This window comes from Ambystoma mexicanum, chromosome 3p (genome assembly GCF_040938575.1).
Source record: "Ambystoma mexicanum isolate Mex_15411 chromosome 3p, UKY_AmexF1_1, whole genome shotgun sequence".
Classification (NCBI taxonomy): Eukaryota; Metazoa; Chordata; class Amphibia; order Caudata; family Ambystomatidae; genus Ambystoma; species Ambystoma mexicanum.
Genome location: NC_090925.1, coordinates 333,700,712 through 334,854,144, shown reverse-complemented (window position 1 = coordinate 334,854,144; position 1,153,433 = coordinate 333,700,712). Strand labels below are relative to the sequence as shown.

General features: G+C 47.3%; 2 protein-coding genes across 4 annotated transcripts; both read right to left on the bottom strand.

Moving 5' to 3' along the window:
- Window positions 1-224,966: 224,966 nt before the first annotated feature.
- FKBP1A (FKBP prolyl isomerase 1A) lies at window positions 224,967-252,206 on the bottom strand. 2 transcript variants are annotated; one of them, XM_069650919.1, is made up of 5 exons: window positions 251,917-252,206; window positions 251,332-251,379; window positions 228,390-228,502; window positions 226,756-226,906; window positions 224,967-225,813 (listed from the first exon to the last, which is right to left on the bottom strand). In XM_069650919.1, the coding sequence occupies exons 1-4, from the start codon at window positions 251,951-251,953 to the stop codon at window positions 226,778-226,780; spliced, it is 327 nt and encodes a 108-aa protein (XP_069507020.1). In that variant the 5' UTR covers window positions 251,954-252,206; the 3' UTR covers window positions 224,967-225,813; window positions 226,756-226,777. The 2 variants fall into 2 exon arrangements, with proteins under 2 accessions (XP_069507020.1, XP_069507021.1); XM_069650920.1 differs by lacking the exon at window positions 251,332-251,379 and having other exon boundaries at window positions 251,917-252,058.
- A 195,573-nt stretch (window positions 252,207-447,779) lies between these two features.
- On the bottom strand, window positions 447,780-1,034,180 carry LOC138580398 (sodium-dependent lysophosphatidylcholine symporter 1-like). 2 transcript variants are annotated; one of them, XM_069650917.1, is made up of 14 exons: window positions 1,034,035-1,034,173; window positions 917,555-917,674; window positions 894,137-894,261; window positions 794,047-794,179; window positions 792,630-792,708; window positions 791,586-791,785; window positions 790,270-790,360; window positions 757,020-757,141; window positions 756,785-756,868; window positions 750,605-750,688; window positions 660,060-660,172; window positions 612,033-612,176; window positions 512,628-512,804; window positions 447,780-449,061 (listed from the first exon to the last, which is right to left on the bottom strand). In XM_069650917.1, exons 1-14 carry the CDS (start codon window positions 1,034,119-1,034,121, stop codon window positions 449,004-449,006), a joined length of 1,617 nt encoding a protein of 538 aa, XP_069507018.1. In that variant the 5' UTR covers window positions 1,034,122-1,034,173; the 3' UTR covers window positions 447,780-449,003. The 2 variants fall into 2 exon arrangements, with proteins under 2 accessions (XP_069507018.1, XP_069507019.1); XM_069650918.1 differs by lacking the exons at window positions 447,780-449,061; window positions 512,628-512,804 and adding an exon at window positions 572,244-572,538 and having other exon boundaries at window positions 1,034,035-1,034,180.
- Window positions 1,034,181-1,153,433: the final 119,253 nt, after the last annotated feature.

Genomic DNA, 1,153,433 nt, shown 5'->3' with positions numbered 1-1,153,433 from the left:
ACATGCTACAGCCGGAGAGCCATCTGGAAATGGAAGCCTTCGAGAGAGCCTTCCCCTGATTGACAGGTCCAAAGTTCACAAAGAGTTGTGACGTCTTCCGAAAACACTTTGTGCGGTCCACGTAGAACTTCAGCGCTCTAGCCACATCCAGCGAGTGCAAAGTCCTTTCAGCCGGTGACAAAGGCGACGGGAAGAAAATAGGCAACACCAAGGGTTTGTTGAGGTGGAAGTCCGACGGCACCTTGGGCATGAAGGAGGGGTGCGTCCTGAGCACCACCCTCGTGTCGTGAAAAGTCAAGTACGGGGCCTTGCAGGAAAGGGCCTGGATCTCTTCCACCCGTCGTGCGGAGGTGATGGCCACAAGAAACGCTGTTTTCCACGACAAGAACTTCAATGGAGCCGAGTGCAGAGGCTCGAACGGAGGTCCCATGAGCTTGGTCAGCACCACGTTGAGCTCCCACGCCGGGGCCGGAGCCTTCACCGGCGGGAACGATCTGAACAGTCCCTTCATGAACTCTTTCACCAGACGATGAGACCACAAAGACGTCCGCCCCGTGGTTCTGGTGTATCGGGAGATCGCAGCAAGATGAATCTTGATGGACGCGTGCGCCAGTCCAGCCTTGGCCAGCGTCAGTAGGTACGGCAGTACCTGGGGAGCCGTAATCCGTAGAGGGTTAATCTTCTGTGCGTGGCACCAGACAGAGAACCTCTTCCATTTGTGTCCGTAGCATTTAAGAGTTGAGGACGCCCTGGCCTTTGCAAGAACCTCTCTGCAGTCGGCCGGTATGTCGTATCCTCCAAACTCTAACGCTGCAGGATCCAGGCCTGCAAGTTCAGCGACTTTGGGTCGTGATGGAGGATGGCGCCTCCTTCCCTGGAGAGAAGATCCACGTCCACTGGCAGCTTGATTGACGGGGACGCTGACAAGTCCAGAAGGTCCGGGAACCATATCTGCCTCGGCCACGCAGGTGCGACGAGGATCATCCTGCACTGTGACCTCTTGAGCTGGTTGATGAGCCTGATCAGCAGCGGCAATGGAGGGAATGCGTATAGAAACAGGCCCTCCCAGGGAAACGAGAAAGCATCGCCCATGCTCCTCGGCTGGGGAAACCTGCTGGCGAACCTCCGGCACTTGGAGTTCGTCGCCGTCGCGAACAGATCGATCTGGGGTGTGCCCCAACGTCGGAAGAGGCGGTCCACTAGATCCTGCCGTAGTTCCCACTCGTGGCACGAGCGCAGCTCTCGGCTGAGCGAGTCGGCGATGGTGTTTTTTATTCCTGCCAGGTGAAACGGCACCAGAAACATCCCTTGGGCGACGGCCCAATGCCACAGATACTGCGCCTCCTTGGACAGGGCTGGGGATCTGGTACCGCCCTGCTCCCTGATGTAGAACATGGTGGTGGTGTTGTCGGTGAAGATCCTCACCACCTTGCCCTTGAGGGACGGAAGAAAGGACCTGAGGGCCCAAAACACTGCACAGAGCTCCAGGACGTTGATATGGAGGGACTTCTCCGTCGGAAGCCAAAGGCCTCTCGCGTGCAGATTTCCGGTGTGCGCTCCCCACCCTTCCAGGGAGGCATCCGTGGTCACTGTCTCCTGGTGGCCGGGGACTTGGAAGTCCATGCCCGCCGTCAGATGCACGCGTGTGCCCCACCACCGGATCGCTCGTCGGAAACTCTCATCGAGTGTGATCCTCTCCTCGAAGCTGCCCGTCGTCTGGATCCAGCGTGCGTCCAGGAACTCCTGCAACGGGCGCATCCGGGGCCTGCACAGGCGGATGAGATAAATGCAAGAAGACATCATTCCGAGGAGGGACTTGATGGACCTCACCCTGGCCGCGACCGCAACCAGCATCCGCTACACCTTGCCCAAGATGGCCCTCGTCCTTTCCTCCGACGGAGAGGCCAGAAGCGACACTGTGTCGAGCTTCCCTCCCAGAAACAGCGCGTCTTGCGCGGGCATCAGGTGGGACTTGGCGTAGTTTATGGAGAATCCCAGGTCCGTGAGTAGTTGGACGGTCCTTGCCGTGTGCTCCACGGCGAGCTCCTTTGTCTTCGCCCGGATGAGCCAGTCATCCAGGTAGGGGTAGACGTGGATCCCCTCTAGGCGCAGCCGCGCCGCCACAGGTGCGAGGCACTTGGTGAACACCCTGGGTGCCGACCTCAATCCGAAGGGAAGGGCTCTGAACTGGTAGTGACGCCCTTGGACCACGAATCTGAGAAACTTTCGGTGTCCCTTTAGGATGGGGATATGGAAGTAGGCATCCTCCAAATCCAACGACGACAGGAAATCGCCCTCCTCCAGTTGACCCAGGACGTGTTGGAGGGTGACCATCCTGAACTTCTGTGCCTTGATGAATTTGTTCAGTCGTCGTAGGTCCAGGATGGGACGCCATCCTCCCGTCTTCTTCTTCACGAGGAAGTATCTTGAGTAAACTCCGGAGCCCCGAAGCCTCTTTGGGACGAGCTCAATGGCGCCCTTCCTGAGCATCGCCCTTACCTCCAAGAGAAGTTGAGGGACGTGATGTTCCTTCTTGGCCACAGGGGGGACGCGCGGGCACCTCTTTAGAAACTCGAGCACGTGACCCTGAGCCAGGGCGTCCAGCACCCAACGGTCAGTGGAGATGGACTCCCACGCGCTGACGAAGCTCGCCAGCCGGCCTCCCACCGGGGTGCTTCGGTGGGGGCCCGACCCCACGGCCGGTTCAGTCCTGCTTCGACGAGGCTTTGCCGCCTTGTCCTCCTTGGCGACGACGGCGGGGTCCGCCTGACTTGCCTCATCCCCTGTAAGCTTCCTGTGACGACGAACGGGCCGCTTGACGGTAGGTGGAAAATCCGCCGCTGGAACCTTTGGAGGCACCCTGTTTGCCTCCGCCGCTCCGAAAGGGCGGCCGCCGTTGCTGGAGAACCCCAAGAGCCCGGGCCGTCTCCGTGTCCGCCTTGATGGCTTGAAGGGAATCGTCCACTGTTTTCCCAAACAGGTTGTTCCCGTCGAACGGCATGTCCAAGACTCTGGTCTGCACGTCCTAACGGAAGTCAGTAGCCTTGAGCCATCCACGCCGCCTAAGGCACACGCCGTTGCCCAACTGGCGAAATCCAGTGTCAGCTATGTCCGTCGCAAGCGTAATGGCGTGGTCCGACGCCACCTCTCCCTCCTGCAAGATCTCTAGGGCTTCCGTCCTCTTGTCGTCTGGTAGGAAGTCCAGCTGGGGGGCCAGTTTGTACCACAACTCCCTGTCGTAGCGGGCTCCGATAGCCAAGGCGTTGGCCGCCTTAATCGTCGTCGCTGCCGATGAGATGACTCTGCGTCCCATCGTGTCTAATTTCTTTCCCTCGCCGTCCGGCGGGGAGGTTGACGTAGAGGCCGCGCCCCCCCCGCTTTCTTCCTGGCCGCCGCAGAGACGACCGAGTCCGGGGTCGGCTGTGCCCGAAGGCACAAGGGGGCCGCGTCCGGGACCCGATACTTCTTCTCGTACCGATCCCTTCTAGCCGGTGTCGTGGATGGGTTCTTGAGGAGGGCGAGGCCCTCATCCCAAATATCGTCTAGTAGAGGTACAGCGAGGACCGTCTTCCTCTTGGTCTCGCGCCGTTGATAAAGGAAACCTTCCTTCTTCTTCTCTTCTGGGCAGAGCTGGAAAAGCTCGGATGCCCTGGCGATCATGGAGTGAAACGATCCGATCTCGTCGGGCAGGGAAGCCCGGGTGGGAGGTGACGACGGGAGATCCTCGTCATAAACCTCGTCGCCTGTACCCGTCGCGGCCGTGTCAGTCCCCGTATTATCCCCACGTGTCGTGGACGGGGAGGAGGGCTGAGCAGGGCGCGATGGCTGAAAAGGAGGTGGAGGATGAATCCTTCTTCTCTTAGGAGGAGGGCTCCCAGAAGGGCCTGGCTCCGGGTCCCCCGTCGGGAGCGGTTCCTCCGTTGGTGGTAACGGCAGTCTCGTCCTTATCTCCGAGCATAAGGACTGTATAGCCAACAAAATGGCCACCGAATTGTCTTGTGGCACTGGTTGAGGGAGTTCCGACGGGCGATCAGGAGCCCTGTCGGCATCCTCGACGCCCTCGTCGTCTTCCGAGTCGGGGTCCCTCCCGACAGGATGGCCTTCTTCCACGCCAGAGCCGTGGCCTAAGACTTCGATCAGCTCCTCCTCAGAGGTTGAGGCCGAGTCCACGACGACCTCCTGCCCCCCCTTTTTCTTCTCCGTCGGAGGTTTCACGGGGGTCCTGTCGATGGGCATGAAAGAGGACTCCCTCCGCAGTGGCAGGGAGATTCTGGGCCCCGAGGTCACCACCACTGGTGTAGCCTCCACAGGCTGAGCCAGGGCCGCCGCGACTGTCTCGATAGAGGCCTTGGCCGGATGGATCAAGGCTTTCACCACCCTAGGTGCGCTCACCGCCTTCTCCTTGGGGGGAGGGTCACCACCTCGCTCCCCCTCCGATGGGGCCTTAGGGCACGACCGGGGTCTCTCCAGGAGTTTCGCCGGGTGCTCGGCCTTCCTCTTACCCGAGCCAGAGTGTTGGCTCGTGGTTGATGGCGCCGGGGAGGATGCGCCCTGCCTGGCGCCCGTAGAGCCCGACCGTTCGGCGCTCCCGGTGCCAGCGGACTCGCGGTGCTTGGCCTTCTGTTGGACCCCCGTCGCCGGGGCTCCCTCAAAGGTCTTAGAAGACCGCTCGGACTTCTTCTTCTTCTTCTCGCCTGACGGGCTCTTTCCTTCCAGCCAGTTGGCGAGACGTTGATGGCGGTCCTTCATGGTCCGCTCCGACATATTGCCGCAAAACGCACAGTCCTTCTCCACGTGCGTCTTGTCCTCATGTAGGCAGTAGAGGCAAAGGGAGTGTTCGTCCTCCTTAAAGGCATTCTGAAGCTGGCATCCAGGGCAGACCCTGAACAGCTTTCCGGGCGTCGAGCTTCCCTTCTCTTGGGCCATGCTCGAGGAGGGCCTGAGAAACTTCTGGAATCCTCCAAAAGCGTGCTCGACGAAATCTTCACCCTCGAGGGGCGTAGAAGAATCCGACACGGGTCCCCGTTGATCGGATAAAGAAACGGTGGAGCTTGAGGCTCTTTTGACCGAAAAAAGAGAAATTTTTCTAAGAAAAAACGCGAAAAAAAGCACTAACACTCGAGAGCAATAGCACGAGGATCCCAACACTTGAACGTGCGGTAAAAATCTGAAGATGGCTGCCAGAGGCGGGGCTTAGGTAGAGGGCAGTCATTGGCTGTGGTCAGTATGATTCAGAGATCAGTGATTGGTTACTACTACGAAAGACAGATCAGAAACAAAACTCATACTGATTTTTTCTTTACCGAGGATTCCCAGCCTGACGACGGGGAATATTCATGAGCATGTGAATCCATGCCAGACCCCATGCTGGAGAAGTGTGACATCGGTCCACTACTTCATGTGCCCAAGATCACACATTCATCATGCTTGAAAGACCCACTAATAGCTTTTACCTGTAGCGTAGTGCTCTGTCCCACTTATGCACTGTCAGCATAGATTTTTTCTGAAGCATTTCAAGAAGGAACTCACATAGGTTTTGGGCAGGGAGGGGAAGGTAGTCAGTGGGAATGGCCATAAGAACTACCGTGTCCATGGATGGGTTCATATTCAAACAACACCCAGAAATGTGTGTTCCTCCTTGCACCTCATCTCTCTCCTGTCTGCACATCCCACAACAATGGTGTTGGCTTATAGTCAGCACTTTCAGTGCCGCCTAATAGCCCAAACTAAAAATGACCCATTTCTGAGTCGGTCTGTAATCCTCTATGTCAGCTCTACACTGCCTTCCCATAATACCTTTAATACACTGCAAAAGGATTGCGGAACAAAATATATGCACGTAACATGCAACTTCCCAAATACCTACGGTATCCTTATAATGTGCAGAGGTAGTTGTAAGGTTGTGGTGTATATAGTTTGAGTAAACATAGGGTTGCATATATAGTGTGAGACTCGTATCGGAAGCAGCTTCTGAGAGGCAGTAGTGCCTCTTGATACAGTGCAGACAGACGCCGATAGGTGCTTTCTTCTAAGCTCCTCTGAGCTCCGAGCTGCAGCTGAACCCAGAAGCGTTGGGAGAGCCTGAGCCTGAAACATTCCGCAGTACTTGCAGTGTGTTGCAGTGTGTTATGGTGGACGTAGGAGCAGCGAAGTGAGGTGAAGGCACGGCACACCAGTGAAAACACGAGGCACGTCGGCAAGGAGGCATGGTGAAAGGTGGCAGAGTTGGGGGCCTGTTCCACCCACTTGGGGAGTGCCACACCCATACATCAACAGGCATTAAATGCCTATTGTGCGGAGCACCCCCCTACCTTGACAAGAACCTGACCAAAGCAGTGAGTGCATTCCGCACCCTGCAGAGGGAAGGGACTTGTCTTGATATGTGATGACAGAAGGGTTGGGGCATGTATTGTGTATAATGGGAGTGAGCAAATAGCAAATAGCTTCCAGGTGCTCGTTGATCGAGTGTTGTTGTGAGTGTTTACCGAGTTCGGTGAGGTCACATCAAAGTCCCATCTGCCCGACTGACTGCATGACCGACTGCACGAATCTGGGTTCAATAGCGTGCGACACTGTTGGTGTGAGAACTTCTGCAAACCGGTTCTAATCTTGATGTCCAGTCAAAACGCAAATGAGCACATATTCCCTAAGGAGTGGGGCAAAGCATCGCCATATAGTGAAATTGGCAATCAAAAACGTGAAAAACGAGAATCTGGATCAGATCACATCCATAACTCAAATGATCGACCCCCTAGCTCCATGCGCAAACAATGTCTCTACTGCTGTCTGACACAGTGATTATGCAGCTGACCTGCCTAAACAGAATCAGCAACATGACCGAAAATTCTCAGCACGCAGAGGGTGGGTTAGATAAGGTTTGCAAGAATGCCTCGCTAGAGGTAGAGTCTTTACAAAACCCGAATATAGAAGCGCAGCGAATTTCCTTCTCCCCGGGTACCCATCTCAATCCCCTTCTTTGTTCAGTTCAGCGGCACTGGACGACAAGCAATCAGCCTCGCAACTGGATTTATTGCTCTGGGATTTTTCACATTACGAAGAGGGATTGATAAATATGCACACGTCAATTCAAGACTGCCCAAACACCCCAGGCTCTGCTCTTCATATTTTAAACTTTATTTTGTCACAGATGGCAAACTCCTTTGATTAAATTGTGGAAGAATTTCGAGAAAAACGTGCATTCTTAACCGCATCGTCCTCAAAACTTGCTTTCCTGGAGGGTTTTATGCATGGAAGAGCTCAGCCTATGGCAAACAAAACAGGTACTTTGGGCAACCACGAGTTGAACAAGTGGAGGAGGAGCTAGTGATAAATATTGCTACTGATATTAGCCCTCATACACCGACCACAGATACAGTTACTATACACACTCGGAATCAAGGGCCTGTTATAGCGATGTACCCGGTGGAAAATAAAACACATCTTGAATCCTGGAAAATTAAGAAATCAAAAAACCAAAAGCCCACCTCAAAATGAGGGCGTAGTGAATCACGTAGCTTCATGAGAAATCTGTGGAGGAGCCAAAGCCTCCCTCCTACAATTGAGGAGGACAGGCGTGTCAGCTACAAAACTCCTAAATCTAAGACCCTGACTGAAAGTGAACCTGCAAGTCCACCTAGAAAGGTAAACAGGAAATCAAAGAAGCGAGCAAAAAAATCAGCAGAAGTTCAGAAGGACCCTTTGTACAGATTTGTAAAAACTATACAAAAAATATTTGGACCCTTGGATCAACCTATTACGGAAGCTTACTCAGACATGGAAAGTTTTGCGAACCAGCAGTCTTGAGCTTGGCATGTATGGGTGAAGATTCACCTATTTCTGCGCTGGTAAATGTTATGATCTCGATAGAGAGGCAAGAGCTGGATAACCTTCAGGTAAACCAAGAGAATTTGCAGAGAAGGGCTGACAAACTTCCACTGACACTCAAATCACGTGGCCTGGGGCCTAAAATAGCCTTACAAAAAAGTCCTAATGAAATGATCGAGTTGGAAGAAAATGTCTTGCCTTTTAGATCAAAGGATGCCAAAACCCAACATGTGGGCAAGGGCAGATCATCCTTTCCTCCGGTTATCGCTGTCTCTCTAGAAAACCGACTTGACACACAAAGGGACCTGAAGTAGCAACCATTTTTACATTAGAAGAGAGAAGGCAAAAACTGTTGGAGGCTCAAAATGAGTCCCCAAATGGAGATGAATCTCCTCCAACAGGGATTGACAAGCTTGAGTCAGCCGAAGAGGGGAATTGGGTGTCATCAGTCAAAGCGCCTCGCCCAGTAGAACAACCAAATCTCCTAAACAATCTCCTAAACAAGTGTAGAGGAGGTCTCAAATAAAGCCTGCACTTCCATCACCCATTTTGAAGTACCAGGAACGTTCACACCAAAATAAACCAGCAGAGCTGCAGTAGGGCTCTGCCCAGTGCCTACCAGGAGAACAACACCAGTTGAAATACCGATACCTAGAAAACCATGGACAGTAAGGTATCCACTAAGAAAACTCTACCAGCAAATAAGACGAAATGAAGATTGCCTAAACATTCTCCCAGAAGAAACCAAAAAGGCCTTGATGGAAGACGAATGGTGACATCACGAAGGCCAACGTTTCCCAAGATGGCGACGACATCTAGGATGAATTGGCATACAAGCAATTCAAGAGTTTAACAAAATCGAGGCCAGTATTAATGACCTGTTACGCTTAAGCACAATAATATATCTTATGTATTCATAACTAATGCATAAATAAGGCTACAGATATTTAGATCGAGAAAATGTGACTATTATAACAACGCACTATGCAATGGAGTAACCAAAAATTGGTGAAGGATGTGCCGCGTCGCCAAGGAAACCTCCACAACAATGGGTTTCCAAGATGGTGATGGCGTTCCTAATAGCGAGCTTCGAACCGAAGCGAGCGATATAGAAGTGCCAAGATCAGTAAATTAGATATTATTTTCACCAGGTCTTTTAAATACAAGAAAATGCACGCTATCGGGCGGATGCAATTACATGAGTTACAGTTGAATCTGACTGAGAACTCGTGGTTTTTATGGCAACGTGCTAGCAACGAAGGAATCAAAATGGTGGAGGGTATGATGTGTCGCCATGGGAACCGCTAAACTAAGGTTTCCAATATGGCGACGGCATCCTAAACAATGAGCATTGAGCCACCGCGTGAGACTAGGAGCTGCAAGGTAAGCGAATCAGACATTCTTTTTGCTTTCAAGATATAGTCAGACAAGACTCTACCACTGACATCAATGTTTACTTATAAATAGGCAGGAGGAACAACAAAGCAGTATATTTATCTAATTTTAGAATGTGCCCACGATCGAGCGGATCGCAAACATAAACCGTACACTTTAGACAAATAACCAATGACCAGGGAAACTACGGCAGGTTAGCAATGCAATCGCATATAATCAAAAATCCTTTCTCGGCTTATACCAAGAGAGAGTAACTGATTTCTTCATACATAATTGGCAGGAAGGAATTTTGGGATTAAGCCCAGGAAAGAAAATTCAACAACCACATTGAGTGAATATTTTTTGAACAACCTGGGTAAGTCATCGATTACTGCATAAGTACACAATCATAATTCAAGAAGGCAGTACTCAGCAAAGATTACTAACAGAATGTACCTTTCGCTTTCTCTCCATTTTTTGTTTTTTGTCGATTATACTTTTCTTTGATTTTGATTGTTTTTCTTTTCCCATTACCCATCTTCCGGTTCACACTTGCGAATGAATATTGCAATTGAATCTCTTGTTTCTCATCACCAATGCAATCCTCCCCTCTGCCCCTCCTCAATCTCTGTCTAATTTACGTATGCATTTTTATGATGCTTCATTAATAATGTATATTGTTTTATTTATCGATGTGTATGGGGGAACCACTAATTGGTGGACAATTTGGTATATTGCAGAAATTATGAGATACTATGATATTAGTTAAAAACAGTTTGTTTCATCAGCCCGGATTTGAAAAAGGCTTTTTTAAGCCGAAACACATGTCTCGCAAGGGCTTGTAATACAATATAATATAACCAAGTTGGATTAAACCAAAAGCTTGCTCTACAATAAAATCTAATCAAGTGTGAAAGATTTGGCACAGAGTCACAGAGTCTTTTCTATTTTCAATGACACTTTTGAAGCACCTGACACTCTTAAACACAGAACTTGAAAAACGATATTGGGCGAGGGAATAATAACAGTGACATTTGTTGAATGATTAAGATGGGGGTCCAGCAGCAACCTGGTCCTCCCACAAGCAGAGAGGCACCCCCACTTCTCTGGAAGGAAATTCTGACGCCTAACGTATAGAACCATAATGTACATATGCATCACATTTATCATTATTTTACTTTCATTAACGATCAGAACTGCATTCTTTATTGGTGCACGAAGCGTTTCAGTTTCAGTGCACCCACCTGATGATGCACATATGAAACCCACAAAAGCACCCAGACCTTATAAAGTCATTCCAGTCCTTAGGAGATCTGACGGTGGCGTGAATGAACTCGAAATGAATGTAATTAACAATGATACACACACACTTGAGGTAACGAATGAAAAGAAAAGCCGTAGACAGGGTCGGCACGAGATGAATGAAGCGAAATCACTGACAACTACACGCACACAAACACTGAATGCACATGAAACATGCCTAGTGTCAATGACTGCCGAACCACGAACCAAAGCAGTAGAGAAGAAGAGACTGCCTGCCATAAAAACCTTCACAACAGATATTGTGAGAAACCAAGAAGAATTAAGAGAAAACCCAACAGAAGCAGTCCTATTAGAAACTCTTGAGAAAACAAAAGCCAACTCAGAGAAACTCTCTGCACAGACACAACTGATAGTAGACTCATTATTCCCATGCATAGCCAGAGCGAGGAAACTACAAGAGGAACTGAAGAACAAAACCACAGAGACTGTATTAGCAAACGCACATGTTCAGACACAAGGGACAAGTACTAGTTCTGAGATGCAACCAGACACTGGACCGGCGTCAGGCTGGTGGTTGGTAAGGGCATTTATAAATAGCAGAAAAAGAATGCAAGAAGAGAAGGAGAGAACTGCAAAACCTCCACCTACCCCATTGATACAGATGAAGAGACCTGCACCATGGACCAGAATACCTGAGAGTCCTCCAGCAAGAAAAAGCCATACAGATGCATTTAGGGATGTAGTCATGGCCAACTACAGGAAAACACTAAGAATCAAGAGAAGCATGCATGGAGATGACAATTAACTAAATGACTACCTTGACAGCACAGCACACCTGGGAAACAACAATTGGTACCAGCCCATAATGGAGGTTGGGAGACGAAATTCTGGAGGAGAATGCTTTGTTGGTGCACTCCTACCGTACAGCATGGGAAAGTCCAAGATCTTTGTAGCTGTAGAAATTGATGTCCCGACAGCACACTGCCTCTCACACGTAGCAATGTGGAAGACCAGAGGCCAGTTCATGGGAAGTGACGCCTCACTAATATGGGCAACTGAAACAGCTTATCCCGACAAAGATGATTATGTCCAGGACATTAAGATGAGAAACAGAGCTCGTACTAGGAATCATGTGATTAGGTACAAGAAACTTGAAGTTAAAGGAGCAGGAATAAAATGGGAAGTAAACCCGAGACTAAATGTCCAAGGGAAAGCTCCAGAAGAGGCTCAAATTTGGACAAATAGAGGCCAAATGCAGATTTGGGGAACAGTACTCTCACCAAACGGATGGGAGCAAGGAATAGTGATATGCCGAGCATGGATGGTCCTTGGAGCCTGCAAGGAAGCAATTGAAAACTCACAAAGACTGTGCAAACCAGTATGGCCAAAACTTGCAAAGCTGCTGACATGGGTCGAAGACAGAGGAGGACCCTTGCAGATAGTGCCGCTAGAAAGCCGGAAATTGTGCTTCAGGAACAATGGCACAAGGAAGATGGGAGAGAATCAGAACTGTGGACGAATCTTTGACGCTCCAGGAATGGTGCATGGAACCGCAGTAATTATGGATCATTATTGGGCATGCGGATCCAAGGCATACATTAGACTGCCGAAAAACTGGGGAGGCATATGCACAATAGTAAATGTCCACGTGCCAGCACTGGTGATCCCGAAAAGCGACCTGAACACTGACAGTTTCCCGAAAGCAGACGCTCACCTGAGAAAGAAGAGATCTGTGGAACTGATAACTCGAATGAAGAGAGAAAATTACTTCTCTGCCAAATCAGAAGAAGCATTCCACGCAATCCCATATGAGCATAGACTGTTCAGTCTCTCCTCATCAGTGTTCACAACGCTCTTCGTGCCAAGAATCCAAGTTGCAGTAAACACTAAATGGTTGCAGATAACCAGATGGGAATTGCTACAGACAATCAACACGGCCATAAAAGGATTCAATGCGATTAAGGAAGAGTTAAGAGCAATCCGACTACTCTCCAGAACAGATATGTCCTTGACATGATCACAGCTATGGATGGAGGAGTTTGTGCAAAAATTGGAGAATCATGTTGCCCATTTATACCTTCTCACGATGAAGAAAATGGAACTTTAACAGAAGCCATAGGAATGCTGACGAAGCTACAGAACCAGATGATCAATGAGACCAACGAAGTTGACGATGACAGCTGGTTTGGATCACTATTCTCGTGGGTTCCACAATGGATTGCAAATGCATTCAAGTTTCTGGGAGCACTGCTAGAGATGATATTACTAGGACTTTGTGTCATCAAGATAATAATTTCGCAATGCCAGAAGTCTGCGAAGAAAGCCATAGGGATGAAGATCATGATTGATGTCAAGCCAGGATGGAGACCTAGAAATCTAACTGATGATGAAATAAGAGACTTTGTGAAGGCCAGCAAGCATGCACCAGAAGGTACAAAGTTTCTTTATCCCAGGAAATGCAGAAATTATGAGGGAAAATTGATTGACTGCAGCCCAAATGGACAATGCCAATTAATGACATGGAATAAAGATGAACATGTAGGAACAGCAGGAAGCCTAAAAGGAGTAATAAAAATATGGACTCCAAAGAGGCACTTCTTCAAACCATCATGTACAAACCCAGAAGATGAAGAAGGAATGAACCCAGGCAATGAAGTAAAGATGAATACAGAGGAACCAAGTAAGCTGAAACCAAAGGAGGAAGTAGAAGTGGTCGATGAATCGCCCAGAGGGGGGAGTGCAGAGGAGGTCCCAAATAAAGCCTGCACTCCCATCACCCATTTTGAAGTACCAGGAACGTTCACACCAAAATACGTGACGTATGACGAGCAAATAAACCATCAGAGAGCCGCAGTAAGGCTCTGCCCAGTGCTTATCAGGAGAACAACACCTGCTGAAATACTGATACCTAGAAAACCATGGACAGTAAGGTATCCACTAAGAAAATCCTACCAGCAAATAAGACGAAATGAAGATTGCCTAAACACTGTCCCGGAAGAAACCAAAAAGGCCTTGATGGAAGACGAATGGTGACGTCACGAAGGCCCGAACGGACTCGCAAGTAGAAAATATGATGACCCAAGGATGACACAAGAGATGAAGTGCCATGAATAAGGATATTGTGAACCTAGAAGGAGAGACGATGTTGAGATATAAAGAAGCTTAAGCTGTAAAGCAGGATGAAGTCATTCAACCAGCTAACGCCTGTACATATGCTTGAAACCGCAAGAAAGCTAAGAAAACAGTGCAGCTTGCTATGCTTAGTAGAAGATAGTGCGCGGCAAGCGCCACCTAAACATATCTACCTCAACGAAGCACATTATATAAGTGCAAGTCCACTTTACACAAAAGCAGAATCAACTCAGGTTACTAGAGGCCAAACACAACAAGATTCGTATTCCAGCTAAAATGAGAAGAGATGGCTGAATCGAAACGCAGCAGATGCAACTTGCGCCAGGAAAGAGCCAAGGTCAGACCAATAGAAGGAGCGAACAGTAGCTTTGCAGAATTGAAACTTAAGAACAGAATAGCCTATCTTTGGAAGGTCGAGATAAGGAGGCATAGGCAGGTGGTAAGCCGACTAAGAATTAAATGCACAAATTGAGGGAAACTAGGCAGATTCATGGTGTGAGTAGCACGTGACCATCTGACCAAGAAGAGGCACGGGTTCACACCTGTGCTTGGCAGCTCACAGATAGAGATATCATAACTTTTCCTGACAAGAAGATACAGTTTCGAGGCCAACCATCTAATTGACACATAGCCACTAAAGTAATGATTGATTGAAGGAAGGCCGTGTGAATCGTGGGGCACCCTGCACCTGGCTGAACATTCTGCGTGCTGCTAAGTAAAGTGGAAATGTATGCATGGGGTTGAAGCCAACCCAATCACAATGGACCAAATAATCTAGGGTCCTATAGATAGCAGAACCAATGGGATGTCGTACTCTTAATGACGTCTACAATAGTAATGTTAGAAGGAAGGGCTTAGACGCCCACCTGATAGTGTTTATCCAATCCTCTCACTCCGTTACCATATACAGATATAGTACCTATAGTAAAGTTACCTTTTCCTAACCAATAGAATGGCATGTTAACTTTTGAGTGTTATACGTCAATGATGACTAGTTTTGAGTATAAATGTTACACCTTGTGTGAAGTTCGTTGAGTTGAAGCGAGACGGACTATCGCATCACTGTCGATTTCCATCACTCCCCGTTTTTTGTACCTGCACCCCCATCCATCTCAAAGGTGTGGCTATCTTGTCTTAAAGTACTCTGGAGCAAACCCTGACTCTATGGGCCGGCTGGGGGTCTCCCCAGTACACAAGGAAAGTGTTTCCTATACTAAAGCTAAACTACTTAGGAAAGATTCTGGCCAGAAGGCAGGCCCTGGCATAAACCACAAAGTATACCACGTAGTAGAAAAGGCCAAACACCAAAATCAAGAAAGGGGCAGGCCCTTTGCATCAATAGAGCACACCTTGACCCTGATCGAGGTGTTTCCAAATAGGGACTCCCACCCATTAAATCGCCCTGAAATTCTTGCCTTGTTCAGAGAGATACCAAGTTTAAGATTGATCTCCTCAGGTGTCATTGCCTTGGTGGAATTGGCCAAACTTCATTTTTGATCTCGTATGATCAGGGCACACGTTTTATCCGAACTGGAGTCCTTCTTATCTTTGTGTTATGATGTGGTGCAGCACTTAATAGACCCAAACCCCAAACCTGCCACCAAACGAGAGCCCATTGCTTCAGTCTTCGATCCCTCGAGTTTCCTCCTCCTTTCAAGACCAATTAGCGTTGAACCCGCTGTGTGTAGAAACAAACACTCAAGCGGGGAATGTGCAGAATTTTAGAGACAAATCTACCAACATTTCCGATCGATTATGACGGGTCCATGGTTCTTGCGGCATTACACTCAGGGGACAAAAACCAAAACTCTAGTGGATGATCAGCAGCATTTTGTTTGGCCTCATGGAACTGCAGAGATCACAGATTTCTAGAGACATACTTTGCTTCACTACCTAAACATGCTCTCTTTGGTCTGCAGGAGACAAAGCTAACGGTTCGTCCACTAGAAGGCTATTTGATCTTAGCAGTGGTCACAGCCCAGGGTGTGCAAGGTCATCCTTCTGTGGGGCTGCTATGCACTTTGAATAATGGACTGGGGCTAAAACTGTCGATTATAAGGAGAGACATTCAGATAGTAAGGGTGGAAAACGAAAGCAAACTGTCTCAACGCTTCTGCTTTTATGTTTGTAATTTATATTTTAATCCACAATCTGTTGAAAGAGACATATTTCTTGAAGCATTTGCAGCATTGGTGGCAAAAACCTTAGAACAAGAGGATGCAGAAATAATAGTACTGGGAGATTTTAACTGCGAATGCTTGGATGCCAAATGGTATAGCATGAAAAATAGATGTTGGTTCATCGCCGATGGCTAGGAAGAGGGGGAGGTTGGTAAGGTCTGAAATGAAGGCCTGGGGTTTATTTTTAGTAAATGGAAATCTTAAAGAGGATAATCCACCTAGATTTACTTGGACTAATGGCATCTGGAAATCTACATTGCATTATATTTTTATATCCAAATCTCTGTGGCTTAAATGTGACACTTTAAAGATGATCCCTCTGACCTCTAGCAATCATTTTATGCTTACCCTGTCATTGAAATATACCCCAAAGTCCTCAGAAAGTGCAAATCCCTGGGTGATAGTAGAAGTAAATCCAAGAAACCATGCATTGGTATGGAAGCCAGCGTTATCACACCGATTTAATGAACTGATCTTTTTTCTGGGATCAAATGAAGAGAATGATCTCCTAATCTCCTAAACCCCAACACATATGATAGGGCTATGAACTTGGCTTTAGCTAATCTCTATAAGCCAAGTGGGACAAAGGGTGGTGCTAGAAGAAATAACAATAATTGTAGACAGACATACGATACGCTATTGCGGAGAAAAAGAAAGAACTAAACAAGGCATTAAGAAACTTGAGGAAACATCCCTCAGAGTATGAAACTGGAGCACGAAAACTAAGATGTAGGCATACAAACTGGGAAAGAGGCCATCGGTTCCTGCTCTACATAAACGACTCGGGTGCGATGCTACACTCAATAATTTGTAAAAACTCAGTTTCCTTCTTGAGACTGATAAAGGATCCATCAAACCAGCCAGCCCTTCAATGCCAGCCTATCCCATCTCTCGCATGGGAATCTCGTTTTCAAACTTTATAGCTCACACGAGGGGTAGAGGAAAAAAAAGTGTCAAACAGTAACTGGTTAAAGGAAGTAAAGTTTGACGTGGGAACCATAAGAAGAGCCATTATGAAAAGCAAGACCTCTAATACCCCAGGACCAGATGGATTGGCAAATGCCACATTTAAGTCAGATCCTAACCTTTTGGCAGCCTATTTACATGTACTCTTTTGTGAAATTATAAAAACAAAGACCATGCCCCCTTCTGGGAAAAAAGCAAATATTGATGTAATTTAAAAGAAGGGTGACAGGGCACTTCCATCTAATTACCGCCCTATCTCTCTACTTGAAGCATCCAGTAAAATCTTTGGGACTATAATTCTGGACAGATTACAGATGTGAGCAAAAGAGAAAGATAGTATCAACAAACTTCAATCAGGTTTTCGGAAGGGACTGAGCACATCCCATAACTGCTTTGTGATAAATCTTTTACAAACTCAGGCAAAACAACAAAAGAGGCCACTTTACTGTGCCTTTCTCAAAATCTCTCAGGCATTTGATAAAGTAAACAGGAAATATTTGTGGGCAACACTTAAGAAGATAGAATGCCCAGCAGCATTGATCGATATACTGACCGCGTTACATACCGACACTAAGGTAAGGGTTCCGTTTAGACCAAGATGCAAACTATACAGGATGGGTGAGTAGCCGCTGTGGGTTGCGCCAGGGTTGTGTGCTAGCCCCTTTCCTGTATAGCTTATATACCAGTGACTTAGGTGAAGCATTCCAAAACATTAGAAACTTTCCCCCAAGGCTATGAAACCTGCAAATAAACTACTTGGCCTATGCCGACGATATTGTTATGTTTGATCTAACACCTATAGGCCTTAAAAGAGCATTGGTAGCATTAAATACATAATTTTTAGCACTAGGCTTGCAACTAAACGTGAGAAAATCGAACGTTCTAGTGCTAAATTATGGCGGAAAATCATGCCCAAATTCAGATAGTCTACAGCTAAAGTACAACTGGAAGTCGTCCAATCATTCAGGTATTGGGGTGTAGATATTAAGTCAAAGAGATCAAATCAGCGTGACTGCAATCGGCTGACCACAAAAGCGAGGCTAAACACCACCAAAACATTAGTATTTGACAGCAGTTCGGGAGATATTCAGCTACCCCGATGATCAAATATTACAACTAAAAGGTTGTTCCACGACTGATGTACGGAGTGGAGTAAGGTCTCCTAGCAAATACCTGGGATAAAGTGGAGTAAATGATATGGAAGGGGCTTCCTCCACTCCCCAAGGGGACACCTGTGTCAGTTATTAGGCACCAGGTAGGACTGGTATCCCTACAAGCACGGGCAGACTTGAAACAATTACAATTTTGTAGAGCCCTCTTGCTCCCTCCAGGGAACTGTATTCTTGCAGAACTTCAAATTGAATTGTTTTATAGTACCTCAAGAGCTCTGCTAGAATGGTTTGCAACGTGTGTAAAATTACTAAGTAACTATGAATTGAACATAGACAAGCTGATAGCGGCCCATGTAAATAAAAAGAAAATTATTTTCCAAACTGATTGGCTCAGAAATAGAGAGGCAGCCTTGAATAACAATCTATTTTACAATCTACAGTATGAAACAAGAGCACATGATGACTTACCTTTCTATCTACAAAAACATTCTTCTCGGAAGCATTGCCGTGATGTATTACGCTACAAACAAAATGTACTGTCCACTAGAGAAGTCGAAGGTGCAAGAAAAGGTATTGCGCGATCCTTGAGAACATGTAGACACTGCTCTCAATATATTGAAACGTGTCGCCATCTCTTGGTGGGATGTTCTGACCTGGCTGATCTTTGCTTTAACGTCTTTCAGCGCTTTGTGCAGGATGTGGTCTTTCTCAATTCAGAATGGTTCTGGGCCAAGATTTTAAATACCCATGATTTAGTTTTAGATGTGACAATTTTAAGATTCTTGGAGATTGCACTATGTGAAAGTTAGAATGAATCAATTAATACAATGAGACGGTTGTTTTAAAATGTTCTTAGTTTGTATGGTTTTAAATCTGTTTTAACTGTGTTAAATGCTAAAAGTGATTTGTACTTAAATGTGACCTATGTGAAACTTCCTTTTTCTTTTGTCCATTTTTGCAAAGGTTTACCTGTTAAACAAATGCAAATAAATAAATAAAACGTGTATGTAGTTTGAAATTAATTACAGTGTTGTTTTCTTCAATTGTAAACGAGTAGCAAACTGTACCTTACCTATGCTGGGATTACCAAATGAGACATTTACTGACATAAAATAGAAGCCATAGGCCATTTAATATTGCACTTAGAATAGTTTGGTAATACCTGGACATATGAGGCACATTAAGACTACACCTGGTATGTGAGACTATAACTGGCATTAGACAGCAGTGTGCATATATGAGACTACACTCAGCATAGTATGGCAGCATCTGGAAACGTGGTGCTCATTTTAGCTGGTCCAGCACTCCTGAGTGTTGAGAAATAAGCCAATTCATGAACAGGCTTTAGGAAGATTTCAATGAACGATGAACAGATTTTGAGAAGCTGGGGCCCTGTGCTATTTTTATGTCAAACCTTTTCATGGAAGTCGATGTTCGTGAACCTTTGGTACAAATGAGGGAGCTGTTGAACCTCAAATGTTTCGCAAAGGAACTGGAGATTGTCAGCCGTAAGATTCAATTGAAAACCAGGCAACTAAAACACATTTTTGGAGTTTTCTTGATTCCACAGAGTGCAAGAACATTCATACAGCAGCTCTAAAAGTGGCATCCCTATTTGGTTCTACCTAGCTCTGTGAATCCCTTTCGACATGAACATCTTAAAATGAAACTTTTGAACCCGTCTGACCAGCATTTAAGTGACTCCAGAGATGCAGTTTCAAAATACACACCAGATTATGAGCACTGGTGGACAGTATGCAGTGTCAACCTTCAGACTAAATAACCATATCAATTTCTTGCATTCCGACATGATGAGCAATTTTTATGTGACTGCTAATCATACTAAATATTAAACGGCCAGTTGTATGTTTGCCCGAAGCCTACGGTTATCTTACGTATACAACAATAAGATTTTAGGGATACAAATTTAACAGCATACTTCAAGATGCCTACACTAAGAAAATATATATATTTAAAAAAAAACATATAAACAGAAATGCATTTGATTAAGCACTATTTCTCTAACAAAATACATTAGTTTTTTATGTACCTATGCATCATGTATTCATTGTAATATTTCTTGGCATGTATTATTATATCAATAATATTCTTCATGTAGGTTTTAAACTTTATTTGACTTCAATGTACTTTATTTTATGATCTCATGTCTACTTCAAATCATGCTGCACGTGAATTGTATTACTCTGGCATCCCTCTACATTATATATCCAAACCCCATAAGTGGGATCCAAGGCACTGGGGAGCAAATGCAACAATTGGCCGTATGTGCTATGTTGAACTTTCAAGGGATTCTATGAGATTCAGTTTGAGATTACCACTCCGTCACGTACAAAGAGCAAGATCCTTTACACCTTTTATTTTACTATTAACATAGATTACGTTAAAAATACACCACATAATATATTTACACTCCGAAAATATCTTCCTTTAGTCACATCAGCCCGTGTACACAGGCTTTTCCACTAGTATAAAATAATGAAATAAATGTTTTGGGAGTGTCCAATGCACAGATTAGTTGATTCTGGTGTAAAATGTAAATACAGTGGCAAGAAAACCAATTTGGTGCAAATCCCAATGCTCATCACATCCCAGTAGCTCTTGCACATTGGCTCTCTGAACTAAAAGTAGCTCCTGATAAGGAAAAGGTTGTAGACCCCTGCTTTGGAATGTCTAAAGAGCTAACCATCCCGGACCAGAGTGCCTGCCATACCTAGGAACCACAAGGCATATGCTCTCATCCTACTTATTCCAGATATAATGCAGGTGCTTTCATTTCCCGCTTTCTCTGGCAGTTCCTGGGTATGGAAGGCATTCTGGTTATGGATGGATAGTTCTTTGGACATTCTAAAGCATTCCCTTCTGTTCATAGAGGCTTTTAGGATTCGTTTTGCAAAGAAGATCCTGTTTTCTCAGTTGGGTGGCTTATTTGTCATCTTGGGTATGTATTTGGCAGGCCACATTGTCTTCTTGAGAAAGTGTCTGTTTCTCTCCATTTGTCCACCTGTTTTATTTAGTTGAGATCAATTGTTATACTGTTTTTTTTTTGTTTCTGATGTTTCTTTTTCGATGCATATTTGTGCCTTAAATTCCAAGGACTTTTCCAGGCTGCAAAGCAAAGTTTGCAGGGCGACATTTGGTAGTTTGCGTTAGTGGAGGCATTGTTGAGACTGGTGAAGGTTTCACAGAATGTGTGCCTTTATTACATGGGGAGACCTCATTACGAGTAAGGCAGTATGGGAAAGAAGTGACAGTAATGGAATCATCACCACCTTTCCCACTCTGCCACATCAGTAGTTGAAAATCCTTTGCGATAATACCTCCAGTGTTAATTCTGCCAGAGGGGTTTACTGACGCAGGAATTAGCACATGGTAATCCCACCGGATTACAATTTGAAATGCAACCAAAAAATGTTGCTAATTCCTCGAAAAATCCAGCTGAGGCTGCATACAATTATGCCACGATTCGAACACGACGCTGAAGATGCCAACATTTCAAATAAAACGAATTCGCCAAAGGAGCAACTCAATAAGAATTATTGCTCATGTCGGGCAGTGTTTAATTGTAATTGTGAATGCTGCTTGCCATGCGCAATGCTCACAATTAAAAGTAAACACTGCCTGGCATGCACACATGCCTGGGTGCGTTTACTCACTTTGCATGGCAGAGTGCAAAATTGCATGGGCAAAAGGCCACCTTTTGCCCTACACCTTTGCACTCCACTGTGCAAATAACAAATATTTGACGGCTGGGATCTGCCTACATTTATGTCAACATGTAACGGCTCCCCTCTACCAAATTACTAATTTGAGGAAAAGTAGCACTTTTGTATTAAACTTTAAGATGTAATCATGACAGAAACAATCATGGAAAAATTAAATTCTTTGGTGATTTTATATTTATTTTATCATTGCAAAAGTATATTTTGTATGTGTGTATTATTAAGAAACTTGTGCGCTTATGCATTCGTAGAAAATCGTGCATATTTATTAATCTTATGTTTTGTGTTTCAAGATTCATGCCAGTAATCATCCATTTGTTGTAAATATCTTTTGATATTGAGTACATTAGATTAAGAATTAGTTTCTTTGGGATTTAAATACGCGCAGTTCATTTTGTAAAAATATATGAAATAATCACGTTCATATTAGATTGCTTATAATGAACACACTGAGTGTTTATGTATAGTGACAAAGATGAAATAACCAACTGGAACATTTTTTTTTGTATTTTTCTGTGATTTACTCCTTTTGTAAACATGTCATGGCCACAGGCCCCAGAACACAAAAACCACACCATCTAGTGATGGGGGCAATGGGTCACTTGACTCACTTATGTCCCTTTGGGACCTATAAACACAGGGGCCCTGGCTGGACTCAGTCCTGGCACCTTTCGCCAGGCTCATATGTAGAGATGTGAGCAGGAACACTTTATTTCAGTGCAGGAGTGCTTTTATTTTAGCAGAACTTTCCAGGAGCTGAAAGCCTTTATTCCAGAGAACATCCTCATGTGCTGACTCATCGGGTGTGGCTCCCTAGGCCTGGTCTTCATGTGCTGACTCATCGGGTGTGGCAGGCAGGCTGAAATTGGTGGGCGTGGCTTCAGAAGCTCAGCTATATAAGCTGCTCCAACCTTAAGGCCGGTGCTTCGTGTTACTGTGCACTCGCGTGCAACGTGACGCTCACCGCCGCTTGGACCAGTTTACTTACCTTTGAAACCAGGTGTTCTCCTGAATAGTCACCTCCAGGAAACCGGTGCTTCATCGCTTCATCAGCAGACTTATCTCCTGACATCCAGTGATCTTTATCCGGATGCTGCAGCACCACATCCACAAACTCGGACCCTGTGAAGAAGAAGAAAGACAAGGTTAGAACATCTGTCCTAGGGCCGCGTCGCATTTGAACCCTGTGCGCCCAATAGTTAACAACTTACCAGCTACTGTACCGCTGCAGCTTCGTTCCTCATTGCCTCCGGCTGTCGCCTCGAGCTCCACAGCTTCTGCCGTGCCAGCAACATCACCTGAAAGGGAAGAAAGCAAAAGAGCAAACATCAAAAGTGGAACAGACAGCAATACAAGACAACAAACTTTACAATACAACAAAAACAGATGAGGAAAGACAAAGGCAAACAGGAACACTTACCTGAAGTGTAGTGGCTTAGTCGCAGCAGGACTGGACTACCACGTGCAAGGGACCAGTGAAGGAACTCGGTCCAGGTCATACAAGCACCTCTGCCAGAAGCAGCAGGATGGAGTGCTTGCCAAAACGAATCAACAGGTGAGCTTTCCAGGGACAGCACATCCCACAGGTACCACGGTTTGGGAGAAGGGGTCTGGAAGGGGATCAGGAGCACAAGCTGGCATACTCACACCCTCTATTCTCCACGCAGGAGCAGTCCCGAGCAGCATCCCCTATTACCACCAGTCACCACATAAGCGCAGAGGGCGAAGTTGAACCCGAGCGACCTCACCCCCGGGAGGGCTGCAACCGTACCCCAACACCTTGTCATGCACTTGCACGGTAGGATTGTCACAAGGCCCATATAACCGTTTATTTGTAGTTATACTTTTTTGATTCCCATGTCCCCCCTCTTGTCCAGTGTAACATGAACTGTGACAAGTCACCACCATAGGAGTTTGAGAGCACCTGGGCGTGTCCACATAGTTGTCCTATAATTCTGTTGCCAAGGGAATGTAGCATGTTGCCTACAAAAAAAGGAGGTGGGAAAAAGATAAGAGGATGGAAAAGATGGACGTGCTAAACACAAAAAGGGATAGATGGATGCAGAGGAGTAAAGTGTCACTTCATGGCCTGGGTGTATATCATTCCAGTTGAGTGGAACGTATTTCCGTAAACTAGAACATAGGGTGTCTCCTAAAGTGTTTAAGATGGGTAGATAGTGTAGCAAGGCTATTTTTGGAGTAAATAAGTTTGGTATGCAATCTAACGTTTAGAAGCATTTGGGGCTTCTTAGGGCAAACTTCAGCTTCTGTCAATACAGTAACAGCATATCATTCCCATCGCAGGTGACCCCAGATAGCACCAGCCCCCTTCACTTTTAACTCCCAATCAGAACCCTGCAAAAGTGCACGAGGCTGCATACAATGCTGCCATTTCACGTCTCCCACTAACCTCTCCCCCTTGTATTACCACCTTTTCATGCACTTGCACGGTAGGATTGTCACAAGGCCCATACAACCGTTTTTTTGTTGTTCTAATTTTTTTATTCCCATGTCCCCCCCTCTTGTCTTGTGGCACCTGGAAACACCTGTGTATAGGCACCATACAAATGTCCAATAAATTAATTAATATATAAGGCAAAAAGTTTAACAACTGACATAAATCACATGGGTTACAAATCCATGTAGCTGGTTGGTGCAAACCTATACATAGGCGGCCTGCTCCATATGGGATGCCAGGTCATTGGTCCAAGCTTCTGTCCGTCTTCTTACACATGGGGTTCTTTGTTGCACGTCATTCCGCTAGAAGCTCCTAATTGGCAATTATTAACTTCTGTCTATGGCCTAATGTGCACCTGGTACTGTAGACATGGGCGCAGTAGCTACTTTCGAGGTCACGATAACTCTAAACCACTGCTGGATTCCAGACGCAAAAGCGCCGTCCCAGTTCTTTCCACCGCAGGCTTAAATGTGTTACTTTCCCTCCTAGGCACTTCGCAGCACAAATCACACAGGTCCACGATGTTCTACTATGCTTCCTGATAAATTGGTGAGCTAACAGTTTTATGGTCGGTGCTCTGAGGCTGACTGGTACACTAGAATGCTGCGGTCTTGGGACCGGGGCATCTGGGCACTATAATTTAGGGTTTGGACTGGTGAAGGTCAGAGTCTCGTGCCCTCCTTCTTGTGGGATATCTTTTCACAGGGAGTTCCTGGCCCTCTCAGGCCTTGCAGTGCGCATTCCTTCTGGGATACGAATGCTAGTAGTATGAGACAATGAGAGTTTTAGGACTGTCCACAGGTTTGTTTTTTTCTCACTGCTGTCTATGCTTCTACCCGACCCTGCATATACATGTCTATCTCTATTTTCTGGACCCGGGCATACTGCCATGGCTGCAGCGTGGCACTAGGCCTTGATTCCAAAATGGCAGCTAGTTTCTAAGATGGCGTTTCACTCTCAGCACAACCTATACATAACCAAATAGTATCTACCCATAAGGCAGCTTCTATGAACATCCCCCTCTCCCCTATATCCTTCCCCAATACTTATAACACGCTCCCAGGTCTTCGGCTCATCTGGAACCTCTTGGGGCCTGAGACAATGGTCCCCGCTTACCAACACTAGCTAGCCCCGAGTCCCGACAGTCCCAACATTAGCGCAGCCCTGGATCTTTTCCAGACCTAGCAACACCTCTGCATTAGACCAACGGGCTGTTCGCTGGTCTCCACAGCACTTGGGGTGCATAGTGGGCTTGTGTCTCTGTTATAATTTCCTGGAGGGAGCCCTGCAGATGTGAGGCCTAGTTCCCCCTCATCTAGGCCGCCTCTTCAGGGGTAAAGGGCAGCATTTTCAAAGGCTCTCTCTGTTGCAGCTCGTAGCTTTGCCAGAATGCGTGGATCAACCCAGTACGGTGTTCTTTTTAGAGCTATGTACTGGTCACTGGAGTCCCCAGTGCTTATGGATGAAAATCGGGTCTAATTTTATGCAAGAGGATGTGTGTGGCCCAGGCAGCACAGATGACAGAAAAAAAGGGTTAGAGTCTTTTGTTCAGGCAGGTGGTGAAAGTTCCATACATCACCAGCACAGAGGGTTAGGTGCTCATACCAAGCGCAGAGTCTGTGTCTCGCTCGGCACGCACTCCACCGTCTCCCTCCTGAACGTGCGCCTGCTCCCTGGAGAGCGTGTGACGTGGTCCAGGGACAGACGCGAGGAACAGAGAGGGGCCACTGCACACAGGCACCTCCTTTCGTTGGATTAATACAGTTCATATTGTCCGAATTTGGCAGGAGTTTAATTTTTCTTCATGGGACGATTGTGCTCTGCTGATGGTGGCATCAGACATTCTCCTCCCCTTGGTCTGCGAGGGGTTCATCTCTCTGTGGCTGATGATTCTGGAGGATCTTGTTATCAGTGGCATGGTCGCTTCTTGTGGCGGTGGAGTTTGTGTTGCTTATTTGTGTTTCTTGAGATCGAAAGCTTAAGGTTTTATTTTTAGTCTGCTCTGCTGTGGTTTTGACGTACTATGTTAGGTTGAGCTTGTTGATCTGCGTTGGCTGCTTTCTGTTATATTGCAACTCTGCATAGACACATACCTTTCCGCCTTCTGTGATGACAGAAGTGTAGAGGGTTATACACTGGCATTGATTGCCAGACCATGGGGCTGCGCCTGCCCAAACAATTAGGATTATGATGGAGCAGCGACTACAGGGGCGTAGCACACAACCAAGAGCTACGTATATTTAAAAGTGCAAAGAAATATAACCCGGGCAGAGTAACTCCATACTAAAAAATCGATTATCTTAATTAAGATTTGACAAGTTTATTAACATCATAAATTAATTAGGATTGTACCAATTTGCATAGGTTCTAAGACCTTCTTGAGGGAAACAAACACTTGTGTACAGGCGCGTTATAAATGACTTATATCAAGTGTTAGTGACATAATGAATTAAACATCAGTAACTATAATAAGTATAAGCCATTCATAGTTCACAAACAGCTGCCATTATTGACAGAAAAGAAAAAGAATGCCAACTGCATAGCCACAGGTTTCGCCCAACTGGACTTTATCAAGGCAAGAAACCAAATCGATAATGACACTGTTATCATTTCCAAGAGAATAGGGACGACATTTTAGAGAAGCAGCAATCCATTGAGGGAAAGGGGGAGAAAAAAAGTAAAACAATAATTAGGATATAATCATCGATCAGTCTATTAGTGAGCATCAGTGCAAGTAAGTGGCATAAAAAAACAATAAAGATTACCCCTGCTAACTGCGCAGGGAGTATTAATTCTATTAAAGACTAGGAGGCGAGCATTATGCTTCAACTTCTTTATTACTACCCTTCAGCAGTTTCAACAACTGTATCAAACAACAACAACGAAATGTCCATGTGACTTTCACTTTAAACTACAAATCCCAAAGTCTCTGTAGTCCTTCCTTCTCTCCAGCTCAGCTATGACCACATCCTGTCCCTGAGCTCCTCCTCTCTTTTACGTGCTCTTAATGTCTTGATACCAAAACTTCACGTCCCGCCAACCGAGCAAGGACTTCTTAACTCCGACATAACTCCGTAACGACTGAACTCTCGTCGTCTTTCTTAGTCCATCCCCTCAATTGTTCTTCTGCTCCTCCCCTAGAGAAAACAGAAAATGTATAATGTCAGGGTGGCACTTAGTTTGTCATCATAACCATACACTGTTACATACAATATGATTATCAAACAGTCGCGGGTGGGAACTAATGCTCGCCTCCTAGTCTTTAATAGAATTAATACTCCCTGCGCAGTTAGCAGGGGTAATCTTTATTCTATGATAAGACTGGAGGCGAGCATTATGCTTGTTCAAAGCTGTCCCAATACTGCACTCGCTATACTTTCAGCTGGTTTAAAATAAAATTCTCTGAAGGTATGATCACTCGCCCAGTCTGCTGCTGCCATAATATCTTGCAAGGGAACTCCTGTCCTATATGCTTTAGAAGCCATGGCCCCTCTCATTGAATGTGCCCCATACTGTCGCAAATCAATTCCTGATGCTAACATCACCTCTCTAACCCATCTCGCTATGGTAGCTGTTTTGACCGCCTGAAAAGGCTTCCTACGCGCAATTAACAACTGATTTGTCCCCATCGCTCTGTTCTCTGCCGTCCTAGCTTCGTATTCCTTGATGCAGCTAGCGACGCAGTATTTAGCATTATCTGGGAAATAGGGGTAATGCACCGTGGATGTATTCGATTTGGTCCTCTGCACCACCATGAAGGTGACGCCTTCCGGCCCAAACGTCCTCCTATTAATCTCCAATGCTCTAACATCAGACACCCTCTTACAGGACACGAGGCACAAAAGCATCGCTAACTTGCCCGATAACTGCTTGATCGACAAATATCTATTAGCTGGCCAGCTTTCTAATAATCTCAGAACTTTCGTCACGTCCCACAGTACCGTATATCTGGGAACTGGTGGCACTTTAAACTTAGCTCCTCTGACGAGCCTACAGACGGCTGGATGTTCGCCTGCTGGCACGCCTTCAATCGGGACATGACCTGGAGAGATCGCAGATCTGTACACCCCTATAGTGCGGAACGCTTTCCCATCTTGCAGTAGATGTGCCAGAAAATTCAGAATCGCCACTACAGGCGCCGAAATGGGATGAAGACCTCTCCCTCTGCACCAGCTCGTCCACCTAGCCCAAGCCGCGTCGTAGCTCCTCCGAGTCAATGGAGCCCAGGATTCGGCATAAGCTCTGCAGCCTGCTGCGAAATGCCTGGCAGCTCCCATCGTCGCCTGAGATCCTGCACGCGATGAGCGGGAGAGTCCCTTTCGCTCTCAGAGGATGACACTGCCCAATTGGGTCTGTGAGCAATCGCTCCCCTTCCGGGAGGACCCTCGGTGGATCTATTAGGCGCTCTATCAGCGTCGGGAACCACACTTGAGCTTTCCACAGTGGTGCTATCAGCACTAGTTCTGCTCTCTCCCTCCAACACTTCGCTAGCACTCTGCTCAGCATCATGAATGGGGGAAACGCGTAGTGCGCTCTGCCTGCCCAGTCCTGTACGACTGCGTCCGTACCTCTTGCGTCTGGGTCTAGTCTCCAACTGAAGTAGTTGGGTATCTGGGCGTTGAGGCGAGAGGCAAACAGATCTGTGTGGAACGGACCCCATCTCTGATTCAGAGTTTGAAATACTGCCGGATCCAGCTTCCAATCGCTGGAGTCCGTGAGGTAGCGAGAATTCCAGTCCGCTACTACATTCAGAGTTCCGGGTAAGTATTCCGCTGTCACTGACGTTCCGGACCTCAGGCAGTAATGCCAGAAATCCTTCGCTAGCTCGGCTAGCATCTTGGATTTCGTCCCTCCTAAGTGGTTTATATAACGTACCGCCGAAATGTTGTCCATCTTTAACAGTACGCACACCTTCACCTTGTCTCTCGTGAATGTCTTTATCGCGAAAGAGCCTGCTTGGAGTTCTAAGAAATTTATGTGTGGGCTCAGCTCTTCTGAGCTCCACTTCCCTCCAGTTTGCAACTCTCCGCAACAAGCTCCCCATCCTATACGACTGGCGTCTGACTCTATCACTAGGTCCGGCCGGTCTCCGAATATGGCACGCCCATTCCAGGCATCCATATTCTGCAACCACCATTCCAGTTCTGTGATGGATTCCTGGTCCAGTGGGACCGATTGATGGTATCTCAATCCCTGTCATAGATGTCTGATTTTCAATCTTTGAAGGGCTCGATAGTGTAATGGACCTGGAAAAATAGCTTGTATGGAGGCCGCTAGGAGGCCCACAATTCTCGCTAGAACTCTCAGAGAAATCACTTTCTTCCCTAAACATGCTCTGATTTCTCTCTTGATGTCTCAGATCTTCCTTGCTGGAAGTTCCAGGGAGGCTTTCCTTGTGTCCAGGATGAAGCCGAGAAAGTCTAATCTTTGTGCCGGCGTGGTATCCGATTTCTCTGTGTTCACTAGGAACCCCAGTGACCGCAACAGGTCTAGTACCCACTGAGTCTGATACTCCAGCGCTCCCCGATCTTCTGCTAGCAGTAATAGATCGTCCAAATATATGATCAGCCGAATCCCTTTCTCTCGGATGGCTGCGGCTACTGGTTTCATTAACTTCGTGAACGCCCAAGGCGCTGACGCAAGCCCGAATGGCATTATCTTGAATTGCCAGAACTGTTCCTTCCAGCGAAAAGCTAGGAACCCTCTAAAACACGCCTGCACAGGCACTGTCAGGTATGCGTCCTTTAGATTTAACCTTGTCAGCCAGTCTCCCTCTCTCAGGGAATCTCTGAGCTGATGGATCCCCTCCATCTTGAAATGATGGTATACTATCCATCCATTCAGCTCCTTTAAATTGATAACTGGGCGAACCTTCTCCTTCCTGTGAACGAGAAACATGTTGCTGAGGAAGTTCGGGGCCCCGGGGCATCTCTCTATTGCTCTTTTCCTCACTAACTGCTCCAATTCGGCATCAAGGGCCTTTAGCTCTGCCTTCGCTAGCTGCGGGCGATGGGGCGCCCTTGCCTGCACTGGATCCTGAATGAACTCTAATTGCAGGCCTCTGACGGTTTGCAAAATCCAGGCATCGCTGGAAAGCGTGCGCCAGTTTCCCCAGAACATACTTGTCCTCACCCCCATCGGAGGGTAAGTAATGGCCCTTACCTAGCGTGAACCCTTGGCCATGTCCGGCACCTCTTCCTCGCCGTCCTCTCGCATTGCGACCTCTGGCCGGGAAGAAGGTGTCTTGCTGCCTGTTCTCCCAGTAGTGGGCTCTGTTATTCGGGGATCTCCTTCCTCCCTGTTGGCGACCGGTCGAGCGACCCCTGTAACGGCCGGTCCCGGCAAAAACTCTCTGCGGGAAGATCTTGCGAATAGATGCCTGTGCTTTTTCCAGGGACGTGTATGTGCCCACGAAGCGGCCCATCTCTTTCCCGAAGGTCTCTCCAAATAAGAAGCCTTGGGCTGCTTCTCCGGCCTCATAAGATGCCAGGTCATTGAGCTTCGAGTCAATCTTTAGGAGTAACCCTCTTCTTCTCTCGGAGGCTATAGCGCAATTCGCGTTTCCCAAGAGGCAAACCGCTCTTTGGGCCTATTCGGCAAGAGCGTCCGGGTCCACTTCTTCGCCCGTGTCTCTCGCTCTCTCCGCTAAGTCCATGATCTTAGCGAGAGGGCCGGCTAAATCCAGGACCTTCTCCTGGCAACTTTTCCATGACCTATCAATCCCTTTACGGGGATCCTTATTGGTTTTCGAAACAAAGGTGTGCATCTTCGGATCTAGCTCGGGGGTTTCCGCCACCTTCCCCGGCAAGTCTGGTCGGGGGCATTCTGCTCGAAGCCGCTGTCGCACTTCTTTATCTAAGGCTTTCCGTAGTCTTGCTGTCATATATTGAGCCACACTTGGGGAAGGCTGCCAGTCGGAAGACCTCGGGTTTCTGATAGCATCCGGGTCGAACATATCGTCCTGCTCCTCATCGAGGTGCTTCTCTTTTCGGGCTTTCTTGCCCCCACTGGGTTTCGCCCACTCTTCCTCGACTGGCTCCTCCGGCTCTAGAGGGGATGAACCCCTTTCCTCTGGCTCTTCTTCCGAGCCTAGGTCATCATCTCCTTCATTTTCTTCCCCGGGAGAGGGGGTCATGAGGTCCGGCACGGCCTGACGCAGCAAATATGCTTGCTTAAGCTTCGCAAAGGCGTCGGCGACCTCCGGGGCCTTATCGTTCGCCCCATCCGTAGGGCCCTGGGGGTCTGCAGAGGCTTTCCTCTTGCGGGCCTGAAAACTCCCCGTAGACCCTGCTGCAGAGGGTTCGATGGGCAAGCTGCGAGTCATCTTGGTGCTTTCGGTAGGCTGGTGAAGCATGGCTTCCAGTGTTTCAAGCCTTTCTTGTAAGGGTCTCACCCCTTGTGCCATTGCATCTACTAGGGAATTCCCCAGCACCTCCTTGAAACTGGCAGCCAAGTCAAGGGACTGCTCCTCCTCACTCCACTCGAATTCCGACATGATTGGGGTGCTGCGTGCCTCAATACCTTGATATAGGTGTCTTATGCTGCCCACTTCCTAGCAGATGCTCTGAGACAACTTCTGTGTCCCTACGAGATAGCCTCAGTCTCCTTTTCTCTCTTTTTTTTTTTTTAATGTGGCTGCACCAACTCTCTTGATCTGTTGAGCTTGTATCGGCTTATGGGTCTGAATCTTGTCCTCTGAGGCAGAAGCCTCGTATATGTGTGCTTGCTCGCACTGCTCTGCACATTTCTCTTTTTTTTTTTTACACCGCGGGAAGCTCCCGCGCCTGCCGCCTTCTCTTGAGATCACGCAGGCCCTCGCTCGCCGTGCGCCTCACGGGTGCGGGTAGGAAAACGTGCCTTCGGGAGCCGCGATGAAAGCTCCGTCGCGATAAGAGGAAGGATCTTGCTGCTGGCGCCGCGTTGCAGAATGAGTGCGACGCGGTTTGGCACCTCGAAAAACTCTGCCCCCACGAGGGTGAGGGCCGGAGTCCTCCCTCTCGGCCCTCTGCGAGGGCTCGATGCATCTGACGTCCACTTGGCCTCCCTGTGCGGGGAGGAACCTAAGCGCGTCCGCTCCCGCTGTAGGGGCGGCTCGAGGGAGCTCCGCGGCCCCGCAATGCACCCCTGGTGTGCCGGGAATACGGCACGGGGTTAGCGGCCGCCGGAGCTCCTGGTGCTGCTATGAGGCAGCCTACTATAATCGCGCACAACGCTCGCGCACGCCGTGACGCCACGGAGGCTACTCACGCTCGGACCGAAGTCCTGCAAAAACCTTCCTATCTGCGTAAAGCTATTAAAATAAAACACATAATATGCTGCGTAAGCCTGCTATGAATCTTCTCATATCCTCAACTTCAATAAATCTTACAGTAATCCTATCTAATACACAATAGCTGGGAGGTAGAAGGAAAATCACTTATCTGCTTGAAGAGCAGTAAAAGAAGAGGAGGAGCTCAGGGACAGGATGTGGTCATAGCTGAGCTGGAGAGAAGGAAGGACTACAGAGACTTTGGGATTTGTAGTTTAAAGTGAAAGTCACATGGACCTTTCGTTGTTGTTGTTTGATACAGTTGTTGAAACTGCTGAAGGGTAGTAATAAAGAAGTTGAAGCATAATGCTCGCCTCCAGTCTTGTCATAGAATATCTTGTCAGGTAACTTTGAAGATCTGGAACTTGCTTAGTTCTTAACGCAATCCCGAAAATAAAAAGTAGATTATAGGCGATCATGTCTATTTAGGAGCAAGTCCTGTTATGGTAAATGAAAAAAATACCATTGAATGTGTACCTTTTTTAATACATATATACCATGAAGTAAAAATTGCAAAGTGTGAATTACTTTGGTGTGGTTGCTATATTTGGAAGATATGTGTTTGTCCTTCTGGGATAGTATGATCTTCAATTGGTTCCCAGCAATCATTGGTCAGGTTGTAATAGCATTGGTTTTGTTGAACGCTTCGGCTTGCTTTATTTGGGCATGATAAACTCATTGTTACATGTTCAACATGTGTTAGAGTTGGCAAGCCAGGGAACTTAGGGGTAGGGCTGAGACAGGGCCGAGCCTGGGGGTCTGGCCTGGCTCTAGGTGCCAACTGTGCCCAAGCTGCGTGGTGGCTGGATCGGAATGGGTGTCTTTTTTATGCTAAGGACAAGTGGATGGTGGCACTTGGGTACAACGTCCTTTCATCAACAGCTATTTTTTCGAGTTTTTATTGACAAACATTTATCACCAAGAAAAACCATTGATATTATATGATATGATTGTTTATTTATATAGCGCCTATACACAATGTGGGTCATTATGACCCTGGCGCTAAGTGTTTAACGGCGCCGTAAAAGGCCACGGCGCCGTTAAACACTTAGCTCCTGATTACGAGGTCCCTTTGCGGGACCCGACCTTAGCGGTTGGTACAGACCAGCCGTTAAAGTAGGGTGCCGCAAAGGGACCTTGGTGCTAAGTACGGTACCGCAATTAGCGGTACCGTACTTAGCGCCTTCCCCTTTCCCATTGAGCCCTCTGGGGCAAAAATGAGAATGGGGAAGGGCCATGGCGGTATGGGGAATTACCACCCTGCCAACCTCGGAATGGGGTGGTAATTCCCCATTCCGCCATGGCGGAGTCGGTAAGTTACCGGCATGGACCATGGTGCTATTAGCACCATGGTCCAACGCCTGGGTCGTAATGAGGCCCAATGTGTTTCAAAGAGCTTCAAGGCAAGGGAGGGAACAAGGGAAAATACAACCACATTCTTACAGGCAATGAACAGTAAGGATGTGAAATTAACTATCGTACTCGGCCTGACGACATTTCAGATAGTGCAAGAGCTAAGACATATATAAGGAAGGGAGGGGGAGAGTGGGAAGGAAGTGGAAACAGACAAGCAACTACCGTACTAGGCCTGACAACATTTCTGGTAGAGCCAGAGAAAAACAAAAGGTGAGGGAAAGGTGCAGAAAGGGAGGGGAGGAAAAAAACAAGCGACTATCATACTAGGCCTGACGACATTTCAGATAGTGCTGGAGGGGTGATGGGGAGGAAAAAAACAGTAATGGGAGGGTAAAGGAAACAGACGAGGTTGCTATCATATTAGGTCCAGGGACAATTCTGCTGGCGGTATTACCGCTGATGTTACCGCCCAAGTTGTGATGAGGCCCATAGAACCGTTTTGGAGATAGCAGGCAGATGGGGCAGAGAACAAGAGCATCATGGCAGCTTGAGGGGGCGGCGCTGCTGGTTTATGGGTGGCAGGTGTCAAGGAAAAGAGGGTGATGGAGCTTGGGGGGGAGGGACAGTGCTGCTGTTTTGGGAATGGGTGGGGTCATGGAAATGAGGATAGTGGGGCTGGGAGGGGCAGGGAAAGTGTGGGTATTGTTTGGAAGGGTCGGTAATGGGAGACGACGAGGGGAACAAGCGCCGTAGGAACAAGGCAGGCACTTACCTTTAAAGTTGCTGCCAGCCACTCCAGCATAGTAACAGGAAGTCCTCCGGCCCCATTCCAGCCAATCAAGTCTCTGGGGTGGGACAGGAAGTCAAGCGGCCCAGACAGGAAGTCAGGCACCTGCCTCCTGAAAGCACATATTTTGTTTAAATGTATGTGTCATGGGGGAGCAGTTCAGGCTCGTGGTCAGCTCCTGCTTTGAGCAGGCACTGACCCGAGAAGAGGGTCAGGCCAGAGCCCCTCATGGTTAGGACCAGACTGATATGCAAGTTACACAGGGTAATCCAGACGTGGAACCCTTGCTCACTGTTCTTAGAGAGGCACAGCTTCACCTCACTGATGAGGTCTGATTAGGCTGAAACACGTTATTTGGGGTTGTTGTTGGTACTCTTGTTCAGAGGAGAATTACCTAGCATTTTGGTGCCGGACTGCCCAAATGGACGGGACCAGACTGATATGCAAATGGGTATTTCTCCTCTGTGAAAGTTACAATGGGCCTCATTACGACCCAGGCGGTAAGTTACCGCCTGGGTCGTACCTTTACCACCATGGCGTAAACTACGTTTACGCCATGGTGGTTGGCAGACTTACCGCCCCATTCCGAGGTTGGCGGGGCGGTAAGTCCCCAATCCCCATTTACCCTTCCCCATTCCCATTTTTGCCCCATAGGGCATAATGGGAGTGGGGAAGGCGTTAATTACGCCACCGTAAATTACGGTGGCGTAATTAACAACAAGGTCCCTTAGCGCCATGGATTTTAACACCTGCTAAAAGCAGGTGTTAAATCCTCCATGGCGCTAAGGGACCTCGGAATCAGGCGGTAAGGGTCGGTGCTGTTTACGCTGCCGTAAACCCCTTACCGCCTGGGTCGTAATGAGGCCCAATGAGCTAAACCGTGGTTGTAGACCCTCCTGGGTGGGAAACTACCCAGAGAGCAGGTTATTTGGCCGTGTTTGTTCTCGGTAGAAGGGCTCCCAGACCTTTTGCATATAGGTTTAGGGACTTGGGGTTTCACCCTAAATTACCCAGGGTAATCCAGACGTGGCACAGCTTCACCTCACTGATGGGGCCCAACTACGCCGAAACTTGTGTCTGGGGTTGCTATTAGTACTCTTGTACACATGAGAATTGCCTAGCATTTCGGTGCTGGACTGCCCAAATGGGCGGGACCAGACTAATATGCAAATGGTGATTTCTCCTCTGTGAAAGCTACAGTGAGCTAAAACGTGGTTGTAGACCCTCCGGAGTGGGAGCCTACCCAAAGAACAGGTTATTTGTCCGTGTTCATTCTTGGTAGAAGGGCTCCGTGACCTTTTGCATATAGCATCTCCATCTGTGCTGTTTTTTAATTCCTGTGCAGAAATTCACACAAGGGTGCTGTGCCTTGGACAATGAAAGCCACACTGTAATTGTTTTCCCGTACCATATTGCATATGTGTAAAATGGGCAGGTGCGAGAGACTATTTGATTGTTTGTTATACCATCCTGGCACATACTCTATTGTGAAGATAAATCCATGTAAAATGGCTGCCATGCGAGCTAAGCCGAAAGTGTCGTATGACCTCTAGTACCGATATCCACCAGTGACTTATGCTCAGTCCTGAGTCAAAAATGTCTTCCCAGATATAGTTACATAAAAGACAATGGCCCTCATTACGACCCTGGCGGAGAGGGGTTTACGCCAGCGTAATGCATGGCGTACCTCTCCACCAGATTAGGACTTTCCGTAGCGCCATGGTGATTTTTACGCCCGGATTTCCCGGGCGGAAAAATCCATGGCGCTACGGGACCCCTCGTTAATTACGCCACCGTATTCTACGGTGGCGTAATTAACGCCTTCCCCACTCCCATTATACCCTATGGGGCAAAAATGGGAATGGGGAAGGGTAAATGGGGATTGGGGATTTACCGCCCCGCCAAGGTCGGAATGGGGCAGTAAGTCCGCCAACCCCCATGGCGGAGTTGGCAGCTCTGCGCCATGGTCCATGGTGCAAATTGCACCATGGATCTCCGCCAGGGTCGTAATGAGGGCCAATGGCCCTCATTACGACCCTGGCGGAGAGGGGTTTACGCCAGCGTAATGCATGGCGTACCTCTCCGCCAGATTAGGACTTTCCGTAGCGCCATGGTGATTTTTACGCCCGGATTTCCCGGGCGGAAAAATCCATGGCGCTACGGGACCCCTCGTTAATTACGCCACCGTATTCTACGGTGGCGTAATTAACGCCTTCCCCACTCCCATTATACCCTATGGGGCAAAAATGGGAATGGGGAGGGGTAAATGGGGATTGGGGACTTACCGCCCCGCCAAGGTCGGAATGGGGCGGTAAGTCCGCCAACCCCCATGGCGGAGTTGGCAGCTCTGCGCCATGGTCCATGGTGCAAATTGCACCATGGATCTCCGCCAGGGTCGTAATGAGGGCCAATGTGGTATAGACACAAAGAATGTTATAACACATGTAGAAACATAAATCAAACCTTATGGTTGCAGGGGGTAAGAAGACCCCTTATACTAGGGTTTAAAAAGAAATTCCAAAATACAAATTCCAGAGACAACCGTCAATGGTTTCCTCCATGCACACGCTTCAGGTCTGTCCACACAAAACATGGGCTACCCAATTCATGACATATGACATTAAGTGTAATATGTTTAACACAATTAAAAAAGAAAACAATTAGAGAAATTGCAAAAGGGAACTTTAATCCATGTACTATGCACATTAATTAATAGTACAACAAGCATAGCATTCTAACAGATTAATCAGTGGAACAAACTTTCTAACTAATGCTTATAGTCTTCCCCGGTCCCAAACAATATGGCAATTCAAACATTAAGTGGTTATAAAAATTATGATGATATGTTATGGCACTATGGGGGTCATTATACGTTTCCTGGTGTGGGGAAAAGGCTGGTAAAAGTGATGGTAATACCACCATTGGTGCTTTTCTCGCAGTGGGCGGCCAAAAGCTGGAGGTAAATCAGGCCCCCACCGGCAAATAACTGCTGGATTACCGGCACCGGCAATTCAGGTAATTCCCCGCATGGAGTCCTATAGAACTCTGTGGAATGGGGAATTACCGGCATTCACGCTGCCTGTAATATCCTGGAAATACCGGGATATCAGGCAGCGGGAATACTAACTCCGTTTGGTGGTATCCCACCGGTATCACAGGATTTTCACAGCTAAAATGAAGCGATTGAGAGGCAGAATTTCTAACTTTTCTTTTATCCCACTATTTACATTTTACAACAAAAAAGCAGTACCAAGTGCCATTAATAGTTTGGAGTTGTCGCACTTAGATGAATGGGAAAAACCTGCCTAGAGGGAATCTTATGGAAAAGAACCATATCTTTTCCCAACTTTGTTGCTGCATGTGCGATCGGATCCGAACTGGGTCTTGCCTCCTTTCAGGCCATTGTTTGATGGAACTTGCTACTTTTATATTATAAGATGTTGGCATTTATTGATGATTCTCTATTTTATTTAGGACCATGCAGGGATGTGAATGAAATAGAAAAGAAGTGTTCTCCACTGCTTTCTACCTTGGTGCAGTGATCTAAGTGAGCGGGAACGGTCGCGAGCGGTATTCTACTACTTTTATTTGTATCTCTTTACCATTACTCTACTTTTTACAACCATATTCACTGTTCAATATAGAGCATTTGCCCATTCATGTCCCTGGGCAAGTATAAAGTTGTGATGCCTTAGTTACTAGTCACTTAGACTATTGCAGTTCACCAGCTGAAACACCTTGTCACATGTTGCACAATGCTTCCGCCTACCCTCCTGCCGAGACCACAGTTCCACTACTTTGTTCGGTACACTTCTACCACTGCTTTGGCGGATTTGGAATCCATTGTGTGTAATAAAGAAACTTTGGTTACTGGGCTGGTCAGAAACTCCAGAAGCACTATCACGTTATGAATTTTACAAGGACCTGGCTGACGAGGAAAATTAGTTTGGAATGTTGCTCCATACTTATGCCAATTCCCTAACACACCAGGGCACGACGCATTCTAAGTTTTCGTTGGAATTTACTCCATAGTGGAGAGTTTTTGGGGGTTCACGCAAGAACTGGCAGCCAGGAGAGAACAGGGTTTCAAAAACACGGACCCAATCCTGACAATTTTATTTTGTTTAAATACATCTTTGAGATTTACTTTTAGTATCATTGTGTTTATTGAGGCACCCTGTCACAAAATCATCCAAGATCAGAATGAGCAACATCATTTTTGCAGGTGTCAAGATAAAATCACAGAAATTGATATATTATTTTTGCAGCAAAGAACACGAAATCCGATTTTCTGTGAGGTAACAATAAATCAAAGAGGTGGACAGGTGATTTATGTGGGAGGCATGCCAAAATAACTGAGATTGGCATGATTTTTCACAGGTGGTAAGGCAAAATCAGAAATTGACACATGATTTTTGCAGGGGGAAAATGAAATTAACATAGTGTGACCAAGGATTTTTGTTGTAGAGAATATGATACCACAGTTTAATGATTGCAGGTGGCAAGACACAATCACAGAGTGAATTTAATTTTTGTAGGTGGCAAGACAAAATCAGAGTGCAACAAGTGATTTTTGCGGGAGAGAACAAACAGTCCCAAACAGTACACATCATTTTTACTGAAAAGTAGATAAAATCTGAGAGAGTTTTACCATATTTTCTGTGAGGAAACACAAAATTACAGAGCATGACCTCTGCTTTTTACAGATAGCAAGACAAAATCAAAGACAGTTGCAGGTGGTTTTGTGAGATTGAGCGCAATATCGCAGAAACTGAATCCTTTTTTAATGGTTTTATTATTTGTGCAATTAGTTAAGCAATTAAACCTTAGCACATCAAAAGAATTTAACATGGTAAATAAACCTGATATATTTGCATTTCAACACTTTAAGTTAATACAAATAAACCCCAGCAAAATAAATCCTATACAAATCCATTTTTAAAACATGCAAATCACAATATAAGATTCATGCCATCAAAAGTACTATTTCATGAGTGCAAACATCAAAACATCTAAAATCGTCATATTAATACATCTTAGTCACCTCCCACGTTTGTTTCAAATTCCTGGAAACGGAATCCTGATGCTTGCAGGTGGCATGACAAAATTCACAAAGAGTGTAATGTGATTTTTGAGGAAGAGAATACAAAGGCACAGAGTGTCAAGTGACTTTTGCGGGAGAGAAAACAAAATCATAGACTATCACATGTAGTTGGCAAGTGTCACCAACCCTAACGGCAGCAACATCAGACAAACACAGTGATAAAATAATTAAAGGTTTATGTGGGGAGCGGATGCAATGCGCGAGAATTTTCAGAAGTGGCCGGGCAATGCAGTGTGAGCACCGCCCCAGCGCTCCTCCTGAATCAGGGGGCTGAGAAACCTCGAGGCCCTAACAACATAAGAACACACACCCAGAGCGTAATACCACGGCTGAGGGCAGGCACCTGGGTGCTCTGGAGTGTGTAGTGTGTGCATCCATGACACACACATGATGTAGTGAAGCAGCTGCCAAGGCGCACAGCAGCTTTTATTTCGATATAATACCGTCTAGGTACTGTCACTCGTAAATAATGTCATTCACAATTTATGTAAACCATTTGTGAATACTCAATTATAAACCCACCCAGACCATCAGTATGATGGCTGTGTTCTGTGTGTCACTCTCAATGCATTAATAAACACACAGTTGTTTCTTAAATAGCAGCGGCTGCTTCACTAGTCAACCTGTACCGCAATTAACAGCATGTCACAATAAATATCATTCTTTGTTCCGCAATGATGCTGAATGCACCTTTGAATCATTTACACATTGGTGTTATCCTTGTACCAAAATAGTGTTTCATTCTCAAATGAATTTATAACATGGTCCGTAATAAATATCTGTAAAATTCTTCGTATAAACGTACATCTCTACATTGCTGTTTCCCTTATGCCATCCCTTCATAACTGTTGCCCTTGTGCCAACACGTGTTTCGAATGTGCTCTCGGTCTTTATCAAGGCTGGGCCAATAACCATGCGTATCCTATACTATGTTGATACCATCAATAATAAATGAACCATTTGCTTGATGATGAGGAATTTATTGCGTGAGTTGGCTACCAGCCGCCACACGCGTTGGACTGCCTTCCTGACAGGAAGATATAAAGCCCTCACTATTAACCCTCATTGTTAACAAGATGAAATAAAAGGTGCAAATGAAGAAGGCTGATACGGATGCCTTGCAAGGGACACTAAATGAAGAATTGAGCTGCTCAGCTGGGCTAAAATCATTATCAGCATCAATGGCTGCAATTAACTGAAGGAGGATTGGATGCTAAATTGCCTCCTCAGACTTTTTTCAAATCTAGTCTTACACGACTTAGAGTGATTCTTCAACTTACCTCACTTCAAGGAAATGGTTAATCGTTATTGATGGTATTCGCATAGTATAGGATATGCATGGTTTGGGTTTGGATTGGCTAACTGGTGATTTCTTGAGGTGTCCGGGTCCCCTGCACTGAGAGACGTTGCAAGACTTGATCAAGGCCGGCCATCACCTTGGAAGTCCATTTTGTGAATGCTGGAAGCGGGCTGCTACCATGGGGCAATGTGGCACTGCTCCACTGTGAATGTGAATCAGATAAACAACGTTTTTTTGGTGAGCTGTTGCCCCTGCACACTGTTTGGATGTGTGACACAAGATTTACCCTGTGTCTACCAATTTCTTCTGCCGTGGGACAGCATTATTCTTGTGGACAGGACTTGACAGGCCCCTCTTCTCCGGCGGCCCCAGTGTTAATTTGCCAGGGGGCCTCAACATTAGGCAAGAAAACCTTGAGGGAAATCGAGGTGCTGCACACATTGCATGTGGCAACCTTTGAGGATGATTATATCAAAGGGGTGCTTGTACTTTAAATGCCTTACCCATGCTTGGAGCCTCGCTTAAAGGGTTAGGGGTGTATTCTGTCTCAATGTAATAAGCCCCTGCGAAAGGTCTGGGGTGTTGTGAGGTAGTCCAAATTTTGGGAGAGCCCAAATAATCACTCAAATGGAGTGATCTTCTACCTTTGCTTTGGGATATCAAATCATTCATTAATTAGAAAGTAAAAAAAGGAAATTATCAACAGTTATTCCCTCATGAGCACACCACTAGCAACTATGTTCACATTATTTTATTAAAGTGAGTCTAGGATGGACTATTGCCACAGCCTCTTTCTAAATCTGCCTGCCTCTATTCTCCGCCCTCTGCAACTCATCCAAAACAGGACTACGAGACTTGTCCTAGGCCTCAAGCCCAAGGATCGTATCTCTCCAGGACTGAAATCTCTGCACTGGCTCCCAGTGGCGGCGAGGAATACGTTCAAAACCCTCTGCATTGTCCACATGGCCTTCTGGGGCCTGGGACCTCAATACCTTCAACTCTCTCTTTCTAAATATCTTCCTTCCCGAGCTCTTCGCTCATCCGCCTCCAACTCCCTCAGGGTTAGTTGCTTCTCCAAACAGCGAGTTGGTGGCAGATCTCTTTCTTCTGCTGGGCCCTCCCGCTGGAACACCCTCCCTGCCTCTGTGAAACTTGAGGAGAACCATCTCCGGTTCCGGAAGCACCTCAAGACCTTCCTCTTTGCTTCTGCTTTCTCTCCTCCTCTCCCCTGCTGATCATCTGGCTTAATCTGAAACTGCACTGGTTACTTGGCTACCCTCTGATCTCGGGCCCAGGTTAGTCCCCCCCTCCAGTTACACACCTGCACTGCCGCCCTGGCAACACTTGCACACGGAAACTGTTTCTGTATATCTACAGACCGTACTAGCACTTGATACCTGATGTCTGCACTTAACCTTGCACTTGCCACCAGCTGGCTGCACTTTTATTTATTGTCTTTATTTGTTGTACTGCTATCTTATGTATTGCACTGCCTCCTCCCCTCTAAGAAATATATAAGAATATAAGCAACACCACAAAACTTCTAAAATAGAAGAAAGGATATTAAAGTGCATCCATATTTAAAACAGAAATAAATAGAAAGGAGTTAGTCCTTCTTGTCTGTTCTTCGGACCTTAAAGAGGTCTCCAAATCAAATTCTCGGATTTAGCTGTTACTCAAAATCATTAACTCAACATGTTTCAGTCCTCTCTGTTATTATGGGACTTTCATCATGATTATCCATGTCCAGAACTAGAGTTACAATCATAATAAACTCTTCTTTCACTGAAGTGATGTTCACAAAGTTAGGGGATGTAACTGGATACACACGTGCAAATGGTCCCTCGTGAGCTTAACTGTCCAAAATTGAGACTAGTTTCTCAGTTTCTGCCATAAAATCACTTTTTCTTCAGAAAGAAACCTGTAGATACACAGGTGAAAAGAAAAAGAGCCATCCACTAATCTCCAGTTTGGGATTGTGGTACATTCACAGGCTGCGCTGTTCAATAAATGGTCTAGTAGAGCCACAGTTCATCGCTACTGTGTCTGTCTTTGGACAGAATTTCCGTGTCGCGTGCTAACTTCCCCACACTGCTCCAGTAGGTCAGCTGCAATCAATCAATCGGACACTGCGTGACGAGTGTTCACCAATGGGAAGTACTTCTGGGTTAAGTTAGAAAGGAATTTTTAAACCATCTTCAATATCACAAGAGCTGACAACAACATTTTTCATTGTGTTTTTGTTGCTCTGTTCCTCTTCCATTTTCATGGTGGACTGGAGCTTCAGGTGAGGAGCAGAGAGACGCATAAATACCAGGCCTATGGCAGCCGCAGGTAAGTAGGGGTCGGGAAAGGTTTGGACAGATGAGGCTGGTTGACAGGTGGCAGAAGGCAAAATGGCCGGCGGGTGCATCCAGCACTCGTGTTGTGCCAAACCTGATCTTGGATTGTGTAATTAAGCCTGGATTTGGAGCAACCTGATTGGGTGGCACACCCGCCAAGGGTGCTATAATAACATTTGGCGCTCGTCTATGAATTGTTCTCCATTCGTTGGAATATTTCCAATGCATCCAAGGACATTTTCAGATTTACCGGAAAGCATGGCATTACCAGCATTTACTGAACGAAGAAAGACAATTCATGAAACTTTTACAGAAGTAAGAAAGAAAGGCAAAAGTAGCTTATAAGAAATGGGTATATAAAACAAGAGCCAATAATGCTGGTTATGACATTGGGCAGTTCAAATGGCTCGTCACTCATTTTCAAAAGATTTCTGGATTTTTTAATGAAATTCATCCCCAATTGTTTAAGCCCCTTTGAAGTCATACAGGTGATCAATCAAGTGGTTATGTTAAATTTGCCAAACAACTGGTTAAAAGGTCTAGTTTTTTACATATTGTTGAAACCAACAAACACAACCTGGCAAGGTAAATCTATACAACCATCAGTAGATATTGACAGCCATGAAGAGTTGGAAGTACAAAAGTTGCCAGAAACGTTGAGGGACAGATACAATATCATATAAACTGGGAAGGATATGGGCCAGAGGAAAGGTCTTGGGAGCCTGCAGAATGTGCTCATACCACTACAATGGTAGTGCCCTTTCACAACCTAACCCTCATTAATAGGAACTCTAAAGGGAGTGGGTACTTTCTGAAGTCAAGGGGCAAAAAGGAGAAAGTGGAGAGTATGAAACAGAAGGAAATGGTAGAAGAAGGGGTAGACTCCATAAAAGGATGGCAGCCAGAGGTGACACAATAATGGTAGAGACAAAGAAAGGGCAGTTCTTCTTGGTTAAGTCAAGAAAGTCTTCATAAACCAACTTCGAAATCAAGATGGCTGCCAGATAACGTATTTTCTTGTGGCTCTTGGCTATGGATTGCGTTTTCTAAGGAAATGTTTTGATTTTGTTCCTGAGTTACTGTTGGTCTCTTTGCTTTTCATTTTTCTTGCCCATCCTTTTCTTCCCATCTCATACCTACCCAGTTTTACTCTTCCTCCGAGGTCCTGGTTTGCAAACTGGTCATCTCTGCCACCTCCTCTCTGACCATTGTCAGTATCTACAGGCCACCTGGCTCTACTACCCTGTTCCTCTGTGAATGTGCTGGCTGATTTCTCCTCTCTCCTCACAACCACCTTTAAACTTCTTCTCCCTTGGGTGACTTCAACATCCACCTTGACTCCTATATCACGGCATCCACTCTCTTCCGAAACCTCTGCAACTCGCTCTCCCTCTCCATTCTCCCTTCTGGTCCTACCCACTCAGCTGGACACACTCTTGATGCCTTCATCCACACTTATCTTTCACCCCCCCCCCCACTGATCACCCGATTCTCCTGGTCAGACCACTCTCTCCTCTCCTCTCACCTGGGTCCTCTAAGCCCTCTGACTGCACCTCCCCCAGCCCTGCCAACCTCATTCCCGAACATTCGTCCTATGAAACGAGTGTCAGCTGCGGCCTTTGCATCTACCTTCATCCCCTCCTCTCTCCCCACTACAGACTTTACCTCTGGCGTCCATCTTGCCATCTCTAATACCCTTGACATCCCTGCCCCAGTCATGAGAATCCACCTGAAACATGCCTACAAGCGTAACACTTGGCATGACTCAGAACTTGCAGCACTGAAATGCAAGTGCAGAGCTGTGGAACGGAAGTGGCAGACTTCAGGCTCACCATCTGTCAAACTGGCCTGTTGCCTGCTCCAAAGGCAATATCGCCTCTCCATTCGCCCCATGGAAAAGGGCCCACATCCAGGCTGGAGTCTCTGGTTCATCCAACAACACTGCTGAACTCTTTAAAATCTGCAAGGAGCTAGCCAACCCTTCTGCAGTTTCCTCCTCACCTCTTCCCTCCTAGGCCCTCTGCAACGCACTGGTCACACACTTCACTGCAAAAACTCAGGACATCCTGAGGGCCCTTGCGTACTTCTCCACTTCCCCCACCACCCTGCCTCCTACGGCCTCCCACCCCCCTCTGCCTTTCTCTCCTTCTCTCCTATCACACCACACAAGGTCAACAGAGTTGTCCGCTCCATGAAGGTCTCCTCCAAGCAGGTCTCCCTCTCTTCATCTAGAACCAGTAAGCACAATATTGTCTCTCTTGCCTATGCACTTACTAATTTCTGCAACCACTCTTTTGCTACTGGATCTTTCCCCTCCTCCCTCAAGCACCCCCTTGTCTGCCCCCTCCTGAAAATACCTTTTGCAGACCTGTCTTGTCCAGCCAATTACCACCCCATTTCTATCATGTCCTTCCTTGGGAAACTCTTGGAGAAGCTGGTCTTCCCCCAACTAACCCAGCACACTGAACTTGTTGGTTGCCTACACGACCATCAATCTGGATTCCAGGCATCCATAGGCACGGAAACTGCTCTTCTGAACACCCGTGAGGAACTGCTTGCATCTCTTCACTCCAACTCTCCAGCTGTTCTCATTCTACTTGATCTCTCCTCTGCATTTGATACGGTCAATCACTCCATCCTCATAAAACAGCTACACAATACCCTAAGTATCTCTTGGCCGGTACTGGACTGGTTGACCTCCTTCCTCAATGACCATCCAAATCCCAGGTTTTTCTGGGCTCTTTCTCCGCTCCAACCTTTCTCCCTGGCTCTTTAACACCTATCTTGCTCCGCTGCCACACCCCAAGTCCACCTTCTCCCCAAACTTTCAGTGTTATGCAGATGACACACAACTCTTCTTCAAACTTCCGTCTTATCCTCTCCGTACTTCCTCCATCATTCCTGACTGCCTACCTCCAATGATCTCTGCCTCATCACCAGCAATACGAAGATCCTTCCTATTGGGACTCCTGCTCCCTCTTTATTCCCCTCACACCGGCCATCCTCTATGAGCTCTCCCCCATCTCCTTCATCTGAAGCCAGAAACCTTGGAGTCATCTTCAACTCCTCTCTTTCCTTGCTCCCTCACATTCAGGACCTTTCCAAGAAGTCCCACTTTCAACTCCACCTCCTCAAAGGAATTCTTCCTTTCTTCACTTTCCCCAAGAAGCTCAATTTCCCTACAGCTCTGATTCTCTCTAGGCTAGACTACTGCAATAGCCTTTTCCTTAATCTACCCTCTTCCTCTCTGCGACCCCTCCAGCTTATCCAGAATAGTGCTGCAAGACTTACCCTTGGCCTCAATACTGATGAATGTTAATTAGCAAGCCTCAGGGAAGGCTTGGGTGCAGAAAGTGACAATGGAGACCAACACCTCTTTCTAATGCAGTGTGTCAACTTGGTATTAACACCCCTTCTTGGTATGAAAGGGCCGTGAATGTCCAGTCTGGAACCACTCCTTTCAGAGCAGGGCAGTATGTGAATTGTAGGAGATGCAAGACTGCCTGCAACCCCCTACTTTAAAGGAGGCCCATGTTGTGACCAAGTGCTGCATAAGGCTCAGCTAATTAGGGAGACACTTTGATGTACAGCAGAAAGGAAGATGAGTGTGACTTAGAAGTATATGTTATCATCCTTCCCCTGTCTGTTGGCAAGTGATCTGATTCTGACCTGAAGCATCACTGAAGATTGTTGGTGGGGACCCAGGATTAGTTAATTAAGGTGGGCTTAACCTGCACCAATCACTTGGGCCCATATGGCTTTAAATGAGGGCTGAGCCCCTCACTGATCAGATCATCTGAAGACTTCGCAAGGAGTAAGAAGGACTCATTTGGACCCGAGCTGAAGGTACAGTCTACCTTATATCTTCCGCTAGTGAAGGAAGGCCAGGCGTTCCAAGAGGGAAGCAAGATCCCTCTCCTAAATATTTCCCAAGGGAACAGAGGAGATGCCATCCAGCAGCTCCAGAACTGGTAGCCAGCCAGCACACAGTGTGCCCTGCTAGGTTCTGACAGCAAGCCTCCTAGGTGGAAAGTGCTGGAGAGTCTCTGGACAAAGGACAAGGCTGTTGCCTGCTAACACCTTCCTGAACTTTGGGCCGTCCGCCTTGAAAGGACATGAAGCCTGCTAAAAAAGCTAAGAGGAGTGCCACACAAGCATCATCCAGCGTCCATCTTTTTAAGGACAATTTTGAGACAGTCGAGTCCTCGAACCGCATCCGGCTGCACCTGCTGACTGTTGTCACGCCGAAGTCACCAGAGCCATCCGAGCCGCCTCAACGGCATTCCAGATCCACCAACCAGCATTCCAGAACCGCCAACTGGCAACGATTCTTGGCCCTGAGCCACCACGCCGGACAGCCTACAGACATCCGTCCAACCTCGCTTGCCGAACTGCCTGCCGCCTGGTACCGGCAGCTGTCTCCCACCAATAACTCTGTCTCACCGGCTGTGAAGTGCCCTGGAGCTGCTTTGATGCTGTCGAGCACCAAGAACGTCTACAGCACCAGCTACATTGTGGTTCTGCCCCCCTGGTCCTTCTCCGAAGGGCCCTAGATACAGTTACGATCCTTTGCCCCTTTGGTGTTGAAACCAAATCATCTTGAACTATAAGACTGATTACTTTACCAACTACCCTCCTGTCAGTATCCAGAGTGCATCCCTTTCCTTTGTGAAACTGTCTGTCCTCTCTGTGCCTTTACAGTGTGGGTTGTAATTGTAGTGTGCTAGAACTGTCTGGTGTAGTAATAATAAAGTAGATATTTTTATACAACCTTGACTGGACAGTCCCTTTTATCATTGGGTAAAAATTGTATTTTCGCTGCGTTGCAACTAACCAACGATCCACGAACCTGTGGAGATAAGCCTGCCGTTGCATCCACGTTACCAGAATTGGACAAGGAGGCCCTTTAATTGACTTGTATTCCAATCTGTTCGGATGCCATCTGGTGTACAGGAGGTGTGGGGTTGATTGATGGTTTAGAAACCGATATTCATCCCTGGACCATTGCTGCCCCGGAAGTTGATTCGTCAGAAGGGGGCAGTTGATTTGGCTGCAGTCACGGGTCAGGCCTCTTCACTGTCTCTGGAGTGTGTTCCTGTTGGAAATGTAAAGGCATGTTGTTAGTCATCTAGCAGACATGTCTGTGGGCTTGATTTATACTCATGCCACATATGTGTCCCAGATACATATCTGGTAGTCATTCCGGCACTTAGCTGTTGTCGCCGGTAGCACCAGCATGCCGGTATTACCATTTCCAGAAGGGGTGATGTGTGTAGTAATTCCGGCGATCTCCCCACTGGTAACGGTAATACCAGCCAACTCGTAGTAATGTGCTCTATAGTTAGAACATGGATGCTCCTTTTGCAAATTAGGTCTGGGCCTTCAAGCAGTATATTTCATGCATCCAAAGTACACATTTCTGAATGTTACTAATTTAATAATCGGTTGCCATGTAACGAAGTATTTTGGTCATTCAGGCGCGGTTTTAAAATGTAGGGCTCATTGTGAGTTTGGCCGAAATTCCTAAGGAATTCTTTTGAAGTTGAATACTGTTACCCCCACTCAGTGTTAGTCCCCATTCGTGGAATCCCTTGGACTTCAAGGGGAGTTTAGAGGAACTATCATAGTGGTAATTTCACCTGTGGTAATTGCCCACTTTACCAATAAATGTATAATTTGGAAAAGTGTCAGTAAAGAGTCAGTAACGGAACACTGGCACTTTGCCAGCAGTTTTTTATGCACCGTCAAATTTGGAATGAACCCCATTGCATGCCATACACCCTGAGCCACCATGACTAGCATGGCCATTCAAATTATGATTACACTGACAAGTCTGCTGCTCTGCTCTCGAGTAGATTAACGGGACTTGAGATCTTGCACATAGAGCCCCCACAAGATTAGCAAATCTATAGAGAATGATAGATCAGTGGCTATCAACTATGGGGACATTTTTCACCAAATGCTCTTGAGTGATATCTGATAGATGACATGAGTGACATTCAAGTTGTTTCTGATGCCGCCTGGAGCCCCGAGCTGAAATGCACTCCTTAGTAGAACACTACTCTCTGTAATGTTATCTGGTACATGGCCATCCATGGGAAATAGCAACAAACATATAATGAGGCCCCATGTCCCCTCTCCCCTTAGCCCGCAGCACGCTAGACAGGGAACATGCTGTACCCCCGTGCTGTGACATTACAGCAGTTGATGAAGCCTCTCATAATCCTTTGCTATGACATCAGATCAAGAAAATCCTGCATTTTGACATACTTTGGAAATAGTTACTTAAAGCCATACACCAAAATGGTTGATAGTGAGCGAAGGCCATGTATATGGTTCTGCTGAAGACCACCACTCTGATTCAGCAGAAGGTCATAAATCTTAAGGCAATTGAAGGCATAAGATCAAATGCAAAACGGGTCTATGGTGCAACCTGGAACTTCATCTACTGACCCTTGTTGACCTGATAGTAACTGGAGACGGAGTTCGTCTTAGCGAGATGCAGAAGTATAAACTCCAAGTAGTTACACACATTGGTACCTGGAATGAGCTTGCGTGGATACATTAATGTTGACAGATTTTGTAAAATATGTAGGTTACATGTAAACTAAGGCAGGCAGATAGACTCTGGATCCCTCTACCCGAGCCTCTAAGGACTACACAAGAGTTTTAGAATAAAACGAAAATGATCATGTTATGCCATCTAACAATGGTGATAGTTGTGTTGTGCATGCATAGTTAACACAATATAAGAATTTATATTGTGTATGAAATGATAATTCAGCAAAAGTGTTAACATTTAGTAGATTAGCACCCAGGGGAGTGGCTAGTAACGGTGACAGAATCCAGCAGTCCCGGGCCTATCCCTGTTTTCTCCTGACCACCACAGACTCTCTCTAAATCTGCCATTTATTTGTTCACCTTCAGGTCCCCATATTTTCCCTTCCCCTCTCTTTGACGCCACGAAATTCCACAACTTCTCCCCTGACCCTCCCACCTCCACTCACCAATATGTTCTTCTCTGCTGTGGCCTCATCCTGGCAGATCCACACTCTCATGGCCCATCCATGGACATAGTAAAAGGACATATTCCCTTCACTATTTCCTGTGGTAACTGTATTAGTTTGTCGTTTTTGGCAGGGGGGAATTGGGCCATGCAAGTAACTCACTACCGTGACTTGTCCTCTAAAAAAATATTAGCACCCCAGACAAAAAGTCCTGAGGTGCCAATAGTGATAAACACTGCAATACGTGGCTCGCATGTTTGATATCCTCCCCGCACGGCCCGTAGCACACTGGCAATTAGGACCGGACACCATGGAGAGAACTTGTAACCAACTTTATTGCTTCATTCCTTCATCATAACTAAACTCCTCCCTATCCCGTTCATCCCCTTTCATCTACCCCGCACCCTATGCGCGCAAGCTCCCCGCTGCACATGTAAACGCCTGTTATGCTTGACGTAGAACATTACAACCTCCCCCCTTTGTAACAAACAGGTTAGTTCTCAGTCCATTTCCTCAATGAGTCTCTGTGGTCTATTCCTCACCCTCTGAGCTCTGCCAGTACCACTTAACTGACCTCGATCAGGTCCCAGTCCATTAGGCAGAACAGTCAGATCTTCACTTGACTCTTTCCCATCCCCTGGGTATGGAGCTTCCCACTCTTCTGGATCGGAGTCTTCTCTTTGAGATCTTGTTCTGATAATTCTGGGCATCCTTCTGAAATGTGAGGAGTTACGAGTTACGCTCCTACGCTCCCCTTCTGCAGTAATGAGAGACCCTTTTACCTTGGTGACAGTCAGTCAATGGAGCGTTGTCAAATGCTGCTGTATGTTTATAGGTCTGTGTTTGTTGTATTATCATTATGTCTCCTGTTCTCAGATCATTGTCACAGCTTTCCTTGCTGTGTCGGCTCCTTTCTTCATGTTCTCCTTGGCTCGTGTGTCTTGTTCCCGCATTTCCATGTCTTTCTCATATGCCTCTTCCGGTAACATGACGTGGGGAAGTCTTGTCCTAATGTTGCGACCAAACATTACTTCTGATGGTGCTTTTCCTGTGGTACTGTGTTGGATGTTTTGATAATCCCTCAATAGTTGATAAAGTGTTTTCTTGAGTCGTTCTCCTGTTAACTGAGCAATCTGAACGTTTCTTGATGTTGCTGATGAAACTTTCCACTGTCCCATTAGCTTGTGGCCACAACGGTGTGATTTGCCTGTGCTTAAAACCCATTAACTCTGCAAATGTCTTGAAGTCTTGCCCCGTGAAAGGGGGCCAATTGTCCGATTTGACTATTCTAGATATCCCATGTGTGGTGAACATCCTATCCAGTGCAGGTATGGTGTGGTATGCAGCTTTTGAGTGCACCAGCTGCAGGTCAGGAAAACTAGAATATTCATTAATCACCACCAGTACATATTCTCCTCCCTCGATGGGTCCAAAGAAATCAATTGCTACCTAATGCCACGCCTTTTCTGGTAAGTCCATCATAAACAGGGGTTCAGGTCTGGTGCGAGGGCTTATGACAGTGCTCATGTGGGACATTGCGCGAGGAGTGTTTCAACTTGCAAGTCCAGTTGAGGGAACCATACTTTTTGCCGTAGCATCCTCTTGCTGGACACTATTCCACGGTGTCCCTCATGTGCAAGTTCTAATGTCCTTCTTTGCAGGGTTCGAGGATGACAATCTTTGTCCCTTATAGTTCTAGACCATCTTCTGACTTATCTAGTTCGTCCTTGACTGACACTAGACTTCCAATGTCTTGTTGTGTTTCTGCGAAACTAAACAAGATATCCCGCCAGGAATTATTTGTCAGCTGAGCTCAATTCAATACACTATTCTAATGCTGTGGATGCAGAGACACTTAATAAAACTCTGCCGGTCAGAACCTAGTGAAATAGGGACAAAATATATACAACCGCTTGTTTCTTATGTTTTCAAAATATCACACATGTTTTTTGAGCCCTGCAACGTAGGACCAAAACAAGAAGAAGGTTCTATGAAAAACCAGCACAGTCAAGTTACTACCAAAGGAGAGGGAAAACAAAATAGGTGCAAAATTAGCCTAAAGAAGTGTGATACAAATAAATAAACCACATTCAACCACTGTCACCCAGAATTAATTAATATGATTCCAACACTGTAAAAAGGTATTAAAAAAAAGAACAGAGAGGTGCCACTCCCATGCCCAGTGTTTAAAAGAAGGGGATGGGTTTGGGATAAGATCTCTACATAGTTGTTGGGGATGCGTGTCTTTATTTTAAGCACTCACCCTGGAGCAGACAGCGGCAGAATTTGTTCTTGGCTAGAGACCGAAAGGTACAGGTCTGATGTAACCTCGATGAGAGTGTAGGTGTGTTGGAGCACTGTGAGCAGAAGGACATGAATTATAAGAAGCCAAATATATACAAAGTAAATGAAGACCCCATCACTTGGGACTCTATCTAGAAAATGTCTGCTGGCCCCCATCCAAAAAGAAGGGTCAAAGGCCTGCCTTAAAGATAAAGATGGCCTCCTTGTGCTGCCATCAACGGGGTCTTTTCCTGATGGAAAGCCGTACTTTCTGAGATTAGCCTATACAGTTTCTTCATAAATCCATTCTGTAATAAATATAAATGTACACAATGGCAGGTATCCATTTACACACTGAAAATCCAAATTAATTTGGGTGTGGTCCATATAAAGCTGAAGGAGCCAGCATGTGTGGATAAAGTGTGTTCACTTATGGGCTCTCAGTCAAATGTTGCAGGCGTTGTGAAAGCTGAAGGAGAATATTTGTAATAAACATGACCGTCGTCATTCATGCAAGCAATCTGAATGATCAGTACAAGTAGCTGATGTGAGCAACGTGTCACCATCTGAAGCAAAGACAAAGAACGCACAGGATCAGAGCGCTCCAGTGGCCAAACCGGCTGGTTGGCAACTATGCCCTAACCTAACTTTCTGTACAATCCCTTGCTGCTTGCGCAAGAGCTGTGTGTCAGCGTCTCACCCGTATCACAGTTGTCAATGGCAACCCGGTGTGGGAAGTAGACGTGGCTCATTTCCAGCTGAAATCTCACGTGAGCACCATGATAAGAAGGTCTGGTGCGCTACAACGTTAGAGACATCTATACAGGGCATGAAGAGGCCATGTTGGAATAAACTGTCCCGCATGTATAAAATGTATACAAACAGATCTCAAAAAAAGAGAAATTCAACAGGATGGAAAATGATCACATGTAACCCCTGCGTGGTTACCGTTATGGCAGTAAAACTGATCCGTAGGGCTGCATACCTAGAGGCAATCTATCCTCAATACAGCAGTTGTAACTCTACCGTTTTGTGTTTCTTGACTGGCACTTAGCCCTGCCAGCTTGGCTTGCTTCCATCGACCCGAACCAATGCACCTGAATAGGATCTTAATGGCTTGGTCGTTCTCTGTCTCTTGTGCAAGGTGTGCCAGGTTAACACCCTTTGATGCAGCTGCCTGGACGATGTAATGTCTATATTGGTCAGCCACCAATGGTTTTCAGGCGGCGGATACAATGGGATGCCAGGAAAAAAAATCTGCAGGGTCCTCATCTTTTCCTGGTCGATGGGAGCAAGCCAAGCCTCAAACACCCATCGTACAATTCTGTGAGGCATTTTTGCCAGAGGGTTCTGTGAGAAACCAGAGGGTGTCTCACTGTCTAGTCCCCAGGGATCCCTTGGTCAGGTGGCCAAGGCAGGGCCATTGCCTTTGGAACCAGACCCTGGCGGTGGAACAGTGCAGGAGGATCACCTGGCTGAAGGGTCCTCGAGGGATGGGGGAGAGATACCCAATGGTGAGATGCAGTATCCCTCCCTTTTCAACACCTTTACCCCCATCGTATTTTTTAGGATATTCCAAATTTTCCAACCCCCTCCCCTTCCTGCACAAACACTGAGCCAAGGAAGAGGATGTCTGAGCGAAGAAAGACTAACACTCAAACATTACACCGGACATGTCTCGTTAGTACAGTCAGGCAGAGTCAGGCAATTGACCACAATTGCAAACACCTGATACCTATAGACTTTCCCCACACAGATAAAAGGTGGACCACTGGGACACATTCTGAGTAAGGCAGAACATGAGAAGGAGCAGTTCTTCCGGGGCAGCAGTGAAGCAGGTGGAGCAGGACAGTAGGCCGAGAAGCAGAATCAAGGAGTGGAGAGACCTTGGGCGAATGATCGTTACCTTCAAAGAAACTTGAAGGCTGCACAAGATACCCCGATGAAAGAGAACCGTGAATCCGGCTTTGTGCGCGAAAGATACCAGCAGCCGTCACAGGTGTGCGACTGAGTTGGGGAGGTGAAACCGCAGCTGTGGTATCAACCTTGGCTCCAATATCAAAGATGCCAGCACAGAAACCAGCACAGCCGGTGAGTTAAAGAAAGCTTTGAAAGGCTGGTCTCTGTGGAAGATAAAAATTTATAAGTGGTAACAGTGTATCACGGGAATTAAGGTTGCACGTATACTGAGAAGACGCATGTGAAAGTAAAATGTGATTAAGCCGCCAAAGTATTGCTGAACTGTGAATCGAACAAGTGAGACATGGAGAAATAACAGAGTGGCCCTGCATAGCGAAAGTGCCAAATCGAAGGTCTCTGTTTACATGTGCATAGTGGTGCAAGCGGAAAAGTGAAAAGCTCAGAAACCCATGAATGGCAAATAATCTGACATCAGTGGAAAAATTAATCAGAAAAATGAACTGTACTCGAAGTGGCCATGCTGAGGTAGTCGTAAAAACCCCTTTCACATTCAAAAGTCTTCAATGAGAAAAGCAAACTGTGAGCAATTGTAATTTTGAGGGTCCAAACCTGACTGGGGGAGACCTGTGGCGAACTGTGAGCAATTGTGACTTGGAAGGTCTGATCCCGACAGAGGGAAGCCTGTAGCAAACAGTGAGAAAGTGTGATCGGAAGGTCTGAGCCAGACAGAGGGAGACGTGTAACAAACTGTGAGAAACTCCCTTTCAAGTTACAATAAAGGCTTTTGAACTTTCCAATCTTGTTTCTGTGTCTACTTCTGATAACATTCCTCCCTTACAGTTCCCATAGATAAACAACAGGGCCTGGTGGTCAGTGACCAGTGTGAATGGCTTACCCTAAAGAAATACACGAAAGTGTTTGCAGGCCCATACTACCAACTGGCCCACCTTCTCAGCATGCGAGTCAGCCTGTTCTGTTCTTGATATTCTCCTGCAGGCATAGGAGACAATGTGGTGCTTCCCGCTGTCATCTGGGTCTATTTGCGTCAGGGCTGGCATCGACAACTATCTTTGTTTCTCTCGCAGTGTTAAAGTATGCCATGTTTTTTGGAATCTGAGATGCGTTGCCTAATTTTTTCGAAAGCTATTGGCAGGCCTCGGACCACGCAAAAGGCACTTGCTGTTTTGTGAGAGCTCTCAATGGCTCACTCGCTGATGCAAAGTCCTGATGTACTGAGTGCAGTAGCTAGCGAGTATCAGGAAGGATCGTAGGTCTGACACCTTAGTTGGGGGTCTGCACTGGTGAGGGAAGCTACCTTCTCAGGGTCTGGGGTCATGCCCTGGGATGAAAATAAGTGCCCAAAGAATCATAGAGTGCCTTTTCTGAATTCACATTATTCTCTATTGAATGTGAGGTGGGCCGCTTCCAACGCCATACATACCCTTGTCAGCGTATTGTCGTGTTGTTCTTGATCGCTTCCGAACACTAGGATATCGTTACTGTAATTGAGATAGTTGGGAATGTGCTTGATGATGTTGTGTATTTCTGCTTGAAAGATCTCTGCAGCTGACGATACGCCAAAGCTGAGGCATTTATACCTGTAAAGGCCCAGGTGGGTGACAAACGTGGTTATGTATCTGGACTCTTCACTTAGTTCTAACTGGTGATAACCCTTATTTAAGTCCAATTTTGAAAATACAGTGGCCCCATTCAGTAAGTGGACCATGTATGTAATCCACAGGGCTTGATGGCATTCTCTCAGTATGGCTTCATTTGGTGGTCGCATGTCTACACATATTCCAATGTCCTGCCAGTCTTTCATGGGTACTGAAACAATTGGTGATACCCATCCGGTGGGCCCTACCGCCGGCTCGATGATATCTTGGTCCAATAGATTAATTCCCCTTCAAATTTCTGCTGTATGTTTACAGGAATTTTGTGGTAGTGTTGGGCCACTGGGGTTATTTCTTTGTTGATATGTAGGTTGATCTGCCGGTTGTTCAGCTTGTAATGCAGCTTTGAAACTTAAGATGCAGCTACTGTTGGTGGCAGCCTCCAATACGTGCATGGGTATTTTTTTATTGTGTTTTGGACTTTCAGTGTGCCATGAAATACCACTTGCATGGTAGTGGGGTCTTTGATCCATACAGGTAAATGCTTACTTCTGCCGGTCTTAGTTTAGGGGCATTTGAGAGATTGCCATAGACTTCCTTGCTAATGACATTTACTGTATCTCACATATCAACTAGGAACTCGGCTGACATGGCGTACACTTGAAGCAGTAGTATCAGGTTTTGTTCTATTGCTGTCACATTTCCTAAAGCATACAGGTAACCTTTTCTTCTTGGTTCTTCAAAGGAGTGTTCTTTCCTTTGTGATTCTTCTGCTGATGACGGACTGGATCCGCTTTCGGTCTGTGACCTTTCTACCAGGTAATGCACATATCTTTTGGGTCTCATCTTGGATCGCGAGATAGATGGCCTGCTTGATCGCCAATCTGGTGGCCCTCTTTTTTGTGTCTTTCCTCCGCCCTCTCCCAGTATCTTCTATAGGGTGGCTCATAGTACTGACCCATCACTCCTGGGTGGGTCTGTGGTCATTTCTCTCTTGTGTGTGTTGTTTTGCCACCACTTCCTTCACCCCGGGCTTGACTGCGGCATACAGCTTTGAAGTGGTTTTTGCCTCCACATGCTGAGCATTGTTGTTTTATGGCTGCGCATTGCAACATCATGGGGAAATTCGTATCCGCAACAGTAGCAATAAGATTCTCCATTACCTTTGTGTGGTGTCGTAGTTTGCATTTTGTTGATGACCTCTAACTTTCCAGCGGATACTACTACATTGGTCATGGCCTATAACTGAAGGGCTAACGCCACGCCTGATCTTGCTAGGCGCAGGACTTCTTCCAGCGACTGTGGTTTTTGCAGTACCTTTCTGAAGTCAGCACATTCACAACCCGCGATGATTTTAGATCTCAACGCTTCTTTGTTCAAATAATTATCAAAATCATAATGCTTGAGACAGGTGCAGAGACACATTACGAATGTATCCATGGTTTCTCCTTTAGTCTGCTTTGTTGTGTGGCAGGCGTGATGTTCGTAGTCAACATTTGTGTGTGGCGTGAAGTAGTCTGTAGGTGCTGTTTTAAGCTCTGCATAAGTGTCAGTGGATCCTGCTGGGAACCCATCCACGATATCATGCAGATTTGGACCAATGGCTAAAGTTAGTAGACTGTGCTTTTTTTCTTCTTCTAGGGGGCCTATGGCTTTGATGTATGCCTCAAAATCCTTTGCCCATCTTTCCACCTGGGCCCCAGACTGGTGGTTTCAGCTAGATTGAAACGGGTGGGCAATTGCGTGACTAGATTAACCTGAAGTCATGAAGGCAAAGTACCAGGCGGCGTGATGGACACCGTTAGGTTCTCTGAATCAGACATGATGACAGCGTGCGCAGTGTGGATGTGGGCAGCACAACACTTGATAATCGCTTTGTGTCTGGGACACTTGGTTTTCCAATGGTGAAATGTGCCGTTTTTCTTTTTTTGTTTATTGTCTTTTACTATGCCTTCCTCGAGTGTGTCATGAGTTTGTGCACCTTTCGGCCTCTGTGTGCTTATGGGGGCTCTTTTCGGCCGTTATAGGCTACCCTGTGTCCATGCGTGATATGAGTGTCCACTCAATGCATTGCAGGTGGTACGTGCTTCGCACTCACCCGATTAATGAATTTGTTCAGCTCTCAACACCAGAGCCCACGCTGTGACATTCACACAACCTTTCTTCACTGGAGCATTTTCAGCACAGCTCTACAGTACAGCTTCCAGTGGACCATGCTGCTTGAAGTAGCGCTGCTGCAAGCAGCAGGGTTATAGGCCACTGCAACGGCAGAGCTGTTTTCAGCACCAGCACCCAGGACGACAGGGTTGTTCGCTGCAACCCCGTGCTCAGGTACATGGCACGAGCAGGGCTGGTCGCCCTTGTCGCCAGTTGGATATCCTCCCCGCACAGCTCTGTAGCACCCTGGCAATTAGGAGCGGAGAGAACATGCTACCAACATTACTGCTTCATTCCTCCATCATAACTAAACTCCTCCCTATTCTGCTCCTCCCCTTCCGAATACCCCGCACCCCATGCCCGCAGGCACCCTCCCTGCACACGTGACCCCCTGTTATGTTTCACGCAGGACATTTCAGTATGCTAGGAAAGGCCCTGAAGCTTCTGGAATGTTTGAAATTCCAATCAGAATTCTTCCTTTATACGTAGCACTTACTCTCCTACTGGTGTTTACAGGTTGCTTAGCTTTGTCTGAGAAAGGACAGGATAGCACAGGGCTGTGTTGTGGCCAGCTCTGAGGATTGGAAAGTCCAAGGTGTTAAGAGCAGGAGGGTAGGAACTCGATTGTAAAGGAGCAACGGGAGAGGCGTCCGATATCAGGCGGGTAGGTGCTGGTTGGTAAGGAGCATTGGTAGCTATGAATAATGAGTTATTTTATAAATGGTGAAGTGCAATGGTGGTGGGCTTGCAGGTGGGAAAAGTGGTTTGGGTGGTTGTGGTTAGGGATGGTTTTTGTTTTAGTACAGCTGTTAAGGGTATCATTATTTGTGAGCTGGAAATGCCAGATTAAAGCAACAACTTGATGTTACTTTGGTGATCTAAGAAGCGATGTTGCCATTACCCAAACCAATGGTACTCCTTTTATCAACCTCAGGAGGAGAAACAACTGAATGGACCCAGTGAGACTGAGGCCTGCAGGTTGCACACCATTGGGGGTCCTTTGAAAACGCAGAGAAGGGGATTTTTGAGTGTGTGTGTGATATCTGCACATTTTTGACTGTACCTACAAAAATGTCTAATTTTATTTTCAGCATTTTCCTGCATATATATATGTGAGGGGAGAACCCTCTGCAGCTCCCATACCCTTCCATATGGATTATTAACTTTACCCACACCTCTCCCCACATATATATTTATATATGTGTGGTGAAATGGGGCTGTCTAAATTCGGCAGATCCGACGCGAGACGAGAAGCAGGGACTTCCCGCTGAGGCATTCAGAGTGCAGCAAACCAGCAAAGAACACGGCAGCACAGCGCTCTCCTTAAAGAGCAAGAGCTTTGCCATGGATTAAACAATATACGCAATATCGCAGGCGATTCGAGCAGGGACTAGATGCATTCATGCTTGTGATGTGAACATAGCATTGATAAGGCTGGATGTTGACCCTGTGTGTGTTAGAGGAATAAGCATTAACTACATCACCATGACTGCGTGTAGCCCTTACTTAGGCCAGAACACTTAGTAATGGGATGCGCAGTGATTGTATGATAGCATTTGTGAGCTAGGAGGTAAAGGTCATGTATCTGATGATGGAAAGATTGTGTATTCGCGCTGCTTTCAACACTCCCTCTCTAGTCTATACTTAGGGCATGCTTCATGGCATTTTTTGCCAAGTGACTTTTCACTGGTGCAAAGTGACTTTTCAGTGGTGCAAAGTGATTCTCCACTGCCAGCTAATGCCCTGATTCATGGAGCAGTGCAAAGTGTATTTTTGCTGTGCACATTCACTTTGCACCAGTGAAAGGTCACTTTGTACCATGCAAAAAAATTCCCTGAATCAGGCCCTTAGTGTTTGTCAACTGAGGTCTTCGTAGCAGTAACCATCTAGGTCCCACTCAGAAATGTGTGTGCCGTGGAAAGAGACAGACCTGCCTAACAACTTCCCTGACTGTATGAGGGGACCTTTGTTCACAGCAAATCTGCAGGCGTGTGGATAGGCTCCCATCAGCAGTGATAGGTCGCTTAATAAGGATGAACACACACTGTGCACTGGTCATGTGCCCAGTTAAAGCCTGTACAACTGTAAATGCAGAGTCAGTTCAGGTGGAAAAAGCAAAACAGCAGGTAACAGAGCAAAGATGAACCCCCTCATAAAGCCTTCCCCCTCCCCCTCATGGATAAATGTCTCCCGCCTGACATAGGACACCACGCCCACTTCTTTATATAGGCAGAACTGGCTGCCTACCCATTGGCAGATTATATTTCACACCGGAAGAAGTAACATTATACTTCCAGAGCAGTGAAGTGTACCTCGACCTTCGCGGCACCGCCTGCTGGCTTCGGGCCTCCGTCACAGCCTTCCTGTGTGTCCCCCGATATAGCACCCAGAATACTTTCAACCGAGGGAGCAAAAGTGGGGGGTGGCGTGGCTGGAAATCTGGATGGGTAGGTTTCATCAGCAGAAACAAGGGCAATGAATTCTATGACAAGACAGGAGGTTCATATTATGCATTACACTCTTTACTCTGAAACCACAGCAGCAAAGAAAACAACTTTTACAAACAAAAAAAGTTGTAAAGAACAGAACTAAATAGAGTTCAATGTCAATGTAAGGGAGCTCCCCAATCCATCATGGAGGACAGGCCATGCCCTGCAGGAGACTTATATAAGTCCACTACTCTAAACCCAACTCCTCTTTCTTTTCTGCTGACACCACAGCTAAGTCACTCCTTTTCGTTGTGTCTTGCATGCTAGTCAGTAGTGGACCTTGTTAGTACATTAGGCCTTAAAAATGTGTAAATATAATGTATTTCTTAATTTTTATTGGGTTCCTCTATCATGTGAGGAATATTTATGGTTTTGTCATTGTATCTGGAAAGGCCGTGTGCAGCCATTACTTTTGCTCGCGCTGGTTTGCCTCTGGTTATTAAGCCTGTTTGATAATGTTTCTTTTCTAGAGTTTATTTAGCCCACACGTGCTGGGGCTAATGGAAGCTTCTGCTTCTCTCCAGGCACGTGCAGGCCTCTTTGATTAATTACTGTCCTGGGAATTCCAGGTGCTGAAGGCTGGCCCTGGGGGGGGGGGACTGGTCTCATAGGAAGCTACTGCTTTAGACAAGGTGCTCACAGGCTTTTGTTGTTTCAGGAAGCCCCCTTGTGTTAGGAGACACTGGGGAATACTAGGTCTGGTCCATGAGAAGCTTATGCTTCAGTCCCAGCGCGTGGCCCCATTTCATTTCATTCGTTTTCATTTCTTGGAGTGTATTGTGTCTGTGGCACAGCCAGTAAGCTTTGTGACTTGTACCTGAAAAGTTGGGGGTTCGGGCCAATCCTCCTACATCAAAATTCTGAAAGTGTTATGAAATAAAATTATAATTTTAAAAGAGGCGCACTGCCCTCTTTTTGTTGGTAAAGCTCTCTCAGTGAGCATATCTACAGCGTGCAGCTGTAACCCCCTCCTATTAGGTTGAAAGGCCTCTATGTTTTTTCTTTATTTATATATATATATGGGTATATTGTTTCTGCTTTAACGTGGCCCTTAATGTGGGGAAGTATAAGGAAGGCTTCTGTTTCTGTACATAAGCGAGATGGCTCCATAAGGAGGCTGCAGGTTTACCATGCAGAGGGACCTGGGTTCGCTTCCCGCCATTGGCAGTGTACACATATGGATGTGTATATGTATTTACATGTAGAAAAGATGAGAATAGATGATAAAATGATTGGTGACTCATTTGAGAGCTGCCCACTGCTGACGAAACTAAGTAGAAAAGAGGGTTCAGCCTTTGAGACAGTGTTGGCGCTCTAAGTGGAGAATATTGCAAAGATGCAGAATGGTAATGAGAGAGATGCTGCAGTAGAGGGATGCCACAGAGGCTGACCTGGGCTAGGGCAAACTAGGAAGAGAAAAGCCCTCCTGTTGCGCTTCTCGAGGTTGAATTGAATACTCAAACAAAATTGTTCACATTCCTTTTAGTTTTATTTAAATTGTAATTCTGACCAAAAATAGGCTCATATACGTCCAAAAGTGAAAACAATGTTTGATAAGGCAAAAATAAATAGAAGCTTTTAGGACAATGTGAAATCTTGAGTTGTTTCCTCTGGGATTTTGTCTTTATCCTTTGAGAAGGTCCTGTGAAATCTTGAGTTGTTTTCACTAAGATATGGTATTTATCCTTTGAGAAAGTCCTTAGTTGAGTGCACTAGGTCTTGTTTGTAAGTTGAAATAAATCTTTGTTGATTTGGGATCTTTATTGGTTTGGAGTCCTTAGTTCACTTCACTAACAGGGTAATTCATAGAATTTCGCAGAAAAGTGTCGCAAGCGGCTGGCGCAGAGTGTCCGCGTGCGATTGTCTGCGTCAGGCACGTGCGCTAAAACCGATTTCCGCGCACAGCGTATTCATGGATTTTAGGCTCCCAAACCAGCCGTGGCGCAGAGTATCGCAGCGACCCTGCAGCAGCGCCAGTAACGCCCCCAAGAACGCCCTCGCGCAAGGAAAAGCCATCAAAATCGCTAAATCATCCCAAAGGGCTGCGCTAACCCTGGACCAGTTTACAGGGCTGCCAAACAAGGAACGCAAAGCGGGTAACGTGCATATCAGGGGTACGCGTGAATTTCTACACGCGATTAGCCAGGGTACGTGTATTACAGGGGTACGCGGGAAGTTCTACATGCGATTGGCCAGGGTACGTGTATTACAGGGGTACGCGTGAAGTTTTACACGCGATTAGCCAGGGCACGTGTATCACAGGGGTACGTGGGAATTATCACACGCGATTTGGCTGGGTACGTGTATTACAGGGGTACACGGGAAGTTCTACACGCGATTTGGCTGGGTACGTGTATTACAGGGGTGCGCTGGAATTCTCACATGCGATTTGGCCAGGTACGCGTATTACAGGGGTGCGCGGGAATTATCACACGCGATTTGGCTTGGTACGTGTATTACAGGGGTGCGTGGGAAGTTACACACGCGATTAGGCTGGGTGGGTCCTCACAGGTGTTCCCTGTACACCCTCCACGGCCCCTGCAGGCAGCCCACAAAACAGGGGACTACCCTGCACACCTGCTCATGTCCCCCTGCACCCCCACCCCCCAGCAGTGCAGGGGCAGCCTCCACCAGGCCCCCACTCATGTCTCCCACCACCCCCAGCCCCCAGCCACCAGGGGCACCCTCCACCAGGCCCCCACTCATGTCTCCCACCACCCCCACCCCCCAGCCACCAGGGGCACCCTCCACCAGGCCCCCATCCATGTCTCCCACCACCCCCACCCCCCAGCCACCAGGGGCAGCCTCCACCAGGCCCCCACTCATGTCTCCCAACACCCCCACCCCCCAGCAGTGCAGGGGCAGCCTCCACCAGGCCCCCACTCATGTCTCCCACCCCCAGCAGTGCAGGGGCAGCCTCCACCAGGCCCCCACTCATGTCTCCCACCACCCCCACCCCCCAGCCACCAGGGGCAGCCTCCACCAGGCCCCCACTCATGTCTACCACCACCCCCAACCCCTGCCACCAGGGGCAGCCTCCACCAGGCCCCTACTCATGTCCCCTATCACCCCCACCCCCCCGCCACCAGGGGCACCCTCCACCAGGCCCCCACTCATGTCTCCCACCACCCCCACCCCCCAGCAGTGCAGGGGCACCCTCCACCAGGCCCCCACTCATGTCTCCCACCACCCCAACCCCCCCGCCACCAGGGGCACCCTCCACCAGGCCCCCACTCATGTCTCCCACCACCCCAACCCCCAGCCACCAGGGGCACCCTCCACCAGGCCCCCACCCATGTCTCCCACCACCCCCAACCCCCAGCCACCAGGGGCACCCTCCACCAGGCCCCACCCATGTCTCCCACCACCCCCACCCCCCAGCAGTGCAGGGGCACCCCCCACCAGGCCCCCACTCATGTCCCCTATCACCCCCACCCCCCGCCACCAGGGGCACCCTCCACCAGGCCCACACCCATGTCTCCCACCACCCCCACCCCCCAGCCACCAGGGGCAGCCTCCACCAGGCACCCACTCATGTCCCCTATCACCCCTATCACCCCCACCCCCGCCACCAGGGGCACCCTCCACCAGGCCCCCATCCATGTCTCCCACCACCCCCACCCCCCAGCCACCAGGGGCAGCCTCCACCAGGCCCCCACTCATGTCTACCACCACCCCCACCCCCCAGCAGTGCAGGGGCAGCCTCCACCAGGCCCCACTCATGTCTCCCACCACCCCCACCCCCCAGCAGTGCAGGGGCAGCCTCCACCAGGCCCCCACTCATGTCTCCCACCACCCCCACCCCCAAGCCACCAGGGGCAGCCTCCACCAGGCCCCCACTCGTGTCTCCCACCACCCCACCCCCCAGCAGTGCAGGGGCAGCCTCCACCAGGCCCCCACTCATGTCTCCCACCACCCCCACCCCCCAGCAGTGCAGGGGCACCCTCCACCAGGCCCCCGCTCATGTCCCCTATCACCCCCACCCCCCTGCCACCAGGGGCACCCTCCACCAGGCCCCCATCCATGTCTCTCACCACCCCCACCCCCCCGCCACCAGGGGCACCCTCCACCAGGCCCCCATCCATGTCTCCCACCACCCCCACCCCCCAGCCACCAGGGGCACCCTCCACCAGGCCCCCACCCATGTCTCCCACCACCCCCATCCCCCCACAGTGCAGGGGCAGCCTCCACCAGGCCCCCACTCATGTCTCCTATCACCCCCACCCCCCCGCCACCAGGGGCAGCCTCCACCAGGCCCCCACTCATGTCCCCTATCACCCCCACCCCCCCGCCACCAGGGGCAGCCTCCACCAGGCCCCCACTCATGTCTCCCACCACCCCCACCCCCCAGCAGTGCAGGGGCACCCTCCACCAGGCCCCCACTCATGTCTCCCACCACCCCCAACCCCCAGCCACTAGGGGCACCCTCCACCAGGCCCCCACCCATGTCTCCCACCACCCCCAACCCCCAGCAGTGCAGGGGCAGCCTCCACCAGGCCCCCACTCATGTCCCCCTGGCCACAGGCCCTGACAATCCTCAAGCATGTGCCTCATGGCCAGCCACCACAGCCCAAAGACACAACCAAGTATTACATGTGCCCATGATACTACTCCAATGGAAACAATGTAAATCAACACATGTGTCTCACACACGCACAATGGTTGCAAGGGAACCTGAAAACCCATATCATGACATGCATGAAAACAATGAGATGAAACCACACATTGAAGAATGAAAAAATAAAAATAATGTATTAAAAACAACAGCAATGGCTATCAAAATCAACCAAAATACACAAGTAAAATAATTTAAAAATTAAGCAGGCTGTGTCCGTCGACTCCAAAGAAAAATAAACTGCAAAGGAAACCTATCACTAAATAACTATATACAATGGCGGCGGGCCAGTCCAGCGGCTCACTTAGTGGTGTTCCGGGCCAGGGCATCATCGAACTCCTCGTCTATGTCCCGGAGGCGGTCCTGTTCCATGGCCCCGAGGGTCCGCAGGGACGCTGACATGTTCACCTCCAACTCCCTGCGGATTGCCTCGAGGCACTCGGCCCGTCTCAGGGCCCTCCGCATGGAGTTCTCCGCCCTGACCATCGTGAGCCGCGCCTCTTCTGCCTGCCGCCGCTCCGCATCTATGGCGTGGCCCAACCGCTGCCACACGGAAGACACTTCCCGTCCAGGGTCCTCCTGCCTTCCGGCCGATGCCTGCCCCTCCGATGTTGACGGCCCCGAGCTATCGTGGCTCCCACCTACAGCCTCCTGCTGCTGCAGCTGCTGCTGTCCATGTGACCTGTCCGATGGTGCCTGCACATCCTCCTCCAGCTGGGGTGCAGTTGTTGACGTGGCCACCCCTGCTGGACGTCCGACTCCCGACTGTGGCAGGGATCTGTTGTCCACCAGCCTGGCCGCACGGTCGGAGGCAGCTCCACAGGGCACCCAGGTGACACATGGGTGGGAAGATGGCATGGAGGACGACTGGGGCATAGGGGGTTCTGTGGAGAAGGGGGTCGGAACAAGGTCCAGGAAACGGAGGAATCCAGCCCTCGTGAGCTGTCCCAGTGGGTCAACGTGGTCAACGAGCCATGCGAGAAGACGTGCAGACTCATCATGAAAAGACTGCAGGTCAGCTCGCATGGCCCGTTGACGCAACGCCACCCCACCCTGGACAGGCACAACCTGGTGCAGGATAGCCACATCCGCAGGGAGTGGAAGGCCAGGTGTCGTAAGCCAATCCTCTCCCTGAGAACGGGTCTGGAGGTAGGCATCCCCGCTGGTGCAAGATGATGCAGTGACAGGAGCAGGGACAGGATTGCACACAGGCACCTCCGCGGCGGCCTGTGCTGCCTCCTGTCCCTGATCCTGCACTGCACCACTAGCACCAGTGGAATCCCCACCTCCAGACCCCGCCACTGTCGCTTGCACGGCCTCCTCCTCCACCAAACCCCCACCAACCTGGATGACTCCGTGCCATCTTCCCCCGTTGGGCCCTGTGGGGTCCCAGCTGCCCCTTCTGCTGCCGAGGAGTCCAACTCCAACCTCTGCCTCTTGGACCTCCCCTCGGCAGCTGCGGCCTGGGACGCGGCACCGGACTCCTCACTCCCCGACGAGATCACAACCTGGGAGGGGATCCGGGCCTTGCGTCTCCGGCTGGTGGTGCGACCCCTGCCGCTGTGCTCCACAGCACCTTCTCCGCCCTCTTCATCTGTTGATGCTGCAGACAGGGAGAAAGAAAACACAGGCATCAGGGCACTGTAAAATGGACTCATACACACATGACAGTTATACATGAGTGCCATTGGTAAACCTCAGACATGGCATCACAATCCCCAACACACATGTCATTTCAACTTGCACACATGAGCCATACCACAGCCATAATGCAACAGCCAGCACCATCCATTCACATACAACAGCATGAGCAGCCAAAGGTCATCCACACATCAAATGCAACATAGGGAGTACACTACACATGCACACACAACACCAAAATTGCATGCATGTGTACACCTCCGCCAACTGTCGCAGTGTTTTGATCGACATCCATGTCACACCTGACAATCATTCCTCCACATCCTGTGCCATGCAAGCCCACACACACAAGCACCATCCATGTGTCACACATGAGACCCCTCGCATGTGTCACCCTCACAGCCCTGTACACCCCCCCTACTTGGCCACATAAAAATACATGGTCAACCTGCACACTCCTGGCACACCACCACACGCACAGCTTACAATCAGTATGCATGGACACTTACCGCTCGACTCCAGACGGGTCTGCTTCTCAAGGACCTAGATGTGGAGCGCTGGGGATATGCATTCTAGGACCCTCATCTGATCTTCCGACAAGTGGCCCCGGCGCCCCTTAGCATCCGCTGCCTTCAGGAGGCGCCGGGCCTTGTTGAGGGTCCTGGACCTGAAGTCCTCCCAGCGCTTCCTGACACGTTCGTAGTCGCGGACTGCCACCTCCTCCGCGTTGATGGCAGTCACGATGTCCATCCAGATCCGAGTCCGTCCTTCCTTGTCGGCGCGCAACCTTCCGAAGAGGGCATCATACTGCCCCAGGACATGCTCCACCAGGACACCAACTTCGGTGGCAGTGAAGCGGGTGCCCCCCTGCCTCCTTGGCCGGGGGTTGCCACTGGTGCCAGATGTTGCAGTGCCCGACATGGCAACCCCAGAGGCAGGAGTGGGTGGGCAACTGGGTCCTGGGGCTGGGCTGTGGGGCAATGGAAAATCAGTCGGGAGTCTTCGGTTCCAGCAGGGGTGGTCACAGCAACAGCACCCCTGGCTGATGTGCAGGCAGCAAATGGCAGGGCACGTGGACAGCAGGCAGTCAGGCAGCAGCAGATGGCAGGTGGGAGCGTGCTCAGGGCTCTGGGGGGCAGTAATTTGGCCTTCTGGGCAGGAGCGTGGTCTTCCGTGTGTGAACGTGTGGCCAGCTTGATACGGAGTGATTTGGCACGTGAAAATCCAACACGTCTGCGTGTAATCCGAGGAAAGGCCCTTAGCGCGTAAACGCGTCGCCAGTGTATGCGCGTCTATGAAGTCACGTGCACGTTGAATTGGGCACACGTTGGAAAATGTTGCGTGTGAAAAAAATGAAAGACACGTCCGAGTGTCAAAGCGTGTAATTGGTGGGAATGGGCCTAGCGCGTACACGCGGCAGTGACAAAGCGTGTAATTGGTGGAAATGGCCCTAGCGCGTACACGCCGCGTAAGTGACGCTGGACGTGTGGGCCTGCATAAAAGGTACGTGTAGAACACCATTTCCTTGTACGTGCTTTTCGTGGAGAGCGAGTGGGTGAATTCTGTACTTCTTTTCGTTTCACACGCGATTTACTTCACGGCGTTTCAAGTTCGTATTCCCTGTTACCTCTGACAGCTTTTTCTCTTTTTTCTCTTTTTTCTCTTTTACTGGTTTACCTGGGCCTGTTCCCTCAAACAGTGTTCCCTTCTACTGTTGTCCTGTCTCCTCAGACAGCGTACAAATCTTCTTTTGGCAGGGGTGTTGCCAACCAAACGCGCTCCTTTTTCACGCTCTTTTACCTGGCAGACGGTGAGTCACGCAAGTATCTAACATCTGTGCTTGCCCCGTGTGTAGCCTACCCCTTCAGAGGTCATTCTAGGCTGCGTGTGACACGCATATGTTCATTCTTGTGTTACTGGGTGCCACAGCGTAGTGCAGGTTTTTCTTTCTGCACACGTGGTCTAGGAGGGGTTGCGTGCACGTCATCTCCCTTTTTTGGGGCTCCTGTGCGTAGCGTGACCCGTCATCTTTCCCCAGGGGTTACATTCAGCCTTGCTAGAGCACTAGGGTACAATTACCATCTGGTACCCAACCCCTTTGACCCCCAATTGCCCAGGACAATCGTTTACAGCCACTCCCATACGCACATTAACATCAGTGCCATGGCTGGGAGGTGAGCATTCTGTAAGGGTGGTAAAGGTGGAAGAGCCACAAGTGGTGGCCGTGGTGGATCCGGTAGGGGACGTGGTCGTTACTTGCAGGGTGAGCCTGTCCCCCCATGTGTGGAGGACCAGTCAAGGGCACCCATAATCCCCCCCCCTCCCGTTGAGGCTGATGTGGCTGACACCATCCATGCTCAGCCCTTGTTGGACCAGTCCATTGTGGCACCAGACCTGGCTGACTCCATGGCTGATTCCAGGTCAGCAGGCCTATGACACGTGCGCTGGTGCACGTTGATGTCATCATGCCACGTGCATCTGGGGCAGCAAGGTCATCTGCTGCCCCAAGTAGGCAGGGCGGAGAGGCTGCAGGGGCAGCTGCGGCTCCATCCACCCCAGCTCTCACACACCCAGCCAGGACAGTGTCGGTCCTAGTCCATCCTGCTGACATTCCCCCTGACACCATTACACTTGAGCCAATGCCTGCACCAACTCCCATGCTGAGTGTGCAATCCCACACTCCTGATACAGAGTCCACCAGGGCTCCTGCCCCTAGTGTCCAGAGCGGCGCAGGACACTCAGGATCACCACCACCTTCCAAGCGGAAGAGTGCTCGTCCGGCACAGGCTGATGCCCCAGACACGGCTACACAGTCCGGCCCATCGAGGAAGCCCAGCTTCACGGATGACGAACTGAATGCACTTGTCGAGTATGTGTCCGGACATGATAACGAGATGGTCATTGTTGCAGGATCCAAGACCACACCTGCACAACGCTAGGCACACTGGCAGACAGTTGCGGACATCGTAAGTGCCCTTGGAATCGTGAGGCGCACAGCCAATGATTGCTATAAGCGCTGGAATGACCTAAAGCGCAGGGCAAAGAGTAAGCTGGCCTCAAGTCATGCCGCAACTCTAGTGACTGGAGGTGGGTCTCCAGTAGTAGACATGGAACTCACTCCACATGAGTCAGTCGTTGGGACCTACGTCACGGAGGAACAGATCCAAGGCGTGGGAGATCTGCCTGATTACGAGGCATTGTCCAGTGAGTGCACATGCATGTGTGTGTCATCCATGTGCATGGTGTGTGTGTGAGGGCTTCTGTTTGTGTGCCAGGTGAGAGTGTGTGCGCCTGAGTCGTATGGGTCAGCCATGTGCTTCATGCAATACATCCTGCGCAGCTGCATTTGGCCATAGCAGTATCCCTTCTGCCAACAGTAGACATCTAGCCCAACAGCCCGCCAGTTGCCCTTGAAGTGTCACCTTGCCACAACATTGTTGCTTATTTTTCTCTGTTCATTCAGGCAGATTGTTTGCATTCCACCACTTTTACTAGGCATTTCTCAGTCCTCTAGTCACATGTCTGACATGGCTATGGTAAAGTGGAGTGACTTTGTTACCTGGATATCATTTGTTCACACATGTCCCTGTGTAATTGGACCATTTTGGACTGGCAGCTCCAGGTGAAAAATCTGACCTGTTTGAATTCGAAAAGCTATTACATGCGGGAACTGGACGGAATGAATAGGTGCTGCCCTCCTCTCCATCTTCACTCAATAGCAATGGTACATGCCATCTGTGTGATGGCATGTGTGTTTTACCTGGCAATCACAGGCCAATGTGTGATGCCACTGGCAGGCAGCATGCAGAAAATGTGTTCATCTTCCATCTTGGTGTCATCAGTGTGTGCCATTTGCCTGCCCTTCATATGCAGTGAGTGTGCATGCATGGGAGGGTTTTAGTCATGTGGGACATGTGTCAATCAAGTACTGGTTCTCTTGCTTCTCAGCCCTCATTGTGTGCCATGGTGCTAATGCCTGTTTCCATTTCTTTGTTTTTATGTCTTTGCAGGGGAAGACGCACCTGATACTGCTGGGGTTGTGGAGATGGTGCAGACCCAGGAGGGGTCCGAGGGCCGACCAACCACCAGTGAGGCACGTGGTGTGGTGGTGGGTGAGAACCCACAAGTGCTGCAGGTCGTGCTCTCAAGGGGTGGTGTCTCTGGCTGCACCTCCCCCGAGCTGTACTCAGGTGTTGATTCGGATGATGAGACCTATGTTCCGTCGCAGGTGAGTGTTCCAGGGAGGGATTCTGTTCTGTCCCACCCACCTGCACCAGGGTCAGAACCCTCAATGGGGATGTCAATGTTGGCAGCTACGCCTTTGGTGGTTACGGATGCAGGGTCACACTCCGCGACATCTAATCCTGTTCCTGGGCCAGCAGATCAGAGGGGGAATGCAGTCCTGCAGCCTCAGGCAGTGCCGGCACAGCAAGGCGCAGTTCGCCTTGCCCCAGACAGGTGTGGTGCCCGCCGACGTGGTGGCCGTATGCCACCTGGCAATACCGCATGGGAGCAATCCATTTACGGTATGGCAACCCAACAGGCAGCATCATCCGAGATGATGGCTCAGGCCATGGATAGGGTGGCCACTTCCATTGTCCCCCCTGAAAGGCTGATGGAGCGACTACAGCAGGCAACCGACTCCATCTGCCAGTCACACAGGGAGGACATGTTGGCGTCCAACAGGGACAGGCGGGCGGCACTGGCAACTCTGCAGGAGGCCATCTCCATAGAGTCCCAGGGCCACAGGGAAGCCCTGAGGCAGGAGCTCCTTCACCTCAGGACGACTTTTGTTGAGCTTGAGGCTTCAACACACCAAAGGACAGCACAGCAGCTGGAGCGCCTCACCCGTACGCTCTCAGCTGAGATGCAGGCAACGAGGGCGGAGGTCCGGGCATCCCGTGAGTTGTTGCATGGGGACCTCCGCACACTCATCCTCCAGAACGAGACCTACCACACCCGCATGCTTGCAGCCATGGAGGAGCAGACTAGGGCCTTGCGTGGGCTGCCTCCCATAGTGCAACCACCTCCGGATGCAGCTGCACAGGGTGAAATAGCGACAGCAGTGATACTCCCACAATAGGGTAGCCGTGTGGGCCATGAGCCCATGGAGGTGTTTTTTTTTCCCAGGATCCACACAGGTGGGTTTTGGTGTGCACCCTGTCCTCGGACCTCCTGGGTGGCCTCCCCAACCCCCCCGGGCCCATCAATGGCCATTTTTGATTTTTTTTTATTTTTATTTTTATTTTTATTTTTTTAATTTTTATTCTTCCCAATTTTTTTGGGACAATTTGTTGCCTTCCGTGGTTCCTGTGGGCATACGCTGCATTGTGGCTGGGCACATGCAGGCTTGTCATGTATTTGGTTCAGATGCTTGGGTTTGAGTCACACACACCCCTCCTGCTTCCCGTTTCCATGGGCTTGCAAAGGGTGTGCCCAAGTGACATTGACGTACATGGTGACATTGGACTCCCACTACATGTGTGGGTAGTCTAGTCAATACTGTGTATACATTCCTAGTGCATATTGCTGTTGTGTTGTACACTGCATGTTGCATTGATGTGTAACTCATCATCTGTGTCTACCTCCCAATTTGCAGGTCCCTTCCTCATGTCTACACAAGGCCCTCTAGTTTGGAGATGGGGTCCATGTTGGCAGCAGTGCACCTACAACTCTACATGGCGCCAACACTGCACAGTTGGAAGTGGTGGGAGTGCAGGCATTTCCAGGTGGTGAGACTACTAATTTATTACATTTGTGATGTCATGTTAATGGTAGTACCTGCTCAAGTTTGTTGTTGGTCCTGCATTACTGTGAGCATTTCAGGTGTTGCAAGTTTCAATTAGGGACACTGTACATTGTGACACTTGTGTCATGTTGTGGGGATTACTTTGTTTACCTGCAAATAGCATGACATGGCACGGTGTGTCGTGTGGCGGTGCTGGGGATGGGTTGGCTGACATGGCACTGTCCTCTTGTTGCATTTTGCAAGTGGGTATTCATTTTAGCTGCTTGAATGTGTTTCTTCACAAAACTGCATTGGTGGTGTCTGTGTGGGTAGGGATGCACACATTGTAACACTTCCAGGTGAACAACTCAGGCTGATATGGTTTTCACGGTTGATTCTCCAGACATTCAGGATCAGTGTCAGGTTGAGTCATCATTGATTGTCAGATGGAATGTGCCAGGGCAGTGTGCACTCCACAGGGGTGTGATTTCTATGTGAAGTAATTAGCCACTAGCTGTGTACGGGCTACCTCCCCCCGTGCCCTTTCCCCTCCCATGCGCAGCGGCTGTGCATGTGGTTGGGGATGTGGGGCCACCACCATGTCCACGGCCAGGCCCCGGCGTGTTGCAATGTTGTGCAGGACACATGCTGCCACTATGATCCTGCACACCACTGGGGGAGTGTACAACAGCTGCCCGCCAGAACGGTCAAGGGAGCGAAAGCGTGACTTTAGCACTCCGAATGTGCGCTCCACTATGCCCCGGGTTGTAATGTGGGCTGTGATATATCTTACCTGGGGTGGCGTGGTGGGGTTCCGAATTGGCGTCATCATGTGGGGGCTGAGAGGGTAGGCACTGTCCCCTGTGGAGGTGGTGATTGGTATCATTGGTGGGGTTGTGACCTTGCTCAGTATCTGACATGCATGCATGTGCAGTGGCATTCATACTCACCAAGCAGCCATCTATCGCCATGCCGCCCAGCTTCTAGGTCCCGGCTTAGGGTGGACATTCGGTAAATGAAGCTGTCGTGGGTGGACCCAGGATAGTTGGCATATACTGAGGTGATGATTCCCTTGGCATTACATACTACCTGCACGTTGATGGAATGCCAGTGCTTGCGGTTCCTATAGATGTGCACTGATGCCCTGGGGGGACGTAGAGCCACATGGGTGCAGTCGATGGCACCTAGCACTTTGGGGAATCGTGCCACACTGTAAAAATCCAGGGCGGCAGCATGCCTTTCTGCAGGTGTTCTGGGCAGGTATATGTGCCTGCGGACTGATGGCCGTGCAGTGATGATGTTCAAGACCTGGTGTAGGCAGCGTGACTGGGTGGCCTGTGATACCCCACCCACTATGGCACTTGTCCGCTGAAATGATCCAGTGGCTAAGAAGTGCAGTACATTGAGGACCTTCTCCAGGGGGCTGAGTGCTTGGGAGCACAGGGTGGGTGATGTGAGGTCATCCTCCCACTCACTCACTCACCAGGTCCAGTATTATGTGTGGTGGAAACCTGTACCTCCCATACACCTGGTCATCAGGCATCCCGAAAAGGCTGGTTCTGGGTGTGAATATTCTGGCCCTGACTATCCTCCTCCTCCTCCTTTGGTAGCCCACGGCCACTGCTGCTAGGAACGGTATGTTCATCTGGGTCTGAGCTTGTTATTTAGTTAGCGCGCAAATTTATGCGTTGCGCGTGTTGTAGGCGAGCCTGTGACCCGCGCACCCCTGAAATCCAGTACCCAGACCAATAGCGTGTGGAAATTCCCACGCACCCCGGGCTACAGGTGCGCTGACGTACTTGCGTGTGTAAGTGCCCGCGCACCCCTGAAATACACGTACATAAGCCAATCGCGTGTACGCGCACTTTTGTCCAATTACATGCGATGACACTCTGACGTGCAGTCTTTCCACGTGTGCTCCGTCATCACGTGCTGTGTGGGAAACACCCGTGCGGGTCACGTCACAGACGCGCTTACGCGCTGAGGGCCTTTGGTCCAATAGAATCGCGTATGCGTGCTGACGCGCTTACGCGCTAAGGGCCTTTTCTCGAATTTCACGCTGAAGTGCAGGATTTTCACGTGCCAAATCACTCCGTATCAAGCTGGCCACGCGAAAACACACGGAAGACCACGCTCCTGCCCAGAAGGCCGAATTACTGCCCCCCAGTACCCCGAGCAGCCTCCCACATGCCATCTGCTGCTGCCTGCCTGCCTGCCTGCCTGCTGCCACCGTGCCCTGCCATTTGGTGCCTGCACATCAGCCATCTGCAGGGGTTCAGTTGCTGTGTCCACCCCTGCTGGAACTGAAGACTCCCAACTGGGATTACATCGCTCCACAGCCCAGCCCCAGGACCCAGTTTCCCACCCACACCTGCCTCTGGGGTTGCCATGTCGGGCACTTCCACATCTGGCACCAGTGGCAACCCCAGGCCAGAGGGGCAGAGGGGCACCAGCTTCACTGCCACCGAAGTTGGTGTCCTGGTGGAGCATGTCCTGGGGCAATATGATGCCCTCTTTGGATCGTCCCGCTCCAGCAAGGAAGGACGGGAGAGGATCTGGGCCGACTGTGTGGTTGCCATCAACGCGGAGGGGGTGGCAACCCGCGACGTCCAGAAGATCAAGAAGCGCTGGGAGGACTTGAGGTCCAGGACCCTCGTGAAGGCCCGGCGCCTCGTGGAGGGGGGCCGGGGCCGCATGAGTTCCATCCAGATGAGGGTCCTGGAACGCGTACGCCCAGCGCTCCACGCCCAGATCCTTGAGAGGGAGACCTGTCTGGAGTTGAGCGGTAAGTGTCCAAGCATTGCTGTGTGAGACAGGGCATGTTGCGGTGTGCTGGTTCTCTGATACTTGCCTGTATGTGTGACATAGGCCATGTATGCATGTATGTGTGCAGGGACATCATGGTAATGCATGTGCGACCAGTGATGTGTGAACCACATGGTTGTTGCATGTGTTTAAATGCCACATGGGGAGCCCTATGCAGATTTTAAACATGAGAGCATGCCAGTCTCTGTTCCTGGACATGGGTGGGGGTGAGGGATGGGTGCTGATGGCAGGTACATATATGGTAGCCATGTCTGTTTGCCTGACCTGCATGTCTGTGACTTGTGCATGCCATGGATGCATGACACATGTGTGTGACAATGCACAGATTCACTGATGCAGCCTAGTTACCCTTGTATCCGCTGTGTTTGGGGTGTATGGGGCCAGATGGATGTGACTGAGGTGAAGTGTGTGCATGTGATAGGCATGACCCATGATGCATGTGAGTTCCATATCATTGTATGTTTCAAGAGTCCATTGGACATGTATGGAAATGTCCATGGCATGCACCATGCCTGTTACTGTGTGTGTTTTGCCTGGACTGACCCATGTGTTGTGGAGGGACATGATGGAAGTGTACTTTGACAGTGGTACTCATCTGCTATTGCTGCCTGTCTAGGGGACCATTGTACAGTACCCTGATGCTTGTGTTCTTTGTCTCCCTCTACGCAGCGGCTAGTGAAGAAGAGGGCAGAGACGGCGCTGTGGAGCAAGGCGGCGGGGATGCCCCCACGGCTGCAGCGGAAGGGGTGGGTGAGCCCCCACAGGGGCCTGCTACGGTGGAAGACGGTGAGGAGCCATCCAGGTTGGTGGTTTCCACAGAGGAGGAGGAGGCCGCCACAGGGGCACACATGGGGCCTGGTGGGGGCATCCCTGCTGGTGCAAGTGGTGCAGTCCAGGGCCAGGGGCAGGAGGCAGCACAGGTCACCGTGAGGGGCCTGTGCATGTCGCTGTACCTGACCCTGTGAGTGCACCACCATGCACCAGCAGGGTTGCCCCGTCCCAGGCCCGTCCGCAGGTAGAGGGGATGTCCATGTCACCTGACTCCCCTCCACCTGCGGACGAGGGGACCCGTGTCCGTATGGAGAAGGTCCTGATTGGGGTTGCGATGCGCACGGGTGCAATTCGTGATGACGTGCGTGCTTCCCGGGAGGAGCACGCACATCATCACGAAGAGCACCGTGCCAACCGGCCCAATTGGGATCTTCCATGTTCGGGGGTTTCCTGCATGTGTCGGCCAATCTGGCGGCCCTCTCCTCCTCTGTGGAGGCTTTACGCCGGTCGTTCTCCTTGCCGTCTTCCGGCCCAGATGCCACCAGGGCCCCCTGTGGACCTGCCCTGACCTATGCAGCCAGCTCGGTGGGGATCCCATCCCTGCCACAGTCGGGAGTCGGAGGTCAAGCAGGGGTGGACACCACAGCAACTGTACCCCAGCAGATGGAGGATGTGCCGGCATCATCAGGCAGGGCACGTACACGACGGCGTCGGTGGATTCCATCAGCCTGGATGCCGTCATGCTGGCAGAGGCAGTTGCGTTGGAGGCAGCAGCAGAGTCAACGTGGGAGGCATCATGGCTCGGGGCCATCAACATCGGAGGGGCAGGCATCGGCCGGAGGGCAGGAGGACCCAGGACAGGAAGTGTCTTCCGTGTGGCTGCGGTTGGGCCAGCAGATAGGTGCAGAGCGGCGGTGGGCGGAAGAGGAGCGGCTCACGATGGTCAGGGCGGAGAACTCCATGCGGAGGGCCCTGAGGCGGGCCTAGTGCCTCGAGGCAATCCGCAGGGGGTTGGAGGAACAGATGGCGTCGTCCCTGCGGACCCTCGGGGCCATGGAACAGGACCGCCTCCGGGACATAGACGAGGAGTTTGATGATGCCCTGGCCCGGGACACTACGGAGTGAGCCGCTGGACTTGCCCGCCGCCTTTGTATATAGTTCTTTAGTTTTAGGTTTCATTTGTTTATTCTTATGATTTGGAGTCGACGGACATAGCTCCACTTTTTGTATATAGTTGCATTTTTGTTAGGGTTTTTTGTAGGTTTCCTTTGTTCAGTTGGGCTCATGGACCCTTGGATATTTTGTACATAGTTCTTCATTGGATTGTTTTATTTTTTTATTTTTTATTTCTTCTCCATGGAGCAATGGTGTTTGGATTTATTTTTTTTCTGTCGGATTGATTTCATTTTTAATGTGACTTTGAAGTACATTTTTTTGGATTTGGTGTTTTTGATTTTTTGGGACGGACATGCACCTTTTCTTTTTTTCATTGGCATTGTAGTTTGTTTCATTTCATTTGCATTCATATTTTTTTAATACAATTTTGTTTTCATAATTCACTGTGTTGTATCATCTCATTGGTTTCATGCATGTCATGTTGGGTGTTTTCCAATTCATTTGCAACCATTGTGTGTGACAGACATGGGTTCATTTGCTTTATGTACGTTGGGGGTGTAACATGTAATTTCCATTTCCATGTGGGTGAATGGGTTACTTGGTAGGGCCTTTTGGCTGTGGAGGCTGACCATTACGCACATGGTTGGTGATTGTGAGGACTTGGGTGCAGGGGGACATGAGTGGGGGCCTGGTGGAGGGTGCCCCTGGTGGCGGGGGTGGGGGTGGTGGGAGACATGGATGGGGGCCTGGTGGAGGGTGCCCCTGGTGGCTGGGGGTTGGGGGTGGTGGGAGACATGAGTGGGGGCCTGGTGGAGGGTGCCCCTGCACTGCTGCGGGGTGGGGGGGTGGGAGACATGAGTGGGGGCCTGGTGGAGGCTGCCCCTGGTGGCTGGGGGGTGGGGGTGGTGGGAGACATGAGTGGGGGCCTGGTGAAGGCTGCCCCTGCACTGCTGGGGGGTGGGGGTGGTGGGAGACATGGATGGGGGCCTGGTGGAGGGTGCCCCTGGTGGCGGGGGGGTGGGGGTGGTGGGAGACATGAGTGGGGGCCTGGTGGAGGCTGCCCCTGCAATGCTGGGGGGTGGAGGTGATAGGGGACATGGGTGGGGGCCTGGTGGAGGGTGCCCCTGCACTGCTGGGGGGTGGGGGTGGTGGGAGACATGAGTGGGGGCCTGGTGGAGGCTGCCCCTGGTGGCTGGGGGGTGGGGATGGTGGGAGGCATGAGTGGGGGCCTGGTGGAGGGTGCCCCTGGTGGCGGGGGGTGGGGGTGGTGGGAGACATGGATGGGGGCCTGGTGGAGGGTGCCCCTGGTGGCTGGGGGTTGGGGGTGGTGGGAGACATGAGTGGGGGCCTGGTGGAGGGTGCCCCTGCACTGCTGCGGGGTGGGGGGGTGGGAGACATGAGTGGGGGCCTGGTGGAGGCTGCCCCTGGTGGCTGGGGGGTGGGGGTGGTGGGAGACATGAGTGGGGGCCTGGTGGAGGCTGCCCCTGCACTGCTGGGGGGTGGGGGTGGTGGGAGACATGGATGGGGGCCTGGTGGAGGGTGCCCCTGGTGGCGGGGGGTGGGGGTGGTGGGAGACATGAGTGGGGGGCCTGGTGGAGGCTGCCCCTGCAATGCTGGGGGGTGGAGGTGATAGGGGACATGGGTGGGGGCCTGGTGGAGGCTGCCCCTGGTGGCTGGGGGGTGGGGGTGGTGGGAGACATGAGTGGGGGCCTGGTGGAGGCTGCCCCTGCACTGCTGGGGGGTGGGGGTGGTGGGAGACATGAGTGGGGGCCTGGTGGAGGCTGCCCCTGGTGGCTGGGGGGTGGGGATGGTGGGAGGCATGAGTGGGGGCCTGGTGGAGGGTGCCCCTGCACTGCTGGGGGGTGGGGGTGGTGGGAGACATGAGTGGGGGCCTGGTGGAGGCTGCCCCTGGTGGCTGGGGGGTGGGGGTGGTGGGAGACATGAGTGGGGGCCTGGTGGAGGCTGCACCTGGATGCTGGGGGGTGGGGGTGGTGGTAGACATGAGTGGGGCCCTGGTGGAGGCTGCCCCTGGTGGCTGGTGGGTGGTGGTGGTGGGAGACATGAGTGGGGGCCTGGTGGAGGGTGCCCCTGGATGCTGGGGGGTGGGGGTGCTGGGTGACATGAGCAGGTGTGCAGGGTAGTCCCCTGTGGTGTGTGTTGCCTGCAGGGGCCGTAGAGGGCGTACAGGGAATACCTGGGAGCACACAGCCAAATCGCGTGTGGAACTTCCCGCGCACCCCTGAAATCCACGTACCCGGCCAAATTGCGTGTGGAACTTCCCACGCACCCCTGAAATCCACGTACCCTGACAAATCGCGTGTGGAACTTCCCGCGCACCCCTGAAATCCACGTACCCGGCCAAATCGCGTGTGGAACTTCCCGCGCACCCCTGAAATCCACGTACCCGGCCAAATCGCGTGTGGAACTTCCCGCGCACCCCTGAAATCCACGTACCCGGCCAAATCGCGCGTGAAACTTCCCGCGCACCCCTGAAATCCACGTACCTGCCCAAATCGCGTGTGGAACTTCCCGCGCACCCCTGAAATCCACGTACATGGACAAATCGCGTGTGGAACTTCCCGCGCACCCCTGAAATCCACGTACACGGCCAAATCGCGTGTGGAACTTCCTGCGCACCCCTGAAATCCACATACCCGCCCAAATCGCGTGTGGAACTTCCCGCGCGCCCCTGAAATCCACGTACATGGACAAATCGCGTGTGGAACTTCCCACGCACCCCTGAAATCCACGTACCCACCCAAATCGCGTGTGGAACTTCCCGCGCACCCCTGAAATCCACGTACACGGACAAGTCGCATGTGGAACTTCCCGCGCACCCCTGAAATCCATGTACACGGCCAAATCGTGTGTGGAACTTCCCGCGCACCCCTGAAATCCACGTACCCGCCCAAATCGCGTGTGGAACTTCCCGCGCACCCCTGAAATCCACGTACACGGACAAATCACGTGTGGAACTTCCCGCGCACCCCTGAAATCCACGTACCCTGACAAATCGCGTGTGGAACTTCCTGCGCACCCCTGAAATCCACGTACCGGCCAAATCGCGTGTGGAACTTCCCGCGCACCCCTGAAATCCATGTACCTGGCCAAATCGCGTGTGGAACTTCCCGCGCACCCCTGAAATCCACGTACCCGGCCAAATCGCGTGTGGAACTTCCCGCGCACCCCTGAAATCCACGTACCCGGCCAAATCGCGTGTGGAACTTCCCGCGCACCCCTGAAATCCACGTACCCGGCCAAATCGCGTGTGGAACTTCCCGCGCACCCCTGAAATCCACTTACACGGCCAAATCGCGTGTGGAACTTCCCGCAAACCCCTTGAATTCACATGCCCTGCCAATTCGCGTGTGAGACTTCCCGCGCACCCCGGTATACACGCACACGTATATTTTTGTCAGCGGGTGTCCGTGTTTGTGGGTACCCCTTTGCACGTCATTTGTCCTGGAGGGCCACAGTATAGGACATTCATCATGGCTGTATATAGTTGGCGCACCTTTTGGCGCACATTTCTTCCAGGCGCAGAGACGCTACCGCCTGCTTTCTTGTGGCGGTCGTGTTTGTGCCTGTGCACTGGTTTGAGCGTGTGCTTTTTTGCCCTATTCTATTCCACGAATACGTGTTGTAGGCGAGCGTGTGGGCGTTCCGCGCACTTGTACCCTGTACTTCCCCCGTGACGCCCACATTTTGGCAAGTTGTTCCCCATTCCGAGTGTTACGCCCCGTGTTCCGCCTACTTTTGGTGCGTGCGCCGCGCTATGTGCGATTTTCGCTGTGGCCTGTGCGATTTTCGCTGTGACCTGGCGCACGCAGTTAGATGGCCTGTGCGCCAATGTGCGCCGCGCACTTTTTTATCTCACATCCGATGGTTTTCTCACCACGGCCTTCCATGAATCGATGTGCGCTGCTTTTCGTGCGATTTTCGCACTTGCACTGCGATTTTCGCTATTCCACTGCGATTCGCACGTTTTTGGCCACTTGCGCCGCGCTAATTATTCCATGAATTGGCTTCTAAGTCTCATAGGTTGAGAAAGTCCTTGTAGGTAGAAAATCCCTGTTGAAGTTTATTGTACGATGTTTCAGCGGAGGCCATTTACAACAAAATAATTTCCCTTAAATCCTCTAGAGCTCCCGGCCCTAACGGGCTGGCCAATGTAGTAATTAAGAGCAACTCTGCATTCTGGGCATACCTCTTCTCGGTTCTCTTTAAAAAGACCTTAGCCCAGGGGACTATTCCCCATTCCTGGCAAACGGCTATTCTCATCCCTGTTTTTAAAAAGTGTAGCCGTACAGACCCTAACAACTATAGGGTCCTTTCTATGCTCGACATCACCGGCAAACTCTTTGCCTCATTACTGCTTAGCGGGCTTCAGAAGTGGGTAGAACAGACAAATATACTCAGCAGATTTCAATGTGGTTTCCGGCGAGACTTTTCCACCTCTCATAATCTTTTAGTGATGGACATGCTTCGCACACGGGCGCTCCGCAAAGGGCAGCCCCCGCTTTACGGCCTTTATATTGATTTCAAGGCTGCCTTTGAATCTATTCCTAGAGCAAGGCTATGGACGAAGCTGGAAACAATGGGTTGCCCGACCAGTCTCTTATACTATCTAAGACAGTTGCATTATAATACCTCTGTTTGCCTCAGATTAAACCAGGAGGGCAGCATGACTAGAAAGGTGATCCAGAATAGGGGGGTAAAGCAGGGATGTGTTACTGCACCCCTCATTGTATTTACATGTGTGTGTATATATATGTATTTATATATATATTTTAAAAACTTGACTTTTTATTTTGTTTTAAATTGATATTTTCAGCTATATTGACACTAGTTCACCTACTGAAGAGCCTCATACGCTGCCAATCTGCTGTTTTATATATTTATTTATTTATTTAAGCGATGCACAGGGCATAGGTGATTTGCCTTCACTGTAGGTGCCATAACCTGTTTGGTTTCAGGTTCTGCCTGAGTTCTAATGCGAGGTTAACCCCTCGTGTACTGCTGGTTACCACACCCTGCTGGGGTGAGCAGTTTGAGGTACACTTGCTCAGTGTATTCCTCCCTTAAACTTGGCAGTTTTGTTTAGGTGCTGCTTGTGGCAGATGTCATTATCTTCCCTGTAAGGGCGCCGTCACCTGCTCGGTGGCAGGCTTTGCCTTTGTTCTTCTGCTAGGTGACCCCTCGTATACTGTTGGTTCCACACCCTGCTAGGGTGAGCAGTTTGAGGTACACTTGCACAGTGTATTCCTTGCTGAAAGTCAGCAACTTTGTTTGTGTGCTGCATATGGCATTGGTGATTACCTTAACTGTTTGTGTGCCATAACCTGCTCAGTTTCAGGTTCTGCCCGAGTTCTAATGCGAGGTTACCCCCTCGTGTACTGCTGGTTGTCACGCCCTGCTCGGGCGAACAGTTGGAGGTACACTTGCTCAGTGTATTCCTCCCTTAAAGTCAGCAGCTTTGTTTTGTTTAGGTGCTGCATGTGGCAGTTGTCATTATCTTCCCTGTAGGTGTGCTGTCACCTGCTCGGTGGCAGGCTTTGTCTGTGTTCTTCTGCGAGGTGAACCCCTCGTATACTGCTGGTTCCACAACCTGCTAGGGTGAGCGGTTGAGGTGCACTTGCTCAGTGTACTCTTTTGCTATACAATATGTTTAAGTGATGCCTGGAACACATTTGCGTTTTCAGAATTGTCAGTAGCCCGGATAGCTCAGTAGGTATCAGCTTCTATAAGGGCCAGGGTTTGAAACCCGGTGAGGGCGTAACCCCTCTTCCTTGGATATTTTATGTTTTATATTATTTTATATTATTTTATTTATTTATTAAGTACTTTAAAGAAATGAGTGTGTGGAGGTAGTTGTAAACAGACCCACGTGGGGGGTTGTACCTTCCTCTCTAGCCATCACTCTGGTGTTGACCTTCGTCTTGTAGTTAAAATTCTGTCGCCTTTTACCTTAGTTAGTTTCAGGACAACTCAGTCCTTTCCTTAGGTTTTGCTTTCCCCAATAACAATTGCTCCACCCAATACCCGTGCTGATTAAGCTTCAGAATTTTCTCTCGACATGAGGAAGAAAAAATGAGGCGTTATGCCCCTATTGAGGTCTGCAGGGCTTGTTGCTTTCTTTAGTGGGTGGCGTGTTTCCCTTACTATTTGTCCCATTATGACATTCATTATACTATTTGGACTATTGGTGGAGGCAAGGTCAGCTCGGGGGTATCTGTTCAGTTTTGTTGCAAGGCAAGTTGGGCAACCATGTTCTAATTGGATGGAGTGTTTGGAAACACTTGTTGGTATCAGAGGGACGAGTTGCCAAATAATAACTTTCTGGCGCCTGCCCCATGGTTTTCCTCCCAAGGCTTGGCCTGTTTTCAGCTAACCGTCTAGCAATATGTTACAATTTCTCCTGTGCTCGAGGAGCACAAGCAGGCGTCTGTACCTTCAAGAGAGTTGTTTAGCCTCTTTCTTTATATATATATATTTTTTCTACAGTGCAGCGAATAGAGTGCTGGCTTTCAGATCTGTGCTGAGCCTACTGATGCAGGTTCCTAATTTGGGAGGGTCTAAATCAGTCTTTCATCCTGCTGACATCGATAAGTGAACATCTCACACCACACACCGCTGGTAATTGTGATGAGCAACACTAGTATACCTGGGGGTTCGTAGCACTATATGTATAAGTGCTATTTTGCTATGGGCAATGTGCTTAATTCTTTTTTTTCCTTCCCCTGATTCCCATAGTGGCCGACAGTCCTGTCCCTCGAGGAGCACCGGCACAGGACCAGAGTATTGGTTCCCAAACCCCAGTCAGCCCCCCGTGAAACCGTCGCTCTAGCGAGCTTCCGGGAAATCCTTCTAAAGGCTTGCCGGGGAAGAGGACAGACCTAAGGTTAATCATGTCAACGGTGACAATTGCTTTGGCGCCGTTTTGTAAACTGTATGAGTCTATAAATGACTCCTTGAAAGACCACATGTCCATCTCTGCAATGATGAATAGTCGCTTGATTGATTGATTGATTGAGTTCAGCCCCTTGGATCAAAGGACAGACCCTTGCTCTCCTCCTCCTTTACTAAACGCCCATCGACTCTAGCTCCCAGACCCCTCAATCTTGGTTGACCACCACTGCAAAGGGCACAATGGAAAAGTCCACGCTAGAGCACAAAGGGCCAGGGTCTGTTGGAGCAAAACCAAGACAGCTGGCAGTAACGTAAATGGCGCAATCAACAACAAGGTCATCCTCATTCTTCCAGACTGTGAGGAGTCCCTAGAACATAAAGACCAGGCAACAGTACCCCCAAATAAAGAATTCGCAATCTTTGAGAATCTGAAAATGAACGACAATTTACCCTCTCCACAATCTTGTACGTCTAGAGAGTTTACAGCTACAAAAGAAGGAGGACTCTCTATCTGGATGGCGAAATCTGTGAGTACCAAACAACCAGAACCCAAAACTCGGCAGGCAAACTTAAACCGGGCGGGAGGGGTGAACTCCTCGGGACGCACCCCAGAGCACAAAATGGGCAAACCAGAGGTGGAGGTGGACCTTCTAAACCTTAGTGTCTACCCGCTACCCGAGGACCAAAGCTTGTCCTTAAACGTGGAAGAGGAGGATTTACCTTTTCAGACTTTGGAAAATCGTTGTACGAAGATCATTAAGAAGCCCACTTGGGGACCGGTGGCCTTTAGGAGCACTTCGCAAGAGCACCCAAAGCTTGTCCATAAAAACGCTGGTGGAGGTCGCTCAGGTCAGGCCTTCTCTCCATCCGGATCGGGGGCTGAGAGAGTTGCTCCCTCTCCCATACCCCGCAACTCCCCCAAACAGAGGTGGGTCCATGCCACCTGGGCCCAACGGCCATCTGGAGTGTCGAAACACTCGGTAATCCACTACTCGGAGAAAAAGACCATGCATGGCTCAAGATCCAGCCCAAAGCTTGCTCCTCGGAGGTCCACCCTCCAACCCAAAACAGAACGCACATTCAAGATAGAACAACTGACGGATAACAAAAAATATGTGATACTAAATCGAGGGTTTGTGCTACATCTCTTCAAATGTGTCCCGTCGCTCAGACGAGTGGAGACAAAAGGCATTGCTCTGGTAGAGCCCTTCCATGAAGGGAATACTGCAAGCGCATACTTATACGTACCAACTAATTGGGCAAAAACGAGGATCTCCAAGGCGGCAGAAAATCTGCTGAAGTTGGGGTTTGACTTGTTTGAAGTGGAAGAGAGCGTGCCTTCCACTTCGCAACGAGAGTGGTCCGAGGTGGCCAGGCCTCAAAAACTTTGCGTCGCCCCTGAGTCAATCAGCCAATAACAACCCCTGCGGGTGTCCATTGAAACGAGCCCCCCAGGCCGGGATTCTAAGAACAAAGGAGCTAATCATCCGGCAGGTTCCACGAGGGGAGTTACCTCGAGATCTTATGTGGGGACTGACACACAACTCCCCCCGCAAGATGAGTCTACTGACGAACGTCTATATAAAGACCCCCTGGGAATAGGGCAATTCCCGGCTGGCCCTACGGCCAAAATTCAGCGTACAATTACTCAACACCCCAAACCGAAGGGCCCAGAGCACCAACAAACCACCAAACAAGCTCCACTAGCACAACTATGGTCTTGGATACCGAAAGCTCTTACGATCAACAAAAAGAAATAGCAATGCGCAACGCGTCCTCTCGCCCCTTTCGCCATCAGATCAACTACTGGGAAAGAGTAGATGTTGTTGGGGTCGTGGAACACTAGGGGTTTCCTCCACCTGACCAAGGAAGGAGATTTAAATCTAGGCTGTTTCGATATTGTCTGTATCCAAGAGTCTTGGATGATGGAATGCCCCTCAATGGATGGATACACAATAGCTTTCGTGCCAGCAAAAAAAGGGGTTTTTGGTCGCCCTTTCTCTGGACTCATAACAGCCATCCGCTCGGGAAGCGGACTACACTTTAAGAAAACACTGAAATCCTCCACATATCTTCTAGCAACAGAACTAACTTGGGAAAAGGCTGCTGAAGAAAACGGTCTACTCACAAGGCAGTCGTTAATTGTTATTAACGTCTATTGGAACCCCACAGCCATGAGTGACAACTCCTTTCTTGCTCTGATTGGGAAAACTATCGACAAGGCTCTCGTGGAATGTCCAGCGGCTTTTTTGATATTATGTGGCGACCTGAATGCCACTTGGTTCCCGCATGACACAAGTTGCATCCCTTCAGCTCTCACATCTCCGAGAAAAAGTCGAGGAACCAAGTGGCTGTCTTTGATGTCCTCTAGAGCCTTACTCACTGCTGGCAATCTATTCTCGAGATCAAATCGACCACCAACTTGGGAAAGGGGAAATTCTTACGCGGACATCGACCACAATTTTGTGAGCAGACATCTGGCAGCCCTAACAACGTTGTTTGAAGTACTCAAGTACACGGCTAGCGATCACAACCTGCTGGCCTTAAAATGGAAGACTCGCTTAACAGGAAAATTATACATGCAAGCGCAAGTTGAGACAAATAGCCAAAAGAAACGTCTCAAACTATCGGTGGACTCCCTGTTGAAGCTCACGCATCACTATCAAAAAGAGGGAGACGACCATTGCCAGAAGAAAGCCCAACTATCCACCACTTCTGGTTCCATACCTATCGTCCAGTAACAAGCCCAGAAGCAGCACCCAATCTTTTACTCACGTGTCCTGCGGAGAATTGGTGGAGAAAAGACGCCCATTGAGGAAAATGAAAAAGGCAACTGCATGCACACCCGTCATTAGAAAACCAAGACCGCTTCAACAAGGCTCAGCTAATTTACAAATCCTGGATTAGGCACTACCGATTAACCCTATATCAACAGGACGCGGAAGCCATGCTGACGCTTGTGTGTGGTCATCATCCTCGAGAATTCTGGTCACTTCTGAGATCCACATATTCCCCCCCGGTGGAACCATTGATAAACCCAATCAGCAAGGAAGTCTGGATGAACTTCTATAAAACATTATTCCAGGCACCCTCGGCGCTAAACTCTTCGGCGGCCAACATTCAACTGGAGCCTTGGGGTGACTTGAGCAATGAAGTGGAGATAATGAAGGTCCTTCGTAGACTCAAAGCGTCAAGAGCACCTGTCCCGGATGGAATCACCAATCTGGATCTTAAACAAAACCCGAAGGAATGGTCCACATTGATCAGCGCAATCTTCAAATGATGCATGAACTCAAGGTCAATCCCGCTCTCGTGGACCACGTCAATTGTGGTACCCATATTCAAAAAGGGGTGCAAAGAGGAGCCAAAGAACTATCGCCCCATAACACTGTTGGACACTATCGGCAAAGTTTTTGGAGCTTTATTGCTACAACATTTTCAGCGATGGGCAATCAAGGCTCCGTGTGCTGACCCTTTCCAAACGGGGTTCACAAAAAACAACAGAACGTCGACCAACATCATGTACCTGAGTGCACTGAAGAGCAAAGTCCTCGGCGGAGGTCCTCGTGTTTTCTTGGCCTTCATTGACCTGGCTCAAGCGTTTGACCAGGTCAACAGAGTGATTCTGTGGGAAAAACTGGGACATTGGAACTGCCCCAAAGAAATAGCTCAGCCCTTCTGAGCTCTCCTTCAAAACACTAAGCTGCATGTGAGGCTAAATCAGGCGGGCTTACTATCGGCAGGAATCCCAGTGGGAAGAGGAATGAAGTAGGGCTGCCCATTAGCCCCGGCCCTTTTTATCGCATACATTGCCGATTTTAAGGACTCTGAATCATCCATCCGCTCCTTTCACCCATCAATGGGGGAGCAAAAAAGAGCAAGGCTATTGTATGCAGACGACATGATCCTAATGGACTTGACCCCGATAGGCCTCCAGTTCCAATTAGACAATCTGGCCGCCTACACTCGTGCGAATGATCTCACTATCAACGTATCGAAAACCAAGATTCTAGTGATGGAAACAGTAAAACGACCAAAAGATAAACTGACTTGGTACTTGGACGGGGTCGTACTAGAAAAGGTACACAACTTTAAATACCTGCGAGTCACTTAAGATTGCTCAAGTATCAACGCAACCTTGCAACGTACCCTAATGGATAAAGTAAAAAACTGGCAGCCCAAGCCCGTGCGATGGACAAAAAATGTGGCCGATTCTCCTTGCTGCCGATGATCAGATTCTATCATGCAAAAGTGGTCCCCTCTCTCACCTACGCAGCGGAAGCTCTCCCACACATGCCAGCGCACCTCTGGCCTAAGTTAGAGGGGTGCTTCTGGCGTACGGTCCTGGGCCTGCGAAATCAACATCTATGCTACTACTCAGAAGAGAGCTAGGCCTCCTTTCCCTTGGAGAGACCACAGAGATCAAAAACATGATGTTTTTCCGGAAAACGCTGCTCCCGGACTGCTCACACCTACTAGCCATAATTCGATCGGAAACCTTGGGCTTGTGTTGCAGCGTGTTAAAATCCTGGGAAGCATCCTGTAAATTGAAATTGTTGGAAATTCATTCATCGGAGGCCGAGCTCATCCGAAACCCGAAAAAAATAAAAAATAAAATGGGCGAGCTCAACTGGATTAAGACCTTGGACAATGCAGCAAAGGCCAAATCAGTTCGACACCTTCCGCCTCATCTGAGCAAACTAAACATGATTCCAAACTACCTGAGCAAATTTCCCAGCAAATCGGCTAGAAACGTGTTCTTGAGGGTGCGCCTAAATCTTCTGGAAACTCAGGAGATCTTAGCGCTCAGAGGGCTAGGTAACTCAGCCAATTGCCGTTTCTGCACAAATGAAGAAGAGGTTGAAACCATACGCCACCTGCTACTTAACTGTCCAAGGACAGAGGCAATAGGCGAAAAGTTCCTGCTACCACACCTATCGGGTTCTTACACTAGGGAAGAGGAGCTATGGTAGGCCGTTTAATGAGTGGCGAAAGGACTACCTGGACAATTGCCACCACCCAGACTTTGAAACATATTTTGGTCCTCTGAAACAAAGCTTGTTTTTTTTTTGGTTCTTAAACTAACTAAACTCCAAATGTGATGCAAACTAGACTTTCTTCCCTGCATTAACGCTCCTCTTTTCTGTATATACGTTCTTCTTTTCTGTATATACGTTCTTCCTTTTGCATCTACGTCTTCTTCTTCTTCATTAGCTTTTGTAAAAATCATTAATTTTATTAAATGAAGTAAATAAATAAAATAAATAGATGCCCAGGTAACTCACACCATGTTTGTTTGTTTGTTTGTTTGTGCATTTGTATAGCGCTACGAACCCTCAGGTATCTGAGCGCTGCTTATTTCCCGGATGTCAAAGCGGGCGCTCTACTCGCTGTGCTATCTGACTGGCATGTTGTGCTTGCTACTATCAATGGCCAGTTAATACCACTACGGCTGTGACTGGCAAGTGCTTGCCCATGCCTATAAAAAAAAAACATTTTGGTATTTGTGTCCATGCTGTGAAAAAGCACAACTAGGGACTTCAAAGTGCATCAAGACCTGGTTCCTGCTTCCGGGTGCTTAGTCCCTTAACATTAATAAGCCCCGCCCACTATGATACAAAAATTATTCTGGAATAATCCTTCCTTCAGCAGAGAAACATGGCTTTGCTTTGGTTGATTTGCAGTCATAATAATAAACCATATTTGGGTTCTTCCATACATATACTCAAATGGTGATTACTCACCTTGCGGCACCGCTGGTCAAGTGCAAAAAATAAAGTGGCCTCAACAAATTGTTTGCAGCAGGCCTCACCTCGGTCGGCCCTGCCCCCTCTACCCCCCCATCTACATTTTGTGGTAACATTTCTACGAGTAAATGTGCTTCGACCAAACTGACCTGAGGGGAAAGGGGGTAATACCAGGAAACTTCAGAAATGGCCTACTTCGGATGGCTGCATGTGTTGTGTCCAGCTCAGCTGGAGCATTGTGTCCCATCCCATTCTACACCCTGCATCTCGAACATTGTGTTCACTTCTTGCCTCTGTGGAATGGTCGGGTCGATACATCGCACCTTCACTCACTCCCTCCCTCCATATCTGGAGTACTGCGTTCACTTTTGGAGGCTGAATGGAATATTATCCCTGGTTGTTGTCACCACAGAAACTGCATGGACAGACACATAGGTTCTCTCCTCACAGGGTTTCACTAAACGCATGTGCCTTTCTTCTAACCTGTGTGCATCCTGGCCGACAACCCCAGGGTCTGCCGAACAAGCAGGGGCAGATTCAACCACTTGTGTCTGTGCGTTCACCAGCACACAAGCAAACAAAAAATGTCACAGTCATCACTTGTCCTCTTACCTTAATCCTCATCGTCACAACTCAAGCATCAGTCTTCCGTGCCCCTCTCTAGTCCTCATTCCTCCCTCTCAGTCTCCAGTCGCTGACCTAACACCCCATAGCACCCAATTTCTCCCCCTTAGTTCTCATATCCCGGTTCCCAGCTTCCCCTGCCCTACTTACAGTCAGGGCCATCAGTAATCCACCCACTCGTCCTTCCACCCCCACTCCTTCCTCCTTTGCCACTGCCTTACAGAGTTCCCTATTTTTTACACGTCCTTTCACTGTACTTGATAAAAGTTCACCAACAACAACACAAATTGCCTTCCCATCTACACATTGTTGAAAAGGAAACCTGGCGAGCACACAACTTAGAAGAAAAGTGTTGGGTTGTTTCATTTGAACAATAAAGGGATGGAAAGTTCAGCAAACCAAACTCAAAAGAGGGCAGAACAGTGGTATTATCCAATCATATCGTGTGAAAGCAGACTAGCTAGTCTTGGGCTGGCTTTTAGCATTTCGTGTTTGCCAGACAGCAAAATATAACTTTCGCATTGTAAGGATTTTCGCCCAACAATAAACATGAAATAATGTGTCTGAGAGCTCAGCTGGTAAACATATTGATGGATCATGTATGTGTCCCGGGCCCACTGTCAACGCCTTTCCCCTCCCCTCCCTGCTCGACCCAAATCAGGGGGCAGGTGGGCCCTGTGCCTCTCAGCTGTGTGCTGCAGGTGCTGCGTATCTCACAGTATGTCGTTGAGAAGGTGATATTGTTTATTGGTCCCCTTTTACCAATCAAACTCTAGGGTTGTGTAGGAAACTGGAAAGAAGAGATAGAGGGAGGCAGAAATGGGAGTGGTGATGCGTCTGAATAATTAGGGATCAATGATGACTGAGTGATAAGGATGACAAATGAAGCTTAGGTGTCAGATATGAAAAATGAGGGGGAGAAATGAGAAGTAAGGAGCAGGAGGAAGATATGGCTGAGATAGCAGAAGTAAAGAGTACTGATAAAGACTGAAGAGTAGGATTGACAACGGAAGAAGAGTACTGATGATTGATCTTGGCATTGCGAAGAGGAGAATAAAGGTGTGACCTCTAAGGAGGACAAGTGATGACAGAGGAGGAGGAATGAGTACAAAAGCAGAGTAGTGATGACAGATGCATAAGTTGTGATGAGGAGAATAAAGGTCTGAGCTGTAAGGAGGACAAGTTGTAGAGGAGGAGCCAAGTGCCTCTACCAGAAGTCCCACCCCTATTTTGCCTATATGTTGGACGCCGGAAATTGCAACATGCACAACGCCAGTAATGGTACCTATACTGCAAAGAATCCTTGAAACAAGGTATACATTGAGAAAACCATACATGATGTACCCGTGGAGAGATAACAGTCTCTTGAGGGAGGTCCCTAAAGAAGTGTGAAGCAATGAGGGCAAGAGACTTCTGACATCACATAAAGCAGAGATGACGCACCAAGAAAAGATGCCAAGGAAGAAGGTGAATAGACCTTATAGAATCTGATGGTGAAGTGAAGAATTTCCTGTGCAGAATGAAGATTGCACGTGCAGAGAGCACTGAAGAAAATGCAAGCCAATCCGTCCACTAGTCCACAGATGCTGAAACGCAAGTAGCCTAAGTAATCATGAAGGCTGGCTATACATAGTGAATAGACTGCAGGCGGTGCCGGTAAAATATATATTTATATATTACACGGCCATGGTAGTGGGCGTGTAGTTATGGTTAAGTTGCTGTTTCCATTGGAAGAGCACTTTTTGGGTGGCTTATAACTCCGCTCTCCCTGGACGAATTCTCACCAAACTTTGCAAAGAATGTATACGGGCCACTCTGGATATTTTTGCAAAGATTGACGATGTTTGGTGCAGGGGGAGAAAAGTTAAAGGGGGGGTCCCAAAACGCCTTTTTTTCCCATAAACTGAATGGGGGAAAAACTTTGCGCACACCTACAGGTCAAAACGTTGGATGGATTTTGACCAAATTTGCGGCGGGGCTTTGGCCAAAAGCGTGCTTCTGTGAATTTGGTGCCAATCCGTCCACTAGTTTCCTTTAAAACGACTAAAGAATATGTCTCAAAAAATTAGTGATATCCATGTCCGCTCCGCGGTCTCACTTCCCTGTTCGCTCCGGGGACAACATATCGATTGGCCAGGAGGGTGGCGTCGTGACCGCGGACACGCAACGTCTTCGACGATTGGCTGCAGAGACCCGTGATGTGTGTCAGAATGTGTGGCTGCGCCCGACATCTTGGATCCAAAGACAGCACAGTAGCCACCAGAGGTGAAATGTTGTTTCAGACATTGTTTTGCTCTCCTACAGTGCTTGGGGAGGTTCACAGAGTAAGAGATGGGTTAAATAGTGTTCTTGTTTGGGCGGCAGTTTTTAATGATGTATTCGCCACCTGAAATCCTGGTTCGGAAACTACTTTGATGTCCTACAGTGCTTGGGAAGGTTCAGCGAGTATGAGATGTTTGCAAAAACGTACTTGTTTGGGCGGCAGGTGTCAATGATGTATTGTCTATGCCCGCCTTGTTTGTGATGTTTGTACATACAGAAAATGAGTGCACTCATAAGGGTAGTATTTCTGTCTGTGGTGTGTACAGGCACCTTGAGACTGTTGTAAGGACACGCGTGGTGTTAGCGACCATTGCAATTGAGTGAATGTCGTTATTATATTATTTTTGCCTATGGGTGTGCCACTGAATAGGACGCCGCCATGTGTGTGACATGCTGCGGAGGTTGTGGCCTGAGCCTAGAGTCTTGGAAGCATGGCCGTAAGCCGTAGGCCGAAGGCCATACTTCCAAGACTCTAAGCCCAGGGCACAACCACCGCAGCATGTCACACCCACAAATACACCTGTTCTATTGATTGTCGATTAGATGATTGTGGGGAGTGTGTACAGTCTTGGGTGCATGGATGAAGGCTATGCACCCAAGCACTAAGTTATAAGCACTGGAGGTATCAGCCACTGCACAACCACATACTGTAATATCTATGAACATACAGCTAGGAGTCTAGTCTCTGGCCAGAACAAGTGAGGCATACCTCACCTATGGATACACCCGTACTTACACACATCACTCAGGTGGTTGTGGGCAGGATGCAGACTTTTGGATGCATGGCTGCAGGCCGTAGCCCGTACGCTTTACTCGTAAAACTCTAGGCCCTGCCCAGATTCAGCACATCACATTACAGGAATGCATTCACCCATACTATAGTTTTGCATTCTGATGGTTTTGGGGAGGGTGTACAGTCTTGGGTGCATGCCCAAAGGCCGTGCACCCAGAAACGACCTTATAAGCAGTGCTGTTATAAGCCAATGTACACCCTTACGGTGAAATATGTATGGAGAAATATAGAAATCTGTAGGTCCTGCCCACAACAACTGCAGCATATCACACAGGCACGGTAGTGGCTGTATTGTTATGGTGAAGTTGCTGTTTCCATAGGAGTACTTTTTGGGTGCTTTACAACTGCGCTCCCCTTGGACGATTCCTCACCAAATTTTCCAATCAAAAAATGTCAGACCCTTTACATTTCTTTGGAAAGTTTGGTGATGTTTAGTTCAGGGGGAGGGGAAATTATAAGGAGGGGGGGGGAGTTTCTCAAAACGTCTCTTTTCCCCTTACACTGAATGGGGGAAAAAAGCTGTGCCCACGAACATGTGCCACTTTCTGTGATTGGTTGTGCAACAGCGTCAAGTACGTCAACTTTGTACGTTCCCCCTGCAATCTTTAAATAATGTTTTGGTGTACGCAGACGTCGCCAGACCCACATACAAAACTAGACAGCATTGCACTGAGCACACTTATGTCATAATACTTCAGAAGGTCACAATTGAGTGGGTTGGAATGGGATGTGGGAGCACAAAATGAAAAAGTGAAGTTTTCTTGTCTCCAAACTCATACGTTTAATTGCAACTTTGTGTTCACTGTACCACTACCAATTAGTGTTCATGGGTTGAAATGTTTTTGGAACAATATTGCCGTCAGACTGCCGTTCTAAGTTTTGGAAACTAAGGCCACCATCTGCACCGTTTGCTGAAAACAGCGACTCTGGAGGTGTATGTGAGTAGCGGTTCTCATAATTGAATTGCAATATGTTGCAAACTAGGAATTTTTGTGCCTTCTGCATGAAGGTCACATGAGTTGTTTTTTTGGTTGGACGCTCAATATACCCAAGCATCTGAGTGATTGTATAAGGGGCTTTTGTTTTTTGACCTTGAGCGAAACTGAAACCTTACAAGAAAATCAAGGAATGAAAGGGTCCAAAAAAATAGCACTTGATAAGGTTATGTTTTAAAAAGTTTATTAGGGACATGCAATATCAGTCCACAAGGATTCTCTGATGCGAATACATTGGTGTCTGACTTGCAGTTACAGAATGGAGGCAGTACATATTATGTAAGTTTACTTTTGCCCACTCTCCGGCGGACCGCCCTTTATTTTTACATTACCAAAACTATAATTGTGCCAATCTAAGTGACATTTTATGTTTCTACGTTGTTACATTTCTCCTCCAATATTGCCAAGTACACAGGTTTCCCATTTGTAGGGTATGCGTACACTGCTCCTTCTTTAGCATTGCTATTTATTAGTTGCAACGTTATGTTTGTGCACATAGGTTTGTGCATCAGTTTGCACGTTCTTGTGGTCTTCTTTGAAATCATGAGCCATACTTTTCCTTACACTGTCCATTCATTTTGCTTTCCTAACTACACCATCTTCTTTCTGTGTAGTTGCTATTTTGTTTTCTCTTACGGCGGATGCAGATTCTCGTCGTTTCAACACTGAAACATTTCACTAAAATGTCATGTTTGAACGCTTACATTTCTGTATTAGTTTGTCACTTTTTTGTGTCTTCTTGTAAAATATTTTTGGTACAGGTTGGTTACTGACACGTAATTTTTGTAACATTTGCACCCCAGGTACATATTGCCGTATTGCCCATGCCATGGGTTTCAGATGCCGAGTGAAGGCTTTTTCGGCCGTCAAATACAACTGCTTGTGAGCGGTTTCCTGTGCACAACAATTATGTGGGACGATACCCTAAGCCCGCTTTGTCCGTACTAGGAACTCGCTACTCGGAGCAACATAACATCATTTATGGTGCTGTAGGCTCAAGATTACAACGCCTTCTTGAAAATCACTGTGGAAACAAAGCGCCTGCTTTATCAAAGAACTCATAATCTTTGTATGCAAAAAAAAAATGTGTTCTTCATCTTTACCTTTTGCAATGCCCCTCTTTCAACCATTGTTATCATTGCATTCACAATGGGATTACTCCGAACATCTCTGACAGTTTGTTGTTAAATAAACCTATTTTACAAACTCTAAAATGTTTACGTTTTCTTTAACAATCCACTCTATTATTTGCAAATGTAAGATATTAGGTTGTACGTCGCTGTATGTTTATTTACAGATTCTGCGTCACGTCACATATTTGTGTTTTTTGCCGACTACCATGGAAAGGGAAGAGGGACTGTGTATGAAATAAACGCCTTCTATTTCTATGGTGGCCATCTTGAAAAAGGATTTTGTTTTGTAATCCGACCCCACAAAGCGGCCCCGAATTCTAACAAGTAATCCTCCTTTTTAGTAGCACTCGTTACTGCGTTGCAAATTTACACTATTACTGGCAAAGATTATTGCGTCTATGTATTTTATTGACAAATATGCAGTACTTGGAGTGTATGTAATTTTTTTAAAAATAAATTTATTTGCACTGTGAAAGGGCTCTATTAACGCAATCTTTACTTTGTGTACGGGTGGCTTTGCTTTTTGAAACGCCAGATAATAAGGCAATTTGCGAATGGCAATGAACAAAGAGCCAACCAACGGTAATATGGGTCGGGAGATGTTCGGCGACACATTTTGTGTGTTTCTTACTTGCAAGGCAGCGGCACTGTTTCTTGTGCTTCTTCATTACAGCAATAACATTCAGTACAACATTTTTTTATTCACAAGTCGCTATACATAAAATGACGTACTAGAAACCTGTAAAATTCACTCAAAAAACCTTTGTTAAGGGAACGTTATGGTTAAGTTGCCCTACCAAAAACCTGTGCACTTTACTAACAAAACTTTTCAAACGTGCCATTATGTTTCAAAGTAAAACCGAAAAACCCCTGAAATTCACCAGTTATGGTAGGCTAAGCAACCATAAATGCCCGCATCACTGTGCGCTGCTAACACTAACACCCAGGACATCAAAGATGATATCACAAATGTCATTGATGACATCACTGATGACATCACATGTGTAATTACTTTACAGACAAGAGGTTGTGAATATAATTTTGGCAAAAAATATCAGGGGTTATGAGGACATATCTAATAAACTACATACTTCATCACGCAATGAATTGTTGTAAAGAAAATTCTATTGCACTGTTCTTTCTAGTACAGGAACCTACGCATACAGAAATGTAGATATCGGTTGCAGCATACCCCATAGAGGTGCCAAATTTGCACTTTGCAAATTTGTATAATAAAACCATGAATGCTTCTGTATCAGACTTTTTTGGTCTGTGAAACATTTACTAAGTTGCTAATAATGCATCACTTACTACATATTTGTGGTAATACACACAAAGCATAAATAGACTACAATGTATACACATATGGGGCTAATATATGGAGAGTACAGTAAGCAAACAAGAGGCAGTATCATTAGCAACTGTGTATAATCTACATGATTGTATGCACGTACAAAAATGATAGCTTTGTTTCAGGCCTGCTTCTTCCCCTATATGTGTACTTCATACGATGCGATTAAAATGTACGGAACATATTGTCAAAAAAATGTGAGGATAGCAATGTGTATAAATGTAATACCTTTTGTGAGTTAAGTTTCCGACTGTCAGTAAATAAAACCGCCTGGCCTAGATGTGGCAGTGAGCAAAAACGAAAGGGACACACATGTGATGTCATCAGTGATGTCATCAATGACATTTGTGATGTCATCTTTGATGTCCTGGGTGTTAGTGTTAGCAGTCCACAGTGATGCGGGCAGTTATGGTTGCTTAGCCTACCATAACTGGCGAATTTCAGGGGTTTTTCGGTTTTACTTTGAACCATAATTGCACGTTTGAAAAGTTCTGTTAGTAAAGTGCACAGGTTTTTGGTAGGGCAACTTAACCATAATGTTTCCCTTAACAAAGTTTTTAATAGTGCGATTACAAATTTATTTTAGTGTTAGGACTCTGTTATTCTTTGTCTTATATATGCACATGGCACTTTAGAACATATTTCTCTTTTATACCCATTTCAACACTACTATGCTTAAAATAGCAACTAGAGGAATGCATTATTGTAAACTTATTATTTGAGGTAGATCCTATGTATGTGATTCTGTAAGAAATTTGGTTTTTAGTGTTGTATTATGTAATTTTGAATGTATCAAAGCAGTTTAGAGAACGTCAGTAGCTTGCACTATGCACTTTATACTATGACAATGTTGTTCTTTTTAATGTGAAATTATCCCTATCATAGGAATGCATTTTTTGCACAGAAAATATCTATGTATACTGAAATATCCTTGAATACATTAGGTATGCACTATGTACTTTATAATTTTACAACACTGTCCATTAATTGAGACACTAATTTGAACCACATACATATAGCTCCATGATTATGGTGATACATGTATGTAATGACTACCTTGGTCTGCAAACATTTTTGCAGATTTTAATGCATTATATAATTTCTGTCATGGCGCAGGGTAGCGATCGTTCCATGTCTATGCACTTGGCAAATATTTTTTCTTAAAAATCATTTACGATGATGAATTCACCTATTTCAAAGTGATTTTGTGAACATATCCCTTGCGACTAGTTAGGAGAAATGTGTCATCATTTTTTAAAAAAGTATGTCCATAACACCATACTAATAACATTGCAGTGTGCACGACCAGGCTCCGCCTTTTTACCACGGACCGAGCAATATGCAATTGTACAGTTTGTAAATACTAACATCTAAAGGCTAGAAATTGTGTTTTCATTACTCTTGTTAAAAAGTCATGTTTTACTTGTGCAATACAAACTAATAAGGTTTATTGGGCGTTACTTTACGTGATTAGTAATGAGACCTAGTAGCCCAAGCCAAAATGGCTTACAGCCATCATGTTGATTTTGTATGCCACCTTTTCTCTGTTTTCACTGAGGTGTGCTTTTTATAAAAACGAACTTCCTGTGGGTGATGAGTGACTGTAAACAAGCCACTGGGTAGTGGCGAAACGCGTCAGGCTGCCGTCTGGCAAGAAACTTTCACTGGGCGAATTTAATGGATTTTTGAACTGATGCAAATGAAAAATAAAGGTTGTTTTATAACATACAACCGGTGTTGCAGTGTTTGCTGTTGGCTGCCCGTGATTACCATCTGCCATTTGGAACACTTTTGTGTGTGGAGTGCTGCTCGCCTGAACAGTGTCTTTTGATGCCGTTCTCATTTGAAATATATATATATATATATATATATATATATATATATATATATATATATATATATATATATATAATCTGGATGGTCCATGTCATTTTAGCAAACTAAGACCCCATGAGCGAAAGAGCTGAAAGTGTGGCGCAGTAGAAGAAAACAGCAGACGATGAGGAATGTTGTCTAGCTCGGTGTTAAGGGTTGGGTTATCTATTCAAGAAGATACAATAAACATGAGAAGCGAGGCAAGCTCCTGTTGAGGTGCAATGGAAAAACACTAGGAGTGCCAGGTTTTAATCATTTAATAGTGTTAAATATGAAAGAAAGAGCTCAAACACAACCTCCTGTCACATGGTCTAGATGAAAATAGACTTAGGGCGAGCTACATCGAGACTTGAAGATAAGACCATGCTCACACTCACTTCTATACTCAGGAGCAGTGATACTTTGCAAGGCCGAGTTCAAAGACAATTCAAATGGCAGACAGTAGGAGTGATGATGGATGATGGGCTAATTGGGTGGGGAGGCATGGTCAAGTCCAACCCACCAGCACCTGCGGCACCAGCTTGATTGCTGCTAGCAAGTGGAATTTCCAGAAGGGTAAAAGCGTGCCAACCAATCATAGAGGGCCACATAGCAAACTGTAAACCAACTACAATCCCAAGTAGGTTTTCTTATTTTGCCGCGTATTATGAATTCAATGATGACAAGTTTTTACTATATAACTGTGGTTTTTCAGGTTACACGTTGGGAGACATACTGTGAGACGTCCGTGATGTCCGTTGTACTTCCTGTTTTAGATAATTGTTAATAAAACAGCTAAAGTTTGCAAACTTCCTGAGTCTGACTTATTATTGGTGTAAGAGTAAATTCTGCATCCCCATCCATCCCATACAGCCCTACCTCGCTTAAAGGGCCTACAGGTTTACATGGTAGCAGAGGGAGGATGGTTAAAAGACCCATCAATTAGTAGATTGCCAGAGCTTTGGACAATCGCACATCCTCTGCCATCTAGCCGGAAGATCGCAAGGTTTCCTGTGGAGAGCGGCCGATATAGAAAACTTGCAAGAAGATCGATACAGGTGGGATGGGTCCCTCTTTGACGAAATCCCTCCTAGTTTCCACAGGCGCTGAGCGGACAGAAGGTGATGGTGATCGATTGAAGGACAGAAGACGATATCGAAGGCCTTGAGCTGAAGAGCGAATAGTGAGTAGACTAAGGGGAATGGCAAAATAAGGGTATGAGATTGTGGTAAAATAGAAAAGTAACAGGGGTTGTCTAATATAAATGAAGAACGTTTAGTATATAACAAGGAGTGTTTAAACAAGGAGCGTTTTGCAAGCCTGGTTTCCTACCTCAAGGCAGGTCTAGAAGGAGTAATTTCAAAACCCCAAGCGGGGTATAAAAGAGAAAAGGCGTACCATGGTGTATATATGAAAAGTCGACCAGTCTGTCTGTTGGTGTATCTTATAATTGAAAAGAGGTGTCCAAGAGCGACAAGAATAAGCTGTGAGGTTAAAGAGATAAAAAGTTGTTATCTATTTTCGAAACATTGTCAGCGCCGACTGAAAAAGTATATTGAGATCATTGAGAAATAGAAGCTTTGAGCAGCGAAGGTTGGAGCGTGCTCATATTTGTTGTTTTTCTGAAACGTATTTTTTGTGTAATCAACAGTAAGTATTGACATTCAATTGAGACTTGTTACAATGGGGGATATTACTCAACTGATGCACCTGTGCAAAACACTGCCAAAACATATTCCTAAACTCAACAGTATAGTGCAGAATGGGTAAAGGGCACAGCAGATAAAATGTTCATGCAATGTCCACCAGGGAGATTGCTGTCAAAAGCGGTATTGCAACACATGACCACATACTTGCATGCTGCGTACACGGGAAAGAAATTGGAAAAGAGGTTCACTATTTTAGAGCCCTAGAAAATGTACCAGGAGGAGCATGAGGATCCACTGCCCGAGGAGTGGATGCTCCTCAGTGCAGGGAGGAAGGTGTTGAGCCTTCTGCTCCCCTTACCTCACCATACGTAAACAGTAATAGTAGAGAAGATGTAGGATTGTATCCATTAAAGGAACTAAAAGCGGTGACAGGATATAGTAATCCGATATATGAACCGCCTGCTTACAGCAGTAACGATAGTCCAGAAGAGACTAGAAGAAAGGAGGAGATCTTTAGGGTCTTACAGGACAAGGAGGAGAAAAGTGAACGATCGAATGTGACCACAGACATAGAATGAGAGATTAAGAGATGGAAAGGAGAAAAGGATAGAGCTGTCGAGGTAATGCTCGTACAGAACGAATGGAGGGGTGGACAGATATTGCTCAAGCTCGATGGGAAAAGTATCGAGGAAGTTAGGCAAAGGGAAGATCAAGACAAACAGGATATAAAAGACAGGGAACAAGAGAAAAGACTAAATGAAGAAGAGCACAAGAGAAAGAATAGACACAACCGAGAACAGATATATCGGGAAGAACAGCAAAGAAAGGAAGAAAGGGCAGAGGAGTAAAGAAAGTATGACAACAGACAGGGAGCTATCGAAGAACGAGATAGGCAAGAAAGGAAGCGAGAAGAGGAGGAAGCGCAGAAATGAAGGGATAAAGGGATGCAGAGACAAAGGGAAGAAGAGCAAAGGGCAAACGAAAGAAGGGAGGAGAAAAGACAAGAAGAGGAAAGGATTAGATGGGATGCAAGAAAGCGAAGAAAATTAGACAAAGAAATGGAGTGAAAAAGGAGACAAAGGGCGCTCAATATTGAGTGCATACAGCAAGAGTTAATGGAACCAAGTCCAGTAATATCATGGGGCAATATAGAGGAGTTCCTCCCGTCACACGGAGCAACATCAGGACCATCTAGGGTAGTCCTAGAGGAGAATTTTGACATAGGGAGCATCGGGGATAGGATCAACAAGGCCTTTCATCAAGACTTAAGGGAAAGCAGCAAACCGGGAAGCCGAGGGAAGGGAGACCAGAGGGTCTCTGCGTATAGGGTAGTCATGTCGAATCCAGCGATCAAAATAGTCAGCTGTAAAATAGTGAACCCTGCCACCTTTGTAGCTGAACCTATGGCAGAGGGTGGGCATGTGCATGATTGCGCGAGTTAGGAAGAATTCTATGACGACATTCTGCGTGTAAAGGGAAATGCGCTGTCTGAAGGGGAGATTCTCTTTATTGATGAGTCATCAAAAATGCATCAAACTGATGGGGAAAGACATTCAGGTGCTGCGGTGGTGAGGCATAGAGCAAACAGGGAATTTGAGGTTATAGCAAGTGCAAGACTACCGTCTCACTTTTCAGCGCAAGAAGCAGAATAAGTGGTGCTTATTGTTACGCTCGAGAAACATGAAGGGCGGGAAGTGATGGTGTACAGTGACTCTGCCTATGTAATGTCAACCATGCACGCAGGGCTAGCATGTTGGAAAAGGAGGGGCTACCACCGAGCGGATGGCACTCCAGTGCAACACGCAGCATTATTGGACAGACTTATCAGGGCACTATGACTCCCAGTAGTCATAACGATAGTTAAATGTGAAACAAATACTAAGCAAACTGACTTTATCTCTCGCAGGAACAAAGCCGCAGATGAAGAGGCCAAGAGGGTTGCATATTCACCAGATATTTCAAGTTTTGATACTCCAGATGCAAAGTAAAAAGTAGTTACGATTATACCAGTAAAAGAAGGGTTTAATCATTTATCAAGAACACAGCTGATGGAGGTTCAAGGCAGTGCACCACAGGAAGAGCAGGAATTGTGGAAATGAAGGGGGTACTCCTTATCCCCCACAGAAACATTGTGGCGACAGGACAGCACTGGAAAGCCACTGATGCCTTTAGCCTTGTTATGGGTAGTGCTTGAACAGCTGCACTACCCTGCACATTTAACTAGGGAAAGCCTTGCAGCAGCTATTGCGGAGGACTGGTTTTCACCAAACCTGTTAGAACACGTTGCATATAATGAAGTAAATTGCATCGTATGTCAAAAGTTTACCACTGGGCATACACGCCAAACGATCAGAGGAGTAATTCCTTGACCGGATGGTCCTTTTCAGCATTTACATATTGACTATGTTGATATGCTGCAAGTATGTAGTGGATACATGTATATGATAGTGGTGGTGTGTCCCTTTTCTAGGTGGATCGAAGCAGGTCCTTGTACACACCCTGACGCCACTTGCGCAGCAACATTTTTAGTCCAAGAAGCCTTTCCCAGATGGGGAGTGTGAGTTGTTGAGATCCGATAATGGGCCCCTTTTGTTAATGAGGTATTTGAACAGACTTGCCTGTTATTAAGTATAAAACGCAAGTTTTATTCTGCTTATCACCCGCAAGTGAATAGAATATGTGAGAGACTCAACGGTCTCCTTAAAGAGAGAATTGCTAAATTCAGATTGACATTGAAGAAGGGATGGCTGTATTGCCTGCCCTTTGCATTATATCCATTGATGAGAACACCATTGTCTCCTCCATCGAGGAGCAGAAGTGATGCCCAGAAGACTCCAGAAATGTTAGGAAATGAGTTAAGTGCTTATTTGACATGTATGACCGCTAGTATCTCTGTCATTTCAGATCAACTCAAACGCAAAGGGGAGGGTTGGTCTCAGGACACAGATGAAGACCATTCATCAACCAGAATTCAAGAACTACTTCCTGTACCTAGACTATCTATTGGAGATCCATTCCTAGAGCAAAATTTCACCAGGAAGTGGCACAAACCACGCATTAGTGGTCCCTTTATTGTGGAAAACATTACTCCCTCAGCCGTACAAGTCCAAGAGAGACACGCATGTATGCATTTGAATGACGTAAAGCCTTACACTTGTAAGAGCGAAGCACCCCCAACCGTCGATTCGGAAAGCAAGACAAGAAGAAGAAGTTCAGCATGTGCAGACCCAATCAAGGACAAAGAGAACGGATGCTAAAGTTGCTCATTAAATAAATGCAGTTGTGCATTTGGACTGTGGCTCACATCGGACACTTTTTATAGATATTATAGCAGAAGTGCAAACGTAGTTCTTGAGTCACAGGAATGTTTTGAATTGGACTTTAGAAAGTATTGACGTACTAAACATGTCAAACCTGGAGTTTTTTTAATTTGACAACTGGAAACGTGAGCAGTTTCCAGACTCGTTCCTCACTGAGTTTCTGTTCAGATAAATTAATGGTCCTATCCGATGTCGATGTTAATGTCCATAGGGTCCTTCTCACTGTTTTCGTTTTTGTTCTTAGAGCTTATCCTGCACTTGTTGGGCACAGTACTAATGTACGCATTTTTCTGCACAATCCTAAAAATGGCCCTGCCATCAGGAGGCTGCTTGTGGCAATATTTGAACAGATCCTGCAGTTATCTGACCATTTAACAGAGTTGCCAGATTAAAACTTTTTTTCCTTCCTTAAAGCAATATACAGGCACAATGAGGACTGTCGATAATGGTCCAGTTTTGGAAACTTAGCCTAATCAACGACGTGTCGAAAATTGTCGATGGTGGGGATTAATGTATTAGTACACAACATATGTGTGCTCAGCATTTATCATTGTTTTCCTGATTCTTTTGGTCGACACTGTTTATTTTATTGGTCCAAGCAAAGCAGAAGTCCATTCCTTTCTTCCCACTCCAGTGACTCATGCAGAATTATCTGTTACAGAAAGACCAAGGCCATTTGTGATTATCCCTACACCAGTGGCATGTGTGAGGCCACCCATTTCTATGACAAGTGTTCCAATGATTCCCCCTGTAGGAAGGACCCTTATTGATATACCTCATGAGCATTATGAACGCACCCTCTTTATGAAGGGGAAGCACAGGAGAAGCACAAGGGAAGACGATTATGAATGAAATTATTATTTATACAGTACAGCGCATTTGGGTAATAACATGCAGTATCAGCACATGAAAAAGGTGGGAGAGAGAACGTCTAAAGAGAGTTTCTATGTATGTGCTCTCATACCTTATGCCATGGGGAATTCCAAGGTAGCAGTCCAGAATGCTCACTGTCTGACGTACCTTGCACTCTGCCATACTAGAGGTCAGTTCCAGGGTTGAACAGCATCCTTGGTATGGGTGACCGAGAAGACAGCTCCAGAACAAGATGACTATGTGCAAGATTAAATTTAAAGACAAGAGAGAGACCCCAAACCAGAGATTACGTGATCAGATATGAACAGCCTGGAATGAATGGAGCAGGAATCAGATGGGAAGTAAACAAACAGCTCAATTATCAAGGAAAGGACCATGAAGAAATACAAAAATGAAAGGAGAGAGGACCGCTGCACATCAAGGGAACATTGCTAACCCCAGAAGGATGGGCGGAAGGTCTTATTTTGTGCAGGGCACCAGCACTTACGGCATAGTATGAGCCAGTCATAGGCACTGCAGAGAATAAATGCAAGCATCATTGGTCGAACATTGCAAAGTTGCTAACATGGGTCGATGACAAAGGAGGACCCTTGCAGATGGTACTTCTAGTGAATGCATCCTTGTGTTTCCAAAACAACAGCACAAGAAAGGTTGGAGTGAATCAGCAGTGCGACCAAACTTTTGATGTGCCGGGCATGAAGGATGGAACAGTATTGATACTGGACCACCACTGGGCATGTGGATCCAGAGCTTATATGAAATTGCCCAAGGACTTGGGAGGGGTGTGTTCTATAGTGATCGTTCACGTTCCAGGGTTGGTTATTTCAAAGAGTGAACTGAGCATTGGAGAGTTTCTCAGGAAGAGGAGACCACTTGAATTTCTCAATCGCACAAAGAGGGAGAACTACATTTCAGCTAAATCGATAGAGACGTCCAATGCTATTCCGTATGAACACATGTTATTCAGTCAGACTTCGGCAGTATTTGCGACAATCTTAATGGCAGGGATCCAGACGATGGCAAATGCAAAGTGGTTACAGATCACTCACTGGGAGCTCCTGCAGACAATCAACTCTACCATAAAGGGATTCAATGTATCAAAGAAGAATTGAGAGCCATAAGACTGATGACTCTTCAGAATAGATGTGCTCTAGACATGATCACAGCAATGGATGGAGGTGTTTGTGCCAAAATTGGAGAATCATGTTGCACATTGATACCCTCTCACGATGGCGAGAATGGGACATTGACAGAGGCCATAACACTGCTAACAAACTTGCATATCAAGATGGAAGACAAAGTAGATGATATTGCAGATGACAGCTGGCTTGCATCGATCTTCTCATGGGTTCCGCAATGGATGGCGAATATTTTCATGTTTCTCTGGCCATTGTTGGTGATGATCATGTTTGGATTCTGTGTGATGAGAATAATAATCACGCAGTGCAAGAAAACGGCAAACAAAGCAGTAGGAATGAAGATCATGATCAATGTCGAGTCAGGGTTTGGATGCAAAGAGCTGACAATTGAAGAAATCAGAAAGCAAGCATTCTAGCACCTAGAATGGACAATGTAGCCGTATGACCTGGAGTGTTGATGAACATGTTAAATCAGCAGGTTCTCTGAAAGGAGTAATGAAGATATGGACTCCAGAGAAGCACTTTTTCAGAAGAGGATGTCTAGATATGGAAACAAAGTCCCACCCCTAATTTGTCTATATGTTGGATGCCGGAAATTGCAACATTCACAACACCAGTAATGGTACCTACACTGCGAAGAATCATTGAAACAAGGTATACATTGAGAAAACCAGCACCTGGTGTACCAGCTTGCGTGCTGCTAGCGAGTGGAATATTCCAGAAGAGTACAAGCGTGCCAACCAATTATAGAGAGCCACATAGTAAAGAGCCCCATAGTTTGAGACCCAATGAAATGTTGTGTATTTTTTGACACTGAAGATAACTTGCACTAGGGGTGGGCATAGTTGTCCACCTGACTTTAGAGATCGAATCACAATCTTATCCCCCATAGAAAGTATACCTAGATGTTCCCTGTAGACCAACCACAATCCCAAGTAGGTTTTCTTATTTTGCCACGTAGTAGTATGACATTAATGATGACACGTTTTTACTATATAACTGTGTTTATTCATGTAACACGTTGAGAGACATACTGTGAGACATCCGTGATGTCCGTTGTACTCCCTGTTTTAGATAATTGTTAATAAAACAGCTTAAGTTTGCCAACTTCCTGAGTCAGTCTTATTATTTGTTTAAGAGTAAATTCTGCATCCCCATCCATCCCATATTGCACTACCTCGCTTAAAGGGCCTACGGGTTCAAAGTGATGACCGAGGAGAAGGAATGAGTACAAAAGAGGAGTAGTGATGACTGATGCATGAGTTGTGAAGTGGAGAATAACGGTGTGACCTGTAAGGAGAACAAGTGATGACCGAGGTGGAGGAATGAGTACAAAAGAGGAGTAGTGATGACTGATGCATGAGTTGTGAAGTGGACAATACAGGTATGACCTGTAAGGAGGACATGTGAGGACCGAGTAGGAGGAATGAATACAAAAGAGGAGTAGTGATGAGTGATGCATGAGTTGTAAAGGATTGAATAAAGGTATGAGGTGTAAGGAGGACAACTGATGACTGTGGAGGGGGACTGGGCAGGCCCATAGCCAGCAGTACATGTTCAGGGAACACAGTAAACCACACATTTATTTTTTAGATTATTGAAAATGGCATAACCGAGTTTGTATTCTTATAATGCCCATCATCCTGACTTGGACAGTGATAAACTGGCCACTCATTTCTAACTTGTATCATAGAGCAATTGAATTTGATGTCCAGACCAAAAGAACTAAGATTTTTCCAGAAAAGATGATTATGTGCACTTCATTGACAGATTATTATTTTTATTTTTTTTAGTATTACAGTATTTATTGACCACGGACCCAGCTTCGAGAAGCAACTGAGCGCTTTACTGAGGTATTCAACAATACAGATGCATAACGGAGCACTTTACAGAGCTCTACAACATTACAGATGCATTACAGAGCACCTTTTAGAGGTAACAACATAACTGATATACAGCAGGGATAGGTTGCAAAGGGGTAAAGAGGAGGGGTAAAGTTGTACAGGGTGGTGGTGAGGAGAGGGTTGGGTGCCTAGGTGTTTAGGAGGCAAGAATTGTAGGAGTGTGGGGGCGAGTCTGATGCCGACAGGGAGGAGGTTCCATAGTCTTGAGGCATAGGCAGAGAAGGCTTGTTTTCTGGTCCTTTCCTTTTTACAGTGGCGGATTTCAAGTCTACACGTGTCCTTGCTTCTGGTGGTGCACTGTTTGCCAGAGATGCTGAGTTGCTCTGCGAGGTTGCTGGGTGACTTGAGGGCGAGTACCTCATAAATGATGGAGCAAGACTTAAAGGTGATTTGTGCATGCAGTGGCAGCCAGTGAAGGTCGATGAGGGCCAAGGTGATGTGGTCATATCTGTGTAGACCCTTGATGAGACGTATAGCTGCATGTAGGACACTTCTCAGGGGCACAAGGGAGGACAACGGGAGGCCTTTGAGGAGTGCTTTACCCCCATCCAGGTGGGCTAGGACCAGTGCTTGAACAGTGGATCTAAAGGTGCCCGGAGGGACGATGGGCTTGACTTTCCGCAGGAGGGAGAGCCAATACCAAGCTGTCTGAGTTTTATATCTATGTGTGCATTGAAGAAGAGGAGTTTGTCGATGTGGAACCCAAGGGACTTGTCGCAAGAGGTGATCTTGGGTGTGAAGCTCTCAGAGTTCATAAGTGCTAGCCAGGTCTGTATGTCTGGGGGTTTGATGTTGTTGGTGAGGAGTAGGAACTCGGTCTTGGAGGGGTTGAGCTTCAAGTATGAACTAGTCCATCTTTAGGTATAGTCGTGTGTCGTCTGCATATTGGTGGATGTGGAAGTTGGGTGTGGCTAGGAGGGCTCCCAGCGGCATCATGTATAGACTGAAGATCACTGGGGAGAGGATGGAACCCTGCAGGACTCCACAGGTGATGGGTAGCATTGGCGATCTAGTGGATTCCATCTGAACAAACTGTGCTTGCGGTTGTCGAGGTAGGATTTGAACCAGCATAGGACAAGGCTGCACAGATCAATTCTTTCCATATTTCAAAATCTTTAATTTGATTTCTATGTTTAAACACAAAATCAAGCCATTTCCTATTTTCCACGTGTTCATTTTTGTGCCCACATGTCTACTCTGTTCAACCTTTATCATAGTATCAGAGTAGAGTGAATGTGGGCATTTTACTGGCTCTGAACTTTATTACTAGGAGTGCATTTAGGTACTGGATCGAGTCTGAGTTTTATCACGAATAGAGTGAATATGAGCTTCATGCAAAACTAAAGGTTGCCAGCTGTAAGGGTGCGAATGAATCATAATCCCTGGCAATTGCTCTGAGCAAACCGTTTTTCACCCTGCTATGCCATAACAGAAAAGGAAAGGCCATATTACAACCAGGCTCTGTCCCACCCCAAAAGCAGACAGTAAAGCCTAACTGCAAGGTCACATCCCTTCTGTACCACAGCGCAAGCAACCCCAGACATGTTTCAGCCTCGTTGGTCATCATCAGTGAGATGCTTCTGTACCACAGCCCAAGCAACCCCAGTCATGTTTCCAGCCTCGTTGGTCATCATCAGTGAGATGGGTCTGTACCACAGCACAAGCAACCCCAGACATGTTTCGGCCTCGTTGCTCATCATCAGTGAGATGCAGCATGCTTCTCTAGGCACAGCAGGCACGAGGCACAGATCTAGACCTACCCATCCCACTCAGTGTGACAAATGCAAACCAAAAGGTTGATGGTTTTGGTAATGGCATGGCAGGCTGCAAAACAATAGTCTGGATGATGTGCCCAGAGCAATGCCAGAGATAATGATTGATTAAAAACCTTTCAGCTGTCAGCCTTCGGTTTTTCAATTGTCACCCAAATGGGACGGGCAAGCCCAGATGTGAGTCCACAGTCTATTGTGCCTAGAGACCCAAGATACACCTCACTAACGGTGGCCAATGAGGTTAAAACATGCCTGCTGTTGATTGTGGTCTAGTGCAGAAGTTATGTAACCGTGCAGTTTGGCCTGGACTGCTCCTGTATCAGTGGGGCCCGTCCTGATTTGCATCTCTTACTTTAATGGCATTGCAAGCTGATTAACAATGGCCTGGAGGGTTTCCCAGAACAATGGAAGAGACTATGATTGATTCAAAACTTTCCAGCCATCAACCTTTAGTTTTTTGCGAATGTACACATTATACAGAATACAGTCTTAATGTAATGTCAAGTGAATGTTTCCACTATTCAGAGTAAAGCTTATTAAGAGCTCAGTCAATGTGTATAATGTATTTGGTGTATGCCTTTTAAAGCTGGGTGGGCTTTATTAACTCAGTGAATATGGGTACAATACTGAGTACAGGCTTTATTAAGAACCGATTGAATATGGTTATTGTACTGAGTATAGGCTTTGTTCAGAACTGAGATAATGTGATTATTATACAGAGTACAGGCTTTATTAAGAACCGAGTGATGCAGGCATACTAACGCATCAGGAGTTTGTTGAGAGCTCCCAGGGAATGCATTGCCTGGTGACATGAGCCATGTGGCAACACTCTAAGCACTCCACCATTAGGTGGATATCTTGGAACAATGTTGCAGTGTGTGAGAACAACCAATGCTGCCGGTCCCCAGGTGAATTTGGTGTCATCTCAGCCTGATGCACATAGGAAGTTGAAAATCCAAAATTGATGTATTCCCAGTGCCAAGCAAATAGGACAAAAGACACGCATGGGCGACAGTGTGGGCTCAAATCACTAGTGTGAAAACAAGCTCAGGGTGGACAGTGATGGACTTGCAGCGCTTCGGATTGTGTTCATAACACCCAGCTAAGCCCTTTCTCTTGAGAGACTTTCTAAATCCCTGATCAAATGGGCTCCTTCATGGTGGGCCTATTAGATGCACCGTTGCAATAGCTGGCCAATATCCTGCCTACGATCCATCAAAGCGTAGATGGGAAGTGAATGACTCTCCCTGTTCATTGTTATTAATGTATGTGCCAGACCCCACACGTCCTCTGCAGCACAGGAGACACATTATATGCTGGCCCGTGACACCGCATTATGAATGCATAGAACCTTTGGATCTATTTTTTAGTGTTCTAATATTTTAACGTGTGTATTGCTCTGGAGATATGTGAACATGATCCAATTTCATAGTTTATAGAAGCTATTGAAATACTCCACGAGTTCTTCGCTGTGGAATTGGGCATTACTTAATGAGAGATTTTAAGGGGACATTCCTGCTGCAAAGTTCTTCAATGAGGATTAAAGTACATTGCTGATGGATTCTATCGTTATCTACGTAAAGCATTCAGCCACTGTGTGACATATCATCTGGGTGAGATGCAGGCTACTGACCAACCCCCATAAAAGGTTACATTTAGTAGATTGCAGCAGTCCAAGGACAATTGACGAGTTATATCAGCACAGCGGTGTATCTCCCTCCTTTGGATTAGTGATAGTCAAACTTGATCAAATGTACAATGGAAACATTAGTCGGAAATGCAAAGACATACATTTGTGAATAGAGCAAAAAGATATCCATCAGTGTCAGTAGACAGGACAAAATCTGCCCTACAAAAGAGATAAGGTGGGCAAAGGCCATCAAAAAACTAATTTGAAGAACTACCAAGAACAAGAAATTAGCTGTCAGAAAACACAAATGGGGTCATTTCGAGTTTGCCGGTTTACCGGCAAACTTGATTTACCGTTTCCACCGCCCGATATGCCGGTATTATCGGGATTTTATGGGTGGCGGAGTAACAGTACGTTCTTATTTCCATGAGTCCCATAGGACTCGATGGGATGGGAACCACTGAATCACTGGCATCCCTGTCAATGTGATTTCTCTGCTGGTAGGGGCCTGAACTTCTGGCAGGTCCGGCCTGCCAGAGGTTCACTGCCCTACTGGCAGATTCAGAGTATGCCGGTTCCGGAGAAGGTACCAGTGCACGTTGTTACTGCTATCTTATTTCTGGGCCGGCATACTCGTAATGACCATAAAAGTCTTCTTAAGGTATGAGAAGTGGAAATGTAGGCAGGATTGTTGGGAGAAAATGAGTAGTGTAATTCATAGAACATTCCAAGGATGTCTGGGGTTTGGTCTACAATGGCAGTTCTGGCACTAGAGTAGCTAAACTGCTGCATAGCGGAGCAGGTTTGGGTATTTTGTATTGAGAATTAGTATATTCCACTTTTTCCAGAGCCAATGGGCAAATGAGTACAGATCACCTGCCTTGCTTCACGCAGTACTTACAACTGTAAGTTGTAGTGCTTCTGATTTAGTTGATGAAACCCAGCTATGCCCTTTCTCCTGACAGACTTTCTAATTCCCCAATCGAATGGGCAACTTCACAGTGGTTTGTTCTAACTTTCCTTTTTAAGAAATCTATATGAGGAGGTGCCTTTCTGACTGGACCAAGCATTATACAGATTAATATCTGTTTGAGAACTCTGTCCTTGCAAAGCCCCTGCTCCATAAATTAGATGAATGGGCTGTCAAAGAAAAAAAGATGCACATTTATAAAGCATGGCACCATGCACCAGGCATTTGCTTAGGCTTGCGTAGTGCTGAAGTTTGCAGGTATTATCTTCAGGTGCAAGGATTTTCTCGCTGATTGTGAAAAGTTGACAGACACATTCGCTGGCAGAACTAAAAAAATGGGGATTGATCATGGTCGGCTTTCTATAATTCAAACATTGCATACAAACACCTAGATGACCTTGGGGATGTAAAGAATGGCAGCGGCAGGGGGTATGGAGTATATCAAGAGGCAAATTGGGGCAAGAGAAGAAATAGAGGGATCGTGGCAATTTTGTTCACAGGTAAACAGGAGTCTTTATTCCTGAAAGCAACTGTGCAAACACAGTGTAAGTCTTGTGATGTCAGAAGCTAAGTGAATAGATATTTCAGATCATTTTGTTACTCCATCATAGGTAACCGGGTAAAGAAAAGGTGTGATCCAGGAGCTTTTGGTTGAGGCGTTTCCTGAATTTTGCTTGGTCTTTATGGTGCTTTTGGTCTGCTGTCAAGCTATGCCAGATATTGACCTTTTAGTGACAAGTGTCTAACTTCAATCAGTCTCTCTTCAGGAACATTTGATTGGAACGTCTTTGCGGAGGACAATTTGAGGTCCTGCGGGTTACTAGATGTCTCATATATTCCGATCCTTTCTTGCAGAATAACATAGGAATCATACAAAGCAGTTTGCCGTGACATGCTGGTGCTTGACTAGATGGAGGTTCTCCTTCAACACCACCTTTCCATCTGGAAGAGTACGGCTAAAGCCGCTGCGTTCAAATCAACACATCTAATGTCGACATTCTGGTGTTTGACTTAAGGAAGATGGATCTGCAATTGCATAGAGGTGCACGTCTAATGGTAATATCACCTGATTGGCAAATTAAAGAGAAAAAGTTAGCACTAACAATTTTGTATGGGGCATTGATTTGGAGGGGATTGGGTTTGACTGATGATCTGTTAATTAATGGAAAGGGGGCTATTAATGTTAGCGATTACTGGGCATCAATTAATTGACGGGTTTGCTCTGGTAACTAATCAGATGGCAAGAGAGTCTGCAATCGGAAAAAAGAATTCTTCAGCAACAAACCACTGTCCTTTGCAAAATATTGATCATTTGGCCATTTTGTGTGCACTTTACGTGTATTTGTGGAAGATGGACAGGAGGTCATCAATGCATTTCAGACGCTTGTCGGGACTTTCAAAAATACACGGTGCACTCCATTGAGAGGACATTTTGAATTGGCATGAGCCACGATAATAGGGTGGCAGGAAAAGGAGACCAGCTCAATAATACAGGGTGCGAAATTGAGGGGAGCTGGGAGCTATTTAGCTCCTGCTTGTAGTCTAGAAGAGCCTGGTGAGCCTGACCCAAACAGCTAAGAGGTGCTACTTTTGGCTCCCCAGCCCAGCTGATGCAGAACATACACACATATGTGAATTTAACTCTGTGTGTTTGGGACAATTAATATGTAAACATTAAGACACATCTTTATGGCATCTAAAACACAAGGAGACATAAACAATGGGCAAAATCATATGTTTCCATCTTATGTGGAAGTTAGAGTTGCGGAACGCTATGTACTAGTTTCTCAGTGGTAGCTCTTGGTCACTGGTTAATGCTGGATACCCAGGAGCTGTTCTTAGCTCCTGCTTATCCAACTTCAATTTCGAGCCCTTTAGTAGAGGGGCTTCTTAACATTGTTTTTTTAAATCTGCTTTAATCTGGACGCATACACATTTCCTGTGCTCAATTTAACGGGTGCCCGACTTAATGTTGCTACAGAATGATACACGTCTGTCTCTCTGGTTAGTGCCGGAAAAGCAAGCCTTTATATTGCTAATTTTACTTGGAATCCTTAATCCGAGGTACAAGATTGTATAGTCTATACCAGTGAGAAGCTAGAGGCAGCATCTTACCTTAAAACAGCATTGACACCAGCCGGAAGGCAACAGTGATGCGCTTCCGCATTCACACTGGGCTGGGTTGCCCTTGGCTGGGATTATGCGGACCCTCGTGCGCATAGAATATTTGGCAGGACACTACCTCTTCACAGCAATAGAGGAAACCGTGAGACAAACACTGCACGTGTTCTTTCTTTCTTTCTTCAAGGAGTGGGATAAATAATAAGGAGAAAGAGTGGACGGTAGGATTAAATGAATGCAAGGAGTTCACATGCACAAGATGATGCTGTGTTTGAACACTAACGGGAAACTGAGTGAAAAGGTTGTTGGGGTAAAAAAGTCAAAGCTTAATGTGTGAATCAGTAAATGCAATGTGGTTATTGTAATTTGCATTTGTGAAATTGTGTAAGGTGTATGTATAAATAAAGTATTTCTGTAAAGAAGAAGTTTGGTAGAGCCGCCTAATAAGCGTCGAAAATGGACCATCGCCACTGCAAAGATTTTACAAGCAGCTCTTGCAGAATGTGATAAACTTGAATAAATCACAGATGTTAACTAAAGGACAGTCTGCTCACCCCACTAAAACATGGTTAAGAAACAGAATCGCCCTCACTTTTGTAAAATCAATCATTTGGATAAACACAATAAAAAATAAAAATAAAGTATTTAATAGAAATAATGCTTATTAGGCTGTTGATAGACCGGTCAGGCCAAGCAAACCCACTATGGTTTAGAGGCCATCTGAAATCATTGCAGAAATATCAAAGGTCACTTGTCAGTGAGGTCACAAGGTTATTTCATAGTTTTGTGGTACTGTTTTATCAGCCATGCCTCTTTTTGGTCACAAAATGTGACACATGTGGTGCAAAACGTGTCTTTGCCCTATTTTCCTGTGGAGGGAATCAGGCATCTGCATACAAAGTAAAAACCCTGCTGTCTAAGGTGAAAGGTCAGGATAATCAATGCAGTTTATAGTGAGAATTGGAAGTGGTTGCATGAAGGACACCGTTGACACTGCCACCATGCTATACATTGCTAAGGGAAACGCCCAGAAAGTCTGCAAAAAAAAAAGGCTGAATGGGTGATTTGGCCAAATTTCGGGCATTCGAAAATTCTGTACGGCCAAAAAGTTCAACCAAATACCCCATTCGGTGATAAGGGCTGCGGGAAGTCGGAAATGTTCAGTGGAGAAAAGACCAAAGGTTATTGCGGAAAAAGAATCTTCTGTCTTTCCTCCCTCGAACATTTCCATCATGGGATTTTAACCCTGATCCATTGCTAAGTGCCAGTGTAAATCAATGCTTCCCAGCCACACATGTGTATGCCATTGTGCTGCTTGTGGGGTGCCCAAAAGGCCTTTTGCATACAGAACTTTCCATGCCAGGTGAGCCTCCCTTGCTTCCCTCATCAAAGCAGTATGCTTAAAGAAAGAAACAATGTAAAATGTCAAGAATGCAGATTTTGCTTGCACCAGCCCTGCTGGTTGGTGGTTTGGGCAATGCTTGATGATGTGTCCCATTTTCCCCGTGGCGCAGCGCTTCTCGGGGGGATGATACTGCACTAGAGAGGTCCATTACCTTGGTTTGGGGTGGCGGGGTAATCAACCGAAGGAACTCAAGTTCAGTCGCATGCCAGGGGCCTTGATACTCCAACGGATCTTGTGTGGGAGGAGCAGGAAACCCGCTATCACCTCTATGGTCTTCGCACACGGTGGTTGTGGTTTGTACAACGTGGCGTATCCCCAGCAGAGAAAGAGGTTTAGGGTTCGTTGAGATGTTGGCTATGCTGGATTTGAGATGACCGGGTATAGGATTAGGGTGGTATGCAGTGTTTATAATGAAATTAAAATAGTGACAAACTTTTTCAGTGAAACATAAATAACGACACAAATGTCACATTTTTAATAAAAGTATAGGGTAGGAAATGGATAGCGAGGAAGATGGAGTGTAAATAAGCGCCTCGCTTTCTTGTTGCCCAGTAATCAATTTTGCAACTTTATTTCAATTGTGGATCAACACACTCTCAGCATATCAAACAAGAGTCAACCAGCATGTGTTTTGTCATTAGAGGTTAATTCACATGCAGTGTCATTTCACAGGCACTTGATTGTAGTCTCATGACTTTCTCCCATCTTTAGTATTAGTGTTGACCCTTCGACTAGTTCTTTGGCATTGTTAGCCAAGTCCTTTCAAATTATTAGTTCATTAAATGAAATAGCCTCATGAGTTCATTCTATCCACAACACACATGAACCTTCATGTGTGCTTTTCCTTTCTCAAGAGTTTTTATCTGGTCAAGTGTTCAGGAAAACACATCATCAGCACTTTACTAGTGTTTAACTTTGCATAACTCTTCACATTGTACGCTATTAGCACATTAGCATATCATCAGCATTTTTTTATTTTGGCATATTAGACTATCAGAACCTCAGTGTATCTGCGGCTTTATATTTGGAACTATCTGAAGGTATCAGCAAGGTTGTCAGCGCTGCACTTCTTCAGGTAAGAGATGTTCTCATAGCTGTTGCCTCAGATCCCGGCAGCTTCCACTGTTGGTTGCGTTCATGGACAGTGACAGTTTGGATTGCCGCTTCCAGTGATGGTTGGTGGAGTTGGCAACCAGGACACTGGCAGGTCGGAGGTAAAGAAGTGTCAGATTGTTCCATGATGAACTGTTCTTTTGGATCTATGAAGATTTCCCAAGGTTTTCTTGCCAAATTACATTTTTGCCAAATTATTTTTTGCCAATTTTACCATTTTCTTTTACTGCAACAATCGAGGGGTGAACCCCTCCATGACCTCTTTCACCCCTCTACCCACCCCCTTTCTATATACCTAACCCAAACCCCGATCTATATTTTTCCGGTAAAAAATAGTGGGGGAAAATGCAGCAAAAAAAACCTGCCGAAAATGTAATTCAGCAAAACATGGGAAATACGGTTTCCTCAACTCATCCTGGTTAGGTTTGCTGTGCCACCTATCCAATATATATCGAATTCAGTATACCATTTGTCTTGGAGAAGTAGGTGCCCCTTCCACAACTGCTGACGATGATGCTCTTAATCCTGTTTCTCAGAGCTTCGTAGGGGATCTGCCCAGCTCCATTTAGGAGGTGGAAGGCTGCTTGCAGGTCCCCTGAAATGAATTGGACTCTGCTTTGACGTTGATCAAATTTGGCAGCTTCCACTATTCATTCATAATTTTGGAAGAAGGCCCCAAGATTGTCGGCAGGCGCAAACCTCTGACTTTGAGCTCTGGTGGAACGGCGGTTTGGGCGAGCTGGGTTACAGTGTTCTACAAACGAAGCACTACTGCCAGCTTTTCAGTTACCCTGTACCCAAAATATTTTCTAACCAGGATTTCCCTCGTGGTTATTCATACTACACCCTCCTCTCAGGCAGGCCGTTTGGCAGCCTGAAAAACCTCTTCAGGGTTCATGGCGTTGGCAAGTTTGCTGCAACTTTTCTGCTGCCCTGTTCCGATCCTCCTCAAAGATTTGCATGGATGGATCCAGCAACCAAGGTTTCACTATTCGGGCAGGAACTGAGAGTATCCTTGAGGTTTGTCCTTGCTTGGCCGTGCATGGAAGGTGCTGTTTTTATATTTATTTCTGGGAGAGACCACTCAAGCTTAGGGTGGTTGCTACTGACGCTTGGTGCATCTGAAGCCCAGTTGGTCTGTCTGGTCTTCCTTTTTTGCATGAGGCTGTGGAGAACTTGGTGATACTTCTCTTTTCATTCTACATGGGTTGTCTGACTGATTGCTTCCGGGGTGTCACTCTCTAAAGTGGTGGTGCAGGATCTGGAATTTTGATCATCATTGGATGAACACCGGGAACCATTGAGACTAAAGGGACCATGGGTCAGAGGATGGCTTCTACCTACGAAAGGGGGTTGAACCTCCCCTTTCCTCCAACTTAAATTTAGAGGAGCAGGTCCAGTGGACCGGTATGGATCGGTCTGGCCCTACAGTCTGAGATGATTGATTCCATTTCTGACACAAACTAGTACAAAGCCAAGTGGTACCAACATTGCACAGACACATAAAAAGCGGACTTAAATAAAATTTTATTCATGATAACAGGGTTCAAAATAAAGGAGAATTGACCCATAACTCATTTACTGATTCCCAGAGCTTTCCTTTGCAGCTTCTGATACAGGGGGTGGGGGGTTTCTCTGTATTTCCTTAACAGCATGGCTTCTCTTTGGTTTAAGCACCAAGTCTAATTCTCTGAGTTTTATATCACTGCCTTTGGGGAAACCCCTTACCGGGAGTTGTGGTCCCGACACTAATTAACACATAACTCAATAACCAAAATACCTACGCCTTCTAGTTCAACCAATTAAGTATCACTACTTGTAATCCCAACCCACAAAGTCTCTGGGACACAAAGTCCTTTGTTTGGCGATCCTGACCCAGGATATGGTTGACTTTCTCAGTCACTCACAGATTGGGGGGTCGAGGTATAAGCATCCCCCGCTTCATGGTTTTGGGTCCACTGCATCATGTCCTGAACCCCTTGGAGACCCTACTACTGGGGTTCTGGGCCCAAAGTGCATTTGCATTTTCAGTCTAAGCAGAGGCAAAAGGTAGTACTGGATGCTGTGTAGCTAATTTCCAGAGCTTTTACCAGGAGGCTGGCCACCTGTGCTTGTGAGATGCTGGGTGAGGTATCATACTCTTCTTCTCTGTCTCCGAGTCCTAACGCTGATGACCCCCATTTCTTTTCTACATTTTCAATGAGTCTGGATTGTCATAACAGAACCTTTCCAATGTCTTCCACCTCCTCCTCTTACCATTGTGGCTGTGCTACTCTTTTCACTCCTCTAGCACCCTCGTGACCCTCGCCCATATGCTCATATCTCATCCACCCACCAAATCCCTTCTGCCAGGCTTGTATCATGCCTGGTCCTTCTCCCTATCTGTCTCAGCCACTTCTTAGCTGTCTCTACTCTCTTCCTCCCCCATCTGCCACCATCCTCCTCTGTATGTCTCTCCACCTCTCCTTGCCTGATGTTTTCCCCAATCTCCTCGGCTCCATACTCTCCTCTCTTGGTGTTGCCAGCGCCCTCTTTAGGTTTCCCTCTCCCTCCTCTCCTCCTCCAACCACCTCACGTCTTCTGTTGTTTCTCCTCTCAACTCTTCCATGTTCCTTTTCATCACTTTATTCTCCACACCCTTCTTCCCCTTCTCCCTCTTGCTATCCACCCTCTCTTTAATTTCCACTTTCCTACTCTCATCCTCCTTTCTTTCCACCGCAACCAACCTCCTCCCCTGTCCTTTGGCCTCCTGACTCTGCATCTAGCACGCTCTCAACCGCTCCTCATTCCGACAGAATTGTAACATAAAGCACAACAGCTCAGTGACTTGGAAGACTAATTGCAAAGCAGTATTGTGCGACTGCTTGGCCTGCTGTATGGAAGCAAACAGGACATGCAGGATTTTTTCTGCAGTTGATCATGACATGCCTCATTACGAGGTAGGAGGTAGCCTTGCTGGTTTTACCGTCAAGGCTACCCCCAAACTTGCATCCGGTTCCGGCACCCGCAAAAGGGGAATCACCGGGCCATTCCGACCTCAGCGGACTCTGTAATTCCCCTTGCACGGGCGCTGGAGCATCCCCATTCCCATTGAGCCCCCATAGGGCTCAATGGGAATGGGGAGGATGGTAGCAGCGGTACCATTGCAACCATCATGTTCTGCTCACGGGTGCCGGTACGGCCACCTGGTCAGACCAGGTGGCTGCAAGGCACCCGCAAGCAGAAGTCCTAGTATGGCGGTATGGTAGCAACGGTGCGGGTAGCGATATGGCGCCATAATTCCCTTAACGCCATACTCCTAATGAGGCCCATGGTCTTTGATGGTGACGCTTTGCTGGCAGATCTCCAGATAGATGGTGAAGATAGGACAACACACCAGTGGCAGTCATCTCAGTTATTTCCCTGGATGGCTCTGATAATATTCCTCTGCTACCAGAGCAAAGTGAAACTTGTCCGAAGCCTACAAGCCGGCTTCATTACAGTTCAAAGGCTCCAAGATGTCACTCTGCCATGATTCAGAAAGACGTGTGGAAAGCCAGTTAATTACTAAGAAACATGAACATTACATATGATATGCAGCCCCTATTGGGATGTTGAATTGTGGTCAAAGGGACAATTCTGCAAAGGCCCGTCTGCAGGGCGTCATTAGACAGAGCCCTGGAAGTCCGTTATTGGTAACCATAGCTAGCCTAACATCTAACGGTTAGCAATCTCCATAATAGTTATATCACACTTTACGGGAGTTTGGCTGCTCACCAAGTTCTCTTTTCTGGTAGGCTGACACACAGTCAAGTCTTGGAACTGCCTTTTCTGTGGCACGTCATGGAGAGCAGAAGGGCAGTTGATGCCCATTGCTTGTGTATTTTGTAGGTTTGGGGAGGGGAACAAAGGGTTGCATATGATAATGCAGTGCTCTTTTGGCATTGTTGAAAGCATGCTGGTGATCATGGGGTCGCACAGGTAGAGGGGGAAAGTGGGAATGCCAGAAGAGGGGTGGCAAACACATTTAGTTGCATTACCGTCGAAATCCAGGGCGCTCACTACAGAAAGGCCACCTGGTTATCAACTAGACATGACAGCCGTGCAGGATTGCTTCTTGCTCTGGAATGGCTGAATTTATTGCATGGATTGTGAAGGGAATACGCAGGGTAGTGAAAAGAGCAATGATCAGTTCTTATGTTCGCCAAATGTCTAGTAATGTTACAGAAAACCCACATGGCGATGGTAGAGGAGCGCGTCAAGCGCGTCCGGAACGGGGGCAGCTCTTCAGCTCATGCTCGTCATCACCAGCTGGGCAGGTGCACGCTGATTTGGGTTAACACCTTCATAAGTTGGCAGATTGTTGGCAGCTATTCACAGACGCAATTCGGGCAAAAGGCAACTTAAATGCCAAGCTAACACCATGAAAACATCTGCTCAACACGGCAAGCAGGGCAGTCTTTTATTGAAGTATCAAAGTTGGACCCACCCGACACATCTACACACCTTTACAGCTACAGCCAGCTGACACCAGTATTGCTTCTTTCACCAAAGATCCACATTCTAGCATTCTACATCATCAAACTAAAGCACTCTGTTGGAAGGAACATACAAGTAAAATGCTACACACTACTTCTAGTCACATATTCTCCCAGCATAGAGGATCCCGGTTCCTTTAACAGCACAGTTCAAACCCTAGTGGGAATACCCAGATCACTGTCCGGTTGGGGCGGGAGTCTTCAACCACATATTGGACTGTAACCTACACACGCCTAGGGCAGCAGGAAGAGCTCTGCGAGGGGCTTCCAGAGCACAGCCACAGCATGTGAGAGGCTTTGAGTTGGTTGTGCTGTGGAGACACTGGACTTTCATGAAGCAGAATAATTGTACATAAACTGGGGGTCCTGTTCTAAATAAATAAATACATTAATTAATTAAAAAAAGAATAATCTGAAAATAAAGCAGATGAAGCATTTTGGAAATGCAGAAGTCGCCTAATTCATAAAGTTGACCTGCACATTTCCAGGGGGCTGTGCTGCAGCAGAAACAATGCCCTGACCAGCGCCCGTGCATGCATTAGTGTTTAAAGTGTGCTCCTGACCCTAATTTAGGGTAGTCGTCCATGACCAACGTGGGAGGTGGGCAGTGATGGGCCTTTTGCATTGGGAAATGTTAACAGAAAAATGGCTACTTCTGTTTGGGGGAAGGAAATGCAAGTGGGACAGCAGCACTTCCTACAGTGCCTGTTCCAATTAAAACAAATGTGCAACCAGCCCAGAAAAGACCCGCTTATGCATTGCACACTCCCTGCACCTGTTCAAAGAGCACAGCAGAAAATAGTCATTTTCTGAACATGTTAACATGTAACATTTTAAAGGGCATCCAATTCCTGAATTTGAACATGCCTTCAATACACAGCAACGCCCCTTAATGTATGCAATGGCGCACGGCGGTGAAAAGGGGCATCTGAAACAGTAATTCTTATTAATTATTGGGGTATTTATTGAGCGTGGCCCTAGCGCCTGGAAGCAACAGAGCGCTTTACAAGTCATAGGAGAAAGTACACAGTGAGGGAGACAGAGATACAAGGGAGCTAGTAACGGGGGAGGGTGGGCAGATTGGCAGTCAGAGATCAACAAACAACCAGGGAAGGAGACAGTGGGGAGCTGATCACCCAAGCTCAGCTAGGGTGGGGTCAGTGTTACTATCCAATGCAAACAATGAATGGACTGGGGACACAAATGGTTCTAGAAATGCATTTCAAAGTGGCCCCGTATCTTACCATGCCAGCAAGCCCAACCTTTCTGGGTGGGGAGGGGGGAAGTGGGTATTCTCCCACAAGAGTATTCGATACATTTGATACAGGCCGTGCAGAATTGCTTCTTGCTTTGGAATGGCTGAAGCATTTTTTCCATATGTAGGGATGAATTATATATAACATTTGCTAAGAGTGAAGCAAAAATACCAGAAGCTTTATAACTAATTCTTCACTTCAAATGGAAGTGGGCGATAAAGAGATAGAGGAGAAAGGGGGGCTCAGTGTACAGGACAGAGAGTAAGGGGAGTAGGAAACCAGCGTACCCAGACAAAAGAGCCCATGGTGCAGAGACCCACCATGAAATCTCCAGAGGTCCCCGTAGACCTGTGCACCCTGAATGCACATCTATGTCTCCCAGCTGAGCTGGAGCATCTCTTAAAGGAAACCCCCTTCTTTTCTGCAGAAGACTACTCCCAATCTCATTGCACACCCCTATGCCTATAGATTAAATGGATACAACATATGTAATTGTAATGTAATTGGTCATTTTCTAACGCTTTAATACCCAGCGGTTTCTAAGCGCGGACCCGAGGATCGAAGCTGTGTTGCTCTGCGTTATCTTTCTTACAAGGCAAACGCGTTGTCCCTGAGCTATCCTCCCGGGCCATCTCTTCGGTTCCCATATGGAGTCTGACAATGGTCGCCCTTTATAACGAGGCATGGCAGCATGGCCCGACAAGAAATGGTTAAATACTTCAAAATTAAAAAAGTGGCAATTGCAGATCGCCCCTGTCATGGAAGACTTTTCAAGTAACAAATAGGGGGGCAAGTATCGCAGCGACTAATGGTATTACACAAACACTCAGTAATAAAATAACACAACTGGATATCTGTGGGGATGCTGAGACTGATCCTAAACTGTAGCCTTTGGACAATCCATACAATGAAATCAATGCGTTTGCTGCAGGTACGAAGAAGGGTTCTGCTGCCTCGCAACTCGTTCTAGAGTATGTCTCAAAGGCTGTTAACTGGGCAGCAAAGGCAATGTACTTCCAGCCAGAACCTGTAGTTTCAAGTAATGTAATGTATAGTGGTCTTACATAGCTCCCATGTGCCAATAATGTTGGCCTCGCTGCACATGGTCCGTAAAAAGGAGGGCAGGGTGTGTTAGTCGGATAGCAGGAAGACAGATGCAGAAACCTTTGGTGTTGATGGATGCAGGTTGGAAGAACCCATTACCTGTGTGTTGATATGAAGATCTCCGTTTCTGGGTGGTAGCGAATGGGCAGGAACCTCTGGATTGTGGCGTTCAAAAATTAACAGCATGGTTGTTGGAAGAAGATGAATGGTGTCAGAGTCTGTTAAATACAAGAGACCTTGGAGGTCTTGGGTAGGAGCGTGAAAGGATACCATAGGGTAGTAATAACTCAAGTTATTTACTTTGTATTTATTTTATTTTTACTGCACAAAGCCCGAAGGCATAGGGGCGCCAACAATACATGAAACACAAAGAAGAGAAAAATCAACAAAGAAAAGAGGAGGTCATGGAAAGCATGAAATAAGATGGTTGGCTTAAGTTTACTCAAATAGGTACGTTTGCAGCCTGCTTTTGAGTGCAGGATTTAAGATCCAATGGAAGGGCATTCATTTAGTTGAGTTAGATGAGGGGGCTGGAGAGTGAGGATATTGTCATTTTCTGGCTCTTGGTGGTAAATTTCACAGACCAGTGCCTGGCAGGAGAGGTTTTATAAGTCAGCTTGGTTTGCCACAGATGGTAGTGCCAAGAGTTTGAAAAAAAGTGTTTGTGATAAATTAGACTACGTTTCTGGTGCACAATTTATAGTAAGTTGCTATTATTTTAATTTCCTTTCAAAATGTTTTGTTGAAAAGCCAAGTATTGAGCTGTTTCCTGAAAGTCAGTTGGTTCTCCTTCAGGTGGAGGTGTTTGGGTAGTGTGTGCCAGTTTTGAGGCCAGAAGTAAAAAAAGAGGATCCTCCTTGCACTTTCTTGTTGAGGTTGGGGACTAGTACTAGTGCAGCATTGTTGGACCTAAGTCTGCTGGAAGAAGTGCAGTGGTGAAACTTAGCACTGAAGGAGGAAGGACCCCTCTGTGGTATGACAGATGGGCGACGCACACAGTTATGAAATTAACCATTTGCTGATGGGTAAAAGGTGGAGAGTAGATAACGCTGGTGTGATATGTTCAAATCGCTTCCTTCTGATGGGTAAAAGGTGGAGTAGATAATGCTGGTGTTATATGTTCAAATGGCTTCCTTCTGAGAATCTTGCCACTGCATTTGAACTCTTTGAAATGTCATCATTAGGTAGTCTGAGATAAAGACTATTTGCATAGTCTAGTTTGGATAGTGTTAGGGAAATTGTGGTCATGGCCAAGTGGGTGATGTTAAGTAAGGTGGGGTGCGGCATAGCAGGTGCATCTGGGAGAAACAGCTTCTAACGATGGTGTTGGCCTGTGGAACAAGAGTGAGGGCTCTGTTAATTTTCATTCCGAGATTTCCTACTAAGGTTGATGGGTTTGTGAAGGGTCCCATCTCGTCAGACCACAAGATTATGGTGGAGTTAGAACCTGTAGGATTACAGAGCATCAGCTAGGTTTTGCTACAGTTGACTTTTAGTCTGTTTGCTGTCAGCCATCCGTTCACCTCTGCTAGGCAGTTTTTATTTGTCTGTGCGTTTGGTCATGGGTGGTTCACAAATAAACATTTAAGGAGAAGGTTGAATTAGCTATAAACCAGCCAAGGGAATTATTTGATTTAATGCGTTCTGTCCACTCCTTCTGCTCCATCTGGGATTAGTCCCTTGCAGAGGCTGTCTGACTTCCTGTCTGAGTTTTTTGTTCACAAGACTGTGGACATTTGTGGCAAAGTCACTTGCTGAAGTCTGAAAATGGGCAGATATGTTTCCACTTTTTTGCCTGGTCCTCTATAGGTTTGCTTTTCCTTCTCTCTGTTGAAGGTATATTGGCTGTCACAAATAAACTGAAGTCAGAAGTCTGCATCCCCTTCGGATTCAATTCCCTTCCCTTGACTATTTGCAAGGTTGTGATGCACATCACTGCCCCTTGGTAATACGGGCAGATCATGAATGACTCCTGTTCTACAGGAGTCTTTCCTACCGAATTGAAGCATGCTCTGGTCATTCCTCTTTTTTTTTAAAAAAAACCTTGCTCAGTTCTACTGTGTTATTTAATTTACACTCTATTTCACTCTTGACGTTTCTCATGAAGCTGCTAGAGTCTTTGAACCCTCCTTTACCTAGATCTTTTCTACACATGTCTTTGAATCCTTTTAATCAGGTTTCCACCCTGGCTGAGGCAAGGAGTGTGTTAGTCTCTGTGGTTGATGACCTGGTGTGTCTAATGGATCAGGGTGGTGTGGGGGTGGTGATACTGTTCGATCTGTTAGCTGCCTTTGACACAGTTGACCACTCCACTCTGTTTGACCAGTGCCGGTCTCTCTGGTCAGGTGTGTTCATGGTTTAAATCTTTTCTGGATGATCCTGTTCAATCTCTTTCTTGCCTCCTTTTCACTTGAAACCAGTGCCTCTGACTCAGTGGGGTCACTCAAGGCTTTGCATTGCCCCCATTCTTTTTCAATGTGTACATTTAGCTTCTTGTTGGGCTTATCCACTGCCACAGCCTCTGTTGCTACTCCTATGCTGATGACACTCAAATCATCGTCTGGCTGGATTTGGCATAGCCATCACTTCTCTGTTGCGTGGTTGCTTCGAGGCTGTGGAATGCTGGATGAGTGCCAACAGACTTAAGTTGAATGGGGGACAAGACAGAGGTACTGGTTGTGGGTTTTCCTCTTCCTCTTTTTCTTCTCTCTGTTCTTTGGATTATTGGCACATAGCTCTTGGCCATATTCCTACTCCTGGTGCAGTTGCAAAGAATGTATGTGTTAAACTCCTATCATCTCTTTCAATGAAAGATAAGCTAGCTTCTGGATGTCCGGGTGGAGATTGTAACATGAGGATGCTTTGCAAGGTTATTACCTTTAATCCCTTCTCGATTCCATGCCCACGTGGTCAACTCTAGTTATGAGCGGGGTCGATTACTGCAACTCACTTTACCTTGCTCAGCCGGCCTATTTTATTCGCCAACTTCAACTTTTGCAGGATACAGCATCAAGAACTGTGGCACATGTTCCCTGGGCTGTGCATATCACTCCTACTCTGCACCAACTACACTGGCTCTCAGTGGATGCACAGATTCAGTTCAAGTCTTTGTGCATTGTGCACCAGGCTTTTTATAAGACCGGCGCTGAGTATCTGCAACTTAAGTTCTGTCCTTATGTACCGTGATGGCTTTTGCATTCTGAAACATCCTTTGCCATTCAAGCCCCGCTGGTTTGTCGAGCTCGCGTGGCCAGCCGTGCCTTTTCTATGGCGCAGCCAAGCTGTGGAATTCCTTTCCTATACCTCTCCGTGCTACTAGAAACCATGTTATATTCCGTCGTGCCTTGAAGACCTTTCTTTTCTAGGTGTTCTTTCTGAGTGTCTTTACCTATGGCCTAGCACCAAGATGTCATTTGTTTGGTGAACGTTGCGCCTATTACATTCCTTAACATTACATCTTCCCACTCTGTAGTTGTTGAGGATTGGGAAGAGGTGGGAAATAAGGTAGGGAGAAATGGGAGCGGCGATATTTACCTTTTGATTTTCTTTTGGCCTGTATTTGTGGTTGGTTCTATTAAGGATTTCCTTATCCCTCTGTGTTGATGTTTAAGTTGGTAAATTATGGAACTTCTCTGAGCAGCATGTTCTAAGCCAATTTGCCTGTAGTCTCATACAGTAGGGATGATTTTCCAAGGGTCAGGTTATGGAAAGGGTTTGTTCAATGTAGCAGTGGATGCGGCTTTGGTTATCATGATTCCAGAATTTAGGAGGAAATGTTTGTGTCGTATGCTCTAAATGTGAGGGCCTAGTTTCAGTGAGATAGGACTGATTACGACAGAATAGGTGCGTTGATCTAGCTTAGTTATGGTTGTTCAGGAACATACGGTTGGTCCAACCAGTTATGCATTGGGGTGTAGTTGAAATGCCACGAGCTATGCAGATATTACAGGGATAGTACGGTGAGATAATGTATGCAGGTGATTGGTATGCAAAGCCTGTAAGTATGTGGTACGTATGCACAGCTAAATGTAAACTAGTTATTTACTAGGTATATAGGCAGCAGAAATAAATCTGCAGTAATCGTGGAAGCACAAACACTGGTTCAACCTCCCTAATTACTAGGGATGCAGGCATATGATGGAGCTATGCAGTAGTTGGGCAGGTGTAGAAGTCAGTTAATCTGTCATGCAGTTATGAGCAAAGCACTATGAGAAAGCTCTTAAATGTGTTTGGTATCTAGGTAAGCACAAAGGGTAAAATCAGGCTGTGCGCTAGGTGTTCCTGTATTGATAGTAAGTTAAACAGTTGTTATAGACACCTGTGTAAGTACCATCAAGGTAATCTAGCTATGTGCTAGGTAGCAGGCAAAACAGTGACTCAACTATACAGTAGTGGTTGTATATAATACAGTTATATGCTAGATATACATGGTTGTAGCACTGTTTCAAACTAGCTCAGTGTGTATGTTCACACCAACAGAGTATATTTGGCTATGTGCTTGCTATGCAGGCAATTGCAGAGTGAAATTTATCTATGTGTTAGGTATGCAATGAACAGTATGATGAAAAGTTAAATTGTGATAATGAACTCAATGATTAGCAGCTTATGTGTTATGTACCCATGCAGCAATATAGTTAGCTGTACAGGTGTAGTGGATGGTAAACACAGATTTTATTGTGTCTAGTCAATTGCCAGTCATACAGTCTAAATGTAATGAGTCATATTTTAGCTAGAATTTCTGGCAAGAACAAGTCTACCTCTGTGAAGTGGGGTCTCCAGTATGATGAGCTATACAGATGTATTGGATGCTAAACAGCTTCACTCTGGATAATTGCTAGTCTAAACACAATTAGTCATGATTACATTTGGAATTTCTGGCAAAAACCAGGCCAATCTAGCTATGGTATGGAGTCAGATACACAGATGTAGGGGATGCCAAAACACAAAGATTCATTCTAGATAACTGCTACTCATGCAGTTTAACACAATGGGTCAGTCAAGGATTTTTAGCTAGGATTTCAGGGGAAAAAGAATCAATCTAACTATGTGTTATTATTATTATTATTACTATTATTAGAGCGCTGAGCTAGCTTCAGGAAGCAACTGAGCACTTTACAATCATAGGGGGAAGAACAGTGAGGTAAGCAGAGAAAAACGGAGTGGTAAGCTAACAAGGGAGGGCGACGGTGGGCAAATGTCAGCAAGAGATCTAAAGCAACCAGAGGAGGAGACAGAGAGGAGACTATCACAGAGTCTCAGGTAGGGTGGGGAGTCCAGGGTGTGTGGGCGTAGGTGTAAGGGAGGAGCCATTCCTCAAAGGCTTGAGCTCTTTTCTGAACTGTAGAACTGATGGGGCAAGTCTGATGTGGAGGAGACTCCAGAGAATTGAAGCATAGACGGAGAAGGCCCGTCTTCTGATTCATTCTTTCCTGGATTGTCAGAGTTCAAGTCTGCACATTTCCTTACTTCTGGTGGATTGCAGGCCGTCAGAGATGCTGAGTTTCTCAGAGAGGTATGTTGGGGACTTTAGGGTGACAGCCTTGTAGATGATGGAATAGGAATTGAAGATGATACAGGCTTTCAGCGGGAGCCAGTGCAGCTCGATGAGGGCTGGGGGGGATGCAGTCGAATTTAGAGAGTCCTTTGATGAGACTTGCTGCAGCATGCATGACATCTCAGGGGTACCGGGGTAGTCACCCGAAGGCCTTCCAAAGGGGCATTGCCACCATCCAGGTGTCAGAGGACTTGGACAGCAGATCTGAAGTTGTTTTCTCGGATGAAGGGCTCGATGTTCCACAGGAGAGAATGTAGGTGCCAAGCCGTTTGTGTTTTCCTTGCCATGTGCTGTTTGAATGTGAGGTTTCAGTCAATGTTGAATTCAAGGGACTTGGCACAGGTAGCCAGCTGGGGTGTGAAGCCCTCGATGTTCATAGCAGAGAGCCAGGTCTTATGATGCCAGCAGTATAATTTGATATGCCCGTTAAAATTGTTGTGTAGGCTAATGCAATGATTCTGCTGTATCTGATACTCTTGATGTTCTTGCCCCTGTCATGAGGATCCACTTGAAGCCCAAAGCCAAGTGCAACTCTTGGTACGACTCAGGCCTTGTCACGCTTAAACGCAAGTGCAGGGTGGCTGAGAGGAAATGGCGCACTTCTGGTACATCCTCTGACAAACTGGCCTGCCGCCTGCTCCAAAGGCAATACCGGCTCTCTGTCTGTATCAAGAAGAGAGCCCACATCCAAGCCTGCGTCTCCACGGATTCTAACAACTCGGCCGAACTCTTTAAAATCTGCAAGGAGCTGGCCAATCCTGCTGCAGTCTCTACCTCTCCTGTCACCTCCCAGGCCCTCTGCACGGCCCTGGCTTCTCATTTCATCTCTAAAACTCAGGACATCCTGTCCTCCATCTATTCTCCCCCCTCCTCCCTCTACTCGCTGCTTTTCCCCTGGCCCTTCTCCAGCCACCTCTCCTCCCCCCTTTTCAGCCTTTCCCCTGTTCTCCCCAGACTAGGTTTTTAGACAAGTCTGATCTATGAAAGTCTCGTCAAAACAGGTTCACCCCTGTTCCTCCAAAACCATGAAGGACCACATTGACACCCTGGCTCCTGCTCTGGCTGATTTCTGCAACCACCCCTTTGCCACTGGAGTCTTCCCCTCCCCCTGAAGCACTCCCTTGTGCACCCTCTTCTTAGGAAACCCACAGCCGACCCTTCCTGCCCGGCTAACTATCGTCCAATCTCTATCACTCCTTTCCTTGGCAAACTCCTGGAAAAGCTGGCCATCTCCCAGCTTAATCTTCACTCTGCTTCTGTTGGCTGTCTCCATGACCATCAGTCTGGCTTCAGCGCTGCCAGAAGCACGGAAACTGCTCCTCCTGAACCTCTGTGAAGACCTGCTCTCCAACCCAGATTCCAACACCCCGTGTCCACATCTTACTTGATCTCTCTTCTGCCTTTGACACGGTCAACCATACCATCCTGCTCAACCGTCTCCGTGATAACCTGGGTATCACCAATCAGGCACTGGCTTGGCTGACTTCCTTCCTCTCCGATCGACCCTCCCAAGTCCATCTTGGGTCCTTCCTCACCTCCATCTCTATACCAATACCTGTGGTGTTCCCCAGGGTTCTAACCTCTCTCCCTGGCTGTTCAACCAATACCTGGCACCACTGCATTGCCGCTCTCTGTCCCAACTTTCAGTGCTATGCGGATGACAAACAGCTCCTTTTCAGGCTCCCTTCAGCCACCTCTTCTCCTTTTCTCACCTCGTAATATCTGTCCGCCATCCAGGAGTGGTGTGCCGCCAATGATCTCTGCCTCAATGCCAGTAAGACCGAGATTCTCCTCATCAGCACACCGGCTCCCTCCTTTCCTTTCACTCTCCGGCCGGCCACTCTTGGCACTCTTCCTGCCCCCACCTGTGAGGCTAAAAACCTCAGGGTCATCTTTGACTCCACACTTTCCTTCTCTCCTCACATCTCAGACGTCTCTAAAAAGTCACACTACCAGCTGCACCTCCTCAGAGGTATTCTTCCTTTCCTCTCCTTCCCCCCAGGAGCTCTGGTTCTCTCTAGGCTGGACTACTGCAACAGCCTCTTTCTAAATCTGCCTGCCTCCACTCTCCGTCCTCTGGAACTCATCCAAAAGAGGACTGCGAGACTTGTCCTTGGCCTCAAGCCCAGGGATCGTATCTTTCCAGGACTGAAATCTGTACTGGCTCCAAGTTGCTGCGAGTATTAAGTTCAAAACCCTCTGCATTGTCCACAAGGCCTTCTGGGGCCTGGGACCTCAATACTTTCAACTCTCTCTTCCTAAATATCTTCCTTCTCAAGCTCTTCGCTCATCCACCTACAACTCCCTCAGGGTTAGTCGCTTCTCCAAGCAGCGAGTTGGTGGTAGATATCTCCCTTTCCCCCTTCCCCCCCTCCCCTGCACGTGGGCGATCTCAAGGTCACCTGGCCCAGTAGGATAGTTGTCTCTTTCTTCCCTCTGTTTCCCCTCCCTTTGCTCGTCGCGCCATGAAACACTTGTGTACACGTACGTTATAAATGCCATATCATATCATTTAATACAGCTCAGTAGTAGGTGTTCAAGGGCAGATATTACAAGCTCAACAGTTGTGTATCGCATATGATCCCAATTTCAGTGGCAATAACCTATAGTGGCAAAGTCTCACATTAAAACAATCGTAATGGCAAAAACTGATAATGGCAGTAATTGCTACTGCCCATAATTAATAGTGGCCAAATCTAGGTCCACCAAAAGGGGCAAACATAACAGATTGTACAGAAGTCAAAATGGCAATGAGTAAATCTAAATGCACAAGTACATTAAGTAACCCTTGAAAGAATACCCAAAGGCATAGGAGGGTGGCAGAAAATAAAACAGTGTGCTGAAGGTACACACAGTTTCATAGCAGTAAAGAAGAAATGTCTTAGGTGTCCCATCAAGGTAGGAGTTCAGCCATCTTTACAGAAGTTGCCCAGCACTAAACAGGTACACTACCAGGAGAACCAACTACAGTAAACCACACAATACATAAATTACATTTATAAGTAACCTTTACATGAATTCGATTTTAATTTATTTTAAAATGTTTTTATTGGCATTTGGCATTTACGGTTATATTTCGAACCATTACAGTTATGGTTTGTGTCAAAGCTTGAGTTACAAATCACTTATGCCATATAGGGCATGTATAACATTAAACAACAAAACAAATAAACAAGTAACAGTGGTAACAGTGACTGTCTTTTAGTCCTCTGAGTCATTGCGGTCCTTGTTTTCGTAGTTGAACCCCAGCCTCTACTCCATTGGGCTCTGTCTGGTCTTCATGGAACGTGGGGAGTGTGTGTGGGATGGATGCTGCAGTACATGGATTAGGCCGTTATACAAAGTGCGAGGGGTTGATTCAGGGGGTTTGTAGCTCGTTGAGAAGATCATGTCTCTCAGAAGGGTCTTCCAGGCCTCCAGTGTGGTGCTCGAGTCTTCCCCACCCCAGTTGTTCCCTTCCTCCCATGCTCTAGTTTCTGCTGGCGTCCATCTTTCCATCTCCTTGATCCAAGGTTCGTACCTGGGGCCTACTGGGGATTTCCAGGCCATGGCGATCGTTCTTTTTGTAAGCACACATGCTATGTCCATTAGCTTCACTAAGTGCTTGATTTTACTCAGCCTCGGGTAGGTGCCTAGGAGGCACTCTTTCGGTGTCCATTCATATACCTCCAGGCCAGCTTTCCTACAGGTCTGTTCAGCGGCAAACCTAAGTTTCTGAGACTTAGGGCAAGTCCAAAACATGTGGATCATGTCAGCATGGTCAGAGGGGCACCATGGGCATGTCGGGCTGACTCGATCATTGAAGGTGGATACTCTATGTGGGGACATGTAGGTATAGAGGACATTGAGTTGAATTAGCCTGAATCTAGCGTTCCTAGATACCTCCTTCGGGTATGCTGGGGCTCTCGACCATTCTCCCTCTGTGATTTCGGTCCCCAAGTCGGAATCCCATCGCTCTTTCAAACGTGCACTTCTTGGGTTGGGCCTGTCATTTATTTGGGTGTATAACCTTGATGTCGGTTTCCAAGCATCGCTAACTCCATATATCTCCTGGACAAGGGCTTGTGTTTCAGGCTCCTCGGGCCACACATTCCATTTCTCCTTGGCGATAAGTTTCACCTTTTGGTACCATAAGAATTGGCTCTGGGTGAGCCCGTCTTTCCCTTGCAGTGATTCAAAGTCTCTGAATAGCCCTTCATCGAACATATCTCCCCACGTATAGATGCCAAAGTTCTCCCATCTCCTCATTATTGGTAAGTCGCCAGGGACTTTGCATACGTCTGCTAGGATGGGAATCTCAGGTGAGTATGGGTGCTGCAGCCCCAGCATAGAGCTAACCTTTTTCCATACCTGTCGACCAACCTGCACGATTATGGGCGGGTCAGGAGGCCCCATTCTGGTGTTCCATATTAGTTCTTTAGGATGCAAGGGTGAGGTTAGTTGGCAGAGAAGGTTCGTCTCGGCTGAGGGTTCGTCGCACAGCCACTTGGCGACATGGGATAATTGTGCCGCTAGATAGTATCTTTGGAAATCGGGTAGCTGGATACCACCTGTGGAGTAGGGAAGTGTGAGGATGTTCATTGTGAGCTTGTGCCTGGTTCGTCCCCAAAGAAAATCTCTGATCAAGGATTCCAGCTTCCTAAAGAAGGATGGGGGAATGTAGAATGTTACATTGGTGAAGTAATAGAGGAATCTAGGTAATATTATCATTTTAGATATTGCAGCTCTGCCCATCACCGAAAGCGGTAGTTTCGACCAAAAGTTGACGGATCTTTGTACCCCAGATAATGCGGCCTCAGTGTTGCACTCGTGGGTGGAGATTGGTGTGTGCTTGATGGTAAGGCCCAGGTAGCGGAAGGCCTCCAACTTGCCATTGAATCCCGATCTCGGGGAGTTCTTCTGTGCTCCTTCCCCTGAGACCAGCCAGAGGGAAGGCGGATGATTTCTGCCGACTGAACTTTATGCCTGAGTATTTCGAAAAGTTATCCAGGATGTCTAGAGCTCTGGGGGCATTCTTCTGGGGGTCTCGAAGATATAAAAGAACATCATCTGCATACAGGGAGATGATATTGTCTGTTCCACCGATGCTTATGCCTGCGTCAAAAAGCTGTTTCCTGAAATAAATTGCTACTGGTTCCAGACCTAGGATATATAACATTGGCGAGAGCGGGCATCCCTGTCTGGTCCCCCTCTGAAGAGCCCAGGCCCCTGACACCAAGCTCCCTGTCTTAACTCTTGCCACTGGGTTATTGTAGAGTACCTTGACCCATCGGATAAAGTATTCGCCCATTCCAAACTCTCTCAGCGTTTCGATCAGCCACTCCCAGAAAATTGAATCAAAAGCCTTAATGGCATCGAGCGAGAGTACCGCTAGGTCTTCTTTGCATTCCTCTGTTTGTGCCATTATGTGCTGGAGCCTTCTCAGGTTGGCTGTAGTGTTGCGTCCAGGGACAAAACTGCTCTGGTCTACGTGTACCAGGGAACCGATCACCTTTGAGAGCATCCTAGCGAATATGGTTGATAGTATTTTGCTATCGTAGTTTAGATGCGCTAGTGGACTATACGAGTCACATTTTTCAGGTGGTTTGCCAGGCTTGAGCATTGGCACTATGAGGGTTTCTCTCATAGTGCCTGGTAGCGTGCAAGTCTCGAATGCCTCCGCATAGACTTCATGCAGTATGGGAGACAGGATCTCCTCGTATGCCTTGTAAAACTCTGGGGTAAGGCCGTCGGTTCCAGGGGTCTTACTCGTGGAAAGGGATCTAATCGCCTCGGTAATGTCTTCGATCGTGATGTTCTCTCCCAGCATATTTCTTTGCTCCTGGTTCAGTTTAGGTAGGCCAACTTCTGCCAAGGTGTCTCTTATGTCTGCTTCGGGAATTTGGTCACTGTGGGCATACAGTTCCGCATAGAAATCGGAGAAAACATCATTTATTGCTTGTTGTGTTCTGTGGACTATGCCATTATTGTCTCTGATCGCCGTAAGGGCCCGCTTCGGGTGTTCCTTCCTGCACAGCCAGGCTAGTATCCTGCCTGGTTTATCCGCTTCTTTATGAGCTTTCATAGTGCGAGTAGAGAAGTCAAATTTCGAGAGCCTCTCCCATGCGGTTCTGCATTCCTCCCTGATCTCCCTCAGCTTGATTTCTGTCTCAATTGTGGGGGGGAATTGTTTTCGAGGTGCCTGATCTCTTCCTCCTCGGCCTCTAGTTCCTTTCTCAATTGCTTCCTAATTCCACCTGCCTCGGCAATCACCTCTCCCCTTGTCACCACCTTCATTGCTTCCCAGAGGGTGCTCCATTTTTCAACTGATCCCTTATTGATCTCTATGTACTCTTCTAGTTTCTCGGCCTGGGACTCCCTGAATGCGGGGTCAGTTAATGTCTCCACTGGCATACGCCACGTTGGGATAGGAGGTGGGGGGGGGGGTCGCAGGCAGAGTTGTATTATTAGTGGGGAATGATCCGAAATTGATCTGCCCAGGTAATCTGCGGACTCGACCTGAGGGGTTAGCTCATCATTTATAAAGCGGTAATCTATCCTGGGGTGGCGAGTAGAATGAATGGGATCTATCAGTGGGGTGGAGGTCTCGCCAGATATCGAATGTAAGTCCTCAATCGCTCTATGGAGGGCCAGAGCGGGGAGGTTATTGTGTATTCGTGGTGTGGTGGATCTGTCCATTTCGGTTGCCAGTCATTTGGTCGAAAACAATTGGTCGACTGGACAACTGGTCGAATCAATTTGGTCGAAAACCAAATGGTCGAATTCTTTATTTTTTTTATTTTTACCCCTTTTTTGGTTTTTTTGGGGGGGGGTCCCCCCCCCAACCCCCTTTTTTTTCCTTTCTTTTTTTTTCTACACGAAAACCCACAAAACACATATATAAATAAATAAATAAAAAATTCGACCATTTGGTTTTCGACCAAATGACGTCGACCAAATTGCAGTCAACCAGTTTGTAGTCGACCAAATGACTGGACAGCGTCCATTTCCACATTCATGACGCAATTGAAATCGCCTCCCCACAGCAGGGTGTTGTCCCTACGGAGCATGACTTTGGCGCATAACTTCTTGAGGTAAGAAGGTATGCCATGTTGGGGGAAGTATGAGTTCATTATACATATTCGAGTGCTCTCCAGCATGCCCCACACCAGCAAGTACCTGCCTTCATTATCCGATTCTACCCCCAACTGTTGAAATGGTGTGTCTGGGCTCACCCATGTGTACACTCCTCTTGCGTACTTCGAGTAGGATGAGCCGTTACCTTTGCCCCCCCAGTAATTTGATAACTTATCTGCAGAGTCAGCAGAGAGGTGTGTTTCTTGTAGGAGGGCAACTGATACCTTCTTCCTCTTCAGGTAAGAGTGTATTCGATTTCTCCGGAGGTAGGAGCCCATCCCTCTGACATTCCATGTGATTACCTTAAGTTTTGACGCCATTGCGTGGTTGTATTAATTGTCGAGGAGAGATCTATGTCCTCTCTGCGGCTTGATCGTATGTTATTGTGAGCCATGTTTGGTTCTGGTTGTGTGGAGTGGTCAACTCCAGTGGTTAGTATTGGGTTCATTTCAGTTTGGTCGAAGGTCCTCAGAGTTAGGGCAGTCAAAACAATAACAACTTGTGTAAAACAATTATAACTGGTGCACCCAGCAACTGACACAAAGGTGGAGTGCTCAGGTGCTCTCGCGCTGCCTGTCCCAATCCAGTGTCTGGCGCAAGTAGGTGTGTGCTGGCAACTAGCCTGCACTGGTCTTTCGTGGGGTTGTGGTCTGTGTCCATGCGTGGGAGGTCAGGTGAGCCCCGCAGTCATTTAGCTTCTCACACTGTAGTTTTGCTTCGGTGATGGGGATTTCCTGAGCTCTCGGGTATTTTGTGGAAGGGTGCAAGCACCTGTGTCGGGGCGTGCAGCCCTCATCCTTGATTACCTTCATTAGGTTTCCCATGGGAGGATTCAATAGGGACCTCGGCCAGGTTATTATGTTCCATCCACATGTTAGCCGCGGCTGGTGTCTCGAGAAATATTGCTCTTCCTTTATAAATTACCTTCAGCCTGGAGGGATAGAGCAGCATATATTTTAGGTTTAGTTTCCTTAGCCTGGCCTTGACTGGGACAAAAGAGTTCCTTGCTCTCTGAACCGACTGAGTTTAATCGGGGTATATGGTGATTTTTGAGTTGCCTCGCTCTATTTCTCCACCCTCCCTCGAGAATTTCAGGATCACCTCCCGGTCTCGGAAGTTGAGGACCTTCGCTATGATGGGGTGAGGGTAGGAGCCTGGGGGGGGGGTTTCTTCTGGAGCGATCTGTGAGCTCTCTCTATGGCAAAGCCCTGTGAGAGGTTTGCCACCCCGATCTCTTGTTGAATTAAGGATTCCACGAAGGCCCTCGGGTCAGCAGTCTCCGTCCCCTCCGGTACGCCCAGTATCCTAATGTTACTGCATCTAGCGCGGCCCTCCACCTCCTCGGACCTCGCCTCCAGCAGGGATACCTTATGTTTAAGGTCTGCGACTTCAGATTTCAGGACCGCCGAATCACTTGCCATGTCCTCCTGAGAGGACTCCACAATGGTGACACGTTCCGTTAGGTTGCAGGCATCTTGCCTTATCAGCTGGATGTCGGCTTTTACTTCGCCGATCTTCGTGTCTATGAATGATTTTAGGGCCTCAATCGCCCCCAGCAGCTGATTGTGTCTGGTGTCCGGGCTGTCCCGCGCTATTGGGTCGTCTGGTGTGATCTGGGTGGTGGGGTGAGATTTTGACGTGACAAAAGGATCTAAAGTGGCATTTTTGGCTTTGTTTCTTGCTGCGGCCATGGTGGATTGTCTCGATCCTGGTTGGTAGCACAGAGGATTCCAAGGTCCCTGTCGGGGCAAGCAGCTGTGCTCGTCTTTTCCGGCTTGATTATGACACCACGTAGATGTGCAGGGCTACTAGGCTTTATGTGGTCCGGGATCCGGGCGCTCAGAGGATGTGGTCGCCCTGCTTTAGTAGGACAGGAGAAACTGAGGCCTAAATCGCTCAGGGTGACATCATTGCCTGCATTGCTGGTCCGATCCCCTGGTGTAGTGTGGTGGGCTGGGGGGTTGCAGGAGCAGGGAGAGCAGCACAGCGTGGCCTTTTTGTGTTGCTCAGGGTGGGCAGGCGTGGTCCTGCAATCTGGTGAGTAAGTCGTCGGGCCCAGCCTGCAAGATATGACCCGGCCTGAGCAATGTGGTGAAGTCTGTTCTTAAGAGAAGGAAGGTCTCACCTGTGGGAGTAATGATTCAGATGGATCAGGATGGGCCCGTTGCCTGTCTGCTTCACATGAGGCGAGCCAGCCGCCGGTCCCAGGTCGGGATGAGCAGGTCTGCGCGGGCGGGAAGCTCTGCTCCCCGGGAAGTGGGAAATCCGCCCTAGGCGCCCCGGACCGGGATCGTAGCAGGTGGTCCAGAGAGTCTGATGGTCCCGTCACGGTGGTCCCCCACCAGTCGCGCTCCAGCTCCGTTTGGCGTGGGAGCACCAGCACCAGGCGCCCAGACACGGTCCCCAGCCGGTGTATCGATAGGGCCCACCGGCACCCCGCACCCCCGGGCAGCAGAGAAAGATGGGAGAGGTGTTTGGGCGGCCGGGGTCAGGTTCCTTTGGGGTACGAACTCCTCGGCTGCTCTGGGGCCGCTCTGGGATCGTCAGATCGACATGGCCGCCATCTTGGGTGTCTCTCATGGGGGACAGGGGGAGCCGGACCGGAGCGTCCCAGCGGGCCCCCAACCTCCGATTTTTGTCAGAACAAATCACCGGGTGCAGCCAATCGCCTGATGTACCACTGTACCAAAGGATGGATGATGTAGGTGAGCCCACAACACCCGAAACAGGATGCGACTGCGTGGCTCGGCCAGATCTTGTGCGCCTCCCTCAGGGGACAGGGGGGGCCGGGCCGAAGCGTCTCAGATGTTCCCTGGTCTCCGATTTTTGTCAGAACAAGTTGTAGGGTGCAGCTAATCGCCTGATGTACAACTGCACCAAAGGATGGGTTATATGGATGGATTTTCAGTACCCAAAAACACCCTGAACATCAGGCCACGCCCCCCATGAATTAGATTTTAAATACGGGGTAGGGCTTTTAATGTGAAAAAGTACCTCAAACAACAGCAGGAAATGTAGATCTTTAACCCACAAATCTGAAAATGTTCTTTGTTCTGTACAATCCAGTCAATACTAGGAGTTCACAAACAATTTAAATTACCACAAACCAGGGTTGCAGGCCCCTTCACCTAAACCACAAAGGTAATGTTGTGCTGGAACACCAGACTCCATTACTCAATTTTACTTTTGGGGTGTTGTGTATTTTGGACAGTGGCACACACAGCATTGATGTAAACAGTATGCACCACTTCATTTGCTAGAAAAGCAGCCTGAACTCCACAACTACGAAGAATGCTGTTGCTTCTCACCCCTGAATGTTCTGGGGCTCCCTTATCAACTATTCCACCGCGAGAATGCTCCGTCAAAGGTTCCAAGAAACTTCTCCAACTGTCTTTACTTCACTGAGGTGTCCATGCCCAGGCAGCATTTACACATTTTGATTTTGCCATCTGTTAATGGCATTGCAGCCCAAGGGATTGGAGGCACATTGACTGCATTAGGTGGTAACTTATCTTCGTCTTGCCCCCTGCCAACACCAGAGTTGTAACCATGAGAAGGAGGTCAAGTTCTTTTTAATCCATATTTTAGGAGTGCCTTTACCACTTGTATATAATCCATAGGCAAACTTTACCACTTGACAAGACTACATGTATAAATGTAGTTATTTTGCTGCGATTGGAACCCTTTTATACCTTGGCGCTGGATCGGGTGATACCCATTTTCAATTGCCAGTTTGCTTCTTAAAAAATATTCCACACCTTTTTTAGGCTTTGAGAAGATATTGGTTTTTATTGTGTCAGATGTTCACATACTTTCATTGGCTAACATTGGTTGCCACTTGTGTGACATACATCCAGGTGTGTACGTTGTTCTTAATGGTTATCCTAAAGTTACATGCTTTTAGGATTTTTAAGTGCCAAAACATGTTTCAACCGATGGTTTTTCTCAAGGCAGTTGAATGGATGAGGATTTCCCATTCGGGTTTCTATTTTGGGTGTTGGTCGGCTGGATTGAATCTGTTCCTGGTTGGGTACAGTGTCCTCGGATGGTCCCACAGTAAGCTGCTAGATTTAGTGATCAATGTAGTTATGCTGCCTGAAACATTCATAGTACATACCACGCTAGGTGCTTCTCAACAAGTGACAGCAGAAACCACAAGTGTCACCTGCCAAAACCCTCAATCCTCTAGCAAAGGTTGAAGTGTGGGGGGGTGCAATCACAAATCTGAACATCACATTATTTGACAAATTCATAGCGATTATCCTAAGTAAATTCCCATAACGTTTTGCGTAAACAATATTTTTTTAAAAAGGATGATCTTGTACTGTTAATGGAGCGTGCTGCCCATAAACACCTCCCGAAATTTAAGTCAGGTCACCAGATGCAAATAGGGTGGTGGGTGGGGGTGGAGCAACAGAAATAAATAATACTGTTCTGGTAATGACAGTACTCCCAGTCCTTGCTCTCTTCTTCCTTCACCAACAGGTTGGGCATGCTGCACCACTGGCTGGACAGGATGAAGAGGGTGCCGTCACATTTTTGAATCGGGATCAGTATGTGCAAGCATCCGTTTGCACACTCCGCACTACCCACCACAAGTGCATCATCAACCAACGCTGTTGCAAAAGAGAGGGAGCAAGGACTAGGAATATCACAATGAAGCTAATTATGAAACCAGGCTGTTCATGTGCATATCATGGGAGGAGGAGCAAATGCCTGGGCCATTGTTCGAGCAAAAAGGTTGCGCAAAACCTGCTGGCCAAAGAAAGCATCCTTCCTTGTCCCTTCCTAGGGACAGGAGACGTAAACCTTTTTCTCCAGAAAAACCTTTTTCCCTCTTTAAATTTAAAGGCACGCAGAGGTGCGTCCCTGGAAGTTACCCTGACTCAGCCCAGCAGCGCCACTCCTCAGTCCCCATTGACGCATCTACAATATTTAACATTGCCTAATGACACCAGTATTATTAGGGGGGAGGATGGTGGGACGTATGGAGGAAAGAGGACCAAGGACTAAAAGTGCATTAGTCACTACGGAGAGTAACTTATAATTACTCTTACATCCCGTCCCCTTTCCGCCACACTGTGTGGGCGTCCCTTCCTAGAGACGGGAGGCGCAGCCGAAACCATGAGGAGTGGCCCAGGTGCCTGCCATTCAGATATCGGAGATGAGGACATGTCTCTCTGGAAGGCAACTGATGCTACCTTAGTTCTGGTCAAATGATCGAAACGACTTTCAGGAACCTGGAGCCCAGAAAGCTCAGAAGCCTTAGATACACAAGGGAGTACCATTCTACAAACCGCAGAGGTAGACACACTCCAAAAGAAGTAGCCAGACATCACCTTCTTAGAGGCCTTACAGTCTTTAAAGTGGCTTTTGCCTGGCTGGGATGGAACTAGGGCAGGATTACTACTCTCTGGTTTCATCAGAACCCTACGTGGAGCTCCGGGTTCACCCGGTACAAAAGGACAAGCCGTGATGCTTTCCCACCAAGCGGTTCTAGCAAGTGCTGGCAACCAGAGTGAACTCCTGAATGAGCAGAAGAAAGTGCCTTGGCATCTCAGGTGGCAACCTCAAGACCGGCACTGAAATGGGATGCTGAATCAGAGACCACTCCCAGTCTTGTCCCCCCCCCCTCTCTTTCCACTAGGATGCAAAGTCTCCTGTGCCTCCAGAAAGTCCATGGCGGCTTGTGGAACCGGACCCTTCTTGAGCATGGAGATTAAGCATGTTCTCAGTGATCTGGGTTTGATAGCACATACCACTGACAGGAACTCGCTGGATGGAAGCTCCGAAGACAGCTTACACAGAGGAGGGTCAGCCGCTGAGCAGTGCTTACCTCCTACTAACCACCACTTGAACCCTGTCACCAAAAGCGTGTACAGTGGAGGCAATGATGCCAAAAACATGACCAATGAAACCCAAAAAACAGGACACTCGGGAAGGGGACACAACGAGGCTCTTCCCACTTTTAACTTCTATACCGAAATACTTGAACTGTGAGGTGTCGGTTGGTGTTGCACAAAGAGAACAGACATGCAGACGGAAGCTCATGGGCAACGAGCCCCAAGTGACAGCATCCTCTTTTTTCCCCCCCATCTAACCCAAGGAGCAGGCCTGCCCAACCAGTTAATAAGCTGGGAGAGGAGGACACTGGAGTAGATTTATTTTGGGGTGGGCATCACTAATACAATGGTTCTCCTTAACAGATCTTAAATAATTCCTTTATGAGAAAAGCATTAATATGGTATTCATTGAGCGTGGACCTAGCTTGGAGAAGCAACGGAGCATTGAAATAAGGTAGGAAAAAAAATGGCATACTCCCTTCCCATGCACACCTACCTATCCACTGAAAACAAAGTGGGGTAAAATCCCAAAGGATCTGCGTGAATATCCCTAAAATCCAGGAATTTTTGAATCCCCAAAAGCTACATGGGATGATGCAAATAGGAGTCATTTCAAGGTTCCGGCACTTTGGCCGTCAAAGAGCAAAAACCTGAAGATCACACCCTAGATTAAAGGGTTCCAGAAGACCACGGATGTAGACAGAACAGCGGCCCTTGACTCACCCAATGGGAGTGGTAGTTGTGCAATCAAGGCCAAATCTCGAGCAGATTCAAATACAAAGCTCTCACTTTTGGAAGGATTCTGGAGTGTCCATCAATGTCCGGACCTAGTTAACCCATCACTAAACCATTTCCACTTTTTCCTGACAGACAAGGTGAATATTCTATCTGTGAAACTCACAAATTAAAAGGACACATCCTCTTTTCTGTGGTCTGTTTTCATCATTGCCGAGTTATGCAAAAACCTCCCATTTCTGGCCCAATTCCTTCTGGCCGAGGGGCCAAAACAGGTTCTAGGCTCCTTCCTGTCTCCCACTTCCTCCATCACATGTAGTAACACAAGGCACCACCTAAATAGGTATATAGTTCCTCCAAACGCCACCAGACTCCCCAAAACCTCAGCAAATGGCTTTCACAACCAGCTGGATGGCAAAAAGCAGGCCCCCGCCTCACCAGGGAAAGACAGAAATCCTGTTATATCCTGTTCCACAAAATCTCACATTCCACAATTCAAAATTATTTTTTAAATCAACACATTTCCAGACCACACTATTTGCAAACTACAGGGTTTGATGAATTGTGTCTGCAACTCTCTGTATGCAGAGATTCCCACTATGGTCACTAACCTTTCATCCGTCACAAAATGCCAATATTAGACGAATGTGTATCCTCCAGTACAAAGAAGAGGAAACCCTTCAGCTGGTGCAAATCCCTTCAAAGGCTTGAGGTAAATTACAGGTCCCTCTTTTAAACTTGGTCCACAAATATGTGGGCTGCTGCCCCAGAGCATCTGACCAACAAGATCGAAGCATACTCATCACTCGGAGATCTGCAAATGCCAAGCGACTCAGTGCCCAATGGCAAGTTTGCCAAATGTGGCAGTTGCCATTTTTCATTCTGGAGCCCCAAAATCTGGAATGCTGCCGCAGAGCTCAGACTTCAGCCCAACCACCTGCATTTCACAGCACTCCTCAAAACCAATCTTTCAACAAAGGTGGCACTTCCAATGCATAGTATGTACTTGTGCCCTGCTGCATCAGTAGCCTGATCTGCAGAGCATACTCTACCAGTGGCACAGAACAGGTTCATAGGTCACAGGTGCCCATTTGACAGTGACAGCCAGGTTTCTGCAGCACAGGAATGGCATTTATTTTTTTTAAATGTCTTTTTATTGGCATGGTTGAGAAACTCAACCTTTCAATATATAAAAATAAAATACATTTTTACATTTATCATTTAAATACAATTTAACACTTATTACAAAACAATTATTTACATTGTGTACATAAAAAAAAAATTAAAAAAAGAAACATCTTTCAGACTTTCCATATTATCGCAACTAAATATATCTAGAATCCTTGGGCCAGCTTAAATCCGTCTTAACCGTATTATTACTGAGGAGATTTCCTTTTTTTCATCCACAGCATCTCTATCAAGTTTTAACTCATTCGAAAAATGTATTGATGCATACCCAACTATTCTTGAATACACATGGAATATATATTTCCAGAGATCTTTTGCTCCCATGTGTAGTTTGCATTCAAATAAGGTTTTAAAGTGTTTAATTCTCAATCCCTCTAACATGTCGCATTTCCTAATAATGTGTTCTAAGGATTCATCTTCAACCTTGCAAAACCGACTTGTGCAAGTCACTGTTATATCCTTGGCCCATTTTGCTGTTACTGCTCTCATATGCCATAAATTCAATCTCAGGTGCAAAAGTCCTGCACGATGCATGACACTGGGGGATTTTAAAAGATACGCCTCTGTATTACCATAAGCTTTAAGGCCAAAGGGATTTTGGTTGACATTTTTGTACTTCTAGCACAGTTCTCTGTTTTCTATCCAATCCATCTCCCACATTTTACATTTGGCTTTATCAGGATTTTGAATAAGTTGATTTTCTGTTATATCTGCATCTTGCACAAACCTCTGCACTTGTAATTTCCATTGGAGGATGTAAGCATCCTTAGATGTTTGTATATAATGGGCCAGTTGTACAACAAGACCGTTTCTATGCTCTTCCAGGACACATTTCCTATAAAGCATACACACTTTCTATTTATAAGCGGCATATATAGATGTTAACCCCAATTCATGCCTTATCAGGGCTATAAGTACAGATGGGGGCAAACATAACAAAGTTCTCCAATAGATCCCTTCCTTCATGTTCCAAGAGCTATTGGTTTGGTTTCTTCACCATATAACAAGATTGGCAGAGCGTTTTGTTTGTAATAGACTAGAAGGGGTGCAATAGTAAACTTCCAGTATTTTCCCCTGATGATTTTTGACTGAGATATCAGGCTCTTCCACTTGGAATGTAGACTGGAATCATAAGGAGAGCCATTGGGATTGTTGCTGATGTTTATGCCTGAGTATATGTATTCAGATACTGATTCTACTTCCTCTCCATACAACTTCCACCCTATCTTTTTGTTTCGTGGTTTACAATTACCAAATTGGATCACCTGGGTTTTCTTAGTATTGATGGCCATTTTATTATGTGTTGCATAATTCTCCAGGGCACAAAGCATGTTTCTGAGACCCATTGGCGTTTTGGATAACAACAGAAGGTCGTCCGCGTATAACAACCATTTAACCTCAAATGAGCCTAACCTTGGGGAATCAGTCATAATGTTGTCAAAATCTTTACCGATGTCAAGCATGAAGAAATTGAAAATAGATGACGCAAGGATACACCCTTGCTTAAGACCCCTAGAGCTGTAAATCGGGTCAGATAAGCTCCCATCGTTAGACAGTCTAATTTGTATTGAGGTTTGAGAGTGCAGATCAATGATCCATTTAAGTATGTTCCAAGGGCAGTTATTTTTCATCAACTTCATAATTAGAAGTTCCCTTGGAACCGCATCAAAAACGGATCTAAAATCCACAAAGGCCACATACAAGGGTAATTTTAACTTGGCTTGCTTGGCAAAAATCGCATTTATACATAACAGGTTGATCCCTGTTCCTAGACCTTTTACAAAACCAGTTTGCCATGCATCTCTTAGCCCCTTGTTATCAAGCCACCCGTTAAACTCACAAAGCACTAAACGTGCAAAAAATGTTCCCGGGCAGTCGAGGAGGGCAATAGGCCTATAAGAGGCCGGGTCCAATCTATTGCCTTTTTAGGATTCTCCTTACGCATTTTGTTGTTAAGTCCATCAGGACCAGCAGCCCTCAAACCACAAATATACAACAATATGTCGTCCCGGTCAAATGTGATTAGACGATTCCAATTTTTGCTTTCTCTTTCAAAGGCGATCTGTCGGTCTCTCAGGAGAGATTGATATATCTGAAGGAAGTACGCACACCAAGTTTCAGCCGAGATGGGGTTTATCTGGATAGAATTTTGGTCTTTGTAAATTGCCTCATTTAGCACCCCCCATATTTCAGCCGTCGATTTGGAGGCAATCTTTCCTAACATAAATTCACTATCTCTCTGAAAACACAAGGCTTTCCTTCCTTTTTGTCAGTTTCTGTATCTCATACGAAGTTGTTTAATTTTTAACATTATTTCCTCCCTCAGGTGATGTTTTAACATACGTATCTGATGTCGTAGCTCTGATTTTTTATTTTTCACCTCTATATCAAATGCATGTGTATGCATATGGTTTTGGCCTTGTACAGAGTTCTTAATTGACACATATAGAAGACACATAATCCCTCCCGGAATTGCAAGACAGGCGTTTATCGAAGCACATTAATGAAGCATCAGACCATTTCAATCGGTTTCTTGCATTGTTGGCAATTACATTGCCGTTATAAGGACCCCCTTGCTTTACCGAGTGCTCAATCTCCAATTCCCACTCTAAACAAAGTTGATGATGGTCACTTTTAGTATTAGGTCTTATATTCAGGGACTGGATCATGTTCTTCATTGCTTTGTTTACAAAAATGTAATCAATGGTAGCCTCAAATAATCAATTATGCCACGTACTAGCAGAAGGGGTATCAATGATACTCCACAGCACCGTTGACCATAACCAGTTGCATATTTTCCATACATTGATTCCACCTTATTTCATCATTCGCTAGTTTTCTCTTATTTTACAGAGCCAGATGCAGGTTGATGTCTCCCATGACTAGCACAAAATTAAAAAAAAATTCGAATGCAATTCTCAAATGAATTTCCTCCAGATAATCGGAGAAACAATCTGGTGACAGATGAGCTTTCCCCCAATAGATGTTGACTAATAGGAAGGTATGGGCCTCCCTTGACAATTTAATAAATTGAATAAAGGGCGTGCCAGAATTCAAGTTAGGGACTTTGAATCCTTTGGATTTCCTTATCGCTACAAGAAGTCCTGCCATAGGTCTTCCCCTGAGTGGTGAAATGGCAGGTTCTAACACTATAATCAAATCCATTCCAGATGGGCGATTCAACCAACCAGGTTTCCTGTAATACTACAATATCAAACTCGTAATTATTTTTATTTTATTAGTATTGATGAAGTGTTTGAAACCCCGGGTGTTCCAGCATACAAGGTTGTTTTTTTCTTTAATGGTGGATTGTTATGCGTGGTCAAATCTTTCCTTTCTGCAAGTATTTTGACCTCTATTGTTCGACTCAAAAATGCGAGGAGCCCATTTTTTTTATCCCATCCTTTCACCTCCTATTTCCTGACACTCTTCTCTGTAGATATTAAAGCCCATATGGAGAAATGAGTTTCTGGCCTCCCATACTATATCAGCCAGCACTGTTGACCGAAACATAACCCTCGACCTTGACAGATCCTTGTCACTCAAGAATTCCACTCTGTCAATGTCAGAGGATATTATGTTTCTCAATTCAGGTATTTCTTTACAGATGTTGAGAATGCATGATCGATTAAGATCATATTGATCATAGGGGTGTTCTCTGCATTCTAATATAAAACCGTGATAGTTATTTTGTCCCATTGTTCTCACCTCCGGGGAGGGCATGAGGGTAGAGCTTGCACTTGCTTTCCACTGTTCTCCTTGGGCCATTCTCCCCGTCTCCAACACAACCCTTTCGTTATTAGGCGGAGGCCGCACGGAATCAGGCTTAGATTTCCATGACATTGGGTTTGCCTGATCAGAATCCTTTTTACATTTCTCCATTTGCCTTTCTACGATGTACTGCTCAATTGTCTCGTTCATTTCCTCGTGCATCTGCGCATCTAGCCGCCCACACCCGTTAACCTCTGACTGTACTGACGAAGGCGGGATGGCAGGGGAGGTCTGCAATTGGACACTTTCCTTCACACTTGCCTCCTCGCTTGCAGCCAACAGGTCATCCAAAGGTTTGTAACATAACCCAAAGGAGAGTTTCCCCTTGTTTGCCACGAACAGCTGGTTTGGTTGGTCCCTACAATCATCATTCTTCCTGACCTTAGGGACCTCAACATGATTAGCATTAGTAATTTTTAAAAATCGTCTGGACTTTGCCCGTATTTTGTTGGTTTTTTTTCTATTTGATGGGATCAGCTTTTTTACTGTTGAAAGGATCACCCGGCAACTTTCTTATTGATGCATCAGATATCTCCGGTGAGCCTCCCACATTATTAGAAGCATCTTTGGTTATCACTGTGATAAGACCAGTCACTGCACTCTTCGAGCCCCCGCTATTTGAGTCAGTCTGAGTTTCCGACTCCAACTGTAAACTCCTATTTTTTACAACTTTACATTCACCAAAAACAAACTGTTTGATAATGGCAATAAAGGGTAAGCCCAGCCCAAACAGACTATCAGTTTGTGACTCGGAATCCTTTACACTATGATGTCTGAAGATCTCAAATTGGGGTTCATATGCTCTAGGATTGGACACACCATCTATTTCATTGGATTTGTTTGTTAATTTAGTCAACAATATCATCTGGTAGTTAATTGTTTGATCCATGGCTTCATATAATTTAGCCAATGATAGTAAAGCGGAGTCCATTGCCAAAATGGTTGAGCTCATATCACCCTGTACAACGCTTTCCTTCAAGTTTGTTATTGCTACATCCCACAGAGATATGTCCTTCCCAGGGTTTCTTTGCCCGTCTCGGAGTAGGCAGGGCAAAAGATGATGGACTTATGGAGGCATCTTTATCAGAACTAATGATGTGCTAAAGGATACCTGAGAGTGCTTATTTGTCAGAATTTGGGGTTCGCAGGCCTCATTTGTCACCTCTGGCGGGGCCTGATTACTTAAGTTTTGCATCCTAATTGTCGACAACTCATCAATCTGCATGAGATCACCTGTGTTGGAATGCACAAACACCACTTCCTCCTCACTAGAAGACATTCCAGATAGGTCCATAAAGTTAAGAGCATGCTCATCTACTTGGCCAGTTATACGTGTGTTGTAAAAGGCCTCCCTTAATCTATGTTGAGTATCAACAGTACATGCTTTGGGCGGACTCTCAACAATTGTGCCAAGTCTGTTACCTAAACCTATAATATCATTCTCACAACGTTTACTTTCATTTTCCATTGTAGTGTCTGTTTCGTACTTGCGCCCTTTGTGCACTCAGTTGTTTTTGCACTATTTTTAATGGCAGCCACTTCTAAGTCAAGACGAGTATTTAATTCATGGAGATTAGCAAGTTTACCAATAATAGCTTTGTTTGGGAACCAATCGTTTATCCTTACACCAGTGGCAGCCCCCAAATTAGAATATTGGCGAATATCGCATCCTTTGGTGACAGAAAGGAAAATGGCAAATAAAGCTAGAAACCTATCACCTATGCGATTCACTGGATTTTTCTTTTGAAGAGTTACTGTGGCGGGAGCCACAGGAGAAGGAATCACTTTTGCCCCATCTTTAAATAGCATTGTATTTATCGCTGGCATTCCCGTTTTCAGAGTAAATGACATTATTTTATTTACTTACAATATAGTCAAAGATAGTCGGTAAAGACTCCTCGGGCGGTGTGCACTTTACTTTACAACGGAAAAATGAATTCCCAAAGAAAACAAACCAAATAAGTATAGAATAGTAAATAAATTAAATAGTATATAATATAGGTGGCAAATGCCGTTTGTCTTCTGTTTTCGCGGGGTAAGAGTTTGTTTACATAATCAAAACACTAATATAACCTAGAAAAACAAAACACATGAAAATATACATCAAAATAAATAAGAATTAACAGACACAAATATTGAAAACCCTCACCCCTCTCGCTAATCCCGCTAGACAGCGAGACAGCAGTCGCTCAAAAACACTTGAGCGAAATGCACGCATTTATGGGGATGGCATTTAAGATATGCATACCTGTACCAAAAGCACAAGGATAAGTAGCCCATGCTGGTGGCAGGGTAAACTCTAAACATAATCCATGCCAGAGTTCGGGCATGGCCTACCTTTAACCCCTTAAGTGCTAAGGATGTGGCGTTGCATGCTCAAAACTATGTATGTAGTGCTGAGGACGAGATACCTCATCCTTTTTAGCACTTCTGTTTGTGCGATCAAACTCTAAATCTAACACCCGGTCTATGTGAGGAGGAGGTTCCTCCTCACGACCCGGGGGTTGGATTTCCTTCAGTTTCACGTCAGCATGTGTACTGCACGCTGACGTGACACAATGTAAATTTCACCGCTGCAGCGGTGAAATGGAAGGTATGTACCTCCCTCGATCTCCAGCATTTCTATGCCGTTTTGATCACACCTTCCTTGAAGCATTGCTGGGTACGGATCGCTCGATCCACGCCCAGCAATGCCCCTAGACCACCAGGCATTTGAAGTGGAAGGGTGAGAGGGCCGCTTAGTATATAAGCAGCCCCCTCCTGCCCCTAGAGCATGGGGCAGTAAGTTTAGCCCAGCCAGGGGACAGATGGGCACATTAATGTGTCCATCTGTCCCTAGGGAACGAGTGAATGGAGGAAAAAAAAAAATCACTTTTTTGTTGGGGCTTTTCTTGGGAGTGGGTGCCCATTTGACCACCAGGTTTTTAAAAAAATGAATAAAAGGGGGTAGGGCCTTCCCCCCACCCCAAATGGATGGGAGGGATGTCATGCCACCCTCCCTGGGGGCAGATTGGCAGTGTCATCTGCCAAACTGCCCCTAGGAAGGGGCACATTTGTCTTTACTGGGGGGGGTTGAGGGTCACTAGACCACCAGGGATGGCTTGAATGGGGGGGGGCGATTGGAGCACGATAGTTAGGATTTGATTTTGCTGTGCCGACCACAGATGATGAATGCTTTTTGTTTCATTTACAGGGTTTTTTTTTACATGAGCAGCATCTACATTCTCAAGTAGTTATATTTTATTCTATGGTTAGGGCCCATTTTCAGTGGGGTGGGTGGGACTGGATTGTTGGTGGTGTGGGCAGGAGTGGGCGGTATGTTGATGGGCTGGGACACAATTGCAGGGTCAGGCCACAAATTGCCCCCATGCCAGCAGAACATCAGTGTTCCCTGGGAGCGGCTGTCTCCCATGTGGGTGCCAAAAGCCTGGGACATCCCCCCCACCATCATGGAGCTCCGACTGTGCTGCGTTACAGAATTTCCCTCCGGAAATGGTTGGGGACCCTGCCAGGGCTCCCTGGAACCACTGCCGGGCTTGTGGACAGTCAGCCCACATGGTAGAGAGCTGCCCAAAGCCAGGGACATCACCCACAACCATCCTGGAGCTCTGGCTGGGCTGCATTACAGAATTCCCCTCCAGGAAGGGATGGGGACCCTGCCAGGGCTCCCTGGAACTGCTGATGTGCTTGGAGACGGAAGACCGACATGGTAGACTGATGCCCAAGGCCGGGGATATAACCTCCACCCGTCCTGGAGTTCTGGCTGGGTTGTGTTGCAGCTTGTCCCTCCAGGGAGGTATTGGCACACTGCTGGGGCTCTGTGGTGGGGAAATGTTGTAACACCAGCCAGCCAGAGCTCTAGGGTAGTCGGGGCTATGTCCACGGCCTTGGGTGGCTGTGTGCCATGTGGGTTGACCATTCCCAAGCACAGCGGCAGGGCCAGGGAGCCCCGGCAGGGTCGCTGACCTTTCCCGAAGGGAGAAGCTGTGACGCAGGCCAGCCAGAGCTCCAGGATAGTTGTGGGGCAGGAGGGTAATGTCCCTGACCTTGGGTGGCTGTCTCCCATTTGAGGGGATCATCCCCAAGTGCATCAGCTGTCCCAGGGAGCCCCAGCAGGGTCCCTGTCCGTTCCCAGAGGGAGAAGCTGTAACGCAGGCCAGCCAGAGCTCCAGGATGGTCAAGGGTGATGTCCCCGACCTTGGGCGGCTGTCTACCGTCAAACCCAGCAGCAGTTCCAGGGAGCCCGGGAAGAGTCCCTGTCCTTTCCCAGAGGGAAAAGATGTAATGCAGGCCAGCCAGAATTCCATGATGGTCGGAGGCGACGTCACCAGCCTTGGGCACCTGTCTCCCATGTGGGTTTACCATCCACAAAGTCCAGTGGCAGTTCTGGGGAGCCCCGGCAGGGTCCCCATTCTTCCCTGGTGGAAAAAGCTGTAACGCAGCCCAGCCAGAGCTTCAGGCTGGGCTTGGGGACGGTCGACCCACACAGGAGATGGGTGCCCAAAACATGGGACATCCCCCCTGACCATTGTGGAGCTCTGGCTGGGCTGCGTTACAGATTTCCCCTCCGGAAAAAGAAAGGATCTGTTCCAGGGCTCCCTGGGACTGCCGCTGGGCTTGGGCGCGTTCAACCCACATTGGAGACAGCCACCCAACGCTAGGGACATAACCCCCAACTATCCTGGAGCTCTGGCTGGCCTGCATTACAGCTTCTCCCTCCAGGAAAGGATGGGGACCCTTCTGCGGCTCCCTGGGACTGCTGCTGTGCTTGGAGACGGTAGACCCACATGGAAGACGGATGCCCAAGCCTGGGGGACATCCAACCATCCTGGAGTTCTGGCTGGGCTGCGTTATAGCTTTTCCCTCCTGGGAGGTATTGGCACACTGCAGGGGCTCCCTGGTGGGGAAAAGCTGTAACAGGCACCCAGAGCTCCAGGATGGTCGGGGGTGATGTCCCTGGCCTTGGACGGCTGTCTGTAATGTGGATCGACCATCCCCAAGCACAGCAGCATCCCAGGGAGCCCCGGCACCGTCCCGACTATTCCCAGAGGTCAATTCTGTAACAGCGAGCGCTCCAGAATGGTCAGGGGTGACGTTCCTGGCCACCTGCCTCCCATAAGGGTCGACCATCCCGAGCACAGCGGCAGCCCCAGGAAACACCGGCAGGGGCCCCATCCATTCCTGGAAAGATAATTCTTTAACGTAGCCCAGCCAGAGCTCCATGATGATCAGGGGGTGACGTCCCAGGCCTTGGGCACCGGTCTGACATGTGGGTCAACCATCCCCAAGCCCAGCCTGGAGCTCTGGCTGAGCTGCGTTACAGCTTTTCCCTCCGGGAAAGGACAGTGACCCTGCTGGGCTTGGGGACGGTCAACCTACATGGGATACAGCCACCCAAGGTCAGGGACATCACCCCCAGCCGTCCTGGAGCACTGGTTGGGCTGTTACAGAATTTCCCCTCAGGAAAATGATGGGGACCCTGCCGGGGCTCCCTGGAACAGTCGCTGCACTTGGGGACAGTCACCCCATATGGGAGATAGCCACCCCAGGGACATCACACCCGACCATCCAGGAGCTCTGACTGGCCGGTGTTACAGCTTTTTTCCGACCAGGGATTTCCAGCAATTTGCCAATACCTTCCCGGAGGGAAAAGCTGTAACGCAGTCCAGCCAGAACTCCAGGATGGTTGGAGGTGATGTCCCCAGCCTTCGTCATCCATCTCCCATGTGGGTCTACCGTCTCCAAGCACAGCAGTAGACCCAGGGAACCCCAGCAAGGGCCCCACCCTTTCCCAAAGGGGAAGATGTAAATGCAGGCATGCCAGAGCTCCAGGATAGTGTGGGGGTGAGGTCCCTGGCCTTGGGCGGCTGTCTCCCATGGGGGTCGACCATCTCCAAGTGCAGCGGCAGTTGCAGGGAGCCCCAGCAGTGTCTTCATCCCTTCCCAGAAGGAAATTCTGTAATGCATCCCAGCTAACGATTCAGGATGGTTGGGGGTGATGTCCCTGGCTTTGGGCGGCTGTCCCTCATGTGGGTTGACCATCCACAAGCCCAGTACCGGTTCCAGGGAGCCTCAGCAGGGTTACCATCCTTTCCCAGATGGAGAACCTGTAACACAATCCAGCCAGTGCTCCAGTGGGGTATAGGGTCATGTTCCTGGCCTTGGGCGGCTGTCTCTCATGTGGGTTGAACATTCCCAAGACCAGCGGGGGATCCAGGAAGAGCCAGCAGGGTCCCCATTCCTTCCCAAAGGGAAATTCTGTAATGCAGCCAAGCCAGAGCTCCATGATGGTCAGATGTGATGTCCCAGACCTTGGGCACCGGTCTGCCATGAGGGTCAACTATCCCCCCCAAGCCCAGCCTAGCACTCTGGCTGGGCTGCGTTACAGCTTTTCCCTCTGGGAAAGGACAGTGACCCTGATGGGTCTCCATGGAACCGCTGCTGGGCATGGGAACGGTCAGCCCACATGGGGGACAACCATCCAAGGCCAGGGACATCACCGCCAACCGTCCTGGAGTGCTGGTTGGGCTGTGTGACAGAATTTCCCTCAGGAAAAGGAGGGGGACCCTGCCGAGGCTTAATGGAACAGCCGCTGCACTTGGGGATGGTCACCCCATATGCAGGCATGCCAGAGCTCCAGGATAGTCAGAGGGTAATGTCCCTGGCCTTGGGCGCTGTCTCCCATGTGGGTCAACCATCCCCAAGTACAGCAGCAGTTACAGGGAGCCCCAGCAGGGTCCCCATTCCTTCCCAAAGGGAAATTCTGTAACGCAACCCAGCCGGAGCTCCAGTCCCCAAGCCCAGCCTGGAGCTCTGGGTGGGCTGTGTTACAGCTGCACTTGGGGATGGTCGCCCCATATGGCAGACAGCCGCCCAAGGCCAGGGACATCACCCCCGACTGTCCTGGAGCTCTGGCTGGCCTGTATTACAGTTTCTCCCTCCGGGAAAGGTCGGAGGACCCTGCCAGGGCTCCCTGAGACTGCTGCAGTGCTTGGGGATGGTCAACCCACATAGGAGACAGCCACCCAAGGCCAGGGACATCACCCCTGACCATCCTGGAGCTCTGGCCAGCCTGTGTTGCAGTTTTCCCCACCAAGGAGCCCCGGCAGTGTGCCAATACCTCCCCAGAGGGAAACGCTGCAACGCAGCCTAGCCAGAACTCCAGGGTGGTTGGAGGTGATGTCCGGCCTTGGTCATCTGTTCTCAACATGAGAGTCTACCTTCTCCAAGCACAGTGGCAGACCCAGAGAGCCCTGGCAGGGTCCCAATCCTTTCCGGAAGGGAGAAGCTGTAACACAGGCAAGCCAGCACACCAGGATAGTCAGGGGTGGGGGGGGCAGTAATGTCCCTGGCCTTTGGTTGCTGTCCATCCACAAGCCCAGCAGTGGCTCCAGGGAGCTTCAGCAGGGTCACTGGCCTTTCCCAGAGGGAGAAGCTGTAACGCAACCCAGCCAGAGCTCCAGGGCTGTAGGGGGCCATGTCCCTGGCCTTGGGCGGCTGTCTCCCATGTGGGTTGAACAACCCCAAGCCCAGCAGAGGTTCCCCTCGCTTCCCAATGGAAAATTCTGTAACGCAGTCCAGCCAGAGTTCCAGGATGATCAGGGGTCATGTCCCTGGCTTTGGGCGGCTGTCGACCATCCCCAAAGGACAGCGGCAGTCCCAGGGAGCCCCGGCAGGGTCCCCATCCATTCCCGGAGGGAAATTCTGTAACGCAGCCCAGCTGGAGCTCCAGGATGGTCCGGAGTGAAGTCCCAGGCCTTGGGTGCCTGTCTCCCATGTGGGTCGACCAAGCCCAGCCTGGAGCCCTGGCTGGGCTGCATTACAGTTGTTCCCTCCAGGAAGGGACGGGGACTCTGACAGGCACCCAAGGCCGGTGACATCACCCCCGACCATCCTGGAGCTCTGGCTGGGCGGCGTTACGGAATTTCCCTACGGGAATAGAGGGGGGTGATGTCACCAGCCTTGGATGCCTGTTGTGGCTCCCTGGGAATGATGCTGCACTTGGGGATGGTCACCCCACATGGGAGACAGCCACCCAAGGCCAGGGACATCACCCCTGACCATCCCAGAGCTCTGGCTGGGCTTCAATACAGAATTTCACTCCGGGAAGGGATGGGGGCCACTGCTGGGGCTCCCTGGGACCAGTGCTGGACTAGGGGACGATCAATCCACATGGGAGACAGGTGCCCATGGCCAGGACATCATCCCCAACCATCGTGGAGCTCTAGCTGCGCTGTATTCAGGCTTTTCACTCCAGGTAGGGATGGGGCCCCTGCCATGGCTCCCTGGGACTGCCGTTGGAATTGTGGACAGTTGAGACTTTATTTTCCCTCCAGGTAGGTGTGCCCACACGTGAGGTACCGGTTTCAATCGGGACACCTGTGGGAACGTGGGAAGGTAGGACATGTGTTATTGGCGGCGTGTTGCAGTGGTTTCATGGTGGCAAATGTCTAAAAATTGAGTCCCCCCCCTAAATTTTGGACTTTACTGGACAGTGTGGGTAATAAATTCTAGGGCAATTCAAGCAAGTTAAACCTCTCTGGATTCCCACAGGTGTCTTCTTTTCAGAAATGCATGGGATTCCCGGTTTTTCTTGCTGGTTGCGACACCCCAGGCCCAAATCTATATATTTTCCACAAGACCAAAATCCTAAATATTTCCTCTTCCCAAACCCTTTGGGATACCAGTGGTTTAGCCTTTTCCCCTTGCGGCTAGGTAGGTGCACCCACACATATGAGGTACTGTTTTCGTCAGGACACCTGAGGGAATGTAGGACATGTGTTGTTGCCAGCATGTTTCGGTGGTTTCATGTTTGCAAATGTCTGAAAATTGAGTTTTTCTCTACATTTTGGACTTTGCCAGGCATTGCGGGTAATACATTCTAGGACAATTCACGCAAGTCAGACCTCTCTGGATTTCCAGGGATGTCTTTTCAGAAATGCATGGGGTTCCCCAATTTCCTTTGTGGCTGTGACACCCCAGGCCCAAATCTGAAGGTTGTCCACAAGACCAAAATCCTAAAAATTGCCTCTACCCAAACCCGTTGGGATACCAGTGTTTTTATTTTTTTTGTATTTGGTTTATTCAAAACCTTTACAAAAATATCTTGAAACAGATACAATCCAAACATAAAACAGTAAATACAAGGAAATCTTTAACATAAAGCATTATTACACAAAACATCCAGATTTTATTCTTTCTTTGACACAACTTACTGTAATTGTGCATTAATTACTGTTAAAAAAACAAGCTACGGCCATTATCAATGCATCGTTTTCACCCCACGTGAGTCTAGCCCAAAACGTAATTCTGGAGAACTCATTTTCACCAATGTTGTCATGTCCAAATATTTTGAGCCTAATGGTTTCCAAGTGAGGACAGGTGGTTTCCAAATGTCTTAAAGTTTCCAAAATGGCAGGATTGGAGCAAAATCAAAAATCGTATTTTGTTCTATAACCATTGATTAACCCAATGTTTTGTGCCTTCTCTTGTTGAGAAGGGATTAAATTTGAATCTCATATACAGTGCCATACTGTTACAAGGGAAACTCATCAAATAAGGGCACAGATGTTCCCTTTTTCACACAAAACCAGTGTACTCTTTATGTAATTTATAAGTGCCTAATGAGTCAGTAGTATTGGACCAACCATGATTATAGAGTTTCTTTTGAACACTCACTGGTCAATTAGTGAGTTCTTCAGAGGCATCAATATTTACTAGCAGGGAATGCATTAACAACCATATTTAATACGGATTTGGTAGCATTTTCCTTTAACATTCCATTCAAGTTCTCATATAATGAGTTAAAAGGCAGATCGGGAACTTAGTAGTTAAGTAGGAATCTCCAGAGCAGTCGTGACGACTCAGACAAGTCCCAGTTCGGTCCTAACGAATACATTGGGTAGAGAGCATGAGAACCCAAGCACTCTTCGAGAGGGGACCCTGAAGGCTATTCAAATAGTCCCCCATGTCATGAAGACACATGTCAAGCCCATAAAGTACAATCAGTTCAACCTTGGAGACATAGGGCCTCATTATAAGTTTGGTGGTTGCCTTGCGGGTAAAACCAGCAGGATGCCGCCAAATTTCTGAACATTTCCAGCACCCGTGAATGAATTACCGGGTCATTACGGCCCTGCCAGACCCAGTAATTGCCCATTCACAGGCTCTGGAACGTAATGCTCCCCATTCCCATATGTGTCCCATAGGGCTCAAATGGAAATGGGGAGGTCGGATGCACCGGCACCATTCAGGAGGGTGCCGGTGCATCCGACATGGTGTGCTCGCAGGTGCCGCTCTACCCTCCAGGTCAGACCTGGCGGGCAGAAAGGCACCCGTGAGCACAACTCAGTTTGCCCGTCCAGGAACTACGTTACTGGCAAGCTTACCGGTACTGTAGTTCCCAGACCGGCAAACTTGTAATGAGGCCCATAATATCGAAGGGCTGGTAGCAAGGAAAATGTACAAAGCTTGCTAAAGAGACACTTCATCTGAGACACCAAAGGTTGCACCTTGCCGATGCGGGACTCTTTCCACATGTTTAAATGTTAGAGGCATTTGTACCACGCTCCGTCACCAACGGAGTTGGTCCCCAGGCGCTCTGACGGATCTGCAAACGAGAAGGCGGGATGGGCTAGTAGGGTGAAGAGGGAAAGTAGGATGAGAGGAGTGGTGTTCTGTTGGCAGCTTCATCTCAGTATACACTGCGCGCTGAGCTTTGGTGGGAGTATCGGAGCGATCTCAGTCCTCATGTGCTGTTGGTGCGGCTTATGTGTTGTTGCGGTGTAGTGAAGTGCATGCAGCTTGTGGTGCGAGTGGTGGTTGTGTGAGTTTTTGATTGCGTTAAGTATGCAGAAAGTTTGAGCTTTTTGGTTAGTGGGTTAAGTTTTGCAGCTAATCTTCACAGCTTGGCTGAATGCCTAGATTTCGGGAATCCTGCATGGCACAAAAACGGTTAGATTTGAGAGTCCTGCATAGTGCGAGAGAGGCCTACACCTAACAGAACAATTGAGTATAGTACCATACACAGCTGGATTTGAGAGACAATTGAACAATTCAGTACAGTCCCAGAACACAGCTAGATCCGAGAGTCTCGTACAGTGGGAAGCAGGCCTACAATTGAGTTTCTAGCGCTGACTCCCCCCTGTTGTATTCTAATGAACTAAGTACAGTGTTGTATTCTAATAAACTATGTATAGTGAGATTGGAGTATCTGTTCTCCTCCTAGAGTGTCAGGGAGCTGTGATCTCCTCTTTCCCTGGTATCTACGTGAGTTTGTCTTGTTTAGGGAAGAGGAGTAGGACAAATTATATCAAAGGTAACGCAAATTCATAACATGCTCCATTTGTTCTGGTCCCAGAGTCCAAACAAAAGATTTTATTCTTTTGGGCACTGGATATACTCCAATTTTAGACTTCTAAGCATTAGCCTGTAAATTATTTACCGTAGCGTATTGCATAAAGAGATGGAGTTTGGCTTGTAGACCAATAGGTGTTCCGTCAAAAACAAATGAAATGATCAGCAAAGGCTAACCATTGGAGTCACAAATTGCCTAGTCTCACAGGAGTAATTTTTCATCTTTCCATATTTCATCCAGATCACACATATAGATGTTAAACAAGGTAGTGGCCCCTCTTTAACTCCTGTATGTGTTTAAATGGAGCAGTCAAAGATCCCTCCGCTTTGACAAATTCTATATGAAGTCTCCCGATGTAAAAGAGACCAGTTGAACCAAGTGTCTAGTTATTTGCCACAAGAGTACTCTTACAACACTGCCATATCTAATGATGCCAAAAATATTGGACCTATTGTACTATGTTTTACCACCTCTAAAAGGTGCGCCAGAATAGTTGCATTAAGTGATGCTCACATCCTTTACAGAATCCTACTTGAAAGGAGGGTAAAATAGAGTGCTGAATGATGCCCTCAAGATCTTTCAGAATTACAATAGAGAAAATCTTGGAGGATGCATTAGTAAGAGCAAATGCTCTTTAATTCGAGGCATCCCAAGGGTCACCTTTTTAGGAAATAGGCACCATTAGGGACTGAGAGCAAGTGCTAGGGGTGCAATTAGATTGGAATATGTCAAATTTAATTTTGAAGATGGAGGCCCATAAAATTGGATTTTTATTAATAACACATGGAGGAATACCGTCAGGGCCAGCCACTCAAGGGATTTAGCCTATTTATTGCCCAGACGATATCACCTTGATTCCAAGGACCGGGCCAAATTCAAAAAAGCCTTCACAGGTCAGGATTGGATCAAGATGTTGGCGGCGGTGAACAAATACAAGATCTACGTTAGGAGTTTTTGTTGACATCCAAAGGAGTGGCACAATGCCAGGTTCCCTAAAAAAAGTTTCCCTCAGTTTCTCTGCGTAACCAGTTTTTGAGACTACGACTGAACCTGTTACATACCAGAGAGAGAATGGAAGTGAGGAAAGGTCCAACAAAACTTTTGCTGCATACTATGCAAGGACACACCCGAGAAGTTGTTCCACTTAATTATGCAATGCCCAGATCTAAGAGACACTAGATCTAATGTGCTGGAGAATTTTTTTTTTGTGTGAATACCAGTCCTTGGGCCTCATTACACGTTGTCCGGTAAAAATCAGAATTTAACGGCATGGCGCTATCAGAGTGTCCGCCCTCGCAAGAGGCCGCTAATAGCGTCCCATCACGAGTACGCAGACACGAGCATAGCGCCATGCCGTAAATGACCGTACCGCCCTGCCGCTAAATTCCCCAAAACGCCCCTTACCGGCGTCGTCCAAACCATCAATAGCGCCTCCGCCCTCCCGCCACCTGTAAATAGCGGTCACCGCTATTACCGGTCACCGTTAAAAAGCGGAACCAGAAATTACGCCATCGCACAGGAACGGGAAAGAGCACGGCGGCCATCTTTAAAAACACAATCCATTGCCATCATCTGCATCCAGGACATATATCCAGGGAACTCCGACCAGGAACCATACCGGATAGCCCGAAGATGCCGAAGGCCCTAAAAGAAAACAGCTGATCGCCAGCGCAAAGAAACATTTTCCAATGAGGAGCTTGTGATGCTGACCACCACACTTGCTGCCAATGCAGAAGTAGTGTTTGTGAATGACATGCGGAGGGAGGCCCTCCTTAAGAAAAAGGCCATCTGGGCCGAAGTCGCACAAAAAGTCAGTGCGGTGGGCACTACCACCCGGAGTGTTAAGGACTGCCGCAAGAGGTGGGACGACCACCGGGTCCGTGTGCGGAATATATTATCAGTGAACCGCAACATGGAAATGGGCACAGGCGGTGGCGCAGAGTCCCCATTGAAGTTGAAGGAGTGGGAGGAGGTATGTGCCTCCACGATTGGAGTCGAATCGATCAAAGGGGTCGGAGATATGGAGCTTGGTGTGGCCATTTCATCCGATGGAGGGGAGTGTATACACCAAACAATGCGCAGTGAAGGGTGAGGGGCTCCCCAATCATGTGTCCATATGAATGCAATGGATCCAGCCACAAACAGACATGCATGCATCACCACATACCCGTCCAAAACAGGGCCAATCATGCATGAGCCAGCCAACATCCCCATTACTTGCCTCCACACTGAAGAGCCCCAAATGCATTGGACGGCATGACGTATGCATCCTGCATAAGGCAGGTCGACCCATAGATGATGATTTACCCCTTTTCTCACCCCTGCAGGATCACACACGGAAACTGAGGAGCCACACACTTCAACACCTGCTCCCGCACCCAGGAAAAAAGCCAGAATGGATGCCACGGGGGACACCGCCACATCCTCTAGGGGACCCAGGAGGAGTGACCATGATTATAGGGACAAAGGCAGCAGGAGCAGCAGTTCCATGCAGCCAGAGGCCATGCCTGCTGCCGTCGTGACACCCACGGGAGTGGGTCTCCCAGCAAGTGAAGGCAGCATTGAGGGAGTGCACTCTGCCACCAGCTCAACGGGTGAGGCAGCAGCCACTGCCCCACTTTTGGATGCGGAGGTAGCACCTGGCATTGAGGATCTGAGTCAGAGCCCCATACCGACACGCCCCTTACTGTTAAGCCCGATGTTCTCACCAGGTCCGTTTAGCCAAGGCGGATCACCCACCCACAACCAAGATGTGTCATGGAGCCCCCAGGTATCCTCACCTGATGCCAGTGCAATGGATCCAGGCACATCAGCCATCCCACCGGCAGCCACCATGCAACATGACCTCCCAGCGGCAGACCGAAATCACTGGTCTAGTAGGGCAACATGTGGCTGAGACAAGGCACCTGAGGGAGGACATTGGTGCATTTGCACAGCAGACAAGGGAGTGCATGGAGGCATGCACCACCCGGATCTGCGATGAAATGGCCCAACTTAAGCAGGCCATGAACCGCATTGCAGATGCAATTGAGCACAGATGCCCACTCCCAACCCTGGAAGAACAGGGCCCCGCCTCCTCAGGGAGTTCACGGCAAACTAGCCCCCTTCGCCGGTCTATGCACAACCTGAGGCGCACCACATCGCAACCACCCGAAGACGGAGCAGGCACTGACAAATAGGGCCATCAAGGATTATCTGCCACATGTGGAGAGGGACACAGTCACGCCTTGAGGCTCACTTGGGAGTGTTGAGGGGGGGGGGTTGTAAGGGTGTATTTGGGGGTGTTGTGGGGGGGAGGGCGGTAAGGGTGTGTTCGGGGGTGTTGTGGGGGTAGGGGGGTTAGGGCGTTTGCACAGTTGGGGTCATGCACTTTCTGTTCACATTATGTTCGAAATACACTGTTCTGAGGTTGATACACAGGCATGGTCTCCATCATAGTGTATGTGCAATTTTCTTTGGGACAGGGGCCTTTGTGGGCCTCAAAATGGGCACAAGGGCAACAATGCACATCTCTCCATCCATGATATCCCACCTTTGTACATGATGCTATTCCTGAATCAGATGCCAACGCAGATCCTGTCCCGCCGTGCCATCGCCTCTCGCATGTCCTGGCGGAGCATTTCACCCATACTCATCTGGTGGTTGCATAGTGGCATGGGCACATTCTATCAGAGCCTTACACATGCCATGGTCGTCTCCTCCTCATCCTCGCCTGTTGTTGTTGGTGCTGCACTGCAATCATGTACACAGGCCCATGTCATGCTGCTGGTATTGGGACCATCTTGCTGTGGGAAGCTGTGTGGTGTGCTCTTTAGTGCTGCCTGTCTCCATTGCCTCCACCTGTGCTGATTGTGTCCACCTGTGGCAGATGAGAACACTGCTCAGGTCTGTTAACGTGTGGTTTTCGTTGCTGTTATTAGCGCCATGCCAGTAACTGCTTTTTGGGTCTTTGGGATGCCGGTATTGCCATGTACGCATGGGTTGTGATTGCATGCTATTAGCGCCATGGCGCTATTTACGGTGTGGGGGTCGCACGCACGCGGCCCCGCCGCTATTAGTGGCACCGTACTTTACGGGTCCACTAATAGCGGTGGGTCCGGGTCGTGATCAGCCTGGGAGAATAACGTTGCCGGTATTTCGTTACCGGTAACGGTATTCCCTTACCGGACAACGTGTAATGAGGCCCCTTATTTTTAAGGGAGATGTGGAAGATATTAATGCAGGCAAAAAGGATTGTTTTCTCTTTGGCCACATTAGAGTTTGAGAGAGTAATTTGTTCAAAATTGATAGATGGAACATACAGGAGGACTGAGTTATGAACATTATGCTTCTGTGATCTCAATTCTCCTCTTAGGAGCTACTTAGAACTTGTATTTCTAAATGCTGTATTGTAAACTGTCGATTTTATGATTGCTATTCATCTTTCTTTTATATTCAGTTGGTTTAGCAGAACGGTTTGCAGGCTGATTCATGGAATTATTTGCGCCGAAAAACAGGGATTATGCGCCACTCTGCCCGCAAATCCCTGTTTAACAAATGGGGATTTGCGGTCAAAATGGCGCACAAATCCCCGTTTTTTAGCGCAAATAATTGCATGAATCAGCCCCTTAGTTTGTGAACCATTTGCTTAAAAAATAGTTTTTTAAAAAACCCTTCACATGGATTAGTTGCAAGATGTGATAATGGCAATTGGTCTTTTTTATCAAAATATGTCACCTACACTTCCTCAGTAATAGAACAGTCCATAGTTGCTTTATCTTTCCACATAGTCTGTTTCATTATAGATCTAGTATTGTGATTGCATACATTTGCAATCATGACCTGGTTGTCACGAAGATACATCGGTCCACAGGAGGATAACTCAGGGGCAACATGCTTGCTTTGGAAACAAGACGACATGGAGCAACACCGGTTCGATCCCTGGTTCCACGCTTAGAACCCTCTGGGTGTTAAGCGTGCTATAAACAACCTATCATATCACATTGATTTTCAGAGACTTTATTCTGTGACTAACATATAGGCCTTTTACTTTCTTGATAGCAAAAATCAGTAAGAGATTCAGTTCGTAAACCTCTGATTTGACTATTTAAGTCGTTTAGATTTGGCAACTGTTTTATTATAGGTGACACAGATGTTTTTATGTTTAAAGCTATCAACACATTTTAAGACAGGTTATCCTTATTTGGGTAATTATGTTGCTCTGTCTCTACAGAACAAATTATTGGTATTCAAAAAATCTTGAAGCTTGTTCCGCAACAAATTCATAAATGTGTTGGCTGATGTTGTTTTTCCATCTAAGACAGACCAGATCGTTCAACTTCTAAGAAGTTGAAAGATGTATTAATCTCAACTACTGGAATTTTATTCAAAAAATTAAATTGTAGGATCATATGATTGCCCAGCCCTGGGTATGATCTGTTCATTCTCCCGAATTTAGCTCTAAAAGATGTGGCGACATAGAAATAGTATATCCAAGACACTGCACTGCCCCTACACCTAGTGAATGTTAATGACTGTTTCCTCTTCCATCTGACATAAGTCCCATTCAGATAAAAACGTGTCACACTCAAATACCCTGTGCTCACTAGATGAGTTTAACTTGTGCATTTCCAGATAGAGGATTATTCAGCTTTGAGCGCTCAAGGCAATTACAATTGAAATTCCCTCCTGTGATGATTGGGTTTTTGAAATGGTTGATTGTCCATTCCTCGAGTCTTATGGCTAATCTGGAGAGGAAATCCAACAATTTAAATGTAGACAAATTCCAGTACAAATTAACACTTAGAAGAGGTGTTTCCACTGTGTCCCCCATATTCAACTTAATAGCCAGCAGATCTTCTGAGGAATTGATTGCATTCTCGTTTTAATGCCCGTCAATAGCAATAGCCAGTCCCCCACTAGGACGACCCGCAAGTGCTCTTTTAGCTAGACATGCAAATGTCTCATAACCGCCAAGTTGAATTTCTTTTAATACCATAGTCTCCTGAAAAAGCATAAACGTTGGTTTAATAGGCAACGCTGGATTGTCAAACCATGCATTCATGATCCTGAAGACACACAGATTCCATGACATTTTTAATGGCTGGATGTTAGGGCTGTAAACGTCATGAATGTTTTATTGTTGGTGCCACCCAAGACCAATCCTGAGCACTCTTGGTGAGGGTGGATAACTGAGCCATCAGCAAGTCTTTTGTACCTGCGATGTTGCTTTGATTCGACTGTGTATTATTTGCATTTGACTGTGTGTTGTTTGCATTATCAGAGACTTTTGCATGTAACCCTACAAATGTAAAAACCTCTTCCATGGTATTCATTAAATATAGCTTATACCCCAGAATCAAAAGGTCATGACGTTTTCTCAGATTAACTTGGATATTATAATCGAATGGAACTCACAGATCATACGATTATTATTTGTCTGTGGTAATACAAGCCATTCAATATCCTCGGAATTTAGAGATCACAGCACAAGAATTTTCTACTAGTACTGTTGATTTTTCAGGACACTTTCCCAACCCATAATTTTTGATGGGTAGGTTTCGGTTTTGATTGATGTTTATTGTATTCCTGGGATTTGAGTGACTAAAATCTTTGTGCTCACAATTCCCTTCCCGAATAGTAACAGTATTAGCCAGAGTTAGCAGATTATTTGTCATGGATGGGAGTTGGGCATGGATTGATTTAGGAGATGTGAAGTGCGCCCCGAATCTGCAACCACCCTCTTAGATTTTTTTTAAACATGGAGGGAAAAAGGGTTGTCATCTTACTTTGCTTTATACCTGTTCCTCCATTTCAAAACCAAGCTAGTACAGATATTGCATCAACCTGCAAAACCTTACTTTCATTAGTTCTTCTGTCCCATTACTCTCCAGTCAAGGCTTTTAAAGCCAATATTGAGAATGTATGTTTTCACACCAAAATCCCCCCTCGAGTAAAAATATTGTTTCTGGGCCCCCTACCTACGCCATGGGACCCAAAGAGGTCCATGGTGGGACCCAGGCTCTTGTAACAGCTTGAAAATATGCTTTTATATTAAAAGCAGTCCTCTTAATCCCCTTTAGAGGAGTGGGCCCCCCATACCTCCTTTGGTGCTGCTGTATGGATTTACACAATGTAATGTTTCACTGCATTTTCTCCTAGAAGCAAAAACCACTTCGGTTTGTACATGTCTTGATCATTTGACAGCTACCTTCAGGTTACAGAAAACGTTTTATTGCAACGAGATCAAAGAAATGTATCTTCAATAAATACACTTTGGATAATTTTGAAAATAAATATCTCAATATGACAAGTTTCAACTTTGGACGATTTTATATGTGATCGAGTTTACATTTTGTATTACATAAATGATATATTGTTTATACTTTCATGGGTGTTGCCCAAAATAAAGTTATATTGACTGACCAAAAAAGGTACTCACTAAACAATCCAAACTGTGAAATGTACTATCTACCAACACTTCGACTGCAACCATCTGTACCTCACTCAGCAGACACCCTTCACTCGGCCTCAGGGCCACGGATCTAACTCAAATTGGTGGGACACAGTTATAAGTGGGCACAGCAACACTCCTACTTCTAAATGTTAAATCTGCACCCGCACTGTCTCCGGCAAGCCCCACTTAACAGAGGGTGTTTATCACCCCGAGTGTGCCACAGAAGGAACATGACAGTCAGGAAAGGCAACGGTTAGAACGATTCCCCCAAGCACCCATGGAAGAAAACACTAGCTTCGAGGAAAGCGTTGCCTTTCCTTCTGTGGTAAAGAAATACTCAACAGTTTAGTTGTTGATTGAACTATATTTCAACAGCAGTACTTTTGTACTTAAAGGGGAAACACTATAAAACGCTATACCTATATCCCCAAGCAACTCAATTAAAACATCCACACCTAAAAAGAGTCCTTCAAAAATACATTAAGCGAGTCCTTATCAAGTTCACTTTATACTATGAAAACTATATACAAAAATCCTTACTTGAGAGACAGCCTTGGCATGGGCTGTCTCACAGTCCCTTGTGCTGCAGATATGTTCTGGTGCTTTGAGGTCAGGGGTCTCCAACCTTTATATTAAGAGCTACAAGTCATTGTGGGGCCAATAGGCAGGAGCTACTGGCGAGAACCATCGCGGTGGAGGAAAGCTATAAACATGGGAATTAGTGACAATATTATTTGTGCTGGTTATATCCTCTATATACAGAAGGGAAAAACTTAGGCATTCACAGTTCTATTAAAAACTTCAAAAACATTTTTTGTTTCATTATCGTTTATAAGCACCTGGCCCGGGTGAGCAGGCCAATCCAGTTTCTCGGATCTTGGGTTGAATCCCCAGCTCCAAGCAACCGGAACGCTGCTCACTCCCATCCCACCATGCTATTCCACCCACCCCCCCTTCTCTGGTCTACACTAGCCTGAATTACACCCACCAAACCCCCCCTCACCCTTCTTACCCTTCTCCTTTGGCAGTGGCACCACAAGCACAGATCACTGACCGCCATAGAAAAGGAAGCCAAGATCAGCAATGGAGCCCGGCCTTTCATAACCACGGTGGCCATATTGGGGAAGTAGTTTGTATGGACGGGACACCGCGAACACATCCAGTTCATTCCAACAAAATACATTACCGTCAGCACCCCCGGGTTATCAAAATGAAATTCCAGTGTGCCAATAGCAATATAAACGAATCTGGCCTGCACCAGGGGCCGTATATTAGTAACAGTCAAATAGTATGTGGGAAAGTGATTGGCACATTCAATGCGAAGGCTGACACTGCATGCTTTCCACCAGAGATGTGTAACAAAGCAACATTGTCCCATTAACCCGGCTACTACATGAGTCCCTTAACCCATCACTAGTCGATCCTCAGGGCTCCAAGAAATCCCGAAAAGGGCAGCAGCATGAAAAGGGCATAGAATGGAGTTTCACTCATTCTCCTTTGAGGCAGAGCTCTAGACACCCAAGCAACTTCAGTGACTGGCAAGAGGAAAGGGGCGGAGGGGAATTAAGATTGGCACCGTTGCATTCCCCCCTCTATACTTGAATTAATATGGACAACAGCCTGATGACTCCATATACATCTTAACAAACAGCTTGATTTTAAATTCCTTGTACGTTTGCCTCTCACCTATTATTCACAGGTAAAGAACACTTTCTTTCATCTTATTGTGTATTTTGAACACTATGGCTTAGTATCAGTAGGAAAAGGAGACTAGTTAAGAAACACAGACTTTTGGATGTCATATTTGATGTCCTGGGTGTTAGTCTTAGCAATGCAAGTAGATGCTGCGAGTTATGGTTGCTGAGCTTACCATAATGGGGGAATGTGCAGTGTTTTTTGGTTTCACTGTGAAGTATAACATCCCTTTAACAAAGTTTGTTTACTGAATGTGTGTATATATATATATATATCAGGGAACGAAAACAAAGGGGCTAAACATGTGATGTCATCAAGAACATTTGTGATGCCATCTTTCATGTTCTGGGTGTTAGTGTTAGCAGTGCACAGTGGTGATGGCAGGTATGGGGGCTTAGTTTACCATAACTGACAAATTTCAGGGGTTTTTCGGTTTTAATTTGAACCATAATGGGGAGGTAGATTTTTTTTTTTTTTAATGAAGTACACAGGTTTTTGGTAGGGAAACTTAACCATAACGTCCCCTCAACAAAGTTTTTTGCAGTGAATGTTTCAGGTTTTTGGAAGGGGAACTTAATCATAACATTGTGTCAATGAAGTTGTTGTGCTGAATATACACTGTCATCATGTGATTGTGGGAGATATGTAGTATAATGTACATACTTGATATACATTTAACATAGAACATACAGAACCCCCTCCCTATTGATATTAGAAAGGGACAGACTGAGCGCCTGTTTCCGGACAGGGCAGACAGGATGAACATTACCCAAAGATGCAGGGGGTATCTGAAAATGTACTATTGTCTTACTTCAAAAATCTGCAACGTAGAAGAAGGACAAAAGACATAAGTAGTAATAAGTAAATATAGAAACCTAAAGGTGTGAAATGAAAACACATTTAATAACCATGTAGAATTAAATGGATAGCATAAAAAAAAAGGGTGCCTCCATCGTAATCACTTCACAGAAGCTCTGAAGCCTGGACCGACAGTGGACGGACGCAGTAGGGCGACGGGAAAGAACATGAAAATAGTGAGTGATGGTAATTTTTGTAAGAGTGTGTATTATTTTAGTATGTGGTGCAGAAATGTTGTTTTGACACAGAAATGGCTAGTACTTGGAGTGGCTGGAAGAGAATTTTCCGCATGGGGAAATGTCGGAAAACAGCAACAATAACGGTACACACTGCTCTGCATAGGCTAAATACTGATCAGTTTTTTTTATAGGCATTTAATATATGTATATTTATTTGGTACAGACAAAAAACAAGCAAGACAGAAGAAGACCGGATGAAAAGGATTGAGCAGAAAATGGATGTACTGAATGACAATTTGAAAAGTTGAAGGGAGTTTGTGGAGGACTGTGTGAGAGGAAAGGTTTGTTAGCATGGTCCCACCTGTACCTGCCCCGCTTCTCCATTCCCTAGTGAACCATCCCCAAACCTTCAATAAGAAAATAGACGTTTTGACGAAATGTCCATCCCTTCTTCCCCTCATAACCAGCCCGTGTTGAATCCCAATTCCCCTATTGCTTCCCCCGCCATTTCTTTGGATGATTTGGGGGGGGGGGGGGGTTGGTGTGTATAATATATATATATATATATATATATATATATATATATATATATAAACACACACACACACACACGGCGTTCTAAGGACATTATACCTGGCCGTGACACTTACAAACGAGATGAAACATGTGTGTAGAACACACCAGGTCTCCAGGATGGTTGTAAATGAGCAAAATGGGAGTATACCTGTCTGCATCAGCCGCAGCCAAAATGGTGGCGTCTGTAGAACGGGCACGGTGGTCGGCAAGTTCGTAATCAAACAAAATGGAGTTGTCCTAAGGACACTGGACCTGTCCGTATAATGAGCATATCATGTATGCACACTACAACCGTAAGTATAGCGAACAGCGCGCCTGTCCCTAACTGGCCGTCTCACTTGTTTCGTACTTTGAAAACCCAAACACTGTCCGTAGACCACTTGCGCACGTTTGTTACTCTGCATTTGCTGTCCGGTGGACTCCCATTGGTGTCGCGGTTGTGTTCAGGACGTCATCATATGACCACTGAGCGTGTGGACTAGTTTGTGTGCTTCCGCAGCAGTACAAAAGAACGTGTAGACACAAGGCAAAATGTTGTAGAGTGTAAAAATATCATTTTACAAATACCAGACAATAGCTTACCTGAGGCCTTGGGTAAAAATTACCACTTTGGAGGGATGAAGACAGTCACAAGGCACAACCCTAGACCCCTATAAAGGGCCACAGCCCCGAGCGCATCTTCATTGTCCTTCTAGCTGTAGCAGTTTGAGGTGTATTGCGTTTACTGCTGTAGTGACCAAAAGGAAAGTAATCGGCATGGCTTCCATGGCTGCTGTTGCTTCATTAGCCTCTGCACCACCCCCAAACCCGCCACCGCCTCCCCAAGGGCCTGCCGAGAGATATACGGGTCAGGATGCAGAGAGTGAGGAAGAGCATGAAGCGGAGGAACTCCGCACTAGGAGCACTCGCCGGGAGTCGTGGGTGTGGCGGTTGTTTTCCGTTTATGGGAACGTACCAAAGGCATGTGCGAGCCTGGTGAGGTGTAACCAGTGCAAGGTGGTGCTGAGTCGCGGGAGACCTGATGCATACAGCTTTGGTACGACAACCATGAAGCGACACCTCACTTCGTTCCACACTGCGGACATTCGCAAGGTGGTTCCATGTTAAGAGCGTAGTCGATTCCTCTACAGCATCCTCAGAGTCCAATCCTCCCACCACAAGACACACTCCTGTGGGGGAGCGCCTCCCTCCAGCTGCCTCACAAGCCATTCGCAATACTGTTGACCCTTACCTTTCAAAGGTGACAATAGTGTATGTATTGTGACGTAGTACTCTGCCGGGGGGAGGGGGGGGGGGGAGTTTTCGAAGTGCTTTTGAGGCTACGGTCACCAGAAGATCTGCTCCTTACCCAAGTGAAGCTCACCCTATATTTTTCTCTGTTCACTTGCCCTTTCTTATCCCCGTGGCTGGTGTCCCTTCCTTACCCTCCTTTGGCCTCCTCTCCTAGTGTGTCGTGTGCTGAGAACCAATAAACGTGAAAACAACCAAAATTACAGAAAAGGCTCTTTTCAGAGCCGCCTTTCTCAGTTTAACAATAGAACTATGAAGTGACCGCTATAGACACCCGACGAAGTTGTGGAAAAGTTTGCAGACAGTCATAGGAAAAAAATAAAAAGGAGAGTGCAAGGGGAGCAAACACAATGAAGTGTACGCTGGGAGTAAGTGATGGCTCTGAAAAGAACCTTTCAGTGGTGTGTTGTACGAGTCAAAAACTGTGGATTGGAGAAAACGGATTGTCACATAGGAATCCAAAAGAGGTTGCAATGCATTTTGTACATTGCAAAGAAAAATCTGATTGCCAGCATATGCGAGATGGACTCCATCTCTGCGGAAAATGTAAGAGCTGCGAAACGGACTGTTTTCTTTGTGGAATGAGCACATACCATCATCTTTTAAAAAGTCACAAACAGCCTTATTCACATTGCGTCTCGCTTTCTCCATTCGTGGATCAAAAGCAGAAGAACGCAGCCACATTGGTCTTTGTGCAATACGGGGGAAAAAGTATTTGACAATGTGGAAACATGTCCATGAGCTTCGCAAGTCCTTCCTTCATGGCAAATTGCAAAGAAATTCCAGAGACATGGCCTAAACTGTTTCCTCCGCAATGAATGATAAGTATATCTGGAGGATGCTCCGTCACTAAAATAACACAGAGAGGTACCAAGTCCAGCCACCTCATGCCACACACGCTATGCCAGTGCACTTCCACAGGAGGAAATGCGAGTTCTGCAGATAAACTGCAGCTTTCTGCATGCACCTTCAACCAATGTATCCATGAGTCTCCCAAAATCCAGATCATCTTTTTGTGAGCACGCAAAGCCATGGCTGTGTGGTCTCCTGCCAGGGAGAAGACGGTCTTACTAAATCTCGCCGTTCAGAACACACGCACTCAACTTTATTGCCCAATCCCTAGGTCCGCTCATTTTCATTTGCATGCATCTACACCCGAGAATTCCCGTTGGTGATATGCGTTGGCTGCAAACTACCACCATGTCCGCGGACATGTATAGGATCAGAGCGTGACAACGGTACATTAAAGTATTATTCCCCTTTAAGAGGGGGGGGGCTCTGAAAAGAGCATTTTGTTTTTATTTTTGGGCAGATACCTTACAGACATCTGTTAGTTTGTTTATTTTTTTTGTATTTTTTGTCCTTACTTTACTCCTACAACCATTACAAAACATTCTCTAAAGCAAGCTTTACATTCCAAAAGAATATCCCATTTCCCAAAGAAGATAGCGCAACACCATCTGCTTCAAAATAATCCGTATTACATGGATCAGTGTTTTCGTGGCTCCAGAAAAACTTACGCACGCATGCCGTGATTAATGATACACCTCCCAATACTTTGATCTGGGCAGAAAAATGAATTGTTGTTCCATTGTACACTAGGGAGTAAACCAGAAAAAATTACTTTCGCAGTTGGAAAGATGTTCATGAGCGCTTCAACCAACTGTCCCAAATTTGCCAACAAAGTACATGCAGTCACGTAGCCCAAATGGCAAGCACCGTAGTGCAAAATTACCACATGAGGAGAGGTCACCGTACATATGTGTCTGCAAACTTGCAGAATTCCCGCAACATTGGCATCAGTCTCAGCGTTCCTCACCACCTCCACTCCTCTCACATCGAAATGGTGTGCCACATGCCTACTCTCTGCATAATGTTGTAAGCCATGGAGGAAAAATGTCTCCAAGCACCAAAACTCTGCCCCTCTCCACCTCTGCCATCTTCAGTGTACGCACCATCTTTTGACACAAAAGAGCAATGTGAACATCTGATTGGCTAATGTCTACAGTTCTTTCCATGCAGGATTTGCTGTAGAAACCCGTATGTGACACGCCCTACCCGCGGACAAGCGTTGCCTACATGCAGCACGCAACTCTTACCCAGTTTTTTCACTCTTTCCACAGCGGTAGCAAATCCAGTGCCTCATTGGACACAACTAAGCAGTCACACAACCATCCACCAATCACATTGGAAATCGCTAAATGTAACTTCATCATCAACATTGCGCACTTCAAAATTACTGTCGATAATTCTGAATCGAAGTCACATATCATTGCAAAGCACCTACTTCAGAAGCTACTGCGCAAGTGTTGCAAATTTCTACATACAGCTCCATGCATGCGCACAGGTATGTATATTTCAATCAGAGAACATGTCCAACCTTTATGATTTAATTTAAAACAAATTAATGCTGCTAAATGTGCATAGGCAATACATACCAACGCTCCCCCTTTTAAGTGCAAGATGTCCGATTTATCATTCACAAACCACACAACTTCTTACTGTCTTCCGAATAACCTATACAAATGTTGCAAGGATGCCCATTTACGGCGAAACTCGATTTTGTATTAGAAAATGTCAGAGTTGTAGACTGTGTACGGCCCACAGTAATGCTACTTGCAATGTAATCATATGACAAAAGTAAGCACTCCCGATTGCTGTGGTGACATCTCCCTCTGACGGTCTCACGATTTTTCGGCATCAGGCTTTTAAATTGCAAGTACAAAATGTCCCCCCCCCTCCCCATCTACTACCATGCCCTATCACTTACAAACCTCTCTCCTATTCATAGTACAACTTGTAAAAAACAAGGCATTTTCATAACCTTCAAAATGTTAGCAATTATTAAGGACTTGCAAGTAACATATTCTAAATACCATGCAAAGCCTGCACAGAGTGAAGTGAAATGCGCACATGCACTGGGTTCAAATATGAAAAGAGAATGCTCTGACGAACGATGCACAATTAATGTGTGCAGTATCAGCACTGCTATCAACACACAAAGTAATTAATTTTGTTTTTTTGAATCGCAGTGAAGACTACTCTCCTAAGAATCAACAGCATCTACACTGCAGATGACATATCCGAAGAAACCTGGTCATTTTGCAAAAAAACATAAGTACAGTAGTACCTTCATATTGTAAGTACTCCTCAAAGAGGCTGCATGGGTTATTGGTTTAATTTGGGCACCAAAGCAAACATTGATTTCTGAACCATTCTTCCTACAAATTTCCATTTATTGAACAAAGAATAACAGGCAGAATGGCTCACAAATCCCTGGGCGTTTGGAACTCAAATAACGTATGCAATCCTTAGAAGGTTAGATTTAGAAAAGTAGTTGCTGTTGCAAGTTTATGGCATTTCGTTTATTAATAATGCTTCTCGTCACCACTAGCCCACTTTGTACTCTCATCTGAAGCACATTGTACTAGTATACAAACAGTCAAATAGCCTTCCCAAATCATTGTAAGAGTCCAATGCACATTCACACACCATAACAAAGAGCTTCCCCATCAGACTCATGCACGCATGCACACAGACATACAACAGTCCAAAGTATGCCTACCAAAAAGCAACTCCATAGAAAGGAATGCAGAAGTAGAGCAAATAAAAATAAAAGTGCCCAATCTAAGCACCCATCTGTTGTAGATTTTGTAGAGAATGTTGGAAGAAACCAGCTAAGGCAAAACAAAAGAAGCTTCAATTACCGAAACTTTACGTCCTGCATCAAAATTTATCCCAAAACAAAAAAAGTTGGTTAAAAAAATAAAATAAAAATCGGCTACCAGTGCAGCTAACAATGCTCCTACTAATCCTGATAGTGTAACAAGAACCCATAGTAAAAAAAAGTATTTCATCAAAAATGTTTCGTCACAGAGTCCTTCAGAACCTACTAAGAAGAGGACCAAAATCATCCTCACCCCTTAAAACCTGCTGTAGAAAGTTAATCCTACAAGCTCTCGTGGACAGTACAATCCTTCTGAAAAGGAAGTTGTTTATATTAGTGTTAAATAGGATGAAAGCACTAATAAAACTAAGTACCAAACTACAAAAGAAACTCAGCAATAAACGGAATGTGAACAAAAATAATTTTTTTAATGTTTGCGGTGGTGAATGGAGTCACACAACAAACACAGAACCATATTTTAATGAAGAAGCATATATACAAAATCAAACAAACACAATTGCCATCCATAGCAGTGGACGAGGGTATGAGAAAATCAATACTACCATCATGGAACAAGAAACACTGCTTACAAAAGTATCCTCTGTAAACTCAGAATTACCTCTCGATTCAGCAGAACTACACCGTCCAGTATACAAATGACCGTGCACATCAATGTGTGCCATTCCAAACAAAGCTTTCAAATCTTTACGTCAGTTCCTCAATCAGTATGAAAAGGTAAAGACAAAAGTAAAATGAAAGTGCTGCAAAATATGGATATTTGTCCAGTGCGCAAATACACAGGACTACAAGGACATTCATTAGCCTGCTATTCTGGGCCTATTTTCAAAAAAGCACCTTCCATGATATCAAAAGGATATCAATACATCATTCAAGTGTAAGAAATCTAGTGTATAACATACTATGCAAAAACTCCAGCTTCAGAATTAGCTAATTTAAATAACACTCTTCTGCATGGTACACCGAAACACTTCCAAGAAGAAAGTGTATTTTGGAAGTGAAAGCCACTTACAAAATGCAATAGTTTTAGAATTGTTTTAGCAACAATTCTGCACATAGCAACCTTCTATTACACATATACAGAAAAGAAATAGTAAAATTTAAAAAGGTCAACGGCTGAAGTACCAAAACCATGTATGTGTGTGTTGCCGCAGAACATTTTACATAAAGAACACAAAAAAATGTAGACATAGCATACAAAATAGAAGACAATGAAGACTCTAAATGGTTTGAATTAGCTCTCTACCTTTTAGAAGAAAACAAATATGAACTAACTGAACGCCTAGTATGTTGCAGTTACTGTACTACAGAATTAGACAACCACACTCCTTCACGTGCTATTACAAATAATTTGGAATTGTTCCCACTACCAAAATTCCTGCAACAACTCAATTTTTATGAGAGCATAATAATTCTAACAGTTCACCCATTTCAAGCAATTATATATATATCTTCTTCCAAAAACAGTAAAATTACCTTCCTCTGAATTGGTGAAAGGCATTTGTGGCAAGTACAACATTCCATAGAGCATTCTTTAATAGTCTTGGTAAATGGTGTACCAACAAAGTACAAAATAATTTGTCAACAACTGGTGGACTTACATAAAGTTAGACAAGCATTGCAATTCTAAAAGACAATAACGAGTACTACAAGGTAATAAATATTGATGAAAGCTTAAGGGAAACAACTGAAATAATTCAAGAGCCATCAGAAACTGGACAATTCGAACTTCTAGATCCTGCTACAGTATCCACCCTTTTGGACCATTACACAATTCATCCATTGCATTCCAATGAAAGCATAGATGATGCACTAGAAACTTACCAAATGCGACAAACCAAAGGGTCACCAATGAGTATATGGGAAAAAGTATAGAAGCACGTGCTTTTCCACTGCTATTTCCTACTGGCAAAGGTGGAAGATACGATGATAGACCCACTCAGATTGGGGCATCAGAATACCGCTCTTAACTAATGTATTTGCAAGATCCCAGATTTAGACAAAATGTGGAATACATATTCCACCTACCCTATGAAAGTGAATTAGCAACACTATGTTACGGAGTTGCACACATTTTGCTATCTGGAACCCACTTTCAAAATATGTCAGCTACGCAGTTAATACAAAAAGTACAGGAAAAAGATGGAGGTTTTACAATCAAGTATAACAGATTTGTTGGCAAACATGCGTGGTACAAAGGAATACTGGCTCCGACGGCACGGAGACGTGCGTTGTATGATTAGAAACCTTGGACCACCGACTTGGTTTGTTACGCTAAGTTGTGCAGAATATGCATGGGAATATTTACATGAGTTCCGACGCATAGCAAATAGCAACAAAAACAGATATATTAACACCTGGGGAACTTTGCTCTCTAGATCCAGTTAATGTGTCAAGATATTTCCATCTTCATTTCATTGCCATGCTACACTTTATTTGCAATAAAGCTGTTCCTCCCCTTGGAGAAGTGCAACACTTCTTTTGGAGAAAAGAATATCAAGCGAAAGGAGCACCAGATATTCACATGCTGTTATGGATCAAAGGTGCACCTAAATTTGGTCACGACAGTGATAGCACGGTTTTGCAGTTTATCCAAAAATATGTCAAATGTGAAATCCCTTAACAGACACATAGTGAGCTGCATGGGCATATTTTACAGTTACAAAGACACAAATGTGGCAAATATTGTCGCCGCAAATACAAAAACAAAAAGGTAAATACTACACCAAATGCTGTTGGTTTCCCTAGACCAGAAACAGGTGAAGTAAACAACTTCATGTCTTCAGTTCAACATAGTGTTAAGAACATACCGAAGAACACGTATTACATAAAAGGAAGGGAAGAATCAAAATATATCAATGATTACAATGCAATCATTGCCCTCTTATGGAATGCAAACATAGATGTGCAGTACATAGCAGACAATTCAACTGCTGTTGCACAATATGTTACAGCCTACTTAACAAAAGCAGAAACAACAGAGCTTCAAGACCTCTGGGATGACCTAGCATCAGACAAAACATTATCACAGAAATTGTACAGCCTAGGCATAAAAATGCTCTCTCAGAGAATGTGACGCCTACGAAGCAGCAGATCGTTTAACTGGTACTGCTATGTATGGTAAATCAGACAACATAGTATGGCTAAGTCTTGGTCCTGCAAAATCTAGAAAAAGAGTGCTGAAATCATATGAGGACATAGAAACAATTGCCAGAAATGATCCCAACAGCCAAGACATTCTAAAAAACAGTTTACTGGACACATACTAGCCGAACAGGAGTAGCACTTTGGAAAGCATGTGTCTATACCACATAGCTCAAAACTTTGCATACCAAAATAATCTAAAACCTGATGAAAGCAAATGTAGATAGAGTGACAGATTGTGATGGGAGCTTAGTGAAACTTACTAAACGAAGCTTAATTAATCATGTAAAATTGTCATTAAAAACTCCTCAACAGAAAGAACTATTACATGTCTCTGTTACAACTTTTCAAACTGTGGAGAAAAGAGGAAGACATACTAGAAAACTATGACTGCTATGAAGATGCTTTCAAAGCAAATGAAAACTATCACCGATGTGAACTTTATGCAATATAAAACAATGTTACACAATGAGCAGCAACAAGAAGAACTTCAGGCCCAACTAGATAAGGACTCTTCCGACAGTAGTCAACCTTCTGTAACAGGAAGTCAAGAACCACTAGGACAACCACTAATAGCAAATGAGGCTGAAGTAGCTATGGCAGAAGTCGAAAACACCATGTATCAGTATCAAGAAGATACAGAAGACTTAACTGTACAACAAGCAAAACTTAGAGATCAGCGCACCCTTTTTGAAGACGTAACAAAACAAATTGCACATGGTGTACAACACGAAAAAGAATGTACCTGCCAAAATTGCAAACCTATACTGCTGTACGCGAGTGGTGAAGCTGGATCAGGGAAAACATTCTAATCAAAATCATCAGCAAGTTCCTTCAACAATTGACAAACAACAAACTGTCAGCTGTTGTAACAGCCCCCACAGGTTTAGCTGCCTATAACATAGGCGGTGTCACTTTACACCGATTATTACTGCTTCCAGTAGAGCATCAAAATAAATTAGACTATTACAAACTTTCTGCAGAAGCTGCAATGGAATTACGCAGAGTATTAAAACAAATGAAAATGCTACTGATAGATGAAGTGAGCATGGTCTCCAACCTAATGTTGGCTTTGATTCACCTTAGATTGCAAGAAGTACTTAAAAAGTAACAACAAAGAACTCTTTGCAGGGAAACACATCATCGTTTTCGGAGATCTTCTACAATGAACACTAGTGAAAGTTGAACCTATTTTTAAAACCTTAGGCCACAAACTCTGCCACAGAACTGTTGGTAGCATAGGTAATGTCAACCTTTGGCAACATTTCCAATACAGAGAATTAACTGAGAACACTTATGCCAACATCTTAAAAAGTGTTGGAGTACTATCGCAAGAAGCACAAGTTGTATTGAAAAACCGGCACATTCATGCACTTTATGGAGATAATGCATGTGCAACTAATGTTATGGAACAAATACGGCACAAAAATGTCAATTGTATGGCCTTAATGCCAACTCTTGCAAGCTGTTTCAAATTCAATGAAACAAATGTTAAATAAAGAAATGCAACCAATAATGGAAATTAGCGCCACAGACAAACTAGACGTACATGGTATGACAGTACCCATGTGTGAACAAGCCACAACAAGACTAAATAGTTTAGAAAATTCAATCTCCAACACAGCTGGATTGGAAAAAATATTAAAATCATCCTTAAATTGTAGAGTAATGCTTAAACGTAACCTTGACGTTGAGCAAGGGCTAGTTATTGGAGCACTAGGTACAGTTGTTGGCTTTCAATCATACCCACGTGACAGCAACGTTCAGTTTGTCAATATTCGCTTTGATAAAGTTTCAGGTGAAAAGGATAGGGTGCTCAATTGCTCGATTGCTTCTCTTCAAAGACACGTATGTACGTAGAGAGCAATTTTCTCTAACTCTTGCATATGCAGTTACCATTCATAAATCCCAAGGTCTTACCCTAGACAAAGCATCGATAGATATAGGAAACAGTCTTTAAGGAAGGCATGAGCTACGTAGCATTATCACGCTTAAGTACACTTGACGGTCTATTGCTAATAAACTTTGATGCAAGTAAAGTGAAAGCTGATATTCCTTGCATTCTAGAATACAATAGTCGGCATTCACTGTACACCCCTCATCTGAAACAATATCCTGTTCCAGATAAAGTACAACGTGGTAAAAGAAAACTAAATGAAACAGAAATGCAACAGAATCCAACAGAAAATTCCTCAAAGAAAAGAAGCTAAAGTTTCAGCAATTACCAGAAACAAAAAAGAACCTATTAGGGAATGTAAACCAGGGCCGTTGGCAAAGATGGAACAGAAATTCCGAAAAATGCACTCAGATACAGAACTAGCTGGTCCATTCAAATTTGCAAATGAAAGTGGGGTAAATTGCTATGCAAATGTAGCAATGGAAATTCTATTTCAATTGCCACCAATTGTTAACAATATTTACTTGCACAGTACAGACCAATTGTGTTTGCAAGTGTTAGCGCTTCATAGAAATGCAACAAGCAATCCTGACAACACATACAGTGTTCATGGAATACGGCAAGAATTGGACGACTGTGCTGGAATGGTGAGATTCACTCTGAACTCACAAGAATTTCTAATGTACTTACTATTATTATTGGAAAACAAAAGCATACCTGTAAATTAAATCTTCCAGATTTCGTACATGTGGAAACATACATGCACTCTGTAGCAATGTGATACAAGAAGAAATCCCAAATGAGTGATTTGTGCATCTTTCCATACCAAATTGTGAAAGCATTCAATTTCAGCAACGTGTACAGAATGCAAACCATGGCAGATTATCTACTATTTGCAATTCAAACAATCGCTCCACCTTACTGATACAATCACATAGTGCCTACATAATACTTATGCTTCTACGTTATAATGCAGATGGTAGCAAAAACAACTGCAAACTTACTGGATTCCCACATGGTCAAGTGTTACTTGGAATGAAAACCTTTACAACAATAGGTATAATCTACCATGCAGGAACTACAACCAATGCAGGTCACTACACTGCATACATTAAAAAGAAATGTGGATGGTTTGAATGTAATGATAGCACCATTACTCTAAAGCAAAGATTGCCAGCTAATCTTACAAATGCGTATTTAATCTTCTTAAAGCCAAAATTTAAAAAATAATCTGTACTTCAAGATTGCCAAAAAATTATGCAAAAGATGACAAACAAGTTAGAATACGCCAATAGGTATCCAACTGCCCAAGAGGATATATCAATGACACAAATAAATGGATATCACAGATTTGTAGGAACAAATGCAGTTAGAATCCGCCTATCTAACTGTTATAAATCGGAAGGAAGGCAACAGACATAACAATCAGAAAGATGAAGGAAACACTCAAAGGAAACAAGGAAGTAGTTTGTTCCATAGGAAAAGGTTGTTTTTAATTCGACAAGGATTTCTTTTCCCCAGACCCAAGGATTAGAAAAGCAAACACAGAAACTGAGCACAATGCACAGTACACTGGTTTGTAAACTAAATATGAGGGTAAAAAAAAGGTAAACTGTCTATTATGCAATGTAGTAAGTTTTCATAAAATGCAAAGACTAACATACCTTTTTCTTTCATCACAGAAATTAAAAAAGGGATACTTCCGCCAAGTACGAAAAGCATTTAAAAAATATAAGTGGATTCTGAACAAAGGAGTAAATATATTGGCAGTCATTTTCTACACATGCAAATGTACACGTCTAATCTATGGTAGTAGTATGCTGCAGTGGCTGGAGGCTGGCCCTTGCATCTTCAGTGTCTAACCTACGCCTTACGACCAAAGTACAAAGAGTATACGTCCTAGCCACAACCATTGCTGCATATCCAAACCATGTTCCTTGTAAATTAGCTACTTATAAATTTACTGTTGGGACCATCGTCTGCAGTCATGCAACCAAGACTTTAGGGCGTGCACACAACTAATGCATTACACCACTCCCATATTCACGTATAACTCCACTGCTTATGACTTCAGTCTTGGGTGCATGGCCTTTGGGCATGCTCCCAAAATGCTATGCCCTCCCCACAACCATCTTAATGATGTTGCATAGTTCAAGTGCACCAATAGCTATGATATGTTCTGGCCAGAGGCTTCACTCCTAGCTGTATGCCCATATAGATTACATGGAATGGGTGTGCAGTGCCTTGCATGTCCAGTACTTACAACTTTGTTGTTGGGTGCATGGCCTTCGGCCATGCATCCAAGACTCTAGGGCCTGGCCACAACCACTGTAGCATGTCACACCCATGGCGGCGTACTAATGAATATAATACCCATAGGAAAAAGTATTGCAATTACGGCACGTTGTCAATTTCAATGTTCGCTACCACTACGCGTCTTCTTACAACAGTAACAAGTTTCCTGTGCACTGCATGGACTGAAATGCTACCCTTATTACACCCCTCATTTTCTGTGCGTACAAGGTGGCCATAGAAAATACATCATGAAGAGGTTCTAACTATGCACTCAAGACTGCACACACTCCCCACAACTTAGCAATCAAAATACTACAGGGGTATCCATGGGTGCAACATGCGGCGGTGGTTGTGGCCAGGGCCTACACTCTTGGAAGTAAGGCCTTCGGCCGACGGCCATGCATCCAAGACTCTAGGCCCTGGCCACCACCACTGTAGCATTTCACACCCATGGCGGCATACTAATGAATATAATACCCATAGGAAAAAGTATTGCAATTATGGCAGGTTGTCAATTTCAATGTTCGCTACCACTACGTGTCTCCTTACAACAGTAAAATGCTTCCTGTGCACTGCATGGACTGAAATGCTACCGTTACTACACCCCTCATTTTCTGTGCGTACAAGGTGGCCATAGAAAATACATTGTGAAGGCCGACCCCCAGAACAAATGCATTGATCACCCATGTTTTTACTGTCTGAACCTGTCCCAACGCTCTGACTCTCAAAAGTGTTTTATAAATATAGCATGTGTACGCTGGTTGTTGCTCCGCTATCCGCGGATCTAAGATGTCGGGCGCAGCCAAACAATCTGACACAGAACACGTCTCGCAGCAGCCAATCGGCAGAGACGTTGCGTGTCTGCGGTCATGACGCGAGCCCATTTGCCAATCGGTATCTTGTCCGCGGAGCGAACAGGGAAGTGTGACCGAGGAGCGGACATGGATATCACACTTTTTTTGGACCTACCTTTTGGTCGTTTTAAAGATCAAATACTGCACAGATTGTCACCACATTTATAAAAGCACGCTTTCTGGACCAAGCCCCTATAGCTGCCACAAATTTCATGAAAATCCATGACCTGTAGCCGTGCGCAAAGTTTTCCCCCCCATTCAGTCTATGGGGAAAAAAAGACGTTTTGGAACCCCCCCTATAACTTTTCCCCCCCTGCACCAAACATCACTGAATTTGAGAAAAAAAAAAAATCAGTGGCCAATATACTTTTTTTTGCAAAGTTTGGTGAGGATTCATCCAGGGGGAGCTGGGTTATAAGCCGCCCAAAAAGTGCTCTTCCTAGGGAAACAGCAACTTAACCATAACTACACGGCCACTACAGTGGCCGTGATAGAGAATATATATATATATATAGACAAAAAAAAGAGGAAAGAATGAACTGCACTCTCCACGGTCAATTGGAAGACCATGGTCAAAGAAAAAAAATAGCACGGCTCACAACACAGTATGGGTCTGAAGGTATTTAATGTTACCAGAAAAACAAAAGTACAAAATACGGCTGAAAAGCAGTGGCACAAACAGAGGCAGGACGCCTGTGAGCACGACCCGCACACAACGCGTTTCGCACTCAACTGAATGCTTGATCAAGTGGTGAAGAGAAGGAGGACTGGAGCACCTTAATAGTTTGGCAAGTGCAGTCCTTTTGCTGTTTCAATGGAGCTCGATGGGTGCCCTGACAAATGGAAAGAGCCGCGGCCATGATGGAATGGAAAGGCAAAAATAGGCAGTACTGTGAGCCAAGTGGCACTACAGTAATTAAAGCACTATAAGCACGTATATGGCAAAAATAACCATGACGCATACTCTGTTGCACGCATTCCATGCCAGGCGGACCCACGGTTCCATATTGCCCCCAATGTAGTTTACAATATTAATAAAACGTGGTAATTCATAATATAAAGACAGTTGAAAGAGTAATATAACCACCCACAATAAAAAAGCCCATCTATTAAATTAGATGGTAATATAGCAACCGTTTTACGGCCACACAAGAAAACATGAAAAATATCTGGATCATAAAATACAGGTATAGATTTCAAATACCAGTAAAATAAGATAAAGTGCATGTTCAGGCAGTTATAGCAGCAAATTAATGTGCACGAATGCGAGACCAAAGTGACAATAGCAATATATGTACAAGATGCAATATGCAACATTCGGGCGAATGAAATAAAGTGCAAGCACACGTAGTAGCAGCATAATGGAGTGCGAGTGCGCAAAACCAAGGTTGCAATATAGAAATCTATAAAAGTGCATGATAAAACATTCTGGCCCCATTAAAAGATGAAATAAAGTGCAAGTGCATAGCAGCATAATAATGTGCAAATACGCCAGGCCATGATAACAGAATCAATAATGGCAAAAATTGCGAACTATCAGCAGGATTAAAAGAAGGTATAGCAGCCTCAAAATGTGCAAACTTGCAAGAGCCAGAATGGCAGCATTTGACATATATAAAATGACACGGTCCATAGCTAGCCAGAGAAGAGGAGATGATATGAAAGATACCAGTAGTCATAGATAAAACTTGGGTTAGGAAAGTACGGAATAACTAGTATTGACAGAAAGTGGGAACAGTTATTAATACTAATGACAGCTGTGAAACTACATGAAAAAGAAGGTGGAGCTGCAAGAATAGGAAAAGCAAAAGGACAAAAAATATTAAAAATAAACAAAAACAATAAAGAGCACGAGTCCCATCCAATTGTGCTGCAGCAGATAAAAAAGTTAGACAGACAAAAGTCTGAAAAATAAAAACACTGATGAAGTAAGGTGTAAAGTAATACAGACAGACCAAGGATACAATATATGGAGAGAAGATGCCAACGGAAAACACCTGAACCAAAAGAAAATCAAGATGCATCAACGAGAAAAAGAACATCACAGAAATTAACAATATCAACCAGACTTAAGTCCCCAAAAACGTATAAAGCTCCTCATCAAGATTATGTCCATTAGGAAACTTGGTATCGAAGTCCAGAATAAAACAAGTTTCCAATTGTCTTCATTTTAAAGCACGGTCTCCACCCCTGGGATGAATGGGAATGTGTGCCACTGCAAAGAACGTAAGCAAATTTGAGTCGTTCTCATGTTCCTGCCAAAAGTGTTTAGCCATGGGATACGCGGGATCTAAATTCTTAATAGCCCCGAGATGCTGGAGAATCCCGAGTTTGAGCTTGCAGGTAGTGCTCCCAACGTACCACTTCATGCAGGGACACGAGAGGACATAGACAACAAAAGTAGTGTCACAATTGATGGAATAATTAATGATTTGGTTACATTTGGTGACCGGATGCTACAAGGATTTGCAGGGAGTGGCATGGGCACATGCTCTGCATTTAGTACATTTCGTAAAGCCAATGGGGGAGACCGCCAGCCAATTGGAAAGGGAAGGACTTTTATCAATAGGTGACAAAAAGCTGGAAACTAGCTTGTCTCCGAGCTTGTCTCTGAGCGATGGTACTCTTTTAAACATGATGGTGGGACGTTTGGAAAGTAAGGGGCATAGATCTTTGTCCAACATCAAAACACGCCAATGTCGTTCAATGATTCTGCAGACATTGTGGGAGGCATTATCAAAAGAGACAATGAGTCTAGGTTCATCATCTGTTAAGGTCTTACGCGATTTGGTACCATACAAAAGTGTATCCCTACAGAGTCCTTGAGCTTTAGTATAGGCCATTTTGATTTTCTTTTGGTATAGCCTTGTTGCAAGAAAGCAGTAGCCGCTCGAGCACAGTGATGGTCAAACGATGCCAATTCCTGCGGTAGCAGATAAATTCACCGTACGGAATGCTTCTTTTACATGACACAGGATGACAGCTAGTGGCATGCAGTTATATAGATATACACATACATACTCACTGCAACCCACGAAATTGCCACATTTTTATTTTGACCCCTGCTACTTGTATTATATACCATTACTATATATATATATATATGCTGTAAAGAGGGGGGTCAAAATAAAGAAGTCGAAATTTTTGGAGGGCACAGTAATGGTATAATTCCCATACATACAATATTCCGTTTCAGCCCAGTCACACATGCCACACCACCACTTAGTAATCGATATGTTCACCTCTAGTTCAGGGCCACATCAGCAAGGCATGGCAGGTATGCAAATTAGCTCAAATGTTAGACATTTGCTACAGAAAATTGCCTTGGTGTTACAGGGCAGTGCTACTTTATACATAGCTCAAGCAAACCAAGACATACATTTCTCATGGCTGCAGACCACTACATACCTGGGTTCACCCTCATTAGGGATCATCAGTGTAGTCGGTCAGTCTTGTGATTGGGGCATGCATAGCACCAGCAAAATAATGGTGGGTTTCAAAAGGCAGCTTGAAAAAAAAACTTTAGTGTGAAAGTAGAATATTCCTTTTGAACCAAGTCACATGCCATAACGCCACCTAGTCACATTAGCTCAAAGTGCACCTAATGTTCAGAGCCAAATCAACAAGCCGTTTTGGGTAGACATTGAGCTAAAATGCACATATGGCATACATTACTCACTGTAAATCATATGTCTGATGCATGTCTCTGCTCAGATTTACATGCTTTGCACAGGCCGCCATCTACTGGTATGTGCGGAGTATTGTATGACTGGTTTATAAAAGTCAAAAAGGGACATCGACTGGACGTGTCTGTAATACTATCCTTAGTGTGACATCTAATAATACAACAAACATCTGTAGTACCCATGTTCTATCACACATCAAAGGCATAAGAGTAACTGTACAGTATTTGATGTCTATGTACCTTCCACTCCAAGAGGGGAAGAGGGGCAGGCACATGCAAATCTAAGCAGATACAAGTATCAGAAGTAAGACTATGGTGAGTGGATCTGTTTAGAATCACATGCTTTGCATACAAGTACCTGGAGATGGTGGTGGGATGTTTGAAAGTACATCAGCTAATAGATGTTTTAATACTGCCTGCCCCACCTGTGATCTTAGGAGTATACATACAGTACTGCTGTGTGAAGGTATGTATGGAACCCCAAGCAGCTGCCTTGCAAATTGCATCTGAAGGTACATTTGCAATAAAAGCTAAGGTAAGCCCCTATGCCACGTGTAGTGTGCGCTCTGGGTGTGAAAGGCAATGTTTTGTTAGAACGGGAGTAGCAAATTTGAATGCATTTATGCATTTGACTAAACGCTTTGAGATAGCTGACTTAGAGACAGGATCCCTGCTCTTCTAGTAGCCATGGAAACAAGAATTGATGAGTCTTTCCGATTGGTCTTAAGGTATAACAGCCCTCCTAACATCTAGAGTATGGCAGCTCTTTTCTGCCAAATTGGTCAGATTCTGGAAGTACGTACGAAGTTCTATGCACTGGTTAATATGGAACCTTTGGCTAATGTGTGTGTGTTCTTAGCACCACCTTGTCTTTATGATTGGTAAGAAAGATCTTGAACCGAGAGCACTTGTAGTTCACTGACCCTTCTGATGGATGTAATGACAAGAAGAAAAGGAGTCTTGTAAGTGAGGTGCTTAAGACTGATTTATGCATTGGCTCAAAAGAGGGACCCATGAGCTTTGTACGTGCCACATTTAAATCCCATCAAGAGTTGGGTTTGAAGTGGGTGTAACCTTTTAACCGCCTCCATGAATGAGGTAACCACTGGCACTTTACACCAAGAAACCTTTGAGATGTGGTGCATGCAGACAGTGCAGCCAAGTGGACTTTAAGGGAGCTGTAGACTAACCCTATGTGCAAAAGGCAAAGTAAACGTACAACAATGTGTGAGGTAGAGCAATCAATTGGATTGATGTCCGAGTTTTGCACCAGATAAATCCATTTCCATTTATTGTAGTGAAGAGGGGGTCCCTGGAATTACCCTCATGTCCGCTATGAGGATGTCAGCCTGAAGGATGAGAAACTAACAATGCAACTCCCTGTTCGGCCAATCACCAGGCGTGCCAGTGTATTCCACATATGCAAAGATATTCACTCAGGCGACCCGTTAAGCCTTATCCAGAAGACAGTTTTGAAGAGACAGGTGCCTCATCGATGGATCAGGTTGACCGATGACAAGATCCAGACATAGCAGCGTTAGTCACAAAGCATATTTGCAGACACACATTCACAAAGAACATGCTTACACCTTCTATAGATTGAGGACAGATACATGTACATACTATCAAGAGCTTTTTACTTTTCATTAGCCAAATGCAGACATGCAAGAATGCCAAGCATTCAAGGACTGAGCTTGCAAACACTTTATTGCAACTAATCACGAGGCACTACCGGGACGTACAAGGGACCGATAGGGCTCTATCACGAGTAACCTCTAAGATGATATTAGGACATGTAGGGAAACCATAGAATGACTGTAGTGACTACGCATAAAACCACAGGCCTCAAATACATGGAGGGAAAAGTGCAGTGCCTGCAGCGCAAAGCACAGACGGTGTTCGCAGCAAAGGACAAGGGGCGGGTGGAAAATTCCCGATTCCCAAGGCAGTGAGCCACCTGCAAAATACAGAATAAAATCCTCATAATTGTAGAAGGAGATGCTCAGTTGCATGGTCCTCACACACGTGACCCAGCAGAGCTGAACAATGGCTATTTACTCATGGTGAGAAAAGGAACTGGTCCGAGCGAATCAGACAAGATACATGCGTTGTCCACCAGAAACTGCAACCTGCAGGTACTCTGTGTCCCCACTGGTCTGATCAACTAGCCTGACAGTTTCATTACCTTGAAAAGGTACACCAAGCGCTGTAAACAGGGTCCCAGGCCTGGGGGAGCTGGCTCCAGCCAATCCAGACGCTCAGATCATGGGGTGGTATAAAATGTTGCACAGGAAAATGGTCTCTGAGTGACCCTGCAACAAAGTAATAGTTTGTGGGGGAAGTCTCAGGCAAAGCCACCCAACATGATAAAACAAGGGATAACATACATATGGGACTTCTATAGGTAATACCACCAGAGCTACCCAATGGGAATGACGCCTTAGGTTTTGGGGATGTTGTTAATGTTTCTGCATCACCATGATACAAAACCGGGGGACAAAGGCTCAAACGCTTAGATTGCCAGAGATTTTTTTGTTTCCTGTATGATCCCCGTCTATTGGAGAATGAAAGACAGTACACAAGCCCTATGGCTGAGTTCTCCGTTATTGCCAGGGGAAGGGGGGGGTTCTGGATGGGTCCCAGATACTCTGCCAACTTGTGGTAGTGTTGATGCGAACAACCCCCCCATCCTCTAGTATACCATTACAAAGTGGTAGCAGAGAACGGTGGGCTACCTGTGATCACAAAGCAGCCTCGTCCCGTCACAATGCCTGTGAGGCTGGCCCACGAAGACAGATACACAGGAGGTGCACACTGAAGAGGACCTCAGGTACCGCCTTAAAGAAATTCCTGACTGCTGTCTGTGGAACACCCAGCAGACCAGAAAGGCAGAGTGGCAGGTTGAGGGAGAGCCGGTGGCCAAGCGACATTGCCCGACCATGGAGCATAAGTATAGACTTAGTCATATAGCAAATAGGGGAAGTGGTAACCTGATGTTGCATGGTGGGTGATGAATATTTTGGGGGTGGTGAGCCACAGAGGTGGATGTTGTTTGTGGTTGGGGGCTATATCGATCCTGGGGTGACCAGTTTTCAGCAGTTGGCCTAGAGGATTGGCTCAAGGGTACAAATGACAGAAGGTATATAAACATTGGATTTCCTGTGCGTTGGGCATTGCAGCTTGGGTCATGGATGACAGTATCCCAGTGTATAGGTTTTAGCAGGTAAAGCTAGCTTGAATCGAGGAAAGGTTTTTCTGGTTACCTCTTGCGGAGGCATTTTATTTACAAGGCAACGCTGTAGGTACAGATTGAACTATTGGTTTCCCCCGTTAGGAGGCAGGAAGACGGCCGTATACGTTTGGTCTGTGTTGCAATGTTGGTTCCAGTTGTGAAATGTTGCGATAACTCAGAAGAGGGGGGTGTCAGATTTCTTTCTTCCCCTTTCCTGTATCGGGACGTCACCAATCAGGTTTGTATATAGGACTAGGAGCGCATGAGGGGTGCAGAAAATGTCAGTGCGTGTAAATGACCATTGAGGGAGTGGTGTTTTGTGATGGTGCATAGAAGGTGCAAGCGTAGGAGTGGTAGATATGCCTTTGGAGGCAGAGAATTGCATGGTGGTGCGCAGAACACTCCCAGGGCATTGGTGTAAAGCCGGAGGGAGTGGTGATTTTGTGACTCAAAGAGCTATCTGAACATTTGATGTTAAGGTAAAATAAAGTGAGTTTGTCTTAGCAGAAGTGTCGAAAACTCAGATTTGGGGTCAAGTAATTATTGAAATAATGTATTCCAGTAAAATATGGGGGATATGCCCCTACAGCACATGTGCAAATCCCTGCCACGCTACGAGAAAATAAGATTTGTAAATATAGCACAGAATGGACACGAGGCACAGAGGGTAAATTGTCAAAGTCATGGCCAAAAGGAAGGATCTTATCCAAAAATGTGTGCAGCAACCATTTAACGTGCATATACACAAGACTTACAAGGGGAAACAGCTGAGCAAGCAAATGTCTCCATTTGAGCTGTGGAAGATATCTCAGTCCCTACTCCTCCTCCTGAAGGCGAAAGTGCAACAGCAGGGGCCCAGGCATTATATACAGGGAGGGAATTAAGAGCGGCAGAAGGGTATACCAATCCCACATTAGCACCCCCAACTTATAGTAAAAGGGAGGGGCAGGACGAGACTGAACAAGTGTCTAAGGGAGCTTTAAACCGAGGCAGAGGGGGCAAGGAACGACATGGAGGGACCGTAGCATATTATTCCAAATGAGTGGGTAGGCGGACCAGCCTATCCAAGAAGCTTTCGGTTGCAAGGGTGTGGATAAAGCAAGAGAATGGCCAGCGGTAATGGAAAAAGTGGAGAGACGAGAGAAAGGAGAAGGAAGAAAAACAAAAGGTTAAGCAGGCAAAGACAGAAGCGTGAGGAGCGGGATGAGCTGAGGCAGAGAGAGCTTAAGGCCATGGCCAGAAGGAGAGCAGAAGAAGTGGGGGGAAAGGAGAGTGCAAATAAAGGACAAGAGAAAGTGGAGCGTCTCCTTAGAGAGCTACGGCACAGGGAAGAAGGTAAGCACGCTGTGAGAAGGGCAGGTGAAGACTGGATTAGCACATTTTAGTGATGATGAAGAGGGATAGGTGCAGGGGAGGCAGGAGCAAGATCAAGGCAGAAAACATAGCAGGGCTACCCTGCAAACAGATAAAGACATTGCTTCCTCTGTGAGGGGAGCGGGGGGGCGTGCTGAAGTATGATTAACATAGACAAGAGGCAGCTGGGAGGCGCAGTGTTAAGGCTCCGCTTCCAGGAGAACTTTTACAGTACTGATGGGGATATAGGGGCTGATGAGGACTGGGTGGGAAATGAGGATGAAAGGGGTAGGGCAGTCCTGCCATCATTCAAGGGAAGAGCATCGACTGAGACACAATGTGGGGAGACAATACGGGCACAGACAGACTAATGGAAGACAGGGGCAAAAGATCACAGCATTCCAGGGATAGATGACCCAGCGCAGATAACATTGCCCAATACACGTAAAGGCTCAGATCTCCCAGCGTGAAGGAGGGGAGGATTGGTGAAGGCATTCACCACCAAGACAGGGAGACAAGGTGGAAAGGCAGGACTGCCACAATGTCCACTATTGGAGAAGGGAGGGGGAGACCTCAATACATACCATGGCAACAGATCGATAAGGATAACTTGAGCTGTAAGTTACCTTCATTGACTGCTGGAGCTGGGAAATGGATATATGATCCGCTTGAAGCCCCAATTCAAGTGCAACTTTTGGTACGATTCTGAAATCTCCACCCTTAAACACAAGTGTAGGGTGGCTGAGAGGAAGTGGAGGGCTCCGTGCACACCCCCGGACAAACTGGCCTGCCACCTGCTACAAAGGCAGTAGACACGGCCCTCGCTAAACATCCAAGCCCACATCTCTGCAGCATCTAACAACTTGGCCAAACTTTTCAAGATCTGCAAGGAGCTGGCTAATCCTGCTGCATTCTCTACCTCTCCTGTTTCCTCCCAAGCCCTCTGCACGGTCTTAGCCTCTCATTTCACTAATAACACTCCGGGCATCATGTCCACCGTCTTTTGCTCTTCCTCATCTCCCACTACTGGTCCGTCTGAGGCCGTATCTCCTCCTTCTCCTTCTCCTCCTCCTTTCCCCTGTTCACCCAACAAGTCCGATCTATGGAAATCTTATCAAAGATCAAAGCAGGGTCTCCACTGCTCAACCAGAACTATCAAGGACCACATTGACACCCCTGCTCCATTCCTGGCCAGTTTCTACAATCACACCTTTGCCACTGGAACTTTCCCCTCTCCTGTTCACCCCCTTCTAAAGAAGCCCTAGGCCGATCCTTCCTCTCCAGCTATCGCCCAATCTCCATCACTCTGTTCCTGGGCAACTCTTGGAAAAGCTGTCCATCTCCCAGCTTAAATACATACTGAATCTGTTGGTTGCCTGCATGGCCAGCGGTCTGGCTTCAGAGCTGCCAGAAGCACAGAAACTGCGCTCCTGAACACCCATGAAGACTTGTTCTCCAATCTGGACTCTAATCTCCCTTCTGTCTTCATTCTCGTGGATCTAGCATCTGCTTTTGACACGGTCAACCATGCCATCCTGCTTAACAGTCTCCAGGACAACCTTGGTATTACTGATCAGTCCCTGGCCTGGTTGACCTTTCTCACTGACCGACCCTTTCAGGTCCAACTGGGGTCTTTCCCCTCTTCCATCTCCCTCTACTTGTGGTGTTCTACAGGAGTCCAACCTCTCTCCCTGGCTCTTCAACCACTGCCTGGCACCTTGCCCACCGCATCACTACTTTCTGCCCCAATGTTCAATGTTATGCGGATGACACTCCACTCCTTTCAGGCTTCCCTCAGTCAGCTCTGCTTCTTCCTTCATACCAGACTATCTGGCCACAATTCAGAAATAGTGCACCACCAATGATCTCTGCCCGAATACCAGTAAGAGTTTTTTCTCACGCTTTCTCCCCCCCGGGCCCTCTTCCTGTGAGGCCAAGAACCTTGGTGTCATCTTCAACTCCGTCTCCTTCTCTCATCAGAGCTCCGACATCTCCAAGCCAAACTATCAGCTGCACCTCCTCACAGGTATTCTTTTTCTCACATTCCCCCAGAGGTCTGGTCCTCTCTAGGCTGGACTATTGCAACAGCCTCTTTCTAGGACTACGAGACTTGTCCTTGGCATCAAGCCCAGGGATCATCTCTTCAGCTCTGAAAGCTCTTCACTGGCACCTCGTGGCTGCAAGGATCAACTTCAAGACCCTCTGCATGGTTTGTCCACAAGGCTTTCTGGGGCCCTGAGACCACTCTACCTCCAACTAAAACAGCTTTCTTCTAGCTCACCGCTCATCCACCTCAGGGTCAGACACTTCTCCAAGCAGAGCCATCTCATGAGCTGGGGCTTCACTCTGGAACAGCCTCACTGCCACTCTCAAACTTCAGCAGAACCACCTCCGTTTCCAGAAGCGACTCAAGACCTTCCTGTTCGCTCCCGCCTTCTCTCTTCCTCTCCCCTGCTGAGGCACCCAACTGCTCTGCGCACTGGTCACGCCTGAACTCAAGCCCAGCTCCTGCATGACCAGTTGCCCTCGCACTGCCCAGAACTTAAGGGACTGTATCTGCAACCCTACAGTCCCTTCTCTCTGCACTTATGAGCCACCCACTGGCTGCACTTGTAACTGCACTCTCCCCCCCCCCACATGCAATCTGAATGACACAAGGCCTAGTAAGGTAGTCTTTTGTCCTCCCTCGTTTCCCCCTCCTAGTCTTGTCGCGCCTAGAAACGCTTGTGTACAAGCGCGTTATAAATGCCAGATCATAGCACAGTATACCAAAGGAAGGAGGCAACAGGGGGATAGCGGTGTTTTATACAGGCTTTATGCCTTGTCAAAGCAGAATTTCCCTTGGTTCCAAATCCGGCAACAATTTTGTGCAGCATTCCCACAGAAGCTACCCACTTTACAGTTAGAGATTTGAAGAATGCCTTGCCTTCTTCTCTATACCACTCCACCCAGACTCAAGATTTGGCTTCATTTCTGTATAGAAATGAGTGGAAATATACTAGGCTCCCACACAGATACTGCGAGTCCCCTTCCATATTCTATAGGGTCCTCCAAATGGACTTTGGTAATGTGCAATTGGAAAGTGCTGTTATACAGTACGACATTGTTATCTGCAGCAAAACCTACAGTGCAGAAATGACTCCATGCACATGGTAAAAGTACTGGCAGAAAAAGGATACAACGTAGACAAAGTAAAATTGCAGTACTACCAGAAAGAAGTGTTATACATTGACAGGTGATGAGTGGCGAAAAGTTACACCAGAGAGGTCAGAGGCAATTCAGAAGACACCAGATCCCACGACAGTAGTTTAGTTCTCTGCAATTATTGCAGAGAATGGGTGTTCGATTACAGCACATACACAACGGCTTTGTTAAACGCACTAAAAAGGAAGCATAAAGAGGGCAGGGCACATTACAGTGGACAGATGAAATGACCAGGGCATTTGAAGAGCTAAAGACAGCAATATGCACAGCTCCAAGTATCCCACAATATGAGGGCAAATTTTATTTGTTCTCACACTCCAACAGAGTAGCAATGACCACAGTACTCACTCAAAAAACAATGGGTCACAAACCACTAGCTTACAGCAGAAAACTATATCCAGTAATGAGAGGGCATTACTCCTGTGAACAAGCACTGGCTGCCACTACATCTGCAGTGGAGAAGTCAACAAATATATCATGGTATGCAGCACCACTTTGTGGAGCAGGCTCTCTTCGCAATACTAGAACAGCCCAAGAACACATTGACCACACAAAGCTTCATGGTATGAAATATTGTCGTCACATCCAGCTATAAAAGATAGTGAGATGTCAAACTGTGAACCCGTCGACATTCATCACCAAGCCCATAGAGGGGGGAAATTATGTACACAACTGCACCAAAAACATAGAAATATGCATTGACATACAAGTGTGAGCAAGAAGCCACTTGAGGGGAGAGAAGTACTCTATATTGGCGGTTCATCAACGATAGACCAGAACATGGGAGAAAGACATACTGGGACAGCAGTAGAGAGGTTAAAGGAGGATGGGATAGGTGAAGTGGTAAAGTGCGTGCTTACCTTTCAGCACAGGCTGCAGAACTAGTGGCTTATATTGGAATTGAAGGTGACCGTGTATTCGGATTCAGCCTATGGGACGTCTACAGTCCATGCTGCACTGTCATGCTGGCGGGGGGCGGGTGGGGGGGGGGCTTCCAACGTGCAGACGACATGCCGGTGCAGCATGCACCCATATTGGGTAGATTGATGGAGGTGCTCCAATTCCAAATAGGGGTAGCAAAGAGCCAGGCTCAAACGGGGGGGAGGGGGTCCCTGTCTCCAGAGGCAACAACACAGCAGGCACAGAAGCAAAGCACACAGCATATTTAGAGGACTTCTGAAAGGAAGCGCCCCCAATTTCAGCACGATCCTCCCCGCAATGAGAGACAATAAGGGACTCTCCCGTAGTGGGAATAAGACCAAGACAGAGTGCGGGTGAGCGTAAGTGGGAGTTTATCCAAAGAATAGGGCATGCAAAGAACTCTGCAACCTCCGAGAGCGCTCTGTCTGACAATAGCAAAGACAGGCGTATTTCTAATACAAAAAACGTCATCAGAACCTACACACTATAGGGGGCACAAGTTAATTGGGATTGGGTGGCGTCGACTAACTATAGGTGTTGCTGCAGCGTGGTTGGTCTTGGCGTGAGGACGTCACTGGTCAGCCTCGTGGGTTGGGTTGGGCCTGGCAGGCCAGCTTGAGGTCATCCGAGCGGTGTTGGTATGCTGGGGCAGCCTGTGACAAAGATGAATACCTCTCCTGACTCGTTTGCCCTAGGCCATGCACACTGTAGTTAGTCAAGAAATGACATCTAAGTTCATCCATAAATCGCTCGGCAGTTTGTCTTATACAATAAACGCAACGCATGAGGAATGCACCTCTTGAGAGGTCCGGTGATTGTCGGTTAGGGTGAGATTTACCTGTGTCCTATTGACCGGTATTCTAGGTCGAGGGGCTGAGTTTTGGGGCCTGAGCCGACTGGTACATGCCTGTCTGCCGCGTTAGAAGTTATTATATAAATGGGTCTCTGTGTCTTGTCCCAGTGATGGGGGTCGTTCTTGGGGTGGTCTAGGGGGAGGGTTGTGGACTTTACGAGAGGGTGCTGGTAGATCAGAGGATTCAAAACGTGGGTTTATTACCGTGCTGTAAATAACACAGGTGGTGGGCTGTGGCCTTGGATGCGGTACCGGGGCCTCTGACTCTCTGAAGCGGCTCCAGCTTGGTTGGGGGAGGTGAGGGAGCGCGGCACAGGCCTTAGCTTCCTTATCTGGCAGGCTTGGCAGGGTGGGAGGGAGAATGGCCTTGCATATACTCACAAAGGTTTTTTCCTCGTGCGTTGCTAACTTTTAAATGCAGAACTTTTATAATGTTCCGCCTTATTTTGATGTTATTTAAACACACATATATATTTCCATTTCGTTACACATTTCTTTAATACAGTCGGTCCGAGTAACTTTTCGTTACCTAACATTATATTTACTACATGATGTGATTATTTTATGTACATTAAACGTTACACGAGGTCGTTCTAGGTTATGGCCTACAGAAATTGATGCTCGTTGCGTTAGGTGATTAAGGAAACATATATGAGTAAGTAAAGGCTATACATTTGGCCGACATCTTTCTCTGTGGTTGTAGCAGCACTAGTCCAGACCTAGGGTGGTATCATGTAACGTTACATCTTTATGGTTTATTCACAGTTTACATGATCTGTTTAACCCGAGGTAGTTTGTTAATACCAATACTTGAATTATTTTCTACTTTCTTCAGATAGTGATGCTTCAGCTTTTTTCCCGTCACCCCGGCCTCGCGGACCAGGTCATGCAGGGTGCGATATTACATTGTGGATGAGAATAATGTTACAATGTTAGCATCTCGGGTTAGTTCATATCCGACTTTCTCATGGGAACGCGCTCGCAGCGGATCTACCAAGGCTACTGCGGCGGCAGAGATGCATGAAAGGTCCTCCAAAGGTGGGGGCCTCGTTACAGTGTGCTGAACTCACGCCATGTTTGCTAAACAAGATGGCTTCTAGGCCTAACTGAATTTGGGTATATGCAGGGAACGGATATGTGTGGGCAATGTCGTCGGCGGGTGACCCCTCCTCCACCTGGGCCCGGGTGGCATGAGGGGACGGCCACCGAGTCATGGTCCTCACCTGGGGAGAAGGCTGCAGGTGAGGAGGGCCTCGCGGCCAGTCCTCCCCTACATTTCCCCCCTTTCGTTACTAAAGTAACGAATTCTTTAGCTCTTCTAATCTTCTGCATTCTTGCTCCTCTATCACTGCGTCATCCCATGCAGGTGTTCCTTTTCTAGGCATCCAGGCTCTGCATACCCCCCTCAAGCTCTCCCCTCTTCTAGCATACTCATCTGGGGTACAGGTTAAATATATACAGTCACCCGTCTCTTCCAAGTCTACCCAGACCTCCTCATACCATTCCAGTTCCACATCTCGGGGTTCTTTGATAGTGGTGTGCCATAGTTTGTCTACTATGTACTTATCACGGCACATAGGCACTAACTGGTATCTGGGAGTATTATCCGGTCCTGTCTGTACATGTACTTCTTGTGTCGCCTTAATTGTACCACCAGAGTTGCCCATTGTCACCATCATCATCGCACCGTTAGGGACTGCGTTAGCACAACATCGAAGGCCCACCTGGCACAGGCAGAACACCACGAGGAGGACCACCGCAACCGGTATCAATAATTTCATCGTCATTCCAAGCCAGGAGGGAACCCAGGAGAAGATATTGTCGAACCATGAGCTGTCTTTAGCCCCACCTTCCAGCTTCATTTTCTCTCCCAGGTTATGGACTGCTTCAATGACGTGGGACAGGGACCCATTTTCTGCGTCTTCAGAAGGTACGAACGTGCAGCACGCACTTCCTATTTTTCGGCAAACACCTCCATCGATTGCTGTTAGCAGGTCCAGAACATACCTGTTCTGCATGGTCATTAGTCGCAGAGCTCGTAATTCCACCTTTATTATGTTGAATCCTTCTTCAGTGTCATTGGCCAGCTGAATCAGTTCCCACCGTGTGATCTGAAGCCATTTTGCATTTGCTCTTGCTTGGACACTTGAGACCAGTGAGGCAAAAAATGTTTCCACGGAGCTGAACAGGCGATACCTGTCTGGGATCTGTGCCAATAAATCGGATGACGCTTGTGATATATAGTTTGATGCTCGCTTGTTCCGTGATAGCTCCTCTTCTTTCCCTCCGGAGGACAGGACATAGAGGTGTGCTTCTGCAGTGGGAGACGTCTCGTCCTTGTTCATGTTTCCTTACGTCTTTTTATTTTTGTCGACGTGGCTTTCTGGAATCACCATTAGGGCCGAATGCAAAGTGGCCATTGAGCAGCTGCCACTCCATGCCTGGGGAAGGTGCAAGTAAGCCTGATTCCCGCACACCCAGTATGTGTCCATTAGTGCTGCTGTTCCTTTTTTCATGTCTGGGATGGTGAGAGTTTTGTTACAGTTTTTGTTCGTTCCCATTGCCACTTTTCCTTCTCCCTTGAAACATAGTTCGTTTTGTATTTCACTTTGTAGCTTGAAGGGTTTCTCCATCGCTGTTACCCATGTTAGTTTAGAGATGTGTTCTTTCCATATTGGTAAGCACGTTTTTTCCATCCATCGCAGCTTGTCTGGTTGGACACCTCTCAGTGCTTCCGCTTTGCACAGTACTTCTTCATCTTTCCATTTGTTTTCTGAAAACAGCGTCCCTTGTATTGCAAAAAAAGGTTCTTTAGGACAGACCACTCCAGACTCTTTTGAATAGCACGTTTTGTTGTCCTGTATTATTTTGAAAGAGACATCGTGTGCTTGAAAGGTGTTCTTTATTCTACACAGTGTGAGATGAAGGAGACATTGGGCATCCACAATGGGCAATTCTCTTGGCAACAACACTTTGGGTGTACCTGATGCATGGGGGATGAGCGAACAGACATAGCAGCTTTCATTAGTTGTCTGTTTAGCTGTTGTACTCATATCTGCATACCATTTATTTGCTTGGTGGGGGTGTCGTGGGTCTTCCATCTTGTCTAATCCTAACCCATAATACTCATCATACCCCCTCCTGCTTGTCTCTCTTCTTCGCCTACTTCTCTCCCCCCTCCTATACCTTATAGTTTCGATAGCTGTAAGAATAGGCCCCCCTTTCTCATTCCCTCCCCCCTTTTCCAATTCTTCATATAGGGACTTGTGTTCTGTCATTGTAATTACTTTTCCATTTTCCTCAATAAACAACAAGTCGCTGTTTTGTATCGGGGCGGGAAGGGTAGTGGGGCTGTTATATATTTCAGGTAGGGACATTGTGTCATTTTCCATATCTTTATCTTTTGATCGTGACGGGGCAGCAGTGGGTGGTGCAGTGTAGTAGCCCCATACAAGGCGGGATCCATCCCAGATCAAAAAATCACCTTCTTTAATATTCATATTTGTAATTGAATTCGTGCCAGGGGCAAGGGTGGTGTTACTCCCCCCTCCCCCCTCGTTCATCTCAGTAGAGATGAACGCTATGACCCAATGTGTCATTAGGCAGAATATTGAGAAGAAGAACACAATAACACACATTGATAAACCGCATTCGTATGAATATGTCAATCTATCTACTAACATTTCTCTAACTCTAACAAATCTATTAGTTGCAGGCTGCCCATCCGATGCCATAGTAAATCCTGTTTGAGACATAAAAGTGCATTAAGTACACGCATGTAAACATTTAGAACATTGTGAAATTATTTCGGCAAAGTATGGGAGTGGGTGAAGGAGGGGGTATGTCCACAGACAAGGTGACTTTACAAATATTACTATCAGTACATCATTTTATACATAAAAAGAAAAGTCGAGAGAGAGAGAGAGAGAGAGAGAGAGAGAGAGAGAAAAAAGAAAACTTCTCCAAAACTCAAAAAGGACCAAAAAAAAAACCTTCAAAAGTTGCAAAAATTATATATATATATATGTATATACACATGTTCATTTCAGTACGCATGTCGTGCGCCATTCGTGTTCAGTGTTCAACACTTAATGCACACAAAATTCCCATCATCCATTCTGCACAACTTCATTGTCCGCAGTTGTCTGTGCCCCGTCCTGTACCTCACCTTCCGCGGCGCTATAAGCTCTGCGTACGTCTGTCAAATGCACCCAGTATCGTAGGCCCTTTACCTTTACTGCTGTGGGTGTGCAAAACACTACCTCATAAGGGCCATGGAAACGTGGTGCATTCCACCTTCGCACAAAACTTCTGACATATATAAGGTCACCAGGCATTAGTTGTAATGGTTTTTCAGGCATTGTCTCTGTTTCTGTTGTGTTCCCCTCCTCCCTTGTAGAGGGGGGGGCTAGTTGCTTTGCAATTACGCGCGCTGCCCGTGTCAGTTTTCTCAAGTATTCTGTGAACTCCTCTCCTAATATCGCTGCGCTTCTGTGTGCATCAGAACGTTCACGGAGAGGTGAATGCGCTGTGTGCATTCTCCTTCCCGTGATGATCTCATGCGGGGACAAGTGGTGGTCTTTACTTGGCTGATTCCGTAACTCGAACAAGGCCAAAGGCAGGCAGTACATCCAGGTCTTTTTAAGGGAAAAACACAGTTTTGATAATCTGCTTTTTAACAGACCGTTCATTTTTTCCACTACGCCATTACTTTGAGGATGATAAATTGAACATAATTTGTGCTTTATTCCCAATAGGGTAGTCACTTCCTTGAATAGTTCATTAACAAAATGCGTGCCGTTATCTGAGCGAATAACTTCGCAAATCCCCCAGCGCGGGAACACTTCCCGCACTAGGAACTTCGCGGCGCCCTTCGCATCAGGGCGCGCACAGGGGCCTGCCTCCACCCATCTCGAAAATGGACATACAACCACAATCATGTAGCGAGCCCCGTTACATCTCTCTCCCATGTCTACATAATCAATATGGAGCTCTCTGAATGGGCCATTTGGTTTGGGTATCGTTCCTCTCAGTGTGCGCAATGTCATACCTGAGTTGTAGATCTGACATGTCGTGCACTCTAAAGCCAGTCTTGTGACATGTTCATGGAGGCAAGGTGCAAACCAATCTTCTTGTATCTCTGCCATTATGTGTTGCTTTGCGTTATGTGCGGGAAAGTGTAGTTGTTGAAATGCTATTTCTAACAATGCGACTGGCATTACCGCTTTTCCTGAACTTTTTTGTCGCCATAACAAATCAGTCGGCGATTTGCTGCATCCCCTTTTAGTCCACAGCAATTTTTCTTCTGCACTAGCTCCCTCTTGCAGCTCTATTATTTCCTGTGTGGTCATCATGTTGTATCCTGTGGGGACCTCTTGGCTTGCTGTGTGGTGCAACATGTATTCTCCCACTACACCTTTCTGTAAATACGAAGCTTCTTTGGCAGCGGCGTCTGCTGCCGCGTTCCCCAAAGATATAAAATCTGTATTTGTGGTGTGGGCTTGGCATTTTACAATAGCCACTGCCGTGGGGTCTTGCAGAGCCTCAATCAGTTCTTTCAATAGTTCTGCATGCTGAACTGGTGTTCCATCTGCTCGTCGGAACCCTCTCCGCCCCCACCGTGCCAACCCGCCGTGTACTGTCGTTGTCATGTATGCTGAGTCGGTATATATTGTCACTGCGCACCCCTTGGCGGCATGCAATGCTTCTATTAGCGCAATTAGTTCTGCTGCTTGTGCTGAATAGTGGGATGGGAGGCGGTGTTGCACTAGTGTCTCGTATTCATCTTCCTCTAATCGTACAACTGCCATACCCACATGTTTCTCTCCTGTCTCCATATCTATTGATGCTGACCCGTCTACGAAATACACCTCTCCCTCGTTCAGGGCATTCTCAAAAATCACTTGATCCTGACCTTCGTCACCTGTGAACGTAGCGCAGTTGTGGTTTTGCATGTCCTCTACGGTGCACGCTTCTGTGATGAATGTGGCTGGGTTCACTGTTTTACATCTTACTATGTGGATGTTTGCGCTGGACAGTATTATTTCATATGCTGTGGCGCGTTGTGTTGTCAATGTGCTCTTTGATCGCTCTAATATTGCAAAGAGTGAGTGTTCCACAAACAGTGTCACAGGACAGCCCATCACTATCGTGGCACTTTTCTCAATCGCGAACGCGGCTGCAGCTAGAGATTGCTCGCACGCGAAATGACCTTGCATTACTGCGTCTAGGGTGCCACTATAGTAAGCCAGTGGTTTGTGCCCTAACGATGTCTTTTGTGTCAATACTGCTGTCATCAGTGTTCCTTTGCAGTGTGAAAATAAGAAGAATTCGCGCCCATAGTCTGGATTTGCCAGTACTGGGGCGCTTGATATCAGCCCTTTTAGTGAGTCAAATGCTGTGTTCATCTCTTCTGTCCATTCTATGTGTTTGTTTTCCTGCTGTGCCTCTTTTAGTGCCTGTAACAAGGGCCTCGTGTATGCTGCATAATCCAATATCCATGCTCGGCAATAGTTGCACATTCCCAGAAATTTCTGCATCTCTTTTACTGTTTTGGGCTCCCCAACTGCTCTAATCGCCTGTGCCCTGTCTGGTATGATCCGCTTGCCATCCTTTGATATCAGCTGTCCCAAGTATAGGACCTCGGTCAGACAGTATTGTAACTTCCCCTTGTCCACCTTGTACCCTTTATTGGCCAATAATGTCAGGAGTGTTATTGAGTCCTTTCTACACTCTTCCTCAGTTTTTGCACAGATCAATAAATCATCAACGTACTGAATCACTGTGCTTTCTACACACAAATTCCCCAGATCTTCATGTAGTACCCTGTTGAATATGCTTGGGCTCTCGCAATACCCTTGTGGTAGTCTGCAGTGTTCGAACCTCCTCCCCCCTAGTGTAAACGCTGTTAAGTACCTGCTCTCCTCTGCTAAGGGAATCGAGAAAAATGCATTTTTTAAGTCAATAACTGTGAAGTGGGATGCCGTTTTCGGAATGTTGCACAGTATTGTTGATGGGTTCGGGACTAGAGGGAACTCCTTCTGAATCACATCATTGAGTGGGCGTAAATCCTGTATCATCCTCCATGAACCTCCCTTCGCCTTTTTAATCGGGTAAATGCATGTGTTGCATGGGGAGTTTGAGGGCACTATTATTCCTTGTGCTAGCAGTGCATCTAGTGTCTCTCTGATCCCTTCTTCTGCTTCGCGTGACAATGGATATTGTTTTACCCGGGGTATAATTGCTCCCGGTTTCAGTTTTATTACCACAGGCTGAACCTCATGTAATAACCCCACGTCATGGGGGCCATTTGTCCATATGTTAGTGGGTACTAACCTCATGTCGTCATCAAAAAATGCATGTGGTGCTCCTACCACTGCCATTAATTCCACTTTAGTTTTTCTGGCTGTGACTACAATGTCACACGGCATTGCTAGTTCCATCACTATTTCGCCATCTGTCTCAGTGTCTGAAAATAGCTCCTCGTCCGAGAGCTCCCTCAGTGGGATATTTGCATTTGTACACAGTACTGTCCGCCACTCACATCCTTCCATGTCAACGCCAATCACACATATTCTGTTTGCTGACACGTGTACTGCGTGTAAATCCAACGATACCACTGACCCGAGAGCAGTGTCGGGGCTTGCTATGGGGCGGAAGAGGAATTCGGCTGGAATCCTCCAATCCATCCTTTTTAGTTCTGGTACTATGAGAGCCAATGCTCTCATGCCCTCAACAAACATCTCCTCGTTTCTTGGTAATCCTCTGATCTCTTGCATAAGTGTGTGGCCGTGTATTACTGCTAATATGCGGAGGGGGCATATGCCTGGCGTCGAACATACGATACCGCTCCCTGTGAATGATATTGTCATGTTTAGTTTGCTTAAGAGATCTCTCCCCAGCAAATTAATGGGAGAGTGTTCATAGTACAGTAAGGGTGCTTTCACTGTTTTACCCCCCACTGTCACATCCAATGCTTCTGTGCAAGGAACTTCAATTACAGCCCCAGAGAACCCCTGCGTCTCTAACGTTCTATTAGATAACGGGAACCGGCCCTCTCTAATGCATGATTTCTCCGCTCCCGAATCCACCATGAATATGAACTGCTTGTCTCCTATCTGCGCTCCTATCAATGGTTCCTCTGATGCATTGTGGGTCGTAGATAGTACTGGACACGCAAGTGCTCTCTGTGGGCTGTCCTATGCGGGGTGTCTCATTGCCCCCCCTTGATCAAAAATGTTCCCCGAAACTACTGACACTCCGCTGTAAGGTGCAGGAGCAGGTGCTCCGTTAGCTACTGTGGCGAAAGTGTTACCTGGCGTGTATTGCATGTTGTCATTATTCTGTGGGTGGTTTTGTGTCCTGTACTGATGTCCGTGTAGCTGTGCGTTACTTCTTTGTCCTACATTTTCTGGTTGTTGATATTGTCCCATGGGGAGGCCGTAGGGGCTTCCTGGGTGGGGGTGACCGTACTGTCCTGTCTCCTGGAACCCGTTGTTTTGTCTGCTCCTGCACTCTCTTGAGTAGTGCCCCCATCTCCCACAATTCCAGCAGCTCCCCTGTGGACCTCTGGGACCCTGCCACCCATTACCTCCCATTCCTCCATACCCTTGTCCTCCTCTTCGGCCCCGGTACCCACCTCTTCCCCCTCTTGGGGCCCACTCTTGCCACATTGGACCTCCGTTCTGCTCCTGCTCAGTCCACTGTCGTTGTCCTTGTCCTGCCCAATTTGCTGCTATTCTTCCTTGTATTGCTATTTGCCCCTCCTCTCCTTCGTCTCCCTCCCTCATGAGTGGGAGTCCTGCTACCGCTGCTGCAACCTTCACTAGCTTTGATTGTACCAACTTTGCCTCGTCTGCCAACCTTTTCTGTGCTACTTCCCTCTCTCTCTCTTTGATCCTTTTGCAATGGTGCACTATTATACTTTGGATCTCTGGCCACCCCTTCGCCTCAACGCCCGCTATCTTATCGAGTGCCTTCTGCACCTCTTTTGGGAGCCCTCTCTTAATGATAAAATAAAATAGAGATGTGGATTGGTGCCAGGGCGTGCCCGTTTCCGCTCTCCACATCTCCTGCACCCGGAGAATGTAATCCATAGCATCCTCCCCGTCATTCATTGTACATTGCATTACTGACTGTAAATCAGGGGTATCTGGGAATGTCTCCCGCAGCGCGTCCCACACCCTTGCTCGTACTGTATTAAAGGAAGCCCCATCATGACGATCATAATCTAACGTCACGGCCGGGAAACCAGCCTTAGCCCATACTCTGTCCGCTTGATCTCCTACTGCGGTTACTAGTAGGCTTTTCACATCGCCTACTGCCAACGGTATGCCGGCGGTATGTTTCTCAAATGCATATATCCACTTGCTCGCCCCTCCTGACAGCTGGGGCAATAATTTCATTAAATTAGCCTTATCCATCTGAGCCCATGGTATATAGTTTGGTCTCCCCCCCCCTCTGTGTATCAATGGAAGTTGTAACTTCCCTTTTGCAGTCGCACCCTCCCTTTCCTTAATCGCTGCTGACTCCAATGACGCCATCTTCCCCACCCTATTTCTTAGTCGTCCCATCCATTCGTCGTCTATAGTCCCTAGTGAACATGCACCGTCCACTTCCTCGCTTTCCCCTCCCACTGCCATACTCAACCTATCACTGTCATCCAACCCTCCTCTGACATCACATAACAAGTCCTCTCTGATCCCTCTCTCTCGCGATACATCACCAATGCTCCCTTCTACTGCTCCTACCTCTATTATTCGTGTCGGCTCTTCCTCAATCCTGAACAGTATTTCCCCCTTTTTCCATCCTTCCTCAATCTGTCTACCTTCGCTCGACGCTCTAGACGTGCGTCCTGATTGTGTGGGGGCACACGCTGTGCGCTCACATATGTCTTTTATTCTTGAGAGTTCATCCCTTGCCACAGTAAGCCTCGACTCTAAGTCACTCGTTAGCTTCTCTATATCCACCCTCTGTGTGCTTCCCTGGGCGCGCTCTCTGGTGCTTTCGTATGGCGGGGGGGCTGTTGGTCTTTGTGGTGTACCAGTTGTGGGGGGGGGCACATACGTAGGGTCGCTGTATCCTGCTGCGGGGGCTGGTTTAGGTAATATCGGGTACAAACTAATCACCTCCGCAGGTTGTGCTGTACTTAACTGTTCCTTTTCCTCTCTTGGAATCAATGGATTATCTGTGGTGGAAGGTAGATCAATATTTTGTGCCGGAGCTTTGGGTGGGGGTACCTCCTCAAACAATCTCCAGAGGTCTAATATCTCCTTCCTATTTTGCCATTGTTTCCCCTTATACTTGAGGCTAATGCATGTTCGTACCATATCAAGAACGCTTTTGTCAAAAGACCCTCCCTCGGGCCAAATCTGGGGCAGACCCTCCCCCTTCAATTCTGTTACCCATTGATCGTGATATTTATTTATTCGTTCAGCGTATCCCGGTAAGCTCTTACAAATATGTGACAAGGGAGTTTCGGCCCCCATCTTCTAAATCACTCTCACAGCCGTGTCCACCTTCTTTACGTTTAGTTAGGTGTAGATCTATGTATGTATACCTTTATGGCACAGACAAGAGCGGACGTCTCAAATATTATCACCCAAGTTTATTTACTGCGCAAATCCTTTCGCACTCACCATAGCTCATTTCCTTTCCATTCCCATACACTCTCATGTGATTCCGCTCACAACTGATCAAGTACTAGTTATGGTCAACACTCTCTGGCGCCACCTCGCGGTCAACCGATCGTCTCCAACACTCACACGGTGCGCGCACCCATCACAATGCCTTTCCACTCACACCTCGTCTTATTTCCTCCCTTTCCTCCCTGGCCAGCTGTCCCTATTTTTCTGCTAAGGTTGCTATGTTCACGTCTGTACGTGCCACTACTTAGTCCCCACTCCTCAAAGTGTGCTCCCTATTTTATAGTCCTTCTACAAGTATATTTATCTTATACCCTTTTCGCTTTCTTCCCCTGCCCCGTGAAATGGAAAAAAGAAATAAAGAGAGTAGCAATCACTAAAAAATATTCCCGGTGTCTCCTTTTGCCAGACACCAATAACTTATTTCTTACTTCTTCATATATTCCCAGTACTAGTTTAGATAGCACTATGCGGCGCCGCCTTCCACCCCCTTTCGGAGCTAGGTTTCCGTCACTTCTACCACTTCACTTATTTCTTACTCCTAATGGCCATATGCAAAGAAAAGATAAAGAAAGTTTCAAGACCCGTCTTTAGTAGACCCCCGTTATTCTTCTCCTCTACCTGTCCCCGTTCTCCTGTTCACCGTTTCCCCTCCCTTCCCCTTTACGATCGCTCGCACTCAGTACTCACGTGCCCGTCTTGAACCGATAGTCTCCGAAACTGGGTCCGTCCAGGCGGTGTCACCGGTAACTCAACGGTCAGCCCCTGGCTCCGGCGAGCGGCACTCAAAGGGGATTTTTTTCCAATCGGGATCCCGTACCCTTTCTCATTGAGTGCGCACTTCTTATTGTGCCGGTCGCCGTTGGCGGGCGGCCTCCCGGAGCCGGCTCACCGTGCGTATCCCTTCTCGACCGGAGATTCTCGTGCCACAAGGGGGTCGTTAGAAAGGCGTTAGGAAAAATAATTTGGAGATATCACGCTATCGGGGTCACCACTGAAAGGAAGCGCCCCCAATTTCAGCACGATCCTCCCCGCAATGAGAGACAATAAGGGACTCTCCCGTAGTGGGAATAAGACCAAGACAGAGTGCGGGTGAGCGTAAGTGGGAGTTTATCCAAAGAATAGGGCATGCAAAGAACTCTGCAACCTCCGAGAGCGCTCTGTCTGACAATAGCAAAGACAGGCGTATTTCTAATACAAAAAACGTCATCAGAACCTACACACTATAGGGGGCACAAGTTAATTGGGATTGGGTGGCGTCGACTAACTATAGGTGTTGCTGCAGCGTGGTTGGTCTTGGCGTGAGGACGTCACTGGTCAGCCTCGTGGGTTGGGTTGGGCCTGGCAGGCCAGCTTGAGGTCATCCGAGCGGTGTTGGTATGCTGGGGCAGCCTGTGACAAAGATGAATACCTCTCCTGACTCGTTTGCCCTAGGCCATGCACACTGTAGTTAGTCAAGAAACGACATCTAAGTTCATCCATAAATCGCTCGGCAGTTTGTCTTATACAATAAACGCAACGCATGAGGAATGCACCTCTTGAGAGGTCCGGTGATTGTCGGTTAGGGTGAGATTTACCTGTGTCCTATTGACCGGTATTCTAGGTCGAGGGGCTGAGTTTTGGGGCCTGAGCCGACTGGTACATGCCTGTCTGCCGCGTTAGAAGTTATTATATAAATGGGTCTCTGTGTCTTGTCCCAGTGATGGGGGTCGTTCTTGGGGTGGTCTAGGGGGAGGGTTGTGGACTTTACGAGAGGGTGCTGGTAGATCAGAGGATTCAAAACGTGGGTTTATTACCGTGCTGTAAATAACACAGGTGGTGGGCTGTGGCCTTGGATGCGGTACCGGGGCCTCTGACTCTCTGAAGCGGCTCCAGCTTGGTTGGGGGAGGTGAGGGAGCGCGGCACAGGCCTTAGCTTCCTTATCTGGCAGGCTTGGCAGGGTGGGAGGGAGAATGGCCTTGCATATACTCACAAAGGTTTTTTCCTCGTGCGTTGCTAACTTTTAAATGCAGAACTTTTATAATGTTCCGCCTTATTTTGATGTTATTTAAACACACATATATATTTCCATTTCGTTACACATTTCTTTAATACAGTCGGTCCGAGTACCTTTTCGTTACCTAACATTATATTTACTACATGATGTGATTATTTTATGTACATTAAACGTTACACGAGGTCGTTCTAGGTTATGGCCTACAGAAATTGATGCTCGTTGCGTTAGGTGATTAAGGAAACATATATGAGTAAGTAAAGGCTATACATTTGGCCGACATCTTTCTCTGTGGTTGTAGCAGCACTAGTCCAGACCTAGGGTGGTATCATGTAACGTTACATCTTTATGGTTTATTCACAGTTTACATGATCTGTTTAACCCGAGGTAGTTTGTTAATACCAATACTTGAATTATTTTCTACTTTCTTCAGATAGTGATGCTTCAGCTTTTTTCCCGTCACCCCGGCCTCGCGGACCAGGTCATGCAGGGTGCGATATTACATTGTGGATGAGAATAATGTTACAATGTTAGCATCTCGGGTTAGTTCATATCCGACTTTCTCATGGGAACGCGCTCGCAGCGGATCTACCAAGGCTACTGCGGCGGCAGAGATGCATGAAAGGTCCTCCAAAGGTGGGGGCCTCGTTACAGTGTGCTGAACTCACGCCATGTTTGCTAAACAAGATGGCTTCTAGGCCTAACTGAATTTGGGTATATGCAGGGAACGGATATGTGTGGGCAATGTCGTCGGCGGGTGACCCCTCCTCCACCTGGGCCCGGGTGGCATGAGGGGACGGCCACCGAGTCATGGTCCTCACCTGGGGAGAAGGCTGCAGGTGAGGAGGGCCTCGCGGCCAGTCCTCCCCTACACTTCCTAGACATGCATACCCCATCCCAAGCGTGTAACTACACACAAACTATGGTATTGAAGGAAGGGTACAAAACCTTACCAGTGAGACAAATGATGGAGTTGCAAGGGAAGGCGCCAAAGAAGGAAAAGGAGTTATAAGTGAAAGGGGGTGTTCTATATCCCCCTCAGACGCCCTATGGCAACAAGAAAAACTTGGGTAAGCTAGAGATGCCACTATCATTGTTACACACAGCACTGACACAACCACACCATCCTACTGACATGGGGAAAGGATGTATTTGCTGCTCACATTGGAGAAGATTGGTTTTGTCCAAACCTGGCAGAACATGTGGTAGAGTTTATGACCAATTGCATTGTCTGCGGAAGTTTCACAGCAGGCCATGCATTGAGGTTAGTGAGGAGCCATACCTCGCCCACTGGTCCATGCCAACACCAGATCATCTATGTTGACATGCTCCAAGTATGCCAGTTCTACTTCTACAGGATAGTGGTTGTGTGCCCATTTTCCCAATGGATCGAAGATGATCCCTGTTCCCATCTGGATGGCCTTAAAGTCCTGGTTAGAGACATATTCCTAAGGTGGGGCGTGTGAGGTCCAGCAGTCTGACGAGAGGTTTCAGCACATTGCCATCTTGTTAGGAATTCAACACAAATTCTCCTGTGCATATCACCCACAAGCAGACTGTGTGCGAGTGTGTCTCAACAGGCTGCTCAAGGGGACCATCACCAAAATAAAAAGTAACCCTGAATAAGAGTTGGCTCCACTGCATGCCTTTACCCTTGATCGCATTTCACAATAAACAAGCTTCCGACCACCACTTAACCCCACATGAGGTGGTAACGGGGCACCACATGACACTTCCCCAGGTTCCTCACTAGGGTTTTGACAGAAGCAGCGTTTAATGCATTGGGGAAAGATGTATGCTTTCACTGCTGCCTTAATGGCTTATTCATTTCTCGCCAACTGCAGGCACAACAGGAGAGGCCCAAAAAAAAGGAACGGGGAAGATTATAAAACTGAAAATACTCAAGCAGCCACAACTCTACCTGGGCAACAGTCCAATTACAGACTTTTACCCAGACATGGTACAAGCCCAGGTTCATGGGCCATCACATCATTGAAGTAGTAACTGAAAGAGCGGTTACAATCCAAGGGAATTTTCTCAGGACGTGAAGCCATGTCGAGCAGCAGGCTCTCCCAGCAGCAACAAGGAGGCCAAAGTTGTGCAATAAGGACAAGATCAGCAAGGATTATCCCAGCCCAGCAAGTGCCAACCAATGATTACACGCTCTGAAGCAAGAGAGATAGGACTTCCTCCACATCCAGAGTGAGGACATGCACAGGGATTTTCTGGGGAAACAATATTTGGTTCGTTTTCCTTTTATACTACCTTACACTCTATAGGGGAGCATGAATTAGCTCATTTTTGTATTCCCGACAAACACCAGGGAATAATGGGAAGGGACATGAATAAACTTAACATGACCCATTTAATTCATAGACTAAGGGATAGTGTGTTCCACACCTGTGATTCACCTTTTGAATGTAAGGGAAATGATTAGAGGCTTATTGTGGGAGCACAGTACTGTAAAGTGTGTTCTTCTTTTCTTTACACCTAGGTATTCATCATGAAAGTAGCAACCGAATGCTCTAGTGCCCCACAATTCCCCAGGACCCACATCCTACAATCTACAACCTATCAAGGCCAATTAGTCAATTTTGTTATTAGGTCCGTCCGAGCAAGAAGACCATCTCCCAGTATATTCTTTGGTTCTTTCCAGAATCACTTGGCCCAAACATACCAATGACTTCGCTAAGGTAGTACCTCAGTAAATGAGATACTCCGTAACCCTAGAATAGATAGTGTGGTAATGATTCTTTTTCATAGCACTCGCACAATATTATTCCCACAGAGCTTGATGTATTAACCACACAATTCTAGCAAATTTCAATACATCTGGCACTACAACATTCCAAAGCGGAGTAAGTTATGGATGCCATTATTAGAAATGTGATTTGTATTTTTTTTCCTCTCTGTATCTTTATCTGCATCCTTTATCCTCATTTTTTGATTGTCATTAGTTGTACAAAAATCCACCGATTCCTACTAACAAACCCCTTTCTGGTAGGTATGGCTACCATGTCAGGTAAGGTGATACACACTGCCAAAATAGTAAAGAGGCAGGTGCAATGCTGATTCTTTAGAAAACAGAACTGAAGACCCACAAAAGGGAGAGAAGAACCATAACATTAAATGAGTTGGCCTGTCCCAAGAGGGGACCAGCAGAAGTAGAAGAACTATGATGCTGGGAAAGACTGCAGATGCTTGTGTATGGTAAAGTGTAAACAAATGACAGAAAGAAGGTTTGGTGAGGAGCAAAGCATACATGCTCAGTTCCAGTTCATACAGTACAAGAGGAGAACAACAAGCCTTAAAGAATGATACAATAGGTATTTATTACAATAGGTATTTATAACACACCTAAGCCTAATACCCAGAGGTTTCTAAGCATGGACCCGGGGTTCGAACCTGTGTTGCTCTGTGTCGCCTTGCTTCCTAGGCGAGCACGTTGCCACCAAGATATCCTCCCGAGACCAAAGCTGGGAAGCTGGCGCAAAGTCACTAACTTGGGTAGAGACTGAGGCCAGGCCCATGCCCATAGTACCACTCAAAGGAGCAGCATTAGGTTTCCAGAACAGTACAATAAAGGTTGGCGAAAACAGAGTGCAAGCAGATAAACACTCCAGGCAAGAAGATTGGAACAGCAGTATTAATGGATCATTATTGGGCCTGCAGATCCAAGGTGTAGGAAAGGTCACCACCCAATTGGGGAGTGGTGTGCTCACTGGTGCATATCAACACACCTGCATTAGCAGTGCCACAGAAGGACATCAAAATGGGCGAGTTTGGAGTCGAGCAGAAGGAAGACAAGGTCTGTAGAACTAACAATGGTGAAAAGGGGGAACTATATATCAGCAGATACCACCAGGGCATAGATTTTTCCGCAGGTCGGAAATGTGATTTACATCTATTGCCCCTGCAGTACAGGCCTACACAAATGCAAAATGGCTCCAGATCACAAGGTGTGAGCCGATGCAGACAATAACTCGACCACCAAGTGCGTCAATGCTATAAAAGAAGATCTCTGAACGGTAAGGTTAACAGCTCTCCACAATAGATAGGTGGTCCAGAAACTAACAGCCATGAAGGGAGAAGTAGGTGCCAAGATCAGGTCTTCCTGCTGTACATTCGTTCCAGGAAATGACAGACAAGGGGACAGTCACTGAAACATGCCAAAATAGACGCAGAAGAAAAATATGCATGAAAAGATGAAGGCTGCCTATCATACATGTTCCGATGGACCAACATGGATGGCCAATGAACTAAAGGTATTACTAGCAGCATTAGTACCAACGTTGCTGACATGCTGCATCATCAGATTATGCATCACAATTCCAAAAGACGAACAACAAGACAGTAGGCATGAAACCACTAGCAGAAACGTCTTTGGAAGGCAAGATGATAGTAGCTCGAGCTACCCTGAGAGCACAGATAACCATTTGTGCTCCGTTCCCGAATGGAGTAGTGTTCGATGACCCCAACGCTTGCAGATACTATTGGGGAAAATGGTGCAACCCTGGAGGAGATGGCCGTTACCTGGCATAGAGTTTGGATGACAATGCAAGATGCTATGGACACGTAGGGGCAGTGACAAAGATTAGGCTCCCAAAGTTGAACAGGTTTGGAGAAGTGGTGACAGGTTGACCAGAGGGGGGGGGGGGGGGAAGCAGAGGAGGTCGCCCCTGGAATGGCCCTCATGCCCCCTATGCAAATGTCAGCCCAAAGGATGAGAAACAATGCAACTCACTGTTCGGCCAGTCACCATGCGTGCCAGTGTATCCCACATATGCAAAGATATATTTGCTCAAACAACCCTTTACGCCTTATCCAGTTGACAGTTTTGAAGAGACAGGTGCCTCATCAACAGCTCAGTTTGATGAAGTCATTAATGACAACACAACAAAGCAGTGTTGGTCACAAAGCATATTTGCATTCCTGTAGAGAGAAAACATGCATAGACCTTCTATAGAGAACAGATGCATGTAGATACCGTCAAGAACTTTTTCCTTTTCATTAACCAAAACGCAGGAAAGCCAAGCATACATGGACCGAGCTTGCAACCACTTTACTGCAACTAATCAAAAGTAGCTACGGGAACAGGACTCAATGAGGACTAACCTCTAAGAAGCTATTAGAACATGTAGGGAAACCATAGAATGACACGTGAATACACATAAAACCACAGGCCTCAAATACATGGAGGGAAAAGTGCAGTCCCTGCAGCACAGAGACAGCGTTCACAGCCAAGGACAAGGGGTGGGTGGAAAATTCCCCCGATTCCAGGCAGTGAGCCAGCTGCTAAATAACTAATAAAATCCTCATAATTGTAGACGAAAAGGCTCAGTTTCGGGGCCCTCACACAAGTGACCCAGCAGAGCTGAACAATGGCCATTTATTTACTCATGGTGAAAAAAGGAGTTGTTCCCAGCAAAGCAGACACTGATGCATGCGTGGTCGACCAAAACTGCAAGCAGCAGGCACTCTGAGGTCTTCAATCTGTGGGGCGCCCCCCCCCCCCCTTGGGGGCATTTCACCATGCCTGGAGGGGGTGGGGAGGGTCGCGTGATGCCTTGCCGAAGAAGGAAAGAGCAACGCTTTTTTTTCTGCTGCACTGAACTGAGCTTGTGCAATGGGGAGCGACTGCCTCCCATGCACATGCTCAGCCAGTGCGCGACCCCAACATTAGGGGGCATGGAGGAGGCAAGCAGTGGAGTACCTTTGCTGAAAATGTGGGGGGTACAGGACATCTGATGAAGTTTCCCCAGCTAAATGAATGGGGATAAAATGGTGTGCCATGAAAGTTGGGGGGGGGGGGGACAAACACTGTTGTCCCCCCCCTACAATTACACCCATGGAGGCAAGCGCGGGACTGAAACTGCTCTGGCCTCTGCCTGCGTTACGTGCTGTAGGTGACAGCCATTTGATTTTTAATATGTCGATGGCACGGGCCTACGCTATACACTGGGACCTTTCCATGTATTGCTCTGAGCTGCAATGCTATTCCCAACTGGCCATTAACCCTCTCTGCACAGCCGTCAATGGAAGCAGCACAGTACTAGGTCTGCTTCTCACAGAAGCACCTTCACTGTCTTGCTACCAACATATACTGTTTACTAGTCACTCCTCGGATCTGCCGGTGTTGTGTTTGCATGTTGAAAGCCTGTCTTTAACAGTGATGCCTCCCCACCTCTGCTCCAACACCTTCTGTCCTCCCCCCAGACCTGCAGCACTTGCGCCAGAAGACCTTCGCCTTCCCATACTTTGACGGATCTTTCCTGACCGTCATCCGACCTTTGTATTTCCCTGGTAGGTGCCAGTGCCGTTTGAGAGTAGGTAGGAAGGGCGTCTGGGGGACAGGGGTGGCAGCGCCATGTGGGTCATGTATCTGAATCGGGGATTTCAACCATATCCATTTCTGGGGCTGTACCCATCTCTGATGCATTTTACCCAAGAGCTGGGTTTAGCTCCTGCTCATCTAATTCTAATTTGAAGTCTCAGGAAGACCCATATATCCTTGTCTAACTGTTCCGTTTTCATTGCAGCCGCATTGCTCCAAGCTTCACTCTATCAACCAAACCACCTGTGTTCCGGCAAGAAAAACCCAGTGAAGCACTTGGCCCAGTCATGCAGGTAAGGATTTATTTTCCCTGTGTGCCACTGGATGAGTAAATATGCTGATGTTTTATATCCACCCTGTGCAAGGTTGCACCTGCAACCTAGTCCGGGGCCACACTGCAAAAAGAGCTAGACCTGCATGATCTTAGTAATTCTTCTGAGACTTGTACTATTTTAACCCAACCAGTGTTTCTGGCCCATTTTTGTGGGGGCTTCCCTCCCCCACTCCCAAGCTTTTGAGACCATTTTTTGTTGAATTTTTGCTTTTTTTTTAAATCTTCCCCCCCCCCCCATATTTGACCCTTTTTTGCATGGGGCGTTTCCCACAAACCCCAACCTTTCCACATGGCTCAGTTTAACTCTTTGCATGTGGTGTTTACCATGTTTACGCTTTTTTTGGGATGCATTTTTACTTTTTTAAAACCTTTTGCAATTGACAGGTTCAGGCTCCTTATCTAGTGCCCAAAGATGGTAGGGATCCGAAACGTAAAGCGGAAGGAGAGGTGGGAACAGACAAAAGAAATGCAAAAACACAGAAATACGATCACTCGTATTTGGACTTTGGGTTTACATGCCTCACAGTCGCTGGGGAAGTGAAGCCGCAGTGTGTGATTTGTGGTGCTACATTAGCAAAGGACAGCCTGAAGCCAACACAATTAAGGCAGCATTTAGAAACCAAACATGCTGATTTAGCAAAAAAGAGCAGGGATCTCTTTCTACAGCAGCTGCAAGGCATGAAAAAGCAAAAGGAGACCGTTAAAAGTGAGGCATCTGTCAAATTGTTATAGCACTTACATAGCAAATGTTAATACAGGACAGCAATATTGGGTGTTTTCGTTTGTGTGAAATAAATATCCAACACTATTTTTAGTCGAGTCCTCTATATTATAGCAAAATAATCGGAATGCTTTGTTCAAACATTTGTCCTCTAATCTGATTTGAATCATTGCAAGCAATGATTTTGAAACGACGTGGTGTTTGGCATTCACTCCTTCGTTAGGGGCACCATTTTACTCCAGCGCGCGATAACCGTTCGTAACCGAGTACAATTTTGGAGTCCATGTGTATAGGGGGGGGGTGGGCATGGGCTGGAGAAATTTTCCTAGAAAGGGGGGATGGGGGCTCAGGGTCAAAAAATTCAAAGACCACTGGGCTAGGTGATCAGACCAGTGGAAACAGTCTAATTACCTTGAAAAGGTACACCAAGCGATGTGCACAGAACAGGGCCCCAGGCCTGGGGTGAGCCCGCTCCAGCCAATCCAGACACTCAGATCATGGGGTAGTGTAAAATGTTGCACAGGCCAAAACGCGACCCTGGAACAAAGTAATACATAGTTTGTGGGGGGATGATCTCAGGTGAAGCCACCTGACATGGTAAACTAATGGGATAACATATCGGTAATACCACCAAGCTATCCAATGTGAATGCCCATAAGGTTTTGGGGAGGTGTTAATGTTGGAGCGTCACCATGATACCAAGCGACATGCTCAAATGCAGAGATATTGTTGTTTCCTGTACAATTCCAGTCTATTGGAGAATAAAAGTTCTCGGTTATTGCCGGGGAAGGTCCCAGATGGGCCCCAGATCCTCTGATAACTTGTGCTAGTGTTGATGCAAAAAAACTCCCCCCCATCCTCTATTACAGTAGCAATGTCTGGTATAAGGTTTGCGTGCCTCCTTTAAGAGGTCCATACATCTTGGTCTTAAGTTTAGACGGCCAAACTCTGACTTCAGGAGCCAAGCTGCCAGGTTCAAAGTTTGATGACATGGATGATATACTGTTCCATGATGTTGGTGCAGCATTTGGATGGGCAAAGGTATATTTTGAGTCGGTGCAAGTACCATCTTTGACATGCCCACATTGACACTGAGTTTGACTTGTTCCTGGTGCATTTTGTGGACAATCATGTTGAGAAGCAGTATTGGGGTAAATAAACCTAAGCAAATATCCCCGACCAGTTCATCCTCCTTTGGACCCTGCTTGGGGGTACCTGGAAGCGTAGTCTGTGCATTATCAGGTTGCAAACAGAACCAGGTCTGGTTAACCACAGTTTAAGACTATAAAATGTCTTGTGCAACAGCCATTCCGGTCCTGATGGAAGCTTAGGTCTCTGCTTAAAACATCAACTGGGAGAATATCTGGTTCAATATGCCAGACAATATGCCCAACAACCCCATTACCCAACCTCTTGTCTACAGTCCTGATGCACTCAACCTCTCCTGACACCACTGGTCCAACTCACTCAGGTGGGCACACCCTTGAAACAATCTTCAGCTCCTATGAGCATGTCTCTATATCCACTCCAAAACCACTTATCTGGACAAACTATGGCATCCCTCCCCATCCACACACCAGCCCTCCCCTCCACCCACCAATAACTCCCCCTGCTCCCACTTTTGATCACAAATGCTGGAACTAAGCCAAGGTACTCCCTGACTTAGCCGAAGTCCTGTTACTCCATCCCCCAGCAACACTGTGCTGTGGTAGACCCTTAACCATTGAATGCTTCCGACTCCTGGCTTAAAGAATCACTACTTCCTCTCACACCCTGCAGCCTCATGCAAAGGACTGTCTCAAATGGTTCACACCTCATTTGAAGACATTAAAAAAATCTAAATAACTTTGCGAGCATCTAAAACCGATCTCAGCAGATCCATGTTCGTCCTCCACCACCGTAATTACAAATCAGAGATCCAAAAGGCCAAAAACACCTATTACAATACACACATTTTGAACTGTGGCAGCAGCAAAGAATTCACAAGATCTCCAAGTTTGTGAAACCTACTTGCACCTCTGCCCAAACCACTCACTGCGACTCCCTCACTACATTTCTACAAAAATGCACTTGACAAGTTGGCAACCCTTAACACCATAGTTCACACCCTCACCCCCTGCCCTACAACTACGCCTCCTGATCCTATTGCCCCGACGCCCACTATGCCAACCTTCAACTCTTTCCAACCCATCTCGAGAGAAGAGTTCCTAGACCTACTATCCAGCATCAGACCCTCCGGATCTCTCCCCCCTTCAAACCCTGCCCCACCTCTTCTGAAAGAAATTCTCCTTCTCCACCTGCGCAGGAGAATATGCAAGATCCATACTAAATGACTCCCTCACCTCTGGCGCCTTTACAGAAGCATTTAAAATGGCGCATGTCAAAACCACTTCTATTAAAAAAAATATAAATAAACGCACCCTCAACCCCCTTGACTACAGATTTCTCGCAACTCATTGACCGGACCGCATACTCCCAGCTCAACTGCTTCGTAGAATCCAAACTCCTCAACCCCGCACAATCAATCTTCATACCACTCCATGGAACAGAAACCACTCGGATCTCGATTAGGGATAATCTCAAGGTTGCAGCAGACTGAGGGTTGTGCAGCGCCGGTTCTCCTTGATCCGTCAGCAGCCTTTGACGCAGTTAACAATTTGATCCTCCTTGACCGCCTCCACCCCCTAGGAATCGGTGGCTCTGCACGCCAATGGATTGCCGCCTTCCTCAACAGGAAACAAATTACCCCTCCTCCACTGCAGGCTCAACTGCTCACGCTGTGAACACTGGAGTACCCCAAAGTGTGCCTGTCTCTCGCCTCTTCAACCTCTGACCACCCTACCAGGAATCATCTGCACATGCAACATTTCTCGTTACAACTAAGCAGACGATGCGAAAATTATCCTAAGCATTCCCAAAACACCAACCCACATCCCAACCTCCAAGCATGTCTCAGTGATATTGACCGATGGATGACAGGTAACCACCTCCTTTGGAACCCTGAGAAAAATGAAATCATGGTGTGGCGCAAAACTTACCTTCTCCCGCAACATGGCCCCTCTCCCTTGTGCCCCCCCCCCCCAATCATCAAAAACCTTGGCTGCACTATGGACTCAGGCCTAACCCTCTCCCGTCAGATCAATTATTTAGCAAAATCCTGTTACTACCACCTCAAACTCCTTAATTTTTCCTTACCTCACCTATCCCAAACAGACCGGACACTTATGTCAAGACTGGACTATACCAACTCCCTATACCTGGGAGCACCTGCATACCACCTTAAAACTCCTAAGAGCCCAAAATGCTGCCTCCAAACGCCTTCTCGCCATGGGACAGACCACATCTACCCCGCTCTCTGCACCCTCCACTGGCTCCTTGTCAGACAAAGGGCCACCTTCAAAACCTTATTCATTACCCACCGAGCAGTGAACATGACTGGTGCAATGTACCTACAAGAGAAAATAAAACCCTACCTCCCATCACGCACCCTATGATCTAGCACTGCCCTCTTACTAGTGATTCCAACCTCCAATTCTGCAAGGATTAGAGGATCCGCCTTCTCAACCTTGGCCACAACTCTGGAACACAACCCCACGCCCCCATACATTCCACACCCCTAAAACTACATGGCCTTCCAAAAAGCTCTAAAAATCTGGTTCTTTTCAAAAAAGCCAATTAAGACCATCTAAGGCTGCTGAGACCCTGCAACCTGCAGAGAAAAGTTTCTAGCTACCGAGCAATGACACCACTGAAAGCAACTATTATGTCACTAAGGTCACTGAACACAGCAATCGCAAAGCGTGTAGATGAAATCCAGAACAGTGGGCTTGTAAGAATAAAACCTCCACTCCATACACTCACCTCCCCCATCACTATGCTCACTCTAACACAGCTACAGCCCCCCCCCCCAAATCAATTTCGGTTTTGCTGCTCACATACCCCATTAACACCTCAACATCCTGAATGCAGCTATACCCCACGAGAAATCTGCTTAGCTGGACACAAGCGTTCCAAAGGCCAAACACAGCCAGAATCCAGTCTGGGAAATCAACCTCGAGACTGCACACATTCAACTGATCTCAATACCACCAAACCCAACGCTAGGATGCAGCTACCACCAAGCAACCGCATCAACTGCACACATGAGTGCACCCAAGCACCCTTCGATACCCTGCTCTCTCGACTGACCTGGCCTACGGTCCCCGAGGGCATTCAACCCACAAGCACCATAAGGTCATACCAATGATACAGAGCGCTATATAAATGCCAAATAACATAACCGAGTTGTGTTCCTATGGAACATGTTCGGACAGGAGAAACATGCTGCGTTTTAATGCACAATTGCATATGATCTGTGCTTGTTGGAACAGACTTAGGAGTGTGTGTTCCGTGCTGTTAGGACTCGAACTGTTCTCCCCCCGAATAAGGTGTTGAAAAGCTTGGAGGGCTTTTAACACTGCCAAACACACTAGAAGGTTGAGTAGCTTGGGGTTCCACCTGCTGTGCGAGTGTGAATGAGAAGTGCTTCACATACTGACAGTGATGAGTCTTATGAATATTTTATTAAATCTGATTTTTCCATTAACAAGAATAAAATCAAGATCATGCATTAGACAAATTGATTTAAAAACACCAATTCAACAATCTTAAAAATCAACCTAACCTACCAGCAATCAAAGCACATCTCACTTGCCCCTGCCATATAACTGTCAAAACAATAAAACAATTTAATTTAGTTGTCAAATGTTTTCAGCGAAGCAAGGCCGCTCACAGTTGGAAAATAAAATCAATGTGGAGCAATTCATAATAAATAGCAAAACTGTCTGCCCTGAAAGTTCCACAGATCCAACTACCACTTACAGATCAAAAGGTGCAGCCAGACGACAAATACACGGTTTCAAAGGGCCTCCCTTTCCCAGGTTAGCACGTGCCATCAGGGAAAGGATTTAAACGAATCAGAAGATCTTAAACGGTCACGTTTTACTCACAGCTTCACAACTTCTGTGCCCTAGTTTCCCGAGGTGTTAAGCAGTCCTTTTATTTGTAACACATGCCTGAGATTTTACATGGTTTGATCAATCACTGCAATTCACTCCTATTCTGCTTGTCACAAGAGCATATTGCGCTCGATTGCACCATTATCTAATACGAGGGATGGGTGGTTGTATATTTCACATACTGTAGAAATGCACAGGGTAACTATTTGAAAGGTGGTTGCGTATTAATGTATAGCGATTGAAAGCTTATGTGGTACCAACTGTACCTGGAAAACAGCCCCCTCACCAAGAGTAAATAAAGACTCAAGACTGCCCCGCCACATTACCCAGGAGAGATTCTTGGTAGACATACTGTTTAGACATTATAGTTTGGTTTTCTTGAAACCCTCCCTCAGGGAGGCCTTCAGAAAAATTACTTTAACAGCAACCAAGATACATTTCGGTCCTACGGAACCAATTTAAAACAATGGGAGTGGGCGAGATTCAATGTGAAGCTTAACCAAGACCAGTTCGTACGGGGCTGTGCCAACTGGCAGGGCCCATGAAAGTGTATGCCTTTTTGAATTAGAAATCAAAATAACAAAGTACACTGAAAACATGTGAACAGTCACATTTCCAATGAAACTAAGCTAAAAACCACTTCTGTACGCTAGCATTTCCCCCAGTAAAATGAAGGGGAAGACCTCCACATACCCTCCCACATAAATACCCAAACCTAACCCTCTACCTAATACACAAGCGAGGAAAAGGTGAGCCTCGAGGAAAAGTGCCTGCAAACAAATGGGCATGAACGGAAACCACCAAGCTGGAGCTTCACTTCAGTGACACCACACAAAGTTGATGTCCGTCTCCAGTGCCTTCTTGGCAACAGATTGCCAACCAATTCCTGCACACCCCATGACGCTCTCATTTACGATGTATGCTGCCTGCAGCCACCGGACAGTATATGCAAAATGCACCCAACTCTGGCAATCCTGTCCTCGCTTCCTCCAACCTCTAACCTTCGGCCATTCTGTGGCCGCCTCTCCCTTTCCCCTGTTCTCCCCAGACAAGGTTTCTAGACAAGTCTGATCTATGAAAGTCGCCGAAACAGGTTCTCCCCGGTTCCTCTAAAACCATTAAGGACCACATTGACAGCCTGGCTCCTGCAACCACTCCTTCGCCACTGGGGTCTCCTTCACCCCTGAAGCACTCCCTTGTGCACCCTCTTAAGAAACCCTCAGACGACCCTTCCTGTCCCACTAACTACAGCCCAATCTCCATTACCTTGAATTGGTTGGTTGTCTCCATAACCATCAGTCTGGCTTCAGAGCTACCATAAGCACAGAAACTGCTCTCCTGAACATCCGTGAAGACCTGCTCTGCAACCTTGACTCCAATAGCCCCGGTGTCGTCCTCTTACTTGATCCCTCTTCTACCTTTGCCACGGTCAACTATACCATCCTACCCAACCATCTCTGTGATAACCTCACTGATCAAGCCCTGGCTTGGCTAACCCCCTCAGGTCCAACTTGGGTCCTTCCTCTCCATCTCTATGTCTTTCCCGGGGGCCTACCCTCTCTCCCTGGCTGTTCAACAAATAGCTGGCACTTCTTGCCCACTGCATTGCCGCTCTCTGCCCCAAATTTCAGTGCTATGCTGACAACACTCAGCTCATTTTCAGGCTCCCTTCCGCCACCTCCTCTCAGAGTCTTCTATCCAGAAGTGGTGTGCCGCCAATGGTCTCTGCCTTAATGCCAGTAAGACAGATTCTCCTCATCGGCACACCGGCTCCCTCCTTTCCCATCACTTTTTGGCCAGCCTCTCTTGGCCGTCTTCCTTCTCCCACCTGAGAGTCTAAAAACCTCAGGGCCATCTTCGACTCCACTTCCTCCTTCCATCTGACGTCTCCAAGAAGTGACACTACCAACTGCACATCAGAGGTATTCTTCCTTTCCTCCCCTTCCCCCCAGAAGGGGTCTCCACAGCGCTGGTTCTCTCTAGGCTGGACTACTGCCACAGCCTCTTCCTAAATCTGCCTTCTACTCTCCACAACTCATCCAGAACAAGACTGCAAGACTTGTCCTTGGCCTCAAGCCCAGGGATCAGAGTTCTCCAGGACTGACATCTATGCACTAGCTCCCAGTGGCTGTGAGGATTAAGTTCAAAACCCTCTGCATTGTCCACAAGGCCTTCTGGGGCGTCAACACCTCCATCGCTCTCTTCCTAAATATCTTCCTTCTCGAGCTCTTCGCTCATTGACCTCCAACTCCCTCAGGGTCAGTCGCTTCTCCAAACAACGAGTTGGTGGTAGATTTTTCTTCGTCTGGGCCTCCCAGAACCTTGAGGAGCACCATCTCCAGAAGCACCTCAAGACTTTCCTCTTTGCTTCAGCTTTCTCTCCTCCTCTCCCCTGCTAAACTCCTGACTGAAACTGCACTGTCACCCCCTGATCTTGGGGGCCCGGGTCCCCCAATCCCCTAGCTGCACACCTTCACTTGGAAGCCGTTTCTATATCCCTACAGTGCCCACCAGCTCTTGACACTTGATGTCTGCACTTACCACTGCACTTGCCACTAGCTGGCCGCACTGTTTATTTATTGTTTACTGTTGATCCTATGTATTGCATTGCGCCCTACTTGCACTTTCCCCCTCCCCTGCACAAACTAACCTGGCCTAGTAAGATAGTTTTGTCTTCCCTCAGTTTCTCCCAACCCCCTTGCCTTGTCGTGCTTTGAAACACTTGTATATAGGCGCGTTAAGGCCATATCACTATTATTGGTGCAACTATAAACATTGTGCCTTTTATTTTCCTCAAGCCACCCATATGAGCGGTATCCAGTGATGGCCACTAATATCGAACAGCAACAAATGTTGTATTAAATATATAGAAGGTGGGGTAAGGGATTAAAAAAAAAAAAAAGAGCGGGGTTATTATTGCAAAACAGGGGGAGGACCCCTGCCCCTCCCCGCCCCCCAGCCTTTCCCCAAAATTAAAAGTCACCATTTAGGTTTTGGTAAGAAAATGTTGTTGTGATAACATTTTCGGTATCACATGGAACCTTATGAGCAGCATTTACTTGGAAACGTTTATGTATCACAGAAGGTCATGACGTGCCATGCCGGGCCCAGGAAGGAGAAAGAAGGTCATAATACACAACAAAGACAAGTAAAGCAGCGTGGTATGAAACGAACGAACAGCGATTTCTAGCTAGTTACATGGGAGGCAATTGAAGATCATGTGCTTCGTTACTGTACTTTCCAAATAAGAGAAGCATTAAACCCCCCCCCCCCGCCCCGTTGAGCAGCAGACGGAAGAAAAACAAAGGAGATTTGAGAAAAGCTTTGAGCGTTTATTGTAATAACGTGAGAATTGTATGGGGTGATGGAAGTCTGTTGGAAAGATGGCGTTTCCTCCAAACCGGGTAGTAAATCAGAGGAAGCACGAAGAAACGGATGGAGCAAGGAAACATCTGGGGAGGGGACAAAACGATGGAAGTCATGATGGCCCAGCATCAGTGTTATTTAGCCAAGAAAGTCATAATATATGATTGTATTTAACATTACAAGCCAACTTCGAAGCCAGTTCGTGGGGGCTTTAGATAATTCCTGCCGATTGTAAGGCTGACCATTTTAAGAGGACCACTAAAGCATAGAGGGTGTTGGCAAAAACATGTCACCAGAGACAGGAACAGTCCTAGCAGAGTCCCAGTCACTTAGAAGCAATATGGGACTGGGTGAACTGGAACCCTCTCCAGAGGATTTGAAATCCCATGGCTTCACTGTAGAAGCCCACATCCACAGAATGTATCCCTCACCAGCCCCTCTTTGCTCTGGCAAGACAGCAGCAACAGCTTCATTTTAAACATATTCAAGAATGACATTTATTAATCAAATACTGAGAAAAGTAGATTCCTATTGAATATTCACTCTGTATGCAATAACAAAGGGGAAAAATAAAAACATACTGAGATTTATCATGATCAACTGAGGTTTGTAGCATGTTGCTTATCGGGGGTGGGGGGGAGTGAGGCAGCGGGCAGTGCAACCATGTGGGTAAAACATTCAGCTGTGGGGAAGAGGTTAAGTAACTGGTGGCATCCAGGTAAAAGCAGTCCGTTCATGTGCACTCTGGATTTGTGGTATTTTTAAGTCCTCTGTAGGCCGCTTCCTCGACACCTATGCAAAAAGAAGGGAAGATTAGTAGGAGGAAACATCAGCAGCGCACAGGGTGTCTAGTGTGGTCATTCGATGGTACAGAGCGTCACCGTGACAAGAGCCAGGCAATAATCTGCAACAAGTGTGCCGGTGGCAGCAGTCGCCAGCTAAAGCTTTGTGCAGGGATGGAAAAATAAACCTTGTATGTATGCATGCAATTGTATGTTGTAGAGTATGACTGAATGCGAGTCAGGGATAACTGCTGAAGGAAAAGTGGTTGGTTGGCGTTCTGGGCTCTTGTTGTATGGCATTTGTACTGGTATTATGGTATGGGCCAACAGAAGTAGTATTCTTGCGTGGGGAGCCACGATGGATGAATACTGGCATATATTGTGGGCAAGACCACCACGAAAATGTGCTGGGAAATACCCATGTGCACTGGCATCCATTTGATTTGCTCATGCATTAACCTACAAAACCGATTGTAAACTGTGGCTTTTGGGCTGTAAAATGCACCATCTTAAAGTCTTCTGGAAAAAGACTGCCAGATCTCAGCCCCCCCCCCCACCCCCCTTACTTGCTGGGGCTAACCCTCCGATAACAAAAGTCACCACCCACTAATGACCAACTGGTTGGCTCACACTAGACAGACATTGTGGCTCTGCTCAGAGGCCATTTTAATATGCTCCCATCTTTATACCCACATACTGGTATAAACAATATGACACGTTACGGCCAGTCTCATCCATCATAACCTCACGCAGGTTGCCAATGTATTATGCTCACCCCGATTGATCCATTAACCCAAAGGACGAGCTTTACTCGTCTGAGGACCCATCACCTACGAATACCAACCCACTGTATCCAGAGAACGGCAAACTGATTAAGATACCAGCAACAACCCAAATCCCCCCGCCCCTCCTTTACACAGAAGTGCAACATGGAATGTAGCTCTCCATTTACCACAAGATGGTAGGAACAAACTTCATTCAAGTCCCATGAGCTCTACATCGAAGATTAGCGTGGCATGGGGTGGAATGATGCCAGGATGCCCGGTGCTGCCATAAGCATAATCAGGAGAGCATGTCAACTTAGCCCTCTGGCCAACACTCATCTGTACAAGAAAGGAAAATAAGAAAGTTAAGAATTATACAAAGTCAAAGATCTGATCACCAACCAAAAGTTCACCCCCACCCCCCTAACTGGTGACCGTCAGCCTTCCCAACACATGCACATAAGGAGCAGAGCAGCGTGCCCAGATCTCACGGCAGTAGCAGAGTAAAGTCAGCAGCCTTAAAATCATAGCCACTGCAGTAATCCCTCAACGTGAGCTTCATTTGATAAAAGCACAGGTTCACCACGTGTATGGCCTTTCAGTGCTGCAGTCTTATCAATTGCTAAATCGTACACATTTCAGTGCTGGAGTCACTGTTGAAGCAGAGATAAAAACGTTAAGCTACAGGCCAAGCATAAAGTCACTTGCCACCACAATTATGCACATGCATGCAGCACACCATTTTTTATTTGGTTGGTTACAAACCTTTAAAAAGCAGCATGGTTATAAAATGAAATACAAATATCTATTAATCAACTCAGCTCAAGACGACTCGTCTTGAAAACAAGAGTACGTTGTGTAGCACTAGAAAAACCTGCATGCGACAGTGGCATATGACCAAAGATGGTCATTTCATTTAGATGTTCCATGCAATCTCAGCAAGGATCTCTAGGCGGGTGGCTATCGGTGCTATGCCATTTCTTACTTGGCAAAAGTCAATTACCAATAGTTGCAAGTGCACATTTAAGGCCCATTTGTAGGATTGGAGCCCTCAAAGTGACTACTCTATGTAGCATTTTAATGTATTCCAAAGGACAGCTACCGAAAAGCTGATCACAGGACCGCCCATCTTTTTTCTTTATAGAAAGTTCAGGCGATTAAACGACGATCACAGCGGATTTGTGCGGGGGAGAAGCTCAAAACGAAAGCGGACACCCTGTATCAAGACGGTATTGCAAGGGGTACATAACCATGAGTGGGTCCTGCTGGGTTCATTCTAGGGCAGTTTGTCGTAACAAATGGAGGGCATTTTAAATGGAAGCAAAGTAATCTGCGAGCCGGAAAATACACGTTAGCTTAGCTAAAAGGAGGGCAATGCAACAACCCAGTTCATTTAGGGTTCCATGCATCTCAAACTAATCTTTCCTGATGCTCTCACATTATAAAATCATACCTGCCCCTCTTGCATGCTCACTGCTTATGCCCCTGTGTCCCCCAAGAACAGTTGCAACACTCTCTCGATTCTGTCAAAGTGATCTCAGAGAACCCACAGTTGTTCCTTACACGGGAATGCACCCACATTTTCTGCACTTTCTTGAAGCGCCATGTCTCACAAACTCACTTTAATCTCAAAATCCCTGTACATTATTTGTTCCATGGAAGTGACAAGACCAGCTTTTATCAAATGACTGATCCTTCAGAGGACATCCACCTTTCCTGCGCAAACATTTGATGACATGAGCCACACATTCCAACCACTCACATGACCTCAGATCCCCCCCCCCCCAAAAAAAAAAAAAAACATTATACACATTTCACTGACCTGAGCCACGCCTTCATCCCAGCCACGGATTACCTCTTGACAACCAATCCTGAACTTGAACGCCTTGTTTCTGTCTCGGGAGGAGTCAAATTTCTTTCCATCTTCAAGGTGACCTGTGAATTAAGGTACATTATTAAGGGCTCGGCTCCATCAATAATCAACCACCAATCGAGACTACTCTGAAAGAACAGATGACCTGGTCACATTCCCCCACAAATTACCCCTTCTTAAACAATCACTTCAGATTTTGAATCATAGACCCTATCCCCCAATAGGTGGGCTGGGAAAGCTTAAGGGGGCTGCAACCTTTAGCTCATGCGAGGTTTTGGACTACAACTCTGTAACAAAGTGGATATCCGGGACACCAAAGGTAAGTTAATGGCGATTTATTGTCCTGGTCCTGTACTCCATAGGTAAACACGGGGATGGTAGGGGACACGACATCAAAGGAAACACTGGGCTCACCCCCACACCCATACTTCTCAGCTTTCTCTCTGTCCAACGGTCACCCAGTAGAACACTCCAACACTAACATTCCACCAGCTCATGACATCACACACTGCTGCTCTAAGCCACATTACAACACCTCTCCCTCCCTAGGGAAACAAGAGAATGACCGGTAACGCGACCAGCAGCAAACCCTAATCATCCAAACACGGTACCAGAAATCCGTCACACAGCGGCCGCCTATGCCCAGAACCCCTGGCAACCCAAACAAATAAGGAACCACACACACAAGGGAACCATTCACAGGCCAAACCGGACCACAAAGAATATATATATATATATATATATATATATTCTTTGTGGTCCGGTTTGGCCTGTATACCAAAGGAAGGAGACAAAAAACTCTTTATAAGTGTGATATTCAGAATATATCCAATAGACTAGGTGTCACAACAACATCATTTAAAACCCATGTATATTACATCATAAATTTCAAACATAAAAATCAATTTTTAATTAACTCATTAAAGAAAACACCAAAATATGTTGACACATTGTACACAATACAAAAATATTCTCTCTCGTAAAATGATTCCACCTCACATCAAAATAATCACTTGTTTCCCCAAACAAATGGTGGCAACTCAATTCTTATTCCCCACCATATTTTAGTAGCACACTGACTTCATGACAACATGCCACGACCTTCGACATTCAACTCCCCATGTCCCTCGACTCTCACCCTCGAGGACTGAAAACAATAAAGAGTGCACTTAACGCCTGTCCAGAGCTGCCCCTCGGAACCTAGAGCGGCCACCCCTAGATATGCTATTGTTAGGGAACACTAACAAAACTACCTAACCAACATAACCACCGACGCACCAAACACCTTCCACTCCGGTCTGCCCCCCGGAGTCTCAGAGCTACCCCTCTGAGCACAAACCAACTGCCCCCTAAACAGAGCAACAACAAATGCCCAACAGCCGAGGAACCCACAAACCACAACTCTGGTGTACCACAACAGAAAGCATATTCACTATCCAGCACCACAACCACTAAACCATCAGCCATTTTCTCTTCCTTCCGCTACACCACCTCCAGACACATCACTAAGACAACCTGTTTACCAAACTAGGAATCAGGTGGCAAACTGCACTACCTCAGATCCAACATAGTAGCCTTCCCCAGTCTAAAACCAGGTACTATGAAAACACTGGCAAAAACCGAAAAATCCTCAACCATAGCAACCTACCTAGGCCCCTAGACTAAGCGCTACGGAACAAAATGAAATTCAAATACATACTCGGGCATAGCAACCAAACTGGGATTTAAACCAAACGCTATGAAACACAACAGCAAAACACTGCCCTGAGAACACCCATAGAACTACCGATACCGCACCAGGCACTATAACCACACCACCACCACCACATCAACTCCAACACCACCACTCAGGAATAAGAACCACAGATCAAAAACACCATAGCAACTTACCCCAGCACCAAACCAGGAACTATGGAAAAACAGAAAAATACTGCCCTGAGATACACCACAAACATGGTGACCTAACCCGGCACTACGTAAACAAGACATTATGGAAACAGGCACACCAAACACTTTGAACACACAAAATGGGCAATCCAACTCAACCCACAGACCAATACACATAGCGACCTACCCCAGCATTAGAACCGGGCACTATGGAAAAAGCCAACACCTACACACTAACTGCTCCAACACACGCACCCTCACGCACAGACATAGCAACCTTCCCTGGCACTAGAATCAGTCACTATGGAACCCAAAGCAGTCAAACACGCGACCCCACACATGTGCCACTCATTGTACTTACACCCATACACAACAAGCATAAAAAGCAATGAGATTGATAACATTACATAGTGCATGGGAAAAAAAATATAGGTGCAGATGAATCAAATGTCACGAAAGCACTGGGAAAGTTCACGCGCCAATAGATCTGGAATGGCACGCTGCATAAAAATAAACGTTCCACTCTGCAAGAAACTTATGTCCCAGAACACTCAGTTCACAAGTGGCACTGCCACTAACCTCTGAACGGATGCATATGATAGAATGGCGACCAAGATAAACACACTAGGAGACATTCAATTTTATACACATTGCCATGAACAGGTGCTGTGCTGGACACATGCCACTAGCCCTCCCACACCAAAGGAGAGAGGAAGCAAAACCCTAGATTTACATCTCTGAGGCAGGGCACCAACTCCACGGAAGGCCACAACACATCTCACAGGCACAAGACCTCACAAGCACAAGACAACAGCCTTTAAACACACCCCTAACATTACTCCCGGGGACCTAAAATGGTGACGCCACCTACCTATCCCTCTAACTTGGGCCACAACATATACTCTCTCATACCCACACACACGGTCCAAAACACTAACCTGGCAGAATGTCCCCTGGCTAAGCTCACGACGACTCATTTCTTACAAGTCTCTCCGTTCATGGTGCAAACACGAACAAAAGTTGCGACCGCCTTTTGGCTGTAGGCTCCACCATGGCCCATACATGCTCGAAGCCTGGAGCAATCATGTGATATTCCGAACACGCACTCATGGACACGTTTGTTTACATCCTCTGAAGTACGCGGGTGGAAACGCCCATAGAAACACCAATGGCCACCAATCACGTGATACACCTAGGACCAGCCGCACCAGAGTGATGTCACCACACCTCCGCTGGGCCGCTTCTCCCAAACCACCTCCAAAATCAGGCCGATCATGCCTCAGGACCTCAGATCGCTCCCCACGCCAGCATGCTCCGGGGCACTTTCCACCCAGAAGCAACACGAAGGACGACCAAATGTCCTGTCGGACCTGCCTTGTCGGGCACATCAATAGAAGGAAACAAGCCTAGAGGCAGGTCACGGCCAAGAGATGGCGCAGACCACGTGCATGACTTCTTCCCACCAGCGGTGCGGGCCGCCTCTTCTCCACTGCACCTGCACTTAGACCCCCATGCGGATTGGGAACGCAGGCGGAAGAGGAGCGCCTCCGACAGCGGCAACACGAGGCTGCACTTCAGAAGATGCGTTCTACTCCTCCCTAGCTCGACTCCCCTCTAGTCAGCGGAGCGCCAGCACGTCAGTCAGCTCCACAGCACTGCCGTCCACAAATCAGGGAATTGCCCTTATGGCTCCACTGGCACAAACAGCTACACGATGACCCGCGTAGCAAATTGGTAGCTTGCGACGGAACCATGCAGCAGGGAGTTCACTCGCACTAACTGCCAACAGGGTGCCCCTCGTTCCACGTGAGGGGCAGCGAAGTATACACGGCGGGCCAGCCCAACACGGACCCACCTGGGTGTGGGGGGACCTCCATGGGGGCGGTGGTCCTCGGGTGCTGCACACCCCCCCGCCCCCATACCCAGCAGCACCGATGGGAGTGGCAATCCACCTACCATCCCATCCTCATCACCAGTGTAACAAAAGTGGATATCCGGGACACCAAAGGTAAGTTTAGGTTCATTTATTGTCCTGGTCCTCCATAGGTAAACACGGGGATGGTAGGGGACACAGATGACACGACATCAAAAGGGAAACACCGGTCTCATCCCCACACCCTTACTTCTCAGCTTTCTCTCTAACGGTCACGCAGTAGAACACTCGACACTCACATTCCACCAGCTCATGACATCACATGACTCTCGCTCTAAGCCACAGTACAACTAACTCCCATCAGCCCTAGCCAGCATAGTCAAACCAGCAGAGATCTGAGGAGTCGTAGCACAGAAAATCGGGATCTTCAGGTTGCAGGCCACTTGCATTAAAATCACACTGCTTCAGTCTACACCCAAATCTGCCACCTATAATACACATCTTAAGACAAAAAGGCATTTCACAAATACACTCCTTTCCTAAACTCACTCCACCCCAAAACATAGGGCAGACACCCACAAACAAAACTAAAAAACACAAATAAACAGCATAGCAGCTATTTTACTCCCTTGAATTAGCAAATATTCAACAATAAAGTCCTGGTGGGGAGAGGGGAGCAGGAAGAGGCGATATCAGGGCTAAAAGTATCTTACAAAAATAGGAAACCAACCCCACTACCAAAGACATTTGCGAAAAAGAGCTAACAGCAGAGCAGCGGCACCGGAGCAGCACTAATATTACAGCCAAACAATGAACAGGTAAAAAATGCATCTTGGGTCATATTTAAAAAAGGGACCTGTTTTAGAGCAGAAATACATTTTAGTCAGCTAAAGTAAATACTTCAAAATCCCATCTGGAGCCAACTACCTCACTACCTACCCCCCGTTGTGCTTTCAGATCCGGGGCTTCCTCACAACTTTATGAGACTATCCCCCACAGACCAAAGTCTAAAAAAAAAAAAAACGGTATAGGCAAAATACAAACACAATATCCACTTGATCGAGCAGCCACGCCAGAAGAGCTCTATGGTGGTAGCAGATAAATACCAATTAAGTTACAGGCCAGTAAATGAAAAACTAAGAATACAGGTAATTCCAAGTTGGTTGCATTGTCACCGCATGTGTGGATCACAAACCATGTCACATCCAAATACCCAAATCTCTACAACAGATAACCACCCACGTGGACACATCAAGCTGGCCCCATGTGTGCTAGTCTCAGTCGAGTGTCCCCGAGATCAAATTCCAGCAGGGATGATCAGCCCTTCACTCCCCCCCTCCAAGGTCGATAAACTGAGTATCAGTTATGTGGGGGGTGATAACATATTACAGCGTTTTAATGAAGAAACCTGGCATGATGCGCCATCTGAGAACATTATAATACCAACTAATCTAACCAGCTCAAGACTTCAGCCAATGAAGACTTCCAAGTGAACAGCAACACCCCCCCAAAAACTTAAAGTGCCCGGCTCCGAAAAGAAACTGGTATAGTTAAGTCGAGAGAGGGCCCATTACTAAACATCCCCACCTCCCACGACCTGGTACAGATTTCTCTGGACTATAGCATTACCAGTGCTATCCGCTAGTTGGATCTTCGACTATAGCGGTGCAGTGTATCACTGCGACTGTACTGTCGAACAAAGCGTTACTCAAGTAAACAAAAAAGCGGTGCATGTTTGTGCAAGCTTTAGTGCACGGCTCAATACATGAAGTTTTACAGATGCTTGGATTCGCGGCTATTTAAGAAACAAACCTAGAATAGGTTTACATCAGTTCCATTAACAGTGTCCCTTAAAGGAACTACTGCCCGGAGAAGACCTAGTGCTGGAGGCCACACTCCATGGCCACTCCCATTGCCGTGTTCCCGACGCAGCGTAGGAAAAAAAAAAAAAAAAAAAAAAAAAAAAAAGCACAAAAATAGACTAGCAGTACTGCGATGTCTCACCAATCAGGACAATGCCGCAACCCCCCGCCCCCCCTTATACACCACGTCCACTAATCTATACCGAGATGCAGTGGTACGGAATAATACTTTTTTTAAAAAAAAATTTAAACCTCACCTCCATGTCCCAGGGGTGACTGTATCCGAGACAAATGTGCTCCCAGTTAAGAAGCGAAAATATTGTGAATTCACAACCAATCCCCTCTTACGGCAGAGGAATCTGCCCCATGTGGACACATGCACCCCCAACCACAGCCCCACCAGAAATCGTTCCCATCTTTCGTCAACACGTAATAGCAGAAACCCTGGAAGCAAGGTTGCAGTCAGCCCTAGACCCCCGCCAATCTGCGCGGTAACCGTGCTGCGACGGAAACATGATTGGCCCAAATACTCAGCTACAAAAGAAAATACTTGCCACAAAAGTGGAGAGCACCTAGAGAACACTTTTCGATAACTGGGTGGGATCATATTTACCACACAACCCAACTGAATCAGAATCCCAATTACATCCCAAGCCATTTAATTTAAATGGCAATTATACCCGGGAACGCTCCTCCGATCCCGTACGCTGCAGGAAATTATCACCTCACATCAGCCACAAGGTAAACCCTGTTGGATTGTTCGAGCGCATGCTGCACCTCCGTGCATTCAGACTTTAAATACAGTCGATTGCTCTTGCCATTGCAGCTACTCACTTTGTGCTACGAAACGATTGTTGCTTCCATGGCAACCTAATTTTCAATCTGAATGTTTTTGCTGCACTAAGATGGCCGCCGCCGTATCTACGTTTGCCCTGCTTATGTTGCTGAGATCGACTCGGTGCCCACCCCCATTGAATACAATCAGGAGTGCTGGCAGGCGTAAGCTGGCCCTCCACCCAAGGCTCCTGACTAAGCCTGACCACGACCGTAGGGCGCCCACCCCTGCCTTCCCCAAAATTTGCCAGAATGCTCACACCCCCTTTACCATGTCGCACACACCGTGCATGTTCCGAGCGAGCGGACCCATCTACTAGCCATAGCCTACTGATAACCATTACCCTTTTGACAGAAGTGCAATAACCATATGCTGCCGTCTCTAGCGCCACCGCCGTTCGGAGTACACAACTCATCCTTGGTTCATGCGCTATAATGCCCCCTGAGCATTTAGAATGTAGACAGTGTACCTCTCCCCTCCCACCGCCACGCTCTTATTGAGGAGTCAGCATGTCGGGAGACCGCACTTGCCTAACCTTGTCGCAGAAGTCCATAAGCTTTTACATGCTCTTTGCTCAAGTTCTTTTCATATTTCGGTGCCCCACCATCCACACTAGGAGTCTAGGCATAAATAACCTAACTTTTACTACCAAATTCGTATAACAATCTTTGTATAATTGGTTATAAATTACAGCCTTTCAATTGAAACATTGCTTTGCATCCCCTCCGATTGGCTATTTACTGTTCACTTGAGCTCATTGTCTGCACATCCTCAAACGTGTACAGTACAACAGTACGCCCCATCACTGCCACGTACTAATCAGCATAGTATGACACTTTACCACTGTACCCTCCTGTCACACAGCCTTGAACCTGCACTAGCTTGCTTCACCCATTATATTCTAGTGTCCGATTAGCCATGGTTTTGGTGACACCTACCTTTGCCTAGCTATTTGACCAGAACCACCACCATACGCAACTATAAATCACCTATAGGACCATCACGAGATAGCCATGACTCGCATAATGGTACGAGCACCCAAGGGTTAACTCTGCATTTGCCAAGGTTGCCTCCTCCTTCCCATTTGATACAACCTACCATTTTCCTGCCTGCCAACAGATAACAGTAACCTTGCGCCCACCAGACAATACACCACCTCTCACGCCCTCCCAATGGATAAATAAATTTGCCAACCGGCCCACGCCCAACATAGCTTGCCCTCCTAGTATAAGAAATGCTAGACTTGGGTCAAGTAGTACACTGATCCAACCATTGATGCATCTCTCCACAAGAAGAATCATGACAAGGGTACCTGCCCATCGGACCCACAACCAGTCCAATAAAATCAGGAAGACGCAGAAAAACAAGAGAACTTTCAACTCCTGCCCTACCACTAATGCAAATAGTGCCCATAGCGATTATAATTCACAGGCATACCACAATAAATCACCAGCTACTATCCCTACTCAAATTCACACACCCAAATTAGAGCCACCACCTCGTAAGTGTGCTCTCATATAAGCGATATCCATAACAGCACATGCGCTCGACATTGCTGATCTCACCCTAAACAACAAACCGGACATACTAGCCGTCTGTCAGCAATACCAGATGATTCTAAGAGCAAACAGAAAACCCGAGAGGAGGCGAAGTAGCACTTATCTCCAACAATTGGTGTAAGAAAAACACGTAACCACTAATCATTCTCCTCAGGGGAACGCCCAGCTCTGAAACAACCCCTTAAAGCCAAGTCAACCTTGACTATACACCCTCTCTATACAGACCACCGGGTCCAGCATCTTCCCTGGATGAAGAAATTACCCATCTCCTTACCTGCAATGGCAAACCAGGCTCTAAAATCATCCTTCTTGGAGACCTCAACCTTGGATTTAACAACCATAAAGATAATGCCTTAGCTTATATGATAAGTGAACTACTATCACTGAACTAACCCACAACAAAGGTCGTGCCCTTGATTAACTAACACAGGGATCCTAACAAATACTACTTGTGCACGAGTCACCATTAACGGCGAACCCACCCTAAACCCCGAGTACATCATGGCCCCTCCAGCCCTCAGAAGAAAAAAATGAATCATCACTGCAGAAAGGATACTACCCCAACTCAACCCAATTATCTGTCCTAATATCTACAGTCGAACCCCAACAGCTATGGTAGTTATTCAAGCCATGGACAAGGTGGTCCCTCTAAAAATGCAGAAAACCAAACAAAACAGGCGACCCACCTAAATAATTGGTTCACCACAAATCTAAAAAAAGTTACAAGTTTAAGGGACCAGCAGAAGCTATTTGGAAGAAACATCCTTGTTCCATAAACAAAGATACATTTGTAATAGCCTCCAATTATTACAAAATCGCTATACTCCATAACAAAAGTGACATCTACAATGCAAGGATCAGCAATGCAAAATCAGGAACTGAATCATTTACAAAAAGAGTCTCTGCGTGGTGCACTAATATTCAAAAGGCATTCCAGGACAATATCTCGCTCTGTCAAACCAAAATTGACACCAAAAAAGTTAGCCTCTCCGCGCTTCGAGCACTTAAACCCCACCCTGAATCTGCCTACCCCATTCCAGTTGTCACCAGTCTCAATAACTGAAGTAACCAAAATCATTGAAAGCCTCAAACCATCCAGGTGTCAGGAAGACATGTCCTGCCACATTTTCAAAAGATAGATATAAAAGCCTAATTTAAAAATGGCAAAGTACCTACCAATCTCAAGGATGCCTAGGTTCACCCACCCCACAAAAAACCTAGAGCAAATACCGTTCCATAACCACAGCATCATTCCTTCTGAAAATTCGGGATAGAACAGCATACCTGCAAATACAAAGCTTTATCAAATCTAACAATGTACTAGGGAGGCCACAGCAGTCAGGCTTTAGACTAGGTCACGGCACAGAAACTGCACTCAATCGACCTTAAACAAGATGATTTAAAGGAAACTTAGCCCTCCTGCTCCTACTAGATCACAATATCCTATGTAAACATATGACCTCAGTGGCACATTTCTCCCCCTAAAGCCACAACCTGGATCAAATCCTTCCTCTCCAATATAACAATGAGAGTATTCTCCCAAACTGCTATGGCCGACCCAGCACCTGTTCTATGTGGAGTTACCCAAGGATCTTGAGTTTCATCTTTTTACAAAGCCACTACCTTGACAGCTTGGGCGTCATCTACACCAACTATGCAGATGACACTTAAATACTCCTCCCCTTCTCAGGGGGATATGAATCTGGCTCCATTACCGGAGTGAAATATACCAGGTAACTCAGGCCTGAATGGCCACACATGCCCTTGTCTTAACAACGGAGCTACTACTGGTTGGATCCCAAACAAAGTGCCAGAACAATTCAAATCCTTTCTTATTGATAGCATTTCTATTAAAGTTTCAAAAAGTCAAAACCTTGGTATCTACCTGGACTCAACACACTAACTAAAATCAATTCCAGAGCCTCAGTTGCGTATACAGCCGATTACAGCGTGCAGGTCATTCCTCTACCCAACCAGTTGTATCACTTTGGCCAGAGCCCTGATACTATCAAGACTGGATTACTGTAATGCCCTATAAATCGGCACAAGTCTCATTAACCTGAACGTGTTATTCTGTAGTACTTGTAATTTTGTTAAAAGCAGCACTCAACATCCCTAAAGCCAATCACACTACTAGCACTAAACAAATGGTTCACTGGCTCTCAGTAAAGAACAGAATAGCCTTTAAAACACCATCCATCATAAGTGTTTGACGAACAAAGCGCCTAAACACCTAAATTGTAAATTCACCAAGACCCATTCAATTAGACTTATCAGAGCCGCCCAGGTAAACCAAATAATGGTACTTAGATACAAATTAGAAAGAACAGTCCTAACATCTAAACATTGGAACTCTTCCACTTCTCAGAAATGAGACTGCCTATTGGGCCTTGCAGAGAAAATTAAAATCTTGGCTATTCCCACAGGAATAATCATGATTCTAGTACCATATTACAGTCATTGCATTTTACATGCCCTACAACACTACTGTACCCTCCCAGCTAGTTATCTTTTTACTGAACTCTAATTTGCCCCATCTAACTACTGTGTTTACTGTACAACTTCATGCACAAACCCATCTAAAAAAATTAACACTGTAAATATTATTGTATGTACATATGCTAATTTAACTTGAAACTACCTGTACAGCAATGATGTGCACACAGACACCCCTGGGCTAGGAGCGCTATATAAATAAATATCCAATACTTTCAAAAGGCACTCACCAGCCATCCCAGGGTTTATAACGGCAGCCACAAACCTAGTCAGAAACTATACCAAGGGCCTTGAATGATCTCTCCAGTAATTAAACCGTGGCACTCCAAGCATAATACAATCATTGGCAGAGCCAACCAGTTTGACCACTGTGTAGGCATTTGCCAGGCACTGCCATAATGTCCCATGTTTTTATTGGACAGCAGAGGAAAGCAATGCATTTTTGGCACCAGAATGTGTAAAAAATGTAACATACATCGATAACAGCAGAGGACAAGGGTCATGACAATTGGGTGAGAGAATATGTCTTGAAGAACAGATGTTACGGGTGAAGGTGGAAACAAAACCATAGACGAGGCCAGAACATCAGAAAAGGATGGTGAGGAACTGCTAAGTTAAGGATGGAGGGGCGACGGAAAATATTTAGTTGTGTCAAGGTCAGGGAGAGAGGGTAGCAGGGTGCTGGAGTGCTGGGAAACAGGTTCTTCTGAAAGGAGGAAGCGGGCTTGGAGGGTGAATTGACCTAGTAGTAGAGTTGGCGAGTGGGAGCATTCAATAAGGGAGCAAGGAGAGGGAGTGCAGAAACGAGGGGGAGCTCAAGTAGCAGCAAGGTAGTGAGCAGAGGATTGTAACTAGTGAGGAGGAGAATAGGGCTTGAGATGAGAAATAAGTAGGTGGGGTGGGGGCAAGGCCATCGATAGTTTTGAAGATAAGTGTATACTTAGCTTTTTGTTTCATATATAGTCAGCATATCTGGCAACAGGCAGAGGTAAAGGGAGAAGGGCTGAAAAGAGTGCGGACCACAAAGTTTTACTTTTGCACCTCTGGGCATGGACATAGTTGAGGACATTAGAAGAGTGGTACAGTAGTCGCATCTAGAAAGATGTAAGGAGATTAGCGGTTTAGCACCATTGAAAGACAGAGCTCTCATATTGCAAAGCCCTGGCTGCAGTGGCAGATTTGGAGATGTTGCGAGATGGGTCCAAAATGACACCAAGGTTACGTGCAGAAGCAGAAGAAGGTACAGGAGAGGGAAGATAGTGTGTTTGGCTGGGAAATGGAGAACATCAGTCTTTGTTGAGTTGAGCATGAGAGTATGATACCACCCACTATTTGATGTCGGAGAGACAATGAAAATTTTGACAACAGTTTGTCGCATAAGGACGGAAAGAAGATCAGAGTGGTGTCAGCAAATAATTGATGAGATCAGAGCTCCAAGAGCAGAAGTATAGAGTGCACAGAGGTGGACCAAGAACCATTAGGGAAGTTTTAACAGAAAGATGGGCGAGTGGGGAGGTAAGGCTATTCCAGGACATCGAAAGTGTCAAAGGGCAAGGTATTAAGCAAACCAAGCAAAGGCCGATCTCCGATGCCAAGGAGAGATAATGTAGAGGGAAGGTCGGAATGGCCGGCAGTATTGAAGGCAGAGAGGTTGAGAAGAATAAGAACAGATTAACTGTTGCATGACAAGCAAAAGAGATTAAGTTGCTGACACAGGAGAACTGTCTGAGCCGGACCAAGAGGTTGTGAGCATCAAAGAAATCAGTCAGTTGAATACCACTCGCTCTAGGATTTTGGAATAGTGTGGTAGATAGAAGAAACAGGACGAAAGTTGCCAAGACAGGCTAGAGACCAGGGTTCTTAAGGAGAGGGATGACAGTAGCCGACTTCTAGGATGAGGGAAAAGTAGCCCTATCAAGAGAAGAGTTTAGGATGCAAGTAGCAATGGTACTGCGATTGGGAGCAATCGTAGAAGCAAAGTAGGGAGCCAGATTTGCAACGATGGAGGGTTTAGGAAGAGAGAATTGAGAGGCATTTTTTGAAGGTCCCTGGGCTGGGAGGATTGAGACCAACAGAGAAGTCACGTGTGGCAGAGTCAAGAGCAGAGGAGTAGTTTTGAAGCGCAGTGAGGAGGAGTGCTTTAACCTTTGCAAGCATGAAGCATTTTCTGCATTGTTTTCAGTGTGCGGAGGGGCTTTATCCAGCGCCGTGGAGGGGAAGATTTAGGCGCAAATGTGGAAAGAGAGTAGCGAGATAAGAAGGAAGCATAGAGAGCAATGTTAAAATTAGTGGAGGCTTCTTACGTGGATAAAAGTAGTAGGTCAGAGAGGTAGTAGGGAGTTGGAGGGAAACTTGCGCTTACTAACTATAGTATAGATGGTGAGGGGAGGAGGCAGGAGTGGCGATCCAGGGGCGAAGAGTTGAGGAGAAGTTCAAAGTATAGTTTAAGTCAGTGCATAGAGAAGCAGAGCGAGAGGAGACTAACACTGACAATGGTGGTGATCGGGAGGGAGAGTCAATTAGTTCGGAGAGGTGGTTGAAGAATTGACCTACTGGACCAGGTGGATAATCATTCCATTTGTTCCAAGCGTCGATTCTTTAAGGGAAGAGGCATGTTTTCAGCAATTTGCGGAATGACAGGTAGCCTTCGGCGTGTCGAAATGTGGGGCGGGCGCGAGTTCCATGGCTGAGAAGGAGAATCCTCCTAACCTGACTGGTACCACTAAAAGGAGGGCGGAGCTTTAGAGTTTGCGGTGGGTGGTAGGCCTTTAGCTTGTCCTGTAGGTATAGAGGACCGGTTTTATTCACTGCTCGGTGGGAGATGCAAAGTTTTGAAAGTCACCCTTCGCCCAACCGGGAGCCAGCGAGAGTTAAGAGTTGTAGAGGTGTTCTCTTGGGCCAAGTGCTAGAAGTAATTTGGCTGCAGCGTTTTGTGCTCTTCGTAGTTTAATGAGGTGGTATGCTTGGATCCCGAGGTAGAGGGAGTTGGCATAGTCCAGTCTCGACATTACAATAGATTGGACAGCCACGAGTGTTGGGAAAGGAGAGTTATAGAAAAATGCATCCAAGAATTTTGAGGTGGTAATGGCAGGACTTAAGAGATATTGAATTGGCGAGAGAGGGTCAAGTCAGAGTCGAGAGTGCATCCAAGATGTAGTAGGAAGGTTGGAGGTCTGCTGAGATGAGAGCATCTAAGGTATGTCACGCTCAGTGATTCGGACTAGAGGGATGAATGGTAAGGGAAAGTCAGAGGCCGAGGAAGAGTGTAGGGGCAGAATCAGGAGTGTCAGGTGAGTTTTGAAGTCTCAGAAGCTTGGGAGGTGGAGGCAAGAAGAGAAGGGGTGAGGTCCAGGAACCCTGTAGATGGTGGCGAGAGTCAATGAGGGTTGGAGAGACACCAAGCCTGCTGACTAGGCATTTGAAGGAAGATTAGGTCTGAGTGGGAATGACAGTAGCAAGGACCCAATCAGGGAAGAACAATGCCACTCTGCCTCCAGACCGGTTAGGCTTGGAGAGGATCTTGTGGCCCTCAGGGAGCGTGTCAAGAGCAGTGATAGAGCTGCCAGCGAACCACGGCTCAGTGAGAGCGAGAATGTCATGGTCTTCAAGGAGACATCAGAGGAGTGTTTAACAGTAGAGCGAAGGTTGAAGGTACCTAGGTGAATCCGGTTGCCACCTTTGAAGGTCAGAGTTGTAAGCTCTGGGGTGACCACTGGGGGGGAATTGTTGTTGGGTGCGTTATTTTGCCGAGTGGAATGTATGACAAGCATTACTTACCATAATAGCATTTCTGATGATTGCATCTGCCTAGACTCACATGCCGCGCATACAGCGGCAGTCAAGAGCACTGGACCCCTCCCCCGAGGATTGGATGGAGGCGTCGACATCGGCATGCCCGCAACACCATCCGTGACATGCAGTGCACACAAAATACCTCACGCGTCGAGGTCCCTCCGATTGTGCCTCATTTATGACTACCGTGAGGTGTAAGATCTCTAGGTTCCTTCTACTCCAAGAGGGGAGGATGGGCTGGTGCATATGAATCTAAGCACATACAATAATCAGAAACGCGATCACAGTAAGTAATGCAGGTCTTCTGATGCTTATTAACCTGCTTAGAATCATATGCCGCGCATAGACTAGCAAGCAGAACCCAGAGATGGTGATTCAATGTGTGAAGGAACAGTAGCAAAAAGGTCTTGGCACCGCTTGTCGCACCAGAGAGTGAGACCTAGAGTGTATCTAAGACGTAGTGTTGTCTAACACTGTGTACAGAACTCCGGGTTGCTGCTTTACAAATGACTCAAGAGGAACATTTGCAATGATGGAAGCCCCAGTGTCCCAGGTAGCGTGTGCTCCGGGCTTGACGGGCAGGGTACTCACTTGAAGCCAGTACATCCCCACGTTTACATCTCTTGTAATCAACCCTGTCTGTACCTGGGGGATTTTCTAGTGCCACTACTCTTAACATCAGAAAAACCAACAGCTGCAGCTGTTGACACCAATGGTTATGTAACCACACAACCAGCCTCCCGTACAGAAAAGCGCAAATACTGCACCACATCGCAACAACACTTAAGTCAAACCAACAGCACACGGTCTCTCACATTGACCCGATGTGGCATCATTGTTACCAGTGCTATCTCCCTTGGTATTTTAGCACTTGATGTGCTATTCTTACAGAGAAAACCTAGATTCAGGAGCAATGGGAAGAGCAAAACATTGTTAGCGGGACTTTAAGAAGCCATAAAATAAACTAGCAAAAGTAATAATTCCCCGATCTCAATATACAGACCGCCTTTGTACAACATAGTCCGATTCCATGTATTGTTGGCAGAGCCAGAGATTTGGTTCTTTCCTAAATCGAGACTGAGCAGTACAGACTGCCCCCACAACAGAGTTCCAGATGAGCAGGGTCAAGTTATACGCAATATGAGCATTTTTCATAAGTGTTAATGTTATTCACCAACAAGAACCTTTAGAAATGTTTGAATCAAGGGAACCCATGGGGCACTATTTTTTGATAAATTATTTACTTGGAGCCCCAACGGCTTGTTTGCAACTCGATGAAAATAAACTGCAGGTTTCTAAAGTTAAAGTAGCAATAATTATAAACATGCGGCATTTTTGATTTTGTATAAAAAGTGCTTACGAACTTTGACACAGAACATGGCAGTGATTAAGTGAAAGGGCACCCTTCATTGAAGATACCATTAAAAAAAAAAAAAAAACACTTCACAAATCTAAGCAGGAGTACAATAACCCTCAAGACTAACGTTTTTAAAACAAAATGACAAACGTTGAGGTTGCACTGTACTAATGCCACAATGATTTTGCAACTGCAAGAAGCAGCGCTTCGTGATCTGAAAATATGTTAAGCTTGTATGTTCACGGAGGCAGAAAAGGGGCCGCAGGTTGGTGCCACCTGGTTACCTATTCCGTCAGAAAGATGACACCTGATGGCATCCTATCGCTAGAATGGTATGCTATAGGCCCACAAGAGATTATGCCAAAAAAGGAAAATTAATTGGTCTGTGCCCTTAACTGCCCATCACACAAAGTCGATGTGAACATCTGATATTTTAACGCTAGACACCTGTAGATAAAGCTACACCAATAATGTTTTAGGGTGGACAGTTCTTTCATTGTTTGTAAAAAAGTATTCAAATTTATAGTTGTGAATCCTTTGTAACAGGTAAAAGTTACTGTTAATATTGATCTAAAAAGGGTGGCCTACAAACGTACTGCCAACCCCCCTTTTGCCCATCTGCGCCCAGATTAACAGTTTACATTCTAAAACACTCAACAGTAATGTCACAGGGCACCAGTTGGTTTGGGGAGCCAAGAGTAGCCAACCAGGCTCTTCCACGGCAGAAGCAGGAGCCAAAAGCCCCCAGCCATTGGGACACTATCTACAACTGAGTATTGTGCACATACCGATTTATCTCGCATGCTGGAGGAGAGCCGAACGGTTCTATACAAAAGGTTAAAGTGGATACGACATGATATTTTATTTGTATCGCGCTCGTACACAAGTGTTTCAGAGCGCGACCAGGCAAGGGAGGGGAACAAGGGAGAACACAGCACAACATAAAAACGATCTTACTAGGCCCAGTGACATTGAGAACGCGCAAGTGCATGGGAAACGGAAAAAGTGCATGGAAGGGGGAGAGTGGAAAGTGCAGAAGCCGAGGTGCGCAGATAAATAAAATAGAAAATTGAGGCAAACTGTGGTAGTGCAGCCAGCAAGTGGCAAGTGCTGTGTGTGGCAGCAGACTGGCTAAGTCTGAATAGTGCAGAAAAATGGGGGGGGGGGGGGGGGGGGGGGGGAGCTGTATGGGTACAGATACAGTCCCCAGTGCAGGAAGGTGGCAGGGTGAGCCGGTATCTGGGCCCAGGGGACAGAGGGTGGCCAGGCGCACAGTGCCAGGAGAGCAGATCAGCAGGGGAAAAGGGGGGCGAAGGCAGAAGCAAAGAGGAAGGTTTTGAGGTGCTTCCGGAACCGGAGATGGTTCTCCTCAAGTTTTAGAGTGGCAGGGAGGCTGTTCCAGAGGGAGGCCCCAGCCGAAGATAAGAGATCTACCCCCAGCTCGTTTCTTTGAAAAACTACCGACCCTGAGGGAGTTAGATGTAGAGGGAAAGGTATCAGGGAAAGATTGGAACCCTGGGGTACGCCACAGATATGTGCCATCAAACCAGAGGGTGTTCACCTGAACATCCCAATGCCATGGCAGATGGGCAGGGCATGAAACATTTCAGGATGGTATGACTGTAGCCCATGCTGCGAGAAAAGAGGGAGAGTAGTGTGTGATGGGCAACAGCCGAGAGGAGGTCTAAAAGGACTAAGGCACGAGTCCCCTTCATCGATAACCTGCAGGGTGCTGACAACCGCCTGGATGGTGGCTATACACATTTTCCCGAACACTAGTAGTGACAGAACCACCATCATCACTATGATCTTTAGTAGTACACCAATAAAAGTATCAACTATTCAGGTCAATGTGGCCTCCTGTGTGATCCCTCTCCTATGTTGCCACCTGTGGTGTTTGGCTTTGGCAGTGCTCTTCTCCCCCTCTCCCCTTTGCCTCCCGGCACCCTCATTGGTGCTCTCAATCTCCCATCTTCCCAAACTGCTACTCAATCCCCTATTCAAAAGGGATATCCTGGTCTCCGACCTTGGCCTCCGGATACCCACATTAGTGCTTACTCCAGACAGACCCCAAGGAACACACTAGTCATTCCCTCTCCAGACATTAGACCCATCATATGGTCTCAGCCCTTATTTTTTCCCGATGGCACTCAGTGGGAGGTCGTCTCGGAATCCATTCACTCCTCCAAGAGCACCATTAATGGGAATCTGGCACTGTCTTGGCCCAGGGCCCTCAGCCCAATCTCCGATAGGTGTCTTTTCAGCTTAATCCCTCCTTCTGCTACTCCTACTAGCACCTCTCTGGCTCCTCCTCCCCCAGCTACTATGCCACCTCTCAGGCTCCACGACCACATCCGCTGGGTGTACTCTAAACTCTCGCTCTCCTGTCAGATGTCACACTCTTCCGACATCGGCCACTTTCTCGAAGAACTTGACCTGGATGTCCTCACTCTCACCGAGGCCGGTTCACGGCCAGCTCTGTCACAACTTCTAACACTCTCCCCGCTGATGGCAACAAGAACCTCTCCAAGCCCAGAGCCTACCGACCCAGAGGTGGAGTAGCCCTGATCTTTCCGGAGTGGTTTCCGGCTTCTGTCATTCCTACTCCTCCTTTGAATGCCAGGTCCGCAGGCTGTCTCCGACTGGCCACGTTGCCCTATTCCTCTCGGAATGGACCGACATCTGCGTTCCTTGCCTCAACCTCTCCACTTTTCCTCAGAGACCTCAACATCCACCTGAATGCTTCCAATACCTCCTCTGGGCTCTTCCACAACACTATCTCCATCTACCCCTCTGGTAGGACACACCTTGGATGCTACCTCTGCAGCTGACACTCAGATACAGCCCTCTCCAATCTACATCTTTCTATCTCCAACACCCTATACATCCTTGCCCCAGTCATCAGAATCCGTCTGAAGCCTACCCACAAATGCAAATGTAAGGTGTCTCTCCCCATGATTCTGAAAGAAGGGTGGGGTAGCAACCTGTAGGAGTCCTGAATAACGGACTTGCACATTACTGTACACTTGAATCAGAAACACTCTGGGGGATGGGGGGTTGATGGACCCCCACAGAGGGCTTATGGCACACCTCAATATTGGGCGGCTGCAGGGGTGAAGTTTAGCCTCCTTATATGAGCATGTTAGCCCTGGCGGATAACAGTAATGAGAATGCACATAGTGAAAGAGCAGTCACAGCCATATTTCATTTGACGAGCTTGACAGCCTTTTTTATGAAACAGAATATGAAAAACCAGACACTCAGTATATGCAATATAACACCTTAACACCCCTACCTGAGGCCCTCTCGATAAGTATATGCAATAAGTGAGTAAGTACAGGTCATCCTTACTTTACCTCCCGTTTATTTGTTATTTAAATAATACCATAGCTTCACTTGGGGCAGCGGGGAACAAGGCCATTCACATTTGGTAAATAATTAAATACCCTCAATACCGCCACTCGGACAAAAGGTGTTTGGATGTAGCTCTTCATAAATAATGGCCGGGCCACCCGAGTTTCTTGACCTCTGGGAACATAGCCACTCCCTCCGATGACTAGTAACAGTTTGATTCTCTCTAGCACCACCTTACACCGTAATGTGCCCACTTCAAGGGCCTCTGAGGCCCACTGCAGCCGACACAGGTGGAGCACCTCTGCGCTGCGGCTCAGGGTTTCTTTTTTTATTTCTATTCTCTCTCGGTATTCTCTCTCCCTCCAACACCATCATGAGGCAGAGTCTTAAATCCCGCCCCTTAGAAGCTACGTTCGAGATTGCCAACTAAACTCACACCCCAAATGGCACACTCGCCAGCGGTACCGGCCAGAGAGGGAGTGGGGAAAGGACTTAAACATTCCTTTCAAATATGATTAAGGCAAAGTGTTGGGCCAACTGTCCTTTTGGTTTGTAAAGGGAGTATCACCCTCCTACCTTCCTATCGGCCATGGAAAGAAAATTCACCCCCACCGAATGCGGGTGCTATGCGAGGCTACCATCATCGTTATGGGCCCAAACATGGCCTGCCGCACAGTGCCTCACACCTTCCACCTCAGGCCAACCGACTAGACGGAAGACCTCGTACACAGCCCGGAGAGGCCCGATACCAGGAACCGAGGGTTTAACGGGCAGGCAAGGCAGTCTATCCTGATCCCCGTCTCTCCTCCATCTCTTTCACGGCTCTGCGCCAAGCGTACCTTTATCCGTTTCCCACATCACTCCATGGGGGCGCGCTGACAGAAGGTTACCAAATCTCCTCAGGGGCGCCATGCTTCCCCCTGCGGGTTGGGAGAAACCACTAGCCTAAATTACAGGCTTGCTCTCCACACCAAAGCTACAGAATCCTACCGGCGTCTGAGGAAAACAAAACGCCTATTTTGTGCACAGAGTCACGGCAGAACATATATAAACTCCCATGCACCACACTACCTCACCGGAAATGTGACCCCATGTTTTGGTTTATTTTCGCTGCTTTTATTATTTAGACTCACTTGCATACCACAACCTACATACTCCTGTTATGGATTGCAACGGTCTGAATAAAAACCCTGAATCAAATACAGGTTTACACAACTCTTTGTACGACTGACATAGCCTCACTGAAACTCAAATGCAGAGTAGCTGATTTATATTTTATTTCTATCGCGCTCGTACACAAGTGTTTCAGAGCGCGACAAGGCAAGGGAGGGGAACAGGGGAGAACAAAACGGGAGAACAAAACAGCGATCTTACTAGGCCCAGTGACATTGAGAATGCGCAAGTGCATGGGAGGAGGGGGAGTGCGAAGCAGAGGAGAAACAGATAAATAACAATAAATAATAAAGGCAACAAACAGTGGTAATGCAGCCAGCAATATGCAAGTGCTAGGTTTAAGGCAGCAGACAGGGTAGGTCTGATAAGTGCAGGAAGAAAAAGGGGCGGCTGTATGGGTACAGATACAAACCCCAGTGCAAGGGGTGGCCCGGAGGCAGTGCCCGAGGGTGGCAGGATGAGCAGGCACCTGGGCCCAAAAGACAGGGGGGGGGGGGGTCAGGTGCACTGTGCCAACAGAGAACAGATCAGCAGGGGTGAGGGGGAGCGAAGGCAGAAGAAAAGAGGAAGGTCTTGTGCTTCCGGAACCGGAGATGGTTCTCAAGTTTTAGAGTGGCAGGGAGGCTGTTCCAGAGGGAGGCCCTACCCCCAGCTCGTTTCTTAGGAAAACGACTGACCCTGAGCACGTTGGAGGTAGAGGAGCGAAGAGCTCGAGACGGGAGGTATTTGCGGAGGGATAGCTGAAGGTATTTTGGAACCAGGCCCCAGAAAGCCTTGTGGACAATGCAGAGGGTTTTGAATTTAATCTGTGCATCCACTGGGAGCCAGTGGAGAGATTTCAGAGCTGGAGAGATACGATCCCAGGGCTTGAGGCCAAGGACAAGTCTTGCAGTCCTGTTCCGGATTAGTTGCAGAGGACGGAGAGTAGAGGCAGGTAGATTTAGAAAGAGGCTGTTACAATAGTCCAACCTAGAGAGAACCAGAGCTTGAGATACCATGAGCTTCTGGGGGAAAGGAGAGGAAAGGCAGAGTAAAGGGCCTTCGGGAGCATCCCCTGACTTACTGGCTGGCCTGCTCCAAAGGCAATACCGACTCGGTACTCTCCAAGAAGAGATCCCACGTCCAAGCATGCATCTCTCCAGCCTCTAACACAGCCAAACTCTAAAATCTGCAATGAGCTGGCCAGTCCCTCTGCTGTCTCCACAGCTCCCGTTCTCTCCCAGACCCTCTGGTTTCTCACTTCACCACTAAAACTCAGGACACCATGTCCCCGCTCTCCTCTTCCTTTCTCGCTGACAACACCTGACTATGTTTCTAGACAAGTCCAAGCTATGAACGTGTCGTCCAAACAGGTGCTCCCCAGTTCCTACAGAACCATCAAGGACCACATTGACACCATCCCTCCAGCCTTGGCAGATTCTGCAATCACTCCTTTGCCCCTGGATCTTTCCCCTCTCCCCTCAAGTTCTCTTGTGAGCATCCCCTTAAAAGGCCTCCTGCCGATGCTACCCATCGCCGATCGAGCACTCCTTTCCTGGGCAAAATCATGGAAAAGCTGTCCATCTCCCAGCCTACTCTCCACACTGAATCTGTTGGATGTCTCCAAGACCATCAGTCTATAACAGAATCTGCTCTCCAGAAACCCTGTGAAGATCTGCTCTCTAATCTTGACTCCAGCCTTCCTTCCATCCTCATTGACATTTCCTCTGCTTTTGACACAGTCAATCACTCCATCCTGATCAATTGATGGCGACCTGTGCATCACGGATCAGGCCTTGAGTGGTTGACCTTCACCGACCCTTCCAGGTCCAACTTGGGCCCTTTATCTCCAAATTCTCTCTCCCCACAGGTTGTGTTCCCCAGGGATCCTTTCTCTCACCCTGGGTCTTCAGGGCTCGAAGTTAGGATTGGATAAGCAGGAGCTACAAGCAGCTCCTGGGTAATCAAGAGTAACCCATCACTGGGAGAACAAAGAGCTAGTACATAAATGTTAACTTTAACCAAACTGGCTTAACAACTTGCAGACCTATTTGAAAACGTGCCAATTCACTGCACCCAAACTACAAGACAGCAAAACGCAAACGAGGAAGCTGCAGCCACCCCACTGCCCTCCAAACAGACATCACAAGCCATTAGCACCCACCTCCCCGGGCTTTGAGAACAAACAGCACTGTGTAAAGGTGGTCCCAGGTGCATTTGCAGATTCTGAGCCTGGGTCTAGCCAACAGTTCAGACAAGTATATCACAGCTGTTATCTACATAACCAGAAAACACTCAGCTGTCACTACTAAATTCCTGCTAAACAAGGATCTACTTCAACATGCAACTCAACTGACAGTGTGGCCTGGCAGAAAACGTAAAATCGTGTAACTGGAGCGTAATTCCAGCTGAGACCCAAGTTAGGATAAGATGTGGCGCTAGATCACACGGGTGCCCTAAATACCAATGTACAAGCCAGTCAGGGTTACTACCAAGGTCACTGGTGAGCATTAGCTAATGTGTTATTTAAACATATCTGGGAGGATAGCGCAGTGGCAACGTGCTCGCCTTTGAAGCAACACAGGTTCGATCCCGGGGCCAGCGCATAGAAACCTCTGGGTATTTAAGCGCGTTATAAATATGCAACTAAGACAACAACAACACATTCTGTTGTGTGAGCGCTTTAAAAATGCAAATAAATAAGCAGCTATATACAGCACTTACCTACGTAGTGCACAATGGCCGTTTGCCCTTTCTTCGGGAATGTCCGTCCTGTTAAATAAAAGATCCAGTGAATGCAAAATTAGACACGATCAGAGAAAATGGGGTTCGGTGGGCGGAAACAAAGAGTACGGAACAGAGAGACGAAGACACGGTATACTATTGACAATGGCGGCTGTGGGTAACAGCCAGGTAACGAAGGAAATAGGGGGAGCCAGAATAACAGGCACAGCGTGGACGCGGTCAACCAGAGGCAAGGATACGGCGTCGGAGGGATACGATGAAAGCCCGAGATAGGAGCGGGGTGCAATCCCGACTGTCACAACGAGGGGCGAGCGGCGCGTAAAGGTGACCGGAAATCAGGCTAGGACAACAAATAAAACAAGACGGATAAACCATAGGGTGGAGTTGCCCAGTTTGGGGCACAACCTTTGAGAGCAAGAACCATTTTCGACGTTGGGAAAAGGCGGGGCTTGCCCGAGACCGGCGGTCAGTATACAAGGTTAAGGATGGATGGATGGATGGATGGATGGATGGATGGATGGCCGGATGGCCGGCCGGCCGGTCCGGTGACCCACCCCCCCTTACCGTCCCCGGGGCAGATGGTCTCCACGTGCACGCCCATGATTCTCTCCGTTAGTCTGCACCGGGCCGCCGGGATTGGAACGTGCGCTGCTCACACCCTACAGGGCAGTCACTAACAGGACAGGAGCACAACGTAGTGACGTCACTGTGCCCTCCCTCTCATGGTAAACGACCCTTGCATCGACGTAAACCTTGACGCTAGTTCTGAGCTTCAACGGTCTCGCGCTGCCTCCGACGTAGCTAGCCACAAAATGTCACGTGATGCCTTCAGCCAGTGGCCGACATTTTAGCTTGAGCACTTTGCAGGCTGGTGTTTCTTTTAGTAGACCCCTGCCCCTATCGCCCCCCCCCCCCTCGCGTGTGCCCCCCCCCCCCCTCGCGTGTGACAACCCCACATTTAGAATCCCACTGGAACACGAAAAATGTGAAAATATAATCGTTTTCATAGCGGTCCAATCAGTAATCCCCGGCTTCTATGATGGAAACCCATTCCACCTTGTTTTTCCTATATTGCCCATATGTGCCACTCTCGCCACCAAGTGATTGTCACAACCCGTAACCATCATGCATCAGTTAATTTAACTCCAATACTTAAGGTGCATTTCACTGCGGGGAAGGGGGCGTGGGCGTCTCATTTTGCCGTGACTATAAGAAACAACGAGGGCTGGGCTGAGCTACTCGCGGCCCATCACTGCGAAGACCCTGTGAAACCAGCCCTACTGTGACAAGACCACACAGACCAAGAAGAATACTAACCCACGACTACATACTCAACCCGAGAAGATGGAGTAATGAGGCTCAAGCCTTGGTATCCAAAAATCACTGCTGATGGATAAAAATCTATCAGGAAGAAGAAGCATGCTGGGCTACTTCCAGTCACAGGGCTTTTCTTGTGACTGCTTCTAGAGAGAAATACCTCCCGCCCATCAGACTTCGGGAGCCTCACAGATAGGGTTTACCATGCTAATTTGTTTAAAGTAATGGTCCATTTACAAACCTTTGTTTTGGACAAGGGGTTGAAAAGGGGCATTGTATTCTGAAAGCACATACAGAAAAACTAGTTGCTTCTCCAACTCTGTCTTTGAAAACAATTAAAAGATGCTGACAAAAAAAGAGTTGTGCAGTAGCTAGATAGTATTCATATGTCAGCATTTGGTGGATTAAATACACTTTTTCCTTTGGGAGAATGTCACATTTTACTCACATCATATAAAGTATGCCTTTTATTTTATTTTTAATCATTTGATTTATTTTTACATTTATAGCAGTGCATAAAGCCTTCCAGCATCTGAGCGCTAGTTACATAAGAATGTACAGAAAAGTTCCAAACAGATGGTACAGGACTAAAGTTGGGTGACAAATTAGTCTTTTCGTAAGAAGTCTCGGATAGCAGGTGAAGTGGCACATTTTTCCAGAGGTTGGCCACAACAGTTGGGAGGAAGGAACCACCTTCTCGTTTTCATCTGAGGATTTGCTGGCTGTTGGAAGATCTGAGCGGCCTAGTTGGTGTGTATTTTGTTATCCTCTGGACAAGGGAGGGGAGGCTTAGCCTTGCCATGGTGTGTAATCAAAAGGATTTTAAATGTAATAATTTCCTGAATGAGGAGCCAGTGGACTGACTGTCTTAACTCAGAGATGTGGTCAGTTTTGTTCAGGTCCAGAGCCGCTCAGAGAGCATTGTCTTAAAAGACCTGACGCCTGTTCATTCAAATAATTATGTGGAATTGCATTCTGGTATTTGTAGTCTTCAAGATGGGGTGAAAATAACGCAACATTTGTACTCTTTTTGTTTAACATATTTATATAAGGATTCCTATATTGCTGGAATACTTTAATTATGATGTGTGTAGTTTTCAAGTCCGATTTATAAAACAGAGTATTGTTGAAGTCAAACATTGCAGCGAGGAGGGGAAAGGATCAGAGGGCAAATATTATGTGATGATAGAAGTAGCTGAACTGAAGATGTTCTACCTGGCCCTATGCTGATTTTCAGGGCACAGGTTAGATTACATGCTGGTTGCCAGCATCCGCCCTCTTTTTTTCACAGTGCCGACTCCACCTCCCTTGGGTATTTTTGAGGCCACCATACAAAAAAGCGTGTTTGCTCAAGTTTTCACTCACCAGGATTTGAACCCACTGATCCACAAAACCACAAGAAAGTGCCTTGTATTGGTATTTTGCTTTCCATACAATATTTCAATATAGATTTTTGGGTGAAAAAGGTGCACACCTTTTATACTTGCCAGCAATGTACTAGGAAATCTCTTCTAGCAGTTTTTTCTGGGTATTGATGATTCATTTTGTGAAAGACAATGCTCAGTACTATTTTGAATTCTCTTCTATTAAGAAAGGCCATTAAATTTGTGTATTTCACTTTGTTCAGTCCCTGTGCATATGCTAGTCATCCCTCACACACTGGACTTGACCCCTATTGATGACATTTGAAGACCTGCAGAATTGCTTACTCTAACTGGCTCAGTACCTTTCTGGTAAATGGGCTTTGTTACAATTGCACTATCCTGCAGGAAAATCACTTTGCCCTGTCTGTCCCAGAGTCAATCCCTGCCCTTACAACCATAGAACATGCAGTTACATTAGGTATGTTTGGATTACTTACTGGTGATCTTCATTACTCTGTTTCCTGCTAACAGTTAAAATTCAGATATTGAACGTCAGTTTATTTGATCCTAACAGATATTAATTACTCATTTTGTGAACTTTTCTGTGATGCAAATAAAGGTGCTTCACACATCTTTTCTCACCCATGGTCTCGCAAATACTAGGGCAGGCCCTGGTTGGGAGGGAGATTCTCTCTGAGCAATCGTGAGAGTTGAATTTCCCCCATTCAAATGCATTGGGGTTAGAATTATTTTAGGAGGGAGGCACTAAAAATAGCAACATTTTTGCTAGCAATATCGGGAGTCTGCCGCCTAAGGGTTGGTATGTATGCATAAGTACTGCAATGAACTAGGAAGAGTCGGTCTGGGAGTATTGAAGGTTACTTGTGAGTAATCATGCCATTATCTCCATATCCCTTTTCCTTGTCCTGTACTTTATTCTGAGAAATACCAAATACTGCATTGAAATGGACCATCATACATGACAACCATCCAGATTGAGGCAGGAGACTCCTGATTTTTAAATAAAAATATTGCTATTTTTCAAGTTCTATCCCCTAAAATAATTGTAGCCCCATACCATTCCTATGGGAACATTTATTTATCCTGAATTCTCTGATAATCTCTCTCCCAAGTGCTTCAGAATGTGTCCATGTATGGTCCATGAAGGAAGAAAAAAATCACAGGGCACTCAGGATACTGCAGACACACCAAATCCCAAATTTACATTTAGAATACAGCACTAAATCATCCCTGAACATGACTGCTAGAGTTCAAAATAACAGCCCTGAAAGAGTTCCACCCCTGCTTCTGCAGGTTTTGGTGGTAGTCCCTGGTGAAGGTTCTCCGGTGGACCCAGGTCATACATGCCAACATTCTGGAGCACCTCGGAGGGATATTTCAGTGCAGAAAGTGGGATCCATTAATTTTCCCATAGGACTGCATTGAGCTTTGAATTATTTTAGGTGGGAGAAAGTAAAAAAAAAGCCATATTTTTAAATGCCAAATCGGGACGGTTGGTATGTATGCCAGGTTGCCGCCATGCATATGTCTTGAATTGGCAAAACCTGTGCCTCTGCCCAAGATCCCGCCATCCCCCTAGTGGAATAACCCAGGACCGAGTCAGGAAAGAGAACATTTACCACTGAATATACCGTTCATATCGTTTGATGGATCCAGCTGCTGGTACTGGGCACTGATGTCTGTTTCCCTGGTTTGGGACCTCCAAATGTTATGAACAGGCTCTCGGACTTTCGCAATACTGCAGTTCTGTCCAGATAAGTCAACCCGGCCCTTTTAACATCTAGCCACCTCTCCTCCTCCGGATTTGGGAAACAAGCATTGGCAATGCCAACCGTTTGGGCTTTTGTGTAGGCATGGGAAAGGCACTTTCCAGGTGATGCCATAGTGGTATTAACTGGCCATTTATGGTAGCAGTTGCAAAAGGGGTGCAAGTAACCGGGCATCAAATAGCAGTGCCCGGCAAATGCCTAATACCTATACACAAGCCCAACTTGTTGGCTTTGTCAATGCTTGTTTATAATAGGACTTCAGGGAAGAACACATATAGTGCTTATAAATCAAAATGCTTTAGACAGAGTTGACTAAAACAGTTTTATTACAATTACGCCAGTAGTATGTTTACAGCTCCACTGAATTCGAGAACTCTGAGAAGACTTCTTTGAAAAAACACTGGTAACACTGGTAGGCACTTCGAGTGAAACGTTTGATGAGAAGTCTTGATTAAAGCGAGCTCAAGGAGTTCCAATGAGGAGGTGTTTTGGGCTGGGAGGGGCAGGAACTGGGTGGGAATGATCATAGGGATTAGCATGGCCATGGGCAGTCAATGGGTGGTGTAAGGGTGCAGAAGAAGCAGACTAAAGGATGAATTTCTTATTAAAATTGGGCACGTTTAAGACTGGCTCATTAAATGGGATTGATTTCAAGGTGTCAAAAACCAGCCCCATCTTCCCTCTGCCAACACAGTTTTTGGGGCTCTGCGTTCTTTAACCTATCAGTCAGACGGGAGGTGATGGCAGAGTAATTGGGGATGAAGATTCTGTAATATCCGGTAAATCTTAAGAAGACCCTTAGGTCTGTGTTAGTTTTTTTCAGGTCCAGTACTTCCTGGACAGCACACACTTTTTCTAACTGGGTTTGAGCTAACCCATTCCCCACAAAAAATCCTAAGTATTTCACCAGTGACTGGGCTAAGTGGCATTTCTTGAGGTTGTGTTGTATTGTATTGTGCTTGTCATTCGTATAGTGCCCTTTTACCATTATTATAGTTTTAATGTGCTATTAGTGGCAATGCACTCCGAGGACCGAAGTTCGAGTGTTGGAGGTCATTGGGTACGGTTAGGATGCATATGTGTATTTGGCCCAAAAAAAGGCTTAGCAGGACTGGCCAGGCTCCGGTCGAGAAGCTACCCATGTGGTCAGGCATGTGGCTGGTTGCTGAGAGGAGTAGGGTGGTGCCAGTCCTAAAGAGGGTCCAAAATGTGTTTTAGGTCAGTGCTACATTTTGCAGTCAGAGGTGTTGAGGCGTAATCTGGTGTAAGTAATGTAAGGAAGGCATGGTATCAAAGTAAGACAGACACAAGTGATCACAGTTCAAGGGTGTTTATTAGACTGTAAAAATGGGTGAGATAAACGCCTACTCTAAACCTAGATCTAAGATCGGAGCAAGCTACGACCATCAAATAATAATACCATCCAAGTGGAGTCTAGTCAAATAAGGGCCTATGCTAAAAACCTATTGTCAATTCGTACCACTATGCTACAAAAATAGGGTGGGATAATGTTCACAAGAAAAGAAAGAAGTGAAAATGATGAGTCAGGATGTTATGGCCGGGGTCTGTCTTCCTTACGTTTTTAGAACGGGACAAGGCAGGACATTTGAGTACAGCACACTCCTGGGCTTCTCCAGCACAAGGTTAGAGTTCCTTTTCTCAATATATGCACCTTCTGTGTCCAAGTCTCTTTCATGCAAAGTCTCTTGCTTCAGAGGGCCGGATATGCTATTAGCACTCCGGGCTGGGGAGCCAGCCAATCAGGTGGCTAGGAACGCAGGCTTGAAACGGCAGTACAAGCATGCGTTCCAAGATGCCTGACGGGCGGCACTCCCCACCACCATCTTCTCCTATCTTTTTTTTTCTTTTTTAACCCCCCCCCTGTGCTTTTCCCACTTACCTTATTTTGGCTGTGGTGACCCTAGCCGCTGCAGCCATACCTTCCTCTTAGCTTCCCATGGCAGCCACGGAAAGGGAAGAGGAGCTTTGTAGGGAGCCCCGCCTTCCTTTTCATGGTGGCCATGTTGGTAAAGGATTTTCCTTCCTACAACGGGACGCATGATAGTCCCGTTGTAGGAAGGAAAATCCTTTTTTTTCAGCACCTCGGGTTGCTGCTTTAGTAACCCAGGGTTCTAATGGCGTTATGTACACGTTCCATGGGCAACACCGAGGGGTAACGGCCCTGGGTCCACGTTAATGGTGTTTCCAGCAAGTCAGGGGCCGGTAAATCATTACCGGTCCGGCGACTACCTGCCGGTTTTACCAGCACGGTTATCACCGGACCCGTAATGAGGGCCATTGTGTCAGGAAAAAAGTGCCCTGTGTCAGGAAGTGTGCCAGTTAAAGACAGACATGGAGAAAAACGAGTCGTGTTTTCAGGAACTGACTGACATGAGGGTAGAAAATGAAAAATTAAAGGGACATGTGAGGCAAGCAGAATTTGATTTAGAGCAGGCAACACAGACCGAAAGTGCACAAAGTGAGGAGATTAGTGTCCTGCAAAAGACGAGGCCTGTGTATACCCAGATAATACAGGCTGCACTTAGGGAAAATTTAGTCCTTTTGTGAGGAGAACAAGGGACTCTGTGGCCAAGTAGTGGCACAATGCAAGGTCATAGAAGCTACTCAAGCCCTGATAGCAAGGCCCAACACTCAGGCCTCTATATACCACCAAGAGATAGGGGCTGAGAAAGATAAATCAGAGAGATTGGAGAAGGAAATGGCTGGATATAATCAGGTAGGGTATACATGGGGGCGTAATTATAGAGGGTGATGGGGGTTTTTGTCCCCCCCGAACTTTTGTGGCATGCCATTTCGTCCCCCCCGATCTTTTGGAGGGAGGTGCAGTGGGCCGCCGCATATTTTTCTGTGTCTGTGTCGCTCGTCTTTTCATGTTTCTTTGGCATCGTTGGCAGCCCCTGTGCATGGCGCCTGAATAAACTGCAATACTGCCACGGACCACAAGCATTGCCTTCCCACTCCTGGGAAGTGGGTAAGCTTGTGAAATAATTTGCTTGCGCTGGCTGTGCTAATGCTAAATAGAAGTGCATGGGCCTGGGGTGTCTGATAAGGAGCTTGGAACGTCGAATCAACGCAGGAAACAGTCAGATGCCCGGATTGCCAGCGTCAGAGGGGTGTATATTCTTTTTTCATCCATTTACTATCCGGGTTGGTAATGGTGGAAAAGCCTTTAGTTTTCCATCTTCCATTACCAACCCAGATAGTAACAACACATTGTACGATATTTAATTGGCTGTTTATCAGCCAATGATATTCGTTATAGTGTGGTGGGGTGATGGGCACTCTGCACGCACGCCTGCGTGGGACAGGGTGGCCACCTCCTTCTCCCTCCCTGTTCTTTATGCTGAGGCACCCTGGTCCCTGAGAGGCACGTGCGCAGTGTTTTTGTTCCCCCACTGGTACCCCCCAGGTCACAGTGACGTTGTGGCCTACTTGCATTGCGGCCGAAGATTCTGATTCACAGGACTCAGGAGTCAGGACAGCCCGGCCGTGGAATCGAATTAACAGCAGGTAAGAGAATGAGCATCGTGTATCACAATTTTATTTTTAATGGGTTTTTTTTGTTGGCACAGACCACTAAATTAAGTTTGTGGTCCGTGCTCACTGACACGGACATGAAACTTGTCTTGTAGTCATTGGGGATTAAAAGAATGACAAATTACAGCAAGAGGCAGGACTGGAGGCCTTTGCCTACACCATGCTCAGCTTCAGGATGCCATGAAAAACAGCATGGAGCATTGACATGTGAAAAGTGAGAGGTAAGGGCTTCTAACCGTTTTAAAATGTAGACAGCGCATGAGGAATGTAGTAAACGTGTGTGGGGAAAAAAAGAAAGTGTTGAATTTAGATTAGTCAAACTCTTGAGGAAACTTGCGAGAATCACAGTGTGGGTAATGGGGCGAAAGACAAATTCGACAAATATGAAGGGCAATTCCAAATGACAGTGAAACATATGTTATAAAGGTGAAACTCCTGGGCGACAGAAAAGGAAAAGTGCAAGCATCACGCTCAATTTGTGTGGTGTGTTGGTGAATTTAAGACTGGTTCAAGCTCAGAGCTCAGATGACATCTGTGGAATGTGTTCTTTTTATCAACTTCTTCTGATTGTCATTTAATTAGCCCCGCCACCTAACTCTTCGAGCCCCGCAGCTTCATTGCATCTCAAATGTGTCAAAAAAAGAGCCCACAAGTTGCACTTAGTCAGTATGATTAGCTTCAACAAGGTCTTGATTTTTCACTTGTCAATCTGTGATATGTGGTCCATCTTTGACAATGGAACGAATGAGGCAATCTGAAAGGTGGGGGCAGAAATGTTTTGTTCCCTCGCTCAGGGTGAAAGGGTGTGATCTGACATAGCGTAGCAGGATTCACTTCACCCCAATGCCCTCTAAGCTTTTTAGGTAGGATGATTTTGTTAATGAAAGGTGTGTTAGAGATTGGACTATATTTCTCTGGGTAAGTGGGAGGTGAAGGTTATGCTGCAAAGGGACTTAATATGAAAACTTTGGTTGGGTTTATAATGCTCACACTCCTGCACCATGGCGGGCCAAGCATGGACTTCGCTTTGAAGGTACAGAATCTTATGTACACGGATGTTGCGGACGGTAGGTGACTGGAACCATCTATCTAGGTTGCATCAGTCTTTGCCATTAGTAGTAGTTCACTGTACATCCCCCCCAGATGTGTGCTCTGTATACATACAGCATGTAACCGTGTATTCAGATGTTTTCCACACTATCGCGCTAATACTGGCTCTGTTGAATTCTCCCAAAAGTCAATACTGAGTTCTTTGGTGCAGAATTTGCTTTGCTGACAAAACGCCCCCAATTTTGCAAATCTCGTTGCTTCAAAAAAGGAAATGATTGGTCTAAAACAATATTGTATTCTCCAAAACAACCCAATTTAATGAAACGATTCTTCAAAAAATTATATAATTTAGAAAACTCACTTTTTATCAGAAATTAATTGACTCCAATGTAAAGAAGCAATTTGCTAAACCCGTTGAACGGCAAAATAGTTCACAAGTTGCATTTTGCCGAAATGCAGAAATATGGCATTTTCAATCTTATTTCCGAGGGGAAAAAAGTTTGCACAGCTGTTCAAACAGGAACCTGGTTTTTAGTTTTGGCTATTAGGGGGCTTGTTAGGCCAAAATGATTGCATTGAATTACAAATAGGAAGGATCTGGAATATGAGGAGGGACACATAGCCTGTGGGCTTTAGGATCTGGAATATGAGGAGGGACACATAGCCTGTGGGCTTTGTTTAGTCATCCACCCATTGACCGGCCATGGCCATAATAATCCTAGACACCATTCTCAGCAGACATACCTGTACTTCCTTCCTAGCCCAAGTTTGGTATTATGTCTATATGCTTGTTTGAGTCAGTGCCCTTATAGCAATAATCAAACAACAACTCCTTCTGCCTGCTTGCAGGCCCTCTTTAGGTAGAGGGGGCACCTCAGGCTTTTTTACTGTTGTCAATGCTGTGAACACTAAAGACCAACTGTAGTGTTGTACGTTTCAAAAGACTGGCGTGTCTTCAGACTTGAATTTTAAAGATGGCCACCAGTCTTATGAAAGTTATAACAGAGCGTCAGCATTGGACTTTTGTTGTGTAATAGTTTAGTCTTATCCCTCAGCGCTGCCACCGTCCGCCCCTTTCTTTAAGTTGTCATGCTGTCCGCCCCAACATTTTCCGCAAAGTTACTCCATTGACCGTGCAGCATGGAGGAAGGGCACTGCCAACTCACAGGGCCTTTTGTCCATGTCGGCATGAACAGTTCAGCGAGTTAGCCCAGTATGCCCAGGACTTTCAAGGTCTCTTTTTGTCCATGAGACTTTAGCCTGGACTGCTTCACCCCTTGGTTTTATGCAATATGGGTTTTTATACGTCCTGCCTTACAGTTCACTCTTTATTCCCCTTTCTGATTCGTTTGGCTAATTTTCCCATCATATGGTGTTCTGGGATTGGTTAATTTTCTTAATTACTTAATTTGGACTGGCTTCTGTGTGTCCACGGTGCTTCAAGCTTACGTAAAGCCTGGCAACCAGTGTTGCTTCATGCAAAAGTCCAACTTTCATGCCCTGCGCTGTTGTTCACTGCCTCAGCTCTCCATGGCCCTTTCACTTCTGAGGTGCGTTCATAGTCTGCCTTGCTGTACTGGGTGGAATTTCTGACAGGTGGTAATGATGGTCCAGCTGTCCTTGGTGATACTTCCTCACGAAGGGGCCCTGCAGCAGCATTTTACAGTCTATTTCGTTTTTTGTCCCGATTGTCACACTGTGTGATGATCTCACGTCCTATGTTCCCTCTAAGATGTGGGCACATGCTTGCCCAGTTTCCATCTGGCGGATGCTCAGAAGAGTATTCATTTCATGCACAGACAATTCTCACCTTCACAATCATTCATAAGGCCAAGCCCCAGCAGCTGCTTTCCATTTGCTTTCTCTGTTAAGAAAGGCAACATTTCGTACTCCGCCTCTTGATTTAGTGGTAATATCACCCTATAAGAGAGAAACATTGCAATATTGTTTGCTTGGCCTGCAAAGGATTGTGTGTATCGAAATATTCCTGTCAGTACTCATACAGAGAATCAGGGCAACATATTTCTTTTTTTTTATTGATATAGCTGAATTGAATCAACTTTAAATTTCATACAAATAAATTAGCATTCATTCAATCAATCTAAATACATTCCACATATCAACTCTTTAGTCCAAAGACATAATAAACATATTTAAGAACAGTGTATCCGCATATACCTCTTAAGAAGAAGAAAAAAAAACGGAATCAGTGACAAATCTTTGACAGCAAATCAACTTAAAATGATGCACTTGAAGATACTAGACATCCTTACATCTGAGCATAACTCTTAAATCTCTTAAATCTGTTCCTGGTTTTCAAGTTACCAGTTATTCGTATCGCTGTTAGTATCACTCAGAAATATTTATATTTCCCTCTTTCAGTTTTAATTCATGGAGAAACCCAATAGCTCTGATTCTCATGTGTCTAAGGAAGCCAGAGTGAATGATCTTCCATAGGACTTCAGCAGATAAGTCCCTGTAGAGCTCCATGGCCTGCTTAAAATGTTTTATACCCTGGTCCGACAATGCAACGCACTCTGTCAAAAGATGTCCCAATGTTTCTTTTTGATCAACTTTATTACAAAAGCAACAAAAGTTCTCAGAGTGCTTTATTATTTTCCGTCAGGCCAGCACCGCTTTAGTAGGCCATAGATTAAATCTCAGTTGAATGAAATAATTTCTCTGCGATTGAGATGGCGATTTCAGCAAGTACTGCTCCGGATTACTGTATTTTTTAATTGCAAACAATTTAGCGTCAAAGTTCTGATAAAAGTAAAATTTGTCTCTGGTATTGATCCAATCTCTTTGCAAGAGTTTGGTTTTAACTTTCATTAGGTTCTCTAAAAGAAACAATAATGAGACATTTTTTTTTTCTTTTGTTACACGCCCAGACCCTGGGGAATCACGGCGTGGTTACAGACAGCTTGAGGCAACTTGGTAATACATTGTTACAGTTACAAGACATTATTATAGAAGGCAGAATATACAGTTGTCTCCACCCAATTACATAAGCGAGCAGGTGTACTTAATTTTAATATTGGTTGAATACCCAGGTTTTTAACAGTTTTTTAAAACCTGGGAGGGAAGTCTCTTTTTTTATGTTGATAGGGAGGGAGTTCCAATGATTAGGTGCTAAGACCTGGAAGCTACTACCACCCGCTCTAGTATTTGTGTATTGCGGGGTCATTAAGAGTAAGTTATCGTTAAATCTTAAAGTTCTGGTGTTTTCTTTTTTCTGAAGGGCGTTGTTGAGATAGATCAGGTTTTTTTTAGCCAGACATTTATGTGGGATGCAGAGAGATTTAAAGATAATTCTAGCTTTGATGGGGAGCCAGTGGGCTTCCTTCCTTATCTTGGAAATATGCTCAAACTGTTTTATCCCAAGTGCTGCTCTTAAGGCCTTGTTTTGAATCAGTTGTAATTTGTTGAGGTTATTGTTAGATATTCCTAGCAATAAGACATTGCAGTAATCTAACTTGGATAGTACTAGGGCCCTGGCCAAAGTGAGGCAATTGGTGGGAGTCAGAAATTGTCTACTGGAAGCTATGAGTTTAGACGTGTACGCTGAAGTGGAAGAGAGCGTACTAATATGTTTAGACATGGTGAGGGAGTCGAGGTATACGCCTAATGTTTTTACTTGCCTGAGTATTGGAATAGAAGTGCCATCGATATCGAGGAATAGTCAGGGTGGAGGGCCGCTAACTTGGATGGAGGGCCCACGATGAGGATTTCCATCTTCTCATCGTTGAGACAAAGACTATTTAACGCCATCCAGTTTTGTATAATGGCGTAGATTTTGTTAATAGTCATGGTATCTTGGTCATAGTTTCCTGAGATGGGTATGAGAATCTGGGTGTCATCCGCAAAGTTAGTGTAGATGACACCCATGTCATCTAGTGCCGAGAATAGTAGTTTGGTGTAGGCATTATAAAGAGTGGGAGATAGGCATGATCCTTGTGGCACTCCAATGGGGACTGGGATAGGATTGGGAGCTTCTTTACCTATGGCCACACTAGAAGTGCGATCAGCAAGAAATGATTTGACCCACATAGTGGCATCATTGGAGAAGTGGAAGTCTTTGGCTAATGTTTTACACAATTTGTCATGGTCCACGAGATCGAAGGCGGCAGATAAGTCTAACAGCATGAGGATGCAGAGTTTCCCTGAGTCTCTGATGGTATCCATTTTGATTTTTAGGTCCAGAAGGGCCGTTTCCGTGCTATGATTGGGTCTGAAGTCGGATTGTCTAGTTCCAAGTAAGTGGTTCTGTTCGAGATGGGCTTGTATTTGTGTGTAGGCTATTTTGTCTATAAGTTTGAGTAGGAAAGGGACCGTTGTTATTGGTCGGTAGTTAGTGGGTACAGTGGGGTCCAACAAGGGTTTTTCCAAAAGTGGGGTGACCCAGGCTTCCTTAATGCTGGTTGGGACTGTATTTGTGCGGAAAGAGGAGTTGACAAAGTTGGTGATGGTGGGGGTGAGGGAGGGTGCTCAAGCTTTGACTAATTTGGCTGGGACGTCATCTCCTTTACAGTTGGATGCTTTTAATTTGGAAATGGTGTCCAGCACTAGTTCTTGGGAGACCGGTGAGAAGTGGAATCGGGAGTTGGTATTGTCATTGACTGGGTGAGGAGTGTCGGTGGTTAAGGTATTTTTGCCTGCTAGTATCATTCTTTTGTTGCTTATTTTATTTTGTAACACAGCAATTTTAGCAGCAAGGGCATCTTGAATAGTGGTGCACCAATCTTTGCTTACATTATTTGGAGGCGCAGTGGGAATAGGATTTTCTAATTCTCTAAGGATTAAGAACAATTCCTTGGAGTCTGATGCAGCATTACTGATGCATGTGTTGTAGGAATTGGCTTTATGGGAGATAATGGCTTTTTATAGCATGTGTTGGCATCCTTAAAAGCTTTTGCTGAGTCGGTGTCATGATGCCTACCCCCGGGCATCCGGATCAAGCCCATCAGCCCCGGGAGCAGGCATTCAGACATTTACAAAAAGCCCAGCAGCCCCAGCTAGGGGCTGTCTGGGTTCAGTCCTGGCGCCGTAGGCACCAGGCTCATAATAAAAATCAGTCCTGGCGCCATGGGCGCCAATCTCATACACATTACTTACCTCATGCAGACCATGCTGCAAATAAATCCAAGCCAACGTGAGGCCTGGATGGGACTATTTTACTACAGGGACTATTTTTTACTCGGGTGTGGTCCTGGGGAACTTCTTTCGTGGGACTACTTTGGAGGCTATTTAAACCACGCCCGAACAGCAGCACATGCTTTGTGTTATTCTGCATCCAGCAGCGTGACTCTCATTGTGCCTGCAGTCAGCATCCAGTCTTCTGCCACGCCCGCCTCGAATCCGGAGCTCCTAGAATAAAGAGGAAGAAAAGGACAAGGTTAGAAAACGAACACTTTTCAAATTCCTCACCTGATTCCAGATCCATTTCATCTCCCGACCTGGAAAGTACATCGGTCCTGCACGCGTCGCTTCGCCAGCTCCAGCACGGCGCCATACTCACCAGTTCTCACAGCATCTTTCGATCCGGCACTGTCTCTATCATTTCTTCGCCGTACTCCGGCACCTAGGGCACAAGAATAACAAGGTGAGCCAAGGGAATCAACAAATACCTCTTACAACCATAGACTTACCTGATTTACCACCGGCGGTATTATTCTCCATATCTTCATATGCCGCATCTGTAAAGAGGGAGAAAAACAACACGTTAACGCATGCAATAGTTACCGGACAGCGTTGGGTAACACAGACTCTTACCTGAACGCCAGCAGCAGCTACGAGACCTTCTTCTCACGAACTCAGTTGCAACTTAAGGAAGGAAGGGGACAAGAGTGAACATCGGGCACATTGAACTCTTTGAACTTGATACTTACCAATCCCGCCTGGGACTTCAGAGTCAATGCTTACCGGAACTCTCCCAACGCCTTCAAACCAGTGAATTAACTGGTATCTACGCGCCCCTGCAAGACACGCAGGATGGAGAGCTCATCTTTTACAAACATAAGGTGAGGTTACTAAGGGGATATCGGAGGTGATTAGTGGGGGAGAGTGAGAACAGTTGGGAGGCCATCCCTAAAAACCACAGGTGGCTAATCCCTGTCTCCACTTGCAGGAAAATACTTCTTCGGGTCCAACAGACAAGACTAGGCGGGCCAGTCCAGACAGTCATCTCTGCACTACGCATCACGTTGATGGAGACCGCAGCTATCTGGGTCCGATCGACACCCCTGTGGGGTCCAGGTGAGTGTAACAGAACACAAAGCATTTCTAAAAATACCCACCCGGGTGTTATGGAAACCGACCAACTGGCCCAATTATTGGGGGAATTTAGGGCGGAAGTACATGCCGCTCACCAAGAGACTAATGCCCTCAGGAGAGAACTGATTGTCTCAAAGGAGCGCACTGATGATCTGGCTAGGCAACTACTGCAAAACCAAGCTGGGCAAACGCCCCTACCTGGATATGGGGGAAAACCAACCCCCGTTTCATCAAGCAATCCTGTGCAAGTGGTTTTACCAGGAAATATTCCGTTAGCTCCACCCGAACGCTTTGCTGGGGACCCCAAAAGGTTTGCCGTGTTTATGAACCAATGCCGCTTGCACTTTTTATGCAGACCAGGAGCCTTTCCAAATGACCAAGCCAAAGTAGCCTTTGTATTGTCATATCTTAGTGGCAGCGCAGCGGATTGGTCCATTCCGTTAGTCAACCAAGATGATCCTCTTCTCTGGGATTTTCAGGGTTTTCCAAGGAGCATGGAAAAACTATTCGCCAGACACTCACAGGGTCAAGCCCTGGACAACAAACTTTTATCCTTACGACAGGGTAACCAGGATCTGCTAACCTATATTGCAACCTTCAATAGGTTGGTGGTGGAAACCGGGTGGCCGGAGGAAATACGAATTACATTGTTTCATCGTGGACTTCGAGGAGAACTCAAAGACGTCTTGGCTCAAGTTGTGAACCCACCTCAGGATTGCACAGAATTTATAGACTTAGTGGTCCAGCTAGACCACCGACTTCAGAACCGAAAGACTGATCGAGCTAAGTTCGAGAATCGGGTATTGGTTAAACCCAACGTTGCCCCCAAAGGAACAGATGCATCTGAACCTATGCAGATCGGGGGGTTAAAGGACCCTTAACTCAAAAGGAAAGAGAAAGAAGACGACAGATGCAGTTGTGTCTGTACTGTGGAACCTCAGGACATTTTCTACAGGATTGCCCTACAAAACCACCCAAGAAGGTGGTTGGAGTTGCTGATAAAAGCCACATAGAGCCTGATTCGGGAAACGACCGCGCCCGACAAGCGTAGAGGTCCGCTTGCCGAGCTTAAAGAAGGACACTCAGACCTCGCATCTGATCATCCCAATGGTCCTACTTGATCCCAGGCAGCCATCACGTATGCACGCAGTAAGGGCATACATAGATAGCGGGGCCGTAGGAAACTATATGGACCACGAATTGGTGTCAAGGATGAATCTACCTCTTCGCAAAAAGACCACTTCGGATGTCATCACCACAGTTGATGGAACTGAGATTGCCTCGGGGCCTGTAACTCATTCCACTACAGAGATGACACTGTTGAGTCAAGATGGGCATCGAGAGACTATTGTGTTTGATCTAATCAAAGGCCCACAGTTCCAGATAATACTGGGGATACCATGGTTGGAAACACATAATCCTTGTATAGAATGGCGAGAGAAGAGAATAACCTTCCCGGATTGTGCACACACGTGTTACCCGGAGAACACTTTGAACAAAGGCCTGGCTACTGTCGTTAACCCAATCGTGCAGTTACCTCAGGAATACCAAGAATTTCAGGATGTTTTTCAAAAAGAACAGGCCAATACATTACCTCCTCACAGATCATACGATTGTCAAATCGACCTCCTACCCGGTGCACAACCCCCATGCAGTAGAATCTACACCCTCACGGAACCTGAAAATCTTCACCTACGGCAATACTTGGACCAATACCTTGCTAAAGGCTTTATTCGTCCTTCCAAGTCTCCAGCATCCTCAGCTTTAGTCTTCGTGCCAAAAAAGGAAGGTGACCTTAGAACGTGCATAGATTACCGCGCATTAAATCAGATTACTGTAAAAAACCTATACCCATTGCCTCTGATCCCCAAATTACTAGACCAAGTAAAGGATGCTTGTATCTACACTAAGTTAGATTTCCGAGGGGCATATCATCTGGTACGTGTCAAGAAAGGCGACGAATGGAAGACTGCCTTTCGCACCAAATACGGATTATTCGAATATCAGGTGATGCCCTTCGGGTTGTGTAATGCACCAGCAGTCTTCCAGTATTTTATGAACGATGTCCTTCGTGAACTCATTGACGTCTGTGTCGTCGTATACATAGATGATATTCTAGTGTACTCCTCCTCAGAATCAGACCATGTTAAGCACGTGCGTGCAGTCCTTGAGAAACGACGCCAGCAAAAGTTATATGCAAAATTGGAAAATGTGTTTTTCATGCTACGGAAGTTGAATTTCTTGTATTTATCCTGACTCCAAAGGGAGTCCGAATGGACTCTCGAAAGGTGGACGCAATTCTCAAGTGGCCATCACCCAGTTCAGTCAAAGGGGTACAAAGCATGCTCGGATTTGCTAATTTCTACCGCAGATTCATTCCGGACTTCTCCCATGTTGTACACCCCATCACAGCACTTTTGCGAAAAAACAAACGCTTCTTGTGAACCGAAGAGGCTGAAGAGGCCTTCCAAGAGCTGAAAGCGAAATTCACATCAGCACCTGTCTTAAAGCATCCACGCCCTGAGCTTCCATACATAGTAGAAACTGATGCATCCAGTTTAGCCATGGGAGCTCTCCTGCCCCAGAAGGATCCTGAAACTGGTCAACTTCACCCAGTAGCTTTTTGGTCCAGTAAGTTCTCAGCACCTGAGTTAAACTATGCGATTACTGATAAAGAGCTATTAGCTATCAAATCCGCCTTTAAGGCTTGGCGGCCAGGAATACCATTACCGTAATCACTGATCACCGGAACCTGTATTTAAAAACAGCCAAAGCCCAATCATCGCAACAACTTCGATGGGCATTGTTCTTTGCCGAATTTGATTTCGTGATCACTTATCGACCAGGCCGCAAAAATGGCAAAGCAGATGCCTTATCCCAAATAGGGATGGGAGAAGCATATGCAAACCCGGAACCGGTGCCAATAATTCCTGAGCAAAGAATTCTTGGCATAACTACTCAACAGACACTAGAAGATATTCATTCAAAAATCCAACAACTCTTCGATCCAGCAACCCTGCAGGTCTTGGTAAAGAAAGGCCCGGACTACTCAGTCGTCAATGACCTACCTTACTATCAAGGACGACTATTTCTACCACACAAGGAAATACAAGAACTAGTCATCTCCAATTACCATGACACCCTGATGGAAGGGCACCCAGGTATCGCAAAAACTGAAGCGAAAATTAAGAGACAGTTCTGGTGGCCCACTTGGCGAAAAGACGTAAAGTCATTTGTGATGTCTTGTGGCATTTGCGCCCAAAACAAAAGCCAGAAGAAAAAACATGCTGGCCTTTTACAACCTTTGGATATTCCACCTACACCATGGCACACCTTATCTTTAGACTTTATTACAGATCTACCTCCATGTAATGGATTTAAGACCATCCTAGTTATTGTGCATCTTTTTTCCAAGATGGCCCACTTTATTCCTTTAAAAGGATTACCTTCCGCTTCAATTTTGGCCAAGGAGTTCCTCGAAAACATTGTTCGAATACACAGATTTCCTTCCGTATTGGTCTCTGACCGAGGCAGTCAATTCATTTCACAATTTTGGAAGAAATGTTGTCAATTGGCGCAAATCGACGTGAGGTTATCAACCAGTCACCATCCCAAGACCGATGGTCAGACGGAGAGGACCAACCAGACCCTTGAACAGTACCTACGTTGCATGCTGCACCAGACCGAAAGCAATTGAAAGGATATTTTTTGGATTTCCGAATATGCATACAATAACTCAGTACATTCTGGAACCGGACAAAGCCCCTTCTATACCATATACTGACATCACCCTCGGACCTCAGAACTAGATTCGCCTCAGCACTTAGAAATGCATGCAGTTAGTCATTTACACTCTACTATTACACAAGCCTTTAAGGAGGCAACGGAACATTTGAAACCAGCGAAAGAGAAATATAAGAAAAATGCTGATCAACATAGAAGTGATGCTCCACTATATCAGATTGGGGATCAAGTTTGGCTGGCTACAAAACACATACCTCTAAAAGGAACTTGGACTTTTAATCCTAGGTATTTGGGACCTTACACTATTAAGGCCATTATCAACCCGGTGGCCGTCAAGTTAGAATTACCCTCTAATATGCGGATCCATGCTGTCTTTCATCTTTCACTTCTGAAACCAGTTGAACCCGGGACAAGACTTGCCAAACCACCTGACCCCATCCTAATAGATGGAGAACCTGAATTCTAGGTAAAGAATATCCTGGACTCTAAGTTGTTAAATCAAGACTTTTTTATTTAATCGACTGTAGAGGTTACGGACCACAGGAAAGGTCATGGGAGCCTAGTGACCACGTTCATGCACCTCGGTTGGTGAAGAAATTCTATCGGAACTTCCCAGACAAACCAGGGCCAAGGGGAAGAACAACTTTAGGAGGGGCCTTCGGGTGGGGGGTGGGGTTCCTGTCATGATGCCTACCCCCGGGCATCCAGATCAAGCCCATCAGTCCCGGGAGCAGGCATCCAGACATTTACAAAGACCCCAGCAGCCCCAGCTAGGGGCTGTCTGGGTTCAGTCCTGGCGCCATAGGCACCAGGCTCATAATAAAAATCAGTCCTGGCGCCACAGGCGCCAGGCTCATAGACCTTACTTACCTCATGCAGACCATGCTGCAAATAAATCCAAGCCAACGTGAGGCCTGGATGGGACTATTTTACTACAGGGACTATTTTTTACTCGGGTGTGGTCCTGGGGAACTTCTTTCCTGGGACTACTTTGGAGGCTATTTAAACCACGCCCTAACAGCAGCACATGCTTCGTGTTATTCTGCATCCAGCAGCGTGACTCTCACCGTGCCTGCAGCCAGCCTCCAGTCTTCTGCCACGCCCGCCTCGAATCCGGAGCTCCTAGAATAGAGGAAGAAAAGGACAAGGTTAGAAAACGAATTTATTTCAAATTCCTCACCTGATTCCGGATTCATTTCATCTCCCGACCTGGAAAGTACATCAGTCCTGCACGCGTCGCTTCACCAGCTCCAGCACGGCACCATACTCGCCAGTTCTCACCGCATCTTTCGATCCGGCACTGTCTCCATCATTTCTTCGCCGTACTCCGCCACCTAGGGGCACAAGAATAACAAGGTGAGCCAAGGGAATCAACAAATACCTCTTACCACCATAGACTTACCTGATTTACCACCGGCGATGATATTCTCCATATCTTCATATGCCGCATCTGTAAAGAGGGAGAAAAACAACACGTTAACGCATGCAATAGTTACCGGACAGCGTTGGGTAACACAGACTCTTACCTGAACGCCAGCAGCAGCTACGAGACCTTCTTCTCACGAACTCAGTTGCAACTTAAGGAATGAAGGGGACAAGAGTGAACATCGGGCACATTGAACTCCTTTAACTTGATACTTACCAATCCCGCCTGGGACTTCAGAGTCAATGCTTACCGGAACTCTCCCAATGCCTTCAAACCACTGAAGTAACTGGTATTTACGCGCCCCTGCAAGACACGCAGGATGGAGAGCTCATCTTTTACTAACATAAGGTGAGGTTACTAAGGGGATATCGGAGGTGATTAGTGGGGGAGAGCGAGAACAGTTGGGAGGCCATCCCTAAAACCCACAGGTGGCTAATCCCTGTCTCCACTTGCAGGAAAATACTTCTTCGGGTCCAACAGACAAGACTAGGTGGGCCAGTCCAGACAGTCATCTCTACACTACGCATCACGTTGACGGAGACCGCAGCTGTCCGGGTCCGATCGACACCCCTGTGGGGTCCAGGTGAGCATAACAGTCGGGCGAGGGGTGTTTGTTATGGGCATCTCCAGGGCACGTTTAGTTCTTCTTAGGGTGGCTAGTTCTTCATTAAACCAGAAATGGGATTTTTTGTCACCACGTCGGGTTTTGGTTGCAATGGGTGCTACTTCGTTGATAGTGCAGGTTAGGCATTTATGGTAATAGTCAGCGATAGTGCTAGGAACGTTGCTGATAACTGGGTTGGTTGCTAAAGTTTTATTTAGGGTAGGAACAAAATTCTCTGCGGTGAGCTTTCTAGGATTTCTAGGATTTCTAGCTTCAAATGTTTCCTTTACTATTGCCTTGGGAGATTGGGGTTCGTCGCTCAGGAGAGTGAAGTTAATGCAGTGGTGGTCAGACCAGCTCAGCGGAGAAATGGAATCAATGGTTACTCTGGTATTAAGTGAGAGGATCCAGTCGAGGGTTCTGCCCTTGATATGAGTAGGATAATTCACCAATTGGATGAAGTTAAGATCTTTGAGTGCTAAGTGTAGCGCTGTGGCTTTGGGGTCTAGTTCATCGTTGAAGCCTAAATTTAAGTCTCCAAGTATTATACATTTCGTATTTGGTTTAATGAAGGGGGCAAGGAGGAGTGGGATGTCTATTTCTGGGTGACTATTGGTACTAGGAGTTCTATATATCACCAGAAAGTTAATTGTTGTTTTGTCATTCAAGGCTAGTTTAGCTAGCAGTATTTCATATCCTCGGAGGACTTCAGTGGTAGTAGTTCTGAATTTCAAATTGTTCTTGGCTATGATGGCGACACCACCTCCTATGGAGTGGGTTCTATCTACTCTGAGAATAGAATAATCAGGTGGGATGGCCAAAGATAGTAGAGGTCCTGAAGCTTGGTGCAGCCAGGATTCTGTGACTACCAGTAAGTCAAGGTTCTGTTAAATAATGAGATCCTGGATTTTCGATGGCATGTGCTCCAAGTGAGCGGGCATTAATGGGGGCACATTTGATATTTGAAGGTGTCTTGGGATTAACTACGATAGTGGTCTTAGGCATAGTGGGGTACGGTGTAGGAAGGGTAGGTATTGAAGACACACTAGTGAGTGACTTGTGCTCTTTCTTTTGGCAGGAGTCGTATTTTCCTGATTTGGTAGCTAAAGGTGTAGTGGTGTGGCTGTATTGGTTAGGTTTAGTGCGTGATCTTAGTCGATGAGCTCTATGGTCTCCAGTGATAGAATAAGTTTTGGGGACTAAGGTGGCCTTAGGGGTTAGATGATAGCCTGATAATAGCGGTGGGATATGAGTGTGTGTGAAGGCTTGCTCTGGAATCATAGTAGAAAGGCTAACTTTGAGGGTTTGTTCTGTGTTGGTTGGAAAGGGAGCGGTATGTGGGAGGAAGGGTGTAGGACAAGGTGTGGGGTAGTGTCTTGGACATGCCTGTTTGGACAGTCCATTTTTTAAGACCTGGTAGTGGTTTCCTGTGCAGGGGATGCTGTCTAGAACTAAGCAAAAAGGGAACATGGTGAAGAGTATTCCGTCTAGCATAACTATGTTGAGTAAAATGTTAGTTAATGGGAGTGGGAGAACGGGGCTATCAGCAAGTGTTAGTGCATGGATTACCATCTTGCGCCATTTAGTAATACATTTGTCTGTAGATGAGAAGACATAAGACATAATCTGACAATATTCCTAACACTGGACAAGTCTGTATAGCCAGGAGACACTTCCTGAATAAAGGCACCAGCTGCCACATGTAGCGAGTATACAATCAAATCAAACTGAGCTTGTTTAATATCCACGCTACTGGAATACATGTGGGTAGCTGTAAGATTGCCCGCCAATATTTCCCCTCAAGGTTAGTCCAAATCAATCCGATAGAATGGGTTTAGTTTCTGAGGCGTATAGAAGAATCAGTGTAAAGTTCTCAGAGTAATATGTTATGGCTGGAACGATAGTAAATTTGCCATATTTGGCTTGTATAATCTTGGCTAGTGTCTGTACAGTTCCACGCCTCTCTGACTTGCAATGATTGTGCCTAGATAAGTGTAATGTTGAACACATTGCAGTTGTATCCCCTTGAGAGTCCAAGTTGGATGTTTCTTGCTAAGATTTTTTGCTGGGTTACACTGCATAATCTTTGTCTTATCCAAATTTATCGTTAGAACATTTTCATCAATATAGATTGCTAAAGCATCCAGTGCTCTTTGGAGGCCTTTTGGTGTTTTCGAAATTAAGACTAGTTTGTCGGCGTACAATAGAAATAACACAGACTTAATGGCCAATTTAGGAGCATCAGTGATGATGTTTGAAAAAGCTCTTCCCACATCTGAAATAAAGAAGTTGAAGAGAGCTGAGGCCAGGGTGCAGCCCTGCCTCAGCCCTCTATGGGTCATAATTGGTGCAGTCAATCTGCCATCCAATGTTAATTTTACCTGAATAGTGTTCCCTGTATGTAGATCTCTAATGAGGGAAACGATATAAGAGGGACATCCTCAATTTCTTAAATAATAACTCTCTAGAAATCGAGTCGAATGCAGCTTGCAGATCGACGAAGGTTAGATACAAAGGTTGATTTAAAGTATCATGATGTGAAATGATGAAGTGAGAGTTAATAAGTTCACACTGGTACCCATTCCTGGAATAAATACATTTTGAAATGGATCCCTCTTTAAATATTCAGAGGTCCATATATTAAAGTCCCTCAAGATGAATTTGGAGAACAGTGTACCTGGCACGTCAAGAAGCGCAATCGGTCTATAATTGCTAGCGCAAGATCAATCGCCCTTCTTGAAAATGGGGACTATCACTGACGAACGCCATGACGGGGGGATTACATTTGTTGTTATGATCTGATTGAAGATGTTATATAAAATGTTTGACCAGAGGATAGGGTTCTATTTGAACATAAGGTTACATAACCCACCTGGGCCAGGAGCCCGAGAATTGTTAAGTTTAGTGATATAGAATAAAATATCCTCCTCCAGAATCTGTTACCCCTCATAGTCAGACGACTCGGAGATAGTTTCATCCTTTTTAAAAGATGGTCTCGCATACATGTTCGTAAAGTATGACACCCAGTCGTTCTCGTTCACTCCATTCAATTGCACTGGCTTTTGAGCTGCATGATTAGCGATATTTATCGAAGCCCATATTTGTGCGGTGTTCTTTTGAGAAATACTTTGCAGCATAGCCTCGCCATCAGATTGTAGCAATTGTATTTGATATGAACGTAACCAATTTATGTATTTACAATTGAGTGCTCTTATGACACTTCTTTTATCTGGGATGTTCAAAATGGCAATTGCTTTCTTCTGCTTATGCAACAACGATCAAATTCATGTTTGGGTTTATGATGGATGTAAGTTTTCGTTTGATTTTGTGTGTGATAGAAGTGCAGAAAGGACGTATAGACCTTTTAAGCTACTGTACCATCTAAGTAACTACTCTCAACATTGTTGTAGAACGATATTAACGCATGAGTGTTCCAGGTGAAGCGTGTTCTAGCATTGTTAACAACCATGTGCTGCTGAAATCTCATATTGGCGCTGACATTTGTAGAGTTATTTACATTCCAAGTTAAGTAGCTCATGATTGCTATACGTTTGTTTCATCACTTTGAAACTTATTGCTGCATCAACGTGTGTAGATCAACATAGGTATAGTCAATTATGGAGGCACTCTGTCCTCTTCGCCATGTGTGTTCGGCAGGTGTATCTCCAACAAGGGAGCCATTACACAGGGACGTCATTCAGGGGTCGCCAGAGGTCACAAGAGCGACATCTGCCGATTGGCTGGCGACCTCTGCCATCCCATTGCGACGTCTGATGGGGCGTGGCCACCACATCAAACACGGGCACAATGCCGCATGTGGGTGCCTCCATTGTGCCTCACCTTGCACAGCAGCTGTTCTGTAATATTTGGTATCCCATACCGATCCGGTATCCCCTGTCTTCGGCTGTCTTCGTAGATCGCAGACCAAAGTAGGAGAGTTCCGAGCCTCGGTATGGGGTACCAAATGTTTCACAACACAGTCATAACGCCCGAGTTCTATATTGTCCAGTCAAGGGAGTATTCAGCGTTGCCAGAGAGGCTGGGGGGACAACCACGGTGAAACTCCTGCTACTTTCCCCTCAAATGCAGGGCACGCAATTCCAGGTTGTCTCATTCGCGCCCACAAACCGCCCACCCATGCACCAATCTATTTTTTTAATAACATTACGAGTGGCATCTCGCATTTTAACACAACAAAAAAAACGGCAGAATCATTACAAATGCAGGGAAGTCATCTATTAGAGATCTGTCCAGGCGCTCTGGGGCAAAATACATGCACATCAACTAATTTGCATATGGATTACATCAACGTACATTAATTCACAGAAACCACATTGCAAGGAGCATCATCAGTCTTTGATACTTGGAGGCAGAATGCAAGTGACTTTAGAATAAGTTGTCATAAGTAAGCCAAGTGGCAAATAATTTTGTGGTGCAAAATACCTTAATCGCACTGTTATATATGGAGCAAGTAAGGCTTTTTAAAAAAAAATAACAGCATCATATATTAACACATAAGCTTTGAAGTGAATCACTTACAGAGCTGTAGATAAGACACAGTCTGATTTCATGATCTGCCCAGGATCACACACTTTGGTTAATAGTGAAACCGGGATGGAGACAATTTAAGCAACTGAGCACGTCTTGACAGTTTTAGTTTATTTAGATATTTATTAAGATTTCCCTTTGCATTTCATGTGATTAAATAATACTTTATTTATATCAATGCCTTGGAAGCAAAGCACAGTACATAACAAACTTCCCTTTCATTATTAACTTTACACTATACATCATTCTAGAAATATGTTGAGCAATAAGAGGATGGATTTGGTTTTATTCTCCCCATCCTGCATGCAAAGTCACAATAGCATCATGCAGATTAATGTGAGCCTAACAAATCCCCCTTGGGTAAAGCCATAGTCATTATTTCATAAAGCCTGCAGCATTATGCAACCTTCTAACACCTGATCACTCCCTGCCATGCACATTTCTAAAAGGACAAAAGTCCCTGCTAATAGTACCCCCTCCCTCTCAATAGTGCCTAATGGCTCACATTGAAATGCTCTCTTGACACAGAGCAACTTGCAAGCCCCTGTGCTGCTGCCCTGAGCTCCTTGGAACATTGTCCTGCCAGAGGCTTCGGAAAGGGTAAGGTGTCCTGCTGCCAGGACAATTAATGTGCTGAGCAGGAATTACTGAGCACACATTGTCCTGCAAATGGGACACCTTTCTCGTTGGGCACCCTCATTGAGGTGCCGAACGGGAAGGGTGGCCCACTAACGAAAGTCCCGGTCAGGCTCTAAAAAGAGCCTGTGAGGTGGCAGCGTGCCCCCCTAATCCATGGCTTGGTACGCCACTGTTACTTGATCAGTCAGCTGAACTGCATTGAGTTAAATGAAACTTAGTTGGTTATATGGTTATTTGTAGCTTAAAAAAATCACAGCTGCCAACACGTGGTGGGTTATTTGGTTATTAGTAGCTGAATAAATCACAGCTGCCAACAGTGATGGAAATGGGTACACAAACTACGCTTGGAAATTGAAAAAATACTCCGGAATACTACGTTCTTAGGGAAATTGACCCGATAGATGGGTTCACTGTAGAGGGTGTTGTGTAGCGGTGCAGTCATCATGGCAGGCACGTAAAACACATACAAATAATATTTCATTTTACAGGGTTGACATGAAACGCAGATAAATCACACAATAAACGAGACTGACAATATATATATTACACATCTCATAGCATAGTGGGAGTATTTGTGGTGTTTCCCTTTTAAGAACATGTATTGCCCCTCTAAGGATGTCAAGAGAGGATTATAGTCAAAACCTACCCTTGGTCTAGGCCTTTGACTCTAATCCTCTCTTGACATTCCTCTCTACACCCTCTAGAGTCAGGGCCCCTCACAAAAAAGAGGGTCTTGCACCATTTTTCTCAGACCCTCTAAGGATGTGTCATGACAGCCTCATACCTGACTGGAAGAATCAGCCTCTGCATGCACGTGCAATACCACGGTGGTAGACTAAATGTAATGGCACTCTGTCTCTCTGTCTCACTGTGTAGGGCCTGCAGGCCTACCCCTTGTGATCACAGGCCTGTGGCCCTGCTAGTCTGGGTGTGGTCTGGGTGCCCCAGACCAGCATGTGTAACGGGGTGCCTCCAGGCCACTGGCCCTCTGTGTAATCACAGAGCAGCTACTTGCCCGGGAGCCCACGGCAGCTGCAGTCTTGTTGTGTGACCACGATGATCAGGGTGATCCCTGCCACATTAATTTTGTGTTGGTGCCCCGAGCACCTGTTGGCCTCAAAAATAAGGGGATACCAAATATTACAACCCTATATTAGCCATTATATTTGGTATCCCCTTCAAAAAAAGGATGGGATGGCTTCCAGAAGCAGCTGTCACAGTGAAGGATTATGATCCCCCTCCCCAATGCAATGGATAGTTCAAGCAGAGCGTTGTTAAATATTACTCCTCAAAATCCAAGGGGATACCAAATATTACAACACTATATTAGCTGTAATATTTGGCATCCCCATCAAAAAAATGATGAGATGGCTTCCAGAAGCTGTCACAGTGTAGGCTTATGATGTAATCCCCTCCCCAATGCAAAGGATAGGTCAAGCAGTGCATTGTTAAATGTTACTCCTCAAAATCAAGGGGATCCCACATATTACAACCCTATATTAGTCATTATATTTGGTATCCCATTCAAAAAAAGAATTGGATGGCTTCCAGAAGCTGTCACAGTGAAGGCTTATGATGTGCTCCCCTTCCCAATGCAAGGGATAGTTCAAGCAGTGTGTTGTTAAATGATACCCCTCAAAATCAAGGGGATCCCACATATTACAACCCTATATTAGTCATTATATTTGGTATCCCATTCAAAAAAAGAATTGGATGGCTTCCAGAAGCTGTTGCAGTGTAGGCTTATGATGTACTGCCCTCCCCAATGCAAGGGATAGTTCAAGCAGTGCTTTGTTAAATGTTGCCCCTCAACATCAAGGGGATACCAAATATTACAACCCTATATTAGTCATTATATTTGGTATCCCCTTCAAAAAAAGAATGGGATGGCTTCCAGAAGCTGTCACATTGAAGGCTTATGATGTGCCCCCCTCCCCAATGCAAGGGATAGTTCAAACAGTGTGTTGTTAAATGTTACCCCTCAAAATCAAGGGGATACCAAATATTACAACACTATATAAGCTGTAATATTTGGTATCCTCTTCAAAAAAAGGATGGGATGGCTTCCAGAAGCTGTCACAGTGAAGGCTTATGATGTGCTCCCCTCCCCAATGCAAGGGATAGTTGAAGCAGTGCGTTGTTAAATGATACCCCTCAAAATCAAGGGGATCCCACATATTACAACCCTATATTAGCCATTATATTTGGTATCCCCTTCATAAAAAGGATGGGATGGCTTCCAGAAGCTGTCACAGTGTAGGCTTATGATGTACCCCCCTCCCCAATGCAAGGGAAAGTTCAAGCAGTGCTTTGTTAAATGTTGCCCCTCAACATCAAGGGGATACCAAATATTACAACACTATATATTAGCTGTAATATTTGACATCCCCTTCAAAAAAAGGATGGGATGGCTTCCAGAAGCTGTCCAAGTGTAGGCTTATGATGTAATCCCCTCCCCAATGCAAAGGATAGGTCAAGCAGTGCGTTGTTAAATGTTACTCCTCAAAATCAAGGGGATACCAAATATTACAACACTATATTAGCTGTAATATTTGGTATCCCCTTCAAAAAAAGGATGGGATGGCTTCCAGAAGCTGTCACAGTGAAGGCTTATGATGGACTCCCCTCCCCAATGCAAGGGATAGTTGAAGCAGTGCTTTGTTAAAAGTTACCCCTCAACATCAACGGGATACCAAATATTACAGCCCTATATTAGCCATTATATTTGGTATCCCCTTCAAAAAAAGGATAGGATGGCTTCCAGAAGCTGTCACATTGAAGGCTTATGATGTGCTCCCCTCCCCAATGCAAGGGATAGTTCAAGCAGTGTGTTGTTAAATGTTACCCCTCAAAATCAAGGGGATACCGAATATTACAACACTATATAAGCTGTAACATTTGGTATCCCCTTCATAAAAAGGATGAGATGGCTTCCAGAAGCTGTCACAGTGTAGGCTTATGATGTACTCGCCTCCCCAATGCAAGGGATAGTTCAAGCAGTGCGTTGTTAAATGTTACCCCTCAACATCAAGGGGATACCAAATATTACAACACTATATTAGCTGTAATATTTGGTATCCCCTTAAAAAAAGGATGAGATGGCTTCCAGAAGCTCTCACAGTGTAGGCTTATGATGTACTCCCCTTCCCAATGCAAGAGATAGTTCAAGCAGTGCTTTGTTAAATGTTACCCCTCAAAATCAACGGGATACCAAATATTACAACACTATATTAGCTGGATTATATTTGGTATCCCCTTCAAAAAAAGGATGAGATGGCTTCCAGAAGCTGTCACAGTGTAGGCTTATGTTGTACTCCTGTCCCCAATGCAAGGGATAGTTCAAGCAGTGCTTTGTTAAATGTTACCCCTCAAAACCAAGGGGATACCAAATATTACAGCACTATATTAGCTGTAATATTTGGTATCCCCTTCAGAAAAAGGATGGGATGGCTTCCAGAAGCTGTTACAGTGAAGGCTTATGATGTGCATCCCTCCCCAATGCAAGGGATAGTTCAAGCAGTGCTTTGTTAAATGTTACCCCCTCAAAATCAAGGGGATACCAAATATTACAACACTATATTAGCTGTAATATTTGGTATCCCCTTCAAAAAAAGGATGAGACGTGCTTGTTTCAGTTGTCCTCAGTAGTAGTCTTTGATCGGGGCCTGTGATATCAGAATGTTGTTTTGCTCTCTCAAATCCCTTCAGCTTCTGAAGTGCGAGCTGCCACTTAGGTCGGCGCACCGGTTGTGTACAAGCTCGCCTCCCAGCAGGTGGTCGCTTTTGATAACGGTCTGGGCTCACAAGCGATTTTAAGTGTGTAAACCACGTTTATTGCTGCGTGTTATGGCGGCCAGGTGATGTATTCACAGGATATTAGTCTTATTGGGTTCACCTTGGACACTCAGCGCTCAGCCACATCACTACTTTATTGGGAGCTTGGAGCGTTGTAGATTCAGTGCGCAGTTCTCATTCACCTTATAACAGCCATGCCCTCAGCGTAGGCAGCTTACCTTCCATTCTCGGTTGCTTTGTGGAACGTGTGTTGGAATCCACGAGTCGCGTTCTACTTTCAGGGTCCCACTGTGAGCGGTTGGGGTCGAGGGATAATTCTGCTGCGTATCGTTGTTGGTCGGCAGTTTAGCTTTTTCGCACCGTCTCTGGGTAGGAGACGTGTTTGATTTGGTTGCCCCCGCTCACTCTTTGTCGCAGGCGCTGCTCGCTTTGCTGTCGGCCTGGCTCTCCTCCAACCGGAGCGCCTTCAGGCAGCCTTCCTCGGTTTCACTGCTAGCTCAGGTCGCGTCGTTCCTAAGGGCCCACAGCCTCAGATGGGACCGCCCCATCGACCGCCGGGGCAGCAGGTAGGAGCCGAGCCGAGCTGGCACTTGGAGATCCCATCAGGGGGAGGACCCATAGCGTGGCTCACCTTGTTGCTGCAGTGATCAGGATCGTAACGTCGGCTGGTCCTCTCGGTCGTCCTCAAGCAGGGTTGCTCCACCTCGTATCGGAGCAGGGGATGCCAGTGCCCGCCTGCTTTCATGGGCGCGCTCGCCGCCTACTCGCAGTGTTGTTTGGGGTCGGGATCACTGTTTAGTCTTCCTGATTTCGGCCTCAGCAATGTGATGGTAGTTGTTGTCGCGGGGCGCTTGGTTCAGTGGAGCCTTTAACGTAATGCGCACCTTCCTCTTAGCTCGCAGTCCCGGCGGCCATCTTGTCTGGCATACGCAGTCAGCCGCTTCTGGATTCCCCAGCGCGTATCTCCGGAACCACACGTCGGTTCAGGTCCATAGTGCAGTGACCCGTTGCAGAAGGGTTCCGCCGCTTTTGGAAGCTATTTTTGTGAGTTTAACAACATGAACTGTCAGGATAAAGGCAGGATCTAGCTGGCGGACTGGGAGCAGTGAGGAATCACGTCCTCATTGCACGCTTGCTGGCCACACCCCCCTCCAACCTTGGTGATTATTGAAGGTAAGGTTACCCGGTATATCGGGTGCTTTGCATCCGTTTACCGTGCGCAGCCCCTATTCGATGAGCCATAAACACATTTGGAGACCCTTTGCACCCGTCCATATTTCATTGTGGGCAAGGGGATGTTCAGTGACCAGTCCTCCAGCAGATCTGACAGATCCTTTGGCAGATCTACACCCATTTTGAGGTTAAAATCTCCTCCCCATATGCATTGCTCATTACGATTCCTCCTGTTTAGAAATAACTCATCAATAAACCCCTTGACTTTGGCTAACCTGTCTTCCTCAGCCTTATGGGGGTTGTTATAGAGGTTCAAAATGATTAACGTGTCCCCCCAAGAGGGTAAAATACGGAGCACCTGTAGGTAGTCCATGTTAGTCTCCACTACCCTAAACCTACACGTTAGGGAGGCTTCAATCAAAATCGCCAGACCCCCATAACATCTTGCTCTAGCATTTTTTCGCTGAGATCCCCTACGATGTGTAGTCATCGAACAGTGTGGTCTCCAAGGCCCAGGTCTCTTGCAGGAGAATGACATTGTGTTTTTTAAAATTTTATTTATTTTTATTGGTTTTATGAAACAACAGAGAACCTTCGGAGCAAACATGAAAGGGACTTGTGTCCGTATAAACCTTATACAAAAAAAAATTAGATAATTCCCTGGTGTATACACCCTTCCCTCCCCACCCTCTTTCAAGGCACAGTCTCTGATCGCTGCTTTCACTTATACTGTTCAAACCATTGTCGGCAGTCCCGACCGGGCAGTAGATCGTCGGAAATGGGCCGATTCCTTTGAATTAAAGTCTGTGTTTTCCAAGTTAACTATTTGGTGGGGCCGAGTCACTGTCCTCTGGGAATTTCAACCAGTACTTTCCATGTTACTAAAAGCACTAAAGAACCCGAGCCATTCAGTCTCTATCAGAACGCTGGATCCCTGTATAGCTTCTGTGATCTTTTCCATATGATACATATCCCTGGCCACTGCCGCCCATTCTTTCTTCATGGGGAGGCAGGTCCTTTTCCAAGTTCTAGCTCGACAGGCTCTGGCCGCTAAAAGTAAACAATGTGACAGGTGTGGAAGATTTTCCAACCGCTCATCCCTTCTTTGAAGTCCAAATAATACTAAGATTGGGTCTAGGGGGTGGGATCCTCCGTCCGCCTCTTTGATCCAGCTCAACACTTCTGTCTAATATGTGCGCACTTTGTGACATGTCCACCACATATGCCAATAATTGGCTTTTTCCCTGCATCCATGCCAGCAAAGGGGAATCACCGCTGGAAACATCTTGGAGAGTACTACCCGGTCATATTTCCACCTGTGAAGCAGTTTTATGGTGTGCATCTTATATTGACACGAAATTGAGGTCTTAAATGACCTACTACAGAGTCGCACCCATAAACCGTCCCCAATTTCACAGCCCAAGTCCCTCTCCCATCTTGTTCTTAGTCCCATGATTGCTCCTTCACGGCGGGACAAAAGCGCCGTATACAGGAGGGAGATGAGAACTTTCATATCTACATGCGTGTCCAAGACCTTCTCTACTGGGGTGAGTGGCCTCTGTATATGCTGCTTCCATTTCCCTGTCATGAAAACCCCCTTCAATCTTAGATAGAGGAGTGGGGACAGCCTGACAATGTCCAATGCTTCCTCCAGTTCCCGGATGCTTATGAATGTATTTTCTTTCACCAACTGACCCACCCTGCAAAGCCCCGCTTCAAACCAGGACTGAATGTTTGTGGCCAGGGATCGCGTCCCTCACCGGTGGGGACCAAATGTGCCCACATTCACCTTCAATCCTGAAAAATGCCCGAACTCCTCTATCACCCGCAAGGCGGCTGGGACAGATTGGGCTGGCTGACTCACGTGGAGCATTATATCATCTCCATAGAGACCGAGTTTAAAGGTTCTGTCTCCCACATCTATACCCATCTCATCAGGGGACCCCCTCACATATTTTACCAAAATTTCCATGGTCATTGCAAAAAATAGGGGTGAGAGGGGGCAGCCCTGTCGGGTCCCTCGCTGAAGATTAAATCTACATGATAGCCACTCATTTACCGTAACTCTGGCTGACGGTTCTGCGTACAGAGCCTTGATCGCTCGTCGGGCACCTTCACCGAAATCAAATTTCTCTAGTACCCCATGTAGAAACTCCCAGTTGACTCGGTCAAAGGCCTTTTCAGCATCTATGGCCACCAAGACTGTGTTGACCCCCCTGGGTGCTGCCTCCCTCATAAAATGGAGAGTCTTCTTGAGGGTGGCTGCTCCCTGCCTCCCCTGTATGAAGCCCACCTGATCAGAATGGATGAGCCTCGGAAGGAGGCCCTCTAGTCTTGTTGCAATTATTCTGGTGAACAACTTTGCATCCACGTTCAGGAGGGAGATTGGTCTATAAGATTGGCAGTCTGCACGGTCTTTTCCTTCTTTGGGGATGACCGTGATTAATGCTTTCCCAAACGACGGAGGGGCCCTCCCTGTGGACATAATATTCGTGAACAGATCCGCCAGGAATCCACCAGTTGGCCTGCAAATGCCTTATAGAAGCCTGCCGTGAACCCGTCCTCTCCCGGGGCCTTCCCCAGCTTCAAACCTGATATTGCCTGGAGGACTTCCTCATCTTTTATTGGGGCCTCTAGGGTGAAGACTTCTCCAGGTCTAGAGGTCGGGAGGGTCACTCCCTGCAAATAGGATTCTAATGTTTCCCCTCCTATAACTCCTTCCTTCTCGTACAATATCTCATAGAAACTGGCAAATTCTCCCACTATCGCCTCTGGGTCCGATCTTTCCCCCTCTTTCCCATTCTTGATCTTTGCCACCCACCCATCTATCTGGCTGCTGGGCACGGAGCTTCGCCACCAGCCTGGCACCCGCCTTATCCCCTTTTTTGTAATATTTCTGTCTCGGGTGTTGGAGGCCTGCTACAATTTTACCCATCTCCATTTCTCTAAGTTCCTGTCTCTTGGTTTTGGTGATCCCCAGGTCTCTCTCCTTCTCTTCCTCTTCCTTGCCCTCGACTCTCTCCAATAAGCGTATCTCAGATCTTAGTTTGTGGGCCAAGAGCGTTCTAGTTCTCTTCTTGGCCGCCCCATCACTAATCAATCTACCCCGCCATGTAGCTTTAGCCACCTCCCATACTGCCTAGGACTATCCTCCCAACGTCCGCCGCTGTCTTCCCCCTTTTGTTGGGTCACCCCTAGAATACGCAGGTTATATCGGAGTTCCCTGTTTTCAAGGTCGTCCATCTTCAAAAGCATGTCCTCTTCTCTCATTTCCAGGTTTGTCAGCCTCGCTTCATATTTCATGTCCAGCAGATCAGTCTGAAGGTGGTTATTCTCCATAGCTTCCATTTTCTGTTCAAGAATGTCAACTCTCCCTTTAAGAGCCACTATCGAGGCCTGTGTATCTGTCCTTATGGCCTTGATTTCCTGCAGAATGTCTTTAAGATCATCCCTGGTAAGTGGTGCCAGGGGGGCACTTCCTGTGGCCATATTGTAGTGCGTGTCGCCAGGCACAGCTCCTAGTGTTGGTTGAGGCCTATTGAAACGCTGGAGGGATAGGATTGCGTGGGTAAGTGCTTGTTGCTCAGGGGTGCCTATCAATGGTTGCTCCAGGTTTCCGGTCCCCTGGGTTCCAATAGTTTGGTGCAGACTTCCAGGCTTCCCTGTCTGTACCCCTGGGACCTCGTTCCAGACTCCTTTGTTTTGTATGTCTTGAGCCAGATATGGTTTTGCCCTGGAGGGGCCACACTGCAAGCCCAGAGTTCTTTAGAGATTCCTCAGATGAGGTCTGGGGCCCAGTTTCTGGTGGGGCCTCCCGTGTTGAGCCTTCTGCTTCTGGCCTTAGGCTCCCTCCGTGTTCTCTGTCTCTCCCTGGCGTGGGTGCGGCTGGATTGCGTGGCTCGGAGCTCCACCGAGGACTGGGATGGCGGGGCACCTGCTGCCTGCTTATTTCCTGCACCTGCTTCAGTCTCCAGAGGGGTTCCCGGGCTCTGCGCTGGAACGGGTCGGGGTCCCGTTTGTTCCATGTGGAAGCCTCAGAGGGCAGCTATTTTATCCCCCTCCCTGCCCCCAGAGTCCACGAGCTGCCCTCCCCTCCAACGTTGGGGCCCATGCACACCGAAAAAGAGGGTCTGGGAGAGTTCTCGGGCCCCCGCTCCCTTCAGCGTGTCTCGGAGCGTTTATATATGCCAGATGTGGGGGGGAGCCTGGCTCGTGATTTGGCTTCCTCTGGGCCTCCTCATTCCCCCGCGACCTCCTCACCTCTTCTTCTGGATCCTTCTGAGGCGAGGCGGCATTGGGCCGTGTGCTGCTAGGCCCCCGTGTGCTTTGAGGTCCCCCAGCCACTGCCCGTCATCTGCCTCCCCACTCCGCAACAAGATGGTTTCAAGCCCTCTCTCTGCCCCACGGCACCGAGGGGTCCCCCGGGAAGGCCTCTCTCACCAACGAAGCATGGGGGGCACCTTTGCCTCTGTTCAGGGGGAACTCTCTTTCTCCTGTAGTCGGGTCTCGCTCTCGTGGTTTACTTCTTCTCCAGGCACCAGGCTACGTGCGCCTCCGAGGGTCAGCGGAAGGCCTCTGGGCCACGATGGAGCCCGCGGGGGTCCCTGTTCCACTCTTGGGTCTTCTAGTTGTGGGTTTTTTAAATCTCCACAGTGACTTCCCCTTTGAATTTTCCCCTGGCCTGGCTATATTCCAGGATAACAAGCTAGCTACCAAAGGGGCTGCTTTAGATAACATGTGTACCCCCCAATCTCAGGACCCGCCCCGCCTCACAAAGCTCCCAGTCGACTGGGCTGGGCCGGTCAGCCGTACGTCAGTCCAGATCTTCATAGGAGGTTAGGGCCTCATACCGATTAGCTAGCTCAACCCCAATAGTATGCGCCTCTCCCTTCTGTGGGGTCAATCTTTCTAAATTAGGGTTGGACCTCCAACCCAAGGGTAATCTGTGGCCAAGAGGTGGATACAAAGGCCCCTGTGCGTGGTGTAACTCTGTGCTTCCCTCCTCCTTACAAATTTGCTCAAGCGGTTCCCTGAATCAGCCACCCTCCCTGTACAACCGTAAAACAAATCCTGAGATACAAGCCTACTATGGAGACTGTAGCTGTTTGGTTTTAGGCCTCTGGATAAATTAGCGTTGACCAAATAACAAACCATTGTTGCATCCGAGAAGGAAACCACTATGCAGTGCACCTTCATACATTTGGGTTTTTGGCCTACCCTTCCTACCCTTCTTGCCATTAATATAAGGCTTGGGTCAATGCTCGGTCCAATCAGGTTGGTGTTGATCCAATAGGCCGTTTTATTCATTAGTGAAATAGTTAATTCAAATCCACACTTAGGGAGCCCCGGTACACCCATGATAATCCCCATAAGAGGGGCTGCTGCAGGCAGTAAATTCAAAATGCTCTTCTACAGCCCTTCTATATGCACGTTAGCCCCAGTGTCCCCTATGAAAGTCCTAAAGCTTAAGTCGGACCTCCCAGTACCCGTAAAATTTGAATTAACAGTTACTGAGCTTAACTGTGTGGTTACTGTTTTATCCTTTGCCGGCATCACCAGCCCGCCAACCTCAGTGACCGGACCAGGACGGTCACCACTCAACCCCCCAAACCCTGATAGTATCTTACCGGTTTTGCCCCAACCCCAACCGTACTTATTTCTGCCACTCTTTTTGTTAGAACTCTGAGTCATCCAGGATAGCCAGTGTGTTCATTACCCCAGATTTAAACATCTGCAATGACTCTAGGATGGTCTAAAGGGGCTTGAGCTTTACATCTAGAAATGATTCCAGCCAAAGCTTATCCTCCTCCCACCTGGAGGAGGAATTTAGATCCTTTCTCAGTTCCCTCACTGGGCTCCCACCCATATGGGTATTCACCAATTGACCGGTTCCTACCCACCCTCACTGTTAAGACACGTAATGATGGGTCCACACTGTGCGAAAGTTATAATTAACTCTTTATTGAGTTAGTAACAGCAACGACCCCCAGCCAGGGGAAATCTTCGCAACTGACCTAGTGGAATGTGGAGTCCCCCAGATCCTGAGACTCCACATTCCAGGAGGTGATGTCAGTGAACATATTATGACAACCGTAACCAAGTTATGGATGAGATGTATTGCACACACAAGCCCATCAATACATAGACATTTAAATATAATAACTTCTAATATGACAAACTGTAACCTCTACCACTCACCATCCGGTGCCCCATCCCTAGTCTTACCCTCTCCCCTTCCACTTCTACTTCCTTATCTGCCTCCATACCAGGGTGCAGAGGATCCTGAGTCATACACACCCCAAGCAACTGCTCCTGTAGAGCCATTGCCTGAACCACTGTGCTACCTAAGGCCCCCATCCCCTAAATACAACTATTTTTTTCATTGGTGCAACCTTTGGGATTCCCCCTGAACCTGAAATAGCATCCCATGTTGCTTTTCCAGTAACAGTAACGCGATTCACTATTTTGCTGGCTATGTCTTTCAAATACGAATCAAGGGAGTGTTGCAAAAGATGGGGCTTAACCTTGGCAAGCTCCTGGGCCGTTTTAATTTGTTTCGTTTTTTTGTCCTTTCTGTCAGCGCCCCCGGTCTCTGATCATCCCTTGCTTATGGTGGAAATGCACATAAGAACAGTAAAATTGAGCCATTATAAAATTGGTTAAAAAGAGTAAACAGACCGCTAAAACGTCAATATCTAAATGGTGACTATGCAGTGGGACCTTCTGGCATGCGCCACGGGCGTTGCGGGGGGGGGGGGGGCTAAGGAGGCTATAGCCCCTGATCTTTTGGTTGTAGCCCCGGATAGAATCTCAGGAGCTACAGCCAAAAGACTAGCTAGCCCCCAGTCCCAACATTTCTGACATCAGCTTAGCCCCGGGTCTTTTCCAGACCTAGCAACTCCCCTGGCCAGAGCATAAGAAACAAATGGTAATGGGTTGTTGGCCACAGAGGACCACAACCATCTGCGGGACAAATTGTCACGCTCACCTGATTCCCACGGAGGCGCAGGTCTGACTTCGGGTGCTGATGCTTCTTATATGGTGAAGCACAGGACTCTGAAGATGGACTCACTGGCTCGCAGGAATATTCCCCTGTGCGTGAAAAGGGAGTATTACCTACTGACGGAATAATGCTCAAGCCTCCCACTCCCTTCCAACCCTCCACGATACCCTTCCTCGATTCCCCGTGAAGTCTTACCTTAGGGTCTGGAAGGATGAGTTCTCCATCCTGCTTCTGATGCAGGGGCGCGTTGAAACCCAGTTACTTCACTGGATTGAGGTTTGATGGGAGTTCAAATAAGCTTGACTATTCAGGTAAGGCGCTGTAAGAGTTCTGTAGCAAGTTCAAAAGTTCAAGCTTAATAATAATGTTCATTGTCTTATTGCAGCAAGCGCTAACGCTTATGTCTTTTTCCCCTTAGGGGCCGGGGTTCGGAATGCCGGAGATATGGCGCCGACCCGAAGTGAAACGTGCAGTTCCAGTAAATGACAGGTAAGTTCTGGATGAGCGTTCGGGTAATGTCTTTGCATTCGCTCATTCAATGTCTTTGTCTTTTTTCCCCATAGGGGCCGGGGTCCGGAATGCCAGGAAGCGGCAGGACCCGAAATGAAATTGGAATGACCCAACAGGTAAGTCTTAGAAGGAAACTGAGCTTTTCCTATTCCCTTCCTTCTCTCACCTTGTGTTCTTGTCTTTTTCTCTCTAGGCTCTGGGAAGTGGCTGTGGATCCGGATGATCGCTGCTGAAGATGGAGGTGCCCAGGAAAGGTGAGTGAAATGCAGCGCTGCAGCGATCGGAGCGAAATGCTTTTTAAAATGATGTCTTCCCTTTCAGGATCGTCGGTGTGAAGTCTCTGTGATGCAGCTTTAGCAGGTAAAGTCTTCTTTCTCTCCAATGCTCTCTTAGCAGGTGACCCAGGATGCTGACAGGCGTGGCTGAAGTCCAGATGCAGGAGCTGACACGGTGAGCGTCCAGCTGCGAGGAGCAGAACAACGCGAAGCGTGAGTTGCTGATCGGGCGTGGTTTAAATAGCTTTGGAAGAAGTTCCAGGTATGTATCCTTCCACCGATCAGGTATGTATCCTTCCCCGACCACACCCAGGGGAAAGTAGGTCCACAGGTAAAGTAGTTCCATTCAGGCCTCAAGAGGGCCTGGATGTAGCAGCATGGTCTGCATCAGGTAAGTGCACCTTAAAACACTTGAACACATGTCTAGCTTTATGAGCCTGGCGCCTAAGGCGCCAGGACAGGGGTCCAACATGAGCCTGGCGCCTAAGGCGCCAGGACTGTGTCCAAAGGGCCCCAGCTTGGGCCCGCTGGCACTTCCCTGGGGGGGAAATGATGCCTGCCTCTGGGGTTGCTGGGTCGGACCTGGCTCCTTGGAGGTAGGCATCATGACAGTACCCCCCCTCAAGGCCCCTCCCAAGGTTGTTCCCTCCGGGGGTTTTGGCTTGTTCGGAAATCTCCGGTGGAACCTTTGTATTAATCGAGGTGCGTGAACATGGTTACTAGGCTCCCACGATCTCTCCTGAGGTCCATATCCCTTCCAGTCAACAAGATAGAAGAGTTTGGACTTTAACACCTTGGAGTCTAAAATGTCTTTAACTTCGAATTCTAATTCCCCTTCAATTTGAACTGGGTCTGGAGGCTTGGACAGTCGGGTCCCTGGTTGTACTGGCTACAAAAGTGATGCATGAAAAACTGGATGAATACGCATGTTAGACGGTAAATCCAGTTTAAAGGCCACGGGATTGATTATAGCCTTGATGGGATAAGGTCCTATGAATCTGGGATTGAAGGTTTGCGGGCCCTTGAGGGGTAAATGTTTCGTTGCTAGCCATACCTGATCTCCTACTTGGTAAGGAGGAGTTTTACTTCGGTGCAAATCAGCGTTTTCTTTATACTTTTTCTTGGCTTGCTGTAAATGAGTTGCAGCTTCTTTGAAGGCTTGGGTTATTGTGGAATGCAGATGATTTACTGCGGGCATTTCCAGGGTCAGAGGTGGATCTAGATCAGAGGTCCGAGGATGGTGAGCATACAAAGTATAAAAAGGAGTTTGTCCGGTTCCAGAATGCACTGAATTGTTGTATGCATATTCTGCGATCCAAAGGATGTCTTTCCAATTTAACTTGTATTGGTGTAACATGCACCGAAGATATTGCTCGAGAGTCTGATTGGTTCTCTCGGTTTGTCCGTCGGTCTGGGGGTGGTGGCTGGTGGATAGCCGCACATCTGTTTGTGCTAGTTGGCAACACTTCTTCCAAAAATGGGAGATAAATTGACTTCCACGATCCGAGACTAATATGGAAGGGAAACCATGTATGCAAACTATATTCTCCAGAAATTCCTTGGCCAAGGTGGAAGCTGAAGGCAAACCTTTTAAAGGGATAAAGTGGGTCATTTTGGAGAATAGATCCACAATTACAAGGATAGTGTTGTAACCAGCACAAGGAGGCAGGTCAGTTATAAAGTCCATTGACAAGGTGTGCCATGGTGCCGGTGGAATATCCAAGGGTTGAAGTAGGCCGGCTGGCCTTTTCTTTTGACCCTTGTTTTGGGCGCAAATTCCGCAAGACAATACAAAAGACTTTGTCTTTTCTCCAAGAAGGCCACCAGAAGTGGCGTTTGATTTTTTCCTCCGTTTTAGCGATACCAGGATGTCCTTCCATTAATGATTCATGATGATGGGCAATAACAAGTTCTTGCAATTCTTTACTAGGCAGAAACAACCGCTCCTGGAAGTAGGGTAAGTCATCCTTAACGGTGTAATGAGGACCCTTTTGACTCCATTCCAGTAAGGCTGAAGAGTCTAGAAGTTGTTTTACTTATGTTTGGATGTCCTCAATAGTTTGCAATGAAGTTAGGCCTAAGATTCTTTGTTCTGGTATGATTGGCACAGGTTCTAAACTCGAATTGGGTTCTTCCATGCCAATCCGGGATAAGGCGTCCGCTTTACCATTCTTGCAGCCAGGGCGATAGGTAATTACAAAATCAAATTCCGCAAAGAATAGAGCCCATCGGAGTTGTCGTGAAGATTGAGCCTTGGCCGTCTTTAAATACTGTAAATTTCTGTGGTCCGTAATTACGGTGATGGTGTGTCTTGCCCCGAGAAGGTAGTGACGCCAAGCCTTGAAAGCAGATTTAATAGCCAGTAACTCTTTGTCGGTAATTGCATAGTTGATTTCAGGAGGAGAAAATTTCCTGGACCAAAAGGCCACAGGGTGTAGTTGGTTAGTTTCTGGGTCTCTTTGCGACAGGACAGCTCCCATGGCCGAACTGGATGCGTCGGTTTCCACAATGTAAGGGAGATCTGGGTGCGGGTGCTTCAATATAGGTGCAGAGGTGAATTTGGTTTTCAGGTCCTGAAAGGCTTGTTCAGCCTCAAGAGTCCATTCAAAGCGTTTGTTTTTCTTTAGGAGAGCTGTGATGGGTTGGACTGTTCGGGAAAATTCCGGGATGAATCTTCGATAGAAATTGGCGAAGCCGAGCATGCTCTGAACTCCCTTCACCGAGCTAGGAGATGGCCATTTGAGGATGTCGTCCACCTTTCGCGAGTCCATTCGGACTCCTTGAGGTGTCGGGATGAATCCGAGAAACTCCACTTCTGTGGTATGAAAAACACATTTTTTGAGCTTTGCAAATAGTCTGTGCTGGCGCAATTTCTCAAGAACTGCTCTAACCTAACATGTTTTCTGTGATCGGTTCTGAAGAGGAGTACACCAGGATGTCGTCAATAAAAACAATGACACAGACAGTGTTAGGAAGAATTCTCTGTTTAGGCTGAATTTCCTAACCTAGTGAGTCCCCCAGCAGCTTTGCTGGATTTTTGGGGTTTATTTTTTTCTCCTGCCAAGAGTGAGACTCTTTTACCCTCACTCTTGGACATGTTTGGAGTGTGTTTCTTTGGTTTGCCTTGTGTTGAATGGGCTATGGGGTCTTTTACTCCATAGGGCCTCATGTGTTTTTGTGAGATGGGTTACACAGCACCCTCAGTGCCGTAACCCAGGGGTGTCCTAGGGACCCCCCAACATAGACTCCATACCTTGGGACTGACTACTGTCTCCCAGGGTCTGTAAAGTCACCATTGACTTTACTAGTCTCAAATCCTGAACAGAACCTGTACAAACCATCATATTGTGGACGTACTGGCCGGGGCAATTCCATTGCCCCGGGGTCTGTTAGTCGAGGGGGCACGTCTCCGTCCCCCCTCATCGAGTTTTGGCTGGTGGCAGTGGAAACTACTTTTTATATTCAACCGCGAATATTTTCCTATGGGATTTCCCATTGTTTTAGGCTAATACCTTTATTTATTTATTTACGGTAGCCTTGAACATACCGCCGGGTTATTTCTTTATTATTATAACTCCGGTTGGTATTTTTTGCCAAAACTTGATTCTAAAATGGCGTTGGTGTTCACCTCTGTAACTCTGACCCAAAGTGGAGCCCTTTGTTCCACTTTTGGCGGGCTTCTCCACAGAAGCCCTCCAAAGTGGTGCCACTCTGTCTGGGGTACTTAGGAGGGGTGGAGGGGGATTTAGGCACCCTGGACTGAGTTACCTTGGTAACTCAAGTCGCACTCCGTCCTGATTGGCCCAAGTGGTGAGCCGGCCGGCTCACCACTTAGCATGTTTGAGTGACAGCTAGGCTGGGTGAATGGGGGTTTGCTGCATAAAAGCAGGGCTTTGGGGACTGGAACTTCAGAAGTCGCCACAGGACCTAAGAAGCCGAAGAGGGAGAAGCCGAGCCGACCTGCCGAGACGATACCACCGGTGAAGCTCTGCAGAACCGTCGCACCACTTTTCCCGACGACAGAGGAGATCTCCCGCCAGAGAGTCTCCTTCCCTTAACTGGTGGGGACAACCAGTTGCTGCCTTCTTTTCGCCATCCCGAAGCATCTCGTGGCCGCCTTGCCTGTGCCAAGCACCCTGGCAACCGGGATACCACTTTTTACCTCAACCGCGAAAGAGGGGTACAAATCCTTTGTGACCGGAAAACTCCACGGCTGGTCTCTTCCCTGGTAGTGCAACGATCTGCAGCTTTCCTCCACGCCGGGAGCAGCTCTTCCCCTGGATGACGCCGCGACTTACACCCACTACCAGGAACAACTACCACCGCTGGAGGATCCTTTCCACTTTTAAAGATACTGGGCCTCATTACGACCCAGGCGGTAAGTTACCGCCTGGGCCGTGACTTTACCACCATGGTGTAAACTACGTTTACACCATGGTGGTTGGCGGACTTACCGCCCCATTCCGACCTTGGCGGGGCGGTAAGTCCCCAATCCCCATTTACCCTTCCCCATTCCCATTTTTGCCCCATAGGGCATAATGGGAGTGGGGAAGGCGTTAATTACGCCACCGTAAATTACGGTGGCGTAATTAACTCCATGGTCCCTTAGCGCCATGGATTTTAACACCCGCTAAAATCGGGTGTTAAAACCTCCATGGCGCTAGGGGAACTCGGAATTGGCGGTAAGGGGTCGGCGCAGCTAACGCTGGCGTTAACCCCTTACCGCCAGGGTCGTAATGAGGCCCACTGTGTTCCGCCCGGCCTCCCTTGCCACCGATTGTACGGGGTAGATTTAGCCCTCGGCTCTCGAACCTGGGTAGGTCTGGGACACCCTAACTAAACTTTCCAGAACCGTAGTAAAACCTTTTTCTCTCACCTGCAAAGACTGATGACATTGTGTGATCTTGGGCATATTTTTCGCCTGGCTCCCTCTAAAGCGGGCCCCGAACTAATTCTCCTTGTTCCACCATTGACTGTCTGTGCTAACCTTATGTGAAGAGTGTTTTACCTTACTGCTCTCTTTATTTCTGCCTTTTCCCTCCCTTTTGGTAATACTTGTTGGAGTGTCATCTAACGTTAAGCGCTCACCTCTGTTTGGAAATAAGTGGGGGTAACTTAGAATTGTCCAACAAATGATTAGGGATGTACATATGAGTAATAGTAACTGTGTTTGACTTTCTTATCTTTTCTATTGTGCTAGTGTAATTTATGAGTGTACCTTTAATAAATAAGTCTATACTTTTACACCTAGCTCTGGTCAGTGTTTGCTTGTGCTACTGGGCCTCTGTACCTATTATGTATCCTCTGTATACTGCCTAACTCTTCTTGAGGGAAGTCTGACTGCTCAGCCACAGCTACCACAGTGAATCTGTGTGGTACAGACTGCTACCAAGTGGGTTTACTGCCAACACCTGTAGACTTAAATCTTTTGCAGTGGTCCCAGAGGGAACTGCACAGGTTTCTGCCTAACAGACGTCGATAAGTTCCCGAAGAACATCATTCATAAAGTACTGAAAGGCGGCAGGTGCATTGCACAAACCGAAGGGCATCACCTGATATTCGAAGAGCCCAAATTTGGTGCGGAATGCAGTCTTCCATTCGTCGCCTTCTTTTATACGCACCAGGTGATAAGCTCCTCGGATATCTAACTTGGTGTACACACAAGCGTCTTTCACCTGGTCGATAAGCTCAGGGATCAGGGGCAGAGGATAACGATTCTTAATCGTTATTTGATTTAGGGCGCGATAGTCTATACATGTTCTAAGGTCGCCCTCTTTTTTCGGCACGAAGAACAGAGCTGAGGAGACAGGAGACTTGGACGGGCGAATAAAACCATTGGCTAGGTACTGATCTAAATACTGACGCAAATGTAGGTTCTCAGGTTCCGTAAGAGCATAAATCCTACTACAAGGTAGTTGAGCATTGGGTACTAGATCGATTTGGCAATCATAAGACCGATGGGGAGGTAACGTGTTAGCCTGTTCCTTCTGAAAAACCTCTTGGAATTCTTGGTATTCTGACGGTAGCTGTACAGGGGTGGAAGTTGCTGAGGCTAGACCCATAACTGGATTTCTTGGGTAACAAGTTGGTTCACAATCAGGAAAACTTATCTTCTTTGCTCGCCAGTCAATTCTGGGATTATGTGTTTCTGACCAAGGAATTCCAAGAATTACCTGAAATTGTGGGGCCTTGATCACATCAAACACGATTGCTTCCCGATGTCCATCCTGACCCACCAGTGTCATTCAACAGTGGAATGCGTTACAGGCCCTGAGGCTATTTCGGTTCCATTTACTGTAGTAATGACATCTTGGGTTACTTTCGGGCGGAGAGGGAGCTTAATCCTGGAAGCCAATTCACGGTCTATGTAATTTCCAATAGCTCCACTGTCGATGTATGCTTTTATAGCATGCAACAGCTGAGGCTGTTTTGGGTCCACGAGCACCATTGGCATGACAAAATGCGAGGTCAAAGAGTTTGTTTTCAAGCTCAGCAAGCGGACCCCTACGCTTGTCGGGCTAGGTCGTTTCCCGAATCAGGTGTCAATAAATCGTTATCAGTGGCTCCAACCACCTTCTTAGGTGGTTTAACCGGACAATTTCGAAGAAAGTGACCGGAAGTCCCGCAATACAGGCAAAGTTGCATTTGCCGCCTTCTCTCTCGTTCCTTCTGTGTTAATGGTCCTTTAACACCGCCGATTTGCATAGGTTCGGATATGTCGGTACTCTTGGAGTTAGCGTGGGTTTTGATCGGTACTCGGGTTTCGTACTTGAACCGATCTGCTTTTCTATTTTGAAGTCTGTGATCAAGTTGAACCACCAAGTCTATGTAGTCTGCGCAGACCTGGGGTGGATCTACTATCTGAGCTAGAACATCCTTAAGCTCTCCGCCAGGCCTCAATGAAACAATGTGATCCTTTTGTTTTCTGGCCATCCAGTTTCCACAACCAGTCTATTAAAGGTGGCAACGTAGGACAGAAGATCCTGATTACCTTGTCGTAAGGATAGCAGTTCGTTATCAAGGGCCTGTCCTTGAGAGTGTCAAGCAAACAATCTTTCCATGCTGGCCTGGAAACCCTGAAAATTCTGGAGAATGGGATCATCCTGATTTACCAATGGAATAGACCAATCGGCAGCACTGCCACTGAGGTAAGATAGTATAAAGGCTACCTTGGTCTGGTCGTTAGGGAAGGCCCCGGATCTGCATAGAAAGTGTAAACGACATTGGTTCATAAAGACGGCATATTTCTTGGGATCCCCCGCAAAACGTTCAGGCGGGGCCAAAGGCATGTGCCCAGGTAGATTGATTTGTACCGGGTTATTCAAACCCATTGATGTGGAAGTATCTCTGGAATTAGGTAAAGGAGTGTGCCCTGCCTGGGCCTGCAATAACCTTTTGGCCAGGTCATCTGTTCTTTCCTTGGATAGGATCAGTTCTCTTTTGAGAGCGTTAGTCTCCTGGCGGGCTGAGTGCACTTCTGCCCGTAATTCCCCCAAAAGCTGGGCCAGCTGATCTGTCTCGGAAGTCTCCATAACGCCCGGGTGGGAAATTGTGGGTAGGCTTCGCGTTCTGTCACGCTCACCTGATTCCCACGGAGGCGCAGGTCTGACTTCGAGTGCTGATGCTTCTTCTATGGTGAAGCTCAGGACTCTGAAGATGGATTCACTGGCTCCCAGGAATATTCCCCTGTGCGTGAAAAGGGAGTATTACCTACTGACGGAATAATGCTCAAGCCTCCCACTCCCTTCCAACCCTCTAGGATACCCTTCCTCGATTCCCCGTGAAGTCTCACCTTAGGGTCTGGAAGGATGAGTTCTCCATCCTGCTTCTGATGCAGGGGCGCGTTGAAACCCAGTTACTTCACTGGATTGAGGTTTGATGGGAGTTCAAATAAGCTTGACTATTCAGGTAAGGCGCTGTAAGAGTTCTGTAGCAAGTTCAAAAATTCAAGCTTAATAATAATGTTCATTGTCTTATTGCAGCAAGCGCTAATGCTTATGTCTTTTTCCCCTTAGGGGCCGGGGTTCAGAATGCCGGAGATATGGCGCCGACCCGAAGTGAAACGTGCAGTTCCAGTAAATGACAGGTAAGTTCTGGATGAGCGTTCGGGTAATGTCTTTGCATTCGCTCATTCAATGTCTTTGTCTTTTTTCCCCATAGGGGACGGGGTCCGGAATGCCAGGAAGTGGCAGGACCCGAAATGAAATGGGAATGACCCAACAGGTAAGTCTTAGGAGGAAACTGAGCTTTTCCTATTCCCTTCCTTCTCTCACCTTGTGTTCTTGTCTTTTTCTCTCTAGGCTCTGGGAAGTGGCTGCGGATCCGGATGATCGCTGCTGAAGATGAAGGTGCCCAGGAAAGGTGAGTGAAATGCAGCGCTGCAGCGATCGGAGCGAAATGCTTTTAAAATGATGTCTTCCCTTTCAGGATCGTCGGTGTGAAGTCTCTGTGATGCAGCTTTAGCAGGTAAGGTCTTCTTTCTCTCCAATTCTCTCTTAGCAGGTGACCCAGGATGCTGACAGGCGTGGCTGAAGTCCAGATGCAGGAGCTGACACGGTGAGCGTCCAGCTGCGAGGAGCAGAACAACGCGAAGCGTGAGTTGCTGATCGGGCGTGGTTTAAATAGCTTTGGAAAAAGTTCCAGGTATGTATCCTTCCACCGATCAGGTATGTATCCTTCCCCGACCACACCCAGGGGAAAGTAGGTCCACAGATAAAGTAGTTCCATTCAGGCCTCAAGAGGGCCTGGATGTAGCAGCATGGTCTGCATCAGGTAAGAGCACCTTAAAACACTTGAACACATGTCTAGCTTTATGAGCCTGGCGCCTAAGGCTCCAGGACAGGGGTCCAACATGAGCCTGGCGCCTAAGGCGCCAGGACTGTGTCCAAAGGGCCCCAGCTTGGGCCCGCTGGCACTTCCCTGGCGGAAATGATGCCTGCCTCTGGGGTTGCTGGGTTGGACCTGGCTCCTTGGAGGTAGGCATCATGACACAAATACAGCCACCCGCCACCCTGGATTGATAGCTTAGTAAGGACTGTTCGGCTCCAAAGGCAGCCACAACACCCACGGTCACAGATGGCCACCGGCATCCAGTCCTCAGGAAAAACCTCCAGAGACCCAGAGAGGGGGGACAGGGAACGCCCGATGGCTCAAGGAGCAGCCTTAGTCTGTCTGTCTCCCCCTAACCCCACTCTCATAAACACAAAACTTGAAACAGTCAGAGGCATTGGAGAGCGATAGATTTCAGTGGCAAATCAATAGTCAACCAGTAGCACAGGAGGGATTCTAGCTTGGCACACTCCTCCTTATCCAATTGCTGGAATAAGTAAATAGCCACTCAGTTGTCTGGATGTAGAGTAACAGGCAAAAGTGGAGGGCAGTACAAATATATTCACGTACAGTTTTTCAACAGTCTAGCTTTCACTTTCTCGCTTTCGAGTTACAGGTTTTCCGCACTCCACTATCATGCGGAAGTACCAAAGTGCAGAGGGTGAGGAAACCTGGGTTACCAACGGAGGTCGGTCAATGACTTACTTGCAGACCTTATTGACTGGAGTAACCCCCTCCATGCCGCTCCACCACGAACCACCAATAACCACTTGTGCCTCCACTTCACCTCTGTGCAGCACTCCGCACTCGTGTTAGGGTTAAATGCTCCTCCTCCTCCACCTCACATGAGCATAGGCAGCAAAAACAGACTGGAAAGGCTGGCAGTCCCCCACCAATAATCACTTGTGCCTTGACTTGACTTCACCTCCGCGCCACGCTCCGCACTTGTGTTAGGGTTAAATGCTCCTCCTCCTCCACCTCACGTGAGCATAGGCAGCAAAAACAGCAGTAAATGTGCTAATCATCTTCATACCCAGTTTATAAAGGCTGGAGATTTCAACACTATTTTAAGCACCTCCCTAGGTAGATCCAGCAGAGTTGCTAGAGCTCTTTCATTCTCTGCACAGAAAATTCACAAGGGCATGTATGATTTTGAGCTTTTAGACCTGTGGAGGACACTCCATCCAAGTGATAGGGAATATTCATATTACTCTTCAGTCCATGAAATGCAGTCACGGATTGAATGTATCTTAATCGGGACGGGACTGTTACATAGGTCTTGAGAGTGTATTCTGCTCCTCAGGACTCTATCAGAACACCCCCGCTTATTGTGGGCATTTCTTCTTGAGGAGAATGCGATTGAGCAACTTCTCTGGCATTTTAAATTGCATGCACTGTCGGATGTAGCATTTAAAAGTGATATCAACGTGGTCATTAACACCTTTTTTAAAACTAATATCGGCTTGGTCCCCCTGAATATTTACTATCTGGTACACAGTCAAGGTTTATCTTCATGCTGCATAGGCATAGAGAATGGAGTCCATAAGGCCATAAGGAGGAGTTTGACGGAACTTGAGGTAGAGATCAGACAACTTGAGATTGAAATGGATCAGGTCCAGCAATAAAATCCTGCTTCCATCCATAAAAGTTCAACTGGACCAATTCCGCTCACTGGCAGATCAGGAGGTGAAATTAGTTTCTGCCCAGACACAGACCCGAAATATGGAGCGGACGGAAGACCTGCCGCTTACTAGCCTTACTGTTGTGTTCTGAAAGAGCCATCAGCTCTTTTGTTTTGCTGTAGTCGCCCCGAGTGGGACGGGCTTGCCCAGACATGGGTCCCGTGACTGCTGGGCCGAGAGACCCAAGCTACTCCTCACTGATGAGGCCTAACAAGACCAAAACATGTTTGGGGATGCTTGTGGTCTCGTGCAGAAGGGATGTGACCTAGTAGTTCAGGCTAGACTGCCCCTTTTGCGGTAGGACCAAGCCTGATTTGCATATCGTCTTTCCCCTTTTGTAATGGCTTGGCAGGCAAAGAACAATGGCCTGGAGGGATGCCTAGAGCAAGACCAGTAGTTAAGATTAATTCTAAACCTTCCAGCCATCACCCCTTTTGTTTTGCATTCTGAACGGGGGCCTACCAACATAGCGACCATATTGAACGATGAAGGGACACTTATGTCAGAACTGAGTGATAGTTTATATGTTTCATACTTCTAGCAAGACACTGTATGCTAGGAAGCATACATAATTCCCTATGGAACTCAAAGCAAACCTATGCGATATGCCAATGCGTAAGTTAAATCAGAGCACCCTATACTCTTAAATGCCCCAATCACGGAAAATTATATAATGAATGCCATTGCAGCGCTACCCACCTCAAAAGTCCTGGTGTCGGATGGTTTAACGGCTGTATTTTTTAAACAAATTTAGTCCTAAAGTGTCCATGCACTTGTTGAAAGTCTGGCAAGAAGCTTTCCAGCAAGGCTCCCTCCCTCCTTCTATGCTGAAGCCATGATTACGCTAATCCTGAAGCCCAGGAAAGACCCCACTAATTGTACATCCTACAGACCCATAGCACTACGTGTGGTGGCATATATCTAGTTGGCAGATATGAACTCTTGTCAGGAAGTTCTGTGGATGAGGGGGCAAATAGAAAAAGGGGGAGGGCGGTGTAAGGAACTCCTCGTGGCACCAGTAAAGACAGACACAAGTGATCACAGTTCAAGGGTGTATTAAACTGTATGCAGGTTGGAAAAACGCCTAATCTAAACCTAAATCTAAGATAGGAGCAAGTGTCGACCATCAAACGAAAATAAGGCAGTCCTAGTGGCATTGTGTCAAATGAAAAAGGGCCTATACTAAGAAACCTATTGCCAAGCCTTCCAACTAATCGAAAAAGGGTGTGGGATAGTTTTCAAAAAAAGAAGGAAGTGTTCACAAATAATATGTCAGGATATGGTAGCCTGGGTCTTCCTTGCCCACGTTTTGAGCACGAGTTAAGGTGGGGTCTTGGAGCACAGCAGAGTCTCGAGCTCTCCCAGCATGAGACGACAGTTCTGTTTTAGCTTATCAGGAGCCTCGATGGCCAAGTCTCTTTTATCTTCAAAAAGTCTCTTGCCTTCTAGGGTGAGTAAAATAACAAACACAAAGTTCCTTTTCAGGTACCAATCGCTTTCCACAAATCATATATACAGTCCCCTTTCAGTGGGTCTTGGGTGATGACTTCCACCTCGGGAACCCCCTCTTCTGGGCTTGGATCCTAAAACAGTCCCTATCGATATCAAGGCCTTCAGTGGTTGAGTCTCCTGTTTCCGAGGACCTGATAGGTTTACAAAAATGACCAACAAACGCAAAGTTCTGTTCTACGTATTCCTCAGGGGATGGCTTCACCCCTGTGTCCCCCTCTTCCGGGTGCAGACCCCTCGTTGCTTTCCGTCTCCCTCCACTAGGTTCACTATGGCTTATTTTTCGGGTGATGGCTTCACCCCTGGGTCCCGCTCTTCCGGGCACAGACCCCTCTTTGCTTTCAGCCTCCCTCCACCGGGTTCACTGTGGCTTTCTCGTGGTTCCCAAATCTTAATGTCTTTTCTAACAGTTCATAGTGGACATCCCTCTACCAGGTTCACGTTTGTCAAAGCACTGTTTTTTGGGACTTTAGACTTTGTCCCCTCTTAGTCAGCATCTCTTCCGGGTTCACTCTGTCCAACTTCACATTCACATTTACTTTCAATGTTTGCAGGATTTCCCCAGCATGGGGTCTGGCATGGATTCACATGCTCATGAATATTCCCCGTCGTCAGGCTGGGAATCCTCGGTAAAGAAAAAAATAATTTTCAGTTTCGTTTCTGAACTGTCTTTCTACTAGTAACCAATCACTGGTCTCTGGGTCATACTGCCCCCAACCAATGACTGCCCTCTACCTAAGCCCTTCCTCTGGCAGCCATCTTCCGATTTTTACCGCACGTTCAAGAATCCTCGTGCTATAGCTCTCGAGCTTTTACTGCATTTTGCGATTTTTCGAAGAGTTTACTTCCGATCAACGGGGACCCATTTCGGAATTTTCTACGCCCCTCAAGGCCGAATTTTCGTTGAGTTTTCACTTCTCGGAGGATTCCGGAAGACCTTTGAGGCCTATGCTGCGTGGTCATGGCCCAGGACAAGGGAAACACGACTCCAGGACCCAAGCTGTTCAGAAGCTGCCCTGCATGCGGACTACAGAATGTCCTCAAGGAAGATGAGCACTCCCGGTGCGTCTACTGCCTTCACAACCACAAATCGCACGTGGAGAAGGACTGTGCGTTTTGTAAGAACATGTCGGAACAGACAATGAGGGATCGTTGTACCCGACTTGCCAACTGGCTGGAGGGGAAAGCCCCGGTCGAACCAGACGGCGACAGCCGAGGGGGAGCGAGGCAGCGATCCTCCCCACAAGGTGAAGGCCTCAGGCGCGCCCAAAGTCACAAAGGCCCTGATTCACCCGGCTAATGCCTCGATCGAAGGAGTCGTGGCGGCCCTGGCGAAGCCTGTGGAGGCTAACCCAGTAGAGACGACATCCAGGCCTAGAGTTTCCCTGCCACCCCGGAAGGGAATCCTCTTTTCAGCCTATCAATAAGACCCCCGTGAAACCCCGGGTGGAGAAAGAGGGGGGGCACGGTAGCCATAACGGACACAGATACCACCTCTGAAGATGAGCTGGCTGGCATCGCAAAGATCCTGGACAAGAGGTTCGAGGAAGTCCGGTCCTACGGGAGGGATCCCGACGAGGCGGACGTAGAAAGCGACGGTGGAGCCAACGAGGAGCCGCGGACTGTGGAGGAGACGGAGGACCCTACTCCCCAGCCGTCGCTCCCGTCGCAACGGGTGCCTATGCCACAGGACAACTCAGGAGCAATCTTGATGGCTATCCAGGCCCTGTCTACGGAGATAAGGACAAGATTGCCCTTAACCCCAGCGGATGATCCAGCAGCACCTGGACCGTCGGGAAGCCCACTGAACAAGCAGAGGTGAATCCATCCTCCCCCCTCCTTTCCAGCCTTCACCTCCTTCCCCTCCACCGAGGGATGAGACTGGAACGGAGACAGTGTCGACGGGGACGGACGCCGACGGTGGTGACGACGGGACGGATCTTCCATCACCTCCTGCCCGGGCCTCCCCTCCCGACGAAATTGGGCCTCATTACGACTCAGGCGGTAAGGGGTTTACAGCGGCGTAAACAGCGCTGACCCTTACCGCCTGATTCCGAGGTCCCTTAGCGCCATGGAGGTTTTAACACCTGATTTTAGCAGGTGTTAAAATCCATGGCGCTAAGGGACCTTGATGTTAATTACGCCACCGTAATTTACGGTGGCGTAATTAACGCCTTCCCCACTCCCATTATGCCCTATGGGGCAAAAATGGGAATGGGGAAGGGTAAATGGGGATTGGGGACTTACCGCCCCGCCAACCTCGGAATGGGGCGGTAAGTCCGCCAACCAACATGGCGTAAACGTAGTTTACGCCATGGTGGTAAAGGTACGACCCAGGCGGTAACTTACCGCCTGGGTCGTAATGAGGCCCATTGTCTCTTTCCACGCCATGATCGCCAGGGCTTCGGAGCTCTTCCAACTTTGTACCGAAGAACAGAAGAAGGAGGGCTTCCTCTTCCAGGGACGGGAGGCCAAGAGGAAGACTGTCCTCTCAGTACCGTTACTAGACGACATCTGGGACGAAGGACTGTTGCTACTCAAGAACCCGTCCACAGCTCCTGCGAAGAGGAACCGTTATGAGAAGAAGTACCGGGTCCCAGATTCCGCCCGATGTGCCTCAGAGCTCAGCCGTCCCCGTATTCGGTGGTCTGCGCAGCGCCCAAGAAGAAATCGGCAGGGGCAACGGGATCAGCTTCCACTTCCCTACCGGACGGCGAGGGGAAGAAGCTGGATGCCATGGGGCGACGAGTCATCTCATCTGCGGCGACGACCATCAAAGCGGCCAATGCCCTCGCAATCGTGGTGCGCTACAACAGGGAGCTGTGGTTCAAGATCGCTTCCCTCCTGGACTTCCTCCCAGATGACAAGAGGGCAGAAGCCCTTGAAATCCTGCAGAAAGGTGAGGTGGCTTTGGACAACGGCATCCCGGTGGCCACGGACATCACCGACACCGGCTTTCGCCAGATGGGCAACAGCGTTTGCCTTCGTCTGCGCGGTTGGCTTAAGGCCACCGATTTCCGTCAGAACATGCAGACCAGGGTACTGGACATGGCCTTCGACGGGAACAACCTGTTCGGCAAGGCAGTGGACGAGTCACTGCAGGCCATCAAGGCGGACACCAAGACGGCCCGGGCCTTGGGTTCTCTCCAACAACGACGGCCACCCTTTCAGACCTCCGGAGGCAAGTCTCAAGGTGCCTCCTAAGGATTTGGTGGCGGTTCCTTGTCGTACCGCCAAGCGGCCCATTCATCGTCACAGGAGGCCTACAGAGGCCGTGGCAAGGCTAGAGGACGTTGTCGCCGCCAGGGAGGCCAAGACGCCAAGGCCTTGGCGAAGCAGGATTGCACCGGCCACAGGATCGGGCCCCCACCGAAGCACCCCGGTGGGAGGCCGGCTGATGAAATTCGTCAGCGTGTGGGAGTCCATTTCCACCGACCGTTGGGTGCTGGACGCGCTGGGTCACGGGCAACTCTGGAATTCCAAAGAAAGTGTCCCCGTCTACCACCTGTGGCCAGGAAGGAAAACCACTTCCCACAGCTACTTCAGAGGTACAAGCAATTCTGAAAAAGGGCATGATAGAACTCGTCCCGAAGAGGCTCCAGGGGCTCTGGAGTGTACTCGCGGTACGTCCTCGTCTGAAAGAAGACCAGCGGTTGGCAACCCCTCCTGGACCTTCGTCGTCTAAACAAATACATCAAGTCCCAGAAATTCCGGATGGTCACCCTCCAGCACGTGTTGGGACAGCTGGAGGAAGGCGACTTCCTATCGTCGCTGGACTTGGAGGATGCCTACTTCCACATCCCCATTCTCAAAGGACATCGAAAGTTCCTACGATTCGTGGTCCAAGGACAACACTATCAGTTCAAGGCCCTTCCCTTCGGATTGAAGTCAGCACCCAGGGTCTTCACCAAGTGCCTGGCACCAGTGGTGGTGGCGCGGCTGCGCCTGCAGGGGATCCACATTTACCCCTACCTGGACGATTGGCTCATCCGAAGCAAAGTCAAGGAAACTCACCGTCGATCAAACAGCGAAGACCGTCCAACTGCTCACGGATCTGGAATTCTCGATCAACTTCGCAAAACCCCACTTGGTACTGTCGCAAGATGCCCTGTTCCTGGGAGCTAGACTCGACACAGTGGCACGATTGGCTTCGCGGTCGGAGGAAAGGACGAAGGCTATCTTGGGCAAGGTACAATGGCTGTTGACCATGGACGTGGCTAGGGTGAGGTCCATCAAGTCCCTACTCGGCATGATGTCATCGTGCATTTACTGCATGCGCCTATGCAGGTTGCTGATGAGACCACTGCAGGAGTTCCTCGACGCCTGTTGGATGCAAGCGGCGGGCAGCTTCAAAGACAGGATCTCACTAAGCGAGACTTTCCGCCAAGCGATCCGGTGGTGGGGCACCTGCGCGCATCTAGCGGCGGGCATCAGACCCCAGCACATCAGGAAACAGTGACGACGGACGCCTCCCTGGAAGGATGGGGAGCGCACACCGGAGATCGCCACGCAAGAGGCATTTGGCTCCTGGAGGAGAGGTCACTACAAATCAATGTCCTGGAGCTCTGAGCCATGTTCTGGGCCCTCAGGTCGTTCCTTCCGTCCCTCAAGGGCAAGGTGGTAAGGGTCTTCAACGACAACGACAACACCACTACATCAGGAAGCAGGATCTGTAGCACTGGGCCGTTGCCCAAGGGATGTTCCTGGTACCTTTCCATCTGGCAGGAATAAAGAAAACCATTGCCGACTCACTCAGCAGGGAGCTGCGCTCGTGCCACGAGTGGGAGCTTTGGCAGGATCAAGTGGATCTCCTATTCCGACGATGGGGCAATCCCCAGATCGACCTATTCGCGACGGTGATGAATGCCAGTGCCAGAGGTTCGCCAGCAGGTTTCCCCAGCCGGGGAGCATGGGCGATGCCTTCTCATTCCCCTGGGACGGCCTGTTCCTGTATGCGTTCCCTCCGTTGCCGTTGCTGCTGCGACTCAGATGGTCCTGGTGCAGGATGATCCTCGTCGCACCGGCGTGGCCGAGGCAGATCTGGTTCCTGGATTTTCTGGACATGTCAGCGCCCCCCTGGTCAAACTACCAACGGACGTGGATCTTCTCGCCAGGGAAGGAGGCGCCATCCTCCATCACGACCCAGGATCGCTGAACCTGCAGGCATGGCTCCTGCAGCACTAGAGTTCGGAGGGTACAATAACCCGGCGGACTGCAAGGAGGTGCTTGCTTGCAAAGGCCAGGGCGTCCTCGACTCTCAAGTGCTATGGACACAAATGGAAGAGGTTCTCTGTCTGGTGCTGTGCACAGAAGATTAACCCTCTGCGGATTACGGCCCCTCAAGTGCTGCCGTACTTACTATCGCTGGCCAAGGCGGGGCTGACACATGCCTCCACTACGGCTACCCCGGGAGCCAGGTCCCAGGGGGGGAAAAACCTTGAGGGGGGAAAAAAAAACAAGGTGCTGAGAAGACGTTCCAGGTACATTTGAAAGCGTTTCCAAAATGAAACCTGATCAGATAAGCACCAAGTAGGCGAAAGCATGACATAAGGGTTGGCAGAGACAGATACAGAGTCTGGCTTTTGTTTGGCTGAACTGTCTTTAGTCTTGATTATCTGCAGTTAAAAGGTGTTGCATTTTGCATTATTCATATTACCAAACGTTTTTTAGGATCAGACAGCAGGTGACCATTGCCAAACACAGTTGGCCATTGCTGGCATTCGCCAGCGTCCAAACCAACCACAGTTGCCTATCCCCAAGTCAATCATTGCCAACCATGGCCCACCATCCCCAATCATAGCTAACCATTGCCAAGCATCGCCAATCATGGTCAAGTCTTGCCGATCATGGACAGCGATTATGGACCATGGCCGACTATAGCCATCTGTTGAGCCAGTAAGGTTGTTCTGTGGGTTGAGTCCCCACCACAGAGATCTGAGGAACACCTCTAGACTGCACCTTTTATACTTTCCGGGTTTATCAAAGACCTTGAAATTATATGAGGTTAATGGTCAAGGTGTATTATTGAAGTGGCAAGAGTGCATTTAGTTTATGGAGGGTGTTTTTTCAAAGATTGTGTGAGTGAGACAGGTAGAGAGAGATAAAGACAAACACTTATGATGATGATGATGATAGTTTATTTATATAGCGCCTATACACAATGTGTTTCAAAGCGCTTCAAGGCAAGGGAGGGAACAAGGGAAAATACAATGACATTCTTACAGGCCATGAATAGCAAGGATGTGAAATTAACTATCGTACTCGGCCTGATGACATTTCAGATAGTGCAAGAGCTAAGACATAGATAAGGAAGGGAGGGGGAGAATGGGAAGGAAATGGAAACAGACAGGCGACTTCCGTACTAGGCCTGACGACATTTCTGGTAGAGCCGGAGAAAAACAAAAGGTGAGGGAGAGGGGTGCAGAAAGGGAGGGGAGGAACAAAACAAGCGACTATCATACTAGGCCTGACGACATTTCAGATAGTGCTGGAGGTGGAGTGGGGAGGAAAAAACAGTAATAGAAGTGTGGAGGAAACAGACGAGGTTGCTATCATATTAGGTCCAGGGACAATTCTAATAGAGTAAGTGCATAGAAGAAAGTAAGGGGAGGAGATAGGAAAAGGGAGAAGGGAAAAGAGGAGAGAACAGAGAGTAAGCAGCCAAAAAGAGTGGAGAAGCAAGAGTGGAGAGCGAATAGAATTGCAGAAGTGAGTAGTAACGCATAATGTTTCAAGCCAGAATACAAGATGAAGATGGGAACAGCATGATTCAGGGCCACCATGAGTACAAGATGCAAAGGAAATCCAGCATGAGAGTTGAGAAAGAGTGACGCACTGTGAATGAATGAAGTCCATAAAAGTCAAATCCAGCATTGGCCACAAGACGGTGATGGTGAAACCAGAATTTATCAGGACAGACTCCTGTAGAATTAGCCTGGAAGGGGGTAGGGGGAGCAGGGTAGAAGAAACAAGCAAACCAGGCAACACCTGTGTACGAGAAGGGTGGGGGCACAAGGGAACATCACAGGGGGACCAGAGAAGGTGGGGATGGCCTGTGGTGACAGAGGGGGTAACACATGTTGGTGCATGCGTACCTGCTGCCTGAGCAGGGGGTCGGGCCCTGGGTCCTCCTGGTCTGAGCAGGCCCAAACAGGAACTGCCCTTTTCTTCGTCTGCCCTTCGCTTAGGACGCCCAGGCGAGAGACGCCCTTGATCTAATAGTTAAGAGTAGGAAAGAAGAGGCAGAGCTAAGAAGGTGGGTGGTGCTTAGGCCAGGTGTAGTGTACTAGAGGGTAGTTCCCTACTCTGTCAAGGACTGGGAAATCACTGAAACACAAAACAAAACAGTGTCCTGACAGGTTCACTAGACATACATATAAATTCTATTTATAGTAGTCTCCTCAATGCCAAGGGTATGGCACAAACTATCTGAAATAGTTCCTAGGTATGATTTTTATAACTTTATGTGTCCACCTAAGTCTTTATTGGGATAAGTCTTTCAAATCCACCATATCCAACTTCTGTTTAAGAATTAATACAAAAGTAGCTTTTTTATTATTTTTTGTTATTATTGCTCACAAGCGAGGTCTATAAGTTACCAAGCACAATTGACTAAAAGTAAATTGCAGAGCAAGCACAATCTGTACACAAATGGAACAGATGGGTGTCCATATTAATGTACACAATTTTTCATATAAAACAAAATACAATTATTTATACGCATTTGAAAAGAACATATGAAAAAAAGGGAAACTTTTTCTCTAAACAATCAACACAATGTGCATGTTGGAAATGAAAAGCCCCCTCTCGATGTTTGAAGCCATATGTAGCTGAATCTTAAATTTTCAGTTCAGTTGGGGGCATTTCCAATTTGCTAGCTAAGCTCAAAGTCTACTAGCTGAACTCGGGGTCTACGTGTGACACCAGGATGGATCTAAAGGGTGTCGTACTCGTTCAAGTATGAGTCCAAAAGTACAAGTAATCTACGTTTCGGCGGAGTAGGCAATCCCGCCTTGCTCAGGACCAGTAGAAGTCATGACCCCTGAGGAACAGAAAAAATAATAACAGGGAAAAAAAGAGAGAGAAAAGACATAATCCCACTTAGAATCTCGGACTCGCAATTTAAATACCACAAAATAATGTGAATCCCGTGACTCTATGGGCAAGCAACTACAAGTCCCACAAGGCATTGGGCTCATAAATCTGTGAAGCTAGAGAGATGAAAAAGAAACCAATCCCTCAGTTGCCTTTAGTGCAGAAACCAGGTTAAAATGAATAAAACCAATGTAAAACCATTAGTGATGTGTCATAAACCTAACACATTTACATAGCATGCAGAGAGCCTGACCACTAGGCCACAAAGTGTGGTTAATCAAAGCCATGTGTTACAGCCAGACAGCAGTAGGGTGCAAGGCTGATTTCCATAGTACAGCGCCCTATGTGTGTCTGTGCTGATGAGAAGTATCACACCAAGAAGTGTTAAGTGCCAGGTGTATGCACTCACATGTCTGGGGCTCAAGATCGAATTAGCCACTTATTGTACAGTCAGTACAGTGTATAACACGACCATCCGTCACCTCTATCCACAGGCGTTTCTAAGTCAAAAGCAGAATCAAAAAGTAGAATCAATATATACGGGTCGACATTAGCATAGTAGTAAAAGAATAAATAAGATGCAACAGTGCAGCATTAGGTCATTGGCTGTACCTTTAAATAGCAGAAACGACTTTGCAGCTGTCACTTAGCATCTTTAAGCGTGCAAAACACTGGGGTGCCATTAGGAAGCCATCGGTAGTTCGGACTCGCGGAGGTGCCCAGGATGGACTGCAACCTTCCGAAGTTGTGTAAGTCAATCTACAAAAGGTGGCGTGGTCATGAGCGTGTCCGTATTAGAACATAAACAATACTAAGGCTGGGGCATATGTAACCTGCATTTAATACCTGTGTGCTGGAGCCTCAGTATGCAGGTTGTTGCTCTCTCACAGGACTACGGACGACTGTGAGTCGGCGAGTCATGCAAGCGTAGTCATGGAAACCTCCTGCCATTCGAGACCCGGCAGGGGAAACCCTTGCCTCGCAACAGCACCATGGGAGCTGTGTGGTGGGAGGTGGAACAGCACCCAAGCTGGAGCTGAGCACGGAAAAGCACGAATATAGGAATGCATATATTCCGTGCCAAGGAAAATGAAGCAAACAGACTACAAAGGTGTACATGTGAGGACAGGTGAGTGTAGAGACGTATCACTTTTAATGCACAGAGTTAAGGGAATACCATGCACGGGCGCCTCAGTGTAAGTCACCACCAGTGTATACACGTGCCTATCCTAGTGCCTACTGCAGGTAATCCCTCTATGCATGCGTCGCTGTTCTGAACTTAATCTCACACATGGAGGTATTACTGTACCCACCTAAAGGTTGACTCCTCATTTAAGCCTTTGGTTTTATTCAAAGAGTCAAGTCTGTAAATCCATCTTGCCTCCTTATATAGTAGGGTTTTTTTTATATACATGTTGTTTATTACAACATCGATCACCCACCATTTGAGGTCATCTGGAGAATGTTGCATTTCCAAAAAGTGTGATACCATCGGAGCTGCATGGTTGCGACATCTTATCTTTGAACGGTGTTCACCAATCCTTATAGAGATGGCGCGAGTGGTCTGGCCTACATACCTAAGGCCACAAGGGCACTCTATACAATAAATCACATTGCATGTTTTGCAGTTGGACATGACTCTGATGTCCCATTGTTTTGTGCCAATCTGGAATTTTGTAGTTTTGCTCGTGAATTTGCACGCCCTGCAGTTTCCGCAGGGGAAATGCCCCATAATGGGGCGTAAAACTCGTTGGCTATTAGTCCTCTGTTCGGATTTGGCATGAACCAATTTGTCACGAAAGTTCTTAAATGTTTTAAAGGCGAACAGGGGCCTTCCTAGATTAGGCAGGCAGGTGGAGCTCATGGGCCAGTATTTCATAAGGGCCTTTTTTACTGCAAAGGATTCAGTACTGTAGGTAGTGACACAAGCAACCCTCTCTTGTGTTGAGATTTTAATTTTCGGTGTCAATAAGCTCTCTCTTGTTGTAAACCTGGCCCTTTTAAGGGCTTTCTTCACAAGTTTTTTAGGGTATCCACGTTCTCTCAAGTCTCCAGCTAGTTGGTCCGCATGTTTATAATAGTCTGAGACTGTAGTACAGGTCCGTCGAAGCCTAAGGAACTGACTGTATGGCAAATTTTCCTTCAGTGCCCTCGGATGAAAACAGGAGAAGTGTAATGTGGTGTTGCGATCTGTAGCTTTTTTATAGAGAGAGCAAGATAAATGGCCCATATTGGCAGTAATTTGTAGATCCAAATAATTGATTGCATGATGATCATGCTCCATAGTGAAAGTGATGGTATCGTGTAGCCCATTGAGATATGTTAAAAACTCTCCAAGTAGTTCAGTGTTACCTTCCCAGATGAAGATGACGTCATCTATGTATTTATACCATTTAGAGACGTGCAAGATGAAAGGGTTAGTGTCGCTAAGTACAAATCTGTTTTCAAAATTAGCCATGAATAGTATCGCCAAACCCGGGGCGAATGCTGCCCCCATCGCCGTGCCTCCGATTTGAAGGTAAAATTGGTCTGCATACTTGAAGAAATTCTTCTGTAAGGCAATAGCCATAAGTTCTACAATGAATGCTGCTGGCACCCTTTGTTGGGTGGCATTATGAATGAGTTGCTGGTGTATGATGTCTATTGCTTCCTCCTGTGGTATATTGGTATACAGTGCCTGTATATCCATTGTCACTAGTAACTCCTTCTCATTGTCAAAACTTATCCCTTCAAAAATGTTAATGGTTGCAGTAGTGTCTTTGAGATATGTTCTAGTCTTCTGGCTAATCGGTTGTAGAAATAGGTCAACAAATGTGCATAGTGGTTCCAACAGGGAGCCACAACCTGACACAATAGGTCTCCCTGGTGGTCTAGAGGGGTGCTTGTGTATTTTAGGGAGGGCATAGAAAGAGGGGGTCCTTTTTTCAGAATTATTAAGGTGCGTATCAAATGCGTATAAATAATTGTATTTTGTTTTATATGAAAAATTGTGCACATTAATATGGACACCCATCTGTTCCATTTGTGTACAGATTGTGCTTGCTCTGGAATTTACTTTTAGTCAATTGTGCTTGGTAACTTATAGACCTCGCTTGTGAGCAATAATAACAAAAAATAATAAAAAAGCTGCTTTTGTATTACTTCTTAAACAGAAGTTGGATATGGTGGATTTGAAAGACTTATCCCAATAAAGACTTAGGTGGACACATAAAGTTATAAAAATCATACCTAGGAACTATTTCAGATAGCTTAGGCCAGGTGACCTAGATCCACTTGCACCTGCTCCCCATCTGCAAAGGAAAAGAGGCTGGAGGGCTCCTTAAGTAGGGAAACAGAGCGGCAAGCAGGAAGGCACCAGGTGGGCGGGGTTTGCTAAGTGGTGAAAAAGAGCAGCAGGCAGGAAGGCACCAGGTGGGCAGAGCTTAGGCCAGGTGACCGAGATCCACTTGCAACTGCTCCCCATCTGCTCCCCACTTACCATTCCAGCACCCAATATGGCATCCAGAAAATCATCATGGAAGGGATAAACACATGTTGTAAATATAATCCCTACCTGTGGAACACCACAATCACTGGGGCACCCTTGAACGGCATTAATAAGCATGCCAATTAATCTGTTTTTACATACTGCCTGCGCCTGCTGTATGCATCTCCTTCTTAAGAAATGTATGATATACACAGCCTATAAAATAGCTAGACTGGTAATATTGCTGTGGAGAGGATTAATACACTTGCTACCGTGATCTCCATGTGAGCAGGAGTAGGTACAATTTTTATTTTATTTATTTAAAATATTTTCATGGTGAAACATATTCTAATGAGGCCTCACAGCGTTGACAACATTGGCAGTTTCCACTGCCGCAAGGTTGATGAAATAGGAACAGTTCCACTTTCTAAGAGTATCATCTGGTATGGAAGACTTTGCTAAACCAGGGGATTACACCAAGAACTGCACTAGAAGCAGCGAACATGCTTTAACAAGCTTGTGGCAGTGGGGTTTGAAGGGGAAGGCTGTATTAATCCTACTCACTGACAAATAATCCGGCAGGGCTTCTGTATTGATCTGCACAAAAGAGGAATACATCAGTACAGTACTCCACTCATGCACATCTTCTGAACTAAGGACGTGAGACCAAAGGACATGCAGGAGAGAAGATGTGGCACTTTGCAGCAGCACAACATCTCTCTTATCTCCTGACTCAGGGTTTTAGCCCAGGCCTTTGTAAAAGGGAGGCAACATAATGCGTGCCTGCTGCACCCATGCACCAAAGCAGTATCCCACTTGTGTTCGGAATTGAGGGCTTCTTACCTGCAGATGCTGTAAGGGGTGAGAAGCACAACCATGTATTCCTACAGTGTTGATGTTTCGGCACAGCATACTGTGTTGCCAGCAAAGCTCTCCCCAACGCCACAAGGGCACGCCGTTCGTGGTCGAGGAGGCGTGTGAGGGTCTCGCAGGGCGCTGCACAGAAAAGCACAGAGCGGCAGGCAGAGCGGCTGCTCCCATGGGGCTCTCCTGCTTGTGGAATGAACTACACTATGCACACCAGCCGGGTGTGATAGCAGCATAGGTACTTTATGAAGAATAATACTGTATCTTGTTAACAATAACAAGACTATGGGCCTCATTACGGGTCTGGCGGTAACCCTGCCGGTAAAACCAGTGGGTTGCCACCAGATCTGACAAAAATTACCAGCACCTGATTTCCCAGTAACACCAACCCCTGTGGCCGGGAAGTCAGGCGCCGGTAATTCTGTTCGTCCCCATTCCCATCGAGTCCAATAGGACTCGATGGGAATGGGGACCAAGGAAGCAACAGCACCGTTAATAACGGTTTTGGTGCTTCCGTGAAACTCTGCGGGGGCGGGACGGCACCTGCCCGCAGAGTCATACTGTGCCGGTCCGGTAATAACAGTGCCAGTAGGCTTACCGGCACCGCTGTTACCAGGCCGGCACAGTCGTAAGTCAACTTTATGTGTAGAAATGCTCATTTCTCAGGCATATTACCTCCATGTTCCTCTTCCTTGTCCCAGTACCTACTTTTAAGGTATCAGCCTCTTTGACAGAAACCCTTCAGATGTCGGCATATGAGGAGGGTCACAAAGCTTGCAGACTTAATTGCTGCTGTAAACACGCTACTGGTGTAATAAAAATGCTGAAGCCAGGTCTGCATTCAGCCACTTAATTTATAAGCACTCTGTGTTGATTTCATAGAAGTGCTGTCAAGCACAAGCATTGGCAAAGCCAACAATTTTGGCTTGTGTATAATATTAGGAACTTGCCGGGCACTGCTTAGATGCTCAGGTACTGCCACATTTTGCACCTGCAACTACCAATGGGCAGTTAATACCAATACGACTGTGCCTGACAAGTGCCTTTCCCATGCCTACAAAAAAGCCCAAACTGTTTGCATTGCTAATGCTTTTTGTATCAGTGTGCTCCGTCTTTTCGATGTTCCTGTTGCTGTCTGTCACAAACAGACCTTGTACCCACCGACTTTCCTTATGTATTGCTGTTTGTGGTTGTTTTTATTAGTGCCTCTTTGATGGAAAATTGTATTTGAAAGGTTGAATTTCTTGATTTATGTAAGGAATCTGTGGCGGTATATGATGAGGATGTATCACTTTGTTGAAATTACTGTTCATGCTCTTTCTTGAATATAACATTTTGACAAAGAAAGTGTAGAACCTAATGGAGGAAGTCTTATGTGGTGTGTTAAAGCCCTTCAATTCGTAGGATGGGTGAAATGCACAAGGGTGGTTCATAAACTCATAGATGTGGCACCAGGGACTGTAAAGCTTCATATCTTGATCGGCTGGAGAACACCTGGACACAGTGGCGTACTGAGCGGGGGCTGGGTAGGGCACACTGCCACCCCACAGGCTCTTTTGAGAGCCTGACCGGGACTTTCGTCAGTGGGCCACCTCTCCTGTTCGGCACCTCAATGAAGGTGCCCAAACGGGAAAGGTGTCCCCCTGGCAGGACAATGTGTGCTGAGTAATTCCTGCTCAGCACAGTAATTGTCCTGGCAGCAGGACACCTTACCCTTTCCGAAACCTCTGCCAGGATAATGTCCCAAGCAGCTCCAGGCAGCAGCAGAGGGGCTTGAAAGTTGCTCTGTGTCAAGAGCATTTCAATGTGAACCATTAGGCACTGATGGAAGGGAGGGTGGACTATTAGCAGGAACATTTGTCCATTTAGAAATGTGCATGGGAGGGAGTGATCAGGTGTGAGACGGTTGCATATTGCTGCAGGCTTTATGAAATAATGACTATGGCTTTACCCAAAGGGGGTTTGTTAGGCTCAAATTAATCTGCATGATGCTATTGTGACTTTGCATGCAGAATGGGGACAATAAAACTAAATCCATCCTCTTATTCCTCAACATATTTCTATAATGATGTATAGTTAAAGTTAATAATGAAAGGGTAGTTTCTTATGTAATGTGCTTTGCTTCCAAGGCATTGCTATAAAGTATTATGTAATGTGTGCAGATTTACTAGGAAAACAACACCATTCCAAACTGAAGGAAAGGAATGGAAGATCAAACATTTCTCAAATTGTAAAACTACAAATGTGGTCTGCATCATTGAATGTCCTTGCGGACTCAGATATGGTGGCCAGACCCAGAGGCAAGTCAACAAAAGAATTGGCGAACATCGCTCTAGGATTCGATGTCGAGTCCATACAGCACCACTAGTCTCGCACTTCATGGAGCATCAACATAGTGCGGATGATATATACTGGTGGATTGCAGATACAGTAGTCAACACCACCAATGCATCCAATGCGTTGAACAATAAGGAATCATGGTGGATTTTTAAACTTAAGGCTACTACTAAGGGTCTCAACAAGGCCATGCCAAATACCTTCAGATGACCGGTTAGTCCCTACCCCTTTCACTAAACTCGTGGGGGGACCCACCACTTCTTTTCCTTCACACAAATAGGACAGTCCACTATGTGGCTGTACTCGAGCAATATGCCAGGTGTGCTATCAACGCCTGACCGCACAAGTACACATCATGTCCTCGTATTGTTAGGTGCTTTACATGTTCTATAAAGTGGAGCACTAACTAGCAATCTGCTTCCTTATGTACCATTCGTGAAAATATACACGCAATCATTTCATGCAAAGCAATTAATGTTATGCACAATAAGAGTTTATTTGCTAATGGGTTTCATCCTGTGCCAACTTTGTCTTTCCTGCATATGCCATGGTTCACTCCTATTTGGTATCACTTGTACATATATATACTGTATCATCATACGCGCACCAATTGATGCTGAGCATAATTACTTTGAGTTTTGAAATGCTTGTGTCACTGTCTATTTTGTAAACAACACGCAGCCTACAGTCATCGCGGCAACAAACTGCCTTACTATTCAATCCATAAGAATCTACCAGTATATGGGGGATGTACATCTGTGCCCTCCGTAATCGCAACCAACATCTTCCCTATTCAATAGTCCCATTCACAGCCCACACGATAGAAGCTCTGATTCCACCCCACTCCTTTAACGCCATATTACGCTTCGCATAAACTGTTCGGTTACCATGCCAACCCTTGGACCGGCATGGTTCGCGCATGCGCAGGGGTACAGACACTTCTTACCTGCACCTGCGCTGAGCGTACTTGCGACACAGCTCTGACTGTCTCTGTTCCGACGCCGGCTCTCGGAGCCGACCTCCACAGCCCAAGAAAGCGATCGACTCACTTTTCGGACACATAGGTAAGAGCGCCCTGCAGGGCTTGCCACGAAGGAGCCGGGGGTTTACCGCCCCCGCCATGGAAGATACCCGTGTCCTAAGCTCCTGTCTTCTCACGGCGGCACGATCCAACCCAACACGGGCTGGCGCCTTCCGCCCCTTGCTTTCAGAAGTCTCATAGCATCAGATTTTTCTGAATCTCTTTAGAGCGTCTTCTTGATAAACTGTACCCTGGTTTCTCATTTCCAGGGTCCTGCAGCCACATTAAGGCGCGGCAAAATTCAGACCCCATAATCCTGGGAGTCCCACCAATATGTGGACCACCGCCTGATTGCCTTTTACAAGCATCATTCATAAGGTCCTCGCACAACTGAACACAGCCAAGAATCTCCAAACAGCTGCAAGACTGTGCCAACAGGTACTTGTATGTCAACTGTTTTAGTCAAGCATTCCACTACACATTAGTGACTACCATTTATTTACTCATACATATATGTATACATATACATATATACATATATATATACATATATGCTTTCTGTTTTTTTTTAAATATTTTTCCCAATACCCAAGTGCATCCAGCACACCAGTTACCTAGCGGCAGAAATCCCCTCCTACTGCTTGAAGAGGTCCGCCACTCATTTTTCCCAGTCACCTGGTACCACCAACTGGAAGAAAACACTACTTTCTGATTACTGTCCAGGTAAGTAACCAAGTGCCAGCAAGCCAGTGGACAATGACATATTGTTCACTCACATGGTCTCAATTAGATTTTATTGCATGCCAGTATAACTAGCATCAGATTTTAACCTCCTAGACGAGCTCTACAATATTTTCTGAGCCCATTTCCCTCTTTTTATTTTGTTTCCTTTGTTTTCCATATAGGGGAGACCAAGTCAAGGCCCATGAAGAAGGCTTTTTCTGCCGAAACGTCACAGGACTACATCATTTTGAGGGCATTTTGACCAACGACTAGGTCCCTTTCCTTTAGGAGCCAGTAACAAATCTACCCAGTCTCAGAAAGAAAGAAAGTCTTTTCTCTGACACATGGTCTGGACTCCACACATCCCACATAGGTGTTTGCCTTCTGTTTAAATAATACACCATGTTTCGCTGCATCCATTGCACATCTAGGCAAATCATCAACGATTGTGCATTCATTTGCCTTGTTTGTTAATTTCCCTTAAGCATTTGCTATATTTTCTTTGTTGCATTTGTTTAATAAGATGACTGTAATTTGATCCTTATGTACACCAGAAAACGAATTAGTTTCATGTTAGACTTAAATGCGGGAAAAAAATTCCCCCTGCATTCACTGACAATGGCTAAATAAAAAGCTACAGTGCACCTTTGAAGGGCACCAAAGCTTGTCTTTTTTGTATATGTATGACAGTTAGCTTCATGAAATAGCTTTTGCCATACTAAGCATGCTGAATAACTTAGCCTTGACCAAAATGTTTAGGTCAAGAGACTAAAAGTAAGTGGCAGGATGCCATCCCTTTCGTTTCAAGTATTATTAGCTCTTAAGTCCTTCCACTTGTTCATGAGCTGACCCTGCAGTTACATAGATAACATATTATTTAAGCAGATGAAATGCAAAGGGAAACATTAATAAAAATCTATATAAACTAAAACTGTGAAGAAGTGCTCAGTTGCTTAAATTGTCCACATCCCAGTTTCACCATTTAACCAAAGTGTGTGATGCTGGGCAGACCATGTAATCAGACTGTGTCTTATCTGCAGCTCTGTAAGTGATTCACTTCAAAGCTTTAATATATCATGCTGTTATTTTTTGTTTAAAGCCTGACTTGCTCCATATATAACAATGCAATTTAGGTATTTTGCACCAGAAAATTATTTGCCACTTGGCTTATTTATGACAACTTTTTCTAAAGTCAGTTGCATGGCGCCTCCAAGTATCAAAGACTGAGGATGCTCCTTGCGATTTGCTTTCTGTGAAGTAATTTCTGTTGGTGCAATCCATATGCAAATTAGTTGATGTGTATGTATTTTGCCCCAGAGCGCCTGGACAGAGCTCTAATAGAGTAATGATTCTGCCCTTTTTCATTTTTGTTGTGTTAAAATGCGAGAGGCCACTAGTAATGTTACCAAAAAAATAGATTGGGGCAGGGGTGGGCGGTTTGTGGGCGTGAATGAGACAACCTGGAATTGCGTGCACTGCATTTGAGGGGAAAGTAGCAGGCGTTTCACTGTGGCTGTCCCCCTCACCACATCTTGCAATGCTGAATACTCCTGCTTATGTCTGTGACAGCTCGGAAGAGGGGCCACTGCTCAGACGTAATACAGCCAATCAGCGATGAGCCGAAGACCAGGGGATACCGGATCGGTATGGGATACCAAATATTACAGAACAGCAGCAGCACGTGTCATGTGCTTCACTGCTCGTAACGGTTCTCCCTCCCTGGTCCCGTTTTCTTAAAATAGCTCCTCCGCAGAGGCTCTGTACAAGCTGACTCACTAACAGAGAAATGTGTTTGTTGGACTGATGCTCTAATCACTGGCAGCTTTTCGGCACGCACCAGCGTAAGAAACAAAGCACAGGATTCATTTCAGACAGGCTGACAAAGGTGTGTATTTCAGGGACCATAAGCCCTCGGTCGCAACCAGTGTGACAATTAGGGGCTGCTCCAGGTCCCAATGTTATTCAGAAGACTCCTTTATATCATAGCTCCCAACCTTTTTTGTCAGCAAGGCGGGTGAAAACACCCGATTTTCTTTTTGGCGGGTGAGAGGCCCATGTTACACTGTCTCTTTAAGAGACAGAAGTCGAGTCACGTGGGCCGGCCACGTGAAGCGGGACGTTGCGTGGGAGGACCGCCCCACGGCAGTCAGTTAGAAGTTGTATTTAAATAAAGGAAGACGTGTTTCCTAACCTCGGTGTGCCTGTCCTTATTGCAGAGGCCTCCAGGGCCTAACAACTGGCGACGAGGCGTTTTCCAGGGCCGCCGAGTCCTCCTCCTCCTCCTCGCCGCCCACGGCGCCATCCGAGCTCTGCAGTGCGCGTCGGGTGCCGACAAGCCCAGCCTGCGAGCGCCCGCCTCCTCCTCCACTCCGGATCTCACGAGACGCCGATCCCGGCTCACCAGCAACCCACCCCGAGGTGCCCACGACACAGGAAGGGCGCGGGTGCGGTCCACAAAAAAAAAAAAAAAAATTTTTTTTTTTTTTGTGTGTGTTGTAAATTCAAAACGAACTCTCCACGTGCGCCACAGAGACAAGCCTGACCCCAGGCCCAACTCCACGGGGGCTCCAGCGGCTAACCTGATCCCAGGCCCAGCCCAGCAGCAGACCCAGGCCCAGGCACCCACCAGCACGCCTAACCCAGGCCCGGCCCCCACAGCCGGAGACCGACGTCGAGGATACGTCCACCTGCCCGCCAAGCCAGACAGACTCCGGAGACCGCCGCCAGGACCCCGGTGAAAGGTGGGTGTCACCCTGCGCTGCTCGCCAGCCCTCAGCACCTGTCACCAGGGCAACAGTCCCCCTCAGGGACAGACACACACAAGTGAACGGCACTGCTCGCTGCTACTATGAGCGCTCCCCAAGATCAGCAGGCCCCGGGCCCCCCCGCCCCAGCGGGGAACACAGCAACCACAGCATGGCGCATGCCACCCCCCTTCTCCATGATGCCACAGGCGGACAAAGGCCCAAGGTGGGTCGAGTGGCTGGAAGATTTCAACACTTTCATTGACGCCGCGGGCGAAGAGAAATCCCCGAGACTACGCAGCATGTTTCTGAACCTCGCAGGGAATGACATTAAAATACTTCTGAAAACCATCCCGCAGGCAGAGCAAGCTGACTTCCCAGCCCTCATTGCAGCTCTGAACAAAAGACTGGTGATCGAACCCAACAGGGACTATGAAAGATACATTTTCAATCAGTGCAAACAGAGGGCAGATGAAACGGTCGACGAGTTCATCACCCGCCTACGGATAAAAGGTGCGAACTGCCAGTTCCACGCATTCTCCCTAGATGAGGCCATTAGATTGCGAGTGATTGAAGGGTGCGTATCCCAAACGCTAAAGAAGCAACTCTTAAAAGCCCCCGTCACGATTGACGAAGTCAGCCACATGGCAAGGATCCTCGAGAGAGTCGAAAAGCAAGTGACGCAAATAACTGGCACCGCCCCCTCCAAGCATGATAACAACGAGGTGATCGCGGCCATGCAGGCCAATAATGCCAGGACAACAGAGAGAGGACCCAACCTCACCTACTCAACTGTTCCGAGAATGCAACGCCAGTGCTACCGTTGTGGAATGCCGTATCCCCATGCAGGGACATGCCCCGCATTGTCCCAGAAATGCGGCAACTGCGGGAGAGAGGGACACTTCCAATCGGTCTGCAGAGAGGGCAAACCGTTCCCAACCCAAAGACCACCGGTCGCCCCACAGTTCAAAATACCTTACAGGAATCCACAAAGCCAAGGCTATTCGTCGCGTCCGTTCCAACAAAGCCCAAGAAGGTATGTCAGGGTAGTTGAAGACGTCTACCCCTCGGAAGAACCCCAAGGCGACGGACAGTATGAACAAATATCCCACATTAGAGATGAATACGACGGGCCCCCAGCGCCCGTATCTCATTATGAGGTGGACCAACACCTACAGCACCCTGAAGTGGAAGAGTATCAGTTTGATCACTATCGACAAGATGAATATGTCAACCTCATCATGGACGAAGGACAAGCACGCGAGGCACCCAAGATACCAATGGAAATAGGAGGCCACCAATTCTGCTTCCTGATCGACTCAGGAGCAACGGTCAACATAATGGGAGAAAAGGAGTTTCACCAGATTCCCAAGAAACCTCCCTTAGTACCATCTGAGTCCAAGATATATCAGTGGGGCGCCGACACTCCACTACAATCAATTGGCTTCTTCACCCGCCACCTCATTCACGGCAACCATGCCACGATGACAAGCATACACGTAATTCGCAGCCCAACTAAAGGAAGGTGCCTCCTCAGCTACAGGACGGCCTCCTCCCTGGGACTCATAGACATACACGTCCAAGACGGGGACATGATCCACTCATCAGAACCAACTCAAGTAACGACAGAAAGCGTGTCAAACGTCCAAGCGGAAACCAGAGAGATGGACGTGATATCAAAAGACGCCATCGTGAAGGAATTCCCCCTCATTTGCAAAGGCCTAGGAAAACTGAAAGGACCCTCAATTAAACTGCACATTGATCCCGCAGTCCGCCCAGTTCCCCAACACCCGAGGAGAGTCGGGTTCCACCTCCAAGCCGCCGTGTCAGCTGAGCTCCAACAGCTCCTAGAAAATGACATTATTGAACCAGCAGTGGGCCCGACCCCGTGGGTCTCCCCACTAGTCATAGTGCCAAAAGAAGGGGGACAGCTCAGACTCTGCGTCGACATGCGCGTCGCCAACACCGCAATCCAGCGAGAGCGACACCCCGGCCCCCGCATCGAGGACATGATCGTCCAGATAAACAAGTCCACCCTCTTCTCGAAACTGGACCTTAACCAGGGTTACCACCAACTGGTACTTCATCCAGAATCCAGAGGCATAACAACATTCGCCACGCACGACGGCTTATTCCGGTACAAACGCCTCAACTTCGGCATTTCATCTGCCGCAGAGATCTTCCACGAAACCATCAGGCAAATCATTCGCCCAATCAAAGGAGCACTTAACTACAGCGATGACATCCTAGTATTTGGCAAGTCGAAGGAGGAACACGATGTAGCTCTCCGCGCCACCTGCAGAGCCATTCAAGACGCTGGACTCACACTCAACGTCGACAAATGTCGATTCAGCAAATCCAAGCTGAAGTTCTTTGGCCACATATTCTCCGCAGATGGAATGACACCGGACCCCGACAAAGTGGCGACGATCTTCGGCCTACAGGAACCAAGGCAAATAGCGGACGTGCGATCATTTCTGGGGATGGCAGGGTACTGCGCGAGATACATACCCCATTATGCCACAATCACGGAACCACTCAGGAAACTCCTTCAAAAAGAGATGCTCTTCGCCTGGACGGCCGATTGCCAAGATGCGTTCGACTCAATCAAGCAACACCTAGCAGAAGCCAGAAAACTTGCCTACTTCGACCCCACCTGGCACACGGAAATCGTGGTCGATGCAAGTCCAGTCGGTCTGGGTGCCATCCTCGCTCAAACAAACGGGACAGACACCTACCCGAGACATGTGGTGGCCTACGCCAGCAGAGCCCTCTCGAAACCCGAGTCCGCATATTCGCAGGCAGAAAAGGAAAGCCTGGCGGCAGTCTGGGCATGCGAACATTTCCACAACTTTGTCATAGGGAAAAAGTTTACCCTAATAACGGACCATCAAGCCCTCCTATCACTGTTCGGCAACCCTCGAACGAAGATGCCGCCACGTATTGAACGGTGGGGTATCCGCCTGCAAGAATATGACTATCACATCATTCATCGTCCGGGTGGGGAACACAACCCAGCAGACTACTTGTCGAGACACCCCACAGGAAAAGCCACACAGCGAAAGGGAGATGTAGAATACATCAGCTACGTCACCACAAACGCTCTTCCCCCGGCAATTTCACTCGAGACAGTTGCCGAGGCGTCAGCTGCTGACCCATCCATAGCACTGGCTATCAAACTCACAGAACACAACAGATGGAAATCATACAAGAAACTCCTAACGGAACACCCGGAAGCGAATCGAGATGAACTGGAAAGGTTGGCAAAAGTTCATACCGAACTAGCCGTCAAGGACAAGTCCATACTCCTTCGAGGGTGCAGAATAATAATCCCAGCGGCCCTACGATCGGACATCATAAAGACAGCCCATGAAGGCCATCGCGGGGCAGACAATACCAAACGGCAACTGCGGTGCCATGTATGGTTCCCATTTCTTGACGCTCTAGTAGATCGATGGGTACGAAACTGCATGGCATGCCAATGCACAGCCAGGGCCGAAGCCCCCGCACCACTACAGTCACTGCAGATCCCCGATCACCCATGGGAAAGAGTGGCAATAGACTTCTATGGGCCCCTTGAGTCTGGCGAATACCTACTACTGTTCATTGATGAGCACTCTCGCTTCCCAATAGTGAAAAAGTCACCGTCTACAGCCTTCGCCCACATAGCAGCCGTCTTCGACGAGGTCGTGAGCGAGTGGGGCATACCAGAAGTCATCAAGTCGGACAACGGCCCGCCGTTCTGTGGTCACGACTTCGCAACCTTCGCCAAGCATCTAGGCTTCAGACACCAGAAAATAACACCAAGGTGGCCACAAGCCAACGGGATGGCCGAAAGATTCATGTCGTCGATCAAGAAGACCCTACAAAGAGCCAGGCTAGAAAATGTTGACCCTCACCAGGCTCTGTGCAGAATGCTTCGGGACTATCGAAACACGCCGCACGAGGCCACGAACAGGACGCCGGCTGAGATGATGGTAAAATACCAAGTTCGCACTCGCATCATAAGACACCCCAACAACAAGCCGGAAGCAGATCCGGAAGTTCTAACGCGAGATGCGGAACGGAAGGAACGGGCCCGCATTCGAACCGATGAAAAAAGAGGCGCTCGCCCGAAAGAGATCCAAGTGGGAGACGAAGTACTGGTCCAACAGACGATGATCAGAAAGACCGACCCAAGGTTCTCCCCACAGCCGCTTCTCGTGACGGCTACCAAAGGAACCATGGTAACAGCTGAAAATGAAGAACGAGAAATAACTCGGAACTGCTCGCAGTTCAAACTCACCGCCGGTCAGGGCCTGCAGGAGCGAGATCCCCCAGATCCGGAACCATTACCAACGGACCCGAGAGACTCGCTGTGGTCACCCCCGAGATTCTTGGCTCGCCCAGGAGGGAGGATAGTGCAAGAGCTGGAAGATGATCCAGGAGAAGCCGCAAACGGTCGACCCCATCGGGTCGTGAAGAAACCGATGCGCCTAGTTGAAGAATGTTAATGTTGTTGTTGTTGTAAGGACATTTGTCCGGGGGTGTTGTTACACTGTCTCTTTAAGAGACAGAAGTCGAGTCACGTGGGCCGGCCACGTGAAGCGGGACGTTGCGTGGGAGGACCGCCCCACGGCAGTCAGTTAGAAGTTGTATTTAAATAAAGGAAGACGTGTTTCCTAACCTCGGTGTGCCTGTCCTTATTGCAGAGGCCTCCAGGGCCTAACAGCCCATAGAAGTGAATGGGCGTACGAAGGACTTGGCGGGTGATTCATCTGCTTTCAAGGCGGGTGACACCCGCCAAAAGCGGGTGAGTCGAGAGCTATGTTTGCAAGATATTTTGTGAAGCACCGCCATCTCACCATGTGGCAAAGGGACATTGAACAGAGACATTTTAATTTTTTGGTTGAAGCCCGCAGGGTCAGCCTAGGGCTTGAAATTGTCTCGGGCACCAATGAAACAGTGGCCCACCGTCGCAAATGGCAATTTGTTCCATTTGTGACAAACCTTTTGAGTGGTTCTCAATGGGGAGTTTTCTTTAAGTAAAAAGTAAAATGTGCATTTTGAAGAATATTTGTTCAGAAACACTTGTGAGAATCACTAGCTGCACAGTGATGTAACTTATCAAACTGGCCCGATTTGGTTACAATAATGGCCCACGCTAGAATGCTTTCTTATTCTATAGACCAGTCCAAGCCTGCTTGAAGATTGTGCAAAGCCCTCAGGTTGGGCTCCAAGCAAGTGTCTTCATTGATGTTTTTCAAGCCCGACCTGCCAATTTATAGTAAAAAATAGAATAAAAAACAGCTTACTGAATCCGATAATTTCTATTCATTATTAATTACAACAACAGAAATACGCATTGGTTTCTGGTAGTGCTCTCTTTTGGAATCAGGCCAAAGGAATAGGGGCAACCATTATGGCTTTTGCATGCAATTAAAAAAAGAGCAGTGAGATAGAGGCAGACTCTTTCCGAATATAGGTGGACAATGGGACAAGTAGATGCCACAGCTTATAGCGTATTTGAACTCACAGCAAACGTGTTTTTTTTAAAAATTATCTCCAAAGGCACTAGATCTGGGAGAAAAGGTCGGACTGAGGCAAAAAAGAGATCACTGCACCGGAATTAAAGTGGACCGCATTTGTGAGTTACAATTCATGTCTTTCTGCACAAAATGATCGTGTAGCACTTTGGCGAGAAATGGGGGGAAAATGTTACTCCTTGTGTTTTAAAAGAAAATTGAGCCAGTAATATTTGTCAAAACTACCAGCTGCACAGTGAACTGGTCCATGAAAGTGTCACAAATTGTCCTGCAAAATTAGCCCACAATGACCTGTTGCGCTGGCCCTTTTTGGCATTGCTCCATTCTCTTATAGGTCACTATGAGCCTGCACGTAGTTTCTGTTAAAAATCCTACAATCATGTTTGAGGCACATAAAGCTTCAATGTCTAAAGAATGTGCTGGGTTTTGGGATTTTCCTTTTTGAGCCAAAGTAACTCTGGGGTGAAGCCATGTCGTATAGGTTGCATGTGTGCAGAACCGAATACGTTTTGGATGTACGTTTTTCCCAATTGAACATGCTGTCAAATGTTTGGTGACAGAGTACATACATTTCCCACTCACTCACTCACTTCTTGCCCGGCCCATACCGCACGATTGTGTGGGTCGGATTGGGAAATGTTAACGTATGCTTTTGAAGAATTAAGGTAGGATTCCATGCTGTGGCCGTGTTGTTTTTTTTTTTTTGGTTCCGATGTTATGCTGTGTTTTGGAGGAGAAGTCATGCTCCTTGTGTATAGTACTTGCTTGCCCATGCTCACTGAATATGGTGTAATTCATTATATAGCATCAGGTAGCAGTATTTGCCAATGCACTAATCAAACCCATTTGAAACGTAGCTCTAGTTTCTGAAGGAGTTGAAAATTGGAGACATCTGGCTGTTTTGTGCAGGAGTAATGAAGTCTATGGAACAACTGCAAAGAGTACAACCCAACACTGAGGGTAACTTGTTGAATCATAATAAAATTGGATAAGTGCCAAAATCATTGAAAACTGTGGGTGCCATCGGCTAGAAGAATACATATTCTCTGGTGAAATATTCTCCCTCTCCCCTTTTATCCTGGCTTTCTCCTATCCCTATACCCGCCTATCCGCCCCTGTGCCCCCAGAATGTGATTGTCATGATCTCTGCTTCCAAAAGATCAGGACTTGCCCGACTCCCTTGGAAGCAGACCCATAACCCCGGTTCCGAGTGCCAGCCAGTCCCAATTGGGACCTTTTGGACCCTGTCCTGGCGCCAGTGGCACCAGGCTCATAAAGATGCCCAGTCCCAGCGCTGGAAGCGCCGGGCTCATAATACTTGGGTGGACTTACCTGCAGCAGACCATGCTGCTTACTTACCTGCCAGTTGAACCCCTGATCCTCTTCTGTTTGGGACTACTTTTCCTGTTGGGTGGGGCAGGAGCCACTCCCTAGGTTCAGAACACTGGAACTCTTCTGGAAAGCAGGAACTCTTTTCTTACCTAGGCGTGGCTGTGGAAGGAGACACCTAAGCACTACAGGAGGCTATTTAAACCACACCCGATGGATGAATCTTGCTTTGCGTTATTCTGCATTCTCTGCAGCAGAACGCTCATCGTGTCTTCTGCTTATGATCCTGGGCCTAAGGGAACAAAGGCTTACCATCCTGGAATCCAGTCTTCAGCAGCACCTGTAAAGACAAAGAAAGAACAGGTTAGCACTACGGTCTTCAGTGGCAGCGCATCTCTTACCTGGTCCATCGGCTGTCACCAACGCCTCGTGCTGCATTCCGGCATCTGAAAGACAAAGGCTTACCTACTCTTCGCATGCTCCGGAGGTCTTCGCACTGCATTCCGGCATCTGAAAGACAAAAACTTACCAGCTCTTCGCACGCTCCGGAGGCCTTCGGCGCTGCATCCCGCATCTGAAAGACAAAAGAAGGTGCGTTTAAAGACATTGGGCAACTTTATTACTCACGTGCCATTACTCCTTCCCACGCCGAATCCAGTGGGTATTCCAGCACCCTTCAGCTTCTCTAAAGCTCCGAACTTGTACCTGCAAGATAAAAGGGACAGTTAGTGCGCATCGTGAAGCAGGCTACAAGCGCTTACTTACGTGCTTCCAGGCGCTTCTATTCCTCACGCGAGTTCGATCCTCAACTCTCATCAGCCCGCCATCCGCCATCGCCGGAACCCTGCAAAACAAGAGATATCATTACAAAAGACTTTTAAGACATTTGAAGTGCCCAGAACTTACCATTCGTGCAGTTAACGACGGACAGCAGTCCTCTGAGGTCAAGAGGCCTGCACCCTTATCCAGTGAAGAAACTGGTTACGGCACCCTGCCCGGAGGCAGATGGAGAGCTCGGCGTTCACTTACCTAAGGTGAGGGCGTTAACCTTTGGGGTTCTACAGGAGAAGAGAAAGGGAAGAGGAGAGAGGCACCCAATAAACCCAGTTCATTAATCCCATATTTTCTATCTGCAGACATCTTACTCTTCGAGTCAGAAGTACAGTGCACAGAGGTCCAGCCCAAAGAGCCAACCGTGTGTTACACATCACCTTTGAAGATACGGCATTCACCCAGTCAAGACAGGCGCCTCTGCGGGAATCAGGTGAGCGTTACAGAACGCAAAGCCTACCGCAAAACTCCCACCCAGGCGCTATGGAAACCTCGGATACCGACCAGCTAGCCCAGTTACTTGGGGAACTAAGAGCAGAAGTGCATGCAGCCCGTCAGGAAACGAATGCTCTAAGAAGGGAACTGATTATTTCCAAGGAGCGAACAGACGATCTCGCTAGACAATTGCTACAGTCACAAGCCGGACAAACTCCGTTACCCGCATCAGGGGCAAATCTTCCTTCAACATCCTCTACGAACCCAGTGCAGATCAACCTACCTGGGAATGTACCTCTGGCTCCGCCCGAACGATTTTCTGGTGACCCAAAGAGGTTTGCAGTATTTATTAATCAGTGCCGGTTGCACTTCTTATGCCGGCCAGCAGCCTTTCCAACTGATCAAGCTAAGGTAGCTTTCGTGCTTTCGTACCTCAGTGGCAATGCGGCAGACTGGTCGATCCCTCTAGTTAATCAAGATGATCCGGTTCTCCATGATTTTCAAGATTTTCAGCTCAGTATGGAAAAACTGTTTGCAAGACATTCACAGGGGCAGGCCTTGGACAATGAGCTCCTTTCATTGCGACAGGGTAATCAAGACCTTTTGGCTTATATTGCGTCTTTCAACAGACTGATAGTGGAAACTCGATGGCCTGAGGACAAAAGGATTACGCTGTTTTATAGAGGTCTACGTGGAGAGCTCAAAGATGTGTTAGCCCAAGTAGTGAATCCCCCGCAAGACTGTTCGGACTATATTGACTTAGTCGTTCAAATTGACCACAGACTGCAGAACAGGAAGGCCGATCGTTCCAAGTTTGATGCTCGAGTATTTTCCAAACCACTAACTCCTACCAAAGGAGTAGACTCTGGGGAACCCATGCAAATAGGGGGCCTGAAAGGACCACTAACACAAAAGGAGCGGGAAAGGAGAAAACAGCTGCAATTATGCCTCTATTGCGGAAACTCGGGGCACTTTCTTCGAGACTGTCCGGTGAAACCAGCCAAGAAGGCAGTAGGAGCTGCAGTTACCAGGGTCACAAACTCTGAGCAGGGAAACGACCTCGCCCGACAAGAATAGAGGTCCTCTTGCCGAGCGTTAAAACCAGTTCCGTGACCTCGCATTTCGTGATACATATGGTCCTCATTAGCCCTGAACATCCGGATCGATTACATGCGATTGAAGCTTACGTCGACAGCGGTGCCATCAGCAATTATGTGGATCATGAAATGGTTTTGAGGATGAATCTGACTCTTTGTCCAAAGGCTGTAAAGGACGTCATTACTACGGTGGATGGTACGGAGATAGCCTCCGGACAAGTAACGCATACCACCCAAGAAGTGACGCTAGTAAGTCAAGATGGACACCATGAGAAGATCGTGTTCGATGTGATCAAGGCCCCTCAGTTCCAGATTATTCTAGGAATTCCTTGGTTAGAGAAGCACAATCCTCAGATCGATTGGCGAGCAAGAACGGTTCAGTTTCCAGAATGTGTCTCTACTTGTCACCCTCGACCTGGTGTTGCACTGGCAGCAATTTCCTTGGAGGCTCCCCAGTTACCTCCTGAATACCTAGAATTCCAAGATGTTTTCCGGAAGGATCAGGCTAACTCTCTACCTCCTCATAGGTCTTATGACTGCCAGATAGACCTGATACCTGGATCTACTCCTCCTTGTAGTAGAATTTATGCCCTCACCGAGCCTGAGAATCTTCACCTCCGACAATACCTGGATCAATACCTAGCAAATGGGTTTATTCGTCCTTCCAAGTCCCCTGCTTCCTCAGCTTTGTTCTTCGTTCCAAAAAAAGAAGGGGACCTTAGAACTTGTATAGATTATCGCGCCCTGAACCAGATCACCGTTAAGAATAGATATCCGTTACCTTTGATCCCTGAACTCCTGGACCAAGTCAGAAAAGCATGCATATATACAAAGCTGGATTTTAGAGGAGCCTACCACTTGGTATGAGTAAAAGAGGGCGATGAATGGAAGACGGCCTTCCGCACCAAGTATGGGCTATTTGAATATCAGGTCATGCCCTTCGGACTTTGCAATGCCCCGGCCGCCTTTCAATATTTTATGAACGATGTCCTCAGAGAGCTCATAGATGTGTGTGTTGTTGTTTACATTGACGACATCCTCGTTTATTCTTCATCGGAAACTGAACATCGGAAACACGTGAAAATGGTCCTCGAGAGATTGCGTCAACACAAACTTTTCGCTAAGTTGGAAAAATGCGTTTTCAACGTGACTGAAGTTGAATTCTTGGGATTCATATTATCACCTAGCGGAGTGCGTATGGATTCAAAGAAGGTCGATGCAATTCTCAAATGGCCATCGCCATCCTCCGTAAAAGGTGTTCAAAGCATGTTAGGCTTCGCTAACTTTTACCGCAGGTTTATCCCCGAATTCTCTCGAATAGTCCAGCCCATCACCGCCTTGTTAAAGAAAAACAAACGTTTTGAATGGTCTACCGAGGCGGAACAAGCTTTCCAGAATTTGAAGACTAGATTTATCTCTGCACCGATCTTAAAACATCCTCGCCCAGAACTCCCCTACATCGTTGAAACTGATGCTTCGAGCCTTGCCATGGGGGCCGTTCTATCACAAAAGGACCCAGTAACCAATCAGTTGCATCCCGTGGCATTTTGGTCCCGCAAATTCTCGCCTCCTGAAATCAATTACACTATTACTGATAAGGAACTTCTAGCTATCAAGTCCGCCTTTAAGGCTTGGCGGCATTATCTTCTGGGGGCCCGACACACCGTTACTGTGATTACAGATCACCGAAACCTGCAATATTTGAAAACCGCAAAAGCTCAATCCTCTAGGCAACTCCGTTGGGCACTATTCTTTGCCGAGTTTGACTTCATAATTACCTATCGACCTGGTACAAAAAACGGTAAAGCTGATGCCCTTTCTCGGATGGGAGTGGAAGAACATTTGATCAATCCTAAACCTGTACCTATCATTCCAGAACAAAGAATTCTAGGTGTAATCGCCACACAATCCATAGAGGAAGTTAAGGATAAAGCCAGGCTACTGGTAACTCCAGCAGACATACAGAATTGCCATCTGCAGGGAAAGGACTTTACGGTGAAGGACAACCTATTATATTTCCAAGAACGGTTATACCTGCCCAGCACAGATTTACAGAAAAAGGTAATCTCTTGTTATCACGATTCTTTAATGGAAGGACATCCCGGTATGACCAAGACCTCGGAAAAGATCAAGCGCTACTTCTGGTGGCCGTCTTGGAAAAAAGATATCAGAGTCTTTATAATGTCCTGTGGAGTATGCGCCCAAAACAAGAGTCAAAAGGAAAAACCAGCCGGCCTCTTACGCCCTATTGACATCCCGCCTCGCCCTTGGCATACGCTTTCTATGGACTTCATCACGATCTACCTCCATGCTCCGGATACAATACGATCCTAGTAATCGTGGACCTATTCTCCAAGATGGCGCATTTCATTCCGCTCAAAGGCTTGCCAACAGCAGCAACTCTGGCCCGAGAATTTCTCGAAAACATCGTCCGACTGCACGGTTTTCCTTCAGTTCTAATTTCGGATCGAGGTAGTCAATTTATTTCTCATTTTTGGCGAAGTTGCTGTCGGTCGGCTCAAATTGATGTGAGACTTTCGACCAGCCACCACCCTCAAACCGACCGACGGACAAACCGAGAGGACCAATCAAACTCTGGAACAGTATTTGCGCTGCATGCTACAACAAACTGAAAAAACTTGGAAAGATATCCTTTGGATAGCCGAATATGCCTGCAATAACTCTGTCCACTCGGGAACTGGGAAGACCCCGTTTTTTCTTTTATACGGTAGTCACCCTCGAACCTCGGAGTTGGATCCACTCTAAGATCTTGGAACACCAGCAGTAGACCACCTGCATTCTACAATCACCCAAGCCTTTAAGGAAGCCGTTTGTCATGATCTCTGCTTCCAAAAGGTCAGGGTTTTCCCAACTCCCTTGGAAGCAGATCCATAACCCAGGTTCCGAGTGCCAACCAGTCCCAATTGGGACCTTTTGGACCCAGTCCTGGCGCCAGTGGCACCAGGCTCATAAATATGCCCAGTCCCAGCGCTGGAAGCGCCGGGCTCATAATGCTTGGGTGGACTTACCTGCAGCAGACCATGCTGCTTACTTGCCTGCCAGTTGAGCCTCTGATCCTCTTCTGTTTGGAACTACTTTTCCTGTTGGGTGGGGCTGGAGCCACTCCCTAGATTCAGAACACTGGAACTCTTCTGGAAGGCAGGAACTCTTTTCTTACCAGGAACTCTTTTCTTACTTAGGCGTGGCTGTGGAAGGAGACACCTAAGCACTACAGGAGGCTATTTAAACCACACCCGGTGGATGAATCTTGCTTTGCGTTATTCTGCACCCTCTGCAGCAGAACGCTCATCGTGTCTTCTGCATACGGTCCTGGGCCTAAGGAAAAAGGCTTACCATCCTGAATCCAGTCTTCAGCAACACCTATAAAGACAAGAAAGAAAAGGTTAGCATTCCGGCATCTGAAAGGCAAAGGCTTAGCTACTCTTCGCACACTCCGGAGGCCTTCGGCGCTGCATCCCGCATCTGAAAGGCAAAACAAGGTGCGTTTAAAGACATTGGGGAACTTTAATACTCACGTGCCATTACTCCTTTCCACATCTAACCCAGTGGGTATTCCGGCACCCTGCAGCCGCTCCGAACTCGTACCTGCAAAATAAAAGGCAGTTAGAGCGCATCGTGAAGCAGGCAACAAGCGCTTACTTACGTGCTTCCAGGCGCTTCTATTCATCACACGGGCTCCATCTTCAACTCACTTCAGCCCGTCATCCGCCATCGCCGGAACCCTGCAAAACAAGAGACATCATTACTAAAGACTTTAAAGACATTTGAATGACTCGAAACTTACCGTTTGTGCAGTAAACGACGGACAGCAGTCCTCTGAAGTCAAGAGGCCTGCGCTACCTATCCAGTGAAGAAACTGGTTACAGCACCCTGCCCCGAGGCAGATGGAGAGCTCGGCATTCACTTATCTAAGGTGAGAGCGTTAACCTTTGGGGGTCTACAGGAGAGGAGAAGAGGAAAGAGATAGGGACACCCCAATAACCCCAGTTCATTAACCCAATATTTTCTATCTGCAGACATCTTACTCTACACGTCAGGCATACAGTGCACAGAGGTCCAGCCCAAAGAGCAAACCGGGTGCTACACATCACCTTTGAAGGTACGGTAGTCGCCCAGTCAAGACCGGCGCCTCTGCGAGAATCAGGTGAGCGTTACACCGTTTCTCACCTTCAAAGGGCTAAAGAACAATACAAGAAAGGAGCAGACCAACATCGGAAGGAAGCCCCCCAATATCAAGTAGGAGATCAAGTCTGGTTATCCACCAAATATCTACCTCTAAAAGGACCACGCACATTCAACCCAAGATACCTTGGTCCCTATTCCATCACTACCATAGTAAATCCAGTAGCGGTCAAGTTGGACTTGCCCCCTCACATGAAGATACATCCGGTCTTCCACGTCTCTCTATTAAAACCCGTGCAACCTCAAACCCGACTAACTACATCTCCAAAACCTATTCTAGTTGATGGAGAACTCGAGTTTGAAGTCAAAAGCATCCTGGATTCCAAGATCTCCAAATCTAAACTATTTTACCTGATTGACTGGAAAGGCTACGGTCCCCAAGAAAGATCCTGGGAACCTGCAGAATATGTCCACGCGCCTCGTCTAATCAAAAGATTTCATCGAACATTTCCGAACGAGCCCAAACCCCCGGAGAAGCCCGGTTTGGGAGGGGCCTTGAGGGGGGGTGCTGTCATGATCTCTGCTTCCAAAAGATCAGGACTTGCCCGACTCCCTTGGAAGCAGACCCATAACCCCGGTTCCGAGTGCCAGCCAGTCCCAATTGGGACCTTTTGGACCCTGTCCTGGCGCCAGTGGCACCAGGCTCATAAAGATGCCCAGTCCCAGCGCTGGAAGCGCCGGGCTCATAATGCTTGGGTGGACTTACCTGCAGCAGACCATGCTGCTTACTTACCTGCCAGTTGAACCCCTGATCCTCTTCTGTTTGGGACTACTTTTCCTGTTGGGTGGGGCAGGAGCCACTCCCTAGGTTCATAACACTGGAACTCTTCTGGAAAGCAGGAACTCTTTTCTTACCTAGGCGTGGCTGTGGAGGGAGACACCTAAGCACTACAGGAGGCTATTTAAACCACACCCGATGGATGAATCTTGCTTTGCGTTATTCTGCATTCTCTGCAGCAGAACGCTCATCGTGTCTTCTGCTTCTGATCCTGGGCCTAAGGGAACAAAGGCTTACCATCCTGGAATCCAGTCTTCAGCAGCACCTGTAAAGACAAAGAAAGAACAGGTTAGCACTACGGTCTTCAGTGGCAGCGCATCTCTTACCTGGTCCATCGGCTGTCACCAACGCCTCGCGCTGCATTCCGGCATCTGAAAGACAAAGGCTTACCTACTCTTCGCATGCTCCGGAGGTCTTCGCACTGCATTCCGGCATCTGAAAGACAAAAGCTTACCAGCTCTTCGCACGCTCCGGAGGCCTTCGGCGCTGCATCCCGCATCTGAAAGACAAAAGAAGGTGCGTTTAAAGACATTGGGCAACTTTATTACTCACGTGCCATTACTCCTTCCCACGCCGAATCCAGTGGGTATTCCAGCACCCTTCAGCTTCTCTAAAGCTCCGAACTTGTACCTGCAAGATAAAAGGGACAGTTAGCGCGCATCGTGAAGCAGGCTACAAGCGCTTACTTATGTGCTTCCAGGCGCTTCTATTCCTCACGCGGGTTCGATCCTCAACTCTCATCAGCCCGCCATCGCCGGAACCCTGCAAAACAAGAGATATCATTACAAAAGACTTTTAAGACATTTGAAGTGCCCAGAACTTACCGTTCGTGCAGTTAACGACGGACAGCAGTCCTCTGAGGTCAAGAGGCCTGCACTCTTATCCAGTGAAGAAACTGGTTACGGCACCCTGCCCCGAGGCAGATGGAGAGCTCGGCGTTCACTTACCTAAGGTGAGGGCGTTAACCTTTGGGGTTCTACAGGAGAAGAGAAAGGGAAGAGGAGAGAGGCACCCAATAAACCCAGTTCATTAATCCCATATTTTCTATCTGCAGACATCTTACTCTTCGAGTCAGACATACAGTGCACAGAGGTCCAGCCCAAAGAGCCAACCGTGTGTTACACATCACCTTTGAAGATACGGCATTCACCCAGTCAAGACCGGCGCCTCTGCGGGAATCAGGTGAGCGTTACAGTGATTTCACTCTGAAGTCCTGTTGAAATAACAGGGCAGATCCACATAAAGAGGGGATTTGGGTTCATACACTTCCATGGCAACATGGGCCTTCACACACTGCTACATATGATGATCCATTCTTGTATGAAATGTCACAATACAGTGATATCGTAACCATATTGTTTTTAGTGTACTGAGGGATAATGCTTTATTAGGTCACTTCCTCTGATGTCACGAGGGGGTGTGGTCAAATTACATCACTTCCTGTGATGTCACTATTGGGGGCGTAGCATTGTGATGGCACTTCCGCTACCCCGGACATTTTGGTGAAATGACGTCCCTGCCATTACACATTAGAAAAGAAAACCACCTCAGACAAGACAAATTAAATTTGCAGTTCTCGGGCGGCAGCAGTTGCATATTTAAATCGCCAGTAATTATAGTATTGGTTATTTCAGGTGTCATTAGTATAGTATTCATTAGGTACTCGAGATCAAGAAAGAACTCGTCATCCGTTATGCCTCTCGGGTTGCGGTACATGTTGACAATGGCAATCACACCTCCAGGGTATGTCACTTTTGCCAAGAAAAGGTACAAATTAGGTGCTGCCCAGGATAAAATGTGCCAGTCCTTATGATTTTTAATAGCAATCAATAAACCTGAGGGGGGTTGTCCATGGGGAGATGTCTTCGCAGGATGTTACATAATAGTGTGGTCTTCCCATATCAGTTTTTCAACTAGCCATGTCTCTTGCAGTACTATGATGTCATGCACTGCAAGAAATTCGGCACCTTTATTATGAATCTCTGTTGGTTATAAATTTGGATCATGAGTTCTCCTATGCAACTCCTTTTGTGTACCGTGATCAGTTTTATTTGATCTCCCATATTCTGAAGCAGTTTTTTGTCTTTCTGGCAAGGAGGAAATAAACTTTCTTCCTAGTCTTTGCTCGCCATTAATATCCATAATGACAGGATCTTGTGCCAGAACAAATCCTAGGGCAAAAATTTCCATGCGGGCTTGCCACAAAGCATTCCTAACTACGTTTGATTGTAGCCATAACCTAGCAATTGATAGGTCGTTTTCATTTACAAATTCGACCTGTTCAATGTCTAATGAGGTAATGTCCTATAAACTGCTCATCTCTTCACATATGGCCAAGATACTTGTACAGTTCATAACAGAAGGTGTGAAGGGTGCCGGACGGCATTTTATAATGAGCCGATGAAATTTATCCCAATTTTCTATGGTGTTAACTACCTTGGGTCGAGTAACACGGCCAACAGAGTTTTCTTTGCCATCTGAGTCAGACGCTGGCCAATTTATTGTTGATCTAAGTTCAGACTCATGTTGCAACTTTTGCTCTTGACTGCCAAAATCAGACTTGTTCACTTCTGTAAGAGTTTGTGTAGTGGTAATGTTATGTCTCAGGTAGTTCTCAACTGATTTGGCAATTTGCTCTTTTATATGTTCCCCAACTGAGTTTTCCAGTACTTTACTCAATATGTGTGTTACTTCAATGTCAGATGTACATTTATTTGATTTAAAAATCTTATTCCCTTGTGGGGATGTTGCTTGATTACCCTTGGGTTCCTCATCAATATTAACAGCCTTGAACCTTTGTCCCATCAGGGACTCGCCCATCAAGTCTCCAGATCCCCCAACGTTACTTGATGTGGATGTGCCACTAGCCAGTGTTATTTTTCCCACTTCTAGGTTGTATAACCTTAAGTCTTGATTCAATTTATCATGTCAGTTGGCTGTTTGAATTTCTAACGATGTCTGTGGACATGGGCCTATCTGATGAAATTGTGGCACCACATTTAACTTGTGACCATCAAGATTTGAGCCAGCATAAATTCTAAGCACTTGCTGCTTCGCTACAATTGTATTTGAGCTAACTTGCTGCAGTTTTACATATTATTCGATCGATCTCTCAATTTGAGCTCAAATATCAGCCAAAATAAGATGCTGCTCTTCACCTTGTTTATCAGTTGCCAAAATAGCATGGCTCACTATTGTAGTGGGCAATTGAGTTTCCGCTAGATTTAGCTGTGGAATGTCAGTTGCCACTATAGCCTTATCCAGTTGCAGAGGGATAGCAGCAACTAAGTCATTTAGGGGAGGACAGTCCTCCACCTTGGTGACTTTAGATGCAGCATCATCACACTCCTTTGCTCTAGAAGTTTTTTGTTTTGTTGTCATCACTCAAATTTGAGGAGCAGATTTGTTTTTTGGAGCTAGTTCTTGACAAACTGTTTGATGCTGGCTCGAAATCATGGTGGCAGCCCCTTTTAGTTTTTTGGTTTCTCGAATTGATGTACAACAACTTCTAATTTTTCCTTTCTAGATTTGGGCTTGAACCGGTTATACATGCTCTTCGATCCCAAAGAGTCTGAATTAAGAGTATCTGGTTTACAATAATGTAAGTATTGGGTTTCTTGTTCCTAGTTTGTATAGTCTGCTCTAAACCACTAGTTGGTGGCTGGACAGTTGAAATATGGACTCGATTGTGTGCACATTCAGGCCATTTGGTATAACGGGGTTGGTCTTTTCACTCTCACCATTGTTGTCATCATGCATTCCAATTATAAACCCAATCTCCGGGACAGCAGTGTTACTAAATTCAAGGTTCTTCGACCAACACTTTGCTTCACTAATATGTGTTTTTGTCGCTGACACTAACCCATTTTTTGGCATACCCAATGCAGCTCCACCTAATGTGAAATGATTCTTTTCATTTGTCATATCACACATCCATGCAACAAGTTGATCAATTTGTCTATTTTGCTTAGTGAATTTAGAATCAAGTGTTTCAAACAGTTTTGTAAGCGTTACGATGGTCATATTCATTGCATTTAAAGTTTCAAGTAAGGCGGTTCATGATTATACCGGTATTTGTGTGTTTGGCAAACAATCCTCACAATGTCTTCCCATTACGGATCTGGATTGAGATCAGACTAGGAGAGAGCAAAAGGTTAGTTTGAACAGACTTTTCAAACAAACGAGGTGACTGGTACAGACTGTTGACCTCAGAGTTTATTAAAGATGAAGAGGATATAATGGAGATGTTTTCAACAGAGTTGCTTCCACCATTAATTTGGGCCACATAATTGGATTGTGACATGTCAGAAATATAACAAATTGGCCCGCTGCTGTCAAGTTCAAAGTAACTGCAGGCTGATGTGCTTTCAATTTGTTGCACTATGTCCATGGGCATGTGGGATATATTGACCCACTCAACAGTATTTCTCCACATCACCATGCTGCATTTGCGCAGATACAGCAAAATGGCTGCGCTGGCTCTTGTGAGAGCCATAGCCTCAAAACTGCGTTTTGCAGCAACAAAAAAATGGCTGCACCGTCCTGCCAAGCACACATCAGGCAGGATGGAACCAGGGAACCCACTGAGAGAGCGTGCCAGTGTGTTCTGACATATACAAAAGCAAGAAAGTGAAAAAGCAGCGTTGCTTTGCTGAAACCCCCAAGATCCCCATTGAAGAGGAAACTTTTTCACCTTTTAAAAAATGCTGCTTTGACGCTAACTCCATCTGTTCTTTCTTAAACCACTTTGATTAATAAGGCTCTGCCATGCACATTCATATCCCCATTGTGCTTCAGCAAAACCAACATGACCCCTGAATGACATGCTCTGTTAAGCCAAATCTGAAAAAAGGCCCAAGAAATGTCACTTTCTGCCGTGCACAGGAAACACTTTATGTTGTGCTACAAAATGTCAAAGGAATGAGCCCTGCAAAATAAATCATAGCTCTGCGTACATGTCCATTTCAGGAGACCTTTGCCTTGCACAGACTCTTGTGCACAAGAAACTAACTATGGCTGCAAGACAATATTGAGAAGTTAGGTGGCAAAATCGAATTTGAAAGGAAATGCTAGTAGTTTTCACCACATGTGTAAAATGGGCTTTGCAAACCAAAGAAAAATAAATGTCTGTTTTAAAGGAAAAGTAATATGTTGAACGAAAGCTTGTCTGTACATAGCAATGAGAAGGGGTTGGTTGCTGGGAAACAAATATGGGCTATTTTTATTCCACAGGCTTGTTTTTTTGATTCAGGAATAAAAGAAAATAAAGGTTTTAAACTGACTTGGCTAGATTTGCAAAGCTTCCAAATACAAGTTATTCTAGTTGGCAGAGCTAAGGCCTCCCCCAAGGAAGGGAGCCACCATAAACTTCCAGGACACAAAAGTGATAATTGCTAGGTTGGAAAACTGTGACTGACCAGGACAAAGAAACTTCACGTACTAATCAGACTTCAGTCTGGGCCAGGGCCTACTTCAATAGAAATTCTAGGACATCAAAGTGCAAAGTGGATAAGGGGCAATAAACCAGCTGAAAGAACCCATCCTCCCTTTGGGGGAAATGACAGTTGGTGGTAGCTGGAAAAGAAAAAGAACGGTCCAGTGCAGGACAGAGGACTGCCATTTGCTTCCAAAGACTATTTTATAAATAAACTTTAAATACTTTTATCTCTGCAGCAAGACTTTGTAAACATTTTAAAATCTCGCAATTTAAAAGTGATTTTGTGTTTTATAATTTGAGACATTGTAGAAGTCAGTGACACATTGGGAATAGAAATGGCAAAGTATTGGGGATTATAAGGAAAGTATCCATGATGCCGAATCATTCATACTCAAAATTACCAAAATGTATCAGAGGGGCAAAAAAATGTCTCACAGAGTTCAGATTTGGAGTGGAATGGTCTGCATAAAATAGGTTATCTGCTCTTGTCATTGGGTAATATGCCAGAACTGTACAAATGTGTAAATTCCGTTATGACTGATTTTTGGCAAAAAGGTCTGTGGGAAGTCTTTTCACATCATAAAAGTACAACCCCTAAACTAAGTCACATCCCAGGGGAGGGAACCAACATTGATTGGCCAATCCAGTTGGTAGAGGCGTGTTTAGCAGACCCTGCCCAGCCAAATACTTTGGTAATGTCACTAGGCATTATAAATAAGCATCCCTGAGAAGACTCTAGAGACACTCTTCCTGAAGTTCCTGCACGGCGTTCATGTTCCATTCATCATCCAGATTCCCCAAATACAAGGCCAAAGCATTGCAGACCCTACTCCAGGGCCCACTGCAAAACCCAAGCAGTGCTGATCCTATTCCCAGCAAGGCCTCAAATCTGAAAACCCACTAATCTCCCATTAAAAAGGGGAAAGCTGTGGTATCTTTTGCACCCTGAACCAGCCTGGCTTTCTGCCCACTAACTGCATGCCTGCTGCCACCATGCTATCCTGCAATCCTGCCATCCAGCTGGCCTTTAGTATCCAGTGACCAGAATTGCCATTCCAGTCCTTGCCATCCAGTGACCACAACTGCCCAGCTGTTTGCCAGGCAAGCTGCTTTTTAGTGACCCAACCCTATTGACGGTCCAAACATCCCAAAACTAAAGGCGAACTGTAAGTATAAATCACCACCCCATAGAAATCCATAGTATACCTTTTCTTGCCTTTGTCCTTATCCCACTCTCTAAGATATCCTATCCTTATCCTGATAACTTGTTAAAACTGTCAGAATTATCTGTGCAACCCTGCCCTTGATTTCTAGTGCTAGTGCCATCTCTCCTTTCAATTTTTGTCTTGTGTAATTATAAGCCATTAGTCATATTTCGAGTGATCGGACTGGTTTCCGCCAGGGTTGAGTGCTGGGGTGATAGGGTTGAACTCGCGAATCAACCTTGGATCTTACTGTGTCCATCTTTGGTGGCCTAGCCTGAATACTCTAGTGTAAAGTAAAACTGTTCTTGTCACAACTGATTTCATTTCTTATTTCACAGCTTCAATTTGCTCAAAGCGCACCTTTTTATATCTTGTATAACTCCTCCAATTTACCAGCTAGAGACTTACTTTCACTTCCAGAGTATCCCTGTGATATACCTCTATCGCTCAGCCCAAAACTCAGAATCTGAGTATTTGACCTGTTTTTATTAAAAACCGTTTGGGTAATTTAAAGTGGGGAATTAAGAAAAATGCAACTTTTATTCGAGTCATTTGGCTGCAACATGTTTTAAACTTTCCCCACAGTTTTCAATTGTATGTTCTTGGTAATCCATTGCTTGTGATTGTTAGGGTCTTTGCATTGTTGCTTTCGTGAGGAATTGTATTTCCTTCAAGGTTTTCAACACACATTCAATATTTATTTGTCCATTTTCGAGTATCATTTCATAACCTTGCAAGGGGTTTAAAATCTGTTTTCCACTCTTATTTGGTGTGGGAAGGTCGGATTTTGATTCGGTTTTCTGCCTCTTATTCCTGATTACCTGCTGTGTCTTTCTATACATCTAGAATTGATAATTTGTGGGTTGAGGGAACATTGCAAAGGGAAATCCCAAGTTGGGTGCTGTCTTTCCTAAACCAAAAAGTTCTCCTATTCCGCTGTGCTGTGTATCTGTTCCACTAGAAGGTTAAACCCAGTGCATTGCTCACATTGTAATTATCACTGCATTGGTGATTGCTGCCCCATTTTAAAAAGTGTATGATTTCTTTTGAATTTTAAAATAAATAAATATTGCATTTTACCAACCAGCCTGCTTCATGGTCCATTGTGACCCAGGGTATTTGAAAAGGGGGTTTAATATGAGTGATGTACCATCCCAAAATTTTATCTGCATCAAATAAGGAGAAAAGCATCTCAATTGGGTGCTTCATACTAGGCCGAGACCAAGGTGTGTGTCGCTTCATTGAAATCCTTAACAGGCACCTCTATAGGAGGTGCTAAGTTGGAGATCGACAGCTGCTGGCCTTCTAAAGTCATCATTTGGGTATCAGTGATGGAAATATTTAGGGGCTCTATATTTGACCCCACCGTTTGTGGGACGCCAAAGTTTTTATGCAGGAAGTTACCATCTCGAATGTAATTAGGCATATTTGTAGATGGTTTGCAGAAGTCGCGAATGTCTCTGGCACACATTTATTTTGTGAATAGTGAGTGTTTGAATGAGCATTTCGCGTTTCAGAGCATTGACCGAAGACGGTCTAACAGGGGTTGACTTTAAAACAACTGAAGCACTTGATGTTTTCAGATTGTTCGGCATTCACGATTTTAGGGAATAGCAAGAGTTAGACATAAAATCGATGCTGAACTTTTTTTCCCTTTAAGCCCAGGATCTGGTACACTAGTTTCTTTGCACACACGCCCAAGGGTTGTAGAATATAGCACTCCAGTCGTAAGTAAAGATGAATTAGATGGCTAAAGTTAAGTTTTCCCAAAAATCACCTGCGGCTCATCAAAGAGACATATCTCCGCAGTTATAGCCACAAGTGTGTTATCCAATGCAAAGCACTGTCTTTCGCCTCGCCTCACTGAGTCAGTGACACTCGACTGCTCAAAGAGCATCTGCTCTGCAGTTGCAGTCGTTACGAGTGTTAAATTGAACGCTTTCACTTAGCACTCTGATTCAAAATGAATATCTGACGACTGCTCAAAGGGCATGTGATCCGCAGTTGCAGTTGCTTCGTGTGCAAGAATGTTCCAGGTTCCAGACGTAAAATGTTTTTAACTGTTAGTGATTCAAGTCGGTGTGTGCAAATGCGAAGAGTTGTGGGAAAATGTATTTCCAATGATTGGCAGTTCATGAAAAATTAAGTGTACGAGTCTTACCAACTTTTGGTAGTTTGCACCCACTCACTGGCCACAGGACACAAGACACACTGCTAGCACACCGTGCAGCGCTCCGCGCATGCGCAATGTTTTTGAAGGCATGTTTTAGATTTCCAATGAAATAGAAAGGGACTGTGCAGGTTCTAACGTAGCACAATGGGAATACAATTTCTGACGAGCAACAGGAGAACACGACCTTGCTCCATCTGTTCAACAAGACACACTGCTAGCACATCACAGTGCTTGTCGGGCAATCTGCATACTTTTCATGTTTTCAGAGTTCCACTGGGCATAGACTTTAATTAATGCTGTGGTAACTCTCCTCTATAAATGAATGGTTTTACTGAGCCCTTGCATAATCCTACCCATATTTATTAGGAGCAAAGGGTGTTGCAAACAATATTGTTTGCACTGAAAAATAAGTGTGTGCATTGTGACGGGTCGGAAGAAGGCGTTGGGCACACTATGGTCATGTTTACTCTCTTTTTAATAAAATGGTAAAGAAAATACCTATCTCTCCCTATTGCTATGGTAATTTCCCTACCTAACTAAAGTAACTAAAGGTGCTCGTCTGTCATCAGGAAGTCCAAAGTAAAATCCTAATTCCAAACCTAACTCTACCTGAGCCTACCACTAATTAGAACAACTCAAAGGGGGCCAAAAGAATGTTTTTCTTCTTCTGGTCGCATCCCTTATGCCTTCTCTCTTGCGGCTTTCTCTCAGGGTTTTTATCTTGTCTCTGGTGTAATGTCCTTATACAAAATGTCTCTGGTTGAAAATATATTTCTAAGAAGGATCTTCTTTGACACTCAGGTTTGTATTTATAAGCTCAAGTAGCTCCTTCCAAACGTTCATGGGTCTTGTACTTTTCTCAATGTTATGCTTATAGTGATTCTCCATGAAATGCTGTCTTACACTCTTTCACTTGGTTTTCTATTTCTCACTTTCTCGAGGTTCATCCCTTGTGAGGTTTTGTGTGACTTTTCCCAACATAGCAAACCCCTTGTCGTAAGTTATTGCTATTAGATTGTTTCTAATTATCTTTTTCACTTGCCAGTCTTAATTCACAACACTTGTTTACATATGTGTGTATAATGTTTACCCCACTGTTCAACACAGACGTCTTGAGGCTTCTCCCCTGCTTCCCAGGGTGCTCATTTCCACTTTCCTTCAGTTTCCTGTGCAGTCTTATCTGTCACGTTATTTATCTGTTTCTCACTATGTTTCTCATATGTTTAGTTATGCTAGTATATCGCTCGAATGTCACCCTGGTGGCTTTAATGAGTTTCTCTCCTCATAACAGTTTGCACCGGAAGGTTCCCACTTCCCCTGTGCACCCCGGTACCTTTGGTTGTCCAGGGGAACATCACAGGGCTCAGCACTTGCTCAGATAATCGACTTGCTTTCTGGCTTCTCCAACTCTGGCATCACAGGCGTTCCACGCTGGGCTTCTCTGCAGGATGCTGCGGACTATGAATGCTGGCGGATGGGAGCTGACAGTGCTCCCGGATGAAATGGTGTTAGGAGCGCCAGGGCCCGCAGCATACTTTCTGCACCATAGCACCATGGTCCTTCGGTCCCACCGTCCTTTCTGGGAGCCTACAGACTCCCATGGCGGCTGCCGGGCATGCAGCAATCAACTGCGCTGAGGTCAGAAAACAGAGACACGCTGCGTGATGCGTGACCACGCGATATGGTCCTTTCATCTAATCGTGGCTCACACATCACCAGCGAGCTTCACACTCCTATGACTATAAAAACAGCTACCTCCCACCACTTCCCATTCATACAACAGTCGCTCTTCTTCTGACCAAGATCCCATAGTATCTTAATTCTAGTTTCAGATACTCTGCTGAACTCTGTCTTCTTAGATAATTATATTGACACAGAATTTAGAAACCAGAGGCTGGCCTGAGGGAAATCCCCCATGCCAAGAACCGGAGGAGCCAGAGATGTGACAAATTACTGCTTTTATTAATACATCTCCACATCTCCACAAGCAGTGATCGGCACACAGAATACTGCAGTGCCAATGCATTCTCAACTCATTACAGGCTGGTAGTGAGGTTTTATGCTGCTGTGACATTACAACCAAAAGTTACATTCCTGGACCTTAGATGGAATGGGATTGGGTGAACAGTATAGACACATTTACATCCTATAGGTGTGAGAAACCTGAAGGTGTCTCACCCGCTAGTCCCCGGGGACCTGTCATCCAGGTGGACAGGACACAGCCATCGTTTTTGGTTTTAGTTCCTGGGGGGTGGACTGGTGTAGGAGGATCACCTGGATGGGGGGTGTTTGGGGAGTGGAAGTGGGACACCTGAGGGCGAGGCACAGCATCCCCTTCCCTGTAACACCTTTACCCCATCCTACTAGGTAGGATACTTAGGAATTCAACCACCCTGCCTTTTCTGACTCAAACACTTTCTCACCGACAGCTAACGGTGAGAGAAAAAGGACTAACACCCGAGCCGTATACCAGTACAATGGTCAGGCAGGGTCAGGCAATTACTGACCATTACACACACCTGACCTCCATCACACCTCCCCACACGGATAAAAGGCGGATCACGAAAGCACACTCTGAGTAAGGCAAAGCACACGAGAAAGCAGCAGTTCCAAGATGGCAGTTTAATACAAGGCGAAAGACTGCAAGACTGAAGAGGATTGTAAGGAGGGAAGTGCCCTGGACTTTTTCACCGAAAGATTGCAACTTTCATGAGCCTTCGAGAATTGGAAACTTAAGACCTGGAATCAAAGCTGAAAAGCTGAAGAATCCTGCATTGTGTGTCTGAGGTACCCGGGCTCTCCCGCATCGATAGTCACGGCAGGGAGAATCGTTTGCCACAGTGGTACGGTCCTTGTCTCCTACAACAAAGCAGCACCAGTGAAGTCAGCACAGTCAGTGAGTTGGCGAGACTGATACCAAACCGGTCTGTGTGAAACCCAAGGTTCCATACAGCAACATTGCATAAAGAAGATTGAAGAGAACAGTCTATGGAGCCTATGTGACAAGCGACGCAGAGATAATTAAAACAGCAGATACCGTAGACAGATCAGTCTGGCGCCACATGGCTTCTCATTCGAAAGTCTCTGTTAGGTGTCCAACTGAAAGGTTGTAACATTAAAAGAAAGAGAATTGTGAAATCGAAGTGGTCCTGCCATGGGTCCAGCCCAACCCTGTGCACATTTGAAAGTCTTCAATATTTTATGTAAAAATTGACATTGGTCAGAACCCGGCTGAGGGAGAATAATTGTATTAAAGGGATCTGAGCATGGAAGCGAGGGATCTGTGGTTAACAGTGAATCACCTAAAGTGAATACTTTTAAAAATCTAAAGCAGAAAAGCACTTGTTGTTTATTTGATGGCATCAGGCCCTATGAAGGAAGAGACTTTGAGAAACAGAGTGACTTGAGCACAGAAGGCCCTGATGCTAATGATTGACTGTATCCTTGTGCTAAAGAAGCCAGACTGCTACACTCAAGTGAACCACCTTGTCCCATGCTGAAAACGCGGGGGAAGGTACACCAATGGCTGAACATCCTGACATATCATTTTTGAAGACCACTTTCTTTTTCATAATACTATTTCCTGCACTATTTGTATTTAGAGGTAAGGACTGGCAATAGGTTTATTAGTATAGTGTCAGGATCGAGAAGACTTCCGTCGGGATCGGAGACACTCAAACAACCCCAGTCTCAACGGACTACTGGGGCCTCCGTTAACGGATGAAAGGGAGACTTTCCCCCCAAGAGCGCAGCTTGCAGAAAGAGTTAAAACTGCCAGGCCAGGGGCTCAGGTGAAAAGAAGGCAGGAGCAGGCAGCAGAGCTAAGAGGGAGAAAACAGGCACAAGAATTTTCAGCATCTCTTTTGGATTCAGCAAGTACAACCGTGTAATCCCCAGGCAACCCCACTCTTATCTCTTGTACTGCGATGCCAAGCTGGAAACCTACTTGCACAAAACTCCAGCCAGTGAGGGGTTGAAGAACCAGGATTTGACAGAGATGGTGAGAACCCTGGCCAGGACTTTACAGGATCTTCAATGCAGGGTGTTTCCCTAACCTGGGTGGCACGAGGGCACAATCTAAATGGAGAGATAAAGTCACCAAAGTTCCAATGAAGGAAGAAAGTCCAAAGTGCACAGTTTCACAGCTGGTAGAGTCTGTTGAAGCAGTCCCAAGCAGAGTTCCAAAAGAGAAAAGCTGATCCAAAATGAAGCAGCAGAGTAATCCTTTGTTATAACAGCAGAGCGTCCAAAGAAACAGAACACTTTTCAGGGTCGTGGAAACTGATGCAGGGCAGAGCAAGAGGAAATCCAAAACACATTAGCCAAGGTCCATGGGGAGCCAGGTAATCAGAACAGGAAGGGTTGAGCACCAGACACAGAACGAGGGCAACGCGGGAAGCATTAACCGGAGAGGAGAATGCCAAGTCGGGTAACCAGGTAATCAATCCGAGGGAAAAACAAATGGCGCTGGAGTCCGATTGAGGGACAAAGTCACAAAGCAGTACCAAAGTCGGAAGCCAGGAAAGCCGGGATCATGAAACAGGAGTGCAAGTATCAGGAACGCAGAGCAACCGTACCGCAACAGAAACGTGACGGTTTAGGAGCGTTGACTTGCGGTTCAGGGCAGCATTAATGCTGTAGTTCCTGATGACACACGGGAACGCACAGGCTGCAATGCGCCACCTGAACAGGAGGCACTAGGGATCATGGGGATTGTAGTCCGTTGCGGGCATCGAGGTGTTCTGTGCATTAGGTGCCACTGCCTATGAGACGCAACATTCCAGGGACAACCAGCCACTGAAGGCCTATGGGATGCAAAATACAGGCCCTTTTATTTTGACTAGTGACCACTAGGACTGCATTATTATTATTTGATGGTCGTAGCATGCTCCCATCTTTAGATTTAGGGTTAGATAGGCGTTTTCAAACCCTTTTTGAAGTTCAATAAACATCCTTGAACTATGGTCACTTGTGTCTGTTTTACTGTTGATACCATACCTTCCTTACATGGGGGACAGGTGATCTAATGGGCCTGGCCATATCTGGTAGCTCTGCCTGGCGCCACCCAGAGGAGGCCAGTGTGAGCTTTCTCAGTTTGGGAAAATGACCATCATGTGGGCACATTAATGGTTGGAGAGAACGGCTTCAAGGTACTGCCTGTTTCCCATTAAAGTGACCACTTCTCTGACTTCTCTGGCCCTCAGCAAGGACATTCCTGTCTCCAACTTCATGCTGTGTTACATTCTTGCATCTTCTGTCTTCAATGTGACTGGAACAACAGTTTCTGCCTGCCTCGGATGAATAGGCCATGTTCCCCACGTTCAGATCACATGTGTAGGGATTGCAGAATTGAGCTCTCTGCTCGCATTTATGAAGAATTTCAACTCCCAGCCCTTGCAGGTGTCTTATCTCTTCTGCTAACTCGAACACTCTCTCCCAGCATCCTTGGCACGGTTGGGCACAGTGACTGCACTGCCAGCTCTGCTTTGTGTTTCTCAGGGAAATCAGTGTGTCAGGCCTCTCCCTGTGTTTTAAGCCTTGACAATGCTTTCCATTAATTTCAATGCAGCTGTGACCTTTATTTTCATGGCTGTTCATGGTAGTTGCTTTTAGGTGTCAGTGATTAGTTCATGTGTACTCCTTTGAAACTAGCTGATGCCTATACTACCTGTGTATTCAGCCATGTTGCCTCTTCATGATTACTTTGTGATGTCATCGGTTATGGTCTGTGGGGCCGCTTCAGTGGGTGGCATCTGTCATCTTGGGGGTATCCTGGGGGCCCCCTCAACAATATGTTAGGTATTTAGTTTCCTGGTTATTGTTTTCTTTTTCATTGTCAAGATTGAATCTGTGTTATCCAGTTGCCTCAGGTTCACTGCCAGAAGTGTCCAGAGCAAAGGTACTTAATGATTCTAGGGGTCCATAAGGGAATCCTTTGTACACTTTTATTTCTTCCATTAATACTGTTTTTGTTCTCATCCTCCATTAGACACACATTTTGTAGTCCAGGGAAGGGGGTATGTCACATAGCACTCCTGTCTACGGAGAGGGGTCCGGTGGGGATGACTTTCAGAATACCCCAGTGGCTTTCTCTTCGTGGATTGGGGTTGCATTGCCCCCAAAACTCCCGGGAAATTTGAACCCATCTTGATCATCCAGGTACGTGACAGATTCCAAGAACATTTATTTTCCTCCCGGGTCATGGAGGCAATGCTGCAATACCGAGCCAATGCTGTCCAAAAGTTACAGGTAGACATGGCCAATTTCAAGTAGGAAAATGCTTTGTTATACCAATCCATCACTGTTCTACAAAATACTGCTAAACAAGTGGTTAAGAAGCCAACCGCGTCTGGTAACATCTGGGTTATATGGGTACTCCTTCTACCAGTGGAGGTTTCCCCAAATAAATCTAAAATCTGACCTATTCTCACCCCTGCTACCTTAACCGGACCTAACCCACATCAAGGTATACCATCACCACCTATGCCCCCAAAATATGTGGGTGAACCCTGGCATTTTAAGGCATTTATGACTCAATATCGCATTCATTTCCTCAATAAACCACAAATGTATGCCTCCGACCAGGCAAAGATCACATTTATTTTGTTCAATCTACAAAAAACAGCCCTTGCCTGACCTTAGGTAGATGAAAACAGCCCATTGTTAAACGATTGACAGGTTTTTACTGCTTTCCAGTCCATGTTTGATAGGCAATATGCCCTCCAGTCACTACGTAATAAATTATTGGGGATCCGATAGGGGAATTCCTCTCATATATCGCTCACTTCCATGGATTAGCAGTATAGACTATTTGGCCTGAAGACGCCCAAATATGAATATTTAAGAAAGGGTTGAGAGACCACCTACAAGAAGTGCTTAGCACTGTCCTAACCCCTCCTGGTACTATGAATGAACTTGTCTCTCTCATGATAAGAATTGATCAGAGAAACATCAATAGAAAAAGGGGAAAAAAGGGAATATCGTAGACCAAATCCTTGATGGGAGAAAGACCGTTCTTCTCCTGGCCCTGAACACACGCAGGTAGGGAATATTAGAGGTCATCCAATTATTGTCAATGAAAGAGAGAGAAGGAGGAAATTGAACCTCTGTTTCTATTATGGGGAAACGGGTCATTCTGTATAGATGTGCGCTAAAAGAACCACATGGGCGGGAAACACCATGGCCCTCATTACGACCCTGGCGGAAATCGAAAAACGATGGCGGAAATGCAATACCGCCATCGAATAGCGCTCGGTGCGATTATGACCCGTCACCGCAAAGTACGATGCCATTAGCGACACCGCAGTGAACGCCAACGCTAACTGCACCAAGTACGCGCGCGCGCGCGCCATGCCAAGCCGCAATTACCACCATGGCGCAACGGTACGCGAATTCTGACCCCAGCGGACATGCACCTAACGCCATCAAGCACGGCGGAAAGTACCATTCCGCCATGGTGAGAAGTACGGCATCGCGAACCAACCGTAAACGGCCCTACTGAGTGCCTGTACACCGCTCCCTGGCCACATTGTACAACTCCCCGTAGGTGCAATGAAGCCACACAATGCAACCAGTGAAATGTACAAGTCTGCCATGCCTGCCAACGAACAAATGAATCTCAAGAGGGGCCAATGGAAGCTGCAGGGCACAGATGGCACGAATACAGAAGCCACACAAATGGACATGACCTCAGTCTCCCTCCAAGAAACGCACGCAAACACAGGCACCTGTGACCAGCCATATTCTGATAATCACATCATACCACCAATCCAACTGGCTGACCGGCATCTGTTACACAAAAGCCATTCCCCCGCCCCTGAGCATCACATCACCAAAACAGTCACATTGGCAGCCCACATCCCTGACCTCACTGGGCTTCGTAGGCAAACGCGCCCAGCACAGTACCACGCAACTATACTCCGAAGCTGGAACCCAATGCAGATCTCCTCACAATACATCGCTCCCCAAATAGGAATATGACACATCACCTGCAAAGAAGAACGCTACACGGTTCATATCAGAATAGGAATTTAATGCACAACAAATTCACCAAGCCCATACAGCCATCAGGCCATGAACTCCAAAATACATTTCACCATTGTGGCCTGCATCCGCAATAAATGACCAGCTACTTCTTGTGTGACGCCCTGTACCCTCATGGCACACAGGGGCTACATTCTCGTACGAAAAGGCAACATGGAAGCGCCTCGACCCGCAGGGCCGTCCCAATAGGGAGGCACTAGTCCAGCTGAAAGGCCGAAATGTTGCTCCTAGCCACTAGTACTGCGTAAGGGCATGTGGCCCATTGGCGATCGTCCCATAAGATCGTAATGCTGCTCCACTGATTAACACGAAGCAGCAGGTGTCGGGAGTAAAATCCATCTGCAGGAGTGGCATACAGATGGCAGTGGCAAAAGGGAAGGAGATACCTGTCACCCAAACGAAATGAAAAAGAATAGAATGGCCATCAGAACTACATTTGAATAACTCACTTCAATGATCACACCAAATCCACAGCCATATGCATGCTAGCCCACTCCAAAGGATCATCACCAACCAAAAACCACTAGCGAATCATAACTATCTATATCAAGGTGAAAACACTATCACAAACGCCTGCTTCCATACTCACATGACATGTGAAACTTCCATTGAGTCTGTGCGTAATGCAGCCTGCAAAATCCACTGTTCCCCCAGCCCGTAATTCCAGTGTTGTGAAGCAACATGTAATTGGGAACGTCCGGCCTTATCGCCCACTTCGCTATTGCGCATCCCATACTATTCATATCAATCATTGCATCCTCGCCATGGCCCCTGTCCCAAGGACATTGAACAATAGAACGTTATATTCGCAGTCAGACCTGTGGGCATCTCCTCGCCGCTAGCTGAAAACCGAAAGCGCCGTCCTTCGAATTCCTCATTTGCAACATCACGTCGAAAAGGCATCTGTGGCCGCTTGAAATCACAAATTAATCCATCTAGTGCGGCTGTGTGTGAAAATGGCAACTGCCTTCACTCACAAATGGGACGCCCCGCCCGTCGGTGAACCTCGGTGCAGTGTTGCATGAGGGTCCACCGTTACTCGAGTACTACGTTCCACTGACCCTTCACAAGTCTGTTCGCGACTGCAAAGATAGTATGTGAAACAATGGGACCAAAGCAGAATGAACATATCAACCAATGCTACACTGCCATCGGGTACAAATACATGATTGTAATGGCAAGATGCCATTCGTCGAATTGCAGCGTTGTGTGCGGGACGTGCTCGCCCAAAGGGGAGAGCAGCTTGCACAGGTGGAATGAATCACCACAGGTGGAGGCCATACAGCCTGGAAACACATTAATTGCACACCCAACCCCCTCCCACAACCACACCCACTCCGAAATGCTACCGGCAGGACTAGCCATGTTGGCCCTGGGGGACCTGATAGCACTGCAAGTACTCCAACTTCAAGAAGAAGACGAACACCGACTACAACCGGCCGCACGGAGGAGACGCAGGAGGAGGAGGAGGAGGAGGGCAAGGCAGGGCCAGCAAGGGCCGCCAGCACAGCCACTACCACCACGCAGGCAGCCCGCTATCCCACGCCTCCGAGCACATCCGTTCAACCTCACTGATGAGCAGATCCACACCCTCTACCGTTTGGACCGGGACACCATAACCGCCATTGTGGACATGACACAGGCTGACCTTGTCAGCATGATAGATAGCCCAACCGCCATCCCACCCCTACTGAAGGTGGTGTCTGTACTCCACTTCCTGGCCACAGGACCTACCAGCACACAGTCGGACAGTTGCATGGCATTTCACAGCCACTGTTCTCACGGACACTACTGCAAGTGCTCGATGCCCTCCTGCTGCACGCAGACGACTACATCTCTCTACCACGCTCGGAGCAGGAAATTACGAACGCAAAAGTGGGATTCCATGCACTTGGCGGCATACCGGGTTGCATTGGTGCCATCGACTGCACCCATGTGGAATTGGTTGTCCCACATGCCATGGAGGCCCAGTACCGCAACCGAAAACAATTTCATTCCCTGAATGTACAAATGGTGTGTGACTCCAACAGGATCATTACACATTGTTGTGCCCGATTCCCAGGATCAACCCATGATTCTATGGTCTTGAGGAACTCTACTATACCACGCTACATGGAGCGACACGCAGGGAACAGATCCTGGCTACTCGGTGAGTCTCATTTCAAGCATGATAGTGTGGGGTATGTGATGCGGCAATGACCTGGCAGGAAGGGGGGGGGGTGCGTACGTAGCAATGGCATTCCTCAAAATACCTTCATTGTCCACATACAGGTGATGCCGGGTATCCACTGAAGAGATGGCTCCTTACACCAGTCCGCAACCCACGGGACCAGCATGAGGAGGACTACAACCATGCCCACTCACGTACCCGTGTAGTCATTGAACAGGCATTCGGCCTACTGAAGACTCGTTTCCGCTGCCTCAGCAGGTCTGGCGGGGCACTCCTGTACCGCCATGAGAAGGCTGCAAAGATGGTCATGGCATGTGTCATGCTACACAACATGTGCGTACGTAGAAATGTGCCCATGCCCCCTGACGCAGAACTGCAAGCACCTGAAGATGGTCATGATGAGGGTGGGGATGTGACAGCACCTCAAGGAGTCTGCGAGGCACAGGAGGGCCGTGACATTTGTCAGCATATCATAGATGCATGCTTCTAGCACTCACGCCTGGTGGCTGATACATGGACACGGGACTTGTGGCACTGTGTGTGTCTGGAACATGCACTATATGGACTGTACGCCTATAATGGCCTCGTACACAAAGATCAATGTCCACGCATCTCATTGTATGATCGTGCATTGTTCATGGCATATGTGATATCATGTTAAACACCCTATCGACCCGCCACCCAAGTAAGCCCAACACACCCCCTCCACCCTCCTACCTCCCCCCCGAACACCAGTGTCCAAAGATGCTCATTGTCAGTGGGCAGTCGCTATTGCAAGCCCCCTCTCCGGGTATCAGGGGCACCCCTGCCTGTGGAGCGCAGGTTCCTCCCAGATCTACGTTGGGGGCTGCCCTGGACGGAACTTGCAACGGATGATGTCTCTGCCTGCTCACGTCCATGCATGTCCCTAAGGGTTTGTGAGAGCTCAGTGAGCACACGGCGCACAGCGGCAAGTTCAGCACATACGTCTTTGGACGTCGCATGCAGTTCCCCCCTCAGGCTCTCGGTGCTTCTCTCCATTTGTACTCTCAGGCTCTCGGTGCTTCTCTCCATTTGTGCCCTTAGTGTCTCTGTACTTCTCTCCATTTCTGCCCTAAGTGTCTCAGTTGATGTTTCTATGGCTGCCTTAGTACCCCCACATTCATCAGCATGGTCCTTGAGGAGCGTGGCCAGTTGCTGCTGTTGCACGATCACCTGGTCGAGGGACTGTTGCCTCTGCTGTGCCATGGCCATTTGCGGTGGTGTCACAGAGGGGCTGCTCACCTCATGTTGCCTTGCCACAGGGCTTGTGGGGGATGGCCAGTCATCGTCTTGTGGGTGCCCCTGCGTGGTATCCTCATGGTGTACGGGATGAAACAGACAGGGGGATTGAGACAGGTCATGGATGGATCTAACTTCGACATCCCCGTTTTCTGTGTCGGAGCATGCTGCCATTAATGCAGTGTCACCTATGGTGCTGCTGCCACCAGAAGCAGTGCCTACTGTGGCATCCATTGGGGGGACCTGTGGTGGTGCTGTTGTGGGCATGCTGGCTGCTGGGGTGCCTGTTGGAGTTCCCTCCTGTGTGCTGCCACTCGATTTGTGCTGCTGCCGTGTCTTGATGCGTGCAGCTGAGGTGGAGGGTCTTTGGCCGTTGGTCTTGGCCCTCTTTGCAGGTGTGCTGGTAGGGGTGTCCTGGAGCTCGTCGTTTGAATCGGAACCTGTGGTGGAGTAAAGGAGGGCGAGCGTTATTAATGGGTCTGTGGAAATTGGAATGGCAATGTATCACATGCATTGGGGTGGTACCTGAGGGTGATTTGGGTTGGGGCCTTGGAGGTGGTTTCATTTGTGTGTGGAGTGAGGGTGCAGTTGTTTTGCAGCCTGCAGTTAGGGTGTGCCTGCTGCACGTGTAGAGGGTGCTTTTAGGATTTTTAATTATTTATGTATTTAATGTGACTTTTAAAGTGTGCTATCAGGCCTATGCATGTGGCCGTTCTCCTGGACATGTGTTACTGTTGCACTATGTGGACACGTGGTACTTCACATGATTGGACATTGTGGTTATGGCATTGTTTTATTTGGGGCACCTACCTGATTCTTCGGTTGTCTGCACTCCTTTCTCCATCCCTCCGACTCCCTCTATACTCTCCATTCCAATGGTGGAGGCACAGATTTCTTCCCAGGGGGTCAACTTGATGGGTGATTCCGATCCCCCACCGGTAGCTGTGGCAATGTTGCGGTTGGCAGAAAGTATGCTACGGACGCGGATCCGCAGGTCGTCCCATCGCTTTCTGCATTGCTGTGGGTTGCGGGGTGCGGTCCCCACCGCACTTACCCGCTGTGCCACCAGGGCCCATATGGCCTTCTTGTTCGCAAGTGCCGTCCTGGTCATTTGCGTGGAGAAGACGGCGGCAGCATTCTCCTGGAGGGTCTCTGTGAGCACGGTGAGTTCCTCACGGGAGAAGTGGACCTGCCGCTTGCGTTCGCACGCTTTCTTCGCTACTTTTCCCATTGTTCTTGGTTTCACTAGGGTGGCTGACGGGTTGGGATGTGTCTCAGGGTAGTGTTTTTAATGGTTGTGTGGAAATAGTGTTTTTATAGGTGTACGGCGTGATGTTTCCCGTTCCGGGACCATGTTTTTACTTCCGTTTCCGTATATTTCCGGTCACCGTACTTTCCGGTTGCCGCTCATTGCGGTGACCGCTAAGATGGGTGGCGGAATTGCACCTAGGGTGCCGTACGGCGGCGGTGTGGGCCGTTTTGGGGTCATTTCCGCCATCGCGGACTTTGCACTTCCGCCATGGCGTGGTGCTCGTGCCCGATGGGTCGGAATGAGCCGCACTTTGCTCCGTCGTGCAATGGCGGAAACGCTATTTACGCTATGGCGGTCCGGTCAGTCGATTTCCGCCAGGGTCGTAATGAGGGCCCATGACTCATTCTTGAAAGGGAATCTCAGTACGAGTCAATCTGGGATGCATTCCCTGCATTACTATTACCCTATTACACCTAATCAATGTATTCATATGTTTATACAGGTCAAACTATCATGGGAAATCCAAAGAAGGGGTAAGATCACTGCTTTAGTAGACAGTGATACTCCAGGGAATTTCATAGCTATCTCATTTTCACATCTTAACTCTATTCACTTACTTCCGAAAGCCCATACTGAACTCATCATTTCTGTGGACGGTTCTCCTTTCAGTTCTGGACCAATTACCCTCCAAACACCTACACTGCTCATGACTTGTGCCACATACCATCATGAATATGTTGCATTTGATGACATAGCCACTCCACGCTATCCGATAATCCTTGGAATACCTTGGTTAAAACACGATAATTCTCTTATAGACGGGAAGAAGCAATGTCTTACGTTTCAAGATAACCAGTGCCCCTTGTCTTGTTCCCAGATCTTACCTCCTTTGTTTCTTGCTAACCTGGAGCCACAAACCAAGTCTATCTTTGAAGAGCCCTAAACAGGTTCTTGCTACATTGCCCAATTTACCCTATGAATATTCCAGTTTTATCAATGTTTTGGACCCCAAAGAAGCAGAAAGAATCCATCCCCATAGAGAGTTGACTACACCATAGAACTCATTCCCGAAGCTAAGATACCTCATGGACGTACCTATGCCCTTTTGGAAAAGGAAAACATCATCCTAAACCAACACATAGAAGACAATCTTAAAAAAGGCTTCATTCAGCATTCCACCTTCCCTGCTGGGGCCCCAATATCTTTCATACAAAAGAAGAATGGGGTGAATTTAGGCCATGTGTTGATTATCACCAACTCAACTCCTTCACGATAAAGAACCGCTATCCGTTACCACGTATTCATGAACTTTTAGACCAAGTCCAGGATAGAAGCATCTACACCAAACTGGATCTCAACGGTGCCTACAATCTGGTGAGAATGGCAGAGGGTGAAGAGTGGTGTGGAGAATCCTTTATATTCCCCACTAAAATTCTGCCTAAAGTCTCCACCCAGGTGGCCAGGAGAGGTCAGGCACTTCCTGATCACAATCCTGGGGGTGTACTGCAAGAGGATCACCTTGGTGGAGACAGGGCCCAGGGTGGTGGGGAGATTTTGCAGGGTGAGACACAGTATTTCCCCTTGAAGAGGAATACATTTACCACAGACTTAGAGGAGGATTTGGCTTACTGCCATTTTGATACATCTCGGCCCCCTACAAAGGACAGAAAGGTAAATCCTAATGAAGTGACTCAATATAGTGTTGAACCCACAAAACCAATTTTTGATATCCCTAAAGTACCAAATCCTCCACAATGCCAAAGGTTTTCAAAAGGAATTACAAATATGTGACTTTTCCTGTCCCATCTCCCTCTAAAAAGGTTAAGCCCTATAACTCCTCTCTTAATAACATCAACAGAGGCAAAATCATCCCTAAACCTTTTAAAGAAGTCAGAAAATGAAATTTCTCAAAAGTGGACTGCATGTCCCAGAATCCCTCAGGGATTTTGATGAAGACGAGGGATGGGTAGGCATGCAGGAGCCAATGACAGGCCGGAAAATGTTGGCAGGGTCAGGCAATTAGTCTTAAGGGCCTTCACCCAAAGCCAACTAACCCACCTGAGGGGCATAAATGGCTGGAGCAGGAAGGAGCAGTAGAAAGAAGATGGAACAGGAGTTGGAAGGTCGTCAGTAGCAGAAGCAGAAGAAGTAGAGCACAAGGCTAGCAGTACACTAGGAAGTGTGACCACAGAAGGAACCCTGGAGCAGAGAAAGGGCAGATTTCACCTGCAGGCTCTGAGTTGGACTTGTTTTGACAAAACCCTGTTTGGCTTTGGCAGCATTGGAAGAGACTGGGAGAACAGCTAAAGTTGTGCATCCACCCAAGGGCTGTGTGTGGAAGCAAGTCGAGGGAAGCTGTAGAAGGGAAGACTCTCCATTAACAAAGCCGTATTGGAGACACTTGTGTTGCAGAGAGGTGTGGGTCCCAAGAGTGACTGTAGCAGTAGCAGTAGAAGATTTTAAGTCGGGAAGCAGAAGCAGAAGCAGTCCGGAGCTGCTGTGATTGTGGAGTCGGGGGAAGGGAGCTCTGTAATCATCAGGAACACCTTGCCGGTAACTGTAGCAAGCTTAAATTGCACTTGCATACAAGTAAAAGTGACTGAAAGTTGTTCACAGAAGTGGGAAGTAATTCTAACAGGGGGATTTTATCACCCGCTTACATCAATGAAGCTAAAGTACCCGAATATAGAGAAAGCTTCTCTTTTCCCCATTGTTAGATATAAACTGTTGCCAAACGGTCACGTGTCTCCTATTAAAGAGTTGAACGTTGCCGGTAAACCTTATGAAGTAGAAGCTGACTTTCCCGCAATGTTAAAAGTGCACTTAATATCACAAAGAGGTTGCACACATGAAACTGTGATTCCCATATTCTTTTGGAGCATACCACTGACCGAAAAGAGGCAGCTCACATCTTTAAAGTGGTAGTTTATAATCGAGACGAAATCGTGTACACCCAATTTCTTTTCTATAGAAAAACGTACTTCTTATAGCATACTGAATAACTATGTAGCAGTCGTAGAAGCTGCCAAAGGCAAATGAAGAACAAGTATTGGTGAAACCAGTCCAATTAAGAACTGAACACCATTGTTTCAAGTTGTTGAAGCTGTTGAAAACCCAGAGTCCTCCGATACAAGGGTGACAAGGCTATCCAAGGCAATACAGCTTTGGGGTAACCATTACAAACAAGACGGTATATAAATGAAGCTGGGGTAGGGAGCTGGGTACTTGTTAAAAGAACCCCTTCTAAATCTGCAGAGCTGAGACTGTTCAAGATAAGAAGAAACAGCCTGGGAGCTAAAGACAGATTTTATGGTAGCTGCAAGACAGAAAGGAAAGGCAAAGAGCTGCCCTTTCTTGCCATACAAGAGAGAAGAATGCTGTGCCAAACTGTAGAGGTTGAAGAGTCTTTTTGATGTTGCCTAAAAATACTAAGTCGTAGCAGCAGTAGTAGAACTGTGGTTGTCAATACCTTTGCCAGGCATTTTTTTATTAGAATGTAATAGCAAAACTATGGGACAAGGGACCCTGCTCTCACAGTATCATTGGAGGAAAGGAGTTGCTAGAGAGAGAGCAAACCCTAAGAAGATGCATCCTGACAAACTGTATTCCAAGACGCTGCAGAAGTTACAAGAAGGGAAGAGTTGTTGCTAAGCAGAAGCTGTACTCTCGTCTTCAACTTTACCCTTTCTTTTCTAGAAGAAGGTTATCCAGGAATACCATTGGTGCAGTTGTTTTCTTTGTGGAACATGGAAAGGGGATCTTTTCATCAAGTGAAGAACAGTTGATTTTTGTTTGTGTGAACATTTTCTGGGTAATTCATAGAATTCAGCGCACAAGTGGTGCACGCGGCTGGCGCACAGTGTGCGCGTGCGGCAGTCTGCACCAGCCGCGTGCGCCAAAACCCATTTCAGCGCACAGCATATTCATGGATTTTAACATCCCTAAGCAGCCGGGGCGCAGAGTGGCGCAGCGACCCTGCAGCAGCGCCAGTTACGCCCCCCAACCCCGCCCCGTGCGCCATGAACAGCGCACAAATCCAGTACATGGTGCTCAGGCCAGTGGACCAGCATACAGCCCCCCAACCACGAAAACGCGTGTAAAACTCCCCGCGCACCCTTCGGAATACACGTACCCCGCTCGCGCTTGGCCAATCGCGTGTAAAACTCCCCGCGCACCCCTCGAAATACACATACCCCGCTCATTCGCGGGAAGCTTCACACGCGGTAGTCCCTGTGCGAGCGGGTTTACGTGTATTTCTGGGGTTCGCAGGGCTTTCACACGCTGTAGGCCTGTGCGAGCGGGCCACGTGTAATTCTGGGGTTCGCGGGGACTTTCATACGCGGTAGGCACTGTGCGAGCGGGGCACGTGTAATTCTGGGGTTCGCAGGGAGATTCACACGCGGTAGGCCCTGTGCAAGTGGGGTACGTGTATTACCGGGGTTCGCGGTAAATTTCACACGCGATAGGCCCTGTGCGAGTGGGGTACGTGTATAATTGGGGTTCGCGGGAAGTTTCACACGCGATAGGCCCTGTGCGAGTGGGGTACGTGTATTACTGGGGTTTGCGGGAAGTTTCACACGCGATTGGCCCTGTGCGAGTGGGGTACGTGTATAACTGGGGTTCATGGGAAGTTTCACACGAGATTGGCCCTGTGCGAGTGGGGTACGTGTATAACTGGGATTCGCGGGAAGTTTCACACGCGATTGGAGCGGGGTACATGTATTTCGGGGGTTCGCGGGATGTTTCACATGCGATAGGCCGTGTGCGAGTGGGGTACGTGTATTACTGGGGTTCGCGGGAAGTTTCACACGCAATTTTGCTGTCAGAGCGGGGTACGTGTATTTCTGGGGTGCGCGGGGAGTCCTACTCGTGAATTGGCAGTGTGGGTCCTCCCAGGTGTGCCCTCTACCCCCTCCATGGCCCCTGCAGGCAGCCCACACCACAGGGGACTACCCTGCACCCCTGGTCATGTCCCGCAGGCAGCCCATCCACCATGGGCATGCCCCCCAGCCAAGCCACATGTCACCTTGCACTAGTGATCACCAACTCATGTCCCCCAGTACCCCCACCCACCCACCATTGACGGGCACCTGCCAGCAGGCCCCCACTCATGTCCCCCAGCACCCCCACCCGCCAGCAGTGAGGGGCACCTGCCAGCCGGCCCCCACTCATGTCCCCCAGCACCCCCATCCCCCAGCAGTGAGGGGCACCTGCCAGCAGGCCCCACTCATGTCCCCCAGCACCCCCACCCCCCAGCAGTTAGGGGCACCTGCCAGCAGGCCCCCACTCATGTCCCCAGCACCCCCACCCCCCAGCAGTGAGGGGCACCTACCAGCAGGCCCCCACTCATGTCCCACTCATGTCCCCCAGCACCCCCACCCCCCAGCAGTGAGGGGCACCTGCCAGCAGGCCCCCACTCATGTCCCACTCATGTCCCCCAGCACCCCCACCCCCCAGCAGTGAGGGGCACCTGCCAGCAGGCCCCCACTCATGTCCCCCCCTACATGAAGTAAAGATGCACAATCATGGCCCACTTCTACACCAAAATACCACAGCACGCCACCCCATTCTTGAGACGCAATGATTTCTCAATCCACCCCACACTGACATGCCTATCTCAAGACACAAACCAAAAGTCAACTATGTACATCAACACATGTCCGTCACACACACACACTGGTTGTCATTGATTGTGTAAACCCACATTTTCACATGCATTAACCCAATGAGCGAATCCCACATATGGAACTAAAATATGAAAATGTATTATGTACAAAAATAAAGCAATGAAATGAAAGCATGACAAAATAGCAAACATGAAATGAAAACCATGTGCAAAAGATGAGTAAATGTAAAGTATAACCAATCCAAAGTAATCCTAAAGAAAAATAGTCAAAACTCTCCCTCCACCAACGGAAATCCAAAGGAAACGTAAAAAGAAAAATCCATTGATCCATGGTGAAATCAAAAGAGAAATTTCAAAATAATCCATTGTCCAACTATGTACAATCCATTGTCCAAAAGAAAAATCCATTAATCCATGTTCAAAATCAAATAAAAAGTTCAAATAAATCCATTGTCCAACTATGTACAATCCATTGTCAAGGGTCCATGAGCCCAACGAAAGAAATGAAACCTACCTAAGAAACTACCTAATAAAAAAACTATATACAAATGTGTGTGGCATAGTCCATTCACCACAAATCAAAGGAAAAGGAAAAGGAAACCTAACTCTAAAAACTATTTACAATGGCAGCAGGCTAGTCCAACGGCTCACTTTTGGATGTCACAGGCCAGGGCATCATCGAACTCCCGCTCAATGTCCTGGAGGCGGTCCTCTTCCATGGCCCTGAGGGTTCGCAGGGACGACAACATGTTCACCTACAACTCCCTGCGAATTGCCTCGAGGTACTCGGCCCGCCTCAGGGCCCTCCACACGGAGTTCTCCGCCCTGACCATTATGAGCCGTGCCTCTTCTGCCCGCTCCCGCTCCGCATCTATGGCGTGGCCCTAAAGCGAGTGCGACATGGAACTGGTCTGTGTGGCGCCGTTGGCGGTATGTTCACGAGGTATGAAGGTATCCTTCCAAGATGGCGCCAATTCCTTTGTGCGCTGGTCCAGTTCTTCGATCGGATCGAAAGGCTGTTACTCCTCCTCATCAGTACGGAAGAGTATTTCCGGCATCAACCCCAAAGGACCAGCGCGTTGCTACGACTATCGTGAGCCACGCTCCGTGAGTAACTAGGAGTCATTTAGATATCCCAGACCGCTCTACAAACCTCTTCTTTCCCACCCCCTTCTAATCTCTCTCTCGTTTCCCTATACAGTCTCCTCTTGGACGAATTCCCAGACCAGTCCCTCCCGGTTCCGGTCTCCTACTTAGACATCACGGCATTTGCTCTCCAGTAAGTGATCCGCGAATTCCCCAACTCTTCCCTTCCTTTGAATCAGTGGTTAACTGTTTTTTCTTTCACTCTGTATTAGCAAGGGCAGAATCCCTCCAGAACTACAGTACCCAGACTCCTCTTCCTCCATAGATGTTACGTCTTCTCACAGAGGAAATTACAACCCTTTGCACACTAGGGTAGGTACGACACATTTACATCCCATTCTCAGATCAGCCGTACCGTTCTGTTCTTACCTTTATCTCGCATATTCACAGAACGTACCTCGGCATTCCAGTCACCTCTTCGCAGGCGGCCGAACGCCAGCAACCTTTTGACCAACACCTGAAACCCATTAGAACTCCTCTCAAGGTACAGTTGTCATTTCTTTCCTACTCCTACATTTCCCTTACCATAAACACTGAACACTTACCCTTCTTAATTTGTATCTACAGTCAGAGGCATAGACACGGACACCGACACCCTCGACGTATTCGTGCCTGCTGTGGCTGACTCTCGACGCTTGCTAGACTCGACAGCCATCTTCTGGAAACTTCCACGATCCCCAGCTACTGGGGTTTTTTCCCTGACCAAGAGTTTCCCTGACGCCTCAACTCCACGCCTGTTTCATTAGGCAGGGAGAGGGGGATTCAGGTATTTCCCTAATAACCACACTGCATTCGAAGACAAGATAAGAGAACCCACTGTTATTCTGATTGCCTGTACTTATCAAGACTACCTTTGCCTTGGATTGTAAATCCACCTGCTTTGTTGCTTTTGGAGCTTGAGAAGATAACAGTAGCAATGCCCAAAAGAAAGACTTTGGTGGTTTAGATATTGTGGGTAATCAGAATTCAGACACTATGGAACAGCAGACACAGCAATTAGTTAACGCTGTCCAAGCACTCTCTACAGAGGTACAGCAATTAAAACAAGAAAACCTCACATTAAGACAGCAGGCTAACCGAGCAGCCCATAGTGCGGAGGTTCCGCCAGGTCCCCTCCCTTCGGGACGTTTTGACGGTAACCCACATATGGTCAAGGAATTCTTGGAGTCCTGTACCATTCAATTTGCGTTCAAAACAGCCTTTTTCCCAACAGATAGGGATAAAGTGGGACACAAGATAGCCCAAATGGCAGGCGCAGCCCTAGCTTGGCAAACCTTTTAGTGGTTAATAACAACCCAATTCTGGATTCATATCCCGCCTTCTGCAATAGCATTAAAAGCATGTTTGGTAGGCAGGAAATAGTGATAGCCTCACAAGAACGTCTTATGGACCTAAAGCAAGGCAATCTCGATATCCTGAATTATGTTACCAAATTCAAACAGTATGCTTCAGACACCTCCTGAGCTGATGACACCTTAATCACGATTTTTAGACGAGGTCTGTCCGAAGAATTAAAAGACGAGGTGTCCCGCGTCCCACGCCCACAGAACATGGCTGAGTTCATTGCGTTAGTCATGCAACTGGACTATCAGCTAAAGAGAGAAATCGAGAAAAAAGAAAGGGCAAGAATCCTAGGTCATTATTGGACAACACCCCTATCGTGCATAAAACTACTTCCCCGGAAGAACTGATGCAACTAGGAACTACTCGAGCCCCTCTTTCAGTGGAAGAACGGGCTAGGAGAAAATCCCTAGGACTCTGCATGTATTGCGGGGCCAACAATCATACTGTCAAAGAATGCCCAATAGCTCCACTTAGAAAGACAGGAAATGCCAGTGCCCGGTCGTGAAGGGAACCACAGGGCCGGGTTTATTCCGTAATTCTAGTTCCCCCCATTGGTGCTTTTTTCTCCTCTCAAGCTTCTTCCACAGACCGTTCCATGGTTGTGGTAGGAGTATCTTTGTCCTGGAAGAACATTCGTCTTGAAAACGTACCAGCTCTAATAGACAGCGGAGCAGCTGGAAATTTCTTAGATGATATATGGGCAAAAAACCATAATATCCCACGGATAGTGAAAACACTTGCTATTCCAGTCGAGAGTGTGGATGGCAGTCCTCTTACTTCAGGCCCGATCACAGATCACATCTCTCCTCTCTCAATGTCTATATCCAATCATTGTGAAACCATTGAATTGGACATCATACGAACGGCTCACTATCCTGTCATTTTGGGCCTTCCTTGGTTAAGACGACACAACCCATATATAAACTGGACAGCGGGAACCCTCTTTTTAGGCTCCGAACATTGTGTCATTAGGTGCCTGTGTCTCCAAGAAGAAAAGAGGGAGAAAGAGACCCAGAAGGTTCCTCATGAGTACTCGACGACTTCTGTAAATGAAATCTCCACGTTGCCTCCTCAATATCAAAAACACCATCTTGTTTTTTCTCCAACGGAATATTCCGAACTACCTCCACACCGCAGAGATGACTGCACCATCGATCTCATACCAAAAGCCCACTTCCCTTTGGTAGGATGTACATCTTATCAGCCAAAGAGAAAGAAGTACTGAGAGACTAACTTCATACCAACCTACAGAGTCCCATTCACCAGCAGCTGCCTCTCTTTTCTTTATCCCAAAAAAGAACACTACAGAACTCCGTCCCTGTATTGATTATAGGGGACTGAACAAAATCACTATACCAGACAAATACCCAATGCCCCTCATTCTGGATATTCTAGAGGCAGTCCGGGGATCTCGCATTTACACTAAACTAGACTTAAGAGGCACGTATCATCTCATACGCATGAAGGCCGGCGACGAGTGGAAGACGGCATTCCGAACACCCTTCGGACATTATCAGTACCGGGTAATGCCCTTTGGGCTATCTAACGCGCCAGCTGTTTTTCAGCGATTCATGGATCACATCTTCGCCGACATAGCTTTGCACTACGTTATTGTCTACTTAGATGATATCCTAGTCTTTTCTTCTACAACAGCAGATCACAATCTACACGTAGGCAAATTATTGCGCCGGTTACAACAAAACCATTTATTCTGCAAAATTGAAAAATGTGAATTCCACAAAACTTCAGTAACCTATCTGGGCTATGTTCTCTCAAGTGAAGGCATTGCCAAGGACCCAACAAAGGTGGTAGTGATAAAGGAATGGCCAATCCCCAAATTGGTCAAGGAAATCCAGAGATTTTTGGGGTTCGCAAATTTTTATAGGAGATTTATTCCTCATTTTTCTTCATTAACTCGACCTTTAACTCACCTGCTCAAGAAGGGAATCCCGTTCCATTGGTCCTCAAAGGCACAAGAATCCTTCGAGGAAATGAAGACTCTTTTTTCCCAAGCGCCCATTCTTGCCATGCCAGATCAACAAAGGAGATTTATTGTGGAATCAGACGCCTCACAACATGCATTAGGGGCAGTACTTCTTCAACCCGATGACCGAAACATTGAAAGACCTATTGCCTATCTGTCCAAAGCTTTGTCTCCAGCAGAACTCAATTATACCGTCCTAGAGAAAGAACTGTTAGCAATAAAGAGAGCATTTGAGGAATGGCGCCACCTCCTACTTGGTTCATCACATCCTATTCAAGTCAGAACAGATCACCACAATCTCCGGTCCCTTCAATACACGCAGACATGTAATATCGACAAGCAAGATGGGCAAATTTTTTTTCTCCTTTCAGAATCGAGTTTGTGTTTGTTTCAGGGAAGACAAATCTGAAGGCGGATGCCCTATCCAGAAGGCAACCGTTACAGAAACCTCTTTTTCAAAAGGAACTATTATTTCCAACAGCACTCATTGTGTCAGTCGTACAAGACTTTCTTACCCAAGTTCAGAGAGAACCCAAGAAAATAATAACCTCACAACCAGATCTCGCTCCGCTCTTGAAGCTAACAAAAAGTAAAAATCTTCTGTTTAGAGATGAACAAATGTTTATCCCCAATGAAAAATTACAAACGGAGGTGCTACGGATGTGTCACGATTCACAAGCCGGTGGTCATAGAGGGCTCTATAACACATTTGAAGTAATACAGAGGTACTTTTGGTGGCTGAATCTGAAACAAGACATCTCGGAATACATCGCCTCCTGTCCTGTCTGTCTACAATGCAAAACTTCCAGAAAAGCCACCTTTGGAGAAATGGTAAAGATGCCTCTCCCTACAAGACCCTGGCAAATTATCACCACGGACTTCGTGGTTGACCTTCCAGAATCCGAAGGATGTACCGCCATCATGGTTACAATAGACACATTAACAAAGATGGCGCACTTTGTTCCCCTTCCTGCGGTTCCCTCAGCTGCAGTAATGGCTAAGGTATTCCTTGAGCACATTTTTTCCTTACACGGATTGCCGGAGACCATTCTATCGGATCGAGGACCCCAATACACTTCTAAATATTGGAAAATCTTGTGTGAAACCTTAGGCATTTCCAGAGCCTTGAGCTCAGGATATCACCGCAAACCAACGGGCAAACGGAACGTTTGAATTAAACCCTCGAATTATATCTACGATGTTACATCTCTTCCGCCCAAGACAACTGGAAGGAACTGCTTCCTCCTACGGAATTCACATATAACAATTCCGCTCACTCTGTTCTTCATACCAGCCCCGTTTTTTGCACTTATGGGTTTCATCCCTCAGTTTTTCCCTATCAAGCGCCACAATCGTCCCTTTGTCCTAACATCGATGGATTGGTGGAAACCATCCGACAAGGACACATTGACGCTCAAACTGCACTGGAAGAAGCTCAGAACAGGAACAAGAAACAAGCTGACAAACACCGTACCCCTTCGCCGGACATTCGGAAAGGAGATTTGGTCTGGTTATCCAGTAAATTCCTCCCTAGGAGATTGATTCCTTCCAAACTATCCCCTAGGTATTTCGGGCCATTCCCGGTGATTGAAAAAAGGGGATTCGCAGCCTACAGATTACGACTACCTGTCTTGTGGAATCGTATCCATCCTACATTTCATGTTTCTCAACTCAAACCAGATGTTCGCAGTCGTTTTCATACAACTCCTTCAGGGTCACCCCCTCCAATTATGACCAGTACTGGCCCGAATATGAGGTATCAGGTATTTGTGATTCAAGATGCAGAAGAGGGATCCTCCAATTTCTGTTGGATTGGAAGGGGTATTCTTCAGCGGACAGAACGTGGGAACCTGCCTCGGCAGTTCATGCCCCACATTTGATCCGTCATTTCTATAGAAACCACCCGGGAAAACCGGGGTTTGCCTCCCTTAGGAGGGGGCATACTGTCACGAGTGCGACACGGAACTGGTCTGTGTGGCGCCGTTGGCGGTATGTTCACGAGGTACAAAGGTATCCTTCCAAGATGGCGCCAATTCCTTTGTGCGCTGGTCCAGTTCTTCGATCGGATCGAGAGGCTGTGACTCCTCCTCATCAGCACGGAAGAGTATTTCTGGCATCAACCCCAAAGGACCAGCGCGTTGCTACGACTATCGTGAGCCACACTCTGTGAGTAACTAGGAGTCGTTTAGATATCCCAGACCGCTCTACAAACCTCTTCTTTCCCACTCCCTTCTAATCTCTCTCTCGTTTCCCTATACAGTCTCCTCTTGGACGAATTCCCAGACCAGTCCCTCCCGGTTCCGGTCTCCTACTTAGACATCACGGCATTTGCTCTCCAGTAAGTGATCCGCGAATTCCCCAACTCTTCCCTTCCTTTGAATCAGTGGTCAACCATTTTTTCTTTCACTCCGTATTAGCAAGGGCAGAATCCCTCCAGAACTACAGTACCCAGACTCCTCTTCCTCCATAGATGTTACATCTTCTCCCGGAGGAAATTACAAACCTTTGCACACTAGGGTAGGTACGACACATTTACATCCCATTCTCAGATCAGCCGTACCATTCTGTTCTTACCTTTATCTCGCATATTCAAACAACATACCTCGGCATTCCAGTCACCTCTTTGCAGGCGGCCGAACGTCGGCAACCTTGTGACCAACACCTGAAACCCATTAGAACTCCTCCCAAGGTACAGTTGTCATTTCTTTCCTACTCCTACATTTCCCTTACCATAAACCCTGAACACTTACCCTTCTTTATTTGTATCTACAGTCCGAGGCATGGACACGGACACCGACACCCTCGACGTATTAGTGCCTGCTGTGGCTGACTCTCAACGCTCGCTAGCCTCGACAGCCATCTTCTGGAAACCTCCACGATCCCCAGCTACCAGGGTTTTTTCCCCGATCAAGGGTTTCTCTGACGCCTCGACTCCACGCCTATTTCATTAGGCAGGGAGAGGGGAATTCAGGTATTTCCCTAATACCCACACTGCATTCGAAGACAAGGTAAGAGAGCCCACTGTTATTCTGATTGCCTGTACTTATCAAGACTACCTTTGCCTTGGATTGTAAATCCACCTGCTTTGTTGGTTTTGGAGCTTGAGAAGATAACAGGCCCAACCGCTGCCACACGGAAGACACTTGAAATCCTGTGTCCTCCTGCCCTATGGCCGATGCCTGCCCCTCCGATGTTGAAGGCCCGAGCCATTATTGCTCCCACCATGTTGCTGCTGCTCTGCCTGTGCCTGCGCCCTGGCTCTTGCTGCCTGCACGTCCTCCTCCGGCTGGGGTGCAGTTGTCGTGGTGGCCACCCCTGCTGGACGTCCGACTCCCAACTGTGGCAGGGATGTGTCCTCCACCAGCCTGGCCGCTGGGTCAGAGGCAGCTCCACAGGGTACCCAGGTGATACATGGATGGGAAGATGGCATGGAGGATGACTGGCACGTAGGGGGTTCAGGTGAGGAGGGGGTCGCAAGAAGGTCCAGCACACAGAGGAATCCAGCACCGGTGACCCGTCCCAGTAGGTCAATGTTGTCAAAGAGGCATGCGAGACGACGTATAGTCTCTCCACAAAAAGACTGCAGGTCACCTTGCATGCCCCGTTGATGCAACGCTATCCCAGCCAGGACAGGCTCAACACGGTCCCGCATAGCCACGTCCGCAGGCAGAGGAAGGCCAGTTGTTGTGCACTCATCCCCTCCCTGAAAACGGGTCTGGACGTAGGCATCCCTGCTGGTGCCAGATGATGCAGTGACAGGATCAGGGACAGGATTACACACAGGCACCTCCGCGGCTTCCTGTGCTGCCTCCTGTCCCTGCCCCTGCACTGCGCTACTAGCACCAGTGGAATCCTCACCTCCAGACCCCGTGTGTGTCCCTTCCGCGGCCTCCTCCTCCACCAAACCCCCCACCATCCTGGATGACTCCGTGCCATCTTCCTCCTTCGGACCCTGTTGGGTCTCAGCTGCCCCTTCTGCTGCCAAGGAGTCCACCTCCGACCTCCGCCTCTTGGACCTAACCTCAGCAGCTGTGGCCTGAGACGCGGCACCAGACTCCTCACTCCCTGACGAGATGACAATCTGGGAGGGGAGCCGGGCCTTGCGTTTCCGGCTGGTAGTGCGATCCCTGCCGCTGTGCTCCACAGCACCCTCTCCGCCCTCTTCATCAGTTGACGCTGCAGACAGGGAGAGATAAAACACAGGCATCAGAGCACTGTACAATGGACTGATACTGACATGACAGTTGTACATGAGTGGCAGCATCACACTCCCCAACACACATGTCATTTGTACTTACACACATGAGCAATTCCACAGCAATATTGCACCAGCCAGCACCATCCATACACATACAACAGCATGAGCATCCGAAGGTGAGCCTGACGTCGGGGAATGCACAACACATGCACACACGCCACCACACTTACATGCATGTGTACATGTCCACCAACTGTCACAGTGATGAGATCGCCATCCATGTCACATCTGGCATTCAGCCTTCTACATGTCAGTGTCACATGCATCCAAGTTGCATCACAGTTGCACACTTGTCAAATACACACACATGCACATGTACACAGTGCAGATACATGCAACAGGAACCACCATCCATGTGTGACACCACAACCATGCCAACGTACATACACAGACATTTGCCCAGCATGCTTACCAACATATACACCATCGATGTGTCTCACACCTGAGAGGACTCACATGTGGCAGCCTCACGCCCATGTTCATACACATCCCTACATGGCCCTACAAAAAAACACATGTGCAACCTGCACAGTACTGGCACACCACAACACGCACAGCGTCCAATCAGTATGCATGTACACTTACCGCTCGACTCCAGACGGGTCTGCCTCTCAAGGACCTGGACGTGGAGCGCTGGGCATTTGCGTTCCAGGACCCTCATTTGGTGGTCGGACAGGTGGCCCCAGTGCCCCTTGGCATCCACCTCCATCGAGAGGCGCCGGGCCTTGTTGAGGGTCCTGGACCTGAAGTTCTCCCAGCGCTTCTTGACATGCTGTAAATTGCGGACTGCCACCCCCTCCGTGTTGATGGCAGTCACGATGTCCATCCAGATCCTGGTCCGTCCTTCATAGTCGGCGCGCAAACTTCCAAAGAGGGCATCATACTGCCCCAGGTCTTGCTCCACCAGGACACCAACTTCCCTCGCACTGAAGCTGCTGGCCCTCTGCCTCTCTGGCTGGGGGTTGCCAGTGTTGCCAGATGGTGTTGTGCCCGACATGGCAACCCCAGAGGCAGGAGTGGGTGGGCAACTGGGTCCTGGGGCTGGGCTGTGGAGCGATGGTATCCCAGTCGGGAGTCTTCGGTTCCAGCAGGGGTGGTCACAGCAACTGCACCCCTGGCTGACGTGCAGGCAGCAAATAGCAGGGCACGTGGGCAGCAGGCAGTCAGGCAGAAGCAGATGGCAGGTGGGCGCGTGCTCGGGGCTCTGGAGGGCAGTAATTCGGCCTTCTGGGCAGGAGCGTGGTCTTTCGTGTGTTTTCGTGTGGCCAGCTTGAAACGGAGTGATTTGGCACGTGAAAAAATTGCACATTAGCGCCCACCTGCCACAGGAAAGGCCCTGTGACGTTACACGCATGGGCGTTTCCCTCGTGACATGGGCATAGTGGTTCAGCGCGCGTGAAAAAACTGCACGTCCGCGTGTGAATGCGTGTAATCCGAGGAAAGCGCCTATGCGCATAAGTGACGTGATGCGCGCAGGCGTTTCCCTCAGCACGGGTTAAAGGTGAGTGGGGCCAGCAGTTCGCTGTACGTGCCTTTCGTGGAGACCGACGTGTGTTGCTGCTTCGTGTTGTTTCGCGCGCCATCACAACTTCACAGCTATCAAGGACGTATCTCTTCTTTTGGCGGGGGTATTGGCTACGCGTGTTTCACTGCATCGCGCTAGTCAGACGGTGAGTCGCGCACGTTATTTTTCCAACTGCAGGTGCCCCTGTGTGTATCGCACCCGTTTACGAGGTCATAGTAGCCTGCGTGTCCCACGCGTTCGTGTTTTTCGTGTTACTGGGTGCCACCGCGTACTGCGGGAGGTTGATTCCATGCACGTAGGCTGCAGGGTTGCATGCACGGTTTTACTGCAGTTTTGGGGTGCCTGAGCCTTGCGTGACCAGTCACTACATCACCGGGATCACATACAGCCTTGCAAATCATCTGTGCCGGCACTACTACATCTGTGCCATGGTTGGGAGGCCACCAAAGGTGAGGGGAGCCCTCAGCTGGGCGTCCTCCTCATGGCGGGCGTGGTCAGGGACGTGGCCGGGGTGACCAGGGAGTAGGGGGACTCCAGGGTGTCCAGGGTGGCTGCAGAGGGGGAAGAGGCAGGGGTGCGCCACTTGAGCACGATGTTGTGCCATGTGTCGGTGCAGTCATGCCACCACCCCCTGTGGTTCTGGGAGATGCAGCTTCTGCATCTGGCACTGGCACCCGTGTGACCCGGCAGTCCGTTTCATCGACTGCCACGGGCCCAAGGGTAGTGGTAGCTGCAGGTGCAGCTGTGGACACCACTACCCAGGCTCGGGGTCTGCCAGCGCAGGCTGCATTGGCACTTGAAGAGCCCTTGGAAGATTTCCAACAGGCCAGGAGGGAAACCGTAGGGGCACGCAGGGCTGCCCTGACCAAGACACGTGTCCCTGGGGCAGTTATGTCATCTGCTGCCCCGAACAGCCGGGTGTTGGCAAGTGCAGGGGCAGATGCACCCAACAACACCCCGGTTGTGAGTCTGCCAACCAGCACAGTTGCGGTCAATGACCCTGCCACAGCGGATGTTGCTGTGCAGGGTCCATTAGAGGGCACCCAGCTGCCACTGACACAAGTCAGGCCTTTGGTCGTCCCTCCACCTGCTACTCCCTTAGCTCAATCCACCGAACCCACTGGCCATACTGATCTGGGTGGCATTAGCCAGCCAGGGTCTGCGCCACAATTCAAGAGGAGGAAGATTGCACCTGCAGTACAGGCTGGGACCCCACACACAGCCACGACCTCCTGCACGTCGCGGAAGAAGCCTTTCTGCAACCAGGAACTGGACTTCCTCGTGGACTACGTGCGGGACCACAGCCGTGACATGCTAGTGGGTGCTAATTGTCAGACTACGGCTGCCCACTGTGATACCCACTGGAAGCAAGTTGCGGAACATGTGAGTGCATTCGGCCATGAGGTGCGCATGGCGCAACAGTGCAAAAAGCGTTGGAATGACCTCAAACGCAGCGCTAAGGCTAAGCGTGCCTCAAATTACAACTTGACTCTGGTGACTGGCAGTGGGCCTACACCAGAGGAGGAAGACCTCACTCCGCATGAGTCACTCATTGCAGAGTTCATACCATCTGAATCGGTCGAAGGAGTGGGAGAGATGCCGGACTTTGATGCCCAGTCCAGTGAGTGTTGATGCGTGTTTGTTGAGGACGTGTGTGTTTTACTTGTGTGATGTGTTGTGCATGACTGCCACTACATGTCAGGTGTACATGGTTCTGATGTGCAAGTAATGCAATGCTTCCCTGATGCATGTCTGCTCTGCTGGATGGTGGACATGTGGAGCAGACGGGGACTGTCCGCATCACCACTATTGCACCCTACTCACATGCTGGTTACCAGTATGCCCCTCCGGTCCATGTTCCAGCTCACTGGCCCTTCTGCATGTAGCGTGGGGTGACCTTCCTCTCAGCCCAGGGACAATGTCATAGCATGAGTGACGTGCATATGTCCTCTGCCTGCATGCAGGTACTCCATGTAGGCATGCTCCCTTGCCCCTCCACCTCCCGCTCTGCACCCCAATTCCACCTTTGCACTGGTCTCCTTCAATATTGCCGTTGGGTACTTCCCTGTTCATGCGTCCTGTGTACATGCTAACTTCCAGCGGCCAATCTGCCAGACATATGCTGTGTGGTACATCCTTAGTACTTGATGCAGGGCATCTCAATTGTACTGTGCAGAGGTCAGATGCCTCGCAGGGTCATGAGTGCCCATTCATGCTCCATGTGCATTCCACGCATGCCCCTATGTGTCCTTGACTGGATGATCACTGTAATACAAGTCCTGGGTGACAAACATTGCATGGCATTTCATCAGCCTTCCCATGTCCACTGTGGCTCAGTACTGCGTTGCACACATGTTTAGGGCCTGACAGTCTGTGTGTGTCACAGGCCTCAGCCTGTTTAATGGACAATGATTCTGTCCAACTGGTGTAGTGTCTTCTTCACACGTGGGTGTACTCCAGAGGTTTCATCATGTGTCCTGCTTACTGTGCCATCATCATTTGCTGTGTTGTCACTTGATTCACATGATGCTGTTGATGCTAGTCAACACTGTCTGTCAATACACAGTTCTACGTTCGGCCTTTTGATACCATGCTAAGCATCCCTGCATTTGCACTTGGGGGGAGGGGTGGTTTGCTTGTAGACATGCTACCCATTGAATGCACATTGCACGTGATGCCTGAAGTTGGCCTTGCACTGCCTTCACATTTTATGACACACATCATGAAGTTCTTGTACATGTAGATAGTGAGTAACGTACATATTAGCTGCACTGCATTGACCCACTTCAGTGCAAACTGACACCTTTTGACATGCCTAATCACAGAAGCAATTTCAAGTTGACCCAGCATGCATGGCAGGTTCTATTTTGTGTGTGACATGTCTGCTTGATGTGTTTGGTGTCTGCGTGTGTGTGTTGTGTGCTTCTAACATGTGTAGTGACCTTATTTCTCTCTACTTTTCAGAAGATGACGCAATGGAGCCAGAGGATGGTGTTGTCATGCCAGGCACAGGGTTGTTATAACTACAGCAACCCGGCACAAGTGGGGGTAGTGGGGTGGTAGGCCACGAAAACCCACATGTGCTACAGCCATCTTGTCTCTGGCTGGCAATGAATCCAGCCCTGATGACCACTCTGACGTCCATGTCAAGTTGGACGAGCATCAGGTCCATATGTCAGGGGTGAGTGATTCTGATGTGGACACTCCTCTGTCTGCGACACCTGCACTGAGGGGTCAGACAGTCTTGGAACCTCTGCCTGTGGTGGATCGGGACGCAGGGTTACCCTCCACACCAGTCACTGATGTGCCTGGGCCATCACGTCTACGGGGGCATGTAGTCGTGCAGCCGCGGGTGGTGCCAACACAACGAGGACACCCAGTCCTTGGGTCCCACAGGGGTCAAGCCCAGCAACGCGGTCGCCGCGCGCAACCGCAGTATACTGAGTAGGAGCAAGACATGACTGCCAATTCTGAAAGGCAGGGGGCAGCAATGGAGAACATCACTGAGAGCATGGAGCGTGTGGCCCAATCCGTGCTCCCTACTGCTAGGCAGGTGCTTCTCCAGCAGCAGGCGGCACGGTCCACGGGCCGCTCGCTCAGGCTGGGCATGGCGGCCTCAGGGCACGCCAGGCTGAAATGTCTCTGCGTAAAGCAATTGCTGCTCACGCAGAGGCACACATGGAGGCCCTGAGGCAAGAGTATGCTTCCCTCCGATCCACTCTGGGTGTCCTTATGATGTCCCAGCGGGCAGAGGAGAGGTTTGTGCAGCTTGAGCGTACCATCTCGGCTGAGCTACATGCTTGCCGGGAGGTGCAGCAGTTGTCCAGCCAGGGCTTGCAGGAGGAACTCCGTGTTACACGTGCTACCTTGCAAGAGGAAGCACGTGTATCACGGGAGGTTCTGCATGCAGACCTACGTGTGATCGCCGCACAGAACCAGGCTCACCCGTCCGGCAGACTTGCTGCCGACGAGGGGCAAGTTGCGGCTAGGCGTGGTCAGGCTCCTGTGCCACTTCCTACTTTCCAGGAAGAGCCAGACTCGGATGACAGTCTATCTCCCACATAGGTCGGGCTGTGCAGGCGTTGAGCCCATGGAGGTTTTTTTTCCTCAACATCATCGCATGTGGGTGTTGAGCAGCACCCTGTACCTCCCCTTCTCCTGGGTGCCTCCCCCCGGTCGTATGTGGCCATTTTTGATTTTTCTTTTAGTTTAGTTAGTTTAGTTTCATTTTGATAGTTAGCTTAAATAGGTAATGTAGGTTTTTCATAGTTAGTGTAATTAGTTAATATAGTTTAAAATTGTTTGTCTATTGTGCTTTCATGTGACAGTGTGGTGCTTTGTGGCTTTTGAGAGCATCCACTGTCTGTTCCAGCTGGGCCCTTCAAGCCTGTCTTGTGTATGTGTTTGCAGCTTGGGGTCCTTGACTCACATATGCCACTCCTGCTTCCCCTATCCATGGGCTCGCAAGGATGGTTCGGTGTAACAGCCTACTACACACGGGCTCTGGACTGTCATATCTGTGTCATGTCTGTTGCTGTGAAACTTGTGTTAACACCCCTAGTGGGGATGATAGGAGTGTTATTGACCACTGTTCTTCATTTGCTAGATGGAGGGTTTCATGATTGATGTGTACATTCATTGCTATTCATTGTGTAGTATGTTTATTATCTATACTGTACATGTGCTTGTTGCAATTCATGGCGTAGATGGTGTGTTCAACAGTTTGCCTGTGAAAGACGGACTGATGGTGTGATTTGTGATGTATGTCTCTGACATGGTCCAGTCATGTAATGCCTGCAGAGACACAAACAGATGATTTTAAAGCATTAATCATGTGTTTCATGCACTTTCTGCAGGGGGATGAGCCTCCAGACCACCTTTGCGAGCAGACATGAGCCAATGGACGTCTGGAAGCTGGACACATTTGGTGGTGCCGACATGCGCATGTGTGCGCAAGCAGAGGCACAGAGATTGCGCTCATGCATCCGAAAACAGCTGAAGTGTTGCAAGGGACTCCAGGCAAGGTGAGCAGCACAAGGGGGCCACAACGCAGCAGACCATCCACCTGGCCAGTTGCACATGCATGCTTAGTAGCAGCACTGACGGTGGACTTGGACAAATATTGGTGTTGAAGCGCACAATACAGCTGAGATGCGTTGGTGGACTAATGACTAGTTGATGGGAAAGTTGTCTGGGGCACCTGCTGGGCCAGTGGCACATACCTTCCGGTCCACCATGGTCCATTGAGGCACTTGTATTAGCCATGTAGCATTGCAAGATATGGATGGAAAGAAGCAGCTCACAGGGACAGACAGCAAGGGACAGACTTGTGTGCAGTGCATTTCATTACCATGTAGAATTTGACACATGCAGTACCACTTTATTTGGGTCATGGTGGAACAGACTTGTTCTGAAGTCATACCTTGCTATTTGCGTCTGGCTGCTTACCCAGGGAACATTGCATGTTGTGTGATTCGTGACACATTGGTCTTCCATTTGTAACGCACCCAGCGGCGCATGACTTACTGCATTGACTGTGTATGAACCATCACAGGGGTAATGTTACGTATGGGTACGAATCATCCACACCAGATTGTTTGTTGTGGAGTATTTTGTTACTTTGGGGCATATATGGTGGTGTGTTTGTGTGTTATGGGCACACACATATTAGTAACTGTGGCTCTCTTTGCAGCATTAAACTGCTCCTGTTACCGGACCTGAGAGTGCGCAGGCAGGAGGCCAGCACTCACCCCAGAGATAAGTTTCTCTTTGTCTCCCATTTGATGAATTTGTTACTATGTGCATGATGATCAGGTTTGGTGTACTTGTGTATGTGTAAAAGTGAGGAGTACATTTCTATGCATTTCCTATTTTCACGTGTGAATCCTACTCCCCTCTCCTGCCCCTCATTCCGGTTATCCAGTATAGCAATGCCTGTCCCGACTGTATATCCCTGACCCTCTTTCCCCACCATCGGGGTGCCTGCAAGGTCAAACTGTGAGTTTGACCTTGCAGGCACCCCGACCACGGTGGGGGTGGTTGGTTCGTGTCACTCCTGCACCTACACACGGGAGCTGTGACAGTACACATCAGTTCGTGGTGCATTATTCTGTGTTATGTACCACACATGGTACACATCCTGTTGTGACATTGTTTTACTGTGCTACCTTGGTTGTTACGTCATTGTGGTAGTACTTGGGCTTTGTGACGTACTGCTACTTCAAGTCATCTACTGGAGGCTCTTCTGGTTTGTTTTGCTGCCTGCAGGCTTTTTGCTTGGCTTCTGTGTTGGCCTGCTTTCAGTTCTCTTTGATTTGGTGTTTTTGCAAGTCAAGGTGGCCTCTGAGGGTGCTGGACACTTTTTGCACACAAGGTGGGAGATGTTGACAAAGGGGAAGGGTGATCCTGTGGCCAGGTGAACTTCAAGGATGAAGCCTACATAACCCAGGTGCTGTTGTTCAGTGGGTCATGGTGATTTGTGAGGGAGGGGTGTGTTTTGCTGTTGACAGTTGCCTTGCCCTACATTGTGATGCGCACCCTGACATTGTAATTGCGGTATCCTATGTACATGATGTATTCTGCTGATCAATGCCTGTTCATGTGTTGTGTTTAACTTTCAGGTGTGAGGGAATAGTTGTGGCTTGACATGCTGGGGTGTACACATGGTGAATGTTCACATGTGATGTGTAGAGCACACTGATGGTCACTTGATTGCACATGCATATATTGAGTGCATGTCCCTACTGACCCACACACTCACACTATGATCCACTACATGTACAACCACCCTTCCATGTCCACATGTACACTCTGTTTGCCTTCTGGTGCCCACTGTGTCCCTGCAGCACATGATCTATGACCACTTGTGGATCCTGTACATGCTATTTTGCTTTTTGATGTAGTTTGTCGCTTAGATGTGATGCTTAGGGTGTGCGTCGCACACAATGGCTGTTCACTATGCTGTGCGCTGAGCAGGCCTTCATTGTTATGTTACAACTACAACTGTTGGAATGCATTTGGGTATGACTTCTTTTGTGTGGGAGGTTGTTGGTCCGTCATTTCATCTGATTCCTTGTCAGGCATCATTGTCTGATGCCACTTTACATTTTTCACATGTCAATGTGTACCTTATTGGTACTGTGTTGGTGTATAGCTATTGCTTGCCATGTCCTTTTGTGGTTTGGGAGGGTTTGGGTGACATAACAGTGATAGTCATGGCCTGTTTTGCAGGTCTGTGTGATTCACAACTTGCATGTGTGCCTTGTGGTCACACAGGATTGCTTATGTTTAAGTAGCTAGGGATGCACACAATGTGGCACTTTCATGGCAACATTCTCAGGGTGGTAAGGTTGTGACAGTTGACTGTCTCTTTGTCATCATTGATTGTCACCTGGTATGTGCCAGGCCTGTGTGCACTCCGGAGGGGTGGGAGTTTAGGTGAAAAATGTGGCCACAAGCTGGGTCTGGGCTTCCTCGCCATGTGCCCTATCCCCTCCCATGGGCAGCGCCTGTGCCTGTGGTTGGGGATGTGGGGGCACCACCATGTCCAACGGTACGCCCTGCCGTGTTGCAACATTGTGCAGGACACAAGCTGCCACAATGATCCTGCACACTACTGGGGGTGCATAGAGTAGCTGCCCGCCAGACCGGTCCAGGGAGCGGAAGTGTGACTTGAGCACTCCGAATGTGCGCTCCACTATGGCCCTGGTTGCAATATAGGCTGCTTTGTATCTTACTGGGGTGGTGTGGTGGGGTTCCGGATTGGCGTCATCATGTGGTTGCTCAAAGGGTAGGCACTGTCCCCTGGAGAGGTGATGATGGTTGTGATTATTGGGGTTTGTGTATTTGTGTGTGTGACATGCATGCATGTGCACAGGCATTTGTACTCACCTAGGAGCCATGTGTCGCCATGCTGCCCAGCTTCCAGGGCCCGGCTCAGGGCGGACATTCTGTATATGAAACTGTCATGGGTGGAGCCAGGGTAGTTTGCATAGACAGAGGTGATGATTCCCTTTGCTTCGCATACCACCTGCAGGTTGATGGAATGCCAGTGCTTGCGGTTTCGGTAGATGTGCTCAGTGGCCAGAGGTGGACGTAGGGCCACATGGGTGCAATCTATGGCACCAAGCACTTGGGGAAGTGTGCCACCCTGTGAAAGTCCTGGACAACGGCCTGCCTTTCTGCTGGTGTTTTGGGCATGTATATGTGCATGCAGACTGAGGGGCGTGCAGTGATGATTGCCAACACCTGGTGTAGGCAGCGTGACTGCGTGGCCTGTGAGACCTCCCCCCACTATGGCAGTAGTCCGCTGAAATGACCCAGTGGCCAAAAAATGCAGGACATTGAGCATCTTCTCCAAGGGGTTCAATGCTTGGGAGCAGAGTGTGGGGGTAAGTAAGGTCATCTTCCCACTCCCTGACCAGGTCTAGGATGATACGAGGTGGAAACCTATACCTGCCGTAGACCTGGTCGTCAGGCATCCCAAAAAGGCTTGTCTGGGGTGAAAAAATGCGGGCCCTGGCTATTCTCCTCCTGCGGTGTCCCATGATCAGTGCTGCGACAAATGGGGCATTCATCGTAGCTGTATATACGTGTTTGTTGTTTGCGCGCACTTTTATACTGTGCGCGGGATGCTGCTTCTGCCTGCCTTCGTGTGGCAGACGGGTTGACGCCTGTGCGCGTCTTTTGACGTGCGCGGGTTTCCTGTATACGAATCCATGAATACGGGTTCTTCGCGTGCATGTGGGCGTTCCGTGTAGTTCCCTGCAGTACTTCCCCAGTTATGCCTTCTTTTTCACGCATTATTCCCCATTCCACGTGTTACGCCCACTGTTCCGCCCACTTTTGTTGTGTGGGCCGCGCTATGTGCGCTTTCCCTGTGCGCGTAGCGCAAGCCGTTTGATGACGTGTGGAAAACACGCACAGCGCCTTCCTTGAATCGCACGCGTGCGCTTGCTTTCTCACGCTTGCGCCAGCTTGCGCTCGGATTTTCGGCGCACATTTGTTCCAGGAATCGGCCCCTTTGTTTCTTTGGAACCTTTCAAGGCTTGATTTAAGACTTTCTTTTCCTTGGAAAAAATTGACGTTGAGACAGTCTTGGGGAGCAAGATCTGCCCAGGACAAATAGAAGTCATCCAAGACACTGGTTATTTGGTATCCTTTTATTTATGATATTTATATTGAATGTTATTTTGAATGTTTCTGTTGTTTAGTGTGAGGGTTAGTTTTGTGTATGCTAGGAGGTTTTCCCTTACAACCTAGACTAGGTAAGGAATTAGGGTTTATTTTCTATTTTTGGTTCAAATAAAAATGTCAAACCTTCAGAAAACTAAACATAGTTGTGAGGCTCACATTACTGACCCCTCACAGTGGAAAACCGCTCTTTGGAATAGATAAGTCATTTTGAATACAGGATCATGCCCTTTGTATTATGCAATGCCCCAGCTGTGTTCCAATACTTTCTCAATGACATATTGCAGGATATTCTTGATGTTTTCATAGTAATATATTTAGATGACATTCTCATCTTCTCCCCTTCCTGCAGAAAACACATAATCCATGTCCAAGAAGTATTGAACCGCCTGAGGAAACACCAGTTATATGGCAAGATCTCTACATGGGATTTCCACCAAACCAGCATCACTTTTCTAGGAAATTGACCGCGATAGATATCTGCCATCATAGAATGACCTCCATCTACATTGATCAAGGAACTTCAACGTTTCACTGGATTTGTCAATTTTCATAGGCGATTAATTCCAGGATATTCTCATATATTACTTCTCTTAACACAGCTACTGAAGAAAGATGTACCGTATACTTGAACCAAGGAAACGGAGGGGGCCTTCTCTACTCTGAAGACACGTTTTACTTCTGCACCTGTACTCTGATTAACCGATTCTGAACTGCCCTTATTACTCCCACACATTGAATGCCACAGAATGGAATAACAGTATCTTCGAGGAGAAGTTATTCACGATAGGGGTTCATTTCTAAACTGGAGACATCTCCTTGATGGGGTCCAGCATACCATCACAATATACACAGATCATCAGAGCCTAGGATTCCTGAAAACGGCAAAATCCACCAATCAACCGTAAAACAGATGGATACATTTATTTTCTCGTTTTGGTTTCATCATTACATTCAAACATGGTACTCAGAGAACCAAGTCTGATGCCCTTTCACAAGCCTAGAACGATTCCAAAGACGACATCCAAGGGATTCCCTTTGTATCACCAGATCAAATAATCTCCATTGTCCACTTTTCTCTGCAGATCTACAGGGATGTGTGTGAGGGGTCAGCAATGCGAGGCGGACAACTGCTCGTGTTTTTCTCTGAATTGAGCATTTTATTAAAGGTGCAAATAAATCCTTGCTAAACCTACTCTAACAGGGAGTTCTGTACCTAGCCTAAGAACTAAGGGGATCACTCCTAGGATAAACAAAACTGGCCCTCAAACTAAACAAGAAACACATTCAAAGTAAATCATGAACAACATTAATAAGTGAATATCAAACAAACAGTAATTTGGGTGACCTTCACCTGCTTTGGAAAAATCCCTTCCTCAGGATTGTTCATAGTCAATTTTTCTAAATGTTCAAAAGGAAAAATAAAGTCTTGAACCAGTTCCTGTAAGTTCCCAATGAAACAAAATTTCACCAAACAAAAATACACTGGTAACACTTTTTTTTAGCTTTCTGTTGAAAAGTTCCCCTTCCAATTCCAGCCAAGAAAACAGAACCAATGGTAATCCTGGATATCCTCTTTCTAAGATTGTTTTGCCACAATTCATAGAATAAATGTACAACATCTTCTTCAACAACTTTCCAAGTATTCATGACCTCTGCAGTGTCTTTCGTATACTTGTCAGGATGCTTCTTCTTAGGGTGTTGCTTTCCTCTTGACAACCACCATTCTACTACTGGTACTGTGGAAACAGACACCTTGCCTCCACAGTATGCTACTACTTTAACCACCTTTACTATAAAATCCACTGACATTAGATACAACCACAGTTCTGGTATTTCTGCTTTAACTTTGTACTTTAGGATTGCTAGACAATTTACAGACAAGACTATTTGGCATCAACAGATAGGGAAGGCACTACTCTTTCCTATGCTGTAAGAAAAGGGCAGCCTCTTTGCCTCTTCTGTCTGTCTTACTGCAACCAGTATAACATGTCTTTGCTTCCAGACTTCTTTTCTCTGAGCTTCGACAGTCTAAGCTCAACAGATTGCTTGCTTAATCCTCTTACAAGCACCCATCTCCCTTCCCCAGCTTCATTCACACCTTCTTGGTTCCAGTAGCTAACCTGAAGCTGTATTACATTTGGATATCAGTTTCACACTTGTATCAGAGGACACAGGACCTTTAACAACTTTTACAACCTCGGAATTCAGGTGGATAGATTTCAACAGGGCTAGTTTCACTATATAATGGGTTTGCCTCTTGGCTTTGGTAATGCCTGTTCTACTCATCAGTTCAATAACTTCCACATTTACTGAATATTTGTTCTTGATATTACAAGGTTCAATCTTCAAAAGAAAATCGGATTTAGGTACATGCAACCACTTTTTAACAAAGATCTGTAACTTTAAAAAATCGTAAATTACTGTAGTCCCACTTTTTAACACAGAGCTATGCTCTGACTCCAGTCGGGAACTACAATTATTCACACATGACCTCTCTTTGATCTAATAACTCTTGTAACTATTTGTGGAAGTCAGCGTTATGGTTTCCAAGTGATTTGAAAGTGTTCTCCTTCATAATTGGAGACATGCAACCACTCTGATAACGTTAATGGGAAATGGAAAAGCTTTTCTTTATACGCTAACACTCCAACTTGAATTATAAGTGTGCATGATACATTTCCATTGTCAGCAAGACTCTTCACAATGACAAACAGTTTCCACTCACTCCCACTCTTACGCAAGTTAATATAGAGCTGGTAACACTTACCGGCAAGGTTTCAGAGTGAACCACTTGTGTATAGGCGCGTACAAATGCCATATCATATCATATAACCTGAACACTGAGCTTCACTCATTAGCTCCAGGAACACAGTGGTTGCAGGCTGCTTCTACCTCCGGACTTCTTCTCCTTCTGCTACTACTTTTGGTACTCTTGGGGCCCACACCCCTCTTCAGCATGGGTGTCTCCAGTTCCGGCCTTGTCAACGGGGAGTCTCCTTCACTCCTCTGTCCTTCGGCTTGCTTCTTTACACGGATCTCTGATTGTAGAACAATCACAGCTCTGCAATCACAGCCACTATGCCTACCTGGGAAGATCTTCAACTTCAGCACATCTCTCTCAGTGCAGACATGACAAGGCAGGGTTTGTGAACACAGGACCCTCTCAGAACTTGCAGGTGAAATCTGCTTTCCTTGTCCCTTAAGTGATCACACTTCCTCATAAACTGCCAACCTAGTGCTCCTTTCCTTCTGCTACTATTACCGACCTCCAGCTCCTGTTGCAGCATTCTATGCATCTTGGGTGGGGCAATTAATTTCAGGTGCAGGTCCTTATTTTCAATTGTCTGACCCTTGCAAGAGCTGTTAGGCTGACTTGCCTGTCCTTTGCTTCTACAGGCCTCTTCAGCCCTCTTCTTTGTCTCAGTCCCTAAGGTATTCCAGGACATGTAGTTCACTTTAGAAAAGTTAGATTTTATCACTTCTGATATATTTGTAAGGGCAGATTTAATTCCTTTAGTATTTTTAAAAGAGGGATTGTAGGTTTTAACCTTACTAGAGGAAGATGGTGTAGAGTTGGCAACATTTCTGCCATTCCTTGTAGTATACGTTTGGTATTGAGAAGGGTATTTGTTTTTAGGGATACAAAAGATTTGTTCTTTTGGTATAATATGTTTGGATGTTATAACCTTAGGTTTTACTACCTTAGTTTTAACAGGAGGTTGAGAGATATCAAAAAGACAGTAAGCCATAACCTCTTCTGGCATATTGGTAGAAATATACCCTTAAGAGAAAAGATACCATGTCTCATCCCATGGAATCTCCTACCTACCCAAGGTCATGCCTCCACCCAGGAGATCCTCCCGCAGTACACCACCCCCAGAGTTGGGATCAGGGAGTGTCTGCCCTCCCCTGGCCACCTGGGAGGACACTTTAGGCAGGGTTTTAGTGAGGAATCCGCAGGATTCTTCACATGTGTTAAGAAAAACCCATACACCTGAAAGAAAACCTGAATTCCTACAACAGGACATGTCCAATATCAAAGGACAAGGGTTGCTTTTCCATAATCAACAATTATGGTTTCTACCCGAACCTGTCAACATGCTTTATTGTACTGGTACCATGATCTTCCTGCCTCTGGCCATTTTGGAACCCAAAAAACCTTTGAAAAGATCCAGAGGTATGCATGGTGGAAGGCCATTAAGAAGGACACCATGGACTACGTACAAGGATACGCAGTCTGCGACCGTACCAAGACAGTCACAAATGTGTCTATAGGGTTGCTCTATCCTTTACCAATTTCTAATAAACCATGTCATACCTGCACTATGGATGTTATGACAGACTTACCCAAAGAAAACGGATGTACTGTGATTTTGACGGTAATGTGATGGACAAAGCGAACAAACGAACCAAACGGTGGCCCAATACCTCTGATGTTTCGTGATGGAGTATGAGAGGGCTTGGGCCAGACTATTGTCTCTTTGCTGAATTCGCTTAAAATGACTCATTTCATACATACATTAAAGACACCCCTTTCTATGTGGCTTCAGGTATCCACTCCATATCCATTCCAATAACTCTTCCATCGCACAGTTCAGTACCAGCTGTCCAGGATTATGTTTCTCTCCTTCAAACTGGTTTCAAGTCTGCCAGAGAGTACCTGCATGATGCCCAAAAACAGGCCTGTCATTTCATCAACAAGAAACTTAGGCATGCCCCTAATTACAGGGTTCATGACGATGTTTGGTAATCTACAAGAAACATTGGGATACCGTTTTGTAATAAGAAATTCAAGCTGAAGTAAGATGAGGCATATTATTTTATGCATCGAACATTTGTATGGAAACTATACAGCAAAAAGTGTTTCCAGGTGCCACAAGACAAAAACGATGGGTGTGGGGGGCAAAGGAGAAAACAGTAACGCTCCTACTAAACCTTGTGACATTCAGATCGTACAAGTGCAGTATCGAGAAGTGCAAGGGAGGCAGATGAGGGCAAAGGGATCGGATGGGGAGGTGGTGAAGAGGGAGAAGTGCAGGAGGGAGGGGGCCCCAGGGGCTTGGCAAGTACTAAGGGGAGCCCAGGAGGGCAAGTGCCAGGGGAACTCAACTATTGCAAGGAGAAGGGTGAGCAGCCTCAGTAGGCTAGTTAGTGAAGGGTAGCCGAGGGCAAGAGCTGGTAAGAAAGAATGCAGGGAAGGACTGGTCAAAGGAGGGCCTGACCCCAATAAGACTCATAAGGGTTACAGGCAACCAATTGCAGGGGCAGGAGGAGAATAGCAGGGGAGGGGGAAGAGGGAAGGAGGAGGAAAAAAGCAAGGCCTTGAGAAGCTTCCAGAACTTAAGGAGATCCGGCTCAAGTCAGAGAGGGGTAGGGAGGCCATTCCAGAGGGAGGCTCCTGCCGAAGAAAGAGAGTTCATCCTGACAGGCCTGGTCCTTCCACAGTGGATCCCATCTACAGGGGGAGGAGGATTCTTGGTAGACAGAGTGATGTTAGGATCTTCGGGACCCGCAGGGCCCACGGTATACCTTGTGCACTGCAGTGCTGTGGTCTTCTGGTCCCGCTGTCCTTTCTGGTATCCTACAGACTCCGATGGCGGCTGAGAGGCAGGCGTGGCAATCATCAGCACTGAGGCCAGAGAACAGAGACATGCTGCGTGGTGCACGACCACGTGCTGGGTACCTTCCTCTAATCGTGGGTCACGCATCACCAGCAAGCTTCCTGGATCGACTATTTCAAGCTCTTATGACTATAAAAACAGCTGCCTCGCCCCACTTCCCGTTCTTGAAACAGTTCTTCTGCTGATCAAGAGCCCATACTACCTTGATTCTAGTTTCAGGTACTCTGCTGAACCTGACTTCTTAGTTAATTACATGTTAGGTATTTAGTTTCCTGGTTTATTGTTTTCTCTATCATTGTCAAGATTGAAACTGTGTTATCCAGTCGCCTTAGGTTCACTGTGGGAAGTGTCCAGAGCACAGGTACTTATGGTTCTATTGGTCCATAAGGGAAATCTTTGTATACTTTTATTTCTTCCATTAATACGGTTTTTGTTCTCATCCTCCATTAGACATACATATTGAAGTACAGGCAAGGGGGTGTATCACGTAGCCCTCCTGTCTACGAAGAGGGGTCCGCTGAGGGTGACTTTCAGAATATCCCAGTGGCTTTCTCTTAGTGGATTAGGGTTGCATTGTCTCCAAGTCTCCCGAGGAACTTCTTGCCCATCTTGATCATCCAGGTACGTGACAATGGTCTCTGCATTGTTCGAGAGGCACCTGACCCACCATGATATGGACGTAGTCACGCCACTACATTCAATGGGTCTTTTCTCACAGTCTTTACAACAGACTCCCCGTTGTCTGCTTTGCCGGTCCTCCGGCATCTTGAGTTGGCGTACTTTGCCTCCTGAAATGTCACAGGCTTGCTCTGTGGCTTTGGTCTGGTCCTCCTCTCCAAGGCGTGATTGCATCAGGGGACTTATCCTCTGCTCCATACTTTCCCTTGTTCAGTGATCCACTTGTCTCACTTATGTACAATGCTCTTCTGAAAGAGATATCCTCTTTTCCTTTGGATGGCCCCGTTTGGTTCAGCATTGGCTGCAGCCAAATAGAATGAATTCACAGTATTCTTTATGGAAGGCAGTCCCATATAGGTAGATACAGTGATTGGTTTAGGGAGTTCCTTGTGTGAATGAGAGTTCTCATTCACACAAGGGACGGAGTGACTCGGAAGGTGCAGATTCCAAGACCGGAGTCTTTCTACACTTTCCTTTGTGCACATTCCAGCAGCAGCTGAAAACCTCCCTCCCCAGCAGAGCCGTGGCGGAGTGAGGCAGAGTGGCTTGGAAGGTGCAGATTCCAAGATCGGAGTCTTTCCACACTTTCCTTTGTTTGCATTCCAGCAGCAGCTTAAAACCTCCCTTCCCCAGTGGAGCCGTGGCAGAGTGCGTCAGAGGCACTTGGTGACCTGGTGCAGGTGCACAGGTCTGACTACAAAACGTACTGCGCATCAGCTGATACTATTGCGGATTCACATGAGGGTATTCAGTGAGTGGCATACAATGCCGAGACCTTGTACACACCAAGTTATCAGCTGTCATACATAACTTTGGTGCACAAGGAGGGGGGGCATGGCTTGGCAGCCATGGAGTAGGCTGCATCTCTACTGAGCTCTGTGATCCGGCAATTGATCCTGGGAAGCGTGAGCTGCCTGACAGCAGACCACGGCACCAAAATAGAATCATGGATGCATGAAGGGGACTGGAACAATAAGCAAGCATCCGCAAGCAAATCGACCCAGGAGAACGCAAGACCCGACACTTTGTGCCACGGACCGAGAGAGGATACAACAACAACAAGATGGCAGCGCCTTCGGGACTAAGGGACCCGTAACGACATGAGTAGCGAAAGTGGAACGGGCTGCCGGAGAAGGCACACTACATAAGCCGCCGAGAGAAGACGTGCACAGGGACAATATAAACATAACTGCACTGGCCCGCAACCATAAGAAGGTGAAAAGCGGGGTATCCAAGGGCGAGCGGAGACTGCTGGAGGCTAAGCGGCACAGCAGGCAAAGCGCCTAGTGGATGGTAACTGTGTGTGCCCTGTGAACACTAGGAGCCGCAGGGTGCCCCCCTGGAGCGGGAACGGTAGCGCGAACAAGCGCATGATGTGCATGGCTGACGGCGGGGACCCCCGCTGGAACAGCAGCGCGTTAGGACCTCCGGCTTGCGAGCCGTAAGTATAACGCTGGAGAGGGAGCTGACACCGGAGGAAGTACAGCCTACCACTGCACGTGTAAACTGTATCAGGCAAGAAGCGGAGGGCATGCGACCTGGAAGACATGCCCTCAAGAAAAATTGAGTAACACGACGGACCGTGTTACGTTTCCTGGGGAGGCGGTCTGGGTGTGCACCGCTGGGAACAGAGGTTGTGGGAACCTTGTGCACCACACGGGCAGCAACCGGAGGTAGTCAAGCCCAAGAACAGTGAGCAAGGGGTGACACAGCATAACGATTGTTGCACGGGACTGCCTGTACCCACGCAGAGGCTTAGAGATAAGCCGTCAAGTAAGGAGCGAGGAGTGATCACTGGGGAATGGGAGCAGACAGTCGAGGTCAGTAGGCAAGGAGCTCTCCTGAAATGGGAGGCAGAGCTGTGCATGCCCCCCCCCCGAGAGGTCACAGATAGCGGAGTGAGTGAGTGTAACACTCCTGTAACGGCGTAGTGGACATCAGGGCAAATCGGCCTGTAATTGCTACGCACCAGGAAGAACTGGAATAACAGGCGAGCGGTGGGGCAAGTGGAGGCACAGCATGAGCCATCAAATGAGGCCATAGCAAAAGGAAATTGCAGCTGCAGCCAGAGTACTAAGATACGACCCGGGACAACAATCACTAGGGAGTAATAAAACCTATATCACAGGAGGGGAACACAAGACAAGCTGTAACAGCCGACCCCCGGCGGGGACGGGCCCTGGGGCACGGAGAGAGCGGAGCAATGTCAGTAAGGGGCGGAAAAGTTAAAGGCAAACAGCCCATGATAGACATCTTTGCAAAGTCACAACAATCTCCCACCACCACAGCGCAAGGTACGGCAACTGTGCCAGCAGATGCAGCCACTCCACAGGCGGACAGCGCAATCTTGACAGCTATAACAGAACTGAAAAATTTGTGGGGGGCAGCGATGGCAGACCCAAGAACTGCACTAGAGAACAAAATAGATGCAGTGGGAATCGAGGTCAACCTGTTGAGACAGGATGTGAGAGCCCTGGCGGAACGAACGAGCGGCCTAGAAAGTGAGGTGAAGACTAATGTGGACAATAGTATGAACAATGCCAAGGAGGTCCGCATCTTGAAGCAACAGGTGGCTAACCTGGAGAATCGAGTGGAGGAGGCCGAAGGACGGGCGAGATGCAACAATATATGAGTGGTCAGGCTCCCGGAGGGGGAGGAAGGGCAAGATTCCACGACCTATGTGGAGAACATGATATTGCAGGAGATGGGAGCAGGCGAGCTCTCCCAAGGGTTTGCAATCGAGCACGCACACAGGGCGCTGATGAGGAGACCGCAACCTGCAGCCCCTCCCAGAGCAATTATAGCAAACATTTTGAACTACAGAGACCGTGAGAAAATATTGGAATTCTTCCGGAAAGGAGGGACGATACAAAGGGGAACTGCACCATCACTGCATATCCGGATTACACCATGCAGGTGCAAAGACAGCGGTACAGCTAAGTGGCGGTCAAGAGGAGACTACGCACAGCTGGATACAAATACATGCTCCTGTATCGCGCAAAGCTCAACATTTTCCACAAAGGCAGAGCGTTATTTTTTTTGATAACCCGGAGGAAGCAGCGACATGGCTGGCGCAAACGGCTGCCCGAAACAAGGTGAGTAGCAATGCCAGCAAGAGCACGACAAGTGATTTTAATGCCATGTAGGACGGTAGGAGGGGGGTAAGAGCTGAGAAAGGTGCAACAGAACTGGGAAACAGAATAGTGTTGGGAGATGTTAAACAAATGACATTTGAACATGTTGGACTAGAATATAATCCGTGCAATGCAAGACGGGCAGCGATGAGGGTGCTTAGGTTGATATACAAAGTTGGAGCTATCGGTGGGAGAAGGTATACCCTCAAGTAGCAGAATTAGTTAGATCACCAGTAGGGTGATATTTCCCTGCTGAGTTGTATGTACGGCGTTTGCTGGAAAGGGGCTAGATGCGGGGACGCCTCAGATCCAGGGATGGAGCTGGGCATCAGTTGTGGGAGGGTTAGGGTGGGGGGGATCACAGTGGAAGTTGGGGCAGGGCAGGAAGGGGGAGGGGGGATCTACGGAGTTGGGGATGTTGAGGGGTTTGAAGTTGGGGAGAGTTTGGGAGGGGGGGAGTTAGAGAAACAGTTGGGGTGCGAGGCTACACCCCGGAAAGACGACATATGTCATGGGAGACCTTAAAATAGTTACTTGGAACGTCAGGGGGCTCAACAGCTATTTAAAAAGGAATAAGGTTATGATGTACCTGCGCAGGCAGAAAGTCGCCATAGCATTGCTGCAGGAGACCCATTTAACGAATGAGAAGTTGGAAGTGATTCGGAAAAAGTGGAGGGGGACTATTGTGGGAGCAACATACTGAGCCTATGCCAGAGGGGTAATTACTTGGGTGGCACCCCATGTCCCGTTCCAGCTATTGCAATCTACAGTGGCGCCAGATGGGAGGATGGTTGTAATGAAGGGGCTAGTGGAAAACAGAGAGATATGTATTGTAAACACATATGCCCCAAATCAGGACACGGCGACATACTTCAGAACCCTATATGGCAAACTCAGTGGAATCTTCGGGGGGGCAGTGATCTGGGTAGGAGACTTTAATTGTGTATTAAACCCGAAAATAGATATATCGGACACCAAAATAGATAGACCCACTCCAGCTGCGAGGGCATTGCAGTCACTGTTAGCAGATTTTGGGTTAGATGACGCATGGAGGGCACATCACCCACAGGATAGACAATACTCGCACTATGCAGCCCCTTAGAACTTACATACTAGACTGGATTATGTGTTTGTTACACATGAACTAATTATAGAAATAGTACAGGCAGAGTATAAGGCGAGGGTCCTTTCCGACCACTCGCCGCTGACGCTAGTATGGCAATATCGGCCCCCGAGAGCCAAGATACCGACATGGCACCTGCGATCAGAGGCATTGAAAGACAATGGGCCTCATTACAAATCAGGCGGTCCGGAAATAAAGGTGGCGGTAAACTCGCTGCCACCGTTGTTTCCGGACCGCCTGATCCCGACTCCTGCAGGCGGGTGGTGATGTTCCCGCCAGGTTTGACCTGGCGGGTTTAACACCGCCCGCCTGCAGTTGGACGAGGAAACACCGGCAGCATTACGAGATGCTGCCAGTGTTTCCATGATCCCCATTCCCATTCAGTCCTATAGGACTCAATGGGAATGGGGATTAACACCATTCCGCCTCCGTGATTCCCGGAAAACCGGGGTTGTAATGCCCCGGTAGTTCCGGGAATCACAGAGGCGGAATGGTAATACGAGTCCGGCGGTAACCAGGCGGTTTTACCACCTCGGTTACCGCCGGACTCGTAATGAGGCCCAATGTATTTAGGGAGGACATACGAAAGGAAATAATAAGTTATTTTGAGATAAATTCTGGCAGTGTAGAGACAGCGGGCACACTCTGGAAAGCCTTTAGGGTGGTGGTGAGGGGGATAGCCATAGCTAAGTCCAAAGGACTACAAGGTGGGATCTTGGCTGAACTGCAAGAAGCGGAAACGGAGCTAGAAATAGCGTTAAAAATGGGGGGTAATACCAAAGTAGATAATGAAGCAGTAGTAGAGCTGCAACAGAAATGCGCGGGATACTGGGAAAGGTTATGCAACCTCAACTACAAGAAGTATATAGAGACAGCATGCAGGAGGGGATAAACCAGGGAAAGTTCTGCCATGGCTATATAAAAACGAAACCCCTAGACCCACAATTAGAACGATAGTGAAGGAAGATGGGAGCATAGCAGATACTCTAGAGGGAGTTAATAGGGAATTTGCACATTATTACCGGTGCCTGTACGGAGACGAGGAAGGAAGCGACAGCAAAGAAATAGGAAAAACGCTAGAGGATATTGGATTACCGCAGATATGTGCGGAAGAGAGGGAGGAGCTGGACGCACCAATTAGTCTAGAGGCATTGGAGGAGGTAGTGAGGCAGCTACCCACTAGCAAGACCCCGGGGACTGATGGACTCCCAAGCGAATTCTATAAAATGTATAAAGATGAGGCACTCCCTCCGCTCTTAGAGATGCTCAATGAGGCATATGAAGTAGGGAAACTACCGGAGTCCCTACGAGAGGCGATTATTATACCACTCCCCAAACCCAATAAACCTGGCAGTGACTGTGGCTCTTACAGACCCCTGTCAATGTTGAACCAAGACAGTAAAATATTAACGGCGGTTTTGGCAAACAGGATGAGGAGGGTCATCAATAAGTTAGTACATCCTGATCAGACCCACTGTGTCCCCAATAGGAACATATCTAACAACCTCAGGCGACTTCACCGAGTCATTGAATATGCAAGCGGTGATGCGGATGAGATGGCGATAGTGTCGCTAGATGCAATAAAGGCCTTTGACTCGTTCAAATGGCCCTGGCTAATTGCGGCCCTGGCATGGGCGTAATTATAGGGGGGACTGGTGGTTTTGTCCCCCCCAACTTCTGTGGCATGCCTTTTTGTCCCCCCCAACTTTTTGGAGAGAGGGCAGGGGGGCCACAATCATCAATTATGTAATTGGACAGTGTGAGCCCGGCTGGGGTGCCCAGCAAGGTTTGCACTGTCTCATTACATAATGCTGAGATGCCTGGCAGCCGCGCTGCAACACATTCAGAGCGGGATGCACTGCATGGCTCAGACCCTCATCTTGGCTGTCCTGACTCAAAGTCAGCAGCCAGGGTGCTGAACTGGGTGTTACAGGGCCTGGCGCCTGTGGTGCCACGCTAGCAGCAGCACGTCCAGGGGCCGCTGTGCAAAGAATCGCTTTCCAGCTTTGTGTCCGTGCGACACACAGACAGGAACTAGGAAGCTCATTCAGCTTGCTGGTTTCTGTGTGGAGGTGCGTGAGTGCGAAGAGGTTAGGTCGGTGTAACATGAGACGTGGCCTGGGCGGCATTTGAAAGCAGAGCAGAGGTACTTTTTTAAAAAATCATTTTTAATTGTGTTTGTGTATGCTTGTTGGGGGGCTGGACTGCGGGCTGACCCTAGTGAGGGCGTGTGTCACATTTGGACAATGTGAGTAGAGCTCACAGTACACACTAAGGCCCCAGGTATGAAGACACACTAACAATAACACATGGTGCATTCTATGTGGAAAGCCACAGCTCTGCAAAGCCTCTAAAATTAGTCTTGCCACTTTTCAGATGCTACTAAAGCACCACCATCCTAATTTCAAAATGAAGTTGGCAGAAGGTGCGCCCTCTCCAAGTAGAGTGGAAAGAGTCAAGTTGAGAAAACCTGTGACCCAAAACTATCATACTCTGCAAATTCTGTGAAATGAATTTGAGTGCTATACACCTTCCAAACATGGTGAACATTTGTTAAGCAGTTTTTGCTCTAGGTGCGCAGAAGGAACCGTATGGGATTTTGTGTTAAAAGCACACTTTTAGGAGCCCTGTATAACCTTTACTCCTGCTGCCAAAAATAATCTTCACCAAACTGGCAAAAAGTATTTAGAGTTTTGCAGACACTTTTTCAGGACGGTTTGGTGCACATTAGTAAATGGGTGTCATGGTTCAGGTTACAGGCCACCAAAAACTGCTTCACTTAAACTAATCAGGGGAGTGTACAGCATTGTAAGAATGGGGGGGAGGGGGAGCAACGAAATGCAGTGTGTGGAATTCCACAAGGTCTCACTGGCGCCCCCAAACCGCCCACCCCTGCCCCAATGTACTTTTTTGGTAACATTAGTGGAAAATGGCATTTTAACACACAACAACAAAAATAAAACTGCAGGATCATTCCCGATGCAGGAAACTCATCTATTAGAGCTCTGTCCAAGCCCTCTGAAGCAAAATAAATGCTCACTTCCTAATTATGATATGGATTGCACCAACAGAAGTGACTTCACAGAAAAGGGCATTCCAAGGCGCATCTTAAATCATTGATACTTGGAGGCACCATGTAAGTGACTTTACAGTAAGTTGCCATGAATAAGCCAAGTGACAAATAACTTTGTGGTGCAAAATACCTAAATTGCACTTTTGTTATATGTGGAGCAACTCTATAGTCATTAGGCTTTTCCATTATAATACAATAATACATTAACATATGCTTTGAAGTGAATCGGAGTCACTTGCAGAGCTGCATTTAAGGCACAATGTGATTAAATGATTTGCTCAGGATCGCACGGTTGGTTAAATGGTGAAATTGGGATGTGGACAATTTAAGCGACTGCACACATTCTTCCAGGTTTAGTTGATATAGATATTTATTAAGGTTTTGCTTTACATTTCATGTGCTTGAATAATTATTTATAGCAAAGCCTTGGAAGCAACCCACATTACATAATAAACTAGTTTTCCATAGTAAAAAAAACATACGCTATATACATTGTCATAGAAATATGTTGAGCGAAGGGAGTATGGCTTTAGTTTTATTCTCCCCATTCTGCATGCAAAGTCACAATAGCATCATGTAGATTAATGTGAGCCTAACAAATCCCCTTGAGTTTTAAAGCCATAATCATTATTTCATAAAGCATGCAACATTATGCCCTCTTCTCACTTCTGATCACTCCCTCTCATTCACATTTCTAAAGGGACAAAAGTCCCTGCTAATAGTACCCCCCTCCCTTCCATCAGTGCCTAATCACTCACATTTGTAATGCTCTGTTGATACAGAGCAACGTGATGACCCTCTGCTGCCCGGAGCTCCTTAGGACATTGTCCTGGCAGTTGGACACCTCTACCATTCGGAACGAGTAAGGTGTCCTTCTTGCCAGGAATTGCTCAGCACACACTGTCCTGCCAGCGGACACCATTGGCGTTGGGCGCCCTCTTTGATGTGCTGAATGGGAGAGTTGTCCCAATGAAAAATGTCAGCAGCTTCCACCTCCCCCCCCACCGCCTCTCCCGCTTGGTACTCCACTGCTTGGAGCCATTTGAACACAGGAAAACATACCTTAATTTTATTAAGTCAGAATCTTGTAAAAAAGATCTAACTGCACATACAAGGTGCTGTGCAGAACCCAGGTTTGGAGATATATGGCATTTAAAAATTGATACCAAGTATACTTGGTTACCCACTGCACTGCATTACCGATGGCTTCTGCCTTTAAATGAAACGAAAAATCAAGAGAATTTCTGACATTCGCGCAAATCTGTTCCATTTGGCCATGGCTTTATAGTTCAGCTAGTCAATTTAGCCCAAAATTCCAGGGATCCAGGGGTGATTAAGTCTGGTCTGATCAATGGACGTTGCGCCACTGTTTCCATGTGTTATTGTATATGTAAATATAAATGTTGTGCACACACAGTATATGTCGATGGAGGTGCTGGGTGCATCTGTGTGTGAGTGAGAGTGTATGCAAGCATATGTGTGTTGACTTTTGTGTCTGAATGAATGATAAATAATGCATTTTTTGTATGTTCTATAGGAATTAAGTTTGTGAATGTAATGTTATTTCACTGGGTGCATGGCAGGCCGGCTGGAGATCTGTATTGGTCCAATTGAATTTTAAAGGTAGGCCACCAGTATTATGAAAGTTATAACAGAGCATCATCAATGGACTCTTGTGGTGTAGTAGTCTAGTGTTATCCCTCAGGAATTTAGGTTGTTTGACTGAGGTACCAAATCACAGTGAAATTGACCGTAGTCATTTTCGCTGCAAATACGTTTTTTCCTCAGTACAAAAAACTAAACCCATGTCCCCCCAAACCACCAGTACACCCATAAAACCCGCTTACTTCCCCTTTCTCCATCTGCCGCTTCTCCTGTACCCTGCAGCAACAGATCCATCCATCTAACCTGGGTCCGATCTGACGCTCAGGGTCCCTTTTTCTTCTTCTTTTTTGTTGGGTCCCCTGCCACCAATCCTGAGGAACCGGGGGACACCCCCGCAACCGCCAAAGTCAAAAATACCAAACATGGGGAGCGAGAGACACCCCCGCAACCCCAACTCTTCATGTTCGGTATCTTTGGCTTCGAACTAATGGTGGTGAACGAATTCAGTCAAATCTACCATTCAACCACATTTTATCGAACAATTTGGCCAAAACGATCCCTAAGAGCCACAACCCGCCCTCCCTCCATCCCGCCCCTGTCCCCCCCAACATTTTCAGAAAAGTTACTCCACTGGGCCCTGGCCAATAATGGCGTGGGGCCGGGATATCTTAAATGGGCTAAGCTATTATACAGCGCACCGCTAGCCAGGGTTAAGACAGGAACGATAATATCGGAGAGATGGCAACTCAGTAGAGGTACTAGGCAGGGATGCCCATGGTCCCCCATGCTGTACATTCTGGCTCTAGAGCCCCAGGCAATATACCTGAGGCAACAGTATGACGTAATAGGCATCACCATAAAAGGGGAACCGCATCTCATTTCCTTGAATGCTGATATGTTACTGTACTTACGCTATCCGGAGGAGAACCTCCAATACATATTAGAAGAGATGGAGCGATTTGCAAAGCTCTCAGGCATAGCTGTGAACCCCAGAAAGTCCTGTGTATTTCCACTGGGCAGATATAGAGGGATCCTGTTGGAGCAGTTGCCGACCCTGCAGATACCATGGGAGGTCAACAATTTCCGATATCTTGGGGTAGATATATATCATATGGTGGAAGCAGAACATGCACACAATACAGAGGAAACAGTTAAGAAAATAGAGAATAGTATGAGGTTCTGGTAAAGCTCCCCTTGGCGATGATGGGACGGGGGGGGCAATGCTCAAAATGGTGGTGTTGCCGAGACTGTTGCACTGCTTTGCGAACATCCCATACTTGATACCTAGAAGATTCTTTGCCAGGTTAGACAGCATATGTAGAGAATTCCTATGGCAAGAGACAAGGAACAGAGTGGCCCTATGGAAGCTACAGAATTCATATGAGAAAGGGGGCATAAAACTACCAAATTATGAAATTAATTATATAGCAAGGCAACTACAATATAGCTAAATGGCTCTCCGAGGAACCGACCTTGGAATCCAGGTTGTTCCGACTGGACTGCGCCCCATTTTTCTTAAAAGAGGTGATGTGGTTGCCCAGGTCAGAGAGGAAGGACGCCCGAGGATGATGATGCTCGGGTGGGAGATATGGGCCTGTCAGTTGCTGGAGAATCCAACCCCGTGCTCCCCGCAGCTCCCATTGGCCGCTTTGGCGGGAAAAGAAAAGCAACTAGGACTAATGATTAGGAAGCACTGGGAACCGTGTGGGATATCAACAATGGGCGATGTGTGGCAGGAGGGGAATATATGGGATTTTGAGGGGCTGGTGGAGGAAACGGGTAACACGCGGTGCAGTATATCGCATATCATGGGGTGGTGCAGCAAATTAAAGAGACCTGGACCGAAGTAGTACTAGCAGAGGAACCGGACGCCAACATAGACACGATATATGATATAGCAGAGGGGGGACATGAAATATCTAGATTATATGAGATGATAATGACCAAAGTGGGGAAGGAAGTGGTGCAACTCAGACTGGACTGGGAAGAGGAAGTGGGTGCCCCGATGAGTGATGGGATGTGGGAGCGAGCCCAAGGATATCATAAAAAAGTGTCAAGAAATTCCAGATTACAACAGATACAATTACATATAACTCACAGGGCGTACATGACACCCCAAAGGATAGCCAAATTCAAAAACGCAGGACGACAATCATGCCCCAAATGTAATGAAGAAAACGCTGGAATGGTGCACATGTTCTGGTCATGTCCAACAATAGAGAGATTTTGGGGAGAAATCACACAAAAAATTGGAGAAAAGGGGATCAAAATAGAGGTGGATACAGCATGGGCTTGCCTGATAGGAGGGTTTCCTAGACCACGCAAACTTAAGCATGCGAGTAAACTGAGTCTGGAAACATGGTGGAAAGATCTACAAAAATGGGCAGAGGCAGAAACCCTGGTGTGGCAGGAAGCGTGTAGTGGTGGGGAGGCAGAGGCTGGAGCCTTAGTAGGCTGGAGGCAACTGATAGCTGAACTATTTGGGCCCAAGCATGACGATTCAAGCGATCGGGATCCAACAGGTACTGATGGAAAGGAATCCTTAATGTATATTCAAATTATAATTTGCACTGTATGTTTGGTTTGTATTGTTTGTTGAAATAAAATCAATAAAAATGTTTAAAAAAAAAATCTTTGGTGCACAAGGAGATTGGAAACCCACTACTAGCCAACTGTCCCACAACTTAACGGCAGTTTATTGGTTGCTGGTTGAGAGGGGAGGGGGATATATTGATCACAGCAGTTATTTATGGACTTTGTGGGGCAAGAAGGTCAGAGTACGAGCAGCAAGACCAGCATAGAAGCAATCTCTGGCTTATGTTTAGGTTGAACCCTGCAGACACTGTATTCATTAAGTCATTTGCAGCCAGCCAAACCTAATATAGTTGGAAATAAGTAATTGGCTCCACTATGAAATTGAAGAACATTGGTCGACTTGGTTTGTGCAGCGAGGGGGTGTGGAAAGGGAAACGTCTCCATAGCCCTGTTTGACTTGCAAGATGGCGAAGTATGTACCCAAGACAATAAAGGGGAAAAAAGATTATGGTACCAATGAACGTGTCACCCCGCCACTCAAAGAAGTATTACTGAGGGGGCGTGACCAGCTGCTGAGCAATGCGGACATGAGCCCCTGTAGCTCCCGGGACCGCCGCACAAATACTGATCAAACAGCCTGCTATCTGTGGTGTTACTGCCGCAAAATAATCCTGCGGAGAGCCACACACCCAGGGACCAGATAGACTGAAAACAAAGCCCAGAGTGTTCTGCTTAACTGAGTTAGATCACTGTGAATGCTCTGTAGCGGTGTCGACGAGTGGAAAAACAAGATGGCCGTGGTCCACGTCTGGAGCCTGCAACGCTGTGTGAGGGGGAGACATGCCGTATGAGGCGCCTACGACACAGCCTCTGCCGTGCCAGAGAAGGACTACAATAAACACCTTCCAAGGGTGATTGTGCTGCCCACTACCTGTCTCTGCCCGTGTGCTAGCCCGAAAACATCTACGCCACGAGCGGGTGCATGGCGGTGGCAGCGGCGAACTGGGTCTTGGAAATATGTACACTCGACCCGTACACACTGGAGAGGAGCTGTGCCACCAACATCGCAGTGCCCGCACGCCTGAGGTACAGCACAGGGCAAGTGCAGACCTGCGACTGCCTCTGGCCGTGACATCCATCAGAGCGGCAGATCATGGAGATCCAGCGTGGCAAGCCCCGACTGGATACTATGCAGGGATGTGCATGGGGCACCCTGCTCTTCCGGGCAGCCCACCGTAAATGCTACTTATCGCCTCCGGAACAGACTTTTGCCACTAGGGCCACTAGGGCCTTCCGTAACCCCGACCAGGGCTGTGAGTGGGGGTTCCTTGCGGTGAGCGAAGAGCAGAGAGCAGATCATCTGCTGACCCGGTCCTGAGAGCCCTGCAAACAGTGTGACCACGTTGCTTACCTAACGGGCCCGAAGTCGCAGCACTACCTGACCACCTCCAGCACCTGTGGCCCGGAGAGAACCAACAAGAGGTGCAAACATCGCCCTGGTGGTGTTGCGGACTGTGGAGGTGCACCAACACGCAAAACACAGTGGTGCATTGTTACACCGGCCCTAATAAAAAAGGTGAGTCACGTTATCCCATCTCTGCCTGCGCCCCCGGAGCCCATGTGCCCATGAAATGTGCTGTGCCCTTGCACCGAGCCATGTGTAAACAGACATCCTCGCCATAAGGACCGTGCTACACAACTTTGTACCCGCAGGTTTCTGCGGGTAAACCAGAAGTGACCCCGCTGGGCCACACACAGGACAAGAGAGGGCCCCCCATTGCAACAGGGCACAGTGGAGGTGCAGGCATATAGTAGGTCACTCTCGCTTTATCTGCACAACACCGTGGGCGATTGGGGAACAATGCACAATAACTGAATCAACCACCTTGTGACGTGTACACGGACGTCAGCCCACTGCCTACCCCCTCGACTAAGCAGACGCTTATGAACTGGAGTGTATGCTAGCAAATGAGGCGACAGCGAGATAGCAGTGGGACACTGACCCGTCTAGTTACATACCACCTCAAACATACAAACTTTGCTACCCGCTGCTACGGTCACGCAGCGTAGGCTGGTGTGCCGTGGCTGAGCGCAGTCTGGACTTGCTGTGGAACAACATCCGCCGTGGCAATAACCTGCAGCACGCAAAGGAAACAGCCCTCTGCATTGGCTAGTGCCAGCCGAACACATGATGGGCAAAGACAAAGTTAGAAAGACAGTTAGCCAAAGCAGGATCGACCAATACACTACAATACCAGCGACCTCCCCCTCAGACCAGGAACAGCTGCAAATCATGTCTGAGGCTGAGAGTACCATATCCCTAATGGATGTCATGGCTGCAATAGCCGACTCACGGGCATCCATGGAGCAAGAAATTGATGGTATTAGCATGGACGTCTCGCTTGTCCGACATGACCTGCAAAAATTTACATCACGTACAGGGGAAGCTGAACAGTGCATTTCTGGAGCAGAAGACAGGCTACGAAACATAGAACAGCGTATGGCCCAGCCCATCTTACGCATTAAAACATTGGAGGAGAGAGTCGATGAGGGAGAAGGTCGATCTAGGCGCAACAATGTCCGCATACTGGGCCTACGAGAAAAAGCAGAAGGGCTGTGCATGGAATTATTCTTGGAACAATGGCTATCTGACCTGTTCGAACCCAAATCCTTCTCAAAATGTTTTTCCATCGAACGGGCCCATCGCATGCCATCTGGACCACCTATACCTGGCCTACCACCTTGCACGGTAATTGCAAAACTGCTGAATTACAGGGATTGCGACGCATTACTGCAAATGGCCCGCACAAAGGGAACAATCACACACAACGGTTCCCGCATCGCCTTCTTTCCGGATTACACCAGGGAAGTCCAGAAGGCACGACAATCTTTTGACCAATTTAAGAAACATCTCCAAACCAAGAATGTGAAATACGGCCTTCTCTTCCTGGCGCACTTTAAAATATACCATCAAGGCACTACAGTACACTTTACAGATCCAAAGGACGCATGGAGATGGGCAGAACAGCACATTGAAGGTGACTGGGATGTGGCGAGATTGAGAAACAACAGGAGACCCAGACCGCTGCCCGAACGGGGATTGCCTGCCCCGCTAACAATAGAACGAGATCCTGATCCACCACCACAGCCGATTGAGGACTGCTGAACGAACAAAAAGGGAAAAGGTACCATTCTAATCTGGCAGGAATAAATTTACAACAATCTGTTGGCTCAACAAAAGACACAATATGCAGTTTTGAGGTCCACATATAGACTTAAGATTGAGCGGCCCAGGGGATTGGGAGAGTTCCCCAGGCCCCCCCCTCCAGACACTTGGACATTCCAGTCTAATGAGAACTTATGTTTTAGAGTGGGCAAGTTGTCGATTTGACAGATGCTATATGTTGTTCGGGCGGCAGATACTTCAAGTTGGGTGGAGTGTAGGGTGGGGGGTATGTTGGTTTTTATTTTCCTTGGATTTTGTTATTTATAGGTCCAACGAGCAAGGCACAGCTCCTCAAAGGGGGGAAAATACACAAGGGCAACACAAACACGGCCCAACCGGAGATAACGCATCCCGTAAACTAACCCCTTGCTTCCTTATGTTCGCACAGTCGTCAGCAGTAGCCAGATGGCACGAGTCACCCATGGTGCATGTTACAGTGGGTGACACCCCCACCCCAAGTTGTCATGGCCTTACATAACAACATCACTAGAACACTCCGGTTCATGACACGGAATGTCAATGGGCTAGGTAATGGTATAAAGAGACGCTTAGTCACACAATTCCTAAACAGACATAAGCCAGATGCAGTATTCCTAACTGAAACGCACCTAGCGGGCACAGAATGCAATCTGTTCAAGCGTACCAATTATCAGACTGCAATACACGCCGGCTTTACTAGGGATTCAAGGGGCATGCTTATACTAATACATAAATCACTCCCGCTCCATCTATCCAGCGTCACTCAGGAGGACACAGGTGGCAGATATGTACACATTAAGGGGACGCTATGGGAACAATCCATTGCAATGCTAGCAATCTACGCACCACCGGCCCTGCTAGCCCCACTGCCCACTGATATCTCACCCCTGATCACCGAGGACATATCTGACATCATGATTATGGGAGGCGACTTTAACAAAGTCATGCACATAGAAATGGACCGAACATACTTGCGAGGCAGAAACCCCAGCATACGTACTAAGCTAGCCACCTTTGCCAATGCCCTGGGTTTACGAGACGTCTGGAGAGAGCTGCACCCCAATAGCAGAGAATACTCCTTCCACTCCGGGGCGCATGCCTTGCTTTCAAGACTAGACTACTTTTTTCTCCCTCTGGTGGACGTACACAGGCTAATAAGGCGTGCCTACTCCCTAGAGGGATCTCGGATCACTCCCCCTTGTCGTTCGGACTCCTTACCTCCAGACCGACCCCCCGCCACCTCCACGGTGGCATCTCAATTATTACTACCTGCGCTTCCCAGATCTAGTAGAACAGATCCAAACAGCTACGAAATCCTACTTTGAAACAAACACAGGAACGGTTGACGATCTGGGGGTGCTGTGGGAGGCATACAAGTCAGTCCTGAGAGGAGAAATCATCTCCTGGACCACTGCCCATAAAAAGGAACATCTAGTCGCGATACATGAGGCCGAGAGACAGGTAAAACAAGCGGAAGAAGACCATCTGTCGCAGGATCTGCCCGAAACACAACGGGGACTCCTGCTCGCTCAGAAGCGCCTCCAAAATATAGCCCTTGACAACGCCAGACAAGCGCACAGAGCAATGCGCGTCAAGGTTTATGAAACTGGAGACAAGGCCAGCAAGATGCTCGCCTGGTTGGAGCGAAGGGACGAGGGGTACAATCAAGTTAGATGTCTCAGTCCGGAAGACTCTGACCCTCTGCTGACAGATCAGGAAATAGCAGATGGCTTTGCCGCCTTCTATGCTGACCTCTACAAAACACCTGACTCCCCTGCAGAGAATACGATTCTAGTGGAAGTCACTCTTCCTACCCTGAATAACGAAGAACGAGAACTCCTTGAAAAGGAGATCTCGGAAGAAGAGATTGTGGCAGCCATGTCAGGCTCCAATCGGGGAAGACACCAGGCCCGAACAGCTTCCCTGTGGAACTATGGAAGAAAATAGGCGCAGGGGAGCTAGCTCCACATAAGTTATGCATGTACCAAAGTGCCCATGACCAGGGCTCTCTAACTCCTGACCTCAGAGAAGCCACTATAATAGTGCTTCCCTAAGCAGGCAGGCCCCCGACAAATGCACTTCCTACAGACCTATCTCTCTCATAAACAGCGAAACCAAAATCCTTGCGAAAGTGCTAGCTGACCGATTACAACAGGTTACCCCGTCTCTAATCCATCCGGATCAATGCGGCTTCATGCCACAAAGATCAACCCGCATGAATATCCATAGACTACACTCGGCCCTGGAGAGAAGAGGCGCCCTTCAGGGCCCCCTCGCTCTACTAGCCATTGACTTTGAAAAAGCATTTGATTCAGTCTATTGGCAGGCGATCTGGGAAATAATGCATCGTATGGGCTTATGCCCTCACTTTATAAAATGGGTTAAACTCCTTTACAAACCAAAGGCTGCAGTGAAGGTGAACGGCTGGTATTCAGACCCCTTTGTGCTAGGCAAGGGAACTAGACAGGGCTGCCCCTTATCGGCAATGATCTTCGCCCTAGCGATCGAACCCCTTGCGGTATTGCTGCGAACCATGGAGACGTGGAGTGGCTTTTACTGGGCAGACGACTGGGAGGATAGAGTCTCATAATATGCAGATGACCTGTTGATATATTTAAACGACCCGATTAACTCCTGCGCTGTGGTGACACGCCTGGTAGAAAGATACGGCTGCTTCAGCGGCCTACGTGTTAACTGGACTAAGTCCATACTGTTCCCATTAGGTAAAGCAAACGAAACAATGCCAACAAACTGTCCCTACCATATTGAACTAAAACAATTCAGATACCTTGGTATACAAATTACAAAAGACCTGAGTGAATACACACCCACAAACCTGTACCCGATCATAACACGATTCGCAGAAGACGTCCACCACTGGATCTCCCTACCATTAACCTTACTGGGCAGAGCAGCACTTTCAAAATGATGGCCCTCCCGTGCTTCTTGTATAAATTGCAAAATGCCCCACTACATGTCCCATGGCGTGAATTCCACAAAATTGACTGTATCCTTCAAAAATTGCTATGGGGTGGAGGACACCCACTCATAGCACTAGCTACGCTTCAAAGATCTATATGGGAGGGTGGTATAGGCCTCCCCAGACTGCAGACATACTACTGGGCCAGCCAAATGGCAATCGTGAATGACATGCTGCACGGGGACACAACTTTACCACATATCAGAGCAATCATCACAAGCGATTCCACCAAACCCCCCTTGGAACACTTATATCGCGAGGTGGGCCGAGCGACCTCTCCAACCATGCTAGCATACATACCACGAGTATGGGCAGAAACGCACAAATATATGTGTTGGGGGAACAAATTAACACCCATACAACCGCTCTGGAATAACAGGAACCTCCCGGAAGTAAGCAAACTCCCCACATGGCCCAACTGGACACTGCATGGGATAGCAAAAATTGGAGACGTGATACGTGAGGGGGAAGTGATTGCATTCAACACCTTGGCGTCCCGCTTCTATCTCCCACCTACAGAACAATACCACTATACACAGTTAAAACCACGCACTGTTAACCCACCTCCCTGCCATGTGCGATATGCCTGAATATACCCCGATGGAACGCAACGTAGTTTCCAAACGAATCAAACACAAGGTCACCCCTGTCATGTATAATGCCATCACCTCTTTCGCCACAACTGAACTGGCAAGCCTAAAGGCCAAATGGGAGCGGGACGTGGGGGCAATCCAGGCGGAGGAATGGATGGCTGCTCTGATGTACCCCCGGGAGATAGCGATCTCATCTAGATTCAGACTCATACAGCTTAAAATCCTCCACCGAGTTTACTACCCAAGAGTGACACTCTTCCGCTTGGGCAGGATTTCAGACTTGCGCTGTCTGCGCTGCAAGTGTGTAGAAGGCACCTTTTTCCATATTCTATGGGAGTGCTAGCATATTCAACGCTACTGGCAAGCATGCTGCAATGAACTGTCAAAGATTCTAGGCAAAACAGTCCTCAGGGAAGCAAAACTTTTGCTGCTGGGGATAGAGGATGAAATTGAATTGTCAAGATATGAAAAACTATTCATGTCAACCGCCACAACAGTAAAAAAGAGGAACATAGCACAATTATTGGGCTCGGAAGTGGCTCCCACCCTTGAACAATGGGCCACGGATATAGACATATGTATTGCAATGGAGTACAGAGTGTACGCTGCGAGAGGTTGCCCTGAAAAAGCAACGAAAATCTGGCAGAAATGGGAGGACTATCGATGGTGTGTCCCTCTCTTACCAGTCGACCCGAGTCAGGGAATACATGTCAACTGTGCAGAGACTACTGTGTCGATACACACCAAAGATGCTTGCTTATGTTTTACAATGACTCATTCTTTTTCTTTTCCTTTTTTGAGGTTAGTTTTGTATGTTGTGCTTTGAGAGTTTACTATATGGCTCTCCTGGTTGTTGTAATGTTTATTTATTCTTGTATGAAAATTTAATAAAATGTTTGATTAAAAAATAAATAATTACTGGCTTTTTCACAGGGCTGCGAAAAGAGTCTGTGAATAATGGTGTCAAAAAAGAGGCAAATCCTCTCAGATACTCACAACTCCCATCAGCACAGCAAGATTCGAGGGAGGCTGAGGTTTTGTCTGTTGGTCCACACCTTAGAATGAACAGGGATTCCCCTGCTATATTATCTGGGTCCACCCTCTCACTGGATAATAATGGCTCACTACTGAACTTGTGTAGAGCTTTACAACGTAATTCCATCAGGATTGCCAACCAAGTAACTAGTGTAGATCTTCCAGGTAATCTCTCAGCCAGTCCAAATCTTGAATTAATGGCAAGAGAGTTTGCACCAAGGGGTACAGCGGAGAATGGAAATGCAGTGACTACATCACAGTGGGCTGTGGCAGCGCAATATACTGATGGGCTTTTTAATTTTGAACTAAAAGACATTGCTGCAAAACTTGACGGAGTATTGAGTTTGTGCACTAAATTGGCCAAGGATCAGAGCATAATGAAGCAGTCATTGGTCACGGTAGCGGAAGTTATTGGGATATCGCCACCCGAGCTGAAACAACATGTTCTGAGGAATCAGAGTTGCAGGTTGGTGAACAAGGCTACCCCCATGAAAGAAGCACAAGTTGTCCCCGACATCAGGGTAGACCAGAGAAAAGTAGATGAGCAAGAAGAGAGAGATACTCAGACCTACATATCTCTGGATGGCACTGCGATTATGTGGAGGTCCAAAGAATCAGTTAATATTGCAGCCGGAAATGAAGAAGACGCCATCGATGCCTTGTGTGCGGAAATCTGACGAATGGAATAATCCACACTATCAGCCACTAATAAAATTCCCTTCGGGAGAACGATTAAGGATTCTGAGTTAACTAAACCTACTCTTACGAATGCTACAATGCTTCACAGAGACAAGACTAGGACATTGGATAGGGTTGGAGTGGACCGTGTAGGGGCACCTGCAAAAACTAAAATGATAAAGAACACCTTCGCAGGTGGCACTAAAAGAACAGTAATCCTGCACACTAACTTGAAGGCCAGGGATAAGACTTGGTTAATAAGGCAAGCACACAGGGTTGCCAATGCCTCCGGTGATGGAAATAGCCACAGGAGGATCAGAATGGGGAAAGATAGTTTGGTAAGAGAGAGATCCTCAACACAAGTTATGTTTGCACGTGATTTGACTTCCAAACATTGTGTGGCTACCGAGATTAACAACTAGAAAGTTGCTGGGATAGGTATTAAAGCTACCACCGGTCACAGCAGCACAGATATCGGACTGATCAAGCCTGGATGTCTTGTTAAACTTGAGGAGGCACATACTACAGCACGGAGCCCCTTTTTGAACAGTTCAACATTACTTTGAATATGGTCAACAATATTCTGGTTGGCCACTATCACATCTGCAGATATTATAGAACTGGCTTTGCATAAGTGGGACAGTAGTCCTAAATGGGTGTTGTTACGATTTGCTTCACTTGCGGTGGCAGCTCTGCTCTGTGCTAATGTCAATTTTCTCAATACCCTGGGGTAGAAACTATTGGTGTGAGGTAAGAAGCTCAAAACTCCTGGCATACATAACTCAGGCTCTTCAGGGCAGTATAGTAGAGGGTTAACATTGGGTGGGTGGAAAAGAGGGTCATTTGGTTCGGCTCAATCTGCCCTAGTGCTCGGGCAACAGATTAGTCACCCATTGGGACGGGGGGGGGGTGTATTGGGTACCTCCTAATCCCAGTATTGTCAGACAAAATTCACTGACAGGCCACATCTGACCAATTAGGGTGGCTAGTTGGAATACACAGGGTCATAGACACCTCCTGCAGGTAGACGGATTGTAGAGGAACAGCCGAATGCCTCTACAGGAAGTCCCGCCCCTATTTTGCCTATATGCTGGAAACCGAAAATTGTGACATGTGCAACACCAGTAATGGTATCTATACCACAAAGAATCTTTGAAACAAGGTATCCACTGAGAAGACCCTATGAAAAGTACCCCCAAAAGACTGACAGTCTCCTTAAGGGAGCACCTGAAGAAGTGTGAAGATGTAAAAGGACAAACTGGTGATGTCACGAGAAGTGAGTGGGATGCACTGAAAAGGATGACTAGAGAAGAGAATGCATAGGTGATATAGAATCTGATGACGAAGTAAAGAATCGAAAAGACTTTCATGTGCAGAATGAAGATTGCACATGTGAAGAACACTGCAGAAAACACAAGCCGTTTTATAGACGCTGCAACGCAAGTAGACTAAGTATTCATAAGGCTGGCTATGCGTAGTATATAGACTGATGGTGGTGCCACCAACATTCATGTATATAGTGTTGTGGACATTCAATTATATATTTTAGTAAGTGAGTCTCCATGAAGAAAGACGGAATGGTAGCTATGTGTGTTGCAGCAAACAATAGGCTCGAATTCGAAGCAAAACCAAAGAGGTTGTCTGGCTTGATGTCAAAGATTGGAAGCAGCCAAGAACTGGTTATCAGCTGCGAAGAACAGTAAAACGTGAGAAGCCGAGGCATCCCTTGATAAGTTGCAAGGAGAAAATACTACGAGTGCCAAGTTTCTTTATTATAGACAATTTAATGCCATAATATGAGCAAATTCACAGTCTCTAATCACGTGAGCTGAGGATGAAAATAGACCATGGGCCTGGTGCAACAGATTGAAGATAGCAAGTGCTCACACTCCCTTATATTCTCAGAGACGAGAAGCTACTACAAGCCCGAGCTCAAAGACAATGTGAATGGCAGACAGCATGAATGATGGGAGATGTCAGGCTAATTAGGTGGGGATACACTGTCAAGTTCACCCACCAGCACCTGGGGTACCGGTTTACGTGCTGCTAGAGCATCGAATATTCCAGAAGGGTTTAAGCGTGCCAACCAATTGTAGAAGGCCATAAAACTAAGAGCCAATGAAGGGTTGTGTTTCTAATTGCTATTGAAGATGACTTGCACAATGACTTGCTCTAGGGAAAGGCATCAGTGCCCACTAGACTGTAGAGACCCAATCATGATCCTATCCCATATAGAAAGTACACTTGGATGTTCCCCTTGAGCCAACCACAATCTCCCGTAGGTTTACTTAATTTTCCATGTAGTATGACATCACTTATGACAAGCATTTAGTATAAATGTGTGGTTTTTAATGAAATGTTTCGAGATCACGCTGTGCAACGTCTGTTGTACTCCCTGTTTTAGACTATTGTTATTAAAACAGAGTTATTTGCCAACTTCCTGAATAGGTCTTATTATTTAGTAAGAGAAGTTGTTCTCCGTCCCATCCATAGTATGACATGTTACCTTGAGTAAAAGGGCCTCTAGGGTTCAGGATCTTTACAAATCCTGTCTAGTTACGATGTGTTTTTGCTGCAGGAAACATGGCTTGACTGTTCAGTACAGATCGAGGGTTATCACCTTTGCCAAATCCTGGCCAATAAAGGCCTCAAAGGTAGGCCTTTTGGTGGATTAATTATTGGAATAAGTCAACGGTTTAACTCTTGGGAAGTGTGGAAGTCAGCTGATGGTGGATACATACAAGGGGTGGAAATATGGACTGGTACTAACTATGATGCCATACAGTTGCTGATTATTAACTTGTACCTCCCGCCCAGTTTAAAATCTATGGAAGTAATCTTCCTAAAGTTGGAGGAGATGCTGTCAATTAACACCTCCTAGTACAGGGATGAGGGATTTGTATTACTGGGAGGTGATCTAAATGCAGGATGTCGGGATGATCAGCAGTGCCCGCCCTACTGTAACGTGGTTTTTTGTTTTGAAATGTTGCAAGGTGGCAGTATTCACAAGGGGAAACGATTTTTGGACCACTTGAAACAGTGGGATCTCACTGTGTTAAATGGTAGAACAGTGGGAGATATACCAGGACAATACACTTGGGAGCGGAATTACTCTAAGTCTACACTAGGCTATTCTTTTGGAAATAATGCCTGTCTGATGGCTGTTGGTGAGCTTAGAGTTATAGCCTGCGATTACAGTGATCACAAATGACTTACTCTTACTGTATACTTGGGGGGATAGAACCAAGGAACAGAGTAAAACATGTGGGTGGTCGGGGCTATTGCCAAACCATGCTGGGAATAGTATAAGATGGACTAGTAGGAATCTACATAAAATTGGGACACTAGTTAACGCTTTAGAATGGACGGAGATAGAATTGCTCAGCTCCCTAAATTGCAATGAGATAGAAGTTTGGCTCAAGAACTTGGCCTCTAAAACCGGTAAATGCCCCAAGGGTCAAATGATGATGAGTAATATACCCAACAATAAATATGACCGGGTGATTAGGGATGACAAGCGCATTATGCGCAGTGAAATTAGACTGGTATCAGGGTCCTCTGAGACTACGGATAAGAAATAAAGATGGATAAGACAGGTAAAGAATAGTTATATGGGCTGGCAAAGACGTTGGAAATATTCCATAAAAAACAGACAATGGCAAGACATGATTATGGCATTGGGAAAGGGTAACATTAAGGACATTTGGACCCTCTTGAATAAAGCTAAAGGGGAGAATAGGGAAAAAGTCCTGAACCCTAAACAGGAAGTTGAGTGGCTTGAGTTTATGAAGTGGGAAAATTAGACAAACAAGAGGGCTTCCCCCTCCCAATATTTGCCTGCGGAGGTGGCCCATAAATATTAGTGAAGTTGAAATCAAAAATAAAATCAAGAAACTCAATTATTCCAGGGCCCCAGGACCTAATGGTCTTGCTAATGCTGTTCTCAAACAAAATCCCAAGAAGTGGTCAGCTAAGTTGAAGATATTGTTTGATAAAGTGTGCCACTCACAGGGGATTCCAACCTCGTGGCAACAGGCAGTGTTGTTGCCAGTTTATAAAAAAGGGGATTGTGGTGTGCCCACTAACTACAGGTTGCTCACCCTATTGGACTCAACTGGGAAAATATTTGCCATTTTTGTACTAGGTTCCTTGCAATGTTGGGTGTATGAAGCAAATATTCTGAGCTTTGAGCAGACAGGGTTTCACCCGGGGTGTGTCACCTCTCAATATATAGGACTGATGGACTTGCTCTATAGGGAAGCATCGGCTCCCGGGGTGGGGGGGATATTATACTCTATCTTTGTAGATTTCCGGACAGCATTTGATGGTGTGTGCCGGGAGAAGCTGTGGGACAAAATGGAGCAATGGGGTTGCCCTGTTTGGTTGCTGAGTGTCCAATGGTGCAGATGAGGTTGGATGACCATGGTGGTTTAACACCCCTAGTGCGGACAAACATGGGAGTCAAGCAGCGATGTACCCTGGCGCCTATGTTGTACAGCATATACACGGCTGACCTCCCACTATTTTTTAATCAGGTCGTAAGTTGTTGCCCCAAGGTGCGGGGCGGACTATTTTGTGTATGCTGTACGCGGATGATCTTGTACTATTTAATCATACATTTAGTGGAGCAAAGGCAATGTTTGAAAAGTTGGTAGACTACACGGTGGCCAACGAACTAGGAATAAATATGGAAAAAAACAAGTTCATGGTTGTTGCCCCAAAAACGATAAAACGTCCAGTGTTTAATACCAGTCTTGGTGTTCTAGAAAGGGTGGGAAAGTATGTGCACCTTGGCTTGGAAATGAGACCATCTAGATCTTATTGCTATATAAAGTATAAGAGCTAAACGCCTGATCGACCCGATAGGCAAGTTTGCGTAATATACGGCGGGTTACTCTCTTGAAGGGGTATTAACCCTTTATACCCAATGCTTGTGCACAATGGTGCTCTATGGCCTGGATGCTTTGGCTATGGAGGATTATCGGTGGCTCGATGGTATTGAGGGTTACTTTTGGAAAAGGATCCTTAACCTGCCCTCATCAGCCCGCAGTAAATGTCCTGGTGGGGGTGGGGCTTTGCAGGCAGGCAGTGATGAAAAACTCCAGTACCCCGCTAGCAATGGCAAACACCCGTGCCCTTTCACCCGCGGGATGTGTATTAAGAAATATTAGATGCTTGGCGACCCTTGTTTTATCTCAGTCGATTTTACTTTACAAGCCTATGATGGCTCGTATTTGTAGTATTTAAAATATTAAAGATTTTAAATATTTTACATAGGTTAGGAGTGTCTCCTGAGGGAAGACACCTTAGATACACCCAGGGTCTTAAAGTCCCTGGTTGTAAAATGCCCTGAATACTGATTATAGTGTTAAGTTTCATGTATGTCTAGGAGTCCCTGTGTCAAGTGGAAAAGGAATGTTATTTTGCTACATGAAGATGGATTTCTGTCTCATGTTAATAAGATGATTTAATTAATTGTAAACATTTTTAGTCTTCTGTGATGTTCTATTTGAGAGATGTGATTAATATGATGTTTTTTCACATTTGTAAAGGTTTAAGTACTAAATACAAATAAAATTGAATTGAACACAAGTCTTTGTCCCCTAAGGGGGAGTCACTCCGAGAGAGGTCCCACTTGCTCATACCCCTAAGGAGGGTCTTGCAGAGAAGGCTCACCTACCTAGCCTCAAAAGGGTTAGCTCCCCCTTGGGTAGAAGGGACAAATATCCTTGATTTCACACAGTGTGCATATTTATACATTTTCTTAAACTTCCCATAATATCGTGGTGAGGCTTTACCTTTTGTTGCATGCAAAATATTGTTGGTGCCCAAATGACCAGAGAGTTTTTTTACTGCTAAATTCCCAAGAGGACCCTACCTCACTTTTTACTGAGACCTGTCAACTAATGTTGGAGGTCAGCACAGGAATACATTCCTTGGGGTAAATGGTGAATGAGCCACTTTAAAAAAACAAGTCAGATGGATCAGAAAAACAGTGAAGAACATGTCCTCTTTGTTTGGATTGAAGGACAGCAACCTCTAGTAGCAGTCTAGCAAACCACAGCTTGTGCTTCCTTTCTGAGCTCAGCTGCTGAGGGCTTTTCAATATAATTGTGCATTCTTTGTTTAGAGCCTCCTTCATCATCCCCTCCATCTTGTTTAACTTTTAACAGTGAATTGCAGAAGAGGGACCCATCTGTTATATCTCTTATAAGGCAAACCCACTTGAGTGATCTTTTTAAAGGTGCCCCCAAAGGAACCACAGTAGCTCTCATTTGGTTATTATTATTTATTTAGTATTTTATACTTAACAGTCAACTTTTAATACATATCACTTTTTCAAACATTTATTCAGAGAAATAAAAAATCACAAAATCATCATCAAACCATAAAACAGCAATCACATATAATCCTCCAGTTCCATTCCTGAAGTAAGCGGCTAAGAATCAGATGGTTAGATTGATCAAAAGAATTGCTATCTTCTTCCGGGAGACCGTCAAATAAACCATGCATGCTTCATGGGGACCCCCCATATAGAGTGGCCACAGTTCATTGGCTGATATGTCCATTCTCAGACCATCTGATCAAAGTGAGGCCTCTTGCAGAAGCTTCACAGAGGAACATGTTGCCAGAAGATGTTTAGCTGATTCCAGTACTGTGTCCCCATGCAGTCTACAATTCCTGGAGTGTGAAAGGATGTATTGCCATGCCCTTGAGATTTCCAATGTCCTTACTGTATTGAATTTGACTTTTAGATATTCCCACGCCAGCGTGTTACCCAATAAATGATGGATGTACTTAAGAAAATAGTCCCTATTTTGAATACAGTGAAGGAAGGAAGAATCAGAGCTTTTACTGGCCAGATTCACAGTAAATTGGTCCTGCCTTATTAGCTCATTAAAATAGTTTTCAATGAGTGCTTATACTTTTGTAGTGACATTGCTAAGATATTTTCCGACACAAAGCCAAGCCACTTTTCAGCAACGGATTTAATAGTTGCAATTGCACTGGGCAGCATACGAACGGCTCTGGACTGTAAAACACCATGACTAAATTGTTCAGGGTGCCATTCAATGCATTTGCCAATTTCCAATACGTAATTAAGATATTCAATTGGTAACGAATCAGAATTGGGGCCAGATCAAACTCCAAATGTATTACCTGAGCAGCTGTTTTAACAGGGAGCCTGAGTAGCCTCTTTAGTGAGGCAGATTCCAGTTTAGCCAGCTCAGTGGAAATCTGGGTGGCCCAGGTCCCTTCCCCATAAAGGATAATTTGCAACATTTTCACCTGATACAATTTGAGCAGGGCCCCCGTGGAATAGCCACTCCTACATGACCGAAAGAAGAGATTGCACCAGCAAGCTGGGGAGTTTTCATCTTAATTCCATTGAGGTGAATGAAGCCCTGCAGTCTACAGTCCAACTGGATACCTAGGTACGTGTAGTCAGAGACCACCTCTACCAGCCATCCCTTCATATACCATTTAAGTCTGTGACGTTGCATTTCTTGAGGTGAAAATTATGATTTTAGTTTTTTGTATACTGACTTTCAAAGTGGTAGCCTCAGAGTATGATTGAAGGACATGAAGAGAGGACTGCAGGCCGCCCGGCGTCAAGTCAAGGAGGACCAAGTCATCGGCGTAACCCAGCCATTGTTTGGCGCCGTGGCGTCACCTAACGTTGGTGGAATAGCAAGGGCACTAGCAAGTTCTTTATTTAGATCTATCAAGTATTGATTAAAAAGCATAGGGGTGAGGTTACATCCCTGCTTGACCCCCTTCCTGATCTGAAAGAAACGAGTTAGGGTACCACGCTGATCTAATCGGATTTTAACCCTTGTTCGCTGATGGAGAGCGATAATCATTTTTAGGAGGCCTGGCGGAATACCCTATGCCTGCAACTTTCCCCATAACCTACCTCTGTCCACCATATCAAAGGCTGAACTGAAATCAATATAGGCTACGTAAACTGGGGGTTTCGCGGGTAGACCAAGACTGTTGTATAATAGTAGTAAGCGCCAGGCAGTTGGTAGAAGTGTTCAAGCCCTTGCAAATCCAGTTTGGCTGTAGGAGATAATGTTCTTACTATCTGACCAAGTTTTATTTACCTTGGGGTGCATAGGGGAAAACAGATCTATAGCAGGGGTCTGCAACCTGTGGCACTCCAGATGTTTTGGACTAGGACTCTTATGACCATTGATTATGATGGATAGGGCTAATCGTAATTGATATATCTTGCGAGGCAAACTAGATTCTGTGCTCATTAATTTCACTTGTATGGCAGGGTAAAGTGTACAAAAAAACCACTTGAGGGACTGGGGTGGGTAGCTAACCTGTAGCTACCCTTATAAGTAAATACATTATAGAGGCAGGTTAAGTATTTGTTTTTGTTTATTTATGTTGTGTACATGAATACCGTTTTTCTTGCCCTCCAGCCATTCTTTCTAAGCCCTCATTGGATAACTATCTCTAGTGTGCGATGGTGTGTCGCTTATCTAGGGTGAGGGGACAGAGGAAGAGGTCTGCCTTAGTTGATAGGAGCAGAAAAGAGAAAAAGTGCCACAATGGCTAATGGTAAAAGTACCTTCAGAGCATTACTTGGTCTGCAAGGTATTGGAAATCATACATGGGTGTAATAACTTTTATTAACCCAGTTTTGCGATATTTCACAGTGTTAAAAACAAGGTTTAAAAGCAAGGCTCCATGATTCAGGAGCATGTGCACCATGTACTGTGCACTCTGGTTCCTGTCACACTAGGTCTCAACCCCTTTGACGCTTAATTTCCTCTTCGAGTGCAGACTGCTGAGTAGTCCTGGTGACCTGTATGGGTGAATAGGTCATAATATCACCTTCAGGTGCAATGATAATGAGGGTATGTTTATGATGCAGCATTCATTGTTCATTCATTATTTGGTTATCTGGTAGTAAGTGCAGAAGGGGTATTGCTGAGCGCCGGTGGTGGCTCAGCTGCACCTTTTGCTACGAGCAATAAGCTTGACGAAATCACTGTACCTGTTACGGGCCAAGGGTTAATGGATTCATTCATACCGGGAGTATTCTGCTTACCTCTAGAGAAAGGAAAATTCACCTCAGCTGTATGCTTCGGCCGTTGTGACTATCAATGGAGATTGTCTAGACAGCTATTTACCTTAAGCGCCCAGGCGCGAAGTTGAGACTATAGCTCTTCACGCAGTAATTTGTGTAAACCTGCGTTCCATTTTGGAAGGTCTGGGGTATGGGCCAAAGTAAGCAGCCCACTTCAAAAGCCACATTTGTATGCAGTCGCATCTGCAGTAATCTTTATCATATGTTAATACATTCTTGTTTGTTATTTTCTTTTGATTTTAATTTTAATTCAGATTTTAATTCTAATTCCTAGTGGCGTGTGCCCTGGTAGTTAGTAACTCACCAATGGCTCATTTTTTCCCCTGCCTAGAAAATCGTCTGTTTTGCAGTTCCGTGAGAGCCTTCTTTGGCTTCGTGCAGCAGAGGGTCCTTTTTTAAGAACCTTTGTGTGTTTTTTAAATGTATCCACGGCCTGGCTCCCTCCTATATTTCTTCAAAGATTGCAGTCTACCACCCAAATCGGTCACTTCAATCCTTAGGACAATGTCTTTTGCTGGTTCTGTCATCCAGGTCTGTCTCTTGCCGAGACCGATGTTTCTCCTCTGTAGGTCCGCAGACCTCGATTATGCTGGCAATTGATTTAGGAAACATCGATTTTCTCTTTATCTTCAGGAAAAGGTAACAAATGTACCTCTTTGAATAACGCTCTGTGACATATATTAGCCTTCTGTTCAACTACTTTTATCATCAGCGCCCAGCTGCAGATTCTGCTTGGTTCCATGGGATAGGCGCTATACAAGTCCAAAAATCAAATCAGAGCACTGACACCCATGGAGCAGAGATACCCCCACATTGAAAAAAAAGAGGCCATTGCAGTCCTGTGGGGTTGTCGTCACTTCCACCTCTACCTCTACAGATGGAAGTTGAAGGCCTACACAGACCACAAACCCCTGATCCCATTCTTCAAGGAGTCAGTGCTGCACCCTCCGGCACAGATCAAAAAGTGGCTGCAACACCTACAGCAATACAAATTCGACCTCTTTTACCAGGTAGAAGCAGAGAACCCAGCTGACTTTCCATCAAAACACCCCCAAGCAGCGACAGCAGGAGAAATTGTGGAATCCAGAGAGATGGAAGCGCATATCTGTCTAATCATCCACACAATGAAGCCAAAGGCAGTCAGCATCTCTGACATAACGGAAGCGACCAGAACGGAAAAATGACACACTGGCGGAAGAGTGGAACTCATTCCAACAGAACAACCACACAGTAGCAGCCAGAAATGTCCTTTTGTGCCTGTTCACAGTGCATCACGAACTGTCAGTCACTAGAGACGGGCTGATACTGGGGGGTGCACGCATAGTTATCCCACACAGCCTACAGAACAGAATCATCACCCTCGTGCATGAGGAACACCAAGACATGGTTCAAACCAATGCAAGGATATGAAACAGAGTATGGTTCCCGTAGCTGGACATGAGCGTTGAAGGCATTGCATCATCATGCCTTCCATGCCAGACAACTGGAGCACCTCCCCGACTGGAACCCATTTGTTTGACCCCAAGTGGAGCATCGCAATGGGAAGCCATAAGCATCAACTTCTATTCCCTACAAGAAGGGACATACCTACTGGTAGCTATCGATGAATACTGCTGCTGTCCAAAAGTGAAGGTGGTCTCATCAAAGCTGCATAGGTGCTGCTGACCGCTCTTGAAAAGATGTTTGCCACACATGGGCTAACACAATACATAAAAAGCGACAACAGGCCACCCTTTTAGGGAAAACAACTCGACAAATACTAGAAGACCTCCACATCCACCGAATTACCCCGTGCTGGCCTCAGCCAAACAAAGATGCTGAAGAATTTTTGAGGACGCTCAATAATGTCCTCAGAATTGCAAAGACGCAAAACCTTCCTGGGATGGGCGAATTATACCGGTTTCTGAGAGATTACTGACTAACGTCTCATGCATCAACAGACCTCCACCCTCCTAGCAGCCCTCATGTATAAAAATGTTGAACCCCTTCAGACCGCACCACCAGAGCAAGCAAGTGAAAGTCCTTGACAGGTGACACAAACAGGCAAAGAGAATAAGAGCAAATGAAAACATGAGTGCCACGCGACGGGCCAAATAGTCCAAATGTAAGGTCGGTGACCAACTGTTGGTCCTCCAGAATTTAACATGATCGAACCTAGAAAGTCCTTTTGAAGCCACACACTGGACAGTGGTACAGCGGAAAGGGAAACCAATTACAGCCCGCCGAGGGTTTGAGACCATAGCGAGGAATGGATTCTGGTTCAAGCGAATTCCAGAGCAAATGTGGAGGGAAACTAACAAAAATACAGGTGAAAAGGAAGAAAACGGAAAATCTCCAAGCCACAACAGAGAGCAGACAGAGGATGAAGAACAGACACCCAGGCATGAGACCGAGGAAGCAGTGCCTGAACTGCCGATGTCAACTACCAAAGATGGTCCGCTGGGAAGGGAGGCCAGCCCGGCAGCACAGAGGTGCCACCTGAGGGTGGCACATGGCCCCCCAGGAAAATTAAGGGACAACGTTCATTAGCGAGGAAAGCACTATAATTTGAGTAACAGTTGGAAGATGTATTTTGGTAATTTCATGGGAAAAGGAGAGGAATGTTATGTTCATACCACGTCACCACGAGCGGGATATAGACAAATAAAAGGGTGTATGCAGATGGCTTCCGGGTCACTGCGGAGCATGCCATAACCATAGAAGGTTGTGTGTGTCTTTCTTTTCTCTATGAAACTACCTCAAATGCACTACACAGTGCATTCCTGACACCCACACACCGCGCTGGCAAGATCTAACAGTCAGATCCCTTTCTCCATCAAAAGGCATGTGGGTGACTTGGAAGCCAGGAAAGATGGCCTAAGAGGGCATTATCATCAGAGCGGTGAGCTACCTGGTGGCAGTACATGGTGAGAGTTGCGATTGCACATTGTAGTCTATGCCCTTTTGGTTATAAGTCAAAGTTTCGACTCAAAAGGGTAGAATGACAAAAGGGTCGAGTCAATTCGACCGAAAAAGGGTGTTTTTGGTGCAAAAACACCTTTTTTTACCTATACTAAAGCAACATAAAAAATACATTTTAAAAAAGAAATTCGATCCTTTTGTTTTTGGTCGAATTGACTCGACCCTTTTGTCATTCGACCCTTTTGAGTCGAAACTTTGACTGGACACCTGCCCTTTCTCTATCCAGGAGACCTACAGGCAGAGTCAATAGGCCCAGAGTACACCGTTGCCCCCTCCCAAAAACAAATCCCTGCTCTTACATATGCATTCTAACGAAAGAGGATCTGAACTTTAGAAGACTGCTGGGGTAGTGAGTCCTCACATAATACTGTCATGTTCCTTGTAGGATCAAGTATAAAAGCAGAGATGCATGCATATGAGTGCTAGCCTACCCCCTCATTTAGAAGCGGGATTAGAGCGAAAACATACACAATGCAATACCAAGTTGCTGGGTCATATATGTCAGACGTGATCCCTGCGGATTCATAGCCAAAACACGGCAAAAGCAGCAGGGTGAGGAGCATCATTCCCAGCGTCACTTATCTCTAGCAAGGACCCACTGCCAAGTCTGAGTAAGAAGGGAGGACTTCCTCCCGATCCCAATATGGAAGTTGGGACGACCAATCTGGAGTAACGACACAGGATCGAGGGCATGCAAACCAATCCAGAGGCAGAAAAGAGCAGACTATAGGCAGTGTTCTAGGAGCCAACGGACCACGCAGAGCCAAAAGAAGTTATCTAGGAACCGGCAAAGCAAGAGGAGTTGTTGAGAGAAACTCGAACGTCAGAAGCACTAGAGCACCATGGCAGTGTGGCTGGGAAGAAAGGTCTCAAGGCCCAAAGCAAGCATGGAGGTGGGGGCCTAGAAAGCCCAAGAATCACCAGGAGATAAACTGCCTAAGAGAGAGAGGGACACAATATTTTTAAGAGCGAGAGGGGTATTGTGGGGGCTGGATGTGGACATACGGCCATCCTCACAAGTGCTGGGGGGTGGGTGAGCACCTTCCTGTATGTGCCAGGATCACCCGGAATTACTGGTGTTGCAAGGCGGGACCCTGATGGCCCATGGGCACATGGGCCTGAGGTGCCAGGGGCACGGTGGATGTCGAGCATCCAGGATGGAGGGTGGCCTGGGTGGCCCCAGGGCACCATGCTGATCAGGGGCACCCAGACCAGTGAGACCGTGATCACATGGTGTGGGCCTGCAGGTCAGGGCTGCAGGACCGTGATCACACGGTGTGGGCCTGCAGTCCCGAAATGAGAGACAGATCTAACTGTTCCATTGTTGCGTCTATAGTCGTCCTGTGGCACGTGCATGCAGGAGCTCCTTTGGCCCATCTTAAAAGGGCAATACACTTGGGATGGTCACACCTAACAAAGGGTACTATATCCCTTACGAGTGAAAGAGTGATAGTATCGCTTAAAGGTGATTTGGTAACTATAGGGAAGTTGGGTCACCACTATTCTTGTGGTTGGATTACAAATAGGAAACTATGGCCTCCAACACCATGAAGGTGGATTGGACAAAGAAGTTGCTCGGGCTATATCTTGGTGACCGTGTTGGAGAACCCAACAAGTGGCTAGATACTTTGCCCCGACATGTTGTTGAGAAATAGGTGTTTGGGCGCTATGTGTCTGATGCTATGTTAAGAATAGGAATCTTGATGGAGACCAGTCCCCATACTACAAAGAGCCCTGACACTTTACAGTTTAACCCAACCTGACAGATTTGACTTGATGGTTCAAAAACAGGAACCACCTTTTTTGTTGCAGATAAACTTCTAGTCCCATATGCGTTTATCCCAACCACTTGCCGACTTTAATAAAAACACGTTACAATGTGTCGTTTGTGTCACGTTTTGCATGTCGACTACAGATCCTAGAGAGAGAGCGGGGAGAGAGAATGAGCGAGAAAGCGAGAGAGAAAGAGAATGCCAAATTCACAGCTGCCTAATCTCTCTGTTTTCCCAGAACTCTAAGGGATTTCTTGCTACCCCCCTCTTCTCTCTGATAGCCGGAAGTAGCATATGTGCATGTGGTAGCGCACGTGGAAGGCTACTTTTACAGCTACTCTTGAGCTCTGTCAGCTCCTGCCAGGGTCTGTTCACCCAAGGCCGTGGGTAAACGGAGGTCCATACAGGTCATGTGACCCGGCCAAGCTAGACAAGTGACAGGGGTGAAGAGAAGGAAGTGTGACTTATTGTTGTTAATGTATTTAATTAAGTTATCTACCATAATGGACAACAGAAAATGGCTGCAGGCAATGTAAGATAAATGCATTCAGTGCTGATAAATGTCACCCCTTCAAGTAATTCACATTTACCCATGACCCTTCTTAGACAATGCTTTAGGGGGACGGTCCCTACAATCCCTTCTCTTCATTGCACAACAAACAACTACAGCTTCGTTTCCAAAGAACTTGTTTTTAATCGAGGTGGGGGAGCCAGAGCGGCTGGGGCCTGGTTAAAGGCAGATGGGGCTCTGACCCGCCCGAGTGCCTTTGTGAAGCAGAGCCATTTGTAGCCGAGCAGAGCATCGCCTCATCCTCTGTTGGGTACTGTTGCCTGTCTCCCCTGTTGGGAGGCATGGTATCGCCCAGTGTGGTTGTCTTGGTCACGTGTGGAACCACGTGACCAGGTTAATAAAGAGAGCGAGCCGTTTCCGGCTCGTCAGTCAGACCAACGAGACTCCGTGGTGTGTGTGTGTTTGCGTATGCGGGTGCCTCACCACGTGTGCTGGGCCCAAGGACGGTGCCCAGCTCCAGGACGGTGCCCCTGTCGGGCAACGCCGTCCCTGTGTGTTCCCCTGGCCCTGTGAGTCAGGGCCAGGGTGGCGACCCCGGCCTGGGTGCCCCCAGAGCCGGGGCCGCGGTAAGCCGGTTGCCACCCGGCCATGTGAGGAGCTCCGGTGTCCCCGGAGCGGGTGGGATGAACCCCCACCCCTGAGTCTGCGGCGTGAGGGCCGCACCAGTGTCTACTGGTCGGGTGACAACCGGCCCGAGTATGGGGCTGCCCGGTGGACCGGGGCAGCCCCCAACAGGTACACCCTCTTTTTGGCGCCGCCGTTTCATCGCGGCAGCAGCCAATTTTGCGCACCCATTTTTGGCGCAGGGGCCTTTGTGGCACGGGCGATTTGGCGCGAGGGAAGTGGCTGACGTTGCAGCCATGTCTAAACTCTCTCAGGCCAAATTCAAAAGCATAATTCTTTTCAAAAGCAGCACGCTGGCAGGTAATGTTAACGTGTTGCATTTCAAAAGAATTGTGGGTGTGGGTAGGTTTCAACTTTGTTCCCCCCCCTTTATCTCCAAAACGTCCTGCTCTGCATACTTTACAGTGCACTAACGTGCACATATGTGAAAATGTGGCCCCCCTGCACTGTGTTCCTTCCTCTCAGGACTTCTGCATGCCTCTTTCTAGTGCAAAGCATGATGCCAGATGCTGGCATAGTACCACAGAACATTAGATCGAAATCATGGAACATAAAGAAGCTGTAAAGGTAAACTATCAAATAATGTGGATCAGTGCTCTGCTGCTCACACACAGGTCTCCGCAGTGAGTGCCTAACCATGTGACCTGTCTTACCAACTATGACTAGTTGTCAAATTTTCTACCTTTCCTTTTTCATCTGTTTTCAGAAGAGTGCGAGGCTGTTGGTGCGTAATGTTCTCTCCCACCCTTCGCAGAATGAAAACAGTTCCATCGAACCACTTATTGGCGACTTTCATACATAGCTTGGGTATATTCATATAGGAAGGTGCCATAACGTTAAGCGGGTCTGCACTGGCACGGAGTAGTGTCACTGGTAAATCATCTGGCTCTGAGGTCATTGGCAGGCAATGTTGTGTGGCAGGAGGTATGTTTCATTGAAGATCATAGTGTTGCTCGTGGTTCTTGGTTTGTCATTTGGAAGCTTTCCATTAATGAAGTCTCGCTAGGTGTTATATTCAATGTGGAGTATGGCACGCAATTACAAACACACGCAAACATAAGCACACTGAAGCGTACATCTGTGAGCATCTGCTGGCGGACTTTACCTGCCTTTAAGTGGGCGGGGGGCGAGAGTTTCCCGTGAATGGTTGCAGTGCTACTCACAAAGGCCACTGGAGGGTGCGGCAGTGCACAGACTGTGCGATCCTTGGAACTGGGCACATTATCACTGTAACGGTCATTGCATCACGTACCCCCCACTTCTTCACAGTTTCCCAGCTCCCTTGTGAATCATGTAATTTGTCCAAGGTGTAAAGTTGTGCCTAGCTGAAAGAATAGCACAAATGTAACATGCTCACTTTGGGAACAAGACAATGCTGTGTGCCATAAATTCAATACCTTGGACAGGACGACTCAGCATTTTCTCACCAGCTTGTCCCCATTGATATTTTAATAGTGGCATTGATTAGTACAGTGCTTTGAAGCTGGAGGAATCTGGCATGTAGCACTATATACATCATCAAGTTATTATGATCGTTTACAGTGCAGAAAGCATGATCATCATATATTGGAGTGGGAGCTATGTGATGACATAATAGTGATTAAAGGAATAGTGCGCTCAAAAATGTGATTGTCTCAAAAGATGGGCAATAATAAAACATATATTAAACATCTCTTTAAAGCAAGTTCCTATGTATAATTTTGCATAATGTTTAAACCATTTTAATTTCAAGCACTAGGAGGCATCCATTTTTTGAAATGGATGAGCCTCCTGTGCTTGTGTTATTCTCTGCCCTTGCGGCAATAATGCAGCAAAAGCCACCTGGCGGTTAGCTATTATTACAGCAGATTTTGCTTCATTAGTGGGGGGGTGGGGGGGGGTTGGCCAAGCGCCATACGGATGGCAGCCCAATTCCGAGCTCCTGTCTTGGCTTTTATTTATAAACTGTAATATAGATATAAGATATTTCATACCAACGTCTTTTATAGAATGGCTGGCAGTCTTTCCCGTAGGTTGAGCAAGCGCCTTTCCATGTTTATTGAAGAACACAGAGTTGCTGCATTGCTCCGGAGGCACGTCATGTAAGGCACGTGTTCGTGCTAGGCGGAGGCTGTGACGTCTAGTCACCTGTGTGGCGAACGAGACGAGGAGGTGCCGCTGGTATGTGGTAGCACGTTTGCTCCTAAACAAAGGTTAGTTTTCAAACAGAAGCACAGAACATAAGCTGAAAGACACCATTTCTGAGGTACGGTGTGCTATTAAATTGAAAGCAAAATATGCTATTATCATTCTAGATTAATATACATAAGAATTTGGAAGGAAGTTTATCCAAACAAGAATATGCTCCTATCTCATATACCCTGAACATTGTATGAAGATAAGAATATCTGAAGGGTACATTCTTAAGCAGCGTTTATCCTCTCATAAGACTGACAGGCTTTATGCATAATCAGTTGAATGGATATTCCAGTTAAGAATTTGGTATAACCATGGTATTTATTAAGGTGTGAGAGACACTCAAGGTAATATCAGCTTCCCGAGCTATCTTCATCTGATATAAGAAGTGCAATATCGGGAATACATATTGGAAAGGAAATACTTTAACTACTATAATAATTTGTACAAGCTGCAATGTTAAATCCAAAGCCAGTGTTGCCGAAATGTAATGGATAATGCAGTCGTTGTACATTTAAAAGGGTTTCCAATTCCTTCATGAGTTCACTGGATATTAGGTTGCGTTTACCTCATGAGATCAATGCAAGAGTGATACCCATGGTAATGAAAGCATAGTATTGAGCTCATAGCTCAATTATTAGAAGGAAACACATCAACCTAACTCAAGCCTCGCTTATTTTCAGTGTAACATACTCTGTCTGAAAATGACTTCAAAGAAGGGGCAATCAAAAGAAATGGCACAACAACCTATTAATAATGCCCCCAAAAGACAGAAAAGTGAGTCTCCCACGCCTAAAGAAGACACGCAGGATTCAGTCATGCTAGCAATCCTAATGGAAATAAAAACCCTTCTTGGAAGCTACTACTGCTAAATTACAAATGCTTGATGATAAGTGGTCCACATTTGAATCCAGAATAAATGAAGTTGAAGGAAGGGTGAGTGGTGCCGAAGATGTTGTAGGAAGGGTGCAGTCTTTGGAAAACACAGTCTCATTCCTGCAAAAGCAGACAGAAAACGTACAAAATAGAAATAGGAGGAACACCATACGTATTGTTGGTCTTCCCGAGAACATTGAAAATGACAACCCTACGCAGTTGCTCTACCATATGCTCACTACACTCTTGAACCTCACCACGCCTCCACAGTTCAATATACAAAGAGCCCATTGGATTGGTCCCAGAAATCCTTCTCGGAATGCTCAGAGAACCATGGTTTTTGCCTTACTGAACTATAAACACGTCATGCTCATATTGGATACACCTAAACAGAAGAAGACTCTTATATGGGAAGGCACCAAAATATTCATAACCCAAGATGTTTCCAACACCACAGCGGCAAGAAGGAAAGAACTATTGGCGTTAAGACCAGCGTTGAGGCAGCTCAATGCCAGATATGCAATCATTCATCCAGCGTCTCTAAAAGTCACTCTCAATGGCCATATGTATACTTTTCAGGACCCCAAAGACTTGCGCAAATGCATCCAAAGCCATAGAAGAGAAGGGATGGACACCATCAAACCACATACATAAATCAGAAATTACCCACGGAATGTTTTTGTCCTACAAAGAATAGTTGAGCCGGAATGGGGCACAGAGTGGCCCATCTAGATTTGACTCTCCACCCCCTACCTATTAGTGACTATATCTGAACATGGTTTGGAGTGGCTATTTCTAGTTAGCCACAACTATTTCACATACAGGTTTGGCGTTATGTAATTTTCAAAACTCCATGTTCTTCCCGTTTGTCCTTCCCCCTCCCTTGTGTTTCTCTCCCTTATGTGTTTTATCTCCCCAGACTTTCATTATAAATGGTAGATCGCTTATACCAATAACCTTTAACATATGGCAATTAATATTGTAACATGGAATGTTAAGGGATTGCATAATCCTGTTAAACAGCAAAACATACTGTCACACCCTAATAGAGCCACACCAGCTATTGCATGCATACAAGAATCCCACCTCTCACAAGATGAAGCTGCCATACTGAAATGATTATGGGTGGGTCAAGTCTCCTCGAGCGCAGCTGATGGAAAGAAGAATGGGGTTGTTACCTTGATTATGATTAGTAAACATCTTCAATGTAAGGTTCTATCCTCAGAGACTGATGATGTTGGAAGATGGGTTTTTGTTAAACTTCTTATTGAATCCGTAGAATATGCTATCCTAAATGTATACGGCCCCACTAAGGTTGATTTAAGGTCATTTAAGAAATCATATATCCAAATCATGTCCTAATAATCTACTTGTATGCAGTGACTTTAATGAAGTCATGGATCCTATCCTGGATAAAAAGTCAAATGTACAATATCTACGATATAAAATTACCAAATCCCATCTACAATTTGTTAACTTTGTGTCCGAACTAGGTTTTATTGATGCCTGGCCTATGACCCAACCCTGAGATTTAGACTATACCTTCTTTTCTCCTCATAACTCCTTTTCAAAGATAGATTACATTTTCTATATCTAAATCCCTGACTAACAGCTTATTCGATGCAAAGATTGAACATATCGTTTTATCAGATCACACCTCTGTTTTTGTTAAATTGTATAATGCTCAAAATACACACAAATGTAATAGATGGAGATTCAATTCAGCCCTTTTGAAGGACAAAGAGTTTGTCAAGTTTATACACCAACAGCACTCTTATTATTTTGCAGAAAACTCTCCCACTGATACAACGGTACACAATAATTGGGATTGCTATAAAGCAATACTGAGAGAACATGTTATAGCATATACAGCTGCTAAAAAGAAAAACTCAAAAAGAAATAGAATATATTCTTAAACAAATTAAACTCCTACAATCACAATATATACAGACTAACTACTCCTATTCATCAAAAAATAAACTCAGAATACAATATGATATGATATGATATGATATGGCATTTGTAACGCGCCTATACACAAGCGTTTCAAGTGTTTCAAGGCGCGACGAGGCAGGGAGGGGGAAACGGGGGAAGACAGACAACGATCCTACTAGGCCAGGTGTCATTCAGATCGTGCAAGTGCAGGGGAAGGGGGAAGGGACAAAGCGCAAGGGGAGGGGAAGGGGCAAGGGCAGTACAAGGTAAGTATATATAATAAAATGAATAGGGCCAGCTGGTGGCAAGTGCAAGGTAAGTGCAGACAAGTGCTGGGAACGGGGGCTGTAGGGATACAGAGACAGTCCCGCAGAGCAGGGGTTGCCAGCTAGGCAGTGCAAGTGCAGAGTGGCTGGGCCCAGGACCGAGGTCGGCGAGAGTGGCCCAGTTGCAGATTCGGTGCAGATTCAGCGAAGAATTAGCAGGGGAGAGGGAGAGAGAAAGCAGAAGCAAAGAGGAAGGTTTTGAGGTGCTTCCGGAACCGTAGATGGTTCTCCTCAAGTTTCAGGGAGGCAGGAAGGCTGTTCCAGAGGGAGGCCCCTGCCGCGGAGAGAGATCTACCCCCAGCTCGTTGCTTCGAGAAGCAGCTGACCCAGAGGGAGTTGGAGACGGATGAGCGAAGGGCTTGGGAAGGAAGATATTTAGGAAGAGAGAGTTGAAGGTATTTAGGCCCCAGGCCCCAGAAGGCCTTGTGGACAATGCAGAGGGTTTTGAACTTTATCCTCGCAGCCACTGGGAGCCAGTGTAGAGACTTCAGTCCTGGAGAGATACGGTCCCTGGGCTTAAGGCCAAGGACAAGTCTTGCAGTTCTGTTCTGGATGAGTTGCAGAGGGCGGAGAGTGGAGGCAGGCAGATTAAGATAGAGGCTGTTACAGTAGTCCAGCTTTGAGAGAACCAGGGCTCGTGAGACAGTGAGCTTCTGGGGGAAGGAGAGGAAGGGAAGAATACCTCTGAGGAGGTGCAGCTGGTAGTGTGACTTCTTAGAGACATCAGATATATGAGGAGAGAAGGAGAGTGCGGAGTCGAAAATAACCCCAAGGTTTTTTGCCGTGCAGGTAGGTGCAGGAAGAGGGCCAAGAGAGGCCGGCCAGAGAGCTGCAGGGAAGGAGGGAGTGGGTGTGCCGATGAGTAGAATTAAGGCAGAGGTCATTGGCAGCACACCATTCCTGGATAGCCGACAGACAGTCAGAGATGAGGGAAGGTGAGGAGGAGGCAGAGGGTAGCCTGAAAATGAGCTGGGTATCGTCCGCATAGCACTGAATGTTGGGGCAGAGAGCGGCGATGCGGTGGGCAAGGAGTGCCAGGTACTGGTTGAACAGCCAGGGGGAGAGATTTGATCCCTGGGGGACACCACAGGTGGAGAAAAAGATGTCAGAGAGGAAGGACCCCAGTTGGACCTGGGAGGGTCGATTGGAGAGGAAAGAGGTCAGCCACGCCAGAACCTGACCAGTGATACCCAGGTTATCACGGAGACGGTTGAGCAGGATGGCATGGTTGACAGTGTCAAAGGCAGAAGAGAGATCGAGCAGAATGAGAACACACGGAGTGTTGGAATCAAGGTTCAAGAGTAGGTCTTCACGGATGTTCAGGAGAGCAGTTTCTGTGCTTCTGGCAGCTCTGAAGCCAGATTGATGGTCATGAATACTGCCAACAGATTCAGCATGGAGGTTAAGCTGGGAGATGGCCAGTTTCTCCAGGAGCTTGCCCAGGAAGGGAGTGATGGAGATTGGGCGATAGTTAGCCGGGCAGGAGGGGTCAGAAGAGGGTTTCCTAAGAAGAGGGTGCACAAGGGAGTGCTTAAGGGGGGATGGGAAGACTCCAGAGGCGAAGGAGTGGTTGCAAAAGTCAGCCAGGGCAGGAGCCAGGGCGTCAATGTGGTCCTTGATAGTTTTGGAGGAACAGGGGTGAACCTGTTTGGATGAGACTTTCATAGATCGGACTTGTCTGGAAACCTCATCAGCAGAGAAAAGGGGAAAGGCAGAGAAGGAGGGAGGAGGGGTGGCTGTAGAAGGGCAAGAGGAAGAGCCAGGAAGAGAGGGAGGGAGGTGATAGGAGGAGAGTGAGGACAGGATGTCCTGAGTTTTAGAGATGAAGTGAGAGGCAAGTGCAGTGCAGAAGGCCTGAGAGGGGACAGGAGAGGTAGAGACTGCAGCAGGGTTGGCAAGCTCCATGCAGATTTTAAAGAGTTCGGCTGAGTTGTTAGATGCCGCAGAGATGCGGGCTTGGATAAGGGCTCTCTTCTTGGAGAGAACGGAGAGACAGTATTGCCTTTGGAGCAGGCGGCAGGCCAGTTTGTCAGAGGATGAACATGAAGCACGCCATTTCCTCTCTGCCACCCTGCACTTGCGTTTAAGGGTAACGAGCTCCGAGTCATACCAGGAGTTACATTTGGCTTTAGGCTTCAGGCGGATTCTCATGACAGGGGCAAGGATATCAAGAGTATCAGATATAGCAGAGTGGAGCATGGAGAGGGCAGTGTCAGTGTGGGAGTCAGCAGAATGGGGAGGGGGTGTGCGAAGGTGGCAGCGAAAGCCTCAACTGACACGCGCTTCATGGGTCGGATGACCGAGAAGGTGGGTGGCAGTGGTGAGGGTGGCTTTGTCAGTGGGGTAGGGAGGGTGATGTGGGAGGATAGGAGAAAGTGATCACTCCAGGAGAGAGGAGTGGAGAGAGGGACGGAGAGGGGAAGGTCAGAAGAGATCAGAGCATCAAGAGTGTGCCCTGCAGAATGAGTAGGCCCAGACGGGAGAATAGAGAGTGAGAGAGAGTCGCAGAGGTCACGAAAGAGTCCCGTGGGGGGACAGGAGACATCCAAGTGGATGTTGAAGTCACCAAGAAAGAGGAGTTGAGTGGTTGAGGACAGGAGTGAGGAGGAGAGGTCAGCCCACTCGGAGAGGAAGGAGGAGATTTGACCAGGTGGCCGATAGATAGCCACGGTAAGGGAATGGCTAGGAGAGAGAGACAGCAGACAAGGCATTCAAAAGAGGAGTATGACTGCGTAGGAGTGACAGTGGCAGGAATCCACTCAGGGAAGATAAAGGCTACACCCCCCCCTGCACGGTTGGGCCTGGGCACGGAGAGGATCTTGTAGCCGTCAGGTAGGAGTGTGTCAAAGCTGGTGACAGAGCTGGCCGTGAACCATGTCTCAGTGAGACCGAGGACGTCAAGGTCCAGTTCCTCAAGAAGGTGACAGATATCAGAAGAATGCTTGATTGCAGAGCGAGAGTTAAGAGTGGCAATGTGGAGAAGGTTGCCATCCTTGAAGGACTTCTGGGGAGGGGTACAGATCAGAGGTACGCCCTGTGGAGATGTAGAAGAAGGAGCAAGAGAGGGGGCAGGGAGGGAGGGTAGAGGCCAGGTAGCCGAGGACAGAGGAGGGGGGACAGCAGGAGAGGAAAGGAAGTTAATGAGGCATGGGGAGCGTCTGTCAAAGAGGTGAAGGTTGGCCCGAGGGCCTTGGACCAAGACGGTCCCGTTAGCGTAGACATTAATGATGGCCTTAGAGGAGTGGAAGGAGGCCAAGAGGACATCCCAACGGGTGCCACCATTAATGGGAGAAGAGGAGAAAGGAGAGAGCACAGAGACCATATGAAGGGTCCATAGGTCAGGCGAAGGCACGAAAAAGAGGATGTCAGTGAGAGTTTCCTTGGAGCAGGCACTAATGTAGGTGTCAGCGATAGGGAGACCTGGGTTGGAGACCAGGATGTCCTTTTTAAACTTTTTCCTACCAGATTTAGTGAGGAGAGCAGGGTAGTCAATAGAGAAGCAGTTAGAGAAGATAGTCGAGATAGAGAGCACCATGGAGTAGAAGGGAGTGGGGGAGGAGGACAGACGATACGAGAGCACGCAGGCAGTGAGAGAGCGGCCAGCCCTAGTTTACCACATTACAGAACAGTGCACCTCCAGTGCACGAGTGCGTATTAGGTACAGAGGCCACCTAAGTTTGAGAATCCTGCGGGGGGAGAAAAACCCTGATTACCACAATTCAGAACAGTGAGAGCGTATTAGGTACAGAGGCCACCTAAGTTTGAGAATCCTGCGGGGGGAGAAAAAACCCTGATTACCAAAATTCAGAACAGTGAGAGCGTATTAGGTACAGAGGCCACCTAAGTTTGAGAATCCTGCGGGGGGAGAAAAAACCCTGATTACCACAATTCAGAACAGTGAGAGCGTATTAGGTACAGAGGCCACCTAAGTTTGAGAATCCTGCGGGGGGAGAAAAAACCCTGATTACCAAAATTCAGAACAGTGAGAGCGTATTAGGTACAGAGGCCACCTAAGTTTGAGAATCCTGCGGGGGGAGAAAAAACCCTGATTACCAAAATTCAGAACAGTGAGAGCGTATTAGGTACAGAGGCCACCAAGTTAGAGAATCCTGCAGGGGGAGAAAAACCCTGATTACCAAAATTCAGAACAGTGAGAGCGTATTAGGTACAGAGGCCACCTAAGTTTGAGAATCCTGCGGGGGGAGAAAAAACCCTGATTACCAAAATTCAGAACAGTGAGAGCGTATTAGGTACAGAGGCCACCAAGTTAGAGAATCCTGCGGGGGAGAAAAACCCTGATTACCAAAATTCAGAACAGTGAGAGCGTATTAGGTACAGAGGCCACCTAAGGTTGAGAATCCTGCGGGGGGAGAAAAAACCCTGATTACCAAAATTCAGAACAGTGAGAGCGTATTAGGTACAGAGGCCACCTAAGTTTGAGAATCCTGCGGGGGGAGAAAAACCCTGATTACCACAACTGTGGGACATAGTGAGGAGAAGACACCATGCGAAGAAGTGACCAGGAATAGATGGGGTGGGCCGGGAGAGGTGGAAAAAGAAGTGCAGGCGCCAGGCGTCCCCTGCAGACACCTGCAGACACACACAGGGAGCCGCAACTGTAGGAGCCGCCCTTTGCCTAAGGGGCCCTTAGCCGAGGGGGCTGCCGGGCAGGGGGCTGCCCAGGAAGGGGTGGATATAGGGGGGTGTGGGCGGGCAGGGAGGCGGGAAGGGAGAGGAGGACCAGGAAGTGGGAGGGGGGAAGCAGCACAACAACGTGCTCAGAGCGCGAGGCAAAAATAAAATAATTTTACAAAATGTAGCACAAACTCACAGAGGCCCGCAGGGCCAGGCAGGGCTTCCCTAAGCCTGCAGATCCCTCAGGCTACCGGCGACTGCTCTCCCACGCTCCGAAGAACAAAGAAGCGAGCGGGGGGAGCAGCCGCCGAGTAGGCCAAGAGGGAGGCAGCCAGGCAACCAATCAGAGGGGGGGGTGGGCGGGCAGGGAGGCGGGAAGGGAGAGGAGGACCAGGAAGTGGGAGGGGGGAAGCAGCACAACAACACGCTCAGAGCGCGAGGCAAAAATAATTTTACAAAATGTAGCACAAACTCACGGAGGCCCGCAGGGCCAGGCAGGGCTTCCCTAAGCCTGCAGATCCCTCAGGCTACCGGCGACTGCTCTCCCACGCTCCGAAGAACAAAGAAGCGAGCCGGGGGAGCATCCGCCGAGTAGGCCAAGAGGGAGGCAGCCAGGCAGCCAATCATAGGGGGGTGGGGGTGCAGGGAGGCGGGAAGGGAGAGGAGGACCAGGAAGTGGGAGGGGGAAGCAGCACAACAACGCGCTCAGAGCGCGAGGCAAAAATAATTTTACAAAATGTAGCACAAACTCACGGAGGCCCGCAGGGCTTCCCTAAGCCTGCAGATCCCTCAGGCTACCGGCGACTGCTCTCCCACGCTCCGAAGAACAATAATAACTTAACTACTGAATATTTGTGTGCTAATCTCTTAAAATATAAATCTAAGATTGATCAGTTTTCCAATAAAACTGGCAAAGCGTTGGCTTCATAGCTCAAATTTAAAAAAGATAAAACAAGGATTACTGTCATTAAAGACCAATATGGTGATGACTGCGCATGCGCGAGCCGCGCATGAAGAGCTAATCGTCTCGGGCTCCCGGCGGCCGCGGAATATATCCTGTAATTATTCCGTACATCGGAACCACCCGACCCCAAGACACAGCACCGCGGTGGCGGACGTCCACAGGCAACAATAGCTGCGGCCTGGGGCGAAATCGGTCCCAGAAAGGCGAAGAACTCGACCCCAGAGTCGCTGGTGCAAGACTTGCCGCCATTGCCGCGCGGCTGCAGAGCGGCCGCTGCGCCCTTCTGCCCCCTGAGCCATCGAGGTGCGGGCACTTCATAGAAGGCAGAAGACGGCCCCGAACCGACACCTACAGACTGCAGCCCGGAGCCCCTCTCTCTCCGAGCCACGCAAGACAGCCAGACGCCTACCCACGCTGCCGCGCCAGACAGGATGGCATAGGAGAGGAAGAGGACGGGGGACGAGACACGGAGCTGAGATCTCTCCGCCCCTCCCCCCCCGCCACTGGGGAGACAGCAGCGTCCGGGATTGAGCCGCGACGCAGACACAGGCAACACAGTGCCACGCTCCCCCCAACAATACCGACAAGGTACGTGGAACCTCTTCCCCCCCCTAACGAACCGAGGGACGGCGTCCCGCACGAAGGAAGGGGCACACCCCCCCTCCCACGACAACAACGGAGATGAGTGAAGGGGATTGAAGGCACTCTCCGCCCCCACCTCTAGGAGCACCCTGTACTGGTGACTGGGTCCATAACCTCACCCCCACACTGCGAAAGGGCTTAAAAGGCCCGGAAGACTGGCCACAAAGCGGCAACCTTGGGACACGATTGTTGGGGGCACGAAGGCCCCTGTTGCAGGACCCATAGCCCCACTGGCAAAAAGTTTCTGGACACACACCCCACAAGGGGGAACAACTCCCGGTGGAGACGAGCATTGGGGCAACCCCCCCCGCCGCAGATCAAGGGCCTTGGGCCCCATTACCGCTGGGAGACCGGGCCGTCACCCTACAACCAGGTCCCTGGGAGGATAATACTCCTACAGAAGTGCACGCGGTGGGGTGTGCGTGACTGGCGCCGGAGACAGCACCCCTCTGCGCTTCAATCCACTCAGGAACAGTACACATTCGAGACGGTGGGCACGGTCCTCACGTGTATGCCCCTACCAGTGTTTCGAAACAGAGACAGAGTGGCAAAAGATAGACAACCGGCGAGCCCACCCCGACTTGGTGCCCTCGGCGATCCCCACGGGGCATCCACACGAACCACCCGGGCCTAAATCCTCACATAAAACACCGGCTCGGCCATGGGCAACGACAAGGTCAAGCGACAAACCATGCAGAGTAAAATGGACCTTTACACAGTGGAGGCCCCCTCCCGCCAGGAGACACAAAACCCGGCGGAAGCAGGCAACATGGAAGGAACTCAGGACCCCCAACTCTCCCTGAATGACTTAATGAAGGCAATTGGGGACTCGAGAGCCTTGCTGGAACTTAAAATAGGAGGTGTCTCCACGGAAGTATCTCTCCTTCGCCAGGATCTCCGCAACCTGTCGTCCAGGGTCGGAGAAGTGGAACAAAGGGTGTCGGATACAGAAGATAACGTCCGTCAACTGGAACAACAACTAGCCATAATCGCCCAGAAAGTTAACCAACTTGAATACCGGGCCGAAGACAGTGAGGGCAGAGCACGCCGCAACAACCTCAGGATTCTCGGGATCCCGGAAAGAGAGGAAGGCCCTAGTGTTGAACTTTTCCTGGAGGACTGGCTACCTCAAGTCTTTGCCCCAAAGAAATTGTCGAAATTCTTCTCTATCGAGAGAGCACATAGGGTACCCACTGGGAGACCCACCCCAGGAGCCCCGCCTAGAACAATAATAGCACGCCTCCTCAACTACCGGGACCGAGACGCTATCCTGCAGATGGCACGGGCCTCCGGCCCAATCACATACAACGGCTATAGAGTGGGGTTTTTCCCGGACTATACCAAAGAGGTCCAGAAGGCCTGCCAGCCATACGACTCTGTCAAGAAGAAACTTCACTCCTTGTCAATTAAGTTTGCTCTCTTCTTCCCGGCAATACTCAAGGTCCACCACGAGGGCACGACCCATTTATTCCACAATCCCAAAGAAGCATGGGACTGGCTTGAAACACAGATCCTCAATGGGCCCATGGCCCGACACTCGCCCTCCGGACCGCCTGCGTGCAAACCCGGCCCCGGGCAGTGCTCGCCACCCCTCACCCGGACAGACCCGCAAACCGCATCGCCACAGCATCCCACCCAAAACACCACTGAGAACGGATGAGGTCTGGGCACCACAGAATCGAACTGGCTACGTGACAACACGGAAACTACATCATTGCGGCCGCCACCGTTCAGGTACCGCAGTCTCCACAAGGGCTACCACCCTAGGTCGGGTCATCCCGACGCAGTTTAAGTTCACCAAGTTACAAGTTCAATGTTTGGGCGACAGGTGCTCCCAGTTGAGGGGGGGGGGACAGGATGGGGGGAGTTTTGGGGAACCGAGGAAACCGAATCACAAGAAAAGAAAGATGGAAACCAACAAGAACAGACAAGGCGAACAAATACTGTTTTGGGCCAGGACAAGAGACACAAGTGTCTACCAGCCTTCAGGCGCTCCAGTGCGGAGCGCCCCCGGATGTCCCCCCTGAGAAGAAAACGACACATGTCCCCGAGGGGAAAAATGCAACGGCCACTAATCCTCCCTGCTACCACGCCAAATAGACTAACGCAGACGGGATGAACTCCAACAAGCTGACATTACTGTCCTGGAACGTCAATGGCCTCGGCTCTAGCATAAAGCGGAGACTGGTGCTCCAGTACCTAAACCGACACTCCCCGGACATTGCCCTCTTAAACGAGACACACTTGATAGGCACAAACACCAACTTTTTCAAAAGGTCCAACTACTCGAATGTCTACCATGCCGGATTCACGAAAGGAGCCAGGGGCACAATGATTCTCGTTCACAAGAGAGTCCCTCTCCAGGTTAGGAGGATCAGGGCGGACCCCCGGGGTCGCTATGTATTGATGCTAGCGGACATCTGGGGCGAGAAATGGGGCCTGGCAGCAATCTATGCCCCCCCAACGCTGACGAAAGAACTGCTCGCCGAGCTTCAGAGCTTGCTCCTAGAGGTGGAGGCTGATGTGTGGGTGCTCGTAGGGGACTTTAACGAAGTAATGGACATCACAGTTGACAGAACCTATAGGCGAGCTGGAACAGGTCCCACCTCCACGCCGCTCGCCATGTTCGCCGAGGCTTCAGGAATGGTGGACGCGTGGCGCACACTTCATGGAGACGAGGCAGGGTTCTCCTTCTACTCAGGTGTCCACAAATCATTCTCCAGGATCGACTACGCCTTCGTCCCCCGCAACATGACCCACAGGCTTCTCAACGCTGCATTCCTCGCGAGAGGAATTTCGGACCACTACCCGCTTCTTTTAACTCTCAAAAAATCCTCCTGTCGCCCGGATCGTAATTGGCGCCTAAATACATACCATCTCCGTCTCCCTGAAATTGCAGAGGAGCTAGAAAAGAGGACAACGGAATACTTCGAAATTAATGAGGGCTCGGTGGACTGCCCGATCTCGATCTGGGAGGCATACAAAACAGTCCTACGAGGGGAGGTTATTTCCACGGTTTCCGCCTACCAACAATGCCAAGTCCAGAAGATCAGGGAAGCAGAAACACGCGTCCTGGAGTGTGAGCGACAAATCCTTATACAAAACACCCAAGAAACAAAGGAAGCGATGCTCACGGCGCAAGAAGCCCTCAGTAACCTGTCTCTAGACAACACACGAACTGCCCACCAATTAGTCCGGAGCCAAATATACGAAGGGGGCGACAAAGCTAACAAGACTCTGGCCTGGTTGGAGAGACGCGAGCAAAGCAGGGGACACGTAAGGGCAATCAGATCACCGGATGGGACATTGTTGACAGAAGACTCGGATATCGTCGAGGCATTCGCCACCTATTTTAAAAATCTCTATACCCCACCTATTGGGAATCCATCAGTTGAACCCTCTCGATACCTCGACCACATCGAGATTCCGATACTCCCGCAGCACCAATCTGATCTCCTGAATGCGGACATCACTGACACCGAGGTACAAGATGCACTGGCGCAACTCCAACCCGGGAAAACTCCGGGCCCTAATGGGTTCCCAACTGAAACGTGGAAGTGCCTCGGAGGCATGCTACCTGTCCACATGCACCGCATGTTTCTACGCAGCAAGGAACTAGGAGCCCTTCCCCCAGACCTCAAGAAGGCATGCATAGTTGTCATACATAAGCCTGGGAAACCCCCGGAGGAATGCGCCTCCTATCGTCCGATATCCTTGATCAATGGCGAAGCGAAGGTTCTTGCCAAAACACTCGCTAACAGACTGCTGCAAGTGATCGAGACCCTCGTCCACCCGGACCAATGTGGTTTTATGCCCAATAAATCAACTCGGATGAACCTACGCAGAGTCCAATTGGCACTGTCCAGGGCAAAGGAAATACCAGCCCCACTCGCCCTCCTGGCGGTGGACTTCGAAAAAGCTTTTGACTCTGTGGGGTGGGACGCTTTGTGGGAGATCATGGCTAGGATGAATCTGGGCCAGACATTTATATCTTGGGTAAAACTTTCATATGCATCCCCGGAAGCCACGGTGAGGGTGAACGGCAGGTCCTCCAAACCTTTCCCCCTGGGTCGGGGCACGACACAGGGATGCCCGCTGTCTCCACTCCTCTTCCTCCTTGCCATCGAGCCGCTAGCGATTGAGCTTAGAGCTAACACCAACTGGACTGGTTTCGCCTGGCCGGGAGGGGGAGAAGACCGTCTTTCGCTCTATGCGGACGACCTGCTCTTATACCTCAGTAACCCGAGTATCTCATGCCCGGTGGTCTCCCGCATACTCAGGGAATATCAGTACTTTGCAGGCCTGAAGGTTAATGAGGCCAAAACCATCTTCTTCCCAATCCAGGGTGGCGAATCGGCGATCCCGGAGACCTGCCCATATCACGTCTCTATCAGGGAACTCAAATACATGGGTATACGGCTTGACCCGACGCTTGATGGGTTCCCCCGGCTTAATATAGAACCAGTCATAGAGCGGTTCAACAGAGACACCCCCCATTGGCAATCTCTTCCCCTATCGCTAATGGCTCAGGCCGCATTATTCAAAATGATGACCCTTCCCAGACTATTGTATGTCCTCCAAAATGCCCCATTCCCCATCCCCCGAGAAACATTCGCACTCATTGACAAGAACCTCCGCACACTGCTATGGGGCGGGAAACAATCCAGGATTGTCCTTGTTACGCTCCAGAGATCGGTGTGGGAGGGAGGCATCGGTTTACCCTGCATACGCACCTATTACCTGGCCACACAGATAGGGGTGGTGAATGACTGGATCCACGCGGATCCCACTATTCCACACACCCGAATAGAGCTGGAGACCATGTCCCCGCTAACACCGCTCCAAATCCTCTACGCCACCCACGATCAACTCCCGATGCTGCCCAAAATGACCCACCACATCCGGCACGCATTGCGGGCCGCACACAAACTAATCGACTGGGAAGAACAGCCAACACTGTCGCAACCCATATGGCACAATGCGCTCCTCCCGGAACTAGTGAAAATGGGCTCCTTCGGTCACTGGCTGGCAAAAGGAATACACGCATTAGCACACGTGATACAAGAGGGCCGCCTCCTGAGCTTCGAGACCATGCGCGAACAATTCGACCTGGCACCCATGGACCGGTTTCGGCATGCGCAACTGTCCCACGCCATCCGCACCCAATTCCCCGACACTACGGTCGTACCTCCATGTTCTCCCATCGAGACCAATATCCTTCCACAGCACATCTCCTCTAGGGTCACTTCCACTCTCTATCAGGCCCTTAACTCATTCAGGGCTACACAACTCGACGGGCTAAGGGCAAAGTGGGAAAGGGATCTGGGCCCCCTGGAACCTGAAGATTGGGTGGAGGCGTTAATGTCCCCAAGAGAAATTGGAATAGAATCCAAGCTCAGACTAATACAGCTAAGGATTCTCCATCGTTCATACCACTCACGCACTGCAATGGCCAGATGGGGGGGAATTGAAGACGGGACATGTGTCCGTTGCAATACTGAACCCGCCACCTTCTACCATATGATATGGGACTGTCAGGCGATACAGGCCTTCTGGGTGGGCTTTGTCAACACCTCAGCCGCTCTGGCGACACCAATCCCTAGGGACCCCAAGATGATACTCTTGGGCATTGGGGGTGAAGTAGACCTGTCCAAAGATGAAAAATGTTCTTGGCAATTGCATTGGGGGCAGGCAAAAGACTTATTGCGGCCAATTGGGGATCTGCCGAACCATTGAGCCTGAACCGTTGGAGTAATGAGTTGGACAGGTGCGCAACCTTAGAGTGCCGGATCTATAATGTAAGGGGCTGTCCCCGCAAATTCGAAAAAATATGGGGTAAATGGCTAGACGCTCATTGTGCCCCGCGGGTGGGGGTACACCGGCAACGCTGCTAGCATTGTTTGCCTGCCTTGTCATATTGTTGTCTTGCGGTCCTCGGCCCTACGGGCCCTGTTGCTATGGATAATTGCCTTCAACGTGTACACTGCTGATTCATGTCTTATTCATGTACGTTTCTCTATGTTATGTGGTTAAAAATTCAATAAACTGAGTTTAAAAAAAAAAGACCAATATGGTAACAGAGCCATGACTGACAAGGACATTTTACAAGTATTCTCCACATTTTATCAAACATGATATACATCTGAAACTATGCCTAACAGCACTCATGCATCTGACTTTCTCAATCATTTACATTGCACTACATATGCTAATTCCAATCTCTAATCTTTAAATAATTCTCTGTCGAGTGAAATCTACAAAGCCATTAAAAATCTCAAAAAGGGCAAAGCCCCAGGTCCTGACGGTTTCTCTATTCATTATTTTGCCCATTTTAAAGAAATTTTAGTCCCCAAGCTTAATGATTTATATACATCCTTTATCGCCAGTAAAAAAGCCACCGGCTCCTTTTCTGAAGCAATGCTTATTGTGTTTCCTAAACCCAATAAAGATCCTGAATCAGCCCAGAATTACAGACCCATATCCCTAATTAATACTGATTGTAAGATATTTGCCAACATTTAGGCCAATAGACTCATTCTCCTTCTTCCAAATGTAATAAGAAATGATCAGGTAGGGTATGTTAAAGGGAGAATGCCTCAGCGAACACTAGACTATTCACTAACATTATAAGTATTATTCAAAATTCTCCTAACCCTTATGCGGCAATAGCATTCGATGCAGAAAAACTTTTTGATAGGGTCGAATGGGACTTTATGTTTCAAGCTCTAGCCTGGCATGGGATCCCCGACTCGTTCATATCAATGGTTAAAGTATTATATACCAATCCTACAACATCAATTTTTATAAATAACCAAATGTCTCCATTATTTCCTCTTCATAGAGGCACTCGTCAGTGCTGTCCTTTCTCCCCTCTTTTGTTTATATTGGCATTAGAACCACTTTTAGAGGCAATTAAATAAGAAGATAAGATAATTGGTATTCAGTTTAAAAACATCAACATCAAAACGGTTGCTTATGCAGATGATGTACTACTTTTCTTAAAGGTATCAGATATGAGTCTACAATATCTAAAACGTATCATTGCACATTTCTCCCTTGCATCAGAATACAAACTTCAAGTCTAGGAATGAAATGGTGTCCATCAGGTATTAAGTATCTAGGCATCCAAATCTCATCATCCAAGTTGGACATTATAAGTGAATCAAACAAACAAACGAACAAGAACATTGTTAATCAGAACACAGTTCACATCATCACCAGAGTAAAGGAACTAACCAACACTTGGTCACCTCTCTTTCTTTTTTGGTGGGGGAGACTAGAGACTCTTAAAATGATGATTTCACCTATTATACTGTATTTTCTATATATGCTTCCTCTTCCCTTTCCAACATCTTTTTTCAAATCTTTAGATTCCTGTATCCTCCATTTTCTATGGGGGAAGAAGAAGAGAAGGATCTCATTGTGTAAACTCAAAAAGCCCAGATTTGAGTGAGTTTTCCTGATTATAAGAAATATCATGTTGCCTTTGTTCTAAGACAAAGGGCCACATTACGAGGCTTGCGCTCACGGAATGAAGGGGGCCGGTACGGGACCGGCCCCCTTCATTCTGTCAGCGCTGATTACAGGATCGGACGCCTGGTAAAACCAGGCATGCTTTCCGGGTCCCGCGAGGGGAAGAAGGTGATAACAACGGGACACTCATAATGTGCCCGTTGTTACCTCCATCCCCAATGGGGAATGGTTCCTGCAAGGAGGACTTACTGGGTCCTCCTATGTCGGAATGACCCGGTAAGTCCCCATTGCAGGAACCCGGTAAATGAGCCTGGTTTGGTGGCAGCTCCATGGCTACTGCCAAAATCGTACTGAGGGCGAAACACAGTTATGGTTTTTCCCAAACAATATGGGCATGTCAAACTGGGTACTCATTGGGAGAATTTCCCCCATATTCTCCCAGACTGTCTATATATCAATAATAAGAATAGATGCTTTGCTAGCAGAAGTGTGTGTTCCTACCTAATTTTACCCCATACGAATAGCTCTCAGTTTATATCACAGTATATTTGGGTGAACCCCCTAATAAAAATTAATAGGAGAACTATCTGTTGGAGACCACGGCTATCTCTTGGTTACCAGACATTTGGTCGAAAAAAAAAGGTCGACAGGACAAATGGTCGACACCATTTGGTTGAAAACCAAATGGTCGAATTTTTTTATTTTTGTATTTTCACATTTCTTTTTTTTTTGGGGGGGTCCCCCCATCCCCCTTTTTTTTCTTAAAAAAACCTTTTTTCCCCCTAAACGAAAACCTAAAAAATATATATATAAATAAATAAATTAATTCGACCATTTGGTTTTCGACCAAATGGTGTCGACCATTTGTCCTGTCGACCTTTTTTTTCGACGAAATGTCCGGACACCCTATCTCTTGGCATTAAGTACATAGGACAGTTGTTTATTCAAGGCATCTCATTAACCTTTGATGAATTTAGAACTAAATTTCAAGTCCCAAGTTCTTTCCTCCAGAAATATGTGAGTTTAATCAATGCTATTATGGAAAACTATGAATTGTTAGTTTCCAACCCTAATAGCTTTCATGCTCAAAGACTACTCCATTTATCTAATCCTATTGTCACAGCGTTGATGGTTTACAAAGCATGCTCCTCTACGTCAACAGATGAAGTTTTGCGTAAATGTAAAGAAGCGTGAATTCAAGATTGTTCCCTTAACATCACACAATCTAGATGGCCATGTGTATGGATCAGGATTTCTAAAGTAATCGTCTCAGCCAGCCTGCTGCAAATGTTGCATTTCTTCCACCACAGGGCTTTCAAAACCCCACTCATGCTCTTTAAACGTGGATTATCCCGAAATGACAATTGTTGGAGCTGTCAAAACTCTCCAGGATCCTTTAAGCATATGATTTTTGAATGCCTTTATGTTAAAGTTTATTGGGAAAAGAATTTGGGAAAACTCTTACAAGTATCTTCCAAATACAGCTGACTATTTCTTTTGATGTTTTATTTCAAGGAAGTGAAATAATTCAACCTGCAATTGATAAACATAAAGATTATTGGTTTGATTTACTTATCGCCATAGCCATCCAGAATATCACTTCAAATTGGAAGAATCTTAAAGGTGTTCACTTTAAATTTTCGGAATTCAGTTTATCTTCATAGGATGGAAAAATGTAATGCAGTATCCCCGCTCCTGTTGCATAAATATCTATTAAAACAGCAATCTTTCTTACATTATTTGAATTATGTAATACCTAGCCAAGATTAGAAAATATGGTTAGGTATTATTAGCTCCTACTCCTTTATACAATGTCCCCTCCCCTCTTCTCCTTTCGTCCATGTTAGTCCTGTGCGTCTTGTGTGTCCATAGTTTATCCTACAAATAGCTACATAACTATTAGTCTATTAGAAAGTGCATTTCATGCATTGCATACAATAGGACATTTTTATATATTATGTAAGGTTCCATCGTTGCTCAAATGGTTGTTCATGAACCCTTTTTATTATAGCCACTTGTGGCACGTGTACTATTCTAATTGCTGTTCGAATTGTTATATGAACCTTATATACTTACTGTACTTTAATTAAACATAAAAAACCTGGTCATTCCTCTGTCACTTATGAGCCATGTTTCTCTCCTAATGGGAAAGTGAAATAGGTGATGTGCTACACTGTCTGTCGGGTAAGGTGGTTTTCCTGGTGCATTTCCCTTTACTGTGCAAGGAGTCAGTAAGGACAATTTCTCCAGGAACTACCCAGTTTGTGAATGAGATGGCGGGGTGTCACACTGGTCTTGGGCCAGGGCGTGCTTCCATAGGCTTTCCAACTGCCACACAACCCTTTAGGCTTCCTCCTCAATCTCCCGCCATTCAGGACATGTGGGTGCTGCCTATTGCTCCCACTTGTGCCTGCTGCAAGAGGATAGCTCCCCTAGAGGTAAGCCCACTAAAATCTGTGCACAATAACCAGCTCTTTCTTTGTAAAGCGAGTACTAAAGCAGCTGACCACTTCACACAGTTTCGTTGTATGTTCAAGTTTTGAAAGTAGTTGTAAAACAAAGGGGGTTGTTTAGGCTGACATAACTTTGTATTCTGGTACGTGTAGGATTCTATTCAGGATTGTGAAAATAAAGCTATAATCACTCTTTTTGCTTAACATAAGGTTTTTATATATTTGTGAGTTTGGCTTGTATTGTGATCTGTGCACTTTTAAATCAGCTTTATGAAACCGAGCATTATTACAGCTCCTTACAACGATATATAAACACACATTCATCTCAGCGAGAGGTGAGAATATATGTGATCAAGTTTCTAAAGGGCAGACTGGGATCACATCCCATTTTACAGAGTGTGTGATCCTGGACAAATCTTTTAATTTTACTGTGCCGTGTCCTTCAAAATAGGGATGCCAAGTATAGGTTTCCTGTTACAGGGCCAGCGAGACAGAAAATGGCTACAGGTTTGTGTTGTGGAGGGCAGGGAAGAAGATGCCAGCTGGGTTGTTGTGGTGGGGGTGAAGGAGACTGGATGGCAGCTGGGCTGTTGTGGTGGGGGTTAAGGAGACTGGATGGCAGCGGGGTTGTTGTGGTGGGGGTGAAGGAGACTGGATGGCAGGTAGGTTGTTGTGGTGGGGGTGAAGGAGACTGGATGGCAGGTGGGTTGTTGTGGTGGGGTGAAGGAGACTGGATGGCAGGTGGGTTGTTGTGGTGGGGGTGAAGGAGACTGGATGGCAGCTGGGTGGTTGTGGTGGGAGTGAAGGAGACTGGATGGCAGCTGGGTTGTTGTGGTGGGGGTGAAGGAGACTGGATGGCAGGTGGGTTGTTGTGGTGGGGGTGAAGGAGACTGGATGGCAGGTGGGTTGTTGTGGTGGGGGTGAAGGAGACTGGATGGCAGGTGGGTTGTTGTGGTGGGGGTGAAGGAGACTGGGTGGCAGGTGGGTTGTTGTGGTAGGGGTTAAGGAGACTGGATGGCAGGTGGGTTGTTGTGGTAGGGGTTAAGGGGACTAGATGGCAGGTGGGTTGTTGTGGTGGGGGCTAAGGGGACTGGATGGCAGGTCGTTTTGTTTTGGTTGCAGAGGCAGACAGGAAGTTATGCATATTTCGCTGGCTCATAGAGCAAAGCCACGCCCCAGGGTCCGGCTCTACCCATTAAATCTTTAGCTCCCCGCCTCTTATTTTTAACACATATCTGGAGATGGAATTTCAGCCTCGGTGCACTGGACGAATGACATGAGGCAGGGCTAGGACGTTGAAGTTAACTTTTTTTTTCGCAATTACGTTATTAAAGATCTAACAACATACATGCAAGCATTCCCCATTCCAGTCGGTAGTTGCTAATCAAGTCCTGGTTTTATCTTTGCATTCTGGAACTGGGGGTGCTGGGTTTATGATGGGCAAATCCGATACTACAAGTTCCAGTCTTCCAGAATACAAAGCTAAAACAAGGATTGCGCTCTCACGAATGGAAAGGTTCAAGTTGGCAAGTCTGCCAACATCATTTAAACATGTATTTCTGTGGGTGAGGAAGGTGGTTTGTATGTCGGGGATTGTGCCACAAGTCATCGGTCTGGCAATCAGAATCTCAGTATGTTTGATTTTCAAAAGTAGGCCGCTCCGGTCAGACCTTACTTACCAAATTCCCATAGTGCTCTGGTTGGGCTTTCAATGCAGAGCAAGCAAATCACCACCCCATGTATCCCCATAAGCCTCACGCCAGTTCTGGAGGGTAAACGCCAGGCAGAAAGGACAGTGTAACCCCTCGAGGGGCCTACTCACTCCAAGAAGGGCCTGGTCCTCCAAAAAGGCAATAAACAGAGGACTACAAGTCCCAGAATGCAAAGTGAAAACCATGATGGCACTACCAGCACCCCACTGGAAGGGCACACATTGGTATGTATGTGTATGAGGATGGCTGAAACAGAGGACATTCTCAAATGAGGGTCCACCTCAGTCTGGGGCTACTCTGGGCTAAGCGAGATCTGCTCCTGTGCCCAGTGAGGAATGGCATCACTGGCACTGGGGGCAGGCAGGAGGGTACCACATTCAGTTGTGCGGCTGGGTGACACTTTTCTTTAGCCATGTTTTAGTCTTGGCTGGGCGGCGAGTAGGGTATTTTGTTGGGTAGAGAAGCCATTCTAGATGTGGGAGGCGTGAAATAAAACAAGGGTTCAGGGGGGCTTGGGAGAGGGCAGTCTCCAGTGGTGCCACAGCAGAAATTCAAACAGCACCATCTCCACCAGAACTGCACTTGACCCATGCCCAAACATACCCTTTCATTTCCATAACAGGCCGCCCAATGACTGTGAATTTTAATGAAGGCACACCGGGGTCATATTTGGACCAGTGGACAAGAAGGACCATGCACGTATCCAGTGGTGGATAAGGAATTTGGCAAAACTGCCAGTTCAGTGCCTTAAAAGCCCAAGCCAAAATGAGCACCCTTGCACCGGCTTATCATTTCAAAATGTATTTGTAAAAAAGCCTTCACAAATCAGATTCTTTGGCAGATCACAACATTGATATCATCAGTAAACAAAACTTCCAAGAGCAGGAGGAAGACTGGCTCATACCGAAGCCCCGAGATTCTCCACCGGCAGAAAGCTCAGGTGGGCTGCAGCAGATGAAATGACATTTCAGGTGATAGCTACCCAGAGGCCACCCTGCGGCACGCACGTGGCTCATCACACACCACCAACATGATATGTACATGGTTCTGACCCAGCCTTTCTGTCCTTTCAGAGGGACCCCCTTCAGAGTGAGCCGGAAATGCGATCCTGCTCTTTGCTAGGTTACATTGGTCGATTATATTCAGTCGGTCCTGCAATCAATAACAAAGGAGTGGGGAAATGGGAAGCAGCAAAGGGCATTTGGGAGTAGGAGCAGGAAAGGAGGAAACAGGTGAGAGGAAAGGGGTGAACAGACAAAAAGAGGGAAGGATGGAAGGGGAGAGAGGGAGGGGAAAGACCAGCCTTTGGAGAAGGATCACAATTCCCCCATAAGCCTGACCGCCAACAGTAACAACAAAAGGCACAAAAATAACAATAATACAATCAACAACAATGAACACAATTTCCCCGTAAACTAGACCGCCAACAGTAAAAACAAAAGGCACAACAATGACCATTATAAAATCAACAATGTGTGTCAAAGTCAGCCTGCAGGCGGAGGTGCCCACTCTGAAGGCTGCAGAGAGGTTGCCAACTTAATGGAAAGACTGGAGAGAAACCTCTGGCACAACCTCCCAGCTCCTGCTTCCAATGTGCTCCAGCAGGCAGTGCCGGATTAAACCTTATGGAGGCCCCTAAACAGCCGAAATGTCGCCCCCCCCCTTGCAAATAATGATCTAATACGTTTTTAATTTTCTGCACCGCTATATTTTGATCTGCTGTGGCTGGGCCCATAGGCAGGTGCATACTTGGCCTAACTGATAATCCGGCACTGCCAGCTGGCATGAATGATTGGGTAAACCTCTGGCACAGCCTCCCAGCTCCTGTTTCCGATGTGTGTCAGCAGGCATGATTGGGCGAGCACCAGTTGCTATGGAAACGAGGTAGTACGAGTCTGGTAAGGCACCCTGCCGGTCCCTGTTCAGCCTGGTAAGGTTGCTTAGGATTCAAATGCTGGATTATTTGGCTTCTTCCAGAGGTCCAGCCTCTCGAGCTGTCTCTAAGCACGTCACTGAACGTGAAAGGGAGTTAAAAGTCCGTTTCCTGGAGTGTCTTCTTTCATTTGCCTGGAATAGAAAAATAAAAAGTGATGAAAGGTGCACTTCCAAAACCAAGTGTGTAGATGAAGATACTACCCCGCTTTAGCTCTACACAGACATAGATGTAGCCTTGTGGCATGCACGCCTGCACAGATACCCCTATTTCTGCAAGCATGCAGGGTTAACAACCTCAAGAGCCCGAGAACCGGGGCACAGATACCCAAATGTTAATCCCAATCCCAGATCAGTTTAAGAAGGTGTTCTGGCAGCACTTTTAGTTCTTCAGGCCAACTCCTCTCATCATTCTGACCAGCAGGTCCCTTGTGAAGGTAGATGGCCTCACCCCCATTTCCGTTTTTCCCCCACTTGTTAAGTTTTCAATGTTCTCTGCTTTTACCACCTTCGCTAATAACAGTGGTGTGTCTCATTAGAGGGCGGGCCTGCAACGTATCCGACTCAGGAACCTGCCCAATGGGCTGTACTACTTTCAGGACTAATGTAGACTCAAGGAGAGCCAGTGGAATGCAATCAGATGCGTGTAGTAATTTCCTGACAGTGGCAAACAGCTTGTTCTCATGTATAATATTAAAGTTCCCTTCCTGTTTAGATACAAGGCCTGCAGTAGCATGCGTGTGTCTGGGCCTTCAACACTGCATGCTGTGTTACCTTTGAATTGGTAGCACATTTCCAGTGGAGACGCTGGATCGTTCAGCCACCATCACACTATCCCAAAATGGCAGACAGGATTTTTAAGACCTTGGACCATGGCAGGGGCTGAATTCAATTACTAAAATTAGCACAACACATCGTTTTAAGTGAAAACATTAGTAATGCACCAATCACAAACACTTGCACAACTAGGGAACTCGACCCATCAAGCCCAGCATTCACTGGGGCATTACTGCCAAAGCCTACCTATGAAAAGAGGGAGAAGCCTGGTGACTCTGAGGGTGTGAAGACAGTGCTTTGGACCGTCAGTGGAAAAGCAGAGAAAGGAGAAGGAGAGAAGACAGCGAGTAAGAACCAGAAGTGGCTCCGCAAAATATACCACATAGTAAGAAAGGAACATAACTGGAGGTGGCTAGGCTAAGTGAGCCTCACTGTGGAACAGGCCAGGCTTGGAGGGAAGGGTAGAATAGAGGGCGTTGGCCCTAAACCTGGCAGGGGCCAGACATTGAAAGGGAAAAGGGGGAGAGCATTCTGCTGGGAGCTCTAGCTCTGAGACTGGTGGTAGCTGCAAAGCAAAGACGTTTGCATCCTTGGACAAACCCTTGGTTTGGTGGGGGATAGGGGTGATCATAATGGTTTATAGTGAATATGTCGAATGCAAAAATGGCGAAAAAGAAAGTCGAAAAATAAAATTTCGAATGTGTTTTTTTTAATGGGGGAGTTCCCCCCAACCCGTTTTTTTAATTTACAATTTATTTCTACTAGCTAAACCCCCAAAAAACATACAAATAAAAAAAACATTCAACATTTTTTTACACATTTTTTTTCCGACATTTTTGCATTCGACCAAATGTTTTCGCCTTTTTAACTGGATACCGATCATAACTATTGTAAGCTGACACATGCCTATGGTGAGGGAAAGAATGTCCTACCAAACGGAGCTGATCGAGCAAGAGGGACGCTACAGATCTTGCCTCAGTAACATATCAGAAACCCCTAGGGCAAGATGCAGGGTTACCGGTCTTGCTTTGGTATAGCATCCACAGACTCCTCACGAAAGAGCGAAAACAAGGAAGGGCTGCAATGGAGGAGTACATCAAGGCTACAGCCTCCCAGGAGACTGACAAGACCACGACAAAGAAGTGCGCTGAGGCACTAACAACAACCCTGAGACTGCGGGCGATCTGAAGGACACTTTCCTGGGTGCAGATGCCCAGGAGCTGTTGACTTAGCATAAGAACTTGACGTTGGAGTCTGGGGGCTAGTTCTTCTTGGAATAGTCTCTTCCCTAGACTTGATTAATCCCTGGGCCTTAGAATCTTCCCTTTCGGTTGGTTCCTCATCCTATAGGCACTCCTCTAACCCCTTCCCACTAAGAGTAAAATAAAGGCATTTAAACATAAACCTGCCTCTCATGTGTTCTATGGTATCCGTCTCGTGATACTGTATTCGGCTGATAGGAGATCTCTGGTCCAGGACTGAGATAAGAGATAGAGGATTCCTGCAATCTATCCAAGCTCTGACCAGCTGGGGACCCCGGCTACCTTCCAGCAGGTATTAGGACTTAGTCCAGGGATACCAAGATAGGCGTGAATCTCCAGAAACATGCCTTTTCTACCAGATGGGCTGCTCTATGTAAATGATCAAAGGTTTGTCTTCACAGAATAAATCCCAACTGGTTGTGATCTATTAAATCCAGAGGTTTATCCAATTGGCTTACTATATTTTAAAAATAAATCTTTGCAACAATATTTACGAATGCAATGGGTATGTAAGACCTGCACTCTTGTAGATCTATACTAGGCTTTGGTACGAGGTAATACAAGATCCCAACATAGCCTGTCTCTTGGTTACAGACCACCTGAAAGAATTGAGCAGGGGGTTATGAAGAGTGTTAGAATATGAATGAATGCCTTACAAAAAGGATCTAGAAAAACCTTTCTGTGTAGGGGAATTTGTCGCTTTGAGGGTCTTCATTGCACCTGCCAGAGATTTTTATGTTATGTCTGCCCCTAGAATAGTATATATTTTTTTAAATTTTATTCTGATAATCACATTTTGGTATTAAATGTATAAGGTTTTGAAAACCAAACATGATAAAAAAAGAATACTATTTTGTTTAGCGGCCAAGCAGGGTAAATTCACCTTGCCTTTCTGGGACACTACTTGTTCATCATACAGGCCTGTAAATCTAAAAGATTTCTTTCTCTGTGACAAAGCCCCTGCCAATCCCTTGGGGTCTCTATTCAATTGGCCAAGGGAACATGACATCTCACCAAGGCAGAGGCTGATAGGCCTGGTATAGGAAAGATTCCCTGTTCGCTCTCACTCGACAGCCATTTCAAGAAAGGCAACAGTCGCAGGAGGGTTGATAAAGGCTCTGTGGTAGTAGGTAACTTAATGGGACCTGGGAATACGGAAAGTAGGCTCCTCTGTCCCATGGCACTTACTCTGGGAACTTGAGCAGAATCCTGAGAAGCAGAGACCCCACGGGAGAAGAGAAATCAGACTCTCCCCAAAGTACAATATTTTCACAGCGGTCCCAAAGAACCAGCAGTACCTGTACGCTTGGCCCTCATCACGTGGGTCTACGAATCACATCTAAAATTATAGAGCAAATGAGAGGGACCTGAATTAATAAGGGCAGGCATATATACATCCATCCATCCAATCCACATCCATCCATCCAATCCACATCCATTAATTCATCCACAATCGATCCATCAACATTCACCCATATCAATCTAGCCGCATCCATCCATACACAACCACCCATTCACACCCATTCATATCCATTAATTCACATCCATCGATATCCATTCATATCCATTCATTCACATCCATCCATATCCGTTCATTTACATCCATCCATAACCATTCATTAACATCCATCCATTCATTAACATACATATCCATTCACATTCATCCATTGTCAGAAAGCTGAGGGTATCCTCACTCCTAGACCCCCTGGATCTCTTCTGAGGTGGCCAGGGAAAGTCCACCACTCTTGGATCCCGACCCTGGGGGTGGAGAAGCGAGGGAGGATCACCTGGGTGTAGAGTCCTTGGGGATTGGGAGCAGGGGGAACCCAGGTGAGACATGGTATCCCCTTTCCCTATCTAACCTTTCCCTGACCTTTTTGGACTATTGTAAGCCAGGCCCCCTAATTTCCCCTCATGTGACACTGACAGTACTGAGACGAGGAAGAGGCAGCTGAGAGTGATGAACACTATGCCACTTCACTATTTCAGTACTGGGACGAAAAAGAGGCAACTGGGAATGATGAACACTGTACCATTTCATAACTTTAGTACGGGGACGAAGAAGATGCCTACAAAGTGTTGTGAAGGTCTGGCATGTCCCCTTAAGCATGGCCAGGTAAGCTTAATTGGGAAAGCACATCTGCAACCTATTAAAGGGTTGCAGGTATATAAAATGAGGAGGATCAGGGAGGCCTTTGCGAACTGCAGGGAACCCTGTTTGAGGAGAGGCGGGCCACTGGAGGAAACTGCTACGGGCTGGTCCACTGTGTGCAGCACGCTGAGATGCTGGGGACTGCAGAGAGAGGTGGTCTCAGGAAGCGTGGTGTGGGAGCTGGTGCTCCGGTGAGCAGACTGAGGGCAGAGAAGGGAGCCGTGTGGAGAGGCAGTCCCTTTCCCTTCTATCAGAAGTGCTTGTCCTCCTGTATCAAGGAGCAGACACCGGCGTGTCTGAGGGGAAGGAGTTGGACCCTTGACAGCAGAAGGAGAAATGTTTGTGCTCTGCACTGCTGGGAAAGCTATCAAATCGACCAGTGAGTTTCTGTCAGATGAGAAACCTAGTGAGCAAATGTCTGAACATTTCCATTGTTAGAGAATACTTTGTATTGGAGTTGTCACATGTCTCAAACAGAGCGTTTCTGAAAGTATCCGGTCTAAGATAATTTACATTGTTGACTGTTTAAGCACAAGTAATACTTTGTATCGGAGTGATCGTGTGTCTCAGGAAGAACATTTTTCGAAAGTCTCTGGGTGCTGTGAAATCACTTGAAGTAAAACACATGAATATTGAACATCGGCTGAATGGAAATTGAATCTCAAGCCAAACCAATGTCCATTGAATACCGAACTGAATAAAAACTTACAAATTAAGCAAAACCACTGCATGTTGAATTCCCACTTAAATGGAACTTTAAAATTGAGCCAAAGAAAGGCGTATTAAATACCGAATTGAGTAAAAGATTCAAACAGCAAGTTGAAAGCAAAATAAAGCAGAATTAACTGAAACCCTAAAGTTAAACCCTATACAGCCAAGATGCCCACATCAAAACAGATTATGGAAAAGGGGCGCAAGTGTGACAGAGTCATAAGAAGACAAGGACACATGTGATGATGGAATTAAAGTCTTGGGGAAGGGAACCCTGAGACTTGAGGAACTACATTTGTTGACTTGAAGGGTCTTTTGTGTTTGAACTGTGTTACTTGGAACTTGGAGAAGGGAACCTCGAGGATTGTTTAAAACTGTATCACCTTGAACCTAAGTAAGGTAATTTTGAGACTTTTTGTCAAACTGTTTTACACTGGGGGAGGGAGCTGAAAGGAAGCTGCGAGCTGGAAGAAGCTCATAACTTTATGTTGAACACTGTTTCTTTTGGCTGCTGATATCCCTACACATTGTATAGATTTAGTTCCGAGGGCAAGTATAGGTTTTGGACACAGTCAGACATAAGTTGAACTCTTTGACTCAGACCTTCCTTAGTTTCATTTAGGTAGGGAAATCCCACCTTAGCATAGGGCAAATTAGGCCTTTTTCCATCCTGACATTTAAGTTAATAAAGTGTTTTGTTTTGAACTTTGAATCTGTTGTCTGTGTCTTGCTTCATGATGCCTTTCATGCCATCCATCCACATACATCCATTAAAATCCATCCGTTCACACCCATCCATCCACATCCATCGCCATTCACATCATTATTAATTCACATCCATCCACTCACATCCATCCATTCACATCCATTAATTTGCTAAGAACAGATAGGCCAAGGGAGGCCATCCCATAAGGTTGTGGCATGGCAACCAGACAGTGGACATTCTCCCCCTGCCCCCAAGAGGTGAGACTAGCCTGCCCTAACCCCCATATCAGAACCCAAAGCGATCCTTAAGAGTTAGGCCCACCAACCAGACTCTACACCAGATGCCTGAAGAGACATGCCCAAGTTCCCCTAACCCAGAGAGAGGCCGCAGAGTCAGGGTCATGGTGTGACAGGTAGAGGCAGGACCAGCTAAGGAGGGGGACAAGCCAATTCAAAGTCTCGAAGGCAAGAACACAATACTATAAAGGACACACACACCCTCAGACTGTCAGTGTGGGTATTCAAATGAGTTTGAGAATGGAAAGAGAAGAAAGACACCTGTTTACAGCTAAATGGAAGAAGGAGCAGGAGGTTGTTTAACGCCCATAGGACTGGAAGAGAGACCCAAGCAACTGGGCCAAACTGGTGCACAAGAGCTCAACAGAAGGGCTGAAGCAAATACCTGGGAGCATGAGAGTGGTCTTGAAGCCGGAGGCAAAAGGGGGGAGGGGCGTGGCATCCATAGAGGGCGATTTCTTTTGGGAAGACAGAAGGGCAAAGATGAAACCCATGACAGAACAGTCCAGAGGGGTGAGGAAGGGGAGACAGTGACAGCACTGCCTAAAGAGTGAAGACTAGGGAGTATGCGATAGTAGTGCCCAAAATGGTTAAGGTGGTCAGAACAGTGATAGTAGAAGCCAAACGTGCGAAGACGAAAGCAGAGACGATAGTGTCCAGATGGGTGATAGGTTTGAGGTTGACAGTGGTGGAGAGGAAGGTGGTGCTCAAAGGAGTGAAGAAGTTGTGGATAGTGACAATATTTCTTAACATTGTGTGGAAGGTGTAGACAGACCAAAGGTCAGTATGTAAGAGGAAGGAAAGAGAAAGGACATAGATTAAGATCATTGAGGTTGTAATTGAAGAGTGCACAAATGAAGAATGGAAGTGGTAGTGTGTGAGACAAGAGTCAAGAAAGAGCAGAGAGGTGGTGGAGGAGGAATGCCCCAAGAGTGGAATCAGCAATATTAAGAGGGAAGAGGAAGCCTGCAAGAAGAGGCAGAATACTAGGAATCAGGGTTGTCTAATGACACACACAGAAGACCCTAGATTAGCTGGCCACACATTAACCCCCCACCCCATCATGCTCCCTGGTTCTAAATACAGGACTTTGGGGTTCCCTATCACCTCTGCCTCTCACTCTCTTTCAATAAGAGACCCCAATGCGTTCACTGGATTTGAATGTCGGGAGGAGCAAAGTGAAGATCCCTGAGCAGGCTACAAAATCCAGGATCATTAAGAACAGGTCACAAAGAAGAAAGGGGATATGTCCCTGTGAACCCAATGCACGCTAAAGGCTGCTCAAAACCCCAGACATAGAGCAAGCCCCAAGCTTGGAGAATGCAGACTTGCTGAGAGATGCTTGATCCAGTGGAGACTTAGAATATGTTTTGTTGTTGTCACTCCTACAGGAAGAGAACCTCAGAACCTCATGAGGCAGACGTAAAACCTTTTGATTTAATTTGTTCCCTGCAATTTAGTCACAGAACTGGAGCAATCCTATCTTTCTTTTGCACTTATGCCTACCCTGCTTATTGCTTTTGCCACTCATTGTTAAAGTTCCAGAATAAACCACTTTAACCTTACATTTGCTGAGTGTTTCTGGTACTCTGGCCCTTGTCACAAACATGTTAGTGTCATGGGTGGGATCATTGCCTGCACCTATCCACCTTAGGATCCCAGTTCTACCAACTACAGTATCCGCATCCAGCTTGGAGGCACAGACTAACTGCCTCATCACGAGTTTGGCAGTAACCCTTAAATGCGGCGGTAATGCTATTACCGCCGCATTTAAGGGTCCACCAAATGACGGGTTTGGCAGGATTTCATACCCCAGTTAAGAGCAGGGGGTAAATCCACTGTGAATTTGCCGATTTCCGGCGCTATTACCATGCGGTAATACCGCCGACAGTAGTATCGCCGAAAATTCCCCATTGGGCCCAATGGGGAATGGGGAATTCCTGAATGGGCCCAAAGGGGAATGGGGAATTACCGTTCTGCCAAACCCGTGATCCGGCGCTAATAGCACCGGGGGGGCGGTGTTGGCGGTAATGCTAATAGCCCCGGCGGTATTACTGCTGGGATACCGGCCAACCCGTGATGAGGCCCTAAGAGTTAAAGGGGTAGGAAGAAGAAACGGGGGAATAGGTCCCACCATTTCCTACCCTACTCTCAGTTTCTTAACCCAGTTCTTTTTAGTGTCCTGGTGGGTTTCCCCACTTCGGAACACTACTCTGTGTCTAGATATCATTTGGATGGCCTCAGAGTAGAACACTTACGAGGTGACCATGAAGGGGGCCTCAAGGTAATCAGAGCTACCCTCGATACCAATGTGATGCATGGCTTGGAGTACAGCCCACCAGGTGTTTTCACCTCTTGAGCGGGAAGCTCTTGGTTGCAATTGGGGGTTGAATATCTGGAGGAGAAATTTGAAGATCCCAAAGGAAACTACCTAATTCATGATCAGTAAGAACAGGTCAAGAGAGAAGAAGAAAATGGGAGCTGCCCCAGTGAAACCAGGGACCCCAACATAAAGCAAGTCCCAAGCACTAAGAACTAAGACTTTGTTTAGAGACATTACAGCCAGTGGACAGACTTTAGAGAAAGGTTATTTTTTGTTATACCTCATCCAGGAAAAGGCCTCCTACACCTCACCTGGCAGAAGTAAAGCCCTTTGAATTTTTAGTTTTCCCCCTGGAATTCAGTTAGTCACAGTTACAGAAGCAATTCAGACTTTTCTGTTGCACATTATGTAAGCGTTCCCGAATAAACCACTTTATAATTACATTTTCTGAGTGTGTCAAGTACTTTTATCTCTGTGACAGATGTGACAGATGGTTTCAGAGCGGGCGAGATATTTAAGACCAGCCTGGAGGTAAAGGTACACAAGAGTGCTATGTTTTTCTTGTGCCTCTATGGTCTACTCAACAATGATGATGGCTCCACATTTTCAACCTGCTGGTGCCAGATAATCCAGACAGGAATTGACAGGGCTCTCATGGAGCTGGCCGATTTGAGGTAGCGGCACACTTGCAAGTGGGGCCCTGCTACTATATATATGATGCCTGGGAAGCTCAGTCAGCCAATGTCATCAGATCTAGAGCCAAAGATTAAACAAGAAGCTTTTCAGTGTCTAACAGTATGGGAAGGGGTACATCACTTGCAAAGGAACCCATGGGTCCTCTGACCAGATGGACCCTCAGGTTTCTACCACCAGAGTCCCAGAACATATGTATCCAAGGGTTCCTGCTAACCATCTACCAAGAACCCCTGGACGGCCAGATGACATCTAGGGGCCAGGAGCCAGCAGCAAGAAGAATCGAGGCCCTGTTAACCCCACCAAATGGAGAGAAGACACCAACCCTGGAGCTGGAGGTGAATGCTTCACTTTACATCCGAAAATTGTTTAGTTTACTGTAGAAGAATTACGCCTTGCAGTAAATCGGACAAAATCCCTATGGACTCCAAAAATGGGGGATAACACAGTTTTCATACTCATAGTCAACGGTCTTCAACAGGGCTACAAACGGATGCTGTGCCCGCTGGTTCAAGGGAGGTAATAACCTGAACACGCTTCCCTTGGTCCAGAGAGGCAGAGTTTCCCCTAACGTGTGTTGGCTTTTGCAATTAAGGCTTCAACCAAAGTGTCCTCTCAAATGGTCTGGATGAGAAAACACACCCAGTGAAGTGAAAGGTGAATGGATAGAGTCCCTTTGTACTGATAGCCACAGGGACAAGCAGCACTACCCAAACACTGAATGGTGGACAGGGTCTCCATGCACCAACAACCAGAGGGATAGGCCAGCTCTGTCATAAGAAAGGAGTTACAGTAGTAATTGAGGACGAAAAAAAGAGCTTTGATTACACCCAAAAGAGGCCAGGAACACTCACTTAGCACATTTACAGAGGGTCTCGGCTAAAAGGGAGACCTTTCCTAACACTCCTTCCCCCTCCCCCAAAGCTAATAGGCAAATAATCTTCCACTAGAATGGATCCTGTGTTCCAGTCGACTACACATTCTGGACAGACCACCAAATTTGCTAGGGTTGGTTCCTAGCCTATGCTCAATGGTGATGTCAAAGCCTTGTCAACCTGTGGTCCACTTGATCAGCTTAGGGTTATTTCCTTTCATTTTCATCAACCACTTAAAGGGCATATAGATTGTCCAAATCCTATCCTAAAATGTAGGATCTAAACCTCCTGAGAGAGCACACTGTGGCAAAGCATTCCATTTCCACAGTGATCCACTGCATAACTATACCCTTTGCCTAACAGATGATTACCTAAAAGGTTATTCCCGGCCTCAGTTACATGTTCAGGTTGCAAAATCCTCCATGTTAAAATGACCCAGACTAACCATAACAGCATAAAGATTGTGCTAATTTATAGACTGGCCAACCTAATGCCAGATTTTAATGAAGACATCACCAAATAACTAAACAGTTTCTCCACCCCTACCTCTGCCTCCCTCTTTTTAGGGGATTTGAACTGCTAGAGAGGAACTCATTTGGACAAAGAAGCTATCGAAATTGAAGCTGCCCTCCTATACATTGTTTACGAAGTCCAAAATCGCGAACCCACCTCTGCCAAAAACCACATAGTGGATTGGATCGTGACAAGAAAGCTTGAGGCATAGATCATTCAGACCACCCCTTGCATATGATAAGATCATTATGTCATTTTTATTCGTAGGCTCTAATAGAGAATGATGTGGCGGGTTGGGGCTGTTTTGATTACAACCTGTCAAAAAGCTAATTTTGCACATATCCACAACCCAAACCCAAACACATAAGGCCAATCTGTTTGTTTTCTGCTTACCTAAAAGTCAATAGGATGACATATAGGTTGCAATAAACATACTGTTATTTGTGGAACAATTGTTCTCCTGTCCTGAAGCATGTTAGCTACCTGAGTCGAATCTCATGTGAGAATCCCTCAATTTTGATGAGTTGAGCTGAAGCTGTTGATTATGTATTTGTGGAGTAATTGTATATTCTGTATATGTACTTAGTTAAGCATGAAAAGATGATCCCAATTCTCTTTCAGAATACTCATACATTGCTCAAAAATTGCAAGTTTTAAATTGAAAATTGTAGATCCTATAATAGTTTTTGTTAAGTATGAAAAGACAACCTTGTTATCTTATGGAACATTCCTACACTTTTAAAAATTGTAAGTTGTTAACCGAAAAGACGATATACTCTCAGAGACTTATTGTCAGGAACCGTGAATGGACGGTTTGGAAGCGCTGGAAGCATTGACTGCGCGCGCTTTAGTCCTCACCCAATATGGTGGCCGGGCCTTTAAATTCTGGCTCCTCCCACAAACCGATGCGTTGTATCTGTACACTACGCTCCGGTTCGTGTGGAACTTCGTTTGTGGATTTTCCTCCCTGCCGTTCCTCCTTAACTGCTGCCTTTTTCCCTGTACCTACCTTCTGTGCTCGCCTTGTTTATACTCCCGGGTTTCCCGTCTCCTGGCTCCTGCTACTTCCACCTTGTATAAGTTATATCTCCTCGTCTGTTCTAACGGCTCTGCCTTGCCTGAGCCACTGCCTCCTACGTTTCTTGCCTTCCACTGAAGCATTCTATTTATTGAGTTTCGTGCTTTCTGACTTTAGGCTTCTCTGCACTCTACAATTCTCGTTTGCTACTTACTTACTCTCTGCAGGCATCTTCCTACTTTCCTGCTTGTGGCCTGGGTATTTTCTTGCACTCTATTTCCATACTTACTCCTTCCTACTATCTTGTCACTGTTATTTGCGGGCATTCCTATCTATACTCTCATTCCTTTAGATTTCTTATTTGTTTACTTGGGTTCCTATTTCTTTCCTCTGAGTGCCTCTATTGTGTTTTCAAAGGGAAAGGGTTAATCTACTGTCTCTTCCGAGCTACAGACTCTCTCCACCAGTGCTGGAATCCGACTTTCTTCGGGTTCAGCTGAAAATAGAACTCCATTGTCTTGTGAAGGGAACCCACAACTCCCTCATAGAACCCATCTCGAAACAGGGCTTTTTCTGCATTCGTGCCTTTTCCCAGGCTTTAGGACTGGCCCCCTGGGGGTCCCCGCGGACAGGGTTCCATCTCTGCCAAGGTGGCCTCCGGAGGGGCCAGACCCTATCTACACGAAAAGAAGGTCAAGATACCAAAGGACAAGACTCCTATAAGGAGGAGGGACCGTAAGAAGACGGAGCCGAATCCTAAGGAATCCGCCACAGAAGATTCAGGTGAGGAGGAAGGGGAGAAAGCCTCTGATCTTGACACTTATTTGATCAGGTACTGAAAATGTCGCCTTTTCTAGAACACTTATGTACTGTTCAAAAATCGTATGTTTAAAATCAGTATTTCCTCTTTTTACAATTCATGAATCATATTGGTTTTATGCACATCTGTTGATTTAAAGCATTTTTGATATATTTGTAAAGGTTTTGTAAACCAAAAAAAATGTCATTCACTTTACCATTCAAACCCTACACCCCCTACCCAAGCCGAAAAAACAAATCAAATTAGTTACAGATCGGAACTTTGAAAAGGTTCACCATCATAATCTCTTGGTTTGCCTGGATTCTATTATGACCAAGACACATGCCTATGACCAAGTGGACAATATGGTGTCCTCTTTCTCCGACACATTCACTGAGATGCTAGACTTAACGGCCCCCCTTAAAACTAAATTAGTGAGGAATAACCCAGGCCACCAAACCTGATCCACTCCCGAACTAAGGGATATGAAGAGAAAAAATGGGCCCTTGAATCCCAGTGTCTAAAACATCCTTTAGAGGCAACCAGGACAGCGTGAAAAGAGATTGATAAAGCTTATAAACACTTAAACTTAGATACCAAAAATAACTTCTTCAACACTCAAATCCAGCAAACTGCCAACTCTACAGGAAAGCTATTTGAAATCTTAAAGTTACTTGAAAAAAAAAACTAGGGTATCCCAGACTCCCTTTCTACTCACAAATCTAGACTGCACTATAACTCATGCGGCCTTTGACACCAAAATTATCAATGCAAGGAACAAAATAGCATTGGCCCAGAGCCATATCGCTATACAGAGGAAGCAGACAACTACAATACATAAGGGATCCAAGTACCCAGCCTTCACATTCTCACAAATCTCTACCTAAGATATGCTTAAAGTTTTATCTTATCCATGTGTGCAACCTCCTGTCCCCACAATATTTTGGCCCCAAACTGATTCTGGAACATAAAGATTTATTTGCCCCATTTCTTACCCAATTCATTAATGCTTCCTTTAGAGCTAGCCAAGTACCCAATGCAATTAAAAAAGTTACAGTTACTCCCATTCCAGAAAAAACAAACATTGACCCCAGAGATCCAAGTAATCTGAGACCGATTACTAACTGTCAATTTCTCCTCAAAATACTGGGCAAATTTGCCACTACTCGGCTTTGCCGAATCAAATAACATCCTCCATAAATTACAGTCAGGCTTCTATCCATCTTTTAGCATGGAGACAGCTCTTGTGGACTTTCAATCCCACCTGCTAAAAATCATGGACGAGGGGAAAGCTCGGATGCTGATTTTATTAGATCTATCTGCAGCATTTGATCCGATAGACCACAAACGTCTCCTAACTTTTTTGAAAGATCACAGCCAATGTTTCCAAGGAGGCTGTGGATTGGATCCATTCATTTCTCTGAAATTACGAGTCAAGAATTCAATGGGGACCTGCATTCTCCACCTCAGTGCCATCAATTGTGGGGTGCCCCAGGGTGCTTCCATCTCGCCCGTCCTTTTCAATATCTACAACAGGTCGCCCTCCACGCTTCTCGATGACTTGGGTGCATTTTTTACAAACTATGCAGACGGCACCCAATTGGTCATGGAACTTTGTGGTGATCATGTAAAAGACTTGACTACTTTGTCCAATATTTATTGCCAAATAGAAAGTTGCAAGTCAGAAAACTGTCTGTGCCTGAACGGCAGCAAGACATAGCTTCTGATATTTGGGTCTCAACAATTCAGAGCCAAACTCAGTTCAAAATACAGCAGTTTTCATATAAAAGACAACAAAATTGAAATCCAACAAAAGGTAAAAACTTTAGGTGTCCTAATTGTGGCATCCCTCAATTTAGACAATCATGTAAAATAGATTAATCAAACCTGTAACTACCACTTACGGCTACTCAAGTGCATTTGCCCTTATATCACAGAAAAGAACAGTGTCATTATCGCCCGAGCCACCATCTTGACCAGATTTAACTATTGTAATGTGTTGCTATGCAGGGCCTCCACCGCCAACCTTACTAAAATGCCAGACAATTCAAAATGATGCTGTTCGTATTGTTAAAAACGTTCCCAGAAGAATCCGCATTTCAAACCACAGGAGAGATCTGCACTGGTTGGCCATTCAGGAATGGGTCCACTTTAAAATTGGCACTTGGTTCACCGTTGCCTTTACGGCTCACCCCCAGGCTACATCAAATCCCTGGTACCTCTGTACCAGCCGTCCAGAAGTCTCCACTCCACCAGCCCAGGTCTAACTCAGGCCCAAAAGCTAAATGCTTCAAGGGCTTTGGTAGATCTTCTCCTGTCAAAGAAACCTCCTTTTGGAACACATTACCATCCACACTCAGACTCCAAACTGATTTAAAATCCTTCAGGAAAGCACTGAAAACGTTCCTGTTCAAGAGAACCTCTTCCTCTTCTAGTTAGCCCATTAGGCATCCTTGTCCCATCTTGTGTGTTCCGTCTACCTGTTTCACTGTTTGAGCCCCAATACCCACAGGCTACTCGGCGCATTACAAATATATAAATAAAATAATGAAGCAAACCGTGTTTATCCAATTAAGCTAAGACTGCACATATTCCTGCTCCCGAAGCATCCGTTGCAATATGAAAAGGCTTATTGATATCCATAACCATGAAAATTAGAGGCTTGCAAAAGCATCTTTCAATCCCTTTCAATCCCTTGCAAGGTATTCTGACACTGTTCAGCCCAAACTAGCTTTTTAGAGTGTTTGGGGAAAATAATTGCAATGAGAGGGACTACTGTTGTACCACAGCCATCCATCAAATTCCTGTAGTACACAGTGAGACCCAAAAAAGCTCTCCCTTGGGTTTCAGTAGTAGGGGTTTGTCACAGGCCTGACGGGTCATGAATCGGCATTCTGTGTTCCTTTGCCCTGAAAGAGGAAGAAACTATTGTTTCGTTCATTCTGTTCTGTTGCATCTCCTTTCTATCAACGCTGGAGATTGCCATGGAGACGCACGGTGCAAAGTCACATCTGATTATGCTGCGTTCCATGAAGATTCTGTGTACACTAGTGGTCACGGGATAGAACTACATGTCTTGTCTGCCGCATTGCTCCGGACAACGCTTCTGTATAAAGCGTTCTCTTCCGCACAGAACGCTGCTGCTGATTAAAGTCAAGTATTGTGTTTTTTGTCTTTGCTCTGGAAGCTACGATCTACGGCTTGTTTCCGACTTCCCTTTGTCTACTGATTTGGCAAATCCATTGACCGCCCGATAACGAAATCCCGCCTGCTCACTGGACTACCTGCTTTTCGGATGCCTGCTTCTACTCAGAACCTCACGGTAATCGACCTCGGCCTGTCCCCAGACTACTCCTTTAAAGCGTTTGTACTCCATAGCACGGACAACTCGTTTGCAGGGTTATTACGTGGCCAAGGGCTACGGTCGCTTCATTTCATAGCGTTACTCTGCATTGCTGTTTATCTCTCTGTGTCTCAGTTCCATCTTTCCCTGTGAGCTGCTATTGTCTGTTTACTTCAACTCTTTCCTTACTCTCTACAATTAACCACACAGGACCTGATAACTTCCATCCGGACTCGATTCAAATTAACTTCCGAGCACTGATACTGTGCAGAAAGACAACAGTGCACCTACCCAGATCTAGCGCGTCCCTCGTGCCGTTCGGGTTTTAGGTCCATACTCTGACGTTTGTTCTCACTGGCTTCAATTGCTTCTGGACTGGTCTTCCTCCTTTGTACTGTCCTGGTAAGCCCCAGAACTCTATGACTATATTTAATCCTCGATTTAGTGTGGGTTTTTGATAGTGACAATTCCTTTTTGTTTCTTATCATATTGAGGTTGGACCGGGTTGGAGATCTAGACATACCATTATCCGGGGGAGAACAGAGAACCCGATTTGTGAAGGCTACTCCTTCCAAACTGTTCTACCTTGTTATGGCAAAACATTCCTATGCCTAATCACTTTCTGCTTTCCTTTACATCCTGGGTTACAACGGTGTGGTTGTCCCACTCTTTCGTTTGATTTGTCCCTTTGTCTTGGTGCATTATAAATCAGCAAAGGGGTGAATCTAAAGAAAGATCTCCCTCAAGTGAGGTGGCCTGGGCTAGGATGGGCCCGGTTTTTCAATTACCCAGTTTAAGTAATCCAGTCTGTCACGGAATCTGGGCAACTGGGTGAGTACTTGACAGGATTTCCCATTCTTGTACAGTTTCTACCATACTAGGCATACAAAACCAAGGTAGAACCATAATTCTTGACCAATCAGGCATTGAGAAGCCTTTAGGGTTAAGGTGGCCTTTTGATAAGCCTGAAACACCTTCCTTGGGTGAGTTAAATATTCTTCCCATCTTGAGCTGTGGAGAGCAATATAATCAAACCCATTTCGGAAAGGTTCAAAAGTCTCTAGAATAAGGAAGGTGCATTTTGAAATCTAAAAGGTATTGCTCTAAATTCGAGGGGTAGATAGAAAATTATTTATTTTCCTTGGCATGGTAATTCATGGTAATTTGTCAGTACCTTCATGTAAGGTCAAAGGTCCAGATACATTTAACAGCACCTGAATTATTAACTAATTCATCAGTGCGAGGAAAAGGGTGGGCATCCATGTTGCTAACAGAGTGTACAGGTCTAAAGACATCTTTAAAACCTTAAATCCTTGATTCACAATTTAGGGACCAGTACCGCTGAGCTAGGGTCTTGGTCTAATTCATGGCTTTATAAACCGACGTCCCAATATAGTATGCACTCAATATGTTAACGTGTTAATTGGGATGACTCTAGAAGCCTCTTTGGGAATCCCCAGATCCACTACATAACTGACCTCTTCAAGTTTAGAACCAACCTTGTAGAGTCCTGTCCAATCATTTTGTAAAGCTCTAGGCTTTGTAGGCTCCATGATGAAAACTTTGTGACCAGAAGTCAATCTGCATAGCTTTCTGGTCAACCAAAGCTTCACCCAAGCTTGACCATCTTGCAGATTACTGTTGTTTGATTCCGGCATCCTCTTCCTGATGCCTAGCATATACTTCATCACATTTATGGTTGGACTGGTATGGGACGTCTCCCAACCGTTCCCCACCAGGGAAAATATTACTTTGGCAGGATGGCCAAAAATAAGAATACAATAGTTAAATCCAACACGCTCTTGTGGAACTTCCCTGCATACAAACAGGAGGTATGGCAAAAGGAGATCTCACTTTCTTCTCAGAGGTTGCTCCAGTGCCGAAACGATGCATTTCATGGTTTGGTTGACTATTCTAACCAATCCATTAGTATGTGGTTGATGAGACATGGAGAACTTGTAAGTTACCCCACATTCCCTTCACATGGCCTTCATAAAGGTGTACAAAAGTAATTTTTACCTGCCAGGCAACTTATTTGGGGAGTATAAAACACACAGCAGCGCTCTGGCAACTGCCTTAGTAGTGACAGTGCTCAGTGGGATGGCTTCAGGATACCGGATTGCAAGGTCAACCCCTAAAAGGATAAAATGGTTTCCTGATGCCGAAGGAGAGTCAAAGGTACCAGCAATTCCGATACCCACCCTCTCAAAAGGAACTCCCACAACATGTAGAGGGACCAGATGTACCTGGATATTTGCATGCACATTGCCTGACAACTGTCACAACTCTGAAGTACAGATACCATATGCGCACACCAATTTACAAATTGAAACCCAACTCCTACATTGTTGTTTGAGGTAAACCAGCCCCAGTATGTTCATGAATGTCGGTTTACCACAATGTTCTCAGAAAGGCAACTCAGATACCAATTTAATTTTTTATTATTGTTTTATTTATTTGCATATAATCTTAAAGATTTTTACAAAAGAGAAAAGAAAAAAAGCACTGGAAGGTTGTGCAAAAGTTCACAATTCTAGTTAAATGCTGGTTTCATCATCAGTTCTGAGGGGTGAGCGCAGTTTTTCCAGCTAACAATTTGCCTGGTAAGTCGATGTGGTGCAGAATTTTGTAAGTGGCTAACAGCCACTTCGTTTTATCACCGCTAATCAATTTAGCACAGCATGTTGGTTTGTCCATCCGTGAAAAGTTCGATAAAATTGGCCACAGATATCGTGCTCTGATCTGCTGGTTTCCCGGACAATGGAGCAAAAGATTACGGATAGTTTCTTTTTCATTGGGTGTGTTACAAAATCGTCAGCTGTTGGTATTTGAAAGGCCTCTAGCTGCCAAGATTTCGTTAGTTGGAAGCAGGTTTAAAAAGTCTATTCCTTGTCTACTCGGGAATGTATTGATATATGGCTGCAGTTCATTTAATTTTCTTGTATTTGTTGAAAGGTGGATGGTCAATTTGTTACCTGCTGCAGCCGCTAATGTCTCTATCCAGTCTAGCTCTTTCAGTTTGTTTTGAATTCTTACCAGGTTATTTAACAGCATATCTTCATCACATTCAATAGACTTGAGAGTCTTGATGTTATTAGTTTTCCATAAGGACAGTGACTTGCTGTTGGAATTCTCCAGTTCTTGATTTATTAAGTTGTAGACAGAAGGAACTTCTGCCGTCCGACACTTTCTGTAAAGCATGAGGGTCGCGTATCTTATTGTGCCTTGGAGTGAAAATAGGCTAAGTTCGCGAAGGATAGAAGCAACCGCCGTTGAGTTCGGAAACAACAAGAACTTCCTCCAGAATAGAGCTTCAAGCTTTGGCCAAACATTCAATGGAATGTTGGGGGATGCTTCAGTCCCATAGGTTAATGATGTTACCACTTTTCTTTTGTAGAATTCAAGTACAGGGACTGCCGAATACCGTCCGTACTTTCGATCTATAGCCTTGTCTTGCATAGCTAGTTGTTTTGCATTTGCCTTGAGATACCAATTTAAAATTTAAAGACTTTCCATTACCCTTTCTATGTACAAAATAAAGTAGAACATGTTGGGAGAAAGGTAAAACTCAAACAAAAGGTCAGGATGTTTGTGTTTCAGTGTCAGAATGATAAGGTCTCCACTCGTTCAAAAAGATAGTATTTTTCCCTTTTGCTTCACAGAGGTTCTGCAAAACAATAGTCAGTCTCCTCAAAGTTATGTAAACAGTTAATATAGTCTTTGGCAAGTACAACGTATGAAACAAAGTGTTACAAATGTTTAAGTCTCACCAAAGGATACAGGCTCAAACTGAAAAGGTCCCAACTCAGTTTCACTCCACAAGGATGATGTTGTCGCTCCTCTCTTGGCCAGCCCGTTGGTGGGGATTCCTCCTATCCTCCAACTCTAGTCTCTTGCAGTGCAAAGTTTCTCTAGCCACAGAACCCCGGCTCTGGGTCAGCCAGGTGCTTTCGGTGTCCTCAGGGTTGCTGTCTATTGGACAAATTAGGGGGGTAGCACTCTGACAGACCAGTAACAGCTTCCAGCTAGGCAGAGGTTCATGTTGGTGCTTCTACACAGACATATTGTGCCCAGGTTGGGTTTGCTCACTTCTTTCACCTGCGGTCTCTCTCTGTGTTTGCCCTGGACCATTGTCCTACCCTTGGATAGCTCTTCCTATACCCGGCGTAGTCATTCCATCTTGTTGCTCCATCCACCTTTCGACTTCACCATTGCTCAACAGGGTCCTCTAGAACCTCTCTCTTCTCTGTCTGTTTTGTGTGGGTTTCCTTTTTTCCTTACATCTGAGTCGGTAAGCCTTACCACTTCTCTAGGGTTTCAACTCTTTTCTGCCTCTCTTGGCCTTGCCAGTCTTGCAGTTTCCCCCTCTCTCTCTCAAACATCTGTTAACTCCCTCCCCTCTATACACTCATCCTCTCTCTCCATGCCTTGCATTTCTTTTTCCCAGAGGATACTCTCAGGTCTTGTCTCTTCAATATTTACCTGTGGTCTCATCAATATTCTCCAGTTGGTCTCTCTCCTCTACTCTCTCTCTATCTGTTCAATGAGATCTGTTCTCCAGGCTTTCACTGCCTGCCGTCTTCTCACATCAATAACCATCTGTTCTTGCTCTAATATTCTCTCCTTCCTGTATTACTGTCATCTCATACTATTCCCAGATGATACCCCCAGTCGTTCTTTTACAGGCAGTATGTCTTCTCAACCAGATCACTTATTTTGCTCATAGGTTCCCTGCGCTTCAAACTTTAAATAATCAATCCGTGTGCTTTCTAACTTAGTATCTTTTGTTTAACTTGTCTTCCAATCATTTTCTCTTTTTGTCTGAGTTCCAATTCCATTGCAAACCAATAACTTCCTCATTTCCCAGGTCTGCACATTTGACTCATAATGTTCCTTTCTTATGTTCCGTCTGTCTGGTTCCCACTGTAGGTCTTTTTATCCAGCCAGGTCTTCTGGAAGACTCCAGTAACATCCCTCCTCAAAATTCAGGCACTCTCTATTTCCTAGATCTAAACCTCCAGATGCTTCCCTTCCAGCACAACACACCAGTACCTCTATGCCCCTTCTCTAGCACCTTTTCACCTTTAACCAAGTCTTTCTGCTTGGGGTCTGGCCAGAACTTCAGGCTTCCTGCTGGCAGCTCTCCGTGGGGCAGACAAAGTCTATTTGTGCTTGGGTGCCTTTTAAAGGCCAATTCCTCTTCCTCTTGATTATTGTCTTAGCACATTGGTTTCACCTGTGATGTAAGGGTTGGTCTTTCTCCTGATTGACCAATGTGCTTAAGGTCATGTGGTATGTCAGTTGGCCCGCCTAAGGCCTATAGAGATTGGTGGTCATTTAGGATTTTCCTTTGGCTGTAACTGTAACAGGGATGGCTGCCTCAGTGCTTGCATTGTTTGTCTGCGGTTTCTTAAATGGAGTGTTTTGGAAGGGATGAGTTCTTTTTATGATGGTTAATTTGGATTTCTAGCACTTTTTCACATGTTTTTGAATTTGTGGAATTTTGTCATTGCTTCAAAAAAGTCAACAAACATAAACCCAACATCTATGGATTCCCAAACGTAGTAGAAAATGGGTTTTGAAGGTGGTCAATGGATTAGGGACTCCATAGGGTGGAATGGGGATGCACAATGTGGTAATCCGAGGAATTCAGGAATGGGAACTCGCCGTTCCTTCTACTTAAACGCTCAAAAGAAGTATAATGATAACCATTCCTTGATTCCAATACTCTAAGGTAATCTGTACAAGGTACCCCATGAGCCAACTGTATCAGGAAGTGCCTTGCTGCTTGAGGGAACACCAACCTCCTATGGTATCCAACAGGCAGAGTATGGGTTCACTATACATAAGCCCATCTTCACAGTAGATCATTTGCTTCCTAGGAGCTTTCACCTCTAATTGGGAACAGGCATTGCCTCTGACCCTTAAAGAAATGCTAACTTGCTGCTCACCTTCTGCAAGTAGCCTCTTCATTTTAGGGTGGGACTTAGGGTGTAGGAATTCTAATTCTGGTTGAGTCTCTACCTCCCCAGGTGTGGGAATCGGAGCAGGTTTGGGTACCTCGGGTAGGCTTTTAGCAGAAGGAGTAGACTTCTCCCATGTAAACGCCTTGGGGTTCTCCTTTGGCATAGGTCTAGCATTCTCTACATGCTTGACAATCTTGGAGCCAGACCTGGTGGTCATCCCCTTGGGAAAGACTGCAGTGTTGGAAAATAACCATGACTCCTCTATGTCATTACTATGTAGTACAGTTCCAGTTACATCCTTTTTCAGACTGACAGAAAGGGTAACAGTCATATCATTAACTGTCAAAGTTGCAGGCAGAACTGAAATCTTGCAAGAAGTTCCATGTACAATTTAAGTGCACATCAGAGGAACCATAGCAAACTCCTCTGTGGTCAACAGAGACTGCACCCCCGGCGTTATGCTCACCCCAGTTTCTCACAGGCCTATAACCTCCTGACCATTGATAAGTGAACTATAATTAAAATATTTTCTAGTGTTTCCACGATTAGAGTTATAGATTCAGACGTTGGCTCCCAGAACCCAAGGGACTATCATGTTGATTCTTCTTGAACTCCCATAGACGCACCCATCATTTCCATTCTGTCCTCAAGACGTCAAGGTAGGCTAACACTTGGGACCCGCTTGGTTTTACCCTTACATCCTTCACACTATCATTAGCACCAAACCTCTGCCAAATGCAAAATACCTTAGGGATTGAGTGTTACTATGACCAAACTCCTCTCTGGCTTCAGGGGTACTACTAAAGTTACCTAGCCATTTGATTTACTACCCTTATGTTTGTGGCCCCATTTAGTGCGATGTCTGTTTGACCCCTCCTCTTACCTACTCAGGTTTCTAGGGAGCTCTTTTTCATTGTGGGACAAAAGCAGCTGTTGCAAACCTTTTTAGCTCCAATTCCTTGGAGTCAGCCAGCCAAGTACTGTCTGAAATCATGGGGCAAGATTAAAACCTATGCTATAGCAAGACTGGATGGACCATGTCCTCAAGGGCGTTTGCTTTGTTGCCTTCAATCGACCCACTCAAATTCTTAAGGGATGAAGATTACCCCAGTGACACTATAATTTTTCAGGTCTGATTTACGAGTATTCTCAAATTTAAGGTAAAGGGCCTTAATCTTGCTTTCTGTTAGGACAGATTTTTCTTTTTGCTGCTTTCCCTTCACAGACATCCATGGGACACCCTTCCAAGCACTGAAGAATGCTGTGGAAGGGAATCGCCCTCTGGAGTCAAGGAATTTTCACCTTACTGAACATTTAAGTTGGAGTTATTCTATTTTTGTTTATGAACACTCTTTTGCCAATATCAGGTTGAAGACATTTTCCCTTATCACTTTTGTTGTTTTGTATGTACTGTGAGGGTCAGGATAGAACGTTTTGGACACAAGGACAGCTTTTTATTTCTGACATCCTGACACAGGCAGTTACTTACTTTTTGGTTTAGCGGTAGGGAATTCCTCTTGGAGCAGGACCAGTAAGGCATTTTCCCAACCCACATAATTGAATACAAGTCTTAACCAAAAACATGACAACTTTGTGTTCGGCTTTCATTTCTGACCCCTCACACACAATATAATAGGATTTGGTATTCATAACGCGCCTTTACACAATGTGTTTCTATGCACCACAAGACAAGGAGGGGAAACAGAGGGATGACAAGACACACCATTTTACTAGGCCTTGCGACATTCAGACCGTGCAAGTACAACGAGAAGTGCAGGGGAGAGGGTGTGGGTAGAAGTGCAGGGAAGAGATGCAAGGGGAAGTGCAGTCAGGGTAGCAGGGCTCAGAGTAAGTGCGGGGATGGCAGAGGACTACATGGGTGCAGTCCCAGACTGGAAGTGCTCGGTAGGCCAGAAGGCAGTGCAGGGTGACTGGTCAAGGGGCGGGGGGACGTGGTCCCTGTGTTACTCTGAGGGCAACCACACCACCAGTCAGGATGAGCAGACAGGTAGATTAGTAGGGGAATGGGAGAAAGAAGGAAGAAGAGAAGAGGAAGGTCTTTAGCAGCTTCCGGAACTTCAGGTGATCCGGCTCAAATCTGGGAGGGGCCGAGAGGCCATTCCAGAGGGAGGCCCCTACAGAGGGGAGAGATCTACTCCCCACTCTCTGTTTGGAGAAGTGTCTCACCCCCAGAGAGTTTGAGGTAGCTGAGCAGAGGGCTCTAGAAGGAAGGTATTTTGGAGGAGAGTGTTGGATATAGAGAGGAACACGATCTCAGAAATCCTTGTGGATGATGCAGAGGGTCTTGAACTTGCTCCTTGCAGCAACAGGGAGCCAGAAGAGATATCTCAGAGCTGGAGAGATGCAGTCCCTGGGCTTGAGGCCAAGGATAAGTCTCGCGGTCCTGTTCTGGATTAGTTAAAGAGGGCGAAGAGTAGAGTTAGGAAGATTGCGAAAGAGGCTGTTGCAGTAGTCCAGCCTCGAGAGAACCAGAGCTCTGAAGACAGTGAGCTTCTGGGGGAAGGTGAGAAAAGGTAGGATAACTCTGAGGAGGTGCAGCTGGAAGTGGGCCTTCTTGGAAAGGTCTGCGACGTGTGGGGAGAAGGAGAGAGTGGAGTCGAAGATGACGCCAAGGTTTTTTGCCTAACAGGAGGGTGAGGGGAGGGGGCCCAAGGAGGGCAACCAGAGGGAGAGAGGAAAAGCGGGAGCAGGGGTCCCAATGAGAAGGATCTCTGTCTTACTGCCATTAAGGCAGAGGTCGTTGGAGGCACACCATCCCTGAATAGTGGATAGACAGTCAGGAATGAGCGAGGAGGGAGAGGAGGCTGAGGGTAGCCTGAAAGAGAGCCAAGTTTCATCTGCATAACACTGAAAGTTAGAGGAGAATGTAGAGGCCAGGGGGGCCAGATAGACATTGAAGAGCCAGGGTGAGAGGAAAGGGCCCTGGGGAACACCACATGTGGAAAGAGAGGTGGAGAGAAAGGATCCAAGTTTGATCTGGGAGGGTTAGGCCAATAGGAATAAGGTTAGCCACGCCAGGCCCTGTCCAGTGATGCCAAGTTTCACACTGAGAAGGTTGATCAGGGTGGCGTGATTGACTGTGTTAAAGGCAGAAGAGAGGTCACGGAGGATGAGGACCGAGTGAGAGCTGGAGTCAAGGTTGGAGAGCAGATCTTCAGAGGACGGCAGTTTCTGCTTAAGGAGATAACCAGCAGATTGAGTGTGGAGGTTTAGCAGAGAGATTGACAATTTCTCAAGGAGTATGCCCAGGAAAGTAGTGATAGAGATTGGGCAAAAGTTGGCCAGTAGGGAGGATCAGCAGAAAGCTTATTCAGGAGGGGTTCACAAGGGAGTGCTTGAGAATAGAGGGGAAATAATCAAACACTCACCAGGTCTAGAAAACCTGGCACTATTCAGATATGTAGGTATGTTGGAACCAGAAGCCTTATCAGCACTCAGTTCCGATTTCCTATGCTCCAACTGATGTGTTCTTTCTTTCTTCCTTTCTAGTAACTCTGCATAAGTTCTATTTTTCTAGTTTCAAGTTCTCTATCCTTGTCCTTAGCAGCTTGTTGTGCCTGTTGCCAATCCACCTTTCCACGCTGAAGATTGTAGCCTCATTTTCAGATCCTAAGAGAGCATCAGTAGAAGCTTTATTAGAAGCAGAAGCAATAGGGGTAGAGACAGTAACATTGTCTGCACAGGATTCCCTACAAGCAGCAGGGAAAGGGGCTTAGTAAGTACATCTTTGAAACCTTTATCATGAATGCCCCTGGCAGCATGTGATTCCTTCAGTTTTTTCAGCTTTGAATTTGCCTAGGACCTCTGTTGTAAATGTTACAAGCAAGTGAGCAGCAATGCCACAACAAGGCTTTTTAAATTGTTGTAGAAACAATAGGGTGGGTGGGAAACATACACAAGTAAATAAGGTGTACATTACCTACAGCAGAGTGAACTTTATTCAATTGTAACTTGGGCCTTTAGATAAGCACATCTGCAGTACTTCTGATACAGAAGTCCTAATACTGCTGATCCCACCACTCGCACTACTTTGTTTGTAGGACTTGCACCATCACTGGTGTGGGGTATAGAGCGACAAATCTCTAGTGGACCTGCTGGGTTTTCACCAGGTTAGACCAAATTCCCACTTGTTCACATGACACAGAGACAGTCAGACAGACAGACACACACACACACACACACACACGCACGCACGCACACATGCACACACGTAGAAATACCATACATTTCAGCCCAAAACCGTGTATGGCATTGGTGGGGGTAACAAAAACCTGCTGGAACAAAGTGACCCAAATAATACCCTTGGCCCATATGTTATGTTGTACTTCCAGAACCTTTACGTGTATGAACTTTCTCTTTTATAATATTATATTAGTATCACAGACACGCAAAGGTATCCTAGCACCAAATGTTAGCATGATACCATGGGCAGTGTCTGTGTCGTAGTGATAAAACCCACTGAGACATAAAAAACCCAAACACTCAAACCAGCTACTCAAGGCCCCACAATGTGTTTACTACTGCCACTTTCACACACGGGTGCCATAGTACCACATTTCAAGGACTCTGCATGTATAGCTTTTTCATGCCAGGACAAAAACTGTCAAATAATGAATTTTCAAAATGTTTAACACACAAAGGAATAACTGCTGAGCACCATGTAACTTGGACACTGCGGTAGTGTGTCAATGGTGGGATCCTGAATGAGTGGTGCATTGTGGGAAGAGGAAAGGAGTGCTGCAGAAGCTTTTCTGACTGTTTTCTGATGAGTGTGATCCATTTCTACTGCATGAAATCTATGGATCAAATTTCACCCTGAAGTAGTTTGCCTTTCACACACATCGCCTGAAGGGACAAAACCAAACAAAGGTGAGGTTGAGAAGGTTTCCATAGGGAGAGAGCAGGGCATGCTCATCTCTGTGTGTGACAATTATAAATCGGAGGCAGAGGGCGAAGGGCAGTAGCTTTTTTAAAGAGTGCTACCAGGGCTGTGGCTTGTAGCTCTGCCAGAGTTGTGAGGGGTGCTGATGTGGGAGGTTGTTTTACTACCCCAGGTAGAGCTAGCAGTCACATTTGGTAATCAATGTTGTCATGTTTGATTTGCAGTCAGGAATGCCTGGAAAAATGAAATATAGGAATGTAGAGGAGATCACTCAGAATGGCCTGATAACTACTTCTGACGGTGACTCCTCTAGTGCCTCTGCTTCAGATGGGAACTAGAGTGATGATCACTGTGAATAACAACTCATCAGAACAGGATCATTTGTCAGCAGTCTATTGACAATCACCAGTTTTGATAAGCAGTCTAATGCAAGATGGTTCACAAAGGAGTATAGCCGGCTGCTGTCGTAAGAGAGGAGGAAGAAAGAGAATGCACAAACACTGCTGCATGTTAAGCACCTTCCCTAACTGCCAGTAAAGAAACTAAGCATACAACCGGCAAGAGTGGAAAAATATGATCATTAGGTCCACCAACAATGTATCAAAGGTTTTCAGCAGACATTGTGCGTCAACGTGCGGGGGGAGCAGGTGACCGAAGGGTAGAAACAAGTCAACAGGCCTTTTCGCTCCTCTTCACAGAAGAAATCCCATACAAAACCGTGAAGGAAACCAACGAAGAGACTGAGCGTGTGTTAAGGATTTTGATTGACAACCTCCAGATAAACAATACACGTGGAAGCAATTGGATGCATATAGAGGCTGACTTATCTAGTAATCATGTCTGCTTTGTTTCATACCAACAATGAAGATCTTTGCAAATTTTGGTCAGAATGCTCAGGATGCCCATATTTCTGAATCACAATAAGTCTCAAAATATTTGAGAGCATCACAAGGTTTTGGTACTTTGATGACAAAACCAAATGCCAGGAAAGCCACCAGGAACGTATGGACTATGACTGTGGCATGGCTTACAAAAGGCTATGTCACTGGGAGAGACCTGACAGTTGATGCAGTTAGTGGGCTTCAGAGGCTGCTGTCCCTTCCACCTGTATATCCCCAGTAAACCAGTCAAATACGACTTTAAGATATGGCATTATTGTGTTTCCACCAATTCTTATCCAATGAGTGGTGAGGTGTATTTGGGGAAGCAAGCTGTAGAACTATGCCCAGGGAATCCAGCAGTATTGGTTTGTTAACTGAGAATCTGTTTAAATATGCAGAAGAATTTATACGACTCAAAGTTCTAAAACGTAATTCCTATGTTAGGGATTCCGTGCACATTTTACATAAGCTTGACCAAATTGCTTGGGAAGAGGACTATATGTTGGCAACTTTTGATGTGACAGTGCTTTATACTTCAATAGAGCACAGCCAGTCAGTCTCTTTTTTTTAATGGATACATCAGCCTATATGTTACATTATGAGATGGTCAAGGAAAAGCTTACATTTAATGTATATCTATACATTTAATGGAGAATATTACTGACAAGTGAAAGGTATAGCAATGGGTGCATGTTTTGCACTAGCACTGGCTAATCTTTTTATGGGGCAATATGAACAAACAGATGCTCTGGTCAATAATAGGTTTGCACAAAATGTAGTCATATGGTGTCACAATGATATACTCTAAATGTTTAAGGATTGGTATTCTCCCACGTCATTGAGCATGTTTTTCAAAAAAGGTTTTACTTATTATTATTATTATAATAATAAGTAAAACCTTTTTTGAAAAACATGCTCAATGACGTGGGAGAATCCAAGCCTATAGAGTACAAGAATGCATAATTAATATTTTACTAACATTTCATCATTACTTGGAGGTTTCTGGTATGTTAATAACTTGTACATAAGAGGGATAAGGATACTCGCTAAATTAAATTGTGGATCACGGAAATACACAATGAAATTGGGCATGGCTTTTCTAAAAAAAAGCTTTAACTTATATTATTTGAATCCTATACAGCACAATAATACGTAATAACAAATAACATACTAACATGCTATCATGAACTGCAAAGATTCCAGTATTTGCATGATTTATATATTATAAGGATAATCATGATTGCTAAATCAGTTTGCAAATCACAGAAGTAAACACCTGGGAATCAGACATAGTGATGACATCACACATTGAGCACAATTAAGTCATTGCGCAAGATGACCAACTTAAGAGAGAAGTAACATGGCAATGGCACAGCATGCATCACCTCAACTAACTAGGTACAACACAGAACACAGCCTAGGTGAATTACACCCCACTATTTAGGAAAGTGGCAATGAACACTGTCAGGCCTAGGACCTCTGTCACTATCATTTTATACTTCAGTATGTACATGGATTTGGTCAGTTTCTGCACATATCCTAGAGTAATCACAATATTTGGATAAAGAATTAATGAAAAAGAGCTAGCATTAAGAACGTAAAAGCAACAAGAACAGAATTTCGAGGGTATGGTCATCCAATAAGGGTGAGTGACTTGGAATATACCTAAAATAAGGCAATGGAAATCATTCCAATATATTTTTACAAGATAATGAGAAAATAAATAATGTATTAATATTTGAATAATGGCTGTAGATTTCACAAATGCATTTGGAAACAGATTTGGTGATGGCATAAGAAAAGATCTAATTGGAAATCAATATTTGTCATCCAGGTGGATAGGACACGGGGTCTTCGGGAAGTAGGAGTGGGACACCGGATGGTGAGACGCTGTATCCTCTTCCCTGTAACACCTTTACCCCATTCTACCAAGGATATTTAGGAACTCCAACCCCCCAACAACACAAAAATGTTCTCATGGACAGCCCGCTATGAGAAAGCACACAAGGAAACAGTAGTTCCAAGATGGCAGTTTAACAAGAGGAGAAAGATGGCGAAACAGAAGGGGATTGCAAGGAGGGAAGTTTCCATGACCTTTTCAACAAGTAGGCTTTGCTTTCATGAACCCTCAAGATTGGAAAGTGTAAGACTAGGAAAACAGGCGGAAGAATCCTGCATTGTGTGTTGGAGATAAAAGCCCCCCCCCCCACGTCAAGAATCAAAGCAGGGAGAATTACCAGCCGCTGTGGTACTGTCCTTGGTTCCAAGAACAAAGCAGCATCAGTGAAATCAACACAGCCGGTGAGTTAGGGAAAACAATACAAGACCGGTCCGTGTTAAATCCAAGGTTGCAAGCGGCAACATTGTATTGCGAGTGTTGGAATGAACAGTGTTTGAAATACGTGTGATAAAATACACGAGTAAAGTTGAACTGCTGATGAGTGATTGAACATTGAAACGAAGATACGATACCTTTGACAGAGTGGTCCGGCACCACGTGGGTGCTGAATTGAAGGTCTCTGTAAGGAATCCACCGCAAAAGAGTTGTAGAGAATTGTGAATCAAAGTGTTCCTGAGCCCGGCAGAGGGAGATCAATTGAAAGCTCTGTGTTAAAGTGGGTCTGAGCCCGGCGGAGAGGGATCTGGGGTGAAGCAAAGATCACCGTAGAAGGTTTTGTGTTGAAGTGGGTTTGAGCCTGGTGGAGGGTGACCCGTGGTGAACAGAAAATCACACGAGAATTTGTGCATGTGAAACCCTATGGAGAAAGGAACTTTGTTGTTTGTCGTATTGGATCAGGTCCTCTGAAAAAGGGACTTTGGCACAGAAAGCCATGATGTTGAAGTTTTGAACTGCACCCTCGTGCTAGAGAGGCCAGAGACTGTGCTCAGCTCGAGTGTGCCGCCTTGTCCCATTCGGAAAACATGGGGAAGGGAAACCAACAGCTTGAATATCCTGACATATCATTTCTTTAACACTTCTCTTTTGTATAACATTGTTTCCCACACTATTTATATTTAGAAGTGAGGATTGGCAATAGGTTTATTCGTATAGGCCCTTTTATTTTGTCAAGACACCAGTAGGACTGCTTTATTATTATTTGATGGTTGTTGCTTGCTCCCATCTTTAGATTTCGGTTTAGATAGGCGTTTTTCTAACCCAATTGAAGTTCAATAAACACTCTTGAACTGTGATCACTTGTGTCTGTCTTACTGCTTGATACCATGCCTTCCTTACAATTGAAATAACGAATTAGATCTAGAGCCAACACGTGTTTCACACTACTAGAATATTAGAACATTAGATTGAGGTGCGTGCTTCTTCAGGGCCAAAACCCTTGAATTTATCTAAACAATGATCATCCAAATAATTGAAAAATATACATCTCAAATTACATCGCCGAATTACAGCCTGGAAGCCGCATGCACACAGTAAACCCGCCTCACGGAGTTACCGCTGAAAACCCTGTAGTGCAATGTAAATCCATCAATAATTTGCGGAATTACCAGGGCGGCCACGGAAATTCCTCTAGCGGTAATTCCGCGTGCGGAAATTCATCATCCCTATAAAAGGAAGTTCCACAGCGCCCATTTTGAAAAATTAAATCAATCAAATATTTCGAGATAGGAGTGCCATCCAGACACCCAGCTTCAGCGAGCAGGGGCTCACAGTGTTGGCAGAGCAAGTGGTTGCCAACTCAGATGAGCTATATGGCCCATCTCACAGGAAGACCAGCCAACAGCGCAAAAAACACATATGGGCAGAAATGCGGGACAAGGTGGTGGCTGTAGGGCACGTCCAACGTGACAGAGGACATGAAGAAGAGGTGGAATGACCCCAAGTTAATGACCCTTATCGCCAATCACAGCCGGGAGACCGCTGCCACTGGAGGTGGCACAGTAGAACCCCTGCTAGAGACACCGTGGGAGGAGATGGTTAGTGGGATACTGCACATGGTTGAGATCGTGGGTGCGGGCACGGCAGAGCTAGGAGCCAGCAGACAAGCTGAATGTGGCGATTACCACAGTGACACATGCAACAATGACTGCACAACCCTACAGGCAGAAAGCAATCAACACTCCTGTGAGGCACCAGGCTCCATTGACAGCAACCATTGACCACCAGAGCCCCCCCTCACATGACACCCATGTACTGCCATCATAGCCACCATGCAACAGTTGATAGTTGCATCTCAACCACATGCACTTCGGCTACCATTGCCCATGTACAGACACATTGAGGAGTACACATCTAACATGCCCACCTGACCCACACACGACCAAATGCACTCCACCCACCTGACTGCACCACCAGATAGCTGCCACCAACAGTCCAGATGTACCACTGCACAGGACAGGCCATGGCCCGACTAATCCCTTTGATGAACCTCCAAATGTAGCAGGCCAACGCACATCTGACTGTCCATACGCAATGTATGCCATGTATGCATTGGCCAACAGATGATGCCAGCCACCACAGGAGGCACAACACACAGTGATGACAATGCACAAGTAACAATGAATGCTGTTCTCCAAGGCACATCAGCAACAATGTTTTAACGCACATGGCAATTTGTCCCAACAGGAACCAAAGACACCCACGAAATGTCCCCACAGGCTGGACCTTCCAGGACACCAGCAACAACCACTGGCAGCAAGCAGCTAGGCCAAGGCAGTTCAGGAAGTGGGAGTATACCACCCAAGAAGAGGCATCGTCCACCATGTCACCGACAGACACTCCTGCCATCCCGACGGACATGCCCACAGGGCCAACACAGACCCCAGGTGTGCAATCTGTGCCACCAAGAAGGGTCCAGGACAGTGCCACATCGGGCATGACTGCGGATGCACAGGTGGGTCAGAGTGAGGATGAAAGCCAGAAATGAGAGAAAGCCACAGCAGGCACAGATGTAGATCAGTAGGAGGGTGCCTCGCCTGCATCTAGCCACCTACATTCCCCCACCTGCTATTCTCCCCGTCCCCTCCCCTCCCCAGAGTACTCTGCCCTGCACAGCCTCTCAACACTGCACACACCACAGTCCCAGCGTGATGTCTGCCGTGCCCTGCGCTATGCGGAGGACTCACCAGACGTTCAGGGCAGGGCCAGCACGAGGAACATGTGCAAATGCTAACACCACCAGTGCCTACCCCAACACTGCAGGCCATATGGGACCTTCTGGACTGGATGGAACAGAGGCAGGCAGAAATGCGAAACATAGCTCAGAAACACTTGGGGCATGCCGAGGACATGCGTGACAGCATGCAGGGCTCCTCGAGGCAGTTGTTGCGGTCAATCGATCGTCTATGCAGGAGCACAGTCACATGCAATGCAAGCCTGTGTCTCACCAGCCAGAGGGTCAGGGATCTGGCTGAACAAATGTTCTTGTCACATGAGACCGGAGCCATACACCTGAGCCTAGAACATCTATGGGTGGGTATGCAGGGGAGCTCACAGTCCGCTACCCCTACAGAGGGGTCAACGCAGAGCACCCCACCACCCGTTGCGCTCACAACGACATGCCGCAAATGTTGACCGGCCAACAGACAAGGGTGATAAGCGCAAGCGCTAATGCAAGTGGTAGTTGTTGGTGGGGGTGGGCGGTGGTGATTGTTGGGGGTGAGGGTGGGGGTGGTGGTTGTTGGGGTGGGGGGTGGTAGTAGTAGTTTGGGTTGGGGTGGTAGTTGTAGTTGGGGTCAGGGAGTTGTTGCCTTATTTCCAGTATTAAACACACGTGAATCTTCTTCATGTCGGTAGTATCAATTTAATTCAATTCAGACAGATGCCTTCATTGCATGTATGGGCGTCACGTTTCTGGTGTCAAAAATAGTGTCATGGTGGACCATCCGTCCTTCCCTTGCTTCCACACGTAGGGCCTGGGGTCCCGGGTCCTGTCCACCAGCCTCTTCCTCATCAGAGCTAAGGGGGCCATTGTCCTCATCTGCGGGCATTGCCACATTCCTGCGTATGCACATGTTGTGCAGCATGGCGCAGATCACTGTGATTTTCCCAACATTTTAGGGCTGTACATCAGTGCACCACCTGTGTGATGTAGGCTCCTGAACTGGGATTTCAGAAGGCCAAATGTCCTCTCAATGCAAGATCGGGTTCTCCTCTGTGCATCATTAGAGGCCATCTGCTGTGGTGTGGCGGGGTTAAGCACAGGGGTCATTAGCCATGGCAAATGCGGGTATCCAGCGTCACCTGCAAGACATGAATGGACTGTGTGGGACATGGCGGTGTGCTGACCATGGTCATGAGGTGCATACTCCTATGTGCATGTCTCGGTGGATGGGCACAGGGCACCTTGTGTGTATAGGGGTTGTTGGGGCATGGCCAACATGGCTACCTTGCAGTTATAAAACATTCACTAGAAGGAGGCAATCTATATCACACAAAAATATACTTCAGCACTTCACACTGTCAGGTTCTGAGGCATGTAAACTACTTTGAAGGAGGTGCAAAATGGCATTCAGAGCATTTGAAGTAGGAGCAAAAAGGCATAGGTTAATAAAAAGAAGATTACAGTTACTCTTAGTTAGTGCAAATAGTTTGTGTTTGCCAGTGGAGTCAATTCAATGCAATAGGTTAGGCCAAAGTCAATGGACTAATGTCTTGTATAGAATAGGCAGTTCTGGTAATTAAACAGAAAAGTCTTTACTAAAGTTCTCAGAAGTAGTTCGTAAAAGAAAGATTCTATGTTTGGTCACAAGCTGACTAGGCCTGCAAGTTGACAAAGTTTCAAGCACTTTCGCAGTGTGAGGTAAGTTCTCTCGGTCGGGTTTTCACAGTAGCATACAATGAAGAAAAAGATGCAGCTGAAGACTTCTGTTCCTGGCAGTTCCTGCACATCTCGCTCTTCCTAAGCCTCAGTCATGCGACAAGACGGAGGACGTCAGGGGGACTCCTGCACTGCAGTGGGACTGGTCAAAAAGCTGGCAAAGTCAAATCCTCAATTCCGGTAGCTGTAGACAAGCACGCACACTAGTGTCCCTCTCCCTGGTTATTCGATTTCCTGCAGCACTCTGAGGAAGATGCAACCAGCTTCGAGAATGGTATCCAGGTGGCTTACGGGTCAAGTTGATTGGTCCCACCAACTCAAAGGGAGAAGTCATCCTTGAAGGGCTTCTCTGTCGAGATGATCTTGGCGATTCGGATCTGCAGCAGGGCTTCACCGGGCAAACCCAACGGTCCAGGAGTTGTAGCAGCCGTCCTCTTCCAGCTCGTCTTTGGTTCTTTCGTTCCAGTGGTCGACTCTGCCTTCCAAGCCAAGAGACTCGCTTTTTATCCAGTTTCCTTCCATTCATTCCAGCCTAGCTGCCACTCACCCAGCAGGGTGGATGTCCTTGCCGGACAGTCAGCCAGCCAATTACATCAGAGTGCATTTGGGTCTCCTAGGAGACTAAGCACATGGAGTTTCGGGCACCTCCCTCACTTCCTGCTCACCCCAGAGGCGGTCTTCAGTCCTGAAGGCCGCCAAAGGCGTAGGAACAAAGGGACCAAACCTGGTTTGGCGCGCAGAGACAAACTCTAGAAGGGCCTTTCCAAAAAGAAATGGGGAAAAAAGAAGACCAGGACCTTTTAAAAGAAAGGGGGCTCGGACGCCATCTTGAAAAACATGGCTCCCGCTATTTAACGCTACCAGTGTTGGCGGTCGGGAAAAATCCTGGTAGTTCATTGCCATCAGCCATTCTGAGAGGAAAGGGTCGCATTTGACTACTACACGAGTTTCTAGACATAGGGGATACTAAGTAACCCCTCCAGCACTCTATTGTAAGATAGGGTGTGCTGGGTCTAGGAATTTGAAAAGACTAGTAAAGTCAATTTCACTTTACTTTCTCTGGGAAACAGTAGTTTATCCCAGAGAAGGTTTTTAAACATTGGGACAGCCTAAAAGGCTTCCCCTGTATCACTGCACTGAAGATGGTGTGACACACATGAAAAGATGATGCATATGGAGTCGTCTAAAGCTCCATAACCAAAAGAAATAAACACAGAAAACAAACAGAATTGAAAAGTTCATAATCCCAATGTTTAGAAAAAGAGCTGGAGGGCTCTAAGGCGGGAGGAATTGGCACATTTTGAGAATTCTCCCTAACAGTCAACATGGCTACCTTGCAGTCATATGCATTGTGGGAGTCGCCAGTCATGTGTAATCTGTCAATGATGTGACATTGGCAATGGACTGGTCAGCTATGGTGTGGCACTACGCCATGTGGGGTATATGGATATGCCTACATGGGTTATACGTTGACTTGATTGCGTGGTTCAGCCTAGCATGGCTAAATGCTGTGATTCATCTGATGTGTCAAGTCTGTGTCCTGGTATGGGTCAATCAAGGTTCCTGGACTATTCCCGGTGTTATTGGTGTTGCATCATGGTACTTGTGGTTCATTCACTTCACTACTACTGATGTGCCCCATGTGCATTTGAGTGCTTTTGCCAGTCAGGTCTGAGTGCTATTTACCCATGAGCCAGGTGTGCTGTCCTCTGTGCCTCCATGTACGCAGGCAGGGTGCTGTTACGCAGAATAAGTGCATCATGTCTCGCACCAGGATATCGGGCACAACAGTGACTGATGGTGAGATCGGCATCAAAGGTCATCTGCAAGTTCATGGAGTGATATTGTTTCCAATTGTGGTATGCCTGTTCAGTTGCCTGGGGTGGTACCAATGCCACATGGGTGCTGTCCCAATGCTGCTATTGTGTTGGGCAAATGTGCGATGCTGTAGAACCTTGCCTTTGCTGCATGCACCTGTGCCTGGGTGATAGGCATGGAGATGTGCTGGTGTGTATTCGTCATTAGGGCATCCAGACTTTGGTCCACCACCATAGCAAATGGGGGCTGAGACATGCCATGCAGTGCCCTTACTGTGTGCTGAAAGGCACCTGTGCAGCAGAAATGTAAGACAGACACAAGCTTCAGCAGGGGGGTGATGTTCTGATGGAAATGGCACTCTGCAGTTGTGCCTGCGTCAGGGTGAGCAGGTCTGCGATGGTTGGACGGTCCAGTTTGTATGAGGTGACTAGTTGCCTGTCAGTGTCCATGGGGATGGTCCAACACGTGGGATTGGTGCCCTCCGGTGCTTGCGTCTCCTACACCTTGGTTGTGCCGGTCTCATTCTTTGCTATGGTGCGGCATTCTGCTGTAACGCAATGTAGAGTAGCAGGTTGTGGAGCCCATAATCTATGTCTACTTGTGGCTGCATGTTGGTTGGATGTGTGTTGGGGTGGGTGTGAGCCTTTTATACTCCACCTGAGTGGATCTGGTGCACCTGGGCCTTGATTTGTGACACCTGTTTGCATTTACCTCCACCTTTTTGGTGGTGATAATTGGGATGTGTTTTTTGTGGAATTACCTCTGATTTTTGTAGGTAATTCCGCTGTTTTTTAACGTGTAATTTGACAGTTATAGGTTTTCATTTCACACAGGAATTACCTCTGGCTCAAATTCTGCTATAGTCGGAGATACCACTGGAGGTGATTTCGCCCGTGGTATCTCTGCATGCAGTGTTACCGCCAAAAATTCTGGAAGTCCTAATTTGGCATATTGGTAAAGTTGGCAGCAATGCTGTTACCACCAACGTTACTGTAAAGACTAGAGGGGGGTGTCTGTACTTCCGCTCTCTATATGGTAGAGGAGAGGCACAGAGAACCCCAGCCAAGATTCTCTATTATTGGTACGTGGTCGAGCAATCAAGGCCTAGCTTCTCAGGAGGTGATGCAAGCTGGTTCTTAAGTACAGTGTAGTCCCCAAGCACCCACAAAGGAATGTCCGCACACTGTATCGGTTAAAACACAGTCTTTATATAATTAATATTCAAAGGTATATACAATATCACGATAACGCACTGTGTGCTCAGAAAATCAACAATGGTAAATATATACAGTTCTAAAGTGGTACCACAACGATTATTAGATCTCATTAAAGTGCATCAACTATACGGTCAAAATGTCACACAGATCAATAAAGAGGAAACCAGCAGTAGAGAGAGGAAGGAAAGCAAGATGGTTGAACAATTGGCCGAATACGGATCACTACCGTTAAACACAGCTCTGTGTGGAGATCCCCCCATATGGGCAACCTGTAGAATAAAGATACAAGCCCAGTCCATATATTGTTCACACTAGACTTCCCAATAGTTCTGCAACCCCAAAGTACCTGGCGTTGTAGCGTTCCTCGTCGGGGAATCAACGGCCCTTCTTGAGTGCCCTCCCTTTAAGGCAGGAGTCACGGGTCGTCGACCGTCCGACGGAGAACAGGTTGAGCTACGACGGTGAAGTGGCCGTGTCGTTCCTAGCGGTGCTCGTTGACGGGGAAGCGTAAACATCCTGCAAGGAAGAGGCGTGCGGCGCACCTCGGTGTCGATAGTTCTGGACCGCAAAGAGTTTGAAGAACTATGGCCCAGCAAGGGCGTCGAGTCGTCGGCGTCTCTGTGGTCTTTGGGTGGTGGGAAACCCACCGGTTGGGTGCTCCTCGGTGCATCAACGGTCAGGCCTTCTCCAGCAGGATACAGCGGCGACGATGCGGACGAGAGCGTCCTTGGATCAATGAAGTTCTTAGGCAAACGGGAGCACGGCGGCTCCAGTCGGCGACGGCGGTCGTCGGCAGTGGTGGACAACAGTACGGGCGCTTCTCCTTGTGATTCCGCGGCAGTCCCCGTCTTGGGTCGGCAGCCTGTCGAAGGTCTGTCTACCAGGGAGCTTTGGCAAAGATCAGCTGGTGCACAATGGTCCTTCGTAGCTCGGGAAGAGGGCGCCTTACCAGGTCCTCTCTGGGTCAGTCCTTGGAAACATAGCAGCTTTCAGATTGTGAAGGAGAGCAACAGCAATTCTTCTCTTCCAGCAGGGCTTCAAGGTCAAGCATCAGTTTCACTTCAGTTACTCTTCTTAGCTTGGACATCAGCTCTGAACACTTCTGAACACGATTCCTAGTAGTGAGAGGTCCCCAGATATACTGTTGATCTCCCATTCATTCCGCTAGGTCACACTTAAGCATCCAATCACTATGAAGGGCATTCATGCAGGCAGGCAACCAATCAGGTGCATACTGCATTCAGGCCATTCACTCTTCTCCAGACACTCACAACAAGTTATGTGTATTGGGACAAGTACCGAGCCATTCAACACTCCACGCTGCATTCATACCGGTTTCGGGCAGGGCTGTCTCAGTCATTGTGTCAACCACCAGATACTAGACACCCACAATATAGAATGCGTATTTGTCACACACTCCATTCACCCAGGTCCCACCCACAGGCGTACCCACAATATACGGTCGTTGGGAAGGCTCCAGCCAGTCTGGTCAGCACTTCCCCACACTACCATATATGGAACTTCCACCCAACAGCCAGTCAGGGGGAAGGGACAGAGTCAGGGCTTCCCGGGACTTCGGGAAGATCAGGGTAACAGGCGATGCAAGGCAAGAGGCCATGGGGGCCATTTTGTCTCCCTCAGGAATCTACCGATTCCAATGTCAGGGCCTGGGCATCCCAAAATGGAGGACGCTCAGGGCACCAGTCAATTCAGCATGCAGCTGCCACCATCCCGTACCCTGCTCTGTGGGTCACACAGAGGTGCCCAAAAACATGCACTAGGGGCACAGGGTTGCATCCCTACCTATGGGTGCCATAACGGTATCCCATGGGTCCGTTCACCAAACCAAGAGACAGAGCTGCACCGCCAGGAGTCCCACATGAACTCCTGCGCGGAAAACAACAGAACACACGATAAAAAGCAGTAAAGGACAAGGTTACGGAGGCCCTGTCCCTCCGATGCATTTCCAGCATCAGAGTCGCCCCCCGCCCCCAGACTGAGGTTAGGGTGCCTAATCTCCCACGAGATAGACACCCTCATCCAGACGGTCAACATACCTTCTGGAAAGGCCATCTGCATTATCGTGACTCTTCCCTGGTCTGTGCTCTATGGTGAAGTCTAGCCCTTGCAGGCTAATGGACCTCCTGAGCAGTTTCGGGTTTTCACCCTTCATCAGCATAAGCCACATCAGGGGCTTATGATCTGTTAGGACCTTGAAGGTAGACCCGGTAAGGAAGGGTCTAAAACACCTAAGGCTCCAAACTATACTAAAACATTCCTTTTCAACAGTAGCCCACCTAAGTTCCCTACCCTTAGGTTGTTTACTAATGAATGATTGGATGTTCTCTTCCTTTGTCATCTAACTGGGACAAGAAAGCTCCAATTCCGGTGTCGCAGGCGTCAGTTTGAACGATAAAGGGCTTGCTGTAATCAGGCGCACACAACACAGGTGCCCTACACAGACTTCCTTTCAAGCCATCAAAGGCCCTCTGACAGTCGTCAGTCCAATTAGCCTTCCTAGGCTGTTTGGGCGAAGTCAGTGCTGTCAGGGGTGCAGCTATGGTTCCATAGTCTGCCATGAAATTGTGATAATACCCAGTGAGGCCCAAAAAGGCTCTCACTTGGGTTTGAGTAGTGGGAGTCTCCCAGTCATGTACATCCTGTACTTTACTGGGGAGAGGGTGGATTCGACCCCCTCCTACCTCATGACCAAGATACGTGACTTTCCTCTGAGCTATCTGGCACTTGGTGGCCTTGATAGTGAGTTTAGCCCTTTTCAAGGCCTGCAACACTTTATCCAGATGCGTCAACTGCTCTGCCCAGGTGGAACTGTAGATGGCAATGTCGTCTAAGTAAGCCACTGAGCGCATGGATGAACAATCTCTGGAAAGTGGCAGGGGCATTCTTCAACCCTAAAGGCATGACCCTAAAAAGGTCGAGTCCCTCTGGTGTGGAGAACGCCGTCTTTTCCTTGGCATGGGCTGTCAGAGCTATTTTCCAATAGCCTGAGATAAGGTCAAAGGTGCTCACAAATTTGGCAGCACCTATTGTGTCCACAAGCTCATCAGCCCTGGGCAATGGGTGCGCGTCAGTTTTGGTGACGGCATTGACTTCTCGGTAGTCCACACAAAACCTCCAATCCTTGGTACCTGCCTGGGAACTTGCCTTGGGAACAAGGACCACTGGACTGGACCAGGGACTGGTTGAGGGTTCAATAACACCCAGATCCAACATCTTGGCGACCTCAGCTTGGATGTGGTTCTTTACAGTATCTGACATACGGTAGCACCTGCTTTTGACAGGCACACTGTCACCAGTGTCAATCTCGTGCCTACACCACCGTGTAAGGCCTGGTGTCAGTGAGAACAGAGAGGCGTACTGCCGGAGCAAAGTCCTGCAGGCCTTCTGCTGCTCTGTCGTCAGATCGGGAGAGAGATGTACTCCCTCCACTGAGCCATCCTGAGGGTTGCTATGCAGCAAATCAGGAAGGGGCTCACTCTCATCCTCTTCTTGCTCTGAAGCTAGCAAGAGACATGAGACTTCGGCTCGCCTGTGGAAAGGCTTGAGCCTATTAACCTGGAATACCTGAGGGGCTACCCCCGAGGCTCCGATGTCAACCAGATAATTGACCTCGCCCATCTTGGAGATTATCCTGAAGGGTCCAGTCCATTTATCTGCCAAAGCTCGAGGCTTGGTAGGCTCCATCACAAGGACCTCCTGTCCCGGAGTCTAATCCACTTGCGATGATTTAAGGTCATGCCAGTACTTATTCAATTCCTGGCTGCCCTTAAGATTCGATGTTGCCTGACCCATCATCTGTGTCATCCTCCGTCTGAGGCCTAACACATAGTCCCCCACTTGCTTGGCGGGACCTGGAGGGGTGGCCTCCCAACCTTCTCTGATTAAGGCAAGGGGCCCCCTCACGGGATGTCCAAAGAGTAACTCAAAGGGGCTGAAACCAACACCCTCTTGAGGTACCTCTCTGTAAGCAAACAGCAGGCAGGGCAGGAGAAGATCCCACTTCTTCCTTAGGGGCTCTTCCAAAGCGCCTAGCATGCCCTTGAGACTTTTGTTAAATCTCTCAACCAGACCGTTGGTGGTAAGAGGTGGAGAACTTGTAGGTTACCCCGCACTCTTTCCACATGGTTTTCATGTAACTCGACATGAAGTTGGATCCTCTATCGGAGACAACCTCCTTAGGGAATCCAACACGGGTGAAAATGCCCAGGAGAGCCCTGGCAACCACCTTGGCAGTTACAGTCCGAAGGGGCATAGCCTCAGGGTACATGGTGGCATGATCGACCAAGACCAGGATGAACCGATGTCCACCTGACGTGGGAGGGTCAAGGGGACCGACAATGTTGATGCCCACCCTCTCAAACAGTGTGCCAACCACTGGCAATGGTTGCAGTGGGGCAATGACACTGCCTCCAGGCTTGCCAGACAACTGACAAGTTGGGCAGGTCCTGCAGTGGGACTCCACTTCTACTCCCATCCAGGGCCAGTAGAAATAGGCAGAGAGCCTTTGCTTAGTCTTCTTGGTACCAAGATGACCAGCCAAGGGCACCTCATGCGCCAACTGCAGCAGGAAGGGCCTGTAAACCTGGGGTACCACCAACCTCTTGAGGGTACCAGGTTCAGGCTTAGTGGGCTCACTAACAAGGAGCTCACCCTCCCAATAAATCTGGAATGTCCTAGGCACTTCTCCTTGTGCCTGGGACAGGGCCTGTTTCCTCAGTCCCTTGAGAGAGTGGCACTCTCTCTGTCCCTTACAGAAGTCCGCCCGGGAGGGTCCCCCTTCAGCTAACAAGCATTGAAGGTCGGGATGATCCTCTCCCATAGGAAAGTCTTCTGGCTCTTCTCCCACAGGAGTTGAGACGGGATTCACCACTGGACCCAGCCCGTCCGGAGCATGGATCCCAATGGGTGCTGTCAGAACAGCAGGAAGAGCAGGGGCTCCCTCCACAGAGGTGGCCTTCGTACTCTTCTGTTTCCTTCGCGCCTTGGGTTTCCCAGTCGGCGAGGGTACCGGGCTCGCAACCAGACCCTGTGTGACCTGCGATCGGGTGAATGACACAGCAGCCATGGGTAGGCCATCCGTGATCATCCCCAACTCGACCAAATCGTTTCCCAACAAAATTTTCGCAGGCACGTTGTCCTGAACCAGGACTGGAAGCTTTGCTGTCTTGTCTCCAATCGTAATGTTGACTAAGGCTACAGGCGATAATTTGGGAGGCCCACCAGCTAACCTGGTGGTTCTCAGAGGAGCACCTACATAGTCCTCTGGCTTGAGCAGGGTCCTGTCCACCACTGTCATGCTTGCCCCAAGTGTCTCTCAAACCAGGAGAAGGCTGGCCATTCAAGAGGACACTTCTCAAAAACCTACGAGTGTTCTGTGGCATAGTCGCCAATACTTCTGTGTACTGGTCCCAGGCCCAAAGGGACACTAAGGAAATCTCTACGGGAGCACCGAAGGTGATCCCAGTGGAGGGGAGGACAGTGTCCTCCATCTCAGGTATGGAGTAGGAATAGGTCAGGCTGACAGCCTGGACTCCAAGTGCCTTACCCTTACACTTGGGGTCACCCTTTCGGTGATCCAGAGCCCCACAATCCCAACAAGTGCCGGGAGTGTGGGGTACGGTACTGGAACCACAAGGACCCTGCTTTGCAGCAGGCGGACCACTACTCTTACTCCCACCCACAACAGACTTATCCCCACTAGGTTTTTGGGTCTTCGGAGAGGAGGGTTTTGGTTTACCCGATTGTGATTGCTTTTGGGACTCCTCAGCTTTCTGAGAGGCCCCCTTTTCTTTGTCCTTGTCCTTCTCACTGGAGTTCTTAGGGGACACCCGGTGGGAGACCCACTTGTCAGCAAACCTAGCCAGTTTAAAGGGGTCCAAAATGTTCTAGTCAGCAACATACTGACGTAGCTCTGTTGAACAGGCTTCCGAAAAAATGCTCAAAAAACAAAAGGTGGGACAATTCAACAAACGTTTTCACTTTGTAACCATCAATCCACTCCATCATGTTCATGTGCGCAGCACTCACCCAATCAAACCAAGACACATTCTCTCGTTTCTTAAAATCCCTGAAATGTTTAAGATATTGGGTCGGTGTCTTGCCAAACCTGGCAATCAAAGCCGACTTCATGCACTCATACTGACCCCTTTCTTCCACACTCAGTTTCAGAATACAGTCATATCCAGTCTGAGGCACTCTGCTTAACAAACACTTAGCCCAATCTCTCTTATCAACATCATGAATTTCACAAGCCATTTCAAACGCTTCAATCCATTGGAGGATATCAGAACCCTCTGCATAGACACCAACCAAATCTTTCATAAACTTGGTTGCTGGGGACCTGACGCATTTAACTGGTCTAGCTAAAGTCTCCACTTGAGCTTTCCTTAACTGGATTCGCTGACATTCAGTGTCCTTGTCTTTGAGTTCAAGATCCCTATTTTTGAGTATCACTTGCTGTGCCAACTCCTCTTTCTTAAGCTCAGCATCTATTTCCAACTTGCGATATTCAAAGGCCAATTTCATCCTTAATAACTCAAGTTCCAAGGAAGTGCTGGGGTTTGGAACGGAGGCAGCAGGAATGGTGGCATTCCCAGAATCAGATTAGGCGACAATCCTCTGGGTAGAGTCCTCATTGGTTGCATCTCCCCCTTCAAGAGCTTCACAATCAGTCTGGTAGTCCACCAGGGCAGCTATCAGCTCAGCCCTAGACTTATCCACAAAGTCTAACTCCCTGGCTTCACAAGCACTCTGGAGAGCTTCTAAGCTCATTCGAGTCAATTTACCATTTGCAATAGCTTCCATTGCTTGCAATGCAGTTATCCATAAGCATCCCACCGCTGCCACCAGTGTAAAGACTGGAGGGGGGTGTCTGTACTTCCACTCTCTATATGGTAGAGGAGAGGCACAGAGAACCCTAGCCAAGATTCTCTATTATTGGTACGGGGTCGAGCAATCAAGGCCTAGCTTCTCAGGAGGTGATGCAGGCTGGTTCTTCAGTCAACAAGTTTATTCGGATTAAATATAAATCCATCAAACATATAGCAAAAAACAGCACATAAAAGCGAATATAATCAAACCCTATCAAGAAGTCGTACATCAAAGAGTTAATTGGGGTAAAGAAACGAATAGATGAAACAAAGAACCCCCACACCCTCTATATAACTCTCCTTGACTGGGCCTGACCCCCGAAATGCCTGTCCGATCACGGCCCAATGGAGTGAGGTTAGCCCCAGACAGGGGGTGAGTCCTCTGGATTAGCCACAAGGGGTACACAGTGCCTAAATACAGACGGGGGCTGATTAGAATTCCGCTCCAAGGGGTCCCTCCTGCCCCCCATTGACCCAGGACCCTGTTCGCCTGTCGCCAGTCCCGGAAGGTCAGTTCCACTATGTCCCCCGAACTCTTGTCCAGACTGGCCAGTCTACGACATCCCACCAAGGTTTCCCTGGTCACGAAAGAGCATCCTCTCACAGACCTTAGCCAATGTAAGCTTTTATTTACAAGAGCTTCCCTAGACTCCTTCATGGTTCTTTCCATTTTTGGTACCCCATGAAGGTACAAAATGGCTTGTCCAGACCAACCATGGGTGGGGCGCAGATGTGGACCGCCTCTGAGCCGTGAACCACCAGGTCTCTTTCCTACAAATTTGGGGTGATTGGAGCCTACTTGGCCAGACCCATGTTCCACAACCCCAGTGTGCTGGCTGTTCTTATTGGCCCCTGCACTGGGATTTTTTCCAGGGGCCGATTGTGCATTTGCAGACCACAGGCTAGGGCTAGAGGGTATAGGGGCTATAAACTCGGGTCTCATAAGGGCTTGGATCTTAGAATGTGTCATAGGTATTTCGGTTTGGACCTTACAAGCATCCGGGAGATGAAGGGGCTCCTCCTCCCTCTGCTCCCTCGCCTGTGTGGCTATAAGGGCTACAAGCAGGTTTCTGATGGCGACCAGCTCAACCAGGACTTGATTACACTGACATCCCCCGAGTGACAGAACAGCCTCCAATTGAGGTTTGATGGCCAACCCTACATCCGCCAGGGTTTTGCATTTTTGGTGATTGGGCACCCTAGGTGTAGATTGGTAAAGGTTTGGGCTGGCTAGTGGACTCGCTGTAAACACCGGCACACTCCCGGGGCTTCTGTGGCACATGGAAAGATTGCGCATAAGCACATCCATAGATGGGCTGCCCTCGGCACTCAAGCCGACCAAGGCCGAACTGGATGGAGTCTTTCCCAACCCTCCACCATTTAAAGTGGAGGGTGGCGAGGTGAGAACCCCAATGTTTCTTTCCGGGGTAGCGCTCACTAGGGGGGGAACTGCTGGCTAATTCACCCCTTCCGTCAATGCCCCCCTCATGGTGCACCTGCATCTCCGTCCCAAGACAGAGGATTCTCTGGACGGGGAGCACCTTAGGGGGACTAGAGCTCGGGGTTGGGACGGGAAGACAGAGTTCTTCTGCAGAGGGTGGGCCGTTGGAGTCTGTGGTGGCCTGGGCCACCTGAGTTTTTGCGATGTGGCCCTCTCCATTGCGTAGATCCTCAAGCAAATTGCCCCGATTGGTGGGTAGTGGTCCATCCCTGGTCCCTTGTCTGGTGACCATGCTGCTCCCCCGTGACAGTTGAGCCCCACCGCCCCCTTCTATCCACACTTGGGGAGGCGGGGGGGGGGGACAAGTAGAGAGCTCACCCTCAGGTACCAAAGCAATGATCTGGGCGTTCATGACGAGGGCTTCAGATGGCGCACCCATTTTATCCTGGGGACGTATCTTCTTTATCACCAGTGCCTTTCGCTTGGGTTTATGCCCATTTTCTTGGAGAGCATGCTCAGAGCACACCTTGGGGCAAAGTGGAGGCAGGAGGGAGGGTGAAGGTGCTGGTGATATATGGGGGGGTTTCCTTGATGGACCGTGGGCTTTCATGGTTCTCAGGTTCTTCAATAAGGACATAATAAACTCGACAGGCTCGGCAAACTCAGCGGGACCGAGAGCGGGGGCCCCCGCGTTAGGCTTCAATAGGCCCGGGCAAACAGACCCTCAGACGAACACTCGCCTGCACTTACTTCTCCTTTCCTGCTTCTCCTCACCTCTCCTCTCTCTGGCGAGTCCAGGACAGGCCTCCCCCTGCCGCGCCGAGCACCTCACAGTCCAGACCAGAAGATATGGCCCCCGCGGAGCCGGGAACACTCCCAGCGGGCCGCCAACACCCCGTACCCTTTCCCCGCAAGCTTCACCCGTTCGGGCTGGGGTCCGCGGCGGATAATGGTGAAGGGGGCGTGGCCAGTGGTACGGCGTCCCTCCAGGGACAGCAAAACAGCAGCGGGCCACCAAACACCTTGCGCCCTTTCCCCGTGTGCTTCTTAAGTACAGTGTAGTCCCCAATCACCCACAAAGGAACGTCCACACACTGTATCGGTTAAAACACAGTCTTTATATAATTAATATTCAAAGGTATATACAATATCACGATAACGCACTGTGTGCTCGGAAAATCAACAATGGTAAATATATACAGTTCTAAAGTGGTACCACAGCGATTATTAGATCTCATTAAAGTGCATCAACTATGCAGTCAAAATGTCACACAGATCAATAAAGAGGAAACCAGCAGTAGATAGAGGAAGGAAAGCAAGATGGTTGAACAATTGGCAGAATACGGGTCACTATCGTTAAACACAGCTCTGTGTGGAGATCCCCCCCCACCTGGGCAACCTGTAGAATAAAGATACAAGCCCAGTCCATATATTGTTCACACTAGACTTCCCAATAGTTTTGCAACCCCAAAGTACCTGGCGTTGTAGCGTTCCTCGTCGGGGAATCGACGGCCCTTCTTGAGTGCCCTCCCTTTAAGGCAGGAGTCATGGATCGTCAAACTTCCGACGGAGAACAGGTTGAGCTACGACAGTGAAGTGGCCGTGTCGTTCCTAGCGGTGCTCGGTGATGGGGAAGCGTAAACGTCCTGCAAGGAAGAGGCGTGCGGGGCGTGGCGATCGTTCTGGACTGCAAAGAGTTTGAAGAACTGTGGCCCAGCAAGGCGTCGAGTCGTCAGCGTCTCTGTGGTCTTTGGGTGGCGGGAAACCCACCGGTTGGATGCTCCTCGGAGCTCCGACGGTCAAACCTTCTCCAGCAGGATACAGCGGCGACGATGCGGACGAGAGCGTCCTTGGATCAATGAAGTTCTTAGGCAAACAGGAGCACGGCGGCGCCAGTCGGCGACGGCGGTCGTCAACAGTGGTGGACACAGTCCGGGCACTTCTCCTTGTGATTCCGCGGCAGTCCCTGTCTCGGATCGGCAGCCTGTCGAAGGTCTGTCTACCAGGGACCTTTGGCAAAGATCAGCTGGTGCACGATGGTCCCTCGTAGCTCGGGAAGAGGGCGCCTTACCAGGTCCTCTCTGGGTCAGTTATTGGAGACACAGCAGCTTTCAGATTGTGAAGGACAGCAACAGCAATTCTTCTCTTCCAGCAGGGCTTCAAGGTCAAGCGTCAGTTTCACTCCAGTTACTCTTCGTAGTTTGGACTTCAGCTCTGAACACTTCTGAACATGATTCCTAGCAGTGAGAGGTCCCCAGATATACTGTTGATCTCCCATTCATTCCGCTAGGTCACACTTAAGCACCCAATCACTATGAAGGGCATTCATGCAGGCAGGCAACCAATCAGATGCATATTGCATCAGGCCATTCACTCCTCTCCAGACACTCACAAGTTATGTGTATTGGGACAAGTACCGAGCCATTCAACACTCCACACTGCATTCATACCGGTTTCGGGCAGGGCTGTCTCAGTCATTGTGTACACCACCAGATACTAGACACCCACAATATAGAATGCGTATTCGTCACACACTCCATTCAACCAGGTCCCACCCACAGGCGTACCCACAACATACAGTCATTGGGAAGGCTCCAGCAGGTCTGGTCAGCCCTTCCCCACACTACCCAGTCAGGGGGAAGGGACAGAGTCAGGGCTTCCCTGGACTTCGGGAAGATCAAGGTAACAGGCGACGGAAGGCAAGAGGCCATGGGGGCCATTTTGTCTCCATCAGGAATCTACCGATTCCAATGACAGGGCCTGGGCATCCCAAAATGGAGGATGCTCAGGGCACCTGTCACGCCGCTGAGACCGTGGAAGCTATGGGCAAGATGGAGGCGTTATTAGGTCCTGATGGTCTGTCGGTGAGCGGTCCAGTCTTTTTGGTAGTCGCGGCATTTAAGGAAGCCACGCCCTCCCTGCGAGTTGCGTTGCAACTCGCTATGCTGACTTTCGATTTCGAGCCTGCGATAGCTCCTGACCTACTGAGCTCCTCTTTTGCTTTCTTGTTTGCTCTCCGCGGCCCTTCGCCTTTTCACCAGGCGAAGGCCGTTCTCTCTTGCCTTTCCATATTCCTTCGGTCTTACCATCCCTCTCTTTCACTCCTATTTCTTTCGTGTACTCTGGCATTCACTCAACCTCGCATTCGCGCACTCTCATAGTCACTTGCTCTCTCTCATTCTTACTCTCTCGCATTCACTCTACCTCGCATTCGCGCACTCTCATAGTCACTTGCTCTCTCTCATTCTTACTCTCTCGCATTCACTCTACCTCGCATTCGCGCACTCTCATAGTCACTTGCTCTCTCTCATTCATATTCTCTCGCGTTCTCTCTCTCTCACCCTCACGGACTCTGTGTTACTCTCCTTTGCTCTCGTGCCTTCTCTCTCCATACCTACTTACCTCCGTCAGCAGTCCTCGGAGCCTCTGTTTGATCCTGCGGAGTCTGATAAGTCTTCCTTCGTGGCTCCTCATCCCATCGCCTCTCCCAAGGCGCCCTCATCCCTGCCAAGGAATCACAGTCCTGTTACTGTCTTATCAATTGGACATTAGTCTCAAGACTCTTACGACATCTGGATCGCTGTTCCTCCAATCTATCCTCGCCAACAGCCTCACAGGGTTTTTTCTGCCTTACTGGCTTTTTCCCTGTTTTGGGAGGGGCGGACTCCCCAGGGTTCACCTGACGGTGTATTCTAATCACGGTCAAGGTGGCCTCCGGAGGAGACCGTCCCTATCTCTTCGAACGCAAGAGGGGTAAAGGACTCCTTAAGAAGGACACTGAGGAGGAGAAAACCCCGAAAGACCGGAGGAGAAGACAGAAAGCCACCAGTCACAGTGAAGATCAAGGTGAGAAGACTCCAGGGGAAGGAACTTTGGGAAGTAGTTTTGACAGTTTGCAACGCCCGACAAATACGATGGCCTCCTTGGAACAATACCAGGAAATGGTAACAGCGATTCAGGGTCTCCAGACGGAGGTTCAGAGCCTTCGAACAGAGAACATCAACTTACGGCAGCAGGTGGCAACTCGAGAGGATTTCCGAGGCGACCTGCCTCCCCTGACGTTTTCCTTCGGGAAGTATGATGGCAGTCCACAACTCCTGAAAGAATTTTTGGATGCCTGTATGATTTACTTTACCTTTCGACCTAAGGCCTATGAACTCGATAGGGCCAAGGTTGGGTTCTTGGTCTCCAACCTAGTAGGTAATGCTTTAGCGTGGGCTACTCCCTTGATAGCGCAAGCAAATCCTGCGATTAATGATTACGCACAGTTCCTTCTATTGATGCGGAACAGATTTGAACGACCAGAGGTCCAATATTCTTCATACGAAGCCCTTCTGGATCTCCGTCAGGGGAATCAAGGAGTACAGACATACGCCTCCGCATTTCTGAAGTTGGCGACGGAGGCAGGGTGGCCAGATTCAGCCCAGCAGACCCTCTTCCGACGAGGATTACATGATGAACTTAAAGACGAACTAGCCCGGATGGCACGTCCTGCTTCCTTCCCAGAGTTGGTCACGCTGTCCCTGCAATTGGAGTTTAGATTACAAGAGCGAAGATTAGAAAGGAGGAAGTTCAGACCACATCAGACCTTCGGAGTACCCGCCTCAAACCCTTCGAATCGATCGCAGCCAGAGGAACCTATGCAAATAGGATCAACTAGGGGCCCATTGACTCCCGAGGAACGAAAAAGACGCAGAGAGCAGGGTCTCTGCATGTACTGCGGATCCTCTAAGCATCTGCTTCGGAGTTGTCCCGAAGTTCCCCCGAGACGGTCGGGAAACGCGTCTCCCCGGTCTTAAGCAGGGAAAGGCACCGGGTGGAATCGATTAATCCCTGCAGTTCCAGGCAACAGGATAAGTCGAAGGAGGACCATAGACTCATGGTATTTACAGTACATCTGACGTTCGGATCTCTTGCCTCATTAGAAACTTTGGCTATGCTGGATTGCGGTGCTGCTGGAAATTTTATAGACATCCAGTGGGTTCGAGAACAAGCTATTCCCCTAATCCAGAAAGTCTGTCCTTTACCGGTAGAGGGTGTAGACGGAGCTCCTCTCTCTTCTGGACCTATCACTCAAGAGACTTGTCCAGCCACTATGTCCTTGTTCCAACACCAGGAACAAATAACCTTTGATGTCATCAGAGCTGCCCATTTTCCCGTCATCCTGGGCATACCCTGGTTGCGTAAGCACAATCCCAGGATAGACTGGGCTACTAATACTGTGAGTTTTCAGTCTTCATATTGTTACACTTCGTGTCTTCCCCGGACATCTCCTTTCAGGGGAAAGGGGGCTGCTATTCCAACCTCCTCGGCAGTGGTTCAAACAATCCCTCCTTATTATCAGCAGTATGCCGAGATATTTGAGGACAAACTTCCCCGTACTTTACCTCCTCATCGTGCAGAGGATTGTGCCATCAATTTGAAACCCGAAGCATCTGTACCCTTTGGACGCATGTATCCGATGTCCCTACCAGAAAGAAGGGCATTGAAGGAGTATCTAGATGCTAATCTACAGAACGGCCTGATCCAAGAATCTCATTCCCCCGCTGGGGCTTCAATGTTCTTCATCCCAAAGAAGGCCTCTACAGAACTCAGGCCGTGCATTGATTATCGCGGATTGAACAGCTTGACTATAAGGGACAGATACCCTATGCCTCTCATAAAGGAGGTACTCGAAGCAGTAGAAGGAGCCTCCATATTCACCAAATTAGACCTTCGGGGAGCCTACCATCTGCTGAGAATAAAGAAAGGGGATGAATGGAAGACTGCCTTTCGAACTCCTCTGGGACACTTTGAATATAGAGTCATGCCCTTTGGTCTGGTGAATGCCCCGGCAGTCTTCCAGCGCTTTGTAGATAAGATTTTCTCTGACTTACTGTATGCCTCAGTGGTAGTCTATTTAGACGATATTTTGGTCTTTTCCTCCTCTCTCTCGGAACACCGAAGACATGTCTCCCTAGTCCTCCAAAGATTAAGGGAAAATCAGCTTCTGGTTAAGCCAGAAAAGTGCATTTTCGAGGCTGCCTCAGTGTCATACTTAGGTTTTATCGTCTCCAAGGAAGGGGTACAGATGGATCCTGAGAAGGTAAGGGCAGTCCTTAGGTGGTCTGTTCCGAAGAGTCCTAAGGACATACAGAGGTTTTTGGGTCTTTCCAACTTCTACAGAAGATTCATCCCAAACTTCTCTGACATAGTCTTACCCATCACTCGTCTTCTAAAGAAGGGCCAGAAGTTTGAATGGGATGAGGATGCAGACCAAGCCTTCTTGGTACTTAAGAAAGCCTTTACTACAGCCCCCATTCTGGTGCAACCTAACCAGTCTCTCCCCTTTGTGGTTGAAACAGATGCCTCTGGAGGGGCTATTGGAGCTGCCCTTCTACAAACCGGCAAAGATGGGGTGGAACATCCAGTGGCTTATTATTCTAGAACCCTTACACCTAGCGAAAGGAATTACTCGGTTTTGGAACGAGAGTTACTGGCTATCCGACAGGCCTGCATCGAATGGAGACATTTGTTACAGGGAGCTGCCCATCCCTTTCTGGTTCGTACTGACCACAGGAATCTGAAGATATTGCAGCAAATGGAGTGTCGTAATTCCAGACACGCTCGATGGGCCTATTTCTTTTCCCAATATGACTTCGAAATCACATATCTTCCCGGAAAGGAGAACGCCTTAGCAGACGCTCTCTCTCGGAGCCTGGAGTACCGAGAGGAAGAGAAACAGGGCCAGGATGGGATGTTTGCTGGCAAGAGAATCCTGGGAATGGTCAACTCTTTCCTACAAGAAGTAGAGCTTGCCACTAACCATATCGAGGTGTCTTCAGAGTATCAACCGCTTCTGGAGAAGAAGGGTGGTTTGTACTTTCATCAAGGCGCTCTATTTCTACCGTCTAAGGAAATCCAAACGCAAGCCCTATATTGGTGTCACGACCTTCCGTCTGCAGGTCACAAGGGACAGAGGGCAACCCTAGGCCTGGCTTCTAGATATTTCTGGTGGCCGACAATGGTAAAGGACACTAAGACCTACGTGATGAGTTGTCCAGTCTGTGCTGACAACAAGAATACCACTCACAGACCTTTGGGCCTGCTCCAACAAGAGCCTCTACCATCCCAGCCTTGGATACATGTATCTACCGATTTTATTGTAGATCTTCCCCCCTCGGGGGGATACACAGCAATCATGGTTACTATTGACTCCCTGAGCAAGATGGCACATTTCTCTCCTTTACATGGCTTGCCTTCTGCCCCTGTGACTGCCGAGGTGTTCCTGAGAGACGTAGTGAGACTACATGGCTTGCCTCGGACCATTGTGTCTGATAGGGGTACCCAATTTACCTCCCGTTTTTGGTCAGCATTATGCAACTCTCTGGGGATTCAGAGGGCATTGTCATCTGGTTACCATCCCCAGAGTAACGGCCAGACCGAACGCCTCAATGCCACCGTTGAACAATATCTACGTTGTTTCTGCAGTCAGGAGCAGGATAAGTGGCAGTCCTATCTAGCACTGGCAGAGTTTACATATAACAACACCCAACATTCTGTTACAGGTATCAGTCCCTTCTTTTTTACCTACGGGTATCATCCGAGACACATACCTCTTTTCGAGAGTCCTTCTACTACTGTGCCCTCGGTGGATCGACATCTTCATGATCTCCGTATCATCCAAAAGGAAGCGGGACAGAAGTTGGAGGCAAGTCGGATACGTTACAAGAAGTATGCTGATAAGAAGCGATCCCCCAACCCTAACTGGGTTGTAGGAACCAAGGTGTGGTTATCAACCAAATATATCCCACGTTGGGTTCACCCAGGAAAATTCTCGGCCCGCTTCATAGGTCCGTTCCCCATTGCATCCCAAGTAAATCCTGTGGCCTTTCGATTACAATTACCACCCAAGATGAAGAGGATTCATCCTGTTTTCCATACGTCTCTCCTAAAGGCTTACGTTCCCGATCCTACGAGTCATCGTAGACCCTCTTCTTTAAGGATCGAGGACCCGGACCCCGATGAGTATGAGGTGGAAAGGCTGGTGGATTCCCGTTACAGACATGGCACCGTACAATACCTGGTCCATTGGAAAGGATACTCCACAGCAGAACGATCTTGGGAGCCCAGACGTAACATCCATGCCCCACGCCTTCTCAGACTGTTCCATCGCCTTCACCCAGGGAAGCCTGGGGGAGAAGGGATAAGGAGAGGGCATACTGTCACGCCGCTGAGACCGTGGAAGCTATGGGCAAGATGGAGGCGTTATTAGGTCCTGATGGTCTGTCGGTGAGCGGTCCAGTCTTTTTGGTAGTCGCGGCATTTAAGGAAGCCACGCCCTCCCTGCGAGTTGCGTTGCAACTCGCTATGCTGACTTTCGATTTCGAGCCTGCGATAGCTCCTGACCTACCGAGCTCCTCTTTTGCTTTCTTGTTTGCTCTCCGCGGCCCTTTGCCTTTTCACCAGGCGAAGGCCGTTCTCTCTTGCCTTTCCATATTCCTTCGGTCTTACCATCCCTCTCTTTCACTCCTATTTCTTTCGTGTACTCTGGCATTCACTCAACCTCGCATTCGCGCACTCTCATAGTCACTTGCTCTCTCTCATTCTTACTCTCTCGCATTCACTCTACCTCGCATTCGCGCACTCTCATAGTCACTTGCTCTCTCTCATTCTTACTCTCTCGCATTCACTCTACCTCGCATTCGCGCACTCTCATAGTCACTTGCTCTCTCTCATTCATATTCTCTCGCGTTCTCTCTCTCTCACCCTCACGGACTCTGTGTTACTCTCCTTTGCTCTTGTGCCTTCTCTCTCCATACCTACTTACCTCCGTCAGCAGTCCTCGGAGCCTCTGTTTGATCCTGCGGAGTCTGATAAGTCTTCCTTCGTGGCTCCTCATCCCATCGCCTCTCCCAAGGCGCCCTCATCCCTGCCAAGGAATCACAGTCCTGTTACTGTCTTATCAATTGGACATTAGTCTCAAGACTCTTACGACATCTGGATCGCTGTTCCTCCAATCTATCCTCGCCAACAGCCTCACAGGGTTTTTTCTGCCTTACTGGCTTTTTCCCTGTTTTGGGAGGGGCGGACTCCCCAGGGTTCACCTGACGGTGTATTCTAATCACGGTCAAGGTGGCCTCCGGAGGAGACCGTCCCTATCTCTTCGAACGCAAGAGGGGTAAAGGACTCCTTAAGAAGGACACTGAGGAGGAGAAAACCCCGAAAGACCGGAGGAGAAGACAGAAAGCCACCAGTCACAGTGAAGATCAAGGTGAGAAGACTCCAGGGGAAGGAACTTTGGGAAGTAGTTTTGACAGCACCAGTCAATTCAGCACATAGCTGCCACCAGCCCGTACCCTGCTCTGTGGGTCACACACAGGTGCCCAAAAACATACACTGGGGCACAGGGTAGCACCCCTACCCATGGGTGCCATAAGGGTATCCCATGGGTCCATTCATCAAACCAAGAGAGAGCTGCACCGCCAGGAGTCCCACATGAACTCCTGCGCGGAACATACGACAGAACACACGATAAAAAGCAGTAAAGGACAAGGATACGGAGGCCCTGTCCCTCCGATGCATTTCCAGCATCACAGTTACCACTTACCGCCAAACTCGTAATGAGCCCCATATGCACAAAAAGAAAATAATTTCAAGAAAAAGCAAAAAGAGAATATTTTTTTAGTACACTTATTGAGCAAAGACCTAGCTTCAGGAAGCAATGGAGTGCTTTCCAGTCATAAGGTGAGTACACAGTGAGGAAGGAAGAGATACAAGGGGGTGGGAGCTAACACCAGGGGAGGGGAAGGGTGGGCCCTTTGGCAGAAAGACATCTACAAGGAACCAGGGGAGGAAACGGGAGAAAAGAGCCAAGTCTCAGGTTAGGAGGGGAGTGGAGGGTGGGCGACCTAGTAGTTAGGGAGGAGCCATTCCTTGAAACTGAACGTCTCAAGCTCCTTCCTGAAATTTAGAAGTGACAGGGTGATTTGTGTTGATCGGGAGGACATTCCAGAGTGTGGGGTATAGAAAGGTTCTTTCCTTCCTGCACTGACTGAGTTCACGTCTGAGCATGTCTTTCCTTCTGGTGGATTGTACTCTTTCGGAGCTGCTGAGCTTCTCAGCAAAGTAGCTTGTGGGCTTGAGAATGGCAGCCTTGTAGCTGATGCAGCAGGATGTGTAGGTTGTATGGGCTTGCAGCGGGAGCCTGTACACCTTGAAGCGGGTCAGGGTGACGTGGTTGAATTTAAGGAGTCATGCTGGATGGTGGTTGCCAGAAGCCTTCCAGAAGAGCATTGCCACCATCCAGGTGGGAGAGGACCAAGGCTTGGACAGCAGATTGGAAGATTTTTGCTGGGATAAAAGGCTTGATTTTCTGCAAGCGGGAAAGTTGGTATCAAGCTGTTTGAGTCTTCCGTGCTATGTGCTCCTTGAAGCAGAGCTGTCTGTTGATGGCCCTTGGTGCAGGTGGTCAGCTGGGGTGTGAAGCTCTCGAGGTTTGTAGCAAAGAGCCTGGTCTCTATGTCAGGGTGTTTTCTGTTGTTGGTCTACAATAGGAATTCAGTCTTGGAGGGGTTCAGCTTCAGGTAAGCACTGTACCTCCGGATTGGATCGATGTGAGGCAGGCATTGAGCCCGTGGATGTCTTATAAGGAGGATATCTTGAGGTAGAGCTGCATGTCATCTGCATACTGGTGGATGTGGTGTGGTGTCAGGAGGGGTCCAAGAGGTTTCATGCTAATGTTAAAGATTAAGGGGGAGAGGATGAATCCTTGCAGGACTGATCTGGAGCAGGCCATTTGGATGAATTGATGGAGGTTAGCAAGGTAGGATAGCTGAACCCCATGCAGCAATGTAGAATGTTGTTGAGTGTCTGATTGTCTAATGCTGTAGAGAGAGGGGTTGAGGAGAACCAGTAGGCAAGGATGACCATCATCGAGGATGTTAAGGGCAGCGTCAATCACCTTGATGGTAGCCATTTCTGTGATGCATTTGGGTTTGAAAGCAGATTGATTGGACTGAAAGAGGTTGCTGGCCTCGATGTGTTGGAGAAGTTGCACGACTACTGCTTTCTCAAGTATCTTACCTAGGAAGGAAAGATGGGTGATGGGGTGGTAGTTGCTTAGGTCATTGGGGTTCAGTGGTGACTTCTTGAGAAGCGGGAGGATTTGTCTGACCTTGAGTGAGAGAGTTGCTGATGATTACTAGGTGTGGTTGGAGTGCTTTGTTGGGAAGGTTCTTGAGTATGGAGGCAGGGAGGATGTGGTCTGCATACGATGCAGTCTTGAGGGATGCTAGGGTGGCAGTGAAGCCTTCCATGGTGAATGTCATGAAAGTTGTCCAGGTAATGGTGTTTTTGAAAGATGGGATGTGTGGTGTGCTGTCAGTTGTGGTATTGATGTCCATTTCCTGGCAGATCATGCTGATCTTTTTATGAAGTAAGAGTTTATGGAGCCAGATTTTTCAATGAAGTGCAGCATCAGAGATTCAGCCAGAGGGTTGATGCAATGTTTGCTTGCTTTGAAGAGAGTCTGCTTTCATTGTTTGTCTTGGCTATGTTGTTCTGGAAGTAAGTGGCCTTTACAGTGGTGGTCAATTATGTGTGTGTAGCATGGATTTCTTTAAGCATGCCGAGGTCGGATGCACTGCAGGATTGTTGGCAAGTCTTTCTTTGTTTTCTGATGGTTTTGTTGAGGTTGAGCTATTTAATGTGCCAGGGTCTGGAAGATTTAGGCTGGACGGTGCATTGTTTTGTTTCACTGGGGCATGGTGGTTGATGTAGGCTGTGTTCCTTGGAGAAGCGAGCCACAGCACCTCAGGTAGACCAGCCCATGTGTGGCGGAGGTTAGCGCGGTCTTCTGTGAGAGCTTCCACTGGGAAGTTCCTGAATGATCTGAAGGCTCATTTGTTGGGTTGCAAATGTGTGTGCTTGACTGGTGTGTTGTGACTAATGTCAAAGGGGATTGTCAGACGGTCCCACCAGTCAAGCGGAATTAGAGAGCTGCGATGGAGGAGGGGCAGTGTGGAGCTGAAGTTGTTGAGGATATTACCTTTCCTGTGCGTTGGGTATTTCATGTTCTGTGAGAGGTTCGGTGTGCATAGACGTTAGTGGAGAAAAACCAAAAGTTGACGGCTGGAAGGTGTTGAATAAATCCTAACCACGGGCACAGCTCTGGGTAACCCAGAAGACCATCATTGTTCAGCGTTTCAAGTCAATACAAAGAAGTCACTGGATATCTTCCTTCATGGACTTGGCTACTGGGTTGCCAGTAATGTTGAAGTCACAGAGAAATATTTTGTTGGCATGTGAGAGAGGCATGGTGGTGACCGATAAAGGAGGGTTGGGCTTGGGTGGTCTGGATATTAGGTGGAAGGTGACTGGGTTTGTTGGTGAGTGGCAGGAGAGGTTTTCAAAAGTGGTGATGGTGCTGTAATCATTGAATGAGGATCACTAGTATGTGGGAGGAAGTGTATGTCCAGGACTCTGTAATAAAGATGGCACCCGATTCATGTGTAGTGATGAGGTCAGAGATGTCAGCTGCCTGGTTGATTGCTAGGTGGACGTTGGTGAGCATTGTTTTTCATTTAGGTTTAGATTATAGAGTGCTGATGAGCTCTATGGTGACGTGGACAAGGTTGCTGCGATGCAGTGTCCATGATGTTGTCAGTGAGTGGCGTGGTTGGCGATGAGTGGTGATGGTTATGGGCTATTGGGAGACAGGGGTGAAACACATTCGAGGGAGCTTTCTTGATTCTTGAGGAGCAGGAGTTATGGTCTAGACCTTCCGGTCTGAACAGGTCCAAACAGGAATTGTCTTTTTGTTTGTCTACCCTTTGCTTCGGACGTTCGTGCAAGAGACACACTGTGATCAAACAGTTACGAAGGAAATGAAGGGTCTTTGGTGTAAATCCAGTTCAACCAGTGCAGCAACTGTAAAAGAAAGATTCTGGAAGGCTGCTTAATTAGAGAAAAAAAAGAGCGGCAAAACATGAAGGCACCAAAAAATTATCAGAGATCGACAGGTGGGTTGGGCTCAGGTCACGTGACCTAGATCCACTTGGACCATCCAGTTCACCAACTTCAAAAGAAAATAGGCAGGAAGGCTGATTTAGTAGGAAAAGCAAAGTGCAAAAGAAGAAGGCTCAAAATGATTATCAGTGATTGACAGGTGTGTGGGGTTTAGATCAATTCACCTAGATCTACTTACACCAGCTCACCAACTGCAAAAGCAAAGCTTAAGCTGGGAAAAAAGAGTGGCAAAACAAGAAGGCACTGAAACATTAGCAGTGATATTTTTAAATGGCATGTATAAGAAAATTATGAGAAGAAACAGACATGTTATAAAAAACCATAGTGGAAAGACAACAGGAATAGGCCCAACGTTGGCAAGTTCACATTGGCACATAAAAAAGCAACAGAGCTAAACATGGTTTAGCAAAGACATTTGTCAATTCTTTACAAATTATTGAAAGTCAAAGCGCTTGTATAAAAGAGTCAGAGCTAGTGTAAGTATCTTTTTCGGTTCTATTCGTGGTAGTTGTTAAGTACTTTAAGAAATCAAAAAGGATTTGTGGAGGCTCGGAATGAATTAGAGGACACGAAGGTGCAGAACGTACAATGTTGTCAGTTCAGAAAGGGTTTCATATTGATAGAGCAAAGAGTTGTCATCGAATTTCCATGGAGACACTCCAATAGATTGCACGCAGAGGACAACGAATGAGACGTGCAGTGGCGTGGTGACAAGGGGCTTAAGGTTAGAATCTGCTGATGTCAGCTTGAGGGACCTGTGCTATGATTTACTGATGCCAGGGCACTAGAACTTAGGGCAATTGAGCAACAGATAAGATTATCAAGATAGTGGTTTCTGAGTCGTACGGTTCCCATATCTAAATGCCTGAAAATCGAAGGAAAGATGTATTGGAAAATATTTATGCTAAAAAAAAAGCCCTATCCATTGGGCCGATAAAATTCATGAGAGAACGTTTCCTTTAATAACTGCCTATATATATTCTCTATGTCTAATTACTTATACAGTAACACCAAAGGTGCTGGTGTGATTTCTATTCTTAATAGTAATACATGTTTCCTTAACGAGCCTCTGTTCTATATTAAGAATTGTTAACTGCACATGGTATTGAAGCCTGTAAAAAAATAAAAAATAAAATAAAAGTATAACTCACGTGGAGGTACAATTTAAAGCAAATGGTGAGTTGATATAAAATAAAGCAACAGGTAATTGCAAAGCTTGATTTGGTTGATTTTATGGGCACTTATGTTTGTATTCTCAAAGTACATTAATTATCTGAAAGTTGTAACTTGAAAAATGAAGAAATGTGATGAACGTTGAAAGAATAAAATCAGTGCTCATGATTAATATGTCTGGGTAATGTAAAATAAATTATATGGTCTGAAGGCAGCCATTAAACTGCAACGCAGGTCGGTTGACCTTCTGTTCTTGGTATTCTTGGCATTCTTTGCAAAACGTACGCCATCTTGAATTGCTTACATATCCTATCTTTATGTCCATACAAATAGACAGAGGACCACGCTAGATTCACGGTCTTAACCATTTCAAAAAGGGGAGCCATCTTAGACTTCTTGACGCAATCCATCAATGTCATCAAAGACACGTTAAAGGCTATATTGAGTGATATGATATGGCATTTATAACGCGCCTATACACATATGTTTCAAGGCCCGATGAGGCAGGGGTGGGGGAATAAAGGGAAGACAGAGACAACAATCTTACTAGGCCAGGATACATTGAGATCACGCAAGTGCAGGGGAGAGGGGTAGGGAAAAGTGCGAGGGGAAAGGAGAGGGGGCAGTGCATTACATGGGATCAAACATAAAAGTGCGGCCAGCTGGTGGCAAGTGCAAGGGTAAGTGAAGACAGCATGTGTCCAAAGTGCACATAGGGGGACTGTAGGGGTTACAGATAAAGGCCCATGTGCAGGCCTGAGATCAGAGGGTAGCCAGGTGACCAGTGCAGTTTCTGTTTCAGCCATAAATTCAGCAGGGGAGAGGAAGAGAGAAGGCAGAAGCAAAGAGGAAAGTCTTGAGGTGCTTCCGGAACCAGAGATGGTTCTCCTCAGGTTTCAGAGAGACAGGGAGGCTGTTCCAGAGGGAGGCCCCAGCCGAAGAAAGATCTACCACTAACTCATTGCTTGGAGATGCGACAGACCCTGAGGGAGTTGGGGCGGAGGAGCGAAGAGCACAAGTAGGAAGATATTTACGAAGAGAGAGTTGGAGGTATTGAGGCCCCAGGCCCCAGAAGGCCTTGTGGACAATGCAGAGAGTCTTGAACTTAATCCTTGCAACCAGTCGGAGCCAGTGCAGAGATTTCAGTGCTGGAGACATATGATCGCTGGGCTTAAGGCCAAGGACAATTCTTGCAGTCCTGTTCTCGATGAGTTGCAGAGGGTGGAGATTAGAAGCAGGCAGATTTAGAAAGAGGCTGTTGCAGTAGTCCAGCCTAGAGAAAACCAGAGCTTTGGAGTCATTGAGTTTCTGGGGGAAGGAGAGGAAAGGAAGAATACCTCTGAGGAGGTGCAGTTGGTAGTGTAACTTCTTAGAGGCATCAGAGATGTGAGGAGAAAAGGAGAGTGTGGAGTCAAAGATGACCCCAAGGTTCTTAGCCTCAAAGGTGGGAGCAGGAAGAGGGCCAAGGGAGGCCGGCCAGAGAAGGACAGCAAAGGAGGGAGCAGGTGTGCCGATGAGGAGAATCTCTGTCTTACTGGCATTAAGGCAGAGATTGTTGGTGGCACACCACTCCTGGATAGAAGACAGTCAGAGATGAGAGAAGGAGAAGAGGTGGCAGAAGGGAGCCTGAAAATGAGCTGAGTGTCATCTGCATAGCACTGAAAGTTGGGGCAGAGAGCGGCAATGCGGTGGGCAAGAGGTGCCAGGTATTGGTTGAACAGCCAGGGAGAGAGGTTAGACCCCTGGGGAACACCACAGGTAGAGAGAGCGATAGAGGAGAGGAAGGACCCTAGTTGGACCTGGCATGGTCGATCGGTGTGGAAAGAGGTCAGCCAGGACAGGGCCTGATCAGTGATACCCAGGTTATCACAAAGCCGGTTGAGCAGGATCGCATGGTTGACTGTGTCAAAGGCAGAAGAGAGATTGAGTAAGATGAGTACACCGGGGGTGTTGGAAACGAGGTTGCAGAGCAGGTCTTCACGGATGTTCAGGAGAGCAGTTTCCGTGCTTCTGGCTATTCTGAAGCCAGACAGATGGTCTTGGAGACAACCAACAGATTCAGTATGAAGATTAAGCTGGGAGATGGCCAGCTTTTCCAGGAGTTTGCCCAGGAAAGGAGTGATGGAGATCGGGTGATAGCCTGGCAGGAGGGGTCAGTGCATATCAAAAGAAATCAGCATCTAAAAATGACTTATAATTTGCAGATTGCAATAAAAGTAAATTGAGAACTACATTTGGAATCAATATTTGTATTAACAAAAACATTTATATATATCTGCAAATAGTAATACCCATTTGTGATCAGTATTACTGATTAATTAATGGATCATGGTCTACGTAAATTATATATAAAGGTACCATATACAACAACTTAAAGAAAACATGAATACCCAAGTGTCACAGTAAATTAAATACGCAATTCATTCTCATATACCTGATACTATTACAGTTCATACCTCCCTGCCTCATCTCTGTAAGCAAAAGGCAGTCTCTGCAATATCAAACTGAGGTTGTCTGTAAAACTAACTTTGGGGATTATTTCTGATATAGTGTATCCACTAAGAGCTTATCCTAGACCCTCATTCGTTACATTAGATCTTCGCAAGAATGGAGTCCAAATTTGTCAAACTGGGCAGCTTGAGAAGTCTTATTAAAAAAATGCTGTGGTTCAATCTATAGTTATTCCGGGCATCTATAGGAATCCAAAAGAATCAGAGCACACAAAGTACTCTTAAAGGATGAAGTGGAGTGAGTAAAATGCTTGCCTCGGATATCAGAGTTTGGGGTTCTGCCTCTTCTTTGCCAAGCAGAATCCCGACTTGACGAAAAAGCAACAGAACCCCAAAAAGTGACAACATGAAAGTAACGATACACTTGCAAAGATTAGCTCACCAAGCGGGCAGCATGCAGGCTTAAACCCAAGTATTTCATTCTGTCATGAGCTTCTTCAGGGCCATACACATATTATTCATACAAATACTTAGGTAACATCTCATCTTCAAGATCTTCTTAATCTTGGTATTAAATGCAGTGCAGTCCGTTATTTTTTCAACACAATATAGTCTTTGAGAATATAACTGGCCTCTTGGGTTGTTTTAAGAGCTTTGTATGTCTGCAACTCACTCTAGTTTCGAAGCATTAATTGTGATGTGAATGCTCAATGTTCAGATATAATTGTGTATGAGTGTTGGTCGAAAGATCTTCCTGGCAGTGGAGCATTGGCTTGTATGACTGAAAGAGGTCTCAATCGATTTCAATTATCTGTCAGAATGAGCCAATATTTGGGCCTGATCTGTTAATATATCGTGGTTACCTATTAGTATCTTGTGATCGTTACACAAGATACTAACCAGTTAGACCCAGGTTCAATACGATTTTTGAAGACGAGATGGTACCCAAGTAATAGTATGAATAGCACTAGTATGGTACTGAAGAAGCGCATCACCGAATGAAATACGTGTTGGCCTGAGTATTTTTTAAGGCAATACTACTGTATGTCCAAACATAGTTTACTGAATACTGAGTGATGAAACATTAGTTGAATATCTGATTTACACCAAAAATTGAAGCAAAGACCAGATTAAGGTTTAAAAACAAATATCCTTTTCATTGACTATCCTTGGTGAGGCGCAAGAGTAAAAAAACTATTCCATTCTTTTCAGAAACGATAAAACTTGGGGATAGAAATGCTGTTTTGCAGCCAACTTTTCCAAGATTTCCCTTTAAACTGGCACTAAGTCAGGGCCTTTTTATGCCTCTCATTTACAAGATAAACCCGTCGTGCTGGTGGAACAACAGTATACCGGCTACTGCTGCATGCCTATGAGGCAGTGGGACAGGGTGAAGCAGCATGAGGGGTGGCAGAGTCACCATTGGATGGCAAAGGCCAGGTGAAAAGCCAGGTGTGAGGGAAAGGCACTTACACTGGGTAATAATAGTGCCTTTAATCGCAGTGCTTAGAAGCTGGAGGAATTTAGCATTAAACGCTATACAGGAACATGACATTATTACTTCTTTCTTCCCCACTCCCTTTGACCCTCTCTCACCACTTGTTAATTCTCACTTGCACCCGACGTATTAACATTACATTTCGTAGCCACACAACCGCTTCACACCTTTCACCCCAAACAGCCTCCAAGTCAGTCTTTTCCCCCACTTACCTAACTGCCTCCATATCCACTTTCAGCTGCTTCCTTCTCTCCTCATTGATTGGATAGTGGCAGAATATAGCCATACTAATTAGCACGAGGGCTATTGGTACAGGTGCCATCAGCACTTTCAGGAGGGTGATAACAGCTGGGTTATGGGTGCAGTCTCCAGCTTTGTATCCTGCAAAACTGGACAACAAAACAGTAAATAAGCAATAGTCAGAAAAACACAGCCGTTTGCAATGTGACACAGGAGAACAATAATGCACAAGGTCACAGAGGAGCGCATTAGGTGACTCAGGAGAACAGCCTTGTGTGCGAGTGTCAGGAGCTTTCTCTGGGCCACATGTTAGAGCCTGAGGTTGTTTCTTGATAGAGGCAAGACAGGGCACCTTAGCTTCCATCTGCTTACCTATTGGTGACAGTGGTCAAGAAGCCAAGGCCAAGCTCTCAGTTCATAGACGTCGCAGGGGTCATTTTTATTTCAATAGTAAGTTGTACAGAGGGGACCACTCCCATTTCCACTTCCATGGACATGCGCCCTACAGACCTGCAGCATAGGGGCTTAGCAGCATCATTCAGCTTTTGGAAGGCCTACTGACATTCCTATGTCCAAATAAGCTTTCTAGGCGGCTTGGAAGATGGCAGGAACATCAAGCAAATAGGGTTGGCTATACACTTCTTATAGTAACCAGTGAAGCTAAAGTCGGTCTGGTGTACAAGTGCATATGAGAGGGGTGATCTGTATCTGGTATGTGTAGGCCTGGGAGACTGGAATATTGATGATATTGGGCCTCATTACACGGACGGCGGTAAGGGTTAACGGTCACCGTTAATGGTACCGGTGACCGTTAACCCTTACCGCCTGATTACGAGGTCCCTTTGCGGGTTGGAGACTTTAATGCCTGCTTTTTGCAGGCGTTAAAAACCAACCCGCAAAGGGACCAGGAGCTAATTACGGTACCGCAATTGGGGTGCCGTAATTAGCACCTTCCCCATTCCCATTATGCCCTATGGGGCAAAAATGGGAATGGGGAAGGGCAATGGGGTAAGGGGGAATTACCGCCCCACCAACCTTGGAATAGGGCTGTAATTCCCCTTTCCTCCAAGGCGGTGCCAGTATTTTACCGGCATGGACCAAGGTGCTAATAGCACCTTGGTCCACCGCCGTCCGTGTAATGAGGCCCATTGTGTATGGTGTAACGAATCTTACATATGACAGAACACGAAAAATGTGTATACTCTCTTATTTTCTTTGTTTAGAAGATGTGAGGATTTTTAAGTGCCCCCCTAAGACCGTACAGAATGACGTTTCCTTGGGTTTAGTGATCTTGTCTCTAGGTTCAAACAAAAGTCTCTGGGTTCTAGCAACATTTGCTGGGGTCAATCAAGCATCTGTGGGGTTAAACAAAAATTCTCTGGGTTCAAGGAAAAAAGTCACTGGGTATAATAAGGAGTGGCCCTCCCTGATATTTAAAATTTTGAATTTTTTTAAATTTTGAATCATCTGTACCGCACAACTGACGAACTTAATCGTAAATGGGGGCAGGTGGAACATTTAGCATTTGGACTGTCATTCTCCAATGTGGTAAATAAAGTGCCCCTGTAACTATTTCCAGTGGGAAATATCAGCAGAACAAGGCCCTACGAAATGTCATGAGTGCCTTCATCTCTCTGATATATCCCAGGAGCTTATTCCATACTCTAGCTCCGCAGACCCCAAATCTACGGTCTCCTTTGCTCACATATTTTGAAGTAGGTTCTTCTCACCTGAGCGTAGCTGCCGGCTAGGAGTATAACTCTAGATTTCATCAGATAGATATCCTGGCGCCAATTTATTCACACATTTAAAAACCAGGCAACGAGTTTTAAACTCTATTCGCTCCTTCAGTGCTAACCAGTGTAAAGATCATATATTATTCCACATAGATCTTATGATTTAAGAAGCAACTAGGTAATCATCTTACCTTTACCTTTGGTATACTTAGTCCGTGCATGGCAGCAACACATCAATTTATAGGCTTATCTGCCCTGGTTTTTCCTTTCCTTTATCCCTTCCTTTGTGGACCGAACATGAAAAAAAATACTATGGGTATGTCCTTATTCACACCTGTTAACAATGTCTCTATGAAACTGATTATGTGTGACCACTGTTTGCATTTTATGTATTGCACTGGTGTTTACTGTTAACCATATAAATGGAAATTTGATTCAAGATATAGGTCACTCAGCCTTGAAGACATAACCAGTTCCAAAATGCATTGGCTTACACTGCTAAGACAATTATCTGGGGATGCATACTGCTTTTGAAAAGATTAAATAGCTGGAAACTATCTTTCCCCGAGCGATTCATAGTCATTCTTGAGATTTTCTTGAAGAGCGTACAAACAGCCAATAAAAATATGTGCAGCTTATCGCAAGAGCACTTTGTGAGCATACTACGAACTGGGAAGTTTTCCTTGTTCTTTTCTTTGCTTAGTTTCTAAGGGGACCTTCCCTGCATCTCTTATTCTTTCCTCTTCTCTCTCTCCCATTGCCCCCTTGCACATGCTTGCATCTATAACCCTACTCGACTCATGTCACTTTGCCTTAGGGTGTGTCTGCACCTACCTTAAGATTCTCTGGTTCTCTTTCCAATCTCCTTCTGGCTAGTCTTCTTCTCTTCCTCTTAGACTATCCTCCATCCTCCCAACATCCTTAATAAAATCCTCCTCTTCCCATCCATAGTAACCTCCAACCTCCTCTTTATCGCACTCCTCCCCCTCTGCCAATGCCAACTCCAATCTACCTCTCTGGCGGCGTCACATCCAATCTCTGCTATATGCCTACTTTCCTTTGGCTCCCACTCTAGCTCTCCTTCTAACCACCTCAATCCTTTTGTGGTTCCACTTCACAAGCTCCTTATCCTCCACCTCCTTCTCACCATTTCTGGTATTCCTCCTCACTGCCTGCTTAATGTCCTTCACCTTTTCCACAGCCCATCCAACTTCCTCTCCTGCTACCTGGCCACCTCTCTCCATCCTCTTACCTCATGGTCTCTGGCCACTTCTTTCCAGCCTCCTTCCTCCTGCTACAACTGTTTCTGCTCTTACCTCCAGCAGTCTACACAACTGTCCCTAAACCTCCATAGTCCCACCCTGGGTTTTGGAGGGGTCATGTGATACAGCTTAGCATGCTTAGCGCCTGGGCGTCAGGGTAGTTCTGAGCATTGGGACAGCTGCCATTCTTCAAATGGGGCAGCTGACATTTTGGAGAACATTATAGAATGTTCCCTCAACTGGATGGGTTGCATAAGCTGTTCTCTTTCCCTGCCTATTTCTGTAGGGTTTGCTCCCCTCAATTGTGCTTTGCATATGCATCCATTCTGGTGGGCAAGAAGTCCAGCAAAAAGGCCCCTTACATCAGGACATGATCCACAGGCTGGTAGATGTGATGGCAGACCTTGTGGACTGACCTACTCAGGTTTGGGTGATGCAAGTCAACTACTCACAATATATGAGAAACTTACAAGACCAGCTGAACAGGCACACCAGTTGGCCGAAGCCGCTGCAGAGAGAAATGCAGCAAATAACAAGAAACAGGACAATGCCAAAGTCCAACTTAACAACCTCCAGCTTCGGCATTGTGTCCTGATTGGAAGACTGGGAAAAGAAGAAGAAACAAACTGGGTGATCGCTGGGAGTCTCAGTCAGTCATCAACTGCCAGCTCCTTGGTTTGTCAGTTGTTTGGCTTTGTGAAGAAAGCATGAACAAGATTGTGAAAATGTTCATGGCAAACACCTTCTAATCGAAATGGATGAATTTGGGATAGGAATAAAGAACTACATCCTGATCCTTCCCTCCCCCCTACCCCCGAGGAGGGCAAAGCAGGCAGTGGCATCGCATATCAGTGTTCCTCAGTACACTAAGAAAAATATGGTTATGATATCAATGTAATATGATATACATTTCATCACCATATGTAGTATTAATATCAGTGTGTATAGGCCCATATTACCAAATTACTGTGAATGTAAGCAGACATCCAACACACCAACCTAGACTGGTGTACAACACTTGGGGTAACAGACAGAGCATCTTGAAGAGGCCTAAACCCCAAAGCACAGACATCCAGTGCCTGCCAAGTGTCTGGTCACAGACTGAAAACAGCAACTGACCAACACAAGTCCAACCAGAAAAACGATGGGCTGCAGGGTTGCCAGAGCTTATGAATGATTGCAAACCTTCCAGTCATCACCTTTCTGTTTTGCTTATTTGGTAAGTAACCCACAGTTTATTTTGTTAGACGGGTGCTAGAGGGAGATGTTGAAGGTTACAGTGATTGAGGTTTTTATATTTAAAAATCTAAACAGCAGCAGCAGCTCCATGACATCACCCCAAGAAAAGGCCAATTTTATCATTTTCTTTGATCCTTTATATCTTGCTTAATGCCAGTCTCCTCCAGCTTCTAAGCACTTGAACAGGAACTGATCCCATATTGCACTACACCCTATTGTTCCCAATGCAATTGTATTGCCCCCGAGCTACTCTTCCAAATATATATTTTCTATGCTTCAGGAAGCAACAGATGGTTTACTTCAAAGGCGGAGGGCAACTTCATGTTAATTAATTAATTTGTATTTCTTTTTTCAATTCATTTTGACATTTGGAAACCGCACCTAACCCAGAGGCAACTGGGCGCTGGGTTACATGGACATGATGGTTCCGGTAGGTACATATTGCAATTGGTTACAGGCTGTGCAGCTGTTGCTCCAGTTATCCAGTAAAATACATTGTATGCATGGCATAATATTTACAGTTGGTAACAGGTATCAGTACAGGTAGATTTGCTGGTACATAGTTTAGACAAGAACTATATAGTTGTCGTTCCTCTAGGTATCTTGTGAAAAGAACAAGGTCTTAAGGCCTTTGCGGAAGGACCAAAGGGAGGAATCAGATCTAAGCGGTAAAGGCAAAGAATTCCATTGTTTGGCCGCAATCACAGGGAAGCTGCAGCCTCTGGCTTTTTGGTGCCTGTATCTATCTAGGGATGGCTAGGAGGCATGTGTAGGCCGAACGGGTAGGTCTATTGGTTTGGGCCTTGGAGATGTGTCTAGCTAGATCAATCGGGGCACTGTTTGATAGGCATTTGTGGGTCAGAGATAAGATTTTGAATGTCATTCGTTCCTGGACTGGGAGCCAGTGGATATTGCGTCTAACTGATATATGATCTTTTTTTGGTATATTGAGTGCTGCTCTTACACCATTCTACTGGATGATTTGGAATGTGTTAATGGTGCGTGAGTTAGATCCTGCAAAGAGGGAGTTCCAGTAGTCAATCCTAGACAGTACAAGGGCTCTGGCGAGGGTGATACAGTTATCAGAAGTCAGGAATGGTCTGCCGGCATTGATCAGTTTGGCGGTGTATGCTGTGGCCAAGGTGATAGCATTTACCTGCCTTGTTAGGGAGAGCGAGGAGTCTAGATATACTCCTAAGGTTTTTACATCTTTGGATACAGTAATAAGGTTTCCGTCAATGATAAAAGATTTATAAGCGTCAGGGAGGTTATTTAGCTGAGATTGAGTGCCAATGAGGAGCAGTTAGGCAGAGCTCCTGTTGCGCCATCCAGGCTTGAATAGTTAAATATATTTTGTTCAGTATTTTGGAGTCAGTGTCATAATTGCCAGTGATGGGTAGGAGTATTTCGTGTCATCTGTGTAGTTAGTGTATGTGACACCCAGTTTGTCTAGGAGGTCGAAGAGTGACTTGGTGAATATGTTATAAAGTGTTGGCGAGATACAGGAGCCTTGAGGCACTCCACAGGTGACTGTGGCTGGGGCGGCTGCCGCAGTGGTTGAGAACACTTATTAAGCGGTTGGACAAGAAGGATTCTATCAATTTTATGGCATTGGTTGAGAAGTGGGCAGCTAGGGCGCGGTGTTGGCAGAGTATATTGTGATTTACCAAATCAAAGACGGCTGAGAGGTCGAGTAGGAGGAGGATGGACCCTTGTCTTTGATCTCATCCATTTGGATTTTGAGGTCTACAAGGGCGGTTTCAGTTCCGTGACCAGGGTGGAAGCCAGACTGATGGAGGCCAAGGAGGTTGTGCGTTTCCAAGTATCTTTGAATTTGCAGGTAGGCCACTCTATCAAGCATTTTTAGGAGGAAAGGTACCGTTGTGACAGGGCAGTAATTAGTGGGAACATTGGGGTCCAGTGTTGGTTTATTAAGAAGTGGGAGTACCCAGGCTTCTTTAAGATTTTTTGGTACATTGCTAGAAGAAAAGTTGTTGTTAATCATGGCCGTGATGAAGGGGCAAGCTCTTCGGCACAGTCTTTTATGAGAGAGGCTGGGCAAACGTCTCGTTGACATCTGGAGGGTTTCAGGTCTTTGATGATTTTGGTGGTTTCGGTGGTGGCTACAGGGGTGAATTCAAATCTGGGCATGGGGTAGAGGGTATGGGTCTCTGGTCGGGGGTCTGGTCGGCTGGGGCAAGTTTATTTTTCTTTGCTGTGATTTTGTTTTTGAGTAGGGAGATTTTGCCGGGGAGGTCGTTTTGGATGTTTTTGTACCAGGATAGATTTTTAATATAGTGGTCTGGTGGCGGGGCTGGTGTTTCGAGTTCGCGTACAATGGTGAAGGGTTCTCTCGTGTCAGAGTTTGCTTTTGCAATTCTCTCATTGTAAGAGTTGCTTTTGGATTGGAATATGGCTAGTTTATACCCTTTGGCCAGAGCATTGAAGTGTTGTTTGTTTGCAGGAGAGGGTGTGTTTTTCCATGCACTCTTGGCAATTCATTTTGAAGAGCGTAAGGCTTTGAGACTTGGGGCGAACCAGGAGTTTAGGTGGGCTGTTGGTTTGGGTTTACGGTTGCCCACAGGTGCTACTTTGTTGACAGCGTCTTGTAGAGTTTGGTTGTAAAGCAAAACCATCGCCGTGGGATCGGGGTTGGTCTGTATGAAGGTAGTTAGGGGTCGAAGCAACAGGAGTATGTTGTCTGGCGTGATGTTTCGCGAGTTTCCTGAAGGGGCATCTGAGGCTGATTGAGGCAGGATATTTAGTTGAGCTGGATCGTTGATAGAGAATATGACAACATTTTGGTCTGACCAAGGGCACGGATTATTAGCTGGTATATTGGTGTAGAAGTTGTGGTCTGCTAGCCAGTCTAGTGTGCGGTCTTTATCATGTATGGGGTTGGGAGAAGCCTTGAGCTTTAATGGTGTTAGCAAGGGCAAGTGCCTGTGAATCAGAAGGGTCGTTGAGACCTAGGTTGAAGTCTCCCAGAATGATCATCTTGGCTGAGTGCTTGGTAAGGAGTTGTGCAAGATCTTCCTTGAAGGAATCAGGAGGTCTGTAGATTAGGTGGATTGTGAAGGTAGTTCTAACAGATACAGAGATTATGAGTGAGATCAGTTCTCCAGACGGGATAGACTGGTTTGTAATTTCTCTGACAGGAAGGCTATTTTTGGTGATGGCAGCGACTCCGCCTCCTTTAGATATCAGTCTATCTTTCCTGAAGATGGTATATCCCTCTGGGGTGGCCAAGGAGAGGATAGGGCCGGCAGCTGGGTGCAGCCATGTTTCCGAGATTGCTACGAAGTCAAGTTGTTGGTGGTGATAAGATCAGAAATGTTGAGGGAATGGGCAGGTGGGATCTGGCATTAATGAGGGCTCCTTTGAGTTGCGTTGTGGTTTCAGGGTCATTTGGGGAGGTGACCATTTTCATTATGAGTTCTGTGGAGGTGTCCTTTTTCATTGGCTATTCAATGGTAGTGAGAGAATTGCGCCTTGTTGCCATGAAAGGTTTAGTATAGGGGTCTGTGGCCCGAGAGGGATTAGTGTAGGGGTCTAAGCTCAGGGGTGAGCTGGCTCTCTTCGAGGAGTGTTGAGTTGTAGTAGCCATGCCTGAGGAAGGAAGGGTGATGGTGGAATGTCTTGTGAATTGGGCAGCACAAATGCCATTTTCAAGGAGAGTAGGTGTTTGCATTTGGTGATGGAGTGGCAAGTAGTTGCTAGGGCGGTTTGTTTTCTCAAGGGCAACAGTAGCTTGGTGTGCCAGATCGGGAATGGGGCTAGCCACAGGGATGTCATTTCACCAAAATGCCAGGGGTAGCGGAAGTGACATCACATGACCCTTGACCTCTGATGACATCACAGGAAGTGATGTAATTTGACTCCACCCCAAAGTGATATCACAGGAAGTATGTGGAACACGACCTTTCACCCCTTCACAAAACAGGAAGTGGAATCACATAGCATTGTTCATAAGTATACTACGAGAAATACGACTACGATATCACTATAATGTGATATACATTTCATACAAGAATGGATCGCCATATGTATCGTTAAGATCAGTGTGTATAGGCCCATATTACCAAATTACTTTGAATGCAAGCAGACGTCCATGGCCAAATGATACTGATGTGTTATTATATAGCATTTAAGCTTCAGCGCTTTATGTAGGACAAATATACATACAATATCACTAAACCTGTATTGGTACTCATTTATCGACCTCAGAAGGATGAAAGGCTGAGTTGAGGTGTTTAAGAACAGACTAAATCAGTGACTCACCCCCTGAAGTGTGCCTTAAATAAACCTTTAATGAGTCTAGCAATAATTGAACAGAATTCCAGAAAAACAAATAATTTGGTATTCCTATTCTTTCTTACTGAGGGTCACTGCTGAAAGTGTTTGTGGAACCCCTGTTCTTTTTTAAATGTATTTATTATTTTAAGAGGCCTGACCAAGAAAGCCACCCACTCCAGAAGCAAAGAGCCACACAGCCCAGGATCTTGCATACATTTTTATTAAAAAAACACTTTTTTCTAATAATGTCTTTTTTAAGGGTAGCAAGGGAGACCACAGGGGTCGCAGTTGCGAACCCTGCTGACCCCTAAATGACGCTCCTGGCTAGCCATTGTGCGTAATTCTTTGGAGTGTGTTGGCTTTTGTGTACAGGGTGGGTCTATGCTAGGGAGGCTTCACAGGAGGTGTATTGAGGCCAAAAGGGCCTACCAACATTTAAAAACACATCTTAATTGGTAAAGGTCCTGCAAACATTTAAAGACGCATCTTAATTGGAAAAGGGCCTGCAAACATTTAAAAGTACATCTAGATTGCTATAGAGTCAGGGGCCTGTAAACATTTAAAAGCACATCTAGATTGGTATGGGGCCTGCAAATATTTAAAAGCACATCTAGATTGGTATAGGGCCAGGGGCCTGCAAACACTTAAAAGAATGAATCGGACGTCATGAAGAGGAGCGCTCTGAAGATCAATAGTGCAGGACATTAAAGACGTTAAGTGATAGAGTGCATGTTTAGGAATCAAGTCTCAGATGGTAGCACGGTCAAATGTTTTTCAGAGCCGGTGGGGTGCATTCCGAGGGGATTGGGCGAGGCACATGGCTTTGTAGGCAATCTGCACAGTAAGGCATATGTGAGGAGTCGGCTACATACAGCCAGGAGAATGAGTGCAGGCTTGGTAGGTTTGCGTGGAGATGAGCCGTTACCTGGGTTCAGCTAACCATTGATGGAGATTGGATCCTAGTAACATTGGTAGGGAAGAAGGCATGGGGTAAAGTGCGAGTAGGGTCTTCTGTAGCTCCTACATGCTCTGACATGCTCCGACAGGGGCTTAGTTGTGGGCCTTTGGAGGGGGCCGGCTTCCTCGCCAGCCGGCTTCAGTGATTGGGCCTTTCACGTCACTGGTCAATCACGTCACTGGCTGTTTGGGGAAAAGCAGGCACACTACGTTCAGGCTATGTGGCCGCCATGCTGGAGGACTTCAGACCCTACAGACCCAATGAGCTACCTGGGGCAGAATTCAAATATGAGACCCCAGGTACAGCTTCAGTAGCGCTGCAGCAGCGTGATCAGTGAGGGATGGTGCTAGGGCGCAGAGCATGCCTATTCACCTTTTTTAGCCCAAATGGCCTTGAAGCTCCACGACGGTGTGCAGGATAGACCCCAGCCGGCCCATAGGACTGGGCGGTATTCAAACAGCACTTTAAGATGAGCAGCAGCAACCTCGAGATAGATGGGGATGCAGATTCGTACTCTTGCATCAATTAATAATGACAACTCAATAGTTTGGCAAAGGGAGTCCGTTTAATGACAAGTACAAAAAACGGGGAGTTTAAATGAATATCAGCAATCGCTCGAACTTTCTTCTCGCTTCAACTTCACTTAATTTCAGAAAAAACATAACATGTATACCAAAAACTCGTCATCACTGACGTGTTACTCTTAAACCTTAGCATGCAACTTGATTGGTTCTAGGAAGGTAACTTTAATATAGGTACTATATCTGTATATGGTAACAGGGAGAGGGAATTGGATAAACAATGTCAGGTGGCGCAACTAAGCCCTTCCTTCAAAAAGACTACTGTAAACGTCACTAAACGTACGACGTCTCATTGGTTCTACTAACTATAGGACCCTAGATTACACGGCCCACTACAATTGGGTTGGCAACAACCGCATTCATACTTTTCCACTTGCTCTTAGCAGCGTGCAGAATAGCCGGCCAGATGCAGGGAGTTTGTCTGCACCCCAGCTTCCCTCCAATTATTGTTACAATCAATCATCACCTCAGTGGACATATGTCAATTATTTCTTTGTAGTTGGCCACGAGTCTGCTTCTTGGCCTGGGAAAGTTAAGACGTCTGGGTATGGCAAAGGTCCATGCATAGGTGTGAAAGTTTCATCCCTTCCTGCTTGTCTGGTCACGTGATTCTGCCACTGTGAAATTGGCCTTTCCTTCATGCAATTTCGTGTATTTGATTTAATTCTGCCAGTCGTCCGCCATCTGTGGCTTATCTTGCCCTTCCCTGACAGGATACTCTGTTCTTCTCTTTAATTGTATCCACTGTTGGCCTGTTCCCGCTGATAAGACCATGGCTTCTTGGCATGGTCACCTTCGTCTGAGTTTCTCTCCGTCTTTTAATTCTCGATTTGTTTGCTGCGAAACTATCAAGACCTTTAGTAACCTTTGATTGATTCTGCTCTTGTGCGTAGTGGAAGTATACTTATATAAATTGCTTTTCTGAGGTAGATATATGCACAGGTGGCGCTTGTCTCACGATTTCTTGCGGTTTCTTGCATCTGTACACGTTTAAACTAATTGAATATCTTCATCATGCAAATGGCATACGTTTCTGACATCTTGACATCAATTGTTTCACTTTTGGCTCAGGATGTCGCTTATCCATGGAATTTCGTTTCTCTTGTCATTATTCTCAGGTCGTTATATCTTCTATATGTGAGTCAGTCATTCTGGGTTCTTATGACATCATCATTCATCTTCCTCTAGTATCTTCTTAGCTTCTTCGGGTATTACATTCCGACAATCGTCATTCTGTCTCACTTGGCGATATGGTTTTCTCAATGGGTACCTTACTGTCCAGGTTTTCTTAGGCGTCAGTACTTCAAAGGGGTGCTGTTATTCTGATAGGAACTGGACAGACCCCAAATGCGGCTCTCTGCTAGTCTATTTGATCATCATACGTCACATATTTCGGCGTGAATGTTCCTGGTACTTCAAAAGGGGCGGCAGGAGTGCGAATCGTGCTTGGTACTTCCTCTTCACTGGTGCGAATGCTGCTCCTGCAGCTTCATGGGGGGAGGACGAGAGGTCGCTGATGTGGTGCAGGAAAGATCTGAAGCAGGAGGAGGCGGATCAGCTAGTCATCGGGCATAGTTGTGGGCCTTTGGAGAGGGGCAGCTTCCTCACCAGCCGCCTTCAGTGACTGAGCCTTTCAGTGTAGCGCTGGCCAATCACGTCGCCGGCACCTTGCGTCCATCTACAATGTGCCTGTGATGCAGGTATGGTAGATCTGGGTCAGGACACACAGTGCCCAGGCAGGATTGGTGGCAGAAGCCACTGGAGCGCACCCCTGTCATCAAAGGCCCAGTGGCTCACTGGATGTGCAAATCAGACGAGAAACACTGATGAGATTTGTGTTCATGCTGTGCTGTCACTGAGTACTGCAGGCTGCTCTTAATCATTCCCAGCTAGCTAGACCTAGCCCCCATACCCTTCCTGCCGCTCCAGTACTGGGTCTGAGTTGCACAGACAGCCCGGCCTCTGAACCCAAGCATTCAGCATTCTTCACTAATGGACTGCCAACCTGTTAGTGATGGTGGCTTCATGGTCTTTCCTGCACCCCTATTATTTCTCCAGGTAACGAGATCTAGATTTCAGGTGAATAAAGTTGTGGCACATTTAGCTGCATTTACAAAGGTCTTTCAGGTGCAACACAGGTATCTGCTCTTGGCACTGCTTCTTTGGACTAGGGGTCACAAGGACAGGTCTAGGGGTAGCAGAGGGGGAACCAGGGGTAGCAAATGCTACCCCTGGAAACTCCCAAATGACCTCCCTGACAGGGGCCAGGACTGGTTGGTCCCACCAGCCCAAGAGTCGAAGCACTGATGAGGGTATTCTATAGACGATGAGGGTATTCTAGAGATTGAAGCAGAGAGGCAGGGTGTAGTATGTTGTATCGTGGGGGTGGTGGGGTTCAGGGGCACGAGAGAGCATGGTCGAAAGTGACGGTTGGAAGTGGAGGGAGGAACAGCGTGCGGTGAGCAGGAGGTGCCCATGAATAAACAGTCATTGCCTACATTGTCTTCTAGTCCTTCTTGCTGACAGAGGAGCACCACATTGGCAACAAGTAGGAGCCACGGATGGGAGGGGCAGGGCACTACCTTCCTGTGAGGCTTATGACGAACAGGGGTGTGTGTAGGACAGATAGTGGCCCATGTGCCATATTGTTCCCAGCTGCAAAGTGGCAGCCATTTGATGGTGAGAATCCCAAGCAAAGGGTGGCTCTGAGGTACCTTGCTGCATCAATGCACGGAAACGGAAGCTCCCGAGAATGAAATCTCGCGAGAGCACACAGGGGTGGCCATATTGAAATAAACTAGACCGTCACTGTTAGATCTAAAAAGAAGGACTAAAAGAAAAGGTTTGTAATAACTGTGTTTATTCCTGGGCACTTCCTGCACCCTTCACGCCTCTCTTCCCTCCATTTCCAACCATCACCCTCAGTCCCTCTCGCGTCCGAATCCCACAACCCCCAAGATTCTGCATACTACATATCCGCCTCCGCAAACATAAAAAGAAATTAACAATCTAACATTAGGGAACAGAACTCCAAAAAAGAAATGGGAGAACCAACCGCTGACATACATATAGGCTGACTGCAGGGGTCATGGCACACAACACGGTTAACGTAAAGTGGAGAATGTCATGTACTGCACTCACCCAGCTACACAGTCATTAAGCTTCACAGCATCCTAACACTCTGCCCTCTGACCCACTTTGCATCGTTCAGGCTCTTCTTCCATGAAACCTATCATCTGCGTATCACCAGATTGGCTTAGCTGAAGATTGCCAACATTTTACGTCATTCGTCGCCACCATGGGAGCATTCAAATTTTGCTGTTTGGGGGACAGTAGAAAGCAAGTACTCAGTTATTGAGAGGGAGCCCCGAATGGTGTTTTGGGCCATTAACTGTTTCAAGTTTTATTTATGGGGCTGTGTGTTGTGAAGGCATCATGAAGAAGGACACAGGCAACAGATTCCAAATTCAAAATAACCATGTTTATTAACTTAAATGGCAGGATGGAAAAGGCTCAACTTGCCCTATACTAAGGTGGGATTTCCCTACCTAAATAAAAATAAGGAAATTCGGTACACAAAATGGCATTATGCAGTAAAATACAAAAGTGCAAAAGGTAAAAATAAAAAACACAGTAGAATGGCCGTTTCTACCGACCCTATCTTGGACACCTCATAAAAGTAACAGAAATGTTACAAAATGAAAATGAAACTGTAAGGGGATGTGTGCTACAGTAAAACAACAAAGGAAGGTCACAAAGGGACAGGGTCATTCTGCACTGTGTGAGAAACCTAAAGGTGTCTCACCCGCTAGTCCCTTGGGATCTGTCATCCAGGTGGCCAGGACACGGCCATCACTGTTGGATCCGGTTCCTGGGGTTGTACCAGTGAGGGAGGATCACCGGGATGGGGTCTTCGGGGAGTGGAAGTGGGACTCCAAAGGGTGAGACGCAGTATCCCCTTTCTTATGACACCTTTTCCCCATCCTACCCAGTAAGATATTTAGAAACTCTATCCCCCCCTTTTTCGACACAAACACTTTCTCACATCGTGAAAAGACAACGGACTAACACCAGAGCTGTTTACCTGACATATCCCAACACAAGGGTCAGGCAGAGTCAGGTAATTGCCGATAACCACACACAACCTGGCTGCCCTTTCCCTTACCCACAGGGATAAAAGGCGGAGCCTAAGACCACACTTTGAGGAAGGACGAACGCATGAGGAAGCTGCCATTCCAAGACAGCGGATAAAGGTGGTGGGACCTGAGAGGATGGCCGGGAGGGAATTGCCCTTGCCCTTTTCAACCCAGATCCATGAAGCCTCTGACAAAGTGAAGGTAAGACCGGGAATCGCAGCTGACGAGTGGTGTCACAGATGTGAGCGGTACATGGGACCCTCCTGCACTTATTGCCAGGACACGGAGAAGCGGTTGCCATCGTGGTACCATCCCTGACTCCAGCAGCAAAAGAGAAGCAAGAGAGTTTGGCACAGCCAGTGAGTCGGAGGAAACTGATAGTGGACTGGACTGTGTTACGCTCAAGGTTGCAGTGGCAACATTGTATATGAAGAACAAAGATAATAGACTGAGGTCTTCTGAAAATGACCTTGGTACCAGAAAAAGGGTGGTCCGGCGCCATGTCGGTGCTCATTCGAAGGGCTACAACGCGTACCCATCCCCTGAACAAGGAGAATGTGTTGAACTAACTTTGTGGAAACTACAAGTTCCAAGAGGCCTCAGGGGAGGCTGGTGTGAGGTGTCAAAGTGGTCAGACTAGGGTCAAGCCAAACCCCTTGAGCAGTCGAAAGTCTTTGGCATGTTGTGGAAAATAAAGTGAACTGTGATGAGGGCAAACATTAACCTGACTAAGGGAAGCCTGCAAATTGGGGTGAATAGTGATACACCCATGAACAATGTGACGACAAGCGTGAACCCAACTGAGGGGTGTACACAGTGAAGTTGTTGGATCGGAGCCCGGATGCGGGGGATTCAAGGGTGAAGAGTAATCGCCTGATGTGAAGATTGGCAAGAACTTTTGTTTTGTGGTTTATGGTGCATCAGGTCCTCTAAGGCCAGAGACTTTGCTTCAAAGAGACTTGGGCACAGAAGGCCCTGATGTTGAGAAAAGGGAACTGTAAGCTTGTGCTAGAGAAGCCCAGGAGTGTGCTGTACTTAAGAGTCTCACCTTGTCCCATGCTAAAAACATGGGGAAGGGAGACCCTGGCCTTAAAATCCTGACTTATCATTTTGTGAACAATCTTTCTTGTGAACATTATCCCACACTATTTTGCAGCATAGCAGTAAGGATTAGCAATAGTTTAAGTATAGGCCCTTTTTATTTGACTAGACTCCACTAGGACTGTATTATTATTATTTGATGGTCGCAGCTTGCTCCCATTTTAGATTTAGGTTTAGAGTAGGCATTTATCTCACCCATTTCTACATTTTAATAAACACCCTTGAACTGTGATCACTTACTTTGATACCATGCCTTCTTTACATATGGTGTCAGTGGTGGGATGTGACACAATTCAAACAAATTGGGGAACCCTACAATTTCAAAAACCTAGTAATACAGCTTCTAGCCCCTCTGTTGCCACGAAAGAATTGATAGGTTTCGATATCTGTAGTAGTAGGGAAGGTGTTATCCTGCCTGGCAAAAGAGGAATGATCCCTACAGATCTGGTTTTGATACCCCTTCTGGGATGCTACATAAATTGGCCCCTCAATCTGGCCTAGTGTGAACGTTCAGTATATACATTTTAGCAGGCGTAATCGATCCGGACATCAGGGGAGATGTAAAGGTTCCCTTACAGAATCATGGTGAAATCCCATTTGAAGTACATCGTGGGGATCAAATTACTCAAGGAATTTTAGAAAGGGCTCTATTTCTGCAGTTTAAAGAAGGTGAACCAGACGAAACAGAAAAGGTTACATTAGGCTTTGGGGAAGCGGATAAACCTTTCACCATCGAAGAAAGGGAGAAGAGCCTACCATCTATCCCGACCTAGCCCTCACCCAGCGAAATTATCCAGCTCTCGCTGAAGCTTTTCTAAAAGCTATTCCAGAAGGAGCAGCTTTAGAGAAAAGAATCCCCTTTTTCTTCTCAAAGCTGGGGTTACTATATAGAAGAGAAACATCACCAGAAGGCTTAATAAAGACGCAGTTAGTAATCCCCAAAACCCACCGAAAGGGAGTAGTAGAGATTGCGCATTCCCATCTTACCGGGGGGCACTTAGGACAATCCAAAATCCAGGCACATATCGGTGGGTAGTTTTACTGGCCGGGTATCCACGCCGATATAAAGACCTTTATCCAGACATGTGAAATATGCCCAAAAACCAGCACGCACATCCGATTACCTGCCCCTCTGAAGCCTTTACCAATCATAGAAGTCCCTTTTTCAAGAATCGTGATGGACATCATTGGACCTTTAGAAACATCCAGACTAGGCTATAAATATCTCTCTGGAATTGTTGAGTATGCAACCAGATACCCTGAAGCATTCTCAATGCGAAATAATACTGCACTGCAAATCCTAAAACAATATTTTTCCAGGCTTGGTTATCCTAAGGAAATACTAACCGATCAAGGTTCAAATTTTATGAGCAAGCTTACGACAGAGGTCGAAGAGCTACACCATATCACCACTCTACGAACTTCTGTGTACCCTCCCCAAACTGATAGCTTGGTTGAAAGATTCAATAAAACTCTGAAATTAATCCTATGAAAATTGGTAGATAAGGATGTGAAAGACTGGGATCGAATGATCCTTTGGGCACTATTTGCAGTAAGGGAAACCACTCACGCCTCAACAGGATTCTCTCCTTTTGAACAGCTTTATGGTAGAGAGCCTAGAGATCTCCTGGACATGTTCCGGGAAACCTTGGAAGAACGAGTAGAGGCACCCATTCCCATCTCACAAACCGCTACTAGAATGTGAGAGCATATGAGACTTGTTCGATGTCTTGTCTGCACTTATATGGAAAAAGCCCAGAGCCAACAAAAATCCACTTACAACAGGAAAGTAAGCTTAAGATCGTTCTCCATAGGACAAAAAGTACTGGTCCTCTTACCCATCTCAGAAAACAAGCTTGTCTCTAAGTGGCATGGGCCCTATGAAATATTAAAATGAACAGGAACCTGTACTTATTTAGTAGCCCAAACGGACAGGAAACAGAAGGTCCATTTATATCATGTAAATCTCTTAAAAGAGTGGAAAGAGAACCCGTCAGCCACCCATGCCAAAGTACTATCCTGTTAGGTTCCAGAAGAAATAGACCGCTTTGAATTAATTCCTCCAGAGCTGTCTATTCAACAACGAGAAGATCTAAAAGATGTAGTTACCTCATTTCCTGATGTATTATCAGAAAAACCAGGAAGAGTAAAAGGCACATACCACTATATTAGAACACCTAAAGGTAAAGTGGTTCATTTGAAACCGTATAGACTCCCAGAAGGCCGTAAACAGATATTGATTGAGGAAGTAAATCAAATGTTGAAAGCCAATATTATCGAGCCTTCTTCGAGCCCATGGTCCTCCCCTATCCTGTTGGTCACTAAACCTGACCGTTCCTGGAGGTTTTGCATAGATTTCTACCAAGTTCATGCCATTTCCAATTTCGATGCCTACCCCATGCCATGCATCGACGACCTAATTGATAAACTCGGAGAAGCCCTCTTTCTATCCACCCTAGACTTAACGAAAGGGTACTGGCAAGTCCCAGTATGTGGGCCAGATAAAGAAAATACCTCTTTTGCAACACCCCTATGACTGTTTCAATTCAAAGTGCTCCCTTTTGGCTTACATGGCACGCCAGCCACTTTCCAATGCTGCATGGATAAAATATTGCAACCCTATCCGATTTCTGTGGAGCTTATATTGACAATATCGTCATTTATAGTGAAGATTATCTTTTGCATCTTTATACTATTATGAAAGTCCTCAGAGAGGCCGGCCTAACTGCTAACCCATCTAAATGCAGACTGGCCCAATCAGCCGTGAAATACCTCAGCTTCTTTGTAGGGAATGTACAACCTCAACATGAGAAAGTGAAAGCCGTCATAGGCACACCTACCCCCAAAGCTAAAAGGGATCTTAGACCCTTTCTAGGGTTAATAGGATATTACCGTAGGTTTTTCTGAACAAAACAGCAAGGCTAACAGATAAACTCAAGAACGCCGAACGCCAGGAACTTCATTGGAGTGACAGGGATGATATATGCTATAACACATTAAAACAAACCCTGTGCTAGAACCCGATCCTAAAGGTAGTAGATTTCTCTAAAGATTTCATATTGCAAACAGATGTCTCCCTTACAGAGTTAGGATCAGTCCTATCTCAAGTTTGTGATGGATTTGAACATCCCATCTTTTTTACAAGTCGCAAGATTTTCCCATGTGAAAGAAAATACTCTGTGCTGGTATTAGAGGGCCTTGCCATCAAGTGGGCCATTATCCACCTTAGATATGATATGATATGGCATTTATAACACACCTATATGCAAGTGTTTCAAGGTGCAACGAGGCAAGTGAGGGGAAACAAAGGGAAGACGGACAACGATCCTACTAGGCCAGGTGTCATTCAGATCGCGCAAGTGCATGGGAACGGGGACAGTGCAGGGGGGAAGGGGGAAGTGAAATACATGGGATAATAGAATAAATAATAAGTAAAAGTACGGCCAGCAGGTGGCAAGTGCAAGGATAAGTGCAGACATCAGGGGTCAAGTGCTGGGAGTGGGACTGTAGGGATACAGAACAGTTCCCAGGTGCAGGGGTTGCCAGGAAGGCAGTGCAGGTGTGCGACTGGCAGGGTAGGGGACCTGGGCCCAAGATCAGAGGGTGGCCAGGTAACCAGTGCAGTTTCAGCTTCAGCCAGGAAGTCAGCAGGGAAGAGGAGGAGAAAAAGCAGAAGCAAAGAGAAAGGTTTTGAGGTGCTTCCGGAACCGGAGATAATTCTCCTCAAGTTTCAGGGAGGGAGCGAGGCAGTTCCAGGGGGAGGCCCCAGCCAAAGAAAGAGATCTACCACCAACTCGTTGCTTGGCGAAGCGACTGGCCCTGAGGGAGTTGGAGGCGGATGAGCGAAGAGCTCAAGAAGGAAGATATTTAGGAAGAGAGAGTTGAAGGTATTGCGGCCCCAGGTCCCAGAAGGCCTTGTGGACAATGCAGAGGGTTTTGAACTAAATCCTCACAGCCACTGTGAGCCAGTGCAGAGATTTCCGTCCTGGAGAGATACGATCCCTGGACTTGAGGCCAGGGACAAGTCTCGCTGTCCTGTTCTGGATGAGCTGAGAGTAGAAGCAGGCAGATTTAGAAAGAGGCTGTTGCAATAGTCCAGCCTAGAGAGAACCAGAGCTCTGGAGACAGTGAGCTTCTGGTGGAAGGAGAGGAAAGGAAGAATACCTCTGAAGAGGTGCAGCTGGTAGTGTGACTTCTTAGAGACGGCTTGTTAAAGGAAAGGATAGACAAGTTGAAGCTTACTCTAAGAAAGGGGTGGTTACACTGCCTTCCTTTGGCACTGTATGCACTCAGAAACCAGCCTGGTTCTGACCACCATCTTAAGCCGCACGAAATAGCAACAGGAAGAAGAATGCCCACTCCCCTGAAACCCCAAGACAGAGCTAGATGTGATGATCAGTCGACAGGAGAAATCTTAGGATCTGAAATGCAAAAATTACTTGAATTGCATGACATCTTGTCTTATTGTAATTTCAGGCCAGTTGCAGCGAAAACAAAAAGGTTGCAGGGCAGCATGGAACACAGAAGGAGATACTACTGCAGGCACAGCTCAAGGACTACGTATTCCATCAATCTACCCTAGAGACACCGTCCTGGTGAAGAACCACACGAGGAAAAAGTGGGACGAGCCAAGGTTTAACAGTCCTTTTACAGTGGAAGACTGCACTCCCTCTACAGTAAAACTACAAGGAAAAAGAGCTTGGATCTTTTTGGATGACATCAAGCCATTCATTGGAGAAGGCCCCCTGCCTGCACCCCACTGCAAAGAGACTATGGACGACGGGGAAGAACCACAGCACGTGCAGACGAGGACACATGACCAGCAGCAAAACAAATACAAGGAACCTTTGTGCAAGAGTTGTGGCTTCATTTTGGACATTCCTCTAAGAAAGAAAAAGGGGGATAAGGACATTAAAACAGACACTCTGTGCATCCTAGTTGCAGGGTGAAGAAGAAAACTACATGTGTAAGCCACAACGTAGTCTGTTGACTTTGAACTTTGGACCGAGGCACACTGAAGCCTTGACAAGAAAGGGTATGCCAAATTTCGATTGAGGACACAATTGGAAGAAAATACAGTATCAAGACTCTTTCAACACAAAGACTTTGTTCGGAATCACTTATGGTGTCCCACAGTAGCGACATCACCAGGGACGTGTTAATATATTTCGATCTAGTACTGACATCGTACCCATCATTGGTGGGGAGGCTCACCAGTATCACTTGACTTCCTTCAAGATCCTGAAAACAAAAAGACTATAAGGAGGCTGCTCACTGTAATTGCCGAGCAGTTCCCCCTGCTTCCGGAATACAATGAGGAAAAATGAAATGTCCCAAGCAGAGGAAGAAGTGAATAGGCTTATCAACGTGCTGTTCTTTCGTTTAATTGAAGACTGTACAGACCTTGTCGGGAGAACCACAGACGTATTGACATTTCTTCGAGATCCAGGAAACACAGAATGTTTAAGTATAATTTTGAACTGAATTGTTATTCAAGTTGCGCTCCACGCACACCGAAATTGTAGAAACTGTTCACAGTGAGTGAGGGCCAAACAAGTCCAAACTTCAACAAGGGCAGGACAAATGTCCTCGTCACCAGAATATAGTAGACTGACAAGCAACATTTTTTTTCTGACTAATCGAAGATTTCCCAGAACTTGTGGGGAGACCTGCCGGTGTTGACATCCTCACATTCATCAGAGGCCCACCTAATTCTGCACATGGTATCGTGATGCAAGTCGAACTTTCTAACCATCAGCAGAACTATCTGAGAAGATTTTAAACTTTCCGCCGAGGCACAGATCGCGAGAGAGTATTGCAAGAGACTTCACCTTTTTGGTATACTGACATGGGCAACATGTCTTCGGGAATGAAGCAGATCAGAGGCACTGACTGGGAACTCGTATATTTTGAGCATGCACAGTAAAGAGACTTACTGAATTATTACCTGATTTTGACATTTTACATAGAAAAAGAAACGGTATCCAGAGACAAAAGACAATCCATTGTTCAGGCAAAGAGAGACAATTGTTTTAGTACCTGCAACTCACAAGCAGAACCAGCAGAATCCCGAAATAGTAGTGTCTAAGAGTGTATTAAAAGTTAGTATTTTTCAACAGATGATTGAGATGGAAATTCAAAGCAGCAACCTCGTCCTCCCTCAGGAGGAGAGACATTCGTATTTTTCTGGAACTAAATGCTGTAGATTGACCTACAGGGGTAAACTGTATTTATGCATTATTTTTATCACTGTTTTACTGTTACTGACGATTAGAACTGCATTTTTTATTGGTGTACAAAGCGTTCCAGTGCACCCACCTAATGATGCACGCATGGAGCCTACGAAGGCACCCAGACCTTACATAGTCATTCCAGTCCCTAGGAAGTCCAATAGTGGAATTAATGAATTTAAACTGGATGTGATGAGCAATAATACACACATACTTGTTAGGTAACAAGCAAATTGAAAAGCCGGAGATAGGGTCGGCAGAGTATGAATGTAAAAGGGTTATTGACAACCACACGCATTCAAACTCTGAATACACACACGCCAGGCCTAGTGTCAATAACTGCAGAACCACAATCCAAAGCATGGGAGAAGAAGAGACTGCCTACTACGAGATGTTCCACTACAAGTGAAGTGAAAAGGCAAATGGAAAAAGCTGAACTCCTGAAGAGACAAGAGGAGATGGAGAATAAACCGACAGACAACATCGACAAGCACATATGTTCCAGTGAAGGGGACAAGTACAAGTTCTACAATACAGCCATATACTGGACCAATGTCAGAGTTGATGATATAGGCATTTCTAACCAGAAGAAAAAAGATGCAAGAGGACAAGGAAAGAACTGCCAGACTTTTGTCTACACAAATGGTACAGATGAGGAGGCCTGCCCCATGGACCAGGATACCTGAGAATGCTCCAGCAAGAAGGAGCCATACGGATGCATCCAGGGATGTAGTTATAGCAAACTACATGAAAACCTTAAGAAGCAAGAGAAGCATACACAGAGATGACAGTGAACTAAACGATTACTTGGACAGCACAGCACATTTGGGCAACAACATCTGGTACCAACACATGAAAGAAGTTGGAAGACGGAGTTCAGAAGGGGAATGCTTTGTTTGTGCACTCCTACCGTACAGCATGGAGAAGTCAAAGATCTTTGTAGCTGTAGAAATTGATGTCCAGACAGCCCACTGTCTATCACACGTAGCAATGTGCAAGACCAGAGGCCAGTTCATGGGAAGTGATGCCGCACTGAAATGGGCAACTGAAGCAACTGATCCAAATGAAGATGATTATGTCCAGGACATAATAACCAGAAACGATGGAAAGACGAAGCACATTGTGATCAGGTATGAGAAGCCTGGAGTTAAAGGAGCAGAAATCAGAAGAGAAGCAAACCAGAAGCTAAATGACCAAGGAAAAACTCCAGAACAAGCTCGGAGATGGAAGAATAGAGGCCAAATGCAAATTTGGGGAACAGTGCTTTCACCAGACGGATGGGAGAAAGGAGTAGTGATCTGCAGAGCATGGATGGTCTTCGGTCACTACGAGCCCACCATCAACATAGTGCGAAATGGATGCAAGCCATTATGGCCAAAGCTTGCAAAGCTGCTAACATTGGTCGAAGACAGAGGAGGACCCCTGCAGATAGTGCCAATGGAGAGTCCAAAATTCTGCTTCAGGTATAATGGCACAAGAAAGATGGGAAAAAAAACAGAACTGTGGACGAGTTTTTGATGCTCCAGGAATGGTACATGGAACTGCCGTAATTAAGGATCATCACTGGGCATGTGGATCCAAAGCATACATCAGACTGCCGAGAAATTGGGGAGGTATATGCACCATAGTGATTGTCCATGTTCCGGCTTTGGTGATCCGAAAAAGTGACCTGAATATTGACAGTTTCCCGAAAGCAGATGCTCACCTGAGGAAGAAAAGATCTGTGGAACTGCTGAATCGTATTAAGAGAGAGAATTACTTTTCTGCCAAATCAGAAGAAGCTTTTCATGCAATCCCGTATGAACACAGACTGTTCAGCCTCACTTCTTCAGTGTTCACGACAATCTTCATGCCAAGATTTCAAGTTGGAGCAAATACTAAATGGTTGCAGATAACCAGATGGTAGTTACTGCAGACCATCAACACGAACATAAAAGGATTCAATGCAATTAAAGAAGAGTTAAGAGCAGTCCGACTGATGACTCTCCAGAACAGATATTTACTTGACATGATGACAGCTATAGATGGAGGTGTTTGTGCAAAAATTGGAGAATCATGTTGCACATTCATACCTTCTCACAACGAAGAAAATGGAACCTTAACAGAAGCCATAGGTATGCTGACAAAACTACAGAATCAAATGATCGATGAAACTGACGAAGTTGACGACGACAGATGGTTTGGATCACTATTCTCATGGGTTGCACAATGGATGGCAGATGCATTCAAATTCCTAGGAGCCCTGCTAGTGATGATATTGCTAGGATTCTGTTTTATCAAGATAATAACATCTCAGTGTCATAAAACTGCGAAAAAAGCCATAGGGATGAAGATCATGATTGATGTGGAACCAGGATGGAAGCCCAAAGACCTGACTGATGAGGAAAGACTTTGTGAAGGCCAGTATTAATGCACCAGAAGGAACAAAGTTTCTATATCCCAGGAAGCATAGAAATTATGTGGGAAGATGGGTTTACTGCAGCCCAAATGGACAATGTCAACTGATGAGGTGGAACAAGGACGAACATGTGAGAGCAGCAGGAAGTTTAAAAGGAGTCATAAAAATATGGACCCCAAAGAGACATTTCTTCAGACCATCATGTACAGACCCAGAAGATGAAGAAAGAATGGACCCAAGCAATGAAACAAAAGGGAATATAGAGGAACCAAAGAAGATGGATCCAAAGAAAGAGGTGAAAGTGGTTGATGAATCGCCCAGAGGGGGGAGTGTAGAGGAGGTCCCAAGTACAGCAAGCACTCCAACCGTCCATTTAAATAAACCAGCAGAGAGCCACATTGGGGCTTTGTCCAGTACCTATCAGAAGAGCAGCACCTATTGAGATACCTATACCTAAGAAACCATGGACAGTAAGGTACCCATTGAGAAAACCATATCAACCAATGAAACTAAACGAAGATCGTCTGAGTACAGTCCCTGAAGAAACCAAAAAGGTCTTAATGGAAGATGAATGGTGACGTCACAAGAACCCGGACTGACTCACATACAGAAGATATAACGACTTGAGAATGATTAAAGAAGACAAAACACCATGAATAAAGGACATCATGAACCCAAAACGAAAGGACGATGTCAAAAGTAAGGAGCTTATGCCATGAGCATAACGAAGATATTCAACCAGTTTACGCATGTACATACGCTTGGAACTGCAAGAAAGCTAAGAAAATCGTGCGGCTTGCTATGCTTAGTAGTAAGATAGATTGCGGCAGGCACGACCAATACATATCTAGCTCAAAAGAAGCACTTTATATAAATATACTTCCACTTCGTACAAGAAGCCGAATCAATCAAAGGTTACTAGAGGTCACACGAGAAGAGCTGCATATTTAACAAATCGAGAATAAACAGCAGAAATGAAACTCACAGAGGCAAATTGTGCCAGAAAAGCCAAGGTCGTATCAGCTAAAATAGATGAACAGTAGCTACAGTTAAATGAAGCGAAGAACAGAATATCCTGCTCAGAAAGGTCAAGATAAGAAACTGAAGGCAGGTGGTGGGTAAAATGAAAATTAAATACACGAATTACACGAAGAAGAGGCAAATTCACGGTGTCTGAATCACGTGAGCAGCCGAGCGAGAAGAAGTGAGAGTTTCACACCTACGCATGACAGTGGGCTAGACGAAGACAGGAGATGCAGTCTCAAGGCCAACCACAGTGAAATAATTGACACATGGCCACTGAAGTGATGATTGAAAAACTTGGGGGCAACCTGCAACTGGCCGACCATTCTGCATGCTGCTAAGCCAAGTGGAAAAGTATGAGTGGAGTTGATGCCAACCCAATCATAGTGGACCAAGTAATCTAGGGTCCTATAGTTAGTAGAACCAATGGGACGTCGTATTTTTAGTGACGTCCACAAGTAGCCATTTGACAGTGTTTATCCAATCCCCTTACTCCGTTACCATATACAGATATAGTACCTATATTAAAGTTACCTTTCCAAGACCAATAGAATTGCATTCCAACTTTTAAGCGTTAAACGTCAGTAATGACGAGTTTTTAGTATAAATGATGTGTTTTTTGTGAAGTTCGTTGGAGTTGTGAAGCGAGAGAGAAGATCACGCATCCGCTGATATTCATGAGACTCCCCGTTTTTGTACTTGTCATTAAACCGACGCCCTTTGCCAAACCATTGAGTTGTCATGATTGATTTGGTGTTGGAGTATAAATCTGCACCCCCATCCATCTCACGGGTGCTGCTATCTTATCTTAAAGTACTATTGGGCAAACCCGAGCTCTATGGGCCGTTGGGGGTCCCAGAGTACATGTCAATGAAGGGAAAGCTGGAAAAAGAGAATCTTCCCTAGGAGATGACAGGAACGCCCCTGTTGACACATACGTTTACTTTGGAATTGAAGAACTTGGACTTCTTCAGACCTACCACTAGATGGAGGAATATGCATAGCACATGACTCTAAACATATTCAAAAGCCGCAGAAATACGCTTCAGGAGCCATGAATGGATTAGTCTGCGGAAAGAGAGAATCTAGCCTCCCCTTCATGCTCCAGCCAACAACTATCTGAGGGAGATGTCTGCTCAGTTCTCCAGACAGTGTGTTTTTATTCTTGCATCTTCCTCGTCCCTTCTATGTGATAGTCTATGTGTCATAGTTGTCATATGAAGAAAACTTCAGCAGCTGAAGATCTTGGACCCCCAACACTGGAACACATGAATAGAGCAGCTGGCGCCAATGGCACTAATTTACCAGAGGTGTTTATCGGGGTTCGAGGAGCTGGGTTGCAATTTTGCTCTGGTGCCCCCTGCTCCCCATTTATTCCAGTGGGCCCAAAGTCTGATTCTGCAGCTACCTGGGCCTAGATTTTGGTGGTGGAACCAGAGCCTGTACTTTCTGTGTGTGGGGTGCCCTGGACAACTGGGATAGGTAGCTGCCCCTTCCCAAACCCCGAAACCTCTCTTACATAGAACAGAAAAGTATAGCGCTTACGCCGGGATTACCACAACATAAAGCCTAAGTGGCCCCTGTCGGAGAACTGTGGGTACATTTTACAAACTGTCCTTAAATATTCCAAACTGAGTTATGTAGTTTGTACTTTATTTGTATGATGGGGCTTGGACCTGTTACATTTAGTACTGAATTGTTGGTGTTACCTCATAAAACTATAAAGCCTCTGTGTTCTTGCTTAACATTTTCCCCCACTTTGGGTTATTGTTACAGTGTTATTGCTTAAGGCTGTAAATTCTAAATTGTAGAGATTATTTTCCTTACCGTTTAGTATCTTTGAATTAAATAAAGTATTATAGTACTTAACTGTGTGGACAATCTGTTGCTTGCCAAATTCTTGTTTTTCATTCTAATTTGCATAGAACACCTGATCCCTAAGTCTCAGCATATACTCTGATCCGCGTTACCAGAAGTTCAGACTATTCTGGCAAACCTTAGCGGGTCCACTAAGGTTGGCTTCCCAGAACCGTTCACCAGAATCGAAAAACCTCCTTACAAAGCCCATCAACCGCATCTTCAGGGAAGAGGAAACTAGTGAAAAGTATATTACAGCCCGATCTGCCTTTGCCAGGACACTGGGCCTCATTATGAGTCTGGTGGTATTCCGGTGGTAAATCCGCTGGAATACCGGCCAAATGAATTACCGTTACCGTCACTTGGTCCGGCAGAGTTACCACTGGATTACAAGCGGTTATAACGGTAATTCAGTTGGGAGTCCATTGGAATTTATGGGGCATTTTTGAAGGAATTACCATTGCAGTAATGACGCCAATTTTTGGCAGAAAATGGGAAGATATTCTTTATTGAATATTTATAAGGCTCGATATACAGCAAAATGGTGTTTCTAGGTGCCACAAGACCAATAAAAGGGGGTGGGGGAACAAGGGCGATAAACAACAATAACCGTCCAACTATACCTTGTGACATTCGGATCCTGCAAGTGCAGTAACAAGAAGAGAAAAGGGAAGGTGAGTGGTGGAGGGGTGTGGTAAGTGACGGTCAGGGGAGGGGGCCTAAAAAAGCAGGGGTGGGGGAAGAAGGAAGAAAGGGCCCAGGGGCTAGGCAAGTGCTGTGGGGAGCACAAGGGGGCAAGTGGCAGGGGATGCAAGGGGCGGACCATCTTCTAAATGCAAGGACAGGGGTGGACCACACTAGGTATAGATGCCCAACCCACCAGGCTAGTCAGGGAAGGGGACCCGGAAGGGCAGGCTGGTTTGGGGGGGGGGGTGCTGGTATAGACTGGTCAAGGAGGGCCTGGTGCCCTGCAGGGTCGGACTGGGACAAGGAATGGGCCCGACACCTCCAAAAAAGTGGCCCTCACCCAAAAAGCAAAAGTGGCCCTCAAACCCTCATCTGTGAATCATGTCAATTCACAACTTTACAGAAAATGCTACTTGTGGAGGGTTAATGTTTGTTGCATGTAATGTTTTGTGCAAACACTCAAGAAAACGAGTGATAACATTCCTTTTCCATGGCCACAGCACTTGACAATCATTTGTTATTTAAATAGCGCGTTTGTCAAAGCACTGTACATAGCACATATTTACATACAATCATTCCCAACCGAAGTAGTTGGTACTCAATTATCAACCTCTGATTTAATGAAAGGCTGAGTTGGCATTGCCAGGATTTGAAGCAAAACAAAAGAGGTGATAGCTGGAAGGTTTAGAATAAATCTTAACCTCTGGCATTGCTCTTGGAAACCCTTCAGACCATTGTTCTTCGCCTGCCAAGCCATTACAAAAGGGGAAAGACCATATGCAAATCATGCTTGGTCCCACCCCCAAAAGGGCAGTCCAGCCCGAACTGCTAGGTCACATCCCTTCTGCGAGAGACCACAAGCATCCTCAGACATGTTTCAGCCTTGTTAGGCATCATCAGTGAGGAGTAGCTTAGGTCTCTGGGCCCAGCAGGCACGGGACCCACTGCTGGGCATACCCGTCCCACTCGGGGTGACAATAGCAAAACAAAAGAGGCGATGGCTGGAAGGTTTAGAATAAATCTTAATCTCTGGCACTGCTCTGGTCAACCCTCCAGACCATCGTTCTTCACCTGTCAAGCCATTACAAAAGGGGGAAAGACCATATGCAAATCATCACCGAGAACGGGCCTGCAGGGTTGGAGAGCGGAGCCTGGGAGGTTGCCGTCCCCGCCGAGGAGATCCACGTCGCGCTCCCCAGTGGTCGGAGGGGGAGGGGCGGTCGGCGCGTGGACGGCTGCAGCTTGGGTGCCCGGGCCCATCTATAGAATTGACCCGGACCGGAGAGAGGAAGACGACAGAAGGGACTGCCTTAGCCTGCCTTTGGGAAGGAGCTGCTGGCAGGTGTGCTGGGGCTGGGGATTTCGGCGCTCCACCTCTGAGGCCCAGCGCAAATCGCCTAGTCGAGGCGGGAGTGGAAGTGTCCGGGAGCCTCACTTGCTGGTGGACTGGGGGCTGCGGGGGTCTCCTGCCCCTCCCTCTGGCCATCGTCGGCTTCTGCTGAGGTTGTGACGAGAGGGGTGACGAGGAGAGCTGAGGCCCCATCCCGTGGAAGTGCTGCATTGAGGTGTAGGGCCTGGGGGAGGGGTGCCTGGGAGCCCCCTACAGCGACGGAGGAGGTCTGGTGTGCGCTCCCGGAGGGAGGTCCTGCCCCCGGGGTGGGGCTCGCTTGGTGGACCGTTGAGTTTCTAGTGGGCACATAGGAGCAGTGCCGGCTCCCACAGAGGTGAGGAGGTGCCCTGGGACCTTGCGGGTGGACTATCACTACGGGTCCTGGAGGGAGCGGGCCTGGTGCGTGGAGGCTGTCTGGAGAAGCGGCGCCCATTGGTACAGCTTCGGAGGAGCCCCGTGATTCCTGGTCCCCTATGCTTACGGTGAGGAGGCGGGGATCTCCGCCGGGGCCCGGGGCGCCTGGCCTTGTTGGCACCATTTGGTCCCCTTCAGCGGCTGAGTTGGGGCCTGGCTCGGGTGCTGGAGAGGTGGTCCCGGGAGCGCTGGCGTGAGGTCCGAGCGAGGGGCCTATTGTAGTGCCTGCTTGGGGATTTGCCTTGCGATGAGGCCATTTTTGCCTGGCCTACCATTCGCCTCTAAGGAGCTATAGCATTTCAGTACTGCCCCCCACTGCTAATGGACTGGTCTCGTTCACTGCAGAGGTTTCGCCGTTCCCCCGATTTCAGTATGGACAAGGGTGGCTGTGGTTCTGCCTCTCTCTCGGTAACCAGGGAGGAGCACACGATGAGTCAGAATATGGCGGCTCTCCTGGAGGAGATAAGAGGTTTCAGAGCGGACATTGGTAAGAGACTGGACTCCTTGGATAAGAAATTGGACGCGGTTGACGACCGGGTCCAAGCTTTGGAGGCTAATCAGACATCGTCAGATCTCTTCGAAACTCAATTTGATATGCGCCTGGCGGAGCTCGAGAGAAGGGAGGAGAAGGTCGCCCTTAAATTGGACGATTCGGAAAATAGGGAGCGGAGGTCCAATCTGCAATTCCTCTGTATTCCGGAGCAGGAATCTGACATTGAAAGAGCAGTCAGAGCAATAATAAGTTCTCTTTTTGATGGTGGGAACACTAATGAGCCGACAATTGATAGAGCCCACCGAGCGGGGGGACGTGCAGGCGCCCCGAGATCAGTCTTGGTAAAGTTTCACTATTTTTCTGAGAAAGAGAAGATCTTGGACTTGGCCAGGAAGAAGGGGCACATAGCCTGGGAGGGTTCCAAAATAGCAATTTATCAGGATTTGTCAGCCTTCACACTAGCGCGCAGGAGAGACTGTGGCCCCTTGACTAAATAGTTGCAGGCTAAGGGAGTGCGATACAGATGGGGTCATCCCTTCTCTCTTGCATTTGAAGTTGATGGCTACAAGTACTCCCTTGTTACGGAAGCCGACATACAGAGGGTGACGGGCGAACTCTTGTGAGATTCAACCGAAGGAGTGGGCACATCAAATGGCCCTGGGAATAAGTCTGAACAGAGGAAGCCCTCCCGGTTTGTGGAGAGGCGCAGAGTTTGAGGTCATAGGAAGTTTAGAAAAGTGACACCTCCATCCCCGAGTCAGCCTGCCTCTTAACCTGATAAAGAAGGATGTTTATCATGTGGTGTACAGGGGGGTCTCTGGTGTGCACTATTTTGTTTTGTGGGTGGGGAGTCCAGGGGGTCCCTGGGGTGCTCTGGTGCTCGTTATGCCCGGAGGAGGCTGGCATAAAGGAATAAGAGGGGCGAACGTGGCTAATTAGAAGGTGCTTAGAGTTTGGGGGTGGGGGGGAGTTTGTTCGAGTGTAGTTTGTGGGGGCAGTTGTGCGGCGTGTAGGGGGGGGTTCAGAATTGTGCATCATTTTTTAGTCTCGGGCAGCCCGGGTGGAGGCGACCAGTGGTGGCCTGGTGTGACAGCGGTTGGATGGTGCTGTTGGACCGGGCGCTCGGTAATGTGGGGGTTGGGGGGTTTCGGGGGTGGGGGTTTTTCAAATGGTTTGGGGATGGTTTGATTACCGTTGTGGTGTTTGCTTGGGGGAATTTTTGGAGAGTCACCTGACAAGGTTTTTTCCTGTGAGTTTGATTGTTCAGGGACCAATGTCTAAATTCTTGCAACCAAATGGGTGAATATGATTTTCCCCTGGGGCTGGGCTCCTTAAACGTGCGGGGTCTAAACTCCCCATATAAAAGGTCTTTGGTGGTCAAGGAGTTTAATAGATTGAAACTTGACGTTTTATTCCTTCAAGAGACTCACTGGGTGAAGGGAGGTGAACCCGTTTTGAAGGCAAAGTCCATTCACAGAGTCTTGCATGCTTCTTCCAAGATCAAGAACAGGGGGGTGGCGATGGTGATTTCTCAGAAGGCCCGATTCTCTCTGCGTGCCCAGGTCTGTGATCCAGAAGGCCTTTATGTAATGGTCAAGGGTGACTGTAGGGGATCCAGGGTCACAATGGTCTCCATTTATGCACCCAACGAGGCTCCGGAGCGCTTTTGGTCAGATTTGAAGCTCAAAATTGTAACTTTTACGGAAGGCGCGCTAGTGGTGGGGGCGATTTTAACATGGTCCTCGATTTCGAGGGGAATAGGATGCCTAGTCGCCCGGCGGCGGACTCCCAGACGCATCAGCGCCGCGCATCTTGCTTCCAGTGCACCAACGATCAATTAGGGCTTTGGCACTCACACTTGGCGCAAGAAGGTTCGGATACCCTTTTTACCTTTTTCTCGAAGCCCCACGCATCATTCTCTAGAATCGACCATGTGCTGGTTGATAGGTGGCTGTATAACAGAATTTCGGAAGTATGCGTGTAGGTGACTCCGTAGTCATACCACGATATGGTGAGGGTACAATTAGGGATTCCCGCTGTTCTTCCAGGGCCGAGGCAGTGGACCTGTAATGACCTCCTGTTGAAAGATAAGGCGCTGGCCCGTACTGTCCGGACCTCAATTGAAGAATTTTTTTGAGTATAATGACAATGGGCAGGTGGGCCTAGAGGGGATTTGGGGGGCCTTTAGGGCCACAATTAGGGGTGTCCTTATTGGATTGGGGGCGGCGAGGAAGAGAGAGAGGGGTAGGGAGGAAAAGCTTCTGAGGGACACGATTGGGGCTATTCAGCCGAAGGGCAAATTGAGGTCACAGATCTTCCCGGGGAAGCTGGTGGAGCTTCAGCAGCTTAAGGCGAAGTTAGCTGCTCTCCTGGTAGGACAAACTGAAAGGAAATTGTCCTTTCCTAAGCAGAAGTATATGGAGAGGGGTGAAAAAGCAGACAAAATTCTGGTGTGGAGACTCCGGGAGCTTAGGGAGAGCAGGTGTGTGGAGGCTCTTTCCCTGACAGATGGGAAGATCTGTAGGGAGGACTCCGCAATTGCGGACGAATTCAGGAAATTTTATGAGAATTTGTACAGATCTGAATATGAGGGAGATGGGGCGGACATAGATAATTTTCTGGAGGCCTTGCCAATTCCCTCTTTGTCCTCCGAGAGAGCCACCCTCTTGGAGAGCCCTATTTCGCCCCAGGTGATAGATACTATAGGTGCTATGAAATCGGGTAAGGCCCCGGGGAATGATGGGTTTACTGTGTATTTCTATAAGACATTTCGGGGTACCCTGGCGCCGTTCCTAGCTAAATTGTTTAACGGGGTTCTGGACTCGGGGCATCTTCCCTCTTCCATGCTTTCGGCCCATATTGTTGTAATCCCCAAGGAAGGGAAGAATCAGAGAAATTGTCAGCCGTATCGCCCGATCTCGCTACTAAACACAGACGTGAAGATTTTAGCTAAGCTGTTGGCAAATAGGTTGGCGACTCATCTCCCTACCCTAGTGCATGGCGATCAAGTGGGCTTCGTCCCGGGGCGGCAGGGTAGCGACAACATTAGGAAGTCCCTTGGGTTGATGCATGAAGTGGCTCTTTCGAGAGAGGCTTATCTGTTATCCTTAGACTCAGAAAAAGGCCTTTGACCGGGTTGAGTGGGCCTATTTGAGAAAGGTCTTGATGAGAATGGGCCTGGGGGACAGATTTCGTAAATGGATAGCTGCCCTGTACAACGGCCCCTCGGCCAGAGTGGCAGTCAATGGTGTGACCTCGTCTCCTTTTTTTCTTTCGCGGGGGACCCGCCAGGGTTGCCCGATTTCGCCTCTGCTTTATTCCCTGGCGATTGAGCCCCTGGCGATAGCTGTTAGAGAACATCGGGGTATAGCAGGGGTGAGGTGTGGCGAGTTGGATTTTAAACTATCTTTATTTGCGGACGACCTTCTGATGTATGTGACCAATCTAGGGCAGTCGTTGCCTATCCTCTTTGATCTAATTAGCGCATTTGGTTCCTTCTCCGGGTTGAAGATTAACCGTACGAAATCGTGCCTGATGCCAATGGCTAGTTCTGGCTTGGAGGTTGGGGAGGGGGCAACATGGGAAGGTATCAGAGTTGAGCGGGAGGCGACGCGCTACTTGGGGGTATTGATCCCGAGGGATATAACGAAGCTGTATGAGGTTAATTTCCCTCCGGCTTTGGTGAGGATTCTCACCGATCTCCGGCGGTGGTCCCCTTTGACGTTATCGTGGTTTGGCCGTATGGTGACGATCAAGATGAAGGTGCTCCCCCGTCTGCTCTACTTGTTTGCCTCCCTCCTGGTCACTATCCCGGAGTCTTTCTTTAGGACTCTCCAGTCGGCGGTGAGTCGCTTTATCTGGAAGGGGAGGAAACCGAGGGTTCGGTATGATACTTTGACTCTCCCGCGTTCGTTTGGGGGTTTTGGGTTGCCTGACTTTCGTAGGTATCATAAGGCGGCTCAGTTGAGGGTGTTCTTGGAGCACTTAATGGATGAGATGAGAACGTATTGGTCATATATTGAAGATGTTCATGCCCACCCCAGAAAAGAGAGAGACCTGTTGTGGGCGATGGGAGCCTCCTTTCCTAAAGCTGTAAAAGTACACCCCACCTTGTCTGTATTGTGGTCGCTGTGGAAGAATGATAAGGGGAATGTGTCCCTGTCCTCTTGGCCTTCCCCCCTGTCCTCGGTGTGGGCTCCCCCGTTTGATTTGGGTAGCAGAGATTTTCGGGGAACTCAACAGTGGTCGGATGGGGGTCTGGAGCGTGCAGCTCAGCTGTTTCAGCAGGGTGTATTTATAGACTATGATAGTCTGGTGGATTCTCTGGGAGGTCCTCAGATCTCGATCTTTGACTATGTCAGGGTGAAGGGCATTATGACCGACCCTTGCTGGGTGGCGGATCTGACTCGCCCCCCCCCACTCCGTTGGAGAGAGAGTTTATTGACTCCAATAGTAGGAAGGGCTCCCTGTCCAAAATTTATAAAGCACTGATTACGGCGGAGGTTGAGCCCAGGCAGCCTTTCAGGAAACGTTCGGAGGGTTGGGTAGGGGGGGAAATTGGGGAAGCTACGTGGTCGACCGTTTTCAAGGCCCTTTTTTCAGGTACCCTGTGTACCGTGGCTACGGAACATAACTTCAAAATGTTGCATGCGTGGCACCTATCTCCTGAGAGGCTTTCCAAAATGTATGTGGGGTCCTCCCCGTTTTGCCCGAGGGGGTGTGGTCAACGAGGGTCCTGGTTTCACCTTTGGTGGGACTGCCCCTATTCCCAGTTTTTTGGGTCTGAACTCCTGAGTTGGATCAAGGAGATTACGGGAGCGGACCTACCCTTGCAGCCTCTGGTATTTCTCCTTGGTGTGTGGGTCGAGGGAGATGAGGTTAGGCCCTTGTCGCGTGTGGTCCAGGCCATGTTGAGAGCGGGGAGGCTTGCCGTAGCTCAGGGGTAGAAACGAGCTGGGATGCCATCTAAGGAAGACTGGTTAGCAAAACTCTGGGTGATCTTCACGTATGAAAAACTGTCGGCGATCACTCACGACACCATGAACTCCTTTTTGCAAGACTGGATGGTGGTGTTGCTGCATGAAGAGTGCGAATCAATGAGACTTTGACTTATGTGGCTTTTTACATGCCTTGAATGTTTGTGTTCCCGCATAAGCTGCCATGGACCGTCCTTTGTTTCTATGATTTGAGCCCTCTATGCCAGTTTTGACTGTATTTTTGGTCCCGTTGCAGGGTGATATTTCTCTCTCCTTAGTTCCTCCAGGGGTGGTTTGGGTTAGGGGGAGAAGTGAGGGGTGTTGGGTTTCGAGGTTCATTGTTTGTTTTGGTGATCTGTTTTTGGTTAATAAAATAAAAATTCATGTGGAAAAAAAAGAATAATAACCTGTGTCCCATCCTTCTCCCCATTAGCAATGGCCTGAGAAAATGAATCTTAAACTGGAATATGATTCATACCGATAAATTCCAGATCCTACCTCCGCGATTCGCATTCAGACGAATAAGAACAAAGCACTCTCTGGCATCTCCCCCCAGTAACAGGGCATTTTAAGTGTGCTAAGTGCTCTGTCTGCCAACTAACCAGGAATATGAAAGTGATCGACCTGAACGGAAAAAAGTGGCAATTGAAAACCTTTACCAGCAATGCTACTAAATGGGCCATATATGGTATTAGATGCCCTTGTGGGCTCTTCTACATAGGTAAAACAAAAAGGCCAGTTCGCCAAAGGATCTGCGAACACTGTTCATGTGTTAAAAATTGGGTGGGTGACAAACCACTTGTGGAACATTTTAGAAAATCTCATCACACCTATGAACACATTTTCTGGTTTGTTTTGCAGACATTGGACCCACACCCCAGTGGTGGAAATAGGGACAAAACGCTTCAAAAGTTAGACCAGCAGTGGATATATTCCCTAGATCCTAGAGTGGAATCTGTTTATACATAGATAGTAAATACATTATGTTATCTCATATGCTGGCATGGGGCAGTATCAGGTCCTCTATACCTCTCTTTAGATAACATCAGATGACATCTATAGAGTCAGATACCCTTGTTGATCAGTTCACAGAGAGATATGGGGATTATTAAATAGTTCATCATGAAGATGACTCGTGCGAGTCAGATGGTCGGGAGAAGAATTAAGATACATCTCCTTGAACAATAGCTAGCATCTGTAAAATGATGTGGAATTTTCGACTACTATGCTCTGGTGTCGAGTTACTGCAACCAATTATGTTGCACATAAAAATAAAAAATACACACATGGTGGCCCCAATATACCTCAAGGTACATAGTACAATCGCACTTTATGTGCCCCAACAGTACCGCTCAACGATCAATGGGGGATACCACATAATGCAATATATGGACCATGCCTCTGGGTCAGCACGCTGAGATAGGTACAAAAACATAACAACATCATAAATGGGTAGTGTCTGTAATATAATGCGTAATGTTCTGACCACCATGCTTTGGTATAAAATTGATGAACTGTACACGCTGTATATAACAAACGCAAAAACAAATAAGCACACACAACATGGCGACTGCTAGATTTGCGTATCTTGAATGCTGATTCTATGGCAAGACAGGAGGCTCATATTATGCGTTACAATCTTTACTCTGAAACCACAGCAGCAAAGAAAAAACTTTTACAAACAAAAAAGTTTGAAAAACAGAACTAAATAGAGTTGAATGTCAATACAGGGGGGACTCCCCAATCCATCATGGAGGACAGGTCATGCCCTGCACGAGACCAATGAGCAGGGACCATCCTCTATATAAGTCCTTTTCTCCAATCCCAACTCCTCTTTCTTTGCTGCTGACACCACAGCTAAGTCACTCCTTTTAGTTGTGTCTTGCATGTTAGTCAGTTTTAGGCCTTAGTAGTACATTAGGCCTTTAAAATGTGTAAATATAATGTATTGGTTAATATATATTGGGCAAACATTTCACTGTTTTGCCATTGTATCTGGAAGGCTGTGCGTTACTTTTGTTAATGTGTTTTCTCAAAGCTATTACAAATGTGCTTCGTTCCAAATCAGCTGCAGCTGACATTACTGATTTATGGCACCTATTGGTGTGCAAGCTACCAACATGACAATGTAGTTTCTAGTGTTTATTTAGTCCCGCGCGTGCCGGTCTAATGGAAGCTTTTGCTTCAGACCTGGCACGCGCGGGCCTCTTTCATTAAGAGATTTATGGTCGCACAGTCCTTGTTGTTTTTAGGAAAGTGTGTACATTAAAGAGCTTGCCTGCCCTGTGTGCGGCCAGTGCAGCCACGCGCGAGAGCCTCCTTGATTAGGCTGGGGAATAGAAGGCTGTTTACCCAGTTGCGTTAGTGCTGCTTTGGAAGTTTCTTTCTGCATTGCGAGAGTCTTCTGAAAACTAGTTGATGGGGTGCAGTGCAAGCATGCAATAGTCAACGCTCCGTGCCACGTCTTCTGAAGGGGGCCTCTGGACCTGAGAGAGTCATGTGCTGGGCCCTGGGAGCGTTATGGACTGAGCCCTGGCAGGCCATGTTTCGTCATTCTGAAAGAAGTTGTCGCTTCTGACAAGGCGCGCACTGGCCTCACTGATGATGGGCCTCGTATTTCAAGAATGTGGCGGACCTCTGCTTGTTTCAGTAAGCGCTCAGTAGCGCAGGGCATTTACTAATTACATCAGAACACTTGGGAATACCAGGCCGCTATGTGCCCATATGTTTCTGGCCAGGGAATGTGTGTATTGATATATAGAAAAGCCTTTGCTTCAGTACAGAGGCAGGATAGCTCATTGACAGAGCTGCATGTACCATGCAGGGGGACGTGGGTTCGATTCCTGCCTTATTCAGTACATTCATATTTATTTAGGTATTTATATATATTTATATATATTTATTCATATAAATTTTGTTAAAAGATTTATATTTTTATTTTTGATTATTTAAATAAGGATATTTTGCAAATATATTGTGGCAATGTCCCACCCGCTCAAGAGTTTGTTGCACAGCCAATCTGCAGTTTTTGTTTAAGTGCTGCATATGGCTCAGGTGAATGCCTTCTCGGTAGGTGTACCATAACCTGCTTGGTGTGAGGTTTCCCTTCGTGTACTGCTGGTCCCACACCCTGCTGGGGTGAGCAGTTGAGGTGCACTTGCTCAGTGTATTTCTCTCTTAAACAATATTTTAAGCTATGTGTGCAGCACATTAGCATTTCCTGTTGGCAGTAGCCTGGATGGTTCAGTAAGCATCAACTTTTATAAGGGCCCAGGGTTTGGGTTCCTGTTCGGACGTAACCCCACTTCCGAGGCAAGGATTACGTTGTATTATTTATTAATTAATTATTTATTTAATACTTCAAAGAAAAGAGTGTTTGGTGAGGTCGTTAACAGGCTTTAAGGGGCCCCTATCTAGCCATCACTGGTGCTAACCTTAGTCTTTTAGTAGATCCTATACATTAGTTAGTTACAGGACAACTCGGTCCTTTCGCCTCCTTAGGCAGTTCAGTCCCTTTGTCCCTATACAAATAATTGAATATCTATAATATACGGCTGAAGAGGGAAATAGCCCCTAATATCCCTATTGATGTGCAAGAGCTGCAGAGCTTGATGTGCAGATGGATTTTGCCTGCTCAACAACACCAATTCCATTCCTTAAAGGGTGCTGTGATTTCCCTTACTATTGTCCAATAGTGTTAGCCCTATGTTACGAGTGCGGATGGGACAGACCACACAGTAGGCAGGATGACTTGAACCAAACTGGGTTTATTTTTAACAAATGGTAGTTTCTTCTGAACGGTAGAACCAGGGATCAAAAATAAGGGAAAACTTTAACAGTCTCTTTAACTCAATGCGGGTAGGCAGTTACTAGTCTGCTTGACTGTTCTTGTTTAGCACGTTGCGCCACACCAAAGTCTTTTCTTATTTGGAATTAGGTGGCCAGGACGTTTTCCAGAGATTTATCTGCTTTCAGACATTATGGCAAAGACATAGTGCAGCGTCTTTCATGTGGACCACTATTCTTGCTGGCCCAGGGTTAAAGTTGTTCATAACAAAAGTATTTCACTCCCAACTGCCTTCTCTTCAGTGTATCCATTTAAGTATGATCCCTTTAACAGCTTTATCTCCCTTCTACGATAACTTTTTTTTAAAAAAAACTATTTTTATTATTTTATAACAAACACATCAACCATGGTAACTTTTTAGGACATTCATAATCAATATCAAAACATCACATTATACAGTGTTGTTTTCCGCCCTCTCCACTCCCTCCCCACAAACTCGAGCTATCTCAGCCACATCATCTACATGAGCATTTCCGGAAATCTCTGTGTTCGTTGACTCATCTGAGTCTTCTGTATCAAGATTGACCTGGTGGGGGCTTGCCATTGAGGTCACCAGCTGCCTCCAGGCTATCAGGGGGCCTGCTTCCTCCTCTCCACCCTTGGTGACAGCTTCAAACCATACCACAGTTTCTGCTTCTGCCCATCTCAAGAGGTCCGCCCACCATATCTCCACTCTGGGTCTGTGGGCCGCTTTCCAACACATTGCGATTCTGCGTTTAGCCAAAATATAGGCCAGGTCCTTCATTTTACTGATATGCTTCGAATGACGTGGCCTGGGAAAATTCCCAAGCATGCAAGCCCAAGCAGACCCTACGTCCAGTACCACTCCCCCACCAGCCATTTTCATCTTTATTTCCTCCCAGAAACTGTGCACCTCAGGGCAGGCCCAGAACATGTGCAGTAGTCCTGCCTCCTCCTCCCCGTACCTGGGGCATTTTTGTACAGCCGAGCCTCCAAACCTAGCTATTCTACTGGGAGTCAGGTAAGCTCTATGAGTGACATACAGCAGAATCTGCTGGAGTCTCGCATTCCGGGACACCTTTTGTTGGTACCTTTGGGCTCTATCCCACTGTCCCTCTGTCATGGGTTCCCCTACCTCCTCCTCCCAGTCATGCCTCAATTGGAGCAGCTCCTTCCCCGCCTTCACCCTCAGGAGCTCATATATCCTAGATATTTCGTGCCCACCCTCCGAGACATCAAACATCGTTTCTATGGAGGCATCGGGTTCTTCCTCTAGCACAGTCTCAGGCCACCTCTCTCTCACCTGTTTCATGAGCCTGGTATAAGTAATAAATTGGCCTCTATGCACCCCTGTCTCATCCTGCAGCCTCTGGAATCCCAACGCCTCCCCTTCCTGCCATATGTCTCCAAGGGTGGCCAATCCCACTGGTTCCCAGTGCCTACAAACCGCTTCAAACAATTGGGAGTCGTCCCCGCATAGCACCGCCAGCGGGGCCTGCTGGGAAAGCAGATCTGGGTCACCCACCGTTCTCCATGTCCTGCGCCATACTTCCCAGCCCAGCTTCAATAATCTCCCCATCCTCGCTATTTTAGTTTTGTGCAGCCATACTGTCTCCCTCAAAAAGTAAGGAGCCGATTCACCTTGCAAAAGCCTAGCTTCTGCCGAGTCTTCCGCAGACAACCACCTAGCCTCATACAACAACTGTCCTGCCAGGTAATACAGCTCAAAATTCGGTAGGTTTATGCCCCCCTTATCACATGTGTTCTGTAGTTTCCACAGGGCCACCCTATTCCTGGAGTTGCCCCATATGAAGCCCCTGCACATGCCATGAAGTTTCACAAAAAAGTGTTTGGGAATTAAGTACGGGACAGTCACAAAAAAGTGTAAGAGTCTGGGCAAGACCACCATTTTGAGTAGAGCTGCTCTCCCCATCATGGCTAGGGGTAATTTAGACCAGAACACCATGCTATTCTTAACTCCCTCCATCGCCTTCTCTGTGTTATGTTTGTGCTCTGTCTCTATTTTGTGGTAAACATTTAAGCCCAGATACCTGAATGTCACGGTCTGCCAGGGTATCTGCAAGACGGGCAGCCTCTCCAATGGGGTGCTCTTATACCTTCCCAGGGGGAACAAACTGGACTTCCCGGGGTTCACCGATATGCCCGAGAGGGTGGCGTAACGACCCATCACCTCCAACACATATTGCAGGTTCTCCTCCGGCTAGCGCAAGTAGAGAAGCACATCATCTGCAAACAATGATATCAGGTGTGTGCCCCCTGTCGTGCAGATCCCCACCTCCCCGTATTGTTGCCGAAGGCATATTGCCAGTGGCTCTAATGCCAGGATGTATAACATGGGTGACCGCAGGCATCCCTGTCTGGTCCCCCTGCTAAGCTGCCATTTATCTGAGATTGTGGTCCCGGTTTTCACTCTCGCCATCGGGGTACTATATAGCATCTGGACCCATCTAATATATCCTGGTCCCATCCCATATCCTTTCAGAGTCGCTTTCAACCACGGCCACCGCACTGAATCAAAAGGTTTCACCACGTCCAACGACACGATAGCCAGCTCGCTCGAGTCTCCCTCAGTTTGGTCAATGATACCGGGGACATAACCCGTTTGGTCTGGGTGTATCAACTTGCCAATTACCCTCTTCAACCTATTGGCCAGCACTGCTGTGAGTATCTTGCTATCCTGATTGAGCATAGACAAGGGCCTATAGGATCCGCATTCCGCGTCCGGTTTGCCTGGTTTCAGGAGCGGGATGATCACTGCCTCGTGGAGGGACGCCGGCAGTTCCCCCCTGCTCATATGCTTCATTAAACATGGCCAGCAGCGGCAGGAGTAGCTCCTGCTTGTACGTTTTATAAAACTCGCTGGGTAACCCCTCCGCCCCGGGCGCTTTACATGTGGGCAGGTGTTGGATCACCGTCTCCAGTTCGTCCACGGTGATGGGGGCGTCTAGGTCTGCTCGTTCTAGGTCATCTAAGGTGGGCAGCCCTATATCCTCTATCGTATCTAGTATATCTTGACTCATGTCCTCTCCTGTGTCCTCGTATAATCGTCTGTAATACTTGAGGAACTCCTCATTTACCCTTTCCTGGGTATTATGGATTTGACCCTATGCGTCCCTGACCTCTCTGATCACCGAGCGGGGGGTCTCATTCTTGTATAACCAAGCCAATAACCTACCCGTCTTATCCCCCCCAGCATGCAGCCTCTCCGTATACTTCTTATAGTTCAGTTTGCATAATCTGTCCCAAAGTCCACTACAAGCTAGCTGTAATTCCTTTATTTTAACCCTGTTCGCACGGGTGGTTCCCTCTTTTCGTATCAGGCCCTCTAGCTCTCTTTCTGTCTCTTGCAGTTCCCGCTCAATACCCCCTTGGAGCCCTTTGGCTATTGCTACTCCCCGCACCACCACCTTGAATGCCTCCCATACCATCCCCACAGAACTTACACTGCCCGTATTAATTTCAAAGTATTCCTCAGTGGCCTCCCTCAGATCCTCTCGAAAGCCTGCATCCGGTAGAGCCTGAGTCCTGAGACTCCACGTCGGGATCCGCGCTCTGGGGGGTTGATGTCGCCACTCTATGACCAAAGGCGAATGGTGGGAGAGTACCCGGGCCTTGTATTCCGCCCCCACCATTTCTCCCACTATCTCGGCAGATGTGAACACGTAATCTAGCCTTGTGTGCCGGTCGTGTGGCGCTGCATAGTGCGAGTATTGCCTATCCATTTGGTGTAGCCTTCTCCACACATCCTCTAGGCCGAGGTCCATCAACAGTGTCCTCAGTGCTTTAGCTGCTGGCGCCGGCTTTTCTGATTTGTCATCTGACCTATCTATCCTGGGGTTCCAAGTGCAATTAAAGTCCACTCCCCGCACCATCGCCCTACCCACCAGGGGGCTCATTTTACTATATAAAGACCTAATATATACCACTGTATCATGGTTAGGGGCATACAAATGTATGATATTCACTTCTCTGTTCTCCAGGAGTCCCGCCACCACCACCATTCTGCCTTCTGGGTCTATTGTCGAGCTAAGCAGCTGAAATGGCACATGCGGTGCCACCCATGTAATCATCCCTCTTGCATATGCCGAATATGTGGCCCCTATGACATTACCCTTCCATTTCCTCCTAATCACCTCCAACTTCTCCTTGGTGAGGTGGGTTTCCTGTAGCAGAGCTATGTCAATCCGCATCCTCTTTAGGTACATCATCACCTTGTCATGTTTTAGATAGCTATTAAGGCCCCGCACATTCCAGGTCACAATTCTGAGATTACCCGATGCCATTGATTTGTTCGTAATTTCCTTGTAGGCTCATACACAAACTAAAACTAAAACTCCCCAAAACTATGTACACCACAAACTTCCCCTCCTCCCCCCACCCGCCTCCCCACCGACACCCAACAAACCCTTCCCCAACCATTGCCCAGCTCCATCCCTGGATCTCAGGCACCCCCACATCTAGCCCTGCCTAGCAAGTCTATACTCAGGGCTCAGCAGGGTAAAGTCACCCTAATGGCTACTTAACTACCAATTCTCAGGGGTAGGTTACTACCATCCCATTGCTCCTATTACCCATACAATCACGCATGATGTTAATGCTATTCAGCTCCAGAATGCAGTTGATACTCTATATTCCAGTCCAGCCAGAGCACAAGGTCCAAGGGCTACAAAAATTCACTCAAATCTCCTGCGTTCCCGAAACAAGTCCACCTTCCCACTTATCCCCTTAATGTCCATGACACCGACTCCTCACTTGTCTTGCTCGAAGCGATCTCAGTCAGCCTCCTGTTCCGGGCAGCCCTTACGATAACTTGAAAGCGGTCGGCCCTTCTCTCCATCCTCTATGGATCGATCTTTCCCCCAGGCTGACAGCCTTAATCCTCAGTGCCGCTCACCTGGGTTCACAGTTTGCTGCACCTTGTTCCTGTCCGGAGTCGTTACAGACTCTCCAACGCAGGCCCGATCGGCCGCGTCAGCTGTTTTGCTTCCTCCACCCTCCTCGCACAGCATTGGCTGACTCGACCGGGCCCTCTCCTTCGGCAGCCACTACGCAGGAGATGCGTTGCAGCGGCCCCTCCTCCGAAAAGGTGGGAGGGAAAGGAGACACGGCTTCGCGTAGGCCCAGTCAGCTGTTCAGGAGAATGATGAAGGGCTTTCCCCGCCTCAACTCCTCCTCCGGGGAGGTGGGGGCCTCTGCAGGGAATCGCGCACCGACTCCGCGGGATAGAGCTCTCCCGAAGACCTTCTCAGCTTGGTCCGGGCTTCAGCGAGTTCACGGCTCGCCAACTTCACAAACGCGTCAGTTCAGGCACGAACGGGCCAACATGACATTCTCACACTTCGCACAACGAGTGTAGTTTCTGTCTTTTCCTTCATGACAGGTTCACTCTCAATAAGCCCACTCAAACAGCTTCCTCATCGTGAGAGCCTCTTGTTCATTCTTTTTAAAACAAAAACAAAACCAGTATTAGAAAAAAAAAGTACCTTTTCATGGAAGCAAGCATTATCCTCTCATTGGAGGAACCACATGTCCTTCACAACAAAAAAGACTCTCCCAGGCGGACATCATCCATTAACCCTTCCTGGTTTGATGATCCAATGCAAGAGGTTTTGATTGGCTCTGCTCTCCTTTTCTTCCTCCGCCTTATCACATATCCTCCCCCTTAAACTCTTACATTCGAGAAGGGCATGTATCCTGATAGGAAATCAGCTTGGACCATTTTTCGTCCAGGTTGATGAACGGTCTGGAAGGCATGTGGTTGTAGAGATAGGGACCATCTTAGAACTCAGGGATTTGTTTCCTTATTCCTGGATAACCATACTAATGGAGCATGGGCCGTAACTAGTGTAAAGGACCTGCCCAACAGATAGTATCTAAGCGTTTCTATTGCCCATTTCACTGCTAAACACTCCTTCTCTATTGTTGCATACCCCATTTCGTGAGGCAACAGCTTCCTGCTGATGAACAGGATGGGTCTTTCTTCCTCTCCATTATTTTGGAAAAATACAGCCCCAGACCTGACCCCGAAGCATCTGTGTGTAAATAGAAAGGCATTTTAAAGTCAGGACATTGGAGTATGGCTTTGTCTGAAAGAGCACTTTTCATGGTAATATACGCTTTTTCGGTTTCTGGATTTCTCCAGTTCCTTTTAGGTGGAGCAGCTGCTTTCCAAAGATCTGTTAAGGGTGCTGCAATAATTGAGAAATGTGGAATAAACCGATGGTAATAACCCACAAAGCCAAGGAATGCTCTCACTTGTCGGCTAGTTACAGGGAACTGTAGGCGAAGGATGGACTCCATCTTCTCTTGCTGCGGCCTGATCGTCCCCTGACCAACATAGTACCCTAGATATTTGGTATAGGCATTTGCCAAATGTGTTTTTTGGGGGTTTACATGTAACCCTGCCCTCCTCAAGGTTTGAGAAATTGCAGCCAGATGCTCCAGGTGATCTTTCCAACTTTGACTATACACTACAATGTCATCTAAATAAGCGCCCACATAATCTTCATGACCTTTTATTAAATAGTTCATCAATCTTTGGAAGGTGGCCGGTGCACCATGTGGCCCACATGGAAGTACAGTAAACTGATACAATCCGGCAGGAGAAGCAAAAGCAGCTTTCTCTTTGTTGGGGCCAAATAATGGAATATGCCAATAGCCTTTTGTCAAATCAATTGTTGTCAAGAACTTTGCCTTACCAAGTTTTTCCAAAAGGTCATCAATTCTAGACATGGGATAAGCAAACTTGGAGACTTCGTTGAGCTTCCTGAAGTCCATGCAGAAACGGGTGCTACCATCTGGTTTCGGAACCATCAATAAGGGTGAACACCAGTCGCTATGTGACGGTTCAATCACCCCTAAGTGAAGCATTTCCTGTATCTCCCTGTTGACAGCCTGCAACCTTGCTTCCGGAATTCGGTATGGCCGTATCCTCACTTTTGTTCCTTGGGCGATCTGTATGTGGTGGCAAGTTAGTGATGTCTTCCCTGGTATTGAAGAAAAGATATCTTTGTATCGATCCACTAACTTAGAAAGTTCTTTCAACTGAGAAGGATCCAGCTCCGGATTTATATTTAGAGCTTCTTTCCCTATTGGCGCTTCCGATGTCGGTAGATATTCCGAGGATATCTCCTCCACATTAATCATTGCCATGGTAACCTCAAGTTCCGTCCATTTCTTCAGCAAATTAATATGATAAGTCTGGAGCGGAATTTTCTTCTCAGGCTGGCGAACTCGATAGGTCACGGGACCCACCACCTCCTCTCTCTTATAAGGTCCTCTCCATGATGCCAGCATCATATTTTCAGTGGTAGGCAAAAGTACAAGAACCTGATCTCCTACTTGAAAATTACGTATTCATGTCTTCTGGTTATAAAAATGTTCTTGTTTATTTTGAGCTTGTTGCAGATGTGACTGTGCTATTGTCTGCAGTTTCTCTATTCTTGTTTTCAGCTGAGAAGCATACTCAGTGTAATTTCAGAATTTGGCTGCTCCTTCCAACTCTCTTTTAGAATGTCCAACAGAGTCCTAACCGGTCTACCAAACAACAATTCAAATGTGGCAAACCCCGTAGAGGACTGAGTAGTGTTCCTTAACGTCATCAGGATCCATGGTAATATTCTATCCCAATTTCTTTCTTCTGGGCTGATGGTCTTACTTAACATTTGTTTAATCGTCTGGTTGTATCTCTCAACCAAGCCATCAGTTTGGGGATGATAGACAGCAGTCTTAAGTTGAGTGATGTGTAGCGTTTCGCAAACCTGCTTTAATACAGTTGACAAAGTTATTCCCTCTATCGGTGAAGATGTCCTTGGGAATACCAACTCTTGATATAAAAGGAACTAAAACATCACAAATCTGTTGGGTATTCGTGGAGCGTAAAGGGAAAGCTTCGGGATATCTTGTTGCGTAATCGACAATCACCAACAAATACTTGTGTCCTCTACTTGTAGGATCCATAGGCCCCACTATATCCATTGCAATGCGTTGGAAAGGTTCCAGTATTAATGGCATAGACTGGAGGGGAACCTTAGGAACATTAGGCTGGTTCTTATTTTGACACTCTGTGCACTGTTGAGAAAAACGGGCCACTTGGCCATACAGTCCTGGTAAATAGAATCTTGCGAGGATCTTCTGCGTGGTTTTTTAAATGCTGAGGTGACCCTCCCCCACTTGTAGATGGGCGACTTCCAACACTGGAAGATAATATTTGCTAGGTATCAATAACTGGCAGACCTTTTCTTTGCTCGGACCGACAGTTATACGGTAATACAGACCATTGTCTTTTATAAAGTGAGTTCTTGAGCCATACGAAAATTATCTGCTTGTTCATCTATCTTCCAGTCTACGGCCACTGGATACATGTTTTGTTCTACCCAATTACGTCTCTAGTCTTTTAATATTTTTACTCTTCTTCACTTTAAGGACTTCTGACTTGATGTCTTGGTCATAGAAAGGAGCTTCTTCTAAACACTGTTTCTCCACTTTTTTTTATAAGGCGAGGAAGATCCGGAATATCAGAGCCAACCAACAAGCGTTCAGGTAGTGCTGGCATTACTGCCGCTCTTACTTCCATTTGTTCCCCAGCTAACTTAATCTTGATATCTTTGACTGGATATACTTTGACGTCACCATGCACACAACGAATAGGGATTTCTCCACTTAACTTCTTCACATCACCTACCAAATCGGGGTTGACGGCTGTTTCTAAGCTTCCCGAGTCCAACACCGCTCTGGTGGGACTACCTTCTACCTCGGCTTCACAGACATAGGATACGTGGGTTTGTGGATTGGGGAGGAACCACACTGGTTGACATCTTTAGCTGGCTCAAGATTCCCAACATCCATGGGTTCCGTTTTAACTTTCGTCGGTCATAGTCGGGCTAAATGCCCCCATTCGCCACATTGAAAACACTGTGGCCCACGGGCACTGAGGCTAGGAGGTTGTGCGATGTGTGAAGCTCCCGATCCTTCACTGCTGGGGCGGAACCTGGTACCTTCCTATTCAGGCTTTCAGATCATTGATGTTATGGGTCGACGTTCACCTCGTCATGAGGGGGGCAATAAAGTGGCACCACCTCTCAGCTGGCCACTGGGCATTTCTGGCAAACCTTTCGAAGTTAACAAAGAAGTGAGCTGGGTCTTCGCCGCTAGTGAACTTTTGTAGGACCGAAATGGGTACCTGGGTATGACTCCTCATATTTGTGGCCTCTAGCAATTGAGCCTGTTGCACTTGCAGGGCTTGCTGGAAGGCTTGCCTGTCAGCTTGTGCTTGCTGACTCTGAAGTTGCAAAGTTTGCTGCAACAACGGTTGTCCCTCGGTCAAGGGGCCTCATCACGAGTTGGGGTGTATTCCCGGCTGTAATACCGCCGACTGTAATAGCCCTAGCACCGACCGGTCCGGCTGTATTACCGCCGGATCACGAGTTGGGTGTTAACGGTAAATCCCCATTCCCCATTGGATTCAATGGGGAATTTTCAGCACTAATTATGCGGGCTAAGACAGCCGGCGGTAATACAGCCAAAAACAGGGGATTTTCACCTCCAGAGAAAGGCTGGAGGTAAAACAGCCCATTTAGCACCCAACTCGTGATAGGGCCAGCCCTTAAATGCGGCTGTAATACCGTTACCACCACATTTAAGGGCTACAGCCCAACTCGTGATGTGGCCCAATGTCTTTATCAACTCCTCCATCGTGTTTCCGGCCTATCCCACCGCTGCCACCAAATGTTACAAGTGCGGATGGGACAGACCACACAGTAGGCAGGATGACTTGAACAAAACTGGGTTTATTTTTAACAAATGGTAGTTTCTTCTGTACGGTAGCATCAACAGTCTCTTTAACTCAATGCGGGTAGGTAGTTACCAGTCTGCTTGACTGATCTCCTTTAGCATGTTGCGCCACACCAAAGTCTTTTCTTATTTGGAATTAGGTGGCCAGGGCGTTGTCCAGAGATTTATCTCCTTTCAGACATTATGGCAAAGACATAGTGCAGCGTCTTTCATGTGCATCTCTATTCTTGCTGGCCCAGGGTTAAAGTTGTTCATAAAAAAATTATTTCACTACCGACTGCCTTCTCTTCAGTGTATCCGTTTAAGTATGATCCCTTTAACAGCTTTATCTCGCTTCTACGATAACTTTAAAGCGGTTGGCCCTTCTCTCCATCCTCTATGGATCGATCTTTTCCCCAGGCTGACAGCCTTAATCTTCAGTGCCGGTCACCTGGGTTCACAGTTTGCTGCACCTTGTTCCTGTCTGGAGTTGTTACAGCCTCTCCAATGCATGCCCGATCGGCCGCGTCAGCTGTTTTGCTTCCTCCACCCTCCTCGCACAGCATTGGCTCACTCGACAGGGCCCTCTCCTTTCGGCAGCCACTACGCAGGAGATGCGTCGCAGCGGCCCTTCCTCCGAAAAGGTGGGAGGGAAAGGAGACGCGGCTTCGCGTAGGCCCAGTCAGCTGTTCAGGAGAATGACAAAGGGCTTTCCCCACCTCGACTCCTCCTCCGGGAAGGTGGGGGCCTCTGCAGGGAGTCGCGCACCGACTCAGCGGGATACAGCTCTCCCGAAGACCGTCTCAGCTTGGTCCGGGCCTCAGCGAGTTCACGGCTCGCCAACTTCACAAACGCTTCACTTCAGGCACGAATGGGCCAACATGACATTCTCACACTTCGCACAACGGGTGCAGTTTCTGTCTTTTCCTTCATGACAGGTTCACTCTCAATAAGCCCACTCATAAACTGGTTCCTCCTCGAGAGAGCCTCTTTCTTGTTCATTCTTTTTAAAACAAAAACAAAACCAGTATTAGAAAAAAGTACCTTTTCATGGAAGCAAGCACTATCCTTTCATTGGAGGAACCAAATGTCCTTCACAATGCAAGAGGTTTTGATTGGCTCTGCTCTTCCTTTTCTTCCTCCGCCTTATCACACCCTATCGACGCGCAAGAGCTGCACAGCTTGATGTGCAGATGGGTTCACCTGCTCGACAACACCAATTCCACTCCTTAAATGGTGGCGTAATTCCCCTTATTATTGTCCGGATAGTGTTATCCCTATTGACGGGCAAGAGCTGCGAAGCTTGATGTGCAGATGGGTTTGCCTGCTTGGCAACACCAATTCCACTCCTCAAAGGGTGGCGTGATTTCATTTATTATTGCCCCGAGGGTGTTATCCCTATTAACGGGCAAGAACTGCAGACCTTGATATGCAGATGGGTTTGCCTGCTCGGCAACACCAATTTCACTCCCTAAAGGGTGGCGTGATTTCCCTTACTATTGTCCTGATAGTGTATTGATCAATACAGTTTTATTTAATTGGCGGGGACAAGGTTTGCTCAAAGGTAGCTGTTTCGTCTTGTTAGCAAAACAACGTTGAGCTCCCGGGTTCTGACCCTGTTGCAGTGTTTAGGAAACACTTGCTGATATCAGAGGGAAAGGTTACCAGATAATACCATTTTGGAGCACGCCCCCATACCTTTCCTCCCAAGGCTTTGTCTGTTCCCGCTTATAAATCTGGTGGTGTGTACAATTTCTCCTCTGCTCGAGGAGTACAAGCCCAGTTTTGCCCTCAAGGGAGTTGTTTCTCGTTGCAGTTTATAAGTGGCTGTTTATTTCCATTCTTTTTATCCTTCAACGCAGCAAATAGAGTTCTTGCTTTGGCATCTGTGCAGAGCCTGCTGACGCAGGTGTTGTATCCTGGAAGGGTCAGAATAAACGTTTCATCCTTCCGAGGTCAATAAATAAACACCACATTCCACACACTGTGGATAATAATAATAAGCAGAGCTCAGATGCCTGAGGGTTGGTTACACTGTATAAACGCTATTTTATTTTATTATGTGCAATGTGCTTCTTTTTTCCTTTCCCCTGATCTCTGGAGAAGTCAGTCAACCTTGCATGCATACAGAGGTCCAAGCCTCAATGTTGAATGGATGGTGGTCTCAGTATTCCTTCACAGCCTTTACATTACTGAGCACAAGAATTATCCCTGCGTCAGTGCCTCCCCCCTGCCCTCCTTTTTTTCCCCCCGACACCATATGGAGGGGGGAGTTGCACCATTAATTTACACCTCAGGGGGGTACACCTGAGGTTTCCAGTGTTTTCCTTTAACAGGAGTGTCTTGCTCTTGACCAATACAGAGCTCGCACTGGCCATTTGACAATATCCCTCAGTAGGATAGAGGAGTCTGGGAGTGGTGCTCATCTTCCATCCAAGTTATTAGGGCCTCTCTATCACAAGGAATTTCAGTGACTAAGCATTAGCCATCACCGCAAGTGTCTGTCAGTACGATTGCTCAAGGGCTGAGGGACACTTCATTACTGACTGGGTTCACTTAGCCGTCTGCATGGCAGGTAGACCTTTTGGTTCCCTCTGGAGATTGTTCTGCAATAACGTGCCAGCACAGTGTGTCGGGGGTTTCTAGATAGTTCAGATTTTCTAAGACGAGGGTTAGTCCTCCTCTGTAAACCAGCTTCATATTGTTTGGTGATCAGTTTTCTTTGCAGTCTAGAATCTTTTTCAAGACCATGGAATTTAGTGGGTTCTCCTTCAGTTACTTTATGTTCCCTTAGGGGATTTATCAACCATGGGGGAGAGGATAGGTCAAAGCACCTGGCGCTTCTAGCAGGGAGATCAGGCATTGTTATGATGAGAGTGTTTGGATGTAAGATAAGTTTCTCTTTACCAAGTGTGTCTCTTAAGGGTCAGGTTTATGTAAGTATCTCCCTATGGTCATGGTATCATACTACCTTTTTTCAGGGGTTCAGGAGGTCTGAAAGTCTCCGACTTTACGGCTTGATGAATTTAACTCTTCCTAGGGTTTTTCAAGAATATCTTTGTCATCAGCTTCCCATGGGTGGGCTTTCTTTTAGTGAGGTTATTTAGCACCTATCTACTGGGTTTCAGGTGTGGCCCCTCTCTTCCATCCCGCTTCTGCATCCAGAAGACGTAATACTTTTCTGAGTTTAGAAAGTTTTTTTCTGGTATCAGGTGGTACATATGACTGGAGACAATGGGGTACTTAAGGACAGGACTTGGGGTACATTTTTCTGGGTGCACAAGGTCCTCAATTTTATTGCATTTTAGCTGCACCTAAGCTAGGTTGTCCTATAACATGTTAATAATGAGCCCCTTTGACTCCCTCTTGGGCCTTCTAAGAAAGGTTTGCCTTTCCTACTTTGTTTCAACAAGGTGGTCATGTGATATGCCTTGTTTCTAATATGATTTCTTTCATCAGCACATGGAATGGACCCTACAAAACTTTCACCCCTCGGGCAGGGGGTGGTAATTTTTTTCTTTATCTCCAGGAGAATTAAAGTGTTTAACTTCTTACGTTTACTATCTAGGTTACCATAAGATGGTATGATTGTAAGTGTTTTAAATGTTTGATGTGGAAGACAGAGGAGCTTATTACTCCTATGCTTTTTCCTGCCTAATACTATAGGAAGACTTTTGTCTGGTTCCCCCTTCCCCTTTCTTTTAACCAGGTGGTTTTGATGGCCTGGGATGAACGCTGGACTTGGCACATCTTCCTGGTTCTTTGCAGTTAAGACTGTTATGCCTTATAGGACAGTTCTTGAGGCAGCCTAGCCTGGGGGAATGTTTTTTGCAATCAGTTGATTGATCGAACTAGAAACATTTAAAACACTTCTATTATTATTGTAGTGTAGCTATTGTATTAATCATGTTGTAATTATTGTGATGCAAGGGCTTCAAACTTGCATAATATGAGCGTCCTGTCTTGCGATAGAATGACTAATCCCCCTCACTAGTGTGAGAAGGGGGTTTAGATTCTATAAAAGACAAGGGCCCTCATTACGACCCTTGCGGAAAGCGACTGACCGGAGCGCCACAGCGTAAATAGCGTTTCCGCCATTGTACGAAGGAGCAAAGTGCGGCCCATTCCGACCCATCGGGCACGAGCACCACGCCACGGCGGAAGTGCAAAGTCCGCGATGGCGGAAATGACCCCAAAACGGCCCACACCGCCGCCGTACGGCGCCCTAGGTGCAATACCGCCACCCCTCTTAGCGGTCACCGCAGTGTGCGCCTACCGGAAAGTACGGTGCCCGGAAATATACGGAAACGGAAGTTAAAACATGGGCCCGGAACGGGAAACATCCCGGCGTACACCTATAAAAACACCAAAACAACACAACCACTAAAATCACTACCCTGAAACACACCCCAACCCGTCAACCACCCTAGCGAAACCAAGAAAAATGGGAAAAGTAGCGAAGAAAGCGTGCGACCGCAAGCGGCAGGTCCACTTCTCCCGTGAGGAACTCACCGTGCTAACAGAGACCCTCCAGGAGAATGCAGCCGTCGTCTTCTCCACGCAAATGACCAGGACGGCACTTGCAAACAAGAAGGCCATATGGGCTCTGGTGGCACAGCGGGTAAGTGCGGTGGGGACCGCACCCCGCACCCCACAGCAATGCCGCAAGCGATGGGACGACCTGCGGATACGCGTCCGCAGCATACTCTCTGCCAACCGCAACATTGCCACAGCCACCGGGGGAGGTCCTGAATCACCCATCAAGTTGACCCCCTGGGAAGAAATCTGTGCCTCCACCATCGGAATGGAGAGCATAGAGGGAGTCGGAGGGATGGAGAAAGGAGTGCAGACATCCGAAGATTCAGGTAGGTGGGCCAGATAAAACAATGCCAAATCCACACAGTCCATCCATGTGAAGTACCATGCGTCCACATAGTGCAACAGAAACACATGTCCAGGAGAACGCCCACACACATCGGCCTGATAGCGCACGTTAAAACCCACAATAAATACATAAATAATTAAAAACCCCTAATACACGCACTACACGTGCAGCAGGCACACCCTAACTGCAGGCTGCCAAACAACTGCACCCTCACTCCACACACAAATCAAAGCACCTCCAAGACCCCGACCCAAATCACCCTCAGGTACCACCCCAATGCATGTGATACAATGCCATTCCAATTCCCACTGACCCATCAATAACCCTCGCCCTCCTTTACTCCACCACAGGGTCCGATCCAAACGACGAGCTACAGGACACCCCTACCAGCACACCTGCAAAGAGGGCCAAGACCAACGGCCAGAGACCCTCCACCTCAGCTGCACGCATCAAGACACGGCAGCAGCACAAATCAGGTGGCAGCACAGAGGAGGGAACATCAACAGGCACCCCAGCAGCCAGCATGGCCACAACACCACCACCACAGGTCCCCCCAATGGATGCCACAGAAGGCACTGCCTCTGGTGGCAGCAGCACCATAGGTGACACCCCATTGATGGCAGCATGCTCGGACACAGAAGACGGGGATGTCGAGGTCAGATCCATCCATGACCTGTCCCAATCCCCCTGTCTGTCCCCTCCCGTACAACATGAGGATACCACGCAGGTGCAGCCACAAGACGACGACTGGCCATCCCCCACAAGCCCTGTGGCAAGGCAACATGAGGACAACAGCCCCTCTGTGACACCACCGCAAATGGCCATGGCCCAGCAGAGGCAACAGTCCCTCGACAAGTTAATCGTCCAACAGCAGCAAATGGCCACACTCCTCAAGGGCCATGCCGATGAATGTGGGGGCACCAAGGCAGACATAGAAACATCAACAGAGACACTTAGGGCAGAAATGGAGAGAGGTACAGAGACGCTAAGGGCACAAATTGAGAGTAGCACCGAGAGCCTGAGAGTCCAAATGGAGAGTAGCACCGAGAGCCTGAGGGGGGAACTGCATGCGACGTCCAAAGACGTATGTGCCGAACTTGCCGCAGTGCGCCGTGTGCTCACTGAGCTCTCGCAAACCCTTAGGGACATGCATGGACGTGAGCAGGCAGACACATCATCCGTTGCAAGTTCCGTCCAGGGCAGCCCCCAACGTAGATCTGGAAGGAACCTGCGCTCCACAGGCAGGGGTGCCCCTGATACCCGCAGAGGGGGCATGCAATAGCGACAGCCCACTGACAATGAGCATCTTTGGACACTGGTGTTCGGGGGGGAGGTAGGAGGGTGGAGGGGGTGTGTTGGGCTCACTTGGGTGGCGGGTCGATAGGGTGTTCAACATGATATCACATATGCCATAAAAAGTGCACGATCAACCAATGAGAAGTGTGGACATTGATCTTTGTGTACTAGGCCATCATAGGCGTACAGTCCATATTGTGCATGTCCCAGACACACGCAGTGCCACGAGTCCCGTGTCCATGTATCAGCCACCAGGCGTGAGTGCTAGAAGCATACATCAATGAGATGCTGACGAATGTCACGGGCCTCCGGTGCCTCGCAGACTCCATGAGGTGCTGCCACATCCCCACCCTCATCATGACCATCATCAGGTGCTTGCAGTTCTGCGTCAGGGGGCATGGGCACATTTCTACGTACGCACATGTTGTGGAGCATGACACATGCCATCACCATCTTTGCAACCTTCTCATGGCGGTACAGGAGTGCCCCGCCAGACCTGCTGAGGCAGCGGAAACGGGTCTTCAGTAGGCCGAATGCCTGTTCAATGACTACACGGGTACGTGAGTGGGCATGGTTGTAGTCCTCCTCATGCTGGTCCCGTGGGTTCCGGACTGGTGTGAGGAGCCATCTCTTCAGTGGATATCCAGCATCACCTGTATGTGGACGAGAAACGTATGATGTGGAATGCCATTGATACGTACGCACACCCCCCCCCCCCCTTCCTGGCAGGTCATTGACAATTCACATACCCCACATCATCATGCATGTAATGAGACTCACCGAGTAGCCAGGATCTGTTCCCTGCGTGTCGCTCCATGTAGCGTGGTATTGTAGAGTTCCTCAAGACCATAGAATCATGGGTTGATCCAGGGAATCGGGCACAACAATGTGTAATGATCCTGTTGGAGTCACACACCATCTGTACATTCAGGGAATGAAATTGTTTTCGGTTGCGGTACTGGGCCTCCATGGCATGTGGGACGACCAATTCAACATGGGTGCAGTCGATGGCACCAATGCAACCCGGTATGCCGGCAAGTGCATGGAATCCCACTTTTGTGTTGGTTATTTCCTGCTCCGAGCGTGGTAGAGAGATGTAGTCGTCTGCGTGCTTCAGGAGGGCATCGAGCACTTGCAATAGTGTCCGTGAGAACAGTGGCTGAGAAATGCCATGCAACTGTCCGACTGTGTGCTGGTAGGTGCCTGTGGCCAGGAAGTGGAGTACAGACACCACCTTCAGTAGGGGTGGGATGGCGGTTGGGCTATCTATCATGCTGACAAGGTCAGCCTGTGTCATGTCCACAATGGCGGCTATGGTGTCCCGGTCCAGACGGTAGAGGGTGTGGATCTGCTCATCAGTGAGGTTGAACGGATGTGCTCGGAGGCGTTGAATTGCGGGCTGCCTGCGTGGTGGTAGTGGCTGTGCTGGTGGGCCTTGCTGGCCCTGCCTTGGCCTCCTCCTCCTCCTGCGTCTCCTCCGTGCGGCTGGTTGTAGTTGGTGTTCGTCTACTTCTTGGAGTCGGAGCACTTGCAGTGCTATCAGGTCCCCCAGGGCCAACATCGCGAGTCCTGCCGGTAGCATTTCGGTGTGGTTGTGGGAGGAGACTGGCTGTGCAATTTATGTGTTTTCAGGCTGTATGGCCTCCACCTGTGGTGATTGATTCCACCTGTGCAAACTGCTCTCCCCTTTGGCCGAGCACGTCCCGCGCACAACGCTGCAATTCGGGGAATTGTATCTTGCTATTGCAATCATGTATTTGTACCCGATGGCCGTGTAAGATTGGTTGATATGTTCATTCTGCTGTGGTCCCATTGTTTCACATACTATCTGTGCAGTCGCGAACAGACTTGTGAGGGGTCAGTGGGACGTAGTACTCGAGTAACGGTGGGCCCTCATGCATCACTGTACCGAGTTGCAACGACGGGCGGGGCGTCCCATTCGTGGGTGAAGGCAGTTGCCATTTTCACACACAGCCGCACTCGATGGAATAATTAGTGATTTCAAACGGCCACAGATGCCTTTTCGACGTGATGTTGCAAATGAGGAATTCGAAGGGCGGCGCTTTCGGTTTCCAGCTAGCGGCGAGGAGATGCCCACAGGTCTGACTGCAAATGTAACGTTCTATTGTTCTATGTCCTTGAGACAGGGCCCATGGCGAGGGAGCAATGATTGATATGATTAGTTTGGGATGCGCAATAGCTACGTGGGCGATGAGGCCGTCCGTTACCAAATACATGTTACTTCACAACACTGGAATTACGGGCTGGGGCACTGTGGATTTAGCAGGCTGCATAACGCACAGACTCAATGGATGTTTCTAATGTTATGTGAGTAATTATTCAGGCATTTTGATCCCGGGATGAGGGAATGATGGATGGATGCATGGGCAGGTGATTTGATACAGAGTTTGCCATGTACAGGGCTTCTTGGGATCTATCCGCCTCCCCTACGCTATGTGATGCAGGGCTGCCATAGTGGGACCATCGTCCATCTGGCCTTGTTGAGCCCTCCCTGTCTCGAGGCGCCCTCAGACACTCGTTTGTGATGGTGTTTGCACCTCGATATAGATGGTTATGAGTCGCAAGTGGTTTTGGGGTGGTGATGTTCCTTTGGAGTGGGCTAGCATGCATATGGCTGTGGATTTCGTGTGATCATTGAAGTGAGTTGTTGGTATGTAGTTCTGATGGCCATTCTGTTCTTTTTCTTTTCTTTTGGTTGACAGGTATCTCCTCCCCTTTTGCCACTGCCATCTGTATGCCACTCCTGCAGATGGATTTTACTCCCGACACCTGCTGCTTCGTGTTAATCAGTGGAGCAGCATTACGATCTTATGGGACGATCGCCAATGGGCCACATGCCCTTACGCAGTACTGGTGGCTCGGAGCAACATTTCGGCCTTTCAGCTGGACTAGTGCCTCCCCATTGGGACGGCCCTGCGGTTCTGTGCGCTTCCATGTTGCCTTTTCGTACGTGAATGTGGCTCTGTGTACCATGGGGGAACAGGGCGACACACAGGTAGTGGCTGGTCATTTCTTGCGGAAGCAGCCCACAATGGTGATTGGTGTTTTGGAGTTCATGGCTTGATGGCTGTATGTGCTTTGTGATTTTGATGTGCATAAAATTTCTATTCTGATTAGGCCCGTGTAGCGTTTTTCTTTGCAAGTGATGTGGCATATGCCTATTTGGGGGGCGATGTATTGTGAGGAGATCTGCATTGGGTTCCAGCTTCGGGGTTTAGTTGCGTGGTACTGTGCTGTGCGCGTTTGCCTACGAAGCCCAGTGAGGTCAGGGATGGGGGCTGCCAATATGCCAGTTTGAATGTTGTCATGCTCAGGGGCGGGGGATTGGGTTTTGTGTAACAGTTGCCGGTCAGCCAGGTGGACTGGTTGAATGATGTGGTCTTCGGAATATTGCTGGTCACAGGTGCCTGTGTTTGCGTGCGTTTCTTGGTGGGGGACTGTGGTCATGTCCATTGGGATGGCTTCTGTATTCGTGCCATCTGTGCCCTGCAGCTCCCATTGGCCCCTCTTGTGTTTCTTTTGTTCGTTGGCATGCATGGGTGACTTGTACATTTCAATGGTTGCATTGTGGCTTCATTGCACCTACGGGGAGTTGTACTTTGTGGGCAGGGAGCGGTGTACAGGCACTCAGTGGGGCCGTTTACGGTTGATTCGCGATGCCGTACTTCTCGCCATGGCGGAATGGTACATTCCGCCATGCCTGATGGCGTTAGGTACATGTCCGCTAGGGTCGGAATTGGCGTACCGTTGCACCATGGTGGTGTTTGCGGTTTGGCATGGCGCGCGCGCGCGTGCTTGGTGCAGTTAGCGTTGGCGTTCACTACGGTGTCGCTAATGGCTTCGTACTTTGCGGTGACGGGTCATAGTCGCACCGAGCGCTATTCGATGGCGGTATTGCATTTCCGCCATCATTTTTCGATTTCCGCCAGGGTCGTAATGAGGGCCAAGGAGGCGAGTATTATAAAATGAACCCACCGACCCATGATATGATATGGCATTTATAGCGCGCCTATACACAGGTGTTTAAAGAAAGAACATTCTTTCCTTTGTTGTTGTTCCCATCCAGCCACCATTCTTTGTTTGTTGTTTCTTACAGCTTCATGCTGAGAGGTTCTGTTCAGGAACGTGGGTCTCAGTTACAAGATGTGAAGAGTGGACATACGGGAGCTTCGCTGAATTTTGTCTTCATAATTTATCATCTGATCTGTGCAGTTGATGTACAGAAAGAGGAGTTGGGATTGGAGTAAAGGACTTATATAGAGGAGGGTCCCTGCTCATTGGTCTCCTGCAGGGCATGACCTGTCCTCCATGATGGATTGGGGTGTCCCCCCTGCATCGACATTGAACTCTATTTAGTTCTGTTTTTCAAACTTTTTTGTTTGTAAAACTTTTTTCTTTGCTGCTGTGGTTTCAGAATAAAGATTGTAATGCAGGGGCATTAGTCATTAGGATCTAGCTCGACAGCACCGTAATTACATGACCGCAAGTTTAAATATACGGAAGAACACATGAGTAATCACACAAACGCCATAGCATAGACGGCACACGAGGACTGAAGTAGTAAGTACAATATAGTTCTGCCTAGATGCACGACACCATGGGAAGAGCACGATATATATTAACTAAGAACTCTCCACGTTTGTAAGTTGGGAGGCATTGTAAACCATTGCAACTGGAGACAGTTTTGCCTTCAGCCAAAATTGCTGAAGGAATACGCCACATATTGGGTGAATGCCATTGTGTGGGGAGTAGAAAACTGCTCCTCCATCGCAGCAATAATAAAGAAAAGAAGGTACGGCGGGTGTCGCTAAGAATAACCGAGCAGCAATAAAGATTGCCAACGCTATCAGCTAAGGAAAGTCTTCATTCTATTAAAGACAAGGAGGCGAGCATTATGCTTTACTTTCTATTCATTCTGCCATACCAGCACTTCAACTTAACTTTTTTTTTTTTTCCAGAAAGAAAACAAAGGAATCAAAAAAGTTACAATATTCATTTCCTTGAACCACTTGAAATGAGTTCCAGAACTACAACTCCCATCTCCCTGAGGCCTTCTGTAGTCCTGACCTCTGTCCTTGCACCAATCAGTGTCCAGCTCGGGGTATAAACTCTCCCACCCCTAGGTCCTTTCCTCTTTCTTTTGCACTTAACACTCCTTCCCATAAACATCCAGAACGTGACCAAACTATGTCATCAACTGTGCTTGATCTGGAATCGGCTTCACTGTACGGCCCAACGGGAACAACTTGCCAACCAATCACTGACGCACTTCTCAACTCGCTCATGGCGTCTTCTGCTCGTCTCCTGTGAGAACAGAGAATATCACGTAAGGGTGGGAAAACAAATATCAATACTAGAAATGCATTACAATTATTAGTTAATTCTAGCAGTAATGGGGGGGATATAATGCTCACCTCCTTGTCTTTAATAGAATGAAGACTTTCCTTAGCTGATAGCGTTGGCAATCTTTATTCTATGACAAGACAGGAGGCTCGCATTATGCTTGTTCAAAGCTTGACAAGACCTTGCTTGGTATATCAGAAATTGGTTTGAAATAAAAGGTCTTAAATGTCGTTTCGGAAGACCAATCTGCAGACTTCATAATATCTTGCAATGAGACGCCTGTCACAAAAGCTCTAGATGCCATCGCCCCTCTAGTGGAATGAGCCCCAAACAAGGATAAATCTATACCTGCCCATTGCATAACTTCTCTCACCCATCTCGCAATGGTTGCTGTCGCTACTGCATGATAAGGCTTCCTACGCGCTATAAGTAGCTGGGTCACGCCGCGATTTCTAAACTGCGCTGTTGCTGCTTCATAATCTTTAATACACTGCACGACGCATAACTTCTTATTTTCAGTAAAATATGGGTAGGAAATTATTTTGGAATCTGTTTTAGTTCTTCTAGCGATACTAAACGCCACTCCTTCCGGATAGAATATTTTCCTATCAATCTCCAACGCTTTCACGTCCGAGACTCTCCGACATGCTATCAAGCATAAGAGCATCGCTAACTTGCCCGACAACTGAACGGGACAGGACGTCATTCTCTGGCCACCTGATAAACAATTGGAAGACGTCTCTGACGTCCCATAAGACTGCGTATTTTGGCTCCGGCGGCCTCCTCAATTTCATACCTTTGAGGAGACGCAGGATTGCTGGGTGCTCACCCACTGGGCTCCCCTCTATTGCGCTGTGTCCTGCTGAAATGGCCGATCTATATACTCCTATAGTCCTATAGGCGGCTCCCTCTTGAAATTTCGACGCTAAAAAATTTAGGATGTTCACTAGAGGTGCTGAAATGGGATCCAAACGGAGGTCTGTACACCATTTCGCCCAACCGTTCCAAGCTGTGTTATAGCTCCTGACGGTGGAAGGCGCCCAGGAATCTCGGATACAATCTGCAGCGAGTTCCAAAATTCCTGGCAGGTTCCATTTCCTCCTGAAACCCTGCAGGCAATAAGCTGCAGGGAGCCCGCTTCTATCAGCGGGTGGGTCCTGTTGGACGGGTCCAGTAGAAGGTCTGGGGCGTTCAGAACTATCCTCGGAAAATCCGTAGAAAGTTCCATCGCTACTGGAAACCAAGCCTGCGTCCTCCAACAGGGTAATACTAGGACTACTTCTGCCTTGTCTCTGCGGACTTTCGCAAGCGCTCTCGCGATCATTGCAAATGGCGGGAAGGCATAGTGCACTGCTCCGTGCCACGTGTGCAGGAAGGCATCTGTACCCACTGCTCCCGGGTCTATGCTCCAACTGAAGTACTTCTGCGTCTGCGCATTCAGTCTGGACGCAAATAGATCTATATCTAAGGGTCCCCAAGTCTGCTGGATGCGCTGAAATACTAGGGGATGCAGCTTCCAGTCGCTGGAATCTACCAGGTATCGAGAGTTCCAGTCCGCTATGCAGTTCTGGCTCCCCGGAAGGTATTCTGCGGTCACTAACGTTGTTCTGGAGGCAAAAATGCCAGAAGTCTTTTGCGAGTTCTGCTAACATTCTGGATCTCGTTCCACCTAACTTGTTGATGTAACAGACTGCTGAAATGTTGTCCATCTTGAGCAGGACACAACATTTCACTCTGTCCTTCGTGAAGGCCTGCACTGCGAAGGAGCCTGCTAGAAGCTCGAGACAGTTTATATGGAGACGTAACTCCTCGTCGGACCATCTCCCTCCTGTCTGAACGTGTTCACATCTCGCTCCCCAGCCTGACCTGCTTGCGTCTGATTCTATAACCAATTCTGGGACATCCCCGAAAATCGCTCGGCCGTTCCAGGCCTCCATGTTTTCTAGCCACCAATGTAGTTCTGAAATGGCTTCTTGATCTAAGTCCACTTGTTGGTGGTACTGCAGGCCTCCTTGCAGATGTTTGATCTTCAGTCTCTGCAAGGCGCGGTAATGCAAGGGACCGGGGAAAATAGCTTGAATGGAAGCTGCTAACAGGCCCACTATCCTGGCTAGATTCTGAAGCGAAATAGAACGCTTCGCTATCACTGCTCTGAGCTCCTTCTTTATGGCTCTCACTGTGTGTCCTGGGAGCTCTAGAATTGCTCGCACCGTGTCCACTGTGAAGCCTAAAAACTCTAATCTCTGTATCGGAGCTAGTTGGGATTTCTCCAAATTCACCAGAAATCCCAGAGATGTAAGGAGATTGAATATCCACTGAACTTCTCTCGTGAGATTCTCTCTGCTGGATCCCATTACTAGAATATCGTCTAGGTAGATAATCATTCGAATCCCTCTTTCTCTGATGGCGGCAGTCACCGGCTTCATCACCTTCGTGAAGGCCCATGGTGCTGAGGCCAGTCCGAACGGCAGGCACATGAACCGCCAGATCTCCCCTTTCCAGCAGAATTGCAGATATTTCCGAAAGGCAGGTGCTATCGGAATCTCTAGGTAAGCGTCTTTGAGGTCTAAACGCGCTAACCAATCTCCTGCGCGCAATAGGTCCCGAAGGAGGTGGATACCCTCCATCTTGAAGTGGTTGTACTCCAACCAGCGGTTCAATTCCTTCAGGTTTATCACGGGGCGAATCTTTTCCCCTCTGTGCACGAGAAACATGTTGCTGATGAACACTTGTCCCTCTGTCACCTCTCGCTCTATCGCATTTTTCTCCACTAATTTGCTCAATTCGCTGTGTAATAGTATTGTTTCGACTTGCGACATATAAATGGGGATTGGCGCTGCGCGCTGCTTTGGCACACCTATGAAGTCTAGGGGAAGACCCTCTATCGCTCTTAAAACCCAAGCATCGCTTGATAAAGCTTGCCACGCCTTCAAAAAATGGAGGGTTCTGCCTCCGATAGGAATTTTTGGTGTACTCACCGCCTGCTGTATTGGGCTGACGGAATGAACCTCTTCCTCTGCGGCCCCTTGCGTGTCTTCCTCTGGCTGGGAAGAAGCAGTCTTGTTGACGGCCTTCCCAGTATTGCGCGCGCGGACCTTGAGGTCGTTTTTGATAGCTATAGCTACCGGACGAGCGACCTCTGAATCGTCCGGTCCCTGCAAAAACACGTCCAGGGAAGATCTTTTTTATAGAGCTCTGAGCTCTTTCAAGCGCTGCATATGTACCAACAAATTGGGCCATCTCTTTAGCGAAGGCTTCTCCAAATAGAAGGCCTTTGGCGCCCTCTCCAGCCTCATATGTAGCTAGGTCGGTGAGCTTCTTGTCTATTTTAAGGAGGACCCCCCTCCTTCGCTCCAAAGAGAGGGCGCAGTTCACGTTGCCTAGTAAACAAATCGCTCTTTGCGCCCAGTTCGCTAGCGCTTGATTAGCGACTGGAACACAAGTGTCCTTTGACTTTTCAACCAAGTCCATTATCTTGGCTAATGGGCCTGCAAGGTCCAGAAGCTTGTCCTGGCATCCTTTCCAGGCACAATCTACTCCTTTTCGGATGTCATTTGCCGACTTGGTTACGAAAGTGACCATCTTCGGGTCCAATTCTGGAATATCCGTTAGCTTGCCTGGTAGCTCCGGTCTTGGACATTCTGCTCGCATGCGGGATCTAACCTCCCTGTCCAATGGTTTACGGATGTGTTGGGCCATGCACAGCGCTACTCTGGGGGAGGGCACCCATTCAGAAGACCTCGGGTGTCTAATGGTCTCCGGATCAAACATATCCAGGATGTTGTCTTCCTCATCGGGAGCATCTTGTGGGAAATGTTCAATGGGATGAAGAAACTCTTCTTCTTCTTCGCCACCTTCATCGTTGGGGGCGTATCTCTCCTCATAATCCCCTGAATTATTCACCCCTGGGGCAGGGGGTCCGTTGCGGCTATCTGCCAATTTGGCTAGAAAGGCTTCCTTCAGTCTGGCGACAGGGTCGCTATGTCCTTGGGGAACGGTGTTGCCCCTTTCAATTGTGTCCGCGGGGGTCAAAGAGTCTGAGCTCTTACGGACCTTCTTACACCCCTTATCTTCAACCCTCGCTTGAGGATGTCTAGCTGATGTCCCTTCCCCAGGGCTATCTGCCCGTCTTTTCCTTGCTGTGAGCTGGTCTCTCTGCTCTACCATATACGCTTCCAGCAATTGTAACCTCTGTGTTAGAGGTTGCACCCCTTGAGAGACCGCCTAAGATAGTGAATCCCCCAGCACCCTCTTGAAACTGAGGGATAAGTCTGCATCTTGCCAGGTGGGCTCTTCTTCCCACTCTTGTTCGCTCCACTCTGGAGAAGTGGACTGAGAATCCACGGGGTGCAATGAATGAGCCATGAAAATTGTGTCAGCAGAGCTGACTTCTGGGAATCAGCTTTAGGGAGGCTCTAAGATTTATAGACCTTTGTAGCTCCTGCGACTGTTTTTTTTTTTTTTTTTTTGAGAGACCGGTAGTCACTATTATAATCTTCTCTTCTTTTTTGTACGTCCCACAAGTGTCCGCACGTCCCGCTCCGTCTCGCTAATATTTAATGCGCAACGAGCGTTGGGAGCCGTGCATGCCGGGAAGAGTCTGCGGCGCTGCTGGGTCTTAGTGCTTACTGAATTCGGGTGAAGCGAGACGCCCCTGCGCATGCGTGCGAACGAGCGCAGCCGCGAGGGCGGGCTACTGAAAATCAATGGCGCGAAACGCTACCTGAGGAGAACGGGGCGGCTGCCTAACGCGAGCGGCTTTGCCCGCGGCTCCGCCCCGCTTCTACTCCGTGTACCGCGGACAAATGCCTACGCGTGTATTGAAAACCGGTTAAAAGTGCTATCCATCTCTATCTATACATTTCGTTCTACATTCCCATAAACACACATATATAAAAACGCTACTCATCTGCAGTATGGCAGCCAAAAGAAAGAGGAAAGGACCTAGGGGTGGGAGAGTTTATACCCCGAGCTGGACACTGATTGGTGCAAGGACAGAGGTCAGGACTAAAGAAGGCCTCAGGGAGATGGGAGTTGTAGTTCTGGAACTCATTTCAAGTGGTTCAAGGAAATGAATATTGTAACTTTTTTGATTCCTTTGTTTTCTTTCTGAAAAAAAAAAAAAAAGTTGAAGTTAAGTTGAAGTGCTGGTATGGCAGAATTAAAAGAAAGTAAAGCATAATGCGAGCCTCCTGTCTTGTCATAGAATATGTGTTTATTAGTCTGCTCAGACAGCCTCACTTATTTTTTTTTGCAGGCCAATCTCACAGGGCCCATGCAATAGAAGGCAGTCAGGAAACTAGTCACACTGCACGTTTAGTTTTATGGAAAAGAACCGTCGAACGTGTGTTTGATAGGCACAAAATCGCAAGGTACAGTGATGTTTAAATATAATTAACTATTATGAACGAAAAAGAACGGAAATAGGGCACCACCATTATGAAAAAAGACCAAAGGGTCGTGCGACAAAGATGAGGGTCCTGGTTAACAGGTGACCGCCCATGTGACCAAGTGATACACTGCATTCAACTATATCTAAAAAGATCAGGGTTCACATTCAAATAGATGGAAAAAGAAATATAGCATAGAAGGTATGGAAACAACCACTGGAGCTAAAAATGGAAAACATAGCATTGTTATTAGATGAATTTCAATTTTTAAACATAAATGTGAAAATATTAACCCATATACAGAGAAACATGTGGATATTATGAGGTACCTGTCATACATTACTGAAAGGACAAAACAGAACAGTACTTACATTAGGTGCCGAGAAGTAATTGGAGGTTTATGAAATTGAATAAGTAAGCAAACAAGCAAAATGAATTAGGCTGTAATAAGATTAAACTAAGAAGTAGCTGTACATACGAAATGAGAAGTGCTAGGAGAATAGTTGCCATAAAGATGTTTAAAATATTGTCGTGAAAAAATGGATCAAGTTTATAAAACTATTTGTTTGTATGCGTCTGCTAATCACGTTATACCGAAGACCAAAGACGTGTCCTATACATACTCCAGAAGTATATTAAAGTGTCCTGAAGACAGCCTTCATTAAGCTCGAAAGAATTAAGTCACTAAGTGCTTTGTTACAAGGCTACAAACACACTGAGTTGTTGACGCCTCTCTATGAGGACTTTTGTTTATGTATATGTCAAATGACTGTGAATAATGTTCACTCACTAAAGGCTACTAACCTCACCTATGACAATGTTGACTGAGATTGTCAGATGCCAAATTGGATTAACTGTGTCCAGTATGTGTTTTAAGTATTTTGTTTTTTATGTGGTTTTGCAAGTCTTTTTATGATGATTTTTCAATAAATGGTTATTTTTGACATATCAGTGACCCATTACCACTTTTCGAATTTAATTATGATTATGGTAATACCACCTTTGTGTCACTCCTGTTTTCCCTAGCCAAGTATGTAACAACTGGGTAGGTTTTTTGGAATTTGTGTGTGTATGAGTATATTGACGTCCTCATCTAAAAAAGCCCCCTTTACAAAAATGAGGACTTGTTGTGCTCATCTTGTGTTCATTAGGACTAGGACTACTACAAAGGCTGGCCCTCCACTGCTGTCTAGCCCACACTGAGCCAGGTGTTGCAGGCAATGACCCACACAGACCACGACACGGATCCCTTACGCACCAGTTCCGGATACAGCACCAGGAACAGCATCGAGTTAAAGTCATCTCATGCTCCCACCACCATCTGCCAAGGATGGGAGGGATGCTGCTGCCTGGAACAGGTGTTTGAGAAAACCTGATCTTCATTCAAAAGACGCTCATTTAGTCTGATTGGAAATGCATTTTTTTTTTAATTCATATTTGTTTTTGTCTGTGCTCAAACATCCCCTTGTGGTTGAGTTGCATGTGTTGTTAGTCATGCTATATTTTTCTACAAAAGGAAGGAACAATCAACAAGATAGCAATTACGAGATACAGCCCTTAAACAGATATAATATGGTCTCTCCAATTCATACTGACCGGGCCAATACCCCAATCATCGGTAGATGTAACATATCCAATAACGTGGGAGTCATATTGGAATTAAAGATTTTATAACAAAGCTACTTGGCAGAGTGTTTATGTAGCCCCATATGTATGCCTGACCCTGAAAGTTCTTACCTCCCACGGGCTATTCCAAGAGTCCTCCAATCTGCAAACGAATCAGCATCCTGCAAAATCGGACCTCTTCCCTCTAACAGGCAGGAATCTCACTAGTTCTAAAATCAATATGAGCCGTGTAAGCACAACATAATGGAAACAATGTCAGCGAAACACTCCCTAACACGATCCTCAATTTCTCAGAACAACATGTCCTTAAGGAACCCAAGACGTTCTTATTTAATATTATGCCACTCAATATTCTCGTTCAAACCTGTAATGTGACTATTGCTGAGAAAAATTAACTTCTGCTCCAAATTAATTAATTTCATGTTGATTTCGTCTTGGGATCTACCCCATTGGCCCGGTCAGTATGAATTGGAGAGACCATATTATGGTTTGTCAATAGACTATTCATGGTACTCTATAGTGTTTTCTGCCTATTCTAGTAGTGAAGAGTCTGAATGTGTTTGACTTGTGAGGTACAAGACATGTAATTCTTGGTACCATGGTTCAGGTATATGATTTACTGTATACTGGACACCCTTTTGGTGATGAGGGATTGGCTATGGTGCATAAATTTAACCTATGATGCCCGTATTAGTGATACGTTTGTGTTTTGTTTTTTATCCTTAGAGATAGCAATGGGTGTATGAATAGGAAGATTCTACCCAAAGCACAGGACCACTTCTGCCCCTGATGAATGTCCGGTTACATTGAACACAGAGGACAGAAGCTTATATAAGTTGGGCTTTGTCACACAATGGAAAATGAGATTTATTAAGTTGCCATGAGTGTGGTGTGCTGGTTGAATATTTCAGCATACTAGTTTTGATATTGTGAGGGTGTAGTGTTTTTACTTTGTATATGACTGTGTAATATGTATATGCTTTTTAAATAATTTTTGTATTACTTGTGCTTAACAAGAGATTAATATATTAAAAATGATATTTTGTGAAGAAAATGTTTTCTGATGATGATTTGAAACACAGAATGCAGCCTATATCTGTTTAAGGGCTGTATCTCGTAATTGCTATCTGTAAGGAATTTGTTGATTGTTCCTTCCTTTTGTAGAAAAATATATCTTATATCCTCACTTAGTAGGAGGGAATATCACCAAAGTGTGGGGTTTCCCCTGTAGAATATTTCTTGTTAGTCATGCTGACACGTTGATTGCAAGGCCGTGACACACACTGACTGAGTGGCAGTGCTCTGGCCCTTTCTCGACTAACAGAGATAGTAACAATTAATTAGAAACACTTCGCTTGACTGTTCTCGTTCAGAGTGACTGCCTCTTCTCCGACTCCTGGCCCATTCACTTTTATGTTTTTATTACTTACTGTGTGTAACCCATGTGCACAAATTCTGTCTCTAGAGACTTTCCATTGCAGTTTACGGCCGGGCCATGCAGCTCGAATAAGCCCCTCGTCGTTGTCGGGAGTGCTTTGCTTGAGGTCTGCTCCCTCCTCTGTCATCAACACTACCTTTCGAATATCTTCGCATTGTGCTGAGTGTGGCTCCCAGCAACACACCAATGCGCATGACGGCCCACGCATCTTGAGCATGATTGGCTGCCACTTCCAGCCTGCTACATATCAACAGGCCCCCTGGCCCTGCCCTTAGAGGGTGAGGCTCGAGTCTTCAACGGGTCAGGCCCGCCCTACCCTCCGCCCAATGCAGGCAAAAGTAAACTTGATGTACAGCCCACCCCCCTATGATAGGAACTCTTGGTGTTCTCGAAGAGAACGTGAAGCTGCCTACCTGGCGGCAAGCCAGTGGAAGGCTGGGGCACTGGCAGCCCCATGACTCATGCTATTGGTGCATCATCAAAGCAAAGTTAACACTTGCTAAGTGTTAACTTTGCTTTGATGATGTTCTCTGACTGACACTGTGTGCATTCTAATCATAAATACATCCATTTGCCGATGTGCAGAGAGCTGGAGGCAACGTAACAAGCACAACTTCAGTTACAAAAATGTAGCCTAGCTCCATGGATATTAATGTGGCTCATACAACCGGCCCCAGATTGGCTTTGTTTTCAGAAATTGGCCCCAAGTCCATCCAAAGTCCATTTTGATTCTGCCTGTGGCAGAAGGCAAATAGGCCAGTCCGCCCCTGATGCCCTGTAAGACTCATAAGGGACCAGGCCGCCAGTCGCAGTGGCAGATGGGGGCATTTGCAGGGGAGGGCAAGAGGGAAGGAAGTAGAGAAGAGCAGGGTCTTGAGAAGCTTCCGGAACTTAAGGAGGTGTGGCTCAAGTCTGAGAGGGGCAGGGAGTCCATTATAAAGGGAGGCACCTACCGAAGAGAGAGATCTACCCCCACTCTCTGCTTGGAAAAACGTCTGATCTGCAGAGAGTTGGAGTTAGAGGACCGAAAGGCTCTAGCAGGGAGGTATTTAGGGAGAGAGGCTCTTGAATGTAATACTTGCAGCCACCTGGAGCCAGTGGAGAGATTTTAGGGTTGGAGAGATGCGATCCCGGGGCTTGAGGCCAAGGATAAGTCTCGCAGTCCTATTCTGGATTAGTTGAAGGGGCAAAGGGAGGAAAGAGGCAGATTGAGGGAGAAGCTGTTCCAGTACTCCAGCCTAGAGAGAACCAGAACTCTGGAGACATTGAGTTTCTGGTGGAAGGTAACAAAGGGGATAATGCCTCTGAGGAGGTAAAGCTGAAAGTGGGCCTTCTTGGCAAGGTCTGTGATGTGAGGAGAAGGATAAATAGGAGTTAAAGATTGCACCAAGGTTTTTAGCCTCAGAAGATGGTGAGGGGAGGGGTCCCAAGGAGGGCGGCCAAGGAGTGGTAGGGGAGCAGGGTGCAGGGGTCCCAATGAGAAGTATCTTAGTCTTTCTGGCATTAAGACAGAGATCGTTTGCTGTGCACCATGCCTGAATAGCAGTCAGGAATGAGAGAGGAATAAGAGGAGTTAGTGGAGGGCAGCTGGAAGCAGAGATGTGTGTCATCAGCATAACACTGGAAATGAGTAGAGAACAATGAGATCAAGCGGGCAAGAGTGGCAAGGTAGATGCTGAAGAGCCACGGGGATAGGATAGAGCCCTGTGGGACGCAGCAGGTAGAGAGCGAGGTGGAGGAGAGGAAAGGTCCCAGTTGCACCTGGGAAGGTTGATTAGATAGGAAGGTGGTCAACCAATCAAGTGCCAGGTCTGTGATGACATGCATTACTCACCGTATTAGCATTTCTGATGATTGTATCTGCTTAGATTCACATGCTGTGCATATGGTCCGACATCCAGTGGTAACCGTGGAGTATTGCATCTTGTCTTTCAGGGACCGAAAGGGGACGTCAGCATAGGCGTGTCTGTAACACTATCCCTATCCTGACGTGTAGTGTACCCAAAACCCCTCATGCGCAGAGGTCCCTCCGATTGTATTTTTTCTGCCATGAGGGAGCCCAAGGCTATTGTGAGTGAGTACATAAAGAGAGAAAGTAGTAAGGCATCTATGTTCCTTCCACCCGAGCGGGGAAGCAGGGTGGGCGCATGTGAATCTAAGCAGATACAATCATCAGAAATGCTATTACGGTGAGTAATGCATTTCTTCTGATGCTTGTTAATCTGCTTAGAATCACATGCTTTGCATAGACTAGCAAGCAGTACTTGGAGTTGGGTTATGAGAAGGAACAGTAGTGAAAAGATGTCTTAATACTGTTGTCCCACCAGAGAATCAGATCTAGAATGAGTGTCTAGGCAATAGTGTTTTGTAAAGGTGTGTACAGACTCCAGGTTGCCGCTTTGCAAATGGACTCAAGGGGAACATTTGCAATGAATGCTATGGAAGCCCCAGTGCCCCGAGTAGGGTGTGCTCTAGGCTTGAAGGCAAGTTCTCTCTTAGCAAGAGTATAACATAGTCTGATGCATTTAACAATCCACCTTGAGACAGCCTATTTAGAGACAGGATCCCCTTCTCTACCAGCTGCCACTGAAACGAAAAACTGGTTTGTCTTCCTCAGTGGTTTCATCCTTTCCAGGTAAAACATGACTGCCCTGCGCACATCTTTTGTAATTGTAATTGTTTAATATTTATATTGTGCGCCAAACCCTGAGGTAGCTAGGCACTTGAGAAACTTAGTAGTTACATACATACAAGTGCAGGCACATTACAGTCCATTGCAACATAAACAATACTGGACCCTGGTTACATGTGGGTCAGGACGGAAATCATATAGGTATAGAATAGAAGAACAGACACAGGGTTACCGAAATCATAAATAGGCAGTGGAAGGTTTAGATGGATGGGGCATCTTAGTGGGGAGGCTTGTTGCTCAGCCAATTTTTTATATTGGCTTTAAAGGTGAGGAAGGACGGTTCTTGTGTGTGGGGGATGGGAATGGAGTTCCAATGTTTCGCAGCTTGTTCTGGGAAGCTAGCTCCTCCGGCTGTTTTTAGATTGAATCTCGGTACCATGAGATTGTGGGAATGAGTAGATCTGGTAAAGCGTGTAGGTTGGTGTTTGCAGAATTTGTCTGCCAGGTATTTTGGGGCAGAATTTGTGAGGCATTTGTGCGTGATGGCCAGGCTGCGTAGTGTGATTCTATCACGGATGGATAGCCAGTTGGCGTTCTGTCTGTGCGTGGAGATATGACAGGTTCTGGGAAGGCTGAGGGCTGCTCTTAAAGAGTTATTGTCACGACCCTTGCCCAAAACCCCCTTTCACAAACCCATTGGCCAGGTGGAGTCAGGACTCGGGCCTCTAGATCCCGGCATCCTCTTCAAAAGCCCTCATGGGGCCAGTCCTGGCGCCCATGGCGCCTGGCTCATACACCATGAACAACAGGTATTACCCAAATTGTTTGAACACAATTGTTCGAATTACCTAATTGACTGAAAGTCAAGGGTCATTTTAAATTTTAGCAAAAGTATGGCTAAGGCCAGGGGACTCCGCAAGATGCTTCCGACCAGTATGGCGGAAAAAAACAATCTGAGGATCCTAGACGCGTGAGGGATCTTGGGTACAGTGGACGTCACACTAGGGATAGTATTACTGGCACGCCCTGTGTCGACGCCCATTTTCGAGTTTCGAAAAACAAACTGTAATACTCCGCAGCTTCGATTAGATGTCGGCCTATGCACAGCATGTGATCTAAGCAGATTCCACAAGCCTCAGAAAAAAATATATATATATATATATATAAATAAAATGGGGGGTTGCGGGGGGTATCCCAACGCATATATGTAACAACTGACCTTCACAATTCGGTCAATTGTGCAAAGGTCAATTGTAATTCGAACAATTGTAGTTCGAACAATTCGTATACAACGAACAACAATGTGCTTGGGAACTACTTTATTGTATTGTCAGCCAACATGGAGGCATCCACATAGCTTGGTTCCCTAAGAACCAAGGTATGCGGTCTAGTGTTTTGGGTGTGGCAGGCCTGGAACTACTTTCCCTGGTACTACTTTACCTGGGCTATATAAACCACACCCTGACTGCAGAACATGCTTCGTGTTACTTTGCAGCTTGCAACGTGACGCTCACAGTGTCCAGCTATTCCTTCGAACCTCGGAGAAGCAGAACCTGCAAGGAGACAAAAGGAACATCATTAGCAGCAGCATCTGACCTGCATTCTTCATCTTTAAACACTCGCAGCTACTGAGAACAGCTTCCTCGAATCTGCACGCCTCTCAGACAGAAAGACCTGAAAGAGGAAGATAGAGGCAACATTAAAGAAAGCTCTAGAGATATTTACAAATTACGAACTGCTCAAAAGGCTTACCTGGCTGGTCGCCTCTTGGCTGGCACCACTCCGGACATTCCTCTCGCGCTGAAGAACACTGCGACCTACAAGGAAGGAAAACACAGGTTAGCAAGGGCAAGACTTCGCAGCGCTGCGCATAGCACTTACTTACCGCATCATAGCGCTCTTAATGCACCATCATTTACCAGCAGGGCTCAACCAAGCCAGTTCGCCGCGCTGATGCTCTGCATACCTAAAGGAGAAAAAAAGAGACATTTTAAACAAAGAAAGGCATGCAGGATAGCAACAAAACTAAAGAACAGCAATAAGGCCTACCTGAACAATATCAAACGGGCCGGCGTCAGTGAAGCAACTGGACCGCACTTGCCCATGAAAGACAACGCGCCCCCGCAAAGAAGGCAGGACGGAGAGCACGCCTAATTCTACCACAAGGTGAGGAGAGGGCGCCAGCGGGACTGAAAGCATACAGGGGTGGAGGGAGGATACTTACCCCAGTCGGTCAGTCTTGAACACAGTCCTCCTGTATTTTCAGGCAGAACCTTCCCCGCAGACCACATCAGGGCAAAGCTGAGAAACAAACCAGCGAGTAACCCGGCTGGGTGGCGTCCCTGTGGATACCAGGTGAGCGGAACAGTTATTCTGAAGTACCTGGAGTTTATTTAGGTTGTGCTCAGAAGAGCCCAGGAAGAGAGTGTTGCAGTAGTCAAGTTTAGATAGAGCAAGTGCTCTAGCCAATGTTAGGCAACTGCTTGTGGACAGGTAAGCTTTACAGCTATAGATTAATTTGTTGGTATAGGCCATGGATGATGCCACGCTGTTTACCTGTTTTTTGAACGGCAGGGTTGAGTCAAGGTAGACCCCCAGTGTTTTTATTTCTTTGGAGACATTGATAATGTTGCCGTCAATGACGAAAGTAGAGTATCTAGTGTTGAGTTTATTCAGGTGTGCCTGGGTACCCATGATCATCAACTCCGTCTTGTCGTCGTTGGGGCAGACACTATTGGTAGCCATCCAGGCTTGAATCTCGAGGTAGATGGTGTTTAGAAGTTTGGAATCATGCTCGTAGCAGCCAGTGAGGGGGATGAGGACTTGAATGTATTCTGCATAGTTAGTGTAGATGACACCCAAGTTATCCAGGCGGTCGAAGAGAAGCTTTGTAAATATATTATAGAGAGTCGGCGACACACAGGAACCCTATGGGACGCCGCAGCGTATTGGTGTAGGGTCAGCTGAAGCTGATGGGGAAAAGACACTGGTGGTTCTGTTAGAGAGGAATGATTTAACCCAATCTGATGCATTAGTGGAGAAGGCTGCTGCTGTGGTCAGGTGTTTGGTAAGGATTTGGTGGTCGACGAGGTCGAAGGCAGCGGATAAGTCTAGGAGTAGGAGGATTGCTAACTTGCCATTGTCTTTTGCCTCGTCCATTTGGATCTTTAGATCTAGGAGGGCTGTCTCGGTTCCATGTCTGGGTCTGAAACCTGACGGAGTCCAAGGAGTTCATTCTCCTCTAGATGCTTCTGTATTTGCAGATAAGCCACCCGATCCAGAATTTTTAGAAGGAATGGGACGGTGGTGATAGGCCTATAATGGGTGGGGAAATTGGGGTCGAGGTTAGTTTTTTTTAGTAGAGGCATAACCCATTCTTCCTTAAGGTTATTCGGTACTTCGTTGGAGGCGAATGAGGAGTTGATTAGCGCAGTGATGAAAGGGGCAAGATCTTTGGCACCTTCTTTAATCATGGTACCAGGGCAGATCTAGTGTGTGTAGGCTTCTTTCGGCCATGCTAGTGGGATTCTGGAAGAAAGTGGGTAGTTCAATTGGTTGGTTCACATGGAACATCGAGATGAATTTAGGCGCAAATCTGGGATGAGTGCACAGAACCACCTTATCCCTGTGGACTGTAACAAAAGGGTCTAGAACTGAAAGGGCCTTTAGTTCGCTAACCCTTCTAATAGAAGTGATAGCCACTAGGAAGGCCGTCTTGTAAGTAAGGTCTTTTAGACTTGCTTTATGCATAGGCTCAAAGGGGGACCCCTTAAGTCTGGTTAAAACCACATTTAGATCCCATCTGGGAGCTGGGTGCGAAATAGGGGGGGTGAATTCTTTTAACCACTTCCATAAAAGTCTTAATAACAGTACCTTCCATCATGACACTTTCTGTTGTGACGTAATGTAGGCTGAGAGAGCAGCTCGATGTAAATTTAAGGAATTAAAAACCAGTCCCGAGTCTAACAAATGAGTTAGGTACAACACAATGTATGTAGGTGAGCAGTCAATGGGATTCACGCCCTTGGTACTACACTAGATGACAAAGCGTTTCCACTTACTGGAATAGCAATAACGAGTGTTAGGTTTTCTAGCTTCCCTGAGTATGTCCAGGCATCTCTGAGAGTTGAAGGGGTCCAAACTCTATGACCTCAGGAGCCAGGCTGCTAGATTCAGAGTTAGCAGGCATGGGTGTAGTGTCTCCCCCCGTCCTGAGACAACATGTTGTACGGGTAGGGTAGTCTCACAGGGGGGGGTACATTTCCATTAGATGAGCGAACAAGGTTTGGCGGGCCCACATGGGGGCACCAATATCATGGTGAGTGGTTCTTGGTGCATCTTGTGCACTATCTTGTTGAGTAGAGGAGTCGGGGAAAAGCATAGACAAATTTCCCTGACCATGCTATCCAGAGTCTGTTCCCCTTGGTGGTTCTGGGGATACCTGAAGGCGTAGTCTTGGTATTGGGCGTTCTCCTGAGTAGTGAACACGTCGATCTCTGGGAAGCCCCATTCTGCGAAGACGTTGAAGACGATGTCTTTGTGTAGACGCCATTTGTATTCTACTTGCAGTGGGAAATATCTGTTGAGCACGTCCGATAGAAGATTGAGTTCCCCTGGAACGTGTTGAGACAACAGGAACATCTTGTGTTTGAGAGCCCACATCCAAATGTTTTGGGGCAACTTGGATATCCCTGGAGAGTGTGTGCCCCCCTGTTTGTTTAGGTAATACATGGCTGAGGGGCTTTCTGTCAGGACCAGAACTGTTTTCCCTTGTAGCTGTGTCTGAAAGGCCTTCAGTGCTTTGAATTCCACTAATAGCTCTAACAGATTTATATGGTTGGATGCTACCTGTGGGGACCACTCTCCATGCGCTGTCTGCTGAAGTAGGTGAGCCCCCCACCCCGTGAGAGATGCGTCTGTCGTGAGAGTGGCTTCCACTGCGGGGGTGGTGAAGGTCTTCCCCTTCAAGTGTTTTCCCTAGACCACCACTGCAGAGAGAGAATGAGGGCTTGCGAGACAACTACCAGATCTTCCCATTGTCCGTTGGCCTGACACCACTGGCTGTTCAGCCACTCTTGCATGGGACGCATGCGCAGCCGTGTGTGGGGAACTAAGTAAACGCATGATGCCATCATACCTAGCAAGTGCATGTCCTTGTGTACCGTCACTTCCCGACTGGCTACATATTGAGGGATCTGAGAAAGTAAGTTTTGAACCCTCTCGTTGGAGGGGAAGACGAGGCCGTCCTTTGTCCGAATCAGGGCCCCTTAAATTGCTTGACTTGACTGGGGTATAAGCTGGATTTCTTCCCGTTGATGGAGAATCCCAGACTGAACAGGAAGTCGATTGTCTTCTGAGTATTCCCTATGCATGTTTCATAAGAGTCCTTTGTTATAAGCCAGTCGTCGAGGTAAGGGTAAACAGGAACGGATAGTCTGAGCAGGTGTGCTGCTGCTACTGCCAGGACCTTTGTAAACACCCTTGGTGCAGAGGCAATGCCGAAGGGGAGTACCTTGAATTGATAGTGCCTGTCCTCTATCATGAACCTTAAATATTTTCTGTGACTGGCAACACTGAAATATGAAAGTATGCATCTTTCATGTCCAATGTCGCCAGGTAATCCCCCTGTTTCAGCAGTGGGATTAGTTCCCTCCGACCCGTTGGTGGTGCACTTGGGGGAAGCAGTAGAGGGATGCTATGCAAACTCAGGGCCGACAGCCACCTTAATTACACATATGCTGAGCGCTGCCAGAATCACATTTGCACAAGCGTGGAAGAACAAAGATGGGCCGATAGTGGCTATGTGGTGGGTACGGCTGTGGGAGGTAATGGCTATGGAAAAGGTGACAGCAATAGCCCACGGCTCTTATTCAAAGTACCTGAACATCTGACTACCACTACACGAATTTACAGATGACAAAGAGCAGATGTACTTTGTTACCATACACAACTTTTGAGGTTTGACAAATTTGTTCACTGGGCGCAAGTCTAACACAGGGCGCATGGCGAGGTCCTTTTTGTGTACAAGGAAGTACACTGAATAAATACCCTCGTTTACCTGAAGAATAGGTATGGCTTCTATGGCGTCCTTTTCCAGAAGTGCCTCTACTTCTTCTATTAGGATTTGCAGATGGTCTGGTGTCAGGCGTCGTGCTTTGGGCGGTCTGAATTGTGGGGGTCGGGCGAATTCCACACAGTACCCGTGGGTGACCGTCTTTAGAACCCACTGGTCTGTTGTAATTCCTTCCCATGCCTAAAGGAAATATGTTAAGCGCCCCCGACTATGAAGCATGGGAATGGACCTGAATCCGTACATCATTTCTGACCAGAGGCTGTGGCTCACCTGGAGTTTGGGCCTCTGCCTCTACCCTTCCCGCGCTGCTGACCCCTAGGTGGATAGTTGGCAGGCGTGCTGGATGCTTGCCCTGAGTTCCAGTTGTTTCCCGTATTATACATGTTCTGTGAGGAACGGGAATGGCCACAAAAGGACCAGCGGGAACTGCTTCCCCTCTGGGGGAGGGCTTTTGAGTGATTTGTTGAAGAGACTTAAGAGTCTTGTGCTCTTTTTTGGCAGTCTCTAGAGGCTTGTCGACTGCTTTACCAAAGAGGTTTGATTCCTTGATAGGTTTATTTAGAAGGGCTGCTTGGGTCTCCGGCTTGAAGCCCGAGTTTCGGAGCCAAGCCTGCCGTCTCTGCAGTATCCAATGTGTTTTTTAATACATTTTGGTTGGCCTGCCTGCCCTCGGCCATGATAGCGAGTAATTTGGTTCTTGCGGATTCAGGCACTTCCGGGAGACCTTCTTGCATCAGGTTCCACTCTGCATCGGCATAACTAGCAACCAACATAGTGTTGTTTGATATGCACATGGTAGAAGCAGCTGCCGTGGTAATTTACTTACCCAAGGCGTGCAGTCTTTTCGACTCCTTATCGGAAGGTGCTTCTCCCGTAGCAAGGGGTACTCCTGCCTGTTTCCAGGTGGTGGTAACCATTAGGCAATCAGGGGTGGCGTGGCTTTTAATATATTGAGGGTCGATGGCGATGGCCAAAATAATTTCTCCATCCTTGGATTCACTGCCCAGGTCTGGTGTGACCAAGGAAGGAGCCAATCTCCTTTTAATGGAATTTAGGTGAGGAATGGCTTGGCTGGAGGGGGGGTTTCTCTTTAAAAATGTCCTCCATGAAATCTTGTTCAGGTATGGCCTCCTGGGTGGCGATCTGAAAATGATCGGCTGCCTTCCTTAAGATGGCATTGAAAGTCATCTGATCGTCTACTAGTGAAGCCTGGCGGGGAATCCAAACATAGGACATCTGTGGCCTGATCGTGAGCAGGGAGCACCCATGGCTCCGTCTCAACCTGATGAGTGTCCTCCCAGTTTTCTGTGGCGTCCGCCTGGTCATTCGCAGTGTAGTCCTATAGGAAGGTAGTATCCTCTTCCTCATCGTAAATGTCTTGATATGTGTTCATCTGGATTTCATCTTCAGGGTGGATGGAAGTGAAATGTTCTTGAGAAGGTCCTACATTTCCAGGAAATCTCAAAGTTGACTCAAAAGGGGGGTCCCCCCCGAGGCCTCTTGGGGTAGGGTGTTCTGAAAGCGAAACAAACCTTGCCAAACGGTCTATGCACCCTTCATATTTTTCCCTGGTCCAGTTAGTAGCACCAGAAGGGTCAATGGGTGGAAAATCTCCCATTTTCCTCCCTATGGTGCAGACATTTGTTACTAATAGCGGTAGACAAAGGCTCATGACTGTCTTCGTAGTCCTTGTGAGCATCAGGGTGCCGTGGCACATCTTTCGTTTCGTCGACTCTTCAGGATTGAGCCTCACTGCCGAAGTAATTCTCGTGGTGCTTTCGGCGATGTCCGGCGAAGTGGGGCATGCCGTATGACTAGGAGGCCTAGCCATATAGGGAGGCCTAGCGGTAGATTTTTTGCCTACCTAGAGATTAGAAGTCTAGAAGGCTTAGCAGTAGATTTTCCTCCTACCGGGGCCTTAGGCGGCATCAGAGCGTCAGCTGAGCACGCTTCACTGGCCAAATGTGTTTTTGAGGTAGCGCCCTTAATTTTCAAAGGCCCAGTCGCAAGGCGCTTCTGCGGATGTGGGGAAGGCCGTTGATCTTCAAGATCAGAGGAATACGTCAAAATCTTCCCCGGTCCTGTTGGAGCCTTCGCCTGTTTCGGCGGGACCGTCGAAACCGGGATGTGTGTTTAGTGTGGCCTTTTTGTACGCCTCTGTCGCCAGATGTTGTCCCCATTGCTTGACTTGCGTCAGGGCTAGCGGGGTCGGAGAGGGGCGTGCCAGACCTAGAAGGGTCCGTCGTAAGGTCGATGGCATCCGGTATGGATGCTTGGTCATCAGTAGTGCCCCCATCACTTTCGGTGGGTGCAGCGGTGGGGGAAGAAGATCCAGTGCGCCACATGCCGTAGGCGGCCCACCGCGGCACTCCTTAAGTGTTTTAGGTCTAAAGAGTCTACAGGCCGCGCACCGCACTTAGTTGTGGTCAAGAGGCAGACAGTTATTGCACTTACTGTGCTCGTCCTTTCACGGGTTTCAGACCCTGTAAGCGGGGCAAAACCTAAATGGTGTCCTTTTCCTAGTGAAAGGTAATGAAGGTGATGGCCAGACCTAGAGGGTAAAGAGGGGGAAAGAGGAGAGACATCGGAAGATATGACCACCCGAGCCCACTCTCCCTACTGTGTAGGTCGGCAAGAGGGTCCGGCCATGTGGATGACTCTGCTGCCGGATCTTAGGCTTTGAAGTCCACCACTGTTGAAAGTTCCCACAGCCTTCGTCGTAGTATCTGAACACTGTCGAAGTGACTTTAGGGGGAATAACCGACAAAGTCAGTAAACAAGGATTAACAATGCCTCTTATGAAGAGCTCTGCAATAGGGCGACCAGTTATCTGGGTGGAAAAAAACAATGTGAGGGAGCGCAGCACGTGAGGGATTTTGGGTACACTACACGTCACGATAGGGCTAGTGTTACTGACACGCCTATGTCGACGTCCCATTTCGTTCCCCGAAAGACAAGATGCAAAACTCTGCGGTTAACACTAGATGTCGGACCATATGCACAGCATGTGATTCTAAGCAGATTAACAAGCATCAGAAAATGTAATTATAATTATTTTTTTATAACACGCTTAATACCAACAAGTGGGTTCTAAGCCCAGGATCGGGATTACTTGCTTCCAAGACAAACAGATTGCCCCTGAACTATCCTTCCTCCCCAAGATACCAAGGGAATCACGGAGCTGCTTTATGGAGGGTGGCATGATTGACTGTGTCAAAGGCAGAGGACAAATCAAAGATGATGAGAACAGAAGGAGAGTTGGAATCAAGGTTTGAGGGCAGGTCTTTATTGGTGTTCAGAAGAATAGTTTCCTTGCCTCTGGATGACAGACTGGTGTTCATGGAGACAGCCAACAGATTCAGTGTGGTGGGTCAGTTGTAAGAAGACCAACTTCTCCAAGAGTTTTCCCAGGAAGGGGCTAGGAGAGATGGGGCAGTAGTTAGTCGGGCAGGAAGGGCCGGCAGATGGCTGTTTTTTTACCAACTTTAAGTTTTGGAGCATTATAGACATGTATACATCAATGAACAATTAAAACAGATATGTATTGCTCCATACACGTCGGTTCCTCTTTACCCCCTTATGGGATATCAGTACTGTTCGGTGCCAATGCTTATATATAGTAACCATGTAAAAAATTAAAGTTAAACTCCTCCCCCCCCGCCTCTTTTAAACTTAAAGGTGAAGGAGTATTATGTTCCGTCTTAAAACTTTAGCCAGGAGGATAATTTCCATCTTGGTCCTTGGATTCATCAGATGATAGGCATTGCACAGAGTAGTTTAGGCTTAAAGTACATCTGCTCTTTATCATCTGTAAATTTGTGTAGTGGTAGCCAGATGTTCAGGTACTTTGAATAAGAGCCGTGGGCTATTGCTGTCACCTTTTCCATAGCCATTACCCACCACAGCCGTACCCACCACATAGCCACTATCGTCCCATCTTTGTTCTTCCACGCTTGTGCAATTGTGATTCTGGCAGCGCTCAGCATATGTGTAATTAAGGTGGCTGTAGGCCCTGAGTTTGCATAGCATCCCTCTACTGCTTCCCCCAAGAGCACCACCAATGGGTCGGAGGGAAGCTCAACGCCAGTTATTTCTTTAATGTGACTTAAAATCTCTTTCCAGTAGGTTTTTGCTAGTGGGCAGGACCACCACATGTGAATAAGGTTCCCTGGTTGTCCGCAGTTCCTCCAGCACGTAGCCGGGTATTCTGAGTTAATAGCGTGCATGCATGTAGGCGTTATATACCACCGAAGACAAAGTTTATATGCTGCTTCCTTAATCAAGGTACATTTAGAACTCTTGGCGGCCCTATGCCAGATGCGGCCCCATGTATCCCCATCGATTGGTCTCCCCAAATCGGCCTCCCACTTCTGCATATAATTGAGGTTCTCTTCAGGATCCCATTCCCCCACCAGGCGGTATAGTCTAGTTATTCCCTTGTCCAGTTGGCCTTCTTGTATCGTTAGTTCCACTCCTGTGGGGTTTCTGTTTGCACCTTCTCTCACCTTCGTGTTTGAGACCCAGTGTCTGAGTTGAGCATAAGGGTAGCGTTCACGCTCCGGTATGTTAAACTTGGTTTTATATTCCTAAAACGACAGATGTCCCATCTACGTAAAGATCTCTTAGGGCCATGTTGTTTTCCCTGCCCACCCAGTTTGTCCAAAAGTTAGCATGTGTTCCAAGGGAAAATTCTGGATTGTAAGCTATTGGTGTGAAAGGTCCCTCCCACCCTTGATCTTCCGGTTTCTCAAGATCTTATCCCAGTACCACAAAGTAGTTCTAGTGGATTCCAATAGCGGGCCCCCTTTCTCCCTATGTGGTGCAGCCAGGAAGCAAAGGATCCTTAGGGGTATTTTGGTCGCCAAACCTTCAAGAGTGACCCATTCATTTGGAGTTTCCCCAGCTGTCCATTGCAGCATAGGGGCTACCTGTGCTGCCCATAGGTACCTATGAAAATCCGGTACTCCCAAACCCCCCAGACCTGTGCTCTGTATAACACTCTTTTGGGGACTCTCGTTTTTTTCCCTTTCCAAATAAAATTCATCACTTCTTTCTGCAATGTTTGGATAGCCGGGCTTGGGATTCTTATTGGAAGGGCGCCGACTACATATAGGAATTTGGGGAGCAGGGTAATTTTGACCGATGTAATGCATGCCAACCAAGACAGCTCCTGCAGTTGCCAACGTTTTAATTCCTTTACTAGTGATTTCAGGAGGCCCGGGATGTTAGCTCTGTATAACCTATCATACTTGGAGGTTAAATGTATCCCGAGGTATTTTACTGTCTTATATTCCCACTTCAGAGGGTATTGATTCTCCCAAATCGGGATTTGCTCCGGTGTTTCTGTAATGTTGAGAACTTTGGATTTGGGATAATTAATGTGAAATCCCGAGACCCCAGCGAAATCTCTCAATAATTGTATCGCTGCTGGTAGAGAGTTTGCAGTATTCTTAAGGAATAGGAGAATATCATCCACATAGAGAGCTACTTTCTGCGGGCCTGCAGTGCCTCCTTCAACCCCCTTGAATTCCTGGATGATTACGGACCCTGCATGCGAACGGCGCCATGGCCATGGCAAAGATGAGGGGTGACAGTGGGCACCCCTGTCTTGTGCCTCTCTGAATGGGGATATTCCCTGTGAGCCTTCCATTAACCATTATGGATTTGCGAAGTTGGTCATTAACATGCGTGTGAATATTGGACCGCACCCAAATCTTTCAAGGATTAAGCGTGGGAAGCCCCAGTGTAAACTATCAAATGCTCTGTAGGCATCTAGGGCTGCTACCGAGAATTTCTGGCCCATCCTTTGTCCCCAGTTTATCGTATCTATAGCTCTACGAATATTATCGTACGTGTGCCGCCCCTTCACAAAACCCGCTTGATCAGAGTGGATTATTTCGGGAAGTATTAATGCTAGTCTCAGGGCCAGTACCATAGAGTAAAGCTTTGCATCTCCATTTAGTAAAAAGGTCGGCCGATAGCTTGCACAATCTAGTGGGTCACTATCTGGCTTCAACAGTAATATCGTGGTTGCTGGGCCCATATCCCCAGATGTACATCCCTTATCTCTAATGAAGTTAAATAGACAGGTTAGGAGGGCCTGTTAGGATGGTACTAAAGGTTTTATAGTATGCATTACTTAGCCCATCCGGGCCCAGAGTTTTGTGTCCTTTTAATGCTCCTATAGTTTCCCCTACTTCCGCTTCTGTTATGGGGATCTCCAGTCGTTGCCTTTTGTGGCAGATGTGGCAGATGTATCTGATGTATCTGATTTAAAAACATAATCTGCTCCTCCCTATCTAGGTCTTCCTTTTTTAGATTATTGGTATAGTATGAGATCAGCACCTCTTCTATCTCTTTCTCTCCCCTCTTTACTTCCCCTTTGTCATTACGAAGTTAGGTTATTCGATTCCAGAGTTTCTGGTGCCTCAATTTAGCAGCCAGAAATAGATTAGCTTTGCATCCGCGTATGTAGTAAAATTGTTTTGGTTGTACTAGAAGCTGTGCTGCATCATCTGCTAGGTGTGTTTCTAGGATAGCTCTGGCCAGGGGTGTTGCTAGGTCTGGAAAAGACCTGGGGCTACGCTGATGTCGGAAATGTTGGAACTGGGGGCTAGCTAGCCTTTTGGCTGTAGCTCCTGAGATTATATCCAGAGCTACAACCAAAAGACCAAGGGCTATAGCCCCCTTAGCCCCCCCCAGCGACGTCTCTGGTTCTGGTCTTTGTAAGTTCCCGCCAAGCTTTCTGTGAACCTTTGTCTTTATATACTTCTTCCGCTTTTTGTATATTGGCTTCCATATTACATCTCACCCGCTCCCTACTTTTGATATAATTTGATGTTTGCGCAATAAATTCACCCCGTACCACAGCTTTACTAGCGTCCCAGATAGTTGACCAATCTATCCCCGGAGTCCTATTTTCCCAGAGGTAGTTCTGTAGGGTTTGTTCAATGCTCATCCGGACCACTTGGTCTTTCAGCATTACTTCATTCAGTCGCCAGGGCCTGCAGGATTGTTGTTGTGGGCAGGTTAGTTCTATTTTTAGAAGTACCAGAGCATGGTCTGAGAAGCAGTGTACCCCAATTTCTAAACCTGTGACGTGTGGGACGACTTTTTCAGAGAGGAGTATCATATCGATGCGGGAATACCCCCTGTGTACTGCTGAGTAGTGAGTATATGTTTTATTTCGTGGGTTAAAGAAGCGCCAGGACTCTAGAAGATGCAGTTCCCTTAAAAATGTTGCCAGAGCTTGTCTAAATGCGTGGTCGTTGGAGGTGGCTGGGAGTGTTTTATCCATTGTTGCATCCATCACTCCATTAAAATCGCCTCCAAGGAGAATTTTCCCTATTCCCCATTGCACAATTTTGGGTAACAAATTCAGTAGAAAGTGGTTCTGCTTCAAGTTAGGGGCGTAAAGTGAAATCAAGGTCACAAGTTGGCCCATCAGTTTCCCTCCTAGAATCAGGCAACGACCTTCCGGATCTTTTTTTACAAATCGTTTCTCGAAGTTGATGTTTTTCCCTATTAGAATGCCCACTCCCTGTTTTTTGGTCCCGCTAGATGCCAAATATTGTATAGGGAAGGCTCTATGTTTCAGCCTCAGCTCATCCTATGGGAGTAAATGTGTCTCTTGCAGCCATACCACCGATGCATGCATATCAGACAGCCTGGTCAGCATGGATTTCCGCTTAACTGGGGAATTAAGCCCCTGCACATTCAGTGAGACAAATGTTAACTCAGCCATTATTATATTTCAGCCATAGCATCCTTTCATTATGATCCAGTTTAGAGATATTGTAGATGTTGCATATATGTTGCATACTTCTTCACCAAAAGATAGAAAAATGAAATCCCCCCCCCCCAACTTTCAAACTAAAAGTTTCAAACAACTTTAGCAACATAGTGTATTCACAGTAAATCACCGGGTTTTACCTACCCGGGAAATTTGGGTTCCGGACTTCTTCTTTTCCCCTTTCCCCCTCCTCTCCTTTCCTTTCCATATCGCTCACGGTGTAATATCCTTGCTGCTCGTAATGTCATACTAAGTGTAGGCAATTCCAGGTATGAGACACTTTCATCTCAATATTGATGTCTTGTTTTAAACCTTAAGGCGGTAGATCCCATTCCTCATGTATCTGACGATCGCTCAGGTGGGCTCCAGAAATGTAGGCTCTTTGTTGCGTCCTCGCAGACATGAGCGGCCCAGTTTCTTTTGGCTTGCCCCAGATCCGCCTTCTATCTCCTCATTCCGAGACGGGGATTCTTCGGTGTCGGTGAGATTGCCCCCGTCATCTTCTTGCATGAGATCCATCACATCTTCCTCCTTGGAGACTGAGAAGCACTTGCCTTTCCATTCGAACCGGAGACACGTCGGATGCCCCCATCGGTATCGCACGTCCTTGGTTCTCAACCAAACTGTGATCACCCTCAGTTTTTTCCTCCTGGCAAGCGTTGCCTGCGATAGGTTCTTGAAACAGCTGAATTGGGGTTGAGCGGAACATGATGGGCTCCTTCTTTCGGGCTGCCTGCATAATATCCTCTTCAGTACAGATGTATCCGGGTTAACACATCGGGGGTCAAGTTCCTGGTGAGTTGGTAAGTTGAGTAGACCCTATGTGTCCGGTGTAGCACTATTTTTTTGTTCTCTTCTGCATTCAGGATGTGGCGGAACAACTCAATCACATATTGTTGTAGGTCAAAGTCTAGTATTGATTTCGGAATTCCTCGTATACGTAGATTGTTTCGTCTGGACCTATTCTCCGCCTCTTCCTGCTTGTCCTGTACCCGTTCCATACGTTGTTCCAGCTCCAAGACTCTACTCGCCAAAATATCATGGTTGTGGCTTTGTTCATTTATCACTGTTTCAACCTCGTCAATTCTTTTTCCCACTGCCAAGACTCCTTTATTGAGGTCTGTGATGGACTTAGCTAGATTAGTTGCACTTTCTTTTGTGTCTTTTTTGAGTTCTAACAGCATTTCTAGCAAGTCCGATTTCCGAATAGGCGGATCCTCAGAGGTCATTGTCCCTTCAGGAGGGGCGTTGTGCATTTGGAACACTGCTTGCACTTGGTTTCGTTTCTGGGCGTCTGCCGTCAGTAACATGGCTTTAATATCACCAGAGCCTTGACTTTTAGCCTTTGTTGTTTGTTTGGACATCTTGGGTTATGCGTGCTATTCTGATTGCGGAACTAGGTTAGGTCTGGTGAGATGAGATTATTATTGTTTGTTTCTTGTGGTCCTCAAGTGAGTGTTTGGCCTCTCGCCTTTTTGGAACCTCATATGAGCCAAGTATATTCCTATCTTCTGCGCAACGTTCACACCATGGGTTAGGTTTTTAGCTGGTTTCTTACAGGCTCAAGCGGGTAATGCTGACTTCACATGCCCCCAACGTGTCCCAGATCCCCTCCGGTTCAAGGGGCTATATTGCAGTTTGATGTCCTCCCTTTCGTCTGTGCAGGCTAGCGCCCAACATTTGATATGATTTAGCTGGGCACTCTCAGAGAGATCCGCACACAAGCCATTTCATAAGGGTTTCTTTGTTGTGTTTGGAGATGCCCGGGGCGTGCATGGACGGTTTATGAACCCCCCACACTGTTTCAAAGGCCGGGCCGCGCACACTGTAGCCTTAATTTCTCCCTCCACCAGCCGGCTCACGTTCCCTTTCATTGTATTTGGTGTAGCCAGTGCCTCACTTTGTGCTTCATCCCCTTTATCGAGGTTCCTTTAAAACATTTATAGCGTTATTTAACTGTGCGCCACTAGGTTAGTCCAAGTGAGGTTGCGGTTAATGGAGCTCATTGAGCAGTCTTTTAGAAAGATCCCCGCCCTGACCGCAAATGTCTCCAGGAGCCCGGGAGTGGAGGCGCGGGGGGGCCACCACCACCTTCCAGCATAGACGCCCGTCGTCACGGGTAACTTACCCCCAGCCAGCCTGCTCACCTCTGTTGATGTCTGTCTACGTGGGGCATGCAGGATCCTCCGCCTCGTGATTCTTCTTATCGCGGGGTCCCGGAGACGCAGCGGATCCCGCCTATCTGTATTTCAGACCTTGGGGTATGCTGCCTCTTCTTGCTGGTCTGTGGCCTCCAACATGTGTCCGGAGAAAGAGGGAGATTCAACGGGCCCCCACTTTCATGGCCGTCTCTGACCGCCGGGACCTTGATATAGACTGGAAAGCGCCCACATGCATACAGGATCTTGTGGAGTTCCGTATCGTCACTTGCAATTGTATACCTTCAACCGGACTCCGTGGGAGTCGCCGCCCCCCCCCCAGCCACCTTCCGGTGCAGGCATCTGCTGTCACCTTCAATTTCGTCCCCCGCCGGCCCCTCACCTCCGATTAGTGTTGGGTGGCCCCTCACCTCCGATTAGTGTTGGATCGCTGGTGCGCGGGATCCCCTGCCCTATGTTCCTGCTGGGGGGGGGAAATTCAACGATCACAGCAGCATCAGCCGAGCCGCGCCTCCGGCCCAGGTATATGCCTCCTCCTCCACCGCGGATCGGGTCTACAGTCCTTAGTATGCGTTAGGAGGGCGAGGGAGGACTTCCCCCCCCTCGTCCGCATCGAACCGCCGGCTTTCCAACAGAGCCCAGGAGTGATTACAGGTTAGCCGGGTGCTCTGGGTCCCGCGTTCAAGGAACTCCACAGCCTTCCTCATCATACGGAGTCCGCGGATGCCGCCATCTTAGGTGTGCACTGTTACTGGGTCTCACCTTGATTTGCTTGTAGTTTAAAAAATATCGTCTGAGACCGTCCGACCCCCCGACCTCAGGTGCCCATGGGGTTCCGCGCCCTATATATTGATTTGCCTTGTCAAATGACACATTATTTAAGGGGTAGGAGTTCCGGGGCTGATAGAAGTCACAGAGCACACCGAGGAGCCATCCGCTCGGGTCCTCGGCTAGCCACGCCCCCGGCAGATGGCTTTTTTAAGGAGATTGCACACAAGGGAGTGCTGGAGGGATAGTGGGAAGGAGCCAGTGGCAAATGAGTAGTTGCAGAAATCAGGCAAGGCAGTAGCGAGGAAATGTTTTCCTTGATATTTCTGGAGGAGCAGGGGAGCATCTGTTTGGAGGAGGCTTTTATAGAGTGGACATCTTTAGAGACTTCATCCGGTGCTATGGGCGAGGAGGAGGATAATATGGGGGAGGTGGGGAGGGGACAAAGGAGGCCTTAGAGCAATTGGGGAGAGTATGGAGGGGGGTAGAGGAGAGTGAGGACAAGATGTCCTGGGTTTTGGTTGTGAACCGGGAGGCCAGTGCAGTACAGAGGGCCTGGGATGGAAGAGAAGTGGAAACTGCAATGGGATTGGTGAGTTCCTTACAGATTTTGAACAATTCAGCCGTATTGTTGGTGGTCCCAGAGATGCGAGCTTGGATATGGGCCATCTTCTTGGAGCGGATGGAGATACGGTACTGCCTTTGGAGCAGGCGACAAGCCAGTTTGTCAGTGATATGCTTGAAGCCTGCCACTTCCATTCAGCAACTCTGCACTTGCGTTTCAGAGAGGCTAGGTCAGAATCATACCAGTTGTTGCGCTTGGAGGCAGACTTCATGTGGATCCTCATGACAGGGGCAAAGGTGTTAAGGGTATTGGAGATGAAGAGGTGAAGGCTAGCAAGGGCTTTGTCGGTGGGAGATTCAATAGCAGAGGTGGAAGCAGGATGAAAGTGGCAGCAAAAGCAGCGACTGACACTCGCTTCATCGGTTGAATGACAGAGCAGACTGGCAGTGCAGGCAGTGGCCAGGGAGCAAGGGAGCCCAGGAGCTCCAGGTGAGAGACGAAGAGAGCATGGTCGCACCAGGAGAAAGATGTAGTGGGAAGATTAAAGATAGGGATGTCTGCCGAAATGAGTGCATCCAAGATGTGTCCGGAAAAGTCTCAAGTTGTGCTCCTACACGTCATACCCCCCCCCCCCATCTTTTGATGTTACGTCCTACTGGCTTCCCCCTCTTCCATCTCTCTCCATAATACTGCAAACTTGTTGCCCCTTATCTCAAGGTCCTGCAGCTTCTTTCTCCATCTCTGGTAAACTTTTACCTGGTCTTTTTGAAACCACTCTGTCACAATCATTTTGTGATCCAACTCACTCCTACCCATCATGGCTACCACCATCTCTTATTGTGACCAACTCTGCTCCGCCTCCGACATCACAACCCACTACTTTAAACAATATTTCCAAATATGTGGTTCAACCACCTCATACTATAACCACTTGCACCATTTAGTAAATGTCTCCAGCTTCTCTACTCCTGCTTCTATCACTACCTACTTCTCTTCTGATCTCACCATCTTCTTCCTCCAGATCTCACCTCCTACTTCCCTTCTGATCTTATCACTTCCTGATGTAATCACATATACCTCTTACTAATAATGTCACCACCCCTCTCTACTGATGTTACCACCTCCTACAATTACCACTTCCTTACAAATACTATAACCCCCTCCTATATCCAACTCCTTATTACAGATAGAAAACACGTCCTGATACAGCCACCCCCTCCTCGCCACTACTGCCATCTCTTCATCATTCTCCTCTGTCTTTCAAGTCTCTTCTCCCTCTAACACACTTCACTTTCCAGCCTTCTCTGAAAGCGAGCCCCTTACTCCTGCAACCTACACTCGTGCCGGGGCTGGTTGCATTTATACTGTTCTTTACAAAATACACAATCCAGACTGCACTTGTCCCATCATTGTTTCCATATTTAATATGCATAAATCCTAAATTTCTAGCCCTAAATCCAAAGTCTTGCCTTAGCCGACGCGTGTTTCAACCACTTTTGATCCTTTTCAAGGCTAAGCATTATCCGTCAAATATAAAACAAAAAATGCATACAAGACAAAACATTATAAAAATAAAAAAATAAGAGAAATGATATAGAAAAAATGTAGAGACAAAAAAAAATAATATTAGAAAGCTACAGGGACGAGAGGGTACTGTAAGGTACTCATGGTGGCAACAGTAAAGACAGATACAAGGGATCACAGTTCAAAGGTGTTTATTAAACTTCAAAAGTCTGAGATAAATGCCTAATTTAAAACTAAATCTAAGATGGGAGCAAGCTTCGACCATCAAATGAAAAATGAAGCAGTCCTTTTGGCATCTTGTCAAATCAAAGGGCCTATACTAAAAAAAAAACTATTGCCAAACCGTACAATTACGTACAAAAGTGTGTGGGATAGGATTCATAAGAAAGAAAAAAGTGTTCACAAATAATATGTCCGGATGCAGTAGTCAGGGTCTCCCTTCCCCACGTTTTGAACACGGGATATGGTGGGACGTTTGAGCACAGCACACTTCTTGAGCTTCCCCAGCACCAGACAACAGTTCCGTTCTCAACTTTCAAAAACCGTAATGGCCATGTCTCTTTTCATGCAAAAGTCTCTTGCCTTCGAGGGTTTGGAAAATGACCCAGAAGAACAAGTTACTTTCTTACCTGGTAACATTCTTTCGATGGGATGGTCCGACGACGTATTCCATATCTATGACATGTAATCACCACAGCTGTGCTGCTTCGGAAACTTTTTTCGGCGTCTGCGTCCTGCGTCGATGACGTCGATGCGCCGTCGTCGAGGGCCTCCTCCGACGTCATCCGATGTGATAAGTAGGACGCACGACGCCCGTAGCCTCAGTTGTAGTTTTTTCCCCCAGTACGTGTGACACTAGTCAACTGCCAGTCAGACACAAAGCCTTGCGGAACGTAAGCTGCAATCGCAAAAGAAATTCTGCAGCGGGGAAGGCAGGGCGGGAGCGATATGGAATACGTCGTCGGACCATCCTATCGAAAGAACGTTACCAGGTAAGAAAGTAACTTGTTCTTCGAGGGGATTGGGTCCTCCGACGTATTCCATATCTATGACAGACTCCCAAAGCAGTACCAGAGCAAGGAGGAGGGAAAGAATTTAGAATCAAGATTTAGAATAGCCAATCAAATAGCAGAGCAAAGGACCGCCTTGCCAAAGGCCAGATCCTGTGCTCGGATGGAATCGAGGGAATAGTGACGTACAAATGTATGTACTGAAGCCCAGGTGGCTGCATCACAGATGTTGCGAATAGGAACACCCCTCTGCAGGGCAGTAGACGCAGCCATACCCCTGGTAGAATGGGCCCGCAAGCCAGCCGGTGGGTCCTTACCCGCCAAGCGGTAGCACTCCGAGATGGCCAAAATAATCCAGCGAGACAAAGTCTGTTTCGTCACAGCCTGCCCCAAACGCTTTCCAGCGTAACCAATAAAGAGTTGATCTTCCACTCTGACCCGGGACATGCGTGAAACATAAAAGCTTAAAGCTCTCCTAGGATCAAGCCTATGGAGCCTCTCCTCTTCCTTACCAGGATGCGGAGGAGGATAGAATGCTGGAAGAACAACCTTCTGGGCCAAATGAAATTCCGTCACTACCTTCGGAAGAAAAGAAGGACGAACTCTAAGGACAACCCTGTCCTTGTGAAATACAGTGAAGGGAGGCTTAACTGAAAGTGCCTGTAACTCACTCACTCTGCGAGCGGAAGTAACCGCAACTAAAAACACAGTTTTCAGAGTTAACAGCCTCAAAGGGCAAGAATGTAAAGGCTCAAACGGAGCACCCATAAGAAACTTAAGAACAAGGTTTAAATCCCAACCGGGCACCAGGAAAGGTGACGGAGGGAACACATTAGTGAGCCCTTTCAGGAACTGTGAAATCAAAGGGATTTTAAAGTAAGAACACTCTTCAGACGAGCGCTTAAAGATGGACAGCGCCGCCAGGTAACCTTTAACGGTACCCACTTGCAAGCCCCTGTGGGCCAAAGAAAGTAAAAAGGACAGAACCATGGGGATGTCACATGCAAAAGGATCCACATTCTGAACTCTGCACCAGTCGCAGAACTTACGCCAACGGCAACGGTACAGAGACTTTGTTGCTGGCCTTCGGGCCGAAAGCAACACCTCCATCACGTCCTCAGGGAGGTCCCAATCCTTATACCTCAACCTTTCAGAAGCCAAGCGTGAAGGTTGAGGGATCTGACCTCTGGATGGAGAACCTGACCCCCCTCCCGTGAGAGCAGATCGTCTCGGTAGGGAAGACGACATGGAGGGCAGATGGATAAGTCGAGAAGGTCCGGGTACCACGTCCTCCGAGCCCACGCCGGGGCAATGGGGATCATCCGGGAACCGAACTTCCGTAACCTCCGCAGCACATGCGGGATGACGGGGACTGGAGGAAACGCGTACAGCAGCGGGAATGACCACTCCACGAACGCGTCTCCTAAGGCTCCTTTTGGAGGAAATTCCCACGAGCAAAACCTTTCGCACTTCCGGTTGACACTGGAGGCGAAGAGATCCACTTGAGGGGTCCCCCAAAGGGCGAAGATCTCCAGGAGAATCTCCTGAGCCAACTCCCACTCGTGAGAGATCGCGCTCTGCCTGCTCAGAGCGTCCGCCGTCAAGTTTTCGGCTCCGGCCAGATGAACTGCCGAGATCGAAACTTCCTGCTGGATGGCCCAGAACTCGAGCTGCATCGCCTCCCTGCACAGAGGAAGTGACCCTGCCCCCCCCTTTTTGTTGAGGTAGTGCATGGCCACTGTGTTGCCCCTCAGGATCAGGACATTCTTCCCTCGCACAGACGGCAGAAAAGCCTTCAGGGCTAGCCTGACGGCCCTCAGCTCCAACAGATTGATATGGAGTCTGGACTCCGACGGAGACCAACGACCGCTGACTGTCAGTCCGTTGGCATGAGCTCCCCATCCCGTGAGGGATGCATCCGTCACGATCGTCACCTCCGGCCAGGGAAGCCAAAATGGAGCCCCCTTCATCAAGTTGCCTTCGACGGCCCACCACAGAAGGTCCCGGGTGACCGAGGACGGCACCTGAATCGAGTCCGACATCCTGCCGGAGGACTGCGACCATTGCGTCTTGAGTGCCCACTGCAAAGATCTCATCCGCAGGCGAGCCTCTGGCACCAGAAGAATGCAGGATGCCATGAGGCCCAGCAACCTCAAGAACTCGAACGCTGGGAGCGTCTGGGCATGCTGAAACTTGTGCACCATCTGCTGAATGTGAAGAGCCCTCACCTGGGGAGGAAAACACTGCCCCAGGGAAGTGTCGAGCACTGCTCCGATGTACTGGAGCCGCTGTGTTGGCGTCAAATGGGACTTCCTTAAATTGAGGGAGAAGCCCAGCCTGTGAAGGGAGCGACAGGTGACCGATAGATGATCCAGGACTTGCTCGGGAGAGCTCCCCCTGATCAACCAATCGTCCAGGTAGGGGTAGACGTGAATCCCCCCTTGCCTGAGATGCGCTGCCACCACCACCATGAGCTTGGTGAAAACCCTCGGGGCGGAGGTCAATCCGAACGGCAGGACCCGAAACTGAAAGTGCGAGTCGCCAACCGCGAACCTCAGGTACTTCTTGTGCTTGGGATGGATCGGCACATGGGGATGGATCGGCACATGGAAGTAAGCATCCTTGAGGTCGAATGACACCAACCAGTCCTGAAGCTGAAGGGCCTGGAGGACTTGAGAGAGAGTAACCATCTTGAACTTGTCCTTCCTGAGGAGTTAGTTCAAACCGCGCAAGTCCATGATGGGTCTCAATCCCCCGTCTTTCTTCGAAATCAAAAAATAAGGGGAATACCATCTCCGCCACAGGTACCAGTTCTATGGCGCCTTTCTCCAGCAGGGCTTGAATTTCCTGCGCAAGGAGCGGATCCGGACTCTGCAAAGAGAGGTTCCCCGGTGGATTGTCGCGAGGCCTGTGCCGAAAGGGAAACTGTAGCCGTGGGTTATGATCTCCAGAACCCACACATCTGAAGTAATGGCTTGCCACTCTACAAGATGCTGCGCCAGCCTTCCCCCAACTGGCGAACCATGGGACATGGCCTCACGACTGAGTGGGAGCGGCTGCGGCGTTACCTGAGGGCAAAGAGGCAACTGCCCGAGCGGCCTTGGCACCACGGGTACCCTGTCGTCCACCTCTGGTACCCCTGCGTTGGCCTCTTTGACTGCCAGCTCCTCTCGCTTTACTGAAGGATGAGTAATAGCGAAAGGAACCACCCCTCCACTGCTGTCCCCTAGGACGAAAAGGCGGAGGTTGGCGAACTGCAGCGCCCAACGACTTCGCTGCAGCTTTTGAGGTCTGCAACCTCTCAAGGCTCTCGTCAGCCTTGCTGCCAAAAAGGTGTTCACCGTCAAAGGGCATGTTGAGGAGCCGGGACTGCACATCAGGAGCAAACCCCGACTTCCGCAACCACGCAAACCTGCGTATCACGGTGCTCGCCGCCATGGACCTACTGAAGCATTCAGCTAAGTCCAAACCCGACTGAACGGACTCACACATGGCATCCTTACCATCCTGGACCATAGCAAGGAAACCATCCCGTTCGTCCCCTTCGGGAATATGTTCAGCCGCTAACGCAACACAGTTCCACAGAGTGTGCGTGAAACACGACAAGGCACAAATGGAGTTGGCCGCCTGAAGCGCCATACCACCAGAAGAAAACACTTTCTTCGCCCAGCCATCAAAACGTTTGTCGTCCCTATCAGGAGGGATGGTAGGGTACGACGCCTGCTTCGCCGGGGCCGTGGCCGCCTGCACCCCCAAACTCTCCGGAGTGGGGTGCCTGGTCAAGTAGCAGGGGTCGCCACTGGCTGGACGGTATTTTCGCGACAAGGATCTGCCCACCGCCGGGAGACTCTCCGGAGCAGTCCAAGCCGCCACCACCCTTCTCTGTAAAGCCATATGGAACGGCAGAACCGGGTCAGTTGGGGGACCAACATCAAGGATGTCCGTCAGATCATCCTGCACAAACTCCCCTGGGGGAGCAGACCATCCCAAGTACTCCGAAACCCTAGCCATAAGGCGCCGGTACAAGGAATCAGCATGAGAGCCAGGCTCAGGCCTACAAAACTCCACCTCCGGAGAGGTGTCCAGACCACTGGCATCATGCAGTGACTGTCTCAACTCGTCAAACTGACTATGGCCCGAGACAATGTCATCCGGAACCTGACTAGGAACCAGGCCATCAGAATCCTCATCCGCCTCTGAAATATACTCCAGGCGGCGAAAAGAAGGCACCCTAGAGTGCTTGCTCTTAACCAGAGCCTTCCTAGGGGGTCCACCCGTGCCCCGGGGTACCTCCGTCACGAAAGGCGTCGATGGCGTCGAGCGAATCGGCGCCAGCGTCGAGAGAACCGGCACCGGCGCCGAGAGGATCGGCGTCGACGTCGAGGAAATCGGCGTCAACGTCAGATGCAGCGCCTCCAGAATCGGCGGCGTCGACACAGCCCTCGAGGCCGGAGCCCCGAGCGTGTCCCTCGACGACCCGAGCGTCGACGGCCTCGACGACTTCCTCGAAGCCGGAGCCTCGAGAAAGCCTGTCGACGCCCTCGACGCCTCAGACGTCGATGTCTTCCTCGAAGACTTCACAGGAGCACACGGTCTCGAACGCGTCGAGGACCGGGACCTGGAACGGGTACGGCGAGAACGAGTCTCCTTGTCCGAACGGGACCTCACCCGCGACTCGTGCCGACCACTCATGTGAGCGGGGTCTCTCGACCACACACGACCGACCCCACTCGGGGGCGCGGACGGCTTAGTACCCTGCGACTCAAGAATCGCCAGCATTTTCTTCCCGAAGGAAGCCCATTCCTCCGGCGTCGCACGGCTGGTGGGGTAAGCGACGTGCCGGGCAGAGTCCTCCGAGGAGGACCTGGAAGACGACCGGTGTCGGCGCTTCCGAGAACGCCTCGAAGAGGCAGAGGAGTGGCGAGACCGACTCCTAGAAGGAGACCCACGAGACTTCCGACGATGACGCGGAGAGTCACCCCTCGAATCATCCGTCGAAAGCCCCGCAGACCTTGACTTCCTGGGCTTGGACACCCGACCTACCGACAACTTCTTCTTACGTTCGCGTAAGGCTTTGGACGTGAGCGAATGGCAGTCGATACAGTCATCCGTGTCGTGGGCCTCCCCGAGGCACCAGAGGCAGGCGTCGTGCGAGTCCGTCACCGACATCTTGGACCCACACTCCCCGCACTTCTTGAAACCCGGACGCGGGGTCGAAGACGAAGTAGAAGACATCCTCACACGAAGGATTTGCACAAAACGAACAGGTTCGAAGAACCGAGAAGAACAGAACTCCAAAGAGTCGAGGCATGAACCGAGAATCACGAAGCAACACGTTCGCGGAAAAAACGGAACTGAGGCTACGGGCGTCGTGCGTCCTACTTATCACATCGGATGACGTCGGATGTCGGAGGAGGCCCTCGACGACGGCGCATCGACGTCATCGACGCAGGAAAAAGTTTCCGAAGCAGCACAGCTGTGGTGATTACATGTCATAGATATGGAATACGTCGGAGGACCCAATCCCCTCGAAAGTTCCTTTCATACAGTAGTTAGGGTTATAATGGCTCACACCTGTGTCCCCTCTTCCGGGTGCAGACCCTTCTCGATTTTCAGCCGGGTTCACTATGGCTCTTGTTCGCTCGCTTTCTCCTTTTACATTCACCAGTCTTTGGATGATGACTTTTCACCCTAGGATCCCCCTCTGCTAGGCTTAGACCACTTCTCGACTGTTTGCTTCTATTCAGTACACTTCTATCGTCTCCATTCACAAATCTTATTGTCTTTTAAAAGAATTAACTGTTCACACGTCCCTTTGTCGGGTTCACTCTTGTCACACATACAGTTCTGTCTTCTTTCTCACTAAATGTGTTTCGTCTCCCGTAGCTTTTACTGGGTTGTCGGTCAAAGACTTGACTGTACAGAGGCTTTGGCTAGACCTGTGTAAGAATATTTTGACCGTTCCTTTGCAGCCTTCTGGTATGATCAGTTTCAACAAACGCAGGACTGACCGGAGTCTCTCGAGTAAGCACCCATGTGGTGCCGGATCCCTCTGCAGATGGTCTTCCCTTTATTTTAACAGTTCTTTGAATTTCCCTTAAGTTGCTATATTTTGCGGTTTTCGTTCAACACAGTTCGGTTCTTATTGATTCTCCCCTCTTCACTCACTGGCTGTGATGAACCACTTGGCTTTTCAAAATATTGGCGTCAAGGCCGGTACCACGGTAGCAGGCGCCTCCCTTGATCCTGCTTATTTACCGTTGACATCTGCTCCAACACACTTGAGCTATTGTCCGTGGTCTTACGATTCCTTCTGCAGAGGTTTCGTGGGTTGGAAAGGGCAAGGTCGTGTCTCTCCTTGTCAACCTCTCTATATATCCATGCCTTTCTCCTCCTCTTGAACTGCCATGCCTGGGTAGCTGTCTCGTTGTGTGGTCTGCCTTGCTCGTAGTGTGCTCTCGTGCTCCACCTTTTATCCCTGTGGGGAAAGGAAAGGGCCATCAGGTGTGTGTGATTCTGGTCAATTGCATGACTATGCCTGACCTTTGTATTGAGACATGTTAGGTAAACGGCTCGGGTGTTAGTCAGTTGTCGGTGGTCTGCGAAAGTGTTCATGTCAGAAAAGGGGGAGGAGGGGCATTGTTTCAGAATATCCTACGTGGTAGGAAGGGGAAAAGGTGTTGGAACAAGGGGGATACTGCATCTCAACCGTCGGTGCCTCACTTCCACTCCCCAAAGACCCCTCATCCAGGTGATCCTCCCTCACTGGTGCACCTCCGGGAACTGGATCAAATAGCAATGGCCGTGTCCTGGCCACCTGGATGACAGAGCCCCGGGGACTAGTTAGGGAAACACCTTCAGGTTTCTCACAGTATCTACTACCAATTCCTATTTATCATGAGGCTTTGCGTTGCCAGGGTCCTTGCAATTAGGTTTCTACCAGTACCCTGTGAGAATCTGCTGTACTAAAAATGGCTTTGGGTCAAGAGACTGCTGCAGTCATAGTCTCCACAAAAAAAGCTGTCAAATGCTAGGATCCTTGTGGTTGGAGGTTTCTGGATTTTGGGTGCTTTGAAACACAATGTATTTGATGTATAAGCACCTTACAAATGCACAATACATAAATAACTGAAAAAAGCCTACACAATTTGGCTGCATGTATGGACAGCACTGATCTTGTTTTGCAAGACCCTGAGTTCATGTGGCCTTAGGGATCTGCTGTTCGTAATGTCTCTGTGATTGAGAGTAGGTGAGGCAAGAGAGGAGGACCACTGATGATGGAGTACACTGGAGACTATTCTGTGCACAACTCCAATTGCAGAGGGATTGCAGGTGAACAACAGCAAAAGTGAAAAGGTAAAGGTACGCTCCTTATTAAGTGTGCAGGCACCATCAATAGGTGGTACAGTTCGAAGGTTCAATGAATCTTGGGCTGGTGCATGTCTTTGGCTCGTACGTAGGCTCGCCTGTTCTAGCCTCTTCTGCATCTAGGTCGGCATGGTGACTTGGTCAAGCTAAGCTTCATCAGGGCACAAAGATTAAGATAAACATCAATGCTGGTTCTGTTGCGATAATGGGCCCTCACCCTGGTAGTAGTGAGTATGGGTCGCTACAGAGTAAATCTCCATTATGAAGGCAATCTTGAACGTGGTTGCAGGTTCCAGGATAGATTCCTTCCACCCACTCTTATAGCAGCATCTTTTTAGTCCACAATTATATGAAATCAGGGCAAGAGTAGGGGTAACAAGCCCCAATCAAAGAGGCACAATAATTCAAACATATTCGCTGTCACCTTATCAATGGCGTTGCCCACAATTAGGTATTTAAAGATCCTTCCTGAGCAAACGCTCCAGATGTGCCTTCACCTCTATATACATGCATCTATTCATAGTGATCATAGCTGGTCTTGACATGAACAGCCACTGGAAATCCTCGCCTGGCAGAGCCATGACCACATATTGCCACACCTGTATCACACATATTCTTCCATAGGAATATGGTTTGCCTGTCGAACTGTCCACTGGTTTTAAAAATAGCTGATAGGCTCATCCACGAAGAACAGCAAAGTTGTACAACGTTAAAGTGATTCAGTGCTGTCACCAACCAGTGGCAGTCTCACAGCAAGCTATGCCGGCCTACTTTGCATAGAGAAACAGAGTACATTGTATACACTGACCCTGATGACGCCATCAGAGAACAGATCAGCATTCATGTTCTCGAAAAGCTATACAATTTAGGAAAAATCTGTTAACCAAAAACTGAATAATTACAGGAATGTTGCCTCAGACCCATAGTTTGAGACAACTGGTTTCATAACTAGGAGACAACAGCCCCGCCCTGCATGTGAGGTGCCATCTTTAAGGCAGAGATATAGAGTACGGCATCCAGCTGTAGGAGCCAGAGGGGTTGCCATAGCCGGCAGTCCAGGATCCGCAGGGACAAACTGATAGGCATGGGTCGGCAGAGGCAGAGACTTACTGTAAGGAGAGTGTCGACATCCCCAGTGAGAGGCCGCCAGCAAATTTATTGAAGAAGATGTAAAAGGAGTAGAAGAAGGCTTCGAGGTTGCGGCAGTCCGGGTTCTTCACCTTGAAATCATCCACGGAATCGGGAAGCATTGACCTGGGAGAGCAAGACAGGGGAAAAGGAATGAGTTGCAGAATCTGAGAACAAAACCCAGACAGATATGGTGCAGCCTACAGTAGGGTGATTTGTTAAAATAGTGTACCTTCTTATATGGATTCTGTATTTTTAGTGGGCATTCACAAAGAAATGTCTATGGATTTGACAAATAGTTTCAGAGAACGCAACCATGGTCACTACATGGCTAGGCTCCGTTTACCACCTGCACTTCCGTATAGGTATATACAAAAGGCCCTTTCACTCTGCATTATGAACATATTTTCTTTTTTTTTTTTTAATACAGCTACAAACAAATGTAACTCCTTTCTAGTAAAACAAGATGAAAATGTGGTGTTCCGAACAAGACAGGCATACTGGGAGCATGAGGAAAAGGCCACCAGTCTACTGGCATGGAGACAGTCCCACGTTAATAACCCGTTCACAGGCTACACCGGCGTTGGTGGGGTAAAGTCCTGCAACCCTCGTTAACTGCTTTCACTTTGCTTGGGCCATTCACTCGGGGTTCTGGGCCTTTACCCACCCCCTCCGATGTAGCCTGTGGAGCGGGTTAATAACGCCATATTGTGAACTTGTCTGGTGAGGCAATGATTTAGATATTTACTCAAAATGTGAAGATTATTTTTATAAAGCGCTAGGTGTGGTGGACACTGCCTTATCTAAGAATTATCTGAATATCTTTCTTGCTGCCATTCAGTTGCCATGTCTCCCACCGGCTGAGGCAAACCCGGTCAATACATTTATTCAGAAGGACATGCCTCAATAACCCTTCTCCTGAAGCCTTGCATTGACCCAACCAGATGCAAGAATCACAGTCCAGTTTCACTTTTGAAAGTTGATCTTAAACTTTTTTCAAAAATGTTTGCTTTGAGATTGGAGGGGGTCCTACTGGAAGAACACAAAAAAAATCAGGGATGGAATGGCTATGAAGTGAGAATGTTGATAAATACGGTTTATCTTAAAAAAGACAGTCTAAACCTACTTGCTGCAGTCATTGGGTGGTAATATGTGGTCCTGGTTCTTGCTTTATGTTATGTTATATAGCATTTGTACAGCGCCTACTGCCATTGGTATGGCCTTGAAGCTCTGTGGGGGATGAACACCCTTCTGAGGACCATGGTACGAGATGTGAGATGTGAAAGATTCTAAAATGCATGTGTGCATTTTTAGCCAGCACGAAGGTAGGTAGGGAGAGGCTAGGTCCCGATAGCAGCCCATAGAAACAAGAAGAAAATGAAGGGGAAATGGGAACGGGACCTAGGTATTAGTATACAGGAATCACGAAGGGCCAGATACTGCCAATACACTAAGTCCATCTCCATGAACTCCGGCCTTAGACTAATACAATTCAAAATCCTGAACCACTTGCACATTACGCCCAGTAAAATGGGCAAATTCGACACTTCCAAGCAAATATGTTGCCCCAAATTCAATGCCCCTGCGGCTAACTCTATGCACATGTACTGGCAGTGTCCACAGGTCAAACAAGTCTGGGAAGATGTTGCCAAGATCGTGAGATATTGGACAGGCATATATCGGCCACCCCATTGAAATACCTATTGGGAGACATGGGCAAAATCTCAACCAGGTCCCGCAGACTCTTTGCAATATCTAACGCAGTGGCCAAGAGGAACATTCTCAAGGCATGGAAAGCTAGAACCACTCCTACATTACAAGAGTGGCTGAAGGACCTTATAAGGGTACAGGAACGCAAAGAAACCTACATAAGAGGGATAGTTGCATCCTGCACACCGAAAGACATTTGGGGTCCCCTGAGACAATATATGAACACTGATGGGGTGGAGTCGGAAGAAGACATTGAGTAAATTATACATAGCACCAGAAATTGCAAAATGGCCTGAATATTTGCTTTCATATACACCTCAGTTCTAATGTTAATTTACATTCTGATGTACAGTGAGGTTTGTAGATGTAAACATTTAATGTGCGTGAATTAGACTGTGTTCGACAGCAAAAAATAAAGGTTTAAAAAAAAAAGAAGGATTGGCAATAGGTTTATTAGTATTGGCCCTTTTATTTTGACAAGACACCACTAGGACTGCCTTTTTATTATTATTTGATGGTCGTAGCTTGCTCCCATCTTTAGATTTAGGATTAGATAGGTGTTCTTCAAACCCTTTTTGAAGTTTAATAAACACCCTGGACATGTGGTCACTTGTGTCTGTCTTACTGTTGATACCATGCCTTCCTTACGCAGACTATCAGGAGAGTAGGAGAGTCAAGGAGACTGATTAGGTACACTGCTGGACCGAATTTCTTTTTGTGGAAATCAGTTGCATTCTATTGGAAGTGGTAATGAGTGGTTGGGTGGGTGAGGTCGAGTAGTGATAGTTGCAGGTCTGCGGGTGGGTTGCTGTGTCCCGGGAGGGATACAGCTGTGTTCCATTGTGATGGAGTGCTATATGTACCATTGAATCAAGGCTGATATCTAGTTACCACAAGGTCTTGCAAAGCATGTCATATGGCCTGACTGGAATCCTATCTGTGCAGGCAAGGTACCACCTGCTTGTCTCATCAGGTGACTCATCAGGTGCCCCCGCCTTCCTGTCTAGGGGTGAAAGTTCACTGAGGAGGTGGACTAGGACAGTCAGGATGCAGAAGGGAAGAGTCCAGTCTTGAGAGCCTTCCAGAAAGTGAGGCAATCCTCTATGAGATGGATGTGAAATGGAATCAAGTTCCAGCGAGTGGGAGCTTGGACTGAGAAAGAAGAGCCCCTTATTCTGGTCGATTTTGCGACTGGGATGACAAGGAGAGCTGTGCTGGACCTTAGGTCTCTGGTGGACCTGTAGGGTGTTAGTTATTGTTGCAGATATTCTGGTCCTGTGTTGTGGAAAACTCAGTGGGTGCTCATTGCCTTGAAGGTGGTTTGTCGCCAGATCGGCAGTCAGTGGAGGACACAGAGGGATGGTGTGATCTGTTCTTTAGGGCCTACGCAAGGAAGAGCCTTGCTGCAGTGTTTTGTACCCATCAGAGTTTTCTAAGTTGTGATGCGGGGTTCCCTAGGTATAGGGCGTTAGCATAGTCTAAGCGTAAGAGGGACATAGCTGTGACCGTGGCGCCTCTGTAGGAAAGGTCCGGATGGGGAATATGCATCAGAGAATGCGTATGTCTAGGTAGCAGATTTTTGTCACTGAATTGATGTGATGTATTAGGGCCAGGTCTGAGTCTACAGTGCATTCAAGGTTTCTTACTGTGCTGGAGGAGGAGGGGTGCTAGAGAGGGCTGCCACGGGGTGGGATGGGGAGGGGTACAATCTTCCCGCAGATAATTATCTTGGTTTTTCCTAGGTTGAGAAGTTGGTTGTTAGTAATCATCCTGGCCGATTTCTGTGAGACATGATGTGAGCTCGAGGGAAGCAGAGGAAGGGCCCTTTGGTATCTTGAAGACTATTTGGCCGTCAACCGCATAGTTGTAGCAAGCTAGGCTGTCGGATCGGATGAGCGCAGGGAGGGGGCTCAGGTAGAGGTTAAAGAGCAGTGGGGAAAGTGAGGTGCCCTGTGGCACTCGGTGAGCAACAGGGCAGGGAGTCGAGGAGAAAGGAGGCATGTGTATTATTTGGGATCAGTTGGAGCGAAAGGAGGATATCCTCTTCAAACCTGTGTTCCTGGTGCCAAGATAGTGGCGTCTGTCCGTCAGGGTGTGGTGGCCAATGGTGTTGAAGGCTTCAGAGAGGTTGAGTAGAATTATTGCGATGCAACCTTCTGAGTCTGAGTTTCTTTTAAGATCATCCCAGGTGGAGACTAGGCACAATTCAGTTCCTCTTAGAGGTCTAAAACCGGATTGGGTGGGGTCGAGGAGATGGTTCTATTCTCTGAAATGGCATTGTTGAGAGTAGGCTGTTTGGCTGATGAATTGGTTGTTTGAGATCGGCCTGTAGTTGGTCTGTAGAAGAGGGTCGAGAGAGGGGTTTTGAGAAGGGGTTTGAAGTATGAGGTCTTGAATTCTGCTGGAAAGGTGCCGGAGGTGAGAAATTAGTTAACAATAGATCTTGCAATGTCACCGGCACAGGTTGAGGATAGTATTTCCTTTAGAAGAATAGAACGACAAGGGTTACCCGAAGATCCTGATGGGTGGCTGTTGGATAGTAGCTTTAGAAATTCAGGGTGGGAGAGAGGAGAAAAGGAAGAGAAGAGTGAGCAGGCGGGAGGACAGTGGATCTGAGATCCCGGTCGTGGATGCCGGGGAGGGGGCTGTGAGAGGTGCTATTTTAGTGACGATGATGATGTCTCCTTGTTGTGGAAGTGGTTTGACAGGGAGTCACAGAGGTTTTGGGTGTGGGAGGGGAAGGAGGCCATGCATCCTGGGACATTTAATTTGGCGATAAGCTTGTGGAGCTCCCTATGGGCGTTTGGAGCACTGGTGATTCTATTGCACTAATAGGATTTTTTGGCCTTGCATATTTCTGGCCGTTAGGCTTTAAGCTGCTGGAGAGCTGAAGATTGCGTCTAGGGTGTGGCCTGCAAAGTGGGTACGGCCCAATTCTAGTTGTGTTAGATGTACGTTTTCCAGTTTGTACAGAAGGGATTGTGTTATGGGGTTATGTGGGACGTAGAACCAGATAGTAAAGTCCCCTAGCATTGTGAGGACGGGGTGAGGGACCAAGATGGCTGCTAAGGAGTCAGCAAGAGATTCTGCAAAGCGTCTGTTGCAGCCCGGGGTTCTATATATGAGCAGGAAGCTGCGAGTGTGTGAGCAGACATTTTACCAGGAGGGATTTGCAGTCTGAGTTGCAGGCTTGTTTCTCTGGGTGTGAAAGGGAGAACTAGCGTTTGTACAGAATGGCAATGCCATCTGCCCTACTGGTTCTGTTAAGCACAATAAGATTGTAGCCTGGGGCAACGCTTCCTGTGCAATGGGCCGGAAGGCTTGTGGAAACCAGGTTTCGGTGATGAAGAGGATATCGGGACCTTGAGATGAAATTAGGTTGTAAATGTTGTGAAGATTCTGGGGGAAAAGGGTGGAGCTGTAAGGGGGGTTGGAGCTTCCAGGTGGAAGAGGATAGGGTGGTATAAAAGTATGTGTGGGTGAAAGCTGATGGGGAGTTAGCTGCAGAGAAGGGGGGCACATGGATGACAGGGATGTGTGGTGTAGTAGGGTCTGAGGGAGCGGTTGGGTACTGTGGCCGAGCTATGTTAGAAGGTGAGATGTATCTTGTGGGCGAGGGGGGTCTATGGTTTCCGTTGGAAGGAGAGGTGCTGGTGGCTGTGTGTGTAATTTGTGAGTGCGCAAAGAGTGCCCATGAAGAGGGGGTACACTGGGTATAGGTGGGTGTAGTCGTTAATAGGGGTGTGAGAGTGTGTATGGGTTGAGGAGTGGATATCCTAGTCTGAGGTGTGAAGGATGATGTGGATACTGTGGTGGGGGCCTGCAGGGCTGTTACAGGGGTTTACAATCTTGTTTCTAGAAGAGAGGGAGGGGTCTGGCGAAAGCCTTCTAGGGCAGGTAAATGAGTCTGGGGCTGACTTCTAGAGGAGCAAGGGAAATGGTGTTTGATGTGAGTGCCAGGTGTAGTATTTAGCAGGTTGAGGAGAGATTTTCACTGGGTTGTGTGGCTTATGGTAGGCTGGGTGTATGCGTGGGGGGATGTCTTGGGTCTTGAAGAGAGATTGGGTGAGGTATGTTGTATAGAAAACACATGGGTGGCACAGGGTCTGTTCTTTAGGAGATCTGGGGGAGCAGGGTGTGTGTGTGTTTGGGATGGTGGGGCAGCTGAACAGGGGGTGGTGGCAAGGATTGCACGGACAGAGTTTAGGGATGCAAAGCTATGATCAGGATAGCATGATTGCGAGGTTGGAGTGAGCGATGGGGCTGGTGGTAGAGAGGTTCGGAGAGGGAGGGGTCCGGTGGAGGGAAGGGTGCTGGCAAGGTAGCCTGGATAAGGCAAGTGGGATTCTTGAATAGGTGATGCGAGAGGGTTGGTTGTGATTGGAAGGGGTGGGCTGTGTCCTCTTGTAGGCGCTAGAATGAAGAGGGTGATGTGGCATGTAAGGGTGGGCTCTGCACGTGGGAGCTGAGGAGTTTCTGGAGCACCACAATGCACCTCTAACTTTGGAGCTGCTAGGCATGGCGAGTAGCCCACATCCTGGACTCTAAGGGAGGGAAATGTAAGAATGCTGAAGTAGCACTACAACTAAAATCAAGCGTGAGACCCCCAACCTGGGGGGTCTCAGCCCTAAGATGTCAGTGTGGTGGAATACCAGCAGTAGGAGGAAACATCATTGCAGCAAACCCAAACCTGCAATACCCAAAAATGTGATGCAGTTGATTACCACAGTAAATAGAGTTAGTTATGCCAGCCTGCCCTTTGAAGAGTTGTCAATGGAGAAGTGTGGTAAATCACAGCACTAGCAGGATTAAAAAAATGTAAACTGCCCCCTTTAATGAAGTATTGTGTAGACAAGATGCAGTGTGGCACAGCAAAACAACTGAGATAAAAAAAAGCAAACCCAATGCAAAACGCACAAAAATAAGTTAACAGTGGGATCAAAACTCCAGCAGTACAGTAATGCATTGTCTCCTACCTGGTTGTAGCTGCAGACTGTGAGCGAGACCTGGGGCACACAGGGCAAACATGTAAACAGGGAGCCCTGAGCCCTTCGTCGGCTGCCCTGGCAAGGCTTCCCTGGGGGGGGGGGGGGAACTGCTTAGGAGGGGTTATCCTGGGTCAGCTGACCCATATAGTAACCTAATCACAGAGCTGCATGGCAGGCAGTGGGTGGGATGGAGGGAGGGCTAGGTTGAAGCCCAGAAATGAATGCAGGACCGTTTGTGTGGATGAGACTGGGCAAAGAGGGCCACATCCATGGAGAGACTTACCGCTGTGATGCACGTGAGGGTGGCTCCTTCCTGGAGTGGTCACAGGCCAAACATTAAGGGAAAATATGCTCAGTCAATCATGCACATTTGGGGATTTATTTTTGCTCCTTCAGTCCACACAAAATATTCACCAGCCATAAATGACTGAATAATTTAGAATCCTGGCACTACGCAGCAGCCGCCCACCCTGGCAACAAAAGCAGCCACTACCACGGTTCCCCATTTATGCCTATTGTTTCCCTTATGGAGTACGGGAAGTAACTTACAATTTATGGGCATTGCGGATCGTCTGACATAGTGGTGGTTGGTTGACCAAGCCCCTTTGTAATTTAACCTTACATTTTGCACAGTTACATTTTTAAACATTTGTTTGAACCTAATCCTGGTAGCTGGTAGCTGGTTGGATGTGCTCAATTCTCATGTTGGGTCATTTGAAACTTGTGTGTGATTTACTGCCATGTCCCCATCCAGAAGCAGGTGTCCCTTTGCTACAAAGACTCTGAAAACTCTCTTGCCAAACCCACCAGAGAGCCAGAGGTAGCTCTTTTACAAAAGCTAGACCACATCCACACAACTGATCTCTCTCGGGCTCTCTTGAAACTTTCTGGCCTAAATAGGGAAACGTGTTTTACTTACCCGCGATTGCCAGGGATTGCATTTATTGCATTTTTATTTCCAAGAATTTATTTTTATTGAACTCTTAAGAACTGTTTTCAAACCATTTTATTTACCTGTTGCAGTGCTGCACATTTGTTTGATGACGTTTACTTACCTGTTGGTTTAGTATTTTACTGCTTGTGTTTTTTTTATGGTCACCGAGGGCCTCAAAAATCCCCAGACAAACATTGGTTTACAATGATGTATTAAGGTTTGTAACCGGATTCTCGTGAAGGTTACCCACCTAGGGGGATCAATAAAACACTCAAACTCTATGTGGGCTCATTCTACCCTAGCCCCATTGTCCCCAACCTTGATTACTGACCAGAGTTTGTTTTACTAGTGCCAGGTCACCCCTACTATCTACTTCTAGGATATCTCTAAAGGAGGACATACTAGCCATTGCCTTCTCTATCTCACCCCCTCTGGGCTTCTCAGAGGTTTTCTCACTGTTAGGTTTTATGATTATCATATCCACATATTCTCTCCACTCCTCTCTCACTCTTTCTCCTCTGCCTAATGTAAGGAAAGCATGGTATTAAACAGTAAAACAGACAGAAGTGATCACAGTTCAAGGGTGTTTATTGAACTTCAATTTGGTTTGAAAAACGCCCATCTAATCCTAAATCTAAAGATGGGAGAAAGCTACAACTATCAAATAATAATAACGCAGACCTAGTGTGGTCTTGTCAAAATAAAAGGGCCTATACTAGTAAGCCTACTGCCAATCCTTATTCCTAAATACAAATAGTGTGGGAAGAACAAGTTACTTTCTTACATGGTAACGTTCTTTCGATGGGATGGTCCGACGACGTATTCCATATCTATGACAGGTAATGTCCACAGCTGTGCTGCTTTGGAAAATCTTTGGTGTCTGCGTCGATGACGTCGATGCGCTGTCCCTGAGGACCTCCTCCGACAGCCGACGTCACCCGATGTGATAAGTAGGATGCACGACGCCCATAGTCTCAGTTATAGTTTTTTCCCAGAACGTGTGCCACCAGTTTTCTGCCAGTCAGACACACAAGGCCTTGCGGAACGTAAGCTGCAATCGCAAAAGAAATTCTGCAGCGGGCAAGGCAGGGAGGGAGCGATATGGAATACGTCGTCGGACCATCCCATCGAAAGAACGTTACCAGGTAAGAAAGTAACTTGTTCTTCGAGGGGATTGGGTCCTTCGACGTATTCCATATCTATGACAGACTCCCAAAGCAGTACCAAGCAAGGAGGTGGGAAAGAATTTAGAATACAAATTTAGGATGCCCAATCAAATTGCGGAATAGAGAACTGCCTTGCCAAAGGCCAGATCTTGCCCTCTGATGGAATCGAGGGAATACTGACGTACAAAAGTATGTACTGAAGCCCAGGTGGCTGCATCACAGATGTGACGAATAGTAACTCCCTTCTGCAGGGCAGTAGACGCAGCCTCTCCCCTGGTAGAATGGGCCCGCAAGCCAGCCGGAGGGTCCTTACCCGCCAAGCGGTAACCCTCAGAGATAGCTAAAATAATCCAATGAGACAAAGTCTGTTTCGTCACAGCTTGTCCCAAACGCTTTCCAGCGTAACCAATGAAAAGTTGATCGGCCACTCTGACCCGGGACATGCGCGAAATATAAAAGCTCAACGCTCTCCGAGGATCAAGCCTATGGAGCCTCTCCTCTTCCTTACCAGGATATGGAGGAGGATAGAACGCCGGAAGAACAACCTTCTGGCTCAAATGAAATTCCGAAACCACCTTCGGAAGAAAAGAAGGACGAACTCTAAGGACAACCCTGTCCTTATGAAACACAGTGAAGGGTGGCTTAACTGAAAGTGCCTGTAACTCACTCACTCTGCGAGCGGAAGTAACCGCAACCAAAAACACAGTTTTCAGAGTTAACAGCCTCAAAGGGCAAGAATGTAAAGGCTCAAACAGAGCACCCATAAGTAACTTAAGAACAAGGTTCAAATCCCAACCTGGCACCAGAAAAGGTGACGGAGGGAACACATTAGTGAGCCCTTTCGAAAACTGCAAAATTAAAGGAATCTTAAAATAGGAACACTCTTCAGACGAGCGCTTAAATATAGACAGCGCCGCCAGGTAACCTTTAATGGTCCCCACTTGCAAGCCTCTGTGGGCCAAAGAAAGCAAAAAAGACAGAACCATGGGAATGTCACAATTAAAAGGATCCACATTCTTAACTCTGCACCAGTCGCAGAACTTTTTCCAACGGCAACGGTACAGAGACTTTGTTGCCGGCCGCCTGGCCGAGAGCAACACCTCCATCACGTCTTCAGGGAGTTCCCAATCCTTTTACCTCAACCTTTCAGAAGACAAGTGTGAAGGTTGAGGGATCTGACCTCTGGAAGGAGAACCTGACCCTCCTCCCACGAGAGCAGATCGTCTCGGTAGGGAAGACAACACGGAGGGCAGATGGACAAGTCGAGAAGGTCCGGGTACCACGTCCTCCGGGCCCACGCCGGAGCAATGAGGATCATCCAGGAACCGAACCGCCGTAACCTCCGCAGCACTTGTGGGATGACGGGGACTGGAGGAAACGCGTACAGCAGTGGGAATGACCACTCCACCACAAACGCGTCTCCTAAGGCTCCTTTTGGAGGAAATTCCCGCAAGCAAAACCTTTCGCACTTCCGGTTGACACTGGAGGCGAAGAGATCCACTTGAGGGGTCCCCCAAAGGGCGAAGATATCCAGGAGAATCTCCTGAGCCAGCTCCCACTCGTGAGAGATCGTGCTTTGCCTGCTCAGAGCGTCCGCCGTCTCGTTGTCGTCTCCGGCCAGATGAACCGCCGAGATCGAAACTTCCTGCTGGATGGCCAAGAACTTGAGCTGCATCGCCTCCCTGCACAGCGGAAGTGACCCTGCCCCCCCTTTTTGTTGAGGTAGTGCATGGCCACCGTGTTGTCCGTTAGAATCAGGACATTCTTTCCATGCACAGTCGGCAGAAAAGCCTTCAGGGCTAGCCTGACGGCCCTCAGCTCCAACAGATTGATATGGAGTCTGGACTCCGACGGAGACCAACGACCGCTGACTGTCAACTCGTTGGCATGAGCTCCCCATCCCGTGAGGGATGCGTCCGTCACGATCGTCACCTCCGGCCAGGGCAGCCAGAATGGGGCCCCCTTCATCAGATTGCCTTCGACGGCCCACCACAGAAGGTCCCGGGCTACCGAGGGCACCTGAACAGGGTTCGACAGCCTGCCAGAGGACTGAGACCACTGAGCTTGAGCGCCCACTGCAAAGATCTCATCCGCAGACGAGCCTCTGGCACCAGAAGAATGCAGGATGCCATGAGGCCGAGCAGTCTCAAGAACTCTGATGCTGGGAGAACCTGGGCAAATTGAAACTTGTTCACCATCTGCTGAATGTGAAGAGCCCTCACCTAAGGAGGAAAACACTGCCCCAGGGACGTGTCGAGCACTGCTCCGATGTACTGGAGCCGCTGCGTTGGTGTCAAATGGGACTTCTTTAAATTGAGGGAGAAGCCCAGCCTGTGAAGGGAGTGGCAGGTGACGGACAGATGATCCAGGACTTGCTCGGGAGACCTCCCCCTGATCAACCAATCGTCCAGGTAGGGGTAGACGTGAATCCCCCCTTTCCTGAGATGCGCTTCCACCACCACCATGAGCTTGGTGAAAACCCTCGGGGCGGAGGTCAATCCCAACGGCAGGACCGAAACTGAAAGTGCGAGTCGCCAACCGCAAACCTCAGGTACTTCTTGTGCTTGGGATGGGTCGGCACGTGGAAGTAAGCATCCTTGAGGTCGAGAGACACCGACCAGTCCTGAAGTTGAAGGGCCTGGAGGACTTGAGAAAGTCACCTTCTTGAACTTGTCCTTCCTGAGGAGTTTGTTCAAACAGCGCAAGTCCATGATGGGTCTCAATCCTCCGTCTTTCTTCGAAATCAAAAAATAAGGGGAATACCATCCCTTGTTCCTCTCCGCTACAGGCACCAGTTCTATGGCTCCTTCCTCCAGCAGGGCTTGAATTTCCTGCGCAAGGAGCGGATCCGGACACTTCAAAGAGAGGTTCCCTGGTGGATTGTCGCAAGGCCTCTGCCGAAAAGGAAGACAGTAGCCGTGGGTTATGCTCTCCAGAACCCACACATCCGAAGTAATGGCTTGCCACTCTACAAGATGCTGTGCCAGCCATCCCCCAACCGGCGAACCATGGGACCTGGCCTCATGACTGAGTGGTAGCGGCTGTGGCGTTGCCTGAGGGCAAAGAGGCAACTGCCCGAGCGGCCTTGGCACCTCGAGTACCTTTATTTCCACCTCTGGCACTCTTAGGATGGCTTCTTTGACTGCTAGCTCCCCTCGCTTTACTGAAGGACGAGCAATAGCGAAAGGCACATCCCCTCCATTGCTGTCCCCTAGGACGAAAAGGCAGAGGTTGGCGAACTGCAGCGCCCAAAGACTTTGCTGCAGCTTTGGAGGTCTGCAACCTCTCAAGGCTCTCGTCAGCCTTGCTGCCAAAAAGGTGTTCACCGTCAAAGGGCATGTTGAGGAGCCGGGACTGCACATCAGGAGAGAACCCAGACTTCCGCAACCACGCAAACCTGCGCATTACGGTGCTCGCCGCCATGGACCGGCTGACACAATCTGCCAAGTGCAAACCCGACTGAACGGCCTCACACATGGCATCCTTGCCATCCTGAACCATAGCAAGGAAACCATCCCGTTGGTCCCCTTCGGGAATATGTTCAGCCGCTAATGCAACACAGTTCCACAGAGTGTGTGTGAAACGAGACAAGGCACATATGGAGTTGGCCGCCTGAAGCGCCATACCCCTTGAAGAAAACACTTTCTTCGCCCAGCCGTCAGAACGTTTGTCGTCCCTATCCGGAGGGATGGTAGGATACGACGCCTGCTTTGCCGGGGCCATAGCCACCTGCACCACCAAACTCTCCGGAGTGGGGTGCCTGGACAAGTAGCAGGGGTCGCTACTGGCTGGACGGTATTTTCGCGACAAAGACTGGCTATGGCCCGAGATTAGCTCATCCGGAACCGAAACCGGAACCAAGCCATCATTAGAGCCTTCATCACCTTCTGAAATGTACTCCAGGCAGGGAGAGGAAGACCTCTTGGGACCAAAGCAGTGCCTGACCTTAGCCAGAGCCTTTCTTGGGGCAAACCCAGTGCCACGGGGCCCCTCCGACACCACCGCCTCGAAAGGCGTCGAGTGCGCCGAAACGAGTCAGCGTCGGCATCGACATCAACTGCAGCGCCACCAGCATCGGCAGCGTCGACACAGGCCTCGAAGCCGGAGCTCAGAGCGTGTCTCTCGACGACCTAGGCACCGAAGGCGTCGACAACCCCCTCAGAGGCGGAGCCTCGAGAGAAATCGTCGACAACCTCGGCGCCACAGGCGTCGACGTCTTCTTCGAAGACGGCACAGGATCACGCGGTCTCGAGCGCGTCCAGGACCGGGACCTGGAACGGGCATGGCGAGAACGGCTACCCTTGTCCGAGCGGGACCTCTCCCGCGAGCCTTGCCGACCACCCGAGCCCGAAGGCATACGAGCGGTGTCTCTTGACCGGTGCCGACCAACCCCACTCGGAGGCGCGGACAGACCGGTGCCCTGCGATTCAAGAATCGCTAGCATCTGCTTCCCAAACGAAGCCCATTCCTCTGGTGTCGCTTGCATGGAGGGATAAGCGACCCGCCGACGGGCGGAGTCCTCGGAAGAGGACGAGGAAGGCGACTGATGCTGGCGCTTCCGGGAATGCCTCGAAGAGGCGGAGGAGTGGCGAGACCGACTCCTGGAAGGAGACCCACTGGACTTCCGACGATGACGCGGAGAGTCACCCCTCGAGTCATCCGTCGAAAGCCCCGCAGACCTTGACTTCCTGGGCTTAGACACCCAACCTACCGACAGCTTCTTCTTGCGTTCCCGCAAGGCCTTTGCTGTGAGCGACTGGCCGTCGACACAGTCGTCCGTATCGTGGGCCTCCCCGAGGCACCAGAGGCAGGCGTCGTGCGAGTCCGTGACCGACATCTTGGACCCACAGTCCCCGTATTTCTTGAAGCCCGGACGCGGGGTTGAAGACGAAGTAGACATCGCCACGAACAGGTCTTCACAAAAAACCGAACATGTTCAACGAATCGAGAATTGAAAACAGCAAACTCCAACGAGTCGAGGCGTACCGAGATTCACGAAGCGAACACGTTCAGGGAAAAAACGGAACTGAGGCTATGGGCGTCGTGCGTTCTGCTTATCACATCGGGTGACGTCGGCCGTCGGAGGAGGTCTTCGGGGACGGCGCATCGACGTCATCGACGCAGGACGCAGACACCAAAGATTTTCCGAAGCAGCACAGCTGGGGACATTACCCGTCATAGATATGGAATACGTCGGAGGACCCAATCCCCTCGAAACAATGGTATGCAAAAGAGAAGTGTTCAAGAAATGATATATCAGGATATTCAAGCCGTTGGTTTCCCTTCCCACATTTTCATCACGGGACAAAGCGCCACACTTGAGCTTAGCACAGTCGCTGGCTTCTCCAGCAGGACCTTCTGTGCAAAATTCTCTTTGCCATTCAAAGTCTCTTATTTCAGAGGGCCAGATGCACACAAAAAAAACGTAAAAGTTCCTTTCTCGTTAGGCTATTCACTTATACAACTTCTCGGGTGATTTACTGTTCACCCCGGGTCCCCCTCCAACGGTCTCAGACCCACTTTAACGCAAAACCTTCAATTGGTCTCCCTCTGCCGGGCTCGGACCAAATTCACATACTTTTCCAAACTTTCTCTATTTTATAAAAAATCGAAGACTATCGACTGTGCGCAGGATTTTGCTTGACCCGTCGCAGGACCACTGTGATTCACATGTATTAATTCTCTTTCAATTGGTCTCCCTCTGTCGGGCTTGGGCCAAATTTACCTACTGTTATTAGTTTTCAGCTGGATACCTTACAGAGACCTTTGACGGGGCACCCACGCGGTGCCGGACCACTCCGTCAAAGGTATTGTAGCTTGCTTTAAAGTTCAATCATTCATCAGCAGCTTGCCTCTCTCATCACATGCGCTTTAACAATGTTTGTTCCATCAATCTTGGAGCCAAGGATGGTACCACAGCAGCTGGTGATTCTCCCCACCTTGATTACAGATTCGGGAGGGCCCCGGGTAGCTCTGCCACATAATGCAGGATTCTTCAGCCTGGTTTCCTGTTCTTACGATTTCTATTCTTGAGGTCTCTGGAAAGTAATGGTTCCTTGTGTAAAAGATCAATGGAATTTCCCTCCTTGAGATCCCCTTCAGTTTTTCCATCTATACCCTCTTGCTCAGCTGCCGTCTTGAAAATGCTGTTTCCTCATGTGCTTTGCCTCGCTTAGAGTGTGCTCTTATGCCCTGTGTTTTAGCCATGTTATGGAAGTCAGGTGTGAGTGATTGTCGATAATTGCCTGACCTCACCTGACCATGGTTTTGGGATATGTCAGGTACACGGCTTGGGTGTTAGTCCATTTTCCCTTAGAGCGGGCTGTCCGTGAGAAAGTGTTTGTGTTGTAAAGAGAGGGGAAAAGGGGGGGGGGCTAATATATCCTACCAGGTAGGATGGGGTAAAACTGTTACAGGGAAGGGGCTATCCTGTCTCACCATCCGGTGTCCCACTCCCACTCCCTGAAGACCCCTCACCTACGTGATCCTCCCTCACTGGTCCATCCCTAGGAACTGGATCCAAAAGCGATGGCCATGTCCTGGCCACCAGAATGACAGATCCCCAGGGACTAGTGGGTGAGACACCTGGTTTCTCACACTACATTCCTCCTCCTATCTCTTATTACTCCAATCCCTCTAGCGCCACACTTCTCCCTCCTTTCTCTTACTCACCCCTCGCTCCCTCTTTTTCTCCTCTATCTTCCTTACCTTTCTCCTTCTGCAGTCCAGATCTTATCCCACCCTCTATGCTCTCCCTCTTTCCCTCCATCTCGTGGTCTTCTCACCCGATCTCTCACACTCCTTTATCCCCCTTTCTGCTCCCCACTCCCCCTTCTACTTTTACTCTCCTAATCCAACTCTGTTTTCCTACCTACATCAGCCACTCTAACACACCCCACACTTGTAGTATAAAACTTGGTAACACTGTCTCTCTCGCACAATACCCTAGCTGCACTCTCTCCAAATGCTGTCACACTCTTCCACATTCCTTTCCACCATCGGCTCTCCACCACTTGGTCTCTTGGTTCACCAATTCCACTCCTGGGCTCAACCGAACACTTTTCATTCAATCATTATCCCGCTGGATTTTTATAGTCTAGCCTCCCTTGTCTCGTTACTCCCACCTGCACCTATTGGTACCCCGGGTCACCTGGCTTCTTGAGCCAATCTCCTCCGGCTCTTTCCCCATGTGGTGGGGTTTGTATGTCAGAGACTTTAAAAGTACAATTAGGCCCTACCCCTTTTTGGTCTCCAGTGTGGTTTTCGTTTCAGTTGCGACAAACAGTTTGCTTTTGCAAAACGTCTCCCTGTGTAAAGTAAGGTTGCCTTTCCCACTTTGTGGTGGTTCCCTCCGCCGGTGCCGTGATGAGTCCTCAGGGTGTCAAGCTTTCCGTTATCTGTTCAGTCTTGCAGTTTCGTTCCATTTCTACCTTGCCACAAGTTTGGTTTTTTTTGTTGCAAAAGTACTGTCCGAGACAGCACTTAAGAAAGCCCACCTTGCCTGAACAGGGTTAAACTACTTTACGTTTAGCCTGAACCACACATGGGTTTGGTAGAATGGCCAGCAGCCAGACTTAGTCGAAGGAGGGAAGAGGGCTGCAGTCAGGTACAAAGAACTCAGAGCATACACTTAGTCCAAGAAAACACTGATACCCTTAGAAGTTATATAACACATTGTTATTTAATATATACACTGAGGCACACTGTTGTTACTTTCAAGTCAAGTAAGTACTATAAACACAGTAAAACAAAAGAACATTTGCAATATTCTTTAGAGAATAAATCACACTAAAATAGTTTTTCAGTGACAAATCACATTGACAAACTATCTGAGACATATATGCAAACTTTTCCAAACTCATAACTTTCAGTAACTTTATTCCAGCCTGTCTTAAAGAGTCCAACCGTATTTTATGAGAGTCTGGCAATGTTCAGAGGGGGCACTGGGCACGAGTGACCAGGGGTTGGGCAGAAAAGGCAGGAAAACAGAGTACAAGGTTCACAGTGTCAGAGTCTAACAGGCTCTCTTCTTGGTTTTGCAGGTAAGTACAAGTTAGGTTTCACAAGTCAATGAAGTCAAGAGGTTTCCTTGAAGGGTTGTCCAAAGGACCAATGTGCTAAGGTAGTATTAGAGTACAATGGGTGGTCCACCCCAATGTAACTCTATGGGGACCTGGTGGGGTGCAAGATACAGGCCATCTACAGCCCCCAGGATCACATGATTGAACACGCAGACTCCAGGTAAGGTTTACCAGGAGCAGGACAGTACCTTCAAGGGAAGAAGCAGTTGCTGCAGGACGGGTCCAGCAGTGAGGCGACAGCAGACCTGGTCACAGGTTTCCCAGTCTTGGTGACAGAAGGAAGGGACTTCGGAGGATCTGGCGACAGCTCTCGTGCAGAAGGATACCTAACAAAAAAGTATCTTTGCAGTTCTTGCTTGTTGGCACCATTTTTAGGCTTGGATGAAGGGCAGTTGTCACAGTGGTAGACTCTTCTCCTTTTCTCATTCCTCGTCTCTGGCTAAGGGACTTTGGGGAGCTGGCTTGAGTCACTAGCTTATGCTTAGGAGGATGCCCACGAAGTTCCCGGCGAAACCGCGTTTCAGGCGAATTACAGCCCATGGACGTTGCAGCTCTTCCAGGGATGGCGCACCTTGGGACTGCTTAGGCCCACCAGTCCAAGGGAGGAAGTTGCTGTGTCTGGGGCCTCCCTGTCGCTTAGAAGTTGAGGTCAGGGCAGCAGCGGTTGCTCAGCAGGCGCTGGCGGTCGCTAAAAAAGTTGAATCTGGGTGTTTTGCATTCTGGTAACTGTGGCACTGTTACTGGGTCTCTTTAGGCTCCCTCCCACCGTAGACCCTCCGCAAGGCGTGCCATTCACAGTTGTGTGTTACTTGTTCGCCTACTGTGTCTTCCTTGTTTTGACCCCGGCCTCCCCCCACTGCGCATCCTGAGTTGTGTGCCACAGGGCTGTGCATCTCTCTCCCTTCCCTCGGGCACGTCTCATCTCTTCTACCTCCCTCGCACCCTCTAATGGTGCTCGCTGTCACTCCGATCTTCTGTAACTGCTACTGTATTGCCTATCCTATCTCTCTCACTAAGTCTGGAAGGAAGAAGTTGAAGAGGCCCATCCTGGTCGCCAACCCTGGGCTCTCTATCACTGATACCTACATCAGTGCTTACTCCAGACAGACTCACCAACATCCTCTGTTGTTCCATTGCCAGACCTACGGACACTTCATATGGTCTTGGCTCTCTCTCATAGCTCTTCCTCTCCCACTGACGGTGGCACTCGGTGGGAGGCCCTCTTGGCTTCCTACCACACCTCTGTGGCTATCATTAATGTCTATCTGAATGCCACTGTCTTGGTCCAGGACTCAGTCCAATCACCTCCTGTTTGATAGGTGTCTCCCGCGTCTTATCAACTTCTTTCCTTGTCCTACCACTCCTACTAGCACCTTTCCGGCTCCTCTGCCACCCCTTGCTTCCACTTCTGCCCACTCTCCAGCCCCTCTTCCACTCCTGCTGGGTGCACCGCAAGCCTGTACTCCACCCCGGAAGTCTTTCAAATGTGGCAACCTACTCCACGCCACTACTCTCAGCTCTCGCTCTGCTGTCAAGCACTACTCTGACAGCTGTCACCTCCTCGAACATCTTGACCTGGTTGTCCTCGTTGTCACCGAGACATGATTCATGGCTAGCTCTGTCACGAATGTTGACACTCTCCTCCCTGACAGCTACAAGATCCTCTCCGAGCCCAGAACCAACCGCTCAGTGGTTGAGTCTCTCTGATCTTTCCTGAACGGCTCACTGCTTCGGTCATTCCTACGCAGACTTAATCCACCTTTGAAAGCCTGGTCTGCAGGTTCTCCATCTCTCCTGGCTACTCTCTTACTGTGGCCACTATCTACAGGCCTCCTGGCCAGGTGGCCCTCTTCCTTTCAGAGTGGGCCGACCTCTCCTCTTCTCTCCTTGCCTCTACTTCTCAACTGCTCCTCTGAGACCTCAACATCCACCTCAACATCCACCTGGATGCTTCTAATCCCCTGTCAGGGCTTTTCCACAACCTCTGCAACACTCTCTCTCTTTCCATTCTGCCCTCTGGTCCGACACACTCTGCCGGACATACTTTGGATGCTCTCATCTCCTCATACATCCACCTCTCTAACCCTTTCACCACTCCTCTCTCTTGGACTGACCATTTTCTACTCTCCTCTCATCTGAAACTCTCTATCCCTCAGGCAAAGCCCCCCCACATCCACAGCATTGCCACCTACCTTCTCGGTCATTCGGCCCATGAAACGTGTGTCAGTGGAAGCCTTTGCCTCTACTTTCTATGCTCCACCTACTCCTGCGGCTGACTCACACTCTGACACAGCCCTTTCTAATCTGTATCTTTCCAAATCTGTATCTTTCTATTTCCAACACCCCAGACATCCCTACCATTGTCGTGAGAATCTGCCTGAGGCCTACCTCCAAGTGCAACTCTTGGTATGATTCCGACCTCGCAGTCCTGAAACGCGAGTGCAGGGTGGCTGAGAGGAAGAGTGGAGGGCATTGGTCGCAACCTCTGACAAACTGGCCTCAGAGCTGCCAGAGGCACGAAAACTGCTCTCCAGAACACCTGTGACGGTCTGCTCTCTAACCTTGATTCTAGCATTCCTTCTGTCCTCATCCTCCTTGATCTTTACTCTGCTTTCAACACTGTCAACCACACCATCCTGATCAATCGACTCTGAGAATCTGGGCATCACGGATCAGACCCTGGAGTGGCTGACCTTCCCCTTGGACCGCCCATCCCAGGTCCAGCTTAGTCCCTTTTTCTCCAACACCTCTCTCTCTACCTGTGGTGTTCCTCAGGGCTCTATTATCTCACCCCGGTTTTACAATCTATACTTGGCCCCTTTGGCCCACCGGATCTCTTCCTTCTCCTCTACCTTTCAGTGTTATGCAGATGACACTCCGCTTTCCTTCAGGTTCCCCTCAGCTTTCTTTCCTAATTCCCGACTGTAGATCTGCGATTTAGGATTAGTGCGCCTCCAACACTCTCTGCCTTAATGCCAGTAAGACTGAGATCTTTCTCATTGGGACCCCTGCTCCTGCTTTCCCTCTCTCACTCTGGCCGCCCGACTTGGGCCCTCTTCCTTTGCCTTCCTGTGAGGCAAAAAACCTTGGTGTCATCGTCCACTCCATTCTCTCTTTCTCTCCTCACATCTCAACGTCGCCAATAAGTCTCGCTACCAGCTGCACCTCCTTAAAGGGACTTTTCCCTTTGCCCCCAGCAGCTCACTTTATCCAGAGCCCTGGTTCTCTCTAGGCTGGACTACTGCAACAGCCTCTTTCTCAATCTACCTTCCTCTACTCTCCGCCCTCTGCAACTCCTCTAGAACAGGACTGCAAGACATATCCTTGGCCTCAATCCCAGGGACCTTATCTCTCCAGCCCTAAAACCTCTCCACTGGCTCCCAGTGGCTGCAAGGATCAAGTTCAAGACCCTTTGCATTGTCCACAAGGCTTTCTGGGGCCGTGGCCGGCACTACATCCAACACTCTCTTCCAAAATACCTTCCTTCTTGAGCCCTTTGCTCAGCTACCTCCAACTCTCTAACGGTCAGACGCTTCTCCAGGCAGAGAGTGGGGGGTAGACCTCTGTCCTCTGAAGGTGCCTCCCTCTGGAATGCCCTCCTTGACCCTCTCAAACTCGAGCCAGACCACGTGAAGTTCTGCAAGCAGCTCCTCTTCTTCTCTGCTTTCTCTCTCTTCTTCCCCTACTGACCTACCTGTCTGCTGCCCTGACTGGTTGCTTTGCTACCCTCAGAGCATTAGTGGTTACTAGGCTCCTTCTTGATCAGTCTCCCTGCACTGCCTCCGGGCCTACCACAAACTTAGGGGTTATAACTATAACCCTACAGTCCCGTCTCCTTGCACTTACCCAGACTTGTGCTGCACTGGCTGCATTTAGAGCATTACTGCCCTGTTTCCCCTCTCCTCTCCCTTGCACTCCCCCACTTTCTTTCCCCTTGCAATTCTCGTTCTCGAACTTGCACAATCTGAATGACACAAGGCCTAGTAAGATTGTTGGTCTTCTCCTCCCCTCTGTCTCGCCCACCCTTGCCTTGTAGCGACTAGAAACATTTGTGTACAGGTGTGTTATATATGATTTACCATATCATATATTTCTGCTTCCTCCTCCTCACCTCTGTTGTTGCTTCCAACTTCTTCCTGAACACACGCATCCTCCTTGAGGTCATGGCCACCCTCCCCCTTCTGCACGTTTTAAACTCCTATGTGTTCATTCTTCTTCCTTCCTTTCATCCTTTAACTCTTTGTGCAGCCACTTGACTCATTATGTTGTTCCTTCTTACTTCCTCCTTATCCTACACCACCTTTCCTTATTCTTCATCTCCAAGCTACTCTCCTACCATCCAGCTACCTCTCACTCTGGCGATGGAAGGAGTCAACTCCTTCCTTCGCTCCAACTCTCTCTGCTCTCCTCTTTGGCCTTCATCAAATGCGCTCCTGCTCTGCTACCCACGACCCACGCTGCTGGTCTGGGAGCAAGCCTTCCCTTGGAGTTCATGCTGAATAGCTCCTGGCTGCAGGGTTCACATGACATGTCACTGCACGTTCAGTGGCATGGGGACTGTGTTGACCTGTCCCCCTGGGGAAGTCTTTAAATAGGGTCGCTGCGAGCTGGGATTCCTTTTGAGCATTTGGCTGCCCTTGGTTAACCTGCAGCTGTTGCTCTGTCTCCACCTCATGCTAGGAGAACCCCACCCACCCTGGGGCTAAGTTTGGCTGTTCCCTATGACCAGAAAGTTAGTGTATGTGCTCTGCAGCCCTTTTGAGAGTCGAGTAGGTTGAAAACCCGCGGCCCCTGCTATATACATCAAGAGGGTGCTTCTACCACTGTTTACAATGGAGGGGGTGACAGAAAGGGGTCTAGCTCTCTAATGCTTGCAGGTATAAGGGAGATTTGAGCTCTCCACCCCCTGGGTCACTGCTCAATATGGGGAAGAGGGGGAGCATATGTATCTGGTCCAGTCAAGGGCTGTGCTTCTCCACCCCACCCCTCACCCCCACAAATGGGAGAGGGGTGCAGATTACCAATGGCTGTCAACTGGGGTGGAGTTGTAAGGCACCTAGTGGGGTTGTAAAGTACCATTGCAGGGTTCCCAGGTCTTTTCCACAGGCGTCCTGCTCCTGAAACATTTATTACATTTCCTTTGTCTAATCTGGATTTCCTACCTTCTAAGAGGGGGGTTCTGGGAGATTTATTCATCCTTTTCTAAATGTGTGCACAGAGACCGGATAGTCTAGGCTACAGTCAAGTTATCTGGGGTCCTTCTGGCTTCAGACACATTGCAGGGATTCCGCAGGTTCTTCCTTCTCGCGGCTCCATATTTGGCTTTTCCAGATCAAGTCCACTTTTTCCGTCTCACCCAGGTGTGGGTTCTGGCATGTGTGGTGCTATGCTGTTGGCCTTTCCATACTGGGTTCATTGACTTGGCCTGGGAGACCTGCTGGTGTCAAGGACCTTGAGATGCCATCTCCAGGTCCATCGGACATTGACTGTGAGGTAACTTTGTTAAAGTCCTCTTACAAAAAAAACTCCTCTGCGAACTATCGAAATGTTTAGCTTCAATAGATCATGACCCCTGTCAATTTTCCTACACCCTCCCAAGATATCTGATGTCACATGGTACAGCTCTGCCCCTGAGAGGGAAAGATAACACACAGCAGTTAGCTAAGCTGACCAATGAAACTGACCACAGGGAGTAATACCCAACAGAAGAAAGGATGAGATTAACCCCCCGAGTGCAAGGAACATGCAGCCCAAAAGGAAAAACACACATGGCAAGAGACACACAAACACACGCTAACTCCAACCACAATTTTCTTTTTTTTAAACTTGAATTTTATTGATTTTGACATTGGAAATAAACATACAGGTGGATATATATTATGCATTAACAGTTACATCAGGGGATTGCTCTGGTCCACCTTAACAATGCTTAACACCATTTTTTTTTTTTTTTTTGTTTCGTTAGTCAATATTTGTCGCTTGTTTTATATATTTTTTTTTTAATTTCTTTATTGGTTTTTCAACACATATAAACAGTGGTTAGATGACGCAGTATGTGTGGATCAAAAACAACATGTCTTAACGTGCCCAACCCTCCCGCCCCTCCCCCCTCCCACCGAGACCACAGTGAAGTCCTCAGATGTCCCTAGGCACGAGCCGGGCCGGGACTGGCAGTGCTGTTAGAGGCGCCGTCTTGCGTCACTGGGTGAAGTAGTGGCACCGTTAGCGCCACCCATCGGAGTAGGTCTGCGCTGGAGTCCAGCCTTTGTGTCTGGATCGCCGTTTCCCAAGCCGCAGTCTCGGCGGCTATCCATCTCTTGAGGTCGTCCCACCAAAGGGCTTCGCATGGCCCTCTTGCGCTCTTCCAACCCATGGCTATGCGCCTTTTCGCTGTTATGTATATCAAGTCAGTGAGTCTATTTAGAGGCTTATTCTTGCTGTTTCGCTTGTAACTCCCCAATATGCAGGCTGCTGGCTCATGGATCATCACCTTAATTCCAGCCGTCGCTACTTTTTCTTGCACTCGGGCCCAGAACCTCTGAACTATCGGGCAGCTCCAGAACATGTGGGTCATACCCGCCCTAGACTCGTGGCATTTGGGACAAGTCTGAATCGTGGCTCCCTTGAACTTTGATATGGCGTTGGGCGTGAGGTAGGCTCTGTTGGTGATGTACAGTTGGATAAGTTGGAGGCGAGCGTTTCTGGAGACTTTTTTATGGTAATGGGTTATTTGCTCCCATGCTTTGTCCTCGAATTCGAGGTCCATTTCACTCTCCCATCCGCTTTTACATTTCAGTACGACCTTTGTCGAGCCCTGCAGCAGGGTTTCATATATTCTGGAGGTTTCATGACCTCCTTCGGCAGTGTCCAGCAATGATTCAATGGCTTCGTTCTGCGTAAGTTGGTTGGCAGCCTCTGGCCATCTCTCCTTCAGGGCCTTTATTACTGCTCTGTGGAGCAAGAACTGGCCCGTGGGCAGGCCCGTGGACTCGCAGAGGTCAGTAAACGTCATTAGCTCCTGTTCATGGATGAGGTCTCCGAGCACCGCCACCCCATAGGGTTCCCACTGTGTGCGCGTGCCTACAAGACCCCATGAAGTTTTCACCATGACGGCCGCAATGGGGATCTGCGGGGAATATGGGTCTGTCACCCCCACTGCCTTGCAGGCTCGCTTCCAGAGCTGCGTTCCAAGTTTGGTTAGGTAGGGGTGATGTTGTAGAGCCCCTTTCCCGACCCAAAGGAGGTCTCGGAGTAGCAGTCGCAATGCTTAACACCATTAACGTGTGTCATGCCAATGAATGTAAAATTAACAGCCCTTGCCCCCTCCCCCTTTGCCCCCTCCGAGCTCTTGAGTCCTCCATGTTCGTGGCATTAGTGTGATGAGCTATAGTGGACTGTGTGATGTTCTTCTTTGGTCATACTTGGATCGTGGAACTCCAATGTGGTCTGTGACAGGCATGGGTAGGTGGCAGTGGGTCATGTGGCGTTCTGCTTTCGGTGGCGTGGGTTGCGTTCTAATGTTTTGCTACGTCGGCTCGTCCGTGGTTGGTGATGTGATGAATTGCTCGACTGTCGGAGAGCACCAAAGTATTAACTGAAAAGGATACGGTACTCAAAAGGATACAGGTGGTAGGGTCTTCCGGATCCCTGTTCACACGATTTGATAGTTGTGAAGTCAAGTTAAGACCTTCCAAATAATACAACTCTCTGACTGGTAAAACAGGCAGAGCGATGGATCACTGGAAAGGGCGTGGGTAAGGTATAAGAAGTCAGCCTAGAACAAAATAAAGTATCATGAATAACTGCCCCAACCTGTGTATGATGGAATAGAAAATGACATGAATGCACACACTGACCTTGAGTCTAGGGCAGAAGAATCCAGCAGAGTCTCTTGAGGAAATCCAAGGCAGAACAAACGACAAGGAAGGGAAGATTAGTAAGGGAGACTTATCCCGAACGGAACGAGGCTCACGCTAGATACCGGGTTGATGCACCACAGGATAGCGTCCAAAGTACTGTTCACTGTCACCTTCCAATAATCCTTGAAAAGCTTCCTTCCCACGTAGAGTAATGTATAGAAATGAATCATTCCCCCTGTTAATATCACAGGTGCAGGAGTTGGAAATAGCGCTCTTTTTATGGTATAAACAAAGTACACGCGGTTCTGTACAGCCGCGAAGAAAATAGCGTGTGCGTGTGGATTTACACGCGAACAAGATTCACGCAGCCCAGGACAGCCGTGTTTGAAGACAACGTGCGCGTGTGGATTTTACACGCGAACAGGATTCACGCAGCCCAGGACAGCCACGTTTGAAGACAACGTGCGCGTGTGGATTTTACACGCGAGCAGGATTCACGCAGTCCAGGCCAGCAGCGCTTAAAGACAAAGTATGCGTGTGGATTTACACGTGATTAGGATTCACGCAGTCCAGGCCAACAGCGCTTGAAGACAACGTGCGCGTGTGGATTTACACGCGAGCAGGATTCACGCAGTCCAGGCCAGCCGTGCTTGAAGATAGCGTGCGCGTGTGGATTTACACGCGAGCAGGATTCACGCAGTCCAGGCCAGCCGTGCTTGAAGATAGCGTGCGCGTGTGGATTTACACGCGAGCAGGATTCACGCAGTCCAGGCCAGCCGTGCTTGAAGATAGCGTGCGCGTGTGGATTTACACGCGAGCAGGATTCACGCAGTCCAGGCCAGCCGTGCTTGAAGATAGCGTGCGCGTGTGGATTTACACGCGAGCAGGATTCACGCAGTCCAGGCCAGCAGCGCTTGAAGATAGCGTGCCCGTGTGGATTTACACGCGAGCAGGATTCACGCAGTCCAGGCCAGCAGCGCTTGAAGATAGCGTGCCCGTGTGGATTTGCACGCGAACAGGATTCACGCAGCCCAGGCCAGCCGCGTTTGAAGACAACGTGCGTGTGTGGAATTACACGCAACCAAACAGCTCCAGGAATCAGCGTGTGGCGGAAAACACGCTATAGAAGGCCCAAAAAGTAGTTGTAGTAACCTGCAAGGATGCAGATCGGAGGTTCAGCTACACAACGCCAAATGATTCGATCAGAAGCAGCGAGTGAAGTTTCCACGCTGCTTAAATACGTAATGCCGTAGTTCACGTGACGAAGCAGAATACACGTGAAGTTAGCGACGTGAAAAGTGCAAACGTCGTTTTCCCGGCAACGTATCGAACAACCGCCATTTGGAATAGAACGGTCTAGCTGTTCTACGAGCGTAGGAGGTAGGACCACGTCCAGCATGCATGACAGTGCCATCCCCCAAAGGGGCAACCTCTCCCCTTCTCGTGTGAAAACGCTTCAATAAAGCAGGAGCATGAATATTAGAAAGAGGTTCCCAGGACCTATCTTCGGGACCATAGCCCTTCCAGTCCACCAAATAAAACGGCCTACCAGAACGTAGTCTCATATCCAGTATGTCCTGTACCTCGTATTCATCTGAACCCCGCACAGAAATAGCAACAGGCCGTACAGGCAATCTAGTAGCTTCAGAACATGGCTTAATGAGTGACACGTGGAATACGGGATGCACTCGCCATCGTTGTGGCAAAGCCAGACGGACAGCAGCCAGATTAATTACTTGGAGCACTACATACGGACCAATGTATTTAGGCAATAATTTCTTTTTGCCTGGAATTCTCAAGTTCTTAGTGGACAGCCATACTTTCATACCAGCCTTGTAGACAGGTGCGGGTACTCTATGAGCATCGGCATAGAACTTGTCGCGTCTTTTAGCCTGCTCCAATTGCTGCTTCACTTTCCTCTGTAATTTCTTCAGATCACGAAAAGTACGGCCTGCGGCAGGAGTATCCAAAGACAAGCTGGAATCCAAAGGTATTGATCGGGGGTGTTGTCCATACAGCGCATAGAACGGTGAAGTGCCTATGGCACTATGATAGGAGTTGTTATAGGCGAATTCAGCTGCCGGCAGGACCGTGAGCCAATCCGATTGGTACTGCAGACACAGACACCGCAGATATTGTTCCATAGTGCAGTTGACTCTTTCGGTCTGTCCATCAGTTTGAGGGTGATAAGCACTGGACATTCTATCATCAATCAGTAATGCAGATGTTAGTGCTCTCCAAAAGCGTGACGCAAACTGTGAGCCCCTGTCTGTAATGATTACTGACGGTAGACCAAAGAAACGAAATATATGTTGGATGAATAGGTCAGCCAGAACAGCAGCGGTGGGTAAACCAATACAGGGAATATAAAGAGCCAATTTAGTGAAATAATCTACTACAACCCATATGGTATCGTACTCCTGGTTTGATGGGAGTTCTACCACAAAGTCCATAGATATCATGTCCCATGGTTTGTTAGGGACAGGTAGGGACTGGAGTAAGCCCACTGGTTTACCAGGAGTGTTTTTACATTGGATGCATACAGAACAAGTTGATACATGATCTATGACGTCTTTTGACTTGGATGGCCACCAGCACCATCTTTTGAGCAGTTCTAGTGTTTTCTTCCGTCCAGGATGGGCTGCGATTAAAGGAATCATGATTCCACTTGAGGGCTTTATTCCGCGTTGAAGACGTCGGTAGGTAGAGCACTCCTTGTGTGAATGGTAAACCGTTATGTACGTCCAGATTCATATCCTGGATAACTTGTGGATGTTTTTTCACCCACTCTTGTACTTCGGTTTTTAAGGATGGTTGAACAGAACAACTACATATTACATGATCTGCCAACAACTGATTCTGTACTTGTGCTTCTTCCTTCGCCTCTTCACTCATACGGGACAACGCGTCCGACTTAACGTGTTCTCGGGCAGGACGATATGTGACCTGGAAATCGTATTGGGCAAAAAAAGACATGCCATCTGGCCTGTCGGGCCGTAAGGCATTTCATGGATTTGAATGCCTGAAGATTTCTATGGTCAGAGTACACCAACACCTGATGTTTGGCCCCAAGAAGATGATGACGCCATTCTCGGAAGGCATCCTTGATAGCCAGCAGTTCCCGCTCAGTGACGGTGTAGTTTCGTTCATATGGGGTAAGCTTGCGAGAGAAGAAAGCCACTGGGTGCTCCTCCTTGGTTTCTGTGCAAACTTGTGAGAGTACCTCTCCAGTAGCGACACTGGATGCATCCGCTTCAACGATAAACTGGCGATCTGGATCCGGATGTTGAAGCACGGGTGCAGAGGTAAATGCTTCCTTCAACTTTTCGAATGATGCTTGGGCATTTTGGTTCCAACAGAAAGGAACTTTAGAACTAGTTAAAGCTGTCAAAGGAGCTACTGTTTTGGAGAAGGAATGAATAAATCTGCAATAAAAATTCGCAAAGCCTAAGAAAGACTGTAATGACTTGACATTGTGCGGAATCGGCCAATTCAATATGGCCTTCACCTTGGAACGGCTCATTCGAGCACCTAGATTGGTAATGTCATAACCCAGGAATTCCACTTCCTGTGAATGAAAGACGCATTTCTCGGCTTTCACATAAAGAAGGTTCTCCTTGAGTCTTTATAGGACTGTAGAAACGTTTTTGACGTGTTCCGAAAAAGATGAATAGATCAGAATGTCATCCAGATAAATCACCACAAACTGGTCCATTATGTCCCTGAATATATCGTTCATGAAGAATTGAAAAGTGGCGGGAGCGTTGCACAGACCAAAAGGCATCACCAAATACTAGTAAAGACCATACCGTGTCTTGAAAGCGGTCTTCCATTCGTCGCCTTCACGAATGCGAACTAAATTGTATGCTCCTCGCAGGTCCAATTTGGTGAAGTAACTGGAAGTACCTAATTGATCCAATAGAACGTTTATCAGTGGTAAGGGATATTGGTTTTTCATGGTGATGTCGTTAAGTGCCCTGTAATCAATGCAAGGCCTTAAATCTCCCTCTTTCTTCGGAACAAAGAATAGAGGAGACGCAGCAGGTGATTGTGATGGCCGTATGAAACCCATCGCTAAAGCTTTGTCAATGTATTCTTTCAACACAACGTCTTCTTTTGGGGTTAGTGAATATAAACGACCTGTAGGGATTTTGGCACCATGAATCAATTCAATAGGACAGTCGTACTGTCGATGGGGAGGCAATTGTTCTGCCTGGCCTTTATCAAAGACATCAGCATACTCAGCGTATTCGCATGGTATGGTAGTGTCGCTTTGATGTACCACGCTGATAGTTGAAGCTCCCACCATAGAGGCCAATATGTGTTGCTTATTTGACACCTCCTGACTGGTAAAGCAATGTTCATTGCAATGAATCGAAGGATACTGGAGCAATCCCGAAACCCAGTCAACGGCGGGATTATGAAGGGTTAACCATGCAAGACCAAGTATGATTTTGTACTGCGGAGCAGCTATGACATCGAAGATGATTTCTTCCAAATGATTATTCGATAATGTCATCTGAACAGATACCGTCTCCTGGGTTACCATACCAGAAGTCAATACAGATCCGTCCACGGTATTAACCGTTTCAGGTTTGTTTTTGTTTACAAGGGGTATGGAACAGTTCTTGGCATATGTGATGTCTATGTAATTGTTGGTGGCTCCGGAATCAACCATGGCCTTGGAAACCAATTCTCGTTCATCACAACGTAACGTCACCTCAACTATTACGGGTGCGTGTTTAGGAATGGGACTGGAGTCCGATGAAACACTCGACATAGGGACTCCTGCTATTGTCGAGTTTTGGCGTTTCCCGAACGCTTGATGGGTTTTTTAGGAAATGTCGCCAATAAATGCTCGGATGAACCGCAATACATACATAAATGGTTCTTTCTTCGGTTCTCTCGTTCTGCATTGGACAACCGGCCTCTCACGGCGCCAATCTGCATGGGTTCGGGGTTGTTCGAGAGGACTGCCGGTGTCTCTGAACGCCCCCAGGCTTGCATGAAGGGCTTTTTCTCTCCCTTCCGAGCATTCCTTCGGGCATCGATTTGTAGAACCAAATCGAGCAACTCTGTGAATCCCGTAGGAACCACCGGAACTGTAGATAAGGCATCTTTCAGTTCTTCTGAAAGACCCTTGCAGAAAACAGCCGTTTTCTTGCCGTCAGGCCATTGAGTTTCAGCTGTTAGTTGATTGAACCGGGCAATGTAAGGCAAAAGAGGTTGATTGCCTTGTTGTAGATTAAGTAACTCCAGATCCATGGCTTGAGTAGCATAACGCATGTCAAAGACTTTACTCATAGCAGCCAAGAGATCGTCACAGTCGTACAACAAAGGGCTATTTGTTTCCAACAAAGGGTTAGCCCAAGCAGCAGCTGTGCCCCCTAAATGGGAAAGCACGAATGCTGCTTTTGTGGTTAGGTCAGGAAAAGATGTAGGACGGCAAAGAAAATGGAGTCGGCACTGATTAACGAAGGTTCTATAGGTTTTGGGATCACCAGTGAACCGTTCCGGAGGGGCCAAGGGAAACTGAGTGGGCATAACCACATTAATAGTTTCCTGTGGGGGTGTCATAGTCCCAGATGCAGTGGCCATTGGAACCTGTGCTCCCTGAGGACTACCGTGCATGGCGTCTTGCCTAACGTCCATATGGTGCCGTAACATGCCCTGTGCCGTAACCATTTTATTTCTCAAATCGCTGATCAACTGAGTCAAAACAGCTAAAGGATCCGTACCCTCCGTGGCTTCTGATTCTGTCAGAGAGCACCAAAGTATTAACTGAAAAGGATACGGTACTCAAAAGGATACAGGTGGTAGGGTCTTCCGGATCCCTGTTCACACGATTTGATAGTTGTGAAGTCAAGTTAAGACCTTCCAAATGATACAACTCTCTGACTGGTAAAAACGGCAGAGCGATGGATCACTGGAAAGGGCGTGGGTAAGGTATAAGAAGTCAGCCTAGAACAAAATAAAGTATCATGAATAACTGCCCCAACCTGTGTATGATGGAATAGAAAATGACATGAATGCACACACTGACCTTGAGTCTAGGGCAGAAGAATCCAGCAGAGTCTCTTGAGGAAATCCAAGGCAGAACAAACGACAAGGAAGGGAAGATTAGTAAGGGAGACTTATCCCGAACGGAACGAGGCTCACGCTAGATACCGGGTTGATGCACCACAGGATAGCGTCCAAAGTACTGTTCACTGTCACCTTCCAATAATCCTTGAAAAGCTTCCTTCCCACGTAGAGTAATGTATAGAAATGAATCAATCCCCCTGTTAATATCACAGGTGCAGGAGTTGGAAATAGCGCTCTTTTTATGGTATAAACAAAGTACACGCGGTTCTGTACAGCCGCGAAGACAATAGCGTGTGCGTGTGGATTTACACACGAACAAGATTCACGCAGCCCAGGACAGCCGTGTTTGAAGACAACGTGCGTGTGTGGATTTTACACGCGAACAGGACAGCCGCGTTTGAAGACAACGTGCGCGTGTGGATTTTACACGCGAGCAGGATTCACGCAGTCCAGGCCAGCAGCGCTTAAAGACAAAGTATGCGTGTGGATTTACACGCGATTAGGATTCACGCAGTCCAGGCCAACAGCGCTTGAAGACAAAGTATGCGTGTGGATTTACACGCGAACAGGATTCACGCAGCCCAGGACAGCCGCGTTTGAAGACAACGTGTGCGTGTGGATTTACACGCGAGCAGGATTCACGCAGTCCAGGCCAGCCGTGCTTGAAGATAGCGTGCGCGTGTGGATTTACACGCAAGCAGGATTCACGCAGTCCAGGCCAGCCGTGCTTGAAGATAGCGTGCGTGTGTGGATTTACACGCGAGCAGGATTCACGCAGTCCAGGCCAGCCGTGCTTGAAGATAGCGTGCGCGTGTGGATTTACACGCGAGCAGGATTCACGCAGTCCAGGCCAGCAGCGCTTGAAGATAGCGTGCCCGTGTGGATTTACACGCGAGCAGGATTCACGCAGTCCAGGCCAGCAGCGCTTGAAGATAGCGTGCCCGTGTGGATTTACACGCGAGCAGGATTCACGCAGTCCAGGCCAGCAGCGCTTGAAGATAGCGTGCCCGTGTGGATTTGCACGCGAACAGGATTCACGCAGCCCAGGCCAGCCGCGTTTGAAGACAACGTGCGCGTGTGGAATTACACGCAACCAAACAGCTCCAGGAATCAGCGTGTGGCGGAAAACACGCTACAGAAGGCCCAAAAAGTAGCTGTAGTAACCTGCAAGGATGCAGATCGGAGGTTCAGCTACACAACGCCAAATGATTCGATCAGAAGCAGCGAGTGAAGTTTCCACGCTGCTTAAATACGTAATGCCGTAGTTCACGTGACGAAGCAGAATACACGTGAAGTTAGCGACGTGAAAAGTGCAAACGTCGTTTTCCAGGCAACGTATCGAACAACCGCCATTTGGAATAGAACGGTCTAGCTGTTCTACGAGCGTAGGAGGTAGGACCACGTCCAGCATGCATGACATCGACAAAATCGCACCAGGCTTCCTCTTGCCGTGCGGCTTTTTCGTGCAGTATTGCTGTTATTTTCTCCATTGTGTAAATGTTTGTGGCAATCTGTATCCAGTCTTTTTTATCCGGAAGGCGTGGAGATTTCCATTTTATAACTAGGCATGCCCTTGCCGCGAGCAGCAGAGGAGATACTAGTCCTTTTACCCTAATCAGCTCATCGTCTTCTTCTTCCAGGCCAAAAAGAATCAGGAGGGGGGGGTGATTCCCTCTCTATGCCATCGAGCTGCTTAATCCATCCCAGGACTTCTTCCCAGTAAATGCAAACTTTGGGGCAATTCCACCACATGTGCCAGTAGTCGGCATCCATGCCACATTGTCACCAGCATCTCGGGCTGGAGGTTTGGAACATTTTGGACAGCCTATGTGGGTCGTACTGCCACCTGTGAAGTAATTTTATGGCGTGTAGTTTATACTGCGCTGCGATCGATATTTTGGATGGCGTCTCGCAAATTTTGTTCCAAGCCTGTTGGTCAAATTCTCTGCCAAAATCTCTCTCCCATCTTGCTTTGAGCCGGAGACTCGGAGCATCGTCTTTGGTGATCAGGGCTCTGTACATGCGTGCTTTTAGGCCTTTAGAGGTGCTGGACGTGTCCAGAATCGTCTCAAAGGGCGTCAGTTCTCTTTGTGTGGTGGCCTGCCATTCTCTTCTGGATAATACTCCTTTCAACCGCAAGTACAGAAAGATCGGTATCGGGTGAATTTGAAGGGCTTCTTCTAGTTCCGTAATGGAAAATAATTTTCCACCAACCCCAATTTTAAAGCTGGGGCTAGATGTCTTAGGGAGATTTTTGCATAGCCCTTGGGTTGTGTAACCATATAACCAATAAATTGAAGAGTTTGTCATCTAAATGTAAACGACCAAACCCTCTATTGGTAAATGTAGAATAGCCGTGAGGCTTACCTCCAAGAGGAAGGAATAATACACCACGCGGGTAGACACAAAAATAAACACTTTTATGACAGGGCACACATATAACATCTACATTAGGAAAAATAAGTACTCTGGTGAAACATAACTGGTTATTAACTGTTTTCATATCTACACTATGCTCTACTGTGTGTTAAGCCCTTATCCACTCTTGACCCTACAATGCAAGCCCCAGTGGCAGACACCATACATCTAGATTTTCAGATGCGAATAAAGAGTAGACCCCAAGACATTCACACACAGTAATCCCATCATGTTTATCCTGAAATACTATGAATTCATAAAACAACAAATCCATACATTGATTACAACATTCGATAAAATGCAATTAACTAATATTGCAAATATTTCATATAGTTAGTCCAAATTACCCAGGCTGTCTTTAGGAATGAAGCGACATTCACACTTCTAAAACAATCGGCCACATAGTGTAAGTCGGTCATTGCTTATGCACAGTTTGAAATATGACAGGCTGTCAGCACTGGAAGAAGCCATTGCCAATGGGGTATGTCGTACAGGAAACAAAATAGCATACATTGCATAGGATTCTCCAAACACGTATTACATTTTGGCCACATTTTAACACAACCCTCATACCACTTTACTGTAACCACATCAAGAGGTAAGGTGCCACTCTCATTCTTGTAGTAAATACCCTGACCAGCTCCGGATCAAGCACTCGGATATAATTCTCCAATTCTGGGTTGAACGTATGGAACACATATAGTGAGGACCACTTTTTAAAATCAAACATGAATCCAAATTGGATGCCAATATTTTAGAAGCTACATTCTCTTTAAGTTATTGTTTCGAAATGGACCTCATATTAGGTGGGTTCTGAAAAATATCTTCCATCCCCAACGATTTCAAAGTAGTTGAGTTAAAAACCGATAAGCGACCTGAACGATACCATCCCATTCCAGGTATAATCTTAAAAGAGTATTTGGAGTTATATTGAGTAATTTCAGTAGCTGTTTTAAAAATGTATTCTGTAGTGTCCTCGTGCTTGCCAATTTGGCGTGTGCCCAAAGCTATGCCCCGAATAGAGCCAATGCTGTTGACTTGATTTTGTGCACTTTAAGTGCAGTTTCTAACAGCCTATTACTGTACTTTTATAAATTCTACACAACTCTTCTCAATAACCCATTGCTTTTAATCACTTGGTCTCTCCACAACCCTCTCTGTGAGAAGTGCATCCTGAGGTAATAATAATAATATGGAACCTTCTCTATAGTGCCTCCCCTATATAATTAGTTATTACTAAATGCCATATACTTAGTGTTCTCAATATTGCTGTGAAGCCTCCTTTGCATACAAAAAGATTGCAATCAATTTGCCACTGCAAACCCATCAGGGATTTGGATACGAAAACTGCATCGTCCGTGAAGAGCAACAAGCCTTGCTTGTCATTCGACTCAAGTCTTGATATCTCCAGTGCCAGACCATTAATAAACACAACAGTGGGGCGAGTACGCACCCCTCTCTTAACTCCCAAATTTGCCTGGAAAAGGCAGGTGGTCTCGCCTCCTGGCCCAAAAACGCACCTTGGGAGTTTGAATAGAGCCATCTATTGGCATATAAAATGCCAGTGGGTTTGCCCAACCTGCTAAGTAATCCCCATAATAAATCTCTAGGTACAGAGTCGAACGAGGCTCTCAGATCGACAAAACAAACATATATAGTTTGCTTTAGTAAGCACATGTGTTTTTGCATGACCATATAAAACTGAAATGACCGATCAATGCACCCCACTTCGGTACTAAACTCTGCCTGTTATTTGGATATCTGGTTTGTCTCTTCTGGCAAACCTGTTTTGCAGGTCATTGCCAAACATTGTGGATTAACTATCAGTCAGTGATATTGGCTGATAGTTGTTAGGACAGCCACAGTCACCTTGCCTAAAGTCATATGATTTCAGCACAAGCCCAGGATCTGGGATAAACCCGGTGCTTATTAAAATTAATACATTAATGAAAGGTGTTATTTGGCACCCAGATACAGAGTTCCTCCTTAAATAAATCCACTGGCAGTCTATCCGGTCTTGGCGCTTTAACACCACTCTGGAACACACTACCTAGCCTAACCTTGCCATCAGTAAACTCCAGGACTTCCTCGTCTGGATCATGGTCAGGGATCACCCCATGTATTGTAGCAATATAATTGACAGCATTTTAAACATTTAGAACCACCTATCCTCATTTATGATATTTTGGGCTGGTCATTCTTGGCGAGATATACCCTGGCTGATTTTCAGCCAAAAGGTACCTCTGGTCCTTTTTTGCTGCAACTACCTCCAACTCATGCCATAGCCAGTCTTCCAGTGCCCTTTATATTGTATATATGTTTATATTGTTTCCTCAACGCAGATAGTAATTGTTGGTTGCAGGCGGGGTGGTTCTTTGTCAAGAGGTACAGCTTTTTTGCATTATGGCTTTCCTTTTCAAACCATACATTTGAAAACTGAACCTTCTGCCTTCTCATGTGTGGAATTACAAGCTTTACCAGCTGTGGATAACATTCCAAATTCTGTTCACTTTTCTGTGAAAAAACATTACATAGCCACGGTAGAATACGGTCAAATGATGGGGGAACCTCTGTTCTCAGAACAATCTGAAGTCAAGGGGCATGCACAGTACTTGGTTCTAGGGAAAGCACATCACGATCATCCTCCAGGGCAACAGCATCTTCACAATTCAAGACCAGAATTAGTGGCTCATGGTCACTCTTGGACCTGGAATCCACAATAAACATTGATACCCCGATGTGTCTAACTCATATACATAAAGATGTCATCAATACGACTTGTTCCCAAACTAGAACAGAAGGGGATGTCATTAGTAAACAGTCTGTTGCATGCCAAAATACCCAAAGTCTGAATTAGAATAAAAGACCTGCCTTATACCTATTGGGTCCCTTAGGTGAGGGCACAGTGGTTTGGGGAATCCCACAAACTTCATCTATATCCAAATAAAGACTGCCCACATCGCCCAGGGGTTCGAGTTGGGTGTTAGAATCTCCAACAAGTATGAGACGACTATTAGGTTTTGCCCCTTGCATATCACCCAACATGTCAACAAGCAGTGTGAAGGCATCATGAGGCAGACACATAACAGGTTCACGTTTGGTACAGAATGTTTTATTAACTTTAAAATGCAGGATGGAGAAAGGCTTAACTTGCCCTATACTAAAATGGGAATTCCCTTCCAAAAGAAAACTAAGGATAGTCTGCGTCGGGAAGTCCTGTCTGTGTCCAAAATCTATACTTACCCTCACATCTAACTGTAAACAACGTGCAGGGATGTCAGCAACAAAATAAATGGTGTTCAAAGCAAAGTTCTGAGCTTTTTCCAGCTCTCAGCTTGTAATCAGCTTCCCTTACCCAAGTTGAAAATAGTTCAAAAGGCACAGGGGTTCCCTCCCCCCAAGAGTTCAAATCTTCCAGCTTTTCAAAACAACACAATTCCTTGGGACACTTCCCAGCTCTTATGATATTCTACTTTTCACTAATTCACATAGGCAGTTCAGTCTCTTGACTTCAAAATACATACAAAGTTATTGTAAAACACAAGCTTCTTAATAGGTGCTTTCAGGGGCTCTTCCATACAGGAGTGCACTCAAGTCTAGGCGCAGTTGTCGAACTACACAGTCCACACATTACACATCACGCAGCCAATGCCCCTTCTTCGCTGCTTCTCCTCTAATACTATGTCACTGTTTCAGCTCGACAGTGATGCTTGCTTTATTTACCTGTGTCACATTCTCCTGAAACAGAATCGTGGCTTGTTTGGCCACTATGCATTTGTTACACTTTCTTGCATTCTCCTGGCTCTTGCCAATGCTTGTTTCCCTAGGACATACAGATCCTTGGATTCTTTTGGCTGTTACCAATGCTTGGTTTCTCATATAATGCAGTTCTTTATATCATCTGGATTTCAAAAACTTTCTTTCACTCTGCACAATTTTCAAGAGTGCCCAAAACTTGCTTTCATTCCGTTCATTATTCAAAAAGTACTTAATTTGGCTTTCACTTCATTCAGTATTCAAAAGTACTTGTAATTGAATATGCATCGTTCGGTATTCAAAAGTACTTGCAATAATTTTCACTTAGTTCGGTATTCAAAGAAACGTTTGTTTTGGTGTAAATTAATATTCATTATTTGTTTTTCATATTCGCCTGCCAGCCCGGTATTCCCCTTCTTGGTACACTGACTGGTTGGAGCTTATGGCTCTTCTGTGAGGTCCTCAGCCACCACGAATTCTCTTCTTCCTGTGCGGTACCTCGCTTTTTCTCCCAGCGGCCCTCTTTGGCTCTGCTCACCCAGCAATGCTCCTACTGCAGCTTGGGATTCTTACGACTTCTTTGCTCCGTCGTGCCGGTCTCCCGCTTGCAGTCTGCCAACAGCTTCCAGCGTCCTTCAGGTTTGCTTTCCATGGCATGAACTCTGGATCCTTGAATGGGTCTGGAGTGCTCCGCTTACCACTCCGCCAATCCAGAGAGGTCTGCCTGCACCTAGCAGTCCGTAGCCCTGCTTCCACAGCTAACTCCATTTCCAAAAGAATGTCGGCTTTTGAAGTTGCTGCCACCATAATGAGTCCAGAAAAGACTAGACCGCTCACGATTGGGACGGTAGTTCTGCCTTACTCTTGCTGTCTGCCTCCTCGTCTCAGTACACAGCTGAGGCTGATATGTGTATGTATTAACAAAATGAGGATGTATCTTTCTAGTTGGTCTCTTCCTCGTCCCAGTATTGAACTGGTGTTTCTTTGGGAATATTTTGAGGGCGGAACAGAGAAAGGGTGGACAATGGCCTACAAACGCTTGAGGGATAGAGGGCTTGCTATGAAAGGGAAATGGGTGATACCATCTCTGACCTAAGGACATCCTCCCAACACTCCCCAGGTCTCCTCCACTCAGCTGACCCTCCCTTGCATATCCACCCCCAAGGTCAGGATCCCAGAGCGATGGCATTTCTCTGGCCACGTGAGAAGATGTTAGGGGGGTGGGGGAGAAGTGAGCACGCCCTCAGGTTCCTCACAGCAGGGAAAACATTTCCATAGATTCCTGAGCAGGCCTTGGATAAGCATTAGCAGTCAGACAAACGTCCTATATCTAGTAACATTTTCTACAACTAAACAATTTGCTGAACCAAAATGAATCTGCTTTGCCTTTACAATATGCTCTGCCCTGATCCAGACAGTCAGTCAGTCAATCTCCCACTGGGTCTTCCCGGATTGCCCTTAATGGCAGGAATACAAATATTTAGGAAACCATTTAGGTGGACCGGTTAGCTAACCCATGTATCCTGAAGACAGATTACATCATATTTGGTTATATAGAGCAGCCAGTCATCATCCAACAACGTATTTACTCCAGCTGGATGCCAGCTTGCACTAAGCACATTTCTGTTAGGCTGGCTGTTGACTTACATTAGTGCAATCATGATTAGGATCCAAAGCCAGGAGGTCTACCAAAGTCCAGGATATATTTCAGTTAGACAGTCCCTAGACCCAGAAGGGCATATTGCATTGCAAGGCAGAAACAGTATCAACACACACATTGATACACTGCAAATGCTGAGGCAGGAGTCCAATAGATCGATTTCAAAATCCCTGCTAAATCAGGACAAGTCTATAAAAATCCATGGCTCCACAGGGCCTAGAAAAACGTTACAATTCAGGTAAGTACTTCGTAGTGTGGTAGAGTTCAAGCATTGTTAAAGGTGCCCCATAGGATATAACAGGACAACTGTGGTTATTGTGAAAATCAAGATACAGAGAAGAATGCAGCAACCCTAATGGGCACCCGCGGAGACCCCAAAGAACGAATCCAATGCTGGGTTTGAGTCCCAGCAAACCCAGGAGAATAGAAGCAAAGCACGGTTCAGTCCCAAATGTAAAGCAATGGAAAATTGCGGTTGGCAGGGACCTGCAGAACCCGACAACCATGGATCACGGGGAGACTTGAGGGTGAGTATCCTCAATAACCCACCTACCCAAGGCCCAGACGTAAAGTAATCATGGTGTCTGTGCCAAGAAAATGGGTTCCCAGAAGACAGAACAGCCCGGTACATATAGATCTTCTTTTGCAGGATCATGTCACCCAGGAAGTTCAACTCTGATCCAGCAACAACCCTGAAGACCCAAAAGCAAAACAATCTTTTACAGCAGTGCAACCCACCATCCAGCAGCAGAATCCGCAACAGTGATAGCTTCAGGAGGATGGAGGAACCTGCAGAAAAAAAAAATGTGGATGGCACACCAGAAAAAAAGGCCCCTACAACAGGAAAATGGCAATAGCCGCCGGGAAAGATCAGGAAAAGTAGATGTGTTGAGCTTTTGGTGTCCCAATACCCTGCCAGGGCGGTGGCACCTTCCAGCACCAAGGCGGGAGACTGTGGCAGTAAATGGTGGTAAATGGCGGTAAAACGGAAAATGGTCCCTGAATGAATGGCTTGGCCAAAGCAGATGAGGAAGACAATCAGAAGAATGAGGAAGACCCGGGAAGGATGTCACGCACCTGAAATGCAAACCAGAGCACGGGCAAGAGCTGCCAGTCACACCAGTATGGCCAGAAGGTCTCCAAATTGCCTACAATGGTTTTCGGCAGCCAAATCATCCAGCAAGTAAATCAACGTGCTCCCAAAGTTCCCTAGACAACCAAAATAAATTAGAAATGCCCAAAACTAAATAGGGGAAATGTAAAAAGACTAGGGGCATCATGAAATGTGACTGCAGAACCCCCAAAAATGAAATTCACCCTAATAATATGCATTTTTGAGATCTACGAATGTAATAAATCCCTTAGCCATTAGCTCTTATGAAGGGCGAGGGACAATAATGCCAGTTGGCTTGAATGCCACGTCCTCATACAGCCTGTGCTGGTTACTGATTGCAGTCCCTATTTTAAACCATTCACTGGCTTTTGTCTCAAATCAACAACTTTTGATGCATTATAGCTCTTTGCATATCCTTAGGGTTCATCATACATTTCTCCCTCTCTGTGCCACCCCTCTATCTCTCTCTGACCGCACCTGATGGCAGATAAGCAAGCTAGTGATGGCACCTGTTCAAAGGGGTATTGTAGAAGGTTGGTAACGACAGAGGGGTCACATTACAGATAAGTCATTGTAAAGGTCAGCTCTTATCAGTTAATTGCAAAAATCAAAGTAGACTCTTTAGATCAACCACTAAATGGCAGAATATGCTGCAAAATGTCCAGGTCTAACGAGATGGTTAAGGATTCAAAAGCTGAAATTAACTTTATTAGGGTTTATCCAGTTTGGATTATTAGTAGCGCCTCAGCAGCAAAGAGTACTATAAGAATTGTCTATCAAGGAATTAACTGTTCATCAAAGCTGCAACTCAAAGTGACTGTTAGCCGTGAAGGGTCAGAAATGCAAGGTGGACAAATAGATAGAGTTTTCTTACAAGTAGACATCTTTATTTAACTAATAAGGGTGAGAAAAATGCCTCACTTACCCTAACCTAACAAGGATTTCCCTACCTATTAACTAACATTAAAGTAAAACACTCTAAAAAGGTTTCTGTCCCTCACACTTAACAAAACATACAGGTATAAGATGACTGATCAAACTTAATATAATAATTTGCAAACACAGTTTTATAACGAAGGGTCCTTTTAATCTGGGTCAGTTCCCTCTTCCCGGGATTAAAGCAGGAGTCTTAGATCAAAGTTCCAGTTACCAAAGTTCTTTTTGATATCCGAAGTCGGTTTGAAAATGTAACACAAAGTTCTCTTCACCCCATAAACTCTTCACTTGACACTTAGATTCAATGCAACAAAAAGTTCACTTTACAAACTTTCCACTGGGCACCTGGATCAAATGCAACACAAAGTTATCTTCCAATCTGACACTTCAAAGTTTCTCACAATGTTCTGCTTCAACAAAACCAAAAAACTTATCTTCCAACTCTTTGATTGTTCAATATCTTTTTCTTCATGCACAATAAGATTTTGTCAGGATGAGTTTTTATCACAGTTCAAATGATCAGTCTATTGTCCTTGCCACTTTTCACCACAATGCAGTAATTAAATGTCTTCTTCCTAGTTCACTAACCTGCCAGGACTAACCACTAAAAAGTCCCTTTTCCTGGTATACTCGCCTGCCAGGTTAACACTACAAATACTACTACTACTACCAGTACTCAGAGGTGAGGTCTACTTCAAACTTGATAAAGGCCTTCAACAACATTGAGAATTACAGCTTTTTTCAAAATGACATAATATACATGTATATTTGTTCCTCTGACTTGTTTGCCACGTGCAATGCAGTTTCATTTCCTCTCCCCCTTGATAATTATTACAAGGATGGCTTCTTTCCTGCCATCTTTGGGTTCCTTTTCTCCACCAATTAACTGTTGAAATATCTCCAATTTAGTTTTCTTTCTCTAGGAAAACATATTTCCCTCTTATTTATTATTGCCTCTCTTTGTTTTAGGCAATGCTGGTTTTGTATTGTCTCCTCTTTACGTTGGCAATGGTAGTTATAATCGTTTTCCCTTTCCTTTAGCATCGGTAATATTGGTTCTCTTGATCAAGTATTGCCCTCTCTTTACTTTGGCAACAATTAATATAATCTTTAGGTTTCCCACTTCTTTTAATAATTATTCCAAAAGTACTTTAATTCAATAGTTTGGTATTCAAAGGGTCTATTTCCACACAGAATTTTGTCACAGAGCGCCCCAGGGTCAACTAGGCAAATTCACTGGTCTTCCTCTGTGCTTCCTTCCGACCCACTGCCGGTTCAGCTGCTGCTTCCTGCATCCGGATTTAAATGCCTGATCGCTCAGGTCACACTTCCTATGCTCGTCGTGCCTTTTGTGTAGGGAAACCGCTTCACTCCTTGCGTACTCTGGTGCGTACCAGCCACCGAAGTACCGCACAGAACAGGGAGAGCTCTTCGCTCCCGCGGGACAGTCAGCATCCATGCTGCTTCCCGCTGCACAATCCCTGTACCTCGAGGCCCACACTTCTTATGACTCTCACGGGTGCAACACTCTGGAAACGAAGCTGTCTTCTCTCTGCTTCTGCTGCTCACACAGCTGACGAGTTCTCTTGGCCTGCACCTGAGGGTGCCTTAAGTAGTCAAAGGTCCCGCTCAGGTGTGGGTCATCAGAGCCCTCAGATGGCACATCAGAGTTCTGTTCCTCTGAAATTCTCTTCTTTGTCTCAGTAATCAACGTATTATGAAGTCCCTAATATCCTGAGTTATTTTATCCTGATTCACTTTATTCGGTTTCAAGGTTTTATTAAAAGGTACTTTCAGAGATGAATTTAAAGGAACTACTGGTTGGTTCTTGTTCTAGATCTTGTATCCAAAGGTGAACCATACCCCTTAGAAATGATGGTATTGATTCTCTGTTATACACATCCTTCTCATGCGGACCATAATTGTTCTCATCACTAATACCATGGGTGCTTCTGGGAAGGGGAACCCTACTCTGACAACACGTTATAGCTATTCTGGCATTAGGAAAACTTCTCCTTCTGAATAAGATAAATGCAGAGTCTCTTTTAATGGAGTCACATTATTCCCTTGGTGGCTTTCTCTTCCCAGGTTATCCACATGGCAAATACCACCCCCAGGGTTAGGATCGGGTAGCTGCTTCCGACCCCTGGCCACATGGGAGGAGACTTCAGGCAGGGATTCTGTGAGCACTCTGCAGGATTCATCACATAACATAGGTTAAACAAGGTGGGTTCCAGATAGGAGTTCTGCCGGACCCTCTTGAGTATAACGGGGCTGATTTTTCCATAACGTGCAGAAGGGCGGTGTCCTGCCACCCAATCCTCCCGTAATGAGTAAGATGTCCCACAAAAGCAATCGCAGGTAGAGAGACGCGCACTCTCTGCAGGAACCTTTAGCTGCCATCCAATCTAGATGAGGCATAGAGCTCTCCCGGTCAGTCATGGCCCAATAAGAATACTTTCTAGGTCTCTGCAGGGAAAGAGTACTCTCATGTCCTGCTGTCTCAGAGCTCGGCTGATGGAAGACCGGGTGTGTTAAGTTTACAGATGCATTGTGTCTGCATAACCATGGATCTGAAACTTTATGCCCCCAACACTCCCTGTTTATTGTTTTGTGGGCTTAAGCTATTAAGTAAAATGTTCATATCAATGAAACATTTTCCTGATCTGTGTCAACCCCAGCACGTTTTGCTTTGACTAGGTAACTATTTTACCTTGTCCCTAGGTGAAGGGTAATCTTGTTCCCCCCGCTCTCACCTAGTCTTGTACTCTTTTTATGGGTTACCTTTTTATGTCTCTCCTTAGTGTATGGTTGAAGTTATAGTTTCCTACAACTTTTAGGCTTAGGCTCGGATTGCCCCTATGGGCTCCCCTGTTAATTTATCTTTCCTATACTTGGGTGAACTACAGTTCCCAAGTAGTAAAGAGGGATTTTCATCCCCCTTTACATTTTATATAGCGAGCCAGCACATCCAACCTTATGTGGAGTGCTGGTGGGATACAATGTATCCCCTTTCTTACTTACCTGGTAACATTTTTGTTACAATTGTGAGTTTTACATGAACGGCTGGTGGCAGTGGTTTTACCTTTATTACTTTTAGTTTTTATTACTTGCAGGCTGTTAATTCAGCCTCTGTAATGCACAGAAGGGCCACCATTTTTCAAAAATGGTGGGCTCCTCCTTTATTCACCATTTCTTGTGTGCTTGCTGTTTCTAAGGCCTTCCCTTGCCAGTCTACGTGGGAACGACCTCAGTGGCTGTTTTGTCTTCGGCGGGAATCCTTTAGATCCCCTGCCCAGGCTCCAGAGTGTCTGGAAAGGAAGGCAGGAAGCGAGGGAGGAGTCCAAAACTCCACAGCCCTTTGTCTTCCACCTTGCCTGAAAGGGAAAAACTCCCAGTGGGGGGCTAGCTGTCACGATTGGACAGCCAGACCACCCCTTGCTGTAAAATGCAGGGAGAGAATGCAGAGGTTGTGCTATAATTCCTGAAAAAAACTCTGAACCTGGAAGCTGCTGACAAGGCGACCACTGGAGTTGAAACCGAAGATGAAGATGAAGAAACGAAGGCTGTAGCGATTTCCAGTGAACGGAGAGCATGCTGTGTAACCAGAGGTTGCTGTAACCCTTGCTTCCAATCGACCTGGGGATCCCAAAAACGGACAACCCTGACCCAGAGCCTGGTGGGATCCACTAGACTCAAGAAGACCTGCATTTTGAGCCATCCCACGTTGTGCTGTGACCTTGCGGGCTGCAATACCCAATAGCCTGGGTCCTCGAGTCATTGTGCAGTGCGCTATCTTACGAATTCCGAATCGACCTGGAACTTTGGTGGCCTCCTCCTGGCTCGCCAGAGATGTGAATAGAGTCCGAAAAGTCCCCTCAGAGTGCTGGACCTTGCAAATGACGAGAATCCGACCAGTGATATTCAGTCTTATTCTGGGTCCTGAAAAGGGTGCCAAAACCACAGAACCACATCCAGCCATGCAGAGACTCTTGCCTGGAACCTTCCCCATTGATCCCTGCTGCAAAATCCCTTCAAGAGTCCAGTCTTCCATCTTCATGCCAAAGGAATCCATCGACTGGGTTTTTGGATGCAGATCCTGAAGTCTCCCTGCTGCAACTCTTCTTCTGTGTTGGCTGGGGTATTAACTTACCTTAAGCCTGTATGATTTCTGTAAAGCTTTTGAGGTGTCTGGGAGTCCTCTCATCCAGTTCACCAAGGCCCACTACTGGACTCCTCCTAGGGCGTCTTCTCTAACTGAAGTCCCTGGACCCTAACTAACTTTAAAGTAAAGTACTTACTTGTTTGAACAGTCTTCTACAGGAACTCTGACATTTGCTTGCAACATACCCCTATCTCACCCTACCCACAGCTGGCACCTAGACCACTAGGGTCCCTCTTCTGCCTCTGAGTGAACTCATTCAATAGACTAGGGAAGGACTGGATAAGTAACGGATTCTACGCCTCATTACACGGATGGCGGAGAACAATGGCACTATTAGCGCCATGGTTCATGCCGGTAAAATACCGGCACCGCCTTGGTGGAAAGGGGAATTACCGCCCCATTCCAAGGTTGGCGGGGCGGTAATTCCCCCTTCCACCATTGCCCTTCCCCATTCCCATTTTTGCCCCATAGGGCATAATGGGAATGGGGAAGGCGCTAATTACGGTACCGCAAATTGCGGTACCGTAATTAGCTCCCTGGGTCCCTTTGCGGGTTGGTTTTTAACGCCTGCAAAAAGCAGGCGTTAAATTCCCCAACCCACAAAGGGACCTCGTAGTAAGGCGGTAAGGATTTACCGGTACCGATAAAATACTGGTAGCGGTAAACCCTTACCGCCATCCGTGTAATGAGGCCCTCTGTCTTGAAAAGTATAACAAGTGTTTAAAAGTGCTAACTTGTGAAAGAGTTAGTTGGTAACTGCAACTCAGAGAGAGGACAGTTACAAAAGTTCTTACTTATCTTGAATGTGTGTTGTGCCATTCTGAAAAGTATATATAAGTTTAATATACTCACCTATGAATTGGCTGTGCCTCTTTCCCAAAGGTAATGCGGTTGGCTTCACTATTTCTTTCAGAGAATGGGTGCATATGGTATCCGACTGGGTCTTGCTCCCCCTATCAAGCTGTATAGCCTGTTTAGAATATGCCTGCCTTAGGTTTTACCTACCTAGAATAACACTGAGTCACTCATGAAGTGTAACATTGGGTTTTGCTTTCCCTGCTCTATTTAAAACAGTCTTAGGTTTATACCTACCTTCAAGTTGCTGATAGCTCCTTTAAAAAGTATACAGGTTTTACTCACCTTGAGTTGGCTGTGTGTCATCCTAAAATAAGTTAAAGAGTTATTGCTTACCTTGGTCTGTATTCCACTGACCTGAAAAGCAACTGTAATAGTATATTACAACATTAGGTTTTACCTGCCTAGAATAGCTGTGTGCCATTCTTGAAAAGTATTCTGTAGGTGTTGCCGACCTTGTTCTGCCCGGTGCATCCTAAATTAGTGTAAAGAGTCCTTGCTTATCTTAGACTGTGTTCCACTGAGCCAAAAAGCCACTGTAATTGACTATTACACACCAAAAGGTCTTACTCACCTGATAAAACTGTTTTATTGTGAATTAGTTATAGATATACATTGTTCCTTGAATCTGTGTTCCACTATTCAGAAACGTATCCTGGTAATAGGGTTGGTTGATTATGTGATGTCTTTGATGAGTAGCATAATTGACAGGGTTTACTACCCTTGTGCTCTAAAAGTAACATGCTTTTTACTACCGATGAATAGGTGTGCCCTTTACTAAATGTGTATGATAAGGTCTGATGTACCGAGAAATACTATTAGTGTTCTGAACAAGGTCTATGCTTTTGTCTGTGTACTTTGAAGCATAGTGTTGCGTTTTTATTATTGTGGCTATATATAATGTGATGGTACTTATTTACCTTGGTCTACTTGTATTTAAATAAGCCCTTTATTTTTACAATCCATAGGGTTTGCGTGGTTATTTGGACCATATGTATACTACAATTTCTTTGTACTGATTCTACAGCTCTCCCTCCCTCCTAAGATAAGTCTGGCTGCTACCATATACTCAGGTGGTACAGCATTATACTAAGAGTGCCGTGTACTGTCGCAGTTGAATGGTTTTACTCAGCCCTTAGTTGGACTTCAGAAAAACTGTCCTGACATGCGGCACAGCAGATCAAAAGGAGAGCTTGGCTGGAGGCAGAGGGCATACGAGAGGGATAATACTGGGCCAGCACATAGATAAGTAAAAGGTGAGGTTGCGTGACTGTACGCAGATGTGTATATGCACACATGTGGCCAGGGCAAGACTGACATGTTATGCACAGGCATAATGAAGAGTGGGAATGCTTGCATATATTGTGGACCTATGCATCATGAAGCCATGTTTTACAGGGCAATGCTAGCATATATTGTGGGTACAACCATCAAGAAAATGTGCTTTATAGTAGCAGGGCTGGCATTGATTGTGGCACAGACATCATGAAAATGTCCTTCAAAATGCTCTCATGCACTTTTGGCGACATGTCATCTGCTCGTTTTTGTCAAGTATTACCCAACAGAACTGAATGCGAACTGTATGGCTTTTTACCCAATTTGTTCTAATTTTGGAGCTGTAAAATGCATCATTTCAAACATTTATCTTAGAAATGTTCTCATGGGGAGAACCCACCTGAATCTCCCTTGGTGGTTTCAAGTTAGCTAGGTCTGCTTAGGCTAATTTGGCGAAATGATGTACGCCCCTTCACAAAATAAATTCACCAGCTGCTTCACAAAATAAATTCACCAGCTGCCTGCGATAATGAAGAAGCTGGAAACCTCACCGTGCAACCCATATCTTACTTTAGCTACTGTCTGAATAGATCAATAAGAGAGATACATAATGCAGGAGGAACAGTCCTATGGAGCAAAATCTGCCAGATCATTTCTATTAAATGGCATTGGATCGAGGGATGGAAGGGATGAGGCGCAGTGGGTGAAATGTCATGCTTAGCCCCTGAAAGGCCAGTGGTTTTGGCCAAAGGCCAGTCACATATGTGAGAAATATATGGATCCTGGGCTCTTACCTTAGTAGCATTTCAGAAGCACCACATCTCCAGATTTCTCTTTGGCCAACCTATGCCCCACCCCTTGAGGTTCCCGCCACACCTCCATTCATGGTAACACACCCACATCCCACACGATACACTTCATGGAACTGCAGTGTGGAGAACTGGTCACTCTGCCTTTTGGTCTAGGACTGTTTGACCCAACGCCCCATAAGAGAAGTAGTCGACTCACCAAGGCAGGAGGTAAAGGACACCCGCGCTGAATCCGGTCACCACCATCATGAAGGCAAAGACCACAAAGTTATTGGTGACAAGCGTGATGACGATGAGGGGAGGGATGAAGCACTGCATGGAGCAAAGGCAACAGAAAGGGAGAAGAGGGACAGCATTCTTAATTTAGATTTTGAATATTGTGGCCAAGACAAAAGGCACTCACAGCACTCGCACAACACATATGCAACATTGAGCAAGATACACAGTCATTTTACATTCAGTCACTTTAGGGGTACATGTGAACAATGAGGAAATGAGAGGGTATGTAGCAATTAAGGCAGGGAGACATCAGTGACATTGGAAACAAAGAAAGGTTTGCAGAAAAAACCAGAAAGAAGCCTTTTGTCAAAAGAACATTTCCCACAAATCATTGTTTGGTGCAAAGGATTTCTCACAATGTTTTTTCACAAAGAAACAAAAATGATTTGCAGTGAACAGTCTGCACACATGGGGAACTGGTTGCAGACGTGCAGTACACATTGTAAACTGACCCACCCTTAGGCGCTGGAGCTTTAGTGCTCGTACAATGTAACACATTCAGGGCCTCACGTTTTAAAGAATTAGACCTCGCTGGTATCTCTGATGCACTCTGTATTCCTTTGATGGATGATTTGCTGGGCGTGTTGCATCATGCAGAATTCCTTTTCGCCACTGATCTGCACAGGCGTCCCTAAGGGTGGGAAAAGGCCGAACACAAAAAAGATGTATTCATTTCAGTCGACTTTGTGAGGCCTCCTGTTAGGTAGATTTTCATTTGTATATCATATCCCTTTCACATGCGAGTCCCCAGCACTTCTGTTCTCCTGAGTGAGTGGGAACCTTTTTCCACACTCACTCACTCCTTTACCCTAACTTTAGGATCCTTTTGTATTTCTTTTCATACCTTTTTCTTGGAGTAATGCTTTCCTCCACGTTTTGTGGCATCTATCTTTGATGTTTGCAGCACACAGCGCTCTCTGTTTAGTGTTGCTGGGTGCCCCCTGGGTTTCGCTTTTTATTTTCTGTTATTTCCCTTATGGGAACACATGTTCTCATGGGCAGGGGGATATTTAGTATCCTTCCTTCCTTTCTTTTTCTATTGTGGGATCAGCACATCCCACATTATGCAGAGTGTTGAGGTGAAGGGGGCTACACTGTATCCCCTTTCCCACTGCTGCTATAACTTTTTGGTTACAGTGACAAGCTAATCTGAATGGCTGGTGGCAGTGGTTTTATCATACCTACTTTCGTGCAACCTTTACTCCCAGGCTGTACTCACAGTCGCAGTAGTGCACAAAATGGTGACAGTGCTCTTTTTTCACCAACTCAAGATGGCTTGTCCTTTCTTCATCTGCCCTGTAGGGTGGGAGAGGTCCTGGTTTGACTTTTGCCTTCAATGGGATCCCTTTTTGAAGCCTGCCAAGGCACCAGTCTGTCTGTGAGGACAGTAAACGGCGGGGGAGGAGCGGGGGGCTGTTCTTTGTCTTCTGCTGTGCCTGCCTGAACCAGTTCCAAATGGGAGACTGGCTGTCCTGAAAGGATAGCCACCACCCACAGTTTGAATGGTGCATGGGTGCCGATTGGCTGGGTTCCTGAGATCTGTGGCCATTGTGCAGTGCATTTCCTTCCGAAGATTGAATCCTCCCGAAACTTTGGTGGACTCCTTACTGACCTTCAGAGGCAAGATTCCCACTCCTCAAAGTCCCTTACCAGAGTGCAGGACCGAGAAAGCGAGACAAATCGACTGGCAGTAACTGTTCTTTACTGGTGCTTTGAAAAGGGTGCCAAAATCAGAGAACCACGAGGAATCCTTTGCCTGGAGCCTCTTCACTCAACTGCTGCTGTGAGATCCACTCCAGTGTCAGTCCTTTCTTCTACCTGACCAGGAATCCGGTGACCCGGTCTGCTGCATGGCGGGGGCATCGTGCTGCAACCACTTCTTCACATATAGGTACTGTGCGACTCTTGGTAGAACTTGCCTAGAGTTACTTTGCTGCTCCTGCATTGCTGGAGTGCTAGTTTGTGTGTTTGGGAGTTCACCCATACACAAAGCCTGTGTTCCTTCAGGGAGCCTTCCCTGAGGTCCCTGAAGCTTTTCCCCAACAAAGAGTATTACTAACTTGCTCTAAAGAATTCCTCTGGAACCTTTGACTTTCTTTGGACTTCTCTACAGCTTGTGCCTTGCTTTTTTTGATCCTCTCATCTGACCCAGAGACACTCATAATTAGATACGAATGACTACTAATGCCTAAGGCCTCTGTGAAATTATTACATGTATTTACCTGGAACAGTTATTACAGAAGTATTTTACTTACCTTTTGAATTGCATATTGCCATTCTCAAAGTATTACAAAAGTGGTTTACATACTGTGAATAATGCATTGGTCTTTCTAAGTGCTTACCTTTCTGAAGAATCACCTTTACCTTAGTGTGTATATATAAAATAAACCATTACTTTTATATAACATTTAGTGTGTTGGTGTTTCTTTGGGACAATGTTTTCCCCTCCTAGAATAAGCCTGGCTGCTCAGCCATTGCTACCAACATACTTGTGTGGTTCAGGCCTATAATAAGAGTTGGAGCCCTGTGCCCTGTGATGAATCCTGCAGAGTCATCACTAAATCCCTGCCTAAAGTCTTCCCCCATGTGGTCAGGGGAAGGCAGCCGCTACCTGATCCTAACCCCGTTGGGTGGTAACATGAGGGAGGATCACATGGGAGGAGACGGCTGCTAAGGGGAAGTGGTCTCTCCACTAGAAGAGATGCAGTAGTCATCCTCTTCTGAGCATGATATTTCCCTAATACCTAAATATCTATCTAATGGTATGCTGTCAATGTACGGTTCCCTCTCCTAGAAATACCCAAAGCACAGAATATGTTTCCCTTATATAGAGGTCCAAAGGAAAACCACCAATTCGTTTAATAACCTCCCCTAAACTTGACAACTCTCAGTTAACAAATCAGTTTAAATTAACTAATCCGAAAAAGAACAAAAGCATTATGGACTTCAAGTCCCATAATGCTTGTGGTATTGGGACGATTAAGAGGGACTCTGAGTTAATGAAGTATAATGAGGAGTCTAGTTATTGTGGTAGAAAGCATCTGAGTGGAAGCCCAGGAGGGGTGGCCGGGCAGCGACTGCGCAGCTGGAAGTGGCTCTGAAGAAAACTGTGCCATGTGGGAGATGATCTCCCAACACACCGTGAACCGCTCTGGTACAGAAGTTGAACCGGAGATCACACAGAGCTGTCAGAGCTCCCCTGAAGTACTGCGGGTACCACAGCACCTGCGAGTCAAGAGGATACACCAAGGTATACCGGTGAGTTGGACTGAAGCAGATGACACTAGGGCGCTCCGAAAAAGGCTAACTGAATTTTATGATTTTGAATACCGAACAAATGAAATAAGGCAAACTGGGCGCAGCTAACAAGGGATACCAATAAGGGAACAATTGCTACTCACATTGCCAGCAGCCAAGTGGTTGCATAAGCATAAAACAAAGGCTGAAGGATTGCCACCAGGTGGCGCACGGATAAAGTCCACCTCCGTGTGAGCTCCTCGTCCAGTGGTCCTTAAAGTGGCTTGAGCACACCCTGGGAGACTGCCCACCCACGAATGAACGGTAGCCAGAGGTGGCTGAACCTATTCCCCGCATAATGAGCGAAGGAGCGGAGAAAATTGGATGAGTACTCATGTCAAACAGAGATACTCGACTGTTGCGCCAATTGGAGATGGCCCGGATGGCTGAAACTGAAAGTGAAACCGGCTTGTATGCCGCGTGAAACATAGCAGGAGCTTCAGTGCAATCTGATGCAGGGGAATCTCGGAGCCGAAGGACACTGTCTCTGAGACTTGGGCACTGAAGTCAATTCCCCCTACTGTGACTCCCGGCCCGAGTCGAAAGTCCTGGTGGACCCTGAGTGGAGCGCTCTCCAGACTCACACGAGGTGAGGCGCCAAAGGAGGCGGTCACTCCGACGCGACCCCGACAGTGGGCCTGTGGCTGCCCCGCTCTCCTCCCGTCTGGATCCTCCACAAGTGAGTGAACTCGGCCTCTCTGCTGGTGCTGCTCCTTGTGAGGCATACAGAGGTGTGACCTGCAGCATCGGACATTGCGGGCCCGCTCCCCCTCAACTCCCGCGCAAGATACCGGACCTGTAGGTACGTGTGAAGTACCATCCCATACGCCGGCTCCGGCTCAGTTATTGTCCGTTCCCAGGCCCACCCTCACTGGCATCTCCAAGCGAGGAGAGGAAAGCAAACTGCAATCTATGACTGCACCCTCAGTAATTCCCCAATCCCATTGGCACAGTTTGGACGCATCAGAGCGTTTGGTCTGATACACGCGCCCACACACAGACCAGCGTGAGGTGCCTCCCGCTGGGTTGACAGAGGCTGGTGACACCCGTGGGCTCTCCCAAAGACCATGCTCAGACTACAAGCTAAGGCCCTGGACGGTTTGGCACATAGACGGAGGGGCGGCCTCGCAGTCATCTAAACACTTCAAGGGGACAACAAAGACCGCATAATACCAATGCAAGAAGGGAAAAGAAGGGGATACGACCCCCGTTCAACGGACCCTAGCGGATGTGACCCGAGTGGACACACAATCCCAAAGTGACGAAGGGTTGCGCCCCCAGTCTTGCGGCGTGTGCCCCCCTTCACGCACCTGGGGGCTAGAATTGACTGATACAGTTCCACGTGTGGCCCACGAAGTGAGAAGGGGACACAAGACCCACATTCACCGGCTTTAACAAGGGAGGGTTACCTTCCAGGCCATAAGGCCCCCAGTACCACGAACAAACCTCCTCCAGTACCTTGGTGGGAACATACTGTCTATTCACCAGGACACAACGGTGTACCTGGTCGAGGTGAGGGTTGGGCCCTCAGCTCTGGGGCGTGTGCCCTCCTCCTGGTTCGTGACCAAATGTAAGTGGACACCACCAGGGTTGCGCTCCAGAAAAGGAGAAGAAATAGATATACACCCACCCGGACCCATTGTAGGGTAAAAGCTCATGGTGAAGTTGCTGCCAGGCACCAACAGTGTATACAAGAGAAGACGGGAGCCCGGCAGAGGTGTAGACGTGGTTCCCCCCTTCCACAAACAGCACCCCGATACGATGTGCCCATGGTACACGAGTAAGCGCCAAGTACACTTGTCAAAGCGCTAACCAGCCAGACTAAGCGACCAAAGTGCCCAGAGGAAGTGAAGTGAGTAGAAAAGATAGACCCTGCCTGTCCTCTGTCTGGACGGCCCCCCATGTGGAGAGGGCCCATGATCTAACAGAGAAGTACTCACCCCACAGTCAGTGGCTTTAACCTCATAAGCAGAGAGAAACCAATCCACCAGACTGAACCACAGTAATGAGGGGGTTGTAACTGGTCCAATAAGTGGAGTGACCACACGGAAAGGTGGTTGGCAAGGAACCTACAGTGGAAGCGGAATGCATGTAAATACGGCAGAAATTGGCATCATATACATACACCCCATTTCGCCTTGACCCTGAAATCCCTCATTACCGCGATATGGCGAGCTCAGGAACTGACTCTGCGGCAACCAAGGGAGATGTGGCAGCATTGTTAGAAGAAATCAAGAATATGAGAGCAGACATAGGTGGAAAGGTCGTCACAATCACCCAGAGGATCGACAGGATGGAGGAGAGACTCGAAGGGGTTGAAACCAATCAGACCTCATTTAATACCCTCGAGAAGAAATGTACCAGCGAATAACAGAACCGGAGACACAGGAGGAGGAATTCCGTCTAAAGATGGACGATTTGGAAAACCACAAACGACGGAACAACCTAAGAATTTTCGGTATTTCAGAGAGAGAGAGAGAGAGAGAGAGGGGGGGAATCCGACCAGGACCTAAAGAGGACACTCCATGGTATTATGAAGCTCTTATTCGAGGATGACTCCATCGAGGAGGCAAAAATTGACAGGATTCATAGAGCGTGGGAGCTGCCGGAGGCCCATGGACCGTCCTGGTTCGGTTCCACAAATACAGCAACAGGGCCAGAATCTTGGGGAAAGCGAAACATAGTGGCCCAATCACTCTTGATGCGGCCAGAGTAACGATCTTTCAAGACCTGTCATCACTAACTCTGGCCTTGCAACGGATGTGCATGCCCCTCACGAAATGGTTGAAGGACCAAGGAGTCCGCTACAGATGGGGTTATCCATTTTCTCTCACGTTCGAGTTGGAAGGACGCAAGGAGAGGCTGACGTCAGAGAAAGATATTAAAAATGCATAGCGGATCTCCTGGGCAACCAGGGAAATGACCAGAGCCAGGAGGAGAGGAGAGGGGACGACAGACAGTGGCATATTCAGGGGCTCAGACGGAGATGGATACCGGGCTCCAGGAAGTACAGGAGGTGGACATTTAGAAGACTCTGGTGTGTTTTTTGGAACTCCAACCAAAGGTATGGTAGCTCCTTTAGGCGAAGAGAGGAGACCTGGCCCTAACGAGCCCTGGAGAGAGTCGAAGGCTCCAATGGCTTGTGACTGGGAGGACGCCGTACTGGGTATTAATGCCCAGGACTCCAGTAACCACAGAGAAAGGGGCCTAGGATGGCTCTGGAGAATTGGGGCATAATGAATGCAGATATTTGAGACACCCGTATCCCCGTGGTCCAGGTGCCGTAAAAACTAAGGGGTCATGGCCGGTGGGAGACCTGTTAGAGACATTTGGGGTTGTTTGCTATGTTGGGGGGAATGAGGAGGCTCAATGTTATTGGGACTGTTTTGAGAAGGGACCGTGAGGAAGCTGGTTCCCGTTGGTGGTCCGAACGCAGCCTGGTGATGGTAACCTGGCAGTTTTGCATGCCCTTAAGGGGCGGGGGACTGAGGGGGTGTGGATGAGGGGAATAGGTAGGAACGGGACCCTTATTGAGCAGTCTATGGGTGGTCATGGGTGTTGGGAGCTTGACCGCTGGGGTATAACAACGGCATAATGTGTGCTCAAAGGAATAAATGGCTGCAGACCTAGGTACTCAAGGGCATAGCCTCCTCAGGGTGGGAACACTAAATGTTAAGGGACTGAATTCGCCCATGAAAAAGTCGCTAGTGGCCAGGGAGTTTCGAACAGCAAAACTAGACGTGTTATTTCTGCAGGAAACTAAATACGCATGCGGGTAAGAATGCAGGATCCTGGGTCCAACAGTGGAGGTAGAACATCGGGGCTCTGGCCCCCTGAGAAGGGCGGGCGAGGGAATTCTCGTGAGGAAAGATTTGAATCTAGAGGAGAAAAAGGTGCGGGTAGACGTAGAGGGGAGAGCTCTACTGATTGTTGGCGCTGCACGGAAAGTCACGTTCACACTGGCAACTGTGTACCTCCCTAATACGGGTCAGTCTCGATTCCTGCAGAGAACACTTCTGAAAATTATGCTGGAAGCCTCCGGACATGTAGTTTTGGGGGGAGATTTCAATCTCTGGGCGGATATTACATTGGATAGACAGGTGGGTAACCCTTAAACACAAGACCTGTCAGGTGGGGGTGGTCCAGGGGGCATGGAAATGCTAGAAGTTTATGGGCTGATGGACGTATGGAGAAGCCAACACCTGAACGAGAAAGGATACACCTTTTATTCGACACCTCATGGTAACTTCACCAAGATCGATTATATGGATATCACAAGTGACCTATGGGATGCAGTGGCAGGCTCAGAGATCTCCCCGACCACATGGTCTGATCATGACATGGTCATGGGCAATTTAGGCTCAGTGAGTCTTCCTCACAAGGGGTCTAAGTGGAAATGTAATTAGTCACTGTGGAAGGATCCAGTCTTCCGAACTGAGAAGGAGGGGGGAAATAAGGGAATGCTTTGAACGTAATAACATGGGTGAGGTACCAAGGACAACAGTTTGGGAGGCGGGAAAGGCAACATGGCGGGGATCCCGATTAGGGAGAGAGCTAGTAGAAAGAGAGAGAGGGCGCTGATAGTAAGTAGACTGAGGGATGAGATAGCCCACCTAGATAGGGTGGCACGGAACGCCACAGAAGAGAGGGAAAGCAAGATTCTGGAAGCCAGGCGCAAGAGAGAAGAACTCTGCATCCTAGAAGAAGGTCAGATAGTTCGGAAGCTACAGCTTCTGAAACAGAAGTTCTATGAGAAAGGTGACAAAGCAGACGCAATGCTAGCAGCCAGATTGCGTGGACACGGAGCCGAGAGATCAGTGCAGTCCATAGAAGGGAAGGAGGGTGCCCCGATTTTGGGGATAGAGGGAATCCCAGAAGCTTTTGCAGCATTTTACAAGACCCTGTATAAATCTGAAGCTGATCAGGTGCGGTCCGAAATAGACAATACATAGAGAACGGGCAGATTCCGAAGCTTTCTCGTGATGAGGCAGATGAACTTGATGCCCCAATTATGCCAGAAGAGATTAAGAGTGCCGTGAAGAGAGACTCGCTGGGGAAAGCCCCGGGGGAGGATAGGTATATGGCTGGTTTTTACAAAACTTTTCTTTCCGCTCTCCTTCCCTTCCTGGTGGAGCTGTTCAACGACATCCACGAGACCGGCGTGGCCCCTGACTCTTTCTCCTGAGCGCTCATCACTGTGATCCCTAAAGAGGGCAGGGACCCCAAAAAGTGCGGATCCTACCGCCCAATATCGTTATTGAACATTGATGCAAATATCTATACAAGGGTGCTTGCAGCGAGGCTTGAAACATATATGCCTTGCCTGATACACTAGGATCAGGTTGGATTCATAATGGGCTGACAGGGCGTGGATACTATACAGAAGACACTACACCTGATCCACGAGTCACGTAACATGACAACCTGTCCTCCTCTCGGTGGATGCAGAAAAGGCATTCGATAGGGTGGAATGGGGTTTCCTAGAGTCGGTTCTGTATAGGGTAGGACTGGGTCCTCGGTTTAGCAAAGGAGTGAAGGCAGTGTATACTTCCCCTAAAGCCTCAGTAGCGGTCAATGGCGGGTACTCCCGATGTTTCCACTTTGGTAGAGGAACGCGGCAGGGTTGCCCTCTCTCAGCCATTTTGTTTGCTCTTTCCCTTCAGCCCCTGGCCCAGAAACTCAGAGGGGACCCACAGGTGGAGGGACTGAGGGTCCGAGGGAAGGAATACAAGGTTGCCCTATACGCGGATGACCTGATGTTACACGTACAGAACCCTCTGACATCTATACATAGGGTGATAAACTTGATTGAACAGTACGGCACTTTGTCTGGTTTTAAGATCAACAGGGCTAAATCCATTTTGTTCCCACTTCAGAACACTGTCCAAGGGCAGACTGACATATTCGCCCCCCCCTAGGTCTAATGATTGGTGGTGACACAATCCACTACTTGGGGATAAACCTAACGAGGGACCTAGATACCCTATATGAGGCCAACTTTCCTCCCCTTCTTTCAAGCTTTCTGACAGGCCTAGAGAAGTGGGGAAAACTAACTATATCCTGGCTTGGGAGACAACTCCGTGAAGATGGTGTCCTTGCTCAGATTCTTGTGCCCATTTCAAATACTACCCATTCGCATTCCGAAATCCTCCTTCTGTGAGATAAAGATGGCAATCCTGAGGTATCTGTGGCAGGGGAAAAAGGTAAGAGTAGCATACGAGGTATTGAAGTTGCCCAAAGATATGGGTGGGATGGGCCTTCCAGATTTGCAAAAGTACTACGAGACAGCGCAACTAAGAGTGCTTATCCCTCATCTCAGAAGGCAGAATGGACTTCAATGGGTAGACTTAGATCCTTTCAATCCGGCCCCATTGGCGGAATGGCTAGGGTTTCTGAGGAAAAAGCTCATACACAGAATCAGGGATCATTCTATACTCAGTACCATATGGGAAATCTGGCAGGAAGGGGCTAACACGCGGGGCATCACTGCATGGCCACTCCCCTTGAGTCATGTTTGGGCTCCTTGAATCAGAGAAGATATCCCTAATCAAGATCGATTTCAATCCTGGTTTGATGCTGGTCTGGAGAGAGTGGGACAACTCTGGAAGGCAGGCACTTTTGTTACGATCTCCGACGTGGAGGCCGCTCTGGGGATAGTCCCTCTTCCGGTCTTTCCCTTCCTACAGCTTAAAGGGATACTTACAAGGGATATATGGAAGAAAAAAGTCCAGAGAGACCTTACACCTTTCGAAGAGATCTTAAACAAATGGACAGACACTAGGGGTCTGATTTCTGCGATGCATAGGGCCATGATACTTGCGGGGAGAAGATCAACTGAAAAGCTGAGGGCCCAATGGGAAAGGGATCTCGGTTTGGAAATAGGCCCCGACCTGTGGGGGAAGATATGCAAAGGAGCCTCTAAATACTCGATAGCCTGCCAGTATAAGCTACATGCCATTAAACTACTGCACAGATGGCAATATGACCCCCACAGACTATCTAAGATGTTCCAGTCAACTGGTCCCCTGTGCTGGCGTCATTGCAGGGAGAGAGCAGATTACTGGCATATGTGGTGGGGATGTCCCCTTATTCAGGTCTACTGGGATAAAGTGCTGGGCTGGATTAGAGAACTAGATGGGATTCAACGTGCTACTCACCCTCTTCTCATGCTATTTGGGTTGGAGAGGTCGGAGGGGGAACCTGTGAGACTGAAAGGGGTTACTGGGCCACTCCTGTTGACAGCCCAAGCTTGCCTGGTGATGAGGTGGAAAGGGCCCCAGATCCCGGGAAAAGAAAATGGCTTAATGTCGCCATCAACATTTGCACAATGAATGGCTTAATGTCGCCATCAACATTTGCACAATGGAGAAAATAACCACAGCTCTCCACAGGAAGTCTGTCCAGTATGAACTGTTATGGGGAGTTTGTGAAGAAATATGTAGCTAACACTAATGAGCCTCCAGGATGTGATGGATGAGGCCTTGGTCTTTGGTGGATTGTTAAATATAATAGGAGTACAACAACCTGCACTAGACAAGAGTCTCACCCGAGCAGGCACATGTGAATCCAAAGGACATGCATTTTAATCGAGCAGCCTCGCCCCCAGGCTCATATCATAGGAACAAACAGTCCTCGCACTATGACCATGACAATGCTGGACAGTGATACACTCTGAAGACAACACGTTCCAAGGGGTTAAGGAGGGGGATGGGAGGGTAGACCATTATGACAAAGACAATGTGGTTTTGTTTGGGGGAAGGAGGTGGGTGGTAGGTTGATGTTGCTATTGTACCCTAACACATTGTTATCTCGGTATGTTATGACTAGCTCGGTATGTTATGACTTTGAAAACCTTAATAAAACCAAATAAAAAAAGAACTAAAAAAAGAACCAAAAAAAATAATTGAAGGAGCAAAGCCCTCCTTGTATGAGAGATCAAGGGGGAGATAACTGTAACCTGCATTACCTAAAGCCAAAAGCCAGTCAAAGAATAATACAGAGGCAGCAAGGGGGCAACTTCCCTCTTATGGAATATCAATTTGGGAAGAACTTTAACCTACTTTGTCAATAGTCAAGAGACAACAAAAAGAAGCAGTTGTTGTTCAAACCTCCTCCTCACTTAGGATCCTGGTGTGGAGAGCTTTGGAACAAGAATTACCATAGAGTACAATCATAGTAGTAGGAGTTTTATCCAGGCAGGCAAGTAAACCAGGAAAGGGGCCAATAGTAGTTAGTCCTGGCAGGCGGGTATTTCAGGAAAGAAGATGATAATTTAAAGTACTGTGGTTGTGGTAAAAAGGTATGTTGGAAAATAAGCGTTAACTATCACCTTGTCTTGATGAACGTTGCATTTCAGAGAGTGTTTCTTTTGAAGAAATAGTATGATTATTAAGCTATCCTGACTAAAGTGTTTATTTTGAAGAGAAAGGATGATGTGCTGACAATTGCTTGGCCTTTGAGAAATGAACATTTGTCCTGGGTTATGAACTTTTATTTTGAGCAAAATACTTTTGTTTCACCAAGCAAAGATGTGGAAAAATAATACTTGCTTTGATTTATGAACAAACATTTGGAAGAGAGATATTCACTTTGCCAAGTGGAAAGATATATTGAATGGAAAAGACCATTTATGCTACGTTGAATGGAATTTTGTTATTGCACAGAACCTTCTTGAATCTGAAATGTGCTCAAGGTATTCTTGAATTGATCCAGGGCATGGGAGCCAAACCATGGTCACAAGAAGTACTTTCTAAAGCTTTTGTGTTTGAATTGATATGTTATTTGTGGAACTAATGACATCCAAAAAACCTTGTATAATTTTTTTGTATATATTAGTGTGAGGGCCAGATACTTTTTGGACACTAGGTAATTTTTCTTTAGTCTTAGTTTGTTAGGTAGGGACCTCCTTGTTAGGCTAGGCAAAGGAAGACGTTTGTCTCACCCCTTTTTATTTAATAAAATGGCAACCTGTGAAAAAAACTCTACCTTTGTGTGCATCTCGCATTTCTGAAACCTCACAGCCCCAAGTGTGAGTGTTCTAAAGAACTACCCTTGGAGGACTTTTGCAAAACTCCCTAAAAAGTGGCGATACAGCGGTGGGATTGAGATACAGTTGGATACATTGACTATTGGGGATACCTGTGCCCAGGGAAACCATCCACTAAGGCTGGTCTATCAAAGTCAGGGCCTCATCACGATTTTGCCGGTATCCCGGCGGTATTACCGTCGGGATACTGCCTGGGCTAATAGCATTAGTGCCAACTGGTCCGGCGCTATTAGCGCCGCATCAACGGTTGGGTGGTAATGGGTATTCCCCATTCTTATTGTACCCAAGGGGCATTTTCGGCGCAATTAGTGTGCGCCAATAGTGCTGCTCTAATTGCCCCTGACGTTAAGTTGGCGCATTTACCCCCAGCTCATAGCTGAGGGTAAATACTGGCAGACTCGTGATTGGGCGGACCCTCAAATGTGGCGATAATGGAGTTCAGTGGGTAGGCATGTCACTCCTACTCCCGATATTGATTTGAGTGAGGATATGGGTGAACATTCGGTCCTAAGTGAACATTTTCCTGATGGGGATGGTGATGTCGACCTGGAGGGGATCATAGTACCAATTACTATCTCATCTCAAGCACTCACCCCCCCCCCCCCATACCTACATCTCCTTCTATCAAGTCTCTTGAAGTACATTTGGAAGTTGAATAACTGAGAATTCAGCTGGAATATAGGAAACCTGAACTCCAAGAGAAAGAAATGGAAAGTGGTATTAAACTTAGAGAACAAGAACTTCATCAAGAAATCAGGAAAAAGGAAATGCAACATGAGTTAGCCATGAAAACATTGTTTCTTAACTCTTCCTCACTTTCAGGGTCTTCTCCGTCTGATGCCTCTAGGATCCATAAACTCAAATTGACCAAAGAGTTGGTAAGTCAGTATGATGTGAAGAATAATATTACTGACTGGTTGAAAACATTTGAACTTGCTTGTGAAATGCAAAATTGTGTGAGAATGAACACGTACCATGGGTTATTTCTAGATTTTCCCAGGTTGGCATGGATGTAATTCTGGAAAGGAGTGCCGATGATAAAAGAAACAACAGACAGAGGAAGATACCAGGATAGAGGCATTCCTTTACTCTCTGGTCCAAGAGCATTATGGAGTTCAAGCCATAGTAGTCTCTGTACCCTTAAATTCCCCAAGACCAGAATCAGGGACCCCAACCACACCATCCCAGAAAACACATGACAGTACATCAAGGAAAGTGTTCTCATTAATGGTCAGGAGACCCCTGCCATTAGATACACTGTGGCTAGCATCTCAATGGTGAGTCTCTACTCAACCCAGAGGATTTGCTAAGGCACCTCTGGGCGCCATTAGGTTTGCTGGAGGCCCTGTCCAGATGCTCCCTATCATGACTGTTACCATACAATCTAACAATATGACTGTCAGGATACCTGTCAGTGTCCAGGCAGAAGTGCCTGGTGCTGTGTTGTTAAGCAATGACCTTGAAACTGTAGGTGTTGTCTCCCACACAGCTGAGCCCCTAGTTAAAGGATAAGAGCACTTACCAAGGAAGCCAGAGAAACCACCTCAAGGGACTTCTCTGGAGGGCAGCAGTGCCTTACGCCCAAAGCTTCCATTAGGACCCATGCTCCTAGGCCCTGTAGGGACACTGTGAGCAATGACACTACATTCAGAGGAGGCAGTAAATGGTGGCAGAGGCTTCATGTGGAAAGTATAGACATCAAATGGCTTGTGCACTTTACAAATGGAAATGCACATTCTTGCAGTAAGCATGTGTTTACAATGCTAAGAGTTTAGGGTAAATAGGTCATCTGTCCGGTTTGCACTATGTACATATGAACTAATCAATTAACAACCCATCCCCATAATTTGTAACCTGTCATTAACAAATCAGTGCAAAGTAGGCTCAGATGAAATGTCAGAAGTGAGGTGTTTCTTTACAAGGGAGAGAAAACATGCAAGCACAGTTTACTGGCTGTGATTTCATTACACAAACTGCGAGGGAAAAATGCACTGTTGAGAAAGCACCATTGTATGCGCAGGGAGTAATTGTTGCAAGTGTCTTTGTAAAACTATCCCTGAAGGGGAAAAATACTGAGACCAGCTCGGGTGATGGGTGCACGTCACGAAGGGAGGCAGGTCCTGATGATTGACAGGGACAGCACTTAAATTCAAGGGAGGGAGGGAGGCTGTGTAGTCAGATGAAAATCAGGAGCAGGAGACTGGCAGAGCAGAGCTGCAGAACTCGGAGATAGCAGGAGACGGACGATAGACGGGGAGCAGTTACCCTGGCATAGAATTTGTTTCATCCCTGTGGGGCTGTAGTGTGCGGAGGTCGCGACACTACAATTGCTGCCGAACTGAGCCAGGGGGGTGTTCCAGAGAGAGCAGTGCAATAATCTTGCTGTGTGCGAGGTAGATATGCCAGTCCATACGTGAGAGCATGCATGCTTGAATGGATGTAGATTTTTTGGTTAGCCAGAAGAGGGCCTTTCATGTATAAATTTCCATGTCAAGCAAATGGTTTTCTAAAAGTTACAAGATTTAGTTATTAAGCATGTCCCACGATCCAAGGTCGAGGTGAGCTGACTACAATTCATTATATTATTGAGTCATGTTTAGTTTGAAATTATTTGTTTTCTTTCACCTTCTTTCTTTTTCCTATTTTTCCAGGTTTGCAATGACAAATATATTGTATGTAGAAATTGCTGCATACAAGTGGTGAGTTATCTGTCAAGAAAAAAACTCATTAACAAAATCAGTTTATGTCTGAAAAATTTCATGGCATTTGGGTCATTTTATTTTATCTGCTCGCAAAGGCAAGAGTGTAACAGTAAAGGTTTCCATAAAAATTATATATTGCGGGCTCTGTAGTTAAGACAGTGTGTGTGAGTGTGCGGCATGTCGACTGTGCATGTTTACAGTTGAACAGATCTGCCATCAAGGCAATAGCCCAGCCTCGTAGATAAGTTGCTATTTTCTAGAATATTGTGAGGGAAACATTGTCACTCTATATAGGGTATAACACCATAACGCTATACCACCATTTTACCACAACAAAAGAATACCACAAGATTAGGTATATCTCCCCAGAGAATATCTCTAACATATTTTGGTGTGTTGGCCTGGAACTTTAAAGCAGTTACTGGGCGTGGCAGTGCAGTGTATTGGGCACAGCCATTCTGTGCACTTAATCCTGTGAAGTAATAGTGTAGCATTGTGCACAGTGTCATTTTGTCGCAAATTGAAGCCGATTTTTCTGAGCTGGCGAGCTACCTTGAGGCAAAACTATTTGCCCATGGGATGTGGTCATCAGAAAATGCAGATTTATGGAGGGGCCGCATATGTGAAGAAGTGCAGAAGGAGTCATTGCAGGACATTTTTGAAGAAGGGAGTATTGTACAAGTCTGCCTGCTGAGACTTTTTAGGGCTTCAGACAAGAATGTAGAAAAAGATTACATAATACGAATAGGTGCAAAGCTTTGGTTTCTCCTAAACCAGTCTTTAAAACTGCAGGGGAATGATTTTGAAGTAATTAATAAATTACAGGCCAGTTTGGATGATGCAGTTGAGCAAATAAAGTGGCTAAAATCGGAATTAGAGCAATCTAACACAGAGATGCAGTCTAAATCTAGTGAAATGGATAAGCAGCTGTCTCAGAAAAAAAGGCAGATTGAGGAGAATGAACAGGAACTGATGCAACTAAAAGGATTTGTAGATGCAATAAGACAAGACAAGGATGATACTATTTTGGAAATGCAAACTATTCAAAAGAATAACACGGAGAAAGAAAAGGAATATCATGCTATAGAACAAGAAATGGTTAAAATGTTAGAGGAGAATGACAAGGAGGACAGAGTTTGACCGGTGCCAAATGCAAATAAATGAAATGAAGGCGGTGGTTAATAAGATTAGTGATGAGACCTCTAACCTTTGTCAGCAGGCAGAACGTCTTCATAAACGGTGCAAAGATTTGGAACAGCAAATATTTAGTTTTAAACCTCAGGAAAAGCGACAAGGCACTACATTTAATGGAATTGAGATCATCCCCAGTCCTGCCTGAGGAAACAATGTACCATTAGCTATATCTGTGGCTAGGTCTGATTTTAGCCCATTGGGAGGGGTTGGGGGGGAATTTTGATTCACCCGCCGGTGGTTACCATCAATCCTGTCCACCTGAGAAAAGATATGAGCGACAGAATAATGCACCCCAGAATGCGCCAAGTAGCCCCATCAAAATAATGAAATTGATCAAAGCTTTGATTAAACCATTCAAAAGGGTAGGGGAGTGTTGCATAGAAGACCATTTAGAAACAGTACACAATATATTTAAAGTCCTTCAGATACCTAGGGAACAGTATAGACAGTACTTTCAACTAACGCTTGATTCTGCAACTGCTAGTGGCATTCGGGGTCTCAATGAGCAGGAAAACCGGTCATGGGCAGACTTTGAGAAAGAGGTTAGACAATATTCTCACCTTACCAGTCGATGCAAGAGGCTAAGAAAGCAGCGTATACAATGACAGCAAGGCCAAATATGTCACCTCGCCAGTTCCTACAAGAATTAAAAAGAGCATTTTCCTGTTTTGATGTGTCTTTTAGTCCTAATTCTGCAGAATCTAAGACTGCATACCTGTATGGTCTCCAAAGAGACATATCACAGTTAATTCGCGAATTTGACAGAGAAAAAATGTTAGAATGGATAGTAGAACAAGGGACTAAACTGTATGAGGTCATCTATTGTTAGACAGAGAAAGGGTCTAGGAACAGAGAGACAAAATCTAAAGAATCCACACACACACCAGCAATAATGGAGATAAAATCTGCAAAAATGCCATTTGAATCAGCCTAAACTCAGGTAAGGAACAACATGACACCTAACCAGAGGGGCACGTCATCACAGAGGACGCCACCCCAAACCCATACCGGACACTGGGTGCGCAAAGCAGGTTTGACCCTAATACAATGATATATGGTCACCAAGAAAGGCCACAGTACGTGGATAGGTTAATTGAAAATGGAAATCAACACAAGGGTCAATTCACACCAAATGAAAAACAAAATAGGACTCATTTCCCACGCCATTATAACCAGTCACCACCACCAGTCGACCACAGTCAACGAATGGTCACACCACGTTCCCCACCTCCTATGACCCATGATTTCAGAAACAACCCAAATCGAAACCAATCTCCTGAGAGGTACCAGAGTAGGCCGAATCAGGGTGAATTTAACCAATATCGACCCAAGCCGCAAAGAGAGGAATCCAGGGACATGAACAGATTTCAGTGCCTAGAGGCCCAAGTTAAAATGTTGTCTGAGCAAAGAACAAGTTACTTACCAACTGGTAATGTTCTTTCGTCTGGATGTTCCTCCAACGCATTCCACATCTTTGACATGTAATGTCCACACCTGTGCACTTCGGAAACTTTATCGGCAGAGGGCGTCCTACGTCGATGATGTCGGGTCAATCTCCCTTGAAGGCCTCCGTCGAGGGAGACGCCACCGGATGTTATAAATAGGACGCGCAGCGCCCGTAGCCTCACTAAGTTTTTCCCCCCAGAACGTGTGGTACCAGTCTCATGCCTGCTTGACTGCAGATAGCCTTGCGGAAACGTAAGCTGCAATCGCATTGGAAATTCTCCAGAGGGGCAGGCTGGGATGGCGATGTGCAATACGTTGGAGGAACATCCAGTCGAAAGAACGTTACCAGTTGATAAGTAAAGAACAAGTTACTTACCTGTAACTGTTGTTCTCCAGCATGGGTCTGGCATGGATTCACATGCTCGGGAATCCTCGGTATAGAAAAAAATCAGTATCAGTTTCGTTTCTGATCTGTCTTTCTTAGTAGTAACCAATCACTGGTCTCTGGGTCATACTGCCCCCAGCCAATGACTACCCTCTCCCTAAGCCCCGCCTCTGGCAGCCATCCTCAGATTTGGTAGCACGTAAAGTGGAAGTACGACCAAGTGAAGAGCCGCAGAGGGGTAGGCGGGAGGGTCCGCATGTGAATCCATGCCAGACCCATGCTGGAGAACAACAGTTACAGGTAAGTAACTTGTTCCTTCTCCAGCATGGGGTCTGGCATGGATTCACATGCTCATGAATAAGAGAATACATAGCAGTACACACATGCACAACCACGGGAGGTGGCAACAGGCTCAACATTAAGAAATACAACAGCTCAACATTAAGCAACTCTTACCTCCTCACCAGGCTCACCTTAGGCGAACAGGTTGCGCATAACTGCTTGGCCGACCCTGGACTCCTCCCTGGAGTCCCGATCGACGCAGTAGAATCTTGTGAAGGTGTGCGTCGACCTCCACGTCGCAGCCCTGCAGATGTCTAGCAAGGGCACACCAGACAGGAACGCCGTGGTAGCAGCGATCGCTCTGGTCGAATGGGCTCTCGGACGGCCAGGCAGCGGTCGGTTTGCCAACCGGTGACAGTGCATGATGCAGCCGGAGAGCTATCTGGAAATGGAAGTCTTCGAGAGAGCCTTCCCTTGATTCACAGTCCCAAAGTTCACAAACAGCTGTGATGTCTTCTGGAAACTCTTTGTACGGTCCACATAGAACTTCAGCGCTCTAGCTACATCCAGCGAGTGAAAAGTCCTCTCGGCCGGCGACGAAGGCGACGGGAAGAAAACTGGCAACACCAAGGGCTCGTTGCGGTGGAAGTCCGACGGCACCTTGGGCATGAAGGAGGGGTGCGTCCTCAGCACCACCCTCGTGTCATGAAAAGTCAAGTATGGAGGCTTGCAAGATAGGGCCTGGATCTCTCCCAATCGTCGTGCGGAGGTGATGGCCACGAGGAAAGCTGTCTTCCATGACAGGAACTTCAGAGGCGCCGAATGCATAGGCTCGAATGGGGCCCCCATGAGCCTGGTCAGCACCACATTAAGCTCCCACGCCGGGGCAGGAGCCTTCACCGGCGGAAATGATCGGAATAGTCCCTTCATGAATTCTTTCACCAGGCGATGAGACCACAAGGACGCCCGTCCCGCAGTCCTGGTATATCGGGAGATTGAAGCCAGATGTATTTTGATGGAAGCGTGAGCCAGTCCAGCTTTGGCCAGCGACAGTAGGTACGGCAGTACTTGAGGGGCCGTAATCCGCAGAGGGTTAATCTTCTGTGCACGGCACCAGACAGAGAACCTCTTCCATTTATGTCCGTAGCACTTGAGAGTTGAGGACGCCCTGGCCTTTGCAAGAACTTCTCTGCAGTCGGCCGGGATGTCGTACCCTCCAAACTCTAGTGCTGCAGGAGCCAGGCCTGCAAGTTCAGCGACTCCGGGTTGTGGTGAAGAATGGCGCCTCCTTCTCTGGAGAGAAGGTCTGCGTCCGTCGGCAGCTTGACTGGTGTAGATGTTGACAAGTCCAGAAGGTCTGGGAACCAGATGTGTCTCGGCCACGCCGGTGCGACTGCAACGAGGATCATCCTGCACCGGGACCTCTTGAGCTGGTTGATGAGCTGGAGCAGCAACGGCAGCGGAGGGAATGCATAAAGAAATAGAACGTCCCAGAGGAACAAGAAAGCATCGCCATGCTCCTCGGCTGGGGGAACCTGCTGGCGAACCTCCGGCACTTGGAATTCGTCGCCGTCGCGAAGAGATCGATTTGGGGTTCGCCCCATCGTCGGAAGAGTCGATCCACTTGGTCCTGGCGTAGCTCCCACTCGTGGCAAGAGCGCAGCTCCCTGCTGAGTGAGTCGGCGATCGTGTTTTTTTATCCCTGCCAGATGAAGAGGCACCAGAAGTTGGGCGACGGTCCAATGCCACAGATCCTGGGCTTCCTTGGATAGGGCCGGGGACCTGGTCCCGCCCTGTTTCCGGATGTAGAACATTGTGGTGGTGTTGTCGGTGAAGATCCTCACCACCTTGCCCTTGAGGGACGGAAGAAAAGACCTGAGGGCCCAGAACACTGCGCGGAGCTCCGAAATGTTGATGTGGAGTGACTTCTCCTCCGGGAGCCAAAGGCCTCTCGCGTGAAGATCTCCGGAGTGCGCTCCCCAACCTTCCAGGGAGGCGTTCGTCGTCACCGTCACCTGGTGAGCTGGGATCTGAAAGTCCATGCCCGCCGCCAGATGGGAGCGGATACCCCACCACTGGATCGCCTGACGGAACGTCTCGTTGAGGGATCCTGTCCTCGAAGCTACCCGTCGACTGGACCCAGCGGGTGTCGAGGAACTTTTGTAAGGGGCGCATCTGAAGCCTGCAAAGGCGCACCAGATAAATGCAGGAGGACATCATCCCGGGGAGGGACTTGATAGATCTTACGCTGGCCATGTCCGTGGCCAGCAGACGCTGCACCTTGCCCAGAATGGTCCTGGTCCTTTCCTCCGACGGTGAGGCCAGCCGCGCAACTGTGTTGAGCTTGGCTCCCAGAAACAGGGCGACTTGCGACGGAACCAGGTGGGATTTTGGAAAGTTGATGGAGAATCTCAGGTCCGTGACCAGCTGGACGGTCTTCGCAGTGTGCTCCACGGCGAGTTCCCTCGTCATTGCCCGGATGAGCCAGTCATCCAGGTAGGGGTAGACGTGGATCCCCTGTAGGCGCGGCCGCGCCGCCACCGGTGCGAGGCACTTGGTGAACACCCTGGGTGCCGACTTCAATCCGAACGGGAGGGCCTTCAACTGGTAGTACCGCCCTTGGACTATGAACCTGAGGAACTTTCGGTGTCTTTTTAGAACTGGGGATGTGGAAGTACGCATGCTCCAAGTCCAACGACGACAGGAAATCGCCCTCCTCCAGCTGTCCCAGCACATGCTGGAGGGTGACCATACGGAACTTCTGCGCCTTGATGTACTTGTTCCGTCGTCGTAGGTCCAGGATGGGGCGCCATCCTCCTGTCTTCTTTTTTACGAGGAAGTACCTTGAGTAAACTCCGGAGCCCCGAAGCCTCTTTGGGACGAGCTCGATGGCACCCTTTTGAGCATCGCCCTTACTTCCAACAGTACTTGAGGGACGTGATTTTCCTTCCTGGCCGGGGTGGAACGCGAGGGCACTTCTTCTGAAACTCGAGGGCGTGCCCTTGGGCCAGGGCGTCCAGCACCCAGCGGTCAGTGGAGATGGACTCCCACACGCTGACGAAACTCGCCAGCCGGCCTCCCACCGGGGTGCTTCGGCGGGGGCCCGACCCCACGGTCGGTTCAATCTTGTTTGGAGGCCGCCTTGCCTCCTTGACCTCCCTGTCGACGACGACGGGCACCACCTGACTTGCCGCGTCCCCTGTAGGCTTCCTGGGACGAAGATCTTGCCGCTTGGCGGTAGGTGGAGGAGCCACTACCGGATCCCTTGGAGACACCTTGTCTGCCTCTGGAACTCCGAAAGGACGGCCGTCGTCGTTGGAGCACTCCCAGTGCCCGGGCAGTATCTTTGTCCGTCTTGATGGCCTGAAGGGACTCATCAACCGCCTTCCCAAAAAGGTTGTTCCCGTCGAAGGGCATGTCCAAAACCTTGGTTTGTACATCCTGGCGGAAATCCTTGAGCCATCCTCGTCGTCTCAAGCAAACGCCGTTACCCAACTGACGGAAACCGGTTTCGGCGATGTCCGTTGCCACCGTGATGGCGTGGTCCGAAGCAATCTCCCCCTCCTGTAGGATTTCAAGGGCCTCAGCCCTTTTGGCGTCCGGAAGGAAGTCTAACAGAGGGGCGATTTTGAACCACAACTCCCTGTCGTAGCGGGCTACGATAGCCAGGGCGTTGGCCGCCTTGATAGTCGTCGCTGCGGATGAGATGATCCGTCATCCCATCGTGTCCAACTTCCTGCCCTCGCCGTCCGGCGGGGAAGTTGATGTCGAGGCCGATGCCCCCCCAGCTTTCTTCTTTGCCGCCGCCGAGACGACCGAATCCGGGGTAGGTTGTGCCCAAAGGCACAAGGGGGCAGCGTCGGGGACCCGGTACTTCTTCTCGTACCGGTCCCTCTTTTCCGGCGCCGTGGCAGGGTTCTTGAGGAGGGCGAGCCCCTCATCCCAGATGTTATCAAGAAGCGGTACGGCAAGGACCGTCTTCCTTTTAGCCTCACGCCGTTGGTAAAGGAACCCTTCTTTCTTCTTTTCTTCTGGGCAGAGCTGGAAAAGCTCGGATGCCCTGGAAATCATGGCATGAAAGGATCCGATCTCGTCGGACGGGGACGCCTGAGCAGGGGGCGACGGGGGACACGTCCCGTCGTCGCCTCCCTCGTCATCTGTACCTGTCGTAGCCGTGTCCGTGCCTGTATCATCCCCGTGGGTAGTAGACCGGTGGGAAGGCAGAGCAGGTCGCAGAGGTGGGAGAGGTGGCGTAGGATGCGTCCTCCTTCTCTTATGCGGTGGACTCTCCGAAGGTCCTGGCTCCGGTTCCCCCGTCGGGTCTGGCTCAGGTACCTCTGTCAGGGAAAGGGGCAACCTTGTCCTTATCTCCGAGCATAAGGACTGAATCGCTGACAAAATGGCCGCCGAAGTGTCCTGCGGCGCCGGAAACGACGGGCGCGAGGGCTCGTGAGGAGCCTTGTCGGCGACACCGTCGCTCTCGTCGTCGCCCTCGTCGGGATCCCTCCCGATGGGCTTGGCCTCTTCCACGACTTCGATGAGCTCTTCTTCAGAGGTCGTGTCTGTATCCACGATGGCCACCAGCCCCTCCCCCACCTTTTCCAACGAGGACTTCGTGGGGGTCTTCTCAATGGGCCTGAAAGACGACTCCCTCCGTGGTGGCAGGGAGACTCTGGGTCCTGAGGGCGCCTCCACTGGTGTAGCCTCCACAGGCTGAGCCAGGGCCACAGCGACATCCTCAATCGAGGTCTTAGCAGGGTGAATTAAGGCCATCGCCACCTTCTGGACGCCGGGGGCCTTCACCATGGGGGGGTCCAGAGCCTCGCTCCCCCTCTGCCGGAATCTTCCAGATCGACCGGGGCCTCTCCAGAAGCTTCGCCGGGTTCTCGGACTTCCTCTTACCCGAGCCAGAGCGTTGGCTCGTGGTTAATGGCGCCGGGGATGGTGCACCCTGCCTGGCAGCCAAGGAGCCCGACCGTTCGGTGCTCCCGGTGCCCGCGGACTCGCGGTGCTTAGCCTTTTGTTGGGCCCCCGTCGCCGGGGCGCCCTCACAGGACTTAGAAGACCGCGCAGACTTCTTTTTCTTCTTCTCGCCTGACGGGCTCTTCCCTTCCAGCCAGTTGGCAAGACGGAGGTGGCGATCCTTCATGGTCCGCTCCTACATGTTCCCACAAAACGCACAGTCCTTCTCTGTGTGTGTCTTGTCCTCATCGAGACAGTAGAGGCTTAACGAATGCTCCTCCTCCTTGAAAACATTCTGAAGCTGGCATCCAGGGAGGTCCTGAACAGATTCCCGGGCGTCAAGCTTCCTTTCTCCTGGGCCATGTCCAGGGTATCCTCGGAACTTCTGGAATCCTTCAAAAGTGCAACTCGACGAAAACTTCCCCCTTGAGGGGCGTAGAAAACTCCGAAACGGATCCCCGTTGATTGGATGTAGAAATGGTAGAGCTTGAGGCTCTATTTAACCGAAAAATGAGAAAAATCTCCTGAAAAAGCGTGAAAACGCAGCAAAAGCTCGAGAGCTAAAGCACGAGGACTCCCAACACTTGAACGTGCGGTAAAAATCTGAGGATGGCTGCCAGAGGCGGGGCTTAGGGAGAGGGCAGTCATTGGCTGGGGGCAGTATGACTCAGAGACCAGTGATTGGTTACTACTATGAAAAACAGATCAGAAACGAAACTGATACTGATTTTTTTCTATACCGAGGATTCCCGGCCTGACGACGGGGAATATTCATGAGCATGTGAATCCATGCCAGACCCCACGCTGGAGAACTTGTTCTTCGAATGGATTGTGTCCTTCAACGTATTCCACATCTTTGACAGACTCCCAAAGCAGTACAAGAAAATGGAGGGAAAAGAATTTAGAGTACCCAATCAGATGGCGGAATAAAGAACCGCCTTACCAAAGGCCATATCTTGACCATGGATCATATCCAGGGAGTAATGTTTAACAAAGGTATGTAGCGAAGCCAATGTAGCGGCATCACAAATATTCCAAATAGGAACACCCCGCTGGAGGGCGCTGAAAGTAGCCACGCCCCTAGTAGAATGAGCTCGCGACCCTTCAGGAGGGTCCTTACCTGCCAATCGGTAAAACTCCGTAATGGTGAGGATGATCCACCTGGACAAGGTCTGTTTGGTAACAGCCTGGCCCAATCAATGTCCAGCATATCCTAGAAAGAGTTGATCATCCACTCTGACCCTGGACATCCTAGAAATGCAAAAGCTATAATCTCACCAAAGATCCAACCGATGGAGTCGCTCCTCTTCCTTACCAGGATGAGGAAGATAGAAAGATGGGAGAACCACCTTCTGACTGAACTGAAATTCAGATACTACCTTTGGTAGAAAGGAAGGACATACCCGCAGTAGAACCCGGTCCTTGTGATACACAGTAAAGGGTGGCTTAGATGAAAGTGCCTGCAATTCACTCACTCTGAGAGTGGAAGTAACCGCAACCAAGAACACAGTCTTGAAGGACAATAATCTCAAAGGACAAGAGTGCAAAGGTTCAGATGGAGCACCCATGAGAAATTTCGAAACCAAATTTAAATCCCAAACCGGCACCTGGAAAGGGGACTGCGGGAACACATTAGCCCTTTAGGAAATTGAGAAATCAAAGGAATCTTAAAGTAAGAACATTCTTCAGACGAGCGCTTAAAGATGGACAGCACGGCCAGGTAACCCTTAATGGTACCCACTTGAAGGCCCCTGTGGGTCAAAGAAAGTAAGAAAGACAAAACCATAGGAATGGAGCACTGAAAAGGGTCAACATTGTGACCTCTGCACCAGTCGCAGAACTAATGCCAACGGCAACGGTATATGGATTTTGGTGCAGGCCGCCTGGCCGAAAGCAACACCTCCATCATGTCATCCGGGAGGTCCCAAACCTCACATCTCAACCTTTCAGATACCAAGCATGAAGCTGAGAGTCTTGACCTCTGGATGGAGAACCTGACCCCCCCTTGCACGAGAGCAGATCCTCTTGGTAAGAAAGACGGCGTGGAGTGCAGATGGACATTTCTAGAAGGTCCGTGTACCACGCTCTCCTGGCCCAATCCGGAGCAATGAGGATCATGTGGGAACCGAACTTCCGTAACCTCTGCAGCACTTAAGGAATGACGGGGACTGGAGGAAATACATACAGCAGTGGAAATGACCAATCCACATACAGCAGTGGAAATGACCAATCCACTACAAACACATCTCCTAAGGCTCCTCTCGAAGGAAATTCCCTTGAGCAGAATCTCTTGCACTTCCAGTTGACACTGGTGGAGAAGAGATCCACTTGTGGGGTTCCCCAAAGGGCGAAGATCTCCTAAAGGACTTCCTCAGCCAACTCCCACTCATGAGAGATCCTGCTCTGCCTGCTCAGAGCGTCCGCCGCTGCATTTTCATCTCCGGCCAGATGAAATGCTGAGATCGAAATTCCCTGATGGATGGCCCAGAACCAGAGCTGCATTGCCTCTCTGCACAACGGGAGTGACCCTACCCCCCTTTTTTGTTGAGGTAATGCATGGCCACTTTGTTGTCCGTCATGATCAGGTCACTTTTCCCCCGGACAGATGGCAGGAAAGCCTTCAGGGCTAGCCTAGTGGCCCTCAGCTCTAACAGGTTGATGTGGAGTTTGGACTCCGACGGAGACCAACGACCGCTGGCGGTCAAGTCATTGGCATTAGCACCCCATCTTGTGAGGGAAGCATCCGTCGCTACAGTCACTCACCTCCGGCCATGGTTGCCAAAACGACTCCCCCTTCATCAGGTTCCCCTCGTTGGCCCGCCACAGAAGATCCTGTGAGACCGAGAGCGGAACTTGAATGGGATCCGACATCTTGCCTGAGAATTGCGATCACTGCATCTTGAGGACCCATTGCAGGGATGTCATCCTCAGCCGGGCCTCTGGCACGAGAAAAATGCAGGATGCCATGAGGCCGAGCAACCTTAAGAATTCGAAAGCCGTGAGACTCTGGGGATGTTGAAACTTGTCCACCATCTGCACAATGTGACGAGACCTCACCTTGGGAGGCGAGCACTTCCCCAAGGACGTGTCTAACACAGCCCCGATGTACTGGAGCTGTTGGGAAGGTGTCAGGTGCGACTTCTTGAAATTGAGGGAGAAGCCCAGCCTGTGGAGGGAGCGGCAGGTGAGACCGAGGTGATCCAATGCTTGTTCAGCAGAGCGCACCCGGATCAGACAGTCGTCCAGGTAGGGTTAGACGTGAATCCCCCCCTTGCCTGAGGTACGCTGCCACCACCATTAGCTTGGTGAAGACCCTCAGGGCAGAGGTCAACGGCAGGACCCAAAACTGAAAGTGTGAGTCTCCAGCCGCAAACCTCAGGTACATTATGTGCTTGGGATGAATCGGCACATGAAAGTAAGCATCCTGTAGGTCCAGAGACACCAACCAATCCTGAAGTTGAAGGGCCGAGAGGACTTGAGAAAGAGTAACCATCTTGAACTTGTCCTTCCTGAGAATTTTATTCAACCAACAAAAGTCCAGGATGGGTTTCAATCCCCCATCAGTCCAGGATGGGTCTCAATCCCCCGTCTTTCTTCGGGATCAGAAAATAAGGGGAATACCATCCCTTGTTCCACGCCACTACAGGCACCAGTTCTATGGCACCTTTCTCCAGCAGGGTTAAGATTTCCTGCACAAGGAGCGGATCTGGAAGCTTCAAAGAGCGTTTCCCCCGGTCGATTGTCGTGAGGCCGCTGTAGGAAGGGAAGACAGTAGCCGTGCACTATCGTGTCCAGAACCCACGCATCCGAAGTAATGGCTCACCACTCTTCGAGATGCTGAGCTAGCCTGCCCCCAACCGGCGAACCATGGGACATGGCCTCAGGACTGTTTTGTAGCGGCTGCGGCAGTGCCTGAAGGCAAAGAGGCAGCTGCCTGAGCGGCTTTGGCACCCCTATTTCCCCGACCACCACGGGTACTTTTTCGCTGGCCCCTTTGACTGGTGGCCCCTCTCGTTCTACCAAAGGAGGAGTAGTAACGAATATAACCTCCCCATCACTGCTGTCCACTAGGACGAAAAGGTAGAGGTTGACGCTGTGATGCTTGAGCTAAAACATGGCGCTGGTGCGCAGTGTATTCTGGGGGCCCTCAGAGCCATAATGCATATTTATTCCATGCCTCAGTAGAAGCTGCACTTGCTGAAAAACATGTTTTCAATGTGCCTCAGTGGAAACTGCACTTGCTGAAAAACATGTTTTCAACGTTATTTGTTGCTGAGACTGGTATGCATGCCTCAGCCAAGGACTCAGCGCTGGGAAAGCTAGGATCCACAGGTGCCAGCTGGTACCCGGTAAGGTTTGTTATGAGCATGCCAAGGTTTCAAGATGAGTTATGGAATTGTTTTCCGTGGTGCTGTAGGAGAGAGAAGCGCTTTGCTCCTTGGGGTTACTGTCGGTTGACCCGGCCGGCAACCAACGGTCACTCATCAATGCGCAAGCGCTAATACCAGAAGGTTTGAGAAATTGCCACCCCTTTTGAGGGGCTCTGTAAAGGTCGGGCGGGAAAAGCACAAAGACCTCAGTCGGAGGGGGGAGGACGCCTTGTTCCGAAATCCCCATGGGTGGTTGTGCTCTCGGCCTGGCTGTTACCGGGGTCTTCCAGCCGCTTCTGGCGAGATGAGGAATTCAGTTACGCCCATTGTAATGTATTCTTGCTAACTTACTATCTTTTCTGTGATTTATTTCTGTGTTATCACTTATTGCTTATGTATGTTTAACTATGAATAAATAGCTGTATAAGTGCTACTTATCCTCTAATTGCATGTGTGGGTGTAAGTCATTGCTTCGTCTACCTGCGTTCAAAGTATTCGCTCTGCAAATGTACTGGTGATAAATAACTTTCCGTGCACTCTTGGCGAGCGATACAGACGCACAGCTGCGCTTAAAGATTTTGCTGCAGCTTTTGAGGTCTGCGACCTCTCAAGGCTCTCGTCAGCCTTTTTGCCAAACAAATGTGCACCATCAAAGGGCATGTTCACTAGACGGGCTGGCACAATTTGCGTACAACAGTGCTCGCAGTCATGGACCGGCTAACACTGTCGGCCGTATCCAAACCCGACTGAAGGGATTCGCACATGGCATCCTTGCCATCTTGCACGAGAACAAGGAACCCATCCCTTTTTTCCCCCACGGGAATATGCTCTGCCGCTAAAGAAACACAGTTCCACAGAGTGTGTGGTAACGTTGCTAAGGCACAAGTGGAGTTGGCCGATTTCAATGCCATGCTCCCCACAGGAAATACCTTCCGAGTCCAACCGTCAAAGTGTTTGTCGCCCCTATCAGGAGGGATGGTAGGGTACGCCGCCTGCCTCGAGGTGGCCGTAGCTGCCAGAACCACCAAACTCTCGGGAGTGGGGTGAGTGGATAAATAGCTGGGGTCGCTAATGGAAGGGCAGTACTTTTTTGTCGTCAATGATTTATTAACAGCCGGAAGAGATTCCGATGACTACGAAGCAGCTGCCACCCTTTTCTGTAAGGTGAGATGAAACGGTAACACCGGGTCAGAGGACGGACTGTTAGGGCCCAAGGACTAAATCCAGTAGTGGTGGATTGACACGTCGTGATGCAATTGAGTCTTTCTGACAATATACCCCCCAAGAGTACAAAAGGACAGATTGAGGTGAGTATTGGCCGAAAATATTGGTACACCCTGGTACTCAGACAGCTGGCTGCAAGAAAAATTAACCAAGTATTAACATTTGGCTAAAGGCAATGTAATCTCAAAACAAGGTGAGGAATTGATACTCACAAGCAAGAAAATCAGAATGGGACTGAATAGTTCAAAGCTAGATTGGTGAGTATCCTGAAACAAGAAAGGTAACTGTTACCAGGAGGACAGAAGTGTAAGAAAAAGGAAGAACCAAACTGTATATGCTTACCAAGTGAGTGTTCTGAGTAGAAACAGCAGATGTAGTTTTGGGAAGGAAGTGGTAGCCCTGGAAACACAATTTCCTGTTTCCTATTCCCGCCGGCACGAAGACGCCTATTGATCCTTGCACCGTTGCGCTAATGTCCTTTGATCCTTGCGCCGTTGCGCTAATGTCCTTTGATCCTTGCGCCGATGCACGAAAGTCCTTTCTGTTCCTTAAAGTCTTTGGGCGGTAAGAGAATGAAGACGTAGCACTGATTGTAGTTGGAGCAATCTAAGAGACTTGGGTCTTGGCAACAGGAAAGACGTGAGGAATGAGACAAGCCAGTCTGTGGACGTTCCGAGGTAGGCAATAATCAGGTAAAACGTGAGGAATGAGGCGAATGCAGTCCGAGGCCGTTCAGGGTCTAGCAATGAGAAGGTAAGACTTGTAGGTTGCGGCGAATGCAGTCCGTGGCCGTTCCGGGTCTAGCAATGAGCAGGTAAGACTTGTGGGATGAGGCGAATGCAGTCTGTGGCCGTTCCGGGACTGGCAATGAGCGGGTAAGACTTGGGGGATTAGGCGAGTGCAGTCTGTGGCCGTTCCGGGTCTAGCAATGAGCAGGTAAGACTTGAGGGATGAGGCGAATGCAGTCCGTGGCCGTTCCGAGTCTGGCAATGAGCAGGTAAGACGAAGGCAATGACAAGAACAAGGCAGGAAAGTCAAAAAGAAAACCAGGGATTCAATGAGCCAGAAGACAAGGTAACAAGATGCGTAGCTTAGGAAATTTACAAATTCAGAAGCACTGACGTGCGCGGGGGCGGGGCTTGAATACCGGTCATCTGACCACACGCATAACACGGCGTCGTAGGCCTGAACACCTACGTGAATGCAAAGGGCGTCAGCGTCTCCAAGTCAACCCATAGCGTTTCCTGAAAGGGAGCGGGGAAAGAGACGAACCATGATTCCGAGGAGCTAAAGAGAGTCCCGCTTTAGAGTGAAAACTGTTCGCTCTACTGTGGATTCTGGAATGTTTAACCTTATGCGGGACCGATCTATGATCAGACGAAGAGACATCTAATGGAACCCTGACAGTTTCCTCCCCCAAAGATGAATCCCCGGAGTGAGTGGCCAAGAACCTGGACAATAGGAGAGGAGCATGCACGTTTGACTCAGGTTCCCATGTACGCTCTTCCGGACCGTAACCTTCCCAATCAATAAGGTAATGATGAACCCCATGTATCTTCTTCATATCCAGAATAGCTTTAACTTCGTACTCCTCCACACCCTCGACCATCACTGGTGCAGGACGAGAAAGGAGGCGGGTACCTGCGGGGCATGGCTTCAAAAGGGAAACATGTAAGAATGGATGTATCTTCCATTGGGAAGGCAACTCTAAATGAACCACCAATGGATTGAGAACTTCTTTGATAGGGAAGGGACCCACAACCAAGCAAATGGAGGTTCTTAGAGGCCAACCAGACCAGCATTCCGGGTTGATAATCGGGAGCAGGGGTCCGGTGCTTATCAGCATATAGTTTAGCTTGCCGGTGAGAGACCTCCAAGTGGTCCGAAACCGTTTCCCTCAAAGAGATGAAGTCACGAATGCAACCCTGGGCTGCCGGATTGCCAGTGGTAGGAATCGCATCCTTCGGAAACAACCTGGGACGTAGGCCGTACAGGGCAAAGAACGGAGTGATACCAGTAGACGAATGAACTGAATTATTGTACGCATATTCTGCTGCTCCCAATAAGTTTAACCATGACCGTTGATGCTGAGCGATTAGACAGCGTAGGAATTGTCCCATAGTGGCATTCGCCCTTTCTGTTTGCTCGTCTGTTTCAGGATGATAGGCCGCGGAATACCGTCCATCTATACCCAAAGCAGTGACTAGATGACGCCAGAAACGGGATTTAAACTGTGAACCATGATCAGTAATGATGATCTCTGGTAGCCCAAAATGACGGAAAATGTTCTGCAAGAACAATTCCGCGAGGACCGGAGCAGAAGGTATGCCCTGGCAAGGTATGAACAAGGCCATCTTAGAAAAATAATCAACGACCACCCATATGGTATCACAACCTCTGACAAGAGGTAATTCTACCACAAAGTCCATTGAGATCATTAGCCAAGGTTTCTTCAGGATAGACATAGGATGGATCAATCCCACTGGCTTGGAAACCGTACCTTTGCACTGAGCACAAATAGCGCAATTCCTGATGTAATCCGAAACATCTTTAGACATCGTAGGCCAGAACGCCCATCTTTTTAATAGTTCGAGACTTGCGTCTCCCCGGATGTGCGGCCATTAAAGCATCATGACACCACTGGAGAGCCAAAACACGGGTTTCAGATGTAGGGAGGTATAGCTGTCCTTGTACATATGGCATGGAATTGATGACTTCCATCTCATGGTCATGGAGTTCAGGAGGACTAGTTGCCATCCAGGATTTAATCAAACCCTTCAAAGAAGAATCAACAGTACAAGAACAAATGACAAACAACGGCTGTAAAACCTTCCCTTCCTGCAGAGGCGTCTGTCCACCATCATTCAGTCTGGATAAGGCATCTGCCTTAGAATGTAAACTGCCGGGACGGTAAGTGATCTGAAAGTTGTACATTGAGAAGAATTCCTGCCAACGTGCGTGGCGTGCAGTGGTACAGGTACTGATTTAAGAGCAGGAAGATTATGGTGGTCAGTGAAGACCTGTACTAGTGTAACAGTACTCAATAGATGGTGCCTCCACACCAGGAATGCATCACGTATTGCCAGTAGTTCACGCTCAGTGATAGTATAATTAATCTCGTACTTGGTAAATTTTCTACAATGATAGGCCACGGGACGTAGAAGACCAGTATCGTCACATCTCTGGGACAGAACAGCCCCCACAGCCAAATCAGAGGCATCAGCTTCAACAATAAATGGACGTTTTCGATCCGGATGCTGTAGCACCGGGGCTGAAGTAAACGTGGCCTTAAGCGTGTCAAAGTCTTCTTGGGCTTGATCAGACCATACAAAGCGAAAGTTGGAACTAGTTAGTGCAGTCAAGGGAGCGGCGATAGCAGAAAAGGAGTGTATGAACCGCCTGTAAAAATTTGCAAACCCTAAAAAGGACTGAAGGAACTTTACATTATTTGGGACAGGCCAGTCCAAGATTGCTTTGACCTTATTATTGCTCAACACCCTCACTGGTGATATCGTATCCTAAGAATTCAACCTGATCAGCATGAAAGACACACTTCTCCAATTTGGCATAGAGACTGTTTTCACGCAGACTCTGTACAACAGTGGAGACGTGTTGAACATGTTCTTTGTAGGTAGAGGAATAAATGAGAATATCATCAAGATAAACAACCATGAATTGGTCCAGTAAATCCTTGAACACATCATTGATGAAATACTGGAACGTAGCTGGGGCATTGCATAGACCGAATGGCATAACCAAGTATTCAAAAAGACTGTATTTTGTCTTAAAGGCTGTTTTCCATTCGTCGCCTTCTCTGATCCTCACCAGATTATAGGCTCCCCTTAAATCCAGTTTGGTAAAAAATTTGGAAGAACCCAGTTGATCCAACAGGACTGATATCAACGGAATTGGATACTGATTCCGGACTGTGATTGCGTTCAGCTCTCTGTAATCAATACAGGGGCATAGGTCTCCCTCTTTCTTGGGAACAAAGAAAAGAGGTGATGCTGGAGACCTAGAGGGACCGATGAATCACGTCCCGAGTGCTTGATCTAAATACTCTTAGCACTACATCCTCCCTTTGCGTAAGTGAATAGATTCTACCAGAAGGAATACGGGCCTCTGCCAGTAGTTCAATCAGGCAATCATAAGGACGATGCAGAGGTAGTTTTTCTGCCGCCTTTTTATCAAAAACGTCCCTAAAAGAATCATATTCTTTAGGAAGGAGCTCTTTAGTGATCGCCCCAATCGTAAAGGCTGTATCCAGGAGCAAGGAACTAGGATTTCCGGATTCAAGCGTGGATACATGGCAAAACTTCTGACAGTGGTCCGAAGTAAATTCTACAGAACGAGATAGCCAATCGATGGTAGGATTGTGTTTAGTTAACCATGGTAGACCCAGAATCAGCTTGAGTTGGGGAGCTGAAATAACATCAAAATGGATGATCTCTGAATGATTGTCACCAAGGGATAACACAAGGTCAATGGTTTGTTCTGTCAACAAACCAGAAATCAGCGATGTACCGTCCACTGAATTAACTAACTCTGGTGTTTTCTTGGTGATCGATGGAATGGAATGATCACATACAAATTGTGCATCCACGTAATTTCCAGTTGCACCTGAATCAAGCATGAGTTCAACAGACACGGTTCTCTCAGATGTAGAAGACAAGGTAACCAGGACTGACAAAGGAACCAAGGATCTGGGGTCCATGACAACTTGACTCGACAAAGGGACCCCGTCTATTGTCGAGCTTTGGCGTTTCCCGCCTTCTTAGGATTCTTGGGACAAAGTTTCAAAAAATGACCAGACGAACCACAATAGAAACTTAAATGATTGGCCCTTTGGAGTTCCCTTTCTGAGGGAGTGAGTGGACCTCGAATGGCACCAATCTGCATTGGCTCGGAGGTTGAAACAGGAGTCAACACAGCCGGAACAGCAGGGGCGGTTCTTTGTTCACCCTTTCGTTCTGCCTTGTGGGCGTCAATTTGTAACACAAGGTCAACCAGTTCTGGGAAACCACTAGGCACAACCGGTAACGTTGTTAGAACATCCTTCAAACTTTCCAAAAGACCTTTATAGAACAAAGCAGCTTTCTTTTCATCTGGCCAATCCGTTTCTGCAACTAGCTGGTTAAATTTTGCCAAGTACTCCATAAAAAGATTTGTCTTTTTGTTGTAAAGAAAGAAATTCCAGGTCCGTTGCCTGTGATTTATATCTGGTATCAAAAACACGGGTCATAGCCGTAAGCAGTGCCTCGCAATCATACAGGAGCGGGCTACTCTGTTCCAGCAGGGGATTGGCCCATACTGCAGCAGTTCCCCCAAGGTTAGACAAAACAAAAGCCGCCTTTGTAGTAGCATCCGGAAGGGAGGCAGGCCTACACAGGAAATGCAAACGGCACTGATTAATGAATGTTCGAAAGGTCTTAGGCTCCCCTAGGAACCTTTCTGGAGGAGCCAATGGAAAACTGGGCTGCCTTGTAGACAGGACTTGACTCAGTTCTCGATTGAGCCCTTCCTGAAGCTGAATCTGCTCCAGGACTAGGTGCTCCAGCTCCTGACTGCAAGCCAGCATGTAACTCATTGATACGACGTTGAGTAGCATCATGTGCTGCTGTCATATCGGCTCTGAGGTCAGCCCCCACTTTGGATAAAGCCGCTAAATGATCAGCGGCTTGTACCATTTTTGAAGGCTTCTGAATATGTTAGAGCCCAAGGATTAAATCCAGTAGTGGTGGCTTAACACGTTGTGATGCAACTGAGTCTTTCTGACAATATACCCCTCAAGAGTACAAAAGGACAGATTAATTAACCAAGTATTAACATTTGGCTAAAGGCAATGTAATCTCAAAACAAGTTGAAGAATTGATACTCACAAGCAAGAAAATCAGAATGGGACTGAATAGTTCCAAGCTAGATCGGTGAGTATCCTGAAACAAGAAAGGTAACTGTTACCAGGAGGACATAAGAATAAGAAAAAGGAAGAACCAAACTGTATGTGCTTACCAAGTGAGTGTTCTGAGTAGAAACAGCAGATGTAGTTTTGGGAAGGAAGTGATAGTCCTGGAAACACAATGTCCTGATTTCCTATTCCCGCCGGCACGAGGACGCCTAAGGAGTCTATTGATCCTTGCGCCGTTGCGCTAATGTCCTTTGATCCTTGCGCCGATGCGAGAAAGTCCTTTCTGTTCCATAAAGTCTTTGGGCGGTAAGAGAATGAAGACGTAGTACTGATTGTAGTTGGAGCAATCTAAGAGACTTAGGTCTTGGCAACAGGTAAAACGTGAGGAATGTGACAAGGCAGTCCGTGGCCGTTCCGGATCTGGCAATGTGCAGGTAAGCCAAAGGCAAAGACAAGAACAAGGCAGGAAAGTCACAAAGAAAACCAGGGATTCAAGGAGCCAGAAGACAAGGTAACAAGATGCGTAGTTATGGAAATTTACAAATTCAGAAGCACTGACGTGCGCGGGGGCGGGGCTTGAATACCGGTCAGCTGACCGCACGCATAACACGGCGTCATAGGCCTGAACACCTACGTGAATGCAAAGGGCGTCAGCGTCTCCAAAGCAACCCATAGCGTTTCCTGAAAGGGAGCGGGGAAAGAGACGAACCATGATTCTGAGGAGCTAAAGAGAGTCCCGCTTTAGAGTGAAAACTGTTTGCTCTACTGTGGATTCTGGAATGTTTAACCTTATGCGGGACCGATCTATGATCAGACGAAGAGACATCTAATGAAACCCTGACACGGACCTTGATCTAAAATGTCAGTTAGATCATCCTGCACAAAGTCTTCAGGGGGACTGGACCAGCCCAGATACTCCGAGACCCTAGCCATGAACCGCCTGTATGAAGACTCAGCATGAGCTCCAGACTCAGGCCTGCCAAATTCCACTTCAAGAGAAGTATCCAACCCACTGGCATCATGAAGGGTTTGCCTCAACTCCTCCAATTGACTGTCTCCAGAAAAGGCAGGAGTCACATCATGCTCAACAGGGTCCTCAAATTCAGACCTTTCTTCCTCTTCATATAGGTCGTCCAGAGGGAGTTGAAACCCAGGCCTGTGGACAAAGGAGGGCCTGGAGTCCAAAACTGGCATCACAGACTTCATCGAAGCCTTCCTTGAAGGATCCACCAAATCAGGGTACTCCAATGGCAAATTGTGGGCAAAAATACCCGAACGCGTCGAGGGTGCTAAAGGCTTCGACACCAAAAGCGTCGAAAACCTCGGCGTCATGAGCGCCGAAGGCTTCGGCGTCAACACTAGTGCTGACGGCGCTGTGGGCTGGTAAGACGGCAAAGCATTGACATCCGAGTCGGACCGATACGGCGCCGACCGAATCAACGCCGGCTTCGAGCCCTTAGCAGGTTGCATCGGTCTCGCTGGAGATGAGGACTGAGACCTGGGAGCACGTCTCTTGCGACTATCCAAAGCCTTGTCCCAACGGGACCTCGAAGCTCCCCGGTGCGCGTCGTGTCGGGGACCCAAGCCCAAAGGTGTGCGAGCCACGGTATGAGACTGTACCTTGCCGGCTTCGTTAGAAGGTGCGACCAGAACCGTGCCCTGCGATTGAAATATCCCCAACATCTGCTCCTTAAAGGCAGCCCATTCCTCTGGAGTCGAGGACTTTGTCAGGCATGCCACTTTCCTCGCGGCTCCATCCTCCAAGGAGAATGGGGAAGGCGGCCGGTGACGGCGCTTCCGAGAACGCCGCGACTAGGAAGAAGAATGGCAGGAACCACTCCGGGACTGAGAAACCTGGGCCTCCTCCTGATGCGGAGAGTCGCCCCTCGAATCATCGGTGGACACCCCTTTGGTTTTCGACTTAGAAGTACAGGAATTTCTGGGCTTAGAACCCCTACCAACTTGGAGCTTCCCGTTCCGCTCCCGCAAGGCCTTGGCAGTCAGCAACTAGCATTTAGAACAGTCGTCAGTGTTGTGACTCTCGCCCAAGCACCACAAACAAATGCAATGCGGGTCGGTGATCGACATTTTCGACTTGCAGTCCCGACAGGTATTGAAGCCAGACTACGGAGTCAGAGGGGTCGAAGAAAAAGACATCTCTACGATGAAACACACGAGGCACATCGAGTTCTCGAAGAAAACACGTTTGCGAATTGACTTGTGGCTAATCCCTGACTGGCTCATGGCGCAGGTGGTTGACTCCACGATTTACCCACGCACATTATCTGACCATTCTCCCGTCGCTGCGACACTCTCCTGGTTTGATGTGTTGCGGCTGAGGCCCTTATGGCGTATGCCGCTGGGATGCCTATTGGATGCTGCGTTTTCCGGAGGCTTACGCACTAAATCTGAGGAATTCTTTCTGAGAAATGCATCATCGGTCCCTCGGGTGGGTACGGTTTGGGAGGCTTATAAGGTTTGGGTTAGAGGCGAGATAATATCTACGGCCTCTGGGACTCTGCGTGAGACCAGGGGAAAACTTGCTGTGGTTGAGGTGGAGTTAAAGAATTTGGAGGAGGGATACGCTCGCACGGGTGACAGGGCATTACTTGGCAAGATCAAGGGTACCCTCTTGAGGTTTAACGATTTGGCAGATCTTGAGGTCCGTATGTTGTACCGCCCTATTCAGGCTAGAAAATATGGGGAGGCGGACAGACCAGGATGGTATCTGGCTCGCGTGGTCCGTGGGGACACGAGATCGAGTCATATTTCAGGGATTCAGGGTGTGTCAGGGGACATCCTTAGATCGCCAGAGGCTGTAAACACAGAATTTTTTGGGTTCTATAAATCGCTGTACTCCAACGCAGACCAATGTTCCCAGGCTGAATTGGAATATTATCTTGACTCGATACAGCTCCCACACTTGCTGAGGAAGCCCGTCTGGGGTTAGAGACCCCTCTTACTACTGACGAAATTGTAGAGGCCATCAAGTCCCTTCCCTCAGGAAAGGCCCCTGGCCTTGATGGTCTTGGGATTTAATTGTATAAGGAATTTAGCTCGTGCTTGGCCCCTCAACTACTTAGTACCTGGGAGGAATCTTTGCAGCGTCAAACTCTTCCCTTGTCGATGTCGGAAGCATTAATAACAGTGCTGCTAAAACCTAATAGACCCCCTGAAAACATGGGCTCTTATCATCCATTGTCTTTGATCAACTCGGACGCAAAGGTACTGGCCAAACTTCTAGCGTTACGATTGCTTCCACATATGAATGAGCTGGTCTACCCGGACCAATCGGGATTCATCCCTGGGCGCACTACTGCATATAACTTGCGTAGGCTCTTTGGAGTGCTTTCACAGATTAACCCAGGCGCACAGGCTGTGGCCGCGTCGTTAGATGCCGAAAAGTCGTTTGATTCTGTGTCGTGGCAATTTTTGTTCTCGGTCCTTAGGCGTATGGGCTTTGGTGAATTTTTTTATTCGGTGCATTAACCTGCTTTACTCCTCCCCAGTTGGGAGGGTTAGGACTGGGTCCACAATATCCCCAGTATTCCGACTTGCCAGAGGCACGAGGCAAGGATGCCCCCTGCCCCTTTTTGCTCTCTATCGAGCCTCTAGCTTGCATCATGCGCTCCAGACATATACATCGGGGGCTTCGCATGACTGGTCCTTCCCATATAATCTCATTATATGCGGATGACTCCCTATTGTTCATCAGAGATCCGGTCAATTTGGCCCCGATAATTGAAGAAGTTTGACAGTTTACTAGACTCTAAGGGTATCGTATTAATGAGGACAAGTCAGAGCTATTTCCATTAAACAAGTCTACTACTCCGCCATTGGATCTGCTGGGCTTCAGATGGGCGCAGGATAGATTAAAATATTTGGGTATTATAGTCTCACGTCAGCAGCAATCATTACTTGCTGACAATCATTGGAAATACATTGCTACGCTTGCTGACAGGCTGAATCTGTGGGCTAGACTGCCCCTATCGCTATACGGTAGGCTGTCTCTTTTGAAGATGGTTGTGGTCCCAAAGTTGCTTTATTATTTTGTTAACATACCCTTATGGTCTGGCAGGACATTTTTTGATAAGCTTAAAACATTGGTAGTAGGCTTTTGTTGGGGGTCGAGTGTGCTGCGCATGAAGTGGGAGGCGATGAACAGACTCTGAGCAGGGAGGTTTGCAGACGCCTGACTTCGAACTATATTATGAGGTGGCCCAAGCGCACTTTGCAAGTCACTAGTACGCTCTGCACCCCCGCCCGGTCCACAGGGTATTAGAGAGATTTAGTGCTGACCCTACTTGTCTACGCACAATTGTTCTTGCTAACAAGCATCTGGATACTTGCACTTTTGACCCGATTCGCACCTCTGTCAATGCCTGCGCTAGGATATTTAAGAGACTGCACTTCTCTGAGCCAAATGCAGGCTCTATCCCACTATGGCGATGCCCTAGGCTACCGCCCACCTACGACAAAACCATGAGGGAGGGTTGGGATCCTGAGGGCGGAAATGACTAAGGGATCTCTTCCCAGAGGGCTCCTTTATTACCCTACCAGATTGTATGGCAAAGATTGGTGGAGGCCCCACCCGCACCCTACAATACTATAGAATCAGGGCTGCAGCTAGATCTAAGTGGACATCATTTCTGACAGAGCCCATTGAATGCCAGCCTTTGGAGTTTATAGTCACTACTGGCTATACCCGTGGTCTGATCTCCGCATTATATAAAACTTGTCAGGATGGGCGGGGGCCACCTGGCACTGCCAGGTTGTACTGGGAGAGGTATTTAGACAGCTCGCTTGATGACGTGGGATGGGCACGATGGTGCAGGCTTACTAAAAATGTCTTGATGAATGTGAGGCATCGTTAAATCCAATTTAAACTGCTTAATGGTCTGCACTATACCCCTGTGAAGGTCGCCAGGTTTGCTCCTTCGGCTTCCTCCAACTGTGTCAAATGTGGGGCTGCGGAGGCTGACACACATCATATGTTCTGGAGCTGCCCTCCGGTCGTCCGGTTCTGGGAGGAGGTGGCGGCGATTCTACGTGAATGTACAAGTGTCTCCCCTTACTACTCTTTCCCAAATATTTATTTGGCGATATTGGAAAGGCAACAACCAAAAAGAGGCGGCTGTTCAACCCCGGATGCCTGATAGCTAAGAAATGTATTTTGATGAAATGGAAGTCCGTGATGGCGCCCGGGGTTGATCTATGGCTGAAGGAAATTACTTATGCGTGTGAATGTGAAGAAGCATATATTTCATTGGTTGTGTCATTCTGCAGGCCTAAAAACATTTGGGGGCCATTCCTAGAGTATTTACACAATCGAATGTCTAGTTATGTATGATGTTGACTGCTCTTTATTGTCTTATTATTCTTCCCTGGCGCTTATCGCGCTCTGTGGACATTATTCCTTCTTAATGCACTTTCTTTCTTTGTACTGTTACAATGCCTAAATGACAGATTGTCGCTCAGATGTAAGCTGATGCATTGTTGGAGTTGACCTTCACTGTTCCATAAATAAAGCTTTAAAAAAAATGTAAAAAAATAAAAGAAAACACGTTTGCGGAAAAAATGGAACTGAGGCTACGGGCGCTGTGCGTCCTATTTATAATCGACGGAGGTCTTCGAGGGAGATCGACCCAACATCATCGACGCAGGACGCCCTCTGTGGAAAAAGTTTGCGAAATGCACAACTGTGGACATTAGATGTCAAAGATGTGGAATACGTTGGAGGACACAATCCATTTGAATAGGAAAACTCTGTGTAGTCCAAAAACAGCAGCTAAGTGAAGGCGCAGAATGCCATAGGGGTGATCGTGTGCGTTCTGACAGCAAGTGACTATTTAATAACCCCTGCACTGGTAACAATAGCCCATGAATCATCTTTGTGTAACAGTCTTGAATTGCTTTTTGACCCAAAAATAAGAATTCAAACAAATTAAAGTGAGACAAGGGATGCTCACACACACAAAAAGGGAGTGTGGTTCAATTTAGAGTTGAACCAGACTATCGAAGTGTGTGCAGATGAAGAACAAAAAGGGGAAAATGAACACGAAAACCAAAGAACAGAGGGACAGATTTAAAAAATAATATTTTATGTGAAGATAAAACACCTGATAAAGAGGTAGGATTGTTGTTAAAATATCCTCCCTTGAGAGTCAGAATACTGGTGAAATCCAGACAGGAAAAACAGTATTTTGAGCCACAAATATTCCAAGAGACCGAAAGAGCAGCACACTGTGCAAAACTCAGATAGCTGTCATGTGCCAGAAAATGACAGGCTGCTATGTGACCCTTGAAAAAAAGGCTCAGTCACAAGCCTGTGGTGAGAAAACGTATAGCCCCAGAACTGAGGGACAGTCGGTTGCATGGTCCAAATGGGTTCTGAGCCCGTAAAAATAGGCCAAGGAATGCAAAATGAAGTGGACAAAAAGGAGGGAAAAATATAATTTCACATGCCCATGTGTTAAGTGTGAAGGGAACAAGTGCTAAGAAAGGCGAGTCCTGAAATCAGAAGAAGAAAAAAAAAAAAAAAAAAAAAAAAATCACACTTTTTGTGTGCGCTAGAGGAAGTTGAGGACAAGTATTATGCTCCCATCACTGTGGAAGAAACATGTAATGCATTTGCAATGATTGACACGGGTGCACAGGCCACAATCATGTCCAAAGAGTTAGTAAAGAGTATCAATGAAGGGAGATCCGCCACAAAATTACATAAAGGTGAGACAAAATGAAGGCCGTGTGGACAATTTCAATGGTGAGGAAATACCTATTGAAGGTGTCACTGAGGTTGACATAAAGATAGGGAAACACAGGATGAGACAGGAAGTATTAATCACATCTCTCAGTGAACTACCTTTCCTAATGGGGACAAATTGTCTGAAGAGGTTGTCGCCCCTCATTGATGGGATAAATGGGGTTTTATGGTGTATTAACACCTAATGGTCAATGGCATTTGTGTGCAGACCTACGGGAGTTAAATAAGAGAGTAGCTGTTTCCAGATGGCCACTCCCATTTATTGATCAGGGCTTTTCGCAGGTCCGCTGGTCAAAGGTGTTTACCACTGGCGGAAGATATCCAAAATGTGTTTGCATTTTCTTTTGTCAAGTCCCAATATGTATGGTCCTGGACACCTTTTGGATATGTTAATAGTGGGAGTGAATTTGGAATATTTTTGAGGAAGGCACTCCCAAATACAGCGGAAAGGGGGACAATAGTTTATGTAGATGAGGTGCTAATTAAAAATGAGAATCTGAAAAATCATTTCAATGAGATCAGACATGTGCTTGGCAAGTTACAGAAGGCGGGAGCCAAGGTATCTTTACAGAAAGCACAATGGTGTAAAAAGAAAGTGAACTTCTTAGGTCATGACTTGACTGAGAATGGGTTAAATACACAAAAGAAAAAAGTGGAAGCAATACATAGATTAAAAGATCATACTAATTTGAAAGGATTGAAGAGTTTATTAGGGATGACAAGCTACAACAGGAAATGTATTTATTGAAAATGATGCAGAGATTACACATCCTTTAACCAGATTATTAAAGCAGGGTCTACCCTGGAAGTGGGAAAAGTAGCAGTGTGAAGCTGTAGCTAGGCTGAAAGAATGTCTCATTAAGGCGCCATGTCTGGCGTATCCCATAAAGAAGCTGGATTTCTTTGTAGGGATAGGGTTCACACTGACCAGTGTATGTCAGCAGTGTTATCTCAAAGGCATGATGTGAATAACAAAATTATTGCATATGCTAGCAAGGCCTTCTCTCACGTTGAAGCTAAGTTCAGTGAATGTGAAAAAGCACTCCTAAACACTGTTTGGGCATTGCAAAATTTTCGTCCCAACATTCAAGGGGAAAGAGTAACTATTGAAACAAATCACAAACCTCTACAGTTTCTGCAAAGTAAAAGAATCTGATCAGGGAATTTGACGCAGTCCAGAATGACTTCCTAGGCGTTGGCATTACAGAGATTTCCTGTGAACTAAGATATGGACAAAGTAAAAAGAGCCCAGTTGCCCAAGGGCTAGCAGATCTGCATGATTGTGTAGCTGAATTGCACCCGATGAAGCAGAAATAGAATCAAGTTTGAATGATTTTGAACAGTCCCCACACAAAGCATTCAATGAGGAAGTAAGATGTAGGGATTTACCAACCGTGTATGTAGATGGGTGTGCATACCATGTGGAAAACAATACAGAAAAAGAACAACTGGTAGCAGGAATAGGAAATATCTGGTTTAAATGTGACAACATTCCAAGAGTGAGCATGAGGATAGAAGTAGTCAAGTAGCAGAGTTCGCTGCCATTTACAAAGTAGTAGCTACCACAGTTGAAAATAAACTCAAAGAGATAGTTCTAGTGACTGATTCTGATTATGCACTAAATAGTTTTGTAGAATATTTACCTAGCTGGAAGGTAAAAGGCATGCACACCTATAACAGAAAACCTCTTAAACATGGCAAGATGATTCAAACTTGTGTCAGAAAATAATTTAATAATACATTGGAAAAAAGTTTGATGCCATTTAAAGACGCCAGGTGAGGACAAGGAGGGGAATGACAAAGCAGATCAATTAACCAAAATTGGAGCTGTAACGGGAGAGTTGTTTCCCATTGAACACCTACTTGGTGAAATACAGGTAGATGCAATAACATGCTCCAAATCTCCAAAAGTAGTTGAATAACATGCTCCAAATCTCCAAAAGTAGTTGAACAGCCTGTGGTGCAATGGCGTTGTTATATCCCAGATTAAGACCAGATCGAAACGCAAAATGAAGATCCAATTTTAGGCATATTCTATGATCACCTGTCAGATGCAGAACAAAATCCCCTTGTGCTGACATGGGCTCACTCTGAGCCCAGCTCTGCACCATCTAAAGTATTTTGAGATGGGTTAGCCTTATTTCCTGCCACAAACATCTGTGTGTGGGCACCTGAGTGTTTGGTGGCTTTTGTATGGTTGGTTGCTTCTTGGCTGCTCCTGTGAGCTAGAACCAGTACTTACCTAGCTTTAACCCATAACCTCAGCTTGCTAAGGGGATTTGTCCCATTGTTTTTGTTAAGGCAGTTTTCATACAACGCTCTGTTGAAGGATCTTCAGCCATTGACCTAATGGGGGCTAACACACCTGACAAAAAGGGGAAGGCAAATATCTCCTAAAGGTAAATAACAGGGACAGAGTGACAAGGCTCAACTCTCATATAGGGGTAGCAGACCAACACAAAAGGTACAATGAAGATGCCCAAGTCTTACAGCTCAGGGAGTCTTGATTCTATTAAAGACACGAAGGTGGGCATTATGCTTATCTTTCATGTATTACTACTATCCAACAACCCTTCAAAAACTTAAACTTTCTCTCTTTCTTAACAGAAAACTTTAACAAAAACTATTAGTTTCCGACACATCTCCTTTCTATTGTAGTTTTCCTGTTTGTCAATTCAACCAATGAGGACCTCGCTCCTGCATCAAAAGTCACTTCCTGCCTGAGCACCACCTCTTGCTTTTGGATGTCCTGAAACTGACACTTCCACTCGCCAAATGAACTCCTTGAACTCAATAACTGTTCCAAAACCAACAAATCCACTCCTGTCAACTCAGCGCAAACTTCTCCATCGAGCTTAACTGCTTAATCTCCTTCGACGTACTAACTTGACTCTCCTTCTGGCCAACTACTGCGGCTCATCCAGTCTCTTGCTCCTCACCTGTAATAAGAGCAAAATGATAATTAGGGTAGGGAATATGCTTCCTCCTTCCTAGAATTACAAATACAACTGTTAGCCACACTGATGCACATTCTGGGAGGGATAATGCTCGCCTCTGTGTCTTTAATAGAATCAAGACTCCCTGAGCTGTAAGCCTTCATTCTATGTCAAGACCGAAGGCGAGCATTATGCTTGTTCAAAGTTCCCCATAACTGTTGCTGCAATATTGAATATTGGCTTAAAATAAAAAAAAATGAAAAGTGGAATCACTAGACCAATCTGCCGATATAAGAATAGCTTGTAAAGACACCCCTGCATTAAACACTTTGGATGCCATAGCAGCTCTTACTGACTGTGCTCCAAGCATCGTTATCTCAACTCCTGCTGTGGACATTACCTCTCCTACCCAGCTAGCAATGGCGGCAGAAGCTACTGAATGAAAAGGCCTCATACGCACCATCAAAAGCTGTGAGACACCCTGCGGCCGTACCTCCACTGTCCTTTCCTTATAATGCTTAATACATTTCGGGCACACATAACTTCGAGCTGCTGGGAAGTAAGGTTGAGAAGTCACTAAGGAGTTGCCCTTGGTCCACTTCAATACTGTAAATGCCATGCCTTCCGAAAAAACAAAACCTTTGTGTTAACCTCTAGAGCCTTTACATCCGACACTCTCCTACATGAGACTAAGCAAAGCAACATAGCCAACTTTCCTGAGAGCTGATGATCCCTCAACAGGCACTGCTAGGCCACAGATCAAATAATTTGAGCACTAAGTTAACATCCCATAACTTTGAATATTTGGGGGCAGGTGGCTTGGTGATCTTTACCCCCTTAATAAGTCTTATTACCGCAGGGTGTTCCCCTACTGAAGAACCGCCCACCATGTCATGCCCTGCTGAGGTGGCTGCCCTAGATGCACCAACTGGCCGGAACGCCTTGCCATCTTGTGGTAGCAACACCAGAAAATTCAACACCTGAACTACAAAGGCAGAAACGGGATAAACACCCAGCTGACCGCACCATGTACCCCAAACCTGCCATGCGAAACTATAGCTCCTGATTGTAGATGGGGCCCAACATACTCTGATGAACTCTGCAGCCACCTCTGAAATTCCTAGCATGTTCCATCTACGCCGGAAACCCTGCACGCTAGTAGATTGAGGCTCCTCGATTCCACTTATGGATGTATTGCTCCCGCTGGGTCCGTCAACAGATCCCTCCAGAAAGGAATCATACTCGGAAAATCCAAAGAAAGTTCCATCAGAACTGGATACTATGCCTGCGGCCTCCAGTCTGGTGTCACCATCACCACCTCAGCTTTCTGCCTGCATATTTTTGCTAGGGTTCTCGTTATCATTGCAAACGGTGGAAATGCATAATGAACCACCCCCATCCACTGACGCTGAAAAACATCCCTCCCCTATTCCCCCAGGATCCAACGTCTATCTGAAATAGCTCACTCTCTGCTTGTTTAGTCTGGAAACAAAGAGATCTATTTCTACCGGACCCCAGACACGTAGTAACTGAGAATAGTACTCTGCTCAACATCCAGTCACTGGAAATTCCAGTCTGATAAGTTTTGCTCTGCTTGACGGTACTCTGCCACAATTGAGATTTTACTCTCGAGGCAGTAGTGCCTAAAGTCGTTTGTTAATTCCACTAGCATCTTGCACTTTGTTTCCCCCCCAACTGGTTCATGTATCGTATCGCTGATATATTGTCTATCTACAGCAGAATACAGCGTTGAGCTGTGTCTCTCTCTCTCTCTCTCTCCCTCTCGAGAATGTTCACAGAGGATCCTGCTAGCAGCTTTAGGCAATTGCTGTGCAGTTCTAACTCTGGCACAATTTTCCCCATGCCTGTAAGTGACTGCATCTGGCCCCACAGCCTTACCTGCTTACGTCTGGTTCTATGATTAGATCCGGAACGTCCCAAACACCACCCGACCGATCCAAGCTTCCATGTTCTTCAACCACCACTGCAGCTCAGATTTGCTTTCCTCATCTAACGATATCAACTGATGATACCAAACTCTTCCTTGAAGGTATCTTATCTTTAAACTTTGTAGCACCTGGTAGTGCATTGGCCCAGGAAAAATCACCTAAATAGACAATGCTAGTAAACCAACTATTCTGGCTAGACTCCAAAGCAAAATAACCTTCGTGATCACCACTCTTAACTCCTTTTTTATGGACTTCATCTTCCGAACTGGAAATTCCAGCATTGCTTTCCTGGTAGCCATTGTGAACTCCAGAAACTCTGCATGTCTGTTCGGGGTAAGAACAGACTTCTCCTTGTTGACTAGAAACTCAAGGAAAGAGAGCAACCCACTCGTCCAGTTTACCTGCTCTTGCAACTGCACACTGCCTTGTGCCATCAGTAGTATGTCGTCTAAGTAAATTATCATTCTTATGCCTCTTTGTCACATTGCGGCTGCTACAGACCTCATGATTTTGGTAAACGCCCATGGCACTGATGAGAGGCAGAAAGGTAGATTCTTGAACTGCCAAGACGGCCCTCTCCAAATGAAACCGTAAATAAGGGCGCTGCTCCTCCATCACTGGTATGGTGAGGTTTGCGCCTTTTAGACCTATTTTTACTAAACAATTGTACCGCCTGAGGATATCTCCTAAATGATGGATTCCTTCCATCTTGAAATGTCTGTAAACAAGATAATCGTTCAGGTATTTGAGGTTGATGAACGGCCTTACTTTGTTTTTCTGTTGTACTAAAAACATGTTGCGGTAGAAACGCTGAGACCGCAGGTCCGCCCTATCTATGGTACCCTTCCTCCAGAATAATTCCAACTCTGAGTCCAAGAGATCCCTTGCTACCTGCGAGATCTGAATCTGCGGGGGGATTCTTGCTTGCGTGAGTCTTGTTACCAATTCTAACTGCAACCCTCCTACGGCCTGAGTAAACCATGCATTGCTTGAAAGCCTGCACCAATTTACTATAAACTGTGCTGTCCTGCCACCTACTGGCAGATATCGTGAAATGTCTTGACTTGCTAGTGGGTGGGCCTTGATGTCCATTTCTATTTTTCTGCTGCGCCTTCTGAATCCTCTGCCTCTTGTGAGAAACCCAAGGGTATTCTCACTTCTTTTTCCCCTTGATCCTCTGCTCAGGAGGCGAGAACACGGCCATCGCCTTTGGATCCAGATCATGGGGGTGGACCAGTGCGGGAGGATCACCTGGATGGAGGGACCTTGGGGAGTGGGATGTCCAAGGGTGAGATGCGGTATTCCCCTTTCCCTAATTACCAAACATCCTATTCTTTCCCAACCTTAACAGGATATTGGAATCTTACCCTGTCTGCCCCCTCACCCCCAATTTTAAAAACCACTAGGGCAAAGAAGAAGAGGAACAGAGCTATGAAGATTGCCCATATGAACCAATGTACTATGGATCAGTATGGGCAGTGTATCTTCTCCCATTAACAAGGACAGGCAGAGCCAGGCCTCCTTTTACAACCACCCACACCTGAAACTGGTTAAAACTCCCGACCATTAAAAAAAGCAGAGCACAGGAACACACTCAGAGCGAGCTGGGGATACTGGAGCGTGCACAGAAGCCATAGGGAGACCAATCAAGCTGGAGAGACCCTGGAAGGCCTGGAGGAGGATGAACTGCCCAGAGACTGAACCTGTGAGTGTAGGGGAGGCTGCAGTGTGGAGTGGTAGCTGTGCCTCCAGGTAACCAAACCAGGGATAGCTGCATTTACCTGGCGGCACCTACATCAGAGATACTCCCCTGGGCGAAACTGGAGAATCCAGACCTTTGAGGGACAGGTGGTAGGAACCTGGCCTCATTCAAACACCCCTTTTGTGCTCCTGCTGCTCTCAAACCGTGAAAATGCCATTTTTGGGGAGATGGTGAAGTAGGAGCAAAATACAAGAAACTGCATTCTGGGACTGGAAGTCCAAAGCCATTTCTTTTTGAAAATTGGGAGGAGTCCGAGCCCGGCTGAGGGAGACCCTTGTGTAAACATTAAGGAGGGGTCTGAGAACCCAAAGAGCTTTTGAGAAGAACTCGAGTGCACGCAGAGAAGCCGGAAAGCCAGAGTGCAGAAAGAAGCCTTGAGAGACCGGTGGGGAACGTAGAGCCGAGACGCTGACTCAGTGCTGGAGAGAGGCTGTGGCATGGCTAGGGAGACGTATCTCCAGGAAACCGGGAGAAGGCAGGCTGCAAGCTGCTGGCGATGCCCTGAATGAAGGTGAAATACAGAAGAACTAAACACAGTAACCAGTGAGTTTCTGAGAATGAAAGAAACCCGGTGTGTGGAGGTGTCAAAGGAATGAAAGTGAAAAACATTGATGTGGTCATGCGCAGGTTAAGCAAAGGCCTCGCACAGTCGAAAGTCTTTGATTATATAAGGAAGAAGGAATTGTGAACAATAGGTCAGAGCCCGGCTGAGGGAGATCTGTAAAATTGTGCTTAATGGGTCTGAGCCTGATTGAGGGAGACCAACTGTGAACGACATGTCCGAGCCCGGCTGAGGGAGAACTATTGAGAACTTGTATTTGAGAGGGCCCGAGCTCAGCTGAGGAAGACCTGGGGTCTGAGCCCGCCTGAGTGAGACCCATTGTTAACCGTGAACCCTTAAACTTGTGAACTTTGAAAAAACCTGAAGAAGAGAAGGAACTTTGTTAGGCATCCTGCGAACAAGAGACTTTATTTTGGGTAAAAGACTTTGTCACAGAAGGCCCTGACTTATGTCCTGAACTGCAACTTCAAGCCACAGAAGCCAGAGTGTGTTCGAAGCTCAAGAGTGCCACATTGTCCCTGCACAAACCCTGCATGGAAAGATTTCCTTTATGGATGACTGGGTTTTTTCGAGCGCTGTAAATGTCCCTACAAACGTATTCATCTGCTTGACGAAAGTATCTCCAAATAGTAATCCTTGTGCTACCTCACCTGCATCATGAGATGCAAGGATGCCTACTTTGCTGTCTATCTTTAGTAGACCCCTTCTCTCCAAAGCCAATGCGCAGTTGGCATTTCCGAGCATTGCATATTGCACGTTGTGCCCAATTCGCTAGCACGTGCGCATCTACCGGTACCCCGGTGTCCATGGCCCTTTCCGTGAAGTCCATTATCTTTGCGATAGGCCTTGCCAGATTGAGCACCTTGTCCTGGCATCCTTTCCATGCCCTGTCCATTCCCTTGCCAACATATTTAGATGCTTTAGTTATGAATGTTATCATTTTTGGATCCAGTTTAGACGTTTCCGTCACTTTACCTGTCAGATAAGGTCTATGTCATTTCGCTCTCATGCGCAATCTTGTCTCTTTTTCTAATGGTTTCTCATCTTTTGAGCAATGTATAATGCCACACTGGGTGACAGCAGCCAATCTGTGGACCTTGGGTGTCTGATACTGTCCGGCTCATCCATGTCTGATATGTTGTCGGTGCTCCGTACCGTCCCCACTTATGCTGGTTTCTGTCACTGGTAAGGCGACATACTTTCCATCCGGTGTGTCGTTCCTCACATCCATCATCCACACCATCTGCATCATCGTTGCTGGATGTGTATGTATTCACTTTGTTTTTTGCACCTGGGTTAGGGTGCATGAGGCTGGGCCTCGCTAATTTGAGGAGAAAAGCATTCTTTAATTTGTTGAACGTATCGACTGTCTCCTGGGGCATCCTTTGTCTCCCACCATGATTATCCGGGGAAGTAGAAGAGTGATGCCTCTTCCAGATCTGGCTTTTACCCTGACTTTCAACCCCTATCTTGGGGTGTCCCGAGGATGTACCATCCCCTGGACTGGCTGCTCATCTATCTCCACTTCCATCAGCACTCAATTGCAATGTTTTCTTGCCCAATAATGTCTCCACGACCTCCAACCTGTCCGGAAGGTGCTTAACCCCTTGAGAAAACTGCCAGTATTAGAGACTTCCCCCAGCATTTTCTTAAAGCTTAGGGCAAGGTCTCTTCCTTCCTCTGGAATCAGTTCCTCCTGACTCCACTCACTCTGATCTTCCTGCTCCTCTCTGTATTCATGTGAGTGTATTAATTTAGGTTTGTACACCAAATGGTAATTTATCTAATAAACTACTGATACTGGCTCCCAGAGCGGTTCTCACGCTTCTTACACCGCAGGCGGTGTTGTCCTGTCACTAGGTCGAGATCCCAAAGCTACTGCCAGAACTCCTGAGCCGCACTGTCTCATGGACTGTGAGCTCCCACTTCCAGCGACATATTTCACCACCTCTAGTTGCCTTCCTCTAATGTGGCAACACCCTCCATGCCGCTCCGTGAGAGCGAGGGCTTCAAATATATACATGTAATGTGGGCGAATATGCTCACGGACCCGTCCCGTATAACCCACAACGTGAACTAATGCTCCCCCAACTAGTTGCAGCTTTGCTCTGATTGCACCCGCTCCAAAAACGAATCACTCAATCCAACCTTGCGTTGCCACTTGTCTAACACAAAACCTGCTAAATGCAACATGTTACCTAGGTATAGCTATCCCATAGCCCCAAAATAAGCCTGCAAAGCCTTCTGTACTAAAACATTAGCACCATTAAAGAGCCCAAAGTACCCAAGAACCTATCAGCCGAAGAAAGAGGAGGCAGCTCAGGCAGGAAGTGACTTGTGACAGAAGGAGAGAGGTCCTCATTGGTTGAATTGACAAACAGGAAAACTACTATAAAAAGGAGATTTGTGGGAAACCGTCGTTTTTGTTGAAGTTTTCAATTTTGAACACAAAACCGCAATGTTTTAGATTTTGAAGGGCTGTTTGAGAGTTGCAATAAAAGAAAGATAAGCATAATGCTCGACTCCGGTCTTGACATAGAATTAGTCCACATCATTTGCACTAGAAAATACACTACACCAATATACAGAAAAATAGATATTTTAATGATGCTACTTATATAGAACTCTGTCAGGTTAGATACATACTTGACACAAAATGGGCCTCATTACGAGTACGGCAGTGCAGGAAACAATTGTGCTAATGCAGTGGTACCGATGTTACCACTGCATTACCACACCGTTGTACCACAACTTCGGTGGTAGAGTGGAGGATTTTCCTCCAGCAAAATGCTGGCAGTAAATCCTCCACCTCACTGCCAAACAAAATGGGCAAGTAGGCAGAATCACACATGGAGTGCCATGGACTCCAAGAAAGGAGGATTTACATCACCTACCAGCACTTGTAAACCCACGTATTTACCAAGTGGCAGTAACAGTAATTCTGTTTGGCAGAATTACCATCGAAATACCCCTAAACTTGTAATGAGGCCCAATATACAGTATTAAAAAAAATCATAACAGTATAAAAACAGGAAATGACCAAAAAGGACCCTCCTCACAACACTGCCTTTATGTGCCGGTTCCCCCATCTCAGATAGGTACCCAACATATATTAACAGGGATGAGAACAAGGAAACCACACAACCAAGCAAGTAGGTAAAATCCCCTACAGCCCTGCACAATTAAGTACAGTGTCTTAAACACACAACCTACCCTCATTATAAATGGTAGGCCCTAGATTAGGGGTCATGCCCGGACACATAGGTATGGGATAGGAGAAAAAGGGAACTAACCATTGCATCCAGAAGGAGAGAAAGCAAGAAAATCCCTCAGGCCAACACTGACGGAGCACATTCATTTTGACCTAAACATAGTAATAAAAATACAAAAGGACACTAGAAAATTAAATAACCCGATACAAAACCACAGCCAATGGCCTCTGTGAACTAATGAGACATTGCAGAAGTAGTTACCCTTCCAATACACTTCGGGGAACAATATTTAGAGAGTCCACGAAATTGGCTGCATTTTCATACTGCATACACAAGGAGAGAAGTACAGGCTTACAGGATCCGGTGCTCACGGGCTTGAACCCTGAGCCACCAAATACCCCCGCGACCAAGGAAAGGCGCAAACAGCCTTTCCATGACGTCAGCCTTCAAGCCTGAAGTGCGGAGCTCAACGAGGAAGACTCTGGGATGATGAGGGAACCTGTGGAGACAGCCCTCCAGTGCGAGTTCCATCATGAGGACGCCTTGGGCGCAGTTTGCCCAAAAATAGAATTGTGAAATGTCAGGACTCGGGAGGGGGTTTCCCACACGAGCAGGAAGACTCCGGTACTAGCGTAAGGGAATTGGATTTGAGTCAGACAGGAGAGGAGGAGTATGCGGCAGAGGCTTACTCCTGCTGTCTGTGGCAAGTGACGCCGAGCCACACGTGCGCCATCAATTATAATCCCAGCAGTTGTGACTGTTTAAGCACACAATGGCAATGTTGATTTTATGGCGCTGGGCTCTGCTAATGCCACAGCCACAGTCAACAAATAATTAGATCAGTTCACGCCGGCAAGCATTGCTCGATGTGGTCCTCTCGAACTGTGTGGCCTCTGACGAATTATCAAACTCACTGACACTGCTGTCCACAGCAGAGAGACAGGAGGGACCAGTCTGTTCTAGGAGCACTGTGGAAGCACACACGCACACACTTGCTTAACCAATCAGAGGTAAGCAAGTGTAAACCAAGCTGGGAAAACTTAGCTGATGTCACCATGAAATTGTATGGGGGCGCCTTTTGGGACATAATTCAAGATTCATAAATGTATAGACTGAACACTGAAATGTATATATACATCACATAATTAGATGTATATATCATATATTGAGATGCAGATATTATTGATTTTTACACACTGTACACTAAGCTCCATGCATTCTATACTGAGAGGTCTTTTACCGTATATTGAGATCCATGCATTATATATTGAATTAGTTACACAGCATGTAGCGATACATTCATTATATACTGAGGTATATATTGTATATTGAAATTCTTATATGATATATTGAAGTATGTATGCATATGCACTGTACACTGAGGTAAATACATTGTATACTGAGATGCATATACAGTAATTTGAGATGAATACATTATATATTGAAATACATACACTGTATACTGAGATGCATACATTATATACTAAGATATACGTAGGTAGTCCAGCAACAAAAAGGTAGGCAAAAAGGTAAGCAATTCTCCTCTGAACAAGAGTACCAACAGCAACCCCTAGACGTATTTCGGCCTAGATGGGCCTCATCAGTGAGGTGGAGCTGTGCCTCTCTATGCACAGTGAGCAAGGGGTCCACGTCTGGATTAACCTGGTAATTTAGGGTGCAAACCCAAAGTACCCAAAACTTGCATAAAGAGGTCTGGGGAAACCCTTTACCGGTACAGACACAGCCCATTGACCTGTTCTTGGGTCGATGGCCCCCAGGGGGGTCTCAACCACGCTTTAGCTCACTATGCTTTTCACAGAGGAGAAATTTCCATACAGATAAGCATCTTTGTCCCACCTGTAGGTAGCCCAGCACCGAAATGGTAGGCAATTCTCCTCTGAACAAGAGTACCATATATAGTTATGTTTAGTGTGCAACAAGATATATTACAGTCTACCCTATATTAATATAGAGAATAACTTTGTGTAGTAGGCCAGCCAGTGAAACAAGCTTTGCTCAGTCTCTTTAGCAGTGCGTTACACAGCATATAGAAAACCTTTGCCCACGGCCTACGTACGACTTGAAAGCTACCTAGACACCATACAATGGTTGCTTGGGTATACACCCGAAGAATGTTTATGCATCGGTCCAAGCTTATTGTTGACATCTTCCCAAGGATTGTTATAGAATAAGCCCTAAGCATAAGAGCTCGAGGGGCCTGTGAGAAGCAGAAGAGAACCATTAGGTAAGGAGGTGGCTTTCCCAGTAGAGACCCTTGTAAATATACCTTATAAATACCCCTTCCTCACATAGGCCGGGGGCTGATCCTGGGAACAGAGATAGATGGATGGATAGGTCGCTGGGTTCCATGGTTTGGCTTTCTTAGCTAAATGCTATTCGAATATGGTATATTACAATGCCAATGCAGCTTTTTTTTCATAACATTTTATTGGGTTTTTACAAATGAGCATTACGCAGAGCACAACAACAGAAAATCAGCAATCACGAAATACAATAAGATGATAATGTCTCTCGGTGAACACAGTGAGGAAGGGCGGGGGGGCATATTGATGGATTGAATGAACTTATCCATGGCCCGATCTGTTCTTGGTGGCTAGGGGGCCATTGGCAAGTTAGGTTGCTATAGCTTAGGGCTGAGAATCAGTGGAGTGGGTTGATTTGGAGCCATCTAGTTAGTGGAGGCCTTCTGGTGAGTGCCGGGAATTTGGCGGCATAGTCCATGAATGGGTCCCAGATGTTAAGGGCTCTATTCAGAAAGCCAGATCGGATTGCCGTGATTTTTTCGGCAACCGCCATGTCCCAGCATTTAGCCCACCAAAGTGCCACTGAGGGGCCCTCTTTATCTTTCCACATCCGGGCCAGTGCGATTTTCGCTGCTAGGAGTAGGTGCGTGCATAGCCAGGGGATTTGGCCTGAGAGTGGGAAAGCGCCATCACCTGTGTCACCTAGTAGGATGATTCCGGGGTCCCAGGGGATGGAGAGGCCCGAGAGGTCCTTAATATGTTTAATTACCTCTCTCCAGTACAGTTCAGCCTTCGGGCACGTCCATACCATGTGGTATAGTGAGCCTGGTGTCGGGCATCCACGCCAACATGATCCGGATATGTTCGGGTTGGCCTTGTTGATTTGTGCGGGGGTTATGTAGTATCAGTAGCAGAGTTTGTAGCCCCCTTCCCTATTTGTGATACATTGCGAGCTTTTATGCAGCCTAGTCTAGATTTTCCCCCAGTTTTCCACATCGATCTCCTTGCCCAGGTCCTTTTCCCATTCCAGCATATATCTTTCTTTTTTAGATGGGTCTGACCTATCTAGGAGTCGATAGAGGGACAAGGTTCTGCCTTTGCTAGTAGGGGTTGTGAGGGATAGTTCCATCGCAGTTAGTTCTCTGGAGCATTTCTCTCTCGTCACCCTGTGGGAAAACCAGTGTCGGATTTGGGCGTAATGGAATCGTTCTTGTTCATTTAACCTGAATTTTGCTTTGCACCTCTCAAATGAAATGGGTGATCCTGCTTCTAGAAAATCACTGGTTATTTGCAAGCCTCCCTCTATCCATGGTTGGAAGCTCTGTGGAGACATGCCTGGGGAGAATTCGGGGTTGTTCCAGATGGAGGTTCGGGGGCCTAGGGAGCCGCAAATGCCCAATTTCCGGACTGCAGCCTTCCAGCATCGGACAGTTGTTCTAGTTGTCAGTAGGGGGCCAGAGGTTGCTTGGGGTTGTATGTTGGGTAAGTGTGGGAGTGCGGAGAAGTGTCCATTTTGGTGTGTCTGATTCTTGGACCCATGAGAATGCGTGGGATAATTGCGCCGCTAAGGTGTATCTGGCCAAATCTGGAATTCCCAGCCCGCCCTCCGCAATCCCCTCATCATTAGTCGTTTGCCTATGCGAGGTCCCCCCCCCCATACAAATTCTTGGATTTTCTTTTGCAGTGCTACCAGAGCTGGGCCTGGGATCTGAATGGGTAGAGCTGTGCAGTGGTACAGCCATCTAAGGAGAAGGTTCATTTTGATGGCGTTAATCCGCCCGAACCAGGAGATTTCCTGGGGTTTCCATCGTTTGAGATCCTTATGGACCTCTTTAATCAGTTGCGGGAAATTGCTCGAGTACAAACGTAATGGGTCATTCAGGATCTGTACCCCGAGGTAAGCGATTGGGCCTGTCGACCATGGGATTGGCATTAGGGGGCTGAGGGAGGCTTTTTCCTCCATAGATAAATTGACTGCGAGCGCAACAGATTTGTTGAGATTCACCTCTGTGATCTCCTCTCATAGGGCGCCCAAGGACGTCGCCAGATTTGATGCCGTTATTAACACGCATCCGCATATAATGCTATTTTATATTCTTGGTCTCCCACGGGTATCCCCCTAATTGTAGGGGTTTGTCTGATTTTTGCTGCAAAGGGCTCCATGTATAGAGCAAAGATTAACGGTGAGAGTGGGCAACCCTGTCTGGTGCCCCTGGATATGTGGATGGTCCCTGACCTGGTGCCATTGACTCGCAGCTGGGTGGTGGGAGATTGATAGTTAGCCATTACCCATGTTATAAAGTTTGGGCCAAAGCCGAAGTGCTCGAGGACTGCCCGGATATACCCCCAGTCGACCAAATCAAAGGCTTTGTGTGCGTCTAGAGAGATAACCGACATTCCCACCTTTAATTTATGAGCGCTTTCGATGATATTTATCGTTCTCCTGATATTGTCGTGGGTCGCTCTCCCCGGGATGAAACCCGTTTGATCTCGGTCAATCAGGGATGGTAGAATCGGGCCTAGCCTATTGGCCAGAACTTTGGCAAAGATTTTGCCATCGTTGTTAAGAAGTGAGAATGGGCGGTAAGAGGAGACTAGTTCGGGGTCTTTCCCGGGTTTGTGCAGCAAAACTGTGAGTGATTCTGCCATTGAGTCGGTGACTGACCTTGAGGATAGGAAGGAGTTGAATAGGACTGCCATTTGGGGGGCTAGGATTCTGGCAAATTTTTTATAAAAGTTTGCGGACAGGCCATCAGGGCCCGGGGCAGCGGTTTTGAGAGACTTTATAGCTTCCAGGATTTCTTCGCTAGTAATGTGGGATTCTAGGGTTTCCAACTGGGATGTGCCGTTAGAGGGAATGGCGCGCACGTAGTCTGGCAGGTTGTCTAGTGTGGTGGGTTTCCCCAACATTATAGATTTGTGGTGTTTCAATAATTCTTCAATTTTCTCTGCCTCGGTGTAATGCAGAATTCCGTCTTCCCCTTTTAGTTTGAGAATGTTGTTCCGAGTGCGAATCTTTTTCAGTTTTTGCGGTAGCACTTTGTTCGCCTTGTTACCTTTACTATAATAAAATTGCCTTGTAAACGCTAAGGACTTGGCTGTGCGATCGGCGCAGTGCGTTCCAAGCGCAGTTTTTGCTTTCCTCAGGGCTCTTTCTGTCTTTCTGGAGCTGTGTAATTTCAGTTTGCTCCCTAATTGCTTCACTTTTTCCTCCAGCTTAGCCGACATGATATTTGAGACTCTTCTTTGTTCTGCTCCGGCACTGATTAAGGTGCCTCCGACGACTGCTTTCATGGCGTCCCAGATAATGTTAATGGGGGAGTTCTCTGCGTGTTTTCCTTGAAATAATTGGAGATAGTTTCTTCGGTTTCTGCTCTAATGCATATATCTAATAACAGTGAGTCATTAATTTTCCAGTGTCTTTGAGCAGGGTGCTTTTGGCCTGGGATGGCTAGAGTAGCTGAGACTGGGGCATGGTCAGATATCATACCAGTGTGGATTTCTGCGTTGTTAAGAAAGGGGAACAGGACACTGGAGATTAGTATGAGATCTATTCTTGAAAATCCCTTGTGGACGCAGGAGTAGTGCGTGTAGTCTTTCGCGGTGTCGTTGAATAACGTCCAGGCGTCAACGGTTTCAGTTTCTCTGAGCAGTTTGGCAATGGATAGAGCGTGCGTAAAGTCTGCGTTTGTGGGGGGTGAAGTTTTGTCCATTTGTGGGTTTGGCATGCAGTTGAAGTCCCCGCCCATGATAAGGTGGCCTTCGCAGAATGATATAATGGTTGGAGTTAGATCAGCTATGAAATTGGCTTGAGACGTGTTGGGGCCATAGAGCGAGGCGATGGTGATCGGGAGTTCTTCGAAAAGGACCTTTAGAAGGAGAAAGCGCCCGTCTGGGTCCCTTCTTATAGTGATCTTTGACAGAGGAACTTTATCGCTAATTAAGATTGCTACTCCTCTTTTCTTTTGTCCGGAGGAGGCGAAATATCTTCTTTCATACTTACTGAATCTCCCCCGGCATTCGTCTTCTTGCAGCAGGTGGGTTTCCTGGAGTAGTACGATATCTCCCGATAGATGACCCAACCTGTGTTCCACTGATTTGCGCTTGCGAGGCGAGTTTAGGCCTTGGACTTTCCAAGAGAGGATTGTAATTTCGTTGGCTACTGACATTGGCTTTGTGTTTTGGAGCTAGGTGTGCCTCCGTCCATGATCCCCCCCCGGGATCGAGAGTCTGTTGGTAAAGAGTGATAGCTGCGGTGAACTCGTAAAGACATTGTTGTTGTTACGTCGTGCTGCTGTTTCAAATGTAAGGCCGATGTCTGGTGGAGCATGTGCTCCCCACCATAGCCTGGATCCGCAGAAACCCATTTAACCCTTCCCTCCCCCCCTCAACAAGAACTGGTAGGAGAACCATCATCCTACTGCCACTGGAGAACTGGTAGCACCAAAGCGCATGGCAGTGGCCAACTGGGCCGCTGAAATGGAATATGCTGGAGCTCGAACCTTGTTCCCGCACTGTCGATGTGTTTGCACATGGTCTCCATTGTGGGCTTCATCCTTCTAAGGACATCGCTTCAAGCCCATGCGGGCTAAACTGCACTTTGTGGCCGGCGAGGGATTTGTGCCAGAAGTTTGTCCTCCGAGGATATTGTTGGTTGGTCAACCCAGGATGTTGTCTTTCTTAGGGGGACCTCGGGGTCTGCGCCCTCTACCCGCTTTTGACCATTCTCCTATTGAAGGCTTGTCCCGCTGGGGGTGGTTCGATTCCTCGGGACCCGAATCACCGTCCGAGCCTCCGAGGCCCATGAATTTAGCTGCTTCTTTTGGTGAGTTGATTTGCTTCTGAGATCCGTCCCATTTGAATCTGACCGAGGCCGGAAATCCCCATTGGTATGGGGTCTATTTTTCGCGTAACCATTCTGTTAATGGTCGCATGTTTTTTCTTTTTTGTAGAGTGGAGGTGGCCAGATCCTGTTAGAGTGAAATTGTGGCTCCCTGGAAGGTGATCTGTTGCATTTGTCTTGCTTCGCGCATAATTTCCTCTTTTAACTGGAAAAAATGGACTCTGTACAGGACATCCGGGGGGGGCGGGGGGGGAGGAGTTGGACTCTCGTCTTGGGGATGTTCTATGTACTCGGTCCAACTCCAGGGATGAGGTGTCCGGGAGGGTAATTATAAACCTGAGGAGGTCCGAGACATAGCACTTTAGTTCTGTGTCTGTGATGGATGTTGGGATGCCCCGCAGGCGGATGTTGTTCCTCCGAGAGCGATTTTCTGCATCTTCCTGTTTGGCTTCTAGTAGGCTGCATCTCGCCTCTAGAGCAGATATCCGGTCCCTGTCCCGTTCTCCCTCAAATCTTTGGTCGCAGACCTCAGATTCCAGTTTAGCTGTTCGATGTTCCATTTCGCCCACCCGGTTGTCCAAGATTGTGATCTTCCTCGTGACCTCCTCTGTGCTCTTATGAATTTCTTTAGTTAGGGCTGATAGAAGATCTTGTATGTCGGTTTTGGTGACCATTTGGGAGGGACATTGAGCTGGTGTGGTCGTCACAGAGACAGGGTTGCTGGTGGGGTCTTCTGGAGGGTCCCCCTTTTTTGGTCTTTCAGCCGAGGTGGCCATGAGGGAGACAATGTCCGATTGTTTGGATGCTTTGCTGCTTTTAGACATACTGATGCAGTTGTGTCTCTGTGGTCGAGCTATCCGCGCGGATTCTTTAGTGTCACTTCGTAGGAGCAGAGTTCGGGAGTCCCCGCTGAGTTCCTGCCCAGCCAGGCTCAAGCTCTATAGATTGCTATGGTGGGTCCAGGTGGTTGGAGGGGGGGGAAAGGCGGCGAGCAGGAAGGATGGGTCCAGAGGGAGTGCCTGAGACCGGCTGAAGCGCCCCCGGGGAGGCCGGTAGGAGTGGGGACCTGGATCTCGCTTTGAATTGAGCTATGAGTTATGGTGGTCTCAGGTGGATCCGCTTGCCCCTCCCCGCTCCTTACCTCATAGGGCCCACTTTGAAGTGAGCTTCGGGGGACGTTGAGATACCAGGGGCCCCAGGAGGTGGTTGATGCGTCGATCCTATGCGATGGGTGTTTGAGGTGCTGGGGCTGGAGGGCGCGTGGGAGCTCTTCACTCTGGTCAGCCCGCTGAGTCGTGGGTGTAGATGGGCTCCGTTAGAGATCCCTGGATGCAGGATATGAGGTCTCGCTGTCGGATGACAACGGGAGTACCAGGGTGATTGTCCGGTGCCTGATCGCTGGAAAAGCACGGCGGCTGGTAGCTTGCTGCAGCCACAGGCGTGGGGGGGCCTGCGGAGCGGCTCTCCCTCCGCTCGCGGCCCCTGACGGGTGTGCGGCCCAGCGCCCGCCTCCTTCGGGTGGGGGAGGCGTGAAGGCTCTGCTCTTCGTGCGGGGAAAGAGATGGGAGGAGCGCAGGGCTCAAAGGCTCGGACGGAGCGGATGGGCCGGGGACACCAGTGCTCTTCGCCCGATTCTACAGTGGTGCGTGTGCCGGTGGCGGGGCTCGCCTTGGTGATTCCGCTGCAGCTGCTATGCGGCGGGTGCTGCCCAGGGGATCAGTTGCTGTAGGCGCCAGCCACGATAAGGAGATGCAGTCTATCAATAGGGTCTGACAGTGCAGGAAGGTGAGCTAGGAGTACTAGGCGGCTTCAGCAGCATTAGCGCGCCAGCCCCTCCCCCTCATGGAGAAGCCTCCGCAGTTTGACTCGTAGCTGCCATCTTGGGGCCGAGCGGGTCCCGGTAAGAGAAACGGGCCCAAAACATAGTAACTCTGCCTCGAAGCGTGGACCCGCTCGAACGATAGCCGCAGTGAGGGTTTGTATGCAATCCCAGTCATTTGCGCTCCATAACGGGTTCTGGAAGCGGCAGTGATTGTGTCAGCGCCACGGGCCATGGAGGAGCTCCTAGAAAGCCGTACCAGTCATGGCGGCTCCGAGCCACGCCCCCCGCCAATGCAGTTTTTTAAGCTGTGAATACATTGCCGTGGTCATTGTCCTTACTGTTTTTCATGCCTCGTATGAGAATGTATACTTAGATGCTTTGAACTGTCCTAGACGCAACCTTTTCATTACTCCATGCTGGCTAAGGGGGAGGTTTTGGTAAAAGAGGTTGTGATCAACATGTTGTGTTCTTGGTTTTGAAGTGGTTTATGTCCCAAGTGAGGACTTGGTTGCATTTGGAACCCATGACAAGTGGGTAAGCTGTGGAATCTGGATTCCATGAGAATGTATTTTGTAGTGAGAATCATTGAGGGTTTTGTTATACTCTTATGTAAATAAAGTGTCTTATTTTTGTATACACGGAGGCAAAGCGGTTTATTTCTTGCCATCTGGCTGGCATAATGTTTGGCATACGCATTAAGTGTATTGCTAATCTATAGTGGAATTGTGTCTATCCGATGCATTGTTTCGGTCTCTCTACTCACCTTTGTGCATTAGGTACGCACGGATGACCAATACGCTGCACCGTGAATATAGCAAGAAAATAATGGTTGGTACAGATGAAATGCTATGTCATAGGGTGCTTTGGCCACCACTTATTAATCTGTAGTGAAAGCACAACGTTTTCTCTGGGCACAGATTCTGGAGCGGTCTCCACTCTGCTCTTGGCTCTGTAGATAATCGCTTCTCTGAAGATGGCATCAGCAGGTCTTCTAGTGTCCACTTAGGGCTGACACCCCGTCAGCTCCTTCGAAGGTAGAAATCCCTACTGGCTGAGAGGTTGACGACAATTCGCGACAATTGGCTTGAGCCAACAGGTAGTTTGTAAGTGTCCCAAAGTATAATCAGAACAGCAGGGACGTTCTTATATGATCCTCTCCCAATCCAACCATCTTGGGGAGAATACCTGACAGAACACAAATGTTCAAGGCGAGGCAAGGAGAGGTAGGGCCCGAACTTTACACCCATACAACCGTATGGAGACAGGGAGAGGCTATAATGAGTATGCTTACTCACCTCCTGTACGCCGATGCACTCAGGGACAATCACAGGAGTTTGAGAATTCACAGTGGCCTTGTGGATTCATGCCTTGGTTCCATTGAAAGATGTCCAGGGGCCTCTGGTGCAGAGGTAAGATCAGCAGTCTGGTTTTTGGGTCTGCTTAGATCACTGTTCTGTGCTCGGATGCATCGGTTCTGGACACTGGACAGCTGGACACCCAAGACTCCCCAACTACTGGACCACCACTCTGGATATGACCTCAGAGGACTCCCAGGATGTGATGCAGGCAGCCAGCAGCGACAGCCACTTGAAGAAAATGGTGGAATGTGACCCTGGTCATGGAAACAAAGAAACTGGCATTGCAAGGTCCCTCTTCGTTGTGGCGAGCTGCAACTTTAGGAAGATGGTTCTTGCTCCATACGCTCAGGAACTACGGCGTCACAAGGCTCAACTCAGGATGACAATTATTGCAGGGATGTAGCCCAGGAGGATGTCTGGCTGGCCCACAGGATGGTTCTGGGACTCTTCAGCGTGTTTCCAGCTGTTGGATCTTTCAGCAGAGTTCAGGACTGGCTGTTCCCACTAGGCCAGGGTTTGAAGCACCAATGTAGGTCTTCGGGAGATCTGCATAGAAGCAGGGCTTTGCCAGACGAGTGAGGAAAGGACTGCTGGCTGGCTTCCAATGAGAAGGTCCGAGTCTTCAGAAGGCTGCCCTATACCATAGGGGGCTTGGCACCAGCGATGATCTGTTGAACGCCTCCAGGAGTCCCCCTTTTATGAGGATCTGAACTGTCGTTGCCCTCAGCCCACCAATGGTAAGGCTATGAACCATTCAAACTTGAAAAGGGCTGTCCAATCCTGGACAGCCTCAGGCCACTGCATCTGCCCAGCAACAGACACCATCTGGCTTGGATGTGGACTGGGTCCAGACAGACCCAGCCCCAACATCCGGCCACAAAGATAGAACAACTCTTTGCCTACAAATCCGGCCCTGTCAGAACAGAAAGAATTTCAAACTACTAGGCCAAACGTCAGGTGAAAATGTCATGACACAGCCATTTTAGGGTATATGGTGCTCTAAATGGCATTATACTGTAAATTGCAAAAGTGCACAAGACTAAAGAAAAGAAAATAGTATTCGGTGCCACCAGTCTAACCTGGGCACATCATGCAAGTAACCAAAAAGCTACCCCCAAAAAAGTTATACAGATTTCTACCCCACTTCACAGAAGGTGATGTGTGCAAGAAAAAATAAACAGAGTATTTTACTTTGGAGAACATAGTTCTCTTGTAATGATAGCAATAGGGACTGATCAGTGCCCCCAAAGCCAATGAGCTTAGCAAGGTAAATGAAGCAAAAAGTCTTCACGTACTTCCAAACGTCAGGAAAGGTGCAAGACAATAGCAAGTGGGGTGACCCATTGATGTCTATGGCGGGAAGGCAGCAAAAAAGACATCTTTCCTTACAGACACCAAACGACAATTGCAGATGCATTTGCGAGATGCACACTGCATGCTGCCGTGGTTGACATCTTTTTACCCATTAGAAAAGCCTTTTACTTTTTTTCCATTTCCGTTGGTGCCCCCGAGGTGGGCATGTGTGCTTCACGGCCTTTCCATGCTGTGGTGATTACCATGGAGTCACTCATGAATTGTCCCTGAATTGCTAAGGGTTCTGCTGTGAAAGGTTTATACTTCCTCAGAGCACACCCATCTACGGCACTTACTGTTGCAGGTCTTTTCATGGAGACCGGAAGGAGTCTGTGGACAGATTCCATGAGTGGGACATACTGGGCCACTTGCGTTGGCGCCTCTGAAATGTCCTTTATACAATCCTCCTCTTCTGGACTTGACTGGATGTTATTGTCCAAGTATTTTGCAGCTCTTTGTATTAATGCCCATGAGTACAGTCCTCGGTCGACGAATCAGAAGGAGGGGGATCTGCATCTTCCCGGAGACCCTCATTGTCCACATCCCAATTGCTTGGGCTACTGCCCTGTTGGAGGGAGATGCAACGCCTCCTGTTTTCTTTTCTGCCTTTTTACATTCTCTTTCATCAGCATGCCTACATTAGCTGCTTTTGCAAAGAATGAATCTGTTTTAATTTTTTTTATTGTGCAATTAGTTTAATTCATTAAAACTTTGAGCACATTTCATATCAAGAATGATTCTGCTATGAATGCATGTTTCACCCTCATATATATGTCAACAAAGCCTTCTTGACCCTCGTCTTCATACCCCTCGTTCCCCCTTCTTCCTCTAGGTCTTCCTAATAATCGTTTGATGTCTTGGAATGCACCGCACTTTGCTGCGCTTCTGCATCGCAGCTATATCCCACTGTTCATCTGGTAGATGCTTTAACCATATCCATCATTGGTGTATGAAATATCCCTGTGTCAGTTCCAGAGGTGCTGGCCATCTATGCATGCATGGAGTACCTGTGTTTCGGAAATCTATAGGGCTCATTTACGGCCTTGCGTAAAAGAGCAATGGCAGGAATCAATAGCACAAAAAACTGTTTTTACACGATTCCCGCCATGGCCATTTTCGTTAATTGTATGGCAGAGAGGAGGGGCGGAACAGAACTTGGTTTCTGTTGCTCTCTTCCTCTCCGCCATAAAAATACTCCCAGCATTTGCATCGGCATGAATTTTCATGCTGGCGCAAATGCGGTGGATCCTTATGCAGTCTGCCGGCTTCAATCACCAGCAAAAAGCAAGCAGACTCCATAGGGATCTATTGTAAAATCGTTTACTGAATTTGCACTGCGGAATAAAAAAGGGGAAGCCAAAAGGAGGCGTACACGCTTGTACGCCACCTTCAGTTGTCGAAGTGTGCGGGAGCAGTGCTATTCTACTTTTTAAGTTTTACTGTTCCTATACTTTTTTTAAAAAAAGAATCCGTTCCAAAATGGTTTCGTTTTAAAATAAAAGTGTAGGAAGAAGTTGAAACTTGCACTTCAGTGCACTGCAGTGAACATTCCCTTAAATAGCAGGCGTTTGTTTGGGGGTTTGTATTGGGCATGGGAGGGGGCGTGGTGATGGGGTATGTGGGGAGCGAGGGCAGGCCAGCAGTGAACATAGTTCCACTACTTATTTATATACACTTTGACCACTGGCCAACTTTGCCCGCCCCGAACTCCACCACGCAAATGACAAACATTTGGTGGCGGGAACCTGCTTACGTTGAAGTGTTAACGGAATGGGTCTCTGCGGTCAAATTACGTGGGGACTCAAACATGCCCCAATGTGTTTTCAATGTCATACACGTATTGTGCACTCTAGTTTCAGTGTCCGACATGGTTTCGACATCATGACTCCACTTATGTTTCAACAACTTATTTATTGGCACCATGTTTTGTCTTTCATTTTGGGGTATGTTCTGCACCATGCTCGGTTTTGTGTTTTTTCAAAGTCATATTACCCGAAGCCGTGTTTCTGTTCAGTCTCTTTTGAACTCTGCGTGCTATGTATTTATGTTGATCTAGTGACTTGTGTTGCTCTGGTGGGCGTCAACTGTTCAAGCCTTGCAACCTTTCCCTTGAGTTTTTGGGGCATCAAATCTGTTATGAGTGACAATGTGTCCCTTTAGACAAGGTAGGTGGCATGGTCGGTTTTGGAACTTTCTGCACTCCTATAACTTTGTCAGCTTTTGCCCAAAGGGTCTGGCCTTCCCCTAGCCTTGTTGCTGCAGTTTTGTGGCTGCCATCTTCCGGCGTTCTGTATAGAGAGGGGTGGGTGTATTGGAGCCTTTATAACTCCATGTTTTAGAGTCGGGTGACTCTGGCTCTTAAGGTCCGACTGTTGGGGAGAATTCTCAGAAATGTGCTAATTCCTCTCTACCTAAGAAACCCCCAGCCACTTTGCTGGATTTTGAGGAATGATTTTTTTACCTGGAGAGAGTGAGACCCTTTGTCCCACTCTCTCATGTATTTTAATGTGATTTTTTAACACTGGCTTTCTTTTGGTTGTGGAGTCTGACAAACTCCATAGGCATCATCATTTACATTGTGTCACACAGCACCTTCAGTCTTTCATATTTCCCAAAGGTTTAACTACCTTCTCTTGGATAAACTACTGTTTCCAAGAGCACTAAAGTGAAATTGACTTTACTTACAATTGTAACTTTCTAGACCCAGCACACACTATCTTACGATAGGGTGCTGGAGGGGATACTTAGTATTCCCTTTGTCTAGCTTCTCATGTAACATTTTTATGTTACACGTTCCTCACTGAATGGCTGGTGGCAGTGGTTTACTTTTAACTACCATGGTGTGCATGTACCGCGGCCTGCGTTCGCAGCTGCAGTAAAGCACCCAACAGTGTTATTTTTGTCAAAATGGCCCCAGTCTTCTTTTTTCACCATTTCTTTGTGGAAAGGTCCTTCTTGAGATTTACTCTGCGTGCAAAACCAGGTTTGGCCCTTTTGTTTGCTTTGCCTTTGGCAGGATTCACGACTGAAGCCCACCTCTGGCTCCAGAGTGTCTGGTGGGGGCAGGAAGTGAGGGAGGTGCCCGAAACTCTGTGTGCTTAGTCTCCTAGGAGACCCAAATGTACTCTGTGGTGATTGGCCGACTGACTTTCCGGAAAGGACAGCCACCCTCCTGGGTGACTGACAGCTAAGCTGGAATGAATGGGAGAAACCTGCATAAAAGGCGAGGTTTTTTGGCTTGGATGACAGAGTCGACCACTGGACGAAGGAACCGAAGAAGAACTTGAAGAGGACGCCTGCTGCAACTTCTGGACCGTTGGTTTGCCCGGTGAAGCTCTGCTGCTGTGCTGAAACTCCAAATTCTTTTTTTTTTATTAAAATGATTTTGTTTTATTTACAAAACTTTTCATTTATGATTGGACACAACTTGTTTCTCAAGCTTTCAGCTGTATAAAAAAAAAAGAAAGTTTGACATTCAATAACATGTTATATAGCTACAGGTGCATGAATTATCCCAGTCAATAGGACTTCCCTCGGTAACAGGTTTATGTTTGCCTTATCCAGTACTGGGGTATTTCCTATCATTAGTCTTGATTTTCTATGATTCTATGCTCTTGTTCCAAATTTGGATTATAGTAATAGTCAGGTTTTTATTTTTTCCCTGCCAAAATATGAGTTCATCTTTCTTTGGGATCTCACGGGGGACCAAGATTTGGAATCATTTCTCTGAATAGGTTTCTTTTTTCACTCAAATTGGACATTCCACTATCACATGGTGCAGTATCTACGTTATATCTTCTCGTTCGACAAATCGACAGAATGCTAGTGCATTGGGAATCTGTCTGGTTATTGCAAGGAGTTCACGTGTGGGTAGCTGGTTCATCTGGAATGTGAATAATTGATCTCTTATGTGGCGGTCTGGAAACAGAGTCAGATATGGTGGTAATTGATTGATCATTCTGATATCCACATCACATTGTATGTTCATACGATTTTTGGATTTTTCAGCTATGGTGTAAATCCAGTTCTGTTGTATTTGTTTCTTTGCCTCCTGCGGCCGATTAATGAGCATTTCCAAAGTTATCTCATTGCTTAGCATTAGTTCCTCTATTGTTTCCAAGTTATGAGCACTGTGTCTGCATTCGAGTTCTGTCTGTCACAGATGATGTCATAGGCCAGAATGTTGTCTTTGTTAACCATTTTCCTTTAGAAATCGAGTCGCTTCCACATCACTATAGATTTCAGTGACTGGATGGCTAGTTCATGACTTATTCTTACTGCGGGAAACGATTTGGGCAGCCCTAGAATTTTCCGAAGGTCCCTTCTATGGAGTCCCAGATGGTTTGGTCCAAGTTGATCATAGTTTCACTCCCGTAAGTGGTGATTGCTATTACTTTCTGCCGATAAAATGTGATAACGGGTGTCATAAAATATTTCCCAAATTTGCGATGTATCACTGCACCTTGACGGGCCAGAGAGGAGATGGAACAAGTTACTTACCTGTAACTGTTGTTCTCCAGCATGGGTCTGGCATGGATTCACATGCTCATGAATATTCCCCGTCGTCAGGCTGGGAATCCTCGGTAAAGAAAAAACCAGTATCAGTTTCGTTTCTGATCTGTCTTTCGTAGTAATAACCAATCACTGATCTCTGCGTCATACTGACCACAGCCAATGACTGCCCTCTACCTAAGCCCCGCCTCTGGCAGCCATCTTCAGATTTGGAAGCACGTGAAGTGGCAGTATGACCAAGTGAAGAGCCGCAGAGGGGTAGGCGGGAGGGTTCGCATGTGAATCCATGCCAGACCCATGCTGGAGAACAACAGTTACAGGTAAGTAACTTGTTCCTTCTCCAGCATGGGGTCTGGCATGGATTCACATGCTCATGAATAAAGAATACATAGCAGTAAACACATGCACAACCACGGGAGGTGGCAAAGGCTCAACATTAAGCATTACATCAAACTCAACATTAAGCATCTTACCTCCTCACCAGGCTCACCTCAGGCGAACAGGTTGCGCAGCACTGCTTGGCCGATCCTGGACTCCTCCCTGGAATCCCGGTCGACGCAGTAGAATTTCGTGAAGGTGTGCGTCGACCTCCACGTAGCAGCCCTGCATATGTCCAGCAGGGGCACACCAGATAGGAACGCCGTGGTAGCTGCGATCGCTCTGGTGGAATGGGCTCTCGGACGGCCAGGCAGCTGTCGGTTTGCCAACCGGTGACAGTACATGATACAACCGGAGAGCCATCTGGAAATGGAAGCCTTCGAGAGAGCCTTCCCCTGATTGACAAGTCCAAGGTTCACAAAGAGTTGTGACGTCTTCCGAAAACACTTCGTGCGGTCCACGTAGAACTTCAGCGCTCTAGCCACATCCAGCGAGTGCAAAGTCCTCTCAGCCGGCGACAAAGGCGACGGGAAGAACACAGGCAACACCAAGGGTTTGTTGATATGGAAGTCCGACGGTACCTTGGGCATGAAGGAGGGGTGCGTCCTGAGCACTACCCTCGTGTCGTGAAAAGTCAAGTACGGGGCCTTGCAGGAAAGGGCCTGGATCTCTCCCACTCGTCGTGCGGAGGTGATGGCCACAAGAAACGCTGTTTTCCAGGACAGAAATTTCAACGGAGCCGAGTGCAGAGGCTCGAACGGAGGTCCCATGAGCTTGGTCAGCACCATGTTGAGCTCCCACGCCAGGGCCGGAGCCTTCACCGGCGGGAACGATCTGAACAGTCCCTTCATGAACTCTTTCACCAGACGATGAGACCACAAGAACGTCCGCCCCGTGGTTCTGGTGTATCGGGAGATCGCAGCAAGATGAATCTTGATAGACGCGTGTGCCAGTCCAGCTTTGGCCAGCGTCCGCAGGTACGGCAGTACTTGGGGAGCCGTAATCCGTAGAGGGTTAATCATCTGTGCGTGGCACCAGACAGAGAACCTCTTCCATTTGTGTCCGTAGCATTTAAGAGTCGAGGACGCCCTGGCCTTTGCAAGAACCTCTCTGCAGTCGGCCGGTATGTCGTATCCTCCAAACTCTAGCGCTGCAGGAGCCAGGCTTGCAAGTGCAGCGATTTCGGGTCGTGGTGGAGGATGGCGCCTCCTTCCCTGGAGAGTAGATCCGCGTCCACCGGCAGCTTGATCGGCGGGGACGCTGACAAGTCCAGAAGGTCCGGGAACCATATCTGCCTCGGCCACGCAGGTGCGACGAGGATCATCCTGCACCGTGACCTCTTGAGCTGGTTGACGAGCCGGATTAGCAGTGGCAAAGGAGGGAACGCGTAGAGGAACAGGCCCTCCCAGGGGAACGAGAAAGCATCGCCCATGTTCCTCGCCTGGGGAAACCTGCTGGCGAACCTCCGGCACTTGGAGTTCGTCACCGTCGCGAACAGGTCGATCTGGGGTGTGCCCCACCGTCGGAAGAGGCGATCCACTAGATCCTGCCGTAGCTCCCACTCGTGGCACGAGCGCAGCTCCCTGCTGAGTAAGTCGGCGATGGTGTTTTTTATCCCTGCCAGATGAAACGGCACCAGAAATATCCTTTGGGCGACGGCCCAATGCCACAGGTCCTGCGCCTCCTTGGACAGTGCTGGGGACCTGGTTCCGCCCCGTTTCCTGATGTAAAACATGGTGGTGGTGTTGTCGGTGAAGATCCTCACCACCTTGCCCTTGAGGGACGGAAGGAAGGACCTGAGGGCCCAAAACACTACACGGAGCTCCAGGACGTTGATATGTAGGGATTTCTCCGTCGGGAGCCAAAGGCCTCTTGCGTGCAGATTTTCGGTGTGCGCTCCCCACCCTTCCAGGGAGGCATCCGTGGTCACTGTCTCCTGGTGGGCTGGGGTCTGGAAGTCCATGCCCGCCGTCAGATGCGCGCGGGTGCCCCACCACCGGATCGCTCGTCGGAAACTCTCGTCGAGTGTGATCCTTTCCTCGAAGCTGCCCGTCGTTTGGATCCAGCGCGCGTCCAGGAACTCCTGCAACGGGCGCATCCGGAACCTGCACATGGGAATGAGGTAGATGCAGGAAGACATGATTCCGAGGAGGGACTTGATGGACCTCACCTTGGCCGCGTCGGCCACCAACATCCGCTGCACCTTGCCCAGGATGGTCCTGGTCCTCCCCTCCGACGGGGAGGCCAGAAGGGACACTGTGTTGAGCCTCGCTCCCAGAAACAGAGCGTCTTGCGCGGGTACCAGGTGGGATTTGGCGTAGTTCACAGAGAATCCCAGGTCCGTGAGAAGTTGGACGGTCCTTGCCGTGTGAACCACGGCGAGCTCCCTCGTCCTGGCTCGGATGAGCCAGTCGTCCAGGTAGGGGTAGACGTGGACCCCCTCGCGGCGCAGCTGCGCCGCCACCGGTGCGAGGCACTTGGTGAATACCCTGGGTGCCGACCGTAGTCCGAAGGGGAGGGCTTTGAACTGGTAATGACGCCCTTGGACCACAAACCTGAGGAATTTTCGGTGCCCCTTTAGGATGGGAATATGGAAGTAGGCATCCTCCAAATCCAACGACGACAGGAAGTCTCCTTCCTCCAGCTGACCCAGGACGTGCTGGAGGGTGACCATCCGAAACTTCTGCGCCTTGATGAACTTGTTCCGACGTCGTAGGTCCAGGTTGGGGCGCCATCCCCCCGTCTTCTTCTTCACGAGGAAGTATCTTGAGTAAACTCCGGAGCCCCGAAGCCTCTTTGGGACGAGTTCGATGGCGCCCTTCCTGAGCATCGCCTTTACCTCCAGGAGAAGTTGAGGGATGTGAAGTTCTTTCCTGGCCACGGGGGGGACGCGCGGACACCTTCTTTGAAACTCGAGCGCGTGGCCCCGGGCCAAGGCGTCCAGCACCCAACGGTCGGTGGAGATGGACTCCCACACGCTGACGAAGCTCGCCAGCCGGCCTCCCACCGGGGTGCTTCGGTGGGGGCCCGACCCCACGGCCGGTTCAATCCTGCTTCGACGAGGCTTTGCCGCCTTGACCTCCTTGGCGACGACGGCGGGGTCCGCTAGACTTGCCTCGTCCTCTGTAGGCCTCCTGAGACGACGAGCGGGCCGCTTGACGGTAGGTGGAGAAACCGCCGCCGGAACCTTTGGAGGCGCCCTTGCCTCCGCTGCTCCGAAAGGGCGTCCGTCGTTGTTGCAGAACTCCAAGGGCCCGGGCCGTCTCAGTGTCCGCTTTAATGGCCTGAAGGGAATCGTCCACTGTTTTCCCAAACAGGTTGTTCCCATCGAAGGGCATGTCCAGGACTCTGGTCTGAACGTCTTGACGGAAGTCCGTAGCCTTGAGCCATCCACGCCGCCTAAGGCAAACGCCGTTGCCCAACTGGCGGAACCCAGTGTCGGCGATGTCCGTCGCAACGGTAATGGCGTGGTCCGAAGCCACCTCACCTTCCTGCAGGATCTCCAGGGCCTCTGCCCTCTTGTCGTCCGGCAGGAAGTCCAGCAGGGGAGGCAGTTTGTACCAGAGCTCCCTGTCGTAGCGGGCCACGATAGCCAAGGCGTTGGCCGCTTTAATCGTCGTCGCTGCAGACGAGATGACTCTGCGTCCCATAGCGTCCAATTTCTTTCCCTCGCCGTCCGGTGGGGAAGTCGATGTGGAGGCCGCACCCCCCCCCCCCGCTTTCTTCCTGGCCGCCGCGGAGACGACGAAGTCCGGGGTAGGCTGCGCCCGGAGGCACAGGGGGGCCGTGTCCGGGACCCGGTACTACTTCTCGTACCGGTCTCTTCTAGCTGGCGTCGTGGAAGGGTTCTTGAGGAGGGTGAGGCCCTCATCCCAAATGTCGTCCAATAGAGGCACTGCGAGGACCGTCTTCCTCTTGGCCTTGCGCCGTTGATAAAGGAATCCTTCCTTTTTCTTCTCCTCAGGGCAGAGTTGGAAAAGCTCGGATGCCCTGGCGATCATGGAGTGGAACGATCCAATCTCGTCGGGCGGAGAAGCCCTGGTGGGAGGTGACGACGGCAGATCCTCGTCGTATACCTCGTCGTCCGTACCCGTCGCTGCCGTGTCAGTCCCCGTATCATCCCCTCGGGTGGACGGGGAGGAGGGCTGGACGGGGCGCGACGGCTGAAAAGGAGGTGGAGGGTGGATCCTTCTTTTCTTGGTAGGGGGAACACCGAAGGTCCCGGTTCTGGGTCCCCCGACGGGAGAGGTTCCTCCGTCGGCAACGGTAGTCTCGTCCTTATCTCTGAGCATAAGGACTGTATAGCCAACAAAATGGCCGCCGAGTTGTCTTGCGGCGCTGGCAGAGGGGAATCCGACGGGCGATCAGGGGCCTCGTCGTCACCTGCGTCGGGATCCATCCCGACGGGCCGGTCTTCTTCCACGCTGAGGCCGTGGCTTAAGACCTCGACCAGCTCCTCCTCCGAGGTTGAAGCCGAATCTACGACGACGCCCTGCCCCCCCTTTTTCTTCCCCACGGGGGATTTCACGGGGGTCCTATCGATGGGCACAAAAGAGGACTCCCTCCGAGGTGGCAGGGAGACTCTGAGCCCCGAAGTCGCCACCACTGGTGTAGCCTCCACAGGCTGAGCCAGGGCCGCCGTGACAGTTTCGATAGAGGGCTTGGCCGGATGGATTAAGGCCTTCACCACCTTAGGTGCGCTCACCGCCTTATCCTTGAGGGGGGGGGGGACACTGCCTCGTTCCCCCTCCGCCTTCGAGCTCGACCGGGGCCTCTCCAGGAGCTTCGCCGGGTGCTCGGCCTTCCTCTTACCCGACCCAGAGCGTTGGCTCGTGGTTGATGGTACCGGGGAGGGTGCGCCCTGCCTGGCACCCGTAGAGCCCGACCGTTCGGCGCTCCCGGTGCCAGCGGACTCGCGGTGCTTGGCCTTATGTTGGACCCCCGTCGCCGGGGCGTCCTCAAAGGTCTTAGAAGACCGCTCGGATTTCTTCCTCTTATTCTCGCCGGACGGGCTCTTCCCTTCTAGCCAGTTGGCGAGACGTTGATGGCGGTCCTTCATGGTCCGCTCCGACATGTTGCCGCAAAACGCACAGTCCTTCTCCACGTGCGTCTTGTCCTCATGTAGGCAGTAAAGACAAAAAGAGTGTTCGTCCTCCTTGAAGACGTTCTGCAGCTGGCATCCAGGGCAGCTTTCCGGGCGTCGAGCTTCCCTTCTCCTGGGCCATGACCGGGCCTGAGAAACTTCTGGAGTCCTCCAAAAGCGTAGCTCGACGAAATCTTCACCCTTGAGGGGCGCAGACGAATCCGACACGGGTCCCCGTTGATCGGATGGAGAGTCGGTGGAGCTTGAGGCTCTTTTGACCGAAAAAACAAAGTTTTTGAGAAAAAACGTGAAAAAAATAGCACTAACGCTCGAGAGCAATAGCACGAGGATCCCAACACATGAACGTGCGGTAAAAATCTGAAGATGGCTGCCAGAGGCGGGGCTTAGGTAGAGGGCAGTCATTGGCTGTGGTCAGTATGACGCAGAGATCAGTGATTGGTTATTACTACGAAAGACAGTTCAGAAACGAAACTGATACTGGTTTTTTCTTTACTGAGGATTCCCAGCCTGACGACGGGGAATATTCATGAGCACGTGAATCCATGCCAGACCCCATGCTGGAGAATTTGGTTTTTATCTGCATCGCCCAAGTCTTTCTCTACCTCTGATTGGTTCAAAATGATTGCCAAATTTTTAATCGTTTTTTGTTGTTCCAGGTACCACCCATATAGAACCCTGGTGGTTTTGTTTTAGTTTTACAGATATTCGCCAGGGTCATTATTTTTGTTTTGGTCTGATTAATTTCAAGTTCATTTGTTTTCATATAGTTTTCCAATTGTTTGAGACTTCTTTGTAGACCCAACAGGGTTTTATCGAGGATCACAATGTCGTCGGCATATATAAGGTGAGGAATTACTGTAGCATACGTTTTGGTGGGTTTGCTGTTTCGAAGCAGTGATCTTGGCAAATGTCTGAGGTATGAAGCTTGAAAAGCGTAGCTGCAAAGGAGCAGCCCTGTTTTAGTCCATTCATGGTGGAAATTGGGGCAGATAATGTTCCATCTTGAGATAGTCTGATCTTAATAATTGTGTTGCTATACAGCTGCTTAATTGGCTCAAGAATTTCCCAAGTCCCTGCAAGGACAACTTCTCCCTTGAGTTGGTGGGACCAATCAACTCCAAAGTAAGCCACCTGGACATCCTCTCGGAGCTGTTTGAATTTCCACAAAGTTGCTGCTGGAAACCGAAATGCCAGGGAGAGAAACACCAGATTGTGTGTGTTGCTTACAAGCTTGCCAAGATCCTCCGGAATCCCAGGAAGCAGGACTGACCAAGCCTGAGCCACCTAAACAGAGTGCTGGACCCCAGATGCAAGGAAAGTCCATCTCGACAGCCAGAAACCGCTGTGTTGCTATTTGCATTAGACACAAGGAGCTGAAACACCAAAGTGCAACTTGTTTGAAGATTGACGGTTGTGGTCGGTGTCCATCCCATTGCAGTCCAGGAGTCCCCAGAAGACCTCCCTCTTGTCCCCACGACTGAGGCCCAGGAAGACCAGGATCTGCACAGCTGCACAGAAACAGATGTCATCTGCGGCACTTTTCTTCAACCTAAAGGTACTGTACAGTCTAAGAGAATTTACCTCTTGTTGTGTAACTTCACTTGTTCTCTGTTGGTGAGACTTGTTGTGGTTGCACTGTAGAGTTGCTGACATCTTCTTTACCTCACAAGCCTACACAGCTTGTGGCCCTACTTTGAATTCTTCTATCTACAAAGACTTTTAAAACATTGTGCAAGACTTTTACCTACCTCTGAGAAGTGCTTCAGTTTCACCTGGACTTTGGCTCAAATGGACTTTGACTTGGCCTGGCTCCCTCCGAATGACTCTTCTTCCCTCTGTGAATGTGTTTGGTCTTCCTTCCAGGAAAGTGTTAACTAACTTTGCATTGGGGGGGTTTACAAAAGTACTTACCTGCTTTGAGAGAGATTTGTGAGATCTCTTGTGCCATAATAACCTTTCTCTTTGACAAACTCTTAAATCTGATTCTAAATGCAACAGTGATAGATTAATGTCCCCCAGCACCCTAACTATTGAAGTCACCTGAGGGTGTAGTTAGTGTCTGTGGGCCATCCCAAAAGGGTACTTGCTTATTTAGAAATATTAAGTATGTGTATTTTTTAAGTTTATTTGAGTGTTACCGTTATATTGCCCCCTTTCGAAGAAGGCTTATTCTAACTGACTGATAAATACATAAATAATTGTTTATTCAAGAAACCTTGTGTGTAAATTTGAATACTTGTCACTGTGAATCTCTGTGTAACTCCCCTACAGCTCACATTGACCCCTCTTGAAATAAGCCTGGCTGCTCAACACGCTACCAACCTGTGTAGTACAAGCTTATACCAAAAGTTGGGTTCCTATTGCCAGGAGGTTAGGGTTGTTGTAGTGCACCCAAAGGGTACTGCATACAATCTTGCCTAACACTGACTGCTCCCCGTCCACCGCTGACTTAACCGCGTAAACCTCATAAATTGTCTCTGGGTGTGCCGCATGTTCGGTCTCATTGGTATAGGCTGCCTATCTCTGGATTTGGCGTGTTTTGAGGGTCTTGGCCTTTAATTTATTGTACAAGGCACGAGTTTCTGCTTTGTGGTCTGAGGTTATTGCAAAATCTGGTGAATATGGAGCCTGGGGAAGTGCTTCTTGCATTTTGTGCAGAACTTAAAAGGTGCGCGCATCATGATTGCGGTCGACAATGGGAATTGTACAGTTTATGTTTTCATTGTATTACATTTGTTGAGTTTGCTTTTGGCACATGAAAATAAAGTTTTTATCCGGCAATGGGGGATCGAGCGCTAACAATGATATGCATTAATTGAGCAATTCTTTTTAACCTGACCTGTTCCTAATGACACCCTGCTCAGTGCCATGGATATTGGCGAGTTTGCTTGACACTCGATCCCAACTCCCGCAACAGTTGCGCTGCATTGGTGCCGATTTGGTTTCAAGTTGATTCAGTTTCTGCTCCACTCAGTTGACCAGACCAATGGCAGAAGAAAAGTGTGAGTGTAGGTGCTGAGTGGCACTATGGGTACCAGCACCCACAGAGTAACGATATATAATCTTTCAAGCATCCGGGCTAGTATCTTCATTTTGTGCTCCTGAACACTGCATGGTGCTACATTGGTACCCGCATCGGCGGGGCCTTTCTGTAATGGCCGCTGAGTTTTTCCTCCAGTTCTGAACACCTCTCTGGTGTCCGGAACACGCACCGATTGGCCACCTATACAACAAATGGCAGCTGGGCCCAGGAGCCAGCAGGCCACGCCTGCTCCCTTCTAAGGGCCTTCGCCGACCCTCTCTGGGCCTGTCTGGGCATGGGAGGGCGCCCCCTGCCTTCTTGTTGATCCAATGCTTTCATCGTGCCTCCCTGTGGCCCTGCACGCTGTGGATATCCGGTAAGCCACTGCATTCCTACACCATTCTTCATGGTGCCCATGTGCGCCTGTTTCATGGTCCCCATCGACTCCTGCCGTATCTCCGCTGCAAAGCTCTCCCCTCATTGAGGTGACTCAGCCCGGCTTGCAGTCCCAGGCATTGTCGCTTTGTTTCCTTCTCTACTGGCCTCAGCGCTGCTGCAGTGCACACGCCACCAACCCCCCGCCTAGCTCCCTTCTTCACCGGGACGAGCTATAGCACTCCGCATCACTTCCCCATGCGCCTTTACAGTTGCGTGCACCCTCTATGTACTACCACTCTCTCTGCTGCTGGACCTTCTACTATAGGCATTTCCATGACTGTACTGCCAACTCTGAATTGCCTCCTACATGCTGTACCAAGCTGTTATCTCACTACTGTTTCTGAGGCAAAAACAAAAATCAAAACTTTGGGTGCCTGTGCGGATGTCATTCGCCTGCTCAGTGTAACTTTTAGGCCTTTTCCTCCTTTTAGTAAAATCAGTTCTGGGTGTCCTGAAACATACTGTTGTTTTTGAATTGTCTTGCCTTACTCTTATTCTGAAAGTCTAATCTAGATGTTCTGTGTTTAATGATATGTTTTTCCAAAAAGTTAAATCTGTGTGATCTCGGACCTTTTTTGAAAGCCAAATCTTGTGATCTGCAACTCCTCGATTGCCTAAAGGTTATGCCTTTTACCTTATTTTAGGAAACCAAATCAGTTGCCTTTCTAAATTACGGCTGTGTTTATCAGCTAGTCCTTGTACCCATACTCGGATTGCCTAACCTGTCTGTTTTGAATTTCCACGTGATGCGCCTTCATATTTCCTCTCACCCTCGCTTGGACACTCGTACCCGTTATGTGCTTGAAAACACTGGTCACCTCTAGGTTTTTTCTCTCTGTGTCCTTACCTTACTTTATGATATTGCGCTTTGCTATTTTGTAACCTACGCCCCACCCCTTCCTGACACTTGTTTCACTGTTCCTTTGAGTGGTCTTCACCGGTCTTGCTGCCAGGCTGCCTGGTGTGTTCCTTGTGCACTGTGCAGCACCTCTGGCTGCTCCCTACCCCCTCCTACCACCATGGTACTCTACATCTCCCCTATGTACGCCAACTGCTTTTCTATCGCCTATCCTACTGCTCTCTCGAAACCTAGAAGGAAAACATTTAAGAAAGCATTCTTGGTCTCCAACCCAGGCCTGCCCACCGCTGACACCTACATCAATGCTTCCTCGAGGCAGACTATGACCGACATCCTCTTCGTCACCCCCTCTCCGGACCTATGGACTTCCCATATGGTCTCAACCCTCTCCCCTTTCTCTTCTTCACCCATTAATGGTGGCACCAGATGGCAAGTACCCTTGGCAGGTTTCTCATCCTCTAGGTGCATCATTAATGTCTATCAGAATTGCACTGTCATGGCCCAGGGCTCCCAGCCCAACATCCTCCTTTTTAGGTGCGTTCGAGCCCTCGTCAACTTCCTTCCTTCTCCTGCCTTTCCTCTTTCTGCCACCCCCAGTCTCTTCGCCATCAACGACGGATGTACCATTTCCCCGTACCCATCCTCAGAAAACCTTCAAAGGGGGCCACCAGCTTCACTTAGCCACTCCCAATGCTTGTTCTGCTATTAAACACTCTTCTGACATCAACCTCCTGCATGAAGACTTTGACCTTGATGTTCTCGTCCCCTCACTGAGAGGTGGTTCAATGCCATCTCTGATACTACTCTTCCTGATGGCTACAAGAGCCTCTCCAAGCACAGGCCCAACCGTTCTGAGGCAGAGTGGCCCAGATCATCACTGATTGGGTCCCTGCTATCATCATACCCACTCAACCCTATTCCTCCTTTAAATGCCTCTTCTAGAGGCCTGGTGTTTCCCCAACCCTTTCACGTACTCTCGCCATCATCTACAGGCCCCCTGGCCCGGTCTCCCTCTTCCTTTCTGAATGGACCAACCTCGCCTCCTCTCTTCTGACCTCTACCTCCAAGCTTCTACTCCTCAGAGATTTCAACATTCATCTCGACTTTTCTGATGCAACCACTGTATTCTTCCGTGACCTCTGTGGCTCTCTCTCCCTCACCATTGAGGTCCTCTGGTCCAACGCACTCAGCCGGACATACCTTGGATGTACTCATCTTGTCAGACATCCCTATCCCTAACCCCCTCACCACTGCTCTCTCCTGGTCTGACCATGCTCTCCTTTCCTCTCACCTGGAGTTTCTGGGCTCCAAGGCTAGGCCTCTGCCAACACTGCCAGTCTCCTTCTCTGCCATTCAACCGATGAAGCAAGCGTCAGTTGATGCTTTTGCCGCCACTTTCACCTCCACCCATTGACTCTCCCACTGACACAGCACTCACTAACCTTCACCTCTCCATCTTAAACAACCTTGACATCCTTGCCCCTGTCATGAGGATCTGTATGAAGCCTGCCTCCAAACGCAATAGTTTGTATGATTCCAACCTAGCCTCTGTAAACCGCAAGTGCAGAGTTGCTGAACGAAAGTGGCAGGCATCAAACACATCCTCTGACAAAATGGCCTGTCGCCTGCTCCAAAGGCAATATCGTCTCTCCACCCGCTCCAAGAAGAGGTCCCATATCCAAGCTTGCATCACTGGATCCACCAATAATACGGCAGAAATTTTGAACATCTGTAATGAACGCACCAAGCCTACTGCAGTTTTCACCTCTCCTCTGCACTGCATTGGCCTTCCACTTCACAACCAAAACCTAGGACATCCTGGCATCTTCTCCTCCACCCATCTCTCCACTCCTGCTCCTTCTCTCAGGCTTCCCTTGGCCCCCCTCTAACCCTCCCCCACACTTTCTGCCTTCACCCCCACAGCACTGGATGAGATCTCTCGAGCTGTACGCTCTATGAAAGTCTCCTCCAAACAGGTGCTTCCCTGTTCCTCCAAAATTATCAAAGACAACATTTCCTCTCTTGTGCCTGCCTTGGCCGATTTCTGTAACCATTCCTTTGACACTGGCTCCTTCCCACTTTCCCTCAAGCACTCTCTTGTTCTCCCTCTCCTAAAAAAAACACGTGAGCCGACCCCTCCTGCCTGGCTAACTACCACCCTATCTCCATGACCCCATTCCTGGGCAAACTCTTGGAGAAGCTGGTCATCCCCCAACTGACCCTCCACACTGAATCGGTTGTCCGTCTCTCCGCGACCACCAGTCTGGCTTCAGAGCATCTAGAGGCACTGAAACTGCTCTACTGAACACCTGTGACGACTTGCTCTCTAACCTTGACTCCAAATCTCCCTCTGTTCTCATCCTCCTGTACTTCCTGTGCCTTTGACAAGGTCAATCATGCTACCCTCATAAACGGACTCCATGATACCCTTGGTATCACGGGCCTGGCTCTAGACCAGTGGTCTTCAAACTTTTTGACCCCGAGCCCCCCCAAGAAAAATTTCTCCGGCCCAGGCCCCCCCTATACACATGTACTCCAAAATGTTACTCGGTTGCGAACGGTTATCGCGCGCTGGAGTATAATGGTGCCCCCAACGAAGGAGTGCATGCCACACACCACGTTGTTTCAAAATCATTGCTTGCAATGATTCAAATCAGATGAGGACAAATATTTGTGAACAAAGCATTCAGATTATTTTGCTATAATACAGAGGACTCGACTAAAAATAGTGTTGGGTATTTATTTCACACAAACGAAAACACCCAATATTGCTGTCCTGTAGTAACATTTGCTATGCAAGTGCTGTAACAATTTGTTTCTGAAGTACAACAACGTACTGTCAATGCTGTCACTTGCAAGTTGGACAGTGGCATACTGGAGAACTAGTGTGAAGGGTGGGCCTGCCTTTCACCAGCCAGCCTGTCAATATTGGGTTCAATTTTTCCAATAGCCAACTGCAGGCTTTCTTCCACCTCCAGCTTTGACCGATATTTTGTCTTTAGGGCTGCAAGTGCAGAGAACCCAATTTCGCACAGGTATGAGGTGCTGAAAGGTAAAAGTACATTGACTGCACATTTCGATAAAGTTGGATACTCTGCAGACACATGTTGCCAAAATGCACCCAAAGACAATTTTCTAAATTGGCTCTCTACTAGGCGGTCACTTTGGAGCTCCATTAGTTCCTCCTGGAGTTGTATTGGGAGATGGGCTCCTACGTCAGCTAGGAAAGGCTGAACCACCCAGTCATTCATGTTGCAATTGTCGTCAGGAAAGTACTTTTCGAGACTGGTTCCGAGAGCATTTAAATGGTTTCCAATTACTTCAGAAACACATGAGAGATCATACTCCGTCTCCTCAAGAGCATCTTCTAATAATGGGAATGCATCGGCTATGCCAATATCAACCCTCCTCCTCCAAAGCTCCAGCTTCTTCTTGAATGCCGATATTTTTGCATTCATGGCAAATGATGTGGTTTCTGTGCCTTGCAGGGAGAGGTTTAGAAAATTTAGCTTTTCAAAGATGTCGCCAAGGTAAGCCAACAGTATAAGCCAGCGTGGATCACACAGAGGCTCTGCTTTTGTCTGGTCTAACTCCAGGAGAAAGTGTCTCACTTCGTTTCTGAGTTCATAGATGCGATTTAAAACCTTTCCCCTGGATAGCCACCTGACCTCTGTGTGAAACAGCAAAGCATCATGGTCAGCTCCCATTTCTGCACATAAGGTGGCAAACAGACGGGCTCTTGTGGGGTGCATCTTAATAAAATTTACGATCTTTACAACAGAAGTCAAAACTTGTGTCAGTTCATGCCCCATATTGCGCACAGCCAAAGCTTCTCGGTGTATCATGCAGTGTGTCCACACAATATGTGGAGCTACTGCCAATACTTTTGCTTTTAGCCCAGCTCTAGCACCACACATTGAAGGAGCACCATCCGTGCAAATACCAACACACGCCTCCCACTTTAGGCAGTTGGAATTTAGGAAGTTGTTTAAAATTTCAAAGAGTTCGGGTGCAGTTGCTCTGCCCTTAATTTGCTTACAAAACAAGAAGTCCTCCAACATCTCCTTTCCATGGCAGTACCTCACATAGGCAATCAAGTGAGCTTCTTTTGATATGTCAGTGGCCTCATCCAACTGTAGGGCGAACTGGCTGTCTTTCAAGCGCAATACCAATTCTGTACTGATATCAGAGGACAGGTCAGCAATACGGCGGCAAATTGTTGTGTCTGACATAGGGATACTTTTGCATTTCTCTGCTGCACTTTCACCAAGCATTACCCGGTTGACAGCGAGAATGGTTGGGAGAATCACTTTCTCAGCATCTGTAAAAGGCTTCTTGTTTTTGCCAAGAAAGTACGCAATGTGGTAAAATGCTTTCAAAGCATTTGCAGGTACAGATGCCACACTTTTAACAGTCTCCTTTTGCTTTTTCATGCCTTGCAGCTGCCGTACGAAGAAATCCCTGGTCTTTTTTGCTAAATCGGCATGTTTGGTTTCCAAATGCCGCCTTAATTTTGTTGGCTTCAGGCTGTCATTTGCTAATGTAGCACCACAAATCACACACTGCGGCTTCACTTCCCCAGCGACTGTGATGCATGTGAACCCAAAGTCCAAATAAGAGTGATCATATTTCCGTGTTTTTGCATTTCTTGTGTATGTTCCCACCTCTCCTTCCGCTTTACGTTTCAGATCCCTACCATCTTTGGGCACTAGAAAACGATCCATCGAGAAAAGGAGCCTGAACCTGTCGAAACATTTCAAACGGTTTAAAAAAAGTAGAAATGCACCCCAAAAAAAGCATAAACATGGGAAACACCCCATGCAAAAAAGGGTCAGAAATATGGGGTGGGGAAAAAAGGAGGGGAGATTTTAAAAAAGCAAAAATTCAACAAAAAACGTTCTGAAAAGCTTGGGAGTGGGGGAGGGAAACCCCACACAAAAATGGGTCCGAAACACTGGTTGGATAAAATACATTGGTACAAGTCTCAGAAGAATTACTATTCAGATCATGCAGGCCCAGTTCTAATTTCTTTTTGCAGTGTGGCCCCGGACTAGGTTGCAGGTGATAATGTGCCCCCCCCCCTGGGTTGCCCTTGATGATGCGTATGTCCCGTCCCCCGGTCACCCGTGATGTGGCATCAAGCAATGCAGCGCCATACAGTGATAGAAATCAGATGGGCAGTTAGTAGTGCAAGAGGACAGCTTTGTGGGGAGGTCAGGCAACTAAAAGCAGATTGGAGCTTTACCCACAAATACAGGATATGAGAATCCAAAGGAGATGGGTTTGCAGTGAGAGGTGGCATACGGCATGAAGAAAATGGGGCCTTGTGAAATCCATACCGGCAAGGGGTGGTGGTGGTGGATGGCGGAGCTCTCAGTTTTGGGAAAAATGGAACGGTAGCGCAATCTGAGCAGGAACGAGGAGGGCAAGCATTGACTAGGGGTCCATAGATAGCTTGCGTTTAGGGGAGGAGAAAGGAAATGAGCTTAGTGTAGTAGTTGAATTTGCAGTAGTGACAGATGTGGTATTACATACCATTTGGGGATTTTCCCTAGAGCCAAGAACCTTAGTTATGGCCAAGTGCCATCAGTTTGTAGGAGAGGCTTTGCCGAAAGGAGTATCAACCTCAGAATTGGGAAAGAAAAAAGGTACCACCAAAAGTTGAAAAACATTCTCCAAAAGTCAGTAAATCATCTGTCAAACAGGACCAACACTGAAAACGAACCGGACTTCATATCCAGAGAAATAAATTTCAAGCTGCAAGTTACTACCAGGCATGAGAAGTCACTCACCACTTCAATTCGCCAAATGCACACCATATATATACTCCCCATGATCACTCGCTATTGGCGGGTGAAGGTTGAGAGCCCTGGTTTAACCAACACATTTTTTCCAGAACGAGGAGCATTGCGCAAGCTAGGGATCCAATGGATGACTGGAAACACAGCCATGGCAAATGAAGCAGGACCGGTGCTGCATTAACAACGCGGCTCCCCCATGGCAGATTGCTGGGCTCCAGCAATCTGCCATGGGGGAGCCGCGTTGTAAAAAAAAAAACACCAGCAGAGCAGTTCCGGTCCCCCGCTCGCCTCCTCTCCTCCATGCATGCCCCCCAATGTGGGGGATGCAGGGAGAGAGGGGCGCAGGGGGACCGGTGCTGCATTAACAACGCGGCTTAACAGTGGCTCCCCATTGCACATGCTCAGTTCAGTGCGGCCAAAAAAAAAAAAAAAAAAAAAGCGTTACTCGTTTTCTTTTCTTTTGGAAGGCATCACGCGCCCCCCCAGGCATGGTGGCGCGCCCCCCAAGGGGGGCGCGCCCCACAGATTGAAGACCTCTGCTCTAGACTGTTTGACCTCCTTCCAGGTGCAACTGGGCCCTTTCCTCTCCTCTACCTCAATCTCTACCAGCGGGGTCCCCCAGGATTCTATCCCATTGCCGTGACTTATCAACATCTACCTTGCCCCTCTGGCCTACTTGATTTCCTCCTTCTCTCCTCATTTCCAGTCTTATGCTGAGAACACTCAGCTCTCTTTCAAGCTTCCCTGCAATATCTCATCTACCTCTGCTCTCATTTCTGACTGTCTGACCGCTATTCAGGCATGGTGCACGATTAATAATCTCTGTCTTAATGACAGTAAGACCGAGATCCTCCTCATTGGGACCCCAGCTGCTGCTTTCCCTCCCTCTCTCGCCACCCTCCTTGGGTTCCCCTCTCACCTTCCTGTGAGGCTAAAAAGCTTGGCATCATCTTTGACTCTTCACTCTCCTTTTTTCCTCACATCAAGGACCTTGCCAAGAAGGCTCACTTTCAACTTCACCTCCTCAGAGGCATTCTCCCCTTCCCTACCTTCCCCCAGAAACTCATTTTCTCCAGAAATCTAGTTCTCTCTAGGCTGGACTACTGCAACAGTCTCCTCCTCAGTCTGCCCCTCTCCTCTCTTCGACCCCTTTAGCTAATCCAAAATAGGACTGCGAGAATTATGCTTGGCCTCAAGTCCAGGGACTTTTTCCCTCCATCTCTAAAATCTCCCCACTAGCTCTTGGTGGCTCCAAGGATCAATGACAAGACCCTCTGCATTATCCACAAGGCTTTCTGGGGCCCCGCTACATCCAACTTTCTCTCCCCAAGTACCTCCCTGCTAGAGCCCTTTGGTCTTCTACCCCCACCTCTCTGCAGATCAGACGTCTTTTCAAGCAGAGTGGGAGGTAGATCTTTCTCTTCGGCAGGAGCCTCCCTCTCGAATGGCCTCCGTGCCCCTCTCAGACTTGAGCTGGACCTCCTTAAATTCTGGAAGCTTCTCAAGACCTTTCTCTTCTCTACTTCCTTCACTCTTGCCCTCTGTGCTAATGCGACTGGCGGCCTGGTCCCGTATTGGCCTTAAATGGCACCGAGCCCTCCTTGACCAGTCCTTACCAGCACCCTCTGTCTCCCATTCCAGTACTACCCTCTGGGCCTTTTTTCCTTACTATCCTGGAGGGTTGGGCGGGCCTCCCACCTTGTTCCTCTCCTCACCCTCGCACTTAGTGGAGTGGGTCCTCATCCAGCACCGCCAGCATCCCCCTTAGCACTTACCTAGCCCCTGGGCCTCCCCTGACACTCGCCCTCCCCCCTCCCTCCTCCTTGCACTTCCTGTTACTCCCCTTGCATTATTCAAATGTCACATGGCCTAGTAGGACCGTTATTGTTGTTTATCTCTCATGTCCCCCCCGGCCGCCCCTTTTGCCTTGTGATGCCTGGAAACACCTTTTTGCTGTATGGTTCGTCTTATAAATAAACAATAAATAAAAGTGTGACAGAGGAGGATCCTCTTTCATTCACCTCGCCCCAAAAAACTGGAACGAGGTACCAAAGAACATACGTAACACAAGGGATCACCGCCTACTCAGAAAACTCTTCAAATCTTGGCTCTTCATCGCATAACTAGAAAGAGTGACAACCGGATACACAGAACAAGAATTATAAGGACTAAGAGACATATAACACACTAACACAAAAGTTCAAATTTCTGCATACTTAACTTATACAAAAATCCACACAACCACCCTGTTGCACGCTAAACCGCACGCACTTCACCACACTGCAACAACAAACAACACATAGCTCGCACCTACAGCACACTAGGACTTGCATCGATCCGATATTCACATCCAAGCTCAGTGCATGGTGAAAACCGAACCCCCTAGCAGCTCCTACTTTTAAGTCTGAAGAAAACAACTGTAATACTTCAGACCAACCGCTAGATGGCAGAACACGCATACAATGTGAAATTAAACATATTCACAAGTTCCAAAAACAAATGCTATTTGATTGCATCCTCCTTCCCATGCACATTCTGTAACAGCCACATTGGGGGTAAAAGAGGGGGTGGGGGTAGCGGGGGTATAACTATGCTAGAGGATGCAAACCTTTAATCAACAATCGTAGACACTAAATGACCAAATGCATACCTGTAAACCGCAGACAGCTGGAGTCTGCTAAATACCACTCATGGGGCCACAATTACTTGGTACCTGTCCGCAGGCTTAGGGGTGGCCCCGAGTTCACATTCGTTACTTAGGTGGATATCTTACAATGGTAGATGGGTGGGGTACGTTCCTGTTCAAGAAGAATCTCCAGTTTCCGCTCTGCTGTGTGGGGATGTGGTGGGGCACCCACCCTCTTTCAGTGACTTTCCTATTCCAGTGAACTTTCTTTCCTGCACCGCCATCCATCGTCGGAAAACAAGCCCAACATGGGCTGAATTCGTCTCGTTGCATCCACCTCAGAGCGCTCCAAGCTACGGGGATATATCATCTGCTAAACGGAAACCCCCAACTGGTGACCGCGTCCCCGGAACACGTACAAAACAAGAGCCAGGCGATGGGCTCCTTCTCTGAGCACCCAGCACAGGCGATGGGCTCCTTCTCTGAGCACCCAGCACAGGCGATGGGCTCCTTCTCTGAGCACCCAGCACAGGCGATGGGCTCCTTCTCTGAGTACCCAGGACATGTCATGGGCTCCTTTTCTGAACACCCAGGACAGGCGATGGGCTCCTTTTCTGAACACCCAGGACAGGCGATGGGCTCCTTCTCTGAACACCCAGGACAGGCGATGGGCTCCTTCTCTGAGCACCCCGGACAGGCGATGGGCTCCTTCTCTGAGCACAGGTGATTGGCTCCTTCTCTGAGCACCCAGGACATGTCATGGGCTCCTTTTCTGAGCACCCAGGACAGGCGATGGGCTCCTTCTCTGAGCACCCAGGACAGGCGATGGGCTCCTTCTCTGAGCACCCCAGACAGGCGATGGGCTCCTTCTCTGAGCACCCAGCACAGGCGATGGGCTCCTTCTCTGAGTACCCAGGACATGTCATGGGCTCCTTTTCTGAGCACCCAGGACAGGCGATGGGCTCCTTCTCTGAGTACGGGCTCCTTCTCTGAGCACAGGTGATTGGCTCCTTCTCTGAGCACCCAGGACATGTCATGGGCTCCTTTTCTGAGCACCCAGGACAGGCGATGGGCTCCTTCTCTGAACACCCAGGACAGGCGATGGGCTCCTTCTCTGAACACCCAGGACAGGCGATGGGCTCCTTCTCTGAACACCCAGGACAGGCGATGGGCTCCTTCTCTGAAAACCGCGGACAGGTGATGGGCTCCTTCTCTGAGCACGGGCTCCTTCTCTGAGCACAGGTGATTGGCTCCTTCTCTGAGCACCCAGGACATGTCATGGGCTCCTTTTCTGAGCACCCAGGACAGGCGATGGGCTCCTTCTCTGAGCACCCAGGACAGGCGATGGGCTCCTTCTCTGAGCACCCCAGACAGGCGATGGGCTCCTTCTCTGAGCACCCAGGACAGGTGATGGGCTCCTTCTCTGAGCACCCAGGACAAGCAGTGATGAGCTCCTTTTCTTAGCACCCAGGCTAGGCAATGGGCTCCTTTTCTGGGCACCCAGGCTGGGCGATGTGTTCCTTCTCCATGCACGCAGGCGATGGGCTCCTTCTCTGAACACACAGGGCAGGCGGCGATGGGCTCCTTCTCCGAGAACCCGGGCAAGGCGATGGGCTCTTTCTCTGAGCACCCAGGCCAGGCAATGGGCTCCTTCTCCTAGCTCCCAGGACAAACAATGGGCTCCTTCTCCGAGCACCCAGGACACGCAATGGGCTCCTTTTATGAGCACGCACGACAGGCGATGGGTTACTTTTGAGAACCCAGGCCAAGTGACATCTTTCGTCAGGGCACACTTCTTGTGGGAGAAACTTGCAGGTTCCTCCCCAGCATCCCTACTACTGCCGCCCAGCCTCCCTACTACTGCTGCCAAGCCTCCCTACTACTGCCGCCCATACGGATGTTAGTCCATGGGCCTGCCTGGGCAACAAGTTCATTGACAGTTGTTGAGATAGAATTCCTATTTTGGGGGATTCTAGGGCCACTTTTTAGGGCTCCCCAACTTTTTGTTTTTTCCTTTTATTTTTCTGAATCACTGGCTTCTTTTTGGTGGCCAGACGGACTTCTCCTGAAGTCTCCTTGCCATTCCAATCCCTTTGACCCCATTTAAGGGTAACAGTTTCTAAAATGTATCTTGAATTCCTGGAAGCCTTTGGCTATGGTTTTGAAACATTTCAGATCCTCTATCACTAGGATTAATTACCACGTGTGCATTTGTGCAAATCAACGCCACAGCTTCTGCCACCAACTATACATGCAAGCTGATTTATGCATGTAAACCATTCCTGTCCACTGATAGCTGTACTACAATTGCAAGGCCTTAATCCTCTCCAAATTAGACTACTGCAATGCCCTATATCTAGGCACCAGTAAACGCAACACCAATAAACTCCAGACAATCCAAAACAATGCCCTAAGAGCGACTCTAGGCATACCCAAAATACAGCATATATATACGAAAGACGCGCCACTAACTGGCTCTCCATCAACAAAAGAATCACGCTTAAGGCTCCCAACCTCAGTCACAAATGTCTTTCCAACAAGGCCCCCTCTTTACCTCAGTGACAGATTTATCAAACACACCTCAGAACGACCTATCAGAAAAGCGTAATCCAACAGCCTTAGAATACACAATTTTAAACAACAAAAAAAACAGGAGGAGCTAGCTTTCCAGGCCTGGCTGTGCAGTTATGAAACTCTATCCCCGATTCACTAAGAGCCATATCTCCCTTCCACTGCTTCAAGACCAACGTCAAGAAGTGGTTGCACTCCCGAGACCTGTGACCTTCGGGCTTGTTTCCCTGTACTTCTTCCTGCAGACTAGACCTAAGTAAGAAACAGTATCCAAGAAATCTATCTATTGTATACATGCACATTGCTACCACAAAATTATATCTGTATATATTTGTATTTGATGCCCATGCCATACGCAACTACATAACCTTTACTGCACCCAGATGCCTACGGGCCTGGTGCGCAATATAAATAAACAATTACAATTTGCACTATTTTTAGTACTATGCTGTAGTCTAGGGGGTCAAAATGAATGTGGTGTGTCAGTGTTGACCTACGGGATTTCTAACTATTTTACTAGTAAGGTAAATTGTCTACTTCCATTTTTCTTTACATCCCTTATCTAAAGGTGTTGGGACCTGACTGGTGGTCTGGGGACTAAAATATAGAATAGGGATGGGTGCATCTTTGGGTCCCTGTACTTAATTGTGCATGCCCAGAGGGTATTTGTAATGCTCTGCTACTCTGTGTGGTTCCCTTGCCCTCCCCTTAATTTAGGTTGGCCGCCTATCTGAGATAGTGCGGCGAGGAGTGTCCTTTTAGACGTTTACGTTTTTTATAATACACTACAACATTTTTCTAAGTACTTATTTGACCTCACAGGGATCTACATATGTAACATAATAAATGTATATGTGTTTCAGTATATTGGTGTAGTGTATTTTCTAGAGATAAATGTGTGGACTAATTGTACTTTTGCGTCAGCCTGCTACCCCTACCCAAGAGTTAAGCCTTGTTGCTCTGTTCATGTTACGAGGTTTGGCTTCCCCTTGGTCGTCGGGTGTATTAGCCCCCATTATGTTCAGTGGTTGTAGGTTCATCAAAAGAAGGTTGTAGAAAAACAGTCTGGGCAACAGAGTTTAAGTATTCTATGGGAGCGTTGGTGCAGTTATTTGCCAGCAATCTGATACACTGGACTCATGGTCTCCTTTCTTTGGGAAACCGCAAGGCCGCTGCTGTCAGATCTTTTGAGTTGTGGGGCAAGCCATCTTTTTTTAGGCACGTCTGCGCCAGGGTAGGTAGCCCTTGGATAGGCTCTGCTCCCTGTGAGGGTGCAGAAGTATGAGTTGGACACAGCAGTGGCATACTTTTTACTTTTGGGCAATGACCTTTATTAAGAGAGAGAGAGAGAGAGAGAGAGAGAGAGAGAGAGAGAGAGAGAGAGAGAGAGAGAGAGAGAGAGCTGTAGAATAACTTGTCCTTCAGAAAACACAATCACCGTCATCCTCCCCATTGTTAGGGTTGGGGATGCTGTACTTAAATTAAGAGGGGGAGGGGGGAATGAGAAAGGCACTCACAGACAATCCAAGAATCACTGCCGTTTTCTTTCCGAATTTCACTAGAAAGTTCTGCCAGAACGGGATGGAGAGGCAGGCAGCCACCTGTAGAGAGTATATGCACAAGAGATCAGGGACTGTCATTAACTCAAACGCCTACATGCAAGTGAGTTCGGAGTTCAAAGGGCACAGGTCACAGCACAAAATAACATTGCACAATGGGAGGAAAGGGGTCATGGGAGAGAGAGCAAAGACCATAGAAGTGGGAAGGGACAATAGGAAGCAGGAACAAAGGAGCAGTTGGGTAGTGGGCATGGGTCCCCGCAGGATAACAGAGATGGGATGACAACGGCAGCAACAACGTTGAAGCCACAAGAGGATAATTGCAATGGGAGTACATGAGTCATGGGAGGGCTGGGGGGGGGGGGTGAATCCAGCAGAAAGGGGGTACCTGAGAGTAAAAAGGCACAAGGCAACGGAGCACAGGCATCTTTAGAGGCCAAGGACCACAGGGCAGCGAGGTAAAAGAGAGGCTATTTATCACAGGAGAACCTAGAGGCGAACCTAGAGGCGATAGAAGGTGAGGGACCAGGGGAGGAGGAGGCCAGGGGACCTGGGAGCGGAGATATTGTGTGAGGGCGATAGAACTAGTCACAGTGGGCAGGATGCTGGAATAAAACTGTCACCGTGAGCAGGATGCTGGGTTAGAACTAGCTGCAGTGGGCAGGATGCTGGGATAGAATTAGCCGCAGTGGGCAGGATGCTGGGACAGAACTAGCTGCAGTCGGCAGGATGCTGGGACAGAACTAGTCACAGTGGGCAGGATGCTGGGACAGAACTAGCCGCAGTGGGCAGCATGCTGGGACAGAACTTGCCGCAGTCGGCAGCATGCTGGGACAGAACTTGCCGCAGTCGGCAGCATGCTGGGACAGAACTTGCCGCAGTCGGCAGCATGCTGGGACAGAACTAGCTGCAGTTGGCAGGATGCTGGGACAGAACTAGCTGCAGTGGGCAGGATGCTGGGATAGAACTATTCAGAGTGGGCAGGATGCTTGGACAGAACTAGCCGCAGTGGGCAGGATGCTGGTACAGAAATAGCCGCAGTCAGCAGCATGCTGGGACAGAACTAGCCGCAGTGGGCAGCATGCTGGGATAGAACTAGCTGCAGTGGGTAGGATGCTGGGATAGAACCTACCCGCAGTGGACAGAATGCTGGGATAGAACTAGCCACAGGCGGCCATATGCTGGGATAGAACTAGCCGCAGTGAGCAGGATGCTGGGACAGAACTAGCTGCAGTGGGCAGGATGCTGGGATAGAACTAGTCACAGTGGGCAGGATGCTGGAATAAAACTGTCACTGTGAGCAGGATGCTGGGATAGAACTAGTTGCAGTGGGCAGGATGCTGGGATAGAACTAGCCGCAGTGGACAGGATGCTGGGACAGAACTTGCCGCAGTGGACAGGATGCTGGGACAGAAATAGCCGCAGTCGGCAGCATGCTGGGACAGAACTAGCCGCAATGGGCAGGATGCTGGGATAGAACCTACCCGCAGTGGGCAGGATGCTGGGATAGAACTAGTCACAGTGGGCAGGATGCTGGAATAAAACTGTCACCGTGAGCAGGATGCTGGGTTACAACTAGCTGCAGTGGGCAGGATGCTGGGATAGAATTAGCTGCAGTGGGCAGGATGCTGGGATAGAATTAGCCGCAGTGGGCAGGATGCTGGGACAGAACTAGCTGCAGTCGGCAGGATGCTGGGACAGAACTAGTCACAGTGGGCAGGATGCTGGGACAGAACTAGCCGCAGTGGGCAGCATGCTGGGACAGAACTAGCCGCAGTCGGAAGCATGCTGGGACAGAACTTGCCGCAGTCGGCAGCATGCTGGGACAGAACTAGCTGCAGTTGGCAGGATGCTGGGACAGAACTAGCTGCAGTGGGCAGGATGCTGGGATAGAACTATTCAGAGTGGGCAGGATGCTGGGATAGAACTAGTCGCAGTGGGCAGGATGCTGGGATAGAACATGTCCCAGTAAACCAGGCTCTGGGATCTAACTGATCCTAATAACTAAATAACTGGAATATAACTGGTCACAGTGGAGAGGATGAGAAAAAACTGACCCAAATATGTAGGCGGCTGGGATAGAACAGGTCCCAGTGGGCAGAATGCTGGGATAGAATATATCTATTCACACATTCACATATATATAATTTACACAAAAATAATGTTATTACAATACAAAAATATGCATAAGTCACAATCAATAAAGACATCACATACATGACAATATAAATCTATAGAAGTGTCCAAACTCCTATATACACTTAAAAAATGAGATCCTTCAACTTAAAAAAAAAAAAATGTGAATTGATTTCAATGTTGACCTGACCCTCTGTTTTGACACACATCAAAATCAGGGATACACCCACACATTGAGTTTTAAACTTAACATAAGTGATACACTTCACGCCTAAACCCAACATGTTTCTGTCATTCCCTTTAATTGTACAACATTCTTCAGGGGTGATAGCACAGTTGTTATCTCCTTTGCTCTTGATTAACCCTTCCAATGGGAAGCCAATGGGGACACGGTCAGTGTGTTCTTGTCACATATTCCACATGCATAGGTCACAAAGTTACAATCAAGGCTGCATGACCCTGAGACTTCTTTCTAAAAACCAACAACAAACAATTACACATTGGCACTACTTCGAACCCAGCGGTTCATTCTTTTCATCACAATGAATGTGTTGATTTTACCACACCTCAATACAAAGCCAAACCTGTAGACTCTGGATGGTTACAACATCATTAATATGTTGACAATTTTCATTGCATCTCTTCCAAGATCATCAGTGTTAAACACAGCCTTATCTCTACAAATCAAGAACAAAGCATAGCCACTCAATGGGGAGCTATTCTCCAGTAAACTCCAAACCATGTGTGAAGTCACCCCACCATCGTATGAGTTACCCAACAACATCAACATCTCCAAAGGAGCCAACAAACACGTGTTCTCATCCTCCTCTCCTAATGACAACTGGATGAAAGTCAACCCAAGCTCCGGCAACACCATCACCAGGTGAACACAACACACCTTCAGGGCCCTGTGAAACCCAATTCACCCAAAAACCACTTGGCTCCTTGTCATAAAGATCATTTTTTGTTCAGCTTGCAGCAACTTTTTATTAAAAACCAGAATGAGACTGCCCCGTTGGTAAAACCCTTTATGGACAAAGGTCATGCACTCACAGATTTCAAGCGGTCAGTGTTACTGAAAGTGAAAGGCCCTAATCAACTATTGATTAATAAAAAGTTGCTGCAAGCTGAACATAAAATGATCTTCATGACAGGAGCCATGTTGCTGGTCTCAATGAAAATATTGAGTGGCAGCATGCATAGACAACTGTAGTACTCAAGAGAAGAAGGTGGAATGGGGTTACATGATATTTGTGGGCATTCAGCCCAGAGGGGACCCGAGTTGGGACATGAAAAGGTGGATAGTTTGTAGAAGAAAGGCTTGCTTTGTGTGAATGAGTCAGATGCTGTAGTATATGTGAGGTGGTACAGTGAGCTGATGAGAGCAGGCTTTCCTTTTAATCTGGGGATAGCACAGCTGCCTGCTTAGGTGAGACATCGAATTAGGAAACGTGTGTCGTTATGTATTGGGCCACTAAGGGGGTGTTAAACCAGTGCTGGTTAATAGAGTTGGTTGAAGAATGGACGCGGCATCCGTGTGACTGGGACTCTCTTTCCAGACATGAATCTCATAGATCTACGTGATGCGATTGGGTATCACGCGTGTATCTTTGGGATCACATGATTTAGGGGAAAATAAGGAAATATAAACAGGCACAGTACGTGCGTTCGGTTGTACCGGAATTGTTTGCTGAGTGACGAGAAGCATTGTGGAGCAAATTGTGGAGGTAAGTCGAAACAATTGGAAGGTATATTTGTATAGTGGGACCTGCCATTTCAAAGATAAATAGAAAATGATTTACTATGATGTGATGTATTGGCACATTGTTCACTGCTGGATTTTCACAAGGGCAGTTAGATCGAGTTGAGGGAATGTACGGCGAGAGGCCTAACAGTGCATGAGGCCTAACAGTGCATGACTTTTGAGAGTCCAGTGCATGTGAAGAGTTGAGATTAATGGCTGGGCTGTGGTTTTTGGGTCAATTGGGTTTCATAGGGCACTGAAGGTGTGTTGTGTTCACCTGGTGACGGTGTTGCCAGAGCTTGGGTCGGCTTTCATCCAGGTGTCATTAAGAGAGGTGGATGAGAACACATGTGTTTGTTGGCTCCTTTGGAAAGGTTGATGTTGTTCACACGATGGTGGGGTGACTCCACACATGGTTTGGAGTTTACCGGAGAATAGCTCAGCATTGAGTGGCTGTGCTTTGTTCTTGATTTGCAGAGATATTCATTGAGATGAAAAGAATGAACCATTGGGTTCGAAGTAGTGCCTATGCGTATTTGTTAGTTATTGGTTTTTTGAAAGAAGTCACAGGTGCATGAGCACTGATTTTAACTTTATGAACTACGCATGTGGAATATGTGACAAGAACACACTTAAGGAATGTGTCCGCATCAGCTTCCCATTGGAAGGGTTAACCATGAGCGAAGGAGATAAAAACTGTGCGCCTGAAGAATGTCATACAATTATGGGGAATGACAGACACATGTTGGGTTTAGGCGTGAAGTTATCACATAGGTTACATTTAAAACTCAATGTTTGGGTGCATCCCTAATTTTGATGTGTCTCAAAACAGAGGGTCATGTCACTTGAAATCAATTTAAAAACATGTTAGGTTGGAGGATCTCCTTTTTTAAGTGTATATAGGAGTTTATATTGTCATGTATGTGATGTTTTTATTGATTGTGATTTATGCATATTTTTATAATGTAATACAATTATATTTGTGTACATTATATGTGAATGTGTGATTAGGCACTACACAATGAGGTATTGCCTTTTGTATTTATAGTATATTCATTTCCCCGAAAGTAGGCATTGTCTCCACACCTGGAGTATTTAGGGTTGCCTAATTAAATTAAAGAGAGGGGATAGAAAATATCCCATTGGGCAGGATGCATGCCAGTGGGAAGGTTACTGGGATAGAACAAGTCTCAACGGGCAGGATGCTGGGATAGCACTATTCCCAGTGGGCAGGATGCAGGGATAGCACCAGTCCCAGTGAGCAGGAAGCAGAGATGGCACTAGTCCCAGTGGGCAGGATGCAGGGATAGCACTAGTCCCAGTGGGCAGGATGCAAAGATAGCACCAGTGGGCAGGATGCAGGGATAGCACTAGTCCCAGTGGGCAGGATGCAGGGATAGCACTAGTCCCAGTGGGCAGGATGCAGGGATAGCACTAGTCCCAGTGAGCAGGAAGCAGAGATGGCACTAGTCCCAGTGGGCAGGATGCAGAGACGGCACTAGTCCCAGTGGGAAGGATGCAGGGATAGCACTAGTCCCAGTGGGCAGGATGCAGGGATAGCACTAGTCCCAGTGGGCAGGATGCTGGCATAACACTAGTCCCAGTGGGCAGGGTGCCGGGATAGAATAGGCCCCAGTGGACAGAATGTTGAGATAAAGCCAGGCTCTGGGATCTAACTGGACCCAGTAAGAAATGCCACTGGAATATAGTTGTTCCCAGTGGAGAGGGTGATGAGGATCCTCAGATAGAACTATTCGCAGTGGGAAGGTTGCTGGGAATGAACAGGCCCCAGTGGGCAGGATGCTGGGATAAAACACATCCCAGTTGGCAGGATGCAGGATATAGAACATGTCCCAGTAAACAGGGCTCTGGGATCCAACTGATCCCAGGAAGTAAAATATTGGAATATAATTGGTCCCAGTGGAGGGACTGGTCAAGGAAATTGATCCAAATGTGCAGGAGCCTGGATAGAGCTGGTCCAGTGTGCAAGCGAGAAGTAACTGTGCACAGCAAGAGGGAGGATGTGATGTGTGGGGACATTACAATATAACCTTATTACATTGCAAATGATTCCTGGCTATAGCTGGTCCTGGTGGATGGGTTGCTGCGGTAAAAGTGGAACCAATTGGGGGGCGGCGAGGGGGGGGGGGTTAGGCATAGAAAGAACTGATCCACATCACAGCAGTACAGGGAAATAACTGGTTGAAGGGGTCATGGCAGTGGTGGAGGAAAGATTTCTGAGTGCTACATAGACTTACCAGCATGATGAGCACCAGGTGCTGAAAGCTTCCACCCAGATCAGCAGCATGTGTACAAAAGAAAGCAAAGATCCCCTGTGCGAGCTGAAGAGGAAAAGAAGCGGGACCAAGGTCAGTGTTCGGCTCTTTGCACCAAGGAGAGGGCATAGACCTGCCCTCAGGCCACCCTGTCAAAGACGACCATAGCACCCCTGCAACCAAAGAACAAGGGGCTCTAGAGTTGGGGGAGATGTACCTGGAATGCGAGTGAGGCTGACAGGAACCCCATCAGCAACCATGCATAGGGGGTGTGCCCCAACACCATTTTGAGGCTTGTGATAAAGGGTAGACGAGACGTCTGCAGTGAGCTCCCAAAATCTGTAAGAGAAGAACACCTGCACAAGTCAAAGAAAGAGAGTGGCGCACAGCATCACCAGTAAGGAAGGGAAATAGAGAGAACACCGCAGCACAAGCCGGGGACATAGAGGGGCACACCATCACCAGTAAGGACGGGAAACAGAGAGAACACTGCAGCCTACGCCGGGGACATTGAGGCGCACAACAGCACCAGTAAGGATTGGAAACAGAAAGAACACTGCAGCACCAGCCGGGGACATAAAGGGGCACTGCAGCACCAGTAAAGACGGAAAATAGAGAGAACACAGCCGCACCAGTAAGGATGGGAAATAGAGAGAACACAGCAGCACAAGCCGGGGACATAGAAGCACACAGCATCACCAGTAAGGCGGGTACACAGAGAGAACACAGCAGCAGCATATTCGGGGACATAGAAGCACACAGCATCACCAGTAAGGCTGGTACACAGAGAGAACACAGCAGCAGCATAAGCCGGGAACATTAAGGCAGAAAGCAGCACCAGTAAGGACGGGAAAGAGAGAACAAAGCAGCACCAGCCGGGGACATAGAGGGGCAGAGGGGCACAGCAGCACCAGCAAGGACGGGAAATAGAGAGAACAGAGCAGCACAAGCCAGGGACAAAGAGGTGCACAGCAGCACCAGTAAGGACGGAAAACAGAGAGACACAGCAGCAGCATAAGCCGGGGACATAGAGGAGCACAGCCGCAAGGATGGTACTTGGATACATGACCACAAAAGTAGAAGAAAAGGGGTCATGGAGGGAGCAGCAATAGTGAGCAGCATGAGATGGGCACAATATCAGCAGTGAGGGGCAGGGATACATTAGTGCCAAAGTCGTGAGGTGAAGTACATGGGGGAGGCTCACAACAGCATCATCAGGGACACGCAGGAGGAGCAAAAAGGCAGAATCAGGGACACGCAGGAGGAGCACACAAGCATCCTCATGGACATGGAGGAGGAGCACAACAACAGCATCAGGGACACGCAGGAGAAGCAAATCAGCAGCATCAGGGATATGAAGGAGGACCACCACAACAGCAGCATCAGTGACACAAAGGAGGAGTGCAACAGCAGCATTAGGGACACAAAGGAGGAGCAACTCAGCAGCATCAGGGATATGAAGGAGGACCACCACAACAGCAGCATCAGGGACAAGGAGAAGCAACTCAGCAGCACCAGGGACAAGGAGGACCACCACAACAGCAGCATCAGGGACACAAAGGAGGAGTGCAACTGCAGCATCAGGGACACAAAGGAGGAGCAACTCGGCAGCATCAGGGACAGAAGGAGGAGTGCAACAGCAGCATTAGGGACACAAAGGAGGAGCAACTCAGCAGCATCAAGGACACAAAGGAGGAGCACAACAACAGCGGTATCAGGACATGGAGGAGGAGAACAAAAGTATCATCAAGGACACGGGAGGGCACAGCAGCCGCATCAGGGACACAGGAGGCACAGAATAGCAGCATCAGGGACATGGAGGAGCAACCCAGCAGCATCAGGTACAAGGAAGACCACCAACCCAGCAGCATGGAGAGAGCAGCACAGCAGCAGCAGTAAGGAAGGGTGCAAATAAGGGGGTGCATACAAAGGCACTTAGTTCTTGCTCACGTTACTTGGGGTGGTACACAGCGGATATGCTGCAAAGGAGGGGAGCGAAACTAAGAGAGGGTGTAGGCAGTATGGGAAGTAAAAGGCAACGCAGAAGAAGGCACAAGCAGAGGTGCGCTCAATGGGGCATACGGGTCTAGGAAAATGTGGGGGTTCTTAGAAAGTAACACCCATCCGCCATTTTGGTGGCCTTGTGTAAAATGAGGGGCTGGGGTTGTTGATGGGACAGCGGCAGATGTGAAACTGGGGGTGTTGCTGGGTAACGGCAGCAAGGGACTGAATCCTGAGGGCTGCTATGGTGCTATGGACATGGCCACGGAGGGGGGGATGGAGGGGTGGGGGAGGTGGCGCGTCGGCAAGCTATGATGAATGACATGGCTGCGAGTTTGGGGGCGAGGCACTAGCGGGAGAGCGGGGAGAGGTAGACCTAAAGACCCGAGCTTTCTTACAGTCCATTCATTTTGATTTGGTTGTTAAAAGGCCAGAGGTTGGTGTGTGTTGAGGGATGTGCGTTTAATGTAGGAGCATTTAGGGACGGACGAGTTGGTTAGTCAGGGAGCAGACATGCATGGGAACATGGAGAGTGGACATGAATGGGTCTCTGATTTGTCTCGGGATAGCTCAGGGGCGCGACACGGAGTACCACAGGTTCGATCCCCGGGTCCGCGCTTACAAACTCTGGGTATTAAATTCCTTGTCCTTGTCAGGTGGCGGCGACCGGGTCCCAGTGCAGGAGCGAGATGCCTGGTCCCTGGTCCCGCCTGCTTATATCCTGCAAGCCCCGCCCCCTTCCTTTTGTTTATCCTTGGCGGGCTTTCTGGCCCATTCAGCTTTGGCGCCGTTTCGCCCCCTTGTCCTTTACCCTTCCGGGTGAGGGCCCCGGCTCCCGGCGGCATGACCCCGCAGGGGTTACCCTGCTGCCTCCTCCATTTTGCGGACGTTTTCCGTCGTCAGCTCCATAACCCCTGCAGCCGTCCATTTGCCTTTACTCCCAATTATCTTTGCGCATGCACACAATGTTTTTAACCCCCATGAATTGGCATGACACAAGATTTCAATTGGCAAAATTGGCCGCAGTTTTATTTCCATGACAACAGAAGTATTTGTACACAATAGTGACCTCATTCTGCGCGTGTGGCGCTTGCTTGCCGGATTTCCTTTGCTTCCCCCTATACTTGGTATAGTAGGCCCCCAACTCCCCCGACCCATTGTACCTGTTCCTATCCTGCCCGTGCAGGGGTCCGTGGGTGGGGAGAGCGCCGTTTGTTTCGGGGGGGAAGCTGAGCCTTGTTTGTTCCTACCAGGCGCCCCCGCCGTTTAGGCCCAAGAGGCGCTGGTCCAGAAGAGCGAAGACCCATTCTGTTTCCTTCTGGCTCGTCCGGAGTCTATCATTTGTGCTTGGTTGCCCAAACACCGCCACGCCAACCGGTGGGTTCCCGCCCTCCGTTGGCTCCCTTCTTCCTCATTCCTTCTCACAATTCCAGCAATTTGGTGCAAATGTTCCAGAAAAAGAGCTCCATTCCCTTAGGGGATAAGTGCACCCCATCGGCTACGAAATACTCGGGGGTCTTCCCGTCAATCAGACCATGCCTGATCTGATAGAAACCTCTGCCCTTGCAGAATTTGGCCACTGCCCCGTTCAGCTTCCTCCTTGATTTCTCTACCGCCGAATGGTTTGCTGCCCCCCTCCATTGCAACCGCGGAATCACCTCGGACCAGATGATCTCCGTCTCCCCCATCTGTGCTGATATTTCCTGTAAAGAGCTTGTGATGTCTCTCAGCAAGGTCCCCCTCCCTAAGCTGGTCAGGTCGTTCCCTCCCAAGTGTATTACCAACACATCCGGCTTCCGCCGTTTGTTTAGCAGCGTATGCAATTGCCCTTTCAGCTGGGCCCATTTCATCCCTGGCACCCCGTGCCATTCGATCTTGAATTCTCCTGCCGTCAAGATCTCTTGCTGCTGGTTCCAGCTTGCCTTTGCCCTTGAGATGAATGAGTGCCCCACCACCCATACTGTGCGTAGTTTCCTTTGGTGCACTGCTGGTAAATGACATGGAGGGAACGGCATGGTTATCTTTACACTTTTTCCGGCCTGACATAACGTTTATAACATCCTGACGACCATCTCCCCAATCTCTTAATCTCTTCGGCCCCTAGCCCCCGACTGATGCTGAGGTGGCGGCCCCAATCCAAAAGGAATGTGTCCCAAACTGGCCCCCTGCCATACCCATTCTCTCCAGCCCAAGGAACATTACTTTTTTGAACTGAAATCGGCTTAGCGCGGACCCATCCTTGTGAGTGAGCCATGGCGCCTCAGCCCCTGATGGCCGCCTCTGTCGCATAAAGTTTGCCGCTGCCGCCACCGGGCAAACCCTGCTCGCCTGAATGGCATGTACGGTCAGCGCCGTACCCTTTCCTTTCTGATCCGTCTTTGACCGCCTCACATAAATGACGACCTGAGCGCTCCCCACTTGGATGTCCCTGACGCGCAAGAACCCACTCCCTTTGCCGTTCTTGTTTTCCGGCACCAATTCGCTGATTCTGAGCGCCCCAAAAAATGCCACAGTAAAAGCCGCCGAGAAGAGCACACGCTCCGATTCATCCCGACATACTTCCCCCAGGCATTTAATTAATCCGTGCAATTTCCCAATATCGATTGGCCGTCTCTCATCCGGTTTTGCTGTGCTTTGCCTCGCCCAGCCTTTCATGGCCAGTATGACATAATGCTCCTTAGTGGGGTCCTTCTCCCCGTGTACTTTTGCATGATGTGCTATGGCCGCTAGGTGATAGCTTACCCAAGCCCGAGTCTTTCCTGTCTTCCAGCACCAGCCTATGAATGCTCTCACCGGGTTCTCCCCGGGGTCCCCTGCTAGTACCTCCTCTTGGAACTGTGCAAACCGAATCCAACAAGCCCTGTACCTCTTGGTTGTACCGGGTGCCAGGGCAGTTTCAACTAATGCGGTCAGATCGCCCCAATCATCCCCCACCATTGTACCTCGAATGGGGTCATCTCCTCCCTTGCTTCGGGGCAGCTCTCCCGGAACCGGTCCCACTGTAAACGAGACAGAGAATCAGCAGCCGTGTTTTTCACCCCTGGAATGTGCCGTGCTCTAACCTCAATGTTCAACTCTAACAAACTCCTGGTGAGTTCTCTGAGGAGCCTCAGCACCCTCGGGTTACTGGACGATCCTGTGTTAATGATCTGTACCACAGCCAAGTTGTCCGACCATAGCGAGACCTTGGAATTTTGCAGCTGCCCGCCCCACAGCTTGAATGCAACCACTATGGGGAATAGCTCTAGTAGCGTGATATCTTTTGTGATCCCCTCCTTGTGCCATTCCTCTGGCCACGCCATGCCGCACCATCTGTCCCCCAGGATAGCCCCGAAACCCAGGGACCCGGATGAATCCGTGAACAGTTTGAGCCTCTGACTGCTTGCCCAGTCCGCCCTCCAGATTGCCACCCCGCTGGAACCTGACAGGAAGCCATCCCACATTCTGAGATCCTCTTTTACCTCTGCACCCAATCTGACGTGCTGTGCGGCATGTTGTAAGCCCACCGTTTTTAGTTCTATACTTCTGGCAAATGCCCTCCCTGCTGGTATCACTTTGCCTGCAAAATTGAGGTTTCCAGCCAGCACTTGCAATTCCCTCAAGGTCGCTTTGTTTTTACCCATCAGCTCCCGAATCAAGCCCCTCAGTTTTCCTACCTTGTTCTGAGGGAGCCTACACTCCCCTTTAACTGAATCGATCTCGATCCCCAGAAATGTCAATGTCGTTGCTGGCCCCACGGTCTTTCCTGGTGCAAGGGGAACCCCTAGTCGTTCCATTTTATTTTGAAATATCTCCATCATGGATCTGCACTCATCCGTCTCCTCCCTCCCCACGAAGAGAAAATCATCCAAGTAGTGCAATATTCCCCCATTTTTTATCTCCTGCCTTACCGTAAACTCCAGAAAGGAGCTGAATGCCTCAAAATATGAGCAGGAAATGGCGCACCCCATGGGGAGGCATTTGTCATAGTAGTACTTGTCCCCCACCTTAAAACCCAGCAAGTGGTGACTATCCTCGTGGATTGGTAATAGACGGAAGGCAGATTCTATGTCAGCTTTCCCCAACAATGCCCCTTCCCCTGCCGCTTTTACCATTAGTATCGCATCCTCCAGGGAGGCGTACTGCACCCTGCACTGTTCCTCTGGGATGCCGCTGTTCACTGACTGACCCTCGGGGAAGGATAGGTGGTGTATCAGGCGGAATTGACCCTCCTCCTTCTTCGGCACCAGTCCTAGTGGCGATACTACCAGATTGCTCATGGGGGGCCTAGAAAATGGGCCGGCCACTCTCCCCAGCCCCACCTCTTTGTTAACCTTCCTTTCCACCACCTCGGGATTCTCCAGAGCCGATCGTAGGTTGGCCGCCTCCCTTCCCCCTTGAGAACCTGCCCCCGGGATCCTAAAGCCCCACCTGAACCCTTGCCATAGCAATTTTGCGTCGGCTTTGTTATGGTACTCATTTAGGAAGGGAGTCATGGCAAGAAGGCTAACTGGTGTGGGCAATGCCCTTTTAATCATACATTTGTCATTCATTGTTACCACAGCATTGCCTTGTTTTGTCGGCGCATCACTCAACATTCCCTTTATTCTTTTGTTTCCCTCCATCCCCGGGTTTAGCCTCTCCCGGAGTGGCCCTGCGGGTGCCCGTACCACCGCCCCTCTGGTGCTTGTACCTGCATGTCTTCCCGTATGAGCAATACCCTTCTGCAAACCGCCAGCAGACTTCTGGCTCCCCCTGGTGGGCTGCTGCCCGGTACACCCAGGAGGAGGGCCCGCGAAAGGACCCTCTCCCCCGTTGGGGGAACCCGCCTCTGCCTCTCCCACCCCGAGACTGCTCTCCTGGTGACTCGTCCTGTGATTCCCTGCAGGGCACCACTTTGTCCATGTACCCCCCGACATCCATCTCGTCCCATGACATTGCTGGCCATATCTGCATTTTTAATCTAAAGCCTCGGTCATACTCCAGCCATCCCTCGCCTCCATACTTCTGATACAAATCATGCACATATTGTTCGTACGCTATCATTGCCAGTGCATCCTGCGGGTACCTCTCCAACATTACTGACATATACATCCTATAAGCTTTTAGCCAGTTGTTAATGGAACGCTCCACCTTGGTGGCCTCCCTGTCCCTTTTCTCTTTTTCCTTTTCAGACAGTTCCCTTAGTCCTCCCCCCGTGGGGACGATCCCCAACAAATCAAAGATGTCAATGAATTCCTTCCTCCACAACCTCTCCTTGATCCCCCATGGAATGTGCCACACCAGAGAATTCACCGTAGCCCGCATAGGTGCGAACCCTGGCATTGGCCTCCCATACTGGGTTGCCTGCCCCCACAAACCCCCTGTTTCACTGCTGATCAGGCCTGCTGCTACGGGCTGCGCCGCGCTCAGCCCCCCTATCAAGACTGCACCAGGCCCTGCCTCCTTCTGCATCCCCTGTGCCCCTGCCGGCGCCCCTGAAGCCAACTGCTGGGCTCCTTCCGTGCTTACCGACGCCCCTGGCCCCTGGTTTGTCCATTCTTGACCCCACGGGAGCCCTGCCAACTGTGCTTGCTGCCCGCCTCCCATAGGTGGGCCCACACTAGGCAGCCCGACAGATAAGAAACCCCCGGGCGGTATCCCCCTCTTCTGAGGCAATTGACTTATTCCACCCGCCTGTGCCCAGCCTTGAGTGCTACCGCTGCACCAGGGCCCTCCCAGCCCTTGTGATGCCCCCAGATGCGTGGCTATACTTCCTTGAGACAGTCCCCCTACCACCATACCAGTACTGGGCACAACATTCGGCATTTGCCCCATTTTCCCCCATGCTTGCATGCATTCTAACACCATACCTTTCACTGTCTCCAGGGATGTTGTTCCTCCACCCGCGACATCCACCGTTCTGGTCGCAGGAGCGTTGGGTGGGCTCACTCGATTCCCTGGAGCCTCAGCAGGTGTAGGAGCCGTTAAGGCCGCATCCTCCTGCGCCCTCCCCTTCTGCCGTGGTCTCTTGGTGCTGCTGGCCTGCTCCTTGCTCGCTTTAGCCCTGGCCGTCATTGTCCTTTTCCTTTTGCTCCCCTGGGTCTCCTCTTCTTCTTCTTCCTCCCCCAGGCTGTGGATCTCGGCCTCGATCACGGTGGCCTCGCTGCCACTGTCCTGAAACATCAGAGGGGAGCTTTCCACCCCTTGGCTGCGCCCTTCCTGGCTAGGTTGGGCCACCATCCTGGACATCCAGTCCGGGCCATGGGTTGCTGCTGCCACCCTGGCCAATTCCATGAATGACGCCAGATCCATTTGGCGGCCTCGCAATGGGTCAACCACCTGCTTCTTGCTTCTCCTGGGCCGCTCGTTGCTGCTGCCCGTGTTCAGTGCTCATGTGTAGCCGCTCCACCCCTGCGGCTGCCTCCTTGCGGCCTGCCGAATGCTTCCGTCCTCTTGGGGGGAGGGCGTGGGCGTCTGCGTGCCCCTGCGTTGGCCCCTCCGCCCGGGATGTTTCTGGCCGTGAGGGGGGGGGGGCGGGGAACCGGGGGCGGGCTTGCGCTCGCGGATGCGCCTCCGGCTGGTGTTCCCCCCGACCTGTTCCTCCGACCGGGTTGCAGCCCCGTGTGACCCAGCCGACTTTCCTTGCTCCTTGCCTCCGGCAGCCGCTAGGCGGGCTCACCAGCAGCTCTGCTCCGCCTTCGACACCTCGATACCTGGTCCTGGGCTGGGCCCGCCTTCTCACGCCACTGCTTCAGATCAGCCGCGCTGCCCCTCCGCGCCCGCCGGCTGTCTTCCCCCGGCTGCGCGATCCCGCCTGCCGGATCCTTGCGGTCGACCTCCCTCCGCGTTCCTGGCTCTGCTCGGCTCCTTCTGCTAGGCGGGCGATCCAGCTAGCAGTCCTCCGTCTCTACTTCCAGCCGCGCCGCAACTCCCGATCAGCTGGGCCGTCCTTCCACGCACGCCGGCTGTACGATCCTGCCTGCTGCTTCCTCGTGGTCGTTTTCTCAACGCGTTTCCCGGCCCGGTCACTGGTCCTCCTTCCTTCTGCTGGGCGGGCGAGCGGCAACAAACGAAATTCCTTGTCCTTGTCAGGTGGCGGCGACCGGGTCCCAGTGCAGGAGCGAGATGCCTGGTCCCTGGTCCCGCCTGCTTATATCCTGCAAGCCCCGCCCCCTTCCTTTTGTTTATCCTTCGCGGGCTTTCTGGCCCATTCAGCTTTGGCGCCGTTTCGCCCCCTTGTCCTTTACCCTTCCGGGTGAGGGCCCCGGCTCCCGGCGGCATGACCTCGCAGGGGTTACCCTGCTGCCTCCTCCATTTTGCGGACGTTTTCCGTCGTCAGCTCCATTAAGCGCGTTCTAAATTACCTATCATATCATATCATATGAGAAAAGTCGCACTCCAACTTCATTTAGGTGCCTCAGCCTGCCCATAAAGGGGGGGGGGGGTAATAATAATGTGCCAAATGGCTCATTTTTTTCTCAGCCTGTGCCCACACGATTTCAGTAATATTAGTAGTGCAGTCAAATGACGTGTTGCTTCACAGACATTCAAAAGACAGCAGGGCCGCCTCAGAGCGCGACAGGTTTTGTGAAGAGCCCTTTTTCAAGCGATGCACAGATATAATAACACGGAAATGAAGAAACGCGTGCATAGCTTCAGCCCACGTATACTCGCATACCTTTTCGAATATGGTAACATTTAGAAATGTAGAGATTTTAAACAACATTGTGGAAAAGAATAGTCTCTATATCGACATCACAGAGTGAAATGTGAAGACACGTCAAAATTTTCGGGACCTCATTTGAGAAGATGCTGTCATACACGTACAATTCTGGAAAACACGAAGTGCGGTAGATGTGAAAAAATAAATTGCCAACGTGTCTGCATATCGACGTTATTAACACGACAACGTCATCACGACATGTCGCGTAGCAACATCATGACATTAGCAACTATGCGTCACAGTGAGAACCTGGCTGCAGACATGAATGAGGAGATTATGAATGCAAGGAAAAGCATTAAACTGCAAAAACCGAACAAGATATCAGAACATTAAAGCGTTTTTAATTAAAAAAAAAGAATGGGAAAATGAAAGAATGAATAGCAAAAAATGTAAGAATTCTATGCTACAAACAGAATATCATGTAAACATGTACATAGAAACAAACTGTACTAATAAAGAGTCATCTATAAAAACCATTCAAGCTTCGTGGTGTCAAGGATTTTAAAGTGAACATCCAGAATGCTTCACGTCAGATTGCGGGACAAAACAATCACAACTGACGTACATTCTGATGATGCAACAAACAATGGTTTGCCCACGAGATTTGCTGCTACCAGTGTGCACGTCAGATTTATTTTCTGTTATCCATTCTTTCTGTACATTTATTTGGGGTGCTTATGGCATCCCCGGAGAGATGAGGACTAGTTAAAAATAAATGTAGATTTCTCTTAGGTTTAAACACCACCTTTAAGGTGGTAACATCGCAGCCAGCCTCATTTGCTGTTGGCCCATCCCGGACCCTTTCCATAGCCATTCCTTTTTTGGTTTTTAGTCATTTCCCGAATGGCCCTGTGGTCTGCAACCTTTGACTCTACAGATGTTTTGGACTACAACTCCCAACAGCTCTAGCAAGCATAGTCAATGATGATGGATCATGGGAGTCGTAGTGCAAATCATCTGGAGAGCCACAGGTTGCAGACCTCTGCGCCCGAAACCCCATAGGCATTTTACTAAACCCATCCTGAGGCCAACTTCAAATAACATCTTGGTTTAACACAATCTATGCTTTGGCCCTCCTCCGCTCGTCCAATCATTGCCTGGCTTCCCCAGAATATTCGGAATATAAATCACTTGGGATTATAAGGCCTGGAACAGATACCAGCCACCACATAAAGGTAGAGACTTTGAGACTCAACTTAAAAAATGTGAGGCACTGGGGATACCTCCAGAAAGTCTTACAGGGGGCGGTTTTGGGCCCACGTTCATGCAACAGGTTTTAGCTAACTTTGTCCACCCATCCACCAAGGTAAAGCTTAATGGACAGCGGTAATGCCCTATTCCCCCAATGATGGGTCTCGCCAGGGCTGTCCGTTGTCTCCATTACTATTCGTGTTATCCATGGAACCGTTGGCACAGAAGGTCCGATCCTGTGAAGCAATTCAGGGGATAGCGACGGCTCAACGGCATCTTTTGATTTTTATGTGCGATTCCACAGAGTCACAAACGGGACACCTGGAACCAAGAAGTACGCCAAGATCAGATGCTCAAAGATAACAGTTTCTTTAGGGACTGTGTACAGGGGCTGGGCCAATTTAAATATAAACAGGATCTTTCCCAACAAAATAAAAATATACCGTTGCCTTCTTCATCCAGTGTCTCTTGCAATGGCTTTCCCAGTGTCAGGGTGAGAGTTCTAGCTTTCAAGCCTCGGCTACTGTTCCAAAAAGTGTCAGAGCAGTTACCTCACTCCCTCGTCCAATATGTTGCAAACCCTCCTTCTGCTCCTTTGAGTCGGATTGCAGGCTTTCCGGGGTCCCATACCCAAGACTAAACCAATCCTTGATGTTCTGCAGGAACTTTGCTTAGAGATCGCGTTGGAGTCAGCAAGGAGAGAAGGAAAAGGACCAATCCGTACTAGACTTCCATCCTGACTTTGTTCTTTCCACTCCCTCTTTGAACTACCTCCCTGACCCCCGCTGGAACCCCACCCCCCCTTGTTATACCTGCCTAGGGCCTGACCTGGCCCTTTGGAACCTACTACTTCCAGATGACTAGCCTTCTTCTGGTTCCTTGCGTCGCTTTTCAATATCTTAATAAAGTCATGATCTCCCTTCTTCACTCTGCTTGTCTGAAGATGTATCATCCCGAGTATCCTCACGTTCACCTACCGCGTTCTCTTACTGATTTATCAACATCTCCTTATTACCACCTTGGCCTTTTGTCGTCACCTTGCACTTCACTCCAGGTATTACTTCCTCCATCCAGCCTTCTAATGTTACTCCATCCTTCAACTCCAATCCAGGTTCTATTTCTTCCCTCTGTCCGCCTGCTCTTGTCCCTTCCTACCAATCCAATCCAGGTTTTACTTCTTCCTTTTGTATTGTTTCTACTTCCACCTGTAAATCCACTCTTGGTTTTTCTTCCATCCTCCTGTCCTCTGTTTCTGCTACTGACTTCTAACCCCGTCCTGGTTTTGCTTCCTCTCCCTTTTCCCCCTGTTACTGGTACTGACTTACAATCCACTCCTGGTTTTTCATTCGTCCCATTCCTTCCTTTCTCTCATCTTTATTTATTTAGATCTTACCACTTTCTTCTCTTCTGTAGGGGTTGGTTTCTTCCTCTCTCCTGCTGCCACTTCTCCAACTCCCCGCTCTAGCACACTCCCGTCTTCAACGTCTCTGTGGCACAACTCCTCTGCAGCAATATTCCCTCTCCAAACAAGAGCTGCCTGCTCCCTTCAGCCACCACACTGAACTAGGATGCTTGGTTTATATAGCAACATGTCCCCTCCCCCTGATTGTAATTATGTCTGTAGTTGTGAGCCTAAAGCGAGTGAGGGTTGGGATTGGCTGGGCTCTCCCCCTTGCTGATACTCAAATTGAGGATAAGAGGGTTGGGCTGACTCTATAAGAACCACAGTGGCCATTTTGAAACTCTGCGTGCAGGGAGAGGCTGAACAGGCTGCTTGTGTGGAGTACATCCTGCTGTGCTGCTGTTGGGAAGGCAAGTGGGTTGGGGGCCTCTAAGGGTTTTTAGATTCCTCCCAGTGTCTTCCTTTGCTTGAAAGGTTTTGCTATGGCCTCCTGAACCTTGAAAGGATAACATCCCTGAACCGTTCCAGGTTTTCTGGTTGGGAGAGAAGGGCATTGCAGGAGATGTATTCCCTCTGAGGGTGGTTTGCCTGCTTGATTTTGATATTTGGATCTTGTGACCTGGTGTCTTCCCTGTTTTAAGTGAAAGAACTGGGTGTTTCCCAGGTTTACTGTCTTCATAGCCCCTAACTTTGATTCCCGGATCCAGTCCGGGTTTTGCTTTTGTTTCTGAGGGGCATTGTAGGAAATGTATTTTTTCATTACTGGTTTGTCTGGGTACCCAGTTCCCCTAGCCTCTTGATTCTTGCCCACTGGACGAAGGTCCTGAAAGGGGGACTTCGTCAAAACCGTAACACTGCGACATATAGTCACCCTACTCTAACTGCTTAACAAGGTATCCAAGTTTAAGATAAACTACTCTATATGTATAGCGTTGATGAATCTATGCTCTGTATGTATGTTTTTATGTAAATTTCAATAAACTTAATAAAAAAAAAAACTACTCAAAATTGCACATAATGAACTATTCTAAATTGCCTATTGTCGTTAACACTCAAAAGATATGGCATACATTACTTACCGTAATCGTATTTCTGGTGCTTGTATCTGCTTAGATTCACATGCTGTGCATATAGTCCGACATCTATTGGTAATCGCAGAGTATTGCATCTTGTTTTCGAAAGTTCAAAATGGAATGTCGTCCTGGGCGTGTCTGTAACACTATCCCTACTGTGACATGTAGTGTACCTATGATCACTCACGTGTCGAGGTCCCCTGGTTGGTTTTGTTCTGCAATGAGGCAGCCTGAAAATAATACATGAGCGAGTACAGAAGAATAGGAAAGGTGTAAAATGTCTATTTTCCATCAACTCCAAGCATGGAGAAAAGGTGGGCACATGTGAATTTAAGCAGATACAAGCACCAGAAATAAGATTATGCCAAGTAATGTATGTCTTCTGATGCTTGTGAATCTGCTTAGAATCACATCCTGTGCATAAACTAGCGAGCAGTACCAGGAGATGGCAGTGGGATGTTGGAAGGAACAGCAGCAAAACGATGTCTTAACATTGGCTGACCCACCTGAGAATTAGTCTTAGAATGTGTATTTAAGCAGTAATGGTGTGTATGTAAAGGTGTGAATAGAACTCCAGGTAGCTGCGTTGCAAATAGCATCTAGAGGAAATATTTGCAATGAAAGCTATAGTAGCTCCTGTGCCTCGAGTAGAATGTGCTCTGGTCATAAAAGGTAAAACTCTCTTTGAAAGAGAGTAACACATCTGGATACATTTAACAATCCATTGTGAAATTGCTGACTTGGAGATAGGATCCCCTTCTCTACCAGTTGCAATGGAGACAAAGAATTGATCTGTCTTCTGAAGTGGTTTTGTTTTATTGAGATAGTACATCGCTGCTCTCCTAACATCTAGTGTATGGAGACTTCTTTCTACAGTCTCGGGCTTCTCCAGCACGAGGAGACAGTTCCAATGGCAGTTCTCAGTACCGTCGATGGCCAAGTCTCATTTCCTTTGAAAGGCTCTTGACTTCGGGGTCCTGACATGTTCAAATAACAAAAACAAAGGTTCCTTTAACCAAATGAAAGTTCTTTTAGGGTGATAATGGTTCACCCCTTGGTCCCCCTCTTCTGGGCGCTGACCCTTCTCAATTGTTATCCACAGTTCAGATAGGGTGATGGTTTCACCCTTGGGTCCCCCTATTCTGGGCACTGACCCTTCTCAATTTATATGCGAGTTCTTTTCTTATGTGAAATTTGGATGATAGCTTTACCCCTGGATCTCTCTTGGCCGGGCTCAGACCCCTCTTGACTGCTAGTACTTCTGTGATAGCTTCATCTGGGTGTCTCTTAACTTTTACTTTCACTTTTCTCAGTCTTAGGGTGATGACGTTTCACCCTTGGGTCCCCCTCTGCCGGACTCCGACCCCTCTTGATTCTTAGCCTCTCTTCACCAAGTTTACTGTGGCTCTCGATCAGGGTGATCGTGGCTCACCCCTGGATCCCCCTCTTTTGGGCGCTGACCCTCTGTACTGTTCTCCTTTTTACACAATTCAAGGTTTCTGGGATTCACCTCCCTTTGTTTCACACCGTTTGTGGATCAAAGTCTTTCGATTGTACAGGGATTTTGCTTGACCCTCTGTATGACCACTTTGACCTACTTTGCTAGCCCTCCTATGGCCTTCTGGTAATTGTAGTTTTGTTCAGATGGGGATCGACCATAGTCTCTTGAGTTTAGCACCCACGTGGTACTGGTTTCGCTTTGGAGCTGGTCTCCCCTGACCACTTTTACAATTCTTTCATAGTTCATCAAATTTGGTTAGAAAATAAATTTGCCACTTTGCGATTCTCATTCAACACAGCCCGCTTCTTATCGGTTCTCCTCTCGATCCACCAGCTGTGATGAACCACTTGGCTTTTGGCTTCTCTGGAGCCAAGGCTGGTACCACGGGCGAGGGAGCTTCACTCGCTCCTGCTTATCAGCATAAGCTTGCCCCATGTACCGTTGACATCTGCTGCAAGACACTGGTGCTATTGTTTGCAGTCTTGGGCTCTCTTCCACAAAGTTTCCACGGGTCTGGGATGAAAAGTGCAAGGTCACTTCTCTCCTTGCAACCCACTCCATTCCTGCCACCTTTCTCCTTCTTTTGAACTGCTTCGCTTGACTAGCTGTCTCGTCGTGCTGTCTGCCGTGCTCACCTTGCTCGTATGGTGCTTTCTTACAAGACCTTTTATCCCTGTGGGGAAAGGAAAGGTCTGTTAGGTGTGTGTGATTTTGATTAATTGCCTGACTCTGCCTGACCTGCGGGTTGGGACATGTTGGGTAAACAGGTTGCATATTAGTCCGTTGTCTATTGTGTGGTGCGAAGGGGTTTGGGTTGCAAAAGGAGGGGGCAGTGTTTTTGAATGTGCTACGTGAGAGGATGGAGAAAAGGTGTCAAAGGAAGGGGGAGACTGTGTCTCACCCGTCGGTGTCCCACTCTCACTCCTAAAGGATCCCCCATCCAGGTGATCCTCCCTCACTGGTCCACCCCCAGGAACTGGATCCAATAGCGATGGCCGTGTCCTGGCTACCTGGATAATGGATTCTCGAGGTTTAGACCGGGAGACACCTTCAGGTTTCTCACAGCTGGCAACATTGAAATATGAAAGTATGTATCTTTCATAACCAAGATTGCCATGTAATCCCCTCGCATTAGCAGTGGAATTACTTCCTGCAGAGTTGTCCTGAACCTTTGAGTCTTGACATACTTGTTTGCAGGACGGAGATCTAATACAGAGTGCATGGTCAGATTCTTTTTGGTACAAGGAAGTATATTGAATAGATACCCTCATTTACCTGGTGAGCAGGGACGAGTTCTATTGCTCCCTTTTACAGCAGGGCAACACTTCTGCTTGAAGAATTAGGAGATGGTCTTGGGTCATCCTTATTTTTGGCAAGTGGAACCGAGGTCTCTGGAGGAACTCGATACAGAATTCCCCGGCCAATGTCTTGAGCACCCACTTATCTGAGGTAAACCCCTCCCATGCGTGGGTGAAGCATATTACGCAACCTCCTACTGGTGCATGGGATGCATGGGAGGGGACCTGGACCGGAGACTCATTTGTTGCCAGGGGTAGGGGAGCCTCCGACAGCTGCATTCCTACCTCTTCCTAGGCCATGGCGAAAACCTTGTTCACTTATTTGATAGGTGCTTGGCGACCCTTGAGTGGAGTATCATGGTGAACCTCCTCTGGTGTGGGAGGCCTGTGAAGGTCTGGAAAAGGACGGCCCTCGAAAGGACTGGCGGGTGTTGAAGACCCTGTGCTGCAGGTATGGTTTGTTGGATATTTGATTCAATGACTTTTGAGCCTCGTGCTCTTTTTTCGCTGTCTCGAGAGCTTCGTCGACTGCATTCCCAAACAAAGCAGACTCATCTGTTGGTTTGTTAATAAGGGAAGCCTGCGTCTCTGGTTTTAACCCTGAGTTCCGTAGCCATGCATGGCGCTTGAGTAGAGTTCCTTTAGCTAACACTCGGCCAGCTGTCTCAGCGGAGTCTACAGTGTTTTTTAAAAATATTTTGGGTGAACAGTCTGCCCTCCTGAACAACAGTGACCAGTTGCGACTTTGGCTGGCTCAGAAACACTTTCCAGGCCTTCTTGTACAAGACCCCATTTGACGCCACTAAAACTGGCGAGCAAAGTACATTCAACTTCTTCCATTATCTGTCAGGAGGAGCTTCAGCTGAAGACAGTGGGACTCCTACACGCTTGCTGGTTGTGGTAACAACCAAAGAATCATGAACTGAGTGTCCCCGAATCTATAGTAGATCCGAGGCAGCAGGTCTAAAAATTCTTTCAACCCTCGGGTTGACTGCTCATGTCAGGGAAGGCATACAAAGAGAAGGGGAAATTCACTTCTTTATAGAGTTAAGTAATGTAAAAGATTGACCCACTGCCTTTTTTCTTCAAGGATATCCTCAATAAAGTCAGGGTCAGGCACCACCTCCTGACTGTGTAGCTAAAAATGTTCTGCTGCTTTTTTCAGTATATTATTGAACAGCAGCTGATCATCAATGGAGGATTGTCTCGAGGCTTCACAGCAGCTGCATCGTCTACAAATATATTGTCTGGCTCTGCCTCATGAGTGGGGTTTGTAGGCGAAATCCCTGATTATCGTGTGTCTGGGTAATAGAATCCTGGACGACGTCTTCCTGTTCTGGGACATTATACAAATCCTCATCCTGATCATATTGATCGAGACAAATATCGCCCAAAATATCAGTATGTTTTGGTATGGGTGAGGTAGTGTTACGCTCACCTGACTCCCACGGAGGCGCTGGCCTGGTTTGCGCTGCTGCGACCTCTTCTAAGGTGATGCGCAGGGTTCGAAAGACGGACTGGACCGGGCCCCCAAATCTGGCTCGTCTGGCTCGCAGAAGTATCCTTCTGTAGGCGAGAATAGGGGATTAACTGTCTGCGGGGTAATGCAATCGGCCTCCCACTTTCCCCTCTCACCCTCCTTGAAACCCTTCTGTGATTTCTCGTAGCGTCTCACCTTAGGGTCTGGAAGGACGAGCTCTCCATCCTGCTTCTGATGCAGGGGCGCGTTGGTATCCAGTTACTTCACTGGATTTTCGGATTGGTGAGAACCAAACTTGCTTGGCTTCCAGGTAAGTTTTTTTTACTAGAGGTTCCCCTTGTGTCCATGCATTAATGTACTAATGCTAGTGTCTTTTTCCCCATAGGGGCCGGGGTACGGAATGCCGGGGAACAGGCACCGACCCGAGATGAGAGGTGAAATCCTTGTAGAAATCAGGTAAGTCTTTAATGAGTGTTTTTTGGTAATGTCTTTTCATTCGCTCATTAACGCTGATGTCTCTTTTTCCCCTTAGGGGCCGGGGTCCGGAAATGCCAGGATGCGGCGCGGACTCGAAATGAAGAGGGAATGAATCAACAGGTAAGTCTTAACATGGAGATTTAGCTTTCCTTATTCCCTTCTCTCTCTCACCTTTTGTTCTGGTCTTTTTCTCCCTAGGCGCTGGGGCGTGACTGCGAATCCGGATGATCGCTGCTGAACATGGAGGCGCCCTGTAAAGGCGAGTGGAATGCGGCGCTGCAGCGATCGACGCGATGAGCTTTTAAATTAAGTCTTCCTTTTCAGGATTGTCAGCGAGATGTCTCCGGGATGCGGATTTAGCAGTTAAGGACTTTTCCTTCTTCTGTTCTCTTCTTCTCTTCCTTTGCAGGTGATCCAGGATGCTGGCAGGCGTGGCAGAAGTCAGGATGCAGGAGCAGACACAGTGACCGTCCAGCTGCTAGATGCAGAACAACGCGAAGCACGTGTGGCTGTTCGGGTGGGGTTTAAATAGCCTTGGAAGAAGTTCCAGGTATGTATCCTTCCTCCAATCAGGTATGTATCCTTCCCCGACCACGGCCGGATGGTAAATTATTCCCACAGGTAAAGTAGTTCCTTTCAGGCCTCAAGGAGGCCGGGATCCTGCAGCATGGTCTGCATCAGGTAAGTGCACCCAAGCATTCCCATAATGAGCCTGGCGCCTATGACGCCAGGACCGATGTCTTTTATGAGCCTGGTGCCATAGGCGCCAGGACACTGTCCAAAGGGCCCCTATATGGGGTTGCTGGGTCCTTCCTTGGGGACTGGATGTCCGCTTTCGGGGACGCCGGGCTTGAACCAGCTCCCCGGGAGCGGGCATCATGACAGGTAGTTTGAATAGCCGGGGGCTGAAGTCTAGGTGATTTAAATGGCCTAGGGCCCTCATCTAAGGGACGAGATCTTTTAGGAAATCTGTCAGAGAAATAAATAAATTCAGACACCTTCTCCATGGTCTGTTCAATCCCTTCCATGTCCAAGTCCCTGTATTAGGAGTTTCAGGGAGTGGAAAAACGACCTCATCTTGAACAGTACCTTTGTGACTCTATAATGTAAGGAAGGCATGGTATCGAAGTAAGAGACACAAGTGACCACAGTTCAAGGGTGTTTATTAAACTGTAAAATGGGTGACATAAATGCCTAATCTAAATCTAAGATGGGAGCAGGCTACAACCATCAAATACTAATAATACAGTCCTATTGGAGTCTAGTCAAATAAAAGGGCCAATACTAAAAATAAAATATTGCCAATCCTTACCGCTATGTTACAAAATAGTGTGGGATAGTGTTCAAAAGAAAAGGAAGCAGTGTTCACAAAATGGCCGGGTTCTCCCTTCCCCACGTTTTTAGCATGGGACAAAGCAGGACTCTTAAGCATAGCACACTTCTGGCCTTCTCTGGCACAAGCTTACAGTTCCTTTTCTCTATATCAGTACCTATGTCTCTTCGCATGCAAAATCTCTTGCTTCAGAGGGCCTTTTAGGTTAATTCAACAAAACAAAACTTCCTTCCATCAATCCTCACGTTGGGTGATTACCCTTCACCCTTGGATCCCTGTGAGGCTCCGATCCTTCTCTCAGCGTCAATCTCCCAGAGCACTTGCCAATTTAAATAGAGACTTCCGAAGGTCGACTTAGTTTCATTGGGTCACTCTGTTAGCCTATGGCAAGTGCGTGCTTTTACAAACTCATAGTTGGCTCGGCGTTACCCTCAGCCGGGCGCAAACACCTATTTTACAATTTCCTCCTTCGGGTTCACAATTTTACAATACTCATAACTTCTGCAATGTGTGAAGGATGTTCGATTGTACAAGGGGGTTGCCTCGGTCCTTGTATTAGCACCTTGACACTCCACACTGGCCTTTCCTATGGCCCCTTGGTACTTGTAGTTTCAAGAGAGGGGTACCAGCTAGAGACCTTTGATTGAGTGGCCATGTGGTGCCGGACCACTCTACTGCTGGTACCAAGTTCGTTCACAAAAAGACCTCAGTCTATTTCTCTTAATGTTGTCAATGCAACCTTGAGCCTCAGACAGTCCGGTACACTATCGGGATCTTCCGACTCACCGGCTGTGCTGAACTCATTGACGTTTCCTTGGCCGCTGGAGTCAAGCACGGTACCTCGATGGCAACCACATCTCTCCGCCCCGGCTATTAGTGCGGGAGGGTTCCACATATCGCTGACATCCATCACACCATTCACCAGCTGTGATTCCCAGTCTTAAGTTTCCTTTGTTGGAGCCAGCGCGGGTCTGTGTTGAAAAGGGCAAGTGCAACTCCCTCCTTGACGTCCTTTTAGGTCTCGCCACCTTTCTCAGAGTGTGCTCTCATGCTCCGCCTTTTATCCTGATGGGAAAGGGCTTCCAGGTGTGTGTAGTTGGCGTCAATTGCCTGACTCTGCCTGACCCTTGTGTTGGGACATGTCAGATAAATTGCTCGGGTCTAAGTCCGTTGTCGCTCACGTTGTGAGAAGGTGTTTGTGTAGGAAAAGGGGGGGAGTTTCTATGTATCATAAGGAAGGGGATATTGCATCTCACCTTTCAGTGTTCCACTTCCACTCCCAAAGACCCATCATCCAGGTGATCCTCCTACACTGGTCCACACCCAGGAACTGGATTCAATAGCGATGACAGATCCCCAGGGACTAGTGAGTGAGACACCTTGAGGCTTCTCACAGTAAGGACTGAGAGAAAGTGGAAGAGGCTTGTCCATACCCTTGTGACTGGGTCCCAGTACTTTGGGTGTCAATTTGGTTAGGTGTTTTAGAAAGTTTCTCCCTTAATTTTGGGTGAGTTTTAACTATCGATGTGCATTCTGATGTGTCCGAAAAGTCAGTCAAAGATTTAGGAGAAGGAGCACCATGAGCAGTCAAAGACTTCGAACCATGCACTGCACGCGGAGGTGGAAGTGCATTGGGCTGGGAACAGGTAGGTTCACCCGGGTACGTTGTGGATTTTGAAATACCTGTAGGAATACCCGTCAAGGATTGCCCATGGTTTGTGTTTAGCCTTTGTTTAGCCTTTGTATAATTGTGTATGGCCTGGGGACAGGCACGCAGGAGTCTGAAGACTCCACTATAATGTCTTCGGCATCCGAACTGGAGCCGTGGCTGTTGGATTGTTCCTGGCCCGATGCGACAGCACCTTTTGGGAATGGGATTCGGCCTGCATAGCGAAAGGCCGCCCACTGCTTAGTGCGCCGTTTTTTAAGCGTCTTAGTCTTAAAGAGTCGACAGGCCTTGCAAAGCCATTCATCATGGTCACGGGGTAAACAGTTGTTAAACTCTTTGTGAGTGTCCCTCCAAAGGAACTTCCTGCTACAGGAAGGGTAACATTTAAATGGAGTTCTCTCCATCACCAGATATAAAGAAAAGAGCAGCCAGAAAAGGGAAAGTATAGGGAAGGACAATAAAAGGCATTCTCTAATGAAGAAGAATGTCGAGAATAAGACCTCCCACTCTCTCTACTGTCAAAGGCCATAGCCAGCAGTCGAAAGTCCAGAGAAAGTCTTCAGACGGTAGAGGTAAACAGTTGAAAGGACATTGAAAATAGGCTGTAGTTTGCATAACATAATAGCACTATATCTGTAGCACACTAAGAGCTCTGCATTACGTGACCGACCAGTATGGTGGAAATAAACAATCAGGGGTGTGGGGGGCCTTGGGGAGTGAGGGATCATGGGAACACTAACCGTCACAGTAGGGATAGTGTTACAGAAATGCCCATGTCAGCGTCCCTTTTTCGAACTTTGAAAACAAGATGCAATACTCTGCGATTGCCAATAGATGGTGGACTATATGCACAGCATGTGATTCTGAGCAGATTCACAAAGCATCAAAAGATACAATTTCCAATGAACACAAGACTCGCTGAATATTTAGGGATACACCTTACATCAGCGCATGATCAATTATTTCAGAGAAATATCCCAGAGATTTGTAAGAATTTTAAGGGAGAGCCAATAAGGTGGGGGAAGACTGAGATTTCTTGGTTTGTAAGCATGGCGGCAGTCAAAATGACTGTTTGTCCGGGGAAATTGTATGTCTTACAAGCATAACCAATAGAGCTCTCACAGAAATTGCTACGTGACTTACAGGCACATATTGTTAAGTTTATATGGACTAGAAAATGTCCTAGAGTCTCCCGACACACAATGGTGGTTGCTAAGGGGTACCAGATTTAGAAAGTTACCTATATGCAGCACTATTAGCCCCAACTCTAGAAGGCACTGCAGACCCAGAGGTTAAGCAATAGGCAAGAATAGAACAAATCAAACTAGGGGTCTCCATACAGGAATGGCATTGACTTTCTCCAAAGGCTAGACCGCATGAGTCAGGGGTACTTCCAACAATGAGGGTGATAATGACATGTTGCGGTCGGGTAGTGAGGAAACATAATATAACCACACACCTCTCATGGCTTACCCAATTTTCAACAACTAAAGATTTCCACCAGGACCACATTTGCGACAATATCGCCATTTGGTGGATGGAGGGTTACAACGCTTGGGCCAATTGTTTGGGGAAAGGAGACCATTATCGTTTGAAGACTGCAAGCAGGCATTCCTTCTCACAGATGCAGGCAAGTATGAATATATGCAATTGAGACATTGGGCTCGCGGAGCCAGGATCCACGGGAGCCCAATAGTGAGATCACAAAATGTGAGGATTTATTTACTGGGTATCCTCCACAGAGGAAACTCTCATCGCTATATAAGATTCTCAATTTCAGTTGATACAAACCTCCTCATAAATATATGATTCAATGGGAAGAGGATTTGGGTTTCCCTATTGATGAGGTGCCAGGGTGCAACAATTGGTCTAGAGCGGCAAAAGTGTTGAATTGTGTTCAGTTAAAGGAAAACAGTTACAAGGTAATGTGTTGTCGGTATTTTACCCCATGGAGGATCAGCCCGACAACTCCCTCTAACTGTTGGAGATGTGGGCAAGCCCGGGGCACGTTATTCCATAGATGGTGGTCCTGGAACCTAATCAAATCATACCAGAAGTAAGTGCTGTCTCATTTTAGAGCGATAATAGGGACAGAGTCGTCTTTAGACCCGCTACTGGGTAATGAAGATCCGGAGGGGCGGGGGTCACTATAAATTGCAGGTTGCGATAGCCCGACATTGGAAACAAAACAACACACCAAATATCCGAGAATGGTGGTCGAGATTGTGGTTTGGCGCAGCCATGGAAGAAACTGGGGCCTCCATGAAGGACGAGATGCCGAAATATTTTGAGATATGGAACCCTGTTATTCAATTTGAGCACAAAATCATTTGCCTAATATACATCGAATACCTCAGGATTTAGGATCTTTTATGCTACTCTAGACTGTATTAGTAACTCGAGGGCAAGCATAGTAGAAATGGCAATTGGTAGTAAACAAACCTTTTTCAATGGGTTTTCTAGGTTAACCTACTGTGCCTTGGATGTTATTATAACCTTAGTAGTAATGTACAAATAATACTTAGTTAACACTAACAGTATCTGGTGAAAATGTCACAAGTGATCGAAAGTTTCTGTAACGAATAAAACTCAATACAAATTGTCAATACGAAAAATGTGAGGCATTCTGGAATTTGAGTTTAAAATCTTTGGTACCATGTGGCCTGAATGCATTTATAGATAAGGCTTTATTCATCCAATTAGTTTTGTTTATTTTCTACACATTTTATTTCTTTTTGTGCATGACTTGTTCATAGCTAATATGATATTCAGGTTCTTATACACACCATCCCCATGTCTGCTCTTCATTTTTTTGGGGGTCCATATTGCTTTTTCTCAAAACATTTTCTTATTTTCTATTGTGATATAGTTAGATCTGAAGGTGAATTATCTAGCTTGCGCTAATAATATCCTTATTCATATACGCAGCCATGTTTCAACGTGATGTACAGTGGCGAACGCCAGGATGTTGCTACGATACATGACATGACGTCATCACGTTGCATGACATCATTACGCATAGATACCTTTTTTTCAGAAGTATGCCACTTACCATTTCCATATCTGTAATTCTGCAACAACATTTCAAATGGGGACACCATAATTTTGGAGAGACTTCATTTGCATTTACTTTTATGATGTCAATATAGTTAATATCTTTTCACTTCACAATGTTGTTTAGAATATATTACCAACAGAATTTTAAGTGTGGTTTTCGATCTGAATATCACATTGAATATGATTTATTTTGAAGTTGCATGAATAGATGGAGTATAAAGTGATACACATGTAAATTAGTTAAATCTTTTCTACATTTGTACACTCGTTTTGTAATGTACTAATTCTTTTTCGTTTTTTAATCTTTACAGCGCTTGAAAACGGGCTTTGTCGAAAACATGGCACACTTTGACACCGGCCTGCTGGCTTTTAATTTTATTGGAACAAATAAATAAACATGCGAAAGACCATATCATTTTATTAGACTAGAGAAATGATTGAAATTGTTTTCTGAACTGGGTGCGAGCACATGCTAAGAGAAAATGGTAGCCACTTGACATGTTATCGTATATGTAGTGGGGAGCATAATGCATTGGGTGCCAATCGGAAGTGAGACAGCCAGGTACCACCCAGGGATATAATCACAGTGGTTTCTTCCATATGTCTGACCTCATTGCTAGGATTCCCTTTAGGTCGCGTAGTGCCCGACCCGAAAAAACCCAATCTCCAATAGTCCTTTGCTGTCAAGTTGCATGTGCCTGGTGCCCTGATGCCTGAGGGTTTGTGTGCGCTATACAAATGAAAAAATAAATAAAATAAATCAACGTGGGTTTGCATCATGTTCGTACCTCTAATAGGAGGTTCACCCAGGGTGAAATTCCTGCGATTGGGCTTCTGTTGGTTGACGTTTTTCTTCTGGTTGCATTCTGGTGGTAACTGAATAGCTAGGTTGTCAGCTGTTTTTTGAAGGCCAGGTGGCCTTCTGTGCAAATGTGTTTGGGCAGAGCGTTCCAGAGTTAGGTGGATAAGAAGCAAGGAATTTCTGGTTGAAGCGTGTCACCGTTAGTAGGGCATCCCTGCTCGATCGTAGAGCTCTCATGGGTTGGTAGTAGATTCATCGCACTGTGATGGATTCTGGGCCCCTGCCGTAGAAGGAACAGCGTGTGATGCAGAGTTATTAAGTGAATCCTCCCTTTGATCGGGAGAAAGCGGAGTGTTTGACTGGCAGAGGCGATTATATTTTAAGTCTCAGAACCAAATCTGGTTGATAAATTTCAGACTCCTTGCAGCCTGTTAAGTAGGTATTCTGGGAGACTATACCAGTTGTTGGTATCATCAACAATAACTTCCATGATTCGGTTTGTGAAGGTTAGGTGTGGCATGATGCGTCCGATTGTTCAGCGCTAGAAGAAGCAACGCCTTATGATGGCATTCCCCTTGTGTTCTGTTGTAATTTGTTGTCCAACATAAGTCCTAGACATCTGATAGTTATTGGAGGCAGAGGACAAGTTCCCATTTCTTTGGTCTAGGGATTAGGTGTGCAGTTTGGTGGTGCTGTGCTGTTTGTAGTCCTTAAATCCATGTGTGCAAGGCATGTGTTGAGCTCTGGCGTGTTCATTGTAGAGTCGCTTGTGAGCTTGTATAATTGGGTATTATAACTGTAATTTAAATGTGAGGCCTGAGTTGTTAATAAATTCCAGGTATGGGGTCATGTAAATGTTAAACAGTAGGTGAGAGACTGGATCCTTGGGAAAATCTGCATGTCAGCATGTAGAGATCCGACATGCAAGAGGTGATGTGTGGTGTTTCCGTCCTCAGACAGAAATTAGGTGATTCAGCATAGAGTGCTGCATTTGAATACAATGTATTATGGTATTTGGAGTAGATCTCATGGCTGTTACTGTTGAAATAGGCAGGAATTAACAGCAGGATGAGTGTTAAAAAGGATTTTTCAGAATCAACCCTGAGAGTGGATTAAAAGAGGTTGTTCTACTGTGGTGAATAGGAAAGACACTGAAGTCTAGCCAAACCCAGTCAACGTAGGTTAGCAGACATTAAGGCTTAGATCAGGTGGGGTGTGGGTGGTCTAACGCTACAATGAGGCACATGTAGAGCACTCCAATAATTCCAGTTAGAAAGAGAACTACCTAAATATTCAATTATTCATTAGGCCTTTCAACACACTCAAACATATGAAAAGTTTGGGTAAGTATTGGCACTAAACTATTCTCAAAACTATTCAAAATACTTATAAGCATTCACTATTCTACAGATGTGTTGTAAATGAGTCCCAAACTTCCATTTACTGGTAATCCAATTGTGTTTATTGTTGGCCCTTTATGATCTAAGGCGTCTGGGTTGCCTGAATCAACCTGACCCCCTCCTTCCTCTCCTCCTAGTGAAGGTTGTTTCTTGTCCGGTTGATTTGTCAGTTGAAAACGGACCTGTTTTTGCATTGTGTTCCTGTTGCCTTTCTTTAATCGTCTTATTTGGTTGAGGAAACCATGTCCTGTTTTGTTAGCATCTTCTGTGACTACTGTGTCCCCTTCTGCATCCGAGCTAGCAGATGAGGTGTTAGGTGTACTGAGAGGGCCAGGAATATCTAGTATAACTCAACCCCCTTACTACAATACTTCCCGGGAAACTTTAGGGGTTCCTAGATCGGCTGGGCCCTCGTACTTTTGGCATGTGCCCGGTCAAGGGAGGTCCAGGGGCCGTGGGTGAAAAGGTCAGTTTCAGCTTTAGGTTTGGTTCTGGCTAGTACACGGTTCAGACTATGGTGATATGGTTCTGCTGACTGGACAGCTGGACACCCTTCGCACTAATAGATGCAGACGTCCAGGGCACCATGATCAGGTGGTGACAGGCGATTTTCGGTTGGTGAACAAAAGAGCAGGCCCTGGATGGCTTCCGTTTGGACTAAAAAGCTAAAAACTAAAAATAAATGCAGTAGCAGACGACTTGTAGCACAATTTGAAGAGCCTCCAAGTTCCAAGGATGCACTCAGAACGGCGACAGCTGCAGTGAGGCAGCTCATGAGCGAGCTCGTCAGTCCACCGGGTGGTCCAGGGACACCTTTGAAGGCTACACAGACACAGACCCTTGAGGAGGAGTCGAGACTGATTGTTCCCAATGGTCCAGGGAAAAAGCATTGATGAGATCAAGACAGATGAATAGGGCTTCACCGGGACTGCACTGAAGTTGATGCTAGCCAGCTGCAATGGTTGTCCAAGGGTCTACTGTGGGCTGAGCTCAGTTCTGTTCCCCTTGTTGGGAATGGTAGAACTGGTCCTTTCCTGTCCAGGTGATATTGGATTTGAAGAATGAAGTGTATTTAGTGTGTTACAATGGAGTTACAGAGTCCATGTGATGGTGTTGCTACAGTGTTACAGACTGCAGGGTTTTGAAATTGTAGATGATTTTGAAGACATATTTTTGTCTGTGTTGTGCTGCCACTATTTGGCATATGTGATGGCCTTCTTTTGCCTTGTTTCCACTCTGTAGAAACCAACCTGTCGATGGCAGGCTACTTGGTCTGTTTGACATTTTTTTCTATTTCGATTTTTTCCTCAAACTTAGTTTTGTCATGAACCGTCGTCTACGTCCTTTCTGGACCTCCTGGTCCCTGACTCGCAGGGGTTTGCATGCAGTTATCCTTCCAACATGGCCGCCCGGAACGGAATGCTCCGGATCAGTCTATGCGTTCCACGCTGCTCATCCTACAAAAGAGACACGCCCCCGTGGCTCTGCGCGTCTCAACGCTACCGCTACCTGTAGTCGGACATGCTTAGCCGGAGTTCGATCGGGGCTCTCGCTTGATTCCTTGTTCCCAGTTCCTTGAAACCCCTCCTGTTCCCTTCCCTCTCCAATCTCCTGGAAAACCTTCCGCGCTCGAGTCACGGTCCTCTGTGCCTCCGAGCGTACCTTAATTACTTCCTGGAATTACACTGGACTTTGTGAACGCTCCTGGAAACTGAACCGCTGCTCTCACGCTGGATGCCGAAGAGCGGCATTCGGGTCTATACAAATCCCGGACCGTAAAGAAGAAGAAATCCCAGAAGGTCGCAAGTATACAACAGAAACAGGTGAGAAGGGGAGAGACTTGTGACAGATTGAGACACCTTTAAAACGATCCAGATTCAGAGATGGAAGCCGCCGTTCAAGACCTCATGCGAGGCATGCAGGAATTAACAACGGAGGTACAGAACCTCAAGGCAGAGACCGTAAAGAAGAAGAAATCCCAGAAGGTCGCAAGTGCACAACAGAAACAGGTGAGAAGGGGAGAGACTTGTGACAAGTTTTTCTTTTTTGAAGGGATTTGGTTTGAGGGTTACCCATTTAGTGACTTGTTTGTTTTGTGACCATTTAAAGGGTTTGTTTAGGGGCCACGCTGTCTGTGGTGTTGGATATCTAGCTATGGATGTGGTTAAATAGGTCATCCAGTGTTCTTATCTGGTTTCTTTTGATTGTGGGCGGGAGTCGGAAGAATTCCAATTTTTCCCAGAGAATGTTAAGCTACATTGCTTTCCAAGTCAAGATGCTGAACGAGGCAGAGAGGTTATCTTCACACAGTAGGGGAACTGTAGAGGTGACATTCTTGTTGCAGAAGATGGAATCCAAAGTGTGTCTAGCTTGGTGAATGGATCCATTAACCAACTGTTTGAGGTGTAAAACGTCAAAGTTTGCTGAGAGTGACTTTGTAGTAGTGTTGTCCTGCTTTCATAGCCAGAGACGTTCCCATCATGAGGCGGTGTTGGAGGTCTACTGAAAGGATGGCAACAGTGTTAGCAAAAAAGGGGTTGTAGGAAGGTGCTCTCTAGATGAGAAGGAATGTTAGTGTGGATGTGTAGGAGGTGGAGCAGATTAAGAGAAGAGATTCGCTGTCCGGTATGTTAGAAGATGAAATTCAGGTATAACTGACGAGTAGTCCGTGGAGAGCCAGTTTCCTATTATGTCCTGACAGAGGAGATTATAGATGTTAGAGGAATGTTTGGTCAGAGCAGGAATTCAGAAGGCAGCTGGTTTTGGCATTTTCTTTGATACTGCTTGTTTTGAAATTATACAGGTTTTTCCAACCTTGGCAGTGGAGATCCAAAGATTCTGGGTTGATGCATTCATCTTCGAAAAGGCAGGTTCTTCAAGGTCTCTGGTTGGTTGTCATGGCTCTAGTGAGGATTAGTGGTAGGCACCGTTTCTTGATGAAAGATGTAATCTGTTGGACTACTCGTTAGGTAGCTTTTCCATTTTTATGTGAAATCCCCCAGCACGTTTTGCTTGACTACTGGATTTTATTTTCAGTTCTCCAGAGTGAGTGGAAACATTTTTCCACACTCCCTCATTATTGTACCTTATCTTTGGGATCCTTTTGCATTTCTTTTTATAGCATTTTCTTGGAGTCATGCTTTCCTCCAATTTTTGTTCGACTTTTGCAGCACACAGCACTCTCTGTGCAGTGCTGCTGGGAGCCCTTTGGGCTTCCCATTTTATTTTATGTTATTTTCCTTGTGAGAACACATTTTCCCAAAGGCAGGGGGATATTTTGCATCCTTCCTATCTTTTCTATTGTTGATCACCACAACCCACCTTATGTGGGCTGGTGAGGGGTTACATTGTATCCCTTTCTCACTACTCCTGTAACCTTTTGGTTAATGACAAGGTAATCTGAATGGCTGATACAGTGGTTTTATCCTACCTACTCTTGTGCAATTTGTACTCCCAGTCTGTACTCCATTGAGCTGAAATGGTGACACTTTTTTTGCCAATTCAAGATGGCTTGTCCCTTCTTGGTCCTTCTACCGTACAGGTGTGGGAGGTCCTTGTTTGACTTTTGTCTTTGGCGGGTTTCCATGGGAAAGCCCGACAAGGTGCCTGTGAAGACAGAAAACAGGGAAGGACTCAAACTCTGCTGGTCTTTGTCTTCTGCTGTGCCTGCCTGGAGCCAGTTTCAACTGGGAGGCTGACTGTCCTAAAACGGACCGCCACCACCCAGACTATGAATGGTGCATGTGTGCTGTTGGCTGGGTTCCTGCACACAAGGCTTGGATCCTGAGGCTTAAACAGAGCTTACCACTGGAACTGGAGTATCGATGAAGAAGAAGAGAAGAGCCCGCAGCCACTTCCAGTCGACCGGAGATGCCTTCTGAGTAACTGTTGCTGTCCGACCCCTCCTCTCAAGCATCAGGAGAGCCCCGAAAAGGACTCTCTCCCTTAAACTGGTATGACCAATCAGTCTCAAGATGACGTGCATTTTTAAGCCATCTCACAAATAGATGTGACCTTCACCGGCTGCAAACCGCAAACCGCCTGTAGCCATTCCTCAGTGTATCACCTTGCGAAGATAGAATCCTCCCGAAACTTTGATGGACTCCTTCCAGATCTTGAGAGGCAAGGTTCCACTCCTTGAAGTCCCCTCACAAGAGTGCTGGACCAAGAAAGTGCTACAAATCGACCAGGTGGTAACCGTTCTTTGCTACGGATTTGAAAAGGGCGCCAAAATCGGAGAACCATAATGAATCCTTTGCCTGTAGCCTCTTCACTCGAATGCTGCTGTGGGATCCATTCCAGTGTCCCTTCTTTTGTCTGTCTGACCAAGAATCCGGTGGCCCGGTCTGCTGCATGGCGGGGGCATTGTGCTGCATTCTCTTCTTCACGTTTAAGGTACTGTGAGACTCTTGATAGAACTTACCTAGAGTTGCTTTGCTGCTCCTATGTTGCTGGAGTGCCGATTTGTGTGTTTGGGAGTTCATGTTCAGCCAGGCCCAATGTCTGTGTGCCCTCAGGGAGCCATCCCTGAGGTCCCTAAACCTTTTCCCCAACAAAGAGTGTTACTTACTTGCTATTGAAGACGTCCCCTGGAACTGTTGACTTTCTACAGCTTGTGCCTTGCTTGTTTTGCCATCCAATCTGGCCCTGAGGCACCCATAACTATAAAGGGATGGACTATTAAAGACTATGGGGGCCATTCCGAGTTTGGTGGTAGCCCTGGTGCTATTAGCACCATCGCTGCCTCCAAAATGGGTCGGGTCCAGGTTCCTTGAATGGGGACTTACCGGGTCATTCCAACCTAGGAGGTCCCAACCTAGTTGTAAGTCCCTATTCAAAAAACCAATCCCCATTCTCATTTGAGCCTCCATAGGGCTCAATGGGAATGGGGAGGGAGCAAATAACGGGCCCGCTAATTGCAGGCCCGTTATCTGCTCCCTGGTCCCTTAGCGGCTCCCGCTAAGGGAGGCTGGTAAAACCAGCCGCCCTTAGAGGGACCCGCTAAGGGACTTCGTAATAGGGCGTTAGGGGGTTAACAGCACCGGCATCCTTACCGGTGCCGTTAACCCCTTACCGCCAGGGTCGGAATGACCCCCCTATGTCTTCTGTGAAATGTATGCAAGTATTGACCTGTTTTATGTTGGTCTTGTTTCGTTAATTCTTACCTGAAACAGATATTCCAAAAGTTATTACAAAAGTGTTTTACTTACCTTTGAACTGTTTACTGCCATTCTACAAGCGTAAAAAAGTGATTTACTTACTGTGAATATTGCATTGTTATTTTTAAGATACACACTGTGTGTTATAGTACTTACCTTTATGGAGAATCACCTTTACATTAGTGTATACATAAAATAAACTATTATTTGTATATAACGTTTAGTGTGTCAGGGTTTCTTTGGTCTATGTGTATACTTTAAGTTCTTTGTACCTTCCTACAGCCCTTCCTCCCGCCCCAAAATAAGCCTGGCTGCTCAGCCATTGCTACCAACATACTTGTGTGGTTCAGACCTATAATAATTAATAATAAATCTTCTGAAGTCCTACCTTTGGTGGACTTTTGTAAAACTCCCTAACACTATTGGAGTGAGAAGTTTCTGGTTGTTTGTCTGCTTGGTGGTGGCAGTCCAAGATGTGAGTGTTTAATGGTAAGGTTTGCCTACTTTTGTTTTGAAGCAGTCAACTGTGCGTAGGGTTGATTGGTTGCAGTGAGGGAAGGATTTCAGTTGTATTTTAGGGGGGTTGTTATGTTTTCTTGTTAATACTCTAAATACTCTCCCTCCAGATGTTACGTTCCTCCGGCACCAACTCTCGGTGTATCAAGCATTTCGCTAAACAGTAAGCTGGTGGCCAATCTCTTTCCTCAGCAGGCTCCCTCCTATGGAACAGCCTCCCCCTTCCTCTTGAGTCGGATCTCCTCAAATTCCAGAAGCTCCTCAAGACCTTCCTTTTCACCTCCTCCTTCCCTTCCTCCCAGCTCTGCTAAACCCTTCAGTTTCTGAGATTGTGTCCTCCTGGGTCCTGGCTTCTCACACCCAATTTCCTTCAGCCTCCGCCCGCTCCCAGCACTTGCCTTGACACCCACTGACCAATGCCACTACAGGCCTGCACGCACTTTTATTGGCAGTTGACCACTTGCACCAAGTCACTCAACAGCTGCTTAATCCCTAGCACTTCCCTCTGTGGTACTCCTAGCACTTACCGTGAGGGAGGATAGCTCAGGTGCAAAGCGCTAGCCTCGGAGGCAAGACGATGCGGAGCAACACAGGCTTGATCCACGCTTAGACGCCTCTGGGTATTAAGAGTGTTAAAAATAACCAATTAAATAAATAAATTAAAAATTACATATCCCCCCGCTCCCTCATCCCTTCTCTCTCTCTGCACTTGCACGGTCTGAATGCTCACAAGGCCTACTAGGTCTGCCTCTATCTTCCATTGTTATGTTTGCTTTTCATTCCCATGTTCCCCCCCTGCTGCCCTGTGGGTGCTTTGAAACACAATTTACTTGATGTATAAGCGCCTCACGAATGCACATTGGGAGGATAGCTCAGGGTCAAAGTGCTCGCCTTGGAAGCAAGACAACACGGAGCAACGCAGGTTCGATCCCCGGGTCTGTGCTTAGAAACCTTTGGGTATTAAGCGCGTTATAAATAACCTATTATATCCTATCACAATAAATAAAATAAATTGCATGGGTGATTTGAGTGCTGGGGATGGGTTCACACAGACAGGGCTTAATGCAGAGTATAAATAACCGGATGACACATTGATCTGTTGTACTGAGAGGTGGAGCAATGCCTTAATGCGGATATAGAGGTGTTGTGGGTTCATCTGGTGACAACAGAGGTGGCATGTGTTGATCTGAGTGTACACAGAGGTGCCATGCATAAGAGAGAGGTGAACACGAGATATCTAGAGGCGATATAGGTAGATCCTGGACACAGGGTTCTCAGAGTTTGGTAAAGGGCGAGCAGGTCTGGGAATGGGAGCACACAGAGGCGGCATGGGTTTTCTACAAATAGTCTGCATATAGAATATGGTCCAGGCGTATACAGAGGGTGATGCATTTAAGGGCAGTGTTGATGAATGAGACTCTTACCGGGCTGCTCCTTCACTCCTAAAAATAGGATCAGGCTGGAGATGCAGTAGAGTCCTCCAATGACCATGGCTGCGACCGAGTACGCCCATTGCTGGAAGATAATGAGGACTCTTCAGTGCACAATATGTCACCCGGTCAGGTTTCCTTCCACACAAGCAATGCATTCTCAGCGTCTTCCTGCAGACCCGGCCCAATGCAAAAAACCCCACCAGTCCTCAAATGCACACCTCAACCCACTTAATCCCCAGCAACCCACACCCAGAAAGACATGCCATTCCTCACACCACCTCTCCCAGTAGGGCACAGTCAGCAAAGATCCCACTACACTCACAAATGCACACAACATTTCTCACGTAACCCTCAGCAAATTCCTTCCAACAAGCCAGGCACAGTATTCCCCCCATACACTCTCTCTCTCTGTGAACTCCAATCAGGACAGCACTCCTTTCACCAGGGAATGCTCACGAGCTCCATTCCCACGGACTCCACCAAGCGATAGCCACACTCGGGCCTCCAGATACGTGACGCACCCGCTTATTTTACCACCAACACCAGGTCAATACTCCCAACACAGAAAGATATGGGGAAGAGGCATGCATGTGCATGATCGTGCATGCCACCTGCTCAGGTAATGTGTGCTGCCCAGTGGCATTAGCAGCACCTTCCACAAAGAGGAACTGTGCTATATTGCTGCCCGATGTGAATATGGCCTATATGATATTCTATATATAACTATTCTTTTTATTTACCAGAACGGCTAGCTACAACAAATGTTTGGTTTACAAGATTCAACCGGCGCGGACTCCACTCCCAGAGAAACACACCCCATGTCCCACGTGCCAGTAATACATGCCACTTTCTCACTGGCTCTTTGCGCAGGTCCCTCTCTGCACAGATACCACCTCTCAGCTGAGATACACACCACTCCTCTCTTTAGATTCCCTTTCAGACCATAACTTTCACAGATCCCACCAAACAGGTCCCTCCCGTACGCCTTTCATCTGTGCAGAGCGTGGGGTACTCCCCCCCCCCTCGTGCCTCCTCCATACAACCTCTTCCACCTAAAGCCATGCATCTAGAAGATGACGCGTGGATCCTAAATGCCAACCTGCTTGCAAAATCAGAATGAACGTTCTGCACTCCCAGAAGATGGACGGCCCTTCACTTCCAGTCACAACGTTTGGGTTGGACTGGAGAGCCAGGATTTACCTATCCTATTGCCCATATGGTGTGTAGTGTGATGGTCAACAAGAGGCTTCCATGCACTACGAAAAGAGGACGCAGGATCCTGTTGTGAAAGAAGTACCCCTTCTCACCGTGTTCTCCAGGCTGTCGGTGAGTATCGAAGTGTTGTTGAGGAGAGAGCTGTTGAGGAGTGCCCTATTAAGGAAGGTGCCATTGTGGAAGGTGCCTTTCTCTGAGCTGCACATGTCGGCCATGCTAGCATGGTAACCACCAACGATCTGCCCTTGGATGCCAGCTCCAATCAGCGTGCTTGTGACTTCCACTCCCATCCCTGTTCAGAGACAACAATGATGAGGGATAGAAAGAACTGCTTGAGGCTATGAAGCACAGAAAAGGGGAAGCATTGTGAGAAACCAGTAATGAGGGTGATGCAAGAACGGGGAGGGACAGTGAAGGTAAAGCAATCACAGAGCATGAGAGGGAGTGGGCATAATGGAGCAGACACCAGCGCAAGTCAATATCCACGTGCAGAACAGATATGCATTCCTAAGACTCAACTTGGAAATATGACCAGCTCAAAGGTATGACAACTGGTGCCATGAGGTCAAGCAACCTGGAACCTGCGGCGGAAGCCCTCTGCTAGAATCGTTCCCTTCATCGGTGGATGCAGGGACTCCCAATATGACAAGGTTAGTCTGATCACTAAAGGGCCGAGCTGCTGATCTTTGTTCGATGCATCACACTCTGAAGGAGCCATGCAGCTCAAGCGGCACTAGTTGAAAAAAGCTGCCGAGTAAAGAACTAGGCATTAAGGGACCTCAAGCTTCTCCTAATCTATTCCAGTCCCAGTTTGACGAAAAGTGATAGCCCTCCCCGCAAATCTCCCGGATAGGCTGTACATATCTTCAGTTCACCACCAACAATGGCAATGATCTGTGCGGGAGCCTGGGAGCTGCCCCCAAAATCATTCCCCACAAAGCCTTCCACTGGACACACTCCGGCCGACTTACAGTGAAGTAACTTTGCTGAAAATGTTGGGGTGGGGGGGGACATGACATCTAAAGGAAAGGGTCCCCTGCCAAACGAGGGGGGCAAAATGGTGTTCCACGAGAGTGGGGGGAGATGGATAAACACCCTTGTACCCCCTAAAATTGCACTCATGCCGACTTACTTACTATAGGCTGTGGCTGAATCCCGGTCCCTTTGGCTTCCTCCCAGGAACATTGTCAAAGAGGTGTATGGTACATGATAGCACTAGAGAGGCAAGCACAGCATGTTACAAGAAAGCGGCATCAGAGATAAGCGTCCCCAGGGGCACGGTGAATATACAAGGGTCTACACGCACATTCATCCATCGAGACATTCATGGCCAGGCTACCTGCCAGCAATAGCAAACCCTGTGCTTGCTTTTACTAAAAATAACTGCAACAACTTGCAGAAAAAGTGATGCCGCATGAGACGAGAGCCCCACATACAGCAGGCGCTGTTGATCCATCACTTGCAACCCCCCCCCCACCCCTTCCAATCAGGAGAGACCAGCATCCAGGAGCACCCTCAGTCCCCTAACTACTATTCCTGAAAGCAGATATGTCTTCGGGAGCGTTGAGCTCCACCCACATCGGTGCTCCTGCAACACCTCCTGGGAAGAGGGACAGCTGCAGGCGCAATAAGCTCACCCTCCATTGGTGATCTTGCGCAAGTTCCCGCAGAATCTCCTGTGGGGAATGAGTGGACCTGTAGAAGCGTTGAGGTTCCACAAAAACGTAGCAGACCCCCTACTAAAACAAGCAGGCAAAAGGCAGGGCTGCCTATACACGTAGTGCACAGCACAGTACACAGGTCTATGCATTTGCAATGGCCACTCCTAAATTCATTCAAAGGTCATGTGTGTGTTCATGCAGGCCTGAGCATACCCGTAGGATTTTCGTACCCGTATCTGTGCATGCAGCAGGGCACCTTTACACATGCATGTCTGAGTGGCAGCTTTACACATGAATGTCTGAGTGGCAGCCTTACACATGAATGCCTGAGTGGCACCTTTACACATACATGTCTGAGTGGCAGCTTTACACATGCATGTCTGAGTGGCAGCTTTACACATGCATGTCCGAGTGGCAGCTTTACACATACATGTCTGAGTGGCACCTTTACACATGCATGTCTGAGTGGCAGCTTTACACATGAATGTCTGAGTGGCACCTTTACACATACATGTCTGAGTGGCAGCTTTACACATGAATGTCTGAATGGAACCTTTACACATGCATGTCTGAGTGGCAGCTTTACACATGCATGTCTGAGTGGCAGCTTTACACATGAATGTCTGAGTGAATGCATAAGGCACTCCTACTCATGCAGGTCACAACACATGCACACGCTGTTCGGACACCTATGAAGGGCGAGAGTGTCCATGTCTCGGGAGGATGGCTCAGCGGCAACGTGCTCGCCTTGGAAGCAAGACAACACGGAGCAACACAGGTTCGATCCCCGGGTCCATGCTTAGAAACTTCTGGGTATTAAGCGAGTTATAAATAACCTATCATATCATAGATCGCATATTGGAATCAGAGCATACACAGAGCACTTGCTTACACTCAAGCAGGTCTGGAAGAAGCAGTACATGGCCAGGAACCACAGGAACTTCAGCGGCACGGAAGTAGAATTGGAAGGCGAGAACCAGAGAAAGAAGTAGCAGAGGACCCCCAAGGGAGTGGATGCCACAATCCTATTGCAAGAAAAGACCCTGGTTACTTCATTTCAAGAGCTATGCCATAACACAATACATCGCGAGAGCGCAGGGTGCAGACATAGGCTGGTTTAAGGGAGATTTTTTTTCACAGCCCTCTGAGGAGTGGTGTGAATCCATCTACCCCACAGTTAATTCAGGGTGTCTACCACACGTCCAACCAATCTCTCTTTTGGTAGCTGTGGCATAGCAGTCGGGCTCCTCTAAAGGGGGGGCGGGGGAGAAGGCTGGCGCGTAGGTACAGTTACACCCAACAGATAACCCAAGAGGATACACCACACAGGTATACTGAAAAATATACACTCTTTATTATAGAACTGCACATAAAGCAACTGCCACTTCTAATATGTGCTTCGGGTTAGGCACAAAGCATAGTAAAACACAGTGCAGCTAATTTTATAAAAAGGCATAAATTGGCCGTAGGGAATCGCTTACGTTTGCAAACGTGTCCCCTCGTGACACTAGAAGCATCTTTACACCCCTCTTTTGGACTCTGCAGTGCAAAAAGAGTGAACGCTGCCTGCCAGGTACATATGGCAGTGTGTGTTTACAATGATTTCCTAAGGAAACCGCTTGCATTTTGCTGGTGTGAAAAGCAAGGAGATTACACAGGAAATCAGTGGTTTTACGCCAGCATGAAAATCTCATACAGGCATAACACCGTGTTGTTTTGAAGGCAGAGGGTAAAAGGGAAGCGGAAACGCCCCTGCCCACTGCCTTCAAAAACAATGAAAATGCTCCAGAGCGTGAACAGTGGCGTTAAGACAGGCGTAAAGGTGTTACACCCGTCTTTTTCGCCTTCATTCACACGCCATTGATTTCAGAAATGAGCCACAATGTAACTATGAAAACAGTCAACTGCTTTATGTCGGACCATCTTTGACGATTCACTAGGTGACGTCACTTCTCCCCAGAGGGGAACCCTCTCCTATCAGGTTGGGGGGGGGGAGTGATGCTGCTACCCAACAGTGCCCCTAGGGAGTGTAATGTGTTGGAGGGCCTCATAGTAGAGAACTCCCCATCTGGAGACAAGGATGTAGACCTGGGTCACAACCTCTCCAAACCAGTCACACCCAGAAAATCCCTTGCCCTATTTTCCCTCCCTAACAACAATTGTGAGAATAGGTCAATGCATTACTGCAACATCATGAATAAGCCTTCCCTTGAAAGTACCGAGACGAGTAAGATCTTAAAGAACATGAAGAGTACCACAGGTACAAGCACTAGGACGAAGTGGCGCTGAGGAGACAAAGTTCAATCAACAGAAAAAAACAAAGGACTTCGGCAATCCGCTGGGGAGGAAAACGGCAACAATGTATAAATAGAGATGATGGACAGAACAAACTGTTAAACCGAGCTGATAGAGGCAACAGGTGTGGAAACCATCCAGAGCGGGAGTTTCGAATCCTGTCGGCAGACCAGAAGAATAGAAGAGCAGCGGACGTTGGCAAATCGTTGAGGGAATTCTCTGTGGGTCCAGCCGGAGCGGATCGGAGCACAAAACAGCATTTTCGGTGCCGATTGGGCTGGGAAAACTCAAAGGAGGATATAGGTGTCCCAAAAGGTAATAAGCCTGAAAAGCTGCAGAGGGGCTGGAAGAAGCATCTCTTGGTGGGATACAGGTGGGCTTGAAGGTTTCTTAAATCCACCTGTAAGAGAACGCATACACCATATGCCCCGAGGGTGTTCAACCTACAGTGCATTGAGCCCATACCAATGGTGAAAGGCGCTATACAGATGGCCATTAACATAACAAGAGGAGCACTCCAATGTCCAAGTGCAAACGCTATTCTGTGCCTTTCCATTCCTCCCTTGGGCTTGGGATTGCTCTTTCCCTTGTGACTATTTAGAGATGGGCAGGGATAATGTATAGATCTTTAAGATTAAAGCTGGGATGGGAGCACTCAAACGCATTGCATTGGGGCATTTATATGTCCCCTCTTATATGTTACAGATTGGCCGGGAGCACTCTTACTGCTCCAATAGGCCTACTGATTGCCTGAGAGCACTGGTAGGCTGGGAGGCAGTGTTTGACAGACGTACTGTGAGAACAGAAACCCATGGAGATTGTCAGGGCACCTTCACATCTCCATTATGAGAACAGGTGGCTTGGGAGATCTCTTATTGTTCTTGGAGATGCACAGTTGGGCTTAGGCCACTTCTGCAGCTTTTGTATCAAAGCAGGAGGCCTGAGAGCACTCAAAGTTCCTGTTGCCGTGTGGTGAAGTGACCTCTGTGGGACCCATCATAACAGCAAAGAAGGAGTCCGTCTTTCCTTTCAATGGTCCGGTAATTCTGCTCGCTGCACTGTGGACCAGTAAAGGAACAGAGAAGATGCGGCGAGAGAAGGAAGGGTCCTGATGCAGCAGTGCCGAGCAACACATAGGGGCCGAGGAGAATCGCACCATCATAGCGAGAAGCTGGGAAGCACTGGATGTTGAACAGAGAACAGCAGTGAAGACAGGACAATGTCTTACCTTGATGACCAGAGAACAGGGCACCACAGAACAGAACCGTGAGGTGGAGGAAGAATACCAGACGCTGGTGGCAGCACCAGAGAGTTCTCTGATTGGCAGGCGTGCACCAAGAGACAAACAAAGACCAAGAGAAGTGGAGGGAGCAGCCCACAGAACCAATAGTGGAGGGAGGTTTGCAGACACTAACCACGGAGGAGTGGGAGAGTGGAGGGTAAGTCTACAGAATGGAAGGCGATATGGCCAGAACACAGTCTCAGCAGAGGGAGCCCAGTGCGGAGCCCCAAAGAGCAACTGAGGCACGGAGCACTGAATGCTGGCGCTCCGAGGTAAAGTTCATAGCAGTGCCTCAGAGAGTAACTGTTGCGAGCAGCACATGGAGGCGAGGTTCCCAACAATGCCTGAGGGAACAACTGTTGCGAAAAAAGCCGAATCCTGGAACAGGGGGCAACGTTTCTAATGCAAGCCGGGAGAGTAACTGGTGTGAGAACTGAACAATCCCAGTACATGGGAGTAAGATTCCTAGCATTACTGGAAGGAAATACTGAACAGTGAAACTGTGAACACTGGTTCCAAGAGTCAACGTCCCTATTCCCATTATCAGGACTGACTGAACTGAGACTGAAGTCAAGAGAAAGGCCAAGAGAGAGAGCAGCCTCCCAACCCAATGCGACAGAGAAAGCCTGTGAACTATTCCTCACTTGCTTCATTTGAAGAATCGCCCACAGATATAGGCTGGGTGGCACCGCTCCCATATGAGAACAATTAGCCTGAGGGTGCTAGTGCTTCCTATGTGGGCAGGTGGCACTTCTATAACTGCGGCATGGAGGCCAGTGGTCTGGCAGTGCTCTCGGAGATCTTGTTGCAGTGGGGATGGGCCAGGGGCACTCCTTTCCCCTATGAGCTTCTAGATAAGCTAGGAGACTTCAGGTCTCCTGCACGAGGAGAGGGGGGCTGAGAGCACAGTGCCCCTTTTTGGGGGCCTCTTGCACATTTTATAAGAGAATATGTGGGGTTGATGAAGATTTGCATGGGATAAACGCCCTTTTAGTTGTACTGATTGAGCGCGGTTGCGCCGGGGCCACGCGGCCTCTAGCAGCGCAAACGTGCGGTGCACTCTTAACTAAAGAGGACTGTGAAAACTAATTTTCTAAAGCAGAAATTCACATGATTATTTCTCTTTTAGTTCCCCTCTTATTTCATTTTCATTATATTTTCACTTTTCTATTAAAGTAATTGTTCTTTAATTTCGCCTCAATCATTTTTCTCACTTAATTTGTTTAGGTTTTGTTTTTTGAGGAAGCCACCGTCATATGTCCATTCCTCACAGTCCAGTTTGCAAACAATCCCCCCACTTTGGTTAGCCTCCAATGCCTCCTTCGGTAGTCAGTGTTTTCGATACGGCTCTCTTTTTCTGTTCCCTATTCTCTCTTGGGCGCCTGCCTTTATGTACCCCTTCTTCCTGTTGATGCTACCCACCTCTACCAAATGCCCCCGCTCACCCGTAAGCTGCCTCCCACTTTTTCAGCCCATACCTCTTATGCATTAAACACAGCGTGGACCATCTGTTTCTTTCTATTTCTTTGGCCTTTAAAGCCTGTTAGTTGTGGACACTGGTGGGCCCTTTAGCACCGCCTGAAAGGAGACCAGGCGAATGATGTGGGGTAGATAGGACAGCATGCATTGGGCAATGCAGACATTCACTTTGAAGGGAGCCAAGGCGAATGCTGTGGAATAGCTAGGACAGCATGCATTAGGCAATGAAGACATTCACTTTGAAGGGAGCCGAGGCGAATGCTGTGGAATAGATAGGACAGCATGCATTGGGCAGTACATACAGTCATTCACTTTGAAGGGAGCCAAGGCGGATGCTGTGGAATAGATAGGACAGCATACATTGGGCAGTACATACAGTCATTTACTTTGAAGGGAGCCCAGGCGAATGCTGTGGAATAGATAGGACAGCATGCATTGGGCAGTACAGTCATTCACTTTGAAGGGAGCCCAGGCGAATGCTGTGGAATAGATAGGACAGCATGCATTGGGCAATACAGAAAGTCATTCACTTTGAAGGGAGCCCAGGCGAATGCAGTGGACTAGATAGGACAGCATGCATTAAGCAATGCAGACATTCACTTTGAAGGGAGCCGAGGCGAATGCTGTGGAATAGATAGGACAGCATGCATTGGGCAGTACATACAGTCATTCACTTTGAAGGGAGCCCAGGCGAATGCTGTGGAATAGATATGACAGCATGCATTGGGCAATGCAGAAAGAATTCACTTTGAAGGGAGCCCAGGTGAATACTGTGGAATAGATAGGACAGCATGCATTGGGCAGTACATACAATTTACTTTGAAGGGAGCCCAGGCGAATGCTGTGGAATAGATAGGACAGCATGCATTGGGCAGTACGTACAGTAATTCACTTTGAAGGGAGCCCACGTGAATGCTGTGGAATAGATAGGACAGCATGCATTGGGCAGTACGTACAGTAATTCACTTTGAAAGGAGCCCATGTGAATGCTGTGGACTAGATAGAACAGCATGCATTGGGCAGTACATACAGTCATTCACTTTGAAGGGAGCCCACGTGAATGCTGTGGAATAGATAGGACAGCATGCATTGGGCAGTACGTACAGTAATTCACTTTGAAAGGAGCCCAGGCGAATGCTGTGGACTAGATAGGACAGCATGCATTGGGCAGTACGTACAGTAATTCACTTTGAAGGGAGCCCATGTGAATGCTGTGGACTAGATAGAACAGCATGCATTGGGCAGTACATACAGTCATTCACTTTGAAGGGAGCCCACGTGAATGCTGTGGAATAGATAGGACAGCATGCATTGGGCAGTACATACAGTCATTCACTTTGAAGGGAGCCCAGGCGAATACTGTGGAATAGATAGGACAGCATGCATTGGGCAGTACATACAATTTACTTTGAAGGGAGCCCAGGCGAATGCTGTGGAATAGATAGGACAGCATGCATTGGGCAGTACATACAGTCATTCACTTTGAAGGGAGCCCAGGCGAATGCTGTGGAATAGATAGGACAGCATGCATTGGGCAATGCAGAAAGAATTCACTTTGAAGGGAGCCCAGGCGAATACTGTGGAATAGATAGGACAGCATGCATTGGGCAGTACATACAATTTACTTTGAAGGGAGCCCAGGCGAATGCTGTGGAATAGATAGGACAGCATGCATTGGGCAGTACAGCCATTCACTTTGAAGGGAGCCCAGGCGAATGCTGTGGAATAGATAGGACAGAATGCATTGGGCAATGCAGACAGTCATTCACTTTGGCACATTTCACAGCAGTGTGAGGGCAGCATAGTCTATTGATTCTACTCACCACGCAGATCATGACAATTAATCTTAGATTTTAAACGGACATTGCACTCCTGGAAGATCCTGTTGCAACATCAACATAGGAAAACAGTTCCCTTTTCTGAGTAAAAAATGTTAAACTAATCACAAGCAGAAATACTCTGCAATATGGCATCTGCTGAGATCAATTTGCTGACAAATGCACACATGAGATTTTTGCATTGGGCATTATAGTTTTCAGAAAATTGCTAAAAACGTACTGCCCAACTGTGGACACGGGTGGTTGGCATAGCGGCGCATTCCATAGGGCCCCATTTACTTTCCTTAACTCACTGGTTCATGCATTGCTTTATTTCTTCATCTGGCAAATGGTGCAAGTACCACGGTTTCTGATGGCAAAGACCAGCATTTAATGTACACGCTTGGTGCAGATACCAGGCGCGCTTGGGCATCTGATGGGAGTACAAGGGCATTGATATCAGCCGCTAGTTAATGGTGTGAGTATCTGGCCATATGATGGCAGCACAGGTGAAAGGATGAGAGGGCCTGAGGATATCATGTCAATGCTTTGCAAAGGGTGCGAGTGCTGTGGCATATCATGGCAGTGACTGGCAAACTGCCCACAGTTATAGTCATATGATAGGAGCATAGGGGAAATTGCAGGAATACATGGTTTCAGTGCATAGGCCTATGATGGCAACACCTAGTATATGGTGCAAGTACTTGCCATATAATGTCAGTACGTTTCAAATGACAGGGGTGGCCCGTCAGCTCGGAGGGGCTTGTAGAGGCCAGCTGTGCTGGGGCAGCTTCTTTCTCAGTTGCATGCCTTCCTTATGGAAGAAGGTGGTGCCAGCTGCACTGGAGCTGCTGTTCTTTTGCATGCTGCCAGCTGCACTGGAGCTGCTGTCCTTGTTGCATGTCTTGCTTATGGAAGAAGGTGGTGCCAGCTGCACTGGAGCTGCTGTTCTTGCATGCCTTGCTTATGGAAGGTGGTGCCAGCTGCACTGGAACTGCTGTTCTTGTTGCATGCCTTGCTTATGGAAGAAGGCGATGCCAGCTGCACTGGAGCTGCTGTTCTTGTTGCATGCCTTGCGTATGGAAGAAGGTGGTGCCAGCTGCACTGGAGCTGCTGTTCTTGTTGCATGCCTTGCTTATGGAAGAAGGTGGTGCCAGCTGCACTGGAGCTGCTGTTCTTGTCGCATGCCTTGCTTATGGGGGAAGGTGGTGCCAGCTGCCCTGGAGCTGCTGTTCTCGCATGCCTTGCTTATGGAAGGTGGTGCCAGCTGCACTGGAACTGCTGTTCTCGTTGCATGCCTTGCTTATGGAAGGCGGTGTCAGCTGCACTGGAGCTGCTGTTCTTGTTGCATGCCTTGCTTATGGAATATGGTGGTGCCAGCTCACTGGAGATGCTATTTTGCATGCTGCCAGCTGCACTGGAGCTGCTGTTCTTGTTGCATGCCTTGCGTATGGAAGAAGGTGGTGCCAGCTGCACTGGAGCTGCTGTTCTTGTTGCATGCCTTGCTCATGGAAGAAGGTGGTGCCAGCTGCACTGGAGCTGCTGTTCTTGTTGCATGCCTTGCTTATGGGGGAAGGTGGTGCCAGCTGCGCTGGAGCTGCTGTTCTTGTTGCATGCCTTGCTTATGGAAGAAGGTGGTGCGAGCTGCACTGGAGCTGCTGTTCTTGCATGCCTTGCTTATGGAAGGTGGTGCCAGCTGCACTGGAACTGCTGTTCTCGTTGCATGCCTTGCTTATGGAAGAAGGCGGTGTCAGCTGCGCTGGAGCTGCTGTTCTTGTTGCATGCCTTGCTTATGGAAGAAGGTGGTGCGAGCTGCACTGGAGCTGCTGTTCTTGTTGCATGCCTTGCATATGGAAGAAGGTGGTGCCAGCTCACTGGAGATGCTATTTTGCATGCTGCCAGCTGCACTGGAGCTGCTGTTCTTGTTGCATGCCTTGCTTATGGAAGAAGGTGGTGCCAGCTGCACTGGAGCTGCTGTTCTTGTTGCATGCCTTGCATATGGAAGAAAGTGGTGCCAAGTGCACTGGGGCTGCTGTTCTTTTGCATGCTGCCAGCTGCACTGGAGCTGCTGTTCTTGTTGCATGCCTTGTTTATGGAAGAAGGTGGTGCCAGCTGCACTGGAGCTGCTGTTCTTGTTGCATGCCTTGCTTATGAAGAAGGTGGTGCCACCTGCACTGGAGCTGCTGTTCTTTTGCATGCCTTGCTTATAGAAGAAGGTGGTGCCAGCTGCACTGGAGCTGCTGTTCTTGAGGCATGCCTTGCTTATGGAAGGCAGTGCCAGCTGCACTGGAGCTGCTGTTCTTGTTGCATGCCTTGCTTATGGAATATGGTGGTGCCAGCTCACTGGAGATGCTATTTTGCATGCTGCCAGCTGCACTGGAGCTGCTGTTCTTGTTGCATGCCTCGCTTATGGAAGAAGGTGGTGCCAGTTGCACTGGAGCTGCTGTTCTTGTTGCATGCCTTGCTTATGGAAGAAGGTGGTGCGAGCTGCACTGGAGCTGCTGTTCTTGTTGCATGCCTTGCATATGGAAGAAGGTGGTGCCAGCTCACTGGAGATGCTATTTTGCATGCTGCCAGCTGCACTGGAGCTGCTGTTCTTGTTGCATGCTTTGCTTATGGAAGAAGGTGGTGCCAGCTGCACTGGGGCTGCTGTTCTTTTGCATGCTGCCAGCTGCACTGGAGCTGCTGTTCTTGTTGCATGCCTTGCTTATGGAAAAAGGTGGTGCCAGCTGCACTGGAGCTGCTGTTCTTGTTGCATGCCTTGCTTATGAAGAAGGTGGTGCCAGCTGCACTGGAGCTGCTGTTCTTTTGCATGCCTTGCTTATAGAAGAAGGTGGTGCCAGCTGCACTGGAGCTGCTGTTCTTGAGGCATGCCTTGCTTATGGAAGGCAGTGCCAGCTGCACTGGAGCTGCTGTTCTTGTTGCATGCCTTGCTTATGGAATATGGTGGTGCCAGCTCACTGGAGATGCTATTTTGCATGCTGCCAGCTGCACTGGAGCTGCTGTTCTTGTTGCATGCCTTGCTTATGGAATATGGTGGTGCCAGCTCACTGGAGATGCTATTTTGCATGCTGCCAGCTGCACTGGAGCTGCTGTTCTTGTTGTACGCCTTGCTTATGGAAGAAAGTGGTGCCAGCTGCACTGGAGCTGCTGTTCTTGTTGAATGCCTTGCTTATGGAATAAGGTGGTGCCAGCTGCACTGGGGCTGCTGTTCTTTTGCATGCCTTGCTTATGGAAGAAGGTGGTGCCAGCTGCACTGGAGCTGCTGTTCTTGAGGCATGCCTTGCTTATGGAAGGCAGTGCCAGCTGCACTGGAGCTGCTGTTCTTGTTGCATGCCTTGCTTATGGAATATGGTGGTGCCAGCTCACTGGAGATGCTATTTTGCATGCTGCCAGCTGCACTGGAGCTGCTGTTCTTGTTGCATGCCTCGCTTATGGAAGAAGGTGGTGCCAGCTGCACTGGAGCTGCTGTTCTTGTTGCACGCCTTGCTTATGGAAGAAAGTGGTGCCAGCTGCACTGGAGCTACGGTTCTTGTTGAATGCCTTGCTTATGGAATAAGGTGGTGCCAGCTGCACTGGAGCTGCTGTTCTTGTTGAATGCCTTGCGTATGGAAGAAGGTGGTGCCAGGTGCACTGGAGCTGCTGTTCTTTAGCATGCCTTGCTTATGGAAGAAGGTGGTGCCAGCTGCACTGGAGCTGCTGTTCTTCTTGCTTACGCTGCTTATGGAAGAAGGTGGTGCCTGTTACACTGGAGCAGCTGCTCTTCTCTTTGGATCCCCCCCACAATCAACTCACAGATGCCAACAGGTCGGATTGCTATGCGTAAAGTGCTTCTTTGATTCTGGCTGAGGTGGCGAAGGTGTAAGCATCAGCATATGCATAAAACATACACAATAATATACGCGGGCACATGATGATACTTGCTAGCGGTATGAAGGGCTTAAGCTTTGCTGGCCAGGCATGAGCTGGGGAGCAATATTCTGGGGTTGACATGCTAACACGAGTTGTTTTCTTTTGGTTCAATTAATCCTGGTCATCAACCCACAGCTGGAGGGGACCAGCAGGCTGATACCTGTAAGATAACAGACAGGCAGGGAACTCTGTGTTCGATATAAATTAGAACTGGTTTCCTAGGCAGACCCAACTGGTGTGGGGTTTGGAGAGAAGGAGCAAATGAGGCATTGGGGGTGCCTCTCTCCCTAGATGCACCCCAGCGGCGATGACAGGCTGTCTCTCTCTTCCCTGGAATTACCACAGGGCCCACTCAGCGGGAAACACTGGACCCGAGGCTGCAGTTTGCTTTGTTTTTCAAAGCTCCCAATACAGAACTCGCAGGGTGCCAAAGCAGTGGTCGTAACACAAAAAAATACAAAGGCCCAAAACAGCAAATTTTTGGGATCGAATGCCCCCATTAAAAAAAAAAAAAAAGTTCATAAAAAAGCAGGTGGAAATCCCATCACCCCTTACCTTATTTTAAAGCATTACACTACTCCCCATCTATTTAAAAAGGTGCTATAATTACAGATTTTTTCGACCTTTAAAATTCGCCGTTTTGGGCCTCGGTATTTTGGTTTCCGTTTTTTCAGGCGATGCCATGGATCTACGTGAAAATAAAGAAAACAAATATCGAGGCTCAACACAGCGCATTTCTTTTGGTCGAAGGCCCAAAATATTTGTGTTTTTTTTAATGCTGGTCCCAACACTCTGTGATCCCCCAGCCTCACACTCCGCCTTCCTACCTCCACCCTGTGATGTTACCTCTCCTCCTGTGCCTCAATCTCTCCACTCCCTACTGTCATTACCGTCTACTACCTCCAATGTTATGCTCTCCTTTCTCCCGTGCTGCCTCCTTGCCCCTACTACTCCTCTGCCTGTACTACCCTCCTACTCCAATACTACTTACCACCACTACCACCTTTCTACTACCACCATCTTTTACTACTACTACTTCCCCTCTACCACCACTACTACCACTTCTTTACTACTGTTGCTTCCCCCTCTCCTCTCGCTAACACCATTCTCTACTACCACTACTGACACCTACCACTACCACCACTATGCCACTATCCCACTCGTGCTACACTCACTCCTCACTCCCATACTCAAATACTACAAAGTCTCCTCTCTCCAATGCCTCTGCACTCCTTTCGCACTTTTTTTCCCTGGCCTCCCAAACGCCCTCATGCGTCACCTGTCTTCACTCAACTCACCCACACTCAACCACTCACAAACGCCTTCATAAATACCGGCTCCCGCCAGGAATGGTTACTTACCCTATTATGACAAATCTAGCAATATTGTCACCAATCCTCTGGAGGGAAGCTACTCTTGCGTGAAAAGGGAAAGGCAGAAGCTACGCGACTCTGACCCTGGGGGTAGCCATCTGCAGGAGGACCATGTGGGAGAGGACAAACTCCAGAGGGATAAGACAATACCCGATCAAAATAACCTAGTAACCATCATTTCTGATGACATACATGCACTTATGCAACATACCTATATGAGCTATTCTGATATAGATAAAAGAATATGACAATGCATTACTTACCGTAAAAGCATTTCTGATGGTTGTATCTGCTTAGATTCACATGCTGTGCATAGGTCCGACATCCAGTGGTCACTGCGGAGTATTGCATTTTGTTTTTCGTAGTCGAAAGGGGACGTCGACAAGGCGTGTCTGAAACACTATCCCTATAGTGACGTGCGTTGTACCCACAATCCCTCACGCGTCGAGGTCCCTCTGTTTGTATTTTTCTGCCCTGAGGGAGCTTTCTAGACGTGAGTGAGTACAGAAAAGAGAGATATAAAAGGAAGTCTATGTTCCTTCCATCCGAGCGGGGAGGAAGGGTGGGCGCATGTGAATCTAAGCAGATACAACCATCAGAAATGCTTTTACGGTAAGTAATGCATTGTCTTCTGATGTTTGTTAATCTGCTTAGAATCACATGCTGTGCATAGACTAGCGAGCAGTACCCGGAGTTGGCGGTGGGTTATGAGAAGGAACAGTAGAGAAAAGATGTCTTAATACTGCCTGTCCCACCTGGGAGTCAGATCTAGAGTGTGCATCTAGACAGTAGTGTTTTGTAAAGGTGTGCACAGAACTCCAGGTAGCCGTTTTGCAGATGGACTCAAGGGGAACATTTGCAATGAATGCTATGGACGCCCCGTGCCTCGAGTAGAATGTGCTCTTGGCCTAAAGGGCAGTTCTCTCTTAGCAAGAGTAAAGCAGAGAGTGATGCATTGAACAATCCATCTAGAAATAGTGGACTTTGAAACTGCATCCCCTTCTCTTCCTGCTGCCACCGAGACGAAGAACTGATTAGTCTTCCTCAGTGGTCTGGTTCTTTCCATGTAGTACATGACCGCTCTGCGCACATCTAGTGTGTGCAGAGTCCTTTCTCCCAAGTTGGAAGGATTTTGAAAGAACGCTGGTAGTTCTATAGACTGGTTTACGTGGAATTTTGAGATGAATTTCGGAGCAAACCTTGGGTGAGTGCGTAGAACCACCTTATCTCTGAACTTTAACGAAGGGGTCTAGAACAGAAAGAGCCTGAAGTTCACTTACTCTCCTGATGGAGGTGATAGCTATTAAAAAAGCAGTCTTAATAGTGAGGTGTTTAAGAGATGCTTTGTGCATGGGTTCGAATGGTGAGCCCATGAGTCTGGTAAGTACATTAAGGTCCCATCCGGGAGCTGGGTCAGCTATCGGGGGGTGTATTCTCTTTACTCCCTCCATGAAGGCCTTTATAACAGGGATCTTCCACCACGACACCTTGAGTTGGGAAGTGGTGTATGCAGAAAGTGCCGCTAGGTGGACTTTAATGGAATTGAACACTAGACCTGAATCCAATAGGTGGGTCAGGTATAGAACAATATGTGTGGGAGAGCAGTCAATCGGGTTGATGCTCTTACCCCTGCACCAGATGACAAACCTCTTCCATTTGCTAGAATAGCAGTGGCGAGTGTTAGGTTTTCTGGCTTCTTTGAGGATGTCCATGCATCTCTGCGGGAGCTGTAGATGTCCGAATTCTATGATCTCAGGAGCCAAGCTGCTAAGTTCATGTTCTGGGGGCATGGATGCAGGGTCCTGCCCTTGTCTTGTGATAGCATGTTGTACGGGCAGGGGAGTTTCACTGGGGGAGATAGAGACATCTCCATCAAGTGAGCGAACCAAGGCTGTCGGGCCCACATTGGGGCCACCAGTATCATGGTCACTTGTTCCTGGTGCATCTTGTGCACCACCTTGTTGAGAAGGGGAGTCGGGGGAAAAGCGTAAACAAATTTCCCTGACCATTGCATCGACAGACCGTTCCCCTTGGATTGGTTCTGGGGGTACCTGGAGGCGTAACTTTGGCATTGTGAGTTCTCCATGGTTGCGAACCGGTCTATTTCTGGGAATCCCCATTGTGTGAAGACATCGAAGACGATGTCTTCGTGCAGTCGCCATTCGTACTCTTCGGGCAGGGGGAAATCTCTGCTGAGTTTGTCTGCCAGCAGATTGAGTTTCCCTGGTACATGTTGTGACAGTAGGAACATGTCTTGTTTGAGAGCCCACTTCCATATATTTTGGGCCAGTTTGGACAGTCCTGGAGAGTGGCTTCCCCCCTGCTTGTTGATGTAATACATGGCTGTGGTGCTGTCTGTAAGGACCATCACTGTCCTGCCTTGTAGGTGTTCCTGGAAGGCTTTTAGCGCCTTGAACACCGCTAGTAGCTCCAGAAGATTGATGTGTTTGGATGCTACGTTCGGAGTCCACACTCCATGAGCAGTCTGATGGGATAGGTGAGCCCCCCATCCTGTGAGGGATGCGTCTGTGGTTAGAGTAGCTTCCGCCGCGGGTGTGGCAAAGGGTTTCCCTTTTCCCAGGTTTTCCTTTGTCCACCACCGTAGCGAGAGAACTAAGGCCTGCGAGACCACCACTAGATCGTCCCATAGTCCGCTGGCCTGACACCACTGGCTGTTGAGCCACTCTTGCATTGGGCGCATGCGCAGGCGCGCGTGAGGTACCAAATAAATACACGACGCCATCATGCCTAGCAAGCGCATTGCTTTGCGTACCGTCACCTCTCGACCGGTCACATATTGAGGGATCTGAAACAGCATGTTTTGGACCCTCTCTTTGGAGGGGAAGACGAGGCCGTCCTTTGTTTGAATTAGAGCCCCTAGGAATTGTTTGATTTGGCTGGGGTCTAGGCTGGACTTCTTTTCGTTGATGGAGAAGCCCAACTGGAACAAAAGGTCTACAGTCTTTTGGGTATTGGAGAAGCATGTTTCGTAAGAATCCCCTGTTATGAGCCAGTCGTCGAGGTAAGGGTAAACTGGGATGGACAACCTGCGCAGGTGGGCCGCTGCCACTGCCAGCACCTTCGTGAATACCCTTGGTGCTGATGCTATGCCGAAGGGTAGCACTCTGAACTGGTAGTGTTTGCCCTCTATCATGAACCTGAGGTATTTTCTGTGCGCTGGCAACATTAAAATATGAAAGTATGCATCTTTCATGTCCAATGTTGTCATGTAATCTCCCTGTGATAGCAGTGGGATCACTTCCTGTAAGGTCACCATACGAAACTTTTGGGGTTTGATAAACTTGTTCGCTGGGCGCAGATCTAATACAGGGCGCATGGTTAGAACCTTTTTGGGTACAAGGAAGTACACTGAATAAATACCTTCCGTTACCTGAGATAGAGGCACAACCTCTATGGCTCCTTTTTCCAGCAGTTGTTGTACTTCTTGGAGAAGGATGGCAAGATGTTCCGGTGTCATGCGTCGTCCCCTCGGGGGTTTGTATGTTGGGGAACTGTTGAATTCGATGCAGTATCCGTGGGCTACGGTGGAAAGTACCCAGCGGTCTGACGTTATACCCTCCCATGCTGGAAGAAAGGATGTTATCCGGCCCCCGACCGGTGTTGCATGGGAGGGGACGCGAATCTTCGCGTCACTTGGTGTTGTTGGGGGCTTGGGAGCCTCTGGGGGTGGACCCCCGACCTCTTCCTTTGCCCCGGCGCTGGCCTCTTTGGCTGTACTGCCCACTATTGGTCTGGAAATTGGTGGCAGGGTACTGTTGCTGCTGGTTTTGTTGTTGGCGTTGGCCACGAAAAAAGCGTTTGTTGCCATAGCCGCGTCTGGTAGAGGGCTTAGAGATTTGGTCAAGAGTTTTGATAGTATCAAACTCTTTTTTAGCCATCTCCAGAGCCTCATCCACCGCTTTCCCGAAGAGGTTTGAGTCTTCAACAGGTTTATTTATTAAAGACGCCTGTGTCTCCGGTTTGAACCCTGAGTTGCGCAGCCATAAGTGGCGTTTTAGGAGTATTCCCTGAACCAGGGAACGTCCCGCTGTTTCTGCAGCATCCAGAGAGTTTTTTACAATACTCTGGTTGACCTGGGTTCCTTCGCCAATAGTTGTTAGCAGGCGTGTACGTAGTGGTTCCGGCGCTTCATCGGCGTCTTTGCGCAGTTTGGCCCACTGCGCGTCCGCATAGCTAGCGAGCAAAGAATTGTTGTTCGCAATTCTTGCCGAAAAGGCAGCCGAGGATGTAACTCTTTTTGCAAGGGCATATAACCGCTTGCCCTCCTTGTCAGGTGGTGCCTCACTGGTGGAAAGTGGTACCCCTGCCCTCTTTCTTGTATTGGTTACTACCAGGGAATCCAGAATGGAATGTCCCCTGATGTACAGCGGGTCTGAGGGTGAAGGAGTGAAAAGTTTTTCAATTCTAGGATTGACCCCTCTGATTAGTGCGGGTGTGGACAGCGAAGGGATGATTCTTCTCTTCACCGAAGCGAGGAGGGGAATGGTCTGACTGACCGGGGTTTTCTCCTTAATTACTCTTTCCACAAAGTCTAATTCAGGAGAGAGCTCCCCAGTGTCCAGTTCGAAATGTGCTGCTGCTCTGCGCAACAGGGCATTGAATGTGGGCTGATCGTCAATGGGAGACGTGTTTCTAATAGGTGAATTGTCAGGAGGATTTAGGTTCAGGACATCAGTGTCGGAATATACTGATGGGGATTGCCAGGGGTGAGAAGGCCCTTCTTCTGGATTTTCTCCGAAGCCTTCTCCTACCAAGTCTGGGCTGTCTTCCAGACCTTCCTCCTGGTTCCGTCCCTCTTCATCGTCCATAAAATCATCCTCCTCCTCAAAGTAATGTTCTTCCCCAGTGAGGTCATACACACTATGGAAGTCTGAGGCTGTGTCCTGGTGGGGATTGACTAGTCTCGGAATTTTGGCCCTGGGGTCCTCCTGAGGCCCTTCTCTTATTCTCTTGGGAGTGGGAGGGTTCTGGGTATTCATAAACCTCTCCATTCTTTCCATGCAGAGATGGAGCCTTTCCATGGCTTCATGGGGTACCCCTGAGCGGTCTAGCGGGGGAAAAAATAGTGTCTTGTAGCTGAAAACGGCTCGACCTCTCCCACAACGTCGTGGAAAGTGTCCCGTCACCCTCCGAAAAGCCTTCAGGTGTGTTGGGGGTCCCCTCGACTGAAGGGGGTAGTCCCTGCCTTTCTTCGGGCTTTTTCGGCGTGTCTTTCGACCTCTGCGTAGCGCTCGACGTGTCTTTCGGCGTACGCTTGTGGGCGTCGGCTAACACGATCCTCGCCAAGCTCTCAGCGACTCGTTTGTCAGCAGAGGGCTGTGGTTTCGACGTTATGGGTGTCGATCGCTCTACGGCGGCATGCGCTTTCTGCTGATGCGCGCCGGCCGATGATTTGGGGGCGGCGCCCTTATTTGCCGAAAGCCCAGTCGCTGGTCGCGGCTGCGAGAGGGGCTTCGAACCCGAACGGTCCGAGGAGGCCGCCGGTGGAACCTGCGTCTCCTTGGGCGCTGATGCTCTCTTCGCCTTCGACGAAGAAGAGCCATGGGTTGTGTGCTTATGTGTGGTCTTGTGTGCGTCAATGTCGCCGGGGTGTTCATCCCCATAAGCAGGGCGTGAGCCGAGCCCGTCGGGGCCGGGGACAGACGACGAAGCGCGTGAGCGCTCTTTAGGGGGGTTTTCGACTTCCGTAGCGGAGGTCGTGTTATCACGTTCCTCGTCACTGTCGGTGGTAGCAACGGTGGGTGAAGCATCGGCCTTCGACATAGCGTAGGCCGCCCACCTCTTGACCCTACGGTCTTTTAGAGTCTTTGGCTTAAGAAGCCGACAAGCCGTGCAACCTTCCTCTTTGTGATCGAGGGGCAAGCAGCGGTTACACCGTGAATGCTTGTCCTTCCAAGTAAACTTGCCCTTGCAAAGCGGGCAAAATCTAAAGGGTGTCCTCTCCATAGCCGAGGCAATAAATCGTGATAACCACCCCAAGGGAAAGGAAGGAGAAAAGGAAAGGCATTCTCAGAAAAGAACCAGAGATGTCCCACGACCCCCACTCTCCCTACTGTATATGGCCTGCGAGGCCAGGCCACGTGTTCGGCAACGCCGAAGGATCTCCTCCGTCGAAGATCTTGCTCGGCGGAGACAGCTTCACAACAGCATCGAGGGAGGGATCGATATGTTCTATATTAAATAGGAAAAACGACCAAAGGTCGAGGAGATGAAATCTGCAATGTCTCTCGAGGAGCTCCGCGTAAAGGCGACCAGTAACTGGGCGGAAAAAAACAATCTGAGGGACGTCGACGCGTGAGGGATTGTGGGTACAACGCACGTCACTATAGGGATAGTGTTTCAGACACGCCTTGTCGACGTCCCCTTTCGACTACGAAAAACAAAATGCAATACTCCGCAGTGACCACTGGATGTCGGACCTATGCACAGCATGTGATTCTAAGCAGATTAACAAACATCAGAAATATGTATTCCCTGTCAATCAGTGTCTACCTCTCCCCCATCCCCCTTTGTACAGGGATGATGAATAGAGCGAGCGATGGAGAAATAAAGATGACTAAGACCGGTAAACAAACACAGCGTCTAGTTTATGGAATTTGTTCGGCAAGGCTGCAAAGTCTAAATCTGCCACAGCTGACAGATCAGCAAGAGAGACATAGAAACCAAGTGCGCTAGTGACAGATGCTACTGCTGAGGAGAACACTGAATGTAAGCAAAACGAAAGGAGAATGATTGTGGCTGGCATGAGGGAATTGTTAAATAAGCAGAGCGAAGGAAGCCCACTGCTTAATTGTCAACAGCAGCGGGAGCCGTGCGATGGAGGAAGAGGCAACGCAAGGGCCGCTCGGCTGACAGGACGCACCTACCAAGTCAGTGAACTAGAAAAAATGGAGAACCAGAGATGCGAGAGGCATGAAAGGCGTCCAGTAAGCCCACAGAATCCGAATGGGTTACCGGAGCGCCTGCAAGTGAATGCCATGTTACAGAAGAAGCGTGAAGAAGTCAAAGCAAGGCTTTTGTGGAAACTGGTATCTTTGAAAATAATACTGAGAAAGGGTTGGCAACCCACTGCTTGAAAAGAGAAGTCAATGTGAATGCGAATAATGGTGAAAAGGGGGCAATAGCCCAAAACCTTAAACAGAGTTTTACGCAGTTTGGTAAAAGGGGGCAGCGACTCCATTTTGGACAGATATAATATTGTGGAAAAAAAAAAGATTAATTGGAGAAACCAAAAGCCCGCTCACCTGGTCTCTGCGGAGGCGTGGGGCATGGTTGCAGCCCTCCCTGAACTTGAATCACCCACTTCAGGCCTCTCCCTCAGTAGAAAAGTTGTGAGCGGTGGTACGTGGTGATACTGCTCCTGTGAATTATGGAAAATAAGCTCTCCGTCCTGCTACTTCTGGCATGGGCGCATCAAATGGGATCTAGTTCCTTCACTGATCCCTGATAAGGATTAGTCCAGTCCAGCTGCGACTATGCTTCTCCTTATGATTGGTAAATCTTTCTTGAGCTCTTGTGATGCTGTTCGTTCTGTTTAACGTCTTTATATGTTGCTCCTATTTATGCCCGCAATAATGTCTCTCTTCCGTTTTCTTCCCTTAGATGGAAATGCGGCCTCAATGCAGCTGTGAGACGCGAGACGCGGCTGGATGGAAAATCTATGCTAACGCAATGTTCGACAGCAGGTAAGTGATGGTTTAGGGAAAGCGCGAAGTATGGTGAAGCGCAACCTTAAACTGACTGTTTTTTTGATGTCTAACCTTGTCTTCTGTTTTTCCTTGCAGTCGCTGCTGTCGACAATGGAGCGTGTTGTGCTGCAGTACCAAGATGAAGATTTCGGCGTTCCGGAAATTTAACGATGAAAACTTGGTTCGCCGAAGAGATGTACAGGTAAAAACCGCTTCCCCCAGTTGGTAAGTATGCTGACAGGAAGCAGGATGTCCAGGAAGCATGATCTTCAAAGGTAAGTATGACCTTAGGCAACGGTGAGCGTTACGTTGCTTGCAAGCGCAGAATAGCGCGAAGCGTCTGTCTTGAGGATAGGGTCAGCTTACATAGCTGAGATCGTGGGCACGCCCATTAGGGCCGGTTTACCAGCCACACCCTGCCACTCCTAGAGAGTGAGCATGTGCGAAGGCAATCCATTAGCAGCCACACCCAAGAATACACTTGGGGCTGCTTAATGGATGGAATGTTCAACATTCCATCCATTAAGCCTCCTGCTTAATGGAATGTGGAACATTCCATCCATTAAGCATCCTGCTTAATGGATGGAATGTTCAAGGTTAATGCATCTGAAGTGCTATGTCCATAATAAAAGCTTTTTGGTGTTAAATGGATGTTTACTTTGTTCATGAGCCTGGTGCCAAAGGCGCCAGGACAGTGTCCACCCATGTCTCCTGTGCGCATGCGACCCCTGCATGCCTGTGCCCCTGACTTCATGACCATGACACACACACAAGAGAAGAAAGAAAGCAGACTTGCATTTATGAAACAGTGCCATCCTGGCAGGAGAGTAAACCACGAGTGAGAAAGAAAGTGAACTTGCATTTATGAAAGAATGATATCCTGGCAAGCGAGTAAATCAGGAGTGCAAAGGAAAATAAACTTGAAGTTGTGGAAACAAAAAGATGCCCCTTTTTAAGGATTGAAGAGAAAATCACAAATACCCTGGCAGGAGAGTACACCATGGGTAGAAGTGGGCAAAGTGTAACATTGTAAAGAAACTACATGCTTGAAGGAAATTCAAAAGGAAGACTCAAGCCCTTGTGATTACTATTAAAAGGTGAGAAAGAGGCACTCAACTGCCAGAATGACCTTGGGGGAAGTGAGACCACTTTTCTGGCAGAACCCTGTATTTCTTGTATGTTCAGCACTTTAAACCTTGTATGTTGAGAACCTTTGAAGCAAGCTAAGAGTATGTAGTTTACCAGGATTTTCTCCGAAGCCTTCTCCTACCAAGTCTGGGCTGTCTTCCAGACCTTCCTCCTGGTTCCGTCCCTCTTCATCGTCCATAAAATCATCCTCCTCCTCAAAGTAATGTTCTTCCCCAGTGAGGTCATACACACTATGGAAGTCTGAGGCTGTGTCCTGGTGGGGATTGACTAGTCTCGGAATTTTGGCCCTGGGGTCCTCCTGAGGCCCTTCTCTTATTCTCTTGGGAGTGGGAGGGTTCTGGGTATTCATAAACCTCTCCATTCTTTCCATGCAGAGATGGAGCCTTTCCATGGTTTCATGGGGTACCCCTGAGCGGTCTAGCGGGGGAAAAAATAGTGTCTTGTAGCTGAAAACGGCTCGACCTCTCCGTGGAAAGTGTCCCGTCACCCTCCGAAAAGCCTTCAGGTGTGTTGGGGGTCCCCTCGACTGAAGGGGGTAGTCCCTGCCTTTCTTCGGGCTTTTTCGGCGTGTCTTTCGACCTCTGCGTAGCGCTCGACGTGTCTTTCGGCGTACGCTTGTGGGCGTCGGCTAACACGATCCTCGCCAAGCTCTCAGCGACTCGTTTGTCAGCAGAGGGCTGTGGTTTCGACGTTATGGGTGTCGATCGCTCTACGGCGGCATGCGCTTTCTGCTGATGCGCGCCGGCCGATGATTTGGGGGCGGCGCCCTTATTTGCCGAAAGCCCAGTCGCTGGTCGCGGCTGCGAGAGGGGCTTCGAACCCGAACGGTCCGAGGAGGCCGCCGGTGGAACCTGCGTCTCCTTGGGCGCTGATGCTCTCTTCGCCTTCGACGAAGAAGAGCCATGGGTTGTGTGCTTATGTGTGGTCTTGTGTGCGTCAATGTCGCCGGGGTGTTCATCCCCATAAGCAGGGCGTGAGCCGAGCCCGTCGGGGCCGGGGACAGACGACGAAGCGCGTGAGCGCTCTTTAGGGGGGTTTTCGACTTCCGTAGCGGAGGTCGTGTTATCACGTTCCTCGTCACTGTCGGTGGTAGCAACGGTGGGTGAAGCATCGGCCTTCGACATAGCGTAGGCCGCCCACCTCTTGACCCTACGGTCTTTTAGAGTCTTTGGCTTAAGAAGCCGACAAGCCGTGCAACCTTCCTCTTTGTGATCGAGGGGCAAGCAGCGGTTACACCGTGAATGCTTGTCCTTCCAAGTAAACTTGCCCTTGCAAAGCGGGCAAAATCTAAAGGGTGTCCTCTCCATAGCCGAGGCAATAAATCGTGATAACCACCCCAAGGGAAAGGAAGGAGAAAAGGAAAGGCATTCTCAGAAAAGAACCAGAGATGTCCCACGACCCCCACTCTCCCTACTGTATATGGCCTGCGAGGCCAGGCCACGTGTTCGGCAACGCCGAAGGATCTCCTCCGTCGAAGATCTTGCTCGGCGGAGACAGCTTCACAACAGCGTCGAGGGAGGGATCGATATGTTCTATATTAAATAGGAAAAACGACCAAAGGTCGAGGAGATGAAATCTGCAATGTCTCTCGAGGAGCTCCGCGTAAAGGCGACCAGTAACTGGGCGGAAAAAAACAATCTGAGGGACGTCGACGCGTGAGGGATTGTGGGTACAACGCACGTCACTATAGGGATAGTGTTTCAGACACGCCTTGTCGACGTCCCCTTTCGACTACGAAAAACAAAATGCAATACTCCGCAGTGACCACTGGATGTCGGACCTATGCACAGCATGTGATTCTAAGCAGATTAACAAACATCAGAAATATGTATTCCCTGTCAATCAGTGTCTACCTCTCCCCCATCCCCCTTTGTACAGGGATGATGAATAGAGCGAGCGATGGAGAAATAAAGATGACTAAGACCGGTAAACAAACACAGCGTCTAGTTTATGGAATTTGTTCGGCAAGGCTGCAAAGTCTAAATCTGCCACAGCTGACAGATCAGCAAGAGAGACATAGAAACCAAGTGCGCTAGTGACAGATGCTACTGCTGAGGAGAACACTGAATGTAAGCAAAACGAAAGGAGAATGATTGTGGCTGGCATGAGGGAATTGTTAAATAAGCAGAGCGAAGGAAGCCCACTGCTTAATTGTCAACAGCAGCGGGAGCCGTGCGATGGAGGAAGAGGCAACGCAAGGGCCGCTCGGCTGACAGGACGCACCTACCAAGTCAGTGAACTAGAAAAAATGGAGAACCAGAGATGCGAGAGGCATGAAAGGCGTCCAGTAAGCCCACAGAATCCGAATGGGTTACCGGAGCGCCTGCAAGTGAATGCCATGTTACAGAAGAAGCGTGAAGAAGTCAAAGCAAGGCTTTTGTGGAAACTGGTATCTTTGAAAATAATACTGAGAAAGGGTTGGCAACCCACTGCTTGAAAAGAGAAGTCAATGTGAATGCGAATAATGGTGAAAAGGGGGCAATAGCCCAAAACCTTAAACAGAGTTTTACGCAGTTTGGTAAAAGGGGGCAGCGACTCCATTTTGGACAGATATAATATTGTGGAAAAAAAAAAGATTAATTGGAGAAACCAAAAGCCCGCTCACCTGGTCTCTGCGGAGGCGTGGGGCATGGTTGCAGCCCTCCCTGAACTTGAATCACCCACTTCAGGCCTCTCCCTCAGTAGAAAAGTTGTGAGCGGTGGTACGTGGTGATACTGCTCCTGTGAATTATGGAAAATAAGCTCTCCGTCCTGCTACTTCTGGCATGGGCGCATCAAATGGGATCTAGTTCCTTCACTGATCCCTGATAAGGATTAGTCCAGTCCAGCTGCGACTATGCTTCTCCTTATGATTGGTAAATCTTTCTTGAGCTCTTGTGATGCTGTTCGTTCCGTTTAACGTCTTTATATGTTGCTCCTATTTATGCCCGCAATAATGTCTCTCTTCCGTTTTCTTCCCTTAGATGGAAATGCGGCCTCAATGCAGCTGTGAGACGCGAGACGCGGCTGGATGGAAAATCTATGCTAACGCAATGTTCGACAGCAGGTAAGTGATGGTTTAGGGAAAGCGCGAAGTATGGCGAAGCGCAACCTTAAACTGACTGTTTTTTTGATGTCTAACCTTGTCTTCTGTTTTTCCTTGCAGTCGCTGCTGTCGACAATGGAGCGTGTTGTGCTGCAGTACCAAGATGAAGATTTCGGCGTTCCGGAAATTTAACGATGAAAACTTGGTTTGCCGAAGAGATGTACAGGTAAAAACCGCTTCCCCCAGTTGGTAAGTATGCTGACAGGAAGCAGGATGTCCAGGAAGCATGATCTTCAAAGGTAAGTATGACCTTAGGCAACGGTGAGCGTTACGTTGCTTGCAAGCGCAGAATAGCGCGAAGCGTCTGTCTTGAGGATAGGGTCAGCTTACATAGCTGAGATCGTGGGCACGCCCATTAGGGCCGGTTTACCAGCCACACCCTGCCACTCCTAGAGAGTGAGCATGTGCGAAGGCAATCCATTAGCAGCCACACCCAAGAATACACTTGGGGCTGCTTAATGGATGGAATGTTCAACATTCCATCCATTAAGCCTCCTGCTTAATGGAATGTGGAACATTCCATCCATTAAGCATCCTGCTTAATGGATGGAATGTTCAAGGTTAATGCATCTGAAGTGCTATGTCCATAATAAAAGCTTTTTGGTGTTAAATGGATGTTTACTTTGTTCATGAGCCTGGTGCCAAAGGCGCCAGGACAGTGTCCACCCATGTCTCCTGTGCGCATGCGACCCCTGCATGCCTGTGCCCCTGACTTCATGACCATGACACACACACAAGAGAAGAAAGAAAGCAGACTTGCATTTATGAAACAGTGCCATCCTGGCAGGAGAGTAAACCACGAGTGAGAAAGAAAGTGAACTTGCATTTATGAAAGAATGATATCCTGGCAAGCGAGTAAATCAGGAGTGCAAAGGAAAATAAACTTGAAGTTGTGGAAACAAAAAGATGCCCCTTTTTAAGGATTGAAGAGAAAATCACAAATACCCTGGCAGGAGAGTACACCATGGGTAGAAGTGGGCAAAGTGTAACATTGTAAAGAAACTACATGCTTGAAGGAAATTCAAAAGGAAGACTCAAGCCCTTGTGATTACTATTAAAAGGTGAGAAAGAGGCACTCAACTGCCAGAATGACCTTGGGGGAAGTGAGACCACTTTTCTGGCAGAACCCTGTATTTCTTGTATGTTCAGCACTTTAAACCTTGTATGTTGAGAACCTTTGAAGCAAGCTAAGAGTATGTAGTTTACCAGAGCCGACCTGTACACATTACATTGAGTTTAGAGTGTAAGGGTCAGATTAAGATTTTTGGACAGAGGACACTCTTGTTTACTATGCTGACACAGATGGTCCTTAAGTTTGTCGAGGCGGAAAAAAACCCTTTAAGGATTAGGGATATATAGGATTTTCCCCAACCCTTCTTATTATTTTCTGGAAATAAAAGTCTATAGCAACCAACAAACATGCCACTGTGTCTGAGTCTTGCTCTTGCCCCTTTACACTATCCAATGCCTTATCTGCCTCTCGGGGTATGGCTGGGTATGGGGCCTGCCCAAACTCACTCGAGCACCCAAGGGGCTGTTAGGGTTTGGGCTTCTCCCCCCACAGCCCATCACATACTGCCACCCTTTCCTGGGGTTCCTCGTCCTCTACCTGGTATCTGGCTAACTGGGGGTATCGGGACAGGAAGTGGGCATTAGCTTGCTCTGAGCGCACTCGACCTTCAACCTTGAAAGAATATAGTTGCAGGGCCAGGAACCATCTCATAAATCAGGCATTTGTATCCTTGTTTCAAGCCATCCAACCCAAAGGTGTATGATCTCTAACCAGTTTGAATTGTCCAGCCAAATAACAGTTCAAGCTAGAGGCACTCCAGTTATACTATGGGATCTTTTTTCCCCTTGAAAACAGCTGGCGACTTAAAAACATGATGGGACTTTCTTCACTGTCATGTTTTTTGGGAGAGGACTGTTCCTAGGCAACTCCTGAGACATCTGTTCACAAGGACAAATACTTGGTTAAAGTTGGGCATAGCCAAAATTGGACTATAAGGCTTGCTTCAATTCCTGCCTGGCAGCTTGAACCTTGGGATGGCAGTGCAAAGTATTTGTTTGGTCTTTGCCCCATTTATCAGCAAGAAAGGGCTGCTTTTTCTCAGATGTTTGCAATATTACGCCAATAGTATCCCACAAGTTTGTGAAAGGTTGCCTCTACCTGGGCTTGCTGGGGCAATAATTGGCCGTTTCCCACTTGAAACCCCAGATACTTGACAGAAGGTTGGGCTAGGTGACACTTAGCTGGGTTGGTCGTTAAGTGGGCTTGACTGCATTAGATGGGCTAGGTGTCCATGCCAGGTGCAAGTGTAGATGACAATATTGTCCAGATAAACACCTGCAAATTCTCAACATGGTGCCAGGATCTGGTCCATCACCCTTTGGAAGGTTGCAGGAGCTCCATGTAAACCAAAGGACAAAACGGTGGATTGAAACAGTCCCTCTGGAAAGGAGAAGGATATTTTTGGTTTGTCTTCTCGGCCAGCTTGATCTGCTAATGCCATTTTGTCAAGTCTAATGTTAAAATAAATGTGTCTCTTCCCAGGGTCTCGATTAACTCAATGTGTGGCATTGGATAGGCATCGAATTTGGAGATCTCATTTACCTTTCTAAAGTCTATACAAAACCTCCAGGAATGATCAGGCTTTGGAACCTGTACAACCAGAAATGACCATTCACTATAGGATCGTTCAATCATGCTAAGTGTCAACATTCTTTCAGCACCACCGTCACCATCTGCTTTCTGGCTTCCGGTAGCCAATAAGGCTTTAGTCGTATCACTCTCCCGGGTCCGGTTGGGTTTCAATTTGGTGAACGACTCCATCAATTCAACCCGGCTGAGTGGAGAATACTTCGGGATATCTTGCGAATAGTTCCACCTGTTTTTCCTGTAAATAGGCTGAAATGGAGAGTCCCATTGGTGTCTCGACTCCATGGACTGGAGAGGAAATGGTGCGAGTTGTTTGCATATAGAAGTAATAACTGTGGGTTGCTATTCTCTTTCCATTCCTTAGGTTTGTTGATATGGTAGACTTGTGAGTTTCAGCTGGTCAGTCTGCTGAAGGCAGTAGATAAGGTCAGACGGGACTTCTGTGATTGTATATGGGCCATGCCATGGGGCAAGCAGCTTATTCAGGGTGGTCGGTAGTAATAATATGACTTTATCCCCAACTCGAAAGGAACAGACCCAAACATATTAATCGTAATTCTTCTCTTACCGGGCTTGGACATAAAAAGGGTTGTAACCTTCTCCATATACTGGCAAGTGTGTACAGAGCATGGGATGGTTACTTGTTTGACGACTGTTCGGTTCTTTCCATTCTTCCCTGAGCATATCAACACTTATCTAGGAATCAGGCCATATACTAATTCAAAGGGCGAAAATCGTGAAGAGGCCGGCAGGGTTTTCCAGATTCCCAATAAGGCCCACGGAATGTGATTATCCCAGTTTCTGCCATTCTCAGCGATGAGTCGCCTCAATATCCGTTTCAAGGTTTGGTTGAAATATTGAACCACTCAGTCTGAGGATGGTAAATGGATGTCAGATGTCTGTAGGGTTTTGACTTGCATCAGGGTCTTCATTTCTTCCATCAGTTTGGACATAAAGCTACTGCCCCGATAAACTAATAGTTTGGTGGGAAAGTAGACCCAGATGAAGAAAAGAATCCAAACTTTCAGCATGGTCTTAGTTTTGTTGTTTTGTAACGGAAAAGCTTCTGGGTGGTGTAATCTAGAATTACCAATATGTATTTGTTTCCGGACATTGACCGTTACAGGGGACACACAATATTCATGCCCATACGAAAGAAGGGTACCTCAATGATGGGCATGGATTGTAGCGGGGCTCTTGGTACATTCTCAGCATTTTGGCATATTGGACATTCAACACAAAATGGTTTCACCTCTGCATATGCTCCTGGCCAGTAAAATCTGCTGAGGAGTGTTTTTGGTGTTTTTTCTATGCCCAGATCTCAAGCCATCAAATTTGAATGGGCAAGTTGCTAGTACAGCCCAGCAAAATAGTTTAGGAACAAGGAGTTGTACGTTGGTGCCCTCTCCCGGAGGGTTAACCTCCACTCGATAAAGTAATCCACTGTGTTCAATGAGGTGTGGGGTATTTTGCTTTCTGCTCTGTGCTTCAGATATTGTTACTCCAGGCTTGCTCAAGCAGGTGATTGGTCCTCTGGGCTTCTGCAAACTCGAGTGCAGCCTGCCCTGGATTGTCAGCAAGGCGAACGCCTGCCATTTCCTCAAATCCTGACTCGGCATGCTCAGTCTCCTCAAGTGTCTCTATTTTAGGAATAATTATTCTCTCGCAAATTAGTTGGGCTATTAGTTGGCCAGCTCTTACATTAAAGGGTTAAGCTCCCAGGTTGAGAAGATTCACCTTGACTTCGCCCCAATAATACTGGTCAATGACACCAGCTCTCACATATTTTGCACTACATCCCAATTTTGGAGCAGTCTGGCCATAGGGCCCTTCTGACACCTCGGTCTTCAGGTCTATCCAAATCAAAACTTTCCCATGTGTCGGAATCAACACGTCCTCATCTGTGTATAGATCGCACCCAGTGGCTATACCAGTAACCCTTGTGGGATTTGAGCTGTTCTGGTCAGTCTTACCACCTTCATCCTTCTCTTCGTTTGACCTCTGTGTTGGGGTTTGGGTTGATCCCACTTCTGATATCCTTACATGTCGCCACCACCCACCCAATCTAGAACTCATAAGAAGCAATGACCTACCCCCTTCCTACTGAGACAACAGTCCCCTCAAAACCCCTTCGATCTTCCACCTTCCCTCACATAGGCCGCCTTTCCGGCTCTTTCCCTTCCAACCAGGCCTATCCCTCATTTGACCACCCCACTTCCACCCCCACTAGTTTCGCCTGCCCACCAGCACCACAATCCACCCCTTCAGATTCCTGCTTTGCATCTCTAAGCACCTTACAAGCAATCCTCGCCTCCAGCCCCCGCTCAGCCGACCCTCCAACCTTTATCCACATGTCCCCCATATCCCTAAGTAGGGACCTCACCTACCACGCCATTTCTATCGAGCAAAACTCCTCCTACCCTCCTGACCAGACTTAATAACTCTCACACTAGCACCATCGCATCCTCCCCACTCACCCCCAAACCAAGTGAAATTACTCCTTAACCTGCTAAATAGTCCCCAAGGCCCACGCGCCATGCACTCCTCCCCGCACACCTCTAGGAGACTATCACCAGACTCCCCCCACCCGACTGGAAATCTCCCCTCCAACACTACAGAATCCACCTCCACTTACCTATGTCACCCCAGCACCTGGTAACAAGAGGAGTGGGGTTTGCCTAGTTTATCAGAGGTACTTAGGCACTTATATAGACGTCAACATTAAGGTGTATCTCTGTGTGCTTCTCAAAGGATTATGCTCCGGGAAAGACCCTTCAAATTGGGCTGTCCTGGCACACTAATCCGCATCCTCCCCTGCATACACTTCCATCCCTTGTAGCCACATTACTATCCGACATTCAGAACGCTTACACCACCCCACCCCTCACCACACATCCACCATTAATGCGTAGGACCCGTCTCCTCACCCTCCACTGGAAACCTACTGCCCTCCCCCTAGGGACTCCCCTCCTACAGACACATATTGGACCCTACGCTAATTCCCACCTTCCCCCTCGGCCACAACACAATACAACAGCCCAACCTCACCTTCACCCCCTCAACGGCCACCACCCTCTCCAACCTCTGCATCAAGCCAATCCCTAAAAAGAAATCTGTATTGCATTGTCATCAATGCCAGATCAATCGCAAAAAAGTCATATTTTTTTCTTTATTTATTGATAGCATTGGTTTATCACAAACCTTTTCGTTAGTTTAATACATAAAACAGTTAAAAAACAATTTAAGCTATCAAAATCAGAACCAATCTTACAATTCATAAATGCAATTATTTCCTCTAAAAACAGTATAATCAATTTATCCTTAAATATCGTATTCAAAATATTTATAGTAGCTAAGACCAGATGGACATTTTCACCACTTATTAAAACCGCCCAACATTCTTCAGTTGATAATATTCTATTGCACATGAAAAGTCCACATGTAAACAGTTGTCTGATGAGTTAAGCCCTTACAAGACAACAGGAAGTGTTTTAGTGTTTCTCGCTCCTTCTCTCCTTTACAATGTCGACACTCGGTAACCAGCTCCCTTAATCCTGAGTGAGATGATAGTAGCTCCCTTGTTAAGTATAGGTTCATTCTTACCCTAAGGAATTGATTCCTAAAGTAACTATTCGGGAATTTTAACAAATCTCGAAACCGTTCCATTTGCTCTTGTGTCATGTGCATAATGATAGAACAATTTGAGTTTCTTCCCTTCATTCTGCATAAGAATCTAGTCTGATCGCCAGACTTTAACCTTTACTTTGTCTGGGTTGCTCACAAGGTCATCAACAGTTACATCTAACTCTGTTATTAGGTGTTTACAGACCTTTTCCCACTCCGTCAATACTCGATCCCGCCCAGAGATCAAAGCAGTTTTTAACATGTAGATTAGTGGCCCTTGGTTTTCTTTAATCCACTTGCGATAGAGGGACAAGCTTTTCAAGCATACCATGCTGTAGAGGGACACTAAGCTTAGTTCATGTCGCACCACTTGTATTGGGATTGATTTTGGTAACCCCAGGACTCGTTTCCAGAACAAACCCTCTAGTGCTGGCCAAACAGCGCTAGGCAAAAACAAGAATGCCTCAGACAAGTACATTAGCACTGTCATCACCATCAGTTTGTAAAACTGGATGACCGGAGCTAATGATAAACGGCCACATTTTTAATTACTTTTTTTCCTTGATGCACATTTTTTTTACCTTTGATTTTAGTGATTTTTCAGTCAGAGAGTCCATCCTACGAGGGTTAATACATACGCCTAGGTATCCAAACACTGCCACTTGTTCCAAAGGTTCACCATGTAAAGGTCTCGACTCTCCTCTCCTGTGCAGGATCTAGTATCAATACTTTTGATTTATTTTGGAATGTTGATCTGTAAACCATTATCATGCACATAGTCCCTTCATTTATTTAGTTGCCTTTTGAGACCAATGGCATCTTGTCCAGAAGGAACAGGTTGTCCGTATATAGTAACCTGCTAAGTGGTCTCTCACCTATCACCGGAGGGAAACATCTGGCCTTTGCTAGGGTGTCCCCAAGATCCAATATAAATAGTTTGAAAATTGAAGGAGCTAATGGGCACCCCTGTTTGAGGCCCTTCGAAGTTGGAATTTCCTCTGAGAGGTGTACTGCACCGTTCAATCTAATTCTCAAGGAGGTTTTGGAATATAAGGTTTTCATGGCCTCCAAGATGTCACTGGGACAACCCCAGCTCATCAGTTTGGACCATAGGACGGTGCGATTGATACTATCAAAAGCCTGGGCCAGGTCTATAAAGCACAAGTATATTGATTTTTTTATCGCAAGTATCCTGCCCTTTAAAAAGTTGAGGAGAATGATATTAACATTAGTTCCCATTCCATTGATGAATCATGTCAACTCGCCTTGATTTTATTGACTATTCATTTAAGCCCTGGAGAACTATAGAAGTGATCACATCAAGAAAGCCAGTAGGTCGATAATTCTGCGGGTCTGCCCTGTTGCCCTTTTTGAATATCGGGATTATGATCCAAAGTCTGCAGGACGGTGGCACCATCCTTGTCCTTAACACCTGTGAGAAGATCAAAAACATAAAGACGATCCACATCGCTGTGTCTTTTTTTCAAGGCAGCTTTTGTAAGCCCGCCTGGACCCGGTGATCTTGATCTACTCACCCTTCTGATTCGGGCCAGTATATCCTCTTTATCGATTGGTATGTTCCATGAGCCGTCAACAGGATAATCATATTCAGTTCCTACAGTAGGATCCTTGACCGAAAAAAAGGGCAGAACATTTTTCAAACCAAGCGTTTTCTGCCACCGCAGATGTCACTACAGCGGCTTGCGATACTCCCACACTTGATTAGCCCCCAAATCTCTTGTTCTTCTTTTGCACACCAATTGTAACATGGATTCTGCATCTTGATGCATCATGGTGGTTCAATTTAACAGCTCATTTGTTCCTTGCAGAGGGTGAGGTTTTTGCCATGTGCTGCACGTCCCGTTAAAGCAGTTTCCTTTCAACCACAATGGCTGGATCATATAAGTGATGATGGTCAAAGGACTTTTTCCCCTACCCCTTTTTGTTTCAGGGAGGCTCTGCAGAATCGGTGAATAATCCAGAGCTTCCAAGGGTGTGGCTCCTCGCTGTGATTATACCTGGGCTTTGTACAGGACAATGAGATTTGCATGCTTCATGTGCAGCCAACGGATTACCTGGTTTATTTCAATTTTGGTTGGATATACCAAGCTATCCACCCCTTTGCAGGCCCTCCACTTTGTACTCAAGAGGATGTAGTTGCGGTTTCCCATTTTCACCACCATTTTGTATCAGCGACAGCAGGTTACCTGTGACAAAAACATAATCCAGGGTCGCTGACTGCTCTCCTCTGTGCCAAGTCGGGTTGCTAGGCATGTCACGCGGAGTACAAACATTCAGGATGTGCAGGTTTCTTGCTTCCATTTGTTTTAGCCAGCGCTGGCCTCTTTTTTCTGTGGGTGATTGGGGGTTCCAGGTTCGTGATCGTACATGATGGCTCAGTGGGTTACACAAAATATTCAAATCCCCACACAAAAGGATTGTGCAGTCGTGAATGCGCTGTGTCAATTAGACCTGTCACTTCCACTAGGAAGTCATCTTCGCTGATCGCCCTGGATTCCAGTATAGATCGACTAATAAGGAACCTCTTTGCTCTGGGAATAGTTTATCGTCCCATTTTAACTCCACTGCCTGCATGTAGAGGTTTGGATGTTCCCATTCCACCATAGTTATCCCCCCTGGCAAAAAGGAACCCGGGGGATGGCCTTACTTTAGTGCCCTTTTTGGCTGGGTTTAAAACTGTTAGAAAACCATCCAAACTTGGATTTTCACATAGCCAGGTTTCTTGGAAGCATATTAGATCATAATTCTCGGAGGCCAAATCTCCTTTCTTAAATAGGTGGGAGTGTCCTCTTGTGTTCCAAGATGCAGAATATATACAACCTAATTTCTTCAGAATGCCCAGACATCCTCTTCATCACCAAAACCTGGTTCTCCCAAGACTTCTGGCCAACTGCACACGAAGCCTTCCCAATAGGCTACAAAATGATTTTGCAAAACAGGGCCAGCATGGCAGGTAGCATGGCCAGGCTTCACAAAGCCTCCCTATCCACCTCACACTCAGACTAACAGGCACACAAAACAGACCCCGTTGGTAAAATTCCAGCTCTCCCCATCTTATACTCACAGCTTCTTGCTCATCTATTGACCCCCGGTATACAGTAGAAACTTTGCGGAATCCCTACATGACTCCAGAGCAGCCATCATGGTCTCCAACCCCCACTTCACCTTATTAGGGGATTTCAAAATCTGGTTCGGCATGCCACATAACCTGGGGGTAGATCTCTGTCTTCGGCTGGGGCAGCTGTCCCTCTGGAACAGCCTCCCTGCCCCTCTGAAACTTGAGGAGAACCATCTCCGGTTCCGGAAGCACCGCAAGACCTTCCTCTTTGCTTCTGCCTTCGCTCCTCCTCCCCCATGCTGATCTGGTCTGTCTTACATCGTGCACCTGGTTACCCTCTGACTTTGGGCCCATGTTCCTGCTCTCCCTGCCACCCTCCCGCACTGCCTCCTAGCAATCCCTTGCACTGCGGTCTGTATCTGGAACCCCACAGCCCCCACCCATTTTTCTGCAATTATTTGACACACCCTGTCTGTTGCCTTAAACCTAGCACTTGCCAGGTGCTGGCTGCACTACCGCTGTTTGTTGCTTTTTCTTATTTATTTATATTCCTTTGCTCTGCACTTTTCCACTTCTCCCCCCCTGCACTTTCGCCTTTCCCTATCCCATGCACTTGCACGTTCTCAATTGTCACTGGGCCTAGTAAGATTGTTGTTTTGTTCTCCTTTGTTCCCCCTCGCGCTCTGAAACACTTGTGTACGAGCACGATACAAATAAAATATCAATGAGCAGATCACTAGTGGACAACCTGGAAACCTTGCATCTAACACAGCTAGTCTCAGGGCTGACCATCTCTGCTGGTCACACCTTCGACACAATCTTGTGTTCATCAGACCTCCTCACCACACTACCACCATGCTGCTTGTCTGGTCTGACCACTATGCCCTCCTCTTCACCTTCTGATCTGATGACCCCCGCCCCCCACCATCTGCTTATTTTATTGTGCATTTGTAAGGCATTTTAAGTAAATTGCGTTTCAAAGCGACCACAGGGCAATAGGGAGGGAACATGGGATTGAAAAATTAAAAACACAGAAGGTTAAAGACGGACCAACTAGTCCTTGTGAGCATTCAGAGCGTGGAAGTGCAGAGAGAGGAGGGCAGGGGAATGAGGGGTAAGTGCTGGGAGAGCCTGTGCTTGTGAGTGATCAGCAGATGTAAGTGCCCATTGGAGGAAGTGCTAGGGAGTGGCAGCTGCCAATAAATAGGTAAGGGCAGGCCTATAGTGCTGGGAGCGGGCAGAGGCTGAAGGTGATTGGGTGTGAGAGGTCAGGGCCCAGAAGGCCACATAAGGGCCCTGGTCACCAATCTCAGCAACTGTGGGATTAGCAAAGGAGGGAGGATATGAAAGAGGAGCTGAAAAGGAAAGTCTTGAGGAGCTTCTGGAAATTGAGGAGATTTGGCTCAAGACGCAATGGAAGGGGAGGCTGTTCCAAAGGAGGTAGCCAGTTGAGGAAAGACATCGGCCACCAGCCCTCTGTTTAGCAAAACGCTTGACACACAGAGAGTTGGTGCCAGAGGAACGTAAAGATCTGCAGGGAGAGTATTTAGTAAGAGCAAGTTGTAGATAGCATAGTCCCCTGGCCCCAGGCAGCATTATGGAAGATGCAGAGGGATTTGAAGTTGATCCTTGAAGCAACCGGGAGCCAGTAGATCTCCTGCAGCTCAGGGGCCACTAACCCTAATCCTGCCTCTGGAAGAAAATCAATGTGACTCCAGACCTGGCAGGCAGCCTACTCGCCTCCCTGACCTCCACCCCACACCTTTCAGGTAAGCTCGCCATCTTCAACTTCGATCACTGGCTTTCAGAAGCACTCAGTTCCCCCTCCCCTCATCAGGTATTTCTCAAACAGACAAGGATATTCAACCAGATGGTTCACCCCAGCCCTAAAAAAAGAAATTATAACCGTTAACCATATTTTGAAGTGTAGATGGCGTGCAGACCCATCATCCAGCACAATGCCCTAAGCATCCCAGCTCAAAGTATATTGTGAAGAAATACACAAAGACAAAAAATCCTACTGTTGGAACAGAATCTCCAGAGCCCTGCACCCATCAAGGAAACTCTTCAAGCTCATCTCTGAATGAAATGCCCCTGCCTGCACCATCAACACTCCCGGCCACACCCAAACCCTCTGTGACCCCCTCTTAGACAACTTCCACAACATAGCCCAACAGAGACACAAATCCATTCTCTCGGAAAACTTTTTTCGTCTGCCTCCACCTCCCCCTCCCCCTCCCCCTCCACCTTGCCCAAATCAGAACTGCCCTCCATCCTCCAACTTTTCTCCACCTTCACTCCACTCCCCCCAACAGAATTTCTCAAGCTACTATCACTCATTTGGACCTCGGGATCCCCTGGTGACCCCCTTCCCCCCCACACTTCTAAAAGAGCTTGACAGCCACCTGTGACGGTGACCTCACAAGATCCATGGCAACGCTCGCAGCTGCCTACGTGGAGACGATGCCCGACCTCCGGAGAGAGACAGCTTGTGCACTCCACCGAAGCAATTGCTAGGCACAGGAGTTTAATACCAGACACAGACACTTAACGCTGTCTTTCTGCTGAGCCGAGGTATACAGCACCGTGTATGCAGGGATCAAGAAGATAGACACTTTGCCTTAGGAATACAAACTTGGCTTCCACAGTTGGTTCACACATGACAGGGTGTTTGGATAAATGCCAAGGAAATCTACAGTGATGTGAAAATAGCTCTATGAAAAGTGGACACTGTAGCTCTCGAGCGAGCGCCATTGTTTGAAAGAGCCCACCCTGAGGAAGCACCTCGAGTTCGAAATGCATCGGCCAGGGCTTCTGCAAATCACTTTTGAATAAAGACAATTTAATTGCCTATGATTTTAGATAACCTGAAGACTTTTGCACTTTTATTTCTACAACTAAAGATACAATTATTGACCATTAACTATTCTTTGAGGTAGTATTTACTATGTTCTGGGCGTCTCCAGGCTCAGTGACCACTTCACTGAGCAAATTCTGCTCGCAAGATCCATCGTCAACTCATCACTCACTTCTGGTACCTTCCCAGAAGAATTTAAAACCTACATCAAGACCCTCCTCAAAAAGACCTCCCTTGACCCTCTTATACTGACCAACTACAGACCGATCTCAAACAACCGCTATATAGCTTAACTTGCTGACCAAGCAGCATTTTCACAACTATGCCTCTTCTCAAAATCAAACAAGATCAAACTCTGCCCAATCTGGCTTCCGACCTTTACGAGGAACTCAATCCTGCCTAGTCTATCTGGGATGATCTTAAAAGACAGACAGAAGGTTGCATCGCTCTCACCCTACTCCCCATCTTGGCAGCGTTCGACACCATTGACCACTCCATCATCACCAAGAGACTACACTACACTCAGCATCAGGGATTTAGCGGATATCCTCCTTCCTCCCCAACAGATCTCAAATAGTTCACATGCCTCCATTCTCCTCGGCTCCCAGCCCAGCTGCCCGCAGAGGTCTGCAGGGTGACTCTCACCCCGCTCCTGTTTAATCTCTACCTGAGACTGCTACCCACACTCTATCGTGCTACAATTACACAGCAAAACACCCAAATCATCTTCAAAATCCCATATAGTCCTACTTCTATCTCCCCCAATCTCGCAACCTGCCTCTCAGTGATCAAACGCTGGTTGACGGCCAACCACCTCCTACTCAATCCAGGCAAAACCTGGATCATGCTATGTGAGAAGACCAACCTCTTCCCTCAGCAAACCCCTGGGCTGCTCTCCCTAGGCTCACCTCCCACACCCTCCAACACAGTAAAGAATCTTGGATGCATTATGGAGGCGGACTTGACCCCATCACATCAACACAAGTCTGTGGTAAAATGCTGTGACCTACACATTTGCATCCTCTGCTGCCTTTTTCCTCCAACCACTCTGTTATCCCTTGCAACTCACACTCCGCCTTCCCACCTCCACCCTTTGATGTTACCTCACCTCCTCTGGTACTACCACCTTCCTGCTCCTACTCCAACGCTACTAACCACCACTATCACCTCTCTAACCCACCACAACCTTTTACTACTACTACTAGTACTACTACTTCTCTTCTACCACTATCACTTCTTTAACACTGTGCTTCCCCCTCCCCCTCACTACCACCACTCTACTACCACTACTGCCACCTACCACTACCACCTGACACCACTACATTACTCTAAATACACTCACTCCTTACTGCCACGCTCAAAACGCTCCACGTCCACCCCTCCCCAACATCTCCACACTCCTGTTGCACTTTTCTTCTCTGGTTTCTCTGATGTCCTCCACCTCCTGTCCTTACCCAACTAACCCACACTCAACCATTCACACACACACCTATTAAAATACCCAACCCCTCCCAAGATTGGTTACTTATCATGTCTGGAGTGTGACAGGGGAAGGGCTGAGGAGGCTTCTTAAGGGCTTATAAATCCTGCCCCTTTTCTGAGGCAGTCTCACTGCATTTCTGGTTTGGAGCCTGTAATGGCTCTCAGGGACCAGTTGCTCTTTCAGTCCTCCCTGAAGGCCTCTGTCCATTTCAATCGCTGGTGGTTTAGTGGATTGGTTTAATATGCCCAATCCCTGGTGATTTAGTGTGTTGTCCTTCTGTGCAGACTCCATTCCTGGATGTCGTGCTGACTTGAAGGTTGTCTGCGGCATCACTTCTTGTAGCCGGTGTTGTGCAGCTCGTTGCAACCCTTTGTGCTGCACAACCAGCTTTGGCACAGTCCCTGCCTCCATAGTTCCTCGCAGCTACAGCGTTTGCTGTTCTTGCAACCAGCCTGCAATGCCCTTTTCAAATTAGTAGGAGCAATGAGGGAGCCTGCCCACACTCGCTCGAGCACCAGGAGACTGTTAGGATTCGGGCCCTCCCTGACAGGGCTGTGTCACAGAAGCTGGTGTGTCTTTTGGTGGGCAGATGCAGTGGCCAGAGGCTGTCCAGGATTGGACTGCCCCTGCCAGTTTGAATGGTGCAGATTCCTGCCATTGGTAGACTGGGGGCTACTGCACCCTGGATAAAAGGACTCCTCCAGTCACACTTCAGATCATCGTTGTATCCAAAATCCCTACATAGGAGAGCAGCTCGCTTAAGCGCGGTTTTCAGGTAGGTGCGACTTCCCAATGTGCTGTTGTGGCACGTTATGTGTCGTTTGTCTGTTGTTGCAATGTGGTGAAGTGCTTGTGGATTGCTGTGCAGAGAAATGGTTGTATGAGTTTCTGTATGAGAATATGTCTACGAAAAGTTGAGATTTTTAGAGTTGGGTTAGCATGTTTTATTTTCTTGGATTTCTGCTCTCAACATCCATGATTATCCTGTGTTAGATAATGTAGTTTGTCCGCCTAGTTGGCAGTCACTTTGAGGAGTGGTAGTTCCTCTAGGTTACTCTAGCGGTATGTGTATCTGGCTGATGCAGTTGTGTTCCCCGCCCTGTCGGTTGGCGATGTTTGGGTTGATGTTCCCAAAATGTCTTCCTGCAAACAGATACTAGGGGGAATGACTCCCCTTCCACTGGCTTGTAATTCCAACACCCCTCTGAGCCCGAACCAGACCGACGTGATTGCCTCCCCTCCTCTCTATGAAGCCAATGGCATTGCCGGCAGGCGAGAGCCGGTACTCGAGAGAAGGCACTCAGAAAAGGCTCGGCTCCTGACTGAGCTGACCGAGCTGCGGACTGCCCCAGGTCCCTAAACTCTGCCTCTGTGCATCACCTTAGCCATTCCTTTCTGCCTGCAAGCCTGGGCCCCTGCTTACACGGTGAGACACTGACTTCACAACATGCCCGCAAGGTACTATCATGTTACTCTTATAACCTTGTGACATGAGACTTTTCTAAGCTTCCTCCCACAAGCACCCGCCTACATTAATGACTATATTGCATACAGCATTCGTCACTGGTTAACTTGTCGCTGCATGCCACCCCTTAAGTGCGTGTATGCTTTCTCCAAAATGATTGCCTGCCACATTGACCAAGCTACCTTGTTATGGCCTCTTGTCCCTAACCCTCGTTGGGCTACGCTTTGGCAATACTGAGCCTCCAGCACAGCCTGATAAGATATCATTGAATAACTGTTTGCTGATAAATGGCCATCTGCACGTATGTACTTCTTACCCACTACCTAGCCTGATATTGCCGCGTTTGTGATCTTTACTCCTCAGCCCCGAATTACATCTTGCCTGACTACTGTGCCTTAGCCCTGAATTGCATCCTGCCTGACCACTGTGCCTTAGCCCTAAATTGCATTTTGCCTGACTACTGTGCCTTAGCCCTGAATTGCATTTTGCCTGACTACTGTGCCTTAGCCCTGAATTGCATCTTGCCTAACCACTGTGTCTTAGCCCAGTTTTGCATCTTGCCAGACCACTGTGCCTTAGCCTTGCTTCGCATCTTGCCTGACCACTGTGCCTTAGCCTTGCTTCGCATCTTGCCTGACCACTGTGCCATAGCCTACAGTTGCATCTTGCCTGACCATTGCACAGTAGCCCTGAACCAGTCTTCTTAAAGTGACCTGTTCACCAAGCTTCAGTATGCTCACTAAAGCCACTAGACAACTTATTTGCTTTTCATTATCCATATTGAGTCTCACACTTTGCCTTGGTATACGCCACACACAGGCCCTTGGGGACTTACCCGCAACAACACCTGACCCGTCCAACAATACAACAACTAAACAACCTCTAGCCATGGACAACGCTATAGACCAAATCCCAAGCAACCCCTGTTCAACAGAATCTAAGAATGCTCGCCTCAGAGCTAGACTAGCCAAAATATATGAGCCAAGCAGAAGCTCAATACCCATCTCTATAGGAAAAAGGGTACCTACAATTCTGCTGGCAACTACTGAGTAAGCAAACAACCACCCTCTTAAGTCAAAAAAGCTGCACATTCCAACATTTGAATTCTAAAGACCAACTAGCTTCTCGCCCAGCAAATTTAGTCCCCACTAGCCCGCCTATTCAAGGAGCACTGATAAACTCTAGATCTCTAGTAGCGCATGCCACGGAGATTGCCGACCTGATTCTGAGGGATAACCTAGACTTTCTCGCCATCACCGAGACGTGGTTACACGCCGCAGCAGGCGCTATGCTTATGCTAGCAGTCCGAGATGACTATACTTTCTTGAGACAAGACAGACAAGGAACTAGAGGAGGAGGTATTGCCATTATCTGCAAATGTAGCCTCGCCATGTGACTGGCCCCCCTTACGATAGCCAATCGGGTGAAACACTGTCAGTCAAGCACTTTGATTAACTCTCAAACCCTCAATATACACCTGATATACCGCCCCCCAGGCCCAATTGGGATATTCGAGGATGACATTAACCTGATCCTAGCTAACAACCTTAAAAGCTCAACGCAAGCACTACTATTAGGTGACCTTAATCTGGGTTTCAATGACCCCTCGGATCTGCCTGCTCTGACTACAGCTAATACACTAGTAGAATTAGGCTTCACCCAAAGAAGCACCATCCCCACCCACAACAAAGGTAGAATACTAGATTGGGTGGCAGACCATAACTGCCATGCCAACATCCTTTCTATCTCACCGTTAGTCTGGACCGACCACTGCCTACTCTCATTTACACTCTCCACCAATAGACCCCTACCCGCTCCTCCCACTCTTACCAGAAATAAAAAGAGCATCACAGCGATAGACTTATCCCTGCCTTACTCCCCACCATCAATTCACTACCTGACAGCGCTGACCCAGAAAGCCTGGTTGAGGAGTTCAACAAAATGATGGCCTCTTCCTTGGACCAGATTGCCCCTCTTAAACTCAGACCAAGTTAATCAAAAAGCCATCTGAACCAATGGTTCACACCTTTCCTAAAAGACCTAAGGCAACAAAAAAGAAATTGTGAGGCTGCCTGGAAATTACTACCCTCGGAAACCAACAAATTAAAGCTCACTAAACTCTCATCCCTCTACAAAAAAGAAATCTGCCTAGCTAAGCAGGCCTCCTACGACACTCGGATCTCCCAAGCTAACTCCAACATGAAAGAATTATTCACTATTCTCAAAGAATTAGAGACCCCCATCACTATACCAGACACATGTAACAAAGATAAAAAATGGTGTTCAGACATCCAATACGCACTGGCTAATAAAGTATCTACTTTACAAAATAAAATTTCCCCTCCAAAAGAAAAACTTGTTAAAGAACCCACCATCTCCCAAAACAACTGGGAAAACAGCTTAAGCCCAAACTACCCGATTTAACTTCTCCAAAGTATCTATCCCCGAGGTGGAAAGAATTATTCTGTCCCTCAAACCATCCAACTGTCAGGGAGATCTTTGCCCGGCACAGCTCATCAAGGATGCGGCGTGAGACCCATCACCCTTCATATCTAAGCTTATTAACGCCTCTTTTATCACTGGCACTATACCCACTAACCTCAAACAATCATGGGTACTTCCACTCTTAAAAAAAACAATGCTAGATCCCTCAACACCCACCAACTACAGGCCAATCACAAGAGTCCCTTTTCTTCTAAGAATATTAGATAAGGTGGTCTAGACGCAAATACAAAAATATGTGGAATTACACCACCTACTAGGAGCTAGACAAGTCAGGATTCCGCCCACAACACGGAACGGAGACTGCCCTCATAGATCTCAAGACCCAAGTCGATGAGCTCAGAGACAATGGCAAATTAGCCTTGCTTCTTCTCCTGGACCTCTCAGCTGCGTTCGATCTGGTGGATCATACAATATTATGTAACCATCTCGACACAGCAGTAGACTTCTCTAAGGACGCTGTAACCTGGATTAGATCCTTCCTAAGTGGCAGAACCATGAAGGTCTTTTCTCCCTCTGCAGCTGCAGACCCATACCCATCACTTGTGGTGTGCCACAGGGATCCTGCGTTTCGCCCACACTGTACAACATATTCACAAAGCCCCTTTTCGATGATCTGGACCATCTTGGTATCACCTACACCAACTATGCAGATGATACCCAGATCCTCCTCCCACTTTCAGGGGATTATGACAAGGATTTGGCCTTGGTGAACAGAGTGTACATCATCCAGGCAGGGATGGCCACGTACGGTCTATGCCTGAATGATGATAAAACAGAACTCATCATCCTGGGTACGCGTACCAACTTGCAAAAAAATTCTAAGAAAAATAAACCTGAACATACTATGAACTTAAACCAAAAAAATCAAAAATCTAAAAGAGTGGCCTCCACTGGCCAAACAAAACAGTTCCTCAAATCACTTTCAAAGCCAGTGAGTTGCTCAATACTGGCATCTAATGCTATAACCAGAAAATACTCTAACCTGGTACAAGAAAAGAACTGCAAAAGACGTGGTGAGTGACTCGCAGATAGATTTGAATCACTCTCCATTGGACGAGTTGGTCCAGGCGGTGGAAGAATGTGAAGATGAGTCGGAGGATTCACCTTCTGTGGCTCAGCCGATAGTTCCATCCAAGGCCCTTCCTGAGAATAATTCTGATAATTCTGATCCATCATATACTCGTAAAGAACTCAGGAAAGCCGTGGATGACTATATGCATCAATTTCAATCAGTCACGGCTGTGTCTCATCCACTGAGGAAACCTACCCCATCTACTCTGAAAACCTCAACGCAGATTTTGCAAGCAAGCGACAAATTAACCACCTTGCCGTCTCGATGTGAGGTGAATGCTACAGGCATAACAAATCTGCCTGTTACACCGGTATTACAGGCGAATAAGCAGGTTGATATTCTATCCTTGATCAAGGATTGTCTAGTGGCGCTAACCTTAGAAGAGAAGACACTTAAGTCTGCTATGAAATCACTTACCTGTGGCTCTAATCATGACTCCTCACCAATTGTAGATCAGAGGATGAGCTCTAGGAACATCTCATTTAAATTACCATTTAAATTACCAGAAGTGATTGAGAAACCAAACTCTTTTTCAGAGGTACCACGCAGTAGAAAGAGGCTCCAATAACTCTTGGCACTAGGAACAAAAAGTCCCCTCAACCATACTCAATATTTCTTAGCTGCTGAGGTGGCTCCTTTCCAACATACACCATGAACAGGAAGAGTATTATGGAAATATTCTCTGATATCCCAATGCTGGAAGATCTTGCTTCCAGAGATATTGAGTGGGTCGAATTTCCTGATGAAAAGGACTTCACTGTCTCTTGTCTTTGGATTAGATCTCGTGTCATTCTTAACAGCATCTGGTCCGCAAGATCTTCTCTCTTTGATCTTGGATATAGATGAATTCCTACCACTGGTGAAAGTCCTTTAACTGAGAGCCTACATCAGCCTGAGAGCGCTGGGGATGCGGGACGACACGCTGCAACTCTCCCAAGGGAAAATACAATATCTGCAACAAAATCCAACAACTGCTGCTGCTGTAAGAATGCATAACTAGCATCTGATGAATCATGTCCCCTGACACATAAAATCAGAATTTTGAGCTGGAATGCTAGAGGACATAAGCACTTATTGAACAACTTAAATTGCTCATTAATAAACTTTGATGTAGTGCTTCTACAGGAAACTTGGTTGGCAGTCCCGCCCTCTTGGGATAACCACCACGTTCATCTGGTCCCTGCGCTGAAAGGTCAGAAAGGTAGACCAATGTCTGGCCTAGCAATAATTTCTAACATTTCCACCATAACCAATGTAGCTGACTGTCCCTCTCCGAATTCCTTTATGCAATGTTCTATAATTTCGCTTCAGAATATAAAAATTGCAATTGTCAATCTTTACTGGAATCCTGTGGCTATTCTAACTTCTACTTTCCTTAAGGATCTCAATACAATTATGTAATACACTGTTGCCACCCCTAATATTACACATGTTATCCTCGCTGGAGACCTGAATATTCATCTCTTTATGTCATCTAAAAAAGGAAATTCGGAACGGTACACTCAGTGGTCTTGTTTTGTCAAAACATGGGATCTGGTAATGTTGAATGGTGCTTTCAAAAATGACATTCCACCCTCCCACACCTGGTCAAGTGGATCACATAAAGCAACCATTGACTATGTTTATGTAGATAAGACGCTATTTAGTAAAATCTCCAAGTTTGTTATCTTGCCCGCCTCATCTAGTGATCATCTGATGCGGACGATTGAACTTCTGGTTCATGCTCAGGGTAAAGTACAGTTACGACAACAACAGCTGAAAAATCTGAATGTAAATTCTCAGCAGAATAGATTACATTGGTCCAACCCTGCCTTGGAAGCATTTGGTATGGACTTAGCGAAAGACCATCGTCTCCTCTTAGAGGAGGTACATGCTCCACTAGAATACTATGACAAAATGCATCTATTTGCATCTCCCAGTATATCTAGTGATAAAATATCTAATAACACCCGTCCTACTCATATATTTGATCAATCGGTCAGACATAGAAAGTCTCTATTTCGCAAACAGAAAAGGCAGACCTTGCTTCTTCCGCCAAAATATCGTGACTCTGCCTTATGTAAGTTAAAGACTGATTACAAAAATTGGATACGGGCATATAAAGCGGAAATGTATCAAAAGGATGGTGAGCGGTGGCTTCAGGGGGCACAGACTAAAAACACCTCTCAGATCTGGAAGCTGATTATTTCAGGTACAATGTGCTCTCAACTACCATCTCAAATTAATGGTGAATCTGAAAAATGTTGGGTTGAGTATTTCACAAACATGTATGATCTCCCGCAAAATAGCTGTGATCACCTGCCGTTGAGGTCGGCTAACCCTCCTTTTTCTCTCAGATTTGATCGAGATGACGTGTTGTTCTATATAAACAGAGCAAGTTCATCTAGAGCCCCGGGCCCGGATGGTCTGTCAAATTACATTCTAAAACAGAATCCGGATCTGTGGGCCAGCATTTTATATACTGTATTTCTTTCCATTCAGATAAAACAAAGCATTCCTCCTTCTTGGTGCCAGGCTGTGATAGTCCCCATTTATAAAAAAAAGGGGATCGTACGAATCCAGCGAGTTACCGCCCGATAGCACTCCTTGATGCACCGGGGAAGATCTTTACCAGAATTATTCTAAGAACTCAACATTTGGGCTTCTAATGAAAACCGAGGATATCCCTTTCAGACGGGCTTTGTTGCGGGCCTAGCTACCGCTATTAATATTACTACGCTTAATGCTATTAAAGCAGCCTACGCAACAAAACATCAACCTCTCTACTTGACCTTTGTCGACTTTCGTGTCGGATTCGACTCTGTAGACCGCCAATTACTACTCAAACTGCTGAGCTTTGGTTGCCCACCTTCTCTCATCTCGTTAATAAATGTACTTCACTCTAACACCACAATTCAGGTCAAATTGAAATGGGTTATCAGAAGTTATTCATACTAAACGCGGCCTTAAACAAGGCTGCATTCTTGCCTCAACCCTATCTGTTCATCTTTGACCTGGGTGTCGAGTTTTTGAAGGTAATTAACGATGCACCTAAACTCGGCAAGCAGGCCATCGCATGGCTTTTCTATGCGGATGACCCGATTCTTATTTCGCAAACGCCAAGTGAACTTCAGATGCTGCTTAACCAGCTTGAATCTTTTGTTGCGAAAAACTATTTGACACTCAATTTAAAGAAAACTCAAGTCATGGAACTGAGAAATATTAACTTGAAACATCGAAAACACTATGAATGGTTTTTACAAAATCAAAAATTAATGTTAGTTAGTGAATATAAATATATTGATGTTATGTTTGGCAACTCACTCACGAATAAGCCTCAGCAAAGCAGTATAACTGGGAAAATTTCAACTGTAATCTCGGAGGCCAAAATACTTCTGGCCAAATTTGGTAAATTCACCTGTGCCCATGTTTTAACCTTCTACCAACAAAAGGTAATCCCCATCATCACCTATGGGGCTGAAACTTGGTTGCCACAAAAGCAAGGGTATTGGAAAAGAATTGAAGCCCAATTCTGGAAAAAAATGCTTAACCTTCCCAACTCGACACCAAATGCTCTCTTGCGATTTGAGTTAGGCACCCTTTCAATACACATGCAAGTATCCTGGAAAAGATGTTGCCTTTTTCGAAAATGTCTCTTGGGCCTGGCGGCGAATAATTTGTTGACAATATTGGCAGACTATCTATTATGATCTCAACATTTGTTTCCGACAAATTGGAGAACCATTGTTATCTCTGATATGACTGAAGAAAAAATATCGTTGGATTTGCTACTCAATAATCCAAACAGAGCTAAACTAAAGTTGTATCAACTTGACTGGCACCGTACACAATAGAAATGCCTAGAGCTAAAAGATTTTGATAGAGCATCCTTTGGTCACAAAACAATTCGGCAGGCAGACGATTATTTATTGAAATGTCCATCAGCTACATTAAGAAATCAAATTTTAAGATTCTGCATGAATTTATGGCCAACTAATCAAATCCTACTAAGAAGAGGCTTAATAAAAGCCAAAGCTTCACACTATCGATTTTGCAAACTTGTTGGAACGGAAGAGACACTCAAACATATACTGATTGTGTGTGTTGCTTTAGAGAAGCAAAGGGAAACTATCCTCCATAAACTAACTCAGTCACATTACGTATCTCGCTCTGTTGATGAACTATGGTATGAACTATTTGCCACACCTAAAATCTCGTTAAGAATAGCCACTATGCAATTCTTAAACGCAATATTATGCACAGTCTGATTCTCTAACTAGTTTTGTATAGTGATTCATCCTAACCATTAGACCTTGATATTTGTATAAACTCGTTATTAATCTGTGTGTGGTTTCACGAATGATATGAGTTAGTTAAATATTCTGATGAATGTAATTTTTGAGTTGTCAACTTGATGATGATTTGCATTTATGTATTTATTTTTTTCTTTCCAAAATTTTAATGTGTTTTTTCAAATGTAATGTAAATTATACAATGGAAATCATGTATTTTATACTTTTATTTTAATGAACTATCTATGTAAAAAAAAAAAACAACATTTGTTTTGAAAGGTTAATTTAATTTAACCAACCAAAATAAAATAAAAAAGAAAAGACTACTCTTCATTCATAATTGACAGCAACCGCATTAAGGTAGCACAGAAGGTAAAAACACTAGCTTTCTATCTCGACTCTACACTCTTTCTCCAAACAGGTCAACACGCTAGCGTCCTCTAAACAGGTAAGCCATTTCTCTCCAACAACAGTTGTACCATCCTAGCCAGAGCACTCATCCTGTCCCGCCTGGACTATTGCAATGCCCTGTACATAGGGTCCAACAAATCCATCATTAGAAGAATTCAAACACTACAAAACAATGCCCTTGGAGCGTCACTAGGCATCTCCAAAAGAAACCACATTTCTGAGAATAGACGACAGAATAATTGGCTGCGAACCAATGACAAAATCCTTCTAAAAACCCTGTCACTCACCCATAAATCTCTTAATAACACCACCCCTATCTACCTCTCTGAGAGATTCCACAGACAGACATCCATGAGACCCACCAGATCAGCAAACAGGGACTGCTTGTCCATCCTTAAATTCAAACTAACCACGATCGGAGGTAATAGTTTTCCCGTTAAAGCGGCTAAACTTTGGAACTCCCTGCCTCCTAGAATGAGAATAGACCAACCCTATCCCAACTTTAGAACAAACATCATCCTATGGCTAAAAGCCAACGACTATTAAATCACATGATGTGCACTGAACTGTAACTAACAACGTCCACCCTTAGCTGCAACCCCTATCTGGTGCTCCTAGCATATTTTGCCATTGTAAGAAATGTACTTCACTATCATGACTTAACATATGTTAACCGGTGGGGGATTACTACATTCTTGTATATAATGCCTGTAATATCTGTAAATAGCAATTTGTCCTGCTCTGTAAATTATGCTTCACATTTTGACTCCCTGTAACTAAGCTTTGCATTATCTTGTAACTGTTGCGCCCTGATACCTCTGGGTCTGGCGCGCATTATAAATAATAAACAAACAAACAAAACGTTGTACACTCAACTTTCTGGACCAGGAGAATGGCTGCCTTCTCCTGGTACTGGTCTGCACTCTTCAATATAGTTTACAACAAAAGGGCAGGGGAATGATTCCCTTCCACCGGTGTCTCTTTGGTGTATTTGAAAGGATTCTGTTTCCCCACCAGACGAATGCCTCCCTCTTCTACTGGGGTTTGAGAGTTCTTTTTCAACTTGGGGTTTCTCTTGGCACTCTCACTATATCAGCAAAGTCCCAAGTCTTTCTCTGGATCCTAGTGGACTTGACTCTGCCACTGTGACGAGGAAGACTTCCTCGGATGCCTTTTTGAGTGGCATTAGGGTCCCAGACCCTTCTCTGATCATCAGTGGGTTTATCCCCGCCACTGCTGGGAGGAAAGTTTACTCCTGTGATTGTTTTCAGTTATGTTGGGGTCCAAGACCATTCTCTGGTGATCCGTGGGCTTATCTCTGCCACTGATACAAGGAAGATTTCCTCTGAGGATTAATTCTCTTCTGTTGGGGGGCACAGACCCTTCTCTGTTGGTCAGTGGGCTTATTTCTGCCACTGATAAGAGGATGATTTCCTCTGATGCACCCTTTGCTCTGTTTTTGGTCCCAATGGCCCTCTGATAGGCTTTACATTTTGCCACGGCATGAAGCAGAGACCTCTCTACTCACCCCCCCCCCCCCATTCCCCTCATGTCCCTACCGGTCTGCCCATGCTTCGTTACCTTCTGGGACTTGCTTGCATGGTGCCAGTCTCTCCAAGGACTGGGGGTCAGTCGCCTTCCCACGTCCTGCAGCCATCTGCTTCATTGCAGCTTCTGCAGCGATTCCGCGTGTTGTGGCTCCTTGCAGTCTCCGCACCGTTCGAGGATTTATCGGTCCACCTCCTCCTGGATGTCGAGCCACTGCCTTGCCTACTTTCAGCTGGGCTCAGTCCTGCCAACACAGGACCTGTCACGGACTCCCTCAATCACTCATCAGTGTACTCTGCAGAACCCTCTCCTCGGGTCGAGTGCAGACTTCGAATCTCTCAGGTGCTCCGACGAGGAAGGAACACATGTAGTCCTTCTTTCCACTTTATAGGGTTTATGCCGCCCCAGCGTAACGTCATCACCTGTTGCCAATGTTTCCTTGGCACTCCTCATGCCTCCTGTGAGCCACCTAATCTCAGTACTAGCACAGTCAGTAATCCTCATTTATTTCTGTGCTCTTCTTCATCCTAGTATTTTCTGTCTTGGCTGTACCCGAGGTACTACCAATATACATTGGTCTACTTTCAATATAGTGGTTTGAAATGGAGGTGAGGGGCTAAGGAATGTGATTGTGTGACGCTGTTCAATGGGTTGTACCCCAGATGGTCATCCTCCCGTATTAAACCACCCCTAGTGGGACTATTGAGTAGCAGCCGCACCTCCCTAGCCTCTTTCAAAAAGGCTCCCCCTTGGGGGGGGGGGAGTAACGATACCTAGAGAATCATCACACTAGATAGTGTTTGTCTCTGGTCATCATAATAGGGTGGCATCTCAGAGGGCTGATTCTAATAATCTACCTTAACGGACACTTTTTCATTGGTGTCTGGGTCTATTTCTATGCCCCAGTCTGACCCTCGCCCAGGATGTGCAGTTGAGATATGTTCTCCCACAGCGGTCTGTTGCAAGTGGGCGCTGCTTAACAGCCCCCAGTTCTTTCCCCTAAAGTGCCCGAAGGCACAAAGAGCAAGACTGGAGAAGGAACCGGATAGCATTTTTTTCTTTTCTTCACCCAGGCCACAGGGATCGAGTGGCCTCAGGGTACAAAGCAGTGCATCGTTTGCTTCATAGGCCAGAGGCAGAAGGTGGCAGCAGGCCTTCAGTATCCAGAAGGGTGACGCTCCATAATTAAAGTAACCTGAGGAAAGGACCCCTGCAGGGACCAACCCAAAGTCTGGCATTGGGTAAAGTGGTCAATGAGGTAAGCAAAGCATTTTTTTAATTGCTGTGGGTTTTCTTTTTGTCACAGCAGAAGGGTTCAGAAGAGAAATAGGTTAATTACAGTTAGAGGCACAGCTCCACCTCACTGATGAGGCCCAACAGGGCTGAAACACGGTTTATAGTGAGTATTTCGTTTGAATGACATTTTTTCGAATGCCATTATCTCGAAAACATTTAGTTGAATGTTTATTTATTTTGAATGGGGGGGTTTCCCCCCCACCCCGTTTTTTTTAACACTTTTTTTTTTTACTTACAAACCCCCAAACAAACATATTAAATTAAAAAAGAATACATTGGAAAAAATAATTTCAACGAAATGTTCGAGATAATTGCATTTAAAAAAAATGCATTCGAAAAAATTACCGGATCCCCTAAGACACGTGCATGGGGTTGCTGTTGGTACTCTTGTTCATATGCGAATTGCATAACATTTCGGTGCTGGACTGCGGGACAAAGACTGATATGCAAATTGATATTTCCCATCTGTGAAAGGTACAGTGAGCAAAAAGCGATGGCTGCAAACTCTCAAAGTGGGAAAAAAACACAGAACAGGTTATCATGCCATGTTCTTTCTGGAGAGGGGCGCCTGCTACCTTTTTTGAAACAGTGTATTACAGTTAGCACACGTTTATGGGTACCTCTCACTGTAAAATGCTAAAGTACATTTCTATCTTACACTTTCCATTACAATTCCATTATGTATAATGTTTAACATTTACACTTGTGTTAGTGTGCTTATAATACATACATAGTGCTGGCATTTAGGCAATGTTACTCACTGTAGTAACTAGTGTACTCCTAGTTAAGCGTCCTCTTTCCTCCATACTTCTGGGACATTCCATCCTACGGCACGGGACCGGAGCGTTTTTGTAGCACCACAAAAAAATATTTGTCAGACCCTGACTCCACCTCCAGACCTCGCCCTTCAGGCCTTTCCCTGCCGCCATGGTCTGCCTGTGCCTCAAAGCTAAAGGCATTCTATGGGGATTGAGGGCAGGCACATGACTAAGAGTACAGTTGTCGCTACAGCGAATTGCTTTTCCTTACTCCTACATCCCATTCCTTTTTCTCGTCACTTCAGGGAGATTGTCAAGCATGGGTCTATCTGGGGGTGGAAGGTGTGATTTCCATCTTAACTGGGGTCCGCCTTCGAGCTCATGTCCAGACAATAGTGCCTGCAAAGACCGAAAGGGAGGCCCAAGTTGCAGCCTTTGAAATTGAGTCCCAGTGGGTGTGCATTTAACGGGCAAACAAGGCAGACTTGAAGGAGGTCACTGGGTTAAGGGTTAAGGTAACCTTCTGAGTCACATAGCTCTGTATGATGCACAACACAATCCATCTGGAGATGGCCGTGTTATTTGCCGGATTGTAGGTGTTTCCGAACATTACAAAGAGTTACCAGGATTTTCTAAATTCATTGGTTCTGTCTAAATAAACTTTTGGGGTCCTCCTACTGTCCAGGGAGTGAAGAACACTTTCAGCTCCATAAGACGGGTTGGGGAAGAATAGCTGGCGGGAAAGTTCTTGATTAATATGGAACTCTACTTCGCCAAGTACAAAGGATCAGTGTGGAGCACCACCCTGTCCCGAGTGAAGACCGCACATGGTTATTCAGTTGATAAAGCTTGAATTTCTCAAATACATCTGGTAGATGTAATTGCTATAAGGAAAGCAAACTTACATGACACTATCCTGATACCTGAAGTTGCCATTGGCTCAAAATGTTTGCAAGATAAGGTAGAGAGCACCACGCCCAGGACCCATTTAAGGTGAGGGGATCCGACGGATGGAAAAAGATTAAACAGGCTACCAAATGATATTTTACCACAGGGTTGGAAACTGAAAATCATTGTTTGGCAGAATTCAACTAAGTGTCCAATGCAGACAAATATTTTCTGCATGATTCAACGCAAAATCATGAGGCCCCTAGGCTTTACCCAAAAGTAAGACATCATCTAGACAAACCGGCAGATGGTTTTTATGCAGCACTAGACTCCAGTGACACAACCTGACCCATTTACTTTTCCATTCAGCCCTTGTGGAGGTGGAGTAGGTCCTGGCTGCCTGCCTGCAGAATCTGCATGTTCTATTCCGAAAGGCAACGATTCCGCAAGGAATTGACTTCAGGATCCACATTGCAAGTTTAGCGATCCTAGTGAGGGGGGCAAGATCTGGCCTCCCACCTGATGCAATAAGTTCAGGAGATCAGAAGATCTGGAAGGAAAATCAGGGTCTCCCTGTACAGGTTCCACACATCTGAGAACCAGAACCTGGTTGGCCATCAAAGAGCCATGAGGGAGCACGCCACCACCTCCCGGAATTTCTGCAATGCCCAGCGAATTAGCAGAAGGGCAGGGAAATCATTCCTTCATTCCACCCGACAAGGTCTCCAGAGCATCCTCTATGGACTCTGCACCACGACCACCCCTTGGAGGCTTGGGACTTACATTTCTTGTTTGTGGCTGAGGGGAAACAAACATACCCTGCGGATATCCCCAAGTGGAGAATAGGCTCAGAGCCACCTGCTGATTTAGTCCCTGCTCGCGGTTGGCAATCTACAACTGCATTGTTGTTTGTCCCAGGAAACGTCCCGCCTGAAACCAGATGGCCTTGATGAATTGTCCATTCCCATATCTGTACAGCCAGGGGGGGTGTTGCGCTGACTTCGCACCCGTTTGCTTATGAAAAACATTGAAACCAAAATGTTTGTTCATCTGAAGAAGGTTTTGTCCCGAATGTTAGGCATGAAGGCCTTCAGTGCCAGGAATGTGCTGTCTTATTCATAGAGGTTGGTGTGCTGTTCCCGATTGAGCACCAGAAGTTGAAATCTCACAGCTGATTCTTAGTAGCTCTCCAACCCAGGAGGCAGGAGTCCATGGTAATGATTACTTGCAGGGAGGGCTCCCTGAATGTCATTCTTGGAACCTGATTTTGTGCATTGTACCACATCTCCTGTGGAATCAGAATCGTTGGATTTGAGGGTTTAAAACTTGGGCCGAAATTGCTGACTTCTGCTCCGCCAGCCGCAGAAACTCATGGAACGTTTTCCTATAGGACTGCGCCATTATAAAACACTTCCATGAATCGGGCGCGAAATCTCTCAGATTACGATCCGCTTCGCCCGTCTCCACTGTTTCGCCAGGCCCACAGATTTGACCCAAATGTTCACACTCATCCTTTGGGTCGTGAAATACGAAATATTCTATCGCATGTCAGCTTCTCTTATCACCTGCTGAAGCGAAGCACAACCTTTGCTTCGCTGGATTCGGCCATGTGCTGCGCATTTTGATTTCCTTTCAGATGTGTTGTTTCTCTATCGTGCACCTTGCATATGTTGTGCCGCCTGCACGATCCGCTTTCGTGCGCATGCCCACATCGGTCTATTTCAATTTCGGGCTACGTGGGATGCACATTTCGTGATCGCTCACATGCGTTTTTCTTTGCAAAGTTTTGGCCCCACGAGACCGAAAAGACTTTCTCGTTCTGCACACCAAGGCAAGTTTTGGGTAACAAAACATGTCGCTGCGCTGCCGAATGATTCCCGCGGACAAAATCTGCTAAAGGCACGTAAAATTCACGGACTGCCGCGCAAAACATCCTAGTTTTGCAAAACATGCCGACGCACCTGTTAAAGGTTTGTGCGGGTGAACTCGGGCAGTAGCGCACCGAATTCACAAAAACGTGCGCAAAACCATGACGGATGAAATATTCTGCTTTGCGCTCAAAATTCCAGTGGTGGCAGACCGTGATGGTAACGTCTCACCCAGCACTAGCCAAGAGGCCAAGGAGCTTCTAAAACTACCACACACTTGCGTGTGTTTTGTAGACCAACAATCCGTTCTGTCATTGGAAATCCTCCGACCAGCGAGTATCCCAAAGGAAGCATATGACGATCAGGTCTTGTGAGACTGCCAAGGTGGACTTCATCCAGTTTACTGACAGGTCCAGGTTGAAAAGAAGAGCCAGTAGATACCGGAGTTAAGCCTCTGACACCTGCAGAGATCAAGCTCTCACAGCTAGTCATCCAAGTATGGCTATACACCGATGCCGTGGAGGCCGAGGAAGGCTGCAATCGTGGTCATCATTCTTGTAAAATCTCTGGGTCACGAATTCAGGCCAATGGGAAGCACCCGATGTTGACAGTGGGAGTCACTCGCAGAAAACCAAAGAAACCTGCGATGTGAGGGCCAAATTGGGACGTGCAGGTAGCCATTCTCCAGTTCCACTGCACACACCCAGTTTCCCTGCTGAAGAGCAGACTGTATGCACCAACAGGATCATCTTGAATTTCTCTGGAGGCAAAGGCTGATTGAAGTCTTCAAATCCAAAATGGTGCATGTAGACCTACTTGGTTAGATTCTGGCACCATATACAGCTGGGAGTGGAACCCTTGGCCTCTTCCTGAAAAGGGCACTTCCTCTAGGGCTCCATCTTCATCATCTTCAATATTTCCTCCCTCAAATAAGGGGAGCCGATCTGCTTCAAGTAGGGGAGGAGAAGAGAGGAAAGGGTGAAGTGGCCACAGATAGAACCCAAGAATCTGGGTTGATGGTCCTGCGGGCCTCGATGTGATGATAGAGCCTTCCCCCTACCAAAGAGCTGCGAGACAAAGCTACGCCATCACGTATTGGCTTTGTTTGCTGCAGAAGAAGAAAACCCTGCCTTGGAGTCTGGAAGAGAGAAAACAAAAACGAGCAGAGGTCTTTTGCTGCTTTTTGCTCTGCAGACTGGGCGACCTGTCCAGCTGTGTCGCCTTGCGCTCCTGGAATCCACAAAAGCCCACAGACAAGCAGCAGCGAAAGCCCTGCATGGAGCTGTTCTGTGGCTTCGAGGTGGCAAGTATTGTTACCACCGACAAAGATTTTGCTGTTAGAATGCTTACTTTTTTCTTGGTTAAGTTCCTCATCCGTCACGCTATGAAAAACATCGACCTCGTCGTAGGGAAGGTCAAGGACCTTGTATTGAACTTCTTTTGGGAACTCAGTGGCATGTAACCATGGCTATTTAAAAGTGTTGGCCCCTATAGCATCCCCCCCGTCCCCACACTCCTTGCTGGGGTGTCGATGTGATGCGCTGCTTCGTTCAGGAGATCCTTTGCCATCATTCCTATGTCTGCAAGACCGCTTTGGAATGGCTCCACGTGCTCTGCTGGGATGAACTTTTCAAACTCTGAAAAGGTCCCTCCGAAGTCTGCGCTTAGCAAGTACTAGGAGCACCATTACAATGGCCTGTCTCATTTGCGAGTTGGAGTTGGAAAACACTTTTTTCCCCAGCACTTCAAAGACCCTGGTCCTCTTTACTCGAATTTGAGAGGTTCCGATGACGGAGACGCTGGCCTAGAATACATGGTGGGCACCATCACTATGGATGAAGAAGGCTGAAGGCAAGATCCCTGGGAGATCTCCACTGATTGCAGCAGCCTGTACCTCACACGGCTGCTGCTACTAGTAGGCGTGAGTGAGTGGCGCTTGGTCCAAATGGTCCAAATCTTCCTCCCCTCAAGGACGTCTTTCTGAAGACCAACCCCTGATTTTTCTGAGGCCTTAATAGAGTAAGCTTCTACCAGCAAGCCAGCTACCGTTGGAAGAGTTTCCGGATCAAGAATATCCAAGAAGCCCATAAAATACATGACCCTATCAAGAAAGGCCCTTGGAGAGGAAGGGGGCCTCCCTCCAAAGTGTCAAAGTCATCAACAGGAACTATGAGATCTCCATAAGGATCCTTTCGGGTCTGCTGTTGGATCAGGAGGAGGCAGCTGTAAAACCAGGGTACCTGTGCAGACTTAGGTGGCTGAGTGGGACTGAGGGACCTATAGGTGGATTCACTGGATCCCATCGCTTAGGGATTAACTCATGCAAGAGGCCTCTGAAGTAATCTGCATAGGTTCTGGATGAGACAGTGTCTAAAACCCGGTGAGATCTTACATGCCGGTTTACCTCTTGTTTGTGGTGAACCACCAGTCTGTGACGTAACAGGGGCCTGGACCAGGACTCAGTTGACATCAGCTGCCAATACAGCCTACCCATTCACAGGTTACATTGGGGAAAATGTGGGGGCCAGTGGCAAGGTCAGTGGGGCGTGGGGGAGGCACATTAGAATTGGGCTCACCACTCCACTCTCAGTACAAATGGATCCACGCTAAATGAGGTGCTAAGAGTTAATCTAGGGCGCAAGCCTAAAGTTACCAGCCACTGAGGTGTGGAGTCAGTGTCTATCACGTGTGGTAGAGATGGCATGAGTAGATTTAGGCCCCAATATTGGCCAGAAGATGCAGACCCCTTAGGGAGATCCAGAACTGCTTGAGGCTCAATTTCTACAGAATAAGCCCTTACCCAGGGGAACTAGGCGATGCTGGTGACTTCATTAGACCTCAGAGATGGAGCCTCTGGAAAAGTCATAGTATATTTAGCCCCACTAAAAGGAACCTTGATGTAGCCAGTGTCTTGATCTGCCCTTTCTGAACTAAGCTTGGAGTATTTGCCGGTATCTTTAGCCCACAAATGGAGAACTTCGGACTTGCTGGTGTCTAAATTAGCCCTAAGCAAGGAATTTTGCAGGACGGTTCAGTACCTAGCTTAGCCTCTAAGCTCGGTACCACAGAGCATGCTTCGTTTTCCAGGTTAGTCCCCGAGCAGTGGAAATCTGGACGAGTCCCGGTAGTGCTAGGACAAACCACTCCCTCCCGTGACTGGAGATCCCTGGAAAAAGACCACCAGACCGGGGTGCCTTAAAAGTAATTTGCTTACCGGACTTTGATGCTCCTCGGTGCCAAGCTCTGTAATACCAAAGACTCCTTCCAGCACATCCATAACATGGTGGGATGTAGGCTCTAGACACAGAGCCCGAAGCGGCTGACAGGTTTGAAGAGCTTGCTTCTTTCTCCTACCTTCCATCCCATCGCCACTGCCTTCACCCAGCTTTTCCTGCCTGACCTAGGATTGGTGTAGCACACCTTAGTTAGCTCCCCAAGGCAGCCTTGCCCGGGCAGCCAGCAAAGAGCAGAAGCTAAGGGTGACTTCTCCTTTGCCTGTTCGCATTGGCGCCCAAACCGGCCAGCCTCCTGGAAAGATTTCAAGCAACACTCAGGGAAGTTGAATTTCCAGTTAAGTCCACTTGACAGTAGCAAAGAGCTCTGCTCTGTGTACCTTACCTGTTTTAAGCCATATCCAAGCAACATTACAATTTTGTATTGTCTACTTGGGTGTTCTTAGAAATAAGTGTACTGCACTGCTCAATATTCTGTTTTTCTATCTAGATGTTCTCAGGTGTGGGCGCATTGCACTGATCAATACTGTGTTTTTATTTAGGTGATCTCCGGCATAATTGTATTGCACTGATCAATATTTTGTTTTCAAGCTATGTGTTTTCAGACATAGCAGCTGATGGCCAGATTCAAACCCCCACTGAACACGGTCACTGGATCCGTGACAATTGGACCTCTTGCAACTGCACCAAAGTGTGAATATTAAAGCACAATGGCCTTTATTTAGCAGGAGGTTGTTTTACTTCGATTCGGAGTTCATGGACTGAGATGCCATACCACCATTGAAGCCGTCCGGTTCCCTTGGGGATCAATGGGTGTAAAATCCTATCAGTACAACTACCCTTACCTGACCGTCGACAGGGACGTTTTGGTCTAGGATTCCTTCTTAGAGACCTCTCGCTACATACAAATTGGCAGCTGCCACATACCTTTGTGAGAACCCCTTTAAATCACTTTGGTCTGTTATTAGCCAAGCGAAAAACACCTATTGGATTTAGCCAGCCAAATCTTCCTTTTGAGTCTTGCGACTGCCTTCACCCCCTTTTTCAGATATGTACCTTTGATCTGGACCAAAGAGACCTCTGGTTACTGTGCTGGTTAGGTAGGGAAGGACTTTTAAAGCTTGTAGGCATTTCTTTATCTTTGTAAGGTATATGGCATTGACTGTTATGACAGAATTTCTATTTTTGGGATTCTAGGGCCACTTTCTAGGGACCCTCGACATTTTGCTCCCCCTCCACTCCCCCAGTCAGATTTTTGGATCAATTACTTATTTTTGGTGTCCAGAGTGACTTCTCCTGAAATTACTTTGTCGTTGGAACCAGGTTTGCCTTGTGTAAGGTATTGGGTTGCCCGTAGGGCACCCAGTCCCAGGGATAAGCACCCCTTTTTTGCCCTAGAGTGGTTATATCACCCTAGATTAGTGTTAGGGATTAGGTTGTTGGCAGCTGCACTTAAGTTGTGGCTTTAGCAGGGGTGCAAGCTGTGTTACTGTATTGGTAGCCCAATGTACCTTTCCAGTACTCATTGGGGTACCAATGTATTTTTTTTATGTGCTGCTCTCAACCATTTTGTATTTTAGTGTTCCCCTTGTTCAGGGTAACCACGAGGTAGGCTCAGAATGGCCATTCTGACCGCTTAGATATTGGTTCCAACTGGTTTAGACAGGCCTAGGTCCCTGAGCGCTCCCTCTCACCTCCTTTGGGGGTGGTCGAGGCTGAGTGGCAGTTAAACGGATCAACCAGCACAGTTGGTCATCTGGCCGTTTGTCCCTAGCCCCCTTTAGTGATTGGTCGGTTGGCCTTTGGACAGTTCTGGAACTTGAAAGCTCTTCCGAGCTGCTAAAGAAGATGTCCTACCCATTCCTGCTGTTTTTAACCCTCACCTAGTCATACTGGCAGGTGTTGGGGGTCTCTGGGTGCCCCCAATGCGTGCCCGCGAGCCCCTCCACCCACAGACTCCACACGGACACGTCTGTGTGCTTCGGGCTCCCCGGTCGCTCTAACGCGGCCGGGAACACCCCGTTTATTTAAGGCGCACGCGGCGACGTGCAACGTCACGCCGCCGCGTGCGTATCTCCTCACGGGGCAACGCCACACTCCTCCTTTTTCCGGGAGGAACAATAACAAACAGACACGTCAAAACATAGCACTGCACACAATGTCACTTGCGAACTTACAAGGCCCATGCCCCCTTTTATTATCAGCCTCCCAGGTCCCCTTCACTCCGGAACACAGTCAATCGGCCCCAGCACGTAGTCTCCGAGGTAGGCAGGTCTCCCTCGCCCAGCCCTCTGGGGGTACCTCCCACCTACCTCAGCCGCCGGACTCCCCGCTGCTCCAGTGCCTCGTTCTGGTGACCCCACGAGTTCCCCCCGGGGGGTATCTTCATCCGGGAGGACAGTCTCATCCGGGTCAGGCGGGAGTTCAGTTCGAGAGTCCCCCAGTTTCTTCAAGAAACTCACATTTCGAGTGACGGCCGACTTCCCGTCCGAGGCCGTTACCATCGATCCCTTTACTGCCACTACGTCCAGCGGCTCGGGTTCATATGGGAGCGAGAGCTTTCCGTGGGGATGCCGATTCCTGATCAGCACTTCGTCGCCCGGTTCCAGCCGCTGCGGACGAAGACCCCGCCGTATGTTTTCTTGATGTGTCCTTGCCTGTCGCTCCGCTTCCACCCGTTGGTCATCTATTACGCCGGGCACCTTTTCCTGTACCTCCGGGAGGAGACCTCGGGGGCACCTTCGGAATAGTGCTTCAGCCGAGGCTACCCCAGTCGAGGCGTGTGGGGTGGTGCGGTACACTCTTAGAAACTGGTATAGCGCCCGCTGGAGAGGCTGGCCTTGTCCCTGGGCTATCCGGAACGTTTTGTTTAATGTCCTCATCAGCCTCTCGGCATCCCCGTTCGCGCGGGCCACAGCGGGGACACCTTCCGGTGGGCCACTCCACAGCTCTCGAGAAACTCCGAGAACCTCGCGCTCTGGAATGGGGACCCATTATCCGAGCACAGGGTCACGGGAAACCCATGGGTGGCAAAGATTTTCTCCACAGCGCCGACCACGTGCTCAAATGCCACCGACTCGACGAATTCCACCTCCGGGTATCGCGAGTATTCATCGACGATGGCTAGGAAGTGAGTACCCACGGCCGTGGATCCGAAGTCCGCATGTACGACCTCCCACGGGCGGGTCCCCCGTGGCATTACTTCAATTTCAGGCTCCCGCTGTACTGGGGAGGCCGCCTGGCACCATACACAGGCCGCTACAAAGTCGTCCACTTTTCTTTCCAGCTCGGGAAACCACACCTTCAGCCTCAATCTCGCCTTCGTTTTGGCGGCCCCTTGGTGTCCCTGGTGTGCCAGGTTGATGACTTCGTGGACCTTGGAGCCCGGCACCACCAGGCGATCGCCCCGCAGCAGCAGGCCCGACTCCGTGAAGGACAGTTCGTCCTTCACCTTCCAGAGTTGCTCGAGGGTCACTTTAGCCTCTTGAGTGCGCCCTGCCACCAACTCCAGCACGGCCTTCCAGGACCCCGACTGCATCGAGCTCCTCAGGATGCGGAAGCATTCGTCGTTGGCCGCAGCACTCTCCAGCTCGGGTAGCGGCATTGCATTGGGGGTGGCGCTCTCGACCACCATGCTGACGTGATCATCGGCTTCCTCCGCACACGACTCTTGTGCGGGTCCGCCCCTGCCCACCGGATGCCTGGACAGGTAGTCAGCCGCATTGTTGGCCCCCGGCCGGTAGATTAGGGTGACGCCATATTCCAGGAGGGCCAGCATCCATCGCTCGATCCTGGCTGGTGGTTTGGAAGAGGATCCGGCCATAATCGGAATCAGTGGTTTATGGTCTGTTACCACTGTCACGGGTCTCCCCAGCACATAGAGCCGAAAATGCCGACAGCCCCACAGAACCGCCAGGGCCTCCCGTTCAATCTGTGAGTATCTCTGTTCGGTCTCGGAGAGGGCCTTGCTCGCGTATGCCACGGGCCTCATTCCCCCATCTTTGCCCACCTGGGTGAGGACCGCCCCGAGGCCAAACGGGCTGGCGTCCACAACAATCTCCGACTCCAGGGCGGGGTCAAAGAAAGCCACTGTGTCATCTGCTGTCAGGGCACCCTTGATGTCCTCGAATGCCGACTGTTCTAACGGGCCCCACTGCCAGATGGTATCCTTTTTCGTCAGGGCCCTCAGAGGTTCCGACCTCGAGGCGAGATTCTTGATGAAACGCCCACAGTACGTCACCATTCCCAGGAAGCTCCGCACCTCTGATGCCGACTCAGGGGGGCGTGCCGTCTTGATGTCTTGGACCTTCTTGGGGTCAGGAGATACCCCGCCCTCCTTGAAGATGAAACCAAAGAACTCAATGGTCGGGCGGAGGAACTCACACTTGTCCTTGTGGAGGGTGAGCCCCAGCGACTGCAGCCTTTCGAGGGTCTTGGCTAGGCGTTTCAAATGGTCAGGTTCAGTCCTAGCAAAGACCAGAATGTCGTCGCTAATGTTTAGGACGCCCTCCAGGTCTGCGAGAGCGCCACGGATTAAGTTCTGAAACACCTCGGCTGCAGACGACACCCCGAAGCTCAGCCGCTTGTATCTATAGAGTCCCCTGTGGGTGGTAAAAGTCGTGATGTAACGGGACTCTGGGTGGAGAACAACTTGGTGATACCCAGCTCGTAAGTCCAACTTCGAGAAAAACCGGGCCCCTTGCACTTCAGCAATGATGTCATCGATCGTCGGGGTCAGGTGTCGTTCTCTCCTGATGGCCTTATTGGGCAGCCGCATGTCCACACAGATTCGGACGGAGTCCGGTTGTTTAGGTTTCCTCGCCACTACGATGGGGGATACCCATGGTGTGGGGCCCTCCACCTTTTCAATTACGTCCAAGTTCACCAGGTTATCGAGTTCCCTGTCCACCTGGTCCCTTAGATGAAATGGGATCCGCCTGTGCTTCAGGGCTATGGGCTGTACCGACTCGTCAATGTGGAGCCTCACGGGGTCACCGTTCATCCTCCCAATCCCTTTGAAGATGTCAGCATACTTGTCCAGCAGGTCGTTGATGTCCTCCAAGTATACTGAATAGGCGAAGCTGACTATGCCAAGGGCCTCCGCTGCCGCACAGCTAAGCAGGGTGTTACTGCTCACCGGAGTCACATAGAAACGGGCCCTGATCATCGACCCGTCATGTTCCACCTTGGCGACAAACGCCCCGTCAAGTGGCAGGGGCTCACGCCCACCAAATGCGAAGATGCGGGCTCTTGGCGTCGCCAGCCTCGGGGGTGGGTTGAGCGCAGCATAGTGTCCTCTCGCCATTACATTGACAGAGGCCCCCGTGTCGACTAACACCGGGACCGGCGAGCAGTTTACCTCTACGACACATCTCGGCTGTCTTCTGCTCCTCCCCTTGAGGACCTCCATGCTGGAGACGAAGAAGATGTTCTCCTCATCCTCCTCCTCCACTTCTTCCGCCAGCGCCTCCTCGGGTTCCGCTTGTTCCACCTGAGCTACATTCGGCGGGCGGTATTGCCGCGGGGCCCATAGACGAGGCTGTCCTCTCAGAATAAGTACAGGCAGGGTCGCCCTGCACACCCTCGAGAAGTGGTCAGGCACCCCACAGCGTCCACAGATCTTTCCTTTTGCCATGCACTCCGATGAGTGGGGGAGGTCATAGCCGCACTTCTGGCACGACTCCACCGGCTTCCCCGCTCTGTCTCTGGGAGGTACACCGGGTTTTCGCACCCCTCTGCCGCCCCGCCAGACAGCGCACACCTCCTCCGGTCTCGCCGCGCGGGATCCGGCCTCCATCTTGTTGGCACGAGCCTCCGCCACCTCATGGCACCTCCCGAGCTCCAGGATTCTGGGCAGAGTGAGTCCGGGCTCTCTTAGGACTTGTCGCCTCAGCTTGCCAGATGAGCATGCCTGGATCAGCATGGTCCTTATCATGTCCTCCGCATCCCCCCACGCACACCCTTGTGACAGGCGGCGCAGGCGGCCATAGAAGGTGTCAAGCGTCTCATCCTCCTTCTGTTTGGCCGACAGCATGACGAACCTTTCGAAGTCCACGTTGGCAAGGGGGATGAAATGCGCGAGGAGGGCGGCTTTGGCTTGATCATAGGAGTTATCCGTTGGAGTTAATGATTCAAAGATCTCCTGCACGGTCGCTCCTGCGGAATACAGCATCGTGGCCACCCTGCTGTCATTGTCCGTGACCTGGGCGGCCCGAAAGTACATGTCTAGCCGTCCGATCCATCTCCTCCATCGGGGCCCCAGGCTGGATGGGGGGCCCGTAGCATCAAACTCCGGAATAGGCTGTAGGGCCGCTTGCGCCCTGGCTTGGGCCATGGCCAGGGGTGGTGGTTGAATCGGAGGGGGAGCGGCACCAACCGGGCGCGCAGGCAGTCCAGACGTCGTAGGACGCGGGGTTAGCTGTGGGGGGTCCTGCTGAAACAGGTCTGCTAGGCCTTCATCCTGCGAGTCTTCCGAGGCCGTGGCAGTCGCACCCTCCAGGGCACCGGGATCACTCCTAGGCGCAAGCGCACAGGCACCCTCGTTCCAATCCTGAGGGCCGCAACTTGCACTTCTCCCCACACTGCCACCACCCACGTGATGATGAAAGGGTTAAAGGAGAGTACCTCGAGGCGCCTTGTGTCCACGTGGGCCGCAGAAGCGGGAGCGTCATCCCCCACGTGATGATGATGAGGGGGTTGAAGAGGGTCCTGAAGAGGATCCGTGGATAAATGTTTCCAAAAATTGAGCTTTGAAAAGGAATGGGCTGAGAAGGCCCAGCCACCTCAGTCCATCTTCCAGCTACAGCACAACGTCATCGTCTGAAAAGTGGCCAAAATATCAAAATTCTGGCATGGGCCTGCGGGTTGTACTGCCCGCAGTCAGTAAATCCAAAAATTAGGCTTGGATGGCCTTCCTACTCCAAACCGGAGCTTTCGGAAGATCCTCCACCTCGTGCGCAAGATGGCCGCCAGCCGCGTGTGGTCCGCGGCCTCAGCGTGATGCGAAACATCCGCGGATGTTTCCTTCGTTGAAGAAAAAATTGTCCGGGATCGCGCTCACCGCCGGGCCCGGGCATCCGACACTCGTCGCCACTGTTGGGGGTCTCTGGGTGCCCCCAATGCGTGCCCGCGAGCCCCTCCACCCACAGACTCCACACGGACACGTCTGTGTGCTTCGGGCTCCCCGGTCGCTCTAACGCGGCCGGGAACGCCCCGTTTATTTAAGGCGCACGCGGCGACGTGCAACGTCACGCCGCCGCGTGCGTATCTCCTCACGGGGCAACGCCACAGCAGGGTGTAGTTTGGGCATATCCCGTTCGGGATTTCTACTCCTGGAGACTTGGCTGGACTAAAAATGGAGGAAAGGGTCCCTTTCGTTCATTTTTAGTCCAAGGGTTCATCTGCACCCGTAATCGCAACCCCTCCCGCCCCGAATGCTGAGGAATTTCAAATCTTAACTTTTTTTTTGTTGCCGAATTTGCATTTTCGTTTGCGAGCCATGGCCGTGCAGTCATCTGCCATTAAAACATGCACAGTTCATTACAAATCGTTTCATTAACTGACCAAACTGTGCTGGAGTGCTCTAGCTCTTAACTTGCCTGCAAACAGAATTCACATGTTTCTGTAATATAATGCATTTTAGTACAAGAGAAAACAGGCCACCAAAATTGCACTATCAAAGACCACATTGCCTTAAATCGGAAATACTAAATGGGCGCATATAAATACGTTACAGAAAATCTACTTTAAACTGAATGGCGTCTAAAACAAAAGAGCAAACTTCCCCGGTTTACTAGCAGAATGCGCATGCTCGGTCTTCTCGCCACGCCCCCCCCACCCTGGAAGATTTGCTCAGGTTATGTTTCAATGAGGAAGATTCAAGCCTTTAGTTCGTGTGCCACTGTAAATAAATTCCCCCCAATCCAAGGGACCCTACACTGCTCCCCTGCCCCTCAATATAACATCCCTGCGATGTAAAGAAAAGCTGCCTTCATGAACTTGTTATGAAAGCACTTAAAAAGTAACGCGAAAAGAAAACAATATTTCTCAAAAGAACTCAATGTCATTATTGCGTGTGTGCATCCATGGTCTGACGCGTACCCTCCTAGATTTGTGCTGATGCGTAATCGATTTTTATGCGATAGCTTTGCCCTCAACTTGAGCCAATAACTTCTCTTCTGCTGTTAAAGACGGTAAGTATCATTTTTAAACATGAACATTCTCTCAGCAATTCGCAACAGCACCTGTAACCAAGTTCTTCAGGGGGACCTACACATTTGGAAACAGTAAATGCTTCTTTGCATGGGGACTGTTACAACAAAGAAAACGTTTCCTTTATCCAAAAACCATAATTATTTGCTTTGTCAATATGAGTAGTCCAGTAAACCATGAGTGGGGATTTTCTTGAACAGCACACACTGTGAACTAAATCATTTCCTGGGAATCCGATTTTTGGCAGCTAAGGCACAGTGAAATAAAAAGATTTGTCCAAGATCACACTCTTTAGTTCAGTTGTGAAGCTGAGATTTAAGTGCAGTCTGCAATTTCGGCACTTGACCACATATCCTCACAGCTGTAGTTTGTATGGTTAGGTGTGGAAGGGAGCCTACACACATCTTCCCTGGGTTGTTTAGCTCAACTATGGAGCCTGTGGTGAATTCCCTCTGCTGTGGAGAGGGCAGTGAGGTATTGGGGACGTCACAGTCACCATCAGATGCGCCTCCCAAAGGTTGGTTGGAGGGGGATTGCCATGGATCCTGACCCTCACAGAGATTCAGTACTTTGTTGGCCCCTCCAAACGGGCCACCTTTTGGAGAGAAAAGTGCATAGTAGACGCGTCCAGAATCCTCAGTCTGGACTCCTGCAGGAGAGAGGTGCCACTTTGTACAGAGCGGATTGGATGCACCACCGATTGCCAGCCCCACAGGGCTAAAGCAAGAGCCTATAGCTGAAACTATTAATTTATTTATTGTGCATTTGCAAGCGCATATACATGAAGAAATTGCGTTTCAAAGCGCCCGGTGCAATACACCTGAATACAGGCACAATGTTATATTAACCGTGTCTGCAACCTTCACTGCATGTCTAACCCCTGCGTTGGTATCTGGAGCTACCTGGCATGGATGGGCAATCTGGGGCCAAGGCCGAGATCCTACACATGCCCCCCTCGATGTGGGCATGACCCGGGCTGGGCATTTCCCCTTTACCTGCGAGTTCATTTACTTCTACAATTGGCCTCCACCTGTAAAGGGCAAAGGGACCCCAGACTCTTACTCTCTTGACCACTAACCAATAATAGCAGATAACTGTGTGTGTGTGGTCTTATTTCATCCTCAAATGTGATTCTTAAATGAACAATTAACAATTCTAGTTCAACTCCAGCACCTTATTTACATACAACCTTGATCAAAGACATTGCAGCACAGTCCTAAATAAATGGTGAGGGGATCTGGTAGGCGCAGCCTTCGCCTTAATTATGACAGAGATATTGCTCCAATAGAGAAATGGATCCTATTCGAAATATGGGGATATAGTCTTCAATATTAAGGGACTGACTCCCTACCACAACGTCTGAATGCAGGAATGGAAACCTGAGGCGACAGCACCTTCCACATCTCATCTCCCTCTTAATTAGCTGTGACCGGTCAAGATATCCAGGAGTTCTGTTGTAGCAAGAACCTAGCTGCTTGGGTTATCTGTAGGGTGGCCCCTTCCAGTGTCCTTCAGCTCATCAACACGTGCTAGGTAGACCCTCTGGTGCCACATAATTACAGTTTTCCTCTCATTATGTTTTAGGATTTTTCCCAGAGACACGAGCAGAGGGCATAATCCGAGGACAATCTAGGTGGGGTTCCTCTCAGTCAGAGGGGACTCTGGTGACAGCATCACTCACCTGAAAACAGTTTGCTTCTTTCTAGTGCCTCACACCTCCTCACAGAGAGTCCCTGCTGCCCTGTCACAAGCCCTCACAGTCATTGGCTCAGTCAACTGTCAGTTATGCAGTCACTGGGAAACAGCCAATTCCTCCCAGTCCGCCTGGGGAAACCATGATGCCACCTACTGTCAGACCCCTGCCACCGCAGTGAACAGACACCCAGCCAACGAGCAATCAGCATGACATTGCACCAGGAAATACTGATCTGAAAGCTTAAACCCTTAGATTCCCAGGCAGCATGTTCCCTGTTACTGGCCAGATCAATAGAAAAATAGCATTCTGAGCCTACATAATAACAATGGGGGTTACATGCAGACTTGACGCCCTATGTGAAGCAAACACACTACCCAGAAATACAACTTCCACAAGTGGGGGGCAGCACATGTGGGTGCAAAAATTAGTAAGGCCCTGCACATGTAGCAAGATGGATCCTGTAGAGCCTCAGAGGAGAAAAGGGTGATTGCGTGCGACTAGGTAGTGTTGCAAAGTTTGTTTTCTTGTTAATCAGATATCAAATTCCAAGAAGAAGGAAACGGCAGAGGGTGGTGAAGGCATGGCACGACAGATACACGATAGTCATGAACAGTACATGTGAATTCCCCGAAGAGGGCCCCTAAAATGCAGAGAAGGCGTAATTAATGCAGTTGCAGGCTTATCTGCTCACCCCAGGAATGTGTTTACGAGGAACTCTTCCACACGAAAGAGGGATGGGGGGGGGGGGATTACGTGGCTAACTGCAAATGCTTATGTAAACTCCTTTTCTCTGTACGTGCTAGAGATTGGAACCAATGATATTTGAAAATGTATATAAACCATGCAGACCTAATGCTTATCAGCTCACTTCCCTGTTCTCTCAAGGACGCTGAAGTCAGGCTCTTTCACGAAAGATTGACAAATAAACCTTTTTGACTTGACCAACCGTCCGAGTCTTTTTTGGAGTGGGGTCCCCTTTGAAGGAAGTGGGGTGAGCGAAAGTGTGCCCCATTTACTGGCAACCACGAAGGGACCCAAAGGTGTGGTAGCCCTTCCCTGGGTGAGGCCTTCCAGTGTGAGGCTTGAGGGGTAATGGTATCGGGGCCCCAACGAATGAAGAAGCACCATTGACTGCACAAACGCATTACCCTTCCTCCGCCAGCCCTGCCGGATGAAAGGACAGCAGGCTGCCGCCCTTTGGGTCCAGCAGACTTCGAGGCGAAGATCCCATAGAAGGTGAGTGATTTAGGAGGAATGGTTGGTAAGACCGTTGGGACAAGAGTATCAGTTTTATGGTACGTGCTATTGATGAGGTCTGTTTTGTAGACTGAAAGGAAGGATGGATGTTTGATGTAAAGGACCGGTCCGGATGTAGAAGTTACAAGTGAAACAAAAGTCATGGGGAATTTGTTGTCAAGCTTGTTAAGGATTTCAATCAGGTGACACACACCTTGTATTTTCTATTTGTATTTTGTTTAATTATACAGCGCGCCTGGTCCAAAGGCATCTGGGCGCATGTCATAAAATACATGTTACAGAAAGGTAGTTTACATACATGGCATAAATGTAAGTACATTGCAGTGAGGTAGGTTTACATGCATATGAAGGTGAAAGTACAGAAAGTTATGTACAGGCGTGATAGGTATTGTACAGATACAGTGATATTTGAGTAGGCTAATGATACAATGTTTATCTGTTACATACAAGTGGCTCCAAAGTAAAGTCCTGATGCTGGTCAGTCATAAGAAGCCACAGGGTACAGTGACAGGATGTCTCAAATGTGTACCTTGTATCAAATGTTTGAAACCTTAGTCTCAGACTAGTATGTAGCGCATAACTGAGATGCCTTTCTCTTTATTTTATGCAGATTCAATTTGAGATGGTACACAACTTGTATCACACCCCCTTTTTCAAAATACCCCGGGCCACAATGGACCATGACCCAGGCTGGTTGGTGAAAATACAATATATATTTATTTTAAAAAATTCTAAGAAATCATGCAGTTTTTTATATGGGGCAGCAATCACCAATGGGGTGATACTTACAATGGAAGCAATGCATATATGTAGCACAAGTGAATAGGAGCACTTTTTGGATTAGGATAGATAGCACTCAAGTTAAGGTTCCCCCCTGCAATGTTCCCTCAACCCACAAGTAACCAAATTCTGAGTGGATAGAAAGAAGCAGCAGGTAGTCAGGAATAAGAGGCACTAAACAGAATAAAAATCGGAAAGATTTTAAACCCTTTGCAAAGGCCTAAAATGACATTCGAATTTTACAAATAATTACTTAATGTGTGGTCAAATTATGATATACATATGTCTTATCACAATAGCATGTATGTTGTAATACTGGCAGCCACAAGGCAATGGATCAGCAAAAGGTATACAATTGGAAAATGAATGGAAAGTTTAGAGCATGCTGCAGCCAAATGACATGTTGGGAAACTTGCAATTTACCTAATTCCTGTTTAAAAAGGACACAAAAGAATGAGGGAAAACGGGTGAAATACTTGAATTCTCAATGCGGTTTTTGGGCTGGGGGAAGGATGTATATCGCAGGGAAGGTATAGAGGTGGAAATAGGTCTCTAGCAGGTGGATTGAGGGAGATTTGGAAGGTGGAGTGAGGTTCGTTTGTGGGAGGATTTAGCAGTGACGAAGAGAGGGTCGGTTTTAAGGTGTAGGACGGGTCTTACTTGGATTGGATTTGGTGGCTGGGAGGGGAGGGCACCACCCGTTAATATCAGGGTGCGCTGCAGTTGTGGCCCTTCGCGCGGTGTGCCCCTTTTCTTTGGGGAGAATTTATTTGTTTGGTCAAAATATCACTAATGACTTATGATCTATGCGGAACAAAAGGAAAATAGGAAAGTGGAGCTGGGTGATTCATCGGTGGGGTGCGCAGAGAATTCTCGCAGGTTTAGCGGGTTGTCGGGGTGGGATTGCTTGGAGAGTAGAACTGGGGCACACGGGCCGGGATGGGATAGACTGTGTGGTGTGCGATGCTCGCGGTCCACGCGTGGGTTTGGGAATTTTGGAGCAGTCAGCAGGGTTTTGGTCACTGCACCGCTCGGGTCACTGGGTGGCAGACTCTTTTGGCAGAGAGGCGGCTGGGCAATTCGGGACCCTGGAGGGCACAGGTGGTGGACAGGCCGGTCTGGTCCCGGGATGCTATGGTGCCACGGCCTGCCCCCTTCTTCCTTTTCTTTTTAAATGGGATTTTTCTAGTGGGATTTTCTTAATCTAGGCCTTTGCTGGAGTAGGATCAGCTATGCTTTGGCCTGGCAGTGAAATCTGGTCAGCTTTGTTGTAGCTGTAGTCAGTTTATTTTACACAACAGTCTGTACAAGGCAAAAGTCTTCATGAAATTGACATATGCACAGAAAGCTATGATTTTCTTTTCAAGCAGTGATTTTTGACATTTTGTAGCAAAATGTAAGCGTTTCCCGTGTAGCTGAAGGAAAGCTTTTTGTTGACCTTCTCAGGTTTGGCTGGCACAGCCTGTCTTTCAGGAATAAGGCTCTTTTCTGATGGAGCACAATGTGAATGTGACTGGGCATGACAGGGTCTTTTTGATAAAGGTAGTGTGATGAAGAACAGGGACAAATAGCATCAGAGCAGCATCATTTTAAAGGTGAAATATTCCCCTTTTCAATGGGAATTTTGGGCATGCAGAAAAACAACGCTGCTTTTTCACTCCCCTTCTTTTGTACATGTAAGAACACTCTGGCAAGCTTTTTCAGTGTGCCCCCTTGTTCCATCCTGCCCAATATGTGCTTGGCCAGGTGGTGCAGCCATCCTTTTGTTGTTGCAAAACGCAGTTATGGGGTGAGGCAATGGTACTCACAGGAGCCAGCGCAGCCACTTTGCTAGTTCTGCTGAAGTGCAGCTTGGTGATGTGGGGAAGTACTGTTGAGTGGGTAAAAGCTACCAACTGGGACATCCTTGGTCCAGTATGTAGATGATATATTAATAAGTGCCAATACAAAGGAAGGTTGCAGGGAAGCGACCGTTATGGTACCGTTTCACCTGGCAAAACATAATCACAAAGTGTGTTTAGCAAAAATGCAATATGTACAGCGACAAGGTGACTATTCGGGCTATGTTTTGTCAAAGGAAGGGCGGTCATTGTCAACAGACTGAGTAGCATTGATTCAGGCTATGCCGATTCCCAGAACATATAAAGAATTGAGAAAGGTGTTGGAAATTGTGTCCTATTGTAGGCACTGGATACCAGAGTTCTCAGTTACAGCTAAGCCCCTGTAAAAAAAATATTGAAGGATGAGAAACACCACGTACCCTTCGAATGGAACAAAGAGATGGAAGAGGGGTACGTGGCGTTGAAGAGCACCTTGTGTAAAGCACCAGCTCTGGGGACACACGATTATGGGAAAATGTTTTATTTATTTGTGGATGAGGTGGATGGGTGTTCTGTGTCTGTATTAACCCAAGAACAAGGTGGGAGGCAAAGGCCTTGTGCCTACTTCCGAACTGGATTGGATGCAGTTGCCCGAGAATTACTGCCATGTATGAGGGCGGTGGCAGCGGCAGCCCTGGCTCACAAGCAAAGCACAGGAATAATTCTAGGGAATGTCATTGTTAAAGTACCACATGCTGTAGATCTATTATTAAATAGGACTCAGACCCAACACCTCACGGCTGCCAGATTGACAGTACGAGATTTATCTATTAAGCAGGATAGTCAAGATCGAACGATGCAATGTGTTAAATCCAGCATCTCTGTTACCAGTGCAAGCAAATGGGGATGAAGTAATGCATGATTGTGTGATTAGGACAGAAGAAAGCACAAAAGGGAGGATTGACTTACAAGACAGGCCTCTGAAGGATGGAGATGGTATATGGTTTTGTGATGGGTCTTGCTATAAATTAGATTCAGGGGACACAGTGGCAGGTTACGCAGTAACAACAGGTGAAACCATAATATACATGGGAAAGGTACTGGAAAAATCTGCACAAGCCTCAGAATTGCATGCTGCAAATAAGGCGCTAAGGCATGGTGAAGGGAAATGTGTAACTATATACACTGATTCAGCTTATGCACATGGGGTGGTAACTCATTTTGGGAGGCTCTGAGCTGAGGGGGATTTTCGACATCGCAAGGTACAAAGGTGAAATATGCAGCACTAATATGTGAACTCCTAGATACCCTGACGTTAACCGCATGGGTAGCAGTGGTAAAGTGTGCAGCCCACTGGGAAATACTTGTTTATGTGTCCCAGGGTAACAATTTAGCAGACAAAAGTTGCGAAATATGCCGCAGAGAATTGTGCAAATGATGAACTTGGACAATATATGTGTGAACCGAAAGGAGGGGAATTGGGTGTAGGGGAGCAGGTGGCAAGGATTCAGGAAGATGCGACAGAGGAAGAAATGAAAAACTGGCACTCAGATGAAAATAGACAATTGGAGAGTGGGGCATGGGAAAATGAGAACACAAGGAGGTGGATGTTACCAAATGTATACCTACCCGTCGTAGTAAGCGTGGCACATGGCCAACACACGTAAATACTAGAACAATGGAAAGAGTGTTGACAACTGTCTGGGAGAACAAAATAACTGGTCCGTATTGCAGGCAATGGGCAAAGCAGTGCGAGATCTGTGTAATGTACAATGTTGGAAAGGGTGTGCCGGCCCCAACAGGGCACTGTAAACTGCCCACACAACCCTTTGAAGTGGTGTATATGGATTTTATACATCTGGAACCTGTAAACAAATTTGCTTACTGCATGGCTATGAAATGCGGTTACTCCTGATGGGTGGAAGCCTTTCCCCTCAGAGACAACAGGGCTACCTCAACTGCAAAATACATATTGAAACATTGGGTATCCCTGTACACTTTACCAACCTATTTATGGTCAGAAATGGGTCACATTTCACGGGGGAGGTGGTGGAGAAGGTATGCAAAGCACTGGGGATCGATCAAAGGTTCCATGCCATGTTCCACCCCCAGTCAGCAGGAATTATTGAGGGTACCAATAAGATATTGAAGAACAAATTGGCAAAGGCATGCGCAGAAACAGGTTTGAAGTGGCCCGATGCCTTGCCCCTGGCATTACTGAACATGAGAACTGCGCCCAAACGCACCCATGGACTATCCCCCTTCGAAATAGTAATGGGCTGGCCACCTAGCATTGGTACTCCTGTAAACCCGAAAAGATTGTCTGAACAAACCTGCCCAGCATTGCAGCAGTATTGTATTGCATTGACTAACAGGCCTCTTTCTATACATACGGAGGTGAAAGATGCGGCCCCAGTACCACCGATTGGGCCAGGCCATGATGTGAAACCCGGAAACTGGGTGGTTATCAAAGCTTTTGACAGAATCAGCAGCCTGCAGCCTCAGTGGAAGGGGCCCTGCCAATTGTTGCTGACAACACAGACAGGACTGAAAGTTGATGGTAAACCACACTGGTATCATGCCAACCATGTGAAGAAGGCAACTGCTATAGAACCGTTACAACCTACCAGGATACAAACGGGTTTGTTGGAATCGTCCGAGGTCCCTCTCCCTACGGATGTTCCTAAACACAATCTGAGATCAAGAATGATATATGTGCAGGCAACGAGTAAGAACTGTGTGATGAACTGATTATTACGGAGAAATGAACTCTTTTGTTGATCAGAGCATTGTGCAGCCTTACTGAAGACATCGGCCAATTGGCCTGAAGGGCCTCCGGCGTCCCTCCTGGACAAGGAACAACGAGACGTGGGACAAATCGGTGAATGGGCCGCTGGTGCACCCTGTGCATTTAGGGTACAAAGATACTGGACCTTTAAATAGGGTTGGGAAGGTAAGCTGTAAGAGTGAGAGGCTGCTCACTAGGGTAGAACCCTAGGCGTTAGGACCCAGCCAAGCCACTGAACTTAACCTGCAAGTGTCAGCATAAACTCAGGTAAGGTGGCAGAATCAATGACAATTGAGATGGAAATGCAGGATTTAGCTCTGCCTGCCCACCCACAAGGATGGATGAAGGTGGACAAATATGGATGTATGACTAAGGAAAAGACTGTTTTATGTATGGTAGGTGTCTTGGTGGTAAGAGGGCTTGGTGTATTTTTATGGTATCTGGAACACCCTTCAGTGTATGTATTTAAGAATATGTTTTCCGTGGTAAACTCCCCAAATGACACCAATATTACTTATGTATACAGTAAAGATAGGCATGAGTATGGTGGTCATGAAGTGACCCATGTGGACTGTGTTTGTAGGTTAGGTTGCACTGAAAACCAAGCTGTTCAACTAGGCACCTCCCGCTGTCAGTACCCATGTAACTCCTGGAACACTAATACTGTAAATGCCTGTACTGTACAAATGTTTCAACCCTGTCCTGCTTGTTTCCTTCACCATGTTAATTCGTATATACCCAAGTAAGTGAATCATGAATCTTCTGTAACAGCGCCACGATGCTTCAGGGCCGCTGCACGCTTTATACATTCAAATAAATAAAAGAAATAACTGGAGAGACAAGGACCATAACTTTAGGCTTTTTGAATATTGTAATTTGAACATCCTTTTGTTAGAGGAGTATTTGCCTGGAAGGCACATAGTTTAGTTGACTCTTCCCAGCAATGTTTATGCAGATACAGCCTTTATTACTTGCAGTGCACGCCTTAAACCCTGTATGCATTCATCACCCTTGCATACCTTCAGAAACGTCCAAAATAAAGCGTGTGTGAACCCTTGGGGACAATGTCACTTGTATCATGTGTCGACTATCCTACAAGCCTTTAAGACACCAGTGAAAGCAAACGCAAAATAAAGTGATGTGCTTGCAATCATTGTGTTATGGAGCATGGAGCTCGCTCTGAACCGCTCCAGGTTCTATTGATATAGTAGACACAATATTTGCAGTGCTTAAGGGACTGCCAATTAGCCACTCACGGCCGTCTCAGCAGATTTCGCTCCCATGTAGAATGCTCTGCCTGCAACAAAGACGTCTTAAAAACATACCTGACAGACTCTGGGCCATCCTGTTTCTTTCTTCGAACGTACAATGAAAAGCAGGAAAAAGTAGACAAATAGGAACAGGGCTTGTAGGTGTATCTTCAAACACTGGTTGAGAACAGCTGATCATTTGCCCACAGAGCATCTGCGCCCTTGGCAGTCTTCCGCGTCGCCCACTCCAAGAAACAGCACATGTGCAGAGACAGCTGAAGACAGTTTTTTTCCTTCTGGACGTTGGCTTGGCGTCACAGTTGCATGCAGCTCAACAACGCATTCTTATGAGGTTATTGTACAAGGAGACTGTTTATGTTTTCTGGGTCGTTTGCAGCACTTCCTTAAAGCTGCAGCACACCAAGGCTGCTCATGTTTCCATATGAAGCGTTATTTCCCAAGTAGGCCTGTCACTTGTGTAGCAGGGGCCAGGGATTGGAAGAGAGTGATGGCCTGAAGGGTAATGCAAGTGCTAGGTTAGAGGGAAATAGAACCTGGTGGCAACAGCCTTGAGGGAGGCCAATTCAAATGCATTTCACAAATTCTACTTCATCCGTCTACTCCATTGCTTCTGTAAAGTGTTGCATAGAAGGTTGAGAAACAGAAGCCCTCAATCCCCGACGACAGAACATGGAGGACAGTGCACTTTATGAAAATCACCCAGGGTAAGCAGATAAAATAGCTCAGCTGTTACATATTGCAGTCTCAGTAATACAGCTCTGCATGTTAAGGAGCCTGCTGCAGAGATCGCTGCACAGTCTGCTGTTTACAGTCCTAGTTAGATAGCTCAGCTGGCTAATATGTTTGCTGCAGCTAGGCCCTCAATCATCTGGGCCCCCAGAATGATTGCAGCACGCCACCTCGAGAAGATAAACCCAACCTTGCCTGGAGGTCCAGCCCAGGCTTCTTGAATTCTCTTGATGCCGCCGCTCCTGTGCTGGATCGAGCCTTTCATGTTGAAACCGTTTTCTGGACCATTTGCAGCCCGGGTCTCTCGGCTTGGTGCTGGAAGCTGCCGCAGCCTGGAAGGGTGCTGGGACACCAACACCATGTCGCATTTCCTCTGTGGGGCGGCCTGGGCCACTTCCCACCATTATCCCTGTGCTGGGATCGTTTTCTGCTGGGCCACCAACCTTCTTTGTCCACGAGCCGCCGGGACCCACTCTCATGGGTTCCCTCTTCTTCGCAGAGTCTTCCTCGACAGATTCTTCACTGTCCGGTTAAGGGATGTCATTGTAAGAAGGCCACTGGTTCGTTCGCTCAGGGTTCAAACCCCCTAACCACAACATTCCCGCCGCCCCCCCCCTTCCCCCCCGAGTGCCGGATCGTGTAAAACGGACCTAGGGTAGAAGCTGTATTTAGCTGGGTCGATTCCCCATGCTGGAGCAGTTTTTGATGCTATGCGTACTTACCTCCTGATCTGAAATGGCTGAGTATTCATGATGCTCACCCTCGGGTGGCCCTCTGGTTCAGGATCAAGATTCTTTGGAGGTCTTAGACTTACAGTGGTCCTCCTCCTGCTTTGCTGCAACCTCTCTTGGGGCTTCAGGCTCTTCAACTGACCCCTAGATATCTTCATTGGGCCGCACCTCTGCGGTATAAGAGAATTGCCTCCATTTCCCCCAGGGAATAATAATAATAATAATAATTAGGTATTTATATAGCGCTACGAAACCTCAGGTATCTGAGCGCTGCTTATTATTACCCACGGTGTGTGGTGCTCACACGGGAAGCGGATGGTTAATTGACTTTGTTCCAATGAATTCGGTGAAGCTTTCTACTTACCCTGGAACCCCCCTAAAGTGACTTTGGGGGTATTTACCTGCCCATGGAAATGTTTCCTGGGCTTATGGGGTTCGGGGACTTACTTCTAGGCCAAGAATTGGAATGTTAGGACTTTACTGAAATTTTAAATGTATTTTCTAGGTTCTGTTTCTCTCTTCACCTAAAGTGCATGCCTATATACATAGTAGCTAACTTTGGTGACTGTGTAGTAATTTTTCCTGAGAGTGAATTGCAGTGGGAGGCACTCCTGATTTTTGGGATGCATTGTGCTGTGCATAGAAATTGTTACCACGCACTAGTCCTGTAATTGGGATGTGTACCTTTGCGTTATTTTAATACTATGCCGTAAAAGATCAGAATGAATGCGGTCTCCTGGTTTTGGCCTTAGGGATTTTTAGTACTCTCATTCTGGTGAATTAAAATGTCTGGCTTCCTTTTCGTCCTACCCTTGCTCATATGAGTTGCGTGTCCACCAAGTGGTCTAGGACCTACCACATATAAGAGGGGTGGGTTGTGGTTTAAGGACACTGCTAATGTGTGAAGGCCGTAGGGGAGTTTACCCGCTTTGGTAGGTTGTGTACCCTCTCCCACCCCTATTTGGTCATTTTATGTTGGGTGTCTATCTGCGATAGTGGGCCCAGTTAAATGTATTGGGGGTGATGAGTCCTTAACAACGTTTACTGTTTTTATAATCTACTGTGTATTCTTTAATACTGTGAGTTATGTGCAAAGTACTTATTTGACCTGATAGAGATCTATATGAGTAACATAATAAAGTAATATTTTGGTAATGTGTCATTGTGGTGTATTTTCTAGAGGTAAGCGTATGTACCTTTGTCAGTCTACTATCCCTACCTGAGATTTAAGACTGGTCGCTCTGTCCACGTTACCTCCCTTTAAGATAAGGTTGGCTCCCCTTTCTTTCCAGACGTGTGAACCCCTCGTTAGGGTCATTGGTTGTAGATCCCTCAACAGAAGGTTCTAAAAAAACTTAAAACCGTTTAACCATTTTTATTCTGTTTGCCCTACACTTTATTTATAATAGTATTGCTTCATTTCACTTTGTCATTTCACTTTGTCTATTCTAAAGCAGGGAGTAGTTCACCGTTTGTGTTACCAGCTGTGTGTGCATATATGTATATTCTGTTTTTGCCTAGAGTTGTAGAGTTGGCTTTTAATGAAGGTGTGTAATTTGAATAAATAGCATATTTGTATACATCAGTGCTGAGCTTCAATTACTTGTAAACTATTTGGTGTCAACTGTACCTGGCACCAGGCCTCCGATTTCTCAAGTCTAAGCCTTACTGCTCATCCTATGCTACCCGGACAGTTTGGGCCGACCAAAGTGCGAAAAGCCCTTGCAGGTCTACTGGATTGGCTTTGCTGAACCACACACCAGTGTTGGTTTAGAGACACTCTACTAACATGTGTCCTCTGCAGTATCTGCTCTGGGGAGGCTGAGATGTACAGGACTTCTGGATTCTGCAGGAAGCTGGTGGAGCTGGGTCAGCTTGCTTTCCCAAATGGTTTCCTTGTGGATGACCGATGCTGGAGACTGTGCAGGGCTCAGGCAGTGGATGGTTTCTGAACGATGCTCTTACTTGGTGGTCTTGTTAGCTGTGAGGGAACTGGGGCAGCGCCTTCCTCGGGTCTATGCCTTGCCTGGGGGAGCAGGTCGTGTTAGCTGCGCTGAATCTGCTGCCCCTCTCTTAGCATCTGTGAGTTGACCAAGAGGCGTTCCAAAAGGCAGAAAGGGCTGGTGCAGAGCCCTTAATTTCTGTGCCTATTGCCAGGGAGACGCAGATGGAAGCTTTAGCATTTGGTAAATACATCTACACATAGGGCCTGATTCACAGAAGCTTTTTATAATGGCACAATCCGATAGGAAAACGTTCTGTGAATCAGGTCCAAAGTGTTCAGGAAAAGGATGGCAGTCAGCATTCGCCTGTGAAAGTCCTGGAAGGTAAATTCTCTGTCACCCCAATAAGGATCACCCAGACCCCAACCCTCAAGTAAAAGGGAGCCCTAACGCTGAGCAGGGAATGCATCCGGAGGGGGAGTATCTAGGCCACCCATAATTCGGTATATACAATGATTTCGCAATAATAGCATAGAGCCTTCCCTGGAATAGAGTTCAGGGACCCTTCCCTCTAGGTGCAACCAGTTTGGCGTGGGGACTACAGATTCCAGAAAATCGTCACCTAATGAGAGCAAAAGGAGTGAAACCACAGGCAACAATGGGGAAAGAATTGGATTAGTATGATTTACTATAAACCCAGAAATTGGATCACCCACCCCTTTGATAAGAATAAAAGGAAATACTGGATCCTAAAATGGATACATTCTCTTCCTAAGGAGGATCCTGCAAGAAGCAGGCTGACATGTCAATCCCATGGTGGCAGAATGGGGAAGAAAGATAGACAGTCTGAGCAAGGGATATCCTGCAAGATGTGGGCCAAATGAGGGGGGGCAGGGGTTGGGGGGGTTAGGATGAAGAAACCATTGGTGGCTCAATCCACTGGTGGGAGAAAGGGGAAGAACAGTATTGCGCAAATTCGGGAGGGAAGAACAGTGGGGGAAACGCACAATAAAGGATTGTGAAAAGCCAAAAGGAAGCAACAGAAATTAAGGGCAGCAAGGTAGAAAGTGAGGTAAGAGAGGAAATTGAAAAAGGAAGTTGTAAGCAAGCTGCGGCGCAAGTGTCCAAGGTCCCCCAAAGTCCAGATCATAAAGGTAGATTCTGGAAACACAAGCCTTCGACAAATAAGAACCGCTGTCCGGCTCCTGGACTGGTTTAATTACTTCATTTGTTCACACAGAAGTGTGCCTACTCCATTTAGGCATAATTATTCTGTTGTCTTCGGTGGCCATTTTAGAGTGTAGTATCGTCTACTTTTGTAGGTTGAAACTGCATTTTCCTGGCATTTTTCATTTCGTTCCTAGTCCTCACAGTATCCCCCACTCCCCTTCTTAGGTGGTCTCTTCTTCAGAGCTGGTTTGTGAAGAAACGTAATGTGAAATTGTTTACTAAAAATAGTGCATGGGCTGCTGTTTTCCACTCACTTAAGGCCTTTCTTTACATGATGTTCGGACTGTGTGCAGTACATGTTCCCCTTCTTCTGCCGTTAATGCTCTTGTGACAGTAACAATCTGCATAGGTTCCCTCATATCGAGTGTTTGTGCTCAGCCAAAGGGGAGGGAAGGATCTTTGCTTACGGTTTCCCTCTAGACACACCACTCCTCTCTGCCTGCCTCAACATTTGTTGACTTGTAGGCTCAAATGTATCATTACCGAGGTAGTGGTAGGTCTATCGTGCATGGTAAAACAATGCCACTGCTGCTTCATCTGTCCAGGATGCTTGCTCTTTAACTGTTGGAACACCGAGACATACATTATCAGGCCTCAGTGTCATTGCTGTAAAGTAAAACATTGAGTACGTGCCGCTTGCTTCAAATATTTCAGATAAAAAATATTTCTAAACTGTAACAAAAAGTTATCATAGTTATCTAGTAAGTAATTCGGGTTAAAAATTAACGATGTTGCCCAGGACATAGCTACATTAATTAAATCGGACAAACAAAATACTATTTTATCTGATGTGAAGTGTTTGGGGGTTTGCACAAAAAAAATGTAGCTCATACTTGCCCAAAACATTCCGAAACCCTTAAGGGGATCTTGCGAATTCTTCTGGCGGGGCCAACATAGATTAAAGGCCGCAGATGATGAGGTTGCTATGTTGAGTAATACGGAGAACCTTGCGTATCCTGGGTCGGAACTAACGTGTTAAGTTGAACTGGATGGCCCAAGGGTCCTTTAACCCATTCTGTCCATAACGATTGTTTTTTCTGCCCTAGCTGTTCATAAAGATTTTTGAAGTTTTTGGTTTGTTCCGTGTGTTATTTTTAGTAGAGGGCTGGCCTCTACATACCTTATGCCAGTGCCTGTAGGCCAGCATATTGTTATATGTCTCTAGGGAAGTAGTCCCAAGTCGCCGCAAAGGAAGCCCATTCTCTGGCACCCCACTAAGGATCACCCCGTTCCGAACTCTGGAGGACAGGGGATCCCTACCAGGGAGAAATTAAGGAATCGGGAGGAGGAGTTCTCCAAGACTGGTACCCTAGAAGAGTAAGAGGCTAGTAAATCAGGCAGAGTCACTAAAAATCCAGGGCTTGATGAAGAACTCCAGGGACCCTAGAACAATGGCACAGTCCAAGTTAGTACCTTCCAGTGCCACTCGTAGGAGTTCTAATGTTGAAGAAAGTGTCCCATAGGAAACAGCAGGACAGGTCTGTAGGCCGACCTGTGGTTATACTGAAATGCTGGGTAAGTCCCAGGTCCTCCACACAGGTACAAAGAAGAATGCAGCAGACCTCCTGGAAACCAAAAGTATACCCAGAAGACATCCATTGGAGGGTTCAATACCCAGTAACCCCAGGAGCAAATAAGCAGAGTGGGATTCAGTTCATCAATGTAAACCAATGGGGAAATGTGGAAGAGGGGGACGTGCAAAACCAGATGACAGCAGGGACCCCTGAGGGTGAGCATCTTGCATAAATCACCAACACAGGGCACAGAGGTTATACTGCTGATCCCTGAAAACACAGTTACAGGAAAGCAGAACAACCCAGTAACTAAACGTTTCTTTTTTACAAGGTGAAATGAAAGCTCCGTCAAGCGCTTGAACCCCGAGCCAATGATCACCCCAACAGCCCACAGAAAGAACGATTGTCCTTCACTTGAGTGGTGCCCACCATCCAGAAATGGACTCAGTAACACAGGTGGCACCAGGAGTACAAAGAAGGTATACCTTTGCAACCAAGCAGATAAACATGGATGGCACTCCAGCAAAAACTGCCCCTGTAGCAGGACAATGGCAGTGGCAAACCAGGACGACCCAAAGAAGCAGATTTGGTGGAGTGTTGGGGGTCCCAAAAACCATTCAGGCATGGCAGCCTCCAGAACCAAGACAGGAGACCTAGGCCGCAAACTATGGTTAAACAGCTTGGAAAATGGTCCCGAGATGGAATCCCTGAGATGGAATCCCCGAGATGGAATCCCGGGCCCAAGCAGAAGTGGAGGATCAGTAGCAGGATGAGGATGACACAGGCAGGTCCTCCTGCAGCCAAACCCCCAAACTGGGGTTATGCCCAGACCACTGTATCCAGCCAGTATGGCCAGATGAGGGCCTAAAAATGCAGCAACAGTGGCAAACGCCATACCTGCTCGTCGCCCAAAATTCCAGCAGGACTGAGTGTAGGAACATGGCTTTCCCTATGTGTACCTTTACTCGCAGGGGATGGCTTCTGCCAACCCACCAATCTCATTAGGGTATTTAAAACAAAGGTTCTGGAGGCTAGCCAATCAAGTTTGCCCCAAAAAAAAAAACAAACACTTAGGCCCACCCCCCACAAGAATTGTAGTGGCCTGCTTAGAGCCAGAAACTGATATAATCAAGCTCTTAACATTACAGCGGTTACCATCTTGGGCTCACAAAAAGCCCACATGGAGTGAACACCCATTTTAGGACATGGGTTCCTTGGACAAAGAAAGCCCCTAAAACAAAATGAGAGTATGACTTAAAAAAAAACATTAGTAAGCCAGTGGCTCAAGAAAGGGACATATAGCACAGCAAGTAGACTGCTCGCTTTGACATCCGTGCAGAGCCTGCTGCTGCAGGTTCGAATCCCGGCAGGGCCAAACTCAGCCTTTCATCCTTCCGAGGTCGATAAATGAGCCCAACACACTGTGGTAAATAAGCAGCGCTCAGATACCGGAGGGTCGTAAATAACAACAAAAACAAAAAAACTGGGCTACTAATATGGTAAATCGGCTTAAAACACTGGTAAAGCTAAAACTAAATATTAGCTTCCACCATGTAGAGAACTATATAATCTTAAGGAGTGAAAAGGGGATGTAGTGGCAGAGGGCCTTTAGCAGATGTCCCTCTCACCACCACACTAAATTAGAGCATCCCAGAAATAGAGGAGGGGAAGCAAAAAGAATACGTGTCCCATAAAATGAGACCGCATAACCCTCAAGAAGAAATTCTGCCTTAATTGCTACCCTGCAAGACCCAGGACAAATGGGCAAACAAGATGTCAACTCTCTGGTGGCAGAAGTGGGGAAAATGATACTGTGCAGTTATGGAGGGGAATAACATAGGTTTACAAAATTGACAATAGGAAGCGATAAAAGTTAAGTGTCATTGGGGAGAACATGGGGGTGGGGGGACGAAATGAAACTGGATAAAGAAGTTGTAAGCAAACAGCAGGGCAAAGGTCCAAGATCAACCAAAGTCCACAGAAAAGAAGGAAAAATAGGTCATCCACGAAGAAGAATCTTTGGCACCTGCTCGAATTAGTTCCTTGGATGTAATGGGGGTGGGGGTGACCTTTATCCGGAAGTGCTTCTACTCCATTTAGGCCCAATTAATCTGTTGCTTTCGGCAGCCATTTTGGCGTGGAGCATCTTCTATTTAGGTTGAAGGAAACCTTTTTCTTCTGCTTCCCCCATTTATCCCACATTTTCCATTTGTTTTCAAAGCCTTACATTGGGCTAACATGCCCTTGACTTCATTTGGTTCATCTAGGCCTTGCTAAGAAACCACTGCTACAGTTGACCAACAGGCAGTTCATCCTGCCTGATTACTGGCAGAACTCGGTTTCTAATCTAAATTCCACGGCAAATGCCTCGGGTTCAGGTGAATTAACTAGCTGGTGCAGATGACCCTCAGCAGGTGCTTCAATAGAAGAAGTAACCAGGCAGAATTGTGGGTCTGCCTCAGTTGATTCCCCCCAGCATTAACTATAATATATATATTAACTCCCTCTCCACCGTGGAAACAAGTGATCTCAGAGGGTGACATGGGGCCAGAGGCAGCAGTTTGGTTCCCCCCTCCCCCAGCTCCTAGTACAGGACCCGCAGGGTGCCAAAGCAATGGTTGCAGCAGTTCCTCTGTCTCCCCTGGTGCGCCACCATACTCTGGGCACAGGTGCAGCAAGAGAGACCAGGAAGCAGTCATTTAATTTCTATGGTAGCGCACCAGATGCCAAGACTTGCTGGGCAAACTCTGAGGCACTTCCATGAGCTGCGCGCCCACAGGCACGCTCTCGAGTGTCTCGATCCTGTGGTGCTTCCTTCATTATAGGGGTCGTCGTGCACCCAGGGAACAATCTAGGGGCATTTTTATTTCCTACTCTTGCAGCAGAGCAGCGGTCTATTTTCTCATAGTTGTAATTAGGGCAGAATTTCATATTTTGGGGTTCTGCTGCCTCATTCCATGGGTCCCCTTAAACTTTTGCTTTTTTTCTGTTTGTACTGGTCTTTTGTGTCAAATATACGAACATCTCCATAGAAATAAAATATTCTAAAAAATTGGGTTTATTTTGTGATTAACATTTTATAAGGGTCTGCAGAATGGCTACACAAAGTTATGTAATGGGTGCGATGTTACTTGCTAACTTTGAAGGAATCCAGCACATACACTGCTTTGGCAGGTGACATTTCCCAGTCTCCAGCTGCCATTTATTAAATGTGACTCTAGTCATGAATGAATGGCTCAATCGATAGGATTGGGCGCTTCCCCCATTGCATAGAGAATGGGACGAACTGAAGCCCTGCATACATCGCCAGAGATGGGGCAGGAACGTCATATTCCTGTCATTTGGCCAAGCTCTTTTTTGAAGTAGTTCTCTTTTTTTTTTTTTTTTTAAGAAGGCAAAAGTGGTGCCCCTTCGGACAAAGACAGCAAACGAATCAGAGGATTGTATCTAGATCAATGTAATTGCTCATATTCAGTAAGACACCCAAGGCTTCTGTAGACTGGGGAGGATAGAAAGTCAGAAGCCGCTGCACAGAAATAGGCCTAGCGATGACTTCATATTCCACACTGGGTTCACTGTGGCAGGATACACCCTGCCGGGGTGATGTACATCCTCCCCTTTTAACGTGGGATTGTTACTTGATTGAAAATAGAAATTGTTGCCTCAAAACACAGAAAAAAAGCACTGGTAAAGTGTTGCACACTCTTTAGGGCTGTTGGTATTGCACCTAAACACAGTTTCACATGCACAACCATAGACAATTAAGTGCGTAGATTAATAAACAGATCAATCACCACGAGACAAACTTGAGCATGGAAATGAGCAATAAACACACAAATTTACCCTCAAGAATTCATACAAATGAAGATTGGTACCCATGAAGATCACGTAACAATTCAGACAACAGCCCCAGAGTGTCCTTCTGCCAGTGTTGGCCGCCCGCCGGATCGTTCAGGTTGGAGGTCCGTGGAAGATCCTGAGCACAGTGCAGTGGAGAGGCTCTGGGCAAGTCTGGGTACGGGTTCCCTTCACGCCTCTTACAGACCCACTGGCTTTCGACTGCTCAGCTACCCGTTCCAGCCCTTCCTGCCTCTACATAGCAAGCTTGATGGAATACACACGCTCCCGTACCGCCCCCAGACGATCCTGGCGGACTCGCTTTCCAGGAGCCCAAAAATGAATGATTTTAAGGATAAGAGGAACACCATGAAAAGCAAGACCAAAAACAGAGTGTATACAAGTGTAGCGTGATCAAGATGGCCAAAAGAAGCATAGAAATCCAATAACATCAAAATAGCATGAAGAAGAGCAAAAAGAGCTGTTCATGTGGAGCGCCCAGGACCAAAAAGCGGACTAAAATGAAGAGAGCAGAGCACGTTACAAGTATGAAGAGAAGCCGATAGTTGAGAGTGTGCAATTCTTTAGAACCTAAGGTAAAAATAGGACGAAAATGAAAAGGATTAAGTGTCATTTTGTGAGCGCGACTGGCCAGCCCTCCCACATCGTTATGTGGGACGGCCCACATTTGTGCCGTACATAAGGGAAGTGATGTTGGGGTTAGGGAGGCAATTCCGGTTTGTGTATTTTATTAAAAGAAGACGCACCTAACACCGCTGCGTGCCCCTTCTCGTTATTCCCACCGAAGGTGAGACCGTGTGCGTCAGCAGGATGTCGGAAGGTCCCCACGTGTCCTGGGCTTGACTTTGACAACGAGGCAGATGAACACACGGGCGAAGGAAGAAAGCCACGTTACGGCGCAGCTAGTGGAGGGCCTGGAGGATGCCGTTGGGCATTAGCAACGCGCATCGGCGCGCCTCCCCTTGTTAGGCCTACCCCTAGCCCAACCCAAGCAGCAGCCCCTAACGCACAGACCCATGAGGAGGAAGGGAAGTCCCCGTTATATCCGCCCTACGTCCCGCAGCGCGGTGACGTAGGGCAGCTAAATAAAAGCCCCGCCCCCTGGAGTGGGAGGCAGTTCCGGGCGAATGTGAACCAGCGTGTGTGTGTCTTCATTTAGCGCTCCTGCCTAGGCCGCGCTCAAGGCCACGCGGCCTCCTGGACCGGAGCCAGCCCCTCGTGCTAGGCCTCCGGGAAACAAGCATCTAACAATGGCGACGAGGAAGTGAGCGAGCATCCACGCGCTCCACCACGATTTCGCACACGGACGCTCCGTGTAAATTTTTGGACACCCGGTGGGGGCCCCCACGATCACGTGACCCCCCATCCCCCCAAAAAAAAAAAAAAAAAAAAAAAAATTTCTTCATTCCCCTCCCACACCTCATCCGCAGGGGGTGAAAAAATGTTTTTTTTTTCTCTTCTCGTGTCATCCCGGTCATCACCTGCACGACGTCTCCTGCATGGCACACAGGCCACAAAGCGCCAATCCATCGGAGCACAAGTGCCGGTGGGACACTGCCTCGCCACAGGGCGCGCACGAACCCAGAGGGCGGAGAATCGTTGACCAAGCGCACGCAACAGCATGGCGACTGGGTCATCTACCCCTGGACCCTCAACACCGTCCAGGATGGCGGCAAACCTGTCTATGGCGTCACCACCGCCTCGCACGCAGGGGAGTTCGTCGACGTTGATCCAACCATTCGACCCATTCACAGACCCATCGTCCAGTGGGCCCAGATGGCAGCTATGGCTACAGAAGTTTGAGATGGCCATGGAATGTAAGGACGTCACGTCATCCAGAAAGATGAAAGCTCATCTACTCCTCAGTGTGGGCGACGAGGTGCTGCGCATCTTCAACTCCCTGGATGTGGATGACGGCCAAGACGCATACCGGAGTGCAAAGGACGCTCTAACAGCACATTTTCTCCCGCAACTAAATCCAGACTATGAAACTTTTATCTTTTGCACGACCATCCAGGCCACCGATGAGACTCTCGACGCCTACCACACGAGGCTGAGGAAGCTGGCCATGTCGTGTGAGTTTACGAACACTGAAAGGGAGATTAGGAGGCAAATCATAAATGGAATTCACTCGGAGAAGCTGAGGCGTCTCGTGCTCAGCGAAAAGGGCATCCCTCTACAACGCATCCTGGAACTGGGTCGACAGAGGGAACTTGCCCACTCCAGGGCCGCTAACATGGAAGTGACCCTACAAAAACTCCAGCCGTCTCTCTCCACGGCGATGGTTGCTCAAATCTCGGACAGACAATCAACGAGAAGCGAAAGTGGCAGCGGTTACACCCAGAACAGGTGGCAGCCTCGAGCACCAGGACCAACCGAATGTGGATGGTGTGGTGGTCAAAGGCACGGAAGGCGAAACTGCCCGGCGCAAGGCACCACGTGCGGTGCATGTGGCAGGAAGGATCACTACGCGAAAGTGTGCAGATCAGTGAACACGCCACTACAGCCTCCGCAAGGATCCCAGGAAAAAGGGTCATCGAAAAAAAAGAAACAAGCCAGCGCGAGGAGGGTAGCGGTAGTCAACTCCTCGACGGAAGAAGGAGATGACCTCTCAGCCCTACGACAAACAGCAGGCACGGAGAACGAAGGAAAGGGCCGAAAGGTGTACTTAGTATCGACACTAAACCAAGGGCCAGCACCGTCGAAAAGAACCGCCAGGCGACGAAAATGCATGGTCAACATACAAGGCCAGGACATACAGATGACCATTGACACGGGGGCCTCGGTAAACGTCATGCCAACCACCGTGTTCCAAACCCTCGCACCACGGCCCGAGCTAAAATCCACAGACACTCGGCTGTTTGCCTACGGCAGTCGGAAACCTCTACCAGTCATCGGGAGGTTCCGCACCACTCGAGCATGACGAACAGAAGTTGTGGTCGAAGATCTATGTTGTCAAGGCGGGAATTGAAAGCCTGCTGAGCGGAGATGCGGCTGAAGACCTGGGCGTGGTCAAATTCATATGCCACATTGACGACACGTCCGAGGTCGAGAACTTCCTCAGGCAACACCCCAAGCTACAGAAGGGGATAGGCTGTCTCAAGGGAAAGACCATCAAACTACATATTGATCAATCAGTGCAACCACGCGCGGTAAGACACCGAAGGACACCGTTCCACATGAGGGAACAAGTTGAGAAGGAGTTAAGGTCACTCGAAGCCGCTGGCATTATTGAAGAAGTCACGGGACCGACACCGTGGGTTTCCCCGATGGTGGTCACCCGGAAGTCCAAACAGCCAGGAAAAGTTCGGATCTGCATTGATATGCGCCTGCCCAATGCAGCCATAAAAAGAGAGCGACACAACACCTACAATTGATGAAATCATCACTGACCTCACTGGATCGTGTGTGTTCTCGAAGGTAGACCTAAAGGCGGGGTACCACCAGCTGAAGCTCCACAGAGAGTCGCGCTATATCACCACGTTCTCAACCCACCTAGGTCTGAGGAGGTACAAGTGCCTGAGTTTCGGCATATCATCGGCCGCAGAGGTTTTTCAACAGACCATCCAGGAGGTCATCAGAATCATACCAGGGGTATTGAACGTGAGCGATGACATCCTAATACACGCACCGGACACCAAGGAACACATCAAGAGACTCAAGACACTACTGGGCAGGCTGGAAAACGCCGGACTCACAATTCATCGAGAGAAGTGCGAATTCCTAAAACCAGAAATAACTTTTTTTGGATACAGGTTCGACCGCACCGGCATATCACCTGATCCCCAGAAAGTGGCGGATATCCAAGCTGCCAGCCCCCCGACGACTCCCACCGAGGTGCGCAGTTTCCTGGGAATGGCCACCTACTGTGGCAGATTCATTCGGAACCTAGCAACCCTATCCGAACCGCTGCGGGAGCTAACAAAGGCCAGCACCAAGTGGGACTGGGGGCCCGAATGCCAGGAAGCATTTGAGAGCATAAAAGACTCCCTGTCAACTGATACCAAGATGGCCTACTATGACACGGACCTCCCGACAGAACTATTTGTGGATGCCAGCCCAGTCGGACTTGGAGCAATCCTGATGCAGGTCACAAAAGAGGGCACACAAAGGTCGATTGCATATGCATCCAGGGCGCTCACAGCAACGGAACAAAGGTACTCCCACATAGAAAAGGAGGCAATCGCCGTTCTATGGGGGTGTCGACACTTCCACACATGTACCTATATGGGCGCAAGTTCACGGCGATCACCGACCACAAGCCCCTACTACCAATCTTCATTGGGTCATCGGCACACCCACCAGCCAGAATCACCAAGTGGCTGCTACACCTCCAGCAATATGATTTCGAACTTGTCTACCAACCGGGCAGCGGCAACCCCGCTGACTTCCTGTCGAGACACCCACGACCAGCCACCCAGCAGGAAGTGCTAGTCGCCGAAGAAACGGAGGAGCACATTTGTCAAGTAGTCCACACCATGAGGCCCAAAGCGATAAACATTGAGGACATTGCAACAGAAACCCAGAATGACCCCTGCTGCGATCTGGTAAAAGATGCCATCATGTCAGGCAACTGGAAAGAATTCATGTCGCACACACGCAACAGAACCGAGGGGGCCAAGGAGTTCCTAGCAGGCATGTTCACGGTTCGACAAGACCTCTCAATCACTGAAGGAGGGCTCCTGCTAAGGGGTGACCGCATCATCATACCCCCAAGGTTGCAAGACAGGATAGTTGCCCTAGCGCATGAAGGACACCAAGGGCTTGCAAGAACAAAGGCCCAGGTCAGACACAGGGTATGGTTCCCTCACATTGACGATCGTGTCGAGGACCTAGTGAACACATGTCTACTCTGCCAAATAACGAGTGGGCCACCAGACCCAGAACCAATCCTATCGGCCGAGCGTGGCCGGGCACGATGGGAAGCGATCAGCATTGACTTTTGCAAAATCAGAGAGGGTCTACATCTACTGGTGGCAATCGATGATCACTCACGCTATCCAGAGGTCGAGATACTGGAGTCCACCGCCGCGGAAGTGGTCATCCCGGTGATAGAAAAGATGTTTGCCACCCACGGTCTGCCCACGACCATTAAGAGTGACAATGGACCCCCGTTCACAGGGGAGGAATTCAGGTCATACATACAGGAACTGGGCATTAAATACCACCACATCATGCCAAGGTGGCCACAGGCCAATGGGGATGTCGAGCGATTCATGAGGACCATCAACAAGGTACTCAGAGTATCAAAGGCAAACGCCAGCCCGTGGAGGATCGACCTATTCCGGTTCCTAAGGAACTATCGGGTCACCCCCCACAGCACCACGGGCATATCACCTGCTGACCTTATGTTCGGAACTATCATCAACTCGTCAATTCCCCATCATCCAAGCAGGACCCCTGACGACGTCGACCATGCACGCGTGGAAACGAGGAGAACACGTGCCAATGCTCACATGAGCGACAAGAGAAGAGCAAGGCCCTCAGACCACAGAGTGGGCGACCAAGTCATCATGTTGCGAAACCCCACGAAATCCAAGCTAGACACCAGGTACGAGGAACTGCCATGGACTATCAGCAACCGGCGTGGGACCATGATAACTGTCACCCGGGGAGGTCGGGAAGTAACAAGGAACGCCTCCTGGTTCAAGCCCGTGCCCCAGCACCTCTGGACGGATTGCGAGGGGCCTCACGACGACAACGAGCAACAAAGCAGCGACGTGCCGGCGCAAGACCCCGAGGAGGAATCCGCAGGGGATCGCAGCTGGCAATCACCGAGACTGCCCAGCAGTGAGGACACATGCAGTGAAGGTGAGCAGACTTACGAACCGAGCGGGGATAGCCCCCAAGCGAAGCGATACAGTGAGAAAGACCACGAGACCGCCCGCGAGGCTGAATGACTATGTATGCTAAGCCAACAGCAGTGGCAGGAGTTTATAGTTGAGCATGTTGTTTATGTTGTTTTGTTAGGTTATTTTGAAATAAAGGAGGAATGTTATATCCGCCCTACGTCCCGCAGCGCGGTGACGTAGGGCAGCTAAATAAAAGCCCCGCCCCCTGGAGTGGGAGGCAGTTCCGGGCGAATGTGAACCAGCGTGTGTGTGTCTTCATTTAGCGCTCCTGCCTAGGCCGCGCTAAGGCCACGCGGCCTCCTGGACCGGAGCCAGCCCCTCGTGCTAGGCCTCCGGGAAACAAGCATCTAACAGTCCCCTCCCTCCTCATCACGGGCACACCTGACAGGCGGCCACAAAACCCAGCATGTGTGTGACTGCGGGGGACATCGCAGCAGCACCCCCAGCAACTGCTGAAGGCTCCAGTAGAGGGGCAAGAAGTTAGAACACAAAGCCCAAGACCAAGGGGTGAACCAGTAGATTCATGAGGCCACGGTGTCCTGGCCAGTCACAAAGCGGATTTGGAACCAAAAGCCAGAAAACCACAAGCAGGCCCATAGTACAGGCCCAAAAGGCAGCCTTTATAGCCACCCACCATGTCGGAGCAGGATGTCTCCTCCACATCAGCCGATGCCACGCTGGGAGGCACTGCAGGGCCGAAAACCCCAGCCGGGGGCGCCTCACAGGTACTACACGTGCCCCATACCTTCGACCTACGGAATACCAGCAATCTGGGGCCCTGATGGGAAATTTGGTTAAGGGATTTCAAGTTTTAAGTGGGGGCCATAGGGCTCATGGACGATGCACGCTTAAAGAACACCATGTCCATGGCAGTTGGACCGGCAGTACGAGACATTGCAGGGGAGTTACTGAATCTGGAAACAGCATCATACTGCAACCTACATGAGAAATTATCATCAGAATACTTTGCACCCACACTAATGTCAATTACGAGAGGCACATCTTCCATACAACATGTCAGGACAAAGGGGAGTCTCTTGACAATTTCATCATGAGGCTCAGCATAAAACTCAAATACTTCGACTTCCACCGATATTCGAACAAAGTGGCCTTGCGATCTCCGGTCACAGTGGGCTGTGAGTCACAAACATTTAGGAAGAAGCTACTACAGAAACAGCGGTCGCTGGAGGACATTTTGACCCTGGCTCGAATGGAAGCGGCGGTAGAGTCAGCTCAACCGCTTGGGGAAGATCACCATATAGATCACCATACAGCAAACACCCGCAGAAGCAGATGCCATCAAGAAACGGTCTATCCAAATCAACAGGCAGAATGGCAGAAGCTACATGCTTCCGGTGCGGGTAGGAATATCCCCACACGAGCGAATGCCCTGCTCTGTGTCAGCAATGTGCAGCATGCGGGGGAGATGGCCATTTCCGGGCTGTCTGCAAGAATGCACTAGTCACCACGCCTAACAGGTGAATGTTTCAAGAATGACGGAGAAGCACCAGGACAAGCCCGCCAGGTAACAGGCATGACGGTGAACCCAGGAGTCAGAGGCAGGAAGAAGGGGAACACAGAAGCGCATACACTCTAGATGACCGTTGGCACCCCGATGGCTCTAGGCGCATCGGCAGGAGAAAATTCGTGATTCCCCTTTGTCAGGAGATGATCAAAGAAAGAAGGGCTACATATGGGCTCTCAACAACAGCACAGCCACTCAACACAGCCCCGTCCTCACGCTCCACGTCAACGATGCCCCACTAGAGTTTCTCATTGACACAGGGGTAACTGTCAATATAATTAGAGAAGAGGCCTACAACACCCTCGCCCGGCCTCCGAAGCTCAAAAATCCAAAGGTTGACATTTACCCGTACAGGTCGACCACGCCCTTAGCATGCAAGGGCATCAAAACAGCCTGGTGTACTCACAAGACTCACGCAGCGAAGATCCTGCTACATGTCCTAAAGATGGAAGTCAACAGTGGCTGCATACTCAGCATCAGGACGGCAATTGACATGGGACTGGTACACATCTTATACCAGCTAATGGCCCACAAGTACTTTGCCATTCTGGAAGACGTGGAGGCGGCATTCCCAAATTTGCACAAAGGGCTGGGAAAACTGAAACACCGGAAGATACAACTGCCCATCAATCCCGAGATTTGACTAGTGGCCCAGCACTACCGGGGCATACCCGTCAATATACAGCGGCAAGTGGAGGAGATAGACAAACTCCTGCAACCGCAAGTGATCGAGCCAGTCACCGGCCCCACCCGTGGGTTTCACCCATAGTTCCGGTGCCCAAGAATTCACCGGACTGATCTATAAGACCATGTGTAGACATGAGGAGAACCAACGAAGCGATCGAACGAACGCGAAAGACACCAAGCTCCAAGGATCACCAACATGATACATTTACTGCACAGAGCGAAGGTATTCACCAAACTGGACCTCATGAAAGGGTATCACCAGATCGAGATTGCACACGAGTCTCGATGCATCATCACTTTCGTGACACACCTGGCGAAGTTTCAATAAAAAAGACTCAGTTTTGGCATCTCGTCGGCTGCCGAGATTATTTCAAGAGGAGATTCATAAGGTCATACGACAGGTACCCAACTGCCTCAACTACTCGGAGGATGTCCTCCCTGTGTTTGGAAAGTCCAAAGAAGAACACGATGTGGTCCTAGACAGGGTGTGTTCTGCACTCGAGGCGGCAGGCCTAACCCTCAACAAATCCAAACGGGAGTTTGGAAAAGGCTTGCTTTGATTCTTCTGGCACATCTTTTCAGAAAGAGGAATGCGGCCTGATCCTGGCAAGGTGGCAGCACTCAACTCAGCACAACCTCCCAAAAACACGTCCGAACTGCGGTCCTTCCCGGGCCTTGCAAGCTATTGTTCCAAATATCTCCAGGACTATGCCAAAGCGAGCAACCCTCTTCGACTACCCACCCGTAAAGTCCAGCCATTTGAATGGTCAAGAGACTGGCAGAGTGCATTTGAAACGATTCGCAACAACATCGCCCAAGCCGAGGACATGGCATACTTTGATGCGGAAAGGAAGGTTTAGGTAATAGTGGATGCCAGTTGCGTGGGGTTTGGAGCAATCCTGACACACAGAGACCCCGCCGATCCGTCCAACATATTCATGGTAGCCTATGCCAGCAGAAGCCCCACGGCCACGGAACAGGGATACTCTCAGGCGGAGAAAGAGTGCCTGGCAGTTATGTGGGCCTGTGAGTACATCTACCCGTTCTTCGGGAAGCATTAAAAGTCATAACAGACCATCAGGCCCTCTTAACGATATATGGGGATCCAAAGGCCAGAATGCCCCCCAGGATAGCCAGATGGGGTTTTGTACCTGCAGGATTACAAGTTCGGCATCGAACATCACCCCAGCAAGGAGGAAAACCAAGCAGACTTTCTATTCCGCCTACAGGGGGATCCGTCGCAGATGCGTATATTAACTACGTCATACACCATCTACAGCCACTCCCGGTGGCCTGGCCCGACCTTGCTGCCGCGTCTAAGCAAGACAAGGCCCTCAGCATCGTGACTCACTGCATCAAGTCGGAAAGAATCTCCCATCTGTCCCATGTCAATTGCCGTCCTGAAGCTGAGTATGCAGCCACTGTTGACTTCCATCTTTAGGACATGTAGCAGGATCTTCGCTGCGTGAGTCTTGAGTACACCAGGTTGTTTTGAAAGAATCTCCCATCTGAAACATCAGGCCAGAAACAAGAACGAGTCCATATGGGACGACATTTGATGTTTAGACCTGGTAAAGGATGAGTTGTCCATTGTGGATGACCATATCGTCCTAAAATGCTGCAAAGTGATCATTCCAGAGTCACTTCAAGAGAAGATAGTCAGGCTGGCACACGAAAGTCACCGGGGGGGGGGGGGGGGGACGGGGGGGTGGTGTCAACGAAGCGTCTCCTTCATCGACAAAAGATGTGGTTCCCCAAACTGGACGCCAAGTTAGAGGAAATCGTAGGTGGATGCCAAACATGTCCACAGGTGACTCTGCCTCCACACCCCAACCCACTACAAATGTCGCCACTCCCCGAAAATGTCTGGGAAGAACAGGCGGTGGACTTCTTCAGTCCTCTTCACAACGGCACCTATGTTCTGCCGATAGATGAACACTCCCGCTCTCCGGGCGCCTATCTGGTCGAGAGCATGTCTGCCATGTGCGTGATCTCGGTGCTGGACCGCATGCCGTCGACATACCGGGTCCCAAACGTTATAAATCAGACAACGGTCCGCCATTCACTAGACACGACTTTCAGAATTTCGCAAGAAACATGTGGTTCCAGTACAGGAAGATAACCCTGCGCTGGCCTGAAGCCAACGGCATAGTCGTGAGATTTATGGTGAGCATCAAAACGACTCTGCAGATAGCCACCATCCTCAACAAACCCTTTGAGCAATCACTATCAGCTGCTGCGGGAATACCGCCACACCCCACACTGCACCAGAGGGGTTTGCCCCTCGGACCTAGTGTTTCGCAGGCCTGTCAAGACTAGATTACCGGAAGAACCCACCCAGTCCTCACCAACACCGCTCAAACCGCAAGCGAGACACAAACATCAGGAAGAGAAGAGCAAGCTGACACCCGACGGCGGGTCCAGGAATGCAAAATTGAACTAGGAGATCAGGTAATGGTACACCAACCAAAGGGTCAAAAGGAAGACTCCACGTTTGCACCGGAACACTTGATAGTGACCCACAAGAAGGGCACTATGATAAGAGCCAGTGGGGACAGAAAAGCATCCGTGACGAGGAACTCGTCACATTTCAAGAGGGTCGTGGCCTCCCCGGCACTCGCGTGGGAACAGACCCATGACAGTCCAGATGAGAGCCATTCAAATGAGTTCTAGCTCAGAGATGGGGAACAGTATGAAGATGTCAGTGGTGGGAGAGAGCTCTCGCCCCCGCCGGTGACTGGCCTTCCCACAAGGCCTCAGAGATGTTGCATGAAGCCACAGAGACTGATTGACGAAATGGGCTGACAAACTGAGTGATTCGTCATCTTAAAAAGGGGGGAGATGTCATGTCGGGGGTGCGCCTGACTAGCCCTCACACATCATTATGTGGGACGGCACGCGTTTGAGTCGTACATCAGGGAAGTGACGTTGGGGTTAGGGAGGCGGACGATGAGGAGGGCAGACGACGCACCTAACACCGCTCCGTGCCCCTTCTCGTTATTCTCACCAGAAATGAGAGCGTGTGCGTCAGCAGGATGCCGCGAGGTCCCTGCACTTCCTGGGCTTGACAATTAGAAACATCAAGATTACGGTTCTTCAAGCAAACGAATAATAGTGGCCTTATAAATTTGCCCGGAAAACATCCTGCTTGAAAGGAACCATTGTACAGAATGACTAAATATGATGACAAAGCAGAAAAGGTAGATGGAATTAAGGATGCAGGCACTAATCAGCAATGGCTTGGCTTGTGTACCAGAGAATACATGAACTACATCTTGTACTGCTCCAGTAAATAATGAAGTAAGGGGAATAACAAGGAGAGACCTTATTAAACAAAGAACAAGTGGGCGCAGAGTTATCGGTCTGTGCAAAGGATGATCAAATATCTCCCATTTTAGATGCAAAATCATATTTGTAGAAGCTGGAGCAGGCTCAGAAGCAGAGGACGCGTGTGAAGAAATAAGGCCCCGCTAGAAGTGGTCGAAGTGGGCGGGAGCGGTGCTCCTCTACTTTTTAAAATGAAGTTTTACTGTTCCTATACTTTTTTTTTTTAAAAAGAAACCATTCGGCAATGGTTTCGTTTTAATATAAAAGTGTAGGAAGAAGTTGAAACTTCCACTTTCAGGGCTCTGCGCTAAACGTTCCCTTAAACAGCAGGCACATGTGTTTGGGGGTTTGTATTGTGCGTGGGGCGTGGTGATGGCGTTTGTGGGGAGAGGGCAGGCCAGCAGGAAACATAGTTCCACTACTTCTTTTCATACACTTCGACCACTGCCTGCTAGTGGTCTTGACCTCCCTACAGCTTGTGGATAAGGGGTCTGTGATGCTCGCCTAAGGGAATCATTTTCTGGCGCTGTTATGCTTATGCAAGGCTTGTAGAACCCCTTGAATAGCAAAGCAAATCCTCTTACAGAGTTTGAAAGTGCGCGGTGGATTGCGTTTAGGAGGGAAAGCAGCAGAAGGACGGAGTCTATTAATGTTCTAAACTTGAGGGGCTGAGGGGAGCTGCACATCCAGGTGCGCGAGATCTGGCGAGGGACCGCGACCTTTGCCCTTTCCAGACTGCACCAAGCTTATTCCCAGATAAACCAACATCCAGGACACACACTGATGCGCCCCGAGAGACCTTTGGCCTCTCAGGAGGTGCGCTGAACACACCATGTTCCCTGAGCCGAGTACACACACACACTGTCTGCCAGGCTCTGAACTCTCAGACACCGCACAGGACAGGATGACGGCCAGCAATGACCCAACACTCCTTCCAGGGATAACCAGATGCATCAGGAAGGCGAGGGCACTGGGGACGTCCGGGACACGGACGGGCGTCTCCCCTCAAGCGTGTGGCGTAGAAGCAGGAAGGGCTGGGGCGGGCAGCTGTGCAGTGGAAAGTGAACATGAAAAGCGCCCGTAATTCAGCCAGCATCAAAGTTCATCATTCCTGGAAGGATGGCAAGGTAGCCAGAAGATGGACTAGAATAAGGTGACAAATGTCAAAAGAACACTACGGTCTTCATAAACATTGGAAAGTGATCCCAGTGACCACCGTTACATTACTAATAGCTAATGGAATAAGAATGGAAATTGCACATCATGGTATTCACATGAGGGAGCAACTGGTGAGAGAACATGGTTGGGCCAGATTCTTAAAACTTTTGCGGCACAAGTAGGGCGCCTCTCCTCACTGCCGAGCACAAGTCAGAAAACTGACGGACCTACTACTAGTCTTAGCATGAAGGAGAGTCGCATTCAACTGGGGCAGAGGACCCCCCCCCCCCACCAAGCCCGCAGCTCTGGCTGAAAGACATTACATACTGTCAAGACGTAGAAACCGACTTCATTAAGACTTTGCCGCTCCATCTGGGGCCCATACATCGCATATCTGCTTTCAACGTCAGACCTCTCAGACTCGCAACACCCATCTCCATCGCAGGAACCAAGCACCAGCTCAACACCCAAGGGCTGCGTTACGCGGATAACTACTTTCGCATAAATACAATGTTATCATAATGGGCGGGGTGGGAGGTGGAGGGGGGATGAGGGTCTCACGTTACGCCCGGCGCATGGCCTTACTGTTTATGTTGAAAAACACCAATAAAGAAAGTTTAAAAAAAAAAAAATTCCCTCTTATTCTGCTGTAGAATCTCTGTGTTGAATGTGGCCAGACTTTGCGTATTACTGTAATACGTCTCCGCCTCCTTGGGCTATCCTCCTGTACACACCTTCCTTTAAACTACTGATTGCCTCCTAGCGCTTCTCAAAATCATCAAACCATGATGGTTTAAACAGATATTTCTGGCAAGAGTACTTGAATTGTATACACTGTCCTTCCTCGCTTTTTCTGATAAACGGGAAAGAAATGTGCATGTTATTGTTCTTGTAAACACTGGGCTTGTAATGTTTGGCAGAGCCCTCAGCTGCAGACAGTTGCTCTTGGGAGTCATATCTCTGTTACATACTTACAGTTCAACCTTAAGCTCAGCCCTCCATGGATACTGAGGAGTTCCAGTGTGCATTCGGTCCAGCATTCACAAATCCACCTGAACAACTTTAGACATCGTACAGTATACTCCATACACTATGTCTATTACAATGTCATTTCTCTAGTCTTCTCTGATAACTGAACTGCTGCTTGATCTTGAATTCTATTTGCACACCACGTAATGCTCTTTGAATTCATGTATGTCAAGACTATGGTCTGTCGAAAAGCCACCCCCCCCCCCCACAACGCTTCCAGGCTATTACGACTGCAGTTAGGCACTACATAAATATCAAGTAACATAACAAAGAATATATATGCACATGCCTGCGTTGTTATGTTACTTGATATTTATGTAGTGTGTGTGTGTACAGGTTGCCAAGTTCCAGAGAATCTAGACAGTGCCAGTCCTTCCTAGAAGGCACATTTTGGGTAAAGGGTCAGCTTTGCAGCTAGAGAGGGCAACACTGTTTGGTGACACTGATCAACAGAGTTCAGGGATCAAGTCCAGGGTACACGTGGGTGGACGGAGTCCACCCACTTTTTTCAGAGGGTGGTCGCAGTGCCCCCCAGCTAAAATGAGAAACATTGAATGTCCTCGTTGAATTAAAGCCAACCTTACGATCGAACCACAGTCATCGGGTTTGCAGGCCGGACACTTGACCACTGCACTATATAACCGGATGAAAAATAACAGACAACTAAAGGTGAAATGTCCCATCTCGGGACTGCAAGTTCCAGGGGAAACACTTGTATTGGTTCTTGCAGTTTAAAACATGCCCATCTTTTAACGTTTTCAAAAACATTATTAGAAGAAAATATCCTCTCTTGTTTTGTGTGCGTGTTGGTTTTATGAAAAGAAATGCCATTCGTCCTGTGCAATTTGGATGGTTATGCAAAGCCAATTTGATGAAATGTGCATATTTCACCTTGATATGCTAATTTCTGGTGATATCTCATCCCATTGCGTTTTTTGAGGAGTCCCCCCACTTTTATTTTTAGGACTTGACCCCTGACAGAGTTACAGGGCTATTTTTAAATAAAATACAAATCAGTCTTATGCAATTCCCTTTTGCCAAGAATGTGTTTGATGCACTACGGCACAGTATTTTTTGACGCATAAGAACGATTTAACCATCAAATGTGGGGTTTCTTCAAGTTTGCGTACCTACACTATAAACATTATGGAACCAGATTCAGCGCATATATAAAGCCACATAAGGACGATGTGGGCTGATATAGAATCGGGCTGTGAGAGAACCTCTCAAGTTATTTTGTGTTTTCAGAAAGCGGTTACTTTAGCAAGTTAATAATTCCTTGCAACGTAATATTCCAACTGTACTTCCCCTTTCAATCCCATTAAAGAGCGCTTTGGGCTAGTGTCAAGGTGGCGCTGTAAGCGTCAGTTTAAGGGTTTCTGAGTTATGTTGGTCCCAGGGGTCTGCAAGCTGTGGCGCTCCAGGTGATTTAGTCTACAACTACCATAAACCCTCACCATTCTATTTATTGATGATTTATAAAGTGCCAATTGCAACAATATCACTTTGCAGAGCTTAGCCATTGACCAAGCCTACTGGGGCTGATGGGACGTGTAGTCCAAAACATCTTGAGCGCTAAAGGTTGCAGATTATACCGACAAAACCTACGGAGAACCTACGGAGACAAACATCTAACTTTCTCCTTGTTCTTAAAGCCAGCAATACATCTCATCTGACGAGGTTTCATTATGTGCATAGCCATTTGTAAATATTTGAGCAAATCACAACAGCAGGGCAGAGCACACATTAGATTAAACCAAAAATACACCTGGGCCTTCATGTGGTTAACCAATGCTACAAAACAACGTCTTCATGTCAAAGCTTTTCAGGCATGCATATTGATCTTGGTGTCTAGGCCACGACCCTGAAACCCCTACGCATAAAAAGACGCGTCACGGAGCTCGACGCGCAGTAGGCCGGGGATTCAGGGAAGTGGAATAGAGACCACCATCGGACAGGCTTGGGGGCTGTACAGATAGGTGGGGGGGGCCCTCCCCCTCCCCTTGGGCCCTCCCCCTCCCCTTGGAATGGACAGCGAGAGGGAGGCATAAGACCGGCCTTGCGGAGTGCGGCCTTCACGGCTGCTTTCTGCAAGGTCGGTGTCATGTACACCGGTTTTAGACCATAGATCCATTTACATGGATTCTCTTGTGGTTGCAATTACACTTTAAGAAACAACCGTTTGTGATCTTGAAATGTGGCAAAGCCGGCATAGTTTCTATTCAGGCTTCTGAGGGGTGAGATCATTTGTAAACCTCAGGGTTATGTAGTAGGCCATTCCCCCTCTGGTGATTGGTCAAACGTGTAAGGGAGGCGAGCCATGCCCTTACCAGAAGAGGGCAGGGCAGGAGAGGGTTGTGGCTGAAGGGATTATTTTTGTGAGGCCAGGTTCAGGCCTGACCATATGATGCCCACACCTACTGCCACCCTGCATGCGTCAGCCCTGCCCATCACTCACCAGGGCATCAGTTTGCCAAACTTCCTCCTTGGACTGCCACTCACCAGGAAGCCAATGGACGGGTCGGAGATGGCATCCCAGGCTCGTCCGAGGAAGAGGATCATGGCGGCGTGGAAGGGCGAGAGCTGGGAGAGAGAGAGAGAGAGAGAGGGAGAGAGAGGGAGGTGGGACAGGTGAGGCACACGTACCTGGATACCATGCTGAGAACTGCTTGTGAGCCGAGTGTAGACAGGACTGGAAGACACGCATGCAGACGAAGGATCATGTTAATGTGATTAAATCATGTGAATTGGAAGACATTTCTGAGGCAAGGCAATACTAATATTTGCAAATATGGCTGTTAAAAGGCAGATTTTTTTTTTCTTTTTTTTTTACAATTTGGAATTCTGGTGCTTTAAATTCAATGGGCCTCATTACACGGAAGGCGGTGAGCCATGGCGCTATTAGCGCCATGGCTCATGCCGGTAAAATACTGGCACCGCCTTGGCGGAAAGGGGATTTACCGCCCCATTCCAAGGTTGGAGGGGCGGTAAATCCCCCTTCCGCCATTGCCCTTGCCCATTCCCATTTCTGCCCCATAGGGCTCTATGGGAATGGGGAAGGCGCTAATTACGGCACCGCAATTTTGCTGTGCCGTAATTAGCTCCGAGGTCCCTTAGCGGGTTGGTTTTTAACGCCTGCAAAAAGCAGGCGTTAAAACACCAACCCGCTAAGGGACCTCGTAGTAAGGCGGTAATGGTTAACGGCCACGGTTACCATTAACGGTGACCGTTAACCATTACCGCCATCCGTGTAATGAGGCCATGCATTTTAAACTGGAGGGCTGAGGGGAGCTGCACATCCAGGTGCAGAGCACTATGAGAATGAGCGTCATGAACTCTAGATCTGGCAAGAGACCTCGACGTGTTGCTTATTCCCAGATGCACCCACATCCAGGACACAACGCTGACGTGCCCGGAGAGACCTCTGGCCTCTCAGGAACATGGTGTACGGCATGTTCCCTGAGCCAAGTAGACCTGCTGTCGATCTTTGAACTCTCTCGATATTGCACAGCAACGAATGATGAGCAGCAATGGCCAAACACTCCCTCTGGGAATAGCAAGAGGCATCAGGAAGGCGAGTAGGCAGGGAACATCCGGGGCAGGCACGGGTGTCTTCCCTCAAGCATGTGGCATAGAAGCAGGAAGGGCTGGGATGGATAGCTGTGCAGTGGAATGCCAGTGAAGAGTAGTCGTTACCCAGACTTGTCCACTACCCTCCTCACTATCCATGTGCTCAAGATCTCCCACAGAACCCCAGACTCACCAATGCAGATGGTCCGGCGGGTGGCCAACACTGGCAGAACGTCCCTGGTGAGGAGAAGGCAGGACTTGACCGATGACGCAAGGACTTGGTCGTAAATAGCTGCAGGAACCAGTCATGAAGCCGAACATGCCTGGACGTGTCCGGCGGGTGGCCAACACTGGCAGAACGTCCCTGGTGAGGAGAAGGCAGGACTTGACCGATGACGCAAGGACTGGGTCGTAAATAGCTGCAGGAACCAGTCATGAAGCCGAACATGCCTGGATGTGTCCTTACGCCAAGATCGCGGCAGCTGACGAGGCACCAATGACAAAGGACGTTGCGAGAGCCAGGGCGGAGTCTCAGCACCAGCTTTTGTAGACAGGAATTTTTATTGGGAGCGGAGAAACTTTAGACAAGGGTTACTCTTGCAGAGCCTCTGATGAACAGCAGCGTCCGTGGAGTCAGTGGTCTGCATGAGAACCTTGAGGTGACTCCGGGCACATACGTTTAGGGATTCTGCTTGCTTCATCCCAAGAGACATCAGAGGACACCCCTACGACAGAGATTTAGTAGGAGTTCCTTAGATACTCTTTGTTCCTTTTGTGTAAAAGGAAACAGATTAACTCATATGCTTATAGTGTGGTGATGAAATGTTTCCAAGGATGCCCTCTGTGACGAATCGATAAATAACACCACTTCTCCGCACGGTGGAGCCCTTCCCGGTAAGGCTAGGGTGGTGCAGCCACTAACCAATACTCCCCCTACGGGTGGTAACTTGCGGGAGGATCTTCCATGGGAGGGATTCCCTCTTGGGGATGAGGATATATAGTGTGGACCACAGCCGCTTTATACCCATAATAACCCCATCATCCAGCATACCAGTAGACCACCAGTTATGCCTTCCTGTACTCAGATGCTAAATTGTAACTTGTTAAAGTCCAGTAGTACTAGGACGAGGAAGCCCTGAGGAGGCATAGAGATCGCCTCAGTAGAACAGGTAAAAGACTCTTGTATTTCTCCAAGGAGGAAAACTCCTATAAATATGGAAGGATTTACCTTGTTGTCAAGCCAGCCCAGGAGCAAAAGAGGCGGTGGAAGCTGCCCAACGCAGGAAGCAGTGTAGACCAGAGGACGGAGAACACCATGAAGCTGCAGAGGGTGTCTGCATCAGGTCCTGCAGAAGCAGAACCAACGTTGCACAGGAGAAGGATGAGCAGTGGGACTACCTCTAGAAGGGGGTGGACCGTGTGGTCCAATAACGGTGCCAACACTGTGCTGGCCTGTGAATTGGGGAGCCCCCGTGGAACACCTGAAGAGCAGGAAAGCAGAAGGAAGCAGACGTGGCACCCACCCCACCCCTTGAGGAACCAGAGCAGGGCCAGGATCCCTCAGAAGGTAACGGGAGACCCAAGCCGTCTGGTGGGAATAAGGGGAAAGCAAAGGGTTCCCTGTTTCTGGCATTGAGAAATGGTAAATCAACGAACCGGGTACTGAAGGTCCAGAAACAGAACTTAATCGATTGGAGCAAACAAGGAAGAGCGCTTCCTAGTCACAGTGGCCGTCACAAGAGCCCTAATCCAAGTCAAGAGTGTTTGTGCAGGGAGCTTCCTCGTGGCCGCAGCTGATCACCACAGATGGGTTGGAGACCCCAATGATTGTAAAATAAGCATCCAAGGAGAGCTTACACATTGCATTGGTGACAATAAGCCTACTGACCACGGTAGAAGGGTCGTAGAGCCCATTTATTGGAGACCAAGCATCTGTCGTGAGCTTCCTCTTTGAGCTTCCTCATTTCAATGGCAGTAATAAGCCGACTGACCAGCAGAGAAGAGTCTGGGACCCCAACAAAAAGGGAAATGAGCAAGCAAGTACAACTTCCTGTTGCAGTGGCGGCACGAAGCCCAGTGACCAACAAAGAAAGATTTGGGACTTTGCCAACCCCAAAACAGAGTGCAAAAGTGTACATCAAGCTGAAGATTGTGAGAGAGAACTTTTAAGACATCAGGGAGAAAGGCTAAAGCTCTTGGAACATACTCGAAAGATGCCAGGACCAGGGAGTCTTTCCTGCTGGCCTTGTTGTGAACTGTGCTAAGCAATAGCAGAAGGAGGGAGTCATTTTCCTGGTGCCAAACTGGGAGTTGTGCTAGAGACACCAGGGGAAGGGTGTCATTCCCCCTGGCTTTATTGGAAACTGTATAAATCTATACCAGGAGAATGGAGCCATTCTCCTGGACGTAGAATTGTATAAAGGCTGTGTGAAACCTGCAACACGGGGCAAGGCAGTCATTTCCCCTGTCAATTTTGTCACAAGAGAACATTCTTTTGAACACTATCCAGGCATTAGGAGAAGGGAGACATTCTCCTGTAGAAGGAACTTTGTTAGATTATCCTTTAGTTGTAGTGTGAGGGATAGAAGTAGGTTTTGACACAGGACGGTGAAGTTTATTTTGACGGACATGCTGACGGACCATTTAGTATTACTTTTGCGGCAGGGAAACCCCTCTTAGAAGATGGGGATAGTGAGGTCCTTTTTATGCAAACATAAAAGTCTATAACCACCACCATGCCACCTTTGTGTCAGCTTCCTTATTAGGAGTCTGGACCCTTACCAATCCCAACTTTGGGATGAATCCCCGAAGCACAAGAAGACAACGCCGACTTCAAAAGGAATGTGAGCAAGCAAGACCAATCTGATGGCATACCTTTGACTGTGTCTGCATACAATAGACTTCTCAAGACTTGGGGGAACCAATAGATCGGAGGTCCCTTTGCCTAACCAGGCAGAAACAGTAGGATTGAAAATATGAAGAGCCCACAAGAAGCCATGTTGCTCATCCCTACACTGAACTGACACAAAGAGGCAGGAACAACGGAAACCCGGGGCAACGACAACAGACACTGCCTAACACATATTGTTACCGAACTGACGAACACCCTAGAATTCTATGGTACTATTGCGACTCAGAGGAGTCCAAATCTCACCTGAACTGCATACGTTGGGGACCGACTGCATCTTACCTGCAACCACTATGAACAGCAGACTAGCTTTGACACCGTCTCAAGTGAGTCATCTATCATCCACAATGTCTACCCCACCTCCCCCTCTCCAACAGAGCTGCCTCCCAAAATCCAGAACTGTATCGGACTCTGCCAATCAGAAGCAAACCCATATCTAAAAATCATTTAAATGAAAACCTGGCTGCAGAGTGAGCAATCTGTGGGTCGGAAGACACCTACACGATACAGACAACCAGATTTAGTATATCCAGGACGTTGAACACTGCCGGTGAGCTTAAATCTGTCTCAACCATTTACTTAACTGTCACCTGCACAGCCTTACCTACATTCCCAGAAGGTAACATATTTGTACATCATCCGAGTGTAGACCTGCTCTTAATGAATGTTATATTTGTGTGATATTGATCTTGGTATCTCGGTGTCATCTCAATGCCTTTCTAAGAGGTGCCCTTAACTGCTCAGTCACATCTACCATTATGGGAGCCAAGAGCATTTGGGAATGCCTGTTGCCTAGCTATGGGTCAGTGTCTGACTCCCTGAATGTAGGGGAGACATCACATCCTAACAAATAGGAAGGACAACATGCACAAGGAGGAGAAAGAGGATGCAGATGGACACACATGAAAAGCTTTGTGGTAGGTATAATATCATGCAATCTACAGAAATAAAGGAGGCATTTGCGCCACATGTTGCAGCATAGGATGGTGATGGAGAGGCGAAAAGAGGCCAGCCAGTTGTAGAAATGAATCGTTAAGGCAGAATTCCGTTTTGAGGTTTTTCAGCAAAGCTGTCCCCTAAACCTTTTGCTGACTTCTATGATTTTTTTACTTTTTTTGTATCTAGACAGAGATACCTCCCAGTCTCTGCAACCCTTTTTGATGTGCTGTCCTATGCTAGCCCATTTGGCTACAAAGGCAGGGGTTCTTTTAAACCAGGGGAGCTATTAAAATTATCCCATTTTGGTCCCTCAGTGATCTCCTCTAGACAGTATGGTACCTTGTCTTGTCGACAGCTTTGTAATTAAGTTGCGGCTATACCCTGACTGAAGCCATATATGGTGGCATTTGAAGGTACTAAGGCATTTTTCTAAGTCCTGCTACCCGCTATTGTGTCTGGTGGCCTTTCTTTTCTGCGTCGACTGTGACGAATTGCAGGAATTCACCCCTTCTCCCCAAGGGGGAACTCCCTCCACCCTGTGAGGCTAGGCATGTGAGCCCGTCCGCCACTCTTTCCCTAGGGGCAGAGGTAAGCGGGACCTCATTTGGAGAGACTCCCCTTGTGGGGATAAGGACCTAAGGACATTAATAACATCACTTCTTCAACAATAACCTACAAAGATTTTGTACGAACAAAGAAAACATAGGTGTTACTGTACACAAGTGAATGTGAATATGCCTTTAAACTAAGCAATATATTTAACTGAGATGAGGATGAAGAATAAAAGAGACGAAAGGCCCCAACAGGCGGAAGGAGAGAGAGAGAGAGAGAGAGAGAGAGACAGATACGCTGGGGAAGACCCATGGCTACGTAACCTCAGAAGGCAGAGGAGACGGGAGAATCCGAGAGAGCCACAAAATACAAAATGGCTACCAAGCCAAAGTCAAAGGGTCAGGCACGCAGCGTCCTGTCAGCTGGAGAAAGAAAAGCGGCCAGTGCTGGTGCAACCACGGAGATCCAGTGATGGACCGGTGATCCGGGTAACCATAAAGAGACCATTACATAACTGGGACTGCATAACGTATTGGTACCTGGGATAGCAGAAAGCAATTTGAGAGGAATACTTGGAGTAGGATCTACTGAGAGAGGAAAAAGGAATCCAACAATAAAAGAAGAGAACAGAAGACGAACAAAGCGAAATCTCTGTGATGATATCCCCAGAGTGTCAGGTAAAGGGGAAAACGCAAGACCTGGGTGGGTTAATGAGGTGCGTTATAAAATTGCTCATACTTTTCCTAGTGCAGATAACAAGAATATAACAGTGAGGACAAGAGACGTGAATGAGGGGCATTATAAAAGTTCTCAAACTTGTCCCTGTCAAGATAACAAGAATATAATAGAGGACAAGAGAAGTTAATGAGAATCATTATAGACGTACTAATACTCATCCCAGTCAAGATAAAGAGAAGATAACAGTGCGAACCGAACTAGTGAATGTGAATCGTAGTATGAGTATTCAAACTCATCACAGTTAAGATAATGAGAATATAACAGTGAGAACCAGAGAAGGAAATGAGAATCGTTATAAAAGCAATCCAACTCTTCACAGCCAAAGTAAACAAAATAACAGACAGAGTGAGCCTGTAAAAAACAATCTTGAAGATAAGGATAAAAGAAGATATATATCAAGGAAGACATACAATATAGAAAATAAAGCCCATGAACTAAATAGAAGAGAAATAAACCTCACTTTAAGACATTCACCGACGACTGACTAGGACTGTAGTTAGTTTGTTAGGTAGAGAATACCCCATAGAAGTAGGGAAATTTAGTTGTTATCCTTTTAATAAATACTTAATATTTATTTAAGGATGTCTCACAAGAGTCTGCGTCCTTCATCGGCCCCGCTAAAGGACCATGAAGAGCAGACAAACGTCGCGTTTTGCGAATGTAGGCTCATCCCAAGCCTACACAAAGGCATAATCAGCTTGCGTGTGAACCAGGTAGTACCAGGATGGGGCCCTCCAGACTTCCCCCCCAATCCACAAATGTATGGGAGAGCCTGGACATTCCCGAGATCCATTCTTGAACTCACCTGAAGACTACTGACCAGGTGGATTGCTGTTAAATCCTGGTGTGGCCATACCTGCTCTGCTCTGTGACCTTTGTCTGTGCATCTCTGATTCTCGATGCTGGTGGAATCCCTGCCTGTGCTCTGGTTCTTCCAGTCTTCCTGGTTGGATTGTCTGGCCACCCTTAATGGGCCATTCCTCGCTGTTAAATGGTAATTGTATAGTGCCTCCTTTATATTTATATTGGCCTAAGCCTAGTCGCTCTACCAGGAAAACCGCATTGTAAAGTTCCGATTTTGAGTTCACTTCGCCGCCATTTTAATATTCATCCACCATTTTGATTTCTATCAGTCTGCCTCCTCCGTTCTAAAATGGTGGACTATGTTTTCAACTTGCTACTAGGCTTCTTGACCTTTGAGTGCTGTTAAGGTTTAGATTGTCCAAGAGCCGACTGTTTAGACTAGGCAATGAGGCCTTGCACTGCAATTGAACTGTTGTTTAAGTATTGTCTGCGCTCACAAAGACTCATCCTTGAATATACATTGGGGACAATGTAGAAAAAACCTCGAGCATAGACACAGGCCGAACTACATTGTGCAGGAATATAGAATAAGGCTTACTACAGGATTTGAGAACATACATCGCCATTGTATCTCTATGGAAATGCAAACCTATGTAATCCTTTGTACAATATTGTATGATCCGTATGTGAACTAGGCACGAACTCTAGACCACAAATTATTAACATGAAGAGAGGCTGGACAATATTATTCAAAATTGCATAAAAGCATGAACGTTTAGACGTCCAGCACTCTCTCACCTCTCTCCGTCGGTCTGGTACACATTGTGCGGTGTTGAGAGCCAGATAGCTATCTGTGTTACTTTGCAAAACTGTACAGTAATAAAAGATCTGTGAATCTTTCTAGCCCGTGATTGGTGCATTTCCTTTGTGGTACTGAGCCTCGATATTTCCTTGTTCTTTCAGATGGCGGCCAAATAGTGACCCCCAAGATTGATGCCACCTCGTTGAAGAGTTGACGCGGCTTTCGGACCGGGATCAGACGGTGAGAAAGGGGACCCTTCTTGTATAAGACGCGACACCTCAACAGTACTGCATGACCCGATCCCTGGATGGTGAGCTCGCGGTCCGAGACGGCATCTTGACGAGGGTCCATATAAATCGAGGTGGGCAGTTTTGCTGAAATCACCAAGCACAAGGGCCCTTTGTTGTCCTTTGTAATCCGATCAGACCTCCCTTAGTCTTTTGAATCAGGTGAGTCGTGCCCAGATTCCCAAGTATCCTGATATTTGATTGTAGTATTGTTCTCACGAGCACAATCGTTGCCAGGTAACGCCAGTAATCTGAAATGCCTGGGAAATTGTCTGCCTGTTTCAGGGCGTTATTCCGCAGAGACAATCTTTGGAATTTGGCCGTCCGGCACCACCAGCAGGAGTCACCGGCATGTACTATGTACTGTAAGTACGGCATTGGTAGCATAGTATTCAATGATATTTGGCACAGACAAACTAGACATGCTTCCGAACTTCAGTGGCCAATCACTGGTAGCTTTGAGATTTTCCGTATAGAGTATTTAGAATCCATATTGTTGAAGAAAAAAGCTAGACCTGCAGCATTCGATGTAATACAAAATTGGAAAAAAGAAGCTATGCAGCAACTTAAAAGTAAAGAGAAACATACACGTCGACATATGTCGAATGCCGAAAAGGCATTATTATATGATCAACAGAAACAGTCAGCGTCTGATAGAAACATGGATAGGGCTTTTCAACTTGGCATACAGAAAATATATCCGTCTAAAGATTTTCATGTATCAGATGAACTACTGGATAAACTCAATTAATGTAGGCCTGGTGCCACTCCACCGCCTCCTTATGTACCTATTCCTGCAGTCTTACCTCTTCTTTGCCAACTGTTGCGGTTCCAGTAGATTTGTCATTAGCACCAGTAATAGTGTCTTCACTGACTGCTGCTACACTTTCTTTTCCAAGTGGTTCTGCTCCACTTATAGTTGAAAGAGGAGCGAGTAGTGAATCAAAAATTGTAACTCGCAATACAGTTTCTAAAGAGAGAAATGCATGGGCTAGACAATGCATGGAGAAAGGCGAACAATCTGATGTTCTAGCTACACTCTCTAATCTAGAAAGTCTTCCTTAGCAAAATGTCTTTATTGAACGGATGGGAATACATTTAACTATAATGTGGAACAGATTGAAGGACGTCGATATCCCACAAGGGTTGAGAGATTTGAATGTTTTAGCTGATTCAAGAGAATGCGGAGAAAGTATATGAGCACGTTGAGAGGGTTTTTGAGTTTAGAAGGGAGTTAGAAAGGTTACAGAAGGATGAAATAGATGGTGATAGTTTGGATACTTTTTATGAACAGAAACGGTTCCTTCCTCTTTGTAAACCAATGAGCGAAGAAACGTGAATCTGCACAAGAGATGCACTTAGATGTATTTCAGATATGTCGATATCTCCCGTAGAAGTATATGACACGTATAGTCATTATACTCCAGAAATGCAGAGGAAAGTGATACAGGTAATGGTAGAATACCTACAGGATGAATGTACAAAAAGAAAGATTTGTTGTCCCACAGAATTATTGAATATCTATAAGAGAGCTTTTTCATAGGACACTGCTTCCACCGCTCTAGCGCTCGATTTAGCACTATTGCTTAGTAAGCGTTCGGAGTTGCCTGTTTCTCAGTTACCTATGAGAGAGGTTCTTCCGACATTTGTTCCTAAAGTTGAGATTCCGGCTAATGCCGCAATGGGTGTAGCCACCTAGGATACTGATGCACATTATGTATCACAGTTTGTTCATGTCCCGTTCTCAAGACAGGAAGTGAATACTATTAGACAGTCCATTCCAGATATTAGGAAAAATCCGACAGGGTTTTATAAAGAAATCGAATCTGTTTTACAATCGTCAGTTTTCACTTTGGGTGATATAGATTTGTTGTTTCCTGTGCTCATACCTGCTGATTTATGGAAACAGATTAGAACTGTAGATGATGCAGCAGGGCTGGGTGACACATGTAATAACTTGGTTAGGGAAGATAGGGAAAGAAAAGCTGGTGAAAGACCACCACAGGTGATATTGACTCTGCCTGATAAATAGTAGCAAAATTGAAAACCTTAATTCCTGAGAGAAGGATTATTTGGGACAAACTCACTGCTTGTCTCCAAAGAAAATCTGAAGGTGCTACCGAATTCTTTAATGAGTTCGAACAAGTATTCTCAGATTTTAGCAGACAGGATTTGAGCACCAAGTCTGGAAAAAGATTATTCGTGGACAAATTTGTGCGTGGATTGTTGCCCGATATCCAGTAACAAAGTATGACTTCCGAGAGTGCTTGGCAAGCTAAATCACAGTCCGAAGTGTTGAATATGGCTCAGTATTATGAGAATAGAGTCAATAATGAGAAAGAAAGGATTGAAAAGAAGAAAGGAGATTTGAAAACTAAGGTATTGTTTCAACAGATAGTTAGAGGGCCTAGAAGGGCGAATACACAGTTTCGGGGACAGTATGTTCCACAAGGTAATGTGCCGTTGGGTCCTGTACATGCAAACCAATGTTACACTCACCTGGCTCCCACAGGGGCGTCGGTCGGACCCGGACAGCTGCGGTCTCCACCCACGTGATGCGTAGCGCAGCGATGACTGACTGGATCTGCCCTCGTATTCTTGTATGCTTAACCCGTAGAAATATTCTCCTGCAAGTGGAGAGATGGATTTAGCCACTTGTGGATTCAATTGATGGCACCCCCACAGTCCTCCCCAACTAATCACCTCCGAAATGCCCTCACAGCAATCTCACCTTATATTCTTGAAAGATGAGCTCTCCATCCTGCGTGGATTTGCAGGGGCGCGTCGATTCCAGTTACTTCACTGGTTTGAAGGCTCGGGAGAGTTCCGGAGAGTATTGACTCAGATTCCTGGGGAGGACCAGTAAGTATTAAGTTCATAGAGTTCAATATGTCCGATGTTCACTCTTGTTACCCCCTTCCTTTCTTGTCTTGAAGCTGGCTCGTGAAAAGATGCTCTTGTGGCAGCTGGTGGCGCTCAGGTAAGAGTCTGTATTACCCGGCGCTGTCCGGTAAATGTTGCACGAGGAAAACGTGTTGTTTTGTCTCGCTTTACAGATGCGGCACGTGAAAATATGGAGAGTCACAAAAGGATGCCTCCGGTGATAAATCAGGTAAGTCTATGGTGGTAAGAATTATATTTGTTGGTTCCCTCGGCTCACCTTGTGGTTTTCTTTTGTCTCCTAGGTGCCGAAGTTCGGCGAAGAAATGATGGAGGCAGCGCCGACCCGAAGGGTGCTGTGAAGACTGGTGAGTATGGCGCGGCGCTGCAGCTGGAGGTGCGGCACGTGCAGAAATGATGTTCTTTACAGGTCCGGAGACAAGATGGATCCAGAATCAGGTGTGGAATAGAAATAAGTTTGTTTTCTAACCTTGTCCCTTTCTTTCCTCTTTGTTTTAGGAGCTCCGGATTCGAGGCGGGCGTGGCAGAAGACTGGATGCAGAATAACGCAAAGCGTGTGTTGCCGGTCGGGCGTGGTTTAAATAGCCTCAAAAGTAGTCCCAGGTAAGAAGTCCCTAGAACCACACCTGAGTAAAAAATAGTCCCTGTAGAAAAATAGCCCCTTTCAGGTTTCATATTGGATTGGAGTCATTTGCAGCATGGTCTGCCTGAGGTAACTAATGACTATGAGCCTGGCGCCTTAGGCGCCAGGACTGATTCCTACTATGAGCCTGGGGCCTAAGGCGCCAGGACTGAACCCAGATAGCCCCTAGCCGGGGCTGCTGAGGTTTTACTAAATGTCTAGATGCCTGCTCCCGGGGCTGATGGGCTTGGTCTGGATGCCTGGGGGTAGGCATCATGACAACCAATGTGCTTATTGCAGACAAGAGGGTCATTGGTGAGCACAATTCACGATCCTCCATCAAAGGTTGATTAACACATATGGTGTCATGGGTAGACGTCCCAGAGGCCGCCCTGGGTAAGGGCTCCTGGTAGAAGCCAGTTTGCTCAAAATTCCCAATCTTTTTCGCAAGATAATCAGCAACCTAGTGTAGATAGCAGAAATATTTTCGATAATCCTTCTACTGCCTATCTATCTGAAGATCTTGCCTTTGATGATATATTATTTTGTTAGGAAAGCCCGAAGCAGGGACTGGAACCGACGCCTATTCCCGTTAATCAGAAAGGTCCCTACGTTGAAATGATGGTGGGGAATAGGAAGCAGCTATTTTTGATAGACACAGGAGCACAGAAGTGTTCCATAGATCATTCATGGGTTCCAGACATCCCACTGTCAGGGCAGACTAACGTTTCTGTAGGGTTCTCTGGTACACCAGTCGTTAGTCCGGTTTCTTTGCCGGTACCGATCTCACTGGGTCCATTTACGGATCATTGTCCGTTTCTTTTGACAACGAACTGTGGAGAGAATTTGTTGGGGTTGAATCTGTTGAAAGAATTAAATGCGGGCATTCATTGTTCTTCGGATGGAGTGCGTTTGACGATTTCACCACAACAATTCTTTGCCTCACAGTTTCTGACTAGACCTTTGCCGCCGGAATTTAGTGAAGTTCCGGAGTGTGTGTGGGCAATTGATGACAATGATGTTGGTATTTTACAAATTGAGCCTGTTAAAATCATTTTGAAACCAGGAGTTCAGTTGCCACATATTCCACAGTATAAGATTTCAGTTGATGGTGAGCACGCTTTGAAGTGTATAGTTTCTGATGTTGTACATCGTGGGGTAATTGAAGAAATTGCAGGAAGTTTGTGCAATAGTCTGATTTTACCTGTCTATAAGAAAAGGGATAATGCAATTCCTTTCCGTTTCATTATCAATTTACACGCCATCAATAAGATTGTTGCCCCACAATTTCCAATTGTGCCTGATGTAACGATGATACTGACTATGATCACAGCGTCTGCTACTCATTTTAGTGTTGTGGATCTTAAGAATGCCTTCTTTAGCATTCCTATACACAAAGATAGTAGATTATCTGATCACCTTCACCCTAGGGGGACGCTCATTTACATTCACCCGTGCGCCACAATGGTACACGGAGAGTCTGAGCATTTACGGTAGGGCTTTGAAAGAGAAACTCGATACACTTGTACACTGCTGCAATATGTCGATGACCTTCTCTTAGCTGCAGACTCAGAGTGCTTGTAAGGAAGGCACTGTGTTATTGCTTATACATCTAGCAAGACATGGACATAAAGCTTCACTGAAAAAGTTTCAATATTGTTGACAGGAGGTCGCCTATTTAGGCCATCTCCTGTCAAAGGAGGGAAGAAGGTTGACACCTGAACGGATTAAAATAATTTCTAGCATGTCTGTCCCAAATACACAGAAGAAAGTCAGAGCTTTGATAGGAATGGCTTCTTACTGTAGACAGTGGATCCCAAACTTTTCGTTAGTGATCTAACCAATGTTGGCATTGACAAAGAAGGGCATTTCTTTGCCACTACCGTGGAACTTGGAACACCAGAAATCTTTTGATCTGCTCAAGACTGCACTGTGTTCAGCACCAGTTTTGGGCACACCAAATTATGAAAAGGCCTTCGAGTTGTATGTGCATGAACGTGATGGATGTGCTTTGGCTGTGTTAACACAGGAACGTGGGGGGGGGGGAGAATAGGCTGTGCGGTTACTTTTCCTCCACCCTTGATCCTGTTGCATGCGCTTTGCCAAGATGTCTGAGAGCTGTCTCTGTTGCTGCTGCGTCTGTAAAACAGAGCGAGGGTATGGTCCTAGGCCATGCTTTAACCTTGTTGGTACCTCACTCTGTAGATGTTCTATTAAACAGAACGCAAATACGACACCTTACTTCCGCACGATTAACGAGATATAAATTGATCTTGTTTACACCGCATATTTAAATTAATTAAAAGATGTTGTGTATTAAATCCGGCTGAACTGTTACCTCTTCCGCAAGATATTGCTTGCAGTGACGAAATGTCACATCACTGCCTTTATACCACAGAGCAAGAAACTAAAGGCAGGATTGATTTGAAAGATACACCTCTGAACGATCCTCAAGGGGAGCTGTTTTGTGATGGCTCCTGTTTCAAATTTCCGGACGGTACATCCACAGCTGCTTATGCCATCACTACACTAAGCACGATTGTGGAAACCAAGAGAAATCTCGCATAACTCCGCGCAGGCCGCAGAGATTATTGCACGGACTAGAGCTTGTGAACTTTCCGAAGGGCTTAGAGTGAATATATTTACTGATAGCCAGTATGCTTTTGGGGTGGTTCACAACTTCGGTAGATTAAGGGCGGAACAAGGTTTCTTGACCTCACATGGAACGAAAATCCAATATGGCACCTTGATAGTTCAGCTACTATCAGCGCTTGCGCTTCCCACTCAACTAGCAATTATGAAGTGTGCAGCACATCAGAAAATCATATATGATGTAGGAAAAGGGAACGCTTTTGCTGATCAGCTAGTTAAACAGACTGCTACTGAGCTCTATTCAGATTTGTATACTACAAAGGAAGCCACAAACACTTGTACTATAGATGAAGGGATTGACTCCATAAGAAATATTCAAGCAGATTCCACTCTAGAGGAAACTAAACAATGGGCTGAGGGTTTGTCAAGGTTGGATGAAGAAGGGTGTTGGGTGGATAATTCAAAAGGGAAAATGGATGTTTCCGGATGCGTATGTTACTGCAATGGTTGCAATGGCCCATGGTCCCATTCATATATGCGCTCGGAAGATCTGCAAAATGTTAGAATTGGTCTGGGTAAATGTTAACCTCCTGAAAACTGCTGAGCGTTTTGTCCAGAGTTGTATGGTCTGCCTACAGCATAATGTGGGGAAAGGTACATAGACACAGAGGGGTAGTTTTGGGCTTCCCTCTGTGCCTTTTTAAGTCATTCACTTTGATTTCATTGAAATGGAACGTTGCAAAAACTTCAAATACGTATTGGTAGTCATTTGTGCTTTTAGTAAATGGGTTGAAGCCTTCCCTGTGAAAGATGCCACAGCATTAACGACGACGAAAACCATGCTTAAGGAATATTTTCCTAGGTTTGGTCTGCCGCGGGTCATCTGGTCGGATAATGGTCCACATTTTATCGCTGCTGTTATTCTGCAAGTATGTGCGGGATTACAGATCGATAAACGGTTCAATTCGGCTAGACATGCTCAAAGTGCTGGACTTGTAGAACGTCACAATGGTATTTTAAAAAAACAAAATAGCTAAGGTCTGTGCCGGCAGTAATTTGAAATGGCCGGACACCTTACCTATAGCACTACTGTCCATGCGAACAACCCCACAGACTAGAACTGGCCTCTCCCCATATGAAATCATCATGGGGAGGCCAGGTAACATTTGGAATCTTCCCAAGGCTGTGCCCACAGGAAACGACTGTTGAACGTGTCCTTTGCCACTTTTGCACTGAAGTATAAACAAGTGGCTGGGGACTGGCAAAGACTATCTTCAATCAAGAAACCATGTGATCAGGAGATCCCCAGCAAACGGACTACAGAGTTTTTCGCAGGAACTTTGAGAAAAAGCTTTGAGGAACAATGCCTGTCGTTATCTCTACTAGTGCGGAGCAGCCGAATAATCGTGTGGCCAATAAAGACACTGGATGATCAAATACATGGTCCGTGAGGACGTATTGTTTTCTCATAATTGTGTTAACTAGTCTTACAGTATTGATTGCTTTTGGGTTTTGGTATATAGAAGGAGTGCGTCCACTTGAAACCTTTTTGCCTACTGGGAATGTTCCCACTATGTCTACACCTTTCATGCACTTGCACACTTTATCTGCGAGGGACTCCCAACACAGACAAAGCTATCACAATAACACACTTCTGCTAATAATGAATGCAACTCATGCGATTTTTAATAGAACGAATTGCTGGATCCATTCGCATTTGCCAGAGCGTGGGGAAAAAGGGTTCGGCTTGTATATTCATCCTTTGCCTTTAACTACTGCATGTCATGCCTCTCCAAGGGCACTATTCTTTGGTCGTTGGAATGATAGCATCTCAGGGAACTTTGATGGGACTAATTTGAATGAACTCGAAAGGCGAGTCCTGACGCCCCTGGGATGCTCACTTTTTGCAAGCTTAATGTTGCTTCTATTAGGTTTTCCGATAGACTATCTTGACCTTTCCAATCTTTATCTCTTTCAAAATGGCTCCTGTAGGCAACCGGGATGCCATGCCACCTTCTTACACTATGAATCATAGCCCCACCTCTGTCGTTTTTTGCATAGAAAGGAATGGTACTCAGTCAATGGGCGATTTCAAGGGTTGTACCAATGTTGCAAACTTGACCAGTGAGGACAGACCTTTGTATGTAGGTGAGCCTGTTTACTTTGTTTGTGGTAATTAAGCTTATCCGTGGCTACCTAGGGATTGGCAAGGGACTTGTTATTTGGGTATCCTGCTACCAGGGGTATATGTAGCTAGTACCACTGAGATCTCTAGGGCTCGTCCAAGGCGGCACGAGAACGGTGATACTCCTTCACAAGTCTTGGGTGATGTAGCAAAATTCTTTGTACCATTTTGGGGACAGATTATAAATTCCGAGGATATTAGGAGACTGGCAAGAGTACTGGAGAGAACCATCAAGCGGACCACTGACATACTCTACAATATGACTCCATAACAAAAAGCAATTAGATTAGTGGCTCTTCAGAACCAGACGGTGCTAGACGTCATCCTGGCTGAACATGGTGGAGTAAGCAAATTGGTGGGGTCCGCTTGCTGCGTTTTCGTACCAGACTCCTCCCCGACCATATTTAAGGCAATACAAAATCTGCAGGTCCTAATCTCAGAAGTACACGTTCCTGAGGGAAAGTTGGATCTTAGTACTTGGTTTTGGGACTCTTTACGGTCTTGGGGATGGAGGTGTCTCTCAGTCTTAATGGTAATCCTTGGTATTCTGTTGTTCTGCTGTTGCATACAATGGTGGTCATTACGAGTTTGGAGGTAGCCATGGCACTATTAGTACTAGTAATTAGTATTAGTATTAGTAGGCAGAATGGGGACTTACCGGGGCATTCCGACCTATGCAGTCCCCATTCCAAATACCATTCCCCATTCCAGCCCCCATAGGGCTCAATGGGAATGGGGAAGGCGCTAATAACGGTTCCGCAAATTGCTTGCCCGTTATTAGCTCCAGGGTCCCTTAACGGGTCCCGCAGAGAACGGCTGGTCAGACCAGCCGTTCCTGCTGGGACCCGCTAAGGGAGCTCGGAATAGGGCGGTAAGGGTTTATCGGCACCGGCATCCTTACTGGTCCAGGTAAACCCTTAACGCCCAACTCATAATGACCCCAATGTCTTCCTGCCATATGTCTGATGTTAGGGGGATGTTGTGCGCAAACTGTAGGAACATTAGGACCGAAAGTGCACACACCTGAGAAGATGACTAATGTATTTGTGATGAAGGATATTACTGTCAAAGATCTAATGGCAATTGATATATCTGATGAATGTGATTCAGGATTTACGGACATTGAAATGTGGAGTTACGAGTAAAGCGACTATTTTTAGTAAAGCTCTTGGCTTAGGCCAAAAGGAGGGTTTGTTAAACAGTAATTGTATAGTGCCTTCTTTATATTTATATTGGCCTAAGCCTAGTCGCTCTACGAGGAAAACCGCATTGTAAAGTTCCGATTTTGAGTTGACTTCGCTGCCATTTTAAGATTCATATGCCATTTTGATTTCTATCCGTGTGCCTCTTTTGTTCTAAAATGGTGGACTGTTTTCAACTTGCAACTAGGCTTCCCACCTTTGAGTTCTGTTAATGTTTAGATTTTCCAAGAGCCGACTGTTTAGACTAGGCAATGAGGCCTTGCACCGCAATTGAAGTGTTGTTTAAGCATTGTCTGTGCTCACAAAGACTCATCCTTGAATATACATTGGGGACAATGTAGTACAAACCTCGAGCGTAGACGCAGGCCGAACTACATTGTGCAGGAATATAGAATAAGGCTTACTGCAGGATTTGAGACAATACATCGCCATTGTATCTCTATGGAAATGCAAACCTATGTAATCTTTTGTACAATATTGTATGATCCGTATGTGAACTAGGCACAAACTCTAAACCACAAATTATTAACATGAAGAGAGGCTGGACAATATTATTAAAAATTGTATAAAAGTACGAACGTTTAGACGTCCATCACTCTCACCTCTCTGTCGGTCTGGTACACATTGTGGGGTGTTGAGAGCCAGACAGCTATCTGTGTTACTTTGCAAAACTGTACCATATTAAAAGATCTGTGAATCTTTCTAGCCCGTGATTGGTGCATTTCCTTTGTGGTACTGAGCCTTGATATTTCCTTGCTCTTTCATCGCCTCCAGCTCCTGGAGAAAGGTGCATAAAGCTAGGAGCTCCTTTCTGCTGTGCTGGCTTGGAAAGTCAAGTGACTGCCTGCTATTCCATTTCTGCTCCGTTTGGGAGATCTTGGGTCACCTCCAGCCATTGCCTTTATTGTGAGAACATTTCCCGTTGCTTGGGTAGACCCTTCCTTCCCCCTGAGCTGCCTTCCTAATGGCACTGCCTGTTGCTGTGGCCCTGTTCTCTACCTTACAGAATTATCATGGGAATGCCTCGAGACCGTGGACACAGCAGCAAGAGCGCGCAGCATAATACCCAGCATGACAGGACACAGGTGTCCTCATCATTGGGATTGCTTCAACTGGATGCTATTGGCAAGTGGGCTTCAAGCCGCACTGCCTAGACACCCCAAACACTGCCTATCCAGATCAAATCCTGGCACTGAAACTCACTCGTGCACCTGACGTTTCTGCGCCATTTCCTCAACAGACAGCATGCTAGACGCTCTTTCCTGGGTCCTTAGATCCAGATTCAATGGTCGGTTGTCCCCTACCTGTGAGGTGTTTCTCTGGTCCCAACCACGACCGTTCTACATGCCCGTCAGCCTGGGCTCACTCAGCTACCAGCTCTACCGGCCCGTTACTCAAAACATTAGGCAGGTAGCCTTCTGCAGGGCTTCCTTACACTCGTCAACCTGCCCATTTCTCTTTCTGGTGCTCCTTTGGAGTGTAAGTCGTACTTGCATAGCTTAACTGCAGAACCTTTGGGAACTAACATGACTGAAAAAGTACATGGGCTCTGACTGATTTCCCTGGTCCCTCTATGGGCCCCTGGCGTTTCAGAACAATGACTATTTTTTTAAAAAGGTACCAGAGACTGTCTATTTATTTGGACTTTTGTAACAGTGGCTAATACAGTGAACGTCTATTTTGCGGTTGCTGCTTGCTTCTTTTGGGCTTTGGGAATCAACTGACTCCTTCTTTGATCAGTACTATATCATCTTTTAATGCATACCTGTTGTGATGACTATTATGGGCTGCCTGATTGTTTAGCCCTTTTTCCTCCCTCCTTTGAAATAGAACATACATATGGCCTCATTACGAGTTTGGTAGTAATTCAGCGGTAAACCTGCCGAATATCTACCATAATCGATTACCGTTGACATCTACCAAGGGATTATGAGTGGCGGACGGGCAATGTAAATCCACATTTTTGTTGTCCATAGGGATCTACGGGTCTTTTGGCAGAATTACCGCGAGCAATAATTCCGACGATGATGGCCTTAATGTGAGGATTTACCTCCAGCGTGAGGCTGGAGACAAGTCCTTCGCGTCAAGGCCAAACTCGGAATTCAGCAGCGTGGTAAACACTGCCACTTTTTTACTGTACCACCAAACCTTTAACGAGGTTCATAGGATTTGTCCGTTAGACTTTGGCCCCGATTCATGGAAGTGTTTTATAATGGCACAATCCCATAGGAAAACGTTCCATGAATCAGGCCCTTTATCTGTTGTATTAGGTTTTGGAGGTAGACAGGGTCATTCTTCCACCCAGTACTGTTTTTAATATATTTACTGTGTTTTTGTCTTTCTCTCCATAGCATGTATTGAAGTGTTTTTTCACTGTGTGTTATGCGTAGTGTATGTTGTTGTGGCCCTCTCTGGGACATCCCCTCTTAAGGGAAGCCAACCTGCTCCGTCATATTACGCATTGAGAGCGCTTCGGCTAACCTGATGGATACTGCACTTTGACACTACGAGTTGGTTTTCTGAAACAGTGCACCAGAAGGTTTCTGAAAAACCCAAAAAAGATAAAGGGATGCAGCACCCGAGAAAGAAAGACAAATAATAAAAAGGAAGCATAGAGACACATAGCGAAGGGGAAGAAATACATCACACTGCACATGGCTGGGTGCATTGTGTGATGGCTGGAAGATTAAAGGGCGGCCAGCAAGAAAAGCCGTCAGAAAGGTAAAGTGGGATGAAGGATGACACTTGAGATAGTTTCACCTAATACAGCACCTCTCCTTTCCCGAGTGGGAGTCGGTTAAGGACGGCATAGCCGAGGAGATGTGCAGGGTCCACTACTCATTTGAGGATACAGTGGAACTGGTAAAATCATCGGGGAGAGGGACTCTCATGCGGAAGGCCGGCATCGAGTCAGCTTTCAGGTTACTGCCGATTCACGAGGAGAGCCATCATTTGTTGGGATTCAGGGTGAAAAAGGAGTACTTTTATGACAAATGCTTGCCAATGGGCTGCACCATTTCATGTGCCTACTTTGAAAAGTTTAGTACCTTTTGGGAATTTACACTGAAACAGAGGGCACAAGGGGAAGGGGCCATGCACTACATAGACACATTTTTGTTCATCGGGAAAGGGGGGGATGGGAGAGTGCGGGTCGTTCATGAGCACGTTCCAGGAATTGGAGGAAATGGGGGTTCCGCTAGCGAGGGGTAAGACAGTTGGCCCGGTCACAAAGCTGACATCCTGGGGATCGAGATCGACTCAGTCGTGGGGGAGTGCAGGCTGCCCAGGGACAAAGTGTTGAAATTGAAGGAAACAATCAAGGATTTGAGGGGCAGAACCAAGGCTCCTCTGAGGGAGCTCCAATCATTGCCAGGTAACCTCAACTTTGCGGGAAAGGTCATCCCGGCGGGGAAGGTGTTCACTAGGAGTATTTAGCTCAAAACGGTGGGTTTGCAGCATGCATGACTAGAGTCTGAGGTAAAGGAGGACCTCAGAATGTGGGATGAATTTTTGGATGAGTTTAATGGTGTCCTGCTATGGAGGGAGGTGTGGGCTAACAGTGATAAACTCAAACTGTTCACTGACTCATCAGGCTCCCACGGTTTTGGGGACATTTTGGGGAGCAATTGGTGTGGCCAAGCCTGGCATCAGGAGGAGATTACCAGGGACATCACATTGCTGGAATTGTTCCCTATTGTGGTGGCTTTCAAGTTGTGGGGGAAAGAGTTGAACAACAAAAAGGTGTTGCTCTGGTCAGATAAGGTGGCAGTGGTCCAGATCATCAATCAGGGGACATCCAACAATTCGAGGGTATTGAAACTATTGAGAGAGCTCAGTAAATGCTTGCTTACATTGAACACCGAAGTTAGAGCATAGCATATTCCAGGGGTGAAAACATGGTGTGGTGTGTCTCGTTCCCTCTCCCTCTCATCTCCTCTTTTCTTGCACAGGGACGGGTCGGCCTTGAGCCGTTTCCAATTCAGGAGGCTCATGGACGTGGTATTAGAGAAGATGGGGTTAACGGAAGGTGTCTTTGGGACTCACTCCTTCAGGATAGGGGCAGCCACATCAGCAGCTGAGGCAGGCCTGGGTCCGGAAGCAATCAGGAGAATAGGGGGATGGAAGTTGGGGTGTTTCAGGAGATACATCAGGCCGGATAAAATGTAGTGTTAACAGCTTTTTTCTCATCTCATTCCAAATAACAGTGTCACTGAGGAGGAGACGGTGCGTCTGGGTAGAAGGGCATTCATTTGTGTCAAGAGCCGGGGCAAGCTGGACGGCCAAGAGATGAACTGACCGCCAGCGAGTACCGGATTTGGTATCATGGGGTGTCTAGAATGAGATGGGATCAGCTGCATGGGCATATCAACAAATTGGTGGGTATGCAGCAAAGGCCGGATATTCTGATTATACACTGAGGAGGGAACAATTTGACACGCCTAGGGAGGGGGGCGTTAATGAGGGAGATGATGTTTTCATTACAGGAGTTGTCCTCGCAACCGGGCAAAACCGAGATTTTGTGGTCGGAGATCATTCCAAGGCAGGAATGAAGGGGCGCTGAGAGCCGCTCAGCGGTGGAGAAGTCAAAGAGAAAATTGAATGGTGCAATAGCGAAATCTTGGAGGGGTTGGGGGTTTCCCCCAGATCAGGCACAGCTTGATTAATTTGAAATCCCCAGAGTATTATTTGAAGGATGGAGTGCATTTGTTGGCATCTGGGATGGATCTGTTTTACTGGAATGTTTGTATGAAGCTCTTGGAATTGTAAAAGTTGGAAACCGGAGGAGCCACGGTGGCCGGTAACCCACCTTTGGCGTGGCTGTGTTTTGAGACCAGTGGCAAGATACAGTCTCCGAATGAGCCATGGGAAAGCCTGAAGTGTCTTCTCTCTTCTCGGGACCAGCATCTCTTGGGGGCCTAAGCAGCGGGGGCATCTGGTGGTATCAATGAGGGCTCAGGTTCCCCTGAAAAAATGCCACTCCTCCAGCCCAGGAACATGAAGGGTTGGGGGAGTTGGGCCTACTGTGGACTTTGGTCGGAAAAAGGGGGCAACAAGTTTTTGGACACAGAGCAGTCGCTGCACCTTTGGAATTATTTTCACAAAGTTGTGTTGTTTGCAGTGTTTGGAATTTATTATGTTTTGAAAATAAATCTGCAGCCTTTTTATGCCAAAAAGAAGACATGTTTCATTCTGCACCTTACTGGGAGGGAAAGGAAAGGGGCAAAGAGAATGAGCAAGTGAGATGGTACAAAGATGGACAAATGCTCAGGTTATTGCGATGACCGGGAAAGGAACAGACAAATGCTGGCCCAGGCCTGTCCTAAAAGCCAGGATGCACAGCCGAGGCAGCTCTAGTTCTGCCAATTCTCCTTCATTGTGTCCTGGTGGAAGACCTGGCTCGCTCTGCCATTTGCAACATGTGTAGGTGCTGCAGGTCGCCCTGCGGTTTCACCAATCTCTCCTTAGTAGCCGGAGAGGCGATGCGGCTTCGCTGCCACACACCGTGGCTTTTTCCCCAAAATCCTCACAAATCAGATCTGCCACAAACAAATACCAGAGGAAGAGTTGATGCAAATCACAACCGTGGCAGTAAACACTGGGGATAATCATGGCTATGGAAAGATGAAACACACACGAGGCTCCAGTGCAGGAGGAATAGGAAGCGGCAGAGAGAAGGGCTGAGAGTAGGACACGGGGAAGGGTGGACACAGCAAGGTAGGGTGGGGTCATGCGAGACTGGTTCTACAGCTATGGCGGGAGCGCCGCCCACTCACCTGCACCACGTCGAGGAGGAAGATCTGGAGAAAGAACCCAATGGCGTTCCCAGTGAGCTGGTAGGGAGCTCCGCCAAGAGCATAGCAGACCTTCCTGCAGATCGGGAGCGGTGGCGTCTTCTGGAAGGAAGCAAACACATTATCAGCAGACGCAGCCTCACAGGTCCTAGGAAGCCAGCAGCATTGCTGGTAAAACCTGCGTCCGGCAGCCTGCAGGGCTGCTGTTCTGTGACCATAAACTAGCTGAGCTGGGGAGAACCAGGATTGGTGCAACGGGACGTTAAGCTGAGGTGCCCTCGGGCTGATTTACTGGAAAGTTAAAATGAGGTGGCATGAGGAGCTCTGCTGCTGCTATAACAGGACCTTAACTTGGGGTCACCTTTGGAGCCCCGTACTGCGATTTTGGCAGAAGTGGAACCAGAGCTGACACGCGAAATTGTGCAATTGCAGGTCAGCAGCACCGTCCAGGCAGCTCACCACAGCAAGTGTTGGGCAGTGCAGTGAGCTTCCAGGGGACTAATCTCACCTCAGGTTTCCTGTCTGCAGAGTGAGGCAGGGGGAGGAGGTGGCAATGACATTTCTAAGGCTTCTTAAAAAAAACCATGCTGAGAGTGAGGGTAAAAGACAGGAGAAAGGATCAAACACTGCAATCGGTCCTTTTGTCTAAAGAGAGGTGGCCAATGAGAGCATGGCTGTAGGTCGTGAACTTCTGCACTGGGCGTCCTGCCTTTCAAAGCCACCTGAGAAAGGTACTGACTGTCAAGCAAGGAACCAGAGACGACTCAGGCATTGCAGGGGCTTCTTTCATACTGTTGAGTATGGGTGTTCTCTGAATCGTCGAGAGGCAATGGGCCAAGCCAGTCATAGGAGTATTGGGAGAGTATTGCCACAACAGGCATTTCCAAAATGTAAGGCAATACCAAATAGAGAAAAGGCTTTTAGTGGGACATGCCTTTTTGTAAGCACTTGCAATATTTCTCAATGCTTGTCTTTCCAGACAGCATGGACATCCCCTTAAACTGAGAAAATATAATCATTTCAGCACTACAGAGCACGGGAGTGACGTACACACAAACATCCTGGACAAGAAGAATCATGAATGCCCACTACAAGAGCTGCCTTTCATATATTTTTGATATTTTGAAATGGTGCTGACGATGCCCTTTTAGTCACATGAAATCACTTACCTGAAAAGCAACAATGACATACAAGTCCAGGAGTCTGCAATCAGGGTCTTGTGCTATTAGACTGTATAGTCACAGCGTACATTGACTCGGGCACTCATTAAAAAAGAAGTGGCCCACAGTTGCCAATGTCTATTCTTTCCTTGTGTGAAACTGTTTGAATAGGGTATTCGTAGAAATGATCCAATTGAAAACATTGAATGGAGAAATGTTTTCACCCATCTTGTTTGGAATTTGGGGACATTTAACTAAAATATAGGTGTGGGGTAAGGGTAATAGTTAAGGTAGGGGGTGGGAGTCTCCCCCACATTTAAACCCCCCCCCCTGTCAGTCTAGAAAAATAGATACCTCTACTGTGTGACCGCAAACGTATTTTGGTGGCCGTGGGCCAACCGTCTCATGCACGATATGACAGAATATAGGTTTGAGTTTGCCACTGAACGCCCATTTTGATGTAACAAGAATCGCCATTTTGTTTTCTAACCATTGCTCATTGCTTTCTGTTCCTATTGCTTCGCAGTATATTTTCCGCTTACACTGCTCGACTGTAAAACATTGTTGTCTGCACGTAAAAAGGACAAGGCCGCAGGGCCGTGAGGATAACAAGAGTTCGTTGAAACACAAACGTAGGCAGCGCCAGGAAGAATGCCCGGCTCCCTCCTGAATGTAGCCTTGAAGCAGAGCTGCGGGGCATTTAATCATTTCGCAGCTGCAAGCCAGTCTCTTTATATGGTAGAATATGTTAGAATAATGCAGCTAAAGGCTTGAATTATGCTTTTCTTACGGCCCCCCCTTTGCTGAGCCCGCTAGAGCGTGTCGGCTCCCAGGACACGAATAGCACCTAATATATAGCAAGGTTTGGAATGCAACTCTTCCCCCCGTATGTAGCTTGCTTCCAAGAACAGAAGCGCGGTGTTCTATTCAACAACTGAAAGATGCCTCCGCACTCACAAATTGCAAATTGTTACTAGAATAGATGTTTGAAGGTGTCATAGTTGTCGGAGATGTCCATGGTGGGTGTTAAACATGTCATAGCTGATTGTTTGATATGCATTTTGTATATATGTAACTGATGTACGTAATTCACTCTCTTGCGTCCCTCAAGGTCTAGAGACACACGTCGCGGGGCGTGAGACCGAGTTGGCCAACTGAGACTTTTGCTTTGCAATAAACCCTAGCTTTGGGACTACAACCTCGTGTCTGGCGTATCTATCGTGTGTGGTGACTCGCCTCGTTTCCATAGATGTTAGGAACCCCTAGGGGCCCCTTTCACCCCCCACACCCAAAAAACAGTCATTTCTCCATTCAATTTTTTCATGGACAACCTTTGAATAGTACCCAAGGGGGAGTTTTTTGAAAATATTTGATGCAAATTTTGCTTTTTAAAGAATATTTATTTAGCAACACTGGTCAAAACTACTAGCCGCCTAGTGAAATCACTCAAACTGGCCCAAATTGCCCAAAAAGGGTCCGACTTTGATAAAAAAAAAATTTAAAAAAAAAGTGGCTCACACCAGCATTTTGCATTTTTGTTTTGGCCATCAGCCCATTGCCCTATAGGCCAGTGCGAGCCTGCATGCGTGGATGGTTCTGACTCTTTTTCAAATCTAGTTTCGCTTTCCAGGTAGTAAAAACTCTAGTAGCCTGTCACACGCTGCCATGCCCTTCCCATGGGAGGCCACGTGAGATGGTAAATCGGCCATCTAGACATACTACCATCTCCTGGTTCTAGGCGTGACTAATGACCAGATATACAGAGATATTTAACATTGAAACAGGCACGGATTATCTTACAGGGGAGCGGGCGACGAGACAGAGAGAGAGCGACTGTGTTGCTAGGGAGCAATCGCCTTCGGGAGGCGAATCTGGGGAGAAGGGACCCAGGTTAAGAAATATTTGACTGGCACGTCTGGGCTGACTGGCAATCAGGGCGTTTTGTCCAGCTTTATTGAGCCTTCATGCGCATGAGCTGTTTGGGAAACCTTTTCTTTTCCAAGCTTTCCCATGCTTTTCAACAGGACCTCCAGCATGTCTGCAGATAGCTTGTATGATCCAGGACTGACCTTTGTGAGTAAAGTCTTTTTCAACCGAACTGCCTGGTTTAACTTATGAACTCGGGTAACCGACCCAGCCCTTTAAGACGAGGTAGCAATACTTTGAGATGGATGGGGAGGCAGAAGATACTCAAACATCAATAATCAAACTGACTCAGGAAGTTGGCAAATCAGATCTGTTTTATTAGCAATTGTCTAAAACAGGGAGTTAAAACGTACATCGAAGGGTTCTCTCGATCTTCTCACTCAGCAAGTTTAATAAAAAAGCAGGTTGCATAGTGAAAACTCGTCATCATTGACGTCATCCTGCATGGCAAACTACAAAAACCTACTTAGGAAAGTGATTGGTTAAAACATCTAGGTATACGTTCCATACTTGTCTAAGAGAGTGATAGGGTCTCTAACATCAGGCGGGGCAACTAAGCCCTCCTCTCATACAGGTCACTATAAACGTCATCAAATACACAAATTCCCATTGGTTACACAAACTATAGGGCTCTCTATTACGTGGCCCTCTATAATTGGTTGGCACCCTTGTGCCCCACTGTACTTTTCCACATACACCAGGAGCACGCAGGCTGGCATCCCGGTGCTGGTGGGCTGGTTTTGACCATAGCTTCCCACCAATTAGCATGTCATCTATTATCACCCTTGCAGCCTACTCATCAATTAAGGCTTTGAACTTGGCCTTGGAAATGTTCCTTGTTCTGGAGAATATGAGGGAGTATAGCATACTCTGTCTCCTGGAGTTGGTGTAGCACGTCACGATTATCTATTTTCATTCATCCACGTGACTGAAGACCATGTTTTAGAGTTTTGCTGCATTTAAAAAACTATTAAAATGATGAACCTCTGTTGTCTTTAATGTTCTTGCCTCTCCTATGAACAGGAGTTTGTTCTTTTCGCACGTTTGTAGCTACTGTCTGATCATTCAGGCCCAGAGCAGCCTTGACTTCTTGGTGTTGGTCCAGCCTTGCCTTTCTTTGATTCACCTCTGTAATTCAATTGCTTTTCAGCTGCGTCAAACTGGAAAAGCCTTTCTTTTTCTGGTCCAGCTCTGCTAAAGTGCGTTGTGGAATCGTCCATAGTTCATTCGCTCCTGTAAATATATGTTTGGCGCATGCCGCAATCTATTCACTACATAGCTAGCCTTAAGAATAATTTGTCTGCTTGTGTTTCTTGCATCTGTACATGTATAAATTGACTTAATGGGACTCATTACAAGTTTGGCGGTAGCCTTTCCGGTAAAACCGGCAGGCTGCCGCCAAACCTGCGAATTTTTCCAGCCCCTGGAAATGAGGAAATACAGGGCCATTACAACCCTGGCTGACCCTGTATTTCCTCATTGCCAGGGGCCAGAAACATTTACTCCCCATTCCCATTGAGCCCCTTAGGGCTCAATGGGAATGGGGAGGCCGGAGGCACCGACACCATTCAGAATGGTGCCAGCGCATCGGACATGCTCTGCTCGCGGATGCCGTTCCGCCCACCAGGTCCTTCAATTTATCAGCTCCACAGATCCCTTCTTCCTCAGATGAGCATCTGCTTTTGGAAAGTCACCAATGTTCAGGTCATTTTTAGGAATCACCAACGCCGGAACATGGACGTTCAGTATAGAACACCATCCTCCCCAATCTTTTGGCAGCTTCATGTAAGCTCTGGATCCACAAGCCCAGTAGTGATCCATGATCACTGCTGTTCCATTGCTCATTCCTGGTACATCAAAGATTCAACCTCAATTCTGGTTCTCTCCAACTTTTCTGTGCCATTGTTTCTGAAACACAGCTTTGCACTTTCCAGAGACACTATTTGCAAAGGCCCTACTTTGTCTTCGACCCAGGTCAATAGTTTAGCAATTTTCAGCCATAAAGGTTTGCATCCATTTTCCAATATGTCAATGGTTGGTTTGTAGAAACCAATGACTACCCACGCTCTGCAGATGACCACACCTACCTCCCATCCATCTGGTGAAAGTACTGATCCCCAAATCTGCATCTGGCCTCTATTCTTCCATCTTCGAATTTCTTCTGCAGATTTTCCTGGACTCTCAAGACTTATGTTTACTTCCCATCTGATTCCAGCTCCTTTGACTCCAGGCTGTTCGTATCTTATCACGTGGATTTTGGTATGCATTCTTAGCCTTGTCTTCGTGTCTTGAACATAGTCGTCTTCATCTGGAGCCGTCCATTCTGTTGCCCACTTTAGATAGGCTGTTCGGCCCATAAACTGACCTCTTGTTCGGCAGAGTACAATGTGAGATAGACAATGTGCCAATCCTAGACTTCCCCATACTACAAGGCATGAGTGCACATAGCATTCCTACTCTGAGGTCCTACTTCACACTTCTTTCATGTGCTGATACTGCACGTAATTTCCCAAATGTGCTGTACTATCCAGGTCATCTTTCAGATCATGATCATCCTCCCTAGTACTTCTCTTAGGTCTCCTTGTCTCATGAGCTTTTGTAATCATCCCATGAAGTATATCAGCATAAATCTCCAGAAGTTTCATCCTATTAGCATAATATGATGGTATCATAGAATCACGTAAAACTTCCACAGCTGACCTTCCCCAAAAGGAAGCCCAGATTTATCCATCACAAGACTAGGTGTCTTCAAATGCACCTCTGGAGTAGGGACAATTACATAGGGTCTCGGTTGTCTTATAATTGCCACATCTGAACCCTCCCGATCCATACGAAGATACACAGGGACCCTTGCTTCATTTGGGTCCACTTAATAGACAGTACGTAGTGAGAGAAGAATCACAATGAATAGGACACATGTGTAAATAATGTACCAATAGGCCCACTTTACGCAGCAATAGCTCCTTGCACGTTTTGGTGGTCTCTCGTTGTTGGCCACGTTGTTGTTGCCATCTATGTTGCCCATTTTCCATCTATTTTAAGGAAGAAAAAAACAAACTTTAATCAGGCAACATCATAAAATATTGTGGCAACTGCTGGATCTATTCCACGAGCTGCACAAGCATCTGGCCAATTGTTGGACGATTAACAGCATTCCTGATGTACACAAAGGAGTCGTCCTTTCACCAAACCAAATGAGGGTGAGTTTCCAGCAAATATTAGAATATCAAGGGCAGTAAATTCTGAATGTCTTCACTCCAAAGCCCCATTCAAGAGGCTCTCTGTGTTGCCTCAGAAATAGACAGGCCTGCTCAATTATATCACATTGCAATTGATTGATTGCCTGTTGATTCCTAGGATCTCTCAGGAAAGTACGGGTGTCTGTCGTCCAACAAGAGGAGTATGTTCTTCAATCAAGAAATAAAAGACCGTTCCAACTAGTCTATTAGCGTCTTCATCAAACAGGGGCATTTGTGCTTTCCACACAGTACTCAGGAAGCAGGAAGACTTGCTCTATTATGGCTGCAAGCAATCTCCTCACAACTGGACCATTTTAAGGATCTTGCAGGAACAGATGAACGTTAACAGTTCTCCCCACAAGCGCACTGTATGCATGAAGAATGAAGAGAAAAACAGTAAGAATGATCCAGTGAATGTTGCCATCAGGCACTAACATGGGTGCCTCCAAAAAGAAACTCGGTGAGAAAGGAATCGGGGAACTGCTCCCTTTTCCAGTCGTCAAAGATGAACTCTAGGTCTGGCATTTCCTTTTCTTTTCAAGACTTCAGTATGTCTCAGTCCAACGTTAGCAAGCTCCTGTGGCTCAAGAACAATAGCTTTTTCCCCACTTCTTGTTTAGCAGCTACAAAGAGTGTCCCAGAAGAACCACAGTCCAGTGTACTCTTATCCGTCTATTGGACAGTCTCTGCGTCCTTCTTCCTCGTCATCGATCTAGTCTGCACGTGCTGAACATCTTCTCAGTTGCTTGCGTCGGACTGGGGTGGGGCTGAGGGGGTCTCTCCGGTGTAGACTTTCACGTCGCTGAGGAATATCCAAGCTCGTCTTCCCAAGACTTTTACTGCCAATGGCATGGCGTCCCCCACAATGAAAGGACCATTAAACCGTAGCTGATGCCTCTTACGGACAAAGTTTCTGATCAGCACCTGATCTCCTGGAAAAATCTTTGGCAGTAATAGTTATTTTGTCTGGTTGCTGTATGGTCTTCATCTGTGTTCTGATCCGGACACCCCGTCCGTTTCAGCTGTTCTGAAATGACAGACACGTAGTCATAATTTTAAGTAGGCATGTAACTCATCTGGATTCTCTGGGCCTTACAAAGACTGATATGCAGGGATATTTCTTCTCTGTGAAAGGGACAGTGAGCTAAAGACTTGGTTAAGACTCTCCCAGGGGCCATCCATCCAAGAACAGGTCAATGGGCTGTGTTCATGCTGGTAAAGAGACTCCCAGAACCCCCTTTTTTCAATGTAAGCTATCCTTTCCTTACGCAGGCGCGAGTCTCTCGCATATCCTGTTAGCTTGTGGTGATAAGCCAAAGAGAACTTATTTGTTTTGCTAAGCAACAAGATTATTTGCTCAAACACTTCATTTACAAAAGGTGGACCATTATCTGATATTAATACTTCACATATTCCCCATCTGGGAAATACTTCTCGTACAAAGAATTTCGCAGTGCAGGTGGAATCTGGATGTGTGCAAGGGCCAGCTTCAATCCACCCTGAAAAGGGACGTACTTGTTATGCTCACCTGGTATCCACAGGGACGCCACCCAGCCGGGTTACTCGCTGGTACGCTTCTCAGCTTTGCCCTGATGTGGTCTGCGGGGAAGGTTCTGCCTTGTGGTAGAATTATGCGTGCTCTCCGTCCTGCCTTCTTTGCAGGGGCGCGTTGTCTTTCATGGGCGAGTGCGGTCCAGTTACTTCACTGACGCCGGCCCGTTTGATATTGTTCAGGTAGGTCCAATTGCTGTTCTTTAGTTTTGTGGCTATCCTGCCTGCCTTTCTTTGTTTAAAATGTCTCTTTTTTCTCCCTTAGGTATGCGGAGCTTCAGCGTGGCGAACTGGCTTGGTTGAGCCCCGCTGGTAAATGTTGGTGCATTAAGAGCGCTATGATGCGGTAAGTAAGCGCTATGCGCAGCGCTGCGGAGTCTTGCCTTTGCTAACCTGCGTTTTCCTTCCTTGTAGGTCGTGGTGTTCTTCAGCACGAGTGGAATGCCCGGAGTGGTGCCAGCAGAGAGGCGACCAGCCAGGTAAGCCTTTTGAGAAGTTTGTTTCTTTAATGTTGCCTCTATCTTCCTCTTTCAGGTCGTTCTGTCCGGAAGGTGTGCAGATTCGAGGAAGCTGTTCTCAGTATCTGCGAGTATTTAAAGATGAAGACTGCAGGTGAGATGCTGCTGCTAATGAGGTTTCTTTTGTCTTCTTGCAGGTTCTGCTTCTCCGAGGTAATAGCTGGACATGGTGAGCGTCACGTTGCAAGCTGCAAAGTAACGCGAAGCGTGTTGTCTTGCTCGGGTGTGGTTTAAATAGCCCCAATGAAATAGTCCAGGAAAAGTAGTCCCTAGGCTACCACACCCAAAACATTTGACCGGATAGCTTGGTTCTTAGGAACCAAGCTATGTTGATGCCTCCATGTTGGCTGACAATAATAAAGTAGTTCCCAAGCACATTGTTTATTCATGGTGTACGAGCCTGGCGCCATAGGCGCCAGGACTGGCCCCATGAGGGCTTTGAAGAGGATGCCAGGCTCTAGAGGCCAGAGTCCTGACTCCACCTGGCCAATGGGTTTGCCATAGGGGGTTTTGGGCGAGGGTCATGACAGCACTCCCCCCCCCCCCCCCCCCCCCCCCCCCAAGGCCTCTCCCATGGTGTTCCTTCTGTCTGGCCCAGGTTTGGTTGGGAAGTTCCGATGGAATTTCCTGATTAGACGTGGTGCGTGAATATTCTCACTGGGCTCCCAGGATCTATCTTGTGGTCCAAATCCTTTCCAATTGACGAGCTAATATAGCTTGGTCCTAGAGTATTTAGAGTCCAAGATATCTTTGACTTCAAATGCTGGTTCTCCGTCAACAAGTATGGGCTTAGGTGGTGTCCCAATCCGTGTGCCGGGTTGCATTGGTTTCATGAGGGACACATGGAATACCGTGTGAATGTGTAGATTAGGTGGTAAATCCAGTTTCACGGCTGCTGGGTTAATAATTGCCTTAATGGTATAGGGTCCTAAGAATCTAGGATGAAAGGTCCGGGTTCCTTTGATGGGTACAAATTTAGCGGCTAACCAAACTTTGTCTCCTACTTGATAATCAGGGGCCTTTTTACGGTGTTGGCCGGCGAATCTCTTGTTTTTCTTTGGCATGAATAAGGTGTTCCTTTGCCCTTTTGAAAGCCTGAGTAATGGTTGTGTGTAGTCTTTACCGCTGCCATTTCCAAGCTGGCTGGAAGGTCTAGCTCAGAGGTACGTGGATGTCTGCCATAAAGGGTGTAGAAGGGCGTTTGTCCGGTGCTTGAATGCAAAGAATTGTTATATGCATATTCGGCTATCCATAGTAGCACTTTCCAATTCCTTTGTTCGTGGTGCAGCATGCACCGTAAATATTGCTCGAGTGTCTGATTGGTTCTCTCGGTTTGGCCGTCAGTTTGGGGATGGCAACTGGTAGATAGCCGAACGTCGATCTGCGCCATTGCACAACATTTTTTCCAGAAGTTTGAAACAAACTGGCTGCCTCGATCAGAGACCAGAACCGAAGGGAAGCCATGTAGCTTAACCACGCCCTCCAGGAACCCTTTTGTTTAAGTGGCTGCGTCTGGGAGGCCTTTGAGAGGAATAAAATGGGTCATCTTCGAGAATAAGTCCACAACTACAAGGATGGTGTTGAACCCTTGGCTTGGAGGTAGATCAGTGATGAAGTCAAGGGAAAGGGTGTGCCATGGAAATAGAGGAATGTCCAATGGTTGTAGGAGACCAGATGGTTTTTGTTTCTGTGATTTATTTTGTGCCCCCTCACCGCAGGACTGAATATACTTAATGATGTCCTTACGCCAGGTAGGCCACCAAAAGTTCCCTTCCACCTTTGTTAGGGTTTTGGCGATCACAGGATGCCCTTCGATCAGTGAATTGTGATAGTTTGAAATAATATGCTGTTGTAATTCCTTCTTGGGTACACATAGGCGGTCCCTAAAAAAGGGTAGATGGTCCTTGATGGTATATTGTTCTCCTTGAGTTTGCCATGCGAGGTAGGCATCAGGATTCATTGTCCGTTGGATTTCTTTTCGTAGTTCTGCTTGTGTTAAGGCTGTCGTGATACCCAAGAGTTTGTCTTCAGGTATAATAGGTACTGGGTCTGGAGTTGTATATACCATTTCATCTATGCCCATGCGAGATAAAGCATCCGCCTTTCCGTTGGACTCCTGGTCGAAATGTGATTACATAATCATATTCGGCGAAGAAAAGGGCCCACCGTAATTGGCGCGAGGACTGGGCCTTGGCAGTTTTGAGATATTGCAGGTTTCGGTGGTCTGTGATGACTGTAGTGATGTGTCTGGCCCCCAGAAGCTAGTGCCTCCAGGCTTTAAAGGCGGATTTGATAGCCAGGAGTTCCTTGTTCGTGATGGCATAATTAATCTCTGGAGGCGAGAACTTTTTCGACCAGAAGGCCACAGGATGTAGCTGGCCGGTTTCCGGGAGACTCTGTGAAAGGACAGCCCCCATTGCGAGACTGGACGCATCAGTTTGAACGACATAAGGGAGATCTGGACAAGGATGTCGCAGGATTGGAGCAGAGGTAAACCTTTGTTTAAGTTCCTGAAAGGCTTCTTCTGCTTCTTCGGTCCAAGCAAACCTTTTATTGTTTTTTCGTAATAGTACTGTGATTGGGTGCACAACCTGAGAGAAGTCTGGGATGAACCGGCGGTAGAAGTTCGCAAAGCCCAGCATGCTTTGTACCCCTTTCAGAGACGTCGGTGAAGGCCATTTCAGAATGGCATCTACCTTGCGCACGTCCATTCTGATGCCTCCTGGAGTAAGGATAAAACCAAGAAATTCTACTTCTGTGACGTGAAAAAAGCATTTTTCAAGCTTTGCAAACAAGTGATGTTGAGAGAGCTTGGTGAAGACTGAACGAACGTGCCTGACATGATCTTTTTCCGAGGCTGAGTATACTAAGATGTTGTCTATGTACACTAAGGCACACACATCAATTAACTCCCGTAATTAGTACGGAAGGCGGTTTTCCATTCATCTCCTTTTCTGACTCGGACCAGGTGGTACGCTCCTCGAAGGTCCAATTTGGTATAAATCTGGACATCTTTAACTTGGTCTAGCATCTCAGGGATAAGTGGCAGGGGGTAGCGGTTCTTCACGGTGATCTGGTTCAATGCGCGGTAGTCAATACAGGTTCTCAAGTCTCCTTCCTTTTTCGGTACGAAGAACAAAGGACTGGCTGCGGGGGACTTCGAAGGACGGATAAATCCGTTTGCAAGGTACTGGTCTAAATAGGATTTCAAATGAAGGTTTTCTGGTTCTGTGAGAGCGTAGATCCGGGCAAGGGATTTGTGCACCAGGAACAAGGTCGATCTGACAGTCATAGGGCCTGTGCGGCGGCAATGCATTGGCTTGGTCCTTTCGGAAAACATCCTGGAAATCATGGTATTCACTTGGCAAGGTATTAATTGCTCCCAGGGTTGATACTGTCACTCCGGGAGTCATGGGGATACAGACGTCTGGTTTCTCCTCTTGGTAATAGCAGGCATGGGAGCAGTCACCGGGGAAGGTTAATTTTCGTGCCCGCCAGTCTATCAAAGGGTTGTGAGCAACCAACCATGGCATCCCTAGTATTAGCCTGAACTGAGATGCCATGATGAGATCGAATGAAATAGACTCCCGATGTCGGTCCTGGCACAGCAAGGTTACCCTGGCTGTGCACTGGGTTACTGGTCCGGAAGCGATTTCTTTCCCATCCACAGTGGTTACCTTGTCCATAGTTGGCTTAGAACACAAAGGAAGCCCCATCGCTGCTGCCAGTTCTTGATCAATATAATTTCCAACTGCTCTGCTATCGATGTATGCTTCAACGGCATGCATTCTTGACGACTGTTGGTGGTTAATTAAGATCACTGGTATTGCAAAGTGCGAGGTCAGCACTTCTTTCTTCTCACTCGACAAACTGATTCCCTAGCTTCATCCTTCTCTGTGGTCCTGACTGTTCTTCTTGGGGGTTTTAATGGACAGTCCTTGTGGTCTTCTTTTGTCCCGCTCTTGTTTTGTTAATGGAGGCCGTATCCCTCCAATCTGCATGGGTGCTACAGCATTTTCAGGTACACGGGGTGTGTTTTCCCTTGGTCAAACATACACGGTCCGAGGGTCCGTTTTAGACTGCTCTGCCTTTCGGTCCTGCAACCGGTGTTCTAGCTGCACGACCAGATTTATGAATTCTGCACAGTCTCTGGGTGGATCAACCACCTGGGCCAAGACGTCCTTTAATTTTCCTCGTAAGCCTCAATGGAATAACGTGGTTCTTTTGTTTTCTGGCCACCTAGCTTCGGCAACCAGTCTGTTGAAGGTAGCAATGTACGTTAACAAGTCCTGATTCCCCTGTCGGAGGGACAAGAGTTCATTGTCTACTGCTTGTTCCTGGGTATGGCGAGCAAAACGTTTTTCTATTTCTCTCTGGAACCCCCCCCCCAAAGTCATGTAATAGAGGATCGTCATGGGTTACCAATGGACCAACCAATCTGCTGCACTACCACTCAGGTATGAGAATACAAAAGCTACCCGTGCTTGGTCGTTTGGAAATGTTCCAGGCCTACAAAGAAAATGAAGGCGGCACTGATTGATGAATGCTGCATACTTCTGTGGGTCGCCTGAGAACCTTTCTCGTGGTGCCAGGGGCACTGTTCCAGGTAACGTGATCTGTACCGGAGTGGGTGGTATGGCGGGGTTTTGCATCGTTGGATTGCTAGCAGGTAGAGGCGTCTGTCCTGCCTGTGATTGCAAGTATTGCCTGCTAATCTCTTCAGTGCGTTCTTTGGTCACTATTAGGTCTCTGTGGAGGGCATTAGTCTCTTGTCGGGCAGAATGAACCTCAGCACAAAGCTCTCCTAGTAACTGGGCCAATTGGTCCATTTCTGATGTCTCCATGGCGCCCAGGTGGATTTGTTATGGGAGGCTTCGCGTTCTGTTACGCTCACCTGGTATCCACAGGGACGCCACCCAGCCGGGTTACTCGCTGGTACGCTTCTCAGCTTTGCCCTGATGTGGTCTGCGGGGAAGGTTCTGCCTTGTGGTAGAATTAGGCATGCTCTCCGTCCTGCCTTCTTTGCAGGGGCACGTTGTCATGATCACTACTTCAAGAATGCAGGACCTGCCCAACATCCTTGGAAGCAGGCTCATAACCTTCATTCCGGGCACCAGCCGGCCCCTATTTGGACCTTTTGGACCTTGTCCTGGCGCCGGTGGCGCCAGGCCCATAAAGATCATCGGTCCCGGCACTGGAAGCGTCGGGCTCATAAGATGTGTAAAAGTGCTTGGGTGGACCTACCTACAGCAGATCATGCTGCATACTCACCAACAAGATGACGTCCACATCCTCTTCTGACAGGGATTACTTTCTTACCTGGGTGGGGCAGGCTCCACTCCTTGGATCAGGAACACTGGGACTCTTCTGGAAACTGGAACTCTTTCCTTACCTAGGCGAGGCAGTGGAAGAAGACGCCTAAGCACTCCTGCACACTATTTAAACCACGCCCGATTGATGCAACGTGCTTCGCGTTATTCTGCATCAGCAGCAGGACGCTCACCGAGTCAGCTCCAGTCTTCCAGTGAAAACTCCAGCTCCAGCACCTGTGGGAACAAACTCTTACCTTCCTGGGATCCTGTCTTCAGCCGCACCTGCCAGTACAAAAAAACAACAGGTTAGCAAAAGCCAACTTAAAGCCAAAAGCCAGCATTTTTACTAACCCGATCCATCGGCATCTTCCAATCCTCACGCCGCATTCCTTGGCAGTCCATCGATCCCTGTAAAGGCAAAGAACATTGATCAGTCATTTTGCATATTTTGATCTGCTTACCTGTGCGACGCACGCTCCGGATTCCAACAAGCGCTGCATACCCGCACCTGCAAATAAAGAAAGACAGTAAGGAGCGCTTTTAAAACCATCAGCCGCCATTCTACTTACGTGCCTTCACGCGTGCCATCTTCCTACTTACACGCTTGCACGAACTTTGGCGTCCATGAACCAACGCCTACCGCATCCAAAACCTGCAAGAGAAAAAGAGACATTAAAGAGTGCATTTAAAACCATCAGCAGCCATTCAACTTACGTGCCTTCACGTGCGCCATCCACCTAATTACGCGCTTGCACGTACTTTGGCGTCCATTAAACAACGCCTACCGCATCCAAAGCCTGTAAGAGAAAAGGACTTCATTAAAGGTGTTCAGATACATATAAGGAACCAACCGTGCAGTTAACGACGGCCTCGCGCTCAAAGTTGTCCTCTGCAAGTAAGAGGTTTACAATATCACCATTGGAGTAACTGGTACCCGCGCCCCTGCAGGATGGAGAGCCCAGCATTCACCTACTTAAGGTGAGCACACCTATCCTTTGGGCCTCGAGGAAAGAGAGAGTGAGGAAGAGAAGTCGTCCAACCACCGTTCATTAACCCCTTGTTCTTCTGCCTGCAGACACCTCACTCCTCAAGTCAGGCATACCGTGAGAAGAGGTCCAGCCCAGGGAACCAGCCGAGTCCTGCGCTTTACAATTGAAGACACGGTAACAACCCAGTCAAGATCTGCGCCTCCGTGGGAATCAGGTGAGCGTTACAGAACGCGAAGCCCACCGCAAATCTCCCACCCGGGCGCAATGGAAACCTCAGACACTGACCAACTAGCCCAGTTATTAGGGGAATTAAGAGCAGAAGTACAGGCAGCCCGTCAGGAAACAAATGCTCTGAGGAGAGAGTTAATTATATCCAAAGAGCGAACAGATGATCTCGCTAGACAGCTGTTACAAACGCAAGCGGCTCAAACACCCCTGCCTGCTTCGGGGGGAAGTTATACTTCAGCAACCTCACCTAATCCGGTACAAATTAATCTACCCGGAAATGTGCCTTTGGCTCCGCCCGAACGCTTCTCAGGTGATCCAAAAAAGTTTGCAGTGTTCATCAATCAGTGCCGCTTGCACTTTCTGTGTAGACCAGCTGCTTTTTCAACGGACCAGACTAAGGTAGCTTTCGTGTTTTCATATCTTAGTGGCAGTGCTGCAGACTGGTCAATTCCTCTGGTAACACAGGATGACCCAATTCTCCGTAATTTCCAGGCCTTCCAGACCAGTATGGAGAGACTGTTTGCAAGACACTCACAGGGGCAGGCCTTGGATAATGAACTCCTTTCATTACGACAGGGTAATCAGGATCTCCTGGCTTATATTGCGTCATTCAACAGACTAGTAGTTGAAACCAGATGGCCCGAGGATAAGATGATTACGCTTTTCTACAGAGGTTTGCGTGGAGAACTCAAAAGATGTTCTAGCCCAGGTAGTGAATCCTCCACAAGACTGTTCTGAATATATTGACTTGGTGGTTCAACTGGACCACAGATTACAGAAAAGGAAAGCAGATCGTTCCAGGTTCGAAGCTCGAGTTTTTTCAAGACCACAGAGTTCCACCAAAGGTGTTGATACCGTAGAACCTATGCAAATAGGGGTCATAAAAGGACCATTAACCCAAAAGGAACGAGACAGAAGAAGACAACTGCAATTGTGCCTCTATTGCGGAAACTCAGGACATTTCCTTCGAGAATGCCCAGTGAAACCTTCGAAGAAGACAGTGGGTGCTTCCGATAAAGGTACCGAAAAGCCAGAGCCGGGAAACTACCTTGCCCGACAAGTGTAGAGGTCCGCTTGCCGAGCGTAAAAAACAGTTCTTTGACCTCGCATTTCATAGTGTCAATGGTCCTCATAAGCCCAGAGCGACCGGATCGTTTGCATGCTATTAAAGCATACATTGACAGCGGAGCAATCGGTAATTATGTGGACCGCGAAATGGCATCCAGGATGAATTTGCCTCTTTGTCCCAAGGCAATTAAAGACGTTATTACCACAGTGGATGGCACGGAAATAGCTTCCGGACCAGTAACTCATACCACCTCGGAAGTGACATTGTTAAGCCAAGATGGACATCGTGAGGTGATCGTGTTTGATGTGATCAAGGCCCCTCAGTTTCAAGTTATCCTGGGAATTCCTTGGTTAGAGAAACACAACCCCAAATTGATTGGCGAGCAAAGACAATTCGGTTTCCGGAGTGTGTCCCCACTTGTTATCCTCGGCTCGACATTAAGCTGGCAGAAACTACTTCCGAGGATCCTCAACTACCTCCAGACTACAGGGAATTCCAAGACGTCTTCCAGAAAGATCAAGCTAACTCTCTACCTCCTCACAGGTCTTACGACTGTCAAATAGATCTGATACCCGGATCCTCTCCTCCTTGCAGTACAATTTATGCCCTTACCGAGCCAGAAAATCTTCACCGGAGACAGTATTTGGACCAGTATCTGGCTAACGGGTTCATCCGTCCTTCAAAGTCCCTAGCCTCTTCAGCTCTGTTCTTCGTCCCGAAAAAGGAAGGGGACCTTAGAACCTGTATAGATTACAGTGCCCTGAACCAGATCACCGTAAAGAACAGATATCCTCTGCCATTGATCCCTGAACTCCTTGACCAAGTTAAAGGCGCCTGTATCTATACGAAGTTAGATCTCAAAGGAGCTTACCACTTGGTACGAATTAAAGAGGGCGATGAATGGAAGACGGCCTTTCGCACCAAGTATGGGCTGTTTGAATATCAAGTAATGCCCTTTGGCTTATGCAACGCACCGGCCGCCTTTCAGTACTTCATGAATGACGTCTTTAGGGAACTTATAGACGTGTGTGTAGTTGTTTACATTGACGACATCCTTGTATACTCATCCTCTGAGGCAGACCATCGGAAACACGTCAGAGCAGTTCTTGAAAGGCTTCGCCAACATAAACATTTTGCCAAGCTGGAAAAGTGCGTTTTCCATGTTACCGAGGTCGAATTTTTGGGATTTATTCTATCACCCAACGAAGTCCACATGGATTCAAGAAAAGTTGACGCAATCATCAAGTGGCCTTCACCAACTTCTGTAAAAGGAGTCCAAAGCATGTTGGGTTTCGCCAACTTCTACCGCAGATTTATTCCAGACTTTTCCCGAGTAAAGAACAAACGTTTCGAGTGGTCTGCAGAAGCGGAGCAAGCTTTTCAGGAACTAAAAGCCAAGTTTACCTCCGCACCGGTTTTAAAACATCCCCGCCCGGAGCTTCCTTACATCGTTGAGACGTACGCCTCCAGTCTTGCAATGGGGCAGTGCTATCGCAGAGAGATCCAGAAACTAACCAGTTACACCCCGTGGCGTTTTGCTCCCGCAAGTTCTCGGCTCCCGAAATCAACTACACCATCACAGATAAAGAACTTTTGGCTATTAAGTCCGCCTTCAAGGCCTGGCGGCATTACCTTCTGGGAGCCAAACACACAGTAACGGTAATCACAGATCACCGCAATTTACAGTATCTAAAGACCGCCAAAGCTCAATCCTCGAGACAACTCCGCTGGGCACTATTTTTCGCTGAGTTTGACTTTGTGATCACTTATCGACCAGGCAACAAGAACAGCAAAGCTGATGCCCTTTCCCGGATGGGAGTTGATGAACACATGGTCAATCCTGAACCCGTACTTATAATTCCCGAACAAAGAATTCTAGGTCTGGTCGTCGCGCAATCCATTGAAGATGTTGAAGCAAAAGTCAAACAACTCGTAACTCCGGCAGATTTACAGAACTGGCCACTTAAAGGAGAAAGCTTCACGGTGAATAAGAACCTACTGTACTTCTAAGGACGACTATATCTACCTTGTGCAGAGTTACAAAAACAGGTAATCTCTTGTTATCATGATTCCTTAATGGAAGGGCATCCCGGTATTGCCAAAACCTCCGAGAAAATCAAAAGACACTCTTGGTGGCCGTCTTGGAGGAAGGACATTAGAGACTTCGTAATTTCCTGTGGTGTGTGCGCCCAAAATAAGAGTCTGAAGGAAAGACCAGCAGGCCTCTTACATCCATTAGACATTCCACCATGTCCCTGGCATACCCTCTCCATGGATTTTATCACTGACTTACCTCCGTGCTCCGGATATAACACAATTTTAGTAGTTGTGGATCTATTCTCCAAGATGGCTCACTTCATCCCACTGAAAGGTCTTCCATCAGTTTCAGTTCTGGCCCGAGAATTCCTCGAAAACATTGTTCGGTTGCACAGCTTCCCCTCAGTGTTGGTCTCTGATAGAGGAAGTCAGTTTATCTCCCACTTTTGGCGAAATTGCTGTCGACTAGCTCAAATTGACGTAAGGCTTTCAACCAGCCACCACCCCCAGACCGACGGACAGACCGAGAGGACTAACCAAACTCTGGAACAGTATTTACGCTGCATGCTGCAGCAGTCAGAAGGCACTTGGAAGGACATCCTTTGGATCGCCGAGTACGCTTATAATAATTCAATCCATTCTGGAACCGGAAAGACCCCTTTTTTCCTCTTATATGGAATCCATCCTCGAACCTCCAACCTTGATCCACCCCAGGATCTCGGAACGCCCGCCGTAGACCATCTACATTCTGCTATCACTCAAGCCTTTAAGGAAGCCACTGCTCATCTTCAACGGGCTAAGAAGCAATACAAAAAAGGAGCAGACCAACATCGAAAAGAGGCCCCCCCAATATCTAGTGGGAGACCAAGTCTGGTTGTCCACTAAACATTTACCATTAAAAGGACCACGCACCTTCAACCCCAAATACCTGGGGCCCTATCCTATCACAGCCATAATAAATCCAGTGGCAGTTAAATTGGGCCTACCTTCCCACATGAAGATACATCCAGTTTTCCATGTATCCCTCCTAAAACCTATGCAACCTGAGACCCGACTGACCAGATCTTCAGAACCTATTCAAGTTAATGGAGAACTTGAAAACGAAGTTAAAAATATCCTGGACTCCAAGATTTCCAACTCGAAGCTATACTATCTGATAGACTGGAAAGGTTACGGTCCCCAGGAAAGGTCTTGGGAACCTTCAGAACATGTCCACGCACCTCAGCTGATCAAAAGGTTTCATCGAACTTTCCCCAACAAACCAAAACCCCCGGAGAAGACAAGCTTGGGAGGGGCCTTGAGGGGGGGTGCTGTCATGATCACTACTTCCAAGAATGCAGGACCTGCCCAACATCCTTGGAAGCAGGCTCATAACCTTCATTCCGGGCACCAGCCGGCCCCTATTGGGACCTTTTGGACCTTGTCCTGGCGCCGGTGGCGCCAGGCTCGTAAAGATCATCGGTCCCGGCACTGGAAGCGTCGGGCTCATAAGATGTGTAAAAGTGCTTGGGTGGACCTACCTACAGCAGACCATGCTGCATACTCACCAACAAGATGACGTCCACATCCTCTTCTGACAGGGACTACTTTCTTACCTGGGTGGGGCAGGCTCCACTCCTTGGATCAGGAACACTGGGACTCTTCTGGAACTCTTTCCTTACCTAGGCGAGGCAGTGGAAGAAGACGCCTAAGCACTCCTGCACACTATTTAAACCACGCCTGATTGATGCAACGTGCTTCGCGTTATTCTGCATCAGCAGCAAGACGCTCACCGAGTCAGCTCCAGTCTTCCAGTGAAAACTCCAGCACCTGTGGGAACAAACTCTTACCTTCCTGGGATCCTGTCTTCAGCCGCACCTGCCAGCACAAAAAAACAACAGGTTAGCAAAAGCCAACTTAAAGCCAAAAGCCAGCATTTTTACTAACCCGATCCATCGGCATCTTCCAATCCTCACGCCGCATTCCTTGGCAGTCCATCGATCCCTGTAAAGGCAAAGAACATTGATCAGTCATTTTGCATATTTTGATCTGCTTACCTGTGCGACGCACGCTCCGGATTCCAACAAGCGCTGCATACCCGCACCTGCAAATAAAGAAAGACAGTAAGGAGCGCTTTTAAAACCATCAGCCGCCATTCTACTTACGTGCCTTCACGCTTGCCATCTTCCTACTTACGCGCTTGCACGAACTTTGGCGTCCATGAACCAACGCCTACCGCATCCAAAACCTGCAAGAGAAAAAGAGACATTAAAGAGTGCATTTAAAACCATCAGCAGCCATTCAACTTACGTGCCTTCACGCGCGCCATCCACCTACTTACGCGCTTGCATGTACTTTGGCGTCCATTAAACAACACCTACCGCATCCAAAGCCTGTAAGAGAAAAGGACTTCATTAAAGGTGTTCAGATACATATAAGGAACCGATCGTGCAGTTAACGACGGCCTCGCGCTCGAAGTTGTCCTCTGCAAGTAAGAGGTTTACAATATCACCAGTGGAGTAACTGGTACCCGCGCCCCTGCACCAGTCGCAGGATGGAGAGCCCAGCATTCACCTACTTAAGGTGAGCACACCTATCCTTTGGGCCTCAAGGAAAGAGAGAGTGAGGAAGAGAAGTCCGTCCAACCACCGTTCATTAACCCCTTGTTCTTCTGCCTGCAGACACCTCACTCTTCAAGTCAGGCATACCGTGAGAAGAGTTCCAGCCCAGGGAACCAGCCGAGTCCTGCGCTTTACTATTGAAGACACGGTAACAACCCAGTCAAGATCTGCGCCTCCGTGGGAATCAGGTGAGCGTTACACACGTTGTCTTTCATGGGCGAGTGCGGTCCAGTTACTTCACTGACGCCGGTCCGTTTGATATTGTTCAGGTAGGTCCAATTGCTGTTCTTTAGTTTTGTTGCTATCCTGCCTGCCTTTCTTTGTTTAAAATGTCTCTTTTCTCCCCTAGGTATGCAGAGCTTCAGCGCGGCGAACTGGCTTGGTTGGTTGGCACATTAAGAGCGCTATGATGCGGTAAGCAAGCGCTATGCGTAGCGCTGCAAAGTCTTGCCTTTGCTAACCTGTGTTTTCCTTCCTTGTAGGTCGTGGTGTTCTTCAGCATGAGGGGAATGTTCAGAGTGGTGCCAGCCGAGAGGCGACCAGCCAGGTAAGCCTTTTGAGCAGTTCGTAATTTATAAATGTCTCTACTGCTTTCTTTAATGTTGCCTCCATCTTCCTCTCTTCAGGTCGTTCTGTCCGGGAGGCGAGCAGATTGGAGGAAGCTGTTCTCAGTAGCTGCGAGTGTTTAAAAATGAAGACTGCAGGTGAGATGCTGCTGCTAATGATTTTCCTTTTGTCTCCTTGCAGGTTCTGCTTCTCCGAGGTTCGAGGGAATAGCTGGACACGGTGAGCGTCACGTTGCAAACTGCAAAGTAACGCGAAGCGTGTTGTCTTGCTCGGGTGTGGTTTAAATAGCCCTAATAAAATAGTCCAGGAAAAGTAGTCCCTAGGCTACCACACCCAAAACACTAGACCGCATAGCTTGGTTCTTAGGAACCAAGCTGTGTGGATGCCTCCATGTTGGCTGACAATAATAAAGTAGTTCCCAAGCACGTTGTTTATTCATGGTGTATGAGCCTGGCGCCATAGGCACCAGGACTGGCCCCATGAGGGATTTTGAAGAGGATGCCAGCCTCTAGAGGCCCGAGTTCGGACTCCACCTGGCCAATGGGTTTGCCAGAGGTGGTTTTGGGCGAGGGTCATGACAGCACTACCACCATCCTATATCTATATCGATTACAGATCTGCAGCATATCGACATGTAAATGCTGAAAAGGACAATTTGGTCACAGGATAACTCCCCTGACTTTTCGTAGTGTGTGCCCAGCAGTAAACATTTGACATATGATGCAATTTACTACATAACATGCAACATGTTCTAACAGGTTCGGTACAAACCAGTCCTCCGCAATAGTTGTAAGGCTTTCTCTAGTGACATGCGCTGTTCCAACGCCACCCTTAATAAGGCTACAGGCATCACCGGTTTACCAGTGCTTTCCTGTCGCAACAATGCCTCGGAAGGGGTTAAAGGACACCCCCTCTGTGTCCACAGATCTTTCTCATCCTGTGGTGCTTCACCTTGAACTTCCATTAATTGAGTTTTCAATAAGTTATTGAATCTTTGATTTATAATAATCATCACCACCATTCTCTCATTCACATCAGGCGTATCAAAGCTCATTATTTCTAATGAATTTGCAACTCTTTTTGCCTCTTCGTCTGCGGCTTCATTTCCACGTGAGATAAAGTCTGTTTTCTTAGTGTGAGCTGCACACTTGACGACCCCAATGCTTACTGGGAGCTGCAGTGCTCTAATAAGTCTGTCCAATAAGGCGGCATGCTGCAGTGGAGTGCCGTCCACTCGGAGGTAGCCCCTCCTTTTCCAACGTGCTAGCCCTGCATGTACTGTCAACGTCACATAGGCGGAGTTACTGTACACTATTACTTCCTGGTCTGCGCGTTTCTCGAGCACGACAATCGGCGCCACTAATTCTGCAGGCTGTGCTGAAACGTGAGTAGGTAGTCATGCACTTATTACTTCGAATTCGCCATTAACCATGTGCCTTACCACAGCGGCACCTATGGATCTCTGCCCATCATTTTGATCGATTGTTGACAAACCATCAAAGAGAATTGCCCCAGCTGCTAAAGCATTTTCCTTCACTCTCAGGGTCTCGTCATAGAATTCCTCATAATTCGAGCAATAATGTGCATGCTCGCCTTCTTCCAGTGGTTCTGCTACAAACATTGCAGGGTTCACTATCTTATATCTGACTATTTGAATGCTGGATTCGATATGACCGCCTCGTAGGCAGAAGCCCTTTGAGACGTCAAAGTACATTTAGGTTTTTCCAAAATAGCAAATAAAGCATGCTCAACAAATAACGTCATGGAACATCCCATTACTATGCTGGTAGCCTTCTCAATGACGAATGCGGCGGCTGCCAAAGATAGCTTGCAAGGGAAGTGACCCCTCATGACTGACTCCAGAATCCCACTAATATGCAAGGGGCTTGTACCCCAACGTGGTTCTCTGCGCTGTCATGACTGTCATTCGTGTGCGAAAACGATAAGAATTCCTCAGCATAATTGGGAACCCCTAAGACTGGGACTGTGCAAATTGCCTTTTTCAAATCGTCAATCCCTTCCTCCATCTCCTCAGTCCAGACAATCTTTTCCTGAATTGACTGTGCCTTTTTTTAGAGCCTGTAACAAGGGTCTTCTATATGAACTATAATCGAATATCCATTCTCTAACATAATTGCATTGTCCCAGAAACCATTGCATGTGCTTTATCGTGTGTGGCTTTTGCCATTTTAAAAATCGCCTCAGCCCTTTCAGGTATAACTTTCTTTCCTTCACGCGAGATTAACTGATTTATATATAGAACACCTTTTCCTGACAGTACTGCAATTTCTCCTTGTCCACTTTATATACTTTCTCTGCTAAAATAATTATTAGCTGAACTGAGTCACGTCTGCACTCTTCCTCTGATATGCTGCAGACTAAAATGTCATCTACGTATTGCAACACAACACTTTTGCAAAACAATATTGCTCAAGTCCACGACTCTATTGAAAATAGATGGGGACTCATAGTACCCCTGAGGTAATCTTGTGCTTTTTAACTTAGTCTGTCTGAACGTAAATGACGTCAGATCTTGAGAATCTTTATGCAATGCGATTGAGAAAAATGCATTTTTTCACAGTGAAATATCGCACCTCAACAGGGATACTACATAAGATGGTTGCTGGATTAGGAACTAGAGGGAACTCGGCCTCTACAATCCGATTAATGTTCTGAATTAAACATCACAACCCCCCTCTTCGATTTTTTCACAGGGTACACTGTGGTACTGCATGGTGACTCTGACATCACTAAGATGCCTTGATCCATCATGGCGGATATCGTCTTAAAAATACCCTCGTCTGCCTCTTGAGACATGGGATACTGTTGTGCTTGTGGCAAAATTGCTCCTGGCTTCAGTTTAATCTTAACTTCTCCAACCCCTTTTAATAGGCCTACGTCATAAGGACCTGCAGTCCATAATGAAACTGGCATTTTCACCAGGTCTTCATCAAAAAATGCGGTACGCTGCCGCGCTATTATCACTTTCTGGGGAATACTCATTTCAAATACTACTTCGTCATCTGACGGGTGGTCTCTAAACATATCCTTGTCAGTGACGTCAGTTAACCTGTAACCCTCTCCAATGGCAATCACTGTGCTCCAAGTCCTGCCATCAATATCAACTCCTCCAAGCATAGCTAACTCTGCTCGCACTGTAGCTGCTTGTAATTCTAAGGGAAAACTTGTCCCCCCTCTTCATCCATAGGTATTGTCGGCCTGAATAAAAACTCATCAGGTATTCTCTCAGTCTTGCCCACTAAGCCAGGCAGCCATGTTAACAAAATGCGTACCCCATAGTGAAAGACCTCTAGCTCTAACGGTACCCCTCGTATGGCCTTCGCCCTGTAAATGCCGCGATAAATTCACTCATGTTTAAATAATGCATTCCTTGCATTGAATACACTATGCCTTCATCAGTAAAAGAAATTGTCATGTTTAGCTTTGTCATTAAATCTAGGTCCATTATAGTAACTGGTGTCTGACTTGAATACAATAACGGCACAGACATACCACATTCTTCTATAGAGACTGGCAATCTCTCAGTAAAAGGAACTCTACTTGTAGCTCGTGTAAAACCTTGAGCATTCATGGCATTTCCCGATAATGTAAATTTCCCATCCTGCATACATGAGCGTGTTGCACCCTATAGTGACGTCAACCCTCGGTTCCTCTTGAGGATTGGGAGTCACTGAACACATCAAGTCACCCAGTGAGCGGTTCTATTTTGGGTATATGCTCATTCTCGTGCCCGTGAAAGGATTCCTGCCCTCGACGATGACACCCCCTATCCTAGGAGTCAGTAACTGTCCCATGTTTAGCCCTGTTCTATCTGCATGGGTGTGTGCTGTGACTGTCCTTGTGGTGGATTCAATGGTGCTTGCTGTGGTTGCAAAACATGTTGTAATCTCAGCGGTTGTGCTTGCTGCACTGTCTGATTTTGGGCAAAACCGTCCCAACTTTGTTGGCTGTATGCAGGTGGATTAGCGCCCCCCCCCTGAGAACTGGCTATTCTGCACAAACCCTTGGTTCCCACATGTTTGCGCTATGTGCCCTGTCATCCCACATGTCCAACATATAGGAGGGAGTCTCCTGATTTGCCATGCCTGGATTGTCATTCTGCATATCCTGAAACCCACTTTGGTTATTCTGGAAATGTCAGATTATTCTGGAAGCCTCCTTGATTATTTTGGAAGCCTCTTCCCCGGAAGCCTCCCCTACCTCTTGGTACGAATCCATTATTACCTTGGTCAAACTGCCTTTGGTTATTCACCTGTGGCATGCCTGCTGCTTGATGCGATCTTGACACTTCTCCACTAGTCAACATTGCCCCTACTATGGCATATTTTGCCAATTTCTTCTGCACCAACTTTGCTTCTTCCACTTTCCTAACATCATCTTTCCTTCGATTTATCTCCTGCAACAATCGGCAATAATGCGCAATGGTCAGCTGTATTTCTGACCAGGGTTTCGCCTCCATACCCACCAATTTCTCGAGCTGTCTCTGCACTTGGTCTGGCAGCCCTTGACATAATACATACACAGGAATAGATTAACTCCATTCCTCCTGAAAATATTGAATGTAAACAAGAGGATCTTCCCGTTCCTGCATCTTTCGTGCCATTATAGCTCCCTTATCGGACGTATCTGGATATTGCACTCCAAGTGCTTTCCAGACTGCCACTCTACAGTTATTAAACGGTGCTCCATCGTGAGCAGTGTTCTGGGACGTGACACTCGCATATCTGGCTCTCGACCAAATGTTGTCAGCTCTCTCCCCAAGTATAGCAGCTAGAAGACCTTTAATGTCTCCTATAGCTAACCTGTTTCCTCCTATCATTTTCTCCAATTCATGTATCCATTTCCCAGCATCGGAAGTTAAACTAGGGAGTTTACACCTTAAATTATCCTTATCCATCTCTGGACAAGGTATATACTGTGGTCTGGCCCCTCCCTTCTCTAACAAAGGAAACTGCGAGATCCCAAAATCGCATTTATCCCCCATCGTCTGTCTGTCCATAGCAGGGACAATGGGTCCGCACTCCCTTCTTCCCTATAGAGACCGTAGCCTGCTCACATAAGGTGGCAAGCCCCCCTTCTCACTATGGGATCGCCCTTTGGGTCCACCTGGCCGCGCCAGAGGCTCTGGCATCCGTGATTTGGGTAGGTCCAGATCCAACCATCTTACTTCCTTATCTGTTGGAGAACATCCCTCAAGATCATATGCATCATCTCCCTCCTCGCCTCGGAAGGTTCCTCTATCTTCGTCTGACATCTCTTGCCCCAGCTAGTGGGGCTTTCTTCTTTCTCGTCCCTGTTTAACGTTAGCTTGTCCACAGACAAAGCTCCCTGCTCGAGACTGAGCAAGCCTCCCTCCTTGCCTTTCGACTGCACACCTTCAAATTAATCCTTTTTTCTTTACCTTTTGACTCATTTTTGGCCCTTATCTCATGATAAACATTATCGATCTGGTCTCCAATGCTTCTTATATCATATCATCTTCTAGATTTGCTCGAGATGGACCATGCAATGGTTCATGTGTCAGCAAGAATTCTTCTATGTCCTCCCTTGCTACTACTGGATTAGGCTCCATTAATTCTTTCTCTATGCGATCAATGTTGTGTGCCCTTTGCCTTCTCTTTTGTTCTATTTCTTCATCAAGCCCTCTTCGTTTCCTTGCTTCTTCTCTTACCCTTTCCTCTTCCTTACCCCTCTCCTTTCAGTTGCCTTAGGTATTTCCTCATCTCTGTATCTTTGCATTCTTTTATCTCTTAATTTCTGTTCTTCATCTCTTTTTCTAGCTTGTCTCGTTCTTCAATTGCCTTCTGTCTGTTTTCATACTTTTTGTTCTTCTGCCTTTTCAGCTGCTCATCTTGATACAGCTGTTCTCCACCTTTGTCTATTCTTTCTTTTAGCCTCGTCTTCGATCAAATAGTTACTCTCGTTCTCTTTCTTTTTTTATCTTGTTCGTCTTGATCTTCCCTTTGCCTTCCTTCCTCAATGCTCTTTCCATCAAGTTTAGCAAAATCTGAACGCCCATTCATTTGTTCTATATAAGCGCTGCCTCATCAGCTGTAACGCTCACCAGAGGCGCCGGTCTTGACTGGGTGAATGCCGTATCTTCAAAGGTGATGTGTAACACACGGTTGGCTCTTTGGGCTGGACCTCTGTGCACTGTATGTCTGACTCGAAGAGTAAGATGTCTGCAGATAGAAAATATGGGATTAATGAACTGGGGTTATTGGGTGCCTCTCTCCTCTTCCCTTTCTCTTCTCCTGTAGAACCCCAAAGGTTAACACCCTCACCTTAGGTAAGTGAACGCCGAGCTCTCCATCTGCCTCGGGGCAGGGTGCCGTAACCAGTTTCTTCACTGGATAAGGGTGCAGGCCTCTTGACCTCAGAGGACTGCTGTCCGTCGTTAACTGCACGAACGGTAAGTTCTGGGCACTTCAAATTTCTTAAAAGTCTTTTGTAATGATATCTCTTGTTTTGCAGGGTTCTGGCGATGGCGGATGGCGGGCTGATTGAGTTGAGGATCGAACCCGCGTGAGGAATAGAAGCGCCTGGAAGCACGTAAGTAAGCGCTTGTAGCCTGCTTCACAATGCGCACTAACTGTCCCTTTTATCTTGCTGGTACAAGTTCGGAGCTTTAGAGAAGCTGAAGGGTGCTGGAATACCCACTGGATTCGGCGTGGGAAGGAGTAATGGCACGTGAGTAATAAAGTTGCCCAATGTCTTTAAACGCACCTTCTTTTGTCTTTCAGATGCGGGATGCAGCGCCGAAGGCCTCCGGAGCGTGCGAAGAGCTGGTAAGCTTTTGTCTTTCAGATGCCGGAATGCAGTGCGAAGACCTCCGGAGCATGCGAAGAGTAGGTAAGCCTTTGTCTTTCAGATGCCGGAATGCAGCGCGAGGCGTTGGTGACAGCCGATGGACCAGGTAAGAGAGGCGCTGCCACTGAAGACCGTAGTGCTAACCTGTTCTTTCTTTGTCTTTACAGGTGCTGCTGAAGACTGGATTCCAGGATCGTAAGCCTTTGTTCCCTTGGGCCCAGGATCAGAAGCAGAAGACACGATGAGCGTTCTGCTGCAGAGAATGCAGAATAACGCAAAGCACGATTCATCCATCGGGTGTGGTTTAAATAGCCTCCTGTAGTGCTTAGGTGTCTCCTTCCACAGCCACGCCTAAGAAAAGAGTTCCTGCTTTCCAGAAGAGTTCCAGTGTTCTGAACCTAGGGAGTGGCTCCTGCCCCACCCAACAGGAAAAGTAGTCCCAAACAGAAGAGGATCAGGGGTTCAACTGGCAAGTAAGTAAGCAGCATGGTCTGCTGCAGGTAAGTCCACCCAAGCATTATGAGCCCGGCGCTTCCAGCGCTGGGACTGGGCATCTTTATGAGCCTGGTGCCACTGGCGCCAGGACAGGGTCCAAAAGGTCCCAATTGGGACTGGCTGGCACTCGGAACCAGGGTTATGGGTCTGCTTCCAAGGGAGTCGGGCAAGTCCTGATCTTTTGGAAGCAGAGATCATGACATCAGCCTTATCTTTCTCTCCTTTCCATCTCTTTATCACCCGCCCTATGTCTAGGGACGTACTTGGTCGATCACTTCTCTGGTCTCGTAGGACTTTAGAGATTACATCACTTTCTGGACTTTCATCGCTGCTATGTGCAGGTGACTCGTATGTCGGATTGCTGTACGCTATTGCTGCCATAAGCTCTCTTAATGGGTACACTCCGTCATCCTTCGTACTATCACCATTTATTATGGGCACGGCGGGAGGGAGCAGAAGGCTCCTCACCCCACTCTTTGCACTGGTTAAGCATCCAGTCTTCAGGATGTGGGTCTTCCCTTTCCTCCCGATACAGCTTCCAGAGCTCTAAGCTCACTAGCCTTTTTTCGAACTTTATTCCCGTGTATGCTGCGTGCAAGTATGTCATCATGTGTTGCAAAACTGCTTTTGATAGTGATCCCCCTTGTGGCCATGGCATGAACATCTGCTCTGCCGTGCCCTTAAACCATTCCGCACTATACTAATTAAGCTTGGGTGTGTGTCTCGACAACTGTTTGCACAGATGTATAGGCGGAGTAATAGCCTCCATTTCGACTAGTCACACTTGACTATCAATACTCACCATTGTTTTTACACCTTATACTTTTCAAAAAAATAATACAATTTGAGCATGCCCCAATCGTTGCAGCTCCAAGCCTTTTATATCACGTTCTATTACAATCTATTTTATTCACTAAACATTGTCAGTCAACTAACTAAATAAATAATTACATTTCAAATCTCTCTGCTTTCTTGCTCGTTCTTCAATTTTCACTATTTCTTCACCACATATACATTATACAACATACACACATACAGACAATACTGACAGACTTGGCTGGCCCACATATATCTTAGTCCATGCTCCTCGGGACTACTCTTGCCCCTAAAATGCCCTATGGGGTGTGAGCTGTTCCCTTTAACAGAACAATCTGTTCGTAGCCTACGTCATCTACCTTGGGACTCTAGAACAGCTCCTTCTAAGTATCCATTGATGTAGGATCTTGTAAATCGCTCCTCGTCTATATACCTTACTTGCTTGACGCTCCTCATCTCAAGTCAATTACTTACTAGCTCAACGCTCATCGTCTCAAGTTTTTTATTTAATCATCTTCACGCTCATCGTTATTTACCCCAACCAACCCTCTGTTGCTTATTTCCCCTTATCAACTTCTCCACTCAACCATTCGTATTTTGCCACCTCACCCAGTCTACACACCATTCGCATTTTAGACTTCTGACTCTCGGGATCGTCGCCTCCTCAACCAGCCGCTTCAGCCTTCGGTCCACTCAGCTTCCTGTAGAAATCGGGAAGGGATTCCGCTTGAAAACGAGGGGCCCGTCCCACCTACAATTGCAAGATTTTTAAGATAGCGTCCGCCATCTATAGGGAGCTTCAAGTTCCTCCAGCTAAATGGCGGGGGACGTCCGATATTTCCAGGACCCCAAAGCTTAATAGGTTGACGGATATTTAACCATCCTCTCCGCTACCAAATGAACTGGGTTAACCGACCCGGCCCTTTAAGACGAGGTAGCAATACTTTGAGATGGATGGCGATGCAGAACATACTCAAACATCAATAATCAACCTAACTCATGAAGTTGTCAAATCACATCTGTTTTATTAGCAATTGTCTAAAACAGGTAGTTACAACAAACAGACGGGTTCTCTCGATCTTCTCACTCAGCAAATTAAATAAAAAAGCAGGTTATATAGTGAAAACTCGTCATCATACGTGGCAAACTACAAAAACCTACTTGGGAAAGCGATTGGTTAAAAGGGAACATCTAGGTATACGTTCCATTCTTGTCTGAGTAAGTGATAGGGTCTCTAACATCAGGTGGGGCAAGCAAGACCTCCTCTCATAAAGGTCAGTATGAACATCAAACAAACGCACAGCGGCCCGTTGGTTGCACAAACCATAGGGCTCTCTATTATGTGACCCTCTATAATTGGTTGGCACCCTCGTACCCCACTGTACTTTTCCACATACGCCAGCAGCACGCAGGCTGGCATCCAGGTGCTGGTGGGCTGATCTGGACCATAGCTTCCCACAAATTAGCATGTCATCTATCATCACCCTTGCAGTCTACTTGTCAATTAAGGCTTTGAACTTGGCCTTGGAAATGTTCCTTGCTCTGGAGAATACGAGGGAGTATAGCATACTGTCTCCTGGAGTTGGTGTAGCACGTCACGATCATCTATTTTCATTCAACGTTTTAGAATTTTGCTGCATTTAAAATACTATTAAATGATGAATCTCTGACATCTTTAATGTTCTTGCCTCTCCTATGAACAGGAGTTTGTTCTTTTCACACGTTTTTTAGCTGCCGACTGGTCATTCAGGCCCAGAGCGGCCCAACTTCTTGGTGCTGGTCTGTCCTCGCCTTTCTTTGATTACACCTCTGTAATTCAATTGCTGTTAGGCTGCGACACACTGGAAAAGCTTCTTTTTCTGGTTGAGCTCTGCTAAAGTGTGTTGTGGAATCGTCCATAGTTAATTCGCTCATATAGGTTTGGCACATGCCGCAATCTATTCACTACATAGCTAGCCTCAAGAATACTTTGTCTGCTTGCTTTTCTTGCATCTGCATCTGTACACGTGTAAAATGACTTAATGTCTTCATTGTTTCTGTAGCATCAGCATCTTCATCTCGAGCCTGAAATGTTGCTGATCTTCAACACTTTCTTAATGCCTATGTCTACATTCTCTTGTCTCTGCATCTCTTCTGAATGTGTCAGCCTTGCTTTGCATGACGTCTCTAATCTTCTTTTTTGCTAATTTTTCATTCAAATGGCCATCATATTGTGCATACAGGTATGATTTTCTCAATGGGAACCTCGCTTCTAGGATTCTCCTTGGTATTGGTATCTTCACTGGAACTGCACGTATTTCACACTCTGGTTCCCAGCATATAGGCACCATGGGAGCAGTGCTTGAGGTGGGGGTACTTGGATCCTTCTCCATTTGTGTTCTAGCACCTTGAAGCGTCTCATGTGTGCTAGATGTAATTACCAATAATGATCTTGGACCCAAATAACCGGACAGACAAAGAATATGGCACAGTACTACTTTATTATCAGCATAAAATAAAGTAGGGCAATCTGGCGAATAACCCACAGTAATTCATGCACTCACACTCAAATGTGATTGTACAATGTACAAAGGTTTTATACCTCAATGTGCATCATCCATGATGTCATCCTATGTGGCAAACTAAAACCTATTGAAGGGAAGGATTGGTTAAGGGTACATATGTACCTATAGTATACATAAGTGTGAATAACTTAATTGGCTGCCCCTTGGGTGAGCACTCCTCGAAAAACCGTAGAATACTAAATATAGCAGGGAAAAAAATGGCAGCGGGTTTGTTTTTTGCAACCTTGTATAACATGTTGCTACAAAGACCCTCCGATTGGTTGGCATGTTTTTCCAACCATGGACTTTCGGCTCGATAGCAGCAAGTAAGCAAAACGAAACTCAGGTGTCGCAAGCAACATCAGACTACTCCCCACTTTCCCAATTAGTCCATCATCTCTGATCGATCAGGCCCCAAGCCAAAGCTTCTCATTTGTAGTTTACCTCAAAGCCTGCTCTCTGTTCTGGGACCTTTGAGGGAGTGTAGGCACACTTATCTTTTTTTAGGCTTAATGAATAACCCTTCTTTTCAACTTCTGATTCACGTGTGAGGAGACCACAAATTTGTCCATCTCGACCTTCTATTTACTGCTATTGGATTCAATTGTGCTGGGTGTCATTGCACTTCTTGGCCTTTGGAGACTTGATCACTCCACCTTGCATAGACTTTCCTCATCTTTAATTGTCTAATACTTGGCACTTGTAGATGTTTTCTCCTTCGCTTAATCTAAGAGAAATATGTCTTACGTACATTGCTTATCCTTTTGACTCACCTTGTGCTTTGCAATTATCCCTGGAAAAAGCATCCTTTATCCCAAGCCAATAGACACTTTATTCCTCACATGAAGCTATTTTTCTAGCATCTCCTGACTCTGCACGCTTGATCTGAGTTCAACATCCATCTTTCCATCATGGCCGCTCTAGCCATTTTAGGTTTTCCCCTGCAGCAAGCTTCTATGTGTCTCATCTACCTTGCGTTTCTGCGTATATACATTTATTAATAAGCAGGTTACTTTATCTTCTTTGCATATGCAATTCCTTCACATTCGATTACATGTTTCGTTTGTTACTTCAGCAACATTGTTATTCTTAAGTATTTGCATATCGTTTCAGTGCGTCTCAGTATCTGTCCTCTTGTTACGCTCACCTGATATCTACAGGGACGCCACCCAGCCCTGGTTGGATGATTTGCACTCTCGAACCCTCTCCCGGTCCCTTGGTGAGGCCTCTGGTTAAAGATGGGTCTTAATATTGTAAAAGGTGGATTCTACGTCCTGCTCCTCGTGGCAGGGGTGCGTAGATGTGGGGGCGAGCAGCGACCAAGTTACTTCACTGGTGCAAGCCCCCCTGTCGGAATCCAGGCCTGCTGCAACTCCGTAGGTTTGCTGCTTTACAGTCTTTATATGCAGCTCTTATGTTCCTCTTAGTTCGAATAATGTCTTGAGTCTTTCCTTTTAGGTATGCAAAGGTATTTTGGTGTGGTCATGCAGTTTGACGATGAGCATGGGCAGGTAGGCGAAAGCGCAGTGTGCACAATGCTGTCCGGTGAGTAATGCGCGATGCGCGGCGCTGTTTCGCCTTTTATATTGCTAACCTGTGTCTTTTCTCTCCTTGCAGGTTGCGATGTTCCTCGCCGAGCGCCGTAATGTTCCAGCAATGATACTGACCAGGAGAGGACTACCCAGGTAAGAATTGTGTGGCTTTCTTCATTCAGCAGGAAACGTGAGTAAACGCTTACTAATGCCGTCTTTCTTTCTCCTCTTTTCAGGTTATGGTATTCCAGGATGCATCCGGTGCCGGATGATGGAATTCGTACCTTCAGGTGAGTGGAACCGAAGTCAGCGATGGATTGAAGACAGGATACTGTTCCATGTAAGTTTCGTAGTGTTCTCTCTCTCTCTACAGGTCCTTGGTTTCAGGTAAGATGGCATCAAAGAACTGAACACGGTGAGCGTTACGCTGCCCACAGCAGAATAATGCAAAGCATGTTCTGCTGTTTGAGTGCGGTTTAAATAGTCTCAGGTAGAGTAGTCCAGGTAAAATAGTCCCAGGCCTGCCACACCCAAAAGACTAGACCGCATAGCTCAGTTCCTTGTAACTGAGCTAAGTGTGTGCCTCCATGTTGGCTGAACCCCCCCTCCCCCCAAGTTAAATAGTCCCAAGTAAATAATCCCATTCTAATGTTGGTCTTCATGATGCTTATGAGCCTGGCGCCAAAGGACTGACTCCAAGAGAGTCTTGGATGAGGTTTTAAAGCCTTTGACCTGGCCTACTGTTCCAGGTAAGTTTCATAGTGTTCTTTCTCTCTCTGCAGGTCCTTGGTTTCAGGTAAGATGGCATCAAAGAACTGAACACGGTGAGCGTTACGCTGCCCACAGCAGAATAACGCAAAGCATGTTCTGCTGTATGGGTGCGGTTTAAATAGTCTCAGGTAAAGTAGTCCAGGTAAAATAGTCCCAGGCCTGCCACACCCAAAGTAGTCCAGGTAAAGTAGTCCCAGGCCTGCTACACCCAAATGACTAGACCGCAACAGCTCAGTTCCTTGTAACTGAGGTATGTGTGTGCCTCCATGTTGGCTGAACCCCTCACCCCTCCTCCCCCAAGTTAAATAGTCCCAAGTAAATAGTCCCAAGTAAATAGTCCCATTCTAATGTTGGTCTTCATGATGGTTATGAGCCTGGCGCCAAAGGACTGACTCCAAGAGAGTCTTGGATGAGGTTTTAAGGCCTTTGACCTGGCCCTAACTGAAAGGCTGACTTGCCAGTGAGGGCCAGGGGCAAGGGTCATGACAGCACCCTCCCACACACCCCCCGCTGCCCCAAACCCCTTCTCACGTTGGCACTTCTGCCTGGTCCTGGTTTGGCTGGGTAATTCTGATGGAACTTTTTAATTAAGCGAGGTGCATGGATGTATTCACCAAGTTCCCATGATCTGTCTTGAGGGCCGTATCGATTCCAATCAACTAAGTAGTATAGTTTGGATCTGGTGTATTTTGAGTCTAGGATATCCTTTACTTCAATCTCTGGTTCTCCATCAACTAATACTGGTTTTGGTGGTGTTGTAACCCGAGTACCAGGTTGTACCGGTTTCAGGATTGATGCATGAAACACAGGATGAATCTGCATAGTGGGTGGTAGGGCTAATTTAACTGCCACTGGATTTATTGTGTATTCAATAGAATAAGGTCCCAGATATCAGGGACGAAAGGTCTGAGTCCCTTTTATGGGCACATATTTTGATGCTAACCAGACCTCGTCTCCAATTTGATAGTCGGGGGCTTTACTACAATGTTGGTCAGCAAATTTCTTTCGTCTGTTCTTGGCTTGGAGTAAATGTTCTGCTGCTTCTTTGAAGGCCTGGGAAATAGCCGTATGTAGGGTTTTAACCGCTGGCATTTCCAAAGGAGTTGGGAGATCGAATTCTGAAGTACGTGGATGTCTACCATACATAGTGTAGAAAGGGGTTTGTCCAGTGCTGGTGTGTAATGAATTATTATAGGCATATTCAGCTATCCATAACAAGTCCTTCCAATTTCTTTCCACTTGATGTAACATGCAACGTTAAGTATTGCTCGAGGGTTTGGTTTGTTCTGATTGGCCATCTGTTTGAGGATGGTGACTTGTGGATAGTCGAATGTCAATTTGGGCCATTGAACAGCATTTCCTCCAGCAGTTGGATACAAACTGACTACCTCAATCTGAGATCAAGACCGATGGAAAGCCATGCAGCCGTACGATTTCCTCCAGGAATACTTTTGCTAAATTGGATGCATTTGGAAGACCCTTAAAAGGAATAAAGTGTGCCATTTTAGAGAACAAGCCTACAACTACTAAGATGGTGTTGAATCCTTGACTGGGAGGTAGATCTGTAATGAAATCAAGGGACAGTGTGTGCTGTGGTGCGGGAGGAATTTCCAGTGGTTGGAGAAGACCAGCACGTTTTTGCTTTTGGGACTTGTTTTGTGCACACACACCGCAAGATTGGATAAATTGTATGATGTCTTTACGCCATGTGGGCCACCAATAGTTTCGTTTTACTTAGCTAGAGTTTTGGCAATTCCAGGATGACCTTCAATCAGGGAGTCGTGATAACCCGAAATAACCTGCTCTTGTAAATCTTTACTTCGCAAGTATAGATGGTTCCTAAAATATGATAACTGCTCTTTAATGGTGTAATGTTCTCCTTGAGTACACCACTCTTGTGAGAAAGTGGGATCCATTAAGAGTTGGATCTTGTTTTGGAGTTCACCCTGTGTTAATATTGTCGTAAGACCCAGGAGTTTGTCTTCTGGAATGATGGCTAATGGATCTGGAGTTATGTATACCTTTTCATCAACACCCATGTGGGACAAGGCATCAGCCTTTCCGTTTCGGACTCCTGGCTGGTAGGTGATCACATAGTATATACAGCGAAGAAAAGAGCCCAGCGAGGTTGACAGGATTATTGATCCTTTGCTGTTTTTCGGTATTGCAGGTTTCGATGATCAGTTATGACCGTGACAGTATGTCTAGCACCAAGGAGATAGTGTTACCATGCCATGAAAGCTGATTTTATAGCCAAGAGTTCTTTGTCTGTGATAGCATAGTTGAGTTCGGGAGGTGAGAACTTTCGTGACCAGAAGGCCACAGGGTTTAACTGGCCAGTTCCTGAGTCCCTTTGTGAAAGAACAGCTCCCATAGCCATGCTAGAGGCATCTGTTTCAACTATATAAGGGAGGTCTGGGCGAGGACGCCGTAGAACTGGAACAGAAGTGAATTTTTTCTTAAGTTCTTGAAAGGCTTTCTCCTCTTCTTCGGTCCAATGGAACTTTTTATTGTTTTTTCTCAATAGTGATGTAATTGGATGCACTATTTGGGAGAAATCTGGGATGAATCGGCGGTAAAAGTTTGCAAAGCCCAAACATGCTCTGGATTCCTTTAAATGAAGTTGGTGACGGCCAGTTAAGAATGGCATCTATCTTGTGCCTATCCATTCTGATACCTTTTGGTGCGAGGATAAAACCGAGGAACTCCACTTCGGTGACATGAAAAGAGCATTTCTCGAGTTTAGCATACAGTTTATGTTGGCAGAGTTTAGTAAGGACGGAGCGGACATGCCTGACATAGTCTTCTTTTGTAGCAGAATACACTAAGATGTCATCAATGTAAATCAGGGCGCAAATGTCAATTAACTCCCGCAAAACATCATTCATAAAGTACTGGAATGCAGCAGGAGCGTTGCAAAGTCCAAAAGGCATTACCCGGTATTCATACAAGCCATATTTGGTACGAAAGGCGGTTTTCCATTCGTCTCCTTTCTTCACTCGAACAAGATGGTACACCCCCCTAAGGTCCAATTTGGTATAGATTTGGGCGTCTTTGACTTGATCCAATAATTCGGGAATAAGGAGCAGTGGAGAACGTTTTTTATTGTGATCTGGTTTAACGCGCGATAGTCGATGGAAGTCCTCAAATCTCCTTCCTTCTTTGGTATGAAGAATAAGGGACTGGCTGCCGGTGATTTAGATGGGTAGATAAATCCATTTGCCAGGTACTGATCAAGATAAGATTTCAAATGGAGGTTTTCTGGTTCAGTAAGTGCATAGATTCGACCACAAGGAATTTGCGCACCAGGTATGAGGTCGATCTAACAATTGTAGGGCCTGTGCGGTGGTAGAGTATTGGCTTGTTCTTTCTGGAACACGTCTTGAAAATCTTGGTATTCATTTGGTAAAGTACTAGTCACACCTAGTACAATTGCTGCCGTACTGGGAGTAGCAGATGAACATAAGCCTGTTTTCCCCTTTTCTTGGTAATAACAGGTGCGAGCACAATCATCGGAAAAGGCCAACTTCTTGGCACGCCAATCTATTAGAGGGCTGTGAGCTACCAACCATGGCATCCCTAAGATTAGTCGAAACTGAGGAGCTTTGATGAGATCGAATGCAATAGATTCTCTGTGTCCATCCTGGCACAGTAGGGTTAGTGCTGCTGTATATTTGGTTAATGGTCCGGAACATATTTCTGTCCCATCAACAGTAGTAACTTTTTCAGTAGTCGATTTAGAGCATAAGGGAAGCCCCATCTCTGCTGCCAGATCTTGGTCTACACAATTCCCAACTGCTCCGCTGTCTATGTATGCTTCGACAGCATGCATCCGAGACGGTTGTTGGTGATTGATCAAAATTACTGGTAATGCAAAGTGTGAGGTCTGTGGCTCATCCTTCTCGCTCGACAAGCGGACCGCTACGCTTGCCGGGCTTGGTAGTTTTCCGACTCCTTGGTTATTATCTTCCTTCTCTGTGGCTCCAACAGTTCTCCTTGGTGGTTTCACTGGACATTCTTTGAGGAAGTGGCCTGATTTTCCGTAATATAAACATAATTGCTGTTGCCTTCTCTGGTCTCTTTCATTTTTAGTTAAATGGCGCCGTACACCTCCGATTTGCATGGGTTCTACCATGTTTTCCAATGTACGTGGAACATTATCCTTTGACTGGATAATACACAGCTCGAGTGTCTAACCTTATCCGGTCTGCTTTTCGGTCTTGTAATCTGTGATCTAATTGCACCACAAGGTTGATAAATTCTCCACAGTCTTTAGGTGGGTTAACCACTTGAGCAAGGACATCCTTTAGTTCCCCTCGTAGACCCAGATGAAATAGTGTGGCCCTTTTTTCCTCAGGCCACCCAACTTCAACGACTAGTATGTTAAATGTTGTTATATATGTAAGTAAGTCTTGACTTTCTTGACGGAGTGACAAAAGTTTGTTGTCTAATGCTTGGCCTTGGGTATGACGAGCAAAGAGTTTTTCCATTTTCATCTGGAAACCCCCAAAGTCATGTAACAACGGGTTATCCTGACTTATCAATGGTGCCGACCAATCCGCAGCATTGCCACTCAGATATGACCAGACAAAATCAACCCGCGCTTGGTCGTTAGGAAAAGCCCCAGGTCTGCAAAGGAAATGAAGATGACACTGGTTCATAAACGTTAGGTACTTCTTGAGGTCCCCTGTAAAGCGTTCAGGTGGAGCTAAAGGAACTGCCACAGGAAGGGTTATTAGTACTGGATTGGTGGAAGAAGTTGGTACAGGTGCTGGCGGAATTTTACCAGGCAATGGGGTCTGTCCTGCCTGCGATTGGAGCAATTGTCTACTTATTTCGTCGGTACGATCCTTAGTAATAATGAAATCCCTCCTAAGAGCGTTGGTTTCTTGCCTGGCTGAATGTACTTCAGCGTGTAATTGTCCCAACAACTGAACTAACTGGTCAGTCTCTGAAGTCTCCATGACGCTCAGGTGGATAATATTATTGAGGCTTTGCGTTCTGTTACGCTCACCTGGTATCCACGGGGACGCCACCCAGCCCTGGTTGGATGATTTGCACTCTCAAACCCTCTCTCGGTCCCTTCGTAAGGCCTCTGGTTAAAGATGGGTCTTAATATTGTAAAAGGTGGATTCCCCGTCCTGCTCCTCGTGGCAGGGGCACGTAGATGTGGGGGGCAAGCAGCGACCAAGTTACTTCACTGGTGCAAGCCCCCCTGTAGGAATCCAGGAATGCTGCAACTCCGTAGGTTTGCTGCTTTACATTCTTTATATGCAGTTCTTATGTTCCTCTTAGTTCGAATAATAATGTCTTGCTTCTTTCCTTTTAGGTATGGAAAGGTATTTTGGTGTTGTCATTCAGTTTGAAGATGAGCATGGGCAGGTAGGCGAAAGCGCAGTGTCCGGTGAGTAATGCGCGATGCGCGCTGCTGTTTCGCCTTTTATATTGCTAACCTGTGTCTTTTCTCTCCTTGCAGGTTGCGATGTTCCTCGCCGAGCGCCATTATGTTCCAGCAATGATACTGACCAGGAGAGGACTACCCAGGTAAGAATTGTGTGGCTTTCTTCATTCACCAGGAAACGTGAGTAAACGCTTACTAATGCGGTCTTTCTTTCTCCTCGTTTCAGGTTATGGTATTCCAGGATGCATGCGGTGCCGGATGATGGCGTTCGTACCTTCAGGTGAGTGGAACTGAAGTCAGCGATGGATTGAAGACAGGATACTGTTCCAGGTAAGTTTCGTAGTGTTCTTTCTCTCTCTGCAGGTCCTTGGTTTCAGGTAAACTGGCATCAAAGAACTGAACACGGTGAGTGTTACGCTGCCCACAGCAGAATAACGCAAAGCATGTTCTGCTGTATTGGTGCGGTTTAAGTAGTCTCAGGTAAAGTAGTCCAGGTAAAATAGTCCAGGTAAAATAGTCCCAGGCCTGCCACACCCAAAGTAGTCCAGGTAAACTAGTCCCAGGCCTGCTAAACCCAAATGACTAGACCGCAACAGCTCAGTTCCTTGTAACTGAGGTATGTGTGTGCCTCCATGTTGGCTGAACCCTTCCCCCCCCGCCCCCAGTTAAATAGTCCCAAGTAAATAGTCCTATTCTAATGTTGGTCTTCATGATGGTTATGAGCCTGGCGCCAAAGGACTGACTCCAAGAGAGTCTTGGATGAGGTTTTAAGGCCTTTGACCTGGCCCTAACTGGAAGGCTTATTTGCCAGTGAGGGCCAGGGGCAAGGGTCATGACACCTCTATGAAATCACTCTGCTCTATGATGTCCAATGGTGTGTGCAGACATCCTTCTACCCTCTCAGTGAAAAGGTACATTCGATACGCTTGTCTGAGTGCAGATCGTCTCTCATACACTCTATGCAGTATCGGGATGATACTTGGTGTCCCACATAGGGCTCTTCTCCTACTGCTCCAGTATGACTGAGCGGGGGCAGGGGGGAGAGCTAGGGATAACATGTCCACCTGCTCCTCTACATATGTGTTTTGGGGGCACTGCAATGGTCGGTCAAACCTATCAGTGCAAGGGGTCTCAGGTAAAGCACTATTTCAATCCATGAGGATAATTTTCTCTCCTATTCCTTTTGGACATTTTTCGACACCCGGTAAAGCACAGAAAGGCTGGCGTCAGGGGTACCTTACTTTTCACCATTTTGGGAGGAGCCTTGATTTTTACTAGATGGTATCATTTAGTGCAACAAAATAATCAAAATGGCTGGCCATGTAGTTTAATCCTTGTCTTTGTGTGCTTCACTCAACTGGTGGGTGCCTTCCTCCCATGCAGGGGTAGGATTTGGCCATGTGTGGTAATTCCTCTTAGTGAGCTCTATCCAGAGCCCCAGGAATCAGGCCCCAATACACAAAAACAAGCCTAGTGCGAGTCACAGCTGCTCCTAAGCTGCTTTAGGATTTACTGAATTTAGTATATCAATAGGGAATCTGGGAGGAAGAAGGAGGAAGAGGAGGAAGAAGAGTAAGAAGAGGAGGAAGAGGAGGAAGAGGAGGAAGAGGAGGAAGAGGAGGAAGAGGAGGAAGAGGAGGAAGAAGAGGAAGAAGAGGAAGAAGAGGAGGAGGAAGAGGAGGAGGAAACTTCATTGGCTAAGTGAATCTACCACAAGGAGAAGCTCTAATCTTCACTCAACAAGGGAACCCCCATACTGGTGGGCGTAGACAGTTCTGTGTCCTGCATCGTTGAGGTTATGCTCCTGAGACGCCGAGGAGCTGTGGACCTGTACCTGGAGAACATCATCCGAACTGGGGACTCCTATTGCTGTGGTCTTATGCATCCTGGTGCTGTGAACTGTGCAGTGCATCCTTTTTGTACGCCCAGGACCTTTTTGCTCTGCTGCTGCTGCTGCTCTCTACCAGAAGGATGAGCCTAAGACCTGTGGTCCTTTATCCTTGCACCTGGAGACCCTGTGCGGGTTCACTCCAACTACTTGTTGGGCCTGAGGTGTCCTGGTGGTCCTCCAATGTTGTGCGAGTTGTCCCAGTGTCCTTCGTGGTTGCTGATGGAGACCAACTGCCCTGGACCCTGCTGTAAAACTGTCACCTGAAGACCCTTCGTCCTAATTCCATGTTCCACAGCTGCTGACTCACATACAATGTCCGTTATACAACACACCTCCTTCTTCTATTTCTACTGAAACTATTCACATCCAAAAGCATCTGCTAATCCTTTAGCACAGACCTCCCTCCACCAAGTACTGAGAGCAGGGCCACTCTCTCTTTGTTCCATATTTCTAAATTTTTCAATCTCACCGAATTTCCGAGATCTTCTTCAACCAAACAGGGTTTTGAAAACATTGAACTCCCCTTGTTCATGTGCCTACTCAACGTTATCCTCACTATCGCCCTTTTGGGCATGTGCACATCACACACACAATTCATCGTATTGCACCTCTCTTTTGCTTTTCGTTGGCTCTCCATAATTCTCATCCTCACCCCTTCATCTTGTTCTACCACAACATCCTCCCTGTATTTCTTCAACACCCCAGATTCAATCTTGTGTTAGGTTTTCTTTTTCAAAGTACCTTGAAGGGTGACACACTAGTGGTATAATGAGGTGATCATCTGTATTGAAAAATCCCTTTCCATCACAGCCTGCACCTAAACCCCACCTGTCGCCATCCGAATGACATCTAGAGCGTTCGGTTACATTTTTCCACAGTAGCATTTCCTTTAGGATTATATAATGATGTATGCTGCACGCCATTCGCAAAAATTCTTCCCTTCCCTTGCCACAAACTGTGGACCATTGTCCGATATAATCTTTCTTGGAAACCCCTCCCTCTAGAATATGGACTCCAAAAACTGTGTAGCTCTTTGCGCACCGATTTCTCTCACTATACACACTTCAGCCCACTTAGACAACATATCCACCGACACGATTACATAGCTCCCCTGGGCCCTTGTCTTAGCCAGTGGACCTAAAATATCAACCGCCACTACCTCCCACACTGAGCTGGGAGCATTCACCATCTGCATTGGTAGTACCCTTGGAAGCCACACCTTGTTACTGTTCTCACACCCCTCACATTCCTTTCATTACTGCTCTACAACTGCATCCAACCCCGCCGACCAGTAGTCCTGCCTGATCAAGCGTTTAGTTTTACTAAATGTCCCTCATTGGCAATTTCCATGGCCATATGCCTCATTCCTTCCAGTACCGCTACTCAATGCCCCCTTACTAGCATCCACTTTTCCATGCTCAGCTCATGGTTTATTCTCCTAAAAGCCTTCCATCCTTCTTCCACTTCAACATTTGGCTAACCCTTCTGCACAAACTCTTTTGTATATTTCATAATTTCCACAACAATCAATCCATTCCTTCTCACTTACCACCTTTTTGTTCGGGAATATCTCACATTCCATCTCATCTGGTATTTCATTCCATCTCATCTGGTATTTCCTCCCGTCCTCCCTCGACACTACCAACATCCTAGATGGCATTCCTGGAAAAAAGCATCTGCCAACATGTTTCGCTCACCTTTTATATTTTCTACTTTGAAGTCCAATCCTTGTATTCCAGTTATCCACCAAACAATTTTTCTCGATATCCCTTCCAAACCTTTCCTGTTGAATATCGCCACTAATATCTTGTGATCTGTGACAACAAAGAACTTCTTACCACAAAAATAACTCTTGAATCACTCTACACCCCAAATGCAAATCAATGCTTGTAAATACTGGATCCTGCCCTCTATATGGCAAAGTAGAAGCCCAGAGCACCGCAGCCAAGAGTCTCTATATGGTAGAATGGACGAGCAACCAAGGCTTAAGCTCTCAGGAGGTGATGCAGGCAGGTTCTTCAGTACAGTGTAGTCTCCAAGCCTCCCACAAAGGAATGTCCACACACTATGTTATGTGATAACACAGTTCATATATATATATATATATATATATACACACACACACACACACACACACGTAAATAACACAAATAACACAGTTTGTACTTTGGAAAATCTAATATGACAAATATATACAATGTCTAAGTGGTACCACTCTTAACTATTGACTCCTTTACAATGCACCAACCTCTGATAGTTCTAATGGCATACAAATCAAACAGTAATGTGTATCGACATAGGAAGGAAGACAAGTTAGGTTAAACAATGGCGAAATTCTTTGTCCCACTAACAAGACACAGTTCTGTGTGAGGATTCCCCCACCTTGGCAACCTGTAAACAAAGTGTATTGACAAGCCCAGTCCACATATGTTAAAATAGTCTTGTTTCCTGGTAAAAAATGTTCCACTACCCCAATGTGCCTGAATTTGAAGAGTTTTCGTTGACGGCTCGTCGACGGATTCCTCGTCAGTGACTCCCTTTAAAGCAGGAGCCACAGTTGTCGAGATGCCGTGAAGAAAACATGAACACAGTCATCGGGAAAGCAGCTTCGAATTCTACTGTGCTTGTCGAAGATCGATCATGGACGTCCTGCGTAGACGAGGAGTGTGGTGCACCTCGATAACAGAGTTTGATGCCACAAAGAGGACTCGGTGACCAGCGTAAGCCCAGCAACAGGCGTCGGGCGTCTACATCGACAATCGGGATTCGACCAGGGCTGGATCTTTACTCGTCGGCATCTTTGTAGACCTCAGGGGGCAGGAAACCCACCGTCGGATTCTCCTCGGTCTTCCGCTAACTCAACTTTCTCTGGCAGGAAAAAGCAGTCAACGGTGATGGCAAGGGAGTCCTTGGTTTAAATGTTGTTAAGCAATGGTGGAGCGTTGCGGCTATGGTCGAGAAGGTCACAGTGATCCTCCAAACCCTGGTTGACAGTGACGGAGGTCGACGGCCTCAATGTCATGGTGCTTACTTCAATGTTTCTCAGCGGACCCAGTCTCCAGTCGACAGCTGTTTGGGACGGACTTCCAGGGTGCCTTGATGAAGATCAGCTTCTGCACACTGTTCCCTCGCAGCTCAGGGAAGAGGTCTCCTAAACAGGTCCTCTCTTGGATCAGTCCTTGACAAACACAGCAGCTTTCGGATTTCATTGACAGAGCAGCAGCAAACCTTCTTCCAGCTGTGTTTCAAGGATAAGCAGCTTCAAGTTTCAAATTCAGCTTCTGAACAATTCTGGTAAGCGGCCAGTCCCCAGATCTGCAGTTCTGTCTCTCACTCACACTGCTGAGCCAAGCTCAGGCAGCCAATCATTCAGAAGGGCATTCATGCAGGCAGGCAGGCAGGCAATCAGGTTCACAATGCATTCAGGCCATTGACTTCCACCCAGACACCGATAACAAGGAATGTGGATTGGGGCAAGCACCCAGCCTTTCAGGACACCACCCTGCATTCATGTCAGTTTCAGGCACGGCTGTCTCATTCTTTGTGTCGCGCACACACACACAGATACCAGACACCCATAACATGAAGTGCATATTGGTCACACAATCCATTCACACAGGTCCCACCCAATGGTGTACCCACAACAAACATTCACTGGGAAGGCTCCAGCCAGTCTGGCCTGGACTTCCCCCACAATACCATATATGGTTCTTCCACCAAACAGCCAGTCAGGAGAAGGGACAGAGGCAGGGTTTCCCAGGACTTGGAGAAAACAAGGTAACAGGTAATAGAAACCAAGAGGCCACAGGGGCCATCTTGTTTCCTATCACAAATCCACCGATTCCTATAGCATGGCCTGGGTATCCCAAAATGGAGGATACTTAGACTACCTGTCAAATTCAGCATGGAGCTGCCACCAGCCCATACTCTGCTCTGTGGGCCACACACAGGTGCCCAAAAACATACACTAGGGGTATAGGATTGTATCCCCCACCCATGGGTGCCATAAGGCTATCCCCAAGGGGCTTGTTTCACCACAACCAAAAAGAGGAAGAGCTGCACCACCAGGAGCCCCACATGGACGCCTGTGCAGAAACTAACAGAACACACACGATAAGGGAGTACAAGACAAGAAGGGCCTGTCCCTCCAATGCATTTCCAGCATCACAACGCTTCCCGTCCACAACCAAATATCTTTAATGCCCCTCCTGCTGCATCAGCACACATCCTAATCTGTTCTCACTGGCATCTGTATAAATATAAACTAAAACCCGTCAACACAGGAGCATCCAACACATTCTTCTGCCTCTCTCTAAACTCTTTCTCGCATACCTTACCCCAAACGAATCTTACATTTTTCTAAGTCAATGCTCTCATGTATTTGGTCTTCTTTGCAAATTCCTCACAAACTTCCCATAACATTCTATCACACCAAAACATTAGGACATATCTCCTTTACTGTTAAGGGCCTTCATCCTCACTATGGCTGACACCATATCTACCTTTGGTTTTATAATTTGTGCCAATAGCTCATGCCCAAAATACTGCATTTTAGTCATCCGAAACGTACACTTCTCCAATGCTATTGTTAAACACACCTCATACAGGAACTCATGGTGGCAACAAGTAAGACAGACACAAGCGATCACAGTTCAAGGGTGTTTATTGAGCAATGAATGCTGTATTCAGGTTTGAAAAATGGCTACACTAAACCTAAATCTAAGATGGGAGCACGCGTCGACTATCAAATGAAAAATAAGTCAGTACTAGTGGCATTGTGTCAAAACAAAAAGGGCCTATACTAAGAAACCTATTGTCAAACCTTATAACTAATACAAAAGGGGTGTGGTATAGTTTTCAAGAAAAGAAAGAAGTGTTTGCAAATAATATGTCAGGATGCAGTTGCCTGAGTCTCCCTTCCCCACGTTTTGAGCACAGACCAAGATGGGAGCTTGGAGCACAGTACACTCTCGGGCCTGTCCAGCACGAGAGAGTTCCAATGGCAGCTCTCAGGATCGTCGATGGCCAAGTCCCGTTTCCTTTGAGAGTCTCTTGGCTTCGAGCGCCTGACGTGTTCAGCTAATAAAACAAAAAAGTTCCTTTAACCAAATGAACGTTTGTTATGGTGAAAATGATTCACCCTGGGGTCCCCCTCTTCCAGACACTGAACCCTTACGTATTGTATTACACAAATTCTATAACAGTTCCTTTATCAATCAACTTTGGGTGATAGCTTCATCCCTGGATCTCCCTCAGTCGTGCTCGGACCCCTCTTGACTGCTGCAGGATTTCTCCTCCCTTAGTTGCTCTATGTCTTTTCAAACAGTTCATAGTGGACATCCCTCGGCCGGGTTCACGGCTGTCAACACATTGTTTCTCGGGATTTTATACTTTGACCCCTTCTCACTGTCATCCTTCAGTCGGGTTCACTCTTGCCATTTATTTTACACAGTTCAATGTTGGTGGGATTTGCTTCCTTTGTATCCTTTCACAGAGTTTGTAGATTAAAGTCTTTCCATTGTACAGGGATTTTGCTTGAACCTCAGTATGACCACTTTGACCTACTTCGGTGGCTCTCCTATGGCCTTCTGGTTTCTGTAGTTTTTCTCACAGTTAGCACCCACGTGGTGATGGTTTCCCTTGGCAGCTGATCTCCCCCTTTTACACTTTTACTGTTCTTTCCTAGTTCATTGAACTTGGTTCAAACTTGCCACTTTGCGATTCTCACTCAACACAGCCCAGTTCTCATCCATTCTCTCCTCGATTCACCGGCTGTGATGAACCACTTAGCTTTCCTCTACTTTGGAGTCAAGGCCGGTACCACAGTCGTGGGAGCTTCCCTCACTCCTGCTTATTGGCATAGGCTTGCCCAGTGTACCGTTGACATCTGCTGCAAGACACTTGTGCTATTGTTTGCAATCTTAGGCTCGCTTCCACAAAGGTTCTGCGGGTCCGGGACGTAAAGGGCAAGGTCACTTCTCTCCTCACCACCCTCTCGATTTCTGCCGCCCTTGTCCTTCTCTTGAACTGCTGTGCCTGACTAGCCGTCTCATCGTGCTGTCTGCCGTGCTTGTGCTGTGCTCTGTTGCTCCACCTTTTATCTCTGTGGGGAAAAGGAAGGGCCTCCAGGTGTGTGCGATTTAAGTCAATTGCCTGACTTTGCATGACCCATGTGTCAGGACATGTCAGGTAAACAGTTTTATAACAAGTCTGTTGTGTAAAGGTGTTCATGTCAGAAAGAGGGGGAGTTGGAGATTTCAAATATCCTACGGTGTATAGAGAGGAAGAGGTGTTGTATGGGATTATAGTTCTCTAGCTAGGGATTTGGGTACATTCGGAAGGGTGAGATTTGTGGGGTGTGTGGAACAAACTGGAATGAGCAGGATTATTGTCGAAAGACAAACAGGAAGGTTTGTGGGAATTGTAGTGTTTTGTCTGAGCTGCTTGGGATTGCAGGAAATTATAATCAGAAGGACGGGATTGGCAGGGTTTTTTCAAGGTGGATTTGACATTCAGGAAAGAATAACCAGAGGGAAGAAGAGAAGAGCGATCAGGAGTATTCAAATAGTAATCAGGAAAACCAGGATTCTGGGAGTTCTGGTTCTTAACAAGTTTACCAGATGTGAATGGGTTGTTCGTTTTACCTTTGGGTAAGGGAGATTCAATGAGTGGAAGAGATGATGAGCGGGAATAGCTTATAAAATCTTCTGAGACTTCATTCCGCTCACCATCCTCTTCATTGTGGTACTGCATCTCACCTGGGGTATTCCCTTGAGCATAACCCTGGGTTCCCCTACCCAGGTGACCCTCCCACCCCCCTACTGGTCCACCTACAGAAACTGAATCCAACAGCGATGGCGGTGTCCTGGCCACCTGAATAAGGGATGTTCAAGGTTTGTTGGGGCGAATACCATCAGGTTTCTCACATCACTTTGGCCTTCCCTCAGACTAATATGTCATCCTGGTAGCAGCGTACACCACCATACAGTTTATGCATAACACTCTGGAAAATACTCAAAGCAGATATTAGCCCAAAGGACATCCTCTTGCACCTATATAAACTTAACAGTGTTATAAACGTTGTCAGATCCATGGATATCAGGTGCAAATGAATCTGGTGATACGCCGCTCTAAGATCTATTGTGGAACGCATACCCAAAATCTCTGAAAGCAATTCATTTATCTTTGGAAATGGAAAGGGCCCCGAGATCAATACATAACCGCACTCCTCCACTAAGCTTGCACCAAACCACAATGGAGCTGACCTATTCAGCCGCCTCTTCTTCCTCAACAATCCCTTCCCTCATTAGACGCTTGAGCTCACCTTCAATCTCTGACCTAGAAGCTACAGGAATTGTTCTTAAATCAGCCCTCACCGGAACAGCACCCCCTTTTTGCTTGATGTACAAAGCCTTTTTCGACATCCAATGCTTTCCTCGAACGCGGCCAGATGCCATTCCTTTATCAATTGCTCATGCCATGCATTCCCCCCCTCCTTCTACTACCAGCACTTGGGCTGGATGATCTGCCGGTGTATCCCAAAACAGCATATTCCCCACTTTGCTTGTGACCTTCACTAGTCCCATTTCCCAGTGCCCCTGAAATTAAAATTGTGCCTCAAACTACCCCACTATTGAACCTCCCCATGGGCCGCTAGTGACATTTCTTGCAAATCATAACACCCAATTACCCATCCAGGTACTCCGATTCATCACTGTAGAATCAGCACGGCAATCAATCAATAACCTGACGGCAACACCATTCACTTCAATCATTGCATGCTATTTAACTCTCCTTTAACTTGCATCCACAGCATTCACCACACACACTTCAGCATCGTGCTCATATAGCCCACTCAAAGATGACAATACATCCTGTATGGACTTCACTGTCCCGTATTTTCCCATTGTCTACAAAACCTTGTTAAGTGCCCTTCCCTTCCACAGTCTTGTCAAACAATGCATTGGGCAAAACATTCCTTGTCACTAGCAAAGTGTTCAGTACTCCGGCACCAAAATCACCTTCTCACACTGGGTCTCCCTTCATTCCTTTGCGTCGCGTCTAATCTTTCATTAACCTGTTGAGTGGCATCATCCCCTGCCTTCACCTCCTTGGATTTGGTAGTCCCCTCCACTTTATTGGCACCTTCAGTTTGAGCCTTCGCAGGCTCCACGCCCGGTTCCTTTATGCATGTTTCCGTATGCTCAATGACCCTTTGCAGGCCAATGTCTCCTCTCCACAGTTCCTCACAGATCTTATGGTTACTACACTATTATCATTATTATTATTATTATTTTCTTATAAGTGAAACTCGCCCAAGGGCCTCAGTGTGCTAAACATGTATAACAAACAGAACAGGTCACAAACTAAACAAAAAAAGGACAAGAGAAAAGATAATACCAGCACCTCTAAAGTACAGCAAGCTAAATATCAAATAGGTAGGTGTTTACTGTAGATTTGAAGATGGGCAGGTGAGGAATGCAACGGAGAGCGCCTGGCAAGGAATTCCTCAGAGCTACAGAAGCATGGTCAAGCAGTGTTGCAGGTCCGCTGCAATTTAAAGCGATTCCTCTTAAGACGATCAACATCATTAGAGAGCAGTGTTCGGCGAACAGTCGCCTGCTTAAGGTGGCGAGAAAGATAATTCTGGCCAGAGTCATGCAAACACTTGTAAATAAGAGCCAGTATCTTGTGAGAGCTACATGCCTTGGCAGGCAGCCAATGAAGCGAGCGTCTAGCCAGCAGCGTAACATGATCACAGCAAGAAAGTCAAAAAATAGCTTGCCCAGCTTCATTTTGAATAACCTGAAGCTTAGCAAAGTTGGACTGTAAGATACCAACAAGTAGACTGTTACAATAATCAATCGTCGATCCAATAAGGGAATGGGGCAGGATGACACAGTTATGGTCTGATAAATAGGGCCTAATCTGCCTAATAATTTAAGAAAATAAGCACAGGAGGATCTAAGCTAGTTAACAGGCTAAATCATTGCCAGCTTGGCAATCAAAATTACTCCCAAAGTCTTAACCCTGGATGCCACCAGAATGACGTTAAAGGCGATGTAAGTGCTGTTCAACTTCCTGAGTCGGGGCCCAGTCCTCAGAATCGGCAACTCGGTTTTGGCATCGTTAAGGGCCAAGGCATTCTGTGCCATCAAACCCTGAATTACCGAATAGGTGTAATTAATGGTCCTAGAATCTTCTTCATAAATACCCGTCAATTGGAGAAGTATCTGTGTGTCATCAGGATAGTTAGTATATTTGACGCCCAGACTATCCAATAAATCAAAAAGGGGACGAGTATACACATCATACAAAGTGGGGGCCAAGCAAGAGCCCTGAGGCACACCGCAGGTCAGTTTGATAGGGACAGGTGAAGCTTTCCCAGTAAAAACCCTGGCTAGTGTATCAGTTAAGAAGAACTTGACCCAAGTGGAGGAGAGAGAAGAAATATTAGCCACCTCCAAAAAGTGCTCAACCAGGATAGAATGGTCAGCCATATCAAAGGCTGATGAGAGATCCAACAATCTTAGCAGGGCAGTATGGCCACCATCAATAATATGCGTGATCAGTGCTCCAGATAAGAATTTGAAGTGGGAATATTTTACTCCTTTTTTAATTAAGTAAAAATCTAAGTATGTTTCCCAGTGGTAGTATTTTATAAGTGAGTAGAAATGCTTTAACTGGTAAACGAAAATGTTTTTGCAACAATTATTTCATTGCACCTAGTTGTTCACGCACATTAAACAATACCCGTTTACTTCTTCCAAGCAGGAATTAATAACAGCAGTTTCTTCATGTGGTCCTACGTGCACTATTCCTCCAAACTTGGGTGAAAGCAGGGGCACAAGCGTGTCGGGTTCATATTTTTTTTTGGTGAGTTTTTTTACTTTGTTTTTATTTTCTGGGAGTATTTAAATATTTTTAGGGAGTAAAAGTGACTGATACATCCCTTATCTATAGGGATGTGCGTGATGTTAGATTTAAGATCGATCAGGGATCTTATCGTTAGCTTCCCCTGCAAAGCTCAAATCTGCATTTAATGGCAGGGCTGCAGCGCAGTAATCAACGCCTCAATAGACTTGTTCTTCTTTTGTTTCCTAGTGGCAAAGTGATCCCTGGCCCGGATCTTGTTCTCTTTGATAAAGTGTTTATCCAATTTGGCAATGCTCATCAGCATCTGAGAGTGCTGGTAGTGTTCTGTATATTGATTGTCCCTCATGTCCCAGGCAGTGATATAGTAGGGAATCCTTCCTGTACACTGCGAAATTCACTCCAAACTACTGCTGTTAACACAGAAATCCCTTCTTCCAATCCTGCCATTTAACTGGTGGTTCACTCGGCGCAGGCAAAAACAGGGGTGGGCCTGGAATGTTAGCCATTGCAGTATGTACCTGGACCACTGAGCCCCTCTTACAGCCAATAGACCTAAACCACCTACATTTCAGACAGAGAGCCCAGCTAGGTACTCAGTGTCGTTCAGAGCAGTATGACTTTGCTGCTTTCACCACTTGTTTTGCGGCATGGCAGTGCCTTGTGTGCCTGGTATCGCCTATGCCGCTCCTCAGAGGTGCAACAGGCAGTCTGTAACCAGGGACAGTTCCTTAGGGTGTCTTGGTTGCTAGGCAATGCCTTGCAGACGTGGGCTACATGCAACGCCAATGGCGTACACCAGCAACTTCAACAGCATGTGCCCTCTCGTCGTCACAGCTCCGCGTGATCCGGCTAAAACAGCCATGCGCCTGCACACCTCAACGCAGCCTACCTCGCCCCAACGGGGGAATCTCGACCAGGATGTTGTTCTGCCACGATTGGTAGGTTCCGCTGCAGTGATCGGAAGCAGAGCTCAATCGCCATGATACCACAGGGTTGCAAGGGCTGCTGTGACGCTTCTTGGAGATCCTTGTCACCAGTATCATGTTTCTCTGTACAAATATGCTTGGATTCCAGTAAGTTTTAACAGTCTCCTTTATTTCAAGTTAGTCTTCTCTATACAGCAGCCCCAACTCCCTTCGTCCCGCGTCTTCTCCAACCCTCATCCATTCAGATCTTAACATTCTTCCTTTCATTCTCAGTTCTGGAGCTTCCTCTTAATTCCATGTTCTACAGCTGCTGACTCACACACAATGTACACTATACATTCCCTCCAACCAGTGCAAGATCCAATTCTGCCGCTACCTGGGCCTGGCTTTTGGTGGTGGAACCTGAGCCTGGGCATCGTTACTGGGGTTCCTTTGGATGGATGACTAGGATAGTAAACTTCTACCTCCTGACCTGAGAAACAACCTTTTGTTATACTATGTGTTAGTGTGTAGGAGTAAGACTCGGACACATGGATGCTTAGTTGATTGGCAAAGACGTATTCATTCAAAACAAGGGGCGTTGGAGGAAATCCTTACTAGACCTACCTCTAAGAGGGATTTCTCTGCCTCAACAAAATTAGCAAATGAAACTGTGTCAGAACGTCCAAAGTAAAGTTTGCCGTCCTGTGTCCAAATCCTAACCTATCCCTCACAGGTAAAACTAAAACAGAAGGTGAACATGGAAATATCTCAGACTGCCGCATTGCAGCCCAACATTGGAGTTTACAAAAGTTCCAAAAAGATGTAGAAAAGCAAACAAAAGATCCACAAGACTGATGGGGTTGACTCCCTTTCCCCTGAATCTTTACACTTTATACAAGAATGTCTCTTTGTCTTTAAAAGTCAGGATGAGTCGTTATCTTTATCTAGTAGGCATGACGACCAGGCCCTGCAACAAGGTAGAATGGCCTGAACACCTTTTCCAAGCAGTCCTGAGGGTCCCAGCCCCTTAGGGGGCAGACCAAACTCCTAGATACTGCGATGATAAAGAATAGCTTGGGGTGCGTCTTCCCAGAGGGGATCCCAGACCTCCTTCAGTTGCCTACTCTCATAATTCTCTCACTCAGATCTCTCGTCACCCTGCGGCCTTGGTTTACTCTCCTGCCATGGTCTGCGAGTAACACTTGTGCATGTAAAGTTCGTATTCCTTTTTATTTCTGTTTGGGGTGTGTTTGCCCAACGTGGGCCCCAGACCCACTTCACTTTGTTACTCTCCCAGCTCTTTGTCAGATCTTTCTTTAACCCACAGCCTTGGTTTACTCCCCAGCCAAAGTTTTTGAATATCATCTGTGTATGCAAAGGTGTCTAATCATACTTTCGAAAAAAAAGTTTCGATATACAAAAGTTCCTAATACAAAGTTTCGAATGACCGCTTTCACTAAGTCACTCTGCCCCCAAGGGTCCGCCTGGCCTTCAATTTGGTTTTCAAGCACTCTCTGGGACTCCCCAAACCTGGGACTAGCCACCCTTGTACCTGTGGGGTCTTGGCCTTCTCCCTTCGGCTGTTTGTGGCTATCCCAGGAGCTTCTGTGGCTTTCCTGGCTCACCGGGGCCTTCCCCGGTCTTCTGCGCATCTTGCCTGCAGCTCGCCGGCACTCCAGCAGCTTCGGTCACCGGCGGGTGTTTTCCCTCTATTCCAGTCTGCTGTCTGCGTCGCGGGATCTCCGCAGGTGTTTCCCTCCAGGCAGAGGCGTTGCTTGGGGCGCAGGGGGCTGAAGGGGCTATAGCCCCTGATCTTTTGGTTGTAGCCCCAGATAGAATCTCAGGGGCTAGAACCAAAAGGCTAGCTAACCCCGACAGTCCCGGTATTAACATAGCCCCATACCTTTTCCAAACCTAGCAACACCCTTGCCCTCCTGGACATAGTCTGCCTCTCTGCTCTGCGGTCCTGCACATATCTGGGCACTATCTCGCTCCTGCCAAGCAGACTACAAAGATGCCATTGTTCCATTTGTTCGCTCCCTTTGAATGACAGTTGATGAATAGGATCACTGGAAAGGCTAGAGCGTATGCGTTTGTTCTTGTCCGTGATCTGCATTACTCACAGCCTCTTCCTCGTACCAGTAGTTCTTGTCTGAGACTTGGGGACATTGGGTACTATGGGATTGGAGGAGTTTTGAGGGAAGCTTGGAGGGTGAAATGGATACCACGTTCTCCCGGGATAATCACTACTCTCAATGGGGTCTTCCCTCGCAATGAGGTCCTCCCGCCGAGTACCACCCCCAGGGGGACTCGTGGGTAGCAGCCTCACCTCCCTGGCCTCACGCAAAGGAGCACCCCCACCTAAACAAGTGAGGATATCTCGGGATTCGTCACATACCCTTTCCTTTACGTTTTTGGTTTCTTCCTCTAGATTTTTACCAGTGGAGTAATGAGGGGTATTCCAATCCCAAATAGGCCTACTTCGTGTTAATTCTTCTTCCTGTCATGTTTCTAAGGGAGAAAACCCTGTGTGAGACCTATTAATTTTGTTTATATCACATCACCAAATTGTGGAAAATCAGTCCCAATGATGGTTTCTTCCGGCAGGCTGGGAAGAAATTGCTCAATCTATCCTGGTCCTTCATCCCCCGATGTTAATAACTGTGGGGGTTTTATGATAGATTTACTCATCGCCATGAACACAGGTAACCCTAATGGGTTTACCCTGGTAATGGATACTTGCATCAATCAAGTCAGTACTTACCGCTGTCTGTTTGCTTTCTGAATTTACCAGAGCCGATACCCGTACCCAGTTAATGGTAACCGGTTTATGAGACTTAAAATGGGACCATTTGAAAGACAAAACTGATGGTCGTTTCAATATCAGGGTCTGACTGATAGATCACTCCAATTCTGTCATACACCCTATTTCCATGGGTTCTTCTTTTCTATTAGAGAGACGCTGGGCCTCATTACGGGTCCGGCGGTAACCATGCCGGTGCTACCGGCAGGTTGCAGCCAAACCCGTAAATATTTACCAGCACCCGACTTGGCGGTGCCACCAGGAGATTACAACTCCGGTGGCCTGGAAAGTCAGGCGCCAGGCAAATTTAATTCCCCATTCCCATAGAGTTCCACAGGATTCAATCGGAGTGAGGACACGGAAGCACCGGCACTGTTGCTAACGGTACCAGTGCTTCCTTGACCGTTCTGCCTACCATTGCCGCTGTGCCCGGCAGGGTCAGACCTGCCTGGCACAGCGGCTCCGGCTGGCAGACCTGTAATATGCCGGTCCGGGAACAACGGTGCCAGTGAGCTTAGCGGCACCCTTGTTTCCGGACCAGCAGGGCGATAATGAGGCCCACTGTCTGGCCAAATGCCCTTTTTCTTCACAAGAGAAATGGACAGTGGCTAAACGTTTGGCAGTTCCAACTTTAAAGGTCCTCTATCCCGTATTATTGGGGGTCTTTTCTCCCGTCTCTCGGGTTCCCGCTTTATTGGATTTGGGAAAACCTTTGCAAGTCTTTTCTCTCCCCTGGATCTTTAGTTCAGGGGGGAAAAGAGCTTTAGGGTCCAGACTTTATCTCTCGTTCTTCCTTTCATCTATTTTATGAGAAAGCCTTAGATGTTTATTGGCTTCAGCATGATTTTGTGTAACCTCAACGGCTAAAAGTTATGGTAGGTTTACTCATTTGAAGGATGGATCTCTGAAGGGAACGAGGTAAGCTATTCTCAAGTTGGTCTAGAGCCAAAGTCTCCAAAACCTCTGCAAGAGTCTTCTTTCCTAACCAGAGGGGATAGGTTTATTTTGGATTCTAACGCCTAACTCCACAGGGTTTTCGCCTAGGCTCAACTTAATTTCTCTGTTTGTCCCACTCTAAGTAGTAGACCCTGTTTAATCTCCTCAAAGGTGGTGAGTCCAGTGCTCCAGATACGATGTTGAGGTGAGAGTATTTTACTTCCCATTTTTAAACTTTGAGAGTAAATGTTATTTCAAGAGAGCAAAAATGACTTTTCCTCTTTGCAAGAGAGTAAAACATATGTGACATCCAGCCGACGTGTGCAAAAACTGTATGGGCATTATTAACATGCAGCAGCTTTCTGCACTGTGAGAGAATGCACCTTTCATGATTTCTCTACGGTCTGACCATTAGATCTCTCCCGTATATATTTAAATGCTGAAAACACCATAACCTAGCCAATTACATAGTAAAGCAAACATTAATTGTATTGTGAGTTTTGAGGTTCGATAGCAGAATTGTCTTTCGATGTTTAATGAAAGTCCTCATTTCCTGGAGCTATTACTACCTAATGGTATGCAAATGTTATGATACAACAGTGCAGAGAGGCAAGGACTCCATGCTAAATTCTATACCTAAATCTCATGGTCATATCGTTATTTATATAGCGCTTTTGGCAAAGAGCTGTACATAGAACATATTTATCACAATTATGACCAAACCGAAGTTGGTACTCCTTTATTAACCTCAAAAGGATGAAACGCTGAGTTGGCCTTGCCAGGATTCAAACCTGCAACCTACAGATCACACACAGATCACAGCAACGATGGCTCGACCACCTGAGCTATCTTATTGGCGAACATCCTTCAGAGGTCCGTAAAGTGAGTATCGAGTGAGGTATAATAATCACAGTGGCTAGATGGACGAACCATGTATGAAACGCTACATAAAGTTAAATACCTATCTGGATTAGCACTAGGACAGGTTTAGCAGAGTTTCTATTTCAATTACAAATGTAACTTTAATTTGTTTGTTTTTTAACTGTGCTTGCACTTCCTGGAGAGTAGGGGTGTGGATGTTTTAATTGTAGTCGAAGATTTGAGAGGCTTTAAAACCTGTGATTGGTTTAATGACAATCACTCACCTTTGAGCAAAGACTCTGCTGTCACTGACCATTTATACTAATGTACCCATTGACTGCAAGGTTGAATGGATGTAAACTAGGCCGTGCAAACTCATATTTTACACACCGTTTTTATATTTAGAGTGAAAATTAAATTATAAGTGTAAAAACGATCTGCCTCTGCACGATTATGCACAGAGCTAGGAACTCTGAAAATACAATGGTTTAATGCTGGTTTGTTTTCCATGGCACAAAAAAGCATAATTTGTTACAAAAGATGAATTCTCAATTGCAATTTAGTTTTCCATATTATTAATTATACAGTCCTAGGAAAATAAATATGCACAGTGCTTCCGTTTGCTCGATGAGCATCTACACACAACACAGGAGAAGCTGAAAGGAAAGAAACAATTCCTTTTATCACAGTGTGCGGTTTCTTTTTTTGAAAGGCTTCAGAGAAATGCATTCTATTTCAGAGGCTTTTCTCCTTCAATTACATCCATGTAGATAAAAATCAAAAGAAGCGTTCTGGTTTCGGTCAAGTAACCAGACCTTTGCACTGCCCTCTGCTCTAAACTTGTGTGTAAATGTACGCAGGAAAATAATAAAGCTGTCGTATTTACAAGATTTTCATGCGTAAACTGGCCTGATACGTCCCTTATCTTGTAGCCTCGGTGAGTGCCAATGGGTTAAGTGTTTGGTAAGAGGACTAACTTTCCCTTTAATAGTAGCGCTAAGTTGCAGGTCTTTAACTCGTCTCCCATTGGAACTGCTTGGCTAACCTTTCAAAGTTTTAAAAAAAGCTATGCAAATCTTCACCCTTCCTGTTAGGTTTCAAGATTCTGTGGGGGGGGCACGAGGGGTGATGGTCGGTGGGGGGGTAAGGGTATTTGCTGGACTGCCAAAATCCTAGCAATGGCCTCCTGAAATTGTGTTTCTGCATCTACTTGGTGGGACACAAGACGTTCCAGTACAGTCTCCAAGGTACTCATGGTGGCCGATTGTAACGGGTTATGACTTTCTGCTAGGTTAAAATTTGTCGAAAGAGAGAAAAAGTGAGGATGGTCCAAAAAGAAAAACCTCCTCTTCAAATTATGGGTTTCTTAATCCCTCTCCAGGGGTTTGTCGGGTTGGACTGCAGAGCCTTCCTCAACCTCCATAGGTCTCTCTTCAGAACCTGTTGCTTAATTATCAAGGGGGGTTTTATTTGTCTTGCTTTCCATAGGCTAGGTTTTATACCTAGACGTCCTAGTGGGGGAAGGTCTTTAGTGGTCTTTACAACTAGGTTTAGTTTTTGGTTGGGCCCAAATGAATACTCAGCCAAATCTAGCCCCATCGGCTAAAGGTCTTCCCTTGAAAATGAGTTTTTGATGGAGTATGGGAACTTTCAACATGGTGAGGAGCGATGGTTTAATGGTATACATGGGTTCGGTTGGGGAAACCTTTAACTGAACCTCTTCCCCTTGGGCAGCTTTAATTATGATTAACAGAGAAAGAGAAAAGAACATTTTGAATTTGTCTAGGCTACTTCTTGATTATCGAATCAGGTTACTTGTCCCAGTTTTGGTTATTCTATAATATCGGGGTTCCCCGGGTAGTATCAACCAGGTCATACTCCCACTCCTGACACCATATGGAGGATGTAGGAGTAAGACTCGACACATGGATGGAAAGTTGATTGGCAAAGACTTATTAATAACAAAACAAGAGGGGTTGGAGGAAATCCTAACTAGCCCTACCTCTAAGAGGAGTTCCCCTTCCTCAACAGAACTAGCTAATGAAACTGTCCGTGTCAGAATGTCCTGTGATGAATCCGATGGAGACATCACTGATTTCCGAGCAGTAACCTCCTCCCATGTGGCCAGGGTACGGCAGCCGCTACCTGATCCTGACAGTGGGGGTGGCTATATGAGGGAGGATCACATGGGGCAGACAACCTCCGGGGAAACGTCATGGGTTCAACCGGTGGGACATGTTATCCCCCATTTTCTTTTGAAAATAACCCTCCCATATCCAATTACCTCATGGCCTATTGTTATGCATCCACTCCGTCTCCCATGAAGAATAGGGAAATCACTCTCCAGTTCCACCTACCATTCATCTAGAGCTCAGTCACCATTTGAGACTACGGAGAATGTTTATTCAAGTTATCTGAGTGAGTTATCAAAAATGGACTTCCTTTCTGAGAATGACCAAAATACTGGAACGAGGAAGAGGGATCGAGGAGTGCACAATGCAGGAAGTAACAACCCCAGCAAGCGCTCTAGTGGTTGTGCATACACACCGATACCTGGGAATTTCAAAAGGCAAGTGAAGCAGAGAATGGACGTCGACTGCAGCTGGGGGAAGAGAATAAAGTCTCTACGTGAGATTGTTGAAACCGAAAGGCGATTACCGGTGTTGTGGTGCCAGGAGCTTTGCCACCGATTAATGCAGAAGCTGCTTTGAGGAAAAGACACGTTGCCGGAACGACAGGAGCCGGAGAGGGACTCCTGGACATTCACAGGTGAGTGCGAACAGCACTTTGCCTACTGAAGCCCAGAAACAAGGCAGACGTGAAGCCACGAGGGCTGAAGAAACCAGGAGGAACCAGTCAGGAGGGGAAAACTGATGGAAACGCTTCTCCGGTTCACCATGGAGAACTCAGCCATGCCAAGAAAAGCTGGCGAGTCTGCCCAGAGCCAGTGGGGCCTGGAGGGTTCAGAAATGCGAGATGGAAACAGAGGTATAGTTTTCTCAATGAATGCCAATTTGTTAAAACAAAAAGGGAGAAACACCTATCTTTCCCCATCCTGAAGAGAATGTCCCTACTTGGCATAAAAGATGACCTAGTGTCTAAAACACATCTAACCCTCACACTAATACATACAACACAAAATGGATAAGGAATATTTTGGCTATCTTAGGTTCAACAAACCAGTATAACCGTTCAAACTTAGAGCTCCTGAAAAGTACTCCTTGGGACCAGGGTTCGCCTCCCTTCCCTTGGATCAATTCAGGATTGTTCTTAGACAAGTTCTGATTCAACAAGTATCTCTTCAGTTCAGTACAAAAACATATTTTCCATTCTCTGCATTAGCAAAGCAAATATTTTTTCCATAAACTTGGTAAACGGTAGAGACAAAAGTACCTATGCACTATAATGTCCACCTGAAGAAGCAGCTAAGGCCATGGCCTGCTGCGTGTATACTTCCGCAGAAACTACCCGACAAGGCTCAGATTTAGTATAATGCTCCAAATGGGTTGGGAGTGTAGTCAAACGTGTACTGCCATGAACATGCGTTACTGCGAGGATTATAATCTGAAAGCTATAGTAACTGATTCACATATATTATTTGCACAAATATATTTAAGTTCTGTACAGCCTCGATTAAATATATTTGTGCAAACAATATATGTGTATTATTTACTATAGCTTTCAGATTATAATCCTTGCAGTAACACATGTTCATGGCAGTGAGTGTTTGACTACACTCCTAACCCATTTAGATCTTTTCCATAAACACTTGTTCAAAACTAAAGCAGTAGTTCGACACAATATCCATCTTGATAAAGCCAATGGGCCTCATTACGAGTTTGGCGATAGCCATGCGGCTACCGCGAAACTCGCTACCGGCCCTGGCACCCGCGAATGGACCATTACCGGCCCATTACGAGATGAATGGGCCGGTAATTGGCCATTCGCAGGTGCCAGTATGGCCGGCCTCCCGATCCCCATTCTGCCCCATAGGGTAGAATGGGGGGTCGGGAGCATGGTTGCACCGGCACCGTTAATAACGGTGCCGGTGCAATCGCGAGTTCTGCTCGCGGGTGCCGGTCTGCACTCCTGGTCAGACCATGCGTGCTGTCTGGCACTGGGAAGCAGAACTCGTAATGTTGCCTTTCCGCCGCATTCGTAATGAGGCCCAATGTCTCTTTCAAAAACACTTTTCATAAAGCAAGGCAATGGTTTGCCTTCACAAAAAATGTCTTTCAGGTTTCAAAGTAAACAACACATCACAAGTATTCTTCCAATGGAATGCTTTTGTCAGGACAGCACAACCATTACTCTTAGGGATGCAACACTATTTGGAAATGATGTTATCAATGTCTTTCCACAACTCCTTTACCACAACCACATTTCCTTCATTCAGCTGTTTCTTTCCTGGTCTACTCGCCTGCTAGTACTAACTAAGTGGTCCCTTTGCTGGTACACTCTCCTGTCAGGAAGGAAACTCCTACTGCAACAGTTTATTTTTGTTGCTTGTATAGCGTGCCAAGCCCAAATGCATCTGGGCGCTTGCTTACATAAAACGTTACATGCCTAATAACGTTGTACGTTCCCATACAACACACAAACAACACCTACAGCATACGAGGTCTTGCCTGATCGATACTTGCACCAAAGCTCAGCGCACGGTGTATACCGAACTGAAGCTGCCAACACCACACCAATTCTCCCACTCTCCTACTCCCCCTCCACCTGACTAACCCTACCCGCCCTCCTTCTTGTTTACAGATCCGCCAGAGCGCCTGGGGACCAATTCCGTTGGTGACAGTGCGCTATAAGTACCTTTAACATAACATAACATTTGTTACACATGTTACAGGTATACAGTGAAAACTAGGTAAAAACTTTACATGTTCAAACATACAATAGACATTAGGCAATATGTATACATGTTTGGGGGTTGCATACAGTGAGTTACTGTGTTGCTGGGGTAAGTAGGTGCATAAGGATTACCGAGTAAAATAGGTTCTAATGTTGAGCATTAATTGCACATATTTTGAGTACAGAGGTGCGTTTTAAGTTGTTTACAGAAAATCCAGAAGGATTTTTGGGTTCTTAGTTGGTCCGGTATGGCGTTCCATAGTTTGCTGGCCATTGTGGGAAAGCTGCTGCCACATGCTTTTTGGAGCTTGAATTTGGGGTTGACAAGGCGGTGCGTGTATGCTGCTCTGGTGGGCCTGGTGGAGGGTGACTTGTAGATATTTTTTTTTTTTAATTTAAATTTGTATAGCGCGCAAGCAGCCCAGGGGCATTGAGGCGCTGTTACTTGCATGAGCTTAGTTACAGGCATGGTATCAGTAAGAGGCATATTACAGATAGGAACAAGCAAGGTTATCATTACAGCTTATGCGGTGGGTCAATACAACTTAAGCAGTGGGTCATATGGTTGGTATTATGCTGCTGCGAGGGACCTTATGAGAAGAGGGTGGTTTTCAGTGCTTTGCGGAAGGCTAGGAGGGAGGGCTCACTGCGGATGGTGGGAGGTAGGGCATTCCAGTGAGTGGGTGCGAGATAGGGAAAGCTGGATCCACCTGCTCTGGATCTTTTTACTAGTGGCACAGAGAGCATGTTGGTGTAGGGTGATCTTGTTGGTCTTGTAGAGGCGACGGAGTGGATTCTTTGTGAGAGGTAATCGGGGGCAGTGAGATGGATGCATTTGTGTGTCAGTGTGAGCGCTTTGAAAATTATTCTCTCCTTTATTGGGAGCCAGTGGGCTAGTTTTCTGGCTTCCGAGATGTGGTCCCTTTTGGCAATACCTTGGGCTGCTCGGAGAGCACTATTCTGGATGACTTGTAGCCTCTCCAAGTTTCTTTTTGAGGTTCCTAGGAAGAGTATGTTGCAGTAGTCTAGCCTGGAGCCAGTGATAGCTCTGGCTATGTTTGTGCAGTTCTCTTTGGAGAGGAAAGGCCTGACTGCGTTGATCAGTTTAGCATGATATGCGGCTGAGGAGGCAATGGCGTTGACTTGTCTGTCCATGGAGAGGTTAGAGTCTAGATAGACTCCAAGAGTTTTGACTGAGTCTGAAACAGGTATTTTGATGGTGTCGATGGTGAAGTGACTGAATTGGGAGTCAAGTTTTTTTAGCGTTTCGGGGGAACCTACCAGTAGGAGTTCTGTCTTGTCAGAGTTGAGGCATAGTCCATTGTCTGCCATCCAGGCTTGGATGGTGTTGTAGAGGTTGTTAAGGGTCAGGGAGTCGGTGTCGTAGTTGCCTGTGAGGGTAAGGAGGATCTGGGTATCGCCCGCGTAGTTAGTGTAGGATATACCCATAGCGTCGAGGATGAGGAAGAGGGGTCGTGTGAAGATGTTGTAGAGTGTGGGGGAGAGGCATGAGCCTTGGGGCACGCCAAAGAGTATGGTAGTGGGTGAGGCAGAGGCTAGGTCGGAGAATACTTGCATGGTTCTGTCTTGTAGGAAGGATTTGATCCATGCTGTGGCGTCAGGGGAGAACTTGGCAGTGGAGGAGAGATGATGGCAAAGGACGTCATGATCTACGAGATCGAATGCTGCAGATAAGTCAAGGAGTAGGAGAAGAGCTGATTTGCCCATGTCTCTGGCATCGTCCATTTGGTTTTTCAGGTCAAGTAGGGCGGTTTCAGTCCCATGTCTAGGGCGGAATGTCTGCAATATAGGCGGGGGCAACCCGGTGAAGACATTTGTGAGTCAGAGTGAGCGTTTTGAAACAGATTTGTTCTTGAATGGGTAGCCAGTCATGTTTTTGTCTGGTTTCGGAGATGCGTGCTGATCTGGAAATGTTGAGAGCTGCTCTGATGGCATTGTTTTGAAGGACCAGGAGTTTATGGATGTTGTAGGTCGAGGTGCCAGTATATAGGGTGTTGTAGTAGTCCAGCCGGGTCAGCACAAGGGCTTTGCCCAGGGTGATGCAGCTGCCGGGAGAGAGGGAGGGTCTGCAGGCGTTGATGAGTTTGCATGTGTATGAAGTAGCAGAGGTGGTGGCGTTCACTTGTTTAACTAGCACGTGGGAGGAATCTATGTAGAAGCCCAATGTCTTAACCTGGTTGGAGACTGTGATGGTGTTGCCATCGATATCAAAGGATTTGAATTCAGTGCTCAGTTTGGCAAGCCTGAGTTTAGAGCCTACGAGGAGCAGCTTGGTCTTGTCGTTAAGGCACAACCCATGTGCCATCCATGCTTGGATGGTCAAGTAAATGGCATGGAGTGTGGTGGTGTCAGCGGCGTGGTCTCCAGTGATGGGTATGAGGACATGGGTGTCGTCTGCGTATTTGGTGTAGGTGGCACCTAGGTCATCAAGGCAGTCAAACAATGGCTTTGTAAAGATGTTTTACAAAGTGGGTGACACGCATGAGCCTTGTGCTACTCCCCAAGTGACAAAGGTGGGTGGTGCCTCAGCTTTGGGAGAGAAGACTTCCATAGTTCTGTCTGTGAGGATTGACTTTATCCATTGGATGGCATTGGGAGAAAAATGTGCGGCTGAGGTTAGGTGATTGCATAGGATGTTATGGTCCACAAGATCAAGAGCAGCCGAGAGGTCCAGTAGGAGGAGCAAGGCAAGTATCCCTTTATCTTTCAGGTCATCCATTTGGACTTTTAAGTCTAGGAGTGCTGTTTCTGTTCCATGTCTGGGGCGGAAACCAGATTGCCTGAGTCCCAGATGTTGTTCTCTTCAAGGTATTTCTATTTCTGAATTTGAAGGTAGGCAACTCTGTGTACAATATTTAGTAGGAATGGGACGGTCGTAATAGGACGGTAGTTCTTGGGGATATTAGGATCAAGAGAGTTTTTTTATTTTTTTTTTTATAGTGGTAATACCCATGCATTTTTTAGGTCTGTTGGGACGCAGTTGTTTCTGAAGGAGGCATTGATTAGGTTGGTGAAGAATGGGGCGAGTTGGGGTGTGCAGTACCTGATTACTACTGGTGGACAAGGGTCCCCTTGGCACCTGGAGGGTTTTAAGATAGTAATGATTTGGAGAACTTCAGAGTTGGTGACCTCCGTGAATTCAAATTGAGGCGCTTCCGCGTTAAAAGGGCCGTTAGGTTGTTGACTGGGCGCGACCATGGGATTTGCTAGAGTTTTCTTTTTTGCTGTTATTTTTGACTGGAGTTGAGTGGACATCAGAATGCTCTCCTTGACAAAATCAGACACCAGCTAGCATCCTTGTTGCAGCTTTCCACCGGGGTTTGGGGGTGTTTCTAGCTCTCTAAGGATAGAGAAGAATTCCTTGGATTTCAAATTGGCTTTATATATTCTATCATTGTAAAGCAAACCCTTAATTTGGAGGACTTCTTGTTTGTATTCTTGGGCTGTCCTGTCGAAGGCAGTTTTATTTAGCGCAGTAGGCAATTTCTTTGACAGAGCTTCAGCTTTTCTTTTCACACCTTTCTTAGGGCATTTAGCGTGGTAGTGAACCACCCGTTTAAGTGGGTGGGTTGTTTGGCTTTTCATAAGGGAAGTGGGGCCAATTGGTCGATGGCTGTAAGTATGGTGTCATTGTATTGTTTGGTCATTATGGTTGGGTCAGAGCTGTTCTCGACATGGGTTGATAAGATGGGTTGCAGTAATGGCAATAGATTACTGGACATTATATTTCATTTATTTCTGGTAGGGGAGGACGGTCTATTTGCAGTTGATGTCTGCGAGCCAATCAAGTATGCAGGCTTTCTCGTGTGTAGGATCATGGATCCTATGTGAGAGCCCGAGGGCTGACAGGGTATTTGTAATGCTTACTGCATTTTTGTCCAGTGAGTCACGGAAACCTAGATTCAAGTCGCCAATATAATGGCTTGGGATATAGGTTTGGTGTTTGCGGGCAGCATTTGGGTGATATTATTTTCGATTGATAGTACGCGCCCTGGTGGTCTGTATATAAAATTGATGTTTAGAGTGGCGGTCGCAGTCAGCAACATTTTTACTGAGAGATGTTCCCCTGAAGTAAATGGAGTGGTGGGTGTCTCTCTCATGTTCAGGGAGGTTTTGCCGATGATGGCCACACCTCCACCTTTGGCTGTGGGTCTGTCCCTTCTGCAGATAGAATAGCTGTCTGGGATGGAAGTCTAGTTTGTGGGACTTGATGATGTCTGCAATGTCGAGTGTGTGTGCTGGTAGGGATCTGGCATTAATGAGAGCGCCAGGAATTTTGTAGGTGGCCGTCAATGAATTAGTGTGAGTGGAGTTGGAAGGGTGGACATTAGTGCAAGTGGTTCTAAGAGTGAGAAGAAAATACCTTCTTAGGATGGTGTGGGTGTTTGTGCTTTCTCTAGTGTCTGTCGTTCCGGATGCAATGTTTATGTTTCTGAGAGAGGTAAGGCATGGGATGATGCTTTGATGGGAAAGGGAGATTACTGTGTGTGGTGGTAAGGAGCAGGATGGTCTGAAGCCATGCCGGCACGTGATCGTGAACTTTTCTTTGTGGCATTATGGGTTACAGACTTCTCCAAACTGGTATCTCACGATTGCAGAATTGCACCATTTTTGCAGTCTTACTGCTTGGCTATTGGCAATGTGGGTTACAGGTTTCCCCAAATCGACTTCTCATAAGTGGAGAATGGCAGCCTTTTTGAACTTTCACAGCTCACCACTTCGAGGGTTTGCTTAGGCATGCATTAAACTCTTTTTGCCACCCTCCTCTCATGTTACTTTGCTCTTGGACTCCCTGTAACTCAATGGTGGGAGCAGTAAATGCCACTAAGCGCCTCTGTGCCCTGTGTCTCTTCTGAGGCTCACTTGTTACTGATAGCAGTTTCGGCTTCCTCTCCAAGGGCTGCTGGGACCAGCATATCTTCTCCCTGGCATCTCAGCAGCTTCTTCAGTTCTCTTGCCATCTGGGTCACTCTCTCTCTAGGAGCCTCGGCTGCACCACCTTGAGCGACAACTGCTCTACCGACCTCCCACTCTCCTTGCATACGCCGCTGCATACGCGTCCTCGCCTCTCCGCACACCTGCTGCTCTGCATGCGTCTCAAGCTGTGGCCCGGGAGAGTAAAGTCTCTCCTGCTCCTTCTTCTTCTTCCACATCCACCACTCTCTAGCTGTGATACACTTTCGGATTTAATTGTCTCGCACAGATGCCTTGCCTCTCAACAACTAGACTGCACCTTTTCCTCAGTGGCATTTCTGATCCGCATCAACTCCCGTTTCCTCTTCCTTGTCTCAGTACTACAGGCATTATGGATCTTGGACTCCATAATTAAATTGGGTCTTTTATGTCTATTCACTTCTGTATGTTTGTTTTGAGTTTTATCCAAGTTAGGAGGGATGAGGGATGTGCGACTTATCATTAGGGCTAAGATTTCTACTCAAGACAGAATCATGGGCAGTAAAGGGTGTCACGTCTAATTCAGAAAATCCCAAAGTATATAACTGATTCTTCCTAGGTGACTCTTTACAGAAAGGTCTTTGGGTTTCTTCATGAAAAGGACTTTTACAATAACAGCATACCATTAGATGCCTGGAGATTACAGGACCCTCATTCTCACAAGAAGATGAATACTGCATCACTCCCAAAGGAGCCCCACTTCCCCCTGACGGCCATCTCCTCCCATGTGATCCCCCCTCATGATAACACCCCAGGGTCAGGGTCAGGATCAGGTAGCGCCTGCCTTTCCGTGGCCAAATGGAAGGCTGGGGTTCAGTGATGAGTCTGCAAGATTCATCACAGGACCCCCAGGGCGTATCGGCAGCCATACCGAATAGTAAATTAAGTACAAACAACCAAGAGAGAAAGAACAAATTAACTTAATATGAAAAGGGAATTTGAATTACAAACAAAACCAAACACATGAATATGTATTGTGCACATATATCCAGAACGGAGGATACATCGGAAGGACATAGTGAGAGACAAAGTATATGTGCAACTTTGGAGAAGGGCAGTGGGCCTGTGTTAAAACAAAAAGTACTTGCAGGAGAGTAGACCAGGCAATCACAAAGGTGTGAAAGCAAGAGGCCTTGATAGAAGAATATATCAGGCGGATAAAACCTGTGTGTAATGAAAAGGTCCTGAGACACCAAACATCAGGACTGAGAGAAGGATTGTGTTGATTAAATATAGGGAGGTCCTGAGAAAGGAGCTGTGTGAACCAAGGAGGTAAAAGCAAAAGCCTGGCAGGAAGGTATAGCAGGTATTCAGGAAGAGACATATTGCAAAGTCAGACAGGTTTGTACGTTAACAATATTGTGGGCCACAAAAGACCCAAGGAAATGTTATATAGAGAGCAAAGAGCAATCCAGGGGAAGGGAGCCACCATCTGGAGGAGAGACTTCTTATCCTCAAAGAACTTATTTTGCATGTATTCTTATTTTATGAACACTTTTTAAAACCTCCCAAAAGGTTAAAGACATTTCCTGTTTCACCTTAGAATTTAGTTTTAGTGCGAGGGTCAGAATAGAACTTTGGACACAGGACAGTATTGTTTTGAACATTCCGACACTGACAGACCCTTAGTTTTGGTTTAGGTAGGGACATTCCTCTTAGAGCAGGGTCAGGGAGGCATTTCCCAACCCCCTTTTCTTTGAATAAAAGTCTTTAACCAAAAACATGGCAAACTTGTGTCCGAGTTTCATTCCCGACTCCTCACAGTACAAAGTAAAGTTCGCCGTCCTGTGTCCAAATCCTAACCTATTCCGCACAAGTTTAACTAAACATAAGGTGAAAAGAGAAATATCTCTTTGACTGCCGCATTGCAGCCCAACCTTGTAGTTCAAAACAAACGTTCCAAGAAGGTGTAGAAAAGCAAACAAAAGGTTGTCTCCCTTTCCCCTGAATCTTTACACTTTATACAAGAATGTCTCTTTGTCTTTAATAGTCAGGATGAGTCGTTATCTTTATCTAGTAGGCCTGATGCCCAGGCCCTGTAACAAGGAGGAATGGCCTAGACACCTTTTCCAAGCCGTCCGGAGGGTCCCAACCCGTTGGTGGGCAGACCCAACTCATAGATACGGTTTTCTCTCCCAAGCTGTGCTCTAATTTTCTTATAAATTGCTATGGGTCCAAAACCCTTCTTTCATTACCCTTCTCAGGTACTGAAGCAAGGAAAAAATAGTCTGGTACTTTCTCCCAAGCTGTGTTGCGGGTTCCCTGCCCTTTCTGAGCGGGCCCGGCTACCAAGAACTGTGACAACGAAGAGTATCCTGGTTCTCTACGTAGAGGTGCTGAGGGTCCCCGGCACTTTCTCAGTATGCCTCCTCTCGGCTCACTCTCCTGCCAAGTGGGGTACTTAATGTTCTTGCATTCACAGTTCCCTCTCTCCGTCTTCACATGATATATATGATATGATATGGCATTTATAAACGCGCCTATACACAAGTGTTTCAAGGCGCGACGAGGCAAGGGGGGGGGGGGGACAAGGGGAGGACAGACAACGATCCTACTAGGCCAAGTGTCATTCAGATCGCGCAAGTGCATGTGAAGGGAGGAAAAGGAAATAGTGTGTGGGGGAAGGGAGAGAGGAAAGTGGAGTACATGTGAAAAAGTGGAATAAATAAGAAATAAATAACAGCCAGCTGGTGGCAAGTGCAAGGAAGTGCAGACAAAAGTGCTAGTAGGGGGACTGTAGGGATACAGAACAGTCCCCAGCTGCAGGGGTTGCCAGGGAGGCAGTGTAAGTGGGCAAATTGACAGGGCCTGGGCCAGAGATCAGAAAGGGTGGCCAGGTACCCCGAGCAGTTTCAGTCAGAAAATCAGCAGGGGAGAGGGGGGAGAGAAAGCAGAGGCAAAGAGGAAGGTTTTGAGGTGCTTCCGGAACCGGAGATGGTTCTCCTCGAGTTTCAGGGAGGCAGGAACGCTGTTCCAGAGAGAGGTCCCAGCCGAAGAGAGTAATCTTCCACCAACTCGTTGCTTGGAGAAGCGACTGACACTGAGGGAGTTGGAGGCGGATGAGCCAAGAGCTCGAGAAGGAAGATATTTAGGAAGAGAGAGTTGAAGGTATTGCGGCCCCAGACCACAGAAGGCCTTGTGTACAATGCAGAGGGTTTTGAACTTAATCCTCGCAGCCACTGGGAGCCAGTGCAGAGATTTCAGTCCTGGAGAGATACGATCTCTGGGCTTGAGGCCAAGGACAAGTCTTGCAGTCCTGTTCTGGATAAGTTGCAGAGGGCGGAGGGTAGAGGCAGGTAGATTTAAATAGAGGCTGTTACAATAGCCCAGGTTAGAGAGAACCATCCACATCCAGCCACAGCCTCGGTTTACTCTCCTGCAAAGGTCTCCGAGTGTCACTTGTACCCACAGGCTTTGTGTTCCACTTGATTATACTTTGGGGTGCACTTCTCCAACATAGGTCCCAGAGCCCCCTTCACCTGGTTGTTCACCACAGCCTCTTTATATAATCTCTCTCTGACGCACAGCCTTGGTTTACTCTGCCCAGGTCTACGAGTGTCACCGATCTATGTAAAGTTTGTATTTCTCTTTACCACTCTTTGGGGGAAGGCAGGGGTCTACCCAGCGTGGGTTCCACACCCCCTTCAGTTACTTACTCTTAGAATTCTCTCTCTCAGATCTATTCACCATACAGCATTGGTTTACTGTCCTGCCAAGGTCTGCGAGTACCACTTGTGCATGTAAAATGTGTAATCCTTTTGATTTCTGTTTGGGGCGCGTTTCCCTAGGATGGGTCCCAGATCCCTTCACTTGGTTGCTCTCTCAGTTCTCTTTATCTGATCCTTCTTTAAAACCACATCCTTGGTTTACTCCCCTTCCAAGGTCTGTGAATATCAACTGTGTATGCAAAGTTTGAGTTCCCCGTTATTATCAGTTGGCAATGCCTTCTTGATATGGGTATGTATAAGGAAGGGATAGCACATTAACTATTTCCAGTGACTCTCTCATATTCTTTCCTACTTCTCAGTCCTGAAAAAATTGACCTCGTAGCACAAATACATAAAAACTTCAACAATTTTATTATATATATTTCCAAAAAACCAATTGTATTATACATCTAAGTCTTTCATCAACGAAACACCCACAAATGTATAGAACAAATACAATAATCAAAACATTAGACACATATACACATTGCTCACAATACACTCAGAGCAAAACAACATATAAAGACACAATAGGAACACAGATAAATTGCACTTGATCCAGTTTGTGTACACCACACTCAGACACTACATGTTTCTGTCCCTAAAACCACATAGGTCAGACAATCATCAGGGGCTGTCTTCTTTCAATCTTTCATCAAGTTTCTGATTCTTCTATCTTGGGTGTTTCAGTTCACATAACAAGCTTGCTGATATTACAATCTCCACAATTGAAAGGAAACTTAATATGGGTACCAGTCCCCTTTCACTAGGTCACTATGCCCCGTGGGTATTCCTTCTGTTCTTCACTGTGGACTTCAAGCACTCTTTGGGTCTCCCCAACCCTGGGACTAGCCACCCTGAAGGACCTAGGCTGTCTCCCTCTGGTTGTTTGCGGGTCTCGTAGGAGCTTCTGTGGCTTTCTTGGCTCACAGGGGCCTTCCCCGGTCTTCTGCGCATCTCGCCTGCAGCTCATCAGCAGTTTGGAGGCACTTGAGCAGCTTCGGTCACCGGCAGGTGTTTTCCCTCTCCTCCAATCTGCTTCTGTATCGCAGGACCTCCGCAGGGAACTAGAGGATTGCTAAACAGCAGAAATCCAGAAAGCCGGAACACTGTGAAAACCATAGAAAAGTGACATTTCTCGGAACTAAGAACAGGAGTTTAGTCACAACTGGAACATTGTATTAATGACCAAATCTGTATTGAAGGAATTGGAAGCTTTTCAAACTCACTAATGATAATCGCTATTAAGTTAGGGATCACACTTGCTGGGAATTATTTGACACCTGCTTGTAGCCTAGAGGAGAATGGATGGCTTCATATCAACAGCCCCAGGAGCTACTTTTGACTCCCCAGGCAGACTGATACTATACAAACATACCCATGTTGCGTCAACCATGTGTGTTTGGGGATTTGTATTAAGGAGGAGTAGGGTACATGTAGAATATTTTATAGCATAATGATTCTGAGATGAAGTCCCCCTGCCTAACATTTGGCATCCACGGTGTGTTTGTCAACCCGAGATAGTGGATGCTGTGCCTGAAAGAGGTATACAGGGGATCCTAAGACCACCCTCAATGGCTCCCGGTGCCTAGGCAGGCAGCTCGCACAGGAATCCTCATCCCTAACCAAACGTAAAGATAAACGAGACCACCCAGAGGGTAGACAAATGGGCACCCCTACCTCCACCACTCATCATGCAAGAGACCACCACGAAGGAAAAAAGAATGCTCAAACCCCTTATGGCGACTCCTTCTCGAGAGACTGGCACTCTTTTCAAGCTCCTTAGCCAGACCCCAATATGCAGCACAGAAATTGAAGCCTCTCGTAAGAGAACTATAGGAAGCACCTAATGAAAACACTGGGGGTGAAGGCTCTTGACCCCAACAAAACAGATGCTGGCAGTGGGAAACAACCAGGAGGCAGTGAACAGAATCCATTCACAGAAAAGTTCACTAACGACTAAGGCAAAAGGTAGCGACAGGAGGCCGTTCAGGGAAACCGATCCAAGTCCAATGCTGTTAATCAAATGGTCTGGAAAACAAGGAAGCCTTACAATCCAAAAGACAAGGTCAGAATACAGGCACAAAGTTCAGGTTTATCAAGAAATCTAGTGCGCAAATGCCAGAGCAACAAACAGGACGTACTTTGTTAGCAAGCATCCTCCGTCAGGTCTTCAGTGCTTACATAGCGGCCAGGGCTGGAGCTAGGAAGGAATCCGGAAGTGAGCATGGTGAGCAAACTGCGGCCCCATGGGAAATGTAGTTCAGTCCTGCAATCTCCATGGGAGCTGCTACGGGGAATTGCCAATGTGCTCCCTCTGCTTTGCCAATGTGCTCCTCTGCTTGTAGCCTAGAGGAGAATGGATGGCTTCATATGTGAGTGTGCCTCTCTCCTTGACACCGTCTGCCTCCCTGCTCTGCGGTCCTGCACGTACCTGCCACTTTCTAAGCTCCCGGCAAGTCGACAACAAAGACACCATTGTTCCGTTCTCTTGCTGTCTTTGAATGACAGCTGACCAATGGGATCACTCGAAAGGCTAAAGCGTATGCATTAGTTCTAGTCCGTGATCTGTATTACTCACAGCCTCTTCCTCGTCCCAGTAGTGCTTGTCTGAGAGACGTAACACCACATGGGGACATTGGGCACTATGGGATTGGAGGGGTTTTGAGGGAAGGTGGGAGGGTCAAGGGATACTGTGTTCTCCCGGGATAGTTGCTACTATCAATGGGGTTCTCCCTCCACATGAGATCCTCTCGCTGAGCACCACCCACACGGGGACTCTCGGGTGGCAGCCTCACCTCCCTGGCCTCATGGAAAGGAACTCCCCCATCCAAAGCAGTGACAATACCTTGGGATTCATCACACATGAAAATATTGTACTTACCATAGTACTACTACGACACTGAGCACATTGTGCCCTATGGGAGAACTGCATCATAAAAGTCTTTTAAAGTATCCTGACAAGGGTATTTAGCTTTAACATTGTTTATCTGCGTCTCTAGTATAGGGCTTGGACTCATTAAGCTTAGTAATGAAGCATTGGGTCTGCCATATAATCTTATAGGTTCTGTGTGACAATGTCTGGCAGGTGACAGTAACTCACAAAGCAGCATTTCTGCTGTTTAGCAATCCTCTAGTTCCCGAGTTCTCACTTTTCCAATGTGTCCTTGCCCTTCCTATGTACTGTGGTTCTCCAACTTAAAACCATACTTCAGGGATCACCCATGTCCTAAATGTGCACATCTTTGTGAGTTTCGCTGTTTGTAGTTCTAGTTCCATTCTCCTTTCGTTGCTGGAGAGGAGATAGGAGTGGTTTAGGTGGTCTGTTCTCGTAGTTTTTTCTCACTGCTCCCGTTTCCTTGGCTCTGTGTTCAGGTATATGTTCCTGGGTTTGCTTTGGCCTGGACCCTAACATTCCCTGATTTTCTGAGTTCTGGTGATGTATGGTATTTTATGCTGCTACTGCTGTATGAATGGTTGTTTTATTCTCTACCCATCAAGCAATATACATACTTGTTGCTTGTCTAGTGTCATAGTGCGTTTTCCACCGTCCGTTGTTATGGCGCTTTGTGTTCCTATCTGATCAGGAGGATTTGTGGTCTTTGCTGGCGTCTCGTGTGCTGTTGGTGACCTTTTGAATGTTGTCTTTATAATATATCTTATAATGCCATCAAAAGTGATGGCTACACAGACCCAGTTATTGCTTTCCCTATATGTACACCAGTAACTGACACAGCAATTGTCAGAGAATAGCTTGCTGATTTTCTGCATAATCAGAAGGCGCTTCCGAGTGATTGCCCCACTTCCTTTTTTAAGTATTTCTGTTATACCTATCTTGCACAACACTGTTGTTAGTCTGGATGGTGTAAAGATTTCTGTGTGAATGTTCTTCCCGAGTGCAGGCTCCCTGGTTGATCTAGAACACATTCCCCATGCCAATCTACTCTATCTGGGGCCGCCCCTTTAAAGGGTGGAGGCACAAAAGCAGTTACAAGTGGAGCAAGTTCCTTGGTCATCATTTCAAAGAACAGTGTTATCTACGTATGTAGGTTCCATGAGAACTTGGGTTCACAGAAGCGGCAGCTCAAGTTCCCCGTATCAAAAGACCACCTTTCTAAGTCAATGTTCATTTCCTTTAGACAGAGCTTCTTAAAAGGTTTTTCTTTTCCAGGTTCTCCAATGTATTATCTGTGATATGTTAGCCAGAGTCCGCACAGGCTCCAGAGCTGGTTGTCAGTGAGATGGCCCCCAGTGCATGACTACTGACGACAAATGGACGCAGGGCTGGATGGTGAGGCTCTCTCTCCGTTAACTAATGGCGAGGGGGTAGGAGAAAAAATGCAGTGAATGTTTCCTGGGGATGCCGCTTGACTGCTTGGGGTATATTGGTTGAAGTGGAGCCAGTACAGCAGCATCATCATCATAACGGAGGTGATTTGGTTGGAGCAACTCCGGGTCGTCATGAGGGAAGCTGCAAGGTCCTAGGCTGCATGCAATTAAAGCAGTTACCCGAGTAGAAGTGTAGTTATAGAAGTGTACACAGGACATTAGCATCAGGAGGATAAGACCAGCCAGTTAAGAGGATCAGATTGCACAGGATCCCACAAAAAAAGGCCTGGAATTATAAATGGCTATTTACCACCACATCTGCTCATGGTGTGAGCACAGAGCAGTGTCAAAGATGACACCTTGGTTCAGACACTTTGAACAGGGATGGATGTAGAGGAGGCAGGCTCAGGTTAGTGATTGACTTCCACGTAGGACTTCCTTCATAAAGAAATTCTCGTTGCATGAGGATGTGGTGGTCAGCCACAAACTGTGACATGTCTGATCACAACATACCAGCACCTGAGCACAAATGCTCAAACACTTGCAGTGATATGCTGGAAGGTCAGTCAGCTCGGGGGCAACTCACTTACCTTGGGAACAAGACAAGACGATGATGTGCAAAATGGATTCAATCTGTTGCCCATGACTTAGAAGCTGGAGGAGTCTGGCATTAAGCACAATATGGAAACACCAATAATAAAGATGTTAAAAAAAATATTAAATCTGCTGGGAGGTTACTGTGTCATTTTTCTACCCATCAGACTTTAAAGCACAGTGTGGAGCACTAAAATGACAGTCAGGTGACCGCAGGCTCCTTGAGTTAGCTCTCCTTTATTGTAGTGAGTAGGTCACTCATGAAAATGGGTACGGCTCCACACCATCTCCCTGGTAGAAATGCGTGGTCTTAATTACATTGGTTGGTGGGTTAGTAAGACCATGCGAGTAGCCGACGGCTCAGGGAAACGGCGCATAGTCAAAGCTCGATAGATAGAAGAGGTTCTTTCGAAGCCTTTGGTTCCAGAGAGACACCCAGGCAGAAACACCATAGTAGCTCCTCTTGATCGCAGTCAGGAGGGCCAGGTAGGGGAAGACTCTGCACAAACAAGGGGAACCGCACTTAAGGGACCCCTCTTAGGCTGTCCCCATAGTGTGGGGAGCAGACCCAACACAACATCTCAACTGAGAGCAGAACTTGCTTAAGTGTAAAAGCCTCCCAAATCAGCCGCTATCGAGTTCATTACGAGTTGAAAAGTAATGGTACAAAATGTGGCATTTTCCAAAAACCTCTATTTTTACTGTCTGTGCAATTCAGAAGGGGAGTAGGGAATATCACCAGAGGTATTGAGGGTTGAATTTCCAAAACAGAAATCCACCACTTTTTACCTCAACCACAGAGGTACACATTTTAAATTGGGCCCCCAAAGTTTTAAAAAAACGTTTTAAATGTACAACAGGGAAGCACAGGTGCTTCACTTCAATACAGGGACATTTTTACATTGGGACAATTTCTGCATCGGGCTTTCTTATTACCTTGCCCATGTAATGAATACAAGGGTTCAAGTTTACACTTTTCGGCATTTTCAAAAATGTACAGCATTTGGTTTTTTTTGTCCACTACTGTACATTATCTATGCTCGCAATCAATATGACGGTGGAAATTGATCAAGTGGTGTTCCAGGACTGCAACTCCACAAGCACTGTGCGTGGTGCCAACCCTCAACTGGGCTCATTTTCATGAATGCAACCAGAGGTGGCATTTACCTCTGGCACCATCCCGGAACACAAATCTGCCCAATTCGCAATGAACCCCTGAGCGGATCAGAACTTTTGGCAGGATTTGGGCTCCACTGGTCTCAGTGGCTGACAATGACTAAACGGATGAAAGAAGGACTCAGTAGGCAGGAAATAATCTATTCTGAAGAAAAGGCTGGGACAGGGCTGCAGCTGGTGAAAGAGACCTGTGTTACATGTATGGGAGCACCAACCCCATGGGGGGATAAATAGAAGGTGAGAGGCCCACCCCACGCGCCCGGTCCAGCAGAGGAGAACTTGCTCTCCCTGGTGCAAATAGCACATTAACTCAGGAGACATGCCACACGACGAAAGGCAGAGATCAGAGGGGCATCACCCCAGTGAACAGAAGCGTGACTACATAAGGATGGGGGAAGCAGCCCCGGCTTTCATATGGTTGTCCGGAAATCATAAGGCGAGACACGGGGAAAGGCCTACACAATAGGAAAGAAGCAGGGGGAGACTCCAAGGGGTAGGGCTCAGGGCGACGGAGAGCAAATAACCCCACGGGAAAGACTGGGATAGGAGACCAGGTCCAAGACCAGCCTTTAACATCGAAAGGCCCCAGGAAACCCCTTGAGAGCAATATCCAGAAATTGTGGAGTAAAGAAGGGACCTCTCTGCAGGGAACTCAAGTGGCCCAAGAGGAAAGGGAACACAGAGACCCCCACATGGAGGAAGGTCAAAATCAACAGGTGATGCACATTCTCCTTAAACAATATTTCACTGATTTTGGTGACAGAATCGCGGACACAGTACAAAAACAAATGCCTATAATGAGAGAGGACCTCGCTACAGCACTCCAGGAGATTAAACAAGACGTAAACAAAATGGAGGAAAGGGTCGACACAAACGAAAAAGTGACACAAGAGCTCACAGAAGACTCAAGGAAGATAGAAACCTGGGAATAGCAAAGGGCAATAGCGACCCATATTTTAGAGCTGCAAATGGAAGATTTAGAAAGCAGATTGTGGAGGTCAAATATTCAGATTAAAAACATGCCTGAAGAAGTGTCACAGAGATCTGGAAGCACTGATGAAGGGCATCTTTGAATACCTGCTAGACGCCGAGGAGAAACCAGAGGTGAGGCTGGACAGGATTCATAGAGTCTGCCCCCCTCCATAGAGGGGATCCAAAGGCACGCCCCATAGACGTTTTAGCGGCAGTGCAAGTTAACAGAATTAAGGAACGGATTCTACAGATGTCGAAGACATCTAAGCAAATAACCTACAATGGGACGGAATCGTCACTTTTCCAAGATGTATCCAAGATGACTTTGGCCAAAAGGAGGAAAATGGCATTGGTCGCCCAGGCACTCAGAGAGAAAGATATTAGTTAGAGGGACTTTTCCCTTTGGCATGGTGTTTGAATGGCAGGTGCGGCAACATCGGATCGCTTCATGTGAAGAAGGAATGAAGATTTTGGGGATTGAGGAAGAGGACGTCAGAGAGACAAGGGTTCCTCAAGCAAAGGATCGACCAGTGTACAGGAGCTGGGAATGGGCAATGGCGGTGAAACCTGAAAGAAATAAAAAGGGCGGATAACAACCCTAACTGAAAGGCCCAGCCTGCTGAGTCGAAGGAGGAAACAACATCTGAAGTGGTCCAGATCTATGGGTTAAGGGCAGGGAGGGCTAAACAAGCATTGCACCTGGGTAGGGCGAACAAAGGGAGGAACACATGAGGCCCCGATGGGAGGGGGCGGTGGGGAAGGAATTCAGAATGGGTTGGTGGGATACCCGCTGGGGCTCAGGCTGGGGTGCGTGGAGGGCTCCATTCCTGAGGGGAAGATTCAGGGGGTCAGGGGGCTAGAGGGCGGTTGAGCTCCACCAGCCACAGGGAGCGGAGGAGGGGCGATGGGAGGAGGAAAGGGGGAGTCGAGGGGGTCTGACCAAAGTTGGGGAAGGGAAATTATAGGTGCTGGAAAAATCTACAGAAATTGATAACATTAAAAGAATAAAGCATTGTATCCGTTAACATAAAGTGTTTGAATTCGCCGGTAAACAGGAAAAAACTGAAGAGATACAGAGGGAGGGACCAGATTTAATAACACTGCAGGAAACACATGTACGGACATGGGACAGGGACCGCCTGAGGCTGTTAGGATACCCCACAATCGATCCATCCACATAAAATAACATGAGGGCTGATAGTGGTACGGAACTCAATGGATCTCATTGTAACAGATATGGACAGGGACTCTGAAGAGAGATATTTAGCGATAAACCTGAAAGGGAGGGGGAGGGATATACGCTGGCAATTGTCTATGCCCCAAATACGGGCCAGTATTCCTTTATAAAACAATCCTTTCTTAGATTAGAGAAATTCGCGAAAGGCCCCATAATATTGACAGGGGATTCTAACATGGCATGGAACCCGGAAACAGACAGGTCGTCAAAAACACTAAAGCGACCCAGGGAAAACCCTTGAAAGAATTAATACAAAAGGTGGAGAGCCTAGCTGTAATAGGTGTGGAGGTAGAAAGAAAGGGACAAAGAGGGATTCACATTCTTCTCACATGTCCACCAGTCGTCATCACGTATAGACTATGTGTGGGCCTCCAAAAACTTCTGGGGTGGGTGAGCACCATAGAGGTGGGGGCAATACACTTGTCCGACCACACTCCGTTAGTGTTGAAGATAGGCAGAAGGCCAGGTTCCCCAAGGGCTTTGGAAGTAGAGGTATCCAGTAAACCTGTTTAAGGATGAGACTATGAGAAAGGAATTGAATGAGGAGATGGTGAGCTATTTTGGGGGCAACAAACTGGTAGAGACATTAGGGCAAGTGCAGTGGGATGCCTTTAAGGCGACGATAAGGGGGAGACTCATCGCTATCAAGGCCCGGAGGGACAGGGAGTTAAGGATGATTGAGAAAAACTGAAGACTTGAAGAGAGTAATGGCCATGATGGGTGTGGGAGCTAGCTGGGAAACTGAGAAAGGAATACAGAACAATAAAGGCCCAATTGGAAATTATACAGCCGAGAGCAGCAGAAAAAGTATTGGCATATTTAAAACAAATATTTTATAACAAGGCCAATAAAGCCGATAGACTTCTGGCCAGAATGTTGAGGAGGGAAGAGAAAGCCAAAATAATTAATTGTTAAAGTAAAGATGGAAGGGGGAGAATTAGCACGGACACCAATGATCTTGTCCAGGAGTACGAGGTTTTACACAGAGCTATACAGTTCAGCAAAACCTTTCAGAACAGAGTCAACGGGAATATCTAAAAGGGAGGGATGTGGCTCAAATTACAGCTAAAAAAAAAGAAATACTACACCATGACATTACTTCGGATGAAGTGCAGAGGGTCATTATGGCACTGTCCAATAATAAGTCTCCAGGACCGGATGGTTTTACCATGGAATTTTATAAAACGTTTAGGGAAACAAAACATTGATTCCATACTTGGTCCCACTTTTTAATGAAATGGAGAGGAGCCAGAAGAATAATGGCAAGCATGGAAGAGGCAAAGGTAGTCCTCCCCAAAGAAGGCAAGGATCTGATGGAGTGCGCCTCTTACAGACCATTTTCTCTAATCAACGGGGATGCGAAAATCTTTACAAAAGTCCTGGGAAATTGCGTAGTTCAAATTTTTCCAAGTATAATCAGTCCAGATCAGTCGAGGTTTATCAGGGCCAGGCAGACCACTGATAACACCAGGAGGATAGCTCATCTTACAGAAATAAAATCAATAAAAAAGTATCCCAGAGATCCTAGTAACCTTGGATGCAGAAAAGGCTTTCGATAGGGTGGAGTGGGGGAAGGAGGGGTTCTTGTTTACAACAATGAGGCAAATGGGCTTTCGGGAGAAATTCCCAACAATGGTCAGCGCCAACTATCAGAATCCATTGTTATGGTTGGCGATTAATGGCCAGCTATTTGAGCCCATTAAGCTCCAAAAGGGGCACGAAGCAGGGTTGCCCGCCTTTGCTTTACGCTATTTATTTGGAGCCACTATTGGAGGCAATAAGAGCAAATGGCCAGATAGTGGGGAAAACATTCGGGGGAATGATTCACAAGATAGCCGCTATCACGGACGATATGCTTCTGATGTTGAGGGAGCCGGAGAACTCCTTGAGAGCAATGGAGAGTGAGACGAAAAGCTTCAGGATGGTAGCAAGACTAAAAAATAAATCCCCAAAATACTGAAATATTGAACCTTACACTACCAAGAGAGACAGAAGAGGGGCTCAAGGGCACTTTTCCACCTAAGTGGGTGGAGAAGTACATAACTTACCTGGGTATAAAACTATGTGGGGCAAACTCCATGCCCCTGTTAGAAGCAATCAGAAATAAGTTGGTGGACTGGGGTCCACATATGATATCCTGGACAGGCAGGACTAATGTGTTAAAGATGGTAATACTTACACAGCTGCTGTATTATGTCATGACTCTGCCCATCCAAGCCCCAACTTCCTTTTTACAAGCACTCCAAAAGCACACAGGAAGATGTATCTGGAATAACAAAAAAACAAGGATAGGGGGTGTGGCTTGAGGCTCTGACGAGCCGGATGCCTCTCCGAGAGCTCTGTGGGACGCCCGGTTTCCCGCCGCAAAATGCCCATTCTTTAGCTTCATTCCCGGCATGGAGACGGCTCCCTCAGCAGCGGAACATCTCGGGACCCTGTAGCCTGACTCTGGGTGTGAATCGGAGCAGAGGAGCCCCTATTCACTGAAGCCATCCCTGGATCCGGACCCAGTGCCCAAAATGGTGGCTGTGTGTGGACGCAAGGCCGGGGAGCTGAAATCCACCAAGGCTCGCCTCCGAGTCATTCCTCTGCCAGCGCCGATCTTCCAGCCCCTCGGGGCTCGCTGACCGGGTCCACAGCTGAAAGAATCCACGACCACTATAACACCAGGAGGGCGGTCGTGCCCCCCCACCCTGACTAAATCGGCGCCCTGCAGCAGGAGAGCCCTACAAGGACTGCGAGTGACCAGGAGGGGCGGAAGGGACCCCGTGGCCGGGGGGCCCCGCATGGGTGCCCTGCGCCTCCTCCACCCAGCGCTCACCGAGGCGTCTCTGACGGGGTGCCCGGAGTTGCCATGGGGGGGGCCTCCACTAGCCCCCCCCAAACTGCCGCGACTCCCAACGGCAGCTGAGGCCCTCTCTATCCACCAGCCTTCCGGATCGAGGCCCTCAAGCTATGAGGTGGAGGCCCGGGGGGCTGCGGAGACCCAGCGCTCGCCGGAGCATCTAAGCACTCTAAACTCAGCACCCTGCAGCCAGAGAGCCCTACGAGGACTACAAGCTACGAGACGGGGCTGCGGGGACCCCGCGCCCAGGGGGGACCCGTGTAGGTGCTCTGCACCTCCTCCACCCAGAGCTTACTGAAGCGTCTCTGACCGGGTGCTGCCGGGGCCCGGAGTTGCCTTGGGGGGGGCCTCCAAACCCCCCTCTCCCCCCCAACAACTGCGACTCCCAACGGCAGCTGAGGCCATCCCTATCCACTAGCCTTCCGGACTACAAGCCACGAGAGGGGGCAGCGGAGGACCTACATGGGAGCCCTGCTCCTCCTCACCCAGCACCCGCCGGTGCACTTCTGCCCTGGTGCCACCGTAGCCCGGAGTCGCCTTGGGGAGGCCTCCATTAGCCCCCCCCCCCCAACAACCGCAGACTCAACCGCAGCTGGACCCCCACACACCAGCTTACCAGGCCGAGGGCCCCATCATCCCGCCAATACTAACCACCTACCCGCGGCCACCCCTGGGAAACCACACCTGGCCCAGCACTCCAACCCGCTGCTGGGACAGGCATAGGCTCCGGCCCGCACCAAGGAAAACATCAGGCGCCTGGTCACGATTGAGGCTGAGACCTGGAGGTCTCTGGGGCCTCGTCAAGCCACCACAGTGAACCCCATCATCCTACCAACACCAACTACCAGCTGCAGCAGCTACTGGGGAGCCGCCCCCACCCGCCCTGCCATCTTGCGCCCAGGGGTGCTGCGGAGCCGCCCCGCGTCCAGGTGTAGCGTCAGAAGGGCTGAGGGGGCCTCACGCAGACTCTTTGCCTGGACCACGACTGGGGCTGCTGCCTGCTGGGCCCCGGGAACCCGATACAACACAGAGAACCCTCGCCCCAGCAAGCCCAACTCCAATCAAGGATGCACCCTCTCCTGACCTGCGTGCCTCCAGCCATCGCCAGGGGGACCTGGAGCGACGCTGTGGCAAGGAGCCCCCGCCTGAGGTGCCAGCCCCCCCCAGGACCACCTTCATCTGGGTAGGATTTTGGAGCTCTCCCTCTACTACAACCCACCGCTACCAACCGAAGGGAGGACCCAGGCCCTGGCCCATCGTCCTAGCCTACACCAGCCCATCGCGAGAAACGGCCTGGTCCCACCACCCCCACCATAGAGCATAGAGATAACGCTCAAGCGGCAAGTGTCCTGTACCCCCCCCCACCAACTCACTGGAGAGCCCCCCCTAACATACTGCCTCACCGAAACCAGAGCACCAGGCGGGGGGGGGGGAGAGAAAGATCCGCTCTGCTTCTGCCCCATTACGCGGAGAACCGCCCCCAGCCAAAACCTCCAAGACACACGTGAACGGTCAGCTACCCAGACGCCGAAATGTCCAAGCAGAAGGGCCCGAAATCAGCCAACATAGCTAACCTGCTGCAGCTGAAGGACAAATCGAAACAACCGGACCCCCCTCCGACTCAACCCCCCCCCCCCATCGTCCACGAGACCCCAGGGGCTTTGCGCCACAAAGGACAATATCCAGGCCCTCCTAGTAGATATCAAGACAGAGTTCCGCAACTCTATGTCAGAGGTCACAAGCAAGATAGAAGGCCTGGACGGTGGCGTTGAGGAGGTGGAACACAGGGTGGGGGACACCGAAGACCTAGTCATGGAGCACTCAGCCCAGATAGCGGAAGTGCAACAGAAACTCCAATCTCTGGAGGACAATACCGAGAGCATCCACCGCAAACAGGAAGACTTGGAAAACAGGGCCCGCAGGAATAATATCCGCATCAAAGGGGTCCCCGCCACGATAACGGACCAAGCTCTCCCTGCCTATATCGGGGATCTCTTCCAAACCCTCCTGGACTGCACCCACCAGGCTCCGAGGCTGCAGGAACACCCCGACAACCGCTACCCCTGAGGTGATCACCAAAGTTCACTTCTTCACTACAAAACAAGAAATCATGATGGCTAGCCGCTCACAGGGGGACCTTACATACCAGGGGACCTCTATACAACTATCAGGAACTAGCCGCCTCAACTGTCCAACACCGACGAGCCCTACGACCACTGACAGCCTTCCTGCACGAACGGAAGATCAAATATCGCTGGTTCTATCTGGCCTCGCTCCAGTTCACATTCGAGGGACAGACAAGGGTGATTCAGGCTCTTGAGGAGGCCTATGGAATCATGGGGGGTGAGCCATCGACCCCTGAAGACCTGACTACCTCCCTGACAGACAAACCGCGCAGCTCGACGCCAAAGTCACAGCGCAGTCACTGGAGGAAAGTCCTGAAGAGAGGGAAACTCCCCGCTGCACATGACTAATGACTAAATGCCGATTCTCCATACCGGAAGATATACTCACGGCACCCGGGCATCCCACGCAATGCCCCAGCCAAGTAGGTGGACAGTCACTCTGGCACGAGGCCCTTTGGGTCGAATTTGGTTGATTTGATGTTTTTCCTTTTTTGTTGGGCTGGGCTCCCTCCTGGCCCCCAGGGTTTTTGGGCCATGTTTGGCCCTAGTTGGGTTAATGTTAAAACCGGGTTGCAGCTGACCCACACCTGCTACCCTCCACTGGAACACTCCCGCCAGCTGTCGATGAACCCCCCCCCCACCATGCACCTAACCATTGAAGGTGACCAGCGGACCTCCCCCCACCACATACCAAACTTTGCTATGTCTCCTTGAACGCATGGGGCTTGAGCTCCCCCGTAAAACGCAAGTCCACCCTCCGCCACTTACAAGACCTCCAAGCATCGGTAGCGTTCCTCCAGGAGAGACACCTTCTAGCGGAAGACTTCCCTAAACTACGATGCCGGGCCTTCCCAACGCAGTACCTGGCCTCGGGAACAAGCAAAAAAGGAGGCACAGCAATCCTGCTGGCTAAAGGCACACCCTTCAAGGAGAGGGGGACCCTGCGGAGCCCAAATGGCCAATTTGTGGCGGTCAAAGGGGACCTGCATGGCCAACTCCATACGCTGATCCCGGTTTATGCTCCTAACAAGGGTCAGGGGGCCTTCACTGAACTGGAGTCATCTCTCCTTCCCTTTCTAGAGGGCCAAGTGGTCCTGGGCGGGGACTTCAATGGGGTCCCCAACCCTCTGCTGGACAGATCAGGCTCACCATCACCCAGGGACTTCAGGATAGCTCTGAGCCTTTGCCACCTGTTCAGAACCCTGGGGGTGGTAGACACCTGGAAGGTCCTCCATCCGGACACAGCAGATTACTCATTCTTCTCCCATGTCCACCGCTCCTCATCCCGAATCGACCCAATCTTAGCTAGCCCGCAGCTCCTGCAAAGTCGAAATTGGCGCAAGGGTTCTCTCTGACAACTCTCTGATCCTCCTCACCGCAATGATCTTTGACCCAGACCCCCTTGAAAGACGCCGATGGGCCTTATATGAACCGATGCTACATGATATCGCAGTCCGGGACGCTATATACAAAGCAATTAAAAACGACTTTAAGGAAACCCCCCCCCCCGACCTCACCTCAAAAGCTACAAGATGGTAAACCATGAAAGCTGTAATCAGAAGGGAACTAATAACCCAAGCCGCCGCATACAGGAAAAGGCAAGCCGTTAGAAGGGGTCAGCTGGAGGAGGAAATGGCTGCGGCAGACTCGATCCTGAAGAAGAAATGGACACCCAAGGCAGCCAAACTGGTGAGATTAGCCCGCACGAAACTGGAGGCTCACTATGCGGAGGACACAGCGCAGTCCCTGATTAGGACAAAGCAGAGCTATTATGGAAACGGCAATAAAGCTAAGAGATACCTGGTGAGCAAACTAGCCAGAACCCGCTATCGAAACCACATCACCGCCCTGAAGGACTCGGAGGGCAGAACCCGGTATGGGGAAGAGGCTAAATTACAAATAGCGGCAGCCCACCTAGCCAACACTCTGACCTCAGCCCCCTCACCCCACAGGCTCTCCAGGAACAATTTGTAGTGGGTGCCCGGCTAACGCAGCTCTCGGAAGAGGACAGAGCCGCCTTAGAGGCCCCAATTACGACCAAAGAGGTAGAGGAAACACTCAAAGCCTTCAAACCTAGGGCCACTGACCCAGACGGCTCCCCGCCCAAGTTCTTCAAACTCTTTCGCCCTATGCTACTGAACCCTATGACGAAGCTCTTCAACTCCTTCCGAGAAACAGGCTCTATAGCCCAATCCATGCAGGAGTCCACCACAATCATGCTCCTGAAGCCAGGCAAGGACCCAAAAGAATGATCATACAGGCCGATAGCGCTTCTTAATGTGGACGCAAACACATACTCAAAAGTTCTGGTGAACAGGCTGGCCCGAGTCCTGCCATCTGTCATAGACCAAGACCAGGCGGGATTCATCAGAGGCAGAAACACAGTGGACAACATCCGCCGAGCACTTAACCTCATCGAAGTGGCGACCCAAGACCGACGAGACCTGGCAGTCCTGACCCTAGACGCCACCAAAGCCTTCGACAAGGTGGATTGGAACTTTATGCGGCTCACTCTAGAGGCATTCCGGTTTGGCCCTGCATTCCAAAGGATGTTGCTGGCTAACTACAAAGCCCAGAAAACATCACTGAAACTTAACCAGAAGACCTCCACCTCGATCCCGCTCTCGTGTGGAACAATGCAGGGCTGCCCGCTCTCTCTGCTGATCTTTGCCCTGGTCATGGAACCATTTGCCCAAAGGACACGATCCAATGATGAAATCACTGGGCTAGAGATAAATGGGGAGCAGTTCAAGATCTCTCTGTATGCCGACGATGTAATGATTTCCATCACCAACTGTCAGGCTTCATTACCCGCCATCCTAAATGAACTAAAGGCATTTGAACAAGTAGCAGGATTTCAGGTGAACTACTCCAAATCAGAGGCATTGAGCATCCATTTGGGGGCTCCCCTCATAACCACCCTTCAAGTGCTCTGCCCGTTTGACATGGAGCTCTGACTCAATAGCATACTTAGGGATACACCTTACAGCAGACCCGAAAAAGCTGTACGCAGCTAACTTCCCCCCGCTATTCAAGGAACTGGAGAACGACCTGCAACGCTGGGACAGCCAAGAAATCTCCCTGCTGGGGCGGGTCACAGCATGCAAGATGAACCTCCTCCCCAGATTGCTGTACCTATGCTCCGCTCTCCCAGTTTCACCTCCGAAACAAGCCCTGGAGCAACTGCAAAACAAGCTAGCCAAATTTGTTTGGAAGGGTTGCAAGGCCAGAATACCACTGAAAGTCATAACAGGGGCAGATAAATGGGGCAGCCTGTGGCTACCCAACATCACAAACTACTTCCTGGCAACTAGCGAGCGCCTCCACCTGGACGGAAAAAAGCCCCCCCAAAGTGGGCCTGGATCGAGCAAGCCTATTGTCAACCGCAGCTACGCTCCCTATTGCACATCCCAGGAGCCACGGACCACGGATGCTAACAGCTACCAAAGCAACCCTTGAGGCGTTGGCATGGGCCCGACGAATGAAGAAGCTGCCTAAGGGCTTAGGCCCGCTCTCCCCGATCGTCTGGAATCCGGACTTCTCCCCAGGAATGGGTCCATCAAATTTCAGCCGTAGGACTCCCTCCCTCCACTCCCTTTCACAACTCTATGAGGCAAACTCCCCGCTTAGCTTCGAGGAATGCAAAGACAGCCTCCAGGTAAAGGGGGGAGGGAGAGGGAGGGAGGGAGGGAGGGAGAGAGAGCGAGAGAGAGAGATAGAGAGAGAGAGAGATTCACATACGCTCAACTACGCCATTGGATCTCATAGCCGGCAGTCCATCAGGGGGCTACACGCGACAAGCACCCCTTTGAACATGCACTGGAGGAAGATACACACAGAGGACGGATCACTAAGCTGTACCACCTTCTCCAGGAGGACATGTGTAGGTCAGGCCCCCACATGGCCGGATGGGAGGCGGACCTGGGACACCTCATCGAGGACCAGACATGGGTGGAGATATGGACAAGGATTAACTAAACCTCCAGATGCGTTACAAATAAAGAATGTGCCCTCAAACACCTCCATCGCTGGTACCTCTCCCCGGCCGGCCTACGCCGTTGTAATGTGTCCCTAGCTGTTGGAGACGCTGTGTCGAGCGGGGTTCCTTCTTCCATATGTGGTGGGGTTGCCCAACGGTGCAGGCCTTCTGGAAGGGGATCATACAAACCATTGAGGACATTACCCAACGCAGACTACCGATGAACCCAGAGGTGATTCTCCTAGGAGTAGCAAGCCCAGACTGCTACCCGAAAACAGGTTGCTCCGCCAAAATGCTGACGCAGCTATTATTAGCAGCCAAGATCACTGTGGCCCGCAAGTGGAAAATGGAAGAGGGCCCCATACTACCCCTCTGGTGGATAAAAGTCTGGGAAATACTAGTGGCTGAGAAAGTCACTGCAGCGAAAGAGGGGGCCCTCCACTGCTTCACCGATTGCTGGGCTCCAGTGTTGGACTACGACAGGAAATTCCCAGCGCTGACTTTTCAACCGCGGCTGGTAAAGTTTTTAGGGCCACGGAGCCCTGAAGGACCCGCAGAACACCGCGGACATGGGGGAGACCACAATGGGGTTCGCTGAGGGGAGGGAATGAACACATTTCATATATGTCACTAATGAAGAGAGTCGCTCCATTACAGATATCCTGCTTGTAATGCTGTAACCAAAATAAATAAAGTTGTTAACAAAAAAAAAAAAAACAAGGATAGCCAGAAGGGTGGTGATGATGCCGAGAAATAAAGGAGGGATGGGAAAACCGGATCTGAAAATATACTTCATGGTAGCTCCGATTACGGATATGCAGGGATTGGCGTAGAGACGATTGGAAAAATATATGAAGGGCAATGGATAAGGCAGTTATAGGGGATAACTTCAATGAAGCCCTGTGGAAACTGAAGGGAGATAGACCCAAAAACATTTATCATAGTAAGCTATGGTCAGTGGGAGGCGAGGCCTGGGATGAATGGATAAGGCAGCCTCAAATAACCACATTTCACTCTCCATTCACTCCAATTCTCGACAACCCAAGCTTCACCCCAGGCCATGAGCAAAGGGGCTTTGAGGCCTGGCAGGAGGGGGGACGCTGAAAGATTTGGGACATGTTCAGGGGAGCAGAGATCAGGTATTTCCCCCAATGTAAACAGGATTTTGACATGGAGGAATCAGAGATTCCGATACTTCCAAATAAGACACTGGGTCATGCAGACAACTATTAAAGAGGCAGCAACCCACATTTTAACTGCCTTCGAGAAATACCTAATGTCTGATTCGGGATATAAACATATAGTGGGAGCAATCTATGCATTTATCAAACATGGGGAAACACCAGGGGAAAGGAAATAAGCGACACTCTGGGAGGGGGTCACTGACCAAGAGATCGGGGCAAGGAATTGGCAACAGTTGTGGGATAATATTCTTAAATTAACAAAATCCTTATAAATCCAAGAGATATGGATGAAAAGTATGCTACAATGGCACTTAACCTCAGTGTCAAATCTTTGCTGGAGGCAATGCAGAATGGTGGGAACCTGGAATCACATTTGGTGGGATTGCCCTCACATCCAGGAATATTGGAAGGTAATAGGGGAAGTGATAAGAGAGGCATTGGGGCTGAAGGGAAGAGGGAATATAGGGTTGTCTATTTTCGGGTTCGGGGGACAGCTGCAAGAGTTATCATCCAGAGCTGAACGCAAGATATATGTAATCTTGATGATGGCAGGGGCTCTGGGGGTGGCGCAAAAATGGAATGCAAAGAACCTTCCACCCGAATTGGGTGGGAAGAGTGTGGAACATTGCTTTACTGGAATGGGTTACCTACTCTCTGCAAGGCGATCAGCAAGGCTTTCGGGGGACTGGGCATGGATGATGGGGGTTCTTCAAAAGGGATCAGGGGGAATTGGTGCCCGAGAGGGATGAAACTGCTAGACTGAACCACACCAAGTGCTACCAAGAGGACAAGACTCAAAGGACTCTAAAAAGAAGTTTTTACATTTAAGGTCAGACATTCGGGGGTTGGGCGGGCAAGAGAGGGGTTGCTGAGAGAATTTTGTGTTATATGGCACTACACTGGGAGGTTATGGCCATGGGGAAAAAGGGGAAGGAAATTACCACATGGCCCTCCCTGATGAGTCATATTTGGGCCCATCCGGTCAGGGACGATATACCAGATGTTTGAACGCTACCAATCTTGGTTTGAGGCGGGTCTAGCAAGGGTAGGCCAACTGGTCCAGAATGGGGAATTCACAAGTATGCAAAAGCTTGAGGAAGCCCTGGGAATAGGAAGTTTGTCGGTTCTCTTGTATCTCAGACTCAAGGGGATATTTATGTCCAACAAATGGAAGGAGCGCATCCAGAGGGAACTAACAACGGTAGAGATGCCACATCTCACACCTCTATAGAGCTCTGCTTGAACCCAAGGGAAGGGCCACCTGGGGACTCCGGTCACAATGGGAGGGGGAGCTGGGAGACAGGCTGTGGCAGCAAATGTGTAAGACCGCGATCTCCTGCCAATACAAGTTACATGCCATACAGCTCCTACACTGGTGGCAGTACCGTCCGGTTCACCTCTCCAAAATGTTTCCAACGGTGAACCCCCATTTCTGGCATGGGTGTGGGTCCAAGGCGGACTTCTGGCACATGTGGTGGGTCTGCCCTAGGGTCCAGGTGTTTTGGTCGGAGGTCCTGGGCTGGATCAGTAACGCGGGGGGGAGGGACACACAACCTGGACCCATTGTTCATGTGGTTTGGACTGGAAAGGCGTGAGGATGGGTGGGGTGTGCCCTCACCACTGGTCCATTTCTTCCTGCTGGCTGCACGGACCCATAGGGCCAGACATTGGAAAAGGGGACACCTCCCAATGGTGCAAGAACGGTCTGCTATGGCAAAAGACATATACCTTATGGAAAAGATCTCTGCAGCCCTTCACGGGGGTAGTGCATCAGTGGAAACCGAATGGTTAGTTTCACAACATGTTTCAGTGAGGGGTTGGGGGACAACAGACACGGAGAAAGAGACAGACCTGTCATAAACATTTGAAGAAAAAAAATAAATAAATCAAGCGAGCCGGGCCACATTCCACAAGGGGACATGGAGAACACAGTTATGGCTCTTAAGTGCTAAGCTTCTCAGGATGCACGGTTTGATTCTTTAGCAGCCAAAAATATATGTCCAATTTTATCAAGGGAGGACGGGGGGAGGGAAGGGAATCAGGAATTTACCCCGACAGATTGTCTTCTTTCCCATTGAGAGGGTTCTTCTCTCAAGTTGTTTTATTTGTATACTGAATGACTGATAAAATCTAATAAAACGACATTAAAAAAAAATAAAGTTATATGGAAAATAAATAAAATGACTGAAGGTGGGAAAAGGGTCCTAGGAACGACCCTCCTAAATAGGTTCACATATGGTTCTGACAGATACAAGGATCGCCCAATAGAGGCCATAGGCTGTTATCCTGTTGCCTGGCAGAAAGGGAACACCGGACCTCCCAAATGAGGACACAGTGGGATATGATGATCTCAGAGAGATACATTTGTGAGAAAAGCAGGTTGCTAATTAGAAAATGTAAACGATTAGCTGGGATCAGCTGAAAATGCAAAATGCATGGAGAGAACATCACACTGAAAACAGAGACATATATTAACAAAGGCCTTGACACTCAAACACTGGTTGTGTGGTGTTTTGTGTGCTCATCATGCAACTAATTGAATGTGTAAACTGTTTCATTCGACAGGGATCTTGCCATCACCCCTTATTACTACCCAGCTATACATAAATCTGAGGCTTCTGCTCCACCCAGTGATTTCGGTTAGGTGGAGGACCCGCGAGGGAGACTCTGCCAGAAGTGAGGTGGGTTGTGATGAAAGACACTCAGGTGGTCAAGTGCCATGCCGTAATGCTGTTTATAACACATTGACAGTGCCACGACATTACCATAAAGGGGGCACCATTGAGGCAGATGGCTGGGATCTTCCCTTTTGATTGTGTAAAGTTGCCTCTATGGTTATGGTGTCATATACAGTGAGCAGAATGGTAACGTTTGCCTCGTACCCTCTGCCCACCATGTATAATCTGCTGTGTCCGATCTGCTCTGGTCTGATCAAGTCGCCCGAAGGTCTACCTATATCTTGCCTCTTTTTACTGATCCAACTGGAGGGGGTAGTACCTTAGACCCCTACAGAACTAGGAGATGCAGACAGAATTTGAAACCTTCCAGCAACACCAGCTCTGAAGATCATCATGTCATCTGAAGGGCTTGTGGGCCTTATTCTGGAAGAGCGCTGCTTCACACTCAAAGAGAAGTTGTCTATTCCATTAGTCCGGACTCTCCCAAAGAGTGAGGTGGAACAACAAATCATGGAAACGGGTGTCCTGACCTCTGAGTATAAAGTGTCACCTCCTCAGGCGGATCTGATATGAGGAGAGCCAGCTACGAGGGAGTATTGGGATCCTGGTGTAAAGTCGGAGAAGGTGAGCCCTGAGCTTGAAGCCAAAGCAAAGCCCGATTAGACTCACAAGAGCCACACTGAAGGGCCTTTTGCAGCAAATCTAAAGAAGACCTTGCCGAAAATTACTGGTGAGAACACAAGGACAGAATTCTACTATAAAGCTGGCCAGTACGGTTAAGAGTCGGGCAGGTCTGAAATCCCACTGGGCCTCCTTTCAGACAGAGTGGTTCTAGGTTAATGATTGTTCCATTGGGTCTGTGCAAATAGGGGCCGGGTCAATCTAACATTAGGTGCTATTCAGAGGAACAATTTGCCAGAGAGTTGGAAAAACAGTTCAAAGACTTGTATCCAGGGGTGAAGACCTTCTTGTGGGGTGATGTTGAAATGTCCACTGTGTTAAACCACACACAATTGGGAGAACCTGAGCCATCAAAAGAAGAGTCTGATCCAAAAGGAGCCAAAGGAGGAAATCCGTCAGAGACCGCAGACAATTAGACTGCACCAAAGGAAATTTCAAATTCTGCTGAGCTGCCCTTACAAGGTTTTTCATCACTCGCAAGAGAATTCTAGGATGCAAATCAACTGTTACTATTACTGCATGAGCAAAAAAAGACCTCCATCTTGCTCACATAGTTTACAAACCTGTATTTTAGAGACCAGCTGCTCGACGACATTGGATCCTGAGTTGGAAAAGGCTGTCAAGGTCTAAATTCCAAGATGCACTTTGGAGGTTGCTGTAGCCTCTCATGGACAGTCCTGTTGGATTTAACGCTGTTCGGCTAAAAAGAGAGTCCAAAAGATAGGTTGTTCACATGCTCCATCTGCAAGTTATGCCGCTCTGGGAGATCTGCTGAATTCTGGCAACGGAAATGGAGATTGTGGGGCAAGAGAGAGAGAGGGGGGTTTTTGGGTCCAAGAAAGTATCATCGGCAGCGCATGGTAAAAGAGCTTTCTCTCTGCAGGAGGGGGTGTAGCTTGCAAAGGCATACAGTACGATATGCGAGCCAGAAGAACAAAGTAGTCAAATACTGACAAGAAGGGAGCATAGAATTAGAACAAGGAAGCAAACTGCACGTGCACCATTATCTGGCCACAGTGTTGGTACAAATCAGATTTGGAGCTGTGAGAAGGGATATCCAAGCAGCGCTAAATGAGCTATCATCAGGCTTCCCTGATAAATCCTATCTGCATGTCCAGTAAACTTTATTCATAATTATTTATTGGCAAGTTATTAATTTGTGCACTGTTCGGCCAAATTGTTCTTGCTTATAAAAAACGTAATTCAATGCCAAAAATATCAATGTGTCTTTTGGGAAAAGAGAATACAGAAAAGATTTGAATAAATGTCAAAACAATGGAGTCATTATGAGTTTGCCGGAATCTCGCCGGTAATTCCGGTGGGATACCGGCAAACTGACCCCACTGTTTCCACCACCTGATATTACACAGAGTATTACCAGGATATTCCAGGTGGCAGAAACGCCAGTAAATCTCCATTCCATGGAGTCAGAGATGTTTGCCGCAATTACCGGCATAAGTAATTCTGGCATTTATTTCCAGTGGGGGCCCGATTTATGGGCAGCTCACAGATGGAGGTAAATCAGTACCCACACCAGCAAGCTGGTCTTTCCCTGGTACAGTAAAATTGATGGTACTGGAGTTACCGGCAATTTTACCAGACAAGCGAAACTGTAATGACCCCCAAAGTGTTAAGTTCTGGTGATTTCCACAAGTTCCATTCTACTGCCATTGCCAGAAGATATGAAAGGTGATGCGTAAGAGACCGGAGGCCCCGCACGACCCTGACATGCATAACTGAACATCATCATGAGATGAGACAGAGGCATTTCTGCCCACTGGATGAAAGTTAATTCATGGACGTGGTCTTGTACAGTGCACGTCTGCCACTTTTGGTGGCCTTGCAGCCTCGGGACCTATAAGAAAAGGTGTGGTCAATGGGAGAGGGAGAGGCAGATGCAAAACCTGTAGCCTTGGCGACTGCAGGTCCGAGGTTCCCAGATCCTGTGTGCTCATCTGCCTTCTATGGGTCTGGCAGAGAGACCTGGGAGCATGTTATCCACAGGGAAGAGCCCGAGATCTGATAGGCTACCGTGCTCTCAGCCTGCTGAGCTGCATATGTGGGAGGGTGCGATAGGGCTAAGGAGGAGAGCTTAGTTGTGGCTCGAATAGCATGGATGTGCTAGTGGCTAGCCCTGTGGCAGTGATGCATGCCACTAATAGCCGGAAAAGATGATGATAATGTATGACATGATGTGATATGGCATTAATAACGCACCTATACACAGGTGTTTCAAGGCGCGATGGTCGCCTATTCCAGCAAGGCCCGAGGATACCTTCCCCGCCTGGATGTATGCTAGCAAGTAGAGTAAATATAAAGAACACAAAATGTTCCAAATGTGTACTCCTGTCATCCTCCTAGCATGGCCTTGGAACACTGTGCCTGCTGGGACTCAAGCCAGAATATCTGAAGTAAACATAAAAATAACTCAAATATAATAAATGTGTATAGATGTTAGTCCATGTGGGTGCAGCCTCAGGGCACGTGCTCGCCTAACTCTCTGTATGTATTGTACACTTAAGTGACTAGCGCTGTGTGTCATTCGTGTGAGATGCAAAAGAAACAGTGAAAATGCCAGTAAATACTGTGGCCCAAGCCTGGTGAGCTATCAAGGCAATATGAACACCTCGGCCTGTATTGTGGGAGGTGCGAGGAAGGGGTTGCACTGGAGGACAGGAAAGTCATTGTTGTGCCAAAGGTATATTGCCAATGGAGGAGAAAGGAAAGACACGAAATAGAAAGTAAAGGGCACAGTATGAGCTGCCTCTACCACAAGGGCATGCATGCCCCTTAAGGATTACTCTAGAACTGTAGGATTGCTTGGCCTATTTTGCTGGTGAACATAATTTCTGTAGAGTAGAGCAGGGGGGCTAGTGTGTGCTTGGGTTGAGTTCCCCTCCTAGGGAAGACGCAAAGCATGCAGATTAGAAATGGGAAGATGCACACATTGGAACATAGCCTGAGATTAGCAAAGGGCGACGTTTTTCAAGCAGTGCTGCAGTTCGTGTGCAAACAATCCAGTAACTTTGTGCTGTGCATTATATCATGTTCACTCTTATTATACATGAAGCAACACCTCTAGCCATTTAAACTATAAGTGGGGCTTTTAAGAATAGTGCATCATAAGAACTACATCACTATTAGGGGCTAACAATTTTGAAAACATACTTTGGTTAAGCTGTAAACTGGGTTTTGAGCCCAGTGAGCAATTTCCACGGTTGGCCGCGTTTCCCAATGCTTGTTGTAGAGCAAGGTGCAATTATTTGTGAATGTTTGACTTTCATAAACTGAAATAATGCCCCGTTTCGCAGTTCAGATTCATAAAATATGTTAATGGACATTTGTACCGTGCACGATCACCACCGAAGTGGTCCCCTGGCACTCTGGCGGCTCTGAAAGACAGAGGGAGGGGGCTTTAGTGGGAGAAAGCTGGAAAACTGCAAGAGAGCAGTGATGTCCTGTTGGAGGCCTCAGCCCGGTGGGTCCGTTGGCTGGGCCTGGGGTGTTTGTGGCCGGTAGTCATCGTGTACTGTTGTGCGAGACTATGTGCGTTTGTTTTGTTGTTGCAATGTAGTGAAGTTTGTGCGGTTTGTTGTGCTGTAGGTTTGTGGTTAAGTTTGGTTTGGAGTTTTGAGATGACAAATGACATCATAACCCAACATGATATGCTTTTAAAAATCTTTACAGAAACAAGTTAAGCAAAAGGAGAGTGATTCTAGCATCAAGTAGCAGAATACTAAGTGATGCCAGCCTAAAATAATCTAGTCTGGGTTTTACTAGAGTGTTTTTATCCCTTTAAATGCACCCAACATACACATTTACGGATTGCTATTCATGATGTGTAGAAGAATATTTGCTATTGTAAAAACTTTCTTGTGTCAAATAAGCAGAGCTGGGAAAGGGGTTGCCACCGGTCGGCGACATTTGGTTAGCGCTATTCTGTCTAGGACCCTTCCAACTTAAATGGCCTAGAAGATGAAAAGAAAGGGAAGGGAATGGCCACACCATGTCACTGGAATGTGAGACAGCAAACCTTAGGCCTGTGGCAAAGCCGCGATATGAGCCTCAACACTGGTTCCGCATGCTCAAACGTAGCTACTTTAAAACCTCTCCCGACTAACACTTTCTGCTCCTCCTCTGTGATGGCTGCTCACTTTTTACAATTCTCGTTTGGATGAACCAGGCTCTAAACCTGTGCAATACCAATGCTATGTTATTTTGCATAACTAGCGCCATCTAGTTCAGGTATGTTATTTTGCAGCATAATAGGTGTTATCGACAAACTATGTGGTTGATTCATGGAATTTGTGTGCCGAAAAACAGGGTTTTTGTGTGCGCCATTCTGCCCGCAAATCCCCATTTGTTAAACAGGCTGAGTCGGTCTTTCCCAAATATGGTACCTTAATCTGGCAAACGAATGCAGTGGTTGGCATACTGTGCTATCTTTTTGACCATTGTGGCACTCAAATGTATCAACATGCATTTCAACTTTAGACGATCAACATGTGCCCAACCGAAAGGTGAACATGCTATACAAGTTTGATTTATAGTAAACGTACAAATTGTACGCAACACACTGAACAGGGAACGCATTATAGGACTAATTGATCAGATCGTAATGTATTTGTCGGCAGAAGACACAGAGTGCCAGCAGTGCACTATGCAATTACAAGGTGGGGGCCGGGGGCAAGCATAGTTGCCAAAATTATTGACTTCGATTTGTAGCTGTTTATCCAGTCCTGGTTATTGCTTGCTAGAACTCAAAGTCCCAGGACGCAAACAGAAAAGCAGAACGGGTTAAGCCAGAGGCATAGACAGGGTAGGGCGTGAGCGGGCAAGGCCCACCTAAAACCCATGAGTTCCCATTCAGCAGGGCTGTGTGGTCATTTACAGATGTTATTTATCAATGCAATGGACCAAATACATTAGCTTCAGCTCCAACTTGTTAGACCACCCTGGCGACGCCTCTGGGTGAAACGTCTGCAGATTGGAATGAATCATGCTCCCAACTATGGCCTCCCATAAATACATCCCTGCCCACCCGCCACCAAGGCACCCTGTGGAAATTAAAACACAAAAACAAAGTGAATGTAAACTTGCATCTTAAATCAGCTGTGGGTTACTAAGCAGTGCCTTTGTCCTTTACAATGTAAAGCAGTGTACAACTACAATGAGGGTCTGAAAACCACGAAGTTACAGCGGCCCCGTCATGCCGGAGGGTGGGCGGAGCTCCACACCACACTACGGGGCAGGTCAGAGAGAGCTTGGGAGGAGCGGGTTGTCTGGGAGGGAAAATCTTAAAGGCCAGCCCTGAGAGAGAGGTGGTTCTTTTCAAGCTGTTGGTTTTGGGCAGAAGAACCGAGTTTGCTCCGCCTGATTGCAGTGCGGTAGGAAGGGACTCTACACAAAACCCCAGACAGGAGGATCCCCACTAGGCCCCCCCTTCTGTTAGTGCAGCGTGTGGCTCCAACAGAAACCTGAAGACATGACTCCCTTCGTGAGAAAGCCTCTGTAGAGACCCTGAGCCTCCAATAAGGAGATCAGCGCTTCTGGAGGGATTGGGGCTCCCTAGGTTGGAGTGGGTGACTGAGACGGAGTATGCAATGGCAGAATAATTCCCTAGGCAGGCATTATTAAAACCAGGCAGGCTTAAATACGTGTAGCACCCAGATCCCTAAACCCTAAAAGGATGAACCCCCCTCCGAAAGATCTGCATTTAAGGTCAGAAGCAGGGAAGAAAATAAGAATTCAGTTAGCAGGAGCTAAAGGCAGCTCCTGGGTACTTGGCATCTGCCAATAAGCCGGGGCCACTTCTGGTCGCTCTATTGCATGCCACAAAATGTACTTCCCATGTGAGATGCAGACTATACCTTTTGTGTCCATTATACATGAGCCATTATGCTTTAAATGTCTCCCAAATGTGTCCTCGTGCTCATTTATGCACATTCCCAAACAGACAGAAGTAATCTCACAAAGGTATGCTTTATTTCACCACTTGGCAAAGGGGGCCAAGTGTAGCTCCTGGTGGCAGCCAAGTGTAGCTCCTGGTAACGCTTGGTGCCAGGCTAACCAGGCTCTCCTAGGCTGTAACTAGGAGCAAAGCAGTTCTCAGCTCCTGGCAATGTCAAACCTTCAGATGACGGAAGCGGAGAGAAAACGAGGCTCACAAATGGTTCGGACCGATAACAGGATGTCCCAAAAGAGGCCACAGGCTGCCATCCTGTTCCCTGACAGAAAGGCGTCACCAGCCCTCCCAAAAGGGGTCCCAGTGAAACACAATCCGCTCAGAGATCGAGCTGTCAGAGGTAAGCACTGCCCAGTTAAAAATCTACATGCGTAGCTGCACCACATGGGATCAGCTGAAAAGATGACATGTATGAAGAGAACATGACAAGCATCACATTGGCTAGTGAGAACGCAGAGACTGCTTGTCTGCTGTTTTGTGTGCTCTTTATATTATTACACATTTTAAAAAACACAATTTTATTCCGAGTCTGCAATCACCCCTTGTTAGTACACAGGAATAATTAATTATACTTCGGTTTTTTGCTCCGTCCAATCAATTTTGGCAAGTGGAGACACTATTTCTTATTTGTAAGGAAGTGATAATCCTGCAGGAATCAGGTGGGTTGGTGGGGAGAGAGAAGGTGACAAAGAAACTGAGCCATCCATATGCATTTCCCTAATCCTGTTGGTGACAAAGGTGGAACCAATGAACCAAACTACTCACTTAAGGAATGCAAATGAAATATCATTACACAGATGTACTGTTTAAAACAGACTCCCCTCCATCCCCCCCTCCCAAGCAGGCTCTTGGTTTGAGCTGCGTTTATGCATGGCTGATTCAAAGGCATCCCATACTCGATGCCTGAAGAAAGCGCCATCTACACTGGGACACTCAACTCCATCCTCAACCCGGAAGCGAATCTGGGCGTCATCAACATATACGTGAAAGCCTAATTGGGTAACTCCAGATGATATTGCCCAATGGGGACATGTAAGCCATGCGATATAGCGCTGCTCTCACTCCAAGGAGCTCCAAAGAGCATTTATTGTAGCAAGAGCATCTTGAGCCGGAAGTGTTGTCCGAGGAAGAAAACTATCTATGTATGTATTAAATTTTTTATATAGCGCCGTACGCCCATGGGCCTCAAGGTGCTCACATAACAGAAACAACAAAAAAACACAACGTGTCAGATGCAGAAGGATATGGTCAAACTGAGGGGAGAAAGAGCTTAACCTGTACACAGATCAAAGAGGTGCGTTTTTAATTGTTTTTTTTAACTGGGCACTCGACACACAACCCTTCCAAACAGAAGGGAGCGGGTTCCAAAGACTCCAATCTTTTTCAGGAGGACTCGAGGTTGCGGTAGAAGAAAGTCTTTATTGGAACGAAGGGTTTGCCTAAAAGGTACCCGTGAAACTCTGGCTGGGAGATAATCAGGGGCTTCACCTGCCAGGCACTTAAACACTAAGGTGGTGCTTTTATACATGATGCTTTGAATAACAGGCAGCCAAAGCAGTTTCTTTCGGCCCTCCGTGACATGGAGCAGATGACCAACACCACAAACAGCACAAACAGCTCCATTCTGGATCACCTGAAGACTTAACATTTGCCTGAGAGGTTCCAACCAACAGGCTGTTGCAGTAATCCAATTTGGTGTTGATAATAGCTGCCACAATCATAGCCCTGTTAGACTCAGAAAGGGATGGACGAATCTGCCACAATACGTGAATAGGAGCAGGAAGACTTAAGATATAAGACATGTTTTTAAAGGATAAGTGGGAGTCAAAATAGACCCCAATGGTTTTTACTGAGTTCGAAACCTTAATGATATTTCCTGCAATAGTAAAGCTATTATAGGATAAATCAAGATGATTTAACTTTGTTGGAGTGCCCAGAATAAGCAGTTCGGTTTTCTTGTTGTTTAAAGCCATGGAGTTAGTGGCCATCCAAGACTGTATAGCACCAAAGACTTCATTCACCTTTCCTAAGTCTTTGCTATAGATACCCGATAATTAAATCAATAATCTGGGTGCTAACTGCATAATTCACAAAACGTACCCTCAGAGAGGATAGCAGGTCACACAGTGGTTTGATATAGACATTAAATAAAAGCAGTGAAAGGCAGGAGCCCTGGGGTATGCCCCATATCAATGAAGCCATTTGTGATTGTGCATTATCCTTAGTCACATAGGCGGTTCTTGGAACAAGAAACAATCTAAACCAGCCCGCTGCAGAACCGGTACATCCAGTGACCTTATGCAGTCTAACAGCCAAAAGGGCATGATCAACCTAATCAAAGGCGGCCTAAAAAAATTAAGAAGTAGCAGCAATGCCTGCCCGCCCCTGTCAATTATCTTTGCAATGTTACATTTAAGATCCAACAAAGCGGTCTTGGCTCCGTGGTTCACACGGAACCCAGACTTACCAGTAGCAAAGATAGAATTTGGTTCCACAAAGCTTTGATATTGATTGAACGCCAACGTGTCCAATATTTTCAACATATAAGGAACGTTGGTAACGGGCCGGAAATGTCCAGGATCACTGGTATCCAAGTTCTACTTTTTAAAAAATGGCAAGATACAAGCCTCCTTAATGGTATCGGGGACAGAGGCTTCGAAGAAAATACGATTGACAAAAGTAGCCACCCAAGGCACAAGGGAGCTCAGAAACTCTTGAAAGAGCATAGCAGGGAAGCTATCCCCTTTACATGATGTTGGTTTCATCTTAAGCAAAGTGTCGGGGACTTCTCCTTCAGACACCCCCCGAAAGGAGAAGCGATAGGGCATAGAGACATTTGGCGAGGACATCAGAGATGTTTGTTTACCACAGGATTGCAGTAGAATGAGTTGGTCTGCTATGCATTCTTGGTGCAATTTAATTTTCTGAGTGAAGCTATCATTTATCTTCTGGCTTCGAATGTGGCAAAAAAAGCAGTGGGACTAAGACCCCAGGCGGTGGTGTCACAGAAGGAAGACAACAAATGCACGGAGCAGGGGTTGTGATGGGACGACAGTCAAGTGGGTGGGAAGGATAAAATAGAAGGGGCCCTTTTCTAATGGGTTTCATTTAAATTCTTCTTGGTCAAAATAATTTTCAGTTTAGGATCCACCTACGAGGAGGGCTTTGGGATGTTTACTCCCTTTAAATTGTGGCACGGGTGTGAGGGAGGTGGATATTTTGATTTGCCTTTCATTGACCAGCCTTGTATGGCATCAGCAACCTTAGAATTTGTATCAGAATATCACAACGGAGGAACGCAGGAGTTCATGCCCACGTCCAATTCGTCTGATATTTCTCCATCTCCCCACATCCACCTGTCTCTGTGTTTTTGTTTCCCTCCACCATGTCTGTGTCTGACCCAGCTTCCTTCTTACAAACTGCTGTCTACTGTGTCTCTGTGATAGAATGCCAAATGCGAGGGCAGCACAGCCTTAGATTTGTACATGTTTTAGCAATGAAATTATGCAGGTAGCTACGTCTCTAAAAGTGCCTATGAGAGCCCAATTTCCTAATACTGTACGTTAGAAAAGCATAGTGCACAAATGTGGCTTTGAGCTTCTCCGTTGACGCCTCTCAGCCAGCTGCCTTAAGATTTGGCAAAATGGCAGCTACAAAGAGACCCCTGCATTTCTACCAGCATCTGCTGGAACCAAAAGCCCAGCAGGCAGGAACTGCCTTTAACCATGGGTTGTTCTGGAGCTAAATTAAATTATATAATTGTGTACCCCAGGACTTGGTGACAGTCGGCAAATACAAGCCATATTTGGTTTTGACATGCTGGTCTCTGAGACTCTCCGGTTATAGTGGCCAAAAACTTATTGGTGCAATTTTATTATCAGTCTGGTTACTTGTGACTTTACTGGTCAGGCACGCCTGTGCATTCACTGTCTGGAACTGAATTTCGACCTACACAAGCCATATGGGTTCAGCCCCTGCAAAAGCCTTCGTCTTCCCTGAAAAAGGGTTGCCACCTCCGAAGAAGACAGGAACTGTCCTGGGGTGAGGGGGCAGGGAAAGATCCAGTGCTTCAAAGGGTAGTATCTACCAGACTATAGAATATGACACCAGGGTATTAATTAACAGAATCCCTTCGATGTAAGCAGAAAAAAGGAGCACGAGTAGAGTAGCCCAAGAGAGGACTTTCCAGTTAGAGAATAGTTCTGCCATCTTGGAGTTCCCTAGGGCTCCCAAACTTCCTGTTCCCCCCTGCATTTCCTGCAGACAAACTAATCTGGGTATGGCATTACCAGGCAGTAGATTCAGAGCTGAGCAGCCGGGATTAACTTACATAAGTCCAGAAGGGAACAGTCTGCTGCGTCCTTTTGCCAATATTAGGGGTGGGGGACAGGGACGTCATTTGGGTGGGGGTCGCACCTGCGCCCTCTAAGGTCTCCATTGCTACCCCTAAAAGAAATGCAAAACAGGAACATGTTTTTTGTTTTTTATTGAAGCTCCTGGGCTGTGGTTAGCGCCATGTGGCTCTTTGTTTCTGGAGTGACTGGCTTTCTTGTTCAGCCCAAGGGGTTCCACAAGTGTACCACTTTGAGCAGTGACCCTAAATTTGAAAGAATAGGAATAACAATAATTTGTCTTTCTGGAATTCTATACAATAATTGCTAGACTCATTAAAGGTGTATTTCAGGCACACGTCAAGAGGTGAGTCACTGATTTAATCTCTTCGTAAACACCTCAAATTCACAATGCACACACAAACTTCCATAAATCATTTAGAGTAGAATAAGCATCCATTTCGGACTATGCATTTTGTTTTTTCGCAAGTTGCAGTTATAGCATGTTTTTTTCTGACTTCTCTTTTACGATCACCACAAGACATTCAATGTCAGTGTCCTCGGTCACTTGACAAAATTATTGTGCCTAAAAGCTTGTTTACAGTGTAGAAATGTTTGAGCATAGCACATTAAGTAGCCCTTGGTTTCACTGTGCCACAATCAATGTTTTGTTGTAATGTGTCTATCTTTTCTATCTCCATGGCATGCTGCTCAGGAGGTTTGTTTGCATGTATGAGGTAACAAGGGATGGTGTGGGAGTGTGATGCTTTCCCTGCTCTACTGAAAAAAAAATGTGATGAACAGTTATGAACCCACCCAATGGTATGTATTTTGCCAACCTCTGAAGCCTGAAAAGTAGATCCACGCAGGCTTGAAAAGTGGCCAACTTTGCACCAGACCTGAAGATGAACTGGCCTGCTATTACATCTCACCAATTTAATGGTATCCACTACATAGTGTAATTTGCTTTCTGACTTTCAGAACATTCAGACATGTAATTGCTCATTTTACTATAGCGGGTAGGATAGCTATAGCTGGTAAAATAGCTCAGTGGGTTGAGCGCTCACTGCTGCAATGTGTGTGTGATCTGCAGGTACGAATCCCGGCAAGGCCAACTCAGCCTTTCATCCTTCTGCAGTTGATAAATGAGCACCAATACCGGTTGGGTGATATTGCATGTATATTTGTTCTATATAAAAGCTCTTAAGCGCAAGTGCTATATAATAACTTATCATTTGACCTTGGACGCCTGCTTGCATTCACAGTACTTGGATAATATGGCCCTATATGCACTGATATTAATGATACATATGGTGATCCATTCTTGTACGAAATGTACATCACATTACAGTGATATCATAACCATATTTTTCGTAGTGTACTTAGGAACAATGCTATGTGATGCCACTTCCTTTTTTGTCAAGTGGAAAAGGTCGTGTTTCATCACTTCCTGCTGTGTCTATTCAGGGAGGGGTTAAATGGCATCAATTCCTATGTCATCATCAGAGGTCAAGGGTCGTGTGCTGTCACTTCTGCTACCCCTGTCATTTTGGTGAAATGACATCCCTGGTGGCGGGTGCCTCCCCTTAGAGAATTCATCTTTAGACACTTAAAAAAAATGGATAAGTGCACAGCGCCGCTCAGGAAATTACCTCGAGCTGGCGGGCTGTAACCACAGTGTAGAGCCCTTTATCAATGCCTAATATATTCAATAGTGTTGTACAGTTGCTCCAGTCAACACTCTTCCAATTTATAATAATTAAAGCATAAAGAATGCGAATGGTACAGTGACTTCTACATTTTATTTTAAAAAATCAAATTAAAAAAAGTGAAGTGGGAAAGACTTTTTAAAGTAGCACGTCCATTCTGTCAAGCCTGGTCTTCCCTTTCTGCTGGAGATGCGGATAATGACCCCCAACAGGTTGTGCTTCTTTGAACAATACACATCTCTGAGTCGGCAAACAATAGAAAGGGGCAAACACTATTATCAACAGCACACACAGATACAATAAACTATTTACTTTGGCCACGAAGGACAGCAAGGGCTTTTAAGCGGACTAAACAGAGCTTGAACTGGGAGTACAGAAGTGAAGGTACTCAGCATCCCATAGTACCTTCTTGCTGTTGAGAAGTGCTGGTCCTCCTCCATTGAACAGTATTGGCTTCCTGTTGAGGAGTGCCAGTACGATATCTATCAAATACAAGTGCAGGTACTCCGTATTGGCAAGTACGAGCCCATTTAAAGCACTGTGCGCAATCAGTTTAATACGTGCTGGTGAACCGGTGAAAACGGGCCCGAAACCCACGGCTACAGGACAGCACCTAGCGGATTGCACCAGCTGTGAAGAGGACACTTGAACCACAGCCCATTGACATGAATAGGCCGCAGTGAGGCCGGTAACACCGCGCACCAGACGCCTGGATGAGGCCAATGGAGTGGCCTCCAGCGGCAGGCGACGTCGATGCCCATAATACAGTTCTGGGGCCCCCACATATTACACCATAGAAGGCTGGTACGCAAGCAGAGCCGCTGAGATGGGACTCCAGCTTTGAGTGAACCGAACAGCCCGAATTACCACGGGGGACGACACAGCCCACTCCAGGGGCAGGACTGGGGGCTTGTGGGCACTCCCAACACAGTTTGTTCGTGAAACGTGCCTGGTGGGAAGCTCCATGTACACCACCATTGGGCGAGAAGAGACAGTAACCTGTCGTGCTTCGGGGTGATGCACATTGGGCCAGCCAATACGTCAGGGCGACCCTGCAAGCTCTGGAGATACGCCCGAAGACCCGGACCAACTGGGGCTGGAGCTCGGGGTTCGAGAGGTGTGGATAAACCCACACAAGTACGTGGGAGGACACAGCCCACTCCGGGAGCAAAACAGGCAGCTCAAGGACACCCGTGACAGGGCCCGGCTGGGCCCCAATACTAATAGCAGCCTAACTTTACTAAGGCCGGGGGCCACAAGTGGTGGAGCTTGCCCACACGTCTCCGACACAACACGATGACCAATAAACCTTTAAGAACAAAGGGCAAGCAACCCACGCTTGACGAATACGGCAGAACATCGCCGGGTGCAGAAGGAGCCAGGAGCAAGGAAAAAGCCCCCGTTGGGGGCACAGTCACTATGGGGACGAACCAGGAGATCCTTGCTGTGATTGCTGATCTGAAAGTGGCCTGGGAGACCAAACTGGGACTGGCTATGACCGAATTGAAAGTGGCACTAGAGCTCAAAGTTAGGGCGGTGCAAGAGGAGGTGAATCTTCTCCGGCAAGATGTCAGGTCACTGGCGGAACGCACAGGGAACTTAGAAAAAGAGGTGGCCCCGAACACAGCGGACTGTGCAACCCACAAATCGGAACTTTACGTCCTGGTACAACGCGTGGGTAACCTGGAAAGCATGGCGGAGGAAGCGGAAAGACGCGCCCGAAGGAATAATATCCGTATTGTTGGTTTGCCGGAAGGAATTGAGGGACCCAACCCCACGGAGTACATTGAATCTATGCTGCTGCAGGAGATAACCGGGGGAGTGTTGACACGGGGTTTGCTGTGGAAAGGGCGCACAGGGCCCTGATGAGGAGGCCACCGCCGGGACTCCCACCTAGGCTGGATGATCGCCAAGATCCTGAACTACCGGGATCAGGAAAAAAAATCCTTAAAACACTTTCGGAAGGGCAGAACAATACGAAGGGGGTCGGCAAACATTACTGCATACCCAGATTACACCCTGCAGGTGCAGCGCAGACGCATGAACTTTGGGACTGTAAAAAGAAGATTGCGCGAAGCGGGCCACAGGTATATGCTGATCTACCCGGCAAAACTGAAGGTGTTCCACAAGAACAGAACCTTGTTTTTCGAAACCCCGGAAGATGCTATGGGGTGGCTGGACACGCAGAGCTGCCCCCAAGAATCGGATATCCAGACGGGAGAAGGAGAAGATAAGTAACAGGAGTGTGTGGCATCTAGGGTGTCACAGCCCAAGACAATGGGACTTGAATATAGCATAAGATGTAGCCTATGGACGGGTATTGCTAGGGATACAAGTATGCATGATCCGCTAGCACTGAGAAACCTTGATAATAGCGCCGGAGCCTTATAGAGAGACAGCCCTCATACCCCCACAAAGAGAAGCTTAGTTAGGTCACCGTTAGTCCGGTGACACCCTGCTGGGTTCCTGCCCTCGGCATTCCGAGGCAGGACCAGACACGGGGATGCCTGAGATCCAGGAGAACAGAGCTGGGCACTTGTTGGGGTTGGGGGGGAGGGGGTTGTGTGCTGTGGTTTGAAGTTGGGAAAGGGGCGGCGGGGCCCGGGGGGGGGGGGGGGGCGGGGGAGTTTGTTGGAAGTGGGAGGGGAATGTGCCAAATTTTGTGTCATATTAGGCGGGAGGAGACACAGAGGGGAGGCAGGATACTGTATAAATGGCGTCAGGTTGCCTTAGAGTGGTCACCTGGAATGTGAGGGGCCTCAATAGCTACCTGAAGCGAAATAAAGTAATGATGTACCTAAGAAGGATGACAATCGACATAGCATTATTACAGGAGACCCAATTTACCAGCGAGAAACTGGAGGTGGTCAAGAGAAAGTGGAAGGGGAGCATTGCGGGAGCCACATACTCGGCTTACGCTAGGGGAGTTATCACATGGGTAGCACTGTATGTACCATTTCAACTGGTTCAGTCTACGGGGGACTCGGAAGGTAGAATGATAGTAGTGCAGGGGATGCTGGAAAACCAGGAAGTGGCATTATAAACCTATACGCCCCTAACCAAGATACAGAAGCTTATTTTAGAAGTCTATATGGCAAAAGTAGCCCCCTACTGGGTGGCACGATCCTATGGGGAGGGGACTTTAACTGTACATTGAATCCTAAAATGGACAGATTAGATGGTATACTAGACAAACCCACCCTGGCCGCAAAGGCGTTACAGGCCCTGCTGAGAGATTTCGAACTTGAAGATTGGAGGCAGCTGCACCCAGCAGACAGGCAGTACTCACATTACGCTGCACCACATGACCTGCACACGAGGCTGGATTATGTGTTTGCTGCAGCTGAGTTAGTAGGTGAAATGATGGGCGCGGAATATATAGCCAGAGTACTTTCGGACCACTCCCCCTTGGTCTTGGAGTGGCGACACCAATCCCCAAGAGCGCAAATCCCCACGCGGAAGCTTAGAGCCGAGGCCCTGCAGGACTCGGGATTCCGGGAGGATCTGAGGGAGGCGATCACTGAGTACTACGATATCAACACCAGAAGCGTTCAATCGGTGGGAACCGCGTGGGAGGCATTCAAAGTTGTGGTGAGGGGCATAGCCATATCAAAATCCAGAGGGCTCCAGGGGGGGGGCATAGAACGGGAAACAGGAAACGGAGAGGGAGTTGGAAGACATAATGCACAAGGGGGGCACCTCTCGGGAGGATGGGGCAAGGATGAGACTGTTACAATAAGCCAATAGCGAGCACTGGGATAGATTATTTAAGTGGAGCTATGAGAAATATGTCGAGAGGCAGCAAACAGGGGGAGACAAGTCGGGCAGATTGCTGGCCTGGTTATATAAAAGTGAAACATCACAACTGGTGATCAGGGAGATCAAAGCGGACGGAGGCCAGATTTGGAATACCCAAGAAAGAGTAAATGAAGAGTGCCTTAGATACTATAAACGTCTTTATGGGGACGCAGGGGAAGAAAGGGACCAAGAGATACAGGAAACACTAGAAGACATAGGCTTGCCCACCTTTGATGATCTGGAACGGGCAGACCTGGATGCACCAATCACCTCAGAAGAACTAGAGACAGTGATCCAGCACCTGCCTACATATAAAGCTCCGGGGTCAGATGGGCTCCCCAGCGAATTCTATAAAACATACAAACAAGAGCTGCTCGCCCCGCTGCTGGCCATGCTTAATGAGGCGTTTGAGTGCGGTAGGCTGCCAGAGTCCTTACGGGAGGCGGTGATCATCCAGCTCCTAAAACCAGGTAAGCCTAGCACAGACTGTGGGTCATATAGACCCCTATCGATGCTTAATCAGGACAGCAAAATCCTCACGGCAGCGCTGGCAAACAGGCTTAAGCGAGTCATCGGTAGACTGATACACCCCGACCAAACAGGCTCCGTCCCTGGCAGGAACATAAACGATAATCATAGGAGACTTCACCACATTATTGATCAAACGGAGAAGGACCCTGGCGAACTGGCAATCATTTCGCTGGATGCGGTTAAGGCCTTCAACTCAGTGAGATGGCCCTGGTTGCTAGCGACAGAGAATATGGAATGGGGCCGGGGTATCTAAGGTGGATCAAAATGGGCGCCACTATCTCAGATAAATGGCAACTCAGCAGGGGCACTAGACAGGGCTGCCCTTGGTCGCCTATGCTATATATCTTAGCGTTGGAGCCATTGGCAGTCGGTCTTCGACAACAATATGGGAAGATAGGGATCCACACTTCAGGTGGTTCGCATCTTATATCATTATATGCCGATGATATACTTTTATATCTGCGCTTCCCAGAGGAGAACCTACAATATATCTTGGAGCGGATGGAACGATACGCTACCCTCTCAGGCATAGCAGTGAACCCCAAGAAATCCAGCATGTTCCCCCTGGGGAGTTATAGACGTGTCCCACTGAGGAGCCTACCCTGGCGAACCAAGACGTTCCGATACCTGGGAATTAACATATACCACACGACAGGAGAAGAACACAAACACAAAGAACACAAACAATACAGAAAAGGCAGTTGAAGGCATTATAAATAAAATGGGATTTTGGTCCAGATTACCCCTGGCCATGATGGGAAGAGCGGCTCCGATTAAGATGGTAATCCTGCCCAGACTGTTGCACTTTTTTGTAAACATCCCGTATGTGATCCCTAGGCGTTTCTTTGCCAGACTCAACAGCCTGTGCAGGGGTTTCATATGGCACAACTCCAGGAACAGGGTGGCCCTCTAGAAATTGCAAAACTCGTGTGACAGGGGAGGTATAAATCTGCCGAACTTTGAGTTATATTATCTGGCGGGAGAGCTGCAATATGTGGCCAGGTGGTTGTCTGAAGAAGAAACGGCTGAAACCAGGCTGTTATGTAAGGATCATGTTCCCTACTTCCTCAGAGAGACAGTGTGGTTACCTAAAACAAAGGTACTAGGAACGGCGAGGCTGCTGGTGCTTGGCTGGGAGGTGTGGCACAGAACATGGCAGATTGTGGGATACCCAGCTCAGTTCTCCATGGAGTTGCCGCTAGTGGCGCTATGCGGAGAGGACCCCCAAATGGTAAAAGGGGTCCGCAGATATTGGGAACTGATGGGCCTGGCTACCCTTGGAGATATATGGCAGGAGGGGGAGGCATTGGAATTTCAGAGGCTCACAGAGGACACCGGGGTGCATAAGGGCCAACACATTAACTATTCCAGAATCATTAAACGAGTGCGAGAAAGGTGGCCGGCGGCAGTGCTTGGGAACAGCCCGATACAACCATTGAGACGATGTACGACATCTCGGAGGGTGGGCATGAAATATCCCGCATACATGAGCTAATGCGGACCAAGGTGGGGAAGGAGTTGCTCCAACTGAGGTGAGAGTGGGAAGGAGAGGGGGAAGAACTTATGTCAGATGGGCAGTGGGATAGAGCCCAAAGGTACCATAAGGTGTCCCGAAACGTGAGGCTCCAGCAGATTCAATTATATGTCACTCATAGAGCATATTTGACCCCCAGTAAAATTACCAGGTTTGGTGGCCCGTCGACACAGAAATGCCCTAGGTGCGGGGAGTAGGATGCTGGGATGCTACACATGTTTTGGGCTTGCCCGGAGGTGGGAAGGTTCTGGACAGAACTGAAGATATGCTTGGCAGGAAAAGGGATTACGCTGGAGGTGGAGTCAGCTTGGGCATGTATGCTTGGGTGCATTCCCAGACCACGTAACCGGAGGCACATTAGCAAGATGAAGGACCTGGCCTACATCCTGGCCAAATGGAGAATTGCAATGTGCTGGAAAGCAGCCCATAGGCCTAGAATAGAGATGTGGTGGGCTGACCTCATGAAGTGGGCAGAGGCAGAAACGGCTGCTTGGTACAAAGCGGTCAGCAGTGGGGTGGGGGGAGGCGGTGGGACCCCTAATAGAATGGAGACAATTGGTGGCCTCAATGGCGGGCCCCTCCCAGGCCTACCATAGTGATGATGACACGGAAGAGATATTGGCAGTAGACTCGCCTGAAGATGAACAGGCTGATGACATGGACAAAGGGGCTCGAGTTAAAGGGGTGGAGGGGGGACAGAAGAGTGCATTCTGTAATGTAACATTGTGAAATTTAAACATGGAAGTCCTAATTGTTTGTAATGATTGGAGTGTTGTTATAAAATAATAAACATTATTTTTTTTAAAAAATTGCGCTGGTCCACTTGAATAGGATGCTTCCACAAATGAGCCACTTGGGGCACAGCAGGCTCTCCTTGCAATCCAACCTGCACCCATGTAGTAGCTAGAAGCATCCTTCAACAACGACTTCGAATTGCTGCGCTGCTTTTCAGCTCAACAAGAGAGCTTGTGGGACTTCAAAAACTTCAAAGAGACTATTAAGTAACAAGGTGGGGCATACCTTAACTGTAAAAAGAACAGTGCCGAAACTGTGAAAATGGTTGTAAAAAGTATTAAGAGAAACAAACAAGTTGTGGCAACTCCCTTCCCATTAGTTCACACTCACTTTGACCTCTGGTTGCTGTCCGCAGAGCAAACTGGTGAACTGAGGACAACTACAGAATTGTGAAGTCAGAACATGCATCTAGTTTCAGTGCATGAAAGTGCAATGTGCAGTAGTTATTTGCCCATTTACATTAAACATATTAGGAATATGGAACACAGAAAAGCTCAATTTGCCCACAATTACACTACTTTGACTAAGTGCCAAAGCAGGGACTAGAACCTAGAGGTCTGCCTTCAAAGGTAATTTAGTTATGTATTCTCCAAGAAGCTGCAGCTGACATCTGTGGTACCTAGGCATTAACGCGGAGGATTTGAGCGAAATCCATAACATTGAGTGACCCCATCACCAATGGTAAGAAACATATACCGTCCAAAGGGTCGGGCACGTGATGTACTATCAATCAATACGTTTATTTTGGATTTACAAAGTAATACCGAACATAGCCTACTTTAAGATCTTTAACGACGGATGATTCGGTGACAACTGAATTCCCAGAAGACAACAGAATGGATAGGGTGATCCTCCATCCATCGAGTCCAATGATAAAACAATTCCTAATGGAGGAGGCATGTCGATTGAGGCCCATGGGCTTTGATTTAATGGGGCAAAAAGTGGAGAACCCAGAGAGCCGGGAACTAATAAGCTGGAAGTCAGAATGATCTCAAATCAAAAGGCGCGAATTAGACAACAAGAAAACTCAATTCATAATTAGAGACACACACAGAAAATCAAAAACAGGTCGGAAATCCCAGGGATCTAGCACCAGGGAAAATGTGAAGATGCCAAAAGATAAAGATGGATTAGAAGAGAACTGGAAATGGCTAGCAGGGCTATTGGCCGTGAAAATCAATAAACCATAATGCCAGCAAAAATCTAAGAACATGCAGCTCTCATTGGCAAGCTGGAATACAAGGGGGTTCTCTCACCTGTTTGTCAATTGATGTCTTATAAGAGGGAATTATGATGTAATTTACTTACAAGAAACACGGTTGAGAGATCCCACGATCTTAGAAGGGTACACAGTACATCTAAATCCAGCGATAAAAGGAACCAGAGGAAGACCAATGTCTGGTCTTCTAATAGCAATAAAGCACAGTTTACACGTCCATATTCTGGAGTAGTGTAGCCCTAATTGATACATTCAATTACTGGTAGGCAGAATACCTGCTGGACCGGCTGATATGACGAAGACGCTTTCCTTTATAAACTTGTACTGGAATCCAGCAGTCAAGAAATTAAACAACTTTCCGGAATAGGTTAACTGGATTGATAATCAGAGGGAAAAATTGAAAGACCCCCATTGTTTTCCTGTGTGGAGATTTAAATGCCCAATGCTGTAATAGCAACGGACAGGAAATCGAAGAAGACCCGGTGAGAACAATGGAATCTAGGAAGAGGGGTCAATTATGGAGAAATACCATTACTTCGAGAGATATACAAATCCTAAATGGCAAAATTTATGGCGAAATACCTGGTAATATAACATGGAAAGGACAAAAGGGAGGTCAGATTATCGACTATATTTGTGTATCTCAAAATGTGATGATGTCAGTTCAGACCCTGAAAGTTGAAGAGAGGTCCTTGAGTGACCGCAATCTCCTGAGCCCGAGCTGGCATTTTGTAATTCAGGACAATGAACAAAAGTACACTGTAGACCCAGAGGTGACTCCAGGTAGGAACAAACTCAGGATTGGAGCTAATAAAATACCAGATTTAACGGAAAGCTTAAACTAGCTATACAGCATACTACTAAGCAAGGAATAATTCAAGTAGTTGACTACAAGGCCCTGTTCAAAGCCTTTGAAATCAAGAAAGGGAGCAGAAAGAAACCTGGTATTACACATCGCCACACTTTTGATTTGGCTGTCTGGGAAAAAAAGGAAAGTATCAGACAACACATGCGTATACTAAAACACGAAGCTACAGTTCTGACAATGATCAAGATTGTCAAATTAAGACAACATTATCGAAATTGGCAGAAGCAACAGAAAAAAAGGCTGCTTCAGCAAGATGCTGAAATAATGCTCCAAAACATAAGGACCAAGAATACATCCGAAATCTGGTCCATTATCAATACCCTCGATGCCCGACAGGACGCACTGGTGTCAAATCCGATTCCAGCAACAACATGGGTAGCTTCTCAAAATGTTTTGATCCAGAGGTGTTTCAAATCAACAACACCTATAAGAAAGACTAGCGTATGGGATCAATTAGACATCAACATCACGTCTGTACACAAGTTGAACAACTCGAGAGCTCCGGGGCCAGAAGGGATGACCAATGCTTTGTTAAAGCAAGATTCATCACACTGGTCTGTATTTCTAATGGCTTTATTCAACCACATCATGGAAAAACAAGTAATACCAAAAACATGGAAAACAGCGGTGATCATCCCGATCTTCAGGAAGGGCCTCAGATCAAACCCGAGTACATATCAGCCAATAGCATTGCTTGACGTGGCTGGTAAGGTTTTTGCCTCACTCATCTTGAAGACCTTGGTGCAGTGGAGTAATGAATCTAACCACAGGGATGAATGGCAAGCCGGGTTTGTCAAGGGCGTAGGAATGTCCCTAAACATCTTTCTCATTAACATTCTTAAAGCCCAAGTGGAGAGAAATAAAGGAAAGAAAATCTGTATGGACTTCATAGACCTCACAGAGGCCTTTGACATGGTAAATCGGCCAAGATTATGGAAGAAATTGTATCTCTGGGGATGCCCGAACAACACATTGGAAGTAATTCAAGAGCTTTACTCGGGCACCTCAATGAGAATAAGAATCTACAAATCAGGCCTGTTGTCAAAGGAAATCTGTACAAAGGGCTAAAAAAAAGGTTGCCCACTGGCACATCAGTTGTTCAACTTGTTTATATCAGACGTTGAAGACACGTTTGCAAACATCAGATGCTTCCCACCAAAGATTGGAGGAGTTGAAATAGGACGATTACTGTATGCTGATGATGTGGTACTTTTGAGTCAGACGTCAGTGGGTCTACAGCGACAACTAGAGGCATTACAGAACTACATGGAGGAAAACGGCCTTCAAAATAAATCTGTCTAAATCGAGGATTATGAAATTTGAAGCACAAACAGGTAAAAGCTGCAAAAAACCTAATATATGGTACTTAATGGGAAGTAAGATCCCGCAGGTGAAGTCATTTATGTATCTGGGAGTATGTCTAAATACAAGCAGAAGTGACACTGCAAGACTAGACCTTTTGAGATCGAAAGCTAGAAACCTAGCAAGCCAGGGAAGATAACTCCTGAAACGATTTTGTAGTTTTTCACCGAGTCCGCTGATCTCGTTTTATCATATGAAAGCGCTCCCAATCTTAATGTATGGAAGCGAAACTGCCTTCACTTTTCATGCTGATAGCTGGTCACCGATCGAGGGAATATTATGGAAATGGGCACTATGTTTACCAAATAGTACACCAATCCAGGCGATTCAAATGGAATTAGGCTTAACAGCGATGAAGACAATAGTAACCTGGAAATCACTATCCTTGTACAGAAAATGTATGGATATATCTAAGAGAGGAGGCTTTGCAGTCTTAGGGGGGGGGAGCACTGACAAAAATAGAGTGAAGTGACCCTGTCAGAGTGGAAACTGATCTGTCAAGCAATTATAGCTGACCTGGGGGGGGGGGAATCGGACCAGGCCCTGTGGGAAAATCCAGACAAAGTTAAAAAAAAACTATTGTATACAAAAGGACTGGATTGCAACCCAAGAGGAAAGATAAGTTCTGAAACTCTATGGGAAACCCATCAAAGAAGCGAGGAAACTGAACTCACTGCCGAAATACCTTGAACTTTTTCCAAATTGGTACTATAGGGATCAATTCAGACTAAATCTGTTACCAACTGGAGAGATAATGAGCCGCAGGAGAAAAAAAATCAAGTACAATCAAGGCAACCTGTAGATTGTGCCAGAAAGACAATTCCTTGGAGTCATTAAAATATTTGGTACTAATGAAGGAAAAGATGTTTAAGTCACATGACAGAATATACTAAGACGTACAGCTCTAAATCAATTGAAGACTTGTGGCGAGAACTTCTATGGGGGAAATCAAACCCCTGTCACCTTGGCGCTGGTGAAACTGCTGATAGAAATCTCATCTCCATAAAAATCAGACCGTCAAAAGGGAGAAGTGAAGTAATCTTGGATTTGAAAGTAATAAATCCATGTTTTAAGAATGAAATGGCAAAAGGCTTTCTGTATTGTAGAACCATATAAAGCCAATACATAAATAAAAATAACAAAATATACCGTCCGGGCGGTCGGGCACGTGATGTACTATCAATCAATACGTTTATTTTAGATTTACATAGTAATCCCGAACACAGTAATATCATAAAACACCAATCATATCCTCGATCATAAAAACAGCATAATATATACTCTCACAACATATCTTAAAATCGCAATAAGTCATGTCAACATTAATATTCTCCTTTTGCACGCATAGTGCAAACAACATGCACATTTAAAAGCACTTGGTAGAAACCGATGGGCAAAGTAATAGCATGAAGGCAGGTTTCCAAAGATCCAAGCCAAAGTCCTGCAAGAGTGGAAGAAGACAGCATCTCCGTAAATCACCATAGAGAGGCCAAAACAGAGCAAAACGAGCTACGGTGTCTTTAGGCTTGCTAAAGAGAGAAAGAGGACAGACTCCACTAAACGGATCGGCGAGCAAAAACTGTTCTTGAGATGGAGGAGAAGGGGTGGCGGAGAGGTTAGCCTGTTGTGAGAGTGCAGAAAGGCATAGGACATGAAACAACATTCAGTTAAAAAAATAATTGGCATGTATGTCCTTTTACATATTACATGTATACAAAGCACCAGTACGAAGGACGAAAGCCTTAAACCATAACGGGTTTACCACCGTGCCATGCAGGCTGCCTGCAAAACGCAGCAGTAGGAGCTCAACCTAATGAGCTATCGTGTCAGCATTAGAGGACGGTTGTGTAACTCGTGATGGCAATACTACCGTTTATAATCTCTTGCCAAATGCTGACCGAAAGGCAAGACGTAATGCTGGAAAAAAAAACACTTAAATATTAGAGGAAGCAACCATTGAAACCCTTCTGTCAAACCCCAAACAAAAAGAAAATACTGGGGGGGGGTTGGGGGGGATTATTCCTGCTCTGGGTCTTCCCTTCCGGTGCTCAGTGGGTATTTGAACGCTGGGAACCCCCGTCCGGCCCCCCACACATACTCGTCACCGGCCCTGTGTACTTCTCCTGTCAGAACCCCCCCGCCCCTCTTGCGTACCTGGTACGGAGGGGCTTCAGCCATGGCGGAGGAACCTCGGCGTCTATCAGGGCTGAGAGGGATCCCAGTGTCCTCCATGGCTGTCATGCAGCGCTGAACAGACACAAACACGAGGGGAGGGAGGGACAGGCTGCTGGGCCACTACATTCACAGCCCCGCCCCGCCAAAAAAGGCCCTGCCCAAGACGCAGCCCCTCCCGAAGGCCGGGCTCCTCTATTCACCTCTGAATCGCACTGTGCAGGGTTGGAGCGTCTTCCAAGAACTGGACCCGAACGCCAGGACAGTGGCTACTACGGCGGTATTTCCGTAGCAGCACGCATGTATTGTGAAAGCTGTATTCAGGGGGTGCACCGTCTCAGACTGCAACCAAATGTCCCACGCTATTGCCTGTTAAACACATCTGAAAAGCACTCTATTGTTATGCTAAAAGAGAGACGCATTGACCAAATACGTATTGTTATGCTAAAAGAGAGACGCATTGACCAAATGCGTGCGAGAGGTGCAAGCAAACCGCACCACACTGGTATATCGTGCATTTTCATGTGAAAAGTAGATTTGTTTCCCTGTCTATACGTGGATGAGAGTGTGGCAAAAAAATAAGGACCAAGTCCCAAAAATACGTCCCATAATGATTATACATTGCAAATTGTGACTGACTGCAACAAACTAGTGCTTGGATATGGGTGTATTTTTTTCTGAAAAATGTGTGGCGAATGAAGGTTTTTAAGTATTGTTTTGTCCTTGAATAAAGTTGGACGCAAGATGAGGTTTAAATGGCTTTATTGTGTAGCTACACAAATAAAATGTAACTACATAACTGAACTCTAGCCCCAATATGAATGTCAGTGGTGCATGGGAAGCCTGATGTGAAACAGAGACACGGGCATTCAAGTGCGTGCAGTGTTCATAGTCACTCTCCGCAAGAGAGTCGTGGCGAGCCTCCACTCTGTTCGATGGTCCCCGCTGCATTGTCCTTTTCGCACTCCTTGCCCACGCATCTCGCTGTAGTCTCGTGAGATCTCGCTGTGGCGCGAGCTTGCGAGGCTACGGCTCTACATACCTCCCTTTGTGGAGCATCATGGTTCTATTCCATCTCGTAGTCTTTGTATTTCGCAGGTCTATTCCTCTCGCTTTGAGGGCACCTCTCACCGGGAAGCGGGTGTGTCAGCATGGTCTCAGTTCCTTCCTCCCTGCCCGGGGCCTGCGATGTGCCAACTTCTTTCTTTGGTATTTTTCTTTCGACTTGTGGGTTCTCTCTAAGATTGTTCTCCTCTAGTGAGTCCTCTCGCTCCGATTCTTGTCCTTGGAACGTCTCTGAATCTCCTGGATTGGTCTCTTCCTCAGACAATTCCCTCTCTCCAAAAGAAAGTCTTCTAAACAATGCAGCTCTTTCTAAATTCCATTTCCTTCCATCTCTGGTAGGTATGTGATTGGTTCCCTTGCTGAACACTTCAACTGGTGGGCTGTACTGGGACCCCGTCACCGGGGCCCCTTCATGTTCTTCCATTCTCATTGCTGCCCTGCTGGCATCACTTAGGGCCTTCATCTGATACTTGTTCTTCTGAATCCTCCACACCAACTCTTTCATGTGAATTGTGTCATCTTGCCTCACATTTGAGAACCACAGAGGGACTACGGTGTATGCAGCCCTCCTCCCTCTCAGCATTTGAAACAGTGACACTTTTGTGACGGCATTTGAGGTCAGTCGATACGTTGCTATGGCTTCTCTGCTGCTCTGTAGGGATCCATTCTCAAGGCTTCTGCCAATTGCAGAGCTCGCTTGATAAATCTATTTGCTCTTTCCATGAGCCCGCTGGTTTGTGGATGGTAAAGGCTCGCCTTAATCTTCTTGATTAGTCTTGTAAGAACGACTCATTTTTTCGGGACACAAGCTGAACACCATTGTCCGTGACCAACTCCTTGGGCAGGTCTTCTCTTTGAAAAACGTTGCTGAGTACCTCTATGACAGTTGAGGTTGTAATATTGGGCACAAACTCCACTTCAACCCATTTTGATAGGTAGTCCACCATCACTATGCCGTAATTGTGGTCGGCCGACATGACATCCAACAGACCTATAAAGTCTACTCCCACTTTGTGCAACACACCATCGGGAGTCTCTGTGTGGATCAATGGGGCTTGGCGAGTTTTGAGTCTCTTGTCACTGTGCATGCGCTCATGGCACCTTTCCACCATGGTCCTTATGTCTTGGTCCATGCATGGCCACCAATAAGATTCTCTTACTCTGTGTCTGGTCATGTTGCTGCCTAGATGGCCTGCATGGGTTCTGCATAGGATTATTTTGCGCATTCCCAACAGAGGTATGATCTGATCACCTCTCATCAGTAACCCATCAGCTTCATCTATCTTGTCACTCACTCTCCAGTAGGGTCTCATTACTTCTGGTATGGTCCTTTTGCTAGGCCAGCTCTTCCAGGCCCACTCAGTGATCCTCTGGAGCACAGTGTCCTTAGCTGCCTTTTCTCTCCAATGAGTCTCGCTCCTCTCTAGGAACTCGCTGCTTCTCAGGTAATTTACTGGCGGTACCATGCGCTCATCTGATAGGAAAGTGGTTGCTGGCTCCTTATGCTTCAATAGGCGTGACATATAGTACATTTGGGCATTTCTCCACCCTGGTATATGCCTTATCTCGTACATATACTCCTGTAACTTGGCTGCTATCCGTGTCAAACATGGAGTGGAAGTCTTGGTGCCCCCCCCCAGGACTCAACATGTATATCAGAGGTTTGTGATCGGTAACTAGCTGGAACTTTGTGACCCATATGTATGATCAGAAATACTCCACTGCCCAGGCACAGGCAAGCATCTCCTCTACAATGGAGTAGTTCTTCTCCGCGTCAGAGAGACCCTTGGATGCAAAAGCGATCACATGATCAGCATCCTCCATTTTCTGCGTCAACGTGACTCCTAATCCGTATGCACTGGTGTCTGTCGTAATGTAGGTGTCCAGGGTTCAAAGGCCTTAGGCATGGGGCGTTCACAATTCTTCCCTTGATCTCGTCGAACGCCATTTTCTGCTCTGGGCCCCACTCGTACTTAGCACCCTTCCTCAGCAATCCTCGCAGTGGCCCTGTGGTCTCCTAGAATCGAGGCACAAACTTTGCATAATACTCGCCAAGTCTGAGGAACAAGTGTAGTTCCTCTCTTGACTCTGGTCCAGGTGCTTGTTCTATGGCCTAAAGTAAATCCCTTTTGGGGCTGACACCGTTTTTTGAAATTCTATACCCCAGGTATTCAACCTCCTCAACTTTTATAACACATTTCTCATATCCCAGGCATACTCCAGCTTCTTGAAGTTTATCCAAGACTTTTCTCAGCGTTCTGTCTTGGATCTCCACATCGCAGGCATAAATGAGGATGTCATCTTGGAAGTATGACAAGTTTCCCACCCCTCAAAGTAGGAAATCCATCATCCTCTCAAAGTTGGAGGCTTGCAACGACAAACCAAACAGCATCCTTGTGTAGTGGTAGGTGCCAAATGGTGTAATGAACGCCGTCAGGGGTCGTGACTCTTTGTGAAGGCTGCTTTGGTGGTATGCATCGCGCATGTCCAACTTGGAAAAATATTTGGCTTCCTTCATCATAACGATTAGTTCATTCATGCTGAGCAGCCGGTAGCTGTCTGTTATCAACTCAAGGTTTAAGCTGCGCAGGCCGATACACACCCTGATACCATTTGAACATTGTTTTTTGATCAGCACAACTGAGCTGAGCCATTCTGAGGATTCCACACTCTCGATGGTCCCTTCTTGGATCATCTTCGTCAAATGATTCTGTAAAACACCTCTTACAGTCGGTGGCACTGGCCTCACGTTGTGCTTGACCGGGACAGCGCTGGCTCTCAGCCTGATTTTATTTACATCGTTTTTTATCTTTCCTGCAGTCACTGAGAAAAGTGTGGGAACCTCGTCTCTCAGGGCTGACGCACTCCTTATAATTGCTAACACTTGATTATTGGTGCTCGGGTCCAATCTTATGTTCAATCTGTGCTGATCATCCCAGCCCAATACAGCCGGGCCGTGTTCAGAGAAATAGACCCTTGTTGTGGTACGCCTTCCCTTGAATTCAATGCATGCATTGATGTACCCCTGCGGGTCGACCAAAACTGCACCAAAAGGCGTACACCTCTGTTTAGTCCTTCTTACTTCAATTTCCCGACATCCAACCATGTCTTTGTAGGTCTGGAGGGGTACTGTGGTGAGATCAGACCCTGTTCATGTGAGTCTCATGGCCATCTATTTTTATGACGAAATGAGGCTTTTCTCTTCTCCCTCTTGACAAGTTCACGATTATGACGGTGGGTCAGTTGTCCTTGGTCTCTTTGTCCTTACTCTTGTGTCCTTCCCCTTCAATGTAAGACATTTTCTTTCCTTTCCTCCTGAAGGCTATTGCGATATGGCGAAACCTCCTGCAGTTTGAACACTCCTTGTACCTCGCCGGGCATTCTCGGTCGTGGCTAAGTGTTGTGTGCTGGCACACCTTTGACACTTTAGGGTCTCTTTTCTCCTCCCTCCTTTCTCTTCAGCCACATCCCGCCTGGGTTTGTCACGTTGACTCCTCCGTTGTACTGCGTGCACGTCAGCGACAGCCGGGGCACCCCCCATATCTTTATGCCTGTTAGCAGCTTCTTCCTCTGCCCTGGCAATCTGAAGGGCTCGGTCCAAGTTCAGTTCATTTTCCACAATGAACTTATCTTGTACATTCCTGCAATTTGTCGCAAATCATGTTCTCAGCGGTGTCTTCAAAACGGCACAGCGAAGCCAGCTCACATATGCGAGCGCCTAGGCCTCTCCAAGATCCTCGTCGCCAAATATGTGGTTGCCTTGAATAAGGTTCTATGCAAGATGAGGTGTAAAAGGCTTTATTTTGTAGCCCCACAAATGTAACTGCATAACGCATAACTGTGCTTCACATCAGCCTTCCCATGCACCATTGTGACATTCATATTGGAACTAGAGTTCAGACAGGGGGATTCAAGTGAGTGCCATGTTCATAGTCACTCTCAGCAGGAGAGTCATGGAGAGCCTCCGCTCTGTTCGGCAGTCCCCGCTGGCGTGTCCTTTTCACGCTCCCTGCGAGCGCATCTTGCTGTAGTCTCACGAGATCTTGCCTTGGTAAGAGCTCGCGAGGCTATGGCTCTACTATTGTGCCAGTATTACGATTAAAACTACTAGATGCAGCTTGTCCGGGGCACCAAGTCGAAAAACTCCCTTGCTTTGGCCCACAAAAGTCGCGCACACTAGTCTGTCAGGCCAGCACTTCAGGCAAGCCTGAGTTTAGTCTTCTTGTCTCAGTTTTCTTGTGACAGTCACATGTTGATTCCATCTCCTGTTTACGGCATTTCCCAAAGCACGAAGAAGAGTTTTGCTTCCGTGGTGTTTTAGTTTTGACTGGTGGGGTAGCACTACCTGCCTGGGATAGGATAAGAGCAAATAGCATTTTATGCAATACTCCTCATGTGGTATGAGCCCCTGGGTATCTGCCAACAATGGTTGGAATATGGGGCAAATACTTGCCCTTTAATGGAAATGCCCAGCATACTCTTATTGTAAAGGTCCAGATTCAATGCTTCCAAAGGGGGGGCGCGTGTACCAGTTGTGCAAGTAATGTGGTGATGTCAAGTGTGATGTGGGTGGTGACATAGGGTTAGAGACGTCATTGAATGCAGCGCTGCTTGCATAAGGTAGCATAGAAGATGGTGCAGCATGAGAAGTCCCATGGTGGAACGCAGTGACGGGTGGGTGCCTATGGGCAGTAAGGGGTAGATGTATAGAGCGGGCACCGGGTGGGGGTGCAAGATGATGCAGGGGGTATATGGTAGGGGGGCTCTCGAGCAATATGTGAACAGTAGAGAAACCATTTTGTTTGGGTCCAATGTCATTTTACCAACATTGTTTTTTTAATGGATTTTTTGCAGACAAAAATCCATCGAAAAATCTCATTGAAATGTATTTTTTTTAAATGTGGGGGTCCACCCCAAACCCCTCGATTTCCCTATATTGCCACTGCAATCCCAACCCCCTCCCGACCCCTTTTATGCCCTTCCCCACTGTACCCATATACATTTCAATTCGTTGTTCAATTGATAATTTTCAGCGAATAATCGAAAAACAACCGTCAGCAAAAGGACGGTATACATTTTGTTCGTAGGCCCACGTTAAGAAAGCATTTCTCGCAGACAGATCATAATAGCAGAGATGCAGGCACTGTGTGACAAGCATATGTATTGTTTGACCATTCAGCAGAAACAATGTGCTGAAAAGTTGTACAGCTGAAGATTCCCAAGAAAACACAGCCACAGCGAAGTCACTGTAAGAGATACTTTCAAGGCGAATGAGCTAGGCACCTGGGTGCACAAGCAGAATTGGAAGAGAAATAGAAAGTAAATACGGTTAATTAAACTCCAGCAGCGATGTGGTATATTTTTTTAGGACTGCACTTGGCAGCAAGTCGTGAGGGGAGCTGGGGGGCCAGAGCGTTGCGGTAGGGTGGTATGGGGCAAGGGACAGGGAGCCAATCAGCGGGGAAAGATTTTGATGTCCCTATAATGCAACATTGTACAGTGTCCTCGCTTATGTCCCCGGCACACATTATTGGTCAGACTCAGTGTAAATGTTCCACCCCTTGCTATCTGAAGCCATTTTGTATATTGCCAACCAATGGCAAACAAGTGTTACAGCACAATCACCTAATTGAGGGGCAGTGTGGGAAGGTTTGTGATGTCACAAGGGGTGTCAATGTGATGTGGTGCCAAAGAAAGGTTCTACCCAATCAGGGTCACTAAACATATACCAGCATATAGGGGACTAAGGTAGTCCGACCAACGAGCTCCTGTGACCTGCCTTAAACATGTATCTAAAATGCTGTATGGTAATTTGGCAAATTAGGTATAAAATGTTCAGCCGCAGTGGGCAGCGTTGACAGCTCATTTCATTCAGTTCAGTTTCACGGGCTGTCTGAACCGTGCTTCCCAACTGTTTGGTCCAATGCATTTGCATTATTTCTTCCCCGGTGTACGCTCTGTTTTTGGATTATTTTTATTCCTTGGAGTTACTTTTAGTGGAGGTCCCCTGGTACATGGGGATCATTGGATGAAGATACCTGCTATATGATCTGAGACAATGGCATTTGATGGCAATACCTGGAATATGATTTGTATACTTCAGGATATGAGTGCATTATCTATGGCTGCTTAGATATCTCATTGGAATGCCCGCTAGATGATGTGCTTCCCTGCCATTTGGTGCAATACCTGACATCGGAGGTGAGCACTTGGCAAATAATTGTAATGCCTGGCATCAGTGTTGGTGGAATACTTTTCAGAGTGAGGTGTGCTGGCACCAACTGACCAAACAAATGGGATTTTCTAGCAATTCTGGTGCGAAAAGTGAACGCTTTCGACTGCAGCATGTGTAGCGGGAAATCAGCTTGAGAAAATGTTTGATAGTTTCCTGGTACCAACAAGAGCGGCGATCTATCAAATGCTTCGCTGTTCTGGCTGAAAAGAGAAACACATTTCACTGATAAATAAGGTCTTATTCTTACAAATATATGGCGTCAGTCAACAATTATGTTAGCAGGCCTCAACATTTTCAGTAACCATTGGCTAGTGATAATGAACTGAAATGAGCAAGAAATGGAGTGCTGTGCGCATGTGAAGAATTGAGGGGGTGAGTGACTTAATTCCTGGCTAACAGCTTCCGACTTTAAACCTTTAGCTCTGATGTTAGTGCACTTTAATTGGAGCAGTAGTGCAGCTCAGGGATACACTGTGTGTGTTGGAGGAATGTGACATCTGTGGCAGGTCCAGGCTTATTACGAAAAGCCATACATCATTACTCCTTATGCTCTGTGCTAATAACACAAAGGCAGATGACAAAAAAGGAAAATAAGCCTAGATTCTTTATCTAATATAGTGGCCGAGACATATATCACTCATTCTTAATGCAACCCTGCAAGGCTAAAAATGAAACTACAGCCTTATGCCGCATAATACTAAATAGTTCTGTAATTAGTCTATGAAATGAGGGGACTGTGTGGCGTGGCATGTATGCCGTACTAGTGTGAATCACACATGTTGAAAAGCAAAGGAGTCTTCGCACTTCGATCATGAGCTCTCCTCTGAGACACAAAGCAAGTGCTGCAGCATTGAAAAAAAAAACATCCCGACGTGCAGTGAAGGTGCCATTGCAATGTTTAGCAGCAAAGGCTGTGCTCGATACAAACTGCCATGCGTTCTTATTGATACTGTACTAGTCGTGTTGAGGGAGCTGTCGATACTGTGATATTCAAAATGTAGCTGCCTTACTGGCAAGTGCTGCACAGTTTCATTAAACACACAGCATCAGATGCCATGCTTTCTAATACAATTAATAGCAGCCAGTCTGAAAGCTTCTCTAAATACAGTCATGAAAAGTGCATTCGACAAATGTTCTACTGTCCCATCAAATGCTTATCAGCTCTGCTGAAAGGAGCCTTCATGTCAAGTTTAAAGCTGGTCTTTCTGCATTTAATGTATTGAAGCACTTCCGAAAAATGCCTGTCTAGTGCCATGAAGTGGCTGCGAGGTGGCAGTGAGCGCTATATAGAAATGAAAAAGAAAGTGACCCTGAGGATATTACGCCACTCAATGCTTGTAAACCTAAGTAAAATATATTTGAAAAAGGACATTTGCTTGGTTGATGACCAAGGGTGTCCTCAAACCTTGATTAGAAATACCATATAGTAGGTCACCCATTATTATGCGCCTGTCCAATTCATAATTCAAAGTATTCCATTTGATACTGTTGATTGAGTTTCAAAAAGTGTTTTATTGATTTGAATGCGCCTGTGTTGACACGTGTTTCAACCACATATGGTCCTTATCAAGACAGGGTTAATAAATCAGAGTCAGTCTTTCCAAATGTACATGCAACACATAGGTTATATACATGGGTGTAATTATAGGGGGGGACAAGGGGTTTTGTCCCCCCACCAACTTCTGTGGCATGCCTTTCTGTCCCCCCATCTTTTGGAGGGAGGGCTTGGGGGCTGTAATCATCGATTATTTATTTATTTTTTATTTATTTATATTTATATAGCACGCAGACAGCCCGGGGGCATTGTGGCGCTGTTACTTGCAGGAACTTAGTTACAGGGGGTATAGGATTGGTAGCAGTCGTTGGCACATCATGATTGCTACAAACAGATTAGTCATTACAGCTCATGCATCTTTGGTTATTACATTACAGACAGTTTATTGGCAAACATGGGGCTGCGAGAGACCTTATGTGAAGAGGATGTTTTCATGGCTTTCCGGAAGGCAATGAGGGTGGGCTCACCTCGGATTGTGGGAGGTAGGGCATTCCAGTGTGATGGTGCGAGATAAGGGAAGCTGGATCCTCCAGCTCTGGCTCTTTTTACTAGTGGCACACAGAGCATGTTGGTATATGGTGACCTGGTTGGCCTTGTGGAGGAGACGGGGTGGATTCTTTGTGAGAGGTAGACTGGGGCGGTGAGGTGGATGCACTTGTGGGTCAGTGTCAGAGCTTTGAAGATGATTCTTTCCCTTATTGGTAGCCAGTGGGCTAGTTTTCTGGCCTCAGAGATGTGTTTTCTTTTCGTGATACCTTGGGCAGCACGGAGGGCATTGTTCTGTATGATTTGTAGCCTTTCCAGGTTTTTGTTGGAAGTTCCTAGGAAGAGTACATTGCAGTAATCTAGTCTGGAGCCGGTGATTGCTCTGGCTATGTTTGTGCAATTCTCTTTGGAGAGGAAGGGTCTGACTGTGTTGATCAGTTTGGCGTGGTACGCAGTTGAGGAGGCTATTGCGTTGACTTGTCTGTCCATGGAGATGGTGGAATCCAAGTAGACACCAAGAGTTTTGGCCGAGTCTGAGACAGGTATTTTAATGGAGTCAATGGTGAAATGACTGAATTGGGAGTCTAGATTTTTTAGCGTGTCGGGGGAGCCTACCAGTAGGAGTTCGGTCTTGTCGGAGTTGAGGCATAGTCCATTGTCTGCCATCCAGGCTTGGATGGTGTTGTAGAGATTGTTGAGGGTCAGTGAGTCAGTGTCATAGTTGCCGGTGAGGAGGATCTGGGTATCGTCAGCATAGTTGGTGTAGGAGATGCCCATGGCGTTGAGGATGAGGAAGAGGGGTTGTGTGAAGATGTTGTAGAGAGTGGGGGAGAGGCAGGAGCCTTGGGGCACACCACAGAGGATGATGGTGGGTGAGGCGGAGGCTAAGTCGGAGAATACTTGCATGGTTCTGTCCTGTAGGAAGGACGTGATTCATGCTGTGGCCCCAGGGGAGAATTTAGCGGTGGCAGAGAGGTGGTGGCATAGGACGTCATGGTCTACGAGGTCGAAGGCCGCTGATAGGTCGAGAAGTGCTGGTTTGCCCATGTCTCTGGCGTCGTCCATCTGGTTTTTCAAGTTAAGTAGCGCGCTTTCAGTCCCGTGTTTGGGGCGGAAGCCAGATTGTCAGAGACCTAGGAGTTTATTCTCTTCAATGAAATGCTGAACCTGCAGATAGGCTGCTTTGTCCAGTATTTTGAGGAGGAATGGGACAGTGGTGATTGGTCTATAGTTGTTAGGGGAGGTGGGATCAAGAGTTGTTTTTTTTAATAGAGGGCGGACCCAGGCTTCCTTAAGGGAGGCGGGGACTTTCCCAGTGGCAAAGGAAGCATTGACAAAGACTGTCAGGAAAGGAGCTAGTGCTTCAGTGCAGTCCTTGATGAGGGTAGCTGGGCATGCATCACCTTCACAGTTAGAGGGTTTGATATTCCTCATTATGTTGATGATGTCTTTTTGCTGTATGGGTTTGAAAGAGAAAGGTTGGGGGGGTCGGAGGCTGGCGTGGGGACAGGGATGTGTGTGTTAGGCATGGCTTGTTTAGTGGCTAATATTTTCTTTTGGAGGAGGTTCAGTTTGGCTTGCATGGCAGTTTGTATTTCGTCGCACCAGTCTTTGTCTTTGGTGAAATTCTGGGGGGCGGGAGTGGGCGTCTCTAGCTCCCTGAAGATTGCAAAGATTTCTTTAGTGCTAGATTGGGCCTCCGAGATTCTGGATTCTAAGGATTTAGCCTTTGCTTGGGTGATTGCATTTTTGTATTTGGTAGAGAGGGCTTTGAAGATCATCTTATCTTTGTCCGAGTGGGATGTTTGCCATTGTGTGAGTGCAACCTTTTTCTCGTTGCGGAGTGTGAGAAGGTCTGGGGTGAACCAGGAGTTGGAGTGGGTGGTGGGTTTGGATTTGCGAGGTTTCAGTGGGGCAATGGAGTTGATGGCTCCTTTGATGGCACTGTAATATGCTGTTGCAAGTATTTCTGGGTCTGTGGAGAAAGGAGGTCTGAAGGCTGGGCCTTGGAGGAAAGGCAGTAGCCTTTCCTTCGTGAGCTGACGGGAGCTTCTTACAAGGCAGGGTGGCAAGGGTTCGGGTGCCGGGGTGGAGGGGCTGGTGGTGGGGATGCTGAAGGTGATGATATGGTGGTCAGACCACGGGGTGGGCGTGTTACCAGTGATGGTGAATGGACAGTTGTGCTGTGCAATCCAGTCGAGAGTTCGTCCCTGGGTGTGGGTAGGGCTGAAGATGGTGTTTTTGTAGCCTAGTGCCTTGAGGGCTGAGTCAAGGGATTTAGCTGCTGAGTCTTTGAAGTCAAGGAGGCCTAGGTTGACGTCTCCAAGGAGAACGGCTTTAGAGTTCTTTTTAAGGTTGTCTGAAAGGAGGTGGATGAGAGAGGCTTGAAAGTCGCCTATTGGGCCTGGAGGGCGATAGACAATGTGAACAGCAATGGGACAGTGGGGAGAAAGGTTGATTTTGACTTGGAGGTAGTCACTGTTGTTGTGCAGGGATTTCTTTCTAATGGAGAGAGAATCTCTGGCAATGATTGCTACACCTCCACCTTTAGAGAGGCGATCTTGTCTCGTGATGGAGTAGGCCGCAGGTAGTGCAAGGGAGAGTGCAGGACCGGAGGCTTCATGTAGCCAGGTTTCTGAGATCATGAGCAGATCAAGATCATGGGAGATTATGAGGTCATGGATGTCCAGAGCGTGAGCATTAACGGACCTGGCATTGATCATGGCGCATTAGAGATGGGGTTGTGTAACAGCTAGAGGGGGGAGAGGAGAGTGAGGGCGAGGCGGTGGACACACATGGAGTAGCATTTGGCATAGTAGCATACAAAATAGTGGTAGAAGAATTGCACATCACAGATTTTACACTGGGGGGCTCATTTTTAGTGGTGGTGGGCACACATGGAGTAGCAATTGGCACAGTAGCATTCAAAATAGTGGTAGAAGAATTGCACATCACAGACTTTACACTGGGGGCTCATTTTTAGTGTTGGTGGGCACACGTGAAGTAGCATTTGGCACAGTAGCATTCAAAATAGTGGTAGAAGAATTGCACATCACAGATTTTACACTGGGGGCTCATTTCTAGTGGTGGTGGGCACATGTGAAGTAGCATTTGGCATAGTAGCATTCAAAATAGTGGTAGAAGAATTGCACATCACAGATTCTACACTGGGGGCTCATTTTTAATGGTGGTGGACACACATGGAGTAGCAATTGGCACAGTAGCATTCAAAATAGTGGTAGAAGAATTGCACATCACATATTTTACACTGGGGGCACATTTTCAGTGGTGTTTGGCGGCTGTAGAGTCATATTCAGTATGGAAGCAGTAGACTTGTAATTGGGTTAAAAACTTCATTGGCCGCTATATTGGCAGTCCTTGTATTGGCTGTGGGTTTAGAGGTTGGGCGGAGGAGTCTGGCCTTATTGGCAAAAAGAGCGGGTTGCACGGTACGTGAGCATAGCCTGGTATTACGGGTGCTTGTGGGGATGGGCTGTGATATGACGGTGGCTTGCAGAGTACAGGCACATAGTCTAAAGCGCCTTGCGGTAGGGCATGGATTAGTAGGTAGATCGCAGTGGTTGTGCTTCTTACCTTCCGGATGCAGCATAGGTTTGGGGCAGACGGTAGACGAGCAGCAAAGAGCTGCAAAGAGCACCAGAGGCCTTTCCTGACGGCCTTCCCAGCTCGGCTTTGCCTCTCGGTTCTCTCCCCCTCCATATGACGCAGGAGGGGAGGGGCGGGTTGGGGGAGCCGGCGAATCGGGGCACAGGCCCGCAAAGGAGATGTTGATTGCACTTTTAGTTGTTAGTGCATCCATGGAAACGGGGGCCATTTTGTCTGGCCTCGATGGTGCTTCAGCACACGTGGCTGGAGCTGCAGACAAAGAGGAACACGTGGATGTTCCGAAGAGAAGATGCACAGCTGATTTAGCCCTCAGCTGATCGGTGATGCTTCGTGCTTGCAGCTTATGTAATTGGACAGCGCAAGCCCAGCTGGGGTGCCTAGCAAGGCTTGCGCTGTCTCATTACATAATGCAGAGATGCCTGGCAGCCGCGCTGCAACCCATCCAGGGATGGGATGCCCTGCGTGGCTCAGTCCCTCACCCTGGCTGGCCTGACTCAAAGTCAGCATCCGGGGTGCTGAACTGGGTGCTGCAGGGCCTGGCGCCTGTGCTGTCACGCTAGCAGCAGCACTTCCGGGGGGCCAGCGGCACAGAGCATCGCTTTCCGGCTTTGTGTTCGTGTGACACACAGACAGGAACTAGGAAGCTCATTCAGCTTCCTAGTTTCTGTCTGGAGGCATTTGAGTGCGAAGAGGTTAGGTCGGTGTTACATGAGATGTGGCCTGGATGGCATTTGAAAGCCGAGCAGAGGTACTTTAAAAAAAAAAGAAAATTGTTTAATTGTTTTTGTGTATGTTTGTTGGGGAGCTCTGTCCAAGCCCTCTGAGGCAAAATACATGCAAACTTCTTAATTAGCATATGGATTGCACCAACAGAAGTGACTTCACAGAAAAAGACATTGCAAGGCGCATCATCAGTCTTTGATATTTGGAGGCACCATGGAAGTAACTTTAGAATAAGTTGCCATAAATAAGCCAAGTGACAAATAACTTTGTGGTGCAAACTACCTAAATTGCACTATTGTTAAATGTGGAGCAACTCTATAGTCATTGGGCTTTTCCTTTATAATAGCATTATACATTAACCTAAGCTTTGAAGTGAATCAGAATCACTTACAGAGCTGCAGATAAGGCACAAGGGGCCTCATTACAACCCAGGCGGTAAGTTACCGCCTGGGTCGTACGTTTACACCATGGTGGATGGCGGATTTACCGCCCCATTCCAAGGTGAGTGGGGCGGTAAATCCCCATTTCCCATTTACCCTTCCCCATTCTCATTTTTGCCCCATAGGGCATAATGGGAGTGGGGAAGGCACTAATTACGCCACCGTAAATTACGGTGGCGTAATTAGCACCATGGTCCCTTAGCGCCATGGATTTTAACGCCTGCAAAAAGCAGGCGTTAAACTCACCATGGCGCAAAGGGACCTCGGAATCAGGCGTTAAGGGTCGGCGCCGTGTACGGCGCCATTAACCCCTTAACGCCTTACTCGTAATGAGGCCCAATGTGATTACTTGTTTTAAAAAAATTTGTTTGGTTGAGTATACAACTTTTCAAATTATTTATCTTTTTTCTTTGATACAAAACAAGCAAAAACAAGGATACAATACACATAAGACAAGCATAATACACAGAAGTGACAATAAAACGAATATAAAACACACAAATTACAATATGTAATATAACAATAAGCACCCTACCATCAAAAGGAAGAAATTGAAACAACCCCACATCATAACTCATACGAGATGATAAGGGAAATTAACAAAATAGAAAAAGCATAATCATCAATAACTTTGATTTGATCTGGGGCCTTCCTAAAATGTACACATAATAAAAGTATGTGCATTATGCACATCCTGTGGGTAGTAATAAAACACAATATATTGTTACATGAAGATATTGTTGCTTAAAAAATAGACTGTCGAACATTACAAAAATAGGCTGGCTAATCCTTAATTATTCTTAGGTGTATTCGGTGGTAGCACAATAGCAAGAAATTGAACTATCGCTATTTGTATAGTGACTCGTGGATTTGAAAATAAGAGATGCCATAGTTGATCTCCATCCACATGTCTCTGTACAAGTACCTTTTTCTCGAAACATCTGCGTCTTAGATCATTTAATGCAATACATTCAATTATAAAATGCTGCAATGTTTCTTTATGATGGACATCTAAACAATAGCGACAGAAGTTTAATTTTGTGGTTATTAGCTTCCTCCTACACATTATATCTCTGGTGTTCCACAGATTCAATCTAAATCTCAAGAAGCTATTCCGAAAGTGCTGGGAAGGGCCTTTTATTAGATAACTTCCCTCGGTACCATATATTTAGAGCCAAATGCATGCAAATTGAAATCTTTGAGGGCAACACATTTTGCTATAGTTTCGGACCAATCATGCTGGAATATCTTGACCTTTGCCCTATCTGGGTTACTTATTAGGAGGTCTATGGTCACCGCAGCATCAGCTGCTGCATTCAAAACATGTGTCCGCCACCTCATGGCAAAAGTTTTTTGGGAGGTTAGCAGATCCTTTGCTAAAGCCGCCAAGATGATTGATTTCTTTAAACCGTCTAACATTTTACGAAGGAGGGCACATTGCTTCCACATCACCTGTGAGTAAAGCGACAAAGCACCCAACTTGTATCGTAGTATCGCAGATGGCGTACTACGAGGTAAATGTAGGAGGGTTTTCCAATAAGTGGCCTCAATACGATCCCAAAACAACCGCCCTTGAGGAAGAGCAGCTTCCACCCCATACAAAATGATTGGTGTGAGTTTCATTTTGTAAAATCTTAAGGTGTGGCATAGCGAACATTTTCCAAACCTTGTTTGTATTATTTTTGATTGTGATATTAAGGGTCGTAATTTGTTTTCAATTTCACACATTAATTTTTCATAAGTTTTCTTGTGTTGAATAGTAACACCAAGGTACTTATATTGTTCCACATTTAGGAGATCACATTTCTGCAATTGCCATTTGTGTATACATTATTTCCTCACTAATTTCCCATTGCAAACCATGACTTGGGTTTTTTGTGTGTTGATGACTAAATTGCTGTCTAATGCGTAGGATCAACCTGTTCGAGCATGTTTTGCAGACCCCTAGGAGTTTTAGACAGCAATATCAAGTCATCCGCGTAAAGTAAATAAGTTATTTGTAGACCCCCCAGTAATGGCGGGTCACCCACACAGTTCTTAATCGATATCCCAATATCCAGGATGACAAAATTAAATAGGAAAGAGGCTAAAGCACAACCTTGCTTCAGTCCTCTTCGAGTTACTATGATTGGAGACAAACTGCCATTGAGGTCCGTTCTTACCCGCATAGTTGTATCGGTATGTAACAACATTATTAAAGCTAATAGAGAGTGAGGGCAATGATGTCTATGCAATTAGGCAAATAGCAGCGTCCTATCTACGAAATCAAAAGCAGCTTTAAAATCGATAAAGGCCAAGAATAACGGTTGGCCACCCGCTGCTAGATGCGCTTGCATCACATTAAGGGCAAGAATATTAGGTATTGTGCCAAGTCCTTTTACAAAGCCCGATTGTAAGGGGTATTTCAAGTGGTTTGTATCCGCCCATGCATTAAGTTCACTCAAAATTGACCTGGCGAAGATTTTTCCAGGGGAATCCAACAATGAAATAGGCCGATAACTTACAGGCAGTGCATGGTCGCCTTTTTTTTATAAATGGGGACCGTCATCGATTGTGCCCATGTTTTCGGCAATTTTTGATTTTGATTAATGGCTAAGAAAATGTTGGCCAATATGGATGCCGGGATCTCTGGATGAGACTTCATGACGTGATTTGAGATACCGTCAGGGCATACGGCCCGCAAATTACTGGCTGTTTTTGTTAGCCTCAAAATAGCACTTTTATCAATCTAACAAAAAACTCAGTTACATGTGTTAATGACTCGAGGGACATAAGCTCAACTGGGAGTGAGTATAAGCATTCAAAGTAGGTAACCCACTGATGGGTATCCACTTGAGTGGTTTGAAGATCAAATTGCTGCGCACCAAGGGCTTGATTTAATACGGTCCACATTTTGGCAGTGTTTTTTTCTGCTCGTGTCTTCAACATATTAGCACTGTCATTCTGATATAACAAAGCCCTATGCCCACGCATCCAGTTTTTGTGAGTTGTTTGAATTTTTTTTTTGAGAGAGAATCGCTCTGAGGAGAGGAGGATGCCTTGCGAACGATCAACTTTTTTCCTGAGTTGGACTAATTTATCGAAAGTGTGACGATCACTCACATATCCACCCGTCGCTACCCTCCGACGGCTGAAAGCTTGAATTGTGTTGCTATAAATTAGCCCCATCTCAGAGCCTTGATTATCATTTTTAACATTTGCTTGTGTTGATAATTTGGTAAAATGAATCAAGGCATCCTCTGTCCATCAGAGCCGATTCTTACCCGAGTTTTCTACTAAACATCCCTTCTGTTGTGAAAGTTTGACAGGTTGATCCTCACCATTGACAAGCCATTCAGCACAGAGCATATTGTGATCGCTTACCTCATTGGTACAGATATGAAAAGCTTTCAATATTGACCACAAGGCTACATTTACATAAATGTAATCAATTATCGATGAAGAATTGCCTTTATGCCAAGTTGAAGCCGGAGGGCTATCAGATGCAAAAGCACCATTCAACATGAAAAGACTCCTGCGTTTTACAAGACAATTCCACCGTAAGAGTCTCACACAGGGTTGCTTACCTTTGTCCATGAAGCAATTTAAATTCAAATCACCCGCCAAGATTACATACGAGATACTCTCATCTCGAGATATCAAATCCAGCAAGCAGTTCAAATCTCTAAAAGAACAGTCGTCAGAAATCCCAACTACATTCCAGTACACATTGAGAACTGCATATGTGACATTAAAATGAGTCACTTTAATCAACAGCATGTACTTATTGGGAGCAGCCCAAAAACTTGAACACAACCCATTTTTGGTTTTAACAGCTATCAAGAGGCCAGAGGAGGATCTGCCCAGGGAGGCTTTTGATGCAGAGTTTAAATGTATCTCATGTCCAACCCAAAGGGGCGGGTCAATCAATCAAGTCTCCTGTAAGAGGATAATATCATACTGACTCAGATTGTATTGGTCATTGTTCAAGAGATTTTTAAAGCCTCTTGTGTTCCAGCTCAAGAAAGCTATTGTGTGCTGCGAGACAGCAGGAGCTAGTTAACTTAACTTTGTACCGCACACACAACCACACGTTGGAGCCAATGATTGAGACTTCTCTAACCCTCTGGCCTCATGGGATTTGTTTTTTAGAATTTTAGCTTGCACTTTTACACCAGGTAATGATGTGGTTCCACTGTCATCAGTACAGAGCATAAAGCCTAAATCATGTAGAAAACCCTTAGACTGCCATATTACGTTTTGGACCACCCTCAACTGCATCCACAACCTTACAGCATTGAGATTTCTTTTATCGACAAATTCAACTAATGTTAGGTCAGATGTCTTCCAATGATTGGATATCAGAAAAGATCGCCAATGCAGCTCTGCGATTCAAATCAAATTGGGTACACGGGCTAGGTCTACACTTCAAAATTAAAGAGTATAGAGCAGGCCTCTTCCTAGCCTTCAAGGGATCCCAATTAGCCTCGTTATTTTTTTTTTTGAGTTAACCACATTGGAGGCCATTTCTTTGTGAGACTCAACAGAAGTAAACTTAGGCAAGGCTTTTTCAATAAGAGTCAAGATAGCACCAGACAGCTCCGAAGGGAGAAAAGGGGAAGTTAGGGACACAGGGGCACTGCTCAAATTAGAACATGAGTCCACAGAAGGCAAAGGGTTTGTAACAAAGCCCCAAGGGCAGACAAATGATACCGCTGCTTGTTTAGAGACAGGTAGCCTTGTGTCCTGAGTCTGGATGGCTGAGGTTTGTGCTAGCATACAGGGAATAGGTTTCACAAGTCTGTCTAAATGTGGAGGAGTATGACCAGCCATGTATGCATCTACAGCTCTCCATATTTCCGCTCTATGCCTCGCCACTTCACTCATCACAATTCCATTCAAACCCTTATCCATATCCGTACCTTTTCGTTTCTTTTTATTAGTAGTCTGAGCACTAGTCGATGGAATGGAGTCCTCAGAAGTTGGGAGAGAAATTTCCCTTACCAAATCATCAACAGGTTGATATGCGGAAGCCTGCACTGGTTTGAATCCAAAGAGATTGATTTTCGATTTGGCCTGATGCATTAACATATATTTCCTCTTGATAGTTTTGGATGCAGAAATGTTATTCTTACACGGCATTGTAATTGCCTTAAAGAATTGTTTAGCTCCAGTCTTCCCAGTGTTTTTAGGCGGAGGTTGATTTTTGGATAATTTAGAAGCAGCAATAGGACCATTGCTCGAATCACCACAAGATTTTTTGGATCCTAAAGGTATATCAGGCGCCTTGGTTCCTCCCTTCGATTGGGTAAAAATTGAAAAGAGCTTTTTGGCTGATTATTCAAGTTAGCCACCAATGGGACCAGGGTGGCGGGAGCCGGGAGCAAAGAGTCATACAGAGATGAGGGATCACTCAAGCTGTCATATATAATTGTTTCAAAGCAAGGTAGAACACCAGCCCAACAAAAAAGAGGTTTGGTGGCACATACCTCGTTCGTTTGGCAGGCAATGGATGAAGCAAATATTTTTGAAGGAATAGAATGGGAATATGTCATAAGCAATTGTTTATTTATGTCAGCCCCCTCTACTTGCAAGGATAACATTTTTTTTAATTATATCTTCTTGCGCAATAACCTCCGATCAAGAACATTATATAAGTTACCTAAGGCGAGCAACGCTGAATTCTTCACTGATAATGTAACCTCAGTCTGAAAATCAGTATTGCACTGCTGTACAGATGTATTAGTACTATGTGTGAGCATGCAGGCAATATTGGGCTGGGAATGTATTGACATACTGACAGACTTAACAGAGGTGCGTGAAACTTCAGAGAACATCATAGGTGAACCTGAGAGGTTTTCGGACAAACACTTGTCCGAAAATACAGAATCCTCCGGATCAAGATCGATAATAGCGACATCCTCGGAAGGAAGAGCAGAGTCGAGCATAGAAGCTAAGGCTCCAGGAGCTCCCCCTAAGTGTACCAGATCACTATTGGAATGTACAACACCAGGGGCAACATCAGGAGCCTTAGAAACCAAGTCTAAAGACTTAAGAATTGCAGTGTCGGCTAAGGACATGTCATTTATATGAGGTTGTCTAGACTGCGCCGAAATAGGACAATCCACAGTAGTTTTAACCGGCACCAAACATTTAGGAATTTCAAAGGCAGGAAAAGGTATAATCTGCTTAATACTTCACTCAATAAAAGGGTAGGAGCAGTGTTCTCTACTGCTATATTTCTGGCTCTGTTGGCCGATAGAGAGCCCTTGCAAAACAACTGAATATCAGCATTAATCAGAGCAGGGCCATTACTTTTGTCTCCAACAGGGGTAGAATATTCATGGTTAGAGGACCGAGAATGTCGCACAGGGCTCAGACCTGACAAAAAGGGATCAAGTCTCGGCGGCATGCCAGTTTTAAGTGTGGACGGCATCCTCTTTTAGTGAATTACAAGGCAGTTATCAAAGATCTCCGGCCACCACAACAAAGACAAAACACAAACCAAAACAGAACCTTAGGCCGCCGCGCGCCGCGCACCGTGAACAGTAAACAGTACTTTGCTGTACTTCACGGTGCGTGCGCGGGTGGCTGACCTCTGGGTATACATGGGTGGAGGCCGAGGTGGAAGGGAGTGATGGCCTTGCAGGGGCAGAGCCACCAGTTGAATGGAGACCTTGGTGCAGAAACAAAAGAAACAAAGATAGGACTTAGAAACTGCAATGCAAAATAAAAAGCAAAGCCTCGAGCATTAAAGAAGACTCAAGCGTTTAAACAAACAAGGACTCGAGCGTTTTAGTCCGAAAAGTCTCAGTGATTTCACCTTGATGTTTAAAAGGCCAGGTGCCCTTTAGTGTCACTGTGAAATGAATCCTCCAGGGAAGCAGTCGACCGCACAGCTCAGCACAATATCCAGTCCACGGGAACACAAAAGCCAGAAAGTCAGCGCCCGCAAAGCACCACGCCACAGTAAACAGTACTTTGCTGTACTTCACGGTGCGCTGACCTCTGGGTATGAATGGGTTGAGGCCGAGGTGGAAGGGAGTGACGGCCTTGATGCTTAAAGGGCCAGGTGCCCTTTGGTGTCACTGCGAAATGAATCCTCCAGGGAAGCAGTCGACCGCACAGCCCAGCGCAATATCCAGTCCACAAGAACACAAAAGCCAGAAAGTCAGCGCCCGCAAAGCACCACGCCATAGTAAACAGTACTTTTCTGTACTTCACAATGTGATTAAATAATTTGCTCAGGATCACACACTTGGTTAGAGGGTTAAACTGGGATGTGGACAATTTAAGCAACTGTGCACATCTTTCCAGGCTTAGCTGATATAGAAATGTATTAAGGTTTTGCATTACATTTCTTGTGCTTATTAATTATATAATACATATAACATATAATTATTTATAGCAATGCATTGGAAGCAAACCACATTACATAATAAACTAGCCTTTCATAGTAAACTAACCATACACTATATACATTGTCATAGAAATATGTTGAGCAATGGGAGTTGGCTTTAGTTTCATTCTCCCCATTCTGCATGCAAAGTCACAATAGCATCATGCAGATTAATGTGAGCCTAACAAATCCTCCTTGGGTTTTAAAGCTATGGGCCTCATTAGAAGTTTGCCGGTAGCCTTGCCGGTAAAACCGGCAGGCTGCCACCAAACTTGCGATTTTTTCCGGCACCCACGAATGGGCAATTACTGGGTCCGACGTAGCCCAAAATTTCAGGTATCAGGGGATGATAAAGTCTGGTTTGCTTAATGGACGTTGCGCCACTGTTTCCATGTGTTATTGTAAATGTACATATAAATGTGTTCTGCACACAGTGTATGTCAGTGGAGGTGCTGGGTGCATTTGTGTGTGAGTGAGTGTGTGCAAGCATATGTGTGTTAACTATTGTATCTGAATGAATGATAAATAATGCATTGTTTGTATGTTCTAGTGGAATTAAGTTTGTGAATGTTATGTTGTGTCACTGGTTGCATGGCAAGCGACTGAAGATATGTGGGGCCCAATTGAATTTTAAAGATACGCCACCAGTATTATGAAAGTTATAACAGAGAGTCAGCAATAGACTCTTGTGGTGTAGTAGTTCAGTGTTATCCCTCAGGGACTTAGGTTGTTTGACCGACGAACAAAATCACAGCGGAATTAACTGTAGTCATTTTATCTGCAAATACGTTTTTACCTTGGTACAAAAAAACCAAACCCATGTCTCCACAAACCGCCAGTACACCCATAAAACCACCCCACTTACCTTTTCTCCATCCGCTTCCTCTCCTGTAACCTGCAGCGTCAGATCCATCCCATTAATGCGGGTCGGATCTGACGCTGCAGCGTCCCTTTTCTTCTTTTTTTTTGTTGGGTCCCCTGCCACCACTGCCGAGGAAGCGGGGGACAGCCCCACAACTGCCAAAGCCAAAAATACTGAACATGGGCTGAGGGGGCCACCCCTGCAACCTCTGCTCTTCATGTTTGGTATCTTCAGCTTCAAACTAATGGTGGTGACTGAATTCGGTCAAATCTAAAATTCGACCAAATTGATTTTAACAATTTGGCCGAAACGATCCCTCAGAGCAACCATCCGCTCTCCCTTCACCCCGCCCCTTTCCTTCAGTTGTCATGTCCCCCCAACATTTTCAGCAAGGTTACTCCACTGGTTATATAAATTACTTACATAAGCATAAATGAATGATGTATATTAGTAGTCAGTCGTTCACCCATAAAAGTATGATCACAAAATTATTTAAACAGAAATTGTCCATATTTCAACAATTGCCATAAAATTCAAATTATATCATGACATGTGTCACATTAAGCCAGTTAGGACAGTCAAAATTGGACGGGCATGGGGAGGATCAAAGATGGCAGAGAGATGAAAAATGTGCAGAATACACTCTCAATAAAATATGACATTCTCTATTTCCCCTGCTATATTTAGTGCTGCTGTTGAGAAGGGGCACACCCTTGTCATTGCGACATCATTCCTCCATGTCTTTTAAATATTCACTCTCCACCCAAGTGTTACTCCATTCTTGCATTATCATATTTTTAAAGGATAGTCCCAAAACCCTCTTCTATTATATACTATATTAAAAAGATACACATAGTGTACACCACAAGTACGCTCACCTCAATATCTGTTTGCCTCTAATGCGCTTCCACAATGTTCACCTAGTTCCAATATGAGGGATATCGCTCCCTGCTGATCCAGCAAGTATCACAAAATATTATCTACTTATTGGAAGTTCCATACGTCAGCCAGTTGTTACCATGATTCGTTTTAGATTAATTACCTGGCAGTGTCCCATCTTTAGTAAATATTGAACATTACATTCCTCTCGCGTTCCATTTTTATGGCCAGCAAAAGTCATCAACATTGGAATCAGATGATGCCATTGTCCTTAACTAAACAGTCTTCATTCCACTGCAAGACCTAGCGGCGATCCTCGTGCATTATTTGCTGCGGTTGCCATTTTGGAAGCAGCAGTTATTTGTGTTGACATTGTGACGGCTATGCGCATGACCTTTGCTTTACCATTACGTGCATGGTTAATTCTTACGTCCATGCCTATGTGTTTCATAATAAAGTAACGCTGTTTTAAAAAAAAATGTTACTTGCACTAGTATCTAAACTGTAAATTAACTTTTATCACATACCTAAATGTATATTGCGGATTATTTTTTTTCCCCTTTTTATTTTTTGTATATTAATTTGCGATCATTTTTAAGAAGTGCTTTTATGTAGTATACCCTGCATTAGTAAGCCTAAACCTGGTGTAGTATGCGCCTGTCCCACATACATCACTTGTAAAGCCAATCTATATTCTAATCAAAATATTTACGCTATGCTCACTGACCATCTTGCTACTGACTCTATATGGCCACTCCTCAACGTGTGGCATTCTTAACATTAATTAGGAGGCACAACTGCAATTAACTGTCTGGATATTAAATAATGTGTATGCCAACTATGGTACATAGTCCTGGGTCAAAATGTTTAGCTATTAATGAAATATTTGTTAAAACATGCATCCCATTCCGACCAGGATGATGGTAATTAGCCTGTTAGCCTGCCCCTTAGGTTAACAGTATATTGATATATAGTACATGCACAGCATCTTCCCAGTGCTGAAAACAATTTAATAACAGTTGTGTCCTATTCAAGGTAGCCCTTCTCACTTCCACCGTATTTAACGTCTTCTCTATAGACCTTGTGCCTTAGGTTCGTGCCATAGTTATTTATAAAAGAGATACTTTCACACATATATATCGACATCTGCTGATTTAGATATAGATGACATTCAAATCATCCAATGTAGCTATTAGGCAATGCACATCATACACTTGACATTTCTATATCATTACTGCTTTCTTATACAGGCTGCTTATAGGGATGCCACCATCTCATTATCTGTGTTATGAGAAACTTGAAGGTGTCGCCCTACCTATTGGATCGATTTCCTCGGGGTGTACCAGTGAGGGAGAATCACCTGGATGGGGTGGGGGGTGTCTTCAGGGAGTGGGACACAGACTGGTGAGACGCGGTATCCCCTTCTTTCAACACCTTTTCCCAATTCTACCACGTAGGATATTGGAAACCACTGCCCCCCCCCCGCCCCTTTTCAGGCACGAACACTTTTGCACGACACACCAGAGCCGTTTACCTGACATGTCCCAAATACAAGGGTCAGGCAAAGTCAGGCAATGGATCAGGACCACACACACCCGACGGACCTTTCCCTTCCCCACCAGGATAAAAGGTGAAGCAAGAGAGTACAGTGCAAGCAAGGCAGAACACACAACGAGACAGCTACCCAATCCCGGCAGTTCAAGAGGAGGAGAAAGGTGGCGAGTATCGAGAGGCTGACAAGGAGAGGTACGACTTTGCCCTTTTCAATGCAGACCAGCGAAACCTCTGCAGAGGCAATCGAAAGACCGAAGACAATAGCCCAAGTGTCCTGCAACAGATGTCAATGGTACACAGAGCGTGTCAACACTGATAAGCAAGGGAGACTAGTGCTTCCGTGGTACTGGTCTTGACTCCAGTTATGAGGAAAGCCAAGCAGTTCATCACAGCCGGTGAGTACAGGGGAGAACCGATAAGCGCTGGGCTGTGGTGAATGAAAGAAGCAAAGTGGCAAGTTGAACTAAGTTCAAAGAACTGTAAAACTGTTGAGGGAAGACCAGCTGTAGAGGGAACCAGCACCACATGGGTGCTAACTCGAGACACTTTGGTCGATCCCCCTCTGAATGAAACTACAGTTACCAGAAGGCCGTAGGAGAGCCGCCAGGATAAGTCAAAGTGATCCTACAGGAGGTCAAGCAAAATCCCCGTACAGTCGAAAGCCTTTGACCAAAGAACGATAAAGAAAGCAAGGGAAGTGAATCCCGCCACATGAGAAAGCAAGGGAAGTGAATGCTGTAGACAATGAATGTGAAGTTGGCAAGAGTGAACAGGGGAAGAGGGATGCTAACGAGAAGGGGGCAAGTCTAAGTTCCCAAGAAACAGTGTGTTGATAAGCGTGAACCCGGTCGAGGGATGTCCACTGGGACTGTTTAAAAAGACAATAAGAATTGTGAAGGATGAAAAGCCATAAGTGAACCCGGTGGAGGGAGGCTGAAAGTAAAGAGGGGCCCGTGCCCAGAAGAGCTGGACACAAGGGTGAAAATCCTCACCTTAAGTGAAACCAGGAAACAAAGTTTGTTATTGTTGAAGGAACTTTTTGTTTTGGTATTTGAATATGTCAGGCCCTCGAAGGCAAGAGACTTTCAAGAGAAATGAGACTTGGCCATTGACGGTCCTGGGAGCTGCTAGTGAAACTGTCGTCTCATGCTGGAGAAGCTCAAGAGTGTGCTGTGCTCCAATATCCCATCTTACACCGTGCTCGAAACGTGGGGAAGGGAGTCCCAGGCTACCACATCCTGACATATTATTTGTGAACACTTCCTTCTTTTTATTTTAGAACTATCCCACACCCTTTTTTTTTATTAGTTGTAAGGTTTGGCAATAGATTTCTTAGTGTAGGCCCTTTTTTATTTTGACACAACACCACTAGGACTGCCTTATTTTTGTTTGATGGTCAATGCTTGCTCCCATCCTAGATTTAGGTTTAGATTAGGCGGTTTTGCAACCGGTACACAGTTTAATAAACACCCTTGAACTGTGATCACTTGTGTCTGTCTTTGGTGTTGCCACCATGAGTTCCTTACAGTGTGCAATCCAAACTCTGTCTTTGCCAAACCTGCAAATAATTTTTTCCTCCATCTGTCTTAGTTCTTTGTCCCCTCCTCTTTTGCCCCGGGTAACCTTCATCAGCCGAATACGTTGTAAGTCTCTCTTATTGTATATTTGGTGTGTTGCTTGCCAATGGGTGGCTAGTAAGAACTTAAGGTCTTGGCTATGCACAGTAGACAAATGCTCACGTATCTGAATCCTCACTTTCGGATTGCACAGCCAATGTATATTTTTTTACATTTGCATATGATTGCATGCACACGAAATACTTAGTTCTTCAGTTGATCATTTAATCAATTTTGGTTTTCACTCGCTGCGTTGCACTGAATTATTTATTTTTTTTAACATATTTTATTGATTTTATTCAACCAAACAACAATACAACCAAACACGCAGTGCATATATCAACAGTTCAATTATACATTTCTTAATTTCGACCACTGCTCCCCCCATCACACCCTCCTTTATGAGCCTATTTATTTCACACACTCTGTATCTGCCGCCTGTGGTGGGGTATCACTTTCCGTGGATCCCGTCAGGTCTTGCATTGTTCCAAACAATTCCGCTATCAATGATTTCCATGCCATCCAGGTTACCGCCTCCTCCTCTCCCCCAACATTGCTTGCCTCTTGCCATACCATGGTTTCTGCCTCTGCCCATTTCTGCAACTCCTTCCACCACACCTCCACCCGTGGCCTATAGCATGTCTTCCATCCCATGGCAATTCTTCTTTTTGCGAGCACATATGCTAGGTCTTTCAGTTTATCAACATGCTTAAGTTTCTGCGATCTGGGGAACCCCCCAGCAAGCAGGCCCAGGCTGTATCTATGATGATCTTCACCCCCTTTTCCGCTAGTTTCTGCGCCCCTTCCCCCCAGAAACACTCAATTACTGGGCATGACCAAAACATGTGTACCATGTCAGCCTTTTCTTCGTCACATTTGGGACATGCTTGTTGTCCAGCGTTTCCAAACCTAGATATCCTCAGAGGTGTCATATATGCCCTGTGCGTAATATACAGTTGTATCCATTGTAACCCAGGGCACGCTCCCACATCCCATCCTCTATTGGGGCTCCTACTTCCGCTTCCCAGTCTAGTCTCAATTGTGATAAATCCTTCCCGACCTTAGACATCACCATCTCGTACAGTCTAGAGATCTCATGCCCCCCTCCGATATATCATATATTGCATCAATGATAGCATCTGGTTCTTCTTCTAATACTGTTTCGGGCCATGTCTTCCTGATTCTCTGCACCCTTCTATGGTATTTGATATATTTGCCCGTGTGTCGCCCTGTTTCTTTTCCCAGCACTCCAAAATCTATAATAGTCCCCTCTCGCCAGACATCTCCTAGCGTTACCAACCCCACTGATTCCCAGTGATTCCTAATTATCATCCTTAACTGCTTATCGCCCCCCACCAGTGTCGCTAGCGGAATCTGCGGGGAGCATGGGAATGGGTTCTCCATCATCTGGCAAGCTCGGCGCCACATATTCCATCATAGGCATCATCATCCGAGGGCTCTCTTTAATTTCTGTCTTGGGCAGCCAGATCATCTCTTTTAAATAAAATGGGGCACAATCCTGTCCAAACATCCTAGATTCAGGGGTCACTTCATCCGAGAGCCATTTGGCAACATATTGCAGCTGGCTCGCAACATAATAAACCTCATAGTTAGGAAATGTTATCCCCCCTCTTTCATAAAAGTTCTGAAACTTCCATAGCGCCACTCTATTTCGGGTACCATGCCACAGGAAATCCCTACACATGCTGTTCAGTTTAGCAAAAAACTTCTTAGGTATCATGTATGGAATATTCCCAAAATAATGTAGGAGCCTAGGTAGGACCACCATCTTCAGCATTGCACCTCGTCCCATCATTGCTAGGGGCAACTTCACCCAGAATTTCATACACTTCTCAATTTTTGCAATAGCTACCTCGGTATTGTGCTTGTGTTCCTCTTCAACAGTATGGTATACGTCTATCCCAAGGCACCGGAAAGTACGAACCGCCCATGGTATTTGTAACACTGGTAGCCATCTCGCAGGGGTTCCATTATAACTTCCTAGCGGGGAAAATACTAGATTTTTGGGGGGTCATCGCTATCCCCGACAGACCGGCATATCTCTCCAGCACCTCCAGGATGTACTGGAGATTTTCCTCCGGGTGCCTCAAGTACAGCAACAAATCATCCGCCTATAAGGAGATCAGGTGTCGTTCCCCTCCCACCTCAATACCTATAGTATCATATTGTTGTCTAAGGTATATTGCTAGGGGCTCCAGGGCTAGTATATACAGCATTGGGGACCATGGGCACCCCTGTCTGGTGCCTTTGAGTTGCCATCTTTCAGATATCACTGATCCTGTTCTAACTCTAGCCAGCGGTTCACTGTACAGCATCTTCGCCCACCTTATGTATCCAGGCTCCATTCTGTACCCCGCCAGGGTCGCCAACAGCCACGGCCATTTGACCGAATCAAAAGCCTTTACCACGTCTAAGGACACAATCGCCATTTCACCCTCATTCTCACTTCCCCATTCAATTATCATTTAGTTGGAGTCGTCTATGATTATGAGTAATATTTCTATTAGGGACATAGCCCGTCTGATCAGGGTGTATAAGTTTATCAATAACTCTTCGCAATCTGTTTGCCAAGACAGCAGTCAATATCTTGCTGTCTTGGTTCAACATCGACAAGGGTCTGTAAGAGCCACAGCTATGCCCAGGCTTGTTGGGTTTGGGAAGCGGTATTATGATCGCTTCTCTAAGTGACTCCGGCAACCGTCCTACCTCGAACGCTTCATTTAACATTCCTAACATTGGGGGGAGCACTTCCTCCCTATATACTTTATCAAATTCACTGGGGAGCCCGTTATATACCACATTATAGTCCACCAAAGTCATAAAGTTCAAGGGCTGCACCTCATCTATCAAGTACATCAAGGCTCTATGGTAGATGCCCATCCTCCTATCCCCGCAATGTACATGATACAATATCTTCACTTATCGTGCTCTTGGCCATCCGGTCCCCCATCTTGAGCCGGGCAGCCCTGTAAGTCCAAACACGACGCGGTTTCCTCCAGGGTGTCAAAAAACAACGCTCTGCCTTTGTGCAGAACTTTCAACTTTGCTGGGTACAGTAGCATGTACCTAATATCCGCTACACGCAATCTTCTCTTGACCGCCACTTAACTATATCTCTGTCTTTGCACCATCATAGTATAGTCAGGGTATGCTGTAATCTTAGAGGAGGCTCTTTCTATCGTCCTGCCCTTGCGAAAATACTCGAGGATATTTTCCCTATCTTTGTAATTCAAGATTTTGGCAATTATCGGTTGCGGACGAGCTCCAGGCCTTGGTTTCCTCATCAGGGCTCGGTGTGCCCGCTCCACCGTGAACCCCTGAGAGAGTTTGTCCGTTCCCACTTCTTGCAGGATCATGTTCTCCACGTAGTCCGTGGGGTCTTGGCCTTCGCCTTCTGGCAGGCCAACCACCCGGATGTTGTTCCGTCTCGCCCGTCCTTCTGCTTCCTCCAACCTGTTTTCAAGGTTGGCGACCTGTTGTTTGAGCACATGGACCTCCTTCAGATTCTTCATGCTTACGTCCGTGTTAGTCTTCACTGCGCTTTCCAGGCCACTAGTTCTTTCTGCCAGCACCCTGACGTTCTGTCGCAGGAGGGTAACTTCAATTCCTACGGCATCTGTTTTGTTCTCCAGGGCTGTCCGTAGTTCTGCCATTGCTGTGCCCCTCCTAGTGCTTAGGTCCGTTATGGCCGCTAGGACTTGTTGGTTTTCTCCTTCAGGGGTGTCATCTCCAGATGCTCCCCCCATTTTTGTACTGGGGTCGGAGGGGTCCGCTGTGCCTTGGCAAAGGTGTCCATAGTGGGTTGCTTACTCCTGGCTTTCAGCCCCTTCACCGACATCTTGCAGTCTCACTTCGTATCCTACATCAGCTCTCCTGTATTCCAGTATATTCCAGTTCAGTGTCTGATCTGCAGCATGGCCCTCAGTGGGCCATGCTGCAGATCAAGCTTGGAATGGGCTGTGTCCTCCCACGTCTCCCCTACAATTAGTATATTAATTTCGAATTTCAGGGGCCCGTATTCCCACTCCACTTTTTCCCCCTTTTTCTTAGCAACGTGTCACCTTGGGCACCGTGTACATTTTGCAGGTCCCAATCTCTGTTCAGGCTGCTAGTGTTGTGGCAGTTCATGAATGACAGGCCAACTGTTCACCTCAAGTGCTTATTCCGCACTATATTACGTGTGGCTTTGCTCCACAGTCATGGTGCCACTATACAGCTCAGACTTTGCTTTTATTGAATGTCTCAGCCGTGGATGCAGTTAATTCTCGGGCGTGTGATGTAACGGGGCCAGCTCACAGTGCGCCTTGATCTGTTGTTGTTTACGGACCGGGTGGCCCTAATTTCAGCTGTATTTCAATGCAGTCAGTGCGCACCTCCGCGCACGCAATGCCCAGTCGCCATGCAGGGGAACTCAATTCGTTATCTTGCTCAGTTAGTTGCGGCCTCGGAGCACTGTTCCGTGTGCCCCGTGCGCAGACGTACCGTTGCTGGCAACAGCACTCAGGGCCACGCTGTCTACCAGCATATGCAGCTCTCCGTTAGTGTCTTCTCATATCCTCCGCCTTTGCCCGCTTTTCATACCTCTGGTCCCAGCGGTCGTCCTGCTCAGCTCTGCCTTTATGAGCAGATGGGATCCGCGCTAGCATATGGCGCTTATTGTTACTTTATAACCATCTACGGGCGCTACATTGATTCAAGCCCGGGAGCGCCGCCTCTTCATTACAATGGTTAGGGCAATGTTCAAAGCTTACTTCTGTTAGCCGACTTCCTCGCGCTCCGAGCTGGTTCGGCAGGATCCTGCAGCCTCTGTGGGCAGCCGAGAGCCGCGTTAGCACCTGGCGTTCCTCTGTTGATCTCCGGTTGCTACATGTATCTGGACCCGGGGGCGCCATCTCGCTATGACAGCACAAAGCAAGGTTTGCAAACCGTTCCCTCGCGTTCCATATAATTCAGCAGAAATCGATTCTTGGCAAGGCTGCAATGACGCTCCCTTTGTTGTCCGCCATCTTGGCAACAATTTATTCACACGGCCGCCACTTATAAAGTCAATTATCTGCCGATCCGCAGACACGAATGACTTGCTCTTCAAGATTCTTGCAGTGCCTATGTTCCGACACCTCTTCTTTCAGTTTCAAAGCACGAACAGCATATTTGTAGCATAGTTTCTCGGATGGAAGTCGGATCGACAGGAGCTCAGCACGGAGACACGTCCTAGTCCATGGCTAGTTAGCCACACCCCACGTTGCACTGAATGATTGGGTGTTCCTAAATGCATATTTGCACATTGTGCACGTGCCACATCTTGAACATCCAGTTCTGGTTAGTTGTAACCATCTGGTACTTTACTGTCTGGCCTTAGTCGAAAGAAAGGATGGGCTCAATTTATTCATTAGGGTCGGTGCCCTTGTGAATATAATCCTCTGAGTATCATCTATGCTCCCTTTTAGGTCTGTGTCCAGATGTAAAAGGTGCCAGTGCTTCGTCAAAAATTTTGTAATCACAAAATCACTGCAATATTTAGTAATACATTTTGTAGTTCCTTGCTTCCTTCCCTGTTCTTTTGGTACCATTGTTGATTCCCTTTCCAAGCCTTTTCCTGAGCCTTCTTTGTACAGTTTAATGAATATCATCCCCTTTCCAAGAATCGTTTTTCCAAGAGATTATATTCTCTGTCAAATGCTTCTGTTTCTTCAGAGTTGCGCCCAAGCTCTGATGAATTCCCCCACGAGGCAACTTGTGGCGTAGTGTAGAGTTAACCTCAGTCTCCTATCGATATGTACATTTCTTAAGTCTGCTGCCATCCGCATATATTATTGAGTCCAGAAAGTTAATACTTTCATTGTTACTATGATGTGTAAAGGTAATTCCAAAGTTATTGTTATTGAGCCTGTTCACAAAAGCCTCTAGCTCTGTCCAGTTGCCCTCCCATACCATCACTACATCATCAATGTACTTTCGCCACATTATGACATGCTCCTTAAAATCTGAATCTTGGTACATTTGTTTATCTTCAAATTTGCCCATGAAAAGGTTTGCATGGGAAGGTGCATATTTTGCACCCATGGCCACTGCTTTTATTTGCTGAAAATACTGGTCCTTGAATATAAATGTATTACGTTTGAGCGTGACCCTTAACATTTCCTTTAACATATTGATATGCTCAAAGTATGATGCTGAACTATTTCTGAACGTATAGTCAATTGCTCCTATTGTTAGTTCATGTTGTATAGATCTATAGAGAGCTTTAACATCTGGCGTTACCAGCAAATAGTCCGTGCTTCATTCAAGGTGTTTCAAAGGAGCAAGAACATTAGTATCTTTCAGGTGTGAGGGTAGTTCTAATACCAGGGGACGGATTATGTCATCTAGATATTCCGTTATCTTTTCAGTGGCCGAACCTATACCACTAATGATTGATCTTGCCTCCGGGATTGTGTCATAAGCTTTATGTACTTTCGGTAAAAAAAGTACATGGTGCTCCTTCACTGATAAATTTGTTCTCTCCTGCCCCATAGTTAGACCTTGCTTATGACATTTCAAAATGCATTCTTTGATTATAGTAATCCCTTCCCGTTTAGGGTCACTTAAGGATTTGATAGCATCCAGGGGTTTGTAAATGAGAATTTGCCATTTGAACATAGTCCTCATGGTTCATAATGGCAATGTTACCCCCTTTGTCTGCCTCTATAATTATAATGCCATCTTTCATCAGGTCTTGCATGGCAGTATATTCATCTCCTTTCAGATTATCTAGATCTTTTCTTCTCCTTTGTGTTTTTGTCAATTAATTTATTGATGCCTTGGACAACCGCTTTTTGGAATGTGTCAATCACATTGTTCCTCGGTACTGGTGGGATACATTTAGATCTCAATTTCAATTCGTTGGTTGGCAAATTCCTAGGTCTAATACTTAGTTCTTTCAATGTGTCAAATACATGGGCATTACCTTCTTCACTTCTCATTTATTCACCTGTCCCTCTTATGAAATCCCCAGTCACTCTCATTGAGGTAGGAAATAACCTCTTCCTTATATTTCAAAAATTATATTTTATTTATTATATCAGTTCACAAATCAAGTATGTTAAGAGAAGTCACTTTTCCTCTTTTACAGCATTGTTGTAGTACAACTTTTTCAAAAACGTTCAATTGGACAAGAAAATGTATATAAATGTACCGTCATCATTCAGGGATTCATAATACTCTCCTCCAAGCGACTCACAGAAGAGTTATCATCATTGTGTTCTCCCCACTGTTATGCATTCTATGGAATGTGCATGAAATCAATCACAGTTTGTGTCAATGTATTTAGTTGAACCACAACAGCAAAATTTAAGTTATTTTTAAAGAAACGTGGTGCTAACATCAACACCTTCCTACGTGGTTCGGGGCCTGTAACCCCTTCAGAAGGTGTAGTAACATTTGTTTGTGGGTTGTTAGAGAAATAGAGACGTTATAGTTACAGGTAAAACTGGAAAAAACGGAATTCGACAGTTATGGTAAGCTAGCTAAGCAACCATAACTCGTGCCACCAGTGTGCACTGCAAGGACTAACACCCATGACATCAAAGATGCCATCACTAATCTCATTCATGACATCACTCATGACATCACATGTGTGGCTCCCTCTGTTTTGTTCACTACCATAAGTAGTGCAGGTGCTTTTCGTCACTAACTGTCAGGAACAAACAATTCAAAAGGTTCTATAATTGTGTACGGCACCCTTCTCATATGTTCTTACACTGCTTTCCTTATGGTTCACTCACATCATATGATACATATAAATATAGGGGAAAAGCAAAGCGTAAAACACAGCACAGGTTTCTGCATATCAGTTACGTTGTGAACAGTTTCTGGTAATACTGCTCCTTTTTAGCTTATATTAATTCCAACAATCTTAGTGGTGGTTAAAAAAGCGCTGAAGCTGCATGGGTCGCACAGAATAAATGGCTTCCTGCTGCACGTAATGAAGCGGTGTTTCGCGTTGGTGTAAACATTCTTGTATTCCACAATGTATGTATATCTGGGAATGCTACCCCTAACACTAATGGTGTAGTATAAAGTGTTTGTACTGCATGTGACGACAACTGAAAAGAAAGCACAAGGGACCAGTGGGCAGGCTACCGCCCTTCCAACAATTATGTAGCGTACTTTCATGTACAGCATTTGCCACATGTGCTGTGGGCAACAAGAGGGGCACTCCTGTAGGGCAGCGCTACAGACCCTTACCTAGCAGAGGGCATTGTATTGTGCATGTATTGTGCATGTACTGCAACGCGCTACTGTACAGAGGGAAGGTACTTGGAAGTGCGTGGGAATGGTCCTTACGGGAGCATTACAATGACTGCTGCCTATGTATTTATTTATTTGTTTGCATCTTTAAAGCACTCACACAGCCCGCGGGCATCAAGGCGCTGTTACAGGAATTGTTTTTATTAGTTGCGTAGTTGTTTGTCTTAGTTGCGTATTTATAACGCACTTAAATACCCAGAGGTTTCTAAGCGTGGATCCGGGGAGCGAACCTGTGTTGCTTCGTGTCGTCTTACTTCCAAGGCGAGCATGTTGCCGCTGAGCTATCCTCCCGGGACAACGTAGGTGAGGGCCACCCAATAATTCCATCTCCCGGCACGTCCCTTATAGTATCCAGGCAGGTGCTGCCCCTCCTGTACTGGGCCTTTCCTGCCGTTCCTTCTATGGCGTGTGTCAGAACACCCTAATAAATGAAAATGAACTGGGAAAGGAAAAAAGATAAATAAAGAAAGCACCTTTCACAGATCAACAACGAAATTGCCAATTCACGCATGCAGGGCGGGAGGCGTGGCATTGTGGTAAACACTGTAGTTCAATCAGTTAGAAAGTCGGTCGCTGTACAAAGAGGTTTCTTTACATTTTGCAGAGCGTTTTCAAGAGAGTCAGTGCGCAACACTTACAAAAAAAATATATCACTACTTTCAAGAAGGGCACTAAGCCAATTTAGATGGGGTGTGCAGAAATCGGGATGGCTGGCATAGTAAGATGAACGTTATAGCTGGGGAAAAGTATTTGTGCTGTGAAACGTCATATTCCCATGGGCGATGTATGCCATTGGCACATGTCGAACAAAGGCACAAATACACTTCTTTGCAATGTACTGCACTGTCTGCATTCACAGCCCAAATAGAAAATGACGCTGCCACATCGGTGGCTGCATAATGCAATAGAAGCATATGCAAGAGATCGGAAACAAACGCATGAACTGGGCAAGTGCCTCCTTCATCGCAAACAGCACTGAAACTCGTGTAACATGCTGTGCAATTTTCCCTGCACAATGAACAATAATATAGGCATGATTGCGTCTCACCAAAGTGTCACACAGAGAAAACAAAATCTGGCACTTCATTGTAGCTACTCCATAGCACTACACATGCACATGAAAGATTGCAAAATGAGTAGCCACTGCACAGTGTTTTCCATTCACTTTCAGTCAATGTATGTCGGAATCGCCTAAAACCCGCACCCTGTGCCTCGTGAAACACACAGCCATAACCACACCCTATGCATTTCTGTCAACAAACACACCATGAAGCACAGTCTGTTCGTACACACCACACCCACAAACTTTATTGCCCAACCCCGTAGCCTCCGCAGGCCCATTTCTATGGCCATAATCTGCAAACGTCATATGTAACACGTGCCACCCTGCAACTATCATGATATTCGTGGACATTTCGTACTGGGCGCGCGCGGGAGTAAGGGAATAACTTTCAACCAGGGGAGGGGACCTAGTTGTGGTGGCTCTTAAAAGAACCTTGTGTTTTATTTTTTATAGGTGCTTCCCTAGATGCACTTTTTTTGCTGTTTTCATACGTAAATGTGTGTTTTCAACGTCAGCTCACATTCTTACCATAGGGTCTTCAGTGCAGTGTGTAGATTGTGAAACAACATTTCATTGCCACTGGTCAACAAAGATATGCCACTTGCCTTGAAAAGGTGTATGTATTGCGAACCAATGTTGTCATTCTCACAGGAGAACATCACAGCAACACTCCAGAAGTTACACATGCTTCTGTTGATGAGACCCTTTCTGGCCTGTGTCTGGTGACAGGAATCATTGGAATACTTCCACACTATTCTCGGGGGTGTACATGAGAAAAGCACCTTGGCAGTAGGAAAAATGTGCTGCACTGCTTTCATCATAATCTTCAGTTGATGGAACACACGAGAACAAGGCATGTAACCCAAAAAGAAAGCTCCAAAGTGCATGATCACAACATGTACAGTTGCCAAAGAGGCCACGCGTTGACATTCTACAAGCAGTCTGCCAAAACAGCATGCTTCAACACTACACCACAAAGCATCCACTCCCTCCAAACCAAAATTGCCAGACAAGTCTTCTTGGAGGGCATGCACGCACAGAAATTCCACAAAGCCATCACCCACGACGAAAACTGTGTGTCTTGCTATGTTTGCCAACCGCAGTACACAAAGTAATGGAAAAGAGGGAATGCAGCCCTTTTCTGTGACGAACACCCAGAGTACCTGATTGGCCAAAGGCCATAGTCCCATTCCCATTGGCCACCATGGTGAGAAGTGCAAAATGTGCCACGTGCCTTTCCCCAATCACCGCGCCCCAGTTAAGCAGGAGGACTCCTTCTCCCTATTGGTGCTCTTTCCTGTGACGTATACCCTGAGCACCTGATTGGCCAAAGGCCATAGTCCTATTTCCATTGGCCAGCATGCTGAGAAGCGCAGAATGTGGCATGTGCCTTTCTCCAAGTACCGTAAGGGCCGCGTCCCAGAAAAATAGGAGGAGTCCTTCTTCCTATTGGTGCACTTTCCTGTGATGCACACCCTGAGCACCACCTGATAGGACAATCGCTACAGTCCCATTTCCACAGGCCAGCATGGTGAGAAGCACCGAATGTGGCATGTGTGGGTCCCCAAGTACGTCGAAGGCCGGGCCCGAGTGAAGCAGGAGTCCCTCTTCCTATTGCTGCACACCCTAAGTATCTGTTTGGACAAGCCCCACAGTTCTATTTCCGTGGCCGCCACCCGCAAAATCCCTGGATGTGGCTTTCATGCCGTGTGGGGGAATAACTTGCAACCAGGGTAGGGGGGAGTTTGTGGTAAGTGGTGGCTCTTAAAAGAGCCTGTTTGTTTTAGTTTTTTTCTGTTTGATTAGCTTTTGTATTTTCTTGTGCTCACATTAGTACAGTAGAGGATTCAGTATTCCATCGTAGATGTATACAAGTTTTTTTTTCTTTTTTTGATGTGCGTGCGAGCAACCTTTTTTTTGTATTTTCTCTTTATATGCATTTCTGTTTGCCTCTCCTCACATTTTTACCACGTTATGGTCAATGCTTCTTGAACAGTGTAAAATAAAACGCCATTGCCAATGGCGCTCAAATAAATGCCATATCTATGGACCCATTGCATATTTTGCGAGCTCATTGTCTCATAGTGGGTGGAGAACATGCCAGCAGTATGCATAAATTCATGCATAATTCTGTTTATAGCACATCTTCCGACCTCTGGCTGGGGACAAATTACACGTGCATGGACTCATACTCCTCTTGGTGTTATGCATAAGAAAACTACCTTGGCAGTAGGAAAAATACACATCACTGCGGTCAGCAACCTCTTCAGGTGACGGATTAATCGTCCACATGACATGTAACCCAAATGTAGACTTCCATAGTGCACCATGACAAAGTCAACGTTCGTGACAGACGCCACATATCTGCAAAGGCGAACCATCCCACCGAAACTGCAGTCAGCCCGACAGGCCCAGAAAGCATCAACTCCTTCCAACCCAAAATTACCAGCAAAGTCTCTTTGCACACAACACCTGTGCAGATGGCGCATAAAGGTATCACAGACGATAAGCACTGTGCGCCTCTCCATCTCAACCACCCTCACGGCCCAGTATTGGGACGAAATGGTACCGCCCCTTCCCGTGAACCACACCCTAAACGCCTAATTGCCTTTTTCCCACAATTCCGTTTCCCTTTACAGCTTGCTCATAATGGCAGGATGTGGCACGTGCGCTTTCCCCATCTACAGTGAGAGCCACGGCCCAGTAAAACATACACAATACTTCTTCCCTTTGCACTGTCATTTTTGCAGCCATCCCCTATTGGGTGCTGTCAAATTTTCAAACACACATGTAGCAATCACATACAAAACCTCTGCATTTCACACTGGCATTTAAATACACCGCTCCATATTTACCGTTAAACACTCTCAGTAGACATTACGTTTGATTGCTGTTCAGTAATGAATTTGAGCCAAGAACAAGTCATAAATATGTGAGAGGGTAAAGAAACAATTATTAACATCGTTCATCAATCATATGGTTACTTCTAACCAAAATGAATGGATAGCGAAAAAAGAATAGAAAGGTGAAAAAAGCAGGCTTCCCGTGTGCAAAAAGGAGGGGAAAGGTAACGAGGAAGATATCCTCTGGTTAGAAAAAGAAAACAGAGACGGGAGATAAATGAAAAAATTTCATAATAGCAGTCGCATATATTTAAATTGTTGAAGAGTCTAAGTGATTCAAATGGAGGTTAAGAATCCATTGATTCATTAAATTTTGCATACAATTAATTCTAGACAAGTCCTGGAGTTATATAGTTGTTTTTTTTAGAAAATCTGTTTTATCAGGACTCTTGTGGAAAACCCCCACTAGGTTTGCCTTTTTAGATATTGTTGCTAGTTTCTTAGGGTAGCCTCTGTATCTGAAACGTTCACTTAAATCAGCCGCATTTTTGTAAAAGTCCTCCAATTGTGTACAGTTTCTACGTAAACGTAGGAACTGACCGTAAGGCAAATTTTCTTTTAGGTGTTGTGGGTGGTTGCTGGAAAAATGCAACAATGTATTGCGGTCTGTTGGTTTCCTTTATAAATTACAGCTTAGTTTTCCATCCCTGTTGCTGATTTTTAAATCAAGGAAGTGTATAGATTGTCTATCACTTTCCATAGTGAATTGAATGTCTGAGTCACGCATGTTTAACCATGTGAAGAAAAGTTCAAGTTCTTCCTGGTTACCATCCCATATAAATATAATGTCGTCAATGAACCGGCGCCACCTAATGATGTTTCGTTGCCAGGGATTGGTCTCATTCGAGATGTATTTTTTCTCGTAGGCTGCCATATATAGGATTGCCAGGCTAGGGGCAAATGTCGCGCCCATAGCGGTGCCCTTAGTTTGTAAATAAAGTTGGTCACTGAAGGTGAAAATGTTTTTGCACAAAGCTACCGTCAAAAGTTCAATGATGAAGGCAGGAGGGACTCGTGACTGTAGATTTGTTGCCGTTAGAAAATCATAAATACAATCAATGGCCCCACTTTGTGGAATACACGTGTAGAGCGCTTTAATGTCCATTGTTACCAAAATCTGAGTGTCTGAGTTGAATTCTAGATTTTTGAAGGTCTGTATGGTATGTGTCGTATCACTGAGATAAGAGTCTGTATTTCCAATCATAGGTTTTAAAAATTCATCAATGAATTTGCAAAGGGGTTCTAACAGCGAACCACACCCAGATACGATTGGGCGACCCGGTGGATTAATCACATCTTTATGGAAAGTGATAGACAATCTATACACTTCCTTGATTTAAAAATCAGCAACAGGGATGGAAAACTAAGCTGTAATTTATACAGGAAACCAACAGACCGCAATACATTGCTGCATTTTTCCAGCAACCACCCACAACACCTAAAAGAAAATTTGCCTTATGGTCAGTTCCTCCGTTTACGTAGAAACTGTACACAATTGGAGGACTTTTACAAAAATGCAGCTGATTTAAGTGAACGTTTAAGATACAGAGGCTACCCTAAGAAACTAGTAACCAAATCTAAAAAGGCAAACCCAGTGGGGGTTTTCCACAAGAGTCCTGATAAAACAGATTTTCTCCTGTCTCTGTTTTCTTTTTCTAACCAGAGGATATCTTCCTCGTTACCTCTCCCTCCTTTTTGCACACGGGAAGTCTGCTTTTTTCACTATTCATTCATTTTGGTTAGAAGTAACCATATGATTGATGAACGATGTTAATAATTGTTTCTTTACCCTCTCACATATTTATGATTTGTTCTTGGCTCAAATTCATCACTGAACACTTGTTGTAATTCTTGTATGCAGCTTTTGTAGTATTACACCAGTATTATCTATACACTGAAAATGTTGTGGCATATGTGGTTCACCTTCCACATCTACCATGCATAAATATGATCAATACTAGGGGTGAGATTAGTTACAAGAGAACCCCAGTTATCGAACAAATACTCTGCTAATTGAGCACATTGGGCCTAGTGTTGAGTAGACTTTTTTTCATACTCACAGCGGCACCCCATTATGTGATATGGTAAAGCAAGCGCCATCTAAAATGGCTGAAATACAAGAGGTGACATCATGCGCATAGCGTGTGATGTCACAATGTCAACACAAATAAATGCTGCATCCAAAATGGCAGCTGCATCAAATAATGCATGTGGAACGATGCCAGGACTTGCAATAGAATGAAGACTATTTAGATAAGGACAATGGCATCATCTGATTTCAATTTTGATGACTTTTGCTGGCCATCATCAGAAAGAATATAAAAATGGAACGTGAGAGGAATGTAATGTTCAATATTTACTAAAGATGGGACACTGCCAGGAAACAAATCTAAAACGAATCATAGTGTCACTTCTATCAATGTCCCCTTCTTCCGAAGTGCTTGATTCAGTTAGAAAATCCCCCTCCTCCTCCTCACCTGAAGTACTAGGATCTGGCGATGGCTCCTCCTTCTTTCTTCATAAGGGGATCTCTTTTATTTTATTTTTTTAGGAAATGTGGTCTGCCACGAAAGGAAGCCACCTAACTGGCAGGGACTTTGTTTCCGGGTAAGCCGTTGTAGATGGGGAAAAAGCCACAAAGCATACAAAACCCCTACAGAGAGATGATCCACAATTTCCAGAGGATGAGGCTGGTAAGTCTGAAGGCGGATTTCCTGTGGAAGGATGCCAGTGGTGAAGTGGAACTGAGACAAAGGAGTACCAATCCGGAAAGTAAAGAAAGCCGGGTTCCAGTAAATCCTGGGAACAGGAGGTAATAAAGGCAGAACCACGCTGGGTCCTGAAAGGAGCAAACCCCCAGCTTGCGGTCCAACAAACGTGTTCTGCAAATGACAGGAAGGCAAGGAGTAGCGACACCAGACATGAAGGGTGATGTTCGGTAGCCGCAAAGCAAACAAAGAGGTAAGCAAAGAGATGCCGGGGCCAAGGAGGAAGAGGGATCCGAAGGAGGAAGAGGAATCAGAAGGAGGAAGGCAGCGGAAGGGTGCTGCGCAATGTAAGAGGCCACGGAAGGAGCGAGCAGGCAAAAGACTTTCAAGGGAGCTGGAGAGAGAGAAGACAGGGAAGCAGAAAAGTAAACGGGTGAAAGGCAACACACTAGTTGCAACGCCCCGGCCGCCGGGGATCAGACTGAATTAAAGATTCCCATGTTACAGGAAGACTAGACCGCATGGATGCGAACGCGGCAAAACGTAACAGCAACTTCAATGGAGTCTACTGTAGGGGAGGATTGGTCCAAAAGACCCCCCTTGCCTACATCCCCTCCCCTGGTGAGGGCCATGGCTCATCGGGCATCCCCTCCTTACCACCAGGGCCCAGGTGGTGATGGCTCACCTGCTGAAGACATTGCCCAAACGTATTGAATTTAGCTAGGCCCAGAAACCATTTGTCTAATAAAGATGGTGTGAGCTGTAGCGCGGCCCCCACCTTTGGAGAGTTTCAATTATCCCTGTGGCCGCAGCTCCCTGGCAGATCCGCTGTGAGCACGTTCCCACGAACAAGACGGACATGAGCTAGTGTAAGATACCAACACTGTAACATTTCACCTTCCGCAGTGTATCGCTGCTCCCAGCATGACAGCATGACCCGGCCAGCAGAGCCTGGGTGGAAAGAGAACTGAAAAATGGTCCTTTAATAAAAGCAAAAGTTCCCAAATACTAATGCCAAAACTACTTGCAATACGTGCATTTTCTCCACAAACCCCTTTGATTAGAAAATTTGTAAAACGTACAGATATGGCAGAATACATGTTCACATGGAATAAGCAATGAAGCACCCCCACCACTGCAGTTGTGTGCAAATAATAAAAGTGTCCCGGGGGGTTATTTGTTATGTGCCTCATTGAAAAGCTTACACCCCACGGTCCCGCGCTACAACCAAACTAATGCTGCTAGAGTGCAAAGAAAGACAAATGCAACCATACTGAGGGCTCATGTGAAGGACACGCGAGAATGCACCCTCCATGTGTGTAAGTCAAAGCCCCTTATGTGCCACTACCGTCATGTACGGTGGCAAGTCATTTCCTATGTGCTCCACCAACCTTACTACTACCTCACTAACTGCAAATGTATATGCATATAATACAATGTTGTAGTTGTTAAAACATAGTGTACAAATAATGTGCTCGGACTGGCTAAATTCGTGAGGCATTAGCAATGTTAAGATGTGGGTTTTGAAATGACTCAATTAGTATTGTATGTTATTTGAATGTTTATGATGCTTTCACCGCAAATCGGCAGCACACGAGGAAGATGCCTTTGTGAGTATATGCAAGGCCATTCCCCCTCCCACCCAGTGGAGCCTGCCAGACGAGAGGGCAGAGGCCCGCGCAGCGCTGCTCCACCTCCCCCAACTAGGCTGGAGCCGCTTCAATGATTTGTAGTCCCCTCTGCAGCACCCAAGGCCACGGCCCGCCACCTGCATTATTTACAGCCCAGTAGCAAACCTCCGCCTGAATACACAAATCCAAAGGCGCCCTCTCTTAAACCCCACAACCCAACGGATCACCTTAGGTTTATGGCCCTTGTAAAATTAGGACACCCAATACTATGGCAACATACAGCAGCACATTCATAACGACTTCTAACAAGACAAGAAGACATGTACCGCCTGTCCCATGCCCTGAGACCTAGCCCCACGACCTATGGTACCCGTTCAACAGGACACTGGTAACCATGTACTGATGAATCGTCATCAAACCCCTCTCAAGGTGCATTCCTCCTGTGTTGCATTAACCTGTAGAATAACCTATTGAAAGATTTACTAAAGAAGATAATATTGCAATAACTGAATGACTGCGGTGTGCATGGCCTAGGGCAAATAAGTCAAGAAAAGACATTCATCTCTGACACTGGCCACAGTGGCACAACGACACCGCCCAGCAGACCTGCCAGGCCCAGCTCAACCCACGAGGCTGACCAGTGACATCCTCCAGCCAAGGCCAACCACATCGCAGCAGCACCTATAGCTAGTCGTCGCCACCCAATTCCATTGAACTTGTGCCCCCTATAGAATGTAGGTTCTGATGACGTTTTTTGTAAATATATACACCTGTCTTTGCTATTGTCAGACAGAGCGCTCTCGGAGTTTGCAGAGTTCTTTGCATGCCCTATTCTCATTGATAAACTCCCATTTACGCTCACCCGCACTTTGCCTTGGACTTATTCCCATCCTGGGAGAGTCCTTCATTGTCTCTCATTGCGGGGAGGATCGTGCTGGTTGGGGACGCTTGCCTTCACTACTTCTCCAGCGGCTCCAAATCCTCCATCCCCCCGGAACCGTGACACATAGTAACAACTGGGCTGACATATGGCACTTCCAATAAGTAGATAATATTTTGTGATACTTTCTGGATCAGCAGGGAGCGATATCCCTCATATAGGAACTAGGTGAACAGCACATTGGAAGCGCCTTAGAGGCAAACAGATATTGAGGTGAGATTACTTGTTGTGTACACTATGTGTATCTTTGTAGCATAGTAGATAACAGAAGAGGGTGTTGGGACTATCCTTTAAAAAATATGATAATGCAAGAATGGAGTAACACTTGGGTGGAGAGTGAATATTTAAAAGACATGGAGGAATGATGTCACAATGATAAGGGTGTTTTCCTTCTCGACAGCAGCGCTAAATATAGCAGGGGAAATGGAGAATGTCATACTTTATTGAGAGTGTATTCTGCATATTTCTGATCTCTCTGCCATCTTTGATCCTCCCCATGCCCATCCAATTTTGTCTGTCCTAACTGGCTTGATGTGATATATGTCAGGATATAATTTGGATTTTATGGCAATTGTTGAAATATGGGCAATTTCTGTTTAAATAATGTTTTGATCATACTTTGATGGTAGATTGAATACTAATATAGATCATTCATTTATGCTTATGTAAATAACTTATATAACATATATTTTGCATGACTGGCTCTGACTTATTAGCCCTGCCTTGATAAGGACCATATGTGGTCAAAACACGTATCAACATAGGGGCATTCAAATCAATAAAACACTTTTTGAAACTCAATCAACAGTATCAAACAGAATACTTTGAATTACGAATTGGACAGGCGCATGATAAGGGCCGACCTACTTTATGATATTTCTAATCAAGGTTTGAGGACACCCTTGGTCATCCCCCCCAAGCAACAGTCCTTTTTCAAATATATTTTACTTACGTTACAAGCACTGAGTGACGTAATATCCTCAGGGTCAGTTTCTTTTTCATTTGTATATAGCGCTCACTGCCACCTCGCAGCCACTTCATGGCACTAGACAGGCATTTTTCGGAAGAGCTTCAATCCATTAAATGCAGAGAGACCAGCTTTTTACTTGACATGAATGCTCCTTTCAGCAGAGCTGATAAGCATTTAATGGGACAGTAGAACATTTTCCGAATGCACTTTTCATGGCTCTATATAAAGAAGCTTTCAGACTGGCTGCTATTAATTGTATTAGAAAGCATGGCATCTGATGCTGTGTGTTTAATGAAACTGTGCAGTACTTGCCAGTAAGGCAGCTAACATTTCAATGGTACAGTATCGACAACTCCCTCAACACGACTGGTACAGTATTAATAAGACCGCATGGCACTCCACATCGAGCAGAGCCTTTGCTAAACATTGCAATGGCACCTTCACTGCACATCCGCGATGCTTTTATTTTTTTCAATGCTGCAGCACTTGCTTTGTGTCTCAGAAGAGAGCTCATGATCGAAGTGCAAAGACTCCTTTCCTTTTCAACAGGTGTGATTCACACTAGTACGGCATGCATGCCACACAGTCGCCTCATTTCATAGACTAATTACAGAACTATTTAGTATTATGCGGCATAAGGCTGTAGTTTCATTTTTAGCCTTGCAGGGTTGCATTAAGAATAAGTGATATATGTCTTGGCCACTATATTGGATAAAGAATTGACATGGGGGCATTCAAATCAATAAAAACATTTTTGAAACTCAATCAACAGTATCAAATAGAATACTTACGAAGTGGACAGGCGTATGATAAGAGGACAACCTCAAAGCGAACCCCCGTGGACCAAAAAACCCATCAGAATCCAGTGAGTGCCATGGCGACAAACAATATAAATCAGTGACGGCTTATGTCTCACCTCTAGACCTTTTTTGTTGGGGTGGGTGGAGCAGAGTGGAAACCTCCCTTGTGATGATGAAAGTTTACATCAGATGTGAGAAACCTGAAGGTGTCTCACCCACTAGTCCCCGGGGATCTGTCATCCAGGTGGCTAGGACACAGGACATCACAGTTGGATCCAGTTCCTGGAGGTCGACCAGAACGGGAGGATCACCTGAATGGTCGGTCTTCGGAGGGGGTGGAAATGGGACACCGAAGGGTGAGAAGCTGAACCGGGGTTCTCGACCCAGCCCTTTAAGACGAAGTGGCAATACTTTGAGATGGGTGGGGATGCAGAAGATACTGAAACATTAATAATCAAACTAACTCAGGAAGTTTGCAAATCAAAGCTGTTTTATTTGCAATTGTCTAAAACAGGGAGTACAATGGACATCAATAGATGTTCGCTAACGGATCTCTCCGATTTACATGAAAAAACAGTTATATAGTAAAAACTCATCATTGCTGACGTCATCCTACGTGGCAAACTATAAAAACCTATTGGAGAATGTGATTGCGTCTAAGGGAACATCTAGGTATAAGTTCCATACTTGTCTAAGAGAGTGATAGGGTTTCTAAGAGCAGGTGGGGCCACTAAGCCCTCACCGTAAACAGGTCACTATGAACGTCATCAAATACACGACGTCCCATTGGTTACACAAACTATAGGGCTCTTTATTACGGGGCTCTCTATAATTGGTTGGCACCCTTACATTAATCAGTACTTTTCCACATACGCCAGCAGCACGCAGGCTGGTGGGCTGGTCTTGACCATAGCTTTCCGCAAATTAGCATGCCATCTATCATCACCCTTGCAGTCTACTTGTCAATTAAGACTTTGAACTCGGCCTTGGAAATGTTCCTTGCTCTGGAGAATACGAGGGAGTATAGCATGCTCTGTCTCCTTGCGTAGGTCTATCTCATCACAATTGTCAATTTTCGGCCATCCATGTGACTTAAGACCACGGTTTTGAGCTCTGGTGTCTTTAAAATACTACTATCTAATGAATCTGTCTGATCATTCTGGCCCAGAACTGCCTTTGTATCTTGGGGCTGATCCAGCCTCGCCTTTCTTTAATTCACTTCTGTAATTAGATTGCTTTTCAGCTGCGACATACTGGAAAAACCTTCCTTTCCTTGGTCCGGCTCTGCTAAAATGCATAGTGGAATCATCTATAGTTCATATATATATATATATATATATATATATATATATATATATATATATATATATATTACATGGACACATTAGCGTCCATGTAGTTATGGTTAAGTTGGTGTTTCCATAGGAAGAGCATTTTTGGGTGGCTTATAACTTCGCTCCCTCTGGACGAATCCTCACCAAACTTTGCAAAATAAGTATATGGCCCACTCTGAATTTTTTTGCAAAGTTTGGAGGGAGTCCAGGGGGGGCAAAGTTATAGGGGGGGTCCCAAAACTTTAGTTTTTTCCCATAGACATAATGGGAAAAAACTTTGCGCACACCTACAGCCCAAATCGCTGGAAGGATCCCAATGATCCTTGACATTTTTATGTCAGCATTATAAGAATCCCTCGTACAGAGTTTTTATGAAAAGTAAATGCACATGTGATGTGATCAATGACACTTGTGATGTCATCTTTGATGTCCTGGGTGTTGTGTTAGCAGTGCACGGTGGCGCGAGTTATGGTTGCTTATCGTACCATAACTGCCGAATTTCAGGGGTTTTTCGGTTTTACTTTGAACCATAATGTCCCTTTAACAAAGTTTTTTCACTGAATATATATATATATATATATATATATATATATATATATATATATATATATATATACACACAAAAATACACACGTCTGGAGGAAGGTTGTAGCACTTCAAAAAACCCTCAACACCAACATGTAGCACAATAATCCCTGCACACAAGATCAAGCCGTTTGCTCAAAAAAGTATTTTTATTTAATTACAAAAAACCTCGTGCAACCAACACTGCCTGATGGCGTAAAGAGGGTAGGCATCTCTCCTGCCTCCCTTGCTGACAAACAGGTTAAAAGACACTCAACCGACCGGCAAGTCTCACTGTACAGCAGAAGTTGGACAAACCTGAAAAAATAAAGAAAAAGGAAATCTCCAAATGGTGGGAGGCGATGAAACTTCAAACTTATTTAGAGGTCCAGCGCATTCCCCGAGGACTGAGAATCCTCACGATCCCTACCTTTGAGGACATAGATCCCAGGCTGATAGAGGAATGGACACAACACACCAACCAATGTTCCTGATAGAAGAACAACTTTTCTCATCTGAAGATGGAGATGAATGCAAAAAACAAATCTCAAGAGTTGAAGAAAACTTGGAAAGACATGAGGGGGAGATCAGGATGAGAAAACAGCATAAATTTAAACGTGATCGTTTAGATTATGAACAAGGCAGAATATACACATTCGCCAAACGTTTTGATGCCCCCATCAAATGCAGACTGGAACAAATGGAGTAGCTCTGATGTCGAGATCTCAGACACAGATGGGCCTTCATCAAAAAGGCTCAACTTTTTAGAAGAATTCAAACTACTGCATCTAGACAGCAGAATGGAAAAGACGGGAAGAGGCCAGCCATCCGGACAAGGAAGAGGCACAGCAGGAAAAGCAGGAAATGCAAGACAAGGAGGGGGTGCCAACACAAACAACCCACCCAGCATGGGCACACGCTCTGGAAACAAACCGAGGGGAAGGCCGAGAGGCAAGCAAACTTACAATTAAAGATCTTCAATATTTCGAATAGAACTCTCACTAATGAAGAAACTTCACTACTATCTTTAGGCTTATCCTTTATCCCTACGTATAGCTATGACTACACCTCAACTAGGGTGGATCTCTACAAATTGAGAAAACTCAAATTGACTAAATGTTATGCCACTAAGGTCAATGAGGGATCCTACATCAAGGATAAACCTACCAAAGAAATATCCCCCCTCACAGATAAAGATTTGGCGAGCCTGATCTGTTTAGCCAATATGGAACAGCAAGGTGTATCAGATGATGAGATGACACAGACAATAGACAACTCTCCACTAGAAGAACAATTTGGGATACTGACAGATATAGCATGTCCCAGTCATCTAAAACCCAAATCCATCTTCTGTCCGAATATTGCCTGTGGACCAATTGACACTTTTGAGAGTCTCGTTATGCAAGACCTGAAGAATCTGTCCAGCAGGATACCTTCAACCTCCAGGAACTTAAATTTCACGCAATATAAAGCACTGGAGAATCTGAAGAGTGATCACTCCATAGTTATTCGCCCATCTGATAAGGGAGGTGGGATAGTAATTATGGATAGTGAGAACTATAACAGAGAAGCCAAGATGCAATTGAGTGTGACCATTAACTATGTGCTGGTAGACAACCTAGTGCTCATGGAAACCAAAACCTTATATTTCTCTATGCTACATAAATGGTGTGATGACTTAATTAGTGATGAATAATACTGGTTCTTGAAGAATCCTTTTCCTGTAACGCCAATCATTTACTTTAATCCCAAAATTCATAAGAGTCTTGTAGACCCTCCGGGTCGTCCCATAGTTTCTTCCGTGGGTAGCCTCCTTGAAAACACCTCGAAATTTTTAGATCACTTTTTTCAGCCATTTGTGACGAGGCTTAGCTCACACATACGAGATACCTCGGATTTACTTTTGAAGCTACATGACATCAACTGGGAACCAGGATATTTGTTGGTATCGCTAGATGTGGCCTCATTATATACTTCTATTAAGCATCCAGCTGGCATTAAGGCATGCAAATTCTATCTTGACACGAGATCCATTAGTCATAGACAACACAATGACATGCTTTTGGAAATGCTGCAGTTTCGTCTGGAACACAGTTATTTTTTGCATGAGGCTTTGACATACAAACAAACCCAAGGCACCGCTATGGGGTCTTGTATGGCCCCCACCTGTGCCAATTTGTATATGGGGTGGTGGGAGTCACAGATAGCATGGGCTGAAGAAAGAGAAGGGTTCACCAAACATATAGGGGTATGGTACCGTTTTATAGATGACCTCTTTCTAATATGGGATGGGTCAGAAGAACTATTACATGCCTATGTTGATATGTTGAATGAGAACAACCTGAATCTAGAACTCACATCAGTTCATGATAGTAAGGAATTTGTTTTTCTGGATGTGAAATTCACTGTTGTCAACAATATATTCACCACTAAACTGTATCGTAAAGAAACCAGTTCCAATTCCACACTTCATGCTCTTAGTCACCACCCGACAGCTCTCAAGAACTCGATCCCATATGGAGAGTTCTTGACAGCTAAGAGGGCCTGCAGCACTGAATTGAATTACCTAGAGGAAGCCCAATATATAGGCCAAAGATTTGTTAATCGTGGGTACAAGAGGAAGGTTGTGGCTGATTGCTTTGACAAGGCTAAAGATATCAAAAGAACAGAACTGTTTAAAGTACATAAAGTTGTTGAGAAAGATGACATCAGATTTGTCACCAACTTTAACCATCAGGCCAGTAACATCAAAAAATAATGAGTAAACATTGGAATGCACTTCTGACAGATCCAGATCTCACCAGAGTACTAAACACTGTCCCCAGTGTTGCTTATCGTAAAGCTCCCACTTTGAAAACTATAATGTCCCCCAGCATGGTGGTTACAGAAAAAATCACGCCTGATAGTCATTTTATAAAACAAGAAACTGGAGGGTTTCGGAAATGTGCAAATTGTAAAATGTGTAATTTTGTGTCCAAGAAACCCTTTATTAGCTGTAATGGCTTGAAATGGAGACAAACACAAAATCACGTGCACTACCAAGTTTGTACTATATGCTATTACATGTGAATGTGGGTTACATTACATTGGATCGACAATAGGAGCTCTCAAACTACGCATATTACAACACTACAGAGCGATCAAAAATGGGGACCTTACCAACCCACTGACGGGACATTTTATTGAAAAACACAAAGGTGATGTAAACGCTATGTCATTTTTGGGGCTTGCCCATATTCCTCTTCATAAGAGACTGGACAATCGAGAACTGAAATTGCGACAGCTAGAAGCCACATTAATTTGCAAATTTGACACATTGAGACCCCTGGGACTAAATATCGACCCAGAATTGTTTGTGTTTTTACAATGAATCTATGAAAGGACATTTCAGACAATGCGATGTTGCACTTGCACGTTAATCAACCGGTATGGCTGAATCGCATATTGATGTGAAACATGTTTCGATTTTATGATTTTGCACTGGCAGTTTACAATTTATGCTCTAATTATGGAGACATTATTGCAATAGATGCATTATGCATTTATCTGCCTGTTGTCTAATATGGCATCTCGTGGAACTATTGTGTTTAGAATATGCTGAGGTCTATGAAGATTGATGCGGTTTGCCTTGTCCAATAATTAGGATGAGGCGCCCTCAAGGTACAATATATGTAGAGGCATGTCATGTAACAAGATACTTAAGAAAGGAAATGCGCTGTACTCACCTCTGGCTTTTGGTTAAGGCATTCTAAGCCATGGGGTGAAATGGTTTATCGTTTCATCATGTAGGATGAAACCGAACAATTTTTTATACAATTTTTGCGCACTGGCGCATATGAACACATTACTAAATTTTAATATGTCAGGAGGCAGGTTCTGGCGTATGGTAGGCAGCCTCTCCCCTTTGCTTTTATATTTCTCCAAGACAGTATTTAGCTGATATGGGGATAGTACTAACTTAGATACATGGATTTTGAATCCTTTATAGATGGCCGCGGCTGTGCACGTTAGCAATCCCAGCCTCTTGCGATCACATGATCGTCAAAACGAAAGCAAGGGGGAGGAGCCTAATACCAATGCCGGACCTGCGCCTGCTTTTATAAATGGAAGGTATTCTCACGTATTAAGGAATAAAAGCCTGAGGAAGCTTGGTACACAAGCGTAACGCGTGGCGGTTTCCACCCTGGTGGGGTGAGTGTCTTTTAACCTGTTTGTCAGCAAGGGAGGCAGGAGAGATGCCTACCCTCTTTACGCCATCAGGCAGTGTTGGTTGCACGAGATTTTTTGTAATGAAATAAAAAATACTTTTATGAGCAAACGGCAGGGATTATTGTGCTACATGTTGGTGTTGAGGGTTTTTTGAAGTGCTACAACCTTCCTCCAGACGTGTGTATTTTTGTATATTTAGAAATCCGGCCAAGATTTCGTTCCCTAGCACCAGCTACAAGTAGGCTGAGCACTACTTTGGCATATCAGTTGTTTTCTTATATATATATATATATATATATATATATATATATTCAATGAACAAACTTTGTTAAAGGGACGTTATGGTTAAGTTGCACTAATAAAAACCTATGAAATTCTATGAAAAACCTTTGTTAAAGGGACGTTATGGTTCCAAGTAAAACTGAAAACCCCCTGAAATTCACCAGTTATGGTAAGCTAAGCAACCATAACTCGCGCCACCACCATGCACTGCTAAGACTAACACGCAGGACATCAAAGATGACATCACAAATGTCATTGCTGACATCACATGTGCATTTACTTCTCATGAAAAGTCTGTACAAGGGATTCTTATTGTAATGTTAATAAAAAAGTGTCAAGGATCATTGGAATAAATATCATGAGGTACGTAGTGTGTTAAGCAATGAATTAATCCAATAGAATTCTATTATGAAGTTTTTTCGAGTATATTAAGGTACATATGTAGAAACATAGGTATAGTGTGCAGCAGACATGATGGAGGTGCAATATTAATATTCTTGCTATGCTTGCTATGTTAAATACTAAAATTATAAATGCTTTCTTATTAGAGTTCTGCATACTGTTAACATTTAATAAGTACCTAATAAAAACCACTTACTACATAATTGCATTATTGCAAACAAAACACAAACAAACAACAAAACATACAAATATGAGCATATACAGGGAAAATGAATCAAACCAAAATAAACAGCAGTATTTGCAGACAATCTTCTTAACCTAACTGATTATCTTCATGCACAGAAATGATTGCTCTGCTTCAAAGCTACTACTTCCCTATGTATAACTATCACATAATGTGACTGGACCCTAAGGAAAGTAGTGTGAGTACAATGTATATAAATATGAGCTTATCCAGGGAAAGTACAGTAATAAAAAAACAATAGAACTATAAGAAAGTGTTCATAACCTTAATCATCTTCATACATAGAATGCATTGCTGTCTTCCAAGTCTGTGTTTTCCCCTTTGTATATGTTTCATATGCTGTGAGTGAACCCCAAGTGAATTACTGTAAGAACATATTTGAAGTAGAAGTCTACAAATATGATTTTTTAGTTCCTGACTGTTACTGGTCTAGATGTCAGTAAAGGAAAACAGAGGGAAAACAGAGGGAGCCAGACATGTGATGTCATCACTGATGTCTTGGGTGTTAGTCTTAGCAGTGCACGGTGGTGGCGCGAGTTATGGTTGCTTAGCTTACCTTGCTTATGCTGGGATTCCCACGTGATGAGCCCTCTCTTAATATAGAGATGGTCATTGACCATGTGTATTAATGCAGACATATTGAACTATATCCGTGTTGGTTTATGCATCAACATGTGTATGAGTTCCGTAGTAGGTGCGCGAAGAAATGGCCAGTTAATTTTAAAATAAGTGTTTATCGGAAGCCAGGTTAATTGGCAAGGTGACGATAGTTATTCCTAGAAATTCAAATAAAAGACTTTTATTCATTTCAGGCGTTAAAGATTGCCTTACACACTCCTGTCTGCTTGACACACTCACGCACTCTAGTCCACCTTGCGTGCTCTAGTCTATCCCTCGTTCTCCAGTGTGCCCCACGCATGCACTCCTGTCTTCCCCGCGCATGCGCTCCTGTCTACCCCGCGCATGCACTCCTGTCTACCCCGCGCATGCACTCCTGTCTGCCTATGCACTCATCCGCTCTGTACGCTCATCTGCTCTGTACGCTCATATTCGATCTACACGCTCATCCGCTCTACGTACTCCTCATCCGCTCTACGTACTCATCCGTTCAACACACTCATCTGCTCTACATACACATCCGCTCTACATACCCATCCCTTCCACGCATTCGTCCGCTCCACACACTCGTCCAATCTACACGCTCATCGGCTCGACATACTACTCATCCGCTCCACATACTCATCCGCTCCACACACTCATCCGCTCCACACACTCATCCGCTCCACACACTCATCCGCTCCACACACTCATCCGCTCCACACACACATCCGCTCCACCCACTCATCCGCTCTACGTACTTGTCCGCTCTACGTACTTGTCCGCTCTACGTACTTGTCCGCTCTACGTACTTGTCCGCTTTACGTACTCGTCCGCTTTACGTACTCGTCCGCTTTACGTACTCGTCCGCTTTACGTACTCAGCCGCTCTACACACTCAGCCGCTCCCCGCACTGAGCCGCTCCCCGCACTCATCCACTCTCCACACTCAGCCACTCTGTACACTTATCCGCTCTGCACACTCATCTGTTCTACACACTCATCCTCTCTACATGCTCATTCACTCTTACACGCTCATCTGGTGTAAACGTTCATCCGGTCTATACGTTCGTTCGTTCGTTCAGTATAGTCATCAGTTCTACACCCTCCTGCGTTCTATTTGCTTCTCTGTATTTACGTACTCATCAACTCTACACATACTCATCAACTCTACACGCTCGTCCGCTCTACACACCCAACCACTCTACACACTCATCGGCTTTAGCATATTCATCTATTCTATACACTCATCCGATCTCCATACTCATTTGATCAATCTAGTGGCTAGACTTTGAGACATTGTTGACTTGGCGGGAGAGTGTTGGGTCAGAGTCCAGGGTGCATCCAAGATTTTTCACTGAGTTGGAGGGTGTCAGTGAGTTGCCCATGGCGGGTGGCCAGGGTAGTGGGTGCGGAAGAAGATTGGAGTTGCCGCAAACCATGATTTCCGTTTTGGAGGGGTTTAACACGAGGTGGCTTTGGGTCATCCAGAGTTCTATGTTAAGGAGGCAGGATGCCAGGTCCGGTCGGGAGTTGGGTTTCGCGTACAGGAGTTTTAGAATTAGTTGAGTGTCGTCGGCGTAGTTGTAACACAGGATGTTGTGTGAACAAATTATTGGTGGGAGGGTATCAGGTAGAGATTGAACAGGAGGGCGGCTAGACATGCTCCTTGTGGGACTCCCGTGTCGACTGGTCGGGCTTGGGAGCTAAAGCTGGAGTGTCATTATTTGGTGCCTGTCTTTGAGGAATTAAGCTATCCATTTAAGAGCAGTTCCACGAATTCCTAGGTAGTGAAGGCGGTCTAGGAGGATTGAGGGATTGAACGTGTCAAAGGCGGCCGATAGGTCGAGGAGGATTAATGCGGCGCATGCCGCAGAGTCTGCTGTCATTTTAAGGTCATCTCAGATCGAGGTTAGGGTGGTTTCAGTTCCGTGACGTGTTCTGAAACCTGATTGGGCGGGGTCTAGGAGATTGTTGGCTTCGACAAAGGCATTTAGTTGAGAGTAGGCGGTTCGGTCAATGAGTTTGGCAAGGAACCTGGTGTTTGAGATGGGGCGGTAGTTTTTGGGCTCGAGAGGGTCGAGCGAAGGTTTTTTAATTAGAGGTTTGACGTGCACCACTTTGAATGCGGGAAAGATACCAGAAGAAAGGGAGGCATTTATGAAAGATCTTGCGCGTTCTCCTGCGCAGGTGGAAGCGAAAATTTCTCTAAGGGCTGTGGCTGGGCAAGGGTCCGGTGGTGATCCAGATGGTTTGCGGGCAGATAGAAGTTTGAGAAATTGTTCTGGTGATATTGGACTAAAGGATTCGAACGTTGGTTGCGTAGAGGTCGCAGCTGATGGGCTGGCCGGTACAGGCGGAGGATTGCCTGGTGGATGTAAAAGAGCCAGTTTGGTGGTTAAAGTTTTTGTCCTTTCGATAGCCGCGGTGTAAAAGTGGAGGGAGAGTGAGTCGCACAGTGATTGTGACGGGGTCGGGACGGTTGTGTTACAAGCCGGATTGGTGAATTCGGAGATGATTTTCTGGAGTTCTTTGCTTGGGTTTTTGCAGTTTAGGATTCAAGTTTTGTAGTGGGCTTTTTTTGCTTTCCGGATTTCGGCCTTGTACCGATACAGGTGTTGGGCCAAGGTGGTCCTGCTCTCGTGGGTTTTGTCTTTCTGCCATTTGCGTTCTAGGTATTTGTATTGTCGTTTAGTGGTCTTCAACTCAGGAGTGAACCATCTGGGGAAAAGGCCACGGCAGGTTGATGGCTTGCACGGGGGGGTGAGAGATGCGTTGAGCCATGAATCAAAGGCCTCAGGGGTTAGTTGGTTGTTGAGACAGCAGGTAGGTGGTGGAGACTGGAGGAGTGCCTCGGCTAGGTCCGGGGTGATTATTAGTTTTTTCCAGCATTTGCGTAGATTCGGAGGTTCAGATACGAGTACGGGAAGGGGGTTGGGTGAGCGGATGGCGAACGAGAGAAGATGGCATCAAGAGTGTGTCCTTTATAGTGAGTCGGGCCGTTCATGTGGGGTTGGAGATTAATTGCATCTAAACAGTCAACCAGGGAGTTGTCATAGGGTTGGTGGGAATGTCGAGCCATATGTTGAAGTCTCCGCGAAGGGTGAGGGTGGGATGGTTTAGTTGGAGGGTGCCGATAGAACCGCAGAGTTTGTTTGCGAATTGTCTATCGTAGCCAGGGGGCCTGTAGATTACTAGGAAGCTGTGTAAGAGCGACAGGGAGAGGGATAGTTTAACGAGGAGAGATTCGCAAGACGGAATGGAGGGTTGGTTGTCGATGATTGAGGCGCGGAAGAGAGACTTGAAGACGAATGCTACCCCCCCTCCTCTGGACGGACGGTTCAGTTGGATGAGGGAGTAGTCAGGGGGAAAGGCTTCATTAGAGATTGGCCCGAAGTCGTCAGAGAACCAGGTTTCAGTGGTGAAAACTAGGTCTGGTTTGACAGAGGCGAGGAGGTCAAAGATGCAGTGTCTGTTTTTTGCTACGGATCGGGCGTTAAATAGGATACAGTTCACATCGGCAGGCAAGGTTGGTCTCGGTGCTGGAGCGGGATGGGGCGGTGGCGGAGAGAGTGGAGGGAGAGGGCTAGGGTGGGTGATGCTATATGGGAATAGTGGGCGAGCAGAACATTTGGCAGGCTTCGGGCAGGGTTGGGTGGCTGCGTGTGATAGGATGATCGGGTTTGGGTTGGGGGATTTGAAGGTGGGGTGTGGGCGATTTCAGTTGCAGTTGATGAGAAATCGAGGGAAGGGGTTTCAGGAAGGGAGAAACCATGGGGGAAGGAGGAGATTGCGGGAATGAGGTGGTGGGTCGAGAGAGGGGAGGCGAGGAGTGCTGAGAGATTGAGGGGGACCAGGAACGTTTCCTCTTTAGTTTCTTTGTTGCGATTGGTGTGTGAGAGAGGGTAGGGGGGTCAGAGGGGGAGAGGGAATCAGCTTCGGTCCTTGCTAGGGCTAGGCGTGCAGTTTTTAGGGAGGGGAAAGGGTGCGGTCGGGGGGGGAAGGTGGCAGGGGTATGAGGGCAAGGCGGGGGTGGGTGATTGCAGGGCGGGGTGTGCCAGATATGATAGTGAGGGGAGCGGGCATGGCTAACGCTGGCAGGTCGGAGGTGGGGTTCAAGGGAGGAGTGGTCTTAGGGTGGATGGCTCACCATCGAGCCCCCCTGGCTTGCTGTTTGGAATGGTAGGGAGTGCAAAGGAGGGTGGGGTGATTTGGGAGGGGGGGACGGGAGGGAAGGCAGATCGGAGAGTGGGGGTGGTCCACGGGGGTCGTTTCTGACAGTCTCTGGTGGAGTGGGTGCACTCCTGTTTGGTGCGAGCTTTTAGGTTGATTTAGGAGGGCTTTCTGATTGTAGTTCTAGGTTCAGTGGTGGCACGCTTTTAGGCACACTTCCAAGTTCAAACTGCTCAGAGACGATACTAGACTATTTGGTGCATTTCTAGATTCAATTGTAGACAGAGATGATATTAGTTTATTAGGTACACTTCCAAGTTCACCTGTACACAGGAAGATATTAGGTCTGCCTCTAGATTCAATTTGATTAGAGGGGGTATTAGATTATTAGTCACTGTTTTACATTCTACATTACACAGCTATACTGTTAGTTATACTAATAGGATTAAATAGGGCACGCTAGTGGGTGGACTTCTTTCAATTCAACTTTATACAGGGAGGGTATTAGGCATGAATCTATATCAACTTTGTATTAGATTAGTCGCCGTTTTAGATTCTACATTACACAGCTATACTGTTAGTTATATTAATACGATTAATTAGGGCACGCTAGTAGGTGCACTTCTTTCAATTCAACTTTATACAGAGAGGTTATTAGGGAGATTGGTCGGTTCGGTCCGGCATGGTATTACACTATTGCAATTTTCACAGAGAGGCTATTGTGGTCACTTCAAAATGCAACTTTCCACAGACCGGCTATTTGGCGCATTTCTAAATTCAACTTTCCAGATGGCTATTGGTAACATTTCTAAATTCACAGAGAGGCTATTGGGCACATTTTTAAAGGTGACTTTCACAGAGAGGCTATTGGGCACACTTCTAATTCAACTATCACAGGGAGGCTGTTAAGCGCACTCCTAAATTCACAGAGTCTATTGGGCACACTTCTAAATGCAATTTTCACAGAGAGGCAATTGGGCACACTTCTAAATTCAGAGAGAGGCTGTTGGGCACATTTCTAAATGTGACTTTCACAGAGAAGCTATTGGGCACACTTCTAAATGCAACTTTCAAAGAGAGGCTATTGGGCACACTTCTAAATTGTAACGCTCACCTGATTCCCGTAGAGGCGCCGGTCTTGACTGGGCGTATACCGTATCTTCAAAGGTGACGTGTAACACACGGCTGGCTCTTTGGGCTGGACCTCTGTGCACTGTATGTTTGACTCGAAGGGTAAGATGTCTGCAGATAGAAAATATGGGATTAATGAACTGGGTTATTGAATGTCTCTCTCTTCTTCCCTTTCTCTTCTCCTGTAGAACCCCGAAGGTTAACGCTCTCACCTTAGGTAAGTGAACGCAGTGCTCTCCATCTGCCTCGGGGCAGGGTGCTGTAACCAGTTTCTTCACTGGATAAGGGGAGCAGGCCTCTTGACTTCAGAGGACTGCTGTCCGTCGTTTACTGCACGAACGGTAAGTTTCGAGTAATTCTAATGTCTTTAAAGTCTTTAGTAATGATGTCTCTTGTTTTGCAGGGTTCCAGCGATGGTGGATGACGGGCTGAAGTGAGTTGAAGATGGAGCCCGTGTGATGAATAGAAGCGCCTGGAAGCACGTAAGTAAGCGCTTGTTGCCTGCTTCACGATGCGCTCTAACTGTCTTTTTATTTTGCAGGTACAAGTTCGGAGCGGCTGCAGGGTGCCGGAATACCCACTGGGTTGGATGTGGAAAGGAGTAATGGCACGTGAGTATTAAAGTTCCCCAATGTCTTTAAACGCACCTTGTTTTGTCTTTCAGATGCGGGATGCAGCGCTGAAGGCCTCCGGAGCGTGCGAAGAGTTGGTAAGCTTTTGTCTTTCAGATGCCGGAATGCAGTGTGAAGACCTCCGGAGCGCACGAAGAGTAGGTAAGCCTTTGTCTTTCAGAATGCAGCGCGAGGCGTTGGTGACAGCCGATGGCCCTGGTAAGTGAAGAGCTGTCACTGAAGACCGTAATGCTAACCTGTTCTTTCTTGTCTTTATAGGTGTTGCTGAAGACTGGATTCAGGATGGTAAGCCTTTTTCCTTAGGCCCAGGATCAGATGCAGAAGACACGATGAGCGTTCTGCTGCAGAGGATGCAAAATAACGCAAAGCAAGATTCATCCATTGGGTGTGGTTTAAATAGCCTCCTGTAGTGCTTAGGTGTCTCCTTCCACAGCCACGCCTAGGTAAGAAAAGAGTTCCTGCTTTCCAGAAGAGTTCCAGTGTTCTGAACCTAGGGAGTGGCTCCTGCCCCACCCAACAGGAAAAGTAGTTCCAAACAGAAGAGGATCAGAGGCTCAACTGGCAGGCAAGTAAGCAGCATGGTCTGCTGCAGGTAAGTCCACCCAAGCATTATGAGCCCGGCGCTTCCAGCGCTGGGACTGGGCATATTTATGAGCCTGGTGCCACTGGCGCCAGGACTGGGTCCAAAAGGTCCCAATTGGGACTGGTTGGCACTCGGAACCTGGGTTATGAATCTGCTTCCAAGGGAGTTGGGAAAACTCTGACCTTTTGGAAGCAGAGATCATGACAGTACCCCCCCTCAAGGCCCCTCCCAAACCGGGCTTCTCCGGGGGTTTTGGCTTGTCAGGAAATGTTCGGTGAAATCTTTTGATTAGGCGAGGAGCGTGGACATGTTCAGCAGGTTCCCAGGATCTCTCTTGGGGGCCGTAGCCTTTCCAGTCAATTAGGTAAAATAGTTTAGATTTGGAGATCTTGGAGTCCAGAATGCTTTTGACTTCAAACTCGAGTTCCCCATCAACTAGGATAGGTTTTGGAGATTTAGTTAGTCGGGTTTGAGGTTGCACGGGTTTTAATAGAGAGACGTGAAAGACCGGATGTATCTTCATGTGCGGGGGCAAGTCCAACTTGACCGCTACTGGGTTTACTATGGTAGTGATGGAATAGGGACCAAGGTATCTTGGGTTGAATGTGCGTGGCCCTTTTAGAGGTAGATATTTGGTGGATAACCAGACTTGATCCCCTACTCGATATTGAGGGGCTTCCTTCCGATGCTGATCTGCTCCTTTCTTGTATAGTTCATTAGCCCTTTGAAGGTGAGAAACAGCTTCCTTAAAGGCTTGGGTGATTGTAGAATGCAGGTAGTCTACTGCTGGTGTTTCAAGATCTTGGAGGGGATCCAACTCCGAGGTTCGAGGGTGACTGCCATACAAAAGAAAAAACGGGGTTTTCCCAGTTCCCGAATGGACAGAGTTATTGTAGGCATATTCGGCTATCCAAAGGATGTCTTTCCAAGTTTTTTCAGTTTGTTGCAGCATGCAGCGTAAATACTGTTCCAGAGTTTGATTGGTCCTCTCGGTTTGTCCGTCGGTCTGAGGGTGGTGACTGGTCGATAGTCTCACATCAATTTGAGCCGACCGACAGCAACTTCGCCAAAAATGAGAAATAAATTGACTACCTCGATCCGAAATTAGAACCGAAGGAAAACCGTGCAGTCGGACGATGTTTTCGAGAAATTCTCGGGCCAGAGTTGCTGCTGTTGGCAAGCCTTTGAGCGGAATGAAATGCGCCATCTTGGAGAATAAGTCCACGATTACTAGAATCGTATTGTATCCGGAGCATGGAGGTAGATCGGTGATGAAGTCCATAGAAAGCGTATGCCAAGGGCGAGGTGGGATGTCAAGAGGCCTGCTGGTCTTTCCTTTTGACTCTTGTTTTGGGCGCATACTCCACAGGACATTATAAAGTCTCTGATATCTTTTTTCCAAGACGGCCACCAGAAGTAGCGCTTGATCTTTTCTGAGGTCTTGGCTATACCGGGATGTCCTTCCATTAAAGAATCGTGATAACAAGAGATTACTTATTTCTGTAAATCTGTGCTGGGTAGGTATAATCGTTCTTGGAAATACAATAAGTTGTCCTTTACTGCAAAGTCCTTTCCTTGCAGATGCCAATTCTGTATGTCTGCTGGAGTTACAAGTTGCCTGGCTTTATCCTTAACTTCCTCTATGGATTGTGTGGCGATTACACCCAGAATTCTTTGTTCGGGAATGATTGGTACAGGTTTAGGGTTGATCAAGTGTTCTTCCACTCCCATCCGAGAAAGGGCATCAGCTTTACCGTTTTTTGTACCAGGTCGATAGGTAATTATGAAGTCAAACTCGGCAAAGAATAATGCCCAACGGAGTTGTCTAGAGGATTGGGCTTTTGCGGTTTTCAAATATTGCAGGTTTCGGTGATCCGTAATCACAGTAACGGTGTGTCGGGCCCCCAGCAGATAATGCCGCCAAGCCTTAAAGGCAGACTTGATAGCCAGAAGTTCCTTGTCAGTAAACGTGTAATTGATTTCAGGAGGCGAGAATTTGCGGGACCAAAATGCCACGGGATGCAACTGATTGGTTACCGGGTCCTTTTGTGATAGAACTGCCCCCCATGGCAAGGCTTGAAGCATCAGTTTCCACGATGTAGGGGAGTTCGGGGCAAGGGTGTTTTAAGATAAATTAAAATTAAGATAAATTGGTGCAGAGATAAATTTAGTCTTCAAATCCTGGAAAGCTTGTTCCGCCTCGGTAGACCATTCAAAACGTTTGTTTTTCTTTAACAAGGCAGTGATGGGCTGGGCTATTCGAGAGAATTCGGGGATAAACCTGCGGTAAAAGTTAGCGAAGCCTAACATGCTCTGCACACCTTTTACGGAGGATGGTGATGGCCATTTGAGAACTGCATCGACCTTCTTTGAATCCATACGCACTCCGCCAGGTGATAATATGAATCCCAAGAATTCAACTTCAGTCACGTTGAAAACACATTTTTCCAACTTAGCGAAAAGTTTGTGTTGACGCAATCTTTCGAGGACCATTTTCACGTGTTTCCGATGTTCAGATTCCGATGAAGAATAAACGAGGATGTCGTCAATGTAAACAACAACACACACATCTATGAGCTCTCTGAGGACATCGTTCATAAAATATTGAAAGGCGGCCGGGGCATTGCAAAGTCCGAAGGGCATGACCTGATATTCAAATAGCCCATACTTGGTGCGGAAGGCCGTCTTCCATTCATCGCCCTCTTTTACTCGTACCAAGTGGTAAGCTCCTCTAAGATCCAGCTTTGTATATATGCATGCTTTTCTGACTTGGTCCAGGAGTTCAGGGATCAAAGGTAACGGATATCTATTCTTAACGGTGATCTGGTTCAGGGAGCGATAATCTATACAAGTGCTAAGGTCTCCTTCCTTTTTTGGAACGAAGAACAAAGCTGAAGAAGCAGGGGACTTGGAAGGACGAATAAACCCATTTGCCAGGTATTGATCCAGGTATTGTCGAAGGTGAAGGTTCTCAGGCTCGATGAGGGCATAAATTCTACTACAAGGAGGAGTAGATCCAGGTATCAGGTCTATCTGGCAGTCATAAGACCTATGAGGAGGTAGAGAGTTAGCCTGATCCTTCCGGAAAACATCTTGGTATTCTAGGTATTCGGGAGGTAACTGGGGAGTCTCTGAAGAAATTGCTGCCAGTGCAACACCAGGTGGAGGGTGACAAGTAGAGACACATTCTGGAAACTGGACCGTTCTTGCTCGCCAATCGATCAGAGGATTGTGTTTCTCTAACCAAGGTATTCCTAGAATAATCTGAAACTGAGGGGCCTTGATCACATCGAACACGATCTTCTCATGGTGTCCATCTTGACTTATTAGCGTCACTTCTTGAGTGGTATGCGTTACTGGCCCGGAGGCTATCTCCGTACCATCCACCGTAGTAATGACGTCCTTTACAGCCTTGTGACAAAGAGTTAGATTCATCCTCAAAACCATTTCATGATCCACATAATTGCCGATGGCACCGCTGTCGACGTAAGCTTCAATTGCATGTAATCGATCCGGATTATCAGGGCTAATGAGGACCATAGGTATCACGAAATGTGAGGTCACGGAACTGGTTTTCACGCTCGGCAAGAGGACCTCTATTCTTGTCGGGCGAGGTCGTTTCCCTGCTCAGAGTTTGTAACTTTGGTAACTGCAGCTCCTACTGCCTTCTTAACAGGTTTCACCGGACAGTCTCGAAGAAAGTGCCCTGAGTTTCCGCAATAGAGGCATAATTGCAACTGTTTTCTCCTTTCCCGCTCCTTTTGTGTTAGAGGACCTTTCAGACCCCCTATTTGCATGGGTTCCCCGGAGTCTACTCCTTTGGAAGGAGTTGGCGGTTTGGAAAATACTCGAGCATCAAACTTGGAACGATCGGCCTTCCTGTTCTGCAGTCTGTGATCTATTTGAACGACTAAGTCTATATAGTCCGAACAATCTTGTGGGGGATTCACTACTTGGGCTAACACATCTTTGATCTCTCCACGTAGACCTCTATAAAACAGCGTAATCCTTTTGTCCTCAGGCCATTGAGTTTCCACTATCAGTCTGTTGAAAGACGCAATATAAACCAAAAGGTCTTGATTACCTTGTCGCAACGAAAGAAGCTCATTGTCCAAGGCCTGCCCCTGTGAATGTCTTGCGAACAGTTTTTCCATACTGAGCTGAAAAGCTTGAAAATCATGGAGGACCGGATCATCTTGATTTACTAGAGGGATCGACCAGTCTGCCGCATTGCCACTGAGGTACGAAAGCACGAAAGCTACTTTAGCTTGATCAGTTGGAAAGGCTGCTGGCCGGCATAAGAAATACAACCGGCACTGATTGATAAATACTGCAAACCTCTTTGGGTCACCAGAAAATCGTTCGGGCGGAGCCAGAGGTACATTCCCAGGTAGGTTGATCTGCACTGGATTCATAGAGGATGTAGAAGGAAGATTTCCCCCAGATGCGGGTAACGGGGTCTGTCTGGCTTGTGACTGTAGCAATTGTCTAGCGAGATCATCTGTTCGCTCCTTGGAAATAATCAGTTCCCTTCTTAGAGCGTTCGTTTCCTGACGGGCTGCATGCACTTCTGCCCTTAGTTCCCCAAGTAACTGGGCTAGTTGGTCAGTATCCGAGGTTTCCATAGCGCCTGGACGGGAGTTTTGTGGTAGGCTTTGCGTTCTGTAACGCTCACCTGATTCCCGGAGAGGCGCCGGTCTTGACTGGGCGTATACCGTATCTTCAAAGGTGACGTGTAACACACGGCTGGCTCTTTGGGCTGGACCTCTGTGCACTGTATGTTTGACTCGAAGGGTAAGATGTCTGCAGATAGAAAATATGGGATTAATGAACTCGGTTATTGAATGTCTCTCTCTTCTTCCCTTTCTCTTCTCCTGTAGAACCCCGAAGGTTAACGCTCTCACCTTAGGTAAGTGAACGCCGTGCTCTCCATCTGCCTCGGGGCAGGGTGCTGTAACCAGTTTCTTCACTGGATAAGGGGAGCAGGCCTCTTGACTTCAGAGGACTGCTGTCCGTTGTTTACTGCACGAACGGTAAGTTTCGAGTAATTCTAATGTCTTTAAAGTCTTTAGTAATGATGTCTCTTGTTTTGCAGGGTTCCGGCGATGGTGGATGACGGGCTGAAGTGAGTTGAAGATGGAGCCCGTGTGATGAATAGAAGCGCCTGGAAGCACGTAAGTAAGCGCTTGTTGCCTGCTTCACGATGCGCTCTAACTGTCTTTTTATTTTGCAGGTACAAGTTCGGAGCGGCTGCAGGGTGCCGGAATACCCACTGGGTTAGATGTGGAAAGGAGTAATGGCACGTGAGTATTAAAGTTCCCCAATGTCTTTAAACGCACCTTGTTTTGTCTTTCAGATGCGGGATGCAGCGCCGAAGGCCTCGGGAGCGTGCGAAGAGTTGGTAAGCTTTTGTCTTTCAGATGCCGGAATGCAGTGTGAAGACCTCCGGAGCGCACGAAGAGTAGGTAAGCCTTTGTCTTTCAGAATGCAGCGCGAGGCGTTGGTGACAGCCGATGGCCCTGGTAAGTGAAGAGCTGTCACTGAAGACCGTAATGCTAACCTGTTCTTTCTTGTCTTTATAGGTGTTGCTGAAGACTGGATTCAGGATGGTAAGCCTTTTTCCTTAGGCCCAGGATCAGATGCAGAAGACACGATGAGCGTTCTGCTGCAGAGGATGCAGAATAACGCAAAGCAAGATTCATCCATCGGGTGTGGTTTAAATAGCCTCCTGTAGTGCTTAGGTGTCTCCTTCCACAGCCACGCCTAGGTAAGAAAAGAGTTCCTGCTTTCCAGAAGAGTTCCAGTGTTCTGAACCTAGGGAGTGGCTCCTGCCCCACCCAACAGGAAAAGTAGTTCCAAACAGAAGAGGATCAGAGGCTCAACTGGCAGGCAAGTAAGCAGCATGGTCTGCTGCAGGTAAGTCCACCCAAGCATTATGAGCCCGGCGCTTCCAGCGCTGGGACTGGGCATATTTATGAGCCTGGTGCCACTGGCGCCAGGACTGGGTCCAAAAGGTCCCAATTGGGACTGGTTGGCACTCGGAACCTGGGTTATGAATCTGCTTCCAAGGGAGTTGGGAAAACCCTGACCTTTTGGAAGCAGAGATCATGACATAAATTCACAGAGAAGCTATTGGGCACACTTCTAAATGCAACTTTCAAAGAGAGGCTATTAGGCACACTTCTAAATTCACAGAGAGGCTATTGGGCACACTTCTAAATGCAACTCTCAAAGAGGCTATTGGGCACACTTCTAAATGCAACTCTCAAAGAGGCTATTGGGCACACTTCTAAGTGCAACTTCACAAGAGAGGCTATTGGGCACACTTCTAAATTCACAGAGAGGCTATTGGGCACACTTCTAAATTCACATAGAGGCTATTGGGCACACTTCTAAATGCAACTTTCAAAGAGAGGATATTGGGCACACTTCTAAATTCACAGAGAGGCTATTGGGCATACTTCTAAATGCAACTCTCAAAGAGAGGCTATTGGGCACACTTCTAAATTCACAGAGAGGCTAATGGGCACACTTCTAAATTCACAAAGAGGCTATTGGGCACACTTCTAAATGCAACTTTCAAAGAGAGGATATTGGCACACTTCTAAGTTCACAGAGAGGCCATTGGGCACACTTCTAAACGCAACTTTCAAAGAGAGGCTATTGGGCACACTTCTAAATGCAACTTTCACAGAGAGGATATTGGGCACACTTCTAAATGCAACTTTCAAGGAGAGGCTATTGGGCACACTTCTAAATTCAGAGAGGCTATTGGGCACACTCTAAATGCAACTTTCACAGAGAGGATATTGGGCACACTTCTAAATGCAACTTTCAAAGAGGCTATTGGGCACAATTCTAGATTCACAGAGAGGCTATTGGGCACACTTCTAAATGCAACTTTCAAAGAGGCTATTGGGCATACTTCTAAATGCAACTTTCAAAGAGAGGCTATTGGGCACATTTCTAAATGCAACTTTCACAGAGAGGCTATTGGACACACTTCTAAATTCACAGAGAGGCTATTGGGCACACTTCTAAATGCACAGAGAGGCCATTGGGCACATTTCTAAATGCAACTTTCAAAGAGGCTATTGGGCACACTTCTAAATTCACAGAGAGGCTATTGGCATACTTCTAAATGCAACTCTCAAAGAGAGGCTATTGGGCACACTTCTAAATGCAACTTTCAAAGAGCGGCTATTGGGCACACTTCTAAATTCACAGAGATGCTATTGGGAACATTTCTAAATGCAACTTTCACAGAGAGGCTATTGGACACACTTCTAAATTCACAAAGAGGCTATTGGGCACACTTCTAACCGCAACCTTTAAAGAGAGGCTATTAGGCATACTTCTAAATGCAACTTTCAAAGAGAGGCTATCGGGCACACTTCTAAATGCAACTTTCAAAGAGAGGCTATTGGGCACACTTCTAAATTCACAGATAGGCTATTGGGTACACTTCTAAATGCAAATTCAAAGAGAGGCTATTGGGCACACTTCTAAATGCAACTTTCACAGAGGCTATTGGGCACACTTCTAAATTCACAGAGAGGCTATTGGGCACATTTCTAAATGCAACTTTCAAAGAGAGGCTATTGGGCACACTTCCTGCAGAACGCTGAGAAGAGTCAACCAGCTCTCAGGTGAGTATCCAGGTGGCTTACTTTGGAGTCGATTGGTCCCACCAACTCAAAGGGTCGTCCTTGCAGGGGCTTCTCTGTTGAGGTGAACTTGGCTTCATCGGGAAAACCAACGGTCCAGGAGTTGCAGCAGCCGTCCTCTTCAAGCTCGTCTTCGGTTCTTTCGTTCCAGTGGTCCAGTTTGTGTTAGGCTCAAGGTTGCAGTGGCAACATTAAGAAGATAAATAGACAAGAGGTCTTTTGTGAACAAACTTGGTACCAGGGAGAGTAGTCCAGCGCCACGTGGGTGCTCACTCGAAGGTATCTGACTGGTACCCCTCACCAGAACAAAGAGACTGTGTTGAACATTATGAGTAAATAAACTACAATTACCAAGAGGCCATAGGGAAGGCCGGTACAAGGAGTAAAGGTGGTCATACCAGGGTCAAGTCAAATCCTTTTTGCTATCGAAAGTCCTTGACACATTGCAGAAGTTTTGTTATTGTGGAACTGGTGTCGGCACCCGGCTGAGGGGAACGCTGTGCAAACTGTGATGCTATAAAGCCTGCGCTTGCTGTAAGCTAACAGAGTGACCCAGCGAGAAGAGATCACCCTTCGGAAGTCTCTGTTTATATTGGTAGCCGCTCTGGTTGGTCTGAGCCTGACTGAGGGAGGCTAACGACAGAGAGGGATCCAAGCCCGGCTCATGGGGTTCCAGGGGCGAAGGGTAATCACCCAACGTAAAGGTTAACAGAAAGAACTTTTATTTAGTTGTTTTGGCATATCAAGCCCTCTGAAGCAAGAGGCTTTACATGAGAAGAGACTTGTCACAGAAGGCCCCGATACTGAGAAAAGGAACTATAAGCTTGTGCCAGAGAAGCCCAGGAGGGTGCTGTTCTCAAGAGTCCCACCTTGTCCCGTGCTAAAAATGTGGGGAAGGGAGAGCCCAGCCAGAACATCCTCACTTAACATTTTGTGAACACCTCTTTCTTTTCTTGTGAAGATTAACCCACACTCTTTTCTAGTATAGCGATAAGGAGTGACAATAGTATTCCTTTTAGTATATTCCCCATTGATTTGACTAGCCTCCCCTAGGACTGTATTATTATTTGCATGGTCGTAGCTTGCTCCCATCTTAGTTTTAGATTAGGGGTTTACTTCACCCATTTTACAGTTTAATAAACACCCTTGAACTGTGATCACTTGTGTCCGTCTTACTTTGATGCCTTGCCTTCCTTACACTGGCCGATATCTAGACAATCAGCCTGCAGCAGCATCGGTGCACTTATTACACCCATCACATTCAAGGGCAGCCTCGGACTTCGGAATCCCAGATAATATGCCTGATCGAAGTCACAACTTTGCCAGAGGTACACTGCCTAAAACTAAATCCAGACAAAATGGAAATTAGGATTGGGGGTTCTCAAAAGATACCAGAGGTTAGGACAGTGGAATTGTAAACTTGAATTGATAGTTGTGATGATGTACATTTCTGTCCTGTCCTCCCACTGGTCTTCTGTATGATTGATAGAATGTTGCTAGGTGACTGTGTGAGCGTTCCAGGAATGACAGTTGGGGGCCTGAGCTTGGATGCTTGTGGATGGCTGGTGCGTGAACTCCCAATCCCTCTGTCTAGTCTACTGGATTTACTACCAGAGTAATGGATTCTTGTACATACGTATGCCAATAAAGCCTACCTGGCAACTCCTTGGTCTACAGCTGGTCTGTAACCCACTACTGCATTGAGAACCCACCATCAATTTATAACAATAGTGTGTGACCCTGGACTGGTGCAAAGCACACAATTTGTGTCTTGTTTGACTGAAGACTTAAGATGCATGCACCAGCTATCGCAGTGGTTAAGTGTGGGTATGACCACAAAACCTGGAATGTGTCCATTTACTCACCAACGCCAACTGTATAGCATCCCTCACAGACCATTCACCCCTAGATTGTGTAGGGGCAGTCCTATGATGATGGATGTCCATTTATTCAGGAATTTTACCATTTTGTGTGGCACAAATTGCACTCCATTATCTGTTAATGGACTTCCTAGAAAGCCCTCTCGATCAAATACTTTTCTCAAAAATATTATCACTGTGTCCGAGACGCCACCTGCACCATACGGCTATGTTAATGTTAAAGGATATTTGTACCCCGCACTACCACCACCGGAGTGGTCCTCTGGCAAAGGGGTGAGGGTTGAAGTTAGTGGGAACAAGCGGGAAAAGTGCAAGAGAACAGTGATGTGCTGTTGGCAGCTTCAGTTCAGTTAACACTGTTCACTGAGGTTGGGGGTGCTTTACCGGTCGGTAACCGTTGTGTGCTGTTGTGCGAAGTTATGTGTGGTTTGTTTTGTTGTTGCGGTGTAGTGAAGTTTGTGGGGTTTGTTGTGCTTTAGGTTGTGTTTTGTTAGAGTTTGAGAGGTGTGTGCAGAGGGTTGAGATTGTTAGGGGGTTGGTTATTGGCCTCGCTATCTGGAGCTGATACGGGCTGAATTTCCATGTTCTTTCTAGGCGTGGCCGGTGGATATCTTTGCATTTCTATCTAGATCCGGCACTGAATAATATTCACAATCCTGTCTATATATGATGCATTCCAATATTCATTATCATATCCAGATGTGCCACTGACCTACCTTCAAACTTGTTTAGATGCGGATCAAGCTAGCTTTCATAAATCTAAATTTGGCATTGTCAATGTTCCCAATGCAGTCTAGATGTGGCAATGGCTAATTTTTGTTATTCTATATGGATGTGTCACCTGCCGACACCCATGATCCTTTCTAAATATGACGCAGGCTAATGGTCAAAATTCTATCCGACTGTGGCACTTGTTAACATTCACTTTTTTATCTAAGTGTGGTACTTGCTAACCTTACAATCCTGTATAAAAGCAAGGCAGGCTAATGTTCACAACCCTAACTAAATGTGTCATTCACAATTCTGTCTGGATCCGGTACAGGCTAATGTTAATTTTTCTATCTAGATGAGGTAATTGCTATCGTTCACAATTCTGTCTGGGTCTGGTGCAGGCTAACATTCACAATTCTGTCTGAATTGGTACTTGCTAACATTCAAATTCTATAAAAGTATGCTACTTGTTTATGTAGTGGGTAAGGTTGTTGGGTAGAATTGAACATGTATGCCAGTTCTGTCTTCATGGGGTTGTCGCTTGAGTTCTATTCCATCCAGCGTCGTTTCTCTTTTTGTAGGAGTTTCCCTTAGTCTGTTTTGGGTGTTTTCTATGCCATCAAATATTCTGTCAATCTGTTCTTTGTGTTTTCTGATTGTTTGGTTGAAGAGTCAGGTTTTTAGAGGTTTCTAAATTTTAGGTGGTCTTTGGTGTTTCCGATTTCTTTCGGAATGTTGGGCCAGGTGGGAAAAAGATGAGCCCCCTAGTTTTTTCATGACGTATGGTTTTGGTTCTAGGTGGATTTCATTGCTTGATCTGAGGATTCTCGTTGGTTTGTAAATTGTTACTTTGTTTTGTAGGAATTCAGCTCCCTGTCCGTTGATTGCCCCGTGTGTTATGCAAATTGTTTTGAACGTGATAGGAATTTGATTGGGAGCCAATGTATTATTTTAGTGCTGGAGAGATGTGGTCTCTTCGGATAGTTAGAGGAGTCTGGCCGCTGCATTTTGGATGTGTTGTAGTTTCTTCAGGAGGTATTCTGGCATCCCAAGGTAAAAGCTGTTTGCGTAGTCAATTCATGACATGATGAGGGCAACGATTGTCAGTGTTTTGTGGGTGAAGGAGAGGAAAGGTAGGATTCTTCTTGGTGTGTGAAGGAGGAAGAAGCATTTTCTGATTAATGCATTTACTTGTGGTTTTAAGGTTAGGGCGTTGTCCATTAGGACTCCCAGACTTTTTACTACCTTAGATGGGGTGGGCGCGGTTCCCATTTTGGTCGGCCAAGGAATGTAGGTGGTGTTCTCTTGGCTTTTGGATATAATCAGGATTTCTGTCTTTCTTGGGTTGATTTTCAAGTTGTTGGCGTTCATCCAGTCAAAGACTTCTTTTAGGCATTCCATTAGGGTTGAGTGATCGGCTTCAGCATCTTCGATTTTGTAGATGATTTGAGTGTCGTCTGTGTAGTTATAGCATGTAACTGTGTTTTCTGAACATCCCGGTTACTGGAGTCTGCTAGATGTTGAAGTATAGTGGTGATAGTGAGGATCCTTGTGGTACTCCAGTCGTTAACTCGTGGAGTAGATTTCAAGGGTTTTATCCATGCAGTTTCTGTTCTGTCTGCTAGGAATGATTTAATCCAAAGAAGTGCCATGTCTGTTATGGCTAGATCTTCCAATCTTTTGGTTAGGGTGTCGTGGCTTACTGTGTTGAAGGCTGCGGAGAGGTCAAGCAGAATCAGAACCGAGGTTGTGTTGGAGTCTGCGTTTGTATTTAGGTCGTCCCAGATGGATGGATAGTGCTGATTTTGTTCCTCTTGCGGGTCTGAAGCAGACTTGTGCTTGATCTAGCAAGTGGCGTTTTTCTACATGTTCTTGGGTTTATTTGTATATGCAAGTTTCTAGGAGTTTTGCCGGGTAGGGAATGTTTGAAATCGGTCTGTAGTTGGAGAGGTCTTCCACATCGGTACTTGTGTTTTTTTTTTTAAAGCGGCTTAATATATGCCGATTTGAAGGATCGTGGTACAGTTTCTATTGTGAGTGACAGATTTAAGAGGTTTCTGTAGGGTGTTCCTTGTGCAAGGATTGATTTCTAGATGTCCGGGGGGCAGGGATCCATGGGTGATCATTCTTTCTTGCTGTATTTTACCAGCTTGACAAATGCCTCTGCTGATATTTCAGGCAAGTTTTGGAGTTTGTGCCATGGCGCCTCATCAGGTCCGGTTAGTTGAGTGCTAGGGTTAGTTGGTCTGTTTTGTATGATTTGTCAGATGGCATTGGTTATGCTCTGCCAAGTTGTTGGAACAAGTTACTTACCTGTAACTGTTGTTCTCCAGCATGGGTCTGGCATGGATTCACATGCTCCTGAATATTCCCCGTCGTCAGGCTGGGAATCCTCAGTAAAGAAGAAATCAGTATCAGTTTCATTTCTGATCTGTCTTTCTTAGTAGTAACCAATCACTGGTCTCTGGGTCATACTGCCACTAGCCAATGACTGCCCTCTCCCCAAGCCCCGCCCCTGGCAGCCATCCTCAGATTTGGTAGCACGTAAAGTGGCAGTATGACCAAGTGAAGAGCCTCAGAGGGGTAGGCGGGAGGGGTCGCATGTGAATCCATGCCAGACCCATGCTGGAGAACAACAGTTACAGGTAAGTAACGTTTTCCTTCTCCAGCATGGGGTCTGGTATGGATTCACATGCTCATGAATATAAGAATACATAGCAGTACACACATGCACAACCACGGGGAGGTGGCAAGGCTCAATATTAAGCATTTACATAAACTCAACATTATGCAACTCTTACCTCCTCACCAGGCTCACCTTAAGCGAACAGGTTGCGCAGCACTGCCTGGCCGACTCTGGACTCCTCCCTGGAATCCCGGTCGACATAGTAGAATCTCGTGAAGGTGTGCGTCGACCTCCACGTAGCAGCCCTGCAGATGTCCAGCAGGGGCACACCAGACAAGAACGCCGTGGGAGCAGCGATCGCTCTGGTCGAGTGGGCTCTCGGACGGCCGGGCAACGGTCGGTTTGCCAACCGGTGACAGTGCATGATGCAGCTGGAGAGCCATCTGGACATTGAAGCCTTCGAGAGAGCCTTCCCTTGATTTACAGGTCCAAAATTCACAAACAGCTGTGAAGTCTTCCGAAAACTCTTCGTGCAGTCCACGTAGAACTTCAGCGCTCTAGCTACATCCAGCGAGTGCAAAGTCCTCTCTGCCGGCGACGGGAAGAATACTGGTAACACCAAGGGCTCGTTGAGGTGAAAGTCTGACGGCACCTTGGGCATGAAGGAGGGGTGCGTCCTCAGCACCACTCTCGTTTCATGAAAAGTCAAGTATGGATGCTAGCAGGATAGGGCCTGGATCTCTCCCACCGTCATGCGGAGGTGATGGACACAAGAAATGCTGTCTTCCATGACAGGAACTTCAATGGTGCCGAATGCAGAGGCTCGAATGGCGCCCCCATGAGCCTGGTCAGCACCACGTTGAGCTCCCACGCAGGGGCCGGAGCCTTCACCGGTGGGAACGATCGGAACAGTCCTTTCATAAATTCCTTCACCAGGCGATGAGACCACAGGGATGGACGTCCTGTTGTTCTGGTGTATCGGGAAATCGCTGCCAGGTGTATCTTGATGGAAGCATGTGCCAGTCCCGCCTTGGCCAGCGACAGTAGGTACGGTAGCACTTGAGGGGCCGTAATCCGTAGAGGGTTAATCTTCTGTGCACGGCACCAGACAGAGAACCTCTTCCACTTGTGTCCGTAGCACTTTAGAGTTGAGGACGCCCTGGCCTTTGCAAGGACCTCTTTGCAGTCTGCCAGGATATCGTACCCTCCAAACTCTAGTGCTGCAGAAGCCAGGCCTGCAAGTTCAGCGACCCCGGGTCGTGATGAAGGATGGCACCTCCTTCTCTGGAGAGAAGATCTGCGTCCGTCGACAGTTTGATCGGTGAGGATGCTGACAAGTCCAGAAGGTCCAGGAACCAGATGCGAAGAGGATCATCCTGCACCGGGACCTCTTGAGTTGATTCATGAGTCGGAGCAGCAACGGCAACGGAGGGAACGCATACAGGAACAGGCCATCCCAGGGGAACGAGAAAGCATCGCCCATGCTCCTCGGCTTGGGAAACCTGCTGGCGAACCTCTGGCACTTGGAGTTGGTCGCTGTCGCGAACAGGTCGATCTGGGGTTTGCCCCATCGCTGGAAGAGTCGATCCACTTGATCCTGGCATAGTTCCCACTCCTGGCACGATCGCAGCTCCCTGCTGAGTGAGTCGGCGATGGTGTTTTTTATTCCTGCCAGGTGGAAGGGTACCAGAAACATCCCCTGGGTGACGGCCCAGTGCCACAGATCCTGGGCCTCCTTGGATAGGGCTGGGGATCTGGTTCCTCCCTGCTTCCGGATGTAGAACATCGTGGTGGTGTTGTCGGTGAAGATCCTCACCACCTTGCCCTTGAGGGACGGGAGGAACGACCTGAGGGCCCAGAACACCGCCCGTAGCTCCATTATGTTGATGTGGAGCGGCCTCTCCTCCAGGAGCCAAAGGCCTCTCACATGAAGATCTCCGGTGTGCGCTCCCCACCCCTCCAGGGAGGCATCCGTCATCACCGTCACTTGGTGTACTGGGGTCTGAAAGTCTGTGCCCACCGCGAGATGCGCGCGGGTGCCCCACCACCAAATGACTTGGTGGAAGTCCTCGTCGACCGAGATCTTGTCCTCGAAACGGCCCGCCGCCTGTATCCAACGGGTGTTGAGGATCTCCTGTAGAGGACGCATCCGAAGCCTGCACATGTGCACCAGATAGATGCACAAGGACATAATCCCTAGAAGGGACTTGATGGCCCTCACCCTGGCCATGTCCGTGGCCAGCAGATGCTGCACCTTGCATAGGATGGCCTTTGTCCTTTCCTCCGACGGTGAGGCCAGTCGCGCTACTATATCGAGCTTGGCTCCCAGAAACAGTGCGACCTGCGACGGAACCAGGTTGGATTTGGGGAAGTTGATGGAGAATCCCAGGTCCGTGAGCAGCCAGACGGTCTTCGCTGTGTGTTCGACGGCGAGTTCCCTTGTTCCTGCTCGGATGAGTCAATCGTCCAGGTAGGGGTAGATGTGGATCCCCTGCAGGCGCAGCCACACCACCACTGGAGCTAGGCACTTGATGAATACCCTGGGCGCCGACTTCAAACCGAATGGGAGGGCCTTGAACTGGTAGTGCCGCCCTTGGACTACGAACCTGAGAAACTTTTGCGGTCTTTTTAGGATAGGGATGTGAAAGTACGCATCCTCCAAATCCAACGACGATAGGAAGTCTCCTTTCTCCAGCTGGCCCAGCACGTGCTGGAGGGTGACCATCTGGAACTTCTGTGCCTTGATGTATTTGTTTAGCCGACACGGGTCCAGGATGGGACGCCATCCTCCTGTCTTCTTTCTGACGAGGAAGTATCTTGAGTATACTCCGGAGCCCCGGAGCCTCTTTGGGACGAGCTCGATGGCTTCCTTCCTGAGCATCGTCCTTACCTCCAACAGCAGTTGAGGGATGTGATTTTCCTTCCTGGCCACGGGAGGAATGCGGGGGCACTTCTTTAGAAATTCCAGGGTGTGCCCGTGGGCCAGGGCATCCAGCATCCAACGGTCTGTGGAGATGGACTCCCACAAGCTGACGAACTTCGTCAGCCGGCCTCCCACCGGAGTGCTTTGGTGGGGGCCTGACGCAACGGCCGGTTCGGTCTTGCTTGGCGGCGGCCTTGCCGCCTTGGCCTCCCTGGCGGCAACGGCGAGATCCCCCTGACTTGCCTAGTCCCCTGTAGGCTTCTTATGACGAGGAACGGGCAGCCTGACGGTATGTCGAGGAGCCGCGGCCGAACCCTTTGGAGGCACCTTGCTTGCCTCCGGAGTTCCGAAAGGGCGGCCGTCGTTGCTGCAGAACTCTCAAGGCCCGAGCCGTCTCCGTGTCACATTGATGGCCTTTAGGGACTCATCCACTGTCTTCCCAAACAGATTGTTCCCGTCGAAGGGCATGTCCAAAACTTTGGCATGTACGTCTTGGCGGAAATCCGTCGCCTTGAGCCACCCCTGCCGTCGAAGGCAAATGCTGGTGCCCAACTGGCGGAAACCGGTGTTGGCAAGGTCCGTGGCCACCGTTATGGCGTGGTCCAGCGGCACCTCATCCTCCTGTAGGATCACCAGGGCCTCTGCCCTCTTGTCGTCCGGGAGGAAGTCCAACAGGGGGGCGATCTTGTACCACAACTCCCTGTCGAGCGGGCCACAATCGCTAGGGCTTTGGCCGCCTTAATCGTCGTCGCCGCAGACAAGATGGCTCATCGTCCCATGGCATCTAGTTTCTTTCCCTCACCGTCCAGCAGGGAAGTTGACGTTGAAGCCGATGCCCCCCGCTTTCTTCTTGGCCGCTGCCAAGACGACCGAATCCAGGGTCGGTTGTGCTCTAAGGCTAAGGGGTGCCGTCGGGGACCCGGTACTTCTTCTCATACCGGTCCCTCTTGGCAGGCGTCGTGGATGGGTTCTTCAGGAGAGCAAGTCCCTCGTCCCAGATGTCATCCAGCAACAGCAACGCGAGGACCGTCTTCCTCTTGGCCTTGCGCCATTGGTAGAGGAAGCCTTCCTTCTTTTCTTCGGGGGCAGAGCTGGAAAAGCTCGGACGCCCTGGCAATCATGGCGTTGAAGGAGCCAATTTCGTCGGGCGGGGATGCCCGAGGAATCAGCGACGGGAGGTCAGTCCCTTCGTCACCACCGTCGTCATCCGTCCCTGTCGTGGCCGTATCTGTTCCCGTGTCATCCCTTGGGATCGGGGAAGGAGACAAAGGCTGAGAGGGCCGTGAGGGCTGAAAGGGCGGGGCTGGATGAATCCTCCTCCTCTTGTTTAGAGGGCTCCCCGACAGACCCGGTTCAGTTGGGTCGTCCGTTGGGGGTAGGGGTAATCTAGTCCTTATCTCTGTGCATAAAGCTTGGATTGCCGTCAAAATGGCCGCCGAGATGTCCAGTGGATCGGGCTGCGACGGTTTCTCCTCCTCCACAGATGCCTCGTCGTCGCCACCTTCGCTCTCGTCGTCCCCCTCGTCGGGATCCCTCCTGTGGGACCGGGCCTCTTCCAAATTCTTGTCGAGTCCCTCCTCGACTTCGACCAGCTCCTCCTCAGAGGCTGTCTCTGTGTCCGTAACGGCCACCCCCCCCCTCCTTTTCCACCGGGGTCTTCACGGGGGTCTTCCCGATGGGCTTAAAAGAGGATTCCCTCCGCGGAGGCAGGGAAACTCTGGGCCCCGAGGTCGCCTCCACTGGGGTATCCTCCACAGGCTTCGCCAGGGCCGCAGTGACTCCCTCAATAGAGCTCTTGGCCGGTTGAATCAAGGCCTTCACCACCTTGGGCGCGCTTGAGGCCTTCACCTTAAGGGGAGGGTCACAGCCTCGCTCCCCTTCGGCCGGTTCCTTCGAGATCGACCGGGGCCTCTCCAGAAGCTTAGCCGGGTTCTTGGATTTTCTCTTCCCCGAGCCAGAGCGTTGGCTCGTGGTTGATGGCGTCGGTGAAGGTGCGCCCTGCCTGGCAGCCGAGGGGCCCGACCGTTCGGCGCTCCCGGTGCTTTGCCTTCTGTTGGGCCCCCGTCGCCAGGCGCCCTCACAGGACTTAGACCGCTCAGACTTCTTCTCACCTGCTGGGCTCTTGCCTTCCAGCCAGTTGGCGAGAAGGGTCCGACGATCCCTCATAGTCCGATCCGACATGTTCATGCAAAACGCACAATCCTTCTCCACATGCGTTTTGTCCTTGCGAAGACAGTAGAGGCACCTCGAGTGCTCGTCCTCCTTGAACACATTCTGTAATCCGCATCAGGACAGCTCCTAAACTGCTTGGATCCGGGTGTCGAGCTTCCTTTCTTCTGGGCCATGTCCGCGGGGTAGGCCTTAGAAACTTCTGGAATCCTCCAAGAAGCGTAACTCGACGAAAACTTCACCCTTAAGGGGTGTCGAAAATTCTGAAACGGGTCCCCATTGATCGGAGTAGAAAAGGTGGAGCTTGAGGCTCGATGGACCGAAAAAATGTGATTAAACTCTTTGAAAAATCGCAAAACGCAGTAAAAGCTCGAGAGCTATAGCAAGAGGACACCAAAAACTTGAACGTGGGGTAAAAATCTGAGGATGGCTGCCAGGGGCGGGGCTTAAGGAGAGGGCAGACATTGGCTGGGGCAGTATGACCAGTGATTGGTTACTACTAAGAGAGACAGATCAGAAACTAAACTGATACTGATTTTTTCTTTACCGAGGATTCCCAGCCTGACGACGGGGAATATTCATGAGCATGTGAATCCATGCCAGACCCCATGCTGGAGAAGCATAGTTTCCCTGAGGGGGTTGGAGTGTTGTCGCAACCAGGTGGGTTTCTCATTTAATGATGTTGAACATTTCATTTTGTGTGTTGATGGCAATGGTGATTCTGTCATCATAATGCCTTCTCTTTGCCTTTTGAATGTACTTCTTGTATGATCGGATTTGTGTCTGAAACTGGGTTTTCTTATCTTGGCTGTATTCTTTCCTCCATTCAGCTTCTTCTTTTTCATGGTGCTTAGTAGTGGGGTGAACCATTTTGTCATTGCTCCTTTTCTTGAGGGGGTAAATGGTTTTTCCGAGGCGATGTCTTCAATTGAATCAGCAATCCATTTGTGGAGCAGCTCCACCTTCCTGTCTAGGTCTGCCTTCTTCAGTTCTGCTGCTGAAGGTTTGAAGGTTAAACACTTGTGTATAGGCGCGTTACAAATGCCATATCATATCATATCTCTAATTGTTCCATTAGGTTGCTTCCTTTGATGGTTTTCCAGTTTCTTTTTGTGGTGGCTGTGAGTTTGAGGGGCTGGATGCTGACTTGAGTTGGTAGTGTGATCAAAAATGCGATGATGAGATGGTCGCTTCAAAGTATTTGTATCAGTGGTGCCGTGGTGATAGGTTTTTTTCTTGGAGAAGATTGCGTCAAGGGTGTGTCCTGCTGAGTGTGTTGCCCCTTTGAACAACTGTTGTAATTTCATGGTTGTTAGCTGCCCAATTAATGAGTTTTGAGAGTTGGAACGTTTCTTCAAACCAAATGTTGAAGCCCCCCAGAATTATTACATGTTCGTGCTCAATAGCTACCTTATTCCAAACCTTCCCTGGCACCAAAACCTGTATGTTAGGCTGTGCATGCACTTTCTGTGATGGGTCACGGATTCCATATGGAACACAGTCTTTTACCACTAACTCTACATCACTATCCACACCTGGCCACCAATAGGTCTCGTGCAATCTCTTTTCCTTCATGTGCAAATGCCACCAAACAAGCTCATTGTGCAACTGGATGTATCAATCTATCCCCTCTTGTCACATGCCATGGCCCTTCGGGCAATTCTTCTCTTCCAATACCATGCAATCTGCTTAATTGTGACACAGTTCCACCCAATCTTCATGCAGGCTTTTGTGAATCCATGTTAGTTGTTGGTCCTCTTCACAAGATGCTACCTACATATCTTTATCTAGCGACTGCATCACATGCACCACTTGTAATTTCAACTTCCTTCACCTCTATTATTTCATTACATGGTGAACATGAGTGATAATCCACAGCCACATGTCTTGCACGAGGAACATGCTCTACTACGAAATTTTACTCTTAAAAAAACTACCATTCACTCCGCAATACTGGGTGTAAGTTAAGTTAGGCCCTTGGTTGCCAAAAATCTGTGAGCAGCTTGTGATCAGTTATCACACAGGGGATGCCCAACAACAGAGTGTGAAAGTGTTTGGAGGCGCACCCCAAGGCCATTGCCCCTTTCAATTACAGCATATCTACTTTCTGAGAGCTTAAGGGCTCTAGACACAAAAGCTATGGCCCTGTACTCACCATTCAGGTACTAGGCCCATAGCGCCACCAACTCCAACATTACGTGCATCTAAGGCAAGCATGGTTTTGCTAGCCACATCCAATGTGGCCAATGAGGGTGCTTCATCAACATGACTCTTAAGCACCTAAAACCCATTTTGCCCATTTTGTATCCCCACAAACATCACCCCATGTTTCAGGAGCTTCCTCATATGCACTGTTTTATCAGCATACCCAGAAATTAATTTCACATAATACTCACATAATAGTCTGCCATACCTAAAAAGCATCTACATACCATCATTTGATACTTGGTCAATCTCGCTGTTCTACCTTTCTTCTGCAGTCTGCTTTGCACATACTGTATTCTCCCATCGTGCTCTATACTGCCCCATACCAAAATATAATCTTGAAAATAACTCACTCCAGGAACACCACCAAATATCTCCTGCATGGGGCGTTAAAACACTGAAGATGCTGACACCAGTCTGAATGGCATCCAACAAAATCTAAATGACTCAAATGGCATGATAAACTAGGTCAGATGTCAGTCCTTCAAACAAGTTAATCTGTTGGTATGCCGGTGATAAAGCAGAGAACCAAAACGCTCACCCCAGGGAGAACATTTTGTTTGTTATGTAAGGAATGTCTGTCCACCCAAATGTTACCGGGCAACTTCCCCAAGTCCACACACATTCTAAAATCTACATCCTGCTTGTGCGCCAGCATCGCAAGAGACTGCCTCAATTATAGTTCCTTCCTTTAATTTTCTAATTCCTTCTTGAATGCCTCTCTAGCCAATACTGGTACATTTCTGACTTTGTGCACCTTTGGTACAGACCCTCATTTTGAAACAATTTTATGGGAAAACCGTTTCAACTTGCCCACATTTTTCCTAAAACCCAGCGAGTACCTGGCCTTAATGTTCCCACTGACAACCCTGTTGTTCCTGCCTTGCTTACACACAAATATCAGCACTGGCTCCCGGGATGACTTTGAATCTTTCAGTCAGCCTCTTCCTCCCAACCGAATACAATCACCCCCTTTACAGCGGCATACTATTGCTGTATCATCCTTGAATTTGAGCTCACTCATAACCAATCACTTGTATGGGTACATGATTAAGCACATGGGCAAATGTCTGGTGGTGACAACTTCATTGCTGACTTTTTGCATTGGTCCTTGTATGTACCCGGTGAAATCATTGAATATGGTGAGCCTGAGTCTACCAATAACTATGCCCACCCATTTACTTTCATGATGTCCGATGAGCTGCTTTTTGTGGCCCATTACACTTGTAGTAATACCCCAAACCCCCTCTGCACTTGTCTGGCTCATTTTAGATCATCCTCACTGCAGGTTGTTCAACACTTATTTTGTCCTGTCAGATTTCAAAATGCTTTCGGTACACAGCCTCACAAAGTGACCCTTAGTACCACACTGGCAGCACCTACATATGATGGCAGGCATTGCTTTACAACTGTGTTATGGCGGTACAACCCGCATTTTGAACATGCTGTTTCCCCCCCTTTTTGTTGTCCTCCAACTTCATCCCCTTTTGCCTTAAATACTTCTCGTCTGAGAGCATCGCTGCCATTTATGCCATTATTGGCAAAGATACCATTTACTCTTCTGCCCACAGGTAAAATGACTTGTACATAATCGCTGACCATGTGTACATTGCGGCCATTGCAGCTGACATCTTGTAAACGTCTTAATTTCTCTATGCCCCAGGCAATGTCCAGCACCTTTTCTAATGTAGGATCCTGGTCTAGCCATAAGCATTCCCTTATCTTGGCATCGCTAATCATCATAATTTGGTCTCTTATATACTCATCCAATACTCCTTAGAATCTACACATGGCTATCAATGTTCTGAGCATGATCACATAAGGGTATATGAATTGGGCAGGCCCCTGTGCACGCGAGAACAAATGGTACCTTATCAAAACTATTTGGTGTCTTTGCAAAACAGTTCTCCAACATGGCCAAAAAAAGTTTCAAGAAGGCTCACAACAGGTTCATCATCAACCACGCCTGCGAGAAAAGCCCTCACATCCGCTCCGGGAAGATACCTGAATACCTGGAAGCCCTCTGCACCAATGCAGTTTAGGAGTGCAGCTTCTTTTTGTCATCCGAATAAGAAGTACTCTTTGAATGGGTCAACCCACTGTTCCTAAATTGCTGGAGGCTCCCCTGGGCTTGATAGGAACATAGGTGGTTGAATTGCACAATGTGTCTGCATCCTTTATTTTCATGCTGGCTTCACCGTTTTTGTTTTGAACAGCTATGAACTGTTGCCCCTGCTGTGCTATTCGTGCAGTTCACTGTGTCGGTGCCAAGTAAATGGCACATGCTTATGTGCTTTCCCCTAGTCCATGCATGTCGCACTCTGTGTCCGGATGGCGCTCTACTGGCTGGGGCTCACACATCGAGCTTTCCTCCATACAGCTTGGACCATGCCCAAACAATCCTGAGCCCCTTGCTAGGTTCCCAGTCCCCTTTCCAGGTGCTGTTGGGCAGTACTCTGCATTCTGCTGGGCCTACCTGCAGCTTCCCAGTCACCGCGCCGAAATCCATTGCGTTGGGTAGTCTCTCGCTCCAAAGCTCCGCTTCGAGCTGCACCTGTACCTCACCACCAGAAGCGCGCTCCCGCACCAGGCGCTGCTGTGAGAATGACGATCCTCCTAGTCTTTTCCTTCTTTAGTCGGAAACAGAGACTAGCACAGCATAACTGTATCTGAAATTCCTGGGTGTGTAATGCTGAAAAATCCTTGTGAAGCTTGCCTTTCCATGGTTAGCGTGGCGGGCAAGGCAGAGGATTTGAAGCGTTTTCTTTTTTACGGGGAGCCAATGCTGCATGCAAAGTGCAGGAGTGATTCTGGCTTTTTCCATGAGGCTTCCAGCAGTCCTAGAAAAAAGCTGTTGGTGTAATCCATTCTTGTAAGGACAAGTGATCTAACAGCCATGGTACTGTGGGTGAACGAAAGGTATGGTTGGTAGCATGTGTTGTAGAGTGCAAAGTTATTTTATTTTCCTCCAGCATCATTCATTACGGCTACTACCTTTGGTCCTCAGATTTCTGGGGATGGCTCTCCTCTTTACATGACCTAGTTCTAATGGCACTGTGATAGGGATGAGGTGTCCTATATGGGGGAGTGTTAACGACGACTGTCCAATTCAGTCCACTCAATCATTTTATCCCCTTTTCATATTAGCTGGAACTAGTTGTTACATGGATCACATGCTTATTTCATGCCCGCCAACATATTTTATTTTCTGGTGGGGGTTCGCTGGTATAGACCCGATTAATTTGTATTGTTTATAAAGTTACATGCTTTCTCTATTCGAGATGTACTGAGAGGCTAACATTCTTTTAATGGTTCATTCACAATTACACCAAGTTTATGTTCTATTATCGCCATGATTGATAGCATAGCCGTAGAAGTTTGTGAAAAACCCCTATGCTGGAAGTGTGCAAGCCTTTACAGAGTTAGACAAGCATACTGTCAGCTAATGTGTGCAGCCCTGGGGGGGAAAAAAGGTGATTTTTCACCATCACCTAAAGCCAACTGTATTTACTAAGAAAGAGAACCTCACAGACAGCGCTCAACTCCTAAAAATGCAGCGAGTCAGAGAACATTGTAACAAAGGTGCACTTGGTAAGTGCTTGGTTTATTAATGGTATGAGTAATAATCAGTATTCCTGATTCCAACTGATATAAATTAAAGGTCGAGCTAGTTTTAAGTAACAAATTTGATTTGGAACAAATGAAATGTTAGTTATTGCAATGCACCTTAATACATCAATTTTGTAACATAGATCGGTTAGTAGTGTGATGCATGGATATATCTGATTTTTTTAACAATACTACGCCGAACAATACTACACCAACACATGTTTCGACCCTCCAAAGTCGTCCTCAGGGCGTACAGTAATCTTAATAACTGAAAGCATTAATTTTAGAATTCCATTCGTATATGCATTTCAACATTAGTGAAACTGATCGTAAAACCAAAACCAGCTCAAAATATTCATTAAAGCTTTTGGCACAGTACATTCAAATTGGATTTTACAGAGCATAGCTCTTACCGTCTAGTCTTAAATCAAAATAAAACAACCAAAAGAGGGAAGGGGGAGACAAAAAAAAAAGATAAATTCAGCAAAATGTTACTTCACATTTTGATGTAAAACAATTCCAAATTAAGAAAGTGATCATCTTTAGCTAGCAACTTGTGTGTATTCATAACGGTAACATTCATTAAAGAAAATAGTTTAGTTAAGCTCCTTATCGCTTTTCACCCACAGCACTGTTTTGCTTAATTATTTGTAATAAGAAAAAAAGGGGGGAACAGGAGGTTCGTAGTTACCTGTATTTTTGTATGAGCCAAGTTCAAATGAAATAAGTTGTATATTTACGTTTTACAACATCCGTTTTTTGAGTTTTGCATACGTTTTTTTCTAAATCTGATCAGCTGTAGCAAAATGACGAATATGAGGAGGGACGAGAAAAATGAATGCTTCAGCGAGTATGTGCCCTATCCTCTTTGTGTAGAGTACATTCTACTCATTAGGATCATTTTTAGCAGTTAACATATATTAATTGACAGTTTACCTGCGATTCGCAGACTGCAATATTAATTTGTTTTTAAGCATGTCTTTTTGTCAAAATTTGCATTCGTATCTCCATCCTGCTTAGGTAGAAACAATCTGAAATAACAAAGGGAAAATGTCCCCAAACCTTTATAAATACGCGTGCCGATTTCATAACAAAAGATTGTCCTTGTACTTTGTAAAGGGCTCGAGACTCATTTAAACGTGCATTACTTACCATATATACCGCTTTAATGCTTATACAGTGGTTCAAAACGCCGTACGGCGTGGGAGTATGTCCTGGTTGTTATGGGATAGGATAAGTATTTCTGGTTAGATGACTCGTCACGTGTTCCCTGTTGCTTGGTAACGGGTCACAGGTTCCCGGAAGGTCTGAGAGACATCGGTTTCGATTTAAGTTTCTTTTATTTCCTTTTTCTATTCAATGTATCAGGTATAATTTTCAGATTTATCGAAAGAGTTTATTTTCAAATAGTCCATTCAACATATTATTCGCTCATCTCTGAGTGCCGTGCGGGTGCCGGTATTATGCCGGCTTTGATTGCCGCTTTCTTAAAGAAACACAGGTTTTCAGAAATAACGTATGTTGCAAATAAGCGATTCTAAGTAGTATTGGTTCGCCGCTGAATGATGTATGAGAGCGGGTACTATACCTACTGAGAGTGCTGGTTTATAAGGGAACAAAGATATTACCTGGTCAGGTGATCAGTCTTATTTATCCTGTTGCTAAGCAACCTGAATGTTTACCGGAAAAGTTAGATAGCAAGTGGACCAGATTTGTGTTTCTATATCTCATATGAGTGATTCAAGTCCAAGCCTAAGCAGTAAGCCAAACAATTACAATTTGATGCCATATGTCCTGTCTCTCAAGTCTAATTTTTCGATTATTATTAAAGGTTATGTGTACTACTGTACTTGATGTCACAAACCCATACATTTTTCAGATATTTAGTCACATTACGTATGTTCATATGTTCTGAAGATGTCAGCGACTTTCGCCTAACCGCATCTTCAGCCTAAGGAGCTGTCTCTGGGTGAAAAAGGGAAAGGTAGACTGCATAGTCCCAAAACAACAGTGTTAGGATATGCATATAGGTACCAGGTTTGGATGTCGAGTGGCAAGTAGCATATTACAAACCCAGGGTGTATCTTACATGGTTATCGTGCTGGTATCTCTGATAAGGATATTCAAGAAGGCATAATTAGATGGACACTTATGCAGATTCCAATGAGTTAAAGCAGCATTTGTGTTGTGATTGTTAACACTTGTGTAGTATATCCACTTATTTAGAGAAATACTTTGAGCTCATGCTCCTGATTGAGTCCAAGCGAAAGGCAACGTAATCTACATATCATTCGTGCTTCCTGTTGTCTCAGCATCAATTGTCTGTCACCACCTCTTGCATGTGGTTTAACATGTCGTAGTCCTATGAATCTGATGTCCTTCTGATGATCTAGTTGATGGTAGGTTTGCCAATGAGTGGCAAATGGTAGTCTGACGTCTTGACTGTTAAGATTGGTAAGATGTTCACAAATCCTGATTCTCACTTCACGAATAGTGCTGCCAATGTATATATTCTTACAGACACATTGTATTCCGTAAATTACATATTTTGAACGGAAGTTGATAAATTCTTTGATTTTGACTTGTAGCCCTCTATGACATTTAAAGACCTTTGTAGGTGATAGTGCATATTGGCAAAGGTTACACGACTCACATTTATGAACGCCTCTGGTTTAGGAGAACTGGATAACTAGTTAGTCCCTCTTTCCTTAAATCTGAGCCCACCAGACAGACTAAGAATATTCTTCAGCGTTGGAGCTTTTGTAAAGATGTTTGGTCTTTCTGAGATATAGGGAGTAAGATCTGGGTCTAGAAGTAGCATGTGCCAGTGCTTTTGTAAGATATGATATAGAAATTTCCCATCCTGTGAATATTTCGTAATGAAATTTACATATGTTGGATAGTTTTCACGATCCTGTTTGTTTTTTTGTCCAAGTAAACTGAGTCTCTCAACTGTTTCTATAGCTTTGGAGGCTTTCTTAATTATCTGATTTGAGTACCCTCTTTCCTGGAATCTGATTCCAATTGACTTACATTCTTCTTGAAATAAATCATCTTGGCTACAGTTTCTTCTTGATCTGAGAAATTCCCCTCTGGGAATATTATTAATGACACTGCGTCTATGACTGCTATTAGCATGTAAGATCGAATTAACTGCAGTAGACTTTCTATGAGTGCAAGTTTCAATCGTATTAGATATTATGTTGATTTACAAATCTAAGAACATAATTTCTGCTAGAATTTTTCAGATCAAGAAGAAACTGTAGCCAAGATGATGTATTTCAAGAAGAATGTAAGTCAATTGGAATCGGATTCCAGGAAAGGGGGTAATCAGATAATTAAGAAAGCCTCCAAAGCTATAGAAACAGTTGAGAGACTCAGTTTACTTGGACAAAAAAACAAACATGATCGTGAAAACTATCTGTCAGGGGCAGACCTGGGGGGGCACGCAAAAAGCATGCAGTAAGGCATGCGGTGGCACCTGTAGTGAAGAAACTGGTAGGTGTCCTGCACTATGGGCCACGTGTAGTGAATGTGTGTGGTGTTCAGGTGGGATGGGGAAGGGTGCTGCCATACAGGAGACTGCTTTGTCCTCCCTGTAGGCTGCAGGCGTCGCAAGTGCATCGAGACTACACTTCCCAGCATGCCTCGCGCACAGACAGCCAATCAGGAAGCAGATCGGGCGTGGTACGCCCCAACGCGCATGCGCGAGAACACCAACACGGGGCTTGTGCTCGAGATCGCAGTGGAGGAGGACGTGAGACACCGAGCTCCGTAGGAAAACCCGTGCGAGGGGCCCCGCCCCGCCTGATTGAGAGTCTGGCCCCTCGCCGAAACTCAGATAAGTGTGGGACGCATATCCGGGGAACCCAAGCCACGCAATACTCTATCCTAAGAGAGCCCGTAGAGGGAGTTTTGGGAAGCGCAGGGGGCACAGTCTCCCAGTCCATAACGCTCGCCCCTGCGCCGGCATACGAGATAAGTACAGACCCCGGGGACAAAAGTATTTAGCAGCGCGAGTCATGCAGGAATGAGGAGCGCAACATTGGCACCATAAAAAGGAGAATACCCGCGCCCCAAGTCACGCGCGGCGAAGGTTACCCACGCCCCAAGCCACGCGCGGCGAAGCTCGCGCTGATGCGTTTCTAACGACCTGTTAGACGCCTGGGGAAGGAAGTATGAATGCGGCATGGTGTGAATGACCGTGCGTATGTGTGGCCTGGAATAACACATACCCTTTCTTTGTAGCGGAAGACGTGACCAGTTCATACCGTTTTCGGAGACGCAGCACAGACTGACAGCTTCCCAAGGACCGAGCACTCGGACCGGACAATGAACCCAAGCTAAGTGTTGCATGCTAGTTTACCTGTGACAGTGGTTACCCACTGCCAATTGAACCACTCAAAGGGGTCAAATGTTGCTTATGTGATTCATACTTTGTAAAGTGTACTGAGTGGTCTAGCAATTATCATGTGGTGTGTTATGACAATGAAGGTGTGCAGCAGTTGAACCTCACCCAATTTCCCTCTACCTACCCATTACCTCGCCCTACTCCTTTTCCCGGTTTTCCCACAATCCCCCAACCTATCCAATCAACGAGACCCTAACCCTCTTTCCCTGCCCTGGTCGCGAAGGCCTGCGTAAGCTTCGTCTTGCAGGTATCAAGACCAGTGTGGGGGTAGTTGGTACATCCACTCCTGCGCCAGGTATCGGTGTGCAACCCTGACAGAAGCACAAGCCCACGAATGATCACGGCGCCTGAGTGGGTTTGATACCCTCCCCCGTTTCTTGCAACATGGAGGAGATTGCTAAGGTTCTGCAGGACCTGCAGAACGAATTGGCAGCATCTCGACAGGAATACGCTGCCTTATCGGTCCAAGTCCGAAGTCTGGCAGCACAGTCCTCGCCCTTACCTGGTTCAGCCCCGATCCCCATCCAAGTGCAAGTGTCACCAGAGCCCACCGTTCCTCTTGCACCCCCAGAGCGTTATGCTGGGGACCCCCAGAAGTTTACTACTTTCATCACTCAGTGCCGCCTCCAGTTTCTTACTAAACCCATGGCCTTCCGGTCCACCCAGTCTAGGACGGCCTTTGTCATTTCGTACCTCACCGGGGATGCTGCTGCATGGGCCAATCCTTTGGTGCATAAGGACGACCCACTACTCTATGACTGGGATGGGTTTCTGGGTGAGTTTGAAAAGATTTTCAATCGTCGGGCAGCCACCCTGTATAAGGATAGAGAGCTTTTGACGCTCAGGCAGGGCAACAAGGAATTGGTAACTTACGTTACAAACTTCAACCGCTTAGTAGCGGAAGCGGAGTGGCCTGCCGACAAGCGAATGTCTCTATTCTATCAAGGCCTGCGGGACGACCTGAAGGATCTAATTGCCCAGGTTGATCCACAGCCGGTGGAATGCTCCGCAATGATCGATCTTGCCTTACGGTTGGATCATCGTCAGGCTGAGAGACGGGGCGATAAAAGAAAAGGTGAACCTCGCCCGATGGTCCGGTTAGATCAGTCTCGTGGACCTCGTGGGCAAGTAGAAAGGTCTGGTGGGGATGAACCCATGCAAATAGGTTCTGTCCGAGGACCCTTATCCACGGAAGAAAAGGAGCGACGGAGGAAAGAAGGTGTTTGCCTTTATTGTGGTTTAGCCGGGCACTTCGTGCGAGAGTGCCCCACAAAGCCTAAGAGTCAGGGAAACGTATCCGCTCGGCGGTAGTGGGGGTCACCCGACCGAGCTTACTGGAGGATAGGGCCCCAGTCACGGACAATCCCAATTATGCTCCCCATATTAAGATATCGGGTCAATTGGGCTATTCAGGGCACCAGAGGATGGTATCCATGCTGGTGGACTCGGGTGCAACGGGAAATTTCATTGACACCAAGTGTGTGGTAGCATTAGGGATCTCCGTTTACCCGAAAGAAACACCAGAGCCGGTTCAGGCGGTTGATGGCTCCCCTCTCAGTTCAGGTCCTATTACTCATTGTACCCAAACATTAACCCTACAATGTGGGGAATCACATTGGGAAGAGATCATCTTTGACGTGATTGCCGCCCCACAGTTCGGGATCATTCTTGGATTACCTTGGTTACGTAAACATGATCCAGATATTCGTTGGCTTACTGGTCGGGTCGCATTGAACTCCACTTATTGCCAAACACATTGTAAACCAAAACCCCTCATAGTTCCGTGCATCGTTGGTACTGAAAAAGACCAGCCGGCCAAGACATGTTTCACAGACCTACCCGAAGAATACTCCGACTTTGCGGATGTGTTCAATAAAAAGGCTGCAGAGACTCTGCCTCCGCACAGATCGTTTGATTGCAGAATAGATCTTGAACCGGGAGCTGTTCTCCCGTGCAGTCGTATCTATGCACTGACAGAGGCTGAAAATGAGCATCTTCGCGAGTATATTGCTACAAACCTGCAGAGCGGTTTTATCCGTCATTCCAACTCGCCAGTCTCTTCCCCCTTATTCTTCGTTCCTAAGAAGTCCGGGGAGCTCCGGACTTGTATCGATTACCGCGGGGTAAACCGGATTACCATCAAAAATCGTTACCCCCTACCTCTCATACCAGTTTTGTTAGACCAGGTACGAGATGCGGTCATCTACACTAAGTTGGATCTTAGAGGCGCTTACCACCTAGTGCGGGTGCGTGAGGGGGACGAGTGGAAAACCGCCTTCCGTACAAAATTCGGATTGTACGAATACCAGGTTATGCCATTCGGCCTCTGTAATGCACCCACAGCCTTCCAACACTTCTTGGACGAAGTTCTCCGAGAGTTTCTAGACATCTGTGCAGTTGTCTATATAGATGACATTCTGATTTACTCTCGTAGCCCTCAGGAACACGCCCAACACGTTCGCGCCATATTATCTAAATTGCGGGAACATCAACTCTATGCCAAGTTAGAAAAGTGCGAGTTTCATCGTACCACTGTTGAATTTTTGGGGTATTTCCTGACACCCACCGGGGTACAAATGGACCAGAAAAAGGTGCAAGCGATACTAAGTTGGCCATCCCCTACTAACGTAAAAGAGGTACAATCCTTCTTGGGGTTTGCCAACTTTTATCGACGCTTCGTAAAAAACTTCTCGGAGTTGGTAACACCAATCACAAAACTGCTGCGTAAGGGATGCACCTTTGTGTGGGGTCAGACCGCAGAACAAGGTTTTCAGCTACTTAAGAGCGCTTTTACTAACGCACCTGTCCTGAGACACCCCGACCTTGCTCAACCATTTATAGTGGAGACAGATGCCTCCAGCTATGCACTAGGGGCCATATTGTCTCAAAGGAATCCTGAAACAGGCCTACTCCATCCGGTGGCCTACTATTCGCGAAAACTGTTACCAGCAGAGGCAAATTACACCATTGCAGACCGTGAATTACTTGCCATCAAAGCCGCCTTTGATGAATGGCGACATTATCTGATGGGGGCTCGGCACACAGTGACTGTAATAACCGATCACCGGAATTTACAATTTATCCGGACTGCTAAAAACTTGAGCCCGCGGCAATTGCGTTGGGCCTTGTTCTTCGCGGAATTTGATTTTATAATTACATATAGGCCGGGGACTAATAACCGGAAGGCCGACATACTGTCACGGTACCCTGAACCCATCAGTAAGTCAGAAAACGTTCTACAAACTATAGTTCCACTAGCACGTATAGTGGGTGCTACGACTGGACTATTTGAGATGATCCAGCAAGAATTTTCCATGCAGGATTTGCACAAGTGGTGTGCAGAAGACCCGCAACACCAGGTAATTGCTGGACTCCCGTATCACGGCCAGCAACTCTTCTTACCCGCTACCAAGCTCCAAAAAAAGGCCATGTCTTGGTGCCACGATTCCCCTCTTGCGGGCCATCCAGGTAGAACCAAGACCCAAGAACTGGTATCACGGTATTTCTGGTGGCCTCAGTGGCGGCGAGACGTACAACAGTATGTGAGTAACTGCGATACGTGTGCACGCAATAAATCCGACCACGGTAAACCAGCAGGGTTGTTGTGCCCATTGCCAACACCCTCGGCACCCTGGCGCTCCATCACTATGGATCTCATAGTAGACTTACCAGCAGTACAGGGGTTTACCTCCATTATGGTGGTGGTTGATACGTTTTCTAAAATGGCACACTTTATCCCTTGTATGGGAGTACCAACCGCAGGTCAAGTCGCAGAGCTATTTCTTCAACATATAGTACGCCTCCATGGACTGCCCTCCCATATAACAACGGATAGGGGACCACAATTCACCTCCCGCTTCTGGCGCGAATTCTGCAAAATCATAGGAATGGATGTGAGCCTGACATCGGGCTATCATCCGGAAACAGACGGCCAAACGGAGAGGGTCAATCAGGGGCTAGAACAGTACCTACGCTGTTTTATTGCCAGTCGGGAAGCAACTTGGTTGCAACATGTATGGTTGGCAGAGTTAGCATACAACAACGCCAACCATACTTCCACAAAGCAATCACCCTTTTACTGCCTTTATGGCTACCACCCCAAGGTACTCCCTGTTGCATTGGCAGAATTCAAGCCAACCCTTCCAACCATAATAGGACGGAGGAAATGCATGGAACAGGTGTGGAAAGAGGCGCAGGATAATCTTGTACAATCCAAGACCATCTACAAGAAATATGCTGATAAGCATCGTCGAGCCTGCCCTCAATATCGAGTGGGAGACATGGTTTGGCTCTCCACTCGTAATATAACTTTACATGGACCACGTAAATTACAACCACGATATCTGGGCCCTTTCCCCATAGAACGAATCATCAATCCCGTAGCCGTGCGTTTAAAACTGCCCCCTCAAATGAGAATACATCCAACGTTCCATACTGCATTATTGAAGCCAGCCCCTAAGGCTACCACGACCCAAAAACCACCACCTGTCCTAGTCCAAGGAGAACCTGAGTATGAGGTCCAAACAATTCTGAATTCTAAAAGGGATAGGGCAGGACGGGTTCTGTATCTGGTAGATTGGGTCGGGTATGGGCCTGAAGATCGCTCTTGGGAGCCCTCAGCTCATGTACATGCCCCAAGACTGCTGCGCACCTTCCATCGCAACTTCCCAGATAAACCCCGGCCTCCACCGGCCTTCCGTGGGGGGGGGAGTGATGTCAGGGGCAGACCTGGGGGGGCACGCAAAAAGCATGCAGTAAGGCATGCGGTGGCACCTGTAGTGAAGAAACTGGTAGGTGTCCTGCACTATGGGCCACGTGTAGTGAATGTGTGTGGTGTTCAGGTGGGATGGGGAAGGGTGCTGCCATACAGGAGACTGCTTTGTCCTCCCTGTAGGCTGCAGGCGTCGCAAGTGCATCGAGACTACACTTCCCAGCATGCCTCGCGCACAGACAGCCAATCAGGAAGCAGATCGGGCGTGGTACGCCCCAACGCGCATGCGCGAGAACACCAACACGGGGCTTGTGCTCGAGATCGCAGTGGAGGAGGACGTGAGACACCGAGCTCCGTAGGAAAACCCGTGCGAGGGGCCCCGCCCCGCCTGATTGAGAGTCTGGCCCCTCGCCGAAACTCAGATAAGTGTGGGACGCATATCCGGGGAACCCAAGCCACGCAATACTCTATCCTAAGAGAGCCCGTAGAGGGAGTTTTGGGAAGCGCAGGGGGCACAGTCTCCCAGTCCATAACGCTCGCCCCTGCGCCGGCATACGAGATAAGTACAGACCCCGGGGACAAAAGTATTTAGCAGCGCGAGTCATGCAGGAATGAGGAGCGCAACATTGGCACCATAAAAAGGAGAATACCCGCGCCCCAAGTCACGCGCGGCGAAGGTTACCCACGCCCCAAGCCACGCGCGGCGAAGCTCGCGCTGATGCGTTTCTAACGACCTGTTAGACGCCTGGGGAAGGAAGTATGAATGCGGCATGGTGTGAATGACCGTGCGTATGTGTGGCCTGGAATAACACATACCCTTTCTTTGTAGCGGAAGACGTGACCAGTTCATACCGTTTTCGGAGACGCAGCACAGACTGACAGCTTCCCAAGGACCGAGCACTCGGACCGGACAATGAACCCAAGCTAAGTGTTGCATGCTAGTTTACCTGTGACAGTGGTTACCCACTGCCAATTGAACCACTCAAAGGGGTCAAATGTTGCTTATGTGATTCATACTTTGTAAAGTGTACTGAGTGGTCTAGCAATTATCATGTGGTGTGTTATGACAATGAAGGTGTGCAGCAGTTGAACCTCACCCAATTTCCCTCTACCTACCCATTACCTCGCCCTACTCCTTTTCCCGGTTTTCCCACAATCCCCCAACCTATCCAATCAACGAGACCCTAACCCTCTTTCCCTGCCCTGGTCGCGAAGGCCTGCGTAAGCTTCGTCTTGCAGGTATCAAGACCAGTGTGGGGGTAGTTGGTACATCCACTCCTGCGCCAGGTATCGGTGTGCAACCCTGACACTATCCAACATATGTAAATTTCATTACGAAATATTCACAGGGTTCAACATTATCTTTACAAAAGCTCCAACGCTGAAGAATATTCTTAGTCCCTCTTTCCTTAAATCTGAGCCCACCAGACAGACTAACTGGTTATCCAGTTCTACTAAACCAGAGGGCTTTCATAAATGTGGGTCATGTAACCTTTGCCAATATGCACTATCACCTACAAAAGTCTTTAAATGTCATGGAGGGTTACAAGTCAAAATCAAAGAATGTATCAACTGCCGTTCAAAATATGTAATTTACGGAATCCAATGTGTCTGTAAGAAAATATACATTGGCTGCTCTATTCGTGAAGTGAGAATCAGGTTTCGTGAACATCTTACCAATCTTAACAGTCAAGACGTCAGACTACCATTTGCCACTCATTGGCAAACCTACCATCAACTAGATCATCAGAAGGACATCAGATTCGTAGGACTACGACATGTTAAACCACATGCAAGAGGTGGTGACAGACAATTGATGCTGAGAACAGGAAGCACAAATGATATGTAAATTACGTTGCCCTTCGCTTGTACTCAATCAGGAGCATGAGCTCAATATATTTCTCTAAATAAGTGGATATACTACACAAGTGTTAACAATCACAACACAAATGCTGCTTTAACTCATTGGAATCTGCATAAGTGTCCATCTAATTATGCCTTCTTGAATGTCCTTATCAGAGATACCAGCACGATAACCATGTAAGATACACCCTGGGTTTGTAATATGCTACTTGCCACTCGGCATCCAAACCTGGTACCTATATGTATATCCGAACACTGTTGTTTTGGGACTATGCAGTCTACCTTTCCCTTTTTCACCCAGAGACAGCTCCTTAGGCTGAAGATGCAGTTAGGCGAAAGTCGCTAACACCTTCAGAACAAATGAACATACATAATGTGACAAAATATCTGAAAAATGTATGGGTTTGTGACTTCAAGTACAGTAGTACACATAACCTTTAATAATAATCGAAAAATTAGACTTGAGAGCCGGGACATATGGCATCAAATTCTAATTGTTTGGCTTATTGCTTAGGCTTGGACTTTAATCACTCATATGAGATATAGAAACACAAATCGGGTCCACTTGCTATCTAATATTTCCGGTAAACATTCAGATTGCTTAGCAACAGGATACATAAGATTGATCACCTGACCAGGTAAAATCTTTGTTTCCTTATTAACCGGCACTCTCAGTAGGTATAATACCCGCGCTCGTACATCATTCAGAGGTAAACCAATAGTACTTAGAATCGCTTATTTGCAACATACATTATTTTTGAAAACCTGTGTTTCTTTAAGAAAGCGACAATCAAAGCCGGCATAATACCAGCCCCAGCACGGCACTCCGAGATGAGCGAATAATATGTTGAATGGACTATTTGAAAATAAACTCTTTAGATAAATCTGAAAATTATACCTGATATATTGAATAGAAAAGGAAATAAAAGGAAATTAAATCGAAACCGATGTCTCTCAGAACTTCCGGGAACCTGTGACCCGTTGCCAAGCAACAGCGAACACGTGACTAGTCATCTGACCAGAAATACTTATCATATCCCATAGCAACCACGACATACTCCCGATGCACCCACGCCATCCGACAGAGTTTTGCTAATGAGAAACCACTGTATACACATTAAAGCGGTATATATGGTAAGTGAAGCATGTTTAAATGAGTCTCGAGCCCTTTACAAAGTACAATCATTTGTTATGAAATCAGCACGCGTATTCATAAAGGTTTGTGGACATTTTCCCTTTGGTATTTCAGATTGTTGCTACCTAAACAGGATGGAGATACGAATGCAAATTTTGACAAAAAGACATGCTTAAAAGCAAATTAATATTACAGTCTGCAAATCGCAGGTAAACTGTCAATTAATATCTGTTAAGTGCTAAAAATTATCCTGTCAATTAATATCTGTTAAGTGCTAAAAATGATCCTTATGAGTAGAATATACTCTACACAAAGAGGATAGGGCACATACTCACTGTAGCATTCATTTTTCTCGTCCCTCCTCATATTCGTCATTTTGCTACAGCTGATCAGATTTAGAAAAAAACAATGTATGCAAACCTCAAAAAGCGGATGTTGTAAAACGTCAATATACAACTTATGTGATTTGAACATGGCTCATACAAAAATACAGGTAACTACGAACCTCCCTGTCCCCCCCTTTTTTCATATTACAAACATTTAAGCAAAACGGTCCTCTAGGTGAAAGGTGATAAGCAGCTTAACTAAACTATTTTCTTTAATGAATTTTACCATTATGAATGCACACAAACGTTGCTAGCTAAAGACGATCACTTTCTTAATTTGGAATTGTTTTACATCAAAATGTGAAGTAACATTTTGCTGACTTTCTCTCTTTTTTGTCTGCCCCTCCCCTCTTTTGGTTGTTTTATTTTGATTTAAGGCTAGACGGTAAGAGCTATGCTCTGTAAAATCCAATTTGAATGTACTGTGCCAAAAGCTTTAATGAATATTTTGAGCTGGTTTTGGTTCTAAAATCAGTTTCACTAATGTTGAAATGCATATACGATTGGAATTCTAAAATGAATGCGTTGGGTTATTAAGATTACTGTACGCCCTGAGGACGACCTTGGAGGGTCAAAACACGTGTTGGTGTAGTATTGTTCAGCGTAGTATTGTTAAAAAAATCAGATATATCCATGCATCACACTAATAACCAATCTCTGTTACAAAATTGATATATTAATGTGCATTGCAATAACTAACATTTAATTTGTTCCAAATCAAATTTGTTCCATAAAACTAGCTCGACATTTACTTTATATCAGTTGGAATCAGGAATACTGATTATTACTCATACCATTAATAAACCAAGCACTAACCAAGTGCACCTTTGTTACGACATTCTCTGACTCACTGAATTTTTAGGAGTGGAGCGCAGTCTGATTGGTAGCATAGCAACACCACCACCAGATTATGCGGCACATTCCATGGCATAGGATAAATACACAGTTTTCAAAATGGCGGGTAAACCTAGCAACGCTGAGAGGCTTGTGTTCCACCAGGCTTTAAACAGCCATTTCAGGTATTTTATGGGTTAACACGTTCGTAGAGCAACAGTCCTAAGATTTCAAAGTTTACTCTGTTACTCTTTTTCTTAAGGGAACACCCGATGATGAGTGTACATCCATTATAGGATTATAATTCGTGCTGATCGCATATTTTCCATGCCAGTTGCTCATGTAACATAAACCTCAGCTTTATGCGAATTATTCATCCTTTTAGAATGTACATAATTCCGGTTTTTCAATTCTAAGTTTAACATGTTCCCTGCATGGGATATTCCCCCATTGGGATACAGTTATGACCCATTGTTTTCCACGAACATTCCTTTACCCAGCTTATTGTAAGCACACAGCACTTTGCAGATGAGTTACAATATATTGTTACTCGTTGGACCTTAACAAGGTAATGAGAAAGAAGTATTCTTCATTTCCAATTATTCTTAGGCACTTCTAATTTAATTGTTTGGTTGCTGGTCAATTCCTTCTTAAGCACCTTGTTATGATTATTTTCCGGGTTGCATAGAGTTCTTCCATTTGTCTGCAGACATTTCCCTATTGCCACTTTCATACCTCAGTTGACCCCGCATACTATCAGTATCACAGCATTTTAAGGATAGTGTGTATATCCTTTTTGTCAATAGGTCCAATTCTGCGGCTCTCTAAATTCACACAAGCATTCCACCACATGCATACTCTAGGTTTTTACTGTTTCTGTTGTTCCGATATTTAATCTGATATTCACTTAGATCAGTTTATGTCTATGTATTCTTACATATGGCATTATTTCTCTTTTTTCTTTTTGTGTTTTTGTCTCCAAGCCACATTGTATTTGTTTGGCAATGACAACATTTTATTATTTATCAATTGGTGAACCATACTATGTATTGATTTTGATTTATGCCTCTCTCCTACAATGATTCCCTTATCTTTTAACTTTTCCACAGTTATCTTTCTTCTTGGGACTCATTTTTTCTGGTTAAAATGTTATTTTGGCTCTTTCAATATTCAGCACATTTGTATTACTTCAGCCTTTATAAAATACCTTTTGGTTGAAACACGCGTGTCAGGCTTTTTTTGTTTGGCAGTTCAATTATTACAAATTCAACAATTGACCTTTCAAGGTCTGGGCGCATCTCATTTTCAGATATTTTCAAAATTTATTTATTTAACAAAGACTTGAGATTCCATTGATAACATTTTCAGATTTGGCACAGTTTGTCCTGGTCTACTTTCTCTTTTCACACTGCTCATAGTAATTTTGAGGTTTCTAATCATTGAGGATGGTGCTGGTCATGGTCCCCAACAAGGCAAGGGACTGAGGGGGTGATTGATGGAGTCACATGGCAGAGCATCAGTCATGTTTTGGAAGGGTCAGCTTTTAATCTGTCGCCTTCCATGCAGTCAGGTGGGCAAGAAATCCTTTTTATGTCTAGCAAGTGGGTTGAAGGTTTATTTTCCATTTCATTAATAATTTGTCTGAAAAGTTGTAGCAGGTGGGGCCAGTTCCAGTAGTGGAGACATGCAGTCTTGCAAAAGACAGTTGACAGCGTGGAACCTTGGAGTACTCACATTCTAGACGACATGGCTCTGATGCGCATGTGGTCATAATAGTGTTTCAGTTCAGTTGGTGAGGGAGGTTAGCCAACCCTTCCTAACCAACAGAATCCTTTATCCCAATACCACCCTGTCTATTTAGAAGGAGCTTGTACTAATGGCGTGAATAACTGCCGAGATGTCCAGAAGGGAATAGTTTCTTACATGTACTCCATTTCTCCAGCATTGGTATCTTTCATGGATTCACATGCTTAGAATATTCCCTCTCGACAGACTGGGAACCCTCGGTACATTTATAAAGACGTTTTCCATAGGAAAAAATTGACACTTTTGTGTCCTATCTATGTCGTTTTGGGCCGCGTACGCCTGCGCCAATAGGACATAGCCGTATAAATATCCCCGCCCCCGCGGCTCCCTTCAGATTTTAACTCCCCAAAGTAGTCTGGGGTATAACTGTTTGCATACTGGGGAGGCCAGAGGGCGCATGTGAATCCATGAAAGATAATGCTGGAGAAGAACAAGTTACTTTCTTACCCGGTAACGTTCTTTCAATGGGATGGTCCGACGATGTATTCCATATCTATGACAGGTAATGTCCACAGCTGTGCTGCTTCGGAAAATCTTTGGCGTCTGCGTCCTGCGTCGATGCGCCGTCCCCAAGGACCTCCTCCGACGGCACCCGATGTGATAGGTAGGACGCACGACGCCCATAGCCTCAGTTATAGTTTTTTCCCAGAACGTGTGCCACCAGTTTTCTGCCAGTCAGACACACGAGGCCTTGCGGAACGCAAGCTGCAATCGCAAAAGAAATTCTGCAGCGGGGAAGGCAGGGAGGGAGCGATATGGAATACGTCGTCGGACCATCCCATCGAAAGAACGTTACCAGGTAAGACAGTAACTTGTTCTTCGAGGGGATTGGGTCCTCCGACGTATTCCATATCTATGACAGACTCCCAAAGCAGTACCAAGCAAGGAGGTGGGAAAGAATTTAGAATACAAATTTAGCATGCCCAAACAAATTGCGGAATAGAAAACTGCCTTGCCAAAGGCCAGATCTTGCCCCCTGATGGAATCGAGGGAATAGTGACGTACAAAAGTATGTACTGAAGCCCAGGTGGCTGCATCACAGATGTGACGAATAGGATCTCCCCTCTGCAGGGCAGTAGACGCAGCCACTCCTCTGGTAGAATGGGCCCGCAAGCCAGCCGGAGGGTCCTTACCCGCCAAGCGGTAACACTCGGAGATAGCCAAAATAATCCAACGAGACAAAGTCTGTTTTCGTCACAGCTTGTCCCAAACGCTTTCCAGCGTAACCAATGAAAAGTCGATCGTCCACTCTGACCCGGGACATGCGCGAGATATAAAAGCTCAACGCTCTCCTAGGATCAAGCCTATGGAGCCTCTCCTCTTCCTTACCAGGATGTGGAAGAGGATAGAACGCAGGAAGAACAACCTTCTGGCTCAAATGAAATTCCGAAACCACCTTCGGAAGAAAAGAAGGACGAACTCTAAGGACAACCCTGTCCTTGTGAAATACAGTGAAGGGTGGCTTAACTGAAAGTGCCTGTAACTCATTCACTCTGCGAGCGGAAGTAACAGCCACTAAAAACACAGTTTTCAGAGTTAACAGCCTCAAAGGGCAAGAATGTAAAGGCTCAAACGGAGCACCCATAAGAAACTTAAGAACAAGGTTCAAATCCCAACCTGGCACCAAAAAAGGTGACGGAGGGAACACATTAGTGAGCCCTTTCAAAAACTGCAAAATTAAAGGAATCTTAAAATAGGAACACTCTTCAGACGAGCGCTTAAATAAGGACAGCGCCGCCAGGTAATCTTTAATGGTCCCCACTTGCAAGCCCCTGTGGGCCAAAGAAAGCAAAAAAGACAAAACCATGGGAATGTTGCATTCAAAAGGATCCACATTCTGAACTCTGCACCAGTCGCAGAACTTTCTCCAACGGCAATGGTACAGAGACTTAGTTGCCGGCCGCCTGGCCGAGAGCAACACCTCCATCACGTCTTCAGGGAGGTCCCAATCCTTATACCTCAACCTTTCAGAAGCCAAGCGTGAAGATTGAGGGATCTGATCTCTGGATGGAGAACCTGACCCCCCTCCCGTGAGAGCAGATCGTCTCGGTAGGGAAGACGACGTGGAGGGCAGATGGACAAGTCTAGAAGGTCCGGGTACCACGTCCACCGGGCCCACGCCGGAGCAATGAGGATCATCCGGGAACCGAACCTCCATAACCTCTGCAACACTTGCGGGGTGACGGGGACTGGAGGAAACGCGTACAGCAGTGGGAATGACCACTCCACCACGAACGCGTCTCCTAAGGCTCCTTTTGGAGGAAATTCCCGCGAGCAAAACCTTTCGCACTTCTGGTTGACACTGGAGGCAAAGAGATCCACTTGAGGGGTCCCCCAAAGGGCGAAGATCTCCAGGAGAATCTCCTGAGCCAGCTCCCACTCGTGAGAGATCGTGCTCTGCCTGCTCAGAGCGTCCGCCGTCTCGTTGTCGTCTCTGGCCAGATGAACTGCCGAGATCAAAACTTCCTGCTGGATGGCACAGAACTCGAGCTGCATCGCCTCCCTGCACAGCGGAAGTGACCCTGCCCCCCCACCCCCCTTTTTGTTGAGGTAGTGCATGGCCACCGTGTTGTCCGTCAGAATCAGGACACTCTTCCCGCGCACAGTCGGCAGAAAAGCCTTCAGGGCTAGCCTGACGGCCCTCAGCTCCAACAGATTGATATAGAGTCTGGACTCCGACGGAGACCAACGACCGCTGACTGTCAGCTCGTTGGCATGAGCTCCCCATCCCGTGAGGGATGCGTACGTCACGATCGTCACCTCCGGCCAGGGCAGCCAAAATGGGGCACCCTTCATCAGATTGCCCTCGACGGCCCACCACAGAAGGTCCCGGGCTACCGAGGGCGGCACCTGAACAGGGTCCGTCAGCCTGCCGGAGGACTGAGACCACTGGAGCTTGAGCGCCCACTGCAAAGATCTCATCCGCAGACGAGCCTCTGGCACCAGAAGAATGCAGGATGCCATGAGGCCGAGCAGTCTCAAGAACTCGGACGCTGGGAGAGTCTGGGCAAACTGGAACTTGTGCACCATCTGCTGAATGTGAAGAGCCCTCACCCGAGGAGGAAAACACTGCCCCAGGGACGTGTCGAGCACTGCTCCGATGTACTGAGCCGCTGTGTTGGTGTCAAATGGGACTTCTTTAAATTGAGGGAGAAGCCCAGCCTGTGAAGGGAGTGGCAGGTGACGGACAGATGATCCAGGACTTGCTCGGGAGAGCTCCCCCTGATCAACCAATCGTCCAGGTAGGGGTAGACGTGAATCCCCCCCTTTCCTGAGATGCGCTGCCACCACCACCATGAGCTTGGTAAAAACTCTCGGGAGGGAGGTCAATCCGAACGGCAGGACCCGAAACAAAGTGCGAGTCGCCAACCGCGAACCTCAGGTACTTCTTGTGCTTGGGATGGATCGGCACATGGAAGTAAGCATCCATGATGTCGAGAGACACCAACCAGTCCTGAAGTTGAAGGGCCTGGAGGACTTGAGAAAGAGTCACCATCTTGAACTTGTCCTTCCTGAGGAGTTTGTTCAAACCGCGCAAGTCCATGATGGGTCTCAATCCCCCGTCTTTCTTTGAAATCAAAAAATAAGGGGAATACCATCCCTTGTTCCTCTCCGCTACAGGCACCAGTTCTATGGCGCTTTTCTCCAGCAGGGCTTGAATTTCCTGCGCAAGGAGCGGATCCGGACTCTTCAAAGCGAGGTTCCCTGGTGGATTGTCGCAAGGCCTCTGCCGAAAAGGAAGACAGTAGCCGTGGGTTATGATCTCCAGAACCCGCACATCTGAAGTAATGGCTTGCCACTCTACAAGATGCTGCGCCAGCCTTCCCCCAACCGGCGAACCATGGGACCTGGCCTCATGACTGAGTGGTAGCGGCTGCGGCTTTGCCTGAGGGCAAAGAGGCAACTGCCCGAGCGGCCTTGGCACCTCGAGTACCTTTGTTTCCACCTCTGGCACTCTTACGATGGCCTATTTGACTGCTAGCTCCTCTCGCTTTACTGAAGGACGAGTAATAGCGAAAGGAACCTCCACTCCATTGCTGTCCCCTAGGATGAAAAGGCGGAGGTTGTCGAACTGCAGCGCCCAACACCTTCGCTGCAGCTTTGGAGGTCTGCAACCTCTCAAGGCTATCGTCAGCCTTGCGGCCAAAAAGGTGTTCACCGTCAAAGGGCATGTTGAGGAACCGGGACTGCACATCAGGAGCGAACCCAGACTTCCTCAACCACGCAAACCTGCGCATTACGGTGCTCGCCACCATGGACCGGCTGACACAATCCGCCAAGTCCAAGCCCGACTGAACAGCCTCACACATGGCATCCTTGCCTTCCTGAACCATAGCAAGGAAACCATCCCGTTCGTCCCCTTCGGGAATATGATCAGCCGCTAATGCAACACAGTTCCACAGAGTGTGCGTGAAACGAGACAAGGCACATATGGAGTTGGCCACCTGAAATGCCATACCCCCAGAAGAAAACACTTTCTTCGCTCAGTTGTCAAAACGTTTGTCATCCCTATCTGGAGGGATGGTAGGATACGACGCCTGCTTTGCCGGGGCCGTAGCCGCCTGCACCACCAAACTCTCCGGAGTGGGGTGCCTAGACAAGTAGCAGGGGTCGCTACTGGCAGGACGGTATTTTTCGCGACAAAGACTTGCCCACTGCCGGGAGACTCTCCGGAGCAGTCCAAGCCGCCGCCACCCTTCTCTGTAAAGCCATATAAAAAGGCAAAACCGGGTCAGCGGGTGGACCGAGATCAAGGATGTCTGTGAGATCATCCTGAACGAACTCCACTGGGGGAGCCGACCAACCCAAGTATTCGGTAACCCGAGACATAAGGTGCCGATATGACGAATCGGCATGAGTGCCAGGCTCCGGCCGACAAAACTCCACCTCCGGAGAGGTGTCCAATCCACTGGCATCATGCAGTGACTGCCTCAGGTCATCAAACTGACTATGGCCCGAGATAAGTTCATCCGGAACCGTAACCGGAACCAGACCGCCATCAGAGCCTTCATCACCCTCTGAAATGTACTCCAGGTGAGGAGGGGAAGACCTCTGCGGACCAAAGCAGTGCCGGACCTTAGCCATAGCCTTTTTAGGGGGAAACCCCGTGCCACGGGGCCCCTCCGACACCACCGCCCCGAAAGGCGTCGAGGGCGCCGACAGAAAAGGCGTCGAGGGCGCCAACCGAGTCAGCTGCAACGCCTCCAGCATCGGCGGCGTCGACACAGTCCTCGAAGCCAGAGCTCCGAGCGTGTCTCTCGACAGCCTGGGTGCCGACGGCGTCGACGACCCCCTCGAAGACGGAACCTCGAGAGTAATCATCGACGACCTCGGCACCACAGGCGTCAACGTCTTCTTCGAAGACGGCACAGGGTCATGCGGTCTCAAGCGCGTTGAGGACCGGGACTTGGAACGGGCATGGCGAGAACGGCTACCCTTGTCCGAGCGGGACCTCTCCCGCGAGCCGTGCCGACCACCCGAGCCCGAAGGTGTACGGGCAGTGTCTCTCGACCGACCCCACTCGGAGGCACAGACGGACCGGTGCTCTGCGATTCCAGAATCGCTAGCATCTGCTTCCCGAAGGAAGCCCATTCCTCCGGTGTCGCTTGCATGGAGGGATAAGCGACCCGCCTACGGGCAGAGTCCTCGGAAGAGGACGGGGGAAGGCAACCTATTCCGGCGCTTCCTGGAATGCCTAGAAGAGGCGGAGGAGTGGCGAGAGTCACCCCTCGAGTCATCGGTCGAAAGCCCCGCAGACCTCGACTTCCGGGGCTTAAGACACCCGACCTACCGACAGTTTCTTCTTGCGTTCTCGCAAGGCCTTCGCAGTGAGCGACTGGCAGTCGACACAGTCGTCCGTATTGTGGGCCTCCCCGAGGCACCAGAGGCAGGCGTCGTGCGAGTCTGTGACCGACATCTTGGACCCACAGTCCCCGCATTTCTTGAAGCCCGGACGCGGGGTCGTAGATGAAAAAGACATCGCCACAAACAAACCGAACAGGTTCAACGAACCGAGAAAGAAAACAGTAACTCCGAGTCGAGGCGTACCGAGATTCACGAAGCGAACACGTTCGCGGAAAAAACGGAACTGAGGCTATGGGCGTCGTGCGTCCCACTTATCACATCGGGTGCCGTCGGAGGAGGTCCTTGGGGACGGCGCATCAACGTCATCGACGCAGGCGCCAAAGATTTTCCGAAGCAGCACAGCTGTGGACATTACCTGTCATAGATATGGAATACGTCGGAGGACCCAATCCCCTCAAAATGGAGTTACAGGTAAGAAACTATTCCCTTCTCCAGCATTGGATCTTTCATGGATTCACATGCTTAGAATAGATTGCATAGCAGTACTCCTGATTTGGCGGTGTGAATGCAAACCAATACCATCATAACCACACATGCCTCTTATCATTGAGAAACTTTCAGCGGTTACACGTTAACTTTAAACAATAAAATACATAACAATATATTGATCGAAGGATATATCCCTGTATAGGGCTTACCTCACTGAAACAGATGACGTAGGATTGCTCGTCCCATCTGTATATCTTCTGCATGTTGCTGTTCGAGGCAATAATGGCGGGTAAATGTATGTGGCACTGACCAGGATGCCGCCTGACAGATATCTCCCAGCGGAATCCCAGCCCACAATGCCGCCGAAGATGACGTGGATCTCGTGGAATGGGCTCTTCGACGCTTGTCCAGCGGCTTTCCCGCTTTCGAGTGACAAAAGGCAATCGTCGACAAGACCCACCGAGCTAGTCTTTGTTTTGATATTGCCTTTCCTTTTGCTGAAGGGCCATAAGCCACAAATAGTTGTTTTGGATCTCTAAATTCTTGAGTACAATGAAGGTAAAACTTTAGAGCTCTTTCCACATCCAATGTATGGAGAGCTTTTTCCGCGACAGATGAAGGGGTCGCGAACAACGTCGGTAGTACAGTAGACGAATGTTTATGAAAGACAGTTGGAATCTTTGGTATGAAATCTGAAGTATGGAGGATCAATGACTAATGCTTGTAGTTCTGAAAGTCGTTGTGCCGAAGAGATAGCCACCAAAAAAGCCAACTTCCACAATAAGAATTTTAAAGATGAAGACACATAGGTTCAAAAGGAGCTTTCATTAGTTCTGTCAATACTAGGTCAAGACTCCAGTTCGGAGGAAACTTTTTAATTGGAGGAAAAGTACAAAACAAACCTTTCATAAAGTGTTTAACTAGCCGATCACTAAACAGTGGTGATGAATGCCTTTTACAAGTGAATCTCGAAATGGCTGCTAGATGAACCTTTATCGATGAAAGACAGACCTCTTTCTGCTAAATGCAGCAAATATGGAAGAAGCTGCTCCGGAACGATATTCAGAGGCTCCAAACCTGGCTTATCCTTACACCACATGCAGAATCTCCTCCACTTACATGCATACGAAGTATTCGTGGACGGAGCCCGTGCGGCTTGCAAAATTCGACGGCAGTCCGATGAAATGGTTAGGGTACCAAACTCCGAGAAGTCAGGAGCCAGGCTGAGACCGTCCAGATCGTGATGCCACACTGTTCCCTTGTCCCGAGACAGAAGGTTCGGAATCTTCTGGAACCTCACCAGTTGCGCTACCGATAGTTGGAGCAGGTCTGAGAACCACGACTGTCTCGCCCAATAGGGAGCCACTAAGATCACCCAACACGGGTATCTGTGAATCCATTGCAGAGTCCGTCGTATGAGAGGAAACGGGGGAAAAGCGTACACAAACTTGTCAGTCCACGGGAAGGAGAATGCTTCCCCCAGCGAATCGGGTTGTGGCCATCTGCTCGCGTACTGTGCACATTTTTTGTTCTCTCTCTTCGCGAAGAGATCCAGGGAAGGTTGTCCCCATTTTCTGAAAATCTTAGTCAGCTGTTGGTCGTCCAATTCCCATTCGTTCAGCTGATTCATCTCTCTGCTGAGAGAGTCCGCTTGAACATTTTTTACTGCCGGCAGATGGTAGGCCAATATAGTTATATTTTGTTTTAGAGCCCAATGCCATATTTCTTGAGCTTCTGTTGAGTGTCCTGGAACGAGTACCTCCTTGCTTTCTTAGGTAGAACATTGTCGTCATATTGTCTGTCAATATTCTCACTACCGATCCTTTTATGTGTGGTAGAAAGGACTTCAGGGCCCAACGTACCGCCCTCAATTCCAGCACGTTGATATGAAGGGCTGACTCTTCCGACGACCACAGACCTTGCACTTGTAGAGATCCCAGATGCGCTCCCCATCCAGTCAGAGACGCATCCATCACTATCGTCATGTAAAACTCTGGCTCCTGCAAGGGCATCCCTCTCGATAGATTTTCGAAGAGTTGCCACCATCGAAGTGCTCGTAGCAGCTCGTTGTTGATAGTCAATTTGTCCGACCAACGCCCCTGACTTTGGGACCATCGGTCTGCCAGGAATTCTTAAATTGGCCGCATGAAGAGACGACAGTTGTCTAGTAAGGAGATACACGACGCCATGGCCCCTAGTAGTGACATATCTCCTCACCAACACTCTGGTGTTGACTTTCCACTCTTTTGCCTGTAGCCTGAGCTTGTGAACCCTTTCCACAGATGGTTTCACCAACCCTGACTGAGTCTCGAACTCCGCACCCAAAAACACCAAGTTCCTTGAGGGAGTTAAGGAGAACTTTTCGAAGTTGATCGCAAATCCTAACTGTTGCAGAAGTTGCATGGTGGCCTTTAGACTTGCTTGTGTCTTTATTGGGGACAACCCCCTTTCCAACCAATCGTCCAGATAAGGGTAAACATGATGACCTTGTTTTCTTAACCAAGCTGCTACCGGAGCTAAGCACTTTGTGAACGTCCAGGGCGATGACTTTAATCCGAATGGGAGTACTTTGAACTGATAGTGGGTCCGCCCGACTACAAACCTCAGGAACTTTGTGTCATCGACGCATTAGTATATGAAAATATGCGTCCTGCAGATCTAACGACGCCAGAAAGTCTCCCTGCTGGATAGATCGGATAACTTCCTGAAGTGTGAGCATCTTCAAATTCAGATTTTTTAGTGTCTTGTTGAGATCTCGAAGATCTAAAATGGGATGCCACTTGCCGTTGTTTTTTTTTTTAAACAATATAACACAGCATCGGGAGTAAACTCCTTGACTTCTCTCGGACACCGGGACCAGTTCTATAGCTCCTTTTTGTAGCATTAGCACTACTTCTTGTTGTAATATTTGCAGATGGGGCTGAACCGAAAACACTGGTGGAATGTGCGATGGCTTGCTTTTGAACTGCAAACAATGGCCTAGCTTCACTGTTTCCAATACCCACCGGTCTGATGTTATCTTCTCCCACTGGTCGACAGGGTGAGACACCCTTCCTCTCAGGACGTTCTGAAACTCGTCATTGCTGGTTCTTTGACTGTTTGTCCTTCGTTGACGATGGATAACCTCCTCTTCGTCTTGAAGCTTGATAGTCTCGACCTCTCCGAGCAGTTTGGGTAGCCCGCCTATAGCCTTGAGAGGAGCACAACGGCATACTGAAGGTCCAGTCCCTGGATGACACGAATCGGGAATTTCCTGACGCTCCCCTAAATGGGCGAAATAAACAAAAACTTCTGCCACTCTGAAGGGCTCCAAGAGAGCGTGCAGTGTCTGAGTCTTCTTTCATGCCTTTCAAGGCCTCGTCCACTTTCTCTCCAAATAGCTGTTCCCCTTCAAAAGGCATATCAAGCACTTTATATTGTACTTCTGGTCGAAAGTTTGTGCATTTGAGCCAGGCTTGCCTCCTCAAAACCATTTGTTTAAAACCTGATTCCGCCAGGTCTACGGCGTGAGTGATTTGACGCCTCTTCCCCCTCACGCACCAGCAACATAGCAGATTTTCTATGTTCGTTTGGTAGATGTGCCAGTCTGGGTGCTAAACGATGCCACATCTCTCCATAATAGCCAGAGAGTTGGCTGCCTTCACCGTTGTTGCTCCTATTGGCACTACCTTCTTGCCAAAGGCATCTTGTCTCCTGGCCTCGCTATCCGGAGGAGGTGTACATTTATGTTGTGGCCTTGCCTTTCTTGCAGCAGCTGCCGATACCACCGATTCCGGAGAAGGTTGAGACGACAAACATTTTGGAGTTGACTCAGGAGCTTTACATTTCTTTTCCATTCTACCTTTAACCGCCAACTCCGAGAATGGATGGCGCATTGTCCGTAACCCCTCTTGCCATACATGATCTAAAATGGGAACCGAAAATACCGACTTTCTCCTCTTCCCCATATGATCAAACAAGAAACAGTCTTTCTTTTCTTCTTCCTGGGCCAGGCCAAACTCGGTACATGCTTTACCCATCATTGTGTGGAAGGAACCAATGTCATCCGGCGGTCACGGTTGAGCCAGACTTTTTGGAGCTTCCATCTCAGCCTCTGACTCCCATGTTGGGTCCCTAGAAGGGAACGAAGATATATCTGATAAAGACTCTTCTCGGTCCGACTCAGACTCTGGTAGTTCTCCTTCCTCCGGGCGCGAGCGTGGAGGATCTTCATGAACCGGAACGGCTGCTGATGCAATAGCCGTCAGCCGGCTGGTGGGAAGGGCCTGGCTTGTTGTCGGCTGGCGTAGTATCTAGCCCTGCCAGAGCACCAACTTGAGGCAACTTCGCATCCAGTTTACTCAATAGAGTCTGTAATGTAGACAATACCTCCAGGGATAACACAGCCTGGGGATTGAGTAAAGGAGCTGTAACTGGGATACTTCGCCCACTCGAGAGCGTCAACGAGCTGACCCCTTGTAATCCAAGCTCAGTAGGCCCAACCACTGGTTCACGGTCATCTTCCAGGGATGATATGGAAAAAGCCGCCTCCTGCTGCAACAGGGTCTCTGGTAAGATCGGATTGTACACTTACGGTCACCAGCCTTCCTGCGGAGCCTCCGTCGATGATGCCAACTTCGACAGTCGTTGTCGTCGCCGTCTGACTCGATGGAGCTACTGAAGGGATGATCTGCGTCAATGGTAATGAGGGTGTCGACGACCGAACTCCCGTTGACAACGGTGGATGTTGCGCAGAATCCTGAGGCGCGCCCGCCTTTTTTGAGCTTGACTTGTGTTTCGACAAATCTCGACTCGAGGATGACCTATGATGGTCACCTGAGGAGGCTTTGACAGGTCTTTTCTCTCCTTTTTTGATGAGGAGGAAGAAGACGAAGGTTTTGTTTTTGATGACGATTCCCTCGTAGAATGTTTCTCAGAGTAACTTTTCTCCGTCGAACGCGCCTTCTTGGCTGGAGGTTCCACAGAGACAGAACGGCGGGAGACCACCAGAGATTTAGCCCTCGAGGCCAAACTATGTGTAGAGCCTACCTCCGAGGGGGGTTACGCTCCCGCTCTGTCATTCAGCCACGTCACCAGCCGTCTATTTCGGTTTTTCAGGGTCTTCTGTGAGAAGCCTTTACAAATTTCACAATTGTCTGCCGAATGATGAGGGTGGAGACAATATAGACAGTCCATATGTCCATCTCCTTCGCACACCTTTTTTAATCCGCATGTAGCACACAGACGGAATAGAGCCTTCCCAGACATTGGGAAAGAGACGAAAAAACAACCTTGTAAAATAGCAGATGACACAAGGTGATCCCACTACTTTGGAAGACGGTTGAAATCTGAAGGGAGCCGCGGGGGCAGGGATATTTATACAGCTACGTCCTATTGGCACAGGCGTATGTGGCCCAAAACGACGTAGATAGGACACAAAAGTGTCAAAATGTTTTCCTATGGAAAACGTCTTTATAAATGTACCGAGGGTTCCCAGTCTGACGACGGGGAATATTCTAAGCATGTGAATCCATGAAGGATCCAATGCTGGAGAAGGATAGGAGCATTCTCAGAGAGGGATTCCACATTGTTCTTTAACATATCCCATAATGAGCACATGGTTGATTCTGTGTCCCAGGTCTCAGGCCCTGCTGGAACTCGTGAAGTGGGTTACTTGAGTTAGTAAAAGGCCATAGTTCACAATATAGGAATTATTTTCTAGCATTTGTATGCTGAAAGGAGTGGGAGATTGGGCAATCATTTGCAGGGTCATTTGGGTCTACATATTGAGGAGTGTCCTGCCATAAACTGAATTAATAGAATTTGGACAGTCTCGATAGTACCTTCATTTCTAGCATTCCTCAATATCTCAGTCATCAGTTGTGGATGTTTCATGATTATTTTAAATAATTTGGGGGGCAGGGATCTTCTGGGGGGGAAGCCACAAGGTTGCATGAGTCAATGGCAGTGAGAAGGTCCTGTAGGGATAAAGGGCGGAAGGGGGTTAGCAAAGGAGTGGTAGGTTGACCCCTTGTAGGGAGTGGCGATTCCTGGTTGTCCAGATATTCTTGAACAAGCAGTATCCTTTTGTTGAAGTGTGTCCCAATTAGATTGCCTACTTCTTGGATGGGATTTGGCTGTGTTTTGCTGAAGGAAAGTGCCTACAGTAGCAAGCCTTCTTGGCTTTAATGATTACAGCTCTGTAGATCCACAGATGTTGACGCTAGATAAATCTATCTGATTGTAAATTGTATTTCCTCTAGACGTCTCAAATGTTCAATTCTTTTTCTTCGTGTGTAGATTTTATGTTACCATTTCACAAACTCCTTCTGTGACTCCTTGAAAGGTTTTGTCAGTGCAATCTTGTCTAAAGCCAAGGTAATCTAGTTATGAAAGTTGTGGAATGCTTCATCCGGGTTGCTTGTCAATCAGTTAGATGTGGTGAATAGTTTAATTCCAGTATTTCTAATAAGGTACAGTTTTGTACTTCTTTCTAAAGTCTGGATAAGGTCACAAGGCCTAAGTAAAGTTCTGCAAGCAGCTGAGCTTCTGTGAACATTGTGAATGGAATGGATAGTGGTCTCCAAGGGGGGATAACTGGGGAGCAGACTGTGAATGTTCTCATTACAGAAAATTCTGTCAACCGGGTTGCTGGTTATGTGCGTAGTGCCCTTCACTAAAATGTAAACTACAGACTAGCTGAGAGGGCATTTAAGATTGGGTTATCACCTTTCTTAAGCTAGACATTGAAGTTGCTAAACATTGTCAGAAACCGACAGTCCACAGATAGGTTGGCAGCTGCATTTGCTGCAAAAGCTGGGCTTTAAGAGGGTGGTTGATACCCAAGGAGGAAGCTTAGAGAGGTGGTGTGAGACATAGAGCAAGTAAGTGCAAAGAACTCAAAACAGGATGTCGACAGAGGGCGTGGATACGGACAGTATGCATCACTGTGGACTAAAGCTATATTACCACATCTTTTTGGGCCGATTTGTTCATTTAATTGTGTAAACAGCTGGGATTCTTTCATGGATGACTGGCAATGGTTCATCGGAGAGCCAGGTTCCCATGATTAACAGTAGATCAATTTGGTCCTCCAATAGGAGGTTGAATGTGTCAGAGGAGTGTTTGAGGATTGAATTTGGATTGATCAGAAGGCATCTTGTGCCAACCATATTATGACAGTTGTCTGTGGCAGGAGGAGAGTTGTGGTAGAATTGTTGATGTTTATAGAAGCTTCCCAGGACTCTTATCTGTGGCTCATAGAGTCGAACAGGCTAGTAGGTTCTTCATGGGGTTATGTATTTCTTCCCGCTTTTTGTGTTTGTGGTGTTCGTTTTACATTTACCCTATGACAAGGGGTGTGTTGAGTGAGTCTTCTTGTAGTCATGGTTATATAGACGGTTGGTAGCTTAATCGATTCAGTGATGGGGACATCAGGTTGCAACTTTTGTCTTTTTTCCTTTAGACGTTTACCCGCTGTTGACCATTGGGTTCTTCTTGGATGCTATGAACAAGTTGATGCTTCAGGAGGTATCTGTATATAAAGGTCATTAAGAGTGTTATGTAATTGGAAGTCCTATGATCTCCCGTTGACTGGTCTGAAGGCATTGCTATGCCTGCTTCTGTCACTTTTGTTTCATTCCCAATTCTCCTGTCTTCACTGTTTCTTTGCATGTTTTTGTGTTTATTGAGTGCAGTTGCACAACTTTATGTTGTGGTTGTCATAATGGAGAGGTAGGAACGGTTTGGTTGGAGGGAGTAAGGAGGAGGTAGATCTATGTTGCTTAATGTTGTGGAACTTTGTGCCGATACGGTCTGTGTACTAGAGATTCAGTTAAGATAATGAGTCTACACGGCAGAATGGAAGTGAACTACAGTATTACTATGCATTAAGCTGGCATTACCCAAACATTGGTCTTGTGACAGCCCAGTGAAAATGATCTTCCCATAAAATGGAGCAAATTTTAATAAGAGTGTAATTGAACTAGCAGAGTTTAACGGGTTGCCCAATAAAATGTATCTGGTTATTCTATCCATTTTAATTGCTAGCACAAGTAGTTTGATCTGATAGTGCAGTTAATTGATATCACAGCGAAATGACATGAGACTAAATATTTGATGACACTGCTGTGGAGTCAGTTGGTATTAAGAGTGGATTGAACAAGTGGCACAGGGCGATTGATGTAGATATATGGGGGGTCCAACTGATCACAGAATAATCAATGTAGTTACGCTAGGCATTAAGTCAGCTAGCACAAGAATCGCAGTGGAGTGGGCAGGGAACTCAAAATTATAGAAAGCTGTGCTATGGGATCATGTAGGATAACTGTGCGGATTACATAGCGCTAAGCAATTAAATCAAAAGGGATATCAGTTCGGATGATGTAGCTATGCATTCCTCAGTTAATACAGACTATCAATGTAGCTATGTTATGGATTCCATTGGTATCACACTGGACTGAAACACCATGCACAAAACTTACTGATGTGAGTCATCTATAGATGTATTTGGTAACTTGCAATTCTTGGGGCTATGCTATGGTATACGGTGAAGCTGATGACAGAGGTGGAATTTATGTAGTTATGTTACTGGTTGAGACCAGTAGCACAAAATATAAATGTAGTTGTAGGATTCAGCAACAAAGAGGCAGATGCTATGAACCCAATTGGTATATTGATGTTATTAGGCAAAAGAATTCAAGGTAACGGACAGATGTTGCTACGTTATGGATAAACACGGTATCACACGAAAAAATAACAGGCGTACTCAATTCACTTTTTATCACAGTGAAATTAATTGTAGTTATTTTACGGATTGAACAGGTATCACTGGCAACTGATGCTGTGCTGTGGACTCTGCATAAACTAGTTGCCACTTGATACCTGCTGTTTCATGGTGCAATTGAAGTATCCGAGCTATGGTTTCAATAGGAATAGCGTAGTTAATGAGGCCGTGCTGCGGATTCGATCGGTAACCTATAGAGTTGATAAGGCTAATGGATTCAAATGTCATAGTGCAGTTGATTTTTGCTATGGTACAAATTCAACAGGTAGCAGTAGATACATGGTACTATGTTAAGGGTTCAAATATTAGCCATGTCTTGGGAGGATAGCACAGGGGTAACGTGCTCACCTTGAAAGCAAGATGACACGGAGCACCACAGGTTCGATCTCCAGATCCATGCTTAGATACCTCTGAGTATTAAGCTTGTTATAAATAACCTATCATATCATGTGCCGTTGATTTAACTATGCTCTGGATATGACCTCAATCCTGAATTAATATAGCTATATGAGGTCAATTGATGTCAGGGTGCAATAGGATGTGGCTATGATATGGAATCCATTGGAATCACAAAGGTAGATGTAGCTATGCTGAGGATTGAGCAGTTAACACAAAATAATAAATGAGGCTATAGTTTCAGTTTGAATCACAGTGCAAGTGGTGTAGCGATTTTATGGCTTTAGACCAGTAGAACAAGAGGGTGAGGTTATGCTGTGGGTTCCGCAGGTAAGACATATCAGAAGATGTGATACAATGTTTCATCAAGTGTGATTGATCTGGTTATTTTATGGCCTCAAACAGGTAGCTCAAAAACAGGTCTAGGTATGAAACATGTTCAGCAAGTAAACAATGTATGTAGCTATGTTATGGGTTCAAGAGATAACACAAAGTCCATATCAAAGGGCAATTGATATTGTTAAGTTTTCAGGGCTCATTATGAGTCGGGCCAGTGCGGGTAAAATGCGGCGGTAATACCACACAACTATAAGTTTGGCAGAAAGTTGGAGGAGTGACCTCCAGCTTAGAGCTGGAGGTAAATCCACCACCTTTCCATCAAATTTCAGCAGAATTACGACTGCAGTAATTCCACCGAAATCCCCCATGGAGTCCTATGGACTTTAATTAAATGGGGACTAACACCAGCAGTGCTTATAATCTAGCAGTAATACCACTGGACCAAGTGGCAGTAACAGTATTACAGTTTGGTGGAATTTACCGCCAAGATACGACCAAACTCTTAATGAGCCCCATTGCCTCAAACAGATGGCACACAAGTTGGTGGAGCCAAGTTATGGGCTCAGCTGATAAGTATAAAATGCAATGGAATCAATTTCTATCACAGTGTAACTGTTGTAGTTGTTATGACCGAGTGCAAAATAGATGCCAGGGAAATAAAAGTTGTAAACAAATTGTTAGGAGTCTTTGAAGATAGTGGTCAGGGTTGGGGTGCCATTGTAAAAAGGAGGCAACCTTAGTCTCTGCAGGCTGCCAGAGCATTGGCTGTCCTCTGTGTTTTTCTTGAGTGTAAGATGTTCCAAGTCACATGACCCATTGAGAATTACAGGAACATAGGGAGTGGAGGGTGTTCCGAGGCAAGAGTAAGATGGGAAAGGAGCTGGGTGGATGAGCATGTAATGCACACAGCTCACAAAAATGTGGTATAATGTCCAGGTTTGCAGCATGATTTGCAGACCCAGTCTTAGGTCTGGAGGGTCCAAGGTTGTCAGGGCAAAGAGGACCAAATCGTTTATTGTTGTGCAGAAAAGGATTTCTGATGTTCCTGGTCAGGTGACTCATGAAAACACAAATAGGAGACTTTGGCGGAAGTCTACGATGTGCATGTCAAACCTTATTGGCGCACAACCTACTGTGGGTGCCCCATACCAGGAACAAGTGTACAAAATCCAGCAAACAGTACAACAGCTATACTTTAATGCTGCGAGTGATAAGTATGTATGTAGCCTGCATACGTGTTTGGTGAAATAGCAGAAGTTAACCACAGAGAAAATTTGCAATCAATGAGAATAGGATACCAAACGGAAGAGAACCATGTAGAAGCTCTACCGGACTGATCTGATAGAGACCATGCCATTGTTTGAGGACAACGAACCATTGCACCCTCTTTTGCATCTGGTGGCATAATGAGGCAACACGCCTCAATGAATTGCTGCTCCCAATGAAAGCATTGGCATACGTTCCTGCGCAGAAGCAAAGTGGCTAACGCATCGGGCAACCAGAGCAACAGTATTTTAAAGAGCCTGGGGACTTTTAGAAGGGAAGTAACACATAATTCTGAATGAATGTTTGGACTATGAAAATCCAAGAACATACCTGAACTGCAACGGTGGACTTTGACTGCACTTCCTGGCAACAAACACTTCTGCCCTCGGGGAAACAGCATCATTCATCAACATCAGCAGTTCACTTACACTCGGAGCACGGTTTCCGGTGGTTCTTCTAAAGACCAGCTTGCATTCACCTCTTCATCGCCCGTGGATCCGTAGCTGCAACTGCCGAGAATGTGGCCACCAGTGTTGACCTCCCCCCTCCTTTGTGAGGAACTGATAAGTTGATGGATAGCAGTGGGAAACATCCAAATATGTGCAATGCAGGCAGATCCTCCGTGGAGCGGCATCATACTATCACTGAACAGCACCCGATCTTAAACATTGGGCCTATACTAAGAAACTGTGGGTACCGCAACATCAGCACCAGAATCCAGCTTAGTCAAGCACAATAGCAGGCCATCGCTTCCATTTATTTCTATCAAAATCCAACAACAGATTCCAGGTCCCCAAATGCCCATAGGGTACTACCAGCTGAAAGTGGCCCACAGGACACATTTAACTTTGGATATTACCGGTGGACCTAATGGGTAGGGTCACAGCCCTGATAAGACTCTCTAAACAAATCCAATTACCAGTTACCTGTGCATCAATGTATTCACAGAAAATAAAGTATTACTTGAACATCGCCCTCTGTAGACATTCTCTCATTTCATGTTCCAAGTGTCACGCTGCAATTTAAAATAACCCTGCTCCCCATTTATAGTTGACCTGGCTGCTGAGCCATCACTATGTGAGCCAAAAAAGGATTAAGGGAATCCTGATATTGTGTTGTGGGTTAGTGCCTCTTACCCTCTGAACTCAGGGTTGAGAGTAACCTTGGAAACAGTGGGGTTGTGCCTTGCCAAGGGTGTGCCATTCAATTCTGGCAGGACATGCATCAGTTTGCTTACAGGGGCTTGGAACACACAGTTCCCCATTACAGTGCACCAACATTGTACCTCTTTCAGGCTTATTTCAAGACCCACTGTTTCCACTAAAAATATATATATATATTTACAATGTTTTGTGGACTGGTTAAGAGTGGGGTGTTAGAACAGTCAAGCCTTTGTCCATTGCAGGTTTAAATATTGCCAGCTAATTCTGACTCTGTTGGCCCTCTTCCTGATCCAACCTGTGAGCTAAAACCTCAGGGTCATCTTCGACTCCACACTCTCCTTCTCTCCTCACATCTCTGACATCTCTAAGAAGTCACACTACCAGCCACACCTCCCCTCAGAGCTATTCTTCCTTTCCTCTCCTTCCCCAGAAGCTCAATGTCTCCAGAGCGATGGTTCTCTCTAGGATGGATTACTGCAACAGCCTCTTTATAAATCTTCCTGCCTCTAAACTCCGCCCTCTGCAACTCATCCAAAACAGGACTGCAAGACTTGTCCTTGGCCTCAAGCCCAGGGATTGTATCTCTCCAGGACTGAAATCTCTGCACTGGCTCCAAGTGGCGTCGAGGATTAAGTTCAAAACCCTCTGCATTGTCCACAAGGCCTTCTGGAACCTGGAGCCTCAATACCTTCAGCTCGCTCTTCCTAAATATCTTCCTTCTCGAGCTCTTCGCTCATCCACCTGCAACTCTAGTCGCCTCTCCAAGCAACAAGCTGCCTCCCTCTGTAACAGTCTTCCTGCCTCTCTGAAAATTGAGAACCATCTCCGGCTCCGAAGCACCTCAAGACCTTCCTCTTTGCTTCTGCTTTCTCTCCCCTACTGACCTCCTGACTGAAACTGCACTGGTCACCTGGCTACCCTCTGTCTTGGGCCCAGGCCCCCTCCCCTACTCCCCCCCCCCCCCCGACAACCCTTGCACTCTGGGGCTGTTTCTGTATCCCTACAGCCCCCTACCAGCACTTGACACCCGATGTCTGCACTTACCCTTGCACCTGCCACCAGCTGGCTGCACTTCTTATTTAGTGTTCTTATTTTTTGTTTTTATTTATTTACTGTTTATCCTATGTACTGCACTTCCCCTCCCCCTTTCCTCCCCCCCCCTCCCCTGCACTTGTGCAATCTCAATGTCACCTGGCCTAGTAAGATCGTGGTCTCGGTCTTACCTCTGTTCCCCTCCCTTGCCACACCTTGAAACACTTGTGTATAGGTGCGTTATAAATGCCATATCATACCCCATAATATACAGCACTAAAGAATACATTTCATATAGTGCACAAAGATTCATCATCTTTAGTTGCTTAAGCATGGGCTTCCGCACGATTGAAACTGTACAGATTGAGGGCACTAGAGGCAAAGGTTCTCTGGCAGTCTGAGTTAAAGCACACTGTGCATCCAGGTCCCCATGTATGAACTCCGGGTTGTCATGTTGTCCGTACTCCTCACATGATCCATCCATGTACCACAAAGAGCAGCACACTGCCAGTTTCTGGTTCAGAAACTTGCTCAAGAAGGCACAGGGAGCAAGGTTGAGTTTCTGGCAAGGGGCACATTAATGCTAGACAGCCCAGACTCCAACTGCCTCAGACAGAGCACACACATCCATCTTGCTTATTCCCACCTAGGACAGAGCAGCAAACAATTACTCAAAAACATACTTTATTCCTTTTTCAAATTCATTTTCTATTCTGTTTTGTGCCCTTTCCTTCCATTCACTCTTTGTGGAAAGTGTTTTTGCTACTTAGCCCATCATTTTATCTTCTACAGATATCAACCACACACCAATTTGGCTCAACTAGGGAATGGATAAGTGCATCATGTGTCAGAGGAAGGTACAAAGGTTTGAATGGCATCTGTGATACCTATTATAATTGGCCCAAAGCAGATATGACACACATGCAGAAACAATATACTTCAGGCACCAACAGTTTCTTAGCCAGATTCTCAGTTAGAAGGATTGTACAGACTGTACCTCATTCCCAGAACTCCAGAATAAGCAAAGAAGCTACCACAATCATACGTTATGGGACTCAGGATCCACAGAAAATTATCTAACCACAGACTAAAGACCCAAAGATAACTACGCAGTACCCCAGTCACTAATGGATGACCACATGCCTTGGACACAATCCCCAATGTCACACAAGGCACTATACAGAAAACAGACTGCAGACAACTCTCAATCACCACAAACAAGCCTCTGACACAGAATACACTGACAATGCCTCTGATATAGTTCATGTCTCAGACAACGCGCACCCACCCCAAAGA

Coding starts and splice junctions, on each gene's coding strand:
- FKBP1A (XM_069650919.1), bottom strand. CDS start 251,953: ATGGGCGTGCACGTGGAGACCATCTGCCCCGGGGACG. Junction 251,380..251,916: donor GACCATCTGCCCCGGGGACG/GTAAGGGGGGGT, acceptor TTTATTTAACAG/GACGGACATTCCCGAAGAAA. Junction 226,907..228,389: donor GGGATGAAGGCGTGGCTCAG/GTCAGTGAAATG, acceptor TTTCTTGTACAG/ATGAGTGTTGGCCAGAGGGC.
- LOC138580398 (XM_069650917.1), bottom strand. CDS start 1,034,121: ATGACAGCCATGGAGGACACTGGGATCCCTCTCAGCCCTGATAGACGC. Junction 894,262..917,554: donor TCCTCCTCGACGTGGTGCAG/GTGAGTGGGCGG, acceptor TCTCTCTCCCAG/CTCTCGCCCTTCCACGCCGC. Junction 660,173..750,604: donor CAGTGATTCTTGGATTGTCT/GTGAGTGCCTTT, acceptor TGCTCCATGCAG/TGCTTCATCCCTCCCCTCAT.